Source organism: Macaca thibetana, chromosome 15 (assembly GCF_024542745.1).
Source record: "Macaca thibetana thibetana isolate TM-01 chromosome 15, ASM2454274v1, whole genome shotgun sequence".
Lineage (NCBI taxonomy): Eukaryota > Metazoa > Chordata > Mammalia > Primates > Cercopithecidae > Macaca > Macaca thibetana.
This window is the reverse complement of record NC_065592.1, coordinates 27,935,749-29,079,180: the sequence shown is the minus strand read 5'-3', so window position 1 is coordinate 29,079,180 and position 1,143,432 is coordinate 27,935,749. Positions and strand designations below refer to the sequence as shown.

The 1,143,432-nt window shown below is 39.6% G+C and overlaps 9 protein-coding genes, 1 long non-coding RNA gene, 2 other non-coding genes and 2 pseudogenes across 33 annotated transcripts; 5 read left to right on the top strand and 9 right to left on the bottom strand.

The window, feature by feature from the left end:
• Window positions 1–71,431: 71,431 nt before the first annotated feature.
• Window positions 71,432–241,791, bottom strand: LPAR1 (lysophosphatidic acid receptor 1). Of its 8 annotated transcripts, none has more exons than XM_050761437.1 (5): window positions 241,398–241,791; window positions 175,413–175,490; window positions 174,013–174,160; window positions 139,404–140,151; window positions 71,432–73,888 (listed from the first exon to the last, which is right to left on the bottom strand). In XM_050761437.1, the coding sequence occupies exons 3-5, from the start codon at window positions 174,055–174,057 to the stop codon at window positions 73,587–73,589; spliced, it is 1,095 nt and encodes a 364-aa protein (XP_050617394.1). In that variant the 5' UTR covers window positions 174,058–174,160; window positions 175,413–175,490; window positions 241,398–241,791; the 3' UTR covers window positions 71,432–73,586. The 8 variants fall into 8 exon arrangements, with proteins under 8 accessions (XP_050617394.1, XP_050617399.1, XP_050617395.1 ...); XM_050761442.1 differs by lacking the exon at window positions 241,398–241,791 and adding an exon at window positions 241,180–241,389; XM_050761438.1 differs by lacking the exon at window positions 241,398–241,791 and adding an exon at window positions 240,695–240,997.
• LOC126938143 (U6 spliceosomal RNA) lies at window positions 101,252–101,361 on the top strand. The gene has a single exon (XR_007719975.1). It is a non-coding gene; the product is annotated as a U6 spliceosomal RNA (small nuclear RNA).
• Window positions 241,792–364,141: 122,350 nt separating the features above from the next.
• LOC126938149 (uncharacterized) lies at window positions 364,142–364,237 on the bottom strand (annotated as a pseudogene).
• Window positions 364,238–448,487: 84,250 nt separating this feature from the next.
• Window positions 448,488–933,346, top strand: GNG10 (G protein subunit gamma 10). 2 transcript variants are annotated; one of them, XM_050761464.1, is made up of 4 exons: window positions 448,488–448,491; window positions 924,490–924,579; window positions 929,988–930,119; window positions 932,417–933,346. In XM_050761464.1, the coding sequence occupies exons 2-3, from the start codon at window positions 924,499–924,501 to the stop codon at window positions 930,111–930,113; spliced, it is 207 nt and encodes a 68-aa protein (XP_050617421.1). In that variant the 5' UTR covers window positions 448,488–448,491; window positions 924,490–924,498; the 3' UTR covers window positions 930,114–930,119; window positions 932,417–933,346. The 2 variants fall into 2 exon arrangements, with proteins under 2 accessions (XP_050617421.1, XP_050617420.1); XM_050761463.1 differs by lacking the exon at window positions 448,488–448,491 and having other exon boundaries at window positions 924,481–924,579; window positions 932,420–933,346.
• On the bottom strand, window positions 518,997–522,342 carry LOC126937745 (olfactory receptor 2K2). The gene is made up of 2 exons (XM_050761451.1): window positions 522,213–522,342; window positions 518,997–520,250 (listed from the first exon to the last, which is right to left on the bottom strand). The coding sequence occupies exon 2, from the start codon at window positions 520,199–520,201 to the stop codon at window positions 519,251–519,253; it is 951 nt and encodes a 316-aa protein (XP_050617408.1). The 5' UTR covers window positions 520,202–520,250; window positions 522,213–522,342; the 3' UTR covers window positions 518,997–519,250.
• On the bottom strand, window positions 563,041–688,269 carry ECPAS (Ecm29 proteasome adaptor and scaffold). 4 transcript variants are annotated; one of them, XM_050761413.1, is made up of 50 exons: window positions 687,371–687,419; window positions 676,315–676,418; window positions 654,541–654,671; window positions 647,556–647,672; window positions 645,487–645,605; window positions 643,592–643,741; window positions 640,117–640,285; window positions 636,756–636,895; window positions 634,010–634,091; window positions 631,641–631,760; window positions 629,283–629,368; window positions 628,956–629,034; window positions 626,752–626,801; window positions 625,677–625,743; window positions 625,464–625,586; window positions 623,552–623,655; window positions 621,445–621,568; window positions 619,867–619,947; window positions 618,047–618,272; window positions 617,501–617,592; window positions 615,596–615,730; window positions 614,563–614,725; window positions 613,643–613,815; window positions 612,180–612,281; window positions 598,852–598,975; window positions 596,016–596,161; window positions 595,542–595,596; window positions 594,709–594,823; window positions 593,680–593,748; window positions 591,870–591,987; window positions 591,434–591,601; window positions 588,582–588,661; window positions 587,546–587,651; window positions 586,745–586,792; window positions 585,416–585,537; window positions 580,840–580,990; window positions 578,788–578,853; window positions 577,350–577,439; window positions 576,221–576,287; window positions 575,566–575,657; window positions 575,423–575,489; window positions 574,680–574,871; window positions 573,922–574,130; window positions 573,020–573,063; window positions 572,733–572,925; window positions 571,328–571,466; window positions 568,820–568,925; window positions 568,532–568,620; window positions 565,904–565,975; window positions 563,041–564,498 (listed from the first exon to the last, which is right to left on the bottom strand). In XM_050761413.1, the coding sequence occupies exons 2-50, from the start codon at window positions 676,334–676,336 to the stop codon at window positions 564,359–564,361; spliced, it is 5,523 nt and encodes a 1,840-aa protein (XP_050617370.1). In that variant the 5' UTR covers window positions 676,337–676,418; window positions 687,371–687,419; the 3' UTR covers window positions 563,041–564,358. The 4 variants fall into 4 exon arrangements, with proteins under 4 accessions (XP_050617370.1, XP_050617368.1, XP_050617369.1 ...); XM_050761411.1 differs by lacking the exon at window positions 687,371–687,419 and adding an exon at window positions 677,051–679,081; XM_050761412.1 differs by lacking the exons at window positions 676,315–676,418; window positions 687,371–687,419 and adding an exon at window positions 687,987–688,269.
• LOC126937752 (uncharacterized) lies at window positions 589,391–591,423 on the bottom strand. The gene is made up of 3 exons (XR_007719835.1): window positions 589,709–591,423; window positions 589,451–589,669; window positions 589,391–589,413 (listed from the first exon to the last, which is right to left on the bottom strand). It is a non-coding gene; the product is annotated as an uncharacterized LOC126937752 (long non-coding RNA).
• ZNF483 (zinc finger protein 483) lies at window positions 721,586–742,587 on the top strand. The gene is made up of 6 exons (XM_050761431.1): window positions 721,586–721,689; window positions 723,731–724,270; window positions 727,669–727,757; window positions 730,866–730,992; window positions 731,387–731,479; window positions 739,421–742,587. The coding sequence occupies exons 2-6, from the start codon at window positions 723,859–723,861 to the stop codon at window positions 740,932–740,934; spliced, it is 2,235 nt and encodes a 744-aa protein (XP_050617388.1). The 5' UTR covers window positions 721,586–721,689; window positions 723,731–723,858; the 3' UTR covers window positions 740,935–742,587.
• Window positions 768,122–849,542, bottom strand: LOC126937744 (prostaglandin reductase 1). 3 transcript variants are annotated; one of them, XM_050761447.1, is made up of 10 exons: window positions 849,458–849,542; window positions 798,449–798,564; window positions 796,131–796,176; window positions 794,869–794,925; window positions 791,246–791,413; window positions 786,952–787,069; window positions 783,911–784,066; window positions 779,795–779,903; window positions 775,294–775,412; window positions 768,122–768,380 (listed from the first exon to the last, which is right to left on the bottom strand). In XM_050761447.1, exons 2-10 carry the CDS (start codon window positions 798,552–798,554, stop codon window positions 768,270–768,272), a joined length of 990 nt encoding a protein of 329 aa, XP_050617404.1. In that variant the 5' UTR covers window positions 798,555–798,564; window positions 849,458–849,542; the 3' UTR covers window positions 768,122–768,269. The 3 variants fall into 3 exon arrangements, with proteins under 3 accessions (XP_050617404.1, XP_050617406.1, XP_050617407.1); XM_050761449.1 differs by lacking the exon at window positions 849,458–849,542 and adding an exon at window positions 800,747–800,997; XM_050761450.1 differs by lacking the exons at window positions 794,869–794,925; window positions 849,458–849,542 and adding an exon at window positions 800,747–800,833.
• PTGR1 (prostaglandin reductase 1) lies at window positions 813,791–849,542 on the bottom strand. The gene is made up of 10 exons (XM_050761446.1): window positions 849,458–849,542; window positions 847,200–847,315; window positions 844,345–844,390; window positions 843,102–843,158; window positions 837,256–837,423; window positions 833,993–834,110; window positions 829,189–829,344; window positions 825,817–825,925; window positions 821,115–821,233; window positions 813,791–814,048 (listed from the first exon to the last, which is right to left on the bottom strand). Exons 2-10 carry the CDS (start codon window positions 847,303–847,305, stop codon window positions 813,938–813,940), a joined length of 990 nt encoding a protein of 329 aa, XP_050617403.1. The 5' UTR covers window positions 847,306–847,315; window positions 849,458–849,542; the 3' UTR covers window positions 813,791–813,937.
• On the bottom strand, window positions 861,335–861,701 carry LOC126937748 (iron-sulfur cluster assembly 1 homolog, mitochondrial-like; annotated as a pseudogene).
• On the top strand, window positions 896,681–917,368 carry DNAJC25 (DnaJ heat shock protein family (Hsp40) member C25). Its single transcript, XM_050761445.1, has 4 exons — window positions 896,681–897,105; window positions 909,798–909,950; window positions 912,170–912,640; window positions 916,122–917,368. The coding sequence occupies exons 1-4, from the start codon at window positions 896,770–896,772 to the stop codon at window positions 916,242–916,244; spliced, it is 1,083 nt and encodes a 360-aa protein (XP_050617402.1). The 5' UTR covers window positions 896,681–896,769; the 3' UTR covers window positions 916,245–917,368.
• Window positions 933,347–949,786: 16,440 nt separating the features above from the next.
• SHOC1 (shortage in chiasmata 1) lies at window positions 949,787–1,048,296 on the bottom strand. 9 transcript variants are annotated; one of them, XM_050761415.1, is made up of 26 exons: window positions 1,047,942–1,048,296; window positions 1,042,672–1,042,759; window positions 1,037,595–1,037,779; window positions 1,020,181–1,020,334; window positions 1,019,556–1,019,667; window positions 1,017,767–1,017,920; window positions 1,009,393–1,009,500; window positions 1,007,498–1,007,606; window positions 1,002,495–1,002,589; window positions 999,283–999,525; window positions 991,439–991,855; window positions 987,642–987,761; window positions 986,260–986,436; window positions 982,035–982,139; window positions 978,314–978,492; window positions 976,960–977,032; window positions 971,703–971,772; window positions 970,407–970,585; window positions 969,077–969,194; window positions 967,729–967,840; window positions 965,955–966,076; window positions 963,790–963,883; window positions 957,454–957,585; window positions 957,022–957,171; window positions 954,724–955,684; window positions 949,787–950,036 (listed from the first exon to the last, which is right to left on the bottom strand). In XM_050761415.1, the coding sequence occupies exons 2-26, from the start codon at window positions 1,042,734–1,042,736 to the stop codon at window positions 949,936–949,938; spliced, it is 4,335 nt and encodes a 1,444-aa protein (XP_050617372.1). In that variant the 5' UTR covers window positions 1,042,737–1,042,759; window positions 1,047,942–1,048,296; the 3' UTR covers window positions 949,787–949,935. The 9 variants fall into 9 exon arrangements, with proteins under 9 accessions (XP_050617372.1, XP_050617371.1, XP_050617373.1 ...); XM_050761414.1 differs by lacking the exon at window positions 1,047,942–1,048,296 and adding an exon at window positions 1,045,876–1,046,418; XM_050761416.1 differs by lacking the exons at window positions 982,035–982,139; window positions 1,047,942–1,048,296 and adding an exon at window positions 1,045,876–1,046,418.
• Window positions 1,048,297–1,101,669: 53,373 nt separating this feature from the next.
• LOC126938234 (U6 spliceosomal RNA) lies at window positions 1,101,670–1,101,774 on the top strand. The gene has a single exon (XR_007720045.1). It is a non-coding gene; the product is annotated as a U6 spliceosomal RNA (small nuclear RNA).
• Window positions 1,101,775–1,143,432: the final 41,658 nt, after the last annotated feature.

Below are 1,143,432 nucleotides of genomic sequence, written 5' to 3'. Positions count from 1 at the left end.
GCGGATTCTGAGGCCTTTAAATATATGAACTTAAACCTCACAACATCCCTGTAATGTTGGTACTATCATTATATACATTTTAGTTTTGCTTTATTTTGTTTTGTTTTGTTTTTGAGACGGAGTCTCGCTTTGTCTCCCAGGCTGGAGTGCAGTGGTGTGACCTCGGCTCACTGCAGGCTCCGCCTCCAACAGTCACAGAGAGATTGTGCAACTGGCCCAAGCACACACAGTAACAGAGCTTACTTTTTGACCAAAAAAGGCCAAATTCTCAACCACCACACTGTGGAGCCTCTGTACATTATAGAAGCAATAACTGAACCTCAGTAACTCTGTGGACGTGCTTTGCAATTTGCATGTAGTTTCAAGCACACATTATACCTTTTATTCTGTTAACTTCCTAAGTCTTTTTAATGAGTAGCAAAAAAGCATACTTTAGCATTATCAAGTTAATCAAAACATCTAATAGGTGACGTGCTTATTTTTTCATGAGTTCTAATTGCATTTTCAAGTTAAGATCACTACCTTATTCGCAAGGGCTCGGTCTAATGTTCTGAATCACAGGAATATAGATGCATTATTCACCAATATTGTTTTCTTTTTTAAATAAGGTATTTTTTCATGGTAGAATCATCATATAAATTCAAAAAGGTAGACAAAAGAGAGACACTCACAGTGTCACTGTTACCAAGCGCCAGGACAGACATCAGTAAGGCACCAGCAGTCATTTTTAGTGGTCAAATGCCAAACATGGTAAGATACCAGAGTATTTTTCACATGACATCCAAAAACATATTCTCTGGTGTTGTGGGGGAGCAGAAAAAGAACACTTTCTTTTCATTTTACAGTATATTACAAACCTGTTCCACGTCATTATTCTTCTAAAAACCCAATTTAATTTTGGAGTAATATTCTATTTTATTCATATGCTGCAATTTAGTTAATCAATCTTGTATTTTTGAACATTTAGGTTTTTTCCAATTTTCATCATTATAAAAAATGCTGTAATTAACATCCTTATTTGTGCATGTCCACATTTCTTTTTATGAAAATTCAGAGAAAGGAAATGTCTGGACCAAATGGCACGTACAATATTAACACTTTTGTTATGTGGTTTCATATTCTGCAGAAATATGACTCCCACTTCTGCATTGGACAAGAGATCTCATAGCCCTAAACATTTGCTTTCGTAGAGAATTAATTTTCTGTTTTTTAGAAATCTTTTGTCTCTTTGGTTATAGAAAAAGAGAATCTCTTTTTAATTTTATTTTTTAAATTACTAGTCAGGTTGAATTTTTCTTGTTCCTAGGTCATTAACAGTTTTTATTTTGGCAATTGTCTACAGCCCATTTTTCTACTGTGTTCATTTTCTATTGAATTGTGGGATTTATCTCGTAAAAAGCATATTAAGCCTTTTTCATACTTTACACAAGAGATCACATATACTTACTTTACCTTAAAATAACATTTGCTTATTTTCATGTAAAAGCAGTATGTTTGAAAAGAAAAATAATATGTAATAATATACAATATATAATGTATAATCATAGTAAACAATAATAAAAATGAAAAAACACCAACCAGTGGTAATTAACGTTAACATCATAATAAATATTCTTCCAGCTTTTTTCAGATAGATAGGTAGGTAGGTAGGTTGGTAGGTAAATAGATAGATGCTAGATAGATAGATAATTTAAACAAAAACAAGATCATATTGTTACATTACTTCAAGCCTTGCTTTTATCACTTAATATATCTTAAATATCTTCTACATGAACAAGTATGCATATGCAACATTAATTTTGAAGGTTGAATAGTATTATACAGATTTATCATAATTCACATAACTATTATTCTACTGTTAGACATTTGGTTTATTTCTATTTTCCATTATAAAATATAATGTTTTGATCATCCTGTTGCTAAATTTTGAAAGCATTTAAGTGATTTCTTTATCTATAAATCCTAGAAGTGAAATTTCTAAATCAAAGGATAAATGCACTTTCAATACTTTTTAATGTATTAAAAAATTGCCTTCCTGAATTATTTTATTAATATGTACCTCTCCTAGTCAGATCAGAGAGCCCATTTATTTCAACCTCACCAATACTCAGTATAACATTTTAATCATTGCCAATATAATAGCTAATAGCTTTAAGTTATTTCATAGCTTACGCTTACATTTCTTTAAATACTAATGAAATTGAACATTTTGTAATGTTTTGAGGATACTTGATTGGTGATTTCCCTCCTACTATTATTTTCCTATTGGGTATATATTTTTCTTGTTGCTTTGTAAGAGCACTTTACAAATTAAGGAGTTAAATTTTGTGATACAATGTTTCAACTACTTTTATCATGTTAAAAATATAGACTTCTATTTATCTTTTATTATAGGTTTTATCAATCAGAAAAGAACATTGACTTTTCTGTCCATTCGGATAATTGTGGCTTTTTTCCCTAATTGATTTGTTAATATGTACAATTGTATGCATTTATTTCCTAGTATAGAGATATCCTTGTCTTCTAGGAATAAACTTTTTGGGTGAATCACATCAATCTTTTACTTAACTACCAAATTTATTAACATATATTTGCATCAGTGTTAATAAGTTCATAAAATTAAAAGTTTATCATTTTCCTCTCTGTTAGAGTTTTGTATTGGCATTAGCATTTGTATTAACATTGTATTAGGAAAAACTCAGGAGTTTTTCTCTATAATCTTGGTTAGTTTATTTTTAAATAATTGTTATTTATGAAAGTAATATGTAAAAATGTTGTTTAAAAAAACTCACAAGAGGGTACAAATAAAAAAAATAAATAAAAGTTCCTTTCTTCCTTTTTATCTCTAGTCCCAGCCTAAGTGCTAACCACTTCACCCATTTGCAGTGTTAGTTCTTCTGGTGATTACCAGTGCAATTCTAACAAATAGCTTTGCATTTCTCCTTCTGAATTGATCAATTTTTAAAAAATATGCAGCACTCTTACTCAAACTCCCTTTTCTTTTCCTGAGATATGTTAACTTCTAATATTATATTGTTTATCATAACTTTCACAAATATTTCTAAATAGAGGTTACCTACTGATTCTGGATTATGCTAGATAAAATTAGAGCTTCAAATTTCCCTCCGTCACTTCTCCCTGCCCTCTACTCTCACCATCAGTCAACTACACACCTATTTCTATGCTGTCAACTATATGTTCATTTCTATGAATCTGTAATATTTGCATTTTGTTCTGCAACAAATGAAGATTTAGGTGCTTTGACTAGGTTGATTCTAAACATCAAAAAATAAAAATAAAATATCTGCAATTATGTGGTCATGTATGCATTGCCAAATAATGGTATTTCATTATTTTGATAAATTTGATATACATTAATTCTTATTTTCTCTATTTTATGGAGAGAATATTTTAAAAATCACAAAAGTTTTACATTCACTTCTCTTCCTGACATTGTTTTATGGTTCCTGTTTCTGCTGCCTCTCTTCTTTCATGCCTTTTTTTTCTGAAAATTATTTTGATGTTTTTTTTATTTACCACACATAATTACAAATGAAGAGTTGCTCTGGTTAGTACTGGTAGCAGGAGTGGGGTCCCTATGCTGTTTTTTGGTATATTCACCCAGCGTGACCTCTTTTCCATAGGATGGCTATCTCTGGGCTCTGATTATGTGGCTCATGGGGAAGTATAGGCAGCCGGAGTCAGAACCCCACAGTTCCAAAGTGATGAAAGACTGTGCTCTGAGATACAATATTTTGACGTATTTCACTCCCAGGGAGAGCTACTTGCTATTCTTTCACTGTTTCCCTTACCCGAAAGAGTATGATGTTCTCCCCATTTTCTGTATTGCCTCCCACCCAGGATCCTTCAAACTCACACCAAGGACCTTTCTCAGGCAAATTGATCTATTCAGATAGCAGTTCACAGGAATAGACATGAGGCCTCTTGGTCCACCTGCTCTATACACAATCTTCTGGTCGACCATCCTGATTGACAACCCACAGCCCATCCCTGTCTCAGTATTTGCTGACTCAGAGCATGGAGACTTCATACACGTGAAATCACATCTCCCCTCCCCTGACGCTTGGCTTGTGTGTATTGCAAAAGCTGCAATTTACTTTTTCCTGCACCTTGTCTTATCCATGGATAAGAACACTAAGATACTTTCCACTTTTCGAATATTTGTCAAAGTGATGGCACTTGGATTGGTTTCAGCATGTACATAGATTGATTCTTATTCATATACATTTACTGTCATATTGGTGAAATCTTGAGGGGAAAAGAAAAGGTTCTGACTACCATGTTCATCAAGAGACCTCTCTGGAATAGTTGAAATAGTTTAGGAGTTACCGGTTCACTCCTTCTTTGTCTTGTTTGTTTCCAGACTTATTTTTTCCCTCTTTCTGTTTCTTAATGTTGGAACAACCCACACCTCGATCCTTGGATGACATCTCCCTTTTCTCTGTATTCATCCCTAGTGATCTCTTCTGGTTGCAAGGCTATAAATGCCACCTGTATGCTGAGATTTTTTTTTAATTTTTAGCTCAAACCTCTCTCCTCAACTTTACACGCACATTTCTAACTGTATGTTATGGATGATAACTTTAGATTCTCCTCCCCGGGACTAGGCTTTCTGCTTGATCTAGGAGCAAAGCTGAAAACTATGGAGGTTGGTGTTGCCTTCATACCAAGGAGGAGTCTCAGAGCCTCTCCAATGCAAATGCACACTTGCAGTGTCCTAGTGCTGCTGACTTACGTACTTATTCTAAAGAGGGTAGATTGTGTCCATTTTAATAGCTTTCAATACCCTCGCCCATTCCCATTACAGCTGTAGAAATTCCCCAGCTGCAAATGGGTTGCATTTATCTGTTACCCATTCCTGATTTGCAGCATGATTGGCTGTTTCCTTTTCTGCATGGTCTATGTGTCACTCCATGAGAATTTGGGAGAGGAAAACTCGATATGGTGCTCATTCCATCATTTTAACCAAAGTGTTCTTTATTATGAAGAGGCCGTATCTCTGTTACAGTGGAGTCAAAGCTTTATAGCAAGCGTATTTCTGGTAACTATTCTTTTACTTGTTTCAGATCTATTTAAGTAGCACAGCCAGCAAGACAGAACACTTACAAGCCTTTATTTTGGTATAGATCACCAGAGAAACCACTCACCACTCGCACATGGCCTTCGGTACTGGGTCATCACATATTGGAAGGTCAGAAACTACATCAACAGGAAAGACCCATAGGTGTGGGGGCCTGATGTATTTGCCAGTACATTTCTTATCATTATAAACAAAGATTTATGTGTCTAGATGTTTACCTTGCCTTCTAAGAGGTCATATCATCTGAATGAAGCAAAATCAAGGTAAGCCTTTATGTGTAAGCTGTTACATGTCTTCTTTATAGAATCCCTCTTAATTAAAAACTTCTAAGAGATTCAACAGGGTTAGTTTTTCTTACAACCTTCATCATCAGACCTGTAATTATGCAACTGGCCAGCACTGCTCTTTCAAACCACAGTCTCTGGAAAGTACACACCGTATATAGAATTTTGCCCATAAGAAGAGAAACCACCTGTAGTATCTAAGGTTATGTCAGAGAGATGTTAACCACAAAAAAATCCAGACTTAGATACACACTATCATTTTCTGGGTGTGTTCTTTACCCTTTAGAGCTGTGATTAAAATTAGAAGTGTTGGCATGACACTGCTTTCTGACTTTCATTTTTAGCCATGTTAGTGTTGCTCCTTCTTATTTTCAATTGATGTTTTACTCAAGTATGGACGAAATATAATTTAAAGTCACCTCCACTTCTGCTATCTTGATTTTTAAAATTATTGGGATGCATTATATTTAAGAATCTTAAGAAAGTCCATTAGTATTATGTATTTATCTTCTCTTCACTTAAGTCACTTTCTGACTCAGATCACCTTCTCAGGAGACTCTCAGCATCATTATGTCTGACATCACTCAGTTGCCTTGTTTATGGCAACCTAAAAAAGCAGCCGCCCTAATTTCAGCCCATTCCCAGAGTACCCTCACAAGTGACAGGCAATAAGGAATAAACTGATCGAAGATGAGAGAAAGGCTTACAGAGGAGTGACACTGAGAGAGCAAAAAAACCACAAATAAATTTCATTTCTAAGAACAAAGCAAAGATGACCAGGAAATGCCTCAGGAAACACTTTTTTTTTTTTTTGGAGGAAGAGGGTATGATATTCCTTTTTTTTTTTTTTCCCAACTTTCATTCTAGATTTAGGGAGTACATGGGCGAGTATGTTATGTGGACATATTGTGTAATGCTGATGTTTGCAGTACAACTAAACCTGTCACCCAGGTTGTGAGCATAGTACCCAATAGATAGCTTTTCAACCCTTGCCTCCCTTCTTCAAAGACCTGCCCCTTCTATTCCCCAGTGTCTTCTGTTCCCATCTATATGTCCATGTGTACTCAATGTTTAACTCTCACTTATACTTGAGGACATTTAGTATTTACTTTTCTGTTTCTGTGTCCATTTTGCTGCAAAGGACATGATTTTGTTCTTTTATGACTGCACAGTATTCCATGGTGTATATGTATCACATTTACTTTATCCAATCAACCATTGATAGGCAACTGTGTTGATTCCATGTCATTGCTATTGTGGATAGTGCTGCAATGAACATATGGGTACAATGTGTCTTTTGGTAGAATGATTGATTTTTCCTTTAAGTATACCAAAGGAAATGGGATTGCTGTATCAAATGGTAGATCAACTCTCATTCATTTCTCATCGATTTCTCAAATAATTTCTCAAATAATTTCTCAAATCTCGCACTGTTGCCTGGGCTGGAGCACAGTACAGTGATCTCGGCTCACCACAACTCCACCTCCCAGGTTCAAGCAATTAGGAGACACAATTTTTAAGACATTTTAAAACAATAAACCCCAAATATTTTAGGGAAAACATCTTTATCTCTGTTTCTATAACTGTCAAACTGTTTCTAATAAGCTTTACAAAGCTATATGAAACTAGTTTTTAATTTTTGTATACTAGAGACAATTTTGGAAGAAAGTAGGTATCTACTCATCCAATTTCAGAGAACTCTGAGAAAGTTTAGTTATTCTTATGAAAGATCTATTTTCTTATTGCAGTAACTGTGAATTTAGCTGGCACTTGCCCAAACTTAGCGTTAACAGGTAATTCATTATATTTATAACATAACCAACAAGACGATTCCAGAAAAACACAGCCCTAAAGGAAAAACCATTAATTATTTGAGATAAATATTCTACAATTAGATTCTACACTTCAAAAATCTACACTTAGATTTTTTTTCTAAGATTGTTGTTTGTTATTTACTAACCTAACAACTTTCCATTAACAATAAATTTAGAACTTTTTTATATTTAAATATCAACATGTGCATTATTTTGGTGATGACATAATAAATCATTAGATGTTGCATACTTGTTATCAAGTGTATATAGATGCTGCATAAGTGTTATCAAGACAGGCAGCAGATGGAGTGTTGAAATATATGGACTCAGGGCTGAATCCATGTATTTCAACACTCCATCTGCTGCCTGTCAAATCCTAGCAATTTACTTAATCCCTTTGTGCTCAATTTTCCTCATTTATGAAATGAGAATAAGAATAGCACCAAGCTCATAGGTTATTGGAAAGATTAAATGATTTAATATGTAGAAAAGGCTTAGAAAGGTACCTAATACACAGTAAATACTACCAAGGATTTTGCTAATATAATTGTGTCTAATTTTTTTCAATTATATAGAAAACTGGCATACTATAGCTAAATCACTACACAGATCTTTTTACTATTTCCTACAGATACAGTAATAGAACTAACATAATTAGGTCAGATGCAATAAACCTTTTTAGGAATTTTAATATATGTTACAAAATTACCCTCCAGAAATCTTGCAACAATTTACACAACCAATAGCCATGTTTGAAAGTGCCTACTTCTGATACTTCAGCTAATTTAGCATATCATCAAATTTAATTCTTAGCCAGTTTGATAACTGAGAAGCTTTAGCTCCCTGCTTACATTTGATTTTTCTTTTAAATTCTTGCAAATATTGTTTGTTTTTCAGAATTTTTACTAGCTTTTTTGGGGCATTTTGTGAATTATCAAGTATGTTCTACTGTTTGTCTTCTACTGATTGTCCTCCACATGGAACAGTCTAGTTTTTCTTGGGAATCCTGTTAGAATGTATGTTCTAGATCTGCCCTTCACATTTATTTATCTTTAGTTTCATTGTGTAAATTTTGTATCAATTTCTTCTGAGATAGGTAAATGTCTTAATCTGATTTTGTAATTCATTACATCTCCTATCTGCTTTTTACTGTTTTCATTGCATTATTTTTTATTTAATTATTTTAAATAATAATACATTCACTTGGGTCAGCATTCGAAGACATAAAAATCTACACAGTAGACTTCTACTTATAGGAAGAGGGGGTGGATGTGCTTTTTCCTCTTCCTTCCACTAAATACAACTGAAAACTCAAACATCACATAGAAAACCAATATGAGACTATGAAAGGTGGAGAGAAGTAGACAGTCCATCTAGGAAGAAGACAGAGTCAAGGAATGATACTCTGGTGAGCTCTCTAGGTTTTGTTTGGGCCTCAGTTATCTCAGACTTGAAGCTTAAGAAGCCAGCAACACAGAAACGCCAGTGGGCATATACCAGAAACAAAAACAAAAACAAAACAAACAAAAAAATGCCCCAACTAAAGCCTGCTATCTTTAGACAAAACACCAGGAAAAGGGCACCTAGCAAGACAGAAACCTTTTATAAGATAATTGCTGTCTTCTAGCGAAATACTACACACACACACACACACACACACAACAAAGAAAAAAAACCGGCCTCACCTTCACCCACGCCAGCAAAGACCGAGTGGGGATCCTAGACTTCTCCCTCACCAGGTGTAATAAGGGGCTCAAACTTCCCACAGGTGTGAGTCAGAAAAGTCCTCTTCCACAACTCAGACTTTCATGCCTGAGCTCTAAATACGTGTAGAGGAAATATTTAAGGCAATGTATTATAAACATAGGAAGCTAAAGCGATATAAAAGGAGGTCCTTTCTACGCTTTGTTTGAACTGGTAAAATGTCGACACTAGTAACTGTGATAAGTTACATACATACTGTATAATGCCATATAATGGAATCCCTAGAGCTACCATAACAAAAAGATAAGATATACTTCAAGATATACAAAAAGATATACTTCAAAACACTATTGGCCGGGCGTGGTGGCTCACACCTGTAATTTCAGCACTTTGGGAGGCCGAGGCAGGTGGATCACCTGAGGTTAGGAGTTCAATACCAACCTGGCCAACATGGCAAAACTCTGTCTCTACTAAAAATACAAAAATCAGCTGGGTGTGGTGGTGCATGCCTCCCAGATACCTGGGAGGCTGAGGCAGGAGAAAAGCTTGAACTCAGGAGGCAGAAGTTGCAATGAGCCAAGATCATACCAGTGCACTCCAGCCTGGGTGACAGAGCAAGACCGCATCTCAAAAACAAACAAACAAAACCCACTATAGAAATATCAAGACTGAATTCTAAGAAATGTTCAAATAACCCACAGGAAGGCAAGAACAAGAAAACAGGGAAAAAAAAACACACACACACACACACACACAGAGCAAATAAAAAGCAACAAATAAAATGGCAGACTTAAGCCTCGACATAGTAATAATTACATTAAGTATAATTATCATAGAATTTTCAATGTTTAGGTGGGCTTCCAGTCCAAGATGCAGAGAGCGCATGTGTTTGTCTCACCACCTGGGGTCTCAATGGACTACAGATTTGGATAAATTTCTGCAAGATGGAAAACACATGGTATCATGCTAACAGCCAAAACGCACAGTAAACAAAAGAGTGATACAATAGAGAAAGAAACCATCTGTTTGGTTCTACCCTTGAGAGGCTAATTAGAGACTATTTCACTAGCTCTACTAACTAAAATACTATCACCTGGCAGGAAGCAGTGGGGGTTGCGGGGAGGGGCGGTGGTGAACTCCAAATAGATGATTACCTTTCTGGTGTCAGTGCCTGGGCCATACCCCTCACTCCTGACAACAATTCTTTTTCTCAGTTTCCTTCCTTAAAATCCTCCATTAATTTTGTATTCATTCATTTGACCAATACTTAGTGATTAGCTACTAAATGCTAGGCACTGTCACAGATGCTGGGGAAATACTAGTGAACAAGATAGACAAGGCTGATTTGGGGGAGTTTTAATTCTACTAATGAACAAATAATAAATATGAAAACAAAAATATAAACAGATCATTTTAAATAGTAGTGAGTTCTATGAAGGCAGAGACATTACAGGAATTGGTGCATATCCTTCCACCTGCTCATCACAAATAAATTTATTAGTAATTGCACTGCTACAACATTCCAAAGGCTGTTGAAATTCCACCTCTCCAAGGGCTGGAGTTCTCATTGCTATCAGCAAATGATCTTACTCCAGAATCCCAACCTTAGGGTATGCTTCCTAGGACTACTCTTAGAATACAGGGTTAGGTCATGTATTAGTCCATTCTCATGCTGCTAATAAAGACATACCCAAGGCTGGGTAATTTATAAAGGAAAGAGATTTAATTGACTCACCATTCCGCACTGCTGGGGAGGCTTGAGGAAACTTACAAACATGGCAGAGGGGAAGCAAGCATGTCCTTCTTCACATGGTGGCAACAAGAAGTACTGAGCAAAAGGGGAAAAGACCACACCATCAGATCTCATGAGGACTCATTCACTACCAGGAGAACAGTGTGGAAGTAACTGCCCCCATGATTCAATTACCTCCCACCAGGTCTCTCCTACAACACATGGAGATTATGGGAACTACAATTCAAGATGAGATTTGGATAGCGACAGAGCCAAACCATATCAGATCAGGTTCTCAAAAAGCCAAGCCTAAGGTAAGGATTCCTGTGCAAGTGGTTTATGGAGAGAGTGCTCTCAGAGGAAATGCCTCTGGGAGTGATAGAAGTAGGTTTGTTTAGTGAAGGAGCTGGGCAAAGGTGTGTTATCAGCTGAAGTGTGACCTCAGCTTGCACTCACAGAGAGCTCTGGAGTATGACTTGTACCACAAAGATTGTCCTACCCAGAGGCAAAGGAGATTGAACTGTTATACTTCTGCTTTGGCCTTTGGATATGAGCCACCCCAGGGCAAGGGCCAGAGGTGGGTAACCTCTCAGGCATCTTCACATGAGACAGCTCCTGTCATTCAAAGGCAATCCTCTCAAGAAGGATTTCTTAACTTCCCAACTTTCAATCTGGGCTGAGACAGCTCCTGTCATTCAAAGGCAATCCTCTCAAGAAGGGTTTCTTAACTTCCCAACTTTCAATCTGGGAAGATTTATTATTGTCTAGCTTATTTTTATAGAAACCGTCATTTTATTAAATAATAGTGACACACTAGCCTTATATGTTGAAGACCTCCCTTAAAACTGCTGACAGATGTGGCATAAATCATTGTAACAAAATCAATTCTTTTTGGTTGGTCCAAGATTCCATTTTCCTTCTTGTTGAAGAAGCAAGTGAACTTTAAAGGAAAGAGCTAACTTTCCAAATTCAACCTGAGCTAGATACAAAATAAATAAAATAGAAGCTGCCCATTCTACCTTTTTTATGCAATAATAACAATAGTCCACTAATTAAGTCTTCCCTTCAAAAAAGATACTACTGATTACCAGTAATAAAATATGTGTGCCAGGTGCAGTGGCTCATGCCTATAATCCCAGCACTTTGGGATACCAAGGCAGAAGGATCACTTGAACCCAGGAGTTCGATACTGGCCTGGACAACATAGTAGGACCCCATCACTACAAAAAATTTTTTTTCATTAAAAATTAGCTGGGCATGGTGGTGTGCACCTGGAGTCCCAGCTACTCTGGAGGCTGAAGCAGAGAGATACCTTGAGCCCAGGAGGTCAAGTCTGCAGTAAGCCATGATCATGCCACTGCACTCCAGTTTGGGTTACAGTGAGACCCTGTCTCAAAAAAGAAAAAAGATTTTTCCCAGGGTTTTAGAGTTCTCAGAGTGTCACAAATGCTGAGAACAGACAAGGAAAGAGGAAGAAAAAGTACAGAGAAACAATTTTCTATCCCCTTTAGTATTTACAAACTATAGTGTGTCCCTTATTTCTTTCATTGTTATAATCTGGTTTCTTGGCATTTAAGAAGGAACTGAGATTTTTCTGTAACTTTGATGAAGAACATTCCCGGAGGCCAATGTCTCTATGTGCTGGAAACCAGAAAGGGGAAATGTCCCAGCTAGAGTCTGGTAAACCATAATTCTTCCTATTGTCAAAGGATTTCACATCTTTGCTCACACATGGGAAAGTTCTCAAAGTAGATTTGACAATATTTCACAAATGCCACAAAAGGACCATGCTCAGCAAAGACAATTCCAGGCTTGGCACTAAACAATGTAATCTATCAACTGGCACCAGTGAGTCTCACTTGGTCTGAATGATCCACAGCACAGACCAGTACCACTCTTAGACTTGGGCAAGAGGAGACTAACTTGGGCACTGTTATTAAGAGGATTTCACTCTGGTCTTTCTCCAGGCACCATCCTTCTCATGGGGTGAGGGTCCCAGGGGTCAAAAGGCTATGCCTACCTAGAACCTGACTCCCTTCTTTTAAACCATATTTCAGATATGAGGGACCCCAGAATTTCAGCTCTGGCACTGGCCCTTTTCTGAGTCCCTCTACCGTAGAGTGGACACCTCTGGCAGTCATATCTTTAGGCTGGGGGTTGTCCAAGGAGCAGCCATTGTAAGAATAATGAACACAGATATGTGTGCAAGACCCTTCATGTACTGGGCAAACTCAGGGGTGGGAAAAGAGAGTAGAAGGGCTGTGATCCAGGGCCTAGCTTTTCCCACACGACCGTACTTCAGCAAGACCTCTGAAAGTCCTAAAACTCTCCATATAAATAGTATTCAGTTTAGGTAATAATTGAGTTATTATGTGGCACGTACAGTCAGGACTGGCAGGCACTATTCTCAGTATCATATATGTATATACAAATATATATATTATATGAATTACAATATATTATATATAAATATATTCATTTAATTTTCACAATAACCTTATGGGAAATATGCTTACAGGGAGATTAAATAACCTGCACCAGGCCACACAGTGAGTGGTGGGCCCAAGATTTGATCCCATGCAGCCTGGTTCCAAAATGTGTACTCCTATTTCACCATTAAAATTCAATTTTGCATCCCTTTGTGAATTTCTAGATTAGATAAATTTGACGTGTATCACAATCTTCCTTGGAATTTGCTTTGTAAAAGCAAACAAACAAACAAAAAAACAACATGATTTTCTTGGAGAAGGCGACTTGCTTAGTTACAACAACAGGGTGGATCCGGTGCTATATAGAGCAGCTTGCTGCAAGAACATGCGGCGAAGGAAACTTAACCCAGACCATGGAGTCAAGGGGTACTTCCAGAGGAAGACAGTTTCTGAAATAAGTCTTAAAAGATAGGTCCAAGGTAGGCAAGCAAATAAGATGAGAGCAGGACAATCTATTCCAGCCTCTAGTAGGAGAACAAAAACAAATAGGAAGGAGGGCTCTTTATTTTATTTTATTTTTTCATGGATGGGATTTTATTAAAATTGTACATAGATCTCAAATTTAAAGTTAAAAATGAGCATTTTTTTTTCTACTACCAAAATAGTTATTTTAAAAATAACTTGGAAGCCAGGCGCAGTGGCTCACACCTGTAATCCCAGCAGCACTTTGGGAGGCTGAGGTGGGCGAATCATGAGGTCAGGAGTTTGAGACACTCTGGCCAACATGGTGAAACCCCGTCTCTACTTTAAAAAAGAAACAAAAATTAGTCAGCATAGTGGCGGGTGCCTGTAATCCCAGCTACTCTGGGGGCGGAGGCAGGAGAATCGCTTGAACCTGGGAGGCGGAGTTTGCAGTGAGCCGAGATCACGTCACTGTACTCTAGCCTGGGCGACAGAGCAAGACTCTGTCTCAAAAAACAAAACAAAACAAAACAAAACAAAACCTCAGAAAACTTTAATACAACTTGGTTATATATTAAACATTCACCTAAAATCTCAATCATTTCTCTCCCATCTCTCTCTGCTAGAATCTTGGAGGGCCCTTTAATTATAAGTAACTCACTGCAAAACGCTTTCAAGACAAGAGTGAGGGGAAGGTGAAGAGGGCAGAGCTGAAGTGTTTATTATATCTCTAAGTCCATTGCCTTCAACCTAAAAGCTGCCTCTGAAAATTTATCCAGAGGAAATGAAAAAACTGTGTCACTTCTCTGAAAATTCATATTTTTTTAATATTCAGGGAAAAATTTACAGAAACTTAATTGTGTATAACCTTACCTTGTGAGCAAGAAAAATGACTCTCAAAGATGATAAAAATCAGTAGTTGTCGAGAGTATGATCTTTTGATTCAAAGTAGAAATTCACTTTTATTATTAATCTTTATTGGGCCTACTCACTCCTGCCAGAGTGGGTCATGCAAAGACTCTGGGGTCTTAAGCAGAGTACAGTATTTGGTAAGAATGTTCTAGGGTTTGGTTTACACTGACCACCACTGAGATGCCCATTGCAAGTATATGTAGTCATTTGAAGTTTGGGACTTCTGCCATGTCTATGCCACACTTGGACATTCAAATCATTACAGAGTCAGTCTAGGAACTCCTGTGCCTACAGTTTGGTCTCCTTAGGTGCTCTAAGCAACCATTTGCCCTGGGAGTCATGCCATTTCACCAGGACACCTAGAGAGTGGGTTTCCATCACCACTGGAACCCAAAGACCTGTCTCCTCAGCCTTAGAGAAGCTTCATTCTCTTGCTACTTTTTTATCCTGCTTGTTTAAAAAAGGCATTTTTTCTCTCCCTCCTTTCCCTTTTGAGACATTTAACATTTTCTCTCCAATTGCTTTTGGCTTTTCCAAATGCCAAAAAGAAAGCTTGTATTCAAGCAACTCAGGCTTTAGGCACTGAAAAAACATCCATAGCAAAGGAACAAAGGCCTTACAACTGGGAACAGGCCAGGCATGGTGGCTCATGCCTGTAATCCCAGCACTTTGGAAGGCCGAGGGGGGTAGATCATGAGGTCAGGAGATCAAGACCATCCTGGCCAACATGGTGAAACCCCGTCTTTATTAAAAATACAAAAATTAGCTGGGCGTGGTGGTGCACACCTGTAGTAACAGCTACTTGGGAGGCTGAGGCAGGAGATTCGCTTGAACCCAGGAGGCACAGGTTGCAATGGGCAGAGATTGCACCACTGCGCTCCAGCCTGGTGACAGAGCAAGACTCCATTTAGGGGGAAAAATAAAAAATAAAAATAAATAAATAAATAAATAAACAAAGCTGGGAACAAATTCCAGAAGGACAAGCATCTCAAATATCTGTTTTCCAGCAGCAAAAAAATTAATAACAATTCAACAAATGATTATATAGGATATTTGAATTATTATACATTTTGCATCAATATAAATAACACTATAAAAAATTCTTCTTTGGTATTTGTATTCTTGGGATACATTCAAATAGTAGAAGCACAATATATCATTTGAGGTGCCTGCTTACTTAAGCAAATGTAAGGTGAGGTCATTAATGTCATGACAGACAAAAGAGAAGCTTTTTGTCAATTGCTGGAGTCCACTTTTCCCATGAACACCTTGTTATACTCTGAAGGTGAGACAGAGTAATTTTCAGGAAGCCATTGGTTTCCTGGAGGAAACTCAACTCCTCATGCCTAAGATTCAAAGTTAGAAGGACTCATCAGAATGGATTGAGATGGTCTCGTGCAAGTTCCTCTAGCAAGAAAGCAAGCAAAGCCCCCCAGAAACACTCACCAGAAGGGAAAGAAAGTTTGGGATGGTACTGGAACTCAACACAAGGTATGAAAATTGGGAAGGGAGGTTGGTTCTGTAGCAGCGTGAAGCTAAAGTAGGAAGCCCCTCTGGACCAGTGACTTACAGAAAGTCTTGCTAGCCTAAGCCCTTGCCAAAGCACGGGCATGAGATTGGATTAGATAAGAGATCACTGCACAGTGGATAAGCATCCAAGCATCCGCCAGTCTGCATAGACCAGGTCTCCAGCAGCAACAGTGTTGTGGGCAGTAACTACAGCAGTAGAGCTGATGGACTGATTCCTCCTTCCAGTTCCTTGTCTCCTCTGGGATGTTGAAGCACAGCTAGTCTTTTTTGCCTAGGGTCCTTGGGTAATTGAGGATATAGAATGAGAGAACACAAGAGGAGGAATTGGTGGGTGTTTGAAGTAGTAATTGAAAAAATTAGACATGTGAACATGCTTGTGTCCCAAGCTGGAAAAACAGGTCAATACATACATATACTATCAGAGTCACAGATTTATTTACAACCAGAGAAAAGACAGAAAATCATAGCTTCTTTGTTGCTTCTTCAAGTAATCTTACCTGCTGTGTAGAAAGGATATCTATCTTTGAGTTTACTACAGTAAATTTGGTCCACCAACTTTATTTAAGCAGCCCTTGTAGAAACTCAGTCATCTCATACAAAATTCTGTGGCTCTCAGATTTTTAGATGGAGTGACCCATCCTCTTTCTTCAGGATGGGATATGGGCAGTGGCAAAATGATTACCTGACCTTATGAAAGCAACAAAGAGGACCCAACATTACATGCAGTGCCTCTGGATCCTTGCTGGTCTTACAGCAGAAATCTTGTCTGTGTGTCTCCTTGACTGACCACTGAGGCATAGGCTACTAGTCACAAACTAGTATGTATGACCAGAGACCATGGTCAAAGCCATTTGGCCCTGTCCCAAAGTCTCTACCTCCTACCTAAAGTGTACACAAAATAAATATAGTTCAGTTGAAAATAGCTGAAATATTGAGGGATATTTACGGTATAAGAGTACTCACAGCAGTATTGCAATTACAATGTGTATATGAAGGCCTTATTGACTTGATTTACATATTTTTCTTCTTTCAATATGTTCTAGTTAGTTGAAGTTAACAGATTCCCAAACAACCCAAAATATTTTTTTAAAGTACTAGGAATTATAATTATATACCTTTCATGAATGAATGGTCAAACAAAATTCCTGCCAGAGATAAGTTTTCCAGTGTTCTGACAAAAGGGCCTGCTATCAAGTATGTGTTGAGAGCCATTACAATGATATTGTGTATATCAACATTTTTTTTTTCAATTCTCCAAAGTCAGAAAAATGGAGAAGCCTCCCACCAAAACTTCAGGAGAAAGGGATGAAAGAGTTGCTCACCCTCCCTAAACTTTAAATTCAAAGAAGGGGGCAACTAAATTGGGGCTTTGTGTTGTTGGACAACCCCTGGCTGTGGACCAGCAGTGCAGGATGGGCAATTTGCCTAAGCAGTTGTGAGCCTGGAATCTCTTGGGCAGAATCATTGCTTGAGAATAGTTTATCTCCAGGAAATTTCTTTGCTGGGGGCAACTGGGAGGGAGAAGGGTGGGGGGCAGAAAGGTCTACTTTACTTGAGATGTTTCTCAGCATATAAGTTTCCAAAAAATCGTCATTCATATCTAAATATGTCTTCTAGAGAGATTAAACAAGGTTCTAAGAGCTGTAGAACAGGTTTAGAAGAAAGTGTTCAGTTAAAGTTAGGCTAAACCTATAATTCCTACAGGCAATTTGCTCCTGGAATAGTCAGCACCAAAATCCCATAGGGGGATTTTATGGATGTGTACCTTTTGAACAGAAATCTTTAAAATTAATTCTTTTTTGTGTTAAAAAGGAAAACATGAATAGTAAGATGCTATGATATAAAATGGATGATGTTAAATATAAATTGATTTACCTATATTCCTTAACTTGAAGATTTAGTGCTTGGTAATCTTAATTTGGGAGGGGTTTATTGTGAGGTTTTACATTTTAGATAAGCTTCCAATTCAAGATGGAAGAGGAAACACATGTGTTTGCCTCAATACCTGTGGCCTCAGTAGACTACAGATTGAAAACATATGTGGAATATGGAAAGCAGATGGGGTCAGGCTGACAGATAACAGAGCATAGGAAACAAGAGAACGAGGCAGTAGAAGCCATTCTTCATGGCTGAACCGTTGAGAGGCTTCTGGCTAGGCAGAGGCAGGCGTAGAGAGTAGAAAGGGAAACAGAAAGAGAAGTCACCTTCAGCCACTAGAATGGCTGCTCCGCTCAGCCAGCATCTCTGTTCTAGGCCCCTGACCATATAGAGTAATGGGTGGCACCAACATTTAACCAAAGTAGAAGCTATTCTCTAAAATAGTAAATCATTTATCTGGGTAGGATTATAGTTACCCTTGACGATCCAGGTACTTCAGAGAACTTTGCAGGCTTTAGTTTGGAGAGCAAAAGTGATGAGCAAATAGCCAAATGCCAAAATGAGGATTCAGGGGAGAGGCCTATTGAAGGAAAAATCTATAGAAAAAGCTCACAGCTGTGCCTGAGTTTCACCAACCCATTCCTTCACGAAAGGAAGAGAGACTCAAGCATTAGCAGAAAGCCAAGACAAATCACAACACCAATGAGAGGAACCAAATGAGCACATTACAAAAATAATAATGACCCCTGAGGAAAAAGCAATTTTTCATAGAACTGACAAGATCTAAGGAAAAAATTCTAATTTGTATTCTCAGGGAAGGTTGAGAGGATATTGAGATATTGCATCCAAAACTATAAAAGCAGATTGCTATAGAAAAGGAGAAAAAATTAAGATTTTTTTTAAAGTGTAACTATTTTAGCTAAAAGAGAAAAGTCAATATAAGAATATATGGTTGTCAGCTGGGGTGGCCATGGGAATGCTTGAGTCACCACTTCCCCAACCACAGGCAGTGCAGCTTACAGCTCCCTGTGCTTAAAGAGAGGAGAGAATAGAGTCAAGAAAAGTTTGTCTTGCAACTTGGATATCAACTCAGCCACAGCAGGATAGGGCACTGGTCAGAGTCCTTGAGGCCCCCATTTCAGGCCCTAACTCCTGACAACATTTCTGAACACACCTTGGGCCAGAAGGGAAAACGTTTCCTTGAAGGGAAGCACCCATCCTTGGCAGGATTCATCACCTGCTGACTAAAGAGCCCTTGGTCCCTGAATAATCAGCAGTGGCAGCCCGGCAGTACTTGCTATGAGCCTTGGATGAGTCTCAGAGCCCTGCTGGCTTCAGGTGTGACCAAGCACATTCTCAGCTGAGATGGCTATGGGGAGACCCCTCCTACTTGAGGAAAGAGTAAAGGTGACTTTGTCTTGCAGCTTGGGTACCAGCTGGACCACAGTGGGGTACAGTACCTTGTGGGCTCCTGGGGTCTCTGATTCCAGACCTTGGCTCTTGGATGGCATTTCGGGACCTGCCCTGGGCCAGAGGGGAATCTAATGCCCTGCAAGGAGAGACTCAGGCCTGACAGCAATCATGCAAGCTGACTGACTAGCCTTTGGGCCTTGAGTGAATATTGACAGTAGCCAGGCAGCATTCAGCACAGGCCTCAGGCAGTGGCAGCCACGGGAGAGACTTCTCTGCTTGAGGGAAGGGGAGGGAAGAGTGGAAAAAACTGTCCTGTAGTTTGGGTGCCAGCTAATCTTCAGTATAATAGAGTAGCAGGTAGATTTCTAAGGTTCTCGACTCCAGGCCCTGGCTCCCAGATGGCGTCTCTGGACCACCCAGGGCTAGGGGAACTTGCCAGCCTGAAGGGAAAGACACATGCTCAGCTGAATTTGCTACCTACTGATTGTAGAGCACTTGAGCCTTGAGGGAAAGTAGGCAGTAGCCTGGCAGTGGTCACTAGAGGCCTTGGGCGAGACCCAGTGCTGTGCTGACTTTGGGCCTGACCCCATGCCGTCCTAGTGGTTGTGGCCACAGGGGTGCCTGTATCATCCCTCTCCCAGCTCCAGGCAGCTTGGCACAGAGAAAGAGACTCTGTTTGGAGAAAAGTAAGGAAAGAGAACAGGAGTCTCCTTGTAATCTAGGGAATTCTCTCTGATCTTATCCAAGACCACCAATGTGATACCTCTACAAGTCTGCAAGAGCCACACCATTACTCGGCTTGGGGTGTCCCTTGAAGCAGATATGGTTGCAGTAACCAAAGACTTAGATCACAACACCCAAGTTCCTTTGAATACTTTGAAAGCCTTCCCCAAAACGGACAGGTTCAAACGAGCCCAAACTGTGAAGACTACAACAAATACCTAATTCTTCAATGCCCAGACACTGACAAACATCCACAAGCATCAAGACCATCCAGGAAAATATGACATCACCAAATGAACTAAATAAGGCACTAGGGATCAATCCTGAGGAAACAGAAATATTTGACCTTTCAGACACAGAATTCAAAATAGCTGTTTCGAGGAAGCTAAACAAAATCCAAGATAACATGGAGAAGGAATTCAGAATCCTACTAGATAAATTTAATGAAGAGACTGAAATAATTAAAAACAAGCAGAAATTCTGGAGCTGAAAAATGCAATTGACATGTTGAAGAATGAATTCATCAGAGAATCTCATTGGCAGAACTGATCAAGCAAGAGAAATAATTAGTGAGCTTAAAGACAGGCTATTTGAAAATACAGTCAGAGGAGATAAATGGAAAAAAAACAAAATGCAATGAAGCATACCTACGAATCTAGAAAATAGCTTCAAAATGGGAAATCTAAAAGTTATTGGCCTTAAATAGGAGGTAGAGAAAGAGATAGGCATAAAAAGTTTATTCAAAGAGATAATAACAGAGAACTTCCCAAACCTAGAGAAAGGTATCAATATTCAAGTACATGAAGGTTATAAGCACCAAGCAAATTTAACACAAGGAAGACTACTTCAAGACATTTAATAATCAAACTCCCAAAGATCAAGGATAAAGAAAGGACCCTAAAAGCAGCAAGATAAAAAATAATAATAATAACATACAAAGGAGCTCCAGTACATTTGGCAGCAAACTTCTCAGTGGAATCCTTACAGGCCTGGAGAGAGTGGCATGACATATTTAAAGTGCTAAAAGAAAAAACTTTTATCCTGGAATAGTATATTCAGTGAAAATATCCTTCAAACATAAAGGGTAAATAGCCTTTTCCAGACAAAAGCTGAGGTATTTCATCAATAGCAGACTTGTTCTACAAGAAATGCTAAAGGGAGTTCTTCAATCTGAAAGAAAAGGATGTTAATGAGCAAAAATAAATCATGTGAAGGTATGACACTCACTGGTAAAGTAAGTACACAGAATGTCATAACACTGTAATTGTGGTATATCTTGAGTAGAAAGACTAAAAGATGAACCTATCAAAAATAATAACTACAACAACTTTTCAAGATGTAAATAGTATAGTAAGATATAAATAGATATGACAAAAAGTTAAAAAGCTGGGAGATAAAGTTTAAGTATAATTTTTATTAGTTTTCTCTTTGCTTCTTTATGTAATCAGTGTTAAATTGGCATCAGTTTAAAATAATAGGTTATAAGATAGTATTTGCAAGCCTCATGGTAACCTCAAATCAAAAAACATACAACAGATACACACACAAAAATACAAGAAATTAAAACATATCACCTGAGAAAGTCACCTTCACTAAAAGAAGAACAGAAAGGAAGGAAAGGAGTAAAAGAAAACAACAAAACACCCAGAAAACATAATACAAATGTTAGTGGCATGGCATATGTAAATATCGGTATATCAAAGAGCTATCAGCACTCCCATGTTTATTGCAGCACTATTCACAATAGCCAAGATGTGGAAGCAATTTATATCCACCAACAGACAAATGGATAAAGAAAATGTGGTACATATACACAACGGAGTATTATTCAGCCATAAAAAGAATAAGATCTTGTCATTTGCAACAACATGGATGGAACAAAAGGACATTATGTTAAGTGAAATAAGCCAGGCACAGAAAGATAAACTTCACATATTCTTGCTTATTTGTGGGAGTTAAAAAATAAAATAAAATGATTGAACTCATGGAGATAGAGAGTAGAATGATGGTTACCAGAGGCTGGGAAGGGTAGTGAAGATGGGGGTGGGGGAAGAGGGGATGATTCATGGGTACAAAAGTATAGTTAGACAGAATGAATAAGAGCTAGTATTTGATAGCACAATGGGGTGACTACATTCAACAATAATTTATTATACATTTTAAATAACTGAAAGAGTATAATTTGATTGTAACACAGAGAAAGGATAAATGCTTGAGGTGATGAATACCCCATTTACCCTAATGTGATTATTGTTCATTGTATGCCTGTATCAAAACATCTTATGTACCCCACAAATATATATACCTACTATGTACTCACAAAACGTAAAAAGAAACAAAAAGAATATATGGTTGATTGACTGTATTAATTATCCCATTTCTTCACCCCTCACTTTATCCAAGTCCTTCATTATTTAACTTCATGGCACCTTCCCTCTTTGCCTCTGAGCTCATCCATGTGAATTCCTTTAACCAATGATGATGCTAGCAAATGTGACACAGGCAGAATCTAGAAAAATGTGTTCCTTCTCTTTTACCTTAGTCATTATTTTCTTGACATATGTAAGAAACACATGGAGTAGAGCTCGAGGGGCAGCCTGTAGACTCTCAAAGATACTCTCTACTGAAAATACAAAAAAATTAGCCGGGTGCGGTGGCGGGTGCCTGTAGTCTCAGCTTCTAGGGAGGCTGAGGCAGGAGAATGGCGTTAACCCAGGAGGCAGCGGAGCTTGCAGTGAGTGGAGATCGTGCCACTGCACTCCAGCCTGGGCAACACAGCGAGACTCCGTCTCAAAAAAAAAAAAAAGATACTCTCAAGCCTGACAGAGATCAGAACCACCTGTTTAAGTCTCAGCTGAATGCTCCTCTCCTGGGAGGCTTCCTTGGCCCCTCCACCTAATGAACCCTGCCTTGGGCAATAATCTCGCTAATTTTATACTGCCTTCATAGCACCCATTATATGAGTCCATTTTCACACTGCTGAGAAAGAAATACCTGAGACTGGGCACTTTACAGAAGAAAGAGGTTTAATGGACTTACAGTTCCACATGGTTGGGGAGTCCTCACAATCATGGCAGAAGGCGAGGAGGAGCAAGTCATGTCTTGCATAGATGGCAGCAGGCAAAAAGAGAGAGCTTATGCAGGTGAACTCCTCTTTATAAAACCATAGGATTTCATGAGACTTACTCACTGTCACGAGAACCGTATGGAGGAAACCGCCCCCCTGATTCAATTGTCTCCCACCAAGTCCCTCCCACAACACGTGGGAATTATGGGAGTATAATTCAAGATGAGATTTGGGTGGGGACACACGGCAAAACCGTATCACCCTTCATTAATGAAATTATCTTGTTTATATCATTGTGCTCATGTTTATTGTTTGTTTCCTCTACTAGAATGAAAGCACCACTGGATCAGGGACCTTGTCCATATTATTCACTAGTGTTTGTTTCTCTAGCATCTACAACAATGCCTAGCCATTAGCAGGTAATTAGGAAGTATTTGTTGAATAAATTAAATTTGAATGAATTAAAAATGAATAAATACGTTGGTGGAAGGAATAACTGGAATGAAGATTGGTATTAGGATAGATGATCAAAGAATTTACTAATTGATATGCCCCAGGCATGGACAGATTAGAAAGACTGACATCCATAGAAGGCCTGGAGGCCCCCTCTTGCCAGATGACATTTTAGTGGACCCAAGGAAGACCCAGAGGATCCCTGAAGTAGTTCAACATTTTAACAACGGGTCTGTCCCCCAGTGCATACCATTTGAACACCACTCTGCTGGCTAGGACAACCATGTAATGTGCTATGGTAACAAAGTTTCATGGACTGGACAAATACATGCAGTGGCTCATTTTTGAGTGCTCAGTAACGTCATCTTAGTGCCCGCAAATCATGTATCTGAGGCTATGTAAAAACAAGATTGATCAGCTCGAATGTCAAGCTCTCAGGCATCTTTCTTTGCTTTGTGGGATTGAAATCATTTAAGGAAAGGAATGAGATCACTTACACTTTTTAAAGACAGAGGGACGCCCTGAGCTTCCCACTTCTCCCACCCACATTTCTCTGAAGTCAGTGAGGCACTACTTCTGCTTGGCAACAAAGAAGCTGCCTTCTCTTATTTCCCAAAGTCCCCCTTTTTTTTTGCCAAGATAATCTTTCCCAGACAGAGGCATTCAGGAGAAATAGAAGTCTCCAGTCCCCAGAAGTGGGAAGGGAGGCAGGAAATCACACAGAAAAGGCCCTGGCAGTACTTAGTCAAATGAGTTCAGCATTTGGATAGGGACCAGCAGCTGACACACATATGAGAAGATTAGGAGAGTATGTGTACTGAATAGTTCACCAAAACCAAAAAAATTAAAATTGTAAGGCTGTGGGAAAAAATACTAGTTATGACAATAAAGCAATTAATTTTCCTTACAAAGTATCTGTTAACCACAATTGGCAAATTAATCACCAAAATAATCACCAAAATAATCCACTATAAAACTTCACTTGGTTGTTTGAGAAAGGAGAAAGCCTGTTAATCAGAGCCAATTTTTAATGGCTGATTTTTCTAAAGCCCTTTTAGTGCTCAAATAAGGGTAACTACTAACAGTCTTTTGGACAACTAGTATCAAGAATGAATGAGAATCATTCTTAAGGACTTTAGGTTGTTATATTCATTAGTTGCTAGCGTACTTAAAAGTAGATTATTAGTATTATTGTATTAAGTATCCTGTCTTGTTTCTCAGAAATATTTTCTCCACACATGTTAATATTTTAAAAATCAGTCCATGCAATGATATGATGATTAGAACCATAAATAGTTTGGACACTAATTAATGAAGCTTTTCATTTTTAGGAAAACAGCAGAATTATCTCAGAAAGGCTATAGGTGCACAGCTTTTAACTCTACCTCCTGCTGCTAAGGGATATTAAATATTGGTAAACAGAAAGTGAACACAGAAGAAATAATTTCTGATTGATGAGGGCAAGTCTTTCAAAAACCATCCAATTTAAAAGATACCCTTTTCCTGGCCGAAAACCAGAGAAGTCTCTAACCCTCTCCAACCACAATTTCAGTAATTTTTTAGATGGCATTTTTCCTCAGAACCATTAACATTATAGAACAGGCAGAATTCTATCATCCCTACATTTGACAGATAGCAAAAAATAACCCTCCAAAAGCCAGAATAATGGAAAACATGGATGAAATCATAAAGTCACAGTAAGAAGTTCCATAAAGAGTAAACTGATTATGTTACAAGTCAGGGAGTTCTGTGAAATTGTGTTGTCTAAAATCGAGAAGTAACTAAGATAGGCTATTCCGTGCAACGTGCTGTCGAGGGTAGAACACACTAGTAGTGATCACTCCAGGCTCAAGATTTAACCAATAACCTAGTAATAAGGATGGGTACCTAACAATAGAAACACACCACAGAGGTGGCGGGCGCCTGTAATCCCAGCTACTCCGGAGGCTGAGGCAGAGAATTGCTTGAACCCGGGAGGCGGAGCTTGTAGTGAGCCGAGATTGCGCCACTGCACTGCAGCCTGGGTGACAGAACGAGACTCCGTCCCAGACAAAAAAAAAAAAAAAAAAAAGGAACATACCACAGATATGCACATGAAAAGGGGTGGGGGTAGGTTGTGATGACAAAGGTTACTAAACACAAGTGCTTTACTTTATTCCTTAGTTTGGGTTGACTCATTGGCCCCCACAGGGCATGCGATGGGGGTGTGGCTCGCTTCCTGAGTGCCCTGCTGCTCAAACCTCTAGGGGAGCACACAGGCGGGCAGGCTGTGGGGCTCCGACCCCACCGCAGTGTCTAGGGGTGAATGTTTAGGCTCCCCAGCCCCAAAAGGCGTGTGTTAAAGGGTGCTCTATTAGTTTGCCGTTTATAGGTGGCTTGTGTTAACCAGCTCAATTAGACCCTCTACCCTGTCACAAGGACAGAGGGCTTTCTGTATCCTGGGTTCTTGCCTGGTGCACCCGAAGAATCAGATGACACGTGGGCTTGGAGAATGAGTGCAAAGTTTTAGTGAGTGGAAGTAGCTCTCGGCGGATGGGGGAGCCAGAAGGGAGATGGTTTTCTCCTGGAGTTGGGCGGCTCGGGGGCGGCTGTCCTCCGACTGCCCCACTGAACTCCACCTGGTCCCACCTGTGGATGGCCGGCCGGCTTGCCTGTGCCTGTGCCTGTTCTATATGCTCTTCCGCCGTCATGCTCCTCTCGACGTCCTCTCAATGACCAGCCGCTTGCGTCTTCTTCCTCCAATGCCCTCCGCAGGACGTCCTGCCGCTTGTGTCTCTGCCTTGCTAGGGTCTCATGTCTTTATAGTCCCAGGATGGGGGCGTGACTGGCCAGCGTGGTCTTGGAAAATGCAACATTAGGGTAAGAAGGCAGAAGTGCCAGTACTCACCTAGGTCTGTGAGGACGGAGCCCTAACCAGGGACCACCCCCGTCTCTAACCAGCACTTCTGTTCTCCCATTCCTTATCATTTAAAGGGACCACACTCTACCCTTCCCAGCACTCCCGTATCATCATTGTTTTATAAAATCCCAAGTTGAATAATTTGTTATTATAAGCCAAGAAACCTGAAATTAGACCCAGCCGGTTTACATCCTTAGTATTCTAGGGCAGAGACTGGCAACCCCAAATCAGAACGATGCTTGAATAAATCCTATTTCTCTTGCAAGTACTCCACACCAAAACCAGTACAAAAGCTCTGTTCTAACACTTATCCTAATTATAGGGCGGGGGGGGGGTGGGGGGGCAGAGATCAGTAATTTATTCTGAGAATCAATGGAATTGATCAATGGAATTTATTTTGGAATCAATGGCATCAAAGAAAAAAAGATTTTAAAAGTCACTAATCTCTATATTGAAGCAGTAGTTTTAGACGCTTTAGTGATAAAATGCTAGACACAGCTTATTGCTAAGCAAGCATGAACAAAGCCCAAAACTAAGATCAAACACCTGGGAGAAAACAGACAGAATGGCAAAGTGTAAATGTTGACCAAACTGAGTACAGGCTGAAGCTGAAAATTAAGAGCTCAGAACACCAAATGACTACATAGGGAGCCTGAACACCAGGGTCAAAGAGGAACATAGGTAGTCAAGGACATAGAATTTAGAAGAGTGTATGATGGGTATCCATGGCAAAAACAAATATGAACAGACAAGTACAGATAAACAGATCCACAGGGGACAAAGACATGAAGCTCAAGGACTAAGCTCTTGACACTTATAGTATCCTGGTTCTAATCCGGTTTCAAAGCCCAATTGTAACTCTGCTATTGGATTGTCTATGATACTTCTGCATTCTTGTAGTAAATTCTCCAACCCTTCTTCTTTGTTGTTTCCTGTTACTTGTAACCAAAGAATTTTTATTAACATAGCATATGTACGTTATAAAGATCTGGAAGCATATTGCCAAGTAGTTCTTCAGAGAGTGCATGGGATTCATTTACCCAGTGACAGGTGCCTGCTTCCCTCCATTCTTACTAACTGGATATTTTCATTCTTTCAATTCTTTACAAATTCTTTTTTATATTCTAATGACCAGTTTACTCAGAAATAGCACACTGTCTTTGCCACAGAAATATAGGAGGGATGGATACTGCTAAGAGATTTAGACTCAGAGAACAGGGACTCCTATTGATATAAATTTGGATTCTCTTCCATTGGAAAAAAATGATGAGATCATTTATGGCTAAATATGGAATAGTAAGATCATGCTAAGCAAGGGGATCTTTGAATGAATGGACAGAAGGATGGATAAGTGTGTGCTGCATCACAATGGAAAAGGAACTGAACATGGTGGATACCTTTTAGGTCTGAAGGAAATTGCCCAACCCATAAAGATTTCCTCATGATCCCACTGGTGTCCAAAGCTGATCCATCAAAAGGATACCTACTCTGCCACAATGTATTAATCATAACTTTACATAATAAGATGAGATATAAGAATTATAATGGAGGAAATTATTTTGTAGAACTGACTACACTGCTAGCCAATGAGTAACTGAAGATTATGAAACTTATCAAAGAGTTCAGGTGAGTAGGTAGTTAAATATGTACCAATCAATATATTCTAAATAAAGCTGGTTAAAATATGTATTATGTTACTCTCAAAGACACAAAAAATCTGGGAATGATCCCACTGGTGAGCATGAAAATAAATGTGTAAGAAGTATATAAATAGCAATAGCAACCCCAAAAAGCCCCCTAAATTTTAATTTTAAAAGTAAAAGTGGTTTAAATAGAGATATATGTCTTGAGATGGGATAATTGGTATTATTAGATGTAAGTTATTTCCTGAATATAATTAAAATTCAACAAAGATACATCTAGAATTTGACAAAATATTCATCTGAAAGAAAAACCTATGGGGCTTATAAAATGTTGGATTAATGGGGGCACTTATCCAAACATATTTTAAAGATTACCATAAAGCTACAGTAATCAAAAAAGTGTAGAACCGGCAGTAGAATAAACAAGAAAAAGTCAGTTTTAAAAAACAGATTAATATGATAAATCTGAAAGGAATGAAACATGATAAAGGTTGCATTTCAAATTAGTGAGAACAAGATGGATTAGTGAATTATACTTGGGAAAAAATAAGTTAGAACCATTATGTATCTGTCAAGGTCAACTGCAAAAATCCAGCGTATTTATTAGCTAGTTTAAGCAGAAGGAAATTTATTACATGGTACTAAAGGGCTTACGGAATCATTAAGAGAAATGGCAAACAAACAAACAAACAAACAAACAAAAACCCATAGTCTGTACTTCCAGGAACAGCTCCTAAAGCCACAGGGTAGGTCTGGGCTCGGAAAGTTGGTGCCAATTTGCTAAATTTCTTCTACAGTGGCTAGGTCTGAAGGCATACTGCCTTTGCTAGTTTCTGCACAACTCACTTGCCAAATTAAATCTCACACAAGTACATTTGATCCACAAAAGCTAAGTCACGTCAGCAACACTCGTTACATAGATGTGTGGAAACTGCAGGTTTTAGTTTTCCAGCCTGTGCAATGCAAGGAAGGGCATTAGAAGGAGGAGGACTAGATGGTGAGCTGAGCAATTTACACAAACCAAAATAATCCTCAGATACCTTAAATGTAAAAGAACCAAATAATAAAATATAACAAAATATAGATACGTTTAGGCATTTAAACTGATATTTTTTAGTATTTGAAGTATTACGCTATATGTTAGTATGGTGTATAATAACATGCATTGGAAACATCTTGAAGTTATCAGTATGTAATTGCTTGTTAATTATGGTGCCTCACACACGACTGTCAGGCATTCTTTAAAAGAATTAGAGGATATTTAATTATATGGAAAGATTTCACAATAGATCACTGAGTTTTAAAATTAGGTAATACAAGTTATAGGGTACAAACTCATTTTGCGAATTATTCCTGTAAATTGTGTTATATTCAGTACACATTAATAGATATATTACATGTAATGTACATTTTAATTTATAACATGTAACAAAACACATAACACACACATATATTTCTGGGGAGAAAGAGAATGAGAGTGAGAAGGAAAAAGATTATAAAAATGGTAACAACGAGTATTTCAGAACAATGTGGTTGTGGGTTTATTTTATTTCTTTTTTTGCTTATAATTTCTTAAGTAGATATACAATAATAGAGTATCCCCTCTGTTACAAGAGGAGGTTATTGTAAAAAAAACACACACACAAAAAACCAAAAGAACAATGAACCAATATAATTTAGAAAAAAAGATTTTTTAAAGATTTTAGAAATAAATGTTACCTAACTTTTTTTTTTTTTTTTTTTTTTTTTTTTTTTTTGAGACAGAGTCTCGCTCTGTCGCCCAGTCTGGAGTGCAGTGGCGCTATCTCCACTCACTGGAAGCTCTGCCGCCTCCCAGGTTCACGCCATTCTCCTGCCTCAGCCTCCCTAGAAGCAGGGACTACAGGTGCCCACCACCATGCCTGGCTAATTTTTTTGTATTTTTAGTAGAGACGGGGTTTCACCGTGTTCGCCAGGATGGTCTGGATCTCCTGACCTCGTGATCCGCCCACCTCGGCCTCCCAAAGTGCTGGGATTACAAGCGTTACCTAACATTTTTAATGAAAGTTAACGTTTACTGAGAACTTGCTATTTGACAGCCACTGTTCTTAGTGTTTTAAATGTATTAATATATTTATTCTTCATAACAACCCAAAAGGTAGACACTATTACTATTTTCATTTTACAATGAGGGAACACATAAAAGGTTGTGTAAATTGCCTGACATCATACAACTAGCAAGTGGTTGAGCTTACTATACAACACTGTTATAAAACCCAAGCTCTCAATCACAACATTAAATATTATCAATATTAATATTCTTAGCTAATATTTATTGGACATCAACATAAAATATAATGCAACCATTTTTAATGGTACAATTCAATGGCTTTTAGCGTATTCACAGAGTTGTACATTAATCACCACAATCAATTCTGGAATATTTTCATCACCCCAAAAAGAAATCCCACTTCTGTGAGCCCATCACCACCCCATCACCCCAGGCATCACACCAATACTTAACTTCTGTAATCTATTGTATCCTTGCAACAATGCTGGATGGTAGAAGTGAATAGCCCCACTATACAGATGTGAAAACTGAGGTAGCAAGAGGTTGAGAAACTTGCCTAAGTTATACAACTAGTAAACAGTATAATTGGGACTTAAATTCAGGCAATCTGTCTTCAGAATACATTCTCCTAACTACTCCGCAATGCCCTACCACATTATATTACAAAAATGAAAGCTCATGAATAAGTAGAAATTACTCCAGGAATATAAAGATTGTTCAATTTGAATAAATCTCGCAAAGTGACATATCACACCAATAATAATAGCGAAAAAAATACTAACCCCAAAAGCACTCAGTATCTATCTCTAGCAGAAAAAAATAGATGGATGACCCCCACAAGTAAACAAGAATAGAAGCATGCTTACACGTCTATCTGAAATAACTGTAATTAATACCTAACATTGACACAAGAAAGTCATATGTAAGTAATAAAAAATAAAACATATCTGTTATCATTACCCTAACTTAAATTTATTCTACATGTTTTAACTAATGCAGTCAGTAAAAGGAAAATATGAGGTTTCTCTTGAAAAAGAAAATGTAAAATAATTATGTCTGTATAAATAGAAAAATAAAAGAAAACCAACTTCAAAATCATCTTTAGTAATGCAACATTTCAGTAATCCAAGAAACTGAAAGTCTGTGAAAATAAAAAGATATACGTGTGTGGGAGTGGCAATGGGAGTGGAGGGTTAGAGCTCAAATTCATCTTTCAGGCTGAACAGTCCCCATAAACTGGAAATCATTAAGTCCTGTTTCACCTCCCAAGAATGCATACCAGTTAAAATTCTTTACATTCTTTTTCCTTGCCTATTTTGCCTGGAAAAATGCTTGAAACCACAATGTTGGACAGATAGTTTATTTTTGTGTGTCAGTATTTTAACTGGAAGGAAGAGGAGAAAATTTTTCGTGGATCTTTAGGTTATAATGATTTGACCTTTTACTAGTTATAGGATTTATTGCCCACATGAAAAAAAAGGAAGAACTTTTGCAAAGGAAGAGTGGAAAAGCTAAGGGCCAATATTGTGTATTCCCGTCTTCCCTGACCTACTATCCAAAACCTCCAGTAATGTAGAGAAAAAAGAAAGGCCCCAGAGTCCTTTGAAGTCTGTGTGACTTCAAGGAAATTACAGAGTAACAATGTCATGGAGCATCTTGCCGGCTGCTGGAGACCCCAGGGCTCTAGGCTGAAGGGAGTCTTCAGCTTTGCAGGTCCAAGAGCCCAAATAAATCTGCTCAACTAAGGTTATTCTGGGATGTCCAAGAGCTTTGACTAAATGAACTTACCAGATTTTTAAAAAATATATAAACCAGTCATTTATGCGTCTTTACCTGCCTCCTTCCCACAGAGGTTTTGGTGGCTAAGATGTCAGTCCATTAATTTATCTTTAGAAATACATCAGTAGCTGGGGTACACCAGATGAAAACTGACTTGGAGTCAGAATCCCTGGTCCAAGTCCCAAATTAGTCATTTAAATACTATGTGTGATCCTGGCTGAGCCACTTAGACCCGTCATTCCACCAGAATTAGCTTTACCAATGTCACCAATAACCTGCTGGTTCCCAAGTACAATACACTCTTTTATTTAACTCTCACTTAACCTCTCCATGGCCTTGTACCCTGCTGATCACCTTTCCTCCTTAAGTTTTCATGACACCACCTTTCTGGTTTTCCACTTACCTGTCAGCTGATCCTTCTCCTTATTCTTTATCTTATCCTTTGCATCTAGGATCTGTCTTTAATACTCAACTATTAGGGTTCAAATTCCTTTCCCTGGGTAGCCTCATCCAGATCCATAGATTCAAGTCCCAGACCTTTATCCTAAGACCCAGAACTATAGATTAGACATTTCTGCCTGAACAAACCTTGGAGACCTAAACTCAACAGACCCCAAACTGAACTAAGTGTCTACCCTTATGCCTTCCCCACACTGTCCAATTCAGAAAATTAACTCCTCAGGTGAAGTTGATGCTGCTAATCTATGAATGACACTTTGAGTAGCAAGTTTGAGAAGCGAGAACTTTTTTCATGGCTCCAACACTGGATTATCAAGTCTTGCAGACTCTTCCTTGTTTATAGCCCCTCGCTCCTCATCATCCCCACCTCCATTGCCTTAATTCAAGAGTGAATGACACCTCCTTCAACAGCCTCTCTGCTCTCTCTACTGATCTCCCTGACTCCTTGCTGGGCCATGCCAATTTTTCTTACGTAGTCCTCCCATAATCACCTTTATCAAAGGCCTGTTTGAGACTCTTAAATGGCTTTTCCATAGCTCTAGAGTTATTTAAGCTTCTTTGCTTTGTACACAGGCCCTTCATGGTCAGGCTTTATTCTACCTCTAGACTCACATCTACAATCCCACATCCCTTGCATCTCAATCGTTATCTCGATTTTCCCAAACACATCATGCTGTTTAATGTATCACTGCCTTCCTACACTCATTTCTTCTACTGGAATGCCATTCCAAACCTCAAAACTTATTCTTTTCTCATCTTCCTAGGATCAATTCATTTATTCCTTTCAAAAGAGGTCTGCCCTTTCCCCAGTGTGATAGGTTGCATTTGCTCACCACTCTCTGCCTATACATTTTTGCCATGGCTTCATCATGACCAAAGTAGACTTTCCCACCCTTGTGCCTTCCTGTGGCCAATAGCACAGAAGCAGAGGTAATAATGTGCCAGTTCCAAACCCTTTTAAACAAACTTATGACATCCCTATGAGAAGAAGCTGTCTGAGCCTGTCTCAAAATGATCATGAGAAACACATGGAGAACTTCTCCAATCAGCTGACCGTCAGAGGACCAAAAGACATATCAGATAAATCCTTACTGGTATGTGCAGTTTAGAGGTGTGGTTGCTTCTTTTTTGGTATGTTGTAGATTAACAAAAACATTTAGTGTAGTTTATTTGTCCTCTGTCCTCCCATAGCCACTCTGCATGTGTTAGTCCAGCTCTTCTCCAAGACAAATGAGAAAGTAAAACTGGCACCTTGACCTGCTGCCATTCAAACTTTAGTCAAAGGGGAAAAAACATCCTCTCTGCTTTCTAATAGTTTTCCAAAAGATAATAACACCCTGCCTTGTACTATTCCTCCAAATAAATGAAGACTTCAGCCCTTTCCCTTAAGTTGTTAATTCTTTAACCAAAATAATTTTATCCTTAACTTTTACAATATATTCTACATATATATGGGAACCTTTATTTACTTATATGACAATCAAGTGAAGAAGTACCTGATTTTCTGCCATGAACAAACCAACTTTCACCTTGTTTAATTCAGGGAGCCCAGCTCTCTTGAAATCTGGAGTAACTTGAAAAACTATGCAAGTAGAAATATTTTTATTTTTCAATGCTTTTGTTTGAGGTTTTTGTTTGTTTGTTTGTTTGTTTTTGCCAGGAGCAAAAACTTGGGGCATTAGGCACCATCCAGGGCTCAGCATTCTAGAAGCCTATGTCTTGCAAGAGTGATGGTAGCTCAGGAATTTGTCTGTGAGAGAAGAAACCAGAAAGGCACTGCCTTGGGATGACGCTAAAATAAAAAGGCTGGCTCACAATCCAAACTTATCGCCAAACCCAGAGAAACAGGCAGGCAGTGAATCCCACTATGAGTACCAATAAAAGCAATTTGGGTATCCAATTCTAACACTCATGAGAAGGTATTACTGCCGTTGTTTAGAGGACCATTCAGCCTCTGGCATAGGTGAGAGGGAGACAGGCTGATATGGAAAACCTCTATTGCAAAACTTTTCACATGGTGACACAGAAAGTTTGTGTATAATTCTTTTATGTTGTTTATACAAAATAAGCTTTTTCTTTCCAGCTTTTTTTTTTTATTATTCTTATTATACTTTAAGTTCTAGGGTACCTGTGCATAACGTGCAGGTTTGTTACATATGTATACTTGTGCCATGTTGGTGTGCTGCACCCATCAACTTGTCAGCACCCATCAACTCGTCATTTACCTCAGGAATAACTCCCAATGCAATCCCTCCCCCCTCCCCCCTCCACGTGATAGGCCCCAGGGTGTGAGGTTCCCCTTCCTGAGTAGAAGTGATCTCATTGTTCAGTTCCCACCTATGAGTGAGAACATGTGGTGTTTGGTTTTCTGTTCTTGTGATAATTTGCTGAGAATGATGGTTTCCAGCTGTATCCATGTCCCTACAAAGGACACAAACTCATCCTTTTTATGGCTGCATAGTATTCCATGGTGTATATGTGCCACATTTTCTTAATCCACTCTGTCACTGATGGACATTTGGGTTGATTCCAAGTCTTTGCTATTGTGAATAGTGCTGCAATAAACATACATGTGCATGTGTCTTTATAGCAGCATGATTTATAATCCTTTGGGTATATACCCAGTAATGGGATGGCTGGGTCATATGGTACATCTAGTTCTAGATCCTTGAGGAATCGCCATACTGTTTTCCATAATGGTTGAACTAGTTTACAATCCCACCAATAGTGTAAAAGTGTTCCTATTTCTCCACATACTCTCCAGCACCTGTTATTTCCTGACTTTTTAATGATTGCCATTCTAACTGGTGTGAGATGGTATCTCATTGTGGTTTTGATTGGCATTTCTCTGATGACCAGTGATGACGAGCATTTTATCATGTGCCTGTTGGCTGTATGCATGTCTTCTTTTGAGAAATGTCTGTTCATATCCCTTGCCCACTTTTTGATGGGGTTGTTTTTTTTTTTTTTTTTTTCTTCTTGTAAATTTGTTTGAGTTCTTTGTAGGTTCTGGATATTAGCCCTTTGTCAGATGAGTAGATTGCAAAAATTTTCTCCCATTCTGTAGGTTGCCTGTTCACTCTGATGGTAGTTTCTTTTGCTGTGCAGAAGCTCTTTAGTTTAATTAGATCCCATTGGTCAATTTTGGCTTTTGTTGCCATTGCTTTTGGTGTTTTAGACATGAAGTCCTTGCCCATGCCTATGTCCTGAATGGTATTACCTAGGTTTTCTTCTAGGGTTTTTATGGTATTAGGTCTAACATTTACGTCTCTAATCCATCTTGAATTAATTTTCATATAAGGAGTAAGGAAAGGATCCAGTTTCAGCTTTCTACTTATGGCTAACCAATTTTCCCAGCACCATTTATTAAATAGGGAATCCTTTCCCCCATTTCTTGTTTTTGCCAGGTTTTTCAAAGATCAGATGGCTGTAGATGTGTGGTATTATTTCTGAGGATTCTGTTCTGTTCCATTGGTCTATATCTCTGTTTTGGTACCAGTATCATGCTGTTTTGGTTACTGTAGCCTTGTAGTATAGTTTGAAGTCAGGTAGCATGAGGCCTCCATTTGTTCTTTTGACTTAGGATTGTCTTGGCAATGCGGGCTCTTTTTTGGTTCCATATGAACTTTAAAGCAGTTTTTTCCAATTCTGTGAAGAAACTCATTGGTAGCTTGATGGGGATGGCATTGAATCTATAAATTACCTTGGGCAGTATGGCCATTTTCACGATATTGATTCTTCCTATCCATGAGCATGGTATGTTCTTCCATTTGTTTGTGTCCTCTTTTATTTCACTGAGCAGTGGTTTGTAGTTCTCCTTGAAGAGGTCCTTTACATCTCTTGTAAATTGGATTCCTAGGTATTTTATTCTCTTTGAAGCAATTGTGAATGGGAGTTCATTCATGATTTGGCTCTCTGTTTGTCTGTTACTGGTGTATAAGAATGCTTGTGATTTTTGCTCATTAATTTTGTATCCTGAGACTTTGCTGAAGTTGCTTATCAGCTTAAGGAAATTTTGGGCTGAGACAATGGGGTTTTCTAAATATACAATCATGTCATCTGCAAACAGGGACAATTTGACTTCTTCTTTTCCTAACTGAATACCCTTGATTTCTTTCTCTTGCCTGATTGCCCTAGCCAGAACTTCCAACACTATGTTGAATAGGAGTGGTGAGAGAGGGCATCCCTGTCTTGTGCCAGTTTTCAAAGGGAATTTTTCCAGTTTTTGCCCATTCAGTATGATATTGGCTGTGGGTTTGTCATACATAGCTCTTATTATTTTGAGATACATTCCATCAATACCCAATTTATTGAGCATTTTTAGCATGAAGGGCTGTTGAATTTTGTCAAAGGCCTTTTCTGCATCTATTGAAATAATCATGTGGTTTTTGTCTTTGGTTCTGTTTATATGCTGGATTATGTTTATTGATTTGCGAATGTTGAAACAGCCTTGCATCCCAGGGATGAAGCCCACTTGATCATGGTGGATAAGCTTTTTGATGTGCTGCTGGATCCGGTTTGCCAGTATTTTATTGAGGATTTTTGCATCGATGTTCATCAGGGATATTGGTCTAAAATTCTCTTTTTTTGTTGTGTCTCTGCCAGGCTTTGGTATCAGGATGATGTTGGCCTCATAAAATGAGTTAGGGAGGATTCCCTCTTTTTCTATTGATTGGAATAGTTTCAGAAGGAATGGTACCAGCTCCTCCTTGTACCTCTGGTAGAATTCAGCTGTGAATCCATCTGGTCCTGGACTTTTTTTGGTTGGTAGGCTATTAATTATTGCCTCAATTTCAGAGCCTGCTATTGGTCTATTCAGGGATTCAGGTCTTCCTGGTTTAGTCTTGGGAGAGTGTAAGTGTCCAGGAAATTATCCATTTCTTCTAGATTTTCAAGTTTATTTGTGTAGAGGTGTTTATAGTATTCTCTGATGGTAGTTTGTATTTCTGTAGGGTCAGTGGTGATATCCCCTTTATCACTTTTTATTGCATCTATTTGATTCTTCTCTCTTTTCTTCTTTATTTGTCTTGCTAGCGATCTATCAATTTTGTTGATCTTTTCAAAAAACCAACTCCTGGATTCACCGATTTTTTGGAGGGTTCTTTGTGTCTCTATCTCCTTCAGTTCTGCTCTGATCTTAGTTATTTCTTGCCTTCTGCTAGCTTTTGAATGTGTTTGCTCTTGCTTCTCTAGTTCTTTTAATTGTGATGTTAGGGTGTCAATTTTAGATCTTTCCAGCTTTCTCTTGTGGGCATTTAGTGCTATAAATTTCCCTCTACACACTGCTTTAAATGTGTCACAGAGATTCTGGTATGTTGTATCTTTGTTCACATTGATTTCAAGGAACATCTTTATTTCTGCCTTCATTTCATTACGTACCCAGTAGTCATTCAGGAGCAGGTTATTCAGTTTCCACGTAGTTGAGCGGTTTTGAGTGAGTTTCTTAGTCCTGAGTTCTAGTTTGATTGCACTGTGGTCTGAGAGACAGTTTGTTATAATTTCTGTTCTTGTACATTTGCTGAGGAGTGCTTTACTTCCAATTATGTGGTCAATTTTGGAATAAGTGTGATGTGGTGCTGAGAAGAATGTATATTCTGTTGATTTGGGGTGGAGAGTTCTGTAGATGTCTATTAGGTCTGCTTGCTGCAGAGATGAGTTCAATTCCTGGATATCCTTGTTAACTTTCTGTCTCGTTGATCTGTCTAATGTTGACAGTGCAGTGTTGAAGTCTCCCATTATTATTGTATGGGAGTCTAAGTCTCTTTGTAAGTCTCTAAGGACTTGCTTTATGAATCTGGGTGCTCCTGTATTGGGTGCATATATATTTAGGATAGTTAGCTCTTCCTGTTGAATTGATCCCTTTACCATTATGTAATGGCCTTGTCTCTTTTGATCTTTGATGGTTTAAAGTCTGTTTTATCAGAGACTAGTATTGCAACCCCTGTCTTTTTTTTGTTCTCCATTTGCTTGGTAGACCTTCCTCCATCCCTTTATTTTGAGTCTATGTATGTCTCTGCATGTGAGATGGTTCTCCTGAATACAGCAGACTGATGGGTCTTGACTCTTTATCCAGTTTGCCAGTCTGTGTCTTTTAATTGGAGCATTTAGTCCATTTACATTTAAGGTTAATATTGTTATATGTGAACTTGATCCTGCCATTATGATATTAACTGCTTATTTTGCTCGTTAGCTGATGCAGTTTCTTCCTAGCCTCGATGGTCTTTATGTTTTGGCATGTTTTTGCAATGGCTGGTACCAGTTGTTCGTTTCCATGTTTAGTGCTTCCTTCAGGGTCTCTTGTAAGGCAGGCCTGGTGGTGACAAAATCTCTAAGCATTTGCTTATCTGTAAAGGATTTTATTTCTCCTTCACTTATGAAACTTAGTTTGGCTGGATATGAAATTCTGGGTTGAAAATTCTTTTCTTTAAGAATGTTGAATATTGGCCCCACTCTCTTCTGGCTTGTAGAGTTTCTGCCAATAGATCTGCTGTTAGTCTGATGGGCTTCCCTTTGTGGGTAACCTGACCTTTCTCTCTGGCTGCCCTTAAGATTTTTTCCTTCATTTCAACTTTGGTGAATCTGGCAATTTTGTGTCTTGGAGTTGCTCTTCTCGAGGAGTATCTTTGTGGCATTCTCTGTATTTCCTGGATTTGAATGTTGGCCTGCCCTACTAGGTTGGGGAAGTTCTCCTGGATGATATCCTGAAGAGTGTTTTCCAACTTGGTTCCATTTTCCCCCTCACTTTCAGGCACCCCAATCAGATGTAGATTTGGTCTTTTTACATAATCCTATACTTCTTGCAGGCTTTGTTCATTTCTTTTTCTTCTTTTTTCTTTAGATTTCTCTTCTCGCTTCATTTCATTCATTTGATCTTCAATCGCTGATTCTCTTTCTTCCAGTTGATCGAGTCGGTTACTGAAGCTTGTGCATTTGTCACGTATTTCTTGTGTCATGGTTTTCATCTCTGTCAGTTCGTTTATGGCCTTCTCTGCATTAATTATTCTAGTTATAAATTCTTCCACTCTTTTTTCAAGATTTTTAGTTTCTTTGCGCTGGGTACGTAATTCCTCCTTTAGCTCTGAGAAGTTTGAAGGACTCAAGCCTTCTCTCATCTCGTCAAAGTCATTCTCCGTCCAGCTTTGATCCGTTGCTGGTTATGAGCTGCGTTCCTTTGGAGGGGGAGATGCGCTCTTATTTTTTGAATTTCCAGCTTTTCTGCCCTGCTTTTTCCCCATCTTTGTGGTTTTATCTGCCTCTGGTCTTTGATGATGGTGATGTACTGATGGGGTTTTGGTGTGGGTGTCCTTCCTGTTTGTTAGTTTTCCTTCTAACAGTCAGGACCCTCAGCTGCAGGTCTGTTGGAGATTGCTTGAGGTCCACTTCAGACCCTGTTTGCCTGGGTATCAGCAGCGGAGGCTGCAGAAGATAGAATATTGCTGAACAGCGAGTGTACCTGTCTGATTCTTGCTTTGGAAGCTTCCTCTCAGGAGTGTACTCCACCGTGTGAGGTGTGGGGTGTCGGTCTGCCCCTAGTGGGGGATGTCTCCCAGTTAGGCTACTCAGGGGTCAGGGACCCACTTGAGCAGGGAGTCTGTCCCTTCTCAGATCTCAACCTCCGTGTTGGGAGATCCACTGCTCTCTTCAAATCTGTCAGACAGAGTCGTTTGCATCTGCAGAGGCTTCTGCTGCTTTTGTTGTTGTTGTTGTTGTTTAGCTCTGCCCTGTCCCCAGAGGTGGAGTCTCAGTTGAAAATGCAGAAATCACCTGTCTTCTGTGTCGCTCGTGCTGGGAGCTGGAGACTGGATTGTTCCTGTTTGGCCATCTTGCTCTGCCCCCGCAAAATAAGCTTTTGGATGCTTGTGTGGAGACATTACAAACAATGATTACGAGCCTGACTGGGCTGTATGGGACATGCTAATGATATAATGTTAAGTGAAAAAACAGAAAGCAAAATTGTTTTGTACACTATCATTTAATAACATATTCCTAGAAAACTGACTGATAGAAAATACATGCCTGACCAGGCATGGTGGCTCATACCTGCAATCTTAAACTTTGGGAGCCTGGAGTAAGTGGATAGCTTAAGCCCAGGGGGTTGAGGCTGCAGTGAGCCCACTGCACTCCAGCCTGGGCAGCAGAACAAGACACTGTCTCAAGAAAAAAAAAAAAAAAGATAAGAAAATACATGTCCAAAGGGATTTAATTGAGTGAAGGTAAGAAAATTTTTAAAATATATCTGTTTTACAAAATACGTAGGAATATAACTTTATGATGAAAAATAATAAATGTATCACATAAAATAATATCTACAAACAAAAGCTGAAAATTTAAAAAGAAAGGTTTTTCAGTGAGCATTGAATGAGATCAAAACAGTGGGGAAACGTTGCCCAAGTATTCCTATGGGGATATTCTACCAAGGGGTCCACTATTCATTCCAGTCCATCACAGTTTCCTCTCCAAACTGAGTTAGAGACACATGACTCACTCTTTGGCTTTAGATTTCTAGACTCCACACAGACTACAGCCCTTCTGATACATGACAATTGAGAAGATTACTGTTTACTTCAATTATATGCCAGTTATATACTCCTGACTGGTTTTCTTGACTGAACATAAACCTTGGTCATTTGCTGAAGAGTTAGAAATATTTTATCAGCAAATACACTTCATTTTATTATTGAGTGCTCGTATGCATAGAAGAGAAGGCTCATTTTTATTTCAATTTCAGAGGTAAATTTTCATACCTCATCTCCAAATTCAAGTTTCTATCCGATTTGGTAGCCTCATGCACCATATACAGCCTGTTCTAACGTTTAACAAATATGAGTGAAAACAGCTTGTCCCTATCTCTTTCCTATCTTGTTCATAATAACCCTTCAGGCACTTGATGTTAAAACTATCCATCAGCTTTAATTATTCAAATTAACCCACCTTCTCTGATTGACTTTGGCTTTACCCCCTATGTTTTGTTTTCCAGGAAAAAAAAAAAGAGGGGAGATTTTTTCTGGATACCTGTGTATATCTCCTCATTGGTATTTAATTGAAGACATCTAAAAGGAACACTCTGCATTGGTACCAATATCACCAGCATTGCCTGTACTGTAAAGCTGAATGTAAGGTGGGTGGGGAGGGGAGAGGAGGTAAGCAAAGACATCGTCCTGTACCAAAATCAATTTATCTAATAGGAAATCACAAATAGGCATGATGTTTTGCAATACATACAATCTGTGTGCTGATTGGGGAAAAGGCCTAGAGTTAGAAATAATATGTTTATGGAATGACTAGCTTCTAATAACCAAGAAATCAGTATGGGATTTCTATAGGAATAACCAAATGGCAGGAGTGCTATTTAGAACATATTCTGTTTGGGTGCTAATGAAGGGGAATATACAGCTATACAGCTTTATAAAACCATAAGACAGGAACATGCCCCTTGCTCTGCAGGGCTAACAGAATGATTTAAACAGGAACACTGGGAGTAGACTATTGAAAGACAGCATCAGGGACAGGATTGGTCAGGAAGAGTTTGGAGATGGGTTACGATACTAAAATGGGGAGTTAAGGGTCAAGTCCGTTCTATCATAGAAATGAGGAGGTCACAGTCAGAGGTTCATGTGCTGAGGCTTGGAGAGCCCATTCAAAAAGAGGCAGAATTCTGGACTCGGGTTAGGGATCAGCAGCAAGGGGGATGCGGCAGGTAAGGCTGACCGTGTGACTATTAAGAATCACGGGTACAGTGGACCTGGCCCTTGGATGATGTCACATTCGAGGAAGCACTGGCAGAAATGGCCAAAAAAAATTTTTTGCAATCTTCAACATGCAACCTTTAAAAACAACAAAAACAGTAAATGTACATTCAAAACTCTTGCTTGTATTCTCTCTGAGTTACTGTATAGACTAACTTCTTTTTTTAATTTAATTTAATTTAATTTGAAGTTCTGGAGTATATGTGCAGAATGTGCAGGTTTGTTATGTAGGTAAACATGTGCCATGGTGGTTTGCTGCACCTATCAACCCATTACCTAGGAATTAAGCCTCACATGCATTGGCTATCTATCCTGATGCTCTCTCTCCCCCTACCCCCTCAACAAGCTTCATTGTGTATTGTTCCCCTCTATGTGTCCAAATGTTCTCATTGCTCAGTTCCCACTTATAAGTGAGAACATGCAGAATTTGGTTTTCTGCTCCTGAGTTGGTTTGCTGAGGATAATGGTTTCCAATTTCATCCATGTCTCTGCAAAGGACATAATCTTATTTCTTTTTATGACTGCATAGTATTCCATGGTGTATATGTGCCACATTTTTTTTTGTCCAGTCTGGCACTGGTAGGCATTTGGGTTGATTTCATGTCTTTGCTATTGTGAATAGTGCTACAATTAACATGTGTGTCTGTATCCTAATAATGGAATGATTTATATTCCTTTGGGTATATACCCAGTAATGGGAATGCTGGACAAAATGGTATTTCTGGTTCTAGGTCTTTAAGGAATCGCCACACTGTCTTCCACAATGGTTGAACTGATTTACATTCCCACCAACAGTGTAAAAGCATTCCTATCTTTCTGTGGAGACTAACTTCTTATCTCTCTCCCCAGCCACCATGGTCCCTTCCCCATCAGCTATTTCTGTGCCTTTTTCTGCATCCAGGAGCTGGTGGGGCAGACAGAAATGTTCCTTAGAGAGCAGTGGGTGGAGATTACCCTAGGTAGGAAAACAGCTTTCTCTTGGGGTAACTGGGATGCTTAAGTGACTTATACAGTTTAATTTTTATTATGTCTCTCTGCCCCTCTGGTCAAAATTACCACGCCCCCAACTTCGCAACATACACACACACACACACATATATATACACACACAGAAAAATTCTTATTTTAAGTGGGGATCCCAGAAACTCTTTTTATTTACAGTCTAACTTCCCCACTCTTTTTCTTCTACAGGGGATACCTGTCACGGCCCTTGTGATTGTGCCTCTGGGCGTCTTCCAGCTGGAAGATGTGTGTGTGTTGGGGGTGAAAGATGAATCTAACTGCCTCTGGTAAAGGCAGACTGAGCCTTGAACTACTCAAGGCAGGTCAGACTCTCTCTGAATTCCTCTCACAGTAGCTCATTGAAAAACATTTCCTAGATGAAGTCTTTATGACCCAAAGGGAAAGTATTCCAAGACTTTCCAAGAATATTCCAAGAATATCAGACTACTATCACAACTACCAAATTTAAAACATAATGAAGGTAGTAAACAATAGAAGAGAATCTTAAAGTCAAATTAGAATCTCAAGCCATACTTAAAAATGTTGGCATGCTTCCCAAAATTTCCTCAAGCATGATTTTCACTGTTTCTCCCAAGTTTAACTGGACACAGTTTTGGGGGAAACAGGGAGGCACATGGAGAGTTGACATGGATCTCCTGGAATGTAGATGGTCCATAGAGTAAAACTTTTCTCTTGTCTGGGGCCACCTGTGATAGCAAAACAAAGATATAGGGCTTATGGGAGAGTAGCCTATTAATATGGTTTGGCTTTGTGTCCCCACCCAAATCTCATGTTGAGTTGTAATTCCAAATGTTGAAGGTGTGTCCTAGTGGGAAGTGATTGGATCATGTGGGTGGTCTCTAGTGATTTATCACCATCTCCCTAGTGCTGTCTCATGATTGGGTTCTCATGATATCTGGTTGTTTAAAAGTGTGTAGCACCACCGCCTTCACTCTCTCTCCCTCCTCCTCCAGCTGTGTTGAGCATGCCTGCTTCCCCTTCGTCTTCCACCATGATTGTAAGTTTCGTGAGGCCTCCCCCGGCCATGCTTCCAGTACAGCTTGTAGAACAATGAGCCAACTCAACCTCTTTTCTTATAAATTACCCAGTATCAGGTAATTCTTTATAGCAATGTGAGAACGGACTGATATACCTATCCATAGAGAATTTGGGCTGAGATTTTCCTAATGGGTTGTATGAGAGTTTCAGACCTTCTCAGAGTAGCAGTGAAGTTCAGTGAAGCCTAGTTTGAGTCATCTTGCAAGGTCTCTACCTGAGAAATTGGTCAGGGCAAGGGGACCTCAGTGATAAGAGCTCTGTAGTCTTAACCTGAGAAGCAAAAGCTGACGATAAGAAGATATCAGAGGTGGCAGATGCAGACTGAATTACTAATACTAGGGAGTAGTGCCAGATTAAAAATCCCCAGATAATTTGCAAAGAATACATAAAAGTGACCCATAAAAGAAAAACAGGAATTGAGAATCTGACATGCAGGAGGTTCCAGTGTCAGGTTATGACACAAAAGCCATATAAGCCATTGCCCTTTTCTTTTAATACCTCTTGCACTTCCACGATGCCCCAAAATCATGAAATAGCAGCCAGTGAACAAAAAGAGCACAAAGGGAAAGGCTCTTCAAAACTTTCAGGGGCATCAAAAAGAAGCAAAGCCTGAGACACTGTCACAGCAAAGAGAAGGCTAAGGAGATATGATAACGGAATAAAATATGGTATCTTAAATAAAATTCTGAAACAGAAAAAGGAAATTAGGAAAAACTAATGAGATCTGAATAAACTGTGAACTTTAGTTAATAATAATGTATCAATATTGATTCATTCATTATAACAAACATACTATAGAAATGTAGAGTGTTAATAATAGTGGAAACCCGGTATAGGGGATGTGGGAACTCTATTATCTTCCTAAGTTTTCTGTAAATCTGAAACTGTTTTAAAACATCAATTTTTTTTTTTCAAAAGTAGATGAGGGATACCAGTTAAGAAGCTGTTAAATTAATTTAGAGGCTGATGATAGGAAGTGGGACCAGAGAGGTAGCAACTGAAATGAAAAGCAGGTATTTGAATTTGAGTTACATTCTAGAAATAAAGCAGACCACACTTGCTAGAGGATTGTGTTGTGAATGAAGAAAAGGAGGTACTGAAGGTGCCTCTGAATATGGGGCTCAAGTGACTGGATGGCTAGTAGGGTGTGTTTGTTGAGATAGGTATTGGGATAGGAAAAGATGATGGTTATTTTGGGGCAGGGGAAGAGAATGGATGTGAAGTGATTTGTTTTAGATATTTTAGGTTTGAAAGGTCTATTAAACAGTGAGATGAAGTTGTCAGGTAGTTTGGGATTCAAGGGAGGGCACAGGGCTAGGCACATATATTTAAAAGACACGTTGGTATATTTAAAGTCCTGTTATAATTGACAGAAATCAGTGTGACGGTATTTAGAAGAAGGCCCAGGACCAAGCCCTGGGGCACTACAATATTTAGAGATTATGAAGAGGAAACAGAACCAGAAAGGCCGACATGGAAGGTGCAGCCATAGAAGTAGGAGGAAAACCATGGAAGCGTTTAATTATGGAAGCCTAGTGAGGGAGATGTTTGTCAAACCCATCAAATGCTGCTGAGTAAGTAAGAGAAGATAAGAGAAATGACCACCAAATTTAGAAAGACAAGAGTGCTTTTAAGAGAGAGGTAGAAATTAAAGCCCAATTAGGGTGGATTAAAAAGAAAATTTTTAATCTCTTTTTAAAAATTTGAAAAGGTGGTGGCTCATGCCTGTAATCCTAGCACTTTGGGAAGCCAAGGCAGGCAGATCACTTGAGGCCAGGAGTTCAAGACGAGCCTCGCCAACATGGTGAAACCCCCTCTCTACTAAAAACACAAAAAAATTAGCCAAGTATGGTGGTATAGATCTGTAATCCCAGCTACTTGGGAGGCTAAGGCATGAGAATCGCTTGAACCCAGGAGGCAGAGGTTGCAGTGAGCTGAGATCGTGCCGCTGCACTCGAGGCTAGGCAACAGAGCAAGACTCTGCCTCAAAGAAAAGAAAAGTAAAGAACAATGAAACGAAAATGTGTTGTAAGGAAGTGGAAATAGTGACTCTCAACAAAATTTGAGAAGTTCTGTAGCAAAGCGGAGAAACAAAATGAGAACCATAAGAGATAAGGTCAAATCTTTTATTTTTTAGTAGGCCAGAAACTCTGAAGGAAGTCAAAGAAAACAGAAGGCATAATACCAGAAAAGAAATAAAAATTCAAATCACTAAAATCTTTAAAACACTCTTAAATACCATTTAAAAAAAAGAAAAGAAAAAACCCACAGAGTTTTGGCATCCATCTACGCAATTTTCTGCTTCCCTCAACATTGGGCTCGATCTAAGCTTTAGTGCTGAGCACCTAAGGGAATCTCCATCCATTTACTATACCCAGAGAAAAGCTTGGTCTCAGACTCCTGCAGTCAGTAGCTAGTCAGGTTGTGCCATCCTGGGGACACTAAAAACCGACATATGTAATTGCTGAAAGGGCTTACATCAGTTCCAGTATAAATCAAGCTTACCCTTCACTGATTAAAAAATGAAAAAAAAAAAAGGTAGATTCATCAAAACACCTTGCTATAGAAAGGATCACAAGTTTAATGTCAAAGCCCCTTCTCTCAGAGAAAAAGAGATAATAGAAAAAATAGGAAAAAAACTTTTCTAAAAGATCACAATGCATATTTTCAGTGCAGTTTGACAGGCTTTAGGGATGCATGAAACTAACTTATGTGACTATGGGAAAGTAAGCAATCAGAAAATAGAATGGGTTCTTAAGGGAAAAATGATTTATAAAATTAAAAAATGAATAAAAGAGGCCAGAAATAGCAGAATGAACACTGTACTGCTGAAAAACAAGTTAGAACAGCAACCTAGAAATTCACTCACCTATTCAGCAAATATTCTTTAAGTACCTCCTCTGTTCTCTATTCTGGCTCACACGTAAGCCTTGAATATATAATATCAAGAAAATAAACTGCAGTCCCATGGAGCTTTCATCCTTGCAAGAAATGTTACAGAATTTGGTGAAGAAAAATATATTGATATAAATGATAAGAGAAATTGTCAGTAATATGGACAATAGATAAGGGTGACACAGTATTTATATAATTAGGTATTCCAGAAGAACACTAGAGAGCAAATGAAAGAAAGAGTAGAAGAAAATTTCTCTGAGCTGCTTGAGATTTACAGCAAAAAGACTCACTGAGTTCTCTGGAGACATGATAAAGTGCATTCAATTATATTAATATCAAATTTTAAGAGCATATAAATTAAAAAGCATTACTAGATATAGGAAGCATCACCATATAATGATATAAAATTTAATTCACTAGGAAGGTAATTTTAAACATGAATACTCCTCAAAATATATGAGGCAGAAATTCATAGACCCACCCCCAGAGAAAAAATGACAAATGCACCATCAAAGTAGGAGATATCAATAAATCTTTCTCAATTGCAGATAGAAAAAGCAGAAAACAACAAAATAGCTAAGATTTTCAAACATAATCAGCATGACTGATCTAATGAAAACATAGAATTTTGCATCCAACCATTGGAGAATATTAGTTTTTCTCAAGCCTGCAAGAGACTTTTAGAATATGGATACCAAGATAAAAACTCTTGGCTTCTGAATTCCAAAATAAATATTACATCCTAAAAGATTATATACTAGACTGGCATCATTTATCACTGCTGAAACACGTAATGCTAGAAATAATTAAGCAATGTTTTAATATTTCTTAAGAAAAATATTATTACACAAGAACTATAAACTCAGCCAAAAAATATTCACATAAGAGGAAAAATGAAATATGTTTTCATACATATAAGCAGTCACAAAGTATGCTTTCTGGGGGAAAAAAGTCATTATGGAAGCCAAAAGAAAAATGATTCAGCATAAAGAGATAAAGAAAGAGGAAGATGGGGGGAAAAAAAAGGAAAAAAAAAAAAACCTAACAAGCAACATAACCGGCAGGCTAGAGTTATCTAAGGACTTCTTGGCAGATGTTAGCAAAAATCCTTCAAAGAGAAACATCATTAGGAAAAAAAAGGATCTGAAAATAAATATGGAGTTGTTTTAATAGATGAGGAATTTTAGAGAAAAGAATAGGAAGGACCTACAACTCTGGTAAATTTCTGAATCTGAAAAAGGGAAACACACACACATATAATCTCATGATTAATAGAGCTTAAAATGTTTTTGGAAAATACTTTTTAAACAGACAACTTCAAAGTAACTGGAAAAAATAATTTCAAGATGGCAAATTAGAACAAAGAAAAACAAGGATGTACAAAAGCATAATAAAGAGAAATTTAAAAAACTAAATAACCCTATTATGAAAAGCCTCATGGAATGAATAATAGAGCAAAAACAAGATTTCTGCTGTTTATAAGACGTATGCCTAAAACAAAATAATGTAGAGTTGGAAAATGAATTTAAAAAGAGCAGTCTTGGAGATACTAATATTTAGAGTAATCTAAAACCAAATAAACAAAAAATTTGATTGCATAATAAAATGTTCAACCAATGTCAATCTAAGTCAAAAGCATTTAGACTGGCCAAATCACAATCATAATGACAGATCATATAAAAACTATATTAACTTCATAATTAAAGTAGAAGAGAATAAATTAAGATATATTAAACATACCAGTTCCAAACTTTATGAAAAATAAAATATAGACCCGTATACCCAGTAAAGAACTTACAAACTTTTCAAGTTTTAGGGATTTGACATGTTAATTCTAAATTGTAAATGAAACAAATGTGTAAGAATACGTACAAAAATATTGGCACAGAGGAATAGTATGAGTTTCCATGTCACATATTAAAAAATTTAACATTATGATGACTTAAATATTATATTATTAAAATGAATGTAAAATTATAATATGTAAATTTTTTTTTTTTTTTTGAGACGGAGTCTCGCTCTGTCACCCAGGCTGGAGTGCTGTGGCCGGATCTCAGCTCACTGCAAGCTCCGCCTCCCGGGTTCCCGCCATTCTCCTGCCTCAGCCTCCCGAGTAGCCGGGACTACAGCCGCCCGCCACCTCGCCCGGCTAGTTTTTTTTTTGTATTTTGTAGTAGAGACGGGGTTTCACCGTGTTAGCCAGGATGGTCTTGATCTCCTGACCTCGTGATCCGCCCGTCTCGGCCTCCCAAAGTGCTGGGATTACAGGCTTGAGCCACCGCGCCCGGCCTAATATGTAAATTTTTAAACTGAAAGAGTTGAGATCAACAAGCTACTTTTTCTTTCTTATTCTTTTTCTTTCTCCATATGCACATAATCTGTAACACTCATTTACAAATATTTTAAAATTCCGTAACTGCTGTTAAAAGATTGGCTTTTTAGGGGAAAAAAGGTACATTTTCTTACAATATACTTAAATAAACTGCACTGAAATTGAATACTTAGTAATTAAAAATAATAGATGCACAAAATAAAAGAAAAGATAGTCAAATAAGTTTAAAAATCAGAGGGAAAAGCATGTCTAATCTTGTCTCAAAATTCAGAAACCATCAATGAAAATTATATAGGATTAAGAAAAAAATGAAAAATTTTTATATAGCCAAAGACATTATATTCAAAGCTGAAAAAATATATAAGAAAGATGAAGCGCTAGTTTGTTAACAAATAAATAGCTTCCAAATTAACAAAAACATCAACTCATAAAAATAAAAGATATGCACAGAAAAGAATAAACTTATGAAAAAATCCTCAATTTCACCAATAAACAAAGAACTGAAAACTAAAAGTGAGAAATAATCACATACCAGTGTGCCTAAAAATCAAAAGATTGCTCATAACCAGTATTGATGAAGACATGGGAAAATGGTCTCTAATAACTAAAAATCTCGAAGAATATCCCATCAGTAGTAACAAAAATTGAATGTTCATACAGGTAGCAGCAGTTTCACTTTTAGAAATTTATCTTAGGGAAGTAATAATTGCACAAAGATATAGATTCTTATCTCAGCATTTTTTTATAAGAAGAAAAAATTGGCCAGGTGTGGTGGTGTATACCTGTAATCTCAGCACTTTGGGAGGCCGAAGTGGGAGGTTCACTTAAGTTCAGAAGTTCAAGACCAGCATGGGCAATACGGCAAAACCCTGTCTCTACAAAAAATACAAAAATCAGCTGGGCTTGGTGGCACACGTCTGTAGTACCAGCTATCTGGGAGGCTGAAGCAGGAGGATTGCGTGAGCCTGGGAGGTTGAGGCTTCAGTGAGCCATGACCGTGCCTCTGCACTCCAGCCTGGGTGACAGAGCGAGACCCTCTCTCAAAGATAAAATAAAATAAGGTAAGATAAGATAAAATAAAATAAAATAAAATAAAATAAAATATTATAAAAACTTAAATTGCCACCAAGGAAGCATTATTTTAATTACAGTACATGAACACAATGGAATTTCACGTAGCAACTGAAAAGCTGAGATGCATATATATGTGTAGGTATGCAGAGTTGCCCAAAATTTGTAGAAAACAAAACCAGAAACAAAACCAAAAGCATATTACAAAGCAATTTGTATGCCAAGATCCAATTTTTGAATGATGTTGATTAAAATTCATAGTTACATCTTTAAGGTACAATATTCTAACTTTATTGCTTTAACTAAATTTAGCCTTCTTATAAAACCCTACTTCCATTCAGTGGTAGAAAGAAAAATCAATCTCACTCATGCAGGGTAACTTCAAAAATGATTTTAAAACTTGGTTTCTTGAAGGTTAACTATATACCTCATACCTTCTAAAAATATAAATTCCAAATGATTTCACATTGTTATTGTATTAAAAAAGTCATTAGACTACTAGCAGGAAACATAGGTATCTATTGACATAACCTAAGTATAGGAAGCAAAATTGTAAACAAGCTATGGAAGCTAAGAAGTTCAAGTAAAAGATTGGTATAATAAACCCCATACTGTTTAAAATTATGTAAAGTGAAACAGATTTATAAATGAATAAATAAACAAGAAAGTTTCCTTTATTAAAAGGGAAAATGATAACCTTCATAGCACATATGGAAAAGTGTTAATATATGTACTACATGAAAACTTTCCTAAATATTAGTTAAGAAAAAATAAAAATATCCCTTCCCTAAAACTTAATTTTTCTTCTAATATATATTTCAAAATAACTGCCCCTCCATTTTCTCATCAAAATAATTTTCTGTTCCTCCTTGCCCAATGTGCCAATTCTCTTGCTTCTCCCAAACATTTTTATTGTATTTTCTAGAGTAGAGCTTCTCAAACTTTAATGTACACACACATAGCCTGGAGATCCTGTTAAAATACATATTCTGATTCAGCAGGCCTGGGTCAGCTCTGAGAGTCTGCATTTCTTACAAGCTCCCAGATGAAACAAATGCTGCTGGACTCAACTACATGTTTTAAAGATGAACACATTCGGCCATATCCTTCTTCATTTCTTCATTTAACTTCTCACTTTTGTAAAACTTAAGTACATTAGGAATGGGAGTGGGGAGCTAATCATTCCTCCTCATTCCCTAGGGCTGCTTCTAGACATGCAACGCTGCCTCCTTCTACCAAAAACTTCCAATACTTCCTGGTTGCTGTCATCTACTGGCCCCCAGGATGTGTCTCCTGATCCCCCTGATTCATTGAAGACTCTGGCTCCTGATTCACAGGCTTCCATTCCACCTTAAATCCAGCTGGCATCCTAACATGACCTTCCACCTTAAGTCCAGCCAGCATCCTAAGTGAACCATTCATCGTTCACATGGACTTGCCGGTCATCACTCTAGACATTCAGTCTCTCAATATTTTCCTCTCCATGAACCTTGTTTTCCTGTCTACCTGAACCACCAATTCTCCTCACACCTTAGAATCTGAAATGGTTCCACCCTCCAAATCTCTTTATGCAGATATTCTACTCTCTGAGCCAGCCATAAGCTCCTATCATTCTAACTTGGTGGCTGAATTTCCCCCTAAGGGCTGGTTTCACGGACATAAGATCAGTGTAGTCAGTTGCACAGGGTTCCACACTTATGAGAGACTGCATGTGGTTTAGTGCTCTGCTATGGATGTCCTGATATTCTTAATTTTTGAAGAATAGGCTCCACATTTTTATTTTGCACTGGGTCCCACAAATTATGAAGTTGGTCCTGCTTCTCCTATGATATGAATTCTTAAAAATCTGTATTCATTTTATTATTTATTTATTTATTTTGAGATAGGGCTTTCACTTTTGTTGCCCAGGCTGGAGTGCAGGCGCAATCTCAGCTCACTGCAACCTCTGCCTCCTGAGTTCAAGCGATTCTCCCGCCTCAGCCTCCCGAGTAGCTGGGACTACAGGTGCACCAAGCCAGGCTTTTTTTTTTTTTTTTTTTTTTTTTTAAGTAGAGACAGGATTTCACCATTTTGGCCAGGCTTGCCTTGAACTCCTGACCTCAGGTGATCCACCTGCCTCAGCCTCCCAAAGTGCTGGGAGGCGTGAGCCACCACACCGGCCTGTCTTCATTTTAAATACAGGAATAATATATACTCATTTTAACAAATTTTAACAATATAGAAATACAACATTTAAAGTCAAACATTCCCCCACCAATTACATTCCATAAAAGTAAGTACCATTAATAATGTTCTGTATCTTTACCTTGTCTGTCAGTCAGGATAGGGTGCATATGTGTGCAGGGGTATATTTTTAGTATACTTCATTATTAAATAATTCATATCAAATATATTTTCTGTAATGGGTATCCTAGACATCTTAACATATCTGTTCCTCTATGTCTACATTATACTTTTTAACTATTAAGTGGTATATTTCATTGCATGACTGCACCATAATTTATTGTAGCACCTGGGATGTGTTAGAGCCAAACAGAGAAGTACATTCAGATAACTTAGGACCTCCATCATGAACTAGGAAAGTAAAACAAGAAAAAAAAAACAACTCCACTCAGTCACAAAATAGAATATATTTTCATTTCCAGTGAAATGCCTCTATTGTTATGATGAGTGTAGAACCTGCCAAACTGCTCTGTACAGAACTCTTTACAGAGTCCACACCAAGCCCTGTACTTCAGACCTGCACACCTACAGAAGAAATCCATGTCAGGTAATAATACCAATCTACCTGGGCCCTTACTCTTAAATATGAATGAAGAACTCAAGGTCATCAGGTATTAAAGAAAAGCAAATGATGTGGAAAAGGAATAAGATAAACCCACAGAACTGACTGTGGAGAAAACAGAAATAATGTAAAAAACAGACTACTGCTACCTATATTTGCTTTTGTTTTAATTCTTTATCTTATTGACACTTTCATTGTATTGGCCCTTTTAGTTCCTCCTTATTCATTAGCACTTTTCTGCCTTCACTTCAACCCCTGTGAATTTTTCCGGTTGACTATTGCTGTGTAATAAACTATCTCAAAATTGGTGGCATAAAACATCAATCATTGTATTATGTTCATGATTCTATGTGTCAGCATTTTGGAAAAGGCATAGCAGGGGTAGCTTGATTCAGCTCTACTCTCTCTGGGGACCTAGTTGAGTGACTAGAAATGGAGGGCCTATTTAACTGGGCACATGTGTCTGAGGCTTCATCTGATAATGTTCTATATTACACTTCTGACACCAAATATGGGAGAGGACTTCTCATATCAACTAAGTCTCCAACTCTCTCTACACAAACTTGGTGTCCTAGGATTCAGTTCATTTCCGACACTAACTGTGAAGAGTTAGCACAGACTCCACTAGGGCTTAGTCCCACAAGGGCTGTGTCAGTTTAGACGTCAATCATGTGTCTGAGCCACCTATACTTGTGACCAATAGGCTATAAGTCAGGGAGCTCTGTCAACCCCTTCCTAAGGTTTGATAATTTGCTATGATAGCCCATAGAACTCCGGAAAACAGTTCACAAATTACTACTGGGTTATTATAAAGGACACAACTCAGAAACGATAGATGTATGGGGCAAGGTATGGTGGCAGGAGCTTCCATACCCAGTCTGGGCACACCACCCTCCAAGCACTTCATCAATAGACTCACCAACTAGAACTCTCTGAATTCCACCATTTGTGGGCTTTTATGGACATTCTGTTATGTGGGCATGATTGATTAAACCATTCACTATTGGTGATTGAGCTCAATATCCAGCCCCTCTCCTCTCCCTGGAGGTCTGGGGGTGGGGGCTAAAAGTACCAACCCTCTTATCACATGGTTAGTTTCTCTGGCAACCAATCCCTATCCTGAGTCTATCTAGGTGCCCACCAAGAGTCACCACATTAGCATAAACTCAGGTACAGTTTAAACAGGCTTTTTAAGAATAACACACGTCACTTCTCTCACTATCTCAAAGGAAATTTCTAGGGCTTTAGAAGCCCTTAGGCTAGGAACTGAGGATGAAAATCAGACAGAAAATTCTTATATCACAGTATCACACCTTGGTTGTGGCTATCAGCTGGGTTGGCTTGGTTTTCTTCCTTATGGTGTCTACTGGAGCTAGAAAGTCTAAGATGACTTCTTCACTTACTTGCCTGACTGTTACTCCTTCACAGGGCTTCTATGTCCTATAGAGTAACCTGAATATCTTCCAGTGTGGCTCAGAGCTAAACCCATAACTGACAAAGCATCATTTCGACCACAGAATCCAAACTAAGCCTGTCAACAACACTCCTGTCCCTTTCATTAACATATGCTCTTGATTCACATTTCTGTCTTTTTGTGTCACTTGTTGGTATCAATTAAATTATCTGCCTTCTTTGGCCTACTCTGAGATGCTGCATATTTTGAAGGAAAAAGAAACCACAACCAGAAAGCTGGTATATTGTTACTTTGAGAACTAATCATGATAATGAAACTAAACAAAATATTTCAAATCTTTCTGACAATCCTACAAAGTTTTTATAGTCAGATCACTTACAACTGTCTTCCATTGTCTTTATTGACCTCAAACCTTATTCTCCACAAAACGTTTCACCTACTAATTGACAGGAAGTCATCAGTAGTGAGCTATTTGACTTTACATCACAAACTCTACAAGCCTACTTACAGCATACCTAAATAAGGTCATTTATTCTACCTGTGCTCAAAGCTGTTTTCTCCTCCTAATCAACAATTTTGTATTGTGTAATCCCCAATTGTATCATCAATTGTTTCTTCCTACCAGCATTTAACTATATTCAAATCATAGATAGATAGATAATCCGTCAACCACCTGTTTCTTTCATTGCAACCATTTTCTTTTCTTCCTTTAGATGCCAATCTTTTTAAAGTTGGCTATATTTGCTGTTTTCAATTTTTCACCTTTGATTTACATCACTACTTAATTCAATCTAGATTCTTTCTCCATAATTTCTCTGAAACTTTTCTCACCAATGACAACTTTGTAGGTAAATCTAGAAGCTATATTTTTTATCTTGTATAATATCTTGGGAACATTTGACATGATGGGATTCCTCTTACTCTCTTCCCCCTTTTTTGCCACTGTGATAACTTTCTTCAGTCTTTTTGATGAATTCCTTTCTAATCATAAATGTTAGCAATTCTCCAGGGTTGCTCTTGGCTTTTTCTTTTCTTCTCATTCTGCATGCTTTCCTTGAGAAATCTCGAACATGCTCATGTTTCCACTGCCATCCATATGCCAGTTATAGATTTTTATCTCAAACTTACTCCTTTCTTCTAAAGCAAGTCCTATATGTGCAATTAGTACAACTCAACTTCCTACACAACCTTCCTTCTTGGATGTTCCAGAGATACCTACTACCATACACATCTGCAACTAAACTTGTATTCTTCCCCCGACCCTCACCCCAAATCTGTTCCTTCTCTAAAATTTCCCATCTTCATAAATGGCAACACTACCCATGCAATTGCTTACGCCAGAAGCAAGAGGGTTTTCCTTATTTTTTCATTTTCCCTTATAAACCTCATCCCATCAATCACTAAATCTTCATTGGTTTTACCTTCTAAATATATCTAAAATACACCCACTTCCATGCACACCACCAGCACCTCGCTCAAGCTAATGTCATTTTTCACTTCAGATATATTAGTAGCATTCAATTGCTCTCCTTCCATCCACTCATGCCCCATCTAAACAGTTATCTAATTAGCAGGTTTTGAAATTGCCTATCTCATCATTTTTCTCCCTACCTTGAAACTTTTGAGTGGCTCATTGCCTTCAAGAATAAAGAAAAAACTCCCGAGCATAATTTTATAGGGTCAGCCTAATATAGTTACTGATAACTATCCCAACTCCAGCCCCTGTTTCACATGCTCCACATATGTAACCATTCAAGTCCTTAAATACATGCTTTAAAAACTTTACACATGACATTCCATTCTCATTCCCATGTGTCCCTTCCACCTAAATAACTTCTACACAGTCCTTAGCTGTAAACTTTAAAATCGTTTTCTCAGGCAAGCCTTATTTGCAACTCCAACCCCATTCTTAGACAAGGTTACCTCACCCTCACTTGTAATAATTACTCACCCGACTGATCTAATTTCGCAGAGGTCAACCCACTCTCTCCTTTCCAAGAGAGTAAAAAATAATAATAATAACATAATTACTCTCCCAATGGATGTCCTTTCTAGACTGTAAGCTCTGTAAGGATAGGTACCATATCTTTCTCATTTTACCACTTTCTCAAACATGCAGCATATGTTTAGTACAGCTAAATAAATGCTTCATTAGGAACCACAGAAACATTTAAAAGAAGTTTGGAAAAGAGAAGGTAAAGTATGATTCTATTTTTGAAAAACACAAGTAGAGATCTATTATAGGCTATGACGAATGTATAAACAGAAATGCACTCAGCTGTGATCAACAGAAATGTGAAAAACACATTAGTGATTTCACTTTTCTTATATCATGAAGAACATTAATGTAGGGAGTCCAGAGCCTGCACAGCTGTCACAAGATAATTTGATCCATCACATCTACATTCCAGAAAGAAGGGGAAGGGCAAAGAGCAAAACAGTATACATCATCTAAGTTAGCCCCCTTTAAAGAACTTTCTTAAAAACTCTACCTAGCACATTCTCCTTACATCTCAAAGATCTGAACTATGACACATGACCAACCTTATCTGTGAGGGAGGATGAGGAATTTCTTAGCAAAGGAGATAAATAAATGGATACTGGGTGGACCACTAGCGGTCTCTACCTCAACTATAGTGGTAGAGATTATACGATTATATCTCAAATGTAGCCCAAAATTTTATATAAAGAGTAGTTCTACCATAGCTGGAAAACCACGAGTGATTTTTATGTTTTGTTTTATTTTGAAAACATTTTATTATTTTGCTTTCTTCCCACTTTTACATTTTCCTATATTGAACAACTGTTATACTTGTAACAGATGAAATGTTATATATGAGTAGCCAGAACTATTATACTAGAGATATAAACTAATTAGGAGGGATTAGTCCTACCAGATATCAAATAATGTTTTAGGCCAGGTGCAGTGGCTCATGCCTATAATCCCAGCACTCTGGGAGGCTGAGGCAGGTGGATCACTTGAGGTCAGGAGTTTGAGACCAGCCTGGCTAACATGGGAAAACCCCATCTCTACTAAAAATACAAAAATTAGTGGAGCATGGTGGTGTACACTTGTAGTCCCAGCTACTCAGGAGGCTGAGGCAGGAGAATTGCTCTAACTCAGAAGGTGGAGGTTGCGGTGAGCCAAGATTGTGCCGCTGCACTCCAGCCTGGGTGACAGAGCAAGACTCCATTTCAAAATAATAATAATAATAATAATAATAATAATAATAATAATGATGATGTTTTAAAGTTATCATAAACAAAATGAACAATAGTAGAAAATTGATCATTAGTACCAATAAAAGTTCCCCAAAACAAATATATATGTATGTGTATACATACATGTTTGTATACACACACACACACACATAAATATACTATAAAGCAAAATTTTAAGAATAGGTTATTGAAGATTGATAAGTATCTAAAGTATAACAATCAGAGTCACAAAATTTTAGAAAAATGAAAGATTTGTTAAATTATCATGTAGGTGAAAAGACTTCTTTAAACAAGACAAAAAAAAAAAACCAAAAAACAAAAAACACCAAAACAACAGAAGCCATAAAGAAAAGATTGATAAGTGTATCTAAACAAAAACTAAAAACACAATTAAAAGATGTGAAATTTGAGAAAATATTTGCAATATTTTAATAGACAGAGTTATTTCCCCTTATATAAAAATAGCTTCTATATAAAAATGAGGAAAATTTTGAAAATACAATAGGAAACATAAACTTGGAGCCCAAGAGACTACACAGGATTAGAGATAAAAATTTAAGAGTTGTCAGTGTACAGGTGTTTTTAAAATCATGGAACTAGATAGAAGCACATAGTAAAAATGATAGAAAAAGAAGAGTATAGGCACGGGAATGAACTTTGGAGGACTCCAGCAGAGGAAACTATTCAAGATATTAGACTGATATGGTTTGGTTGTGTCTCCACCCAAATCTCATCTTGAATTGTAGTTCCCTTAAAGAACTCCCACTGAGATGGACCCAGTGTGAGGTACTTTAATCATGGGGGCAGTTACCTCTATGAGTTCTCGTGGTAGTGTGTACGTTTTCATAAGATCTGATGGTTTTATAAGGGGCTTTCCCCTTCAGTTGATCCTCATTCTTCTCTTTCCTGCCATCATGTGAAGAAGAACATGTTTACTTTCCCTTCTTCCATGATTGTAAATTTCCTGAGGCCTCCCAGTCCAGCATAACTGTGAGTCAAATAAACCTCTTTCCTTTATAAATTACCCAGTCTCAAGCAGTTTTTTATAGTAGCGTGAGAACAGACTAATATAGTAAATTGGTACAAGGTAGTGGGGTGCTACTGTAATGATACCCAAAAATTCAGAAGTGACTTTGGAACTGGGTAACAGGCAGAAGTTTGGAGGGCTCAGAAGAAGACAGGAAGATGTGGGAAAGTTTGGAATTTCCTAGAGATTTGTTGAATAGCTTTGACCAAAATGCTCAGTCCAGGCTGAGGTGGTCTCAGCTGTAGATGAGGAACTTGTTGGAAACTAGAGTAAAGGTCACTCTTACTATGCAAAGAGACTGGCAGCATTTTGCCCCTGCCCTAGAGATCTGTGGAACTTTGAACTTCAAAAGAAATGATTTAGGGTATCTGGCAGAAGAAACTTCTTTTTTTTTTGAGATGGGGTCTTGCTCTGTCGCCAGGCTAGAGTGCAGTGTTGTGATCTTGGCTCACTGCAACCTCCACCTCCAGGGTTCGACCAAGTCTCCTGCCTCAGCCTCCAGAGTAGCTTGGATTAGAGGCATGTACCACCACACCCAGCTAATTTTTGTATTTTTAGTAGAGACAGGGTTTCACCATATTGGCCAGGATGGTCTTGATCTCCTGACCTCATGATCTGCCCACCTTGGTCTCCCAAAGTGCTGGGATTACAGGCTTGAGCCACCCTGCCCGAATTCTGGCAGAAGAAATTTCTAAGCAGCAAAGTGTTCAAGAGGACGCAGAGCATAAAAGATTGAAAAATTTGCAGCTTGACAATGTAATAGAAAAGAAAACCCCATTTTCTGGGGAGAAATTCTAGCCTACTGCAGCAACTTGCAAAAGTAAGAGGAGTCAAATGTTAATCACCAAAACAATGGTGAAAATATCTCCAGGGCATGTCAAGGACCTTCCCAGAAGGTCCCAGAGGCCTAGGAGCGAAAAAATGGTTCTGTGGGCCGGGCCCAGGGCCTCCCAGCTGTGTGAAGCCTAGGGACTTGGTGCCCTGCATCCCAGCTGCTCCAGCAGTGGCTAAAAGGGGCCAAGGTACAGCTTGGGCCATTGCTTTAGAGGGTGCAAGCCCCAAGCCTTGGCAGCTTCCACATAGTATTAGTCCTGTGAATGCACAGAAGTCAAGAATTGAGATTTGGGAACCTCTGTCTATGTTTCAGAGGATGCATGGAAATGCCTGGATGTCCAGGCAGAAGTTGGCTGCAGGGGTGGAGCCCTCATGGAAAAGCTCTGCTAGGGCAGTAAGAAAGGAAAATGTGGTGTTGAAGCCCTCACACAGAGTCCCCACTGGGGCACTGCCCAGTGGAGCTGTAAGAAGAGGGCCACCATTCTCCAGATAACAAAATGGTAGATCCACTGACAGCTTGCATCGTGCACCTGGAAAAGCCACGGACATTCAACATCAGCCTGTGAAAGAAGCCAGGAGGGGAGCTGTACCCTGCAAAACCACAGGGTAGAACTGCCCAAGGCCATGGGAGCCCACTTCTTGCATCAGTGTGACATGGAGTCAAAGGGTATCATTTTGGAACTTTAAGGTTTAATGACTGCCCTAGTAGATTTTTAACTTGCATGCAGTCTGTAGCCTCTTTGTTTTGGTCAATTTCTCCCATTTGGAATGGGTGTATTTACCCCACACCTGTACCCTCCTTGTATCTAGGAGGTAACTAACTTGCTTCTGATTTTACAGACTCATAGGTAGAAGGGATTTGCCTTGTCTCAGATGAGACTTTGGACTTGGACTTTTGAGTTAATGCTAGAACAAGTTAAGACTTTGGTGGACTGTTGGAAGGGCATGATTTTGTTTTGAAATGTGAAGATATGAGATTTGGGAGGGCTCAGGGATGGAATGTCATGGTTTGGCTGTGTTTCCACACAAATCTCATTTTGAAGTTCCCATAATCCCCAGGTGTTGTGGGAGGGATCCAATGGGAGGTAGTTTAATCACAGGGGTGGTCACCCTTGTGTTATTCTCATGATAGTAAGTTCTCATGAAATCTGATGGTTTTATAAGGGGCTTCCCCCTTTGCTTGGTTCTCATTCTTCTCCTTCCTGCCATCATGTGAAGAGGACCTGTTTGCTTACCCTTCTACCATTATTGTAAGTTTCCTGAGGCCTCCCTAGCACCTGTGGAACTGTGAGTCAATTAAACCTCTTTCCTTTATAAATTACCCAGCCTTGGGCAGTTCTTTATAACAGTGAGAGAATGGACTAACACAAACACCAAAGAAGTGATCATGTGAAATTTCTAAGCCAGAGTTGTAAATGATGGACTTCAAGGCCACTACTGGTGAAGAATTAAGGAAATGCAAGAAAAATGATACTGGAAACTAGAAGGAAGGGAAATCCTTCTCAGGTTGGGGCAGAAAGTTTAGCAGTGCTGACACCTACAGTAACATGGAAAGTAAAAGAGGTACCTATAAACTCAGTGCTTTTGCTAAGGAAATTTCCAAATGGGGTATTGGAGGTTTTTTCTACCTCCTTTTTGCCATTTATAGTAAAATGCAAGAGAAGATAGAAGAGCTAAAGAAAGTGCTGTTAAATATAAAAGATCCAGGAATTGTTTGGTTTGAAAACTGTCCACTTCCAACAATGGAAAATGATGCTAAGTAAAAAATAGCTTCAGGCAAAGAACAAATTGAGGGCGATTTCAAGAAAACATGATCTAAAAATGAAGCTAAGTTAGTGACTAAAACATTTTGTTCAGATTTGGAAAAGGTCTAAGTTGATGCCTCCAAGAATAATTCAAACAATAGGGCTTCTAAGAAACTAAAAGATTCTGTTTCTTAGCAGCTTCAGCAAAAGCCAAAGATAAAAATGTCTTATTTCAAAGGGATCTGTTATTTAGTGGTTGATACTTTTGTCTAATGGAGTAAACCTCAATAAAACTCATAGAAAACCCACAATGTTTTAAGGTAAATATATTATCAGAATCATTGTCAGGTTGAACTGAAGTAGACACAGCACAAATGCAAAGAAACGTTTGAATGCCCAGACTTCTACAGTCTGAAAGCAGGCTAAGAAAACAACTTAGTGGCAAACACAAGCTAACTTTCATAGAGAAGATAGGAAAACTCAAATGACAAACCAAGAACTCAGAATGTGGCACTAATAACCATGGAAAATCATTCTCAAGTTTTAAGTTATAATCAAGGAACTGCCAACAGCTCTCTTGTTGGATAGCATAATGTATTCCCTACATGTGTCTTCCATGTCTCTCCTTTATTGAATGTCTATAGTGGTTATTTTTATGCCTGTCCCATCAGTTATTTGATTTGTTGGGGATGGGGTTGGGGATGTGGGCACAGATAACTATTTCTCCTTAGTTCACAGGTCTTCATATTGAAAGAAATCCTATTGAGGGGTTGTCCTTAAGGAACCACAGTCAAAGAGCCTCATCCACGTGTAGAAACACAAATGGTTAGATCTTGTACTTTGATGATGCTGTAAAAGGAGAGACTATTGGGCACTCTGGGAAGGGGGAATAAATATGTTTTGCATGTGGAGAAACATAAATAATTGGAGAGTGGAGTGAAAACTGTTGTAACCAGACTTCTAGATGGCACCCAGTGATCTTTGCCTCCTGGTATTTCTGCCTTAGGGTGATTCCCTGCACACTGAATTAGAGCTGACCATGTGACCAATAGACTATTATGGAAGTGATAGAGTGTGATTTCCCAACTAAGTTAAATACACAGCCACTTCAGCCTTGGTTTCTTGGATTACTAGCCTTGGAAGATGTGACAAAGGCTCTTTCCTTGACTAAGCTCTGCTCTAGTCAGGCTCCTCTGAACCTCTTCTTAATTAGGCCTCACCCTATAGACACGACAGACTCTTAACACAAATGATTTCATCCACCATCACCATCATCCCTACAAACACTAAGAGACCTGGAGAACAATGTAACCTTTTCAGTTTGGCTTCTTTTATTTAGTAATCTACATTTAAATTTTCCCATATTTTTATATGGCTTGATAGCTCATTTATTTTGAGTGCTAAATAACATTCCATGGTCTGGATGTGCCATAGTTTATCCATTCACCTACTGAAGGACATGTTGGTTGCTTCCAAGTTTCAGTAACTATGAATAAAGTTGCCTTAAGTATTCCGTGCAGGTTTTTGTGTGGACATAAATTTTCAACACATTCAGATAGATACCAAAGAGTATTATTGCTAGGTCATATGGTAAGAATATGTTTTGTAAGGAACTGCCAACTATCTTCCAAAGTGGCTATACCATTTTGCATTCCCATCAACAATGAATGAGAGTTCCAATTGTTCCACAACTTCACCAGCATTTGTTGTTGCCAGTATTTTGGGCTTTTTAATTCCCTGTTAGTTATAGTTAAGTTAGCTTATTAGTTCTAGGAGTTTGTCATTTTCTTCAGATTTCTTAGGCAATCATTAAAGTCAGTTTTATTTTTCCTTTCTGAAACTTGTTATTTCCTTTTCTTAACATATTTTACTAGATAAGACTTCCAGTATGATGTTGAAAAGGAATGGTGAGAGGGGATAGCCTTGCCTTGTTCCTTATCTTAGTGGGAAAGCTTCTAGTTTCTCACCATTAAGTATGATATAAGCTGTAAGTTTTCTGAAGATGTTCTTTATCAAGTTGAGGAAGTTCACTCTCCATCCCTAGTTAGAAAGTTTTTTTTATCATGAATGAATATTAAATTTTTTAAATGGTTTTCTTCATTTATTGATATAGTCACGTGATTTTCCTACTTTAGCCCATAGATGTGATGGATTACATTGAATTTTTTAATGTTAAATCTGCCTTGCATGCCCAAATTAAAATCCTCTTGGTCATAGCGTATTTTTTATACATTGTTGGACTCAGTTTGCTAATATTCTGTTGAGAATTTTTGTATCAATGTTCATGAAAGATATTGTTTTCATCTTAATAATATATTTGATTTTGGTATAGGGTAATGCTAGTTTCATAGAATTGAGTTAGGAAGTATTTTCTCTGTTTTTATCTTTTGGAAAAGATTATAGAGAATTGGTATAATTTCTTCTTTAAATGTTTGGCAGAATTCCTAGTTAATAAACCCACATGGGTCCAGTGCTTTCTGTTTTAAAATGTTATTAATTACTGATTTAATGTATTTAATAGGTATAGGTTGACTCAGATTGTCTTTCTTCTTTTGTGAGTTTTGGAAGATGTCTTTCAAAGATTTGGTCCATTTAATCTAGGTTATCAAATTTGTGGACATAGAATTGTTGTTCATAGTATTTCTTTATTATCCTTATAATATTCATGGGATCTGTAGTAATGTCCACTCTTCCTTTTCTGATCTTAGTAATTTGGAGACTTTCTCTTTTTTTCTTGGTTTGGCTAGAGGTTTATTAATTTTCTGTCTTTTCAAAGAACCAGTTTTTGCTCCCATTGATTTCTCTCTATTGACTTCCTATTTTTAATTTCATTGATTTCTGTCTAATTTTTATTACTTTTCTTTGGCTTACTTTGGATTTAATTTACTCTTTTAAAAAAGTTCCCTAAGGAGGAATGTTATTGATTTTAGATCTTTCTTCCTCTCTAGTATATGAATACACCGCTAAAAATTTCCCTCGAAGCGCTGCATTCACTGCATCCCACAAATTTTGATTTTTTAAAATTTAGTTCAAATTTTAAATTTATTGAGATTTCTTCTTCGACCCATGTGTTATTTAGAAGTGTGTTGTTTAACATGTAAGTCTTTTGGGGTCTTTTGACCAAACTCTTTTTTAATTAAAGAAACTTAAAAGACTGATAGTATCCAATATTGACAAAGAGATGGGTTAAAAGATAATCTCATACACTATGGTACTATAAACTGGTACAATATTTTTGGAGTACACTTTGGTATGCTTTACAAAAAAATGAAAATTTAAATGTCCATTTCCTATAATCAGGAAAAGGCAAAAATCAATCTTAATGCTCATCAAGACTGAATACTATTTATCAGTTGGGATAACCTATGTTGCAGTAACAAATGAATGCCAAAATCTCACTGAAAACAGAGCACGTGCTTATTTCTTGTATAAATCAGAAATTATCGGAGACAATGCTCAATCAATTTAGAAGTTTATTTTGTCGACATTATGGACATCCCCTGAAGAAAGGAACACGGAAATCACAGAAACAGTCTGTCCTGTGTGCCTTTCTCCAAAGGGAAAAAGGCTTCAGTATTTAAATGGGAAACACAGTTTGTTGCGAAAGAGAGAAGGTATGGTCATATTACTGAATCCACATGTTGCACGAGAAAAGGAGCAGGTAGGGGAAAAGTCAGTTACATATTTGTCTGGTGCTCAGTAAATCAGCACTTTATATATGATAAGGTGAACATAGATAGATGTGAAGATATCTGGCCTTTTATCTGCAACCATGTGCTTAGGGAAAAAAGGAAAAGCAGTTTCTTGCATGACTTAGATTTCAGCTGAATTTTTCCCTTTTGGCATAGTGATTTTCATAGTGAGATTTTACTTTCCTTTCAGACTTGATAAAGCTGTCCATTCAATATGAGACATCAGGGAGTTTGCTCTACATAGTCACTCAAGCTGATGGGGGTTTCACTCTCTTATTCTGCCGCCTCTATTTTTGGCTTTTGGAAGGTGGAGGGGGAAAAAAAAGATCTGAAAAGTAGCATGGGGTATTTTAGTTCATCAAGTCTAGAAATGACAGATGTCACATCCACTCACAGGCCATTGGCCATAACAAGTGGCACAGACCTGCCTAACAGAGTTGTAGCTTTCCAAGATTCCAGGAAGCAGGGGTAAACAAAACATTGATGACCTGTAATAATCTCTACTTCAACTGCAGAGTAAGGCAGACACATACTTAAAACTTGGATAGATAACTATAGTGTATTATCAAGTTAAAAATCAAGTACATTGTAAATAGATAAACTTATTTTGTTGAAAAGAAACAGTTTCACATGTTTCTGGATAATATATTCAGATATTAAGTTCTGCTTTTTTATTTCTCCTTGTTTTAGCTCATTCCCCTCTTCTTGTTCAAGCAGATCAGAGGCTATGTGCTTCTCATCTTGGGGAAGAATATAGCAAGATGGCAGCTGAAAAAAATCAGACTCCAAAATCTAAGTCTTCAGTCCAGGGATATATCCTGAGCTTCAAGTTTCACACAGCCACTTTCCTACCACAAAATTCTCATTTGAAGGCTCTACTCATTATATTTTCTCTGTAAAATTGCTCTTATGTTCCTTATCTCAACATATCACATTCCCATTCATCCAGTGTTCGAGGTCACAACTCAGGAAAACATCCGTATCCAAACAATCACCGTGTCCCAAACACCCCTGGAATCCATTCATCTCTGCACCACCATTGTCACCTTCACCTTTTGTCTCAGTTAATGTGACAGCCTCTGATCCTATCTTTTGCCTTCAGTCTTTCTTCTCCAATTTATTCTGAAGTATAAACCAGATTGTGTGTTTTTTTTTTTAACTTAAATCCTTTAGCTTATTTCCTACCATTCTCAAGGATAAAATCACTTCCAAAATCACTCAAGTCATCATGCCAGCCTGCCTTTCAAGCCTCATCCTCACAGTCTATACCTGCCCTTCTTTCCCAAATGGCATGCTTTCTCTCACTAAGCATTTACACATCTTGTCTGAAATTCCTATCCGCATATGATAGATGCATGCCAATTTTTCTAAAGGGTTGTTTTGATGTAAACTGATTACCAGAGTGAGTGCAAGTTCAAGAGCTGAACAGGGGTACACCTCTGTGCAACTCAGGTTCAAGGTGAATGGCTTTGACAGTACAGTTCTCATTCTAAGACAGAGTATTCTAAATTATCCTTTCAAAGATAGTTCCTCTCCCTACCTTCCACCATCCATTTCATTTTCCTTTAATTTCTGTGTCATGCCATCGTGTCCTTCATAACTCTTAACACAATTTGTACTTTTATTTTTAACTTATTTTCTTCTCCTTCACTGCAACTAAATTTTAAGTTCTATTAAAGATCTTGCTTATCACATTCCCAGCAATAACGTAAGAGTCCGGTACACAGAAGACTCTGAAAAAATATTTGTAGATGAGTAAGTCAAAGAATGAGTGGCAGATAGTGATAACAACTACCACATCTAATTATGGTCATAAAATTTTCACTTAAGAACTGTTGAGTGACACCACATTTCTAGTTTTGTTCTAGTCATTGGTATAATACAAAGGTCATGGAAAGCACAAGATTATCTTACTCTCAAATATTAATACTTGTTTTCTAGCTTAGAATACAAGCACGCCTGCAATAATATGAACACCGCACAGCACAGTTCATGCACCTGTTAATGACATTATGTTTTCTTCTCTTACTTTTACAGTGTTAAATTCTTTGAGGGATTAAAAAATATATAAACAGGTACTCATAATTTGTTTGGGGAGCCACAATAGATAAATATATATAAGGAATTATGGATTACAATATAAAGAATATGTAATTAGGCATCAAATAATGCTATAAACAACAAATATTAGACCTCCAATTTTTTCCTTGAGACCGTTCCTTCATGTGTCAGAGTTATCACAAAGATCAAAATACAAATTATATGAATGTTTTCTGTGAGCAATAAATCCATTACCCATGCAACACAGTAGTGCTATTAAAAATTTTCCCAAAGCATAGCAAAATAAGTTCACTACTCAGAAAACACAAACACATTGGTAGGTCATATCATTCAAAGGATTTAAGTTTTTTTCTTTTTTGTTTTTTAACATTATTCTGACTTAATTTTAACTGTAATATTCTTAAACATGAAGGAAACTCTTTATCAGAATTATGGAATTAAAGAGCATTTCTTGATTAAGCATGCCTTTACTTGTAGTTCACACATTTCATTTACATAAACAAGTGTTAAGTACTACTTAGCACTATATGTTCTTCATAATAGAAAATACAAAGATTCCTTTCATGAAAGATGAAAGCTAAATGATGCAAATTATAAACAATGCCACACATGAAACAAAATGAAGTCTGGCTTTCCTGATGCCAAAGAGATGTTGAGAGTTCCACAAAACAAACAAAAATATAAAAATCACGGCTGGGCGTGGTTGCTTGTGCCTGTAATCCCAGCACTTTGGGAGGCCGAGGTGGGTGGATCATGAGGTCAGGAGATCGAGACCATCCTGGCTAACATGGTGAAACCTCGTCTCTATTAAAAATACAAAAAAATTAGCCAGGTGTGGTGGTGGGCACCTGTAGTCCCAGCTACTCGGGAAGCTGAGGCAGGAGAATGGCGTGAACCTGGGAGGTGGAGCTTGCATTGAGCAGAGATCGCATCATTGCACTCCAGTCTGGGCAACAGAGCAAGATTCCATCTCAAAACAAAAAAAAAAGTAAAATCACTTTGTGAATGTCTGTGTTGATCAGGTAATGTGTGCAACAGATTATCTGTCGTCTGACTTCCAAACTGTAGGGGAGACTTCCACTTTCTACTTTACTCATTTCTGTATTCCTTGAAATATTTGTTTGCATGACTTCTCTCTGGACTATATATAGTCTATAGTTCATGTATACAGGGACTCTCTCCCCCTTTCTATTAACTCTAGGGAAGTATCAGCACCATACCCATTGTTACAGAGAAGTCTTATGAGTTTTAGCATGAGAAAATTATTAAATGTAATTGAAGAAATGAGGACTAGATTAGTGAATGCTAGGAGTCAGAATGGGGGTAAGGGAGTTGGATGAAGCCATAAATTGCAACATGAGGAATCTCTGTGGTGATGGAACTGTTCTGTACCTTGATTATATCAATGTCAACATCCTGGTTGTAATGTTATGCTATGGTTTTGTGAGATACTGGCCACTGGAAGAAACCAGGTAAAAGATATACGGAATCAGTCTATACTATTTCTTAGAACTGCATGTGAATCTACAATTATCTCAAAAGGAAAGATTTAACTGGAAAGCGACAGTAACAGTATAAGCAATTAAACAAAACAGGAACCCATGAGTTCATACTGGTATAAATGAGTGAATAAATGAGAAAAAAAGTTTCTCACAGAAGAATGCCAGTATGTTTTGAAAAGAGAATTAGAAATTCATCATTTGGCAACTATCAGAATAATAATTAATTCATCCAAGAAATATCAATGGATGCTAAAACTAGACATTAAAATTTGATGAGGAACAGGATACTCGCATAGTCCCAATTTCCTCTCTACAGGGTGCTTATTACAAAGGAAAAAATGATTGAGGGTGTGTGTGCAACAGGTATCTGTTTTCTTCATAGTGGACAAACCTAGTAGACACCACCTTAACTGCATAATCAAAGTATCTAATAGGACAAATCAACATGACGTGCTGTTGGATGGGATGTGGTCAGAAGAACCACAGCAGCATTTCTGTCTTGTTTTGTCAAAGATAAATGACCTAAATACAATTTAAAATGTCAGACAAGCCAAGTTGAGAGACACTCTAAAAAATGACCTGTGATCTTTAAGTGACAAGGTCATGAAAGTCAAGAAAAAACTTAGAGACCGTTGAAGATTTAAGAAGACTCAAAGAGAGATAATACAGCCAGCCAGCTTGGACTAGGTTATTTTGCTATAATGGACATTATTGGACAAATTGATGAAGATTGAGTGGGATCTGTGAATGAAATGGTTGTTTCTGTATCAATGTTAATTTCACTTTAATAATTGCATTGAGGTTACGAAAGAGAATGTCCTTATCTGTAGGAATTACATAAGAAAGTATTCAGGGGTGATGGGGCATCATGTTGGCAATTTATTCACAAATATCTGTAAATTTGGTTAGCTTCTCCGTAAGTTCCAAAATACAAGTTATCTTTAGCATAAAAAATTGGGTTGAGAATTCTCTCTGCAGGCTAGATTAAGGAATCTTGTGCCCAATTTCTCCTTCTTCCTCTTCTAATGAACATCCATAGTCAAATGAGGATAGCATGATTGAAAATGGAATCTCCTAAATCAAGGATTGGCAAACTTTTTCAATAAAGGGCCAGAGAGTGAATATCTTAGACTTTGAGGGCCATTATAGTCTCTGTTGCAACTACTCCACTCTGTGCTAGTATTTAATGGTACAAAAGCAGTCATAGGGAATTAATAAACTAATAAGGATGGCTGTATTCCAATAAAACTTTATTTATGGACATTGACATTTGAATTTCTTAAAATTTTCATGTGTCACAAAATATTTTCCCAACTATTTAAAAATTTAAAACCTGTTCTCAGCTCATAGGTCATACAAAAATAAGTAGATTCGACTGATGTGCCTTAGTTTGCAACTCCAGCATATTTTCAAATGATCATTACATGTCACATCATTGAAGTTCATATTCAGAGTTATAAAGCTCATATTCATAGACTATTTGCTAATAATTTATGATTTAAGTTTATAATTTAATAATATGCTAATAGTCTGTGAATATGAGCTTTATAAGATTAAGGGAAGAATTAGAGAATTTGCTGTCAGACTATACAAGATGCAGGTGAATGCTAGAACATGAACAGACCCTGTTTAGGAAGATTAACAATACATCCTGGCTCCTAGTTACATACACCTCTTTTATCATGTAGTGTCCAACCTCGTTCACAAACCACCCATTCTAAACCCACAAATAATCCCTAATTCTTATGGGGTTTGGAATCAGGTGAAGCTCAGTTGGTATGAAACAATTAGCACTTTGTTTCAAAAGCTCTTTTCATTAAAATGTTCTATTTACTTTGCTATAGTGAAGGCATGTGATAAAAGAGGTGTTTCTACAGTTTTTAACCTAGCATGAGTGCATACTCTCGGTTTTAAGGGAAGGAGCTAGAAGCAGTATATAATTTTTCAGAAGCTGAGAGAATTCTGGAGTAAATTAGAAGGAAGATGAACAGTGGAACCTAAAACAATAGCTAACTGGGAAGGAGAAAAGGAAGGCTGATAAGATTCGTTAATTGTATGTTAGCTGTGGTTTTAGGTCTTGAAAATTATGGTTTCACTAATTTCAAAAGAGGAATATGTGAGGGGTGGCTAATTTGTAAAGAACAATTCAAAGACATTTGATTTCTAACAATCTTATATCCACCTAAAATTAAAGGTTCAGAATTCTCTTCCAAATCCTGAGACATTCACTTGAATAAATATTTTATCTTTTTCCAGCACCTTAGTGATATACTGAAAATGTTATAATGGTTATATCATTGGAAGATATATGTAACTTTCATCTTATTGGTTATTAAATCTATAAATAGAAATACTACTGTGATTTTATAAACTAGTGAGAGTGTTTCATGAAAGCTGTCAACATTGTTTGTAAAATCAGAGTTTTTCAAAAAGAAACTCACTCTAACAGTTATCCTGTTGAGGTAAAGTACCATCTTAATAAATTGTCTCCTCTCATGGAACATAAACTACTATCTTACAGACACTGGCAAGATTTATTACTCAGATTGAAAAAAAAGAGTTGGGGGTTGGGGGAGCACATGGTTGCTCCACCTCAGGGTTAAGCAGCCCTTGTAACAGAGAAATAAAGGAGGTCACAGCGGGAAAAACACCCATGCAAGGCAAGCTGGAAGACTCTCGAACAAGAGAAATAGCACTGACCAGAACCACACATTACCAAGCGCTGATTGAAAATGATTTATTAACGTCCAATTAGTATGCTTTTCATTTCAAATAACCCATACAGCCTCCAGAAAAATATGCACATGCGTAAAAGTCCAAGTTCATTTCTTTCACTTCCAATATAAAGTATTCTGTATTCTGTAAAAAGTATGTGCAAACACCTTTCTGCTAATTGAGTCCCCACATTCTTTTCACTACGGGTACTTTACAAGTCTGCCCTCTGCTCAAACAGTAACCGTGCACTGATGTCCTCCTTCCTAGACAGTCATTCATCTCCCAGACTTCTTTCTCTCAGACATCCTCCTGACCTCCCCTGACCTGCTTCACCACTGTGTTACTTCACTGGTCACTTGTTACAGCAAACTGATGCAACTACTACTCTACCTGGACAACGTATTAAACAGGTATCACCTAATAGGGCAGCAGCCTATTGGGGTGATTCCTGGAGAATACACAGTAACCAATCACATACTGACACACTCAACCCATTTGCTACAGATGGACCCAAACTAATTGATATGACAATCCTTTATTCACTCAGCACATTTGGTTTCTTTGAATTTTCTTCAATTTTACATTGCAGGTGTGGCTACCAAGAGCTGGATAACGAGTCACTCAAACAAAGTTTGGAATTGCGAGATATATTGGGATACCTTGATTCTTGAGACAGTTGAATGCTTCTAGTTGATCTTGTTATATTAAAAAGTCACTCTCAACTAAACTGACCACTGCATTTCTTTTGTAAAAAGGTCATTTGACTGGCTTTTCCTCACAACTGCCACCCATGCAGTGCAAACGCAGGAAATCCCTTTTTATGAAAGGTATAAGTAAAAGATGACATTTCACATTTTTTGAAAAAAAGAATCCTTCATGGGAATATGTCCTAATAATCAATTATATGGACAAAGTTTATGCACACAAAATTTCTGCAAAATGAAAATTAGAAATAACCTAAACAGCTAACAACATGGGAATGGTTAAATAAACTGAGTTGCATCCATTCAATGGAATATAATATAGCCATTAAAATTGTTTTTGTAAAATTTTTAATACCATAAGAAAATGTGGCAATTTTGTAATGAAAAAGATCTACTTATAAAACTGTTTACAGTATGATTCCAATTATGTAAAAAAGGTATACAATACATACATAGGCATATATGGGGGTTGCTTTTGAAAGGTGGTTCCTTCTGGGTTGTGATATTATCAGTAACAATTTTTGCTTTTTTATACATTTCTGCATTTTTCAAGTTTTCTATGATGAGTATATTATTTTACAAAGACTACGAAAACTTTCCTCTGATACACTGGTAATTAGAATGTACTTGGGTATTTTAAATATGTGGGAACAATATTACAGTGCTTCATCTTCTATGACTTTTTTGGAATACATATCACTTTGGCAAAAATTTACATTCCCTGTTTTAAACTTGTTACAACATTTTAATTAAACAGTTAATATTGTCATTAGAGCATTGTTTGCTTCATAACCTAAACAAATACTGGCTTTGAAGTCTAGGTTCTATTTCCTAGAAGATTTAAAATTAGTATCCTTTTAATCTTTTTAAGTAAGGCATACTGCATACATACATTACATGCATGCTTTCTAAACAAAAGATAATTCCAGCTTACAGTTTTCCTATGTAAGGGAAAAAATGGAATTATGGTAGTTTAAAAACAGTCCATAGTCTCATCCATCACAAACATGCTGATAGGCATAAACATGTTTATTAAGTGAAACGTATCCTTTAAAAATAAAAAAGGGAAGGCTGTATATAAATGAAGCTGTGGATTCAACTAGTCAGAATTTATCCTGACTTGCACCAAACCACACAAAATCTTTTTAAAGTCTAGTTAGTGTAGTCTAAATGGACACTCCAGAGTCTGTTCTTGAATTCCATTGCAAGAGCTCCACTTCCTACTTTCAGAAGGGATGGGGATCAAGGTGAGGGTTGTCACATAAGCTAATTTTCAATATATATCAAGTCTTGTGGGGCCTAGGAACAAATACTGTCATTGGTTAGTGTTTAAGTACATGAGTTGACATTTCTCCTCTCTCACACCCCACCTTGCCCTGGCAATTGGGTAGGGGGAGACTGTTTATCCTCCAAGAGAGGACGGCTGGTTCCTCATCTCAGTTTCCGTTCTAAACCACAGAGTGGTCATTGCTGTGAACTCCAGCCAAGATGGTGTGGTTGAGGGAGGAAGCCGAGCGGTCTGAGCCTTCTGTGGGGCCGCTGGGGTTCTCACTGCGTTGGCAGCAGAGGATCTGCCTAAAGGTGGCGCTCATTTCTTTGTCGCGGTAGGAGTAAATGATGGGGTTCATGGCAGAGTTGAATTCAGCAAGGAGAAGGAAGAATTTCTCATAGGCCAGCACGTCGCACTGCGGACAACACACGTCTAGAAGTAACAAAACCAATCCAGGAGTCCAGCAGATGATAAAGGCCCCTACAAGGACAAGGATAGGGATCAGGAGGATTTTTAAAAAGAGAATGAAAAAACATTATAAAACATGCAACCATAAAGTGAAATGATTTCAGTTCAATATAAAAATACTGAAGTTGGAAGCCACAAATCATTGTTGCAAATGAAATACTCATTTCCTGAGATAATCAGAAAAAATTTAACGATAGTCAACTTAAAATTTTATTTCGGACGTTACTAAAATCAAGTAATTATGAGACATTGATGATTATTATTTTGAGCAAAACACAAAGAGTTTGATAAGCAATTGAGATATGAAAAACTGCATAAGCACTAACGCAAAAGATAAGCACTAATGATTAAGTGTCCTTTAATGTTTAATTAAGGCATAGTTTCTGGATTCAGGTTGTCTGGGCCCAAATCCTTGGTGGACATGTAATGAACCGGGTGAACTTAGGCAAACTACTTTCTTTCCTTAATCTTCCCATCTGAAAAATGCAGATGATTATATTTACACCTCATGAGGTTTGTTGTATGGATTAAAAGAGTGTTAAGGAAATAATCACTCAACCTGTACCTACAATAACAATAATATTACCTGCTGAGTAGCATGGACCTGTTTGGAAATTGTGATTTTCAATGATAAGATCTATGTTTTATTTTTATTCAACAACTACCTACACAGTGCTGTCCTATATGCTGTACCAGTAATAACTCATTGAATGTTCACAGTAGCCATATGACATAGAAACTAATATCCCCATTGTACAGGTGAAGGAACTGAGACCCAGAAAGTTTACATAACTGGCTCAAGGCCACAGTACTGGAAAGTAGAAAAATCCCAGAGTTTCTGCTCTTAGAGGCTGCCTCCAGAGTTCAAGCTCTAGAAAATATTACATTTCTACTTCTTGAAAATGATAACATTAAATATTTTAAACCACATTTAATGTTTTAGATATTTTATTAATTTAGATCAATTTTGTTCTCTTTCTTCCCCCAATTATTCTGAATCATTACAATTTTACTATAAGAGGAATTAAAATATAGATGATATGCTTAATTCTATTTCATTTACTTTCTGAAATCACTCATCATTTGGATCCCAGGAAAATGGAGGCATAAAATAGCATTAAAACCTACCACTGTGTTACTCCAGACTCTGTTGGGGATCTTCTACTGAAAGAACATGAGCCAATAGCGGTGGGCACCACTGTGTCCCATTACACCTCACCTAATGGGCCCCATATGTGTAATCAGGCAGGCTACATATGTGTAATCAGGCAGAGCGGAAGTAGGGGCAATCCCAGAAGGGCATTTGCATCTTCAGATTTAAATGGCACTGGCTTTGGTGGATGCAGGCTTGGACTGGGGTCATGGATTTGGTCCAGCCTCAAGGAATTAGTTTCACAAAATGTAAACAAATGAGATTTAGTCTCCAAACAGCCCACTTTTGAATCTGAGCTTTCTTTTGTGAAACTTTTCAGCAGGGAAATGAAAATAAAGGAGAAAAGTACCCCCATAAAGCTCTTTGTTCTACAACACAAATGTGTATTGGTTTTAAACTGCTGTTCACTTTGAAGATTGGCCAAGGTACTTCATTTTCTAATAAATACAATACCTTAGACTTTCCTTGGAGAGAAAAAAAATATTTCAAATATCAGGAGATAATAGCCAAGGAGCGATTTGAACTTCAATAAAAATGTTAATAAAGCATTCATTCCAAGTCCTTGAATTTCCTTGCTTGAAAATCACTCAGAAAGCTAAACATAAAGGAAAATCAAAGGAATGCCTCTTGGGTTTCAAAAATAATGCATTATTCATTGAGAAGCCAGGAAGGGAATTATTCTCAGGATGGAAAATGCTTGGATGGAAAATACATGGTCCCATTATGCCATTTACTTGGAAACTAAAAACACACAGGCCCTTCATGAATGGAACAGCATTCTTTCAAGTTTCCTTTCCCCTTTCTTTTATCAAAGCTCTAATTGAGTTCAAATTCAGAACTTGATTAGACACAAGGAACATGCATGTCAATAGCTAGATTTTAAATAAAATGATCTTTTTCTCCTGGGCAGCAGAAGGGAATATCTTTATTCTGACATACTTAAGCTGCTTAACTTTGTTCAAAAGTGAGATAATTCAAATACTGTCATTTGTTTATAATTTCTCCCAATGTTAAAATTTAAATGGTGTAAGATCTTTCCAGAAAGAGCCCATGAGCCTTACTTTTAGACCAAGAAATGCAAGGAACCCTGCTAGACTGAAGGCAGGAAGTGGGAAATGCCACAGCCTGACACAGGAGCTACTATGTATGGATGCTTCATTGAGGAACCTACAGTCCTATCCCTTTTTCTCTTCACTGAAAGGAACTGGTTTTTGTACTAGGATTAGGCCCCACCACACAGTCCCAACACTCTGTGTTTGGATCTTCAAGACTCAATCCAATCATTTCAGTGACTCACAGTACAGGCCTCAGAAATCAACATCTAAAACCAATCATATGGAAATTCCATGCCCCCCTCCCCCTCCTTTCTATTTCACAGAGGCCTCAAGGATCAAACTGACCAAAAGATGAGGATGCAATACAGAAGAGGAAAATGGGGGCTGGAAAATTTCAAGGGATGAGGCTCCTAACCCATAATGAATGGATATTCTGAAATAAAGTTTGCTCAAATTAGGGATTTCCCCTTGAGCTTCTGAAAACAATAATAAACCACACCTAAAGTCCTTTAATAATAGGGAGCTAACCATAATTCAATCAGGTTACAGTACTTGAGATGTGCATTGTGGACCCTTCAACATGTAATCTATAGAGTCCAGTGTACACCTGAAAGACAGGTTGATACGAGTTAAAACACCTCCATCTCAGCACCTGTAAAGTGGAGAAATAATAGCTCCCTGCCTACTCCATATGGCACAGTGAGGATCAAACTTAGATATAACTTGTAAAAGTCCTCTATAAACTGCATATCTACCTGACCACCATGACTTATGTGAGTGGCACAGACTTGTGGCAGCTGCTGTTACAGAGCCCTAGGACAGATTCTCCAAGGGCAGAATGTGAAAATGTGTTTTGGACAAGGAAGAGCTGGCATGTCAAAAGGCTCTAAGACAATACTATCCTGATTATAAAGAAATTCCTAGGACTTGCAGTTGGGTATGAAGAAGATAACAAGAGGGAATAGAGAGAGAACACAGGGAAGCATGTAAGCCTCAAATCTTTCTGGAGGTTCTCATGGGTCAATGCCAACACTTACCAAGATGGGGAATGAAATACAGTACTCAGTAGTCATAGTGTTTTATTAGTTTGTATATTTCCAGCACATTTCTGATAGAAGAATCCCACAAACCCAGGCACAACACCGATGAACAGTATGCAACAGTATGAAAGAGGAAGGGCCCGGTGTGGGAGCTCACGCCTGTAATCCCAGCACTTTGGGAGGCCGAGGCGGGTGGATCACCTGAGGTCAGGAGTTCGAGACCAGCCTGGCCAACAATGGTGAAACCCCATCTCTACTAAAAATACAAAAATTAGCCAGGCATGGTAGCGCACACCTGTGGTCCCAGCTGCTTGGGAAGCTGACGCAGGAGAATCACTTTAACCCACTAGGCAGAGGTTTCAGTGAGCCGAGCTCACGCCACTATACTCCAGCCTGGGTGACACAGCAAGACTCCATATCAAAAAAAAAAAAAAAAGTTAGAGGAAGTACAAGTAGTTATGGTTATTTATTATAAAGTCAGAAACAGAAGAAAAATCAGAAGATGCGATGCCCAAGGTCACAAACATCTTGTATATCTGGCTGAGATATTTGAAATTTGTCCAGTCCAGCATACATTCTCAACCATAGCCACATATTACAATAGCCTGCAGAGCTTCTTTAAAAAATAAAGACCTTCATCCACCCCTCCCACTGTGGGATTGTAATCTCATTGGCCTTACTGGTCAGATTTTCATTTAAGACACAACATTGGTGACAGAGTGGAAGAAGAAAATAAAGTAAAGGCAAAACTATTTCCAAATTCCAAAAGAGAAATAATGAAACCCAGAATCAGGGCAGCAGCACTGGGAAGAGATATAGAAGACTGGAGAAGTATTTAGGAGAAGGACTCCATGAGATGGATGAGACAGAGAAGTCTAGAATGACTTCTAAATTTTCCCTTTGGTTGAAGGAGGAAACACAGGAGAAAATCTTGGTTGGTGTTTTGTTAGGGGAGGTAAGGAGGAGAGAGCTAATGAGCTGGGTTCAGTATGTGTTTAGTTTGAGGTACCTGCAAGACATCAAATAGAAATGCCTTAATTACATCTAAATAGGCTCATGGCAATTTGTGTCATGGGAAACTGTCTCTCAGAGTGCTGAACAAAAGTGGTTATATTCCCCCGGATTTGCCAATATTACAAGTAACATGGGGCAGAGGATATTGAAAACAGATTTGTGGGTTGTCCTTCCTTGAACAAGCTTTATTCCTCCCTGATGCATCTGTCAAAGCAATCCGTGAGAACTCCAATGCCCACAAAGATGGAGGGAGAGGTGCTGGAATGCAGACGCAAAAGGCAGGAAGGAATGAGGCTGTTTTGGAACAACAGGTCACAGCTGCAGATCGAGATCATATTACCACACCTTCCCTCAAATCTACACAACCTCATCAGCTGAATAATGCTTACCATCTGGTCTCACAATTACAATCTTTTTTTCTAGAATGACTTTTTCCTAACTAGTTGAACTTTGCTTACATATGGAATGCAAGAACCAAAGTTAAAGAGGAAAACAGTCCTTGCCAGAGAAGACCTCTAGAGAGAGTGTCCAAGATTTTTGATGAAAAACACAGAAAGCATTTCCAGTCTGGCTGGCAAAGTTGTGTTTTTACAAAAGAACCAGACATCCCACAGATCCAAAACAAGTCAAGGTAAATCAATTCTACATCAGCACTGTGCCCAAGGTGGCCTCACTCTTCTTGATTTTCAAATGAGGATCCCAGAAACAGTCCTATCTCAGAGACCTGGGGTGGGAATCAAGGGAGAAAATAGGTGAGTGCCTAAGTTTCTTTTTCTGTTTTCCCTAAATTGTTTATTCCCTCAGGTCAGTCAGCTTGTATCCCAGAATCTAATCAAATTTTAGTTCATCTCTGTAGTTACATTGTGATTTCTGCTATTAAGATACACACATAATATATAGTTAGCTAGGAAATCCTTCGATGCTATGTATCTTAACAGAGCCTATGTCAGAAAAATAGGCCACAGATGCAAAGCTTATTCTTCCTCAATCTCGCAGCTAAGGGTTCATTATAATGGGGGTATAGGTGGATGGCTTTTTGAGATTAACGCTTTTTCTAAAAGAGTAACTCAGATTAATTATAAAATCTTTTTTCCTGACTATTGAAACTTTGTAATTTAACTGAGATATCTCCAAAGTATTATTGTTCTATGTTATTTCCACCCTGATACCAATTTTACTCCATATAGTTTGGTGTTCAACACTGCCATTCCTTCCTGGTCACAGCACATGTTGCATATGTTTAAAGTTTCACAATTTCATTTACTGTGTGATGTGCTCTAGTATTTTCATTACTCTTGAGAGCAACATTTATCTTTTAGAGAAGGATAATAACACCATACAGAGCTCTAAAGCAAGCAGAATACTCATTATGTTCTCTTTTTAACATTCCTGGGTGACAGTTTTAGCTTCATTAGACTCTATCACCACATGCTACCTTTCCTGTACCCAAGAGAATGCCAAAGCTGCCTTTCCTCTGGCATACTCTCAAGTAGTGTGTATCGCACACGTACAAGCTCCATAACCTCCAACAGACTCTAACTCTCATCCTGCAACTGTACATTGGAAAGTCCACATTGAAATAACTTGTATGCTAGTGCCATTCTTACAGACCATTCAGGTGCTGAAAAGCCAGGAGAAACCACTTCTCCATTGCTACCTCCCCTAGACAAGTGAGCAATACCTTTTATCTGCCAATTGCAACAGGCTCTTGACCAATTCCTCTTCCTCCACACTGCTTCCCTAAAGTCCAGCTTGTACACAACAAGTATAAATCAATTTGCATTAAGTCACTCTCCTGCTTAAAACCCTCCAAAATCTTCCTACTTGAAATCCTTACTGCTATCCATAATGCCCTACACATGACTGGCCCCTGCCACTTTCTTGGATCTCATCTCTTTTCACTCACTCCCCATTTACGAGGTTCCAGTCACACAGACCAAGCCCATTTCTGTCTCAGGATCTTTGCATTTATAGATCCATCTGCTCGGATTACTCTCTCTGCAGCTCTTTATGTCCATTTACTTATTAAATGTCACTTTCTTAAAAAGGCTATCCTTGGTTATCCTAGCCAAAGCAGCAGCCCACCACCATCACCATATTCTCCCATTTTATTATCACCACATCATGATATACCCAAATGACATATCCTTTATTTATACCCAAAATTATTGTATTTATTGGTTTACATGTTTGTTGTTTTATCTTCCCTCAACAAGAATATTAACTTCATGAAGGAAAGAATGCTACCTCTTTCATATCTGTATCTCTGGAATCTAGAATATCACTTGGCGACAGTAGACACTCAGTGTCTTCCATTGGATGAATTAGCAAGTCATAGCTAAGCACCTAGTACATATATCCCAAACAAGAAAAATTAATGAGTAGAAATGTCATTAAATTATGGGTGGAAAATAAACATTAACATCTACCGTGTGTAAGGTCTTTAAATGGATGCTATAGGACATTCAAAGGAGCATAAGGAAGACCCTAGAAGACCAAATTCTAGAATGGTGGAACAATTCCTACACACTTTTGAAGGTTCAGAATTTGTATCCTATAATTTTAGCCTGTATTACCTGGCCGAATTCTTTTTAAGTGTGAGGGTTTTTTAAATAAGTGCACAGATAGATAATAAAAGTGCAAGCACATGAATGAGAACAAGAAGCAGCAATTTCCGGACAACTTCTGAGACAACGGGCAGGAGGAAGGAGTGGGGGACGGTGCTTTGGTTATATCTACAATTCTTTTCAGAGACCTGAAGCAAATTACACAAAATGTTAGCATGTTTGATTTTAATGTTTGGCAATTAGATGATTGTCACATCACTTTTTGTGTTTTTTATATATTTGACTCTCTCATTCAGATATTTATAAATTTAGAAATGTTAACAACAAGAAACTAGGAGTCTTGATTTTTCTTTTCTTATGTAAGAGGTAAGAAGAGCAGGTAGAACAGTAGAAAGTTTGCTGATAGTTTTGTCTTGTTTGGGGGCTACTGTAGATACTGAACTATATCTTGAATTTATTTTATTTTATTTTATTTTTTATTTTATTTTGAGACTGAGTATCACTCTGTCGTCCAGGCTGGAGTGCAGTGGCTTGATCTTGGCTCACTGCAACCTCTGCCTCCCAGATTCAAGCAATTCTCTTGCCTCAGTCTCCTGAGTAGCTGGGATTACAGGTGCATACCACCATGCCTAATTTTTGTACTTTTAGTAGAGATGGGGTTTCACCATGTTGGCCAGGCTGGTCTTGAACTACTGACCTCAGGTGTTCTGTCCGCCTTGGCCTCCCAAAGTGCTAGGAATATAGGCATGAGCCACCATGCCTGGCCTGTATCTTGAATTTTTTAAAGTATGTTTTTAAAATTTAAAGTTAGCCACTACTAAAAATAGATATTGGATGTACCACTCAAACCACAAAAGAAAGAAATATTTTTTAAAAATGAAGGAAGAACAAAACAGTTTGAAAAGAAAACTCAATTTATCAAAAGGTAGGAAAAGAAAAGATAGAAGCAAAAGCAAGGAAATGCACACACGTAAATAGAATGTCAAGAATAAGCCCAAACATGGGACTAGACATCAAAATGTGATGCCCTTAATTCTCTTATTAAAAACAGATTCAACACCATGACTTTTGAACAAATTTTTGTTTTCCCTTGAACTTCTAACTGCTTTCTCTTTTTATTCTCTCTTTTGTTACAGATAAGAAACACGTGGTTTATTACAGCAGAAGCATACCACAGATGTATTTCCAACTTTTTAATTATACAATTTATCCCCAAAGACATTTCCTGCAGCCCTATGACTTACTAACCCAATCGAACCCATTGATTTCTAGGCCTGCTTTTCAACTTCCATTGGGGGTTGCTTATTTTACATACCCAGGTGGTACATTGCTTCTTCAAACGTACATCTTTTTTTTTGGAACCTCTTTTCTTCTCCCTCCTCCACCCCCATTTTCTAGAGTGTACCATGAGCATTCTTTCTAGAAAGTTTGCATAAGCTTAAAATCATTTTCTCTCAGAACACTGTCTTCTAGTATTTAGTCTTACAGATGAGAAGTCTGATGTATGATTCCCATTCTTTTCGTGTAAAACACCTGCATAGTACAGGTCCTTACTTACTCACCAAGCTTTGTCTTGCACTGCATGTCTGCTTTCTGGACTTACTAGTTTTTCCATTCCTTTCAATCTATCGCAATCCCCCTAACCATGGGCCTTTGTGCATGTTACTCTTTCTTCCTGGGATGTTACCTGCTCTCCTCACAATCTAATTCCTACTCACACGTTACTTACCGCTACTTCTGGGATGCCTTCCCTGATTAAGTCAAAAATCCCTTTGTAACATCTCTTGGCACAATAAAACCCTCCATGGTAGAAGTTATCACAGGTGTAATTTATTTTTATTTATAGTGTGATTATTGATTACTTCTGTCCCTCATCCGACTATTTTTACTCCACTGTGTCTATATTACCTAACAAAATTTTTGGCATATAGTAAGTGCTCTATAAACATTTGTTGAATGAATAAAAAAAGTAAGTGAAAGAAAGAACAAGGATCTAGTAAGCTAGCTACCTAGGCCATTAACCAAACATTTTTCTCATCCTCTCCTACCTGAAACTGTCACAATGTCTTTCATTAACTTTGGGAGATCACAAATATCACTAGAATATGATGTCTCGGCTTTGCTCATAATTCTTGCTTTGCCCTTGATCGGCAATTTTATCTACAGTCTCACATTTGTCTTTAGATTAAGGAAATATCCTATTACTTTGACTACTTTTCTCTCCATTTTTTCTGTTCATTTGAGACTTCTTTTACAATGAATGTTGGATATTTGGGAATCTACATTTAAAAACTGATTGACCCTTGACATGTCTTAATTTTCCATTTATATTTTTAACACTTTACTTTTGATTTGGTATCCCGGGTGATATCCTGGATTTATTTTCAAGGTCAAATATTTGATTTTTAGCTATATCCATGTCACTACCTGGTAGTGACTTTCAGTTTGTCTGTTTGTTAGTAATGGGTAAAGGAGGGCAAGTGATCAGATTTTTTTATTTTCAGGAACACTGTTCTCTGAATGATCATTTTACATAGTAATGTGTACTAATTTAGTCAACACGGTATCTTCTTGAATCTGTGAAGCTATTAATTAGAGTTTATTTGATGTTATTTTGTGCTTCCTATACTATCACTGTTTTCATGTAAAATGTTGCTCTACATTCAAACGCAGTGGGTGGGGGTCATCATGCTTCAAGGAATGTCTATTCATTATGCAGGAAACATTCCTGAATAGAGGACCCTCTTAATTTGAGAAGACAGCAAAAAGAGTTGCCACCAAAGTCAGCTTTTCCCTATACCTAAAACATTCAGCCATGCCATCTGAGTAGGCAAAATGCTATATGAGATAATTACATGGGCAGAGAGTGTTTCTCTGAATGTTCTTATCTACAAATAGAACAAATAAAGTCAGAATAATGTTCCAAAAATATGGAAGCAGCACAGGCCACCTAATTAGATCCAGGATTCATGCACACATACCTCACTGCCAATGGTAGCTACTATTCTCAGGAATAGAATGCAACCCCTGAGGTCTATAAGCATACAAAAAAGGAAAGGCTTTAATTTACCTGCAATAAAACCAATACAGTCTAAACCTTGTTAAGATGGATCACTGCCTCTTCCTTTTTTCCTAATTCTTGTCTTCTGATTTCTACCCAGCTCTGTCTTAGGGTGAAGTAATTGAGGTTAAGACCGACTTGCCAGGCCAGGCGTGGTGGCTCATGCCTATAATACCAACACTTTGGGAGGTCAAGGCGGGTGGATCACCTGAGGTGAGGAGTTCAAGACCAGCCTGACCAATATGATGAAACCCCGTCTCTACTAAAAAAATACAAAATTAGACTGAGCATGGTGGCTCATGCCTGTAATCCCAACACTTTGAGCGGATGAGGCGGGTGGACTGCCTGAGGTCAGGAGTTCAAGGCCAACCTGACCAACATGTTGTTACCCTGTCTCTACTAAAACTACAAAAATTAGTTGGGTGTGATGGCAGGCGCCTGTAATCCCAGCCACTCCGGAGTCTGAGGTAAGAGAATTGCTTGGACTTGGGAAGCGTGAGCCAAGATCACGTCATTGCACTCCAGCCTGGGCAACAAGAGCAAAACTCCATCTCAAAAGAAAAAAAAAAAAAAAAAATTAGCTGGGCGTGGTGACACATGTCTGTAACCCCAGCCACTCAGGAGGCTGAGGCAGGAGAATCACTTGAACCTGGGAGACAGAGGATGCAGTGAGCAAAGGCTGCACCATTGCACTCCAGCCTGGGCAACAAGAGCGAAATTCCATCTCAAAAAAAAAAAAAAAGAAAAAAAAGAAAAAGACTGATTTACCGGAGCACGGTTACCCATCAATAACCAAAAAAAAAAAAAAAAAAAAAAAAAAGCTACTCCAAGGCCTACAAAGAGATTACCTGGTAAGCCCTTACTATTTTCAAGTCACTGATATTATTTTAAATTTGTAGAAAAAATAGATATACACACACATATGTATGCATACACATATAACACATACATAACATGTATGCACCATGCACACTCAGGACAGTCTTCACTTTACTGTATCATAAAAAAGACAATAAGATTTGTTTTCTTTTACATAATGTGCACTATGAGACTCAATCAAAAACGATGGTGCCACATATATTCTTCACACAGAAAATAATTCACAATTCTCAAAATGATTAAATCTATTTTGCCTTGTAAACCTAGTGATAGACTGCAAATGTTTTAAAAAGCAAAATTTCCCCCTTATTTAAAAAATAATAAATAATAAACTTCACAGAAAATCAATGTTGTCAACTCCAGACCAACACCATCTAACTGAGAAAGTGATACTAAACTAATTGCATGACTGTGGTCCAACTGTTACTAAGGTGATTTAAATAATATTTATCCCTTTAAAAGGATAAAGGAAATTCCCCTCAGAATCTTTCCCTAGCAAAAGTTCAACATTAACAGGAAGTTTATAATTGGTTTTGCAACATATTTAATTTTTTAACTACAAATTAAGATTCTCCCAAAATAATGTAAATCTAAACAAGTACAGAAATCTGGCTGAAAATGCTCATAGAATGTAGCTGATGACAAAATCCTGTGGATTTTTTTCTTTGCATTTCATGAATCACAAGATATGTATTACCCAAGAGACAAACTTCAAAGATAGAGAAACGTAATGGAAATTTTATTTACAATTCGTTTCCTTACTACCAAAATGGGGAAAATACTAAAAATTTAATCTAAAAGCCAATTCAGAAAACTTTGTGAATTATTTACATAACCTAAAAATGTTTATATTTGTATAATTTTTAATAGCCAAAAGACATGAAAAGAAGAACAGTATAAACTGTAAATGTGGTCATTGTCATTCTTTTTGAGATTAGTTACATCTCCTATAGCTGCCAAACGTCCTGGATTGATCTTTAGGAAGCACAGATTCTAGGCAGAGCAGAAAGGAGGTATGGTCTGTTCTAAGATGATAGCTGTGTATCTAAGATATCTCTCATTATCAAAAACTTTTTATAAATTAAAAAATTTCCTTAAAGTAAGGTTATAAAAACAATGATTCAATTGGGAAGTGGGTGTTTAGGCTATAGAATTCCAGATTCACAATCATAAACATAGTTTTTCTACATAAATTTCAATTATTTAACTACAAGGGTAGAGTACAAAAGCTGGCTGATACAATTGACAACACCAAGTCTAAATATCACAAAGCAAATTCTGACTAGCCCATAAATCCTAAGCAAAAGTCAATCAGTTCTAAAGCTGTCAAAATAAACTGCAACAATATCACTGATAGAAACTTATCCTATAGATATATTTACACACAATACAATTATGCATGTGCAAAGATTTGCAGCATTCTTTGTTTTAAAAACTGTAAATAACTTAGATAACCATCAATAGAGAAGTAAAATAAGGTACACTTGCACCCATAAAGTAAAATCCTATTCAACTTCTACCAGTTTATTCTGCCTTTACTGATACCAAATCATCAGATGCCCTACAGTAAGCCTTAACTGAGGATAATAGTCAATGCATCTAATAGTGTTTAGAACAACAAATCATAAAAATGATACTTTAAACATCTTATTTAAAAAAATAAATTTGTATTCATTTACCAATCTTTTGACATAGAGTCAAGGCTTTTTATTTGAACACAGGTCCATTGACTGGAGTTCTGTGTCATATTCCAAGCAAAAGCCACCCCAATTAAGCATCCCATACTACTTCCAATTTGGCTCCTCCAGAATAGTCAGAACTTAAAATTCTTGCAAAGCAATTTCAGTGAAAAACCTTGTGGAGTGTTTTTATGGTTTCTTCAAACCTCGACAGTTGTTTTCATCAGCTCTTTTTTTTCCCCCCAATTTACCTTAATTGAATGTTAACAAAGCATTCACCTAATTTTCATAGAAACAATGCCTTCTTTTTGCACTTGTTTTATTAGACAGTATAATTATTTAATTAGTTATGTAACTAGGGATACAGCAATGAACCCAGCAGAAAAAAAAATTCTCTGCTTTCATTAAGTTTAGGTTCTAAAAGGAATGAGAAAGACAATCAACAAAATACAAAATAAGTAAGATACATTTTAGAGGGGAATAATATTTGGAGACTATGGAAGAGCAAGTGTGGATAAAGAAGAGCAGGTAGAAGCTCACGCAATAAATCAGACAAGAGATAATGGTGGCTTTGAATACGGGAAAGTGGAGATCATAGACACATTTTGACCACACAGCTGATATGTATGGCTAACAGACTGGACATTAGAGAGAAGGAGAAAAGTCAAAAATACCTGAAAACTGAAAAAATGAATTTAGTGGCAAGGAGGTCACTGATGACAGTTAGTGGAGTCATGAGAACAGAAGCCTGATTGGAGTAAGATCAAGAGAGAACAGGAAAGAAACTGAATACTGCAAGGATATACAAGTCTTTGAAGCAGTTTTACTGGAAGAGAATAGAAAAGTGGCTATGGGCATGAATTAGTATGTTTCACAAAACTATTGTTAACACATTAAGTTGGTGAAAAGTCATGTAAGAATAGGTGCATATACTCAGTGTGTATATGCAGATACACAAGTGCCCTCCTACACTCGCTTACGCTTATATATGTAGATAATTTTTTAAAATTCTACATCAGAAATTAGTATTGCCATGGCTAAAGATTGGGGTGAGAAAGTAGACTCATTGTGTATTTTTAACTACTAGAATTTTTATCACAAATCATTACTTTAAAATTAATTATAAAATTGTAATTGAGTTTACAACTGTCAATAACAACAGGATACCAACTGAGCTGCTGGAAATTCAAAGCGGCTTTAGGTTTGTTTGCTGTGCAAATAGCATAATCACTATCGGTTCTAGTAATACAAATCACATACCCTAATTAAGTGATTGCATTATATCCAAATGGAATGACTGTAACAGACTAGAAATCCATTAACGGCACAGTTTTGCATTCAGAGGCCAAAATATTTTTACAAATGAATACAAATAATGAGAAAGAAATGAACCATGCATTAAACTCAAGAAGTTGAGCAAAAATATATAACATCCCCAAAAGGAAAAAAGAAATTAAAACACGTGACTGAAATAGAAAATAAAAAATAATAAACTTGATTAAGACAACAAATCTGGTATTTAAAGAAACAACCTAAGAGACAAGTGTCTTATATATGACCAACAAAATAAAACAGATTAGAAAGAAGAGATAACCATAGATGATGAAGTTCACACACTAGAAGAAGTTACATGAAATTATTTCCCAATAAGTTTGAAAGTATGGCTAAAATTGATGTTTTTCTAAGGAAACAAACTATGACAATTGATGCAATAGTTTGAAAATCTGAATATACCCAAAACAAAAAACATAGAGTATATAATTACTAAAAAAGTTCCTTCACCCCCTCAAAAGGCAACAGATTCTGATTGATTTGTAGATGAAATTTATCAAACCTAAGGGATGTATTACTTCCTATGGAATTTATATTGTTCCCCAAGCACTAAAATGTTTTAACAAATTCCAACTCATTCTAAGAGACCAAAATAAACTATAAAAAACTGACAAAACAAATCTCTCCACCACAAAACTGTAGATGAGTTTTTCTCAATGGGATCGGAATTGGCTTTGGGGATGAAAAACTTATTTGTTGCAGGTAACTGTTCCATGAATTATAGGGTCCTTAGCACCCTGCCCATTGTGGCCAGCAAAAACTACTCCCTCACATTCCCAAATGTCCCTGGAGAATACTCAGCAGGAAGTACCACCTTTCCTTGAGAATAACTGTATAGACCGTCAACTTCATGAGTATAATTGAATCCGTCAGCAGAATGCTATGATACAACTAAAAAGGGTTAACACTAGGAAATCGCTTAATGCAATTCACCACACTATTAAGAAAAAATATTAGCACCAATGACTAGCATGGTAAAATCCAACATTTGCTTTTTTAAAAGGAAGATAAAACACCACCAACAAAAAATCAAAATATAATTACAAGTACAACACTTAGTAATCTGGGAATAGGGGGAAATTACAGAAAACTTATTAGAAACCAACAGAAATCTTATTTAACAATGATATACTAGAAGTATTCCATTAATATAAGGGATACGAAAAGGATATCTGTTTGTACTGACATTCTAGTCAATGAATTAAGCTGGAAAAGAAAAAAACTGATAAACAATTGAAAATAAGTTGTCTTCAGATTGCCTACTTGTTAATAGAGAAACTAAAATACCCGATAACTATTCAATCAACTATTGGAAAAAAATTTGTACCTCAGAAAAGTGGGCATATATAAATTAAAGTGCAAAACTAAATGGATTTCTTACAATAAATATGTAGGTCCCATTTTCAAGATAATCATCATTTAGCAAAATTATGTTATTCTTCAATAAAGAACATTATATAACTTTTAAGAAAAAATACCTAAATAAATGGAGCTAGTACCATATTCTTGAAAGGGAAGATTCAATACTTTTAAAATAGGAATTCTTTCAAAATTAGTTAGTGTATTAAACGCATTTGCAGGGGCAAGTTAATGAAGGGCTTATCTCATTAAAACATGATATAAAGCCACAGGTTTAAGCTAGTTTGGTACTAGCAGGAGGATTAGTGGCACACATTAGAATCCAAAAATGAATCTCTGCATAACAAAATCTAATACATATTTTAAAACATGAAGAAAAGATCAAATGCTCAATAAATAGTCTTGGAATAATTTGACATTAGGTTGAGGGAGGGATATCAAAGTTAGATTCCCATTATATATCAATACAATAATAAAATGAATAATCCAATTAAAATGCAAAATATTTTAATAGATGCTTCTCAAAAGAAAATGTATAAATGGCCCATTAAGCATATGAAAAGGTGATCAGCTTCACTAGTTATCAGGGAAATGCAAATTAAATCCACAATGAGATATGACTGCACACCCACTGAATGTCCAAATTTTAAAAGAGTGACCCTAGCAAATGCTGACTTGGATATAGTGGAACTGAAACTTTCATCACGGCTGGTGAAAATGTAATATGGTATTAATTATTTGGAAAACAGTTTGGCAGCTTCTTCAAAAGTTAAACATTCACATATCATATGACTCAGCCATTCTACTCCTTAATATTTATCCAAGAGAAAGGAAAGAATATGTCCACACAAAGATGTGTATGAAATGCTCAGAGCAAAATATTTGTAATAGTCAATAACTAGAAACAACCTAAAAGTCCATCCACAGATCAACAGATGAATATACAGTAGTATTTGTGATCAATGGAATACTAGTCAGTAATAAATAGAAAGAAACAAACTATCAATATATGCAACAACATGTTATATGTCAATTATAGTTGAATAAAGTAGGAAAGAGAGAATGACAGAGAGAGAGAGTGAGGAAGAGATTGACCAACACTAGAAAGGCCAGCACCAACCATCTTTAGTTTCTTTTTCTTGTTACCTGTATAAAGTAGCTCATAGCTCAGCCCGGCGCAGTGGCTCACGCCTGTAATCCCAGCATTCTGGGAGGCTGAGGCAGGTGAATCATGAGGTCAGGAGTTCGAGACCAGCCTGACCAACATGGTGAAACCCCATCTCTACTAAAATACAAAAATTAGCCAGGTGAGATGGCGTGTGCCTGTAATCCCAGCTACTTGGGAGGCTGAGGCAGGAGAATCGCCTGAACCTGGGAGGCAGAGGTTACAGTCGGCTGAGATCATGCCACTGCGCTCCAGCCTGGGTGACAGAGTGAGACTCCAAGAGAAGTCTCACTCTGTGAGGGAAGGAAGGGAGAAAGGGAGGAAGGCAGGCAGGCAGGCTGGCTGGCTCAAAAACACTCAATAAGCTTAGTGGTGCAGGCTGTGCCCTTTCTGGGGAAACCCATGATTGTCCAGCAATATCTGTGGCTGGGTGGTTGAGTCTGTTGATCCAGGGACGAAATGTTAGCAAGTGCTTTGGCTTCAGAACTAAAGCTCATCAGTATTAAATATGTTATTCTGATCTTAAAAAGAATAGCTAGCAGAGTGGGAAAGATTTAAAATGCTCCTACTAATGACATAATGGTAATAAATAAATGGGCACACTCATACACTGTTGATAGATGAGTCATTTGACCATCTTTTTGAAGGGCAATTTGGCAATATCTATCTAAATGTATAATGTCCTTTTTTACTCAACAATTCCATTTTAGAAGTGTATCATCCAGATATACTTGAAGAAGCATATAAAAATACGACCACAAAATGTTCAATGAAATATTCATAATGGTAGAAAATTAGAAACTATCTCAATATCCACTGATAGGATACATAAGTGGAGTAGTAAGCAGCCATTAAGCAGATTGGCACTGCTCTACCATAGTTACCCACATGGGAAGATATGCACATTACATTAAGTCTGTAAAGTTACATCATTTACAATAGGTCGCTTATTATAAAATTGCTATAGGTCTTATATGCATGTGTACCCTATGTGCATTTCAAAAAATGTCTAGAAGGATACACACCAAATCATTGGCAGCAGTTACCTTTAGGAACCAGAGGCAGTTGCATGGACTTTAAATTTTAATGTAAACATTGTTTTTGTAAATTTTTTGGTAAGAAATACGTTTTTCTAAGCCTGCCCAGGATAGGGTGGAAATTGACGGGAAAAAAAAGTCCTGGAACCCACTGGGACACAAACTTGGTCTCAATTCCTGCTCTCATCCAGGGTAAGTGTTTGTAACTAAAAGTGGTATGGGACTGTCTGTTTCATGGACATCATTTTCCCACCTGCTTACACGTGGCCTCAGGGTGCTGGCCCGCATGAAGTACATCTACTATGCTCCCTGGTCTAAGCAGGAGGAGAAAAGAGGAAAGACAGACAGTGGACTTTGATAATGATATTGATGTAGATAACTAACCCTAAATTATTACTTTTTTTAATTCTGTGGAAATGCTTCATTAGAATAAATTAGAAATGCTTCAATGGAAAGAACTTCATTAAAAATGTTTTTAAAATAATGATAAAACCTTTATTAAACACTATTTACCATTAAAAAAAGAAACATGTTTTTCTTTAATAATTAAGGAAATGGGCCGGGCGCGGTGGCTCAAGCCTGTAATCCCAGCACTTTGGGAGGCCGAGACGGGCGGATCACGAGGTCAGGAGATCGAGACCATCCTGGCTAACACGGTGAAACCCCGTCTCTATTAAGAAATACAAAAAACTAGCCGGGCGAGGTGGCGGGCGCCTGTAGTCCCAACTACTCCGGGGACTGAGGCCGGAGAATGGCGTAAACCCGGGAGGCGGAGCTTGCAGTGAGCTGAGATCTGGCCACTGCACTCCAGCCTGGGTGACAGAGCGAGACTCCGTCTCAAAAAAAACAAAACAAAACAAAACAAAAAAATAATTAAGGAAATGAACGACAATATTCACATGGGAACTCAAGAAGCTAGTTAGTGGGGAGGAAGAAAACTAGAGATATCTTGGAAATAAAATTTCTTTTAATCTCCAAGGCTGCATAATTTGGAGGACTTTAAAAGGTATGTATTCATCTTTTACAGGAGGAAAGAGACAGACCTGAGGTCAAATACTGTTTCTTTTCCTTACTGCTTATGGGACATTGGACAAGTTATTCACTTTTGTCCAGCCTCAATTTCCTTATGCGTCAAATGGGGATATGATCTACTTTCAGCACTATTGTGAGGACTGAATGAGACACTGCAAGTGGAATATGAAGCACAGAGCCACCTAATGGGTTCCCTTCATTTATTTCCTTTTCCTCTTCAGTGAATACCCAAAGGTTAGGCCTCCAAGAAATGTGGATATTTTGGGTGAACTGTTATTGGTTCTCCCAACCTAGAGATAGCAAAGTGGGAAGCTGTACTCCCTACAATGACATTACCCTAGTCACAGAGTGACATCAGGCTGTCCTTTCATCTGAAACGATGCTGAAGTCACCCATCAGCATTTCTTGATGACTTCTTGAACTTCAGAGCCAATCCCCTTTTTGCTTAAAATTAAAAATAAGGGACAGGTGCAGTGGCTCACACCTATAATCCCAGCCTTTTGGGAGACTGAGGTGGGAGGATCGCTTGAGCCTTGGAGTTCAAGACCAGCCTGGGCAGCAAGGTGAAACCCTATCTCTAGAAAAAGTAAAAAAAAAAACCAGCCAGGTGCAGTGGAGCACATCTGTGGTCCCAACGACATGGGAGGCCGAGGTGTGGGGACCGCTTGAGCCCAGGAGGTCGAGGTTGCAGTGAGTTATGATTGCGCCACTGCACTCCAGCCTGGGGGACAGAACAAGACCTAGTCTTAAAAAATAAAAAAAAATCTAAAATGAGTATTTGCTTTTAATGTCTTAATTTTAGACCCTATCTCATTTGAAAAAGAATTTGAGGTAAGTTTAAAAGTTTAAATGGTCCTTTATTTTACCATCCTTCAAGTAAAGGGGAATAATTTCTAAGAGGAATGGGCTATCTCAGCCTGCTAAAGTACCACATTCTGGAAAAGGATGAAATCCTTCTGGCTTTAGAGAGCCTGGGAAGACAGGGTGTAGTGGATGCCCCTACATAGCCAGAACAGCTGCCCACAGCCAGGTGTAGCCAGCAAAGCTTCTGGGTGGCTTGCTCCAACCTCTCCTCTCGGGCAGACACTAGGGCCTGGTCACTTGGCTGTGTAGGCTGCACAATTAGTTATTGCTGCACGGGGACCCCCAGTCAGGGCCTAAGGCAGAGGCCAGATCTTCTTAGCTGGGAAACTAGGGGAAACCCACTTGTTTTTCAATAACAGGGCCTGACCTAGTTGAGATGTTTGAGGAAAACAGATAAGCCAGGGAGGGAACTCTTTAGGGAGCGAACATGCAGGCCTTGTATTTCTGTTTTTCACAGGTTACAGCTTGGGAGGGTCTGGTGGAGACTTATCAGACCACATAGCACTGACCGGGGGTGTTTGGAGCTGGATGCACTCTGGCCACCTCGGTAAGATTGGACCCCACCCTACAGAAACAGCTGGACTGCTGGGCAAAGGCCAGCACTGAGAGAATTTCATTGCAGAACAGTTCTGGCTAAAAAACAATAAAAAGAATTTTCCTAAGAAATAAAGTAGCAACAAAAGAGAACCAGATGCAGCCCAGAGGGGCTTCATGTTGGCCCCGTGTGAAGAATAGAAAGACAGCCTTTGGGACACCTGGGCACTTCTCTTGCTTGTCATGCCATTCACCCATCCATTTCGTATACATTTCTTTGTCAAAGATCTTAACCAGATCAGGTTTACAGAGTGAAAAATTTCATTAGGGAAGATGTAAGCTGGGTCAATTCCTTTGTCTTCCTTTAACTGTAAACCAGTAAAGTGCTCGCTTCCAGTTTAGATTAGAGGGAGAAATGTACTTGCTCCATTTAATCCAGGTATATGATGCTAATGAAGAACTTCAAGTCCTGCTCATAATTATTCTTGTTACCACGAAAGATTTTTAACTGTGCTGGATACTTTCTAGGGCCCTCTTATTTTCAAAAACATTGCTGACAATTTTCTTTTTGACAGTTAGTTTTCAGACTCCTGCTATTTATTCAGGTCATTTGTGGCCTTTTGATTTTTAACTATGTAAAGTTTTGAGGTGCAATTACATCTTTTAAATGCATTTATATATCTTTATAATGCCTAATTAAATTTATCAGGGGCAATCCACATTTGAAACATTTAAAAGGCATCTCAGAATGCTTTTTATTTGCTTAGTCTGATTATAACTCAATTACAACTTATTTTGTGTTTTGCACTTAAGTATTTGATTTTTACAACATTCCCCATTGTACTCCATGGTATGATCTAGAAAGTAACCCTACACTTAAGTAGGCAAGAAAAACAAAGGAAAGGATCTGGTAGAATACTACACTAAGGATGACCCAGAGTGAGGTTACTAGATTGGTGACTTTGGGATTTAAGCACTGTATGAACTTGAAGTAAACACAGAATACATTGAAGCATGACTTAAAATTTGGGAGGGGGTGAGTTAAATGACTTGTATTTGAATATGTAACTTTTTAGTGAACTCTTTAATCAGACAGAGACATTTATTTTCCTGAATCCTGCCTTCCTACCTGACATGGTTTGGCTCTGTATTCCCAGCCAAATCTTATCTTGTAGCTCCCATAATTCCCACGTGTTATGGAAGGGACTGGTGGGAGATGACTGAATCATGGGGAGGGTCTTGCCTGTGCTGTTCTCGTGATAGCAAATGGGTCTCATGAGATCTGATTTAAAAACAGGAGTTTCTCTGCATTAGCTCTCTCTTTGCCTGCCGCCATCCATGTAAGATGTGACTTGCTCTTCCTTGCCTTCCCCCGTGATTGTGTAGCCTCCCAGTCATGTGGAACCATAAGTCCAATAAACCTCTTTCTTTTGTAAATTGCCTAGTCGCCGGTATGTCTTTATCAGCAGTGTGAAAACAGACTAATACAGTATGCTTCAACCCCCTTAGCATGCTGGCAAAGTTCTTACGCATCAGAATTACAAACAGATCTTATAGGGAGAAACTTTTGCATCCGTGTCATCTGTTTATCTGAGAGTGGAACAGCATTTGGCTTCCTCTTCCATAAGTTAGAGGCATCTGTGTTCTTCAAATCATAGCATCCTTACTAAGCTCCATCACACTGTCTTTGAAGATAAGACAACTTAAGGTAGAAGGAAAAAGATAACTGGAGAACTAATTCTAGAAAGACAGGGAGAAACATTTAAAAGTAGAAAAAATAACTATAGATTAAAATAAGGCCTTTGATTTTCTTTTTCCTTTTCTTTTTTTTTTAATGAGCAGATATCCACACTACTGTAGTCAAGGATCATTGTCTCTGCGTTGCTGTTATTGTTGAATTTGCATTACTTGGGGATTATTTCACAAGGGATACATAAAATCCTCAAACGCAGAATTTCTGGAGGAAGGAAGAAAATATTTAATAGCAAAAACAGTGAGCTCAAGAAACCCTAGTAATTAGAATCATAGTCTTGACAAGTCAGATTTTCACTGGTCTTCAGATACGTATTTCAAGAGTTGAAAAAACTAGTGACTCATTTCTGTGACACTGGTGCCTCTGGGAGTCCAGTGAAAGCTAAGGCTCTATCCTGAAGGGTAAAAAGGACCCTAAAACAGCACAACGCTTACAATTCCAAGCAATACAAACCAATATTTCTAGACCAAGTTATTTTTTCCAGTGCTAGTTTTGCTTTTAGAAATTTAAAAAATATGTGTCTGTTTGACTTTGCCCAGTAGCTTTGGAATTACAAAATTATTTTATCAGAGAATTAACATAACTTGGCACTTTTATTCATTTACATATGAAGTAAAAACATTTTTATGTAGATTACCATGTGCAAAGAAACATGAATTTAAATCTAACTTTTGTACTAGTATTGTAGTGACAGCTTCCATCCATTTACCCATCCTTTTCTCCAGACAGAAATAGTCTACAGTGAGGCAGTATGAAACTCTAAGAATACTATATTTAGAGTGGGAGAACCGGATTTAAAATGTTTTAAAAGTTGCAAGTGTCCTCAAGGGTCATCTGGTTTACAGCACAAATTTACGAGATGAAGACAGCTATGTTTAAAAGCAAGCCTCCAATATTGTCCTTTCCACAAAACATGCAATGGTTTGATCTTTTGACTAGCACCAACTTCTCTAGGCCTCAAATTCTTCATCTGCAAAATGAAGGAGATCACTTAACAGCCTGAGAAATCTCTGGCTAATTAAACTAGAATTTTTAACTTGCTCCTTTTCTGCAGCACTGAATTCTTATTTTTATTGTAAGATGCAGTATTCATAAAATCAGGCCTTTCACATAATGTGTGTCACCTTAACTCCAAAACATCCTATGAGTGTTTTCACTGCATTCGTGCAAAGAAAAAAAAATGAGATAATTCCTTGTAGTTGTAACCATCATATAAAGTAACAGATTTTGATAAATACCAAAAACTTGATAATCCCCTTAGGTTCCTTGGACAAATATCAGATAATTGTTTTTTTTAAAATATAATACAAATTATTCCATTACCCAAATGATTGTTCTGGAGAATTAATGTTAAGAATGGAAATACTGGCTACATTTTATTACACATAAAGAATCAGAATATAGGATACTTAGGATGAGTTTCCTTCTTCACAATGTGAAATCATTAGGAAGCTTCAATTTACTATGAAATTTCTAGACATTTGAAATGACTATCTTTTTTCACAGTTGAAACTCTAGGAAATGTCTGAATTAAAGTACAAAGTAAAAATGATGGCATCCATCCATTCAGTTAAAACGAAAATTATCTACATCAAGAATTTTCAGAAGTTCATTTGATCCATAAATAGTGTCAAGCAGCTATCTTGTGCAATGCAATGTGGTCAGTGTCTTTGGGAGAATATAGAGATGAAATAAAACACAGACCCGGCTTGAGGAGACCAGAAACTGAAGCTGAGAAGAAAGGCATTTATGTAGGTAAACGGGAAACATAAGTGCAGGGAATAGCAGAGGGAGGAGAAAGGAAATGACAGGGAGAGAAAGAAAGCAAGAGAAAGTCACCTAGACCAGTGCTTCACCAACTTGAATGTGTACATGAATCACTGACAGATCTATTAAAACACAAATTCCGATTCGGTAGGTCTGGAGTGGGACATGAGAGTCAGCATTTCTAACAGCTGTCAGGTAATGCTAATGTTACTCATCCATGTACAGCACTTTGGGTAGCAAGAGTCTAGAAGATCAGCACTCAATAGAACTTTTTGCAATGATAGAAATGTTCTGTATCAGAGCTGTTGAATGTGGTAGCCGCTAGGCACATATGGCTATCAAGCACTTGAAAAATGATGAGTGCAACTGAGAAATTGAATTTTTCAATTTGTTTAACTGTAATGAATTTAAATTTGAACAGACATGTGTGTCTAATAGCTACCCTATTGGACAGTGCAGCTCTAGACTATGCAGTTAGTTTAGAGCAAACTGAATAGGGAAGCCTCAATTTCCTACATGCTTTGAGTATATAAATTAACCTAGCTCAGAATTTCTCTACTTTGGCTAGATGATTCTTTCTTGTGGGACTGTTCATTCCATTGTAAGATATTTAGCAGCACAGCTGGCTTTTGCCCACTCGATGCCCGTAATACACCACCACCCCCCACAGCCCCAATTGCGAAAACAAAAAATGTCTCCAAACATTGCCAAATGTTTTCCCAGGGCAAAGTCAGTGGTATAGATAATGCTTTTACATAAAAAGTTATATGAGACAAATAGCAACACTCTTTAAAATAACCCACTTATTTGTATTCATTTTCTATTTCTGCTGTAACAAACTATCACAAAATTTTGTGACTCAGAATAACCCAAATTTATTATCTTATAATTCTAGAAGTCAGAAATCTGATGTGAGTCCTTGCTAGGCTAAAATCAAAGTGTTAGCAGGGCTGTAATTCTTTCTTTAGGATCCAGGGAAGAATCGGTTTCCTTGACTTTTCCAGCTTCCAGAAGCTTCCACTGCTCATGGACCCTTCCTCTATCTCCAAAGCCAGTGATCCAGCATAAAACCTCCCTGTCTCAAGGCCTTTAACTTAATCACATCTGCAAAGTCTCTTTTGCCATGTGGAGTGGCATATTCACAGGTTCCAGGGAAAAGGATGTGAGCATCTTTAGTGATCCATATTTCTCACTTCCACCATGTTAAAATTAAAATTACAATTGTAAATGATTTCATACCTAGAATAACTTATGATAAAGTTTTCCCCCAAAATTCAAGAGAACAGGAATTTTCTTCTGTGCCACAAGTACTTTCCTACCTGAGAACATTTCATAGCATTTATAGTCACACATAAATTCATCTAAAGAACAACCAATGTTACAGTTTCTGGCACCATTCCCAGGCTTTCTTGACCCTGTTGCTATCACTAGTATAAAATTACATTTTTAATGCCCAACAAATGAGGAAATATGATTCATTTCTGAATCTCTGGGTGTTTCCTGAAATTTAAGAATTCCATTTGTATTTTATAGACTTATATTTACTACTTTAAATTTTTCTTTTAGATATATCTTAAAAGTGAAGGTAGTATTTGGTTATTTGAACCCTCATCCAAAACCTTCATCAGCACCTTCCCTGTGTTTTTTAGATTTTTGCTCATATGTGCCAAGGGCTAGGACATCTTAAGTTACAGAACACTTAGTGACAAATTTAATTGAATCTAATTATAGTGCTGAAATGTTTAAAACAAACCTTTTCTTCAATCTGTTCCTATAAACTGCTCTTTAGAGTGAAAGCCTGCATCTGCTCAAAATGTTTCTGAGATGGGCGAGGATGAGTAAATAAAGCCAGATGGCATTTACACTTAGGGTTTCTTTCCCTTTTTGAGTTTGACATATAAGATTTGACTGTCTTTAAAAGCTCATTTTTCCCAGCCGGTGAATTTGACAAGAGGTGATTAGGAGGAAGTGGTGAGAAGGAGAAGTGGTGGCCTAAAGATAGAGTATTTGTTGACTCACATTCCCACTACGACAAGAGTGGCAAAACTGAAAATGAGGCTTTAACTCTTCCTCCACACTCCTAAAGATGTAAGAATTTCAGCTCATTGAAGCCCATAGAGGCAGCATATATTAGTCTGTTCTCATGCTGCTAATAAAGACATACCTGAGACTGGGTAATTTATAAAGGAAAGAGGTTTAATGGACTCACAGTTCCACATAACTAGGAAGGCCTCACAATCATGGTGAGAGAGCAAGGTATGTCTTACATGCAGCAGGCAAGAGAGAGTGTGTGCAGGGGAACTGCCCTTTATAAAACCATCAGATCTCATGAGACTTATTCACCATCATGAGAACAGCATGGGAAAGACCCACCTCCATGATTCAATTACCTCCCACCAGGTACCTCCCATGACATGTGGGAATTGTGGCGGCTACAATTCAAGATGAGATTTGGGTGGGGACACAGCCAAACCATATCACAGCGTGATTATGAAGTAGGGGGAAGAAAGAAGGCAGGTAGACTGCATTTCAGTTTTGTTTACAGGGAACTATGAAAGGTAGAAACATAAAGAAATAGAGAACTTTCTACTGAAACAAAGCCACTAACCAAATTCATTTTTTCTATTATGAGTAGTCTTACGGGTCTTCTCCCACCCCACCTCTACCCAAAAATAATCCCTGCACAAGAATTCTGGTCTGGACAAGATTGTATGGATACTTTTTCCCTGTTCCTCCCAGCTAAGTATAAATATAAACCCTAGAAAAAACACAAAAAGAAGCCAGAGAACTCCAAAAGATGAACTGGTTAGATACCTCACAACTAGAGGAATGTCATAGTGACAGTGTCTTACAACCCACAACCTCACAGAAGGTCACCTAAGCCCAGTGTTTCTAGAGCCTCATCCTAGTGGCCAGCCCAAATAGGCTCATTCCCACTCAGACCAAAGGGGAGTCCCAATAACACTACCAGGCTGGCCAGCGGTACTAGCCAGGGAAAATGGAGCAGGAGCCATGATGATATGGTTTGGCTGTGTCCCCACCCAAATCTCATCTTGAATTGTAGTTCCTATAATCCCGTGTTGTGGGGGACCTGGTGGGAGGTCACTGAATCATGGGGGTGGATACCCTCACGCTGTTCTTGTGATACTAAGTTATCACGACATCTGATGAGTTCATAAGGGGTGTTTCCCACTTTGCTCAACACTTCTCTCTCCTGCGGCCTTGTGAAGAAGGATGTGTTTGCTTCCCCTTCCACCATGATTATAAGTTTCCTGAGGCCTTCCCAGCCATGTGGAACTGGGAGTCAATTAAACCTCTTTCCTTTATAAATTACCCAGTCTCAGGTATGTCTTTATTAGCAGCGTGAGACCAATATACCTGCTGACTATGAGACAGGAAAGCACTCTCCTTACTCACCAAGCCTAAGACTTCCTTCCTCCAATAAGAAACAGCAGGTGCCTTGCATCACTAGCAAAGGGGATCCTGCCACAAAAAAGGCTCCACCTGGGAAGTGGTTTTCCTTGGAGAGAGGGGCAGTCCTCAGCACTAGTGCCTGTCTCCAGGATATCTGTTTGTATTCCCTCTACCCCCATCAGAGGCATCATGAGGCTTTACCCAGGAGCTCCACTCCTTCAGGCAGCACCAGCAGGTACCAGGAGGAACCCCAGCAGCCCCAGATAAACCAAGCAAACCAAAATAGCACCACAAAGTCTCTGAAAATGTAATTGTTATTGGATGCACAGCCCACAAAATTAGGCCAGGATTTTCTTGCTAAACCTAAATGGGATGACTGCTTACTAAAACAAAAGATTTAAATCAGACTCGGAGTCTCCTAACACCATAGCCAAATTCCAGGATAGAATGAAAAATTACCCATCAAACCAAAAATCAGGAAAATCACAACTTGACTCTGAAATGACAATGGACACTAACCCTGAGATGAATCAGATGAAGAACTTATTGACAAATATTTTAAAGCACCCATCCTCAAAATGGTGCAATGAATAATTGCAAATTATTTAGAAACAAATGAAAAAACAGAAAATCTCAGCCAAGAACTAGAAGTTACAAAAAAAGAACCACAGCGCTCACAGTTCAGCAGCAAATACGCTAACATTTGAATAGCATAGATAAGATTAGCATGGTCCCCCGCACAAAGGTGACATGCAAAGTCGTGACGTGTTCCATATTTTTTAAGAAATTAAAAAAACAACCAAATGGAAATTGTAAAACTAAAAAGTACAACAAATATAAACTTAGTGGGTTCAATAGTAAAATGAAGGCAACAAAGGACAGAATCAGTGAACCTGAGAACAAATCAACAGAATTACCAAATTTATTCACTATGAACAAGAATAGACTAAAACCCGACAAATAGCAGACCCTCCAGGACTTGTAACACAATGACAAAATGTTCAACATTCATATTACAGAGGTCCAGCACAGAGGGAAAAAAAGAGAGTGGGTCTGAAAAAGTATATTTAAAAAAATGACTTAAAATTTTCTAAATTTGGCAAAAAAATACAAATCTACAGATTCATAAGCTGTATAAATCTCAAACAGGATAAACCCAAAGAAATCCAGATCAGGACATTTCATAATTAAAATTTTGAGAAGTGAATTGAAAAAAGGAAGTCTTGAAAGCATTCAGACATTCCGAGAGCAACAATATATTACCCATTAGGGAACATCAACTCAAATAACAGCAAATTTCTTACCTGAAACCATACAGGCCAGAAGGACAAGGTGCATTTTCCAAGTGCTGAAAACAAAGAACTGTCATCTTCAAATTCTATATCCAGGAAAATGATACTTCAAGAATGAAGGGAATATAGAAACATTCTCAGATGCAAGAAACAAAAAGATTGTGTTGCTAGCAGACCTTTTAAAAATTGCTAAAATAAGTTTTTTGAACAGAAAGAAAATGATGGAAGATGGAATCTTGGAGCATGAGGAAAGAAAATAACAAAAAAACAAGCTGAAATATGGCTACATATGATAGATGATTCTCCTCATGAGTTTCATAAGACATATTAGATGACTGAAACAAACATTATAACACCATCTGATACTCAAGATAATAATATTTAAAAGAGGGAAAGGTAAAAGCGTTTCAATGAAAATAAGGCTCCCATGTGTCACTCCAAGTGGTAAAATGTTGATATCAGTAGACTGTGATAAGTCATATGTGTATTGTAATGAGAGAGCAACCAAAAGGAAAATTATTCAGAGGTATATTCAAAGACATAATAAATTGAAGTATAATCCCAAAAGTCCTCAATATCTTTGAGATTCTGCATATTAAATGACTCAATATAAATAAAAGCATAAAGTTCACAGCAAAGCCCTAGGCTATGAGCTACCTCAATCGGAGACAGAACTACACTGGAGCATGTTTCTGACTCTTAACTAGGAATGTGGATCACCAGAAATTCCTGGACCTTAACTGCCACATCTTTGAAATAGGAGTGGCTGGAGAAGTAGGTCTGAAAGACAACCTGGACCACACCCAGTGATAATTCTATACATTATTACAGGTTTTAATTCTTCTCATCCATCCTGTGTTATCCCTTATGATTCAGATGTCTTTCAAAGTGCTCTGAAAACTGTAAGCAAGTTCACAATCCAAAGAGGATATTGTATGACACACTTCAATCTCTCACAAACCCCAAAGTAGAGAGGAGAGGAAGTGACAGAAGGAAGACACTTCAAGTGTAGCATAAACCCTCTGGAGCATGGACCATTTCCACTTAGAGGAATTATTCATTTCTTTCCCACCTCTGGTACGGAACACAAATAAGAAAAGCAGAGTTAACTATTTACTGTTGTTCATTCAGCATCCTCTTAGATCAGCTATAACAAATCCCTGGAACTAAAGGAACTATATGAAAATTGGCTGATGCCGATCATGGTCCACCAACTTAACATGCTCTCACTTCTTCCTCAGTTCACCACGCTATCCTATTCCAAGTCTGCATAAGTGGCAAGATAATTTGCCTTTGAGAAGTGCTAGGTCATATATGGATGGTTGGGTACACTGTACAATAACATGCATTTAAAACAAAATATGCCTTTGCTATTTTTTTTTTTTTTCAGACGGAGTGTCACTCTGTTACCCAGGCTGGATTGCAGTGGCATGCTCTTGGCTCACTGCAACCTCTGTCACCCAGGTTGAAGCGATTCTCCTGCCTCACCTTCCCCCAGTAGCTGGGATTACAGGCGTGTGACACTACACCCAGATAATTTTTGTTTATTATTATTTTTAGTACAGACAGGGTTTCACCATGTTGTCCAGGCTGGTCTCAAACTCCAGACCTCAAATGATCCGCTTGCCTCGGCCTCCCAAAGGGCTGGGATTATAGGCATTAGCCACCGCGCCCAGCCTGCTATGTTTTATAAATAAGTATAAACACCTTAATTGCACCATTTACCGTAAAAGTTAAAAGGTTTCCATTTTCTTATCAGTCATATGTAAAGATTTAAAAGGCTCTAAACATTTCCTCAGTGTCTTATGTTCTACGGAATTATTTTTCCTAGACAGATAGTGGTGAACCTACCTGGGCTAGAACATGCCAGTGTGTGCACTTGCTGGCTGAGTGTCCTGGCTCAATACGCTGAGGTTCAGTTTCTTTGTTTATGAAAAGGATATGGTAATACCTAATTTATAGCAGTGCTATAAGAACCAAATGAATTTCTGTATCTCAAACACTTGACATGTAATAAGCTTTCTACAGTAGCTATTATAATCCAGGAGCATGCTCTTTGTCAGAAACTTCACCATAGGTAGCAATGGATTTGGAAACAAAGTAAAACATTTCAAGAAATCAGATTAGTAAAGGTTATAGCACAAAAATACATCAAGTTCTATGGACAAGATAGATGTTACCTCTAAAGCCAAAATTCTCCCTGCTTATGTTAGGGACTTCTAAGATCCTTGGAACTCTAGAATCAACCATCTGACTACATTGCTGGTCCACTCTCTGTCTTCTATTACATGTAGGATGATGTTAACCCTTCCTACCTTGGTGTAATGTGTTTCATTAAAAAAAGGAAAAAATCCGGCCAGGCGCCCTGGCTCACGCCTGTAATCCCAGCACTTTGGGAGGCCGAGGCGGGCGGATCACGAGGCCAGGAGATCAAGACCATCCTGACTAACACTGTGAAACCCCATCTCTACCAAAAATACAAAAAATTAGCCAGGCGTGGTGGTGGGCACCTGTAGTCCCAGCTACTCGAGAGGCTGAGGCAGGAGAATGGCGTGAACCTGGAATGCGGGAGAATGGCATGAACCTGGAAGGCGGAGCTTGCAGTGAGCGGAGATCGCGCCACTGCACTCCAGCCTGGGCGACAGAGCAAGACTCCGTCTCAAAAAAAAAAAAAAAAAAAAAAAAAAAAAAAAAGGAAAAAATCCTACTTCTTAATTTGTATAATATAATATTCACACTGGTGATGTTTTTAAAAAACTTATTTCAAGCCGTGTGTTCTTTTCTTTGGGTGAAAACTTCTGATTACTTCTGATTAAAGACACATAATCATGAAGAGTATCATCTACATAATTTTAGCCTGTGCTAGGAATGCACGTTTATCTTTTCATTTTTAGTACCAACCAAACATATGCCAAAATGGTCACCTCCAAATATTATCTAATAAAAGTACATATTCTGATCATTGTGTGGTAGAACATTTTTTCATATTAAAATATTTTTCTTGGGTTTGACTCTGAAACTTAGGAAAATAAAATGCTTCACAACAACAATACTATTATGGCTCATAATCAGTTATCAAAATACTTTTAAAACAGCTTATTTTCTTCTAGAATGAAACTTTTTAAATTAAAATGCTTTTCCACATAAAATGCATAAGTATATTCGGCAAATACAAAACGTAACAAATACAAAACATAACAAATACATCACATAAAGTAAATGAACTATATATTTACTTGCAAAACCAAAGTATCTATGGAGTGACACTGGATATATATGCTTTGAAGGCCAACTTGAGGATAAAGGAAGTTTCTAAAAATTATGATATAAAAATCCTTTATTAATGCAAAATGGATTCACATTAACATTTTAATTATGTAACTTAAAAAACTAGAATTAAGAACAAAACAACTTCTATGAACGTACATTTTCTGGTATTACATGCAGCTATCTGATTTCAAAAGTTGATATATATTTGAAAAATGTTAAAAATTACATTGATCATATCACTTTAACAAAAGGGAGAAAAGGATAATACTACCTCTGAGAAAGGACTAAATCTTATTTAAGAATTTGATGGCCCCGATGTCATAGACAATAAATATTCCTGATAATATTCTGTCCGGCGAAAAATCAAGAGAGGAAGAGAGAAGCTAAGATGAACAGAGATATATGGTGAACAACCTAGAATGACTCACTGGAGACTTGATGGGCCCTGAGCCACTGATGGTTCTAATACCCTTAGCTCTGTAAAAAGGTAAGGGGTAATCATTCTTGGTCTTTAATGGAACAGACTCTGGTGAAAGAAAGGGAATAAACTATAGGGATAAAGAACACACAACCACCTCAGCCAAAATAAACAGGTTACCTGTAAAGGGAGAATAATCAGACTGATCCCAGACTTTTCTATAACAATGTTAAAAATCAGGTTCCAGTAAAGCAACATCTATATGAGTTCACAGAAACTGTTTTGATTCATTAATTCTATATTCTCTCTTGACATTCACATGTCTGGACAACAGGAAAATCTCAGATAAAGGATATGTGTTTTCTTTACATGGTGGGACTACAGGTTACTATTTTCTCTCTTTGATTCTTAATATTTCCCTATATATCTGTACTGATCATATGTTATCTTTACAGAAGAAAATAATTTTTATTAATAATAATGCAGAGATTAAAACAGAAAGAGCAGAAACTACAGAGAGCATAAGGATGGCTTACTATGCAAAGAACAGTAATTTGATTTACATCAGTTTAATTGTTCTAAAACTTTCACATCAAAAAAGAAAGATTTAACCTTTGACAACACACACACACACACACACACACACACACACACACACACACACAGCTATTCTGATTTCAGGGAAAAGCTAAAATAGATTCATAAGAAAATTACACTACAGAAGATGGAGGCTAAGGCTTATATCCAACCCAAATAATTCTGCTTCTCATCAGTTGCTTCTTGTTTACTTGTTCTTCGGAAATAAATAGTGTGTTCTTCTTTTCTTTTTTTTTCCCTTATGCATATTTTAGGAACATTTTTCTATTTAAACTAGGAACTAAATTATTATTAAGTTTAAATATCTAAATGTTTATAAATAGTAAGCTATTTTAAAATATTTTACTTAAATTATTTTAAAATAACATTTGTTTAAATATTTTTATAATTCATTAATGCTTAATAAACTATTAATAAATTTATATGGATTATAATTAACTATATATTAGTAAATTGATACTAATAAGTTATTGTCTAGATGCTATTTTATTAAAATTTAAATGTACTGAATTATAATTATTTTCATCATAAAGTATTAAAACAGGAAATTACTACTGAAATTAGTCTCTTGTCATATATTATATTCAAGAGAAATCCAAAGGGAAATATAAAGCGGAATAACCTTAAAGGAAAAAATACATTTTGAGGTTGAATGGAACATTCTGGTATTTCAGAAAGATTCATTAGTTAGTGAAGTTACCTAAGCACTATGAGGAAGTACCTTTTCTTCTGTGGACCAGGAATTCCCTGACACGAATACGGCTTCCTAAGAGGCCATGAAAATGCAAAGGGCCAGCTCTTGGAGTTGCCCTTCCTGGAAAGAACTATATTGAAGGGAAAGGGCAGGTGTGACCAGCATCCTTTCAGAAGAACTGGTGTGGTCACATAGAGAAAAATGTTCAAGGAGTCTTATAGTTTCCATTTCAGAAGGGACAAGAGAACTACCAATCAGATGCCAGGGTAGTATTGAAACCAACCCCATTGTTCCACAGACTGTTCTTTTTGATAAACATAGAAATTGACCTTTTTTGTTTTAAAGCGTACTTGAAACTTATATTTATTTTATCTGAGTTCCTTTCTTAGGAAAGGACCTTCAGGCCTCTCAAAAAAGTATCAAAGAAGTGAAACTCACCAGATCACTGCACCAAATGCCACATCCCTCACTCGTCATGATTGCATCATTGCCCCTCTCTAGTTCCTGTTTCTTACACATTGTGACTTTTTTTTCCCTTCTATATAAACCCCTGGTTTTAGTCAGTCAGGGAGATGGGTTTGAGTCTGGCTCCCATCTCCTCAGCTGCAGCACCCAAGTAAAGCCTTCTTCCTTGGCAATGCTTGGCATCTCAGTGATTGGCTTTCTGTGCAGCAGGCAGCAGGACCTAGACCAAACCCCTGGTGTTTCAGTAACAGTATAAGTTACATGATCCTAGCACCTACTTGTACAGGCACAGCTCATTTCACTATGCTCATTACATTTTTTAGAGACTGAAGGTTTGTGGCAGCCCCATATCACATAAGGATAGTGGCATCTCTTCTCCAGCAGCATGTGCTCACTTTGTGTCTGTGTCACATCTTGGTAATCCTCACAATATTTCAAACTTTTCGTTATTATATCTGTTCTGGTGATCTGTGACAAGTGATCTTTTTGTTTTGCTTCATTTATTAAATAAAGTGTTTTATTTATGTATTTATTTATTTAGAGACAGGGCCTGGCTCTGTTGCCATGACTAGAGTGCAGTGGTGTGATCTCGGCTCACTGCGACCTCTGTTTCCTGGGCTCAAAAGTGATCCTCCCACCTCAGCCTCCCGAGTAGCTGGGACTAGCTGGGAATATAGGTGCCTGCCACCATGCTCGGCTAATTTTTTGCAATTTTTGGAGAGACAGGGTTTCATCGTGTTGCCCAGGCTGGTCTCAAACTCCTGAGCTCAAGCTATCCACCTGCCTCAGCCTCCCAAAGTGCTGGAATTATAGGCATGAGCCACCACGCCCAACCCAAATGTTATTTTTAGAGCAGGTTAGTTTCACAACATAACTGACCAATAAGTACAGAAAGGAAATTCCACCTAGGATTTTCATAGGTGGAGAGGAAAAGTCAATGTCTGGCTTCTAAGCTTCAAAGGGTAGGCTGACTCTCTTGTTAGGGGATAATGCAGCTGGTGTGTCTTTAAGCAGAAGCCAGTGCTCATTTACCATTCCAAAAATCCTACAGCCCTTAAAAATTATACTAAAGCTACTCTGCCTGTAGTCTATAAATGGAACAACAAAGCTTGGATAACACATCTGTTTATATCATGGCTTACTGAATATTTTAAGTCCATTGTTGAGACCTGCTAAGAAACAAAGATTCCTTTCAAAATATTACTGCTCGCTGACAATGTATCTAGTCACCTAAGAGCTCTGATGGACATGTACAGGGATATTAATGTTGTATTCATGACTGCTAACCCAATATCCATTCTGCAGCCCATGGATCAAGGAGTAATTCTGACTTTCAAATCTTATTTAGTAAGTACATTTTGTAAAGCTAGAGATGCCATAGATAGTGATTTCTCTGATGGATCTTAGCAAAGTTAGTTGAAAACTTCCTGGAAAGAATTCACCATTCTAGATGCCATTAAGAACATCCATGATTCATAAGAGGAGGCCAAAATATCAACATTAATAGGAGTTTATAAGAAGTTGATTCCAACCCTCATTGATGACTTTGAGGAGTTCAACACTTCAGTGGAGGAAGTTAGTACAGATTTGGGAGAAAGAGCAAGAGGAACTAGAGTTAGAAGTGGCACCTGAAGATGTGGCTAAATTGCTACAATCTCATGATAAAACTTTAATGGATGAAGAGTTGCTTCTTATGGAGGAGCAAAGAAAGTGGTCTCTGGAGATAGAATATATCCTGGTTGTCACTGTTGAAATGACAACAAAGGATTGAAAATATTCCATTAACTTAGTTGATAAAGCAGCACTAGGGTTTGAGAGGATTGACTCCGATTTTGACAGAAGTTTTACTGTGGGTAAAATGCTGTCAAAAAGTATCACATGCTACTGAGAAATCTTTTATGAAAGGAAGACTCAATCAATGTGGCAAACTTCATTACTGTCTCATTTTAAGAAATTGCCACAGTCACCCCAACCTTCAGCAACCACTACTCTCATCAGTCAACAACCATCAACATCAAGGCCAGACCTTCCACCAGCAAAAAGATCATGACCTGTGCAGGGCATGGTGGCATACGCCTATAATCCCAGCACTTTGAGAGGCCAAAGCAGGTGGATTGCTTGAGCCCAGGAGTTTGAGACAAGTCTGGGTAACATAGCAAGATGTCATTTCTACCCAAAATACAAAAGTTAGCCAGGCGTGGTGGTGCACACCTGTGGCCCAGTTACTACTTGGGAGGCTGAGGTGGGAGGATTGCTTCAGCCTGGGAAGCAGAGGCTGCAATGCACCAAGATTGTGCCACTGCACTCCAGCCTGGGTAACAGAGAAGATCCTATCCAAAAAAAAAAAAAAAAAAAAAAAAAAAAAGTGGAGGATTTGAAAAACTAAGAAACAACTTAAGATACTTTTTTTAAATTTAAGTAAAAGAAAAAATATTTTCAAAAGATTATGACTTATGACTCACATGATAGTTAGCATTTTTAAAGAAATAAGCTTTTTAAATTAAGGTATGTACTTTTTTTTAGACATACTATTATTGCACACTTAACAGACTATAGTATATTACAAACATAACTATCATATGAACCAGGAAACCAAAAAATGTGTGTGACTCACTTTATTGCAGTATTTGCTCTATTACAGTGGTCTGGAACCAAATCTGCAATATCTCCAAGGTATGCCTGTATCTTTCCCACTTGCCTATTTCCCAATTGAGATCAGAATTAACACTTGTAATACAGAAAAGGGCTGGGTGATTGTTTTAAGGGCCAGCTGGAAAGCAGAAAGTCTAGGGAGACAGTATCTCAGTCTGAAGAAAACCTAAAAGGCAGAAACCCTTGGGTGATAGGAAGTGAAGGCAGGTAGATAGAAGAATAAACATCTGGGTTACTGAGGGCTGTGGGAGGGAGAAAGGAAAGCACAGTATCAATGCAGAAACCATGTGACTACATCACAGCTTTTAAATACTTAATAATAGAAAATGGAAAGAAAAACTACTTCTTTCTAAACACACCCTACTTCTGACCACCCATGAAGCCAGAACTCTTTGCTGTGACCCTCTCCATCATCAAAGTGACTAGAACTTCACATTACAGAATTGTGCAGCTTGTGAGCTTGAACATTGCCAGGAATCTCCACCCCTCAGAGACAATTCCGATTTCTTTACAAATGCAAATATTTGATCTCTGACCCAGGGATAGAATACAAAACTGTAAAACTCTTATCTTTTCATGACAGTTTTTTAAAAAAGAATTATTAGGGGGCAAAGATCTTTTGGCTGACTACAGAGTTTCCTCGGTTTTTTTTCTTCTAAAAGCAAAAAGAGAAGAGGAAACACCAAATGAGCTTCTCCTTTCACAATAAAACCCGTTTTCAGACATTCCTCATTCTGGGAACATTGAGGTTTTATTAATGGAAATAGTATTTGGATATTCAGGCTTTCATCAACCATGGAAGCTGGCATAGTCTAAATTTGAACCAACTATTGAAATACAGCCATCAATTTCTTGCTGGAGACAGTGTCTCCATATCACAGTTTTTTCATTACTCAAACAGGAGAAGGGCTAGAGATTCTATTCTAAATGTCACCAGGACACTCTGTTCTTCCTTCTTCACCCACCAGATGAGAAGGGTTCCTTTCAGTTCAAAGGATGCTAATCTTGCCTCTCTTGGGACTGTCCCAAATAATAAATGGGCTGACCTTAGCTAAACAGAGCAACTGGTCAAACCTGGGAAGATCAGATTTTCTGCCTCAGAAAGTACTGTCACAGGAACAAGGTTAGGAGGTTAATAGGCATTAAGCCAGTTACTCTTTAGCACATCCTATGAAGTGGTGTCATGTGTGCTATTTGTGCTGTTTCCCAGAGCGGAACTTAAACTTGAAAGTAATTGACTTGTCAAGCTCCATTCAAACTGAAGTCTGTATTCAAATCCAGATCTTTCATTATATTCCCTGACCTAGAAAACCATCTGGAATATAATAGGTGCCATCTATCTAGGAATCTAGCTATGTATCTATATAGATAATTCTTGTTTATATATATCAGATAGGTGTTGAACTGTCTGACTCCAAAAGCATTTTTCTGCCAGACCACGCTGCATAGAAAGTACAGACTTTTAGAGCACCTGTTAGATTAAGTACAGGTTTCCAATAGGTAGTATTTACCACTACTACAAGTCAGCCAAATCAGAAAGGTTCATTATCCTAAAAGAAATTAAAATCAGTGCCAACTTGTCATAATATACATACACACAATTTGTTTCTAAAAGTCTCTAAATGAAAGTTTTGCAAAAGTATTGATGAAAGGTATTTATACATATATATATGTATATGTACACACACGTATCAAGTTCATTTCAATAAGTATATATATCCATTTTTAGCTTCAGATATTACAAAACTATGTAATAATCAGAGTAGATCAGCAGATAAGCCTAATCAAGTATGTCCAGAAACAAAAAGCACATTCTGAATGGAACAAAGCAAGTGAAGTGGAGTTATGGAAAAAAAGACTAAAGGACAGGCTGCAATGTGATTTTGGAAGGATGAGAACATTAGGGTAAGAGATTTCTGCTTTCCTTCTTAGGCAGTGGGGATCCATTTAAATTGTTGAGTAGGAAGATCAAAGTGACTATTTTGTAGAATGTAGATGAAAGGTTACATGCTCAAAGAGGAGAGAACGTCTAAGAAGCTCGATTGGGTACCTGCTATATTTTTCCACAAGAAGGCTGGTTATTACCAGACTGTGTGAACAAGACACGTCCAAGCTTGACAAGCATCACTGACTTATTTTTGGCAGGCGATTTGGGACAAAAAGAAGTTCCCTCATTGCTTTTTTCCTTTGGTTCCTGCCCACAAAGGATGCCAGCATCTCAAAAGACAACTCTTCCCAGGAACAAGCAAGCTCCACACCTAAGACCTTACAAACTCCTTTGCCTGATTCTAATCCTGTTTCCCTTCGTCTTATGTCACTGTCTCCCTAACTTTTAAACCATTTTATCATTGTGTACACAAATGCCTTTGTGTTAGTCTGTTTTCATACTGCTGATAAAGACATAACTGAGACTGGATAATTTATAAAGAAAAAGAGGTTTAATGAACTCACAGTTCCACATGGCTGGGGAGGCCTCACAATCATGGTGGAAGGCAAAAGGTACATCTCACATGGCGGCAAGCAAGAGGGAGAATGAGAGCCAAGAGAAAGGGGTTTCCCCTTGTAAAACCATCAGGTCTCATGAGACTTATTCACTACCACCAGAACAGCACGGGAAAGACCCATCCCCATGATTCAATTATCTCCCACCAGGTCCCTCCCACAACACATGGGAATTATAGGAGCTACAATTCAAGAAGAGATTTGGGTGGAGACCCAGGCAAACTATATCAGTCTTTAATAAATGTGTTTCTACAAAATTTCTAGAACAATTCTGGTTGTGAGAATAATTCTTGGTTTCCTTCTTTCCCAGGCTGACAGTCTTATCGAGAGAGGCAGAATGCTGATACTGACATGTAAGATGCTTAGTACAGTATGCAGAGACAGGCTTCTTTTTATCTCTTTTCACTTCCTTCCTCCATTAAAGACTCAAGGAAAAAAAAAAAAAGCTTGTTTTATTTTGCTTGCTGAGATGATACTTCTGTTTTACTTTTCGTCCTTCAAAATTAATGTTTTAGCTCTCGAGCTAAGTCAAATGCTAATCTCATCCTCAAAAATGAAACCTATCCTTAGTTCTAGCCACTTAGCTTGAAAGAAACTTGAATAAAACAGATTTCACAAATTAAAAAAAAAGACTTTAATGATCAGAATGATAGTGAGAGCCCCTTTGTGCAAGCTGAATGCAAACACAGTCAAGGAGGTCTCTCATTTAAGATGCAGACATTGTCCTTAAGGATAATTTCTATGGTTTTTAAACTTCCCATATAATTGTATCCTCTAAAGTGTGCTTATGATTCATAGTTTTTCTTTATCTTCTTTTGTTTTAAAAAACAGTAATATTTATTGCTATTTTATGATCACGAGAATAAAAAGTATGCATTATAGACTATTTGAAAATGAATATACAACAGGCTGGGTGTGGTAGCTCACGCCTGTAATCCCAGCACTTTGGGAAGCTGGGGCAGGCAGATCATTGGAGGTCAAGAGTTGGAGACCAGCCTGACCAACATATTGAAACCTCATCTCTACTAAAAATACAAAACTTAGCCAGTGGTGGTGGTATGTGCCTGTAATCCCAGCTACTTGGGAGGCTGAGGCAGCAGCAGCAGAAGAATCGCTTGAACGCAGGAGGTGGAGGCTGTAGTGAGCCGAGATCATGCCACTGCACTCCAGCCTGGGAGACACAGTGAGACTCTGTCTCTCCAAAAAAAAAAAAAAAAAAGAATATACAACAAAAAAGTATCTATAATTCCATCTCCAGGATCCAAAATCCAATCTGTGAACATATGATACAAAGCATGTACATGTGTCTATACACACATACATATGTCCACATGTGTATGTACACATATAACCACAATAATATATTTGTACATACTCATTTTTCTTAGAATAAATTTCTGGAATTATTAAGATGTAAATGGATATGAATGGTTTAAATTCCTTAGATGTAGATTTTAGCTATTTTTCCATATGTTATCATCAAAAACGAAACACTGACTACCCTAAGAAAGAAGAAAAATTGAACAAGTGTGCCTTATTTTTCTCTCTTGCTTACTTCTGAGTGTCTTACTTCTTACTTCTGTCTGTCAATATAATAATAAGTTATCAAATTATCAATTTGAAAATCATGGTAATAACATGAATGACTAAAATCAAACAAACAGGTAAGTATAGAGTGATATAACCTTATGGTAAAATGTTAGACAGATGTTAAATTTAAAGGATAAAGGAATCTTGAGTATAATATCAATTATATAACACTACTATATACATTTAAATGCATGTATAAACACATATAAGCATGCAATAGCCATTATCTACTGAGGCCTGTCATATAATTGGCACTGTGCTAATAAGCTTACTGAATATACTTTCTCAGGTAGTTCTCGGCAATAACCTTATGAGATAGGACTGTTTGTATTTTACAAATGAAGAAATTGAGGTTCAAAGAGGTCATGAAACTTCTCTGGGCAATACAGCTAGGAATGACGGGGCTGGGATCTTACTCTGGATCTGGATACCTCCAGAGGCCTTTGCTCCTAGCCACTATGCTATATTGGCACAAGAAAAGACACACTGGATGGAAGTATGTCAAAATGGTAGTCAAGTTCAGACTCAATTTTGTATCCTTATTTAAATGATTCTGTATACTATAAAACACTGATATAGGATATGATTTACTTTTATAATCAGAAATAAATTAATGAATAATAAATATTGCATGCAGGTTTTGTGACTCAGACCCAGGTGGCCTGGATCACTCAGACCCTCCGTAGGAAGGCCATTATTATTTATTATTATTATTATTATTATTATTATTATTATACTTTAAGTTCTAGGGTATATGTGCATAACGTGCAGGTTTGTTACGTATGTATACTTGTGCCATGTTGGTGTGCTGCACCCATCAACTCGTCAGCACCCATCAACTCGTCATTTACATCAGGTATAACTCCCAATGCAATCCCTCCCCCATTCCCCCCTCCCCATGATAGGCCCTGGTGTGTGATGTTCCCCTTCCCGAGTCCAAGTGATCTCATTGTTCAGTTCCCACCTATGAGTGAGAACATGCGGTGTTTGGTTTTCTGTTCTTTCGATAGTTTGCTGAGAATGATGGTTTCCAGCTGCATCCATGTCCCTACAAAGGACACAAACTCATCCTTTTTTATGGCTGCATAGTATTCCATGGTGTATATGTGCCACATTTTCCTAATCTAGTCTGTCACTGATGGACATTTGGGTTGATTCCAAGTCTTTGCTATTGTGAATAGTGCCGCAATGAACATACGTGTGCATGTGTCTTTATAGCAGCATGATTTATAGTCCTTTGGGTATATACCCAGTAATGGGATGGCTGGGTCATATGGTACTTCTAGTTCTAGATCCTTGAGGAATCGACCCTTGGGTTGGCCATGATTTTTTTTTTTTCCTCTTCTTTTCTTGTAGGTAACGTGGAACAGTCTCCTAATGAGGCAGACGTCTTTTTAAATTCCTACAGTTTTCTCTAGAGAATGCTAATTACTCCCAAACCACTCCCTAAAATGAACTCCACTGACTTTAACTGGAAATTATTAAAAAGGTATATCCAGATGTTAGCAATAAAGATAATATTTTTTAAACTTGGAAAAAATAACTGTAACAATATGCATGGAGAACTATATAATTCATTCTTTTGGATAGGCCAAAACAATGTCTTTTCTTTTTCTTTTTCTTTTTCTTTCTTTTTTTTTTTTTTTTTTTTAACACTGTTGAGGGCAGATACAGTAGAATAACTAGTGTTGAATGTGTACATTGTCAATATTGTAACAACTTTGTAGTTGGAAGATAAAATAACTTCTTTTCAAATATAAGCTAAGATACGAAAAACAAAACTTCAAAATGTTCTTGGCCAGATGCAGCGACTCACGCCTGTAATCCCAGCACTTTGGGAAGCCGAGGCAGGTGGATCACCTGAGGTCAGGAGTTCGAGACCAGTCTGGCTAACAAAGTGCAACCACGTCTCTACTAAAAATACCAAATACAAAAAAAAATTAGCCACGCATGGTGGTGCATGCCTGTAATCCCAGCTACTTGGGAGGCTGAGGCAGGAGAATTGCTTGAACCTGGGAGTTGGAGGCTGCAGTAAGCTGAGATTGTGCCATTGCACTCTAGCCTGGGCAACAAGAGTTAAATTCCATCTCAAAAATAACAATAATAATAATAAAGTTCTTAAGCTTTTTGGGGGCAGGGCAATAAGTTTTTAATAAGACTAAGAAACACTGTGTTAAACCTGATTCTTGAGGGAGCCAACCAAATATATTAGAAAGCCACATGACTGGGCTGTATCTTTTAAGCCCCAAAGAATTGCTTTCATTGAACTGCACTTTGGTTATAGACCACCAACCTTCACTGAGAAATGATATGACATGACTTTATAGGCCATGGCACTGAATGCGCTATAAAGAATGTAGAGCTCTCCAGAACATCACATCATAGCTGATGCATCCATCACAGAGCAACACCCACATGAGAAATGTCTCTTTGGACTCAGTAGTTAGAAGGATTATTTCTCCTGATTTTACTTTATGGCCACCAAATCACGAATCTTATTGTGTTTTACATCTTCATTAACTGCTGGAAAGTATGTCTTTACCTGACTCCACGTCAGTTTCTTAGATTTCTTTTTCCCTTTCCCTCCTTTTTCTTATTTTAAACTCAGCTTTGTCCTCTGAACTGAATGCATCTTTTTAAGCTGTCTTAGGTACTTTTCTTTTGAGACAGGGTCTCGCTCTGCCACCCAGGCTGTAGTACAGTGGTACGATCATGGCTCACTGTAGCCTCCACCTACAGGGCTCATGCTATCCTTCCAACTCAGCCTTCCAAGTAGCTGGGACAAGACACCACGCCTGACTAACTTTTGTATTTTTTTTTTTTTTGTAGAGATGGGGTTTTTCCATGTCATCAGGCTGGTCTCGAACTCCTGAGCTCAAGCAATCCATATCCACTTTGGCCTCCCAAAGTGCTGGAATTATGGGTGTGAGCCGCTGCACCCAGTCAAATTCTTTTTTTAATAAAAGATTAAGTATAAATAAACAGACACATACTCTGTCCACTTTTGTAAGACTGTTTATGCAATACTGCTATTATACATAAACACCACTCAACATGAATGAAACCAGCATATTTCCTACACTAAAAAGAAAATAAATTTTCATTTATATTTTAACAGTGAGATTGAAACAATCTAAGGTCTCTCACCCACAGGTCATTCAGCAGACACTCAGGTTACAACCTGAACCCAACAGAGCAGCTGGCTTATCTATGGGGTCATGATTACATCGTGATTATGTGTTTCCATGCCACTATGTTCAGGAAGTAACTGGTCTGGGTATAAGATTTCTAGCCATCCTTGAGGAGAGTGGACAGAAGGGACCATCAGGTTAGAGATGCAGCATTTCAAAAACAAACAGAAGGGATGAAGGAAGTGCAAGTGAAGGAACAGGTAAAGAGATATGAGACTCAGAAAAGAGTAATGTCTCTGTAGCCAAAATTAGAGAAAAATTCAAAAAGGAAGTACTAGATGATACATTCTTTAACAGATGACTAATATTCCTGGCACAAACTTTTTAAAAACTAAGCATACATTTAAATACATAACATTCCATCCTTTAGTCTTCAACCTAACAACATCAATTCCTTTAAAACAGCATTTTTGAAAAGCTGATTTTTTTTTTCCATTTGTACTCAAAAGGGTACATCTATGGTGGACACACCCTAAGATATTCCAAAATGAGTCACACTCTCGTGTAGTTCCCCCTCCCCTGGTATGTGAGCAGAACCTGTAACTTGCTTCTAACCACAGAATATGACAATGGTTATAGGATGCCACTCCCTTGATTAGGTTCTGTTAAATAGCAAAAGTGAAGGGGTTTTGCAGATGTAATTAAATTGACAATAAATTGCTCAAAAGGGAGATTATCCTGGGTCAGTTGGACTTACTTAAGTGAGCTCTTACAGAGGCCAGAGACTGGAAGAAGTACAGATTTCTCTCTCTCTCTCTCTCCCTCCCTCTCTCCCTCTGCCCACCCCCTGCCCCCACCCATTGCTGGCCTTGAAGACACAAGTTGCCATGAATTCTACAGCCACAAGGAAATGAATTCTACTAGCAACCTAAGGAACTTGGAAGCAGATCCTTCCCTAGTTGAGCCTCCACATGAGAATGCAACCCAACTGGCATGCAGACTTCAGCTTGTGAGACCCTGAGCACAGAACCCAGCTAAGCATGCCTGGACTTCTATCCTACAGAGACTGAGAGATAATTCATGGGTGTGTTTTAAACCACTAAGTTTGTGACAATTTGTGATATAGCATAGAAAATGAATACAACATCTAAAGACAGAGACAATTTGCTTGGAAATTGCCTTTTAATCAACTAAACAGAAAAAAAATGTAATGGAAACTTCAGACTCCTCTCTTAACTTCTCACATCACTTAGCCAAGTTCTCCCACACTAGATGTTCCAGATACTTAAACTAAAGCAGCTGTCACCATATCCAAAATGCTTCGCTGGAGAACCATCACATGATACCATTGTGGGGGTTTCAATGCTTGCTTGCCCAAGGAAATCTGCCTCCAATAAACCAGGAAATGTTTAACCCAGACAGCCTGTAACTTCCACAATTTTCTAATCAGCCACCAGAGAGTCCTCTTTAGAGTGTCATAATGACTCAGCACACACACACCCATGCCTTCAACCCCAAAGCTGCATATCTATGTATATAGTTGTTCTCCCTTCACCTACTTGGGCATGAAAATCACCAAATGAGCACAGAATCAGCAAAGGCTGTATAGGCCTCAAAGGAGGAGGCAACGTTTCATTTCCATTTTAGCACTGAGATCAAAACACAGCCAAAGGCCAGGCTATTCAGCTGAGACTTGATTCCATAATAGCATGTTCTCTCTACTCTGCACAAAATTATACCCTGATTATGTATTTCCATGCCACTGTGCCCAGAAGGTGGTTAGGCAGCAACAGCTCTAGCATGGGTGGAAAGGTTAGGCATCTGAATATTTAGAAAAGTAGAGAATTGGGGGAAGGGAAAGTTTGTCTCTTTTTCTGAAGCATTTTTCTGTCAACTGGAAATCAAACTTACCAATGCTTACATTATACTTTTCTGAGTGAGGAACATAATGCTTTGGATGCATAGTTTAAGTAAGGTCTACAAGCAATTTATCTTTTGAAATTATTTCTAATGAGAAAGAATTGGCAATTTTTTTCAAGTGTTGTGTGATTTTTATGCACTAAGTAAAACCATTATAATACTTATATATACTAGACAAAGCAGAAATAGCAAATTTTCATTGTTTAAAAACAAATCAGAGAATAACAATCTTCTTTTCCTTTTTTTTCTTTCCTTCCTCTTTTGTTTTTAACTTTTGAAATACTAAAGGCAGCAAAATAACAAGTAATAAGCACCAGCATTGAAACTACAAGTCCTAGGTTAGGGTATGAGGTCCAGCAAATACTGAATTCCTTCAGCAATTCACATCATCTCTCTGAATCTGTTTTATCATCTTTAAAATGGGTAAAACACTATCTGCACTATCATATCTATAATTTCATAAAAATCATCACAGATCATATGTCTACCAAGATATTGTAGAATAAACCAAATGTGGCCAGGCACAGTGACCCATGCCTGTATTCTCAGCACTCTGGGAGACTGAGGTGGGAGGAATGCTTGAGGCCAGGAGTCCCAGTCCAGCCTGGGAAACATAATGAGAACCCATCTCAACAACAATAAAACTTTTTTTTAGTTAGGTAGATGTGGTGGCACTTGCCTATAGTCCTAGCTGCACAGGAGACTAAAGTGGGAGAATCCCTTGAGCCCAGGAGTTTGAGGCTGCAGTGAGCTGTGATCGCTACTGCACTCCAGCCTGTGTGACAGAGCAAAACCCTGTTTCAAAAAACAAAAATAAAAACAAAACAAAAACAGACAGGCTGAGGTGTGAGGATGGCTTGAGCCCCGAAGGCTGAGGCTACAGTGAGCTTTGATCTAGTCACTGTACTTCAGTATGGGTGACAGAGCAAGACCTTATCTCAATTTAATTTAAAAAAATTATATGAATGTATTTTTCATTTCAATATTTATGTTTCCTTTCATGAACTGACAAACTAAACTTTAAAAGCCAGTAGTTTATTACTCTGTTCCTAAAAAAATTAAAATAGTTAAAAGTAAATTACAAAGTTACTGTCAGAAAAATACATATAGTAACAGTTAACATTTAATAAATGTCAGACATTGACTAAGGGGCATCACATAACTTCTCATTTGATTCTCACATGAAGGAAACCAATTATCTCTATTTTACAGATAGGGAATCTGAAGTTTCAGGAAGTTAAAGAGTAAGTGGTACACCTGTAATAAAAAAAGTTAAGCAGATTAATCCAGAGTCCACAATTAACCACTCAACTGTTTCAAATACATTTTCTGGGTTGATACTCCAAGAAAAGGAGCGATGAGATGTGGTCTCGGCATACAGGTGGTCTTTGTTGTTGTAAAGCAGAAAGTGTTACTAGTGAGCTAGGAGACCTGATGTGGAGGACAAGCCCACCCACACTGCAGGAAGACCGCCACAGACAGAATCTAATGGCCAGCCACATGAAAGGCATGCCATTAGGGCAGGTTATGATGGACATAATGCTCCCTGGAGTTGTGAACTGAAGAAGTCCTGTAGAATTTAGAACACATTGATTGACCTACAGCCAGCTGCCAAACCACATCAGAGCCTACCGGTCTGCATCTAGGTCTGCAAAGGTCCGGAGGCTACAGAGACTGCTGCTGCTTGATGGTGACTATGCAGAGAGCAGATGAGCAATGAAGAAAGTAACCAAAGAGCTGGAACCAAGACATAAAAGTAGGAACTGAGGAAGAAGAAGAGTCAATGAGACCAAAAAAACTGAAGTAAAGCCAGAAACCAGAAATACAGTAGGGCTCTGGTTCCCAAACTGTGCCCCAAGGCACCTTGGGGTGCCACAGTGAATTCAGAGCAATACTACTAGATATTTTTAATTTGAGGGCAACTAACATTCGACATCTATCAGACACCCTCTGAACTACTAGCATGTAGTAGTTCAGCGCTTCAACATTAGATGGCATTACATTCCTTTCAATGACATCATGTCCTTGCAATATGATATCTGCTACAATAAAAATGAAGTGTAAACATAAAACTCAGTGTGGAACAGAAAATGAAGATGGTGTTTTCCAATCTGAATTCAAGTTTTGAGAAGTTGTGCAGTGCCCAACAGGTGCATACATACCTTGGTAAATATGAAGAATTAGATAAAAATAATTTTTTCTTTCAATTTTTATGGTTTTGTTTTACAAAATGGCTACTAATTTATTAGGACCTATATACATATTAAGTTGAATTAACTAATTAAGTTGAATATACTTATTAAGTTGATTTAATAAACGAAACTGTTAGGTATTTCTTTTAGCTTTGGAGCACTGTAAAAAAACTGAGATAGTATGAGCACTGAACTGAGAAGTCGTGGGAACATTACTTAGGGATTAAAGTTGTCTAGGGAAGATAGAAAAGTAAAGGATCTCAGCAGGGAGTTGCATATCTCTTTTCAAGGCCTTTCTATTATTATTATCATGCTTTAAGTTCTGGGGTACATGTGCAGAACGTGCAGGTTTGTTACATAGGTATACACGTGCCATGGTGGTTTGCTGTACCCATCAATCCATCATCCACATTAGGTATTTCTCCTAATGCTATCCCTCCCCCAGCCCCCAACCGCTGACAGGCCCCGGTGTGTGGTATTCTCCTCCCTGTGTCCATGCTTTGACATGGCAACACCACTCAATACAAAGGAAACTTGCCCCACTGAGTCCCAGAAGCATCATGGGTCCTGACCCTTGTAGTCTGGTCCTGCTCAAGGCATAATAAAGATCTGCCACAATGACAGGATTAATTCAGGGACTTTAGATTTCAGCAAGGCAATATGATAATCTGATGAAAACAAGTTATGTATCATGTATTTTATAATAGTACCTGCTAAGTACTTATATACTTGGCATCTTATACAGACGGTCCCTGACTTACAATAGTTTGATTTAGGATTTTTTGACTTTACGACAGTGTGAAAGTGATACAAGCATTCCTTAGAAACTGTACTTTGGGTACCCATGCAACCATTCTATTTTTCACTTTCATTTCAGTATTCAATAAATCGATGAGATATTTAATGCTTTATTGTACAACAGGCTTTGTGTTAGATTATTTAGCCCAACTGTAGACTAATGTAAGTGTTCTGAGCATGTTTAACGTAGGCTAGGCTAAGCTATGATGTTCCAAGGTTATGTGTATTCAATGCATTTTTGACTTACAATATTTTCAATTTATGATGGGTTTATGGAGATGTAACCCACTCACTGTTAAGTCTGGAAACATTTGTGTAATAATCTTACTTAACCTTTTGAGGTTTTACTGTTTCTGCTGTGTCTCTCATTTAACAGACAAGGAAACTGGAGCTTGCAGCAATTGGATACATTGCTCAAGTGGATTCTGCTGGTATGCAGTAGTGTCAGGATTAGAATCCAGGAAGCTGGGACTTCAAAAGTCACACTGTTAATCACCATGCTGTACTGTTCAGCTGTTAGGCCTTTCGGTTTCTAAAGAAGTAAATATACACTAGACTTTCACATGGAACAAAGTACTTCAAAGGAGTACGTATATTTAAATGTGGCCAAATGCATTCCTATTTTTGTTTATTCTTAGTTTCTAAATCCTTAAAAAGTTTCCATCTCTTTTTTAGGTTTGCTAATGTTTATCATCACGAATAAAGATAACATAAATGGTCGTAACATAGCGCCATTAAAAAAAATCCAATATTGGCATGAATGTGACAAAAGAGTCCCAATCCCCTTGTGATAAGAGTATAAATTGGCACAAACTTTCTGAAGAACATTTAACAATAAGTCATTATGATTCATTACTCTCTGAGGAAGGAATCATAAGAGATATTTATCTTAATGCTATAATAGCAAAAAAAAGAAAACTTAGATGTCCAGTGATTATATATTTATTTCATCATATGAATGTACCAAACTTTGGGTAGAAAAATCGCACTTTCAAAGATTACTTAATGGCATAATAAATGCTCAAGACAATCTTTTAAAGAATCTATAAAATTGTATGTGTTATATGAATTGAATTGTAAACAATTAGCAGAGGACTAGAAAGAAACAGTATATTCAATTTAATATTTTTTTAACTATAAAAGGTAACATTCTAAATGATTTTCTTTTTTTTTTCCTTAATGAATATGCATTAGTTTGCTAATCAAAAAAAGAGTAAGCTGGGTGTGGTGGCATGCACTTGCAGTTCTAGCTACTCAGGAGGTTGAGGCAGGAGGATCACTTAAGCCCATGAGTTCAATTCCAGCCTGAGCAAATAGCAATACACTATTTTTAAAATAAAAAAAAAATTAAAAAGAGGAAATGTGATGTGATTAAAATAAGATTCAGTACTTAACAAGGTAAATGCAGTCTAATACTTCATTCCGTAAACATCACCTATACATCAATACCCAAGTCATAAAATTCATTTATATAAAGCTTTCCTGATTTTGCTTCCAACAAGATAGTCTCTCTCCTCTAAATTCTCATACAGCTTTATTTGTACTTCTTTTACGGTACTTTTGTCACCTTTTGCCTTTCTCAATAACTGTCTATGTATATGTGCCATCCTTCCTACGAGACTATAGGCATTGGCATGTCAGGGCCATATTTGCTTCATAATTACATCTGCCATGAGTCTGACTCCCATTCTCCCTGTATTTTAGTCATATTTGTAAGTGAATAGGGATTATACATTTTGGTTTTTGTTTTCCCATCACACAATAGGCAATATGCCACCCAAGTTGAATTGGTTTGTATATAGTTGCAGTGCTCTTTATGGCACCCAAGGAGACAAATACACTTAGTGGATGGTACCCCAAAGTACAATTTTTTTCTAAGATTTTGGATAGATATAGATATATGACAAAATATATATTTAATTTTATATATCTTATATATATAAAATAGTCCATATATCTAAAGACTGTCTGGCCTCTAGGGAGCCAGTATCCCTGTATCCAAGATGTTTGAGCAGATGCTGAAAAACCATTTATCATTGCTACCATACAGACAATTCAAGCCTGGCTTTGGAAGACTGTATGAACATCATAGTCCTGATAGTCTCATAATCCTGATAGATGACAGTTTATAGAATCCTGCTGGGATTCTACATTCATTGATTGAATGAATGATTAGAGAATGAATTTATGGACAAATATACAAATTAATGGGTGGAATCCCCATATAGAACCTTCAGATCACCTTGTACAGGCAGAGAATGGGAAAATGCCACTCATCATTATACAAGCCTATAAAAGAAGCTAGATAACTTCAAGGAATGACGATCCTGGGAAGGTAGCTCCAACCACTAACCACAGCAGGCCACAGGTGGCCCTTTCATGTATGTGAGCCATAGGGAAAGTATAAGAACATTACATTCATCGCAGCATGTGCCAGGCAGCATGCTAAGCACTTGAACAAATCTAATTTTCTCCACAACCTCCCCATTTGGGGGAAGAGTACTCTACCCAGTTATAGATGGGAATAGAAACTCAGAAAGGTAAATATACTGCTCTAGATCACACAGTTAATATGTCAGCAGAACTGGGCTTTTGCACACAAGGACATGTAAGTCCAACTCCCAAGCTCTTCAGATTATACCATGCTGACTCAGGAAGAAATTAAAGCCTATGAACAAGCAAATGATTGATTTACCCTTTTTCTACAAAAGTTTCCATGCAGACACATACAATTGTATTAGGTTAATGCAAAAATAAACATTGTTGGTCCATCCCCATTCTTGCGGGAAACAAATGGTTTCTCCTCAGAATAATATAAAATCATATGCCTACTTGAAACATTCTTAGATACCCCATGATTTCTCAAGATACCTTTTAGTAGATTGGGTGATTTTCAGACATTAATTTACAGGTGACAAATTTTCCTAGGGTGATAAAACTAATTTGTGTGGATGTTTCAAATATTTTGAGAGGAAAGTCTATTTAGTGTGAAACAATCTATTTTCTTTGATAGCTCTTCAAGAGCCAAGAATTTTGTCCTAGTGGTTTTGTGGGGTTTTTTTTCCCTAACTCTCCTTTCCTTTCCTTTTCCCTTCTGATCTTCTCCCCTGTAAAGCAAGTGTGCAAACTCACATGCCTGGGGCAGTCACGGATACTCACAGTACCAAAAATGTATCCATTCCAGTGGAAAAGGTGAAAAGGGTTTTAAAATTGAGCAAGGACAGGTTGAATGCCATGTAATTTAAACCAAAGCCAGCAACTCCTCACATGGTCATTGTTGAGGTTTGTGTGATGTAAGTACTGATGTCTGAATCCCAACACAAAGATTCTGCTTCAATAGTCTGGGCTCAGGCCCAAAAATCAGCCTGTTAAATAAGCATCCCAGGTGACTCAGATGCAAGGTGGCCCTTGGACCACACCTGGAGAAACACTGAGGTAGCGAAGTCCTTCGTGGTACAGATAAAGAGGTTGTGTAAAGGTTAAGTGGATTGCCCAAAGTCAATCCAACTAGTAAGCGGCAAATCTGGAATTAGAATACAGCTAACGCCTTTGCAAGTACGCTACATCACATTTTTTACTTAGCATTCCGCACTTTTTTTTTTTTAATTTGGGTCACTGCTCTATAAGCAGCAGCTGCAAAAACATTCATAGCTTACATTTGTGTGGCACTTCCTATAAAAAGAGCTCTCACATTCATTATCCAATATGATCCTCACAAAAATATATTTTCTGTATTTGGCAGATGAAGGGGCTGAAATTCAGAGAGATTAAGATTCTTGCTCAAAATTATACTCAATTTGGGACAAAGTAGGACTTAATGAGTCCTGATAACTAGTAAGCACTCAAATGTTAAACATTATTATATTTTCTTTTTAGAAACTCTCAAAACTAAAAATATTGACCTAGGAAAAGTTAAGAAAAGTAGGAAAATTGAAAACAAAACTGAAAACAGCCAAACCGCACGCAACAAAGTTTAATACATATTAGAACTTCAAAAATGAATCAAATCTTTTTATAAAATTTAGCTGTAAAATGGGGCCAAGGAAAAGTAAATGTGAGAGGAAAAATAACTCACAATAATAGATAGATGCAGTAACTAAAGTTACTGCAATTTGATATGTTAAAAAACTAGAAAAGTAAATGTGAGAGGAAAAATAACTCACAATAATAGATAGATATGTTAAAAAACTAATCAATAAGCCTTCATTGTGTAACTTACACACAAAGATTTTATTGTTATGAAAATTTTAGCTGTATCTGAAAATTGTGGCAAACTAGAAATATTTTAACTGTGCTATATGTTGAAGGGATTAAAGTGAATAAATAATATGCACTCTAGAAATGTCTTCTCAATAAAAATCAATGTTACTGTAATTCTGATTTAAATATCCATATTTATAAAGATACTACAAAAATGTCCTTGAAGTCTAATCAAAACAATGGGTCAAAATGTCCCATGATCTCAATAAGCTTCCTAGTAATAAAGTTATATCTGTTACTATTAAAGTTATAAATCGGTAACTGTAGAAGGAAAATACATTGAACATGTAATATTTTATAATTTAATGGTAGTAAATCAGTTATGTAATATAGATACAGCAATACATAGAAATGAATACTTTTTGTTTCTGCTTCTAATTTTAATGCTTTTTAAATTTACAAATGCTTTCAGACAGATTTCTTGCCTTAAAAGTATTAATACTAATTTAGATTGAACTAAAGCATTATGAAATTCCACTAAGGAATTCTATTAATGTTACTATCTCACTATGCTATATAATAACATAAACTACTGTTAGAATTACTCAAATTTTGTTTCTATAGCATGCTCTTCCACTCTAAATAAGTAGTTCTCATGTACTGGTAATCTAGAGTATATGTATGATGCCTTAGAAATAGTGTTTTTAATTAAAACATCTTCACTTTTCTTCTAGAACATTAGAATTTGCCAAAATAAACAAAGCCAGTGCTCTAATCTCTACCATCTGATCGTTTTATACACACACACACACACACACACACACACACACACACACACATATATACACACACACTTTTTAAAGAATGTCTAAATGCAGCCTCTTTTGCTTTAGTTCAGAAACTGACTGATTCCAGCTCCTCAATTTATAGCTTGGCCTTTCCTCTCAGACTGGACCAATATACAAAGGAGTACCACGTGCTTGGCAAGGTTAGCAAACCCAGTCTCTTCAGCATAAAATGGTGAATCACTTGCTGGCTACAGCAAAAGCTTCTTGACTGTTCAATTCATCCATCTTTTCTGCATGTTCTTTAAGGCTAGGCTCCTAAGTGACTACCTTCTCTCTCTCCCAAGAGAAAGGAAAATAACTTGAGTGAATGAGTTCATGCCTGCAATATAAATATGGGAAGCTTTTTGAAGCACAGAAATACCTGTTTAGAATGAACTCATGGAAAACCCAACTTAAAATGCAGTGTTCTTTGTGTCAACAAAAGTCTACTTGGGCAGAATAAATAAGTGAAGCCATGAATTTCCAGTCTCCCAATGCCAGATTAAATCCCATTTCTTCAAAAAGACCCTGTTATTGCTGTGTCACCCTATTAGAACTTCATATTTGCTTTGGATCATTATAATAACTCCTCTATGGGTGCAGGAGCCCTGCCAGGGTTTAAGTAAAGCCATGACCACATTCAGTCTAGACACTATCATCTTCACTAAAATACATGAATAGAAAGTAACTTCTCAGAGGCATAGGCTCTAGTTAGGCCTCAAAGAAAAAAATATCAAAGGTACCAACAGAAGAAAAAAATTGTTTATATGAAAAAACAAATTTCATTAAAATGCTTTTTTCAAAGAGCATGACAAAGACTATGTAACAGAAGGGAAAAATTCAATTTTGACATAGAAGTATACAACATTACCTGTTCATAAGCAAACAAAATTTCTGAGAAACAAATACATGATTCTATAACCTGAATACAATCCTTTATTTCAAGGCAACTCAAAATAAAATGCAGAAGTAGTAAATAAGTGAAACTTCTTGTGTAGTTAAATTGAACTCCAGGATAATATGGAAGCCTATAAGACAAAGGAGAAAATCCATGTAACATAGAATTAATTGCTATCCAAAATGCTGTATTTCCCAGTCAATAGTGTGTGTGTGTGTGTGTGTGTGTGTGTGTGTTATAGTTGCCAGATAAAACACAAGACACCCAGTTAAATTTTAATTTCAAATAAAGAAGTATTGTGTTTCTTTTGTTTTTAGTATAAGTATAGCCCATGCAATTATTTTTATTGGCTGAATTCGGCAATTCATGTGTGTGCCTCCTATGTTCATTCTCATTTTTTCAATCTGTATCAGGAAATCAGAAATGATGCTTCGAGTTGCAAAGAATGTAAACCCCTGAAAATAGAACTATACATTTCTAGATGAAACAGCTGCTTGTGAATTCTACTGCTGTAACAATAACAAAAAACACCTGAAGACATTCTGAAACCTCAACCAGGCCATTACAGACTGTAAAATACCATAGAAAATTATATTCCCATTATGCTTCAGGTATAGGTGTCAACTTCTCCTGGCAATGATCTTTCAGATCCTGAAACACATACATGTCACTGTCAATCCCTTCTTCTCCATAGGATGTTATTCTGACATATAGAAATGAATCCCTTTCCGCCGGACGCGGTGGCTCACACCTGTAATCCCAGCACTGTGGGAGGTCAAGGCGGGCGGATCACCTGAGGTTGGGAGTTTGAGACTACCATGACCAAAATGGAGAAACCCCATCTCTACTAAAAATACAAAAAATTAGCTGGGTGTAGTAGCCTGTAATCCCACCTGCTTGGGAGACTGAGGCAGGAAAATCGCTTGAACCCAGGAGGTGGAGGTTGCAGTGAGCTGGAGATCACGCCATTGTACTACAGCCTGGGCAACAAGAGCAAAACTCTGTCTCAAAAAAAAAAAAAAGAAAAAGAAAAAAGAAAAAAAAAGAAATGAATCCCTTTCCTTATAAGTCAGTAACCATTCAAAACCCATTTACTTCATAACCAGTTTGATGATGTCAAACTGCTATCTCTACTCAATTTAAAAAGTGAATATTGGACTGGGCTCGGTGGCTTACACCTGTAATCCCAGTACTTTGGGAGGTCAAGGTGGGCACATCACCTGAGGTTGGGAGTTTGAGACCAGCCTGACCAACATAGAGAAACCCCGTCTCTACTAAAAATACAAAATCAGCTTGGTGTGATGGCACATGCCTATAGTTCCAGCTACTCGGGAGGCTGAGGCAGGAGAATTGCTTGAACCCGGGAGGTAGAGGTTGCGGTGAGCCAAGATCGCATCACTGCACTCCAGCCTGGGCAACAAGAGCGAAATTCCATCTCAAAAAAAAAAAAAAAAAAAAAGTAAATATTATGCCAGTGCAAAATGCAGCCAAAAAGTTATAAGTAAATATTGCCTGACAATTCTGGAAGCTTCCCTTTCCACTCTAAGGATTTATACAAGATGTACATGCCTAACAAGGGTTATTGTCATAGCTAAGTGACATACTAATTACAATATAAGAAAGGTAATTAAATATTTCATTCAATTCAGGGTATAAAGAATATCTAATAGAAATAATTCCTTTGCCTAGGCTTACTTGGAAAACTTCTATACACCATCTAAGATGAAATTCCAACATCAATTTCATCTCGAAGTCTTTTCCAGACACTGCCAGGTGAAATACAGCATTCATATAGCACTTTGCCTATTTTATCATATTATATTGTATTTATTTACCATATTATATTGCACTTATTTAAATTATATGCCATCTACTATGATGAGAGCTTCTTGAAAGCAGGATACATATTTTTGTTGATCTTTGCAGTCATCCTCATTAACAGAGGGTCTAGAAGACTTCAATGCATGTTTGCTGACAAAGTAAACTATTATCAACAAGTTTGCACTGGAACTTAGCCTTAAAAAAAGTCCTGAGAGGCAGGAGTTATAGCTGCTTCATTTCAATGACCTTATGGCAAATATCCCTTTGAATGGGACCCATTATTAAACCTCATTGAATTTTCGGATACCTGGATATATTATTATTGTAACTAGGCAACCTGTAAAACTCCCAATCCAAAACAAGAGGTATATTTCATGTAGTCATTCAACAAATAACTAGAATGCCAGGCCCTATTCTAGGTGCTGGGAAGTAGGATTAAAGCCCCAGCATCATAGAACAGCCATGATGATTCTTCACAGAGATTCATGAGGTAACAGTGAGAGATTAGGAGTTATTAATAAATATCATTTTCTTCCTAAGTAAATGATGATGAATTCCAGACTAAAGGATTCATAGGTGGTCGCACTGTGAAGTTAGGACTGGCTAGAGAACAGCAATCAAGTCTCATGACCCCAACCATTTGCCATTTCTTCTATACATGCCAGACATGGCCCTTCACTGCTGATCAAAAGGAAACAGAATAACAGAATGGTACCCTAGATCAGGGGTTCGAAACCCCCAGGTCAAGGACCAGTACCGGTCCATGGCCTGTTAGGAATCGGGCCGCACAGCAGGAGGTAAGCAGCAGATGAGCAAGTATTACTGCTTGAGCTCTGCCTCCTGTCAGATCAGTGGTGGCATTCGATTCTCATAGGAGTGTGAACCCTATTGTGATTTGCAGATGTGAGGGATCTAGACTGCGTGCTTCTTATGAGAATCTAACTAATGCCTGACAATCTGAGGTGGAACATTTTCATCCCAAAACCATCCCCCCTCCTCCAACCCATCTGTGGAAAAACTGTCTTCCATGAAACTGATCCCTGGGGCCAAAAAGGTTGGGGATCACTGCCCTAGATGATACCTGGGCTTTCAGCTGTGCCTTAAGTACTGCAGATCCATCTGAAGGAGCTCATGACTTTCTTATATTGACAAAGTGGCCTGTTCCATTCCAAAGTTCTTTTTAATAGTCAATGCCATTTAACCATCTCTGAAGAGTTAGCAGGTCAAAACTATTAGCATTTCCTGTGATGCTAACAGGATTTTTCATACACAAGGCTGAGGCTCAATGAGTAGGGTGTAGGCAAAGCTGCAGTAAAAGCAAAGGCCATTCATTCGGGATAAAAATTTGCAGAGTATAATTCGAGCCAACAGCTGCCAGAACACAATAGTAATTTCATACTACGTCATAGAAATGAAGCACCCTCTCAAACATCAAATTATATGTGGACTTGGTGTGTAGGTAGATGTGAATGGATGTGGTTGTGTCAAAAAAAAAAAAAAAAAAAAGAGAAAGAAAAAGAAGGGGAATGCTCATGAGGACACAACCTAAGAGTAATAATACTTGCTACCATTAAGTGTTTTCTGTAAGCCACATGTATGTGCTTTACATAAATCAGTTCATCTAATGCTCACAACCACTTAAGGAAGGTCCTACGATTCTTACTTTATTAATTCTGAAACCAAGACTCAGAGAGGTTAAGTCAGTTATTCGGGATTATGGAACTCGTAAGCGAGGAGCCAGGATTTGAACTTCAAACTCTGGCCTATCTTACTGCAAATTTAAACTCTCAACCCCTAGGCAATAGTGATTCTCAGTGGTCACCACACTTCATTTAAGAAATCTTTGCATCATTTATTACCTTTAACGACAAGGAAAATTAAATGACTTTCCAACATTCATATTTGGATGAACACGAGTCTCGGCCAGACAAGGCCTGAATCACTCAACAGACCTAAAATAAGAGCTTCATGTTCTGGTTCCTCTGTCCACACTTCAAAAGGAACTCTGTTAGGTTCACGCGGTATTTTTGGTTTCTGTTTCTGTTTAAACGTTTCTTCTGAGAAAAAATATTTGAATGGAGATGGGCAACAAAAGGGTATAAAGAACTGGTGTTTGAAAGTTGTTTTCTGTTTTGACCCAAGCCCAGGGTGTGGGGTCTGGGAAGCACTGTGGGACTTTTGCAAGGACTGTCTCCTGGCCACCACCCATGCCTAGTGGCTAGCCAAACAATGGAGGCTCTCATGGATATTCTCTCAGGTTCTTCCTCAAAGAGGCCTTTACAGGGATGCCACTGGGACCTGAGGAGACTTGGGGTAGCTTTAGTTCCTCTTCAGAGTAACAGAAAGTGTAGCTGGTCACCTGTGGCCAGGGAATAAGAGACTCTGTGTCCACTCCCTGCCCCCAGCAACAGGACCAATTGGGAAGTCTTCCCTTCCTGCCACATGGCAATCCACAGGAAAGTAAAGCCCCCAGATTCATCTCTTTGAGAGGATCCTTTATACACTCACCACTCCCTTTAATGGGGGATAGTGCATCTAAACGCTTAATATTAGAGAAGGTAATGGCTGGTCCGAGTGCAGGGAGGTGTACAACTAATTGATCATAACCAATTACAGATTTCTTTGTTCTTTCTCCACTCCCACTATTCTACTTGACTAGCCTTAAAAAATTAAAAAGAAGGTGGGATGCACCGTTTATACAAAGAAGAATCATAGTCTCTTATGTTTGTCCTAATCCCCTTTCAAGTTTTCCTCTAGAAAGCTCTACATGGTTGATCCACAGTAGTTACCGTCCTTATAATTTTATTTATAGAATAGAGTCCTAAGAAATCTTGGAAATCAAATTGGTCAACTTCATCCTACAGAAAAAATTAACACACAGGGAAAGTAATTTGCCCAGAATCATCCAGAGAGTTCTTGTCAAAGAGTAGATTCCAGAGGTGCCCTGACTTACTGAATATAAGTGAACACACACACACACACACACACACACACACACACACACACACAGAGAGAGAGAGACAGAGAGAGAGGAGAGAGATAGCACAAACTTAATATAAAAACCAAGTGGAATGAAAAATAGTAATGCTGTTGTCAAGAAAGCTAACAGGATGTTAATATATGTGAAAAGCTAATAATGCACAAGCAATTCGGTTTCAATGACTTTTTTCAAGGTTTCATTAGGGAGGGAGATTACCAATTGGTTATAAGAAGACCTATTCAAGGAAACTCTTTCTGTGAGAACCAGTTACCTTCACAGCCACAATGTTTACACCTAATCCTGGCTAGCCACATAAACACATGGCTGAAGTTCCCAAAAAAGATGAAGATGGAAAGTGTGGATGGGAGTGAACAAGGCAGGGGCAGTAAAAACAGCACCTTAGTGGAAGTCAGGAAACCTGGATCCTGCCTTGGATCATGAGCTAACTAAGACCTGAAGTTCTCAATTAACCTGGGGGTCTCAGTCTCCTCATCTGTAAGATGTAGGAGTTGAATGATGTAATTTTTAGGGATCCTTTCAAGTTCTAAGAATTCTAAATCTGGACCGACTCCAGCCAAAAAAAGAAAAAAAAAAAAAAGCTTTACCAATTATACACAGTAATACAAGTCCAGTGTTGAAAGCTGCATTTGAAAAGCTGAAAGAGAACCTAGAAAAAATATTGGCTGGGCATGGTGGCTCACACCTGTAATCTCAACACTTTGGGAGGCTGAGGTGGGCAGATCACTTGAGCTCACGAGTTCAAGACCAGCCTGGGTAACAGGGTGAAACCCCGTCTCTAAAACAAAAAAAGAACAAACAGAGCAGAGCCTCAGAGGAGGTTGAACATACATCCTAGGTTGCCCTAAACAGTCTTGATTTACTCCTGTTATCCCAGATTCCCAACAGTTAGTGTCTGTTTTTGCTCCCAAAAGCGTGTTTGGATGATACATTATGTGAGGATGCTGCCTATAAGGAATTGGTGTTCATTTGATCTTGGGGGACCCTTCACCATCTCCCATCTCCCACAGACAGAAGCTCAAATTTCTTAGTATGTTACAAAGGTTTTGACCCTCTTGTCAAAACTCCATCCGGCATATCCACTAGATGCTAATCACACCTGACTACTTTCAGTTCCTCAAAGGTGATCATCATTGCTCATGAACTGGTCACCTTCTCCTCCACCCAGTGCTACAGTAAGGCAAGCTCCTCTACATCCAGCAAGACCCAGCTCAAGATTGCCTCCTCTGGGAGCCCCTCCCATCCCTCTACTCATCATCACTCGCTGCCCATACCTCTACTAGCACATGAACCCGAGTGCTTTGCAACTCTTTTTAGTCTCCTCTACTACATCATAAGCTCTGTAAAGAATTTTTTCTTTTATCCCTTAGCACACAATTAGCACTCAACAACATGTTTATTGAAGTAAACTGAAAAGAGAAGCACATATAGATTTGCTAACAGGATACTAGCCAAATTAAATCTTTCATCAGAGTGAACAAGAAAACAATGGTCTTAAACTTATCTGACTCCCGCCACTTTCGTCACCACTGGTGACAGTCACCATGGTATGTGAAGAGTCAGTGTCCTGTGGTCAAAAGGCATGGTCTACAAGAATCTGAAAGCTGATTTCCAGTTCTGCCACTTACCAAAAGAATGATCTTAGACAAGTTATTTATCCTATCCTAATTCAGTTCCCTCAACGTAAAATGAAGAAAATGTAACTCCTTGATGTAAGATTATAAACAACACAGGAAGAGTAGGGCTGCGTACTGACCCTAGCACAGAGTATGTAAGACATAAGGAGTAATTTGATTTCCATGGTGATAGTTTCCAACCAGAACAGATCAAACTAGAAAAACAGTGTCTCCCTCTTCTTCTCCAAAGAAGTAAGTCACACCTGGATTCATTTTACTTTATGTCTCTCCCCAGGACTCAGATGTAAAAACCTCCACATCTTAACCATGATTTTCTCTCTTCAAATTCTGGATTTCCTCCTTTCTAAGTTTCTCAGACAGAAGTGTCATCACAAAGAATACAGCCAGAAAGGAAAGGACTTATAATTCAAGACACGCTGTGGTCAAATAAGGAAGAACATCTTGACTGCCACTCTGACTCAATAGTGGAACCGACTCAGAAGGAATTCTTGGTAAAATGTCAAGTAGGGAGACTTCAAGCCTAGGGGTATAACATGACTTCATGCTAGGGCAATGAACCTTAAAGTTAACTATACCTTGAACAAAATCCTCCCTCAATCAGAAGCCATCAGTTAGTGCTAATGCAATACCAAACAGTGGAAAAGGGTGGATGAAATGAGAGTCATCAGAGGCAAAAGGAAGAAAAGATTGCTCCCTTAAAAGCTTTCTCTGCCCAGGCAGCAAAACTAGGCAGTTTCAACAGAAACAAATGAGATCACAGTGTTTCAATTTAATAGCACATTGCTGGCCGTTCAAATGTTATAACTAAATACAGCATGTGCTGCTAGTTGTTTTGATTAAAGGGAAGTAGAATAACATGGAGGGGAAAAACACTTGGGCTCTGAAACCCAAGTGCCCAACCTTGAATCCCAGCTCCTGACCTTGAATCCCTGTTCCTATACTTACTAGCTGTGTGGCTGTGGGAGAGTTACCTAACCTCTCCTTACCTCAGTTTTTATCATCTGGAAAATAAGGATAACAAATCAGTAACAGTACCTATACTCCATAGGGTTGTAATTTACAAATACAAATTTCTAAGGTAGCACCTGATTTATGCCAGATAAGTATTTCACAACCAAAAATAATTATTAAGATCCAGTACTCACTCAAAAGCAGCTTAATACAAGATCATGCTTAAAAATCAGCCATTGGTATTGCCCACCATTAATCTCAAAGATGCCTTTATTTTAATATAAGTTGACTCACAGGAAGTCAGTTGCTGACCAACAAATTCTTCTCTTGATCATGAAGACTGAATAGGTCTAAAACCCAGGGATCATTTTGATGAAGTTAAAATGGAAACTGAGTAATCATTCCCAGAATAAATGGAAGTAAAACAAACATATTATTTACTGAGCACCCATTGTAGCCAGGCATCTTCCAGGCTGTTGTGTTTTAGAAGGCATGGAACATAAAGGTGTCACTAGGTTTGGCTCCCACATAGTTGAATAAAGTGGCATTTACTGTAATGAATTCACTATGGCTCTGGTCTTCAGTTTTGAAGGCACAGAAACTTGGTTTTGTCATCACATGCATTTCCTCGGCATTCATTGACTACTAGATAGCCATGGCAGGCAATGTGGCAATGTGGAGAAAACAGACAACAAATCATTACAATCTTGCCTGCTCTCACACACCTGGAAATCTGGCAGTGAAGAAAAATATTAAAAACCAAATGTGCACAAACTAAGGTAAAATAACCAGAATTATCAATGGACTAATTTACAAAGAGAAGAACTTCGAGTAGACCAGAATTCTTGTTCCTACTGAAGTGGGAGATCAGCAGGACTTGTTTTCACAACCCTGCTGATCAAAACAGGATGTAGCAAAGAAACCAACCCAAACCAGCAAGGACCAGGAATCATAATACATATGCATTAGACATTCCTACCAGCACCATGACGGTTTACAAATGCAATGGAAGTTAACCTTACATGGTTTCAAGAACTCCCCATCCCTTTTCTAGGAAGTTCATGAATAACCTGTTTAATTATATTTATCATTAAGAGTGGGCGCCCAGGCATGGTGGCTTATGCCTGCAATCCCAGGATTTTGGGAGACCAAGGCAGGAAGATCACTTGAACCCAGGAGCTCAAGACCAGCCTGGGCAACATGACAAAACCTCATTTCTAAAAAAAAAAGAAAAAAATCTGGGTAGCTGGGTATGGTGGTATGCACCTGTAGTCTCAGCTAATTGAGAGGCTGGGTGGGAGGACTGCTTGAGCCTAGGAGGTCCAGGCTACAATGAGCCAAGATCATGCCACTGCACTCCAGCCTGGGTGATACAGCAAGACCCTGTCTCAAAGAAAAAGAAAAAAGAATGGGTACAAATATAACTAGTCAGCAATCTATTAGTGCTGCTCTATGCTACCCTGCCTATGAGATAGCCCTGCTCTGCCTATGGAGCAGTCATTTTGCTGTACACTGTTACCCTAACAAACTTGCTTTCTTTCACTGTTGGCTCACTCTTGAATTCTTTCCTGGGCAGAGTCAAGAACTCTCCCAGGCTAAGCCCCAATTTTGGGGTTTGCCTACACTACGACAAGACCAACCCATGTCTCCCATGTTACCATGCCTATCTAAGGATGGACACTTACAATTCAAATAGGAGAGCACATTGTAGGAATGGCATTAGGCACCACGCCTTGAAAAACATCTGTAAAGATTGCGACTTCCCTATTCTAAGCTTTCCAACCACTCCCTGCCCACATCCTGCCCATTCTCTGATTCTCACCACTTTTCTCAAAAAGGCTACGGTCCATTTAATTTCTGCTTCCCCTATCACAATCATATTCCCATCTTTCTTCACCAAATACCTTCACCTATCACTGTGATGGGGTTTTCCATGTTCTAAAACTTCTTCCATCCCACAGCTTTAGAAATCATGCTCTTTATTCCAGAGATGTCAACTGCATTCTATCTTTGTGAAGTATACTAGTTTAAATATTATTTCTGTTATTTTAAAGTTAGTGGTTGTATAGTGGTAGTAGTTGGGCATGAGAAAGAGGCATTTAGGGCAGATGTACACTGAAACACTAGCTCCTATAGCCTCAAAATTATTATTTCAACGTGAAAAACAACCCAATGAGGCACAAAAGTATGTCAAGCATTCAGTACTTTGCACACTGGAATACACAAGATATTATAGAAAGGTCAAAATTAAAACAAGAACTTGGCAAGTTAACAGTCCAAGTTCAGTAGTCATTTGCTGCTGGCAATTCTGTGAACTATGAGTAGCCCTTTTCGTAATAGAAAAAGTTCACGCATATAAAAAATGTCAACCAACATTTAGATCATCAGCAAATAAACATTTGAGTCAATACAGATAAAAAGTCTCATGTTATTTAATGTCTCATGTTTTATTTCATACAAAAATAGCATCCATGGTAAACGAAGATGTGTTTCATCCACATTATGGAAAATACGGCCTTGTGGCACAGGTGTGCTTAAGGTCCTGTTAATAAACATACAGAGAAACCATTTTTGTAGTTCTACTACTAATTTTCATTGGATGAAATAAGACAATCTCATATCTGAGGTGACGGGGTCCTCTGTGTTTCAGTTAGTGAGGCAGGCTTTTAGGTGTGTCAGTGATCCCAAGGCTTAGTTGCTATTCTCACAGGTCTACAAGACAGTCAACAATGAGTATAGCTGAAAATGATGTCTATGATGCATTCACCCTAACCAAAACAGACAAGACCTATGCATCAATCCGAATGCTACTTTATATAATGATCATTAGGACCCTGTCTCATTTCAGTGGCTAAAATTAAGGTCACTCCCAAAGTTTCAGAGGAGCCACATAATCCCATGTTACAGTCACTCAAAAATGCTATACAAATTGGAGCACAGAGAATTATAGGAACTTCCCATTGAATTTCTGCGGGGAAAGAGGAGGTGATAAAATGGTTTTTTTTGTTTTTTTTTTTTTTTTTTTTTTCAATTTCCATAGGGAAAGATGAAATGATAAAAGGTTTTCAAAAAAGATTTTTTAATGTGATCAAATGTTAACCTGAATACAGTCTATGGAGAATGTGTAATTCCATTGGGTAATTATTTTTAAAAATTCTCATTCTAAGCTCCAAAGGAAATGTCTGCATCTGTCCTTTTCATGGGTATACCTCCAGGAGCCAGAACATAGTAGGTGCTCTTTAACTACCTTCTACATACATAACTGAATAAATATGTTCCTCTTGATCACTACTATGAATTTTTCATCCAAGAAAAACAATGCTTATTTAAAAGCAGAAGGTATTTGACTCTACAAATCTTGCTCTTCACCTTGAAATATGGATTAACCTCCATTAATACAAATAGAAAATTAATAGAAAAGAAGGAAGTTTTCATGAAGATGACGGTCAGAGAATATCATTAATTCCAATCTGTTTTGTTCAGTAAATCTATACAAAACTTTGATATACTTACCTATAATGTAGTAGCAATTACAGAATAGACTAATAAAAATAACTATACATGGAAGCATATTCATATTCTATGAAAGCACTTTCTGTCTGAAAATACGTAATACAGAAACCACAATGCAAAAGTTTCACAATTTAGGCTGTAAGAAAAACAAAACGAGTTTGATTGGTATTTCTGGTATTTTCAATATTAGACAGCCAAACTCTTCAATGACATTTTTTACATCATCATCATTTATACTACACCACTGAGACCCATGTTTCCCTAACACTAATTCTATAATTTTAGAAAGACTCATAAGCTGACATTTAATATAAAGGTGCCTCATCCCCTTGTAATTCCTGCATATATACCTGGTGAATATTCATACTGTTGGTTACCTCTGTCACACAAAAAAATGTGGTTTATGTTAAGTCATTGAGAATCTATAAGGTAAGTTACAGTCAAGACAAAACTTACCAAGCACAATGACCACAGTCTTCAGAAGACTCATCATGGTATCCCGATTCCGCCGGGGTCCAGAACTATGCCGAGACATTCTCATAGTCCTCTGGCGAACATACCCAAAGATGTGAGCATAGAGAACCACCATTACCACAAAGGTCACCAAGTTGAAAATGGCCCAGAAGACTAAGTAAGAGTCACTGTACAGGGGTGCCATGTTGGAACAATTTTCAATATCACAGATACAGTTCCAGCCCACACTGGGTATAGCACCCATAACGATGGCCATAGTCCAGATGACCACAATGACCACCACTACCCGCCGGTTGCTCATCCGTGTGTGGAGCTGCATGCGGAAAACCGTAATGTGCCTCTCGATTGCAATAGCCAGTAAGTTGGCCACAGATGCCGTCAGGCTGGTGTCAATGAGGCCCTGACGAAGGAGCCATGTGCTAACAGTCAGCCTCCGAGTATTGGGCCCTGTGTTGAACATGAGATAGAAGTAGGCCAACCCAGCAAAGAAGTCTGCAGCAGCCAGATTAGCCATTAGGTAATAAATAGGAAAATGGAAGCGGCGGTTGACATAGATTGCCACCATGACCAGTAGGTTGGCCAACATGATGAAGATACAAACAGTGATTCCAAGTCCCATCACCAGCTTGCTGACTGTGTTCCATTCTGTGGCAAGATGCTTTCCACTTCGGTTATAAAAGAAGGCAATGGATTCGTTGTAGAAGCACTGTGGTTCATTCATGGCTGTGAACTAAAAGAAAAGGAGAAAAGATGATGAAAAAGAAGCCACAGGTCCAAATTTAAAGCTTATATAGACAACACAAGACTTCTATAGTACATGCAACAGAAAAACAAAAGCAAATAATTTGAACATTTGATCCTGCATACCATCTTGTGATTATGTTGAAACCCCAAGGTTTCTCACAATATTACTGTCCTCAAGATTAAAGGCAGTTGGAGTTAAATAAATGACAAGGTCTCTGTTTAGTGGTTTCACGTCATTGAAGTCTACTAGAAAAGCCACATGGCCAAGAAATCTTGCTCAAAATATATGAGACAGACAAAAATTTTGCAGAACATTGCAATTGGATATTTACCATAGTAAAATCTATTTGATCTGTTATTTAGGGAATCTGTAAACACAGTTGGTTTCTAGATAGGGTATCATTGCCCTATTATTCTCCATTTCTATTCTCACATAGTATGTTCCATGTGGGACAGACATTTTGTAATGCAGGTTCCCACAAGGACCATCATTCCGAATATTTCAAAGAAGTCACTGTGCATCAAAGGTTTTTTGCCCAAAGCCAGCATTTGCTGCACAACATTCCTGTGGTCAGCACTGCCTACCCCCATAACTCCTTAACCTCAGAATAGGACTCGTCAACCAATCTATGACATTTCAGAATTTTTTTCTTTTTGGAGGACCCAACGTAACCTCCAAAGAGTAGGTGGCCCTTTGACAATTCTCTACAAGTAAAATATACTTAGATTAGATGCAGCGTATTTTTTAAAGTATGGAGTGACAATGCTTTATAACATGTTTACTTATTCTTCAACATCATTGATAAGAATATATTTCCTTATTATTTATAATCTCACTTAAATCTAAAAAGGATTGAGACAGTGTAAAACAGAATAATATATATTTACTTACATATATCATAATATATAATAAATTGTAATTATATATAATAATATATTTAAACAAAATTAGAAAATAAGTAACAAAAGAGAAATTAGAAAATTGTACATCACATAGAGTAAGTCATTTTTCTTGAAGCTGTAAGCTTACCTGGGACCCTTAAAATTAAAAAATGTATCTTGAAGACAGTTCACATTCTACTATTTCATTTTTATTTTGCTTTGCATCTAATAAATTACCCAAAACATATGACACTTTTAACCACTATTTTTGATCAAATATTCTACTGAATATCCGTAGGTTGTACATAAATGTTTACCAAACACTGAAACTTCCAAGAACAATGTGAAACACTTAAGTGGTTAGTCTTCTGACTTACCCAGGCATCTAAAGTCTCTTTCCTTATCTAGACTTCAATAGCTTTTAGACTATGCTTCAAACATTATACTTAATACACTGTATAATTATTTATCTGTTTACTTGTCTGCTTCTTAAAGAGATCACAGTCCCAGGCACGGTAGCTTACACCTGTAATCCCAGCACTTCGGGAGGCCAAAGTGGGTGGATCACTTGAGGTCAGGAGTTCAAGACCAGCGTGGCCAACATGGTGAAACCCCCTCTCTACTAACATGGTGGTGGGCACCTGTAATCCCAGCTATTTGGGAGGCTGAAGCAGGAGAATCACTTGAACCCGGGAGGTGGAGGTTGCAGTGAGCCAAGATCATGCCACTGCACTCCAGCCTAAGTAACAAAGCAAGACCCTGACTCCATCGCAAAAAAACAAGACAAAGTTGATCAAGCTGTTTCCCCACTGGACATGTTTTAATGGCTTATGAGTACACGTTAGATAAAAGTCTAAACTCTTCAATCATCTTATCAGACCTTACTTACCTGCCTCTCCAGCCTCAACTCAAGATATTAATGACTCCAAACTCTCAGGTTCAGCTCTATTTAATGTGTTGTGCTCTCTCTCTCAACTCTGGTTCTCAACAGTGAAAACACTGGTTTCCTGTATCAGAATTACCTGAGAGTTTGTAAAACACTGATTGCTGACATACCCCGCAAGAACTTCTGATTCAGTAGATCTGAGGTAGGGTCCCAAGTAATCCCAAGGCTGCTGGTGCAAGGAATCACTGTATCATAATTGCTTAATTATTTGTTGATCCCCTCTACACTAGGCTATGAAACCCTATAAACGCAGAGATTCTAGCTTGCTTATATTCATTGTTGTATAGTATTCAACTGTTCTATGGACTACATGCTAAATACATATTGATTTCCTTAATAAATTAAAGATATTTCCAAAAATGTTTAAACTTTACAACTTTCCTTTCTGCAAAGGATATTTAAAACTTTGTCAAGACAAATATAAAAGTCTGTTCTTTTCATTAGTCTCTATAACCATTTACCTTCTCTGAATCAAGAAAGGTTTAAACCAAATATCAAGCATATATTATTTCACAGCATTCCAACTTCTGAACACCAAGTAGCAACAAAGTTAAGCAGAGATACAAGAAGCTTCTTAGCCCTTTCCACAGGGAAAAACTACAAAGTTAAGGATGGCAAAATTAAAAAGTATAAATTATCTCTTTAAGCCACAATGTACAAAGATGAGTAAAACTGACAGATTTTCTCTAATGGTAGAGAAAAGTGCCCTGTCTTGTGCCATTTCTTTTCTCTCAACAATTAACTGTAATGCCATAAAAACCATACATATTTAATGGCATAACTTAAATGATTTTTGAAACTCAGTTTTATCATTTGTGAAATGAGGAAATTGGACTAACTTATACATAAGTTCTATTTCAGATTTAAAATCCTATACTAAGAGGATTCTGGATAAGAACTCTGTATTTCATGAAAATTAGCAGCTAAATATTGAAAGAGTAGAAAATACACCAGGAATTAAAAATTGGGAGTGTATAATATGCTTCAGAAGAAGTGAGAGGAATTTCAGTTGGTTTTATGACAATAGAGGAATTAAAAGAGAGGAATTAAACCCCCTCTCTTATCGTCTGCAGAAAGCAACAGGTCGAAAGAATAAGCAGTGGAGACCCTGAAAGTACCTCCAATGGCAGTCAGAAGGGCAGTGGGAATGGGCTTTCCTACTTCTTCAGGAGCTGACAGACTTAGAAAACCCACATGGTTCAGAGAGAATCCAATCTAACTGCGATTGGACTATAAGCCAGTAAGATAGTCAGTGCTATAATGACAGAAAAACAATTATGGAACATAACGGGGAAAAATATAATCAAAGGAGGTGGCCACTCATCTCCCACCAAAGAAGAAATCACCTCCCACTGAAGCAGATGTATGGGAGGGGGAAAAAAAAAAAAGAAGAGAGAGAAAGAGAAAAAGATTAAATGATGGGACATCTCTGATTTGTGTCCTCAATGTGTTTCGTTAATATAGTAACACTGAAAATAGAACAAGCCATTAGGAAGACAAAAGAAATCAGTAAAAACTTCACAAAAATAGTTTTTTATTGCTACTTTAACAAATTGCTATAAATTTAGTGGCATAAATATACAAATTTATTATCTTACAGTCCTAGAGGTCAGAAATCCAAAATAGGTCTCATGGGACTAAAATCACAGAGAGGGCAGGGCTGCGTTTCTTTCCAGAAGTTCTAGGGGAGAATCCATTTCCTTGTCTTTTCCAGCTTCTAGAGGCTGCCCACATGTCTTGGCTCATGGTCACCTGTCATCTTCAAAAGCTGGTAATGACTAGTCAGGTCTTCCTCACATGACTGACACTCAATCTTCTCTCTCACTCTTCCACATTCAATGACCCTTGTGATTACACTGAGCCCACCCAAAAATCTAGGAGAACCTCCCCATCTCAACATCTTTAACTGAAACATATCTGAAAAGTCCCTTTCTCTATGCAAGGTAGTAGTCACAGGTTCTGAGGATTAAGTAATGGATATCTTTGGAAGCCATCATTGTGCCTATCAGAACAAACTGAAAAACAATTTCTGAATTAAAAATGGCAATGCAGACAATGAAATGAAGTATAAAAATTACAGAAAACTGAAATGGCAGGTAGAAGACTTAAGAAATTCACCCAACACTCAGAAAAGAGTCAGAGATGGCAGGAACAAAAGAAAAGAAGGCACATATAGGAATAAAATTCAAGATGCACCAGGAATCCAAGGAAGATCAGAAGGAACCTGAAGAAACACAGCTCCAAACAGAAGACAAGTTACTGCCTGAAAAGAAAGGTCTCAGATTACTGATTTAAACTTATATAGATTACAAAACAAAGTTAATTAAAAGCAACTAAAACGTAGGCATATCTTGATGAGATTTTGGGATCTCAATGGTAAAGAAAAATTGTAAGAGTTTAGAGAAAAAATAAATAACAAGTCAAATATCTAAAGAGAGAGAAAATCAGAATTTCAAAAACCAGATCCATTATGCAGAGAAATTTCTTGAGATACACAGCCAACTACACTGATGTTTTCATATGAGGACAACAAAGAACAGTCACAGAAATGTAAGTATTCAGAAAGAATGGCATCTACATTTCCTTCGTAGAGAAAGTATATATACTATTTAGCTCATGAGAAAAGAAAAAAACAAATACACACATACAGTAAATACAAGACCCTGGCAGCAAGCATTAAAACCCACAGAACATGATTCTTAATAATTGTTCTTCATAGGGTTATAAAACTTAAAGCAAATACCAAAAATAATTATTGAAAGAAGCTATACCTATTAATAAAATAGCAATTTAATAATAATCTGGGATTAAAATTACTTACTGTGTAGATAAAAACTTGAAATGGGGAAGCAGAATGTAAACATATTAATTTTATCTTATTACTCAGGTAAAAATGAGACGATTTAAATTGTGACAAGTTTTCAAAAATAAATTTAAATATGCTGATTCAAAAACCACTGAATTGAATAATTATTACACTAAAGCAGAATGACAACTTTTTGTATTATTGGAGAAAAACAGAGTGCAAAATAGGAGGAATGCATAAGCAATATACAGAATGACAATTTTGCAAAATTTACATAGGTGAGATTATAGATGATTTTTTCATCTTTAGAAAGTAGCTCATATTTATTGCAAGAAATTTTGGGAAGAACAAAAATACATCATACAAAGTTCAATAAGTACTTTTCTAAAAAGTTCATTATGAAATCCAAATCACTATAATTAGAAACTTCTCTGTAATAAGAAGTTATAGAATTTTACCCTGCCCAAGCAACAAAAACATTAAATAAGATAGCATTATTCCCAAATTAAGTTGTCCTCAAAACTGAAAAGAGAAGTTCATATTCATGGCCTTTTCTCATCCACCAATTATTTTATCTTAAGATGAGAGGGTTCAAAGGAAGTGATCTCGCTGGCTGCTCTGTACAGTAGATGTTCCAAATCTCAGAAATTTACCTCACCTTATTGTGTGATCTCAAAATAAGTTATAACAAATCTGCCAAGCCTAAACTCTAAAGCGTCACATATGGTGTTCACCTTCACCATGCACTTCATTCATCCATGTACACATTCATGAACTTTAATAGGATACCAAGTTGGGCATGGCACTGCATTATGCCTTCTAGGGGTACGACTAATGCACCCAAGTGCCTGCCATGGAGCCACTCATAGTACATCTGATGTGTTCTTTCATCTCTTGAAAGACAATTACATACGCATTAGCCAAGAGGAAAAAGGAACAGTTGGCATAAACCCACATACTAGTAATTACATCAATGTGGTTTAGTATTTAGATATGAATGTAAATATGTACTCTACTGAGATACTCTAAGGGAGACTGTAATCTCTGCTGATAAAGAACTAGTAATAAGATATAAATCAAAAAAACTTACTTCCTCCACTTCCATTAAAATACAGTAGAGTGAGGCAAGGCGGGTGCCTGATTTGCAGCTTTGGTTAAGCATTCTCATGTTCAACCAGCTAATTTGTTTTTCAGTACGTTCCACAACTGTTCTGAATCTCAGTTGTCTCATTTGTAAATTAAGGTAAGGATGACCTCTAAGACTTTTTAAATTCTTATTCTTAAATTCAAAATAATCAGGCCTATTTTCTTTCTCCAAAAAAGATTAGAAAAGAGACAGCATAGAATTTAATTAAATTCCATTAAGTCTCTATTAACAAGAAAAAAGTCCTCGCCCTTCTTAGAGCTTCAAATTGGACATTTTCAAAAGTGAGGTGTTTTGTCACAAGAACTAGAAAATGGGCCACAAAACAATACTGAGATCCACTAAAAATGATTTTAAACTAGAATACTTAAAATTGCTGAAGAATATGCAACTAGTAAATTTTAGGAGGTTTATCTGAAAAAGTACATAAAATGCTACTTCTTATAAAATAATAATGTATATCAATGTGATATACACATAGGCAAAAAGAAACTGTGGAACACATAAATTGTAAGTTAATAAAAGCACTTTTTATCTATTATAGCCCATTTTCTACCATGCTGAGAAAAGGAACACATCATCGTACTTGCCAGATTTCCGAAGAGAATTCTGTGTCAGTCCTAAGAGGAAGGAATGGAAAAATTCACTAAAAACACTAAGATGTACTGGATAAAGCATAATAAATAGTCCTTAGATGCACTGCTAAGCTAAGAGGGAACTTAAACCAAGGTGAAAGGCTGTCCAGGCAGCAGACTGTCAGAGATCATGGGGACAGGGCTTTAATACTACTGGGAAACAAGATAAGCCCTTGGGCTTGACTGAGGCAGTCAGTTGGAATTAAGACCCACCCATCAAGCTAGCAGCCTCAAAGATCTTCATATCAGTAAGTGTGTATATCAGAAAAAAAAAAGATATCCCTACTTGCATTGGGAAGAACAAGGAAGCTTTGTCGAGCTCAGGCTCCAGGTTGGAAAATAAATAAATAAAGAGTCCCTTAAGAAATCATGACTCTAGTCCCATAAATCATACAAGGCTGGGATTTGAAGTTAGACTACGTCAAGTCTGAGAACCCCCAGGAGAAAAAATTAACACAAACCAAGGTCCCGAGTTTGGGATATCCCCATTCTCCTCCCACTCACCGCCTAATACTAGCGAACACCAAACTTCTCTGGAGGAGGAGACCTCAACACAGTCACATGGGATTCTCTCAAACCAGCTCCACTGAATATAAACTAATCTTCCAAAAGTGAAAAAACACAGGAGGATGCCACATGTGAGAATCCCCAGAACAGTCCACAGCAGGATTAGACCCAAGAATGTCAGATAATAAATGATTAAAGACAAAACTGAACTAACTGCATTCTCCCTTTTCCACTTCTATTGGTTCAACAGTTATACACTGTTTCTATTCCTTAATGCTTAGTCTTAATATTCTAACATGCACACTTGACAAGAAGTCTGAAGGTAATCCTCTTCCCTTGATACGTTTTCTCTCCATTGCCTCCACTCCCATCTTACATGTTACTGTGGCTCAACATTCGACTTCCGTTTGTTCTGAAGCCTACCTAAAATTACTTGCTATTATTTATTTTCAAAGTTTATTTGGTTACCCCATAAGAAGCCAGTAGAATTATGTTACAAGAACAAACAAGGAGAGTAAGAACAAGATAAATGATGAGTTAATCTAATTTAAGACCATAAATGAGAGTTTCTAAATAAAATGCAAGTAAATAAAACATGCATCTTCAAGATACACACACACACACACACACACACGATAGGGTGCGTGTATGTATAACTAAATGGGTTGTGTGTATGTATATATATTTCTTATGACCAAATAGGGTTTATTCCAGAATGCAAAGATGATTTAACATTTAAAAATTTGGTTACATAATTAACCACTTTAACAAATTCAAAGAGAGAAAACAAGTCAATGATCATCTCAAAAGACATGGAAAATGTGCTTGGTAATTTTTAATACACTTTCATGATATTTTGACAATCTACAATTAGAAGACAATTAATTTCCCTAACTTATTGAAAGGTAGCTATCAAGTATGTACACCAATTGTCATATTTAAGCATTCGCTTTCAAAACATTCATATCATATTTAAATACGACATTCATGTCATATTTAAGCATTCACTTTCAAACAGAAACAAGGACAGGTTCAACATTAGACAGATCAACGAGACAGAAAGTTAACAAGGATATCCAGGAATTGAACTCATCTCTGCAGCAAGCAGACCTAATAGACATCTATAGAACTCTCCACCCCAAATCAACAGAATATACATTCTTCTCAGCACCACATTGCACTTATTCCAAAATTGACCACATAATTGGAAGTAAAGCACTCCTCAGCAAATGTACAAGAACAGAAATTATAACAAACTGTCTCTCAGACCACAGTGCAATCAAACTAGAACTCAGGACTAAGAAACTCAATCAAAACCGCTCAACTACATGGAAACTGAACAACCTGCTCCTGAATGACTACTGGGTACATAACGAAATGAAGGCAGAAATAAAGATGTTCTTTGAAACCAATGAGAACAAAGAAACAACATACCAGAATCTCTGGGGCACATTTAAAGCAGTGTGTAGAGGGAAATTTATAGCACTAAATGCCCACAAGAGAAAGCAGGAAAGATCTAAAATTGACACTCTAACATCACAATTAAAAGAACTAGAGAAGCAAGACCAACCACATTAAAAGCTAGCAGAAGGCAAGAAATAACTAAGATCAGAGCAGAACTGAAGGAGATAGAGACACAAAGAACTCTCCAAAAAATCAATGAATCCAGGAGTTGGTTTTTTGAAAAGATCAACAAAATTGACAGACCGCTAGAAGACTAATAAAGAAGAAAAGAGAGAAGAATCAAATAGACGCAATAAAAAATGATAAAGGGGATATCACCACCGACACCACAGAAATACAAACTATCATCAGAGAATACTATAAACACCTCTATGCAAATAAACTAGAAAATCTAGAAGAAATGGATAATTTCCTGGACACTTACACTCTTCCAAGACTAAACCAGGAAGAAGCTGAATCCCTGAATAGACCAATAGCAGGCTCTGAAATTGAGGCAATAATTAATAGCCTACCAACCAAAAAAAGTCCAGGACCAGATGGATTCACAGCTGAATTCTACCAGAGGTAGAAAGAGGAGTTGGTACCATTCCTTCTGAAACTATTCCAATCAATAGAAAAAGAGGGAATCCTCCCTAACTCATTTTATGAGGCCAACATCATCCTGATACCAAAGCCTGGCAGAGACACAACAAAAAAAGAGAATTTTAGACCAATATCCCTGATGAACATCGATGCAAAAATCCTCAATAAAATACTGGCAAACCGGATTCAGCAGCACATCAAAAAGCTTATCCACCATGATCAAGTGGGCTTCATCCCTGGGATGCAAGGCTGGTTCAACATTCGCAAATCAATAAACATAATCCAGCATATAAACAGAACCAAAGACAAGAACCACATGATTATCTCAATAGATGCAGAAAAGGCTTTTGACAAAATTCAACAGCCCTTCATGCTAAAAACGCTCAACAAATTCGGTATTGATGGAACGTACCTCAAAATAATAAGAGCTATGTACGACAAACCCACAGCCAATATCATACTGAATGGGCAAAAACTGGAAAAATTCCCTTTGAAAACTGGCACAAGACAGGGATGCCCTCTCTCACCACTCCTATTCAACACAGTGTTGGAAGTTCTGGCCAGGGCAATCAGGCAAGAGAAAGAAATCAAGGGTATTCAGTTAGGAAAAGAAGAAGTCAAATTGTCCCTCTTTGCAGATGACATGATTGTATATTTAGAAAACCCCATTGTCTCAGCCCAAAATCTCCTTAAGCTGATAAGCAACTTCAGCAAAGTCTCAGGATAAAAAATTAATGTGCAAAAATCACAAGCATTCTTATACACCAGTAACAGACAAACAGAGAGCCAAATCATGAATGAACTTCCATTCACAATTGCTTCAAAGAGAATAAAATACCTAGGAATCCAACTTACAAGGGATGTAAAGGAACTCTTCAAGGAGAACTACAAACCACTGCTCAGTGAAATAAAAGAGGACACAAACAAATGGAAGAACATACCATGCTCATGGATAGGAAGAATCAATATCGTGAAAATGGCCATACTGCCCAAGGTAATTTATAGATTCAATGCCATCCCCATCAAGCTACCAATGACTTTCTTCACAGAATTGGAAAAAACTGCTTTAAAGTTCATATGGAACCAAAAAAGAGCCCGCATCTCCAAGACAATCCTAAGTCAAAAGAACAAAGCTGGAGGCATCACGCTACCTGACTTCAAACTATACTACAAGGCTACAGTCACCAAAACAGCATGGTACTGGTACCAAAACAGAGATACAGACCAATGGAACAGAACAGAGTCCTCAGAAATAATACCACACATCTACAGCCATCTGATCTTTGACAAACCTGAGAGAAACAAGAAATGGGGAAAGGATTCCCTATTTAATAAATGGTGCTAGGATAATTGGCTAGCCATAAGTAGAAAGCTGAAACTGGATCCTTTCCTTACTCCTTATACGGAAATTAATTCAAGATGGATTAGAGACTTAAATGTTAGACCTAATACCATAAAAACCCTAGAAGAAAACCTAGGTAGTACCATTCAGGACATAGGCATGGGCAAAGACTTCATGTCTAAAACACCAAAAGCAACGGCAGCAAAAGCCAAAATTGACAAGTGGGATCTCATTAAACTAAAGAGCTTCTGCACAGCAAAAGAAACTACCATCAGAGTGAACAGGCAACCTACAGAATGGGAGAAAATTTTTGCAATCTACTCATCTGACAAAGGGCTAATATCCAGAACCTACAAAGAACTCAAACAAATTTACAAGAAAAAAACAAACAACCCCATCAAAAAGTGGGCAAAGGATATGAACAGACATTTCTCAAAAGAAGACATTCATACAGCCAACAGACACATGAAAAAATGCTCATCATCACTGGCCATCAGAGAAATGCAAATCAAAACCACAATGAGATACCATCTCACACCAGTTAGAATGGCGATCATTAAAAAGTCAGGAAACAACAGGTGCTGGAGAGGCTGTGGAGAAATAGGAACACTTCTACACTGTTGATGGGATTGTAAACTAGTTCAACCATTATGGAAAACAGTATGGCGATTCCTCAAGGATCTAGAACTAGATGTACCATATGACGCAGCCATCCCATTACTGGGGATATACCCAAAGGATTATAAATCATGCTGCTATAAAGACACATGCACACGTATGTTTATTGCGGCACTATTCACAATAGCAAAGACTTAGAATCAACCCAAATGTCCATCAGTGACAGATTGGATTAAGAAAATGTGGCACATACACACCATGGAATACTATGCAGCCATAAAAAAGGATGAGTTTGTGTCCTTTGTAGGGACATGGATGCAGCTGGAAACCATCATTCTCAGCAAACTATCACAAGAACAGAAAACCAAACACCGCATGTTCTCACTCATAGGTGGGAACTGAACAATGAGATCACTTGGACTCGGGAAGGGGAACATCACACACCGGGGCCTATCATGGGGAGCGGGGAGCGGGGAGGGATTGCATTGGGAGTTATACCTGATGTAAATCACGAGTGGATGGGTGCTGACGAGTTGATGGGTGCAGCACAGCAACATGGCACAAGTATACATATGTAACAAACCTGCACGTTATGCACATGTACCCTAGAACTTAAAAGTATAATAATAATAATAAATAAATAAATAATAATAATAATAAATCTTAAAATAATATGAAAAAAAAAAAGAAACAAGGACAGGTGCAGTGGTTCATGCCCATAATCCCAGCACTTTGAGGGGCTGAGGCAGGCGGCTCACTTGAGGCCAGGAATTTGAGACCAGCCTGGACAACATGACAAAATCCCATCTCTAATAAAAATACAAAATTTAGCTGGGCATAGTGGTACATGCCTGTAATCCCAGCTATTTGGGAGCCTGAGGCATGAGAATTGCTTGAACCTGGGAGACGGAGGTTGCAGTGAGCAGAGATAGCACCACTGCATTCCAGCCTGGGTGACAGAGACTCTGTCTCCAAAAAAAAAAAAAAAAAAAAAAAAAAAGAACATGAAATTTTTTTAAAAACCTTATTTTTATCCACACATAATATAATCAGCTACACAGAAAATGCAAGACACCTATAAACAAACTGTATTAAGAGAGTTTAACAAATTTTCTGAATTAATCATCAAGCCATATGAATCAACTGCTACTATAAAAATACCAGAAAAAGGCCGGGCGCGGTGGCTCACGCCTGTAATCCCAGCACTTTGGGTAGCCAAGGCAGGCGGATCACAACATCAGGAGATCGAGACCATCCTGGCTAACGTGGTGAAACCCGGTCTCTACTAAAAATACAAAAAATTAGCGGGGCGTGGTGCCAGGTACCTGTAGTCCCAGCTACTCGGGAGGCTGAGGCAGGAGAATGGTGTGAACCCAGGAGGCGGAGCTTGCAGTGAGCCAAGATCGTGCCACTGTACTCTAGCCTGGGCGACAGAGCGAGACTCCGTCTCAAAAAAAAAAACAGAAAAAAAATTCTAGTTATTATTTCTAGACAGAACACATATACAGTAATGAAAGCTCTAATGTATCCAGGAATAAGTTTAACTTTACAAAAGCATACAAGCAAACCTAATTAAATGAAGAAATAAAATATTTTGTGAATAAAGATGTAAAGACGTCAGTTTTCCCAGTATCAATATATAAATTTAACATGATAAAATTAAAATCCCAAAAGAGTTTCTCATGGAACTTGACAGACTCCCTGAACATTGATATGAAAGCACAAAAGAACAACACCCAAGACAACTGGAAAACTAATAACTAGATACCTTATTGAATACTACATTTTAAAGTGACGATAGTCAGGACATTGTGATATTGGCATAGGAATACATGAATAACCCAATGGAACAGAATAGAGAGCCTGAAACACACATAATATAACTTGATATGAGAGATATGATTTTGCCCATCAATTAAGAAAATGACATATCTGTTCATTCATGTAAAAATACTTAAAAACTTAATATTTATTTTAAACACAGAAATCCATTTCAGGCAATATGAAGATATACATATAATAAAATACAATTTTAAGAAGAAAATGAAAAAATATATGTATAAGCTCTGAAGAGGGGACTATTTCTAAATATGACCAAAAAGCATCAATAAAACTAAACCAATCAAAATTTTAAGACTTCTGTGCCGCAAAATCTAATGAGTGAAAAGAAAAACTAAATTAGTAGAAACTTTAGAAACACACATAAGAAAGACTTTCTCTACAGTGAAATGTAAAGACTTCTTGCCAATCAAAAAAAATCCAATAGAAAAAGGGGCACCGATGTGGATAGGCAATTCACAGAAAAGAAAACCTTAAGAGCCAATAATCACATGAAAAGAAAATTACATTTACAGGGAATCAGAGAATTAATTACAAACTGCAGTGAGATCCAATTTATTTTCATCAGGTTGGCAAAAATTACCAAGTCGGAAAATGTCAAGAGTCAGTGAGGTCAGTCCTACAGTGCTGGTGAAAGTAAAATTTAGTACAATAGCTTTGACAACCAGTTTGGCAAAAACTATTAACTATGAACATGTTCATACACTAGATCAAAAGATTCTAACCCTAGTTAAAAAAAATCACACATGTGCCTAAGGAGAGACACAAGAATTCCAGTTGCCACTTTTTATAATATCAAAATATCAAAAGCAACACAAATATTGATCAACTGGTAAATGAATAAACCACAATATTACCAGAAAGATATATTATAAAGCAGTTAAAATAAACAAAGTATAGCTTTAAATATGCTAATGATGGAAGCAATTTGCACAAGGATGCATGCAGTACATTATTCTCGTGAATATTAAAAACTTGCAGAAGCCAAGACGGCTGACTGGAGGCATGTGGTACTCACCTCCTCCACAAAGAATGGAAATAGCAAGTGGATAATCACACCTCAAAAAGACCACCTAAGAAAGAGTACTAGAATTCAACAGAGAAGTGACAGGAAACATCTAAGGCAAGGAAGAAGAGGGAAGCAAGGCAGCCTGCTTTTCTGGGACTGGTGAGAAGCCTGGAATGGCTCTTTGATGCAGCGAAAGCGGAAGGGACCCCCAGTGGTCCACAATCCCACCACAGATTCCAATCCTAGACACAGGAGAGGCCCTCAACCCACAAAAGCCCTGAGACTCATGTAGGGAGCTGCCTGGAGACCATACAACAGCATTACTCCAGAGATGCAGCTCATGCCAATTCCCACCTTCCCCCTTACCCTCTAGTCCTAAGCAGCTACAGCAAAGCACCACTTTGAGAGCCCAGCCCCCACCACATTGCATTCTACCCAAGGGGCCCAAGACCCCCGTCGCTCCACATATCTGAAGTTACACTGACACCCCCTGCCTGCATCTACCACCACAGCTGACTGCCACTGGCAGCAACTCTGCTGCCCGCAACAGCAGAGCTACAACACATTTAAAAGTGCCCTGAGGAAAGGCAACTCTGCTTATAGCTGCCACCTGGGGCTGAAGCATGAGCTCTCCAGCCACCCGTCTATGGTTGCTGCCACTGAAAGCAACCCCGCCCTCTCCAGCAGTAGGACCACAGCACAGTCACTGCCACCCCCACCAAGCATTCCACTGGAGAACCGAGGATCACCCCGCCCCTGCCTACCACAGCTAGCACCAGCACACAGCACTTGGGAGCCTGAGGACACGACCACCTGGCCCAGCTCCGCCGTCTACCCCCAGTGCTCAAGCATGCCATCCAGGGGCCTCAGGATCTCCCTGCCCCAACCACCACCACTGGCATCTGAGCACGCTTCCTGGGGGCCTCAGGATGGGCTCACCCAAACTGCCACTATCACCTCAGTTGGCACACAGACATATGTGCCACCTGCAGGACTAGCGACTGGCGCTCCCAGTCTGTTGCAGCCACTGTCAACACAGTATGGACCACTTGGATCCCACAGGGTTGTCCCATCACTAATACTGCTATCTCCCACACCACACCTAACACTCAAAGGGACCTAAGGACCTACCCACATGCCTGGCCCACTGCTGCCACTCAGGCAAGCCTGGAAGCCCAAGAATCAGCCTGCCTGGACCTCTTACACTGGTACCAGCATACACCAAGAACAGGCATGCTCAGCCTGCAACTGCCACTACTGAGGCTCAGGACTGACCCATCTGACATCCCCGGCCCCAGCAAATCTTTCCCACAGCCTCCACAACCAACCATACCCTAAGCCACTTAAAAAATTACAGACACGTAGGCCGGGTGTGGTGGTTCATGCCTGTAATCCCAGCACTTTGGGAGGCCGAGGTGGACAGATCACCTGAGGTCAGGAGTTCAAGACCACCCTGATCAACATGGAGAAACCCCAACACTACTAAAAATACAAAATTGGCTGGGCATGGTAGCACATGCCTGTAATTGCAACTATGTAGGAGGCTGAGGCAGAAGAATCGCTTGAACCCAGGAGGCAGAGGTTGTGGTGAGCTGAGATCGCACCATTGCACTAAGCCTGGGCAACAACAGTAAAACTTGGTCTCAAAAAAAAAAAAAAAAAAATTACAGATACTACTGATGCATTTACAGCCAAAGAAATTATATGGAGACTACACTACTTCACATACTCAGAATCAAAGCCAAAGTGACCTACACAACCAACACCACAGATACATCTTCAGGAAAACATCCTCCCCTATGAAAGTAAATTCCCAAAACAGGAATAAGAAACTTTTATATCGGATGTGTAAATTATCAACATGCAAACAAAAGAAACACAAAAAAGCAAGGAAACATGACACCTTCAAAAGAGCACAATAATTCTTTAGCAATAGACTTTAATGAAAAAGAAACTTATGAAATCCAGGATAAAGAATTCAAAATGATAATATTTTAAAAAACAGTGAATTATAAGAGAATTCAGATTCAACAATAAAAAGAAATCAGAAAAACAATTAATGATATAAATGAGAAATTTAGCAGAGACAGATATCATTAAAAAGAACCAAACAGAAATATTGGTATTAAAGAATTCACTGAAAGAAATACAAAATATTTTCAAAAAGCTTCAACAACAGACAAGATCAAGTAGAACAATTTCAGAATTTGAAGACAGGTCTTTTGACATAACCCAGGCAGACCAAAAGAGAAACAAAAGGATAAAAAAAGAATGAACAAAGCCTATGTGACATATTGGACACAATATACTGATCAAATATTTGAATTTTACATGTTCCAGAAGGCAAAGAGAAAAATGAAATGGATAGAGGACCTATTTAACAAAATAATCACTGAAAATTTCCCAAGTCTAGCAAGAGAATTAGACATCCAGATATCGGAGGCTCAGGGATCCCCAAACAGATACAACCCAAAAAGGTCTTCTCCATGGCATATTATAATCAGACTGTCAAAAGTCAAGGACAGAGAATTATAAAAACCACAAGAAAAAAAAAAGCATCAAGTCACTTATAAGGGAACCCTCATCAGACTAACAGATTTGTCAGGAGAAATTGTATAGCCAGGAGAGAATGGAATGGGATGACACACTCATTTGAAGTGCTGAAGGAGGGAAAAAGAAAGAAAGAAAAAATCCTGCCAGTAAAGATACTATACCCAGCAAAGTTATCCTTCATAAATGAAGAATAAATGATGTATTTCCCAAACAAGCAAAAGCTGAGGGAATTACCACTAGACCATACCTACAAGAAATGCTTCAGGGAGTCCTAGACTTGGAAGTGACAGGATAATTTCTACCATCATGAAAACACACAAAAGTGTAAAACCCACTGGTAGAGCAAACACATAAATGAGGAAGAGAAAGAACTCATATGTTACCACTAAAGAAAACCACAAAACCACAATGATAAACAAAAAGAAAGGAAAAAGGATACATGAAACAACCAAAAATCAATTAACAAAATGACAGGAATAATCCCTCATATATCAATAACAACCAAGAATGTAAACTGATTAAATTGCCCTCTTAAACGATATAGACTGGCTGAATGGATTTAAAAATGTGATCCAACTATATTGTTACCCACAAGAAACTCATCTCATCTGTGAAGACACATGTAGACTGAAAGTAAAAAGATAGAAAAAGATATTCCATGCAAATGAAAACCAAGAATGAACACAAGTACCTATACACATGTCAGATAAAATGGACTTTAAATTAAAACAGTAAAAAGAGAAAAAGAGGATCATTATATAATGATAAAAGAATCAATCCAGGAAGATATAACAATTCTAAACATATGCACAAAATACACAAACATCTAGATGTTTAATATTATTACATCTAAAGGAAGAGACATTTTCCAACACAATAATTGTTGGGGACTTCAACACCCCACTTTCAGCATTAGGAAAAAAATTAACAAAGAAACACTGGATTTAAACTACACTTTACACAAAAATGGACCTAACAGACATTTAGAGAACATTTCATCCAACTGCTATAGAATATACATTCTTTGTATCAGCACGTGGAACAGTTCCCAGAATAGACCACACAAAAAAGTCTCAACAAATTTTAATAAAAATCATACCAATTATCTCCTCAGACCACAACAGAAAAAACAAAACAAAACAAAACAAAAACACAAATCAATTACAAGAGTAACTTTGGAAACTATACAAATACATGGAATTTAAAAAAAATACTACTGAATGACCACTGGGTCAAGGAAGAAATTAAGAAGAAAATCAAAAAATTTCTTGAAACAAATAAAAATTGAAACACAATGTACCAAAACCAATAGGATACAACCAAAGCAGTGTGAAGAAGGAAATTCATAGCAATAAATTCCTACATCAAAAAACTAGACAGATTTCCAATAAACAACCTAAAAATGTATCTCAAAAAAACTAGAAAAGAACAAAATCAAGCCCCAAATAAATAGAAGAAAAAAATATATAAAGATTAGGACATAAAAAAGGATGAGTTCATGTCCTTTGCAGGGACATGGATGAAGCTGGAAACCATCATTATCAGCAAACTATCACAAGAACAGAAAACCAAACACTGCATGTTCCCACTCATAAGTGGTAGTTGAACAAGGAGAACACATGGACATGGGGAGGGTAACACCACAAACGGGGGCCTGTCGGGGGGTTGGGGGGCTAGCGGAGGGATAGCATTAGGAGAAATACCTAATGTAGGTGACGGGTTGATGGGTGCAGCAAACCACCATAGCACATGTATACCTATGTAACAAAACTGCACATTCTACACATGTACCTCAGAACTTAAAGTATAATAATAATAAAAATACTATGTGTAGTAGAGAATAAAAGTTATTATTTTAAAAATAAAGAAAGAAAGATTAGGGCAAAACTAAATAAAATAGACTTTAAAAAACAATACAAAGGATCAAACAAGAAGTTACTGTTTTGAAAAGATAAACAAAATTGAACTGCTAACTAGAATAACCAAGAAAAAAGACGACCCAAATATAGTAAGAAATGAAAAAAAAAAGCAGTGCAACTGATACCATAGAAATACAAAAGATCATCAGACTATTATAAACAACTGTACGCTAGCAAACTGGAAAACCTGGAGGAAATGGATAAATTCCTAGAAACATACAACATACCAAGATTGAATCAAAAAGTAGAAAACCTAAACAGACCAATAATGAATAATGAGACTGAATCAGTAATAAAAAGTCTCCCAAGAAAATAAATTCCAGGACTAAATGACTTCACTGCCAAATTCTACCAAACTTACAAAGAACTAACACAATGCTCCTAAAAGGATTCCAAAATATCAAAGGGGGGTAATTTTTCCTAATTCATTCTACAAGGCCAACATTACACTGATATCAAAACCAGAAAAGGATGCAACACAAAAAGAAAACTGCAGGGCAATATCCCGGATGAACACGGATGAAAAAAGTCCTCTACAAAATATCAGCAAACTGAATCTAACAGCACATAAAAAAAGATAATATACCACGTTGGGTTCAGTGGCTCATGCCCGTAATCCCAGAATTTTGGGAGGCCAAAGTGGGAGGATCACTTGAGCCCAGGAGTTCAAGACCAGCCTGGGCAACAAAGCAAGATGCCATCTCTACAAAAAAAAAAAAAAGTTTTAATTAGCCAGGCATAGTAGTGTGCACCTATAGTCCCAGCTACATGGGAGGCTGAGGCAAGAGGAACCCTTGAGAACAGGAGCTATGATTATGCCATTGCACTCCAACCTAGGTGATAAGAGCAATACTCTGTCTCAAAATAATAATAATAATAATAATCATCATCATCATCATCATCATCATGATGCACATGCACCATGATCAAGTAGGATTTATCTCATGGATGCAATGATGGGTCAACACACGCAAATCAATAAACACAATACATCATATGAACAGAATGAAGAATAAATACCATATGATCATCTCAATAGATGCAAAAAAAATTGATAAAATTCAACATTCTTTCATGACAAAAACTCTCAGCAAACTAGGCATAAAAGGAACATACCTCAACCTAATAAAGCCTATATATGACAAATCCACAGCTAACATCATACTGAATAGCGAAAAGCTGAAAGCCTTTCTTCTAAGAACTGGAACAACACAGGATGCCCACTTTCACCACTCCTAGTCAACATAAAACTAGAAGTTGCAGCCAAAGCAATCAGGCAAGAGAAAGAAATAAAGGCATCCAAATTGGAAAAGAGGAAGGCAAATTGCCCCCCTTTGCAGATGACATCATCTTATATCTGGAAAAATCTAAAGACTCCACCAAAAATCTCCTACACTGGATAAATTCAGTAAAGTTGCAGGATACAAAATCAACACACAAAAATCAATGGTGTTTTTACACACCAATAATGAACTATCTGAAAAAGAAAGAAATAAGGCAATCCCCTTTCCAAAGCTATAAAAATAAAATAAAATAAAATAAAATACCTAGGACCAAATTTAACCAAGGAGGGAAAAGACCTCTTCAAGGAAAACTACAAAACACTGATGAAAGAAATAGAAGAGGACACAAACAAATGGAAAGACATCCCATGCTCATAGATGGAATGAATTAACATTGTTAAAATGATCTTACTACCCAAAGCAATCTACAGATTCAGTGCAATCCCTATCGAAATACCAATGTCATTTTTTAAAGAAATAGAAAAAACAATCCTAAAATTCATACAGAACCAAAAACAAGCCTAAATAGCAAAGCAATCCTGAGCAAAAAGAACAAAGCTAGAAACATCACACTATCTGACTTCAAAATATATCACAAGGCTATGGTAACCAAAACAGCAAGGTATTGGTATAAAAACAGACACACAGACCAATGGAACATAATAGAAAACGTTGAAATAAATCCTTGTATTTACAGTCAACCTATTTTTTGACAAAAGCATCAAGAACCTACATTGAGGAAAGAAACCCTCTTCAATAAGTGGTGCTGGGAAAACTGGATATCCTTATGCAGAAGAATAGAACTGGACCCCTAGGTCTCACCATATATAAAAATCAACTCAAGATAAAGACTTTATTAAGACTGCAAACTATAAAATTACTAAAATAAAACATTGGGAAACACTTCAGGGCATTGATCTAGGCAAAAATTTTACGGCTAAGAACTCAAAAGCACAAATAAAAACAAAAACAGGCAAAAGGGACTATTTTAAACTAAATGCTTTAAAACAATCACTAGAATGAAGAGGCAACTGGTTGAATGAGGAGAAAATATTCTCTAACTGTTCATCTGACAAGGTACTAATATCCAGAGTATACATGGAAGGAACTCAAACAAGTCAAGAGTTAAAAAAAATAATAATAAAAGCAAATAATCTCATTAAAAAGTGGGCAAAGGGTATGAATACACTTTCTCATAAGAAGACATACCAATGGCCAGTAGGTATATGAAAAAAAAAATGCTTAACTTTCCTAATCATCAGGGAAATGCAAATCAAAACCACAATGAGATATCATCTTATGCCAGCCAGAATGGCTATTATTAAAAAGATAAAAAAAACAACAAATGCTGGCAAGGATGCAGAGAAAAGGGAACTCTCATACACTGTTGGTGGGAATGTAAATTAGTACAGCCACTATTAAAACAAACAAAAACAAAAAACACTAAAACCAGAAATTCCATATGATCTAGGTATCCCCCTACTGGCTATTTATCAGAAAAGAGAAAAAAGAAAAAAAGAGAAGGTAAGAAGGAAGGAAGGAAAGGAGGAAGGGAGGGAGGGCATCATCCCAGCACTTTAGGGGGCCGAGGCAGCCAAATTGCTTGAGCTTAGGAGTTCAAGACCAGTCTGGGCAACATGGTGAAACCCCATCTCTACCAAAAATACAAAAAAAGTAGCCAGGTGTGGTGGTACACACTGGTGGTCCTAGCTACTTGGGAGGCTGAGGTGGGAGGATCACTTGAGCCTGGATGATGGAGGTTGCAGTGAGCTGAGATCACAACACTGCACTCCAGCCTGGGTGACAGAGTGAGACCCTATCTCAAAAAAAAAAAAAAAAAAAAAAAAAAAAGAGGAAAAAGATACCATTATATCAAAGGGACACCTGCATTCATGTGTTACCACAGCACTATTTAAAACAGCAGAGACACAGATTCAACCTAAGTGCCTATCAATTAATGAATGGATAAAGAAAATGTGGTATATATACACAGTGGGATACTATCTGGTCATAAAAAAGAATGAAATCATGTCAGTTGCAGCAACATGAATGGAGTGCGGCCGGGGGGGCGGTGAGGGGGCAGTCATTATATTAAGTGAAATAAGCCAGACACAGAACAACAAATATCCCAGGCATGGGGTCTATGAACATAGGACTACAAAAAATTGATCTCATGGATAGTGAATAGAGTGGTGGTTACCAGAGGCTGGGAAGGGTAATGGGGAGGTAAGGATAAAGAGGGGTTAGTTCATGGGTACAAAAAATATACAGTTAGATAGAAGGAGTAAGTTCTAACATTCGATAGCACAGTAGGGTGACTATAGTTAATGAAAATGTATGGTATATTTCCAAATAGCTAGAAGAGAGAACTTAAAATGTTCCCTACACATTGATATGGACGGGAACACATGGATGTGTTACCAACACATCTCAACAGAAATAATGAGTACATGAGGTGATGAATAGCCTGACTTGATCATTACACATTCTATGTGTGTAATAAAATATCACATGTACCCTGTAAACATGTACAAACATTATGTATCTATAAATAAACCTGCAGAAGCCTGCTATATGTTTTTTATGTTTTTCTCACATACATATACATTCACAAACACATGCAGAGAGATGATAAGTATCAATTAATGGCCTGGGCAAAGAGGAGGCTAATGGAATTAGGAAGCAGTAAAAGGGCTCCAACTTTATCTGTAACTACTGAATTGTTTTATGTATTAAGTCCCAAAAGAGCTTGAAGAAATTACATCAAAATGTTAACATTTTACAAAGCTTGGTAATGGCTATGCTATTGCATTATAACTCCCTGTATGCATTTCATTTTGCTTAATTTTTTTTTTTAAAAAAAGGAAAGAAAGAAATTGAATTCAGTCTGAGCCATTAAGAGGGAGAGGAAGAAACGGGAGGGGATGTTAGTTTACTCATCCATAAAACAAAGAGGAAAAGATCACCTTTTTTTATATGTTGAGCATTGAGAACTCTATCTCTGTGAACTCTATTCTCCTGAAACTTTTAATCAGTCAACCCAGAAGACTTGAACCTTCATAAACCAAATGCCAGCTCTAAAATGCAGCCTTACTTGAACTGACAGGTCAAAACAATATAATAATTCATCCTAACAAAAATGAAAAATTATTTTCCATTAGCTCATTTTGCTGAAAGGCTAATAACAATATATTTCCTTATAAATTTATTCCATTTCAATTTTAAAAATGGAATTTTTTATCTATTTTAGTTTTTATTATCTTCTACTACCTTCCATTATTGTCCTTTTTTTAAATTATGAAACAGCTTATCTCTATAAACTATCTTTTTTCTGTGACGAGTTAAGAGACAGCAATAAACTTATACAATTTTTTTAAAGCAGCATTTAATATTTTAGATACTGAGATTAATTCATTTATAACCATTTTAATGGGGGAAAAAAAAAAGCCAAATGTGCTCCTAAGACTCCTATGAGTAAATGTATTAGTCCATTTTCATACTGCTATAAAGAAATACCCAACACTGGGTAATCTATAGAGAAAAAGAGGTTTAGGGCCAGGTGTGGTGGCTCACACCTATAATCTCAGCACTTTGGGAGGCCGAGGCGGATGGATCACCTGAGGTCAGGAGTTCAAGACCAGCCTGACCAACATGGTGAAACCACGTCTCTACTAAAAATACAAAAAGTTGCCAGGTGTAGTGGCACACACTTGTAGTCCCAGCTACTTGGGAGGCTGAGGCAGGAGAATCACTTGAACCTGGGAGGCAGAGGTTGCAGTGAGCTGTGATCGTGCCACTGCACTCCAGCCTGGGTGACAGAGTGAGACTCCATCTCAAAAAAAAAAAAAAAAAGAAAGAAAGAAAAAGAAAGAAAAAGAGGTTTAATAGACTCACAGTTCCACATGTCTGAGAAGGCCTCACAATCATGGCAGAAGGTGAAGGAGGGGCAAAGGCACATCTTACATGACTGCAGGCAAGAGAGTGTGTGCTGGGGAACTGCCATTTATAAAACCATCAGATCTTATGAGACTTATTTACTATCATGAGAACAGCATGGGAAAAACCCACCCCATGATTCAATTACCTCCCACCAGGTCCCTCCCATGACATAAGGATTATGGGAGCTACGATTCAGGATAAGATTTGGGTGGGAACACAGTCAAACCATATCATGTATATTCGTGATACATCATTTGAAAGAGTAAAATACCATGGTGTAACTGATTACTATAATCCTCACAATCACTTGCCACCTTGTTTCTTCTGCCTTTTCTTTCTCTACTGCCATAGCATTGAATTCCCCTCTGCAACTTCAATGTTGCCCTAGTTTTCCAGCTAGTTTTGAATGAGACAGTGGAATGATCTATGGCTGAGTCTTTCCATCTTGACCTATCTTACATAGTGGGATCTACATCTGACCATGACAGCTCATTCCTAAGTTCCCATCAGTCATCTCTACACAATCCAGCATGTCAGAGGTGAGCCCTGCACTATGACCTATGCCATTGAGCTGGGATGCTTCCAGGGTCTTCTCCTCCATTGTCTTTACTAGGTTACTTCAGTAACCTGATCAACCACAATTAAGGTAATACTAAACAGAGTTCTAAGTATGCAAAGCTCTGAGAATTGGGGCCTACACCTGATCCACTCCAAAACCTTCCTATGCTTGGTGGTGGAAAACCATCTAAGTGCAAATGTTTTGATATTACCTGCTGGACATTCTGACTTTGAAATCAGCCACCTAGTTCACCAACACACACACCCTACTCTTCTTCCTGCAAGATTGGAATTCCTGCTATTAAAGGCTGTCTGAATCATTGAAAGTTGTTTTATTTCCAAGCTATGCTTTCAGAAACTAATATGTTCCATGGCCCTCTAATAAACATATTCTCTGATGCTGAGAAGCAAGTATCAACCCACTTTTACTTTTCTCCTGGTCTGAGCCTGCCTAACACAATCATGTATGAAATGGGATAAGTTTAACTTAAGGGCAGCTCTTAAGTGATGTTATACTACTGAATGGCGTATTAATATTATCACACAGCAGGGAAAGGTTGATTTTTTTTAGTGACAGTCTTACTAAGGCAAGGTACAGATATTAAAAGATAGAAATTCCCTGGGCTCTATAATTATGATTTCCTCAGATGGAAAAAAACAGCAGGCCATTGTCCCACCTTAGTGTGTAGTCACAGCAAAACTGCAACAAAAGTTCAAAGAAAGATGACTGGAGAATCCAGGGGTATGAAAAGGAGATCGAGCAGTTTCCTAATGGGCAAGAAGTGGGAATAAGCCAGACCCACTTTGAAGGATAAAGGAGTAGCTTCATTAACCATTAAAGACTAAACCAATTAAAAAGGATGTATTAGAAAGAAAAATAAACAAACATGAAAGGTGTCATACGTGGTTTACCCTAGGTGCCCCTGTACAATTTCATCTTATGAATAGAAAATTCAAAATGGGCTTTCAGATTCCAAAATAATATCTCTTCTCAAACCTTATCTGAGTTTATAAACACAAAAGGAGGTACAAGATGAATTTAAATTGCAATATGGAAACAAATTTAACTTCTAATAGAAACATGGTTCAAGATGAAGTCAGAAGTCTCAATGTTTATCTCCAGATGCATTTATTCCTGGCAATACATTAGAGTTTTCCATAGAGTGTTTATCCAACGTGGCCTTCCTTTGATGGGTCTTCTGGCATACCACATACACAGACCATATGTAGTGGTTCCCCGTTTCTCCCTGTAAAGAACTCATAGAATAATCAAGGGGAAAAGGGAAAGAACTAACATATGTCAGGTATCTATTAAAAGGCTGATACTCTACAAAGCAATTAGCAGTTATTTTTGCCATTTAAACTTGTGACCACAGTGTATGTTATTTGAATTCTAGAGATTTTAAAAAATAAAGCTGAAAAAGACCTATGTATTGAAGATCCCCTAGCTATGGTGTAGAACAGTCTAGATTTGAACCAAAATCCACCTGGGTCTACGCCCATGCATTACCTTTTCCCAGTTCCATGTTAGATGAAATTATTGTGCGGCACTGGAAACATACTTCATACTGCAATTAATTGTTCACATTTTAGTTTGAAAGAAAACACTATCAAGATAATCTATAATCCCTTACTTCAGAAACTCATAATTTAATAATTGCAAACATTGTATTAATTCCCTTACTCTGGAGCCTTCTGTGTGTCTCATTTTTGTATTTTTCAGTTGTGAAATATTCTGGTTATAATTTCAATCTATTTTCCCACTTAGAAAATAAAGAGAGGAAGTGGAATTGCCTTTTTAAACCGTAAGAGTCATTGAATCATTTTATGTAGAAGAGTAAACTGATCTTATCAACGTTTTTAAAAAATAAAAATAAATAACCCACCAACTACAAAAACACATTTTAGAAAAGCAACTGAAGAAACCTGAATACCAATTGAGTATCAAGTGATATTAGGGAGTTATTTATACTTTTGCTAAGTGTGATGATGGCAGTGTGGTTATTTAAGCAAATTATTTTTTAGATATGCATATTAACATAAGCGGACTTTTTAAAAGATGACAATGGTAGGGATTCTGAAATACTTCATCCCCAAAAAAAGGAGCAAGTGAAGCAAGTATGTCAAAATGTTATTACTGAATCTAGGTGTTGGCTATATTGAGATTCATTGTTATTTTTATTTTTGTGAATGTCTGAAAACTGCCATAGTACAAAGTTCTATTCAAAAAAACAAATCTTTCAGCCTCAAAAAAAAGCAACCCACTTAATGTGAAATTCAGTTGCTTTGATTAAAAAAAAATCCACTTTCTAATATCAGAAATAAAACCTTCCAAAACACAGATTTTGAAAATAAATATTTTGTTGAGAGAACCTATTGGTAAGGATGTCCAAAAAAAAAAAAAGTGTCTTCCAAAAGACAACAAGCAGACACCAGTCACGTTTTTTTGTTTTTTGCTTTTTATTTTGTTTGAGACGTCTCACTGTTTCACCCAGGCTGCAGTACAGTGGCACAATCTCAGCTAACTGCAACCTTTGCCTCCTGGGTTCAAGCAATTCTCCTGTCTCAGCCTCCTGAGTAGCTGAGATTACAGGTGCACACCACCACACCCGGCTGATTTTTGTATTTGCTGTAGAGATGGGGTTTCACATTGGCCAGGCTGGTCTCAAACTTCTGATCTCAGGTGATCCACCGGTCTCGACCTCCCAAAGTGCTGGGGTTATAGGCATGAGCCACCACGTCCAGCCTCAATCACCTTTTATCAGAACACTGAATGAGAACTGGAGGAACAATCTCTCAACTAAGACATTGAAAATCTACCCAAATTCACAACTTCAGTGAAAGCTACAGGAAATCACTTGGAGGGATCAAAATACCTTTATGCTCTTGGCTTAAAACCAAAATGGTTGCGAACAGGCAACCTACAGAATGGGAGAAAAAATTTGCAATCTATCCATCTGACAAAGGTCTAATATCCAGAATCTACAAGGAACTTAAACAAATTTAAGGGAAAAGAAATCCCATCAAAATGTGGGTGAAGGATACGAACAGATACTTCTCAAAAGAAGACATTTATGTGGCCAACAATCTATCCATCTGACCAAGGTCTAATATCCAGAATCTACAAGGAACTTAAACAAATTTAAGAGAAAAAAAAAATCAAAATGTGGTTGAAAGATATGAACGGATACTTCTCAAAAGAAGACATTTATGTGGCCAACAAACATATGAAAAAAAGCTCATTATTCCCGGTCATTAGAGAAATGCAAATCAAAACCACAATGAGATACCATCTCACACCAGTTAGAATGGTGATTATTAAAAAGTCAGGAAACAACAGATGCTGGAGAGGATGTGGAGAAATGGGAACACCTTTACACTGTTGATGGGAGTGTAAATTAGTTCAACCATTGTGGAAGACAATGTGGTGATTCCTCAAGGATCTAGAACCAGAAATACCATTTGACCCAGCAATCCCATTACTGGGTATATACCCAAAGGATTATAAATCATTTCTACTATGAAGACACATGCACACACATGTTTATTGTAGCACTATTTACAACAGCAAAGACTTGGAACTAACCCAGATGCCCATCAATGATAGACTGCACAAAGAAGACACGGCACATATACACCATGGAATACTATGCAGCCATAAAAAAGAATGAGTTCACATCTTTTGTAGGGACATGGATGAAGCTGGAAACCATCATTCTCAGCATACTAACACAGGAACAGAATACCAAATACCACATATTCTCACTCATAAGTGGGAGTTGAACAATGAGAACACATGGACACAAGGAGGGGAACATCACACACCAGGACCTGTCTGGGGGTGGGGGAAGAGGGGAGGGAGAGCATTAGGATAAATACCTATTGTATGCAGGCATAAAACCTAGATGATGGGCTGGGCATGGTGGCTCACACCTGTAATCTCAGCACTTTGGGGGGCCAAGGAGGGCAGATCATGAGGTCAGGAGGTCAAGACCAGCCTGGCCAACATAGTGAAACCCCATCTCTACTAAAAATACAAAAATTAGCAAGGCATAGTGGCACACGCTTGTAGTCCCAGCTACTCCGGAGGCTGAGGCAGGAGAATCACTTGAACCCGGGAGGCAGAGGTTGTTGTGAGCCAAGATCACGCCATTGCACTCCAGCCTGGGCAACAGAGAGAGATTCCATCTCAAAAAAAAAACAATCTAGATGATGGGTTGACCAGTACAGCAAACTACCATGGCACATGTATACCTATGTAACAAAACTGCACATTCTGCAATGTACCCCGGTACTTAAAGTAAAATATTTTAAAATAAAATAATTTAAATTCAAATAAATATAAAAATTAAAATTAAAAAATAACAAAATGATCACATAACAAATGAGAGACAGCATGATACACCTTGAAAAATACTGATATAGAAGAATCTTTCCTTACTGGAATCACAGGCGTGAGACCCGAATACCTTTGAGGTTCTCAGATACCTATTCTCGTCTCTAATATAATCCTAGGTTTGTGAGAAGCCAAACTGCTCACTCTGGTACTGAACTATTGACTCTTTCATGAAAAACGAAAATGAAACTTTTAATCCAAATTCTATCCACAGTAACCTGATCAAGCACAGGGTAATGTGCCTAACACAGTGCTAGAAACAGAAAATGGCTCTGGAGAGCTGCAAGTTTGTTTGGTTTACTACCCCATCCCCATGCCCCCAATATCCACAGGACATGAACACATTAACTCAGCCTAATGATGAACAGGTTCCTGTCTGCAAATACATCCCAGGAGTTTCCTTTGGATAAGAAAACTCTTTTTCTGTGTCTGGACCAGCAGAGTTACAAATCGGCTACAAACACAGCATCTTCTTGCTGCTGCTAGTCCAGTTTTGTCTTAGTATTCATCACCTAGCTTTGTAAGAGCTAGGTGCTCTCTCAGCATGAGAAAATAAAAATCTGTCTCAGAGTCAAGGCAGGGGTAAAGCAGAGAATACGAACTTGCTCCACTTCAAAGCACAAGGCATATCTTTCAACTAACTAAACAGCAATCCCAGCAGGCATGACAATGCAAGCTTTCTTCCCTATTATTGTTTGAAACAATCACAAGCTATTTGTTCATATTAATTAGTTTATATGTAGTATTAGGCAGCCTTGATTAGAAAAATGCTCTTTGTTACTAAATGAATAGAGTAACAAACAAAATCAAAAGCTTTTTTAAAAAATTGTTGTTTTGGCCTTAGAAAAGGGTTTTTAGGCCTTTCACACTTGAATGTGGATTTATCTTTACAAAGTCCCTGAATTCACTGGAAAAGAATGCAAGTTGATGTGCCAAACAATACCAGGCTAAGGTGACTGAGTGAGCTGCTTATTATGCTTTGCCTAAGAAGATGCTATATCTAAATTATTTTTACCTTCTTTGAACATGGGCAAAACTGATAATAAGGGAGAAGACATTAGTAGAAGTTTCAGGGCAAGGGCAAGTGAGCCTTGAACTAAATTTGACTGTACAAATTACATGCGAGGAACTGACATATAATTAGGAGGTCCATCACTGGCCAAAGGATCCTGGGAACCAAGTGACCCAATGGTCTGCATCTCTCCAGAAGCAGCTATCTATCTCTATGACCTAATGCCCGAGTGTATAGCTGGCTCCTTCCCCGTGGGCTTAGTTCCCCAACCATCAGAGGCTGCCACTATTCCCAAAATACAGCGAGGATAATGGAACTACCCTGGTTAAAGTTAATTAACAGACTTGCTCAATAAAACAATTATCGAAAGTCAGGACTTGAACCCAAGTCTATTTCAAAGGCTGGGACCATTAAGCTAACACAGACTTCTTTAAGATCAATGTTAAATTTGTTAATATGGTTTGAAAGGCCTTATAAAATCTCCAATTTTATAACCTAACCTATTTATGCTAATTCCAGCATTTGCCAATTTCTGCAGTGTACCTATTTCATATGGCTGATTTCAAGAAGCTAGCATGAAGTCAACTGGCTCACAAAATTCCTGAAAATTTAACAATCCGCCTCTGTGAGTTGGTATAGGTGGCTCTAGGGACATTACTGTTTACAATCTCACACCCCACTGTAGTGCAACCAACCAAAACAGAATTCTAAATGCTTTGCTCTCTCTCTCTCTCACACACACACACACACACACACACACACACACACACACACACACACACACACCACCCTGGGACACTTGACATTCACCCATGCTTTTTCTTCTCTTTTACCAAGATAACCCATATTCATTTGTTCTCAGCCTAGTGGTCTTCCTTCAGGAAGTCTTCCCTGATCCTCTAAATCTTTTCCGGGTTCTCCACTTTCCTCCCAGAGCACCCATACTTCCTGTATTTGTGCATTCCTGCATTGGTGACAAAACCTTGTAACTTTTTGTTTTATCTGTATATCTCCCACTTATCTCTAAACTCTGGCAGAGCAAAACTTATTTCTCTTACTTATTCTTGTATCCCCCAGGCCTGCCACAAGGCTTGCTGAACAATAGTAACAATGCTTGCTAACACACACTGGGCAATATGTGCCCAGAATATGTGCCAGGCACTATTCTGAGTTTTATAGAAATTATTTCATTTCCTCCTTAAAATAACCCTATCAGGTTGGCTTCATTATTACCATGCTCATTCTGTGGGTAAGGAAATAGGGGCACTAAGAGGGTGGATACCTTCCCCTCAGGCTCAGGTAATTAGTAAATCAAAGCAGGGTGACTGGTGAGCCTATGTTTCTCCCTCAAGAAACCAGTGTTTCTTGGCCACATTTTTTTCTCATTAGTGATCCTTAAGGAGAAAAATTAATTATATTTAAATTTTCTATAACGAGAAAAAACTAAATACTAAGGAATAAGATTTTGTTGGATAAAGGTATAAGCTTTGGAGGAATTTTTTTCATCTCCCCAAACCCACTTTTTGTCCTCTTGGGGCAATATCACTATGTTAAGAATGTATGTTCTAGGACTTTCACATTACCCATTTCCATTAATGTACCATATATTTGTCCCTAAAAATACACAGTCTTGTTTTAGAATTTTAATGGTAGCTTCCCATAAGTACTATTTTGCATCTTGCTTCCTTTTTCTTCCATACGATATCTTGGAGTAATATATGGCTGTGTAGATATCCTCATTTTAAAACCACTGAATAGTGGTCAGGCGCGGTGGCTCACGGCTATAGTCCCAGAACTTTGGGAGGCCGAGATGGGCAGATCGCCTGAGGTCAGGAGTTGAGACCAGCCTGGACAACACAGTGAAACCCCGTCCCAGCTAAAAATACAAAAATTAACCAGGCGTGGAGGCACGTGCCTGTATTCCCAGCTATTCAGGAGGCTGAGGCAGGAGAATCGCTGGAATATAGAAGGCGGAGGTTGTAGTGAGCCAAGATTGCGCCACTACACTCTAGCCTGGGAAACAGAGCAAGACTCTGTCTCGAAAAAAAAAGAAAGAAAGAAAAAGGAAAAAGGAAAAAGAAATAAAATGACTGAATAGTATTTCAATCATGTCCACATTCCTGAATTCATTAAGTCTTTCTACTATTGGATATTCACAAAATTTTGTATTTCATGGTTTGCAACCAATGCTTCAATGAATATCTTTATACACTCCTTGGGCTCACGTGTGAGTGTTTTTCTAATGTAGATTCCAAGACAGCAGCAGGGCATGTGCAGTAATGTATAATTTGAATAGATACTGTTGAATTACCCTCCAGAGTAACTGTACCAATTTACTTTCCCACAGAGAATTTACAAGAGTACACATTTCCCCCAGTAATTGTATGAAATAGAACCTCTTTCTCCTTTGAGCAGTGTTAAACATTTTAATTAAATGAGTCATTTAGAAGTATTTCTATTCCTCACCAGCCGATAGGAGCTTGTGTAACAGAGAAGATGTATAGATAAGAAGAAGCTGTTGGAAATGCTGACAGATGACAGCAGCAACACCGGGATGTGGAAATGCCTTGTCTAGAAAACCTGCACTAGCCTAACTCACTTCACAAAAGGACTAAGAAGAGTCATTACATGGGAACAGCTTCTGTGGACTTTGAAATGGTGACCTCAGGTAACAGGCACTAAATCTCTTTGCCCATTCTCCAAGTCTCTCGGATACCAAAAAAGTCTACTGAAGATAAGGGAAACCAAACACCCAAAGTAAATGAAGTGTTGAAAGGACAATGGTCCACTTACCAGAAAGAGAAATGCATATGACGATGGTAACACTAAACATTCTGGAAAATAATACTGAAGGCCTTGGTACTTTATTCTGTATTCATATGATATGAATAAAGGGCTTTATTCATAAGATAAAATCCCAAGGTGGATAACAATGATGACATCCCAAATGGTGCTGAGGAGAAAACACTATACTATATGAAGGAAAAATGCCCCTTGTTCTCCTTTTTCCCTCTCCTTCTTCTCTCCCTCTCTCACAAACACACAAACCCCTATTAAAATACATACAAAATTGAAGAGCCTGCAAAATCATACTGAAAAAAACAGTGTGGAATAACGTTCTGTATCAAGTTCAAATTTCAATCAATATGGCTCTTTCTTGAAAGTATGCTTTTTTCTTCAAAGGTACCCGAGGCTGGGCACAGTGGCTCAGGCCTGTAATCGCAGCACTTTGGGAGGCCAAGGAGGTGGATCATTTGAAGTCAAGGGTTCAAGACCAGCCTGACCAACATGGTGAAACCCCATCTCTACTAAAATACAAAAATTAGCTGGGCTTGGTGGCAAGCGCCTGTAATCTCAGCTACTCGAGAAGCTGAGACAGGAGAATCACTTGAACCCAGGAGGCAGAGGATGCAGTGAGCCAAGATGACACCACTGCACTGCAGCCTGGGTACCAGAGCAAGGCTCCCTCTCAAAAAAATAAATAAATAAAAATAAAGTTGGCCAAAACTTGATTGTCACGAATGAGAGAGGAGGTCACACTATAGAAAGAAGATAAATGAAGAGTAAATGGGAAACTACACTTCCTGCGCACCTCTGTATGCCTCATGTATATAAACCATCATTTAATCCATGTAGCCATCATGTGAGGAACGATTACATGAGAGAGATCTGAAGCTGAGCGAGGTTGGCATGACTAAGGCTTTTTATCCCGCAATCAGAGGAGCAGGGATGGGAACTGTGGCCTTATGACTCCGAAGTCTGTTTCCACATTGTACCCTGCTGCCTGCTGAATCTGAAAGAGTCCAGTGAATGCTTGATTAAATCAGGCTGTAAAATCATCCGAACAAAGACCATGTCCCTGCCGTATTACTGCTCTTCACTGGACAGAAAAAGATAACGCATACGATTGCTGTTCAGAAGTTCCTGGAATCGCATTTTGTTTTCAAAGTTCCTAGAACAGGTCAAGGCAAAAGAGTAAGTGTAGGAGGAGGACGACAAGACAGCCCTCAAAAAACTTGTTAAAGTTAGATCCATTCTGATATATTTCATTAAACCCCACCCCAACCCCCAGCCCACAAAAAAAGCCAAGAGAGGAAAAGCAGCAGGGTTTACTACTGACTTATTTTGATTTAGAGTGTGATGCCTATAGTGACAGTCGGGCATCCTAAGCACTGAAAACCAAGGCCTCCTATGAACAGAGGCCAGTTCACTAAAATCACTTGTTCATTGTTCCAGCTGCTTCCTGAACTAAATGGCACCTCACTCACAAAAGCACCATTATTCAAATACTCACCAAATGATAGCGAGAGAGATATACATGATCCCTAGAGTCAAACACACTTCCTGAAACCCAGTTTAAATATTTGACAAACTTATGATTACGTCAGACCTCTGCTAGTCTGAAGCCCTTACCTGGGGCTGTGAAATTACAGGGATGGAAGTAGAGATGGCAGCCATGACAGCTCTGTGGTTGTAGATGGTGAATAGGCCCCAGAACTACGGGAGACAAATGTTCTTGTTTGCTGATCAGATCAAGGTCATGCTAGGAGAAGCTGTGTATCTGGAAAACAACAGGAAAACCCACATTTAGCATAAAAGGACTAGCATATGGGTGTGAAGTACCGTTGGCCAAAGGAGGTAAGAATCCCTAGAGTCAAGTTTCAAATACTAGCTTAATGCAAACAGAAAGCCTGTAGGGAAAAGCTAAGGTCTAAAAGCCATGACTTCTGTGCTATCTGTCCAAATACTCTTAAGTTGAGGAATTTTCATAGGTTTGAATCCAACATGCCAGGTAGATGTTTTGGGAAGACAGTTTCAAGTTGCAGAGCTGGGGAGGGTGAGTCGGTGGGAAAAGCCATCCTGCCATTAAATAATAAAGGAATTGAATAATCCATAGTGGAGAGCTGATGGCTTACATAGAGGGCAAAGGGAATGCAGTAACCACCCCCACTTATCTGAGGAGTGGATTCTAAGCCCCCCAGTGGATACTTGAAACGGTGGATAGTGGGTTAGGCGTGGTGGCTCAAGCCTATAATCTCAGCTCTTTGGGATGCCGAGAGGGAAGGATTACCTGAGGTCAGGAGTTTGAGACCAGCCTGGCCAACATGGCAAAACCCCATCTCTACTAAAAATACAAAAATTAGCCGGGCATGGTGGCACGTGCCTGTAATCCTAGCTACTCAGGAGGCTGAGGCAGGAGAATTGCTTGAATCTGGGAGGTGGAGGTCGCAGTAAGCCAAGATGGCAGCACTGCACTCCAGCCTGGGCGACAGAGCGAGACTCCATCTTTAAAAAATAGAAAAAGAAAAAGAAACTGTGAATAGTACCCAACCTTGTAAATAACAGAGACAGTTACTAAGTGACTAATGTGCAGGTAGCATACGTGGAGATGCAGGACAAAGGGATGAATCACATGGACAGTATGAGATTTCACCCACACTATCCAGAATGGAGTGCAATTTACAACTTGTGAATTGTTTATTTCTGAAATTTTTCATTTAATATTTTTGGACCAAGTTTGACTGCAGGTAACTGAAACCGTGGAAAGTGAAACTTCGGATAAGGGTGGACTACCATAATACCGTCAAGTAATTAGATATCACCCAGTCCAACCCCACCTATTTGCAGAAGAAAAAATTGAGGCTTAGAGAACAAAAGGGACTAGAGTCACACATTTAACGGTAGGACCAGTACTACAGCAGCAACTCCAATTCCCAGGCCTATATGAAACATAACAAAGTGAATGTGTTCCCTGCCTATATTTACTCAAGGAACTTAGTCACCGCTTTTAAGACTAAAGAAAGGCAAGATACCTGATGCTGTAGGAGTCAGTCCTGAGAAGTCAGGTACTCAGACAGGTGGATGGGGAGCTTCATAAATCAGATGTCCACCTGTGTGAGAAAGAGAACATTTCTAAAATCCTTTTGACATCCTCAAAGAGAGGATGCTAAATAAGCACAAAGTATAACCAAATCTTCTCTTATTCACATGTTCATTAAGAAAACTCAGAGAGATGCTAACTTCCGCACACTAAATCACGGCCCTAGTTCTGTCCAAAGGCTGATGTGACTCTTTCCACATTGCAATTTAGTCCAGAAGAAAAAAATTTTTCATTTTAAGAAAAGAACTTTTAAAAATTCTTTCATTTTTAAGAAACATTTTCATTTTCTGGTGATTTTCATACCCCCTAACAATATCCTTTCTTTTATTCAAAGACGTTATTGGCCGGGCACAGCAGCTCACGCCTGTAATCTCAAAACTTTGGGAGGTCAATGGGGGCAGATCATTAGAGGTCAGGAGTTTGAGACCAGCCTGACCAACATGGTGAAACCCCATCTCTACTAAAAATATAAAAATTAGCTGGGTGTGGTGGCACATGCCTGTAATCTCACCTACTCGGGAGGCTGAGGCAGGAGAACCACTGAAACCCAGAAGGCGGAGGTTGCAGTGAGCCGAGATCATGCCACTGCACTCCCGCCTGGGCAACAGAGTGAGACTCCGTCTAAAAAAAAAAAAAAAAAAAAAAAAAAAAAAAAAAAGAGTTATTGAGCATCAATAGGGAACTGGGCGCACAAGAAGTAAGGCTAAGTCAACCTTGCCTTTAAGGAGCTTTTGTCAGTAAATACGCTTTCTAGTTTCACCAGCATGCAAGATGATACCTGAACACCTTTTTTCTCTTTTTTCTTTTTTGAGACAGAGTTTTTGTTGCCCAGGCTGGAGTACAATGGCCCGATCTCGGCTCACAGCAACCTCTGCCTCCCAGGTTCAAGCAGTTCTCCTGCCTCAGCCTCCCGAGTAGCTGGAATTGCAGGCATGCAGCACCACGCCCGGCTAATTTTGTTTTTTTTTTTTTAGTAGAGATGGGATTTCTCCATGTTGAGGCTGGTCTCGAACTCCTGACCTCAGGTGATCCGCCCGCCTCGGCCTCCCAAAGCACAGGCGTGAGCCACCGCACCTGGCTACCTGAACACTTTTTAAACTATTGGGAAATGATAATTTTCATAATAGTAAAAGTAATGAACCAGAGGTCACAAGATCCAAATCTTGTATGCTAGGAACTGTGCAGTTAGACATTTAATCCAAGTCCTTTGTCCCCCAAATCCCATGGTGCTACCCTATATTAGCTCAGGAATACCAGGCAAATGAGAGGCTCAGAAGTGCTGCTTTTCTAAGAAATAATCTAGGTTTGACAGCAACTTTTATAAGCTTAAATTTAATTGCTACATTTTTGTGCAGTATCCTTCATACTACAGTTTCAATCACTTTAGGTTCTAGCTGCTTAGAACTATAGAGCCTTCCTATTTTCTTCTCCCATTCGAGCAATTATTTTCATTGACAAATAAGTAGTAAAGTTATCAAGCTATCTTGTCATGACATTCAACAGCAAATTCCACAGCTGCCTTGTGACAATACTGATGTTCTCCTTAGTCTCAGTTATAGGAACAAATAAGACTTGTTTATCACACTGTGAAAGTAAATAAACAACCCAGGAGAAAAGTATATGTATACAGGAACTTTCTTTTTTCAAGATGACTGCTAGAGTGCCGAACTTACCCAAGAAAATTACAGGAACCCCAAGGTGCACTGTTTTATATTGAACTTATTCCTAGCATTATTTTTTGCCCACTCCTACTTTCATTTTTCCTTTCTCCCTCTTATGTATTTATAATTCACATTATCTTGTTCTATGTGACATAAATGAATATATCAATAATATAACTATAAAGCAAAAAATCAAGCACACAACATTCCATTCTTAAGGATGCATACTATATGCTCGGGTCTAACATCATTTCACCAAGCTATGTCATTAAGCAATAGAACCTTAAAATATATTCAATATTCAGAATATAGAGAGTTGCCTGAAAGGTAAATAGAGGCAGCTAGCTTATAGTAAGGAAAGCGATATAGAAATGGATGAGATCCACCAAACAAATATGTCATATGGCGTTATTACTAACAACAGCAGAGGGAAAGATGGGAGACTGGAATTTAATGAAAGGCCACTGGATGCTGAGCTTTGGAGCAGTAATTTACCCTAGAGTTTGAAGCAGATACTATTCAATTATTTTACAAGGGAGACATCTGAGGCTTTGAAAGGTATTGTGAGATTATGCAACATACCCCCAGTCACACAGTCAGGAACTGAAAGAGCTGAGGTATGAACCAGGGCCTACGCTAAGATTCATACTCTTTCCACAGGCCAATACTCCAAGTGATCAAAGATTAAAAAGAGATGGAAAGCATGTGGAATCTTTAAGCAAAAATGTCAGATAAAAAATGGAGAAAGTAGGATGAAAGTCAGATGACTTGCAGAGTGACCCTGAGACAGAGAACCTTGTGCTCCTCTCATCTATATAAAATTTTAATCATGTGACCCTCATTTGGATGTTTCATTTCCTTGAGATGCCTAATAAACATGACAGATGGTTAGTTTCACATTTTCAAGAAGAAAATAAGACAGAAAATTAACTGCCTTCTCCTAAAACATGAGACATGTCTAATTTTGTTGAACCTATTCACACATTACGAGAATGCTTTATAAAATAGCGTATGGTTACTTTGCCAAATACAAGGGCTGAACGACATTTAACTTCAAAGGTACAAATCAGTTTTCTTTTGGGAGCAAAGTCTTAAAATTATATTATGAAATCTATTTGCTTCTCAACTTATTTACGAAACTGCACAAATCATGGGGGAACTAAAGACAAAAAAGACATCACCCTAAGTAATCATGCCATGCAGTATCTAGCTGAGCAAGCTGGTTCACTTTGACAGACAAACTCCCTGCCTTACCAGAGCCCCAGACTGTCAACTAGAGAGTTGCACAATAATTTTTAAGGAAATACACCCCGGGCAGGGCGTGGTGGCTCACATCTGTAATCCTAGCACTTTGAGAGGCCGAGGCGGGTGGATTATGAGGTCAGGAGTTCAAGACCAGCCTGGCCAAGATAGTGAAACCCCATCTCTACTGAAAATACAAAAAAGAAAAACAAAAAGAAAAAGAAAATTAGCTAGGCATGGTGGCAGGCACCTGTAATCCCAGCTGCTCAGGAGGCTGAGGCAGAGAACTGCTTGAATCCAGGAGGCAGAAGTTGCAGTGAGCCAAGATCACACCACTGCACTCCAGCCTGGGCAACAGAATGAGACTAAGAAATATACCCCTCTGAACTCTTCCAAGTACTTCGACACCTGTGCTGCAACTCTTCTAGCCTGCCATCAACCTAACTCTCCATTTCCTTTGCTTGAGCTTCAAAACTATGTTCTAGCCATAGAAAACCATGAAGCAATGTGGGTTTGCCCGGCTGACATCAGGCTCTCCAACTGCCCTTGGAGCATTACTGTTGCCCCTTCTCTTCTTTCCTAGTTGTCTCCATTTTCTATTCTCCTAGGCATCTCTTCTCATCTATATTTCTCTTCTCAAAACCGTAAAATTACCTCTAATGCCTCTCACTTGCAAAAGATGAGCTTTGTCATCTATTTATTTATTGGATCATTCATCCATTCCTTTATAATCACTGGGTCTAAATTACCTCAGTATCCCCCTACAATTCAAATCTCATGTATAAAATACAATTTCCAAATAAGAAAGCTATAAGCGTATTTTTTTGTGCCAGATTACCAAAGAAATGACCAGCTGATTATAAGACAGGAAATATCCTGAATCAGCCCTGGAAACTAGAGATAGATCTTAAACATTCAGAAATATATACTTGAAAGAATCAACATGGGAGGTTGACAAAAGGACTAAAACACGATATCCTCTTCATGTGAAACTGCAACTGCACGACCAGAAAATAAGCAAATGAGAATCCACCAAACCCATAATGATACCCCTAGTTCAGTGGGATGGGGGCGCTGAAGCCCAGGGAGACTCGGGGTACATTTAAAATACACTAACTCCTTTAAAAGGGTTCCTGGCTTCAGAGGCCAGCCAAGCAAGTAACCTCTGGCTGCATTTACTTCTGGTTGACAGGTGGCTATGATGACTACCACGGAAAACACGTGAGAAAAAGACACTCCCAGCTGGCTCCTGGCAACGGCAGCCACGCCAAGTGACAATGACCTTGCTAATTACTGAGTGCCACACCAAATACCTAAAAGAAAGTCTCTGGTTTGAGGCAAACTTCCCTGTGATTACTTCTGGAACTGATCCTGGCACTTTTCCCAGGCCTCACAGGAATATGAATTCATAATTGGTAAATTAATCTACTACAAATGTAACCTTTTTCCTTTGTCTGGACTTGAGTCAAATAGTGACTCATCCAAGTTTCTTGAAAGAACACAGGGTTGCTAACGCATGCGGGGCTTAAAACCTAGATGAGTTGATAGGTGCAGCAAATCACCATGGCACATGTATACCTATGTAACAAACCTGCATGTTCTGCACATGTATCCCGGAACTTAAAGTAAATTTTTAAAACAAAAAGAGAAGGAAGGAAAGAAGGAAGGGAGGGAGGTAGGGAGGGAGGGAGGAACACAGGGCAATACCCGATACTGAATATGCGTTGACTTCCCTAAGGATAAGCAAAGGAGAAAAATCTAAATCCACCAAGCAAATAGAACACATTATGGTTCAAAAAAGGGGAAGATTCTAGAATCAGAGAAAATATTTACTTAAGAAATAGGTATACTACATAAAAGAGAAAACTCTATTAACAGAAAATTTCTAGCTCATGTTCTTAAAATTCCAGGGGACATTTGCACATAGAGCAGGTAGTCATAGAAAGAAACGTGAGACCAGAAAAGAGTGTGTGTTAACCAGAAAAGAAAATCTGAATTATGAACTTGAATAAAAGCAACCAATGAAGCAGAAAGTAGAATATTTTTAAAAAGCAAAAAATAAAATTAGTGATGCAAAAGATAAAACAGACTTTTCAGAGGTGGTTGGGGGAAGCTACATGGGTAAAGATTTTTGCCTTCATCCCCAAAACAGAATAGATGAACAAAAAGCAATAAAGGAGGAAAGAAGAAACCATCATTGCTGAAACCAGGAAAGGACAAATTTATTCTCAAAACTTTAGAAAACTATTATAGATGAACAACAATTTAGATAAAATGGGGAAATTTTTCAGACTGTGTATCATTCTTCAGAGAGCCCTATGGTCTGATAGAAACAAAATAGAAAAAATTCCTGAACCCCAAACCTGGAGGAACAAGATGAGATACAGGCAGGCTAGAGCTGAAGCTTGTATTGTTTCTTATTATCTCTTCCCTGTATTGGAGCTAAATAGCATCTAAAGCCAGTCTTACACCATCTAAGGCCTGAGGCTGAAGGATTTTTCTCTCTGGAATCTGAGCAGATGAATAGGTTTAACAATAGTAACATCAAGAATAATATATTGCACTTATTCAAACAAAAACAGGATGCTTAAAAAGTGGTAATTCAAAATTCTAAAAAAGTTGTTCTCACAGAAGTATAGAGCAAAGTGGTAGTTACCAAAGGCTGGGGTGGTTGTGGGGAGAGGAAGTTGGGAAGATGTTGATCAAAGGATACATATTTACAGTTAGACAGGAGGCATAAGGTCAGATCTACTGCAGTTAGGAGGAATAAGGTCAGATCTATCATGTAGGATGGTGACTATAGATAATGATGATACATGGTATTCTTGGAAAATGCCAAGGCAGTGGATGTTAACTGTTCTTACCACAAAAAAATGAAGACTATGTGAAGTAATGCATTTGTTAATTAGCTAGACTTAACCATTCTGCTATGTACGTATGTGTGTGTGTATATATATATATTTCAAAATATCATGTTGTGTATGATAAATACATATAATTTTATACGTCAATTTTTAAGAATTTCAAAAAAAATTCAGTAGACAGACTGGAATATAACTTTAAGGAATGTGCCCAAAATGTAGAGTTTAAAAAAAAAAAAGTAAAGGAGACTAGAACAGTAAAAGTGAGAAGGCTACAAAATGAGTCCAGAAGGTCTAATAGTCAAATAGAATTCCAGAATAAAAGAGTAAAGGAAATGGGGGTGGGAGTGAAGTCAAATGACTAACTCAAAATATTTCCTAAAATGTAAGGTCATAATTGTGCAGACTGTAAGGGCTCACTGAGTGCCTACCTGCCCATTTCATTTGATTTCAATATGCCCACATTAAACACAGTATCGGTCATCAAGAGTTGTATTTTTTTAACTGTAAGGATATTAAAAAGGTCCTATAAAATATCATAAAGCAGGTAGGGAAGCTCATAAGCAAAGGATTAGGAATCAGAAAGTCTTTGGACTTTTCAACAGCAACCCTGAAAGCTAGAATACAATGAAGCAATGAGGAAGGCAGTTTACAAGCTAGAACTCTATTGGCGGATGTTCTTCTGCAAAGCAGAGAGGAAACTAAGAAAAAGACAGGCATGTGATACAGGAAACAGGAGTCCAATACAGGAGTGGGAAAAAAGGGAACTCCTGACATAATTGTGAAGGGAAATCCTTGGGTGATACACAAGAAGACTCAAGAAGTAGTATATCAAGTGGAGATTTGGATAACCAAGAGCGTTTAGGACTGAATGAGTAAAAAGCCCATAGAAAACTAAGCAAACATCAAAAGAACAATTAGTTTAAATAAAACAAAAAATTTGCAGAAGAGGAAAAGGATTCATAGAATTCTACATGGCTCAGATATGAAAGGCATTAACAAAGTCATCATCCTATTAACACTGAATAATGGCCTAGTCAAAATTTTGACCTAACTATACTAAGACAAGGAGGTTCAGGATGGGAGTATGTGAACAGTACACTTTGCACATGGTACATCTCTAAATGTTCAAAACTAGGAAGACAAAAAGAAATAAAAATCTTAGAATTCCACAAAGTACATATTTCAAAATATATTCACAATTTTAAAAATTTTCAAAAAGAAGTAAAAAAAAAAATCTTACAGATTCAATGCAAATATCAAATGAGGCTGCTAAAACAACTGACAGTGGTCTCTGGGGAAGATAAAATTGTAGGAAGGGAGCAAGGACTCCTCTTTCCTGGCAAGCCTCAGAGCTACTTGACACTTTAAATTACATACATCCTGTCATTTGCAGCAACAGGGATGAGCCTTGAGGACTGTATGTTAAGCGAAGTCAGGCACAGAAAGATAAATACTGCAATGTTCTCACTCCTATGAGGGAGCTAAAAAAGTTTATCTCACAAAAGTAGAGAGTAGGATAGTGCTTACTAGGTACTAGGAAGCCTAGGGAACAGGGAGGGATAGCGAGAGTTTGGTTAACAGATATACAAAGTTAAACCTAGATAGCAAGAATAACTTCTAGTGTTCTATAGCTCTGAAGAGTGACTTATAGCAAACAACAATTTATTGTATTTTTTCAAATAGCTAGAAGAAAGGACTTTGACTGTTACCCATATAAAGAAATGATGAAGGTTTGAGGTGATAGATATGTTAATTACCTTAATTTGATCATTACACATTGTATGCATGTATCAAAATATCACACTATATCCCATAAATATGTATAACTGTACATCAATTAAAATGAATATATTAAAAGATAATATAGAGGAACAAATCCCAAGCATCATTTAATTTCTTCTGTAAATAACTCAGCATAAAATATACGTTGTAAATAACTTTATGTTAACTAATTTAGTTGTTTTGTCCTTAAAAGAACCCTTGTATAAGGAAACTACCTTACCATCATCACACTTAAAAAATTAACCAGAGGTACTTGATATCATCAAATATTCAGTAATTTCACAATCCCCTAATTTTCTTATAACTTTTAACACTTTGGTTGGTTGAATCAGAATTCAAATAAAGCACATACATTTCTTTTCTTTCTTTTTTTTTTTTTTTTTAAGAAAAGGAGGAAGAGAGACAGGCAGTGCTGCATAGTAGTTACAAGTACAGTACGCTAGGGAATCCAACTGCCTAGGTTCAAATCCTTGTCTTGCCAGTGTGACCTTGGGCAGGTTATGTCATGTCTCCTTGTCTCAGTTTCTCCTCTGTAAAATGGGTATGATAATAGTAAGGTTGCCACATATAACTGTAAGAACTGAATTGATTAATATACCTAAGACACCTGCAGTAATACTTATGATACTGTGAACAATATAGTGAACATGGTAAAAGTGATAGCTAGAATTGTTTGCCAAATAAAGTATCTACCTATATATTTTTAAATTATAAAAATTTACAAGTTTGATTTTTAAATTTTTTAGGAAAATTTTAAAAATTAATAATAACATTGCAGAAACTAAAAATTTAAAACTACAAAAGACAGAAGTGCCACTGCAGAAAACTGAGTTGGTGCCATGGAAGTCTGGCTTGGGAAAAAGTACATGTACTTACAATAATGGAATTTACTAGATTGATTAGAAATTATGGACATACAGAATCTACAAAGAACTTAAACAAATTTACAAGAAGAAAACAACCTCATCAAAAAGTGGGCAAAGGATATGAACAGACACTTCTCAAAAGAAGACATTTATGTAGCCAACAAACTTATGAAAAAATGTTCACCTTCGCTGGTCATTAGATAAATGCAAATCAAAACCACAATGAGATACCATCTTACGCCAGTTAGAATGGTGAGCATTAAAAAGTCGGGAAACAACAGATGCTGGAGAGGATGTGGGGAAATAGGAATGCTTTTACGCTGTTGGTAGGAGTGTAAATTAGCTCAACCATTGTGGAAGACAGTGTGGCAACTCCTCAAGGATCTAGAACTAGAAATACCATTTGACCCAGCAATCCCATTACTGGGTATATACCTAAAAGATTATAAATCATTCTACTATAAAGACACATGCACACATATGTTTATTGCAGCGCTGTTCACAATAGCAAAGCCTTGAAACCAACCCAAATGCCCATCAATGATAGACTGGATAAAGAAAATGTGGTACATACACACCATGGAATACTATGCAGCCATAAAAAAGGATGAGTTCATGCCCTTTGCAGGCACAGGGAGGAAACTGGAAACCATCACTCTCAGCAAAGTAATACAAGAAGAGAAAAACCAAACACCACATATTCTCACCCATAAGTGGTAGCTGAACAATGAGAACACATGTACACAGGGAGGGGAACATCACACACTAGGGCCTATCACAGGGTGGTGGACTGGGGGAGGTATAGCATTAGGAGAAATACCTAATGTAAATGACAAGTTGATGTGTGCAGCAAACCAACATGGCACATGTATACCTATGTAACAAACCTGCATGTTGTGCACATGTACTCCAGAACTTAAAGTAAAATAATAAAATATAAAAATAACAAAAATTTAAAAAGAAATTATGGATATAAATTACAGAACACAAAGATTCAACATAATCGGCACACTTGAGAAAAATAAGTGGAACAGAAGTTACTTAGCGATAAAAGTAAACTTTCCTAACTCCTACAACTCAAAATCAAAAACAAGCAACTTAAAAATTGGGCAAAATACTTGAGTAGACACTTCTACAAAAATGTACACACACACACACACACACACACACACACACACACACACACGGCCAAACATGAAGAGATGTTCAACATCACTAATCATCAGTAAAATGCAAATGCAAATCAAAATAGTAAGATAACATCTGACACCATTAAGATAGCCATTATCAAAATAAGAAAAGAAGTATTAGCAAGGATGCGGACAAACTGGAACCCTTTGGCACGGCCGGTGGGACCAAAAATGGTACAATCAGTGTGGAAAACAGTATAGAGGTTCCTCAAAAAATTAAAAATAGAATTACCATATGATTTAGCAATCCCACCTCTGGGTATATATCCAAAATAATTGAAAATGATCTTTCAAAGAGATATTTGTATACCCATGTTCAAAGTAGCATTATCTACGAGAGCCAAGAGGTAGAAGCAACCCAAGTTTTCAACAGCAGATGAACAGACATAAACTAAATTGGTATATACATACAATGGATTATCATCCAGCCTTCAAAAGGATATTCTGGCAAATGCTGTGACATAGATGAACCCTGAAGACATTATGCTAGTGAAATAAGCCAGTCAAAAAAGGACAAATACTCCACATATATCAGATAGCTAATAGAGTAGTCAAATTAATAGAGACAAAGTACAGTAGTACTTGCCAGGGACTGGGGGAGAAGGATGAATGAGAAATTGCTGTATAATGGGTATGGAGTTTCAGTTTTACAAGATGAAAAGAGTTCTGGAGATTGGTTGCACAACAGTCTGAATACACTTAACACTACTGAACTACACACTTAAATGGTTAAGAGGGTAAATTTTATGTTATATGTATTTTACCACGATTAAAAATTCCAGGAAAACTATGAAGTAAATGATAACTGAAAAACAAGTTTAAGTTAATAAGCTTTAAAAATTAAAAGAAATCCCATTAAAAAAATCAAATGGGGAAAATAAATCAAATCATAATGGGAAAAAAAAAATGGGCTGGACACAGCCATTAACCTCACCCCAACAAATAAGATGAAGGAATAAATTTCAAGATTTTGTCAGAAATACGGAATGATTCAAAAATTCTACAGCCAATCAAGCCTTTGTTTACCTGCAATAACAAAAACAAGCCACTTTTAATATTTTTAATTTTTGTGGGTACATAGTAGGTGTATATATTCATGGGGTATACAGGCTATTTTGATGCAGGCATGTGATATGTAATAGTCACATCAGGGTAAATGGGGTATGCATCACCTCAAGCACTTATCCTTGCTTTGTGTTACAAACAATCCAATAATCCAATTATACTTTTAATTATTATTAAATGTGCAATAAATTCACCCTGTTGTGCTACGAAACACTAGATCTTATTCATTCTATTTAACTATATTTTTGTACCCATTAACCAACCCACCTTCCTAACCTCTCATAACTATCCTTCTATTTTTAATCACCATACGTTCAATTGTTTTAATTTTTTTAGTTCCTACAAATAAGAATATGCAAAGTTTGTCTGTGACTAGCTTATTTCACTTAACACACATAGTTGAAATACGTGTAACTAATAAGCTAAGATGAAAACTACAGAAAATCACAAGAAAAAGGAGACCATTCTTCACCTTTTGAGAAAGGAGCCAATCAGTACTATTTCATTTCTAAAGTTGATAAAATCAGAATTTCTGGTTTAAAGAATCGGAAAAAGGAAAGGGGAAAACAGGATGACAGAGATACGGCCATGCTAAACTTTTTATCTGGATTACTTATCCCTACTACCGACTCTATCCCCTTCACTGACAGTGAAGCAAATGGTTTAGCTGGGATGAAGGAGGCTATGGGTCCATTTGCTTCACATGCAGATTCAGGACAAAGAAATCAGAAATGCATTTGAGAAACCAAATGACTACCTTATGTTTTGTTTTAAAATACCATCGCCACCTGTGGCTACAGGCTACTTTCCTCTCTGTGGCTTTCCTCTTTTCCTCAAAGCATCAGGCCTTCAGTGTACTCACAGGATACAATATATTTCATGTTCATAAATCCTTTTTCACAAATAAGATCAGTCTTTTCATTTGCTACTCCAGCTTTTCAATTAGACCTTTTATTCTCAAATTGGTCTAAAAGTCTATCATTTTTTCTACAGGGCACAGAGCTGATGCATTCCAAGGAAGAAATACAACTAGCCCATCCTGCGCACACTGAATGCAGAGAGAGAAACACAATTAACACAATTGCGCCATTTTACATGTATTTTATCAGGTCAGGGTACAGTATTCTAGAAGCTGGAGAAACTGACCAAAACTTATATAAGTAAACTCACTGTCTTAATTTCAAAGACTGTATTGCCAGCTATATAGTTTTCATTTTAGAAGTGGTCCTGATGGATAGGAACGCTATCCTTACACTTACCAAAAAAACCAAGAATTGTAAAATTCAAATTATGGAGATTACTATCTTAGAATAAGTGTCACCATGAAGGCAAAGGATATATTGGCCAAACTGTTTAGCCTCAAGGTCAAGCTAGTTTGTGTTACAATGCTTAGAAAATGGGAGAAAATCTCTACTTAGAAGTAGTAAATCAGGAACGGCCCTGGAACTACAGATTTCTGAGTTGGAGAAAATTGAACTCAAGGGAGTGTGATCAGTCATGAAGGCAGAGAGCAAGAAGAGAAGGAATGAGATCTACATTTTAAGGGAAAATGAAGAAGATTCAACAAAGAAGACTGAAAAAAAAAATCCTCTTGAAAAGTAGAATTCTACTCTGAGTAAGAGACAGACTTCATTCTGCCCTGTTTCTTTCCGGAGTCGTCTAAACTCTTGATCTTCTTAGTGTGTACACGCCATGACCCTCAGCCATTTGCATAGGGACCTAGACCAATTCAAATATAAATTAGAATTAGGATTTTCACCTACAGGAGAAGCACCCTACAGGGTGGATACATTTCTACTGAGGGCGCCACTGTGCCAAGCTGGGGTGTTTTCAGTCCATGGTTTTCAGAACAAGGAGAATTACAACCCCTATAACCAAGCTTCAGCCAGCCTAGACTCTTCCAACCACTGATGAGTCTTGAAAAGTATTTTATTCTAAGAGTAAGTGCATGTTTCTAACATCAGAAGTAATTCTCAGTCAAGTGTGGTGGCTCGTGCCTGTAACTCCAGCACTTTGAGAGGCCAAGGCCGGAGGATTGCTTGAGTCCAGGAGCTGGAGACCAGCCAGGGCAATATAGTGAAACTCTGTCTCTACACAAATTAAAATAAAACAAAAATTTAAAAAGTAAACTATTCTTTAAAAAAAAGAAAAACAGTAATTCCCAAATGGCCTAAAATAGAAGGAATGTGAATATATGAAGTGAAGGAAAGAAAAACGGAAGAAAAGAGACCAATGGGGGTGGAAACGAAGTGTCAAAATAGCTAGTCAGAATATAGAAGTCTGTGGCTGTGGTAAGTAAAGTGATTCAGCACTGAATAACAGTGTTCAATAGCAGAGGGTTCTCTTAACAGAGACGTCTTTCATTATTTAAGGTTTCAAGTAGCTTAAAATTCAAGCACCTTTGGGAGAATGAATCAAAATACTGAGTGCTTGAAGGATTGTGATTTGAAACTGCCTCAACATAAGAAAGTTATCCTTTAAAGATGGTTTTCTGATGTGTTTATATACAAAGTATAAGAAAATAGGCACTCAAATAAATTTCTGGTATAGGTGAAACTGTCGTAACCTTTCTGGAATGCTAATATTAGGGATACGTGTGTATATGTATGGTTAGCATCAAGATCCTAAAAAGTATGCTGAATCAGAAGGCATGTGATTCCACCACTAGGAATTTATACTGTGGGAACAATATAAAGGACAAGGAGTTTGGTACAAGGATGCTTAATGCAATATCATGTATGATAGGAAAATTTTAGGAACAGTCTAAGCATCGAGTAATACAGTACTTGGCAACCTTGTTATTAAAACTACATTTACATTCAATTCAACTATCATATAATATCTATTCAATTATGTTTATTCTATATAATATATTGCATATATAATAGGTATTATTTTCAGTTATATAATACATATGTTTATATAATATATATGTTTATATAATATTTCAACCACCAATAATTTCATCTCTAGCACTATCAATAACACTCCCTACTCCCTGGCTCCCTACTCACCAAATTATTCTTTAAAAACCTCAGTCTCCAAATTTGGGGGGAGACTGATTTGAGTAATAAAACTCCAGTCACCCATTCAGCTGGCTCTATAAGAATTAAACTCTTTCACTATTGCAATTCTCCTGTCTTGATAAATCAGTTCTATCTGGAGAGTAGGTAAGGAGAACTCATTGGGCAGTTACACCATAGAAAACCCTGTGTAACCTGCACATATATATAAAAAGTTGGTCCTCCATATCTGTGGGTTTCACATACCATGAATACTGTATTTTTGATCTGCATTTGGTTGGAAAAAAATATGCATATAAATGGATCTGCACAGTAGAAACCCATGTTGTTCACGGGTCAACTGTACATGTATTTGGAGTCCCCAAAGGAAAGAAGGAGAGTGAAAAAACAAGGATAAAAATAAAAACTGTAAACCCACAGACTCAACAAGCTCAACGAAGCATAAGCACAAGAAACAAAAAATAATTAATGCACAATCAAATTTACAAAACCATAGCAATGAAATCTTTGAAGTCACTGGATTAAAAAAAAAAAAAAAAAAAAAAAAAAAAAAAAAAGACATGTAGCATAGAGAGGAACAAGGATAAGAATGACAGCAGATTTCTCATCAGAAACAATCCAAGCAAAAAGACGGGGGATCAACATCTTTAACATAATGGGAAGTGGGGGGAACAATCAATCTAGAATTTTATACACATAAAAAAATGTTCAGAGGTGAAAGTAAAATAAAAACATTTTCAAACATACAAAAGGTGAAAGAATTCATAAGCAGACATTGGACTATAAGAAATGTTAAAAAGAAGTTCATCAGACAGAAGGAAAATTATACCACATGAAAACATGGATCCTCATAAAGAAATGAAGGATACCAAAAATATTAATAGTAATAACATGGATAAATATAAAAACCATTTTATTATATAAGTATCTTAAAAATATAATTGACAACAACTCATAGAAAGAAAAAATATTTGCAAATCATAAGGGACTTGTATCCAGAATAAAGAACTCCTGCAATTCAATAATAAAAAGACAAGCTAATTTTAAAATGATCAAATATCTGAATAGATATTTTTCTAAGAAAATAGACAAATGGCTAACAAGAATATGAAAAGACACTGGATATCCTTTAGCCATTAGGGAAACAAAAGTCAAATCCACACTTCATAACTACTAAGATGGCTATAATTTAAAAGACATAATAACAAATGTTGGTAAGAATGTGAGGAAATTGGAAACCTTATACATTGCTGATGGGAATATAAAAGGTGCAGCCACTGTGAAAATCTGGTAGTTCCTCAAAATATTAAATAGCATTTTCATATGACCTAGCAATTCCACTCCTAAGTATATGCCCAAAAGAACTGAAAATATATATCCACACAAAAACTTCTCCAAGAATATTCACAGAAGCATTACAGAATCATCAAAAAGTAGAAATAATCCAAATGTCTATCAACTGTTGAAAGGATAAAGTTAAATATGGTATTTTCAAACAATGGAATATTATTGGGCAACAACAACAAAGGAAAGAAAGATACATACTACAACATGCAGTATTGTGTATTTTTTTCTAAGTGAAAAGCCAATCAAAAAAGGCCACAAATATATGAGCCTGTTTACATGAAACGTCCAAGATAAGTAAATCTATGAGAGAGAAAGTAGATTCGTGTTTTTCAGGAGTTTGGAAGAGGATAAATAGGGAGTGATTGAAAACAAAATATGAGGTTTCTCTTGGAATGATAAACATTTTCTGAGCTTGATTGGGGTGATAGTTGCACATTATCTATCTATCTATGTATCTATCTATGTATCTATCTATGTATCTATCTATCTATCTATGTATCTATCTATCTATCTATCTATCTATCTATCTATCTATCTATCTATCTATCTGTCTATCTATCTGGAGGCAAGGATTGGCTATGTTGCCCAGGCTGGCCTTAAACTCCTGCACTCAAGTGATCCTGTCTCAGCGTCATGAATAGCTGGGACTACAGGCACATGCCACTGCTGCAGAACTCTTAATATATCAAAAACTACTGAATTTTAAATGGTTGGCTTTTATGGTATTAAATTATATCTCAATAAAGTTGTTCTAAAAAAAGATAATGAAAATAATAACAATAGAGTTTTTTACAAAAGTTTTAAAAAGCAAGGGAGTAAAGTAAGTATACTGTACTATTGTAAAGTTCTTGTACTATACATAAAGGGATACAATGTCACTTAAAAGTTGACTACAATAAATTAAAGCCTACTGCACACACTGAATCAACCACTAAAAACAAAATAAATAATTGTGGCTAATAATCCAATAAGAAGATAAAATAAAATCATAAAGTACACCAAATCCAAAAAACAAAAAAGAACAAATGTGACAAATAGACAAAAGCAAGACGATAGATTTAAACATAACCATATGGAAACACATATATATATACACTCATTAAATGTAAGTGGTCTAAACAACTCAATTAAAAGGCATAGATTATGAGACTGGATAAAAGAGCAAGACACAACTATATGCTCCCTACATGAACCATACCTTAAATATGAAGACACAAATAGATTAAAAGTAAAAGGATAAAAAAAAGAAATACCCAGCTAACACTAAACAAAACCAAGCTGAAGTGCCAATATTAAAAGCCAACAGAGTAGATTTTAGAGCAAAACATATTACCAGGGATTTAAAAAAAAAGTTATTTCATAATGATAGTCTCTTTATCAAGATGACATAACAATCCTACAAGCATATGTATCTAATTACAGATTTTTGAAATATATGGAGTAAAAACCCGTAACTGGAGAAATAAACAAATCTACAAATATAGCCAGAGATAAATACTCCTCAGTCATTAATTAACAGAACAGAAAAAATCAGTAAGGATATGAGACTTGAACAATACAGTCGACTTGATCTAATTTGACATTTTGAAAAGACTCAACCCAACACCAGACTACACATTCCTTTCAAGAACAAAAGAAATCTGTAGGAATATAGACCATATTCTGGGCCATAAAACAAGTCTCAACAAATTTAAAAGAATTTGAGTCATAAAAAGTCTGTTCTCTGACCACACTTAAATTATCAATAACAGAATGATCTCTGGAAAATCATCAAAGGCTGGAAAATAAGTAATATATCTCTATATACCTTATAAATCAAAGAAGTCAAAGGAAGTAATTAAAAAATACTTTGAATTGAATATTTTGAATTAAATGAAGATGAAAACAAAACATGTCAAAATTTGTGGGATGCCACTAAACCAGTGCCAAAGAGGAAAATCATAGCATTAAACACCTATACAACAGAAAAGAAGAAAAGTCTCAAATAAATGACCTCATCTTTTACCATCAGAAACTAGAAAAGGATAATCTAATTAAAATCAAAGTAAGCAGGAAAAAATAAAATAGTAGATAATTATATAGAAACTAGAAAACAAATCCAAAAGACGTTTCTTTAAGAATATCAATACAATTGCTAACCCTCTAACCAGATTAGTCAAGAAAAAAGGTGAGAAGATATAAATGACTAATAATAAAATTGAAAGAGGGGTCATTACTATTGTCCCTGTCAGAGACATTAAAAGTATAATAAATGATTAAGACAGTGTAGTATGGCCTTTTTTCCACTTTTAAAAATGAAGTCACAATTTTAAAATCATAATGGAACTATTAGATATCCGTAAGCAAAACTATAAACTGAAAAAACAAACTTTGATTCATACCTCATACCATATACAAATTTTAACTGAAAAGGGTCATAAACCTAAATGTAAAACTTAGAACCATAAAACTTCTAGAGGAAAACATGAGAGAAAATCATTGTGTACTTTGGGTAGGCAAAGTTTCCTTAGATAAGATACCTGTGAGACACAGCAACAAATGTAAAAAGACATATTTGCTCATTTCTGCTTGTCAGCATACCCTCCCAAAGCCCCTGACTCTGTGACAATGTGCAGCTCTCCAGAAAGTTTCATCGAAGACAAAACAGAATAAAGAACAGGGCCTCCCACCCTCCAGCTCTTGCCTGAATCACTGTATTCCTTAAAAGATAAACGGCTCCTTAAAAAAAAAAGATAAACGGCTCTAGTCCTTGCCTTGCTTTTTCCTACACATAAGAGAACACCTGACAGGGTTAGTGCTTATGCTTCTGTAATCTATAACTAGATAGACTCTTGCACCCAAACTGATGTGATTTTATATGTACTGAACCTGTATATAACCTGTGAGTTGAAACACTATTTTGGAGCAGTGTGATAGAACCTTTCTGGGTTTTTGTTTGTTTGTTTTTGTTTTTGGATGGAGTTTCACTCTTGTTGTCCAGGCTGGAGTTCAATGGCACAATCTCGGCTCACCACAACCTCTGCCTCCCGGGTTCAAGCAATTCTCCTGCCTCAGCCTCCCAAGTAGCTGGAATTACAGGCATGTGCCATTTGTATTTTTAGTAGAGACGGGGGTTTCTCCATGTTGGCCAGGCTGGTCTCGAACTCCCGACCTCAGGTGATCCGCCCACCTTGGCCTCCCAAAGTGCTGGGATTACAGGTGTGAGCCACCGTTCCTGGGCAATAGAACCTTTCTGAAGGACTCCCCCTAGGCTGTAGTCCTCAGGCTATAGCTCTCAGTAAGACTTCTGAATAAAACTAACTTACAATTCTTTAAAAGCTTGTTTTTTTTCTTTAGTCAAAATATCAAAAGCATGATCTATAAAGAACAAATTGAAAAACTGAACTTCATTTAAATTTACTTTTTAAAAGACATTGTGAAGTAAATTAAATGGCAAGCCACAAACTGGGAGAAAATACTTTCAAAGTATACGTTCATAAGGAACTTGTATCCAAAGCACATAAGAAATTTCAAAATTCAAAAAGGGGCAAAAGATTGGGACAGTTTACCAAAGATAATATACAGATGGCAGATAAGCATAGAAGAGCAATTAGGAAAAATGCAAATTAAAACCACAATGAAACACCACTACATGTCTATTAGAATGGATAAAACTGAAAAAACCAACCATACCAAGTGTCAGTGAGGATTTAAAGAAGCTGCAACTCTTACACACTGATGTGGGAATGTAAGATAGAATCAGTGTGGAAAATAATCTGACAGTTTCTTTAAAAGTTAATTATCCACTTCAGCCATTTTACTTCTAGGTATTTACCCAAGAGAAAAGAAAGTATTTGTCTATACAAAGACTTGAGCACAAATGCTTCTAGTAGTTTTATCTGTAAATAGCCAAAAAACTGGAAACAGTTCAAATGTCAATTCATAAATGAATGGACAAATTGTTACATATCCATAAAACAGAAGACTACTCAGCAATAAAAACAAATGAACTACTGGTATACATAATACTATCTATCACTCTCAAAATAAGCCAAGTGAAAGAAGCCAGACAAAACACAGCACTTACTGTATGATTCCATTATATAAAACTGTAGACAATGCAAACTAATTTATAGTGACCAAAAGCAGTTCAGTGGTTGCCTGGGAGTACAAGAGCAGAATGACATGAGGGAAGGATTTCAATAGCAGAAAAGTTGAGGAGTGTTGGATATGTCCACCATTTTCATTGCAGTGATAATTTTGAGAGTATATACATATGTCAAAACAAATCAAATTGTATAAATATATGCAGTCTATGTTATCAATGAAAACATTAAAAGAAAGCATAAGTCTTAAAGAAAAATGCTATTTTACAACTTTTTAAAATGTAATATTTAAAGAACATTCTCCTTAAATGGCAAACTCTGGCATACAAGAAAATATGACCACTAACCACAAACTAATTTTTTTAATATACTTTAAGTTCTAGGGTACATGTGCACAACGTGCAGGTTTGTTACATAGGTATACATGGGCCATGTTGGTTTGCTGCATCCATCAACTCATCATTTACATTAGGTATTTCTCCTAACTATTCCTCCCCCAGCCCCCACACACTGACAGGCCCCAGTGTGTGATGTTCCCCTGCCTGATACCACAAACTAATTTTTAAAAACTATACGTTTGTAACAATGCAAGGGCAACCCAATGCAGCATGTCAGAGTCTAAGTGAAGTGAAGAGGATGTCCCCATGGGAAGGCAGCCCAGAGTTTGTGTCAAAGCCTGAAAGATGAGGGGTCAACCAGGAGAGAAAGACTGGGGTAATCCAGGAGAGAAGGAGAGAGGTTTTCAATAGAAATAGAAATAAAAACAGTTATCAATGTGTGTGTTGCACAGTGAGAAGCTTGGGAGTAGTGATATCCCAATAACAATGAGCACACCTAACACTTATATCTTGGTCTCTTAATACCATTCTCTACAGAAAGGAGCCAGGCTCCTTGGAGATATGTCTGCTCTTCAGATTAGGGAAATACATGATGTCTTGGACATCCTGAGCAGACAGTTAAGACAGCACTTAAAGAATTATGTAGACATGTAAAAAGGACAAGGAAACTAGTTTCAAAGGTACTCACTGGTCTAATTATTTCTAACTTTGAAAACAAAAAAAGAATCCATAAGTTCATTTTAATATGAATAAAAGTTTGACCAAAAAAATGATATTTACAGAGACTCAAACACTTCCCTACAAAATACTTACTATAAAATGCAAAATAATAACTTCACAGTAAGTAAGTCTGGAAGACATCACCTTAATCAAGTGATTAAAATAATATCACCAATAATGGAGCAAATCAACAGTGTGTGCCACCTGATGAAATGCAATGAGAATATCACTTCTGTCATATTCCTGCCAAAAGTTCGAAATCTGAATTGAATCAACAGGAAACATGAAACAAACCCACTGAGGAACATTCTATACAATAAACAGCCTATAATCAAGAGATCAAGGGTTATAAAAGCTAAGAAAAAACTGAGAAACTATTCCATAATAAAGTAGACTTAGAAAAGACCTAGTAATAAATACAATGCAAGATGGTTAGCTGGATACTTCACTATCAAGGATATTGTTGGGACAATATGAGAAAATTTCAATGGGATCTGATAATTAGATGATAGTACGATAACAGGGTTAATTTACTGATTTCAGTGGTTGCTTTGTGAGTATGTTGAAGAATGTGCTTGTTTGTGAGAAAAACAGAGTATTTGAGGATGTTAGAGCATCCGTGTAAACAATTCACTCTTAATTGACTTAGGGAAATAAAAGGTTCTTCACACTTTTTTTTTTTTTTACTGTACTTGCAACTTTTCTATAAGTTTGAGGGAAGCAGAGTAGAGGAGCAGAGGAAGGAGCAGGGCTAGGAGAGGCAGTCATCTTACATAAAATAATTGTAAGTGGAAGAGAGGGTTCATGTGTCACTACTAACCACAAGAATAGACATCCCCAAGATCTGGCTAGAAGTGACTATTACAAAGTACATGACTACCCCAGACACACATGTGCCTGATTTTAGAGAAGACAGGAAAAGATGTCTCAAACAAATCACAAACTCTAAGAGGCATGTTGCCAAAAATCAAATAGGTCTTCTGAAAAAGGAGAAGTCTAGACCACAGTCAACAGTGCAGGCAGCATCATACCACCAGGTTTAGCTGTGTTTTCAAAAAAGCTAAAGAAATATCACAGTATTAGAAAGATACATTTATGTTCAACACAAAACAAAGATAAAAGCAGATGCTCCAGCAATGTGGCCGTAAGTACTTCTGTTTCCAGGATACATGTCACATGAGAAATGTGACGAGGTACCATGTTCTTTGAAGATGGTACATTATGAAATTTCTTCTGCCTACCAGTGAGACTAATCTCTTCCAGATGTTGTTTGGCCCAAATGTGCTATTCAAATATATGAAAGTTTTGTTTATTTTCAAAGTTTGAGAGCCAAATAAGAAAGCCAGTTTCCTTCACCAGCCTCTAATTAAACTGGAGATAAAAGCTTTAAAAAAATCAGTATATAACCTAAGTCTAGACTTATACATCCTGCCCAAAGTTTTGAGCGGGGGACGGGGAAGAAAATAAGACCTGTGGAATACAATCCTAGTATCTACTTCAGCATGGGAAAAATAATGAGACGCTTGAATTTCATTTCCTTTCCTGCTCCCAGCATATTACCATTCTTCCTCATTGAAAACCCTCTTGGCAATACCTCTCTAAAACAGTAAGAATAGAGGGGAATCTAAAGAAAACTAGTATTGTGCTAGAGGATGAATTATTCCCAGCTGGGTAGAGGATATGTAAATACTCCGGCTTCCTGAGAAGTCATATACGTGATTTTACCAACTTGAGGGGGCACCAAGAAAGAGCTGGCCTCGTTCTTTGATATACAATTCTATGAATAACATCTCAAATGTTACCACTCTGTTGAAGAAATCAGGAAGTGAAGCAAAGGGAATTAAGTGACTTTTCTCTGTTCACAATGATTTAGTAACTATGAAAATCACCAAAAAAGGGGGGAGGGGTCCCCTCTCTAACTTATGTGAGTGGTTAACTCCTGTTTTCCTGTTATGAAAGAGTTTAAAAGATAATAGCGGACACTTTTAAAAATAATGGCTGAAGTATTTTATCAGGAAAGCAGCAGAAAATGGAAGGGAAAAGAAGCCTCTTTTTTAATAAACTATGAGAAGATAGTAAAACCACAAAGTAGCCACAAAGTCCCTATGTCTGAACATGACCTAAAAACCAACTGGAGACCTAAAAACAGCTGTGAGGCCCCACTTGAAAGACTTCTATCTGCTAATTGGCCTGAAAGATGCTGTCCTACATGTCCAAAAAACACAGGGGGATAGTCCAAATATGTAGAGAATAGAGAATGTCACACAGAAAACTTCTAACTAGTGTGAAAAGGGATTTGATGACCACTCCAAAAAAGAGATAAGGCATTATGACATTAGAAAGGGAATTCTGGGCTGGGTGTGGTGGCTCACACCTGTAATTCCAACACTCTCCGAGGCCAAGGCAGGAAGATCACTTGAGACCAGGAGTTCAAGACCAGCCTGGCCAACATGGCAAGATGTCATCTCTACTTAAAAAATAATAATAAATATAAAAATATTTTTAAAGGAAGGGAATTCTGAAACAAAAGGAGTCCACTTACGAAAAATTAAGTTTTACTAAACCGATATTCCCTAACAAATCTGGGAGAAGAAGAAACAACCAGACTCAGTGGCTGTGGGTTTGACCTGACCAAGAATTTCCTGGGGCTTGAGAAGGAAGCATGTGCCAAATGGCTGAGGTTAGAGTGACTGTTGTTTTAAGCCAAGTCATAGCGATAAAATGAGCAGGTGGCAAGTCTCTAAATCTTTTGTATTCCCAGATTTCCCCATTTTACAGTAATATAGTGCTGGGGGCAAGGGATAAAATGTGATGTGTTCAACCCATTGCAGAGAAGTGGCTCCAAGGGTATAATTTTAGATTTCTAAAAGGCCAGTTCTCCAAAGAACTACCCTAGTTTCTTTCGGTGGTGACTGTGGAGGTAACTGAAGTGACATACGAGGACCCTTCTCCTTCTGGGGTCTGATGGTCTCGTTATGGAGACTGATCTCTGATCCAAGTTACATGAACTCCTCCTCTCAGCTGGAATTCATAGCACCACACTGATTTCCTTTGGCCCCAAGCCCAAATTGCAGCTGTTCGTACTTATTCATGGTATGGTGTATTTTGAAATGAAATGAACCAGATTTTTCCTACTGCCTATGTCAGTGCCTGGTATTGGGAAACATTAACTCTTTCACAGTCAGGCTACCAACAACTGTATTGTGTCTATGAAAAGAAGGACACTATAAAGAAGACACTGATCCCAAGCTGGGAAAGAGTCCATCAAGAAGCCCATTTCAAAGCAAAGGACAGATATTTCATCATTTACTTAGTTTTGGAGCCTCATCTACTTCCAAATAAGTTTCAGATATGTTACAGAAGATTATAAAGAACACGAGTCATGGACTAAAGTAAGCAAGGGAAATAGGTATTTCAAAACTGAGTGCAAAATTTTACTCTGAGCTCTCTGGTAACCAAAGCAAAAGGGAAAATGAAGAGTTGCATATGAACTATTGAGAGAAAGAGATGTTATTTTCTTCTACTAAATCCTAGTAAGAGTTATCAAATGGTATAAAATATACAAAAATATTAATATGGCTATTTCTTCTTTATCAACTCTCAGTGAAAGCTGAAGATAAAAATAAATGGTTCTTGCATGGTATAGCGCCCATGAAACTTAAAACACAAAACAAAACCAGACTTAAACAAAACAGAGTTTTTGATTTAGTAGAACCTAGACACCTGTATTTTTTTAAGTCCCCTTAATTCTGAAGCATATATCTGATTACATGCCATTATCTTAAATCAGAGTTCTTCACAGATACTTGGACTAGAACAAATGTATTATATTCTACATTTATTGCTAGTAAGTGATCTAATATGATACAAGGTGAGCAGAGCAAGCTTTACTGCAGAATATAGTAACACTGAGTCCTATGTCTTCTCCAAAGCTGGTGAATAAGATGCTGTATGAGAGAGAACCAAGAATCTGTATTTTAACAAGCACCCAAAGTGGGTCTAGGTTGAAAGCTAGGGGTGTTAACTACTGCATTACACCAGTGGTTCTCAAATTGTAATATGTGGCACACAGAATTCACTGGAGGGCTTGTTCGAACACAAATGTATGAGCCCACCCCATTGCATGTCTGATTCAGTAGGTCCGGGGTGGATGCAAGAATTTGCATTTACTAACAAGTCTCCAGGTGATGCTGGTGCTGGTCATGGGGCCACACTTTAAGAACCACTCACTAAACTGTCCATTTAATAAATCAGTGGCTTCACATGGTCTTTAATAGAACTGGAAATAATAATTTGAAATAATATATAATTCAAGACTAAAGTCTCTGATAAGTATCTTAAGTGTTTAGTATTGTTGATTAGAAACAGTTTTAAGTGCTTTTAATACCTGGCATAAAAGACAAATTTGGCATTTTAATTAATTAATAAATAAATAAAGTGGACTTTCATCCAAACTGAAGCCCATTCCACTTGGTCAATTATAAGGACTGCCAGAAATACTGTTTTAGGAGAGAACGTTTGAATGATTCAATAAAGACTATAACTGAAACACCGTGGACCAGTGGAAAAAAGAATTGAGGGCAGGTGTTACCATTTATAAACCTTGGACATTAAAAATACACACACATGTTTAATGAAATTCCTAAGAGCATGTTAAGTTTGAGAACTTCATCCCGGCAAGCATGTACAACAATAAGGGAGCTGCAAATGTACCTCCACATTATATGACTTGATCTCTAGCATAAAGGTATTTAGTGTAATCCATCTGAATCTGAATTTTGGAGGGTGCCGCCCAAGGCAACAGATTTAGTTTTGACAAAGTCAATAGCAAGTTCTCCTTAAATAAAAGAATTGGCCAATAGGTCTCAGGATTCTTAAATTCATTTTCTGTTCATGAGCATAAGATCACACTATAGCTCTATCGGAAAGGCAATATCTAATGCATAGATAGATTTCTTAAGTTATTAAATCATAGATTCAAAAGAAGGCATAAGGCTGTGGACACAGGTGGATTTTATACCATTTGGAAATGGAAATTGATCTGTCAAAAGATAACTCCCATATACTACATTATTCTCTGGATGGCTGTATCAATCCTCTTAAGAAACATTAAAGTCTAAAATCTTCATGATCAGTCACCTCAACCCAGAGACATTTTATTAAGATCAAAAGCTCTGGTGAAATTAATATATCCCGCAAATGGTCATAAAGTGACTTCTGAATAAAGACAACATCAGCCCCAATTCCCCAATATGTCCATATCCAATTTCCACTCAAAATATACATGAAGACAAAAAACTCAAAATAGCTAAGAAACCAAGAATAACAGCCAGCCATTTATAAGAACCTGGGAGTAATATCTATTAAGTACAGTGCAGACGGAACTGAATTAAAAGCAATTGGTGTCCAATGAATGCTTTGCTTGCTAAAAAAGAACAGCTAGAAATAAATTAGAAGGTTCAGACCTCCCCCACCCTACTTCATTTTCCAGAACACTGGAATCAGCAGGAATGAGCAGCAACAGCATCCCCACACTGTGCAGCCCTGCTTTCTAAAACAACCAAACAGCTATCCACTTGTCTTAGTTAGTTCAGGCTGCTATGACAGCTACCACAGACTGGGTGGCTTAAACAACAAACATTTCTTTCTTACAGACCTGAAGGCTGGAAGTCTAAGACCAGGGTGCCAACAAAGTTGGGCTCTGATGAGGGCCCTCTTCAGGGTTGTGGTCTGTGATCTTCTCATTATAGCCTCACAAGTGGAAACAGGGCTAGAGAGCTCTTCTGGGGTCACATTTAATGAAACTCCTAAGAGCATGTTAGGACAGGGTCTTGCTGCCACCCAGGCTGCAGTGGCGCGATCATACCTCACTATAGCCTTAAACTCCCAGGCTCAAGTGATTCTGCCACCTAAACCTCCCAGGAAGCTGAAACTACAGGCACACACCACCACGCCAGGCTAATTTTTTTAAATTGTTATTAATAGTAGACACAGGGTCTAGCTGTGTTGCCCAGGTTGGTCTCAAACTCCTGAGCGCAAGCAAATCTTCTGCCTCAGCCTCCCAGAGTGCTGGGATTACAGGTGTGAGTCAACACACCGGGTGTAGTGTCTCTTTTATAAGGCCCCTAATCTCATTCATGAGGGCAGAGCCCTTATGACCTAATCACCTTCTAATACCATCACCCTGGAGACTGAGATTTCAACATATGAATTTCAGGGAGACACAATCTTCAGTCCATAACACTGCTATTCTTCCCTTTCTCTTACCCCTTTCAGAAGTTCTGTACAAAGAAGTTTTTTCATAAATCAGTAAGCACAATAAACAATCTACTGGTTGGTTCATGGCCTCCTGAATATGGGAGAACAGTAGTCCAGTTCTAAAGGAGCTGGGTACAAGAATTCTAACATGAAAAATTTCCTTGTCACTAACCAAATCTCTTAGCATTGACTTGTGACTGAGGAAACAACGGGCTCCACTTTGATCGGGTGACTTCTTAGGGGCATGGGGCCAGGGTTTTCTCCTGTTTCAGCAGTCAGGGCCCAGAGCCTCCAGAGGTAGTCACCGGGATCACCCTTGTCAATGGTGCCAGCTTCTCACTTGCACAAAGGCACCAGGCTAAAAGGAGACCCATGGCTGCAATCCAGCAAGGACTGCACTACCGCCCCCAGCCACGTGCCTCAGGGTGAGCTGTGCTCGCCCAAAAGAATAAGCCTTCTGAAACCAGGCAGGAACTAGGCAGCTAGTAAATGGGGCATGGTCTCCAAAGAACTCCAAAGTCTAAGCCCGCATTGTCCAATATGATGGTTGCTCTTCTACGTGCACAGTGCAGAAATACAACATTTTCCATTATCGCAAAAATCTGTTGGACGGTGCTGGAATCCTGTCCACAAAAATTACGAAGTGGAAGGACACTTCTCCACTTTTCAATTAAAATGGAAATACTCTTATTCTCTCCTACAAAATACAGTCTCCAGAGAGGTCGGTCATTTTGGAGTCAGAATTAAATCTAACTAAATGCCTCTAAAACAATGAAAACATTAAGACAGCTAGTACGCTAAGCTCATAATAACCCCTTTTGTTCACTGTGTGTTTCCTATGTTTTAATATGCTAAAATCAAACACATGGAAATGCTGAGCTGTTTTAAATAATACTCCTCAAAAAGGAATAGGGTTCTCATTAGAAGCATTTTCTTCAATATCAGGAATAACAAGAATCTCACTATTACTCCTATTATTCAACACAGTTCTAGACAGGCTAGTTAATTCAATGAAACAAGACAACAATAAATAACATGCAAGGAGTAAAAGAGTCAAAACTCTCCTTATTTGTAATCAAAATGATTATTTAAATTCAAAGTCCAAGAAAGTCTACAGATGAACCTGCTCCAAAATTTCCAATGAAATGCTAAGGACCAAAACAGTCAATACAAATTAAGAGAACAGAAGTAGAAGACTTGACCTACGAATGAGTAAGATATATAAAAAGCCATATAATAAAGGTAAAGTGGCAATTGTTCCAGGCTAGACATTCAGAGGTACACAGAGTCTCAAAACAGTCTTACATGGATGATACACATGACATTACAGTGGGGACACAAAGGGACTGGAAAAAAAAGTGGTTGTAAGGCAAAAGGAAAAATGTACATAATCAGACACCCTAACTTCACATCATAAACAGAACTAACATCCAGATGGATTAAAGGCCTGAACATAATTTGACTGGCCTCGGGGAACTCCAGCATCATGCTGGTCTCTTACTTCCTTTTAGCTTCATTTCTGAACCCTTCTACTGTTACTCTGTGCTAACAATCTAATGTAGGGAAAGCTGCCTCTATCTCCTGAAATGATACAGAAACAAGAAGTTAAAAAGTTGATATCGTGCTTGAAGATCTCTTTTATACCTAAAACTAACCACTGGCTTCCTTCCCCTCCAAAGAGAGTCATGTAATGTTCCTGATCAGCAGACAGATTAAAAGCTCAATTAGAATTCTGTTTTAAAAAATAATATATATAGCTTCTCAAAGAACATATAAGATGCTGACTAATAAATACCCTGGATAAAAACTTCTAAAATGACTAATAAATACCCTGGATAGAAACTTCCATATAAAATTCATATAAATGTAGCCAAAAATGCAGAATAAGATTTAGCTTTTAATATATGCTAACCTTCTTTGGAAATTAAATATTTTACCTGGAAATAACAGTGGTTTTTAAAAGTTGTATCTTGAGACTTTCTCCTCTGTTTATAGCTCTTTTTACTTTATATAACACTTACACGTTTCAGCTGATTAATAACAACTACACAGGAACATTCAATTCCAGAGGCAATTTTAACATAGTCATTGATAAAATACAAGCTATCATAATAAAACTGTTTAATTTACTTACAAAAGGAATACAGTTCTAATCACATATTCATCTATTATACTTCTGTTGTAAATTTCCTTTGGGAAACTAATTTAAAACTTCTAAACCACTTCAATCTGCACACTTAACAGTAAATCACAGCAATATGTATATGTATTCTAGCTCTCTTGAGGCAAAACAAGCCTTTAATTTTAACAGACACTACTCATGGGGTGCCAAAGTTAATCACACAAAACCAGAAGTATGGCTCAATGTGGGAACATATTTCTGAATGAACTTATCCTGAAAGAGAGAAAAAGTGTCCCAGAATATAAACTAATAATGGGAGATAGTGAGGATGAACACAGTGCAATATTCATTGCTGTTTGAGAGTTGAATAGGTAGGTATTCTTTATTCCTAATCGAAATAAGGATAAACCAAGGGACCTAAAACTCCAGAGATAGGATTTTTCCTGCTGAGGCTAATGGAAATAAGCAATTACAACTTTCAGTAAAAGATAAATACAAGAACTATGCTCTAGAAAGATGTGTCCATCAAAAGTCGAAAGCACTATAGGTGTAACTTCTCTTTAAAATATGAAGGGAGCCAGGCATGGTGGCTCACACCTGTAATCCCAGCACTTTGTGAGCCTGAGGCAGGAGAACTGCTTGAGGCCAGGAGTTTGAGACCAGCCTGGTTTACATGGTGAGACCCCATCTGTACAAAAATAAAATAAAATAAAATATGAAGTGTTGGTTACAAGAAACTTAATTTGTATACCCAGATGAGAAATTCTGGGAATCCAGGCAGATCATCAGGATCCCATTTGAAATGGAAATCCCCTGATCCTGTGGAAGCAACTGTAAATTGAATCATTTTATTATGATAGTTTGTATTTTATCAATGACTACGTTAAAATTGCCTCAGAATTGAATTTCCTGCATAGCTGTTATTAATCAGCTGAAATGTGTACGTTTTATATAACGTATTTAAACCACAGAGATTAAGTCACAAACAGAGAAGGGAGGATTATGGCTGTCCCTATCCCTGGAGTTTAGTAGGCAAGCCAGAACACTCCAAGGTAAGAAAGAGTCAACACATGCACCCTCACATCTCAAGTAAAAGCAGGCAAGAGTGAGACCAGCAGGGTGGCACACAAATCTACTTAGAACCCATTCTCTAGGGACAATGAATGTAATTTGCTTAATACAGTGAACCACAAACCAAAAGACAAAGGGCTATCTTGGGTGCTTAAAGTGTTACAAAGACATAGGCATTCCTGAGGATGCCCTAAAGAGTTTTGTTTTTTGGAAGAAAAATCTCCTCTTTGAGGAAGGGAGGATAAGTATGGTGACCTATTATTTGGGGTTCAGGGACTAAAAAGTGGTGGCTGCAATCACAGAAAGGGCAGTCACCCAGGAGCCAATGCAGTGTGGCCACGTCAGGAGCTTCCTCCTCCACCATCCCACAGAGCTGGACCATGAAAACCAAACCATGTTTTGTGGGGTTAAGGGGAGATGCTGCAGCCACATATTCTAGGAATTATTCTCCCAAACCTCCAGCTGTATCTCAGATTTATATGGCTCACAGAAACAAAAATATAATGGTAACAATAATTAGGCTCAGAATTCGTAACTCAGAAATAACTGATTTATATGTGTCTTGGACCACTACTCCAACTAACATGTAATATTCATACTGTTAGTAGTGTCAAAGTCACATTAACTATTTCAATGAAGTTCATCCCAACAACCCAGACTTAAGAAAAACTAATCATTCCATGAGGGCATAATCAAGGCTCCATCCTTCACCCAGTACACAGCTGCCATAGTTCTTTGTGCTCATAAACATTTGTGAAATGCATGTCTTGATCCTCCAATGATAGTCACTGTCAATTTTGGCTAACAATGACTTTGCAAGACATCTCTCCCATTCATCCTAGTCTTCAGTTGGCCACATCTTGTTTTGAACTGCAGTTTACTTAATTCAATTATTCTCTCTTCTGTGGCTTCAGTTTTGTTTTCTTCTCAGTTCCCAGTCCTCAGAATATAAACACGCTAAATTTACTATTCAAGAAAGAAAAAATACTCCCTTGATCCCAACTTCTTTCTCTTCCTTCTCTCCCGTCTCTCTTCTCCATCCTCCCTTTGCAAGGCCCAGGATACTGAAGAAACAGTGCTTATTGCTTTTACATTTTTACATAATGAACCATGGCTTCCTCCACCAACTCAAAACTGTAAGATCACTGTCCTCTAAAAAGGATCTTTCTCTGTCCTTATCTTACTTGACCTTTTGTTGGCATTTTGCAACAGTTATCACTCGTTTTAATTTTGCCCTACTCACGACACCATGCTCCCTTGATTATTATCTTTGTGATAGCTTTTTCTTAAGCATCTTCGGAGGACCTTCTTTCCCTGATGACTAGGAAATGTTGGCTTACCCACAAGCTCTGTACTTAGCCCTTTCCTATTCTACTTCTGCTTACTCTCCTTAGGCCATCTTATTCATACCAATAAATTCCACAGACACTTACAGTCTGGTGATGCTTAATTATGCATCCCCATTCCAGAACGTAATCCAACATTCGAACTTAATAGATTCAAATCCATTCTTGGCTGGGCATGGTGGCTCATGCCTATAATATCAGCACTTTGGGAGGCTAACGTGGGAGGATCACTTGAGCCCATGAATTTGAGACAAGCCTGGACAATAAAGTGAGACCCCATCTTCAAAAAAAAAACAGAGGAAAAAAAAAAAAACAGTTGGGTGTGATGGCGTGTGTCTGTGGTCCCAGGTACTCAAAAGGCTGAAACAGGAGGATTGCTTGAGCCCAGGAGGTCGAACCTGCAGTGAGCCGTGATCACAACACTGTACTCCAGCCTGGGTGACAGAGTCTCAAAAAAAAAAAAAAAAAAAAAATTCTTTCTCCTCCAGCCCCCACTGTCACTTATTGAGTTCAAGTTACCTCCCCCTGGACAATTACAAGGATCTCTATCTCTAATCTCATTTCATTTCTCTGTCTCTCTCCAATTTAACCTCTTGCAATGATCTAACAAAACTGTGGAAATCTTTCAATTGTTAAGAATTGGGAGGGAGGAAGGCCTGGCAAGACAGCTCAAGACTATAATCCCAGCACTGTAGGAGGCCGAGGCAGGTGGATTGCTTGAGCTCAGGAGACCAGCCTGGGCAACATGGTGAAAAAAATTAGCCAGGTGTGGTGGTGTGTGACTGTGGTTCCAGCTACTCGGGAGGCTGAGGTGAGAGAATTACCTGAGCCCAGGAGGCGGGGAGGTTGCAGTGTACTGTGATCGCACCACTGTACTCCAGTCTGAGCAACGAGTAGAGACCGTGTCTCAAAAAAAAAAAAGAATTAGGAGGGAGGAAGCAAACTTCAGATTCCTTTTTACATTCCACAAGACCTCCTCTGATTCAGCCTCTGCCTCGTCCACTAGCAAGTCTTACATCATTTACCAACAAAACTACCTGGAGTTCCTAGAAAATATCATGGTACTTCATGCCTTCCATATTCTGTTTTCACAATTAAAATGCCTTCTTCCACTGCCTATCCACAAGATGAACTCCCTTTATCTTTCAATCTTCCAATGCCCAGCTGATGTCTCAGGAGTCTCCTTCTTAATCACTGCCACTCACACATCATCAGCAGTGCGTTGGTGTGCCCTGCTATATGCCATCACCTCTGTACCTTGCACATAAGTCATAACATTCATCACACTAAACCCTATTCAGTTATGAGACAACTGCTGGACTTTGAACTTCTTGAGGATACAGCCAGCACTATAATTATTTCTTTATCCTAATGCTCAGTGTGCCTGGCAATATAGACAGTGCTCAATAAAGGGTAATTGAACAAGAAAAGGAGGAATTAATGAAGGCATATAGCCACTAAAAATGAAAAATGAACTGAAGAATTGGTTTGCCCAAAAGTTCAAGTATTCTAACACAACTATTTCCGGTCCAATGATTTTCTTCATTCATGCATGCATGCATGCAAAAGGCTATACACAAGACACAAAGTGCTGGTAATATAATCTTCCCAGCTTTCTCAAGTCACTGCAAATTCTGGTGATACAAGAGCCTTCCTAGTCAATCCCACACATTCCATTCCCAATGGCCATTAGGAAGAAAAAGAAACATATACAAAATGTTGGGGAAATGCTCCCTAATGGTTAAGCATTATAATTAACTTTCTGTCTTGGCACATCCTTTACCTTATTCCTTCTTCCTTAACACACAACACACTCACCTGCTTGTTCCATCATGAATTTGGAGTTCACCATTACCTGTGCAAACATCTATATTACCAATTCCATGCTATGGTAATTACATATTCAAAAGTTACAGACTCAACACAAAAAAAAAATCCCAAATAATTTGGCTTGATCCAAATCACACCTTAAATTGGTACACAGGCAAGCCAACTCAAATAAATTCACAGGGGTATAAGGTATAACTCTTTATAGCACATAAACAAATTTTTATGCATTAGAATTAAGTATGAAAAATAAAGCCTTAAGAGATCCAGAAGAAAATATAGTAGAATGTTTATATAGTCACAGATTGAGAGGAGGCTATTTTAGCATAAGGCCAAAGAAAAGATTGATAAAGGTAAATACCTAAAATAGTTTGGATATTTGTCTCCACCCAAATCTCACACTGAAATACAACCCCCAGTGTTATACGTGGGGCCTGATGGGAGGTGTTTGGACCACGGGGACAGATCCCTATGAATGGTTCTGGAACATCCTCTTGGTGGTAAGTGATCTGAGTTCTCTCAAGATATGGTCATTTAAAAGCATGTGTCACTTCACCCCAACTAACTCACTCCTTCTCTCCCTTTCTCTCTCTCCTTCAGTGGTGCTTGTTTGCTCCTGTTTTCACCACATGAGGTGCCTGCTCTCCCTTCACCTTCTGCCATGACTGTAAATTTTGTGAGGCCTCCCCAGAAGCTGAGCAGATGCCAGCACCATGCTTCCTGTAGAGCCCACAGAATTGTGAGCCAAATAATCTTCTTTTCTTTATAAATTACCTAGTCTTAGGTATTTCTTTACAACAGTATAAAAATGGCCTAATACACTACCCTAAACATTTAAAGCTTCATTATATTAAACAAATGCATATATGAAAAAAATGCTTTATATCACATCATAAACTGTTAACATTCTTAAAGTTTTAAAAAAGAAAATTATATGTATTAAATATATAGCTTGAACAAGTAAATTTTTAGATGAGCATCCTAATAGAAAAATGGTTGACAAACATCCACAGGAAATTTATGGGAAATAATACAAACAATCAATAAGCATAAGAAAAAATTGTGCCTAACTTCAAGTGATCTAATTTTAAAAATAAAATGCCCCCAACACATTGATAATTTTTCTAAATTTATAATACTCAGGTTAATGAAGTTGCTGGACTTTTGTGCATTGTGATCAGGGGTTTCAGTATGGAACAACCTCATCCTGTCCCTGAAGGATGATTTTGGCAATATGTATCAAAAGCCAGACAAACACACCCTTTGACCTAGCAATTCTACTTCAAGATGTTTATCATTGGAAAAGAATCAACAATCTGTGCTAACATACCTATTGAGGACAATCATTACAAAACTCTATCTGTGAAACTGAAAGCAACCTTAAGGTTTCAAGAAGTGGTATTAATTTAAGAGACCGAGTGTGGTGGCTCATACCTGTAATCCCAGCACTTTGGGAGGCCAAGACAGGCAGATCACCCAAGCTCAGGAGTTCAAGACCAGCCTGGCCAACATGGTAAAACTCCATCTCTACTAAAAATACAAAAATTAGCTGGGCGTGATCGTGGGCACCTGTAATCCCAGCTACTCGGGAGGCTAAGGCAGGAGAATCACTTGAACCTGTCAGGTGGATGTTGCAGTGAGCCAAGATTGTGCCACTGTACTCCAACCTGGTCAACAGAACAAGACTCTGTCTCAAAAACAACAACAAAAAAAAGGTTATTAAGTAAATAACAATATATTTGAAGGACAAAATGTGTCCTACTATTTTAAAAGTCACACTATAGATATCTTTTCCCAGAATACTAAGCGCAAAATACAGTGAAAACTCTCCTAGCACAAAAACGTGTAAAACTGCTGTGTGTGTACGCATACACAAGCACACACCTCCACCTCTGTAAATGCTTACCCAACTTGGCAAAAGTCATGAATCTACCAAGAAACAAATATAAGTCAAGAAGTCAACTGGGAAAAGAGAAAAAAAAAAAACAACAACGGAGTCTGTCAGCCGATTATATCCCAATAATCCCAGGTGACTTTGAGTTTTGGCTTTAAAAGCAGAAATCAAGTGAAAAATGGAAGTCAGATCAAAGACCTCTACAAAAAGCTGGGACATCCTACCCTTAACAGCTGAACTAATAATAAAAATACTGACCCATGTCACACAGGGAGAGGGTCAGAAAATGTGACTGTCTCACACATGGATCTAGGTAGGAAACAGTCGCCCCTGAGAATTTATATCCGGACACTTGCCCTTAATAAACTGAGGAAGACGTGAATTTATACTGCTGGTGTAGCCACCCAAAAACCTCAAGCTAATAATTCAATCTGATGTGGACATGGGTTGAGAGTGCCTTTAATGCATCAAACAGAAGAAAACACAAATTCTTTCTGAACTGATTCACCTTAAGCTCTCAAAGAATTCCCAGAGAAAAAGTTCCTAGAAACATGAGCTTACATTGGGAGAGTGGGGAGTGGGATGGGATCGCAAAGCACATACAGAAACAAGTCAACATTTACAGGAGTCATCAAAAAGAACAAATAGCAGAAACAGATTTACAAAGTCTACAGATACTAGGATTATCAAATACAGACTATAAAATAAAAATGTTTAATAGGTTTAAGAGCAAAAGAGGACATATTAAAGGATATTAAAAATGACTATACAACTTTTAAGAAGATATAAACAGAGTTCCTAAAATAAAAATAGAAACAGGGTTCCTAGAAATATAAAAACACAGTATTTCAAATTAGAAATTCAGTAGGTAATACAGCTGATTAAGTGCAACTGAAGAGATAATCAGTGAACTGGACCATCACTACAAACAAATTACACAGAGGCACAGACGGGAAATCTCAAAGTGAGGTTTAGAGTCAGGAATGAGATTAAAACAAAAAAAATTCATACCAAAACAAATCTTATTGAGCCTTTATTGACATAAAAATGTTTGACACATTCCTAAATACTTTTTTAAAAGCCACAAACCAATATATACTTGTGTCATTTTTATTTTTTGAAAAGTGTGGGGTTTACAGACATAAGTGTACATATTTGGAAGAACTGGTAAAAATGATTGGTTTATGTTGGAGTGGAAATATTTCAGTCCATTTTTAATTTAAATTTTTATAATTTCCAGGGATTCTGAATTATATGTGAATCACTTTTATAGTAAAAAAAAGTTATTTAAAAATTAATAGAAAATAATACTGGGCATATATATATACACACATATATATATTTGAGTATATGAAGGGACATATACCAAAACTGTTAACAGCTGCTATTTCTAGTTTGTGAGAATTTGCATGATTTGGATGATTTTTACCTATAATTTCTAATCAATAATTGAATAAATTATATGTCTAAATATGGAGGGGAAAAGACTTGGTACTTAAAAACATTAATAGAGATTTTATTATGGATGCTAAGTTACTATGATTTTTATATTTTACAAATTCTCGTTTGTTTTTGTTGTTTATATAGTTTACACTTTACATATTTTCACTTATCATTTCATAATTAGGAAAAGATATATAGAGATAGATAGATAGATAGGTCAGTTGGCCTTAGAATTGTGTACAAAACTTTGTGCAATAAAATCCCATTTTAAAATTGAAAACAAATATGCAATATATCTATATATTTACATACAATGTTTTCAGAGACAATGTTATGGGAAAGCACTGCCTTTAAATGTTAAAATTTTAAAACACAGAACAAAAATACATGCAGCTCTCATAAAGGTCTTGCAGAGGAATAACAGGCAGAAATTACAGGAGAATGTTAACAGTAGCTGTTCCTGGTGTCCTAGTTCCCTTCTTGCATTAATATCTGGGGAGGGAGAGAACAAGAGAGCCAGTCAGAGTTTCTTGATGTTAATACACATCTGGCCTCAATTTTGATTCTTGGGAACCAGAGCAGTGGAAGCAAGAGGACCAGGAAAATAAGACAGGGGCTAAAACCACCTATCTTAAAACATGTTAAAATGTACAATCATTGAGGTGAATTAGAGGCAAAAAGTCAACATTTACTACCGCCCTTCAAGATAAGGGAAAAGGACCAATCAACCAAGAAAAAGGGAAAAGCCAATAATGCTTAACTGTTGCCACTTTTCTTAATGACATAAAAACCCACATCAGACAAATTTTTTTGGTATACTACCCTTGAACTGGAAACCACAGATTTTAATCTCGAATTTATTTAGGAATAAAAATTCAGATCACAGGCAACAGACTTCCATGTGACTTTAAATGTATATTATTAGCTAATGATAGGAAAACTTCACATTGTCCAGTTGAGTTCACATAAAATGTAATGGCTTCCCTTCTCCTTCCAGAAACAGATCTCTGAAAGCAGATCCCTAAAGAAGAATACCAAATATTAGCCAAAACTTAATTTATTCTATCCCACGTTCCTCTGATCTTTGAAAAAGTGATTCTGCAGTGCTTTCCAAATTCACAGCAGACACAATGTATAAACATCAAATCATCAAAGACAGTTCAAGAGAATGCCTCACTTTTAGAAACACTACAAACTAAAACTTAAGAGCTTCTACACCTGCAAATAATAAACTTCAAAGGCAATCCAAACTATCCTGGCATTTATCATTTGTGGGCATAAGTGTGTGTAGTGGGTGTAAATCTGTGCTTGGTTTTAATAATCAATTGACTGACTGTAGTTTAACTAGTCCTATTTCAGCCTTGAATTCGTGTAGAGTGTCCTAAAGCTATTTTAAGTGTGTTGTTCATAAAATTTATAGCATCTCATGATTGGAAGAAAACTTCTGAGATCATCTAGTTCTACATCTTATCCAATCCTGTAGTCACTGCAGAATCTATTCTGTATGATGTGTGCTGGAACACTTCCAATAACGGGAAGCTCACTACCTTCCAAGGCCAGTCATGAGGTCCTTGGACAGAGAGTTTGCTAGAAATTCTCTCTCAAATGTAGTTCACATTATCTCAACTGAAAAACCCATCCCTGGGACCCAGCTACTCTTTTGTAACCAAACTGAATCCCATTCGTTAAACACTTCAAAGCTTATCTGGCCGATGAAGATAGAGATCAGATTGTCTGTTTCTTTCTTTCCTCTGTCTTATAATTCTATTTTGCAGATCCTTTACAACTTCTTTCCACTTTTCACTGAGAACACGACAGTTGATTTATTCCATCCTTCAAGGATGACACCTAAAACACAATATGGTACCCTTGCTGGCTAGTTCTGACCAGTCCAGAATATGATGAAACCCACTTGCTCTTAATGTTTGGATATGAGGTGTTTAGAGAGCACATGATAATGAAAAAACAAACAAACAAAAAAACTGCCTACAGTTTGATAAAACAGCCATTTCAAATTGGCCCAACTTTGAAAAATGCTGTACCGTGAGATGGAAAATAATAATAACTGAAGTCCCCAAATCCACTGTTTCTCAAAGAACATTGTGGCCCACCAGTTGTCTATCAAAAATGCAGAGTCTCAGCTAAGCACAGTGGCTCATGTCTGTTATTCCAACACTTTGGGAGGCCAAGGCAGAAAGATCACTTGAGCCCAGGTGTTCAAAGCCAGGCTGGATAACATAGCAAGACCCCGTCTCTACAAAAAAATTTAAAAATTAGCCAGGCATGGTGGTGCACATCTGTGGTCCCAGCTACTCAGGTAGCTGAGGTAAGAGAATTGCTTGAGCCTAGGAGTTCAAGGCTGCAATGAGCAGTTATCATGCCACTGCACTCCAGCCTGGACAACAGAGCAAAACTCTGTCTCACAAAAACAAACAAACAAACAAACAAACAAAAAATGCAGAGTCCTGGATCCTTCCCAAATTGTCTGAATCGTGAACACTGTGAGCAGGCTGAAAACTCTGCATTTAAATACACACCTCTGGCATTTCTGATGACAGTAAACAGTGAGAACCAATGCCTTACTCTATGCTTGCCAAATTGTTATTGTTTTAACAAACACAAATATGCACATGCATGCACACACGCTTGTACACACACACACACACACACACTCAGTGTCCTGGCAGTCCACAAAAGCGGAAGTGAATCTGGGTTGGTCTCAGTTGATGGTAAAGCTGGGATTAGAACGAGACCGAGGTAATCACATCTTTCAGTTCCAGTCCAAGAAGAAAGAAGAGGACACTATCTGGGATTTGGTAGGAGGATGAGACAGAGTTTTAAATGGGGCTGATGGGGCAAAATAAAGAGCCTAAAATAAAGCAATTACTTCATTCACACTTGATTCTTTGAGGTTGGTGGTAAAAGACTAAGAAACTGTTTAATTGAGAGAAATATGCCAAAAGAGAGGGGGAGAAAAAGGCAAGGAAAGAGAGAGGAGAGGATGAAGGAAGGAAAATTGCAAGTAATAGTAAGGAGGAATTCCTGTGACTGGACAGGGTAGAACAGCTGGATTCAGCCTGTAACTTTGTGAAAGGTCTAGGATTTCACTCTCATAATTTTAATTTTCAAATTTTCTTCTGTTAATATTAAGCTTTATGTGATTTAGAAAATGTTCTCCCCTAAATAAGGAAACTCATCACAAAAGTCGCTGATATCTGCATTTGCTGCAGCAAGAACAAAAAATACATTCAAGTATTTATTTTTAATTCCAGGATGAGGTCAAATTTACGTCCTCAGAGAACAAGAAGATACTCTAACAATGAAGGCCAAAAGTGCTTGTAAAATCCTTTTTGCTGTTGGGGTCACAGTTTTACAAAGTACACTTCATTCCGGTTCTAAATACACATGCAAACTACAGACAAAACATCCTACCACAAAACTAAATCTGAAAATGTCCAGAACCAACCAATCCACAATAAAGAGGTTAAACACCAAACCCGAAATGGTAAATGTAATAACCATGATCCTCACCATGTGGTAAAAGATGAATCCAATTAATGTTACCTTAAAAAGAACTTAAGTAACTCCTTCCTGTCCTAATTGCCCATTATAAGCCTCAGAAGCCAGCTGTGTGGCAGAGACAAATCAGTGACATTCAGCAAAGCATGTTCTGACCAAAGTACCACTTTACCCTGTGTGAACTCTATGAAACATGCATTAATGGATTCCAAAGGCATTTAAAGAGGCTATAACCTGTCAAACATTTACAATTACAATGGGATCAATAAGAACTAGATTTTTAGATGGCATTTTTCAGATTGCTCTATTCTTCTGATTCCAAAAAGAAAAAGAAAAAAAGGGAGATCAAGGAGCTTGGCACAAAACAATGACATTTTGTTAAATCCTGAGGCTGGAAGAAACCTTAAAGGTTATCTAGTAAATTTCCCCAACCTTCATTCCCTCTTGCAAACAACTCAATCATCAAGCAAGTCATTATCAAGGGCAATTTCATCACACCCAGCAGTCTGATCTGTCAAGTTAGTTTCTGAACTGACTATACCACTTAGCCCCTCATCCCTCAGAATTCCCTGTGACACTTCAAAATCCCCCTTTATATCTGAAACTGTGCATCTATGCAGTTGTTTGCGCTCACACACACTATTTCAGCCCTCCAAAATACCCAGCCTCCTGCTCCTTCCATTCTTTCCTGTTCAACAGCCCTATCCAAGGTCAATTCTCACAATGCCCAGCCTAAATACCATGGTCAGCCCTCTGGGCTCCCCTCACACCAGTCTGCTACCTACCATTCATGCTCCTTTCTGTCAATCTGCCCTTTAACACCGCAATCATGATTAAACTCCAAACTGCCTGTTCTGCTCCCATTCACAGCCTCCAGAGGCCTCGTGGGGAAAACTTAAGGACAAGTTAAAGCTGTCACTATTAATCAATGCGTTCTAATCTCAGATGAGCCCACAAAGAGAAGCCATCAATGCTGCCATTTCTCTCAGCACCTCTTCCAAGCCTTAAATCCCCTCAAAGAAACTCCCCAGTTTGCACATCCATCATGGAGAAGTGGATGGACATCAGGCAAGAAACCCCGCAAACCCCCATCCTTCCCATCCTTCTCTCTCTTACCAACCACCACTTAAATGATTCAAGCCATTCTTTCAGATATCTTCTCTACATCCTCTCAACCTTGGATCACATTAGAATGACCATGTGTCTGCCCTGGCCTCTCTTTCAAAGACTGAGTCATGGCCTGAAGTGAGCCCCCTGCACATTGTATGTTTCAAAAGCTCCCCCAGGTGTTCTTAAAATAAGCCAAGGTTGGGTATTACTGGTGAAGACAATTTTATCCATGCCCATGGTTTTAAATACGAAATCTGGAGTTCTTTTCTGGGCTGTGTTCTCACATATCCAAATGCATTATAGTACATACTCCACAGGGTTTGCAAATTCAACATCTACCAAACTCCTTATCCTTCCTGTTCTAGGCTAAACTGTGTCCCCCCGAGAAATTCATATTCTGAGGTAGTAACTCCCAGTACCTCAGAATGTGACCACATTTGGAGCCAGGGTCTATAAACAGGTAATTAAGTTAAAATGAGGTCATTAGAGTAGGCCCTAATCCAATATGACTAGTGTCCTTATAAGAGGAAGAAAGTTGGACACAGGCAAGTACAGAGGAAAAACCACATGAAGACGTAGGGAGGAGATCACACATACAAGGCAAAGAGAGAGGCCTCAGAAGAAAGCAGTCCTCACAATTCTCTACAACTTCCAGCATCCAGAATTATGAGAAAATAAATTTTTGCTGTTTCAGCCACCCAGTCCATGGGACTTTATGGTAGCCCTGGCAATCTAATATAAATACACTTCCCATGTCCTTGTTACTCTCTCCTACTTCGTCTCATTCAACGGCATTGCCATCCATTCACTATCACTCTTCCCTCTCCCTCACCCACCATATCTATTCAATAGCCAAGTTGTATCAATTCTTCCTCCTAAATGTTTTTTGTGTCTACCTTCTTCCCTCCAAACCCACTGTTACTGCCTTAACTCAAGCTCTAATTATCTCTCTTAAGATATCCCAGTACTATACGATCTCAACTTACAGGTAGAATCTTAAAAAGTTGAACCAAGAAGTAGAGGGTAGAATGATGGTCACCAGAGGCTGCGGGCAAGGGATGAAGAACAGCAGGGTGGGAGATAGGGAGTTGTTGATCAAAGGGTACAAAGTTTCAGACAGATAAGAGGAATAACTTCTTTCTGAGACCCACTGCACAGCAGAGTGGCTAGAGTCAATAATAATGTACTCTGTATTTCAAAATAAGACTAAATTTCAAATGTCTCACCATAAAAAATGATATAGGTCAGTGAAGTGATGGATATGTTAACTAGCTTGGTTTAATCATACACTGTATACATAGATCAAAACATCACATTGTACCTATAAATGCATTCAATTCTGATTTGTCAATCAAAAATATTAAATTTCTTATTAAAAAATTATGGTTGTACATATTCATGGGGTACATAGTGATATTTTGATACATACAATGTATATTAATAATCTTTAAAAACACATGATCATCTCAATAGATGTAAATAAAGGGTGTAAAAAAAATTCATACCCTGCTGTCCTCCTCATAATTTCAGTGGAGTCCACAAGGAAAGCGATAATCAGGGACTCCTCTAACCTTCCACCGCAAGTGGTATCAACCAAGCCCTTCCTCAGTGCCTGATCTTTCATCCCAGTACAGTGAAAGATAACAATAAATTATTGCTTAAAGCTATTTAATTTGGGATTAAAAAAACAGCAATAGTCACCTAGAATGATATGTCATGGATATCTCTCAATAATATAATTATGGGTAATTTTTTCAATTAAATTGTTCTGTGATACTGAATACAAGTATCATTTTTGTAAACAAAAATAATTTCAGAGAACCAACATTCCACCTTTCTCTTCTTTTCCAAACCTTGCTTTTAACTTTATGTGTGTATTTCTTTTTTGACAATAGGAAGTAATTCTTACACGTGGGAAAACTACTTACAGGAAAAATAAAGATGTTTTCATAAATAACTTTTTTTTTAAAAAAGCTATTCTAGTCCCTTCTACCTGCAACTATTTCTCTCGGGTGTTTGGAGAATAATCTTCCTAAAACAGAAATCTAGTATGGCAATGATCTGTTTTAAACCTTTTCCACGGTTCCGCATTGCCCCAAGCCCAGCCTCCTCATGTACAGCAAACTGAGTCCTTCAGGTACTTCTGGCTTAGGCTATAACTCACCTTGCTTGTTAAGCCCCAGCACTTTGGATCTACTCAGAAATCCCCTGACATATAATGCTAATCCACACAACTGTCTTTGCATATGCACTTGGCTTTTCCTGGAATACCCTCCCTTGTCCAAATTCCATGCCTGGCAAATACCTACTCATCTTTCCAGTCACAGCTTTTCAATGAAGCCTTTTATGGGTCCTACTCCCCACCCAGATTAATCACCGCCACCTCTATGCTGCTTCTGAACTTACACATACATCATTATACTGTGACCATATACCAGCAAATGTCACAAACACAAATACCCACAGGGACCAACCAGGTATCATACATAAATACATGAAGTGCCTAGTGAAAACAGACCTTCAACTTCCATGATACAGAAACTACACTTGCACGAGGAACAATCACAATGTCCACCTGTCTATGTTGACTTTTGAAACTTGACCTGAGCAAATAAATTGTATGTGGGGCCAAATTCATTTAGCACATAGACTTCCAGTCTTGCAAACTCTGGCCAAAGGCGTCAGAGCCTTCATTTCTCTTCCTTCTACTCCCTGAAGCAAAAAGACTCCAGAAAATCCATGCTCATAGGCTGATCTTTGTTCATGCTATCTTCAGTCAAGCCAGCGCTTAAAGCACAGGAACCTACACTTAACTGACCACAAAGACAGGATGCAGTATTGAGCTTAATAACCTTGAACTCACTGCCACTCAGTTCTTATCAAAAATATCCTTTTGGATGAAGTAATATTCATAGGGAACATCCTGAAAAGTATCTAATTCAGCATTCCACAAAGAATATGGAATGTCTATCCTTGGACAGAGCCAGAAGTGAGCTGCTTGTCTGAACTGTCTTGCTTTGGCTCTTACAGAATGGCTTTTCTGAGATAAGCAACTGGCATTATGCCATTAACCTACATTGAGCAATACAATTTTTTTAACCCCACTGTCACATTCATTGTAAGATTGCATTTGGAGACACGACTCATTACATTAAATTATCTAATGTTTGGAGAACCATGGATAAAATCCCATCTCCTCCCAGCACATGAAGAGCTGTCCCCCCTAGTTAGTCCTTATCTTCATGGTAACACAGTTCATTGAGTCCCCTCTTCATGTCAACTACGAGGAAGAACAGCAAAACATGTGGCCCTTTTCTAATACATGAATAGCACCCTAAGGTGGGCCTTGGTCTTGGTCTCTGCTTAAATTCACACTCTCACTTCCTCTTACCCCATTTCCTTCCTATGCTTATTAAACTTCACTATATTTAATAGGAAAATAGATATGCAACTAACTTCTAACATTGCATTTATCATATGGTATCTTCATTCAGTTCCCATCCCTCAAGTCTGAGTTTTTTGAAGGTGGGCCTCCATCTTGCTCACCTTTGTATCTCCAGGGTCTAGTAAGTGATCACTAATTAGATGTCAAATTTAATTGGACTACATGTGACTACTTCCAGTAATGGGTGAAATTGCAAATCTATTACCTCCTAAGGAAGCTCACTTTATTTCCCCAAGGCACAAAAGTGGTCCCTGACTGTAATATCAATGGCATCTAGAAGAAAAGTAAGCTTATGGGGGTAAATATGCGAAATACACACTAAACCAGCACAGATATAATTACCAATTAGTTTTTAATTCTTTGCTATCCATTTTTAGAGTACTTGCTCCATTTTCTAATAGTTAACCAGTTATTTCACAGAAGTATACTCATCAGGAATACCCTACCATCAGTTGATGCAGTGAATACAGTTAAAAACAAAATTTGGCCGGGCGCAGTGGCTCACGCCTGTAATCCCAGCACTTTGGGAGGCGGAAGCAGGCAGATCACGAGATCGAGAGATCGAGACCATCTTGGCCAACATGGTGAAACCCATCTCTACTAAAAATACAAAAATTAGCTGGGCATGATGGCACATGCCTATAGTACCAGCTACTAGGAAGGCTGAGGCAGGAGAATTGCTTGAACCCAGGAGGCGGAGGTTGCAGTGAGCAGAGATCACACCACTGCACTCCAGCCTGGCGACAGAGCAAAACTCTGTTTTTAAAAAAAAACAAAAAAAAAAACAAAAAAAAAAAAAAAAAAAAAACCTTTTCACAGCATATTAAAGGACATAAAAACTAAGGGAAGCTTGAAACATAATGTTCTCTGTTAGAAGACAAAACTGTGGATGAGTGAAGGATATCACCACAGTGGAGAGAACATCCGCCAATGAGGTCTAGTCAATGTCATCCATGACAGATTATTATTAAAGTTTCCCATTGCTCTAATCATTTTCCAAGTTTTACAAATCCACATTTCACTTATACTAATTTCTATCTTTAAGTTTTTCTCAAACTCTGCCGGTAGGAGTATGAAGCATTATCATTGTTTTGGAAATCAATTTAATCATTTCTATCTCTAGTCATAAAAATCATCCCTGCCTTTTAAGGCAGCACATTGTATTACTGGGAATCTACTCTAAAGAAATTACCTGAAATGCAAAAATAGGCTTGCAAAGATGTTCACTGAAGTGAGTTCACTATAGCAGTAGCTGAATGGAATTAACATCACTTCTGTTTACTGCATACTATTAAGAGAAAGGACAAAGTACTGATTATGCCCAGTAGGATTTCAACTAGATAAAATTTACAGAGAAAATATTAGAAGGGAATATCCCATACACTTGACAATGGCTATCTCTAGGTGGGGAGTATGGGCACTTTTTCCTTCTTCTTCTTTATGTTTTTCTTTGTTTTCTAAAATGAACACAAACAGGTGTTACTTTTGAAAGTCAAGTTTTTAAACTACCTTTTAAAATCGACTTGAGGCCGGGTGCGGTGGCTCAAGCCTGTAATCCCAGCACTTTGGGAGGCCGAGACGGGCGGATCACGAGGTCAGGAGATTGAGACCATCCTGGCTAACACGGTGAAACCCCGTCTCTACTAAAAAAAATACAAAAAACTAGCCAGGCGAGGTGGCGGGTGCCTGTAGCTCCAGCTACTCGGGAGGCTGAGGCAGGAGAATGGCGTAAACCCGAGAGGCACAGCTTGCAGTGAGCTGAGATCCAGCCACTGCACTCCAGCCTGGGCGACAGAGTGAGACTCCGTCTCAAAAAAACAAAAAAACAAAAAAAAGAAAAAAAAATCGACTTGGAAACCAAATAATATTAGTTTCAAATCAGTGATCTAACTCTTAATCAGTCTACAGAAATTACATAAAAGTTGTTGAGTACAATGCTTTTTAAAACAGCAAGTACAAAGGAAATAAAACTGTAAAAATAGGGCAATGGTTTAATGAACAGTTTAACAGCTTAATGGATTATTATCAGGCTATTAAAAATATGATTCAGACTATATTGCCTTATATAACAGTGGGTTAAAAACGATCAGTAGAAATAAGAACACACATTTGTTACTTCTAGGTAGAAGCAGACCATAAAATAGAACATAATAGAAATAGGCCATAAAACTAACATGACTAAATAACAAATATATTCATTAGGGAACTGCAAATACAAGTGGGTTTGTTCATGTAAATATTGCCATAATGTGATTTCAAAAATAATTTTTTAAATGTTTATAAGAATACACCAAGGGCCAGGCATGGTGGCTCACACCTCTAATCCCAACACTTTGGGAAGATTGCTTGAGCCCAGGAGTTCGAGACCAGCCTGGGCAACATAGCAAGACCCGTTCTCTGTTAAAAATAACAATAATAGAGATATATTTTAAAAGATAATAAACAGTACTTCATATAAAAACAATTAGTTTTAAATAAGTTCAACGGTTTTAAACACTTTAAGATGTGTTCACTAAAATATTCACTGAGTTATTCTGCCATTAAAACAGGATGAAGAAGGAAAAAGGAAAGGCAGGTGAATGATAGTGTGTACTTTCTGCTGAACAGCTACTGGACAGAGTTACTACTCTTATTCCCTACCCAAATTAATGGCATATTGTATTAGCTTAGAATGCCATTAAAAAGTTCCTTGGGAGGCCAAGGTAGGCAGATCACAAGGACAAGAGATCAAGACCATGCTGGCTAACACGATGAAACCCCGTCTCTATGAAAAAAAAAATACAAAATATTAGCTGGGCGTAGTGGCGGTCACCTTTAGTCCCAGCTACTCAGGAGGCTGAGGCAGGAGAATGGCGTGAACCTGGGAGGCGGAGCTTGCAGTGAGCTGAGATCACGCCACAGCACTCCAGCCTGGGTGACAGAGCCAGACTCCGTCTCAAAAAAAAAAAAAAAAGTTCCATAGATTAGGTGGCTTAAATAACAAAAATTTATTTTCTCATAATTCTAGAGGCTAGAAATGTAATACAGAGTGCCAGCATGGTTGGTGGCTGGTGAGGGCACTCCTTTTGGCTTGCAGACAGCTGTCTTTTCACTGTTTCCTCACACAGCCTTTCCTTGGTGAATGTGTATAGAGACAAAGACCTCTCTCTTCCTCTTCCCAGAAGGCCACCAATCTTATCAGATTAGGACCCCACACTTATAATCTCATTTAATCCTAATTATCTCCTAAAAGTCCTATCTCCAAATACAGTTACGTGGGGGGTTAGGGCTCCAACATGAATATTAGGGAGAAAATCCAGTCCATAGCAAATGTTAAATATGTTTTATAATAAATCTCTTGTAGAAAGAATACATTTTGTCAAGAGACCTCGGCTAATTCTTGCTTCTAGAGAAATAGTATTCAACAAGGTTCCTAATCCCTGAATCAGATGAGAATTTGTGATTTCAAAGCCAAATTAAATCACAAATTAAGATGGCCAAATGCTTAAAGAGAAGCTGGGACTTTTTCCCAAGGTCATGGTGACTAAACCCCTGCTTGAGTGTTGAAATGCCCTTGAACAATCAGAGAAGTTCAACTGATGCTTCCAACTCTGAAAATACATTTCTCCTGGGAGCTTTAGACTTTTGTCTACACCACTTCTCTCTTAGGGCTCTCCAGAATGCCTTTTGTGGGATTCTAGGCCAGGCGTCTACATGCTCTGTGCCTCTTCCTGGCTTTGTCTACCTTGAACCTACCCTAACCCCATGACCCCAACCCCTTCAGACCCAACCTGTTTCTAGTACTAGCGTTGAGCACCTGTGCCTAGTACCTGCTTGGACCTACACATTACCAAACATTGCCTGTGCCTGTGTGACCTGCCCCCACCCTGTCTCAGATCAGAAGCCTAGAGTCCTGGATGGTTTCCATATAATAATTAGCTTAAGAAGATATTCAACAACAAATAAAAAAAAAAATCAACTGATGAATCAGCACCAAAAACACACTAAGTAAAATCTCCATAGTTACCTAGACTTCCTGAGTAAATATTTTACCATGAATGAGGAATTCAGTAGAGTTCAGACAAACAGAAAAAGCATGTATCTCATCTTTCTTCCCTTGATTTCTAAGCAAAAAATAAGAACAAGTGTAATAACATATTCACATTACAATAAATGAACTTGAAAGACTGAATATACTGAATTACAAAAAATAATGTTGAAATGTATTTGAATCAACTGATTTAATATACTGGTAAGAAAAGCTGAGTTGGTGGGGGAAATGGAAGACTGGTCAAAGGGTACAGACTTCCAGTTATGAGTAAGTTCTGGGGATCTAACGCACAGCATGGTGATGATAGTTAATAGTACTCATTTCACAGTATATATGTATATCATCATCCTAAATAGACCTTAAGTACAGTTTTGCTTGTCATTATGCATCAATAAAGCTAGGAGGAAAAAGAAAAGATAAGCTGAATTGCCAAGTACCTTTCATTCTCTTCCACATAAGCCCATTTCTTATAAAATATTCCTTAAACTTGGTAGTCATTAAAACTGAATTCATCTTCCATATGATTCCTTAGCCCTTTAAATCTTTTTAAAATAACATCACCCTCATCCAATGGGTTTTTATAAAATGTGGATTATACATAACTTAGATGCTGCATATTTCTCCAAAGCAAGCATCATATTATCATAAGATAATCATATTTTTCCATGTTTGCTGAATCTGAAAGGATTAAAAAAAATAATTTCAAGTGTGGTCAAACTACAAACTAAGATATAAAGTATTAAAGATTTAAGTCAGTCACGGTGGCTCATGCCTGTAATCCCAACACTTTGGGAGGCCCAGGTGGGCGGATCACCTGAGGTCAGGAGTTCAAGACCAGCCTGGCCAACATGGTGAAGCAAATCTCTACTAAAAATACAAAAATTAGCTGAGTGTGGGGGTAGACACCTGTAATCCCAGCTACTCAAGAGGCTGAGGCAGGAGAATCTCTTGAACCACCCGGGAGGTGGAGGTTGCAGTGAACCGAGATCCCACCACTGCACTCCAGCCGGGGTGACAGAGCGAGACTCCATCACCAAAAGAAAAAAAAAAGTCTCAATAGAATTCTAATCTTTGCCCATTCTTCCATGTTTTAATGAGAAGCATTAGCAGTGTTTCCCAATGTGAAGGAATTAGTGCCACCTGAGCCTGACTCCGCAAAGACACAGAAAAATGCAAATACCTGGAGTTCTCCCAAGTTTGGCCTGAGCTTGTCAGACTAGGTTAGTTAAATGGTGGGGTGCCAAGTCTTTAAAGAGTCAGAGCAAAGTTGAAAAGAGAAAGCATAAAGGCACTTAATATTAATAATAGGACTGGGAGAATGATTCTTGAAAACTGATTTCAAGTCCTCCATTTTAAGACAAGGATCCCAGGGCCTCCAAGGTTGGGTATCAAAGGTCAAGGGTACCATGCACAGCATTGGAAGAACTGGCACTTGAATCATGGTCTCCCATCTCATGTGGTCTCCAACTTACTTTACGGATTTCTAATTTAAAAGCTTTCTTTTAAACTCTTCATGCAGTTTTAAAAGAGGATGGGGGAAACGAACACTAAAATCCTACCAAGTTAAAAAAATAAAAATCCTAGCACAGCAATAATTCCTATCATTATATTCAAAATCAACAAGCAATGAAATACTCACCCAACCATCTGATCTTCACTTACCAAAACTTAACTTCAGTGTTATAATTTCTTACAAATTATGCATAGTTACAAAATTGGTAATTATACTATATAAAAGTATTTTTTAATCCAACCAAATCTACTTCTCCTACAGATCATACACAACTTTGTACAGCTCCTCATACGGAGCAAGCCTTCAAAAAACCCTGCTATTTAGCAATATACGATATTGCTTTAATACAAAACTACTTCAACAAACGCTAATACCCATCTCCCCAAAAAAATCCTTGACATTCCTATTTGACTTTTGTCAAGTAAGAAAAAAAAAAGCCACAAACAGGAAGACCCACTAAATATCACAAAAAATGCCAACTCATCAAACAAAGAAGATTGCCTTCCACCTGTCTTTCCCTTCCAGTTTTCTGTTTTGCATCTGTTACTATTTCTTCCATGACTCTACAATCCCACACACACACCCCTGCTCAGTCCTTCACAGAGTTAACCCATTCTCATTCTGCAGACCTAACCAAATATCGCTTCCCCAGGGAAATCCTGAATCACCCCCAAAGTCAGATGAGGTTCCCCTGCTTAATCGCTTTTGCTCTTTTCTCCCACAGAATTGATCATGCACAGTATATATACATTTGGATGATTTTATTTGGTTCATGTGCTCCATCCCACTAGACTCTATGCATCATGCCTCCAGTGATAACGACTGCTTTACTCATCACTCTATTCCCAGCTACTACCAAGATAACCGCTAATGTACCTAACAAATGGATGTTGAAAAATGAATGAACCTGATTTTAGACAGCACAGCAACAGACTAGATGGTGTCTTTCAAACTGCAGTTTATGACCAGATCAGTGTTTTCAAAATGTATTAGTTGTAACCAGTACTTTTAAAAATGAAAATGAACAAATTATCATAGGAAAAAATAGAAAAGAAAATATCAGAGTTTACTATGTGTAGTAAACTATATACAACTAACGTCTCATTCATATACATATATGAACATTTCTAACTATGGGTCATGATTAAAAAGTTCAAAAGTCACTGAACTAAATGGCCCAATAAAACTCATCCCAATTTCCCATTAAAATGCTCAAGAAGGTGCACACAAAGACAAAAATTAGCAATAGCATTAAAAATATACAAGGAAAAAGAAGCCAAAGTCAAGGCATTATTTCCACTAACTACATAGTACAAAAAATGGGTAAGAAGCATGTTCTTGGACCATATGCACGATGTATACCATACCTTTTGAACTTCAACAAGACAGATTCTCTAACAAATGTAGAAAAAAATCCTGAGTTGAACTCAGGAAATGCGGAAGATGCAACTGGCCAGATAAATCTGAAGAGCCAGTAATATTAGACTGAACCGCAGAAAACTGCCATTATGTAGGTCAAGAGCAAATACCAGCAATCTCATATGATTCAACTTACCAATGAAGATAATGAAAATGGCAGCTAATACATTCAGTGTGCTGGGCATCTTTTATATATGCGTGTGTGTGTGTGCGTGTGTGTACACACACACTTTAAGTTCTGGAATACATGTACAGAACGTGCAGGTTTGTTACACAGGTATAAATGTGCCATGGTGGTTTGCTGCACCCACAAACTCGTCATCTACATTAGGTATTTCTCCTAATGTTATCCCTCCCCTTGTCCCCCACCCCGACAGGCCCCGGTGTGTGATGTTCCCCTCTGTGCCCATATGTTCTCATTGTTCAACTCCCACTTATGAGTAAGAACATGCAGTGTTAGTTTTTCTGTTCTTGTGTTAGTTTGCTGAGAATGATAGTTTCCAGTTTCATCCATGTCCCCACAAAGGGCATGAACTCATCCTTTTTTATGGCTGCATAGTATTCCATGGTGTATATGTGCCACATTTTCTTTATCCAGTCTATCATTCATGGACATGTGAGTTGGTTCCAAGTCTTTGCTATTGTAAATAGTGCCGCAGTAAACATGTGTGTGCATGTGTCTTTATAAATAGAATGATTTATAATCCTTTGGGTATATACCCAGGAATGGGATTGCTGGGTCAAATGGTATTTCTGGCTCTGAATCCTTGAGGAATCACCACACTGTCTTCCACAATAGTTGAACTAATTTACAGTCCCACCAACAGTATAAAAGTGTTCCTATTTCTCCACATCCTCTCCAGCATCTGTTGATTCCTGACTTTTTAATGATCGCCATTCTAACTGGTATGAGATGATATCTCATTGTGGTTTTGATTTGTATTTCTCTAATGACCAGTGATGATGAGCTTTTTTTCATATGTTTATTGGCTGCATAAATGTCTTCTTTTGAAAAGTGTCTGTTCATAACCTTCACCCACGTTTTCATGGAGTTCTTTTTTTCTTGTAAATTTGTTTAAGTTCCTTGTAGATTCTGGACATTAGCCTTTTGTCAGATGAATAGATTGCAAAAATTTTTTCCCACTCTGTAGGTTGCCTGCTCACTCTGATGATAGTTTCTTTTGCTGTGCAGAAGCTCTTTAGCTTAGTTAGATCCCACTTGTCAATTTTGACTTTGGTTGCAATTGCTTTTGGTGGCACACACATGCCTGTGTCCTGAATGGTATTGCCTGGGTTTTCTTTTAGGGTTTTTATGGTTTTAGTTCTACGTTTAAATCTGTAATCCATCTTAATCTTTGTGTAAGGTGTAAGGAAGGGGTCCAGTTTCACTTTTCTACATATGGCTAGCCAGTTTTCCCAACACCATTTATTAAATAGGAAATCCTTTCCCCATTGCTTGTTTTTGTCCAGTTTGTCAAAGATCAGATGGTTGTAGATGTGTCGTGTTATTTCTGAGGCCTCTGTTCTGTTCCATTGGTCTATATATCTGTTTTCGTACCAGTAATAGCCTTGTAGTATAGTTTGAAGTCAGGTAGCGTGATGCCTCCAGCTTTGTTCTTTTTGCTTAGGACTGTCTTGGCTACACAGGCTCCTTTTTTAGCTCCACATGAAATTTGAAGTAGTTTTTTCTAATTCTGTGAAGAACGTCAATGGTGGCTTGATAGCAATAGCACTGAATCTATAAATTACTTTGGGCAGTATGGCCAATTTCATGATATTGATTCTTCCTATCCATGAGCATGGAATGTTTTTCCATTTGTCTGTGTCCTCTCTTGTTTCCTTGAGCACTGGCTTGTAGTTGTCCTTTAAGAGGTCCTTCACATCCCTTGTAAGTTGTATTCCTAAGTATTTTATTCTCTTGTAGCAATTGTGAATGGGAGTTCATTCATTATTTGGCTCTCTGTTCATCTATATTGGTGTATAGGAATGCTTGTGATTTTTGCACATTGATTTTGTATTCTGAGGCTTTGCTGAAGTAGCTTATCAGCTTAAGGAGATTTGGGGCTGAGACTATGGGGTTTTCTAAAAATACAATCATGTCATCTGCAAACAAACACAATTTGACTTCGTCTCTTCCTGTATGAATACCCTTTTTTTCTCTTGCCTGATTGCCCTGGCCAGAACTTCCAATACTTATGTTGAATAGGAGTGGTGAAAGAGGGCATGCTTGTCTTATGCCAGTTTTCAAAGGGAGTGCTTCCAGCTTTTGCCCATTCGGTATGATATTGGCTGTGGGTTTGTCATAAATAGCTCTTATTATCTTGAGATATGTTCCATCAATACCTAGTTTATTGAGTGTTTTTACCATGAAGGGGTGTTGAATTTTATTGAAGGCCTTTTCTGCATCTATTGAGATAATCATGTGGTTTTTGTCATTGGTTCTGTTTATGCAATGGATTACGTTTACTGATTTGTATATGTTGAACCAGCTTTGCATCCCAGGGATGAAGCCAACTTGATTGTGGTGGATAAGCTTTTTAATGTGCTGCTGGATTCAGTTTGCCAGTATTTTATTGAGGATTTTCGCATCAATGTTCATCAGGGATATTGGCCTGAAATTTTCTTTTTTTGTTATGTCTCTGCCAGGTTTTAGCATCAGGATGATGCTGGCCTCATAAAATGAGCTAGGGAGGAGTCCCTCTTTTTCTATCATTTGGAATAGTTTCAGAAGGAATGGTCTCAGCTCCTCTTTGTATCTCTAGTGGAATTCAGTTGTGAATCCATCTGGTCCTGGGCTTTTTTTTGGTTGGTAGGCTATTAAATACTGCCTCAATTTCAGAACTCTCCACCCCACATCAACAGGCCAGGTGTGGCATTCATGCCTGCAATCCCAACAGTTTGGGAAGTCAAGGTGAGAGTTAGGGACTAGCCTGAGTAATAAAGCAAGACCCTGTCTCTACCCAAAAAATAAATAAATAAATAACCAAACATGGTGGCATGTGCTTGTAGTCCCAGCTACTCAGGAAGCTGAAGCAGGAGGATGGCTTGAGCCCAGGAGTTTGAGGCCACAGTGAGCTATGATTGAGCAACTGAACTCCAGCCTGGGTGACACAGCAAAACATGGTCTTTAAGAAACAAAACAAGAAAAATATTTTGGGTAAACAGCAGAAAACAAAAACAGAATTTTTTTTTAAGTCTTGTCCTCATCTAAGAAGTCAGAAGGAAAGTGCAATGGAGAAGAAAATATCAGGCAAGCTGGGTAGACAGGAAAGGTCACACAATTTTAAGTGCAGTGATAGAAGGCCTCAGTATGGAGTTGACCTCTGAGTTAAGACATGAAAATAATGAAAGCAGGTGTGTGGATATGTAGGAAAGAACGTCCTACGCAGAAGGACACAGACCAGGAAACCACAGTCCACTGTGTGGATAAGCTCAAAAACAGAGATCATTTAGAGTAAGGATACAACTCTGGGTACATCAACAAGGAAATATGGGCAGAGAAGCACAAGTCCTCAAAAAAAAAACAAAACAAAACAAAAAGAAGCAAGCAGAGATACGGAATGACTAAACATAATTAGGTGTATTTAATTAGTCACACACATTAAATAGTGTGACTAATATGTAGCCATTAGAAGTTAAAAATGAAAGATTTTAATGGCCTGTGTACATACTTATGATACAAAGGAGAATGCTGTTAAATATTCTGTAAAAGTAAATTTCTTTTTTTTTTTTTTTGAGGCAGAGTCTCACTCTGTCACCCAGGCTGGAGTACAGTGGCACAAACTCAGCTCACTGCAACCTTCGCCTCCTGGGTTCAAGAGAGCACATCCAGCTAATTTTTGTATTTTTAGTAGAGACAGGGTTTTATCACGTTGGCCAGGCTGGTCTTCAACTCCTGACCTCAAGTGATCTGCCCACCTTGGCCTCCCAAAGTGCTGGGATTACTAGCGTGAGCCACCATGCCTAGCAAGAAAGTCAATCTTAAGTGGTGGAATTACACATGAATCCCCTGTACATTCCAAATGTTTTAAAATGAGCATGTACTGTTTTTCCCTATCAAATTGAAATGAGTATAATTTAAAAGAATCATAATGGCTTAGAAAAAGGAAAACTAAGAATAAACTTACCTTTTTTCTATCTTGCATGCAAGAAGGCATGCCAATAAAATTATCTAAAGTGAAAATAAATTCTTAATTAGAAAAAGACTTTTTTTTTAACCAAGTAAAGGACAAACTTGCACTGCATCCTACTTTTTAGTAGGCAACTAGAGCTTAAAATTATTTGATCAGCTTTTAAAACCTCTATGACAAACTTTTATGAGTTTCTCAAAGTGTGATCTTTAGGCTACTGAAATTTCCAAAGTTCTTCTGGAAGGTTTATCTTTTATATGACAGCAATGTGACACTCACTGTCACTAGTCCTACAGTATATTAAAACTATAACTGCAAGGCGGGGCGCGGTGGCTCAAGCCTGTAATCCCAGCACTTTGGGAGGCCGAGACGGGTGGATCACAAGGTCAGGAGATCGAGACCATCCTGGCTAACACAGTGAAACCCTGTCTCTACTAAAAAAAATACAAAAAACTAGCCGGGCAAGGTGGCGGGCACCTGTAGTCCCAGCTCCTCAGGAGGCTGAGGTAGGAGAATGGCGTAAACCCGGGAGGTAGAGCTTGCAGTGAGCTGAGATCCAGCCACTGCACTCCAGCTTGGGTGACAGAGCCAGACTCCGTCTCAAAAAAAAAAAAAAAAAAAAAAAAAAAAAAAAAAAACAACTATATCTGCAATTTCCCCCAGACCTCAAATCACCACCTAATTATGGTAAGAAGTTTTTTCCAGATAACAATAGCTGGAATGGGCTGTTTCAGGGATTTTTTGTTCACCCCAACGGGATATTGTTGAAATTTGCACCATTTCCTTCCTATATCCCCAGGACCACCTATCAAGAGAAGCCATAGTAAATACTCAACAAATGCTTGATAACCCATAAAACTACTTTAATCTGCTAAAGAAAAATATTGAATTGAAATAAGTCTTGTCCTTGTGAAAATATATCACTCTTTTCACTCTAAAAGTGCTCTCCATCTTATCACACACATTTCACTGGCATTTACTTCTACATTTAGCAATTATTCCTGAATACTGCCAACTGACTCCTCAGCTAAACTTCAAACTCAAATTGCCAGCTACCAGCTGAAAATCTCTGCCTGCGTGGTTTTAGACATGTCTAAAACTAACAAGCCTTACTGCAACAATCAGCATACTCTCATGTCCTGTCTGGTAATGGCATCAACATGCCCTTTTTTGTCCTCAGTAGTCTCCAGTACCCTTCTACCTCCACAACCTTTGAGACTGGTCCCACCACTTCCTGCCACAAACCATCAATTCCAGGCACTCCTCCCCAAGCCTGTCACTCAATGGGTCTTCCTCATTACTCTTCTTCATGGAATGAGCTCCACAGACCATCGAGGCTGGCATCCTGCTGCAAGTCATTTCCTCCCTCTAAGGCTGACTTACCCTCTCCATCCTCACATACGCAGAAAGCTCTTTGTTTGAACCTTGGTTTACCATATTCATCACCACCTACCTGATCTTAATGATTTGAGTCCATGTCACTCCATGTTCATGACCTACTCAAGAGTGGAGACCATACTTTCTTAAATTTTTTTACTTTAGTGTCCTCAGGCCAAGCATGATGGCTTGCACCTATAAACCCAGCACTTTGAGAGGCCGAGGCAGGTGGTTCACTTGAGGCCAGGAGTCCAAGACCAGCCTGGCCAACATGGCGAAACCCCATCTCTACCAAAAAATACAAAAAAAATTAGCCAAGCATGGTGGCACACGTCTGAGGTCCCAGCTACTTGGAAGGCTGAGGCAAGAGAATTGCTTGAACCCAGGAGGCAGTGAGCCAAGATCATGCCATTGCACCCCAGCCTGGACGATAAAGTGAGACTCCGCTTCAAAAAAAAAAAAAAAAAAAAAATTAGTGTCCTCAGCCAAACATAGAGGACACAGAAGTTCTCCAAGATCTCAGTTGCACAAAACTAAATTGACAGCGTCTCAAAGTGACCAGAGAACATATGGTGCTGAATCTGGAAAAGTCAGTCACCTTGCCCTAGCCTTTGAACCTTTACTTCTTTGTGCCTAGTCAGAAAGTAAAGCAAGTAGCTCTCTGTGGAACTACAATAAATAGTGGGCACAGAATGAATGCCTCATTTACTTGACAATAATCCTTCTCCCCAGAATCGTAGTCCAAGAAGGCAAAGCATCCCCTTAACAAAAGGCAACTCTGTTTCATTTGTGTTATTCTCTTAGTAAGAACACACCATCCTTATCATCTGCTGATTACAGACTTCTAAGGCGGGGGTTCTCATTGAATACTCCTGCAATGAAACCTGCCTATAATTAATAACTCTATCTTCTCTGCTCCAGAAGTGGCTGATAGGCCTTTCATCCAGGACTTGTTTTCTACCTAACAAAAGTTTCACAGATGCCAAACGCATGCTCCAAAATGCCCCTCCTCCTGTTGTCTGAGACCCAGATGAAGCAGGGTCCTTGTGGCAATAATATTCTCTGCAATGCTTTTTGTCATCTTGGTTGTTGCACAGCTGGAAATAGTTTTCTTGTTCCCATTTACAATAGCCAGACATTCATTATCACTCTGACAAGAACTCTTGAGTGATGTCATGCTGCACAAGTTCAAGAAGGGCCCATGCAGGCTCTTCCAGCTTCAAACTTCTCACTCTTCATGGCAGCCTCAAGTATAGCCGCTCTAAAGCAAAAGAAAAGGGGGGCAGGCACAGACAGATACACACACAAACATACATATGAGTATGTAAAAACATACCCACACTCATCCCACACACACATAAATATACATAAGTACTAATTTTTGTAGGTTTGTATAAGCAAAAGGACAACTATGGAAGGCTATGGAACAAACTGATATCAGATGTGTAAGGTTAAAGTGGCAGAGAGAGATTTTTTATGTTTACTTTAGACACATCTGTAGTGTTTAAATCATTGCAAAAAAGAAATTTGTAAATGAATGCAGCTACCTTCCTCTGGTTGGGATGCTTTCTATTGTGTTTACATCCCTGAGTGACTTGAAGATCATAAGTGAAATGCATTAGTGAAGCAAAGCACCATGATAGGGTGACTTCAAAATAAGTATTAGCCAGATGCGGTGGCTCACACCTGTCATCCCAACACTTTGGGAGGCCAAGATGAGAGGATCCCTTGAGCCCAGGAGTTTGAGACTAGCCTGGGTAATGTAGTAAGAGCCCATTTCTTAAAAAAGAAAAAGAAAAAGAAAAAAATACCAGGCATAGTGGCACACACCTGCAGTCCTAGCCACTTGGAAGGCTGTAGTGGGAGAATAGTTTGAGCCCAGGAGGTCAAGGCTGCAGTGAGCCAGGATTATGCCATTGCACTCCAAGACCCTATCTCAAATAAATAAAAAATAAGTCTGACTTTCCACAGGCACTAGATTTGAATTATTCTACAAAGCAAACTATACACTGAGCAAAGAACCTCAAACACAAGTTGGGTTAAAAGTAAGAATAGAGAAAATGAGATGGAAGCAAGGCAGGGCTATAGATAAAACACAGCTATGTCTATCTCTAGACTTCAAAACAGATAAATCCTAGCAAAATATTTCAAGCATATGAAATGAAAATCAGATTACCAGGCTCTGTGGTCTCCTTCCCTCAGAGGGAAAGGCCAGCTCACCTCAAGGTATTGAGATTATCTTGCAGAAAATGTTCTTAAAATGGAAGAATAACAAGATACATATGCCTGAGTTTGAAGGCATTTTAAAAGAACTTCTCCTACTAATGTCATATGATAGAAGGAAGTTCCATGACAGAAGGGGTCCATTCACATCTTGTTTCCTGCAGTGCTATCTTCCCAGTACAGGGTGGGTACAAATGTCTACTGAATATGGAAGAAAGAGTAATATAAAGGATTAAGGAACACGTCGTAAATGAAAACTAGAATTACCAACCAGATATCAGTTCTTATTCTTATTTTCCAGATGTAAAAAGACAGGCACTTTGACCTACCCAGGAGTAGCAAAACTGGAGATAGAAAGCCTCTTGATCCCTTTTTTACCTCTTCTAGGCTTGGTTTATCTCCCAGGGTCCTTCCAGATCCTAACCTTCCAGGAGCATTCCCTGACCTCCACCACCTCACCGCTAAGGGTCAAGTGCTTCGCTTGGTGCTCCCGCAAAGTTCTCTCTCTCATAAAACTTGTTACACTGAATTGTAATTATCTGTTAATCGTGTGTAAGCTCCTCCTGGAGGGTGGGATTCCTGCCTTATTCAAACTCACCCCTAGTAACTAGCACAAAGTCTGGTATATAGTAGGCAGTCAGTTAAGTGCTCCTGAGATGGGGGCTTAAAAAAACAAAACAAAACAAAACAAAAAAAACATGTTTCCTCTGCCTCTGCCCCTGAACCATTTCTCCCTCCAAAGACCCAGGAATATCCTTCAATTAGGGCAGAATTTCAGAACCAGGGCAGTTAAAGGTTGGTCAAAGAGAACACCTAGACACAGGGGAAGAAAATTTAGTATAGCAGATCGACATAAAGTCTAATCTAGAGCATTGTTTAGACACATAAGGTAATGAATACAGGGAAACTTGCTATAAAGAAATGGTTCACAGTAGCAATCTCAGCATAGCAAATCCTAAACTCTGAGAAACATAGCACACGTAATGGCCATAATGAACAAAATTTCCTTCAACCAACAGTTGGAAATCCCACCCATGGCCAGGTATTAGTCAAAGTCTTTTGCTTTTAGAGAAAAAGGCTGGTTTTGAAAACATTTTCCTTTATTTTCATAATACAACAAACACAGCTTGCCCTGCCTCATGCAAGCTTATTGCATGTTTGTTTTAGCACTGGACTAAAATTAAGGGTCTGCCCTGTCATTATATCACTTTTTTTAAACAGTAACACAAAAATAAAATAAATTATAACCTAAATCCATGAATGTAGTAAAATAGTTCTCTTTCATTTCTGGAAAAAAAAATAATTAGAATTTTACATGGACTTCAGTGTTAAAGTTTCTATAGCACTGATTAGATGACAGGGACATGCAAGTATTAAGACAATTTTCTTTGGCGCAGTCCCACAAGTTAATAATACAACAACAACACTGCTTTGAAATCATACTAACCTGCTAAAAAATGCCAAGGAGTTTAAATAAAATCATCACCACCGCCACACCACCCCTCCACTTCCCCCACCAAAAGTGTGTCCTAAAATGAAGTGTACTAACCTTGGGCTTCTCCAACTTAATTAACTTAACTTATTAAACATGCCAAACTCAAGTTCCCTTGCAGAAGATAAAACAAACTTCTGGGAAGATCATTCATTCAAATTGAATTCACAAGGTAATTGAAAGAAATTCGGCCAGCTTCTTTTTCTTTTTCTTTTTCTTTTTTTTTTATTTTTACTTTTTTGAGATGGAGTCTCACTCTGTCTGCCCAGGCTGGAGTGCAATGGCACAATTTTGGCTCACTGCAACCTCCACCTCCCGGGTTCAAGCAATTCTCCTGCCTCAGCCTCCTGAGTAGCTGGTATTACAGATGCCCAGCACCACACCCGGCTAATTTTTTGTATTTTTAGTAGACACAAGGTTTCACCATGTTGGCCAGGCTGGTCTCAAACTATTGATCTCAGGTGAGGTCCACCCGCCTCAGCCTCCAAAGTGCTGGGATTACAGGCGTTAGTCACTGTGCCCAGCCTCTTCTTTTTCCTGTCTGTCTCCTGGGTACCCTAGCATCTCCAGATTTAAGAGCAATTCAGAGACATCCAAGTCAGTTGCACCTCTGACATGCAACTGAAAACCGATGTATATCCTCCTGTGACACAGAGGTACTGGGGAGCACATGTGAACCTACAGAGCTCCTGAATACCTCTCCCAAATGGATCCCACAGAGTGAAGATAATAAGTTAAATGCTTTAGCTCTAGGGATTTAAAATATATAGAAAGCAAGTTACTTCTACTGGAAGTTAAACTTAAAGAATTCTCATCGTTATGTCATCTCTCACTGCAGTACCCAGGGTGCTACTTGGTTTCCCCCTCTCTCTCCTTCCCTCTACCGCCTTGCCCTATCATTTACAGAGGCATTAATGCCAGTTTCAAACTAATAATAATTCTTTTTCTTCTGTGCTGCAAATACCCAACCACTGTGGTTAAATACCATGTATAACATAAACAGGGTCAAGAATGCCAGTTGCCAGAAGAGTCATGTTTAAATTAGCATTAACCAGCAAGCCCTTCCCTAAACAAAAAAGAGAGAGGGGAAAAAAAAATGTTTTCTTGGACAGCTCTGTGCTTGCAGAATGACTTCAATCCCACATGTTCAAAAGGCTCCACAAGGTCCAGCTGTAACACAATAGCATCATTAATTTTTACTAAATTAAATTTCTCAAAAGTACAAAGCACTATCAATTTGCGGGGAGTGGGGAGGAAGAAACCACTTATTAGTTTATTCTACAACCATTATATAATTTGAGTAAACTGGCAATAGTGTCTTAAAACCTAGCAGCCATAAGTTACACGGATTGTAGTGGAATAAAAGCCCAGTCCTCCGTCCATCATTGCACCCCTCACTCTGCCCCAATATGTGTTATTCAGTGTCTTTCCACATCTTGAGGTTACGTAATACTTCCTCCTCACCTCCCTATCCCCATGTAGCACAACTCCTCCACAATTTGTCCCTTTGTAACTTTCCAGCCTTCATCACCCCACACTCTCACTTCGTCTTCATTACCCCACCATTCGTCTTTTAAAAGATATGTTATTCTTCAAGCCACATTTATAAAGGCGTCCCCTGAATCAAAACGTAATTCTCCATTCCCTGGCATGACAAAGTTCTTGGACTCTACAGCTACCACCCAGCTACACAACACTGCACATACTATTCAATATAAACCGTGAGGCTCGCTGCGTCTTTCCCCCCTGCGTTGCAGTTCTCTCTGGAGCTTCCTTTTCACCATCCTTGCATCTACCACATGGAAGGAATTCAGTAACTGTTTGCTGAAATAAAATCGCCTCCTTTTCTCTCAACTTTCTAAGACATCCATAATAGTTTTCCCTAAGTTTTTTTTTTTTTTTTAAGAGACAGTCTCTCTCTGTCACCCAGGCTGTAGTGCAATGGCACAATCACAGCTCACTGCAGCCTTGAATCCTGGGCTGAAGCCATCCTCCCTCCTCCGCCTCCCAAGTAGCTGAGACTACACGCACATGCCACCATACCCAGCTAATGTATTTATTTTTTTGTAGAGACAGTGTCTCACTATGTTGCCCAGGCTGGTCTCAAACTCCTGGCTTCAAGTGATCCTCCTGCCTCAGCCTCCCAAACGTTGGGATTACAGGCATGAGCCACCACACCTGGCCAAGGATATTTAAATAAGAGGGTAACATGACATGTAAAAATAAGAAACCAAACAGTAGTATGATGCTGACTTAAGGCCAGAGAAGACTATTGGACTTTAAACCAAGAGCTTATGTTTAAGTTTTTATTACATCACAGTTCAGCTTTTAAAATAAATAACGTTCCTCAAGGGTGTAGGCATATTGATACCAAAACATAAAAGAAAAGGAAGACAGGCCACACATCAAGCACAGACATTAAAATCTTGACTTCAAACTAAATTCTAAAAGTTCTGTTATCTGCTGAATACTTGGAGCTTCCCAGTGAAAATGATACAGTGTATTCTGCCCAGATTGCAACTTTCCATACTAAGCATTTGAAATTATTCTTGGCCCTAAATATCACTTACTTCAGACTGAATGTCACTGTGTATCAAAAACACTGAGCAAGTGAAATTTTTATTCTTTGAATGTTCCAGTAGGTCACTAATGGAATAGATTCAGTAAAACCTTGCAGAGTCTATACGGTATAATTTGAAACAACAACAACAAAAAAATCAAATTACTTTCTGGAAAGTATTAGCTTTGAACAAAAATAGAAGTTTCGAAAGGGCTGCCACTTACATTCTTACCTCTGTTATTTCTTTCCCATCACTCACAGGGAGAGTGCTGTGTGCCCACAGACCTGAGTAGGAGCTGTTCCCCTGAGAGACAATGATGCAAATGGGTCAAGTGATGCCTAGTAGAAGTCAGACCGCAAGAATCACCTTGACCTCACCTTAGTGCATTAGCTAAGCAAACTCACAAGCTTTAAATAATAAAGGTAACAAGAGACTGATCTGAGGGGGGAAGTATTATTGATTCCCTTGAGGAAAAAAAAAAAAAAAAAAAAAAAACAGAGGAAATGAGCTCCCAGCTCAAGGATTTTTCTCCTCCAGGCATCCTCTGTTGCTGGTTTTCTTCCATCTTCCTGGCTCTCTGGACCTCTCACTTCCCCCCTACCTTTTCCTACTGCTCTAACATAAAATAACCTCCCACCGGTTTCTAGCTATTTGGGAAGCTGGAAGGAACAGCAAGGATCACCAACCCCTTCCATTTTCCGGATGGGGAGACGGAGACCAGGAGCTGAGCTGACCCGACCGGCTGAGGTCGCGCCGCTAGGGGACGTGTTGTGCCTTGCGGGCTCGGATGATGACAACCCCGCCTTCCCTCCTCGCTCCTCGCCCGTGCCTTCCTGCCTCAAGCTACCTCCTTCTCTTGCCACTTGGTGTTTTTATCCTCAAATTAGACAAGTATCAAGAAAAAAATGCAACCTTAATATACTTACAATGCTGATTATTATTCATAATTTTGCATTGGGGCAATTATACTCGCTCCCACTGGGATATGGAAATCAAGGGCAGGAACAACTAGGTGACATTCTACCTCCCTGTGTATTTTAATGCTATTTAGTTTGGTTCAATAACCATACCTTTAACATTCCCTCTTTTTCCTTGGACTCACTCTTCTATCTGGCAAGGGAATAACTTCTTTAAAAACTTCGCATTTTCCAAGTGCACAGTCTCCCCTTAACCAGAACTGCAGACTCTGAATCACAGACCTCTGGCTTACCAGTTATGCTTAGCTGAGCAAACACACTTATGCAAATACGTGAAAAACAAACTGTTAGAGCCTGAAGGAATAGAGGATTTCGCTGTGATCATTATTTACGTTTTCAATATTGATGTTTACCAATATCTATCTAACCCCATAGGAAACGACGCGTCCATAGTGAAACAAGTCAGCACCCACATTTATGAAAAAATCCACGGATTTCAACAAAAATGAAGAGGGGGGAGCAGAAGCGGAGAGCCACAACCTCAGGCCCCAGACAGCAGGCAGCAGCAAGTCCCGAATGCCTTCACTCGTAACATTTCAAAGGCCAAATGGCAGCAAAGAAAAACAAGAATAAACTTTAAATCCATTCACCACAAAGCAGTCCTACGCAAGCCAAAGGAGCCGTCGATTTCAAAACCATCAACTCAAAGCCAGGTCCCTCCCTTGCCTTACAACCTCCAGTTACTTGCTAAGCACGTTTGTTAGGCGGCTGGACAGAAACTTAGTTAAAAGTCCTCAGCCCGGTGTGAGGGGACAACCGACTCGTCAGTGGGAAACGAGAGGTGTGGGAGCCCCAGTGGCGCAGGGACCCCTCGGAGGTGCACGTCCAGCAGGACGAGGTTTTGGGAGAATTTCGAGGGCCCCTCGTAAGCCCTCCCGCGCACCCACCCCGACCCAGGTAACCGGAGGCCACCTACGTGTCACTTGGGCGGGCCCCGGGGCGCACTGACCTGGAGCGAGACAGGAGGGCCGGCGGCCCGGGCGGTTGCGGCAACTTCCCTCCCGAGGATCGGTCAGCCGCTGGGTGCGGGAGGTCCGGGAAGCCTCGCCTCCTGCAGGCCGGCTAGTAAGAACGCACGGCCACCCACCCGCGCCGCGGCCCAGCGCGCGCACTCACACTCTCTCTGGCACCCGCACGCGCGCCCCCAACCACAAAGCCCGTCCACCGCGGGACAGTGTGAGCCCAGCGCGCCGTGTGGCTAACGAGCCGTCGCCGCGGCCTCTGGCTTCGCGCCCAGGGGGCGCCGTCCCCACACGCCGCGCCTGCCCCTTTACCTGCGCTTGCCGCCGCCGCGCGTCCCGCTCCCGCCGCCCCCGGGTTGGCTTCAGGCCGCGCGCCCAGTCCCGGCGGCCCCCGCCCCGCCGCCAGCCGAGCCCGTCCCTCCGCCCGCCCCTCGGCCGTCGCCCAGAGCGAGGCCGCCCCCTGCGCCCACCCCGCCGGGATCCCGTGCTCGGCCGGGCGGCGGGGAGGGCTCCGCGGCTCCGGGCCCTGGCCGCCCCAGATCCCGCCCGCGCTCAGCGGCGGAGCTGCAGACGGAGTAGCCACTCGGGGAGCGTCAGCCGCCGGTCGGCCCCTACGGCCCGGCTTTGGCGCGCTGGCAGGAGGAGGGGGCGCAGAGGGAGGGCCGGAGGAGCAGCGCCGACGCCAGCGTCCTCTCTTCCTCCGCCTTCCTTCTTTTCTGCTTGCTCCACGTAGCACAAGTCAGCAACTCCCGGGACCCCAGAGTCCGCCCTCCCCGCTCCCAAGCTGGACCCCTTACCTGGCGTGGCGCCCCCAGCGCCCCTGACTTCTGCGCCCCTTCCTCCATTCATTGGCTCGACAGCCCTCGCTGGCTGCAGGGCTGGGGCTAGGGGGTGGCCTTAGCCTCCCATTCATTATCTCAGCAGCCTCCCCCGCCCCGCCCCCGAGCCGACAGACCCGCAGCGGGAGACCCGTGGCCGCCAGCTCGGGTCCCACCCCCGCCCCTCCTGAGCTCACCCCAGCGCGGGACAGCTGGCAGAACTCCGGTGGACGCCCCGGCACGGCACGGGGCATTTTCACGTTGTCGCTCTCCTCTTGCCACTCGAAAAGCTCTGGAAAACATCGCGGGGCCCACAAACCCCCGAAATGTGGCCTCTCTTTCGTGGTTCATTTTCTAAACTTTCCAGAAGGCGCAAAGTTTCTCCCAGCGCCGCCCTACACTGGAGGCTGAAAAGAACGCAGAGGCGGCTTTGCTGCTAGGAAGGTGCATACGTTTCTAGTTCTGATTTTTCACTTCACTGGATCTGTAAACCAAAGCAAGTGTGTCTGCTCCCCTAGTTCTCCATATCCATGATTATAAATTTCTCTTCCGCTTTCCCAGTGTAGCTTTGCAAGTGTAAACTATCAATTTTAGTGAGAGTAATTAAGGGCGGGGACTGCACACCTGGAGGTGTAGGTGGGCGCGGCGCGGAATTAAGGCCCAGGGATCATTCTCAGGAGAGTGGCAGCCACAGGGATTCGCCCAGGTCTTATAACAACACCCACTAGATGGGGTCTCCCTAGCCACGCCACCTCACCACACCCATCTCCCACTTCTGGCTTCCCAGGATTTCCGGAGTAATCAGAATTATCAACCTCTCGCTGCACAGCTAAGGCCACCGCATATCAAAAATAGCAGCGTGCGAGTAAAAGTTTCATAAGCCCTCGCCTTGAAATGGCACAGAGGACACAGCACGACAGCAGTAAGGCATGGGGACTCAGCAGGACTGATCCCATTGAGAGAAACGCAGAACAGCGAGGCAGGGCTATGTTGGTGGTGGCCACCCGGTAACCGTGGGCTTTGCAGAAGAGAAAGGTCACTGCAAACCGCAGTTGGACGGAAGCTTTTCAAGCCTCAAGTGAGTTATGCTGTGACGGGACCATGACCATCTCCCACCGGTGACTGCTTAGAACCTTGACCAAGCTCGTGTGGTTTTCTCAGGATGCTCAGGGCTGAGCCCTGGCTGTAAATAATTTACTATCTAAAGCTGTTTCCTTTTTAAAACAATGGTTCTACTCTTTAAAAAAAAAAATCGAATCTTTTTTAAAAATCCACTTTAAATAACTTTGCTTTCTATACCTTTCCTACCAATATATGATTTGTTTTATAACAATTTACTATGTGAAAAAATTGAAATTTTAGTACATGCACAGTGCTAATATGTTCATGCACAATGCTACCATGTTTGTGTACAGCATGCAGAAATGTGTATAAATACGTATACCCATGAATACAGACCACTCCTTTATCTCACAGATAATGATAGGGGTTGATACTAAACTATAAGAAATATTATATTGGGATGAATAGGCAAATGTTCACTATAAAATCTAAGTATCATATATATTGGTAAGAAAAAAATATACTCGAAAGAGGTTTCCGTATGTTTTTAACCATAGCTCTACTCAATTCAGAAAAATCACTTGTTAGCTAATTTTCCTGTCTCTTTCTTCCTATACACTCTACTTACTGTCAGATTTCTTAACACCAATACTTCTATATCTAATATAAAGAACATTTTAAAATTAATTATTTCCATGTTTAGCCTTTCCCCATAAATCAAAGGTTGGGTAAAAGGAGTTTCTTACCACTCAACTTGAATATTTTTAATATGTTGATTTTTTTCTCTTACCTTCTTAAGGAACACAGTTGCTTCTGTTTTGAGTACATATTAACTATCTTAACTACTCTGTGGCCCCTTCTAACATCAAATTGGGAGGCCTGTCCATACAAGACATGTGTATTCAAAAGTAAGCTATTTGCTATAAAACACTTCATTTCCTCTTTATTTGGCCTGCTGTGGCCTGAAATGAAATATAGAACAAATTAAAAGGTCTGCCTGGACAGACCTGTCTTCCTGACAAGCGTGGACCTGTCTGAATGAGACAGCTTCTGCAGCCAGCTTTAGATCGATAACTTTAAAATTAAATGTACGTATGTACATCCAGTGGAAAAGGACAGAGAAAATGAAATACAATACAGAATTCAGTTCATCTTCTAGATTAATCCGTAAAACCTAGCTCATTATGTTCCAAATGAGCTACTTTTCTCATCTGTAAAATGGAATGATAGTACCAGTGCAGTCTTTTATATGGTTCCAAGTTGTCTTCTATCAAAGTAAAATAATATATTTGAGTGGGCTTCTAAAGACACTAACATTGATGATGAGGTTTCAACAGGAACAAAGAATACTTTGATAAATTTTCTTGAATGTTTTCTCCTGTCTGTAGTCCTCTTAACATTCAGACATTCCCTTTCTTGAAGAGTCATCCTGATGCTTTCTGTCCTAACCTTTCTCTCCTACCCTCTGCCAAGCAGGATTTCTTTAGATTTGTTTCTTCGAATGACTTCAGCAGAGGCAAAGAACCAAAAGACACCTGGAGCTGTCAAACATGACAAAAAATATACTTAGCCACAGTGGCTCATGCTTGTAATCCCAGCACTTTGGGAGGCTGAGGCAAGAGGAGCATTTGAGCCCAGGAGTCCGAAGCTGCAGTGAGCTGTGATTGTGCCACTGCACTCTAGCCTGGGCAACAGAGCCAGACCCTGTCTCTTTAAAAAGTTTTTACATTTTTAAATATATATATATGTTCAGCAAAATGAAGCCAGGCATAGTGGCTCCCGCCTGTAATCCCAGCATCTTGGGGGAGGCCGAGGTGGGCAGATCACTGGAGGCCAAGAGTTTGAGACCAGCCTGGCCAACATGTCTGTCTCTACTAAAAATACAAAAATTAGCTGGTATAGTGGCACATGCCTGTAGTCCCAGCTATCGGGAGGCTGAGGCATGAGAATCTCTTGAACTTGGGAGGCAGAGATTGCAGTGAGCCAAGATTGAACCACTGCACTCCAGCCTGGGCAACAGAACAAGACTCTGTCTCAAAAAAAGAAAAAGTTCAGCAAAATGAAACACTGTCATGGATATTTCAAGTTTGGGTTTTACATTAGTATCTGGAAGGACACCATAGACCTTGTCAGACTATTGATATAAGCTAGTGATCCAAGGACTATAATTTAAGAAGCATTTAGGGTGGAAAAATTGGCTGTCACTGCCTTTGGCACTATTATTTGCTCAAAAGCTTCCCCAGTCATGGCACACTCATGGAAGAGTTCTCTCTTCCTCCCTCTGTTTACTTCCCTCTGGCAAAAAGCTTTTGAAATTTTCTATTAGAGAGTAATCAAAACTATCAGCAAAACGATCTGTTGGAAACTTTCCCTCCAGTCTATTAAGGTAGAGACTGATTCAAAGACTGTGTTTTGGTGAAACAATACCCTGAGAGAACTCAGCCTTTTCGGGAAAGTTTTGCAGATGCCTGCAGGCATTGTTTTCTTCCTCCTTGAACTAGGGTATTTGTGCCTCTCCAGTATTTTTCCCCTTGGCTAGGGGGGAAAAAAAAGCATTCTCCTTAGGACACCTTTCTATTTTAAAAGGCCAGTGGCAAAAGTGGGTGGGGCAGCCCAATTTAGTAAAAAAATAATAATAATAACACTCTTTAGAGTACAGGTGGCATAAGGAGACTCCAAAAACGGAGAGAATTTGGGTTTGCGTGCAGCAGCCTCCTGCAAGGACTAGGCTGCAATGAAAGCCCCAAACAGAGTAACTCTGTGTACACGTTTTTCTTATCACATACATCTGCATGAATAATCTGGGTAATATCAGAAGTAGGTCAAGGCTAGCAAATCCTTTCTCTGTAGGCTCCCTCATCCAAAGCAAAAAAGGCTTAGATCTAAAACAGAGTGAAGACAGAAAAGGAACAGGAAAAAAATATATGGGTGTTATATATACAACTATAAAGCTGAAAATGGATCTGGATACAAAGAAATCATAGAAAGGGTCAACAAAACAAAAACCTAGTTCTATAGAACAATAGTAAAATAGATAAATTTCTGGTAAAATTGACAATGAAAAAGAAAAGAAACAAGGCTATGAATATGGAGATTATGATTACAGTTTTAGTAGAACTTTTTAAATCTAAGAAAACTATGAACATTAAAAAACTTGGCTGAAACACTTTCTTCAATAAATTAATTTTTAATTCAATAAAAGATGAAAATTAAAATAATATATGATTTTACATTTTCCTTTGTTAACAAATATTTTTTTAAATAATGATATTTGCAATATAGATATAAACTCATGCAAACTCTCTGTAGTGTAATTTAGCAAGACAGTATAGTTACATTTTGTATGATTTTAATTGAAGTACATTTATTTATTTATTTATTTAAGATGGAGTTTCATTCTCGTTGCCCAGGCTGCAATGGCACAATCTCGGCTTACCACAAACTCTGCCTCCTGTGTTCAAGTGATTCTCCTGCCTCAGCCTCCTGAATAGCTGGCATTACAGGTGTGTGCCACCATGCCCAGCTAATTTTGTATTTTTAGTAGAGACGGGGTTTCTCCATGTTAGTCAGGCTGGTCTCGAACTCCTGACCTCAGGTGATCTGCCTGCCTCAGCCTCCCAAAATGCTGGGATTATAGGCATGAGCCATCGTGCCTGGCCAGAGTACATTTAAATGTATGATAAACATATCAAGAAAATTTTACTTTATGTGCAAAATTTTAAAGTAATATAAAGCTCAATATTTTTAAAACTTGAAAAACAGCAAAATTACAGAGCTGAAATACTTTTAATAAATTATAAAATTGTATTAATTCAAAAATAATATGAATGTATTTAAAACCTTTAAATAATTTAAATTCTTATTTCTAAATAAATATGCAAAAAAGTTCAAAGTTTTGGTTGATAAGACTTACCAAATCTTCATAGACAAATAACCTCTATTCAAATGGTTGCAAAGCATAGAAAAAGAAAAAAAACACCCCAGTCCATTATGAGCTAATAAAATTTTGATACCAAAACCTGACAAACCCATAGAAAAGAAAGTACTAGACCAATCCAATAAGGAATAAAAAATGATAAATTCTACATATAGTGTTATTAAACCATGTTCAATGTGTTTTGTTTTTTGTGGTTTTTTGAGTTTTTTCTTTCTTTTTTTTTTTTTTTTTTTTTTTTTTTTTTTTTGAGACAGAGTCTCGCTCTGTGGCCCAGGCTGGAGTGCAGTGGCGTGATCTCGGCTCACTGCAAGCTCATCCTCCCGGGTTTGTGCTATTCTCCTGCTTCAGCCTCCCGAGTAGCTGGGACTACAGGCGCCCGCCACCACGCCTGGCTAATTTTTTTGTATTTTTAGTAGAGATGGGGTTTCACTGTGTTAGTCAGGATGGTCTCGATCTCCTGACCTCATGATCCACCCGCCTCAGCCTTCCAAAGTGCTGGGATTACAGGCATGAGCCACTGCGCCCGGCCAATGTGTTTTCACAATATGCATAACAAACATGTTGGATTGAGACCATAAATGTAAAGATGGCTTAATATTAGAAAATGTGGCTGGATGCAGTGGCTAACGCCTGTAATCCCAGCACTTTGGGAGGCTGACGCAGGCAGATCACGAGGTCAGGAGTTCAAGAGCAGCCTGACCAACATAGTGAAACCCCATCTCTACTAAAAATATAAAAATTAGCCAGGCGTAGTGGCGCACGCCTGTAGTCCCAGCTATTAAGGAGGCTGAGGCAAGAGAATCATTTGAACCTGGGAGGTAGAGGTTGCAATGAGCCAAGATCGCACCCCTGCACTCCAGCCTGGGTGACAGAGTGAGACTATGGGGGAAAACAATAAATAAATAAATAAGATATATATATATATATATGTATATATATATTTATGAAAATGTGAAAATGTAAAGTAATTCACAACTCATCTTTTTTATCTTAGCAAAGTAGGAATAGGGAGGAATTTCCTGAACATGATAAAGAGTTGCTACCAATAACCCAACTCTAGAAGCATTATTTTTAATGTTAATTCATTCAACATTTTTCTTTCAAAATTGGCAACAAAGATAGCTTTTACCATCTCCATTCAACATCATACTGAAGCCACCTGTCAATATAATAAGACAAGAAAAACAAATTAGAAGGTATAAAAGTTAGAAAACAAGAAAAGTATGATTTATAGGTTATATAGTTGTCAGCTGAAGAAATTCAAGCAAATCCAATAAAGTATCTAATAAAAAGAGCTTAGCAACATTGTTGAATATGAGATCAATATGCAAAAAAGCCACACCCCCTTAGAAAAAATAATTTTTTAAAGACCTCTCACACATATTGATACAGAACTGCTGAGCTCCTGGCTAAACCCCACCCTCCACCCTGGAACCCCTGACCTAAGTAAAAACAGCTGATCCTGAAGGGCTGGGCTTCTGGCTAAACCCCACCCTCAAGCCTGGAACCTCGGCCCTAAGGGAAAACAGCTGACCCCATTTTTCCGCTGAAATAATTGCCTTTTGGCCCACCCTGTCCCCTATCCTGTGCCCATAAAAACCAGACCAGCTGGCAGGAAAAAAAAGGAAAAGAGAAGCACAAGCAGCTGACTGGAGGGGATACAAGCAGCCAAGCAGCAAGCAGCGAAGCAACTAAGCCTCAGAGGCTATGGATAAATGTGGCTAACTTCAGAAGGTGCAGTTTCAGAAGGGAGCCCAGCCAGAGACAGCTGGGCTTCAGGGAAAGATCACCTTTTTCCTGCACCATCCCCTTTCCAGCTCCCCTTTCACTAAGAGCCACTTCCACTGCTCAATAAAGCCTTCTGCATTCATGTTTTAAACAGTTCATGTGACCTGATTCTCCCTGGACACCAAACAAGAACTGAGTGTCAAAAAAGGCAGGTGCAAGAGGCTGTCACCCTGACTTTTCACTGAGCTGTTAACACTTAGCCATCCACAGACTGCTGGCTGAGTGAAATCAGCCACTCTATTCCTGTCCACGAAAGGGGTCAAGGTCAAGGTAACAAATACCATCTCAATATTAGCAAAAAGTCTTTTAAAAAAAAAATTTTTTTTTTTTTCTTGAGATGGAGTTTAGCTCTGTTGCCCAGGCTAGAGTGCAGTGGCACTATCTCAGCTCACTGCAACTTCTGCCTTCTGGGTTCAAGCCATTCTCCTGCCTCAGCCTCCTGAGTAGCTGGCATTACAGTCATGCACCACCATGCCCAGCTAATTTTGTATGTTTAGTAGAGATGGGGTTTCACCATTTTGGCCAGGCTGGTTTTGAACTCCTGGGCTCCAGTGATCTGCCCACCTTGGCCTCACAGAGTGCTGGGATTACAGGCATGAGCCACTGTGTCTGGCCCATATTAGCAACAAGTCTTTATTATAACTTTAATCAAAACTAATAGAAAAGTACAGTGCCTGTATGGAAAATTATAAAACTTTATTAAAATACATAAAAAGGCCTGAATATGCACCATGTTTGTGGATGCAAAACCTCCAGTATACATAATGCAATCACTCAAAATTGCAATAGGGTTTTTCACAGACCCTGACAACTTGATTCTAAAATTCAGGGGTGAGCCTAAGAAGCCAAGAATAATCAAGAGAATTCTGGAGAAGTTTAATGAGGGAAAATTTTCCATCCAGCTATCAAGATAGTCTAAGGCTTCTTTCTCAACTTAAAAAAAAAAAAATTGTGGTATTGGTGCAGTGGCTGATAAATAACGTAATGAAAGAGAATTCAGAAACAACTACATGTGAATGTCCAAGTCCATGCAAATTCATACATCAAGGATGATTTGCTTAAAAGAACAAAGCTGAAGACATCACGCTATCCAACTTCCAACTATACCACAGTGCTATGGTAACCAAAACAGCATGATACTGGTACAAAAACTGACACATAGACCAATGGAACAGAATAAAGAACCAAGAAATAAGACTGCACACCTACAACTATATGATCTTTGACTAACCTGACAAAAACAAGCAATGGGTAAAGGATTCCCTTTTCAATAAATGTTGCTGGGATAACTGGCTAGCCATATGCAGAAGATTGAAACTGGACCCTTTCCTTACACTATATACAAAAATTAACTCAATATGGATTAAAGACTTAAATGTAAAACCCCAAACTATAAAAACCTCTTGAAGACAGCCTAGGCAATATCATTCAGGACAAAGGCACAGGTAAAGATTTCATAATGAAGACACCAAGTGCAAAAATTGACAAATGGGATCTAATTAAACTAAAGAGCTTCTGCAGAGCAAAAGAAACTATCAACACAGTAAACAACCTACCAAATGAGAGAACATTTTTGCAAACTTTGCATCTGACAAAGGTCTAATATCCAGCCTCTGTAAGGAACTTAAACAAATTTACAAGAAAAAACAAGCAACCCCATTAAAAAGTGGGCAAAGGACACAAACAGACATTTTTCAAAAGAAAACATACATGCAGCCAACAATCATATGAAAAAAAAACTCAACATCACTGATCATTGGAAAAATGCAAATCAAAACCACAATGAGATACCATACCATCTCACACCAGTCAGAATGGTTATTATTAAAAACTCAAAGAATAACAGATGCTAGTGAGGTTGTGGAGAAAAAAAAAAAAAAAAAAAGCTTATACACTGTTGGTGGGAGTGTAAATTAGTTCAACCATTCTGGAAGACAGGGTGGCAAGTCCTCAAAGACCTAAAGACAGAAATGCCATTCAACCCAGCAATCCCATTACTGGATATATACCCAAAGGAATATAGAAATCATTCTATTATAAGGACACAGGCACACATATGTTCACTGAAGCACTATTCACAATAGCAAAGACATGCAATCAACCTAAATGCCCATCAGTGACAGATGGGCTGAAGAAATTGTGGATAAAGAAAATGTGGTACATATATGCCATGGAATACTATGCAGCAATAACGAGGAATAAGATCGTGTCCCTTGCAGGAACATGGATGGAGCTGGAGGCCATTTTAAAAGGTTCTTAACCTTTTAAAAAATAGTGTGATGTAGAGAACTGATATTTTTTCCTCTATAAGAATCTTTAAAAAATAGTGTGACATAGGGATCTGATATTTTTTCCTCTATAAGAACCTTTTAAAAAGTAGTGTGACGTAGGGATCTGATATCTTTTCCTCTATATAAAGTGCCAATTATCTTAGTATCATGGCACATGTATACCTATGTAACAAATCTGCACGTTCTGTACATGTATCCCAGAACTTAAAGTACAATTTTTAAAAATTAATTAATTAATTAATTAAAAAGTTACTTTGTTGTATATAAAATGAGTATTAAATAAGTATTTTTTTTTTAAAAAACTTCTTAATGAATTAAAAACCTAAATTTGCAAAGTGGAACTTCCAGATTTTTGGAATATCTTCATCACTTCAAGGTGGAAAAGAATCTCTTACAAAAGACACAAAAATACAAACCACAGAGAATTGCTCCTTTCTTTCAAATAAAATATGGCTTGTTCTGATATGCTGGATTTTTGCGAGATCTAGTAGCTCACAGGATGTTGGCTTAAGTTCTGCAATGAGTATTCCAGGGAATATGAACAGTATTATGTCACCCTGTGCAACAGCAGGAAAGAGGTTTTCCTACATTATGTGTATTTTATGTCATTTCTGTGTTTTGCCTTGATGGCGTAGTATACCTTCTAGGGCAAGGTGGAAGCAGCAGTGCCCATGTGCCCTTACAGCAGGCTCTGAAATATTTCTGGGTATAGACCTGTCCCTTTGAGAACCTAATCAAAGCTATAGATAAATGTAGAATATACATATTGTAGGAGAGGCCCCTAGTGACAATATCCATTGTTGCCATCTTGGACATCAGCTTCTTTTGGAGATAGTTGAGGACATGTAACAGTTCTCTCCAGTAGAATGTGAGCATAAGTGACTTCTGCCAGTTCTGAGACTACCTATGAAATCCTCCCATGGGTGCTTCTCTGTGCTGTGTGTCCCTTCTGGCTAAGATGGTGCTGCTCACACCAACTTTGGAAGCCATGAGTTGAAGATAATAAGCAGCCATAGTCCTGACACCTAAGCATCCATATGGAGTAGCACCTCTCTGCTAACATAAATAGCCAGTATGGATTCTTGTGTGAAAAAGAAATTTCCTTGATCCATTAAATTGTGAGAATCTTAGCTTCACTAATGCATATATTCACACACCTTTTGAACATAATCTCGGGGTTCAATGACACCCTGTAGCCTAGATCGTGGATGGATCAGAGAAAAGGAGAGACTCGAATGTACTGCCCCTAGAGTGAGCACTCACTATAAGTGGACAAGTTAGAGATGTGACACCTTTGCAGAAACTCTGCTTGATTGGGCACTGATTATATTGAACTGCATGACTCTGCCAAACCCCTGCATTTCTCAGAGGCCAATATATACTCTGCCAGATACAGAGACAGAGTACATTCCAGTGATTTTTTTTTAAAGGACACAAATGGAAGACTGGTTAGCAATATCAGGAACAAACTACTGATATACACAACATGGGTGAATCTCAAAACATGATGAGCAAAAAATGACGCAAAACAGTACATACTACATGATTTCATGTTTATAAAGCTCTAGAATAGAAAAAACTAATCTATGAGCATTGATTGCCTTTGGGGTGGGGATTGACTGAAAAGGCACACAAGGAAACTGCAGTTAGGGAAATGTCCTGTATATCTTGCTTTGTGTGGTGGTTACATGGGTATATGTAAATATGTAAATAATATTTACATGAGTATATGTAACCACCACACAAAGCAAGATGCAGGACATTGCACTGAACATTTAAGATTGGTAGAATTTATCATTTATAAATTACACCTCAATAATATATTTTTTAATGCAAATGAGGCAGGTTGTGGTGACTCATGCCTGTAATCCCAGCACTTTGGGAGGCCAAAGCGGCAGATCACTTTAGGCCAGAAGTTCCAGACCAGCCTGGCCAACATAGCAAAATGCTGTCTCTACTAGAAATACTAAAAATTAGCTGGGTGTGGTGGCATGCACCTGTAGTCCCAGCTACTCAGGAGGCTGAGGCAGCATCGCTGGAGCCTAGGAGGTAGAGGTTGCAGTGGGCCAAGATCACGCCATTGCACTCCAGCCTGGGTGACAGAGCGAGACTCTGTCTCAAAAAATAAAAAAAAATAAAAAAAGCAAATGAAATTATTGGGGTCTATCCATACAATAATATTTCTAAAACTATTATGGAATAATGTTCAGCCATTATATCTTTTGGGAGCTACTGTTGTGATTAACCACATATTATCACTATAACACCTAACAGCAGAAAGTGATTGTACTCCTAGGTAAAACCAAGACACACGATAAACATGTCCTAAGACAAATTATAAGAAACAAGTTAATAGTTTGTTCCTATGCATAAAGCTTGTGGTTTCTTAGAGATAGCATCCTAATTCCATGTAACCATAAAATATACTTTGATAATCAGTGTGTATGGTTTTCCTGTCTGTAGTGGGATAGAAGAATTAATTGACAGGACTCTATTTTGAGATTCTTATTCTGTATTGTCTTCTCCCTGTATTTCCACTTTTCCCTCTCTCATTGTTGCTTAGTAATATACTCTGTGCTTATTGCTCAAGAAAGTATATGACAGGACAGGAAACAGAAGAGCCAAAAATCTTTACAGAAAGATTAGGAGAAAGGGATTTAAAAAGTGGTGTGAATAGACCTTAGTTCCATAGACTAAAAACAGATACTCTATAAGTGAAAGAGTGATAAACAGAGGTCTGTGTATCCTGAGAGCAGAGAGGTCATCTGCCCTGCTTCCCAGCAGTGAGGCTGGGGAGACAGCAAGACCCTGGAGAATAAAAGACTTCAAGGGATGGGAATTCTTAGGTAGATGGGCCCTAGAATAGCTTAGTCACAGATGCCCATGTCCCGTCAATGGCATAGTGGCAATGGACTTGGGCAAATGAAGTAGCAAAGTTAACCTCTAATGACCAAAACTAGCTGGACCTTCTCCAACATGTTGCAACTACAGAAAACCCTGGAATGTTGACTGACTTGGGTAGCTATGTGTAATTCCCTAAGAATGAAAGAAAACTCCAAAAAGCTGAGCTCCTGTTTTCCCACTAACTCTGAAGAATAAGGGTACCAGAGCAGGAATTTAATCCGAAATAAAGAAAAATACTCTTGCATATCTAAATTTATTGATGGGATGATTCAAATCTACTGTACTGGCCAGGTTCAGTGGCTCACACCTATAATCCTGGCACTTTGGGAGGCCGAGGCAAGAGGATTGCTTGAGCCCAGGAGTTCAAGACCAGCTTGGGCAACATGGAAAGATCCTGTCTCTTTTTTAAAAATAATTTAAATAAAGAAAAGAAAAGGAATAAGCCCACTGTATTAGTTTGATAAGGCTAGTATAACGAAATATTGCAGACTGGCTGGCTTAAGCAACAGAAATTTATTTGCTCAAAGTTCTAGAGTCTGGCAGTCCAAGGTCCCGGTGTTGGCAGGGTTGTTTCTTCTCAGGCCATTCTCCTTGGCTTGTCTTCTCGTATCTTCTCTTCATCTTCCCTAGGTCTGTGTGTATCTATGTCCTAATCTCCTCTTCTTATAGGGATATGAGTCGTATTGAATTAGGACCCATCCATATGACCTCATTTACTTTATTACTGTTTTTAAGGACCTATCTCCAAACAGACACATTCTAAGGTACTGGGGTTTAGAACTTCAAGTTAGGAATTTAGAAGGGGAAACGTTTCAGCCTATAATACCCACTAACTGTGGAGTCCTCATCCATGATTGCCAGAAATCCTTGGGCATCTCATGTCTATACCATGGAAAGATTACAAATCCCAGAGTAAGAACCACTTTGGTATAAGACATAGTCACAACCTGGAGAGGATTACTATGCAGACAAGAGGTGACCTTGCAGAAATCACTGCTAATTTGCAGAATACAAATTGACTGTAAGGAGTTTGAAACAGTAGCAGAGGACACTTTAAACCCCTTGGGAAGACGCAGTGTGATCAGAAGAAAGAAAGTGATAGCACTTGCGCATTACTAGGATTTGCTGATGAGGATACTTTATTTCCAATCTCTAAGAAAACATCTAGAAAGGAACGAGTATGAAAAGTTATCTTTGAAAACTTTTTCTGAGACTTTAGGTTTCTGAAAGATTAACAGTAGAAATTACTGGACTTCTTCCCAGAGAGAGATCTGCCCTGACTTGTAGAAATTTAGATTGAGAGAGCATGAATCTGACCATTAGGGACAAGTTTTGGCAAGTGTATTAAACTGAGTGCCATAATCAGTTCCAAGATGAACTTGAATGAACACAATCCTCCCCTTCTATAATTTCTTTCTTTTTTTTTTTTTTTAGGACAGATTCTCGCTTTGTTGGCTAGGATAGAGTGCAGTGGCACAATCTAGGTTCACTACAACCTCCACCTTCCAGGTTCAAGTGATTCCCCTGCCTCAGCCTCCCAAGTAGCTGGGACTACAGGTGTGTGCCACCATGTGTGGCTAATTTTTGTGTTTTTAGTAGAGACAGGTTTTCACCATGTTGGCCAGGCTAGCCTCGAACTCCTAGCCTCAAGTGATCCACCTGCCTCAGTCTCCTACAGTGCTGGGATTACAGGCAGGAGCCACTGTGCCTGGCCCCCCCCTTCCATAATTCTTCCAACAGGCAAAGGAGAGGGAAGAGGTAGAATTACTGCTTATCTTGTCAAGCAGGAACACTGAGTCAGCCTTTGTTAGCAGCGCTACCAGTGCTAACACAATGAACAAATGAATGAAGTGGCCACCATGGCAAAGAGGGAGGCTGCATGGGCCCAAGAGCATGGGTTTCCACTTACCAAAGCTGATCTAGCTAGAGCTACTTCTGAACCTTCAAACTGCCAACAACAGAGACCAGCTCAGCCCCTAGATTCTTTGATGAGACCAACTAGTAACTTGGTAGCAAGATTGCTAGGTTGGGCCTCTTCTTTCTGGATGAATTAGTAGTTCATTTCCTTAGGAATAGACACCTAGTCTGGATATGTCATTTCCTTTCCTGCCCTTGGGGCCTCAGCCAGTATCGCTATCCAGGGCTTCTGGAATGCCTGACCTACAGGCATGGAATACCATGCAACATTCAACCCGGGCATTTAGTTTACAATGAAGAAGGTGTATATGGGCTTATCACATACTGCACCATCCAGAAGTTTCCTACTAACGGATGGAATGTTGCAATGAAGATGCAGCTAAGGCACCAACTTGGGACAGTATCTGGCAAGAATACAGAACTATTTTTCAGGATGCAGTATATGCATTGGATCAGGGATGTTTATGCAGTGCTTTGCCACTAACAGGAAAAATACGTGGGTCCATGGACCAAGAAGATGGAAGCAGAAGTGACCCCACTTAACATCACTGTCAGTGACTCCCTGCAGCATCTCATGCTTCCCTTCACACAACTTTGGGCTCTTCAGGGTTAGAGGTTCTGCGCTCTTGCAAAGTTCCCATTGAACTACAAGCCATGGTTGTTGCCTGGGCAAATTGGGGTCCTTATGCCTAGAAATCAGCAGACAAGTGCAATCACCATCCTTTCAAGAATAATCCACCCTGATAATTAACAGGAGGAGATAGGGCTGCTGTAATTAAATGGGGGCAGGAAGGAAGATGTATGAAACTCACAGGGCCCACTTGGGTGCCTCTTGGTACTCCCTTGTCCAACTATGGCTATGAATGGACAAATATCACAACTAAAGAAGAGTACGGTTACGAAAACACAGACCTGTGAGGAATGAGGGTTTGGGTCACACCATGAGGTACATTAGCAAGACCGGCAGAGGTGTTCACTGAGAGTTTAGAGAATTAGCATATATAATAAGGGAAGAAGAGGGTGAGTACTATTTTTGATCCTGAGACCAACTATTGTGATGAAGCCTGACATCCATCCTGCTAGTCTTCCTCTTCTAAGTTTTCCCTCAGGAAAATAGGCCCATCAGACACTTGGAGGTGCTGCTACCTCAACAAGTTTGGAGAAATAGCTCCACACGGAGCAAGGGGTGGACTATAGAAGATATGGAAATGTGCCATTCAGATCCCTTTCAAGAAAGCACACTGACCAGCTGCAAATAATGTAGTTAGCTAATAGCCCATGGTATTTAGTGCCTTCAGGGTCCTGTGTAGCTTCGGAAGTGGGTTCATATTCCTCTTGGGGCATCCTTTCAGTCAATAAATGAGCAAAGAGGTGATAGCCGAGGTTATGTTCTTCTCATGGTGTACCATGCCCAATGACTGAGCAAGGGACCAGTGAGAAGTTTCTCTGATGGACCATCTTTGCCCCCAAGATCCACGTTGGGATAGCAAAGACTTTGTAAGGTCTGTATCACGATCTGATGGCATCCCCTGCCCTATCCTGCTTCTCTACCTTTTCCATTCACAGATGTTACTCACCAGTGAACCCTCTGCACTCCTAAATCTCCCCCATCTACTTCCTGAGAACTCACCCTATAACAAGTCTTTTCCATAGCTACTATCCTATTGATCTTATATTTATCTTAAAATAATTTTCATGTAATAATCTTTTTGTTGAGATTTCAAATTGCCTGAACTGAAATTGTTATGGTATTTGCTTACTGTACTTTACCCCTTTGTTTACCCTAGTACTGTAGATACTTTAAAAAAAATTTGCAAAATCAGATCCAGGATGTATTTATCAATGCAGTTCATTTTACTCTTGTGTATCTCATTAATTATTTTGCTTAGAGTCAAATCTTTGGGTTTAACTACTGACTTCCTTGGGTTTATGTTGTTATCCTCTTTCTTTTCTGGTGCTGAACACTCAGTTAATTTTTTTTTCTTCCTTTTTAATAATTTTTTATTATTTATTTATTGGGATAGAGTCTCACTCTGTTACCCAAGCTGGAGTGCAGTGGCACAATCATAGCTTACTGTAACCTCAAACTAGACTCAAGCAATCCTTCCATCTCAGCCTCATGAGTGGCTAGGACTACAGACACATGTCACCACACCTAGCTAAATTTACTTTTTAATTTTTTATAGAGATGGGGTCTCACTACATTGCTGGTCTTAAACTCCAGCCTTGAAGCGATTCTTCCTCCTGGGCCTCAAAAAGCACTGGAATTACAGGCATGAGCTGCTGCACCCAGCCCTTAATAATACTTTTTAAATGCTCTCAACTTGGTATACAACTCAGCTGCTTGGGCTAGTCTTTACATTTTTCAACAAGGCCTCCTGGGTGTTGCTATGGTCTGAACATTTGTGTTGCCCACAAATTTATATGTTGAATTCTAATCACCAGGGTGATAATATCAGAAGGTAGAGCATTTGAGAGATGATTAAGTCATGAGGTCTCTGTGCTTATGAATGGGATTAGTGCCTTTGGAAAAGAGGCCTCAGAGAGGTGCCCTGACCCCTTTCACATGTGAAGACACAGCAAGAAGGTACCATCTGTGAACCAGGAAATGGGCCCTCATCAGACACCAAATCTGCTGTTGCCTTCATCTTGAACTTCCCAACCTCCAGAACTGTTTTAAATAAATGTCTTTTGTTTAAAAGCTATCCATTTTAGTGTATTTTATTATAGCAGCCCAAATGCACTCCAGCAATGATCTATATTTTAGTCTCGGCACATCTTTAAATGTTTTTTTCCCTTAAAAAACTATGTTGGAACTAAGAAACCCCTTCAAATCTACACAAATAGGTCTTTGTGTAATAGGATTATAAATAAATATATAAACCTTCATAAAATAGGTTCAGGAAAGTTTTCTTCTACCATACACTTAATTGTTGCTTTTGCTCATTTCAGTCTTCTTCGAGAATAGCCTTATCCACATATTGGCTCTGAGATCTCTGTTCCCCATTCAGTCACTCACTTGTCATTTTTATCTCTTTGCCTTTCCCCATTGCATCCTAGGAGAGCTTATAAACTGTAAAATTCACATTACTAACTATTATCCAGAACATTTTTATATTTAATTACTCCAATATAGATTATTTAGAATGCATTTTAATTTTTCTCAGATGTCTCCCTTTTGTCTTCCATTTTCTTTTTCACCTTATCTGGTTATCTTTTAAAAAAAATCTCTCATGCTGTTAACATTTTGTATCAACCTGCCCTTTTCACAACCTGCCTGTCCAATTTATTTAAAACCACTTTTTTGCACTCCGTTAAATATACCTACCTCAATATCTAGCACTTTCTAGTTACACAGTAAATACTTGTTGAATTAATTAATTTTAAATGAACAATTGAACCTTAGACTGTAGGTCAAGTTCCATAGTAAATGGAAAAGATGCTATGCTAACAAAATTGGCAGTGCATCCAAAGGAAAATGAAATGTCTTTACTTTTTGTGTTCCAAGTTTTATTCAAAGTCTGTTTTTAACGTGTAGTTTAAAAAAAGTATCCCAAATTTAAACCTGTTTAGTAGTAATAACTGAGTATCATTAATCCTGGATCCAGCTTATGTAATAAAGCACTTCTTTTTTAAAAAAAATTGTCTTGAAGAAAAAATTTCTCTCTGAAACATTGAAATCTCCTGCTCACTTTCTTGCACTCTATGAATATATTTGAAGCTACTTCTTTTTGTGTTTTGCTGGGAAAAGGTCTGAATTTGAAACATTAACAATAGCACAGTTAAAAAAAAAAAGAAAAGAAAAGAAAACTCTTCTGGTCATTTTAACCAGCCACAAGTGGCCAGGGTAAACTTCCTTCATGAAAGCTTCTTGCCTAGAGGTGGAACTGGGTCATTATATCTGTACAATAACCACCCCTACAAACAACATATGAATGCCAGATGGTTGGAACTGTTCCATTAAGAAACTGATGTCTTCATTGTTTGGAATTTGATTTTGTAGCTTTCTCCATATAGTGATTTGATTGCAGCATTTGGAAGCTTTGAAAGCTTTCCCATAAATTATTCCACCTCTTGAATGTGAAACTAGGGTAGGCTTATTAGCCTGTTTTTCCATTAGTATGCTACTTCCACCTTCTTACTCAGAAGCAGATAATTTAGGCAGAATTCATAAAAAGAAAATGTGGGTTTTGTGCTTTGGTTGTTTCTTCAAGGAACTTGCTACTGCATATTTCTCTCAATTTAAACTTTTTATTTATTTTATTTTGTTGTTGTTGTTTTGTAGAGATAGATTCTCTCTACGTTGTCTAGGGTAGTCTCAAACTCTTGGCCTCAAACTCCTGGCCTCAAACTCCTGGCCTCAAGCAAGCCTCCTGCCTCAGCCTCCCAAAGTGTTGAGATTACAGGCATGAGGTTGAGATTACACTTCACCCAACCACTTCTTTCACTTTGTTCATTGAATATTTATGTAGGAATTTTCATGAAAAATAATATAATAATCACTAACAAAGTTCTTACTATGTCCTTACCTGGCTCTTATATTACTTTCAAGTTCTTACACTACTCTAAACATTTTATACACATTAACTCCTATAAGCATCACAACTCTGCGAAGTGAGTACTGTTATTATTTCCATTTTATTGAAGAATAAGGAATACTGAAGTCAAGTAACTTACCTAAGATCAAGTAGGCAGTAAGTGGCAGAACTAGGATTTTGATACAGTCTGTGTTCTTAGCCACCCCACCACACACCACATTGTCGAAGTCCCAACTAATCTATCTTGTTCAAAAGAACAATGGTAAAACAAAATTCTCTGCTCCCCTCTTAGTCCTCATCAATATGAACAGAGCCTTGGTATTATTGTAACAAATGGCTTGTCTATTCCAAGCCTTAGAGAAAACCCTACGGTATACAGCCACGTATCGATAGGTCCAGTCTTTAAAGAATCTTGGAGAGCCGGTCAGGCACGGTGGCTCACGCCTGTAATCCCAACACTTTGAGAGACCAAGGTGGGCAGATCACGAGGTCAGGAGATCGAGACCATCCTGGCTAACACGGTGAAACCCCGTCTCTACTAAAAATGCAAAAAATTAGCCGAGCGTGGTGTCAGGCACCTGTGGTCCCAGCTACTCGGAAGGCTGAGGCAGGAGAATAGCGTGAACCTGGGAGGCGGAGCTTGCAGTGAGTCGAGATGGCACCACTGCACCCCAGCCTGGGTGACAGAGCGAGACTCTGTCTCAAAAAAAAAAAAAAAAGAAAAAAAAATCTTGGAGAGATCCATTATTCTGTTTATTAAATGAAGGGTTTTTTTTAATCCCTAAAATTCTTTACAACCTATTTTGCTATGACTCTTGGTGTTCCCCATTTTCTTAAAGTGAAACATGAAATTTTAAAAAATATCCATCTGCAGAAGAAATAAAGTGTGGCATGAAGTTACAGAAAATGGAAGTGACCTATAAAATCAACACTACAAGGAATTTTGCAACATGGTCATTATTGTGATATTATTCAGGGATCAGTAGGTCCTAGTGGGAAGACATATGCCTGCCCCGAAAGTGAAAGAACATGAAAGTGAAGACATGATAACCACAAACACTTGGAATAAGACACTGCAAGAGGAAGACTCAGAGAAACTCAGTAGTTTAAAGGGATTTCGAGAACATCCTTACTCAAAGGCAAGTATTTAAGAGTCATCCTAAGATTAGCCAGATGTGTCAACTCCATAGGAAAATGGATGAGTGGTGGACATTTGTTGTTATTTTGTTGCCTACAATCCAAGCTCCCTTCTGCTAACAGTATCTTGATCTTCCTTTCTACTACTTTGTGTGGTCTTAACCTTTTGCTTTTTATGGGTGCCTATAATGTGGATGATGTGGTACTGACCATTCAGAACATTCATGTGATCATGGAATTGAAAAGTTCTAACATGTACCAGTGATCCAGTCAGAGTCATTGATCTATGCTAATGATCTTGGGTACTTTCACTTGAGCTGATGAGAAAGTGGTATATGCTCTTTTCTTGCTAGAATTAGGGCTGTTGAGGTCAGGTGCAGTGGCTCATGCCTGTAATCCCAGCACTTTGGGAGGCTGAGGCAAAAAAAAAAAATAGACAGGTGTGGTGGCATGTGCCTGTAGTCCCAGCTACTTAGGAGGCTGAAGTGGGAAGATCACTCAAGCCCAGGAGGTTGAAGCTGCAGTGAGCCATGATCATGCCACTGTTCTAGCCTGGGCAACAGAGTGAGACCCTGTCTCAAAAACTAATGATAAAATAAAATAGAATTGGAGCTGTGAAACCAAAAACTTCAAATGTTGGAGACTGCCGTGACTGAGAACTTGCCAAAGGGGTAAGCCAACACTCAGAAAAGTAGCTTTAGAAGACATATCCCGATAACCTATTTTGAACCCCTGGATCAAGCTGTACCTCTTGTCTGTTCCTTGAACTTTTACATTGCATAGCGAATACATTCCCATTTTTATTTCAGAGTTTTAAATTTTCCCTTGCTGTCTAAGGAGTTCCAACAGAAGGAAGAGAACCAAGAGTCCCTGGCCCCTTTGGGGAGAATTTCTCCATTTTCCTTTGTTAAGGGAAACAATGGAGCACTTGAAGAAGGCTCTGGAGAGAACAAGAGTTGGGATTTGAGGATATCCCTGAATAGACTTTCTTCATTCAGGGTATTTAAATAAATAGCCTGGATTGCTACCTTTTAGAACATGAGAAAAGTATTCTGCACTTTCGCACAGAATCTTTGGGGATGAAGGGGAAAAAAAATTATTTCAACAATTTAAAAACCAGTTTTATGGTGGTAAAAAAGAGGTTCCATTTGTGCTCCTGCACCAGACTTCAGAGACTCACCTTTTGGCTTGTGAGCCACACAGATGACTTTGGGCTCTTAGAGAAACATTATTGACCAGGCTTTACGTACTTTTAAAGAGATCTGTTTCCTATCAACTGCTAGTGGTCACCAGAAATCTTTCCTTCTCCTCTTGCCTAGTAGTGGAATTTTAGCTAGGCACATAGATATTCAGCTCTAGCCTCCATTTCCCAACCTACTTTGCAACCAGTTATGGTCATGTGATTAGTTCTCATCAGTGGAAATGGAACAGGTGTGTGAAAGAATGTGAGTAGAAGAGATGTCTGCAGCAGCTTCTATATCATTTGCATGAAAGGAAATTGCTTGCCCTTCATCACTGTACTTTCTCCTTCTAGCTTGATCTAATTTCACCCAGTTAAGATAACACCATAGGGATTGAAGAAGCAACAAGATGGAAGAAACAGTGTCCTTAAATGACTAATCGAAGGTAGGAGAGCTGCCCCACCAACCTGGACTACTCACCACTAGACTGATACTTGACAGAGAAATAAATTGGTATACTATTTAAGTGCCGGTATTTTGAGGTACTTTTTTTTTTTTTTTTAGCAGCTTGACATCTATTCTAATACTCCCATTTTCTGAATCTTTCACCACAGCCTTCTCTCCTTTCTCATAAAAAGGGGAGGAAAGAAGGGAAGAGTCCCACAAAAGAGTATTAAACATAATCCAACAAGACTGTTAAGGAAGCCCATGAAGGGAAGGGAAGAGAAGGGAAGAAAGGAGGGGAGAGGAAGGAAGGGAAGGGCAGGAAGGAAAGGAGGGAAGAGCCCCACCAAAGAATATTAAACACAATCCAACCAGATTGTTAAGGAAGCCCATGAAGGGAAGGCAAGAGAAGAGAAGAAAGGAGGAGAGAAGAGGGGAGGGAAGGGAAGGAAAGAAAGGAGGGAAGGGCCCCACCAGAAAATATTAAACACAATCCAACCAGATTGTTAGGGAAGCCCATGAAGGGAAGGCAAGAGGAGGGAAGAAAGGAGGGGAGAAGAAGGGAGGGAAGGAAGAAAGGGAAGGAGGGATAGGTCCCCACCAAAGAATATTAAACACAATCCAACCAGATTGTTAGGGAAGCCCACTGGTGCTGATCATTCTAATCCTCATTCATAAGTAAAAGTTCAGTGAAAAATCACCAGATGAAGGAAAAGAATAAGCCACAAGAAGAGAAAAGGAATTTTTTTTAAATCAGAAAAAATGGCCTCAGTGGGAACAATGGTAATGAAGAAAACTAAATAAGGCCTTTAAAAATTTTAAAGTGGCATTTCCAATAAGATCTTTTGGATAATGCATAAATACAATAAAAAACATGTTTCCATTAGAATGTATTAGAAAGTAGTAATTGGAAAAGAAGAATGAATTCTAATAGATTTAAAAACATGACTGCCAACAAAGAAAAGCAAAACCAATTAAGCAGCAGAAGTCTGGAAATCAAATTAATGAGTTAGAGTCACTGGCATACATTGTTCTTCTAGAACAGAGTATAACCATGGCAGCATTGTGATGGCATCATGAACATTTAGTTAGAAGACTTGAGTTCAAACCAAGCTCCACTCCTTTTTAGCTATTTAGCCTCATACTGCTTTAGTTAACCTTTCTAGGTGTCAATTTTCTCACCTATTATATTGAGCTAGTAGTACCTCTGTTATTGAATTGCCATGAGGATTAAATAAGGTAATCTATGCAAACTTCTAGATGTCTGACATAAAATACTTAATAAATGTTAGCTATTGTTATTAATATAAAGCAAAGATATGGGAGATCAACTGCTTTATGGCAACTGATATGATGCTGAGTATAAGTTTTCAAATTTTACAAAAGTGAGTAATTAAGGTTGACAGCTGAAAATAAAGAGCTTCCAAGTATGCACTTTCTAAAGAGAGATGCTAAAAAGTGGGGGCAGACTTACAAGCTGTAATAAGAGATGGCGTAATATGTCCTAGCTATTAACAACACTTTTTCCCCCAACCCCAGTTTATAATAAGAGAAAGCAGAAAGGTAAGAGTTTTCAGAAAGTTCATGTAAATGACTACATGTGCTTCTCATTGATTGTACATATTACCTCATGAAACCACTACTAAGCCATGGACATAGCAGACATATCAGGGAAAGATAATGTTTGTAACTACTGTTCCACCTGACTCTGGTCCAAGATGTTGATGAGACCTGGAAAATATAAAATAAAAGTGAGGCTACCAGTGAAATGCACCATTCATTGTAAAGTCCAAGGGTCTCTCTTGACAACTCGCTCTGGGACAGTTTTAGGTGAGGAATTTGACTGAAGAGTGGAGTAAGAAAAAAAAAAATCAGAGATAGAGGTGGATCTTTAGAATAAATAGAATTTAAGGGACATATTGGCCAATTTCAATGCTTAGATATTAGTTGGATTCTCATACAAATAAATTATATTTTGAAAAATGAACCAGACATGATGGCTCACATTGGTAATCTTAGCACATTAGGAGACCGCGGCTGGTGGATCACTTGAGCTTAGGAATTTCAGACTACCCTGGGAAACATGGTGAAACCCCATCTCTGTGAAAAATATAAAAATCAGCTGGGCATGGTGGCATGCACCTGTAGTCCCAGCTACTCGGGAGCCTGAGGTGGGAGGTTGGCTTGAGCTCAGGAGGCACAGGTTGCAGTGAACTGAGATTGTGCCATTGCACTGCAGCCTGGGCAACAGAGCGAGGCCCTATCTCAAAAAAAGAAAAAGAAAAAAGAGAGACAATTGGAATATTTGAATTGTAATTGAGTACTTCGTGATATTAAGAAACTATTATGAATTTTTAGGTGTGATAACACTATTATGTTTTAAAAGAATTCTCTTTGAGATATTCACAGAAATATTTAAATGTAAAATGATATGATGTCTGAGATTTCTTTCTAAATAATTGAAGGACACATGGATGGTAGCAATAAAAACAAGTTAGGGGGGGGGGGGGGGGGGGGGGGAGGGGGGGGGGGGGGGGGGGGGGGGGGGGGGGGGGGGGGGGGGGGGGGGGGGGGGGGGGGGGGGGGGGGGGGGGGGGGGGGGGGGGGGGGGGGGGGGGGGGGGGGGGGGGGGGGGGGGGGGGGGGGGGGGGGGGGGGGGGGGGGGGGGGGGGGGGGGGGGGGGGGGGGGGGGGGGGGGGGTGAACATTTTTTTAAAGGTTGAGTGAATTTAAAAAGTCTGCTGTTTTTAAGAAGCATGCCTAGAATGAAAAGAAAACAGAAGTTTGAGAATAAACAGGATGGGAAAGTACTAAGCCAAATGCTAATTTAAAAACTCATGGGTGGCATTATCAAGATCAGATTAAGTAATATTCAAGGAAAAAATTAAATGAGGTAAACATGGACAGTTCATAGGAATACACAACATAATTTATCAAAAAGCTACAGTAGTGAACCTTTGAGCTTCAAGCAATATTGCCTTAAACTATCTAAAGCAAAAATTATTAGAAATACAAGGAGATTTTAATACAGTAAAACAAAGTACAAACCAATCTGACATAAGTATAGATTAAAATGTTTGAAAGGCAACATTATATAGATTCCATTATTATGAAATTTAAAAATAAGTACATACAATTAATTTTAGGTGTTTAAAAGTGACTTGTAATTTTATTCATCAATCGTACCAAAATGTGGTCAAAATGTTAAAAAAAAAAAGACATCTTAATAAAGATAGTAGAGTCCCATTTTAGACCTTGGGGATACGATAATATACAAAACACAGCTCTCCCTCAAGCTTCTGTTTTAATGGGAGGAGACAGAAAATTGACTAATAAGTGATATGTCAGGTAGCAATAAGTGTTGTGAGTGCTTATTTTAGATAAAGTGATCGGGAATGAGGTTTTGTAAAGATGGCCTTTGAAGAGAGACCTGAGGAAAGCAGATAAGGAGGTGAGGAAGGGACAGGAGTGCACATTCCAGGTAGAAAGGAAGGCAAGTGCAATAGTACTGAGATGGTAGTTTGCTTCCCTTATTCAATGAACAGCAATGAGGTCAAGGTCATAGCTGGAGAGAAAGGAGTAAGGGAAAGAAGGCTGGGAGAGAAAGTCAGAGAAAGTTGGGTGTGGTGGGAGTTGGTGTGTATATTGTGGTAGAGACCACAGAGGGCCTTGCAGCCTATGGGAAGGACTTTGGATTTTCCTCTGAATGAGATGGCAATCTGGTAGGTTTTAGGCAGAAAAATAACAAGTATTAGAAGAACAATCTGCCTGCCATGTTAAGAGGCTACCGGGAACAGGGGAAAGGAGACCATTTAGGAGGCTACTGCAATTGACCAGACAAGAGATGGTTGGATTCTGAATATATTTCAAAGGAAAAGCTAAGAGGGTTTGCTGAGGGATTTAATATGTTAACATAAGAGGAAGACAGAGTAAACATGATGCCAAAGTTTTGCCCTGAACAACGGGAAGAAAGGAAGTATTATTTACTAAGGGGGTACTGCAGTGGTTGTTCATGAAATAAATACCTACAATACATACAAAGGCATTAGAAAAATATATGATTGATTTTTTAAAAAATCTTTTGACTTGGGAATGGCTTGGCATGACACCACTGGAAGAAAGCATAAAGAAAAAGACTGATAGGTTTAAATTAAATAATAATTAAAAATGCCTATAAATAAAAACAAGGGATTTTTTAAAAAATGATAAACTGGGGGAAATATTTATGCAATATGAAAATTATTTTTGAAGTATTTTAATGTGATTTTCCTTTTTCGATTATCCATCTAGTTTGGGTGATAGTCAGGGATGATTAGGACTGTTAACAGCAGGAGCGCAAGAGAAAGAAAGCAGTCAATGTTCAGCTTCTGACTGTCAAATGGCTTTGACCGACAGGAAGGGGATTTCCTTAATTATCTGAGTTCTCACTTACACAATTACTAGCTTGATCATAGAGTTTCATTACAAGTATAAAGTAGACAGCACTCAACAAAGCCCCTGCCACATAGGAAAGAGTGAAAGTCCATCCTTTCTTTTTCTAGCAGAGTTTTGAGAGAAAGGAGAGGATGAAATCAGAAACCAGTGTCCTCACTTTCCTCCTCTTAGAGGAAAACACCCAGAAAAGGTGTCAGGGAAACTGAGAACACTGGAGCTCATGGAGTGCTTTCTTGGGACTAGGAGAACCCCTAACTACACTTGCGCAATGTGATGTCCAACAATGTATGAGAGCTATAATGCAGCACTGGCCGAGAGAGTGACTGGATAGATGGCTTCCCACATTTGTGTGAGCCATACAGGGGCACCTGACATTAGCACATGCCTTCCTGGGAGGACATAGGACACCAAAGAGATTGGTAGACCAGTGCACGTGAATGTTGTTGAGACAACGAGGCTGCAGTGATGACATGTGTATAGGTTATTCCGAGGTCTTGATAGTCTAAGTAGAGTTCCCTCCAGAATGCAGACGATAGTTTGTCTTTTTGAAGACTCATGTTTTCATTTTTTTTCTGTGGTTTTATGGACATTTTAGTGAGACATGTAAATCTGCTTCAGGAAATAGTATCCTTGTTGGCACACCAAAAAAGAGACTAGGATAGCTTTACCCAGCCCTACTCCAATACCAGTAATCTCTGTCACCCCTTATTCCTTGAAAGGAACAGCTGACTTTCTCAAACTTAGGTAAAGTATTGTGTGAATCCAACTTTAGGCTTCCTTCCAACCCTATTGCTGCCTCCAAGTTTTTTATACATATAAATTTTGTAATCATCAGTGGCTAACCAGGTACCATTTTCAACTCTAAACCCTTAAAACAGGCACTTGAACTTTGAAGTTTTCTTTTTTGAGACAGAGAATAACAGGCTTCCATCCTTCTGTTGGTGAATTTTTCGATCCTGTCTCTTCTGCAACAGGTTTGCTTCAGCTACTTTGAAATACCATCTTCCTCTCTGGGAATAAGGGCAATTATTTCAGTCAGTCATTTACTTCTGATGGTACTTTCTTATGATTTCTCTGTTGTGCAGTAAGTATCTCAAAGAGAAACGTTGGGATATGTGACTACGGGATCAAGAAATTTAGCCGTAAGTTCTAATTTAATGAATGTCTTAACAGCAACATGGTCGTCTATTTCATTTTGGTAGGCAAATCTAGATGTTATAATCTAAAATGGATCTCTGTAGCTACTCACTTCCTCTTTCAACCCCCCTTCTCCCACATCTCATTATTGTTACTTTTGTTTTACTCATTAGACACTTCTCTCCCCATGTCCTCCAGTTCCATCTGAAATGTTCATTCTTTCTGTGTATGTGACTTCATCCAGTGCATGTAGCCCATCTTCAAGCAACCTCTCCAAGGCCCCAATACCTGGATGAACTGCTTTTCAACACTAGTATTACTATTAAGTATTTCCTTGTTCAGATGAGGATTCCCGGACCCCAGCCCCATCCCAACAAATCAGAAACTCTGGGCAGGTCCTAGGAGTCTGTATTTTGTAAGCTTTCCAGATGATGATGATGCATACTAACACTCAAGAACTACTGACCTACAAGCCTGGGCATCATGGTGAAACCCTGTCTCCACAAGAAATTTTTAAAAATGTATATTAGCCAGACATGGTGGTGCATATCTGCATTCTCAGCTACTAGAGAGGCTAAGGTGGGAGGATCCCTTGAGCCTGGGAGGTTGAGGCTGCAGTGAGCCGAGATCACTCCTCTGCACTCCAGCCTGAGCAACAGAGCAAGACTGTTTCAAAAAAACTTTTTTAAAAAAGAACTACTGACCTAGAAAAGAGGTTAAAAAAAAATACATAAGGTCCTTTAATCCTCTCAATTCTTGGTTGTTTGGTTCCTTCCTTCTTTGTTCCCTTTTTTCTATCCTTGGCACCTAATGGAACATACTGGGCTCACTTTCTGGGAGTCTTTCTTCCTCTTTTCCCCTCTTTCTTCATCTCTCTTTTCTCAGCCTCTCCCCGTCTCCTCCTTTCCCGGTCTCCCCCAAATCCCTGCACCACCACCCCTGCCCTGCCTTGGCCTGGCATTTAAGTGCATCATGGCAGCATGCTAAGCATTACAAGTATCTGATATTCTTTATTTTAAAAAAGAAAAGAAAACTAACTTGTGCAAGAGCTGCTGGATCAAAATCTCCCTTGAGCTTTGGACATGTAGACTACAGAATACGGAATGGTAACGAGCCAGGAAACCCGAAAGTAAGCACAGCTGGGATCCATAAAGTCCCCTCCCCTCTTTGATTCAGAGAGAAACATTAAAACAGCTGACCTCTTGCTCCAGCATTTCTTTTCTATCATCTGGAATGTATGATAAATAGATATTTAAAAGCTGACATTGTCCTGGCACCTTTATCCTTCACCATAATTTTACTAGCTCATTATCTTTCAAGAAAGCTTCCATCCTATAGACCTTATGAAAAAAGGCTTAAATATTCCAGTAGAGTTCTGTGTTAGAAGAGTATGAAAAAAAAATCTTTTCAAAAACTGTTGCCTGCAGAAGTGTAATACAGGCAAAGACTGTGGTTGTTTTATTAAAAACAGTTAAAACGCAACTAATTAGAAGGTTGTGGTCCTTTATTGCAATCTGTTACTGAAAAGTTACATGTTGATGAAATTAGGGTTAGTAAAAGTATCCTTAAATAGTATTGCCAGCGTCTGTAATTTAAAGGAATTGTGTAGTAATTTTTTGGTCAAGTAATTAATTCTTTTTGACATGAAAATATTCATCCTATTGTGTCTTATTTTGTAAATTAAGGTTGATCAAAAAATTATTTTTCTTAAAATAGAGGCATGTCTTTCACTGAGTGTTTTGTTTTAAAGGTTGAGATAAACACAAACGCTGCAAGTATGTTTACCTTGTATCAGAAACATGTTAATTATATGTAAGTTAACTTATGAGTGTCACAGCTTATAAAAAATATTATGGGGAAAGTGGATTGAAACATGTTAGTTTGCTTTAGAGTTGTCTCAGGTCATGAGGCTTCATGATTCAGAAACTAGATACTTCTTTCACGTGGGAAAAAAAAAACTGTTTAATCATCCTCAGTTTGTTTTTAAAATAACGAATTCCATTTTTATTTGCAAAAGTTCACAAAGAAACCCATTTGATTTACTGAATTTAAATAATTTATAGACAGATAGCTTTCCTAGAGATAGGAGGGAAAAAAATGTAACAACAGCACCCACTGAGAATTATCTTCCAAATACCGCCTCTAAGTCTGGACTTCAGATCAAGATCTGGCAAACACACAGTACTGAAATTGTCAGTTCTCTGAAATAATCACAGCTCACTGTCAGTCAGAGGTTTTGCAATTGAATTAATGCACATTTCTCTCTTACGTAGCAATTCCCCTTTAATTCTTAGTCTTCTCACTTGCTTTTAAAAGAACTTCATTTCTACCTATACTTCTCTCAGCTATACAAATCCACAACAGGAAATATAGTTAAGGCATTGAGACTGGTAAGGGGAAAAAAAAGTGTATATGAAAAAAAGAAGAGCCAGGGAAAGAAAGCATCAACTTCTGAATAGCTTCAATATGCTCATCCCAAATCTGATAAACATCCCTTTCATATTAAATATTGGCTGGAAGTACTTTTACATAAAGGAAAAGAGAAGATCTTTTTATGGTTTTGAAAGGTGAACACAAGATCAAAGCGGCCAGGATCGAAGTTCCTTGACTGGAATTCCACCAACACAGATGGAAAACCGGTTGTTGTGTCGCTTTTTTGGTTTTGTTTCTTGTTTTTCGTTTTTTGTTTTTGAGATGGAGTCTCACTCTGTCACCCAGGCCTGAGTGCAGTGGCGCAATTTTGGCTCTCTGCAACCTCCGCCTCCCGGGTTCAAGCGATTCTCCTGCCTCAGCCTCGTGAGTAGCTGGGATTACAGTCGTGTGCCACCTCGCACGACTAATTTTTGTATTTTTAGTAGAGACAGGGTTTCACCATGTTGGTCAGGCTGGTCTCAAACTTCTGACCTCATGATCTGCCTGCCTCGGCCTCCCAAAGTGCTAGGATTTCAGGCATGACCCACCGTGCCCAGCCAGACAACCCGTTTTTTTAAAAACTCAAATATATTCACAAATAAAAATAAGCCACTGGATTTTAAAAGCCCTGGCCTGTGTTATATGGAACATCAGGAACCAATTAAATTGCTCTCCCTTTCTTGTTTATCCTAAATAATACGGTCTTTTCCCTCCTCTGATTATACCAGCTTTGTGTCCCTGTGGCAGGGATCTGTTCTTCCACTCTCTACTAAAACCCTTTCTCCATAGCACATAAGAGTTGGAAAAGATCGAAAGCCTGCATTTTATTATGCTAAGGAAAACTAGCTAAATATCCATCTTGTATCTTGTAATATTTTCTTCTGCCCCCAAAAGACTATTGGCAGTTGGTTAATGAGTTGGTGCATTTGTATGTGAATCACAATATCCAACCGTTGACAATGATTCTGTTTTTCATTTGCTTAAACTTTTCACCTCCCTCCTGAGCTTATAATGGAACATATTCTTCATGTTCTGCTTTTAGTTTTCCTTTTTTAGGCTTGTGCGCATGATTCAGTTCTGAAGGGAGAGAGAGCTAGACTTCGTGCCTTATTGTGAAATATGGACTATCAAGTGACATCAATCCTTCCATTTACTGTCTGAGAGCACACCACTCAGCATGTCTGTTTCTTGTCTGACCACTGGGACCACAGCCCCAGTAAAGGGTATGATGTCTCATGTCTGCCATCAACAAATCTACATATCTGCCCCTAGGGTATGTTCCTAGGAGCGGGGTGGCTACTACCCATTGGAAAGAGCTACCAGTTAAGTTCATAAAACCACAAGTCACATGGCTTTTGACTTGTACAATACACAGGCATGATCATCCTTGTATATTTTGCTATAAAAAACAAATGGAGAAAGAGAAGGAGTTTAAGCCAGTGCCCTTTTGCATCTGTCCAGCGTAAATAATACCACACGAGTCTCAGAGTGCTTAGATAAGCTTGACCTCTCCCAAGAAAAGAGACTTGTTGAAGCTTCTATTCTGTGTGAATCTGAATCAGTGAGCTCAATGTTTAATGTCTTGTTAATGTCCAATTATTCCAGAAAATGACAGATGAAATATTATCTCAAAGTTGGAAAAAAAATAGCTTTCATATTATAGCCACAGGATCCCAAAAGCTTAGCTCCACCATCCCAGTGGCCCATCAATAAACACTTTTTCATTAATAAATACTTTCACTGTTCCACTCAGATCATCTAAGTGCCTGTCCTTTCCTACTATACAATATCTTGCAGTTCTTTTCCATCTAATTCAACCACTGGATTAAATTATGTAACTTCAGGGACAGTTGATTGGTCATCTACCTTGCTGTCTCCATGTTAGGGCTACTTTTTACGCATTTCTAGGAAACAGAAAGGAATAGTTGCCTTTTTAGAAACTGCCTAGTGATGTGGCATCACCAGATGTGTTCACGTTACCTAGTAGACATCATTCAAACTTGAGTGGTGACAAAGTATAATTGAGGTGGGGGGAGGTGGGTATCAAACCAGAAAAAAACAAAACAAAACAAAAAAACCTAAATTTGGCCAAATCTCTTCATCGAAGATGACACCAAACCTGTAAGCCTCAGTGTTCTAAACTATTAAAGGGATAGCAGAAAATTAACATCCACTGAGTAGCTACAATGTTCCATACACTTCAGAGAACCACTTCAATTTTATTCACACAAAATTCTTGCAAGGAAGAAGACTTTCTGGGTCGAGCGCGGTGGCTCCCATCTGTAATCCCAGCACTTTGGGAGGCCAAGGTGGGTGGATCACGAGGTCAGGAGATCGAGACCATTCTGGCTAACACGATGAAACTCAATCTCTACTGAAAATACAAAAAATTAGCCAGGTGTGGTGGCAGGTGCCTGTAGTCCCAGCTACTTAGGAGGCTGAGGCAGGAAAATGGCCTGAACCCAGGAGGTGGAGCTTGCAGTGAGCGGAGGTCACATGGCTGCACTCCAGCCTGGGTGACAGAGCAAGACTCCGTCTCAAAAAAAAAAAAAAAAAAAAAAAAAAAAAAAAAAAAAAAAAAAAAAAAAACCCAAGAAGAAGAAGAGAAGGAGAAGAAGGAGATAAGAAAGAAGAGAGGAAAAGAAACTCCAACAAAGTAAACCCAGTGTGTTCCATTAAGTTCTAAGCAAAGAAAAAGGGAAAGGAGAAAGGAAGGAAGGAACCAAATAACTAAATAGGTTAATTAATTTCTCCAGGGCCACAAAAGGTGGCAGGGCCAAGATTTGCATCTAGATTAACTGACTTCAAAGGTATTGCCTCCCTGAAAATACCTGTACGAAAATGTTATGCTTGGTGCATAGTTAGTGCTTGGTAAATGTGCTTTTTCCTTCCGAAGTCCTGTCGAGCTTTGAAATACAGATTCTATTATAAATTCTAAGTTTCAGACCTATTCATTAATGCAGATCACAAAGTTCACTGTGCACATATAGCTTGGCACTATCTGCTGAATTCCACTTTAATTCTCACCATGCTACTCCCTCTTTCAACATCATCACTTCTCTCAGGCTAAATTTCTTGCTACCCTCATATTCCATTGTTCCCACATTTCCATTTTTAGCTTTAGTAAGGTTATGCTCTACCCTTTAGTACCATTTGCAAGATTCTGACCCATTTTTTGTATGCTAAGAGCTCTTGAAATTTCAGCTTCTGTTAGAGGTATTTTCAGAAAAAGTTAAAATAAGGATAGTAATTCCTTGATGCCTTACCACCTAGTTAACAATTTATTTTCATTAAGCAAATTCTATTCAGGTTGGGAGTGGTGGCTCATGCCTGTAATCCCAGCACTTTGGGAGGCTGAGGCGGGTGGATCACTTGAGGCCAGGAGTTCAAGACCAGCCTTGCCATCATGGTGAAACCCCATCTCTACTGAAAATACAAAAATTAGCCGGGCATGGTAATGCACGCCTGTAATCTCAGCTACCTGGGAGGCTGAGGCCCAAAAATCACTTGAACTCGGGAGGCAGAGGTTGCAGTGAACTGAGATGGCACCAACGCACTCCAGCCTGGGCAACACAGTGAGACTCTGTCTCCAAAAAAAAAAAAAAAGAAAATATATTCAAATGAAATCATGTGATATGCTATATATACTATAATGTATGGAGTATATACAATATATATGTAGTGTAATATATACCATTAATATTATAAGATAGACATATATACCGTCATAGTATATTATTCCATATAGAATATGGGATATTCTATTTTATTTAAATATAATTTATATAAGATGTATACACTATATAATTTGATTTATATATATTATATATATACTTTGTGAGCTACTTGGTTTGGACTTCTGTGTTTGCATGTGTCTATGATAATGCTGTTCTCTCAGGCTGATGGTTCATGAATGTTTATGAATCTAAACAGTTACTGTTAAAACTGAAATAGTACCCCAATTTGGACATATGTTGTCATAATATAGCACTATATTCTTCTACATGTCATAGAATAAAAATTATTATTTTAATAAGAGAGATAGTTTGATTATAATCATTTAATGTCAAACAATGTTTGGGGAAACTCCTTAGGTGGCCAATAGACTTTTTAGAAGAGAGATATTAATAATCAAACTTAAGTTGTTTGTATTGCTGTAAGATAAGTATCTTTCTTTGCCTCAGAACTTCAGGAGAGTCTGCTATGCATATATTAAGGGGAGAAAGCAAGGTTGTCATGGAAGAGAGAGAAGAGATCAGCCATAGAAAAAGTGACGCAGTCAATTTTAGAACAAGAAGTAATCTTGAGAATATAAGTGAAACCATGCGCTAAAATCTGCATTTCCCAAGTCCTTGGGATATGGGCCATGAGTTGAGATTCTTGAATTGTATGTAACTTTTCAAGGACAAGGGGACAGGGGTAATTCCTTTTTAATTTTAAGTTCCGGGATACATGCACAGTATGTGCAGGTTTGTTACATAGGTAAACATGTGCCATGGTGGTTTGCTGCACGGATCAACACGTCACCTAGGTGTTAAGCCCCACATGCATTAGTTATTTATCCTGATGCCCTCCCTACCCCCACCCCCACCAGCAGCCCCCAGTGTGTGTTGTTCCTCTCCTTGCATCCATGTGTTCTCATTGTTCAGCTTCCACTTATGAGTAAGAACATGCGGTGTTTGGTTTTCTGTTCCTGCATTAGTTTGCTGAGGATAATGGCTTCCAGCTCCATCCATGTCCCTACAAAGGACATGATCTCATTCCTTTTCATAGCTGCATAGTATTCCATGGTGTATATGTGCCACGTTTTCTTTATATAGTGTATCATTGATGGGCATTTAGGTTGATTCCATGTATTTGCTATTGTGAATAGTGTTGCAATAAACATACGCATGCATGTGTCCTTATAATAGAATGATTTATATTCCTTTGTGTATATAACCAGTGATGGGATTGCTGGGTCAAATGGTATTTCTGGTTCTAGATCCTTGAGGAATCACCACACTGTCTTCCACAATGGTTGGACTAATTTACATTCCCACCAACAGTGTAAAAGTGTTCCTATTTCTCCACAGCCTCACCAGCATCTGTTGTTTCTTGACTTTTTAATAACCACCATTCTGAATGGCATCTCATTGTGGTTTTGATATGCATTTCTCTAATTATCAGTGACGTTGAACTTTTTTTCATATGTTTAAGTTCCAACATGGGTAATTTCTGCTGTTATTTAGGTTTTATTTATTTCAAAGCATTCTGGGTGTGAACCAACAACATCTTGAGGGTAGTATAAAAGATAGAAGGTACTACTGCAGCATTGCTAAAATGCTTCTCTTTCTTTAAAAAATCCTCTTGTCCTTCTCTCTAGTCTAAATCAAGGGTTGACAAGCCATGGCTGGTAGGCCAATTCCGGTCTGTGGATTGTTTTTGTAAACAGTTTTACTAAAACACAGCCACTCCCACTTATTTATATATTGTCTGTGGCCATTTTTGCACCACAATGGCAGAGTTGAGTAGCTGCAACATACACTATAAGGCCAGCAAAGCCTAAAATATTTACTGTCTGGTCTTTACAAAAAGTTTGCTAACCCCTGCTCTAAATCAATTATTCATAAACCTGATTGTTCATTAAAATCCCTTGAGAAGCTTTGGAATAATTTTAGCATCTAGATCCCAACCACAGAGATACTGATTTAATTTGTTCTAGGATAGTATGTAGACATCAGCATTTTTATAATTGTCCAAGTGATTCCAATATGTAGGCAGGGAGAATCATTCTAATAAAAAATATTCTAAATATTTTTTAGCTCACTAATAAAGAAAAGTTGAAGAATCATCTTCTAATTGCATATATTCCAGATTTTAACTAACCAATAAAATGTATCTTCAGGGACTTTATTTGATCAATATGAAAACCTGGAAAGGGACTTTTTGACTAACAATTATTTTCTCAATGGCCACACACCAATAAAATGCTCCATTTTCATTTAAAACACACATGCACAGTGAGTATAGGTGGCAAGAATTTCCTCTTCTGCTGGGAAACATTCTCAAGTTCTGCCTGCTACCCAGACTCAAATATAAAGCAGTTTCCCAATATAGGTTGAGAGTTCAAACTGGGCAACCAAAAATTACAAACATCTGCTATGATATTGTAAAACAAATTATTACAAAAGGAAGGGAAAGAAAAAACAAGTTCAGAGTTACTGCTCTATCTAATAAAAGAAGAAGCATTTCTAGAATTCAGATTGTTTCTGAGTAAAGTTCAAGCGTGTAACATTATAATGTGAATTCATTTAATATTTTCCAATTTCAATATCTAACAAGTAGCTCATGTAACCTACATTTTCTAGATATTGTTAACATGTAAAAATCACATCTCCTGATATGATCAAGTTAAAACTGTCTACATTCTTTTCCTGCTTGACAGCAGAAAGTTTCCTCAATAGAAACTTCTCTTCTATACCAAAGGCATCTGTATTATGTCATTCTTGCATTGATATAAAGAGATACCTGAGACTGGGTAATTTATAAGAAGTTTAATTGACTCATGGTTCTGCAGGCTGTATAGGAAGCACAGTGCCAGTTTTAGCTTCGGGAAGCTTCTAATCATGGCAGAAGTTGAAGAGGGAACAGCCATCTCACATGGCAGGAGCAGAACCAAAAGAGAGAGTGAGAGGAAGGTGCTGCACACTTTACAACAACTAGATCCCACAAGCACTCACTCACTACTGCAAGGCCAGCACCAAAGGGATGGTGCTAAATCACTCATGAGAAATCCACCCTCATGCTCCAGTCACCTGCAACACTGGGGACTGCATTTCAACTTGAGAGTCAGAGGAAATACATATTTAAGGCCTATTAGCTTCAGAATAAAATAGTCGGACTTGAAGATATTTCCAAAAATCCAGGTTATTCTGACTGAATTAGCACCATGAGTTTCTAAGTATGATCTTTGGGAGACTTTGATCATTATCAGTGTTTTTGGTCTTTCCTCGCCTTATACCCAACTCCTAGTGGCCTGTGGATAACTGTGAAAGCACACATACACATATTTCATATGAATAATAAATAATTTTAAGTAACAGTACAGGCTAAATCACATTTGGAAAAGTAACATTTTCTTAAAGGTTACAAAATCTACAAAGATCCAACTCTATCCTCAACGAAGTCAAAAGGAATAGCAGAGTACTGGCCAGGCACAGTGTCTCACACCTGTAATCCAAACACTTTGGGAAGCCAAGGCAGGTGGATCACTTGAGGCCAGGAGTTCCAGACCATTCTGGCCAACATGACAAAACCCTGTCTCTACTAAAAATGACAAAAATTACCTTGCCATGGTTGTGCACACCTGTAATTCCAGCTACTTGGGAGACTGAGGCACGAGAATCACTTGAACCCAGGAGGTGGAGGTTGCAGTGAGCCAATAGAGCACCACTGCACTCCAGCCTGGGCGACAGAACGAGACTCTGTCTCAAAAAAAAAAAAAAAAAAAGGAATAGCAGAGTATTTTAGTTCCTTGAAACTACGTGGTCTCCCTCCTCTCCAATCCAGAATAGGGTATTTGTGGTGGTCTTCCCATAACATGTTTGCCTCCCTTCCACCATACACACACACACAACCAAAGAACTGCTGGAATTTTTGAACTGACAATGTTTTAGTCAGGAATCAAGCCCTGTAACTATGGGATTCCCCTTCCCTCAGCAGCCTTTCAGCAAGAAATAACTTTTAGCCATATTCTTGGCCTGGAAAAGAGAACAAAAGCCTGGTATGAAGACAGCAGATGATTTTTTTTCTCCTTAGGTAGCAAATCTCACAGGTTGTCGTTTTTTCCCCCTTGTTAAATATATTCTCATACCAAGATATTTATTTCCCCACAGGTCTATATCCCTATTTCCTCCCATAGCCATAGAATGTGTAAGAAAAGTAACTGTCTCAAATTTGACCTGTGCTGCTATGCTATTTTTGTTTTTGTACTTCCACTATTTTACTTAGCAGTTATTATAATTTGTTAGTGGGGAAGACAGTAAAAGTATGCTTCTGGTAGGATAGAAAGGAAATCCTACAACTCTCTCTGGACTGTCCATGAACTGAAATTCTCCAAAAGATGTCTACTTTTGGTTATTTTTACTTATTTTTAAGGATTCTATCTCTGTTGCCCTAAGGGAATTACATTTATATTGACTTTCTGAAAATTGTTATTTACCTCCCACCCTAAACTGAAGAAAGGAAAAGAAAGAAAACGAAATCTGGAAGCTGTCAGTATTTTTCTTTCTCCATCAACTTTTTCTCTTACTCACTTCCTCTTCTTCCTTACTGGGGATTACAGTCCAAGCCCTGCCCACGGGGACTGGTCATTGACTACAAGAGACAGCCCTGCACTATGCACATTCATCATCACAACACTAAAGAATCATTAGATTTGGCAGGGCACAGTGGCTCACGGCAGTGGCTCACACCTGTAATCCCAGCACTTTGGGAGCCCAAGGTGGGTAGGTCAGGAGTTTGAGACCAGCTTGGCCAACATGGCAAAACCCCGTCTCTACTAAAAAAGTGTAAAAATTAGCTGGGCGTGGTGGTGGGCAACAGTAATCCCAGCTACTCAGGAGGCTGAGGCAGGAGAATTGCTTGAACCCGGGAGGCGGAGGTTTCAGTGAGTCGAGATCGCACCACTACACTCCAGCCTGGGCAACAAGAGTGACTCCATCTCAAAAAAAAAAAAAGAATCATTAGAGTGAGTTCCTCTTCTTAGTGTAAAGGCATCTCTCTATTTCCTGAAAACAAAAAATGCTAAATCATACCTGAGAGTGAACCCAGTCCTACATACTTCCCCAGGCCGGGTGCAGTGGTGGTTCATTCTTGTAATCCCAGCACTGTTGGGGGCTGGAGCAGGAGGATCACTTGAGTCCAAGAATTTGAGAGCAGCCTGGGCAATGTAGTGAGACCCTGTCTCAAACAAACAAACAAACAAATAATCCTCAACTTGCTTCTACAAAGCTCTTTTGCTGCAGAGAGTAAGAACCCAACTTTCTCATCCACAATCCTATTCTCTCAAAGACAGATCATGGGGAAATATTAAAGACAGTCTTCCTTTGCTCTAGGGTAGAAGATCAGAACACATCAAAATCCCACTACTAGGAGACTTTGGTGGGGCAGCGAATTCTCTGAATACTTTCAGTTTCAGATGCCAGATATAGTAGGGAGTACTCTTGTGTTGTGGGAAGAGGGTAAATTTTATATTAAAACTATTCTAATGCACATAGTCCTCATTTGAACACTCAAATAATTTTAGATTATTTCTAAGTTGGCATTTACCGTGCATGTAATTCCTAGCTTATCAATAATTGTCCTCACTGTGACAAATTTATTTTCCACTTACTGCTGTTTCTCTTAATGACCGGTTTTTAGCAATAATGTATCTACTTGATTTTTGTTTATACAAAATTGTTGTCATCTCTAATAGATTTCACAAGCTAGGTAGGGGATTGGGGAGGGTGAGATAAAGATAGATTGATTATTGGGTACAAAAATACAGTTAGATAGAAGAAATAAGCCTACTGTTTGATGAATCAGTAGAGTGACTACAGTAAACAATAATTAATTTTGTGTATTTCAAAAGAGCCAGTAGAAAATAATTAAAATGTTCTCAACATTAGGAAAAGAGAAATGTTTCAGGTGAAGGATATCACAATTACCCTGATTTGATTGTTATATATTATATGAATGTATTAAAATATTACATACACCCTGAAAATACGTACATTATGTATCAATCGAAATAAAATAAAATGAATTATTTCACAGGTTTTTCAGAAGGCAAGTAACTATGTCAAAGTGAATGAAATAACATGGCTAATTCTAACATTGACTAGTTATGTGATCTTGAAAAATTATTATTCAAAATGCACTTCCATTCATTCAAAATGGATGTGATAAGAGTACCTACCCCACAGTGTTGCTGTGAGGATTACATGAGGTGACATTAACTAGCATATAACAGCTGCTCAATAAATATAGTTTCCTACTCAGCACTTTGGGAGGCCGAGGCAGGTGAATCACCTGAGGTCAGGAATTTGAGACCAGCCTGACCAACATGGTGATACCCCATCTCTACTAAAAATACAAAAATTAGCCAGGCATGGTGGTGGACACCTGTAATCCCAGCTACTCGGTAGGCTGAGGTGGGAGAATTGCTTGAACCTGGGAGGTCGAGGTTGCAGTGAGCTGCTATCACATCACTGCACTCCAGCCTGGGCAACAAAGCGAGACACCATCTCAAAATAATAACAATAACAATAATAATAATAAATAAAGTTTCTTTTCAAGATCTTTGGGTGGTGAAACCTTCTGTGACTCCTCTGTTTCCCACTGGACATCCCACTGGGCTGCCACTAGTTGAATTTATTATCTGACTTCCTTAAATCTCTTTACTCATTTATTCATTCTCAGACCTAGAAATGTATTTTTACTCTGCCCCTCAAGCCCATAGTTACCCTCCCAATGTCTTCAAACTTTTGCTCTCACTACTGCATTAACATCATTTCCACAAGTTCCTTGTGGCCACTATTCCATGCCCCTCAACATCCTCTGCTTGCCACATTTTCTAACTCAGTAACATTTCTCATCCTCTTTTGGGGAATTACTGGCTTTAGCCAGAGTCAATCTGCCCTACGTAGCATTTCCTATTGCATGTACCTATTACAACTTCTGCAGTTCAATTTCCAGAGAGGAGGTGGGGGAAATGTGGTTCTTAGGGAAACAAAAAACAAAGAAAAAAATGATGTAGGCGTTTAGACAAAACCAACAAGTAGCTCAATCTAGTCGGGAAACCCTGTATATTGGGAGTTAAGTGCAGTGTTCATGGAGAACCAGGAAATCATCTTCATTCTCCACTCCAAGTTCTTCTATAATTTCAGCAATATATGGCAGGACTTTTCGAGTTCTTACTATGTGTGAGCCACTGAGTATTTTACACAGATTATCTCATTTCCTTTTTAACTAATTCTGGAAATAGATACATTTATTATCACATCCTTGTTTTACAGATGGTGAAATTGAAGCTCAGAAAGATGCTCAAGGTCACACAGCCAGGGAGTGACAATCTGGCTCTAGCACCTGTTACCTACCCTCTACTCTACTCTCAAAAGTCAGGGTTAACTACAGCTTCCAGGCTAAGAGAAGGTAAGGTAACCATCTTACCTAACCAGCTTTCCTAAGACTTGAGGACCCTGAGGTTCTTCCTGGTGCATGTTAAGGAGGCTGGGAGAAAGGACCTGGCAGAGATAAGAGTTAGCGCCCTAGCTCCAAAGCACCAGAATTCTTCACAGTATTAAGAAAATAATTATTATCACTATTGAGCATCAACTACTTAATGATGCTACACCAGGAATTTTATTTCATTTCATTTTTACGATAACCCTGCCAAGAGCTTATTCTTGTCTTCAGTTTACAATGGAGAAAACTAAGGCTTAAAACAGTTAAGTTACTAAGTAGCTGGGCTGAGGTTTAATTGAGAGCTCTCAGACTCCAAAACCCTTCTTCTTTCTAAGATACCATCTTGTAATTTTTTATTTTTAACTTTTAGGGAAAAAAAAAAAAACATGTATTGCAACTCTTCTTGTCTGTAGTTCATGACTTATGACCATCCTTAATTCTGCATGAAAAGATTAAAATGATAGAGATTAAAATGATTCAAGTAATCAATTTCTGATTATCTCAAATTCCCAAGAGAAGCTAACTTATCCCATCAACCGAGACATTTCCCCAAGAAAAGGGATAAAACAAACACATTATTTTATCTTTCATTATGTGGTTTGCAACTTCCAGTGAAAGGAACTCAGTTACAAAATTTAAAAACAACCAAAAAAATGGATTACAAGGAAGTTCTGGAATCTATTCTTTTGAACAGGTAAGAGAAAGCGCAAAAGACCAAAAATTGGGCTAAATAACTAAAGGAATGTTGGAATGATCGTATTCAATGGAAAGAAAACTAGGGTTTGGGTTCTAGTCCCAGTTCTACACGAGCCATGTATTCTTGAATCAGTCTCTTTACTTCTCTACAGCAGAGTTTCGTCAACTATAAAATAGAGCCAATGTGTGGCTTAAGCCACTGAATTCATGAAAACATTAAAATAAGAGAAGGTTCCATAAAGTATTTTACAATTTGCAAAGTTCCATTCAAATATTGTTCCATCATCCTCATCGTCTTTGGAGTCAAATGGGTGAGAGTTTAAGCCCTAATTCAGTCATTATCAACTCTGAGATATTGAGCAGCTCACTTAACCTCTCTGTCCTTCTGGTTTCATTTATAAAATTAGTGTAGTGAATATTTGTTACCTATTTCAAAATACAATCCCTCCTTCTTTCAACTAAACATTATTCATAATTTAAGTTCAGGTATTCACTCTTTCATTATGGAGTTCGAATACTTCACGTCACCTGACTCCACCTCCAGTTTCAAGAGCGGGCCTTGATTGGATTAAACAAATTAGGGAATATAGTTTGCCTTGCCAGAGTGATTGATTTACAATTAATAGTCTGAACACCAAAGAGATTGGTTCGGATATAAGCATATTAATTACCCCACTCTGACCAATGAAAGGAGGTTTTCAGATGAATGGGAGCTTTAGAAAAGAAGCTTTCTAGCTCTTGTGATTTGGTACCTAAAAATAAACTTTATATTTTCATCCTTGGCCATGGTGGGGTATCTGGTACCAGACTAGCCCTCCACTATAAACAACTAGAAAACTGGACGAAATATATAAAACGACTCAACTATTTTTACATATTATATGATAGGTAGCACAAGACTATGATGCCTGAAAGAAGAGAAACAAATGAGGAGTCCAGTGATTACCCCAGCTTTCTACAGGATGAATCAAGGAAGAGGAATCTAAGCACAACACAGAAGTCTTTTTTATTTAATTTTATTTTTTATTTCATTTTATTTTATTTTTGTAGAAATGGGGTTTCATCATGTTGGCCAGGCTGGTCTCAAACTTCTGGCCGCAAGTGATCCACCCACCTTGGCCTCCCAAAGTGCTGAGATTACAGGAATGAGCTACCGCACCCGACCAGAAGTCTTAGTAACTTGAGGACACAGAGATCAGAGTTCAGGGAGGCCAAAATGGCTTAAATTTGTATGGAGTACCAGATAAAAATAAGTTTCTAAGAGAAATTGCTCCATAAACCTTAGACTGTTTAACCAAATAATAAGCTGTATATATAAGCTGTATATTTATAGGATGAGACTAAACAAGAGCAGCTACTAGAGAAAGAAAACTAATGTGTAACTGTAAGTTGAACAACTACCAGAACTTTCAGTATCAGCCAGTAATAGGGCTTCAAAATACATAAAGAATAAATAGACAGTTTCATAATATGGATTTTAATTGCTAGAGATATTGTTAGATATTTTAATTGCTGAAATACCTGTCTCAGCGACTGATAGAACTAGACATGATATCAGCAAAGACATAGATTATTTGATCAACATTATCAACTGATATTTCTAAAACAATACAATCAATACCAGTAGGATATACATTCTTTTTAGTGTGCATAATTATTAGAATAGACTATACTTGGAGCCATGAAAATAATTTTGATACATTTAACAATATTAAAAGCACAAAGAGGATGTTCTCTGACCACAATGGCATTAAATTAGGAATAAAAAAGAATTAGATATCTAAGACATCCAACTAGATGAAAATTTTAAAATAAACGATAAGTAATAAATGAGCTGGCCATGCATGGTGGCTCATGCCTGTAATCCCAACTCTTTGAGAGGCCAAGATAGGAGGATCACTTGAGCTCAGGAGTTTGAGACCAATATGGGCAACATAGCAAGAACACATCAGTGGTGGTTAATACTGAGTGTCAACTTGATTGAAGGATGTGAAGTATTGATCATTCTCCTTCAAAAGAAAGTGCCCAATTTCTTTATTAATCACAACACCCTCTGTGAGGGTGTTGCCAAAGGAGATTAACATTAGAGTCAGTGGGTGGGGGAAAGCAACCCACCCTTAATCTGGTGGGCACTATCTAATCCGCTGCTAGCAAACATAAACAGGCAGAAAAACATGAAAAGGTGAGACTGGCCTAGCCTCCCAGCCTACATCTTTCTCCCATGCTGAATTCTTCCTGCCCTCGAACATCAGACTCCAAGTTCTTCAGTTTTGAGACTTGGGCTGGTTCTCCTTGCTCCTCAAGCTTGCTGACAGCCTATTTTGGGAACTTGTGATTGTGTAGGTTAATACTTAATAAAGTCATATATATATATTTGTATATATATATAAAAAATATTCTCTCTATATATGTGTATATATGTGTATATATGTATAGGTGCATATATATATTATACATATATATCTCCTATTAGTTCTTTCGTTCTAGAGAACCTTGACTAATACAGATTTTATTACCAGGAATAGTTTTAGAGGAACAGAATATTAAGGATGGAGTTCTTTTGTTGGTTTTGGGGTTTCTGGAGTTGGCTGCTTAATATAATTGGACCCAAAAATACTAAGGACTCTACTTCCAATAGTATGGAAAACACTGATAGTCCTTGGCATGAACTGTTTAGAGTTATGCAAAATAAATGCATTTGACACTCCTGGTTCACCACTCATGAGAGACAAGGAGTTTAGTGACTCTATATGTAATACCTTTGACCATATGTGGAGAGCCAAGATACGTAATGAAGCTGGTTGGCTGCTCCTAAGTTCAGTGGACAAAATGATAAAAGAAAACAATGAACTCAGGGATTGCGTCTCCTGGCTTCAGAAACAGATGCTGAGCCTCAAATCTGCTAAAATTGCCCTGAGTGAGAATCTTATCTCCTGTAGAGAAAGAGCTGAAATTGGAAAAACAGACACAGCTCCTATCCTGCAAGTGGCTGACCTGCAATGAAAGGTGCATCCGCAGCCTCGCCAGGTATCTACAGTTAAAGTGAGGGCAACGATTAGAAAAGAATGGGACCCTGCAACTTGGAATGGGGATGTGTGGGAGGACCCTGATGAAGCTGGAGATGCTGAGTTTGTAAATTCTGATGAACGTTTTTTGCCAGAAGAAACAGCTTCCCCATCTCCAGTAGTGGCAACATCCGCACCCTGACTCGGGCTGCCACCAGCCTTTCCACCTTTGTCTGAGGAGATGAACCCTGCACTGCCAGAGGCAACAGTGATGGACTCCCCTGAGGCAGTTGCCAGGCAAAATAATACTGATTATCTTCAGGAGCCACCCCCAACTTCTCACTTCTGGTACCAATTTACTATATTGTCCATTTTCATGCTGCTGATAAAGACATACTCGAGACTGGGAAGAAAAAGAGGTTTAATTGGACTTACAGTTCCACATGGCTGGGGAGGCCTCAGAATCATGGCAGGAGGTGAAAAGCACTTCTTATATGGTAGCAGCAAGAGAAAAATGAGGAAGAAGCAAAAGTGGAAACCCCTGATAAACCCATCAGATCTCATGAGACTTATTCACTATCATGAGACTAGCATGGGAAAGACTGGCCCCTATGATTCAACTACCTCCCCCTAGGTCCCTCCCACAACACGTGGGAATTCTGGGAGATAGAATTAAAGTTAAGATTTGGGTAAGGACACAGTCAAACCATATCATCATCTCTACAGAAAAGAAAAAAAAATTCTTTAATTAGCTGGGCATGGTGGAGCATCCCTATAGTCCTAGCCACCCAGGAGGCTAATGCAGGAGGATGCCTTGAACCCAGGAGATTGAGCTTACAGTGAACTATGACCATATCATTGCATTCAAGCCTGGGCAAGCAAGATCCTGTCTCTGTGGGGGGAAAAAAGCAATGAGTGAAAGAAGAAATCACAAAGGAATTATAAAATATTTTGAATTGAATGATAATGGAAATACAAGATACCAAAATTTATGGGATGAGATAAAGCAGTATTTGGAGGAAAATATGTATCTTTAAATGCCTATATTGGAAAAAAAAAAAAAAGAACTAAAATTGATCGTTAGTGACCACCTTAAGAAATCAGAAAACAAAGAGCAAAACTAAGCCCAAAGTAAGTAGAAGAAAAAAATATAAAACAATGAAAATCAATGAAAGAGAAAACAAAAAACATAGAGAAAATCAATGAAATTAATAGCTGACTTTTTGTAAAGTTTAGCAAAATTAAGGAGCTTCATCAGGCTGATCAAGAATAAAAGAAAGCCGGGCGCGGTGGCTCAAGCCTGTAATCCCAGCACTTTGGGAGGCTGAGACGGGCGGATCACAAGGTCAGGAGATCGAGACCATCCTGGCTAACACGGTGAAACCCCGTCTCTACTAAAAAAATACAAAAAACTAGCCGGGCGAGGTGGCGGGCGCCTGTGGTCCCAGCTACTCCGGAGGCTGAGGCAGGAGAATGGCGTAAACCCGGGAGGCGGAGCTTGCAGTGAGCTGAGATCCGGCCACTGCACTCCAGCCTGGGCGACAAAGCCAGACTCAGTCTCAAAAAAAAAAAAAAAAAAAAAAAAAAAAAAAAGAATAAAAGAAAATACAAATAACCAATATCAGAAGAACTGAAAAAAAGATATCACTGTGAATCTTATTGACATTAAAAACAGTAAGAAATCCTCAGGACCAGGTGTGATGGCTCATGCCTGTAATCACAGCACTTTAGGAAGCTAGAGATTTGGGGATCAATTGAGCCCAGGAGTTCAAGACCAGCCTGTGCAACATAGTAAGAACCCCGTCTCTATGAAAAATTTAAAACATTTACTAGGCATGGTGGCACACACATGTAGTCCCAGCTACTTGAGGGACTGAGGTGGGAGGATCGCTTGAGCCCAGGAAGTCAAGTCTGCAGTAAGCCATGATTGTGCCACTGCACTCTGGATGGCAGAGTGAGACTCTGTCTCAAAAATTGATGATGATGATGATGATCATGATGAAGAAAACATTAGAAATCGCTTATGTCAATAACTTTGACAATTCAGCTGAAATAAACGATGCAAAAAAATCCCAAAACTGATGCAAAAAAATGAAAATCTGAATAACTCTTTATTAAAGTTAAATTCCTAATTAAAAATCTGATGTTAGTCATTGTTTAGCCTTTATAGAGTCCATCATCTATGACACATACATACATGTGTGCACATACATATACACATACATGATCATACATGTCATATATAATCCACTTCTGTATCTACAGAGATTTTATCAGGATTGCATATATCACCCTTCGACACCCCTATAGGGCTGCCCCTGAACACCAAGCCCCCAAAGGTTTCTCCAAAACCTCTCTCCAAAGCTGTCCATGACCACTTTAGCCCACGGGGGTGACTCCCTCTGCTTATACTTGTTGCACTCTCATTTTTTCACATATGTGTGCCTTCTTTCCCAAAAGATGTTGTCTATACTTAAGGGCAAGCACCACTTGCTTAGATCTCCCTCTGTAAGCTCTCATATAATCAACATTTAACAATACTTATAGGTTGCATAGAAAAACAGAGAACATTGTCTTAATATTCAGCCAAACAGAGTTAAAGGGCATGTTACCCCACACTCAGTGAATCTTCTGATATTAGTTCTGAAAGAAACAAAGGAATAATTGCCATTTTAATCTTTTTTTTTTTTTTTTTTTTTTTTTTTTTTTTTTTGGTAGAGACAGGATTTCACTATGTTGCCCAGGCTGGTTTTGAACTCCTGGGCTCAAGCAATCCTCCCATCTTCATCTCACAAAGTACTGGGATTATAGGCGTGAGCCATTGTACCCAGCCTCATTTTAATATTTGATTAAACTCAAGAGTTTATGTATCAGTGACCTTCTACTTCAGCAACAAGGTTTACTAAGATAAGTGTAAGAGGTTCATCTCAAAATTAAAGTCCCTGATCCTGGCCTGTATTAATTGGAAGAACAGGAACATTGTGACCTCTCTGTGGGATCCTGCATTGCTGTTGCTACATCTATGACAAAGAACCTCAAAAGGGGGACATTCTAGGTCAGAGTTGAGGGTTAGTTCAGAGAGAAATTCAACCTTGGCCTTGGTTCTGATCTCCCTGACTTTTAGCCACACGATGACCCCTTCCCTGTGTCTCTGATGGTCAGGGGGTGGAATATCTCCAGAGTCTCTATTTCACTTCCCTAAAGGGGAGGGTGTATTCTGGATTCCAGAAAATTAGAAACCAAAGAGCACTGTCTTCAGAGAAGTAGAGAAAGAGGAAGAGACGGTGAAGCCAGGAGGGGCCAGGAGAGTTTACACAGACTGGCTTCTGACTGTCCATGACTAAAAACTTCAGCAGTGACTCAGCATGGACCAGGAAATGGGACTATTAACTAGAGCAGGTCACACTTATTGGAATCACGGCAAAAGGCCCTTTTCTCCGGCATCTTAGCAAAAGGGATACAGTGAGATTTTCCAAAGTCAACAAAGTCAGATTCTTTGAATTTGCAAATCTTCCTTGTCACTTCTCGGCATGAAGAGCATTGCTTATAGGTTTCAAGAATCGTACCATTATTCTTTCAATTAGCATTTTATGTACTACCCTATGTCCATCTTCTCTCAATGGGACTCTCCTGAAAGCATGCTGTCTTTTTCAGCCTGTTTCTGTGAAGAGGAGAGCATGAAATATGTGGAATATCGTGCTGAGACCTTTATCACAAGACAGAACCCAGAGGATTCAGACAGACGAAGAAGTCAGGAAGCTTGCATGTCATATCCTGCTGGAGGCACAAAAACCACAAGGTAAGGCTAGCCTGGTTATACCATTTGCTGGAATAACTTTAGGAGAAGAGCAGTGGGGTTCACTTACAGAACTTAAACAAGACCCATCCTAGCACAAACTGGGAAAAGATGAAGGTCAAATCAAATGGCCCTGGTATGAATTTATTTTTAGGACTCCTTTTTTGAAAAACAAGATTCTTGATTAGATCACAGAGAGAAGCATGAAGTATCTGTCCCTATGGAGTTAAACCCAGAGTGAAATTCTAAAATCCTTCCATCTAACAGCCCCTACATGTCATCAAACTGATGTGCTTCCTGCCAGTTGGGATGTTCCCAGCAACTGATAACCAAGAACCATTTGAGAGCTCTGAGGAGTCCTTCTGGATGGCTTTCTTAGACAATGTCATTAAACTTCTTGTTTCCATGAGCACCAAAGTGTTTGTTTTAAACAGATTTCCTATGACCCCCACATGTGTTTAAATTTTCTGGACTTGATGTCTTATTTAGAAAGCCAGCTGAGCCCATGTCTGAGCAAAGTAATGTGATATGACAGGCTAACTGGGCATGAAGTTCATCCCAGGCATGCTTGGGACCAGGAAATTGAAGAAACACATGAGTATTCACCCACCGTGAGGGTGTAACAAGGGAGGGGTGGGGAAGGTAGAACTCTTAAGGGGGAACACAATAATTTTTTCATAAACCAAGTGAAACAAATTAAGATTTTTAAAATTCCATGATGCCAGATTTTGACATCAGCAATTATCAGAGGATCAACGTCCTCTGCTCTTTTGGGTTTCAGTATATTTAAAATATCCTATCTTCTGTGGGACTTAGTAAAAATTGACTACCCCTCTTCTGCACTGGTTCCCAGACCTTGCTGTACATTGGAATCACCTGAGAAGCTTAAAAAACTACTGATGGCTAGATCCCACTCCTAGAAATTCTGATTTAATTGGTCTAGAGTGCAGCTGGGACACCAACCTATTGTGAAGCCACCTGCGGATTCTAATCTACAGCTAAGTTTGAGAACAAGCACTCGGTGCTTTGTTACTCAAAGTGTGGTCTGAGGACCTGGGAGCTTGTTAGAAATACAGATTCTCAGGCAACATCCGGATCCACAGAATCAAGATCTCCATTTTAATAAGATCCCCAGGTGACTCACATGCACATTAAGTTCGAGAAGCATTACTCTATTTTTCCGTAGCCTCCTTCTGCTCTGCAAAAGAGTATGTAGCTCTTAACAGTGGTTGTACATTAAAATCACCTGGAAAGGCTTTCAAAAATATTGATGCCTGGATCCTCTCTCCAGAGATTCTAATATGATTGCCCTTGAGTGTGGATCCTCTCTCCAGAGATTCTAATATAATTGGTCTTGAGTGTGGCCTGGGCAGTTTTTCAAACAATGTTTTAAGTCTTTCCAGGGGGTTTTAATATAAACTCCAGGCTGAGAATCGCTGCTATAAAAAGATGTTTTTTCTTCATTTACTTTAGCCTTTGGTATAAAGTGACCATTTCTGTTAAATAGTTAGGTTCCCTGGGAGAGAACCCTCTATTCTAATTTTCTGCATTGGTTATCAAAATTCAGTGTAAAAGCAACAACTGAGTGCCTTCCCTTCAGAGAGTTTTCTTTGATAAGTCTGGAATGGGGCCCAGAATCGGCATTTTTAAGTCCCATTTGGAATTCCAACATGCATAGTTCTTGTACCACATTTTTAAAAACACTGCCTTAGCATGACAAAAGAATAGGAGAGTAGAGTTTAATGGGCACAGGGAGAAAAACGAAAGTGTGTAAGGTCTCAGAGTAAGGGTTAGGGAGCAGAAAGAAGTGAGGCAGGTGGCACACAACATGGCGCTCCAAAGGTTGATGAAAGAGAGAAAGGAGAAACTGCACGGCACAATTCTTAGGAATGAGCAGTAAAGCTCAAGCTCTGTACAAACCAGATGACTCCTTGTCTCATCAACTCCAAGTTGCCCAAGGAACAGCAATGTGCCTCAGTGAGCACTGTAATTGCTTCTTCTCAAGGCTCCTGAAGTTTTTTTTCTTTCCTTCCTTCTTCTTAAGTCAGTCAAATTTAGCAGTGGGGGATTGTCTTCCAACTTTAGTGACACTAATGTTAATAAGTTCTGATAGCCCATCAGACCAGCCTCCTTTCCCTTCTTGACCCGTCGAATTAAAGAATTAGAAGAACTTGACTTGAAAGAACACTGTCCAAAACCTAAAATCCTTAACTGCACCTTGCCTTATAGAAAAGATGTATGCAGAAAAATCGCATATAGAATTTTGGTAAATCAAATGAAATTTTTAATGACTACAGAATAGGAAAGGAGCTTGCAATTTAAAATAATCCTCTGACAATCCCCTGAAAAAATTTTTTTCTTGTTTTTGAGGTTTTATTTTTATTTTTCTCTATATCTGATTTTTCTTAACAAAGAACACACATTTAATGTGGACCATTCATGGAGTCATTATTGGATTAAACAAGAAAATGCACTTAAAGCATTAAGATAATCCCTGGCATGCAGTAAATATTCGAAAAAGTTAGATTTTTTAAAAGATATTTTTTAAAGAGTAGCTTTAGGTTCACAGCAAAATTAAGAGGCAGGTACAGAGATTTCCCATATACTCCCTGCCCCACACACATGCATAGCGTCCCTGATTATCAAAATCCCCACCAGAGTGGTACATTTGTTGTAATTGATGAACCTGTGTTGACACATCATAATTACCCAATGTCCATAGTTTACATTAGAGTTTACGGTTGATGGTATTCATTCTGTGGATTTAGACAAATGTGTAATGGCATGTATCTACCCTCACAGTATCATACAGGGTGTTTTCACTGCCCCTCGAATCCCCTGTGCTCCAATATTATTTTTACTATGATAATAGAAATTGTGCAACCTAAACTTAAGATAGGGAGGGTTATCTATCTCTACCTACCCATCTCAGAGATCAAGACCAGCTCTGAGACACTTAATGAGATTTCTCTCCATTATAAAAGAGCTTGCAGGCAGAGGGGAATATTGTCAGGCAAAGCCACAGTCTATCAACGATTGACCAAATGGTAACTCCCTAAAGACGATTGGAGTAAGGAAAGCAGGGAAATCCAGATTTCAGTCTCCGGTACTGGTAAGGAGCAGCAGTGATTTTTTTCCCCTAATAAATCCATTTATAAAGCATCTGGTCTCATTCAATGAGGGCTTACTGCATAAAGACACAAGCTTAAATCTCATTTAACCCCTCGACATTAGCTTCACTTTACGGATGAGAAAAGTCAAGAAAGTGTCTAAAGCAGTTCCTTAAATCTGTTCCCATCTATATCCAAAGCCCAGGTTGTAAACACTTTATATGTTCCCGTTCCTCAGTAATTATTACCCCAACAAATGTTCTCTTGGCCCCCTTATCAAAATAAGCAAAGACAAGTCATTTGTAAGGTGACACTCAGGCATGTTAGAATAAGGCTTCAAACTCTTGAAACAATCTTGGATTACAGAATGTGAAGCTCCTTCTCTTAAGAGACAAATTCCAAACAAGAAGTTGAGAGGCCATTGGAAATTCATTCAAGAGCTCAAGAGACTCAATTCGCATGAGTCTGATTTATCTCTTCGTTTAAGAAGTACCATTTTTAATAATTCGTGATGTCAGGCAGAGCCAGATAATAGTTACTTCCCAACTGGAGGCCTCCATTAAGAATCTGCACCCCTGTTCAACCAACTTGAACTCATGCTTAAAACTTGCCTTTCTCTCCACCCTTATCCCAGTGCACCTGTCCGCTGACCAGGACTCTGCAGACCTTACCCCCATGTTTCCTTTATGAAGGGCACACAGGACAGGCGCCCTGTTGTTCCTCATCTTAACTCTGGTCCTGACTGTCCCAATTCCACCCCCTCCCATGTAATGACTTCTGAGACATTCAGATACTATTTAGTAGTACTTCTTGGCTCTACTTTTTACTGCATGCTCTCTGACACCCTGGGACACCTCCCTGTGTGTACTATCCTATGTTCACAACCACTTAGGTTATCTCTGATCTAGCTGCCAATCTGGGATAGGACTTTTTCCATTCATGCTTAGCCTAGTGCTCTATCTGTATTCTCTACAGTTTCTGGCTCCAGATGGGAGGCCCGATTGCATATGCTGTCCCAGGGGCAGCAGATGTTTTCAAATGCCTGGGGGCTAACATTTCGGGAGGGTTTGTATCCAAAGTAGGAACCCAAGATGACATCAGCAGAGCCTGGTAAATCAGCCCACCATTGTCTGGAGCACTTAAGGAAATGAAATCCCTGCAGGCTTCCGATTTTCCTTCTTAATTAGCCTCCTCCATTCCCTTAGGCATTTGTTTCCTTAGCAGGATCCTACCCCATAAACTTTCCTTTGCCCGGACTCACAGGTGTTAAGTAAATACCTGGGAGCAATTACCCATAGCTTCACAGGGTTTTTGCTTTTTTTTTTTTTTTTTTTTTTTTTTTTTGTAGTCCACTACAGGGCCCCTGGCCTACCAGCTTCTGCTAATGCTAATTGGAGTGCTTGTGTCACATTTTCTGCCTGGAGGAGAGGTTTTTAGCAGTGCTGCTTTGCCTGCCTGGGGCAAAGAACCTCTATAAATGTGCATTTATTCTTAGCAAGTCTCCCAGATGGCCAGCAGTTGTTTGTTTTACACATGTGAAAGGACTTGTTGTCCCACGTTCTCTAGGTGTTCTGAAATGGAGGGGTCAAAGGGCAAACCAAATAAACCCACAACAATATTAATCCCATTGTTGAAACTCAGATTTAGGCAATTCAGATTCCTGATCGAATGGAGCCAATGTTAAATTTGGAGATAAATTTTACAAATCTCACCACCAGGTTCAAGTTTAAAATCCCACATAAGAAAATAACACTGAAATCTGGTGATTATAAGGTCTCTGTTTCCATCACAACAGCCTTTTGCTCCCTTGAACATCATGAGTGGCTTGATGGCTCTGGCAGGTCTGATCACTATGTTAATTCTTTTAAAGAAGAAAATGGGGAAAGTTAAGAGAGAAGTGGGGAGAGAGAAGAATCTTTTGACTTCTCTATTAGGAAATCTGAATCTTTGTTTCTATAGTCGAATTATGCTTGTGGGTAAAACACTGTGAGTCAAATTTCTGTTAGACATGCTACACAGTGCTATCACTAAGATGTTTGTTTTATTCAGGTTGGATGAGGCTAAGAATTCATTCGTTCATTCAATATGTACAGGGGTTGAGATGAACATACAATTTATTATCCAAACATAGACAATTTAAAGAGCATAAGGGGTGCTGTATTAATTCCACCAAGACCACAGACTCGTAACAGGACGTCTCTGAACAAAACGAGAGGTATGGCCACCTTATTATTGAGCACTTTCTATATACTATATTGTGTAAAAACAGAAAATGCCTGTGGGGGCTGGGAAGAGAAGCTGTTCTTCATTTCTAGGTCCAAAATCAGTGTTTAACTCCCACCTGCTCTCAAAAGATCAAATGGCTTTGTGAGCCTACTGGTTATTTCAGGTGAAATAAAGACATGTGCTCAGGTCACTCAATCACTGACTTTTGTGGCTTACAACAATTCTCTCTAAATAGGATCCAGTTTCATCTTCATATTTTTTTGAGAACAGGTTGAATTTTTGAGCAGCACTTTTATATTCAGTTGCACTGATATATGATGAGTAGAATAACGAGGCCTAGTCTTAATTTAAAAATTGCTCTCCTTTGAAAATGACAAAACTACCCTCTTCCTATTCAAGGGAACATTACACAAGATAGTCAAGCAAGATGAAGTACAAAAAAGTTGTGTGTGTGTGTGTATGTGTGTGTATCCCCAGTTTTAGAAAGAACTGAACATAGTGGTTAACCCATGTATTCATAGAACAGTATTTATAGTTTAGAAATAAATTCTGCCCACATTACCATAATTGATTCTTACAACTGGATTAAGTAGTTCTACTATCCTTATTTTACAGTAGAGAAAACTTACTACAGCTAGACAATAAACAGGGACTTGAAGCTTCTTTTTGTTGTTGTTGTTGTTGTTGTTGTTGTTGAGACAGAGTCTTGCTCCGTTGCCCAGGCTGGAGTGGAGTGGTGTGATGTTGGCCACTGCAACGTCTACCTCCCAGGTTCAAGCGATTCTCCTGCCTCAGCTCCTGAGAAACAGGGATTACAGGTGCACACCAACACGCCCGGCTAATTTTTGTATTTTTAGTAGAAACAGGGATCGCCATATTGGCCAGGCTCATCTTGAACTCCTGACCTCAGATGATCTGCCTGCCTTGGCCTCCCATGGTGCTGGAATTACAAGCATGAGCCACCATGCCCCGCCTGCACTTGAAACTTTTAACTCTGATTCTATTGTTCTTCTTGCAGTAAAACAATAGCTTGTTGTAGATGTTTAAGGAATATTTGTAAAGTAAAAATAACCCAATAGTTCCATCAAATTTAAAACTTTTCAAAGCATTTTCACATTTACTTATTCAATATACCTACAGAGACCACTGTATGACATCCACAGACTAGATGCTGGTGGTAAAAAGGTGAAAAAAACTTTTCCTAGGTATAAGGAACCCAAAATCTAATGTATGAGACAGACAAGGAAATCAGTCTAGTTGAGTTGATAATGGGAGTGAAGGACACACACAACATGCCACAAGCCATAGAAAAGCATCAAGTTCAGGCCGTGTGGACCAAAGAAGGCATCCCAAGGATATGATGCTTGCAAAAGAAACAAGAGTTTGCCAGAAGGACAAACTGCAAATGAGCTCATGACCTTGAGTCAGGAAACATCAGGTTACATTAAAGCAACAGCAAGTTGCTTCCGAATAGTTGCAGCAAAGGATGTGTTTTAGGATAAGATGCAGGCTAAGGAGTGGGGCCTAGGATGGAAGCCTGGACTTTTGGGCTAAGGAGGTTGAATTTATCCTGTAGGTTTGGGGTACAAATAAAAACAGCAGTGGGTGGCATAGACAGAGACATCTGGAGAAGCAAATACAACAGGCTCAGTGATAGATGGTTGGGATCTAAACTGAATAGAATGAAGACGAAAGCACAGCCAGAAAATGTGTAAGACACGGAGTCAGCAGGATTTGGTGTCTGGATTGGGGAGATGAGAGGTGGGAAGAAAGCAGGTACAACTCCAGGTTTTTCATTTGAGTAACTGGTGATTAAGAGTTTCATGAACCAGCCAGGTGTGGTGCCTCATGCCTATAATCCCAGCACTTTGAGAGGCGGAGGTGGGAGGATTGCTTGAAGCCAGGAGTTCAAAACCAGCCTGAGCAACATGGCAGAGTATTCAGGTGGCAAAACCTACAGGGAACTGACAATAGGCACCTGAAGCTTAGCAGAAAATTCTAGCAGTAGACAGATTTGGGAACCATTCATATGTAGGCCTCAGGTGATGCAGAAAAAGAAGGCCATTCATCAAACAGGGGAGCAGACTAGGGAGGGAAGGGAAAAAGATTCCAAACAATAGGTTATTATAGTGGTTTTTTTTAATTAGAAAGCAAATTTGTTGGAAATATGTATTTTGATCAAATAAAATGTAGCAAAAATCTTTCCCCTCACTTGGTTTCATTGGGAAATATACACATCCCTCCAATATTTTTTCCCCTAAGAAATAGACTGAGTCATATGTAGGGTTAGAGGAAACCTTTCTTCTGTGAGGTGAAGCTGATGAATGTGTGACGACTTTTAATAGGAAGAGCTGTACTAGGGGACAGGTGGCATAATTTCAGCAGCCCCATAGGACTGACCTTCAAAGTATCCTGCCAGTTCCAACCCACCCTCTGAGATCATACCATTTCATTCAGCCTCTCCGTTACTCGTATCTAAACAAACAATCGTTTCAACTTCCACCCACCCATATTCTCATCCAATATCAGATGTAGATGTCCCCACGGCTCTCAGTAAAGCCAAAGAATGACTGAAATCTCTATTTAGCCCCGGGAAACAGGCCATGTAATAAGCAAGAGGGAGGTAACTTTCTTAAGCGTCCCACAGTGAAGTCACTTTTGGCTTGGTTCTGATTATTTAAATGGCCTGAGTGACTGGATCTTATCATCCCTTCTTCTGACCTTTGTGACCCTGGGCAATGTTAAGGGTTGAACTGTGTTCTCCTCACTCCCAAAATTCGTATGTTGAAGTCCCAACCCCAGGAACTCAGCATGTAATTATCATGGGAAAGAACGTCTTTAAAGAGGTAATTAAGTTAAAATGAGTTCTTTAGGGTGGGCCCTAATCCATTTATAAAAGGAGATTTGGACACAGACATGCATGCTCAGAGGAAAGATCATGGGAGAACACAGCTGGAAGTTGGCCATGTACGAGCCAAGAAGAGAGGGTTCAGAAGAAAGCAAACCTGAGGACACCTTGATCTTGGATCTGCGGCATCCAGAACTGTGAAAAAATAAATTTCTGTTGTTTTAGCTATCCAGGATGCGATACTTTGTTTTGGCAACCCTAACAAACTAACACAGGCAATTCTTTTTTTTTTTTTTTTTTTTTTTTTTTTTTGAGACAGAGTATGCTCTATCATCCAGGCTGGAATGCAGTGGCTCAATCTTGGCTCACTGCAAACTCTGCCTCCCAGATTCAATCAATTCTGCTGCCTCGGTCTCCCAAGTAGCTGGGATTACAGGTGCCTGCCACTATACCTGGCTGATTTTTGTATTTTTAGTAGAGACAGGGTTTCACTATATTGGCCAGGCTGGTCTTGAACTCCTGACCTCAAGTGATCTACCCACCTTGGCCTCCCAAAGTGCTGGGATTACTTGCCTGAGCCACTGCAGTTTTTTGTTGTCGTGTTTTGTTTTGTTTTGTTTTGTGACAGGGTTTCACTGTCACCTAGGCTGGAGTGCAGTGGCACAATCACAACTCACTGTAGCCTCGAGCTCCCAAGCTCAAGCAATCCTCCCACCTCAGCCTCCTGAAAAGCTAGGACCACAGGCATGTACCACCATGCATGGCTAATTTTTTTTTTTTTTTTTTTTTTTTTTTTTTTTTTTTTTTTTTTTGTAGAGATGGGATCTTACTATGTTACCTAGGCTTTTTTTTTTCCCCAGAGACAGAGTCTTGCTCTGTCGCCCAGGCTGGAGTGCAATGGCACAATCTCAGCTCACTACAACCTCTGCCTCCTGGTTCAAGCAGTTCTCATGCCTCAGCCACCTGAATAGCTGGTATTGGAGGCATGCCCCACCACACTCGGCTAATTTTGGTATTTTTAGCAGAGATAGGGTTTCACCATGTTGGCCAGGCTGGTCTCAAAGTCTTGACCTCAAGTGATCTGCCAACCTCGGCCTCCCAAAGTGCTGGGATTACAGGCGTGAGCTACCATGCCTGACCTTGTATAGGTAATTCTTAATGTGGTATAAAATACGCACCAGTAATTCCCCAAGATAAAGTTAAATGAAAACAAAATCAGTCTTTATATGAATTGTTTTGTAGGGATGGGGGTCTCACTCTGTTACCCAAGCTGGTCTCAAACTCCTGTCCTTAAGCAATCCTCCCACTTTGACCTCCCAAAGTGCTAAGATTACTGATGAGCCACCACACCTGGCCAAAAAAAAAAAAAAAAAAAAAAAAATCAGTCTTGTTTTGCAATGAAGGGTATTGGATGATGCACAATTGTGTCATGTAAAATGGATTCACTTGTTTACAAGTTCTCTAGGAATCCAGCTGTCCATGAGAGAAACTGGTGAGTGGTTAATTGATTTTATATCATCTTTGCTACAGAATTTACTGATGAATAGGTTTCCGTGGAATTATATTCATTCTGTGACTCAGATGAGATTTGGCCCTTTCCCATTGTATCTCAAGATACAGTGAACTGTTTTAGGCAGATTGTATTGAGTTGACTCTGTAGAACTTTCAATATTTCAAACACAAAATTCTAAATATCATCTATTTCGAAAGCAGAAAGAAAAAAATTATAACGTCTCTGCTTGTGTCATTTTAAACTCTCCTTTTCCCAATTAATTTGCCACCAAGTCCCATAGATATGACTTTTAAAATAGCCCCCCATCTGTTTCCCTCCACCAATACTGATTGTCACTGCCCCCATTCAAACCCTTTTAATTTCTGGCCCATTCTATTATCCACGTAACAAACCTCTCAGAGGGAACGCAGTACCATGTAATAGTTAAGAAACACAGTTGCTTGAATTAGGGTTCCAGCTCTGCCACTTTTAATTGTGTGATCTCACCCAAGCCTAAGCCTCAAAATCCTCATGAATAAAATAACAGTACCTCATAGTGCCATTGAAGAATTAAATGAAATAACAAACAATCCTTGGCATAATACATAATAAAACATTCAGAAAATATTAGGTGCATTTTGTTTTGAGACAAGGTCTTGCTCTGTTACCCAGGCTAGGGTACAGTGGCACCACTATGGCTCAGTGCAGCTCCAACCTCCTAGGCTCAAGCAATCCTCCTACTTCAGCCTCCTGAGTAGTTGAGACTACAGGTGTGCACCATGACACCCAGCTAATTTTATTTATTTATTTATTTATTTATTTATTTATTTATTTAGAGATTGGGTTTCCCTATGTTACCCAGGCTGGTCTAAAACTCCTAGGCTCAAGCAATCCACCAGTGTCAGCCTCCCAAAGTTCTGGGATTATACATGTCAGCCACCGTGCCAGCCAAGGCGCATTGTTATTAACCTTTTAAAATCCATCACTCTACCATGTTTTACCACGCTCTCTTTTGCATAATTCTACCAGCAAAGATTTTCTCATGCTTCCCTTTCTTATAATTTATATCATGAAAGCAATAGACATGTTGGATCTTCTTCTTCAGACATCACAGGCTTCTGGCCAAGATTTTAAGGTATTTGGTAAGGGGGCCAAACACTTCCCAGTTGAAACTCTGTCGTAACTGACATTTCTCCAGTTCCCCCATTACAACCTGTTCTTCCTACAACCCCCACACTCTCAAGTTCTTTTTCTAAAGCACAGAACTCACCTTAAGAGCCCTCAGTGGCCTGTTCTAGTGCATAAGCTGAAGCCAAGGGCTTTCACAGAGCCCACAGTGCCCTGGTCAAGCTGACTCTGTCTTCGCCTTCTTATCACCAGCTGTGAGGCCAGCGTGGCCTAGCAAACAGCAAGGTTCCTGGGAAATCCATGCTGGCTCGCAGGCTTGCATCTCCTCCATCAGCATAAGCCTGCTGTGTTAGTTTTCCTAGGGCTGCTATAACAAAGAACCACACGGTTTTGATGGTGAAAACAACAGAAATTAATTCTCTCACAGACCTAGGCCCAGAAATCTGAAACCAAACTGTTGGCCTCGCTCCTTCCAAAAGTTCTAGCGAAGGATCCTTCCTTCTTTCCAGCTCCTGGTGGCTCCTGGTGTTCCTTGGCTTGTGGCTGCAAAGCTCCAATCTCTGCCTGCATCTTCACTTGGCCTCATTCCCTGTGTTTTTTCTGTGTCTGTGTACCTCAAATTTCCCTTTCTTTTTCCTTATAATAAGAACACCAGCCATTGGACTTAGGACCCGCCCTAAACCAAGATGATCTCATCTTAAGATCCTTAATTATACCTGCAAAGTCTCTATTTCCAAATAAAGTTATATCCACGGGTACCTGGGGTTAAGACTCGGATATATCTTCTGGGTGACACAATTCAACCTGCTATAGCTGAAATAGTTGTTTTTTTGTTTTTGTTTTTGGGACAGAGTCTCACTCTGTCACCCAGGCTGGAGTGCAGTGGCACGATTACAGCCCACTACAGCTTCAACCTCCCGGGCTCAAGTGATTCTCCCACCTCAGCCTCCTGAGTAGTTGGGACTACAGCTGTGTACCAGGTCCGGCTAATTTTTGTATTTCTCGTAGAGTCGGGTTTTCACCATGTTGACCAGGCTGGTCTCAAAGTCCTGAGCACAAATGATCTACCCTCCTTGGCCTCCCAAAGTGGTGGAATTACAGACGTGAGCCACTGTGCCTGGCTGTGAAATGGGTTTTTTGTTATCCTTTGATACAGTTCAGAGATCAAAGCTGTGTGGGTGCTGAGCATGATACCTGGCAACAGCCGTTGAGCCAGCCCAGGGTATCATGGGAGCAATGTTTTCTGCCAGCTTTCTTGTTTCAGATTCGCTCAGCAATGTTTTTTGTTGGTTTTTGTCCCATGAAAGATTGGTTAGTAAGACAAATCATAGAAAAGAAAAAATAATCACATCAATCTCATTGCTCTCACATCTTTCTTCCTATATTTAGGTTAGATTTGTTGGGTTTTTTGTTGTTTTAGTTGGTGAACTTACACTGGATATACAATTTGTATCCTGCTTCTCTCTTAACATAAACTCAAAATTATTTCCTTTGTATTAATATACTCACTTTAAATATTTTATCTTGACACATATTAAATGTAGTTTTTACATTTTTCAAAATTATACCTGCAGATAACTTAAAGTTTATAAGGCTTGTGACAAAAAGAAAAATAAATTACAAAACAAAAAATGGCAATTTTTCATACCATAGCTCTCTCCCGTTTCTTGCTACCCAAAGACAACTGCTTATTTCAGTGAATTCTATTTCCATATATCTCAGTAGCATGTTTATAGTGATATTTCTTGATTTGCCAGTTTTAGACATTATTTATTGGCTGGCTTGCTCCTCTGCCTAGACTACTTCTTTACCTCTTCCCCGCTTCCACCATCACCAAACACATACATGCATGTGTGCACACACACATGCCCATGTACACTCACACATACCCATGCACATATGCACATGTATGTGCTCACGCATACATAAAAACATGCATTCATATACATGTATACATATACACATATATACTCACACACATATATGCACACACACATATACATGCACACATACATCCTATCCCCTGATATTCCTGGCGTGTTTAGATATTAATGTTGTTTAACTCAATAGTCAATATTTACACTGAACCCAGTTGGGCCAGCACTTTTGCTTTCTATGGTATTACTAATTACATTTTTATTTGCTTTTCTATACATTTATCAGAAATGCATCAAGTTCTTCCCCATTGTCTAAATCTCCTTTCAATATATTCTTTCACCCTAATAATTCCTTCTTTTGGAGCTGTCTCCTGGAGCTTGCTGACCTGTCTTCACTGGTTTGGTGGCTCCCTACACCTGCTAAGCGGCTGCCGCCGTGGGATCTTCCTTGGCCTCACCCTGAGGATTCCCTTCGCCTCTGCCTTCGGGGGTATCTCCTAGTTTCATGGGTCACATGTTTTCTGTTTTATTTGTTTACTCTCTCATTGTGGTGGAACATCTCCTCCCATAGCTTCCTGACAAAGGATGTTTGGGGGTAAATTCCTAGAGACTCCAAAGGTCTGAAAACATCTTCAGTCCATTTCATACTTAACTGATATTCTGACTGGGAATAGAATTCTAGGTTGAACATTTTTTTAATTTAAAAAAAAGATCCATAGATTTCTAGCCTCCTATCCTGCTGTTGAGAAATCCAAAATTGTTCTCTGCTAACATCTTCTCCCCACCATCCACCTCTATCTTCAAGCTTACAGGATTTTTCTGTTTGTCTCCAGGGTGTTGTAATTTCATGATGATGTACCAGCCAAGGGCCTGACAGGAAACCAACCATACTCTTAAATGGAATTTCTGGAGACTTTTTGATGAAAGAACTATGTACACAGACCACGATGAAAGGAACCCAAAGGAAGCTAGCAGCACCCTTTGACCTGAAGGTGCAGAGGAAAGAAATATCAGATTCTGGTTGTGAGCTGCTGCTCTGGATCGTGGATTGCCCAACAGGAACTGAGTAGCAGCAGTTCTCACTGCCAGGACTGTGCACAACTTTGTCATAGCCTACATCATCTGGTTGTGGTGGTTGTGGTGAGAGCAAAATCATATTTATGTCCTCACTTACGTGATCTTCTCCAGGGAGAACTTGGTGCTTGCCAGCTGTGTATTGGCCTCTCGCTTATCAGATCCTCTTCCCTCCTAGATTCTCACAGAATCCTTTTTTTTTTTTTTCTGAGGAACAGGGTATGCATTTCTGTTTTTTTGTCTTTTTGAGACAGAGTTTCACTCTTGTTGTCCAGGCTGGAGTGCAATGGCACGATCTCGGCTCACTGCTACCTCTGCTTCTGAGGTTCAAGCGATTCTCCTGCCTCAGCCTCCCGAGTAGCTGGGATTATAGGTGCCTGCCACCATGCCCGGCTAATTTTTGTATTTTTAGTAGAGATGGGGTTTCACCATGTCGGCCAGGCTAATCTCAAACTCCTGACCTAAGTGATTCACCCACCTCAGCCTCCCAAAGTGCTAGGATTACAGGCGTGAGCCACCACACCCAGCTCATTCTTGCCATTTCTTTCTTATTTTACTATACTTTAAGTTCCGGGGTACATGTGCAGAATGTGCAGTTTTGTTACATAGGTATACATGTGCCATGATGGTTTGCTGCACGGAACAGGGTATGTGTTTGATGTAGTTACAGGAAGGAGATTAGTGGGTGAGATAACTTAGTTGCTGGAACTTGGTGGGAGGATTTAGTCCACTTAGCCAACAGGGAGGAATTATAGCTCTTGGCCCACTTTTCCAGGGCCCTCTGCAGGTGTCTGTTTGGCAAGAAGTAAATGGACAAGTGGGAGGCCTTAAAGATAATCCTACTAAGTAGGACACACATTGGCAGTCCATAAAGGAAAATATCACTCACAAGTCCCAGGATGGGCCAAGGCCAGTCCTGATAAGGCAGCTGCTGCCTTCTACAGTAGCATTGTTTATGAGCTAGAAAAATGTAGTCCCTTTGTAAAAGGTACTCCCTCTGTAGAGACAATAAAAAAGATGCTCCCTCTGGACAGACCCAGCACTGTGGGGGCATGGCTTAGTGAGCAGAGCAGGGCTGAATGCTAACCACCATTCATTCCCTGGGCCAGACACCTTTTGTCAAATGGACAAACTTTACAACCATGTAAAGCAGCCCTGAGTCCTCATGTAGTGATTCTGACAAATTTTCCATGTATGGGCCATGGCTATCGTAGGGCATCGTGACCCTGGGGAAAAAAGAAAGCTCTAATGTCATCATCCCAGAGCCCACTCATCCCAGAGCAAAACAATAATGACAAATTTGGGGAAACTAAAATCACAGAAAGATGAATGGTAACCAACTTAGCAGATTCAAGAAAGGTGAATCTTAGACCAGCAACAGGGAAAAGCCAAAATGCCACCAGAATTATACCATGAATTATACCATGCTCAGATGCATCCTGTCCCATTTCTCTCGGATGTTCTTTATTTTGAAGCAAGCTTCACCCATGAGCGTTGTTCTCCAAGTAAGGCCAACAGAAGCCTGGAAGGGACTCTGCTAGCCATTTCTGTGGTTGTTAGAGCTGACTATGATGGTATAGGAAGCCTGTCCTGCATTTCGCTCCCTTTAATACCTTGGGCAGAGGTGGGATGGAGTAACGGTTGTTTCATAGGACTAGAAGAAGGATATGGGTTTGTAAACTGCAAATGGGGCTGTAGAAGCTACAAATTCTGGGGTGGAAGAGTTCCAAGGCAAAGTAACCTCTGTCAACCCTTGGTATCCAGGTTTTCAGAAGTGTTGGATCAACGAGCCCATTATACTTCCCAGGAAGCCTATGGCTGCAGGAACTTGGGAAAACATCAGTCTATGCCTCCTGCTGTTCCTCCTCCTATCCTCCTAGCACCTGAAAGAAAGGTTTTATAAAGATCTCATTTTCCTATTACTGATAATTTAGCTTATAGGAATAAAGAATATCCAGAACAGCAGATTGTAATTCCAAGTTCTGTGGGCAGCCCCTGTCATGGCATTGAATTTAACAGCTTGTTGCAGCTCCGTATCAGTACTGGCGAAATTTTCAAGAAGTGAAGTAGAGAAGTGAAGACCTTTACTTTCCCCAACACCTTAGATGAGGCAGAGTCAACAAGAATCCATTGCATGGTCTACATACCAACCAGAATCCCTAAGACCTGATTTTTCAGAAGGTCCATAGGTAAAAAATGATTTTCCTAAGAATACTAAGATATCATGCCGTTTTCACTGTATTGACTTTTGAACTGATGGTACAAAAGCAATGTTGGGTGAAACTGCTGGTATAAATCAAGGCAGGACACCAAAATGTACTAACGGACTAGCAGTCATTGTATTCTTTACACATTCACAAAGGGAAAGCCAGTTTCACTTTCAAATGTCCTTGATGAAGCAGCAAAAAGTATTAATTTTATTAAATCTTGTTACTTTTTAATATTCTGTGTAACGAACTTGGCAGTATGCATTTAAAAACATACCAAATTAACATATTCATTGAAGAAAAACACTTGTGTAATTTTGAGTAGCAAGCTGAACTAGCTTTTTTTTTTTTTTCATGGAACATGATTTTTTTAACTTGAACAGCTGAAAGACAAATATTCTTATTCAGATTTGGTTGTTTGACAGGCATCTTTCTTGAAAATTAAAAAAGTGAGACTGTCACCTCAAGAGAAACAACTGACAGTGTTTATTGCCAATTACAATGTTTGAGCTTTCAAGCAAAAATCACAACTTTGGAAAAATGGTACCTGTACCATTGTACTTAAAGACATTTCTACCTTTAAGTTACTTAAATTGTTTTTCTGAGATTGATGTTGATGTGAATCTTTTTGATGTTTCAATGTTACATAATAAAATATATCAACATTTGTAAGATCTACATAACTCAGTGAATCAATACTCTAACATCATGAGTGGATAAAAGGTCCATTCAAAGTACAAAATAGACCAATAGGTTGGTCACATAATTGAGTATAAAAGTTCCTTGATATAGTTTCAGATTTCACATTGCAACTAACGTTTAAGAAACTATCACTTGTCATTTGGTATAGTGTCAAAGAAGTATATCTAAAATTTTCTGAAATGGCTACAAAACACTCTCACTTTTCCAAGTACTTTTATAAATCTCAGCCAAAACAATGTATTACAGCAGATTGAATACATAAGTAGATGTGAGAATCTAGCTGTCTATAAAGCCAGACATTACATTTGCAAAAACGTAACACAATGCATTTCTTCTCACCAAATTCTTTTGTCTTGGAAAATATAGTTATTTTAAATTAAAATGTTATTCATGTTAAGATGTACTAGGTTTAGTATAATTATTTTTAAATGAAGTAATACCCAATTAAAATCTTGTTGTGGAAAATATAGAACCTCAGATTGGGATTTTAAGACTGAGAGGCAAGAGTTCACCATGAGATTACAGTGAAAATTTTTAAAATACTAACAGTTTAGTCAAATATGAGGTATTTTGAATTTAATGTACTCTCATCAATTGACTAATTCACCAAGGAGGTTTTAAATGATGATAATTTCAGGCAAGAATTTTAATAGCACTGGGGACAGTGGTGTGGGCAATGATAGACCAATGAAGGAGATGATTTTCGGAGAGAGACCTTGGAAATTTCATCTGTGTAGAGGACACCTATTTGTATCCATCTAACATGCAAATATTCCTCTAGGGATTAATATTCATTATAAAAAGACAAATTGCATATAAAATTTGAGTTTTTACAACTATGTTGACAATTTTTTCTTCTGATGTTTTTCTTTGTCTTTCATAATATGGCGCTTGAAAATCAGTAATTCTTTTTCTAATATATTTTCAGTTTTCATGTTTGATTTCAAAACTTGGGTTATTGGACAGGGAGAAGCTTTAAAAAACGATTCTTTTGTTGTTTAATACAATTTTTTTAAAAAAGCAATCACTTTAGAAACAATTCCTAAAGTCCTATTTTATCAATAGTAATTTCAAACATCTGTTGTACATATCTCAATTTAACTACTAAGAATTTAGCTATTAATTTACTTTCCTTTATGCTTAGGTATTCTGAAATGGTTATAAGATTGCTTTAAATTATTTCAAACACAATCAGGTATTTGAAAATTAGTGCTTCATGGCCAAGTGTGGTGGCTCATACCTGCAATCCCAGCACTTTGGGAGGCAAAGGCAGGAGGATCAATTGAGTCCAGGAGTGCGAGACCAGCCTGGACAACATGACAAAACCTTGTCTCTACAAAAAATACAAAAAAAAAAAAAAAAGCCAAATGTGATGGTACACACCTGTAGTCCCAACTACTTAGGAGGCTGAGGTTAGAGGATCAATTGAGCCCAGAGGGTTGAGGCTGAAGTGAGCTGTGATCGTGCCAGTGCATTTCAGCACTCCAGCATGGGGAAGAGAGAGACCCCATCTCTTAAAAACAAAACAAAACAAAACAAAAAAGAAAACAAAACAAAATTAGTGCTTTATGGCTTATAGAGAGTTAGTTATTTCTAGTATGAATTCTACAGATATTTTTAAAGAAAAATCAAAACATTTACAGTCTTGTAAATTTTAATATCCCTAATAGCTTGGAATTGTAGTTATAGCTGCCACTTCACTTCAAAAGAAAGAACTGACAAACTAAAAAGAAGAGTGGAAGTCAGGGCTGGGTGCCATCTTGGGGAGACAGTCACAGGGGTTTGGGAAGCTTTAGAAGGCTAATAGCCCAGGGATGTTTCCACTTCCTGAGTTCCATCCTTATCTTTCCTGACTCTCAGGGGCTATAATTCGGAGGCTGCATTCCACAAAAGAATCCTAAATCCCCATGAGTAACTCTGAAATGCCATGCCTTTGAATAGAGCTGAGGCCAGGGTAAACATATGGCCCAGGTAAGAATAGAGAAAAATTGTAAACAAGCTTAAATTATGTTTTCCCACCTTAGTTTTATTTTGGTATGTCTATGACACAATATTAGAAACATAGTAAAATTCAACAGTATGTTGAATAAGGGCAAATATGGAATCTATCTAGGAGACTAAAGATATTTGGTTTTATGTGTCTAAACTTGAAAATAAATTGGAAGTTTCCTAGATGTTGTGGGCCACAGGCTAATATTGATTACCTTTAATTGCTTAGGAAGCAGGGGAGTCCATTTTGACAGAGCATCACCAGGTATAATTTACATTCCTTGATTCAGGAAGCTTAATTAGACAAAGGAGAAATGCCCTGCACTAATCTAGTTCATGAACAATTTCTTTAATCAAAGAGTCTTTAACTCTATGCCAGGACATTTTATAGTCCTCACAATGCAAGATGTATGAAAGCCTTCTTGGGTTGCCTTTTATTCTCTTTCCTTTTTGACTATTAATTTTTCCATACTTGATTAGTTTTAACCAAAGAAAATACTTCAACATATCTCCCTCTTCAAATATAAAGTAACACAAAAACGTTTTTTAAAAGTGACCATTTTTCCTCTTTCATTCTATGATCAAAAAAATTGTCCAGCAGTGACAGATTGGATTAAGAAAATGTGGCACATATACACCATAGAATACTATGCAGCCATAAAAAAGGATGAGTTTGTGTCCTTTATAGGGACATGGATGCAGCTGGAAACCATCATTCTTAGCAAACTATCACAAGAACAGAAAACCAAACACCGCATGTTCTCACTCATAGGTGGGAACTGAACAATGAGATCACTTGGACTCAGGAAGGGGAACATCACACACCGGGGCCTATCATGGGGAGGGGGGAGGGGAGGGATTGCACTGGGAGTTATACCTGATGTAAATGACGAGTTGATGGGTGCAGCACACCAACATGGCACAAGTATACATATGTAACAAACCTGCACGTTATGCACATGTACCCTACAACTTAAAGTATAATAATAATAAATAAATTTTTAAAAAATTGTTTTTCTTTGAATCACTTCAGACAACAGAGCATCTGTTTTAAATATAATGCTTTTGGTATATTTTCCTCCCCAGTTGTTGTAAAGTAATACATCTGCTTATTGGTTCATCTTGCATTCCAGATAAAATGATGTCTGATTCTTTTAAAAATATATGAGGAAATGATATATGATTATATTATTAATATTTAGAATACTATATTTATAGATATATACTTTTGTGGTAAAGTTTCAGGATACTGGCTAGCTCCTGGGAAGAAGGAAAAAGAAAAGATGGGCTTTGGCTGTGTGAGTAACATTTTCTTTCTTTAATAGAAAGACAAATCTAAAGCAATTACGACATGGTATTAACATCTATTAAATCTAGTGTAGGATGTAGAGGTCATTTGCAACTGCCCCAAGAACAGCCACCAAAACCTTAAGAATAAAGCCAATGTTAAATTCGTGTGGACTGTAAAGGTATAAAAAATGAGAGAGATGAAGATCAAAAATAAAAGGTACCATGGTACAATGGGAAGAGACCTAGCTTTAAATTCCTAGCTATGTCACTTTTTAGATACGACTTAGAACAAGCTATTGAATCACTCTGACCCTCAATTTCCCAATTTGTAAAAAGGAGTTCAGTAACACATACTTTGCAGGTTATGGCGAGTATTATGTATTATACATGTAGAATGTAAAATGATTATCTTGCCCTTGCGTAATCTTTATAGAATGAGGGTCAACACTGTATATAGATTCATCATCAATGATTATCAATAGATAGGTAAAGACATAAAATTCACTTTACATCGACTTCTAGATCTATCGAAATAAACATTTTTAAAGTTCCAACAAATATATTCGCAAGCAAAACACTATAAGAGTAATCAAAGCAGTGAGGTGCTAGTGTGAATGTAGATTATATAATAATGAGTCTGAATACAGAGAAGAGTTCAAATAGAAGATGAAAAATGAGATAAGCTATATATTGAAATGGGGTAATTGGGGAAAACTTTCCTTTAAATATTATTCATTTTATGAAGGAAAAAACAGGAAATCAATGGAACTGTGATAATCAACAGAACTCAGAGGGGAGAAAAAAAGGAAAATTAATCATTGCTTTCACAAGTGGTATCTCTTACTAAAGCTCAAACAGAAGTTATTTAAGATTACACAGCTAGTAAGTGGGAGAACCTCAACGCTAGGTTTAATTTCATTCTTAAATCTGTACTTTTTCATTATTCTATAAAAGTATTGCCTCTCTGGACCTAATTCTGATCAATACAAAGGATTCTTTCCCTCTTCAAGGTCACCCCAACAACATAAGTTACAGGCATACATCTTTCTTCTTCAGATTGCCCAACTATTAACTGTTGAACCAAAACAGCCACATTCACTTTTAGAAAAAAAAAAATCATAAAGTCTAATTCATAGAAAGCAATTTTTTTCTCTCTCTTTTTTTTTTGAAACAGAGTCTCAGTCTGTCACCCAAGCTAGAGTGTAGTGGCGCGAACTTGGCTCACTGTAACCTCCGCCTCCCAGGTTCAAGTGATTCTTCCTCAGCCTCCCGAGTAGCTGGGACTACAGGAGTGTGCCACCACACCCGGCTAATTTTTTGTATTTTTAGCAGAGATGGGGTTTCACCATGTTAGCCAACATAGTCTCAATCTCCTGACCTCGTGATCCACTCGCCTTGGCCTCCCAAAGTGCTGGGATTACAGGCGTGAGCCACTGCACCCGGCCTCATAGAAAGCAATTTTCTAACTGCTCCCAGAAATACCTAGAAGGATCCTCATTCTATTTCTCTTGAGATTGAATCAAGGGGGGAGCTCTAGTAACATGTATTGAGCATCTATTATAACTAAACATTGCACAGTTGGCTCTCCATAGTCAGATTTTGAATCTGTGGACTCAACTGACCATATATAGAAATCAGTTTTTAAAAAATAAATAACAGTACAACAATAAAAATAATACAAATAAAAAACAACATAGTATAACAACTATTAACATAGCATTTACATTTTATTAGGTATTACAAGTAATCTAGGGATCATTTAAGGCACACAAGAGGGTCCAGGTGCTGTGGCTCAGGCCCGTAATCCCAGCACTTTGGGAGGCAGAGGCGGGAGGATCACCTGCGGTCAGGAGGAGTCCAAGACCAGCCTGGCCAACATGGTGAAACCACGTCTCTACTAAAAATACAAAAATTTTGCTGGGTGTGGTGGCTCACACCTATAGTCCCAGCTGTTCAGGAGGCTGAGGCACGAGAATCTCTTGAACCCGGGAGGCAAAGGTTGCAGTAAGCCAAGTTCACACCACTGCACTCAAGCCTGGGTGATAGAGCAAGAATCTGTCTCAAACAATAAAAATAAATACATAATAAAGTACACAAGGGGATGTACAGAGGTTGTATGCAAATACTATGCCCTTTTATATCAAGGACTTGAGCATCCATGGATTTTGGAATCTGCAGCATTCCTGGAACCAATCCCCTCACAATATGACTGTGACTGTATATGTTTTGCCCCTTAACATTAATCCTTATAACAACCAAGCTCAGCCATTTTGTTTTAGAGATAAGGAAACAGAAGTCATAAAGGAAATCAATCAGTACATACAGCTTTTTGGGATAAGATTTACACCCAAGTGCTCTGAGGACAGAATACATTCAATAACTTAGTACCTTTGAGCCATAATTCCTTTCCTAGGGCAGCATCTCAGCAGGGCTTGCAAAGGATTCCTATCACCCTAGGTTACATTATATTATATTATATTATATTTATTATATTATATTATACTGTTTGACACTTCAAAGCATTTTCTAGTATTAAAACATTGTAGGAAGAGATGATAAGTGTGAATCTCCACCTACCAACATTATGCTCTCCATGCCCCTCAATGACTTGTTAGCTAAAATGTACACAGAGATTTAAGTGGTCCAGAAGACTGAGATGGCCTTTTGTTTATTTGCTTGTTTTTGCTAGAAGGGGTTTATCTTAGTCCATTTTGTGCTGCTATAACAGAAGACTACAGATGGGTAATTTACAATGAACATAAATTTATTTGGTAAACAGTTCTGGCAGCAAGGAAGTCCAAAATTGAGGGGCTGGTGTCTGGTGAGGGCCTTTGCTCTTCATCATCCCATGGTGGAAGATGGAAGGGCAAAATAGGGTGAAAGGAGATGGCTGAATTTGTTCTTTTATAAGGAACTCAATCCCTTGATAATGAACCCCAAAGAGAAAGACACTAATCCATTCATGAGCTAGTAGCCCCATGACCCAAACACCTCCTATTAGGCTCCGTTTCCCAGCAATACCACCCTGGGAATCAAGTTTCCAACACACGAACCATGCAGGACACAGTAAAATCATAGCACAGGTTGTCTCCTCTGAGTCCCTGATGACAGAGAGCAACTATTTCAGCTGAATCACTGCAAACCAGACTCTGCTGGTCAACAGTCTCTATCCAGTGAAAAACATTTCAAATTCATGGAGAACATGACTATTCCATGAGACACTCAGTATCTAGACCCTGTAAAGAAAAGACTTGAAAACTGATAATTTATGACTAGTATGCTAAGCTGCATACAAAATCCTTGTGGCAACAATTTGACTTCAGAGGGCCAATATAAATGACACCAGTTCAGGCCAGTGTATTCAAGGGCAAACAAGAATTTAAGAAATTATGTAAAACTCATGGAAGAAAATGCTTCCTCACCCACCCATTCTTGTTCATAGCTGATTGTGATTGTTCTATGTTGTAAATGGAGTTTGCATCTCATTCAATCGGAATGTAGAGCCATAAACTTCTAATTTGAATTGAAATCTCTATAATAAAACAAATACATGCCACAGGACAGACTCAGACAGCAAAAGGGCACCAGTGTCATTTGTTGGTTAGTAACCTCCAACTACAAGGAATAATAGCTATATATTGGACAGTTAACATAGTTCACAATAACTAAACTTTGTCCTAGCTTTTCTAAAATTCTGTAAAATACTTTTAGATTATAATGACATCTAGCTAGCAGTTTCCCATTTAGCTTGTCTGCTTCTTACTAAAAAGACTATGAAGACAAGGAAAAAAAGACAAAAATCACAAACTAAAACTAAATCGAGTATCTTCTATTTTAAATGATCTCTTTTATTTGCCAAGAAATGTGCATTTTTGTCTTCAATCTTACAATTAAAACTGTTTCCAGGATATGTTTAATTATGGATTTCTTTTCATTAATTTTGCTCAGGAATATTTTCCTACCTTGCAGCTTTAATTGTTTCAATTTTTCCACTTGTTCTGGGTCTCTTCTGTAGGATAACTGGTTTACAATAAAACCAGAAGAGTCTGTGAGTCTCTTCTACAGCTATCATTTTCTCTTTGATCATTAACCTTTTCTTCAGCATTTTACAGGAACATAGCCATTTTGTATTCTACTTTATTGATGAGATTTCCCACAGTCTGAATTTTCTCCTCAAATGTGAATTTTAATTACCATGTTTTTAGATTCCTCGTAGCCATTTTTATCTGCTACTTTTTTTTTCATACAAGGTTTGTATTGGTCCATTTTCATACTGCTGTGAAAAAAACACCTGAGACTGGGTAACTTACAAAGAAAAAGAGGTTTAATGGACTCACAGTTCCACATGGCTGGGGAGGCCTCACAATCATGGTAGAAGGTGAAGGAGGAGCAAAGGCACATCTTACATGGTGGCAGGCAAGAGAGCGTGTGCTGGGGAACTGCCATTTATAAAACCATCAGATCTCATGAGACTTATTTACTATCATGAGAACAGCATGGAAAAAACCCACCTCTAAGATTAAATTACCTCCCACCAGGTCTCTCCCACAACATGTGAGGATTATGGGAGCTACAATTCAAGATGAGATTTGGGTGGGGACACAGCCAAAATATATAATTCTACCCCTGGCTCCTCCTGAATCTCATGTCCTCACATTTCAAAACCAATCATGCCTTCTCAACAGTTCCCCCAAAATCTTAGTTCATTTTTGCATTATCTCAAAAGTCCCTTTCTCCTATCAGCCTGTAAAATCAAAAGCAAGTTAGTTACTTCCTAGATATAATGGGGGCACAGCCACTGAGTAAATACACCCATTCAAAATGGGAGAAATTGGCCAAAACAAAGGGGCTAAAGGCCCCATGCAAGTTTGAAATCTAGCAGGGCAGTCAAATCTTAAAGCTCCAAAATAATCTTCTTTGACTCCATGTCTCACATCCAGGTCATGCTGATGCAAGAGATGGGTTCTCATGGTCTTGAGAATTTCTGCCCCTGTGGCTTTACAGGGTACAGCCTCAGTCCTGGCTGCTTTCACAGCTGGCATTGAGTATCTGTGGCTTTTCCAGGTGCTGGGTACAAGTTGTCAGTGGCTTTGCCATTCTGGGATCTGGAGACAGTAGCCCTCTTCTCACAGCTCCACTAGGCAGTGCCCCAGTGGGGACTCTGTGTGGGAGCTCCCACCCCACATTTCCCTTCTGCACTTCCCTAGCAGAAGTTCTCCATGAGGGCTACCTTCCTTGCAGCACATCTCTACCTGGACATCCAGGTGTTTCCATACATCCTATGAAATCTAGGCAGAGGTTCCCAAACCTCAATTCTTTTTTTTTTTTTTTTTTTTTTTTTTTTTTTTTTTTTTTTTTTTTGAGACGGAGTCTTGCTTTGTCGCCCAGGCTGGAGTGCAGTGGCCGGATCTCAGCTCACTGCAAGCTCCGCCTCCCGGGTTCACGCCATTCTCCTGCCTCAGCCTCCCGAGTAGCTGGGACTACAGGCGCCCGCCACCTCGCCCGGCTAGTTTTTTGTATTTTTAGTAGAGACGGGGTTTCACCATATTAGCCAGGATGGTCTCGATCTCCTGACCTCGTGATCCGCCCGTCTCGGCCTCCCAAAGTGCTGGGATTACAGGCTTGAGCCACCGCGCCCGGCCCAAACCTCAATTCTTGACTTCTGTGCATCCACAGGCTCAATACCACATGGAAGCTGTCAAGGATTGGGGCTTGTACCTTCTGAAGCCACAGCCTGAACTGTACCTTGGCCCTTTTTAGCCACAGCTGGTGTGGCTGGGATGCTGAGCACCAAGTCCCGAGGTTGCACACAGCAGGGGGGCCCTGGACTGAGCCCAGGAAACCATTTTTCCCTCCTAGGCCTCTAGGCCTGTGACGAGAGCAGCTGCCACAAAGGTCTCTGACATGCCCTGGAGATATTTTCCCCATTGCCTTGGCATTTAACATTTGGCTCCTTGTAACTTACGCAAATTTCTGCAGCTGGCTTGAATTTCTCCTCAGAAAATGGGTTTCTCTTTTCTATTGCATCATCAGGCTACAAAGTTTTCAAACTTTTATGTTCTGCTTCCTCTTGAACACTTTGCCACTTAGAAATCTCTTCTGCCAGATACCCTAAATCATGTCTCTCAAGTTCAAAGTTCCACAGATCTCTAGGTTGGGGGCAAAATGCCACCGCTTCCTTTGCAGAGCAAGAGAGACCTTTACTCCAGTTCCCAACAAGTTCCTCATGTCCATCTAAGACCACCACAGCCTGGACTTTATTGTCCATGTCACTATCAGCATTTTGGTCAAAGCCATTAAACAAGTCTCCAGGAAGTTACAAACTTCCCCACATCTTTCTGTTTTCTGAGCCCTTCAAGTCTCTAGGAAGTTCCAAACTTTCCCAGATTTTCCTATCTTCTTCTCAGTACTCCAGACTGTTCTAACCTCTGTCTGTTACCCAGTTCCAAAGTTGCTTCCACATTTTCAGGTACCTTTACAGCAGCAGCCCACTCCTAATACCAATTTCTATATTAGTCCATTTTCATACTGCTATGAAGAAATACCCAAGACTGGGTAATTTATAAAGAAAAAGAGGTTTAATGGACTCACAGCTCCACATGGCTGGGGAGGCCCCACAATCATGGTAGAAGGTGAAGGAGGAGCAAAGGCATATCTTACACGGCAGCAGGCAAGATCGTGTGTGCAGGGGAACTGCCCTTTATGAAACCATCAGACCTCATGAGACTTATTCACTATTAAGAGAATAGCACAGGAATAAACCTGCCCCCATGATTCAATTGCCTCCCACCAAGTCCCTCCCATGACACCTGGGGATTATGGGAGCTACAGTTCAGGATGAGACTTAGCTGAGGACACAGCCAAACCATATCAGGGTCTCACTCTGTTGCCAAGGCTGGAGTACAGTAGTGCAATCATGGCTCACTGCAACCTTGAACTCCTGAGTTCAAGTGATCCTCCCACCTTAGCCTCCTGTGTAGCTGGGACAACAAGCTACAACTCCTGAGCTCACTGATCCTCATGCCTAGGCCTCCCAAAGTACCTGGCCTTATCTGATACTTTATATATGCTCACCTCCCACTAAAATGTCAGCAGATAATCAAACAGGGATTACCTTCAAATAATTCCAGCCAAATTACCTGTCAGAAATGGAGTATATCCATCAGGGTTCTGATTTTGTTTTTCTAGTACTCCCTTGGGCTCTGTCTTCCTCTCTGCATTGGCTTTATCTTTCGATTGGTAGTAAGATGGCTACAGTAGTTTCAGGCAAAGCAGCAAGACACTGTATTATCCAAATGAATAATTGGAGCTGATTTTTTCCAGTGTTTCCTTTCTATAGTTAAGAAAACATTTCCCAGAAGCTCTTCAAACTTTCCCTCATAACACCAAGACTTACAGATTATTGGCCTAGTCCTAAATCAGCCCATAGTAGTGAGACTGAGATTACCATGCTTAGCTTAGTGTAATCATTTGGGATGAGTTGAACGTTGTGGGAGTCAACTATTTTGACTTCCATAACTCTACATTTAAAATCTAATTTGGGGGGCCCATGTTCTCAGGACCTCTTAAGACTGTGTCATGGAATAAAAAAAAAAATTTAATCTAATTTGAACAACATAATTACACAAGAATAGCAATTGCTATTCTTTCATCTTTTTCACTTCCTGACCTCTGTTCAGTCCTGCTTTTGTCTTTGTTGAATCCTATATCCTATCAATCCAGCTCAATTTTTCTAATAAATCAGAACTCAGCTGGTGGAACTATCTTCTTTTTCCAATCTAATATTCATTTTCACAGGACTCTTCAGCACGTGCAATTCTTTTGCTATCATGGGACTTCAGCCACAATCGCCAGACCAGCCCAATCAATTTCAGATGAATGCAGCAGCAATGAGCTGTCTTCATTCTTTTTTTTTTTTTTTTTTTTTTTTGAGTTGCTAAGCCTTGCTAGAAAAATTGGTGTAGTTCTGCAGATTTGTGTTGTTATAAATTCATAGATGTTCAACTGAATATAATTCGTAGTGCCATGCAGCAATTCTTTACTGCTTTCTAGTCAACTCCTTTCGTAGACATGATTCACTAGGCTTGTGTGACCTTGGCAAACCCTTTAAACTCTGAACCTCAGCTACTTCATCTCTAAAATGAGAACAATAGTACTGACATTAAAAGATTGTTTTATAAATTAAAAAGACAATGTATGTGAAGCAATTTTTCTACTCCCCGGCACATAGTACTCAATTAATGCTAGCCTTTATTTTAATGGCAAATCCTAAACTTTGTTCTTTTTCTTAAGCCTTTCCTTTAACTTGAGTCTGCTTTTCTTCCCCATTGCCTTCTATTCTGAACACTTTCTTGACTTTATGAAAAAGGCCAACATTTATGGATCCCCTGGTTTCCTTTCATCTCCAAATATACCAGGAACTACATGCATTTTTGCACCCTAAATGGCTAGCACAGGGTCTAGCCCATGAAGATATTCAGTGTTTATTCCATTGAATTCAAAATCTCCTTATTTTTAATGTTGATTCTGTGAGATTAGGGAATGATAAGGGAATAACAATCACAAAGTGATAGTTTGGAAATTAGGTTAAATATTCGCTCATGGTGGTTAGTGAAAAATAAAGTCTCTGGTATTTAAAATCTGCCTGAAGGGAACTTGGGACTCAGGAGATGTCTAAAGGAAAAGACTCATTTAGCTCTGATAATTAGCAACATAAACAAAACACAGATGAATAAACTGGCTTTGTTTGTAAATAACCATTTATGGTTCAAATAATTTCTATGACAGAGATTTCCCTACTTAATATTGCAACATCTCTCAACTATAAACAACAAAACCAAATGGCCACAAACAATGACCAGCATGTTTTATGAGAGCAATATAGAAGAAAAACAAACATTCTCCCACCAACTAAACACAACCAACCAAGCAAAGTCATTTTAACCTTTCTTGGGGCAAGATCAGAATGTAATAAATACGTTTCTTAGCATATATCCAAACTGAATTTCTATGGCCAATTCTTAAATTAAGTTTATTTCCTTGTACTAAGCTTGGGTTTAGGAGAGAACATTAGAATGATGTTACTTTCTTGAGGATATTTGTTCTAATAAATAAGTGTCTTTTTTTTCCTTTTTTTTTTTTTTTTTTTTTTTTTTTGGAGATGGAGTCTCACTCTATCAGCCACGCTGGAGTATAGTGGCAGGATCTTGGCTCACTGCAACCTCCATCTCTTGGGTTCAAGCGATTCTTCCACCTCAGCTTCCCAAGTAGCTAGAACTACAGGTGCCTGCCACCACGCCCGGCTAATTTTTGCAGTTTTAATAGAGATGGGGGTTTCACCACGTTGGCCAGGCTGGTCTTAAACTCCTGACCTCAAGTGGTTCACCCGCCTTGTCCTCCCAAAGTGCTGGAATTTTAGGCGTGAGCCACTGTACCTGGCCTCACCAAGAATATGCATTTTAATTTCAGTTCCACCAGTGGTAAATATATAGTTTTTTTTAAGTCACTGGTCTTTGTGGAGTTTTGAGAAGAGACCTCCATTAATTTCTGGAATGTGAATACATTGGCAAAGCAAAATCAAACTGGTTGTGAGTCAAACGCTTTACCATTTTAAAAATCTACAAGAAATTATCTACCTTCCATAGAGAATTTCATGTACATATTGCAGTCAGTATATTCCTAGAACTGCCTACACAGATGTAATGGGTTATTCTGTTAGAGTAGAAAACTTTGCCCCCTTGGTTTCTACTGTTTCTTTTTTTTTTTTTTTTTGGCTCTCCTCTACTTTGGCTCTTCTATATTCTATATATGTCATGTTTCTTTTGGTTTTCATTAGCTTCTCACATTTTCCAGAAAGAACCACCTAAAATTAAGAAAGGACACATTGGTACAAATTTGAATTGACAAGATATATCAATGAATAAAGTTGTGTTGACCCTAACTATGCATTTATAATGAAGATCTATTAGTTAGGATTCTAAATAACAGATCCTAAACTAATTAAGCTTAAGAAAATGGGATGGATTTGTTTGAAGGATTTTAGGAAATCTCGTTCTAGGAATGTGAGAGCAATATGACACTGTGTTTCTGGCACAGACTGAGAAGGAACTGCTCTATCCATGTGCTTCCCCCATTTTTTCCCACATGCTCACTGCACATCTGCTTTATTCTTTATCTTGCTGTTTACTGACTTAGCTCTTCAGACTGCATAGATGGATGAGTAATGGAGGATGGAATTCTCAGAAAAGGTATTGAGTTGCCTTGACCAAATAGTAGTTGTCCATTACAAATCATCGTAGAAAAGCATTTGCAGGCTGGGCGCAGTGGTTCATGCCTATAATCCCAGCACTTTGAGAGGCCAAGGCAGGTGGATCACCTGAGATCAGGAATTTGAGACCAGCCTGGCCAACATGGCGAAACCCCGTCTATAGTAAAAATACAAAAATTAGCCAGGCGTGCTGGCGGGCACCTGCAATCCCAGCTACTCGGGAGGCTGAGGCAAGAGAATTTCTTGAACCTGGGAGGCAGAGGTTGCAGTGAACCGAGATCGCCTGGTTGTACTCCAGCCTGAGTGACAGAGACTCCATCTCAAAAAAGAAAAAAAAAAAAGAAAATCATTTGTAAAAATCTCTTCATGAAGACTGTATTTGGATAGATCATCTGGTTAAGTTCTTGTTATCTAAAATCAGGGTCACATAAACCTTATTTCTACATGCATTTTTGTTCTGATTATAATTTGTTTGCTTCCTCACCCTCATATTCATTATTTACCCTTCTCTGCACTGTTGTTTACTCTGGAAAAGTGACCTCTTCCCGATGTATCACCAAGGCTCCCTTGCTACCAACTTCCCACTAGGTTTGGCTGATGGAGATAAGAAGGTGAGATGAGAGGAAGCCCAGAATATTTATTCCTTGATGCTTTTCACTTCAGTGCTACATCTCTAGCAATAGCCGTGACTGTCCATAAATACAGCTCTCCACTGGCAACTCTCTTCTTGCTGGGCTCCAGTAACACTATTTCCGCCATTTGTCTCTCAGACCTAATGGCTCCCTGTTAATGTTAACTCTGGTTACCTCAAAATCTGTTAATACTGTCCATATATTTATAAGTAGTATTTTAATTGAATTTTTTTTTTTTTTTTTTGAGACGGAGTCTCGCTCTGTCGCCCAGGCTGGAGTGCAGTGGCCAGATCTCAGCTCACTGCAAGCTCCGCCTCCCAGGTTTACGCCATTCTCCTGCCTCAGCCTCCCGAGTAGCTGGGACTACAGGCGCCCGCCACCTTGCCTGGCTAGTTTTTTGTATTTTTTAGTAGAGACGGGGTTTCACCGTGTTAGCCAGGATGGTCTCGATCTCCTGACCTCGTGATCCGCCAGCCTCGGCCTCCCAAAGTGCTGGGATTACAGGCTTGAGCCACCGCGCCCGGCTTTAATTGAAATTTTTAATTGTAGCTACTGAGATGGATTCCATCTATTATCAGAACTCTGACTGATACCGGGAACCAAAAGTGGTTCCATAATCAATACCTGTGGATAAGAATTCTTGAACAAGATTATTCTCTTATTTAATAACAATAACCTCCCAGCTTGGGGTTATGGTGGAAGATGAAAATATGGTAACTGCTGTATGCAGTGGCATCATGATTACTAAAGTTATTGCCAGCGGTATTTCTGACTGCAGCTGCTATCAGAGAGCAAATGTGATAGTTCAACTGGAGCAAATTAACACATTTCCTGGCTTTTTTTTTTTTTTTTTTTTTTTTGAGACGGAGTATTGCTCTGTCGCCCAGGCTGGAGTGCAATGACACAATCTCGGCTCACTGCAACCTACACCTCCCGGGTTCAAGTGATTCTCCTTCATCAGCCTCCCGAGTAGCTGGTGGCGTCCACCACCATGCCCGGCTTTTTTGTATTTTTAGTGGAGATAGGGTTTCCCCATGTTGGCCAGGCTGGTTTTGAACTCCTGACCTCAAGTGATCCGCCCTCCTCAGCCTTCCAATGGTAGGCAGAATAGTATCCCTTCACTGCCTTGACTTTGTGCTATGCTGACTCTCTTGATATCTATTATCTTACAGTCTGGCGGAGCTTGGGGATCTTGATATATCATAGAATATCATGCTGGTTTATTATATACATGACCTTATGCTAATTTGATTTGGTAAGCAGGATGTAAAAAGTGGCCTACCTGCCTTAGTAAGATATATGCATGCCAAATGATGGGAAATAAACTCTGACTGTTCAGCCAGCATATATGAGACATGAAAAGTCCATAACTGATGACATGAGATATGTGGATGGACCTTACAGAATGGCCAAAGTGGGTGAAGATATTTGTGTCTCATCACATGGTACCTACTATAGAGGACGATCTCAGAATGTAGGTTGACAAGATGATCCATCCTGTGGATATCAGATAGCCTCTTTCCCTCAATGACTTGTTTGATGAATTTATGCACAAAGTGACCATGTTGACAGGGTTGAAAGTTATACATGGGCTTGGAGTGTGGATTTCCCCTTACCAAGGCTAATTTTGCTATTACTCTGATGATTGTCCACTCTACCAATAAATGAGACTAGTGCTAAAGTCCTGATAAGGCACCATTTGCCAAGGTGACCTGCCATCATCAATCTAGAAGGGGTAACAATTTATCCTCAAGTACATGCATACAAATTCCTGTGGCTTTATAGACTGCTCTATTTATTGTCATGGTATTCCATACAACATTTCTGACCAAGAAATGGTGAAAGAACTATGTTAAAGGGCATGTGCCTAAGAAATTCACTAATAGTATCATGTACCATAGAAGCAGTGAGTGACTTGTTAAAGGGAGCTGGGAGAAAAAACCCTGCACAATTAGGATGTTTTTCTATAGGATGTAGCATATGCTTTAGATCAGCACAACTATTTATGATATCGCATAATTCTTTAGGCTTTTAAAACACCTGGTCACTGTTTCTCTCAGAACTCTTAAGAGTTGGCTTGTTCTAGGCCCCCCTTCCACTGATCTGAGCATTCTTCAGGAACTTTCATTCACATATACACAAAAATTGTGTCTCTAAAGTACCTCAAACACCATATATTGTCTACAATCAAGAGTAACAGCTTCTTAAAAGCTTTTAGTAGTTCAACCAAAACAATACAAATATTTCTTAATAGTGTTGTGCTATTGTCAGTACCTATTTCTTTTTATGTTTCATTAAAATGTATATAAATACTCATGAATATTATTCCTTCATTTTGTAATAGATCTTTTGTTAATATGAATTGCCTTCTTAGGCCCAATTCATGTTGTTTGCATTTAGTTCAAATTTATCTGATATTAATATTACTATTGCTTTATTTTTTCATATTAGCTTGTATCTTTGCTCATATGGATATACCTGAAGTGCTTTATGTCTGAATTTATTATGTGAGTTATAAACTCCTTTTTATAATTGTACTTTAAGTTCTGGGGTACATGTACAGAATGTGCAGGCTTGTTACATAGGTATACACATGCCATGGTGGTTTGCTGCACCCATCAACCCGTCATCTACATTAGGTGTTTCTCCTAATGCTATCCCTCCCCTAGCCCCCAACCCCTTCAGGCCCCAGTGTGTGATGTTCCCCTTCCTGTGTCTATGTGCTCTCATTGATCACCTCCCACTTATGAGTGAGAACATGCTATGTTTGGTTTTCTGTTCTTGTGTTACTTTGCTGAGAATGATGGTTTCCAGCTTCATCCATGTCCCTGCAAAGGACACGAACACATCCTTTTTTATGGCTGAATAGTATTCCACGGTGTGTATGTGCCACAGTTTCTTTATCCAGTCTATCATTGATGGGCATTTGGATTGGTTCCAAGTCTTTGCTATTGTGAACAGTGCCACAATAAACCTTTTTTTTTTTTTTTTTTGAGACAGGCCCTTGCTGTGTCATCCAAGCAGATTGTGCAGTGGTGCTATCTTGGCCCACTGTAGCCTCAACCTCCTGGGCTCTAGTGATCCTCTCACCTAAATGCCCTGAGTAGCTGGGACTACAGGTGCACACAACCATGCCTGGCTAATTTTCATATTTTTTGTAGAGGCAGGGTATTGCCATGTTGCCCAAACTGATCTCAAACTCCTGGGCTTAAGCAACTCTCCTGCCTCAGCCTCCCAAAGTGTGAGGATTACAGGTGGTGATTCACTGCCCCTGGCCTCCCTTATCTTTTAAAGCAAATTAAACTTTGGTTCGCAGCCAAAGTTATCCTAAATTATTCAAGGATGGTTTCAGATAATGAGAGGACATTCATATAACTGTAACCAGTATGGAGTAAAATCTGAAGATGACAAGCAGAGGATGAGAATGACCTGATCCCAACAGCATGAGCCTTAAGAGAAGGAAGTTTGGATTGGTGAGGTGAGAGGAATGATCTAGGAATAGCAATAGTCCAGGATACTAAAAGCCATTCCTACATATGTAATAAAAATAATTTGTTCACTTGATCAACTATTGAATACTTATAAAACATGAGAATTATGATCTGCGCTGAAGACACATGGTGGGCAAGAAGCAGACATGGTTTCTGCCCTTAATGAAGCTTTGAGTGCAGTAGAGGATATTGATGTTAAATAATCACACAAATATAAAATTACATCAGCTACAACTAAAATTATATCTGCTGCAAACAAGAGGTTTAGATTTCTAGGTTGGGATGGAAAAAATGCACACAGTGAAAATAATTCCCTCTCATTTCAAATGAATATAAATGCTATATAAAATTATATTCTTTTAAAATATAGAACTTGAGAGAGAGAGAAACAGAGAAAGAGACAGAGTAAGACATCTCAAGATATGAGAAACAGAAGGAATGTGTTTAGTGGGAGCTAAGGTACAAAGCCCATAGAGGACCCAGATGAGATACAAGTCCTTGGGACTGGGATTTTAGTGCCCTATGTTGAAACCATAAGACTCAAATGCTGTGCTGTGTCAGAACTGGGTTCACTCTATAAAAGTGAACACTGGGAATGTGTTGTTCATGGATGAACTGAGAATCTCCACATATTTGCCCAAGTTTATGAATAAAAGTTAGGCATTTGTGCCTGGCTTTAGACCTGAGCCTCTATCTATACCTCACATAATGTGGGGCTCAGATTGCATTACTCCAGTTGACCAAAACTTCAGAGTAGGAAGAAGGGAAGTAGGAAGTTTGAAATAGCCATTGTGGAGAATGGCTGAGTCAATTACTGTTTTATAGCTGAACTCCTGTGACCTATTGTGTGACTTCCGCCAGCAGCACTTGGTGTGGACAGATAGGGAAGGAACAGATGAATGAATTCATTTGGAATCAGGGATTTGCCAGACCAGACCAAGGTGATGAACAAAACAGAGGTTAAAGAGAATTCTGACTACAGGAAGGAGTGTTTTTGAAATCCTGAGCTCCAGACATTAATCTGGAGACAAAGAAGGAAATGAAGAAAAGAGATGCTAAAAGAGTTATTACTTTACTGTTATAAAGAGGTTGCCGAAAATTCTGATGGGAGTGTTGAACAAGCAACTGGAAGGAAAGGAGATTGTGGTCACGGATAACTATATATGATTTAGTAATTTTATAAGTGGATCGATTAGAAGTGCTAGTGATTAGCATGAGAGTACATGGCAGAAGTGGAGATGAGGAGGCCACGACTGATTAGGAGATCAAGGAGCTCAGAGCTAATGGCACAGACTGGGTCATCAATGCCATCTTCACCCATAGGTAATGTGGAAAGAAGACAGGAATTGAGGTGGAGATTAGACAGGTACCAAGATTTTAGAATGAATATTAGGGAAATAATTGGGAGTATTGATATGAAATAGCAAGCAATAGTGTAGAATAAAGTGTAATGGAATAAGCCTCAGTGGAGAAGGTTTTTATGAGATGGTGGAGAAATGAAGTGGAAATGGTGAGCTACAAAAGGATATTGGCTCTACTTTCTGGTCCTATGGTAAATAGGATTAGTGAAAGTAAATGGGCCAGGCAGGGTGGGTCACGCCTATAATTCCTGCATTTTTGGAGGCGGGGGTGAGAGGATCACTTAAGCCCAGGAGACAGAGGCTACAGTGAGCCATGGTCACACTGCTGCACTCCAGCCTGAGCAACAGAGCAAAACTCTGATCCAAAAAAACAAAAGAAAAACAAAAAAAGAAATAAGGTAAACAGCCACAGCTACTTCTAGTTTTCTTAGGAAAGAGCCAGATTTAAAGGCAAGAAAGTAGAGAGAGAGAGAACACGGAGGCAATAGTTGAAAATAAAGAGGTAGTGGTCACTGGCTATAGAACAGTAATTCTAGAGGGAATGGTAGACAGTTTGAGATGTGAAGGAATATAGAGAGGTTAGTTCAAGAGTAGGGAAGCAGCAACCATGATGGGGACTTCACTCACGCTTTGACTGGTTTAAAGGCAATGAGAAGCCCCCCCCCCCCATTTGCTTGTTTGTTTGTTTGTTTGTTTGTTTGTTTTGAGACAGAGTCTCCCTCTGTCGTCCAGGCAGTGGTACAATCTCAGCTCACTGCAACCTCTGCCTCCCAGGTTCAAGTGACTCTCATGCCTCAGCTTCCCGAGTAGCTGGAATTGTAGGCATGCTCCACTACACCTGGCTAATTTTTGTATTTTTAGTGGAGATAGGGTTTCACCATGTTGGCTGGGCTGGTCTCAGACTTTTGACTTCAAGTGATCCACTGCCTCATCCTCCGAAAATGCTGGAGTTACAGGCATGAAACCACCACGTCCAGTCCTCAGTGATCTTTTTGAGGAAGGTAGTCATGGGTCCTAGTAGCTAGTAGAATCAACTTCCTTGACTGAGCTGATGGTGAATCCAAGATCTGTAGATGAAACCAGCTCTCAGCTATTTAAGGAATGAATATTCCCTGGTAAGCATTTATTTCAACCTCACAATAACCTTGTAAGTGTAATTATTCTAATTTTACAAATGAGAAAACCGAGACTTAGATAGACTAAGTTTATGAAGCCAGAGGTTGCCACCAGGGATTTTGAGCTATAATACTCATGAAAGTTTTATTTGACCAACTTGTTTTCAAAGGACATACATGTAGCTCAGCTTCTAGAAGAGTTATACCTAAACCATCTTACTAGGTTTTAATGTCTCTGGATTATTCTTGTGAACATCTAAATTTGCTAGCCTCATTTAAGCTACATATATCTGATTGCATATTTTGCATATTCTAAATCAATCATTTAACAAGAAAAGTCAGGTTTCATCTCTGCCATGACAGTGTAACCACCCTTAACAACTCTAAAACTGGACAAAATATATAAGGCAATTGCTTTCAGGTACTGGACCACAAGAAATGCAGGATCATAATCCTCAAGAGAAGGAACATATGTAAGATGAACTTCACATTTTCCCTGGATTGCTGCCTGGGGGCAATTTCCAGATGACTGGGTAGGGAAAGTAAAGCCCAAGCAGAGCATAGTAGCCTCACTGAGCTAATGAAGTGGGAGTCAGAGCTTGGAGCTGCTGAAGCAGCTGGATTAGGGCTTGGGAGATGCACAAAGGAGGAGGGGTCAAGAAGTCTGCATGAGGGAGTCCAGTGGGTTATTGGCTAAAGACTGAGCTGTACATACACAGGGTGCATCTCCACAGGTCCAGCAAACTGTAGCTGATGCAGGACTGAGCTGACTGGAGATAAGAGAGTCACAGAGGGTTGAGAGATGTTGGGTTTCTAGTTGAGACAGTGTTGAGAGGCCCTGTTGAGAATCCTGGACATTGAGATTCCAGAAATGCCCTAGGGAATGAGGACCATTCCCGTAAGTAAAAGCCATACCCTAAGAATAAGGGGAGCAAGGGGCAAAAAAATATTTTTTTGGTTTGATACAATGGCTGAAAATTCCTAAAATCGGTGATAAACCAAACCTACAGCTTCAAGAAGCCTAGAGAACTCAAATAGCATAAATTAAAAGAAAATCAAAATCAAACCTAGGTATATTACAGTCAAAGTAAAGAGAAATTTTTAAAGGAGCTACAGGAAAAAAAGTCATTAAATATAGGAGGCCAGGCGTGGTGGCTCATGCCTGTATCCCAGCACTTTGGGAGGCCAAGGCAAGTGGATCATTTGAGGTCAGATGTTCAAGATCAGCCTTGTCAACATGGTGAAACCTTGTCTCTACTAAAAAATACAAAAATTAGCCAGGCATGGTGACATGGCCTGTAATCCCAGCTACTTGAGAAGCTGAGGCAGGAGAATCATTTGAACCGGCGAGGTAGAGGCTGCAGTGAGCTGAGATTGTACCATTGCACTCCAGCCTGGGCGACAGAGACTCTGTCTCAAAAAAAAAAAAAAAAAAAAAAAAAAAACAACAACAACAACAAAACAGGAAAACAAGGATACAAAAGATGGCTGATCTATCATAAACAGTGGAGATTAAGACACAAGAGAATGTCATCTTTAAAATGCTAAAATAAATTCAGCATTTTCTTTAAAAGAAAAAAAAACTATCTGAAATTATTTAGCCAGTGACTCTATTCTCTAAAAATGAAAATGATATATAGACATTTTCAGATAAAGAATAGCTAGGAGAATTTGTATCCAGCAAACTTGCAATATAAGAAATGCTGAAGGAAGTTATTTAGGCTGAAGAAAATGATCTATCAGAGGAAAAGGTGTATTGATACAAAGGAATAAAAAGCACTGGAAATGGTAAATATTTGAGTAAATGTAAAAGGTTAATATTTTTTGTTCTCAATTTCCGTGAAGGACAACTGATGACTTAAAGCAAAAGTCATGGCAATGTGTTCTAGCGTTTATATCATATGTAGAAGTAAAATTTATGACAGTAACACAAAGAATGAGGGTAAATGAAATTATTTCACAAAACAACTCCACTTACAATAGTATAAAAATAAATACAATAATCAGGAATAATTATTTTTTGACTTTATTTTATTTTATTTGAGATGGAGTCTTGCTGTGTCACCCAGGCTGGAGTGCAGTGGTGCGATCTCGGCCCACTGCGAGCTCCACCTCCCGGGTTCACGCCATTCTCCTGCCTCAGCCTCCCAAGTAGCTGGGACTACAGGCACCCGCCACCACGCCCGGCTAATTTTCTGTATTTTTAGTAGAGACAGGGATTCATCATGTTAGCCAGGATGGTCTTGATCTCCTGACCTCGTGATCCGCCCACCTTGGCCTCCAAAAGTGCTGGGATTACAGGCATGAGCCACCACGCCTGGCCCAGGAATAAATTTAACAAAGAAAGTTCAGGCAGGTTGCGGTGGCTCACGCCTGTAATCCCAGCACTTTGGGAGGCCGAGGCAGGTGAACTGACTGAGGTCAGGAGTTCGAGACCAGCCTGGCCAACATAGCGAAACCCCACCTATACTAGAAATACAAAAAATTAGCCAGACGTGGTAGCTGGTACCTGTAATCCCAGCTGCTCGGGAGGCTGAGACAGGAGAAAGGCTTTGGGAGGCAGCGGTTGCAGTGAACCGAGATCGTGCCATTGCACTCCAGCCTGGGCAACAAGAGTGAAACTCCATCTCAAAAAAAAAAGAAAGAAAGTTCAAAATGTAACAACTGAAAACTATAGTACATCATTGAAAAAGTAAAAGACCTAAGTAAATAGAATAAATGGAAAGGCATTCTGTATTCATGGATTGGAAGACTTAATATTGTTTTGTTTTTTTTTTTTAAATTTATTTATTATTATTATACTTTAAGTTGTAGGGTACATGTGCATAACGTGCAGGTTTGTTACATATGTATACTTGTGCCATGTTGGTGTGCTGCACCCATCAACTCATCATTTACATCAGGTATAACTCCCAATGCAATCCCTCCCCCCTCCCCCCTCCCCATGATAGGCCCCTGTGTGTGATGTTCCCCTTCCTGAGTCCAAGTGATCTTATTGTTCAGTTCCCACCTATGAGTGAGAACATGCGGTGTTTGGTTTTCTGTTCTTGTGATAGTTTGCTAAGAATGATGGTTTCCAGCTGCATCCATGGGAAGACTTAATATTGTTAAGAGGCCTGGGCAACATAACAAGACCTCATCTCTACTAAAAATAAAAATTAAAAAATATATATATTGTTAAGAGAGAAATTCTCCATAAATTAATCTATACATTCAATGTAATTCTTATCAATCTCAGGTGCCTTTTCCCCCCAAAATTACCATGCTGATCATAAAATTCATGTGATATAAAGAACCCAGAATAACTGAAACAATTTTACAAAAGAAGTACAAGTTGGGCATGATGACAGATGCCTGTAGTCCCAGCTACTCAGGAGACTGAGGTGGGAGGATCGTTTGAGCCTGGGCAGGAGTTCAAAGTTGCAGTGAGCTATGATTGCACAACTCTACTCCAGCCTGGGTAACAGAGCGAGAACCCATCCCTAAAAAAATGAACAAACAAAGTACAAAGTTAAAGGACACACACATCAATTTTAACACTTTCTATAAAGCTACAGTAATCAAGACAGGATGGTACTTTCATACAGATAGACATACGAATCAATGAAATATAATTGAGAATCTAGAAATAAACCCATATACTTATGTTTAATTGATATCTGGCAAAAAACACCGAGACAATTTAATATAAAAGAATAGGCTTTTCAACAAATATTGTTGAGAGAACTGTATGCTCACATGCAAAAGAATGAAATTGGACACTTACCTCACACCATGTCAAAAATTAACTCAAAATGATTACCATAAAGACCTAAATGCAAGAGCTAATACTGTAAAACTTAGGAGAAAGCATAGTATAAATCTTTACAGTTTGGATTAAGCAGTGGTTTCTTAGATATGACACCAAAAGCTCAAATAACAAAAGAAAATACGATAAATTGGACTCCTTCGCAATTAAAAACTCATGTGCTTTAAAGAATACTATAAGAAAGTGAAAAGACAACCCACAGAATGGGAGAAAATATTGGCAAATCACTTATCTGATAAAGGATTTGCACCCAGAATGTATACAGAATTCTTAAAAGTCAACAAGTAACTAAACTGAAAATGGGCAAAGGATTTGAACAGATATTTCTCCAGAGAAAACACATTAATGTGCTGTCATGTGCAATGAGCACATGAAAACATGTTCAACATTTGTCCAGGTGCAGTGGCTCAGGCCTGTAATCCCAGCACTTTGGGAGGCTAAGGCAGGCAGGTCACTTGAGGTCAGGTGTTCAAGACCAGCCTGACCAACATGCTGAAACCCTGTGTCCACTAAAAATACAAAAAAGTTAGCTGGGTGTGGTCGTGCATGCCTGTAATCCCAGCAACTCAGGTGGCCGAGGAAAAAGAATTGCTTGAACCTGGGAGGTGGAAGTTGCAGTGAGTCAAGATCGTGCTACCATACTCCAGCCTCCAGCCTGGGTGACAGAGTGACACTCTATCTCAAAATAAATAAATAAATAAATAAATAAATAAATAAATCATTAGCTATCAGGAAACACAAATGACATACCACTTCATACCCAATAGAATAGCTAAATTTTGGCCGGGCGCGGTGGCTCAAGCCTGTAATCCCAGCACTTTGGGAGGCCGAGGCTGGCGGATCACGAGGTCAGGAGATCGAGACCATCCTGGCTAACACGGTGAAACCCCGTCTCTACTAAAAAAATACAAAAAAAAACTAGCCGGGCGAGGTGGCGGGCGCCTGTAGTCCCAGCTATTCGGGAGGCTGAGGCAGGAGAATGGCGTAAACCCGGGAGGCGGAGCTTGCAGTGAGCTGAGATCCGGCCACTGCACTCCAGCCCGGGCGACGAGACTCCGTCTCATAAAAAAAAAAAAAAAAAAAAAAAAAAAAAAAAAAGAATAGCTAAATTTTTAAAAATAGACAATAAGTATTGATAAGGATGTGGAAAATTGGAACCCTTGTACATTGCTGGTAGGATTGTAAAATGGTGCAGCTACTTTAGAAAACAGTTTGGCAGTTCTTCTCTAAACACAGAGTAATCATATGACCCAGCAATTCTGCTCCTAGAAAACTGAAAACATAGGTTCACATAAAAATTTGTACACATTCTGAATGGAATTTTTGTTCGAAAAAAAACTTGTACACAATGTTCATGCAGAATTTTCATAATAGCCCAAAAGTGGATACCATCCAAAATCCATCAACTGATGAATGGATAAACGAAATGTGGTATGTCCATACAATGGAATATTATTCAGCAATAGAAAGGATTGAAGCACTGATACATGCTTTAACATGGTTTAAAAACATAATGCTATGTGAGAGAAGCCAAACACAAAAAGGCCACATATTGTGTGCTTCCCATTATATGAAATGTCCAGAATAGGCAAATCCATATAGACAGAAGATCAATTAGTGTTTGACAGGGGCTTGGAAAAGCAGGAATGAGCAGTGATTGCTAATGAGTGGGAGTTTCTTTGTAGGAATTTAAGTACTAATTAGATAATGATGATGACTGTACAACTCTTCAAACATATTAAAATCGATCCAATCCTACACTTTAAAAGGGTGAATTTAATGGTATTCGAATTATATCTCCATTTTTAAACTTCTGAAGAACTCTATGGAAGGACATAAGGGCTCTTGCTTGGGATAGAAAAATTCAATATTGAAAAGATGTCAACCTTCCCTAAATTAGCCCATAAATTCCATGTAGATCCAATCAAAATCTTAATAGAACTTTTTTTGACTTAACAAAATGATTCAAAATTTCTATGGAAAAATAAATGTGGAAGAATCATTTAAAAGTCTGGAAAATATAAAATCTAGGGTAGTAAGGTTATAGACTTAGCTCTCCTGGATATTATATTACACGTGTATATTGAAATGTTTAAAACATGTTTAAATCACATTCAGTGAGATATTTTTCAATTTTTAATTTTTAAAGTAATGCAAGTATACAGTTGGCCCTCTATATCCATTAGTTCCACATACATAGATTCTAACCAACCACAGATAAACAAATGTTAGGGGGAAAAAAAAGATGGTTGCATTTGAACTGACCATATACAGGCCTATTTTACTTGTCATTATTCCCTAAACAATACAGTATTAGCAACTATTTACATAGTATTTATATTATATTATTATAACTAATCTAAACATGACTTAGAGTATACAAGAGGATGTGCAAAGGTTTTATGCAAATACTACACCATTTTCTATCAGGTACTTGAGCATCCATGGATTTTCGTATTCGTGATGGTCCTAGAACCGATCCACCCCCACCCCAGATACCTAGGGACAACCATGTGACTTTTATAAAGCAGTAAATCATGCAAAAGCAAATTAAAAAATAAAGACTCCAATTATGCTTCTCCTTTTCCAATGCTAGTTTCTTCTATTTCAGGCTGAAAATCTCTTGTTTCAATGTATCCTTATATCCATGATTTCAAGTCACTTTTTCAGACTTGTTGGTTTCTCTGAATATAGGTTAATTTATGAATAGCCTCCTAGAGTTTGGCACCTAACCTGAATACATTTGATGTGGACTGATGGGCATAAGATAAAGGTCAATTTTCTTGTTATTCTAGTTACTTCATTTATATTAATGCATCCTAAAATCATATTAACCTTTTTGGGTAGCTGATTCATAATGTTGACTGATACTACTAACTAAAGCCGTATGACTTTTTCCATCATCAGTGCTGCTAAGCCCAAACTTTCTCTAGTATTGTGTCCCTTTGGCACTTGATACTTGGAATAAAGTGGCCTTACATTTATTTCTATCAAATTACATCTTGATCTAGTTGTCTCAATCCGTTGCATTTGGTGCAATTGTCCAAGATATTCATTAACTCTACTGGCTCTGTGATACCTGAAAATTTGAAAGGGACAATCTTTAGATCATAATCTAAGTCACTGATTAAAATGATTATTGGGATATCTTGGGGAACACAGACTGCAGCATAATATGAAAATCACCTTCTACCTTGTCAGTTCCCTTCATGCTTCTGACATCTAGCCCAGAGGTGTGCAGACCTCAGTGTGTTTAAGGGTCTCCTGGGCAGCTTGTAAATTCCCTAGACTCACCTCTTGAGATTTAAATTCAATAGTCTGGAATAGTGTTCAACAATTGGCAGTTAAAACTAACACCCACTTTTAGATTTACGTAAGACTATTTGTCTGCATTTGTCATAAGCATGACAGAGAAGTCATGTCACAAACCTTGCTGAAGGTATAGACATTCATATTCATATTAGGTCTTATAATTTTTTACTGACAGTTTGACAGGATAAATATATTTGTGTTATCTTAATTTACATTTTATTATCTTCTATAATGAAATTGAAGACACTTTTCTATTTTTCTTGGCCATTGCAAATTCCCTGCTGATTTTTTTCCATTTATCAATTGCTGTTATTTTTCCCTAATAAATATGTAAGCCATCGCTGATATTTTTCATGCGTTATAAGGATTACAAATGGTTTTCTCAATTTATCTGTTCTCAGTTTGTCATTTGTATTTTAACCTTTTATATTGTTTTCTTCTATAACAAGTTTGTTTATATTTCTTATGCAGAAAAATCTAACAATTTTTGTAATTTCTGTCATTATTTGAAGTCATGCCTAAAAATGCTTTCTGTAAGATTATGTAAATATTTAATAACATTTTCTTTAGAATACAACCTTCGGTATTTTCATATCTTTGATATCTTTATAATTTTTGAATTTTATGTATTTCTAGAATGCTTTTAAAATACAATTTTTGGAAAATCTGAATCAAGTATGGTAATTGTTGAAATACTAACAACTGAGAAATTGCTTATATGTATCATGAGATGAGACTGGTTAATTATACAGAATATCCATAAGATAGAATTCTATGTGGCAAATGAGATTTTGCTCTAAAAGATATTTTCTGACATGAAAATATTCACAATTTAATGTTAAGTGAAACAAAGCAGAAATACATACACACATTTCAATTCTGTTAAAAATATTGTATGTATGTGCATAAAAGGCAAAAAATTGAGAGGGAGACAAGACAGGTTGCTGTGATGTATGCAGAAATGTTAGCAGTGTTTGTCACTGTATAGTGGGGTAATGCATGTTTTCATATGTTGCTTACTTTTGACAGTAAACATGTTTTAACACAAAACACACAAAAATTAAAGCTAAAGCTATATACTATGTTGAATTCTAACAACTTCAAGCAAAATAGAAATATATGGTGAAGTATAAAGTGGGAATTACTTGGTTTTAGATGAACTGCATAATATTTGGAAGTTATTTAGACATTTTTCATTTTCAAACACAACGGGACTATGATCGTGAATCATCAATGCCCAATCACGTGAGTAATATAGCTACTTACAAGCACAGGTTTAACTACTACTTCTGTATTATATGCAAATACAAATACGGCTGGGCACAATGGCTCACACCTGTAATCCTAATAGTTCGAGAGGCCAAAGCAGGAGGATTACTTGAGGCCAGGAGTTTGAGACCAGCCTGAGTAATATAGCAAGACCCTGGCTCTACAAAAATTAAGAATTCAGCCAGGCATGGCAGTGCATACCTGTAGTCGCAGCTACTCAGGAGGCTGAGGCAAGAGGATCACTTAAGTCCAGGAGGTCAAGGCTACAATGAGCCATGATCATGCCACTGCACTCCAGCTTGAGCGGCAGCAAGACCCTGTCTCAACCAATCAATATTTAAAATATAAAATAAAAAATAAATAAATACCATCTTTTACTGAAATGATGGATTCAGCATGTTTCCTTAAACTCTTATGTTTAAATGATTTATGATTGTTATTATTATTTAGTAGAGATATAGCCTTGCTTTATTGCCAGGGTGGTCTCAAATTCCTGGACACAAGCAATCCTCTTGCCTCACCCTTCCAAAATGTTAGGATTATATTTGTGAACCACCACACCCAGCCACACTTAAACGTTTATTAATAGTCAATTAAAAATGCAATTCTGTAATAAAAGCTCCAACGACATGAAAATTTAGGTGGCTATGGTGTTAGGGGGTCCCCAAGACCACCCCCAAGGTTTAATGGTTTGCTAGGAGGACTCACAGGACTCAGCATAAACCTATACTCATGGCACAATTTATTATAGCAAAAATATCAAAGCAAAATCAAGTCTAAACCCAGAGGAAATCATGCCCAAGCTTTCAAGAATTATCTCCCATTAGAGTCACACCTGGTGTGCTTAATTCCTCCAGCAGCAAGCAGTGACAGTATGTGTGAAATGTTATCTATGAAGGAGGCTTATTAAACTCAGCACCCAAGATATTTACTGGGGGCTGGTCACAGTGGTTACCTTCTGCCTAGCATGTTCCAAAACTCCAGACTTCCAGCAGAAAAGTGGGTGTTCAGTGTACACCACGTAGGTTGTATAAACCATCTAAGCATAACAAGCCACTCTTACCAGTTCTGCAAATGGTGGGAACCTTCCAAAAATGCAAGTTTCCAGACACCAGTCAAGGCCCTACCTTGAGAGCAGGTCTTTCTAATGACAGCTGTCTCAGAACTGTTGTGCTAACTCTTTTCTGCACATACATGTTCCCTCTTAAGGAACAGTTACCAAATTACCAGATATGGGAATCATGTACAAAAATGTGTTAGATTGGTCCATACTCAGTTAAACAACAGTAACAAAAAAGTAAATGAATAAAGTTTAATCGAAACTTTATTTTTATTTTTATTTTTTTGAGACAGCGTCTTGCTCTGTCACCCAGGCTGGACTGCAGTGGGACAATCATGGCTCACTTCAGCTTCGACCTCTTTGACTCAGGTGATCCTCCCGCCGCAGCCTCCCGAGTAGCTTGGACTACAGAAGCTTATCACCATACCTGGCTATTTTTTGTATTTTTTTCTTTTTTAAATAGAGGCAGGGTCTCACTATGTTGCCCAGGCTGGCTTTAAATTCCTGGGCTCAAGTGATCCTCTCACCTCTGCTTCCCAAAGTGCTGGGATTACAGGCGTGAGCCACTGTACCCAATCATTTACTTTTTGTAGCCCAGAAATAAATTGTTTGATAAGTTACCAATTTAGAAGAGATCACAAGACTACAATGCTTTCCTAGACTTGTCAAATTAATGCACATTCATTATAGAAAATGTGGAAAACCCAGAAAAAGTATCAAAGAAATAAGATTCACTGAAAGCCCCAAATCATAGATTACCATTAACTTTTTCTATGCATGTGTGTGTGTATATATGTATATTTACTTATACACACATATATACACATAAATATAGAAAATATATACATATATACACATGTAGAAAACATGTTATATACAAATTATATATTATAAAAATATATATAATATATACATATATTAACATAGTTGATGCCACACTTCATATTAAATCTTAGTTACCTTCATTTTATCCATATCATTAATAATTCTGAAGAAACATTTTTAGTAATGAAAAATATTCTAGCTCTGGCTATAATTTCTAAAGTCTTCCCCCTTCTGTTGGATGTATAGATTGTTTCCTGCCATTCACATTTTTCCAAACCCTCATAAAAACTTTCAGTGCCTTCCTATTGCTCTTAGAATAAGGTCAACATTTTTAACACAGTCAACAAGACCCCAGATCTTTTAGGACATTCCTCGCTCTACCCGTCCACTTCATTTTTTCCCATTTCTTCTTGACACTGAGCCACTATAACTGCCTTTGAATTCCTCAAATGTGCCACTCTCACCTCATGTTTTCCATATGTGTAGGGAACCCCCTACATTATATATCGCAATAATCACAGTTTTAATTTGCCATATAATTATTTAAAATGCCGATTTAAAACATGCATCCCTCCTCACATAGGTGGGAATTTTAAAGGCAGGGACTATATCTGTCTTGTTCACTGATATATTCTCAGTGGTAAATGTCTCTGCAACACAGACATGGCAAAGATAATTGTGGAATTAAAGGATAAATGCATAAATAATAGGATTCTACCTTTATGTTAATTTTTAAATAACTTAGTATATTTGATAACTTTATTCATTGGATTCCCAGATTTATCATTTTATTTTTGTAAACTTCCATTTCCTCCTTATGTCTGATTATCTACGATGGTAAATAATTAAAAACCACTTAATTCTGCACAGGTTTTCCTTAATTCAGGCCTTTTACTTAACTATTTTATTAATTCTGATAATTTTTTGATTTATTCTTTAGAGTTTTCTGGTTACACAACCACAATGTGTGACTTATACTTTGTTATATTTGATCACATATTATTCTCATTTTCACTTTTCGTAGTTACATTTCAATTTTGAATTAATACTTGACTCAAAATAGTACTTTGAATCAAGAAATTTCATATTTTTTAGAATTTCCTTAGGATAAGTATTTCGCTTAATATATTTTTAATAATCAATCTTTTTATGTCTTTTAGTATCTGCTCTTTCAAATTTACAGAGGCTTTGTTATAGATAATGATGCTTACCTACATATTTGTTTGTTTTCTTCTTTTTACAGAAACAGACATTGCAGGATGTTTATTTGTTTTCAAGTTAGGATACTGGGCTAAAAGTTAGGGAGGGGACAATGGATTTTTCCCTTGGCTGGGTCCTGGAAGAATAGAGGGGCCTGGACTCCCTTGCAGGGCACAAGGTCAAAGACACACTAATTTGGAGATGTGAACCAGTTCCTGCAACTTGCAAGCAGGGAGGAAAAAGATAGATTCTCTGGAGGATCCTAGGAATGAGGAATCGGTTTTGGCTGGTGAACTCTGGAAATGTTCATATTTAATATCCAGGATTTCCTTTTATATGGCGAATCTCCTTTTGTTCTCTGGTATTGTTAGTAGAGTTTGCTTAATTGTTATAACCTGATCTTAGCTGAGCTCTGGGTATTAACTGATAGGCCTATATTCATATTTGGAATGAAATTGTATAGGGAGAGTAATCATGGCCTAAGGAAGCCAGTGAAGAAATAATACATTATTATCCAGAGATCAGAGATGCAGGCCAGAATGGGGCTGCTGGCCAAAGCACACAGTACAAACCAGGACTGATGTGGTGACATGGGTATATTCTCCAGGGAGTCTCAGAGACCTTGGGACTGTGGTCAAACATAATGAGGGCACGGATCCTTTCATTTATAATTAAAGGGAAGTGCCACTTCTGACAACTGTAGAAGCCAGGAACCTCTGGATTACAAACCAATAAATTCTTGTAACAGGCAGTCAAGGAGACAGAATCTACTTTTCCAGATGCTTTTGTGTCTTCCTGCTGCACCGTCTATGATTACTGTTTTCAAGTTTTATTTCTAAATGCATTAATAATTTTTTTGAAAAAGCTAAATATAGATGAAGGTATAACAAATGTGGCAACTTTTTATATAGTAATATATACAGAGAGCCACAAAATATTTGTGTAACTAACTCTTCTAATTCTACTTAATGAAAACATTTTAAAATAACAAAAAATATAGAGGAAAGCATGAAAAAAGTAAATAGGGGTTAACAAAAATGCCTTAAAACTTTGGAATAAAAATGTATTAATAGGAATAACACTTATTAATAGCAATAAGGAAAAAACATGTTATTTAAACCATTAACACAGCATAAAAGTTTTGGAATCACATAAAAACTTGAAGAGATGAGTAAAACAGGCAGCAACACGAGTGCAAAATAGCCAATAATGTTCTAAGCCATTAAAAGTATTTAATAATTTATAATATTAAAAAGCATGAGGACAATAGTATATTCTCTGCAAAACAGGCTCCCATGGCTCAGAGTTCTTGGTAGAATGGAGAGGAGTCCACCACTGCACCAGTGGGGCACTCTATCTTCGCTATCTATTCTTTATTACTTAGCCTTCATTAATTGTTCTTTATTATGCACTCTTCACTATTATGCTTATGTATGTTGAGGGTAAGGCTTCCATCTTCTTTAGCAAACGGTAATAGCCCCTAATAGTAGTTGCCTTTCATACTCGTACATAAGTGCCAACACATGGAAATATTATGTGAAAAAAAGTGTCCATCACAGCGCAATTTATACCAGCAGAAAATGCAGATAACCTAAAATGCACAGGAATAGGAAATAGTTAAACATCCTATCACCTTAGCTCAGCGACATATTTCAGAACTCTTAGAAAATCATGATTTTAAAGATGCAACCTGGGAAAATTCTTGATTGAATAGATGTAAAAACGATGTAAAATATACAGAGGTAATGAGCGTATGTCAAATTTATAAAACATATGGAGAGCTAACATAAAATGCTAATGACAGTTGTTATGGTGACGGGTTACGAATTTTTTTCTACTTTTTTTGGTAGGGTGAAGTTACTTTTATAAGAAAAATTATGTGTGAAAATATAGATGAAGTCTGTTTGCATCCATGGTTTTTTGGGCCATAAACTAAAATCCTCAAGGTAATTAGGGATATGTGGCAGCCATTTAGCCACAGAGTCCCATTTTCAGCCCTCCCAGCAGGTGCTTCTAAAGAGCTCAGAATCCCAAGACCTATGTATCATGTTGATTCAGTCATGTGAACGTTTCTGAGGAGGAATACCAAAAAGAGAATAGTCTTGTGGGATACATGAGTGATAAACCTGCAGAAGAAAAAGGGCAGTGCTGTAATACTGAGCAACTGCATACATTTTTATTTCCAGGTAAAGATCACCCTTTGAAAAAACTAAGGAGCCTGCCTGTCTGCAGGGGGCAAGCTTAAAATAGAATTATGTGAAGTGGTCTGGTCACCTTGTGACCTGTGGCAGAAAATGGTAGCAAAGAAAGAGACCGAAAACATCAGAATCTGAAATTTCACCAATTCATGATAACCACAGACCCTCCTGGACCTTCCCTGGGAAAAAAGGAACAGAGAAAGGGGAGGATATTCTGTCTTCCCCAGATTCCAGCCCATCCCTTTCCAATGTCCCGAGTCTACCATCTGTGAATTTATAACTCCACCCTTTCTTGCTAAGTTTCCAGTCTTCTCAGTTATGCCTTCTGTAGCAAATGGATAAGACCTGGTGTGTTGTCTCCCTGTTAGTAATTAAAGTGACATGAACAAAATTGCCACACATTTATTCAGCACACGTTTTGATTTCACTTCATGCCCAGAGACATCTGGGGACTTTTATAGGCCAGTAATTTGATACTACAGGTAGCCTAATCACTTGTGTCCCTTCAAAGAGATATTAATAGGTCTATGTGTGACCTTTACTTAAAAACAAGGCTGAGTGCTGCTGCACCAGGAGGACCAGGGTCACAGTTTTTAGCCTCTTCTGCACTGTCCCTGGACCAGAGACCCATTAACTATAATTCAAGCATGCTTCCTAGAAGCCAGTTCCTCCCATCCAGAGTGCTTATCTAAGCAAACACCCTCCAACCACCCACAGAACTCTCTCTGAGAGTAGTGCTAAGATTTTGTCCATCAGTTACAATCCCAATAATGCTTCAGCACCCCCATGACTAGAGGCCCAGGCAGCTGTCGTGTTGGCTCACTTGTTTCCCCATTATGGGAAGTAAGCTCTCTGGGAAAAAAATCACAGTGGTTAACTTTGGGGGAGGAAGAAAAATTGTCTAGGAAAGAGCAAAAGAAACTTTCTGGGCAAGTCATGTTCTATATCTTATTATTTTTATTTTATTTTATTTTTAATTAACTAATTTATTTATTTATTTATTTAGAGGCAGAGTCTTGCTCTGTTGCCCAGGCTGGAGTATAGTGGCGCAATCTCGGTTCACTGCAACCTCCGCCTCCCGGATTCAAGTGATTCTCCTGCTTCAGCCTCCCGGGTAGCTGGGACTACAGGCGTGGGCCACCATGCTCGGCTAATTTTTTGTACTTTTAGTAGAGACAGGGTTTCACCATGTTAGCCAGGATAGTCTCGATCTCCTGACCTCGTGATCCATCCACCTCGGCCTCCCAAAGTGCTGGGATTACAGGTGTGAGCCACCGCGCCTGGCCATGTTCTATATCTTAATAGGAGTTTGGGCTACACCAATGGATGCATTTGTTAAAACTGAGGAAATTAACATGAAGATTCATGCATTTCTTTGTATGTACATTTTACATCAAAAGAAACAATTACAAATGAATATTTAACTCTTGATGATACTCATGATACAGAATAGTAATGTTAGTATATTAAGGTCTGCAATTTTCTTTGAATTGCATAAACAAAAAGAGGATGGCTAGTAAGACTGTTAGGTGGATAGAAAGACTATTTGATGGATACATATGTGACAATGCAAGCATAGTAAAATGTTAATAATAGAATGTAGATAACGGGCATAGGGATGTTCATCATAGTATTTGTCCAACTTAGCCGTATGTTTGAAAATTTTGGATAATAAAATGCTGGAGGGAAAAAGAAATCAACTCATATCCTCAGGCTGAACGCTAAATTAGGAAGTAACTATATTACATTGCTATATCAGCCTCCAGTGACCTCCTCCACTCCTGATCATTTTAAATATTTGGCGTTACAGCTTCATTCTCTCAAAAACAGAACAGGCTATGTTGTGTCGGTATACTGTTAACACTGTGAACATCACAAGGCTCAACTTCAATTACTTTGCCTAGAGTATGAGAGTATTAGTGAAGATTCTTTGGTTGTGATCAGAAACTGACTCTAACTTAAGCAAATGAGGAATTTATGGGAAGGATATAGGGAAGCTCACAGGACTCACAGGATTGAACGAGGCACAGAACATACAGAAACTAGACTGCTCCAGAGAGCGTAGTAGCAGGAAGTGTAGCATTGCCCCAGGGACTGATGCAGTCATGAAAGAACTCCAATAATTAACAGACTTTCACCATTCTGCTCATAATCTAATATGCAGATAATTTCCAACTGGTCTTCCTTGTCCATTAGACTGTATACAATGGAGAAAAATCATTTCCAAATGGAAATTCAGATGCTATTACCAAAAGAAACTAGAATGGATGCTAAATGGCCTAAAATCAAAGCAAAAATTAAACACTATGAGTGGACTCACATTTTTCTGTCACCCCTTAACAAGACACTAAATACCATTTACTTACTAAATACCACTCAGGTTTTCACTTCCTTCTGCCTCTCTTGTTTTGTAATTCCAACTCTGTCTTGTGACCATCTTAATATTTCAACCAAAATTTCCTAGGTTCTATCTGCTCCCCTTCTCATCCCCAGAATCCAGTATTTCACAAGGAAGCTTAACGTCTCCATACCCACTACCAGCACTGACTTAGAATTTAATACTTCCCTAGTTCACATCCCAGATCCCACACTGGTACATCTCAACCTACATCACTTGGGATATTTGAATTTATTTTCCGATTGCAAAGCTCTTCTCCGGATATTAGTGAAGATGAGACCTAGGTCCATCTGGTTGTCCAACACATCACAGCAGAACCTGAGCAAGCCCAGGAACCAGCCTGACTCCCCCTAGTGCCACTCTAGAACAGGAGTTTTTAACAAGTGCTCTAGAATGACTGCTTCATAGGAGAGCTGTCACCTAGACACAGGAGAGTAATGAACATACGTAAAGCAAGGTAAGTCATTTTAAGCAACTGGATTTGCAAGAACTAACCAGTTTATCCAGAATTTTTGAGTAGGGAACAGAGACTTGGCTCTAGAGCTGCACATTTGGGTCATGTTTATGTGAGTCAGGAGAAAGCCTGACTCCAAGGCTGACATACTAGCACAGTTGTTGCTGTTGCCTTTTGGGGTAATTTGGAGCACACCCAGCAAGAACTGGCCCTGCAGCGTGGGAGGCCAGAGGCCAGCTAGAGTTGTTCTTTCCATGGGTACCACACCCCTGGATTTTCAGGGTGTCCTGACACCCCTGGCTCCATTGTGAACAGGCACACCCATCAGCAGATAGTAACCTAGGGGGTTCCCATCACCACTTGATTTTCCAAGTTCTGACTTCATTTTCTCCAGGGCATTTTCTCCTCATTTTCCTGGTTGCAGGAGACTGTAGCTGCTTTCTTGGGTTATGTTTGGCCCTCAATATGGAATAATAATTGGGTTAAGAGTCTACAGCTGCTTGTTCATATTTAGAAAATGTTTCTTCTAGTTCTGGCTTCATAAATTATTAATTGTCTGGGTTGGGGAAAAATCATTCAAACATCTCTAAATTGCAGTTTCTTCACCTGTTAAAAAAAAAAAAGTCTGTCATATCTACTTCAGATTGCTATGAGAATTGAATGCCATAAAGTTTGGCCATTCAACTACAGGCATCTAATGTGTTCCTGATAAAATCACAGAAGTTCTATACAAAAAAATATATTTAACTTTTTAAAAATTGCAAGTCTGGTGTTTACTTTCAATCTTTTTAGATTGCTTTAAAAATATATAAAAGATTAAATGTAATGATTATTAAAAGGATACATATAGTTTTTAAAGAACAATTTAAAAAATTAAAAATTACCTATAACCTCACCATTGTATGAATTTTGGAAAACTTATCTAATAAGATTAGCATCAGCGATACATGTTGTTTTGTAAACTATATTTTTGTTTCACAATATGTTGCAAATGTGGACATGTGAAAAACAGTTTGCGAAATGTGAAATATCTTACAAATGTTTCCAATTACTGTCAGTTTTACTATCAGTTACTTTTACTATTGACTCAGCAAAATTTATTAATTGTCTTAGGACAGTGATTACTTGTAAGATTATATCTCCATTCTTAAAAAGTCATATGGTATTTAAAAGAAAACAAGCCAAAATATACAAAATGCTGAGCACTAAACAGAGTTTAATGACTCTGAAAAGGATTCACTGATGTCAACTTGTTAAAGCACTATGCTCTAATGAAGAGGAGTCTGGAGTTTGGAGTCATATACATTTGATTCGAATCCTAGGCTGTGCTTCTCTAAGTCTGTGCTTTCATGCTTATTAGCAAAACAAAATATAGTTCTTATCCTAAATTTTTCTTAATTTAACATTTAAAATACTTACACATAGAAAAAAAAAAGTAGTAGCTACCTCAAAATATTACTACATAGAATCAGGCACAGTGGCTCACACATGTAATCCCAGCACTTTGGGAGGTTGAGATGAGAAAATCCCTTTAGTCTAGTTCAAGACCAGCCTGGTCAACATGGTAAAACCCTGTCTCTACAAAAGATGCAAAAGTTAGCTGGGCATGGTGAAGCATGCCTGTAGTTCCAGCTACTCAGGAGGCTGAAATAGGGGGTTCACTTGAGTCCAGAAGGTCAAGGCTTCAGTGAGCTGCGATCACACCACCACACTCCAGCCTGGACAACAGAGTGAGACCTTGTCTCAAAATAAAAGAAAAAAAATACTGCATTATTAACATTAGATCATAAATATTTAACTAATAAAAATAGGCCTTCAAAAATGCATACTGAAGATGCTATGGTTTTCAAGGTTTTATATATGTGATATATATTGATATATATGTCAATATATGATATATATGACATATTGATATATATGATATACTGATATATGTGATATATATCTATATGTCAGTATGTATGATATATAACAATATATTTTATATAATCATATATATGATATATAATTATATTTATAATATATTCATAATATATAAAATCTATAAACAAATTTTTACAAATATATAAATTTATATTTGAATATTTACATAATTTATATAATTATAAATATATAATTATACATACAATTATATATCCATGATATATATCACATATATATCATTATATATATCACATATATCATATATAATTGTATATCACATCGATGGTATATAATTATATGTATAATTATATATTTATACAAAATATAGATATATCAATATATAATGCATCAGTATATTAAATAGATATATACAAATTATAATTTATAAATTATGATAAATTATAACAAATTATGATAAATTATCATGACAATGATAATATGTAAATTTTCAGCTATTTTATTAAAGGAAAACAAACACAAAAGGCCCCCTACTGGCAACTGTCCATCAGAATGAGCACTCCTCATCCAAAAGGGATGGTGGCCAAAAGTGCAATAGTATTTTAGGAAGAAACTTGATAGTATGTAGCAAGATTCCTTAAAAACTGATAGCTATTTACCAATAATTTCCATGTTAAGACTATTTTCTTATTTACTTACCTACAGACAGGGTCTCACTCCGTCACCCAGGCTAGAGTACAGTGGCACAATCTCAGCTCACTGCAGCCTGAACTTCCTGGGTTCAAGTGACCATCCCACCTCAGCCTCCTGTGTAGCTGGGACCACAGGTGCACACAACGATGCCCAGCTAATTTTTGTATTCTTTGTAGAGACAGGGTTTCACCATGTTGCCCAGGCTGGTCTCAAACTCCTGGGCTCAGCTATCCATCCACCTTGGCCTCCCAAAGTGCTGGAATTACAGGCATAAGCCACTATGCCCAGTCTCTAAGACTATTTTCTAACAAAATTTAAATTACAGAATTTTTAATTAAAAATTATAAATTTTACAGTTTTTATAATTGGTTATTATATCTTCTGTTAGCGAAAAATGATTTAAATATCTGACAACAGGGAAATAACTAAAAAAATCTGTCCATTCTGTGTAATAATTAAAATATATTTAAAGTAAATGATAACATTAAAAATGTTTGTGTTATAATGTATTAATGCACATTTAAGAATATTTCATGGACCTCATGTTATTCTGTTTTCTCAGGCTTAAACAAGATGTTCATGCAGACTTTATTTTTGCCTACAATCAGAATATGTAGCTTATTTTCATTCTTCTTCCATTCATTTCCATCCTGACCAAATCTCTATCTCAGAAGTACTAATGTACAGAGACTTTTAGTGTAACTCGAGGCCTCAGACTGCAATAGAAAATTGGTGCAGTCTAAAGATTTATTTTGTTCAGATATACTCCCATAGAAGCCTTTCCTGTACCTTCCATATTCGTTTTCTTTCCTGACATGTAACTTCTTCACCTGAAGCAGACACACATCTTGGGAAATAACCCATCACTGTACTCCACTCCTTTAAGCTATGCAACTGCAGTAGTAGGAGGAAGAGGAGACAGGAGGAGGCAGAGGAGGAAGGAGAAGGAGGAGGGGAGAAGGAGGAGGGAAGAGGGAAGAGGAAGGAGGAGGGAGGAGGAAGAAGAAGACATCTGAGTATCTCGGCCAGGCGTGCTTGCTCACGCCTGTAATCCCAGCACTTTGGGAGGTCAAGGCAGGCAGATCACCTGAAGTCAAGAGTTCGAAACCAGCCTGACCAACATGCTGAAACCCCGTCTCTACTGAAAATATAAAAATTAGCCGGGTATGGTGGTGGGAAACTGTAGTCCCAGCTACTTGAGAGGCTGAGGCAGGAGAATCACTTGAACCCAGGAGGTGGAGACTGCAGTGAGCTGACATTGCACCACTGCACTCCAGCCTGGGTGACAGAGCAAGACTCTGTCTAAGAAAAAGAAAAGAAAAGAAAAGAAAAGAAAGAAAGAAAGAAAGAAAGAAAGAAAGAAAGAAAGAAAGAAAGAAAGAAAGAAAGAAAGAAAGAAAGAAAAGAAAGAAAAGAAAAGAAAAGAAAAGAAAAGAAAAGAAAAGAAAAGAAAAGAAAAGAAAAGAAAAGAAAAGAAAAGAAAAGAAAAGAAAAGAAGGAAGGAAGGAAGGAAGGAAGGAAGGAAGGAAGGAAGGAAGGAAGGAAGGAAGGAAGGAAGGAAGGAAATAGAGAAAGAAAGAAAGAAATCTGAATATTTCATGGGGAATAAGAGTTTAAGAGGGAGGAAAACATATTTGACGCTCTTACAAAAGAATTCACATATGAGGTCAGGAGGGAAACTGACCTTTTTCTGGCCAATAAATCTTTTGTTTTGTGAAGACCAGATAGTGGAAAATCGACATCTCTCTCTGCTTTATTTTCCAGCTTGCGGTGCTCAGTGGCATTAGTAAGGAAGTCTGTACAGGTTATAATCTTTTATTTTCAATCCAGCCTCTGTGTCATTGCATCTGGTAGAAGTTAGTTAGTTTTCTTCTCTGAAACATGCTCTCCTATTATCCATAGTTTGCATGATATTTATTAATTTAGTTTTATTTGGTTTTAGGATCCTTATCTAGTTAGTTTTCTATACCATTAAAACTCTAATGGAATATTGGGAAAAGATATATGACACACTGAGTTTTAAAAGCAAATTTGGTAGTACCAACTTTAAGTAAGCATTGTTAAAATAAACAGTTGCCATACCTAGGAGTGTTTAAAACATCTTGACCTCAGATTACTGCTCCAAATTAGTTGCTGAGAGTATCTGATTGTAAATAGTTTTTATATTTCTTTGAAAATTCAAAGCATATCACTTTAATTATATAATTTCTTTTCATAAAAACCTATTTGCAGTTCTGCTACTCATATCCATTTCTGTATTTGTCTTTGACTAGACTGATGGTCCCAAGGAGAACTTAATTGAGACGACTGGAGAAACAGGTAATGTAAAAAGAGAAAAATAATTTTGTTTTTCTTGTGGGTTTTTTAAAATGGTGACACCAGCTGAGTTTGATTAATTTGCTTCAAGGACAAAAAGTTCATTGAAAACAGCAGAGACGGCTTCTGGGTGTAGACAAATGGAAATGGCAGCCAACAATGCATTAATACAATTTCAGGTTTATTTACCTACAGAAAGCTTAGAGGTTGGGAACTGCATGCAATACTGCAAACCACTAAAAACACCATAGAAAAATGAAACAATGGCAGCGGCACACCAAGCGGTTTCATTAAATATAAAACCATGAATGCAATTTAATTGGGATTTCCTTCCAGGGCCAGCAGTGAGGACTCTTGCCCTGTCACAGCTGTGTCTTGCTTATGTGTGAACAGCTACATGCTGAGGGTCTTGCAGGCACACTTTACATCAAAGCTGTAAGTCAAGCTACTCCAGTGACTTTAAAGCAATTTAAATAAACACCCCTCAGGGGAAAGAGGAAAAGCTGTGGTTGAGAAAAATGCAGTGTTTGGAACAATGAGAAGGGGCAGATATTACAGAGAACCACCTCATCCATCCCACATGACAGGGCCAGGGATGTGACTTTCCCAAGTTTCTCAGAACCAGGCTGTGGATAACACAGCAATGCATGGCCCAGGTCACCTTTCAAGAAAGGACTTGCTGCCCAGCTAAGGGGAATGTGGTCGTTGGTGAGCCTCCAACTGACAGCTTCTTCAGGGTCAGCCTCAGCTGCCTAGAGTTGCTTTGCCCAAAGTCTTACCCTTCCCAGAGAAGCCTCAGATTGGTCATTCAATGACCAAGGAAGAGGGGAGTAGGCTCAGCCATTACTGACACAGTATCATTCCAGGTACCACAATAAAATTAAAAAAGAAAAATGTATGAAATTGAGAAATAAAAGTAGAGATTAACTACTACCAGATGACAGGATTAATATATAAAGCACATTCTGTAAAATCTTGTACACTAAATAGCAGTAGTCTACACATTTGAGCTTAATAAGAATTGCAGCCGGGCATGGTGGCTCCCGCCTGCAATCCCAGCACTTTGGGAGGCCGAGGTGAGCGAATCACTTCAGGTCAGGAGTTTAAAACCAGCCTGGCCAACATGATGAAACCCTGTGTCTACTAAAAATACAAAAATTAGCCAGGCGTGGTGGTGCATGCCTGTAGCCCAGCTACTCAGGAGTCTGAGGCAGGAGAATTGCTTGAACCTGGGAGGCAGAGGTTGCAGTGAGCTGATATTGTGCCACTGTACTCCAGCCTGGGCGACAGAGCAAGACTCCATCTCACAAAAAAAAAAGAAAAAAGAAAAAAAGAATTGTGCCCTCTGGATTAGGAATGAATGAATAAATGCATGATTGCATGAAATATGTAATGACTACAAAGATTAGGAATGTAACAATATTTGAAGATATTGAAAAGACCTGTCAATTCAGGTTGTAAAGAAAATCTTGCAAATATTCTTCGCAAAATAATCTACAAATTTAATGCAATTCTAATAAAAATTCCAAAGGGTTTAGGAAACTGACAAAACCATTCTCAATTTCACCTGAAGGCAAAACAGACAGTAATAGCTACAGTATTAGTTTTTATTTTCTATCAGGCAGTCTCTTGAGCCAGAGTAGGCTCAGAGACTCCTGCTATAATATTTTGAACAACAAGAATAAGCAGGGGGAATTGCATTACCAGATTCTAAAATATAATGAAACAATATTAAGAACAATATGAGACATAAACAGAGAAGACAGATGATACAATCACACTAAGTGATGAGACAGAAACAGACCCAAGCACACATTAGAATTTAATACAAAACAATTATTTACTGTTTCTCATGATTCCAAAATTTGGGTAGGGCTCAGAATAAACAGTTTATTTCTACCTTACATTGTGTTGACTACAGCAGCTCAACTGTGACTGGAGGTTTCCAGATGGGTTTTGTTTTGTTTGTGTTTTTTTTTTTTTTTGGACAGGGTCTCGCTCTGTTACCCAGGCTGGAGTGTAGTGGCGCTATCATAGTTCACTGCAGCCTCAAACTTCTGCCTTCAAGCGGTCCTTCTGCCTCAGCCTCCCAAAGTGCTGGGATTATGGGTGTGAGCCACAGCTCCCAGCCCCCAACTTGTTTTATGATGCTTTTATAACCTTGATTCCAAAAACATACTCAAGTACTGTGAGAAGGAGAAAGGAGAATAAGCCACATTTATTTTAAAACATAAATTTAAAAGTACCTACATCAATTACTATTAAATTGAACCAGCAATGTATAAAATAAATAATGCATTGAGTCCAATTTCAGATGGGTTCACACCAGAACACCTAATTAGCATAATTCAATTACTTTAGCAAAAGAAAAGAAAACAAATGAATATTTCAATGGATGGAGAAATTTTATTTTTTATTATTCAAAAATAATTCACAATTTTAAAGAACTCTTAGCAAATAAAAATTAAAATGAACTTTCTTAACTTGATAAGCAGAATCTAATGAAAGCTTGCAACAATCACCCAAAATGGCAAGAAGTTAGATCATTCCCTTTGAAGATAGGAACATGATAAAGACACCCACAATCAGTACTTCTGTTCAACATTGTACTCACCCCAGCCAGAGGGGTAAGGAAATAAGAAAAGATAAGTGGCATACAGGTTGTAGAGAAAGAAACAAAACAATAATTATTTTCTGATAGTTTTTTTTTCCATCTAGAAACTCCAAGAAACTCTTCAAATAAATGATCAGAGAAAACAATACAGTTTAGATAGTTGGATAACAGGTCACTATATAAAGTTAATGACATTCCCATACATTAATAATTCAATGAAATTGGTATGGATCATTCAAACAGCAACATAAAAGCTATTATAAATTACAAATAAAACACATCTTAGTCCCAAATAAGTCCTCGTGAATTAATATTAATGTTTTTAATGAAACTATAAATTATAGGTGAATGGAAAGAGATTTTCTAAAAGTCATAGGAATCATAAAGCAGATGATCGACAAATCAGATTCCATAAAATATGTTAAATGATATAAAAATATCATTTACACTTCAGTGACAAACTAGAAAAATAGCCACAAATAAGACAAAAGGTTAATACCTTTAATATACAAAGCACAGTTATATGGTCATCCCTGGTATATGTGGGGGGGATTGGTTCCAGGACTCTCCCATACCCAAACCCATGCATACTCAAGTCCCACAGTCAGCCTTGTGGAACCTGTATGTATGAAAAGTCAGCACTCCATACTCAGGTTTCGCATCTGTGAATACTATATTTTTGATCTGTGTATTTGTTGAAAAAAATTTGCATATAAGTAGACCCTTGCAGTTTAAATCTTTAAATCTTGCATACAAGTAAACCCTTAGAGATTGAAATACTAATGCTCCAATGGAAATGTTAGCAAAAAATATGAGCAAGTAAATTCAGGCAAGAAAATATTACTAATAAACATGTAAATAAAATTTAGCCTCACCATTATAAAGCAATTGCTTATTAAAATAGCAGTGATATGTTACTTTTCAAAATAGAAAATACAACCAAGGAAAGGTGATTTGTGTGTTATGAGATGAGTCCTTTTATACACCGCTGTTGGAAGTTGAAGTTGCATAACAACTCTCCAGACAATATTTAGCACAATTTAACAGTATCTATTACTTGACCCAGTAATTCAATATCTACTTATATATCCTGAAGAAATAAGAGTGTGTGTGTGTGTGTGTGTGTGTACAAAGTGCCCCATGACACTAAACTATAGAAACACTAGATGTGCAACAAATGTGAAATTACAACTCACCAATAATGATTTCAAATTTTAACATGTTTGGGAATTCTTCTTCAGGGAGAATTTTGTGCAGAAGCCCAATATAAAAATTAGTCAAACGTGAACTCTGAAAAATCCAAGGGGATCCTGGAGCCAGCTGGCTCAATTACCGCGCTCCCAATTCCTGCTTCCCCAAAGCCCTTGGTAGCCCCCAAGACTCTCATCTCTATAAATCCTCAAGACAACATGGGAAACTAAAAAAAAAAAAAAACTGCTATATAATATTATAAAACTATTGAAATCATATCTTGAAAATTTGTAATCTTGTTGAGGGAAAAAGTTCAAGATATCACATAAAAATTAGTATACAAAATTACATTCTGTATGATTCCAACTAGATAAATATATGTATGTAAATATCCAGTGACTCTTTTTATTTGGGTCTTTATAGTCATCTGTATTTTTCTACTAAGACTATGTATTCCCTTCATAATTAGGGGGAAATGGGAAATCACAAACAAACATGTAGCTTCCACTCAGGCCCATTAGATCACGATAGAACTATTATATGCATCTGTAAAAAAAAAAACTTGGAATTTTAAAGAAAATTTTATTAGAAACAGCCAAAATGCTCTCCAATAATCTACCTCTGGGACATTTATCTTCAGCATTATTCAGGCACATCTGAAATCAATTACAGCCCCCACCAACTGGCTTCAGGAACCTCTGTGTGCCTCCAGCCATCCCCACAGCAAATTGCCTCAGCTGTGGTCAAAATCAAAATTTCTCAGTTGCCTTGATTGACCTAGAAATGTTTTATGTAATTTGCCATTATGTGAAAGGGAAACATTTGTTAGAAAATAAATCTTTTTTTAACTCTGTCTTACTAAAGTGGTGCCAAGAAATATTCTCCATCATTTAGACACCAGAAGAAAAATAACAAATAACAAATAAATGGAATCTCCAAAATAAAGTCAAAGAAAAATCACTGCTAGCCAGTCTCTAGAGATACAAAGTGAAGGGCGATTTGATTTTTAATCTTTGAATACCGGAAAGAGGGCATCTATAAGAACTGTATATACAGAAATAACAGCTAGAACTTTTTTTCCTTCCTTCTTTTATTCAGTAAACATTTACCTAGAAATCTATAATATGAAGATATTGTACTAGGGACCTCAGTTAGAAACTCATGCATAATGAGGTTAAGGATAAAAGCAGAAATGTAAAGAAATAATTACAGTTTATTTAAGAGTGTTATAATAAAGATGTGTGTAAGATGTTCCAGAAAGTCAAAAGGGAAAGCCAGTAATTTCTTTCCTAGGAATGAAGGAACAGGGGAAAGAAATTAAGAAGCAAGAATGGGAGGAGGGGATGGAGGCAGAAATATCCAGTGCTTCCCAGAGGCAATGACAATATGATAATTCTTCATAAAAGGCAGGAAAATAAGGGAAGTATGTTCCATAAAAAGAAACTGATCAAGTTTTACACTGATGATCATGTATCTCAAATGGGCCGTTAGAGCCTCCTGGTAATTCAACTATATTTTTTTCAGTTCATTCACTCAATTTCTAAGATGACTGGTTTGTGCCTTTTCTCTCTCCTCAATATCCTATGTTGACCTGGCACAGTAGCTCATCCCTATAATCCCAGCACTTTAAGAGGCTGAAGTGGAAGGATCACTTGAGGCTAGGAGTTCAAGACCAGCCCGAGCAACATAGCAAAACCCTGTCTCTACAAAAAATTTAAAAATTAGTCAAGTATAGTGGTGCATACCTGTTGTCCGAGCTACTTGGGAGGCTGAGGACAAGAGGATCGCTTGAGCTGAGGAGTCTGAGGCTGCAGTGCACTGATTGGGCCACTGCTCTCCAGCTTGACCAACAGAGCAAGACATTGTCTCCTAAAAAAAAAAAAAAGAAAGAAAGAAAGAAAAAATATCCCATGCATCCACCCTGTGTTCTCTTTCAGATGATAACACTGCTTCCTTTTTCACTGAGAAAACAGAAGCAATCAGAATAGGCATTGACATGCACCAGCTACCACATCTACTGATATATTGGTATATGTGCCTTATTCTTAGCAGTCTGGGGCTGTGAATGACCTGTTGGTGTCTGAGCTGAGGCCACACCCTTCACTTGTGCAGTAGATCTCATCCATCTTGCCAACTCAATAACAACACTGCTTCAACAATTGTTCCCTCTTTCTCCTGCATTTCAATTCCCTCTCTGCTCAATCATTCATACCAGCATACAAAAATGCTAGAAGGTCAAACAAAACCCTCATTTACCCCAGCTACCATAACACATCTTTGCCTTTCTTTACTACAAAACTTCTATAAAAGCTTACCTATCCATGGTGCCTCCAATTCTGCTCTTCCCATCCTCTCTTGGATGCATTCCTACCAGGCTTTCCTCCCAACCACTCTGCTGAAGCAGCTTTCATAAACATCTTCAGTTCATCTCAACTACTTACACTCTATCCCACACACCCCCTGCACCACCACCAGTTGACACCTGTACATTTACTTGCTTATTTGTTGTTAACTAACTAGGCTGTACACTCTATCCCAAGAGCCCAGAATGTTCTTCGGTACACAACAGGTACCCAAAAAATATTTGTTAAATGGGTCTTAGCTTGTGATCATTTACTGTATCAATTACCTCAATGTAAACAATGCTAAAAATCTTTATTGTACATATTATTCTATATTCTTGACTTCCTGTACTTCCCAAAAAATTTTGATAGGCCCAAAATATTCATGTTGGGGTTTTGCTTGAACTTAAATATATAAATTAACCTGAGGAGGATTGAGAACATATTGGATCATCCTATCAGAAACAATGATTATATGAGTTAACATTTTTTAAAGGCTGCAACTGCTGCCGTTAATTTCCATAGGTAAATATCATCTGGGAAATACTTAAACTTTTTTTTGAAACAAAGAGCAACATAAAGGTAACTCAACTTTTCAATACCTGTTCACCTAATTCTGATCATGCAAATATCAAGTTGGGGAAAAGAAATTCAAACTCAGATATTGGACTTTAAAATAATGTGCCCCAAAGGTCCATGCTATGACCTGGGCCTCTAATGGGGGTGATTGAAAGACAGAGTAGTATCATTAGTAAAGTAAGGCCTACAACACACACACACAAGAAGATTTGGGACGGAGAGTGTGAAATTGTTTAATATTTTGCAAAATAAGCATAACATTAGAAATTGCCTGCTTACTCAGAGGTGAGTAATCTGGCAGTCTCGGATATCTACTACACAATCCAGAATGAGAAATGGAACAACCACGGTCTCCAAATGACCTAAACAGATGTCACAAAGTCCCAGCTTACCCAGGCGGAGTTTAGCAGCTTCTCTCAGAGCCACGTGTTTAGGGTGAGGTATTCCATCCAAAGAGAGTAAAAGCAACCAACTATGAGGATGGTACCAGAGAGAGCACGCCCCCACACATATACGCACACAATTTCCAAAGGCCTGTGCAAGAACTCAAATGACCTGGTCTAGTCAGCCTTAGCACAGCTCTTCACACCTCAATAGCCTTTTAAACATCAGCAGTGACTCTACAATGCAGCAGAATACAGGGTAGTGCCAGTCAATGTCATTCAGAACAAAGATCTGAGGTTGTCAAGATAAGACGAAGTTGTATTCAGCATCTTCTTTTTAAGAAGGCAAGCAGATAACTCATACAGTCCAGAAAGATATCCATAAAATCTGGTCACAAGTGTTTAAAACTGGCATTTGAGAAGGTAAAATTTCTGGATAAATATCTGTTTAAAAAAAGATCTCAGTCCCCAACCATGCTGGATAAATGGGACACTAGTGTACTTCTCTAAAGGATAAAAAAGAATAATGGACTTAATTTTTACATGTTTGACTCATGCCAAATGTATTTGAGAGGTAATACATATCACAACTCCAGCACCATGAAAGTAACATCTGATGTCAGCAATCTAATGTAAGCTTGCATTCACTGGTCCAGAAGATGGGAGATTGCTTACTTTATTAGTTCTGTGATCTGTTTAAGAAAGAAAACAGTTTTGTGGGTAACTAAATATGCTTTTTCCAAGTTAGAGACTGGTTTTTTCTAAGATTAGGAGCGTAATATTCTCAAAACTGGAAATAAACTAGCAATACCCAATGAAATTACAATAATCAGGCTATTAATTCTGCAGACCAGAAAGAGAAAGAAATGAGAGCTTAATATTAAAACTTTCAAATTTTCTCCACCCTTATTAGCACTTCTCAGATTTCCTTGCTGGCATTACCAATAGTAGAATATATTGGACCTTGTTTTTGTCACACATGTGAAGATTTATTTAACTTGAAACTCCTTCCCAGTTCATGTGGATTGGAACCGTAACTAAACACCTTGTCACGTGGTTCTCATTGTGGACAGGCACACATAGCTTTGCAAAGAATAATTATTATTCCAGTGTAGATATTTTGCCCAGACTTTCAAAACATAGACTATAGATCTTGAGACACTAAAAAACTTGTTTCTGATTTTTAATCAGCAAAAGAATGTATTCAAACTTCAGACGGAAAAGAGCTCCTTCTCTGGAAAACAAGAAAACAAAGCATTTGAAAACCAATTTCTTTTTTCTTTGAGCTATATTTAAGGTCTATGGTTTTAAAAAGTATGATACAAAAAAATCCTTTTTTTCTGTACTCAGTAGTCTAAGTATCATATGACATACTTTAAAGATAAAAATTTTTGCTTTTTGGAGGAATTGAAAGTGTTTCCCTGATGTCATCAGGACCATCACTCTGGCCAAATCTTTTAAACGTTCCTATGACATCCAAACATATGAAACTCAAGGTAATACATCAAAAGAGATGAAACTATAGGCTTAATTCTTATGATCTGTGAGTTATATATGAGCAAAAAGATGAATTTGAATTCTCCCTTCCACCTACTATCCTAGTGACTTTGAGCTATTAACGTCTATGCACCTGTTTGCTCATCTGCAAACTGAGATAAAAGTATAATCTGTTTCATAGGATTACTGAAAGAATTAAATGAGATAATGCATGTAAACCACATAGCATAGAGTAAATGTTCAAACATTGTTATCAATGATTAGGATTGTCAATGTGATTGAGATCCCAATAAGTAACATAGCTCACTATGAATGCATCTGATTTCTCTTGCTAGCACCACTTGCCTGCCTGGCACATAGTCACACAATATTTCCTTCTAAAATATTTTATAACAGCCTGACAAAGGGATGAATTTTAAGCGAGATCCATGTTCTTTAATGACCAGGAATGTAATGGTTCCTCTCTATTCTCTTTGATCTAACCTCATTTCTTTCCAATATTCAGAAACAGCAAGAGGAGGAAAGAATGAGAACCCTTGGTCACGAACAGGAGAATGTTTTTGAGGATTTGGAAACTGGGGAGCATGAGACTTTCTCTTGGGAGAGTTGAAACAGGGGTAACATAAATTGACATACAAAGAACATTCAGCCTAAGTGAGAAGAAACAAATCTCGATTTATGTCAATCATTGGCATATAATATAAAGACCAGTCTAGCAGCTACTTTTTACCCTTACAACATGTCATCGTGCCTTCAGCTTTTTCCTGCTCTTTAAGGCAGACTCCTTTCATGCGCTAGCTGTATTTGAAAGGCAACAGTGAACAGAAAGCAAAATTAACCCAGTATATTACAAACCAAGGAACGATGACAACAAAGAAGGTAGCTGCTATACTGCTGGAAGACTGGAAGGGCGTCTTCAGGTAAGATCAGTGCATCCTGAACTACTTTGTAGCCTTCATCCAAATCCTGTCCAAAAAGGAAGCTTCAGTACCTTCTGTTTTCATGTATCAGGCTTGATAAGTGTGTTTTGTCATTATTATCAATGGCTGACCTTGACATTAGAAAATGTTGTTTTTCAAACCGAAAAGAACCTGCAAAGCCCCTTCTTTGTCGTACTTCCTCGTCCTCCATAATTATGCCCTTTCACCTCTGTTTTTTTCTTTCTTCTTCTCCTTTTACTGCAGGATTTATAAAATCCTCTGAAACATGTTGTTTCCAGATGTAGGTCCCAAGTGCCCTGTCATTTACTTCCTGTCCAAGCACTGAGGAGATGGAATTACACAAGTTCGGCTGTATGAAACCACCCTCTAATGCCTTCGTTAAACTCCAGGATTTTAAAGAGTCTGTCCAGTTCCTGGCAGGGACCTTTCCATACTTCCACCCCGAAAGCTGTAAATTACTACCTCATTAAACTCAATTGTAAATGATTAGGTGTCTGGAATGTACTTTCCTCTCCCTGCAGCCTCCTTGGAGAAATTACTACATTGCAGGCCTCCCTACTTAACTCAACACATTAGTCAAGCAATGCAGGGTTTGAGTAGCTCACTCAGGAGGAGGTTTTATTTGTGTTAGGGTATTAAAACTCTATTATCATTTAGTTCCAAAAGTGGAAGATTTGTGATCTTCCATTTCCCATTGAGCAATCATTCTTATAACAAGAGAAAGCTGTAATTAACAGGCCTTTTTCAAGAATTCAGTTTTCTTCCTGCCACACAGGCAGTTGGAACTACGGAACTTCTGTTTTTTCTGAACATCAGTGAGATGATTTAACATCTTTTAAAGGCTGCAGTTGCTGCCATTAATTTCCATAGGTAAAGATCATCTGGGAAATATTTAAACATTTTTTGAAACAAAGAGCAACAAAAGGTAACTCAAGTTTTCAATACCTGTTCACCTAATTCTCATTTTTTGATGAGGTTTAATTAAAAAGAAAAAAAAACTTGAAGAATCTGGAAAGGTCATGGGGAAAGGGTTGGAGAGAGAGAAAGGAGAGGAGGGGCTGTCACATTAAATAAATAATCTAGCCTAAGTTCCCAGCCTGGCTGCCATCATTTTAGCAGAAAAGGTAAAACTAATATTCCCCAAGGGACAAAAGCTCAGAAGGTCAGTTCTCTTTCTTATGGAGGCTTTTAGCTCTTTAATTCATTGACTTAGAGTCTTAAGATTTTCCTGATGCTTATTTTTGGGCTTCTCTGCCACTTGTTTCACTATAGATTGACTAGAGTCAATTAGTTGTACTTCACTGTGTCTCCAGAATATAGGTAAAGATAGTGACTTACATAGAGAAAGAAAATGAGGGCTATGAGCAAAATGGTTTTGCTATGATCAAACAAGTATTAGCAGTACAGTAAGTGTTGAAGCAGAGAGTTCTCGCCAACTTTGAAGAAGATTTTCGGAAAGAGATAAGGGAATGGAGCATGATTAATTCCTAACTCAGCCTGTGAATTTGTTGGTGGGTGTTGCAGATGATCATTAAAGAGATTCCTTTATATCTGGACATGGAAGATAAGGAGTGGGCTAATAGCTTAGGTGTCCATTTTTCTACATTGATTTTATGTGGAACAAGAAATAGTTCAAATGAACGTTGCTTGCCAGGGTGCTCTTTAAATGGGATAACTGGGTATAACTATAATTGGGTTAATTGGAATACGGTATAATTTTGTCTTAGTTCCCGGCATTGTAACTTGGAATAGATGGTATTATATGAAAGAGGTAAAGGAGCTGTTTCCCCAAGGAAACAAAGGCTCATGGTGCTACCCAGGTGATAAGGTGTGATACAGAGAAGGGAGGGTACAGGCTCCTCCTTTGTGCCCACAACATAGCACCGCTTTGATTTGGTGAAAACTGAAGCAATTGCAGTATCTCTCAGGCACCCTGAGGGTCTGGGGATTTGGAAAATCATCTTTTAGCATTATCATCAGTGTTGTCATGGTAGATACCAGGTGCACTGATGCTCAGGAGATTTCATGAATGTCAGACTTTCAGAAGGGTGGGCAGGATGGAAGAATGTGAGCTAAAGAAAAGACACCAAACAAATAACCAAAGATGACTTGATTATTTGAACGATTCAAAAATACTTCATTGTGGGCAATTCATTCCTTGACTAAGTTTTAATTCATGTTAAATTTTTCATTTAAAAGCCTATTAGAGAGTAGCACCAGCAGAATGGCAGACTAGAAGGTACCAATCTTCATCTCCCCCACAAAAACAACTAATAACTATATGCCAGTGAAATTGCTGAGAGAGCTCCAGAGTAGAACAAAGAGGTAGCAGAAACTCAGTGAAGCAAAAAACACCAAAGATGGCTGTGTAGAAACACCCTGCTTGCACTACTCCATTCTTCAGTTGGGATCAGCTCAGAGCCAGAGGGATTTCTTCCGAGGGGAAAAGGTAAGCAGGAGGACCCCAGTGGCCCTCATCACCACGCAGACACCTGCAGGCTTCAACACCCTGCGGTTTTTGCCAGTGCTGAGCCCAACTAAGGGAGCCAATGCTGTACTCCACCCCTGATTGCCTGAGTAGGCATAGTACCTCTCCATTTCTGGGGTCTTGCTGTTACTTCACCTTACCACCTGAAGCCTGGGACACCCAGCACCCCACTATCCCTAGGCCCAAGTTGCTGAAGAGCAACTCCATCCCTCTGCGCTCAAGTCACTGCTGGACCCCACCCCATGGGACCTGCATTGCTGCTGCGCCCCACCATTCTGGGGTCTTACTGCCACAGCACCCCAACCCACCCCCACTCCCAGGGCCTGAGATACTACAATACCCTGCTTTCCCAGGAACTAGGGTCTTTGCTGTACTACCGCATACCCTGGGACCTAAGTCATCACAGCACCACCCTATCCCTTGGGCCATACCACTGCTGCACTCTGTCCCCACAGTCTGAGCTACTGCTGTATCCCCTCTCTCTGGGCTTGAGATGCACACCCCAAAGTCCTAGACCCCAGCTCTGTAGGTGATGTGCATAAACCCATGCCTCTGTGAGTGCACCAGTATCCCAAGACCCAGGTGCCACACCTGTTCTGAGCACCTGTTCCCTGGCCTGAAACCACTGCAGCCTCCTGAAGCCCACACCAGACCCAGTATCAAGAGGGAATCCCTCAGCTAGGACTCTCTCCTGTGAGGAATGGGATAACAGAAGGACCACAACAACCTTCCTTGTGGGGACTCCAACAGCCCACACTGTTATTGCTGCCATTACAAACACCTGCAGCCTTGGCCACTGAGGCCCTCATAGTCTTTGTCAATGCTGACCTCAACGGGGAGCAATACATGGAGACTATACCTGCACGCCCTCTGGAAACAAAGCTGCCACAGCCCCACCCAGCTTGCAGTCTTTCACTTAGGTGCAGATGAAAATCGATTCCCACCAAAGCCAGGCTGTAAAGTTTGGAAGAGGTGACTGCTCTATCAAACATGCAGACATCAATGCAAGGCTATAAGTCTTGCTTTTTTAAAACATTAAAAAAAGGAAGGAAAGAAGGAAGAAAGGGAGGGAGGGAGGAGAAAATGCCACCACAAAGGAACACAGTAAAAACCCCCAAGAAATCAAGATCTATAAACTGCCTGAAAGAAATTTAAATAATTATTTTGAAGAAGTTCAGCAAGATATAAGAGAACACAAATAGATAACTCAATGAAGTCAGGAAAAAAATATGTAAAAAACACTAAAGATTCAATAAAGAGATAGAAATCATTTAAAAAGTTGCCAGACAGAAAATCCTGGAGCTGAAGAATACAGTGAATGTAACCAGAAATGCAATGGAGAACTTCAACCACAGACTAAAGCAAGCAGAAGAAACTGTGAACTTGAAGACAGATATTTTGAGATTATCCAGTCAGAGGAGATAAAAGAATGAAAAGATGAAAAGAAATGAAGAAAGCCTATGGAACTTATGGGACACCATTAAGCAAATCAGTATATGCATTATGAGATTCCAAAATAGAGAAGAGAGAGAGAAGAGAAAGCTTAAAGAAACAATGGCTGAGTTAGAATGGCAATCATTAAAAAGTCAGGAAACAACAGATGCTGGAGAGGATGTGGAGAATTTTACACTGTTGGTGGGAGTGTAAATTAGTTCAACCATTATGGAAGACAGTGTGGCGATTCCTCAAGAATCTAGAACCAGAAATTCCATTTGACCCAGCCATCCCATTGCTGGGTATACAACCAAAGGATTATAAATCGTTCTACTATAAAGACACATGCACATGTATGTTTGTTGCGGCACTGTTCACAATAGCAAAGACTTGGAACCAACCCAAATGCCCATCAATGATAGACTGGATAAAGAAAGTGTGGCACATATACACCATGGAATACTATGTAGCCATCAAAAAGGATGAGTTCATATCCTTTGCAGGGACATGGATGAAGCTGGAAACCATCATTCTCAGTAAACACAAGAACAGAAAACCAAATGCCGCATGTTCTCACTCATAGGTGGGAGTTGAACAATGAGAACACATGGACACAGGGAGGGCAACATCACACACTGGGGCCTGTCAGGGGGTGGGGTGCTAGGGGAGGGATAACACTAGGGGAAATACCTGATGTAGATGATGGGTTGATGGGTGCAGCAAATCACCATGGCACGTATATACCTATGTAACAAACTTGCATATTCTGCACATGTATCCCAGAACTTAAAGTATAATACATTTAAAAAGAAAAAAAGAAACAATGGCTGAAAACTGCCCAAATGTTGGGAGAGATATGAAAATCCAGATCTATAAAGCCCCAAAGTCCCTAAATAGATTCAATCCGAAGAGATCTTCACCAAGACACATTATAATAAGCTTTTCCAAAGTCAATGTCAAGGAGAGAATTTTGAAAGCAGCAAGACAAGCAACATGTCACATACAAGGGAATGTCAAGAACTATACCTGCCAAAGCTGTCTTTCGGAAATGAAGGAGGAATAAAGACTTTCTCAGAAAAGCAAATGCTGAGGAAGTTCATCACCATTGACTTTCCTTAGAAGAAATGCTAGAGAGTTCTTCAAATGAAAATGAAAGAAGGCTGGGTGCAGCACTCTGAGAGGCTGAGGTGGGCAGATCACTTGAGGTCAGGAGTTGAAGACCAGCCCAGTCATCATGGCAAAACCCCATCTCTACTGAAACACAAAAATTAGCCAGGCATGGTGGTGCATGCTTGTAGTCCCAGCTACTCGGGAGGTTGAGGCAGGAGAACCTGGGATGCAGAGGTTGCAGTGAGCTGAGATTACACCACTGCACTCCAGCCTGGGCAACAGAGCAAGACTCCATCTCAAAAAAAAAAAAAAAATGAAAGGACACTAATTACTAACATAAAAAGACATAAGAGTATAAAATTCACTGGTAAAAGTAAACATATAAATGCAGAATACTATAATACCATAATGGTGGTGTTTAAATCACTTACAACTTTGTATAAAGGTCAAAAGACAAAAGTATTATAAATAATGATAGATACAATATTTCCTTAATGGAAAAAATATGTTAATTGTGACATCAAAACATAAAATGAGGATGGAACAAAAATGTAAAATTCTTTTATCTGTTGATGGTAAGTTGTTATATGTAGGTAAAAGGATACAAAGACATAGTTAGAAAAATGCATAAGTCTGGAGATATATTGTATTATTAATACAATATTGTATTGCACATTAATAATATTGTATTGTATCCTGGAAATTTAAGAGAGCAGATTTTAGATACTCTTTGCACAAAAAAAGAGTAACTGAGATGATGGATATGTTCATTGGTTTGACTGTAGCAATGATTTCACTGTGTATATCAAAATATTGTTTTGTACACCTAAAATATACAGAATAAAAAAGAGTCTATGAAAATATTAAGGAGTTCCCTCTCACCTCAGGAGGAGAACAAAAAAAAATGGTATGAGGTAGCTTTGATTACTAATGATGTAAATTTTAAAATATATTCATAAGCCATTGATATGTCTTTGTGAATTACCTCTTAAAGCATTTTTCTATTTGCTTTTTTCTTGATTGATAAGAGCTTTTTATATATTAAGGGTGATAACACTTGTGTATCATTTATTTTGCAAATATACCTACTTTGAAGTTGGACTTTTAAATTTGTAATAATTTTGAGACAGAAAAATTCTATTTTTATTCTCCTTTTTCATTTTTTCTTAATTTTACGCTTAGAAATATTTTACTAATGTTGTAAGCAGAGTCTGTTTCTGTTTTTTATTTTTTGCATCTCTTGGTATGTTCTCTTGTATTTGTAAAATATTTTCTCTTGTAGCTTCATTTTTCAAATTAACTCCTATATAATCTCTTTTTGGAGTACTTGGTGAGGAAAGGCTCTAAGTTTTTTAAATAAATAGGTATTTTATATGTCTTAAATACACATTACTCTACAAATTTTGGGAGGAAATAATCTTTATCACAAACTAAAACCCATTTTTTGAGTTTCTATTCTGCTTACCAAACTACATTGGTCTACTCTGTGCAATATTACAGTGTGAAATTATAGTATGCTCTAAAATTCTGTGATGCAAACATCACCTTGAGATTCCTTTTCTCCCCAACAATTTAATTGCAGAGCTTTACTTCAAGTAAAGTCAGATATAGAATGTTGACAGACTATTTCTCTCACCAAAACAATAGAAAAAATGAAGTAAAATTAATATTTTTAACACATTGAAGGACTATGAATGCAAAGAATTAAAGACTTCCAAAGTGGGGCAGGCCCTTCTTGGGTGAACACAGACTATGAACTGCTTTCCTCCTGGGACCACTTGCTGAATTTAGGCAGAAAGAATCTTCTGGGGTACGAAAAAGAAGTTAAACTTTTAACAGCCATGTGAGCTGGCATAATGAAACAGAACCTTAGAAACCCCAAATGCAGAGATAGCAGAGCCTTCCTGCCACCAATTCTCATAGACTTTTGCTCAGTGTCTTACAGAAGCATTTGGGAAGCTGGAGGCAAGACTGAAAAGTGATTAGAAAGCCAAAGTCTACAAGAAGGAAGGGCCTATTATATACATAGATAAGATTTCACACTCAAGAAATCTTGAAAACAAAGGCAATCTGAAACTAGATCTCCAAATCAGCCACAATCCTATTAAATTCCTTATTGGATCAAAGCAAAAAGCCTCCCATTTTCATTCTAGCTGCCTGATTAGAGGAAAAGATATGCCCTTTCTGGAAGAAATAATATTTACTTCAGTCTCTGTGGTTTTTATTTATTTTTATTATTTTTTTCTTTTTTTGAAAATGGAATGCTTCACAAATTCGCGTCATTCTTGCACAGGGGCCATGCTAATCTTCTTAGTGTATGTTCTGCCAAAGCGAGCACGAGTCTCCATGGTTTTTAAACACAATAAAAAGTTACAGCTCAAGGCAAAAATATAGAAAATGTAACTTTTGTGCAAAAGAAAAATATAATCTATATAAGGATTACAGATAACCCAAAAATGACTGTAAAATCACTACTAAAAGTATCTCTTAAAATTAGAGCAAAAAATATATCTAATGGATGAAAAACTTGATAATTTCAACAGAGAAAAGGAAGTACTGAGATAGGTATTATAAAATATTTTAAGTTAATGCATATGTTAATTAGCATGATTTAACCATTCCACAATGTATACATATATCAAAATATGTTTGTGCACCATAAATATATACAATTTTTATTCATCAAATAAAAATAAATAATTTTAAGTAATATTTAAAATTAGACATTCATTAGATGGACAATGCCAGGCTAGAAGGGCAGCAGAAGAAATGATGAGTGAACTTAAAGACAGAGCAATAGAAATAGAAATTAGAACAGAGAAAAAAGAACATTAAAAAAAACTGAGAGGGAGAGAGTTATGAGATAAGACCTGAAATTAACAATCTTCAAAGAGACACACAAGCCAAAACAAAATAAAGAAAAAAATTCTGCCAAGCATTTAAGAAATACCAGTTCTACATAAACTTTCAGAAAATAGAAAGAGTACATGTTGACTCATTCTATATGGCTCACATAACCATCCTACCAAAATATGACAAGACTATTTAAGAAAAAGAAAAATTATAGACCAATATTCCTCGTTTACATAGAAAAATCCTATGCAAAATAATTGAATCCAGTAATATATTTGAAGGATAATATATCATAAACAAGTCTAGCTACTCAATGAATGCAAAGTTGGCATAACATTTAAAATCAGTCAGTTTAATTCACATCAAATGATTCAGAAAAATAAACCACAAAATGTTATCATTGGATAGAGAAAAATTATTTCATAAAATTTGACACCTTTTTACTTAAAAGGATACTCTTAACATGGTAGGTATAAGGAAGAACTTAATCTATAAAGGTTATCTACCAAAACAATGGTACAGCTAATAGGAAATTTAATGTAAATATTCACTATTATTGTTTCTATTGACCATCATACTGGTGGTTCTACCCGTTGAAATAAGGCAAGAAAAAGAAGTAACAGTTCTAAGCATTGGAAAGGAAGAAGTAACGCTCTGTACTTGACATGGTTATGTGCATGGAAATTCCAAAGAAATCTATAAATAAGCTGACAGATTTATTGACAATAAATAATATGTGAATTTTAGCAACACTGCTGGTTATAAGGTAAGCGAACAAAAATCAAGAGTATTTCTGAACACTAGCCGCAGCAATTGGAAATAATTCTTTTTAAACATTACATACATGGGCATCAAAAAGTGTAAAAACCTAGGGTGGGAATCTAATGAAAATTATACAAAGCCTCTTAACTGAAAATTATAAAACATCACTGAATAAAATTAAATAAGATCTAAATAAATGGAGAGATTATCATGCTCATGAACTAGAAGACTCAATATTGTTAATTTGCCAGTCCTCTCCATATTGCTCTAAAAATTCAACATATTCCCAGTCAAAATATCAGCAGGCTTTTATTAGTAAAGATATACAAGCTGATTATAAGGTTTATATGAAGATGCAAATGACCTGATATAACCAAGAAATTCAAGAACAGCAATGTTGGAGAACTTACAATACCAGGTTTCGGTAGTTACTACAAAATTACAATAAACAAGGCAATGGGCTATTGTTGTTAAAGCTAGGCAAATAGATCAAAGGAACTAAAGAAATAGACCCACAAAAATATGAGCCTTTGATTTCTGACAAAAGCACTGTAAACTATAAAACATGACTGAATAAAATTAAATAAGATCTAAATAAATGGAGAGATTATCTTGCTTATAAACTGGAACTTAATTTTTTTTCTTTTCTATTATACTTTAAGTTCTAGGGTACATGTGCACAACGTGCAGGTTTGTTACATATGTATACATGCGCCATGTTGGTGTGCTGCACCCATTAACTCGTCATTTACATTAGGTATATCTCCTAATGCTATCCCTCCCCCCTCCCCCTCCCCCCACCCCACAACAGGCCCCAGTGTGTGATGTTCTCCTTCCTGTGTCCAAGTGTTCTCACTGTGGAACTTAATTTTTAATATGTGGTCCTGGAACAACTAGACATCTTCCAAATTAATCTTTATCCATTTCTTACATCGTACACAAAAATTTATTCAAGGAAGTATCAGAGATTTAAATGTGAAGACTAAAATTTTAAAGCCTTGGCAGGAAAACATATGGGAATATCTTTGCAACCCTGGGGTGAGAGATTATTTATTGGACAATATACAAAAAGGACTAGCTTTAAAAGAAAATAGACTGAATCAAAAATGATACCGCTCATCAGAAAGTCACTTCTCATCAATAAAGCAAACAGGCAAGTCACACACTGGGGTAAAATATTTACAACACATATGCCTAACAAAAAAAGATCTGTGCCCAACATACATATTTTTAAATACCTGCAAATCAATAAGGAGCAGACAACTAAAACAAGCAAAAGACTCCATCTGTCACTTCACAAGGCAAAATGTTTGAATAGAAAGTAAACAAATAAAAAGATAGTCAATGTCATTATTCACCAGGAAAATGAAAATTTAAATGATGGGATACAATTTCACACAAGCAAAATGACTAAAGTTAAAAGACCAGCAATAGAAGTGCTGATGAGGATATAGAGCAACTGGGTTTCACATACAATGATGGGAGAGGGGAAAGAAAAATGGTAAAATCACTTTGGAAAGATGTTTGCCAGTTTCTAATCAAGTTCATCTATCCTATGACCCAGAAATTTCACTTCTATGTATATACTTAAGAGACATGAAAGTATATAGCCACAAAAAGACGTACTCAAGAATGTTTATGGCAGCTTTATTTCCAAAAGTCCAAAATTGGAAATAACACAATGTACATCAAGAGAAAAATGAATCAGCAAGTTATGGAGTCATATCACGCACTGCTACACAGCAATAAGAAAGAGCAAATGATTGATACACACAGCTACATGGGTGATGGTCAAAAAGAGACACGAAAGAGTATATACTATAGGCTCCCATTTTTATGCAATTCAATACCAGGCAAAACTAATTTATGGTGATAAAAGTCATAATGATCTCCGAGTTGGGGCTGTTGATTAGCAGGGAACATGAGGGAACTTTCTAGGAGTGTGAAAATGTTTTATATCTTGTGTGATAATCACAAGGGATATATACATTCATAAAAATGCACTGAGCTGTAAAATCAAGATTTGTACATTTTACTGTATCAATTACCTCAACATAGACAACGCTAAAAATGTTTATTGTACATATTATTCTGTATTCTTGACTTCCTGTACTTCCAAAAAAATTTGGATAGGCCCAAAATATTCATGGTGGGGTTTTGCTTGAAGTTACATTAAATATATAAATCAACCTGAGGAGGATTGTTAACATACTGGATCATCCTATTAGAAACATACTGTGTCTCCATTTATTCATTTTTATTTGAGTCTCTCATTGTTTTATGTTTTTTTCCTTAGCTAATCTAGAATTGGTATTACGTAAATTTTAATTATATATTTTTCCATAATACTTACCAATGTTGTTTCTCATGTAGAGGAAAATATCATTATCTCTATTATTTTCCTTCTAGGATTTTGTGTTGTCATTTTTGTTTACATTCAAAATATCACTGAGAAATGGTAATATTATAGACTTGTGCTTGGCTAGAACTGTTAAAAAAAACTACCTTTAAAAAGTAATGAAAACCAGTGTTCCTGTCCTCCTTGTGGGCTTGATACGATGTTAGTGTTATGAGAGAGCACTGTTTGCTACCATGTTAGTTTTCCTTGTTTAGTCATGGTTGGATATACAATTTTGCATCTCTAAGTATTAAAAAATACTTATAGAGCTTATACCTATAATACTAGTATTTTGGGAGAGGCCAGGAGTTCGAGACTAGCCTACTAAAAATACAAAAATTGGCTGGGCATGGTGGCACTTGGCCTGTAGTCCCAGCTACAGGCTGAGACATGAGAATTGCTTGAGCCTGGGAGGCAGAGGTTGCAGTGAACAGAGATTGTGCCGCTGCACTCCAGCCTGGGCAACAGAGCAAGACTCTGTCTCAAAAAAAAAGTATAGAAAATGCATCTCCAGAATTTATAAAAATGTTCAAATTTTTTTCCTTTGATCTAGTGATGCCATGATACATTGTGCTAATAGTGTTTCTATTATTTCATATTCTTAGATATCATTTTTAACATAGTTCTACATTTGGTTTGTAAAATATTGAGGTAGTTTTTTGCCTTTATATGGTAAACACAGTTTTATTCTTGTCTTTCATAAACATTTTAGGTAGTTTTTTGCCATGTAATTGGAAACATAGAATTTTTTTCCTATAATAAGCATTTTAGCAAGTTTTGCCTCAGTGATCATAAATGTTGAGTTTTAATTTTGTCTGTTTTAAAGCCAAAATTAACAAATGGGATCTAATTAAACTAAAGCTTCTGCACAGCAAAAGAAACTACCATCAGAGTGAACAGGCAACCTACAGAATGGGAGAAAATGTTTGCAATCTACTCATCTGACAAAGGGCTAATGTCCAGAACCTACAAAGAACTCAAACAAATTTACAAGAAAAAAACAAACAACCCCATCAAAAAGTGGGCAAGGGATATGAACAGACATTTCTCAAAAGAAGACATGCATACAGCCAATAGACACATGAAAAAATGCTCATCATCACTGGCCATCAGAGAAATGCAAATCAAAACCACAATGAGATACCATCTCACACCAGTTAGAATGGCAATCATTAAAAAGTCAGGAAACAACAGGTGCTGGAGAGGATGTGGAGAAATAGGAACACTTTTACACTGTTGGTAGGACTGTAAACTAGTTCAACCATTATGGAAAACAGTATGGCGATTCCTCAAGGATCTAGAGCTAGAAGTACCATATGACCCAGCCATCCCATTACTGGGTATATACCCAAAGGATTATAAATCATGCTGCTATAAAGACACATGCACATGTATGTTCATTGCGGCACTATTCACAATAGCAAAGACGTGGAATCAACCCAAATGTCCATCAGTGACAGACTGGATTAAGAAAATGTGGCACATATACACCATGGAATACTATGCAGCCATAAAAAAGGATGAGTTTGTGTCCTTTGTAGGGACATGGATGCAGCTGGAAACCATCATTCTCAGCAAACTATCACAAGAACAGAAAACTGAACACCGCATGTTCTCACTCATAGGTGGGAACTGAACAATGAGATCACTTGGACACTGGAAGGGGAACATCACACACCGGGGCCTATTATGGGGAGGGGGGAGGGTTTGCATTGGGAGTTATACCTGATGTAAAGGATGAGTTGATGGGTGCAGCACACCAACATGGCACAAGTATACATATGTAACAAACCTGCACATTATGCACATGTACCCTAGAACTTAAAGTAAAAAAAAAAAAAAAAAAGTTGTCTGTTTTGTCAGATTCGGGTATCAGTGTTAAGCTAGCATTGTATAATAAATTACAAAACTTTCTTTCCTCTTGTAGACTCTGGAATATTTCATGTGCCATGGCAAGTGCCAGTTATCAGAAGATTTGAAAAAAACTCATAAAAATGACTCAAGTCTGTATCCATCTTGGAGAAAATTATTTTGCAATGTTTTGTTTTCACGCTATATATTTAACTTTATCGGCAGTTTCTCTGTCTTAATTTCTGCTTCTATAATTTTTTTCTCTTGCTTTCCTTAGATTAATTTGAATATTTTCTAACTCTTTGATGAGTGTTAGCTTAGTTTCATTCCTCCTTATTTAATTAAAAAAATGCACCAAGAGAATATATTCTGGGTATATTTTTAGTTTCCAGCACATAAGATCTGATATCCAATATCCTCATCATCATTTTTCAATAATCTCGAATTTGAGTTTTTTCCTTCTTAACATAAGAAAAGAGGCGTATTTGTTAGAAATCCTGTTCAGTTGCTATAGATGAGAGGTCCTAACCAACAGTGGCTAAAATGAGGTATATGTCCATGCAGGCAGTCTAGGGCTGAGGGTGCTTGGTCTTTTTCTTCTTTGCTGTACCCACAACAGTTTCCACAATAGGCAGTTTCCCATCGTGATTTCAGATCACTCTTGTAGGTCCTAGCATCATAACCACATTCTATCCCACAGAAGCAGCATAAGGAGGAAGAAAAGGATTTGCAAAGTGTAAGTTGCAAACATCACTGCCACCTGCCATGTTGACCAGAATTTGATCGCATGTCCACGTCTAGAATCAAGGGATCCTAGGAAATGTATTCTTTCACTGGTTGACCGTGGGCCCAATTAAAAATTCTATATTATATAAAATGACAGCACAGATAAGTAGAGAACTATCAGTATCTTACACAGTTTTAAAAATATTTTCTATTAGCTGTTTTGTTTATTTTAAATTTTTCTTTTGTTTTTTCTTAGAGACAGGGATTTGCTCTGTTGCCTAGACTGGAGCGTAGTGGCATGATCTTGGCTCACTACAGCCTCAAATTCCTGTGCTCAATCTTCATGCCTCATCCTCCTGAGTAAGTAGGACTACAGGCACATGCCACCATGCCCAGCTAATTTTGTTTGTTTGTTTTGAGAGGAAGCCTCACTGCAACGACCAGACTGGAGTGCAATGGCGTGATCACGGCTCACTGCAACCTCCGCCTCCCAGGTTCAAGCAGTTCTCCTGCCTCAGCCTCCTGAGTAGCTGGGATTACAGACACATGCCATTATGCTCAGCTAATTTTTGTATTTTTAGTAGAGATGGACTTTCACCATGCTGTCCAGGCTGGTCTTGAACTCCTGACCTCAAGTGATCTGCCCGCCTTGGCCTCCCGAAGTGCTAGGACTACAGGCCTGAGCCACCGCGCCTGGCCAATGATTATATATTTTGAAAATATCTTTAGATATTAAGAAAGAATATGTTTCTTTTGTGGAGTTGTAAGTTTTGTATGTATTTATAACTCTGCTTTTCCATCTGGCTTCTCCCTGTCTATTCATACCTAAAGCACTTCACCCGTCAGTTACATTTCCAGGATCAACCATGCTATTTTCCTTTCACTCATTTTCCAGTTTTCTACAACTCTTCTATGAATAGACGCTTACATCTGGCAGAGGGGTAGACAATGACAGCTTCGCATATCTCATTGTCATCATTCTATAGAAATGTAACTTATTTTAGAAATGGCTAGTTTGCCATTTTCCGCTGATATTAAGTACCTTGCACAAATGTTTCTCTTTAATAAAACATTAGGGACTACAGTTACTAATATTAAAAATAATGTAATATATTTCAAACTGTAGTTTCACTATAAATTAGTCTTTAAATTTTTTAACTAAGTTTTCATATAATTTGGATATTTTTAGATTAAGATTTCAGAAATGACTGTATGTTGTAGCCAAAATTCTTATACAGCCTTTCTATATTTTCTAGTGAGAAGAACAAGCATTATTCCATTTTTGTGGCTTATCTTCACCATTTTTAATTTTTTAATTATGTCACTATTTTATAAATTTTCAAAATTGTCACTATTTTATAAATTTAAAACTATTTTACTATTTGTTAATTTTTTAAACTGTACACATTGTTCTGTAACTCCTGTCACAATTTCACATCTGTGCCTAAGAAATTTTGTAAATTAAGTAATGCTGTTTAACAAACCCAAAGTTTTATTTTATGAAATATAACCTCTTGTATGTAGGGCAAAACTAAATACTTAAAAAGAAGTTATAGGCTGGCAGCTGGTGAAGAAATACACTAGAAACTCTGCCGAGTTAAAAAATTATAGAAGCTGAAGTCTGACTCATAAGATGTGTTTTCCCAATGTCAGGTTAATAATTTTGTGCATCTGGCACTGCGGTTTAACTGTAAAAACAATGGAACTCCATCAAATTGGGATTGTGTGGGGGAAGGCAAGAAGAAAGCAGTGAGGGGTAAGGAGGATATGATTTTAACATCTGAAACTCAACTCTATAATGAGAAACAGGGGAGACATGATGTCATGCTGTAGAAGGTCGCTCCACTGTATTTTTTTCTTTTTTTTTTTTCCAGGCTGGCTTGACCCGAGGTTTTCAACAAAGTCCAGATGGAAATGAGGAAGAAACGTGTGTGTGTGTGCACGTGTGTGTGTGCGTGTGTGTGTGTGTGTGAAGGATTTAAAGCAGGGGGCTTCTCACTCATGAATTTAACATGCTTGGATTTAATACATACCAAGGACGGCCACCTCATTATTCCCTCCTCCTCGCTTCCTTACCCCAAACCTCTTAACCTCCCTCTGAATCGACAGGATGCCGTCTGGTCTGGTTAGTCTCCTGATCACCAACTGAAGAAGGAGGTTCTTTAATTCTTACTGATGAGGAAGTCATTTATCGTTTTTTCACCAACTGTAAGACTCAGGTTTGGCTGTTTTTGTTTTATTTTCATATTTTAATATCTCTGTAATTTCGATGGGTCTTACAATCAAGCATGTGTCATAGTTTAATTGGCAAAGGTTTCTTGTTTTATTCTTCGTCTACTACTTTTGTATTTTCCTTAGTGGAACATAAAATAATGCTGCATTTACTGTCAGTGTTGCCCTAGAATTTATGAAATATAATAGCTCTAATGATGGTGACTGATGAGGCAGACGAGTTTTGTTTGCTTTGTTTTGTTTTATTTGATTTTTATTCTGGAGTGACCTCTCGATTTAAGAAGAAACCTAAAAAGAAAGTCACCTAGGAGCTGATCTCTGTTCTGTGACAGTTCACCTGTGTGGTTCCTCTTGATTATGCAAATATAAAAGCAGCAGTCACTTTTCAGCTAGAAGAAAGGTTGCCTCTCCTCTGGAAAGCTTTATGTAGAGAATGTATCACCCTGCATAAGAAGCTCAGATTTTTCAAAGAGGAAAGAATGAAGAATCCAGCCCCTATTCCCTCAAAGTTAGGGAAATTTGGGCTCAACCAGGGTACTACACAGCAAGAGATGCTGAAAGAAAATGACAGTGAGCACACCAAAGAGAAATTGAAAAAATAATAATAATAATAATTGGCTTTTCTTAAGTAGGTGCCACAAACTCAAGGCAAGCCTAATTTTAAGGGGGAAAGACTGAGATAGGAAGCCCTACAGACTTAGCCACTCTGGCATAGTATTAGAAGGACAATGACCAAAACAGAACATCTGGTAGACCAAGCAGGAACCACTGCAGTGCCGGCAGGAATCCAGATCATCCACAGGATTTTCTCAACAGCAAGCTGAGCAGAACCAGCTTTACCATAGCAATGAGACACAAAAGGCAGTAGCGCCAATGGATTGAGTCACACTGCCAGTCCTCTCTCTCCACCTGACTTGGAAGTAAGACTGACACCCCCTAAACTGAGTACACCTCTGCATTCATAGAAAATTAATTGAAAATCAAGATACTTGTCAACCTTTTTATTCCCAGCTGCTAGAGCAGACCACATGGCTAACTAAGTACCTGTTACAAATCAGGCACCGTAGAGGAAACTTTTAAAATGTTCCCAATAATCAATGAGAAGTTGTGATTATTCTAGGCAAACAGAGTCACAGGGGTTTTAAAAAAAAAAAAAAAAAAAAAAAAAAAAAAGCTGTTGTCCAGAGACATAAAGCTATTTAGTGGTAGACTGAAGATTCAAGCCCAAGACAACCTGACTTGAAAAGTCATGTTCTTTTCACTAAATTATTTTGGCTGCCACTGAAGAGACAAGAAATCTCATGGGGAGACATTGGCAGATCAAGTTACTCAGAGATCATCCACAATACTTAACTGGTTGTTTTACGTCTGGATTAGATAATACAACCCATGCTGAGAATGTTAAGAAGAAACATGAGATGGCCCAGAACCAGCCATCAATTCCAGTGATGCACAAAGCTCCATATTTCCTTGGGTTCATTGTGAACTGGTTAATGCAAAGCTTGACAAATTTAGGAGATCCTCAAAGTCCCCGATGAGGAGTTTTCTGGATAACCAAAGATGACCTTGATTCTCATCTCTCTTGTGGAGCCACTAAACTCACTGTAGAGAGGCCTTGAAAATGTCTCTCAGAGTCTCTTTCCATATGTAAATAAAGAAAGCTGGAGAGGTTTGTCACTGATCTAAAATCTACATACTAAATGATTTTGCCGGAGCACCTCTAGAAACTTGTGGACTCTACACTCCTTAAGGCAAAGGGATAACTAACACCATTGTATTATTTTAAAAACATCCTTTCTCTGTTATATGATGAATTGTGGAATAAAGGCAAATTTGTATGAGTAAAAGACAAAATAATATTTGTTTCATAATATTGTTTCCCCAGGAGGTGATAAGTACTGTTACCAATTCAAAATACTATGTTTCTAGTCACAGCTATTAAAAAATCATAATTAGTGCCACACATGGAAATAGTTTCAAGTCTCTCTCCTTTTATGTAACATTACATCATGAGTTTCCTTCTAACCATTACACATTTCCACAGTGTGCCAAGGCTGTAATTTTGGGTATGCGCCATTAGGGATGCTAATCATGGAATAGAAAGGAATAAAAGAATACAGGGCCTGCCTGCTAATATGTTCATGGAGGAAAAGGTAGCCAATGTCAGTGTCCCAGATGAAAGCATGCTTGAGAGGCAATGGCAACCTACATCAATGCATCAAAAGGCAGGAGTGGAAAACAAGCAAAAAATTAGAAAACATCTGCCCCAAACATTAGGGAATATTCATTAAACTAGTTATGGATTCAAACATCTATAGAGATTTACTGAGATAATGATACCCAGAGGAAAGGCGACCTTTATAAACAGGGTGATTATAGAATTTACCAAACTGGGACATTATCGATAATTGCACTGGGACAACTAGGAACCAGGGTATTCCCAAGGAAACCGAGACAAACAATTGTTTTATTTATATTTTATAGGTAATTAAGATGATATGAGGTAGAAGAGTTCCCAAGGGCTCCCAGACAGCTTGGCTATTAATGCAATGGCAATAATTTTTGCACCATATTGCAAACTAATGGTAGTATCAAGAATCCCTGTTCTTACTCTCTTTCACTGCTTTCACTGTTAAATATTATGCTGCTCAAGGTTGGAAGAAATGTTTCAATACTATTTTAAAAATGCAAAAATACAAGAATGGTCAAGCAGGTTCATGAGACAGAAACCAGAAGGTTCCTCAGGGCAGTGGTGTAACAGTGTTCACTGATTACCTAACGCATTCAGTGGAGACTGTATATTATGTAAGATATATTAATTATACCATATTCCTAAGGTCCCAGAACTGTTTCAGTTCCTGCATTCATCCTAGTGGATCATTGTGAGTCTATGATTTCCCCTAAGCACTTTTTTCATTCTCTGTCACAGGAATGATAAATGGAAGTTGAGATTTTGGTGCCATGAATAAATGAGGAGTGGCAAAAGATGGGGTAGATTTGCATGGAGAAAGGCACCAGGAATCCAATGGTTGGAGGAGTAGGGACCTCCACCGCAACTCCACAGGGATGCAGGTAGCACATCTCCATTTGCCTGCATGAGCAAGGAATGTGTCTGTAGCAGGAACACAAGCTGATCCTTTTTTATATAGATGAACTTCACAGACCTGAGCTAGTTAGTGTATGTGTCTGAACAATCCTTGGCTCAGTAATGTTATCCGGAAGATCCTCCTATTACTTCAACACAGTACACAATTTTAATAAAGTCTTTTTCTGCTTCAACCAGCTAGAGTCCATTTCTGTTGCATACAACTAATTCCTTTAATGGATAAAACCATTTAGAAGTAGCATGCCCTTCCTTCCCCCCAGCTCTTCTTATGGTGTAATGATTGTGTAAGTCCAAAATACCTGTATTAAATCCCTTTGCAGGGGAGGTGAGGATGGTTAATGGGTACTGAAAAAAGAATAAGACCTATTTGATAGCACAATAGGGCGATTATAGTTAATAATTTTATATTTTAAAGCAACTTAAAGTGTGTAATTTGATTGATTGTGACTCAAAGGATAAATGCTTGAGGGCATGGATACCCCATTCTCCATGATGTGCTTACTTCACACTGCATGCCTGTATCAAAACATCTCATATACCTTATACACATATATAACTACTATATGTACCCATGAAAAATTTAAAAATAATTTTAAATTTATTTTTCCATAAATTATTGGGGTACAGGTGGTATCTGGGGTACAGGTGGTATTTGGGGTATAGGTGGTATTTGGTAACATAAGCTCTTTAGTGATTTGTTAAATTTTGGTGCACCCGTCACCTGAGCAATACACTGCACCATATTTATAGTCTTTTATCCCTAGCACCCCTCCCATTCTTGCCCCCAAGTCCCCAAAGTTCATTGTGTCATTCTTGTGCCTTTGAGTCCTCTTAGCTTAGCTCCCACACATCAGTGAGAACATATGATGTTTGGTTTTTCATTCCTGAGTTACTTCACTTAGACTAACAGTCTCCAATCTCATCCAGGTCACTGCAAATACTGTTAATTCATTCCTTTTTATAGTTGAGTAGTACTCCATTGTATCTATATACCACAGTTTCTTTATCCACTCATTGATTGATGGGCATTTGGGTTGGTTCCACAATTTTGCAATTGTGAATTGTGCTGCTATAAAAATGCATGTGCAAGTATCTTTTTCATGTAATGACTCTTTTTCCTCTGGGTAGATACCCAGTAGTGGTACTGCTGGATCAAATAGTATTTCTACTTCTAGTTCTTTAAGGAATCTCCACATTGTTTTCCATAGTGGCTATACTAGTTTGCTTTTCCACCAGCAGTACAGAAGTGTTCCCCCCTTCACTGCATCCATGCCAACATCTACTTTTTTTTTATGGTCATTCTTGCAGGAGTAAGGTGGTATGGTATGGTGGTTTTGACTTGCATTTCCATGATCATTAGTGATACTGAGCATTTTTATATGTTTGTTGGCAATTTGTATGTCTTCATTTGCAAATTGTCTATTCATGTCCTTAGCTCACTTTTTGATGGGATTTTTTTTTCTTACTGATTTGTTTGAGTTCATTGTAGATTCTGGATATTAGTCCTTCGTCAGATGTATAGATTGTGAAGATTTTCTTCCACTCTGTGGGTTGTTTACTCAATGTTCCTTTTGCCATGCAAAAGCTCTTTAGTTTAATTAAGTCCCAACTATTTATCTTTCCTTCTATTGCAGTTGCTTTCGGGTTCTTGGTCATGAAATCCTTGCCTAAGTCAATGTCTAGAAGGCTTTTTCCAATGTTATCTTCTAGGATTTTTATAGTTTCAGGTCTTACAGTCCTTAATCTATCTTGAGTTGATTTTTGTATAAAGTGAGAGATGAGCATCAAGTCTCAATCTCCTACATGTGGCTAGCGAATTATTCCAGCACCATTTGTTGAAAAGAGTGTCCTTTTCCCACTTTGTTTTTGTTTGCTTTGTCAAAGATCAGTTGGCTGTATTTGGGTTTATTTCTGGATTCTCTATTCTGTTCCATTGGTCTATGTGCCTATTTTTATACCAGTACCATGCTGTTTTGGCAACTATGGTCTTATAGTATAGTTTGAAATCAGGTAGTGTGATGCCTCCAGATTTGTTCTTTTTGCTTAGTCTTGCTTTTGCTATGTGGGCTCTTTTTTGGTTCCATATGAATTTTAGAATTGTTTTTTTCTAGTTCTGTGAAGAATGATGGTGGTATTTTGATGGGGATTGCATTGAATTTGTAGATTGCTTTTGCCAGTATGTTCATTTTCACAATATTGATTCTACCCATCCATGAGCATAGGATGTGTTTCCATCTGTTTGTGTCATCTATGATTTCTTTCAGCAGTGTTTTGTAGTTTTCCTTGTAGAGGTCTTTCAGCTCCTTGGTTAGTTATATTCCTAAGGGTTTTTTTTTTTCCAGCTAAGTTCTTGGTTTGATTCTCTGCTTGGTTGCTGTTGGTGTATAGAAGAGCTACTGATTTGTGCACATTAATATTGTATCCAGAAACTTTGCTGAATTGTTTTATCAGTTCTAGGAGCTTTCTGGAGGAGTCTTTAGGGTTTTCAAGGTAAACCATCATATTGTCAGCAGACAGTGACAGTTTGACTTCCTCTTTTCCAGTTTGGGTGCACTTTATTTCTCTTGTCTGATTGCTCTGGCTAGGACTTCCAGTACTATGTTGAAGAGGAGTGGTGAGAGTGGGCATCCTTGTCTTGTTCCAGTTCTCAGGGGGGATGCTTTCAACTTTTCCCCATTCAACATTATGTTGTCTGTGAGTTTGTCATAGATGGCCTTTATTACATTGAGGTATGTCCCTTGTATGCAGATTTTGCTGAGAGTTTTAATCATAAAGGGATGCTGGATTTTGTTGAATGTTTTTTCTGCATCTATTGAGATGACCATGTGATTTTTGTTTTTAATTCTGTTTATGTGGCATATCACACTTATTGACTTGCACATGTTAAACCATCCCTGCATCCCTGGTATGAAACCCTCTTGATCATGGTGGATTATCTTTTTGATATGTGTTGGATTCAGTTAGCAAGTATTTTGTTACGGATTTTAGCGTCTGTGTTCATCAAGGATATCGGTCTGTAGTTTGTTTTTTTTGGTTGTGTCCTTTCCTGATTTTGGTATTAGGGTGATGCTGGCTTCATAGAATGAATTAGCAGGGATTCCTTCTTTATCTTGTGGAATAGTGTCAAAAGGATTGGTACCAACTCCTCTTTGAATGTCTGGCAGAATTCTGCTGTGAATCCATCTGGTCCTGGACTTTTTTTGTTGGTAATTTTTAAATTGCCATTTCAATCTCGTTGCCTGTTATTGGTCTGTTCAAGGTATCTAATTCTTCCCGATTTAAGCCACAAAGGTTGTATTTTACCAGGAGTTTATCCATCTCTTCTAGGTTTTCTAGTTTATGCACATAGAGGTGTTCATAGTAGCCTTGAATGGTCTTTTGTATTCCAGTGGTGTCAGTTGTAACATCTCCTGTTTCATTTCTCAGTGAGGGTATTTGGATAACCTGGTACTGAGGGTTGTCTGCGTAGAGTCCTGTGATGTGAACCATCTATGGGTCTCTCAGCCGTGGATACCAGCACCTATTCCGACGGAGGTTGCAGGGGGGTGCAATGGACTACATGAGGGTTCTTAGCTTTGGTGGCTTAATGCTCTATTTTTGTGTTGGTTTGCCTTCTGCTGGGAAGTGGTGCTTTCCAGGGAGCATCAGCTGTGGTAGCATGAAGAGGAACCAGCGGTGGTCGGGACCCTAGCACTCCCAAGATATGCCCTCTGTCTTCAGCTACCAGGGAGGGTAGGACAAAAAAATTTTAAGTAAATAAATGCTTATACCCAGAACACAGAGTGGTTTTCTATTTTTCATCTAGTTCCTATTGTACTTCATCTGTAAAAAAGGTATCTGGAAAGTTACTCTAAACTTGCAGTAATTGTTTTGCTTTGGAAGGTTTAGACAGGAATAGAAATGAGTGTAGTCCAAGGATATTTGTCTTTAATCTATAATGTTCTGATTTTTAATAAAAATATATTACTATATCATATGTGCAATAAAAAATCCATTTAAAAGGAAAAATAATACAATTATAACACCTAACATAGACCTAGTACTGGTATTTATTCAAGAAATTCTTGCTAGGAGGAGTAAAATAATATTCACATAATTTCATACTGCTATTTTATAGACAAAAGAGATGACACTGCAAATATTGATGGCACAGCACCACTATGCAATAGTGTGGAATGTTAGGTGTCAGATTTTATGTATTGTTCAAACTTGGGCAATAGATATAAAGGAAGTTTGGTGGTAGAAGGGAAGCACAGCATGTGAATACATGGTCACACTACTTTTGGAAGCCTGTATGCATTGAGAACCATTAGTAGTAATCAACAGAATAAATTACAGTTGATTTAAATAAGAGCTTTATTAAAATTGCTGAGAAGTTTAGAGGAGCAGGTTTAGGAAATGGGGCAAGAAGTAGGGAAGGTGATACCAGAAAAGATGATATGAGAGCTCCAATCTGGAAGACTGCTGCCACCACCGAGAAAAAAGGCTAAGTGACTTGCCCAAGATCCTGCAGCTAGGAAATGGTAGAACTGGAATTTGAACCTGGACAATCTGATTCCAGCCTCTTTTCCATGACTGTATCCTACCTAAGACATGTGAAATCTGTAAAAACTATTGTGCCAAGAGTCATTGTGTAAATGACTGCTTTGTTAGCTCTTGCCAGCATTTTTATGACATTCTGTGTTTAATCTGAATGCTGTCTGATCTATTGGTTCTCTAATGTCTTGTCATCCATAGTACATGATGGAGACATAGACCAGAACAATGTTCTTTACCACAGCTTGTAAAATCTAATAATACACTAATGGAAGGGAGAATGCACATGAATACCACAGCATTCACTGGCAGTAAACATTGATGAGAAGCCTAGCGCACAAGATGGGAATATAGGTATATTTGGCACAAAAATAAAGGAGAAAAAAAACTTGAATGACTTAATAATCCATGTAATGAGATAATTAGATAAGTTAATGTTTTAAATCAATCACACTCTAAAATTATCCTTTTCTAAGTAGTATTTTGTGCCAGTAATCTCTCTCCCTCCTTTTATTTATTTTGTATGTGTGACACAGGTTCTCACTCTGCCACCCAGGCTTGAATGCAATGGTGCGATCTCGGCTCACTGCAGCCTCACTCTCCCAGGCTCAAGAAATCCTCCCACCTCAGCCTCCCAAGTAGCCGGGACTAAAGGAACACACCACCATGCCTGGCTAATTTTTTTTTTTTTTTTTTTTTAAATAAAGACTGGGTTTTCACCATGTTACCCAGGCTGGTCTCAAACTCCTGGGTTCGAGCAATCCTCCCGTCTCTGCTTCTCAAAATATCTCCCTTTCTCTTCTTAGTAGCATTATTTCCAAGTAAAATACATGATTCTTAAGGTCTATGGGGTGTTTCAAATTCCTTGGTAACTCAGCTCTCCAGAAGCTGAATAGTACAAATTCTATTTCATCTTATTAAAGTTCCAGTGGTCTACCAGCTTTTTCTGTGACTAACAAAGCTTTCTGGTTGAGTATTAATGGCTTTTCTTTATAAAAAAACAGAGACCAGGAACATGATGACCCAAACTAAACAGTGTGCACACACTTATTAAGCAAGATAGAACCCAAAATGCGTTCGACAGCAAAGACTAACTCCATTTGTTATATATACTCTAGCAATATATGCGCCTAAAACATCACTTCTTGAACAATTTTCATTGAGAGTTGTAAGAGTCACAGTAACTTTCACCAGCCAAATCTGTTGTTTAGGTATGCCAGATTAAATATTTTTTAAGGTAGAAGTATTCACTTCCCTTGTATGTGTGTATACACAAACACACACACACACACACATTATATATATGAGACAGAGTGCCTGATGATGTGTGGAGCACATACATCTAAATAATTTATATCCTTTCACATTCCTGAACAATGGGAAAAAGACTACTTTATATAGTTTTAGAACTGTCTAAAAATTTCCCTTAGTGTCAAAATTTTCTGAAAATTTATTATACCTTTGATAATTTAGACAGAGTTAAAATTTCACAGAAACTATGACAGCACCCAAAATGTTTGCAATTAAGTATAATTATCACAGTACACTGTGTGTCTGTAAATTGTAGTAGGGAGATCATCCTTGATATTAGGTCAGGACTATTTGGTAATACTGAGGCAGCATGACATAGAGAAAGAACACAGCATTTGTAAAGAGACAGACCTGGGCCAGAAAACATATAGCCAAGAATGCTCAGCTAGCCGTGGTGGCTCACGCCTGCAATCCCAGCACTTTGGGAGGGCGAGGTGGGTGGATCACCTGAGGTGGTCAGGAGTTCAAGACCAGCCTAGTAAACACGGCAAAACCCCATCTCTACTAAAAATACAAAAAATTAGTGGGGAGTGATGGCGTGCGCCTGTAGTCCCAGTTACTCAGGAGGCTATGGCAGGAGAATTGCATGAACCCAGGAGGCGGAGGTTGCAGTTAGCTGAGATCACACCACTGCACTCCAGCCTGGGCAACAGAGTGAGACTCTGAAATAGGAAAACAAAACAAAACAAAACAAACAAACAAACAGAAAACAAAGAGAATGCTTATATGTCCATCTATAAGCCCCAAACTATCTACTGTCTGCAGAGATAGAAATGCTACCTTCCTTGCTTCCTCAGGGATACTATTTCAAAATGAATGAAAAGTCTAAATGACCATGAGCTGTTTCAAACCAAGAGTGCAGTGTAGACATCAAATTATCAGTTCTTCTCTTTATTCTTGGCACAGAGATAAATATGATAATGTTTACCCAGGATGCTGGGTGAGCAATTAGCTTAAAATATACAGGAAGCATTCAACATAGGCAACCCGACTTGGAAATTCTGAGTATTATTAATTTTTGAAGTTTTATATTATTTTAATCTTAGTGATTTAGGTACTTTTGTTAAAGCAAAAATTCATTTCATATATTATTATTTATGTCCTCCAAATTCCAAAAAGGATTTTAGAAGACTTCAAATGATATGAAAAGACAGATTAATCAAGCCATTGTGAGGCTGTGGTAGAATAAGTAATTATGTGAGAAAACTCCATTGAGAAAATACACTTCAACTAAGCATAAGACTTAGGTATTTCCACCAAGGAAAGAAAAATACAAGGTTTTGGCATAAAATGGCATCTGCTTGGTGCTTATCGTTAATCATCAGAGAAATGAAAATCAAAACTACAGTGAGGTATCATCTCAACTCAGTCAAAATTACTTTTATCCACAAGACAGGCAACAACAAATGCTGGCAAGGTTGTAGAATAAAAAGAACCTTCATACACTGTTGGTGGGAATGTGAATTAGTACAACCACTAAGGAGGACAGTTTGGAGGTTCCTTAAAAAACTAAAAATAGGGTTACTGTATGATCCAGCAATCTCACTGCTAGTATATAGTCAAAAGAAAAGAAATCAGTATATCAAAGAGATATCTGTGCTCCCATATTTATTGCAGCACTATTTGCAAAAGCCAAGATTTGGAAGCAACCTAGATGTCCATCAACAGATGAATGGATAAAGAAAATGTGGTACATGTACACAATGGAGTACTATTCAACCATAATAAAGAATAAGATTTTGTCATTTACAATATCATGAATGGAACTGGAAGTCATTTTGTTAAGTGAAATAAGCCAGGCACAGAAAGACATACTTCACATGTTCTCACTTATTTGTGGGAGCTAAAAATTAAAACAATTTAATTCATGGAGATAGAAAGTAGAATGATGGTTAGCAGAGGCTGGGAAGGGTAATGGGAAGTCAGGGGAAAGTGGGGATGGTTAATGGGTACAAAAATATAGAATGAATAAGACCTAGTATTTAATAGCACAACAGGGTGACTATAGTCAATAGTAGTACATTATAAAAATAACTGAAAGAGTATAATTGGACCGTAACACAAAGAATAAATGCTTGAAGCAATGGATACCCTATTTACCCTGATGTGATTATTACACATTGTACACCTGTGCCAAAAAAATCCCTTATACTGACCGGGCGCGGTGGCTCACGCCTGTAATCTCAGCACTTTGGGAGGACGAGGCGGGCGGAACACAAGGTCAGGAGATCTAGACCATCCTGGCTAACATGATGAAACTCCGTCTCTACTAAAAAACTACAAAAAAATTAGCCAGGCGTGGTAGCGGGCGCCTGTAGTCCCAGCTACTCGGGAGGCTGAGGCAGGAGAATGGCGTGAACCTGGGAGGCGGAGCTTGCAGTGAGCCGAGATCGTGTCACTGCACTCCAGCCTGGGCGACAGAGCAAGACTCCGTCTCAAAAAAAAAAAAAAAAAAAAAAAAAAAAAAACCCTTATACCCCAAATATATACATACTATGTGCCCACAAAAATTAAATAATGTAATTAAAATTCTTTAAAAACATATAGTTTAACATTTTTAAATTAGTATCTGCTTAGCAACTTCTACAGCAACCTTTCCTGAAAACATACTAATATACTGATAAAGATTCAGAAAACTATGAAACCATTAATAAGACTAATAGATACTATAATGGAAATATATGGAAGGCAATTAATTTCCATTGACTAAAATGCCAATGGAGTTTCATCGAGAAAAAATAATTCAGGCATTCTCAAGCTTCGCCACATGAAACGAAGGGCAATGCTGAGTTGAAAGACAACAGGAGATACTCTTCATCCTTCACTCTCTTGCTCTGGCTCCATAGGAGAGATAGATACCAAAGGCAGAAATAGGAAGAGCCTTGATAAGAACATACAATGCAGGTTGTGATGTTGCACATGTCGTTCAGAGAGCAAAGCTAAGAGAAAAGGCATATCTCATTCCAGTAGAATGTGCTCAATAAATGTATAGAGTACAGTGAAATTTTGGCTAAGTGGCACCCAGTGAGATAGTGCAAAGACTCAGGGATAATCCACTCATCTTGACCGATGATAAACACCAGGTCTAAATAGCTCTTTCCATTTTTGTAAAAGAAGAAAAAAATATTTTTATTTCAATTTTTAAATTTTGTTTAATTTTTTAATTTAAAAGTTAAAAATGTTTTTAAACAGAAAAAAATATTAAGTGGGTTCTATAGAAACATAATGCATCACAAGGAAAAGATAATACACCCAGATGACTAGAGGCGACTTACTTATTCATATGAATATTTGGTGGAGGCCAGGCATGATGGCTCATGTCTGTAATCCCAACACTTTGGGAGGCTAAAGCGGGAGGATTGCTTGAGGCCAAGAGTTTGAGACCAACCTGAGCAATGTAGCAGACCCAGTTTCTACAAAAAGAAAAAAAAAATTAGCCAAACATGGTGGCACAGGCCTGCACTCCTACTTACTCAGGAGGCTGAAGCAGGAGGATCACTTGAGCCCAGAAGTTTGAGGTTACAGTGAGCTATGATTTCACCACTGCATTCCAGTCTGGGCCACAGAGTGAGACCTTGTTTCAAAAAAACAAAAACAAAAACAAAACAAAACAAACAAACAAAAAACTGGTGGGAAGCAAAGGAAATTTTTAGAAAACTTGGCATCCTTAACAGGATGCCAGAAAATGGAGCAAATATGAAGAGAGAATAGAAACAACTTAGCGCAACAAAATTTGATGCAAAGCCAATACTTAGAGATGAATAGGAGGCCAGGTGAGGTAGAGAAGAACAAAAAAGAAACCAGCATTGAAATATAATTAAAATCTACAATGGAGTCAGTGAAGAAAAGAAATTATGTGGCAAAGAAACAAATGTAGAAAATAATTTGAAGAGCCATCCTAAAATTTAGCTATAAAGGACGCAGACCTGAAAACTATATGATTTTATAAATATAGAGAAATTAGATAAAAATCCAGTCAAAACATTAGTGACAGGCCAACAAAATCAGAATTTAGAAGTTAAAACTTTTCTGAGTTAAAATATGAAAAGATTAGATTATTCATATCAAAGGTGATTAGCATGTTCTAGGTAAAATTACCAAGGAGAGCCAGGCCAAAATTTCTGAATTACAAAGATCAAGAAAATGTCCTGTAAGTCTTCAGAGTTAGAGGGATGTGACCTACTGTATCAGGGTTTTCAAGAGAAACATAACCAATAGGAGGGATAGAGATTATATAGATACAGATATAATTAATTATGGGAATCAGTTCATGTAATTATGGAAGTCAAAAGTCCTACAATCTGCTGCCTGTGAAATGGAGAACCAAGGAAGCCAGTGGTATAATTCATTCTGAATCCAAAGACCTGAGAACTAGGAGAGCCAATGGAATAGAGTTTGAAGGCCTGGGGTTGGGAGGGAAGAGGTAAAAAGGGAAGGGTTGAGGAAGAAACTGGAGTGGATGCTGGTGGTATAAGTCTCAGAGTCTGAAGAAAAAAGCAGCAGCTCTGACGTACCAGCCTATTTATCTTATTCCAGACCTCAAGAGATTGGATGATATTCCTCAATGTTGAGAAGGGTAGATCTTCACTTAGTCTATCAATTCAATTCCATCTCTTCCAGAAGCATCCTCACAGACACTCAGAAAAAAATATTTTGCCAGCTATCTAGGCATCCTTTAGCCCAGGAAATTTGACCCATAAAATTACCACACAAACAAAGGAATACCCTGTATCCCCATAAAAAGACACTGTGTGGCCTCAAAACTCTGTCTAATAAAAAATGCAAAAAAAAAAAAATAGAGAAAAGTCTATAGGATTTCCTGGGGGAAAAGCTGTGACATGAGAATATTATCTCTAAATGAATAGTTATTCCTGTATGAAAGAAAAAATCATCATTCCAGATATATAAGAATTCAGAAAATACAGAATCCAAGTGTCTTTATCTTAATTTTTTATTTTTAAGTATAAAATGTATAACAAATTTATTATTAAAAGAATATTCAAATAATAGAAAAATGTTACAATCACCTATACATCTCTGGGTTATCTATCCAAAGATAACTTTCCAGTTTCATTTAACAATCTGCCACAAATTTGTCTTCTATGTCATTGAAAATTCTCCTACAGTGTCATTGGTAAGGTAGGGGTTAGATACTAGTTTATTTTAATATGGAAAATAATAAACTGTGACTGTTCCACCATTTATTTAACCATTTTCTGTGAACAATTGTCAGTTGGGTGCACCCTTAGATCAGCACTGGGGAAGTCCAATGCTTCCTCCCACAATCTTGCATATGCCTAAGGAGGGGATTTAAATTCTCATGGTTATTTCTGACTTTGGGCTCTCACTTTCCACTGAGTTTATTTTGAATACAATTGTTTTGGCCTGCTGTATCTGATCCTATCACTGTCTGCTTAAAAGCTTTTAATAAAATAATTTTCCATTGCCCTTGCAATTAAGTATAAACTGCTCAGCTTGACTTACAAGTCTTGCCTATGTGTCTAGCATCATCTCCAGGCACTGCCCCCACCTCACCTTCTCTCCTTCTTTCCCCTGTACTCCAATAATATGAACAACTTTTCAAATGAGTCAAACTCTATCTTAACCTCCAGACCTTTAGCAAGTTGTTAAAATACATATATACTATTTCTAGGCACTTTGCTAAAAACATAACAGGTCTGGTCTAGAACAAACAGATCAGTGAAACAGAATATGCAGCCAGAAGACAGATTTTAGTACGTATAGGAATTTAATGTGTAATATAGAGGAGTCACACCACAGTGAAAATGTGGTAAACAATCTAATAAATGTTGAGATCACTAGCTTCCACTGGGGCAAAAAAAAATTTCAGACCGATAAAGTTTGATCCTTACCTAATAATACTACGCATGAAAATTAACAAGATGTAGTTTAAAAGTTAAGTGTAGGTGAGACCATTACAAACTGGAAGTAAATTGACTTATAGTAGCAGTTTTAACTGGGTAAAAAAAGAATTTCTAAGCCGAAAAGTTTTCCTCAAAGAAATTTTAATTTGACATATTAATAAAAAAAAAATTATGGGGTAAAAATTTTAACTGTTTTTAAAATAAGTGTAAGGGAAACCATTACAAACTAAGTAAGCAGTTATTTAATTGATTTGAGGTATAAAAAGAATTTCTAAGCATAAAAATTTCCTCAAAGGAAATTTAGAAACTTTGACATATTAAGGAAAAAATATGAATAAATGGGGTAATATATTTTCAGCTGTAATGAATAATTTTTTTTTGAGGCAGGGTCTCACTCTGTTATGCAGGCTGGAGTGCAGTGGTGCAATCACAGCTCACTGCAGCCTGCACCTTCCTGGGCTCAGGTGATCCTCTTACCTCAGGCTCCTGAGTAGCTTGGACTACTCACCATGCCCAGCTAATTTTTTAAATTTTTTGTAAAGATGGGGCTTTACCACATTGCCCAAGCTGGTCTTGAACTCCTGGGCTCAAGCAATCCTCTTGCCTTAGCCTCCCAAAGTGCAATTGTAATGAATGCTTTCTATTTTGGGGAGTTCCTAGCTCACTCAGAAAAAAGGTCTAACTCCATATATCCTCCAGCTCTCTGGCCTTATCTACTGCTACCCTTATAACATGCCCTACCCCAAATCACTTGACTCATGGCTATATGGACTCCTTTTCTCTTTTCAACCCATCCTACATGCTCCCACCCCACCTCAAGCAAGGCCTTTGCCCTTGCTGCCCTTTCCTTAGGGTTTTCTTTTTCCCCAGTTCCCTGCACATCATACTTCCACATGACTGTATTCGTTTCCTATTGCTGATGTAATAAATTACCACGAGTGTAGTAGCTTAAAACAACGCCAATTTATGATCTTGCAGTTCCAGACACCAGAAGCCCTAAAATCAAGGTGACAGCAGGGTTGTGTTCCTCCTGGAGGCTGTAGGGGAGAACCTGTTTCCATGCCTTTTTCAGCTTCTGGAGGCTATCTGCATTCTTTGGTTCATGGCCCCTTCCTCCACTGTCAAACCACCACCATAGCATCTTCAAATCTCTCTGACTCTGCTTCTGATGTCACGTTTCCTTTTGTGACTCTGACCCTTCTGTCTCCCTTTTATAAGGAGCCTTGTGATTACATTGGGACTATTTTCTTGGGATAATCCAGAATAATCTTCCCATCTCAAAACCATTAACCTGGCTAAGAATGACAGCTCACACCTGTAATCCCAGCACTTTTGGAGGCCAAGGTGGGTGAATTACCTGAGGTCAGGGGTTCGAGACTAGCCTGGCCAACATGGTGAAACCCTGTCTCTACTAAAACTACAAAAAAAAAAAAAAATAGCTGGGCATGGTGGCGGGTACCTGTAATCCCAGCTACTCAGGAAGTTGAGGCAGGAGAATAGCTTGAACTCAGGAGGCAGAGGTTGTGGTGAGCCGAGATTGTGCCACTGCACTCCAGCCAGGGTGACAGAACGAGACTCCATCTAGAAACAAAACAAAATAAAACAAAACCAAAAAACCATTAACTTAATTGCATCTGCGAATTGTGCCCTGCACTCCAGCCAGGGTGACAGAACGAGACTCCATCTAGAAACAAAACAAAATAAAACAAAACCAAAAAACCATTAACTTAATTGCATCTGCAAAGTCCCTTTTGCACATAAGGTAACATATGCACAGGATTTAAAGATTAGGACATGCAAATTTTTAGAAGGGAGCATTATTCTGTCTACTATAATTTCCTTCAGATCTAATTCAAACATTATCAAAAACTGATGACAGACCTGCATAAAATTAGAAATAGCTTCTACTCCCATCCCTACCCCTATCTTTCTCACTTTATTCTTCTCCATATCCATTAATACAAGTTAATTTATCAAACTACATTAGACCAGGGACTTTGTGTTTTTTACTCATATATTTATTTCCAGAGCTAGAACAGTGGGAAGCACATGGTGTTCAATGAATGTTTGTTGAATAAGTAAATAAGAAAAAATAAAATGAGTTTTGTTTTGGGAGTTGGAGGAGAAAAAATACCGAGACAATAAGTTGTCTCATGCAGTAAGAGAAATTAAAAAGGAAGGAAGAAAAAAAAGGAAGAAAGGAAGAAAGGAAGAAAGAAAGGATTGCCTCTCCTTAAATAGGTGTCAAATTGTGAAAATGTTCTGTTATTGGTCCATGAAATTTTCCCTAAATCGTATATTAAATTTTCTTTAAATTTGGTGCAAAACAATATAAGTCACAGTAATGGAAGCAAGATGTGAAAAGTCTACACATCTGTTAGGAAAAATCCTGCTCCCTCCATGCTCCTCTTGCCTCCATGGTAATCCAACGAAGGTAAGTCTAAGTAAAATAAAAAAGGGAGATGGGAAAAGGAACTTTGAGCCCATGTGGCCAGTTCACAACAAAAGTCTATTACGCCATGGTTTGTAGTCTGTTATTCAGCAGGAAAGAATCTTGGAAAAACAAGCATCTTGTTCTGGGAATGTCAGGGAGAAGGAAAGCAATTCAAAATCCAATCAGTGGCTTTGAGCGAAACACAGATTCTTTTATTCCCCTAGTTTGGACAACAGTTCCTCATGCAGATTTTACAGAGCTAGAGGCTGTTGGAATCATGAGAAGGTCTAGGAAAAGTTAAAGCCTGAATCACACAGGCTTATAAGATTTGGGGCTGCTGCAGGGCTGTGGAGTTTCACCAAGGGAGAGGATGGGAGGCGGGAGTGATACATGAAATGGAAAACTGCATTCTGGCAAAGGATGTGCCTGCTCTGAAATTCTCCTAGCAGGATGACACTTGAAACCTTTGCTTCTACTTTTCCTTAAAGTGTATGAGGCCACACAATTGTTCCAGTCACTCTTACTGTATAAAAATCATTCCACAATTTAGAGGTATAAACTACCATTCGTTTATTTTGTTCCCAGGTTTGAGGGTCAGGAACTGGGGGAAGCAGTGCTGAGCAGCTCTCATTCGCGGTCTCTCACACAGTTGCATTCAGATGTCCACTGAGGCTGCAGTAATCTAAAGGCTTGCCTGGCTAGATGTCCAAGGTGGAGCAAATCACATAGCCAGCTGTTGCTGCTAACCATTAGCCAAGCACTCAACTGCCTACATCCACCCTCTCCAGCATGGTGCTTTGAGAGAAGTCAGACTTTGAACATGGCGACTGGCTTCTCCCAGTGAGAATTTCAAGAGATAAACTCAGAAACCACATGACCTTGACTGACCCTGGAAGGGAAACATCATTTCTCCTGCATTCTGTTAATTACAAGCACATCACTAAGGTAGAGCAATCCAAGATTAGAAGCAGCTGTGACTTGCAGCACTCACAGAGAGGAATGAAAAGGGGTGAGTGAATTCAGCACCTTCAACTTGAACACCCAGGTTCTTGCATTGGGACTAACTAGGCAAGCAACTCAACCCCTGGAGAATGAAGAAAAGCAGAGGGGTGGGGAGGTGACAGTCCACTTGGAAATGGCTTGGAGCCAAAGGAACCCCCACCCCCAGCCAAGAGAAGCAGTGAGTGATTGTGTGACCCTGACTGGGAAACTGCACTTCTCCCACGGATCTTTGCAGTCCACAGATGAGGAGATCCCCTCATGAGCCCATGCCACCAGGACCTTGGGTCCAATACACGGAGCTGTGTGGAGACTTGGCAGAGCAGCCACTCAGTCATACACAGAGACCCAGGAGTTTTACATACTCTGGTTCCAGGATCCCCAGAAAGGTAGAAAATCCATCTGTACATATTCCTAGGAAGGGGGCTGAATCCAGGGAGCCAAGCAATGTCATTCTGTGGCCCCACTTCCACAGCACCTCACAAGTTTAGACCTACTGGCTTGGAATTCCAGCCAGCCAATGGCAACAGGCTGGAATCTGCAGGAGACAGGTCTGAGTTTCTACCACATCTGCAGTTCAGCAGACTCAGCCATTTCAGCTTGCTGGCTTTGGAGAATACAAAGGGTCTGGACCAGAAAGGGTCCCCCCACAACACAACACAGCTGCCTTGCCAGATTGTAGCCAGACTGCTTCTTTAAGCAGGACCCCTTTCCATTTATCCTCACTGGGAGGACATCAGTGCGGGGGCTTCTGCTACTCCAGCCAGGATTCTACAGATAGAGCTCTGGTCTCTCCCTGGGACAGAGCTCCCAGTGGGAGGGGCAACCACCATGTCTGTGGTTCAGTTGACTCAGCTGTTTCAGCCTGCTGGCTTTGGAGAACACAAACGGTGCAGACAAGGAAAGGTCCCCTACAATGCAGCACACCTGCTCTGCCAAATAGCAGCCAGACTGCTTCTTTAAGCAGGTCTCTGATCCCACTCCTCCTGACTGGGTGAGACCTCCCAATGAGGGTCTCCAGCCACCTCGTACAGGTCAGTACCCAACTGGGTGGAACTTCCAGAGGAAGGAGCTGGCTGCCCTCTTCACTATTTCACAGCCTTCACTGGTGATACCTTCAGGGTACAGGAAAAACCAAGGGAACTAGGGTCTGGAGTGTACACCCAGCAAACCACAGCAACCCGACAGTAGGGTGGCCTGTTAAAAGAAGAAGAAACCAACAGAAAACAACAACAACAACAACAACATAAAAAAAAAAACCAAAACCCCATTCAAAGCTCAGCAGCCTCAAAGATCAAACATAGGCCCACAAAGATAAGAATCAACGCAGCTGGGCACGGTGGCTCACGCCTGTAATCCCAGCACTTTGGGAGGCCGAGGCAGGCAGATCACGAGGTCAGGAGATCAAGACCATCCTGGCTAACACAGTGAAACCCTGTCTCTACTAAAAATACAAAAAATTAGCCAGGTGTGGTGGCAGGTGCCTGTCGTCCCAGCCACTCAGGAGGCTGAGGCAGGAGAATGGCGTGAACCCAGGAGGTGGAGCTTGCAGTGAGCCGAGATCATGTCACTGCACTCCAGCCTGGGTGACAGAACGAGACTCCATCTCAAAAAAAAAAAAAAAAAAAAACTGACACAGAAATGCTGAAGACGCAAAAATGCTGAAAACTCAAAGAGCCAGAGTTGGCTCTTCTCTGCCAAATGGCCACAACACCTCTTCAGTAAAGGCACAGAACAGGGCTGAGGCTAAGATGGCTGAATTGACAGAAGTAGGCTTCAGAAGGTGGGTAATAAGGAACCGCACTGAGCTAAAGCAGCATGTGTAACCCAATACAAAGAAGCTAATAATAATCATGAAACAATACAGGCATTGATAGCCAGAATAGCCAGTTTAGAGAGAAACATAACCAACCTGATGGAGCCAAAAAACACAACATGAGAACTTCACAATGAATCACAACTATCATTAGCAGAATAGACCAAACAGAGGAAAGAATCTCAGAGCTTGAAGACTATCTTTCTGAAATAAGGCAGGTAGACAAGAATTTTAAAAAAGAATGAAAAGAAATGAACAAAACCTCCGAGAATTATGGGACTATGTAAAGAGATTGAATGTACAACTGATTGGGGTACCTGAAAGAGACATGGAGAATAGAACCACGGTGGAAAACACACTTCAGGATATCACCCAGGAGAACTTCCCCAACCTAGCAAGACAGGCCAACATTCAAATTCAGGAAATCCAGAGAACCCCATAACATATTCCATGAGAAGATCAGCCCCAAGGCACATAGTCATCAGATTCTCCAAGGTTGAAATGAAGGAAGAAATGTTAATGGCAGCCAGAGAGAAAGGCCAGGTTACCTACAAAGGGAAACCCATCAGACTAACAGCAGACTTCTCAGTGGAAACCCTACAAGCTAGAAGAGATTGGGGGCCAATTATTAAACAGTCTTAAAAAAAGAACTTCCAACCCAGAATTTCATATCTGGCAAAACAGCTTCATAAGCAAAAAAGAAGTAAGATCCTTTCCAGACAAGCAAATGCTTAGGGAATTTGTCACCACCAGGCATGCCTTGCAAGAGTTCCTGAAGGAAGCACTAAATATGGAAAGGAAAAACTATAACCAGCTAATACAAAAACACACTGAAACACACAGACTAGTGGCACTATGAAGCAACCACATAAACAAGCCCACGAAATAACCAGCTAACAACTTGACAGGATCAAATTCATACATATCAATATTAACCTTAAATGTAAATGGGCTAAATGCTCCCAATTAAAAGACATACAATGGTAAGCTGGATAAAGAGCTAAGACCCATTAGTATGCTGTCTTCAAGAGACCTATCTCACATGCTAAGACACACACAGGCTCAAAATAAAGGGATGAAGGAAAAGTTACCATGCAAATGGAAAACAGAAAAAAGCAAGAGTTGCAATCCTAGTTTCTGACAAAATAAATTTTAAACCAACAAAGATTGAGAAAGAAAAAGAAGGTCATTACATAATGGTAAAGGGTTCAATTCAACAACAAGAGCTACCTCTCCTAAATATATATGTACCCAATACAGGAGCACCCAGATTTATAAAGCAAGTTCTTAGAGACCTACAAAGAGACTTAGACTCCCATACAATAATAGTGGGAGACTAACACCCCCCTGACAATATTAGACAGATCATCAAGACAGAAAATTAACAAAGATATTCAAGACCTGAACTCAGCTCTGGGTCAAGTGAACCTATAGATATCTACAGAACTCTCCACCCAAAAACCACAGAATATACATTCTTCTCATCGCCACACAGCACTTACTCTAAAAATGATCACATAATTGGAAGTAAAACACTCTTCAGCAAATGCAAAAGAACTGAAGTCATAACAGTCTCTTAGACCACAATACAATCAAATTAGAACTCAAGATTAAGAAATTCACTCAAAACCACACAACTACATGGAAATTGAACAACCTGCTCCTGAATGACTCTTGAGTAAATAATGAAACAAAGGAAGAAATCAAGAAGTTCTTTGAAACTAATGAGAACAGAGACAACACTCCAGAATCTCTGGGATGCAGCTAAAGCAGGGTTAAGAGGGAAATTTATAGCACTTAAACGGCCACGTCAGAAAGCTAGAAAGATCTCAAGTTAACAACCTAATATTTCAACTAAAAGAACTAGAGAACTAAGTGCAAACAAACCCCAAAGCTAGCAGAAGACAAGAAATAACCAAGATCAGTGGTGAACTGAAGAGAGAGACAAAAAAAAACCCTTCCAAAAAAATCAACGAATCTAGGAGCTAGTTTTTTGAAAAAATTAATAAAATACATAGACCACTAGCTAGGCTAATAAAGAAGAAAAGAGAGAAGAATCAAGTAAACACAATCAAAAATGACAAGGAGGATATCACCACTGACCTCATGGAAATACAATCATCAGAGAATACTATAAACACCTCTATGTACATAAACTAGAAAATCTAGAAGAAATGGGTAAATTCCTGGACACATACACCCTCTCCCCAGACTGAACCAGGAAGAAATTCAATGCCTGAATAGCCAAGCAATAGTTGTGAAATTGAGGCAGTAATAAATAGCCTACCAACAACAATAACAACAACAACAAAAAAAACACCCCAGGACCAGATGGATTCACAGCTGAATTCTACCAGAGGGACAAAGAAGAGCTGATGCCATTTCTACTGAGACTATTCCAAACAATTGAAAAGGAGGGACTCCTCCCTAACTCATTCTATGAGGCCAGGATCATCTTGATACTCAAACCTGGCAGAGATAGAACAAAAGAGGATAACTTGAGGCCAACATCCCAATGAACATCAACGCAGAAATCCTCAACAAAATACTGGCAAACTGAATCCATCAGCACATCAAAAAGCTTATCCACCACAATCAAGTTGGCTTCATCCCCAGGATGCAAGGTTAGTTCAACATATGCAAATCAATAAATGTGATTTATTACATAAACAGGACTAAAGACAAAAACCACATGATTATCTTAATAGATGCAGAAAAAGCCTTCAATAAAATTCAACATCCCTTCAGGTTAAAAACTCTCAATAAACTAGATATTGAAGGACGATACCTCAAAATAATAAGACTCATATATGGCAAACCCACAGCCAATATCATACTGAAAAGCTGAAAGCATTCCCATTGAAAACTGGCACAAGACAAGGATGCCCTCTCTCACCACTCTTATTCAACATAGTATTGGAAGTTCTGGCCAGGGCAATCAGGCAAGAGAGAAAAAAAAAAAAAACACAGTATTCAAACAAGAAGAGAGGAAATCAAATTATCTGTTTGCACATGCCGTGATCCTATATCTGGAAAACCCCATCAATTCAGCCCAAAAGCTTAAGCTGATAAGCCACTTCAGGAAATTCTCAGGACATAAAATCAATGTGCAAAAATGGCTAGCATTACTATATACCAACAACAGGCAAGCAGAGAACCAAATCATGAATGAAGTCCCATTCACAATTGCTATGACAAAAGAGTAAAATACCTAAGGATACAGCTAACAAGGGAAGTGAAGGACCTCTTCAAAAAGAACTACAAACCACTGCTCAAAGAAGTCAGAGAAGAACACACACACACACACACACACACACACACACACACAAATGGAGAAACATTCCATGCTCATGGACGGGAAGAATCAATATTGTCAGAATGGCCATACTGCCCAAAGTAATGTATAGATTCAATGTCGTTCCCAGTAAACAACCATTGACATTCTTCACAGAGTTAGAAAAAAACTATTTTAAAATTCATATGGAGGCCGGGTGCGGTGGCTCATGCCTGTAATCCCAGCACTTTGGGAGGCTGAGGCGGGTGGATCACGAGGTCAAGAGCTCGAGACCATGCTGGCTAACACAGTGAAACCCCGTCTCTACTAAAAAAAATACAAAAAAATTAGCCAGGCATGGTGGCGGGCACCTATAGTTCCAGCTACTCAGGAGGCTAAGGCAGGAGAATGGCATGAACCCAGGAGGCGGAGCTTACAATGAGTCAAGATCACACCACTGCACTTCAGCCTGGGTGACAGACACTCAGTCTCAAAAAAACAAAAAAAAAAAATTCATATGCAACCAAAAATGAGACTGAAGAGCCAAGACAATCCTCAGCAAAAAGAACAAAGCTGGAGGCACCATGCTACCCAACTTCAAACTATACTACAAGGCTATGGTAACCAAAACAGCATGGTACTGGTACAAGAACAGATGCATAGATCAATGGAACAGAATAGAGAACTCAGAAATAAGACCACATACATACAACCATCTGATCTTAGAAAAACCTGGGGGAGAGCTGACTAGCAGTATGCAGAAAATTGACAGTGGACCCCTCCCTCACACCATATACAAAAATCAACTCAAGGGCCAGGTGCAGTGGCTCACACCTGTAATCCCAGCACTTTGGGAGGCCAAGGCAGGCAGATCACCTGAGGTCAGGAATTCAAGACCAATCTGGCCAACATGGTGAAACCCCATCTCTACTAAAAATACAAAAATTAGCCAGGCATGGTAGTGCACTCCTGTAGTCCCAACTACTTGGGAGGCTGAGGCGGAAGAATCACTTGAACCCAAGAGGCAGACATTGCAGTGAGCCAAGATCACGCCATTGCTCTCCAGTCTAGGCAACAGAGTGAGACTCCATCTCAAAAAAAAAAAAAAAAAAAAAAAAAAAATCAACTCAAGATGTATTAAAGACTTAAATGTAAAACCCAAAACTTATAAATCCTAGAAGAAAATCTAGGCCATACCATTCAGGACATAGGTATGAGCAAAGATTTCATGACAAAAATGCCAAAACCAATTGTAACAAAAGCAAAAATTCACAAATGGGATCTAATTAAAGAGTTTCTACAGAGCAGAAACTCTATCATTAGAGTGAACAGACAACCTGCAGAATGAGAACAATTTTGAAATCTATCCATCTGACAAAGGTCTAATATCCAGAGTCTGCAAGGAAGTTAAACAAATTTACAAGAAAGAAAAAAACCCCATTAAAATGTGGGCAAAGGACATGAATAGATACTTCTCAAAATAAGACACATGCAACCAACAAACATATGAAAAAAGCTCAACATCACTGATCATTAGAGAAGTGCAAATCAAAACCACAATGAGATACCATTTTATGACAGTCAGAATGGCTATTACTAAAAAGTCAAAAAACAAAAGATGCTGGTGAGGTTGTGAAGAAAAAGGAATGCTTTTACATCATTGGTGGGAGTGTAAATTAGTTCAACCATTGTGGAAGACAGTGTGGCAATTCCTCAAAGACCTAGAGGCAGAAATACTATTCAACCCAGCAATCCCATTACTGGGTATATACTTCCCAAAATAGAAATATTCTGTTATAAAGATACATGCATGTGTATGTTCATCACAGCACTATTCACAATAACAAAGACATGAAATCAACTAAATGCCCATTAATGATAGACAAGATAAAGAAAATGTGGTACATATACACCACAGAATACTATGCAGCCATAAAAAAGAACGAAATTATGACCTTTGTAGGGACATGGATGGAGTTGCAAGCCATTATCCTCAGCAAACTAATGCAGGAACAGAAAAGCAAATTCTCCATGTTCTCATTCATGTGTAGGAGCTCAATGACGAGAAGCCATGGACATATGGGAAGAAGACCACACACTGGGGTCTTTCAGAGCGGGGAGGGGAGGGAGAGCATCAGAAAAAATAAGGCTTAATACCGAGATGATGGGATGATCTGTGCAGCAAACCACCATGGCACATGTTTGCCTATGTAACAAACCTACATATCCTGCACATGTACCCCTGAATTTAAAATGAAAGTTGAAGAAAAAAAATCACTAGGGTAAGCCCAGATTCAAAGGGAAGGGAATATTGACCCTGCCTCTCAATGGGAGGAGTGTCAAAGAATCACAGTTGTCTTTTTAAACCATTGTAATTGTACTATCTAGTCTTGCACCATATTAGACTAAATAACATACAGCAGAAATAAAAAAAAAAAGATAAACTATAAACCTGAAGTACTCTTGGTTTTTCTACCTTTTTTTCTAAATCTTCTTTCTCCTTTTTCAGGATATATACCCCTCATCTTTTCATTGAATTATGGCCATTCCACTACCTATGTAAAACAAAACTTTCACCAAAATAGCAACTGAATTCTCAGGCAATTGGTTAAGTCTTTCTTTAACTTTCATCTTAGGTTGGTCTTTATTATATTCAGTATATACTTATTAAGCATATATTACTTGCTGGGTAGCATGCTACTTAAGTAGTTAGAATTATTGGTCATTGGGGTAGAAAAAAGGAAGGAAGGCAGAATTTATTTCATTCACCATGCTTCAAATCCAAAATATTGTTCTTTTTGGCATACAAACTTTTTAAATTCCAAGATATATTTAATTATGCCATTCAAATATCAAGAATTATCTTTCTGATACATCTCTCTACTTTGTCTCTAAGGCACACTTTTCATAAAGGAAATATAGTTTAAAATATTCTAATATCCTCTCAGTGGAAAACTTGCTTTATTTACATTTTCAGTATAGGTTCATTCTTAATATTTGGAACACTTAAGAAGTTTTTCAAATATTTACTTAAAAATAAATTGTAACTAAAAACATCAGACACCCTCCAAAAGTCCTGTGAGTCTCTAGGTCCTCAAGATGATTTGAAAAGCAATTGAAAAGAAATTGAAGAAATTGAAAAACAATGAATTGCATGATCCAAGGCTGAGAAAAACACCCCAGGTGTGTCTCATCAACAGGAGAGTCAGCACAAGAAAACCACATTACAACACCTGCTTTCTGTGTAAGGTTCCAATGCAGTATACACAGTGCGGCCCCAATACTGCGAAGAAATGAGATGAAAAGTCTTCCTTAGCAAAATGTTTAATACAATTTTAAGAGACTGTTGTTGGGTTTCTAGAACCTACTCACCAGATCAGGACGACCTGCTTGGGTGCTTGTGTTGATGAGTATAGAACTAAGGGTCTACTCATTTTGAGGGTGGGAGGGTTCTTAAATTTATTCCAGTTTTTTTTTTTTTTTTTAAGTTGACCTCTTTATTTCAGGATTAAGTTTTCAGATTGACACAGAAAAACAAAACCTTTCCATTTCCATTTCAAAATGTCTTGTAATACACACCCTATTACAGTGTACTCTGAGGAAGTATTTATTAAATGCCAATCTATGTACCAGTTTTATCAGAAATCATCCAGAAACCGTTAAAACAACAGAGTCCTGAGACTTTAGAGATTCTGGTTCAGTAGATTCTGAAGGGCTTTAAAAAAAAAAAAAAAGAGAAATATTTAAAAATGTTTAGCTGATTCTAATGAGCATCCAGGTTTGAGAGTCTCTACTATAAGGAATAATTCATATCGTTTCATTTGCACTGTAATTTTTATCTATATTAAATTGACTAAGAAAAATGTTGACTAGAACTTATTGATCTTTTGGATATAGTACTATTTTTGTAGTAACAGGTCCAGACTTACATTAATTGAAGTTAGGAGAGTGGAAATTAAATGTTTTCTTTTCTTCTTTCCAACTTTTATTTTAGATTCAAGGGATACCTGTGCAGGTTTGTCATGTGGGTAAATTGTGTGTTGTGGGGTTTTGGTGTACAGACAATTTTGTCACCCAGGTAATCAGCAGAATACCCAATAGGTTATTTCAGTACTTCTAAGGGATTAAAATACACTTGGCATTTCATTTCTCTCCAGGCATCTCTTACTGTACGTTGAGGAAAAAAAGCCTGGGGCAGATGAAGCAAGATTAAAAAAAAATAATATCTAGACATGTCTTCACATAACAGGTGCTCAATAAATATTACAGGGATGGATAAATGATTAAATAAATGAATGAATAAATGAATAATACCCAGACTAGGTAGTCATTAACAGGAAGAAAAAGCATTCCTTTTCCTACATGTTATGTATTTCAAACTCTCAACTGAAAAAATACACATTTGTTATAGGGAGGCACAGAATCCACAGCATTGTCTCCTTATAACCTGCGGTCTCTCTAGAAAAAGATTCCTAGCATGTGTCCCAAGAGGAACAAGCCACAGAAGGATCACAGAACTTTCATATTTCCAACTTCTTACTAACGCAGTATTTCCATATATCTGGAAAGTCTTTAGAAGACCCACAGCTGCTCTGATTTCAAATAAAGCTGAGGAATAGCCTACCTCTATGCAATCAAAGCTTTCAAAAAATTCTCAAAACTTGAGACTTTGAAATTTCCTGTTTCAGAGCTTAGTGGCCCCAGAGCAACTCAGATCATTCCCCAAAATCTCATGACCCACAAGGGGTCTGAGGGTTCAACAATAATGATAATGGAACAGCTAATGTGATGAATATTGAGCATTTTCTAACACATGCTAAGTGTTTTTACATATATTATTAGCTTGCTTTATCTCACAAGAACATCATAAATTTTGATAATCCTTTTTTCTCATTATTATTAGTTTACTGAAAAAGAAAGTGAGACTTTAGGAGAAGTTGAGGTTTTTTAGAGAAGTTGAATCAATATTATAATATTACAGTGACCATCCATAACCCTTTACTTAAATTTAACAATTTTTTTCATATTTTTTTCACATGTGATTTACCTGTCTTCCTCTCCCTCATCCCTATTTTTATAGGAGTCTGCTGTGTTTGAGGTAGAAAAGGGTAAAGACGGGGCAAGGGACACACACACACACACACACATACATACCACACCACACACACATATACACATACATACACCATGCATACCACACAACACAAATACACACAATTTTACTGACCCATTTGAAGGCAAGTTGCAGATTTCACACCATGTCACCCATAACATTTCAACATGCATCTTTTTAAAATAAGGAAATTATCCTACGAACCATGATACCACTGTCATACCTTACAAAATTAACAAAACTTCCATAATATCATCAAATACAGTCCATATTCAAACTTGCATAATGTTTGTGGGGTGTTTTTAACAGTAGTTTAACAGATTTTACAGATAAATAGATATTTAAACAGAAGATTACTGGTTGGGTCAGTTAATAATTGTAACTAGAACTGAATGTGTTTACATATGTCCTGAGACAGGAAAAAATAGAATTCCTGAAGGAAACCATTCCACAGGATGTACCCACTCTGAACATCAGAATTTTCACTCCAATCCTTAAGCAGGGTCCGCCAGGCCCAGGTGCTCATATACAATAATTGCTGGAAAGTTGTTCACCCCTAGAATTTTATGAAGCTAGCAGTGACAGAAAGGGTAAACAATGTGTGGCTAAATCTGGCTTCTGGGGCTCCAAAATTTCAAGCATTTAGAGAGAACTTTAAAAAGGAGTTGACCAATGACAATGGACGCTCGGTGGGGAACACCACACACTGAGGGCTGTCACGGTGGCTGGGGTGGGCTCACAGGGAGGAAGAGCATCAGGAAGAACAGCTAATGAATGCTGGGCTTAATACCCAGGTGATGGGTTGATAGGTGCAGCAAACCACCATGGCACACATTTACATATGTAACAAACCTGCACAACCTGCACATGTACCCTGGAACTTAAAAGTTGAAGCAAAAAGAAGGTTGGGGCATAAATTAAATATTTGAGAATAACAGGCAGAAGGTTGTGGGGCTTCCCCATGCTGCCCCCAATGCCAGAATGATGTTCCCCTGGATTTTAGACCAAAAGAATGAAGACGGTCTGCATGGAGTTAACTTCAAAAGTAGGAGCCAGAAGCGGAAGAACTATGAGGTTCCCAACATAGCAATTAAGCAGTGGTCTTCTGGTTGGGGGAGGCTACATGAACCAGAGACAAGGGTTTTCAGCACTGGCTTGGGTGTTCCAATGACCAAGAAACAGATGGGCTTCTCACCAATACCCTAGCACAATGCAAGCCCCCTCATACTGCAGCACAACCTCATGGAATTGAACAACTCATAGAAACTAAAAATGAAATTTCCACCTGGCAGACATGACAGGTCTATACATAGATGTTTATTTAAGTAATGAAAAATAAAGTACTGCTCTTCTTCATTCCTTTTTCCCTTGCTTTCCATCACCATAATCTCTACCTGGATGGTCACATTGCTTCCTCCTCTTCTGCGTCTCTCTCTAATCTCCTTTTTTCCTCTCTCATGAGAACACTTGTGAAAGCATTTGGAACCCACCTGAATAATCCAGGATAATATATTCATCTGAAGAGCCTTAGTCACATATGCAAAGATCCTTTTTCCTTATAAAGTAACATTTACAGCTTCTAGAAATCAGGATCTGATATTTTAGGGGCCATTATTCTACCACACCCACTAAAATATTTGGAAATAGTGTAGCATCAGGGGCCATTATTCTATCACACCCACTAAAATATTCAGAAATTGTGTAGCATCAGGACAGCAAATTTCTCTTAAGTGTGTCAGATTTTAAAAGATAGTTATTTGTTCTACATGTCCAAGTTTTTATAACTTTGTGTCCAAATAAATAAGGATATTTTGAATAGTTCAGTTGTAGTCTGAGACTCTATTTACTTTACATGGTCTACTTGTACATAGTTATACATTCAAACTATAAAGTAGTTTGGGTTATTGGCTCAAGAAAACAGAGCTGCTTTGAACCTGGAGATGTTGCTGTTCACTTGCTATCTTGGAAGGCAAGAAGATTTTTCTACTTGTTCGGTGCCACAATTTGAAGGTATGCGTCCACCTCCCCAATCTCTTCCATCTGTTTTCTTTTGTTTTGTTTTGTTTTGTTTTGGCTTTACTGAGGTATAATTTACAATAAAATTCATGGAGTTTAAATGCAAAGTTCAATGAATTTTGACAAATGTATACAACCATGCAGTCACTAACCCAATCAAGATATAGAAAATTTCCATTACCCCAGAAAGTTCCTGTGTGCTCCTTCCCAGCTTAATTTGGGAATATTACAAATAAAGCTGACATGAATATTTATGTTAAAGGTTTTTTGGACATATCTTTTTCTCTTGGATAAATACCTAGACATGGAATTGCAGGCTCATAGAGAACATGTATTTTTAATCCATCCTCTCTTTGGCTCCTTGCTCCAATCCATTATTCTAGGACATTCTGATTCCACTTTCCACATTTTACTCAGTAATAAATTCATAATAATCTTTAACCAGTTTGACTATATCTTCCTTTGTTCCTTGGTATGGCAAGCAACAGTTAATCTTTTTAACCAGTTTGACTAATGGTTCCCATCTTCCTTGCTATGTCCCACTCTGGACTTTGCTCCATTTGTTCTATGCTAGGATATTTACTTCTCACTTCATGGAACATATTGCTAATTCTTAGCAGTTATTTCTGCAATTATTTGATGTTAATGGAAGACTTTGCTTCCCTTCAAAATTCACTATGCAATGCAGGATAGGGATGATACTGCCGCTCCCAGTATTGCCATCCTAAACTGATTGTCAATAGCCTTTTTTCATAGGCAACTCTGTTCTTTCTAACCCAATGATCATCCTTTGTGGTAATTGAAAAACAGAATCAAGATGCTCCTTTGGGTTCCTCATTATGTGCCTCCAAGATGCCAGGATACTTCTGTAACCCCATTCTTGATTTACTGGAAGTATGCCACTGATATTGCCATTTAATTGCTTCCTATCTAGTTCTATGTAGGGTGCAATTAACTATATCAATTTGAGCTGTTTCTGTTTAATTCCACTGATAATGATCTCATGATATTGACATATTGTGAAGGATTACTTACCAAAAGAAAGTATGTGTGAAAAAAAACCTCAATGTGTTTGAACCAAGCCTGACTCATGTCCCAAATTTGTATGTTGAGCATGAACCTTCTCCATACACCATTGAGATTGTCAACATTATTAGAACATCCTAAGATTAAGACATACAGCAACAGCTAAGTAATTAAAAGGCAATCTGCATAAGACGGTTCTACGATGGAGGTAAGTCTGCCATGCTTTTCATAAACAGATCTAATTGCTTCACCTGATTATATTTCCTTCTTCAGAATTAAATTTTTAAGAAAGAATATGAAAATCTTCAATAATACCCTGAAGATTTAATTTTCCAGTAGACTTTATCTTTGAGGAAAGTAAATTTTGTGTTTATAATAAATTCTTTCACAAAGTAGTTTACAATGATGCCTAAACTGTTTAGATTGCTTTGGGGACATTAAGTTGTCATTTAAAAAAAAATTAGCTGAACATTCTTACAGAAACTCAGTGGCTCCCTGATTCTGTGTGTTGTGGGCTTACAATAGTTCCTCTTTTTATTTATTATTTTAATTTCAATAGCTTTTGGTTTGGGCTACAAGTGGTTTTTGGCTACATGGATGAATTATATAGTGGTGAATTCTGAGATTTCACTGAACCTATCACCTGAACAATGTACACTGCACTCAATATGTAGCCTTTTATCCCTCATCTTCCTCCCACCCTCCCCCTCAAGTCCCCAAAGTCCATTATATCACTCTGCATATCGTTGTATCCTCAGAGCTTAGCTGTCACTCATAAATGAGAACATATAGTATTTGGTTTTCCATTCCCGAATTACTTCACTTACAATAATGGCCTCCAGCATCATCCAACTTGCTGTGAAAGACATTATTTCATTCCTTTTCATGTCTAAGTAGTATTCCTTGGTTATTCATACCACATTTTATCTACTCATTGGTCAATGGGCCCTTATGTTGATTCTGTGATCTTTGCAATTGTGAATTGTGCTGCTATAAACATGTGTGTGCATGTGTCTTTTTCGTGACTTCTTTTCCTTTGGATAGATACCCTGTAGTGGGATTGTTGGAGTTAATGGCAGATTTACTTTTAGTTATTTAAGAAATCACCACCCTATTTTCCATAGAGGTTGTACTAATTTACATTCCCACTGGCAGTGTAAGTGTATTTCCTTTTCGCCACATCCATACCAACATCTATTTGTTGTTTTTTGACTTTTTAATTATGGCCATTCTTGCAGGAGTAAGGTGATATCTCATTGTGGTTTTGATTTGCATTTCCCTGATCATTAGTGATGCTGAGCACTTTTTCATGTTAGTTATTTGTGTATCTTCTCTTGAAAAATGTCTATTCATATCCTTCACCCAATTTTTGATGAAATTTTTTTTTCTGATTGGTTTGAGTTCCTTGTAAATTCTGGACACTAATCCTTTGTCAGATACATACTTTGCAACTGTTTTCTCCCATTCTGTGCATTGTCTGTTTACTCTGCCAATTATTTCCTTTGCTGTGCAGATGATTTTTAGTTTAATTAGGTCCCATTTATTTCTTTTGCATTTGCTTTTGAGGTCTTGGTCATGAATTCTTTGCATAGGCTAATGTCCAGAATACTTTTTCTAATGTTATTTTCTAGAATTTTTATGGTTTCATGGCTAAGATTTAAGTCTTTGATCCATCTTGAATTGGTTATTATATACGGTGAGAGATGGTAATCCTGTTTTGTTCTTCTACATGTGGCTTGCCAGTTTTCCCATTTATTGAATAGGGTGTTGTTTTCCCAATTTATATATGTTTGGTTGAAGATCAGTTGGCTGTTTAAGTATTTGGCTTTATTTCTGGGTTCTTTCTTCTCTTTCATTGGTCTAAGTGCCTATTTTTATACCAGTACCATGCTGTTTTGTTAACTATAATCTTGTTGTATAATTGGAAGTCCAGTCGTGTGATGCCTCCAGATTTGTTCTTTTTGCTTAGAATTACTTTGGCTATTTGGGCTCTCTGTTTGTTCCGTATGAATTTTAGGACTGTTTTTTGTGTGAAAAATGCTGGTATTTTGATGAGAATTGCATTGAATCTGTAGATTGCTTTGGCAGTATGGTCATTTTTACAATATTGATTCTTCCCATCCATAAGCATAAGATGTGTTTCCATTTGTTTGTGTCATCTATGATTTCTTTCAGCAGTGTTTTGTAGTTTTCCTTATAGAGGTTTTTTACCTCCTTGGTTAAGGTTTTGTTTTTGTTTTGTCTTTCTGCTATTGTAAAGGGAATTGAATTCTTGATTCTCAGCTCAGTTGTTGTTGATATATAGCAGTGCTGATTTGTGTATATTAATTTTGTTACCTGAGAGTTTACTGAATTCATTTATCAAATTTAAGAGTCTTGTGGGTGAGTCTTGAGGGTTTTCTAAGTATAAGATCATATCATTGGTGAACAGCAGTAGTTTGACCTCCTGTTTTCCAATTTAGATGCCCTTTATTTCTTTCTCTTGCCTGATTGCTCTGGCTAGGAATTCCTGTACTATGTTGAATAGAAGTGGTGAAAGTGGGCATCCTTGTCTTCTTCCAGTTCTCCGGGGAAATGTTTTCAACTTGTCACCATTCAGTATGATGTTGGCTGTGGGTTTGTCACATATGGCTTTTATTTTTTTGAGGTAAGTCCCTTCTATGCCTAGTTTATTGAGGTTTTTATCAGTAAGGGATGCTGGATATTATCAAAAGCTTTTTCTGCATCCATTGAGATGATCATATTGTTTCTAATTCTGTTTATATGATGTTATCGCATTTATTAACTTGTGTATGTCAAGCCACTCTTGCATCCCTGGGATAAAACCCACTTGATCAGGATGTATTATCTTTTTGATGTGCCGTTGGATTTGGTTGGCTAGCATTTTGTTGAGGATTTTCATGCCTATGTTCATTAGAGATATTGGTCTGTAGTTTTCTTTTTGTGTTATATCCTTTCCTGGTTTTAGTATTAGGGTGATACTGGCTTCATATAATGATTTAGGGAGGACTCCCTCTTTCTCAATCTTTTGGAACAGTTTCAGTAGGATTGGTACCATTTATTCCTTGAATGTCTGGTAGAATTCAGCTGTGAATCCATCTGGTCCTGAGCTTTTTTTGTTTATACAAATAAATTTTTAAAAAAATTAAATTGCTAAGTTATTTCCCTTAGGATAGTCATTTTTTGTAAATTAGTTTTTCGGTCTCACTGTTTATTATTGGTCTGTTCAGGGTTTTCTTGTTTTTGTTTTTTGACATAGGGCCTTGCTTTGTCACCTAAGCTGGAGTGCAATGGCGCAAACTCGGCTCACTGCAACCTCCACATCCCAGGGTCAAATGATACTCCTGCCTCAGCCTCCCAAGTAGCTGGGACTACAGGCATGTGCCACCATGCCTGGCTAACTTTTTTATATATATATATATATATATATATATAAATTTCACTGAAATTATTCCCAGATCATTGCATGCCAAAGATGAATTTTTCCTAAAATTAAGTACAGTAAAAAAACCCCAACAAAACCTCAAACTATCAGGCATTTGAACTTCATCTTTGAAAGTCTGCAGTGTTACATTTCTTCATCCAGTGACATTGAGCACCTCTTCCCCAGCTATTTTGACTTCTATCACCTCTTCTATCACCTTTTGACTTCCAGCAAAATTCCTGGATGACTCCAGAAGTCTCTCTGCTGTGACCAAAGACCATCTTATAGGCCATCTTATCCATCACTGCTGCTGCTTCTCCTTACCCCTGTTAGTTACCTGCTCTGCTCTGCAGTCCTGGTGTCAGTAGAAGCAGAAGGCAGTGAAGCATTTCCATCCATCCCAGAAATGGGGTGCATTATCTTTCTCAGAAATTCAGAGATCTCAGAAGCATCCAGATGTAACTACTCATTCATTAACAGCTTTTTCTTATTTCTATTTCCTATATCACAGCAAATCAGAAACGTCTAAAGAAAAAGGGTAAATTTTCTGTACTATTTCAAAACTAAGAAATAGCCAATCGTGTAATAAGTGAAAAAAATTTGAAGCAGAAATGGAAAAATGATTTGAGTTCATAAAGATAAATCTTGATAAATGTTGCAGTGGTTGACTTGCTAATTCTTCTTCCTGCTCAATGTCACTGGATGAAGAAATGTAATACTGCAGACTTTCAAAGATGAAGTTCAAATGCCTGATAGTTTGAGGTTTTGTTGGGGTTTTTTTACTGTACTTAATTTTAGGAAAAATTCATCTTTGGCATGCAATGATCTGGGAATAATTTCAGTGAAAAGTAAGGATGCCTTTTATTGGTATTTGGTTTTAAAGATTACAACAAGCTATAATTTACATTATCTCATTTGATTATCAAAATGACTGTGAAATGGAAAGTTATGCTATGTTCTCCATTTTACAGGTGAGGAAACTGAGGCTCAAAAATCTGGCCAGGTGTGGTGGCACTCACCTATAATCCCAGCACTTTGGGAGGCCGAGGCATGAAGATTACTTGAGCCCTGGAGTTCAAGAGAGCCTGTGCAATACAGCACGACCCCATGACTACAATTTTTTTTTAATTAGCCAGGTATGGTGGCACCCTCCTGTGGTCCCAACTACTCACAAGGCTGAGGTGGGAAGATTGCTTGAGCCGAGGAGGTTGAGGCCACTGTGAGCCATGAACATGCCATTGCACTCCAGGCTGGGCGACAGACTGAGAACTTGTCCAAAAATAAAAATTAAAAAAATCATAAGGCTCCTAACCAAGATGTTACAAAAAGTAAGTAATGATATTTGGCCTTGATCTCAGTGCAGTGTATTTTCCATTACACCCTAATGGCTTTTTATACCCCCAGCTTTCTGGAAAAGTTAAGGAGCTCCTATTTAAAACATTGAAAATGAAACTGGCTTTTCCAGATATCTAAAGGTTATTTGTGTGGCAGTTAAGTTTTTTGCTATTCATATAACAATATCTGGCTACACAACTGCAATATAGTTGGTGTGGCTTCACCGGCATGTTCACAGAATACTCCTGCCCTCTTGCACTGTCTGGACACATCTTCCCTATCTTACCACCTCATCGATAATGCCCATCCTTATAAATATAAGCAGGAAACATTCCCCATCTTGTTCGAGTGGATCAGTAGGCAAACGGCCAACTTGAAGAGGCCATTGCAGAAGTGAAATTTCCATACTATACAGTTGTGAGTTGTTTAAATATTCAGGGGGAAAATGGTCAGGGGTGGGAGCTGGTCAAAGAAGAGAAAGACACAACTGTGAATAACTGAACAGATCTGCATTCATAAATCCAACTTTGTCAATGGGCAATTATCGAAATGGTCTCATTTTAAGATGGTTGATCAGGTTACTGTGTTCACAAACTTTTTTCCTTCTAATTAAAATTATATACTTGTGAAAATTTTGGAAAACATGAAAAAATAGCAATCATATTGACAAATTACCAGTTTCATGGTAACTACTTAAGAGTTTGTGTTCCCTTCAGTATTTTTCTTATGCAACATACTTCTTTTATGTAGTTGACAGTTCTGCAGCGCTTCTTATTGACTGATCCTGGGAAAGTTATTTAACCTCTGAGAATCCAGGAGCATCTGCTTATACCTCTAGTGACAATACACACTCATTGGCAGCTTTTTATTATTTCTATTTCCTAGGATATGACAAATCAGAAATTTCAAAAGACTAAAGGAAAAATTTTCATACTCTTTCAAAATTAAGAAATAATTCACAAATAAAGAAAAAATTGATACAGAAATAAAAAACAAAGCGTCACTTTCCTTATCTAAAAATTACGAGAAATAAATAGGATCAACCATATGGGATGGTTGTAAGGATTCATGAGAAAATGCCTATCGATTGCTTAACCCGGGGTCTGGCAGAGAGTAAGCACTCAAATAGCTATTATTCTACCGTATTATATATATATATGATTTTATACTAATTGGTCAGTTAACAAGTTATTCATTTTATTTTTTGTATCATACTTTATTCAAAAGAGGATTTCAAAGTGAAATGAATGTGGAGCATAAAAAGGATTTTTTTTAATCAGTAAGAAAATTAAGGTGTGGTATGAGAAAACTAGGGTGGGAAAAGAAGATAAACCAAAGTCTGAAAAAAAATAAGATGATATTAAGAAAAGTTAAGTACACAAAATGTAAGCCATAAAGTACAATTCACATTGATAAGAATGGGCCACAGCTTTGGCTCTAATATGCTTTTCCAGCTAATACAAAGACAATGATATAACTCTAAATGCCTATGAAATGAAAATAAAGCAGTTGCTCAACAAATCACTCATCCATTCCTGGCAACAGAACCTCAGAGATGTGTTTCTTTTTATTGAGACTACGCTGAGATACAGTGACAGTGTATACAATAACTTCAATATAATGAACGATGAGGTTATAAGAAAGAATTTTCTCCTATTTAAAACTTCATAATCTTTATTATAGAAAAACAGGAAATAGAATTTAAAAAGAAAAATTTGAGGAAAAATCTCTAGGTCATCATTTAGATAGCAATGATATCCAGAGATAACTACTGTTAATAACATGGTATATTTCCTTCCAAACTATTTTCTATGCGTATTTGCACTTGTAAATAATATGTTTATTTACAAATATTGGATCATTTATACAGACAGCTTTGTACATTGCCTTTTGTTCTTAATGTATTCAGAACTTTTTATGTTAATATTTAAATATCTATACCATGATTTTGATGGCTACATAATATCTCATAATACAGGTATATCTTAATGTATTCAACCAAACTTTTTAAATGTCACATTTAGATTGTTTCCACATTTCTTCTATTACAAATAAATATTGTGAATATTTCCTTAAGAAATACCAGAGGCCAGGCGCGGTGGCTCAAGCCTGTAATCCCAGTACTTTGGGAGGCCGAGACGGGCAGATCACGAGATCAGGAGATCGAGACCATCCTGGCTAACACAGTGAAATCCCGTCTCTACTAAAAAATACAAAAAACTAGCTGGGCGAGGTGGCAGGTGCCTGTACTCCCAGCTACTCGGGAGGCTGAGGCAGGAGAATGGCTTAAACCCAGGAGGCGGAGCTTGCAGTGAGCTGGGATCCGGCCACTGCACTCCAGCCTGGGCGACAGAGTGAGACTCCGTCTCAAAAAAAAGAAAAAAAAGAAATATCAGAAAGCCAGGCATGGTGGCATGCACCTGTAGTCCCAGCTACTGGGCATCCTGAGACGAAGAGAATCACTTGAGTCCAGTGGTTCAAGGCCAGCCTGGGCAACAGGCCAACATAGTGAGAGGAAGGAAGGGATGAGGGGAGAGAGGAAGGAAAGGAGGCAGGCAGGCTGACCCAAATTGGAGAACATTCTAGAGAATAATTGCCTTTACTCTCCAAAAAGTCAAGAGTAAAAACATCAGGAAAAAAAAAATGAAAAATTCCTCCAGATTAAAGAAGACTAAAGAGACTGAATGGTAAATAGTTTCATAAAACATTATTGGAGTAATTGACAAAATTGGAATATGGACTGTGGAGCAGATTTATGAATGAGTACAATGTTATATTTCTTGCTTTTTTGTTGTTTGGTTGGTTGGTTTTGTTTTTGTTTTTTTTTTTTTTTTTTTGAGGCAGTCTCGCTCTGTGACCCAGGCTGGAGTGCAGTGGTGCAATCTCAGCTCACTGCAACCTCCGCCTCCAAGGTTCAAGTTATTCTCATGCCTCGGCCTCCTGAGTAGCTGGGACTACAGGCACATGCCACCACGCAGGGCTAATTTCGGTATTTTTAGCAGAGACAGGGTTTCACCATATTGGCCAGGCTGCTCTGGCACTCCTGACCTCAAGTGACCTGCCCACCTTGGAGTCCTAAAGTGTTGGGATTACATCTGTGAGCCACTGCACCTGGCCTATATTTCTTGATTTTGATAATTGTTCTATAAATGAATGTCCTTACTCTTGGGAAATACACACTGAAGTATTTCAAGTTAAAGAAGTACAATATCTGCAACTTACTCTCAAGTGGTTCAAAAAAATTTATGTATACACAAACACACACACCACAGAGAAAATCAGAGAATGATAAAGCAAGTGGGGCAAAGTGTAAAATATTGGTTAATCTGAGTAAAGAGGGTAAAGGAGTTCTTTGTACTACTCTTGCAACTATTTTTAAGTTTGAAATGATATCAAAATTTCAAAAATTTCTCCCAAGCAACCACTAAAGAAAGCTATACAAAGTAGTATAGACAAACAAATCTACTATAAATAAGTTAAGATGGTATTCCAAATTATCTTCAAGTAACCCACGGGAAGGCATAAAAAGAAAGAGGGTAGAAAGAGAGAGAGGGAGGGAAACAGAGGAATGAGAAGTAGAGGAAGCAAACAAACAAAAAACAAAAATACAGACTTAAGCCCTATCAGTAATTACCTTAAATATAAATAATCTAAATATACCAATTAAAAGACCATGATTGGCACACTGGATAAAAAACATGAACCATTAATATGCTGCCTATAAGAAACTCACTTCATATATATCACCATAGGTATGTTGAAAGTAAAAGAATGGTAAAAGTTATATCATGCAAACATTAATCCAAAAGTTACCCCTCCAAAAAAGTCAACTGGTGTTTAAAGCAAAAACAACAAAGTACTGTTACAACATTTGCAGAGATAAAACATACGACAGCAACACTACAAAAGAAGGGAAAAAGTCACTTGTCTGCCGAAGAGCCTCCTGTGGATAAAAGTCAAAGTCCTTAGAAACTCCTTCAAATCCCCATGCAATTTGTCCTTGTTACCACTCTCCCTCCTTCCCAACTATTCTCCCTTTTGTTGACTGTCTGCTCATCACATTAACCTACAGGCTGTTCCTAGAACATCCTGGAAAAGCTCCCACTAAAGCACCTGAACGCAGGTGGCTCCCCCTGCTCAGAAGGCTCTTACACCCAGAGGACCAAAAGCTAACTCACTCCTTAATGAGCATCATCCCAACAAATCTCTTTACAGCTGTAATTTACACTCTCACCCTGCCCCCATTGCCCTACTCAATTGTTTATAGCACCTGTCACCTTTTAATATTCTATAACTTCCTTCCTTATTGAGTTTATTACTTATAGCTAGACTATAAATTCCAAGACAGCATGAATTTTGTTTCTTTTCTTCATAAATGTATCCCAAGTCCATAGAATAGCGGCTGGTATACAACAGTTATTTAAATGTTAATTTGTCAAAGCAATGGATGAATATTTGTTAGGAAGAGGAAAAAGAGAAAGATGTTCATGATACAGTAGAAATATTATTCTGAGAACCCAGAGCACCAAAAGGTGGCCTGACTGCAGTCAGCTGTTCAGACTCATTTTAGCCTTTTCTATAGAGGAATATCCGGATGAAAAGCATACCTTAAGAATCTCAATATAGCAGACCTTAAGACATTGAAAGGTGAGAAATCTCAAGTGTTTCTCCACCCCAAAGATAAGTCCAGTTTTCAAACAGGAAACGGAGTAAGAGAAATGGCACAAACAATTCTATATCAATCACATTCCAACTGTATATCCTATGTTTAGAGTCACCTCGACAGAAGAAGAATATCATGTTTACACAAAGCACTTGGACATGTGTTTGTCACTTTTATTCCTTTTTTTAAAAAACTCATTGCACACAAAATTCTAAAGCAAAGGGATTTGCAGACCATCCATTAGAGATAAGAAATACCTAGCTGCTGTTTGTTCATTTTCAACTAGTAGACATCTCTAGGCACAGATGTCACCCAGACTAGTAATGTAAATAGGTCATTTAAACAAGGAATTCAAGTAGAAAATGGAAATCATTGAACTACCATTAACGCACCACACAAGTTTCAGTCAGAAACAAAGAGGAAATACACACCTACCATCAAAGCTGATAGTACAGAGCACATTAAGCTAGTATGTCCTTCTTCAAGCCTGCTGGCATCCTGCCAAATGAAAATGTGGGCAACCTTTAAGAACTAGTTCACAATGCTACCTACTTCATGAAGACACAATTCCCACAGATGAAGGAAATATTAGCTTCTATAATGCCCCTAGCATTAATATCAAGTTATGGCACTTTTACTTCCCTGGTATCATAGCTACGAGTACTCAACATCGTTGACACCGTGAGGCCAGGAATCCTGTGCTTTTAATCTTTTTTATCTCCTTTGGCAACTCACAAATAGGTCCAACAAATCCTAATTGAATCAAACCAAATGCTTTCAAAATAATCTCTCACTCTAGTGGGCTAGGAAAGGTCTTTTTATATAGTAGGTATTTGCTGAATTTGTTTGAATGGGATCTCAAGCAGATTCATATTTCTGGAAACTTTTGTTCTATTAGTTCTGAGTTCAGTTGAGCCACTGAGTACGGTCAGCAGCTATTGCTTGTTGCTATTCTTTTATTTAAATTAACCAAACATTCACTCTTTTGCCATCCTGACTTCTGGTATAAAATTGCATATGACCTGAATGATTGCCTGAATCTCTGAAATGTTTGGTTCATTGCTTTGACCATGGCTAAAACAGTCCCTGGCAAATAGTAGGTATTTAGTAATAATTGTTGAATGAAATTGTTCGAAGAACCAGGCAAAACCAGCGTTCTGACAACAGACTATGGAAGCTGCATACTTATTATGATTCCAGGGGTAGATCATTTCCAAAGACGACCTCAAACAATTCCTACAATCCCTGCAGGCACACATCTCTGCACATCAAAAGACAGCCTGTTTCCTTTTGCCTTGCATCTGGGCTGGTCTTGTAACTTGCTTTGACCAATGGAATGCACGGAAGTGATATTCTGGGACTTCCACACCCAGATCTTAAAAGACTTGTAGCTTCTGCTTCCCCATTTTTGAGATTCATTGAATGACAAGAAACTATGGGAAAAGAGAAGCCCAGCCGATAGGCCCCAAGCCATCCCAGCTGTTCCAGCAAAGATTGCCAATGGACAAGTAAAACAATCTGAGATGTTCCAACCCCAGCCGAGTTCTTCGCTAAATACAACTATGTAACTGCAGCCAACACATGGAATAAAGTTAGCAATCCCATCAAGTTCTCTCTGCTCAGTGGCAGGATCATGAGTAAATAACTGGTTTTGTTGTTATAAACCACTAAATTTTGGGGTGGTTTGTTATGCATGGTAGATAACTGAGATAGTCCTAATAGTTTCTATTTTATCCTTCCTGTATATATGTATTAAGAATACTATGAAATGATTATCACTTAATGTGTGTTTCTGGGTGCTGATATTTTTGATAAGCTTTTTTGGGTTTTGTTTTAGTTTTTTTATTTTAGCTTTTTGCTTAAAAAGTACTTTATGGTGCTTCTTTTCTGTAACCTTTTAAGAATATGTTATCAACATAAAAAGAATGCTTATAAAATATGTATAAGGTATAAAGACTAAAGCAAATGCCTATGAAAATAAAATTTTAATGCCTGCATACTCGCCATCCAGTTTGATAGAACATTACGTTACATTTGAAGTTATCTGTGTAGTCCTCTCATGACCCAGCACCTTTCCTAAATTTCTGCTTTATCCTTCTCTTTTCTTTGGAAATTTCCCCAAATATTATACAACCAAATATAAAATTACATGGCTTATGATTATGAATAAATGGAAATGTGTTTTCCAGAACCTGATTTATTAAAAATTGTGTGCCTGAATATTCATGTTTTTGTGCAAAGTTAGAGTGCATTCCGTTTTTACTGCTATATTGTATTTCATTTTATTAACATACCACAGTTAACCATGTTACTGTTGAGCACTTCAGTTTCTATATTTTGCTTATTACAAAAACGGCTACTGTAAATATTCTTATACATGGCTTCCATTGTTAGAATATCTAGTATATATTCAGAGGTAGATGAATATATTCAACTTGACTGGATAATGCCAAATTGTTTTATAATACTGTGATATAAACTCATGCTACCATCAGTGATATATATAGCACTCATTGTTCTATATCCTCGTCAACACTTGATATTGTCAGACATTTAAATTATTTTCACTGTGGAGAATATGAAAGGGTATCTCACAGTGTTTTAATTTTTCATTTATCAAATAACTAAAGAAGTTGGGGATCTCATGTGTTTATTGGCTAATTCTCCTCTGTGGAATGCCATTCAAGACTTTTGTTTTTTATTGGGATATTTTTATTATTATTCTGTACTTTTATTCTATATTCTGGTTACAATTATTTTTACTGTTGTATGTGTTGCAAATAACTTCTTCCAGGTTTGTCTTTTCACTTTCTTTACAGTGTCCCTTGGTAAACGTAAGTTCTTAATTGTAGTATAGCTACATTTATCAATAATTTATCTTACAATTGGTGCATGTGTCTCCTTTAAGAAACTTATTCCAAAGTCATAAAGATAATTTCCTTTAAAGGTTGTATAGTTCTACCTTTCATATTTAAATTTTTACACGTGTGGAATCTGTTGGGAGAAGATATGATAGAAATAGGAATACAATTTGATCTTTTTACAATATGAGTAACCAGTTTTAGTGGCTTGATTTATTGTAGTCTATCTTCAATGCAAACTTTGCTAAAAGTCAAATATACATACATATATATATATCTGGTTCTGGTTTTGAGTTTTCTGTTGTTTCTGTTGTTTCGTTTGTCTCTGTGTCTCTGCCTTTGCAGATATCAGACTACTATGGCTTTAAAATAATTCTTGCTACCTAGTAAAGAAATCTACCTCCCTTGTTCTTCAGGAATGAGTGGGTTATTAATTTTTGCTTTTCCATGTAAATTTTAGGCCCAGATTAGCAAGTTCTGTAAAAATAAACAAAGTTGGTATTTTGACTTCAATCAAATCTACAGGTCAATTGATGGAGCATTGCAATTTTTATGAATTTGGAGATTTCTGATCCATGGACATGATATGTACTTTAATGTTACTTTAATAAAATATTATAATTTTGTCCTTAAAAAGTCTCACAAATGTTTGTCACATTTATTCCTAGGTAATTTAGAATTACCTTAACTGTAGGTGGCAAGAATATAGCAATATAATTGTGTATACTGATTTTTGTATCAAGCAAACTTACCAAATTTCTTTATTAATTCTAATTTATCTATAAATTTCTTTGAAATTTCAGTGAAGACATTATTAGCTAATAGTAATGGTTTTGTTTATTCTCTTCAAATCCTTATGCCTTTTGTTTTCCTTTTTTCTGCCAAATTGATCCAGCAAGGATTCCTATTTCAATGTTAAGAGAAGATATTCTTGGAATCCTCTTACTTGTAAAGGAGATGTTTTCTATGTTTAACCATTAGAGATAATACCTGCCCTATGTTCTTTGAAGTTAACTTTTTTTTAGATTAAGCTAATTTTCAATTAGTTTGCAAATCATGAATGAATGTTCAATTTTATAAAAATGATTTTTATCTACACTACTGAAATATTTTTCCCTTAATTTGTCAATGTAATTAACTATGGTAAATGAAAGTTCTAATATTAGAATCATTAAAGTAACTTCACACTTTTGGGATGAGTCCAAATTGATCATGATAAGTTATTTTGTATAGTATTCAGTTTGATTAAAGAATTTTCTATCTATAATTGTGTGAGATACTCTGTAATTTTTCCTTCTCTTAGTATCCTTGCAAAAGTATCGTTACTCATATCTACTAGCTTTTTATCCATTACATACTACCAGAAAATGAAATTTAAACAGTGCTTTTAAAACAGATAATACCATCTATATGATTAACTCAAATAAAATATGTTTAAAACCTATACAGAGAAATTATATAACTTTTTAAAGAGTCATTAATAAAAATCTCTAAAAAATTGAGAGACATATCATGTTATGAATCTGAAAACTCAAAATTGTAAAGGTATAAATTACCCCAAGTAGATTAGATAGACTCATTGCAATCCCAGTCAAAATCCAGCAGGTTTCCTTTTGTGAGATTTGGTCATCTAAATTTATAGAAATGCAGAGACCTAAGAATACCCAAAATATTCTTGATAGAGTTGGAAGGACTTGCTTCACCAGCTATCAAGACATTATAAACCTATAATAATTCAGATAGTGTGGTATTTGCTCAGGGATAGACAAGTAGACACAGCAACACAATAGAGAAAGCGGGACAGACTTATACATAATAGATACTTGATATATGACAGAATAACACCGTTGATCATAAGGGAAAGGACTGCTCAAAATATGGTGCTGGGACCATTTTTCCCATATGGAGAAATATGAAATTGGTCCTTTCTCTCCTATGTACACAAAAATTAGTTCCATGTAAATTGAAAACCTAAGTAAGAAAGGCAAAACTATGATGTTTTTAAAATATAGGAAAATATCTTTACTAAACCAGGGTAAGTGAAGATCTCAAACATAGAAAAGAATAAACCCTAAAGGAAAAATTCAACTGTATTAAAATTAAGAACTTTTCTCATACTTCAGCAATATTTTCAATAATATTACTGAGCAAGTACTGAATATATAAAGAAGGCCTACAGTGGCTCATGCCTGTAATCCCAGCACTTGGGGAAGCTGAGGCTAAAGGATTGCTTGAGGCCAGGAGTTTGTGATCAGCCTGGGCAACATGGTGAGATCCTGTCTCTACAAAAAGTAAAAATATTAGCCAGGCATGGTGGCATGTGCCTGTAGTCCCAGTTCCTCAGGAGACAGAGGTGGGAGGATCACTTGAGCCCAGGAGGTCAAGCTGCAGTTAGCCATGATTACACCACTGCATGCCAGCCTGAGCAACAGAGAGAGACCCTGTCTCAAACAAAAAGAACAACTATATATCAACAAGAACAGAAAACCTATAGAAAAATAGTCAGAAGTTTCAAATAGGCACTTCACAAAATATGAAATTCAAATAGACAATAAACACATGAGAAAATTTTATACCTCATAGGTAATGAGAAAAATATAAATTAAAAATACCAACAGTTATTTCAGAACCACCTCACCGGCAAACATTAAACTCTGACACTAGCACGCATTGTAGAAAATGGAACATTAGGAAATCTCACACACCACTGTGTAGAAGATGAAGTATTAGGTTGGTGCAAACGTAATCGCAATTGTAATTTGCCATTACTTTAGAGGCAAAAACCGCAATTCTGTTTGCACCAACCTAATAGCATAAGCTACATTGGAAATGTGAATAGCATTACCTATCAATCTGAAAATAGGTATAGCCTGGGTGGGAGAACTGGGGAGATGTTGGTCAAAGGACGCACAATTTCAGTTAGACAGGTGGAATAAGTTCAAGAGCTCTATTGTACATCATTGTGACTACAATTAATAATAATGTTATATATTTGAAAATTGCTAAGGGTAGATTTTAAGTGTTCTCACCACAAAAAAATAAATGTGAGATGATACATATGTTAAATAGGTTGATGTAGCTATTCCACATATATACATATATCAAAACGTGTTGTACACCATAAGCATGTACAATTTTTACCTGTCAGTTTAAGTGGGCATAACTTACAGCAAGTCAGCTTCTAGAGTCTCATTTACACATACAACAGGAAATATGCTACCATTGCCTCAAATTGGAATCAACTGAAATATCTGTCATTCATAAAGTAGACAAATTATGCTACATTTTTACAATGGAATATCACATCACAATGAACATTAGCAACAGTAGATAGCCACGCATCACAGGTGAGTCACAAGCATAATGTTGGGTGAAAAAAGCCAGACGCAAAATACGACATATGGTATGAATCCTTCCATATAAACTTCAAAAACAGCCAAAACTTAAGTACGGTTTAGAAATACATAAGCGGTAAAGCATAAAGAAAAGCAAAACGTAATTATCTCAACAGTCAGGACGTAAGATTCTTAAAGGGAGAAGATAAAAGTTACACTCATGGAAGGCACCATAGGGAAGTGTTCTATGTTGAAATGTGTGTGGTTTCACTACCACTGTATGTTTACCATTCATAGCTCTACGTATGTTTTATGCACTTTCCTACAGTTATCTAAAATATGAAAATATTAATTGGTTTTTGTTTAAAAGCAATTAAATACTTTGAAAGACAACATAATAGAGAGGTTAAAATGAGACTTTGAAATCTAGCAAACCTGGATTCCAATTGCAAGTCCATTACTCAATCTTGTGACCTTGTGATGCTTACTTGCTCTCTAAGCCAGTGGCTCTAACCTTCGCTGTACTTTGTAATCACCTGAGGAGCTTTAAAAACTACAAAAACTGGCCGGGTGTGGTGGCTTACGTCTGTAATCCCAGCACTATGGGAGGCTGAGGCTGTTGGATCACCTGAGGTCAGGAATTCAAGACCAGCCTAACCAACATGGAGAAACCCTGTCTCCACTAAAAATACAAAATTAGCCAGGCATGGTGGCACATGCCTGTAATCCTAGCTACTCCAGAGGCTGAGGCAGGAGAATGACTTGAACCCGGAAGGTGGAGGTTGCTGTGAGCTGAGATCGCACCATTGCACTCTAGCCTGGGCAACAAGAGTGAAACTCCGTCTCAAAAAAAAACTACAAAAACCCAGTGCCACCTCCAGAGGTTCTGATTTAATTGATCCAGGTGAATGATGGCCTGAGCACTGATCATTTTGAAAGCTCCCAGGAGATTCTAATGGGCAGCATGGCTGTGAACCACTGCTGTAAGCCCCAGTTTCCTCATCTGTAAAACTGTGATGATGATGATGATGATGATGATGATGATACCTTGTTGGAGAGTTGTTATAAGGATGAAAGGTGATAGCGCGTGCTTAGGATAGTGTCTGGTAGTCAACGAAGTTTCACTCTTATCGCTCACCTTACAAACAAGTTTTGCAGTTTGATTGCAACTGATTTTTTTTTTTTTTTTTTTTTTTTTTTTTTTTTTGAGACGGAGTCTCACTCTGTCGCCCAGGCTGGAGTGCAGTGGCCGGATCTCAGCTCACTGCAAGCTCCGCCTCCCGGGTTTACGCCATTCTCCTGCCTCAGCCTCCCGAGTAGCTGGGACTACAGGCGCCCGCCACCTCGCCCGGCTAGTTTTTTGTATTTTTTAGTAGAGACGGGGTTTCACCATGTTAGCCAGGATGGTCTCGATCTCCTGACCTCGTGATCCGCCCGTCTGGGCCTCCCAAAGTGCTGGGATTACAGGCTTGAGCCACCGCGCCCGGATTGCAACTGATATTAAAGAATCGTAAGAAATAGATGGTACTTTTTTTTTTTTTTAACTTTTTTTTTTAAATTTATTTATTATTATTATACTTTAAGTTGTAGGGTACATGTGCCTAATGTGCAGGTTTGTTACATATGTATACTTGTGCCATATTGGTGTGCCGCACCCATCAACTCGTCATTTACATCAGGTGTAACTCCCAATGCAATCCCTCCCCCCTCCCCCCTCCCCATGATAGGCCCCTGTGTGTGATGTTCCCCTCCCTGAGTCCAAGTGATCTCATTGTTCAGTTCCCACCTATGAGTGAGAACATGCGGTGTTTGGTTTTCTGTTCTTGTGATAGTTTGCTAAGAATGATGGTTTCCAGCTGCATCCATGTCCCTACAAAGGACACAAACTCATCCTTTTTGATGGCTGCATAGTATTCCATGGTGTATATGTGCCACATTTTCTTAATCCAATCTGTCACTGATGGACATTTGGGTTGATTCCAAGTCTTTGCTATTGTGAATAGTGCTGCAATAAACATACGTGTGCATGTGTCTTTATAGCAGCATAATTTATAATCCTTTGGGTATATACCCAGTAATGGGATGGCTGGGTCATATGGTACATCTAGTTCTAGATCCTTGAGCAATTGCGTGAAATCAGATTTGATGACAACCTGGATGCAAAAGAATAAAAGACAAGAATACTGATTGGTACACTCAGGGAGGAAAACAAAGAAAAGGAAGCAGACCGGTCTTTTGACTATCAGCTGTCTTAGGAACTTTTCCCACACTGGGCCCCTGATACCAGTCCATGGCCTATTAGGAACCAGGCCACACAGCAGGTGGTGAGCTGCAGGCAGGCAAGTAAGCATTACCGCCTGAACTCCACCTTCTGTCAGATGAGGGGCGGCATTAGACTCTCACAGAAGCACAACCCCTATTGTGAACTGCGCATGCAAGGGATCTAGGTTGTGCACTCCTTACAAGAATCTGACTAATACCCGATGATCTGAGGTGGAACAGTTTCATCTCTAAACCATCCTCACTGACTCCATCCATGGAAAAATCCTCTTCCATAAAACCAGTCCCTGCGGCCAAAAAGGTTGGGGACTGCTGATCTAGACACAGTCTCTCAGTTATACTCTCTTGTAATTTTCCGAGTTTATATGAGTAATTTAAAAACCAGCAAACGACTTGGCTTTATGTCTTCTGGCCTTATTGTGGGTAGAACCTTGGAAATCCTAGTGCCTTATAGATATAATCTCTTTGTTTAAAGATTTTGTTTTCCAACCAAGGAAATAATTAAGTTTGAATTCTCTCATCCCCCTCTATGATGTTCAGCTGGTGTTTTGTTTGTTTTAGGACATGCTAATTTTTGCTGAGACTCCCTGTTGATGTGGTATTTGTTTGTTGTCATGAGCGTGTTACAGGGCGGGTTTGTGATATTCTAAACCAATCAGTAATCACTGCATTAGAAATCTTCCTTTACATAGACAAAATTAAAATTTTGCTTCTTAATCTCATACATCAAAAAATCTTTCTCTAATTCAATTGAGTTGGCCAGCTTGAAGTCCTGAAAAATAGTGCTAAATATCTGGAATTTAGGACTGGGTGCTGTGGATCACACCTGTAATCGCAGCACTTTGGGAGGCCGAGACAGAACTTGAGGCCAGGAGTTGGAGCTGCAGTGAGCTATGATCACACCACTACACTCACACCACTGCTTTGTTGATTAGGTTAATATTCTTCCCTTAAACCATCATTTAGCAAATGAACACTGAAGTAGAATATCCACCAGAGGCAAAACATAAAAATAAAAAGAATTTTAAAAAGAAGAGATCCCTTAAACAAGGGAGGAGGTTATGAAGTGATGAGAAAGAGTTGAGGGAATTTGTTGACCGGCCCAGCCCTCAGCTAGATTCAATCCAGTCCACCTGTTAAATGCCAAGAAAAATAAGTGCATTTTGCAGAGGCTGAGATCGCCAGCTCTCTCCTCTGACCTCCCTCCTTTCTGACCCTTTGACCTCCCCTGCAGGAGCCGCTTTGAGCAACTGTGCCCAGCACCTGGGAGGCAAAAGAACCCTGCAGAAGCCAACAAATCAACATTCCACCAGGAATTCTGTGCTGGATAATTCAACCAATTCAGCTGTTATCCTGGCCACACCCTCGGTCTGGGCTTCCATCCAAACCTCATCCTTCTTCACTATTGAAAACCAGAAGCCACAGCCCCCAGTCCTGTCTTCTAGCTCCCCACCCAGGCCCCGCTCTCTCTCTCTCTCTCTGAGCCTCTCCACTGTGCCTCGTGAAACCCCGGTTCTATAAGGAACAAAATTCCTTTGGACTACAAATATTTCCTTGAGAATTCCCCCAACATTAATAAAAAAAAAACTTCTGGCCAGGCGCTGTGGCTCACACCTGTAATCCCAGTGCTTTGGAAGGCCAAGTGGGGAGGATCATTTGAGCCCCAAGAGTTCAAGACCAGCCTGGGCAACATAGTGAAACCTTGTCTCTACAAAAAATACAAAAATCAGCCAAGCATGGTGGTTTATGCCTGTGATCCCAGCTACTTGGAAGGCTGAGCAGGGAGAATCACTTGAGCCTACGAGGTTAAAAGGCTGCAGTAAGAGGAGATCGCACCACAGCACTTCAGCCTGGGCAACAGAGTGAGACCCCATCAGGGAAAATAGAAATGAACTACTTAGCTTTCTTCCAAAACCTGCAGTTCATGAGGAATAATCATCCTCTTAATCAGCAGGACACCAACATTTGGAGTGAACACGACCTTCTCCCATTTGCCTTCCACATGCCATCTGTTGCTAGACCTTGACAATTCTAACTCTAGGGACTTTGTGTAAGGGAATGGGGCCTAAATGGGCCCATGCTCAATTATTGATCATTCTAAAATTTTTTTGAGTTTGTATTATGAAAAGTTTCAAGCATACATTATATAGAGACTAGTAAGGCAAAAATCCCAACTACCCACCAGGTCTTCTTAACATTTTACAATACTGTATTTGATTCCATTTCCTTTCAGAATTTTTTTTAAATAAACACAAAATGGTTGAATGACTCTCCCTAGGTCCACATCACATACTCCACACAGTGTCTAAGACACAGAACATAAAAAGAATTATTTGCTCAATAGTACTTGGCATAAATGTATGAGCCTCTCTGAGTCCCAATCCCTTCTTTCCCTATGTCCATTTCATCCTGCCTCCTTTTTGTATTTCTATCTGCATTAGTTGCCTCTCTCAACATTTTTTTCTTTGTACATCTGTGCTTGTCCATCTATTTCCCTTTTATTATCTTTCTCTCCAAAAGATTTCTTCTTTCCTTTAATAATAACTACAGCCATGTGTCGCTTACCCATGAGGCTATGTTCAGAGAAACGTGTTGCTAGGCACTGATGAAAGTTGTGTGGACATCACCAAGTGTACTCACACAAACCTAGATGGCATAGCCCACTACACGTCTGGTATATACGGTAGAGTCTTTTGCTCCTAGGTTACAAACCTGTACAGCATGTTACTGTAATGAACACTGTAGGCAGCTGTAACACAATGGTATTTGTGCATCTAAACATCTGCAAACGTAGAAGAAATACAACAAAAAATAGATGGTATAAATGATTTAAAATGGTACGTCTAGGGTACTTACCATGAATAAAGCTCACAGGACTGGAAGTTGCTCCGGGTGAGCCAGTGAGTGAATGTGAGGGCTGAGGACATTACTGCACACTGCTGTAGACTTTATGAACACTGTACCCTTAGGCCATATTAATTGTTTTCTTCAATAATAAATTTTAGCTTACTGTAACATTTTTAACTTTCAGCTTTTTAATATTTTTCAATTCTTGTAATAACACAGCTTAAAACACATTGTACAGTTGTACAAAAATATTTATTCTATAACCTTTTTTCTATTTTTAACTTTTTTTTAACTTTTAAAACTTTTTTCATAACTACCAAGACACAAATACAAACATTAGCCTAGGCATACATGTTAAGATGGCTACAATGTCACTAGGCAATAGGGATTTTCAGGTCTGTTATAATCTTATGGGACCACCATAGTATACACGGTCCATCATTAACCACAACATCATGCAGCACATGACTGCATTTCATAAGCACCTACTATGTGCCAGATGCTGTTCTAGACCCTTAAGAAACAGACCTGTCAACCTTTTTCTCTACGTAGCTTTCCCTTTGCTGATACCTCCTGTTTTCTGACCATCTTTCAATCTGGATTTCTTCCCCCTTTTTCTTTTATCATCTCCACCCCTTCCCACACTTCCCTTGTCTAAACTGACTATAAAAGAAAGTAGAAGCATCATTTTATGTATAATTGTGCTTTTGCATGAGAATGAGTTCTCCATAGCTTAACTTTTAGAAGCGGGTTAAGAAATAATTTCCTATTGGGTAATATTCAGATTTTTAACAGCAGCTCTCAAGTCTGAAAAGCAGCTTTTATTTCTCACCAGGTACCCTGGATCCTGAGCATACCTGAATTGTCTCCATCTTACAAATTTACTTCCAGGCTTTTTCTTAATGCTGTTTCTTGTTTGATGGATGTTCTCAAACTGGATGTGTCAAGATTCTTCAGAGACTTGGCTGCCTCTGTCCCCACTTTCTCACTCGTGTCACCAGCATTTAGCAAATGCCTAGTGCACAGAAAGTGCTCAAGAAATGTTTATTGTATTTTTTAAAACATAATAAAAACTCAGTTACTCATTACTTGGTGCACCATGTTTTCTGTTAGGTGATAGACCACCCAGAAACGAATTCAACTCAAATTGACAGGCCAAAATGGAAAAAGAGGAGGTAAAAACAATAGACAAGAAAGAATTCACAACAATTGTCACCCTGAGAAGGAATGAGAAACTCTGAGATCCTTCCTTCTTAGGGGGTTAAAGAACTGTCAGAGATGGGGTAGAAGCAACTGCAAATAGTTGGCCTCCTTATTAATCCTTCAGGGGAAGAAAACTTATTCTAAGTACAAGGACTAACAGCTGCAGTTCTACCAGCACATTCCACAGAAGTTACAAGGAAACTGATGAGAATTCAAATACTCTGTGATAACAGTGGGACGAAGCTTCCAAAGAAAAACACTAGAAAAAAAGATTTGCAGACTTTTCTCACTCAGAAAAGCGAAGAATTAAACTGCCTGTATCTGGAAGACCCCAGTGAACCAGGGGTTAAAGAAGATGGTATTAAATGCCCATGTGAAGGTTTACACAAAGGGACATAGCAGCAGTATTAAATAACAAGGAAGTTAAAAATAATCATAGCTAACAACAATGTACTATGTTTTTCAAAACAGCTAGATGAGAGGATTTGAGATGTTCCCAACATATAGAAATGATAAATCAAGTGATGGATACTCTGAATATTGTGACTTAATCATTACTCGTTCTACACATGTGATGAACTACCATCTGTATGCCATAAATATGTACAAATGTTATGTATCAAATAATAATAATTTCCTCTCTCTAGACCCCTCCCAGGTCCAAACTGGTTTACAACATTTGAGCGAGCTAATTTATCTACACCAAGAGATAAAGTCCTTGATGTTCAACTCCCTTAGGAATTTAGTAATTAAGCTCATTTAGAAGATAAGTACTAGCTGTTTGAGAAGAAAGGCATTCCTGGCAAAACAAGGTTGTAGACTCCTGGAGCAGGTGAATCTTCATGAGGCCCAAATAGACCACATTTTTAGAAGATGACCATATTTGCAACACCTGCCTGCAATGAACTCACCTTGGGTGCTTGTTAAAACTTCAGATTTCAGAATTCAGAAATTTAGATTTCTGGAACCCAACTATTTTCTTTTAATTGAAGGTTTACATACAAAGGAATAGCTCGTGTTAAATAACTAGGAATTTTTTTAAAAGCAAACAAAACAAAACAACCTCCTGTTTAGGCATTATCCAAATCCAAACTGATTTGCAACACTTTTATGAGATCTAAGGTAAGGGTTCCTGGGGGTCAAATGCATTTCAGCAAATCTTCCTGATGAAGCAGAGTCTTAGAGGTCCAGAGACCACATTGCATGTATCCGCCATAAACCTCTCATGGAGCCAAAGCTACCTGTTCCGAGGTCTCCTGTTCTGGGAACATCCTCCCTTGACCACAGGCCTGAGGAACTGCGGGACGGAAACTCCTCCTGTATGCTTCACAGAGTCTTTTTCTTTGCTCTTGCATAGACCTGAACACTGGACTTTATACTCCTAACAGCTGCTGACATTTATCACATTATCCTATTTAATTGTCTCTTTCAGCAGATTTATGTACTTTTTTATTTTATTGTTTCATTATTCTATGCTCTTCTGGCTAAAGCTTTCATTTCTTGCTAAGTGTGTGTGTGTGTGTGTGTGTGTGTGTGTGTGTGTGTGTGTGTGTGTGTGTGTAGTTGTTGCTGTTGTTGAGACAGAGTTTCGCTCTTGTTGCCCAGGCTAGAGTGCAGTGGCGTGATCTCGGCTCACTGCAACCTCTGCCTCCTGGGTTCAAGTGATTCTCCTGCCTCAGCCTCCCGAGTAGCTGTTACAGGCACCTGCCACCACGCCCAGCTAATTTTTTGTATTTTTAGTAGAGATGGGGTTTCACTGTGTTGGCCAGGCTGGTCTCGAACCCCTGACCTCAGGTGATCCACCTGCCTTGGCCTCCCAAAGTGCTCGGATTACAGGCATGAGCCACCGTGCCTGGGCACTAGGTATATTTTTAAAATAATTCATCATCCTTCCTTTTTGAAATTTAGTGATAAAGCAAGGATAGCAAAATGTTAATTGTAACATCTAGGTGGTTGGTTGGTTGGTTGGTTTGTTTGTTTGTTGGGAGAGATAAGGTCTCACTATATTGCCCAAGCTGGTCTCCAGCTCCTGGGCTCAAGCAGTCCTCCTGTCTCTATCTCCCAAAGTGCTGAGATAACAGGCATGAGCCACTGCACCAGGTCTGGCAAATTTATTTTTAATTCCTGTGTTCACCATACAGTTGTTAAACTTTCTGTATGTTTGAAGCTTCTTATAATAAAATATTGGGAGTAAGGGATTCCAAAAGTATGAGAAAGCATAGAGTGAAAAGTAAACTCTACTCACTTACTTAAGTCTGGTTCTCAGAAGATATTCACTATTAACAGTTTCTTATGTATCCTCCCAGAAGTTGTCTGTACATATATAAGCACATATTTTTTTGTACCTGATGGCATGCATCATATAACATTAAGTGCATAAGAGCAAACCTGAAACTTGCTTTCAGTTATCAACACATCAGGAAAATCTTTTCAAATCAGTATGTAGTATACAGAAATCAGTCTCATTTTTTAGTTATATGAAATTTCATTTTATGAATATACTGTTGGCTCTCTGTTTCCTTGTGTTCTGTGAATTCCTTGTGACTCCCATGGATTCAACCAGCTTTGCATCAAAAATTGTTCAGGGAAAGAAATGGATAGTTGTACCTGTACTGAATATGTGCAGACTTTTCTTCTTCATCATTATTCCCTAAATAACACAACTATTTACACAGCATTTACATTGTATTGGGTATTCTAAGTAATCTAAAGGTGATTCAAGGCATACAGGAGGATGTGTGTGTGTTGTGTACAAACACTACACCATTTTATATCAAGGACTTGAATTTTCTTGGATTTTGGTATCCTCAAGGGGTCCAGGAACTGATCCGCCCTGGGCACCAAGGGATGATTGTACATAATTCAATCAATGCCCTGTTGAGACAGACTACGTGAGTTGTTTCTAGTTAGTTTTGCTAACACTTATATATGCACAAATGTTACGGTGAACATCCTTATACTACTATCTTTTTATATTTATCCAATTTTTTAATAATACTTCAAGTTCTAGGGCACATATGCACAATGTGCAGGTTTGTTGCATAGGTATACATATGCCATGTTGGTTTGCTGCACCCATCGACTCATCATTTACATTAGGTATTTCTCCTAATGCTATCCCTCCCCCAGACCCTCACCCCACGACAGGCCCCAGTGTCCAACTATATTTTTTATAGAATAAATTGTTAGAAGTTAAAATACTGGGTCAAACTTTACATTGAAATGTTTGAAAATATGAAATGACTCCTAAAAAGTCACACCAATTTATATTTTATGCCTGGTTTTCTACACCTTCAAATATATTTTGTATTTTCAAACTTTTTAATCTTTCCCAAAATGTTAAGTGGAAAAAATGAACTCTAATTTTAATTTTATTTCTTGCCAGTTGATGATCTTTACCTAAATTATGTTAATGTTTTCAACTGGTTTTGGTGGATTTATTTAAAAGCTCTTTGTGTATCAAAGAGATTAATTTGCTATATATGTAATAAAAAGACACTGCCAATTGGTCTTTCATTTTTTATGTAATTTATAGGATTGTTTGCATTGCAGAAGTTGAGAGTGAGGTTTTGCAACAAAAACAGTTTTTCATTATTTACAAACAATAAGTTATCATTACAATGAATTGGAACAATACATAAAATTATATAGAAAAATTCGTCTGAAAACCACCAACTTAGAGATAATCATTAATATTTTGGTGACCATTTTTTCTTGCATCACTTTTTATCCCTAAACACATATTGACATATGTTAAAAACTCAAAAACATGAGACATTATCATCTTTACTTTTATTTTTTATTTTATTTTATTTTATTTTATTGGAGAGAGGGCCTCCACTCTGTTGCCCTGACTGGAGTATAGTGGCTCAATCACAACTCAGCAGACTATACAGCCTCAGACTTCTAGGCTCAAGGGATCCTCTTATTTCAGCCTCTTTTCTACTATTGACTGTAGTCCTAGTCAAGCAGCTAGGACTGCAGGTGAGCAGCACCACACTCAGCTAATTTTTTTCTTTTGTATTGCAGAGACAGGGTCTCACTAGGTTGTGTAGGCTAATTTCTAACTCCTGGCTTCCCACCTCTGTCTCCCAAAGCACTGAGAATACAGGTATGAACCACTGCACCCAGCTCACATAATCATTTTTAATGCAGTACTTTGGTTTTCTTCAGTTCCCCAGATAGCCTTTGCTTTCCTTTGTTTGCTTATTTTGCTGACACTCAAAAATTGGTAATAATAAAAGTATTATTAATAATAATTAATTATTATATTAATAATAAAGTAATAAAATCATATTCAAATACAAACATACAGGTATATGTACATACATAGCAGGAGTTTAAGCCATTGATTGTTTTATAAAATGTACAAATGTATTACATATTCTTCTCTGCATCTTACTTTTCCACTTCAAAATACCAGGAGGTTATCTACCTTTTGGATTAATGTGTCCTTTCTAACATTTTTGGCTTTCTATTTCATTAATATCAACTGCTATCTTTTTTTGAGACAGGGTCTCACTCTGTTGCCCAGCCTGGAGTGCGGTGGTACAATCATGGCTCACTGCAGCCTCGACCTCCCCAGTTCAGGTGATCCCCCAGCCTCAGCCTCCCAAGTACCTGGGACAAGAAGTGTGAGTGCCACTATGCCTGGCTAAATTTTGTATTATTTTGTAAAGACAGAGTCTTGCTGTATTGCCAAGGCTGGTGTTGAACTCCTGGGCTCAAGCAATCAACTGCCTTGGCCTCCCAAAGTGCTGGGATTACAGGCATGAGCCACTGCGCCTGGCTCAACTGTTAGCTTATCCCTAAATTGACATGCAGTCTTAAATAATAAAATGCTAGAGGCAACCACAGACAGATGGATTGTCTCTCCCCATTTTTCGTGAAATGTGTGAGACTAATTTAGCTAGATTCTTTTGGACTTCTTCCCAAAGTTGGCAAATGATGACTTTGAACAAATTTGATTTCTTTAGGTTTTTATCTCAATTAACATAGAACAATTTATTCCAGCTAAAATCACAATTAAGATAGGGTTTGGCTGGAGGTCTAAACCAGACTTCCTCAACTTCTCATTAAAATATCTAGAAAGAGACAAATGTTAATGACAATAATCAATATCAAATCTGAGAGACAACTTTTTTCCCAAATTAGGGAGGAATGTTCCTAAATTATAAGATTCATAAAGCTAAAATGAGAATTATAAACAAGGGCTCATGCTGACATATGATTTGCTGCTTTAAAAAGGGAGACTACCATCTTGAAAACCTGTAAGTAGAGATTTCACCACTTCCTCCATTGCTTACTCCTTTCTCAGAGACCCTGGGTTTAAACCAATCAGAAAACTAAGTAGCCTTCCATACACTGTGTGGGTATTGCTTTCTAAAGAATCCAAAAATTAATTTCTTCCGCTTCCCTTCCTCTTCATCCTTCTCATGCAACTTACATCCAAAGTTAAACAATTACAGACATCAAAAAGGGTGGAATTGAGGGTCAGTTATGCAGGACATTTGGGGAGGTGTAGTCCCAACAAGGAAAATACCATAGGACAAAAGAGAAATAGAGTGATGCAAATCCTGCATGCAGAATATTGTCCTTTTTTATGTTTATCCATTTAGTTATTGATACCAAATGGAAAAAGAAAGAGTTGGTGGAAACAGGAATACATACCTCGATCTGGCACAGCCACATGAAATAAATATTGTAAAACATGGGAAGTTAGTCTAGTATGTACACATTTTAGCCAGTCCTCTAGCTAATTATCAGAAGGGACCCCAACTGATCCTAAGTTTTTAAATAAACAATCTGTTGATTGAGTTTCTGTTGGAAACTAAGGCTATGAGATGAATTGATGTGTATTATATTAAATATTAAGTTGGGGTACAGTTATGGGGAGATACTAAGTTGGCATTTGGTGATGTCATGACCAAGAAGACCAATGATGTTCTGAATCTATTCTCAACCATTCAAGTTCTCTGTGAATTCACTTATGACAGGGTTTCTCCAATCCCATTACTGGGCATATACCCAGAGGAATATAAATCATTCTATCATAAAGACATAGGCACATGCATATTCATTACAGCACTATTCACAATAGCAAAGCCACGGAATCAACCTACCCATCAATGGTAAACTGGCTAAAGAAAATGCAGCATATATACACCATGGAATACTACACAGCCATAAAAAACAGGATCATGTCCTTTGCAGCAACATAGATGGAGCTGGAAGCCATTATCCTAAGCAAACTAACACATGAACAGAAAACCAGATGTCATATGTTCTCACTTATAAGTGGAAGCTAAACATTGAGTACACCTGGAAACAAAGGAGCACCAGACACTGGGGTCTACCTGAGGAAGGAGGGTGGGAGGAAGGTGAGGATCAAAAAACTACCTATCGGGTATTATGGTTATAACCTGGGTGACAAAATAATTTGTACACCAAACCCCTGTGACATGCAATTTACCTATATAGCAAACCTGCACATGTACCCCTGAACCTGAAATAAAAGTTTAAGAAAAAGTGGCACTGTTGACATTTGGACTGAATAACTCTGCTGTGAGGACTGCTCTGTGCATTGCCGTATTTTGAGCAGTGTCCCTGGCTTCTACCTTCTCGATGTCAGTAGCATCCTTGCAGTGGTAAAAACCAAAAGTGTCTTCAAACATTACCAAATATTCCCTTGAGTTCAGGGAGACAAAATCACCCCCAGTTGAAAACAACTGTCTTAGGGAGATAAGTGTACATAATAGGCAAAGCTGAATAAAGCAGCATTTTATTACAGTTTAGGGGTTTGGCCTCAAAATCCAAGGTAACTTGCCAAAAAATAGGATGCAGCATATGGGAAACTCCTTTTTATATATGAAATAGGCCATTTAAGTAATACTTCCCCACCCCCAAACCCAAATCTAAGTCTCAGATAAAAGCACTGCTTCCAGAACCAGAGGAAAATAATCAACAGCTTCTTTTTTCCCCAATGCCTGAATTGAACCTCCCCTTGGTCAGTCTATAAGACTGAGTAATCTAGCAATTAGATACAGGGATATTGGCAGTAGCTATGTCTGCAGTAGCAAAAGATCAGAAACAAAAGGAATGCCCATCTCAGGGAAATGTTTGAACAAAGCATCACAAATCCATACTGTAGAATATTATACAGTCTTTAAAAAGGACACAGTGAACAATACTGGTTGACTTGGAGGGTATGCCAATGATACATCATCAAGAGAGAAAAGAAATGTCAAGGCACAGAGAAGAGTACATAATGTTACCCCATTTTTTAAAAATAAAAGGACATATATGTGATTATTTGAGCATAGAGAAACAAAAGATTACACACTAGTTGGTTAATATAAATTATAGTTAGGAAGAGTTTGGTGGAAAATGAAAAAATTAAAATGCCGTTTGATAACATATCCATAATTAGACCAAATGGATAAGAATAGCATTCATATGGAAGAAGAGGTAGTCCTGTGCAGAAAGTCAGAAATTCATAGAAAAAGAAAGAAACATATCCCTTAAACATATGAAAATATGCTCGACATCACTCATAGTAAGAAAAAAGTGAGCAAAAATACAATCAGCCTTCCATATCCTCAGGTTCCACATGAGCAGATTCAACCAACCATGGATCAAAAACATTCAAGAAATAAAACAATACAAAATAGTGATATGACATTAAAAATAATACAAATTTACAACAATATAGTATAACAACTATTTACATAGATTTTACATTGCATTCGGTATTATAATTAATCTAGAGATTATTTAAAGTATACAGAGATGATTTAAAGCATTAGGTATTATAATTAATCTAGAGATGATTTAAAGTATACAGGGGGTTGTGCACAGGTTATATGCAAATACTATGCCATTTATATAAGATACTTGAGCAACTGAGGATTTTGGTATCCACAGGTGCCCTGGAGTCAATCCCCTGCATATACTGTGGGATGACTGTACGCTGAATTACAATTTCAGATTAGCAAAAAATCTAAAAGTTTGACAATACCTTTGGTGACAAGATATTGAAAAACAAGCACTCTTATTCATTTGATTATGAGAGTACAAAATGCAAATACTATTTTGAAGGGGACTTTGGCAATTTCTCACAAAACTACATATGCATTCACTAGCAATCCCTTATCTGGGAATTCATCCTAAAGAGATATCTTCATGCTTTGCTCAAGGTTATTCAGTGCGACACTATTTGTCTGGAATCAATGCATACACCCATCAAGAGGGGACTGATTAACCTCTAAGATAGCCACACACCACACACCGGATAACTATGCTGCCACAATGTTGAAAGATACACAAGAAACTATTAAAAATGGATACTTGGCCAGGTGTGGTGGCTCACGCCTATAATCCCAGCACTTTGGGAGGCTGAGGCGGGCAGATCACGAGGTCAGGAGATCGAGACCATCCTGGCTAACATGGTGAAACCCCGTCTCTACTAAAGAATACAAAAAATTAGCTGGGAGTGGTGGCGGGCGCCTGTGGTCCCTGCTACTCGGGAGGCTGAGGCAGGAGAATGGCATGAACCCAGGAGGTGGAGATTGCAGTGAGCGCAGATAGCGCCACTGCACTCCAGCCTGGGCAACAGAGCGAGACTCTGTCTCAAAAAAAAAAGGATACCTGTGGGAGTAGGGATCAAGAAGATAGGGATGAAAGTAAGACTTCTCCAACTACACCTTTTTATATAGTTTCAAATTTTGAACCATGTAAATGATTTAAACATGTTCAAAAATTAAATAAAAAAGAAAAAAATCACTGTGCTTGTGCTCAAAGAGGAACAGGTGAACCTGTCAAATTGGCTACATCATCACATAAATAATTATTTCCAAAACTTTTAAGCATAGTATGCTGACTGCATATTCTTAGAGAAGTTTATTGAAAGAACAAAAATATAGATTTGTTGTAGTAACAGTATTTCTATTTTAATTTTAAACCCATTTGATGTATATTGTAGTAGAAAACAAATAAGTAAATATACTGCTATTAAGAACAAAGACACCAGCCGAGCATGGTGGCTCACACCTATAATCCCAGCACTTTGGAAGGCCAAGGCAGGCGGATCACTTGATGTCAGGAGTTCGAGACCAGCCTGGCCAACATGATGCAACCCTGACTCTACTAAAAGAAAATACAAAAATTAACCAGGCCTAGTGGCACGCACCTGTAGTCCCAGCTACTCAGGAGGCTGAGGCAGGAGAATCACTTGAAAACAGGAGGTGGAGGCTGCAATGAGCTGACACTGCACCACTGTACTCCAGCCTGGATGACAGAGCAAGACTCAAAAAAAAAAAAAAAAAAAAAAAAAAAAGATATATAGTATAAGAACAACAGAGACAAGTAAACAAAGACAATAGCCAATAATGAAAACTTGATTTGGAAATATCAACATGACCTCATGATTTTTAAAAAACATATATTTTCTAGATCTACACACTAAAATATCCTAGAAGCAGATGATACAGTAAAATCAAGGAGTATACTTAACACCCAAATATTTGTTTCTAAATATTATTCTATCTAAAAAGAGCTAGGGTTCCTTGGAATGACTAATACCAGGTCTGGAATAGGTAAAACACAGGGGCCAGAAAGCAAAGACATTCTCAAAGGCCAGTGGGGCATGTCAGTCACACATAGAGCTAGTTTGAAGGGGCTCACATTGGCCACTTTGGGACAGTATGGGTGACATAATACACAACAACAGTAACTGAACTAATACATAGAATAAAATCCATGTTTGGATAATGGTGTCAGAGAGAGAAGAAGGAAAAGAGAGAGAGAAGAGGGAAGTGAGAGAGACACAGTCTCTTTTTTTTAAGAGGAGTCCCAGCTAATAACTGTAAAAGGGGTGATAGAATTAGAAAATCACCGTTTTCAACTCTTAGTGTAATAACACTCGTGTTAGCATCAATGAATGCTAAAATCCATTAGATGAAAGATTATTGGAAAACAGGATATTGGCCTGGCACCAAATACCATCCCACACATTGTGTCTTAATTGCAATAGAAAACATGTACCTTTATAATGGAGATATCTAACATTCACAACCTTAACGAAGTAACAAAACTAAAGTTGGCATCACTAGCGTTGTATTAATAACAACATGGTTTTTATACCTCCTGATGGGATGTAATATGAAGAACACAGAATTACCTTTGACGTATTCCTGACAAAAACGTTTAATCAAGAGGAAATAGACAACCCCAGAAGTAGACCGTTCTGCAGGACAACCGCCTAGAACTGAAAAGTCAGTGTCCCTGGGAAACAATATGTAGAACAAGAGACTAAAGAGAGCCAATAATCAATGTGGTGCTGAATCTTGATTGGATCCTAGTTTAAAAATACTTTGAGGGAAATTTTTGATATACTTGATTACAAACTGGATCATACAGAATACTGTATTATGAAATTACTACGAATTTTCCTAGGCATGACAATATTATTGTGGTAACTTAGGAGAACATCTCATGCTTAGGAGATGCATGCTGAAGTAATTAATGGTGAAATGTCACATTATCTGAAACTTAGGTTCAAATGCCTGAGCAAAAAATAAATGTAGATCTATAGCTAAAGCAAGTAGCAAAAGATTAACAATGATTGAATCTAGGTGGAAAGTATCTGTTACATTGTGTTACTCTCTCAAATTTTCTGTATGATTTAACACTTTTTGTCACAAGAAGTATCAGATACACAAAAAAGAAATCGAAATAGCAATTACCAGTATTCCCCACAACCCCACCGGTTTTAGTTACGCGAGGTCAACCATGGTTCGAAAATATTAAATGAAAAATTCCAGAAATAAACACTTAGGAAGTCTTAAATTGCACACTGTTTGGAGTAGCATGATGAGATCTTGCACCATCCCACTCTGTCCCACCCAGGACTTGAATCATCCCTTTGTCGCGAGTATCCACACTGTCTACACTACACGCTCACTAGTCAGTTATTAGTTGTCTCTAGTTGTCTCAGTTATCCATTCTTCTGTCATGGTATCCAGTGCTCATGTTCAAAGAATCCTTACTTTACTAAATAATGGCCGCAAAGCACAAGCATAGTGACAATGGCAATTCTGATACGCCAAAGAGAAGCTGTAAGCTGCTTCCCTTAAGCGAAAAGGTGAAAGTTCTCAAGTTAGTAAGGAAATAAAAACATTGCGTATTGAGGTTGCTAAAATCTACCATAAGAACAAGCTTTCTATCAGTGAAATTGTGAAGAAAAAAGAAATTCATGCTAGTTTTGCTGTTGCACCTCAAACTGCAAAAGTCTACAGTGCATGATAAGTGCTTTGTGAAGATGGAAAAGGCATTAAATCTGTGGGTGGAAGACCTAAACATGTTTCTATTAACAGCGATTGGGTTTAAGACTGTCCATGGTTTCAGGCATCTGCTAGGGGTCTTGGAACATATCCCCTGTGAATAAGGGAGGACTACTGTACTGATTTTTTTGGAAAATAATATGAGAGGAAGCCAAAGCTGTGCTCAGAAGCAAATTACTCTACTTTTATAATTGTCCTTATTAGAAAAGATAAATGAAAATATATTTCCTTTCTTAACGTATACTTTAACCAAAGTGTATTTGAAATAGACCTTTAGAAGAATTTATACAAAATCTTCTCAATGATTATGAAGAAATTTAAACCTTCACTCTGCTTCTATGATCCACTGGTGCATGATCTTCTCATGGTAGGATGCACAAAACAGCACTAGGCTTCCATATGCCTCCTGAAGGTTTCATGTTCTCTCTCTACTTAAGCTCATATAAATGCTTTAGGATTTCTCTTTGTAAGGTGAGTACACTGGAGAATATTGGCAAAATTCTCCATGAAAAGGATAAAAATGAGGCTGAAACCATAATTAATAAATTGATCTAGAAATCATTCAGAAATGATGGCAAGAGAAATTAAGAGTACAAAACAGAGAAACAGCTGTTGTATGTACTCTTGTTGCTGTTTAATGTAAAGATTATGGATATTTAGAATAAAATTAACTTGAGAAACAAACCATACAGGACCTTCATCTGGATCATTTCTGTCTAATAACTGTTTGCTTCATACCATGTTTGGGAGAAATAAGTGATTCAAATGCGAAATAGAAATACAGTCATGTGCCACAACAATGTTTTGTTCAAAGATGGACCACATATATGGTGGTGCTCTCATAAGATTACAATGCTGATTTTGACTGTACTTTTTCTATATTTAGATATGTTTACAGACATAAATACTTACCATTGTGTTACTACTGTCTACCGTATTCAGTACAGTAACATGCTGTACCAGTTTGTAGCCTAGGAGTAACAGGCTATACCATTTAGTCTAGGTGTGTAGCAGGGCTATATCATCTAGGTTGGTGTAATGTTGACCTAAAGAAAGAAATGGAGGCAAAATTAATATAGAGAGTTTATTTGGCCTAAGGTCGAGGACCACAGCCTGAGACACACTTCCAAGTTGCCTTGGGGAGTGCTCCCTTCAGCCTTTGCTACAAGCAGCGTTTTTTGTTTGTTTGTTTTTGTTTTTTGAGACAAAGTCTCGCTCTGTCACCCAGGCTGGAGTGCAATGGCACGATCTCAGCTCACTGCAACCTGTGTCTCCCGGGTTCAAGCAATTCTCCTGCCTCAGCCTCCTGAGTAGCTGTTGGGATTACAAGCGAATCCACCACACCTGGCTAATTTTCGTATTTTTAGTAGAGACAGGGTTTTGTCATGTTGGCAAGCAGGTATTTTAAAGGCAAAAGGGATAAGAAATTAGCTGACAGAAAGTTGTTTTACAGGAATTCTCCCTGGTTTACAGAAGTTACATGGGTTAGTGATTGGCTATGCATTGTTGAACCACAGGGTATAAGTTACGGTGTTCAGCATATTGCATTTTACGGGTCCTTGGAGAAAGTTAGTCCAGAGCGCACGTAAGAGGTGGCTTCAGGAGGTTATAATTTCACTGAAGCGGGAGTAAGACGTGACTGCTGTTGCATTTCAGTGCCTCTCTGGGCCTGATCACTAAAGGGGTTTCACATTCCTAGATTAAAAGTTTTTTATTTCTCAGAAAGTACACTCAATGATGTTAGCACGACAACAAAAGCAGCTAATGACACATTTCTCAGAACGTAACCCCATCAAGCAACACATGACTGTAAATGAATAGAACATACAACATAAGAAGTTTTTCTAATGAGAAAAATTACGATAAAAATAACAGCAACAATTAATGGAGTGATTTGTCTAATCACCTAACAAATGAAGATACAGTGGTGAATAGGCATGTTTTCTGAACTAAAAGAGATTGTAATCTAACCAATCAAATTTAGAAGGCAGAGTTAGCATTAGATTGTGAATACTTAGGAATCAGATAAGGGCTTAACTAACTTCTACATGTCATTGAGTCACAGGAATGTTCAAGGTGAACTAATATTTTCTTTAAAAAATAATAATGAGGCCAGGTATGGTGGCCCACACCTGTAATCCCAGCACTTTGGGAGGCCAAGGTGATCAGATCACCTGAGGTCAGGAGTTTGAGACCAGCCTGGCCAATATGGTGAAACCCTGTCTCTACCAAAAATATAAAAAATTAGCCAGGTGGGGTGGTGGGCACCTCTAATCCCAGCTACTCAGGAGGCTGAGGCAGGAGAATTGCTTGAACCCAAGAGGTAGAGGTTGTAGTGAGCTGAGATCATGCCACTGAACTCCAGCCTGGGCGACAGAGTGAGACTCCGTCTCAAATAATAATAATAATAATAGTAATAGTAATGTATACGAGCAAAGGATTGTCTACAAGGCTGTTTATTGCAGCAGTATTTATAATAATTTACATATATGATATGTATGTGTTTCTCATATATATATATGAAATAACTTAAATGTTGGAATCATCCATATAGTGGAATAGCATGCATCCACGTGAAAAGTGTACTTAGCTTTGCTGCATAAAAAAGGCCGAGGTTGCAGTGAGCCGAGATCACGCCATTGCACTAACATCAAAAATTAAAATGTAAAAAAATCAGTTCACAAAATAGTACGTACTTATATATAACACTTTGCAATTTGCAAACTACATCCTGCTATGTGATACTTCCAACAACTCTGTGAGGTACTCTACTCTCATCATTCTGTGGATGATAAAACTGGAGTCAGGAATCAAGTGATTCATCTGAATTCATGTAGCCAGTAAATGTGAGATCCAGGGCTTGTACTTAGAGCGTCTAATCTTAAATCACCTGACCTTTTCACTTTATCACATTGCCTAAGGGGGAAAGCAAGAGCACATAATACTGTACTTACAGGGAACGATGTTTACATAAGTAGGTGTCTTTTGAATTACAATTGTAGTAGTGTACATCCCCAAATTATTCATTTATCCTCACGTTCAAATTTCAACATAATTGTAACGTACACATTTTACTGCATATTTACTAGGCACAGTCCAAATCTCTCTAATATGTTACAGAAGAAGCACTCAGTAGGGTATGTCTGGTGACTCATATAATGATTCATCACTCACTCAAAAGGCCATTTTTAGAGTAAGGATATTATTTCTTGTGAAATGATATCTTTAATTGTATCTATCAATGACTAATCTAAAAGCCCTAACTTGAAACTGTTTCTACATTAAGTTAGAATTGCACTTTCTCCTTCTGTCAATTCAATTTTATTTTCAACAAAAAGTCAAGCAGGAACGCTTGCTGCTAAATGTCCCATTAGCATTCTCTGACCTTCTCCACAGTTGTGCTGCAGCTGTGAACCTGCTGTGGCCATTGAGACGCACAAAAGAAATGGAAAAAGCCACTTAATGTTTTGGAGTGGTCCAAAATGCCAAGGAGCAGTCAGAGCATAGAGGGTGGGGGAAAAAAAAAAAAAAGAAAAGATTGCTGGACTATTAGAAATAAGAAAAGCAAGGTACTAAAGATCTGGAGCCACAAAAACATCTTTATCTAAAAAACAAGGACATTTCTGAGTAATTCTGTGACTTAAATATATATATACAAATCACCCCTCCCTAAAATAGACTACAATTTTTTTTTAAAAGGCACAATTATTCAACAAAAATAATCCATGTAAATTCCAGGGGAATGTTTCAACCTTAACAACTATTAAACCCACATATCACTGTTACTGAAATAATTGTGCAGTGTGATGGCATAAAATGGAATAAATTTGGAAGGAAACATTATATCCCTTAATTTGAAGAGACAGAGATTTAGAGATGGGAGCTAAGGGAAAAAATGAGAAACATCCACTTGCAGCCATTCTCCTCCTCCTGTTATTTTCCCCCTGTCTAGAAACCATACCCTGGGACCTGAGTGTGAATATGATTTGACTGTGTTCCCACCCAAATCTCATCTTGAATTGCAGCTCCCACGATTCCCATGTGTCATGGGAGGGACATGGTGGGAGGTAATTGAATCATGGGGGCAGGTCTTTCCTGTGCTGTTCTTGTAATAGTGAATAAGTCTCACAAGATCTGATGGTTTTATAAAGGGGAGTTTCCCTGAACAAACTCTCTTATCTGCTGCCATGTGAGACGTGCCTTTTACATTCCACCATGATTGTGAGGCCTCCTCAGCCACGTGGAACTGTGAGTCCATTAAACCTCTTTTTCTTATAAATTACACAGTCTCAGGCATGTCTTTATCAGCAGTGTGAAAACAGACTAATAAAGTAGCCATATCCTATCATTGTTTTTTCCTCTTACAAACAGGTGTTGGGAGCTAAGAAGGTGGTGAACAAGAGAGTTTAACTGACCCACTTCCTTCCCCAACCCATTCCTTTCTTGCTTGCCTCTGCCATGAAGTCTGTAAAAGACTGAATTTCCCTGCCTCCTGTCAGCTATCATGGCCATGAGGCATACTCCCAGACAAAGAAATGTAAGCAGAATCTCTTGGTGCTGCCTCTTTTCCTTAGCCTTCCTCTCACTATTACATACACAGCCTGGAAGTACAGCAGACATCACTGAAAATGGTAAGGCAGGAAGGCAGAAGGGCCCTGGATTTTATGGTATCATCGAGTCACTCCACTGGTCCTGGATTGACCACCCCTGTACTTACTAAAGCAACAGTAGAACCATTTTTAATTACTTGAAATTGAACGCAATTCTAATACAATAAAATATCTCCTAGGATTCAAACCATTGTTCACTTGAACACCAACATTAGAGGAGCAATGACAAAAAAGAGGCAGGAAGAGCTGCAATAAGTTAGATATTTATTGCATATCTAACTCTTGCAATAAAGAGTTAGATATGCTCAGATATGAGATAAGGCAGTAACAATGGGGATGAAATAAAGGAGTCAGACTTAAGATATTTAGAAAAACTGGGCCTAACTTTCATCTATTCCTCCCAAACCCCATGGAAATGAAAAAAAGGAACATGGGAGAAAACCTGAATCCCTGCTAAAAATTGAGAAAGGATTCTTTTGTATGGGTTCTGAATGATTATGATGAAACCAGATGGAAAGATAATGCCTAGAGACAACATTGATGAGCCTCTAATGAAAAAAAAGTAAGTGGACAACATCCTGGCATACCCCTACTAACCTTCACAAATGTGAAGGAGCAAGGACTGGGATGGGGTAGCAGTGAATAAAAGAGAAGCACTCCTTAGAATTATACCAGTAGCTGTGGGTAGCGCTACAGACTGAATGTTTATGTGTCTCCAGAATTCAAATGTTGAACCTAATTCACAACATGATGGGATTTGGAGGCGGGGCCTTTGGGTAGCAACTAGGTTCTGAGGGTGGAGCCCTCATGAATGGGAGCAGTGCCCTTGTAAAAGAGGCCCCAGAGAGATCCCATGCCCCTTCCATTATGTAATAACACAGCAAGAAGGTGCTGTCTATGAACCAGGAAGTAGGTCCTCATCAGACACCAAATCCACAGCACCTTGATCTTGTACTTCACAGCCTCCAAAACTGTGAAAAATTAATTTCTGTTTTTTTAGAAGCCACTCAATCTATGGTACTTTGTTATAGCCTCCCAAACTGACTAAGATAGCAACAATCAAAAGCAACTATCTAAGGAGATTTCAAGCACTGTGCTGTTGTTCTGCCAAGAAGGAAGCAGGCAGTGTAGTAAGACTTCTCTGAAATGACAGCACTTCTCCCCAGTGAGGCAAGGCTTTCAAGGCAGTGGGCAGCAGAACAAGACTGGATGACAGAGAGAGCCATGCCGCATGGATTGCTGGGCACAAATAATTAGCACCAAGTACAACAGCTTCAGGGAAAGAGGAAGATAAATAAACACCAAGTTCTTACCCATGTAACAGCCTAGGATCATGGTCCCTCTTCACTCACTTCAATGTGCTGGAAATATACATATGCACCAGTTAGTCCTCCAGCTTAAAACCTGAAAAGAAAAATCTAATAGTAATTAGGTGTATAGGGAGTAGATCCAAGAATAATTCAGCCCCCTTGTTTGTGGATAAACAGGTAAACACTAAGGACAAATAGATCTATCTTTATTCAAGAAGATATAAGTAGAAGGAAAAAAAACAGCCTATGAAAATATTCTATGGAGGAAGCATACGCATTTGCAAAAGATTTGTTACAGGAAGAAAAACTTCCGGTGAATTTCTTTTGCTTTCCACAAATTTGAAAAAATATAGACTCATTAAAATTATAGACTCAAAGACAGAGGCTACAAAATAGGCAGAAATTTAAAAATAAATCTGAATTTGATACAGAAGTAATGTTGGGAAATAAGTAGTGTAAGAGAAGGCAAAATTTCATTGGAAGTAGTCAAGACCAAGTATATAATGTAGAAAATCAAATCAGTAATATGGAGGACAAACTTTGGAAGGTTTCTCGACTACAGAGAAAAAAGATCAAGAAGATGAAATGTCAAGAAAGGTGATGATACGGTTTGGCTTTGTGTCCCCAACTCAAATCTCATCTTGAATTATAATCCCATAATGCCCACTTGTCGTGGGAGGGATCCAGTGGGAGGTAGCTGAATCATGGAGGTGGTTCCCCCCATGCTATTCTCATGATAGTAAGTTCTCACAAGATCTTCACTCGGTTCTCATTCTTCTTTCTCCTGCTGCCATGTGAAGGATGTGTTGCTTCCCCTTCTGCCATGATTGTAAGTTTCCTGAGGCCTCCTAAACCATGCAGAATTGTAAGTCAATTAAACCTCTTTTCTTCATAAATTACCCAGTCTTGGGTATTTCTTCATAGCAGGATGGGAACAAACTAAACAGGTGACAAATATAGATTACTGGTTTTAAGAAGTTCAACATTTGGGGAAAAGAACAAATAGAACAAAAGCAGTATTCAGAGAAATAATAGAAAAAAAACTTTAATGATTCTGATTTTACCAATTCAGGCAAATCTGCTGAGAAGATATCTCAACCGTACTCTGCAGATGTTTTAAAATTTCATGAGGAGAAGAATTCTGCAACTACTCAAAGGGGAAAAAGTGGATTTATTACTACTTGCTATGGTTTAAATGTTTGTGTCCCCCTAAAATTCATATATTGAAATTCTAACTCCCAGAGTCATGGTATTAGGAGACTGGGCCTTTGGGAGGTGATTAGGTCATGAGGGCAGAATCTTCATGGTGGGGATTAGTGCCTTTGTAAAGAGACCCCAGAAAACTAGCTCATCCCTTCCATCACATGTAGACACGGCAAGAAAGCACCATCTATGAATCAGAAGATGAGCCCTCACCAGACATCTCCTAATCTGCCGGCAGCTTGATCTCAGGCTTCCCAGCCATTAGAACTGTGAGAAATAAATTTCTGTTGTTTATAAGTCACCTGGTCTGTGGTATTTTATTATAGCAGCCCAAATAGACTAAGACACTACTGGTCAAAATCCTTCAGCGTGCCAGGCCTGGTAGCACATACCTGTAGTCCCAGCTACTCAGGAGGCTGGAGTGGGAGCAACGGCTTGAGCCCAGAAGTTCAAGACCAGCCTGGGCAACACAGCAAGACCCCAACTCTAAAAGAATTTTCTTTTTTTGTACACCTTCTCACTCTGTCACCCAGGCTGGAATGCAGTGGCGTGATCACAGCTCACTGCACTCTTGACCTCCCTGGGCTAAGGTGATCCTCATACCTCAACTTCTTGAGTAACTGGGACTACAGGCACATGCCACCACACTCAACTAATTTTTGTATTTTTTTGTAGAGACGGGTTTTGCTATGTTGCCCCGACTGGTCTCGAACTCCTGAACTCAAGTGATCTGCCTACCTCAGCCTCCCAAAGTGTGGGGATTATAGGCGCGAGCCACTGAACCCAGTCTAAAATGATTTTTTTATTTTTAATTTAAAAAAAAAACCCTTCCGCTGCAAGTGAAAGAAACCCAACTCAAATTAGCTTAAGAAATGTTTTGATTCATGTAATCTGGGAAGTCTAGGATGAATTTTGCTTCAGAGTCAGCTGACTCTAGGCTTCAAATGATACCTTCAGGTCTGTCTTTCTCTTTCCACTTCTCAGTTCTGTGTGCCGCTGCTTACCTTCATATTCATGTTCATATTCTCCCTCTCTCCCTTGATTTCACTCTTGCTCTCTCCCCATCCTCTCTCTCTCAACATAGCTATCAGTAATCCCAGACTCACATTCCCTCAATTATCAAACCCAACAGAAATAACTATTTCTCCCAACTCCTTGTATCAGCTGCAGGGAAGATTCTGGTTGGCCCCGGCTGAGTCAGGTTCCATCCAAGAAGCAGTCAGCATGTCTAGTGATTGCAGTGCTTTGATTGATCAACCTGCATTATGTACACACCCTGTGGGAGTGCAGGGTGGGGTGGGGGCCCGCATGGCATCATTATTGACAGGCTCAACGGGATCATGTAGATTTTCCCTAAGGAACCAGAAGAACTGGGTAGGGGAAAAAAAAAAAAAACTATCACAGTCCACTAAAGTACAAAGAAAGCTCAGTCTGGCCCCAGATACTAGTCCACAATAACAAGTGCTGTACAGCAATGCTTTTCTGAGTTTTCTGGGGAAAAGGCAGTAAAAAGAAATCTGTGTACAGGCAACACAATACATGTGAAAGTAACAGAAAAGCATTCTCAGGTATGCAAAGGCCCCAAAAATGACCTTTCCTGGAAAAAGTTACTCAAAGAAGAACTCCAAATAAATAAGAGATAGTAAAAATAGACAGCTAATGAACAATAATTGTGGGTACAAACCCAGCAAAATATAACAAAAACCTCACTTGTTTCTTACTCTTAAACATTTTCAGTTTAGAGAAAGTAGATCCAGAATGAGGCCAAAGAACAAGCATAGAACAAGGAAGACAGAGATCGGGATGAATAGTTCATGGTAAACAGTATGCTATTAGGAAATAAGATTTAAGGACATGATGGCTCATGCTTGTAGTCCCAGCTATCTGGAGGCTGCAGCAGGAAGATCACAAGAGCCCAGGTGTTCTTGGGCAACATAGCAAGAATGAATCTCTAAAAATGAAATAAAATAAATCAGATTTAAGAGATTGCTACTTTAGTGTATGATAATGAAGCTAAGGTATAACCCTGAAAGTGGGTGGTTGAGAGTCATTCAAGCTTAAAATGTCAAAAAACTGTGAGGATAGAGTCTTGGGAGATTGTTCCATGAATATGATATTTGCTCAGATGATACAAGGAGTCTGGATGGAGAGAAGACTGAGCCAAGTACCAGAGTAGTTCATGAATATGGTCATAGGGCTCACAGTCATGGATGACATGCATGAACTGAACTTAGAAAACAGTTTACCTAGATAGAATGAATTTCACAAGAAGGTCATTTTCCCATGCAACTGGAAGAGCAATGGGTTGTAAATGCAATGTAATCAGGGAGGATGTTGATCTGAGTAGTAGCTGAGACTGGGGTGAAGGAGCAGCCTCTTGAGAAGGCTACAGGGGAAGGGGTCACTCCTCAAATGAGAGCATCATTTAAATTAAGGCAGGAAGTGGAAGGATCGTTCAGAAAAGACATAAAAGATAACAGAGTTCGTTTAGCATGGAGTGAATGTGCCAAAGAGCACAGAGGAGTCCTTTGGAAAGGGGAGAGTCATGTGGATTTGCATAAAGGAAGAGCACTATAGCATGATACAAGAATGCAAGCAAGTATGGGAAAGATTAGGTGACAAGAAGGGCTTGCATTTGAGGGTAGCCAGGGTTGGAAAGGATGAAAAACTGGTAGGATTAGAACTCTGCTATCAGTATGTTGCAGGGCAGGCTGACAATAAACAGCTTGCCGAGGTCAGCATGTTTGTCTCCCATTCCTTCCCCCAACTGTTACCTGCAGTAAAAGATTACTAGCCTAGGACAGAGCATGCCCATTAGAGCCAGCAGTAGCAATACAGAGCTCTCTTGTTTTCATGTCCTAATCCAGAGGTCATTATTCGGTCTTAGAATAAGGAACCAGTCCCGTTCTCAATCTTGATGTTTTCCCTCACTCCTGCCAATCATATTTTTCATTTTCCAAAAGGAAGCCTTTGAGAGGTTGTGTTGATCCCTTGTATTCTCCCATAGTGACCAGGCAAACAACCACCAGGATCTGGCTCCAGCTTCACCACACAGCCCCAGTTCTCAAAACACTGAGAGTTTCCTGTGCCAGGTGTTTCATGTTCCTGTACAAAGTAATTTTCATTCATAGAGTTCATTCAGAGTTGATATGTCTCACACAGTCTACCTTATTTTGCTAAAAGGATTCTCATACTGCATTTTATTTTTTAAAACACTAAAACTTTACAGATAAAATATTTCATTGAAAAAGCATAACTTCAAAGTAGACAATTTTCTGTACTGTTATGTACTATTTAGAAAATCCAAAGGATTGTAAACACCATACACATATCATTAAACTTGGAAAATCAAGAATGTCGAAAAGATTGTTCAGCACAACACTCAACTGTTGGCAAGGATGTGGAGAAATTACAACCACCATACATTGCTGGTAGGAATGTAAAGAGATGCAGTCATTTTAGAAACAGTTTGGTAGTTTCTTAACATGGAATTACCATATGACCCAGCGATTCCACTCCTAGGCATATACTCAAGAGAAACTTATACACAAACGTTCATAGCAACATTATTCATAATAGGCAAAAACAGAAACAATCCTAATGTCCGTCAACTGATGCTAGATAAATAAAATGTGGGAATTCCGGAGCAAGATGGCTGAATAGGAACAGCTCCAGCCTCCAGCTCCCAGCACGAGCAACAGAGAAGACGGGTGATTCCTGCATTTACAACTGAGGTACCGGGTTCGTCTCACTGGGGAGTGCCGGACAATCAGTGCTGGTCAGCTGGTGCAGCCCGACCAGCAAGAGCTGAAGCAGGGCAAGGCATCGCCTCACCTGGGAAGTGCAAGGGGGAAGGGAATCCCTTTTCCTAGCAAAGGGAAACTGAGACACACAACACCTAGAAAATCTGGTAACTCCCACCCCAATACTGCACTTTACGAAGGGTCTTAGCAAATGGCACACCAGGAGATTATCTCCCACACCTGGCCAGGAGGATCCCACAACCATGAAGCCTTCCTCATTGCTAGCACAGCAGTCTGCGATCTAACTGCAAGGCAGCAGCGAGGCTGGGGGAGGGGCCCCTACCAATGCTGAGACTTAAGTAGGTAAACAAAGCCGCTGGGAAGCTCGAACTGGTTGGAGCCCACAGCAGCTCAAGGAGGCCTGCCTGTCTCTGTAGACTCCACCTCTGGGGACAGGGCATAGCTAAACAAAAAGCAGCAGAAACCTCTGCAGATGTTAATGAACCTGTCTGACAGCTTTGAAGGGAGCAGTGGATCTCCCAGCACAGAGGCTGACATCTGAGAACAGACAGACTGCCTGCGCAAGTGGGTCCCTGACCCCTGAGTAGCCTAACTGGGGGACATCCCCCACTAGGTGCAGACCGACACCTCATACCTCACATGGCGGGGTACACCCCTGAGACGAAGCTTCCAGAGCAAGAATCAACAGCAGCACTCACTGTTCAGCAATATTCTATCTTCTGCAGCCTCCATTGCTGATACCCAGGCAAACAGGGTCTGGAGTGGACCTCAGGCAATCTCCAACAGACCTACAGCTGAGGGTCCTGACTGTTTGAAGGAATGTAACAAATAGAAAGGACACCCACACCAAAACCCCATCAATACGTCACTAGCATCAAAGACCAAAGGCAGATAAAACCACAAAGATGGGGAAAAAGCAGGGCAGAAAAGCTGGAAATTCAAACAATCAGAGCACATCTGCCCCTCCAAAGGAACGCAGCTCATCAACAGCAACAGATCAAAGCGGGATGGAGAATGACTTTGACGAGTTGAGAGAAGAAGGCTTCAGTCGATCAAACTTCTCAGAGCTAAAGGAGGAACTACGTACCCAATGCAAAGAAACTAAAAATCTTAAAAAAAGAATGGAAGAATGGATAACTAGAATAATCAATGCAGAGAAGGCCATAAATGAACTGACAGAGATAAAAATCATGAAACAAGAAATATGTGACAAATGCACAAGCTTCAGTAACCGACTCAATCAACTGGAAGAAAGAGTATCAATGATTGAAGATCAGATGAATGAAATGAAGTGAGAAGAGAAGTCTAGAGAAAAAAAGAAAAAGAAATGAACAAAGCCTCCAAGAAATATGGGATTATGTGAAAAGACCAAATCTACGTCTGATTGGGGTGCCTGAAAGTGAGGGGGAAAATGGAACCAAGTTGAAAAACACTCTTCAGGATATCATCCAGGAGAACTTCCCTGACCTAGTAAGGCAGGCCACATTCAAATTCAGGAAATACAGAGAACGCCACAAAGATACTCCTCGAGAAGAGCAACTCCAAGACACATAATTGTCAGATTCACCAAAGCTGAAATGAAGGAAAAAATGTTAAGGGCAGCCAGAGACAAAGGTCGGGTTACCCACAAAGGGGAAGCCCATCAGACTGACAGCAGATCTCTCGGCAGAAACTCTACAAGCCAGAAGAGAGTGGGGGCCGATATTCAACATTCTTAAAGAAAAGAATTTTCAACCCAGAATTTCATATCCAGCCAAACTAAGCTTCATAACTGAAGGAGAAATAAAATCCTTTACAGACAAGCAAATGCTCAGAGATTTTGTCACCACCAGGCCTGCCCTACAAGAGATCATGAAGGAAGCACTAAACATGGAAAGGAACAACCGGTACCAGCAAAACATTGCAAAACATGCCAAAATGTAAAGACCATCGATGCTAGGAAGAAACTGCATCAACTAACAAGCAAAATAACCAGCTAATATCATAATGACAGGATCAAGTTCACACATAACAATATTAACCTTAAATGTAAATGGACTAAATGACCAATTAAAAGACACAGACTGGCAAATTGGATAAAGAGTCAAGACCCATCAGTTTGCTGTATTCAGGAGACGCATCTCACATGCAGAGACACACATAGGCTCAAAATAAAGGGATGGAGGAAGATCTACCAAGCAAATGGAAAACAAAAAAAAGCAGGGGTTGCAATCCTAGTCTCTAATAAAACAGACTTTAAACCATCAAAGATCAAAAGAGACAAAGAAGGCCATTACATAATGGTAAAGGAATAAATTTAACAGGAAGAGCTAACTATCCTAAATATATATGCACCCAATACAGGAGCACCCAGATTCATAAAGCAAGTCCTTAGAGACTTACAAAGAGACTTAGACTCCCAAAAAATAATAATGGGAGACTTTAACACCCCACTGTCAATATTAGACAGATCAACGAGACAGAAAGTTAACAAGGATATCCAGGAATTGAACTCAACTCTGCACCAAGTGGACCTAATAGACATCTACAGAACTCTATACCCCAAATCAACAGAATATACATTCTTCTCAGCACCACATCACACTTATTCCAAAACTGACCACATAATTGGAAGTAAAGCACTCCTCAGCAATGTAAAAGAACAGAAATTATAACAAACTATCTCAGACCACAGTGCAATCAAACTAGAACTCAGGACTAAGAAAATCAATCAAAACTGCTCAACTACATGAAAACTGAACAACCTGCTCCTGAATGACTGCTGGGTACATAACAAAATGAAGGCAGAAATAAAGATGTTCTTTGAAACCAATGAGAACAAAGAAACAACATACCAGAATCTCTGGGACACATTTAAAGCAGTGTGTAGAGGGAAATTTATAATACTAAATACCCACAAGAGAAAGCTGGAAAGATCTAAAATTGACACCCTAACATCACAATGAAAAGAACTAGAGAAGCAAGAGCAAACACATTCAAAAGCTAGTAGAAGGCAAGAAATAACTAAGATCAGAGCAGAACTGAAGGAGATAGAGACACAAAAATCCCTCCAAAAAATCAATGAATCCAGGAGCTGGTTTTTTGAGAAGATCAACAAAATTGATAGACTGCTGGCAAGACTAATAAAGAAGAAAAGAGAGTAGAATCAAATAGACGCAATAAAAAATGATAAAGGGGATATCACTACCGACCCCACAGAAATACAAACTACCCTCTGAGAATACTATAAACACCTCTACACAAATAAACTAGAAAACCTAGAAGAAATGGATAATTTCCTGGACGCTTACACTCTCCAATGACTAAACCAGGAAGAAGTTGAATCCCTGAATAGACCAATAGCAGGCTGTGAAATTGAGGAAATAATTAATAGCCTACCAACCAAAAAAAGTACAGGACCAGACGGATTCACAGCCAACTCTACGGAGGTACAAGGAGGAGCTGGTACCATTCCTTCTGAAACTATTCCAATCAATAGAAAAAGAGGGAATCCTCCCTAACTCATTTTATGAGGCCAACATCATCCTGATAACAAAGCCTGGCAGAGACACAACAAAAAAAGAGAATTTTAGACCAATATCCCTAATGAACATCAATGCAAAAATCCTCAATAAAATACTAGCAAACTGAATCCAGCAGCACATCAAAAAGCTTATCCACCACGATCAAGTGGGCTTCATCCCTGGAATGCAAGGGTGGCTCAACATATGCAAATGAATAAACGTAATCCAGCATATAAACAGAACCAAAGACAAAAACCACATGATTATCTCAATAGATGTAGAAAAGGCCTTTGACAAAATTCAACAGCCCTTCATGCTAAAAACGCTTGATAAATTCGGTTTTGATGGAACATATCTCAAAATAATAAGAGTTATTTATGACAAACCCACAGCCAATATCATACTGAATGGGCAAAAACTGGAAAAATTCCCTTTGAAAACTGGCACAAGACAGGGATGCCCTCTCTCACGACTCCTATTCAAAATTGTGGTGGAAGTTCTGGCTAGGGCAATCAGGCAAGAGAAAGAAATCAAGGGTATTCAGTTAGGAAAAGAAGAAGTCAAATTGTCCCTGTTTGCAGATGACATGATTGTATATTTAGAAAACCCCATCATCTCAGCCCAAAATCTCCTTAAGCCGATAAGCAACTTCACAAAGTCTCAGGTTACAAAATCAATGTGTAAAAATCACAAGCATTCTTATACACCAGTAACAGACAAACAGAGAGCCAAATCATGAGTGAACTTCCATTCACAATTGCTTCAAAGAGAATAAAATACCTAGGAATCCAACTTACAAGGGATGTAAAGGACCTCTTCAAGGAGAACTACAAACCACTGCTCAGTGAAATAAAAGAGGACACAAACAAATGGAAGAACATACCATGCTCATGGATAGGAAGAATCAATATCGTGAAAATGGCCATACTGCCCAAGGTTATTTATAGATTCAATGCCATTCCCATCAAGCTACCAATGACTTTATTCATAGAATTGGAAAAAACTGCTTTAAAGTTCATACGGAACCAAAAAAGAGCCAAGACAATCCTAAGTCAAAAGAACAAAGCTGGAGGCATCACGGTACCTGACTTCAAACTATACTACAAGGCTACAGTAACCAAAACAGCATGGTACTGGTACCAAAACAGAGATATAGACCAATGGAACAGAACAGAGCCCTCAGAAATAATACCACCCATCTACAGCCACCTGATCTTTGACAAACCTGACAGACACAAGAAATGGGGAAAGGATTCCCTATTTAATAAATGATCCTGGAAAAATTGACTAGCCATAAGTAGAAAGCTGAAACTGGATTCTTTCCTTACTCCTTATATGAAAATTAATTCAAGATGGATTAGAGACTAAAATGTTAGACCTAATACCATAAAAACCCTAGAAGAAAACCTAGGTAATACCATTCAGGACATAGGCATGGGCAAGGACTTCATGTCTAAAACACCAAAAGCAACGGCAGCAAAAGCCAAAATTGACAAATGGGATCTCATTAAACTAAAGAGCTTCTGCACAGCAAAAGGAACTACCATCAGAGTGAACAGGCGACCTACAGAATGGGAGAAAATATTTGCAATCTACTCATCTGACAAAGGGCTAATACCCAGAACCTACAAAGAACTCAAACAAATTTACAAGAAAAAAACAAACAACCCTATCAAAAAGTGGGCAAAGGATATGAACAGACATTTCTCAAAAGAAGACATGCATACAGCCAACAGGCACATGAAAAAATGCTCGTCATCACTGGCCATCAGAGAAATGCAAATCAAAACCACAATGAGACACCATCTCACACCAGTTAGAACAGCAATCATCAAAAAGTCAGGAAACAACAGGTGCTGGAGAGGATGTAGAGAAATAGGAACACTTTTACACTGTTGGTGGGATTGTAAACTGGTTCAACCATTGTGTAAAACAGTATGGCGATTCCTCAAAGATCTAGAACTAGAAATACCATATGACCCAGCCATCCCATTACTGGGTATATACCCAAAGGATTATAAATCATGCTGCTATAAAGACACATGCACATGTATGTTTATTACGGCACTATTCACAATAGCAAAGACTTGGAATCAACCCAAATGTCCATCTGTGTCAGACTGGATTAAGAAAATGTGGCACATATACACCATGGAATACTCTGCAGCCACAAAAAAGGATGAGTTTGTGTCCTTTGTAGGTACATGGATGCAGCTGGAAACCATCATTCTCAGCAAACTATCACAAGAACAGAAAACCAAACACCACATGTTCTCACTCATAGGTGGGAAATGAACAATGAGATCACTTGGACTCGGGAAGGGGAACATCACACACCAGGGCTTATTATGGGGGGGGGGGCGGAGGGAGGGATGGCATTGGGAGTTACACCTGATGTAAATGACGAGTTGATGGGTGCTGACGAGTTGATGGGTGCAGCACACCAACATGGCACAAGTATACATATGTAACAAATCTGCACGTTTTACACATGTACCCTAGAACTTAAAGTATAATAAAAATAAAATAAAATAAAATGTGATCAATCCATATAGTGGAATATTATCTGGCAATAAAAAGTAATGAAGTACTGATACCTACTACAAGATGAATGAACTTTGAAAACATTATGAGGTGAAAGAAACCAGACACAAAAGACCACTTACCATGTGATTCTGTTTATATCAAATGTGCAGACATTTTAAAAGTCTATAGGCAAATTTCCAGAATAACAAATGTATCTATCGTACATCTTAAATGGGTGAATTTTATGAAATGTTAATTACATCTCAAAAAATTTTTTAATATCAGAAATGAATTCTATAGGTATTGTATCATAGGTCTAGCAAATGGCAGACATCTGTTTTAGTTAGTTTGTGTTGCTATAAAAGGAACATCTGAGGCTGGGAAATTTATAAAGTACAGAAAAGAGGTTTATTTGGCTCATAGCTCCACAGGCCGTGCAAGAAGCACAGCGCTGATGTCTGCATCTGGTGAGGGCCTCAGGCTGCTTCCATTCACAGCAGAAGGGGAAGGGGAGCTGGTGTGCAGAGATCACCTGCTGAAAGAAGAGGCAAGAGCGAGAAGGAAGATGCCAAGCTCTTTCTAACAACCAGCTCCTAAGGGAACTTTCTCAGGACCTAATAGAGCAAGAACTCATTTATTACCTTGAGGAAGGCACTAAGTCATTCAGGAGAGATCCACCCCCACGAACCAAACACCTCCCACCAGGCCCTGCCTCCAACATTAGGAATCAAATTTCAACATAAGACTTCATGGGGCCAAGCAAACCATATCCAAATCATAACAGCAACCAATAAATGTTTTCCGAATGAAAAAAAGAAGGAATTAATGGATTTATATTGACAAGAGTTACAAACTATGCCTTAGTGAACTTCAGTGAAACATTATTACTTTTACTATGAATTTGAGATGGACGAGAACTAAGGCAGACACAAAATTGAGTTTTGCAAAAGTAATATCAATACCTCTGGGATGTACCAAACAATTCAGACAAAATAGCCCTGGGATTGTTTATTTTATGTTCAACCATCTCAGCCACCAGTAAATAATATTCTCCTATAGAGACACCTAGCATGACAATGTGAAAAATTAGTGAAAATCACTGACTTCTGTCTTCAGAATTCTTTAAGATGACTTCATATTTATTCTTCAGATCTATGCACCTCTCATTATTCCTAGTTCATCAACCTCTATTGATCTCAAAGTTGGGCTCAAATCCATGCTTAAAGCTTCTAAATCTAGCCTCATGCCTGCTTTTTGCTTTTATGACCAATCTTGGATGTGCATCTTGGTCTCAAATAAAACACTGTCCCTCAGAGTTTAGCCTCTGGCGTCATACACAACAGCTATGAAAAAGAGATATTACACCCCAAACTAGCCTCCCCTACAGGACAGTGTGATCAAGCATTATTCCAGAAAGCAACTCCCTCCCAAGGCTTTAACCTCATTATTCCAGAAAGCAACTCTCTCCCATGGCTTTAACCTCATTATTCCAGAAAGCAACTTCCTCCCAAGGCCTTAACCTCATTATTCCAGAAAGCAAGTCACTCCCAAGGTTTCAACCTATCACTGTGCATGAAGACAGCAGGTGATGTAGCACCTTCAGATTCCTACATGCAAGGATTAGACAAATAGAAAACAGAGGAAATGTAATATTTCAGAAACCCTGTAGATCTAAACTTATCATAGAAATTATACCCCAAGAACAAAAAGAAAATTTATCAGTCCTTCTCCAATTTAACATTGATGACACATAGTCATCTATCCCATCTACCTATTCCATGAATGTCAACGTACAAGCAACTAGAATCAGAAGCCCAATTCTTGAAGAAGGCTATCCTATACTTAATGCTAACTACCAGCCAACATAATGTTGGACATGAAATGCTTTCATGAACTACTACTCCTAGGGAGATATTTAATAGAGTTATTCTAGAAGTATCACTGTGTTGTAGAATCAGATGATGAATTAACTTTTGGCATCCAAAAAGGGGGTGAATTGCTACCAAAAGAAACAGCATAAAAATCTTCCCCCTTTTAACCCTAGAGTAAAATTTCTGAAACCAGTCTGCACATTAGAATCACTAGGGAGCTTTAAAAATGTATTGATGCTCAAGTTTCACTCCCAGAGATTCTGATTAGTCTTGGATGGGACCTGGGCATCTGTATGTTTTAAAACCTCCCCTGGCCGAGTGTGGTGGCTCATGCCTGTAATCCCAACATTTTAGAAGGCCAAGGTGGGTGGATCACCTGAGGTCAGGAGTTCAAGACCAGCCTGGGCAACATGGTGAAACCTCATCTCTACTAAAAATACAAAAATTAGCCAGGCGTGGTGGCACGTGCCTGCAATCCCAGCTCCTCGGGAGGCCAAGGCACGAGAATCGCTTGAACGCAGGAGACAGAGGCTGCAGTGAGCCGAGATCGCGCCATTGCACTCCAGCTTAGGTGACAGAGAAAGACTCCTCTTCAAAAAATTTAATAATAAGTAAGTAAATAAATAAAACCTCCCCCAAGTGATTCTGATGGTCAGCCAGTGTTCAGAAATGCTGCCATAGAGTATTGGAGAATAAAGACCCAGAAGAGAATTAAAAATAGGATGGTGAACTCTGGTAATGGAACATTAGACCCAACAAACCCCAATGTTAACATCAAGCATATGGTGAACATGTTACTGGACAAATTGTAGTGCATCAAAATTCTGTACTGAAAGTGAACTTAGAGCATTTGTAGATGCAAAGACTAAGAACTGTGTACAAATCCTGATAAGGCCACAATGTGAAATAAGCAAGGGACATTCTAATGCAAACATGGAGAAATGCAGGGAAAGCAACGCCAGACTGGATAAGAACCAAAACTATTTGACTTTTCAGAGTTATCATCACATATTGGGCAGGGCGTGATGGCTCACGCCTGTCATCCCAGCACTTTGAAAGGCCGAGGCAGGTGGATCACTTGAGGCTAGGAGTTCAAGACCAGGCTGGCCAACATAGTGAAACCCCGTCTCTTCTGAAAATACAAAAATTAGCCAGGCATGGTGGCACACACCTGTAATCCCAGCTACTCGGGAGACTGAGGAAGGAAAATCACTTGAACCCGGGAGGCAGAGATTGCAATGAGCTGAGATCACATCACTGCACTCCAGCCCGGGGGACAGAGAAATATTCCATCTCAAAAAAAAAAAAAAAAAAAAGAGTTATCTTCACATACTGAGGAGGAACTTGAACTGGTATCAGAATCCCATGTAATAATATTTTATTCTGCAGGAGTTGGATTTTATGAAAAAATATAATATTTTACACATATTTATGTGTGGATGTGTTTGATTAAGAACATTAGTTCTTATTTCAAAGTATGGATTCTGAACTTTTGTCGTCATCCTCCAAAGTTCCATAAAATTTATTATATGTAAGTAGTTGGACTCTGCTTGACTCTTTGAACCAAGACTTGGTGCTCAAATGGACAAAACAAGTAAGAACTCTATTTTAATAAAATAGAGTTCTATTTTACTCTGTCTATGGCACTCTGTTAAATTACACTCACTGAAGGTATCTTGAAAGATCCCTTCAAGTCTTGCTCTAGCAAATGCAGGCTGCAGACTTTAAGCCTTGAGATCATCAAGTCCTTGGTTTCTCTGCTTTTTAAAATGCTTTCAAAGTTCTTTGGTATGATTTCAGTAATATCAAGATAAAATACTAGTTTTATCTAAAATGTCTGGGAAAGCTCATCCTAAGTAAAGAGACTGCGTAAACTCTTTTTCCATAATTCCTAAAACATGGCTTGAGGTTGCTCAATGAAACAAGCCTTTTGTTTTAATATTTTCCAGCCAAGAGGTTTTAGAAAATTGAGAAGATTCTGAGTAAAGTCATTTTATTTTAAAATGCTTTGGGGTTCAGAGAGGGAACAGGACCAAGTTGGCACTCTTCGAGGCAAAAGAAACATTTTGGTTCCAAAAGAGGGGTGAGTCCAGTAAGAAAAGACAATGATTCTCTTGTACTAAAACCTGCCACAGAGGAAGCACACTTGGGAGGTCACTTCTCACACTGTCCTGCCCGATCAACTTTCAAAAGAGAGAGGGAAAACAGAGGGGTTGCAGAAATTGTACACCACAATGCGCTGGAAGGCCTCATCCATCAGATAACAGCTCGCACGTTCCTGACTCTGTGTCATAAAGACACTAGACTTTCTGCTATTTTTGCCGTAGCTTCTCCCAATCTACTGTTTGCCCCACCTGTGTTTAGTTGTGACTTTTTAAAAATTAATTTTTAACATCTTGTAATATTTCCTTAGTAATAAACATGTTCCTTTGTTCCTTTCAGATCTCTCTATTTTTTTCTGAGCTTAGAAAGTCATCTATACTTTAGAGTTTTAATACATATTCAGCATGTTTTCTCCTGTGGTTGATTTATACTCAGTAGATGTATCTATTATTATTACAAATATTCTTCTTATTTTTGGTAGGCATGAATCTAATTTTTCAAGTTACCAACTATTAATAAATGCCATATTTTAAATATTTTTATTACAAAAGAAGTACTCATAAACATTGAAACCATACAGTTTATGAAGAAAATATTACTAATATCTCTCCATTGTTCTTCTGTTCCCATTATCTTGAGGCAAACACTATCACCCATAAAGAATGTATTTTTCCACATCTCTATGAGTTACAAATATATACACATGTGTGTATACACATATACAGGTTTTTCTAATAAAAATAGTGTTTTGTATGCTCAAATTTTCCCAAGAGAATGCCCCAAAATTCACTATAACAAGATCTAACTAGCTGTTTCCTCCTGTTGTCACTTGTTCAACCCTTAATCTCATTAAGATCAACAATTACTTCCCCACTGTCAAATCCAATGGCCACTTTTCAGTCTTTACCTCATTTTACCATCTCACATATAGCACCTTACAACCTAAGTCCAGCCTTCTTTTCCTAAGTCCTTTAACTCTCTTGCCACACTACCTCGTCTCATTCTCATTATTTCCCCCACTTTCTCTTTGATTCTCCTTCTTCATCACTTTATACTCTCACTGACATACCTGATCATTGCCCATGATACTCAAGATGAGGAAAAAGTATAAAATATGATGTTTCTGACCTACTTTTTAGAAGGTGAGGAACATGAAAAGCATTTCGTTGTCTTGGACCCTAAGGTAGTTATGTAAGTGATACCACTAGCTGTTTTAGAATAGTACTGTGGACTAAAATGCCACGTCCAAATGAGAAACAGTTCAAATATCACGTGTGTGAAAGGAAGCTCCAAATGGCTCAAAACATCTGTGGATAATTTATGCTTTTTTTTTTTTTTTACTTTTATTTTAAGTTCAGGGGTACATGTGCAGACTTGTTACATAGGTAAACCTGTGTCATGGGGATTTGTTGTACAAATTGTTTCATCACCAAGGTATTAAGCCTAGTACCCATCAGTTATTTTTCCTGGTCCTCTTCCTCCTCCTCCCAGCCAATACCCTCCAAAAGGCCCCAGTATGTGCTGTTCCCCTCTATGTGTCCATGTATTATCATCATTTAGCTCCCGCTTATAAGTGAGAACCCATGCAAGAACTAATGACAAGTTGCCTCACAGCTACTTTGTCTTTACTGAATTCAATAATCATTTGGTGAAGGTCTGCTATGTCCTGAATTCTGACCAGAGGACTAGAGAACAAGGGGGTAAAATGTGACTTGCACCTTGAGGGATAAGAAGGGCATTGCTGGATGTATTAGTCTGTTTTCACACTGCTGATAAAGACATATCTGTGTAATTTATAATGAAAAAGAGAAAAAGGCTCACAGTTCCACGTGGCTGGAGAGGCCTCACAATCATGGCAGAAGGCTAAAGGCATGTCTTACATGGCAGCAGACAAGAGAGAATGAGAGAGAGGCGAAAGCAGAAACCCCTTATAAAATCATCAGATCTCATGAGACTTATTCACTCTCACAAGATCAGTATTGGGGAAGCTGCCCCCATGATTCAATATCTCCCACCAGGTCCCTACCACAACATGTGAGAATTATGAGAGCTATGATTAAAGATGGAATTTGGGTGAGAACACAGAGCCAGACCATATCATTCTGCCCCTGGTCCCTCCCAAATCTCACGTCCTCACATTTCAAAACCAATCATGCCTTCCCAACAGTCCCCCAAAGTCTTAAGTCATTTCAGCATTAACTCAAAAGACCACAGTCCAAAGTGTCATCAGAGACAAGGCAAGTACCTTCTGCCTATGAGCCTGTAAAATCAAGAGCAAGTTAGTTACTTCCTAGATACAATGGAGGTACAGGCATTGGATAAATACATCCATTACAAAAGAAAGAAATTGGCCAAAATGAACTAAAGGCCCCACGCAAGTCTGAAATTCAGTAGAGAAGTCATATCTTAAAGCTCCAAAATGTGAAATTCAGCAGAACAGTCAAATCTTAAAGCTCCAAAATCACCTCCTTAGACTTCTTGTATCACATCCACAGCATGCTGATGCAAGAGGGGTTCCCATGATCTTGGGCAGCTCTGCCCCTGTGACTTTGTAGAGTACAGCCTCCTTCCTGGTTGCTTTCATGGGCTGGCATTGAGTGTCTGCAGCTTTTGCAGGTGCACGGTGCAAGCTGTCACTGGAGCTACCATTCAAGGGTCTGGAGGATGATGGTCCTCTTCTCACAGCTCCACTAGACAGCACCCCAGTGGGGACTCTGTGTAGGGGCTTCAACCCCACATTTCCTTTCTGCACTTCTCTAGTAGAGGTTCTCCATAAGGGCTCCACCCCTGCAGCAAACCTGTGCCTGGACAGCCAGGTGTTTCCATACATCCTCTGAGACCTAGGTGGAGGTTCCCAAACCTCAATTATTGACTTCTGTGCACCTGCTGGCTCAACACTTCATGAAAGCTGCCAAGGCTTGGGCTTGAACTCTCTGAAGCCATGGCCCAACCTGTACCTTGGACCCTTTTAACCAAGGCTGGAGTGGCAGGGATGCAGGGCACCAAATCCCTAGGCTGCACACAGCAGGGGGGCCCTGGGCCCAGCCCATGAAACCATTTATTCCTCCTAGGCCTCTAGGCCTGTGATGAGAGGGGCTGCCACAAAGGTCTCTGACATGCCCTGGAGACATTTTTCCCATTGTCTTAGGGATTAACATTTGGCTCCTCATTACATATGCAAATTTCTGCAGCTGGCTTGAATTTCTCTGCAGAAAATGGGTTTTTCTTTTCCATCTCATCTTCAGGCTGTGAATTTTCCAAACTTTTATGTGCTCTGTTTCCCTTTTAAAACTGAATGCTTTTAACAGCACCCAAGTCACATCTCGAATATTTTGCTGCTTAGAAATTTCTTCTGCCAGATACCCTAAATCATCTTCCTCAAATTCAAAGTCCCTATAGGGCAGGGGTAAAATGCTTCCAGTCTTTGCTGAAACATAGCAAGAGTCACCTTAACTCCAGTTCCCAACAAGTTCCTCATCTCCATCTGAGACCACCTCAGCATGGATTTCATTGTCCATATCATTATCAGCATTTTGGTCAAAGCCATTCAACAAGTCTCTAGGAAATTAACTTTCCCACATTTTCCTGTCTTCTTCTGAGCCCTCCAAACTGTTTCAACCTCTGCCTGTTACCCAGCTCCAAAATTGTATCCACATTTTTGGGTATCTTTACAGCAGCACCCCACTCTACCAGTACCAATTTGCTGTATTAGTCCATTTTCCTGCTGCTGATAAAGACATACCCAAGACTGAGTAATTTATAAAGAAAAAGAAGTTTAATGGATTCACAGTTCCACGTGGCCAGGGAAGCCTCACAATCATGAAAGAAGGCAAAAGACACAACTTACATGGCATCAGACAAGAGAAAATGAGAGAGAAACAATAATGGAAACCTCTTATAAAACCGTCAGATCTCATGAGACTTATTCACTACCATGAGAAAAGTATGGAGGTAGCTCTTCCCATGATTTAATTATCTCCCACCGGGTCCCTCCCACAACACATGAGAATTATGAGAGCTACAATTCAAGATGGGATTTGGGTGGGGACACAGAGCCAAACCATATCACCAGGTGAGCGCACTGGGAGAATGTCTCAGTTATCATACAAATGAAGGAGACCCCAGATTTGTATTTCAACTGTGATCTCTCTGTTACCAATGGCCAGCTGGGCATCTGCACTGGATGTCTCATGTTTTCAATTCTAGGTTTGCCCCACAAAGCTTCCTCTAATCTGTCATGCCTATCCCAGTTGGTAGTCCCTCCAAACAAGTTGCTGCAACAGCCAGAAACGTTCAAGTATCTTTGTCACTTAATCTTTCTAACCTTTTGTACCAAGTATCATTGACTTGGCCACTAATATTGGTCCTCTCTTAAGTATTCCACAGCCAGAGTCTTAGTTTGAGACCATTTCACGTATTATCTAAATGATTGCAGATCATCCTGTTTCCAGTCTCTTCTATCTCCAAAACATCCTCTATGATACTATGCAAATGAATTTTCTAAAATGGTAAATCTCCCCGTGTTAGCCCTCTCATCAGGCCATTCACTGAGTCCTCTTGCCTATAGGACATACACGAACTCCTCGTCAGATAATACAGTCTGGTTTCAATTAGCTCTTTAGACTAATCTCCAGTCACTTCTCTTGTGCAAACTATATTCTAACAACACAAGCTGCACCCAGCTTCTCAAACAAGTCATTATGTTCTCAATCCACTTTCTTTTTCTTTTTCTTCCCCCTCAAAAAAAAAAAAAGAAAAGAAAAGAAAACAGGAAAACTTAAAATTTATTGAGTATGCGCTATGTGTCTTGCCTTTGTTACTCTTTTAATCTTCATAAAATCCCTGTAAGGTAAGCACTATCGTTATTTTTTACAGATAAGGAAACTTGTTTCTCAAAGACATTCTTCCAATTTACTCACCCAGTAATGCCCTTCTTATCCCTCAAGGTACAAATCACATTTTATCATCTAGTTCTATAGCCTTCCAGTTAGAATTCAAAGCATAATAGACATTCAACAAATGATTATTAAATTTAATAAAGACAAAGTAGCTGTAAAGCAACTTGACATTTGTTCTTGAAATGAAATTAAGAGTGAATTTATCCACTGAAATTTTGAGTAATGTAGAGCTTTCTCCCCCACACATGATATTTGAACAGTTTCTCATTTGGACTAGGCATTTGTGTCAACAGTACCATTCTAAAACAGCTAGTCATATGGCTTACATAACTACCTCAAGATCCAGAGACAATGGAAATATCTTTTATGTTCATCACCTTCTAAGAAGTAGGTCAGAAACACCATATTATTACACTTTTTCCTCATCTTGAGTATAAAGATAACCACTACTTCCCATTGCCCCAAAATGTCCCTTGTGAAGAAGAAGAGCATGGCTAAACTGGCTTATACTCCCAACATTACAGAAGAATGAGACTGGCTCTACCTTTTACCATTGCATACTTCAGCTCAGGCAAAGAAAACCCCTGGCCTTCTCTAGCCATCTTCCTTCTCACAGACGAAGACCTTTCTGGAGCCAAGGGTATAGGCTCACTCTCAACCTGCATCTCTGCCTCTAGACCAGGCTTCTCGTACCTGGACCCCAAAATTCTCTGCCAAAGTGTCCCTGAGCTCACGTCTAGAGCCAGAGAAGGCCTCTTCCCTAGGCCCTGTCTCTTGAGGGCAGACCACACCAATGAAAAGAACATCCTTAGGCCCAGGGAATGGCCAAAAGAGAGCCATTTGTGGAGATGCGAATGGAGCTTGTAAATATGGGCTGGAGTTTCCACACACATGTGCATGAGACCTCTCATTGTATAAGACAAACCTAGAGTGAGAAGAGAAGGCAGAGCCAGAATATGGACTAGGTGACAGGTTCTCCCTGCTGCTATGTTCAGAAGCAAAACCTATAGAAGTCCAAGACCCCTGACCTTCCAAGTTATTATGAAGACATATTAGTCAAGGTAGGTGGACAGAAGGTATGTTACTAGCTTGAAGTATCACTTGTAAATATTTAGATAGCATAGCATGTGGGCACTCACTTCTATCCTTGCACTGGGCTCCACCAATTTTAGAAGTGGGCCTGAACTTACACCTATAGAGAACTGTACGGGTAGTGCAGGTCTTTGGTGCATGCAACAGAGAAAGTGAGCAGAGGCAGTATCAAGAGTCAGGCAGGCAAAGGGGGAAGAGTAGTGAAAGTCTCTGCACACACATGGCATATCCAGGAATTAGCTCTTAGATAAAACAGATACGAAAAATAAATTCTGAGTGTAGAGTTAAGTTTTGAGCCTCAACTAGAGACAGCGTGAGGAAGCAGCCATGAAGAGTCCTAAGAAAGAAGTCTGGGCCAGCATCCAGGAGAACATGCCAAGCAGGAAGAAATAGGCAGGAAGCCAATTCCACACCAGGCATCTTCTGACTCTGGGAGTGCCACTCATGATGCTTACAATGTGAATGGTGCCCTGGGGTTTGTACAATGCTGCAGCAAGGCATAAAGGCTAGCAACAATAATTCCATGTTTCTACAAATATAGGATGACCCTCCAAGTGACAGCAATGCCAGCTATTCCTCTTGTGCTTGTGTCAATGAATATCAATGAATAGGGCCTGCAGTATAAGATTCTAGCAACGGAAGTCTCCAGAGGTTGTGGGAACTGTTGACTGGGCCCTTGCTGAAATAAGATTACATCAACCACTTGTAAATGCCAAATTCCACAATTGTAGGAAGGCCAACTGAGTAAAAGCTGATTGGGTATTCTGTCTAGCCTGTCCCATATCCCAAGAGAAATGAAGCAGGGGACACCCTTTCTAAGTCATGCTCAAAATCAAGAAACACAGATAAGTCAATGCCCAGTTCTGTCTAAAGACGGAAAATTTTCCAGTCAGAATATATATGCTAACAGAAAAATCCTTGGACAATCTCTCAGGAATTCCAATGTGTGACGGAACGTATGTTAGTGAAGCTAAGTGTAGTCAAAGTGTTGATTCTGGAATCACAAATCCAAGTTCCTGGATAGTAAGCAACAGAAACTAACTAAAGCTAGTGTAAGTGAAAATGATGATGATGATGATTGATGATGATGGAATGATTTGGAGGAGCTCTCCGAATTGAAGGGGAGTCCAGCCAATCAGACTTGGAAAAGAGAAACCCTATAAACACACCAAGGGATCTCATTCAGAAAAAATCTTAGGGTACTAGAAGGGTGGATAAGTTTCAATGATTCTCTGTACTTTTTTCCTCTAGATACAAGAGTCGTATTTCAGGGGGGAAAAAAAGCATTCAATTGGCCTAGTCAAGACTACTCACGTACCTAGTGTATAGGTACTAGGGAAAACAGGACACCTTGACCAACAGTCCTACAAAACTGCATCAAATAGGGAAAGTAAAATTCCCCCCCAAAAGAAGGTGAAATGGACACAAGGCCGCCAAAAATTGGTAAAGGTCGTTGCAGCTACTTATTACATTTGTGAATTTAGGTACATCATTCACTTACTTGGACTTTCTGCTAAAATGTGACATCACAGGTCAGAGATCTTTGTCTCACTTTCTCGTTGATGTATCCCAATTGCCTCAAGTGGAATCTGACACATGGAGGATGCTTCATGAATATTTGATGAAAGAATGACTCTCTCCAAGACTCAGTTCCCACATTTGAAATGGAGATGCCTTGTAGAGTCCATAAAATGTCTAGTACATTGCTATAACAGAGTAACTGCTCAAAAAATTCTGATTATAGTTACTGTTTTTATTAGGATAAATATTACTAGAATAATTTGCTATAAACAACATAGAAAAATTCCACTGTTAATATATCCAGGTCACTCTATGGGATCCCAACACAAAACAAAAATTATTCATTATGAATTCAGTGAAGCCTGTTACCGAATCCTGGGACAAAGTAAATGATTTGACCGATGATGTAGTCGTATGAACAGAAATGAAACAGTGAACTTAAGAAGATTCACATTGGCGCCACACTTAGACTGCCAGACTCCCTGAAACTGCATGTTCTCAGGGAGCCTGGCAGTCTAAGAGTAGCACTAAGTGTCATTAGTGCCAGACCCAAAATATAATGACCTGATTATCTCTGGGCCTTCAATAATGATGTCATTCTTTTCTTTCATTCTTAGTTGATTTACTCTTCCTTACTACATAGCAGATATTCCAATAATTTTCATCAGTCTCTGCAAGCCCCCATTTCTACCTGGACTCCAAATCATATTCCCCTTGCTTTTTCCTGGGCATTATTTCAGCAATCATCTCGTCTTTACTGGGTCTTCAATCCCCAACCCACCCCCACCTTTTCATATTTCCCTTTTCTCAGACTACAAAATAGCTCACTATTCCCTTTCCTAAAACTACTTTTATGACATTTATTCCCCTTCAATTAGTGTACCTTTTCTGCCTTTGCTTTCATTGACAATCTGCTTTGCAAGTTCTCCACGCTCAATCTCCTCTTCCCACTCACTCTTCAGTTCATTAAAACTGTCTCCTGCCCCCTCCACCCTTTTGAAGCTTTGAGACAGAAGTGGACCCTGCTGAGTGCTAGATCCAGGTCTGCTACTTCCATGGCCCCCACCCCAGTCCCCTCTTCAGTATCTGACCATTCAATTCTTGTTGTATTTTCTGGCTTGTTCTTTCAGCAAACATACATTGAGTACCTACTAGTCACCATCCTGGGTACCAGAAATATAAAAGTGAATAAGATCTAAATGCAACAATGATCTAAATGGAATGTGGTATCCTGGCATGAATTCTAGAATAGTGAAAGGATATTTGTGGAAAACCTGGTGAAATCTGGATAAAGTCTGTAGTTTAATTAATAGCATTGTACTAATGTAACTTCTTAGTTTTAACAAATGTACCATGGTTATGTAAAATGATAATGTTAGGGAAAGCTGGGTGAAGGATATACCGGAATTTTCTATAATATCTTTGCAACTTTTCCATAAACTTAAAATTATTCCAAATTTTAAAAGTCTTAAAAATTGAGTAAGGTATGTTCCCTGCCATCAGTGATCTCACAGTGACACAAAATCTTGGGATAAATGAGGTAAATAGCGGGGGAAAAAAAAAAAAAAAAACTATGAACTACCGATTCTTCCTTTGAAAGTGAATGCAGAAGCCAATCTGCCTTTTTCCCCATCAGGGGAATTGTGCAATTTTGTATGCGTCTATGTATCACACTGTAAGCATTTCAAGAGGACAGGACAGAAGGGTATCCAAAGGTGAATTTTTACACAGTTCTAAATAATACATTTTGAGGCTTTGGGAGGTCTCAGATTGATCGAAGCCAACCCTGGCTAAATCACTCCACTTTCTAAGAAGTTGAATTTAAACATATTACTTACATACTTTCTTTGTTCTTCTCAAGGCAAATAGTTTAATGTTCGAGGGAGTAGCAGGCCAAATAGAGGTGATTTTTTTTTTTTTAAGCCTTCTTATTGTCTGGCTGCCAGGGTTCCTGGAAATGGGATTTTTAATGAGCTTTTTTTTTTTTTTTCCTGGAGAAGACTTTGATGTGGTTGAAAATTTATTCTCTCTTGCGTGTAGGCAGGGCACCAATTAACCCACACAGAGTGCCCTTGCTGTCCTCCCAGCTTGGAGTTTATTACACTTACCATGTAGTGTATAAAACTATTATCCCACCTCCTTTGTGCTTCCCTCCTGTGGACTCAAAGCAATTTCTTAAGCAGCTTTCTGCTCTCTCTCAGTCTTTTAAATATCTCCATTTTGCTTTTTATACATAAATAATCTTCTGATTGCAATGGAGCTGGAAGAGAGAGGAAAGGTGAAATAGGAGAGCTGCTTCTTCCACCAGCTGATGGAGCCAGGAATAATGGTGGTTTTAATCACTTCAAAATCCATTTATGCAGAACCTACAAGATGATAGACATAAAGGTACAAAGATGAATAAATAAGAAATGGGGATAAGGACTTGCAATTTTGTGGTGGAAAGTGTCACATACTGAACTACAGAACAAAGCAGAAAGAAATGAAGGCTACAATCATTTCCCTGGTTTTTTTTTTTTAAGTGACAGCTACATTAAAGAATTGTTTTTGTATACAATAGCATTGCTCTTGGTTAAATGGATATAAAGCAATTCTGTGACTCTAAGACCTTCAGTTTGATGGTTGGAAAAAGAACTAAGAAAGTTAAAGAAAAGTAATTTAAATTTGAAAGTTGGAAGCATCAGGCCAAACTGTGCAGGGTCTCAAGTTGCCAGCATTCTCTTCCCCACTACTGCTCCAGTGTGCTGACTCAACATCTCTCTTCCTTCTCCATTTAGGGTTTCAGATTTTTCTTTTTAATAGAGATAGGATCTTGCTTTGTCGCCCAGACTGAAGTGTAGTGGTGTGATCATTGCTCACTGCTGCTTACACTCTGGAGCTCAACCTCCTGCCTCACCCTTCAGAGTAAATGGGACTACAGGTGCACACCAGCAAGCTCAGTTAATTTTTTAGTTTTTTATAGAGATGATGGTCTCACTACGTGGCCCAGGCTGGTATGGTTTCAAGTCATCCTCCTGCCTCACCCTCCCAAAGCATTGGGATTACAGGAATAAGCCACTATGCTTGGAGAGGAAATTTTAAAAAAGAAAAAAAAAACAATTTTCATTAAAAAGTTCAGTTCTGGCTGGGCACAGTGGCTCATGCCTCTAATCCCAGCACTTTGAGAGGCCAAGGCAAGCAGTTCACCTGAGGTCAGAACTTTGAGACCAGCCTGGCCAACATGGTAAAGTCCTGTCTCTACTGAAAATACAAAACTTATCCAGGCATGGTGGCATGTGCCTGTAATCCCAGCTACTTGGGAGGCTGAGGCAGGAGAATCGTTTGAACCCAGCAGGCAGAGGTTTCAGTGAGCCGAGATCACCCCACTGCACTCCAGCCTGAGTGACAGAACAAGACTCCACCTCAAAAAAAAAAAAAAAAAAAGGTTCAGTTTTCACTTTGGGAGGCCAAGGAGGGAGTATTGCTTGAGTTCAGAAGTTTGAGACCAGCCTAGGGAATATAGTAAGCGAACATAGTAAGAATCCCATCTCTACAAATAATTAAAAATTAGCCAGGCATGGTGGCTGGCACACAACTGTTGTCCCAGCTATTCAGGAGGCTGAGATGGGAAGACGGTTTGAACCCAGGAGGTCAAGGCTGCAGTGAGCCGTGATCATGCCACTGCACTCCAGCCTGGCTGACAGAGTGAGACCCTGTCTCAAAAAAAAAAAAAATAGTTAAAGAAGTTCAGACCTTCATGACATGGCAATACCTATCTGCAAGGGAGGCTGGTAGATAGAGTCTGTAGCTGAGCAGTCACCCAGCCTTCTGCAACTCCTATCACTAATAGGAAGGTGGAGAGAATGGATACTTGGGGAGAATTGGCAATCTCTGCTGGGGGGGAAGAACGAAGAGAGTTAATGTCCTGTATTGAAATTTTTTTTCTTCAGTTTAGACCTCTCTCCTGGTCTGTAAGCCTATATATTCAAAATACATACAGACATTTTTCACTTGGATATCCAACAGGCACTTGAAACAGCATACACGTGGCAAACATTGCTGAATGTCCTCTAGTATTTGATCTCCCCTGATTCCTTTAATAATGGAACACCAGAATTTTAAATGGTACATAGCTGCCCAAGTGAAAACATTTTCCAGCCTCTCTTACATCTAGCTATGGCCTTTTGATTAAGATTGGCCAACAAATGTGAGCAGAGTGGATGTAAGCAGAAATGATGAGCTCAGCCTCTGAATCATTCCCCTAAAGAGAAGGTGTGTGTGCAGTGTGTCCATGATGGCCAGGACTGGAGCAATTATCCCAGATCTTGATATAGAAACCACATGTTGTGAATGACAGGAAAAAAAGGTAGAAGGAGCCTAGGTCTCCAAAAGTTTTCAGCTGCCTGAGCCACCTATTCTGACATTTAGAGAACTGAAAGATAAACTTCATCTTTCTTTAAACAATTGTATTTGGAGGTATCTATCATAACTACTCAACCAGGAACCCGAACTACCTCTCTAGTGCCCCTAAGTATATGACCACAAAAGTTTCTCAGTTTCCCAACCCAGAACAAACAAGTCATCCCTGACTTCCTTTCTCTTCTTCATGTCCAATACTAAACATACCCATTTCTGTCCATTTTACCTCCGAAATATTTTAGTCCATCTTTGTTCTAATCCTAACTAACAATGCCTGGGTCCTGCTTCTCATGTTTGGACATGTTTATAGTTGTTCTTCACACCTCTAGCCTTGTGTACTGTCAATCCATTCTTCCAAGGCACAAATGAAATCACACCTCCTTCTGTCTGAAATCCCTCGATGACTCCCCATTCTCTACAGAATCAAATCCAAGCTCTTTAGCAAGACACTCAAAGCTCTTCACGATGTGGCCCCTGTTCAGCCAGCTGATCTCTCATTATGGCCCCAACACACCACACTACTTTCTATATCAGCGCTTTTGCATATACTATTGCCTCTGCCTGGAATGTCTCTGCACTTGCCTGTCTTCATGAAAAAAAAAAAAAGTTTTCTTCTTTAAAACCTAGCCAGATATTGGCTCCAACGTGCTGCTGCTTCATTTTGTGCATGATTGGATTGTTACATTTCTCACATTCAGCAATACATTGTTCCTTTATATCCTGTAAGTTCATTGAAAGCCCAGGCTGGAGTGCAGTGGCGTGATCTTGGCTCACTGCCACCTCCGCCACCTCCCAGGTTCAAGCAATTCTCCTGCCTCAGCCTCCCGAGTAGCTGGGATTACAGGCATGCGTCATCATGCCTGGCTAATTTTTGTATTTTTAGTAGAGTCGGGGTTTCGCCATGTTAGCCAGGCTGTTTTTAGTTTTGTTTTGTTTTGTTTGAGGCAGGGTATTACTCTGTCACCCACGCCAGAGTACAGCGGCGTGAAGTCAGCTCACTGCAACCTCTGCCTCCTGGGCTCCAGCGATCCTCCCACCTCAGCCTCCTGAGTAGCTGGGACCATAGGCACGTGCCACCATGTCCAGCTAATTTTTTGTGTTTTTAGTAAAGACAGGATCTCACTGTGTTGCCCAGGCTGGTCTCAAACTCCTGAGCTCAAGTGATCTGCCCACCTTGGCCTCCCAAAGTGCTGGGATTACAGGGATGAGCCACTACACCTGGTCATGAATCTTATTCATTTCTGAATAGCAAGTTGTGAGATTCAACATGAAATACATTGATAGATGAATGGACAAATGGAAGAATGGATGAAAACAGCAAATGAAAGAAGATTAGAAAACAGATTGAAAATACAGTGTACCACCAGACCTGGCAGTAGCAGCTATCGCAGGCTGCCTTATGAGTAGCTTACTCTGAAACTCAGCTATCTAAAAGCAACCTTCAGCATCATCTAAAAGAGATTTCCAGTTACCAACTGAACAGGGACCTTGGGACTATATTCATGCTTTCTCCTGAAAACAAAACAGAACAAAAAAGGAACTCGGGAAACACAGATTATGAACACAACCATGATCATTTTTTAACTTTCTAGAATTATTGCCTTGGTTATGTTTTGTCTGTCTCCTTACAACAGGAAAACTCAAAGCTACAAGGACATATTTGCTTCCTTTCAGCACACACACACAAAAAAGACAATAAGATCTGAAAATACTAAAGCTCATGCTGATGAAAATCTGAAGGCTATTCAACCCCAAAAGAGAAAGTAGGCAGTGGCAAGTAAGAATACAGTCTGAGTCCCTGGGGATTTGAGAGGACAATCAAAGGTCCCCAGCTCATCTTGTCCTTAACCAAGAGTTCCCAGAGTTTTCTGATGAGTGCTTTAAACACATGGAAGTCTACCTGCTCTTTTTGCAAATTCAGAATTGCAAATTAAACAGTTATGTAGTTATGTAAGTTTATATAACTATCCAGTAGCAGGTTATGTAAGTTTATACAACGATCCAGTAGCAGAACTAAGACTATATTGTCAAAACACATAGAAACAAATGGACTCAGTGAAAACCATCCTGGAAATTACCAAACTACTTCAGAAAAAAAAAAAGAAAAAAAGATGTATAAGGATTTTACGTAATAATATAATCTCTTCAAAGCTCACAATACGCAACACAGATACTCTCCAAAAGCTTATGTGAAGGGTCGGGGGAGGACTGGTGGTTTCAGTGGAACAGCATTGGAACATGCTCAATCTAAATTCAGATGGGTTTGGGCATGACTGGATATTTGGTAGAATCGCACAGGCAGGGCTATTTACTAGAAAAGTGAGAAGCTTCTTTGCTAAAAACCCATCATAAGGAAAGGAAATATGTGGCACGCACGCTTAGGACAAGCACACTGGGTAAGGACCAGAAGGAAGGTGTCATTTTCAGTAGAATGTTGTATATGCAACTCAGATTTTTCTCCAGCACGATCCCTTTCCCCTAAGGGTCTGTGCTGGAGCCCTGTGGATACTAAATGATAAACAGAAAAGGGCTGGATTTAGACACCTATGAGGACACTAAAACACAAGGCAGAATTGCTCTTTAAAGAATTTAGTCTGTATAACGAAGTGTGGGTCAAAGGAACCGGAGAAAGGGCAAAAGGTATTTTCTGTAAGTAGCAAGCTGGCTTTAGGTGTAGGGAAGGAGGACTCAAGGGAGAACATCTCTCACTAGACCTGGGAATGTCAAGGACTTGAGAAATAAGCCAGACCAGCCTCCTCCCAGCATAGAGAAGAAAGACCACTTAAAAAATATACTGTGGTCATAGCCTATAATCAATTTTTATGTTTTTCCTTTCTCTTTAAAAGTTTGTCATTAGCAATTTTTCATATGCTTTACAGCCTTCCTAATTTTTCACCCACTTCACAATAGCCCATTAAATGACTATGCTGAGATTTGCTTAACCACCCCCCAAATTTAAACATTTACACTGCTTTGAATGTTGTAAAGAACATATATCTTCAATAGCCTTTCCCTGAATCAATGCATTCTAAATTCCCAGGAGAAGCTGGATATTGAGTCAAAGTAAATAAACAATTTTCATTCTCAATAAATACATATAATCAAATCAGCTTTCTATGATGATTTTTTTCCTTCAAAATGTGTTCTTACCAAAAATAACCAAAAAAAAAATCATTTTCATTACTTTCTTTTCAAATTTGGGGTATTGTCATTTTAAGAATTTCAACTTCTATCTTACAATTTTTCTTCTTTTCTTTGTTATCTCATTAAGTGGGGAGTGGCATCTTATTGCTTCCTTTCCCCTGATTTCCAATGGAAATGTTTTTTCACATTTACTTAACTTCATTATCTTTTGAAATTATCTTATTTCCTTTGCTCCTTAAAATTCCGTTGAACTCTGCCCTCTAATAATTTTTCTTAGGTTTTAGATAACTCTAAATACAATATTTAGACTTTGTGCCCAAGTACAAAAGGAATCATAGATGCAGATTATAAATGAATGTAAAATAATATCTATATAAACAATGCATAAAATAAGTTGCAGTTTTTATAATTTTATACTGTCTTATTGGACAAGGGGGGTTGATTACAGATGTGATCAATTGTTGATGCTTACTAATATGATGTATACTATTTCTGAACAAGATGGTAAAAGATGTAAGAACCTAAAAAATATTATGTATAGATTTTATATGAATGTATACACATAAAAGCACAACTCATGAATGAAAAACACATGTCGTCATAATAATAGTTACCATTAAAGAGTAACTTCTAGGTGCCTGGAACTTTATTTAACCTTTTTTTTTTTTTTTTTTTTTTTTGAGACAGAGTCTTGCTCAGTCACCCAGGCTGAAGTGCAGTGGCACTATCTCGGCTTACTGCAGCCTCAACCTCCGGGCTCAAGTAATTCTCCCACCGCAGTCTCCCAACTAGCCAGGACTACAGGGACACGCCACCATGCCCAGCTTTTTTTTTTTTTTTTTTTTTTTTTTAATCTTTTGTAGAGGAAGCATTTTGCCCTGTTGCCCAGGCTGGTCTCAAAGTCCCGGGCTCAAGTGATTCTTTTGCCTCAGCTTCCCAAAGTGTTGGGATTACAGGTGTGCATCACTGCACCTGGCCACAGATTTCTTATTCTTATAACAAGGTAGATTTTATGAATAAGGAAACTGAGGTTCAAGGTCACACCGGCTAGCAAATTCTAGCTAGAGCAACAATTCAAACCCTGGTCAGTATGATTTCAAAGTCATAACCTTCCCATGATGCTCTTCTTCACCGCTGAGTTGCAAGGTAAGTCATACAAAAGAGTTAAAAGGCCATAACACTCCATTTCCTGCTCAAGTCTTACATTCAGAATTTACATTCTGCGATGTGTAATTTTATGGCTTTAAAAAAAAAAAGAACTGTGGCCGGGCGCGGTGACTCACGCCTGTAATCCAGCACTTTGGGAGGCCGAGGCGGGTGGATCACGAGGTCAGGAGATCAAGACCATCCTGGCTAACACGGTGAAACCCCGTCTCTACTAAAAATACAAAAAATTTGCCGGGCGCAGTGGCGGGCGCCTGTAGTACTAACTACTCAGGAGGTTGAGTCAGGAGAAATGGCCTGAACCCGGGAGGCGGAGCTTGCAGTGAGCCGAGATAGCGCCACTGCACTCCAAGCTGGGCGACAGAGCGAGACTCCGTCTCAAAAAAAAAAGAATTGTATGCTAGCTTGGGAACATGCGCAGTCAAATCAGATTCTAATTATCCAAATACCGCAGAAATACTAAGACCCCGAAACTTTACATTTTGTTTCTACCTATCAAAGTATGCCCTAGATATTTTTGTTTCATTCAAAACAAGTAGAAATTCCACTTTCATGTAAAGAACACCAACCAGAGTGTGTTAGGATGCGCTCTTTCTCCCAAGTGAGGGAGAGAACATCTGCCTAAAGGCTTCTAGGATTCACCACGTTTGCATAATAGCTTGACCTCTGTTATCTAAATATTGACATTTTACCCTTTTATGGGATTTTTACATATTCTAGATGGAATGTAATAATTAAAAACATAAGCATCCTTTACAATTGGGAAGTGATTTCTCTGTTTTCCAGTTTTAAGGAAAATCTCATAGAATTAATATTATGCAACAGATAGTTCCTGCTTTAGTAGCTTAGGATATAAAACAAAGTTACTTATTTTTGAATCCTTCATCTCTCTTTAAAGCATGCCTTTTATTCTTCCTCCTTCAACACACCACTATCACATCCAAGATAAGTCCACCAACCTCAAGAATTTACTGTTCAATTCAAAGCTTCATTCTTGGTTACAAATGCCTTTTAGGGAGAAAAAAAATAACTTTTATTTTAGGTTCAGGGGTACACGTGCAAGTTTGTTAAATAGGTAAACTCATGTCACAGAGGCTTTTTTTACAGATTATTTTGTCACCCAGGTGCTAAGCCTAGTACCCAATGGTTATTTTTTCTGATCCGCTCCCTCCTCCCACCCTCCACCCTCAAGTTGGCCCCAGCATCTGTTATTCCCTTCTTTGTGTCCATGTGTTGCCATCATTTAGCTCTCACTTATAAGTAAGAACATGCAATATTTGATTTTCTGTTCCTGTGTTAGTTTGCTCAGGATAATGGCCAATGGAACAGAACAGAAAGCCCAGAAATAAGTCCACACACCTACAACCATCTGATCTTCGACAAAGCTGACAAAAACAAGCAATGAGGAAAAGACTCCCTATCCAATAAATGGTACTGGGATAACTGGCTAGTCATACGCAGAAGATTGGGCCTCTTCCTTACACCATATACAAAAATCAACTCAAAATGGATTAAAGACTTAAATGTATAACCCAAAACTATAAAAACCCTGGAAGACAATCTAGGCAATACCATTCTGTACATAGAAACTGGCAAAGAGTTCATGACAAAGATACCAAAAGTAATTGCAACAAAAGCAAAAAGTGACAAATGGGATTTAATCAAAGAGAGCTTCTGCACAGCAAAAGAAACAGAGAAGACAGACAACCTACAAAATGGGAGAAAATATTTGCAAACTATGCATCTGACGAAGGTCTAATATCCAACATATATTAGGAATTTAAACAAATTTACAAGAAAAGAACAAGCAACCCCATTAAAAAGTGGACAAAGGACACAAAACAGGCACTTCAAAAGAAGATACAGATGTGTCCAACAAGCATATGAAAAAAAGCTCAATATCACTCATCATTAGAGAAATGCAAATCAAAACCACAATGAGAGACCATCTCACACCAGCCAGAATGGCTATTATTAACAAGTCAAAAAATAACAAATGCTGACAAGGTTGTGGAGAAAAGAGAACACTTATGCACTATTGGTGGGAGCATAAATCAGTTCAACTGTTATGGAACGCAGTGTGATGATTCCTCAAAGAGCTAGAAACAGAACTACCATTTGATCCAGCAATCCCATTACTAGATGTATACCCAAAGGAATAGAAATTGTTATAAAGACGCATGTACGCATATGTTCATTGCATCACTATTCACAATAGCAAAGATATGGAATTAACCTAAATGTGCATCAATGGTAGACTGGATAAAGAAAATGTACATATACACCATGAAATACTAGGCAGCCATAAAAAAGAGCGAGATCATGTCCTTTGCAGGAACATGGATGCAGCCAGAGAGAAAATTTTGTCCACCAGATGGACCCATACTCTACTGCCTCTGGGGTTGACACTGCCACATGAGGTCACTAGTGAAGCCCAGGTGGTTCAGTAACTTGGGTATGATCCAGCTTTTTTTCTTGCTAGATTTATGGTAAAATTGGCCCACACATGTATCAAAATCTTGCAAGCCATCAGGTTTTTTTTGTTTGTTTTTTTGTTTTTTTGTTTTTTTGTTTTTTAAGACAGAGTCACACTCTGTTGCCCAGGCTGGAGTACAGTGGCACAATCTCAGCTCACTGCAACCTCCGCCTCCCAGGTTCAAGTGATTCTATTGCCTCAGCTCCCCCAGTAGCTGGGATTACAGGCACACGCCACCATGCCCAGCTAATTTTTGTATTTTTAGTAGAGACGAAGTTTCGCTATGTTGGCCAGGCTGGTCTGGAACTCCTGACCTCAGGTTATCCACATGCCTCAGCCTGCCAAAGTGCTGGGATTACAGACATGAGCCACCGTGCCCAGCCAACCCATCAGTTTTGTGATAACTGTGGTCCACTTCCAGGCATAGAGCCCTTAGTTCAGGCTTTTCTACCAATGGCAACAGATGTCATCTGAAGTTTATTCACCCAAGTAGTGGAGAACCCAAGGCTAAAAGATAAGCAATATGTGTAGGCAGATTGTGAGTACCTGGACATCATTAACCAATAATTTCCCACTTGTACAATTGTTGACTTTATTGGGCAAAAAGATAGAGGAAACACAGCCACATGCTTGGATGTGGTCCATATCATTTGGGTTCACAGATTCTTAGAGCTCTCAACCAATAGCCCAGACTCAAGCCTGTGCCTTACTTATTTTGACCTTATACACACCCACAAGCAGTCATTTTCCCCAGGAAACACTCAGCACAAGGATGACTGGATCCAAGGGGGTTTCAGATCTCAGCACCTGCTATCTAGAATTTATTCATTCTCTCTCTCTCTCTCTCTGTGTCCCTCTGTCTCTCTCTCTCTCTCCCTCCCCTCTCCCCCACAGAGCCTGCGATCAGAATGTATAATTTCTTCTCACTCTCTAGATCTGCCCCCTCTTTCTAGCTTCTGTATGGCTTTTTTTTTCCATGAAATATCCAACCATGTTAAAATTGAAAAAGTTTCTTTCAGAATCTGTTTTATATCAAATGAAATTAATTGTGATGAATTGTAAATGTGGCAACGAGCAGATAAATTCTTATTGTCCTTAAGTCCATCCTGAGAATAGGTTCAAGAGTTTGAGATGTGATGAGACAAAACATGCTTTCAGACATGAGAATTTCAAAATTGTACAAGAAGATAATCAAAACTGTGAATGTATATTAAAGTTATGTACTTCAACCACAGCAATATACATATACTCTGGCCCACTGTTCATGGTAAGAACCTGAATGAGCATTATCGGAGCTCTTCAAGGCATTGTCCCTCACATTAAAAAAAAAAAAAAATGCTGTCTCCATAACAAGAAAGAAGCATTAGTACCTCCAAAAAGAGGACTTTTGGAACAGAAAGTTCAGAAAGTGACTACCAAGGGACCTTGATTTTTTATTTTTAAAAAATGCACAAGAGTCAGAAATGTTTGGCAACATATTAATGAAAGTCAGCCTGCATAACTTCAATTGGATACTGGAAATTGTTCCATGCGTTGCCAACAAAAACAGATGGAGAGTATCATTTCAAAGAAAGAGGTAATGAAACTTCCCTTGAAGGAATTGCTCAAGAAAAATGGTAACACTTGGTGACAGAGTAAGCTTTAAGGGCACACATCATGTGACATGTAAACGGAAGAAACACAAAAGCAAGGACACGGAGTAAACTAACTCACTTCATTCCTAATGCATATCACTCTGTTACCTGGGAACACCAGCTTCTCACCTAGCCACCATCAGGTTGTCAGGTCTCTCATGACATTGCCATTTAGAAGGAGAGAATGACCTGGCCATCTGCCTTATCTGAGGTCTATTCACCCAAGTGATGGAGAACCCCAAAATAAAAGGTAAGCAATACATGTAGGCAGATTATGAGAATCTGGACATCATGAACCTAATAATTTGCCAGTTGCTTAATCACTGCCTGGCCAGGTGCAGATTCCAGCACTTTGGGAGGCCAAGGTGGGCAGATCGCCTGAGGTCAATAGTTCAAGACCAGCCTGACCAACATGGTGAAACCTCGTCTCTACTAAAATCCAAAAAAAAAAAAAAATTAGCCGGGTGTGGTGGTGGGCACCTATAATCCCAGCTACTCAAGAGGCAAGGCTGGGAGAAGTGCTTGAACCCAGGAGGTGGTGGTTGAAGTGAGCCAAGATCATCCAACTGTACTCCAGTCTAGGCGACAGAGTGAGACTCTATCTAAAAAAAAAAAAAAAAAAAAAAAAAAAAATCACTGGATCTATTAAAATAAAACTCCAATGGCAAGAAGATTCTTATGACTCATGGGTAAGGGGAATTTTCTCATTCCAGTAAATGAATTTCTGACACATATCCACAGCTGTTGTATAGCCATAATTAAGACTGGAAATTAGGGAATTCAATTTGAGATGATAACCTATCATTAATCATTCAAAATAAATAAATGCTCCAAACAAAACACATCTTTGTGTGGCGTTTTAGAATAGGTAGGATAACAAATGTTACTGACTCCCTATCATCCTTGACCAACAACTCCAAGAATTCAATCACTCTTTCCCACATCGATGCCCTGTTTCATATGGTTTTCCCTTGTTGTCCACTATCAGCAATATCACTGACTCTGTTCCTCCATTTTATCCTTAATCTGCTAGCATCACTTCCAACACCGAAAGCCATTTGATCAATTTGTGTTTGTTCCATTATGGAACCGTTGAAAAAGTCATTCTAACTCTAGGCCATCAAACTGGGAAAACTGGCTCTAACCTGGTTTTGCTTCCAGCTGCCTATATGGCCTTGAGTGAGTTACAACACTTTCTGGGTTGTCAATTTTCTCATTGTTAAAGTAAAGGATAGGACTAGATAACTCTAAGACCCCCAGCCAGTGATCACATTCTTATTCTAAAACTCATACCAGTATCAAAGTGTTTCCAGCTCTTAAAGCACTTCCACTGCATTCATCATTGAATTTAGCCCTTATACAGGGCCAACCTATCTGGTTGGTAAGGTGGAAATTACTAGCCTCATTGTAGAATGAGGAAGATGGGGCTCAGCATTCAATAAGCTTACTGGTACCACACTGCTTCTTGGTAGCAGGTCTTCTGAGTCCTCTGTGCATTTTCCATTTCACTGAGCTCTTCCATAACAGACTGGTAAGATGAATGGAAGCTCCCGATGGGCATGCTTGAGGGACGAGGACGGCCAGAGCTGTAGCTAACGACTGGGTTTTGTTGGCTGTCTGCCTTCAACTGGACTTTTTCTTGATGAATGCCTGAATAAGGTGCACTGGCAGAATTCTGAGGAGGCACAAGGGAAGGGGTTGAGGAGTTTCAGGCAAATGGTGGGAAAGAGAAAGTGAAAAGGGGAGAAATAGAGCAGCTGCTATGTGGAGTGAAACTAACTTTACAGAAGAAAGATGCTTACAGAGGACTTTTAGGGAGTTTTGTTCTAAGGTGTACACTGAAACCCTTCCCCCATCTTCACAAGAAAACAACAGTAAGGATCATCGTTTTTTAAACGTTTTTGAGTTAGACTTTTGTATTTTGCATTGATTTTTAGATGTATGGATTTCTCCGATGAGTTCCAACATTTGAGTTATAATAAAAAGCAAAACACATTTACACTATTACCGTTACCAATGAGCCAAAATCAGGCAAAGCAAAAAGTACAGCATCTCCCAGCTCCCTCACTCACCCCCCACCCCCGCCACACACACATACTGAAAGGATTTGTGAGTCATTATTGTGACCTAACAAATGTAATGCTTTTCTCATATTTTTACGGTAGAAACAGCAAATTGTAGGCCCATTGACTGGCCAGTACACCTGGGAGATGTTGTTCAGTATAGATTGTGACAGATCAAATAACAAGATATAAAAATGCCCTTCCATCTGACCCCAACTGAGTGCTGAACCTGCAGGTGCTGAAACTGGTCCCCATTATCTGAATGTTAAGGATTCATCTAGAATGTGAGAAACCTCCAATGACCTAAAAACGAATCTGCAGCATAAAACTAAGGAGAGGATTTGAATTTTCTGACCTAAATAAGTCTCCTTCAATCCCAAAATGTCTCCTAAAAGGCGATATTTCCCAATCTGAGAAATTTGAGATTGTGGAGGGCTGCAAGCTGTCTGCAAATCAATATGGTATACACATTCTTTTCAACTAATAAGTACCTAAAATACAACCCCTTTCCTAATCAAACTTGAAAAGCTTGTAAATCCACTGGCATATGAAGAAACACAGTTAAGTCCAACTTAGTGTCAGATCAATGTAAAGAAATGTTTTGTATTTCATAGTTTTAATCTGTTTTCCAAATCCACTCATGAAATTTGCCATGCACAAGGAACAACACAGTATTCAGCTAATTTGTTTGGCAGATCAGTAAACTACTATTTCACCTTGGGCAATCGTTTTTTTAAAAAAGCACATTCAAAGGAATATGCTTTTAACTTCCGTAATACAATGGAAGCAAAGCAGAATATCACAAACTTCTTATTCAATATGGTAGAATTGTTACATAGAGAACATACAAATTCATTATAATATAGTTACAGTGAAACTCAGAAGGTCTATTTCTTTGGATCCACACATGAGGAGAGAGAAACTTAAACTTTCGCAGTTCCTATTACTTTTATTTTATTTTTTTTTAGAGACAGGGTATGGTTCTGTCACCCAGGCTGGAGTGCAATGGCTCGATCATAGCTCACTGCAGCCTCAAACTCCAGGGCTCAAGCAGTCCTCTCCTCTCAGCCTCCAAAGTAGCTAAGACTACAGACATGCACCACCATACCAAGCTAATATTTTTATTTTTATGTGGAGATAGGATCTCACTAGGTTGCCCAGACTGGTCTGAAACTCCTGGCCTTAAGCGATTCTCCCACCTTGGCCTCCCACAGCACTGGAATTGCAGTGGTGAGCCACCATGCCTGGCCTATAATTCTTAAGAAAAGATAAATAGGCCGGGCACGGTGGCTCATGCTTGTAATGCCAGCACTTTGGGAGGCCAAGGCGGGCAGATCGCGAGGTCAGGAGATCGAGACCATCCTGGCTAACACAGTGAAACCCCGTCTCTACCAAAAATACAAAAACAAAATGAGCCGGTCATGGTGGCAGGCACCTGTATTCCCAGCTACTCGGGAGACTGAAGCAGGAGAATGGCTTGAACCCGGGAGGCAGAGCTTGCAGCGAGTTGAGATCGCGCCACTGTACTCCAGCCTGGGAGACAGAGCAAGGCTCCGTCTCAAAAAAGAGAAGAGATAAATAAACTGAAGCTCTGAAGATGAAGTTAAATGTGTAAGGTCATTCAACTATTACATAATTGAGTGTTATTTACATTTGAGGTTCTCTGGTGATTAGTCTCCCATGCTTTTTCACTAGACTACAATGCCACCTTTTCCTCGATCATAATGACTGTTAGCAAGATGAGTTATATGTTCAACAAGGTACAAATATGGGCACAATTTGTCTTAGGTTTACCTCATTTTCTTTTGCCTTAGTAAAAGCTCTGATTTAGTAGGTCTGTGGTGAGGCCCACGAGTCTGTGTTTTTCACAGTTTCCCCAGGTGATTCTTAGGGGCAGCCACAGTTTAAGCACCTTGTTCTAGATGGTGCCATATCAAGGACGGTGATACTGTTTCGTCTATGCCAATGTGGCTTGCTGAAGGGTATAAAACCAGTTCTGCCGAGCAGGTCCCTCTGAACATCTGAGCCACCTTTCAAGATAGTAGCAGGGTTCTCACCTGAGATAGAGGATTTCTCCACATAGGGTAGCCTCACTTTTATCCTAATGATACAGCCTGAGAAACAGAGGGTTTGACCTCTGGTCTGGCCTTCATAGCAATCCTAGCACACATTCAGTAGAGAAATCAACTCTCTCAAACATGGATCTCCAGGCCTTTTGATGATCTTTCTCCCTCTGCCTCAAATGCTTCAGGCTGGAAGAATTGGAATGCATTGGAAGCATTGGAATGCATTGGAAGCATTGGAATGCATTGGAAGCATTGGAATGCATTCACACAGGGGCCAGCGTCTTTCTGGGAAAGGTTCTGCTGAGCTTCAAGGCAACCTTGAGTCACTCCTTTGAGGTGGCTCAATCATTTCCTGCCACTTAGCCATGACATATCTCAAAGTTCATCAACTATCTACAGATAAAGTGTCCATATAGATATATAGATATATACACACATATATATTTATATATGTACACACATACATACATATACATACATATACAAACACATATTCTAAGATTATTACGTGAGATAATCCCTTTAAAAAAAAAAATCAATTCTTTGGCCAGCCAGTGTGGCTCACTCCTGTAATCCCAGCACTTTGGGAGGCCAAAGTGGGAAGATTTCTTGAGGTCAGGAGTTTGAGACAAACCTGGGGAACATGGTGGGACCTCTGTCTCTACAAAAATTTTAAAAGTTAGCTGGATATAGAAGCACGTGCCTATAATCCCAGCTACTCAGGAGGCTGAGGCAGGAAGCTCTCTTGAGCCTGGGAGCTCAAGGTTATGGTGAGCTATGATTACACCACTGCACTCCACTCTATCCTGGGCAACAGACTGAGACCCTGTTTCCAAAAACAAATTAAATTAAATTAATTCGTTGCATAGAAAAGGAAAGCTTTTAAGCAAAAACGTACTTTTGTAAGATAACATGTGATTACCCGTAAGATAACAGATGAAGTAATGAGGAAGAAGAACACAGAGGAAAGGGAAGAGAAGCAGTGTGTGCTTTTTACTCCCAAATGTAAACTGATGCCAGCAGAAGCCAATGACAAGAGCCAAAGAGAAAATTATGCTCCCAGAACTACACCCCCATCTCCACCTTCTACCATGTATCCAAACCCTACACTAATGTTAATTCTAGTTCCTTACTCAAATTTTATCTTATAGTTTTGATCCACTCAATTCCTATCACATAAACACACTTACGAAAATATGTGTGAAGTGGGGCATGGTGGCTCACACCTGTAATCCCAGCAGTTTGGGAGGCCAAGGCAGGTGAATCACCTGAGGTCAGGAGTTCAAGGCCAGTCTGGAAAACATAGTGAAACCCTGTCTCTACTAAAAATACAAACATTAGCCGGGTATGGTGGCGCATGCCTATAATCTCAGGCTACTCAGGAGGCTGAGGCAGGAGAATCGCTTGAACCCAGGAGGCAGAGGTTGCAGTGAGCCAAGATCACACCACTGCACTCCAACCTGGGCGACAGAGGGAGACTCTGTCTCAAAAAAAAAAAAAAAAGCGTGATATGAAAAAATCCTTTCTTAGTGGAGCTGGATGTTCCTTAAGTTTTGTCTTTCACCTTGAGACGTCAGTCCCACTGCTGTCCACAATGTTTCCGCCATGGACATTCTCAAGTCCTGCGCCCCGCTTCCAGCCAATCAGTCCCCTTGGATTCCCTTTGCAGAAACTATCAAATCCTGGAGCATTCATTGGAACAGTTGTATTTTAGATGCTGTCACAAGGGAGTAAGTAGAAACCAAAGGAGCTGAAACTTCATCAACCTCTAAGCTGACTCACTCTTTATTTCAGAGTTCAGATACAAGTCATACTTATTTCGCTTTAGCTAAGCACATCTTCATGGTAGCTGGCTGATTTTTGTTCAAGTAATTTACATCTATTTCCTCTTATTAAGTCATTTGCCCCTCCTTTAAGTCTTTTTAGGCAGTTAGTAGTCCATTGTTTTCTCTTGGGACCTATTTCCTTCAGCTTTTATACTTTTTGGTACTCTAATATCCTGAAACAGCAAAGTTTCCAAAGTGACTAACTTAACCTAAGATGTTACTCATACATCAGAGGAATCGTTTTCAGAAATGTCTTAAACAGCTTGCTCCTTTCTTCAAATAAATTTTAATGCAGACACTTGATATATAAAACAGGTAAGTGTGGAGTGCCTCAGTTTTCAGGATAAGAGAACTCAGACAGGTAGGCTTGTGCTCATTCTTGACCCCCGAGGCTGCCCAGAACGATCTTTCTAGAAATCTAGGAACCTGTAGAGCACATTTTAAAACCACTTGTGCTAACAGAATCTGAATTATTTAAATACCATATGTGTGTATATGTGTGTAGATAGATAGAAGATAGACAGACAGACAGGTAGAGAGAGAGAGAGAGAGAGAGATAGAGAGATAGATAGATAGATAGATAGATAAACTTCCACCCTGATTTGTAGACCATACCATGCCTGGAGAGATCTAAATATTCAAAATTAAGTGAATAACAAATAAATCAATATAGAATCAATGAAAAGACAGTGCAACAAAGAAGGAAGCCAAATATAAGGCATGAAAACTCAGGAGAAAAGTAGACTCTAAAAAAATAATAAAATGACTTCCAGAAGAGTCAGAAGAAAATTATGATAACAGTTTCCTAGTATTCCCAGAGTTATAAGAAGACATGACCTTTGTAAAACAAAAACTCCAAGTTTGAATGGGGAGTATAGTTTAATGAAGAAAGAGATGCAGAAGGAACTAGCTGAAATGAGAAAAACAAGTACAAAAAATTCTAATATTTTATAAAAAAATTAAAATCTCCATTGAAGAAGGTAACGAGCAGATGTGACACCGAGTAAAACTGAAACAATGATATTGAAGACAAACTTGAGAATCTATCACTGCACAGAGAGAAAATAAGAACAAAAATTAAACAATGACAGGAAATATAATATTTTTAAAAAACAGAAAAGTCAGAAACATTAGGATCCAAAAACGAACTGAACAAAAAACATAAAAGAAAGAAAAAAAATCTCTGGAATTAAAAAAATAGAAATCCTGAGTCTATTCAAAAACAGTGTTCAGTATGTTCTGGGAAAAATTATTGAACTAGAAACCCAACACAAAAGGCAAATTATTTTAATTACATGAATAAAAAAAATACTATAGAGTACAAGAAGAAGAAAAGTTTATCCAGAAATGGAAAAAATTCAAGCTTCATCACATGTAAATTCCGGAAGAAAATGGAAGTATGTCTGCCAGATTTTGAGGGGAAAAACATAGTGAACTAAAATTCTAAACTTTGTCAACTTTCACAAACAAAAGCAACAGAAAAAACTTCTCATGCTAAAGATACAGCAAGAATTCCACAAATGCACCTTTGATAGAAATGTCTTAAACTACATTCTGAAGTTAAAGTAGTTGAAAGAGGATTCAAGAAGTCAAAAGTCAAAATATAAAAGCACTAGTGTCAGTATAGACAAGATAACATGACAATAGAACACATAAAATAACTACAAAACCTGTTGCAAATAAAATTTTAAAATTTCACTCAAAGCAAACATAAGACTGCCATTTATGGTATCATAATGGACTAAAGACCATGATTGACCCTGCTGGTGAAAATGACTAAAAATGCTAGATTAAACATATGTATTTTTTAATTAACTCTTTTTCTTGAGATGAGGTTTCACTCTGTTGCCCAGGCTGGAGTGCAGTGTGACTCAATCATGGCTCACTACAAGCCTGCCAGGCTCAAGTTATGTTCCCACCTCAGCCTCTGGGGTAGCTGGGACCAGGGATGCACCACCACACCCAGCTAATTTTTGTATTTTTTATAAAGATGAGCTTTCACTCATGTTACCCAGGATGGTCTTGAACTCCTGGACTCAAGTGATCCATCTGCCTTGGCCTCCTAAAGTGCTAGGATCAGAGGCATGAGCCACCATACCTGGCCCTAAATAAATAAATATATACACATATAGTTTTTAAACTTCTTTTTAAATACTCAATAAGCTGATAAGAAAATAGACAACCTTTGGACAATAAAAACTGAAAAGAACAAAAAAATACCTAAAGGAATAAGTGGAGAACTAAACCTGGCTTTGTTTTGGGGCATTTTCTGAATCCAGGTGACCTTAGGCTTCTGTTTTCACAGGCTCATGGATTGCAGAGGACAGAAGACAAAGCTCACCTATGATGCACAGTCTCATGGAAAACTGGCCAAATAACAAGTGGGTTCCCAAAGAACTACTTGTACATCAGTGTAAGATGAATAGAATCAAACACCTCACACACCAAGGGCATAAGAGAGAAAATTGCCTGTTTGAAACTTTGGATGGGGTAAAGAAGGTATGCAAATTCATTCCACAGGCTAACCGCCTCGGGAATCTGAAATTTTCTCTATCTAGATGATCTAACCAACCTGAGAACTTAATTTAAAGTTATCCCCCTGGGTTTTCAGTGTCCCTAGGCTCATGGAAGAAGCAAATGTTAATATTTTTTCAATGAACCAACCCTCAGCAAAAGCCTCAAAGAATTCCCACCAAAGGTATTCCAAGGACCATGAGCAGCTTACAGTCAAAAATTACAAAATACAAAAGGAAAGAAGCTACCATCTGAGAAAGCCTGCAATAATAATAGACAATAAAATCAGTCCTGCAAAGAGTTTGGAATTACTGGTAATAGAATATTTTTTAAATATGTTGATTTAAAATATATTCAAAGAAATGAAGTGTTTTAAATATGATTAAAGAGCAAGGGATTGTAAGAGTAAGCAGATTTGATAAAGAACCAAATTGTGCCCCTAGTATCAAAATATAAAATAAAATCATTGATATGAAACAAATTCCATGAGGAGCTGAACCAGAAGATTAGACACAGATAAAAGTATTAGCAAAAGGTTAGACAGAATTAACTTAGTATGCTCCTTAGAGAGACAAAAAGACGGAAAACAATAAAAAGAAGGTTAAGATCTAGCAGTTAAAGTGTAATATACATGTAAATGGAGTTTCATAAAAAGGGAGAAATGGAATGGGGAAGAGGTAATACCTGAAGAGATAATGATGAATAATTTCCTAGATTTTATAGAAGAAATCAATAGTGAATCCAAGCAGGATATAAAATAATAAACATATAGCTAAATTCATCATAATAAAATATCAGGATATTACAAACCAGGAGAAGATTTTTCAAACAGGAACTAGAGTGGAAAGACAAACTAATGCCAAAAGAGTAACAACATTAACTGACATCTTAACAGCAAAAATGGAAGGCAGGCAGTAAAATAATATTCTCAATATGATAAGATGAAATAACTCAACCTAGCACAGCAGATCCAGTGGAAAAAAATTTCAAGAGCAAGTACAAAATAGACATCTTCAGACAAAACAAAACTTCATAATTTGCCATCATTAAAGAACATTCTAAAACAGAGTTGTCCAATAGAAATATAATGTGAGTAATCTGTAAATTAAAAGTTCTAGTAGCCACATTTTTAAAGCAAAAAAGTAAATTTAATTTTAATAAGAGTCTGCTTAATCCAATATACCCAAAATATTATCATTTCAAAATGTAATTGATATAAGAATCATTAGTGAGATATTTTGGGTTTGGTACTTCCTTTGAAACACAGTGTGTAATTTACACTTATGGCAAATCTCAGTTCAGACTAGTAATATCTCAAGTGCTCAGTATTCACATGACTAGTGATCACTATATCGGTCAGTACCGTGCTGAAAGATACACTTTAGATAGAAGGAAAGTGATTCCAGATGGAAGGGCTGATGTGCAAGAAGGGAGGTTGAGGAAAGCAAGGGGTAAATATGTGGGTAAATCCAATGTTCTAAACAACATTGACTATATAAAACAATAATATGTAGGCCAGGTGTGGTGGCTCACACCTGTAATCTCAGCACTTTGGAAGGCTGAGGCTGGCAGATCACTTGAGGTCAAGACCAGCCTGGCCAACATGGTGAAACCCCATTTCTACTAAAAATACAAAAATTAGCTGGGCATGTTGGTGCATGCCTGTAGTTTTGGCTACTTGGGAGGCTGAGGCATGAGAATCGCTTGAACCCAGGAGGTGGAGGTGGCAGTGAGCCGAGATCACGCCACTGCACTCCAGGACGGGCTACAGAGACAGACTCTGTCCAATAAAACAAAATAAAATAAAACAATAATATTTGTATTCTGAGCCAGAAGTTAGGGAAAGATCTGATCAGGTTCTATTTTGGGCAAGAACGCTTCATGAACATGTATATTTCATATTGCCTGACATTAAGAGGTATACAACATCTAGTCAATGACAGCAGAACTGGATCAAGGTGAAACAGATCAATCACAAAGTTATGTTTTTCCTGCTTTTTACCAAAAATCAATCTGTGGGGTGAAACCTTGGCAAAAGATACAAATAAGAAGTCCCTGAGACAGAGGCATGTGTGGTGTATTTGAGAAATAGTGAGAAGTAAGATTTTCTGTAGTGTAGTCCTTGACTAAATGGATATCTGATCAGAATCATTTATCTAACATTTTAAAAATATATTATGTATTATAATCACTAAATAAATTATTTTTAATTATTGAAAAGAATTTCTTCAGAATTATTACCCAAATACCTTTGCAGCAAACAACTATTGGTACTAGACCCAGATCCCCCTGAAGTCCTTCTGCCATTTGTTTGTATCCACTTCGACACACCCTGAGCTATTCTGTGCTTCTACTTCCATGGGCCTGCACCTATGACCATCTTCAAAAGACTGCCCTCAGCCACGGATGCCACTTGGCCTGCCTGTGCTGTGAGTTGGGAAGGTCTGAGAGTTTAAGACTCCTAAGTATACTTCAACAATGTCTGACTTATGAAGGTCCAGCCCCCTTGCCTCAAACTGGAACAAATTCTGAGCTATAACTTAATCTCCACTGTTCATCTGTACAATATAACTGAGGCTACAACTTTGCCTGAAATTTTACCCTTGGCTGGATTCCTTCCGTTCCCTGATCTGCTTCTCTTACTTCTTTACAAGTTTTTCCCAGGGAGCAATTTCCTAATATAATTTGCACATAAATCCTCGATTCAGTGTCTGCCCCTGGAGTAACTCCTACAAGACTATCCCTGATGTTGAGTGCCACATTACATCCAGAATGTGTACGACAGTTATAATCAAATTCTATATGCTTATACGCAAAACTAAACATCCACAAGAATTTGTTCTACTCTCATTTGAAGTCACTGGGTGAATTACTAGTAATTCACTGTGAAAAGTCCAAGACTGATCCATGAGTGGCAGATATGTAACAGTCAGGATACAACACCGTACACATCACAGCATTAAATCACACTCCTACATGCAGTATTAGCATTATTGAAAACTCAGCTGTGAATCACTTTTCTAGATGTGTAAAACTTCTATGGTTCTTGAATACAAGCAAATTGGTCACCATTTCTAAAGACTGAATGTGGCACTTATTGTTTCAGAGACAATGGGTCCAGTGTTTGTTGCTCAGACTACATGTTTCAAAGGGAATCTTTGTCTGGTTAATATGAAAAAAATTAGAGTCTATATTTATTGGAAAAAGAGCAATTCAGCAGCCTTCACTCAAAGAAACAAGCCCTGACAGTCTTAAGTTACAGCTGTTGAGTGAAACCATGGGTAGCCATTTAGTAGGACAAACCAGAAACTTCTGAAAGGGGCCGAGGAGAACAAGTAAAGAGAACCAGCTTCTCACCTTTCTTTAACCATCTTTAATCACTGAGAAACTCTTCTCACAATTACACAAATGCTTTTTAAGCACATTTCTACAATAACTTTTCATAAGCCAAAATCTCTCCCAGTGACGCTGTTTAAATATTTACAAATATAATACACGATGACTTGAAGTGCTACAAGTATTGTAGAGAAATCTCATCAGATTGCACTCCACTGTTTTTTAAAAATATCTTGGAAATTATCTGCTGATGTTCAGCATTATCCTTTATAGGAAAATGTGTGTGTGTGTGTGTGTGTGTGTGTACACATACATATATATATCAAGAATGTAAACAAGGTCATTAATAAAACATTTCTCCAACCTTATGTTATGAGTGTAATGTTGTGCTGTTGGGCAGGGCAAAATGCACCTGTCATATACAACAGATATTCCCAGGAATGCTAAAAAGTAATTGTCCATACTAATGGGATATTTCTAAAGCCAGTGCCAGAATACCTCACAAATGTTCTTCTTAAACTAAAGTTGTCTTAAAAGAGCCAATCAAGAGAAGGACTAGTTTCAGGCTCATCAGAAGCATTCATTTACAGACATACAATCAACGTGCCAATTAAAATCACTTATCTCTATTCATCAAGCCTTACTCTACTCTTTGATATTGTGTGTTCTTTAATACAATCCATTTCTATAATTCAATTTGGTCTCTCCAAACCGTTTTAGAAAATTTTATTATATTTTTTAGAGTAAAAGATAGTAATTCCAGTGGAAAGGAAGAAAAAATTCTCTTAAAATGCAATGTTGTAAACACTAAACACATCAAAATACACATAGGGATTCAGCATGTGGCAAATTCTATGTTTTTATAACCTTAGAATGGCTTGGTTACAAAACAATTGTATATGTCTGCATATTAAAACTTAAATAAATGGCCAAAAGATAAATAGAAAGCTCGAAAAATTATAATCGAGATTACAAAGGTCTTATTTTCCTAATATATTTAAATATTAGTAAGAAAAAGATGAAGTCCAATTAAGAATGGGTAAAGGATATGAAAAGACAATTCACAGAAAAAAAGTGAAAATGACTCTTAAAAGGTGTTTACAAGGCCAGGCACAGTGGCTCATTCCTGTAATCCCAGCATTTTGGGAGGCTGAGGTGGAAGAATCGCTTGAGCCCAGGAGCACAAGACCAGCCTGGGCAACATGGCAAAATCCTGCCTCTACTGAAAATACAAAAACTAGCCGGGCATTGTGCCATGTGTCTGTAGTCCCAACCACTCAGGAGGCTGAGGTGAAAGGATCACCTGAGCCCAGGAGATTGAGGCTGCAGTGAGCCATGATTGCACCATCGCACTCCAGCCTGGGTGACAGAGTGAGACCCTGTTTAAAAATAAAAAATAAAAAAGAGTGCTTTCTGTCACAAAACTACACTAAAATATTTTAACCTATAAAATAACAAATGATCAAAAAAATCAATGCTGCTGAAGTATATAGGTATTGCTGATAAGAACATATTCATGTGCACATGTGTGTATGGAATTATAGAGAGAAAGATATATATTTATATTTATAATAGTTATAATAGCTACATTGCCCTCCTATCCTCTACAGAGGGCAATGTAGCCATATAACCATTAAAAATGCACAAAGACTTTGATCAGCAATTTCTTCTAGTAATTTATCCTAAAGATATATCCTAAATGTGTGAAAAGATTATATTAACATCTATATCTATATCCATATTCATATCCATTGGTCTCTCTCCATAGAAAGATACCCAAAAATCTATCAGAGGCTGCCTCTGGGAAGGACAATGGATAGTGGAATACAAAGAAGAAAGAAAAACTATTTTCTTTACATGCATTTACTACACTCGTTTGTACCCTTTGGACCTCAAGCCCTACTACCTTTTCAAAATTTATTTTTTATATTTTTTCATATTTTTTAAATTAAGAAAATGCATTTTTATTACAATGCCTTTCTTTAACTTTTCCTTCACACTAATTAATGTAATCAGAAATTTAAACTATCTTTTTTCCTGTCTTTATTGTATCTATTTATAGGGTATGATGTGATGTTTCAATACATGTATATATTGTTACACTTAACAGGCTATTTACCATGTCCATCACTTCAAATATTTACCATTTTTGTGGCCAGAGCATTTAAAGTCCTAAAGTATGCAGTGTATTATTATTAACTATAGTTATCATGCTGTGCAACAGATCACCAGAACTTATTCCTCCTGTCTAATCGAAACTTTGTATATTTTGACAGTATCTCCTCTTTCCCTATCTACCTCCCCAGTTCCCAGCCTCTGGTAACTCTCATTCTACTCATTTCTACAAGTTCAACTTTTTCAAAACTCCACATATAAGTGAGATCATGCAGTATTTGCCACCCTGGGCCTGGCTTATTTTACTTAGCATAATTCCCTCCAGGTTCATCCATGTTGTTGCAAATGACAGAATTTTCTGCTTTTTAAAGGCTAAATAGTATTCCATTGTATACACATACCACAGTTTTTTAATCCATTCATCCACTGGTGGGCACTTTGGTTGTTTCCATACCTTGGCCATTGTGAATGATGCTGCAATGAACACGGGAAAGTAGCTATGTCTACAACAGGCTGATTTCATTCCCTTTGGATATATACTCAGAAGTGGAATTGCTGGATCACATGGCAATTCTATTTTTAGTTTTTTGAGGAACCTCCCAATGTTTTCCAAAAGGGCTGTACTTCATGTAAGTATGAAGTACTTAAATGTTCTAAATATGAATATGAAGCATTAAAGAAATACAGGCTGTACTTCTGTTGATTATTTTATTCATTTCTTTGATCTAAAATTATTCATAAAACTTTGATTAAAATATTCTGGAGTATAAATAGCTCAAATTTATTCTAGGTTTTAAACAATATATATGTTTTTTCTTTGACATCATAATGCAAGAAATAAGCATTCCCCCTTTCTAATTTTTTTTTTTTTTTTTGCCTTTGTGATACTTTTCTAGGGTCATGTGGGAACACACAACAATGCAGCAGATTGGACTCATTGTTTCTGTATATTACATCATTGCTGCTCTTAAGTGAATGCAAAGAGGAGCACACTAGACCCCATTGAATACTTTGCCAACTTGGCTACTCCACATTAATGCATCATTTAATTCTTACAAAGCCACTATGATGAAGGTATTATTATCCTCATTAATGTGAGACTCAGAGAATCAAATACACCCGCTGGGCTGGGATGCAAACCCAAGTATATTTGGTGCTTTAGTGGAGAGTGGACATCGGGTCAACAGGAATCACAAAAAACGGGTTGTGCACAGCGACTACATAAACAGATGTGTGTTTTTAATAAACGGTTTTTAATGGAAGTCAATGAGGGCATATCATTTCTAAAATATTTGTAAAATGATAATAATTATATTAAGTGTAGATAATAAAACAGACAGATCTGACTCTATTAATACAAAAGGTCAAAAATTAATGTAAGAATCTTTTGAAGTACAGCTTAAATAATATTGCAAACAGTTTAGATGCTATGTCAGCTTTACTACTGAGAAAGCTCAATCATCCTGGCCAATTTTTGTAAATTTTTGCACTGGTATATCATGATAGTGGTCAAATATTTGTGGCTTATTTTATCCCAAATCTGCACATTTAATTCTGTGTTGAATGGATTTGGGATTTTAGGTTTACTTTTCAGTATCTGGTTTAAAGGAAAAAGAACTCTCCATCACAGCAGGCACCAAACTTGAGAGAAATAGCAGGAAGAACTTAGAACGTAAATTCTTTCTTAGTCCCAAAAGAGACACTGTTCCAGCAAGACTCAGGTCAGAGGGCTGGGCACTGCTGGGGCAAGTCACGTGGCTGATCTGAGATGAACTTGTTTTGTAAAGAAACAGATGATTTCTAGCTATGAGGCTGTTGTTCCTGTAACTTTTTAGCAACAGCTAAATCCATTCCAAAATGACAAGCAACAGAAAAGAACATTCTGAATAAACTACAGATGAATGGAGTTTTCTCCTGCCTCCTTGGGAATATTATGAGCATTTTACAAAAGGGGTCATATCCTGTTTCTTTCTCTGGTTGCTACAACTGTGGTTTGTATATTGGCTGTATCACTAATATGAATTTATAATCCAAAAATGCCAAAAGAAAAAAAAATTAGCACTCCTTCACAAATATGCATTTTTTCTTTCCCCACCTTCCAACAAGCACTGTTTTAATTCATCATTATTTTTTTCTGTGCTGGAAGCAAATCCACACGTCTTTTTCATATCCTACTGTTAGCACAGAAGGTGAAATACTGACATAAATGAAAGGAGTTGCAAGTTCAACATTAATACAAAACAGGCAGTGTTGAAAGCGTTTATAACTCAACAGTGCCCCCTAGTGTGGATCCAAAAGATATCAGGCTGGAGAAAAGTACATTCGAAGACATTAACGAATTTCTCCTTTTAAACTATCAAGGAATTTGTCTGTTGGGGTAAACCTATTTACTTTATCAAGAAACATATATTATTTTCAACTAATAATAAGGCATTAAAATATTCACATTCTGAAGTCATAAAAAAGAATAAGTTCATGTCCTTTGCAGTGACACGGATGAAGCTGGAAGCCATCATTCTCAGCAAACTAACACAGGAACAGACAACCAAACACAGCATGTCCTCACTCATAAGGGGGAGTTGAACAATGAGAACACATGGACACAGGGAGGGGAACATCACACACTGGGGCCTGTCAGGGGGTGTGGGGTGAAGGGAGGGAGACCATTAGGACAAATACCTAAAGCATGTGGGGCTTAAAATCTAGATGACAGATTGATAGGTGCAGCAAACCACCATGGCACATGTATACCTATGTAACAAACCTGCATGTTCTGCACATGTATCCCAGAACTTAAAGTAAAATTTTTTAAAATGAAAATAAACAAAAAAATCACATTCAAGTGGGAGGCAATGGCATCAAGGTGTATGGAGACAATGAAAAGTACCGATGCATGTTTCGAAAGAAAGAAAGACAGAAGGAGGAAGAGAATGGATTGCCACCAGAGCATACCAGCTAGAAGGAATAGCAAGAGCTTGGGTAACAGTAATATGGTATTATTCTCTGAGCCAGTACCCAGGGCTGTTTGTTTCCTTGTAAGAGAGCTCATATCATCAAAGTTCTTCTTGACCACCTGCTAGCTCTGATGACCTCTGGCCACCAGTGCTCCTCAGTTTTCTATGCAATAATTTACGCTTTTGTTCCGCCAAGGCTTGGGAAGTTGGAAATTAGTCTTCTTTGCTTAAATAATCATAGCTCTTTCCAGAAGTTTCTGATCCCTGAGAATTACAATACTTTGGAATCATAAAAAGGAATGCTATGAAGCCAGACAAGAAGGTACTCAGCCAAGCCAAAGACTCCACCTAACAACCCTGGAGTGTGTCATGCTTTAAAGAATTTCTCCTTCGTGGACCCAATTGATGTCCCAAGATGGAACATCTATCGTGCACGTTGGCTCTCATAACTTCATTCTTCTCTTGTTTCACCAAGAATTTATGTAGACTACTTATCCCCTCATTGTTTGGATCCTCATGTTCTCAACATTCCCTTCACTATTTTAAAGAGGACTTTTTTCTCAGTACTCTGTTGTATTAAGTTTTATCATAACTCCTGTATGGAAGATCAGCAGAATCTACATTATGTGAAAAGAGAAATCTATGCCTGATAGAACAAGGCAAACTCTCATAGTTACACACTACTTGTAAATTAATATCAAAATCCCACTGGATATGATTTATAGTTTATTGCATATGATTCTGCTTATGTTGACTATTTAACAGATTGTGTGTAGACCTCTTCTCATTTTTGTATCTTCAAAAAGTTTAAAGACTCCTTCCATGTACTGCTTTGGAAATATATTTAGATGAAGTCAATCATGCTTGGGATATTGATTCAATATCCCATTTTCAAAACAGGAGGGGTGTACAGGTAGGCAGACTCATTCTGTCTTAACAGAATTAATTCTTACTTACGTGTGTGTATGTTCTATATCATAAAACCAGAAGACACAATAGTGAAAGATCTTCCGCAGTTTTTAAACCAGTACAAAAGTCATATAAAAGACTGCATGTTTTCAGTAAATAAAGTGTATTAAAGCTGTTGAATTAAAGGCCTGTCTTTAGTAAAAGCAACATCACAGAGAATTAAGAATTTCTTTTTGTTCCAGCACAGTAAACAGATATGTGGCAATTCTAAACAGAAAAGACAAAGCTGATGAAGAACAGCAAATATCATCCAGACTGAATCCAGACAATGTGGAAATAATGAGTAAGAGAACACTGGGACAAAATTTGCTTCTTGACCATTGGGCAAATTGAAATTACTCAAGAAGAGAAACAATGAGTATTCAGAGAGAGACAAAGCAATATTAAAATTATGACCTACTCTCATAATACCTTGCAGTAATTAAAAATGATATGTATCTGTATTTATTCAACTGAGGAAAAGTCATGCGACATGAAAAGGCAAAAATATTTATATATGAAACATTTTTATGTTATTTTGAGATACCATGTCCTGAACCCTGTCAAGGCAAACAAACTGGAAAAAAAGCCAAATCCGAGAAATTAGAAATTATACAGAGTGCTTTCACTTATTTGTGGGAGCTAAAAATTAAAACAATTGAACTCATGGAAATAGAGTAGAATGATGGTTACCAGAGGTTGGGAAGGGTAGTGGGGGGTGGGAGAGTAGAGATAGTTAACGGGTACAAAAAATAGTCAGAAAAAGTGAATAAGATCTAGTATTTGATAGCACAACAGAATGACAATAGTTAATAATAATTTAATTGTACATTTAAAAATAACTAAAAAGGTATGACTGAATTGTGTGTAACAAGAAGAAAGGATAAATGCTTGAGGTGATAGATACCCCATTTACCCCGATGTGGTCATTACACATTGTATGCCTGTAGCAAAATATCTCACATATGCCTCATAAATATGTACACCTAATATGTACCCACAAAAATTTAAAATAATTTTTTAAATTATGCAGGGAAACAAGGTATTTTAAGAGAAGTAAAAGAAGATCTTGCATTCCTGAAGCATGAAGTCCCATCTGGGACATTGTTAGAAATACATATTCCCACCTTCTACTCCAAACCTACTGAATAGAATTTCTAGGGTGGGCTGGGGTATCATGCTTTCCCAACATGATTATTAGTGTACTAGTTTGCTAGGGCTGCCATAACAAAATTCCATAAACTGGGTGGCTTAAACAACAGAAATTTGTTTTCTCACAGTTTTGAGACTAGAAGCCCAGGATCAAGGTGTCAGCAGGCTCGGTTTCTTTGTTTTTGTTTTGTTTTGTTTTGTTTTGAGATGGAGTCTCATTCTGTTGCTTAGGCTGGAGTGCACTGGCATGGTCTCAGCTCACTACAACCTCCACCTGCTGGGTTCAAGCGATGCTCCTGCCTCAGACTCCCGAGTAACTGGGATTACAGGCACCTGCCAGAGCGCCCAGCTAATTTTTTTTGTATTTTTAGTAGAGATGGGGATTCACCATCTTGGCCAGGCTGCTCTTGAACTCCTGACCTCGTGATCCACCTGCCTCAGCTTCCCAAAGTGCTGGTATTACAGGCATGAGCCACCGCACCCTGCCAGGCTCGGTTTCTTATGAGGCCTCTTTCCCAGGCTTGCAGATATCCACCTGCTCGCTGTGTCCTCACATGGCATTTTCTCTCTGTGTTTGAGCATCTCTGGTGTTTCTTTGTATGCCTAAATTTCTCCTTCCTATAAGGATCCTCAGCCTCCCAAAGTGCTGGGATTACAGGCATGAGCCACTGCACCCAGCCCATTGCTTGTGTGAAATAATTTTTTTCAAGGATGATGTACTCTAGAAATACTTGCATAAAACATGGTATAGCCCCCATTTTTTGTCATCATGTCTTGTAAATTGGAATGCTAGTCTCTAGATGTAAATTTCATCCATTGCTAACTTTGGATGCTAGCTTTTTTCCAGTTTGTTTGCCTTGACAGGTTTCAGGACCCCCTATCTCTAAGTAATATAAAAATGTTTCATATATAAATATTTTTGTCTTTTCATGTCACATGATTTTTCCCCAGTTGAATAAATACAGATATACATCATTTTTAACTATAGCATGGTATTCTATTATGAGAGTACATCATAATTTTAATATTGCTTTGTATGAATCAGAACCTCATATTAACTTAATCACCCCTTTAAAAGCCCTATTTCCAAACAGTTACATTCTGAGGTACTAGGGACAAGGGCTTCAACAGATAAATTCTGGGAAGACAAGATTTAGCCCATAACACCAGGTGATGCTCAAACACAGTAAAGTTTGAGAACTATTATAAGATGACTTAAGAAAGGTCCAGAGAGATACATGCCAAACTAATTAGAGAAATTAACTCTAGGAGTAGGGCTGGGATGGGGTGGCAATGGGGTCAAAGGAGAACTCTGGTAAAGCATATCGCTATAGTGTTTTTTACAAGAATATATTGGTTCCTTGCTTATGCTAGCTATTTATTTACTTACTTATTTATTTAGAGACAGGGTCTTACTGTGTCGCCCAGGCTAAAGCTTAGTGGTGGTATCACGACTCACTGCAGCCTTGAACTCCTGTGCTCAGGCAATCTTCCCACCTCAGCCTCCTGAGTAGCTGAGACCACAGGTGCATATCACTATGCCCAGCTAACTTTTTAATTATTTGTAGAGACAGGGTCTCCCTATGTCACCCAGGCTGGTCTCAAACTCCTGGGCTCAAGCGAACCTCCCACCTCAGCCTCCCAAAGTGCTGGGATTACAGGTATGAGCCACTGCACCCGGCCCATCACTTGTGCTATTTAAAAATATACCCAAAGGATTATAAATCATGCTGCCATAAAGACACATGCACACGTATGTTTATAGTGGCACTATTAACAATAGCAAAGACTTGGAACCAACCCAAATGTCCATCAATGATGATAGACTGGATTAAGAAAATGTGGCACATATACACCATGGAATACTATGCAGCCATAAAAAAGGATGAGTTTATGTCCTTTGTAGGGACATGGGTGAAGCTGGAAACCATTATTCTGAGCAAACTGTTGCAAGGACAGAAAACCAAACACCGCATGTTCTCACTCATAGGTGGGAACTGAACAATGAGAACACTTAGGCACAGGGTAGGGAACATCACACACCAGGGCCTGTCGTGGGGTGGGGGCGGGGGGGGATAGCATTAGGAGATATACCTAATGTAAATGACGAGTTAATGGGGGCAGCACACCAACATGGCACATGTATACATATGTAACAAAACTGCACGTTGTGCACATGTACCTTAGAACTTAAAGTATAATTTAGAAAATACAACAAAACCTGAAATAATTCTTTTCAAGGATAATGTACTCAGGAAATATTTGCATAAAATATGGCATAGCCCCCATTTTTTATCAATATGTCTCGTAAATAGGAATGCTAGTCTCTAGATAGAAATTTCATCCATTGCTAACTTTGGCCTACGGCTGAAAGACAACCAATACTAGAAGGGAAGTTAAAATGGATTTTGATGCCATGCCTAAATTCGTTTCCTCTAAGCACAGCTGGCAGGCAATCTGGTACTAGGAGTAGCCTCCTATGGACCAGGACTGCTCAGAATAATTACTAAAGTAGGTACCTTCCATTTCAACTTAGCAGACACAGTGGAAACAGTTCTGACCCATGCAGGGTAAAATGGAAGTAGCCCTTGACTTGTCCTGGGCACTGTGCTAATATTAATACAATGTTTAGGAATCATTCTTCCCTAACAATTGAACAATAGAGCATGAAGATAAAAGAAAATATTTTGGTTAATCTGCAGGTGCATTAGAGGCAGAGGAATGGAAGATGGGGAAAGGAGCTGGAGCCCTACTGGGAAGGACTTCTTTGCTCGGGGAGCAATAAAATGCACGCAGCCCACTCCACTTAGCCTGTCTCTCACACTCGGAAGACCTTCCTGTGGCCTTCTGGGAGAAGCAGCCACTTGGCTTCGCTCTGCAAATAGCCCAAGAGTATGCCTTTGTTGACAAAATATACCAAACCAACACAGTCATAATGCTTTTCTTTTTATTTGGCACCTCAGTTCATTATGACAGTATTCCCACTACACCAAGTACGAGTTACAGACTAATCCTCACTGTTCTGGAGGGAGCTGAGTTTCAAGAGACTTCATTATGGGTTAGAACCAAGAGGCACTGCTGCCCTGGAATTGTGCACAGGTTAAATAAGATACCATGAGACTCAGACCTGGGGGTAGGCAATAGCGTAGGAGTGTGTACAAATACAATTGGGACTTATTAGTAAGAGAACTTTTCTTCTCAGAAAGTTTCCTGAGGGGAATTTGAAGTGGATTCAAGGTGAAATTGATTTCTTCTTTTGAGTAACAGTGAAATATTGAGAAGTGAGAGTAGTTGAAAGTATTCATAAAAGGGCCCATAAAGAGTGGCATAAAAGTGTCACTCTCGGCTGGGCGCGGCGGCTCATGCCTGTAATCCCAGCACTTTGGGAAGCCAAGGCCGGCAGATCACTTGAGGTCAGGAGTTCGAGACCAGCCTGACCAACATGGAGGTTTCTCTACTAAACCTTTCTCTACTAAAAATACAAAATTAGCCAGGCATGGTGGCACATGCCTGTAATCCCAGCTAATTGGGAGGCTGAGGCAGGAGAATCACTTGAATCCGGGAGGTGGAGGTTGTGGTGAGCTGAGATCGCGCCATTGCACTCCAGCCTCAGTAACAAGAGTGAAACTCAGTCTCAAAAAAAAAAAGTCACTCTCAAGTTTAAGAAATTTATTTCACTCTCAAAATATCACTCTCAAGTTTATGAAATTGCAAATACTATGAAGTTTCATAGGAGGATGAGAGTGAGTACAATAATGTTTCTACTGGAAATGGTGGACTTTGCTCTAGAACTATGGTCCCCCGAAATGTGGCCTTTGGACTACATGCATGGTGTAATCACCTGGCATGCTCATAAAGTGCAGTTGCCTAGGTTTCACCCCAGGTCTATTGAATCAGAATTACTGAGAATGAGGCCCAGAAGTCTTCATGTATAACAAGCTCCACAGGTGAATGTTATCCACGCTGAAGCACAGAAAGACAAGAAATAAATGTCTGGGCTTCCACAATCCACAAAAACAATCTATGCAATCCCTTCTACTTAGTGCTGATTTCTGCCAATCTCAAAGCAGAACTCTTATGCATTTGGAAGAAATTCACCTCCTTCCCACAGGCAGGGCTATATTTTCCTCCATTACTGACCTAGTCCCTAAATCAGCCCACTGTGCTCTGCTCCGCAGCTCCCCACGCCTTTCCTGGGGCAGGAGCAATTAATATAGGATAATGTAATTCAGATTATTTGGGGCACATCCTTCAGGGTAAGCTCTGGCTGCTCCTCTTAGCAGAAGTGACCATTTTATTATCTCAGTTGGCGTAATATCCATGTCCTGGATTGGAGCCTTCTCTAGGTAAAAGAAACTACCTCTATTTCTTAGCACCCAACAAAATAGAATACTACAATTACAGTAAACTAAAGCAGCCAGAAAGCATTAGGCTGTAGCATTCAGTTTAGCTCATGTCAGAACAGAGAGGATCATTACTAGGTCAAGCCGTTTGAAAGACTACTCCATATGCATATTGAATGTATCATGTGTAGTCCAGTTTATGGCTCGGTTATTAGCTCACCATCAGATCTGCTTTCACACTGTCGTCTTCCCCAGAGTCATCCTTGTATCATCCCTATGCCCTTCCAGCTAACGCAAGTGTCTAGAGTAAAGAGATGTGAGGGTCTACAAAAGTTAATATCTCAATGGTGATTGACCGTTCTCATGTATTATGAATGACAGCTCATAGGCATGTCCCATATTTCTGCAAACTGATCCATGCTCTTCCTTCTAGGTTTTATATCCACTATCTGGCTGTATAACGCAAAGTCTGTCCTCATATCCTTGGGTGAGTTAGAAATGCACATTAATTTTTTAATAAAATGCTAATAGCACTTGAACCAAGCATAAAATGGCTTCATTTCTCTAGGACTAGTGAGATTAAGCTGGCATTTTGGCTACATTTGTATCACCCATATCTGGAACAAAGATGCCATAAATATTTCAATAAACTGCAATAGAATTTATATTCATCCAGTGACAATTTCAACACATTCTGCTTAAGAAGATAAACTCTTTAATAAGTAGTTTCCTATGAACCTACAAAGCTCTTCCAGGCATAGCTATACTGCCCAAATACATTAGCAGTTCCCTATAATTAATTTCCCAGCACCATCTCCATGAACCACGCAAAGACATTATGGCTCCAGAGATGTCCATACCAAAATTAGAAAAACCTTAATGGGCAAACGAAAGCTATTTGCTTCTAGTTTTATTTCCCACAAGTGTCTGATAACACCCACACCACTCCTTAAATCAAGCACTAAGAAACACCAGCTCCCAGAAAGCCAAAGCAAAATATCCTCAATTTGTTTTGTTGATAAATCTCAGATTATTTGTTCAGTGTGCTTTAACCTTAGTAAGATTCTTGAACCTTCCGTCTCTGATAAAGTCATAGTTCTACAAGGATTTCTAAGAGGTAGTGGGGTTCTTAACTCTATCTGGGGCTGCCTCTCTTTCACACAGCCCTCATTATAGTCCTAGGTAATACCTTTCACCTTCTTTACATTTCTTGGGCATCAGAGAATCACCAAAGTCAAAATGTTTCTATTTAACCTTCCTACCATATTCCTGAGGCCAATCTTCTGACCTAGCTGTGCTGGAATTCTATCATCTAATGGTGCTACGGTTTCAACATTTTTCTCCCCATTCAAATGCGTTTGTTGGAAGCTTAATCCCCAGTGCAAGCGTTGGAAGGTAGAACCTAATAGGAAGTGTTTCGGGTAGGGTCCTCGAGAATGGATTAATGCTGCTATAAAAATAACTTGCAAGAGAGGATTCACTCTCTTCTGTTCTTCCACCATGTGAGGAACAGCATTCATCTCCTCCGGAGAATGCGGCATTGAAGGCACTATCTTGGAAGAAGACATCAGCCCTTACTAGACACCAAACACGTGAATACCTTGATCTCAGACTTCCTAGTCTCCAGAATTGTGTGACATAAATTTCGGTGTTCACAAGTCTCAGGTATTGTGTTACAGCAGCACAACAAACTAAGATAGATAGTCTCCATCGGCACAGAGGGCACATATAGGAAATGTGGTAAGATATCGTTCTCTTATGTATCCTCATAACAGTGAGCTAATACCACAAGCACAGAAATGCAATCAAGACCACAATATCAATTTATATTTATTCATATTGGCAAATATTTAAAAGTCTGACATACCAAGTATACATAGCATGTGTATTAACAGAATCTATAGATAGCATGTGTGTTAACAGAATCTATAGATAGCATGTGTGTTAACAGAATCTATAGATAGCATGTGTGTTAACAGAATCTATAGATAGCATGTGTATTAACAGAAACATTAGTGGTTGGACTATAAACTGTTAATGGCCACTCTTGAAACTAGTTTGGGATTATCCTTTAAAAGTAAACATTCACATTTCATACAAGCTAATAATTCCATTCAGCAAAAACCAACAGGCACTCTTTCACATTTATACCAGGAGAAATGTTCAAGATTGTTTATAATGACACTGTTCGTGATAGCAAAAAACAAACAAACTGAAAAAATAGCCCCAATGCTCAAAACTGGAAAGTGTATAAATTTTGGTATGTTCACACAATGGAATATTATGCAGAAGTCAGAATGAATACCTACTCGCACAAAACATAATAGAGATGCCTCTTAGACAAAGAAGATCCTAAATACACCTCATTATATATGACAAACCATATAAAAATAAAGCAAAAGAATGATAAACACAAAATTCAGAACAGTGTTTACCTTAATAAGAAGGTCGAGGAACAGGCTGGGAATGAGCCTATAGGTAGACACAAGTTATTTTGTCAATATTCTAATTTATATGCAAATGAATGAGCTCATGACTCTTCATGCTATTATCCAAAATAAATGAGATTTGAATAATGAAATTATTTAATGAACCAAGGACTCCAATTACTACAATTCTATTCACCCATGATCCATAAAGAAAATGAAGAAAAAGAAAAACTCCAGTGAGTTCTACCAAATACTTAAGGAAATATAATTCCAATTTTTATACATACTTTTTCAGAGAATAGAGAAAAGGAAACACTTCTGAATTCATTTTATAGTACTAGCATTCTTTTATATCCAGACCCAATAAATCTAGCCTGAGAAAGAAAAATTACAGACAAATATTGCAAGTTCTCACCCATATGTAGTAGCTAAAAAAGTTAATCTCATGAGGGTAGAGAGTAGAATAATAGTTACCAGAAGCTTGGAAGTGGGGGGAGTCAGGGGATGAGACAGGTTGGTTAATGGGTACAAACATACAGGAACAGATAGGAGGAACAAGTTCTGCTGTTCGATAGCAGAGTAGGGTGACCATAGTTAACAATGTATTGTATATTTCAAAATAGCTAAAAGAGAGGCCTTGAAACGGCAGTGGTTCACACCTGTAATCCCAGCACTTTGGGAAGCCGAGGCAGGTGGATCACCTGAGGTCAGGAGTTCAAGACCAGCCTGACCAACATGGAGAAACCCCATCTCTACTAAAAATACAAAATTAGCCAGGCGTGGTGGCACTTGCCTGTAATCCGAGCTACTCAGGAGGCTGAGGCAAGAGAATCGCTTGAACCCAAGAGGCAAATGTTGTGGTGAGTCGAGATCGTGCCATTGCACTCCAGCCTGGGCAACAAGAGCGAAACTCCATCTCAAAAAAATATGCCCAACACATAGCAACGATAAATGCTCGAGGCAATGTGTATCCTAAATACCGTGACTTGATCATTACACAGTCTATGCACGGAACAAAATATCACATGTACCCCATAAAATATACAAATATTATCTCAATTAAACAATTAAATTATGAGCTAACAAATTGCACAAAACTAAAGAAAAAAATGCTTTCAAAATTCACAATAAGTATATGGGGTTTTGTCCAAGTTAAGGAAATTTGTGTCTATTTTAAGTTTGCTAGCAATTTTGTAAAATCATGAAAGGATGTTAATTTTATCAAATGGGATTTTTTTTCATCTGTTGAGATGCCAATATAACTTTTATCCTTTAATCTACTAATGTGGTAGTTGATGTTTTTATTAAAACAACTTTGCAGGACTGGGTGTAGTGGCACACACCTGTAATCCCAGCATTTTGGGAGGCCGAGGCAGGTGGATTGCTTGAGCCCATGAGTTCAAGACCAGCCTGGGAAACAGGGTGAACCCTGTCTCTACAAGAAATACAAAAATCAACTGGGCATGGTGGCACCCACAGTAGTCCCAGCTACTCAGAAGGCAGAGGTGGGAGGATCTCTTGAGCCTAAGAGGTCAAGGCTGCAGTGAGCTGAGATTGCACCACTGCACTCCAGCCTGAGCACCAGCGTGAGACCCTGTCTCAAAAACAAAACAAACAAACAAACAAACAAATGCATATCTGGGATATGTTTTACATGTAATACAAGTTTTACATGCATTACCTTTTTTTATACGTGATTAGATTTCGTTACTTGTTTAATTCTGATTTTAAAACTTTTTTTGTTGAGGTAAAATATACATATATAAGTTTTCACTTTTACCATTTTCAAATGTACAGTTCTGTGGTAATAGTAAATAAATACACGTATATTCTTTTTGTTTCCCTTCATTCCTCCCTCCTCCGCCTCTCAGCCTCTGGTAACCACCAGTCTATTCTCTATCTTCCCGAAATACTGAGAACATGCGATGTTTGTCTTTCCATGCTTGGATTATATCACTTAATATTATGGCCTCCAATTCCATCCATATTGTTGCAAATCATAGGATTTCATTCATTTTTATGGCTGAATAATATTCTGTTGAATATAGATACCACATTTTCTTATCATTCATTCACTGATGGACACTTAGATTGATTCCATAGCTTGGCTATTGTGATTAGTGCTGCAATAAACATGGGAGTGCAGATATCTCTTTGATATACTGATTTCCTTTCTTTTGGATATATGCCCAGCAGTGGGAGTGCTGGATCATATGATAATTTTATTTGTGGTTTTTTGAGGAACTTCTATACTGTTCTCCATAGTGGCTGTACTCATTGACATTCCCACCAACAGTGTACAAGGGTTCTCCTCTCTCCACATTCTCACCAACATCTGTTATTGTCTGTCTTTTGTATATCAACCATTTTATCTGCCTGTTTATCACATTGTGGTTTTGATTTGCATTTCTCTGCTGATTAGTAATGTTGAACATCTTTTCATACACGTGTTGGACATTTCTACATCTTCTTTTGAGAAATGTCTGTTTAGTTCCTTGGGCCATTTGTTAATCAGATTACTTGTTTTTTTGTTATTGAGTTTTTTGAGCTCCTTATATATTCTGGTTATTGATCCCTTGTCAGATGGGTAGTCTGTAAATATTTTCTCCCATTCTGTGGGTTGTCTCTTCACTTTACTGATTGTTTCTTTTGCTGTGCAGAACTTTTAAACTTGATATAATCAAGCTAACTTGTCTATTTTTGCTTTGGTGCCTATGGTTTTGAGGTCTTACACACAAAAAATTTGCCCAGACCAATGTCCTGGAGCATTTCCCCAATATTTTCTTCTAGTAGTTTCACAGTTTTAGGTCTTAGATTTACATCTTTAATCCATTGTTATTTCATTTTTGTGTATGGTGAGAGATAGGAGTCTACTTTAATTTATCTGCATATGGATATCCCGTTTTCCCATCCCCATTTATTGAAGAGACTATCTTCAATGTTATTGAAGAGAACATTCCCCATTGTGTTCTTGGCCCCTTTGTCAAAAATAAGTGAACTGTAAATGTGTATGTTTGTTTCTGGGTTCTCAGTTCTGTTCCATTGGTCTATATGTCTGTTTTCATGCTATTTTGGTTACTATAGCTTTGTAGTAAAATTTGAAATCAGGTAGTGTGATACCTCCAGCCATGTTCTTTTTGCTCAGGATTGCTTTGGCTACTCGAGGTCTTTTGTGGTTCCACATAAATTTTAGGATTTTTTTTTCAGTGAAGAATGTCATTGGTATTTTGATAGGGATTGTGTTGCATCTGTAAGTTGCTTTGGATAGTATTGTCATTTTAACAATATTCTTCCAATCCATGGACTTGGAATATCTTTCCTTTTTTGTGCATCCTCTTCAATTTATTTCACCAGAGTTTTATCATTTTCCTTACATTCCTTTCACTTCTTTGGTTAGATTGATTCCTAGATATTTTCCGGTTTTGTAGCTATTGTAAATGGGTTATCTCTGACACTTGCATTTATGTTCTTGAATAAAACCGTCCTATGATTTTCATTTTTTATATACTCTTCCTTATATTTTGGTATCAAGATTTTGATAGCTTCACAAAATGAGTTTGGAAGCATTCTCACTTCTTCTATATCCTGGAATTATTTTTTCTAAGATTAGAGTTACTTATTCCCAAAATTTCTGGTAAAATTTACAAATATTTTAGTGAGAAAAGTTTTTAATCACTACGTAAGAAACTCTCAAGTATTCTCTTTCATACTAAATTATGACAAGTTATATTTTTCTAACAATGTGGTCTATTTCATCTAATTTTTCAAAGCTTCTGACATTAGCGTTCATAGTATTTTCTTATTTTTTTATCGTAGTAAAATTCATATAGTCATTCTAAACACCTTAAAATGTACAATTTAGTGGCATTTACCACATACACAGTGTTGTACAACCATTACCACAATCTATTTCCGGAATATTTTTATCACCCTAAAAGAAAACCCTGTAAGCAGGTAATCCCCACTTCTCACTCTTCCCAGCCCATTGCAACCACTAACCCGCTTTCTGTCTCTATGAATGTGCCTAACCTGGGTATTTTGTAGAAATGGAATCACACAATATATGGCATTTTGTGTCTGGCTTATTTCATTTAACAGTGTTTTCAAGGTTCATACATGTTGTAGCATATCAGTACTTCATTCCTTTTATGGTTGAATAATATTTTCATTGTATGGTTATGCTACATTTGTTTATCCATTAATCCATTGATGGATGTTTGAGTTTTCTTCACATTTTTATGATTGTGAAGAGTGCTATGAGTTTTCAGGTACAAGTATTTTCGTAAACACATATTTTCAGTTCTATTAGGTATATACCTAGGTATGAAATTTCTGGGGCATATTATAATTCTAAGTTTAACTTTTTAAGTAGCCACTAAATTGTTTTCCACAGCAGCTGCCCCCTTTTATGTTCTCATCAGCAATGTGTGAAAGTTTCAATTTCTCCACATTCTCACTAGCACTCGTTATTTTCCATTTTTTAATTATAACCATTCCAGTGGGAATCTTATTATGGTTTGCAACTGCATTCCTCTCATGACTAATAACTTGAGTACCTTTTCATATGTTTATTGACCGTATGTATATCTTCTTTAAAAATAGCTATACAAGTCCTTTACCTGCTTTATTTATTATTATTATTTTTTTAATTTTTAATTTTTTCTTTGAGACAGCGTCTCACTCTGTTGCCTAGGCTGGAGTGCAGTGGCTCGATCTTGGCTCACTGCAACCTCCACCTTCCAGGTTCAAGTGATTCTCTCACCTCAGCTTCATGAGTAGCTGGGATTACAGGTGCGCACCACCACACCCAGCTAATTTTTGTATTTTTAGTAGAGACCTGCCTGTTGGACAGCTGGTCTCCAACTCCCAACCTCCAGTGATCCGCCCACCTCAGCCTCCTAAAGTGCTGGGATTACAGGCATGAGCCACCATGCCCACCCTTTACCTGCTTTTTAATTGGATTGTTTCTCTTTTTGTTATAGGGATTTTATATATTTTATATACTAGAATCTAATTTATGATTAGCATAAATTCAAGACCTGGATTTATGGTTAGCAAATATTTTCTCCCATTCTGTGAGTTTCCTTTTCACTTTCTTAATAGTGTCCTTTGATGCTACAAGTCTTTTATTTTGATCAAGTCCAATTTATCCATTTTCTCTTTTGTTGCTTGGGCTTTGACTGTTATATCTAAGAAACCATTATTATAGTCAAAGTCATAAATATCTGCCCCTCTGTTTCTTCAAAGAGTTTTAGCTTTTACATTTGGGTCCTTGATCTATTTTTAGTTAATTATATATATATTATATATGTAATTATATTTACATACATAATATATATTATTACATATGATAGTATATATTGTTATATATTATATATTATTATATAATACTGTATACTGTATGTTTTAATTTATTAATTTATATTTATTTTATTTTAAATATTATATTTTAATTTAAATATATATTTATAGGTTATATTATATAAATATATAATATATAATTCACTATATATAGTGAATTATAGCTATGTGAATTTTATATATAATGTGAATTTTACATATAATGTGAATTATATATATGTATACATAGTATGAGGTAAGGGTGCAACTTCATTCTTTTGCACATAGATATCCTGCATTTCCAACATTATTTGTTAAACAGACTATTCTTTCCCCCATTGAATGTTCTGGGTGCCATTGTCAAAAAACAGTTGACAACAGATGTATGGATTTATTTTTAGACTCTCAATTCTATTTCATTGTCCTATATGTCTATCTTTATGCTAGTACCACACTGTTTTGATTACTGTAGCTCTATAGTACATATTGAAATCAAGGAGTGGGAGTCTCCTAACTTTCCAAGATTGTTTTGGCTATTTGGTGTCCTTTAGAATTTAACATGAAAAAATCCATTAGGATTTTGATATGGATTGCATAGAATCTATAGATCACTTTGGGGGGTATCACTTTGGGGGAGTATCTTAAGTCTTCCAGTACACGAACATGGAATATCTTTCCATTTAGTAGGTCTTTAATTTCAAATTTTTTATAGTTTTAGTATACAAGTCTTGCAACTCCCAGGTCAAATTTATTCTTAAGTATTTTATTCTTTTTGATACTAAATAAAAGAAATAGTTTTCCTTTTTTCTATTCAGAATGTTCACTACTAATGTATAGGAACATCACTGGTTCTTATACATAGATCTTGGATCCTATAACTTTGCTGAATTCATTTATTACCTCTAATTGTTTTTCTTTTTCTTTTCTGGTCACTTGTTTAGAATTTTTTTACATAACATCATTTCATCTACCAAAAGAGATAATTTTTCTTCTTCCTTTTCAATTTGGGAAACTACACAAACTACCAAATCTGACTCAAGAAGAAACAGAAAATCGATACCAACCTGTAAGTAACAAAGTTATTGAACTGGAAATCAAAAACCTGTCAAAAAAGAAAATCCCAGGACCAAGTGGCTTCACTAGTGAATTCTACTAAACGTTTAAGAAAATTAACACCAACCCTCTTAAATTATTTCAAAAAACAGAAGAGGAAGCTCCGAGGAATTTGGAACGGCACTGACCTGTGATCACACCACTGCACTCCAGCCTGAGCCATGGAGCAAGATACATATATTGCAGTATCATTCTGGGTCTCTGGGAATTGGAGTAAGCTGTGAATCAATGTTCAGAAATCCAAAAGTTCTGCGTGTTTTTGTTTCTTACTGCAATTATTTTGAAACCAAGTTGTGGCAAAAAGAATGATGGCCCCAAAAGATGTCCATGTCTTAATCCATGGAATCTGTGAATATTTTAGTTACATGGCAAAGGAGAAGAAAGGTTGAAGATAGAATTAAGGTTGCTAATCAGCTGACCATAAGACAGAAAGATGATCAAGCTTGGCCCAGTGCAATCAAAAGAGGCCTTAAAAGTGGACAAACAGGCGCATAAGAGGGAGTCAGAGAAAGAGAAGTGGTGACAGAAGCAGAGTCAGGGTGTTGCTACATGAGAAAGCTTAGAAGATGGAGGAAGGGGCCATGAGCCAAGAAATGTGGGTGGCCACCAGAAACTGGAAAAGTCAAGGAAATAATTACTACCCAGTACCTATTAAAAGGAATACATCTCTGCCCATACATTGGCTTTAGTTCACTGAGACTCATGTCAGATTTCTGACCTATATAAATGTAAGATAACAAACTTGTATTGTTTAAACCACTAAGTTTGGAGTAATTTGTTACAGCAGCAATAGAAAACTAACACAAATGGTATGCAGACCCCTGAAAGTCTTCAAGCCCTTTTCTGTGAGGTCAAAACAATATTTATAATTATACAAACAAGTTTATTTTACTTTTTCACCTTGATATTTTCAATGGTTGCAAATGTTGCAAAAGCAATGGTGAGTAAAACTGTTGGCACCGTAGTAGAAATAAAAGCAATAGCACCTAACTCTACTAGTAATTATTGTATTCTTTATCATAATGCACTCATAGAAAAAAGTTCCAGTTTCACTGAAGCATATATGATGAAGCAGTAAAAAAAAAAAAAAAAATTATTAAATCTTGACCTTTGAGCACATGTGTTTTTAACAGTCACTGTGATAAAATGGGAAGGATGCAGCTCTGCTGCATCTGGAAGTTTCATGATTACCTTGAGGAAAAGCATTTGTTCAGTTGTTTTGTTTGAGTTGTGAGCTGAATCAATCACTTTGCCTCAGCCTCCCAAGTAGCTGGGATTACAGGCATGCACCACCACACCCAGCTAATTTATTCGTGTTTTTAGTAGAGATGGTGTTTCTCCATGTTGGTCATGCTGGTCTTGAACTCCCAACCTCAGGTGGTCCACCCACCTTGGCCTGCCAAAGTGCTGGGATTACAGGCATGAGCTACCATGCCTGGCCATAGATTACCACTTTTTTCTTCAAAAAACAACTGGAAAATAAATGTTAGTTTTATTTTTTCAATCTTTTCCCTCTGTTGTTTAGTTTGGATGATTTCTGTTGATCTGTTTTCAAGTTCACAGACTCTTTCTTCTGTAATCTACATTCTATATTGAGCCCATTAAGTACATTTTTTATTTCAGTTGTATTTTTTAATCCCAAGATTTCCACTTGTTTCTTTTCTTATCTTCCTTTTTTTTTTTTTTTTTTTTTTTTTTTTTTTTTTTTTTTGCTGAGGTTCTCTTTCTTTTCATTCATTTTAAGAATGTTTGCCCTTACGACTTGGAGCATGGTTATAACAGCTGCTTTAAAGCCTTTATCTGATTACTTCCACATCTTTGTCATGTTGGGGTTGGCATTTGCTGCCTTTTTCCTTGCAAGATATTGAGATTTTCTTAATTCCTCATATGCTGAGTGATTCTGGATTACATCTTGGACATTTTGAATATTATGTCATGAGACTTTGACTCTTGTTTAAATCCAAAAGAAATTATGATTTGTGTGTGTGTGTGTTTCAACAAGCCATTGACCTGGTTGAGCTCAGGCTATGTGCTTCTACCCATCTTCTTTAAGGTATGGTTCACTCTTACGTAAATTTTCAGAGACTTTGCAGTGTTATTTAAATCTGCCCTGTATGCATGCCATCCAGTGGCATATTTGGGACTTAAAAGTGGCCTACATTACAGAGCTTAGTTCTCAAAGCCTTTGTTACACTATTTAGGGTCAGACCAATTCATGTTCCACTTGAAGATGGCCCAGATGTTTATATATAACTTTATGGGATTGCTTTATTGACTCCCTCATCTCCATGATCTTTCTGAAACTTTTCACTCCCTAAAAGTCCTCCTTCTCTAGCTAAAAAGCCAGGGCTTTTATTTCTCCAGTCTGCTATTCACATCTCACAACTGCATCTGTCTCAGGGGCCAAATGGTAAGAAGATAGAGGTGGGTAAGGGAACAATAGGGACTCCCCCATCTTCTTGGGGTCACAGTTCCTCTGGTCAAAAAGAAGAGTTCTTCTTCCCGAGAATTCTAGGTGCCTGTGCAGTCACCACTGTTGATGCTGCTACTGCCACCACAGGATTTCCTGGGGATTTGGGCATAATAGAAAAAAAATCAGGGCATTTACTTCACTCTGATGCATAGGGGCCCCATTTCCCTCTTTTTAGGGAGCTTTCTCTTAGAGCTTCTTTTAGAGCTTTCTGACTGTCCCCAGTGTGTAGGTTTGGGTTTCAGGTTGCACTGGAGTCACCCAGCCAAGATACATTGGGGGTGGGGGTGGAGGAGTCCTCAGCTGTCCCATGCATTCTGTCTAGGGTTTTAAATTGCTATCGGGGGAGAGGCAAAGTGGAATGTGGTTACTTCATCTCGACCAAAGCTGGAAGTGGTCTCCTAGTTTTTATCCTCCCCCAACTTCAGGGGTTGTTTCTTCTCAATGCCCCTTGGTTAGCTTTTCCTAATTGGTTGGCTTTAAATATTAGCATTCCCCTAGGCTCATTTTAGGCAATGTTCTCACTCTACTTTCTCTCCCTGGTTCATGTTAACCATGTTCATTACTTAAATTATCATGTACATGCAAAATTTGTATCTCCAGACTGACCTTTCTCATTAATTCCAGACTAACATATCCAACTGACTCCTTGATATCTCCACCACATATCTCAAAATCATGGGAAAATTCAGCATGTCTAGAATACAAATCATGACCTACCTTTCAACCTCAAACTTAGTCCTCTTTCAGGATTCCTTATGTCAGTTAATGACACCATCGGTCTTCTGTTTTACAAACAAGAAACCGAGGCGTCATCTTCGATGTTTTTGCCTCTCTCTCTGCCTATGTCTAATCCTGCTGATGTTACCTCTCAAATTGTTGACAGGTTACTTTTTAAATAACTCTCAAATCTGTCTACTTTCTCCACTGCCCCATGCTAATCCAAGCTTCCAGTAACATTCACCTGAACCACTACAATTTTCTCCAACTTGATCTCCCTGTGACCACTTCTATTCTCCGTAATCAGTTCTCCACATGGTGGCCAGAATGACTTTTCTATGAAAATACTTGCTAAACCCCTACTCAAGCCATTTCATTGGCTGTTCAATATGCTTATGAGATAGAGTCTTGCTTTGTTTCCCAGGCTGGAGTGCAGTGGTATGACCTCGGCTCACTGCAACCTCTGCCTCCTGGGTTCAAGCGATTCTCCTGAGTCAGCCCCCAGAGTAGCTGGGATTACAGGCATGTGCCACCATGCCCAGCTAATTTTTGTATCTTTAGTAGAGACGGGGTTTCACCATGTTGGCCAGGCTGATCTTAAACTCCAGGCCTCAAGTGATCCACCCACCTAGGCCTCCCAAAGTAATGAGATTACAGACCTAAGCCACCGCACCCAGCCCCACTCCTCCCTTTTCTTTACGTGCCTCTACTCATTTGTCTTCTTTTGGTTCTTCATGCCATGTTTTCTTTTGCTCCCTTGCCAGAGATACTCTCTACTCCTCCTCACATCATCTCTTTTTCTTCACATATCAGCCCAATATTTACTTCCTATTTCTGTGCCTTATCAAAAAAAGAGAGCGTAAAACTTGTATAACCCAAGTCAGTCCAAGAGCTTCTGTTCATGTCCAGGTCACTTTATCTACAAATGATACTTATCTTCTTTTCTTCTATCCAGGGAGACAAGTTCTAAGGTTAGATAGCTTAGATAGGTCTAAAAATTACAGCTATTTATATTGCTGAGAATGAAGGAATGCTAAAAGCCTATTATGTTATAATTACTAGTTTGCAAATGAGGAGTCAAGGCTGTAAGGGACATATGGCCCAATCATTCAGGTGATACTTGAATCCCTTCTATGAACAGACCAAGTACTGATTCTATTGTGAGCACTCTTCCTGTGTTCATCAGATCCAACACTCTTCCAGTGTTCATCTTATTCCTCATAAAGAGAGAAAGAAGAACTAATCCTACTTTTCTGTTGGAATGATAGATTTGTTTTCTGCAAATAATGTCTCCCAATGTATGGTCATCTCACAATCTATATCAGAATTTCTTGATGCTCCACCTATAACGATAGATTATTGAGGACCCGCCCTAGAGTCACTCAAATTATGAGTCATTCATAAATGTACATAGAATGCTCCATCTTGATCATTAGAATTTGCATCAAATACAGTACCAGAGGCCAAAGACCTGAAACAATAATTTCTAGCATATTTACCTTTTTTAACAATGTGCCATTTCTATTGGAAAAGTAAAGATAGTTAATCAAATGCTTTAGTCTTAAAGATTCCATGCTAAGAACTAATGACATTTTTGTTCTTTAAATCTAGGTAGATATTCTCACCACCACCACCACCTAACCACCACTAGCAATCAAAGAGAGGCATTCAACACAGAAATGGTCAAGTACCTAATTGAATAGCTATTAAAAGCTTATTACATGTATATTTTTATTCAATCAATGTTCAGTAAGCACTTAATTTTTTATAAAAACTATGCACTGAATGTCTGTCTTCTCTATGCCAGACTTGTGCTAGGTCCTGGGTATACAGTGGTAAATAAATTGAAATTATTATTGAATTACAAAGTATGATAAATGCTATTAATTAAAAAAAGAAACAAGAGGCTGGGTGCAGTGGCTCACACCTGTAATCTCAGTACTTTGGGAAGCCAAGGTGGGTGGATCACCTGAGGTCAGGAGTTCAACACCAGCCTGACCAATATGGTGAAACCCTGTCTCTACTAAAAATTACAAAAATTAGCCAGGTGTGGTGGTGTGCAACCCATAGTCTCAGCTACTCTAGAAGCTGAGGCAGGAGAATCACTTGAACCAGGGAGGCAGAGGTTGCAGTTGGCTGAGATCACGCCACTGCACTCCAGCCTGGGCGACAGAGTGAGACTCTGTCTCAAAAAAAAAAAAAAAAAAGAAAGAAAGAAAGAAAGAAAGAAACAAGAGAGCATAACACATTCATGAAACAAAAGAATTTTGGTGTGCTTAAAGCAAAAGATGTGAATGGTGAGTAATCAGATTATGAAAGTTTTTGCATGTCATCTTAAGGACTTCAAATGTTAGGGCAGTGAAACAGTGCTAAGGGATTTAAGCAGAGAAGTGGCATAAATGGATTTTTCTAAAGCATAAATCTAGTCACATAATCCTTCATGCAAGAATTGGTTCTCCATCAGAGGTAGTTCTACCTTCTCTGTCAAATATATTCCTCTTTAACAGTACCTCAAAAGGATCCCTTACCTGAGGCTCTATAAAAGTAACAATTGAAATTAGTGTTGATTGCGATCCAAAGAAAAGAATGCACTGTTTTACCAATAATTAACTTTAGTATTGCATATTATATATAAAGCACATTTATTATGCATATATAATATATATAGTTGTGCACAACAATGTTATGGAACATATGGCTTTAACTACTATTCTCTTAGCCAAGATCTGCTGCAAGGAGATACCCACCCAGGTTCTGTTCTGGGTCGTCTTCTGACATCTGGGTTATTTCTCATCTGTTTTGTTGTCCCATTCTGGTCTATATCCCATTCTAAAACACTTGGTTCCATGCCAATCTGCTCAGTTCCTTATGTCAAAGCTGATAGACTGACTACACAGGGTGTTCAGTCTCTGTCTCCAAAGTCTCTCATAGTTCCCTCTTTGAAGTAAATCTTCCAACTATTTCTATAGCTCTAGCTATTTCTGTTTATATTTAGAACCACACATAACAAATTCCAGAAAGCAGACAATTCAGTTCTATTATAACAAAATTTAGCTCTACTCAAATAAAAGCCTACTATAAAATTACAATGCAACATAACACTAAAATTGCCAGGCAATGATTGTGCCCATTGCACTGGGAAGATTGAGGTATCTAGGAAGAAACATAGTTACTTTTAGGATAAATGATTCCCTGTCGGCTTTCCCTTACCATTCCAAAACCATTACTGGGGACATAATTCCATTCTCTACTATCAAATGTCTCTTGGCAGCAATATCTGGCATCAAATTTGTCCCGTTGTTGGTCGGGCACATTGGCTTACACCTGTAATCCCAGCATTTTGGGAAGCCGAGATGGGCAGATCACTTGAGGTCAGGAGTTCGAGACCAGCCTGGTCAACATGGGGAAACCCCGCCTCTACAAAAAATACAAAAAATTAGCCAGGCATAGCGGCATATGTCTGTAATCCCAGCTACTTGGGAGGCTGAGGCAGGAGAATCGCTTGAACCTGGGAGGCAGAGGTTCCAATGAACTGAGATTGTGCCACTGCACTCCAGCCTGGGTGACAGAGTGAGACCCCGTCTCAAAAGAAAAAAAAAGAAATTGTTTCACTGCTTCCTCTCCAGAATTTTGCTATGTGGTTATTTCGAGTTTCTTTACATCTAGGGACGTGTAACAGAAGTCCTAAATGTATTTATTTTTATTTTTTTTATTATACTTTAAGTTCTGGGATACATGTGCAGAACATGCTGGTTTGTTACATAGGTATACACATGCCATGGTGGTTTGCTGCACCCATCAACCTGTCATCTACATTAGGTATTTCTCCTAATGCTAGAGTTAAGTAATCCAAAAGTCAACATCTAATGCTAAAACTTTTAAAGTATTTTATATTTTTAATTTGTCCAGTGAGTTTACATTCCTCCAGTCAAAACCCTCTTCCCTTCTCTACTCTAGAAGTAGAGATAGACAAGTAAGAAGGTACACATGGAGGCAGAAAGAATGAAGGAAAAAATCAAATAAAAAAGGAAAAAGAGAGAAACAAGAACTAACCCTACTTTTCTTTTTGAAAGATAAAGTTTTGCTGGAAATAACGTCTCCCAATGTATGGTCACCACACAATCTATATCAGAATTTCTTGGGGCTCCACCTATAACTACAGATTATTGAGGAACCACCCTAGAGTCACTGACTCAGAATATCTGGGAGTGAAGGCATTTTTAACAAGCAATATTTGTATGCAAATAAAAGATTTAAAACAACTAATATAAATATTGTCTCTATAATGTTTAAGTATTTATAAAGCAATATACCTCATTGCCCTTGTTTCTTCTTTGTAATTTCCCAAGTGGTACTTTCTTCTCAAAGTGACTGGTGTAAAGCTGATAAATGTGTTAATTTACTGAATGACTGCTGTAAACAGAAAAGGTACAAAATAACAGGAATACTTGTCAATCATCCAATGAAGAAAAAAGAAAAGCATGAATGAAAAAGACTTAACTAGTATATGAGTAGTATACTGGCATAAAAGCAGATACAATTTGCATCTTTATGTGCTTAGAAAAGCAAGGCTGGCAAGTGGAAAAATCAAGTAGGCATCATTGAATGCCTTACTCAGGGAGATACGGAGTTTTAATGAGGAGTCTGGAATAATGAAGGGTAATTAGAGAGCCACCCCCATGTGGTAAAACAAGGTCTGGCCAAGAAATCGGAAGGATGTGGTAATCCCAGTTCTACAGTTGTGTGATGTTGAGCTAGTCTTTTATATTTTTAAATTCTGTTTTCTCACTTGCACAATCAAGGCCAGTCTTTATTTGTTTCTTTATGCTCCCACCTCATTTGAGAAAGGGTTAAAGCACAGAAGATACACAAGATTTCTTCTGGAGCGAACATTTGATGACTCTATAACTCAAAACCTCACAACCGCAAAACACAAAAAGGAAATATTAACAAATGCAAATTGAAACCTACTATTGTTAATAGGCAATCACTCTGTGTACGCATCTCATAATTATGAAATTATATAGAGGTAAGATCCGATTAGAGTTCTAAGAGGTTGTATGTTGTCTAGAATTTCTCTGGTGAGCTCTGCCAGGGGCACATCTCTGGTAAAACCATAGGGACCCAATCAGAGATGTTCGTGTGTTTGATGCAATGGTATTTTGCCCAGCAGTTTCTTCACAGCATCTTTGACTTCCTTGTTTCTTAAACTGTAAATTACGGGGGTCAACATAGGGGTAAGCACTCCATAAAGCAACGAGATGATTTTGTCTATTTTTTGTGCCTTTGATGAAGAAGGCTTTAGGTACATAGAGAGGGCAGCCCCATAATACAAGATCACCACAGTCAAATGGGCGCCACAGGTAGAAAAAGCCTTGTTTCTTCCTTCTGCTGAGCTGATTCTCAGAATAGTGGAAAGGATGAAGATGTAAGAGATGCAAATTAAGAGCATTGGAATTGGCAAGAGGAGAATGCTGACCACCAGCGTGATCGTGTTCACGAGCAATGAACTTGTGCAAGCTAACTTTAGCACCGCCAGAATTTCGCACGTGAAGTGATCGATGAGATTCCCACAGAGGGGTATCTGCAGAGCTAAACTGGTTTCCAGCAGGGCAGTTAGGCAACCCGTCACCCAGGAGACCGTGGCCATCCGTGCACAGACGCACCTGTTCATGATGATGGAGTATCTCAGCGGGTTGCAAATGGCCACATAACGGTCATATGCCATCACGGCCAGGAGTACACACTCTGTGGAGCCCATGGCAAGGGACAGATACATCTGTACAGCACACCCAGAAAGGATAATGGTTTTCTGAGATGACAGCAAGTTCACCAGCAAAGTAGGAATAGAGGCAGATGTGTAACAAATATCCATGAAAGAGAGATTTCCAAGGAATAAGTACATAGGGGTTTTAAGGCGTGAATCTAGGATAGTGATTAAAATAAGAGTGCTGTTGCCCAAGAGGGTTGCCAGATACATTACAAGGCTGAAGACGAAGAGAACCACCTCTAACCTTGGGTACTGGGAAAATCCCTCCAAGAAAAAAATGCTCCAAATGGTGAAGTTTTCTCTTTCCATTTTCTTTCTTTCATCTATATTTATTCCAGTATTACTCCCTTCATTTAACCTGAGGACATAAAGAAATGAATAAAGTGTGAATAAAGTTAGGAAATACTCTCAAACATTTTCACTATTATTATAAATGCAATTTTACTACAAGAAATGACAGGACAGTGTGTTTATTGATGTAAGGGGGGAAGCAGGTTTGATCTATATAAGTTGATTCTTCCACAACAAAATTTAGAAAACAGCAAATTTGAAAAAAAAATATACATATTTAGTACTTGAATCTGAGCTCCTAAACCTATCCTTAGCACGCAGTAGGTCTTTAATAAAGATTTGAAAGTGACTGAATGAGGAAAAATATGAATGTACATTGAAGAAGTTATTGAGCTCAAATCAGAAAAGTAATGCAGATAAGTGAGAAAAGAAATGTACAATATGTACATTGTACATTTAATGTACAATAAAATGTACAATAAAAAGCAATATTGATCTTCACTAAAAGAAGAGGAGGAACCTTGAAAGAAACAAATAAATTTTAGGCCGGGCACAGTGGCTCATGCCTGTAATCCCAGCACTTTGGGAGGCGGAGGCGGGTGGATTGCTTGAGCTCAGGAGTTAGACCAGCCTGGGCAATATGATGGTGAAATCCTACGATAAATACAAAAATTAGCCAGATGTGGTGGCACACGTCTGTGGTCTCAGCTACTCAGGTGGCTGAGGCTGAGACAGGGAGGCAGAGGTTGCAGTAAGCCGAGATTGCGCCACTGCACTCCAGCCTGGGTGACAGTGAGACTCTGTCTCAAAAAAAAAAAACAAAAATTAAACCAACTTCATATGTGGAGGCACTGGGTCTAAATGAACTCTACCCTTTCCAGCTAACAGTTTGGGGGGCTGTACACTGGTTTCAAAAACGACTACAATGTAGTCAATGCTCGAAGCATTGTAGATACTAATTTGTGATTATATTTAAGAGCCAGCTTATGTCACACAATTTAATACTAACACATTTAATACTAATACATCCACTGTACAATTTCATTCATTGTTGAGCCCCATATCTTTGTGAGTGTGTGAAGAGTTCTAAAAATTATAGCCAGGCAATACATGAAAACCCATATATACAGGAAATGCAGAAACTAAATTCCCTTGGAAGATTACCATAAGATCTCTTTGAAAATAAGATTACAGGCTGGGCGCGGTTGCTCACGCCTGTAATGCCAGCGCTTTGGGAGGCCGAGGCGGGCAGATCACAAGGTCAGAAGATCAAGACCATCCTGGCTAACACGGTGAAACCCCATCTCTACTAAAAATACAAAAAATTAGCGGGGCATGGTGGTGGGCGCCTGTAGTCCCAGCTACTTGGGAGGCTGAGGCAGGAGAATGGCGTCAACCCGGGAGGCAGAGCTTGCAGTGAGTGGAGATTGTGCCACTGCACTCCAGCCTGGTGACAGAGCGAGACTCCATCTCAAAAAAAAAAAAAAAAAAAAAAAAAAGATTACAGAGCACATAGTTATAAATAAGAACACTGGAATTGGCAAGAGAAGAATGTTGACCACCGTCATGATCATATCCATGAGCAGCGAACTTGTGCAAACTAACTTTAGCACCGCCAGAATTTCACTTGTGATCAATGAGATTCCCACAGAGGGATCGCTGCAGGGCAAAACTAGTTTCTAGCAGGGCAGCCAGAAACAAAGCATTATTTTTTTTCTTACATTTCACATTATTAACAAAAAATTACTACAGAAAACTTACCTTGCTTCTTCACTCATATTGCCTTTTAATAAACCTTCAACCGTTTTCTTTCTCCACTGAGTCTTTCGTATTTTCAAATACAAATGTCCTTAAACATTGCTTTCATCTTACAAATTTCTCTGCCAAGTTTTAGATTTAATAGATTTCTCTAATAATAAAAAATTATTAGATTATTATAAAGCATTACTTCGAAGAAGCTTAATTTTTGTGCCACTGTTAAGACTAACAAGCATAAAAGTTTTTAAATGAAAAAAATCAGCCCAGTTACCTGAGATCTGATCTTTTCTGTTATTTAAAAAGTATTTAGTAGTAGCCAAGAAGAATTGGCCCTCCCATCTGAATTCCCTGTCACCGACTTCAAATAAAATGTTGTTTTATGATGCACTTCATAAAGTTAACTATGTCCAAGAAATAATAAATTAATTCACTTTTTAAAATGTTAAATGTTATGTAGAAAACAATAGTGCAATTCATTTCTTTCAAAATTGTTAACTCTTATGCCATAACTAAAAATATCAAAAGATAGCAACTGAAATATTAGGCAAATTTAAATCATTTGTTGTTTTGGGGGAATACCTGTTGTCCCTGAACAATTTAGAGTTCAGCAGTTAAAATATACAGAGGTTTGAAACTTCAGCTCCTTCAGGGATATTGTCCCAAAGATCCAATTATATCAAACTTTTAAAAAGTCAAATAGAGAGTGAACCACACAGTTCCTCCAAAATACTTTGGAAAACTCAGAAAACAAAGTTTTCTATTTGCTTTCTTCTTGTCAATCCTTAGCTATGTCAAGATTTTTTTATGAATGATTTCAGTGTAGAATACTTAACAGAATACAGAGAAAAGATGTCCCTAAAATATTTTGTGCAATTGTGAATTTAATTCCTGGTTTTCAGAAATTAGGGAAAGAACATTTACTTTTTAAAGCCGCAGAGAAATCACTGACTGCCCCAACAAGTGATCAGAAATGTTATTCAGTATACCCATACTGAGAGGATTGCAAAGCAATGAAACCTCGGTAGTAATGGGCACGTCCTAGATCTTTGTTTTGTTTTTGAGACAGGGTCTGGCTGTGTCACCCAGGCTGGAGTGCAGTAGCATGATCTTGGCTGAGTGCAGTAGCATGATCTTGGCTCACTGCAACCACCGCCTCCCAGGTTCAAGGGATTCTCCTGCCTCAACCTCCTGAGTAGCTGGGACTACAGGCATGTGCCACCACGCTGGGCTAATTTTTGTATTTTGGGTAGAAACGGGTCTCTACCACGTTGGCCAGACTGGTCTCAACCTCCTGAGCTTAAGCAATCCAGCCACCTCAGCCTCCCAAAGTGCTGGGATTACAGGCGTGAGCCACCATCCCCGGCCCCAGATATTAGTTTCTAAACACCATTCTCAACTAGCAGGAAACATGGCTCCTTGGAAAAATGACTAATACCAAAGCTAGGATATGGAAAGAACAAGATTAACTTAGTGTATCTTATCGAACAAGAAAATAAGAAATATGCAAAGAATGGTAGAGATATAGCAAAGGGTCATAGACACCCACTTGGTGAAGCTCCCATTGCTAAATTTAGGACAGATTATTTGAAGCATCAAAATAAAAATGATAATTGATCATAATTCATAGAATAATATAAAAATGTACGTATTCATTATGATGTAAATAAATAGAAATAGGAAGCTCTTCCTCACAGTAGGATGCCAAAAATTATAAATATAGAGGAATGATGTTAGAAAATAATCAATCACAGTTAAGGGTTTTGTAGGCAATAGATTACCATAGGTAAAATGTTGTATTAGGTTAATGTAGGCAGTGTCGTTGTTGAAGGTAAAAGTTGGATGAACAGAGTATTTACATGGTGTCAAAATATCTCACCACAAATTACTTAGTAAGTTTAAAGATAAAATAATAACTTTACGGTGGGGAGGCCTGATGTTAACATCACCAATATTGGGACAAATAGACTCCATGTACATTCTGATACGAGGTACTGAGAACACATTATCACTTCTGCGGTATTCCCATCAAAATTAAATCACCAGAATCTAACCATGAGTGTAAACCAGACAAATCTAAATGTAGGGATATCATGCAACATAATCAGTCTATACTTTCCAAAAGTACAGACAATTCTCAAAAAATGATATACAAATGGCCACAATAAATATGAAAAAATGCTCAACATCATTAATTATCAGGGAAATGCAAATCAAACCCACAGTGCAGTACCACCTTACTCTTGCAAGAAGGGCCTTAATCAAAAACTAATAGATGTTGGCACAGATGGGATGAAAGGGAAACACTTTTACACTGCAGGTTGGAATGTAAACTAGTACAACCACTATGGAAAACAGTGTGAATATTCCTTAAAGAACTAAAAGTAGATCTACCATTTGATCTAGCAATCCCACTTCTGGGTATCTACCTAGAGGAAAAGTCATCATACAAAAAAGATACTTGCACACATATGTTTATAGCAGCACAATTCACAATTGCAAAAATATGGAACCAGCCCAAATGCTCAACAATCAATGAGTGGATAAAGAAATGTGTGATATATATATATATATATATATATATATATATATATATATATACACACACACACACACACACCATGGAATACTACTCAGCCACAAAAAGGAACGAAATAATGGCATTTGCAGCAACTCGGATGGAATTGGAGATCAGTATTCTAAGTGAAGTAACTCAGGAATGGAAAATCAAACATCCTATGTTCTCACTCATAAGGGGGAGCTAGGCTATGAGGATGCAAAGGCATAAGAATGACACAGTGGACTCTGGGGACTCAGGGGAAAGGATGGGGGACTAGGGGACAAAAGACAACATATTGGGGATAGTGTACACTGATTGGTATACCAAAATCTCAGAAATCACCAATAAAGAACTTATCCATGTAGCCAAACACTACCTGTTCCCCCAAGACCTACTGAAATAAAAAAGAAGAAATAATAAAATTTAAAAACTCCTAATTTTTTTTAAAAAGTGTCACAATCAGGAAACAAAAAGAAAAACCAAGAAAATGTTCCATACCTGAAAGAGACAGGACAACTAAATACGATGCATGCCCCAGCATTGAATCTTTTTTTTTTTTTTTTTTTTTTGAGACAGAGTCTTGCTCAGTCACCCAAGCTGGAGTTCAGTGGCGCAATCTCAGCTCACTGCAAGCTCCGCCTCCCGGGTTCACGCCATTCTCCTGCCTCAGCCTCTCGAGTAGCTGGGACTACAGGCACCCGCCACCACACCTGGCTAATTTTTTGTATTTTTAGTAGAGATAGGTTTTCACCGTGTTAGCCAGGACGGTCTTGATCTCCTGACCTCATGATCCACCCGTCTCGGCCTCCCAAAGTGCTGGGATTACAGGCGTGAGCCACCGCGCCCAGCCAGCATTGAATCTTAAATCAGGAAAAAATGGGCTATAAAGGACATTATTAGGACAATCGACAACATTTGAATATGGCCTGGGGATTAGATATTCATATTCTATGAATATCAAATTTCCTGGTCTTGATGACTGTACTGTGGTTATGTAAGATAATGCTCTTGTTCTTAGGAAATACAGACTGAAGCATTTAGTGTTAAAAGGGCAAAATGTCTCCAATTTACCCTCAAATCATTGGTAAAAATTTGGTTTTTAAAAATTATGTGTGGAGAGAAGATGCACTTATTGCCACATTTTTTTGCAAGTCATGCAGCCTCCATATTTTCTGTGTTCTTATGACAGCTCATTTACTCTGGATCGCTGATGGCAAATTTCCAGAAAGAAGACCCTCAGAAGAACTTGGTCCTACCATATGAATAAGCAAATTGTTTCCTTCTTAGGAAAAGAAGGAACAACAACTATATTGAATAATATAAACATATAAAACAGAGCTAATTAAGTGGTAGGATTATATTTTGGGGATAATGGGCTACAGTAGCCCATAATAGCATGAGCTTGGAATAGTGAAACTGGCTAAATCCAATAGGCTTGTTTGATTGTAAAACATACGAAACATGATAGCTAATGACTTGAAGTTTTAATAATATTAATCTTGAAACTTTATTTTTCTAAAAGTCAGCACTCACAACAAATCCCTCCCACCACCATACAGCAAGACAACAAGAATTTTAGAAGAAAATTGACAACGAGATGACCGTCTATGGAGAAAATCTGAAAGAATCAACAAAAAACTGCTGGAACTAACAATAAGCAATTCCAGTAAGGTTTCAGGAAACAGGGTTAATGAACAAAAGTCAATTGCTGTCCTGTATACAAGCAAAAAAGAAATGGAATTTGCATTAAAAACACAACATTGTTTACACTAGCGTCCCTCCCCCACAGTGATATACTTGGGCATAGATCTAACAAAATATGTGCATGATCTATATAAGGAAAACTATAAAACTCTGATAAATGAAATCAAAGAAGATCAAAAAATCAGCTCTTTCCAAACGGGCCTGGCAAGATGGCCAGATAGGAACAGCTCTGGTCTGCAGCAACCAGCGACATCAACCCAGAAGGCAGGTGATTTCTGTATTTCCAACTGAGGTACCCGGTTCATCTCACTGGGACTGGTTAGACAGTGGTTACAGCCCAGGGAGGGGAGCTGGAACAGGGTGGGGCGTTGCCTCACCTGTGAAGCACAAGGGCTTGGGAAACTCCCTCTGCTAGCCAAGGGAAGCTGTGAGGGATCATATTGTGAGGAATGGTGTACTCCAGCCCGGATATTGCACTATTCCCAGTCTTTGCAACCTGCAGACCAGGAGATTCCCTCGGGTGCCTACGCCACCAGGGCCCTGGGTTTCAAGTACAAAACTGGGCAGCTGTTTGGGCAGACACCAACCTAGCTGCAGGAGTTTTTTTTCAGACCCCAGGAACCCGGAACCTGGCACCTGGAACACCAGTGAGGCAGAACTGTTCACTCCCCTGGAAAAGGGGCTGAAGCCAGGGAGCCAAGTGATCTAGCTCAGCAGATCTCACCCCCATGGAGCCCAGCAAGCTAAGATCCACTGGCTTGAAATTCTCACTGCCAGCACAGTAGTCTTAAGCCAACCTGAGACGCTCAAGCTTGATGGGGGGAGGGGCGTCCACCATTACTGAGGCTTGAGTAGGTGGTTTTCCCCTCACAGTGTAAACAAAGCCACCAGGAAGTTCAGACTGGGTGGAGCCCACCACAGCTCATAAAGCTGCTGTAGCCAGACTGCCTCTCTAGATTCCTCCTCTCTCGGCAGGGCATCTCTGAAATAAAGGCAGCAGCCCCAGTCAGGGTCTTATAGATAAAACTCCCATCTCCCTTGGATGGAGCACCTGGGGGAAGGGGTGACTGTGGGTGCAGCTTCAGCTGACTTAAACATTCCTGCCTGCCAGCTCTGAATGAGCAGCATATCTCCCAGCACAGCAATGGAGCTTTGCTAAGGGACAGACTTCCTCCTCAAGTGGGTCCCTGATCCCCATGCCTCCTGATTGGGAGACACCTCCCAGCAGGGATCAACAGACACCTCATACAGGAGAGCTCTGGACATCTGGTGGGTGCCCCTCTGGGACAAAGCTTCCAGAGGAAGGAACAGGCAGCAACCTTTGCTGTTCTGCAGCCTCTGCTGGTGATACCCAGGCAAACGGGGTCTGGAGTGGACCTCCAGCAAACTCCAGCAGACTTGCAGCGGAGGGGCCTGACTGTTAGAAGGAAAACTAACAAACAGAAAGGAACAGCATCAACAACAACAAAAAGGACGTCCTCACAGAAACCCCATCAGTAGGTCACCAACATCAAAGACCAAAGGAAGATAAATCCATGAAGATGAGGAAAAACCAGCACAAAAAAGCTGAAAATTCCAAAAACCAGAATGCCTCTTCTCCTCCAAAGGATCACAACTCCTTGCCAGCAACGGAACAAAGCTGGATGGAGAATGACTTTGATGAGCTGACAGAAGTAGGCTTCAGAAGGTCGGTAATAACAAACTTCTCTGAGCTAAAGGAGGATGTTCTAAACCAATGCAAGGAAGCTAAGAACCTTGAAAAAAAGTTAGAGGAATTGCTAACTAGAATAACCAATTTAGAGAAGAACATAAATGACCTGATGAAGCTAAAAAATATAGCATGAGAACTTCATGAATCGTACATAAGTATCAATAGCCAAATCGATCAAGCAGAAGAAAGGATATCAGAGATTAAAGATCAACTTAATGAAATAAAGCATGAAGACAAGATTAGAGAAAAAATAATGAAAAGGAACAAACAGAGCTTCCAAGAAATATGGGACTATGTGAAAAGATCAAACCTATGTTTGATTGGTGTACCTGAAAGTGACAGGGAGAATGGAACCAAATTGGAAAACACTCTTCAGGATATTATCCAGGAACTTCCTCAACTTAGCAAGATAGGCCAACATTCAAATTCAGGAAATACAGAGAACACCACAAAGAAACTCCTCAAGAAGAGCAAACCCAAGACACATAATCATCAGATTCACCAAGGTAGAAATGAAGGAAAAACTGTTCAGCGCAGCCAGAGACAAAGGTCAGGTTACCCACAAAGGGAGGCCCATCAGACTAACAGTAGATCTCTCTGCAGAAACTCTACAAGCCAGAAGAGAGTGGGGGCCGATATTCAACATTCTTAAAGAAAAGAATTTTCAACCCAGAATTTCATATCCAGCCAAACTAAGCTTCATAAGCAAAGGAGAAATAAAATCCTTTACAGACAAACAAATGCTTAGAGATTTTGTCACCACCAGGCCTACCTTACAAGAGCTCCTGAAGGAAGCACTAAACATGGAAAGGAACAACCAGTAGCAGTCACTGCAAAAACATACCAAATTGTAAAGACCTTCGACACTACAAAGAAACTGCATCAACTAATAGGCAAAACAACCAGCTAGCATCATAATGACAGAATCGAATTCACACATAACAATATTAACTTTAAATGTAAATGGGCTAAATGGCCCAATTAAAAGACACAGCCTAGCAAATTGGATAAAGAGTCAAGACCCATCAGTGTGCTGTATTCAGGAGACCCATCTCATGTCCAAAGACATACATAGGCTCAAAATAAAGGGATGGAGTAAGATTTACCAAGCAAATGGAAAGCAAAAAAAAAAGGAAGGGTTGCAATCCTAGACTCTGATAAAACACACTTTAAACCAACAAACATCAAAAAAGATAAACAAAGGCATTACATAATGGTAACAGGATCAACGCAACAAGAAGAACTAACTATCCAAAATATATATGCACCCAATGCAGGTGCACCCAGATTCATAAAGCAAGTTCTTAAAGACCTACAAAGAGACTTAGACTCCCACACAATAATAATAAAGTGGGAGACTTTAACACCCCACTGTCGATGTTAGACAGATTAACGAGACAGAAAATTAACAAGGATATTCAGGACTTGAACTCAACTCTGGACCAAGCGGACCTAATAGACATCTACAGAACTCTCCACCCCAAATCAACAGAACATATATTTTTCTCAGCACCACATCGCACTTATTCCAAAATTGACCACATAATTGGAAGTAAAACACTCCTCAGCAAATGAAAAAGAACAGAAATCATAACAAACAGTCTCTCAGGCCACAGTGCAATCAAATTAGAACTCAGGATAAAGAAACTCACTCAGAGCTGCACAACTACACGGGAACTGAACAACCTGCTTCTGATTGGCTACTGGGTAAAAAACAAAATTAAGGCAAAAATAAATAAGTTCTAGGAAACCAATGAGAACAAAGACACAACATACCAGAATCTCTAAGACACAAAGTAGTGTGTAGAGGGAAATTTATAGCACTAAATGCCCACAAAAGAAAGCAGAAAAGATCTAAAATTGACACCCTAACATCACAATTAAAAGAACTAGAGAAGCAAGAGCAAATAAATTCAAAAGCTAGTAGAAGACAAGAAATAACTAAGATCAGAGCAGAACTGAAGGAGATGGAGACACAAAAAACCCTTCAAAAACTCAATAAATCCAGGAGCAGGTTTTTTGAAAAGATCAACAAAATAGATAGACCACTAGCCAGACTAATAAACAAGAAAGAGAGAAGAATCAAATAGACACAATAAAAAATGATAAAGGGGATATCACCACCAATCCCACAGAAATACAAACTACCATCAGAGAATACGATAAACACCTCTACACAAATAAACTAGAAAATCTAGAAGAAATGGATAATTTCCTGGATACATAACCCTCCCAAGACTAAACCAGGAAGAAGTCAAATATCTGAATAGACCAATAACAAGTTCTGAAAATGAGGCAGTAATTAATAGCCTACCAACCAAAAAAAGCCTGGGACCAGACATATTCACAGCAGAATTCTACCAGAGGTACAAGGAGGAGCTGGTACTATTCCTTCTGAAACTATTCCAAACAATAGAAAAAGAGGGACTCCCCCGTAACTCACTTTATGAGGCCAGCAGCATCCTGATACCAAAGCCTGGCAGAGACACAACACAAAAGAAAATTTCAGGCCAATATCCCTAATGAACATCGATGTGAAAATCCTCAATAAAATCCTGGCAAACTGAATCCAGCAGCACATCAAAAAGCTTATCCACCACGATCAAGTGGGCTTCATCCCTGGGATGCAAGGCTGGTTTAACATACGCAAATCAATAAACGTAATCCATCACATAAACAGAACCGATGACAAAAACCACATGATTATCTCAATAGATGCAGAAAAGGCCTTTGATAAAATTCAACAGTCCTTCATGCTAAAAACTCTCAATAAATTCGGTATTGATGGAACGTATCTCAAAATAATAAGAGCTAGTTATGACAAACCCACAGCCAATATCATACTGAATGGGCAAAAACTGGAAGCATTCCCTTTGAAAATTGGCACAAGACAGGGATGCCCTCTCTCACCACTCCTATTCAACATAGTGTTGGAAGTTCTGGCGAGGGCAATCAGGCAAGAGAAAGAAATCAAGGGTATTCAAACAGGAAGGCAGGAATTCAAATTGTCTCTGTTTGCAGACGACATGATCGTATATTAAGAAAACCCCACCATCTCAGCCCAAAATCTCCTTCAGCTGATAAGCAACTTCAGCAAAGTCTCAGGATACAAAATTAATGTGCAAAAATCACAAGCATTCTTATATACCAGTAACAGACAAACAGAGAGCCAAATCATGAATGAACTTCCATTCACAATTGCTTCAAAGAGAATAAAATACCTAGGAATACAACTTACATGGAATGTGAAGGACCTCTTCAAGGAGAATTACAAACCACTGCTCAAGAAAATAAGAGAGGACACAAACAAATGTAAAAACATTCCATGCTCATGGATAGGAAGAATCAATAACATGAAAATGGCCATATGGCCAAAGTAATTTATAGATTCAATGCTATCTCCATCAAGCTACCATTGACTTTTTTCAGAGAATTAGAAAAAACTACTTTAAATTTCATATGGAACCAAAAAAAAGCCTGCATAGCCAAGACAATCCTAAGCAAAAATAACAAAGCTGGAGGTTTCACACGACCTGACTTCAAACTATACTACAAGGCTAGAGTAACCAAAACAGCATGGTACTGATACCAAAATAGATACATAGACCAATGAAACAGAAGAGAGGCCTCAGAAATAACATCACACATCTACAACCATCTGATCTTTGACAAACCTGACATACACAAAATGGGGAAAGAATTCCCTATCTAATAAATGGTGTTGGGAAAACTGGCTAGCCATATGCAGAAAACTGAAACTGGACCCCTTCCTTACACCTTATACAAAAATTAACTTAAGATGCATTAATGACTTTAACATAAGACCTAAAACCATAAAAACCCTAGACAAAAACCTAGGCAATACCATTCAGGACATAGGCATGGGCAAAGACTTCATGACTAAAACACCAAAAGCAATGGCAACAAAAGCCAAAATTGACAAATGAGGTCTAATTAAACTAAAGAGCTTCTGCACAGCAAAATAAACTATCCAGAGTAAACAGGTAACCTATAGAATGGGAGAAAATTTTTGCAATCTATCCATCTGACAAAGGCTAATATCCAGAATCTATAAAGAACTTAAACAAATTTACAAGAAAAATAAACAAACAACCCCATCAAAAAGTGGGCAAAGGACATGAACAGACACTTCTCAAAAGAAGAAATTTATGCACTCAACAGACATATGAAAAACTGCTCAGCATCACTGGTCATCAGAGAAATGCAAATGCAAATCAAAACCACAATGAGATACCATCTCACACCAGTTAGAATGGCAATCATTAAAAAGTCAGGAAACAACAGGTGCTGGAGAGGATGTGGAGAAATAGAAACGCGTTTCCTCTGTTGATGCAAGTGTAAATTAGCTCAACCATTGCGGAAGACAGGGTGGCGATTCCTCAAGGATCTAGAACCAGAAATACCACTTGACTCAGCAATCCCATTACTGGGTATATACCCAAAGGATTATAAATCATTCTACTATAAAGACACATGCACCCATATGTTTATTGCAGCACTGTTCACAATAGCAAAAAACTTGGAACCAACTCAAATGCCCACCAATGATAGACTGGATAAAGAAAATGTGGCCCATATACACCATGGAATACTACGCAGCCATAAATAAGGATGAGTTCATGTCCTTTGCAGGGACATGGATGAAGCTGGAAATCATCATTCTCAGCAAACTAACACAGGAACAGAAAACCAAACACTGCATGTTCTCACTCATAAGTGAGAGTTGAACAATGAGAACACATGGACACAGGGAGGGGAACATCACACACCGGTGCCTGTTCTGGAGGGATAGCATTAACAGAAATACCTAAAGTAGATAACAAGTTGATGGGTGCAGCAAACCACCATGGCACATGTATACCTATGTAACAAACCTGCACATTCTGCACATGTATTCCAAAAAATTACAGTATAATTAAAAAAAAAAAAGAAACAAATCAGCTCTTTCCAACATGAGCTATAGATTCGATACAATCCCAATAAAAATCATGGGAAGTTCTTTTGTAGATAACAATAAACTGACTCTAAAACTTTTATCCAAATGGGACAGCCACTTTAGAAGACAGTTTGGCAGTTTCTTTTTTACAAAGTCAAACATACTTTTACCACATGATCCAGCAATTGTGCCCATTGGTGTTTACCCAAAGGAATTGAATACATGTCCATACAAAAAAACATGCACAAGGATGTTAATAGCAGCTTTTTTCTTAATTCCCAAAACTTTGAAACAACCAAGATGTCCTTTAGTAGGTGAATGGATAAACAATGGTATGTGCAGCCAGTAGAACATTATTCAGCACTCAAAAGAAATTAGCTATTAAGTCCTGAGAAAAGGCATGGGGGATGAGTTTCAAGTCAAGGTTAAACAAACAAACAAACAAACAAAAGACATGAGGGAAACTTAAATGCATATTACTCAGTGAAAGAAGCCAATCTGAAAAGGTTACATACTGTATGATTTCAACTATATGATATTCTAGAAGAGGCAAAATATGGCGACAGTAAAAAGATCAGTGGATGACAGGAGTTGGGGGTAAGAAGAGGGATGAATAGGAGGAGCACAGAAGAATTTTAAGACAGTGAAAATACTCCATATCATACTATAATAATGGGTATAAGTCATTATAAATTTTCTAAAATCCATAGACTGTACACCACCAAGAGTGAACCCTACGGCAAACTATGGACTTTGGGCGATTATGGTCTGACAATATTGGTTCATCTATTGTAACAAATGTGCCACTCTGGAGGGGGATGTTGATAACTGGGGAGGCTATGGATGTGTAGGGGCACGGGGTATATGAGAACTCTCAATTTTGTTGTGAACCTAAAACTGCCTTAAAAATAAAATCTTTAAAAAATAATAATACAAGAATATGTTGGTGAACACTAAGCTAACTTTAAGATAATAGAAGTAATAATTTTCATATCAACAACTATCATTTATTGAATGCTCACCACATGCCAAAGTATTATGCAAAGCATTTTACAGATTCTCTCTGTAAAAGTATACGATGAAGGAAAAATCAACATCTCGATATTATGAAAAGTGAACAAGCTCTGCAAAGGATGCATTGTATCAAGGCCACAGAGCTAGCAAGTTTAAGTTAGAATTTGAAACCAAGTCTGTATACCTCTAAACCTGGCCTCGTCACCACCTAAGGTTGCTTTGGCTGGTTGCTTGGTTGGTTGGTTTGGTTTTCTCTTTAAAGACAGGGTCAGGCTGGAGTGCAGTGGCGCAATCACTGCTCACTGTAACCTCAAACTCCTGGACTCAAGTGATCCCCCTGCCATGGCCTCCCGAGTAGCTGGGACCACAGGTGAGTGTCATCGTGGCCAGATAATTTGTTTTTTTTGTTTTGTTTCGTTTTTGTTTCTTCTGGTAAGTCACTTATTATTCTACATGTTATGTCCAGTTATAAGATTTTGCTCCTTACTTGAATTTAGAGATAAAATTGGAAATCAGAGAACCGTTGGAGTTGCTGAACCCAGCTCTCAGTTGTAAAGGAAGGTGTATTGATTATTCCCTTATATACACACAGAAAATTATTCAGAGTACATCTTTTTTTTTCTAGTATCATAAATTTATTTTATTATTATTATTATTATAATACTTTAAGTTCTAGGGTACATGTGCATAACGTGCAGGTTTGTTACATATGTATACTTGTGCCATGTTGGTGTGCTGCACCCATCAACTCATCAGCACCCATCAACTCGTCATTTACATCAGGTAAAACTCAGAATGTAATCCCTCCCCCCGCCCCCCTCCCCATAATAGGCCCCAGGGTGTGATGTGCCCCTTCCTGAGTCCAAGTGATCTCATTGTTCAGTTCCCACCTATGAGTGAGAATATGTGGTGTTTGGTTTTCTGTTCTTGCGATTGTTGGCTGAGAATGATGGTTTCCAGCTGCATCCATGTCCCTACAAAGGACACAAACTCATCCTTTTTTATGGCTGCATAGTATTCCATGGTGTATATGTGCCACATTTTCTTAATCCAGTCTGTCACTGATAGACATTCGGGTTGATTCCAAGTCTTTGCTATTCTGAATAGTGTCGCAATGAACATACATGTGCATGTGTCTTTATAGCAGCATGATTTATAATCCTTTGGGTATATACCCAGTAATGGGATGGCTGGGTCATATGGTACATCTAGTTCTAGATCCTTGACGAATTGCCATACTGTTTTCCATAATGGTTGAACTAGTTTACAATCCCACCAACAGTGTAAAAGTGTTCCTATTTCTCCACATCCTCTCCAGCACCTGTTGTTTCCTGACTTTTTAACGATTGCCATTCTAACTGGTGTGAGATGGTATCTCATTGTGGTTTTGATTTGCATTTCTCTGATGGCCAGAGATGACAAGCATTGTTTCATGTGTCTGTTGGCTGTATGAATGTCTTTTTTTGAGAAATGTCTGTTCATATCCCTTGCCCACTTTTTGATGGGGTTGTTTGTTTTTTTCTTGTAAATTTGTTTGAGTTCTTTGTAGGTTCTGGATATTAGCCCTTTGTCAGATGAGTAGATTGCAAACATTTTCTCCCATTCTGTAAGTTGCCTGTTCACTCTGATGGTAGTTCCTTTTGCTGTGCAGAAGCTCTTTAGTTTAATTAAATTCCATTTGTCAATTTTGGCTTTTGTTGCCGTTGCTTTTGGTGTTTTAGACATGAAGTCCTTACCCATGCCTATGTCCTGAATGGTATTACCTAGGTTTTCTTCTAGGGTTTTTATGGTATTAGGTCTAACATTTAAGTCTCTAATCCATCTTGAATTAATTTTCATATAAGGAGTAAGGAAAGGATCCAGTTTCAGCTTTCTACTTATGACTAGACAATTATCCCAGCACCATTTATTAAATAGGGAATCTTTTCCCCATTTTTTGTTTTTCTCAGGCTTGTCAAAGATCAGATGGCTGTAGATGTGTGGTATTATTTCCGAGGACTCTGTTCTGTTCCATGGGTCTATATCTCTGTTTGGTACCAGGACCATGCTGTTTTGGTTACTGTAGCCTTGTAGTATAGTCTGAAGTCAGGTAGCGTGATGCCTCCAGCTTTGTTGTTTTGACTTAGTATTGTCTTGGCAATGCGGGCTCTTTTTTGGTTCCATATGAACTTGAAAGCAGTTTTTTCAAATTCTGTGAAGAAAGTCATTGGTAGCTTGATGGGGATGGCATTGAATCTATTAATTACCTTGGGCAGTATGGCCATTTTCACGATATTGATTCTTCCTATCCATGAGCATGGTATGTTCTTCCATTTATTTGTGTCCTCTTTTATTTCACTGAGCAGTGGTTTGTAGTTCTCCTTTAAGAGGTCCTTTACATCCCTTGTAAGTTGGATTCTTAGGTATTTTATTCCCTTTGAAGCAATTGTGAATGGAAGTTCATTCATGATTTAGCTCTCTGTTTGTCTGTTACTGGTATATAAGAATGCTTGTGATTTCTGCACATTGGTTTTCTATCCTGAGACTTTGCCGAAGTTGCTTATCAGCTGAAGGAGATTTTGGGCTGAGATGATGAGGTTTTCTAAATATACAATCATGTCATCTGCAAACAGGGACAATTTGACTTCTTCTTTTCCTAACTGAATATCCTTGATTTCTTTCTCTTGCCTGATTGCCCTCGCCAGAACTTCCAACACTATGTTGAATAGGAGTGGTGAGAGAGGGCATCCTGTCTTGCTCCAGTTTTCTTTTTTTTTTTTTTTTTTTTTTTTGAGACAGAGTCTTGCTCTGTCGCCCAGGCTGGAGTGCAGTGGCCGGATCTCGGCTCACTGCAAGCTCCGCCTCCCGGGTTCCCGCCATTCTCCTGCCTCAGCCTCCCGAGTAGCTGGGACTACAGGCGCCCGCCACCTCGCCCGGCTAGTTTTTTTTTTTTTGTATTTTTTAGTAGAGACAGGGTTTCACCGTCTTAGCCAGGATGGTCTTGATCTCCTGACCTCGTGATCCGCCCGTCTTGGCCTCCCAAAGTTCTGGGATTACATTGTGCCAGTTTTCAAAGGGAATGCTTCTAGTTTTTGCCCATTCAGTATGATATTGGCTGTGGGTCTGTCATAACTAGCTCTTATTATTTTGAGATATGTTCCATCAATACCAAATTGATTGAGAGTTTTTAGCATAAAGGGCTGCTGAATTTTGTCAAAGCCCTTTTCTGCATCTATTGAGATAATCATGTGGTTTTTGTGTTTGGTTCTGTTTATATGCTGGATTACATTTATTGATTTATGTATGTTGAACCAGGCTTGCATCCCAGGGATGAAGCCCATTTGATCATGGTGGATAAGCTTTTTGATGTGCTGCTGAATCCGGTTTGCCAGTATTTTATTGAGGATTTTCACATAGATGTTAATCAGGGATATTTGTCTAAAATTCTCTTTTTTTGTTGTGTCTCTGCCAGGCTTTGGTATCAGGATGATGTTGGCTTCATAAAATGAGCTAGGGAGGATTCCCTCTTCTTCTGTTGATTGGAATAGTTTCAGAAGGAATGGTACCAGCTCCTCCTTGTACCTCTGGTAGAATTCAGCTGTGAATCCATCTGGTCCTGGACTTTTTTTCATTGGTAGGCTATCAATTATTGCCTCAATTTCAGAGCCTGCTATTGGTCTATTCAGGGATTCAACTTCTTCCTGGTTTAGTCCTGGGAGAGTGTAAGTGTCCAGGAAATTATCCATTTCTTCTAGATTTTCTAGTTTATTTGCGTAGAGGTGTTTATAGTATTCTCTGATGGTAGTTTGTATTTCTGTGGGGTCAATGGTGATATCCCCTTTATCATTTTTTATTGCATCTATTTGATTCTTCTCTCTTTTCTTCTTTATTAGTCTTGCTAGCCGTCTAACAATTTTGTTGATCTTCTTATAAAACCAGCTCCTGGATTCATTGATTTTTTGGAGGGTTTTTTGTGTCTCCATCTCCTTCAGTTCTGCTCTGATCTTAGTTATTTCTTGCCTTCTGCTAGCTTTTGAATGTGTTTGCTCTTGCTTCTCTAGTTCTTTTAATTGTGATGTTAGGGTGTCAATTTTAGATCTTTCCAGCTTTCTCTTGTGGGCATTTAGTGCTATAAATTTCCCTCTACACACTGCTTTAAATGTGTCCCAGAGATTCTGGTATTTGTATCTTTATTCTCATTGGTTTCAAAGAACATCTTTATTTCTGCCTCCATTTCGTTATGTACCCAGTAGTCATTCAGGAGCAGGTTGTTCAGTTTCCATGTGGTTGAGTGGTTTTGATTGAGTTTCTCAGTCCTGAGTTCTAGTTTGATTGCACTGTGGTCTGAGAGACAGTTTGTTATAATTTCTGTTCTTTTACATTTGCTGAGGAGTGCTTTACTTCCAATTATGTGGTCAATTTTGGAATAAGTGCGATGTGGTGCTGAGAAGAATGTATATCCTGTTGATTTGGAGTGGAGAGTTCTGTAGATGTCTATTGGGTCTGCTTGGTGCAGAGTTGAGTTCAATTCCTGGATATCCTTGTTAACTTTCTGTCTCGTTGCTCTGTCTAATGTTGACAGTGGGGTGTTGAAGTCTCCCATTATTATTTTATGGGAGTCTAAGTCTCTTTGTAAGTCTCTAAGGACTTGCTTTATGAATCTATGTGCACCTGTATTGGGTGCATATAAATTTAGGATAGTTAGCTCTTCCTGCTGAATTGATCCCTTTACCATTATGTAATGGCCTTCTTTGTCTCTTTTGATCTTTGATGGTTTAAAGTCTGTTTTATCAGAGGCTAGGATTGCAACCCCTGCTTTTTTTTGTTCTCCATTTGCTGGTAGGTCTTCCTCCATCCCTTTATTTTGAGCCTATGTGGGTCTCTGCATGTGAGAGGGGCCTCCTGAATACAGCAAACTGATGGGTCTTGACTCTTTATCCAGTTTGCCAGTCTGTGTCTTTTAATTGGACCATTTAGTCCATTTACATTTAAGGTTAATATTGTTTTGTGTGAACTTGATCCTGCCATTATGATATTAACTGGTTATTTTGCTCATTAGTTGATGCAGTTTCTTCCTAGCATCGATGGTCTTTACATTTTGGCATGTTTTTACATTGGCTGGTACCGGTTGTTCCTTTCCATGTTTAGTGCTTCCTTCAGGGTCTCTTGTAAGGCAGGCCTGGTGGTGACAAAATCTCTAAGCATTTGCTTGTCTGTAAAGGATTTTATTTCTCCTTCACTTATGAAGCTTAGTTTGGCTGGATATGAAATTCTGGGTTGAAAATTCTTTTCTTTAAGAATGTTGAATATCGGCCCCCACTCTCTTCTGGCTTGTAGAGTTTCTGCCGAGAGATCTGCTGTTAGTCTGATGGGCTTCCCTTTGTGGGTAACCCGACCTTTCTCTCTGGCTGCCCTTAAGATTTTTTCCTTCATTTCAACTTTGGTGAGTCTGGCAATTTTGTGTCTTGGAGTTGCTCTTCTCGAGGAGTATCTTTGTGGCATTCTCTGTATTTCCTGAATTTGAATGTTGGTCTGCCTTACTAGGTTGAGGAAGTTCTCCTGGATGATATCCTGAAGAGTGTTTTCCAACTTGGTTCCATTTTCCCCCTCACTTTCAGGCACCCCAATCAGATGTAGATTTGGTCTTTTCACATAATCCCATACTTCTTGCAGGCTTTGTTCATTTCTTTTTCTTCTTTTTTCTTAAGACTTCTCTTCTCGCTTCATTTCATTCATTTGATCCTCAATTGCTGATACTCTTTCTTCCAGTTGATCGAGTCAGTTACTGAAGCTTGTGCATTTGTCATGTATTTCTCGTGTCATGGTTTTTCTCTCTGTCAGTTCGTTTATGGCCTTCTCTGCATTGATTATTCTCGTTATCCATTCTTCCATTCTTTTTTCAAGATTTTTAGTTTCTTTGCGCTGGGTACGTAATTCCTCCTTTAGCTCTGAGAAGTTTGATGGACTGAGCCTTCTTCTCTCAACTCATCATTCTCCATCCCACTTTGATCTGTTGCTGGCAATGAGCTGCGTTCCTTTGGAGGGGGAGATGCGCTCTTATTTTTTGAATTTCCAGCTTTTATGCCCTGCTTTTTCTCCATCTTTGTGGTTTTCTCTGCCTTTGGTCTTTGATGATGGTGACGTACTGATGGGGTTTTGTGTGGGTGTCCTTCCTGTTTGTTAGTTTTCCTTCTAACAGTCAGGACCCTTGGCTGTAGGTCTCTTGGAGATTGCTTGAGGTCCACTCCAAACCCTGTTTGCCTGGGTATCAGCAGCAGAGGCTGCAGAAGATAGAATATTGCCGAAGAGCGAGTGTACCTGTCTGATTCTTGCTTTGGAAGCTTCGTCTCAGGGGTGTACCCCGCCATGTGAGGTGTGGGGTGTCGGTGTGCCCCTAGTGGGAGATGTCTCCCAGTTAGGCTACTCAGGGGTCAGGGACCCACTTGAACAGGCAGTCTGTCCATTCTCAGATCTCAACCTCCATGTTGGGAGATCCACTGCTCTCTTCAAAGCTGTCAGACAGGGTCGTTTGCATCTGCAGAGGTTTCTGCTGCTTTTTTATTTGTTTGTTTAGCTGTGCACTGTCCCCAGAGGTGGAGTCTACAGAGACAGGCAGGCCTCCTTGAGCTGCGGTGGGCTCCAACCAGTTCGAGCTTCCCAGGGGCTTTGTTTACCTACATAAGCCTCAGCAATGGCAGGCGCCCCTCCCCCAGCCTCGCTGCTGCCTTGCCATTAGATTGCAGACTGCTGTGCTAGCAATGAGGGAGGCTCCATGGGTGGGGGACCCTCCCAGCCAGGTGTGGGATATAATCTCCTGGTGTGCGTTTTGCTAAGACACTTGGTAAAGCGCAGTATTGGGGTGGAGTTACCCGATTTTCCAGGTGTTGTGTGTCTCAGTTCCCCTTGCTACGAAAAGGGATTCCCTTCCCCCTTGCGCTTCCCAGGTGAGGCGATGCCTCGCCCTGCTTCAGCTCTCGCTGGTCGGGCTGCAGCAGCTGACCAGCACCGACTGTCTGGCACTCCCTAGTGAGATGAACCCAGTACCTCAGTTGAAAACGCAGAAATCACCTGTCTTCTGTGTCGCTGGCGCTGGGAGCTGGAGACTGGAGCTGTTCCTAATCGGCCATCTTGCTCTGCCCCTGTGCCCAGATAATTTGTTAAAAATGTTTTAGAGATGAGCTCTCGCTATGTTGCCTGGGGTGGTCTTAAATTCTTGGTCTCAAGCAGGGTTGGTTGTATTTAATGGAAATAAAAGAGTTGTTGTGTATAAAGTTATTAGAGCAGTGTCTGGCCCTGTATGACCATGAGCAGTTATTTATTCAGCTCTTGGCTAAGAACATGGACTCTTTACTCTATGCCCCACTGCTTGGTTACTTAGCATTTTCTTGAAAGCTCTGTGCCTTAGTTTACTCATCTATGAATGAGTATAATAATTAGAGGACTAAAATAACTAATAGAGAGACAAGCACTTAAAATGGTATCACGAACAGGGGAAGGGTTGTGTCAATAAGCGCTACTACTAATTGTTGTGTCTATTTCCCATCATCAAAGAGTGAAAATGGGAAGCAACATAAATGTCCAACAAAGGAGAATGATGGATTTAAAAATTATAACCAAATATTGTGATACTATTTGATCATTAAAAAAGCCTGGTTTGCAAGAGTATGTAAAGACAAAAGATAATTCTCACAATACAATGTAAAATAAAAAGATTTGAAGGGGGGCGGAGCAAGATGGCCGAATAGGAACAGCGCCAGTCTCCAACTCCCAGTGCGAACGACACAGAAGACCGGTGATTTCTGCATTTTCAACTGAGCCTCTGCTGCTGATACCCAGGCAAACAGGGTCTGAAACAGACCTCAAGCAATCTCCAACAGACCTACAGCTGAGGGTCCTGACTGTTAGAAGGAAAACTATCAAACAGGAAGGACACCTACACCAAAACCCCATCAGTACGTTACCATCATCAAAGAACAGAGGCAGAAAAACCACAAAGATGGGGAAAAAGCAGGGCAGAAAAGCTGGAAATTCAAAAAATAAGAGCACATCTCCCCCTGCAAAGGAGCGCAGCTCATCGCCAGCAACAGATCAAAGCTGGATGGAGAATGACTTTGACGAGATGAGAGAAGAAGGCTTCAGTCCATCAAACTTCTCAGAGCTAAAGGAGGAATTACGTACCCAGCGCAAAGAAACTAAAAATCTTGAAAAAAGAGTGGAAGAATTGATAGCTAGAGTAATTAATGCAGAGAAGGTCATAAACGAAATGACAGAGATGAAAACCATGACACAAGAAATATGTGACAAATGCACAAGTTTCAGTAACCGACTCGATCAACTGGAAGAAAGAGTATCAGCGATTGAAGATCAAATGAATGAAATGAAGCGAGAAGAGAAATATAAAGAAAAAAGAAGAAAAACAAATGAACAAAGCCTGCAAGAAGTATAGGATTATGTAAAAAGACCAAATCTACGTCTGATTGGGGTGCCTGAAAGTGAGGGGGAAAATGGAACCAAGTTGGAAAACACTCTTTAGGATATCATCCAGGAGAACTTCCCCAACCTAGTAAGGCAGGCTGACATTCAAATCCAGGAAATACAGAGAACGCCACAAAGATACTCCTTGAGAAGAGCAACTCCAAGACACATAATTGCCAGATTCACCAAAGTTGAAATGAAGGAAAAAATCTTAAGGGCAGCCAGAGAGAAAGGTCGGGTTACCCACAAAGGGAAGCCCATCAGACTAACAGCAGATCTCTCGGCAGAAACTCTACAAGCCAGAAGAGAGTGGGGGCCGATATTCAACATTCTTAAAGAAAAGAATTTTCAACCCAGAATTTCATATCCAGCCAAACTAAGCTTCATAAGTGAAGGAGAAATAAAATCCTTTACAGACAAGCAAATGCTTAGAGATTTTGTCACCACCAGGCCTGCCTTACAAGAGACCCTGAAGGAAGCACTAAACATGGAAAGGAACAACCGGTACCAGCCAATGCAAAAACATGCCAAAATGTAAAGACCATCGATGCTAGGAAGAAACTGCATCAACTAATGAGCAAAATAACCAGTTAATATCATAATGGCAGGATCAAGTTCACACATAACAATATTAACCTTAAATGTAAATGGACTAAATGGTCCAATTAAAAGACACAGACTGGCAAACTGGATAAAGAGTCAAGACCCATCAGTTTGCTGTATTCAGGAGGCCCCTCTCACATGCAGAGACCCACATAGGCTCAAAATAAAGGGATGGAGGAAGACCTACCAGCAAATGGAGAACAAAAAAAAGCAGGGGTTGCAATCCTAGCCTCTGATAAAACAGACTTTAAACCATCAAAGATCAAAAGAGACAAAGAAGGCCATTTCATAATGGTAAAAGCATCAATTCAGCAGGAAGAGCTAACTGTCCTAAATATATATGCACCCAATACAGGAGCACCCAGATTCATAAAGCAAGTCCTTAGAGACTTACAAAGAGACTTAGACTCCCATACAATAATAATGGGAGACTTCAACACTCCACTGTCAACATTAGACAGATCAACGAGACAGAAAGTTAACAAGGATATCCAGGAATTGAACTCAACTCTGCAGCAAGCAGACCTAATAGACATCTACAGAACTCTCCACCACAAATCAACAGAATATACATTCTTCTCAGCACCACATCGCACTTATTCCAAAATTGACCACATAATTGGAAGTAAAGCACTCCTCAGCAAATGTAAAAGAACAGAAATTATAACAAACTGTCTCTCAGACCACAGTGCAATCAAACTAGAACTCAAAACTAAGAAACTCAATCAAAACCGCTCAACTACATGGAAACTGAACAACCTGCTCCTGAATGACTACTGGGTACATAGCGAAATGGAGGCAGAAATAAAGATGTTCTTTGAAACCAATGAGAACAAAGATACAAATACCAGAATCTCTGGGACACATTTAAAGCAGTGTGTAGAGGGAAATTTATAGCACTAAATGCCCACAAGAGAAAGCTGGAAAGATCTAAAATTGACACCCTAACATCACAATTAAAAGAACTAGAGAAGCAAGAGCAAACACATTCAAAAGCTAGCAGAAGGCAAGAAATAACTAAGATCAGAGCAGAACTGAAGGAGATAGAGACACAAAAAACCCTCCAAAAAATCAATGAATCCAGGAGTTGGTTTTTTGAAAAGATCAACAAAATTGACAGACCGCTAGCAAGACTAATAAAGAGGAAAAGAGAGAAGAATCAAATAGATGCAATAAAAAATGATAAAGGGGATATCACCATTGACCCCACAGAAATACAAACTACCATCAGAGAATACTATAAACACCTCTACGCAAATAAACTAGAAAATCTAGAAGAAATGGATAATTTCCTGGACACTTACACTCTCCCAAGACTAAACCAGGAAGAAGTTGATTCCCTGAATAGACCAATAGCAGGCTCTGAAATTGAGGCAATAATTGATAGCCTACCAATGAAAAAAAGTCCAGGACCAGATGGATTCACAGCTGAATTCTACCAGAGGTACAAGGAGGAGCTGGTACCATTCCTTCTGAAACTATTCCAATCAATAGAAAAAGAGGGAATCCTCCCTAGCTCATTTTATGAAGCCAACATCATCCTGATACCAAAGCCTGGCAGAGACACAACAAAAAAAGAGAATTTTAGACAAATATCCCTGAAGAACATCGATGCAAAAATCCTCAATAAAATACTGGCAAACCGGATTCAGCAGCACATCAAAAAGCTTATCCGGCCAGGCGTGGTGGCTCAAGCCTGTAATCCCAGCACTTTGGGAGGCTGAGACGGGTGGATCACGAGGTCAGAAGATTGAGACCATCCTGGCTATACGGTGAAACCCCGTCTCTACTAAAAAATACAAAAAACTAGCTGGGTGAGGTGGCGGGCGCCTGTAGTCCCAGCTACTCGTGAGGCTGAGGCAGGAGAATGGCGTAAACCCAGGAGGCGGAGCATGCAGTGAGCTGAGATCGCGCCACTGCCCTCCAGCCTGGGCGACAGAGCGAGACTCCATCTCAAAAAAAAAAAAAGCTTATCCACTATGATCAAGTGGGCTTCATCCCTGGGATGCAAGGCTGGTTCAACATTCGCAAATCAATAAACGTAATCCAACATATAAACAGAACCAAAGACAAGAACCACATGATTATCTCAATAGATGCAGAAAAGTCTTTTGACAAAATTCAACAGCCCTTCATGCTAAAAACTCTCAATAAATTCGGTATTGATGGAATGTACCTCAAAATAATAAGAGCTAGTTATGACAGACCCACAGCCAATATCATACTGAATGGGCAAAAACTGGAAAAATTCCCTTTGAAAAGTGGCACAAGACAGGGATGCCCTCTCTCACCACTCCTATTCAACATAGTGTTGGAAGTTCTGGCGAGGGCAATCAGGCAAGAGAAAGAAATCAAGGATATTCAGTTAGGAAAAGAAGAAGTCAAATTGTCCCTGTTTGCAGATGACATGATTGTATATTTAGAAAACCCCATCATCTCAGCCCAAAATCTCCTTCAGCTGATAAGCAACTTCGGCAAAGTCTCAGGATACAAAATTAATGAGCAAAAATCACAAGCATTCTTATACACCAGTAACAGACAAACAGAGAGCCAAATCAGGAATGAACTTGCATTCACAATTGCTTCAAAGAGAATAAAATACCTAGGAATCCAACTTACAAGGGATGTAAAGGACCTCTTAAAGGAGAACTACAAACCACTGCTCAGTGAAATAAAAGAGGACACAAATAAATGGAAGAACATACCATGCTCATGGATAGGAAGAATCAATATCGTGAAAATGGCCATACTGCCCAAGGTTATTTATAGATTCAATGCCATCCCCATCAAGCTACCAATGACTTTCTTCACAGTATTGGAAAAAACTGCTTTAAAGTTCATATGGAACCAAAAAAGAGCCCGCATTGCCAAGACAATCCTAAGTCAAAACAACAAAGCTGGAGGCATCACGCTACCTGACTTCAAACTATACTACAAGGCTACAGTAACCAAAACAGCATGGTCCTGGTACCAAAACTGAGATATAGACCCATGGAACAGAACAGAGTCCTCAGAAATAATACCACACATCTACAGCCTTCTGACCTTTGACAAACCTGAGAGAAACAAGAAATGGAGAAAGGATTCCCTATTTAATAAATGGTGCTGGGAAAATTGGCTAGCCATAAGCAGAAAGCTGAAACTGGATCCTTTCCTTACTCCTTATACGAAAATTAATTCAAGATGGATTAGAGACTTAAATGTTAGACCTAATACCATAAAAACCCTAGAAGAAAACCTAGGTAATACCATTCAGGACATAGGCATGGGTAAGGACTTCATGTCTAAAACACCAAAAGCAACGGCAGCAAAAGCCAAAATTGACAAATGGGATCTCATTAAACTAAAGAGCTTCTGCACAACAAAAGAAACTACCATCAGAGTGAACAGGCAACCTACAGAATGGGAGAAAATGTTTGCAATCTACTCATCTGACAAAGGGCTAATATCCAGAACCTACAAAGAACTCAAACAAATTTACAAGAAAAAAACAAACAACCCTATCAAAAAGTGGGCAAGGGATATGAACAGACATTTCTCAAAAGAAGACATTCATACAGCCAACAGACACATGAAAAAATGCTCGTCATCACTGGCCATCAGAGAAATGCAAATCAAAACCACAATGAGATACCATCTCACACCAGTTAGAATGGCAATCATTAAAAAGTCAGGAAACAACAGGTGCTGGAGAGGATGTGGAGAAATAGGAACACTTTTACACTGTTGGTGGGATTGTAAACTAGTTCAACCATTATGGAAAACAGTATGGCGATTCCTCAAGGATCTAGAACTAGATGTACCATATGACCCAGCCATCCCATTACTGGGTATATACCCAAAGGATTATAAATCATGCTGCTATAAAGATACATGTACACGTATGTTTATTGCGGCACTATTCACAATAGCAAAGACTTGGAATCAACCCAAATGTCTATCAATGACAGACTGGATTAAGAAAATGTGGCACATATACACCATGGAATACTATGCAGCCATAAAAAAGGATGAGTTTGTGTCCTTTGTAGGGACATGGATGCAGCTGGAAACCATCATTCTTAGCAAACTATTCCAAGAACAGAAAACCAAACACCACATGTTCTCACTCATAGGTGGGAACTGAACAATGAGATCACTTGGACTTGGGAAAGGGAACATCACACACCGGGGCCTATCATGGGGAGGGGGGAGGGGGAAGGGATGACATTGGGAGTTATACCTGATGTAAATGACGAGTTGATGGGTGCTGACAAGTTGATGGGTGCAGCACACCAACATGGCACAAGTATACATATGTAACAAACCTGCACGTTATGCACATGTACCCTAGAACGTAAAGTATAATAATAAAAGATAAAAAATAAATAAATAAATAAAGATTTGAAAATGTCAGGTTTTTTTGGGGGTTTTTTTTGTTGTTGTTGTTCTGTTTTATTTTTAAACCAAAGATGGTCACTTTCAGTAGAATGTTTTTAATATTGTTTTTTAATACATAGTAGTTGTGTGGTTGTACATACAAACATATACACATATAATGATAATGTGCAGAAAACAGATAATGAAATAAACACTTATAATGGTAAAAAAAATTGACAATCAGATGTTAAATAGGAATAATAGTCACAAATATTGAAGAAAAGCATGTAAAATTATCACTAGCAAACTATATGATTTTATATCTAAAAAAGAACAAGAGAATCAACTAGAATGTTCCCCAGAAGTGAAGAGTTTAGTAAAATAGCCTAATAAAAGAAATAAATAAAAACCAATCATTTTCTTGCAGCCAGTTGGAAGATATGGTAACCGGAAAAAGATTCCATTATCAGTTGCATTAAAAATGTGAGCTATCTTAGAATGACTCAAATGAGAACAGTGCAGAACTTACAAAAAAGAAACAATAAAATTTTAATGACAGGAGTGCCCTAGCCAATAAACTGGATGGATACCAATGCAAAATCTAGAGTCTACCTCTCTAAACATGCATTATTTTAACAATAAATAAAAATAATTCTTTTCTGATGAAACAAAAAATGTTATATTAAAATGAAACCTTCAAGTGAGCAATCACTAAGCAGGTGTTTCCCTAAAGGATTATAGAGATAAATGAGTCTTTTGAGGGTTTCTCACAAAACCAAATAACTTAAAGGAAAAAAATGCTATGGAATAACAAAACGTATACTTCAGCCACTTCACCTTTCAGAAGAGTAGCATGAGGATCTCCCCTCTGGGTTATGTGGCTCTTTTATTTAGGAAAACACCTCAAGGGATCTGTTTTCTTATGAAAGCAGGCCCTGGGCTAGTTCAAATGGGGAAATGTGTTGATAAAGATAACTAAATTATTCTATTTAATAATGATCTTATAGGATTTTAGCATTCATTCCTGGCTTTTTGAGGAGAAGCTTGGGGCACTGGGAGAGAAAGCAGAGAGGGAATTAGAGAAGCAGCAGCTCAGAAACCTTGCAGGAATAGGGAATCCAAAGACACTTAACAAGAGGAAGGGAAAGCTAAGGTCTGTAAAAACTGTGAGGACTCAGATTGAAGTTTAGGTTGCTGACTGCTTTCAACTATTCTCGATTCCCCTGTCTGTCACTCCCAAACCTTCAGGTAAGGTCATGCAAATACAATGGTCTTGGATAATGGAGCTTTGATTATGGAAGAACAGGACTAGCTACCAGAATGGAGGACTTCTAGGTGCAAGGCACTTAAGGACATCTCTGTCCAGTCATTAGCTGACCACCCAGCTAACTGAGCAGAGACTTCCATGGTCACATATAAAAAAGAATTGAAGACTTTGCAGAATTAGTTTAGGAAGTCACTTAGAAAAACATAGCAACAACAACAAACCCTAGAATGGGAGGGAAACCTGGTTTTCATTTAATATTTAAATATTTAATATGTTTTATTTCCCTTTAAAATAATATGTAATTATATAATCACATATTATTTTAAATATCTGATTTTCAACAAAAGATTATAAGACATGTGAAGAGACAGGAAAGTATGGTCCATATTTTTATAATGATAAAAGTGTCCCTGCCTGCCCAACATGGTGAAACCCCATGTCTACATTGAAATATACAAAAAAAAAAAAAAATTAGCCAGGCACGGTGGCGTACACCTGTAATCCCAGTTACTCAGGAGGCTGAGGCAGGAGAATCACTTGAACCCAGGAGGCAGAGGTTGCAGTGAGCCAAGATTGCAGTACTGCACTCTAGCCTGGGCGACACAGCAAGACTCGGTCTCAAAAAAAAAGAAGTATTGATCCATCAAGAAGACATAATTATAAATGTATATACACCTAAAACAGAGCTCCAAAATATTTGAAACAAAAACTGACAGATTTGGAGGGAAAAATAGACAATTAAGCTACCACAGTTGGAGATTTTAATGCTGTACTTTCAATAACTGGTAGAACTGGACCGAAGATGTAAGGCTGAAACTACACTACAAACCTACAGACCTAGCAGCTTCTAGAGAATACCCTATGCCACCGCACACACCCACGCACCGCAGTCTTCTCCACCATGCCACCACACACTCCTCTTCACCATGTCACTGCACACACCCACACACTGCACATTCTTCTCCAGTGATCACGGAATATTACCAGCTGATTTTGTGCCCATGCCCGTCAGTATGCCCTTTCTCCACAAAGGTGACTGCACTCCTGAATTATTCTACTTCCTATGTTAGTTTGCCTGTTATTGCAGCTTTTAAAAAATGTAATCAGGGCAGGGGTAGTAGCTCAGGCCTATCATCAAGGACTTTGGGATGCCGAGGCAGGAGGATTGCCTGAGTCCAGGGAGTTTGAGACCAGCCCGGGCAACACAGTGAGATCCTGTCTCTACTAAAAATTTAAAAAATTCATTAGTACATGACTGAAGTCCCAGCTACTCAGGATGCTGAGGTGGGAGGATTGCCTGAGCCTGGGAGTTGAGGTTGCAGTGAGCTATGATCACACTACTGCAGTCCAGCCTGGGCAGCAGAGTGAGACTTTTCTTCAAAGAAAAAAGGAAGCATATGATACGCATTATGGCGTGTTTGGTGTCCTTCCCTCCACAGTATGCCTGCAAGATTCATCCATGTTGACATTTGTGGTTGCAGCTTGTCCATATTTATTGCTGTTATTGTCTATTTTATAAGCAACACACTTTATCTGTTGTCCTATTGTTAGACATTTGAACTGTCTTCACTTTTTGCCTGTTTCAACAATGTCATTATAAACCTGCATGCATATGCCTTTTGGTTCACAGGCATACACATTTCTCTTGGGTATATACTTAGGAGTGGAAATGATAGGTGATAGGACATGCTGAAGTCAACTTTAGTAGATAGTACTAAATTATTTTTCAGTATGTTATGAAAATGTGCACCCTCAAGTAAACCTCAAGGTTTCCTACTGATGCATAACAAGCTAAACCAAAATTTAGTGACTTAAACAATAGGCATTTTCCTATATATCATGCATGTCTGAGTCAGAAACTCAGACTACTTAATGGAAGTATTTGTGAGAGATTGAATAGTATAAGTTTGGCAAAGATTTTGGATTAGAAACTTTTCTTTTTTTCACTCAAATTTTTTTTTATTTTTAATTTTTGTAGTTAGATTTTTTTTCTTTTAGGAGTTGGTTCAGCTATGGTCAGAGCTGATGAGCTAATCCTCAGAATTAAAAGGACTGGTAAAACTAATGAAAGGAGAGGATTCATTCTGTAAATAAATATTCTCTAGGAGAATTATCTAAGAGAAAGTTATTTCACTAAAGAATTTATGGTCTAGCTGGATGCGGTGACTCACGCCTGTAATTCCATCACCTTGGGAGGTTGAGGCCGGTGGATCACTTGAGGTCAGGAGTTTGAGACCAGCCTGGCCAACATAGTGAAACCCCCTCTCTACTAAAATACAAAAATTAGCTGGTCGTAGTGGTGCACATCTGTAATCCCAGCTACTCAGGAGGCTGAGGCAAGAGAATCACTTGAACCCGGGAGGTGGAGGTTGCAGTGAGCCAAGATTGTGCCACTGCACTCCAGCCTGGGTGACAGAGCGAGACTCTGTCTCAAAAAAAAATAAATAAATTATTGTCTAATATTAGGAGTTGACATGTAAAAATAATACCTAAAAGAACACCTCCAATTTTATATATTTTATGATGGAATTATGTGAGCATAAACATATAGAGGGGTCGTAGAAGTGATAATCTGCAGGTCACATCTGGCAGACTCTCAAATTATCTGCCTGGGGAAAGTCTTATAATTCATGGCCTACATCCTGTTCCCTGAGTAACGGATCTTATTGTGAGTTCCTCCAACTGTTGACGTACTGATTAATACATAACTTATTGACATTGAAAAGAACACTGATTTGTTTCTGAATCATACAATTTTACTGCTTGTCTTACACATAGAACATTTTAGCCTGTATGCTGTAATCTGCAGCCAATGATTGCAAACTCTTTATTGTAATCACCAATGAAAAAGGGTAACTCCCATATGAGGAGTCCCCCTCCCTACTCCCAAACTTTCCCAGAAAAGTCTTTCAGGCGGTAGCTGACTCCAGACCATGGCCAATATGGAACTTCTAGCTTAGCACATTTTTGCATTTGAAAGTTGTTTTGATTGTCAAAAGAGTCAGATGAAAGCATAAACTTACTTATAAGACTTCAAGAGTAGGAGGTACTGACACCATAAATGGGTTTAATGCCATATTAAGTTGAAATTAATTCTGGGACAATGGAGAATTGTTTTAAATAAGATAGAGACATCATTTGGTTTATGACCAAATCAGGATGTAGAATATTCTTGAACCAAGAAGTTCCCTCATGCCCATTTACAGTCAATTATCTCCCCTGACCCCATGCCCCCAACTACAGACCTGACTTCCTTCACTATAGTTTTTCCTTATCTAGAATTTCACATAAATAGAACTATGTAGAGTATGTAGTCATTTTACTTAGCAAAATGTCTTATGTTTATGCAGTCATATATTTTATTGCTGAGTATTCCACTATGTAGATTTACAACTGTTGATGCACTCACTAATCGACAGACATTTGGATGGTTTTCGGCTTTGACCTATAATGAATATTTGTCCGGAGCTGCACGCCCCGGCCATAGCGAATAATAATTGAGGATTAAATGCCTGAGCTATATTCATTTCCACCCCACACCTTCTCCCTATCTTTGCCTTTTTTCCCCTGTACTAATACCTCATTAAAGATGGCGCTCTTCCTGCTTCTTCTTCACTCACTTTTCCCGCGCCCGGGAAAATTGTTACTTAATAGCGCAAGCGCAACATGACATCCGACCGGAGAAACCGAAACTAACCTGGCCACGCCCTCGGCAATGAGATCATTTCCGCCTTAGCCCAACCCCTTCCCTTCCAAGTGTATATAAGGCAGTGCATTACCGCCATTAAACGAGACTTGATCAGAGCACTGTCTTGTCTCCATTTCTCGTGTCTCTTGTTCCCCAAATTCCCACCCCCTCCTCCAGGGCCTGCTCTGACTATCCCGTGGGCCGGGATAAATATTTACTTACAAGTCGTTGTGCAAACATAGATTTCCTCTTGTCTTAGGTAAATACACTTGTGTAAAATGTATGGGTCATAGTAGAAGTGTATGCTTAACTTCGTATGAGATGTCAAACTGTTTCTCAAAGATGCTGTTCCTATTTTGCTATCCCATTAGCGATATGAGAATTCCTGTTGCTCCACATCTGTGTGACCGCTTGATTTTGTCACTCTTTGATTCGTCATTTCAATATGTGATGACCCATGTTGGTTTTTTTTTCAAGGAAATATGATGTACTAACATATTTTAACAAGTAGTGTATATAGAAAATAACCAACAGATGTTTTTGTATCTATAAATTATATTCAAAAATGCTCCAACATGTTCCAAATGTTTAAAAAGTTTTATTGAGATATAATTAATATACTATATGATTTACCCATTTAAAATGTACAATCCAAAAATTTTAAGTGGATTCAGACTTGTACAACTATCAGCACACAATTTGAGAACATCACCCTTAAAAGAAACTCACACTCATTAGCAGAAATTCTCTATTTTCCCCCAACCCCTAACCCTAGGAAACTACTAATCTACTCTGTTTCTATGGATTTGTCTATTCTGGACATTTCACATAAATGGAGTCACACAATGTGTGGTCTTTAAAGCTGACTTCTTTCCCTTATATGTTTTCAAGATTCATCCAAGTCATAGCATGAATCATTATTTCATTCCTTTACTTGCCAAATATCTCATTGTATATGGATATCCATACAATGAGATATTATTTGGCAAGTAATGAAATAATGATACATGCCAAACATCTCATTGTATAGATACGCCACATTTAATTTTTATCCAGTCATCAGTTGAGCATTTGGGTTGTTCCCAGATTTTGGTTTTTATAAATAATGTTCCTATGAACATGAATCTATAATTTTTTGTGGGAAGTATGTTTTCATTTCTCTTGAGTATGTTACACTTTGTTTAAACATGTGAGAAACTGCAAAACTGTTACCCAAAGCAGCTCTATCATTTTACATTCCCACCAGCAATACTTGAGGGTTCCAATTTCTCCACTTCCTTATCAATACTTCTGTGTCTGTTTTTTAAATAGCCATCCTAGACAGTTTGTAGTGGCATCTCATTGTGGTTTGCATTTGCAATCCCCTAAGGGTTATTGATTTTTAGCAATTTTTATGTATATATCTTTTGTATATCTTCTTCGGATAAATGTCTATACAGATCCTTCGTCCATTTTAGAAATTAGGTTGTCTTTTTGAGTTGTAAGAGTTTTTTTCTGATACAAGTTCCTTATCAGGTATAGAATTTGCAAATATTTTATCCCAATCTATAGGCTGTCTTTTTACTTTCTTGATAGTGTCCTGTGAAAACACAAAAAGATGTTAATTTCAATGGAGTTCAATTTATATATTTTTTCATCACTTGAGCTTCTAGTATCATGTCTAAGAAGTCTTTACCTAACCCAAGGTTATGAAGATTTACTTCTAGATTTACTTTGAAGATTTTACAGTTTTAGCTCTTACATTTAAGTCTGATCCATTTTGAGTTCATTTTGCATGCAACGTGAGGAAGAAGTCCAACTTCATTCATTTGCATGTAGATATCCAGTTGTACCAGCACCATTTGTTGAAAAGACTATTCTTTCCTCATTGAGTGAATTTGACACTGTGTTGAAAGTCAATTTGCCATAAATGTAAAGGTTTATTTCTGGACTGTCAATTCTATTCCTTTGAACTGCATGTCCAGTCTTGTGCCAGTACCACAGAGTCTTGATTACCATAGTTTTTTAGTTAAGTTTTGAAGTGAGGAAAGAGAAGTAATCCACTTTTGTTTTTTTGGTCTCTGTGTGTGTGTGTGTGTGTGTGTGTGTGTGTGTGTGTGTGTGTGTGTGTGTGATGGAGTCTTGATCTGTCGCCCAGGATGGAATGCAGTGGTGCAATCTCGGCCCACTGCCACCTCCAGCTCCTGGGTTCCAGAGATTCTCCTGCCTCCGCCTCCCAAGTAGCTGGAACTACAGGTGCATGCCACCATGCCCAGCTAATTTTTTGTATTTTTAGTAGAGACGGGGTTTCACTGTGTTAGCCAGGATGGTCTTGATCTCCTGACCTCGTGATCCGCCTGCCTCGGCCTCCCAAGGTGCTGGGATTACAGGCGTGAGCCACTGCGCTCAGCCCACTTTTGTTCTTTTTCAAAATATTTTAAGTATTCTGGGTCCTTTGCACTCCACATAAATTTTAGAATTAGTTTGTCTACTGAATCTGTAAATCAACTTGGTCACTATTGTCATCTTAACAGTATTAACTATTCTGATAAGAATGGATGTCTTTCTATTTACTTAGCTCTTCCTTAATTTCTTTCAGCAATATTTTGTAATTTCCCAGAGTGTAATTTTTGTATGTGTTTCATTAAATTCATCCCTAAAAATGCATTTTGAACAAAGAATTTACTATTGCAAATGAAACCGTTTTCTGAATTTCATTTAGACTGTCCATTGGTACAACATAGAAATAAGTGATATTTTTAATTAACTTATAAAAATCAATCAATTATCAATTGATCCTCAACTTTGCTAAACTCATTTAAGAGTTCCAATATGTTTTTAGTGAATTCCTTAGGATTTTCTATATGCAACATATTATCTGAAAATATTGTTATTTTACTTCTTTTCTTTCCAATCTCGATGCCTTCTGTTCATTTGACTAATTTCCCTAGATGGAACTTCCAGCATAATGTTTAAAGGAAGGACCAAGAGTAAACATCCTTATCTCATTCCTGAGCTTAGAAGGAAAACATTCAGTCTTTCATTAGGTATCTTGTAACACTATTATGTACTATCATGTAGCCTTATGGTGTAAGCTATATGTTTTTTGTAGATCCCCCTTATTAGCTGATGAAGTTCCCTTTTATTCCAAATTGTTGAGTGGGGTGTGTGTGTGTGTGTAAAATTAAGGCGCACTGGATTTTATCAAATGCTTTTTCTGCATCTATTGAGATTATAATATGGCTTTTCTCCTTTATTATATTGGTGTGAGGCATTACACAATTTGATTTTCATGTTAAACCAACTTTGTATTCCTGAGATAAATCCCTCATGGTCATGATGTATAATCCTTTTTCCATATTGCTTCACTCAGTTTCTAGTACTTTGTTTGCAAGTTTTGTGTCTATAAGAGAAATTTCTCTGTAGCTTTAGTTTTTCATCTATGTCTTTGTCCAATTTTGGTACTAGGGTAATACTGTCTTCACAGAACAAATTAGGAAGTACTCCCTCTTCTATTTTTCAGAAGAGTGTGTAAATAATTGATATTCTTTTGATATAGGCATAACTATTATGTACCCATAATTCAAAATAAAAAAATTTAAAAATTTAAAAAGAACTGGCATTCTTTTAAAATGTTTGGTAGAATTCACCATCTGCGCCTGGACTTTTTGTTGCAGGTAGCTTTTTGAGTACTAGCTCAACTTCTTTACTTGCTGCAGGTCTATCCATATTTTCTATTTCTTCTGAGTCAGATTTAATTTTTTGATTTGTAGCTTCCCAGGAATGTGTTGATTTCATCTAAGTTATCTAATTTGTTGCCATATAGTTGCTCATAGTATTCCTTTATATTTTGGTTTATCTTTTAAGATTAGCAAGTAGCAATATCTCTTTCATTCCTGTTTTAGTAATTCAGTGGGTTTTGTTTGGTTTTTGGTCTACCTACAGAGTTGCTGATCAACAATTTTGTTGATCTTTTCAAAGAACCAACTTGCAGTTTTTTTTTCTTTCCTATTCTCAATTTCATAATTTCTGCTCTGATCTGTTTCCTCCCTTCAGGTTTAATTTGCCTTTTCTTTTATAGTGCTTCAAGAGAAAGGTTTGGGATAGGTTTTTTTGTTTTGTTTTTTGAGTCAGGGTCTCACTCTGTCACCAAGACTGGAGTGCAGTGGTGTAATCATGCCTCACTGCAGCCTCGAAATCCTGGGCTCAAGCAATCTTCCTATCTCTGCCTCCCAGGTAGCCGGGACTACAAGTGCATGCTACCATGCCTGGCTAATTTTTAAAATTTTTCAGAGAGACATGGTCTGGCTACATTGCACAGGCTGGTCTTGAACTGCTGGCTTCCAACAATCCTCCCACCTCGGCCTCCTAAACTTCTGGGATTACAGGCATGAGCCACTGCACCTGGTCTTTTATTATTATTATTCATACTCTAATAAGATGGCCTTTTTTTCGGTTATAAATTCTCCTCTAAGCACTGCTTTAGCTGCACTTCGTAAGTTTTGGAATTTTGTGTCATTTTAATTCATCTCAAAGTATTTTCTAATTTCCTTGGTGATTTCTTCTTTGTTCCCCTGCTTATTTAGAAGTATGTACTTAATTGCCATGTTTATAAATTTCCCAGTTTCATTCACTTATTAATTTCTATTTTCAATTCATTGTGATTATAGAGTACATTTTCTACAGTTTCAATACTTTCACATTTTGATAGGAATTGCATTGAATCTGTAGATCAACTCAGGAGTTGTGGCTTGTTTTATGGCCTACGGACTGTTAATCCCTGCCCCAAGACAGGTGATAACTATATGTCAATGTAAATTCATCAATTGCAACAAATGCACCACTGTGGTGCAAGATGTTGATAGTGGGTGAGGTTGTCCATGTGTGAGGAAAGGGGGTATATGGAAACAAACCTCCCTTTTTGAAAGAAATATTCTAAAGGTGTTTTTCATACTTTTCTTCTTCCCTTACATTTTTGATTTCTGGAGAATAGTTCTCAACAATGTAAACCTTCATTTCAAAACCCTATTTCTAAAATTCCTGAAATGGCCAGAATAATTCAATGTCAAATTAGAAAGATCATATCAGCATAGAAAAGAGCAAGCTAGAATCCAATACCTAGGAATTCAAATGAGAGCAAGCAGATGTTACCAGTGCAAATAAATATACCATATTCCACACTCCGTATTTGAATAACTTTTAAAAACCTGAACTAATTTTTTGACCAGAGGCAAAATTACCTACCCATATTCTCCTTTTCACTTAAAACTCATGTGTAGTCCAGGTGCAGTGGCTCATGCCTGTAATCCAACACTTTGGGAGGCCAAGGCAGGTGGATCACTTGAGCTCAGGAGTTCGAGACCAGCCTGGGCAATGAACATGGTGAAACCCCATCTCTACAAAAAATACAAGAATTAGCTGGGCACAGTGGCATGCACCTGTAGTCCTAGCTACTTGGGAGGCTGAAGCAGGAGAATCAACTGAGCCCAGGAGTCTGAGACTGCAGTGAGCCATGATCATGCCACTTTACTCCAACCTGGGCAACAGAGTGCGACCCTGTCTCAAAAAAAAAAAAAAAAAAAAGCCGGGGGGGGGGGGGGTGGTTCATGCCTGTAATCCCAACACTTAGGGAGGCTGAGGTGGGTGGCTCACCTGAGGTCAGGAGTTGAGATCAGCCTGGCCAACATGGTGAAAGCCCATCTCTACTAAAAATCCAAAAAAATTAGCCAGGTGTGGTGATGGGCACCTGTAATCCCAGCTACTCGGGAGGCTGAGGCAGGAGAATTGCTTGAATCCGGGAGGCGCAGGCTGCAATGAGCTGAGATCGCACCACTGCACTCCAGCCTGGGTGCGAGACTCCGCCTCAAAAAAAAAAGTGTTTTTAGATTTATCTAAAACATAATTTAAACAGGCATTACTTTTAAGAGAAGTTTCAGGTTCAAAGCAAGATTTGAGAGGAAGATACAGAGTTCCCATATATCCTCTACCCTCACACATGCACAACCTTGCCCATTATCAACATCTTGTACCATAGGGGTACACTGGTTGCAACTGATGAACTTACACTGACATACAGTTATCACCTGAAGTTCATAGTTTGCCTTCGGGTTCACTCCTGGTGGTGTACGTTCTACAGGTTTGGGCAAATGTACAATGACATATATTCACAACTGTAGTATTAGACAGAGTATTTTCACTGCCTTAGAAATCCTCTCTGCTCTATTTATTCACCCTTCCCTTCTCTCAACACCTGGCAATCACTGATCTTTTTACCGTCTCCACAGCTTTGCCTTTTCCAGAATGTCATATAGTTGGAATCATACAGGATGTAACCTTTTCAGATTGACTCCTTTCACTGAATAATATAAACTTATGTTTTCTCCATGTTTTTAATGGCTTGATAGCTCTTTTTAGCACTGAATAATATTCCATTTTCTGGATGTATCAGTTTATTTTATATTTTACCATTCACCTACTGAAGGACATCTTGGTCGCTTCCAATTCTTGGCAATTATGGATAAAGCTGCTATAAATATCCATGTGCAGATTTTGCATGGACGCAAGTTTTCAATTCACCTGCATAAACACCAATGAGCACAATCGAATGGTAAAGGTATGTTTAGCTTTGTATAGCTTTTTAAAAACAACAAATATTCTCCAATTCTATGTCCAGTATGGTGGAGTAACTTCCCAGAAGACTGCCTTGCATATAGAAACTATAAACACTGTATTCAAAATAAAACAAAACAAAACAAAAACAATTTTCTTAAGGCTCTAAAGTCAGAGTCGGGTAGATTTTGGCAGAGAGCCAAAACATGGAAGGGGCCGGCAGGGAGTGAGTTTCGGGGCTTTGTGGCTTTGTCCTTAGGGTAAAGCACAGTCAGAGCGTGGCACAGAACAGTGGAAGCTCCCACTGAAAATCACCCTCTCTCCAGCCTGAGGGAGGCAGAGCCCACTACAAAGTAAGGGGAAAATCTTGGATATAAAACAGCAGAGAAGAACCCAAGTTTCTATGTGTAACTCTGCCCAAGTCTGTGATTAACCTCTGAACCACTTATGTTCACGGCAGACTGCAAACAGCTCAGCCAAAAATAAGCTGAACTGAGATCTGAGCCAAAGGGGAGACAGTTGGCAGTTTGAGTCTAACCATGTTCATTGTCTGCTCAAATTGAACAGCAGCTCTTTGAAGGAACAATCCAGAGTCTCCATGACATAACATGCACAATGTCCAGGAATGTTGGGACATAGTCCCAAAATACCGGATATACGAAGAACCAGGAAATGATGTTGGGGACCTGGGGGAAGCAATAAAAAAAGACCAAAGCCAAGATGATCCAGATGTGTAAGTATCAAATAAGAACTTAAAAGCAATTATAATTATGCTTCATGAAGTTTTTAAAAATGTTAATGAAAGATTAGAAATTGAAAATTTTTAAAAATTGAAACTTTAGAATGGAAAATTAAAATATCTGAAATAAAAACTCACTAGATGGGCTTTAATATCAGAATGCACATGGTAGAGTCAGTAAACTTAAAGAGAATTTTAAAAACATGACTAAGACCTGTAGAACAACATCAAAAGAGCTAACATATGTTTAACTAGAGTTCTAGAAAGAGAGGAGAGAAGATGGCACAGGGAAAAAAAAACATGGGTAAATGGCCAAAAAAAAAAAAAAAAACTCAAATTCAGTAAAATGCATACATTTAGAAATTCAAAAATCGAAGCAAAACTTGAGGATAAATATGAAGAAAAGCACAGCTAGGTACATCATAGTCAAAGTGCTTTAATCCAAAAATAGGAAAAATCATGAAAGCAGACAGAAAAAAAACTACACACCACATCCAGAGAGCAACAATTTGAACAGCCTCAGAAATCACACTGGAAACGATGAAGGCCAAGAAACAGTGGGGCATCTTTACAGTGCTAAAATAAAACAAATACTAAAAAATACTGATGTTCAGAAAAGATCCTGTATTTGAAGACTGTTCTGGAATCAAAAGTAGCATAACAGAATTATACATCTAACTACTAATACCCAACATTGGTTTTAAAGTACTCTTTTCAAGAATACCCAAACAAATACAGATGTTCCTATTAGCTGTTTTCTCACTGTCCTTTATCTTTTTCATAAAGGCTTTTTCACTACTACTTGAATGTAAAAGAAATGTATCATTTTTAAAGGTAAACAAACACTTAAAACTTTCAGAAAGCATCATTTGAAAGGCTGTTTCCAACTTTTATAACATTATAATGTTTCACTTTAAAAACATGTTACTCTAGCTCCCTGGTTCCCTCCCATAATCCCAGCACTCTGGGAGGCTGAGGCACGTAGATCACCTGTGGCCAGGAGTTTGAGACTAGCCTGGCCAAAGAGGTGAAACCCCATGTCTACTAAAATGTAAAAATTAGCTGGGTGTGTTGGCAGGTGCCTGTAATCCCAGCTACTCGGGAGGCTGAGGCAGGAGAATCCCTTGAACCTGGGAGGCAGAGGTTGCAGTGAGCTAAGATCGCACCATTGCACTCCAGCCTGGGTGACAAAGACTCCATATCAACAACAACAACAACAACAAAAAAAAGAGTTACTCTAGTAAGCTAATTTGGAACCTGCTTGAAAGGAAAAAACATACTAGGAGGGAACGGCATGGGCTTGTTGGCTGCTCGAGATAGTAAGCAAGGTAACTCACTTTCATGGCCACCTTCTATAGTCTAAATATTTGCTTGGCAGTTTACAGTATAGGATGTGATTGTACCTCTGACATTTTACATTCATAGCCATGTATCTTAATCTTGGTCAAAAGGAGAACTGTCTGTTGTTTCTGTATGTTCCTAAGGGATTACTTTTATGAGAAAATAAAATGTTTCCATACCTCTTCTCCAAGCATCTGACAGCAGTTGTTCAGGGAGTCTTCCTTTTGTTTCCGCTTTGCCTCGGAACTCCTAAACACTTAAGCCCAGCAATTTCTACTTACCAGAGTTAGCTCAGAATATGGCAGGCAGTAGGGCTTTTTTTTTTTTTTTTTTTTTTTTTTAAAGTGTAACTAGTCAACGTCTTGGCAGTTGAATTATTTTCCTGAAGAATTAATAAAAATTAATGCACTACTTCAAAAGAACAGATCATGCAGTTTTATTTGCCATTTAATATCTTCTTGGGCATGGATGGGATTTTCCTTTAAAATAAGACTATCAGACACTTAGCTAGCTGGGACACACTGCAGAGGATTTTGTGAAAGTCGCATATAAAATACAAAATTCTGTTAAGTATAACACCTATTTAACAATAGTTTGTACATTACAATGAGGCCAATGTCAAAATAACTCCCTGGCCTAGACAGCAGCATGAATCTATTGTGGCAGCAGCAGGTAGAAATGCCCCATGGAGGGCAGCCAGTGTGTGCACAGTGCAGTTGCTGCAAGAGCGCAGACCAACAAGGGCACATCTTTTTTCTTTTGTCTTATTAGTAAGTGCACAGTGAAAGATGGAAGAGGGAAGCAATGGGGATGCAGAGGCACTTTTGCTGTGCAGGTAGACTGTATTACAGGGAGACAGGGAGATACATGGAATTATAAATTCAATGCAAACATTAAGAAACAGCTGCTCTTTATCACCAGAAAGACAATTATACACTATTTTCACGATTCTGATTTCCAACTTGCCACACTTTGGGTATCTCCTTTTCACATATCAGTACATTTGAGACAATACATCCTGTGCACTAATTCCAGGAATAAGGAATTCAGTAATAGACCCTACCACCAATCAGTTTCTTGTATGACAGGTAACACCGACTATTTCCAGGGAGAAAGAACCAAAATCTGTTTGGGGGAGCTCTGGAAAACAAAGGCTGATGATAATAAACATGTATGAGTCCTTCTGCCATTTGTTGGCCAGTGAACATTTCACAATTACAAGCTCTGTTATTAACCCTTTTAATAAATATATGCACACATGCACATCAAACACAAGGGGCACTGTGAGACAATTATTGAGCATTACTAGCTGTGTGAGTGATTAGGCTGGTCAAGATGAAGGCATTAAGTATACAAATTAGAAACGTGTTCAGAAGGCTAATGTACAGGAATTCAATAGCACTAAGCACAAAGGTTCGAATGCCTCAGCACCACTGTTAGCACCAAGGGAAATTCCCAATATTAAAAAACAAAGAGCTTAAAAAGCGTAACATTTGACAAGGTGTTAACATTTGATATAGACTAAGAGCATAATTCTTGTCTTTATAATCCTACTTTCTGAAAATATCCAACCTGCATTGCATTCTTGCCAAGGAATAATATCCCGAGTACTGTAAATGAAAGTCAGAGAGTACTTGGTGGAGGGGGAAATACTGATATGAAAAACAGTAAGTCCTAAAAGATGCCATAAACTTTCTAAAAAAATCCGAAGTTGATTTTACCCCAAGCAAAAGCCATTCTCAAATGAAAATCCATGATAGATTCCTTAAAATTCATGATGCTACTAAAACTCACAAGTCAGTATCAGCAGAGGATGTTTTTGTAATTAACACTTAAATTTTTATTTGTAAACTCCCTTTTCAATCAGAAACAATCCCTAAACACACCATATTCAGCCAAGTCTAGGTGCTATCTATGGCAGTGTTTTTTAAACTGTGAGTAGTGACCCAAGTTGTGAGTCAGGAAATGAATTGAGACAGTCTGAAGAGCATTATATCAGGAGCCCAGGGGGAGATATTAAAGGGTATCACACAGTTATGTATTATTTCATGAAATGTTTTAAATATTTTATATTTAGGCATGCACATATATACACACACAAACACACATGTTCTGGGTCGTGATGTAAAAAGTTATTTTTATTATGACTTGCAGTCAAAAAAGTTTGAAATACATCGGTCAATAGAGACCCTCAAAAATAATAAACATGGAGTTTCCACGAAAAATAATAAACATGGAGATTCCTGGTGTTAATGTCAATAAGGATCAGCATTGAATGTAAACCAATCTTCTGCTCTGGAATCCAAGGTAAGCTACAGAGTTCTCGGTTTACCATAAACACTAAGGCTTTACTTGTTTTTCCTCTTACCCTACACTTTCAGGCAGGGGCATGGGCAACAGAAGGAAGGAGGAAAACCCCTAGTGGCAATGATTTACTTGGAGTGGTATCATGTTATTTTGAGAAAAGGCATTTTTTAAAAGAGTAATTCCCAGGTGGCTAATTAAAAGGCTTTCCTTCTCCCCTATAAAGTCATACTGGTAGCATAAAAGTGAACAGAAATTTTATGTTGTCATTACAGTTTTGAGGCAGTCTGTGATTTTGTTTCTGGTTTTGCAAAATATGCAGCCACAGACACCGATAGAATGTGTGATCTTGTCCTAATCTACTTTACCCACCTGTAAAAGGAAGACGATTGGAATTATCCTAATGAGACTGAATCTGTCCTCTCCATCTGTAAAGATGCTAAACAATCATTTTCTCCAAATCAACCATCTAAACACACAAGACAATGTTCAGCTTCTGACTTTCGGAAACCCAACGATAAGGGTCACTTTAGTTCTGGCACAAGGGCTGTTGTGTGCCGCCCTAAACATACCTCAACTTGGAAGTTTCTTGGGTGGGCCAGGGTTAGCACTGATTTGGCAGATGGCTGTAAAAGAAAGTATCCAGGGCAGAATATTAAACACCTGGGTTCTGACTTTGGCACAGGCCTCAGAAAGCCTCTGAGATGACACAGCTTCCTATTTCTTCAGGTTTAAGAGGAAGGTTAAAACAAGTTATTTACAGGCCCCTTCCTGAAATAACTAATTTGAATGCAGTTCTAAGATTTTTATCCAGCTTGCTCTGCAACTTTGTCTATTAATTCCTTTAATAATAGCTTGTACTCTTTTAACAACTATTTCTGCCAGTTTCCTTTACAATCACCCCTCAAACATCCAAGGTTCCATTAAGCTCACTCAGCCCAGATACTTTAAAAACATAAAGTAAAATAAAGCTAATAAGGAACAAAATTTAAGGCTTTTTCTTTTTATTTCAGCCAAGGAATGATGCATGCTACAGATTAATCTTTACTCTTCCCCACTTGGTTTTTCAAAGAACACCACCATTTCAACCCCCAATGAACATGGCACTTGTTTGTTTCTTCCCCTTCTAATTTATTCCAGATTTTCAAGTGTTTTCTTCAGTAACGCTGCTTTCTCCTGCAGTTCAGGTCTGCTGTCTGGCTCCATAGTAGCTAAAGACTCAATTAGGAGCACTCTGCATTCAGATGTCAAACATTCCCACTGTTTAGATTCTGCATGAAAAAAAAAAAAAAAGAAAAAAGAAAAAAGAAAAAACCCCAAAGATTCCTTATAGGACAAGAAAAAAATTTAAAAATATCCATCCCCCAAATAAATGCAAAGCAACCTCTTGATAACAGATCAGTATATAATGATTTAATGTTCAATAGGTGTCTCAAAACCTAATTCTTGACAATAGCCTAGAGGCACATTAGGGAGTTTCCTCTCCTTCCTCCATTATCAGTGGGAGAAAGCGAAATAACTACAATGAAGCATAGTAGGAAGAAGGAATTATCGGGGCAAGGCACACTATAGCAAAAAAGTCATTTCAACAACACCATCGCAAGGCCATTTCATAAGATATGGTCAGTCAAAAAAAAAAAAAGAAAAACTTGTAAGAAATTTCATAATTGCAAGTCAGATTAAGTAGATGACACTCCCTTTTCTTTGAGTAAGGCATCTGAGAACTATTACATGCACACTGAAAATTTTAGAAAATAAGAAAGTATGTCAAATCTTAAATCTTGTTTACAAGGTTTTGCCACTTTCTAGCCATGTGGCTTCAAGCAAGTTTAGCTTGCCTTCAGCCTCATGTTCCTCATCTGGACTATATTAGTACGTATCTGGCAAACTGAGAATTTGGTAATATGACTTAAGTGCCTAGCTCTTTTATCTCAAAAAGGAAAAAAGGGATCGGGAGATGTTTAGTGTTACTGAGTCTAAAAGTTCTGTCTGATGGAGCCCTAAGAGAGGTGTTTTAATTGCTAAGCAAAGATAGAGAAGTAGAAAGAGCAAACACACAAGGTTGCAGGAAAAACGTTTCCATCTCCTACATTCTTAATCCATGAAGTTAAAACAATTTGAGAGACAGGAAAAAAAAGAAGACAGTCCTCCTTCTGAAATCAGTAACAGATACACCACTGGAGAAAATGCTAACAGTTCCCCCTACCCTGCCCACTGATAGACCGTTAGAAGAAAAACAGGTTAGGGGAGAAGAAGTAGGATTAAGAAAATTGGTACTACCAGATTTGATGACTCAGGTAGATAACTGTTAAAAATGTTTTTCCAACTCCACTTTTCAGTGTGCCGTTCTGCTTATTTACATGCACACATGCCACTGTCAACCACTTCCTCTAATTAACCAAGATTAAGTCAGGATTCCCGATGAAAACAAAAACTTTATTACTTTAAGACAACTATAGCTTAATAATATATTTAAAATATATAAAAGAATATCAAATTTAAATATTTAGTAAAATTTAATAGTTTTGGCTTTGTCCATTCTTATTGCATGTGCATACATACTGATTTGTATTTCAGAGTATATGCTTAGAGTATAAGAAAAATGAAACAAAAAGTTTTCTAAAACATATGCCACATGGCTTTGTGGTCCTCCAGTCAGAACTAACAACAACTTACCTTCAAGTTTTTTAAGCAGCAATTCTATCACAGATAAAGCTTCTGTTCTCACAGATGAGTAGGTCTTATTTTCTAAAAAGAAAAATCATACAGTTTATACGGCCTGCCTGAAAAACACAACCTCCAAGATTAAATTTGTGTTACTGAAAGAAAGATGTCCAGAAATTACAACTCTAGGGAAGGGTACATCTGGTTTTTTGTTTTGTTATGTTTTAAAGGAAGCTTCCCTTTGCTAAGTATCAAATACTTGAAATGTGCTAACGTACATAGTCTCCTACTTTGGGAAAACAAAAACCTGTCAGCCAAGTATAACAATCACCACAACAAATGGTAATATTTAAATGATCCATTTTAGAAGTGGAAGATGAAAAAACTATCTCAAACACAAAATCATCTTCACATCACACATAAGAACGATCCTTAGGTCTGCATGACCCTCCTCATTTTACCAAAGAACATTATACGACCCAGTGTTTAAGCCGATCAGAGAAACCTGGAACCCAGCAAAGACAAGTCTGTTGGCCGCCAGTTCTTTATCCATAAAAGCATGTTACTGCCAGCAACTGCAACTGAAGCATGCTTCCTTGGCATCCACTCTTTGACATGGCATCTGATTCACGGTGAAATTGTCTACCAAAAAAATCAACATACAACCAAGCCCAAAGCAGGGTAGGCATGAGATGGGCCTTAATCTTGTTATGCTATGAAGTACAGAAGTGCTACAGTGACGGTGACCTGTCAAAATGACACAGGAGTCAGCTTGAAAGGGCTTCCACTGGCCAAATCTGGGACAATTTGAGTAACAAATTAAGATTTAAAAACTTAAATTATAAACCCTTTGAAGGGGGAAAGAAATCCATGAATCAATGCCAGTAACAGATAAATAAAAAGATGGGCAGAAGAGAAGAATCTTGCTTACAATAGAATTCCAACTATCAAATGGTGAATGTGGACAAAATGCTAGAGTTGCAAAATCATCTTAGTAAAAACTGGTTCAGGGAAGAATCATCAATGCATGCTAAATATAGAGAAGAGATTGTAAAGAAGATAAACATTATTTGAATGATCTTAAGGTCTGTTCCCACAGGCTACTTATTAGACACAAAAGGAAAATATAGTAACTAGCCATTAGAGAAAAACTGATAGTACCTTGACCAGGTAATCAAAATTAACATCACAAATGATAACAGATGGACACTGTGTGTGCCTCTTAATGTGAGGACATATCACTTATGTAAGTATCCCAACTGGGAATTCATAACCTGGATCTGATCATGAGAAAACATCAAACACCAAATGAGAAACACTGTTTTTTTCAAAAAGGGACTTTATTCTTCAAAATTGTCAATGTCCTAAGACAAAGAAAGATTGACAAAGTATTCCAGATTGAAGGAGACTAAAAATATATGACAACAAAATTCAATAAATAATTATGAATTGGAGGCCAAGGCGGGCAGATCACGTGAGGTCAGGAGTTTGAGACCAAGACTAGCCAACATGGTGAAACCCCGTCTCTATGAAAAGTACAAAAATTAGCCAGGCTTGATGGCACACACCTGTAAGCCCAGCTACTTGGGAAACTGAGGCAGGAGAATCACTTAAACCCAGGAGGCAGAGCTGCAGTAAGCCAAGATCGCACCACTGCACTCCAGCCTGGGTGACAGAGCAGACCCTGTCTCAAAAATAATAATAATAATCATCATCATCATCATCATCCTGGACTGGATTCCCTAATGAAGGGGAGGGGAAAAAAAAACAATCCTATAAAGAACATTACTGGCTGGGTGTGGTGGCTCATGTCTATAACTCCAGTATTTTGGGAGGCCAAGACAGGTGGATTGCTCGAGCTCAGGAGTCCGAGAACACCCTGGGCCAACACAGTGAAGCCCTGTCTCTACAATTAATATAAAAATTAGCCAGGTGTGATAGTAACTGTAATCCAAGCTACTTGGGAGACTGAGGCAGGAGGATTGCTTGAACCTGGAAGGTGGAGGTTGCAGTGAGCTGAGATCACACCTCTGCACTTCAGCCTGAGTGACAGAGCGAGACTCTGTCTCAAAAAGTAAAAATAAAAATAAAGAACATTACCGAATCAACTGAACAAACTAGAGTATGAACAATAAACATTTGATTTAAAAAACTGCATCCATGTTTACTACCTAAAGTTGACAATGGTACTGTGGCACACTAAATAACTGAGGAAAAAGGGGGCCTGATGTAAGCAACATACTTTCAAATGGTTCAGGAGAAAAACATGTATACAGAAGTCCAAATGACAAAGCAAATGGCACAAAATGTTAACAGATGATTCTGGGTAAAGTGTATACATATTGCAGAGTATTAAATGTACTGTCGTTGCAACCATTGTGTAAGTTTGAATTTACTTTCAAATAACAATTTTGTAAAAATACTTGTCACGAAGGTTTTTCTAAACTAGATGCTAAAATCCTGTTATAGTTCCAGATTTAAATATTCCAGTTAAGGGGTACACACGGAGTATATTAAGTAGCAGAGTCCAGTAGCTGTTTCAGAAATTTAGTTCCTAAGACAAGGTAGGAAATATTTGAAGCTCGGCTCCTTAGCTTTAAAATTAGGACTCCCTCGTCAGTTTTAGTTTACTACACTCACCTAAAGAATATGTGATTGATTTACAAGTTTCAAGCAGAATTTCAGCCAAAGCCTCAGGATCTGCATATTCTTCTTCCAAAAGCATTAACCTATACAAATCAGAAAGCAAGGTACAAATGCTAATTATTAAGAAACAGTCTAAAACTTTCCTGTCACAATTTCTGTCTGTATGTATCATTGTCACTTTAGCTACTAGTTTTTAAATGTATAAAAATTCCACTGATTATATATAAAATGCTGCAGGGGTGGGGGGAACAAAATAAAAAACTGAACCATGAAGCAGTTTACCCCTGAAAAAAGGCATTCATTGATTGTAAGACTCCTAGCTGCACTTTCCACGTGCTGAGTTTTAGCCGTTCACACATCAGTTTGCACAGCTCCTGACGATAACAACCTGGGAAAGAAAGACAAGGTGGGACACAGCAGGAGAGAGTATAAAAGAGCAAGAGATGAAATAAATGAGGGACAGACAGAGCAAGAGAAAGGCAGAGGGACAGAGAAAGAGAGAAGGCAGGGAGGATAAGGGAGAGAAAAGCAGGAAAAAGAGAAATAAAACAATAAATATTTTTAATTAAAGCCATTGAAATTTCTCCAAAACCTTCAGCATGACTTTGTACTCAATCCCCAAACAAATTTCCTTGATCAGAAACTGCCCCCACAAAGGTACAATATAATTGTTTACAAATATTCACTTTCAAGGCATATGGTTCTCCATGGAACTGAGAAAGCACTTTAACCACACCCCCTTTGCCCCTCAAAACTCCCTGAATGACAGCCAAAGAAAGGAGAACTCTGGAGGCCAGGAGCTCCTCTCTAGATGCTCACAAGCCTCTGCAAATTGCAGGTTTGCCAAGAGTCAACAGTGCTTTCTTATAAACCTGTTATGCCAAGCGCAACTGTAATTATAATTATATAATTAATATTATGCCAACTGATGAACCAGCAGAAAACTTAAGAACGAAATTGTTTTTAATTATTGTAGGATTTTGTAGGGCTCAAACAAACATAAAAATGGGGGAAAAAATCTAGAATTCTGCACTAGAATTGTCTCATAAGAGCTTGAAATTTCTCTATTTTAAAGAAACAAAACCCAGAAATTGTAGATATATGTAAGAAGCCAATGCGTAACAGTTAAGTTCCTAAAGAAAAGGCCTTGGTTCGCAATAAATGCACTTTTCTATTAACAACCTTCTACATCTTATATTAAAATAAACTGCTTTATGTTTGTATCAACTTTCTCATACAATTCCCTACCTTAGCTGTCTCCACCTATCAAGGAAAAGTGTAACAGTCTTTATAGTGTCATATTAGTGGACTTCCACTGCAGTGTATAATATTAAGAAATAAAACCACTTGCAAATTTGTATCTTCTGGGAAACTCTTCCTATAAACACAGCAAATACGTAAGTTCACTCAAAGGCTGACAGGGCTCAAAGAGAACCTTAACTCTGATTCTAGACATATCCAATTACAAATACTCAACAATACCTTTTTTAATAACATTCAGTAATATTGTCGCTTGGCATGGAGGCTCATACCTATAAATCCCAGCACTTCAGGAGGGAGGCCAAAGTGGGAGGATCACTTGAGCCCAGGAGTTTGAGACCAACCTGGGCAACATAGCAAGACCTCACCTCTTCAAAAACAAAAAAAACAAAAAACTAGCTAGGTGTCATGGCATGCACCTGTATACCCAAATACTTGGGAGGCTGAGGCAGGAAGATCACTTGAGCCCTGGACGTAAAGGCTGCAGGGACTGCACCATTGCACTCCAGCCTGGGTAACAGAGCAAGACCCTGTCTCCAAAAAAAAATATATATATATATATGTAGACACACACACTAAGATCTTCAGCGGGACGCACTGTAGGACCCAACCCAAGGCAAGCTTAAAGGGTAGCATCATCACTTCTTGGCCTTTTGGCTAAGATCCAGTGTAAAGGGTAGTATCATCCCAAGGTTAAGGCCCTATCAGGCGACTCGAAACTAACTGCAACCTCATCCAATAATAAAGGTTTACTATTGATTTAATCTTTGGGAAATACATGTCCAGTTCTGAAAATCGTCCAGTAGTGAGTTTTTCACTGAAACAAGGATTTCAAGTGCTTACTGAACACTTGGTAACACGGCCATTCATTTTAGGATAAAGAGACCCCACTAATAAACTTTGTGGATTCCTCCAAATGATCATCAAGAAGATCAGCAGAACTCTTCTATCAAACTCTCTGCATAAAATGTATCATGGTTATTATAGGTGGAACTATGCCCTCAAAGTTCGTATGTTGAAATACTATCCCCCAGTACCTCAGAATGTTACTGTATTATTATTAGATAGAAGACAGACCCTTTAAAGAGGTCCTGTGAGTGGGCCCTAATACAGTGTGTCTGGTGTCATTACAGGAAGAGGTGATTAAGACACAGAGACAACAAAGATCATGTGAAGACACACGGAGAAGACAGCCATTCCCAAGCCAAGGTCTCAGAAGAAACTAACCCTGCTGACGATGCCTTGATCTCAAAAGCTCAGACTTCCATCCTCCAGAATTGTGAGAAAATAAATTTCTGCTAAGCCACCCAGTCCGTGATACTTTCTTACAGCAGCCCTCGCTGCAATGGTACACTGATCAGTGAGGTGATATGCTCACGTACACAAAAAATTTCCACTGAGTAATTCTCATTACTAATCAATCAGGCTCGATAAGAAACAATAACTATACTTTGTCATACAGAAAACCTTTGCTCTCATTAAGTAACCTCTGGTTACAGCACTTCTTCAAATGCGGTTTCTGGTGCTTACGTTGGGTCTCTGCGTTTCGGGGCCAGGCTTTGCCCAGGCTTTCAAAGGCACCCAGCAGATATTCCAGCTGGAGCTCCTTTTCCTTCTCATTCTCATCTTCATTTTTGGTTGTCTGGACCCCACTACTTTCAAGTGAATTCTAGGATATATCAAAGAAAATAAAATTTAATATTTTCTTCTTCAAAGTTACAGGTATGCTATTAAACCAATCAGAGTACTAGGGCAGGAGCTATTAACCAAGAGTTAAACAGTAAATTCTCTACCATAAGCTTCCCCATTTACGACAAGGATTTATAACCAGAATACTGTGTCTCTAATAAATTTAGGAAATACTTTACAGGAATCTGTAAACAAAAGCTAAAAAACACTGCATATGTAGTCTTTTGAGCATAACGTGAGATCTGCATGAGAATCAGGTATTAAAGATGGAAGAAACTCAGTAACGATCTGAATAAATCCAAACTCTTTCTTGATAGATAGGAAAACAGAGGCTAAGAGAAGCAACTGGTCCAGCTCGCTAGTGATGTCATCAACTTAAAATACAAGTCTCCTAAATCCATATGCTATCACTATGTTTGTAATAGAAATTATTTAAATAGCCTTATTACTGAAAGAAAACAACTGCAAATTAGCAGCAATAAGAAATAAGAATGTTACTTAAAATATTTCATGTTTCACAAATAGGGAAACCACACTCTTTTTTTCTTTTTTTTGGACCAGTGCCCAACTTTTAAAACTGAGTATTCCATTTTCCACATGAAACCTGAGTGGTTTTTTTTTTGACCCAAATCCTCCACTATATGGCAGAGGCAATTCACATGACACACTGAGCTTCTTGCCTTTATTCTAGGATGGCTGGGGTGGCTTAGCTTATTAGCTAAGCCAAAGCTTATTATGACATAATAATAAGTTCATTCACTACCAAATCCACTCTCTGCTTCTCCCATGGAGGGAAAATGGACACCCAGAATGAAGACTCAGTCTGCTGCCAGGTGTGCTAAGTACTGAGCAACGGGATGGATATAAGTCAAAGTGCCATCTAGCGGTGCCCAGGAACTCTCCTCAAGAGAGAACTGGCATGCCCACTGTGATCCTTCATCCTTGCTTCACCTCCTCTGCATTCCTGCCTGGAACACACATACACTGTGGACCTTGAGGATGATGACTCCACCCTAGAAATGGCAGAGTTGGGAGATGTAAAGAGCCAGAATACCTGAACGCTTTGTGATGCTCCCAATGCTACATGAGAAACATAGCACTGTCTATCTTGTTTAAGGCCATATTTTGGAATTTCTCTGCTACTTGCAACTAAACTAATCCTAATAATCAGGACATAGGGGAAAACAATGTTTTAACTCTTTCTTTTTAAAGTATAAACCAGAACTGAGGATACAGGTGGTATTACCTTCTTGATGAGAGGTATGACAATGTCAGAAAACTCCTGGAATCTGTCTTCTTTGGTGGCCTTCAAGACATCAGCTGCACAGCTGATTGCTACAATCTTGTATTTGAGATTCTCTTTGCTACATTCCTTCAGAACAACTTGAAGAATTTCATTTGTGCTGGGTTGATTGGGCACAGACTTTTCCAGCTCTGCACTACAGGATCCATAAAAAAGCATCAGAAGTTAATAAAGGCTGCAGCTTTCAGGTTCAGTTTAAGAAATGGCATCCTCATTGAAAGAACATTTACCTGCAAGCTGTCACCACACAGGCAATGGCTTTCAACAGCTCTTCCTAAGGGGGTGAAAGATGAGGACATACTATTAATCCCAAACATGTCATTTACACTCTCTACACTATGATTATAATTACCTTAGGAATTTCTGATAACTGTGACAACAAAAATTAACAATTGTCACCTCATCTTTAATGCATAATTTTAAGCACATCCACCAAGTTTTACTCCAAACCATGGACGCAGGATAATCATCTTCACCTCCATTTCGTAGAAGCCTAAAGAACTGATTTGACCCAGGTCTCACAGACAACAGTGTCAACCACAGAATTAGAATGATGTCTGACTCCCAGTCCAGTACTACTTCAGTACCGCATGGGCCACTGTTGACCTTTACAACATAAAGATCATTATGTTGCCACAATCTCATGTTCCCCACTGAGTGTTCACTGTAAGAATCCTACTAAAGCCCTTGTGTAAAAAAATAACTGTTACTAATTCATAGGTCCCAGAGATGGGCATCTTCAGCCCCAGGTTTAGAAGCAGCCTACCTTGCTACTCTATGTCACACGGGCCCAATCCTGATCTTTTTATTTTTTATGCTCAATCCTGATCTGTTCATAAGGTCAACAGGTACAAAATGCTGACAAGTTGGTTTAAGACATAACTTGGAAGGCTGAATATGAAAAATGTATCTATCTCCAGCATTACTGTCCATTATGCAAGGCCACGTGGGTTCCAGTTTCAGAGGAAATACCACAGTTAATTGGGCAAGGTTTACCCAAAGCTCCACCGTCTAGGAAATCTGGTTCACAAAAATAATCCATCAGAAGTTACACAAAACCAGACCCTTATTATTATATGAAATGAAAGATGAAGTCAGAATCCCTTTAACTGGGCATGAATGGTTCTTTTACCTTTCCTGCCCACGTTCTTCCAGCCAGGCCTTGCAGCAATGCAGTCAGTATCATTCCGAGATATGGAGGTACTAGAGAGCTAGTTTGCTTTGCAATTGATGCCATGGCAATTGCACCCTGGGCTTTCATTTTCCAAGACTGAGACTGCAAAGCCTTCTGGGTAATAGTAATTAACTCCTGCAGGTATAATCGAATGCCACCAAAAGAACCTAGGAAAGCAAAATTAAAACAACTTTTAAGTGACAAGAAAAATTAACTGATTTTTCTAAGTCTGAAAAAGAGTCAGTGACCAACAGTCTAAAAGCAGTGATTCTCAACTGTTAAAACACACCACTCTCTCAAAGGGAGAGAAAGTGTGATGGTGTTGTGACTTACTCTCACAATAGTAGAACTTTACGAACTTAGGTACCCACAGGAACGTTATCACACAAATGGGCATCACCCATTAATATGTAACAAGGTGAAAAACACATTTAGAAAACTACTCTAAAATAGTCTAAGGCCACATAAAATCACACTCTCAATTAAAAATGTAAAGCTCTCCTTGCTCACAGAGTTTGTATTCTCTCATGTGGACAGTGAGGAATGAGTAAAGACAAAAATCCTAAGTGCCAACCTTGAGAACTCAGCAATTGGGATGGGTGCATATTAAGGTCCTGGGAAAGTAACTTTAGAGGAGTTTATGAAAAATGAATGCAAGTAAAAAATTCTAGCTGTGATTCCTAAGAAGCAGGTTTAACTCAGGTCACACTACTAACCAGGTACATTTTCCTGCCATACTTCAGTCCATAAATTACATTCTTCTTTTTCGGATTTTTCCTCATCAGCAATTTCATGCATGCCTAAAAATGCCAGAGGCAGGACTTCTTTTGCATGATTCTTTAACACATCAGGGCTGTATCGTCCAATAGCATGAATAGTCAAAGCACAAGAGGTCTTGTAGATAGGTTCTGAAAAGGAGAAACCAAAATCTTTATGATATTTATTGTTTTTAAGGGTAACTGATCTAAATAGGCTATTGTTCAACTCATACAATAGCAAAACAAATAGGTAAAATCAATTAGAAACGTTTCTAGCAGGCTGGGTTGTGGTGGCTCACACCTGTAATCCCAGCACTTTGAGAGGCCAAGGTGGGCAGATAGCTTGAGCTCGGGAGTTTAAGACCAGCCTGGGCAACATGGCGAAACCCCATCTGTACAAAAAATACAAAAATTAACCAGGTGTGGTGGCACGTGCCTGTAGTCCCCGCTACTCAGAAGGTTGAGGCACAAGAATCGCTTGAGCCCAGGAGGCTGAGGTTGCAGTGAGCCGAGATAGCACCACTGCACTCCAGCCTCAGCGACAAAGCCAGACACCATCTCAAAAAAAAAAAGAAAAGGAAAGAAACAAATGTTTCTAGCAAATCACATAAAATCATGGAGGGTAAGACCTAATTTGTACTGTTTTACTGGGCTGTTAACATCTAAATTTAAAATGACATAAAATAGAAAAAGAAAGGTACCTTCTTTCTCCATATACCACCCACTGAGCTTCTGCAGGAGTTTTTCAGTGCTGCTATCCCGTGAAGTCTGAAAAAGAAACAATCCTAAGTATTTCTTTGTAACTGTCAGAGTTTTATTTAACTAAGCAAGAAATTTAACTCACCCGAACTAAATGGCCCATGGCAAATGCACAAGATTTCTGAATCACACTGTTCCGATCTGTCAGGCCACTAAGCAAAGCACTCATAAGTTTACCTACCAGAAATAAAGAGAAAAAAATCTGATACTTGGTTGACCAAATGTTCCACTCTGTTCCCAGAACCCAAACAAACCTAACCCTATAATTAACATCTGATTTCCTCCACAGTATAGATTTCTGAATGTTATATTTATATATCCATTTGCTTCCTTTCACCTCATATAAAGTTAAAATTAAACCAGAATATCGTGGAAAACTTTGCAAAAATGAGAGCCAGGTATATAAAGAACATTAGCCCAGTCTAGAAACCAATCTAAGAAGAGAAAAATGCTGACATAAAATCAGCTATCAATGGTAAGTCCTCTGGAATAGAGGATACTTTTACCTCCATATACCACTAAGGAACAATCAAACGTTTATGAACAGTGAAAAGTTGCTAAACTTGATAAACCCTGCACTTCCTGCAGACAAAGAAATGAAGGGGCCAGGGGACTGAAGGGAGAAAAGGCACACAGCATCACAAGCAGGTCTGAATGATAATTATTTTTCCTTTTTAAAACTCTGTCACACAAGACAGGGCCGTGCAAAAATATCACCACACATCACTTGATAAACTCACCTGAGTAAGGTGTTAGGTCCTGAGGACACTGAGTAGTTAATGACACAATGACACTGGCACAGCCACCCTACAGGATTACAAAAGCAAAGGTCTAAATCTGATGGTCACAATGTTCTACCTACCAAACCACTGGCTTAGGTGCCAAAAATTTAAACATATAAAATACATGAAACCTAATACCCCCTCCAGGATTCAATACAGAAAAAGGAAAACTCTTAAACTAGTAATGCAGAGATTTTATTTTTTAAACTCCCAAGAGAAACATGGGTGATCTTAGACATTGTGAAAAAGAAAGAAAACTGGTACAATCTTCTGGAAAAGCAAAATATGTCATCTTGTCCATCACTGGGCTAACATTTCCATTTCTAGAAATTTAACCAAATATCTTCAGGTATGCCTCATCAACGTAAAGCATCACGGTGCTTTACTAATTTTTCAAAAACTGAAAACAAGTCAGATGTTCCCTGATGGAATAAAATAAATGATGTTACATCCATACAGTGGAGTATCACAGGGCCATTAGAAGAGGACATTGCAGAAGATACATGTGCAGAAAAGACCGGAAGGAAACACTCCAAAATACTAACAGCAGTTATCTCTGTATAGCAAAATTCTGGACAATTTTTAACTTTTTCCTAATCTATAAATGCTAAAATTTTAAAATACCAGCAAGTGTTAATTTTATCATAAGAAAAAATGTGAGTTACTAATTTGTTGTTAAAAGGGTGGTGGGCGGGGGGGCGTCTGATCCTTCAAAGATCTTGAAAACGAAGACATTTTTCTGTTCAAACACTGCTGACCCCTCTGTGAAAAATCCAATTGCCACCTAAAACAATCCATGCCCTAATAACTGGATGCGCATTTCCATGAACTGCTAATGAATGACAACCTAGAGGGTACGTACATGGCACCCAGAGAACAGAAATGATTCCACTAACTAAGTTAAGACAATACTTACTGGAACAGTTACATGTTTTCAGTTATCGGTGCAACCACAGAAATAAAATGGTTAGTGTATAATAATATTAGATTTTGTGGTAAAACATGAATTTCAAACATGATGGCTGTTATATCCTTATGGCCAAAACTAACGAAGATGCACATTTCTTCTTGTGAAAAGTACACTTACCTTAGTTCCAAGACCTACACCACTTCTGATCAGTTCACACAACCTAGGAACTAGCTCGCCCAGCACCGACACATCAAGATATTGCAGGCACTTTTGAAAAAGGACAAATATAAAGGTAAGCCTTGGCAAATAAGTCAGGACCACATCTTCAATTAAAAACTGCCCTTGTCAAACATGTACCCACTGGATTTGACACGAAGTTGAAAAATCACTGTTTGATTCTGCTCTAATTTCAATATTAAAACCACCACTGTACTACAAACAGAAAAATTATTCATCAGTGATTCAACACTAAAAACAAACCAAAAAATGAAAAACATCAATTTGCTAAAAAAGAAAATAATGGTTACTCAAGAATAAAGAATCTTTCCGAGCCTACTTCCTCTTTATCAATCCATGTTTAGTATAAAAAACCTAAACTAAAAATTGACCTTCTACAGTGGGCCTACCCTACCAAATCCCCTCTAATGAGTCAATTTCTTAGATGAATTTTCCTATAAATTGCTGGCTTTTATTTTTGAAAATGCAATTAACATGTTTTCTATTAATAATGAATATAAGTAAATGGTATTCACTATTTCTATTTCTTTAAATTTTTATTTCCCCCCAATAATCCAACAAACATACAACATTCTTAGACCAAATTTGGTAACAGTCCCCCAACAGGTACTAAAACATAACTACTTCTCTTGTCCAGTTTAACGTAGTTTTTTGTACATTTCAATTTTTTTAGGGGTTGGATCTGTATCTTCAGAGTCCTGCTAAAGGTATAGATCTGCTTAGCAAACTAATTTCCAGTAAACACAATCATAGCTAACTAACCACTACCGGGAGTACACAACAGAGTAACTTTACCAAGACTCCAGGAACTTTAGAAATCAGAACCTGAGAGTGCCAAGCAGCTCTTTACTGCAAATGCCTTCCTATGACTAAAACAACATATCGACATTGCCCAATCTCTTCATCTACCTTTATGTTACCTACTTCATTAAATACCTCCAGCTTATAACTTTCCTAGTTCCTCCCAAAGATAACTATTAGGCACAGGCACAACTCTGAATCTTTCTAAATACACAGATCAAAAGACTACAGATGTAAATTTATACAGAGCTCTTAATATGTTGTTGTCCCTTGTAACACAAATTTGGACCGACTGTTTCTGGTATTTGGGGAACTATTTATTCCACTTAGTGACAGAGAAGAAAAGAGAAATATACTAAGAAAAAACTGGAGTCACAACAGCTGCTCGACTCATCCCATAAGTCTCTACTTCATTTAACGTAGCCTGAAGACTTTGAAGAATTACACTTTCTTTTTTTTTTTTTTTTTTTTTTTTTTGAGACAGAGTCTCGCTCTGTAGCCCAGGCTGGAGTGCAGTGGCCGGATCTCAGCTCACTGCATCAGGTAAGCAAACCCTCTCATTATTTAAGACACTCACCATGTTGATTGTTTCCATCATCGGAGAGGATTTGGCAGCACTAAGCCGAGCACTATCCATCGCAGCCTAAAGAACAGAAATTCAAGTCACTCGGCACATTCAATTAATTAGGAATAATCCACACACACACCATAAAAGACTTTCACTTCCAAATTACAGAACTTTAAAAAAAAAATAATCCATAGCTATAACAAAGGCACACATTAAGTCTAACTCTAATTTCTTTTGACCTATACTCAACAATTTACCAGAAGCAGCACCTCACTACAGGCGAAAAATTCAGATAATAGTTGAGAAATTAGCATAGTATGGCTGTGGGCAAGTCATCCAGCCTTCTTGAGCCTGAGGTTCTCCATCCACTAAATAAAGGAACTGACTAAATAAATTTCTAAGGTTTTTAAAATTGTGTCTAAGCAGTAAAAAATTTTATACGGGTAGTTCTTTAACTTTGTAATCAACCTTCATATCTACAAAGGTATTTTAATCTAACAACTTTGCTGAAGGAGAGGTTAATACTATCCAGATATGACAAAGGAGAAAAGTAAGTCATACACAAGTGACTTGCCTAGGGCTGCAAAGTTTAGACTAGAATTTATGTTTCCAAATTCTCAATGCTTAGTAAACATTCTATGGACACCCAGGAAGGGGCAAGTCTACTGCTGAAAGAGGGAAAAATAATGAATAAATAAGCAGCAGCAATATTAGAGGCAAAGGGTAAAGAGAGTAAGTTATTAGAGAAGTTTAGGCAAGTTAAAAAGCAAATGGTGAACAGAGGAAATATGTTGTATATAACAGTGTTTAATAGTTCTAATAAAAAAAGTAAATTAAAAAGTCAAATAGAAAAATAGGCATGGAATATAAACACAATCACAGAAGAAATATAAAAGACTAATACGATATGAAAAGGCAATGGACAATGCTAGGAAAAGAGTGCAAATTAGAAAAATGAGATTCTTGTTATCAGATAAACATTATTCAACAGTGGCAAAGGTACGGAGAAAAAAGAACAATTAAAACCTTTGATGTTGCAAAACCTCTCCACCAAAAATTCAAAATCACCTCATGTAGAGCACTATGTATACATTAAAAAGAATGTGTATATATAGACATGATATTCTATTAATTTAAAAAACAAATCACATAACAACATTCACAGTCTGATACTATTTTTAAATTAGTATGTTTGCTTGGTTTGGTAGCCTATGATTAAAAAGGAATTTGAGAGAAGGCACAGGAAACTTCTGATAGCAGGTGCTTCTCAGGGAATGATACTGTGGTGATGGGGAGACCTCCTGTGGGATTACTTTCTATCCTTCTGTATTAACTTTTCACAATAAACATGTCTCATCTGCAGTTTTTAAAAATGACTGATCAGGCCGGGCGCGGTGGCTCACGCCTGTAATCCCAGCACTTTGGGAGGCCGAGGCAGGCAGATCACGAGGTCAGGAGATCGAGACCATCCTGGCTAACACGGTGAAACCCCGTCTCTACCAAAAATACAAAAACATCAGCTGGGCGTGGTGGTGCATGCCTGTAATCCTAGCTACTCGGGAGGCTGAGGCAGGAGAATTGCTTGAACCCGGGAGGCAGAGGTTGTAGTGAGCTGAGATGGCACCACTGCACTCCAGCCTGGGTGACAGGGCAAGACTCCGTCTCCAAAAAAAAAAAAAAAAAAAAAAAAAAAAAGACTTTGATCAGAGACTAGGTGACTCCATTACACCTACAAAGCAGAATGATTTTGAGATATGCCAAAGTCTAGGTGCAAATACTCTTTGCTTACAGGGCGAGGGAGTCCATGGAAGGACTCTGAAGGTATAGATCCAAGCCCCAAAAAAATTGAAATGTACAAAAAACTATGTTAAACAAATGTTAATTCATTTTTTAGATAGAAGTGTCAGTTTTCATCCAATTCACAAAACAGTGTATGAGCTGACAACCTCTCTCCAAAAAATAGTAAAACACTGCATGTGGTGAGACAGGGTGAGTTCTGGTAAGAGTAGTGACAATGTCATTCAAATGAACCTTGGTATCTTAACAGGGCTCTCCACTCACCTTTTCTTGCTCTGTTGCCCGGAGGCTCAAATAATTGAGAACTTGGGGCTCCAATACACTCAAGGACTCTAGCAGAGCTGGAATGAGTTTTGGTGCATGTGGTTTCAACATGGCTCCCGCACTTTTGCTGATCTTCACAAGGGTGTTAATGCTACAAACATATGGAACACAACTCCTGAGTCCTTTTAACAAAAGTGAGAAGACCTACAAATCTCACCATGAGGCTGTTCTGCAGTTCACTGCATTAAAGCATATTGTCACATGGTTACAGAGCCTGGTCTTGGCATTTTGTTTAACTTTTATTAAAGAAACTTTCAAGCATATATAGAGGTAGAAAGAATGACAAAGTAGGAAAAGCCTACCTTCATTAATAGTAGGAATGAAATTCCATGTATTATTTATAGTAGGAATTTATATTTATGGTGAAATTTTATGGTAGGAATTTATAGTAGACATGAAATTCTATGTATTCTCCACCCAGTTCAACAATTAACAACATTTGACCAATTTTGTTTCATTTATGCCTCCTCCAAACATACAGCCGCCATTCCCCCGCCACTGTATTACAGTAATGTGCTGCATGAGACATTTCAGTCAACAACAGCAGACCACAATGTCCAGCAGTGGTTCCATAAGATCATACAGGAATACCCTGGGGATATTGCAGGTTCTGTTTCAGACCACCACAATAAAGAAAGCCACATGAATTTTCTAGCTTACCAGTGCATATAAAAGTTTTGTTTACACTATATTGCAGTCTATTAAGTGTGCAATAGCATTATATCTAAAAGTACATTAGTTAACTTTAAAATATCTTAGTTACTGATCATCTCAGCTTTCAGCAAGTCATTATCTTTTTGCTGGTGGAGGGTCTTACCTCAATGGTGATGGCTACTGACTGGTGGTGATTGCTGAATGCTGGGGTGGCTGTCATAATTTCTTAAAGTAAGTCAACAATGAAGTTTGCTGTATCAATCAACTCCTCCTTTCACAAAATATTTCTTTGTAGCATGAGACGCAGTTTGATAGCATTTTACCCACATTAGAACGTCTTTCAAAGTTGGAGTCAATCCTCTCCAACCCTGTTGCTGCTTTATCAACTAAGTTTATGAAATATTCTAAATCCTTTGTGGTCATTTTAACGATGTTCACAGAATATTCACCAGGAGTAGCTTGCATCTCAAGAAACCACTTTCTTTGCTCATCGAGATAAGAAGCAACTCCTCTTCTGTTCAAGTTTCATCAGGAGATTGCAACAATTTAGTCACATCTTCAGGCCCCACTTCTAATTCTAGTTTTCTTACTATTTCCACCATATATGCAGTGACTTCCTCCACTGACATCTTGAACTCCTCAAAGTTACCCATGAAAGTTGGAATCAACTTTTTCCGAACTCCTATTAATGACATTTTGACCTCCTCCCATGAATCATGAATGTTCTTAACCTACAATGATAAACCCTTTCCAGAAGGTTTTCAATTTACTTTGCCCAGATCCATCAGAGGAATCACTAACAATGGCAGCTCTAGCCTTACAAAATATACTTCTTGAATAGTAAGACTTGAAAGTTGAAATTACACCTTGATCCATGGGCTTCGGAATGGATGTTACGTTATGTTAACAGCCATGAAAACATTCATTTCCTTGTACCTCTCTATCAGAGCTCTTGGGTGACCAGGCACATTGTCAATGAGCAGCAATATTTTGAAAGGAATATTTGTTTTTTGTTTTTTTTGTTTGGTTTTTTCTTTTTTTTTTTTTTGAGCAGTAGACTTCAACAGTGGACTAAAAATACTCAGTAAACCATGCTGTAACAGATAAGCTGTAATCCAGACTGTGTTGTTCCATTTCTAGATCACAGAGCAGATTTAGCAGAATTCTTACGGCTTTAGGATTTTTCAGAATGGTAAATGAGCACTGGCTTCAACTTAGTCACCAGCTGCATTAGCCCCTAACAAGACAGTTGGCCTGGCCTTTGAAGCGTTGCAGCCAGGCACTGACTTCTCTCTAGCTATGAAACTCCTACAAGGTATCTTTTGCCAACAGAAGGCTGTTTCATCTCCATTGAAAATCTGTTGTTGAGTGTAGACATCTTTATCAGTGATCGTAGCTAGATCTTCTGGGTAATCTGCCGCAGCTTCTATATCAGCAATTGCTGCTTCACCTTGCATCTTTATGTTACGAAGACAGCTTCTTTCCTTAAACCTCATGAACCAACCTGTGCTAGCTTCCAACTTTTCTTCTGCACCTTCCTTACTTCTCTTAGACTTCACAGAATTGAAGAGTTAGGGCCTTGCTCTGGATTAGGCTTTGGCTGAAGGGAATTTTGTGGCCGATTTGATCTTCTATCCAGAATATTCAAACTTTCTCCCTGTTAGCAAAAGGCTGTTTTGCTTTCTTATCATTTGTGTGTTGGCTGACATAGCACTTTAAACTTCCTTTAAGAACATTTCCTTTACATTCCCAACTTGGCTGTTTGGCACAAGAGGCCTAGCTTTCAGTCTATCTCAGCTTTCAACATTCCTTCCTCACTAAGCTTAATCATTTCTAGCTTTCTATTTAAAGTGAGAGACAGGCAACTCTTCCCTTCATTTAGACAGAGGGCATTGTGGGGTTATTAATTAGCCAATTCCAATATTGTTGTGTCTCAGGGAGTAAGACACTTGAGAAGTGGGAGAGAGATGGGGAACAGCTGTTCAGTGGAGCAATCAGGACACACACAACATTGATCAATTAAGTTCACCATCTTAAATGTGTGTAGTTCATACAACTCCAAAACAATTACAAAAGTAACATCAAACATCACTGATCACAGACCACCAAAACAGATATAACAATAATGCAAAGTATGAAATACTGTTAAGAATTACCAAAATGTGACATAGACATGAAGTGAACAGATTTGTGGCAACCCTGCATCAAGCAATCTAACTGTACCATTTTTCCAACTTCATGTTAATGTTTGCACACCCATGAAATCACCTAATGACACATCTCAGAAGTATCCTATTCACTAAGTGACGCGTGACTGCATTGGAAAGCATATCCCTTAACTAAACTTCACTATGAATATCTAAAAGACAAAGGTTCTTTATTATAATCATAATACCATTTTCACACTTTAAAAATATTAATGATTTTTCCATATCAAGTATCCAAATTTCTCTGTTTCATTAGCTTCTTAAACAGTTGGCATGCTAGAATCAGGATCCAAGCCCACTTATACATTGCAATCTACTGCATTTCCTAATTTTTTTTAACAGTCTCCACTCTCCTCTTTTTTTCTTATTTGTCCTCGACTGTATTCCAGTCAGGTCATTTAACATGTTCCTCTCTCCCCTGTACAGATCTACAGGCTAAACTGAGTCCACGTTCAATTTTGTAAACACACACACACACACACACACACACACACACACACAGAATCCTTCCTAGGCAATGCTGTGTGTGCCCTATTCCATCACATCACGATGCACTGGTTGTCTTTTTGTGCTGTGAGGAGTGATTGGTAAGTTCAGGTCTGGTTGCCCTGAATCATTATAAAGTTCTCGTCAGCCATTCACCCAGTGGATTTAGGGGCATCTAATGATCACTACTTAGATTTTACTGAGGAGAGCAAAAAGTGATACTTTTTTGTGTGTGTATGAGATGGAGTTTCACTCTTGTTGCCCAGGCTGGAGTGCAATGGTGCGATCTGGGCTTACCACAACCTCCGCCTCCCAGGTTCAGGCTATTCTCCTGCCTCAGCCTCCCAAGTAGCTGGGATTACATGCATGCGCCACCACACCTGGCTAATTTTTTTTTGTATTTTTAGCAGAGACAGGGTTTCTCCATGTTGGCCAGGTTGGTCTCGAACTCCTGACCTCAGGTGATCTGCCCACCTCGGCCTCCCAAAGTGCTGGGATTACAGGCATGAGCCACCGTGCCCAGCCAAAGTGATACTCTTAGTTGCATCTGCCTTTGCAGTTGTTAGGTGAGTCCTTCTAAAAAAAACTTTCTCTCATCAACTATCTACTTGCCATGAAATATTGCTGGCACTATTATTAGTAATTTGTTCTACTTTTAAGAGTGAAATAAAAATGGAACAGATAAAGTTCCTAGACAGCACTGTAGTTTAAAAACAAACAAAACATACAAACTAGAATCCTACACTATTGGTTTTAATTTAAAGTAGCCATATATTATATCTAAAAGTGTAAGTACATTTTTTTGAATATTTTATCATTGCAGGTGGTAAACAGCTTGTCTTAAATCTAATAATGTGTGAAATATTACTAAATATTATCATGAACCAGCACGCTCCTGAGGACCTGCAGTGTAAAAGGAAGATGTGCTTGTTGGGAGCAGAGGCTGATGGCAACAGAAAAACATGCTTGACTCAGAATGCTGGGCAAAAGCAAGGCCTCACGAGAATGTTTCTGTGAAAATATTCTGTCTCACAAGTTTTCACAAATGACCCAAGGGTCATTCTCCTAAACCTCTTTCTCCATTATTTTCCAGAATCTAACCTTGAAAGAAACACGATTTCTAGGAACTGAGCAAATCCAATACATTCTTTTCATCAACGGATGCACACCTGAGGGCTCGAACTTCCGTCACGGGGCTCATCATTCCTTTGTCCAGAAGGCAAGGCAGAAGGGCAGCGATGGTTCTCTGGCCAGCTGCTCCTTTGGCAGGGTCACACATTTTCACACAGACCTCACATACAAAGAGCATGGACGTTAGTGAAAGTGACCGCTCATCCAATAAAGCATTCATCTGACAAAAGACTTTCTACTTCACATATCTACAGAGAAGAATAAGTGAATCTACTTTCTCTGATACTACAGAGACACAGAGGAATGAGATCTGAGATTGAGTCTTAGGTCTGCCGAGAACTAAACAGAAAATCTAGTAATACATTTCACTGTCTAAGCACTGGTCCTCCAATTTGTGAAATACAGAACAAAACAGATGATGATCAAATGAGAAAATATGTAAGAAAGCACTCTAAAGAAGGTTTAGGGCTGGGTGCAGTAGCTCACACCTATAAACCCAACACTTTGGGAGGCCAAGGCAGGCGCATTGCTTGAGCCCAGAAGTTTGAGACCAGCCTGGGCAATATGAAGAGACCCTGTCTCTACAAAAAATATGAAAAATTAGCCAGTCATGGTGGCATACACCTGTGGTCCCAGCTCTCCAGGACGCTGAGGTGGGAGGATCACCTGAGCCCGAGAGGTCGAGACTGCAGTGAGTTGTGATCACAGCACTGCATACCAGCCTGGGTAACAGAGTGAGACCTTGTCTCCAAAAAACAAAAAAAAATTAAAAAAAAAAAATTAAAGAAGTTTTGAAGTGTTATCATCATCATCATCATCATCATCATCATCATCATCATCAGTAACGTCAGGTCACACACAATATAGTGGTCAAGATCACACCTGAAACAAGAAAACACCTATATTTAAAACCTGGTTTTACTATTTCTGTGACCTATGGCAAGGTTTGTGCAACTAGAATGTAAAGTTCCTGATATATCACAAAATCAAGTTCAAGTGGGAGATAATTTAGTTTCAAAAAGCTTTCCAACCTCACAGATATGAAAGGTAGCTTTATATGTAAACATAGCAAAAGCAAGAGAAAAGACAGGTGTTGCTTGATCTGAGTGACGTGCTCTTCAGGGTTAAGTCAAAGTTTTATCTTAATTTCACCATTTAAAGAGACCACAAGTATACTCTGTTCAACATACCAGCATTACAGTGTTTACAGCACTCACTTTCTCATTCATTCTAAGAGTAGTGAACTACAACAGGAAGCCAATTATACTGCAACTACATGTCACTTCCTATGACAGTAAGTAAATCATTGTCATGGTCACCCAGAACTCTGCCCCACTCCATTCCCAATTTAAGACAGGAGTTTTCACCTTGCTCAGAGTTTTCAGAGCTAGTTCTGCTGCTTTTCGTACAGATTCCTAAAAATGACAAAAGTGTGAGATCATACAAGTTAGAGAGTTTCACTATCATCTACTCTACAATTTGCAATTTAATTGCCTCAGAGCCTATAGAGATTGGTGGAAAATCTTACATTTCATATTAGGTTAAAAAAAATTGGTATCTCATTAGACTCCCTGCCCATCAAGGAACACATTACCATGCCATACTACTAATTTTTCAACATTAACTGTAACCTATTTTGACCTTAATAAATTTAGCCATTAACAGTTAAGAAACTAAATGTATTATAAAAGTAAATACGTAAAGATCTATGTGAGAATTCTGAAACACTTAAAATCCTCCAATAAATAAAAAAGAAAGGTAAAACTGAAGTGCCTAATTTTAATAGTAAAATATCAAAAATACCTAAAATTAAGATTGCCCAAGAAAAATTCAGAGGAATTGGTCACATTATTTGAGAATAATTAAACCCATTTACAGAACTGATCAAAATACTGTTACTATATTCAAAACTGTTATTTGTCCCTAATCCAACAGAATCATGTGATCTCTACTGAAAGAAGGTATACAGCCACCTTTTTATCAAGTCTATTTAATTTAGATCTAAGGATACCCAACCTTGCAACTTCACAGACACATTAAGACCGAAACTTTGGGGGAAAACATTGGTCTCTACCTGGAAATGGAATTTTGACATATACAACATAAATATTTTAATAATTCCAATTTAACTTTTTGTATGTATAAATGCTGATTTATTTTTATAATACCTTGATATCATCTTGTACTCTAAAAAGCGTTTCCCAAATTTCTGGAAGTTTATCAATGATGTCATCTAAGGGTCTTCCTCTCAATAAATCATTCAACGCTAAACAGCTGAAAATTAAAATTTCATTTCAACATATGAAGAAGGTGGTCAGTATTTTACTATGAAACGTTTACACTAAAAAAGAAAACAGATTCTGCCTCTAATTCGAGTTCTCATCCCCTCACCCCAAAACAGCAATGACTTCTCTCCAGGTCCCTCAAATATACCATATATATATAGAATTTACAAGTATAAAATGTTTGTTTCCCACAACTACAATACAATCCCTTTGAGATGACACATCGTTTTTTATTCACCAGTGTGCCCCCAGGGCCTAGCACACTGCCACGTACATAATAGGCACTGAATGAATGTAATTTGTATACAGAAATTCTAACCTATAAAGTCATGACAGTACAAAAATATATCTCGGTATCTAACAATTTAACAGGTAATCTTCAACTTCTTTGATTTCATACTTATATAAACTATGACAATTTAGGAAAATCTTTAACCAAAGCTTAAATAGTTAAAGAAAAATAACTACCTAATGTAGCCAACAAGAAATATGCTTTTTAGTAGTTTTTTGTTTTGTTTTGTTTCGAGACAGAGTCTCACTCTGTCGCCCAGGCTAGAGTGCAGTGGCGCGATCTCGGCTCACTGCAACCTCTGCCTCGTGGGGTCAAATGATTCTCCTGCCTCAGTCTCCCGAGTAGCTGGGATTACAGGCACACGCCACTGGGCCCAGCTGATGTTTGTATTTTTAGTAGAGACGGGGTTTCACCATGTTGCCCATGCTGGTCTTGAACTCCTCATCTCAGGTGATCCACCCACCTCGGCCTCCCCAAATGCCAGGATCACAGGTGTGAGCCACCACACCCAGCCAGCTTTTTAGTAGTTTTAATTTATTCCTTTTGCACAAAGTATAAAACCTGGAAATTCTGAAGGGAAAAAAATTCGGTTTTATTTGACTAAACTTATATTCCTAAAAATAGTACCTGGATTCTCGAACTCGCCACATATTGCTTGTAAGGTTCTTAACCAAATCTTGAAGAATTTCTTTCAAATATTTATCCACCTAAGGAAAGCAAAAGGATAAAATTTAAAATGCAAAATCCATCAATAATCAATTATTCAACTCTTAACCACACTGGTTAACCACATGTAACCCACACTGCCCATGTTTCTGTATTTTACAGCCTCCATGTCTCTCTAGGCCACTCAGCCCACAAACCTCTTCCCACTTTTGGTTGGTCGCTATAAAGCTGCCAGGTGATCATTCTAAAATGTACATTTGATGCTCTTATTTTCCTCAGTGCATAAGAATGAAGTCCAATCACGCGGGCTTCACACAAAGTGCACACAAAGCCTTCCATGACTCATCCAGACCCAAAAGTACCATATTCTGTCTCACCTCCATTCCTTGGCACATGCCACCTCTACCTACAATCCCCTTCCCAGGTCCTAATTGCTTGGCTAACTCCTACTTGTCCCTCAAGGTTCATATTAGCCGTTCTTTCTCAGAGAAGACTGGCTTGGGTACTCTCCTCTCTGCTCCCGTAGCACCTTCTGAAGGAGCATCACACAAAACCATTCAATAACTGCACTGTTCCACTATACTGGAGACCCTCAAGGGGGTCAGGTGCAGTTACTGCACAGGACAGTGCAGTTACTGAGGGACAGAGTCTCACATCATCAGTGCAGTTACTGAGGGACAGAGTCTCACTCATCATCAGTGCAGTTACTGAGGGACAGAGTCTCACTCATCATCAGTGCAGTTACTGAGGGACAGAGTCTCTCACTCATGCAGTTACTGAGGGACAGAGTGCACTCATCATAGTGCTGTTACTGAGGGACAGAGTCTCACATCATCAGTGCAGTTACTGAGGGACAGAGTCTCACTCATCATCAGTGCAGTTACTGAGGGACAGAGTCTCACTCATCATCAGTGCAGTTACTGAGGGACAGAGTCTCACTCATCATCAGTGCAGTTACTGAGGGACAGAGTCTCACTCATCATCAGTGCAGTTACTGAGGGACAGAGTCTCACTCATCATCAGTGCAGTTACTGAGGGACAGAGTCTCACTCATCATCAGTGCAGTTAGTTGAGGGACAGAATCTCACTCATCATCAGTGCAGTTACTGAGGGGCACAGTCTCATCATCAGTGCAGTTAGTTGAGGGACAGTGTCTCACTCATTATCAGTGCAGTTATTGAGGGACAGTGTCTTACTCATCTTTTTATCCCCAGTACCTTACCCAGTGCCTGGTTCATGACTGTTCAGAATGAAAGATGAGTTTTACTTTTTAAGCCTCTGTGCTGTTTTGATATACACTTAGCAACTTGGTAATAATGAGAAAATAATGGTAGAATCACTTTTATACCAATGCTGACATTCTCAAAAATTTATGGCTTTTCCACTTTTATAGGTAGGAAAGGTTTTGTTATCCTTACTTACATGTAAGAAAACCAAGACAAAGAGGTAAATAACAAACTGATGTCCTCCTATGTCTGCTTCTCTCAACATTCTCCATGGATGATCTCATCCACACTTGTGGCTTAATCCGTTCACTCACAGAGATGACACTCATGTCTCAAGGGTCTAGGCCTGTATCCTGAGCTCAGACCTACAAAGCCCATTGGCCTATTAGATCTTGGCTGACCCAGAAGTGCCACATGTTCTCCTGGAGCAAGCAAAACTCACTGAGTCTTCAAAGCTGAACCCTCAAGTACCTACCACCATGAATAGAAACATATTCAGCCTAGTACCAGACAGGTGAGACAGGAAGGGGCCACATTACGGGCAGGGACTTGTAAGATATAGTAAGGATCATGGAATTTATTTAAAGTGAGGCTGTAAAGCTACTAAAGGATCTTAATCCAAAATGGCACAATCTAATTTTCATTTTTAAAAATCACTTTTGCTACTATGTAGATAATTAAATGAAGAAAGGCAAAGAGGAAAAAAAAAGACGATGATGACCTGTTCATCGGGAAAGAATTAGGGAAAGAAGAGAGTGGATTCAAGGAATACTTTGGAAGCAGAATCAACAGAATTTGCTACTAGATTCAATTGGGGGTGGTGGTGAGACATAGCCCAAAATAAAGTATGACACCAAGTTTTCTGGCTTGGGCAAATAGGTGAACAGTGAGAATAGAGGGGGAAGGTTATTTTTTAAGTCCTATTCTGGGCACGTTGGGTTTATGGTATTCTGAAACAACACTGAAGTGAAAATGTCAAGTAAACAGTTACATATACAAGTCTAAAGTGCAAGTGACATCTGGACCAAAACTATAAGATTGGGAACTTTCACAATAAAGATGACATTTATATGCCTTGGAACTGATAGATACAGAGAAAGCTCAGAGAACAAAAAGATACTCAGAGACAAGCCCTGAGAAATCTTAGTATCTAAAAGTGGGATGGAACATGATTAACAGCCAGATGAGAGGACACCAACAGAGAAAACAAAATGGCAACTGCCTGCTTCCATGTATGTCTCCCCACCTAACTGAATTCGCTGGAGGTGGGGCCACAACCCACTCTCCACTGCGTCAATCATCCCTCTCCACGTTTACTATTCCATTCTTGTGAATATATGATCATTTCCTTAACCATCTTCCCAGCGGACATTTAGATGGTTTCCATTTTGGAGATTTTAATAAATGTTGCCATACACATCTTTGATACCTTGAAAGTAGGAAGAAAGCATGGAATGAAAGACAATTTGCTTGTTTAAACAAGTAAGTATAAAAAGTAGAAAGGAAGATGGGCACTGGGTTTAAATCCCATGCATGACCTTGGACAATCTACAGTGTTTTCCTAACACACGGTTCACAGACACTTACCATGGATTTGTCAGTGACCAACGCATTCCAAATACTTGTCATGGCCTGTCGAATGCCAAGGTTGGGATCAAACTGGTAACGATAAAGTCGAGGAACTAGCTGAGGCAGAAAAGGAGCCAGCTGCTCTCCAGCTCTGGTAGCAATTACATTAAAACCAAAAGCAGCACCCTAAAAATAATAATAGGCTGAAGTGACTCAGATGCACCCATTATAGTAAAATATTAACACAGCAAAAAATTCTCCCTCCCAAACTTATGCCTAAATACAGCCTGATTTATTGGGCTTTCCAATCAATAGTAGCTATGCAGGGTTCAGCTTTCTCATCAGGCACATACTTTCACAAAATGCACTGTATATCATTTGCCACTGTCTGCCAATGTAGCATGTTTGGTTTGCAGGAAAAAATAATAATAATTGTCCAGTGATAGCAACTTACCTTCCTAGAGTTCCACATTGCATGATGGTTGGCTAAATTCATAAATTTATACACCAGATCTGGCTGGCTAAGATCACTTGCCAGAGAACAAAGTTCCTTGTAGGTAGAAAGGCCCTGACTTGGAAACAAAGAAAAAGAGGTAGGCAATAATATACTTCTCTCTCTCCAGCCTAAAAAATTACATCATCAATATTACTAGGACATATTAAAATCAAATTTTCACTCAGTTTCTAATATTGAGTTATCTTATCACCATGGAGACAGAAAACAGGTTGGGAAGAATATAAAAAGTCACCTAATTCAACTATCAGCAATTCCTAAGCTCCTCTACATTGCTGCTGATAAATGACCTAAATGCACCTCTAAGTCCATAGAAGTGGTCCCCTCACCACCTGGGGATGCAACTCATTAATTCTCCATTATGTTATGCATAATCTCACATGATCATAAGAGAGTCATGTGAAGACGACATCTGTCTTCCCTAAGTCTTTTCTAAGCTAGACCACTCTAACCCTGATTAACTTGAGTCTTGTTAACTTTCCTCTGAACAAATATATCTAATCGTTTTATGTTATTTTGTAAAATGTAAGCACTTTTTTAAAAACTTAGAAGGAGTCTACAAGGAGAGTAAGTAGAATGAAAACAACTTTTGATGTGATAACAGTGTACTGTAGGGGAACGTCAACGACAGAACAAACTGCAGCTTTCTCCAGTTGCAGACAACAATGAAGCAGGCTCGTGTGGGACACCACAGCAAGGCCCTGCAACCAGCAAAGATTTGCCTAACGATCCACAGAAATAAAGCATGATAAAATAAAGGAGGTCAAGCTCAAGAAATTTATTTTAAATGCTAAAGTAGTGACCTCTAAGATAAAGAATTACACCCACCCAAAAACAAGTGGCAGTGGGTGCGCCTAGCTACGCTTCCAGTGTTCCGCAGGACTCAGCTGCCTGAGAGCTGACCTCTTGGCCTAGTCAGTCTTCCCCAACTGCCCTGAGAGCCCAACATCATGGGCTCCCATGCAGCAGCCCACCACCAATGGCTGGTCACTGAGGGGACTTAACGGGCCAGGCTTCATGCCTCAAAGCAGAACAACTCCGAAAGGCCACCCACGCCAGCTCAGAGCTCCTCAAGAGGCTGGTATCCACTGAAACGATGGCAGCAGCTCAGCCTTCCCTCAGTCATAGGTCCTATCCTGCTTCCTCATGTCCCCACAGTGATCCCTAGAGCACTCCCCAGTAAATTTCCCACACAGAAATTTCTATCTCAGAGTTTGTTTCCCAGGACACTCATTAAGACATCAGCCTGCCAGGCGCGGTGGCTCACACCTGTAATCCCAGAACTTTGGGAGGCCAAGGTGGGTGAATCACTTGAGGTCAGGAGTTCGACAGCAGCCTGACCAACATGGTGAAACCCCCATCTCTAATAAAACACAAAAATTAGGCGTGGTGGCAGGCACCTGTAATCTCAGTTACTTAGGAGGCTGAGGTAGGAGAATCGCTTGAACGCAGGAAGGGGAGGTTGTAGTGAGCCAAGATTAAGCCACTGCACTCCAGCCTGGGCAACAAGAGTGAGGCTCCATCTCAAAAAAAAAAAAAAAAAAAAAAAAAAGACATCAGTCTTTTTTCCATATAAGTTTTCTTCTTCCACCAATAGATAACATTTCCTAAGCGGGTGAAAATCAACTTCATCACTGCTGTATTTACCAGACTAATAAACACACACACACACACATATATATATAATATATATATATATATATATATATATTTAAAGATGTTTACCATTCAATGGATTTAGCGTACTTACCCATCTGGCGTTTTGCCAAGAGCTCCCCCTTGAAATACCACTGTCTCTCCAGAAACTTCATGTTTAACTCTAAACCAAAATAAGAATTTCAATAAGCTTCAAGCTTTTCACACCAACATTCAACTAGCCAATGCAATTCATTTACAAAGTGATAAAACTTCCTATCAAGCATTTACTGTGCATAAGATATAAAAGCCTTTTCCGGTCGAGTGCGGTGGCTCATGCCTGTAATCTCAGCACTTTGGGGGGCCAAGGTGGGCAGATCACTAGGTCAGGAGTTCGAGGCCATCCTGGCTAATACAGTGAAACCCCATCTCTACTAAAAATACAAAAAATTAGCCGGGCATGGTGGCACACGCCTGTAGTCCCAGCTACTCAGGAGGCTGAAGCAGGAGAATCGCTTGAACCAGGGAGGCAGAGGCTGCAGTGAGCCGAGATCAGGCCACTGCACTCCAGCCTAGGCAACAGAGCAAGACTCCGTCACAAAAAGACCAAAAAAAAAAAAAAAAAAAGTCCTTTCCATGAGGCTGCAAATTTTGTAAAATGAATCCAGAATGAACAAATTAACAGATGAAAAAGACATTTCACATAATTTCCCCTGGATTAAATGTGGTAGCACATGAAAAACTATCCTTCCTACAAGGGAGGAAACATAAAGCAGCAATCCCTTACACAGATGATTTCCCCTCACACTCTTCACAGATTAGACTATGAATGATATGCAAGCTTCTTCTCCGTATCTTAACTTCCATTTAGCCAACAGTAATTAAGGCATTTTTCTAATCCAATACATTAATTGTCTGAGATCATTAAACTTTCAAAGCTTGACCTAGTGGCATGCTCCTAAAGTTAACAGTATACACTGGAATAATTGTGCTATCCACAGCACAACAATTACGGACTTGCAATTTAGAAAAAGCTTCATAAACGAAAAAATGGAAAGCTGAATCTTCCTTCTCCAGCATATTCTCACTATGTGTATAGACTTCCTCTATGGGCTTGAATCTAAAATTTTCAAGTTCACCATACCTTTTGCCAGTCATAAGTGTTTCTACAAGTGTAGAAACCAATTCCTGTTGATCTTGTTCATTGCCTAGTTCATAAACCAACCCAAGGCCCTTTGATGCAACATCTTGGCTAAGTTCTACAAGAAAGTCAGACAAGATTGTATTACTTTAAAAAAATTTTGTCTGCTTGCTATGAAATCAAAAGCTTTAAAAAGTTAACACTGACCCAAAATGATATCAAAGTAAAGATATAAAAACAGAATCAACATGCCTATTTTATTAAAAAGAAATAATCACAAACCTAGACAATCATTTCAGTGGACATGGCAGTGCAGTACATCAAGTTAACAACGGGCTATAAGTCATACACATCAGAGATAAAACAGCCTCACAAGATCTCAATACACTCAGACCTAACTTCTAAAAGTCAATACAAGTCCATATGTTTAAAACAAGTTATAAAACAAAGCTACTACTGAAAGATTTAACACATATACGTTCACTCTCTCCTAGCTTAAATCAGAGAGGAAAAGTAACCAGAGGTAGAAAAAAGCTATTATGAGAGATACTAAAGAAGGCCTCGGCTCCATTTTAAAATGCAGAGTTGAGGAATATGTTCTAACGTATAAACCAATAAATAAAAAAGAATCTAAGTTTCCTATATCCTAACTAGAAATTTTGGTTTCCAAGCCATTAACATAATGCTTATCCTTACTGCTAACAAATAAGGTTTAATAATTGTTTTGATTACACAGCTCAAGAAAGTTTTCTTTTATGTTCATTAATCCAGGTTTTTCAACATTTAAAACACAAGTTCAATAAAGTTTAGAAATCAAATATTAACCAACAACCTACCATCATTTTCTGATAGAACTGAAACAAACGCACTTTGAATTTCTTTAAGATGAGACTGAAAGAAGAAAAAAGGCATTAGAACACTGAAACTCTACCTCTTTGAGAGAGTAAGAGTCTTGCTCTCACCGTGCACAAAATTTGTAGTCTTATTATCCAAGCCAGTTACAATCGCTGTTTTGCTCTCATCTTTACAGGTGGCCCAAATCACCTGGAGCTGCACCACTTACAGGTAGTCTAACACACGCAAGCTGACCATTGCCCTAACTGAGCTTCCCCATCTCAAGCACTTCTGACTTTATACCTTCAAGTCTAGAATCATCTTCTAGCCTATATCAGGCCACCATTCTTCATTCCTTCATGTACAATGTATTTCAAAATACCTACTATTGGTTAATGACCTTCACCCTCATATGCTTTCCTTGCTACTTATAAAACTGGTTTCCAACAGGGCTGACCACAGACAGCATGGCTCACCTTCACTTCTTTGTGGGTACTTAGCTTCCTCACAAGGGAAAGGAGCCAGATGCAGGCTGCTTGCCTCACATGTGGGTTGGGGCTGATGATATGTTTATTTAAAATCACATCCAACACCCATGGAACCACATCATTCACTTTGGCTCCTGGGGAAAAGCAAAGAAAAATAACAAAGAATTAAAATAATTCAACATAGTTTCCTGAAAAAATTAAATTGAAATCAACATTTGCATAACAATCCTATATTAAAATCTAAATGACTAAGGTGTTTAAAGTTGCTGAAGGAATCAATAATTATTCACTCTAGAACCTAGTGTAAACAAAATTACATTTCAAAGATACTCGAGTAACTTTTTAGTTCCTGAGAATGAAAACTTATCCCTACTCTTTAGCAATTTTTCTTTGTCTACTAGACGTTTCTCATCTTCCATCTAAAAACAAACTTCTTTTGCACTTACTTTCCTCCTCCAGCTACCATACTGTTTTTCTCCTTTCCTTTATTACTGCAGGGTTTCTCAAGCTCAACACTACTGACATTGCAGCTGCATAATTTTTTATTATACAGAGCTGTGCTATATACTGCAGGATGTCTAGCAGAATCCTGTGCCTTCACCCACTAGAAACCAGTGGCACCCACCCTCCCCAGTGTCTAGACATCACCAAATGTCCCCTGTGGGGCAAAAATCTCACTCCTCCAGTGACAAACCACTGATTTACATTAAGACCCTTCAAAACAGTTGTTCAAACTCATGTTCAAACTTTGCTCTTCTCTTTCCTTGAGCCCACTCCAAATCAGCCTTTTACCTTCTCTTCTCCATAGAAATTAGTCATAGAAATCACGAATGACTTTCCTGTTGCTACGTTCAATGATGGTTTCTCATTTATCACCTTAGTTGATATATTGGCAGTACATGACATGGTTAATTCCCCTCCACCCCTCATCCCTTCACAGTTCCTCGCTGATCACATTACTCCAGTTCTCAGAGTCAGAATCCCTTCTTTTAATTCCCATAACCACAACTCTAGCTGCCAGCAGTTCTGCTATCTGGGTAACTACAATTACAAAACCAACAAGTCCTTACTAGATTCCCATAACATGCCTGGGATAATATGTACAGATGTTAAGATGGCTAAGACCTGGGCCCTAACTGGCTTCTCAAATGCTGTTCATTCTACTCACAGCAAGACTGGTACACTGTAACCAACAACAACATCCAAAGGCCGAGTAGCACTCAGATGAGAATGACATAGAACACGCATGATCAAAATTCACATCAAAGATTCATCAACCCTCCCTTCTCCACAATATTTTATGTTCTCCTTTCCCAAAACAGACAAAAATAGAACTTCAACATTGAATGGACAATCTGAGATTCCTGTGGATGAGTAAAAAGCCAAGCAGGATGCAATCTTCCAAGAAGAGTTTGAGGCAATACAAGAGTTCAGAGAATGAAGACTGGCATAGATACCTCTCTACTAACCTTTACTTGTTAAGTCACTATGTAAAAACCCATGGAGTCAGAAACATGCCTCTCACAGCAAACCCACTCCTCAGTGTGAGCCCTCCCTGCTGTCAAGCCTCTGTTACCACCTCTCACATGCAACCTGAAAATTCCCACTTCAGGTTTGGTTGTCTTCTTGCTAACAATGTCGCTTTCCTTCCTTACCGTCTTCCTTCTATACAAAGTGCTCCTTGCCTTGCTCCAGGTGTGTTCAAAGAAAAACCTCAAAGAACTGACTCGGATTCAGCTTCTGTCAATCCACAGTTCTCATTACAGTGCAAGCAAAAGTGTGTTTTTCTATTTCCTTTAAATCTCTTTATGGTGGCTAATGAAATAATAAGTGAACGCATTAACGTGGAGTGAAGTGTTAACTGTAACACTAAGTGCAATAACTAAATTAATGCATTATTCATGATGGAACACAATATACAATAAAATGTTACCACGAGAATACTATCTTTTAATTTCCTCAATTGAGAGAATAAAATATAAAAAACTTGGTGACTTTTCCTTCTGTTTAAATTTTTTTTTATTCTAGCTCAAATACTAAAATATATTTTCAATTCCAAATTCAAATCAAACCACAATAAATTTGAAATCATAATATATAAAACATAAAGTCAGAAACCACATGTTCCCTCAACTATATGCTGCCACTATATGGAACGCTAGCAGAAGGCACTTATGTAATAAGGGATTAAAGGACACATCATCTGGAAACAACTATACCTTGAATTCTGAAACTGGCTAAATACATAAATCCTCATGAAAAGAGCACAAGCTTCAAGGTGATCCAGAGCTGACTCCCCTGCTTGCTTGCCAAAGGGTCAGAAAAATAAGTTACTAATTTCATGCTGCCTTTTTTTTTTCTTTTTTTGAGATGGAGTCTTACTCTGTTGGCCAGGATCGAGTGTAGTAGCATGATCTCAGCTCACTTGCAACCTCTACCTGCCAGGTTCAAGAAATTCTCATGCCTCAGCCTCCCAAGTAGCTGGGATTACAGGCTTGTGCCACCACGCCCAGGTAAGTTTTCTATTTTTAGTAGAGACTGGGTTTCACCATGTTGGCTGGGCTGGTCTCTAACTCCTGACCTCAGGTGATTCGCTCACCTCGGCCTCTCAAATTGCTGAGATTACAGGCATGAGCCACTGTGCCCAGCCTCATGCTGTCTTCTTCACCCAACTGTTTTTCTTGACTGAATGAAACTGGTAAAACAGATATAAATATTTGAAAAAAGTAATATGGAATGTATAATGGTTTTGCCTCAAATGTAATAACGAGAACAAAAAAGGGTTACTTGACAATTATAAATTGATTAGCTGAATATTTGGTACCAGCAGGAGGAGTATATTCCTCTTCAGTCACTAGCCAGGCATCTCGGGCAGCCACAGAACTAGTTCCTATTGCAGCGCTGGTAATGGCTTCGCCAATAGTGAACTGAAGTTCTATCTGCTTGGCCTGTAACGAAGGAAGTAAAAGCCATGAATGAGAAAACACATTTCCCAAAACCATCCATTTCTACAGAAAGCCTGCTTAAAAGTATGTTTCTCAGCATGTTTTGTTTTCACTCTTTGCCCTAGCTTGCTTTCGGTTAATTCAATGGCTCAAAGGCCAGGGAGGGTGAGGGAGTGGAGGATATAAGAATCCTTTGAAGATATTTTTCAAAGTCTTTGCTGCCCTCCTCACCCTCAGTAGAGAACCACTAAGCAGTGATTTAGGATTTCTGGAAGCATAATATGGTTCACCTAAGGAAGACTTAGAAAATCCCATCAACTTTGAAGCCATGTAAGTCTCAATATAAATTCTAGCCATCTTTCACCAGCTATATACCCTTATTTAAACTTTTAAAATTATTATTATACTTTAAGTTCTAGGGTACATGTGCACAACATGCAGGTTTGTTACATATGTATACATGTGCCATGTTGATGTGCTGTACCCATTAACTCATCATTTACATTAGGTGTATCTCCTAATGCTATCCCTCCCCGTTCCCCTCACCCCAAGAGAGGCCCAGGTGTGTGATGTTCCCCTTCCTGTGTCCAAGCATTCTCATTGTTCAATTCCCATCTATGAGTGAGCACATGCAGTATTTGATTTTTTGTCCTTATGATAGTTTGCTGAGAATGATGGTTTCCCCCTTCATCCATGTCCCTACAAAGGACATGAACTCATCCTTTTTTATGGCTGCATAGTATTCCATGGTATATATGTGCCACATTTTCTTAATCCAGTCTCTGAGACCACAGTGCAATCAAACTAGAACTCAGGACTAAGAAACTCACTCAAAACCGCTCAACTACATGGAAACTGAACAACCTGCTCCTGAATGACTACTGGGTACATAACAAAATGAAGGCAGAAATAAAGATGTTCTTTGAAACCAATGAGAACAACGACACAACATACCAGAATCTCTGGGACACATTTAAAACAGTGTGTAGAGTGAAATTTATAGCACTAAATGCCCACAAGAGAAAGCAGGAAAGATCTAAAATTGATACCCTAACATCACAATTAAAAGAACTAGAGGGCTGGGCGCGGTGGCTCAAGCCTGTAATCCCAGCACTTTCGGAGACCGAGACGGGTGGATCGCAAGGTCAGGAGATCAAGACCATCCTGGCTAACACTGTGAAACCCCGTCTCTACTTAAAAATACAAAAAACTAGCCGGGCGAGATGGCGGGCGCCTGTAGTCCCAGCTACTTGGGAGGCTGAGGCAGGAGAATGGCGTGAACCCGGGAGGCGGAGCTTGCAGTGAGCTGAGATCCGGCCACTGCACGACAGCCTGGGCGACAAAGCAAGACTCCGTCTCAAAAAAAAAAAAAAAAAAGAACTAGAGAAGCAAGAGCAAACACATTCAAAGGCCAGCAGCTAAGATCAGAGCAGAACTGAAGGAAATAGAGACACAAAAAACCCTTCAAAAAAATCAAGGAATCCAGGAGCTGGTTTTTTGAAAAGATCAACAAAATTGATAGACTGCTAGCAGGACTAATAAAGAAGAAAAGAGAGAAGAATCAAATAGACGCAACAAAAAATGATAAAGGGGATATCACCACCAATCCCACAGAAATACTATAAACACCTCTATGCAAATGAACTAGAAAATCTAGAAGAAATGGATAAATTCCTGGACACATACACCCTCCCAAGACTAAACCAGGAAGAAGTTGAATCCCTGAATAGACCAGTAACAGGCTCTGAAATTAAGGCAATAATTAATAGCCTACCAACCAAAAAAAGTCCAGGACCAGACGGATCCACAGCCGAATTCTACCAGAGGTACAGAGAGGAGCTGGTACCACTCCTTCTAAAACTATTCCAAACAATAGAAAAAGAGGGAATCCTGCTAACTCATTTTATGAGGCCAACATCATCCTGATACCAAAGCCTGGCAGAGACACAACAAAAAAAGAGAATTTTAGACCAATATCCCTAATGAACATTGATGCAAAAATCCTTAATAAAATACTGGCAAAGCGAATCCAGCAGCACATCAAAAAGCTTATCCACCATGATCAAGTGGGCTTCATCACTGGGATGCAAGGCTGGTTCAACAGATGCAAATCAATAAATGTAATCCAGCACACAAACAGAACCAAAGACAAAAACCACATGATTATCTCAACACACGCAGAAAAGGCCTTTGACAAAATTCAACAGCCCTTCATGCTAAAAACTCTCAATAAATTACATATTGATGGGATGTATCTCAAAATAATGAGAGCTATTTATGACAAACCCACAACCAATATCATACTGAACGGGCAAAAACTAGAAGCATTCCCTTTGAAAACCGGCACAAGACAGGGATGCCCTCTCTCACCACTCCTATTCAACAGAGTGTTGGAAGTTCTGGCCAGGGCAATCACGCAGGAGAAAGAAATAAGGGGTATTCAATTAGGAAAAGGGGAAGTCAAATTGTCCCTGTTTGCAGATGACATGATTGTATAGTTAGAAAACCCCATTGTCTCACCCCAGAATCTCCTTAAGCTGATAAGCAACTTCAGCAAAGTCTCAGAATACCCTCATTTAAACTTCTATGAGCCTCAAAAACTTCATTTGTAAAAGGAGCATAATATCATCATCCACAGCATTAGGCTTTAAGAATTAAATGAGAAAAAAAAAAAAAAAAGAATTAAATGGGGTTAACGTACATAAAACGACTGTATAGTATGCTTGATTGTGGTTATTCCACAATAAATAGTAGCCATTATATTTTATTAACATTTAACAATTATTTAACTTTTTGCACTCTTAAATTTTATATCTTGATGTTACTTTTAAATGGCTCAGAAAAAAGAATAATAAAGCATACATGAAATGTTAAAATTTGGTAAATATGGATAAAGGGCACACAGGAGTTCTTTACACTATTCTTACAGCTTCACTGTAAGTTTGAAAGCATTTCAAAAGTCAAACATTTGAAAATTCTATATAGTACCCACTCAAATGTTTTAAAATTTTATTCAGAAATGTTGACATGATTCACTAGTAGGAATCACTGACCCAACATGTAACTACCTAGACCTGCATTTTCCACTTTTTACTGTGAACCAGAAGAAATTTAGGAGGAATAGGAGAAATAAGGGAATGAACAGAGAGCATGTGAGGGCTATGAACACGTTACTCTTCAAAGCCTAAAGACAACAGCTGAGACTTTCCTACACCAATCAACAAATGCTCTAGTGATGAGGCTTCAAGTACTAATGCCACATGCTTCCTAGTCTGAGGAAAAAAGATTTAAAGGCTTTAGCCCTACAGCTTCCCTGGTTAAAAGCTTTTCTTGGCAATTTCAAGCTGAAAAAAGGTATTTCAACATAATCCTTATTAGGGGCTCATTTTATGTACCTGTACCTGTTTTTGCATGTTTCCTGTAATTAATAACATCACAGCTGGCATTAAAAACAAAAAACAAAACTCCATAGCTACATTTATGAATAATATACTATCTGGACATTGCTGTAAATATTCCATAAAGGGGGGGTTCAATAGAGAAAATAAGAACAGATACATGGGGATTCATTATATTATTATTCTATTTTTGCATATGTTTGAAATTTCCTATAATAAAAAGTTACAAGAGGGAGCAGGCGGAAGGACAAAGTGGCTGAACAGGGGGAGGTGGAAATGGTTAACAGGTACAAAAAGATAATTAGAAAGAATGAATTCAGGCCGGGTGCACTGGCTCATACCTGTAATTCCAGCACTGTGGGAGGCCAACGTGGGTGGATTACCTGAGGTCAGGAGTTCAAGATCAGCCTGGCCAACATGGTGAAACCCTGCCTCTATTAAAAATACAAAAATTAGCTGGGCATGGTGGTGTGCGCCTGTAATGCCAGCTACTTGGCTGAGGCAGGAGAATCGCTTGAACCCAGGAAGTGGAAGTTGTAGTGAGCTGAGATTGCACCATTGCACTCCCGCCTGGGCAATAGAGTGAGACTCTGCTTCAAAAAAAAAAAAAGAATGAACGAGAACTACTACTCTTTGACAGCAAACTAGTGTGGCTATAGTCAACAATAATTTCATTGTACATTTAAAAATAACTAAAAGAATATAATAGGATTGTTTGCAACTCAAAAGATAAATGCTTAAGGGGATGGATATCCTATTCTCCATGGTGTGATTATTAAGCATTGCATGTCTGTATCAAAACATCTCATGTACCCCATAAACATATACACTCACCATGTACCTACAAAAACTTAAAACTGAAAAAAAAAAAAAAAAAGCCCAACAGAACCTCATCCCCTCCCCATCTAATGCAGGAACATCGAACTGAACTGTCCACCAAAAAAGCACCTTCATAAAAACTAAATCAGGTGACAGATCACAGTACCCAGCTTCAGCAGACTAACAAGCGGAGACGCGCTGAACAGTGTGGGAAGAACACATTGCCTACACCTCCAGCTTGGAAAGAGAACCTGTATGCTTGGGTGAATGACAGCAAAGGGAGTGTGATACTTTGCATTGCAACTCAGTGCCACCCTGTCACAGCATCAGGCAGAATTCTGCCAGTGCCCAAGGAGGCAGCACTTAGACCAAACCTGGGCCAGAGGGAAATCAGTTTCTTCAGTGAGAGGAACCCAAGTCAGTTGACTAAAATGGCCTCAGGTCCCCAAATAAATTTCACCAGCAGCTAGGCCACACTTGGAGGGAGGAAAAGCAAGAATACAGGCGACTTTTTCTCGTAACCAGGCACCAGCCCACCAATAGTAAAACAAAGCACCAGGCAGAGTCTGAAGGCCCCATTTCCAGGATGTTCCTGTGGAAGAGCACTTCTAGACTCACCCCAGGCAAGAAAGGAATCTGCTTGTGTGCCACGAACAACCTAAGTCCCAAGTCCTGGTTGGCTCCAACACCTGCTGACTAGAACGGCCTCATCTTTGAAAAAGCATCAGCGGCAGTCAGGTGGTCACAGGTCTTCGGTGAGCCCTGGTACTGTGCTGGTCTGGGAGGCCATGGGCTTTGGGAGCAACTCAGCATGGTGCTAGCTGCTGTGGCCACAGGAGTGCCCACATTACCCCTCCCCTAACTTCAGGCAGCTCATCGTGGAGAGACACTCCCTCTATCTGGGGGAAAGAGAGGGAAGAGGGCAAGAAACTCTGCCTGGGAACCCAGAGAATGCTCCCTTATCTTCCCCAAGTCCATCAATGCTGCGTATCTAGGTGTCTGTAAGAGCTGCAGCACACCTGGGCTGAGGGTGCCCTCTAGTGCTGAAATGACTGCAGTGACCACAGGCTTAGGGAACTCAACACTCAGTCATATTTGAATTCTTGGAAAGCCCTCTGAAGGACAGGTACAAACAAGGCCAGACTGTGAAGACTGGAATAAATATTTACTCTTCAATGCCCAAACACTGATGAATGTTCACAAGCATCAAGGACATTTGAGAAAACATGTTTTAAAAAACATTCACGCTAAACAAAGAGACTAAATAAGCAGGCACCAGTGACCAATTCTGGAGTGGTGTAGATATGTGACCTCTCAGACAGGGAATTCAAGATAGCTGTTTTAAGAATGCTCAACAACTTCAAGAAAACATGGAGAAGGAATTCAGAAACTTTTAAGAGAAATTTAGCAAAGAGATTAAAATGGAGGAAAAAATCAAATCTTAGAGCTGAAAAAATGTAATGGATGACTGAAAAACACTTCGGTGTGTCTCAACAGTAGAAACGATCAAGTAGAAGAAAGAATTAATGAGCTCTAACACAGGCTATTTGAAAACTCACAGTCAGAGGAGAAAAATGCAGAAGAATGAGATACACTTACAAGATCTGGAAAACAGCTTCAAAGAGGCTAAGAGTTATTTGCCTTAAAGAGGAAATAGAGAAAGAAACAGGTGTAGAAAGTTTATTCAAAGAAATAATCAACAGAGAACTTTCAGAACATAGAAAAAGATGAACACCCAGGGAAAAGAAGGTCAAAGACCAAGAAGATTCAACCCAAATAAGATACCCCAAGGCATACAATAAACTTGCAAAAGTTATGGACGAAGAGAGGATCCTAAAAGTAGCAAGAGAAAAGAAGCAAGTAAGATATAAAGGAGCTCTGATATGTCTGGTGGCAGAAGCCTTACAGACCAGGAGGGAGTAGAATAACATATTCAAAGTGCTGAAAGAAAGGAAAGAAAGGTAGAATAAGAGGGAGGGAGGGAGGAAGGGAGGAAGGAAGGAAGGAAAAAATCTTGCAACTGAGAATACTGTACTCAGCAAAGCTATCCTTCAAATATCAGGGGAACCAGCCCCCAATATTTCAACGTAGGTTCTTTTCTATTTTCCCTAAGTGTCAGCCAGTCTGAGAAAGAGAAAGAGTACAAAGAGAGAAATTTTACAGCTGGGCCTCCAGGGGTGCCACCACATACTGGTAGGAGTGTGATGGCGACCTTGAGCCACAAAACCAGCAAGTTTTTATTCGGGATTTTGAAAGGGGAAGGGGTGTACAAACAGGGAGTAAATGACAAAGATCACATGCTTCAAAGAGCAATAAAAGATCACAAGGCAAAGGCAAAATTAGAATTACTGATGAGGGTCCATGTCCTGCTGTGCACACATTGTCTTGATAAACATCTTAACAGGAAACAGGGTTCGAGAGCAGACAACCCGTCTGACTAGAATTCACCAGGCTGGAATTTCCTAATCCTAGCAAGCCTGAGGGTACTGCAGGAGACCAGGGCATATTTCAGTTCTTATCTCAACCATGTAAGACAGACACTCCCAAAGCGGCCATTCATAGACCTCCCCCTAGGAATGCACTCCTTCCCCAGGGTATCAATTATTAATACTCCTTGCTGGGAAAAGAATTCAGCAATATTTCTCCTACTCACACATCCGTCTAAAAGCTTTAAGCAAGAAGAAAAATACGGCTCTATTCTGCCCAACCCCGCAGGCAGTCAGACCTTATGGTTATCTTTCCTTGTTCCCTGAAAATCGCTGTTATTCTGTTCTTTTTCAGGGTGCACTGATTTTATATTGCTCAAACACATATTTTACAAACAATTTGTACAGTTAATGCAATCATTACAGGGTCCTGAGGTGACATACATCCTCGGCTTACAAAGATGATGGGATTAAGAGATTAAAGTAAAGACAGGCATAAGAAATTATAAGAGTATTGATTGGGGAAGTGATAAATGTCCAAGAAATCTTCACAATTCATGTCCAGAGACTGCAGTAAAGACAGGTGTAAAAAATTATAAAAATATTAATTTTGGGAACTGATAAGTGTTCATGAAATCTTCACAATTTATGTTCTGCCACGGCTTCAACCGGTCCCTCCATTCGGGGTCCCTGACTTCCCACAATATTGAAATATAAAGGAGAAATGAAGACTTTCCTGGGTAAACAAAAGACAAGGGAATTCACCACCAGATGTGTCTTACAAAAAATGCTACAGTTCTTCAATCTGAAAGAAAAGAACTCTAGCATGCAACAAAAAATGTAAATACACAAATTCAAAATACTCTAATACTGTATAGAGTATTCTAAAGATACTAAAGGCACTCTAATACTGCATTCTAAAAATACTCTAATACTGTATAGAGTATTAAGAGTACCTTTGTATTAGAGTATCTTTAGTATCCTTATCTAACACTCTATAGAATCTTTAGTATGAAGACTAAAACATAAACTTCTCAAAAATAATGACTACAACAATTTGTTAAAAGATAGGCAATATAAGAAGATGTTAAGTTGAGACAACAAAGAGCCAAAAAATGGGGGTATTGGAATTAAAACAGAGTTTTTTTTAAGTTTTTTCTTTGCTTGTTTTTGTTCTTTTCTTGTGATCAGTGAAGTTGTCATCAAACTTGTTATATTTTCTGAAACCCAGAGGGAAACCATAACTCAAAAAACAGTCTAAACAGATACACTAAAAATCAAAAGTAAAAAATACTATGAGAAAAAAGTCACTTATCCACACAGGAAGACAGAAAGAAAAAAAGAGAGGACTTCCAAAACAACCAGAAAACAAAAAACAAACTGTCAGTAGTTAAGTCCTTATTTAAAAAAAAATAAACTGACTGTCGATGGACTAACTTATCTGATTAAAAGATACAGAATGGCTGAATGAATAAGAAAACAAGACCAACTATATGCTGCCTACAAGAAATTCACTTCGGCTAGGCCCAGTGGCTCACACCTATAATCCTAACACTTTGGGAGGCCAAAGTGGGCAAATCACCTGATGTCAGGAGTTCAAGACCAGCCTGGCCAATGTGGCAAAACCCCATCTCTACTAAAAAAAAAATAAAAAATAAAAAAATTGGCCAGGCATGGTGGCTTGTGCCTGTACGCCCAGCTACTTGGGAGGCTGAGGCAGGAGAATCACTTGAACCCAGGAGGTGGAGGCTGCAGTGAGCTGAGATTGCTGCACTCCAGCCTGGGCAATGGAGCGAGACTCCATCTCGGAAAAAAAAAAAAAGACATTCACCTCACCTATAAAGATACAAACAGATTGAAGGTAAAGGTATGAAAAAGATACTTCATGCAAATGAAAACCAAAAAAGAATAGAAGTAACTATACTTGCATCAGATTAAGACTTCAAGTCAAAAACTAGAAAAAGACCAAGGTCATTATGTAATGATAAAGGGCTCAATTCAGCAAGAGGATATAAAGGTTATAAATATATATGCACACAGTATTGGAGCACTCAAACGTATAAAGCATAATAGATTTAAAGGGAGAGATAGACTGCAACACAATAATAGTTGAAGACTGACTTCAATACCCCACTTCCAGTAATGGACAGGTCATTCAGACAGAAAATCAAGCAACCCAAATCAAAATTGAACTACACTTTAGACAAAATGGACCTGACATTTACAGAACATTTCATCCAACTGCTGTAGAATACACATCTTTACTCATCAGCACATGGAACATTTTCCAGGATAGACCATATGTTAGACCACAAAGCAAGTCTCAAGCAATTAAAAAAATCTAAATCATATCAAGTATCTTTTCTGACTATAATGGAATAAAACTAGAAATCAATAACAAGTGGAACTTTGGAAACTATAGAAATACATGGAAATTAAATAACACGTTCCTGAACAATCAATGGATCTATGAAAAAATTAAGAAAGAAAAATTTAAAATGTCTTGATACAAATGAAAATAAAAACACAACATACCAACATCTATGGGAAACAGCAAAAGCAGTGCTAAGTGGGAAGTTTATAGCAATAAATGTTTACATCAGAAAAGTATAAAGACTTCAAATAAACAACATAATGATGCATTTTAAAGAACTAGAAAAGCAAAAGCAAAGCAAACCCAAAATACAGGAAAGAAATAATAAAATTCAGAACAGAAGTAAATGAAATTGAGACTAAAAAAACTACAGAAGATTAATGAAATGAAAAATTGGGTTATTTAAAAGATAAATAAAAAATTATTAGAACTGATAAAGTCAGTAAGTTACAGGATACAAAATCAACATATAAACAGTTGCATTATATGTAACATGTTTTGGATTTGTGTCCCTGCCCAAATCTCATGACTGAATAGTAATCCCCGATGTTGGAGGAGGGACCTGGTGGGGGGTGACTGGATCATGGGAGTGGACTTCTTCCTTACTGTTCTGATAGTGAGTGAGTTCTCACAAGGTCTGGTTGTTTAAAAGTGTGTAGCACCTCCCGCTTTGTTCTTTTTCTCCTGCTCCTGCCATCTAAGACATGCCTGCTTCCTCTTTGCCTTCTGCCAAGATTGTAAGTTTCCTGAGGCCTTCCCAGCCATGCTTACTGTACAGCCTGAAGAACTGTAAGTCAATTAAATCTCTTTTCTTTATAAGTTACCCAGTTACAGCAGTGTGAGAACAGACTAATATGCCAGCAGCAAACAATTTTAAAAAGAAATCAAGAAAGCAATCCCACTTATAACAGCTACCAAAAAAACCCAAAAAACAAAAACCTAGGGATAAATTATAACCAAAGAAGTAAAAGCTCTCTGTAATGAAAACTATAAAACATTGATGAAAGAAATTATAACGAACACACAAAAGAGAAGACAGATCCCAAGTTCATGGATTGAAACAGTATTATTAAAATTTCCAAACTACCAAAAATGATCAACAGATTCAACATAATCCCTATCAAAATACCAATGACGTTCATCAAAGTAGAACTAGAAAAACAATCCTAAAATTTGTATGAAACCACCAAAGACCCTGAATAATGAGCAAAAAATACTGAGCAAAAAGAATAAAGCCAGAAGCATTGCATTACCTGGCTTCAAAATGTATTACAAAGCTATGGTAAGCAAAACGGCATGGAACTGGCATAAAAACAGACACATACACCAATGGAACAGAATAGAGAACCCAAAGATAAATCTATCCATTTACAGTCAACTCATTTTCAACAAAGGCATCAAGAACATATATTGAGGAAGGAACAGTCTCTTCAGTAAGCTGTGCTAGAAAAACTAGATATCGACATGTAGAAAAATGAAACTGGGCCCCTTTGTCTCACCATATCAAACCAAAATAGACTTAAATCTAAGATCTGAATGTTGAGACTACTACAAAAAAACATTGGAGAAACATTTCAGAATATTGGTCTGGGCACAGATTTCTTAAGTAAGATCATAAAAGCACAGACCAACTAAAGCAAAAATTGACAAATGGGATTATATCAAGCTAAAAAGCTTCTGCACAGCAAAGGAAACATCCAACAGAGTGAAGAGACAACCTATTGCATAGAAGAAAATATCTGCAAATTATCCATCTGACAAGGGATTAAAATACACAATAAGTAAGGAATTCAACTCAAAAGCAAATAAACAATCTGATTTGAAAATGGACAAAAGATCTGAATAGTTATTTCTCAAAAAAAGGTATATAAATGGCCAACAGTTATATGACAAAAAGTTCAGCATCACTAATCATGATAGAAATGCAGAGAAGAACCACAATGAGATCTCATCTCACCCTAGTTAGAATAGCCATTATCAAGAAGACAGAAAACAATAGATGATAGTCAGAATGTGAAGAAAGGAGAACATTAATACACTGTTGGTGGGAAAACAGTATGAAGATTCCTCCAAAAACTAAAAAACTATCATATAACCCAGCAATCCCAGTATGTATCCTAAGTATATATCCAGAAGAAAGAAAATCTGTATTCTGAAGAGGTATTTGTACTCCAATGTTTACTGCAGCACTACTAACAATAGCCAAAACAAGATATCAATCTAAGTGTCCAGCAACAGGTGAATGGATTTTTTAAAAGTGGTATATATACACAATGGAATATTATTCAGCCATAAAAAAGAATGAAATCCTGTTGCTGACAGCAACATAGATGGAACTGGAGGACATTGTATTTAGTGAAATAAGCCAGGCACAGAGCAAATATCCTATGTTCTCACTTATACATGAGAAAATTGATCTTATGGAAGTAGTGAACAAATGGTGGTTACCAAAGGCCAGGAAAGGTAATGGAGAGGCAGGGAAGAGAGCTTGGCTAATGGGAACAAAAATACAGTTAGAAAAATTAAGTTTTAGTGTTTGGCAGCACAACAGGGCAAATATAGTTAATAAGAATTTATTGTATATTTCAAAACAGCGAGAAGAGAAAATCTGACATGCTCCAAACACAAAGAAATGAAAAATGCTTACAGTGATGGATATCCCAATTACCCTAATTTGATCATTATACATTGTATGCTTGTATCAAAATATCACATGTATCCCATAAATATGTACAACTATTATGTATCAATTTAAAAAATTAAAAATGGGAGAGGCACAGTGGCTTATGCCTGTAATCCCAGCATTTCGGGAGATCTAGGTGGGAGGATCACTTGAGCCCAGGAGTTCAAGACCACCCTAAGCAACATAGGGATACCCTGTCTCTACAAAAAATTAAAATATTAGCCAGGCATGGCGCATGCCTGTGGTCCCAGCTGCTTAGAAGGTGAGGTGGGAGGATGGTTTGAGCCTGGGAGATGTAGTGTACTCCAGCCTTGGTGACAGAATGAGATCCTGTTGTAAAAATAAAATAAATAAATAAAACAATTAAAAAAAAAAAAAAAAAAACCTTCAGCACTATGTCCTATTCGACTGTGAAGATATTCTGCTTCTGTTTCATGGTTTTCATTATTCTCATCATTTAATCTCTGTACCTTATTTCCATACTTCTAGCTTTTCATGTATTTCTAAACTCTTAAAATAATGACATTAAAAGTAAGTTAAGAATCCAGAGAAGACTTCATTAAAAACAAAACAAAACAGGCCGGGTGCAGTGGTTCACATCTGTAATCCCAGCACTTTAGGAGGCTGAGGTGGGCAGATCACCTGAGGTCAGAAGTTCAAGACCAGCCTGGTCAATATGGTGAAACCCCGTCTCTATTAAAAATACAAATATTGGCCAGGTGTGGTGGCGTGCACCTGTAATTCCAGCTACTTGGGAGGCTGATACAGAAGAATTGCTTGAACCCGGGAGGTGGAGGTTGCAGTGAGCCAATATTGCGCCACTTTACTCCAGCCTGGGAGACAGAGTGAAACTCCATCTCAAAAAAAAAAAAAAAAAAAAAAAACACCTAGAAGAAACCCACCACACTCAGGGATTTAAATCTACTAGGGTAGATTCTTTAGCAAGGCAACAATCTGAGAAGGAAGTAGGAAGCTTTCAAAAGCTCAGTACAAGGCGGCCAAAGAGGCTGGTATACAGAAAGTGAGTGAACGTCAAGGATCAAGGCTAGGGAAAGCAGGGCCAGATCAGGCCATGCTGAGACAGTACACTATCCTGGCATTTGCCTACTCGTAGGTCTTCTCTACTACACACTAGGCATCTAGAGGACAGAAGCTAAATCATCAGACTTGAAAACAACTGAAATACCAACTGAAACACTCAAGAACAACTGTTTTTTAAAGGCTCACTCCACACATCTGGCTGACAGGGTATGTGGGTATATTTCCCCTTCTACCTACACTGCACCGTGCTGTGCTCAAAAATTTTAAGGTCTTTCCTTCATAGGTGATTTAGTCAATGCTATACCTAGCACAGTGATGAGCACAAAACTAGTATTCAAGTATCTGGTGAATAAACAAGTAAATGCTTAATTAGAAATCTCACAGCATGCAAAACTGCACCTAAAAAAAAACCAAAAACCAATGCCTTTTCTTTGAATAACTAACAATCAGGTAGCAATATAAATACCTCCACAGAATCCATCAGACCTTGCAAGAGGAGTTTCTGGTGAGGAAAATCTCCATCCCCAACTGGAAAATATCCCAGTGTTTGGATTGCTCGTTCTTTCATCTGGAAGAACATCAAATTTTTTTCTTTTAAACAGAGTATATACTAGCTTTACCCCAGCACAGTATTTCCAAAATGGGATGACAGGGAAGGGCAGTCTATCTAACACCTCAATGCATAAGTTTTTACAAAAGCATCAAATTTTACAGTTGTATGTCTGTAAGTCATTGAAGGTAGAAACACACAAATTTGAGTCCACTAAGGATCCACAGCTGCAAAAGAAGAAAGAAGAAAGCCTTTAGGCTTATTACCTTTCAAACTATAATGATTTAAAATGTGGGTTCTGGGCCCAGTGGACCTAGGACCAAATCACATCTCAACCATTTCAGCCTATACTGGTGTGTGACCTTAAGCAAGTTACTTCCCCTCTCTGTGACGCTGTTTCCTCATGTTAGCTCATATAGAGATGACAACTGTGCCTATTTCACTAGACCTTTTAGAAAATTCAACTAATGCACGCAAAGCACTTAACATACTCTCTGGCACATTAGAAGTGCTTAACAATATTTGGCAATGATTAGTTAATAGCTAATAAAAACGATACTGTGTATCTTCTCAGAAAGTTTTAAACAGTAGCTAGACCAAGATTAAGATTATATCAATTAGGCCAGGCTTGGTGGCTCAAGCCTGTAATCCCAGCACTTTGGGAGGCTGAGGCAGGTGGGAGTGCCTGAGGTCAGGAGTTTGAGACCAGCCTGGCCAACATGGTGAAACCCCATCTCTACTAGAAATACAAAAATTAGCTGGACATGGTGGCATGCGCCTATAATCTCAGCTACTCAGGAGGCTGAGGCAGGAGAATCACCCGCCTGAACCTGGGAGACAGAGGTTGCAGTGAGCCACGATCGCACCACTGCACTTCAGCTTAAGCGACAAGAGCAAAACTCCATCTCAAAAAAAAAGATTGTATCAATTAAACTTGTAGTAGTAAACTGGTATTTCTGCTCATTAAATCATCTTATACCTCAAAATTGAGGTGTTCTGATCACAAAACTGGCTTTAGGCGGTTAGGATTTATATTTGGCGTAAAATTTTAAAAAAATCATAAAACTACTTAACATTTTATTGTACACCTTTTGCATGACAAAAGATATTTCCTGATGAATTTAATACTTCACTCAAATCTTAACAGTTATAAAGATCTAAATTGGAATGACTGGGTCAAAAGATGTACACACTAAGATTGTACACAGATCACCTCTAGTTCAAAAGTAAACACTCAGATTTGCTTCTTTATCACCCATTTTTACATTAAATCCTTCCTCCAGCTGTAATGCCATCTATTCTCATTATAATTTGTTTTTGCTCATTTATTCACAGAAAGACAGAATTCCAGAAAGGGAAGAAATAAGAAAAAGACTTACCTTATTTGTTTCTTTACTGGAAGGTATTCTACTTAGTAAGCTTTCTACAAGATGCAATTTGGTAAAGCCAGATCCCTCACTGGGGATTGGAAGTGGACCATTTCTGCCTATTTCACCCAGGGCTGTGCAGGCAGCAATTGCCAGGAGGGGTGATGTACTGTCCAAAAATGAGCCTGTAAGCACATTTAGCCAAAAAGAGAATTATATACCATTATTCTTACGACCCAAAGCAACCAGTGATGTACTCAAGATTTTTTTAAGATGGCAAAATAAAATCAAAGTGTACAATATCTTTGAGTTGACAATTTGTTAACATTTATTCAGTGGAAAGACAACATGGCAACAGGGGATAGAGTAGTATTTTTTTTAATGTATACATTTTTTTACCATAATAGGATCATCCCTGTTTATAAAAACATGTAGAAAAAAAAAGTAGAGAAAAGAAAAAATGGAGTGCTTTCATTGCTTTGTTTTTTGTTTTGTTTTTTTGAGACAAGGTCTAGCTCTGTCACCCAGGCGGGAGTGCAGTGGCATGATCACGGCTCACTGCAGCCTCGACCTCCCAGGCTCCAGTGATTCTCCCACCTTAGCCTCCTCAGAAGTTGAGGCTACAGGTACACGCCACTATACCAAGCTAAGTTTGTTTATTTTTTTATAGAGGCTAGGTCTCACTATGCTGACTAGACTGGTCTCAAACTCCTGGACTCAAGTGATCCTCCCAAAGTACTGAGATTATAGGCATGAGTTACCACACCCAGCCTTTGTTGTTATTAAAAATACAGAATTTATCAAGTAAGTTTTTTGTGAAAAAACTTGTGTCTTTAAAGTACAATGCCATAAAAAGAAACTGAAACTCCATATTAAAATTTAACATAATTCAAAAGCTGCAACACCCAAGTCGGCATAAAGACATTAATTACCTATTGTTTCTGTAGCACTCTGAATGAGTTCCTCTTGATCAGGGAGGGTGTCAGCATTTCTCTCCAGGTCTTGTTGCTCTGCCATTCTCATTTTCTTTTTAGCCAAATACCTTCCCACCGTGAATCCCAGTGCAAGCAAGGATCCATGCTGTATCTCCGGGCTCTGAATTTAGCAAAACAATAGCATATCTCTGGCTCTCTCTCATGTATGCAAAACTACATGGCAGTAACTGTGTGTCTATTAGGATCATCTCTCCAACAAAACATAAGGCTAAAGAATAAAGTAAACACTTGAGGTTTCACTGGATGCTAATGCATTGAGCTTAGGGAATAAGAGAAACCTTGAGTTTCTAACGGAATTTTGAGAAGCTGAATCTTGATTCACTTTAAGATTTACATTCTCTAATTCCATGCCCACTCCAATTCCAGGTGAGATGACTACATGCTCCTACATGCTCCCACGCCACTTTCTAGCTTACAGCACTTACATAACTAGAGTATCATAACTTTCACACATAATGTCTTTCTATTGCCAACAAAAGACAATGAACAGATCCTATTTCTAATTGCCAAAACCTCCAAACACAAGGTAACCAACAGACTATTTGAAGTAAAACTTGTTTTTTCACTGGCAGCAGTAGATGAGGAAGAAAAATGGAGCTAACATTTCTCGCTCTCAGTACTAATCAGGCCTGACCCTGCTTAGTTTTAGTTTCCAAGATCAGATGAAATTAGGTGTGCTCACGGTGGTATCGCTGCAGGCTCTGAGCATCCTGTTGTACCAGGGATTCTCATGTATTTATGAATCACTGTACTCCTGGCACCTAAAATAGTGCTTATCAGACACAGCACCATACTTGTTAAGTGAGCTGACTGAACCAATGTATTACCTATCTCATTTACTCTTTACAGTAATAAAAGCAAGGAATTTATAAGTTCATTTTACAAATGAGAAGATAAAAACCAAAAATAAATTAGATCCTTTTATGAAACCCCATCTCCCACAAAAAGGAATGAAAACAAAATAACATACGTGATTGTCTTTCGTAGTCTTTATAAGCTGTTCTATCATTGATTTCAACTCATTCCCCGACACTGTTGATACCACCACAGAATAAAACAATGCTGCCAGTTCGCGCATTTCTTCTTTACTGCTATTCATCAGACTCTGAGTAGTATAAAAAAAATACATACATGACACAGAACCACGAGCCTGATGACAACATCTTTTAAAATTAAAAGAATGTTCAATCCATCTGTTGATGGATATTGAGGAAAAAAAGCTATTATTTGAAAACAAAATAAAAGCTGAATGAATTATATAACAAAATCTTAGGTCCATTTTCATCAAAGATACACAAGCACAAAACAGGTGAAATTTATTCACAGATGATCTAAAACAAGGGTCAGCAAACTTCTGTAAAAAAACTGAAAGGCTTTATGGGCCATTTGGTCTCTGCTGCAACTACTCCATTCTGCCACTGCAGTACAAAAGCAGCAACAGACAATACGCAACGAATGAGCGTGGCTAGGTTCCAGTAAAACGTGGACACGACAAGGTTTGTGTCATGAAACTTATTCGTTTCTTCATTTTTTTTCCCACATTTAAAAATGTAAAAAACATTCTTAGCTTGCAAACCATACAAAAACAGGAGGCAGGCCCTATTTGGACTTTTGACTACAGTATGACAACCTCTCATCTAAAACATCAAAGCTCAAAAACTTTAAAATAATTTTAAAATCAGTAAATATTCATAAGAAATAAAAAAAAACTTTTTAAAATAGAAGCAATTTCATAAGACCAGATTATCCAGAAATGTGCAAAACTCACACCTCTTGGTAAATTTCTTTCATGTTTTCACCCTTAAAGACGTAATTTGTACATTTTTACCATCATTCAAGCTGTATTTTCCAAAAAAAGAACCACAATATGTAGCACATGGAGATACAGAAAACTGTATGGGCCAATACTTACACTAAAAAAAAAAATTATTCATTATTTATCTGAAATTCAAATTTAACTGAGTATCTTGTATTTTTACTTGCTAAACCTGGCATCCCTTTTGGTGTGGCCATGGGACAGGAACACCCTCATACATGACTGGCAGAAGTGTACACTGGTACCACACACATGGAGGGTGTGGCATTATCTATGAAAATTACAAAAGTACATGTCCTCTGATCCAGCTATTGCACTTCTGGGGAATCCATCTAAAACATATACTTCCTCAATATGCAAGATGATAGATTACTCATTATAGCAGAATGGAAGTACTCTACATGACCATCTATAAAGATCTAGAATACATGATAGTACACTCATACAATAAAAACTGAGGCTGTTAAAGAAGATGCTCTCTCCATAGTTGTAGTGCAATATCTCTCTACTATTAAGTGAAGGAATGTATAAAACAGTATGAATAGTATGCTGCTTTTTATAAAAAGATGGGACAAAAATTTTAAATGCATGTTTTTATGTGTATGTACATAAGTAAACTCTAGAAAGCATGCTATACATAAATGGTGACTTACATATGTTTGTCAGAGGGGAGAGGAAAGGGCAAAAATTAGGGTAGGTTGGAGATGGTTATGGAAAAGAGACATTTTACATAGTTTTTATTTAAACTACACAAACCCATTGCTTATTTTTTCTAAAAAAAAAAAAAAAAAAAAAAAAAAAAAAAAAATTTCGAAACAGAAAAAGAATTTTTCTTTATACTCCTATGCTTCTCAATTCATCTCCCACTCTCCTCCAGATGTGTCAATGAGACATAGTGACCTACATGCTTCCCAGTAAGTGTCTGATGATGAGAGAGTTTTCAAAATGACCTTAAGGCAGAAAAGGTCATAGGGATGCTGGCAGGAAAAAGAAATTATGAGGTTAAAGTCTGAAATACAATTTTTTTAAAAAATAAAAAAAGGTACATGCAGAACATACCTTTATCCATTCTGTTTTGTCTACAAATTTGGTAGCCAGCTTTTCTGGATACACTGACACAGCTTCCAATAGACAGTACATAACTGGCAAACCTAAGTAAGAATTTAGAACCACTTTAAATTTCAAGAAAAGTAATGAACATACAGGGATCACTAAATTCCTTTTAAGTATAAGGCCACTGCTTTAGCACACATTCTTTCAGTTCTATTAAAAAACAAAACAAAACAAAAAAAAAACCTACACAACCTAAATATAGTATGTGATTCACTACAGCAAATTTACAGATGAGCTATCTATAAAAAGGATATCCTGTTCTTCACATCCACTTCCGAAGTAAAAATGTATTATCTATTGTTAGTATTTCTTTCTGAAAAAATAAGTAGTGTATCCAGAATGAATCAGATAAGTTTAAAAAAAAACAAAGGCTAATGTTCGGTTACAGAAGTGAAGAGAAAGAATAATTTTGCTATAATTTGTTAGCTAAGTTTAAAATTAGATTTTTGTTTAAGTGCTTCAACATCTTCCCTTCGCGTCGCAAATTCTTACCTCCAACACCTGCTAACAGTTGCTGAAGCAGGCCAATGTAGATCTGGACAGGGTTAGTTTCCCCACTCTTGTTAGAAGATGATGAGGGTGCCGTCTGCCCGCCTGACATTAAAGTCCGTATGTAGCGTCCAATGGCTGGAGCATGATCCTGCATATCAGCCAAACTCTGAGAGGTGGGCACCACCCCCGCACTGTGCGCGAGGCACATGCGCAAGTACAGAACGATCTACAAACAGAACGGAGAGGAAGACTGTATAAGCTTCTCGAAAAGTCAGTGTGGGAAGGTACTCTTCAAAGTAACAATTTCTAGTTTTGATTCACCTACCCTTCTTTATAAAGCTATTCCAATCCTCATGGAAGGCAGAAAATATGCCATAATGGAGCAAAATTTGTATAACAAGGTTTGCAAATCCAAAGAATTTTTTAAGATTGTTAAAATACAAACTGAACTTTTGTCAGAAATTGGAGCTGGAGGCTGTTATCAGCAAACTAAGCAGGAACAGAAAATCAAATACCACATGTTCTCACTTGTAAGTGGGAGTCAGATGATAAGAACTTCTGAATGCAAAAAAGCAAACAACAGACACTGGGGTCTACTTGAAGAGAGAGGGTGGGAGGAGGGAGAGGAGCAGAAAAGATAACTATGGGGTATTGGGCTTAATATCTGGGTAATGAAATAGTATATATAACAAACCCCCATGACACATATTTACCTATATATCAAACCTTTACGTGTAACCTCAAACCTAAAATAAAAGTTAAAAATTATAATAAAAATCATTATTTTTTAAAAGCTGTGTGTGTGTGAGAGAGAGAGAGAGAGAGAGAGAGAGAGAGAGAGAGGACAGACATCTGAAGCAAATGGCCTATTATTCCTGCAGAATTCCAGTTGTATTTACTCCACTGACACAAGAATTTGAGAAAATGGGTTCAATTCATCTACAGAAAAATAGATATACCACCATAAAAACCTCTAATATAGACCAGACACTGGCTCACGCCTGTAATCCCAACACTTTGGGAGGCTGAGGCAGGAGGACTGCTTTAGCCCAGGAGTTCAAGACCAGCCTGGGAAACATGGTGAAACCTATCTCTACCAAAAAGATAACAAAATTAGCCAGGAGTGGTGGTGCACGCCTGTAGTCTCGGCTACTCAGGAGACTGAGTCAGGACGTTCACTTGAGCACAGGAGGCGAGGGTGCAATGAGCCGAGATCACGCCATTCACTGTACTCCAGCCTGGGCAACAGAGTGAGACTCCTTCTCAAAAATAAACAAACAAACAAACAAAAACAACCCTTATATAAACAGGCTACCAAGGAGTCCATCCTCTGGAAGCTTTTTCACTGATCGTTAGGATAGGCAGTAAATTCACTGTAAATATTCTTACTCTGAACAAGATTACTTCTTATAATTTACCTAGTGCAAGTCAATGATCTAAAAAACAGAATTTCCCTTAATAAGTGTGATCAATTAATCCTCTCCAACCTTCAAAACTAAATAACCCTAACAACCTCAACAACATGTTGGCTTTAAAACCCAAATCTAACTTGCTGCAAAATCCCAACAGTAATCACTACAGAACATCCAGTTTTTTCACAAAAAGAATCTCACTGAAATAAATATATTTACGTACTTCACTATGAATTAAAATAATACCAATTTCCCAATACTGTTTTTTTAAATAAACAACCAGATGAAGAACAATGACACAATATGGGTTTACCTAAAACACAACAAGATGACAGATACCTCTTTGGGTGTGGTGTGATCTTTTTAGAACACTTACAAAAAGTAAATAGAAATATATGAAAATTCTACCTCTCCAAAGGCTGCTGGGTTAAATGGAAGGACAGTGGTCCCGGTCATGTACTTGACTGGAGTTTTCATTCGATGAGAAGCCTAAGTTTAAAAAGTCCAAAACAGACACAATTACTGAAAAATGGAGCATACCTGCCCTTCCTCAACTCAAAAACAACTGTATTTCTAGCTACATGTCCAAAGTTTACTGCTTTTTCTGATTAAAACATTTTCCACTTTCCTATTAACTGTGTTGATCATGCATGTCCGTCACACACTAAATGACAAGTGTGTTGCCCTTTTTCCATGTTTGTACTGGCTTGTTTAAAAATAATAAACCTATTCCACACATCTACTAATATGGTCATCTCAGCTCACTGCATGCCAGTTATTTTCATTAATAATGAAAGTAAGAGGAAACTACAAGCACAGAGAATCCTCTGACTACAAATAGACTGTGTTGCTATATGGAAAATAGAATCATGGCTGCTGCATACTGACCTTCAACTCCCTTAAGGTGCCTACCTAGCAAAGAGTTAGGATCACCAGTGGAGGTAAAAGGTAGGAAGGTATCCTCTGGCAAAGTGGGACAGAGTCAAGGCCTGGAAGGGGTGGATGGTCATTACTGCCAATATCCTGGATCTACCAGCAGAAAACACTTACAAAAACAGATGGGATGCTCTCTTATGAACATGGTGGGAAGAACATGAACTACTCCCTCAAGCATCCTTATACTACCCTAAAGAGTGCCCTTAAAAATAAAAAGGAGAACCAGCGTGGGCAATATAGCTAAACCCTGTCTCTACAAAAAATACAAAAATTAGCCAGGCACAGTGGTGCACGCCTATAGTCCCAGCTATCAGAAGGCAGAGGAGGGTGGATGACTTGAGTCTGGGAGGTGGAGGTTTCAGTGAACTGAGACCACACCACTGCACTCCAGCCTGGGTGACAGCAAGACCCTGTCTCAAAAAAAATAAAAAAAATTTTTAAAAAAAAAAGGAGATGTATTTTTAAGCATGTCATATTAAGAGAAAAAGTATTTAACACAGCCTAAATGTTGCCAAGCATGAAAGGAATTATAAGTAATTCAAGTTTAGGCAAAACAGATCAATTACAGGTGAGAATTATAATTTTTTTCCCTCACTTTGTATCTCCTTATTGTAAGTATTAATGCTAGAAACTTTATGAGTCAGCTGGGCATGGTGGCTCACGCCTGTAAACCCAGCACTTTGGGAGGCCAAGGTGGGTGGATCACCTGAGGTCAGGAGTTCGAGACCAGCCTGGCCAACATGGTGAAACACTGTCTCTACTAAAAATACAAAAAATTAACCGGGTTTGGTGGCGGGCGCCTGTAATCCCAGCTATTCGGGAGCTGGGGCAGGAAAATCACTTGAACCCAGGAGGTGGAGGTTGCAGTGAGCCGAGATCGTGCCATTTGCACTCTAGCCTGGGCAACAAGAGCGAAGCTCCACCTCAAAAAAAAAAAAGAAATTTTATGAGTCAACATTTAGTGATTACATTTTTCACTTTAAAGATGAATGTTTTCATTTTCATCATCCATTATGATTTAGACTAATTACCTTAAGTTGCATGCCATACCTTTTCTTGGATGTAATATACCATTTCTGGGAAGGAAGGCATCTGCTCAGAAGTACTTTCTTTTCTGTTTCTACCTGGAAGACACCTTAACACGCGTTGTGCTTCTCCATGAACTTCTTCACGTCTTTCAGAAAAAGACAAATAAGAATAAAAAATAAATGTCACCAATTGGAAATGATCATTTGAAAAGTAAGAACAGCAATTTTATTTGCTAGCTAGAGTTCTCAGAAAATGTCTTAAATACATTCTTGGCTATCTAAGCAGAGTCAACACATTATAAGAAATCACTTCTTTTTAGAAATTGCATGAGGTCTGGGGAGTCACACGGCTTCCATCTTTCAATTTGACTTAGAAAAAAACAAGATAGGATACTGTAAGTAATTATGTAAATTTCTATGTGTATGCTTTACCTCATAGAGTTAAATCGTAAACTATAAAATATATTTTAAAAATCAGTGACTATCCAGTGGTCTACACACTCCACCCAAACTCTTACAATTCTGTACAATTAATAACTGATAAGTGACATTAAAGTGTAAAAACATAAACCCCAACCAATTTCAGACCACCTAGAGATTGATCTCAGCAACAGTCTTATCCAGATACCATATAAAGGCCTTTTAATTCCTCAATTGCCTTTGTTCGTGTCTCATTTTCCAAACAACAGATAAAGGGTCGAAAAGAATAAATAAATAATTCCTTAAGTTGTCAGAGGATTTTCAATTGACCTGAATGGTTTTAACCCAAGAAGGAAAACTGTTGAATTAGTTATGCTTTGATTCTGGTTTCTTAAATAAAAATAATTTTCAGCACTTACGGAAATAAGATACAGCAGTTAAGAGCTCTATCTGGAAGTCCAATTCCCTAGATTTAAATCCTTGCTCTAACATGAACTGCCATCTTGGCTGCCAGGCCCCAGTACATCTGGCCTGTGGTTGGGAAACTAATGTAAAAAAATTAAGAAGCAACAGAGCACCAGAATCAACATTAACAATCCAAAGTCACTTTAACCAAATTGAAATGTGCTCTATGAGAAGCAGCAGCCAAGATCAGAAGTCAAAAATCAGGGCCTGGTAATAACTTGTGATATCCAATTAAAATACCAACCAAATAAATAACAGCAAAATATATACAACTTATAGGAAAGAAAACAAATGCCATGAGGGGCACACAGTTGGCCAACTAGAATACTGACACAGTTATCAAGGAATTACCCATTTTTTTAAAATGAAGCATAATAGTTTATGGGCAAGGGTGTTCATATCATCATAGAATGCGTTATTTTATTTAAACTATTCCTCAGTATAAATGAGGCTTTTCACCTCCCCAAATAAGGCTATCCCTGATAACAACAACAAAAAAACATATACAAGAATCTCACTTAAAGGATGCAAAAATTCTAAATGTTAAACGTAGTACTGGTTTAATATTATGAAATAGATTAGAGTGCTGCATGGATTTTAAGATAGCAATGACCATAAGATATGTAACAAATTTGAAAAGAATTGTTTTAATATGTGCATATATATTTCATTGTATGTACATGACTTTTAAAGGCATGTCCCAATTTCAAAACCATTTAAACATTCTTTTAAAATGCATTATACACGCTAGAAGATACAGTAATATAATTAATATAAAATGCAACTTATACCTCATTTAAAAATATAAGTATATTAGATATAAAATGATACTCCAATATTTAATAAAATATTAATACATATGTCAAACCATCAACATCAGCCTTTTTTCTCCTTACACAGGGCTTGATTTTAGAGATATAATTATATTACACATGCAATCATATAATCTGCTTTATTTACACTTGACCATTTCATAAGCATTTTCTGTATTAGCTATATATCATATATTGCACATATATATCTACATAATATATATTATATAGACAAATACATGTAATATTTATATTATTATATAAATATATAGGTATATGAGTACAGGTCTATATCACATCAAGAGCCATACCTTAATAAATAGCTTCGCTTCTAAATTTCATAGACCAACATTGTAAACAACACAACTTTTAGTAATTTTCAAATAAATTCAAAATAAACCAAAATTCAAATTAACATCTTTTGAAACTTACGGATCTCCTGCAGCCAGTAGCAGCAAATATCTGGAAGGGATATGATCTGAGGGAAACACCGTGCTGGCAAATTTCACAGCCACTTGTCGAACTTGAACCTCAGGCTATTTGATGTGTAAACATGCACAGACCACCCCAATCCAAAAAAGAAAAAGGAAAAAAAAAAATCAATTACCAGTCATTAGTCCCAATCGAGTCTTCCTAATTGTAAACAATTCAAAATTCTAAGGTGACATTTTAATAAATGTGTATCTAAATAAATTAAATAAATCATTTGTTCAAGATCTTTAATCATGTTGTTTAAGTCTTTTGGACACTGGCATTACTTAGAGTACTCTTACAATTTTAGACGATCCTCCAGGTAAAGCCGGAAGACCTCCAAAGACCATAAGTAGAGAATCTCTGCACATCCTCAGCCCAAACCTCGGGGCCAGGGTCACTGTGACAGTTTCTGGCCACCACCTCTGCCACTCCAACTCTCAAATTGTCAGTCACATGAGTGAAACTCAGGTATTTTGCAGAAATTACAAACAGAGCCTACTTGGAATCCCCACCAATTTGAAGCAAAATACTTCCAATGTTCTCAGATTAGCTCTAAAGTTAAAACTGACTCCAAAGCAGTTCAACTACAGAAATATATTCAATTAACCGAGATTAATAACCTATGACTACAAAGTTCAACCAGAAAAGTTTTAGAATCTACTGATCCTGAAGCTTTACTCTTATGTAACTTCCCCAGGTCACTCCTCTAGCCACAAACATAAGTGAAATAAGACAGACATTAAAAATATATATATTGTCCCACTCATTCTGGCATTCTTGCTATTTAGCATTCCTTGAAGTACATTAAAGAGTGAGGATATTAAAGACTAGCCTAAATTACATAACTAACCTAGAGTTTGGTTGCTTTAAATGTTGTCTGTGAAAAGAAAAGAAATTAGCTTTGTCTTGGTAATAGTGTTACACGATTTGATTTGCATGCATAGAACCAGTATCTATAAGTGTTTATACAAGCATCACCTTTCCTTGTAAAGTTACCTGGAGCAAGTTTATTCTATTCTAATGAGCTTCCAAATACGCCTACACACCTTTGTCCATAATGTATGACCATGAACCACATGCACTGCACACTAAGAGCACTTAACAATAGGACTCCATCATAGTAAGCTTTCTGAGTGTATGTAATAGCACATTTAACCCTGCCATATTTTAATAGGAAGCAGATACCTTTCTGAATATTTAAAATTCCCTCAAAATATCAAATCATGTCAGTCTAATTCCATTAGGACACAATTTATATTAATCTCACTGACACTTTTTAGTATCATTCTGTCTTCCAATCTCCCTCTCTACTCCTAAAAATGTGGGACAAAGAACTAAAGCAAATATATAATATTTTACATATTACATATATATGTGTGTGTATATATCTATAGATATTCAAAATCCTCCTACAAATTCCCATGAAAACCAAATAAAGAGGACCAGAGGAAGAAGAGCATGTATGATAGTACTGGCTCACTTCCTAAAAACTCACTTTGACATACGGAATTTGTCTTTCATCCCTTCTGCTATTCTCTGAAAATGTTACCTATCGAACTCTACCCCAGCGGACAGTAGTGCTCAGCTACCAGTTACAAAGACAAAACAATTCTAACTCAGAGGGCAAGGCATTAAGAAGAGTTTTCCCACATAGAAAGCTCTAAACATAAGCATCGCTATGAATACTACCACTCCTTCTCCCCTAAAGTCAAATTTTCATCATGAAGAATTAAAAATAGATCCTAAATCACAGCCCAAGTGAAAGCAAATATTCCTCTTAATTACCAAAACAGTTAAGTAGCAATTCAAATTTTGTTCTTAAAAATGTAAACCATATACTACCCAGGCTTTGTAGTTCACACAGACCTACCTTTATTAAGTACGAAGCCACAAGTGCCTCCATGAGAGTTCGCTGTGCCCCTTCCAAAGTACTGTATGCTCCAACCATCATAGATAAAGCTTCTTGAATAGCAAGTCGAGTCTCAGGCTCTTCCTATAAAGATAATAAAAATGTTTCCCTCCCTGTTGGGTTCCCAGGGGAACATCCAAACAGCAAGCATAAACTTAGCAGCTGTTTCCCTACCTTACATAGGGCTTCAAAAAGCTGCTGCACAAGCGCTATATCCTTAGTGAATAAATGCGGCATTCGACTGCAAAAGAATGTAAAAATATTGTTACTATCATAAATTTCCAAGAGATGAAAAAGGGAAAAAATGAAACTAAACACAAATTTTCCTGAACTCTCTGAAGACAATGTCAGCATCATTATATTACTTCCTCCAAGAGCCGAAAATTTTTCTAAGTAATTATTTAATTCTTTAATCTAAATAACCCTTGATTAATACACACATCTTCCAAATATCCCCTCTATAATATTCCATGCATTCAGTTAACATTTCTGATTTTAACAGGAAGAAATTAGATAAGACCAAATTGTGATCTAAACTAATGACTGTCGCGGAAAGGGGCTTTGTTACTTCATGCAAACAGACAAGGGACAAGGTTGGCTGACAACCCGGCACGATATCCACTGATCTGGGGTGGCTTTCTTCCAAAGCCCAAAGCTCCTTTTGCTGTAGAGAAGAGCAAGACCTGGTCTACACAGGCCAACACAAAACCTGCACTGGGGGTGGAAGCAGCACATGGTGCCACTGAGGATGCTTCATGTCTATCTCCCTGCTTTGAAATACAGTGAAGGAAGATGAAGCCAGGAGGAACTGGAATGAGGAAATCACATTGAGAAGAAAAAAAAAATCTGTCAGGGCCACTCAGAATCATAAACACCATTCTCAGAAAAGAGAATCACTAGAAAAACCTTGATCACTGGGTTTATAAAAATTAGTGCCAAGTAGCAACAAAAACACTTAAGGTCAATCGAAAGTCTCTAGGGTACAAAAAAAGTAACCCATTATGACACAATTCAGTTCAAACTCTCATTTCAAGACCACCATTTAATACAGTAACATACCTTCAAATGTAAATTAAAATATCTCACATCTTTTTCCTTCTACACAGAAGACATTTCTAAACAACCTATGGCCATTAAATACATTGCCTTTCAGAGTCACAACAAATTTATTCTCCACCATTATTAAATGCCACATAATTTTTCTCAGTTTACCAACACCATATCTCTCACTAAAAAAGAGTTTACTCACCTGGAGAGTTTTCCAACAGCTGAATATGCCATTGACAGTAGTTTAGGGTCCTTGAAATTAAAAAAAGAAAAGAAAGAACAAAAAATAGACAAAACAAAAAATACAGTAAACAGTAAAACCTTTTCGCTGCAATTACATGCATTATTTTACTCCTTATTAAACCTAGGTCTCACTCTGTCTAACTACATGGTGTTAGCACCTGAACAACAACAAAAATGTCCAAACCCAGAATCCATCACACTACTAAAAGGAAAAACAAGACAAAACCTTGCATCCCCAATCATTCCAAAAAGAAAATGCGGTGGTCATAGATATGAAAGGTTTCTCTTAGCTGGTGCTGAGTTCAAGATATTTCAACACTATGTAACCTCCAAACACCAAAGTTCATCTTCAACACACTAAAAAACATTAACTCATTAGAAAATACATCACTGGTCCAACAGACTAGGATCCTCCATCTCTCACCAAAATTGCAGTAAAATCTAGTGTGATTTTCTAAAAATCTACACTGTAATGAACAGCTTCCTATCATATTTTCTACCATAAAAAATTAAAGAGGGTTATAGTCACCAGGTGAATTAGTGAGGTTCTCTCCTCAAGATACAGATAGAGTTTTACATGGTTTTTCGAAAACTAATAATCTGATTACTCAGAACACAATAAACTTCTACTAGTTTATGTGTTTATCCTAGGATTTGCCCTTCCACATCTAAATGGCTACTCTTACGGATTCATCTATTGGGAAGACATGCAGATGTCACCTGCAGGTAAGGGGACTCACACCCTGTGGTTTGTCTGGCCTCTCTAACTTATATTTAAATACACAGTTTCTCCCCAAAAGCCCCAGCACATTTTTATTTCTACCAATGACGCTAAAGCATCTCACTGTCTATGCCATAAAATAATCTGAGAAGTCCCCTAGATCTTAACCACGCAAGCATTGCTTAATAGGAGAAAGAAGCTATGAGAACCAAGCCTACTTACCCCCAAAGCACAGCTGCACAGTAAATAAAGTGCCTTTCACTAACAATACCTAGTAATAGTAACGTGCCTTGACTATGGTGAACAATTTAGGTACATTATTTTAATCTTCACAGTAATCTAATGAAGTGGTATTATTATTTTCATTTTTCTGATAAGAACGTGCAAAGAATTTAAATAACTCACCAAAGAACAAAACTAGGATTCAAACTCAGTTCTAATTTCAGATGGTAAGATCTTGATCTCACTATACTATTTGCAAACATGCATTCATGTTTAGCTTATACTGGGGAAAATAATACTAATGAATTCTTGAAATATTACCTTTATAAGCAAATTCCTTTTAAATACTGGAGATATTATAGTAACAGAAATACAGCAGGGAAAAATGGGATTCAAAAATCCACAATCGAAGGAATCCTCATCCCATTTAGCTTAAGGAATCAAAAATTTACTGAATGCATGTTTTGACAGAATTTTGAATCATCAAAATCTCAGCCCCATTATTTACCAGAGAAAAATATAAAAGAAAAAAAGTATCTTAGCCCCTGAGAATTAACAGTTTCCCAACACAAGCCAAATCCAAATAGCCCCATATGGAAATCAACATAAATTTCAATTCCTTTAATTCCATTTTTGCATAATAGCTAGAAGTAGCACAAAAGGCGCTGGCTGAAAAAATGCTATTTAAAGATACAGCAGACCGGCGCAGTGGCTCATGCCTGTAATCCCAGCACTTTGGGAGGCTGAGGCAGGCGGATCACCTGAGGTCAAGAATTCAAGACCAGCCTGGCCAACATGGTAAAACCCCATCTCTACTAAAAATACAAAAAATTAGCTGGGTGTGGTGGTGGCAGGTGCCTGTAATCCCAACTACTCAGGAGGCTGAGGCAGGAGAATCACTTGAACCAGGAGCTGGAGGTTGCAGTGAGCAAAGATCGCGCCATTGCACTCTAGCCTGGGCAACAAGAGCGAAACTCCATCTCAAAACAAACAAACAAACAAAAAGATACAGTAACACCTCATATCAGTTTTTAATAGTTATTTTCCCCCGAAAAAGCAAAAAAGGGCAGTAATTTCTGAAATTTGTAGTACTTCAAGTAAAAATGTTAAGAAACAATGAAACTTTAACAAACTTCAACTACATTGACAGACCAGAAAGATTACAGAAAATATTTTAAGATATAAAATGTTGATAAAAATTTAAAAGACAAGTCACTTACCTCTTTGTATTCATTGATTAGCTTGGTGAGGCCATTCAAAAGCATTGGACCTAATGGCTTAATCTTGATTTCTGGACAGCTTTAAATAAAACACACATACACAAAGCAAGATAAGAATCACATAACTACATATCTTTACTGATGATTACATAAAATAATGAGAGACATAACCGAAATAAGTTAACCTATTAAAATACAAAAATATTTAAAGATGAGCAAACATGATTTCTTTCTAGGTAAGATGAATAAAAAGATATACTTGAAGCATACTTGAAGCATTCAATCATTCCAGCAGCTTGAAAACTTTATAAAGTAGTTAAAACTTACGTTATACAAATATGATGCACAAATTGCAGGGATAACGTTCTTAACTTTGAATTTGTATTTGTACCAAAGAGTCCATCATACACCACCTATGTGAAAGGAAGAGTTGAGAACATCAATTAACAAAAATAAGAATTTAATATTTTTGAATAGTAATCAGAATTCAACAGCAGACCTTTCATACTACATCTCGTTCTTCAACGTTAATGCAGATAAACATTGTTAGCTGACCGACTTAGAAAGTCAATCAGAAGCTCCTATAAATAGTCTGTGGAGTAACAAACACAGCGGTTGATCTCACAAGTCTGCAAAGCTTATGGGTCTACCACGGTGAGGAAACGAAAAGTACACGCTGCAGTGGGTCACCACTCAGCTATTCCCTATGTTTCTTAATTATATGATTCAGGACAAATTCTAATAAAAGCTTCAGGGAAAACATACACATGGAAATATTCTATAAGTGTCCCATTGGAGTAAAGGTGCTTCAAGTATTAGGAAACCACATCTAGAAGGCAAAAACATCATGTAGATGAGTCCTGTGCAGCATGCAGCAAGTTCAATATTAACCATCAACATCAAAAATATCTAAATCCCTCAAGTTCCTTTTTATGACAAAGCTTACTTACACTAAAAAAAAAAAAAAAAAAAAAACCCTCTACTCTTGTTCCTAAAACTGCCAGCAGTATTCTGATCTTATTTAACAATAACATGTGAGTTACAGACTAGTATTATCTGCTTTTTAATTGCCACTGTGTTAGGTACTAAGAGATATAAAAAAGAACAAGCACTCAATCTTGTTCAAGAGTTAAGAGATACATACATTAAAATGATACAGAGCCAGGCATGGTGGCTCACACCTATAGTCCCAGCTACTAGGGAGGCTGGGACGGGCGGATCACTTGAGCCCAAGCGTTCAAGGCCAGTCTGGGCAACATAGCAAGATCCTGTCTCACTTAAAAAAAAAAAAAAAAAAATCCCAGCACTTTGGGAGGCCAAGGCAGGAAGATCACTGAGCCCAGGAGTTCTAGACCAGCCTGGGCAACACAGTGAAACTCCATCTCTACAAAAAAAAATTCAAAACTTAGCCAGGTGTGGTGGCACATGCCTGTAGTCCCAGCTACTTGGGAGGCCCTGAGAGGGGAGAATCACTTGAGCCTGGGAGGCAGAGGCTGCAGTAAGCCGAAATCATGCCACTGCACTCCAGTCTGGGTGGCACAGCAAGACTCCAAAAAAGCCACAAAAAGTCTCCACAGTAAGTCTCCAAGAAAAAAAGACAAAAAGATATAGGACAAAATATAATCAAGTGCTACATTATTTGAAACAGACTTTTTTTTTTTTTTTTTTTTTTTTTTAGCTACTCAGGAGGCTGAGGTGTAAGGATCACTTGAGCCTGGGAGGCAGAGGCTGAGTGAGACAAGATTGTGCCACTGCACTCCAGCCTCAGCAACACAGTGAGACCCTGTCTCAAAAAAAAAAAACCAAGCAAAGAAAAAGAAAACAGACTGGATGTGAGCCAAGACTAGAGGCAGGAAAATAAGTTAAAAGAATACTGCAGTAACCAAAACAGGAAGTAATAGTTTGAATTAATATCACCGTTATAGGTGTAGAGAAGTGAAGACATTAAGAAGATGAAATCAAGAGCATTTGGCCACTGCCTTCAAGTGAGCTTTCAGTTAAGGATGACTCAGCTTTTTCACTTAAGTGACTAAGTTGCTAATGATACCATTTTTGGAGAAAAGCCACACATTAAAAAAAATCTTGTTTGAAAGGGATTATTACCATATATTTAAGATAAATGGAAGCCATATATAGTATAGACTAAGTGTTCCTTACTGGAAATGCTTAGGATCAGAAGTGTTTTGAGATTTCAGATTTTTTCAGATTTTGGAATATGTGTACATACATAATGAGATATCCTGGGGATGAGACCCAAATTTAAAGATGAAAGTCACTGACATTTTCTATACACCTCATGCACATAGCCTGAAGGTAATTTATATAATATTTTAAATAATTTTGTGCATGAAGTAAAGTTTTGACTGTTTTAATGCAATCCATCACACAAGACCAGGTATGGAATTTTGCACTCGGAGCATCACATCAGTTCTCAAAAAGTTTTGGACTTTGGAGCATTTAGGATTTCAGATTTTCTAATTAGAGATGCTCAAACCTATATATATTTTCTGATAATTTTTTAAAAATCATACTGCAGCAAATTTAAGACAGAAAAAAAAAGAATCTCATTAATCTTGTTATATACATCAACCTACCCACTGAATATCCATTAACACAGTTCTTTCTCTAATTAAACAGACATAAAAGTTGCAGACAGGCCAATATTCTCTGGAAAAAATAAATTACCTGAATGTTGGCTGGGAACGTTTCAGCAGCTTGTCTAGAGCGGAGGAGATGGGGGACAATCTTTAACTTGACTCTCGTACTCACAGGGTCCCTTTTCAACTCTGGCTTCAGAACTGCACCCTGTTGAAAATATGCTTGGTTTTAACTTAGAAATTCAAAATTATTTTGAACTGAAAATGTCATGAGAATTCATCTAAATCAGTGGTCTCTCAAACTTTGCTTCAAGATCCCTTTAAAAATTACTGAACTCTCCAAAGAGCTTCTGTTTATATCTGTGTAACCTATCAATATTTATTAATTGGAAATTAAAACTGAGAAATTAACATATTTGTTAACTGAGAATTATTAATAAACTCATTATTTCAAAACTAATATTTGTTATAAAAAATAACTACTTTCCAAAGCAAAAATAATTGTACTGAGGGAGAAGCACTATTTTACATTGTCTATAAATCACTTCTATGTTCACCTTACTACAAGAGAAATGAATTTTTATATATTCTTCTGTATTCAATCTGCTATAATACACTGCTTTGGTTGAAGTAAGTAACAAAAACCTAACCTGCACAGATATGTGTGGTTGGAAAAGTGAAGATGATTTTAGCCTTCTTAGGTAATTGTGGATATTCTTTTTTGATACTACACCAAAACTTGACAAATAATAATTTCTTAACAGTTAATTGCTTATTTTTTAAAAATGAAAAGAAAAAAGATTAGTTGCAATTTGGAGTTGAAATCATATCAATGAACTTATATACTCTTATACTATATCCCACTGATTATCTTACTCTGAATGGCTCCCTTGCCCTTATATGCTTTTGTAACATCATTCCTCATTTGCAAAATACTGGCTCACTGAGTTAAGCAAATGTTTCTTCATACAACATTTTTTTACAAAGCCTGTGCTCATATCACCTGTGTTCTAATCACATCAGAAAAATCCACTAAGTACTGATAAGCTATCAAATCACTGTGGTAAACACAAGTTTCTCAAAATTCTAATTTTTGCTTGAAAGCTAACTTTTATTATTGCCAATAAATCATGTTGTTTTTCTTGAAGTAACAACCTCATTTTTTTCCTTTTAGAGAAAATATGTGCCAAACACCCATCTCAGTAGCTATAATTTGCCTGTCTACTCTTCAAGTAAAGTCATTTTTACTGCTTCATCAAGAATGTTCTTAAGTAAAGCTGAGTTTTATTCTCTCTTTTTTTTTTTAAATGAGTACATAACACTGAAGAAAAGAATGACTGTTAGTCATCTGGTGACACTGTTTTGATGTGTGGTAGGAACCGAGCAAGTACGCTCACCATGGCTTTTGTACCATGAGTGCAAATACTGACATGGTACAAAAAGAAAAGGCCTTCACAGATCACCTAAAAGGTTTTTTGTGACCCTTAAAAGGTCCATGGAACACACTCTGAGAACCACTAATCTAATCCAACCCCTTCATTTTCTACATGAAGAACATGAGGCCAGGAAAGGTTATGTGATCAGCCAAACCTTTCCTCCCCAACACATTCATGTGTACAGCCATTTGGGGCTAGAATTCAGAGGTCCTGATTCTCATTCATTCAGCTACTCAAGAGACTGAGGCAGGAACACAGCTTAAGCCCAGAAGTTCAAGTCCAGCCTAGGCAACATAGCAAGACCCCATTTCAAACAAAAAAGGGCAAGAATGCAAGCATGCAAACAAATAATCCTTGTATGTCTGGGTTTGGACTTGGAATACTTTTAAACACAGTGAACTAAAAAGAACTCATCTTATTAAGGCAAAGGTCTTACTTTGAGGCTTTAGGAGAACCCATCTTTTGTTCTAGATTCTAGACCAGAAGTCTGCAAACTACAGCCCATAGTCCGAATCTGGCTCACCATTTATTTTGATAAGGTCTATGAGTTAAACATCAGTTTTACATGTTTTAATGGTTAAAAAATATCAAAGGAATAGTATTTTGTAATACATGAAAACTACATGAAATTCAAACATCAGTATCCACAAAATTTTACTGGCACACAACCATGCTCATTCGGTTATGTATTGCCTATGGCTGCTTTCACATTACAAGAGTTGAGCAGCTGCAACCTGAGAGACCATAAGGCCTGCAAAGCCTACAAATTTTACAGAAAAAATCTGTCAATCCCTACTCTAGACAGTTTGTCATTGTTATTTAGGAATCTGAATTTATAACGCCACATCCAGTAAACTAAGTTACCAGGTTTTAATTCATCTGAACTAGCATGACTTAAAACTATCGTTTTGTTATGGTACAGATTCAGCTTAAATGAAACTAGAAGAAAATATATAAATACACAGTTCATGTCAACAAACTACTTTTTAAGCTGATGTAAGAATAAATCAAAACAGCCTACCTCTTTTGTCTTCAGTGGTATATCTCCAAGGTACACCTTGTACATCTTATTAATGATGGCAGGATTATTCCAGTCAATTAAGCTATGGAAGGTTTCAACACAGGTTGTTAAAATTATTTTTTCCTCCTCCTTCAGTGATTTCAAAAAAATTATAGCCCCATCATTTCTTAACAAAAGAAAACGTCAGAAATACACAAATGAAATGGGCAATTGACATTGTAGAAGAGAAGGAAAAGAAAGGTACTAATTTCTATTAAAGTTTGTTTTTAAACCAAAACAAACACAAATCACTTAACCCACACTGACTCAACGGATTATTGTATCCAATGGCACAATTTGGTACCACAAGAAAAACGGACACTGTTCCTACACAGATGGGTTCACAGGGCCAATGGCATGGAGCAACTCCAACAGAGCAGAGCTTTACTACACTCGTTCAAAGAGGCCTGGGGCAGGGTAGGATTTGTCTGTTTAACCATTTGGCAATTCAAAAGTGATAAGGAAACTGACAAAAAAATTTGTACCCATGAAATTAAAGCCACACCTAGGAAGCCTGCAAGCCACTTTATTTCTCTAATGTTATGTCACTGTGATTCCCAGCATCCCCCTCCTTATCTACCAGTACACACTTGCAGTTTTAATTCTGCAGAGTAGTTATGCTGCTATTAGTCACTAAGACTTAATTCTGTTTGGGCCCCACAATAAGATGAACTCAGATATAAGATGATCGGTGAAGGCTGGGCACGGTGGCTCACACCTGTAATCCCAGCACTTTGGGAGGCCGAGGCGGGTGGATCAACTGAGGTCAGGCGTTCAAGACCAGCCTGGCCAACATGGTGAAACCCCATCTCTACTAAAAATACAAAAATTAGCCGGGCATGGTGGTGCGGTCTATTTTTTATATATATAAAATATAGAAATAAAAATAGCAGTTTCAATAGAAACATAAATGAGTTTATCCACTGCTACTGTAACCCCAGCTACTTGGGAGGCTGAGGCAGGAGAATCACTTGAATCTGAGAGGTGTAGACTGCAGTGAGCCGAGACTGCACCACTACACTCCATCCTGCATGACAGAGCAAGACTCCATCTCAAAAAAAAAAAAAAAATGATTGGTGATTCGCTCCCACCCTCTGCAGCAGATTCCACCCAATCATTTCATAAACCTAGCAATAATGCAACCCTTCCTTCCATCTGACTGGTTTACCATACTATATTCTCTCTGCCCTTTGACACTGGTTCTGCTTTCAAGCTATCCTGTGTTTGTGCAAACATATGAACCTGTTTTGACTGCTTTTCAGATTTATCTTTCTTTCATAGTTTATCAATATACTTCTTAGAATAGCCACAATCCCGCTATCCTCAGAGGCATTCTACAATTCTGTTTTGGATATGAATCACCTACATCTTTCCTAAGCAGATTCCTACTAACTAATCCTCAAGCTCTGCCATTGCTTTTCTTTCATAATACTTGTGGTTTAGAGATTTCAGACAAAACAAACACTTCAGTAAAAGAAACTAAAAACTTAGTAGTAATTAATTTCATTCATATTTTGGCAAATATATAATATTCCATAAAGATACATACAGTAATTTACTTAACTATATCCCCATTATGGAAAACTGAATTTGTTTTCATATTTTAACAATGATAGAAAATGATATAATGAACAAATCTATAAAATTTTTCTAAATCTCTTCCTTTCGAATAATTTCCTTAGGACAAATTCCCAAAAGACTGAGATAAAAGGATAGAAATATCTTTATGATTCATTACTTATTGCAAACTGCTTTCCAAAACTTCATTTCAATTTATAATGCCAATCAACAGGGTATAAAATTAGCAGTTTTGGCCGGGAGTGGTGGCTCACGCCTATAATCCCAGCACTTTGAGAGGCCGAGCCACATGGATCACCTGAGCTTAGGAGTTCAAGAGCAGCCTGGGCAACATGGTGATACACCGTTTCTACTAAAAATACAAAAATTAGGTAAGTGTGGTGGCCAACACCTGTAGTCCCAGCTACCTGGGAGGCTGAGGCATGAGAATCACTTGAACCTGGGAGGCGGAGGCTGCAGTGAGCTGAGATCGTGCCACTGTACTCCTGCCTGGAAACAGAGAAAGACTCTGTCTCAAAAAATAAATATATAAATAAAAATAAAAATAGCAGTTTCAATAGAAACATACATGGGTTTATCCAGTGCTACTGGTATCCCATTCATTTATTTTTCATTGACTTTATTTCTTATACAGAATATTTTCTGTAAGTCTACTTGCTATCTGTATCTCCTCATGTGTGAATTAGAATCTATTCAGCAACTCTTTTCATGAATGTAATTTTCACTGTATTAACCATAATACATACAAAGGTTTTATTAAAAGTAATCTCAAATGGTTTGAGACAGAGAAAAAAACAAAAATTAGTAACTTCTTGAACTGACACTTTTCTTAACATCAATTCTTTAAGTTCATCTACCTAGCCAAAAGTCTCATTGATTGTGATGACATTTCTAACCTAGTCCAGCTATAAACAGCATCTCCACACAGATTTTCTTCTCTGTCTTACACAGAATTCAACTCTTTAGCAAACTTTATTACAAACTGGGTATATTTAATCATCTCCTCTAAGTTGAATGCCTCATTACATAAAATCCTAAAAAATATATATATATATATATATACTTGTGGCAAGTAAGCTTTGAGAAACCTAGCCCTTTCAATCTTGAAAGCTTACAGAGAAGTAGTTACCTCTGTTTGCTTTTCAACTCCAGGTCTGCTGCCGTTGCCACACTGTGGCGTGTGTCACTAGAAGCAATCACCAAATGGAGAACAGCCTCGAGTTCAGGCACCTGTTCAGCTTCTATGAATTTCACGATTCCCAATTTGCACTGTAGACAAATGAAGGCAAGGAGAAAGAACGGTCAGGGGAGCAAAGGACACCCACTCAAAGTACTGCTTAACATATCAGTGTGGTCACAAACCAAAGATGAGCAGTAACAACAGTAGCAGCTCTTACTTGGGCTTACAATGTGCCAGGGACTATACTAAAGCACATATATTCATAATTTCACTTAATCCTCACAATCTAATAAATCAATCATTATACCCATTTTTTAGCTAAAAATACTGAGGCAAGGCTTTAAGACACTGGTAAACAATGAAGGCAGGATTCAAACCCAAGTCTCTCTGACTCCAAAATTATTATGATACACAGCCACCCCAGTGAAGTTACACAGCCTCTCTAGAGTGATGAAGTCTTGAAGTCCAAATTTGGGGCCTCCAGATAAGACAGTGGTACACCAGGAATAAAGTGCCCCATGGATTTTCCTGACAGTTCAAAAAGAACTAAACAACTCACATTCCATGGAGTTTCACTCTATTGCTAACATACAAAGGATATGATTTCAAATGTTAGCTACTCAATACAAGTGAAATTCTAATAAAACAGTTTTCAATTTAATTGACTGGCTGAAATGAAACAGACTAAAGAGAGATTCTGCTTAGAACTTCATGCAATGTAAAGATGCTATGAATTTCACTACAAATGACTGTATTCAGGATAATATACCTGAAAAAATAAAATTTCATTTTCATCTTAAAAAATCGTCACATAACAGTTTTCACATATACTAGGATTAATGAAGTTTTACAATTATTAAATGAGAAAAAAACGCAATTTAAAAAAGTATAACAGATCAAAAAAGGACCTGCCTTCCCTCCTCCGCTCAACACAACTTACTTTTAACAACAGCTACAACAGAAAAGATTCAAACATTTGTACAGCCATAAAAAAGACACTTATGGAAGTCAAGTACACAAAGATATAAACTAAACAAAAAATACGTAAAGAAAATGGAAAATTATACAGATGTCCATCAATAGGAGACTGGTTAAAAAATATCACATATAATTGTATGCAAACATTCAAAAGAATTACTTTTTTAAAAATCCAAAATACTGTTCAATATAAAAAGCAAACTACAAACAATGTATTACATGACAAGTAGAAATATATTGTTTAAAACTGTGAACACATACACACATGCACAGAGCAAACTGTAGACAGATGACAAACTAGTGTGACAGGATTCCAGGTAACTTTTTTTTTTTTTGAGACAGAGTCTTGCTCTGTCGCCCAGGCTGGAGTGCAGTGGCGCAATCTTGGTTCACTGCAACCTCTGCCTCTGGGTTCAAGCAATTCTCGTGCCTCAACCTCCCCAGTAGCTGGGACTACAGGCACACACCACCATGCCTGGCTAACTTTTGTTTTTGTTTTGTTTTCTTAGTAGAGATGGGGTTTTGCCATGTTGGCCAGGCTGGCCTCGAACTCCTGACCTCAAGCAATCTGCCCAACATGGCCTCCCAAAGTGCTGGGTTTACAGGCATGAGCCACCGCACCTGGCCTTTTTTATTTATTTATTTATTTTTACTCAGAGACTTGCTCTATTGCCCAGCCTGGAATGCAGTGGCACGATCTCAGCTCACAGCAACCCCCACCTCCTGGGTTCAAGTGATTTTCATGCCTCAGCTTCCCACGTAGCTAGGGTTACAGGCGGGTACCACCATGCCCAGCTAATTTTTGTATTTTTAATAGAGACAGGGTCTCACTCTGTTGCTCAGGCTGGTCTCGAACTCCTGGCCTCAAGCGATTCACTCGCCTCAGCCTCCCAAAGGGCTGGCATTACAGGCATGAGCAAATGCATCCAGCCCCTTAATTTTTAATTTCTCTACTATTCTTAATTACTTGAATATTTACATTAGGTTTATAATTAGCAAAAACATGTTTTACTTGGAAGAAAAAGTATAAAACAAAGAGATATTTTAAAATTAGAGGAAACAGCTTTCACCCCTGAAACTAAACTGTTCGTTTCAGCATGAAACTGACAAAATACATACAGACGCGTATTGGCAAATAATGACCAATTTAAGATTATAATTGAACTATAACAATTTTTCTCCAGCATTTGTAGCTTTAACCCTCAGATAATCCCAGATTCAAAGCCTGGTACTAAAAGTGAGACCCTGGTAAATCTCAAAACCTCCACGCCTTTCAGAAAATGGAACTAACAATTTCTATACTTCACTGGGTTGCTATGACAGTGGAATGAGATATTGTATTCAAAGTACCCAGTACAGTGCCTGTCACATAGATTGCACTCAATAAAGAGTAGCTTCTGTTAATTCTTTACCTTTCTTACTTACATAATAGTTTAAGGAGGAAAAAAAAAATCCATAAAGCATGAAGGAGATCAAATCAATTATACCCCTTACTGAATAAAACATTCTATAAATTTGTGAATGCCAAGAATGCCCCAATTGCCTCTTTTTCCCTCTCCTAGGAACACTGTTTTAATCAATGGTCACTTACATTCCCCCCAAAAAAAGGATCAAATCATTTAGACTGCCATGGAGAAATAAAGGAAGGATCAGAAGACTAACCCATGTTGCTTGAATTCCAAAATAATTACATACTGATCTCATCTGTTCTTCCCTGAAGTGCCTGATGACACAGACACAGTGAGGCACCTTCTCTGTAGAGCACCAGTCATTTTTAAAAGCTGCTCAGAGAACATCTGTGTCCTGTTTAAATCCAGAATAAAATTCTTAATGCCAATTTTTAAATTCCCAAGAAGTAATATAACAGGGAGTCATGCTTTTCCCCACATTGTCACCTGTGAAGTGCTGGGGCTCCTCACTTTACATAAAATGTACAGCCCTTAAAAGTTGAATAATGTAAGAAAAATTGTATTTTAACTGCACCATAAAAGCTAGATAATTTAACCTACAATTTAAGAATTAAAATGACAAAAGTTAAAAAAAATTTTTAAATGACAAAAGTTAAACATATTCAATTTATAAGTGAGTTGTGTTTTATACTTGAAATATGTAAGCAATATTAGAAAAACTAAACAGCATGTCCCACTCCTCCCTGCCCCTAGGGCTTAATAAATAACTAGCATGAACAGAACACATTACATCAACTGCTCCTTTCAAACATATTTCATTGGAGAGCCTGAATATACTAGAACTATGTTTTATATGGTTCATGAACTTCATAGGGGCAAATGTCCACAATCAAGTACTATTATGAGCAAACAGTGTGTGATACCTGTTCCAATTGTTCAGGTGTCCATGGGTTATCACCAATAACTCGTTTAGCTGCATAAAAGCTCATTCCCGGAGGAGGCTGTGGAATTCCAGAACCTCCTCCACTGTTTGAAGAAGAACCCTGTGCTGAAGATGAATTTTGGCGACTCTGGGATTCATTTAACACGTAACTGGAAAGGAAATAACACTTTAACCCTCTATAAAAACACAAGCATTTACATCTATATATGTATACAAAACATTCAATCATATACTGTCCTCCTACTGTATTTTACTAGAAGAATGAACACTTGAAATTAAAATTTCATCATAAAAATATTTTAAGGTATCTAGAAAAGGTATATCTTCAGCCAACTAACCAGAAGAGCATGTCATTTAACTTGGTTACAAATGAACTACAACTGTTACCAACAATGAATATAAATATTTTGATCATTCTCCATCTATAAATGATTGCTCCAATAGCTACTCCAGAATCACCACATTCTGAGTTTTGAGCTGCCAAATATGGAGAAAAGTTTGTTGACAAAGGGGACTGGGAGGAGCTATTGTACTATACCCAGAGTATTTTTACAGTCATTCTCATTTCTACGAAGCTGTAATTCACCTTCAATCCTCCCTGAACTGAGGTCTTTATCCCTACATTAGAAAACCCACTGAAACCTCCAAATGGCGTACCACCTAAGACACAAAGTGCCCAAAATGAAAAAACTCAAAAGGGCCCAAAGAAGAAAAGTTACACAAGAACTGACTTTTCCCATTACATGTTCAAAGCCCTTTGCACCACCTGGTTAATTTATCATCCCTATTTCATTTAAGCTTCTAGGGTAGAGAAATAAGATCTCCAAGAAATTCATTTTGATCCAATTAAACTGATATTACTCATCTACAAAACGAAGTTTTTGATATAAATATTAATTCAAATCTCTTAAAACTAAAGATCTATGCTATTAAATTCCATTATCATATTGGATATTATAATAAAATATCCACTATAATAAAAGTTCTAGAAAACACTTAGAACCTGATAGGACAGTAAATTATTCCACATTACTTACATGTCATATTCATTCAATTCCTAAATTTATCTATTTTTTAAAAACCTCCTAAGGAATCGCTTTAATGTTATTATATAAATGACCCAAGTTCTCATTAATAAGAAAAATGTGAGGAATCACTGGCTTGGTTACATCATGTTCCTAAGGTAAATCTGAATTTCAAGGTTTATCTACCAAAGCCATCATCACCTGTCATTCTGGCTGCCTCCTGATTTAACAAATATAAAAGGAAGTTTTTTTATTTCTAAGTTGTAGCAAGACTGGTGGCATTAAGTAAATCAATCAATAAGTTAATACATCTTAATACTGCATAAAACATCCTAAGGCTGGGTGTGGTGGCTCAGGCCTATAATCCCCTGGCCCAATATAGGTCCAGGCCTATAATTCGGGAAGCCAAGGTGGGAGGATCGCTTGAGCCCAGGAGTTTGAAACCAGCCTGGGCAACATGGTGACCCCCTATCTCTACAAAAAATACAAAAAAATTAGCTGGGCATGGTGGCACGCACCCGTAGTCCCAGCTACCCAGAAGGCTGAGGTGAGAGAATTGCTTGAACCCAGGAGGTCAAGGCTGCATTGAGTTACCACTGCACACCAGCCTGGGTGACAGAGTGAGACCCTGTCTCAAACAAACATACAAACAAACAAACATCATCCTAAACACAAGACAGAGGAATATAAGGAGATGTAACATCGAGTCTCTGCCATCTGGAGTAAGCTGAGACAGTAACAACCTAACACATGTAATAGCATCTGCCATTTTATCAGAAGCAAAGAAACTGCTGAGAAATAAGAAATGATATAACAGGTGGTGAGAGTGAACATGGAGTGACTGAAGGCCCAGAAAATTGGGCTTCCAAACAAAGAGGGGCAGGAGGAGAACAAATTTGTTCATCACACCACATGAACTCTCGTTCCTGGATTGAGAAATGATACGGAGCTCCACATGCCTAGCTTATCATGTACACGTAATTTTGTGATCAGGAAAGAAACAAGATGCAACCAGCATTTTAGAAAAATTTATCTGGCAGAGGGACAAAGTAAGTAGACTAGAAGTAGATCACAATCCGGGCTCTATGCCAGAGACCAAAGCTACATGACTACAAGGGGCTCACCATCTACTAGGGGAGATGGAAATGTCTACAATGTGGCAAAAACACACAGTGGCCATATAGGCAGGTATTTCGTGTTTTTATGACACAGAAAATAGTGCAATTATATCTGCCTAGGAGAAGAAATTTGTCAGAGACAAACGGAGTTGACATTTAGGCCAGTTTAGGATGTTTTTTTCTTTTTTTTGTTTTTGAGACAGGGTATTGTTCTGTCACCAGGTTGGAGTGCAGTGGCATGATCACAGCTCACTACAGCCTCAACCTCCCAGGCTCAATCAAAACTCCAGCCTCAGCCTCCCAAGTAACTGGGTGCATGCCATGGGGCCTGACTAATTTTTGTATTTTTTTGTAGAAATTTTGTATTTTTTTGTATTTTTTTGTAGAAATAGGGTTTTGCCATTTTGCCTAGGCTGGTCTCAAACTTCTGGGCTCAAGGGATCTGTTCTGCCTCGGCCTCCCAAAGTGCTGAGATTACAGGTGTGAGCCACTGCACCTGGCCAGGATGCTGTTTTTCGAAGTGTCTTTCTGTTGTTTTCTTTCTTTCTTTTTTTGAAGAAGCATTCTAGGCGGACAGAAAGGCATTCTCTTAAAAATAAACAGCAAGGACACATAAGAGTGCATGAAATGCATAATGACAGGATATGAGAAACCAAGGATTTTAAGGTGTTGCCTGATGAGATCTGTGTTTTGAAAATCCGGTAAAGCACAGAGAGGTGGTATAGAGAGATTTGAAGAAGTGGAGCCGCTGGGAAAGAAATTATGACAAGAGTTGAAAAGAGGTAAAACTAGACAATAGCAGTGGGAAGGGTTCCAGACACAGCAAGGAGAAGGAAGGAGGCAGTATGCAACTGATATTGCAGCAACAAAGAAGAGAAAAGCTGGAGACAATTTATCATTGTATGGCTAGGTGGCAAAGAGAACCATCATAGCACTGATAGCAAATTTAAAAGAGAAACTTTTTTTTTTTTTTGAGAGAGTCTTGCTCTGTTACCCAGGCTAGTCTGAAACTCCTAGCTCCCAGTGATCCTCCCACCTTGGCCTAAGAGGAACTATTTTTATGGGGAAAGACTGATTTCACCTTAGGCAAGTAGAGTCTAAAAATCATAACAGCAACTCAGCATTTGTAAGGCCAATAAGCAGTGGAGCTGAAGTTTAGAAGAGGTTTAGAAGAAAAAAATCTCTATAAACATAAATGATGTTGAGATGCATTCATTTACTAGTGAGAGTTGAATCATTTAAAATAGTATTTGACTCCACATAGTAAAAGCAGTCAAGAACAAGATTGCTTTGTTTTTATTTTTTAACTCACCCATAAGGCATCAGAAGGACATCTAGCATGAAGTCCAAAAGCAGCTGCACAGTCTTTGGTTTCTCAGCAAGATTAAACGGAGAAGCTGATTTTGATGATTCAACAGGGTATTTCATGTGAAAAAGGGTTGGTATTAAAAGATGCATTAAGCTGAAAAAACAATTACATTTATTGCAACCACTTAAAAAATGAGATTTTTATACATGCAAAACACAGACAAAACAAAAATCACATAACAAAAACTAGCAGTTTTAAGCAAGAGACGTTCCTTTTCAACACCACTAATTTACAAAGTCCTGATGTAGGGACTGGCCTAGAATTCTTTTTTATTGAAAGTTCAGTATATTGAGTGATGATTAGCATTTAGCCAATCTGGCTCATCACTAAAATTATCCGAAAAAAATACATAAAATGGGCTCAATGTTAATATCTGAAGTTTCCACAAGAGATTTTATATGAAATCTTAAGTAAAGTTCAACTTACAATTTGTCTTTTCAAAAAGAATTATTTTCCAGGCCAGGCACAGTGGCTTTTGCCTGTAATCCCAGCACTTTGGGAAGCCGAGGCGGGCAGATCACAAGGTTAGGAGATAGAGACCACAGTGAAACCCTGCCTCTACTAAAAATACAAAAAAATCAGCCAGGCCCAGTGGCGGGCGCCTGTAGTCCCAGCTACTCAGGAGGCTGAGGCAGGAGAACGGTGTGAACCCAGGAGGCGGAGCTTGCAGTGAGTCAAGATCACGACACTGCCTGGGCGACAGCGCAAGACTCCATCTCAATAAATAAATAAATAAATAAAAATAAAGAATTATTTTCAGTCAGGCACAGTGGCTCATGCCTGTAACCGCAGCACTCTGGGAAGCCAAGGTGGGCAGATCATCTGAGGTCAGGAGTTCGTGACCAGCCTGGCCAACATGGTAAAACCCCATCTCTTCTAAAAATACAAAAAGTTTGCTGGCCATGGTGGCAGGCAGCTGTAATCCCAGTTACTCAGGAGATTGAGGCAGGAGAATCACTTCAACTCGGGAGGCAGAGGTTGCAGTGAGCCAAGATTGCATCATTGCACTCCAGCCTGGGCGACACAGTGAGATTTCATCTCAAAATATATATATATATTTTCCACAACTAAAGTTATTCTAAAAATTAAAAATCAATCGTATTAATATTTTGAATATTAAAATTTCCACTGCATGAATTTAAGTAACAGGACTCAGTAATTCCTTTCACTAACATCTTTTGATACTCTTAAAACATCCGAAAACAATTTCACAGTGCTTATAATGTCTATTAATTTTACTTGTAAACTTCTTCTGTATTACAGCATTTCTTTAAAAATGAATATGCTCTAAAAGGTGAACTGAAAATATGATTTCACTCCATCTTTCCTCTATACTTCTGCACTCTTCATCATGATTCTCACTATGACAGGGCTACAACAAAGAACTTTTGCCTAAGCCTAGAAACAAATGATGTTATCCAAAACCCTTTTCACCTCTCCAGTTCCCAAAACAATACAAACGAATGCTCTGTTCCTTAAGAAAACCACTGTGAAACTTTACATCTTCCAATATAGAAATGTTTTGATGCAAAGGATTTTTAATTCTAATTTTTGCAATCACATAAAATTAACTGCTTCAAGATAACTAGCCAAAAAAATGCACAGACTTAGATAAATGTTGTTAGTTCTGCACATTTTTCAATGTTCACATCAAGAAATTTTATGATAGTATTAACGAAACAGTAACTTTGAGGTACCATGGAAAATTCTATTATTTGTCAGCTAAAACAGCTCAAGACCTCCCATTTGCTCAAGTAAAACCAAACATGTGAACTAATATTTGAAAGGCAGTTGTTGACTCCTGTAGGAGGGAAATTAGATAATTGAGGAAACCGTACCTATCCTGCTGTGGCTGAGGCTTCCCTTCCATGGCAGTAAGAAGCGTAGGGGCCAGTTCACATTGTTTTTCCACTGGTAGGCGAGGATAGCCCATTTTAACATAAATTATAGTAAAATTCTAATGCAATAAGAGAAAAGCAAGTGAGTGTGAAGGAAATACTCTATGATTTCAATGAAAATATATGATTGATAACTTAGAGAGTGATGGTTACAACAAAGACATTGTAAACGTGACTCATCCTCCCTCCACATGTTTACTGCACCTTTACCAACTACTGTATCTCAGAGGAAGAATTCCAGTCCAACTTATTCAAAATGCTTGCTTTAAAGTAGGTCAAATGTGAGGTAGCATGGACTAATCTAAAGCATTAATATATGCAGTTTATCGTGGAGAAGAAAAAAATAATCATTCAACCTATTTACACCTACACACTACACATTAGCATCAGATCTCCCAGCCTGTTGCATTAATCCTTACAAGCTAGGAGGAGATGAGGTGTTGACAAATCCTAGACTGCCATTTCTCACTGGTCAAATGACTAAAACAAACTTAGTATACTGCAGCACTCTGTGGTTCCTCATTCCAGTAACTCACCAATGCAGGATGAACCAAAGGAAACTGAGTGCTGTGTGTCTGTGCAAGGCTGAGCATCCCAAATTTGAAAATCTGAAATTCAAAATGCTACAAAATCTGAAATTTTACGAGTGCTAACAAGACACAGAAAGGAAATGCTCCTTGCGGCATTTCAGATTTTGGATTTGGGATGCTAAATCAGGTAAGTATAATGCAACTATTCCAAAATCCAAAACACTTTTGGTCCCACGCATTTCAGATAAGGGATACTCAACCAGTATCACTATAATCTGTGTGAATACTGCATTTTAAGCAAACCCATAAACAGATATCTGGATTTACAGATAAGATTAAGAATTGCTTTTCTGAAGCTTTTTTATTTTTTTCCCCCCAAGATGGAGTCTCGCTCTGTCACCCAGGCTGGAGTGCAGTGGTGCAATCCTGGCTCACTGCAACCTCCACCTCTGAGGTTCAAGTGATTCCCCTGCCTCAGCCTCCCAAGTGGCTGGGACTACAAGCATGCGCCACCACGCCCGGCTAATTTTTGTATTTTTAGTAGAGATGGGGTTTCACTATGTTGGCCAGGCTGGTCTTGAACTCCTGACCTCATGATCAGCCCGCCTCAACCTCCTAAAGTGCTGGGATTATAGGCATGAGCCAATGTGCCTGGCCTCTGAAGAATTATTTACTAAAGTAAATGGGCTTCATAAGATTATTTCTTTAAATAAATTATATTTGGCATTTTTATTGGCACACAGTGTTCCTATTTGCTTAAAGAAAGGAAATGTGTAATTGAGCCAAATATCCAGAACAGGCACAGACAAAATGACGTCTGGACCAATAACAGGCTCCAAAAGGTTTGTGACTCCAGAGGTTAGATAAGATTCAATCGATTCTGCCTCAATGCTAGGAACTACAAGGACCAGGAAAAAAACATCACCTGCCATCACACAGCACCAACATTTTTTACATTTAATTTTTATGAAGACAACACTTTAAAAGGAATGTTTCTTACCAGTCAGATTTACTCCACTTTATAAAAAAGTTATCTTTCTGAATACACATCACAAACACAAAAGATTTTTTAAAATTCACTTTATTTTTTGCCATTTTACTCATTTTTTTCCTCCATTATACTTTATTTGTGCCCAAGCCGTATAACATTTCCCTCCATTCAGACCCATCTCATATAGTCTCTTACCAAAAATCAAATCATTATTTTATATAACAACATACCTGACAAGTCATTTCACCGACATTCCTTTGCCCAATGTAAACAGCCACTCATTACCCTGCTACTGTAAAGTAGCATTTCCTCTGGATTGGTACTCAGTGGAAAAACAGTATGTCATTTAAAAAAAAAAAAAATCTCATGTTTCATTTAGAAGTGGTCTAAGGTGAAATTTTAAGCTTGCCAATATGTTGATGACATCTGATAAACGTTAGGGAAGAAAATTTGCTATAAGTCAGAAAATATTCCAATACAACACTCACTGTGACAAAGGAAACTGCAGCAGGGTCCTGGTACTGAACCAACAGTGTCTCTACTGGAAGTTGTATTTTGGGGCGGCTTTTTATACGTTTATTCAGATGCACCAGCAGTTCCATTACCTAAAATACAGAGAGATGGGAACTGAAGTTATTGAGCATATCTTAAAAACCACTCATCTTAAAATTCATTTCTCAGATGTTATCTATGTTAGTGAATAGTAGCTACTTTGTTCTTTTAAAGGGTGTAAATTTTACATCCCAGAAAGGGAGTATACACTACATGAGTCTTGTTCAAAAATACTGTCTCCCAAAAATCTATGCACTAGTGAATTTCTTTTTTTCTTTTTTCAGAGTCTTGCTCTGTCGTGCAGGCTGGAGTGCAGTGGCACAATCTCGGCTCACTGCAACCTCCACCTCCCCAATTCAAGCAATTCTTCTGCCTCAGCCTCCCGAATAGCTGGGATTACAGGCGTGCGCCAGCATGCCCAGTTAATTTTTCTATTTTTTCACCATGTTGGCCTGCTGGTCTCGAACTCCTGACTTCACGATCTGCCCACCTCTGCCTCCCAAAGTGCTGGTATTACAGGCATAAGCCACTGCACCTGGCTTTTTTATTTTTATTTTGACACGGAATCTCGCTCTGTTGCCCAGGTTAGCATGTACTGGTGTGATCTCAGCTCACTGCAACCTCCGCCTTCTGAGTTCAAGCAATTCCCCTGCCTCAGCCTCCCGAGTAGCTGGGATTACAGGTACCAGCCATCACACCTGGCTAATTTTTGTATTCTAGTAAAGACGCAGTTTCATCATGTTGTCCAGGCTGGTCTCAAACTCCTGATCTCAAGCAATTCGCCCACTTAGGCCTCCCAAAGTGCTGGGATTACAGGTGTGAGCCACCACGCCCAGCCAAGTGAATTTATTTTTACGATGGCCTTTAGTTAAAGTTGAGATCCAAGTTGGGCCTAGACTGAAGCATGTCCCCCAAGAAGAACAGATTATTGCAACATACCATGAATACTATGAAAAGAGAGACATACAAGATACAGTGGATTTCCAGAAGAGAAAAGTATCTGCTCTATCAAGAAGGACTTCAAGGAGGAAGTGACAGGAACACTGAATTCTGAATAATTAATGAGTTCCAAGCAGAGTATCAGTTATAAGAAGGTTTGGGGCACACTGCGTCTGACTGAAGCCCAGAATGGTTAAGAGTTCATAAAAGCAGAAAGGATTCTGGCAAAATGCTGAGGCATTTTTATTTTTGTCTGGGAGTTGCTTTTTGTTTGTTTTTATTATACTTTAAGTTCTAGGGTACATGTGTACAATGTACAGATTTGTTACATAGGTATACACGTGCCATGTTGGTTTGCTGCACCCAACAACTCGTGATTTACATTAGGTATTTCTCCTAATGGTATCCCTCCCCCAGGTCCCCACCCCCCAACAGGCCCCAGGGTGTGATGTTCCCCACCCTGTGTCCACGTGTTCTTCTTGTTCAACTCCTACCTATGAGTGAGAAGATGTGATGTTTGGTTTTCTGTCCTTGTGATAGTTTGCTTAGAATGATGGTTTCCAGACTCATCCATGTCCCTGCAAAGGACATGAACTCATCCTTTTTTATGGCTGCATAGTATTCCATGGTGTATATCTGCCACATTTTCTTAATGCAGTTTATCATTGATGGACAATTGGGTTGGTTTCAAGTCGCTATTGTGAATAGTGTGAGGCATTTTTATTGTATTCTGAATATCATCTGATACTATCAAATAATTTGTAAGAAATAATAACCTTCCTCTCCTTTAAGTGGGAAAAGAGGACAAAACAGAAATTGACAAGTCAACAGTTTGCATGGACAGAAAGGGATGTACAGAGGCTCATGTCAAATCCTCAATTATACTACAATAAAAAGATTATCTGCCAAGAGAAAAGAAATCGAGCATTGAGAAGTAAGATTTGTAGAAAGTCTTGCCTAAGAAAGACTCAAGAGTTTAAGATAATTATTCTGCAGGGCCAGGTTTACACTATTCTCCCTCATTTCTGAAATTTGTGCTCTAGCCTCAAAGCATGCACAAGGAAAGATGTAGAGATGTTTGACAGTGACAGCAAAAAATTCCAAGAGATCTAGAGCAATAACGAAATAGGTGAATTATGTTCAGGAATAAAAACAACTCTGTAATCAATGTTGAATGAATGATAAAATAGTAATAATAAAATAGCTATCATTTATCACACAGTTTCTATGCACTCTTCCCCCAGGCATTCCTTATCTAATATGATTCTCATGACAACCAGTGAGGTGGTGTCATTCCCATTTCACAGATGAGGAAGCAGAAGCCTCAAGTAAAGTAACTTGTCCAAGGATACTGGGCCAGCAAATAGCAGTCAAAATATGACTCCAGAGCCCATTTTTTTTAACTTTTTCAAACACTGATATTTGAACGCACATCAGTGACAGTGTTTGTCAGTGAGACATGATACCTTCCAAGAAGCTAGAAACTTGCATTGTCATCCATACTTCATCCAAACTTCCTATCTGTCCTGGATCTGTGATACTGCTAGGGGACAAGGGAAAACAATCAGGAGGAAGTAGTCTAAAGGAAAGAGCCCTCTTCTGACATTCTAATCTAGGCTGATTCCTAGAGGGACTCTATAGAAAATTATACTGATGGAGATAGAGAATCTTGCCCACAATTCCATGCTTTTTTTAATAATAAATTTATTTTGATTTTTTTTTTCCAAGACAGGGTCTCACTCTGTCACTCACGGTGGAGTTCAGTGGCATTATCATAGCCAACTGCAGCCTCGAACTCCTAGTCTCAAGGAATCTTCCTATCTCAGCCACTGCAGTAACTGGGACTACAAGCACATGCTACCATGCATGGCTTTTTTCTTTCTTTTTGGTAGAAATGAGATCTTGCTATGTTTCCTAGGCTGGTCTCAAAACTATCTTCCAACCTCAGCCTCCCAGAGTGCTGGGATTACAGGCATGAGCTACTGCACTTGGCCTATTTTTAATTTTAAATGGATTAATTACTTAATTTCCTACTAGCATTATTGTCACATTAAATATCGGCGAATTTCCTAAATATGGTTATATCTTGTCTGGAATCCTCTATAAACCAAGAAAGATTTAAAAATCACTTGTGGAATTCAAATAACATTTCAAAGGCTACTGTAAATATTTAATGAAAAGATAAGTCAGAGAGTTTAGCACAATGCTTACTATATAACAGGCTATTTTAGCTGTTTGATTCCATTTCCCCTATTCCAAAAGTTTTCCAACTTAACCAATTTGACAAGGACAAATAAAAATGCTATTTTATTAGTATAAATTAAATATATTAAGTTCCAAATGATTACATTTATCCTTATTACTTTATTCTGTTTTATTGCTTTTTAAAGTTATAATAAAAAGATATATTTATTATAACAAATCAAGTGGAAAATCTCAAGCATCCCTTTTCCCTTGTCCTTTCACAGCCCCTTGAAGACACCAGTGTTGACAGTTTGATAACGAGAAAGTGAAAGAAGGGAAGAGAAGGAAAGAAAGGGAGAGAGGGAAAGGACAAATAGACCAAGTGATAAAACAGGTTAATAGTCATGTATATTTCAAAATAGCTAGAAGATCTAAAATGTTCCCAACCCAAAAGAACAATAAATAAGGTGATGAGTATCCTAAATACTAAATTATTTGATTACATATTACATGCAGGTATCAAAATATCACATGTACTCCATAAATATGTATAATTATGTATCAATAAAATTTTTTCTTAAAAATTTAGGTTAATAACCACAATAACTGATGTAAATGCCCTCAATTCAAACCTCAAAAATATGTGACATTTCCATTGTACTAAGAGATACAGCCAAAGTAAATAAGGTTAAAATTGCAGACTGGAGCAAATAATTTATCAGACAGAAGGAAAGCGATGGTTAACAATACTAATTTTGGATAAAACAGGTTTTGGAGAAAAAAACCTTAAATGGAATTCAAAAGATAAAAAATATACATAAAATACTATAATTATTAATAAAAACAAGGTGTTAAACTTGTACATCAAAATGCAGCAAGCCAAGATTATCAAAACTGAAAGAAAAATCAGAAAAACTGTAACAGTAGTATGACATTATACTTCAGGACTACCAACTTATAATAGAACTGGAAGACAGGTTCAAGACATAAATGCACAATGTTACTAATGAATGGCCATAACTCATGCTGAGCTCCATATTCCACAAACAGGAAGTATCCCTTTTATCTTCTGAAAGGCTTTTCTTACAAACATTAGAATACACTTTGAAGGACTGTAACATTTGCACGCTATGATCTCTGACCAGAATGCAATAAAACCAGGCAAATTTTATATCAAATATTTTGAAACTAAAAACAACAATCTTATAAATAAGTCAAAGATAAAATGACCAAACTGCACATCAATATAACCATTAAATGTAACTAAAATAGTCATCAAGGAGAAATTCATAAGCTGAGGGCATTTTTGGTTCTTTTTTTTAAACATATTATAATTAAAGAAAAAAGCATTTAACTTGATGGCCAAGCTTACATTGTGAAGTTCAAAAGCCCTAGGTTCAAATCCTGGCCTGACCATTTGTTATCTGACCTTAAACAAGTGTATTAATCATTCCAAGCCTCAGTTTCATCTATAAAATGGGGATAATGCCCACCTCACATAACCTCGTGAGGATGTAAGTCCTTAGCACTTTTCTTGACACATAAGAAGCATTGACAGATTATTATATAAATTAAAACTTTACACAAGAAAAACATATCCAAAAAAGGAAATAATTTGAATAAAAATAGAAAAAATACAGTTAAAAAGGGAACATTAATCTAAAAGCTGGGTTTCCTTTCAAAATGGCCGATTAAAAGGTTAAAACTTTGGTAGTAATAAAATCAGAAACAAGAATAGAATTTCCCATTTGAAATAATGATAACAGAATATTAAGAGTAATGGTATAAAATTATGTGAGAAAGATATGCTCAACTGCTTCAGTAAACATTTAAAATCTATATGTATTCTATAACATCACATTGTAAACCTCAAATATACATAATAAAATTTATTTTTTAAAAAAATAATAATAGTATCATAGAAGTGAATGATACAAACTGAACATTTAAAGTAGATGGACAGAGATGAATGACTTTCTATAAAAAAATAAAATACAAAGAAACAAAAAAAAAATCTAAGATAAGTAAATGAGTTGAAACTACTGACAATACTAAACCTGGACTAATGCAAAAGTTCCCTGTTTGCTCTTCAGGTCTCCACTCTTGGCCTCTACTCCAAATCTTTCTCCAGCCAACAGCTAGAGTTATGGTGGTACTACCATCAATACCCTTTCAAATTAGTGCCCCTGGAATACCTCTTTCCTCCTATCAGGCTTCCTCTCATGCACTGGAGACATCACTGTGGCCTTCTCCAATTTCCTGAAAGCATCACACTTTGTGTGTTGCTCCGAACACCTGCACAGGGCCTATTAATGGTCTCCCCCATCTCTTAGCCTGGCTACTTCCTGCACACACCAGAGGCCTCCCCTTATACCCCCTACTTAGTCTAAATTATGTCCCAAATATATTCTTTCATAAAATCCTTTCCTTTTCCATCTTGGTATGTATCACAAATTATAATTATGTACTATTTGCCTGACTGTTTTATACTGATTTCCCCAACCAGGTGTTGTCATCATTCATCACCATATCCCCAAGATTTGGCATATAGAAGGCACTCAGTAAATAAGGAAACTGATAAAGCTAAGTAAGTAAAGAGAAATCAACTCCTGAAGGGCCTTTTAGACCTTGGTATCCTAAGGGTAAGAGAAGGTCGCAGAAGGGTTTTAAATAGAAGAGTGATATAATCAAATGCACGTCTATCTCAGCAAAGAAGGATTAACAGCAGACATGCCAAATACATGACAAGAATGCCATTCCCTCCTGTAAAGAAACATAAACATAAAAGACATTCTTCAAGATACTCTTTCTGCACTGAACCCAAATCAGACTTTGGAATCCTCTCAGGGCAGACCTCCAGGAAGTCACTGCCAATTAGAGTGGCCCAAGGAATAAAACCTGACTATAGCTCAAAGACTGGATGACCTATTATAAATATACTGGAAGACTAATGAACAATTCTACAAATCAAGGGGAAAATGTTCCATGTAGAACAGTTCCATTAAAAAATAAAAATACTGGCCAGGCACAGTGGCTCATGCCTGTAATCCCAGCACTTTGGGAGGCCGAGGCAGGTGGATCGCTTGAGCTCAGGAATTTGAGACCAGCCTGGGCAACAAAGTGAAACCCTGTCTCTACAAAAAATTTAAACATCAGCCAGGCATGGTGGTCTGCACCTGTAGTCCCAGCTACTTGGGAGGCTGAGGTAGGATGGCGTGAGCCCAGATGATGGAGGCTCTTGTGAGCTGTGATTGTGCCACTGCACTCCAGCCTGGGTGACAGAGTGAGACCCTATCTCAAAAAAAAAGAAAGAAAATGAAAATGAAAATACTGATGTGACAGTTATCCAACCTTTTGTAAGAGTACTTTGCAGAATCCTAAAACAGGAGCTATACAATACTTCGCTTAAATTTTTTTTATTTTGCTTACTTTTAGTTAAAATTATAGTCTTTGTCAACAACCAACTAAAGAATATTTTTGCCCCATTACCACACGACTTTCATATTGGAATCAAGGGCATGGATTTCAGATCATGTCTCCATCCATTCCAGGATAATTATCTCAATTATATTATCTGGCACTGATGCCAAGTAGACAGTTGGTGCTAAAGACAGCTGTGCTAAGGATACAAAAGCTACTTTTAAATCATAAAAGCTGGTTCTACACTTACTCTCCATTTTGAAAGGCCATAATTAAGATCACAAACCTAGAATTCAATAATGGGAACAGAGAACTCACTTGATAATGTGTATTCATTTATTCATTATTTAATTCCCCCAGCTGTCCCAACATGCTTACCTTTTTACGTACTCCTTCTTGGGTGCTAGACAGTTTGAGCAAAACAGGAGGAAGGAATTTAGATATAATATTCTGTAATTGTTCATCTGTTTCAGCATGGCCAAGTCGTAAAAAGACTCGTTCAAGCTGATCTATAATATAAAAAGAAAAAAAGAGAGAGAATTTAGCAAACCAAAACAACCAAGACCAATTTTTTCATAGCTTATTCCTTTCTTCTGTACTGCAATCCTTTAGTCAGAACTTTAACCATAGCTAGCCCTGTGCAGATATTTTGACAGAGCTACAAAACACCACCAAAAAGGTGAATTGTTCTATCCTGGTCTACCTTTTAGAATGGAAGAAAACAAAACCAAGAACAAAAAGTTCTCTCCCACATGCAAGGTTATTCAGTTTTAACTGGATACTGGAAAGGATACAAGATTACTGAAGGCATTTATGGAACTAGTTAGTAGAACAAGGCAGCAAAACTTTAATCAGATACCATTAGTTATTAGGGACAATATATCTATCCCTGGTGAAATTATCTTACTGATGAAGTTTCTCCAAAGGCAGGATCACTGCCCATTACTGTGTTAGGGTTACCTAGTTAGAAAGAAACAGCCAAGTTTCCCCAAGAAAGTCACTATGAGAGACATGTTAAATGACACCATGGGGCTACTCTCAGCAAAACCCAGACTGTGATAAACTACAGACAAGGCAACTTCTTCAACCAGTACACTGCTGGGGCAAGCGGGAAGATGGGGATGAAAGGGGAGCCTACGCAAACAACTAGATATTTGATTTTAGGGAATTACTGTTAAAATTGTTTTAGGTACTATAATGGTATTGTGATTATGCTTGTTTTTTAAAGGTCCCTACAAAAACTGTCAATGGGAATTAGAGAGTTTTCTAATGAGCTAAAAATGTTCTATATTTCAATCTGCATGATTACATAGATAAATACGTTTATAAAAATTCATCAAACTCTATACTTTCATACCTTCTACTGTATCTACTATACTTCAATTTAAATATATATATTTAAAGGAGTCATTTTTTAGAGATAAAGATGGAAATATCTGCAGGTGAAATAATAGCCAGTAGAATTTTCTTTAAATAATTAGGAGACGGCCAGGCGTGGTGGCTCACGCCTGTAATCCCAGCACTTTGGGAGGCTGAGGCAGGCCGATCACAAGGTCAGGACATCGGGGCCATCCTATATTTAACACGGTGAAACCCGTCTCTACTAAAAATACAAAAAATTAGCCGGGCATGGTGGCGGGCACCTGTAGTCCCAGCTACCCGGGAGGCTGAGGCAGGAGAATGGTGTGAACCCAGGAGGCGGAGCTTGCAGTGAGCCGAGATTGCGCCACTGCACTCCAGTCTGGACAACAGAGCCAGACTCCATCTCAAAAAGAATAAAAAATAAAAAATAAAAAAAAAATGAGGAGACACTGGGGAGGGGTTACATAAGTAAAACCAAGATTGCCACTAATTGATAATTATTCAAGCTTCATAACAGATACTGAGAATTACTATTGTGTTTGCCAGAAATTTCCCACAATAATTTTCTAAAGGAAGATAGATTACATAGATACAGATTGCTCAATAGATGGATCAATGACAGAGATGTAGACAGATACATGGATAGACAGACAGATAGATCAACAGATTGATCGGTCAATTCTGAGAGGGGCAGAAGCAATGACATCCTAGTAGCAACAAACATACCCAACACCCAGAATTGATCTTGTTTTTCAATACCATTCTCCAGCAAAAGGAACCAAGCTGCTTGGAAAAAGGTCTGAGTCTAGGGACTGGGGCAGGGCAAAAACAAGATGAGTATGAAGCATCTTGCAGTGCCTTAAAGGAAATGGAACATGGGGTCGGGCACAGTGGCTCATGCCTATAATCCAAACACTTTGAGAGGCCAAGGAGGGAGGATTGCTTAAGGCCAGGAGTTCAAGACCAGCCTAATCAACACAGAGACACCCCCATCTCTACAAGAAAAAGAAAAAATTAGCCAGGCATGTTGGCAAGTGCCTATGGTCCCAGCTACTCCAGAGGCTGAGGTAGGAGAATTGCTTGGGCCTGGGAGGTTGAGGCTACAGCGAGCCATGATGGTGCCACTGCACTCCAGCCTGGGTGACACAGTAAGACCCTGTCTCAAAAATAAAGAAATGGAACATGGAACAAGTCAAAGGGATACAGGAACCAACCTGAAAGAACTCCTAATGGCCCAAGCCATGACAGTAGAAGGAATAAAATAAATAACAGCGTTGGATTATAAGCCAAAATGTAAATCTACATGAGTTCATACTGATGGAAATAATTATTGAATGATTAAAGAAATTGGGGGGGGAGAGGCAAATTTTTCTTATAGGAAAGATTCAAAATAATATATGTGGCTATTTCCCCCTATAGGAGGTGGAGCTTAATTCCTACCCACCCTCCCCCTTGAGGGTAGACTAGATTCACTGACTGCTTCCTTGGAATACGAAAAGGGAGAAATGTTAACTTCACAGTAGAGAAAACTGCCAAATACTATCTTAGTCCAGTAAGAAGGTTAACCTCATGATGCCATGTAGATATCGTGTGTCCCTGAAATGATGTGACAAGAAAGGCATTTTACCTCTCTGGCATTCATAACAAAAACCCATAACCCAAATATAATCACGAGGAAAACAACAGAAAAACCCAAACTGGGGAACACTCTATAAGATACCTGGCCAGTACTCCTCAGGACTTTCAAGATCATGAAAAACAAGAAATGACTAAACTGTCTCAGACCAAAGAAAGCTGGAAAACATCACAACTAAATGGTGCCTTGCACAGGATCCTGGAGTGGGGAAAAAGGACATTAATGGAAAAACTGGTAAAATCCAAATAAAGTCACAAGTTTAGTTTAAAAAATTATAACAAAAAGAAAGAAGGGAGGGAAGAAAGAAAGACAGGCTCATTCTGAGACTACCAGTGATTCCATTTGATAAACGCTGAATGCTGCAGTAAAAGAAGTTCTCAGGAATGCTGAGTTCAACCCACAGTGCTTGTGGAAGTTACAAGTAAGGGAGCAGCTTCTTAGTGCCTTACAGCTCTTAGGCCGTAGAAACTACAAATCTGAGCTACAGAAATTGGAAAAGAATTGTTCTGTGGACAAAGGTAGAAAATTAAACTCTTCATAATAAACTGACCTAGAGAACCTCTGTCAAAATTAAAGAAAACGGTGGGGGACGGGGGGCAGGCAGGGAGGCGGCAGCAGCAGGAGGGTGTGGAATATCTGGTCCTTGTTACTTTTCACGCAATCATTTGGATGCTTCTATGTATGCCCAGCATAGTACCTAATATCTTCTCTCCCTCACAAGACAGGCAAATGTGACATCCTAAACACAATACAATTATGAGAACATAGGAATGGGAAGAAAGAGCACCAACCGCCATGTGAGAGGGTCCTGCTAAAACAGGCTAGGTATACCAGAGGAAAAAGTAAAGCCTTCTACCTGCTTTGAGGTGAATCAATCTAACACTGTTAGGTCATCTTCACAGACCCGTCTATACTTAAATAAAAGATAAGCTTGTTCAAATCTCACAAAAAGGAAAAAAGGTCAACATCTACAGATACAACCAAATGCTACATGTTTCTTTTCCTTTTTTTTTTTTTTTTAAAATAAGACAGGGTCTTGCAGTCACCCAGGCTAGAGTGCAGTGGCGCTATCACCGCTCACTGCAGCCTCAACCTCCTGGCCTCAAGCTGTTCTTCTACTTAAGTATCCCAAGGAGCCTGGCTGATTTTTTATTTTTTGTAGAGACAGAGGTCTCTGGTCTTGAATTCCTGGCCTCAAGCGATCCTCACACTTTGGCCTCCCAAAGTGCTGGGATTACAAGTATGAGCCACTGCACCCGGCCTAAGTCTTTTGAGTACAGTTGTACTTACCATTCCTTCCCTATATGACTTCTGAGTTTCTAGGCATGCTTAGAAAAGTCATTTTCACTGCAAAATATTTTTAAATATTATATTGTGTAGAGAAGAGTTAACACAGACCTAGGACTGCTACCTATAGAAAGACTTGCTTTCGGCTGGGCGTGGTGGCTCACACCTGTAATCCCAGCACTTTGGGAGGCCCAGGCGGGCGGATCATGAGGTCAGGAGATCGAGACCATCCTGGCAAACATGGTGAAACCCCGTTTCTACTAAAAATACAAAAAATTAGCCTGGTGTGGTGGTGGGCACCTATAGTCCCAGCTACTTGGGAGGCTGAGGCAGGAGAATGGCATGAACCCAGGGGACGGAGTCTGCAAGTTTGCAGTGAGCAGACATCATGCCACTGCACTCCAGCCTAGGCGACAAAGCGAGACTGCATCTCAAAAAAAAACAAAGAAAGACGTGCTTTCTAGCTGAGGCTGGCCTGTGGCTGACATCTGGAAACCTGGATTTCAGCAGGGTTCCCACCATTTCCAGAACTGCTAAGAGTGGTTCACTATGCCTGTCTGTACAAATAATGTTGTTTATACACCAGCTTCCCTTCAGGGAGGAATTTTGGTTCATTTTAGGAAGAAGGTACAAACATGACCAGCCCCAAATAAAAACCTGAGGCACCGGGTCTCTGATGACCGTCTCTGGTGGATACCATTTCACACGTGCTGTCACAATCACTTCTGGAGGAATCAAGCATGTCCTGTGTGACTCCACCAGAAGATTCTTGGAAGCTTGCACCTGGTTTCCTCCAGACTTCACTCACATGACTTTTCCCTTTGGTGGCCTTGCCATACTAAATCTTAGCTGGGAGTACAAATATATGCTGAATCCTGTGAGTCCTACTAGACAATCACTGAAGCTAGGGGTAAACTGGGAGTCTCCGGGCAGGTATATTCATCTACGTTTTCTTCCAAGTACACTTATGATTTTGCTTTCTACATTCAACTCTTTGATCCATCTGGAATTTTCTTTTGCTATATGGAGGGATGTAGGAAAAAAGTCTTTTGTGGGTTTTAAAAATCTTCTTAACTGTGTAATAATACATACAGAAAATCATTCAAAACAAATGCACAGTTTAATGATTATAAACAATCTTGTGACTACCCCCAAGTCAAGAAGAAAATTTATTTGGAAGGCTGCATAAAGAAAGATTTGTACTGGATTCAAAACAGAACTGAAGAAGACTGAAAGATTATATAACATAAAAAAGCACAGTGAGTTTTAAGGACTTGCCCAAGGTCACAGATGTAATTAGCAACAGAGTAAGAATAAGAATGGAGTCTTCTGAACTTTAGTCTAAAAATCCTTGCCTATACCATACAACTGTCTCCAAGAATGACCCTTTTTCTATCGGGTACACATACTATACATACTATACCTTATACAGGAAGTTTTATTTGAAAGAATATCCAAAGGTTCACTAGAACGTATCTCATTCAGGCAATATTTTTTACAAAAATGGAAAAACATACAAATTCAAAGGTCAGAAAACAACATTAGAGAGAACTCACTACTACGAATAAGAAGCTAACTCCATATGTGACCAGCTGCAATTCAACCTTTCTCCTCCTCCTCCCCGCTCATCAAAATTCTCTCCTCCTTCAAGGCCCAGCACCCTCCCAGTTTCACAGTCAAGCACTCATTCTCCTATCTAGGTCACTCATTCAAATATCTACTGAAACTCTACCATGCGCCAGAGCTTGGTTGGTCATGGGTATAAAGAGTGAAGAGGGAAGAGGCACGGATGTTGTCCAAGCTTACCTCACAGGTACATGATAACTGCATGCAGAAAGAAAATAACAGAAGGCCTGGGACAGACTGTTTGCGAATAACAGCATTTAAATGCAGAAGAAGGAAAGTCTGAAAAAGGGAATGGTAGGCAACACACAAAAACAGAAAGAAAACATGGGGTCAGAATAGTTAGGAAAGATTTTCCTAGGAGACAGCAGTCAACCATTTCAAATGATGCAAAAAGATCATGCAAGGTAAGAACTGAAAAGAATCCAGTTCATTTAGCAATAGACTTCACACCGGACCTTGGCTCAAGTAGTTTCAGTGAAGTGGTAGAGACAAAAGCAGACTGTGCAGGCTAGAGGAATCAGTGGAAGATTAAAAAGGATGTGAGGAATACAGTAAATGACAACTCTTTAGAAACTTTTAGTTATGAAAAGGGGAGGGGAACAGTTATTTTTCATTATTTCAATCAAGTAAGAGCTCTGAGCACATTTAAATAGCAACAGGAAAAAGCCACTAGAGAAAGAGAAATTGAAGAGGGAAAAAATTATTAGACTGTGACCCTGAGAATATGGGAGAGATTAGGATTCAGCACAAGGTCTGAGAAATTACCTTAGATAGGACAGGAAGGCCATCTCTGCCATTATAATAGGAGGGAAACAGGAAGACTGGTGTTGATAAAATCAATGTTACAAATTTTATGGAAGGGCCTAAAAGAATTCCCTTCTGATGGTTTCTATTATTTCTGTAAAAAAGAAGGCAAAGTGTTCTTCTGAGATTTGGAGAGCAGAGGGCAAGTCAGCAGTGTGACAATGGTAGGAAAAGGCTTGCCACAGAGTGAGAGGAAAAATTTGTTTGGTAAAATGAACTACAAATGTGAAGAAAGTGTAAAGGACCCAATTGAGTTAGTGAATATAAATTTACAGCAGCATTAATCCACACAATCAAACAAATCAAAAATAAATCTCCTATCCTTTCTTCCCCCTACCCCGATAGCATTTACATCAGTGTCTAATCACTGAAAAAATACAAACATATACAGACAGTTTTCCAAATCTTCAGTTACTAATATGATTTACGAAAATATCCTTTATTTCATATCAACCAACTAAGGAGAATTTCTGCCAAAAGAAGTATCTAGATTTTGTGTGTGTATATATACACACATATGAGAAACACACATTAAAAAAAGTATAAAATTCCTCCTTTGCATATATTATGGGGACAATTCCAAATGGGCAATTATTTATAAACTATACAATTATTATTAACATAGACTTGTGAAAGCCCAATTAATGATTCTCTCCAAGAGTCTATGATATAAAGGAGCCAATGGACCTATATTTTCATGTCAGATACATTACTGGTTTTAGTTAGTAAACTAAACCTCTCTAAGGTTATTAACGAACTTGTCTATCAGGAACAGCGTAAGATTGCTTCACAAGAATGTTGTGAAACATTATATAATGTTATAATGGCTATCATATTATATGTGCAGCTTTTATATTCTTGTGTAATAAAGAATTTCGGTGGCCTCCGTCCATGTTCCTGAGAGGTAAGCACTATAGCCTTGGGATTTCCCCAGTAACTGAAGTGCCTTTGTTATTCATAGCAGGACCCTCTAATCACATCTGATAACTTATGCTGAGGAAGTAACTCATAGTGGGCCCCTAGACTGTTCATGCTGAGAGAACTTAGGATGGGGGTTGATTACACTAGAAAGACTAACCATCTTGCAGGTTTCAGCCAGGTGATTAGGGGAGTTGGGCAAGGAGAAGGGTTGGAGGGGGAGGGGTGTTAGAAATTGAGTCACATGGGCAATGATTCAATCAATCAATCATGCCTGATCAATAAAACCCTGGACACCAAAGTTCAGGCCAGCTGGTGAGCTTCTGTGATCAGCAGTGCATTGTGTGTATTATCACACATCGCTGTGCCAGGAAAGTACCCTGACACAATAGAAACTTTGCATCTGGAACCCTCTCAGGCCTTGCCCTACATGTCTCTCCCTTTGGCTGGTTTTAACTTGTATCCTTTTCTATAAAACTATAACCATAAATACAGGGCTTTCCTGAGTTCTGACTCATTCTAGCTAATGATTAAACCTGAGGGGGGTCCATGGAGACCCCCAAATCGGTATCCAACAGGTCAAAAGTGAGGGTGGCTCTGGGATCACAGGAACTTGTAGGTGGTGTATGAAGTCGATTCAGTCTAGTGGAGGGCTATGCCCTTAACCGGTTAGGTTTGGCAGAGTAATTATATATGATATAAAATATTTTGTATATGTTATATAAACATTATATATAATTATTATCTCTCAGAATACATTATTCCTTTAATTTTACCTTTTTCTTTTTTTTTCCCCCCTTAAGCTCAGTGGCAAGAAGAAATTTTCTTTTTCTTTTTTGTATTTCTTGTAGAAATGAGGTCTATGTTGCCCAGGCTGCTTGTGAACTCCTGGCCTCAAGCAATCCTCCTGCCTCAAACTCCCAAAGTGCTGGAATTATAGGTATGAGCCATCATATCTGGCTAACTTTACCTCCTTTTTAAATAAAGCTGACTACTACTATAAAAATAAGTATTTTAATAAATCAGGAGTCTACAAAATATTTGAGAACACATATTCCATCAGTTGGGAGCAAAACATGAATTATTAGTAGAATCCCACCTACAGTAGGAATCCTATGCTAGGTATGTTAATAACCCCATGTACTACCACCAAAGGAAAACTGAGCCAGGCCAGAAAGCTAAAAATCCCATGTGACAATACCTCAGAGACACAAGAGCTCATCATATGGAGGCATAACTTAGTACAAAGTCATAATTACATGATTTTAAGGGTTTTTTAAATTACTTCTAAAGACAGACCACAATGACACAACTTGCAATTATAAATTCTGCTTTAAAAAACTGGTTCATTTTAAATTACCACAAATATGGACTGTTTTATTTAAAACCTCCCTACACAAAAAAAGTGCCAGGACCTTATGAATTCACTGGCAAATTCTCCTTCATAACTTCTTCCAGAGAAGAGAAAAAGGTGGGGTAAGGGGATGGCAGGAGAACACATCCCTGATGTTAAGAGGCCAGAATAACCTTGATATCAAACAAGGGTATCCCCAGAAAGAAAGATAAAAGCAAATAAAAGATATTTCTCATGAATATAGAGGCAAATGAGATAATAAAATAATATTTAAATCATAATACATAAGTAAAAAATATGTAAGTCAAATCCAGTGACACATAAAAAAGATAATACATCATACCAAAGTTGGATTTATTCCAAAGATGCAAAGTTGGTTTAACATTTAAAATCCATGTAATCTGCCACATTAACACAATAGAGAATAACAATCATATGATCAATATATACAGAAAAGGCATTTGATCAAATTCAACATCTGTTCATGCTAAACAGATGGGAACAAACTATTCATGTTGAATAGACAAGGAAGAAAAGAGAACTTCCTTAATCTGATAAGAGATTTTTATTTACAGCAAACATTGTATCTAAAGGTAAAATATCAAACACTTTTCCTCTGAGTTCAGGAACAAGGCAAAGATGTTCACTACTACCAATTCTATTCAAATTTGTACTGCAAGTTTTATTCAGAGCAATAAGACAAAGAAAAATAAAATGCATTAAGATTAGAAAGGAAAAAATAACGTTTTCATTATTTAAAGATAATGACTGCTACACAAAAAATCCAAAGCAATCTATGGAAAAATTAATAGAATAACAAAACATACAAATAAATTGGTTTCCCATATAATAGTAATAAACCATTAGAAAACAAAATTTGAAAACACCTATTACAATGACATCAAAACACATCAAATGGCTGGGAATTAATCTAGGGAAAAATATGTAAGACGTCTACACAGAAAACTAAAATACACCACTATGAGAAATTAAGGAAAACTTAAAGGATACACCATATTCACAGATTAGAAAATATTAATAAGATGTCAATTCTCCCCAAATTCATCTATAGAAAATACAATCCAAGCACAATCCATCAGGTATCTTGGGTAACACTAAAGCTGATCCTAGAGCCAGGCACAGTGGCTCAAGCCTATAGTGGTTCCAGGCCAGCCTGGGCAACATAAGAAGATACTAACTATCTCAATCAATCAATGAATGAGTGGATGAATAATTTTTAAAAGTGTGGACACCACTAGAAGAAAAAAAAAAGAGTTGATTCTTTCTATAATTTAAAGAAATGCAAAGGACCAAGATTTGCCAAAACTATCTTGAAGAGAAAAAACAGCTAGAGGTCTTTGGTCAGATTTCAAGGTTAACTACAGTAGGCTGGGCACAGTGGCTCAGCCCTGTAATTCCAGCACTTTGGGAGGGCAAGGCAGGCTGATCGCTTGAGCTCAGGAGTTTGAGACCAGTGTGGGCAACATGGTGAAACCTCATCCCTACAAAAAAAAAAAATTTTAGCTGGGCGTGGTGGCATGCACCTGTAGTCCCTGCTACTTGAAAGGCTTAGGTGGGAGAACTGCTTGAGCCCAGGAGGTAGAGGTTGTAGTGAGCCACGATGATGCCACTGCACTCCAGCCTGGGCAACAGAGCAAGACCTTGTCTCAAAAAAATAAACACATAAAATAAAAACTACAGTAATTAAAAGTGTACTATGCTAACAAAAAATAAGTAGACCACTTGGAACAAAATAGAAAATGCATAAAAGACAAATATGTATATACTCACCTGGTTTACAACAGAGGTGTCACTGCAATGCAGTAAGTAAATGATGATCTTTTCAAAAAATGGTGTTAGATCAACCATATTACAATATGGGAGAACAATATTTAATCCCTACCTCACACCATATCTATTAGTCCATTTTCATGATGCTGATAAAGACATATCTAAGACTAGGGAATTTACAAAGGAAAGAGGTTTAATGGAGAACTACAGTTCCATGTAGCTAGGGAAGCCTTTGAATCATGGCAGAAGGCAAGGAGGAGCAAGTCACATCTTATCATGGATGGCAGCAGGCAAAGAGACAGCTTGTACAGACAAACTCCTGTTTTTAAAACCATCAGACCTCCTGAGACCCATTCACTATCACCGGAACAACACGGGAGAGACTCACCCCCATGATTCAATCATCTCCCACTGCATTCCTCCCACAGCACATGGGAATTATGGCAGCTACAAGATGAGATTTGGATGGGGACACAGAGCCAAGCCATAGCATTACACATAAAAGAAAATCAATTCCAGATGGATCATAAATCTAAATGTCAAAGGTAAAACAATAAAGTTTCTGGAGAAATGAAGAATATTCTCATTACCTCGAGATAGGAAAAGATATCTTAAAACAAGAAGCTAGATGGTAAGGGAGTCTGAAAAATATGATTAGCAGAATCTGTCCCAAAGAGTAGCTTATAAATGTGGAGCTGGAAATACCCATCACTGAAAAAACTTTCATAATCTGACAAAAAGCATCTATGTAAAATCTACAGCAAATATATCTCATACAAAATCAGAAACAAGATGTGCACTATCATCACTTCTAAGCAAATAGAACTGAAACCACTAGAAAATGCAATATGGAAGTAGGAGATACTAAAAACTGTCATTATTCAAAGATTACATGATATTTATGGGATAGGGTATGTAAACTAAGAAAGTTAATCATGTTGCATACAAGATTAGAGTACAGAAGTCAACTGAGATAAATGAGAACAAAGTATCAGACAATGTAGCTTTTAAAAACGTATAATCAAAAATGGCAATAAAAACTACAAGTTATTTGGAAATAAATCTAATGAAACATGTCATAGTCCTTTACAGAGAAAATTATAATCCTAACTATAATTCATAAGATCTAAATTAATGCAAAAGCATAACATTCATGGACTTTTTTGTTGTTGTTTGTTTTGTTTTGTTTTTTCCTTCTTTTGAGACGGAGTTTCACTCTGTCTCCCAGGCTGGAGTGCAGTGGTGCGATCTCGGCTCACTGCAACCTCTGCCTCCTAGGTTCAAGCGATTCTCCTGCCTCAGCCTCCCAAATAGCTGGGATTACAGGCATGCGCCACCACACCTGGCTAATTTTGTATTTTTTGTAGAGATGCAGTTTCACCATGTTGGTCAGACTGGTCTCTAACTCCCAACCTCAGGTGATCCACCCACCTCAGCCTCCAAAAGTGCTGGGATTACAGGCATGAGCCACCACGCCCAACTATATTCATGGATTTCCATGTCAGGATAGGTTAGTGATAATAACCCCCAAGTCTCCATGGCTTAAAAACAACCAACATTAGTTTCTCACCTGGACTATGCCTCAATCATAGATCAGGAGGAGGGCTTTGCTCACTGGAGTCAGTTGATAGAGGCAACACTATCTCAAACACTGCCAGTTAGTGCCATATCCTCAATCCTTCTGGCTCAATTCAACCCTTCTGTGGTGAAACTAATCGCATGTCCCTCACTCTGTCCCAGCACTAAATTATATTTTGTGCCCAAAAGAGAGAACTAGAAATATCTGGTAAACAGCACTAATGCTCACAAATAAACTCAATATTGCAAAGATGGAAGCCCCCCACAGTCAAACATTCTCTACAGAAAACAGTGCTTTGTGAAAGCTGAAAAAAATTATAAAATTCCTATGGAATATGAATGGAACAGACTATGTAATAGCAAAAAGCCAAGAATAACTGTCAATCTTCCATAAAAGTGAGGTAGGAGTGGCTCAATCAGATTTCAAGACTTATAAAGCTATGACAATTAAGATTCAGTGTGGCAAATGCAACTGTCAGCACATAGACAAATCAATAGATTAAAACAGAGAACACAGAAAGAGAACTGGGAATACATGGAAACTTGAGATTGACAAAAATGCCATTAAGAATCAGAGAAGAAAAAAATGGACTACACATCAGAAAAAAAAGATCCAAATCTAACAGTACCAAATGTTGGCAAAGATGGTAAACAAACCAAGAACTCTGGTTCACTACTGATGGGGTACATATCAATACAACCTCTGAAGAGCAATTCTACAGTAAAGACATCCCTAGCAAAGTTGAAGAGGAACATACCCTTCCACCTAGTAATTCTGCCATTCAAGAAGCCTATCTACAAACTGTTTATCACCAGTCAGCAAAGAGATAAGGAACACCTTTTATTGAAAAAGTGCTAATAGAATAAGAAGTGTTAAATAAATTAACAGTGATAGTTGATTTACATTTTGAGGCAAGTTCCTTATTTGCCAGAAATAATTCCCCAGTGCTCAGACAACACTTTATGTAACACTGCCTTAGAAAAAAACTCTCCCAGGGGCTGAGTGTGGTGGCTCATGCCTTTAATCCCAGCACTTTAGGAGGCTGAGGTAATCAGATGGCTTGAGCTCAGGAGTTCAAGACCAGCCTGGGCAAGATGGCAAAACTCCATCTCTACAAAAATAAAAAATAAAAAAATAAAAAATTAGCCAGGCATGGTGGTATGCACCTGTAGTCCCAGCTACTCAGCACTTGGGAGGCTGAGGTGGGAGAATCCCTCAAGCCTGCAATGAGTCGTGATCATGTCCCTGCACTCCAGCCTGGGCAACTGAGAACTGAGCAAGATCCTGTCTCAAAAGGAAAAAAAAAAAAAGGAACTCTCCCAGGACAGCACAAGGACACATGTGTGAAAGTGTTCACAGCCCAGGATTAGTAAAAGCAAAAACATATAAACAATCTAAATATCGGTCAACAGGAGAAGGAATAAATTATGCAGAGTCACACAACAATTGAAATAAATAAATAAGAATTATATGTCACATGAGCCAACAAGACCATATCTGAAAAATCTAATATCAAACAAAAGAAGTTGCAGAAGGATATGTACAGTTTAGTCCCATTTATGGAAAGTTTTTAAATGCAATACATATAGAGTATGATATATACATCACAGCAATGACAATCTCTGAATGAGAACGGAGAGGGAAGGAGGGGAAGAGGAAAGAGAGGAAAAAGGGAAGAAAAGAAAAATGATATGATAAGGAGTAACACAGGGTGTTTGAATTACATCTGCAATGTTTATTTATTTAAAAAAATAAGGCCGGGCACAGTGGCTCATGCTTGTATTCCCAAAACTTTGGAAAGCCAAGGCGAGTGGATCACCTGAGGTCAGGAGTTTGAGACCAGCCTCACCAAAATGGAGAAACCCCATCTCTACTAAAAATACAAGGAGGCTGAGGCAGGAGAATAGCTTAAACCCGGGAGATGGAGGTTGCAGTGAGCCAAAATCGCCCCATTGCACTCCAGCCTGGGCAACAAGAGCAAAACTCCATCTCAAAATAAATTAATTAATTAATTAATTAAAATAAAATACAAGACCTGAAGCTAATAGCAAAAAATGTAAAAATTTGACAAAGAATGAGTCAGACATACATAAATGTTAATAAGGTTACTCTCCAAGGCTGGGCACGGTGGCTCACACCTGTAATCCCAGCACTTTGGGAGGCCGAGGTGGGTGGATCACCTGAGGTCAGGAGTTTGAGACCAGGTTGGCCAACATGGTGAAACCCCATCTCTACTTAAAATACAAAAATTAGCCAGGCATGGTGGCGGGCACCTGTAATCCCAGCTACTCGGGAGGTTGAGGCAGGAGAATCGCTTGAACCCGGGAGAAGGAGGTTGCAGTGAGTCAAGATCACGCCATTGCACTCCAGCCTGGGCGACAAGAGCAAAAAAACTCCATCTCAACATTACTCTCCATACTTTCCTTCATGGTTGAAATAATTCATTATTTTTAAAAGGATATATATATTCCATGATAATTTTATTTTATAATTATATAAAAAGGGAAATAAAATACATCAGTAATTGTTCTTAATACTTTTCAAATATTTTTCAGTGAAAATACATTTTTTGATTAGAAAAAAAACAGCATACAGGCCGGCATATGCAGTGGCTCACTCCTGTAATCCCAGCACTCTGGGAAGCTAAGGCAGAAGAATCACTGGAGCCCAGGAGTTTGAGACCAGCCTAGGCAACACAGCAAGACCCTGTCTCTACAAAAAATTGAAAAATGAGCCAGGCGTGGCGGTGCGTGCCTGTAGTCCCAGCTACGCAGGGCACTGAGGTGGGAAAATCACTTCAGCTCAGGAGGTTGAGGCTGCAGTGAGCTAGATCATGCCTCTGCGCTCCAGCCCAGGTAACAGAGCAAGATCCTGTACCAAAAAGAAAAAGAAAAAAAAAAGTATACAGAGCAAATATTTTTCAAAAATCCATGTTTTAAAGACAAGAAAAAAAATTTCTTAATCACAGAACTTTAAAGCTTGAAAGGAACCTTAAAGCATATGAAAGAACAAAAAGAGGCAGGGCACGGTGGCTCACACCTGTAATCCCAGCATTTTGGAAGGCCAAGGTAAGTGATCACGAGGTCAGGAGTTCGAGACCAGCCTGGCCAACATGATGAAACCCCGTCTCTACTAAAAATACAAAAATTAGCTGGGTGTGATGGTGTGCATCTGTAATCCCAGCTATTCAGGAGGCTGAGGCAGGAGAATCGCTTGAATCCGGGAGGTAGAGGTTGCAGTGAGCCAAGATTGCACCATTGCACTCCAGCCTGGGTGACAGAACGAGACTCCGTCTCAAAAAATAAAAAAAAAAAGAAAGAAAGAACAAAAAGAACATTTGATCTCAAAGGAAAAGTATCAAAACCCTGAGAATCTCAAAATTCCAAAACAAAACAAAAATCCAGTTTAGCTCATGTTAAGTGTGACATTCATGTAGGAGGAAAAAAATCTACTAAAAATATAAATTATGTATAAATACACACATGTGTTTTTGTTTTGGAGACAAGGTTCTGCTGTTGCCCATTCTGGAGTGCAGTGGTGCAGTTACAGCTCACTGCGGTCTCAAGCCATTCTCCCACCTCAGCCTCTGGAAGTAGCTAGAATCATAAACATATGCCACTGCACTCATCTAATTGTTTTATTTTTTGTAGAGATGAGGTCATCCTATGTTGCCCAAGCAATCCTCCCACTTCAGCCTCCCAAAGTGCTGGGATTACAGGCATGAGCCACCACACCCAGCTCATTTATTTTCCTTTAAATAATTCAAATTTATATTATTCACCTGTCTTTAGTTTCTCTCTCTAAAGACGAAGAAGGAACTCTCCCTCCTCTTACCCGCATAAAAAGAAAATGACCAGTAAAGTTTTAAGGACTTCAGTGTTGCCTACTTTTAGCTACTGACATTTCTGAAAACATTAAATCATTCCTGAGAAATAAAACTGTCCACACAAATCGCACATTTTTCAGATCTCTCTCAAAAATACAACTTTAACTTCTAAATTAGGGAGGAAAAGCTATTTTCTCACAGGACCAGAAAAGGCAATAAACCTACAATTACTTATTTTTCCCTCACATCATTATTAATGGAAAAAGCATGTTAAAAAAGAAAAAAAAAAGAAGAGAAAAAAGAAGAGCAGAGAAGAGAGAAAAGAGAAGAGAGAAGAGGGGGAAAAAAAAAAAGAAAAGAAAAGGCAATAAATCAGTTTCCTTTCAGGACAACCTGAACATCAAAACATTCCTTAAAAATTATGCAAGAAAAGTATACCATCAAAAGGAATAGGGAAAGGATTCTATTTAAGGTAATGTTATCCCTGGTTTGGTTGAATTTCAGAGGATTCTTTCTGGTTTGTTTAATTATGTGTCATTACTAACTTTATGAGCATGAATTACTTGTGTGAATCAGAATGAGTAGTTATTTCTGAGTGACAGGTTTCAGGTTTTTTAATGTTGCTTAAATTTTCTACAAAGAATATTATTTTTTTCTGAATATGAAAGTAAATTTTAAAATACAAATCAGGTTAGAAGTCTTAAGTAGAAGCTGAGATTGAAGAGAAAGCTAAAAATATCTAGACCACTGCTAACACTACACGGTATTTTTTAAAAGATCTATCAAGTTACTATAGAAATATACTACACTATAATATTCTTTCTAATGGTATTTACTTTCTTCTGATTCACATATATAAGTACATAAAATATATCATAGTCACAAAGCAGTTTCACATGGCCTTCTGAGCCTCAGAAAATTGTGAGGCTCACTTATAGATGCATTTATAGACTCACAACCTAACTGACCTGCCAGAGGTCACCGTGTGAATGATACACAGATTCAGAAGCTGAATCCAGGTCAGGTGCAGTGGCTCATGCCTGTAATCCCAGCACTTTGGGAGGCCGAGGACCTGAGGTCAGGAGTTCGAGATGAGCCTGACCAATATGGTGAAATTCCATCTCATCTCTACTAAAAATATAAAAATTACCCAGGCGTGGCGGCATGTGACTGTAGTCCCAGCTACTAGGGAGGATAAGACAGGAGAATTGCCTGAACCCAGGAGGCAGAGGTTGCAGTGATGCGAGATCGCGCCACTGCTCTCCAGCCTGGGCATCAGAATGAGACTCAGTCTCAAAAAACAAAAAACAAAACAAATAAGCTGAACCCAGAGGCCTCTACCCTCCAAGCACACACTGGAACACAGTACCTGCCTGTAAAGAACTTCTAGTAAAGCAAGTAGTAATAGCTCCAATTTACAGTTGAGAAAACAGAGCCTTGAAAACATTCTGTTGACCAAGATTACAAAGCTACTAAGTGGCAGGGCTGATTCAAATCCTAGACAGCCCAATGCTCCTTCTAGCATGCTAAATTATGACACGGTTTAAGCGAGAAAGCAGGTGAAGATACTAAATCTTAGTAGACAACTATATACAACATGCCTCCAAACCAGCAGAGGTGCAGCAGTTACTGCAGAGAGAAGGAAGAGAAGAGAACAGAAAAAGATGAAAAAGAAGGGGAGAACCAGTAAAAGAGCAGAAAATCAAGTGCTCTTAAGACAAGGCCTTTTCCTAGGACATACCAATTCTGGGAAAAGAAAGTGAGTGTGAGATAAAGAGAAAGACAGAGAGAGAGAGAGAGAGAGAGACAGAGAGAGACAGAGAGAGAGTGTGTGTCTGTGTGTTTCATGTCCAAGCTGAAACATTTTCAGAAATGGGAGCCCAGAAACTAAGAAAAGAGTAAGAAACTAAACTATAAGGAATTCACAAAAATTGGATACATCAGGCTGGAAGGCAGGGAAGAGAATGGACTCTAACAGTCAGTACAATTAGGAGTTTGAGGCTAAAACTATGGGAAAAGAAGCCCTAGCTGGCATCTAGATTTTGTGTATAATACTAATATTTTCTGGAAGATCAATCCTGTGAATTATAAATCTAACCAGATACTAACTGGAAGTTAAAGTCGACTTCCTCTATTTGAAATACCATCTCAATTCCCCAAAAGCCACTCTCATACTTGGCAAAACCCAAATGAGGCCAGCAGGATGCTTCTTTAAGAATTAATTAGCTGGGCATGGCAGCAGGCCCCTGTAATCCTAGCTATTTGAGAGCCTGAGGCAGGAGAATCACTTGAACCCAGGAGGCGGAGGTTACAGTAAGCCAAGACTGTGCCACTGCATTCCAGCCTGGGCAACAGAGCAAGACTCTGTCTCTAAAAAAACAAAGCAGCCGGGTGCAGTGGCTCATGCCTGTAATCCCTGCACTTTGGAGGCCAAGGCAGGTGAATCACGAGGTCAGGAGTTTGAGTTCAGCCTGGCCAACATGGTGAAACCCCATCTCTACTAAAAATACAAAAAATTAGCTGGGCGTGGTGGCGGGCACCTGTAATCCCAGCTACTCGGGAGGCTGAGGCAGGAGAATCATTTGAACCTGGGAGGCGGAGCAGTGAGCCGAAATCGAGCCACTGCACTCTAACCCAGGCGACAGTACAAGACTGTCCCACCAGGCGTGGTGGCTCACACCTGTAATCCCAGCACTTTGGGAGGCTGAGGTGGGAGGATCACGAGGTCAGGAGATAGAGACCATCTTGGTTAATACAGCGAAACCCCATCTCTACTAAAAATACAAAAATTAGCCAGGCATGGTGGTAGGTGCCTGTAGTCCCAGCTACTCGAGAGGCTGAGGCAGGAGAATGGCGTGAACCTGGGAGGTAGAGCTTGCAGTGAGCCGAGATCACGCCACTGCACTCCAGCCTGAGCAACAGAGCGAGACTCTGCCTGAAAAAAATAAAAAATAAAAAAGACTCCATCTCAAAAAAAAAGAATGTCCAGAAATTTGATCTCTACTCCTGTTTTTAAAGAGTTACCCCTACCCCCAGCCTTTTTTACAGAACTCAACAAATGCAAATGTACTTAAAAGGAGAATGTCAGGCAGTCTAACAGTAAACATAAATATAAGCTGGGAATGGGGAGAAGATCCATTATCAGAAAGAGACAATCCATCATGGTTCCTGCAGGAGCTGCCTCTCTCCAGCCAAGGCCCAAGGGGTGGCAATGAGTACCTTCACAGGCAACCAAGTCCTGAGCAGGAGGTCCCTGCTGATGGAGTCCTTTGCTAGTAACCCTGCCCCACAGAATTAGGGCAATCAGACAGATTATCTTTCTGTTCCCTAGTCCACCAGTCTGTCCCCACAGGGCCCAGGCAGATACCCTAATCTGGAAACCCCTGCATCTGGATCCACTACAGGTCAGGCTAGAGTCTTTCTTTCTTTCCCTGGCCTTCTTTTTTTTTTTTTTTGAGATGAAGTCTCGCTCTGTCACCCAGGCTGGAGTACAGTGGCGCAATCTCTGCTCACCACAACCTCCGCGTCCCAGGTTCAAGCGATTCTCCTGCCTCAGCCTCCTGAGTAGAGGGTACTATAGGCACGTGCCACCACACTCAGCTAATTTTGGTATCTTTAGCAGAGATGGGGTTTCACTGTGTTACCCAGAATGGTCTCAAACTCCAGACCCCGTGATCCGCCCATCTCGGCCTCCCAAAGTGCTGGGATTTCAGGCGTGAGCCACTGTGCCCGGCCTTTTGCATATGATTCCAGTCTACTTCAAACTCCCTGCCAATCCAGCATAGCCCATAACAAGGCTATCCCTCCCTGCTCATACTGCTTACCACCCCACACTCCCTTCCCCACAACCCCATCATGTCCTCTCCTCCCACCGCACCCACACACACAGAGGAAGGGGAGGAAATCATAGGAGTAGCTTGGCAAGATTGGGCCAGGTGACAAGACAGAAGCCCTAGATTTAATGAGTAAGTGGCAGACTCCTGACACTGAGGTCCACAAACACTCCTACCTTCCAAGGCCCTTTCCCCCAGAGACAGCGGCTGGCAGAGATACTCAGTGAGAAATCGGTTTTAGGAGGTGACGAGCAGGAAAGATTACTTCAGCTTGTGAAAGCTAGCTTAGAAGAAATAATATATACTATGCAAGAGTTCAGACTGCATAAAAGTCAAATGTACGATAATTAAGATCCACTCAAAGCAGCTACTTATACGAACAATGCTCATCTGGGTGTGTAAACCCTAGAATGTTCTTTTTTTAAAACCCTATTTAAATCCTAGTAGTTGTAGTTTCACTTTTGCCTTCAGTATATCATAATGATATTAACATATCAATCACAAGCTCAAAAGTTCTAGGAGCTAAAGAATCTAGGAGGGAATAAACAATGTCCTCACTGCTCTTCTAAACAATTCTTCCAATCTCCCAATCTGTCATTTCTCTAAACGCCCAAGAAATAAAGATATGTGAAAATAGCAAAAACAGGCCAAAATTTATTTTAAAGTTGAATTCTGGTTTCAAAATTATCCCATCCCTCAAAATTTCACCTAAAGAAGACATTTCATAGCAGCAGCAGCAATATATATACCAAAATACAGTAGAATGCATAGGAAGGTAGGGAGAAGGGGTCCAACAGTTAAATTAGAAGATAGCAACAAAAAGCACTTTTGAATTGAAGCTACAAAATCCCAGGAACTCACTGGATATTGAGTCCATGATATCAGAGAATTACAATCTGAATTTACAGAGTTTCAATCAAAAGACCATCCAATATCATCTATTAAATGGCTTTTCTCAAAATCACAATGCATGACAAAATGGCAGAATTAGGAACATCCAATTACCATGATGCCTCCTTCATACCTCTTTTCACAAACAGAACAACTGGCTGGGCACGGTGGCTCATGCCTAAAATCACATTTTGGGAGGCCCAGGTAGGAGTACAGCGTGAGCTCATGAGTTCCAGACCAGCCTAGGTAACACACAGAGACTCTGTCTCTACCAAAAAAAAAAAAAAAAAGTAGCCAGTCATGGTGGCACACAACTATGATCCCAGTTACTTGGGAGGCTGAGGTGGGAGGATCCACTCAAGCCCAGAAGGTCAAGCTGCAGTGAGCCATGATTGTGCCACTGCACTCTAGCCTGAGCAACAAAGGGAGACCTGTGTCAAAAACAAAATGTAGTCCCAGCTATTAGAGAGGCTGAGGTGGGAGGACTGCCTGAGCCCAGGAGATCAAGGTGGCAGTTAGCCATGATTGTGCCACTGTACTCCAGCCTGGTGACACAGCGAGACCCTGTCTCAAAAAAAAAATTAAAAATTAAAAAAAAAAAAAAAAAAAAAAAACTCCATGATGGCATTCCTGGAGCATGTAAAATGATTTTTTGTGATTGTGGCACACAAAGTTATTTGTAAACGATCATCCATCGTCTTTTCCTTGTGCACAGTGCTAAATAACATCTCCAAGGGAGGCCGAGGTAGGTGGATCGTTTGAGCCCAGGAGTTCGAGACCAGCCTTCATGGTAAAACCCCATCTCTACTAAAAATATAAAAATTAGCCAGGCGTGATGGCATGCGCCTGTAGTCCCAGCTACTCGATGGGGCTGAGGCAGGAGGATCACTTGAGCCTTGGGAGATCAAGGCTACAGTGAGCCATGATTGCCCCACTGCACTCCTGCCTGGACAAGAGAGTGAGACAGTTTCAAAAAAAAAAAAAAAAAAGACTTCAAGTTTTATCTTTTTCTTCTTTTTGCAAATTTTTTTTTTATGTTTAGCATCACAGAGAATAGAGATTTCAGGCATTTGTAAATTAACATGAACTTAACCAATTATCTCAGGATAGCTAGAAAAGGAAAAAAACAAAAACAAAAACATGATGATCTTGGGGGCAAATTGCTATCTCATAACCTATGCATTTTTAAATGCTCCTACAAAAAAAAAAAAAATGCACACATCCTAAGGAACTAAATCTACTAACCTCTACAATCAATGTGATACATGGTTTATCCAATCTTGACAAAAATCCTCAGGATCACCAATGGTATGTTCATCCACTCGTACAAATGCAATTGTATAAAGAATCTATTATTTAGAACCAAAAAAATACAATTAACAGACGTATATGCATAGCTACCATGTTAAGAAAAAAATAAAGCACTTTTCATTTCTTGCTAGATATTTGATGCCCTGCTTTGCAAATTCAGTATGAGGAAAAAAAATTGTAATGACTACCAAATTTGAAAAAGAATAAGGCATATGTCCACAAACCAAATTTACTGAGAACATGCTAATACTTCAAAAAATACACGGCTAATGATTCGCTGAAGACTTAAAATCTCTAATACCAATGCAACATATTTTATCATATATTTATATGTGTGTATATATATCATAAATATATAAACTGTTACATTAAAGTTAGATGTGTTTCAATTATACAATAGTTTTATAAGAAGTGTTACTAAACATGTATACATGTTTTTAGCACATTACATATGAGAACGTAAACGGCTGACAGACATAACCCTGGCCACCGCTGTCCTCTCTTAGCATTCTTCATCTCCTTTCTCTGATTATCTTCCTCTCACTCTTAAATATGTATATGCATGGCCCCCAGTCAGCTGCCTGTGAAGAATATGCCCATTCCCACAGCTCTACCATGGGAATCATTCCCACACTATCTCCCTACCTTCAGAACCAAGGTTCCCACACACCTGCAATCCATGTGCCAAGATGTGCTATCTCTTCCCATTCTTAAAACAATCCTGGCCAGGCACGGTGGCTCACGTCTGTAATCCCAGCACTCTGGGAGGCCGAGGAGGGCAGATTGCTTGGGTACAGGAGTTCGAGACCAGCCTGGGCAACATGGCCAAACCCTGTCTCTACAAAAAATACAAAAATTAGCCAGGCGTGGTGGCGCCCACCTGCAGTCCCAGCTACTCAGGAGGCTGAGATGGGAAGATGGATTGAGACCGGGAAATTGTGGCTGCAGTGAGCCAAAATCACACCACTGCACTTCAGTCTGGGTGACAGAGAGAGATCCTGTCCCAATAAAAAAGAAAGAAAAGAAAAAAAAATCTTGTAAGTTTTATTATCTCATTTTACAGATGAGAAAACCAAGGCCCACAAGTTAGGTCCCTTGTTGAAGAACACAAGAAGTATCAGAATCAGGATTCAAAACTGTCTTTGATTCCAATTCCAGAGGTTTTAGCCACTACTCAAAACAGTCTCCCTAAACAACATGGGGCCTCAATAACTCAACCCATTCATTCAACAAATAATCTTTCTGCTGAACAGACTACGTATCTGTGGAATCTGTTCTCTCTTTTCTTCACTTTCCTAAATCTGTCTAGAGGCTGCACTCTCCCTTACTCCTCCACCTTCTAGTCTCAGGTCAGATTTAGATTCATCTCTAACTCCTTCCTTCTTTAATAACCCTCATCTCGTTAGCCAACAATTTCTCCCTATTTTAGGGATTTTAGATTATATTAACTCCTTGCCAAATCCACTTCCACTGTCCCAACTCAGAGCCTAAGTTTATTTTTACTTCGCCACTGTGATACCCTTCTAATTAGTCTTGCGGCTCTTGGTCTCAGGATCCTTGCAATCAGTGTTACACCACTGCCATCTGCTACCCTTATAAAACGGACCTACTCATGTTATGCTCCTGCTTAAAAGCTTTGATGGCTCTCTAATGTCTATAGAACAAAGTCCAAACTAGTTCTGTTGGCATTCCTACAACACACTGGTCCCAACCTATCTCCACAACATCATCTGCTATTATACTCCACACCAAAAATAACAATAATTTATAAGAGCTTAAGTGTTTATACAGTACATTTTCACATACATTAATTCTAATACTATGAGTGATTCTTGTCGTTCCAATTTTAATAGGAAGAAACTGAGACTTGCAAAAGTAAGGTAATTTGTCCAAGATCTCAAATCATAAAGGCAGCATGGGCCAAGTCTCAAACCACACAGCTGATCCCCTTTCCCAGTACTTCACACAGCACCCCCATTCCCATCACAACAGACTTACTCAGCGGTTTTTGTTTTGCATATTATCTTATCTCCATATCTCAGCTCAAGCTATTTTTCCTTTAGCCTCAAATACCATTCTCATTTCTTGAGGTTTCCAAAGAACTGTGTTAGGCAGTTCACTTACCATGCTTTGTATAAGTTATTTATATTTGCATATAAATCTGTCTCTGCACTGAATTATAAGCCCTCTGAGGACAGCACCATACATTATTTACTCAATTTTAAAAGTCTGCTTATTGAATTGAAAAAATATGTGGGCAAAACAAGCCATATAAGATGGGAAGCATCAAGGCCAGGCCTGAAACGAGATCTCAGCAACAGGGATCAAACCATCTGAGAACACTGGCAGTGACGTGACTTCAATTTTAACATCTATCTTCTGAACAAGGTCAATGCTCCTGTGCCAACTCTTCTCACTGACACTGGCCTTTATTACGTATTATAGTTTACTGAAAGCATAATTCAAAACAGAATGTGGTGGGCCGGGTGCAGTGGCTCCCGGGAGGCCGAGGCAGGCGGATCACTTGAGGTCAGGAGCTCAAGACCAGGCTGGCCAACATTGTGAAACCCCATCTGTACTAAAAAATACAAAAAGTAGCCAGGTGTGACAGCACACGCCTTGTAGTCCCAGCTACTCAGAAGGCCGAGACGGGAGAATCACTTGAACCTGGGAAGCAGAGGCTGCAATGAGCCAAGATCGTGCCACTGTACTCCAGCCTGGGCGACAGTGAGACTCTTGTTTAAAAAAAAAAAAAAAAAAAATCAGAATGCAGTGAAAGTAAAAAAATCAGAATGGAAATTAATTTTAAAAAAATGGAACTTTGGGAGGCCGAGACGGGCGGATTACGAGGTCAGGAGATCGAGACCATCCTGGCTAACACTGTGAAACCCCGTCCCCGTCTCTACTAAAAAATACAAAAAAACTAGCCGGGCAAGTGGCGGGCACCTGTAGTCCCAACTACTCAGGAGGCTGAGGCAGGAGAATGGCGTAAACCCGGGAGGCAGAGCTTGCAGTGAGCCGAGATCCGGCCACTGCACTCCAGCCTGGGCGACAGAGTGAGACTCTGTCTCAAAAAAAAAAAAAAAAACAGAAATATCCGTGGCCATTTTCCATCTTAAATTTCCGATTTGGTTAAGTAACCAAAATGTAAATGATACAGGCTTGCCTTGGCCTTTCTACAAAGATCAGCTCAGAAGCCTGTATTCTGGTCATTTAAGCAATTAGCTCTTAGGGGCTATTTCACCATGGCCACAGAATCATGTTCAACACACAGCTTCCCATGTCTCATCCTCTAAAAGAGTCACCAGGAGTCCCAGCACTAGCAGAGGCTCTCTCAGAAGACACTTGACATGCTGATTATCTGGCCAACTTTTGCAGCTGAAGTTTCCCATAGCTATGTCAAATAGTCAAATTGAATAGTGCATCCTTTAAGATTACACGTTGTTGCTCCTTCATGAGTCGCCTTTATCCCAACGAAGACCAGATTCTAAGGATGCCTTACTTATAATTATAAAGCCCAGAATACGAAACCACTAAACAGCTGACCAGGTGAAAAGTCTCAAATGCTTCCTTCCCTGTCGGAAATCTCTCAACCCACTGCTGAAATATTAACTATAATGTCAACTTTTCCATAAAGTGGCAGAAGATAATATTAGCAGAAAAACTAGCCACATGTCTTACACTGAATTTCATTTCATTTGCAATAGTCATAATCACTCTAAGCATAAGAAAAGAAAGCTACAGGCTCTGACCTTAACTAATTTACAAACTAGATTTCAGAACTGCCTTTAACAGTCAAAACTAATGGTTTTCTTTTTTGGCAACTTACTCAAAAATCTACTATGTTCTGTTCAACAACATCGGAATATTTTTTTCTTTTTTCTGAGATGGAGTTTCACTCGTTTCCCAGGCTGGAGTGCAATGATGTGATCTCAGCTCACCACAACTTCTGCCTCCCGGGTTCAAGCAGGAGTCTTACTCTGTCGCCCAGGCTGGAGTGCAGTGGCACAATCTTGGCTCACTGCAACCTCTGCCTCCCAGGTTCAAGTGATCCGAGTAGCTGGGACTACAGGCATGTGCCACCACAACCAGCTAATTTTTGTATTTTTAGTAGAACCAGGGTTTCACAATGTTGGCCAGGATAGTCTTGAACTTCCGACCTCAAACCTCAGGAACTCCAAACCTCAGCCTCCCAAGTAGCTGGGATTACAGGCATGCGCCACCACGTCTGCCTAATTTTGTATTTTTAGTAGAGATGGGATTTCTCCATGTTGGTCAGGCTGGTCTCGAACTCCCAACGTCAGGTCATTCACCTGCCTCAGCCTCTCAAAGTGTTGGGATTAAGCGTGAGCCACTGCACCTGGCCTTTTTTTTTTTCCCTTGAGACAAAGTCTAGCTCTGTTACCCAGGCTAGAGTGCAGTGATGCATTCTCAGCTCATTGCATCCTCCAGTTCCCGGGTTCAAGCAATTATCCTGCCTCAGCCTCCCAGGAGTCTGGGACTACAGGCGCATGTCAAAACACCCGGCTAATTTTTTTGTATTGTTAGTAGAGATACGGGTTTCACCATGTTGGCCAGGCTGGTCTTGAACTCCTGCTCTCAAGTTATCCACCAGCCTCGGCCTCCCAAACTGCTGGGATTACACGTGTGAGGCACCACCCAGCCCCGACTGCCACATTTATACACTAAAGAAGGTTCTTTCTGGATACTGTGCCTGGCCCCGATTGCCACATGTTATACACTACAGAAGGTTCTTTCTGGATAGGACACCGAAAAAAAAAAAAAAGCCATCTTGATCTTGTTATGAACTATATATTCTCCCATGCAGGAATAATACAGTAGTAGTAGGGCAGAATTAATACAAATTTTGGAATCAGAGAATCTAAGTTCAAGTTCTAACTGTCTAAGGAGGGTAGCTCTACCCCGAGACAGTAACAGTACCAAACTCACAGGGTTGTTTTGAGAATTCAATTAGTTGATACATGCAAAACAATGAGAACACACAGTAAACACACAATACATAAACAGCTTTACCATTATTCTATTATAATCACTGACTCAAACATGAAGTTTGTGAAAGGATAACAAATGCTAACAAGTCTCAGCCCAAAATTAACCTGCCTATTTTTGGCAACCCTTTTTTTTTTTTTTTTTTTTTTTTTTTTTGAGACGGAGTCTCGCTCTGTCGCCCAGGCTGGAGTGCAGTGGCGCGATCTCGGCTCACTGCAAGCTCCGCCTCCCGGGTTCACGCCATTCTCCTGCCTCAGCCTCCCGAGTAGCTGGGACTACAGGCGCCCACAACCGCGCCCGGCTAATTTTTTGTATTTTTAGTAGAGACGGGGTTTCACCGTGGTCTCGATCTCCTGACCTTGTGATCCGCCCGCCTCGGCCTCCCAAAGTGCTGGGATTACAGGCGTGAGCCACCGCGCCTGGCCTTTTTTTTTTTTTGAAACAAGGTCTCGCTTTGTCACCCAGGCTAGAGCGCAGTGGTATGATCTAGGCTCACTGCAGTCTTGACTTCCTAGACACAAGCCATCCTCCTCACTCAGCCTCCCAAGTAGCTGGGACTACAGGCGCATGCCACCACACACAGCTAAATTTTATATTTTTTGTAGAAACAGGGTTTCACCATGTTGCCCAGGCTGGTCTTGAACTCCTGGACTCAAGTGATCTGCCCGCCTCGACCTCCCAAAGTGCTGGGATTACAAACTTGAGTCACCACATCCAGCCTTCTGGAAACTTTCATGCTCAATGATATTACTCAAAAAAATAAATAAATAAATAAATAGACCGGGCACAGTGGCTCACGCCTGTAATCTCAGCACTTTGGGTCAGTTTGAGACCAGCCTGGCCAACATGGTGAAACCCCATCTCTACTAAAAATACAAAAATAAGTCGGGCACGGTGATGCGCACCTGTAATCCCAGCTACTCAGGAGGCTGAGGCAGGAGAATCGCTTGAACCCAGGAGGCAGAGGTTGTAGCAAGCTGAGATTGCACCATGGCACTCCAGCCTGGGCAACAGTGCAAGACTCTGTCTCAAAAACAAAATAATAAACAAATAAATAAATAAAAGAGAACTCTAACAGTCAGTTTTGCTTCTCCTACAAACTGTGGTAGCAGACATAACTGAAAGTTGAAGATTTCATTTAAATTGATGTGACGTAAATTACTTCAAGTGCAAGAGGGAAGATGTTCACTTGAAATCTATAGAAATGCAGTTTTACCAGCTACACATCTCAAAATAACAGACTTGGGAATCACAGACGATATTACTTTAGTATTATCCGTATCATACAGTCATATATTTTGGTCCTTCCTTATCTGTTTAAACATATTCTTCCTCTTCCTCAATAGTACTGTAATTCCTTTGGCGGGCTTTGGTGTCTCTTTTGTACCCAACAGCAATGATAAACAACAGTCAAACGGTTGGATTAAGGTAACATCTAGCTGAGAATCTGGCAATGCATCTGATTTGAACTGTTCATCACGCACACTCTGACCATGGTGCAAAGAGGTAAGATGGCCTCAAGTATGGCTGTGACTGCATACTAGAAGCTGAGGACACGGGGACTACTTTCCAGCTTCAGGACCCAGGGGACCTAAGAAGCCTGTTTCTCTCTCCAAAAAGCAGCAATTACCTACCTTTCAGGATTATTCTGAGGAAAAATACATACAAAGCATTTAAAACAATGCTGGTGCTGAAATATTTAGGGGGAAGGTGTGTTGATGTCACCAGTTTACTTTGAAATGCATGAAAAAAGATGGAGTAATAAGTACTTAACACCACTGTACACTTAAAAACTGTTAAGGTAGGCAGGGCGCGGTAGCTCACACCTGTAATCCCAGCACTTTGGGAGGTCATGATCAGGCAGATCATGAGGTCAGGAGGTCGAGACTAGCCTGGCCAACGTGGTGAAACTGTCTCTACCAAAAAAAAAATTAGCCGGGCGTGGTAGCGAACACTTGTAATCCCAGCTACTCAGGAGACTGAGGCAGGAGAATCGCTTGAACCCAGGAGGTGCAGGCTGCAGTGAGCCAAGATCACGCCATTCCACTCCAGCCTGGGCAACAGAGCAAGACTCCGTCTCCAGAAAAAAACAACAAAAGAAAAATTGTTAAGGTGGTAAATTTTATGTTATATGTATTTTATTACAATTTTTTTTAAAAAGTTAACAATTAACAATTGGCCAGGTACGGTGGCTCACGCCTGTAATCCCAGCACTGTGGGAGGCCGAGGCAGGTGGATCACGAGGTCAGGAGTTCAAGACCAGTCTGGCCAAGATGGTGAAACCTCGTCTCTACTAAAAATGCAAAAATTAGCTGGGCACAGTGACAGGCGCCTGTAATCCCAGCTACTCAGGAGGCTAAGGCAGGAGAATTGCTTGAACCCAGGCGGCAGAGGTTGCAGTGAGCCAAGATCGCGCACCACTGCACTCCAGCCTGGGTGACAGACTGAGACTCCGTCTCAAAAAAAAAAAAAAAAAGTTTAACAATTTTTAAAAATCTACTGAGATGGACAAATGACGAAGTTTGCTGTAATAGTAAATATGATAAAGTTATTCGACTATCAATTGCAGAATCTAGGTGGTGGGTACATGAATGTTCACTTTCAACTTTTCTGTGAGTTTGAAGATTTTTTTTACAATAAAATGTCAGTGGAAGAGAACAATGCTGGCATCTAGTAGTTTGCTTTTACTATCATCTACTAGTCATAAATAATAGAAAATATTTGGATAATTCTCTCCTTTTTTTTAGTAAAATTCTTAAAAGCACTTTTTTTTTTTTTTCTGAGACAGTCTAGCTCTGTTGTCCAGGCTGGAGTGCGGTGGCACGATCTCGGCTCACTGGAACCTCCACCTCACAGGTTCAAGTGATTCTCCTGCTTCAGCCTCCTGAGTAGCTGGAACTTCAGGCACGTGCCACCACACCCGGCTAAATTTTGTATTTTTAGTAGAGACAGGGTTCCACCATGTTGGCCAGCCTCGTCTTGAACTCCTGACCTCAGATGATCCACCCATCTCGGCCTCCCAAAGTGCTAGGATTACAGGTGTGAGCCACCACACCTGGCCAAAAGCACATTTTATCAGCATCTCCTATTTCACTATAGCCATTCTAAAACTAAAAGTGGTTTATATGAAACTTCTTTTTTTTTTTTTTTTTTTTTTTTGAGACGGAGTCTTGCTCTGTCACCCAGGCTGGAGTGCAGTGGCCGGATCTCAGCTCACTGCAAGCTCTGCCTCCCGGGTTTACGCCATTCTCCTGCCTCAGCCTCCCGAGTAGCTGGGACTACAGGCGCCCGCCACCGCGCCCGGCTAGTTTTTTGTATTTTTAGTAGAGACGGGGTTTCACCGTGTTAGCCAGGATGGTCTCGATCTCCTGACCTCGTGATCCGCCCGCCTCGGCCTCCCAAAGTGCTGGGATTACAGGCTTGAGCCACCGCGCCCGGCCAATATGAAACTTCTTAACCAGTGCACACGTATATGCTTTCAAGTTAAATTATTCTAAGGTATCAACTGCCACGTATTCAGTCTCTCCTGAAGAAATACAGAAACCAAGTCCACAGGTATCTGTGGCTGATGACTGACAACTTAACTGAACAAAACAAGAAGGCAAGGATTGGAATTATCTGTTCCTAACTTTCTTAGCTACTAGAGCCAGGAAATCCCTTAACTAACAGCATCTTAACCAGTACCTGAATGTACAGAAGCACACTGCATAGACACAAACACTTCAGCCACTTCAGAATATCCAATTCTTCCTCTAGTTTTGTTCCCCATTCCTGCTAGCAATTCAGACTTTAATGTGTTTGGTGCTACAACAGGAACTCAGATGTCATACAGCATAGCAACTGAAAAAAAATCAGACCACCTCACACCCATCAGGATGGTTACTACTGACAATAAAGGTAAGCGTTGGCCACGATGTAGAGAAATTAGAACCCTGTGTATTGTTGGTGGGAATGTAAAATGGTACAACAACCACTGTCAAAAACAGTACAGTGGTTCCTTAAAAATTTTAAACTAGAATTATCACATGATCCAGCAATTACATTTCTGGGTATGAACCCAAAAGAACTGAAAGCAAGGTCTCAAAGAGATATCTGTACACCCATGTTCACAACAGCATTATTCCCAATAGCTAAAACGTGGAAGGAACCCAAGTGTCCACAGACAAATAGATGGACAAGGAAATGCGGTATATACATACAAGGGAATATCATTCAACCTTTAAAAGGAAGAATTCTGACACACGCAACAACATGGATGAACCTTGAGGACATTATGCTAAATGAAAATAAAACCAGTCACAAATTCTGTATGATTCCATTTACACGAGGTACGAAGAATACTCAAAATCACAGAGACACAAAGTACAATGATGGTCGCCAGGGGCTGAAGGGAGGAGGGAATGGAGATTTGTTGTTTAACGGGTATCAAGTTTCAGTTTTGCAAGATGAAGAGTTCTGGAGATGGATGGTGGTGATGATTGCACAACAGTGTGAATGCACTCAATCCCACTGAACTATACACTTAAAAATGGCTAGGACGGGAAATTTTATGGTATGTGTATTTTTATCACAATTAAAACAAAACATGGAACTGATCTCAGAAGGCCTGGTGGTGCTTCCACGTGGAACCGACAGAAGAGCAATCTATTTAGCCGGCTTCTATCTCTAATCGCACCATGAGACCTTGTCTCCTCCGACTCTCCAATCTGCTGAGGATCACACCAAGTGTTTACTTCAGCTTCAAAAAGAGCAAACAGTACTCCTGCTCCACCAGTTCTGTGTCAAAGCAGCAAGGAACTTAATCTCTCCAAACCTGCCTCCTCTTTAAAACAAGGATAATTCCTACCTATCTGCCTCACAAGGTTGCTATGAGGGCAAAAGTGAGATCATGTATATAAAAGTGGCTTTAAACTGACAAGCACTAGAGAAACATACATTACGTGTATAACTACTTTCATATGGAAATTCAGAAGCGGCTTTAACAACGTAAGCTTCATAAAGCTTGCAACACCTCACCCATGCTTTATTCCTTTATTCCATTTAAAACCCACATCATCTCCAAATAACACCTTTCTTGTTTTTGCCATAAACTGAAGGACAGCACTGGGGCGGGGGGGCGGGGGGGAAGGAAAGAAAACCCTTGGGTGGAAAAAAAAAAAAAAAAACTCAAAAGGCAATCAGAAATTATCTCACATGTCCTATGTCCTATGAAAATTCGGTATTTATGATCCCAGCGTGGGCCCGCGGCGCCCCGGAACTACACTTCCCACAAAGCATCGAGGCGAACCCCGGCGGCGGGCGGGGCGGCCTGGGATTCAGGGTGACCACCGCTCTCCCCAGACAGGGACCGCCGTCCCCGGGAAGGCTGCACCGCGTACGCTCGAGGGGGCACTAACTCTCCTTTCTGAAAGCGCTGTCACCCCGTGGTTTCTCCTGCGGTTCGACCGGCGACCCTCTCCGCCCTCCCTGCTCCACCTGAGGGTCACCGCCTATTCGTGACCTTTCGGCTGATTACTAGAGTGTCACAAAAAGGCACCTTCTCCCCTTTCCCGAAAGCTCCATTTCTAGAACTCGCCCAACCGTCGGGGACCCGGGGCTAGGAGGGGTCAGATGGGACGGGTGGACACTGCCCGTCACCCCGGGGCTCCGGCCCTCCCGCCAGCCGAGGCTCGGTGGGCAGGGGGCCGGGCTCCCCCCACCCCGGGCAAGGGCGGATCGCGGGCAGAGGTGGCTCCGCCCGGGGCTCCAGTTTCAATTTCGCAACGTGACGGTGCAAACCTGAGGCCTACAAACGCCAGCGGCGACGGTCCGCGCCCCGCCCGCCAGCCAGGCCAGGGCGCCCCAGCTCCCCACACGCCGCGGCCGCCGCCCGCCCACCGGGCCTGGCGCCCCAGCCCTCCAGCCCAGATGCGGCCGCCGCCCCCCGGCACCGCGCGGCGCCCGTCCGGCTCGCGGCCCCAGGTTCGGCCGCGGCACTTACTCAGCTCATCCTGGGAGGCGGAGGCGGCGGCCGCAGCCATGTTGCGCCGGGGAGGGAACGAAGGAGGGGCTGGGGGGGCAGGGCGCGGCCGGGGGGCTCGCGGCTCGCGGTGCGGCAGGGGCCGCGAGCCGCCTCCGGTCACTCGGCGCGGACCGCGCTGTGCCTCGAGGCCCGCCCGCCCGCCGCCGCCGCCGCCTGCGTCCTCCGCGTCGCGAGCGTCGCTCTTCGCTGCCCCCGCGAGCTCGCGACTCGGGCGCTCCCGCAGCCTCGCGCCTCTGCGGAGCCGCTGCCGCCGCCGCCGCCGTCTGTGCGGCCGAATCCCCGTGCGCCAGGCCCGCGCGGCGGCTCTGCGACTCCGCGCCGCGCTCGCCCAACTCACGCCGGTTTTATATTTAGAAAGAGCTGAGCCATCCTCCCAGCGGCCCCCCCGCCGGGCCCCTCGCGCGCCCGCCCGCCCTCGCTCGCTCGCGGCTCGTCCTGCCCACCTGTCGCCGCCCGCCCCGCGTGCGCTCCCCGCGCGGACTCGGCACGCGGCGGCCTGTGCGGGCGGCCCGGCCTAACTGCCCCAGCCCGCGCGCAGAGCCAGCCCACCGCGGCCCCGGCGCGGGCCTCTGACCTGAGTCGGAGCCGGTCTCCATGCCGCGGACGCTACACTCGGCGCCGCGAGGTGAGGGCTGTGGAGTGAGGCGTTCGGCGGGCCGGGCCCCGGGGAGCCGCGCGCCGCAGTCCGTGAGGGGCTGGGCCGAGCGGGCCCAGGCTGCCCTAGCGGCCGGGGGAAATCCTCGAGGCGGGGCCGGAGCGCCCTTTTCCGAGGTCTGCGGCTGTCACGTTGGCTGGGCCCGACCTGGGGAAACACGCCTGTCCAAAGGAAGAGACGTGGACTCAGAAAAGTAGAGCCGGGCTCGGAGTCGGCGGGAGGAAGCCCCGCCCTGCGCCTCCCGCCGAACTTCTCGGCCTCGGCGCTGACTCAGTCCCGGACGAGTCCCTGCGCCACAGCGGCCCCTGACAGCCCGGTCCTGGTGTGGAGGTTACTGGTGCTTCCAAAACGGCTAGGGGGAGTAGGGGATCCACTCAGCCCTGCAAAAGTTAGATGAGCCAAGATTCCTAAAGTTCACATGGAAGTATCTATGCCTATGCGAGCTTTGACATTTTGTTCCGATACTCTACGTTCTTTTCGGTCACGAGAGTGATTTATTTTCGATATGCTCATTTTAACTTTCTGCCTTCGCTCTGTCCGTGAGGTCATGTACACTTGCAAAATGAAATTCAAATTCAGGGCTTGCATAATTGCTGTACTTTAAGTGATAGTACTGTCATAACAAATTAGATACAAGATCAGATACTTTTTTAATATAAGAAGAAGAAATCAAGTCTTAAATGGATTGAAATTGCATTTATTCCTTAAAGCAGAAATCTATAAAGCCGTAAGTAATGTCTTGAAAATGGAATATGTGTCATTCCTGTGGTAACAGGCCAAGTACAAGGTACAACACTGAAGACATTTTTATTTCCTTTATTGTTTTTGTTGTAGAAATTTACATGATCTTGGGCCGGGCGCAGTGGCTCACGCCTGTAATCCCAGCACTTTGGGAGGCTGAGGCGGGTGGATCACGAGGTCAGGAGTTAGAGGCTGGCCAACATGGTGAAACCCTGCCTCTACTGAAAATACAAAAATGAGCTGGGCGTGGAGGCGCGCGCCTGTAATCCCAAGTACTCGGGAGGCTGAGGCAGGAGAATCGCTTGAACCCAGGAGGCAGAGCTTGCAGTGAGCCGAGATCGCACCACTGCACTCCAGTCTGGGGGACAGAGCGAGACTCCGTCTTGGAAAAAAAAAAAAAATTATACATGATCTTTGTTAAAAACATGCAAATGATTTGGAGTATCATAAAATGAAAAGTGAACGTCCTTCCTCCTTGCCCCACCATCCCACTCTGCAGAGAAATTACGACTAACAGTTAACAGTTAAGTGTGCAGAAGACCTTTTCTCTGGACACATATATACAGCCCCATGTATGGCTTTGATGGGGACAGGTTTCATACAATAAAGTTCTGGATCAATTATTCCTTCAAACACATTGTTCCATGTTAATTCAAAACACTACACTACCATCACCCTTTTTTGTTTGTAACTTCATAGTACACTAAGTTAACCAACCCCTTTTTTCATGTACGCCCCTCTTTTATTTGATGTTGCCTCCAAAATAAATACACAATGAACTACTTACAAACAATACACAGGTGTATACAGGTCTTCCCCCAACTCCATACCCACCATCCCCCTCATCCCACTCATGCCTATAAATAATGTCTGTTAACAGTTTGGTGCATTCAACCTTTCCTGACTATTTCCATGACTACAGAAAGTAGCTGCACCAAAGACTGGTTTGGGGAAATTTGACTTCCCATAATCTCAAATGGATCCTTCTAAAGCCACCCCAGATAAATACGGAATCTAAGTAAAAAAACAATGGGTTTGTTTTTTATTTTATTTTATTTTACTTTATTTTTATTTATTTATTTATTTTTTTTTTGAGACAGTTTCGCTCTTGTTGCCCAGGCTGTAGTGCAATGGTGCGATCTCAGCTCACCACAACCTCCGCCTCCAGGATTCAAGCGATTTTCCTGCCTCAGCTTCCCGAGTAGCTGGAATTACAAGCATGCACCACCACGCCCGGCTAATTTTGTGTTTTTAGTAAAGACGGGGTTTCTCCATGTTGACCAAGCTGGTCTCCAACTCCTGACCTCAGGTGATCCACGCACCTGGGCCTCCCCAAGTGTTGGGATTACAGGCGTGAGCCACCGTGCCTGGCCATTAGGCAATTTTAACCTCCAGGCAAGACTAGTTAACAAATCTTTAGTTCCTCCTATGTAGAAATTCCAGGTTCTCTGCGTGTACAAATCACATGAATGTGTGTACACAGATTTCTGTTAGTTTTGACAAAAATGGAACTCTACTTCCCATATTATGTAACATTTTTTGCCAAATAATATATTACAGGTATCCTTTCATATCAGTAATGATAATAATGGCTAATGTAATACTAATTATGCCAGGCACCATTCTAGTGTTTTACTTGGATGAATTCATCTCCTCCCCACAAAAATCTTATGAAATAGGGATTTTTATGGCACTGGATGGTTGAGGAACACATCTAATGTGCCACAAACGAAAGGAAGTGGTGGAGCTGGGATTTGAACCTGGGCAGTGCGGATCCAGAGTCAGCTTGCTTAATCACTAGGATCAGTATGTACAGAACTACCTCTTTTTGTTTTTGTTTTTGTTTTTGTTTTGAGATGGAGTCTTGCTCTGTCACCCAGTCTGGAGTGCAGTGGCATGATCTCAGTTCACTACAACCTCCTCCTCCCGGGCTCAAGCAATTCTGCCTCAGCCTCCTGAGTAACTGGGATTACAGGCGTGTACCACCACACCCAGCTAATTTTTGTATTTTTAGTAGAGATGGAGTTTCACCATGTTGGCCAAGCTGGTCTCAAACTCCTGACCTCAAATGATCCACCCGCCTTGGCCTCCCAAAGTACTGGGATTACAGGCATGAGCCACTGCGCCTGGCCTCATTTTTTTTTTTTAATGGCTTCATGATAAGAACCAACAAAATGTATTTAACCATTTCCTTATTGATGAGCAGTTAGGTTGTTTACAATTTTTTACTAAACAATACTACCATAAAACATTCTTATACCTATCTTTATGTAATCATACATTTCTATACGTAGACGTGGAATTGTTAGGCAAAAAAAGTCTTAAAGTCTCATTACATACAGTAGTTTATAGCAACTTACAGTGCTACTTCTGATCATTACTGTGTAGAGCTCTGAGCTTTTTTATACTTGCTTCTTCCATCAAACTACTTATAGTTTATTTTTCCCACTAAATAGCTTCATGTTCATATGAAACACTTTGGTTTTGAATAGCAGCAGCCTTGAGAGAGTTACTGTCTAGAATTCACTTCAGTTTTCAAAAACAGAGGCAAGAAGGAATTGGGGTGAGGAGGCAAACAGGAGCCAGAGAAGAGGCTACTGAGAAACCAAAATAGGATATCATAGAATCCAAGAACTAAAAACCTGTCCCCTCTCCTCTCATGTAGGCTGTCTTCACATCAAATGCATATAAAGTTCTAACAAGATTTTTAAAAATCTTGTTTCACGAGTTAAAGCAGAATATTTGAAAACATTCCTCTTCTGGGCAGATACATAGATGACAAGTGCTAACAGACACCTAAAAACAAAGCAGCATACAAATTATTAGGCTGGGCCAGGCACAATGGATAATATCTGTAATCCCAGCACTTTGGAAGGCTGTGAGGCAGGAGGATCCTTGGAAGCCAGGAATTCAAGACCAACCTGGGCCATCTAGCAAGACATGGTCCCTACAAAAAATCAAAAAGTTATCCAGGTGTGGTGGTGCACACCTGTGGTCCCAGCACTGGAGAGGCTGAGATGGGAGAAGTGCATGAGCCTGGGAGGCAGAGTTTGCCATGAGCAGAGATTGCACCACTGTACTCCAACCTGAGCAACAGAGTGAGACCCTGTCAAAAAAAAAAAAAAAAGAGAAGAAAGGGAAGGAGGGAGGGAGGGAGGGAGGGAGGGAGGGAGGAAGGAAGGAAGGAAGGAAGGAAGGAAGGAAGGAAGGAAGGAAGGAAGGAAGGAAGGAAGGAGGGAAGGAAGGAAGGAAAAAGAAACAGCAGCTACTCAGGAGGGTGAGGTGGAAGGATAACTTGAGGCCAGAAGTTCAAGACCAGCCTAGGCAGCATAGCAAGACCCCATCTGTACAATAAAATGATAAATAAATGAACATATAAGAACTCAAAATGTAAATTCTGGGTTGGGTGTGGTGGCTCACGCTTGTAACCCTAGCACTTTGGGAGGCCGAAGCAGGTGGATCATCTGAGGTGAAGAGTTTGGGACCAGCCTGGCTAACATGGTGAAACTCCATCTCTACTAAAAATACAAAAAATTAGCCAAGCGTGGTGGCACGCAGCTGTAATCCCATCTACTCAAGAGGCTGAGGCAGGAGAATTGCTTCAACCCAGGAGACGGAGGTTGCAGTGAGCTGAGATTGCGCCATTGCACTCCAGCCTGGGCGACAAGAGTGAAACTCAGTCTCAAAAATAAAAAAATGTAAATTCTGGGGGTATTTATAAAGTATGAAATGCACTGAGTCATTTCTCTTGAATAGATGGTATTCATGGTGCTAATCCTAACCTTAAAAAACAGTAAAATTATGGCCAGGCATGATGGCTCACACCTGTAATACCAGTACTTTAAGAGGCTGAAGAAGGAGAATGGCTTGAGGCCAGGAGTTCAAGACCAGCCTAAGGAACATAACAAGCCCCTGTCTCTACAAGAAAGAAAAAAAAAATGTAGTAAAATTATGTCAGGTATATTAGCATCAAAAAACCAAGTATGGAGTATATTTTAGTAAGCTTTTCATCTAAAATGGTTGTAATAAGAAATTTTGGGTGCCTAAAAGGATTTATTCTAAACTATCTAGAAAATTAAATTATCCCAAGTGATTCAATTTAGAATTGAATTCAATTTGGACCTCCAGAGTTCCAGACAAGCCAAAATTCTACATAAATAAATTTCATATGCCATTTGTTTTGGTTGCTGAAAAAGTCAGGGACTGGGTCCAACCAGGCAATGTAGTTCAAACCTAAGATCTTCATCTCTGCTCTTTTCAGTCATTTATTAAAGACATATTTCACGCACATAAAGCCATGTCATGACTTAAAACATTCCTCTTTCTAAAAAATCACACTCAGAAACATCTGTCTCCAACCATGATTAGAATCCTTCCACTATTTTACTCTCTAATTCCTGTGAACTCAGAGTACATTTTAGAGTCTCATCGTCTGAAATGTTTCAACCACTTTCTGGTCCATGTGTCGTCTCCTGAGCGTCACTAGCTCCAGTCTTAGGCTAAAGCCCAGGGATGTCAATGAGTTATTTTTCTTTTTCTTTTTCTTTTTTTTTTTTGAAACTGAATTTCGTTCTTGTCGCCCAGGCTGGAGTGCGATGGCATGATCTCAGCTCACTGCAACCTCTGCCTCCTGTGTTCAAGCGATTCTCCTGCCTCAGCCTCCCAAGTAGCTGGGATTACAAATGCATGCCACCACGCCTGGCTGATTTTTTGTAATTTTAGTAGAGACAGGGTTTCATCACATTGGCCAGGCTGGTCTCAAACTCCTGACCTCAGCTGATCCACCCGCCTTGGCCTCTCCAAGTGCTGGGGATTATGGGCGCGAGTCACTGCGCCCGGCCTGGCGATGAATTCTTACTAGAGCACCTTCAAGTTCTTTTCCCTGGGTTTTTATCTTACAGACTGTGCCAGTCAGTTCCCAATCTTGGACAAACTCCACCATCCACTTTATTTTCCCTCTCAACTACCATTGCAAAGAAGGCAAAAAGCTGACCTGGTCTAGTATAAGACTAAACCACGGCTATAGGAGGCAGTCTTCCTGCTTTTAAAAATGTAGCCCTATACCAGAATATCCTATCTCTTCTGGTTTCCTTTAGACAATGACTTCAAAGTTCGTGTTCCCCTAAAAGAATTTTGAAAAACACTGTAATCCAATAATGCATTTTTATGTTGGCGTCTAAAATTTTTTCTCATAAATAATTGAAAAGAGGAAATTTTGACAACAAATTCTATTGTAAATATCAGCATTTTAAAATAAAGGCCCTTTATCACTTTTTTAAACGTATCTATAGACTAAGATTTTTTCTAAATAAATTTTAATTTATTTAGAATTTATTTATTTATTTGATACTGCAAGGTTAAAAACACAAACTATTTTTTTCTCTGTGCTCACATCACAATCAAAACACAAGACTTCAGGCTAGGCATTGTGGTTCACACCTGTAATCCCAGCACTTTGGGAGGTTGAGGCAGGCAGATGACTTGAGGTTAGAAGTTCGAGACCAGCCCAGCCAACAGGGTGAAACCCTGTCTCTACTAAAAAATACAAAAATTAGCTGGGTGTGGTGGCACGCAGCTGTAATCCCAGCTACTCAGGAGGCTGAGGCAGGAAATCGCTTGAACCCTGGAGGAGGAGGTTGCAGTGAGCTGAGATTGCGCCACTGCCCTCTAGCCTGGCGACAGAGTGAGACTCTTTCTCAAAAAACAAACAAACAAAACAGAACAAAAAAAACAGAAGACTTCTAAGACCAAATGGAGGCAGGGGGTAGGTTCTTCCCATACAATAAGCAAGCAAGCAATTCTGCAGCAGACACCTACTAGATAGCCTCTAATTCAATTCCAACACCATCTACTTTGAGATAATGTCAGATCACACAGGTGGAGGGTTCAGTCCCACAAGACTGCCCCACAACTTACAATGCCAATTGCAAGCTCCAGGTTATTTAACCTGTGCTTCTGACTAACTGGCTGTAAACTGGGGATCCACGACCCCCTCCTTGGTTCGACTAATTTGCTAGAGCAACTCACAGAACTCAAGGAAACAGTTTACTGGTATATTATAAAGTATATTACAAAAGATACAGATGAAAAGCTGCATGGAGCAAAGAATGAAAAGGGGTGTGGAGCTTCCATGCCCTCCCCAAAGATGACACCCTCCTGGAACCTCTATTTGTTCAGCTACCTAGAAGCTGTCTGTACCCTCATCCTCTTAGGCATTTTATGAAGATTTCATTGCAGAGGCACGATTGAAAGATGGACAACCTTGTAGAAATGTGACTGAACAAAAAGGATATGACCTAATACTAATAGACTGAGTTGAAACCCTGCCAGGCCTGTCTGTTCAGATTCTTCTTTGCCTCTCTGTGTAGCATTATTTCATCCAGATATGGGGCAGGACCCCTTCTGAAATGAGAGTCTTTTTTTTTTTTTTATTTCTAGTAGAGACAGGGTTTCTCCACATTGGTCAGGCTGATCTCGAACTCCCGACCTCAGGAGAACCACCCACCTCGGCCTCCCAAAGTGCTGGGATTACAGGCATGAGCCACCGTGCCTGGCCTGAAATGAGAGTCTTATGATCTACAATTGGACAAGGTAGGTGAGAGAATTTTTTACTGCCAGCCTCCAAGACGGAAGGGTAGGGGAAGAAGATTCTTGCTTTGAGAAGAAAAAGGAGAGCAAGAGAAGGTCAGAGAGAGAGAGAGAGAGAGAGAGATTCTGTTTTCTTTTTTCTTTTTTTTTTTTTTTTTGCGACAGAGTCTTACTCTGCCACCCAGGCTGGAGTGCAGTGGCAAGATCTCGGCTCACTGCATCCTCTACCTCCAGGGTTCAAGTGATTCTCCTGCCTCAGCCTCCTGAGTAGCTGGGATTACAGGTGCCCGCACTGCACCTGGCTAATTTTTGTATTTTTAGTAGAGACAGGGTTTCATCATGTTGGCCAGGCTGGTCTCGAACTCCTGACCTCAGATGATCTGCCCGCCTCAGCCTCCCAAAGTGCTGGGGTTACGGGCCTGAGCCATCACACCTGGCCAAGATTCTGTTTTCCAAGGCCTGCTTCTGAGGTCTAAAGCACCCAACATTATAACAAGGGCTACTGGAGTCATAAGCCAGGAACCATAGAAGCAAACATATATATGTTTTCACAGATATCTACCATCATCATTATTTTAAAAATACATGAACAAGACATTTTACATGATTGCCCTTTCTCCTTGAACTTGTAGTTTGATTAGACTTCCCTCACGATAATTTAAATGAATGTAATACAGTTTTAATCTTTAAAGTTTTATTTACTTCATTATTCTTTTCTTCAACAAAAATACATATATAAATTTTTTTTTTTTTTTTTTTTTTTTTGAGATGGAGTCTTGCTCTGTCACCAGGCTGGAGTGTAGTGGTGCAATCTTGGCTCACTGCAACCTCCACCTCCCGGGTTCAAGCGATTCTCCTGCCTCAGCCTCCCAAGTAGCTGGGACTACAGGTGCACACCACCTCGCCCAGCTAATTTTTGTATTTTTAATAGAGATGGGGTTTCACCATGTTGGCCAGGATGGTCTCGATCTCCTGACCTCGTGATCCGCCTACCTCGGCCTCCCTAAGTGCTGGGATTATAGGCGAGAGCTACCACAACCGGCCAAATTACATTTTTTAAAAAATTTTTCTATGACCATGTAAAAAATTATTTTAGATTGAGTAATCATAATTAGTCACAGTACACAATTTATCAAAACAACATACATATATTACAACCTTCTTAGGCATTGAACTATTAGTGAATAATATTTTTTTTCTTAGAGATGGGATTTTGCTATGTTGCCTAGGCTGGCCTTGAACTCCTGGCCTCAAGCAATCCTCCCACTCCCGCCTCCTGAGTAGCTGGGGCTACGGGCACGCACCACCATGCCCCATGCAATTTTTTATGTTACAGCTTTTGAGAGTCATGATACATAAAAAGATTTTATTGGAAATGTCTCTTTTAACAAAAAGGATAGACCAGCCTAAGCAACATAGAGAGACCCCATCTCTGCAAAAAATTTTTTAAAAATTAGGTGGGCATGGGCCGGGTGCGGTGGCTCACGCCTGTAATCCCAGCACTTTGGAAGGCCGAGGTTAGCAGATCACGAGGTCAAGAATCCGAGACCAACCTGGTTAACATGGTGAAACCCCGTCTCTACTAAAAATACAAAAATTAGCCAGGCATGGTGGCACACACCTGTAATCCCAGCTACTCGGGAGGCTGAGGCAGGAGAATTGCTTGAACCCAGGAGGCAGAGGTTACAGTGAGCCAAGATCGTGCCACTGCATCTCAGCCTGGGTAACAGAGCAAGACTCCATCTCAAAAAAAAAAAAAAAAAAAAAAATTAGACGGGCACGCTGGCACACACCTGTGGTAATATAGAAAGAGGGTTCCTCACAAGACAGAGGGTGGCAACAGAAGCCAGGCAAAAGAGGCAGTGTCCCTAAGTCAGGGCTGGAGAGGCATTCTGCCAAATGCACAGGGGCTTGAAAGAAAACAAACCCGGAAGAGACCACGGAAAGCTACAACCCTGTCATTGTGAAACTCCCAAAGATGGGACACCATATGCCTGAGATTCTCGAGTTTGTACATGTTGTCTTTTCATATGTTACATATTTTATATGTATATATATGCAGCATCCCTTTTTCTGTGGCGAGCGGCCCTTCTCCTTACCACATGGTTCTTATGGGGCCAGCATTCCCAGTACTCCAAAACCCCACTGACCCAGGGCCCAGGGATCATGGATTGCCATTCCCCAGTCAGAAGATGGCTCAAAAAGAGCAATATGTTTAACTGTAGGAGATTGGAGGCTTTTTGTTCTTGTTTATTTGGTTTTTTTTTTTGAGATGGAGTCTTGCTCTGTCACCCAGACTGGAGTACAGTGGCACAATCTTGGCTCACCACAACCTCTGCCTCTCGGGTTCAAGAGATTCTCCTGCCTCAGCCTCCTGAGTAGCTGGGATTACAGGCCCCCGCCACCACGCCCGGCTAATTTTTGTATTTTTAGTAGAGACAGAGTTTCACCATGTTGGCCACGCTGGCCTCGAACTCCTGACCTCAGGTCATCTGCCAATCTCAGCCCCACCAAAGTGCTGGGATTACAGGTGTGAGCCACTGCACCTGGCTTTCTCTGCCTCCCCTTGAAAGTCAATATTTTCTGGGTTTCAGCTGCAAATCACTCTACCTGCTCTTTCTTTGCAATCTCCACTCACTCGTCTTCAAGTACTTAAATGACTCTTTAATTTCTCTCTCCAGTTAGGTCTCCTGGACATCACCCACATGTCCCATTTGTGCTTCAAACTTAATGTGTTTCCAACTGAATTTGACTTCCTTCTCAAACCTGCTTCCTGTATCTGTCAGAGTGTGTGGAACCAGCATCCAGTCGACCAAGCCATAGAACTGGGAGCAGTATATAATTCCATCCTCTCTCACCTTTACTCACTACATGCCGATGGTCACTGAGTAGTATCAGTTAGGGTTTCTCTGTTTCCTAGCACAGAAACCAACTCATGTAAACACAACAAGATTTGTAGAAGAGTACTGGAGAAGTTCACAGAAACATAGGAAAATTAAAGAACTAGGCTTCATGAAGGATAGAAAGCAGGCAACTGCGGTGTTCTCCCCAAGAGGAGCTTGAAGACCATCCCCCAGAGAGCTATACCCAGATAATTCGGCAACAATACGGCCTTTCATTTATGGATGGGGTGGAATAAGAATTATAAACTCCAAACTTTTTATTCAACCTTGGTTAAAATGAAAAGAAACCATTGGTTGCAATGCTATTGGATGAGAGGTAACTAATCTTGTTGATGTAAATCTTCGAGAATCCAAACTGCTGATCCCCACATTTCTCAACAACAAAAGAAGGAGATGATTAGAGGAAATTTACATTCTGATGACTACAGGAACACAATGAACAAGATATCAACTCTAAGAGACGAAGGTCATATTTAAGTTTCAAATCTTTGCATGCTCTATTTCTTATTATTATGACCATAGCTTCTTTAATAAAGAGCAACAGACTCCCGTTTTAAGTAAATTTTCTCATTCATGCTATAAATGAGTTCACCAGTCTTGTGTTCACATATATACTGTGTAGATTCTTTTGTCAGACCAAGAGTATTTTGAGTGACCCTCTCCCATAGCTGTAGATATTAAAGTCACCTCTGATACAGCTAATTTCAATGCAATACAAAGCTGATGTATACAGTAGTATCTAGATCAAACTCCTGGGAGGGTTGGAATTGATTGATTTAGTTTGGATCACATATCCACCCTGTCAGGGAGAGTTGGGAGTATTAATATAGGAATGGGGATAGGAAAGTTGAACAATAAAGTAAACAATAATAACCGCATCTCATATGGTTTGGCTCTGTGTCTTCACCCAATCTCATCTTAAATTGTAATCCCCAGGTGTAGAGAAAGGGACCTGGAGGAAGTGATTGGATCATGGGGGTGGTTCCCCCCATGCTGTTCTCAATAGTGAGGGAGTTCTCACAAGATCTGGTTGTTTGATAAGTGCCTGGCATTTCCCCTGCCCTCACTCAGTCTCTCTCCTGCTGCCATGTAAGGCGTGCCCTGTTTTCCCTTCACTTTCCAAGATTGTAAGTTTCCTGAGGCCTCCTCAGGCATACAGAACTGTGAGTCAATTAAACCTCTCTCCTTTTTAAATTACCCAGTCTCAAGTAGTACCTTTACAGCAGTGTGAAAACGGACTAATACAATATCTCACTATACAGCAAATATTCAGTCTGCTTAAAGTGGCCTTAAACTGTCACTTTATCTCAATACCGTGCCTTAGTCCACTTTCTCTAAAGCATATTTCAGTAAAAATAAGATCTGTCTTTAATCCCTTGCATTTTGGCTTCTGACTTCTTTTTTATTACTATTACTATTATTATTATTATTATTATTATTATTATTTGGAGACAGAGTCTTACTCCGTCACCCAGGCTGGAGTGCAGTGGCGCGATCTCGGCTCACTGCAGCCTCCGCCTCTTGGGTTCAAGGGATTCTCCTACCTCAGCCTCCAGAGTAGGGATTACAGATGTGTACCACCACACTAGGTTAATTTTTGTATTTTTAGTAGAGATGGGGTTTTTGCCATCTTGGCAAGGCTAGTCTCAAACTCCTGACCTCAGGTGATCCACCCTCCTTGACCTCCCAAAGTGCTAGGAATATAGGTGTGAGCCACCATGCCCAGTCGGCTTCTGGCTTCTTTACCCCGATGAAGATCACCACTGTTACTCTTGTGGAAAAAAAAGAAAAGAAATTCTTATCTGAGGAATATGAGCTCCTTTAAATTATCAGGCCCAAGCCAGGTTCAGTGGCTCACACCTGTAATCCCAGCACTTTGGGAGACTGAGGCGGGCAGATCACATGAGGTCAGGAGTTTGAGACCAGCTTGGCCAACATGGCAAAACAATGTCTGTACTAAAAATACAAAAATTAGCCAGGTGTGGTGGCCCATGCCTGTAATCCCAGCTATTTGAGAGGCTGAGGCAGGAGAACTGCTTGAACCCAGGAGGCAGAGGTTGCAGTGAGCTGAGATCACGCCACTGCATTCCAGCCTGGGCCATAGAGCGAGACTCCATCTCAAAATAAACAAACAAACAAACAGGCTCAGAGAAGCACTGGAATAAAAGCGCAGTCATAACACCCTCCCTTAAGCTAAATAATTACCTCTTGAAGCCACTTGCTATGTGGGTTGTAGATTAATTGATGCCAAAAGCCATTGAATGGCATATACCCTATAGCTGATACGTAGCCAAACACTAACCAATGTTATTTCTGTAAACAAATAGGAATTCCTAACAACTTTTGTAATCACCCCCTTCTCCTGATTTGTTCTTCTTTCTTTAAAAACTTGAGCCTCCTCTTTGTTCCCCAGAGCGTTCTCCAAGGCAACTTGGAAGTATGTTCCAGACTGCAGTCCTCAACCTTGGCCCAGATAAACTCTTTATATCAATTATGCCTCGGCTTCTTCCTTTGAAGTCAACACTCAGAGTTTACCAGTGACTTCTCATATGATGTTTAGTGATTTTTCAGGACAGCTTAGTCTTGCTGACATCTATCAAACATCAGACACTTCATGCAGCTCTATCTTCTTGTCAGCCTTGACTCATTTTTCTTCTTTCTGAAGTCTACCTGTTTGGCTGCATGCGGTGGCTCACGCCTGTAATCCCAGCACATTGGGAAGCCAAAGCAGGTGGATCACTTGAGGTCAGGAGTTAGAGACCAGCCTGGCCAACATGGTGAAACCCTGTCTCTACTAAAAATACAAATTTTTGTATTTTTTGGACAGAAAATACAGTAACACATGGTGGCATGTGTCTGTAATTCCTGTTACTTGAGAGGCTGAGGCAGGAGAATTGCTTGAACCTGGTAGGCGGAGGTTGCAGTGAGCCAAGATAGCACCACTGCACTCCAGCCTGGGCGACAGAACAAGACTCTGTCTAAATAAATAAATAAATAAAGTCTATCTGTTTCCATTCTTCTCTCCCTTTCCTGATAGCTATGTACCTCATTTAAGTTTTTGCTTAACCTTAGAGCAATGGGGTGCTGAAATGATCAAATGTGCATTTCAAAAAGATTACATTGGCTGCAGAGTTCAAAAAAATTATTAAAGGCGAGCAAAAGTGAATGAATATAATAACATGTTGAGAGTCTATTTCAGTAATTCCAGAGAGAAATAGAAATTTGAATTATGGTGGTGGTGATAAAGATGGAGGGATTTGGATGAACACAAAACAGATTTAAAAGTCAAAACCAATGATGGACTAGATAAGGGAGATGAAGGATGACTGCCATGCTCCTGACTTAGAAAATTATGTGGCACATAGGAAAACCAGATGTGTAGGGGAGGATGCTGGAATTCAGTTTGGGGCATGTTGAGTTGGAGGTGACTTTGAGATATTCAAGGAGAGATGTCCAGTAAACAGATAAATGAATCTGGAGGTCATATTGTACTGTCATGGAGGTGAATATAAACTTGTGAATTATCCTGGTACATGTGGTATTTGAAGCTAAGATTATGAATGAAGTCAGTTAAGGAGATAGTATGGAATCAAGGGAAGATTTGACTCAGCAGAGAAGAATGAACTGGCAAAGAAGACAGGTGGACTAGCTACAGAAGTGAGAGGAGAGCCTCAAGCCATGGAGAGCTTCAAGAATGGAATTAAGCCAGGTGTGGTGGCTCATGCCTGTAATCCCAACACTTTGGCAGGCCAAGGTAGGAGGATCACTTGAGCCCAGGAGTTCGAGACCAGTCGATACCAATCTGAGCATTAGAGTGAGACTCCTGTCTCTACAAAAAGAAAACACAAAAACAAAAAACAAATGGAATAGAATCATCACTCCCATCAAAATGTTCTGAGAAGACAAATGATAGAACTTTAAAACCTGTTAGTTAAACTTGGGTGCAGTGGCTCACACCTTTAATCCTAGTGCTTTGGGAGTCAAAGGCAGGCAGATCACTTGAGCTCAGGAGTTTGAGACCAGCGTGGGTAACATGGCAAAATCCTGTTTCTACAAAAAATACAAAAATTAGCTGGGAGTGGTGGTGCACACCTGTAGTCCCAGCTACTTGGGAGACTGAGGTGGGAAGACTGCTTGAGCCCAGCAGGCGGAGGTTGTAGTGAGCTGAGATCGCACCACTGCACTCCAGCCTGGGCAACAGAGCGAGACTCCATTTCAAAAAATAAAAATAAAAAAAGTCACTGTCATGAAAGATTTTCAAAAACAAAGTAAGCCGGCAGTGGTGGCTCACACCTGCAATTCCAGCACTTTGGGAGGCCAAGGTGTGAGGATCGCTTGAGCACAGGAACTCAAGACCAGCCTGGGCAACATGGCAAGACCCCATCTCTATTTAAAAATATATACATAAATAAAACAAAATGTGTGTTTTGGAGGGGTCTGTGTTAAGTTGACTAAAGATGCAACCAAATCCTTGACTGGACATTAGAAAGCATCTCTAAAGACCTTTCTGTGAAAATTAAGGAAATTTGAATGAGACTATGTATTAGGTAATAATATTGTACTCATTCTGAATGCCTTATATGTGATAGTGATACTTTGGTTATGTCAGAGAATATGCTTGTTCTTACATAATAGAAACAGATGTTTAGGGAGTAAATGTAATAATGTCCACAACTTAATTTAAAACATATATGTGTGCAAAAACAAAAAAAATGCAAACTGTGTGCAAAAAATGTGTGCAAAACCAAAAAACTGTATCTATGCAAAAACAAATGTGGATGTGTGAAAAACCAAAATGTATATGTGTGAATGTGTGTGTGTGTGTGTGGCTGTGTGGGTGTGACAGAGAGAACAAATGTCACAAAATGTCGTCATCCGGCAAAACCAGATGAAGGGTATTAGAGTATTCCTTTGTGCTATTCTTCCTACTTTGCTGCAGGATTGAAATTTTCAAAATAATGAATATTTTACTACAAAAACAAAACAAAAGGCTTATTTACAATCATATCCAACGCTTGCAATTATGAGATTATACTCCCAAAGAATTCTCACAAAACAATTGCATTAATAGGCTATATTTGTTTCACTTCTTACCTATTGATTTGATCAAGTGACCACTGTAAATTGATAGGTCACGGTTGAAAACATGCCATGAGGCAGAGTCCTGGATATAATTAAGCCATAGTAAGGCGAGCCAATATGGAAGTATATATGGCATTGGTTTCCTCTATCACCCCCTTCTTTCCTTCCTGAAGGTAGAAGTTATTGGCAAGACAAAGTAATAGATAAGTAGACTTCAGTAGCATAACAATGCATCAAAGTTAGTAAGGCAAAAGTCTGTTTTGTAGATGCTCTTTTCTGAGGAATCTGAAAAACCTAAGCCTTCTGCTATGGAAAGAAGAATCTAGGGTATCAGCCGGGCACAGTGGCACACACCTGTAATCCCAGCACTTTTGGAGGCCGAGCAGGTGGATCACCTGAGGTCAGGAGTTTGAGACCAGCCTGACCAACAAGGTGAAACCCCATTTCTACTAAAATACAAAAATTAGCTGGGTGTGGTGGCATGCACCTATAGTCCCAGCTACTCCGGAGGCTGAGACAGGAGAATCACTTGAACCCAGGAGGTGGAGATTGCAGTGAGCCCAGATAGCACCACTGCACTTCAGCCTGGGCAATGGAGCGAGATTCTGTCTCCAAAAAAAAAAAAAAAAAAAATCTAGGCTATCTTTCCAGGTAAGAACCAGAAACAAAGTTCAACTTGACCTACAGAAACTTTGTGGCATACCTGCAGAGTGGAAACTGTGCCCTGTGGGAATCTCCATTCCCTTTTACCCGGTTCTGTACTTCCTCTCCTCCTCAAGAGATCATTTATTAGCAACAAAATGCATCAAGTAGTGAGGCGTGGCCTGGCGGTGGCTCACGCCTGTAATCCCAGCACTTTGGCGGGCAGAGGCGGGCAGATCACGAGGTCAGGAGATCGAGACTATCCTGGCTAACACGGTGAAACCCCGTCTCTACTAAAAATACAAAAAACTAGCTGGGCGAATAAAAAAGGTTGAGTTTGTGTCCTTTGTAGGGACATGGATGCAGCTGGAAACCATCATTCTTAGCAAACTATCACAAGAACAGAAAACCAAACACCGCACGTTCTCACTCATAGGTGGGAACTGAACAATGAGATCACTTGGACTCGGGAAGGGGGACATCACACACCGGGGCCTATCATGGGGAGGGGGGAGGGGGGAGGGAGTGCATTGGGAGTTATACCTGATGTAAATGACAAGTTGTTGGGTGCTGACGAGTTGATGGGTGCAGCACAGCAACATGGCACAAGTATACATATGTAAGAAACCTGCACGTTATGCACATGTACCCTAGAACTTAAAGTATTATAATAATAAAAAAATAAAAATAAAAATAAAAATAAAAAAACTAGCTGGGCGAGGTGGCAGGCGCCTGTAGTCCCAGCTACTCGGGAGGCTGAGGCAGGAGAATGGCGTGAACCTGGGAGGCAGAGCTTGCAGTGAACCGAGATCACGCCACTGTACTCCAGCCTGGACGACAGAGCAAGACTCCGTCTCAAAAAAAAAGAAAAAAGAAAAAAAAAGTAGCCAGGCGTGATGGCTCACACCTGTAATCTCAACACTTTCGGAGGCTGAGGCAGATGGATTGCGTGAGTTCAGGAGTTCAAGACCAGCCTGGCCTCATGGCAAAACCCCATCTCTACAAAAAATACAAAAATTAACCAGGCGTGGTCATGCGTGCCTGCGGTCCCAGCTACTTGGGAGGTTGAGGCTGGAGGATCACGTGAGCACAGGAGGTGGAGGTTGCAGTCAGCTGTGACTGTGCCACTGCACTGCAGCCCGGGTGACAGAGTGAGACCTTGTCTCAAAAAAATAATAAAACAAGTGCATAAATTATAATGGACAAACCTTGCTATCCACAAGACAAAAGTGAGTTTGTCTCATTGTGAAAGACCTAAGCCTTCCGCCTGAGGAGAGGAAATATCCTAGGTTGCCCTTCCAGGAAGACAGGTCATCTTAATCTCATGAACCTTGTGGCTACTCTGCGGAGAGGCCTGAGGAGTAAAAATCCCAGAGGAGACTGCAGTATTAAGAAATAGAGAAAGAGAGGCCGGGCGCGGTGGCTCAAGCCTGTAATCCCAGCACTTTGGGAGGCCGAGACGGGCGGATCACGAGGTCAGGAGATCGAGACCATCCTGGCTAACATGGTGAAACCCCGTCTCTACTAAAAAAATACAAAAAACTAGCCGGGCGAGGTGGCGGGCGCCTGTAGTCCCAGCTACTCGGGAGGCTGAGGCAGGAGAATGGCGTAAACCTGGGAGGCGGAGCTTGCAGTGAGCTGAGATCCGGCCACTGCACCCCAGCCTGGGCGGCAGAGCAAGACTCCGTCTCAAAAAAAAAAAAAAAAAAAAAAAAAGAAATAGAGAAAGAGCATAGACTAGAGAGAAATAGGGTTCCCTATTTCTAACTGAATATTCAGTGAAGAGAAACTGAATGTTAACTGAATGTTTAGTGAAGAGAAAACTTTAAAAAAAGAAAGAAAGAAAAACAGGTTGGGTGCGGTGGCTCACATCTGTAATTCCAGCAGTTTGGGAGGCTGGGGTGGGCAGATTGCTTCATCTCAGGAGTTTGAAAGCAGCCTGACCAACAAGGCAAAATCCCATTGCTATGAAAATACAAAAATTAGCCAGGTGTCGTGGTGCATGCCTGTAATCCCAGCTACTTGGGAGGCTGAGGTGGGAGGTGGAGGCTTCAGTGAGCCGTGATCACGCCACTGCACTCCAGCCTGGGCAACTGAGCCAGACCCTGGCTTAAAAAAAAAAAAAAAAAAAAAAAAAACCAAAATCATTGGATTACTCTGTGGTATATAGTGGAACACAGGTTCAGGAGCTGTGCTGCCTGGTTTGGAATCTGTCTCTTTACTAGTTGTCCAATGCTTATTAGCTGAACTGTTACCAGAAACACTGTAACACATGCAGTAAACACTATACTCAGCTATTTGTCCTATAGACTCCATGTATGTTTTTTGACTTTTTTCTGATCATAGTATCTGCACATCTTCCTGGCATAAGGAAGGTGTTATATATGAGGAAGTGGAATTTCTGAATGAGAGAAACACAGGGGAAGGAAAAGAATATGTCATTTGGTGGTTAAGAAAGGATTAAAGAAACCGGGGGTATTAAAAGACTTGTATGAGGCTGGGCGCGTTGTCTCGTGCTTATAATCCCAGCATGTTGCTGGAAGTCAGGGACCCCGAACAGAGGGACCAGCTGGAGCCAAGGCAGAAGAACATAAATTGTGATGATTTCATGGACATTTATCAGTTCCCAAAATTAATACTTTTATAATATCTTATGCCTGTCTTTACTGCAATCTCTGAACATAAATTGTGAAGATTTCATGGACATTTATTACTTCCCCAATCAATAATCTTTTTTATGCCTATCTTTAATCTCTTAATCCTGTTATCTTTGTAAGCTGAGAATGTACGTCACCTCAGGACCACTATTGTACAAATTGATTGTAAAATATGTGTATTTGAACAATATGAAATGAGTGTACCCTGAAAAAGAACAGAATAACAGCAATTTTCAGGGAACAAGGGAAGATAACCATAAGGTCTGATTGCCGGCAGGGTCGGGCAGAATAGAGCTATATTTTCCTTCTTGCAGAGAACCTACAGATGGACGTGTGAGTAGGAGAAATATGGCTGAATTCTTTTCCCAGCAAGGAATATTAATAATTGAGATCCTGGAGAAGGAATGCATTTCTGGGGGTAAGTCTATAGATGGCTGCTCTGGGAGTGTCTGTCTTTTGTGGTTGAGATAAGGACTGAAATACGCCCTGGTCTCCTGCAGTACCCTCAGGCTTACTAGGATTGGGAGATTCCAGCCTGGTACATTCTAGTCAGACTGGTTGTCTGCTCTCGAACCCTGTTTCCTGTTTGTTTTTTGTTTTTTTTTTCTGGGGGGGGACAGAGTCTCACTCTGTCGCCCAGGCTGGAGTGCAGTGGCACGATCTCGGCTCACTGCAAGCTCCACCTCCCAGGTTCACGCCATTCTCCTGCCTCAGCCTCTGGAGTAGCTGGGACTACAGGCGCCCGCCACCACGCCTGGCTAATTTTTTTTATTTTTAGTAGAGACGGGGTTTCACCGTGTTAGCCATTGCACTCCAGCCTGGGCAACAGGTGGGAGACTCTGTCTCAAAACAAAAACAAAAACAAACAAACAAAAAAACAAACTCTTACATATAAGCCATCCAGGGAGTTAGGTCTTAAGCATGAGCTGCTTGATTCTCTTTGCTTGGTGCCCTGGAGATAAAAACCCTCCTTTGTCCTGCTACAAAACTCAGTGTGGATGTTCGGCCTTACTTGCTGGGCAAGCAGACCCAGTTTGATTTGGTAACAGATATATGCAACGATGTGGCTGAATCTCAGAAGCAGTATGCTAGGTGAGAGATGTGAGATGCAAGAAGGTAGACCCTGTATAATTCAATTTATGATATTCTAAAAAAACAGAATTATAGGGACAGAAATCAGATAAGTGGTTGCCAGGGGATGGGAATGTAGAGAAATGCCCAAGGGAATTTGGGGGATAATGAAAATGGTGATTACATGATTGTATTTACCTGTCCAGTTGAATATTGCTTTGTATAGATTTGTCAAATGGAATTGTGTACCTTAAAAAGGTGAATTTTACGTCAATAGAAATGAAAGCATATTTCCATACAAAGACTTAGATATGACTGTTCACAGCAGCTTTATTTATAATAGTCAAAACCTGGAACTATCTGTAATGTCCAGCAACTGGTGAGTGGATAAACAATAGTGGTCCATCCACACAATGGAAAACTGCACTATCCACTGATGGAAAGGAATGCACTGCTGATACATGCCACAACATGGGTGAAATCTCAAAGTGAAATGAATGAAAAACGTATAGTATAACATTCCATTTTTAGAAAATTCGAGAAAATATTAACTAATCTATAGTTACAGATAGCAGATCAGTTGTTGCCTGTAAAGGGAGGAGGCGGAGAGAGGAAGAAATTACAAAGGGACATCAGAAAAGTTTTGGAGGTGACAGATATGTTCATTATACTATTGCAATGATGGTTTCATGGGTGTACAAGTATGTCAAAATTCATCAGCCAGGTGCAGTGGCAACTCATCAAATTGTACTCTTTTTTTTTTATTTTAAATTTTTTTTTTTTTTTTTTTTTGAGACAGTGTCTCACTCTGTCATCCAGGCTGGAGTGCAGTGGCATGATCTTGGCTCACTGCAACCTCCTCCTCCCAGGTTCAAGTAATTCTCCCACCTCAGCCTTCCGAGTAGCTGGGATTATAGGTGCATGCCACCAGGCTCAGCTAATTTTTGTATTTTTAGTAGAAATGGGGTTTCACCATATTGGCCAGGCTGGTCTCGAACTCCTGACCTCAGGTAGTCCACCCACCTCAGCCTCCCAAAGTGCTGGGATTACAGGAATGAGTCACCGCACCTGGTCTGTACTCTTTAAATATATGCAGTTTATTGTTCATCAATTAAGCCTAGATAAAGCTTTAAAAAATTGTATGTCAATAAACTTGACTTTGGGAAAAGAAGGGGAGCAGAGAAAAAACGTTCAAGGAAATGAAAGGCCAAAGTGCAGGATGGCTCTGTGGATGGATGTCAACATCCAAAATACTCCAGGACTTGGGATGTAGAGGAAGATGTAAGCTAAGTGAGCACTGATTTGGGAGCAGCCAGAGGAGCAAGGCTGCTGAGCCTACCACCTGTTCCAGTGGCATGCCAGGTGTGAGATCGAGCAGTTTATACTAGTGAGGGCTGCACAGGAAAAACATTATCAGATAAGGTAGGAAGTGAGAATAGCGTTAAAAAGAAAAACTTTAGACAAATTAAATTTGTCAGCATTTATTTGAGCAAAGAATCATGCATGAACTGGGCAGCCCTCAGAACCAGAAAAGGTTTAGAGAACACAGTGTGGGCAGGCGGTAATTATAGACAGAAATGGAAGTGAGGTACAGAAACCGCTGGATTGGTTACTACTCTGCTTTGCCTTATGTGGGCATGGTCTGATCAGTTGGCAGCCTGTGATTGGCTGAAGCTTAGCTGCTGTGATTGGCTGCAATTCAGCTATTTGTTACAAAAGTACACTCTTAAGTTAGGCTTTGGGTTTGTTTATGTGCCAAGCTAGGTTGCAGTTCCCTATGTAGGGACTGAGGTACGGAGGCAGCCTCAGGCCAAATTTAGTTTAACAGTCAGTTCTGTGAAGCTGTTGAGGATGCAGAGGAATTTGTGACAACTAAATCGGTTCCAGACGCCTCAGTGGAGGGTTTGAGGGTGGTTGTGAGGGGTTGGGTGAGCCTGGGAAGAATGCATGGAAGCATGGGGTTTTGGGCACAGGAATAGAAATATCACACCTTCTCTTGGAGCAGGAAGGCAGGGGCAGAAAGGGACTGGGATTATCAGAGACACAAAGCATTTCTTAGTCTAGGGTAAATTCAAACTGGATTCCAGCAGTTATTTTCTCTCTGCCTGATAGTATTTGTCGACCTAGAGGAAAGCATCTTAGGCAAAATTAATAAAAGCAGAGAGTTTGTTTGAGCCAAGTTTGAGGAAGCACAGATTCATGTTGCCTTCTATACACTCTGATTAGCAGCACTTACAAGTGGTTTTTGTTTTTGTGTTGTTTTGTTTTGTTTTGGGGACAGGGTGTTGCAGTCTCTGTTGCCCAGGCTGGAGTGCAGTGGTGTGACCACAGCTCACTGCAGCCTCAACCTCCTGGGCTCAGGTGATCCTCCCACTTCAGCCTCCCAGGTATCTGGAACCGCAGGTATGCACCACCACTTGCACAGCTAATTTTTTTTTTTTTTTTTTTTTTTTTTTTTTTTTGAGACGGAGGCTCGCTCTGTCACCCAGGCTGGAGTGCAGTGGCCGGATCTCAGCTCACTGCAAGCTCCGCCTCCCGGGTTTATGCCATTCTCCTGCCTCAGCCTCCCAAGTAGCTGGGACTGTAGGCGCCCGCCACCTCGCCCGGCTAGTTTTTTTGTATTTTTTAGTAGAGACGGGGTTTCACGGGGTTAGCCAGGATGGTCTCGATCTCCTGACTTCATGATCCGCCCGCCTTGGCCTCCCAAAGTCCTGGGATTACAGGCTTGAACCACCGTGCCCGGCCTTGCACAGCTAATTTTTAAATTCAGTGGGATCTCCCTATGTTGCCCAGGCTGGTCTCAAACTCCTGGCCTCAAGCAGTCTTCCTGCCTCAGACTCCCAAAGTGCTGGGATTACAGATGTGAGCCACCTTGCCCAGATGGATTTTTTTTTTTTTTTTTTTTGAGACAGAGTCTTGCTCTGTTGCCCAGGCTGGAGTGCAGTGGCACAATCTCGACTCACTGCAAGCTCCGCCTCCCAGGTTCACACCATTCTCCTGCCTCAGCCTCCCCAGTAGCTAGGACTACAGGTGCCCGCCACCACGCTCGGCTAATTTTTTTGTATTTTTAGTAGAGACGGCGTTTCACCATGTAAGCCAGGATGATCTTGATCTACTGACCTCGTGATCCGCCCGCCTCGGCCTCCCAAAGTGCTGGGATTACAGGCGTGAGCCACCACGCCCGGCCCCAGATGGATTTTCAAAGGAAAAGAAGAGGTAGTTCCTAAGTTATTTACCAAAAATTCACATTAAAATAACATATTGATTGTCTATACATAATTTTTTGTGTCACAAATTTCAGGAGCATGAAAATAATGGGTGAGACAGCTAGTCAGTCTTTAAACAGTTGCCACTGGGTATGGGTGTGGGGGCTGACTCATGTTTCTCTTGCAAACCTCACAGTGCTCAGGCTGCTCTGAGCCATCTTTCTTTTCTCATATTGATAGTATTGTTTGCCTACAGATCTTCCTTATCTTGTAGATATTGGCCCAGCCCAATTGCAAAGCTAATCTAGGCAGAAGCATAGTGGATGGCTATGGGTAGGCCTTGGAATTCTTTGAGGCCCCTTCCTCCCAATGAAACACGCTGGGCACTTATGTTGCTCCCACATTATCTCAGTCTCCTTTGAGGCCACATGACCTGGGAGTCATTTTCCATGCTCAACATTGGATGCCAGCCCTTCCCAAAAGTCCTCATTTGTTGGGCCCTGATCTGCCTGGGGATAAGAGACAAGGCAGGTTGCAATTTAGCCAAATGATTTTCTAAGTGTGTCAATCTTACCAAGTCACAGTTGATGTCCTTGCTGGCTTAGAAATGTTCATCTTTGCTTTGGTCCTAACTGGGCATGTTCTGATTTGCTTTACAACTTGGCTTTTGTCTTTATGAGTAATCTTTTTTCTTCTGTATCACTCCTCTTATTATAAGACACATCCACTAGTTTTTGAAAATAAGGGGCTGGGAGAGGGGAGATAATAAATAATTAATGTTTGTTTAGATAGCCCAACATTGCCAAAACGCATCTTAGCCTTCCCCTGGTTTCCTCTCCCATGGTTAGTGGCATTATCTACTCTATTTGTTCTCTAAACTGGAAACCTTGGGAATCATTTCCCTGCTCCTGAATTCTTAGATTTATCTGTCTTTGAATTGTCTCTTGAGACCGAGTGCGGTGGCTCATGCCTGTAATCCTAGCACTCTGGGAGACAGAGGCGGGTGAATTGCCTGAGCTCAGGAGTTTGAGACCAGCTTGGCCAACAAGGTGAAACTCTGTCTCTACTAAAAATACAAAAAATTAGCCGGGTGTGGTGGCAGGCACCTGTAATCCCAGCTACTCCGGAGGCTGAGGCACGAGAATCACGTGAACCAGGGAGGCAGACGTTGCAGGCTGCACTCCAGCCTTGGCGACAGAGCAAGACTCTGCCTCAAAAAAAAAAAAAAAAAAAAAAAAAAAAAGGAAATGAATTGTCTCTTGAATTTGAAATCCAATTCTCTCTCTCTGTTACTTTCATCTAGAATATTGCATAGTTGCTTTCCCATTGTCCTTTCCTCCATTCACATTTATTAAACAGTTGAGTATACAGATGAATTAAATATGGTATGACAGTTTAATGCAATTGGACACTAACAAGACAGAAAACAGATCACAGTGGATTATGTAATTCTTATTATCTCATGAAAGGAATTATCGAAGTTTTCCTGAGATTCATACTTTTTCCTGGCACTTGATTCTAGAAAAAGCTATTCCTTGGTTAAATTGACCAGTAGAAAACATGTTGATCATTTTTTTCAAAGGAATTTTCCTTCTTTTTTCTTTTTTTGAGATAGGGTATTGCTCTGTCTCCCAGGTTGGAGTCCAGTGGCGCAATCTGGGCTCACTGCAACCTCTGCCTCCCAGGTTCAAGCGATTCTCCTGCCTCAGCTGCCCTAGTCACTGGGATTACAGGCGTGCATCACCATGCCCAGCTACTTTTTGTATTTTTGGTGAAGATGGGGTTTCGCCATGTTGCTCAGGCTGGTGTCGAACTCCTGGGCTCAAGTGATCCACCCGCCTTGGCCTCCCAAAGTGCTGGGATTACAGGGATGAGCCAACGCACCCAGCCGGGAATTTCCTGTTTTAGAAATTTTAAAACATTGCTAGCTGTGATGGCTCATCACAGCTCATTGCTTGAGGACAGGAGTTCCAGACCAGCCTGGGCAACATCTTGAGACCCATCTTTAAATAGAAGGAGGCTAGGTGAGGTGGCTGACACCTGTAATCCTAGAACTTTAAGAGGCCAAAGTGGGAGGATCATTTGAGCCCAGGAGTTGGAGACCAGCCTGTGAAACAGAGAGAGACCCATGTCTCTACGAAAAAAGAAAAAATAGCCAGGTATGTTGGCATTCACCTCTAGTCTCAGCTACTCAGGAAGCTGAGGTGGAAGGATTGCTTGAGCCCAGGAGTATGATGAGGCTGCAGTGAGCCGTGATCATGCCATTGCTCTCCAGCGTGGGTGACAGAGTAAGACCCTGTCTCTTGAAAAAGAAAAGAAAAACAGTACTGAAGCAAAACAGCTCTGTGAGCCTAAGTAAAACTTAAGGCAAAGCCCTACCTCTGAGAGCTAGTGGAGCTAGCTGAAGGAAAGGCATTGAAATCTACTCTGTAAATTTCCCAAAAATGATATACCCAGAGCCGAATTTAATGGAACTTAGTGAACAGTTAGCCCATGTATTCCATTCTGTGTATTTTACTAGAAGGTGTTTCAAATACGCATTTCATGGGTGTAATCTGTTCAAGACTGAGTTCTTAGACAAATGCCTTAAGGGAGGATCTTATGTGCTTTTGATTGAAGAAATCCATAGTGTACCAAATGATTAGGTGGTAATGTTAGCCACTGCGCCCGGCCATATGTAAGAGTTTTTAAAGGCAGAAGTTACAGGTACAATCATAAATCAATATATGGAGGCAATACATTGAGTTGACTTTAAAAGGCGGGACCTCTCAAAGCAGAAGCCTAGAAGTCATAGGTGGATTCAAAGATTTTCTGATTTCTGATTGGTTAAGGAGGTAAAGCTTTAAAAATTTTTTTAAGTGGCTGGGCACGGTGGCTCACGCCTGAAATCCCAGCATGTTGGGAGGCCAAGGCAGGTGGATCACCTGAGGTTGGGAGTTCGAGACCAGCCTGACCAACATGGAGAAACCCCATCTCTACTAAAAATAGAAAATTAGCTGGGTGTGGTGGCACATGCCTGTAATCCCAGCTACTTGGGAGGCTGAGGCAGGAGAATCGCTTGAACCCAGGAGGCGGAGGTTGTGGTGAGCCGAGATCACGCCATTGCACTGCAGCCTGGGCAACAAGAACAAAACTCTCTCAAAAAAAAAAAAAAAAATTGAAGTCTAAAAATTTGGGATCAGCAGAAAAGAATGTTAGCTCTGGCCCATGGGTATGACTTCCTTTATGCCTCTCAGGAAGAAATTTGGAACAAAGAAGAGCAGTCAGAATTTAGTCCTTAGTTCCCCCTTACCTGAATTCTACAAGACAGCAGATCTGTTTGGTGGGGGGGGGGGGGGTTTGGGTTTCTGAAAAACAACTCAGGAACACATGTTATGATGTTATCTTTGGTTTCTATAGGGAACCAAACATCTGTGATTCTAACTTCCTTGGCTATTGTTTTATGCTACTATTACCTTCTTGCTTATCAAGTGGTTGACTTCTCAGAGCTAGCTAGGTGCTTGGAATTTCCCTTGAAGGAACTTAAGATTTTCCTTATTTTCATGTGTGAGGGGGGCCTGCAGGCCCATAAGAGGGGTCCCTGCTTCCTCATCGGTAGGTCATTGTTTTCTATTGCTGAGTAGCATTTCATTGTATGAATGTAAGACAATTTATTTATCTGTTCACCAGTTGCTACACATTTGAGTTATTTCCAGTTTTTGGCAAGTGTTAATAAAACATCCATAAGCATTTCCAGACAGATATTTTTGTGGGCATGATTTCCTTTTTCATGAGTAAATAGCTAGGAGTGGGATTGCTGGGTCATAAAGTAAGTATACATTTAACTATATAAGTACATTATTATTATTATTATTATTATTATTATTTTGAGACAGAGTCCCGCTCTGTCACCCAGGCTGGAGTGCAATGGTGCGCGATCTCAGCTCGCTGCAACCTCCGCCTCCCAGGTTCAAGTAATTCTCCTGCCTCAGCCTCCCAAGTAGTTGGGATTACAAGTGCCTGCCACCACACCTGGCTAATTTTTTGTACTTTTAGTAGAGATGGGGTTTTGCCATGTTGGCCAGGCTGGTCTTAAACTCCTGACCTCAGTTGATCCACTTGCCTCAGCCTCCCAAACTGCTGGGATTACAGGCGTGAGCCACGGCGCCTGGCCATAAGTACATTATTTATTAAGCTTCGATGCTTTGATTTCTCTTATCCTTTAATCTCTCTACTTTCTTCTTTTTCATTCATTCATTGTTTTTTTTTTCCTTTTTCTGGGGGTGGGGGACAGGGTCTTACTCTGTCATCCAGGCTGTAATGCAGTGGCACAATCAGAGCTCACTGCAGTCTCAACTCCTGGGCTCAAGAGATCTTCCTTCCTCAGCCTCCTGAGTATCCAGAACCACAGGCATGCACCACCATGCCTGGCTATTTTTTTAATTTTTTTATACAGATGAGTCTTGCTATGTTGCCCGGGCTGGTCTCGAACTCCTGGCTCAAGTGGTCCGCCCGCCTCAGCCTCTCAAAGTGTTGAGATTACAGGTATGAGCCACCACACCTGGCTCATTCTTTCTTTTTTTAAGAGACAGAGTCTCACTATGTTGCCCAGGCTGGTGTCAAACTCCTGGCCTCTGGCAATCCTCCTGCATTAGCCTCCTGAGAAGCTGGGACTACAGGTGCATGCCACCATGCCCAACTCTCTTTTCTTTTTTTATGTTAACTAACTCTTATCTTCATCTTCCTTACCTCAATTGGACTCCATCATGCATCATTTTAAACAAACTTTTGCTCATATCCTCAACTAGTTATCCCATTGTCTTCCTGTCAAAACTTACCCTACAACCCCTATTCCCTGGGTCAATTCAACTGTCCCTCTTCCCTGTACCTATTCTGGAGCTATGTTGTGTACCTTGAGAAAAATCACTTAATGTACATACTGATATAACATAAAATGGGGGTTTCTAACCTCAAATGGGCCCTTAACACTGCAGGAAAATCCTTCTATGTTTTTGTGATCAACTCATATTCTCCCCAGCAGCCATCTCAAATCTAATCTACTTTTATTTATTTTTTTGAAACGGAGTCTCGGCTCTGTCACCCAGGACAGAGTGTAATGGTGTGGTTTCAGCTCACTGCAACCTCCACCTCCCAGGTTCAAGCAATTCTCCTGCCTCAGCCTCCCAAGTAGCTGGGACTACAGGCACATGCCACCAAGCCCAGCTAATTTTTTTTTTTTTTTTTTGTATTTTTAGTAGACACAGGGTTTCACTCTGTTGGCCAGGCTGGTCTCGAACTCCTTACCTTGTGATCTGCCTACCTTGGCCTCCCAAAGTCCTGGGATTACAGGTGTGAGCCACCATGCCCGGCCAAACCTAATCTACTCTTATCAAGCTTCAGATCCCACCCCTATCTCCCTTCTGGGGAGGTCTCAATAGCGGATCTCAGCAGGATCCATTAGATACCAGTTCCAAATCCACTTGCATCTACCCCCTTCTTTGCCTCCTTCCCTTCTATTACAATGAACAGTGGACCCTGGCTCTGGCAGTTTAAGGCTAATTTCTTCACTTGTGCTTCCTCCTAGTTTCTCAGTCTTCACTCTACAGCATATTCCCACACTCTCTGTCTTCATCCCCTTTCTCTCTAGTGGATCCTTATGGGAGCTTGGTAGCTCACTTGCTTGCTTTTTTTTTCTTTCTTTCTTTCTGGAACATACCACCCTCTGTGGCTCTACAGAGCCAGGCAGGAGGAGTTTTTTTGTTATTACTTTTTAGGAGACCGTCAGCTCCCCTAGAGTGGAAATCATGACCTTCAACTGGCTTTGGGATCCTTGGAGTCCCAGCTAAACCAGGACTGGAGGCACCTGCAAGCAAGGACTTGGTGTCCTTGAGGCAGCTCAAACCTTTAGAGCTCAGGGGCCTCCAAACTGAATGCACAAGAGCCCTGAGGGTCCTAAGGAGGTAACCCCAAGGCTGCTAGGTGGGGAAGCCAGGACTTCAATCAGGAATGCCCCTCTTTCATCTGCAATATTTCTTTTGGACAGTCTGGCAATTAAACAACAACTAGTTTTAAAACACCTGTCTTAGATCCTTGATCAGAGTCCCAGCCTGTCCTCCTCCGTCTAGAGATGGGGAAGATGTGCTCCTTCCTCCTAAAAGCCTTCAGCTCAGAGCCAGTCAGTTTCCAATCTACCAGTTGAGTGACATTGGGCAAGCCCCTCCCTGTGCTGGGTCTCATTTTTGAAAAAATAGGGTATGGGGAGGAGTGGGCAGGACCTTGGGTCTTCAGTTTCTTTAAAGTGGAGTGAGTCTAGAAAGAAGACAGGGAAGCCAGGCGCAGTGGCTTACACCTGTAATCCCAGTACTTTGGGAGGCTGAGGCAGGTGGATCACGAGGTCAGAGGTTTGAGACCAGCCTGGCCAAGATGGTGAAACCCCTTTCTCTACTAAAAGTACAAAAATTAGCCAGGCACAGTGGCAGGCACTTGTAATCCCAGCTACTCAGGAGGCTGTGGCAGGAGAATTGCTTGAACCTGGGAGGTGCAGGTTGCAGTGAGCTGAAATCGCTCCACTGCACTCTAGCCTAGGTGACAGAGCAAGACTCTGTCTCAAAAAAAAAAAAAAAAAAAAAAGAAAAGAAAAGAAAAAAAGAAAGAAGACAGGAAAATCAGACAGACTCTCCCCTTCAGATATACATTCATACATACTTCCTCCCCACCTCTGTATAGGGGAACAGAGGCTAGGCAAGGGGTTATGAAAACAGGAAATGTTAATATAACATTAACAGGTCAGGCCAGGCGCAGTGGTTTACCCCTGTAATCCCAGCACTTTGGGAGGCCAAGGTGGGCAGATCACCTTAGGTCAGGAGTTTGAGACCAGCCTGGCCAACATGGCAACCCCGTCTCTGCTAAAAATACAAAAATTAGCCAGGTGTGGTGGCAGACGCCTGTAATCCCAGCTACTCAGGAGGCTGAGGCAGGAGAATTGCTTGAACTCAGGAAGTGGAGGTTGCAGTGAGCTGAGATGAGATCACACCACTGCATTCCAGCCTAGGCGACATTCTGTCTCAAAAAACAAACAAACAAACAAAAAAAACCAGAAACAAAAAATACACACAAAAATACAGGTCATAGGAGAACACTATGCAGCAATGAAAATAAACACTGTATAATCACATGCAATAATATTGATACATCTCACAGACATAATGTTGAATGAAAGAAGTCATCATATACAAACAACAAGTACCAGAGGATTTTACTTTCTTTCTTTCTTTTTTTTTTTTTTTTTTTTTTTGAGATGAAGTCTTGCTCTGTTGCCCAGGCTGGAGTGCAATGGCACAATCTTGGCTCACTGCAACCTCCGCCCCCCTGGGTTCAAGCGATTCTCCTGCCTCAGCCTCCTTGAGTAGCTGGGATTACGGGCAGGCGCCATCATGCCTGGCTAAGTTTTGTATTTTTAGTAGAAACGGGGTTTCAGCATGTGGCCAGGCTCGTCTCAAACTCCTGTCCTCAGGTGATCTGCCCACCTTGGTCTCCCAAAGTGCTGGGATTACAGGCATGAGCCACCGTGCCTGGCCGGATTCTACTTTCTAGACTCTAGATTCTACAATGAAAACAAGTAAAACTATTCTTCTCTGTTAAAAGTCAGAATAGTGACGCCCTTGGGAAGGTGACAAAAAGGAAGTACAGAGGGATCAGGGCTTCTGCGTTGCTGGTCATGTTGTTTCTTGATCTAGGTGCTAGCTCTGTGGATGTAGGCAGGTTTAGAAGTTAGGCAGCATCATCTCCACTGCATTCTATGGGCTTAGGTAGTTACAAAGGTCAACCTAGTTTCAATGGGGAGGAAGCATAGGTAACTCCTCTCAAAAGGAGGTATATCAACATTACCTTGTAAGAATAACTTGTGGGATGGGACATATATTGCTGTGGCCATTTTTACAAAATGTAAGATGCCATATTGCATATTGTTTTCTTCGTTCCCACCCGTGAATATTTGCAATAAATCACCAAATCCTACTACTACTATCTCTTCATAGTACTATTCCCTGTGTCTGTCTTCCATCACTTTTTTTTTTTTTTTTTTTTGAGACAGTCTTGCTCTGTTGCCCAGGCTGGAGTGCAGTAGCGCAATCTTGGCTCACTACAAGCTCTGCCTCCCGGGTTCACGCCATTCTCTTGCCTCAGCCTCCAGAGCAGCTGGGACTACAGGCGCCCGCTACCACGCCCAGCTAATTTTTTTGTGTTTTTAGTAGAGATAGGGTTTCACCATGTTAGCCAGGATGGTCTCAATCTCCTGACCTCATGATCTGCCCACTTCGGCCTCCCAAAGTGCTGGGATTACAGGCGTGAGCCACCACACCTGGCCCTTCCAACACCTTTTAAACCACTTTTATTTTATGTCACCATCATACTACCTAGATTGTGATAAGACAAGTCTTTTTATCTCTGGTGTTACTTCTTTCTAATCTAGTCTCCATACTGAAGCCAGAACAGTTAAACGAACAAACAAACAGCTCACTTAAAGTTTTCCTAAGTATGTTTTCCTAGTTAGAGATCCCACCAGATTGTTTACCAGTGAAACTAACTGATTTGTAGTTTCCTGCTTCCTTCCTGATGCACAGTCCATCACTCCTTACCATGATGGTTACTTTTAATCAAAAGTTATAGTTTGACTACCAGTTCCAAAATGATTCCATTCTTTCCTGGTAATTTATTCATAGGTAGCATGTCATTTACTTACAGAATATTTCAACTAGTACCGTGTTTCTCAAAATACAAGATCTGCAACAAGTTGATGGGTGGGGAGGGCCAGAAGGTCCCACAATTTGTATTCAGATAAAGAACACCATGTGATTCTAAAGTACAGTAAAGCGTCAGAACCACTAAATAAAGTGCCTCTGACTTGCCTGGTTAAAATAATGAGCCAATAGATATTTCCCATTCCTCTGCCTTCTCCAGCTTCTTCCTGATGTGTCTTAAGACAGACAACGGGAGATGCGTAAAGGAGAATATGCTGTGGGACTTGGGACTGAGAAAACTTTTGTCTTCACTCTTAGACCTGTTTCATTTCTTTTTCTTTTTCTTTTTTTCTTTCCTTTTTTTTTTTTTAAGACAGAGTTTCACTCTTGTTGCCCAGGCTAAAGTGCAATGGCCTGATCTCGGCTCACCGCAACCTCCACCTCCCGGGTTCAAGTGATTCTCCTGCCTCAGCCTCCCAAGGAGCTGGGATTACAGGCATGCACCACCACACCTGGCTAATTTTTTGTATTTTTAGTAGAGACGGGGTTTCTCCATGTGGGTCAGGCTGGTCTCAAACTCCCAACCTCAGATGATCCACCTGCCTCAGCCTCCCACAGTGCTGGAATTACAAGCATGAGCCACCGTGCCCGGCCATTCTCAGCCCCGTTTCTTCAGCTTGACTTGCTGCCTGCGATAAGCCCAGTCGTTCATTTAGTTGAGCTTGCTCTGCCCTTTTAAAGTCTCAGAGTCTTGAATCACCTTGCTCCTTCAGTCTAGAATGAATCTAGTCTTTCTCTCCCAACTCCACCCCTTCAGGGATCATCCAGTTATTAGAACCCTCCAAAAAATTTTTCTGGAGTTCTTCGGCCCTTTTTGCGATGCCCCCCATAATCCATGCAAGCACTCATTCATAAGCTCAACAAATATCTATTGAGTGCCTGCCGTGGGCCAAGTACTGTTCCAGGACCTAAACACACAACCTAGAACAAATGAAATAAAAATACTTACTCTTGTGAAATTAGTATTCCAGTGGAGAAGGCAGACAAGTAGTAAAAAAAAAAAAAAAAAAAAAAAAACAAAAAAAACTTAACAAACGACCTATAGGGCATGTTAGACGAGGAAACAAGAGTGAGGTGGGATTCCTATTTAAGTGGAATGGTGGGAGAGCTTCATTGAGAAGACCCGAAAGGATGCGAGAGCGGGCCGTATGGCCACTTAGGTAAGGAGAAGGTCAGCCGGAAGTACCTGGCAGGTTAGAAGAGGAAAGGGTCTATCAAGATTGGAGCAGGAAAGTCAGGGAAGAGGTGCGGGAGGTTATAGGTGGCTAGATTCCATCAGGCCTTGTAGGCCACTATAAAGACCTGGGTTTTCACTCTGAGTGAAATGGGAAACCATCGCAGGGTTTTAAGCAGAGGAGGGACATAATTTGACGTTGTTAAAACATCTGTCTGGCTGTGGTGTGGAGAATAGCCAAGAGAAGTAAGGTGTAATCAAGAAGCTATTGCAATAATCCAGGTGAGCCATGAGGGTGGACTGGACCATGGGGGCAGGTGTGGAAGTCATAAGATTAATATGTGTTTAACTCAAGTTGTGGTATTAATTATGATTTGCATTAAATGCATCGCTAATATGCTTCTGCGGTGGATTTTTCCACCTTGGATTTCAGGGAATGGATGTGATGGGAGTGGGTAGGGAAGGTCTGAGGTTACTAAAGACATGGAGCCTCCTGGATCTGCAAACCTCAAATGATTCTAGGCCTCGGAGCCTCTGGCGCAGCAATAATTCTGCAGCCGAGCCCACTAGCCGCTTCCCAGTGACCATGCGCAACAGGCAGGTGGGAGCCTATGGAAAGCGCGGACTTTCGGAAAGCTGCACGAGCGCGTTCGGGGAGTCCGGTTCAGCGCCTCTGCGCAGGCGCAGTGGTCCCCACGGGCTTGCGCGCGCACTCGCTGCGGGACAAGCTTCTGGAAGCTCATTGCGGTGGCGTTGGTGCTGTTTGCGGATGCTGGTGCAGGTACTGGTCGTCCCGGGTCCCGAGTTTCGGGGCCGTGGCCGGGTCGCCTGCTCCGAGGGCGCACCTGGGGCGGGGTGGGGGCCGGGAGCAGTCTGCCAACGGGCTGTGCGCTGCGCTGCTGCTGCTTCTGTGGGAGGTGCGCACTCCGCTGCGGGATGGGGCTGTTGGCTTCCCTCCATCCCTCCCTGCGCCACTTGGGCACTGTTGACATTTTGGGCGGGATAATGCCTTGTTTTGTTTGTGTGGTGTGGCTGTGAGGGGGAGGCTCTCCCGTTATTGCAGGATGTGTAACAGCGTCACTGGTTCTGCCCGTTAGATAACAAGTACCACCTTTCCTCCCAGTCGAGCTAACCAAAAATGTATCCAGACATTGCCACAGGACCCCTGGGGGGTGAAATCTCTCCTTTTTAACTCCCTCCGGTTGAGATCCTCTGGCTGCGTCACATTTTCACCGGGCCTCCAGTGTAAACTCTGTAGACGGAGCCGAGTGTCTTAGTCACCGCGGAGCCCCAGGTGCCCCGCACGGCGCCAGGTACATGGTGGGCGCCTAATATTTGGCAGAGGAATAAATGACGTCATGCGTGCTGTGTGCCGGGCGCTGTACTCGGAAGTGGGTTGTTATTGGTATGGTAGTTGCAATGCGAAGCTGTCACATCCTTCACTTGTCGCATTGTAGTCCCGCTCCGGCTGCATTGTCATTTCCTGGACCCTCTGTGAGCGTGAGGACCCTTTCAGGCCTGTCCACGCCTGGCCCCGCAGCTCATGACCCCTGGTCCTGTTCCAGCTCATTGTAGTTGCTCAGTCACTTGTAGAATGAATGAATGCAGGCAACACAGGGTAGTCTGTGTGCAAAGGAGTGCTTTGGGATCAAGCAGAGCATCACACAAGAAGTGACAGTTGAAAGGAGTCAGGCTTTAAAGAACGAATAAAAGTTTGTTAGGAGAAAGAAAGCAACATTCCGAGGAGAGGGAATAGCCTTGGTGCGAACGCTAGGAGGGTATGTAGAGAGGAAGTGTCTGGGAATGGGGAGATACTAATTTATGGCTGTAGTGTCAATCGGGTAGCTTAGAGCTCAAGTGGTGAGGTCATCAGGCAGTGTCTCTAGATCACAATGCCATGGTCCCTGCATGTGAACTTTATCGAGAGACCGTTTGGGGGCTGGTGAGGGACTGTAAGCTGGGGAGAGATAAGATCGTATTTTGCCTGTTAGAAGCAATTTTTTGGCTACAGTGTGAGACTGGATTGAAGATCCCTGTACTTAGGCAGTTTCAGTAGGATAGAATGGAGAGGTTCTTAGGAAATAAAATCACCAGACCTTGGTTATCGATGATGGGAGAAGTAAGGAGGAAGAGAAATTTGAAAGTCAAATATTAAATTGGGCTTCTGAGTTGAGCAACTGGTGAGAAATGTGTACCCTTTCATTAAGAAAGGGTAGGAGTTGTTAAATAGCTTTTCGACTGGGTCCCCTTTTGAACCTTTTCTGGTAACATTTTGTTTAGGAGGAGTATTGAATCTAAAGCAACTGTTTCCTTAACCCTTAAGTCGCTCCTCGGCTTTTGACTATAAAGAAAATTATGACTGGGTGTGGTGGCTCAAGCCTGTAATCCTGACACTTTGGGAGGCCAAGGTGGGTGGGTCACCTGAAGTCAGGAGTTCGAGACTAGCCTGGCCAACATGGCAAAACCCCATCTCTACTAAAAATACAAAAATTAGCTGGGAATGGTGGCACGTGCCTATAGTCCCAGCTTCCTGGGAGGCTGAGGCAGGAGAATTGCTTGAACCCGGCCGGGGCAGAGGTTGCAGTGAGCCGAGATCGTACCACTTCACTCCAGCCTGGGCACCAAGAGCGAAACTCCGTCTCAAAAAAAAAAAAAGAAAGAAAGAAAATTATCTTTTTAATATAGTAGTTGAGCAGGGCTTTTCTAGGCCTTTGCAGGTATGTGTGTGGATGTATTTCTCTGAACCAAACCAAGAACAATGTTTTTAGGACTAACAACAGTTTGTTTTACTTATTTAATGCCTTAATATTTCTTCTTGACAGTTTCTGCAGGACTGTAAACTGGATTCCTGGAACCTTTGATATTCCTGGCTGTATATAGTACCTGTTGGTGGACTGCACTGATACTCAACTAGAGTGTGAAGGGACTGGATTCCTGCCCCTGAGACACAATGCAAGCTGTAGTGCCCTTGAACAAGATGACAGCCATCTCACCAGACCCTCAAACTCTGGCCTCGACTGAACAAAATGAGGTCCCAAGAGTGGTTACTTCTGGGGAGCAAGAAGCTATTTTAAGAGGAAATGCGGCTGACGCAGAGTCTTTCAGACAGAGGTTTAGGTGGTTTTGTTACTCAGAAGTAGCTGGACCCAGGAAAGCTCTGAGTCAACTCTGGGAGCTCTGCATTCAGTGGCTGAGACCAGACATTCACACGAAAGAACAGATTTTAGAGCTTTTGGTATTTGAGCAGTTCCTGACCATTTTGCCTGGGGAGATCAGGATTTGGGTAAAGTCACAACATCCTGAGAGTAGTGAGGAGGTGGTGACCCTAATAGAAGATTTGACCCAGATGCTTGAAGAAAAAGGTGAGATTTATAGATGGAGGGAGGAAGCGGGAGACATTGCCTCAAAGTCCGAAAGTAAATTCCTCAAAAGAAAGCAATTTACTGCTAAAGAGGAGTCTGAGGTTTGAAGTTGGGACTGGGTTTGAATCAGCCCTGCCATTTACTGTGTGATTTTGGGCAAGCTGTGTAAACTCTTAGAATGTAAATATTTTTATCCGTTAAAAAGGGGTATCATCTTTCCTGTAGTTTTCTTGTAAAGGTAAGACAAGATAAGATATAATATATGGTGGATGCTCAAGACACAGTAATTTCTTTCCCATCCCCTTCAAGAACACAAGTTATCTGTGAAAGTGTTTGGAGTCACAGGCAAATCAACCAGCTCAGGCCCTAATGTCTAGTTCCACTGTGTGGACTAGCACGTTGCTGGAGCAGGGCTGTCAGTGTCTTTGCTGATGGAAATGTTTCTGCACTGTTTTGCCATTCAAGTTAAGTACATGAAAAGCAGCTAGTGCAAATAAGGAACTGAATTTTTTAAATCAAATTTTTTTTTTTTTTTTTTTTTTTTTTTTTTTTTTTTTTTTGAGACGGAGTCTCGCTCTGCCGCCCAGGCTGGAGTGCAGTGGCCAGATCTCGGCTCACTGCAAGCTCCACATCCCGGGTTCACGCCATTCTCCTGCCTCAGCCTCCCGAGTATCTGGGACTACAGGCGCCCGCCACCTCGCCCGGCTAGTTTTTTGTATTTTTTAGTAGAGACGGGGTTTCACCGTGTCAGCCAGGATGGTCTCGATCTCCTGACCTCATGATCCGCCCGTCTCGGCCTCCCAAAGTGCTGGGATTACAGGCTTGAGCCACCGCGCCCGGCCTAAATCAAATTTAAAGTTTAAATAGCCAAATGCGACTAGTAACTATTTTACCGTGCAGTTCCACAGCCTTAGGGCAGGAAAACCTGAATTTTATGTATGTAATTACATATTATAAATATAAATGTATAAACTATAAACTGAATTACATTGATATCATTATAAAATATTGATGTAAAGTCTTCTAGGGTGAATAGTTCTTTCAGGGAATGTGGCTCGCCTTTTTTCTCAAATTTGTAGCTATTCATATTCTCAAATATGATACAAATATTTGTATTTTGCAGTGTAATATGCTACAAATATTTGGAATATTTGCATTCCAAATATATTTGGAATATTTGTAGCGTATTTACCATAGGGCTCCTGATATATATGTATGACAGTTTGTATTCTGGAAGAGTTCTGAGATAGGGAAATAAATAGTATTTACCTCCATACGCTTAATTTGCCGTCACATAGCTAATTAGTGTATCTAAAATTTGGATTTCCTGACTCCTCTGTGATTTGTCACTGCAGTGTCATGCTTCTACAAAATTAGGGCCTCTTTGTGGAGGCCCCTGCAATAAAGAATTCGTTTCGGGCCGGGTACGGTGGCTCACGCTTGTAATCCCAGCACTTTGGGAGGCCTAGGTAGGTGGATCACCCGAGGTCAGGAGTTTGAGACCAGCCGTACCAACATGGAGAAACCCCATCCCTACAAAAATACAAACTCAGCCCAGCATGGTGGTGCACACCTGTAATCCAAGCTACTGTGGAGACTGAGGCAGGAGAATCGCTTGAACCCGGGAGGTGGACGTTGCAGTGAGCCAAGATCGCGCCATTGTACCCCAGCCTGGGCAACAACAGCACAACTCCGTCTCAAAAAAAAAAAAAAAAAAAAAAAAGAATTGATTTCTAGGATTCTGTAGGGTATAACAGTTTTCTTAAATTCACCCTACTTTTCTCTTTAAGTCATTCTAATTCTTAATTTTTATTGATTGTCTAATTACTAAAGTTGCCTAAAATTATTTTCATAAGAAGGTAGAGTATGATTTCAAAAAATACTTATTTGAAAAAGAGCTGTTGACATCCGAGGGTTTTTATGTATTTATTTTTTACTACTCCTTGCGGAGCAGGGCTCACTCATTGGTAGTATGCCCAGAATGGGCCAATCTGAAGGTACTGGATACATTTAGTTCCTATGAGTTTATTGGACGCCTCTTTTTTGTCGTAAGGAATCTGGTGGAGTCAACTCTTGAGACTAACCTGGTGCTTTCATTCAATTAGCAGGTTGGAGTGACTCTTGAGCAAGGCCTTGTACTAGCACTATGAAGAATACACAATTTTACCTTACTACATATTTTAAATTAGGATACTTCAAAATTCATTGTTGTTCAAATTAAACATTTTTAAACTGAGGGTATATAGAAAGAAGAAAACCAGTTTTCGTGAGCTTAGGATTTGAAAGGATTTTTATATGAGCTAAGAGGAAACGCCTAGGTTTTCATAGGAAACTTTTATCTATGGCTGTTCTCTGTTTTAAAGAGTGGACAACTTTTTGTTTCTTCTGACCTTTTTATCCAGAGGCTCAGAGCTCTTAGAACCCTTGTAATTTCCTGGGTGATTAGAGCAGTAAGAGTGTCTTTTGTTAAAATATTTGGCCTTTTGTCCATGGTTCCTGAAACAGCTCCTGAGCTATAAAAGAGAAAGACAGTCTTTTTGTTATTTATAACAAGCCCCTTTTAACCACCCTTGAGTTTATGTTAATGAGATGATTTTTGGAAAGTCCTTAGATAACCCTGGAATTGGGGGAGGGTGCTGGTTGCCAGGGGAACCAACCCTGTGCTTACAGGCTTGGAACTCAGCCCCACCCCCCCAACCTGTCAGAGGGGAGAGGGACTGAAGGTTGAGTTAATCACAGGGCCAGTGATTTAATCAGTCATGCCTGTCTATGAAGCTTCCATAAAAACCAAAAAGACACAGCTCATGAGAGTTTTCCAGATAGCTAACCATGTGGCAGTTCCTGGAGAGCGGGGTAGAGGGCATGGAAGTGCCAAGCATCTTGCCCTGTGCAATGTCATCCATCTGGCTGTTCATCTGTATCCTTTGTAATACCCTTTACAATAAACAAATAAACGTAAGTAAAGTGTTATGTGAGCCACTCTAGCAAGTTATTGGAACCCAGGGAGGGGCTCATGGGATCCCCAATTTGTATCTTGTTGGTCAAAGCCCTGGAGGCTCAGACATGAGACTGGCATCTGAAGTGGAGGTCGGTCTTGTGAGACTGAGGCCTTAACCTTTGGGAGCTAATGCTCTCTCCAGGTAGATAGTATTAGAAATGAATTAGAGGATACCCAGCTGGTGCCTGCTGGGGAATCCAACACAGAATTGCTTGCCGGGTGTGGGGGAAACACCCCCACATATCTGAAGTCTCAGAGATTTTGTGTTGTGAGTATAGTAGGAGAAACTGACTTAGTTTTTTTCCTGTGTATCACTTAGAAATATATAGATATATATATAAAGATTTTTAGTCTGAGGAATTTATTTGAAAGACTGGACTGGTTTTCTCCCCTTTCCTAGATCCAGTCTCTCAAGATTCTACTGTTTCCCAAGAGGAGAACTCAAAAGAGGATAAAATGGTCGCTGTTTGTCCCAATACTGAGTCCCGTGTAAGTTTCCTTTCAATGGTTTTTATTCCTAAGTGAATACTTAACTGGGCTCCTACTGAGTGATATTAAGATACAAAATCAAAGGCTAGGCATGGTGCTTACACCTGTAATCCCAGTCAGTACTTTGGAAGGCTGAGGCAGGAAGATCGCTTGAGCCCAAGAGTTCAGGGTTGCAGTGAGCTGTGATGACGCCACTGCTGCCTTCCATCCTGGGCAACAGAGCAAGACCCTCTCTCTAACAAAATAAAATGAAATAAATATAGTCTCCCTTTCAAGGAACTGACACCTCATTTTCCGCATGCAGTTTTGTTTCAGTTCACAGAATGCCATGAGTCTGATTCTAATGAGACAAAAAAATTTACTAAAATTCAGCAGTTACCGCTGTTAAAATTAGTCAGGTGGAAGTAGAAGTTCATTTCCTTCTTTTTCTTTTTTTTTTTTTTAATTGAGACAGAGTTTCACTCTGTTGCCCAGGCTGGAGTGCAGTAGCGGGATCTTGGCTCACTGCAACCTCTGCTGCCCAGGTTCAAGTGATTGTCCTGCGTCAGCCTCCCAGGTAGCTGGGACTACAGGCACGTGCCACCATTCCCAGCTAATTTTTGTATTTTTAGTAGAGACAGGGTTTCACTATGTTAGCCAGCCTGGTCTCGAACTCCTGACCTCATGATCCACCCACTTCAGCCTCCCAAAGTGCTGGGATTACAGGTGTGAGCCACCGCACCTGGCCTGCCTGCCTTCTTTTTTTTTTTTTTTTTTTAGGAGATGGGGTCTTGCTTTATCATCCAGGCTGGAGTGGAGTGCAGTGGTGCAAGCATAGCTCACTGCAACCTTGAAGTCCTGGACTCAAGCTATCCTCCCTCCTCAGCCTCTTGAGTAGCTGGGACAACAGGCGCACATCACTCTGCCCAGCTCATTTTAAAATATTTTTTGTAGAGTTGGGGTCTTGCTGTGTTGCCCAGGCTGGTCTTGAACTCCTGACTTCAAGCAGTCCTCTCCCTTGGCCTCCCACAGCATTGTGATTACAGACATGAGCCCCTGTGCCCAGGCAGAGGTACATGTCCTTAAATCTTAACATGATAAATAACATCTTTGACTGGGTACAGTGGCTCATGCCTGTAATCACATTGCTTTGGGAGGCCAAGGTGGGAGGATTGCTTGAGCTTGGGAGTTCGAGACCAGCCTGGGCAACACAGCGAGACCCTCGTCTATATAAAAAATTTTAGAAATTAGCTGGGCACAATAACATACCTGTGGTCTCAGCTACCCGGGATCTGAGGTGGCAGGGAAAGACAGTCTTTCACTTGAACCTGGGAGGTTGAGGCTGCAGTGAGCTATGATTGCGCCACCATACTCCAGCCTGGGTAGCAAAGTGAGACCCTGTCTCACAAAAAGAAAACAACATGAGGAATTTATTCTGGATGATACAGGTGGGCCCTAAATGCCATCCCAAGTGTCCTTGCTAGAGAGGCAGGAGGAGATTGAAAACACAAAGAGAAGGTGATGTGAAGAGTTAGGCAGAGTTTGGGGTGATAGGGCTGCAAGACAGGGAACGGTGGCAGCCACCAGAAGCAGGAAGAGGCAAGGAACAGATTCTCTCCCAGAGCCTCTGAAGGGAGCACAGCCCTGCCAACACCTAGATCTCAGACTTCGGGCCTCCAGAACTGTGTAAGAACAAATTCCTATTTTGAGTCACCAAGGTTATGGTAATTTGTTACAGCTCCCAGAGGAAGGTAATACACGTACCAATAGCCATTTTGCTCTACTGCCTCTCAAAAAGCATGCAGAGAATGCTATAGAAAGTGTATTTGAAAAATTAGCCGGATGTGGTGGTGCATGCCTGCAATCCCAGCTGCTTGAGAGGCTGAGGCATGAGAATCACTTGAACCCGGGAGGCGGAGGTTGCAATGAGCCGAGATCATGCCATTGCACTCCAGCCTGGGCAACAGAGCAAGACTTCGTCTCAAAAAAAAAGAAGGAAAGAGTATTTTAGTGAGTCAGTATTCTTGTTTGTAATTGTGGAGTAATTGCAAGTGTAAGTATGTTGTTGAACATAGATTCTCCGAATATGATAGAAGATAATTGCTGCTTATAATTGGAGGTTAAAATTTGGAATGCAGTTGCAGATATTATGCAATTATTACCTGTAGTAAACTTACATTAATTCTGCAAATTTAGGGTTCAGGAATGTAAATCATGCTCTTCATTTAATATTTTAGTCCTAGAAATCGATGTGTTAGGGTGAACTTGATCAATGTTATACATTCCAGAGAATTCTTGTACAGTATTGAACACTAGAGACTGAATGGAAGAGGCAGGGATTGTGTAGTACCTTTGTTCTGAATCACTTATAAAAGTCAGAGAATGAATAGCCGCTCCATAGCTTACTTTGGAATTCTTAAAAACTTGCATGCTATCAAAACCATTCTTTTTTTTTTTTTTTTTTTTTTTTTTTTTTTTTTTTTTTTTTGAGACGGAGTCTCGCTCTGTCGCCCAGGCTGGAGTGCAGTGGCGCGATCTTGGCTCACTGCAAGCTCCGCCTCCCGGGTTCCCGCCATTCTCCTGCCTCAGCCTCCTGAGTAGCTGGGACTACAGGCGCCCGCCACCGCGCCCGGCTAATTTTTTGTATTTTTAGTAGAGACAGGGTTTCACTGTGGTCTCGATCTCCTGACCTTGTGATCCGCCCGCCTCGGCCTCCCAAAGTGCTGGGATTACAGGCTTGAGCCACCGCGCCCGGCCTAAAACCATTCTTTATATCCTATCCAGGCTGGGCACAGTGGCTCAGGCCTACAATCCCAGTGCTCTGGGAGGTAGAGGACAGAGGATTACTTGAGCCCAAGAGTTCGAGACCAGCCTGGGCAGCATAGTGAGACAATGCCTCTACAAAAAATTTAAAAATAAGCCAGGCATGGTGGCACAGGCCTGCAGTCCCCACTACTATTGGGAGGATCACTTGAGCCCAGGAGGTTGAGCCTGCAGTGAACCATGAAGCACCACTGCACTCTAACATGGGTGACAGAGAAATAATAGCCTGTCTCAAAAACAAAACAAAACAAAACTTAGGTTCTATTTGGGAATAGTCCAATACAAAAGAGCTGTTTGGTGTTCTAGGAATCTATAACATTGAAGGATGTAGCTGTGAACTTTTCAAGAGGAGAGTGGAAGAAGCTGGAGCCTTTTCAAAAGGAGCTATATAAGGAAGTGCTACTGGAAAACTTCAGGAACCTAGAATTTCTGGGTAAAGACACCTTTTCTTCATTACCTAGTGCTTAGCCTTGGGTCTCTTTTTGTCCCCTTTTATTGAAAGGTAAGTGCTATGTGAAGTACTTTGTTTTGGCTGGGGACCCAGGGACTGATAGGACTGATCCAAAAAACCAGTTCTGAAAATGTGCTTTTCTGCAGTGTATCTTCTAGAAAAGGTCTTTGCTTCATTGAATTGGAAATGTGAAGCATCATTTTGATTTCATCAGTGGAAGACCTTTTCCCATTTTTGTCACAAGTTCCCGTATTTATGTCTGTGTATTTTGGTAGCATTTTTTATCTTCCCTGGAGAACCAGAGGCTATATATGAGTGCTGGGATATCTTTATTCTATGCAAAACAGCAATTTTCTGTTCTTTTCTCTATGAGCAGACTTTCCAGTTTCAAAATTAGAGTTGATTTCCCAGCTGAAGTGGGTTGAATTGCCATGGCTGCTGGAAGAAGTCTCAAAAGGCTCCCGACCAGGTGAGTTGGTGAAAAATACACAACGAAATGAAAACAGTTGTTTAGCAAGTCTGTTGAGAAGACTCTTTGAAATGTTGGGCTGCCTAGATACTAAAATATGAAGATGATTAGAATAGAGCCCTTGCCTTCCTGAAATGTTCATTTTAATGGGGGAGACTTGGTTTGGGTCCTCTGAATAGATGCCAGGACATGATTAGCCATGTAAGATCTTTACTGGAGAAAGATTCAGTGAAGGAAAATGAGGAGGGAACTAGAAGAAGCCGGGAGAGCTATCAGAGCATAATGCTGGTCTAACCTGTGAATGAGAACAGGAAGTAGGGCAGATTGGGTAGGAAAAGTCTTAGACTAAAGTGTCGTTCTATCTTTTTTTATTTTTATTTTTATTTTTTGAGTCAGAGTCTTGCACTGTCTCCCGAGCTAGAGTGCTATAGCACTATCTCAACTCACTGCAACCTCTGCCTCCCGGGTTCAAGTGATTCTCCTGCCTCAGCCTCCCGAGTAGCTGGGATTACAGGCGCCCACCAACAAGCCCGGCTAATTTTTTGTATTTTTATTAGAGATGGGATTTCACCATGTTGGCCAGGCTGATCTCGAACTCCTGACCTCTTGATCCGCCTGCCTCGGCCTCCCAAAGTGCTGAGATTACAGGCATGAGCCACCGTGCCCGGCTGAAGTGCAGTTCCAAAAAAGTTTAGGCAAGGCCAAACAGGAGTCCTTACCATAGTTACCTATCAGAGGAGTCCTGTGTCTCAAAGAAATGGGCCTCTGTAAGTATCCCTGTACTCCATCATTGACCGGGAGCCGCTTGTGGGAACTGGTGTGGTTGCAGTGTTGAATTCATAGAGCAGCAGTAGAGGTTGTCAGGTAATATCTCCACAGGAGGAGTTGTGAGCGGTGCATATTTATGGACACTAGAGGACATACCGAAACAAGAGTGTTAACACTGTGATGCATACTATATCAAGCACGTGTATAAGGAGCTGTGGGAATATGTAGGAGCAAGGTTTTAATTCGCATTTGAGTTGAATCTTGAAGAATAAGTAGGAATTCACCCAGTGGACAGCATGTATAATAATTCAATTTTTGCTAAAGGGAATAACACATGCCTGAATACATAGAATATATGGATTTTTAATATCTGGAAAACATTCATGTTAGCACTGGTTATCTTTGAAGAATTAGGTTTTGTTTTGTTTTGTTTTCTTGAGATGGAGTCTTGCTCTGTTGTCAGGCTGGAGTGCAGTGGCACAGTCTCGGCTCCCTGCAACCTCCACCTCCCACGTTCAAGTGATTCTTTTGCCTCAGCCTGCCAAGTAGCTGGGACTACAGGCGCGTGCCACCACGCCCAGCTAATTTTTTTGTATTTTTAGTAGAGGCGGGGTTTTACCATGTTGGCCAGGATGGTCTTGATCTCCTGAGCTCGTAATCCAACTACCTCGGCCTCCCAGAGTGCTGGGATTACAGGTGTGAGCCACTGTGCCTGGCCAGGATTAGGTTTCTTTATACTTACCTGTATCTTACAATTTATATACATTATTATTTTTTTTTTTTTTTTTTTGAGACAGAGTTACCCAGGCTGGAGTGCAGTGGTGCAATCTTGACTCACTGCAACCTCTGCCTTCTGAGTTCAAGCAATTCTCCTGCCTTAGCCTCCCAAGTAGCTAGGACTATAGGCACGTGCCACCATGCCCAGCTAATTTTTTTTGTATTTTTTTTAGTAGAGATGGCATTTCTGCATGGAAAGGAGGTGGATCACTCCTGATCTCAAGTAATCCAACCGCCTTGGCCTCCCTAAGTACTAGGATTACAGGCGGGAGCCACCACGCCTGGCCACGATTTATATACATTAAATTTACATTAAAAAAAAATAAAAATAGGCCGAGCGCAGTGGCTCCTGCCTGTAATCCCAGCACTTTGGGAGGCCAAGGCGGGCGGATCACGAGGTCAGGAGATCAAGACCATCCTGGCTAACATGGTAAAACCCCGTCTCTACTAAAAATACAAAAAAAAAAAAAAATTAGCTGGGCATGGTGGCAGGTGCCTGTAATCCCAGCTACTTGGGAGGCTGAGGCAGGAGAATCGCTTGAACCTGGGAAGCAGAGCTTGCACTGAGCCAAGATCGCGCCACAGCACTCCAGCCTGGGCGACAGAGCGAGACCCCGTCTCAAAAAAAACAAAATGAAAATAAAAATAAGTTATTACATGTATCGATACCTTGGTTTATCTTAAAGAAAGAAGCAATAATCCATCTTGCTGTATTCCATCTTCTCAAACATTTATTGTAGTCAACTTATTGGCTGCTTCCAGTATACAATTGACCCTTGAACAACATGAGGATTAGGGGCACTGACCCCCTCCGCCCGTACAGTTGAAAATCCATGTATAACCGTTAACTCTCCAAAAACTTAACTACTAATAGCCTACTGTTGACCTGAAGCCTTATTGATAAACAGAATTACATATGTTTGTTATATACTATATTCTAGTAAGCCAGAGAAAAATGCTATTAAGGCAAAAAGATAAAATACATTTACAGCACTGTACTGTGTGTACAGATCACTAAGTTTATGTTGTCTATCTGAAATGGCAGACAATTATAGCTGCAGACCTCAGTCTATGGTGCATATCAAGCAGTTCAGCTTTTTCTTGAATTATCGTGACTATTCTGTGCTTGTTGGCAGCACTTCCAGTGCTACTAGCAGCACTTTGTATGGGTCCCATGATGTTATTCAAGTTTTACAGTATTGCACTAAAGACAATGAAAAATAGGAGAGAACTGCAAGAGATCCATTTTTACTGTGATAGGCAATTTCCTGGAGACGTGAACTGCTTACATGGAGATGATTAGCATGATATGGATTTTTTTTTTTTTTTTTTGGAGACAGAGTCTCACTCTGTCACCCAGGCTGGAGTGCAGTGGTGTGATGTCAGCTCACTGCAGCCTCCACCTCTTGGGTTCCAGTGATTCTCCTGCGTCAGCCTACCAAATAGTTGTGATTACAGGTATGCACCACCACACCCAGCTAAGTTTTGTATTTTTGGTAGAGACGGAGTTTAACCACGTTGGTCTCAAGCTCCTGACCTCAAGTGATCTGCCTGCCTTGGCTTCCCAAAGTGTTGGAATTACAGGCATGAGCCACTGCACCTGGCCTACCTGGCATTTTAAGTGGATACTTAGGGCAGACGTTTGAGCTCATTGCAATACCAACAAGAGATGCCTATGAAATTATTACAGTGTATAGTATGTACTATAGTTCATTTTATGCAGTTGTTATTATTATTATTATTTTGAGACAGGGTCTTGCTCCGTCATCCAGGCTAGGGTGCAGTGGCATGATCACAGCTCACTATAGCCTCTACCTCCTGGGCTCAAGCAATCCTCTCACCTCAGCTTCTTGAGTAGCTGGTACTATAGGCACATGCCACCATATTCAGCTAACGTTTGTATTTTCTGTAGAGACAGAGTTTTGTCATGTTGCTCAGGCTGGTCTCCAACTCCTGAGCTGAAACAAACTGCCTACCTTGGCCTCCCAAAGTGGTGGGGATTATGGGGGTGAGCTACTGTGCCTGGCCCAGTTATTATTTGATACTGTATCTTTACATTTGCTTACATTTCTCTAGACTGTGAATGACACCAAGTATGGCCTGTAAGTGTGTGTGTATGTTTTGATAAATTTTAACTTTATAATTTGTGTACATTTTATAGCAATAAATGACAAAATAGATTAGTATCTATATATCTTAAAAGTTCATGACTTTTTTTTTTTTTTTTGACATGTCTAGGCTACACAGTTTGTCTGCAAGTTTTTTCCAATTGTCACAGATCTCCAAAAATTTTTCTAACGTGTTTATTGAAAAAAATCCACAGGCTGGGCATGGTGACTCCCACCTGTAATCTCAACACTTTGGGAGGCCAAAACGGGAAGACCACTTGAAGCCAGGAGTTTGAGACCAGCCTGGGCAGCATAATGAGACCCTGTTTCTACAAAAAATTTAAAAACCAGCCAGGCACAGTGGTGTGCGCCGAGGTAGGAGGATTGCTTGAGCCCAGGAGTTAGAGGTTGCAGTGAGCTACAATCATGCCACTGTACTCCAGCCTGGATGACAGATCAAGACCCCATCTCTTAGAAAAACAAAAATCCACCTGTAAATGGACACTTGCAGTTCAAATTTATGTTGTTCAAGGGTCAACTGTGATTACATATATAAAGGACAATAGTTGTTTTATCACATTTAAGTAGCATTTTGGAGGGGAATTTAAAAAATGGATTCTAAAAGTGTTATGAGTAGTTCTAGCAGCACTGGTGTGAATATATGTTCCTTCCCCAATTATCTTACATCAAACAAAAAAGCCTCATGTTGATATACAGCTTGTTTTAAAAGTTATTTACGACACATTAGAGAAGAAAGTTTTTGACAGATACAGCAGTCAATGGCCATAATTTATTTAAAAAAAAAAAAACAAAAAAACCTCAGCCAGGTGTCGTGGCTCACCTATAATCCCAGCACTTTGGGAGGCCAAGGCAGGTGGATCACCTGAGGTCAGGAGTTCGAGACCAGCTTGGCCAACATGGTAAAACCCCGTCTCTACTAAAAAATGCAAAAATTAGCCAGGTGTGGTGGTGGGCAGCTGTAGTCTCAGCTACTCAGGAGGCTGAGACAGGAGAATTGCTTGAACCCGGGAGGTGGAGGTTGCAGTGAGCAGAGATTGCTGGGGTAACAGAGTAAGACTCCATTTCAAAAAAAAAACCTCATTCAAATCAATAAGGAACACTAAGTCTGTTAGGAAAATGGACTAACTTGAATGGATCACCAACAAAATTTAAAATTTAAATAGCTCGTGAACATGAAAAAATTGTTCAAACTCACTGGTTAGCAATACAGTGCACATTTAAAGCAATAATACTATTTATTATGAATTAAATTTGCAAAGATTTAAAGAATATTTGACCAGAGATAGTACTCAGGGGCTTCTGCTCCTCATGTGTCATGTAAAGCAGTATAACCTAGTTTCCACCCTTTGGTTTAGTAATTCTGCCTTCATGACTCTGTTTTTCAGGAAGTATTATTTGATAAAGTTTCAATAAGAGAATGAGACTGGGTATGGTGGCTCACGCCTGTAATCCCAGCACTTTGGGAGGCCAAGGCGGGTGGATCACCTGAGGTCAGGAATTCAAGACCAGCCTGACCAACGTGGAGAAACCCCATCTCTACTAAAAATACAAAATTAGCTGGGCGTGGTGGTACATGCCTGTAATCCTAGCTACTCGGGAGGCTGAGGCAGGAGAATGGCTTGAACCTGGGAGGCGGAGATTGCAGTGAGCCAAGATTGCACATTGCATCCAGCCTGGGCAACAAGAACAAAACTCCATCTCAAAAAAAAAAAGAGAGAATGGGCCGGGCGCGGTGGCTCAAGCCTGTAATCCCAGCACTTTGGGAGGCTGAGACGGGCGGATCACGAGGTCAGGAGATCGAGACCATCCTGGTTAACACGGTGAAACCCCGTCTCTACTAAAAAATACAAAAAAAACTAGCCGGGCGAGGTGGCAGGCGCCTGTAGTCCCAGCTACTCGGGAGGCTGAGGCAGGAGAATGGCGTGAACCCGGGAGGCGGAGCTTGCAGTGAGCTGAGATCCGGCCACTGCACTCCAGCCTGGGTGACAGAGCGAGACTCCGTCTCAAAAAAAAAAAAAAAAAAAAAAAGAGAGAATGATCAATTATATCTATATGATGATTATCATGTCACTGATTAAAATTATCTTTATGAAGAATTAACAAGTTGGGTGCAGTGGCTCATACCTGTAATCCCAGCACTTTGGGAGGCCATAGTGGGAGAATCACTTGAGGCCAGCTGTTCAAGACCAGCCTGATCAGCACAGGGAGACCCCATCTCTACAGATAATTTTTAAAAATTAGCCAGATGTGGTGACACCTGCTTGTGGTTCTACCTACTTGGAAGGCTGAGATGGGAGGATTGCTTGAGCTGGGGAGGTTGAGACTGCAGTGAGCAGTGATCATGCCACTGCACTCCAGCCTAGGCAACAGAGTAAGACCCTGTCTCTAAAAATAAAAAAAAAAATTTTTTTAAAGAAAAATTAGCAGTAAAATGGGAAATAATCATAAATGAAAAGAGTAACAATACAAAGTGAAAAGAATAACAATACAAATTATACAGTTTTTCTGTTTTAAACTATATAGAAACATCGAAGGAAATATACAGAATTGTGTATTAACCATTAGTTAACTTCTAGGTAATATGATTTTGAGTAACTTTGTATTTTATAATTATCTGTTGAAAAAATAGTTTCATGGCCGGGCGCGGTGGCTCAAGCCTGTAATCCCAGCACTTTGGGAGGCCGAGACGGGCGGATCACGAGGTCAGGAGATCGAGACCATCCTGGCTAACACGGTGAAACCCCGTCTCTACTAAAAAATACAAAAAAGTAGCCGGGTGAGGTGGCGGGCGCCTGTAGTCCCAGCTACTCGGGAGGCTGAGGCAGGAGAATGGCGTAAACCTGGGAGGCGGAGCTTGCAGTGAGCTGAGATCCGGCCACTGCACCCCAGACTGGGCGGCAGAGCAAGACTCCATCTCAAAAAAAAAAAAAAATAGTTTCATAAAAGTGACAATGTGACCTCATGGCAAAAAGCCAGGATGTAGTTAATTAGTGAATTCAAAAATTCTGAGAATAGCATAATCAGTGAGAGTATGGTATTGGAGAGAGCTCTGGAGATTGTTGCAATTGAACCCTAGGCCCTGTCGAATTTATGTTTGTGAGAGTGAGGGTGCTGTGAGAATGCATTCTAGGTAGTAGGAAGTATGCAGGTCAGAAGAATAGTACTGGAACTGCAACAGTGTAGGAGAGGCTTAAAATGGATGCCTGATTAGTGTATATGTAAGGCTGATAGGGCCAACTTGTAATCTTTGAAAGTCTATATTGGTGGTGCTGCATATCTATGATGTGTTTACTCTTTTCAACAAAGTAGTGTTATTTGTCTGCTTTGCGGAGAGGTGATATGATATAGGGATCAAGAGCGTGGGCTTTGGTTTCAGATTAAGTTAAAAATCTAGCTCTATCACGTATTATACATGTGACCTTGGGCAGACTACTTAATACTCTTATGTTCCCAGTTGTCAACATCCATAAAACCGGGATGGTAATAAAAGCTACTCCGTAGGGTTGTTGTGAAGATTAAGTGCAGTATATTGTACTTACTTTTATTACATCGTGCTTGGTGCGGGACCTGGCATTTGGTAAATATTCGACAAATGTTTGTGGTATCATTGTTGGAAAGAGAAAAATTACGATATAGGGAGAATAGGTTTGAACCTTTTTTTTTTTTTTTTTGAGATGGAGCCTTGCTCTGTTGCCTAGGCTGGAGTACCGTGCCACAATCTTGGCTCCCTGCAACTTCCACCTCCTGGGTTCAAGCGATTCTCTTTTTTTTTTTTTTTTTTTTTTTTTTTTTTGAGACAGAGGCGATTCTCTTACCTCAGCCTCCCGAGTAGCTGGGACCACAGGCTCATGCCATCACACCTGGCTAATTTTTTGTATTTTTAGTAGAGATGGGGTTTCACCATGTTAGTCAGGATGGTCTTGATCTCCTGACCTTATTATCTGCCTGCCTCGGCCTCCCAAAGTGCTGAGATTACAGGCGTGAGCCACCACGCCCGTCCTGAACTTCTTATAAAAATTCACAATGAGGGCAAAAACTTGTATCTAACTGTAAAGCACAAACTTTTCATCTTTCTCAATATTTTTCTTAACCCATATGTTTACATTGTTTTCCTATATTGTCTTTTCCTTGTCTATTTTATAAAGCTCTTTTTGAGAACCGTCGAAACTGTATTCCTTGTAGTTACTAATGTATTCTTATTTCAGACCCAAATACAACAGCTTCCTTTCTTGCAAACAGGAAATACTCTATTTCTTATTTCTTTTAGATGAATCGGCTTTAGATAAAATAATAGAAAGATGCCTCAGGGATGATGATTATGGCTTGATGGAAGAATTCCAGCAATACTGTGGCAGCTCAGAGGATGATCACGGTAATCAGGGAAATTCAAAAGGAACAGTCACACAAAACAAAACTCTTGGGAGTGGCAGTAGGGGTGAGGAATTTGACCCAGGTAAAAGCCCCTTTGGACATAATTTCAAAGAAACTTCAGACTTAATTAAACATCTGAAAGTCTACTTGAGGAAGAAATCTCGGAGGTATAATGAAAGCAAGAAACCCTTCAGTTTTCATTCAGACCTCGTTCTGAACCGCAAGGAGAAAACTACTGGAGAAAAGTCACGGAAATCTAATGACGGTGGGAAAGTCTTAAGTCATTCTTCAGCTCTTACTGAACATCAGAAACGTCAGAAGATTCATTTGGGGGATAGGTCCCAAAAATGCAGTAAGTGTGGGATAATCTTTATTAGAAGATCAACTCTTTCTAGGAGAAAAATCCCTATGTGTGAGAAATGTCGGAAAGATTCATGTCAAGAAGCAGCCTTAAATAAAGATGAGGGAAATGAGACTGGAGAAAAAACTCATAAATGTAGTAAGTGTGGAAAAGCCTTTGGCTATAGCGCCTCACTCACCAAACATCGGAGAATTCACACTGGAGAAAAACCCTATATGTGTAATGAATGTGGAAAAGCTTTTAGTGATAGTTCGTCGCTCACGCCACATCATAGAACTCACAGTGGAGAGAAACCCTTCAAATGTGATGATTGTGGGAAAGGTTTCACCCTAAGTGCTCACCTCATTAAACATCAGAGAATTCATACTGGAGAAAAACCTTATAAATGTAAAGACTGTGGGAGACCCTTCAGTGACAGTTCATCTCTTATTCAACATCAGCGAATTCATACCGGAGAAAAACCCTATACATGTAACAATTGTGGAAAATCCTTCAGTCATAGCTCATCCCTTTCCAAACATCAGAGAATTCATACTGGAGAGAAACCCTATAAATGTGGCGAATGTGGAAAAGCCTTTAGACAGAATTCATGCCTTACCCGGCATCAGAGAATTCACACTGGAGAAAAACCGTATTTGTGTAATGATTGCGGAATGACTTTTAGCCATTTTACATCTGTGATCTATCATCAAAGACTTCATTCAGGAGAAAAACCCTACAAATGTAACCAATGTGAGAAAGCCTTCCCAACTCATTCACTGCTTAGTCGTCATCAGAGAATTCATACTGGTGTAAAACCTTATAAATGTAAAGAATGTGGGAAGTCCTTCAGTCAGAGTTCATCTCTTAATGAGCACCACCGAATTCATACAGGAGAGAAACCCTATGAATGTAACTATTGTGGTGCAACCTTTAGTCGAAGCTCAATCCTTGTAGAACACCTGAAAATTCACACCGGAAGGAGAGAATATGAATGTAACGAATGTGAGAAGACATTTAAAAGTAATTCAGGCCTCATTAGACATCGGGGATTTCATGCCGCAGAGTAATCCTGGAACTACATTAAGATGGGGGGAATCGAATTCAAATTGTCAGTTACTGAAACCCTGGGATATAAACTTACAATATTGATCAGTAGCTGCAACTTTCATAAATTGGCAGGAAAAATATTCTTTTGCCCATCCCTCTTCTTTTCAAGGATGGCAACAGCTGGTAAACAGTAATTAGTTGGTAAAGTCACTGGAAAGGGAAGAATGCAAAATGATTCTGAGGCCAAACGAATTAGAAAAACTCTTTTCTTCAGGGGATTTCCCTCTGATTTCTTCCACTACCATGTAGTGTGATGGAAAGAGAACTTGACTGCAGTCAGATAACTCGGATTCTGTCCCAGTTTGCCAACTAACTTGCTGTATACACCTTGGACAAGTCATTTGACCTTTCAGAATTTTATTTTCTTCACCAGCAGAATGAAGGGATGGGACTAATGATTTTTGTCTTTTTTGGTTTTTTAGTTTTTGGTTTTTTTGATATTCCTGATAATCTCTGAAGCTGTGGACATAAGTTTTTTTTTTTTATTATTTGTCATTACTTTCAAGTTTCTCTAGTGAAAAATACCACTATTCAGGATGCTGGACTTCTTTTTTTTTTTTTTTTTTTCCGCTTTTCTTTTTTGGGATGGTGTCTTACTATGTTGCCCATGCTGGTCTTGAACTCCTGGGCTCAAGTGATCCTTCCATCTCAGTTTCCTGAGTAGCTGACATTACGGGTACACTCCACCAAGCCTGGTTCCCAAGATGCTGGACTTCTAGCTTAGTGAGAATGCAGTATAGTTGTTGAAAACTTTGTACAGGAATCCCTGAAATGCTGTAACTAGGAATGGGCCAGTGAAACTCAAACAACTTTTCCTTGAGGGAGTATTTTAATTGGCCAAGGGAGCTCTTTTTCTTTTGGCATTGGCCAAGGGGACTGAGAAGCCAGAGAGCTTGCATGGGAGCCATCTCAGCCGTGAGAGTAACAGTCCTAGGAAAATAGATGGGGGCTGAGGCGAAGGAAGTGTGCTGAAAACAGCTGTTCTGGATGGATTTTGGTTTGCAAAAATTCTACTTTAAAACAATGTTGCCTGTAGCAAGTACATTTTTTTGCAACTGGAGTGTAAGCATTCTGTATGGCAACAGTTAAAAGCTGTTCTAACAATTTGTCTACTTGGGGTGTGTGTGTGTGTGTGTGTGTGTGTGTGTGTGTGTGTGTGTGTGTACATTGTTGCCGCTGTCTAAAATTAGGGCATTTCATACTAAAAACAATGCTTGTCTTAAAAAATTATAAGGGCTAACAACACTGGGCTTATATTTCTGTAAAGCACTCAGCTGGTCCTGGGTAGCAGCTGCCACCTTTTGATGGGGAATCTACTTTCTGACTTAGCTAGTTCTCTCATGTATGTAACCTGACTTTCCCACTGTAGGAATGTTCTGTTATAACCCCTACCATTTTGAGAATAGACACCCTAAAATCTAAAGAGACCCCATTGATAGCAAGTAAAGTTCAGGGAATGAATGTAGAATTGATACAGAAAAAATTTTCAGTTAAGTTTTCTTTCGTGACATTAGACCTCAGAGGAATGGAATATACGGGTATTGATGTATTATTCCTTATAAATTTCATTGGTGGAGTCTGAATAATAATTTCCAACTGAAAAAGGAACTTAAGGCCCTGAATGAGTGAGGTTTTGGCTTCAGGTCATAGGGTTCTGGAGAAACCCCATGGACAATGGTCTAGAAATAAGTTCCTAAAGTTGAAATTGTAGGCAGCTCCTATAGAAAGAGAGCTAAACAAGAAAATTCTTGGTTTATGGAAGTAAAGCGATCCTTAATGCTGATCTTAGACTCAGGAACATTTACTGTGACTAATGTATGTAGGTGTGAAATGCTACCTCTGGGAGAAGGTTTTTTTTGCCTCCCCAACCCCAAGACTGCAGTTTAAATATTGCCGTGTGATAAATTGGTCTGCATAGTTATTGCTCAGCGGACCAACCAATCACATGCTAGCCATGAAAGGAATGTTTATAATGAGAATCATTCATGATGGTTTTAAGTTTTTTTCTGAAAAGACAAAAAACTTGGTTTAAGTTTTGTTTTCTGAAAAATATAATTTATAGAAAGAGTTGAAGAAACATGCAAAAGACTTCAGAAAAGACTTGTTCCAGGATGATTACTCTTAGACTCCCTAACATTCATAACAATGTTTTATCCCAGTATCCATTGGGAATCTAGAGTATAAACATTTTTTTCAGTGAATTTACTGAGGTATAAATTACATATCATTAAAACCATATCAAGTGTACAATTCAGTGAATTTTAGTAAATTTGCTGAGTTGTGTAACCATTACCATAATCCGTTTTTTAGAACATCATCCCAGTAAGATCCCTTATTCCAGTTTACAGTTAATCTCCCTTCCAACTTCTAATCCCAGGCACCCACTACTCAGTCTACTTTGTGTCTCTAGAGTTGTCTTTTTCTGTACATTTTATGTTATATGTGATCTTTCCATATTTTTTTATTAATGTGTTTTAAGTTCATCCATATTGTAAGATACTAGTACTTTATTCCTTTTTATCATAAATAATATTAGATTATGTGGATCCTTTGTACATTCACTAGTTGAAGAACATTTGAGGTTTTTCCAGTTTTTGCCTGTTAGGAATAATGCTGCTTTGAACATTGGTATGCAAGTGTTTTGAACATTAGCGTGCAAGCCTTTGTGTGGACATTTTTTTTTTTTTTTTTTTTTTGAGGCCGAGTCTCGCTCTGTCGCCCAGGCTGGAGTGCAGTGGCGCGATCTCGGCTCACTGCAAGCTCCGCCTCCCAGGTTCCCGCCATTCTCCTGCCTCAGCCTCCCGAGTAGCTGGGACTACAGGCGCCGCCACCACGCCCGGCTAATTTTTTTGTATTTTTAGTAGAGACGGGGTTTCATTGTGTTAGCCAGGATGGTCTCGATCTCCTGACCTCGTGATCCGCCCGTCTCGGCCTCCCAAAGTGCTGGGATTACAGGCTTGAGCCACCGCGCCCGGCTGTGTGGACATGTTTTCATTTTTCTTAGGCAGATGCCTGAGGGGAGTTGCTATGTCATATGGTAAATTTTTGTTTAACTTTGTTAGGAAACTGCCAAATTGTTTTCCCAAGTGACCGCATTACTTTACATTCTGACTAGTAACGTGTGAGGGTTCCCATTTCTCTACAATCTTGCCAGTCATTGTCTGTTTTTTAAAAATTATACCCATTCTAGTGTTTGAAATATTCCTTTGTGGTTTTAACTTTGATTTTCCAGATGACGAATAATGTCAAAGCATCTTTTATGTGCTCTTCAGCCATTCATGTATCTTAGTGAAGTGTTTTATTGCCAGATTTTTTGTCCATTTAAAAATGGAGTTGCTGATATTGTGTTGTAATCCTTTTTATTCTGGATATAAGTCCTTTATCCAATATGAACTTTCTAAATACCATGTACTAGCTACAGAGGGCTGCCTCAAACTCTGTTGGATAATAATTTACAAAGTCTTGATTTCAGTAGCTAAGTCTGTATAATTTCCTGCGGGACATTCACTCTGGCCCATCACCCAAATATTTAAATTCACTTTTGGATTAAGTCACATTATCAAAAGGCTTTAAATATCTTTTGATTCCTTATAGGATTGCTTTTATTAAGAGCACTGTGACACATTTTACTTTAAAATGAAGTCCTTGCTTTAAATAATGTTTCCTCTTAATGAGCTTGTATAAATTTTTTTCATATCACAAGACAAGGCAAGGTTTTTGTCGATAAATTAACTTTATTTATTTTAGAATTACTTTTTAATGTAGTAAAATATACATAGCATAAAATTAACCATTTAAACACTTTTTGGTTATACAACTCAGTAGCGTTTAGATAGGTTCACATTTTTTGCAGTCATCACCACTGTCCATCTCCAGAACTTTTTCATCATCCCAAACTGAAACTCTGTACTCCTTAAACAATAGTGCCCCATTTTCTCCTCCTCAGGCTCCTGGTAACCACTGTTCTACTTCCTATCTATACAAATTTGTTCTAATTACTTGGCATGAATGGAATCATACAATATTTGCCCTTTTGTGTGTGGCTTATTCCACTTAGCATTATGTTTTCAAGGTTCTGCTGTGTCGTAACACGTATCAGAATTTAATTCCTTTTTAAGGCTGAATAATATTCCATTTAATTCCTTTTTAAGAGTGAATAATATTTCATTGTACTTGTATACCACATTTTGTTTATCCTTTTATCTGCCAGTGGACATTTAAGTTGTTTCCACCGTTTTGGCTCTCAAGAATAACATTGCTATAATCAGTGGTGCTTTCTGTTCTTTTAAGTATACACCTAGAAATGGAGTTGCTTTATCTTATGATGATTCTATGTTTAACTTCCTGAGGAAATGAAACTACACTATTCTAAATTCCCACCAGCTATGTGCAAGGGTTTTTTCAATATTCCTGCCCTTGCTAACACTTATTTTCTATTTCTTTTTTATAACAAACATCCTAATGGGTTTGAAGTGGTATCTTATTCTGGTTTTGTTTTGCATTTCCCTAGTGATTAGTGATGTTGACTGTCTTTTTATGTGCTTATTGACCATTTGTATCTCTTTGGAGAAATGTTGATTGAAGTCCTTTGCCCATTTTTTAATTGGTTTTGTTGCCATTGTTGTTTAGGTGTAGAAGTTCTTTGTATATCCAGAATATATAAAGAACTTTTCAGGTAAATGATTTGCAAATACTTTCTTTCATTCTGTGTGAGTTGCCTTTTCATTCTATTCTTAATGCCCTTTGAAAAAAGGTTTTAATTTTGGTGAAGTTCGATTTTTCTATTTTTTCTTTCGTTCCCTATGCTTTCGTTGTCATGCCTGAGAAACCATTGCCAAATCCAATGTCATGAAGCTTTTCTCCTGTTCTAGGAGTTTTGTAGTTTCAGGTCTTATGTTTAAGTCTTTTAACCATTTTGATTTTTATGTATGGTGAAGGGCCCATCTTCATTCTTTTGCATGCGAATATCCAGTTTTCCCAGCCCCATCTGTTGAAGAGACTATCCTTTCCGTATCATGCATTCTTTGCACTCTCGTCAAAGATCATTTGACCATATACATGCATGTTTATTTCTGACTGTCTACTCTGTTCCTTTGGTCTGTATGTTTGTCTTTATGCCAGTACCACGCTATTTTGATTACCCCAGTAATGTTTTGTAATCAGGATTACACTGTTTTCCTGTAGTATGTTTTTGAAATGAGGAAGTGTGAGGCCTCCAGCTTTGTTCTTTCCCAGATTGTTTTGGCTATTCAGGGGTCCTTAAGATTTCAAATGAATTTTAGGATGGTTGGTTGGTTTCTGTGGAAAACGGCATGGAGATTGGGCTTGCATTGAATTTGTAGATCTGTTGGGTAATGTGGACATATTAATATGAAACATTACAGTCTGTAAACCCAAGGTGTCTTTCCATGTATTTGTGCCATCTTTAATTTTTTCAGCAATGTGTTATAGTTGTCATTGTACAAGACTTTTGCCTCCTTGGTCAAGTTTATTCTTGAGTATTTTATTGTTTTTGATGCTGTTGTAAATGGGTCTTTGTTAGTAAAGCATAACTGAGTTTTGAGTGTTGATTTTGTATCTTGCAACTTTGCTGAATTTGTTTATTAGTCATAACAGTTTCTTGTGAAATTTTTGGGATTTTTAAATATAAGATTATGGCATCTGCAAATAGATAATTTTTCCTTCTTCCCAATTTGAATGGCTTTAACTTGCCAATTGCTCTGGCTAGGACTTCCATTACTGTGTTGAATAGAAGCAGCACTAGCAGGCATCTGTGCCTTTTCCTGAGATGCTTTCAATTTTGTATCATTCCATATGACGTTAGCTGTGGTTTTTTCATATTCGACCTTTATTATGTTAAGGTAATTTCCTTTTATTGATAAATTCTTGTTTGAAGGACAGTTTTGCTGGATATAGAATTCTCAGTTGGCAGTTTTGTTTTGTTTTGTTTTTTCTTTCTGCGCTGAGTATAACGACACCACAGCCTTCTAGCTTCCAAGGTTTCTGATGAGCAATCAGCAGTCTCACTGAGGATCCCTTTTATGTGATGATTTGCTTATCTCTTGCCACTTTTGAGATTCTCCTTTTCTCTTTGGATTTCAACAGCTTGATTATAACTTGTCTTGGTGTCTCTGGGGGGTGAGGGTAGGAGTCAGTTGCAGTGCTTGCTGCCATAGTTCAGAACCTGCACCACAAAGACCTTTCCAGTTCTATAGAGTGGTTTATTGCTTTATTGGTGCAATAGAGAGTCACTGGAGGTTCTCTGTGTGTGTGAGTATATGAATAAATATTTAATTTTGTTTTGCTCTTGTTTTCACCTCAGAATAGTTTTATCAGATGTGGAATTTCTTGATCATTGGGGAGAAATATCTTGCGATTCTGAAAAGCACACCGTCAAAATGCTTTTCATAAAATGTAGCACATATTAGGGTTTCTCCCTTGTGTGGAAATGTTAGTGCCTATAGAGGTCTGAACTGAGAAAACTTCTCTCGAGCCAGAACACATGTGAGGTTCCTCTGCTGAATGAATCCTTTGGTGCTCAGTAAGTTGCGACTTCCAAGCAAAGTGTTTTTCACCCTGAGAAATTGGTGAGATACCTCTCTTGGAGTCTTTTTTATGAAGTCTGATGTAGAGAGGTTCTTCCAGGTTGGAGTTCTTAGGTCTCTCTCCCTTTTAGATTATCAGAGCAGGTCTGATCATCTACAAGCTTTGCTAAACCTACCTGTAGCTTTTCTGGGGGGGTGGTGGCGGTGGTGGTGGTGGTGGCCGCAGTGTTCTGCATTGATTTTCTAAATGTTTGTGGTTCTTTTGTAAAGTGGACCCTTGCCTTCTAAGTTAATGGTGAATGATACATATTCCCTTCATTTTTCTGCTTTGAAGCTTCAGTCTTCTTCATTTTCTCTTCTGATCTGTCAACACAGTCAGAACTTTCACTTAGCTCTTTGAGCATCTTTAAGGCAGTTGGTTTAAAGTCTGTCTAGCAAGTCAATGTTTGGTCTTCCTCGTGTCCATTTTTTGTTGGTTTATTTTGTGCCTTTGAATGGTCCATACTTTCTTGTTTCTTTGTATGCTTTGTGATTGTTTTTGTTGACAGCTAGACATTTGAATCTTATAATGTGGCAGCTCTGGAAATCAGATTATTCCTTTTCCCCCAGGGTTTATTTTTTTTATTTGTGTGTGTGTGTGTATTGTGTGTTTTTTGTTTTCATTTTTGTTTTATTGTCATAGACTGTCTCTGCTAGGGATCAGCCTGTGTTGAATGCCTGAAGTTTTCTCAGTTCTTTTCAGAGCCTGTGTTTTCCCCTGGGCAGGGGCAATGGCTTTCTAAATTCTCCTAGATACACAGTTTTTTGAATGTCCAGAAAAACAGGTGTCATCCCTTTTTTCTCCTGGAAGCCACTTTAGCCAGTTGGGGGTTGGGAGAATGGTAGCTTGCTTCTGTGTCTGCTCTTCCTCTGTGATCAGAAGTAGATATCTGCAATCAGAACCCTGATATTTGGAGGAAGTGGCTTTTATTGTCCACCCTGGCGGCAGCAAGCTGAACCAGAAATGTGGGATTGTGTCTCCACAGCTGCCTTCCATGGAGTGGGTGGGGGATGGGTAGCTGCTACTTCACTGAAGGGTGAAATCCACCAATGTTAACTGCAATTTACCAGTCAGGATTTCCCGTAGAAGCTACAAGTGTTCAGATGGACTCAATGTGCTCCCAAAATAATCACTTTAGGAACTTTCTGCCGATGTAATTGTTATCTAGGTGGAGAGGTGGATTCCTGGGCCACTCTCTGCATGTTTTTGATTTTTCCTACTTTCTTGAAGATTTCTTCAACTTTATCTTCCAGCTCTACTATTAAATGTTGTGAATGTTTTATCTCTGCTGTCATATTTTTATTTCCAAGTGCATTATGTGATTCTCTGTTCCTTTTTTCTAATTGGTTTTGTTTCATAGGTGAAGTATTTTTTCTCTGAGCATGTTAATTATAGTGTGTTTCTGTGTTATTCTGCTCCCTGCATTATCGCTGTTTCCTTTGAGTTGTTTTTACCTGGTTTTCTGTCTCTCACATTGGAGGCTTTCCTGAAGCCTCTGGTGATCTTTGACTATTTATATTTAAGAGCAGGACTCTACAAGCTGATTGGAAGGTGTTTTAGGTACTTCAACACCATCCAGCAGTAATATAATGGGAGCCACATACGTAATTTCAAATTTTGTAGTAGCCACTTTTAGAAAATAAAACAGGTAAAATTAAAAATGTATTTTACTTCACCCAGTATATCCATAATATTATTTCATCATGTAATCAATGTAAAAAATTATTGAGACATACTATTTTTTGCACTATTTTTGAAATCTGGTATGTAATATGTCACAGCACGTCTTAATCTACACACAAAATTTTCATTTGTAATACTTAACTCACATTTAGATTTATAAAACAGAGTTGATAAGTAGATTCACATAGTTCTTCTAAACATATTTTGTTGTTCTAAATATGCTTAATTCCAATAACTGAATCAAGTATCCAATTTTTTTTTTTTTTTTTCCCGAGATGGAGTCTCACTTTGTCGCCCAGGCTGGGGTGCAGTGGCGCGATCTCGGCTCACTGCAACCTCTGCCTCCTGGGTTCCAGCGATTCTCCTGCCTCAGCCTCCCCAGTAGCTGAGATTACAGGTGCATGCTGCCACGCCTGGCTAAGTTTTTTTATTTTAGTAGAGATGAAGTTTCACCATGTTGCCCAGGCTGTTTTCCAACTCCTAAGCTCAGGCAGTCTGCCTGTCTCGGCCTCCCAAAGTGCCGGGATTACAGGTCTGAGCCACTGCACACAGCCCCAATTTTTTTTTTATATTTGCATCCACATTAATAAAACATCTTTTATTAGAAAAATTCATTTAATATCTAGGCAAATGTATATCACTTTCAAAACTGTATTTAAGCAAATTCAGTATCAATTCAGTTTATTAGCATCAAATTTGATGAGGCATTGTATAAATGGAAACAAAACAGTTTATCAGTACAACATACCGTTCTTCAGATTTTGCTTATTGCAGCCATTTATTTTACATTTAAAATTTTCTGCATATTGACTCATTTGAAAAATATGTGAGTTATTCTGTTTTATTTGTATTATGAAATGTTTCTATTGTAAATAAATTCTTTTACCTGTCTAGCCAGGTCACAAGTTTTTCCAGTTTTAGGAGCTTCAAATTTAGCTTGTTCATATGCAGCGTGATATTAGGGAGAAAATGTGAATCACCGTGCTTTTTGTCTTTGATTGAATATTTGGTAAGCATTTCTTTTGTTTCAAGGAAACCTTGAATTGGATTTTCTAGTACAGGAAATCCTTATAAAATTCTTTTGTAAGTCATCCAAGTAATATTGGTAAGTAAATGAGATCATTGGTTACTTTTTTTTTTCCCCAGAAGTTTCATAAACTGTCAACATTCTATAGCTTTTGTGCGTATGTACTGAAGAATTATAACACCTGTATCCATGACTCGTTTCTTGGAGTCTGCTTCAGAAAACTGAACACAAATATTTTCAATGTGTATCATGCAATAGAATAAAGCAATGAGGGAAAACTTACCCTCTTGCTTTAAAATTCCAACACGGATGGTCTTTTGACTTAACATAGCTGGAGTCCCATCCTCGTGATGGAAACTAACTTTTCTGTCTCTAACTGAAATTCTTTGACAGATGGAAGATTGTCAAAAATATCTGCCATGAGTTTGAGCCTTTAGGCAATGAATTCACATTTCATTGCCTTTACATGAATCGACATTGTGAATTTGGAGGTTCTTTGAGACAGAATATGCCCAGAGTTTTCTTTGGGCAGGGTCTTATATCAAACAGTTCATCTACGGCTAAAGAAAAATACTTGAAATTTTTCAAATTTTGAATTAATTGGTCTTTATTAAAAATATATTCTATAAGCAAAAATATATTTTGTTCATGTATATCCAAGAGCAAAATTGTTTAATGGTTTCATTGAGATTTTCAATTTTTGTGAATGTCTTTTAAGGTCTTTCCCTCATAATTTTCTAAATACGATAAAGTGATAATTTGTTCATCTCTCCATCTAAGGTTCTTCTTTGTATATGCATGTGTAAGAAGCTATTTTATAGCTTGCCAGGTTTACAAACTCAGATCCTTTTAAAAGCTGTTTAAATTGTTTCATTAGAAATTTAACTCAGTTCATATTACTAATTTTGTGTATTCTTTTTTGACCTAAACTCACCAAATGGTTGCTAAAAATTACATATCTTAAATATTGTCTTAAGTATTATCTACTATATATCTTTAACACTTCTGAATAAAACAGACAGCTTTTCCATTTTGCTCTGCTGCAGTAAATTGCAATTGCCATTCATCATTAAATGTGCACTATACTGTCTTCTAGTCGTCTTGACTATGACAGTTGTAGTACCAGCTTCTGTATCTGCACTGAATTCTGCCTCAGTAATATGCCTTTGTTTAAAATTTAAATATTTTTTCATATTTTTTAACCTAGAAAATAATTATAATGAAAATGTTAAGTATCTCATTTTAGGATTTCGATTTACATAGGTATCACTGTAACTTGTGCTGTTTGCATAGGTATACTCTATCTTGTGCTATCTGCATAAAATATCCAAGTAAACACATTGTGATATTACATGCGTGCATAGAAAAAAAAATCATCTAACTCAATCTATTAATACTGTCTAGATTGGTGACGTGTTTACGTGTAACACTAGTGATAATGCACGTTCCTGTACAAGCATTATAGTACAACAGTGTCCTATGCGATGCAGTGGTTAAAGTGAATTGTAGTTCTATCAAAATAAAGATACATTTAGTGGAAACGTATTTGACTCTGCTTCTGTTTTTAAAATTGTGAAATGTGGCACTGTGTGCATTTCCATTTCTCACTAGCCTCAAGTGACTACCGTATTGAGTTGCAGTAAGCAGTCCTAGCCTCAGATAACCCAACAAATCGGAGTAGCTTAACTGAATGAAAGTTTATTCCCCAGGGGTCTTTCCAGTGTTTTGTTGCTTTCCCATAGTTTGTAGCCATGGTGTGTGGAGCACATGATTTCCAATGTCCCAGAGGCAGGGAAAGGAAAAACTGGAGCATTGTGCAGTGTTTTTAAGCACTAGCCTAGAAACAGCTGAGAACCATGGGTTTCAAACTAGGTGCCAAGGTTTCCCATGCCACTGTAGAGATCTCACACGGGCTTCCCAAGATATTTTAAAATATTGAGATTATCACAACTACAGCTATTGACATCACAAACTACTACTATTAGGTTATTTGGAACTAACTACTGAGCAAATGGAATTGGTAGTTAACGGGTTTGTTTGTTTGTTTGCCTGGGAGCATTGTGGAAAGATGGCCCTGGTACTACGGACGCTGTAACTAAGAAAGTTTGTGAACCTCTGTCTTAGAAGTCACTTCTACTCTTCTGTTGCCCAGAGATCAATCATATAACCCTAACCTAACTTAAAGACAGACTTGAAATACAGCTTTTCCCTCGTTGTGGTGAGCACATAGATTATTTCTACCACAGTCCTTTTGGTCACCAATCTCTTCCCACACATAATGCATACAGTATCCCCCTTATCCATGGGGGATATGGTCCAAGACCCCGAGTGGATGTCTGCAACCTCAGATAGTACCAAACCCTGTATGTAGTATGTTTTGTCAGTCTGATAACTGAGAAGGCTACTAAGTAACTAACAGGCAGGTAGTGTAGATGACATGGATATGCTGGACAAAGGGATAATTTGTGCCCTAGGAGGCATGGAGCAGGATGGCAAGAGGTTTCATCGAGCTACTCAGAATACACAATGTAAAACTTAAGAATTGTTTATTTCTGGAATTTTCTATTTAATATTTTGGGGCCAAGATTGATTGAGGGTAACTGAAACCACGGAAAGTGAAACTTTGAATAAGGGGAGACCACTGTATTTTACCCAAGGGAGACAATCTGAAGTCTAATCTGCTCAGGGTTTACAACTAACGTCCAGAGTCGTTGAGTTAGAAACTTTGAGTGTCACGTACTTTTTGCCTTTGGGACCCTAAATGTCAGTGTCTGTTAATTTTTCTTTGAGAAGTGTAATTTCTCCAGAGGCTGCTCTATAATTTCCCCAGAGAAGGATGTCCCAGTCAGCATGGGGGATATAAGCCTGGCTACCATTACTGGAGAGCAGGCAGAGGCACACTGCATGGTGGGATAGGAGCTGGAGTTCATCCCCTTTTATTCAAACTTCCACTTAGTATCCTGTTTTTAGTCTTCTATGTTATTTCTATCCTCCTCCAGGCCCAGGGTACCCAAGTTAATAGCCTATCAAGTTCTATTTGGTAAAAGATAATGCCTCTCATTTCCTGTGGCAATTGTGATGAATTGATAATCACCTGGCAAAATAAGGTAAGAGTGGCAACTTGAGCTCAAACTGTTCTATGCACATTTTCAAACTCTTTTTAGCCTCTGATTTCCTCCCTACTTCCAGAAAACCTGATGCCTCTACCTCCTAAATCTTTCCAGATTCCATTAGTACCCCATCAGAAGGCAGTTGTGCTATATTCTACTGTGCTCTGTTAATAAAATTTTTCCTCTAAACAATATGTGTATTCTGTTCTCACACTGCTATAAAGAACTACCTGAGACTGGGTAATTTATGAAGAAAAGAGGCTTAATTGACTCACAGTTCTGCAGGCTATACAGGAAGCATGGCTGGGAGGCCTCAGGAAATTTATGGCAGAAGGGCAAAGGGGAAGCAAGCACATCTTCACATGGCAGCAAGGGAGTGCAAAAAGGGGGAAGTACTACACACTTTTAAACAGCCAGATCTCATGAGAACTCACTAGCATGAGAACAACAGGAGGGAAATCTGCCACCATGATCCCATCACCTCCCACCAGGTCCCTCTCCTAACATTGTGGATTATAGTTCAACAGCAGATTTGGGTGGGAACACAGAGCCAAACTATATCATTCCACCCCGGCTCCTCCCAAATCTCATGTACTTTCTCACATTTCAAAGCCAATCATGCCTTCCCAACAGTCCCTTAAAGTCTTAACTCATTCTAGCATTAACTCAAAAGTCCAAGTCCAAAGTCCCTTCTGCTTCTGCCTATGAGCCTGTAAAATCACAAGTCAAAAGCAAGTTCGTTACTTCCAAGATAGAACGGGTACAGACATTAGGTAGATGCTCCCATTCCAAGGGGGAGAGATTGACCAAGACAAGGGGGCTACAGGCCCCATGCAAGTCCAAAACCCAGCGGGGCAGTCATTAAATCTTACAGCTCCATAATAATGTTTGACTCCATGTCTCACATCCAGGGCATGCTGATGCAAGAGGTGGGCTTCCAAGGTCTTGGGCACCTCCACCCCTGTTACTCTGCAGGGTACAGCTCCCATGGCTGCTCTCAAGGGCTGTTGTTGAGTGCCTGTGACTTTTCCATGTGCATGGCGCAAGTTGTTGGTGAATCTACCATTCTGGGTTATGGAGGATGGTGGCCATCTTCTCATGGCTCCACTGTGTGGGGCTTCATCCCCACATTATCTCTCTGCACCACCCTAGTAGAGGTTTTCCACAAAGGCTGTGCTCCTGCAGCAGACTTCTGCCTGGACATCCAGGCATTTCCATACATTCTCTGAAATCTAGGCAGAGGCTCTCAAACCTCAACTCTTGTCTTCTGTGCACCTACAGGCCCAGCACCACATGGAAGTTTCCAAGGTTTAGGGCTTCTATCCTCTGAAGCAATGGTCCAAGCTATACCTTCGCCTGTGTTAGCCATGCCTGGAGCTGGAGCAGCCACAATGCATGGTTCCATGTCCTGATGCTGCACAGAGCACTGTGGCCCTGGGCCTGGCCTGTGAAACCGTTTTTGTCTCCTAGGCCTCCAGGCTTTTGAAAGGGCTGCCGCAAAGATCTCTGAAATGCCCTGGAAGCATTTTCCCCATTGTCTTGGCTATTAACATTTGGCTCCTCATGCAAATTTCTGCAGCCTTCTTGAATTCCTCCCCAGAAAATGGGTTTTTCTTTTCTACCACATGGCCAGGCTGTACATTTTCCAAACTTCTCTGCTCTGCTTTCTTTTTAAATATAAGTTCCAATTTCAGACCATCTCTTTTGAATGCATATAGGCATTCGAATGCATATGAGCATTAGAAGCAGCCAGGCCATGTCCTGAATACTCTGCTGCTTAGAAATTTCTTCTGCCATGTACCCTAAATCATCTCTCTCAAGTTCAAAGTTCTACAGACCCCTAAAGCAGAGCACAATGCCGCCAGTCTCTGCTGAAGCATAGCAAGTGACCTTTACTCCAGTTCCCAATAAGTTTCTCATCTCCCTCTGAGACTTCCTTAGCATGGACTTTATATTACTATCAGCATTTTGTTAACAACCATTCAACAAGTCTTTAAGACATTCCAAACTTTCCCTCATCTTCTTGTCTCTTCTGAACCCTCCAAATTGTTCCAACCTCTGCACATTACCCAGTTCCAAAGTTGCTTCTACATTTCCAGGCATCTTTATAGCAATGCCTCACCAATCTTCTGTATTAGCCTATTCCCACACTGTTTTAAGGAACCACCTGAGACTTGGTAATTTATAACTGAAAGAGGTTTAATTGACTTATAGTTCCACAGGCTGTACAGGAGGCATGGCTGGGGAGGCCTCAGGAAGCTTACAATCATGGCAGAAGAGTGAAGGGGAAGCAAGCATATCTTCATGTCGTAGAAGGAGACAGCACAAAAGGGGAAGTGCTACACACTTTTAAACAACCAGATCTCATGAGAAATCACTATCAGGAGAACAGCAAGAGGGAAATCCGCCAGCATGATCCAATCACCTCCCACCATGTCCCTCCCCAACACTGGGGATTACAATTTAACCTCAGATTTGGGTGGTGACACAGAGCCAAACCTTATCAGTGTCTTTATATGTTATTGTTTAGGGTTACATATGTCCCTTTTTTTTTTTAACAGCTTTACTGAGATATAATTCAGATACCATACAATTCACCTCTTCAAAGTATACAATTCAATGGTTTTTAGTATAGTTGCAAAGCTGTACAACCATCACCACTAAATAATTCAAGAACAATTTCACCACCCCAAAATAGAAACTTCATACCTATTAGCCATCACTAGCCTCCCTCCAGTCCTGGAGAAGCACTAATCTACTTTCTATCTCTATAAATTTGCCTGTTCTGGACATTTCATGTAAATACAATATGTGGCCTTTTATGTCTGGCTTCTTTCACTTAGCTAACTGAACTTTTAATGAAGTAACTCATTGCCAGAAGAAAAATGTTTCATCCAGCATGTGGTAGTCTACGGTTCAGGGAATATTTTGACAATATTTTCAAGGTCTATTAACATCATAGCAGGTATCATCAGTACTTAAGTCTTCTTGGCTTAGACTAGGATGGAATAATATTCTATTGTATGAATAGATCACATTTCGTTCGTTTGATGGACATACGGGTTGTTCCTTCTTTTGGCTGTTATGGATAATGGTGCTATGAACATTTACATAAACGTTTTTGTGTGGATGTATGTTGTTGGTTCTCGTGGGTATATACCTATGAGTGAAATTGCTGGTCCATATGGTAACTTTAGCTTAACATTTTGAGGAACTGCCAAACTGCTTTGCAAAGTGAGTGTACTATTTTACATTCCCATCAGTAATGTGTGAGTAAATCAGGTAAAAAAAAAAAAACAAAACAATTTTTCACTTCTGCCATTAATCATTATTGTCTATCTTTTTTATTACAGCCACCTTGCTGGTGCCTATAGATTTGACTTAAAATGGAGTTTGTATTCCAGTTTCTTATGCTCTTTGTCATTTTGGGTGATTTTCCAGAGAACAGGACAGAGTTTTCACCAGAAGTTGGTAATCCTATAGATCTTGTTTAACTTTTTAAATTTGGCTAATAATATGTTGTCAATGGTGATATCCTGCCTGGTTCTTCATCTTGGAGCATTTATGGGATGTTGACTGTCACCTTACTATCAAGATTTCACTGAAAAAAAATTAAATACCTGGGACATGCACAAGTTAACAAAACATAGACTCAAAATGCCTGAAGCAATAGTCTATGACATGCTGGCAGAAATAATTTTTTTTTTTCTGGCAGTGAGTTGTATAATAAAAAGTTCAATTAGCTACCTGGCAGCAGTTCTAAAGTATGCTGTAAGCATCAGGCTAAAACATTGTGTGAAGTGTTTTAAATGATTTCATCTGGAATCCTGTATTAGAAAGAGCACTGTTTTCTGGCTGGGCGCAGTGGCTCATGCCTATAATCCCAGTACTTTGGGAGGCAAAGGTGGGCGAATCATTTGCAGTCAGGAGTTCGAGACCAGCTTGGCCAACATGGTGAGACCTCGTCTCTACTAAAAATACAAAAATTAGCCAGACATGGTGGCATACGCCTGTAATCCCAGCTACTCAGGAGGCTGAGGTAGGAGAATCACTTGAACCCAGGAGGCAGATGTTGCAGTGACTCAAGATCATGCCACTGCACTCTAGCCTGGGTGACAGAGTGAGACTTTGTCTCAAAAAAAAAAAAGCACTGTTTTCTTTAGTATTTTATTCCAAAAATTCATAAATTAATTGTGCATAGATTGAGAGTCAGGTGTACTTAAAAGCTTTCCAAAACTCCAACAGTAACTAATTAAAAAATGTAATATGAACAATCCTGTTAACATTAGTGGCAAAAGAAGAAAACAGAAAGATCATTTTAACAAGTGAGTCTAGCTATGGAACTAAGTATCTATACATAGAAAACATGTATTAGTCAATTCTCAGGCTGCTAATAAAGACATACCTAAGACTGGGTAATTTATAAAGAAAAAGAGGTTGGCTGGGTGTGGTGGCTCATGCCCGTAATCCCAGCACTTTGGGAGGCTGAGGTGGGCAGATCACCTGAGGGCAAGAGTTAGAGATCAGCCCGACTAACCTGGTGAAACCCTGTCTCTACTAAAAATATAGTTAGCTGGGCATGGTGGTGCATGCCTGTAATCCGAGCTACTTGGGAGGCTGAGGCAGGAGAATCGCTTGAACCCAAGGGGCGGAGGTTGCAGTGAGCTGAGATCATGCCATTGCGATCAGCCTGAGCAACAAGAGTGGAACTCGGTCTTAAGAAAAAAGAAAAACAGGTTTAATGGACTCACAGTTCCACAATGCTGGAGAAGTCTCACAATCATGGTGGAAGATGAAGGAGGAGCAAAGGCATGTCTTACATGGCAGCAAGCAAGAGAGAGTGTGCAGGGGAACTGCCCTTTATAAAACTATTGGATCTTGTGAGAATTATTCACTGTCACTAGAACAGCACGGGAAAAACCCACCCCCATGATTCAATTACCTTTCACCGGGTCCCTCTCATGACACGTGGGGATTATGAGAGCTACAATTCAAGATGAGATTTGGGTGGGGACACAAGCCAAACAATATCAATGCATATTAAAGATGTATTTCACATCAATGAAGAAAAGATTGGTCATTGTTGGGAGTAAGTAAAGATGGGTACCTATCTTATTATTGGGACCAAAATAAATTCCAGAAAGAGATGTAGAAGGGAGTAGGAGCGCCATGAAGATCTGTGTATGTCTTGCCTCCTTTCAAGTTGGAAAAGCATATTACTGCCTGCTTGGAAGCCTTTCTCACAAAGTACCTTGTATCTTGTGGCTGTGGGTCCTCCAGACTTTGGCCTTACTTTGGCTGTTTATTGTACTTCTTTCTCCCTTGGACTAAGCCAGGAGTCCACAGCAGTTTGGTGGCAAGCAAGTGCCTGTCTTTTACAGGACACACATATATATATATTTATAAATCAACTTTATTGATTTACCTCAGAAGATACACACATTTTAAAAGTACCGTGTTATGAGTTTTGACAAATATCTACCCTTACATAATTCCCATTCCAACAGAACATTGGGATCACCCCAGAAAATTCTCTCTTGCTCATTTGCAGTCAATTCCAATCTCACTCCCTGCTTCATCACACATCTAACATAACAACTAAAGCTGTACCTGAGGCTGAGGCAGGAGAACTGCTTGAACCTGGGAAGCAGAGGAAAGATGTAGTAAGAAATCAACTGAATGAAGGCCCGGCACGACGGCTCACACCTGTAATCCCAGCACTTTGGGAGGCTGAGGCAGGCGAATCACCTGAGGTCAAGAGTTTGGGACCAGCTTGGCCAACATGGCAAAACCTGTCTCTACAAAAATACAAAAATTAGCAGGTATAGTGGCAAGTGCCTGTAATCTCGGGAGACTGAGGCAGGAGAATCACTTGAGTCCGGGAGGTGGAGGTTGCAGAGAGCCGAGATCGTGCCACTGCACTCCAGCCTGGACAATAGAGTGAGACTCCATCTCAAAAAGAAAAAAATAGAAAAAGAAAAGAAACAAACAAGAACTAAACCTGTAAAACATACAGAATAAAATTTGTGAGAAAAATTTCTTTTTTTTTTTCTTTTTTTTTTTTTTTTTTGAGACGGAGTCTAGCTCTGTTGCCCAGGCTGGAGTGCAGTGGCCGGATCTCAGTTCACTGCAAGCCCCGCCTCCCGGGTTCACGCCATTCTCCTGCCTCAGCCTCCCGAGTAGCTGGGAGTACAGGCGCCCGCCACCTCGCCCGGCTAATTTTTTTTGTATTTTAGTAGAGACGGGGTTTCACCGTGTTAGCCAGGATGGTCTCGATCTCCTGAACTCGTGATCCGCCCGTCTCGGCCTCCCAAAGTGCTGGGATTACAGGCTTGAGCCACCGTGCCCGGCCGAGAAAAATTTCATTACCTTGAGATAGGCAAAGATTCTTTTGGTGAGAAACAGAAAGCACTATCCATCAAATAAAGACAAATATTACCAAAATTAAAAATATATGCTGTCGCCAGTCTCAGTGACTCATGACTGTGGATCCCACTGCTTTGGAAGGCTGAGGCAGGAGGATGGCTTGAGCCTAGGAGTTCAAAACCAGCCTGGGCAACAGAATGAGACCTTGTCTCAACTAAAAATAAAAAAAATTGACTGAGCATGGTGGTGTGCGCCTGTACTCCCAGCTACTTGGGAGGCTGAGGTGGGAGGATCGCTTGACCCCAGGAGTTCAAGGTTGCAGCGAGCTGTGATGGCACCACTGCACTCCAGCCTTGGTGACAGAGTGAGACCTGTCTCAAATATATATGTATGTATATGCATATGTATGTATATGTGTGTGTGTGTGTGTGTATATATATGTAATAAGTATGCTCAACTTCCAGTTTCTGTTCAGCATGAAAGGTGCTTGGTCATTGTCACCCCACCCTAACAACAAGAAAAATGTCAAATTAACTGAAACATCAACTTTTTCTAGATGCAGCAAAGAACTGAGGGCACAAAGTGGGGAGACAGACAGGCAGATACGGAGAATTACAACTTACTGGAATAAAAACCCAAGAGCAAAATTCCACAGGAACCAGGCGGGCATGGTAGCTCACGCCTGTAATCCCAGCATTTTGGGAGGATGAGGCAGGCGGATCACCTGAGGTCAGGAGTTCAAGACCAGCCTAGCCAACATAATGAAACTCTGTCTCTACTAAAAATACAAAAATTAGCCGGGCATGGTGGCACATGCCTGTAGTCCCAGCTACTCGGGAGGCTGAGGCAGGAGAATCGCTTGAACCCAGGAGGTGGAGGTTGCAGTGAGCTGAGGTTGCACCATTGTACTCCAGCCTGGCGACCACGTCTCTACTAAAGAGATTGTCTCGATCTCTTGACCTCATGATCTGCCTGCCACAGCCTCCCAAAGTGCTGGAATTACAGGCGTGAGCCACCGCACCCGGCCTATTTATTTATTATTTTACATGGCATCTCACTTTGTCATCCAGGCTGGAATGCAATGGCTCGATCTCAGCTCACTGCATCTCCCCCCTCCCAGGTTCAAGTGATTCTCCTGCCTCAGCCTCCCAAGTAGCTGGGATTACAAGCACCTGACATCATGCCCAGTTAAATTTTGTATTTTTGTAGAGATGGGGTTTCACCATGTTGGCCAGGCTGGTCTTGAACTCCTGACCTCGGATGACCTTCCCACCTCAGATGACCTTCCCGCCTCGGCCTCCCAAAGTGCTGGAATTACAGTCGTGAGCCACTGCGCCCAGCCTGCGCTTTTTATTAAGGCTTTCCCTCAAGAGAAACTATTTTACTAGAGCCTAACCAACCTAGAAGAAGGGAAATACCCAATGGCAGCCTTCTTGGGTCTTCCTGTACCACATAAAGGTGGGGAGTGACAGAGAAGCTCTTGTAAAGGTCACCACACAGGGACATGGCCCACTGAAAGGCTGAGACCTTATCATAGAGAACACCTCCTCTGCCAACACTGCATCTGTAGGGCTCCTGTACAACAGGGGAAACCACATCTACAGGGCTACTGAACAACAGAAGAAACACGACAAAACCCTCCAGAGGAAATTTTTACCCCTGACAACTACAGCTAGAACAAACCAGGATCATTAGCATTGTATCAGGTGCCATGCAAATTTGATTTGTCTCATTATTATTATTATTCTTTGGAGACAGAGTCTTGCTCTGTCTTTTGCAGATACAAGCAAGAACCCGCAGATATGGGCAAGAAGCCATATCTGCAAAAAAATTAAAAATTAGCTAGGGGTGGTATGTGCCTGTAGTTTCATCTACTTGGGAGGCTGAGGCAGGAGGATCACTTGAGACCAGGAGTCCGAGGTTGCAGTGAGCTGTGACTGATACCTTGCCTCTTAAAAAAAAAGAAAGAAAGAAAGAAACAAAACAATAACAAAAACAATATTACTGATGAACACAAAAGAAGCCTTGAGGCCGGGCACAGTGGCTCATGCCTGTAATCCCAGCACTTTGGGAAGCCTGGGCGGGCAGATCACAAGGTCAATAGATCGAGACCAGCCTGGCTAGCATGGTGAAACCCTGTCTCTCCTTTAAAAAATACAAAAATTAGCTGGGCCTGATGGTGCACGCCTGTAGTTCCAGCAACTCGGGAGGCTGTGGCAAGAGAATTGCTTGAACCTGGGAGGCAGAGGTTATAGTGAGCCGAGATTGCGCCACTGCACTCCAACCTGGGAGACAGCGCGAGACTCCATCTCAAAAAAAGGAAAAAAAAAAAAGAGGCCGGGCACTGTGGCTCGCACCTGTAATCCAAGCACTTTGGGAGGCTGAGGTGGGTGGATCATGAGGTCAGGAAATCAAGACCATCCTGGCTAATGGGGTGAAACCACATCTCTACTAAAAATCCAAAAATTAGCCGGGCATGGTGGCATGCACCTGTAATCCCAGCTGCTCGGGAGGCTGAGGCGGGAGAATTGCTTGAACCCAGGAGGCAGAAGTTGCAGTGAGCTGAGATGGCGCCACTGCACTGCAGCCTGGGTGACAGAGCAAGACTGTCTCCAATAAAACAAAGAAGACGAACATATGGAAAGGTACCATGCTCTTGGACAGGAAGATTCAATATCTTTTTTTTTTTGGAGACAGAGTCTCACTCTGTCTCTCAGGCTGGAGTGCAGTGCGTGATCTCAGCTCTCTGCAATCTCTGCCTCCCGGGTTCAAGTGATTCTCATGCCGAGTGGCTGGGATTACAGGCTTGTGCCACCATGCCCTGCTAATTTTTGTATTTTAGTAGAGATGGGGTTTCACTGTGTTGGACAGGCTGGTCTTGAACTCCTGGCCTCAAGAGATCTGCCCGCCTTGGCCTCCCAAAGTGCTGGAATTACAAGCGTGCGACACTACACCCAGCTGATTTGTCTTATTATTGATGACGTTAACCTTGACCACTTGATTAAGTGGTGGTAGGCTTCTTCACTTTAAACTTCTCCTTTACTCTTGGTAATTAAAAAGTATTCTCTGGAGAAGTAATTTAAAACTATGAAAGTAGGGCTGGGGGCGGTGGCTTGTAATCACAGCGCTTTGGGAGGCCGAGGCAGGCGGATCACTAGGTCAGGAGTTCAAGGCCAACCTGGCCAACATAGTGAAACTCTGTCTCTACTAAAAATACCAAAATTAGCCAGGTATGGTGGTGCGCCTCTGTAGTCCCAGCTATTCAGAAGGCTGAGGCAGGAGAATTGCTTGAAACCGGGAGGCAAAGTTTGCAGTGAGCCGAGATTGCACCACGGCATGCCAGCCTGAGTGACAGAGAAAGACTCCGTCTCGGAAAAAACAAAAACAAAAACTGTGGAAGCACTCCATTCCTCATCAAGCTTTCAGCGTATTCAGGTATTTATCTCAGTACAGACTCATGGTTTCCCTTTTGAATTCAATGGTATATAATCTGTAATTATCATTGTCTACATGGAGCTGAAATTTTCCATGATTTGTCTAGTGGGAGCCCTTTCAAACTGCTTGTGTTCTTTTGACATGACCTCATTATTCTTTGAGCATTCTTTGATTTATGGTATAAGATGCTCCAGGCTGGGCATAGTGGCACATGCCTGTTGTCTCAGTCAACTGGGAGGTTGAGGCAGGAGGATCACTGTACCCTGGGAGTTTGAAGCCAGCCTGGACAATATAGCAAGACGCCTCTTAAAAAAAGAAAACTGAAAATGTTGCAAGTTCATCTTGTATCTTCCCTACCCCAGCCCCAGAACAAGCCATTTCTGGTTCCTTTTAGTAGAGAATAACATAAAAGTCACAATCTAGAATTTAGGTATGCTCATTGCTATTGGAGTGTCACTACTTTCAGGCCCTCTTAGTGGACAGAGTTATATATATATATATGTACACACACTTTCATTTATATGTGTGCCTATGTACATATGATATATACATACACATCTATTTTTTGTCTCATATACATTGAAATTCATGAGTTCATACCAATACCTTCAATTCCAATCTAACGCCACAAGGTTCTTCCCATGTTTGTAACTCCCTTCTCTGACAGTGAGAAACTCTGGCTTCCCTTATCTTTAATTTACTTGTTTGATCAAACCTTCTGTATGTAACCATCTTCTGTCGCCACCACTACCCCCTCTCCTGCAGATGCTCCTCCATTCCTCTCAAGCTCTGACATCCTGCAGCTCCCAGCCCCTACTCTTGCCTCCCCATGTGGTTAGTCTTTCCTTGCCAAAGCTCTGTCCACTCATGCTGGGCCATGCTGCCAGGTAGAAGCTCCCCTCAGGCTCTGCCCTCCGTGCCAAGCTATCCATGCATCAGTACCTCCTCAGCCTCCTTGGGATCCAACCACCCATACCAGGTCACTCACTCCCAAGTAATGCCTTCCTACTGCTTCTAGGGATCACATACTCCACACCAGGCCACCCCTTCACATGCACACCTTCCTTATTCTGGGCCCTTACACTCCATGCTGAGCTGCCCCCAGGAGCGATGCCTTCCATACTCTGTGTGGACTTTGACTCCTCACACCAGGCAGCCCTGCGATTCCAATGCCCTTCTCACCCTACTTGGACTCTGACACCCTCAATCAGGCCCTGCTGTCACTCCCCTACCCACACTGATGACTTCACTGTTCTTGGGCTCTGATACACCATCTGGGAAGCCCCGCTATGACTCGAGCCATGTTCATTTTGCTTAGGCTCCAACTCCCCTCATCAGGCCACAACGCACTGCCCAACCCCTCCTTCTTCCTGCTCACCAGTGTCCACACACACACTCACACACACATATACAACACACACACATATATAACACATACACACATACAACACACACACACACAGCGTTGGGCTATGACTCCCTGTGCCAAGCAGCCAGCCTCGGTGCATGACCTCTTTGCTCTGCTCTGGGCCATAGAGGCTCTCCCACCCCAAACCCCAGCAGATAGTCACCTTCTTGGCTCCCTCTAATGTCTTTAGGATGGAATAGTTTGATAAGAAAAGAGGACATGGGCAGAGATTTTTTTCTCTTATCCCTGTCCTTCAGGCATTCCTTAGTTATCTTCCTTGAAGACAAACCATATTAAAAGTTTATTACATCTTTCCAGAGCTTTTGTACAGACACTCTTTTCCCCGTTGTTTCATTGCACTATAATTTATTTAACCCCTTATCTCTATGATGGCAGAATTGATCAATAGAATTGACATCTTCCTGACTGATATTGAATCTTCTGGCCGGGCGCGGTGGCTCATGCCTCCCAAAGTGCCTCATCCCAGCACTTCCGGAGGCCGAGGTGGGTGGATCACCTGAGGTCAGGAGGTTGAGATCAGCCTGGCCAACATGGCGAAACCCCATCACTACTAAAAATACAAACATTAGGCTGGGCGCGGTGGCTCACGCCTGGAGTCCCAGCATTTTGGGAGGCCGAGGCAGGTGGGTCATGAAGTCAGGAGATCAAGACCATCCTGGCTAACACGGTGAAACCCCGTCTCTACTAAAAATACAAAAAATTAGCTGGCCATGGTGGCGGGTGCCTGTCGTCCCGTCTACTCTGGAGGCTGAGGCAGGAGAATGGCGTGAACCTGGGAGGCGAAGGTTGCAGTGAGCCGAGATCGGGCCACTGCACTCCAGCCTGGGTGACAGAGCGAGATTTCATCTCAAAAAATAAAAAAAATGGCCGGGCACGGTGGCTCAAGCCTGTAATCCCAGCACTTTGGGAGGCCGAGATGGGCGGATCACGAGGTCAGGAGATCGAGACCATCCTGGCTAACACGGTGAAACCCCGTCTCTACTAAAAATACAAAAAATTAGCCGGGCGTGGTGGTGCGTGCCTGTAGTCCCAGCTACTCGGGAGGCTGAGGCAGGAGAACGGCGTAAACCCGGGAGGCGGAGCTTGCAGTGAGCTGAGATCCGGCCACTGCACTCCAGCCTGGGTGACAGAGCAAGACTCCGTCTCAAAAAAAATAAATAAATAAAAATAAAAAAATAAAAAAATAAAAAATAAAAAATAAATAAAATAAAATAAATAAAAAATAAAAAAATTAGCTGGGCGTGATGGTAGGCGCCTGTAATCCCAGCTACTTGGGAGGCTGAGGCAGGAGAATCACTTGAACCCAGGAGGCAGAGGTGGCAGTGAGTGGAGATCGTGCCACTGCACTTCAGCCTGGGAGACAGAGAGAGAGACCGTCTCAAAAGAAAAAGAAAAAAAAAAAAAAAGGACTGTGTACAGTGGCTCACACCTGTAATCCAAGCACTGGGAAGCTGAGGTGGGTAGATCACAAGGTCGGGAGTTCGAGACCAGCCTGACCAACATGGTGAAACCCCGTCTCTACTAAAAAATACAAAAAATTAGCCAGGCGTGGTGGCTCATTCCTGTGATCCCAGCTACTCAAGAGGCTGAGGCAGGAGAATCGCTTGAACCTGGGTGGCAGAGGTTGCAGTGAGTGGAGATCTCACCACTGCACTCCAGCCTGGGCGACAGAGTGAGACTCCATCTCAAAAAAAAAAAAAAAAAAAAAAAAGATATTGACTCTTCCTGTCCAAGAGCATGGTACCTTTCCATATGTTCAAGTCTTCTTTCATGTTCATCAGTAGTGTTGCTTTAATTGTTGTTTCGTTTTTAATTTTTTTTGGACACAGGGTCTTACTCTGCTGCCCACGCTGGAATGCAGCGGTACAGTCACAGCTCACTGCAACCTCGGACTCCTGGTCTCAAGTGATGCTCCTGCCTCAGCCTCCCAAGTAGCTGAGACTAGAGGCACACACCACCGCGCCCAGCTAATTTTAAAATTTTTTGCAGATACGGGGTCTTGTTCAGTCTGGTCTCAAACTCCTGGACTCAAATGATCTTCTCACCTTGGCCTCCCAAACAGCTGAGATTACAGGTGTGAGCCATCATGCTTGGCCCCTCAGTAATGTTTTAAATTTTTCTTCATATAAATCGTGCACATTTTTGTAGATGTATAGACATTTCCATGTGTTATCTTTTGTGCAGCTCTTGTGAATGACAGATTCCTTCTTTGATCTGTTGTATAATTAGACTCATCTGTAGAGGACCGGTACGGACTGGCTGTAAGACCCTTGTACACCTGCAATGATTATTTCTTCTGGCATGATCACAAGCAATAGGGGTGGTAATCTTAAGACTTCAAAATCACTGATATCGGCAGGGAGGTAGCTAACACTTACCTAATATATGCCAGGCATTACGCTGGTGTTTTTTGTTTTGTTTTGTTTTGTTTCTGAGACAGAGTTTTGCTCTTGTTGCCCAGGCTGGAGTGCAATGGCACGATATCGGCTCACCGCAACCTCTGTCTCCTGGGTTCAAGCGATTCTCCTGCCTCAGCCTCCTGAGTAGCTGGGATTACAGGCACCTGTTACCATGCCCAGCTAATTTTTGTATTTTTAGTAGAGACAGGGTCTCGCCATGTTGGCCAGGCTGGTCTTGAACTCCTGACCTTGGGTGATTCATCAGCCTCCACCTCCAAAAGTGCTGGGATTACAGGTGTGAGCCAACGCGCCCAGCCTATGGTGGTGTTTTAAATAAATGTATAACATGTATATGAAACAGATGTTATTATTCTCACTTTAAAGATGAAAAATCAGAAGTCTAAGGTCACAGAAGCAGTCAACTTTTTTTTTTTTTGAGATGGAGTCTCACTCTGTCATCCAGGCTGCAGTAAAGTGGTGCACTCTTGGCTCACTGTAGCTTCCGCCTCGCAGGTTCAAGTGAGTCTCCTGTCTCAGCCTCCCAAGAGGCTGGGATTACAGGCGTGTGCCACCACGCCCAGCTAATTTTTGTATTTTTAGTAGAGACGGTGTTTCACCATGTTGGTCAGGCTGGTCTTGAAACTCCTGACCTCGTGATCCACCCACCTCAGCCTCCCAAAGTGCTGGAATTACAGGCGTGAGCCACCACGCCCGGCTAACTGTTTTAAAATTTAATTTAATTTAATTTTAAGTTCTGGGATAATTGTGTGGGACGTGCAGGCTTGTTACATAGGTAAACGTGTGCCATGGTGGTTTGCTGCACCTATCAACCCATTACCTAGGTATTAACACCCGCATGCATTAGCTATTTATCCTGATGCTCTCCCTCCCCCACCCACGCTTCCACAGGCCTCGGTGTGTGTTGTTCGCCTCCCTGTGTCCATGTGTTCTCATCGTTCAGCTCCCACTTATGAATGAAAGCATGCAGTGTTTGGAAAACCTTCACATTTCAAAGCCATTATTTTCTACCACAACTCAGAAGAAGCTGTAGTGAACAGTGAGGTGACTGGTTGTTGTTGATTGTGAAACTTCCATCCTCCATCACTAATTACATACCACTTAAATGTATTTTATTAAGTAGATCAAACTCATTACAAGTACTGTTTCTTAGACATTTAAGGTAGTATACATTTTTGCTAAATGGTGAAAAACAAATTAAGTAATCATCTAAATGGCCTCCAGATTCCATGTGTCCTTTTTTTCATACTTTCACTATTGTTTTCCCCAAATTATCTCCTTTCAGCATTCCCATAAATGCAGCTGGCATGTTTTCAAATCCTTCGATGATATATTCCTTGTCCTGGATTTTACCCTGTATCAAAGCAATAACAAATTTCAAAACTTAAGTTAATATTCTCAATGATATACTGTTCTCACCTAGCAACAAATGTATCAGGTACATCATTGGAAACCTTGAAAATAAGAGATGGAGGTCCTGTCCTCCATGAACTTGAAGTCAAGTGGGGGCAAGATCCACTTACACAGTACATGTAAAAGATTACAAAGTACACCTAAGAAGAACTTAATAATAGATGTCAGATCATAGTGTGAAGTGTCATAAGGCAGCGATTAAGCAATTTCTTTTTCTTTTTTTCTTTCTTTTTTTTGAGACGGACTCTCACTCTGTCACCCAGGCTGGAGTGCAGTGCCGCGATCTTGGCTCACTGCAAGTTCACACCATTCTCCTGCCTCAGCCTCCCGAGTAGCTGGGACTACAGGCGCCTGCCACCATGCACGGCTAATTGTTTTGTACTTTCAGTAGAAATGGGGCTTCACCGTGTTAGCCAGGATGGTCTCCATCTCCTGACCTCGTGATCTGCCTGCCTTGGACTCCTGAAGTGCTGGATTACAGGCGTGAGCCACCGTGCCCAGCATGATTAAGCAATTTCTAAGTAAGCTGCACAGTAAAGTTTAATAACACAATGATCTCAGAGGAGGTGGAAATAGATAGAGAAAGGAGCACCCTTCATTACCTCTGGCCCTGAAGAGGCAGGTCCTATTCAGGAAATATAAATGGCAGGACACTCTAATAATCTGTCTCCCCTTTAAGCCAAGGTTCTTTCAACATGTGTTTAACCTTTTTCTGGGAGTGTGGGACGGAAGGGTGCATGTTAGTGAGGAAGGATCTTCATTTCTCTTTCTACTACAAGGCACAGCCTGCTAATGGGAACTAATTTACATTTTCAGATTTTTTGAAGGGGTCTTATACAGAGACCTGAGTTACCTGGTACAAGCTTTTCCCTAATGCATTCCAGTGATGGCTTAGCACTCTTTATGGATTTATAGACAAGATTATTTGCTTGAAGCCAGTCAATTACAAAGTAGGGAAACTGAGATTTAAACTTTTATTATTATTATTATTATTATTCTGAGACAGGGTCTCACTCTGTCACCCAGGTTTGAGTGCAGTGGCACAATCAGCTCAGTGCAGTCTCAACCTCCTGGGCTCCAGTGATCCTTCTGCCTCAGCCTCCTGAGTAGCTGGGACTACAGGGATGTGCCACCATGCCCAGCTAACTTTTTTAGTTTTTGTAGAGATGGGATCTTGCTAGGTTCACCCAGGTTGGTATCAAACGCCTAGGCTCAAGTGATCCGCCCACCTCAGCCTCCCAAAGTGCTAGGATTACAGGCATGAGCCACCGCTCCTGGCTGAGATAGGAACTTTTGACTTGAAAGCCCCAACTCATTCTTGTTCTTGAAAAAGAAAGGAATCTGGATAGTGTGGAAAGGTAGAATCCAGTTCAGAGGTTAAAAATAGAGAACGATTACTGTTATGGACTGAATTGTTTGCCCCCAATCCAAATCCGTATGTCTAAGTCTTAATCACCAGTGCCTGACAATGGGACTGTATTTGGAGACAGGGCTTTAAGAAAAGCTAATTAAGAGGCCGGGTGCAGTGGCTCACGTCTATAATCCCAGCACTTTGGGAGGCCGAGGCAGGTGAATCACCGGAGGTCAGGAGTTCAAGTCCAACCTGGCCAACATGGCAAAACCCCGTCTCTACTAAAAATACGAAAATTAGCCAGGTGTGGTGGCGTGCACCTGTAATCCCAGCTAGTCGGGAGGCTCAGGCAGGAGAATTGCTTGAACCTGGGAAGCAGAGGTTGCAGTGAATGGAGATCACACCATGGCACCCCAGCCTGGGCAACAAGAACGCAACTCCGTCTCAAAAAAAAAAAAAAAAAAGTAATTAAGGTAAAATGAGGTCATATAGGTGGGCCTTAATCAATATGACTGGTGTGCTTATAAGGAGGTTAGGACACAGACACACAGAGAGAAGGCTACGTGAAGATGCGGGGAAAGGAAGCCATCTACAAGTCGAAAAGAGAGAGGCCTCCAAAGAAACAACCCTGCTGACACCTTGATCTTGGACGTCTAGCCTCCAGAACTGTGAGAAAATAAATTTGTTGTTTAAGCCACCCAGTCTGTGGTGCTTTATTTTGGCAGACCTAGCAAACTAATACAAATACTAATGGAAAATATTAATAGGGGAAATTAGGGTATAGGATGCAGGGTATATGGGAGCTCACTGCACTATCTTCCCAATTTTCCTATAAATCTAAAACTTCTATTTTTATTTTTGTTTTTGAGACAGGGTGTTGCTCTATTGCCAAGGCTAGAGGACAGTGGCGCATTCAGAGTTCACTGCAGCCCTAGAACTCTTGGACTCTGGTGATCCTCCCACCTCAGCTTCCCGAGTAGCTGGGACTACAGGTGTGCACCACTGCACCCAGCTAATTTTTTTACTGTTTGTTTTTTGTAGAGTCTCATTGTGTTGTCAGGGCTGGTCTTGGACTCCTGAGCTCAACCAATCCTCCTTCCTCACCCTCCCAAAGTGCTGGGATTATAGGCATGAGCCACCACACCCAGCCTAAAACTTTTCTAAAATAAAAAGTGAATTTTAAAAAATAGGGAATGAGATTAAAAAGGGAGGATGAGAAAGAAATTAGGCCAACTCACAACTTAAAACCCAACTAGGGCCGGGCGCCGTGGCTCACGCGTGTAATTCCAGCACTTTGGGAGGCTGAGGCAGGAGAATCACTTGAGGTCAGGAGTTTGAGATGAGCCTGGCCAACGTGGTGAAACCCCGTCTCTACTAAAAATACAAAAAGTTAGCCAGGAGTGGTGGCAGGCGCCTGTAATCCAGGCTACTCGGGAGGCTGAGGCGGGAGAATCACTTGAACCCAGGAAGTAGAGGTTGCAGTGAGCCAAGATTGCGCCACTGCACTCCAGCCTGGGCGACAGAGTGAGACTCCATCTCAAAAAAAAAAAACAAAAACACAACTAACTATGATCAGCTTCACTTTGTTAGAGGGAAGCATTGGGGACACCAGCACAGTGGTTTCCTGTTGTCAACTGTGATCACGGATGGGCTCCATTAGATTTCACCAACCGGGACAACCTGGATTCAGCTTTTTGCAGCTCCCTGGAGAGAGCCCAGCCCGGCACTCCAAGTGCTAGACTGGGAAGAGCGCCAAGCTCCAGTGGCTGCCGGAGGAGCAATGTATTCCTTTGAATTGGGAAATGATCACTGCCCAGGGATTAGGAAGTACGGTATCATTTTTCCCCTGTAAAACTAAAATAATGCAACTTGATTGTTCAGATTTCTGTTGACTAAAACTTTACATGGTGTAAAGTTTGAAAATTATCATAGCACAGGACTAGCGGATTGTCTTCTTTGCTACTTTGGACCTGGAAGAGCCATGGTACATGTATGCTACCCTCTAACATTCATTTATTCAGCAATATTTATCCAGTGCCTACATCACTTCATCTACTCTTCTGGGCGCTGGAGATACACCAGAAAGCAAAATGTATGAACGTGCTGCCTTCATGGAGGTTACATCCTCAAGAAGGGAGATGGGCAATAAATATAAATGAATAAGTGAATTATAGTATATATTATATAAAAGATGATTAATTGCTATGGATAAAAGTAGGATAGGAGCTTGGGCAACATGGTGAAAGCCCATCTCTATGAAAAATACAAAAAAGTTAGCCAGGTGTGGCGGCACATGACTGTTGTCCCAGCTACTCAGGAGGTTGAGGTGGGAGAATCACCTGAGCCTGGGTGAAGGCTGCAGTGAGCCATGATCATGGCACTGCACTCCAGTCTGGGTGTCTGAGTGAGACCCCGTCAAAAAAATAAAAAAAAAAAAAAAACCCAAAAAAACAGGGGCTGTGGGATATGGAGGATCAAGAATGAAGTGGGAATGCAACTTATAATAGGGTCATTTAAAAAGTTGCCTCACCCAGAAGGCACTCCCTTTTTTGTTGTTTGTTTTTTTGTTTTTGAGGCAGAGTTGCGCTCTGTCACTGGGCTGGAGTGCAGTGGCACAATCTCGACTCACTGCAACCTCCGCCTCCCAGGTTCAAGTGATTCTCCTGCCTCAGCCTCCCGAGTAGCTGGGACTATAGGTGCATGCCACCATGCCCGGCTAATTTGTGTATTTTTAGTAGAGACGGGGTTTCACCATGTTGGTCAGGATGGTCTCGATCTCTTTGCCTTATGATCCGCTTGCTTTGGCCTCCCAAAATGTTGGGTTTATAGGTGTGAGCCACCATGCTGGTCCAGAAGGCACTTTTTAGCAAAGACTTGCAGGATGTGAGAGAGTTCAGCAAGCAGTTACAGAGCGGTGGAGTGGTGGAGGAGACTGGGAGAAGTAAACAAGGCGGTGAATACTAAGAAATGAAATCAGAGAGATATCAGGGGTCAGATTTTGTGTAAGCTTGCTGAATATTCGCACTTTGGTTTACGCTAAGTGAAATGCAGAGCTTTGCATGGTTTAGATCATAAGAACGGCAGGATTTCATTCGTGCCTTAACAGATTGCTATGGCCATCACATTGGGAATTGTCTATAGGGGTGTGAAGATGGGAGTCCAGATAGAGTCCACTACTGCTGTGGGAAGTCAGGGACCCCAAACGGAGGATCCGACTGGAGCCATGGCAGAGGAACATAAATTGTAAACATTTCATTTTAATATGGACATTTATCAGTTCCCAAATTAATACTTTTATAATTTCTTACGCCTGTCTCACTTTAATTTGTTAATCCTGTTAACTTTGTAAGCTGAGGATGTACATCACCTCAGGACCACTGTGATAATTGTGTTAACTGTATAAATCGATTGCAAAACATGTGTGTTTGAACAATATGAAACCAGTGCACCTTGAAAAAGAACAGAGTAACAGTGGTTTTCAGGGAACAAGGGAAGACAACCATAAGGTCTGACTGCCTGCGGAGTTGGGCAAAATAGAGCCATACTTTTCTTCTTGCAGAGAGCCTATAAACGGATATGCAAATAGGGAAGATATTGCTAAACTGTTTTCCTAGTAAGGAATATTAATAATTAATACCCTGGGGAAGGAATGCATTACTGGGGGGAGGTCTATAAACGGCCGCTCTGGAGTGTCTGTCTTATGCAGTTGAGATAAGGACTGAAATATGCCCTGGTCTCCTGCAGTACCCTCAGGCTTATTGGGGTGGGGAAAAAAATCCGCCCTGGTAAATTTGTGGTCAGACCGGTTCTCTGCTCTTGAACCCTGTTTTCTGTTGTTTAAGATGTTTATCAAGATAATACGTGCACAGCTGAACATAGACCCTTATCAGTAGTTCTGATTTTGTCCTTGTCCTGTATCCTCAGAAGCATGTGATCTTTGTTCTGCCTTTTGCACTTTGAAGCATGTAATCTTTGTGACCTACTCCCTGTTCATACACCCTTTTTCCTTTTAAAATCCTTAATAAAAACTTGCTGGTTTTGCAGTTCAGGTGGGCATCACAGTCCTACCCATATGTGATGTCACCCCCAGCGGCCCAGCTGTAAAATTCCTCTCTTTGTCCCAGCAGCCCAGCTGTAAAATTCCTCTCTTTGTACTCCTTCTCTTTATTTCTCAGCCAGCCGACACTTATGAAAAATAGAAAGAACCTACATTGAAATATTGGGGGCGGGTTCCCCCGATACACTACAAACATCCAGGCTAGATGGCACAGTTCCTGGACCAGGGTGGTAGCAGGGAGGTGGGAGAAGTGTTCAGATTCTGATATAATTTTGAAGATAGAACCACCAGAATCTCCTTAGAGATTAGACATGGGTACGAGAGAAAGACATCAAAGATGACTCCAAGGTTTTTGGATTCAGAAACTAGAAGTATAGAATTGTTATAACTGAGATAGTAAAGTCTGAATATGGAGCATGTAGAGTAGGAAAGATCAAAACATATTTAGCTTTCAAGATGTTATGTCAGAGATGTGTATCAGGCATCCAGGTGGACATACTAATCTAGAGTTAAGAGGAGAGCCAGGCTGGAGATAGAGCTGGGAGCTCTCAGCATACTGAGCCCAGATGAGCTAACTAAGGGACAGCTCGAGTGTGGATAGACAAGAGAAAAGGCCCAATGACCAAGACCTGGGGCACTCTAATATTTATTTGGAGAAAAGAAAAGCGAGCAGGAGTCTGAGGAGGACCAATCAGTGAGGAAAACCAAGAGTTAAGGGAAACCAAGGGAAGAAAGCATATCAAGGAGAGAATGATCACTATTAAATATTTCCCATAGCCAAGAGGCTAAGAATCAACCAGTGGACTTCACTATGTAAGGGTCCCCTGTGACCTTGACAAAAGTTAATTTTGGCCAGGTGTGGTGGCTCACATCTGTAATCCCAGCACTTTGGTAGGCTGAGGAGGGCACATCACTTGAGACCAGCCTGGCCAACATGATGAAAACCTGTCTCTACTAAAAATACAAAAAGTTAGCTGGGCGTGGTGGTACACACGTGTAGTCCCAGCTACTCGGGAGGCTGAGGCATGAGAATTGCTGGAACCCCGGAGGCAGAGGTTGCAGTGAGCCGAGATTGCACCACTGTACTCCAGCCTGGGCAACAGAGTGAGACTCTGAAAAGCCTGATATGTGGGTTTCAGGAAGAATGGAAAGAGAGGAACGGCAGACAGTGAGTGTAGACAGCACTTCCAGGTATTTTGTTACAAAAGAGAGAGAAGGGAAATGGATCTGCATTTGCAGTGGAAATGAACTTTAGAGAGGGTTGTTTTGTTTTCCTTTCAAAGATGGGAAAAGTAAGAATATTTATATTCTAAGCACAAGGACCGAATAGGGAAAAACTGATGTTGCAGCAGAGAGAGGGAAGAATTGCTGGAACAAAAGACTTGAGAGGCAAAAGGGAATGGGACCTAGTGTACAATTGGAAGGGGTGGCTCCGGAGCTCCTTACCTCTGAGACCCATTTCAGCAAGTCCTTCAGAGCTTTTTGGCGGACATCTCCTTGCCAGCGGTAGACGACAAAGCCTTGTATGTGAAGCTCCTGAAAGATAACAATCTCTGGGGGTGGACCTGTGAAGAGAAGGGCACATTTGGGCGGCAGGATCCAGGGAGGTGGTTGCAGTGAAACAAGTAGTACAGGTCACTGTCACTACACTTGGTGCTTGGAGTTTCCTGGTGCTTCTCTCATTCTGTTTCCTCCTTTCTGATCCACGTGACTGCTGGCCCATCAACATGCACTCTGCAGCAGGCAGAATAATGGCTCCAAAGATGTTCATATCCAAAAACCCCAGAACCTGTTACCTTACGTGGCATAAAGGACTTTGCAGATATGATTAAGAACCTTAGTGGGGACGCAGTGGCTCACGCCTGTAATCCCAGCACTTTAGGAGGCCAAGGCGGGCAGATCCACAAGGTTAGGAGTTCGAGACCAGCCTGGCCAACATAGTGAAACCCACATCTCTACTAAAAATTAAAAAAAATTAAAAAAATTAAAAAATCTGGGCATGGTGGTGGGTGCCAATAATCCCAGCTACTTGGGAGGCTAAGGCAGGAGAACTGCTTGAACCTGAGAGGTGGAGGTTGCAGTGAGCCAAGATTGTGCCACTGCACTCCAGGCTGGGTGACTGTATGAGACTCTGCTTCAGAAAAATAAAAATAAAAAAAGAACCTTGAAATGGGAAGATTATTCTGCACTATAAAGATGGACCCAATATAATAGCAAAGGTCTTTGTAAGGGAATGAGGGACACAGGAAGGTTATAGTCAGGAACGGAATATGGGGTGATAGAAGCAGAGATGAGAGAGAGGAGGAGAAGGAAGATCCCATGCCACTGGCTTTGAAGACAGAGGAAGGGGCCACATGCCGAGAAATACAGGCAGCTGCTAGAAGCTTGAAAAGGCAAAGAAACAGATTCTCCTCCAGTGTCTTCAGAAGGAATGCAGCCCTGCCAACCCACTTTACTTTTAACCTCCAGACCTCCAAGAATAAGTGTGTGGGGTCGGGTGCATGGCTCATGCCTATAATCCAGCATTTTGGGAGGCCGAGGCAGGCAGATCACTTGAGGTCAGGAGTTTGAGACCAGCCTGGCCAACATGGTGAAACCGTGTCTCTACTAAAATACAAAAATTAGCTGGGCGTGGTGGCACATGCCTGTAATCCCAGCGACTCAGGAGGCTGAGGCAGGAGAATCGCTTGTAGCTGGGAGGGGACTGCAGTGAGCTGAGATTGTACCACTGCACTCCAGCCTGGGTGACGGAGCGAGACTCAGTTTGAAAAAGAAAAAAAAGAAATTTTTTAGGTTTTTTGTTTGTTTGGTTTTTTTTTTTTGGTCAGAGATGAGGTCTCACTCGACCTGGTTTGAAACTCCTGGGACAAGCAATTCTCCTGCCTCGGCCTCCCAAAGTATTGGGATTACAGGCATGAGCCACTGCACCTGGCTAAGAATTGGTATTTCTAATAAGCTCCCAGGAGATGGTGATGCTGCTGGTCCTTGGCCCACACTTTGAGAACCAGCACCCCAGAAATAGCACACAGCTCTCCTGCTGCCTGTAAAGAAGGTACTCCCCTTCTGTGTGTGAGAAAGAAGTTTTTTGGTTGCCTAGTTGATTTTCCCAAGTGTCCTAATTGACTAGAAACTGAGAGAATGACACCTGAGCATAGGCTTTCAAGTTCAGGAAGTCAGGCGAAGATGCCTAGGGAATATCAGAGCCAGCGGTGCTAAGACGAGTGGTGGAATCTAGCTTCAGCATCTTTGACCACTGGCACCACTCAGCCTAAAGTTCCCACTCACTACTTTGAGGAAAGTAACATTAGCAGTTGGAAATATGAAGCTTTGTCCTGAACCAAAAGAAACTAATGCAAGAGAATGAGACAGAAAGAGTGTTTCTTCAGAAGACCCACGTCAACTATTCTTTGTGAGTGAGCGATTGGAACTCTCACTTCCTCATCTTAAATGAAAGTGGGCTGGGCATGGTGGCTCATGCCTTTAATACCAGCACTTTGGGAGGCAAGGTGGGAGGATCACTTGAGTTCAGGTGTTCAAGACCAGCTTGGGCAACACAGAAAGACCTCATCGCTTCTAACAAAAATAACGATTGGCCAGGAGCGGTGGTTCACGCCTGTAATTCCAGCACTTAGGGAGACCTAAGGGAGTGGATCACAAGGTCAGGAGATCAAGACCATCCTGGCTAACACGGTGAAACCCTGTCTCTACTAAAAATACAAAAAATTATTCAGGCGTGGTGATGTGTGCCTGTAATCCCAGCTAGTCGGGAGGCTGAGGCAGGAGAATCACTTGAACGCGGGAGGCAGAGGTTGCAGTGAGCCGAGATCGCGCCATTGCACTCCAGCCTGGGTGACAGAGTGAGACTCTGTCTCAAAACAAAACAAAAAACAATTATCCAGGTATGGTGGCACATGTCTGTAATCTCAGCTACTTGGGAGGCTGAGATGGGAGGATCACTCGAGCCTGGGAGGTGGAGGCTGCTGTGAGTCATGTTTGTGCCACTGCACTCCAGGCTGGGTAACAAAGGGAGACCTTGTCTCAAAAAACAAACAAAAACTCCAGTCTGGGAAACAGAGTGAGACCTTGTCTCAAACAAACAAACCAATAAACGAAAAAGCAAAATGAAAGTGAAATGCTGTTTCTGGGTTTATGCATGTTGATGAGAATGTCGGTTTTTGTTTTCTTACTGAGAACAAAAAGGCAAATGTGGCATTAAACATGGAGGAAATCATTGCTTGCCTCTCACCTATCCTAACACTGGAATATGTTAGAATTTCTGGGAATCTGTGGCAGGGCAGAATTCCATCTGATTAAAATGGAATGGACAAGGCCAGCTGACATCTCAACGTCCTGTTTGAGCAGCTGAGCTTTCCAAAGACTAATTGCTAAAAAGACTAGGTCGAGTTACTGTATCCAAAATAGCTGGCTCTTCCTAATTGGACTGTGGTTAAGAAAAGGCCTCCTGCAGCTTTGCTCAGTTGGCAGGCAGACAGTTTCCCATGATTCCAGCTTAGCACCAGTTAGAAAATTACAGGGGGAAAAAAAGTCCCTAACAGTAAGATTGCCAAGTAAATCTGGAGTTTCCTTCTGGTAATGGTTTTAATTTTTCACAGCCTAAGAGGGAGTCAACAAGTTGCCCTTTGTCAGCCCCTTCCTCTGTAGCCCCCATCTCCATACGGTTGTGGGACGGTTAACTAGCGGGGCTATAAAGTTTCATTCCCTTTAGTCAAGCTCATCATAGAATAAATAACCAATTGATTTATGGTTGCCTGGATCCTCATTAGAGTCTGGAAGATTCCTTTCTTCCTTCTTTCTCCTTTTTTGGGGGTGATCACAGGTAATTTGTGATCTCTCTTAATAGCACAGGATTATCGTAGCAGAAACAGACTCTAAATGAGGCGCTTAGAAGACTGGTCTTTGTTTTGAGTCTGTTGCCAATAGGAGTTAAAGAGTCTCTGGTCCTCTCGGCCATTCATCTCCCCACCTGTAAAACGAGAGGCCTGTACAAGGCATCTCACGGGACAGGGATTTAATGAATATGGTTCTCTGGTTGATACTGCGTTTGGACCTCAGAGTGTGGAGTGGGAGGGGCGTGGTTTCAGCATAAGAGAGTAGGGAGTGGGGAATGGAGTACATGGCAGGGCACCAGAGAAATAAAACAAGGACACTCGAGGAATGGAGGGAAGCTGCTGCCGCCTTCCTGTTTAGTGGCAATTGTCAGCCTGCTGAGGCCAAGGTGCCCTACTGCTCCAAGAAGCACTGCCCAAGATTTCTGAAGGACATGGCAACCTGCCCTTCCCTTCACCCACAGCAAGTCACCCTTTATTCCTCTCGCACCTCCAGCAATGTCTCTCATATCCAGAGGACCCTGAATATTTTACCAGCCAGACCAAGGTGTTCTGTTTCTAAATCAAATCATCACTGTCTTTTTACAACTTTGCATTAAATGATAGGTTAAAAACTAAAACTTTTAATAACTGTTTCTTCTATATTTGTAGATCCTGCTATTTCTCTATATAAAAATCTGATACAAGCTGATTTAGCCCAAAATACATGAAATTGTTGTTGTTATTATTATTATTTTGAGACAGGCTATCACTTTGTCACCCAGGCTGCAGTGCAGTGGCACGAACACGGCTCATTGCAGCCTCAGCCTCCCAGGCTCAGGCAATCCTCCCACTTCAGCCTCTTGAGTAGCTGGGACTACAGGTGCACACCACCACACCCGGCTTAGTTTTGTATTTTTTTGTAGAGATGGCATTTTGCCATGTTGCCCAGGATGGTCTCAAACTCCTGAGCTCTCTCAAAGTGAGACTCTATCTTAAAAGAAAAAAGAATATATGAAAATCTTTCTAATAATTTCAGAGTCACTGGCCTATGGCATATCTGTGAATTTTCTCCTTGTCCAGCCTTGTGACATGTGGGATCGTGTGCATGTGCTCATTACCTGGGGGAAGTGGGCCGGTTCTGTTATATGTAGAGATGGCTCCACATATGGCAATCCTTCCAAATTTCTTCATCTGGCCGATAACAGTGTTTGAAAACTCTCCACCTACCTAAAGAGACAGGAAATACAAAACCAAAGACAAAACGTTAAATCGTCTAAATACTAGAGATTCAGGAAAATCATTGAGTCACAATCATTATTTTAAAATACTCGTTTTAGCAGCAACAAAACTGATTGAATGAGCCCAACTGTGCAGAAGGTTGCAATGAGAAAAAGACATTAGAAACAGGCATTTTCGGCCGGGCGTGGTGGCTCACACCTGTAATCCCAACACTTTGGCGGGTGGATCGCCTGAGGCGGGTGGATCGCCTGAGATCAGGAGTTCAAGACCAGCCTGGCCAATATGGTAAAACCCTGTCTCTACTGAAGATACAAAAAATTAGAAGGGCATGGTTGTGGGCTACCCTTAATCCCAGCTGCTTGGGAGGCTGAGGCAGGAGAATTGCTTGAACCCGGGAGGCAGAGGTTGCAGTGAGCTGAGATCACACTACTGTACTCCAGCCTGGGCAACAGAGCAAGACTCCATCTCAAGAAAAAAACAAAAAATAAATAAACAGGCATTTTCATTTGACTCTAAGACCATACCTTTTATAACTTATACATTTTACTTTATTATATATTGAGGTTCTCTGATCAGTCCAATAACGTCATTGTCTTATAATTTAAAGGTATGTAAAAATACTCAAAAGGTGTATAAAGAACAAAGCTGGAAGACTGGCATTTTTCAATTTGAAAACTTAATACAAAGCTAATTTAATTAAGATAGGGTGAGAATAGAAATATAGATCAATGTAACTGAATCACGAGTCCAAAAATGAACCCTCACATTTATGATCAATTGGTTTTTACACAGAAGTACTAAAGCAGTTCAACAGAGGAAAAATAGTCCTTTCAACAAACGGTGCCCAACAACTGGATTTCCACATGGAAAATAATGCAGTTGGGCCTCTTCCTTATACTACACACAAAAATTAACTTCAAATGCATGGTAGACCTGAATATAGGAGCTAAAACTATAAAACTCTTAGAAGAAAACACAGGAATAAATCTTCATGGCTCTGAGAAAGGAAAAGCCTTCTTAGGCATGACACCAAAAGCTCAAGGAACAAAAGAAAAATAGATTAATTGGGCCTCATCAAAATTTAAAACTTTTCATGCTTCAAAGAATACCATCAAGAAAGTGAAAGCCAGCCTGGGCGACATAGTGAGACTCCACCTTTACAAAAAAAAAAAAAAAATTAAAAATTAGCTGGGTATGATAGTGCATATCTGTGGTCCCAGCTACTTGGGAGGCTGAGGCAGGAGGATCGCTTGAACCTGGGAGGTCAAGGCTGCAGTGAACTGTGATCACACACTGCACTCCAGCTTGGGAGACAGAGTGAGACCTAGTCTCAAAACAAACAAACAAACAAAGGGCAAAAACAAAAACAGAAAGAAGGTTAAAGGCAATTCACTGAATAGGAGAAAATATTTGCAAGCCATACAGAGTTGGTCCTCATTATTAGTGGATTTCATATTTGCATATTGTGAACTACTTGCTAAAATTGTATTTGTAACCTCAAATCAGTACTCACTAAGCTTTCCCTGGTCACTTGCAGGCATACACGGAGCAGAAAAAAAGATGCAGATATTCTCTGAGGCTGAATGAGGCCATGCTCTGCCTTCTTGTTTCAACTGTTACACAGAGAAGACCAGAGGATGAGGCCACTGCAGCATAGTTCAAGAGGCTCTGGTTCTGGGAAGAGTTGGATGGGGTATGAATCCCAACTCTGGGGGTATTAGCTAGTGGGGTGGCCACAGGCCTTTTGTCCTTCATAAAATAAAACCATAAAATAAAATTGAACCTCCTTTGGTCTTGCATAAAATAAAAGCTACTGGGATGAGTTGTTTTAAGGATTTAAGATTATAGTCTATGTGAGATATGTACATACACGTACATATTTCCCCTAGAAGCAATGGTTCAGCTTTGGTGGTGACCTTATAGAACATAAATATTGCGAATAATGAAAATCCACTGAATCTAATAAGGGACTTGTAAGATGTACAGAACTCTTGGCCAGACGTGGTGGCTCATGCCTGTAATCCCAGCGCTTTGGGAGGCCAAGGCAGGTGGATCACCCGAGGTCAGGAGTTCGAGACCAGCCTGGCTAACATGACGAAACTCCATCTCTATTGAAAATACAAAAATGAGCCGGGTGTGGTGGCTCATGCTTGTAATTCCAGCTACTCAGGAGGCTGAGGCAGGAGAATCACTTGAACCCAGGTGGCAGAGGTTGCAGTGAGCCAAGATTGCGCCACTGCACTCCATCCTGGGTGACAGAGCAAAAATCTCTGTCTCGAAAACAAACAAACACAAAAACAAAACTCTTACAACCTCACAAATAACCTAACTGAAAAATGGGCAAAGATTTTGACCTGACATTTCTCCAAAGAAGATATAAAAATGGCAAATACATACAGTGAAAGATCCTCAATATTGTTAGCCATAGGGAAATGCAAGTCAAAATCAAATCACAATGAAATATCACTTTGAACCCACTAGGATGGTTATAATAAAAAAAGACAGACAATAGCAAGTGTTGGTGAGTTTGTAGAGAAGGTGGAACCCTCATACACTGCTGGTGGGAATGTAAAGTAGTGTAGCCACCTTGCAAAACAGTTTGACAGCTCCTCAAAATGTTAAACATGAAGTTATCATATGACCCAGCAATTTTACTCATAGGTATATACTTAAAAGAAATGAAAACATCCACACAAAAACCTCTGCATGAATTTTCATAGTAACATTATACATCATAGCCAGAAAGTACAAGCTGATACCCATCAGGCTGGGTGTGGTGGCTCACACCTGTAATCCCAGCACTTTCGGAGGCTGAGGTGGGAGGATCCCTTGAGCCCAGGAGTTCCAGACCAGCCTGGGCAACATGGCAAAAACCCACCTCTACTAAAAATATATAAATTAGTTGGGTGTGGTGGCACAGCCCTATAGTCCCAGCTACTTGGGAGGCTGAGGTGGAAGGATTGCTTGAGCCAGGGAGGTCGAGGCTGTAGTGAGCCATGATCACACCACTGCACTCCAGCCTGGGTGACAGAGTGAGACCCTGTCTCAAAAAACAAAAAAAGGGAATAAAGCACTGATAAATTCTACAATATGGATGAAACTTGAAAACATTTTGCTAAGTGAAAGAAGCCAGTCATAAGAGACCACTTTTAGTGGGGAGGAGGGTGGGTAATGGAGAGTGACTGCTAATGAGTAGCATTTTTTTGGGGGGTGATGAAAATATTCTTAAACTGGTTGCGCGATTTTGCCAATATAGTAAAAATCATTGACTTCTACACATTAAATGAGTGAATTACATGGTAGATGAATGATATCTCAATAAAGCTGTTTTTTAAAAAAGGCATATATACTTTCTTCATGTATCCCAAATGCAAACTCTAGGAATATATTTCCTTGTATCAGCGGTCCTCAACCTTTTTGGCACCAGGAACCAGTTTCATTGGAAGACAATTTTTCCACCGACTGTTGGGCGACGATTTCGGGGAAGATTCAAGTACATTGTGTTTATTGTGCACTTTATTTCTATTCTTATTACAATGTAATATATAATGAAATAATTATACAAGTCACCATAACATAGAATCAGTGGGTGAGTTTTCCTGCAACTACACGGTCCCATCTGGGGATGATGGGAGACAGTGACAGATCATCAGGCATCAGGCGTCATCAGGCACCTAAGTGGTGCGATCCCCATAAGGAACACACAACCTAGTTCCCTCACATGCGTAGTTCACAACGGGGTTTACACTCTTATAGGAATCTAATGCCGCCGCTGGTCTGACAGGAGGCGGAGCTCAGGCAGTAATGGGAGTGAGGGGGAGGGGCTGTAAACACAGATGAAGCTTTGCTTGCTCACCTGCCCCTCACCTCCTGCTGTGCATCCCAGTTCCTGATAGGCTATGGACCACTAACCACCCATGGCCCAGGGGTAGGAGACACGTGTGTTATATAATACTCCATTAATAAATCAGATATTAAGTCCAGTTGGTACTTACATTATCAAAATAACAATCGTAACCATCAGGAGAGGCTTTCTTCAAGGTTTCTTCCAAAGACTCTACTGTCTTGTAGTTAAAGACAACATCAAATCCAAGCTTTTGAAGGTAGGCAACCTTTTTATCAGACCCTGCTGCTGCAACAACTTTGCAGCCCTAAATAGAAACAAACAAACAAACAAAAAACAAAAAAGAAAACCATGAATAAGCCACAAGCACGGACCATGGACCAACACTACTTTCCTGGTCCAGCACGCCTAGGTTCCCTAAGAACACTCTGTTAGGTGCTGAGCCACATATATAAGGAATACCATAATGGGCCAAAAGATCCCATAGGTGAAATTCATCGCTGGACCATCCTACAACTCAGCTTCAGCTTGCTTCTGACCACCCAGCAGATCTCTTCTGTATTTATTTGGTTCATAGCTCCACCAGCTGGTTTAACAACCAATGCATTTGACTTCCTTGGTTCTTGGTTTCTGGGCTTCTCTTCCTGCAATGCAGTGTATGCCATCTCTTGGTACGGTCCTTCTTCAGACTATTATTTTGTCTCAGCTCTGTGACTCCCACATCACAAACGGTCCTCCTGATAACTGCCCCCTTATCCTTTCTTGATTTTTTAGATGTTTATATTTTTTTGAGACATGGTCTCACTCTGTTGCCCGGGCTGCAGTGCAGTGACACAAACATGGCTCACTACAACCTTGACCTCTCAAGCTCAAGTGATCCTCCCACCTCAGCCTCCTGAGTAGCTGGGACTACAGGTGCATGCCACTACATCTGGCTTATATTGTTTTAAATTTTCATAGAGACAGGGTCTCACTATGTTGCCCAGGCTGATCTTGAACTCCTGGGTTCAAGTGATCCTCCTGCCTCGACCTCCTAAAGTTCTGGGATTACAGGCATGAGCCACGGCACCAGGCCCTTTGATTTAGTCCAAAGCACCAGACTAGATGCTTCCTAATCCCAGAGCAGCTAGGAAGCATTCTGAAAAGCACTTTCAGGATGAGACTATAGATTATATTGGTTCATAGAAACTATTGCAAGAGAGCCATCCTTGGTCCTTTTTCCTTCTAAGACTATGGACTATCATAGGATGATCTCTTGTACTCTTATGACCTCCTTTATGGAGATTATTAATTCATCTATTAATTCTATCTATTAATTCTAACCCATTGTTCTCTCCTGAGTTCCAAATCAGTATTTCCAACAAGCTATAGATGTCCTCACACTTGGATGTCCTATAGGTCCCTCATAATTAGTGTGTTCAAAAGGGAATATACTTTTTTCCTTGCTTCTTACTTATTTTCTATCCATTATTGTAGAGAATGATACCACCCAGTTATCCAAACCTGAAGCATGGCTCAAAGGAGAAGCTTTCCTTTGTCTTATGATCCATGTCCAGTCACTTGGTTTTCTTCCTCTTTTTTAACCAAACACCGTTAAAAGCTGACTCTGGGCCAGGCGCGGTGGCTCATGCCTGTAATCCCAGCGCTTTGGGAGGCTGAGGCGGGCGGATCACCAGAGGTCGGGGGTTGGAGACCAGCCTGACCAACATGGAGAAACCCCGTCTCTACTGAAAATACAAAAGTAACCAGGCGTGGTGGTGCATGCCTGTAATTCCAGCTACTTGGGAGGCTGAGGCAGGAGAATCGCTTGAACCCAGAAAGAAATAACCAATAAATGAAAAACAAAGTAAGATAATATAAATATGACCAAACATTCCAGTTATGACAATTAATATGAATGGCTTAAATTTAACTATTACAACACTGAAACTTTCAGATAGGTTAAGAATTAAATGCAAATAGCTGCATTTTACAGAAACACACATAAAATGGACAGAAACGTTGAATATAAAAGAATAGGTTTAAGCGCAGGTTCTATCAAACTTACGGGATAAAAGCCCCTTATGGCTTTAATAGGATATTTGAAATTGGAATATTTAGAAATAATCCTAATTCATTTTGTAATTTTAGCATAATCCAAGCTTAGCTAAATTCCAGAACAAAAAGTAAACTTTAAACCAAACTCACTTGTGAATATAGATGCAAAAATTCTTTTTTAAATGTTGTTAAGTCAATTCCAAAGGTATAAGCCCATAATATAGCATACACAGGTAAAGCTTATTCTGGAAATGTTAGAATGGCTCGACATTGGAAAACTAATGTAATTCATTCACTGAGATGTGAACCTGATAAATGTTGCAATGGCATTTGATAAAATTTAATATCTATTCCTATTTGTTTACTTACTTAAACAAATTATTCTACAACTTCTATGTAGCCTCATATTTGTATTCCAAGCTCCTATTAGCACCAGAGACCAGTCCAAACCCTTGGCCATTGGTTGTAGCCCTGTACTCATCTGTACCCCATCTAACTTGTCCCCTAGGATCTAGGTCCTGAATCCTGTATCCCAGCCTTGGGCAAAGGATCAGTCAAGCCGCATCGCCTTCCCACTATGTAGTAACAAATCCCTACTGTGTCTGAGTTGTTGCCTACTCTATACACTCACCATCAGATTGGATCCCTTGAGCAGACATCTGCCTAAATTAGAGCCAATGTTTCCTTGTCCTAGGTACTGCCAGGAGTTAGTTCCCAAGCCGTGGCCCCACTGCTCTGGGCTGAATGCTCATTTCTTTCTGGTACAACAGCCTTTGCAGTGGGGCCACGTGAGTGATGACTCTTAGTTAGCTGATCTCAAGTCCCTTCTTCTGTTGCTAAGGACAATCATGAAGAAAGAAGATTAAGCTGTAGCGATAGAATGTTCAGTAGAAAATATGAAAATGATAAATGCTGATAAACTCACTACTCTAGACAGAGGCCATTTCTGACTTGATTGTCTACAATGTTATCAAATAACAATGTTCAGCTTATCTTTGGTCTAGTTTTCCTCATTCTTCCAATTTCTCAATCTCCAACTTCTAAAGAAGACCACTGGACTATAAATTCCCTGAGGCCAAGGAAGATCTGCTGTGTTCACTGTTGCATTCCCAGTGGGTTTAGAATACAGGCTTGTTACTGGAGAAAGGCATTTACCTTGAGCTTTGCAATCTGCCCCACAACAGAGCCCACAGCTCCAGCTGCTGCATTAACCATCACTGTTTCTCCACCCTTCACACCACAGATTTCAAGTAGGCCAAAGTAGGCAGTCAGGCTAAAGGAAGAAAATTAAGGATATATGAATAGAGTTGTTTCTTTCTTCTATAACTCATTTATATAAATCTTGTAGGCCTTCTCAATGGCCCAGTGCCATAGGTCTGAGTGAAAGACAAAAATATAGGAAATAAATATTGCCAGTCACTGTTGCTTTACTTCCTCCATCTCTACTCTCAGATAGGAATAAGATGATGTGAACTAGGGAGGGAAGGGAGAGTTGGCTAGAAAGGGGCTGTATCCTGTCCATTCACAGGCCAAATTTCAGGGACAAAAGATAGATCATCTTTCTCAAACTTTGGGGATTCAAGAAGAGAGAGCTATGCATCATTCCCATATAAGTTCTATGGAGATGATGAGCTTCATGGGAGAAGCCCCTATGTTATCATGGTGACATAGCCACAGATAGCTACGATGTGGGATATTAGGCATGAGAGGGTCACAGGGAGCATCTGGAGCTTTCCATGACTCCAAAGTGGTCTGGAAGACCTTCCAGAATTTCTCCGTATTACCCTAAGTGAGATGTCAAAGTTAGCTTGCAGGAAAAGAGCTACTGGATATACAAAGATGCAGCACTGGCAGTACTGATGGGGACTGGGTGAAGACACCACCACACCTCTTTGGATTGCGAGTCTGGAAGGTGATAGGATTGAAGACTTTCTTCACCACCAAAGTTTCCTCGTGTCTCCCTTCACCTCTTCTCCCCTACACCTGGTTCACAGTCCAGAGGGAATGATGGATAACAGAGGAGAACAGAGAGGAAGAGCCTTCATCCATAGAGGGTACAGGGCAGGCAGGAAACACCCAGAAGTGCTGGAATTGTTTAGTGCTCACTAATTTCATGGAAGACGGTATTCAGCATCCTCTACTTTCACAATGATGTCCTTGGCAGTGGCAATTTTGAGGAGTTCAAATTCAAAGTGAATTATGAATTTGGGGTACCTAGGAGTTGTGTTTGTTTAGAGGCTGATCATTTGATGGTATACATGTATTTCCATTTCATTCCTCAGAAAACCTTCAAAGTGTAAAAAAGGAAGGGGAAGGAAGGGTGGGAAGAAGGAAGGGGGGAAAAGATCTCAAAACTTAGAGAAAGGAAGTAACTTTGAGCAGGAGACCAGCTTAAGACCAGTACAGATCGAGATCAAGAAATTGTTGTTGTCCCTCTTCTACTGACACTGAACTTCTATTGTCCTTGGAGCTTTGCAACAACCCCAGGGAGAAGAAAAGAGAAATCCTGAGTTTTATATTTGAAATGATGTGAGAAATCACTGAATTCAACTGAGGTTTTCTCTTATTACACCAGCCAAAAGGAGGGGTTGAGATAGAAATGAAGTTCAGTAGTGGACAAGTTAAGCTATATTTTTGCAGCCCTGGATCTGAGCCAATAAAATCCGGACCCATTATAGTGATTGTTAAGGCACTTGCAGAATTTCAGACAAATTCATGTAAAGTTATTTCTGCATTAAAAAAAAAAAACAACTACATGTTGACATTAGTTAGCTTATACAGCCTCTGACTATATTTGGGGCCCATGAGAGGCTGGCATTGAATAGAAGGCAGTGACAGGCACAGGCACAGGCAGCACTTTTTCTGAGAATCCAAATATCTCCCTTAACACAATGTTTTTCAAAATGGCGAGGCAGCACCAGGTGTCTCAGAATCACCTGAATTGTTTTTTTTTTTTTTTTTTCTTTAGACAGAGTCTCGCCCTGTTGCCCAGGCTGGAGTGCAATGGCGTGATCTCGCCTCACTGCAACCTCTGACTTCCGGGTTCAAACGATTCTTCTGCCTCAGCTTCCCCAATAGCTGGGATTGCGGGCATGTACCATCACGCTCAGCTAATTTTTTGTGTCTTTAGTAGAGACGGGGTTTCACCATGTTAGCCAGGCTAGTCTCGAAGTCCTGACCTTGTGATCTGCCCGCCTGTGCCTCCCAAAGTGCTGGAATTACTGGTGTAGGCCACCGTACCCGGCTGAAATGTTTGTTTAACATTTAGATTCTCAGGCCTCACCCTAGACCCACTGATTCAGAAATAATCCAAATGTTAATAAGACTCTAGGTGATTCTTATGAATGCTAGCAATTCAGAACTACTCCCTTTACAAAAAAAATTTTTTTTGAGACAGGGTCTTGCGCTGTTGCCCAGGCTGGAGTGCAGTGGTGAAATCACAACTCACTGCAGCCTAAACCTCTAGGGCTCAATGGATCCTCCCACCTCAACCTCCCATGTAGCTGGGACTACAGGCACATACCACCACACCCGGCCAATTTCTGAAATTTTGTAAAGACAAGGTCTCACTATGTTGCCCAGCCTGGTTTCCAACTCCTTACCTAAGACGATCCTCCTGCCTCAGCCTCCCAAAGTGCTGGAATTACCAGCATGAGCCACCATACCTGGCTGGGATGGGTCAACTCTCAAGAATGCTAGCACTTCTGATATAGATTAAAAGAGAAGTTGAACTTTGAAATCTAGGGTGTCTTTTAGCTGTCCAGACTCCACAGATTTAACATTCCCCCAAAGTTTTGCATCTTTTCCTTCAATTAAGTTGGAAGAGCACATGTATTCATGTATTTGCTCTCCAAACCACTGATTCTATTAAGTCCTTCTTAGTCCAAAGTACAACATTCATTTTCCCTCAAGGATTTCTTTACTTTTGGCTTTCTTCATCTTATCTCCATTTTACTTTATTTTATTTTATTTACAATTTTTTCAAATTATATTTTTGAGATGGAATCTCGCTCTGTCACCCAGGCTGGAGTGCAGTGGTGCAATCTTGGCCCACTGCAATCTCCGCCTCCGGGGTTCAAGTGATTCTCCTGCCTCAGCCTCCTTAGTAGCAGAGATTACAGGTACATGCCACCATGCCTGGCTAATTTTTGTATTTTTAGTAGAGACATGTTGGTCTCTGCATGTTGGTCAGGCTGGTCTCGAACTGCTGACCCGGTGATCCTCCTGCCTCGGCTTCCGAAAGTGCTGGGATTACAGGCATGAGCCACCGTGCCCATCCTCCATTTTATTTTAAAAGGAGATAATGTTTGGGAAAGGCTTTGTGTATCTTAGATCAGAATATATAATTGAAAGCCAACTCTGGAAATATCTAGAAGGTATATTGGGAGAGGGGGATGCTGGTTGTCACAGGTGGAATAACTCAATCAGAAAGTATAACCTCTGCTTCTCTTTTGGGGTTAGGTGAACTGGCCCAGAAAACTCTGGCATTAGCAAAGAAGACCCATCCCATTGGTCAGTGACTCATAATGACAGGAATTCTCATTGAAAGGGTGATGTGTTGCCAGAGGATTCTTAGAAACGGGCATGTATGACTCCCCACCTCGGTCACTGAGAACCACTGTTGTTTAGAGTAAACGTACATTAACATGCACTCCTTAGTGGCTTGGATCAGATGAATAAGAAATATACACGAGTGAATAAATCACCTTCTCCTTCAGGAGTCAGGATCTCCTAATATATTACAAATTACCTTCTCAACAACCAAAGTTTCCTCGTGTCTGCCTTCACCTCTCCTCCCCTACACCTCGTTCACAGTGCAGAGGGAAGGATGGGTGGGATAACGAAGGAAGAGGAAGAGCTCTCACCCGTAGAGGGTACAGGGAAGGCAGAAAAGAACAAGAAGTGCTGCAATTGTTTAGTGTCCACTAATTGAATGTAAGAAGGTATTAATTTTAGCAAATATTAATTACTAAAATATTTGTTCATGCCAGGCATGGTGGGTCTAACTGAAATTTTGTATCCTTTGACCAACATCTCCCCAACCCTTCAGCCTCCCGGCCCCTGGTAACCATCATTCTACTCTCTAATTCTATGAGTTCAACTTTTTTAGATTCCACATTTAAGTGAAATAATGTGGTATTTGCCTTTCTGTGCCTGGCTTATTTTCCTTAACATAAAGTCCTCCAATGGTGTCACAAATGACAAGATTTTCTTCTTTTTTAAGGCTGAATAGTATTCCACTGTGTATATAGACCATGTTTTCTTTATCCATTCACCCATTGATGGACACTTAGGTTGATCTTCCTGCTTAGTCCTGCCATCTTCTCTAATCAGCCCCTGAGCCTATCGTGCATCAAATATCTTCCTGTTGACCAAGTTCTGAACAAACCATTTTGGAAAACCAGAGTGTCAGACATTCAAACAAATGAAATATATTCATGAAACTCACCCTGGCATGCCAACTGTCCCCAGAGCCAAAGACACTGGTATTGTGTCTGGCCACTCTGTCAGCAGCTTTTCCAGATCTTTCCCATCAGAAATGGAGTGTGTTGTCCAGCCTGGAGAAGTCAGTACAATAGTTCCTTTTGGTAGGTCTGCATTTTTACTTTCCACAACTCTGAAAGATAAAGCACATTAAGGCATTAAGACATGGGACATGTCTTCCCTTTCAAGGGAGTCAGGATGCTGTGGGGTTAGTGTTGAAAAAAGGGCACTGAGGTTGATATTCCACGACTGATAGTCCACCACCCCCTCCATCTTAATTCTTAGCCATTGGCATAGGGATCATCAGAGAACTCTCAACTTACCCAGCCACTTGAGGAGTGGCTCATGGGGTGAGGAGCGCCTGTTCTCACCCACTTCTCTTCCTTTTAAGCAAGAGGCCTCTGTCCTCTGGCTCAAGGTGACCTGGACACTAGCCTTCTCTTCTTCAGGTGTCGCTCTCTTTCCCTTGGCCTTCCACTCTCCAGAATCTTTGAGATTTTCCTCTCTACTCTCCCTTTCACTCAACATATAAGTATGTTCAACTCTGCTGTCTTATAATCCCATCCCTCCCCTATCTCCTTGCTCCTTCATCTTCCTTTTTCAGCCCAACTTCTTCACTTTCCATTCATGTGCTAACCCACTGCAACCTGCCTTCCACCCCTACTACTCCATTAAGGTCGCAAGAATCTCCTGAGCACAAAATCCAGTGGATATTCCTTAATCATTGTCTGGTTTTACTTTTCCACTCTCTCCCCCACCGGTCTCTCTCTCTCTGTCTCTGTCTCTGTCTCTCTCTCTCTCTCTCTCTCTCTATATATATATATATATATATGCTTTTTTTTTTTTAAGATGGAGTCTTGCTCTTGTCGCCCAGGTTGAAGTGCAATGGTGTGATCTCGGCTCACTGCAACCTTCACCTCCTGGGTTCAAGCAATTCTCCTGCCTCAGCCTCCTGAGTAGCTGGGATTATAGGCGCCTACCACCACACCAGGCTAATTTTTGTCGTTTTAGTAGGGATGGGGTTTCACCATGTTGGCCAGGCTGGTCTCGAAATCCTGACCTCAGGTGATTCACCTACCTTGGCCTCCCAAAGTGCTGGGATTACAGGTGTGAGCCACTGCGCCCGGCCTACCATTTTCCACTCTATTAACACAGGGTCACCCAAAAGTCTCCCCTCATTGGTTCCCAGGATACTAGTGATCTCTGCTGGCTTTTTGCCTCCTCCTCTAAGATGCACCCTTTCTGTCTCATTTACTGATTCCCTTTTCTTCATCCAACTCTTTATCCTTCTTTACCATCTTTCGTCCCCAGATCATAAAGTTATATAACACATATTTATTCTAGAAAATTTTAAACATATAAAATAAAAATATCAGTTCTAATCTCACAGCACAAAGACAACTGCTAACATTTGGGTGTATTTTATGTCAGTCTCAATGGTGAATTTTAAAATGTGTACTATATGTATTTTTTAATTTTTTATGTTTATTGTTTGAGACAGAGTCTTGCTCTGTCATCTGGCTGGAATGCAATGGTGCCTTCTCGGCATACTGCAACTTCTGACTCCCGAGTTCAAGCAATTCTCCTGCCTCAGCCTCCCGAATAGCTGGGACTACAGGCGCCCGCCACCACGCCCAGTTAATATTTTGTATTTTTAGTAGACACGAGGTTTCACCATGTTAGCCAGGATGGTCTTGGTCTCCTGACCGTGTGATCCGCCCGCCTTGGCCTCCCAAAGTGCTGGGATTACAGGCGTGAGCCACCGTGGCCCTCCAATTTTTTTTTTTTTTTTTTTTTTTGAGACAAGAGTTTCAATCTATTGCCCAGGCTGGAGTGCAATGGTGTGATCTCAGCTCACTGCAACCTCCGCCTCCCAGGTTCAAGCAATTCTCCTGCCTTGGCCTCCTGAATAGCTGGGATTACAGGCGACCACCACCATGCCCAGCTAATTTTTGTACTTTTAGTAGAGACCAGGTTTCACCATGTTGCCGAGGCTAATTTAGAACTCTTGACCTCAGGTGATCCACCCACCTCAGCCTCCCAAATTACTGACATTACAGGCGTGAGCCACTGTGTCCAGACTTTTTTGTATTTTTTTGGAGATGGGGTTTACCACGTTGCCCAGGGTGGTCTCAAACTCCCAGATCCACCCACCTCGGCCTCCTGAAGCGCTGGGATTATAGGAATGAGCCACTGCACTTGGCTCAATACTGTTTCCTTAGTCAGGATTTCTATAAATGGTATTACTAGGTCAGAGTATTAAAACGTTTGTAACTCTTGCTGCATGTTGCCAAATTTCCAAATTCCTTTCTAGAAGGTTGTGCCAACTTCCCTTCCACCATCTATGTATGAGTGTATCATCTCCATTACTATAATATTTTTAAAAATAGTTTGCCAATCCAGCAAGCCTAAATACATGTTCATTTCTTTAATTGTTAGCAAGAAACATATAAGACCTACATGAAGAAAACTGTTAATAGGATATAAGACAAAATGAATAAATGGAGAAGCATACCTTGTATTTGGAGAGAGAAATTGTAAAGATGTCAGTTTCCTCTAAATAGATCTGTAAGGTCATTGAAATCCCAGGAAATATCCATGTAAGATTTCTACAAATGGTATTATAATAACTGGCTAGTCATTGAGACACACAATTTAAAAAAATAAAGAATGAGATGCTTGGTTTTTTTTAGAGACAGGGCTTTGCCATGTTTCCCAGGGTGGTCTCGAACTCTTGAATTCAAGCAATCCATCCACCTTGACCTCCCAAAGTGTTAGAATTACAGGTGTGAGCCACTGAACCTGGCCCCACTCATTATTCCAATATAAAAACTAAATGACTCAAAATTTTTATCGTAAAAAATTAAACTATAAAATACAGAAAACATGAATAATTTTTTTTTTTTTTTTTGAGACAGAGTCTTGCTCTGTTGCCCAAGGCTGGAGTGCAATGGTGCGATCTCTGCTCACTGCAACCTCCACCTCCTTGGTTCAAGCGATTCTCCTGCCTCAGCTTCCCAAGTAGCTGGGATTACAAGCGCCTACCACTGTGCCCAGCTAATTTTTGTATTTTTAGTGGAGACGGGGTTTTGCCATGTTAGCCAGGCTGGTTTTGAACTCCCGACCTCAGGTGATCCACCCGCCTTGGCCTCCCAAAGTGCTGGGATTACAAGCGTGAGCCAACGTGCTGGCCCACAATTTTTGAAATAATAATATATTATCAATAGTTGTCTTTAAGGTTCAGATGATGGGGGAACTTTCAATTTCCAAGATAAAAATTTTTGTTTTGTTTGAATTTTTACAATAATCATGACCTGGATGAAATTTTTATTTTTTATTTTATTTTATTTTTTAGTGATTAAAAGTAAGGATGGCAAAGTGAAGCTGAAAAAATGACAATTTCACACCCTTCCCTCCTTTCCAGCTAGTCAGGAAGAGAACAGGATTTCCCAAGTTGATTCTAAGATCACACAGTGAGTGACCCACACAGGCTGAAGAAATTGTAGGAGTGATGGACAGAGACAGGATGCAGCAGGAGGTAAAGAGGAGACATATTTTCCAAGCACTGGGACAAATGGAAATAATTACCTGGCCACTTGCTGCCCCATCATTCTATCACCTTCTTTCAATGTTTTGGCTAAAATTCTGAAAAAAAAAAAAAATTCCATTCTTAATACATAAGAGCATCGGGGGACTGTTTTGAGTTTCAAGCTAATGGAAAACTGCTGGGTAAGTGTATGCGGCAATAAAACCCAGACAGATGAAGGGCTACAACTAGGTGAGATGCAGGAGGAAAGCTGTTAGAGGAAGTTCTGCTCTGTGACCTCAGATAAGCACTCCGATTGGATTTTTTAATGAGTGAACACAAAAGTCTTACCGCCATGTTCCGGTAAAGATGAATTTCTACCAATGACTTAAAAAATATAACCCAGGCACCACTGCGTAGTTATATTACCCAAAACACTAGTTACACAAAAAGATGCCAATTAACATTTTTAACTGTGTTTTCCACTTCAGATTTGAGTCTTTATCAATGAGCTATGAAAAAAATGTAAAAGAATGATGGCTATGTTATTTACCTGGGCAAAAAAATACTGAGGACTTAGTATTTCTAAGTTGGTCAATAAAGCCTTTTGATTTCCTCCCCTCCCTGAGTTGTTTGCTGAGTATATAAGTTTGAGTCAACTGCAGATTTACCTACATTAAAAGAATACAGGTAAATGGAAGGCCAGAAAAGCTGATTTTAATCTTAGCATCTTCCTCTATCCAAATTATTTGCCAGTAGTGAAATAGACAAATTTGGATTTGGCTTCTTTTTTCTTTATGAGACGGGGTCTTACTCCGTTACCTAGGCTGGAGTACAGTGGCACGATCTCGGCTCGCTGCAACCTCTGCCTCCCAGGCTCAAGTGATCTTTCTGCCTCATCCTCCTGAGTAGCTGGGACGATAGGCATGCGCCACCACGCCCAGCTAATTTTTTGGATTTTTAGTAGAGACAGGGTTTTGCCATGTTGCGCAGGCTTTATTTTTCATTTTTTTCTTTTAAAGTTTTTTTTCTTTCTTTCTTTTTCTTTTTTTTCTGGAAGTAATTCTGTTGAGCAGTGAAAGGCAAATTGTGCAGGGCAGATAGGAGATGGTTGGGACAAAGGAACCGAGGTGATCCCTCACTAAGCTACTTAGACCTTTGCCTGCAAAAGATGAACGTGCATGAATCCCATCACTGTTACTGGCTGGGAGAAACAGAGGGAAAGCGACAATGTTTTAAGTCAGTTGGATATTTTAAAAGACGGACTACTTCCAAATAGCATGTAACACAGCATTAGCCATATGAGGGGGGAAATAAATAATACCTCATGTAAGGATCCACGGTGAGGAACAAAGCTTCAAGCAGGACCTCTACAAAATAAAGCATTCCATAGGCAATTAGAAACTCAAGGCCTGAGAGGAACAATAGACACTGAGCACCACTAGAAAGGGCAGGGTGAGACCGGGACGAAGGTTGAGAAACTACCTATGAGGTAGCATGCTCTCTACCTGGGCGACAGGATCATTCGTACACCAAACCTCAGCCACATGCAATTTACCCATATAACAAGCCTACATATGTATCCCTAACACTAAAATGAAAGTTGAAGGATAAAAACAGAACTCAAAAAACAGAACTCAAGGCCTGATGCCTTTGTTTGGCTTTTTTTTTTTTTTTTTTTTTTTTGAGACGGAGTCTTGCTCTGTTGCCCAGGCTGGAATGCAGTGGCTTGATCTCTGCACACTGCAACCTCCATCTCCCAGGTTCAAGTGATTCTCCAGTCTCAGTCTCCTGAGTAGCTGGGATTACAGGCGCCCACCACCACACCCGGCTAATTTTTGTATTTTTAGTGGAGACGGAATTTCACCGTGTTGGCCAGGCTGGTCTTGAACTTCTGACCTCAAGAGATCTGCCCGCCTTGGCCTCCCAAAGTGCTGGGATTACAGGCATGAGCCACCACGCCCAGCCTGTTTTTGGTATTCTAAAACAACACAGATAATACTCTGCTTCAGGAATGTCTTCCTATCTGTGCTTCTATAGCAGACACAAGAAGGGGTTCTCGTTTTTGGCCCAGCCCAGTTAAGAATAACAATAATAAAAATAAAAAAAATAATAATAATGCTATTTACTCAGCACTCATTCCATGCTTTACATGAATTATGTCATTTGATCTTCAACAAATATTGTTTCCATTTTATTTAAGGTTAGGTTAAGTAACTTGCCCAAGGCCACATTTAAACCATTATGTTCCAGTGTTCACCATATGGTTTCACCACCAGCCCCAGTGAGTGTTAGAGAACATGCATTTTGCTGGAGTGACGCTCATGTACGCATTCTTTGGAATTTTGAATTTGAGTCATGGCCATCACAGCTTAGATGGGACTGATCACTTTGCCATGCTACTTGATTGCATCCCCTTTTCTCAAAAGCTTACCTACCTGTAAACACTCCTTAGAGACTCCTCTTATAGTCTGAACTCTTCATATAGCTACTGGGCAGTGCTTACCTCACTGCCATCATCAGGCTCATGAGGATACAGAGGACATCCTCCCCATAGTCTGGTCAAAGCCAGGAAGAGTAATGCACTCAAGCATGAATTTCAATTATCAGTGAAAGCAGGGGAATCCTGCCACGTGACATCAAGGCTTCACACAGAAAACCCTGGAAAGGTCTATGTGGCATTTGCAAAATGGCCACAAATAAGTCCCACCCTTGTGTGCTGGTCTCCTTGCCATTTCTCCCATCAAGAAATCTATTTTCTGCCTTTCAAATCTGAGCTGGTTTTGTGATTTGCTTTCACCGTGGGATACTAGCAAACGTGGCACAGGTAGAGGCTTGAAAAGCGCTTGCACAGCGGGGCATGGTGGCTCACACCATTAATCCCAGCACTTTGGGATGTCGACGCGGGCTGATCATCTGAGGGCAGGAGTTCAAGACCAGCCTGGCAAAGATGGGGAAACACCGTCTCTCCTAAAAATACAAACATTAAGGCCAGGCACTGTGGCTCACGCCTGTAACCCCAGCGCTTTGGGAGGCTGAGGCAGGTGGATCACCTGAAGTCGGGAGTTCGAGACCAGCCTGGCCAACATGGTGAAACTCTGTCTCTACTAAAAATACAGAAAAAAAAAAAAAATTAGCTGGGTGTGTTGATGGGTGCCTGTAATCCCAGCTACTCAGGAGGCTGAGGCAGGAGAATCACTTGGACTTGGGAGGCAGAGGTTGCAATGAGCCAAGATCATGCCAATGTACTCCGACCTGGCCAACACAGCAAGACTCTGTCTCAAAAAAAGAAAAAAAAGTGCTTACACATTGGAGCTTGCCAATGTTCTTACCACTATAAGAACAGAGCTCAAACTAGCCTGCTAGAAAGGCCACATAGATAAGAACTAAGGCATGCACCCCAACAGAAAGCCTGCTAACCAGCAGACATGTGAGCAAGGCCCATCCTAAATTCACCATTTATCCCAGATGAGACCTAAGAAGAACTACACAGCTTAACTCAGCCCAGATGGCCAACCCAAAGATTTGTGAACTAATACACCTTGTTGCTTAAAGTCACTAGACTTTGGGGTAGTTTGCTATGTGGCAAAAGCTAACTGATACAGTCCCTTCCAACTCTGAAATATTTTTAGTATGGCTTACCTCCATTTTTTAAGGGTGGTAGCTCAGCTGTCTTCAACTCAAAGTCACTCTTAGTAGGATGGCCAACAAAGTGCTTCTTCAGGGTCCATATCTTAGTACGAACCATCCTGAAGCTCCTAGAACACAGTAAATATGCAGTCAACTGCCATGCTTTCTAACAGTTCCCTCGCCATCAAACTGAGCCCAGATAGCACAACTACAATATCCTCAAATCCCATCATTATCAGATAACGCCAATCACATTCATTTAATATTTACTATGTTTCTGGTGCTGTGCTAAGCACTTCATACAGATTACCTCATTTTATCCTTATAACTTCCCTATAAGATAGACATTAGTATCATTGCCAGTGTACGGATGAGGAAACTGAGGTTTAAAGAAATCTTCAAGACAAGGAAAAAATATACATCAGCAAAGAAATTCTTCCCAGCCACTGCTAGGCTAGAGTTTCTTTATGGCACTGAACAGTTACGGGGAGTGCGAATATTCCATTCTGTTTCAAATCTCACATGGAGTGAATTCTAAGAAAAAGCATCAAACAGAAAGAACCCCATAGAAAGAAGTCCATGCACCTCTTTCAGAAAGAAGGAGCCAGACATTTCAAGGCAGTCTCAGAACTCCCGAAAACCACCGGGGGGCGCCGCTGCTCCGCTCCGTTTTCAGGTGCGGTTTTTTTGCTTGTTTGTTTTCATTTATTATTATTATTTTTAATACTTTTCTCTCTCTTTCTTGTAGAGAGGAGCCACACTGTGTTGCCTAGGCGATCCGCCCGCCTCCACCTCCCAAAGTGCTGGGATTCCAGGTGTGAGCCACTTGAACTCAGCCATTGGATGCGAATTTTCTTTGGCCCAGGAGGGATTTGAGTTTAAACTGCACACCAAACCGATTTTGAGCTTAAACTCTACACCAAAGCAAGCGAAGATGATGAAGGCTGCCCCGAGCTGGGGGTTCAGGACGTTCTGCTTGGACCGAACTCGGCCGCATCACTTGGGACCCGCGCCTTCCCGCGTGTGCATCCGCTACAAATAATCCAGTATCAAAACGTTCTGGAGCTGCCTCTGACCTTCCCAGCTCCCCACCGGTGCCGCGGGGAGGGGACACGGGTGGCTGGGAGCCAGGGGGGCGGTCCGATCTGCAGCCCGGGGTTGTTCCTTCTTGTTTTTTCTTTTTTAATAAAGACTTTTTTTTTTCTTTTTTTTTTTTTTTTTTTTTGGTGACGGAGTCTCGCTCCGTCGCCCACGCTGGAGTGCAGTGGCGCCATCTCAGCTCATTGCAACCTCCGCCTCCCGGGTTCAAGGGATTCTCCTGCCTCAGCCTCCTGAGTAGCTGGGATTACAGGCGCCCGCCACCACGCCCGGTTAATTTTTGTATTTTTAGTAGAGACGGGGTTTCCCCATGTTGGCCATACTGGTCTAGAACCCCTGAGCTCTAATGATCCGCCTCGACCTCCTAAAGTGCTGGGATTACAGGCGTGAGCCACCGCGCCCGATCCTAAGTATGACTTTTATGATGAGACATTTGAAGTTTGCTCTTAGTTATTTTGAAATCACATTATTGGCTCTAGTCACCCTGCAGTGCAACAGATCTCAGAACCTACTCCTCCCGTCTCTGAACTTTGTACCCTTTGACCAACAAGCTCCCATTCACCCGCGAACCCGCTCCCAGCCTCTGGCAACCATCATTCTAGTCGTTACTTCTACGAGTTGAACTTTTTAAGTGTCCACACATCTTTGTCCGTTTTTCCTAGAAAGCAACCGCTGGACATTCCAAACTCGCTACAAGTCCACAAGCCCTTCTGGAAAGGGTCTGGCCCCAGAGGGGCGAGGTCCCGGGAAGGTCTCGTCCGCCCGAGGAGGGGGCCTGGCGCGGCGACCGGCCTTTGCCCACTCGCCCTTTGCTCCCACCCCCGCCGCCCGCCACTCGTCACCCACCGCCTGCGTGCCCATTCCCAAATCCCCAACCCGATCTTCTTCTACCCTCGCCGAGTTGTGCGGTCCCACAAGTTCCCTGGCCAGCCCCTTGCCGGGTGCAGGCAGCTGCCGGGTGTCCGGGATTGTAACCAAGCTTCCCTCCTGCGCGCGTCTCCAAACGCTCCAAGGAACTGCAGGGCCGGGAGGCGTCCGGACATCGGCTCCCAAGATCCTCGGAGTGCAAGACCCAGCGGTCATTTCGGCGTAAGGGGAGGAGGGCTAAGCGCAAACCTCCTCCACTGGCGCGTCTAGAAACTTGGCAGGAAGAAAGCAAGGGGGTTAAGGGAGGGAGAAAAGCGAAGGAAAGAAAACAGGAGGTCTACTTACAGGAGCCCGAGGGTTCCACTGCCTGGGGAAGGCGGCTGGGACGGCGCGGCCGGGCGCCCGAGGACCGCTTTATGACAGGTCCCAGGAGAGGGTGGGGCCACTCCAAGGCGGGGCTGCTTCTGGAGGGTGAGAGCCCCGCCCCGAAAAGGTCTCAGGAGGAAAACCAGGGTCCGGGGAATCTGAGTGCGTTTGTGTGTGTGTGTGCGCTTATCTGTGTGTGCCTATGTGCATGTGCGCGCGCGTGTGTGTGCGTGTGTGTGTGTGCGCATATGTGTGTGTGTGTGTGTGTGCATATGCGCGCGTGCGTGTGCATGTGTGTATGTGTTTGTGTGTGTAGGGGCGTTGGGGACTTCTGATAGTAAAACCCCTAACAGAGCTTTGTCCAGGTGACACTGGACCTGCGCCTGGGGTCCTAATTTGGAGCCCTGCGGAAACATGACCCGTGGGGGAACGAGCCGAAGGGTGCCCGGCAGGCCAGAACGGGCCAAAGGCAGGGCCTGGGGCGGCCGCAGCCCTAATCAGCCCCCGGTGCTGGTTCCGATTCCCGGGCTCCTGTAAGGAGTGCAAGCTTTCGCCCAGGGCTGGGGTGCAGACACTCTGCCTGTCCGTCCCCAGTACACCGGCTGAACACCTACTCGCCTTCTAGGAGCCAATTCAAGGTCACCTCTAGGAACCCTTGCCAGACGCCCTCAGGCAGGAGTGAGCGCTCTTGCCACTGAGGCACCCCACACATCACACCCTAGCAAACATCAGGCCTTGACCCGGCCTCTGCAAGGAGAGGCGGTATCAGGCAGGGGTTGAACGTGAAGCTAAGTGGTTGGTATTAGACGGCTGCAGGTTCGAAGCCTGCGCCTGCCACTCACTAGTTGTGTAGCTTTCAAAGACTTACTTACCTTCTCTTTGCCTCACTCAGTTCAGCCATCAGAAAGATGGGGATAAGAACAATGTGTAACTTCCAGTCATTATGAAGATTCAATGTCTTTTATTTATTTACTTAATTTTAATTATTTTGAGGTCTCGCTCTGTCACCCAGGCTGGAGTGCAGTGCTGGGTATCACAGCTCATTGCAGCCTTGAACTCCTGGGCTCAAGTGATCGTCCTTCAGCCTCCCTAGAAGCTGGGATTACAGGCCCACCACCACACCCGGCTCAATGTCTCTCCTTGTGAGGGTACCTGTCATGTTGGATTAGAGCCCCACTTGTCAGCCTCAGTTTAGCTTAATCACGTCTTCCAAGGCCTTGTCTTCAAATACTGTCAAATGGATTAGGGCTCACTAATATGGCCTCATTTAACCTTAATTACCTCTTGAGAGGCCCTATCTCCAAATACAGTTACATTGTGAGTACTGGTACTTGGAGACTTCAACACATGAAATTGGGGAAGACACAGTCCAACCCATAACAGAGTGTGTGGACCAAGTGTGGTGGATGCATACCATGGGATATATGCAGCATCAGAAGCACTGGGATCGATGTACATAAAGCGACTTGGATGGACCCTAAAAACAAAATGCTGAGAGTTGAATTCTTCATACTCATCAGAGTTTGTTGCACTTTATCCTCACTGGGCTGCCAAATTCTTTCTTTCTCACTCACTCTCTCTCCCTTATTAATTTATGTAACCTAAAATAAAACAAAACAAAATTCCATTCCCAGGCTGGGTTCTTTGGCTCACGACTGTAATCCTAGCACTTTGGGAATCCAAGGCAAAAGGACCACTTGAGGCCAAGCATTCAAGACTTGCCTGGGCAGCATAGCTTGAACCTGGGAGGTGGAGGCTGCAGCGAGCTGGGATTGTGGCACTGCACTCTAGCCTGGGTGTCTAAGTGAGATCCAGTCTCCAAAAACAAACAACAACAATAACAAAAAATAACTCCGTTCCCTACTTTTCTTCTCCTACTATAGGTAACTACTGTGATTTGTTTGATGTGCATAGAGTTTTTTTTTTTTTTTTTCCCATGTTCTTACATAATATGCACTGTGGGCGTATACTTTTAATTTATAGAAACAGTATTGGGTTACATATCTCATTCTGCTTGTCTTTTTTTGTTTTTTCTTTTAAAATATCTTGTTATAGAATCACTCTGTTTCTTTTGGATATTAGAAGTGTTAATAAAATTGCAGGCATAAAAAGTCTTTGTAAAGTAAGAATAACAGAAAAAAAGTGCCAGAAACACAGAGTGGCTCACATATTTACTCACTTGTCATTAAATAGAAGATGTCGATAATACTTGGCAGCACCAGGACAAATAAAATCTCTTTCCCAATTATTGACTCAGTCAGTCTTAAAGGCTGCAGTTTGTCAAGTCATGGTGATCAAGTTAATCATGACTGTTACATAATCACACACACAGTCAGAATATGGAATAAAGGATCAACGAAAAAGATTTTTCTTTGCTTTTCCCTGAGACAAAACTCTATTCAATTCAGTTCTCTGATCTTAGGTTTCAATGAGTTCTGATCTAACTGTGGAGGGAACAGTTCACTTAAAACAATAAAGTAATAACAAACAAGTAATTTAAAAATGCTTTTTATCAAATAATTCAGACAATACAGATGTGTATAATATAAAAAACAAAAGTCATTGTTATCCGTTTGGTGGAAATTTCTTCTGGATCTTTCTTGTACTTTAAAAACAGACAGACTTAGTCAGGGGTGGTTGCTCACACCTATAACCCCAGCACTTTGGGAGCCCGAGGCAGGCGGATCACTTGATGTCAGGAGTTCGAGACCAGCCTGGCCAACATGATGAAACCCCATCTTGACAAAAATACAAAAATTAGCTGGGCATGGTGGCACGCACCTGTAATCCCAGCTCCTCAGGAGGCTGAGGCTGAAGAATCACTTGAACACAGGAGGTGGAAGTTGCAGTGAGGCAAGATCATGTCACTGCACTCCAACTTGGGTGACAGAGCAACACTCTCTCAAAAACGAACAAAGAAACAAACAAAAACAGATAGACTTGTCGCCCACTTTCTTCTCTACAACTTCCATTTCATTGGTCAGGTGGGATAATGCTTGAGAAATAATGATAACAACAAAGAGTAATATTTTTCTCCTAATTGTAGGAATTCCTGAATACAGATGGGACACTGCATTTGGAGAGAGATTGATTATCCTCTCTGCACAGCACTGAGGAGATGCAACCTTGCACTAGAGTAGCCCTTGGTATCCCGTATTTGTAGTCCTTATGACCACCCAAGGAAGGGTTATGTTATGGGACCAACAAGTTCGTATGCCCACTGCATAGTAATAGACCAATTACACTAAGACAGCGGGGATGCAGCAAAGAAAGAGTTTAATGATCACAGGGCACCCAGCAAGGAAGTGGAAGGAAACCCTCAAATTCATCTCCCAAGAAGTTCTGGCCTGGGGCTTTAAGAGGATTGTGGAGAGTGAGGGGTTGGAAAACCGGGGTTGCTGGTTGGTTGGGTCAAGGGGGATAAAATCATCATAAATTGGAAACTATACGTTGGTGAGGTAGCCCCTCGGGGAGTCCTTCAGGTCAGCTGCATCAGTGGTTTCATCTGTATGCAGGACCTGAAGGAATATCTCAAAGTGAAAACAACATTTCATAATGTTCGAGTTGTTATTTAAAGAGCAGTTAAGGGAAACTATAATCTTGTATCTAGGTCTAGTGATTCTAGGAAAATAGGCACCAAACTGTGAGGAAGCAGATCGGAGAGTGTGCCGACTTAATGATGAATGCTGGACATGCTACCAGCTTGGTTTCTTTTTGTTTCTCCTTCCCTCCTTCCCTGATTAATTTTATGTATTTTTCGAGATGGAGTCTTGCTCTGTCTCCCAGGCTGGGATGCAGTGTCATGATCTCAGCTCACTGCAACCTCCACCTCCCTGGTTCAAGCAATTCTCCTGTCTCAGCCTCCCGAGTAGCTGGAACTACTGGCACATGCCACCACGCCTGGCTAATTTTTGTATTTTTAGTAGAGACAAAGTTTCACCAATTGGTTAGGCTGGTTGTGAACTCCTGACCTTAGGTGATCTATCAGCCTCAGCCTCTGAAAGTGCTGGGATTACAGGCATGAGCCACTGTGCCTGGCCTACATTTATAAAGTTTATAGGGGCAGTTTCAGAAGCACATATTACCATCGTCTTCCTTGGAGCCTCAGGAAACTGAAATTCTGAGAAGTAAAACAACATAGACAAGATTGCATAGGTAGTCAGTAGCAGGGTTGAGATTTGAATCTTATTCCATGTCAAAGTCCTACACTTTTCTCTGTTCCATTCAATTCGATTGCCCAATTCTGTCGCTCTTGGGGGTGCCACTATGCCGCAGACCTATTGGACTAACAAAGTGGGCAAAAGTGGTAATAAAATACAAGAGACAAAAGAGTATATTTGGAAGAAGGGGTCAGGGGGCACCTTGCCTCTACTGGACAAGGGCCCTGAGCTTTACACAGCCCTCCGTATTTATTAGACAAAAGAGATAGCGAGAAGTGGACGTGATTGTGGGGTAATTGTCAGTCGGCCGTTTGGTTCACAGCAGGCTTGCGAGACTGCATCCTTTGAACCATAGGCGTTAATTTTCTCAGTAGATTACTTCAAGGAGCCCGGCACCAGGGAGTGATGGCCCTCAGCAAACATTTTGGCGCCAGGGGAGTGTGAGTTTGTCCACAGCCTGCATTCATGATAAACAGTTTGCTGTTTGCTCATATAGCCTCCAGCAGAATACTGAGTTGGTTACTTCCCATGGGCCTTCTGCTCCCTGCATATCCCCCTTTTTGTTTATGTATTAATTGAAAGAATGTAAGGCTAGGCTGGGCAGCTCTCATTCTCCAAATGGCAGTTAATCCGATTTTACAGCAAACATAGCATTAGAACCGTGTCATGACTCTGGTCAGCCTTCTCTCTGTCTTTGCACTCAGTCTCAGCTGGTTCATAGGTCGTACCGGAGGGACCATGCCCATGGTTGGCCACTCTGGGTTCTTCCAATCTCCTGTTCCCGTTCCATGGTCGCATGCATCTTGAGGACACCCACGCAGTTTGTCCATCTCCTGTAAACACACAAGCACACCCTCTTCCCTTGTCAGTAAATCCACTGGACATTTCACTGTCCTTCTTTTGGGGATTTCCATAACACTTTCGGATAAAATTTTCTCTTTTCCTCTAACACTTGCCAATATCTTTCTGCTGGAGCCTTACCATCCATACTGTAATGTCTAAGGTTCTTGCCTAGCCACGCCAAAGAATTGTGTGGCGGCTGACCACAGCAAGTGATAGAGACACAGACCTAGAGAGAGAAAAAGCTGTAGGCTTTATTGAGCAGAGTGAAAGTACAAAGCTTCCACAGCGTGGAAGGGGTCCCAAACGGGTATCCAGAGTTAGATTATGTAATTGCCTTTTAAACTCTTTAAGGCAGGAAATAAGTGTGGCAAGAAGATATTACCAGAGCGAGAAACAAAGGCAATTAGCCATTTATGAGATGTCTTAGATCTTGAGAAAAACTGGACTTGCAAATTAAGTTTTATCTATTTCATGACCTTGCAGCAGCATGGCAAAAGAGACAGGATCTTACAGGACTTCACAAAGTATGTTCACAAGGAATTGGAATTGGGAGGATAGATAAGGTCTGCTGGTCACAGGAAAATGGACAGTTAACATTCTTTTTAACTTTAGTTTCGGGGGATGGGGAAGGGAGAGAGGGAGAGATGTTGCGGGAAGTCAGGGACCCTGAATGGAGGGACTGGCTGGAGCCATGGCAGAGGAACATAAATTGTGAAGATTTCTTTTTAATATGGACATTTATCAGTTCCCAAATAATACTTTTATGATTTCTTACACCTGTCTTACTTTAATCTCTTAATCCCATTATCTTCATAAGCTCAGAATGTACATCACCTCAGGACCACTGTGATAATTGTGTTAACTGTACAAATTGATTGTAAAACATGTGTGTTTGAACAATATGAAACCAGGGCACCTTGAAAAAGAACAGAATAACAGTGATTTTAGGGAACACGGGAAGACAACCATAAAGCCTGCAGGGTCGGGCAAAAAGAGCCATATTTTTCTTCTTACAGAGAGCCTAGAAACAGATATACAAGTAGGGAAGAGATCACTAAATTCGTTTCCTAGCAAGGAATATTAATATTAATACCCTGGGAAAGGAATGCTCTCCTGGGGGGAGGTCTATAAATGGCCGCTCTGGGAATGTCTGTCTCATGCGGTTGAGATAAGGACTGAGATATGCCCTGGTCTCCTGTAGTACCCTCAGGCTTACTAGGGTGGGGAAAACCCCGCCTTGGTAAATTTGTGGTCAGACCAGTTCTCTACTCTCGAACCGTTTTCTGTTGTTTAATGTGTTTATTATGACAATATGTGCACCGCTAAACATACACCCTTATCAGTAGTTCTGCTTTTTGCCCTTTGAAGCATGTGATCTACTCCCTGTTCTTACAGCCCCTCCCATTTTGAAACCCTTAATAAAAAACTTGCTGGTTTGAGGCTCAGGTGGGCATCACGGTCCTACTGATATGTGATGTCACCCCCGGCAGCCCAGCTGTACAATTCCTGTCTTTGCACTCTATTTATTTCTCAGCTGGCTGACACTTATGGAAAATAGAAGGAACCTACGTTGAAATACTGGGGGTGGGTTCCCCTGATTGAGAGAGGGAAAGAACAATACAGGGAAACATCCAGTAAAATTTTTGCTGTTTATAGTTTTCTTGGGGAAGAAAACACATGCACAAATCCTGGTGCTAGGAATATTTTAAGCATATACCTTCAATATTATTCATCCAGGACCAAAGCAAGCCCTGATGCAGGAAATGAGTGAGTTTCACAGCTTTCTGAGCCCCTACTCGACCCAGGAAGCCCAGCTGGCACCTCCTCTCAGTCCCCCCTCTAAACAAGACACCCCAACTGCTGTTGGGAACTGGGCAGCGGTTGTTCTGGCTACTTCCTGCTGGTTAGGGGTGAAGAAGGGGCTCTGCAGTTGTGGTGTCCTCCAGAGGGAACTTTCTAGGCCAGTCAAGGGACCAGTGGGTCAATCTAGGGTTCCTCAGTAGAAGCCATGAGATGAGCTAATTTGAGGTTCTATTTGTAAGACTATTTGTAGCTTGATGGCCTCAATTCTGGAGGCAACAAATTTGACAAGGAGGTTAAAAATGCAAGGATTAAAAGTGAGTAATAGTAGGATGGCTGTCACAGGGCCTAGAAAGGGAAGGAGCTAAGGTATCTATTGGTTAAACTTGTTTCAGGGTCCTGAGTGTTCAAGCTCCATTTTCCTACTTTTTATCAGTTTTTTTTTTTAAATTTCTTTGACATTTTCAGTAATGATTCTTGACTGGTTAACAAAATAGCAACATTCTTATGTTAAGAGGCAGGTTCCTCCTTTTTCAGCTGTTAATATGTTTAGGGCTCTTCAGTTTTGGAGAACTACTGCAGCTAGAGAATTAAGCTGGCTTTGTAGGGTCCCTAGGGAGTCGGCAACTCATTCTGTCATCATTTAATTTTTGTGATAATTTATAATAGAACTGGGTGGAGGAGGGTTATACCTACAATTCCAGTACTAAGCCCACCTCGTAATCTGGCTCCTACAATAAAAGGGACAATAAAGGCTCATGTGTGGTGGGATTGGGGTATAAGGAGACTTTGTAACTCTTTTTCACTATATATGGACATGGGAGGTGCTAGAAAGGAGAGAAAGATAGTTCTTTTGGAGTGCCATTTAGGCATTGATAGACTGTGTTATCACAGATGAAAATGATGCCTGAAGTTAGACAGGTGAAACCTGAGGTTACTGATATCCAGGACTGACATAGGGAGGTGTTCTTATTGAGAGTCATGCTGAAGTTTATGCATGTGAGATTTGAGGCCTGTGTGGCTGGTACATTGGGGGACTGATTAATTTGGCGGTGTTTAGGAGTGGGGTGGATAAGTTCTACTGTCTGGGGACAGGGACTGGGACATATGGTTGAAAATGCAACGGGAGATACATCTAAGAGTTGATTGGGTTCCTAGGAGAGGCCTCTTTTATTCCTCTAAGGGTGGTGTTAAACAGCCTCTAGAGACAAGAATGAGAGTTAAGGGTTTCTTGTACCCTGCAAAGGTCTAATTTCTTGTATGGACTGGGAGTACTGGAGAGCTGGACTAAGTTTTTAATCACGTGTTGGATATGCCAATCTTTAGTACCATCTTGGATGCCTCTTCTGTCAGACGTAGCTACATGGGTATGATATGTCTGACAAGTACTGGCCCCCGATTTCTCAGGGTGGTCAGCACGGATCATTTTTCCTTGGTGATATGTATGGCTATTGTGAGAGCAGAGAGAAGCAGTTTTATAACGTTTTTTTCTCATGTAAGTATACGCGGCAAAAGATGCAGGTGCTCGGAAGGGGCTACCTAATCTCTTAGAGTTTCTGAGAGAAGCCAGTTGACTCCTCCAGGGGAAGCACAGTGACACAGCATGTGTGTTATAGTTGGAGAAAGGGACATAAGTAGGAAGAGGGTGGCCAAAACCTCAGAGGAGTCATGACATGTTGTAGGTGGAACAGTTGTAGGAAAGAGGAAGGAAAAAGGAGTAAATTTTCATTAGAAGGAAGGACGATAGAAGAAAGGTTGATGTGATTGAGTGCTTTGTCCCGGCTGGAGCTACAGTATATAATCCTACTGCAAATAATATAGTTAGTATACTGTTTAATAATGTAACGAAGCAGTAGAAGGATTCTATTAAAGACAGCAAGGAGAGATGTCAAAGATCATGCAGGTTTTCTATTTATCCTCCTTTAGGTAGGGACAAATTTCTCTTCAGGATTAACTGCAAGGAGTCTTTTTAGTCTGAGGTGTTTCCTTCCAAAATAGGAGATGCAGGTCCTCTGGTGGCTGACAGGTGTATTGAGGCTGGTCTGGCTGACCTTGTGTCTCTTGAGTTGATGATCCTGTAAGTTCTTCAGGAGGTGTCCAAGGTTTAACTCGGGTGTGGTGAATCCAGGATTCCACCCCTGCCACTTTAACTGCAGTGGGGATAGAGAGGATTACTGAGTATGGTCCTTCCTATAAGGGATCCATAGATGGAGAGGTAAAGGGGACCAATTGACTAATATTAGATCTGGTTGAACAAGTCTATTCCTTCTTCCTTGTCACACTTTTTGGGTAAAGTATTAAGGTTTTGTTGATATTTTGCTAGAGATGTTATGTCTTTGACTAAATTGGGCATTTCCTGATTGAGCAGGAGGTCATTTGTGAGAAAGGGACGTCCACACAGCATTTCATATGGAGTGAGCCTCATTCTGTAAGGGGAGTTTTGAATTCTTAATAAGGCCATGGGCAAGAAATTGGGCCATGGGAGATGAGTTTTTTGCTCTAGCTCTAACAACATCCTGTAATCCTTTATGAACTTTAGACCTTAAGGGATATTGCCTTTGATAAGGAAAAGTGGTGGGGTCTTTTAACCTGATTTGAACTGGATGGGCATTTTTTGCTCTTCCAAATTGTCCTTCTCAGGCCTAGACTTCAGAGTTGATTCTTTCTTTAAGTAGGGGACAACAAATCGGTAATTTTTCCTCATGTTTATGTAGATAATAGCCCCAGCTTTGGCTAATATGTCTCTCCTTAATAAGGGTGTGGGACTTTCGGGCATAACAAGAAAGTCATATGAAAAGAGCAAAGTCTCCTAATTGTAGCTGAGGAGGTGAGAGAAATACCTGGTTACTGGCTGTCCTAAGATTCCTCGGATAGTAACAGACTTTCAGGACCGTCATGTGGGGCAGGAGATTAAAACTGAGAATGTCATGCCTGTGTCCAGGAGGAAATCCACTTCCTGGCCCTCAGTGGTCAGACTTACCCGGGGCACTGTGAGGGTGATGGCATGAGCTGGCGCTTGCTCCAGGCACCCTCAGTCCTGTTGCTGAATCATCTGGTTGGGTGCATCTGGTCCAGAGGGCCTTTGTCCTCTGGGGCAGTGTGCCTTTCAGTGACTACCTTGGCATATTGGACATGGGTGAGGAGGTGGTTTGTTTCTTGTTGGATAATCTTTCTTAAAACGTCCTTGCAAACTGCACTGATAACAAGTCCTCATAGGCAATTGGCCTGCTCTTCTTTTGGTCACAACTGAGCCACCAAGGTCTGCCATGACTAAGGCTTCAGCCTTTCTCTTTGTTGGGAACAGACCCCCAAATCTGGCCAAAAACTGGCCCCAAAACTGGCCATAAACAAAATTTCTGCAGCCCTATGGCACACTCGTGATGGCCAAGACACCCACACTGAAGGTTGTCAGTTTACTGGAATGAGGGCAAGGAACACTTGGCCCACCCAGTACGGAAAATCGCTTAAAGGCATTCCTGAACCACTAACAACAGCATGAGCGATCTGTGTCTGAAGGACATGTTCCTGCTGCAGACAACTAGCCAGACACATCTCTGTATTTCAGCCCATGCCTTTATTTCCTGTAAGGAATACTTTTAGTTAATCTACAACCTGTAGAAACGATGCTTACCACTCACTGGCTTGCTGTCCATAAATATGTGGGTAAATCTCTGTTCGAGGCTCTCAGCTCTGAAGGCTGTGAGACCCCTGATTTCCCACTCCACATGCTATATTTCTGTGTGTGTGTCTTTAATTCCTCTAGCGCCCCGGGTTAGGGTCTCCATGACCCAGATGGTCTTGGCACTCTTATCTCGCTTTTCCCTTTTGGCCTGTTCTTCTTGGTCCCTGTTATAGAACACTAGGTTGCTAGGTTTAAGAATGTCTCCAAATTTTGTTTTGGGCCTAAGGCAGACTTTGGGAGTTTTCTCCTAATGTCAGCTGCTGATTGGGTGAAAAATTTATCTTTTAAAATAAGTTAGCCTTTTACAGAATCTGGAGTTAGGGAGGTGTGCTTTCTTAGGGCCTCCCTTAGCCTTTCTAGAAAAGCAGAGGGGTTTTCCTGTTTTCCTTGCATAATTGTGGGTAGCATTGAGTAGTTCATAGGCTTTTTCCTCGTCTCCTTCAACCCTTCTAACATGCAAGTTAGCAAATACCTGTGGCTCTAATCTCCATGATTTGAGTCAGTATCCCAGTGAGGGTCTACAGTGGGGACCGCCTGTTGCCCTATGGGGAGTTTTTCCCTCTCCTCCAGGGCTTTTGGACCGTTTACCTGGCTCAGGTACCACAGATTCCTAAATTGCCAGGCTGCTGCTAAAGCTGCTTCCTTATCAGTAGGACTTAAGGTCTGATCAAGAGGTAAAATGATATCTCTCCACGTTAGATTAAAGGACTGCCCCAATCCTTGCAGGACATTTATGTAGTTATGAGGATCATCGGAGAACTTCACTAAATGTCCCTTCATTATCAGTAATGTTTTAAATTTTTCTTCATATAAATCGTGCACATTTTTGTAGATGTATAGACATTCCCATGTGTTATCTTTTGTGCAGCTCTCGTGAATGACAGATTCCTTCTTTGATTTGTTGTATAATTAGACTCATATGCAGAGGACCAGTATGGACTGGCCCTACAACCCCTGTACACCTGCAATGATTATTTCTTCTGGCATAATCACAAGCAATAGCATGGTAATCTTAAGACTTCAAAATCACTGACATAGACAGGGAGGTAGCTAACACTTTCCTAATACATGCCAGGCATTATGCTGATGTTTTTAGTTTAGTTTAGTTTTGTTTTTTTCTGAGACAGTGTTTTGCTCTTGTTGCCCAGGTTGGAGTGCAATAGGCACGATATCGGCACACCACAACCTCCGCCTCCTGGGTTCAAGCGATTCTCCTGCCTCAGCCTCCTGAGTAGCTGGGATTACAAGCACCCGTTAGCATGCCCAGCTAATTTTTGTATTTTTAGTAGAGATACGGTCTCGCCATGTTGGCCAGGCTGGTCTTGAACTCCTGACCTTTGGTGATTCACCAGCCTCCACCTCCAAAAGTGCTGGGATTACAGGCGTGAGCCACTGAGCCCACCTATGCTGGTGTTTTAAATAAATGCATAACATGTATATGAAACAGATGTTATTATCCTCACTTTAAAGATGGAAAATCAGAAGTCTAAGGTCACAGAAGTAGTAAACTTTTTTTTTTCTTTTAAGATGGAGTCTCACTCTGTCGCCCAGGCTGCAGAAGAGTGGTGCAATCTTGGCTCACTGCAACTTCCGCCTCCCAGGTTCAAGTGTGTCTCCTGCCTCAGCCTCCCAAGAGGCTGGGATTATAGGAGTGTGTCACCACGCCCAGCTAATTTTTGTATTTTTAGTAGAGACGGTGTTTCACCATGTTGGTCAGGCTGGTCTTGAACTCCTGACCTCGAGATCTGTCCACCTCATCCTCCCAAAGTGCTGGAATTACAGGCATGAGCCACCACGCCTGGGTAACTTTTTAATTTAATTTAATTTTATTTTATTTTATTTTATTTTATTTTTTATTTTGAGATGGAGTCTTGCTCTATCACCCAGGCTGGAGTGCAGTGGCGGTATCTCAGCTCACTGCAAGCTCCTCCTCCTGGGTTTACGCCATTCTCCTGCCTCAGCCTCCCGAGTAGCTGGGACTACAGGTGCAACAGGTGCCCACCACCTCGCCCGGCTAGTTTTTTGTATTTTTTAGTAGAGATGGGGTTTCACCGTGTTAGCCAGGATGGTCTCAATCTCCTGACCTCGTGATCTGCCAGTCTCGGCCTCCCAAAGTGCTGGGATTACAGGCTTGAGCCACCACGCCCGGCCTAAATTTAATTTTATTTTATTTTAAGTTCCGGGATAATTATGTGGGACGTGCAGGCTTGTTACATAGGTAAACGTGTGCCATGGTGGTTTCCTGCACCTATCAACCCGTCACCTAGCTATTAACACCCGCATGCATTAGCTATTTATCCTGATGCTCTCCCTCCCCCACCCACGCTTCCACAGGCCCAGGTGTGTGTTCTTCCCCTCCCTGTGTCCATGTGTTCTCATCGTTCAGCTCCCACTTATGAATGAAAACATGCAGTGTTTGGAAAACTTTCACACTTCAAAGCCATTAGTTTCTATCACAACTCAGAAGAAGCTGTAGTGAACAGTGAGATGACTGGTTGCTGTTGACTGTGAAACTTCCATCCTCCATCACTAATTACATACTACTTAAATGTATTTTATTAAGTAGATCAAACTCATTACAAGTACTGTTTCTTAGACATTTAAGGTAGTATACATTTTTGCTAAATGGTGAAAAACAAATTAAGTAATCATGTAAATGGCCTCCAGATTCCATGTGTCCTTTTTTCATACTTTCACTATTGTTTTCCCCAAATTATCTCCTTTCAGCATTCCCATAAATGCAGCTGGCATGTTTTCAAATCCTTCGATGATATATTCCTTATCCTGGATTTTACCCTGTATCAAAGCAATAACAAATTTCAAAACTTAAGTTAATATTCTCAATGATATACTGTTCTCATCCTAGCAACAAATGTATCAGGTACATCATAGGAAACCTTGAAAATAAGAGATGGAGGTCCTGTCCTCCATGAACTTGAAGTCAAGTGGGGGCAAGATCCACTTACACAGTACATGTAAAAGATTACAAAGTACACCTAAAAAGAACTTAATAATAGGTGTCAGATCATAGTGTGAAGTGTCATAAGGCAGCGATTAAGCAATTTCTTTGTCTTTTTTTTTTTTTTTGAGACGGAGTCTCGCTCTGTTGCCCAGATTGGGGTGCAGGGCCGCGATCTTGGCTCACTGCAAGCTCCGCCTCCCGGGTTCACACCATTCAGGTGCCTCAGCCTCCCAAGTAGCTGGGACTATAGGCGCTTGCCACCATGCCCGGCTAATTGTTTTGTATTTTTAGTAGAGACGGGGCTTCACCGTGTTAGCCAGGATGGTCTCGATCTCCGGACCTCTAGATCTCCTGACCTCGTGATCCGCCTGCCTTCACCTCCCAAAGTGCTGGGATTACAGGCATAAGCCACCATGCCCAGCACAATTAAGCAATTTCTAAGTAAGATGCATAGTAAAGTATGATAACCCAATGATCTCAGAGAAGGTGGAAATAGAGAAAGGAGCACCCTTCATTTACCTCTGGCCCTTGAAGAGGCAGGTCCTACTCAGGAAATATAAATAGCAGGACAGTCTAATAATCTGTCTCCACATTAAGACAAGGTTCTTTCAAGATGTGTTTAACCTTTTTCTGGGAGTGTGGGAAGGAAGGGTTCATGTTAGTGAGGAAGGTTCTTCGTTTCTCTTTCTACTACAAGGCACAGCCTACTAATGGGAACTAATTTACATTTTCAGACTTTTTGAAGGGGTCTTATATAGACACCTGAGTTACCTGGTACAAGTTTTTCCCTAATGCATTCCAGTGATGGCTTAGCACTCTTTATGGATTTATAGACAAGATTATTTGCTTGAAGTCAGTCAATTACAAAGTAGGGAAGCTGAGATTTAAACTTTTATTATTATTATTATTCTGAGACAGGGTCTCACTCTGTCACCCAGGTTTGAGTGCAGTGGCACAATCATAGCTCACTGCAGTCTCAACCTCCTGGGCTCCAGTGATCCTTCCACCTCAGCTTCCTGAGTAGCTGGGACTACAGGAATGTGCCACCATGCCCAGCTAACTTTTTTAGTTTTTGTAGAGACGGGGTCTTGCTAGGTTCACCCAAGGTGGTCTCAAACACCTAGGCTCAAGTGATCCGCCCACCTCAGCCTCCCAAAGTGCTAGGATTACAGGCGTGAGCCATGGCTCGTGGCTGAGATTGGAACTTTTGACTTGAAAGCCCCAATTCATTCTTGTTCTTGAAGAAGAAAAGAATCTGGATAGCATGGAAAGGTAGAATCCAGTTCAGAGATTAAAAATAGAGAACGATTACTGTTATGGACTGAATTGTTTGCCCCCAATCCAAATCCATACGTTTAAGTCCTAATCACCAGTGCCTGACAATGGGACTGTATTTGGAGATAGGGCTTTAAGAAAAGGTAATTAACAGGTTGGGCACAGTGGCTCACAACTGTAATCCCAGCACTTCGGGAGGCTGAGGCAGGTGGATCACCTGAGGTGAGGAGTTCAAGACCAGCCTGGCCAACATGGCGAAACCCCATCTCTACTAAAAATGCGAAAATTAGCCAGGCGTTGTGTCGTGTGCCTGTAATCCCAGCTAGTTGGGAGGCTGAGGCAGGAAAATCGCTTGAACCCGGGAGGCGGAGGTTGCAGTGAACGGAGATCGCACCATGGCACCCCAGCCTGGGCAACAAGAGCGAAACTCCATCTCAAGAAAGAAAAAAGGTAATTAAGGTAAAATGACATCATACAGGTGGGCCTTAATCAATATGACAGATGTGCTCATAAGGAGGTTAGGACACAGACACACAGAGAGAAGTCCATGTGAAGATGCGGGGAAAAGGAAGCCATCTACAAGTTGAAAAGAGAGAGGCCTCCTAAGAAAAAACCCTGCTGACACCTTGATCTTGGACTTCTAGCCTCCAGAACTGAGAAAATAAATTTGTTCTGTAAGCCACCCAGTCCGTGGTGCTTTATTTTGGCAGACCTAGCAAACTAATACAAATACTAAAGGAAAATGTTGATAATAGGGGAAATTAGGGTATAGGATGCAGGGTATACGGGAGCTCTCTGTACTATCTTCCCAATTTTCCTATAAATCTAACACTTCCATTTTTAGTTTTGTTTTTGAGACAGGGTCTTGCTCTATTTACAAGGCTGGAGGACAGTGGCGCATTCAGAGTTCACTGTAGCCCTAGAACTCTTGGACTCAGGTGATCCTCCCACCTCAGCCTCCCGAGTAGCTGGGACTACAGGTGTGCACCACTGCACCCAGCTGATTTTTTTACTTTTTGCTTTTTTGTAGGGTCTCATTATGTTGCCAGGGTTGGTCTCGGACTCCTGGGCTCAAGCAATCCTCCTTCCTCACCCTCCCAAAGTGCTGGGATTATAGGTATGAGCCACCACACCCAGCCTAAAACTTTTCTAAAATAAAAAGTGAATTTTCGGGAGGCTGAGGCCGGAGAATGGCGCGAACCCGGGAGGCGGAGCTTGCAGTAAGCCGAGATTGCGCCATTGCACTCCAGCCTGGGCGACAGAGCGAGACTCCGTCTCAAAAAATAAATAAATAAATAAATAAAAAGTGAATTTTAAAAAATAGGGAATGAGATTAAAAAGGGAGGATGAGAAAGAAATTAGGCCAACTCACAACTTAAAACCCAACTAGGGCCGGGCGCCGTGGCTCACGCGTGTAATTCCAGCACTTTGGGAGGCCGAGGCAGGAGAATCACTTGAGGTCAGGAGTTCAAGATGAGCCTGGCCAACGTGGTGAAACCCCGTCTCTACTAAACCTACAAAAAGTTAGCCGGGAGTGGTGGTGGGCGCCTGTAATCCCAGTTACTCGGGAGGCTGAGGTGGGAGGATCACTCGAACCCAGGAAGTAGAGGTTGCAGTGAGCCAAGATCGCGCCACTGCACTCCAGCCTGGGCGACAGAGTGAGATTCTGTCTCAACAAAAAAAATAAAAAAACCCAAAAAACCACAACTAACTATGATCAGCTTCACTTTGTTAGACGGAAGCATTGGGGACACCAGCACAGTGGTTTCCTGTTGTCAGCTGTGATCATAGATGGGCTCCATTAGATTTCACCAACTGGGACAACTTAGATTCAGCTATTTCCAGCTCCCTGGAGAGAGCCCAGCCCGGCACTCCAAGTGCTAGACTGGGAAGAGCGCCAAGCTCCAGTGGCTGCCGGAGGAGCATCTATTCCTTTGAATTGGGAAATGATCATTGGTCAGGGATTAGGAAGCATGGTATTATTTTTCCCCTGTAAAACTAAAATAATGCAACTTGATTGTTCAGATTTCTGTTGACTAAAACTTTACATGGTGTAAGGTTTGAAAATTATCACAGCACAGGGCTAAGGGATTGTCTTCTTTGCTCCTTAGGAAGAGCCATGGCACATGTATGCTCCCCTCTAACATTCATTTATTCAGCAATATTTATCCAGTGCCTACGTTGCTTCATCTACTCTTCTGGGCGCTGGAGATACACCAGAAAGCAAAATGTATGAACATGCTATCTTCATGGAGGTTACATCCCCAAGAAGGCAGATGGGCAATAAATATAAATGAATAAGTGAATTATAGTATATATTATATAAAAGATGATTAATTGCTATGGATAAAAGCAGGATAGGAGCCTGGGCAACATGGTGAAAACCCATCTCTATGAAAAATACAAAAAAATTAGTCAGGTGTGGTGGCACATGACTGTTGTCCCAGCTACTCAGGAGGTTGAGGTGGGAGAATCACCTGAGCCTGGGTGAAGGCTGCAGTGAGCCATGATTGCGCCACTGCACTCCAGTCTGGGTATTTTCGTGAGACCCTGTCTCAGAAAAAAAAAAAAAAAAGCAGGGGGGCTGTGGGATATGGAGGATCAAGAATGAAGTGGGAATGCAACTTATAATAGGGCAATTTAAAAAGTTGCCTCACCCAGAAGGCACTTTTTTTTTTTTTTTTTTTTTTTGAGACAGAGTTGAGCTCTGTCACTGGGCTGGAGTGCAGTGGCACAATCTCGACTCACTGCAACCTCCGTGTCCCAGGCTCAAGCGATTCTCCTGCCTCAGCCTCCCAAGTAGCTGGGACTATAGGCGTATGCCACCATGCCCAGCTAATTTGTGTATTTTCAGTAGAGATGGGGTTTCACCATGTTGGTCAGGATGGTCTCGATCTCTTGACCTTGTAATCTGCCTGCCTCTGCCTCCTAAAGTGCTGGGATTACAGGTGTGAACCACCATGCTGGTCCAGAAGGCACTTTTTAGCAAAGACTTGCAGGATGTGAGAGAGTTCAGCAAGCAGTTACAGAGCGGTGGAGTGGTGGAGGAGACTGGGCGAAGTAAACAAGACGGTGAATACTAAGAAATGAAATCAGAGAGATATCAGGGGTCAGATTTTGTGTAAGCTTGCTGAATATTCGCACTTTGGTTTACTCTAAGTGAAATGCAGAGCTTTGCATGGTTTGGATCATAAGAATGGCAGGATTTGATTTGTGCCTTAACAGATCGCTATGGCCATCACATTGGGAATTGTCTATAGGGGTGCGAATATGGGAGGCCAGGTAGAGTCCACTAGTGCTGTGGAAAGTCAGGGACCCCAAACGGAGGATCCGACTGGAGCCATAGCAGAGGAACATAAATTGTAAACATTTCATTTTAATATGGACATTTATCAGTTCCCAAATTAATACTTTTATAATTCCTTATGCCTGTCTCAATTTAATCTCTTAATCCTGTTATCTTTGTAAGCTGAGAATGTACATCACCTCAGGACCACTGTGATAATTGTATTAACTGTAGAAATTGATTGTAAAACATGTGTGTTTGAACAATATGAAACCAGTGCACCTTGAAAAAGAACAGAGTAACAGTGATTTTCAGGGAACAAGGGAAGACAACCATAAGGTCTAACTGCCTGCGGAGTTGGGCAAAACAGAGCCATACTTTTGTTCTTGCAGAGAGCCTATAAACGGACGTGCCAGTAGGGAAGATATCGCTAAATTGTTTTCCTAGCAAGGAATATTAATAATTAATACCCTGGGGAAGGAATGCATTACTGGTTGGAGGTCTATAAACAGCCACTCCGAGAGTGTCTGTCTTATGCAGTTGAGAGAAGGACTGAAATATACCCTGGTCTCCTGCAGTACTCTCAGGCTTATTAGGGTGGAGAAAAAAATCCACCCTGGTAAATTTGTGGTCAGACTGGTTCTCTGCTCTTGAACCCTGTTTTCTGTTGTTTAAGATGTTTATCAAGATAATATGTGCACAGTTGAACATAGACCCTTATCAGTAGTTCTGATTTTGTCCTTGTCCTGTATCCTCAGAAGCACGTGATCTTTGTTCTGCCTTTTGCACTTTGAAGCATGTAATCTTTGTGACCTACTCCCTGTTCATACACCCCTTCTCCTTTTAAAATCCTTAATAAAAACTTGCTGGTTTTGCAGTTCAGGTGGGCATCACAGTCCTACCCATATGTGATGTCACCCCCAGTGGCCCAGCTGTAAAATTCCTCTCTTTGTCCCAGCAGCCCAGCTGTAAAATTCCTCTCTTTGTACTCTTTCTCTTTGTTTCTCAGCCAGCCGACACTTATGAAAAATAGAAAGAACGTACATTGAAATATTGGGGGCGGGTTCCCCCGATACACTACAAACATCCAGGCTAGATGGCACAGTTCCTGGACCAGGGTGGAAGCAGGGAGGTGGGAGAAGTGTTCAGATTCTGTATATATTTTGAAGATAGAACCACCAGAATCTCCTTAGAGATTAGACATGGGTATGAGAGAAAGACATCAAGAACGACTCCAAGGTTTTTGGACTGAGAAACTAGAAGTATAGAATTATTATAACTGAGAGAGTAAAGTCTGAATATGGAGCATGTTGAGCAGGAAAGATCAAAACATATTTAGCTTTCAAGATGTTATGTCAGAGATGTGTATCAGGCATCCAGGTGGACATACTAATCTAGAGTTAAGGGGAGAGTCAGGCTGGAGATAGAACTGGGAGCTCCCAGCATACTGAGCCCAGATGAGCTAAGTAAGGGACAGCTTGAGTGTGGATAGACAAGAGAAAAGGCCCAATGACCATGACCTGGGGCACTCTAATATTAATTTGGAGAACAGAAAAGTGAGCAGGAGTCTGAGAAGGACCAATCAGTGAGGAAAACCAAGAATTAAGGGATGCCAAGGGAAGAAAGCATATCAAGGAGAGAATGATCACTGTTAAATATTTCCCATAGCCAAGTGAGGCTAAGAATCAACCAGTGGACTTCACTATGTAAGGGTCCCCTGTGACCTTGACAAAAGTTAATTTTGGCCAGGTGTGGTGGCTCACATCTGTAATCCCAGCACTTTGGTAGGCTAAGGAGGGCACATCACTTGAGACCAGCCTGGCCAACATGACGAAAACCTGTCTCTACTAAATATACAAAAAGTTAGCTGGGCGTGGTGGTACACACCTGTAGTCCCAGCTACTCGGGAGGCTGAGGCATGAGAATTGCTGGAACCCCGGAGGCAGAGGTTGCAGTGAGCCGAGATTGCACCACTGCACTCCAGCCTGGGCAACAGAGTGAGACTCTGAAAAGCCTGACATGTTGGTTTCAGGAAGAATGGAAAGAGAGGAACGGCAGACAGTGAGTGTAGACAGCAATTCCAGGTATTTTGTTACAAAAGGGAGAGAAGGGAAATGGACCTGCATTTGCAGTGGAAATGAACTTTAGAGAAGGTTGTTTTGTTTTCCTTTCAAAGATAGGAAAAGTAAGAATATTTATATTCTAAGTACAAGGACCCAATAGGGAAAAACTGATGATGCGGCAGAGAGAGGGAAGAATTGCTGGAACAAAAGCCTTGAGATGCAAAAGGGAATGGGACCTAGTGTACAATTGGAAGGGGTGGCTCCGGAGCTCCTTACCTCTGAGACCCATTTCAGCAAGTCCTTCAGAGCTTTTTGGCGGACATCTCCTTGCCAGCGGTAGACGACAAAGCCTTGTATGTGAAGCTCCTGAAGGATAATAGTCTCTGGGTTTGGACCTGTGAAGAAAAGGGCACATTTGGGCGGCAGGATCCAGGGAGGTGGCCATGGTGAAACAAGTAGTACAGGTCACTGTCACTGCGCTTGGTGCTTTAAGTTTCTTGGTGCTTCTCCCCTTCCATTTCCTCACTCCTTTCTGATTCACACGACTGCTGGCCCATCAACATGCACTCTGCAGCAGGCAGAATAATGGCCCCAAAGATGTTCATATCCAGAAACCCCAGAACCTGTTACCTTACGTGGCAAAAAGGACTTTGCAGATATGATTAAGAAACTTAGTGGGGATGCGGTGGCTCATGCCTGTAATCCAGCACTTTAGGAGGCCAAGACGATCAGATCACAAGGTCAGGAGTTCGAGACCAGCTTGGCCAACATAGTGAAAACTCCATCTCTACTAAAAATACAAAAAAAAAAAAAAAATTAGCCAGGCATGGTGGTGGGTGCCTATAGTCCCAGCTACTTGGGAGGCTAAGGCAGGAGAACTGCTTGAACCTGAGAGGTGGAGGTTGCAGTGAACCAAGATTGTGCCACTGCACTCTAGGCTCTGTGACCGAATGAGACTCTGCCTCAGAAAAATAAAAATAAAAAAAGAACCTTGAGATTAGAAGATTATTCTGCACTATAAAGATGGACCCAATATAATAGCAAAGGTCTTCGTAAGGGAATGAGGGACACAGGAAGGTTATAGTCAGGAACGGAATATGGGGTGATAGAAGCAGAGATGAGAGAGAGGAGGAGAAGGAAGATCCCATGCCACTGGCTTTGAAGACAGAGGAAGGGCCCACATGCCAAGAAATACAGGCAGCTGCTAGAAGGTTGAAAAGGCAAAGAAACAGATTCTCCTCCAGCGTCTTCAGAAGGAATGCAGCCCTGCCAACCCACTTTACTTTTAACCTCCAGACCTCCAAGAATAAGTGTGTGGGGTCGGGTGCATGGCTCATGCCTATAATCCAGCATTTTGGGAGGCCGAGGCAGGCAGATCACTTGAGGTCAGGAGTTTGAGACCAGCCTGGCCAACATGGTGAAACCGTGTCTCTACTAAAATACAAAAATTAGCTGGGCGTGGTGGCACATGCCTGTAATCCCAGCGACTCAGGAGGCTGAGGCAGGAGAATTGCTTGAAGCTGGGAGGGGACTGCAGTGAGCTGAGATTGTACCACTGCACTCCAGCCTGGGTGTCAGAGCAAGACTCAGTTTCAAAAGGAAAAAAAAAAAAAAGAAAACAAACAAAAGAATAAACATGTGGGTTTTTTTGTGTGTGTTTATTGTTGTTGTTGTTGTTTTCAATTTGAGACAGGGTCTGGCTCTGTTTCCACAGGCTGGAGTAAAGTGGTGCCATCACTGCTCAATGCAACCCTGACCTCCTCGTTCAAGGGATCTTCCCCACCTCTGCCCCCCAAGTAGCTAGGACTACAGGTGCATGCCACCATACCTGGCTAATTTTATTTTATTTTTTGTCAGAGATGAGGTCTCACTCTATTGCCCTAGTTTGAAACTCCTGGGCCAAGCGATCCTCCTGCCTCGGCCTCCCAAAGTATTGGGATTACAGGCATGAGTCACTGCACCTGGCTAAGAATTGGTATTTCTAACAAGCTCCCAGGAGATGGTGATGCTGCTGGTCCTTGGCCCACACTTTGAGAACCAGCACCCCAGACAAAGCACACAGCTCTCCTGCTGCCTGTAAAGAAGGTACTCCCCTTCTGTGTGTGAGGAAGAAAATGTTTTTTGGTTGCCTGGTTGATTTTCCCAAGTGTCCTAATTGACTAGAAACTGAGAAAATGACACCTGAGCATAGGCTTTCAACTTCAGGAAGTCAGGTGAAGATGCCTAGGTAATATCAGAGCCAGCGGTGCTAAGACGAGTGGTGGAATCTAGCTTCAGCGTCTTTGACCACTGGCACCACTCAGCCTAAAGTTCCCACTCACTACTTTGAGGAAAGTAACATTAGCAGTTGGAAATATGAAGCTTTGTCCTGAACCAAAAGAAACTAATGCAAGAGAATGAGACAGAAAGAGTGTTTCTTCAGAAGACCCACGTCAACTATTCTTTGTGAGCGATTGGAACTCTCACTTCCTCATCTTAAATGAAAATGGGCTGGGCATAGTGGCTCATGCCTGTAATACCAGCACTTGGGGGCAAAGTGGGAGGATCACTTGAGCTCAAGTGTTCAAGACCAGCTTGGGCAACACAGAAAGACCTCATCGTTTCTAAAAAAAAATCACAATTGGCCAGGCGCGGTGGCTCACACCTGTAATCCTAGCACTTAGGGACACCGAAGGGAGCGAATCACGAGGTCAGGAGATAAAGACTATCCTGGCTAACATGGTGAAACCCCGTCTCTACTAAAAATACAAAAAATTAGTCAGGCATGGTGGTGTGTGCCTGTAACCACAGCTACTCAGGAGGTTAAGGCAGGAGAATCGCTTGAACCCGGGAGGTGGAGGTTGCAGTGAGCCGAGATCGCACCATTGCACTCCAGCCTGGGCGACAGAGCGAGACTCTGTCTCAAAACAAAACAAAAAACAATTATCCAGGTATGGTGGCACATGTCTGTAGTCTAAGCTACTTGGGAGGCTGAGGTGAGAGGATCACTTGAGCCCGGGAGGTGGAGGCTGCTGTGAGTCATGTTTGCACCACTGCACTCCAGGCTGGGTAACAAAGCGAGACCCTGTCTCAAAAAAAAAAAAAAAAAGGTCCAGTCTGGGAAACAGATCGAAACCTTGTCTCAAAACAAACAAACCAACAAACAAAAAAGCAAAATGAAAGTGAATTGCTGTTCCTGGGTCTGTGTGTGTTGATGAGAATGTCGGTTTTTGTTTTTTTACTGAGAACAAAAAAGCAAATGTGGCATTAAACATAGAGGAAATCATTGCTTGCCTCTCAGCTATCCTAACACTGGAATATGTTAGAATTTCTGGGAATCTGTGGCAGGGCAGAATTCCATCTGATTAAAATGGAATGGACAAGGCCAGCTGACATCTCAAAGTGCTGTCTGAGCAGCTGAGCTTCCAAAGACTAATTGCTAAAAAGACTAGTTCGAGTTACTGTATCCAAAATAGCTGGCTCTTCCTAATTGGACTGTGGTTAAGAAAAGGCCTCCTGCAGCTTCGCTCAGTTGGCAGGCAGACAGTTTCCCATGATTCCAGCTTAGCACCAGTTAGAAAATTACAGGGGGAAAAAAGTCCCTAACAGTAAGATTGCCAAGTAAATCTGGAGTTTCCTTCTGGTAATGGTTTTAATTTTTCACAACCTAAGAGGGAGTCTACAAGTTGCCCTTTGTCAGCCCCTTCCTTTGTAGCCCCCATCTCCATACGGTTGTGGGGCGGTTAACTAGCGGGGCCATAAGGTTTCATTCCCTTTAGTCAAGCTCATCATAGAATAAATAACCAATTGATTTATGGTTGCCTGGATCCTCATTAGAGTCTGGAACATTCCTTTTTTCCTTCTTTCTCCTTTTTTGGGGGGATCACAGGTAATTTGTGATCTCTCTTAATAGCACAGGATCATTGTAGCAGAAACAGACTCTAAATAAGGTGCTTAGAAGACTGGTCTTTGTTTTGAGTCTGTTGCCAATAGGAGTTAAAGAGTCTCTGGTCCTCTCGGCCATTCATCTCCCCACCTGTAAAACGAGCGGCCTGTACAAGGCATCTCACAGGACAGGGATTTAATGAATATGGTTCTCCGGTTGATACTGTGTTTGGACCTCAGAGTGTGGAGTGGGAGAGGCGTGGTTTCAGCATAAGAGAGTAGGGAGTGGGGAATGGAGTACATGGCAGGGCACCAGAGAAATAAAACAAGGACACTCGAGGAATGGAGGGAAGCTGCTGCCGCCTTCCTGTTTAGTGGCAACTGTCAGCCTGCTGAGGCCAAGGTGCCCTACTGCTCCAAGAAGCACTGCCCAAGATTTCTGAAGGACATGGCAACCTGCCCTTCCCTTCACCCACAGCAAGTCACCCTTTATTCCTCTCGCACCTCCAGCAATGTCTCTCATATCCAGAGGACCCTGAATATTTTACCAGCCAGACCAAGGTGTTCTGTTTCTAAATCAAATCATCACTGTCTTTTTACAACTTTGCATTAAATGATAGGTTAAAAACTAAAACTTTTAATAACTGTTTCTTCTATATTTGTAGATCCTGCAATTTCTCTATATAAAAATCTGATACAAGCTGATTTAGCCCAAAATACATGAAATTGTTGTTGTTATTATTATTATTTTGAGACAGGCTATCACTTTGTCACCCAGGCTGCAGTGCAGTGGCACGAACACGGCTCATTGCAGCCTCAGCCTCCCAGGCTCAAGCAATCCTGCCACTTCAGCCTCTTGAGTAGCTGGGACTACAGGTGCACACCACCACACCCGGCTTATTTTTGTATTTTTTTGTAGAGATGGCGTTTTGCCATGTTGCCCAGGATGCTCTCAAACTCCTGAGCTCTCTCAAAGTGAGACTCTATCTTAAAAGAAAAAAGAATATATGAAAATCTTTCTAATAATTTCAGAGTCACTGGCCTATGGCATATCTGTGAATTTTCTCCTTGTCCAGCCTTGTGACATGTGGGATCGTGTGCATGTGCTCATTACCTGGGGGAAGTGGGCCGGTTCTGTTATATGTAGAGATGGCTCCACATATGGCAATCCTTCCAAATTTCTTCATCTGGCCGATAACAGTGTTTGAAAACTCTCCACCTACCTAAACAGACAGGAAACACAAAACCAAAGGCAAAACATTAAATAATCTAAATACTAGAGATTCAGGAAAATCATTAAGTCACAATCATTATTTTATGATACCTGTTTTCGCAGCAACAAAACTGATTGAATGAGCCCAACTGTGCAGAAGATTGCAATGAGTAAAAGACATTAGAAACAGGCATTTTCGGCCAGGGGTGGTGGCTCACACCTGTAATCCCAACACTTTGGCGGGTGGATCGCCTGAGGCAGGTGGATCGCCTGAGATCAGGAGTTCAAGACCAGCCTGGCCAACATGGTAAAACCCTGTCTCTACTAAAGATACAAAAAATTAGAAGGGCATGGTTGCGGGCCGCCCTTAATCCCAGCTACTTGGAAGGCTGAGGCAGGAGAATTGCTTGAACCCGGGAGGCAGAGGTTGCAGTGAGCTGAGATCACACTACTGTACTCCAGCCTGGGCAACAGAGCAAGACTCCATCTCAAGAAATAAAGAAAAAATAAATTACCCAGCATTTTCATTTGACTCTAAGGCCATACCATTTATATCTTATATATTTTACTTTATTATATATTGAAGTTCTCTGATCAGTCCAATAACCTCATTGTCTTATAATTTAAAGGTATGTAAAAATACTCAAAAAGTGTATAAAGAACAAAGTTGGAAGACGGGCACTTTTCAGTTTCAAAACTTAATACAAGGCTAAATTAATTAAGATAGGGTGGGAATGGAAATACAGATCAATGGAACTGAATCACGAGTCCAAAAATGAACCCTTACATTTTGATCAATTGGTTTTCTAGAGAAGTGCTAAAGCAGTTCAATAGAGGAAAAATAGTCCTTTCAACAAACGGTGCCGAACAACTGGATTTCCACATGGAAAATAATGCAATTGGGCCTCTTCCTTATACTACACACAAAAATTAACTTACACTGCAGTGTAGTTCAAGAGGCTCTCGTTCTGGGAAGAGTTGGATGGGGTATGAATCTCAACTCTGGGGGTATTAGCTAGTGGGGCGGCCACAGGCCTTTTGTCTTTCATAAAATAAAACCATAAAATAAAATTGAACCTCCTTTTGTCTTGCATAAAATAAAATGAGTTGTTTTAAGATTTTAAGATTATAGTCTACATGAGATATCTACATACATGTACATATTTCCCCTGGAAGCAGTGGTTCAGCCTTGGTGGTGACCTTATAGAATAAAAATATTGCGAATAATGAAAATCCACTGAATCTAATAAAGGACTTGTATTGGTGAGATGTACAGAACTCCTGGCCAGGCACGGTGGCTCATGCCTGTAATCCCAGCACTTTAGGAGGCCAAGGCAGGTGGATCACCTGAGGTCAGGAGTTCGAGACCAGCCTGGCTAACATGACGAAACTCCATTACTAAAAATACAAAAATGAGCCAGGTGTGGTGGTGCATGCCTCCAATCCCAGCTACTCGGAAGGCTGAGGCAGGAGAATCACTTGAACCCAGGAGGCGGAGGTTGCAGTGAGCCAATATTGCGCCACTGCACTCCAGCCTGGGTGACAGAGCAAAAATCTTTGTCTCAAAAAACAAAAAACAAAACAAAACCCTTACAACCTCACAAATAACCTGACTGAAAAATGGGCAAAGATTTTGAACAGACATTTCTCCAAAGAAGATATACAAATGGCAAATACATACATTGAAAGATCCTTAATATTGTTAGCCATAGGTAAACGCAAGTCAAAATCAAATCACAATGAAATATCACTTTGAACCCACTATAATAAAAAAGACAGACAATAGCAAGTGTTGGTGAGTATGCAGAGAAATTGGAACCCTCATACACTGCTGGTGGGAATATAAAGTAGTGTAGCCACTTTGCAAAACAGTTTGACAGCTCCTCAAAATGTTAAACATGAAGTTATCATATGACCCAGCAATTTTACTCATAGGTATATACTTAAAAGAAACGAAAACATCCACACAAAAACCTCTGCATGAATTTTCATAGTAACATTATACATCATAGCCAGAAAGTATAAGCTAATATCCATCAAGCTGGGTGTGGTGGCTCACGCCTGTAATCCAGCTCGCTGGGAGGCCGAGGTGGGAGGATTGCTTGAGCCCAGGAGTTCCAGACCAGCCTGGGCAACATGGCAAAAACCCACCTCTACTAAAAATATATAAATTAGTTGGGTGTGGTGGCACAGCCCTATAGTCCCAGCTACTTGGGAGGCTGAGGTGGAAGGATTGCTTGAGCCAGGGAGGTCGAGGCTGTAGTGAGCCATGATCACACCACTGCACTCCAGCCTGGGTGACAGAGTGAGACCCTGTCTCAAAAAAACAAACAAAAAAAGGAATAAAGCACTGATAAATTCTACAATATGGATGAAACTTGAAAACATTTTGCTAAGTGAAAGAAGCCAGTCATAAGAGATCACTTTTAGTGGGGAGGAGGGTGGGTAATGGAGAGTGACTGCTAATGAGTAGCGTTTTTTTGGGGGGTGATGAAAATATTCTTAAACTGGTTGTACAATTTTGCCAATATAGTAAAAATCATTGACTTCTACACGTTAAATGAGTGAATTACATAGTGCATGAATGATATCTCAATAAAGCTGTTTTTTAAAAAAGGCATATATACTTTCTTCATGTATCCCAAATGGAAACTCTAGGAATATATTTCCTCGTATCAGCGGTCCTCAAACTTTTTGGCACCAAGAACCAGTTTCATTGGAAGACAATTTTTCCACCGACTGTTGGGTGGATGATTTCGGGGAAGATTCAAGTACATTGTGTTTATTGTGCACTTTATTTCTATTCTTATTACAATGTAATATATAATGAAATAATTATACAAGTCACCATAACATAGAATCAGTGGGTGAGTTTTCCTGCAACTACACGGTCCCATCTGGGGGTGATGGGAGACAGTGACAGATCATCAGGCATCAGGCGTCATCAGGCACCTAAGTGGTGCGATCCCCATAAGGAACGCAGAACCTAGTTCCCTCACATGCGTAGTTCACAACGGGGTTTACACTCTTATGGGAATCTAATGCCGCCGCTGGTCTGACAGGAGGCGGAGCTCAGGCAGTAATGGGAGTGAGGGGGAGGGGCTGTAAACACAGATGAAGCTTTGCTTGCTCACCTGCCCCTCACCTCCTGCTGTGCATCCCAGTTCCTGATAAGCTATGGACCACTAACCACCCATGGCCCAGGGGTAGGAGACACCTGTGTTATATAATACTCCATTAATAAATCAGATATTAAGTCCAGTCGGTACTTACATTATCAAAATAACAATCGTAACCATCAGGAGAGGCTTTCTTCAAGGTTTCTTCCAAAGACTCTACTGTCTTGTAGTTAAAGACAACATCAAATCCAAGCTTTTGAAGGTAGGCAACCTTTTTATCAGACCCTGCTGCTGCAACAACTTTGCAGCCCTAAATAGAAACAAACAAACAAACAAAAAAAGGAAACCATGAATAAGCCACAAGCACGGACCATGGACCAACACTACTTTCCTGGTCCAGCACGCCTAGGTTCCCTAAGAACACTCTGTTAGGTGCTGAGCCACATATATAAGGAATACCATAATGGGCCAAAAGATCCCATAGGTGAAATTCATCGCTGGACCATCCTACAACTCAGCTTCAGCTTGCTTCTGACCACCCAGCAGATCTCTTCTGCATTTATTTGGTTCATAGTTCCACCAGCTGGTTTAACAACCAATGCATTTGACTTCCTTTGTTCTTTGTTTCTGGGCTTCTCTTCCTGCAATGCAGTGTATGCCATCTCTTGGTACGGTCCTTCTTCAGACTATTATTTTGTCTCAGCTCTGTGACTCCCACATCACAAACGGTCCTCCTGATAACTGCCCCCTTATCCTTTCTTGATTTTTTAGATGTTTATATTTTTTTGAGACATGGTCTCACTCTGTTGCCGGGGCTGGAGTGCAGCGACACAAACATGGCTCACTACAACCTTGACCTCTCAAGCTCAAGTGATCCTCCCACCTCAGCCTCCTGAGTAGCTGGGACTACAGGTGCATGCCACTACATCTGGCTTATATTTTTTAAATTTTCATAGAGACAGGGTCTCACTATGTTGCCCAGGCTGATCTTGAACTCCTGGGCTCAAGTGATCCTCCTGTCTTGGCCTCCTAAAGTGCTGGGATTATAGGCATGAGCCACGGCACCAGGCCCTTTGATTTAGTCCAAAGCACCAGACTAGACGCTTCCTAATCACAGAGCAGCTAGGAAGCACTCTGAAAAGCACTTTCAGGATGAGACTATAGATTATATTGGCTCATAGAAACTTCCTTTTCAGAAAGTTCCTTATACTCTAAATGTATCATGAAGACCAGAATATGTGCCACTGTGCATTTTCAATCGAGGAAAAACCCCAATTGGATTTACATGAATCTCTGTACAAATAGTGACAGCCATATGCTTTTTCCATTCCTTCATGATTCCAGAAAAAACTATTGCAAGAGAGCCATCCTTGGTCCTTTTTCCTTCTAAGACTATGGACTATCATAGGAAGATCTCTTGTACTCTTATGACCTCCTTTATGGAGATTATTAATTAATCTATTAATTCTATCTATTAATTCTAACCCATTTTTCTTTTTTCTTTTTTTTGAGACGGAGTCTCGCTCTGTCGCCCAGGCTGGAGTGCAGTGGCCGGATCTCAGCTCACTGCAAGCTCCCCTTCCCGGGTTTACCCCATTCTCCTGCCTCAGCCTCCAAAGTAGCCCGGACTACAGGGGCCCGCCACCTCACCCAGCTAGTTTTTTGTATTTTTTGTAGAGACGGCGTTTCACCGCGTTAGCCAGGATGGTCTCGATCTCCTGACCTCGTGATCCACCCCTCTCGGCCTCCCAGAGTGCTGGGATTACAGGCTTGAGCCACCGCGCCTGGCCTCTAACCCATTTTTCTCTGCCGAGTTCCAAATCAGTATTTCCAACAACCTCTAGATGTTCTCACACTTGGATGTCCTATAGGTTCCTCATAGTGTCTTCAAAAGGGAATATACTTTTTTCCTTGCTTCTTACTTGTTTCTTTTCTATCCACTATTGCAGAGAAGGATACCACCCAGTTATCCAAACCTGAAGCATGGCTCAAAGGAGAAGCTTTCCTTTGTCTTATGATCCCCGTCCAGTCACCTGGTTTTCTTCCTCTTTTTTAACCAAACACCCTTAAAAGCTGACTCTCGGCCGGGCGCGGTGGCTCATGCCTGTAATCCCAGCACTCTGGGAGGCCGAGACAGACGGATCACGAGGTCAGGAGATCGAGACCATCCTGGCTAACATGGTGAAACCCCGTCTCTACTAAAAAAAATACAAAAAACTAGCCATGCGTGGTGGCGGGCGCCTGTAGTCCCAGCTACTCGGGAGGCTGAGGCAGGAGAATGGTGCAAACCCAGGAGGCGGAGCTTGCAGTGAGCTGAGATCTGGCCACTGCACTCCAGCCTGGGTGACAGAGCGAGACTCCGTCTCAAAAAAAAAAAAAAAAAAGCTGACTCTGGGCCAGCCGCCGGTGGCTCATGCCTGTAATCCCAGCACTCTAGGAGGCTGCGGCGGGCGGATCACCAGAGGTCGGGGGTTCCAGACCAGCCTGAGCAACATGGAGAAACCCCGTCTCTACTAAAAATACAAAAGTAACCAGGCGTGGTGGCGCATGCCTGCAATCCCAGCTACTTGGGAGGCTGAGGCAGGAGAATCGCGTGAACCCAGGAGGCAGAGGTTGCAGTGAGCTGAGATCATGCCATCGCCCTCCAGCCTGAGCAACAAGAGCAAAACTCTGTCTCAAAAAAAAAAAAAAAAAAAGCTGACTCTGACTTCCAATCTCTGTTGATGCATCAAAATTTTCATCTGAATTATTATAAGAGCCTCCTAAGTGGACTTCTTGTCTCTAGTATAGTGTCCATAGGAACTGTTCTCCTACCAAGGCCTAAGTGATGTTTCTAAAAAGCAGAGCCAATCATGTCTCTTCCTTAAGGATTGAGTATAAATTCCTTAGCATGGCAGTCTCCAGTGGAATTTCTACAGAGAAGAGTAGATATTTTAAAAGATGCCTTCATACCATTTCAAGTTTCTCAGTGAAATTCAAAAGGATACTGCATTAGTCAACAAGTGCAGGTTATGGGGAAAGAATCCCAGAATATGATGATCCTCAGCTATGAAAAACTTAACCGCTAATCTAGAAACCGATGCTGCTGAAAGTCATGTAATTCAATTGGAGGACCAGATTAAGAAAGTACAGAATTCAGAGCAAGAAGTACAAAAGATGTAATGATGAGAGCAAAGATAGAATACAAGAATAGTCCTAAAGGAAACAGAATGAATATATACCATTCCTCATGAAGAAAACAGAATAGATGAAAAAAATAATTAAATAGAAGAAGAAAACTGTTCTTCATCTGAAGGAAAACGTTGACCTTCAGATTATAAAGGCTAACTAAGTTCCAGGTAGGATTAAACAAAGACAGATATAGACATTTCCTGCTGATATTTCTAAATTCAAAGAAAAACAAGAAATACTTATCAGCACCTAAAAGAAAAGTCTAATTACCTACAAAGGAAAGAGAATCAGATTGGCTTTGAATGTCTCATCTGCAACACTAAATAGAAATAGAAAAAGTAGAGTAATTTTATAGAGCTTTGAGGGTAAAAGATTGGGTACTTTGAATTTTTTTTTTTTTCAAATTTAGAGACAAGGTTTCACAACATTGTCCAGACTGGTCTTGAACTCCTGAGCTTAAGAGATCCTCTTGCCTCAGCCAGAATTCTGTAAAAAGATGAAGAGAAGGGATTATAGGCACGGAGTCTTGCTCCGCCCAGGCTGGGGTGCAGTGGCCGGATCTCAGCTCACTGCAAGCTCCACCTCCCGGGTTTACGCCATTCTCCTGCCTCAGCCTTAAGCGCAAGTCCTTTCAAACTTAAGAGATAAAAGCCCCGTAAGGTTTTAATAGGATATTTGAAATAGGAATATTTAGAAATAATCCTAATTCATTTTGTAATTTTAGCATAATCCAAGCCTAGCTAAATTCCAGAAGAAAAAGTAAACTTTAAACCAAATTCACTTGTGAATATAGATGCAAAATTTCTATTTTAAATGTTATCAAGTAAATTCCAAAGGTATAAGCCCATAATATAGCATACACAGGTAAAGCTTATTCGGGAAATGTGAGAATGGTTTGACATTGGAAAACTAATGTAATTCATTCACGGAAATGTAAACCTGATAAATGTTGCAATGGCACTTGATAAAATTTAATATCTATTCCTATTTAGTTACTTACTTAAACAAATTATTCTACAACTTCTATGGTAGCCTCATATTTGTATTCCAAGCTCCCATTAGCACTGGAGACCAGTCCAAACCCTTAGCCGTTGGTTGTAGCCCTGTACTCATCTGTACTCCATCTAACTTGTCCCCTAGGACCTAGGTCCTGAATCCTGTATCCCAGCCTTGGGCAAAGGATCAGTCAAGCCGCATCGCCTTCCCACTATGTAATAACAAATCCCTACTGTGTCTGAGTTGTCGCCTACTCTATACACTCACCATCAGATTGGATCCCTTGAGCAGACATCTGCCTAAATTAGAGCCAATGTTTCCTTGTCCTAGGTACTGCCAGGAGTTAGTTCCCAAGCCGTGGCCCCACTGCTCTGGGCTGAATGCCCATTTCTTTCTAGTACAACAGCCTTTGCAGTGGGGCCACGTGGGTGATGACTCTAAGTTGGCTGATCTCAAGTCCCTTCTTCTGTTGCTAAGGACAATCATGAAGAAAGAAGATTAAGCTGTAGCGATAGAATGTTCAGTAGAAAATATGAAAATGATTAATGCTGATAAACTCTCTACTCTAGACAGAGGCCATTTCTGACTTGATTGTCTGCAATGTTATCAAATAACAATGTTCAGCTTATCTTTGGTCTAGTTTTCCCCATTCTTCCAATTTCTCAGTGTCCAACTTCTAAAGAAGACCACTGGACTATAAATTCCCTGAGGCCAAGGAAGATCTGCTGTGTTCACTGTTGCATTACCAGTGGGTTTAGAATAGAGGCTTGTTACTGGAGAAAGGCACTTACCTTGAGCTTTGCAATCTGCCCCACAACAGAGCCCACAGCTCCAGCTGCTGCATTAACCATCACTGTTTCTCCACCCTTCACACCACAGATTTCAAGTAGGCCAAAGTAGGCAGTCAGGCTAAAGGAAGAAAATTAAGGATATATGAATAGAGTTGTTTCTTTCTTCTATAACTCATTTATATATGTATCTTGAAGGTCTTCTCAATGGCCCAGTGTCATAGGTCTGAGTAAAAGACAAAAATATAGGAAATAAATATTGCCAGTCACTGTTGCTTTACCTCCTCCATGTCTACTCTCAGATAGGAATAAAGATGATGTCAACTAGGGAGGGAAGGGAGAGTTGGCCAACTTTCAGGGGCAAAAGATAGATCATCTTTCTCAAACTTTGGGGATTCAAGAAAAGAGAGCTATGCATCATTCCCATATAAGTTCTATGGAGATGATGAGCTTCATGGGAGAAGCCCCTATGTTATCATGGTGACATAGCCACAGATAGCTACAATGTGTGATATTAGGCATGAGAGGGTCACAGGGAGCATCTGGAGCTTTCCATGGCTCCAAAGTGGTATGGAAGACCTTCCGAAATATCCCCATATTACCATAAGTAAGATGTCAAAGTGCTTGCACGAAAAGAGCTACTGGATATACAAAGATGCAGCACTGGCAGTACTGATGGGGACTGGGTGAAGACACCACCACATCTCATTGGATTGCGAGTTTGGAAGGTGATAGGATTGAAGACTCTCTTCACCACCAAAGTTTCCTCGTGTCTCCCTTCACCTCTTCTCCCCTACACCTGGCTCACAGTCCAGAGGGAATGATGGATAACAGAGGAGAACGGAGAGGAAGAGCCTTCATCCGTAGAGGGTGCAGGGCAGGCAGGAAAGACCCAGAAGTGCTGGAATTGTTTAGTGCTCACTAATTTCATGGAAGACGGTATTCAGCATCCTCTACTTTCACAATGATGTCCTTGGCAGTGGCAATTTTGAGGAGTTCAAATTCTCAGTGAAATATGAATTTGGGGTACCTAGGAGTTGTGTTTGTTTAGAGGCTGATCATTTGATGGTATACATGTATTTCCATTTCATTCCTCAGAAAACCTTCAAAGTGTAAAAAAGGAAGGGGAAGGAAGGGTGGGAAGAAGGAAGGGGGGAAAAGATCTCAAAACTTAGAGAAAGGAAGTAACTTTGAGCAGGAGACCAGCTTAAGACCAGTACAGATCGAGATCAAGAAGTTGTTGTTGTCCCTCTTCTACTGACACTGAACTTTTATTATCCTTGGAGCTTTGCAGCAACCCCAGGGAGAAGAAAGAAGAAATCCAAAGTTTTAAATTTGAAATGATGTGAGAAATCACTGAATTCAACTGAGGTTTTCTCTTATTACACCAGCCAAAAGGAGGGCTTGAGATAGAAATGAAGTTCAGTAAAATTGGAAAATTTTAAGCTATATTTTTGCAGCCCTGGATCTGAGCCAATAAAATCCAGACCCATTATAGTGATTGTTAAGCCACTTGCTGAATTTCAGACACATTCATGTAAAGTTATTTCTACATTAAAAAAAAAAAAAAAAAAAAAAAAAAAAAAAAACAACTACCTGTTGACGTTACTTAGCTCACACAGCCTCTGACTATATTTGAGGCCCATGGGAGGTTGGCATTGAATAGAAGGCAGTGACAGGCACAGAAAGCACCTTTTCTGAGAATCCATATATCTAACATTCCCTTAACACAGTGTTTTTCAAAAGGGGGAGGCAGCACCACCTGTCTCAGAATCACCTGAAATTTTTTTTTTTTTTTTTTTGAGAGAGAGTCTTGCCCTGTCGCCCAGGCTGGAGTGCAATGGCATGATCTTGGCTCACTGCAACCTCAGACTCCTGGATTCAAACGATTCTCCTGCCTCAGCCTCCCCAGGAGCAGGGATTGCAGGCATGCGCCACCACACCTGGCTAATTTTTTGTATCTTTAGTAGAGACAGGGTTTCACCATGTTAACCATGCTAGTCTCGAACTCCTGACCTTGTGATCTGTCCACCTCTGCCTCCCAAAGTGCTGGAATTACTGGTGTGAGCCACTGTACCCAGCTGAAATGTTTACTAAACATTTAGATTCTCAGGCCTCACCCTAGACCCACTGATTCAGAAATAATCCAAATGTTAATAAGACTCTAGGTGATTCTTATGAATGCTAGCAATTCAGAACTACTCCCTTTACAAAAAAATTTTTTTTGAGACAGGGTCTTGCTCTGTTGCCCAGGCTGGAGTGCAGTGGCGCAATCATAGCTCACTGCAGCCTCAACCTCTAGGGCTCAATGGATCCTCCCACCTCAACCTCCCAAGTAGCTGGGACTACAGGCACATACCACCACACCCAACTCATTTCTAAATTTTTTTGTAGAGACAAGGTCTCACTATGTTGCCCAGGCTGGTTTCCAACTCCTTACCTAAGACGATCCTCCTGCCTCAGCCTCCCAAAGTGCTGGAATTACCAGCATGAGCCACCATACCTGGCTGGGATGGGTCAACTCTCAAGAATGCTAGGACTTCTAATATAGACAATAAGAGAAGTTGAACTTTGAAACCTAGGGTGTCTTTTAGCTGTCCAGACTCCACAGATTTAACATTCCCCCAAAGTTTTGCATCATTTCCTTCAATTAAGCTGGAAGAGCACACGTATTTGCTCTCCAAACCATTGACCAAAGTACACCATGAATTTTCCCTCAAGAATTTCTTTACTTTTGGCTTCTTCATCTTATCTCCATTTTATTTTATTTTATTTTTTTATTTTTTGAGATGGAATCTCACTGTGTCACCCAGGCTGGAGTACAGTGGTGTGATCTCGGCCCACTGCAACCTCCGCCTCCTGGGTTCAAGCGATTCTCCTGCCTCAGCCTCCTTAGTAGCAGAGAGTACAGGTACATGCCACCATGGCTGGCTAATTTTTGTATTTTTAGTAGAGACATGTTGGTCTCTACATGTTGGTCAGGATGGTCTCGAACTGCTGACCTCGTGATCCTCCTGCCTCGGCTTCCGAAAGTGCTGGGATTACAGGCATGAGCCACCGTGTCCGGTCTCCATTTTATTTTAAAAGGAGATAATGTTTGGGAAAGGCTTTGTGTATCTTAGATCAGAATATCTAATTGAAAGCCTACTCTGGAAATATCTAGAAGGTATATTGGGAGAGGGGGATGCTGGTTGTCACAAGAGGAATAACTCAATCAGAAAGTATAACCTCTGCTTCTCTTTTGGGGTTATATCCATGAAACTCACCCTGGCATGCCAACTGTCCCCAGAGCCAAAGACACTGGTATTGTGTCTGGCCACTCTGTCAGCAGCTTTTCCAGATCTTTCCCATCAGAAATGGAGTGTGTTGTCCAGCCTGGAGAAGTCAGTACAATAGTTCCTTTTGGTAGGTCTGCATTTTTACTTTCCACAACTCTGAAAGATAAAGCACATTAAGACATTAAGGCATGGGACATGTCTTCCCTTTCAAAGGAGTCAGGATGCTGTGGGGTTAGTGTTGATAAAAGGGCACTGAGGTTGATATTCCACAACTGATAGTCCACCACCCCCTCCATCTTAATTCTTAGCCATCGGCATAGGGATCATCAGAGAACTCTCAACTTACCCAGCCACTTGAGGAGTGGCTCATGGGGTGAGGAGCGCCTGTTCTCACCCACTTCTCTTCCTTTTAAGCAAGAGGCCTCTGTCCTCTGGCTCAAGGTGACCTGGACACTAGCCTTCTCTTCTTCAGGTGTCGCTCTCTTTCCCTTGGCCTTCCACTCTCCAGAATCTTTGAGATTTTCCTCTCTACTCTCCCTTTCACTCAACATATAAGTATGCTCAACTCTGCCGTCTTATAATCCCATCCCTCCCCTATCTCCTTGCTCCTTCATCTTCCTTTTTCAGCCCAACTTCTTCACTTTCCATTCATGTGCTAACCCACTGCAACCTGCCTTCCACCCCTACTACTCCATTAAGGTCGCAAGAACCTCCTGAGCACAAAATCCAGTGGATATTCCTTAATCATTGTCTGGTTTTACTTTTCCACTCTCTCCCCCACCGGTCTCTCTCTCTCTATCTCTGTCTCTGTCTCTGTCTCTCTCTCTCTCTCTCTCTCTCTCTATATATATATATATATGCTTTTTTTTTTTTAAGATGGAGTCTTGCTCTTGTCGCCTAGGCTGAAGTGCAATGGTGTGATCTCGGCTCACTGCAACCTTCACCTCCTGGGTTCAAGCAATTCTCCTGCCTCAGCCTCCTGAGTAGCTGGGATTATAGGCGCCTACCACCACACCAGGCTAATTTTTGTCGTTTTAGTAGGGATGGGGTTTCCCCATGTTGGCCAGGCTGGTCTCGAAATCCTGACCTCAGGTGATTCACCTACCTTGGCCTCCCAAAGTGCTGGGATTACAGGTGTGAGCCACTGCACCCGGCCTACCCTTTTCCACTCTATTAACACAGGGTCACCCAAAAGTCTCCCCTCATTGGTTCCCAGGATACTAATGATCTCTGCTGGCTTTTTGCCTCCTCCTCTAAGATGCACCCTTTCTGTCTCATTTACTGATTCCCTTTTCTTCATCCAACTCTTTATCCTTCTTTACCATCTTTCGTCCCCAGATCATAAAGTTATATAACACATATTTATTCTAGAAAATTCTAAACATATAAAATAAAAATATCAGTTCTAATCTCACAGCACAAAGACAACTGCTAACATTTGGGTGTATTTTATGTCAGTCTCAATGGTATATTTTAAAATGTGTACTATACATATTTTTTAATTTTTATGTTTATTTTCTTTGAGACAGAGACTTGCTCTGTCACCTGGCTGGAGTGCAATGGCGCCTTCTCGGCATACTGCAACCTCTGACTCCCGGGTTCAAGCAATTCTCCTGCCTCAGCCTCCCGAATAGCTGGGACTACAGGCATGTGCCATCACACCCAGCTAATTTTTGTATTTTTAGTAGAGACGGGGTTTCACCATATTGGGCAGGATGGTCTTGATCTCTTGACCTCGTGATCCATCTGCCTTGTCCTCTCAAAGTGCTGGGATTATAGGCGTGAGCCACGCACCCGGCTGTTTTATACATATTTACATAATTGAAGTAATTGTATATGTTTTATAACCTATAATTTATCTGTCAACATTACATTGGTCTACATAATTTATACTTTTTTCCATGTTAGTAAGAATCCTTCAAAAAATGTAATGAATTTAATTATGCCCCCTTTATTAGGATACTTTCAGTATTTTTCCCAATGTTAATTATTTTTTCCTTTTTTCTCTGAGTCTGCTTGCTAGGAAATATATTTTAATTAATATTCATAAACATTATTATTTTCTTTCTTTTTTTTTGAGACACGGTCTCCCTCTGTTGCTCAGGCTGGAGTGTAGTGGTGTGATCATGGCTTGCTGCAACCTCAACCTCCCCTGAGCTCAAATGATCTTCCTACCTTGACCTCCTGAGCAGCTGGGACCACAGTAGCACACTACCACATCCAGCTAATTTTTTTTTTTTGAGACGGAGTCTCACTCTGTTGCCCAGGCTGGAGTGCAATAGTGCAATCTCGGCTCACTGCAAGCTCCGCCTCCCAGGTTCACACCATTCTCCTGCCTCAGTCTCCAGAGTAGCTGGGACTACAGGTGCCCGCCACCATGACCAGCTAATTTTTTGTATTTTTAGTAGCGATGGGGTTTCACCGTGTTAGCCAGGATGGTCTCGATCTCCTGACCTCGTGATTCGCCTGCCTTGGCCTCCCAAAGTGCTGGGATTACAGGCGTGAGCCACCATGCCCAACCAATTTTTTTTTTTTTTTTTTTTTGAGACAAAGAGTTTCAATCTGTTGCCCAGGCTGGAGTGCAATGGCATGATATCAGCTCACTGCAACCTCCACCTCCCAGGTTCAAGCAGTTCTCGTACCTTGGCCTCCTGAATAGCTGGGATTACAGGCGACCACCACCACGCCCAGCTAATTTTTGTATTTTTAGTAGAGACGAGGTTTCACCCTGTTGCCCGGGCTAATCTTGAACTCCTGACCTCAGGTGATCCACTCACCTCAGCCTCCCAAAGTACTGAGATTACAGGCGTGAGCCACTGTGCCCAGACTTTTTTTGTATTTTTTTGTAGAGATGGGGTCTCAAACTCCCAGATCCACCCACCTCGGCCTCCTGAAGTGCTGGGATTATAGGAATGAGCCACTGCACTTGGCTCAATACTGTTTCCTTAGTCAGGATTTCTATAAATGGTATTACTAGGTCAAAGAGTATTAAAACGTTTGTAACTCTTTTTTGTTTTGAGACGGAGTCTTGCTCTGTCGCCCAGGGTGGAGTGCAGTGGCCGGATCTCAGCTCACTGCAAGCTCCGCCTCCCGGGTTCACACCATTCTCCTGCCTCAGCCTCCCGAGTAGCTGGGACTACAGGCGCCCGCCACCTCGCCCGGCTAGTTTTTTGTATTTTTAGTAGAGACGGGGTTTCACCGTGTTAGCCAGGATGGTCTCGATCTCCTGACCTCGTGATCCGCCCGTCTCGGCCTCCCAAAGTGCTGGGATTACAGGCTTGAGCCACCGCGCCCAGCCCAAAACGTTTGTAACTCTTTCTGCATATTGCCAAAATCCCAAATTAAACTATAAAATACAGAAAACATGAATAATTTTTTTTTTTTCAGACGGAGTCTCGCTCTGTCGCCCAAGGCTGGAGTGCAATGGCGCGATCTCTGCTCACTCCAACCTCCACCTCCTTGGTTCAAGCGATTCTCCTGCCTCAGCTTCCCAAGTAGCTAGGATTACAAGCGCCTACCACTGTGCCTAGCTAATTTTTGTACTTTTAGTGGAGATGGGGTTTTGCCATGTTAGCCAGGCTGGTTTTGAACTCCCGACCTCAGGTGATCCGCTCGCCTTGGCCTCCCAGAGTGCTGGGATTGCAAGCGTGAGCCACTGCCCCTGGCATAAATAAATATTTTAGTAATTATGGAGTGGGAAATCCCTTTCTAAGCATGAGATGAAACCGAAGGACCATAATTATAAATACTTATAATTTTATCACATAAAATTTTAAAGTGTAATTGGACACAGAAGAAAGATCAACAAATACGCGAACATTTGCAACACTAATATCCTGAACATACAAGAAGCTTTTACAAATCAATATAACAAATGATAAGACCTAAAGGAAAAGGGCAAAGGATATAAACAGACAATCCACAGAAGAAAATTGAGAATTAACCTACAAAAAGAAGATCAACATCACTAATAATAAAAGAAATGCAAACTAAACTAAGCATAAAGTATCAATATATTCATCTTAGGTTGCTGAGACTGATGGTGAACAGTATAAGGGAAACAGGTTAATACTATTTGTAGGAGTGAACATTCATACTTTTTTTTTTTTTTTTTTTTTTTTTTGAGACCAAGTGTCACTCTATTGCCCAGGCTGGAGAGCAGAGGTGTGATCTCAGCTCACTGCGACCTCTGCCTCCTGGGTTCAAGCGATTCTCATGCCTCAGCCTCCTGAATAGCTAGGATTACAGATGCCCACCACCACACCTGGCTAATTTTCATATTTTTAGTAGAGATGGGGTTTTGTCATGTTGGCCAGGCTGGTCTCAAACTCTTGACCTCAAGTCATCTTCCTGCCTCGGCCTCCCAAAGTGCTGGGATTACAGGCATGAGCCACTGCGTCTGGCCTTCATAAAATTTTTCTGAAGAACAATTTGTCATCATCTTTTCAGATTAAAAATATACATTTCTTTAGGTCTAGAATTTATACTTCTGGGAATTTAATGTAAAGCAATACTTATCCAAGAAGGCAAAGAATACACAGATACACACATATAAATACATACATGCTCCTTCAAGAATTATTTGTCATAGAAAAAATTGAAAACAGTTGTTATCAGTAGTAGATTAGTTAAATAGTGGAATATAATAAAATAACTTGCAGCTATTAAAAGGTAGGTGGTATATTTATATACTGTCAATAAAATATATCCTTAACATACTAATTGAGAGAAAGCAGTTTTCTGAAGGGCATATAATTCCATTTAAAATTCATATATAGGCCGAGTGTGGTGGCTCATGCCTGTAATCCCAGCACTTTGGGAGGCTGAGGCGGGAGGATCAGCAGAGGTCAGGAGCTCTAGACTAGCCAGACCAACATGGAGAAACCCCATCTCTACTAAAAGTACAAAATTTGCGGGGGTGTGCTGGTGCATGCCTGTAAACCCAGCTACTCAGGAGACTGAGGCAGAAGAATCAGAATCGCTTGAACCTGGGAGGTGGAGGTTGCGGTGAGCCAAGATTGTGCCATTGCACTCCAGCATGGGCAACAAGAGCAAGACTCTGTCTCAAAAGAATAATAACAAAAAAAAAAGCGAAATTTATATATAAAAGTATGTGCACTGAACAATTTTTCTTTTTCTTTTTCTTTTCTTTCTTTCTTTATTTTTTTTTGAGATGGACTCTTGCTCTATCGCCCAGGCTGGAGTGCAGTGGTGCAACCTTGGCTCACTGCAACCTCCGCCTCCCAGGTTCAAGCGATTCTCCTGCCTCAGCCTCCCGAGTAGCTAGGATTACAGGCATGCACCACCACACTCAGTTAATTTTTATATTTTTAGTAGAGACAGGGTTTCACCATGTTGGCCAGGCAGGTCTCCAACTCCTGACTTCAAGTAATCTGCCCACCTTGGCTTCCCAAAGTGCTGGGATTACAGGCATCAGCCACTGTGCTGGCCCACAATTTTTGAAATAATAATATATTAACAATAGTTGTCTTTAAGGTTCAGATGATGGGGGAACTTTCAATTTCCAAGATAAAAATTTTTGTTTTGTTTGAATTTTTACAATAATCATGACCTGGACGAATATTTTTTTTTTTTTTTAAGTAATTAAAAGTAAGGATGGCAAAGTGAAGCTGAAAAAATGACAATTTCACACCCTTCCCTCCTTTCCAGCTAGTCAGGAAGAGAACAAGATTTCCCAAGTTGATTCCAAGATCACACAGTGAGTGACCCACACAGGCTGAAGAAATTGTAGGAGTGATGGACAGAGACAGGATGCAGCAGGAGGTAAAGAGGAGACATATTTTCCAAGCATTGGGACAAATGGAAATAATTACCTGGCCACTTGCTGCCCCATCATTCTATCACCTTCTTTCAATGTTTTGGCTAAAAATCTGAAAAAAAAAAAAAATCCATTCTTAACACATAAGAGCGTCGGGGGACTGTTTTGAGTTTCAAGCTAATGGAAAACTGCTGGGTAAGTGTATGCGGCAATAAAACCCAGACAGATGAAGGGCTACAACTAGGTGAGATGCAGGAGGAAAGCTGTTAGAGGAAGTTCTGCTCTGTGACCTCAGATAAGCACTCCGATTGGATTTTTTAATGAGTGAACACAAAAGTCTTACCGCCATGTTCCGGTAAAGATGAATTTCTACCAATGACTTAAAAAATATAACCCAGGCACCACTGGGTGGTTATATTACCCAAAACACTAGCTACACAAAAAGATGCCAATTAACATTTTTAAACTGTATTTTCCTCTTCAGATTTGAATCTTTATCAATGAGCTATGAAAAAAATGTAAAAGAATGATGGCTATGTTATTTACCTGGGCAAAAAAATACTGAGGACTTAGTGGTCAATAAAGCCTTTTGATTTCCTCCCCTCCCTGAGTTGTTTGCTGAGTATATAAGTTTGAGTCAACTGCAGATTTACCTACATTAAAAGAATACAGGTAAATGGAAGGCCAGAGAAGCTGATTTTAGTTTTAGCATCTTCCTCTATCCAAATTATTTGCCAGTAGTGAAATAGACAAATTTGGGTTTGGCTTCTTTTTTCTTTATGAGATGGGGTCTTACTCCGTTACCTAGGCTGGAGTACAGTGGCACGATCTCGGATCACTGCAACCTCTGCCTCCCAGGCTCAAGTGATCTTTCTGCCTCATCCTCCTGAGTAGCTCGGACGATAGGCATGCGCCACCACGCCTAGCTAATTTTTTGTATTTTTAGTAGAGACAGGGTTTTGCCATGTTGCCCAGGCTTTATTTTTTATTTTTTCTTTTAAGGGTTTTTTTTCTTTTTCTTTTCTTTCTGGAGGTAATTCTGTTGAGCAGTGAAAGGCAAATTGTGCAGGGCAGATAGGAGATGGTTGGGACAAAGGAACCGAGGTGATCCCTCACTAAGCTACTTAGACCTTTGCCTGCAAAAGATGAATGTACATGAATCCCATCACTGTTACTGGCTGCAAGAAACAGAGGGAAAGCGACAATGTTTTAAGTCAGTTGGATATTTTAAAAGATGAACTACTTCCAAATAGCATTTGACACAGCATTAGCATTTTGAGGGGGGAAATAAATAATACCTCATGTAAGGATCCACGGTGAGGAACAAAGCTTCAAGCAGGACCTCTACAAAATAAAGCATACCATAGGCAATTAGAAACTCAAGGCCTGAGAGGAACAATAGACACTGAGCACCACGAGACAGGGGAGGGTGCGACTGGGATGAAGGTTGAGAAACTACGTATGAGGTACCTTGCTCTCTAACTGGGCGACGGATCATTCGGACACCAAACCTCAGCCACGTGCGATTTACCCGTATAACAAGCCTGCATATGTATCCCTCAAAATAAAAGTTGAAGGAAAAAAACAGAGCTCAAGGCCTGATGCCTTTGTTTTGGCATTCTTTTTTTTTCTGAGACGGAGTCTTGCTCTGTTCCCCAGGCTGGAGTGCAGTGGCTTGATCTCTACACACTGCAACCTCCATCTCCCAGGTTCAAGTGATTCTCCTGTCTCAGCCTCCTGAGTAGCTGGGATTACAGGTGCCTGCCTGTAGCTGGGATTACAGGTGCCTGGGTACCTGAGTAGCTGGGATTACAGGTGCCTGCCACCACACCCGGCTAATTTTTGTATTTTTAGTGGAGACAGGGTTTCACTGTGTTGGCCAGTCTGGTCTTGAACTTCTAACCTCAAGAGATCTGCCTGCCTTGGCCTCCCAAAGTGCTGGGATTACAGGCATGAGCCACCACGCCCAGCCTGTTTTTGGTATTCTAAAACAACACAGATAATACTCTGCTTCAGGAATGTCTTCCTATCTGTGCTTCTATAGCAGAGACAAGAAGGGGTTCTCGTTTTTGGCCCAGCCCAGTTAATAATAATAATAATAATAATAATAATAATAATGCTATTTACTCAGCACTCATTCCATGCTTTACATGAATTATGTCATTTGATATTCAACAAATATTGTTTCCATTTTATTTAAGGTTAGGTTAAGTAACTTGCCCAAGGCCACATTTAAACCATTATGTTCCAGTTTCACCACCAGCCCCAGTTAGTGTTAGAGAACATGCATTTTGCTGGAGTGACTCTCATGTACACATTCTTTGGAATTTTGAATTTGAGTCATAGCCATCACAGTTTAGATGCGACTGATCACTTTGCCATGCTACTTAATTGCATCCCCTTTTCTCAAAAGCTTATACCTACCTGTAAACACTCCTTAGAGACTCCTCTTATAGTCTGAACTCTTCATATAGCTACTGGGTAGTGCTTACCTCACTGCCATCATCAGGCTCATGAGGATACAGAGGACATCCTCCCCATAGTCTGGTCAAAGCCAGGAAGAGTAACGCACTCAAGCATGAATTTCAATTATCAATGAAAGCAGGGGAATCCTGCCACGTGACATCGAGGCTTCACACAGAAAACCCTGGTAAGGTCTTTGTGGCAGAGCCGGGCGCGGTGGCTCAGCCTGTAATCCCAGCACTTTGGGAGGCCGAGACGGGCGGATCACAAGGTCAGGAGATCGAGACCATCCTGGCTAACCCGGTGAAACCCCGTCTCTACTAAAAAATACAAAAAACTAGCCGGGCGAGGTGGCAGGCGCCTGTAGTCCCAGCTACTCCGGAGGGTGAGGCAGGAGAATGGCGTGAACCCGGGAGGCGGAGCTTGCAGTGAGCTGAGATCTGGCCACTGCACTCCAGCCTGGGTGACAGAGCGAGACTCCGACTCAAAAAAAAAAAAAAAAAAAAAAGGTCTTTGTGGCAGATTGCAAAATGGCCACAAATAAGTCCCACCCTTGTGTGCTGGTCTCCTTGCCATTTCTCCCATCAAGAAATCTATTTTCTGCCTCTCAAATCTGAGCTTGGTTTTCTGATTTGCTTTCACCGTGGGATACTAGCAAATGTGGCACAAGTAGAGGCTTGAAAAGTGCTTGCACAGTGGGGCACGGTGGCTCACACCTTTAATCCCAGCACTTTGGGAAGTCAAGGCGGGCTGATCATCTGAGGTCAGGAGTTCAAGACCAGCCTGGCAAAGATGGGGAAACACCGTCTCTACTAAAAATACAAACATTAAGGCCGGGCAATGTGACTAATGCCCTAATTCCAGCACTTTGGGAGGCCGAGGCGGGTGGATCACCTGAAGTCAGGAGTTCGAGACCAGCCTGGAGTCAGGAGTTCGACACCAGCCTGGCCAACATGGTGAAACTCCATCTCTACTAAAAATACAAAAAAAAAAAAAATTAGCTGGGCGTGTTGGTGGGTGCCAGTAATCCCAGCTACTCAGGAGGATGAGGCAGGGAGAATCGCTTGAATCTGAGAGGGAGAGGTTGCAGTGGGCCGAGATTGCTCCACTGCACTCCAGCTTGGGTGACAGAGCAAGACTCCGTCTCAAAAAAAATACAAAAATTAGCAGGGCATGGTGGCGCATACCTGTAATCCCAGCTACTCAGGAGGCTGAGTCAGGAGACTCACTTGGACCTGGGAGGTAGAGGTTGCAATGAGCCAAGATCATGCCACTATATTCCAACCTGGGCAACAGAGCAAGACTCTGTCTCAAAAAAAAAAAAAAAAAAATGCTTGCCCACTGGAGCTTGCCAACTCCTGCTGCTCTAGATCTATGGCACCACTATAAGAACAGAGCTTAAACTAGCCTACTAGAAAGGCCACATAGATGAGAACTAAGGCATGCACCCCAACAGAAAGCCTGCTAACCAGCAGACATGTGAGCAAGGCCCATCCTAAATTAACCTTACCCCAGATGAGACCTAAGAAGAACCACCCAGCTTAATGCAGCCCAGATTGCCAACCCAAAGAATTGTGAACTAATAAACCATTGTTGCTTAAAGTCACTAGACTTTGGGGTAGTTTGTTATGTGGCAAAAGCTAACTGATACAGTCCCTTCCAACTCTGAAATATTTTGAGTATGGCTTACCTCCATTTTTTAAGGGTGGTAGCTCAGCTGTCTTCAACTCAAAGTCACTCTTAGTAGGATGGCCAACAAAGTGCTTCTTCAGGGTCCATATCTTAGTACGAACCATCCTGAAGCTCCTAGAACACAGTAAATATGTAGTCAACTGCCATGAAATGACTGCATTCTAACAGTTCCCTAGCCATCAAACTGAGCCCAGATAGCACAACTACAATATCCTCAAATCCCATCATTATCAGATAATGCCAACCACATTCATTTAATATTTACTATGTTTCTGGTGCTGTGCTAAGCACTTCATACAGATTACCTCATTTTATGCTTATAACTTCCCTATAAGATAGACATTAGTATCATTGCCAGTGTACGGATGAGGAAACTGAAGTTTAAAGAAATCTTCAAGACAAGGAAAAAATATAAATCAGCAAAGAAATTCTTCCCAGCCACTGCTAGGCTAGAGTTTCTTTATGGCACTGAACAGTTACGGGGAGTGCGAATATTCCATTCCGTTTCTCATCTCACATGGAGTGAATTCTAAGAAAAAGCATCAAACAGAAAGAACCCCATAGAAAGAAGTCCATGCACCTCTTTCAGAAAGAAGGAGCCAGGCATTTCAAGGCAGTCTCAGAACTCCCGAAAACCACCGGGGGGCGCCGCTGCTTCGCCCCATTTTCAGGTGCCTTTTGTTTGTCTGTTTTGTTTTGTTTTTTTAATACTTTTTTGTCTCTCTTTCTTGTAGAGACGAGCCTCACTGTGTTGCCTAAGCGATCTGCTATAGCTAGCCTCGGCCTCCCAAAGTGCTGGGATTCCAGGTGTGAGCCACTTGGGCTCAGCCATCGGGCGCGAGTTTTCTTTGGCCCAGGAGGGATTTGAGTTTAAACTGCACACCAAACCGATTTTGAGCTTAAACTCTACACCAAAGCAAGCGAGGATGATGAAGGCTGCCCAGAGCTGGGGGTTCAGGACGTTCTGCTTTGACTGAACTCCGCCGAATCACTTGGGACCCGAGCCTTCCCGCGTGTGCATCCGCTACAAACAATCCAGTTACAAACGTTCTGGAGCTGCCGGTGACCTCCCCAGCTCCCCACCGGTGCCGCGGGTGGCCGGGAGCTAGGGGGGCGGTCCGATCTGCAGCCTGGGGTTGTTCTTTCTTCTTCTTCTTTTTTTTTTTTTAATTAAGACTTTTTGTTGTTGTTGTGGTTGACGGAGTCTCGCTCTGTCGCCCACGCTGGAGTGCAATGGCGCCATCTCAGCTCAGTGCAACCTCTGCCTCCCGGGTTCAAGGGATTCTCCTGTCTCAGCCTCCTGAGTAGCTGGGATTACAGGCGCCTGCCACCACGCCCGGTTTTTTAGTAGAGACGGGGTTTCCCCATGTTGGCCAGACTGGTCTAGAACCCCTGAGCTGGAATGATCCACCCGCCTCGACCTCCTAAAGTGCTGGGATTACAGGCATGAGCCACCGCGCCCAACCCTAAGTATGATTTTTATGGTGAGACATTTGAAGTTTGCTCTTATTTTGAAATACATATTATTGGCGCTGGTCACCCTGCAGTGCAACAGATCTCAGAACCTACTCCTCTAGTCTCTGAACTTTGTACCCTTTGGCCAACAAGCTCCCATTCACCCCCGAATCCGCTCCCAGCCTCTGGCAACCATCATGCTAGTTGTTATTTCTATGAGTTCAACTTTTTAAGTGTCCACACATCTTTGTCCGTTTTCCCTAGAAAGCAACCGCTGGGCATTCCAAACTCGCTACAAGTCCAGAAGCCCTCCTGGAAAGGGTCTGGCCCCAGAGGGGCGAGGTCCCGGGAAGGTCTCGCCCGCCCGAAGAGGGGGCCTGGCGGGGCGACCGGCCTTTGCCCGCTCGCCCTTTGCTCCCACCGCCGCCTGCGTGCCCCTTCCCAAACCCCCACCCGGATCTTTCTTCTTCTACCCTCCCCGAGTTGTGCAGTCCCGCAAGTTCCCCGGCCTGCCCCTTCCCGGGTGCAGGCAGCTACCGGGTGTCCCGGATTGTAACCAAGCTTTCCTATTTCCTCCCGCGCGCGTCTCCAAGCTCTCCAAGGAAGTGCAGGGCCGGGAGGCGTCGAGACTTGGGCTCCCAAGATCCTCCGAGTGCAAGACCCAGCGGTCATTTCGGCGTAAAGGGAGGAGGGCGAAGCGCAAACCTCCTTCACTGGGGCGTCTAGAAACTTGGCAAGAAGAAAGCAAGGGGGTTAAGGGAGGGAGAAAAGCGAAGGAAAGAAAGCAGGAGGTCTCCTTACAGGAGCCGGTGGGTTCCACTGCTGGGGAAGGCGGCTGGGGCTGCGCGGCCGGGCGCAGGAGGACAGCTTTATGACAGGTCCCAGGAGAGGGTGGGGCCGCTGCAAGGCGGGGCTGCTTCTGGAGGGTGAGAGCCCCGCCCCGAAAAGGTCTCAGGAGGAAAACAAGTGTCAGGGAATCTGAGTGTGTTTGTGTGTGTGTGCGCGTTTCTGTGTGTGCCTAAGTGCATGTGCACGCGCGTGTGTGTGCATGTGTGTGTGTGTGCATGTGCGCATGTGTTTATGTGTGTAGGCGGGTTGGGGACTCCTGGACTCGCCTTCCAGGAGCCAATTCAAGGTCACCTCAAGGAACCCTTGCCAGACGCCCCCAGGCAGGAGTGAGCGTTCTTGCCACTGAGGTGCCCCACAAGTCACATCCTAGCAAACATCAGGCCTTGACCCGGCCTCTGCAAGGAGAGGTGGTATCAGGCAGGGGTTGAACGTGAAGCTAAGTGGTTGGTATTAGACGGCTGCAGGTTCGAAGCCTGCACCTGCCACTTACTAGCTGTGTAGCTTTCAAAGACTTACCTTCTCTTTGCCTCACTCAGTTCAGCCATCAGCAAGATGGGGATAAGAACAATGTGTAACTCCCAGTCATTATGAAGATTCAATGTCTTTAATTTATTTACTTAATTTTAATTATTTTGAGGTCTCGCTCTGTCACCCAGGCTGGAGTGCAGTGCTGGGTATCACAGCTCATTGCAGCCTTGAACTCCTGGGCTCAAGTGATCGTCCTTCAGCCTCCCTAGAAGCTGGGATTACAGGCCCACCACCACACCTGGCTCAATGTCTCTCCTTGTGAGGGTACCTGTCATGTTGGATTAGAGCCCCACTTGTCAGCCTCAGTTTAGCTTAATCACGTCTTCCAAGGCTTTGTCTTCAAATACTGTCAAATGGATTAGGGCTCACTAATATGGCCTCATTTAACCTTAATTACCTCTTGAGAGGCCCTATCTCCAAATACAGTTACATTGTGAGTACTGGTACTTGGAGACTTCAACACATGAAATTGGGGAAGACACAGTCCAGCCCATGACAGAGTGTGTGGACCAAGTGTGGTGGATGCATACCATGGGATATATGCAGCATCAGAAGCACTGGGATCGATGTACATAAAGCGACTTGGATGGACCCTAAAAACAAAATGCTGAGAGTTGAATTCTTCATACTCATCAGAGTTTGTTGCACTTTATCCCCACTGGGCTGCCAAATTCTTTCTTTCTCACTCGCTCTCTCTCCCTTATTAATTTATGTAACCTAAAATAAAACAAAACAAAATTCCATTCCCAGGCTGGGTTCTTTGGCTCACGACTGTAATCCTAGCACTTTGGGAATCCAAGGCAAAAGGACCACTTGAGGCCAAGCATTCAAGACTTGCCTGGGCAGCATAGCTTGAACCTGGGAGGTGGAGGCTGCAGCGAGCTGCGATTGTGGCACTGCACTCTAGCCTGGGTGTCTAAGTGAGATCCAGTCTCCAAAAAAAAAAAAAACAAAAAACAAAAAATAACTCCGTTCCCTACTTTTCTTCTCCTACTATAGGTAACTACTGTGATTTGTTTGATGTGCATAGTTTTTTTTTTTTTTTTTCCATGTTCTTACATAATGTGCATGTGGGCATATACTTTTAATTTATAGAAACAGTATTGGGTTACATATCTCATTCTGCTTGTCTTTTTTTGTTTTTTCTTTTAAAATATCTTGTTATAGAATCACTCTGTTTCTTTTGGATATTAGAGGTGTTAATAAAATTGCAGGCATAAAAAGTCTTTGCAAAGTAAGAATAACAGAAAAAAAGTGCCAGAAACACAGAGTGGCTCACATATTTACTCACTTGTCATTAAATAGAAGATGTCGATAATACTTGGCAGCACCAGGACAAATAAAATCTCTTTCCCAATCATTATGACTCAGTCAGTCTTAAAGGCTGCAGTTTGTCAAGTCATGGTGATCAAGTTAATCATGACTGTTACATAATCACATACAGAGTCAGAATATGGAATAAAGGATCAAGGAAAAAGATTTTTCTTTACTTTTCCCTAAGACAAAACTCTATTCAATTCAGTTAGATCAGAGAGAGTTCTGATCTAACTGTGGAGGGAACAGTTCACTTAAAACAATAAAGTAATAACAAACAAGTAATTTAAAATGCTTTTTATCAAATAATTCAGACAATACAGATGTTTACAATATAAAAAGCAAAAGTCATTGTTATCCGTTTGGTGGAAATTTCTTCTGGATTTTTCTTGTACTTTAAACACAGACAGACTTAGTTGGGGGCGGTTGCTCATGCCTATAATCCCAGCACTTTGGGAGGCCGAGGCAGGCGGATCACTTGATGTCAGGAGTTCGAGACCAGCCTGGCCAATATGGTGAAACCCCATCTTGACTAAAAATACAAAAATTAGCTGGGCATGGTGGCACGCACCTGTAATCCCAGCTCCTCAGGAGGCTGAGGCTGGAGAATCGCTTGAACACAGGAGGTAGAGGTTGCAGTGAGGCAAGATCATGTCACTGCACTCCAGCTTGGGCCACAGAGCAAGACTCTGTTTCAAAAATGAACTAACAAATGAATGAACAAAAACAGACAGACTTGTCCCCCACTTTTTTCTCTTCAACTTCCATTTCATTGGTCAGGTGGGATAATGCTTGAGAAATAATGATAGCAACAAAGAGTAATATTTTTCTCATAATTGTAGGAATTCCTGAATACAGATGGGACATTGCATTTGAAGAGAGATTGATTATCCTCTCTGCACAGCACAGAGGAGATGCAACCTTGCACTAAGGTAGCACTTGGTATCCAGTATATCTAGTCCTCATGATGATCCAAGGAAGGGTTATGTTATGGGACCAACAGGTTCGTATGCCCACTGCATAGTAATAGACCAATTACACTAAGACGGGGGGATGCAGCAAAGAAAGAGTTTAATGATCACAGGGCACCCAGCAAGGAAGTGGAAGGAAACCCTCAAATCTATCTCCCAAGAAGTTCTGGCCTGAGGCTTTAAGAAGATTGTGTAGAGTGAGGGGCTGGAAAATTGGGGTTGCTGGTTGGCTGGGACAAGGGGGATAAAATCATCACAAAGTGGAAACTATAGGTTGGTGAGGTAGCCTCTCGGGGAGTCCTTCAGGTCAGCTGCATCAGTAGTTTCATCTGTATGCAGGACCTGAAGGAATATCTCAAAGTGAAAACAACATTTGATAATGTTTGAGTTGTTATTTAAAGAGCAGTTAAGGGGAACTATAATCTTGTAACTGGATCTAGTGATTCTAGAACAATAAGCACCAAACTGTGAGGAAGCAGTTTGGAGAGCTTGTCGACTTAATGATGAATGCTGAACATGCTGCCAGCTTGGTTTCTTTTTGTTTCTCCTTCCCTCCTTCCCCGATTACTTTTATGTATTTTTCGAGATGGAGTCTCGCTCTGTCTCCCAGGCTGGGATGCAGTGTCATGATCTCAGCTCACTGCAACCTCCACCTCCCAGGTTCAAGCAATTCTCCTGTCTCAGCCTCCCGAGTAGCTGGAACTATTGGCACATGCCACCACGCCTGGCTAATTTTTGTATTTTTAGTAGAGACAAAGTTTCACCAATTGGTCAGGCTGGTTGTGAACTCCTGACCTTACGTGATCTATCAGCCTCAGCCTCCGAAAGTGCTAGGATTACAGGCATGAGCCACTGTGCCTGGCCTACATTTATAAAGTTTATAGGGGCAGTTTCAGAAGCACGTATCACCATCGTCTTCCTTGGAGCCTCAGGAAACTGTAATTCTGAGAAGTAAAACAACATAGACAAGATTGCGTAGATAGTCAGTAGCAGGGTTGAGATTTGAATCTTATTCCATGTCAAAGTCCTACACTTTTCTCTGTTCCATTCATGTTGACTGCCCAATTCTGCTGCTGTTGGGGGTGCCACTATGTCGCGGATCTACTGGACTGAACAAAGGGGGCGAACGTGGTAATAAAATACAAGAGACAAAAGAGTATATTTGGAAGAAGGGGTTGGGGGCACCTTGCCTCTACTGGACAAGGGCCCTGAGCTTTACACAGCCCTCCGTATTTATTAGACAAAAGAGATAGCGAGAAGTGGACGTGATTGTCGGATAATTGTCAGTTGGCCATTTGGTTCACAGCAGGCTTGCTAGACTGTATCCTTTGAACAATAGGCGTTAATTTTCTCAGTAGATAATGTCAAGGAGCCTGGTGCCAGGGAGTGATGGCCCTCAGCAAACATTTTTGTGGCAGGGGAGTGTGAGTTTGTCCACAGCCTGCATTCATGATAAACAGTTTGCTGTTTGCTCATATAGCCTCCAGCAGAATGCTGGGTTGGTCACTTCCCAGGGGCCTTCTGCTCCCTGCATATCCTCCTTTTTGTTTATGTATTAATTGAAAGAATGTAAGGCCCGGCTGGGCAGCTCTCATTCTCCAAATGGCAGTTAATCCGATTTTACAGAAAACATAGCATTAGAACCGTGTCATGACTCCGGTGGGCCTTCTCTGTCTTTGCACTCAGCTCGGCTGACTCATGGCTTGTACCGGAGGGACTGTGCCCATGGTTGGCCACTCTGGGTTCCTTCGGTCTCCTGTTCCATGGTCGCACGCACCTTGAGGGCACCCACACGGTTTGTCCATCTGCTGTAAACACACAAGCATACCCTCTTCCCCTGTCAGTAAATCCACTGGACCTTCCACTGTCCTTCTTCTGGAGATTTCCATAACACTTTCGGATAAAATTTCCTCTTTTCCTCTAACACTTGCCAATGTCTTTCTGCTGGAGCCTTACCATCCATACTGTAATGTCTAAGGTTCTTACCTAGCCACACCAAAGAATTGTGTGGCGGCTGACCACAGCAAGTGATAGAGACACAGACCTAGAGAGAGAAAAAGCTGTAGGCTTTATTGAGCAGAGTGAAAGTACAAAGCTTCCACAGCGTGGAAGGGGTCCCAAACGGGTAGCCAGAGTTAGATTATGTAATTGCCTTTTAAACTCTTTAAGGCGGGAAATACGTGTGCCAAGAAGATGTTACCAGAGCAAGAAACAAAGGCAATTAGCCATTTGTGACATGTCTTAGATCTTGAGAAAAACTGGACTTGCAAATTAAGTTTTATCTATCTCATGACCTTGCAGCAGCATGGCAAAAGAGACGGGATCTTACAGGACTTCACAAAGTATGTTCACAAGGAATTGGAATTGGGAGGATAGATAAGGTCTGCTGGTCACAGGAAAATGGGCAGTTAACATTCTTTTTAACTTTAGTTTTGGGGGACGGGGAAGGGAGAGAGGGAGAGATGTTGCGGGAAGTCAGGGACGCTGAATGGAGGGACTGGCTGGAGCCGTGGCAGAGGAACATAAATTGTGAAGATTTCTTTATAATATGGACATTAATCAGTTCCCAAATAATGCTTCTATGATTTCTTATGCCTGTCTTAATTTAATCTCTTAATCCCGTTATCTTCATAAGCTGAGAATGTACATTACCTCAGGACTACTGTGATAATTGTGTTAACTGTACAAATTGAATGTAAAACATGCGTGTTTGAACAATATGAAACCAGGGCACCTTGAAAAAGAGCAGAATAACAGTGAATTTTAGGGAACAAGGGAAGACAACCACAAGGCCTGCAGGGTCGGGCAAAAAGAGCCATATTTTTCTTCTTGCAGAGAGCCTAGAAACAGATGTGCAAGTAGGGAAGATATCAGTAAATTCTTTCCCTAGCAAGGAATGTTAATATTAATACCCTGGGAAAGGAATGCTCTCCTGGGGGGAGGTCTATAAATGGCCGCTCTGGGAATGTCTGTCTCATGCGGTTGAGATAAGGACTGAGATATGCCCTGGTCTCCTGCAGTACCCTCAGGCTTACTAGGGTGAGGAAAAACCCAACCCCGGTAAATTTGTGGTCAGACCAGTTCTCTACTCTCAACCCTGTTTTCTGTTGTTTAACATGTTTATTATGACAATAGGTGTACCACTAAACAAACACCCTTATCAGAAGTTCTGCTTTTGCCCTTTGCTTTGTGATCTTTGTTGGACCCTTATCAGTAGTTCTGCTTTTTGCCCTTTGAAGCATGTGATCTACTCCCTGTTCTTACAGCTCCTCCTGTTTTGAAACCCTTAATAAAAAACTTGCTGGTTTGAGGCTCAGGTGGGCATCACGGTCCTACTGATATGTGATGTCACCCCCGGATACCCGGCTGTAAAATTGCTGTCTTTGCACTCTTTCTCTTTATTTCTCAGCTGGCCGACACGGAAAATAGAAACAACCTACATTGAAATATTGGGGGTGGGTTCCCCTGATACAGAGAGGGAGAGAACAATACAGGGAAACTTACAGTAAAATTTTTGCTGTCCAAGGTTTAACACGGGTGTGGTTTAACACAGGTGTGGTGTCCAAGGTTTAACATGGGTGTGGTGAATCCAGGATTCCACCCCTGTCATTTTAACTGCAGTGGGGATAGGAGATTAAAACTGAGAATGCCATGCCAGTGTCCAGGAGGAAGTCCACTTCCTGGCCCTCAATGGTCAGACTTACCTGGGGCACTGTGAGGGTGATGGCATGAGCTGGCGCTTGCCCCAGGCCCCCTCAGTCCTGTTGCTGAAACATCTGGTTGGGTGCATCTGGTCTAAAGGGCCTTTGTCCTCTGGGGCAGTGTGCCTTTCAGTGACTACCTTGGCATATTAGACACGGGTGAGGAGGTGGTTTGTTTCTTGTTGGACAATCTTTCTTAAAATGTCGTTGCAAACCACACTGATAACAAGCCCTCATAGGCAATTGGCCGGCTCTTCTTTTGGTTCCTTCTGAGCCACCAAGGTCTGCCATGACTAAGGCTTCAGCCTTTCTCTTTGTGGGGAACAGGCCCCCAAATCTGGCCAAAAACTGGCCCCAAAACTGGCCATAAACAAAATTTCTGCAGCACTGTGGCATGCTTGTGATGGCCAAGACATCCACACTGAAGGTTGTTGGTTTGCTGGAATAAGGGCAAGGAACACTTGGCCCAACCAGGGCAGAAAACCGCTTAAAGGCATTCCTGAACCACTAACAATAGCATGAGCGATCTACATCTTAAGGACATGTTCCTGCTGCAGATAACTAGCCAGACCCATCCCTTTATTTTGGCCCATCCTTTTATTTCCTGTAAGGAATACTTTTAGATAATCTACAGTCTATAGAAACAATGCTTACCACTGGCTTGCTGTCCATAAATATGTGGGTAAAACTCTGTTTGAGCCTCTCAGCTCTGAAGGCTGTGAGACCCCTGCTTTCCCACTCCACATGCTATATTTCTGTGTGTCTTTAATTCCTCTAGTGCCCCGGGTTAGGGGCTCCACGGCCCAGCTGGTCTCGGCACTCTTATCTCGCTTTTCCCTTTTGGCCTGTTCTTCTTGGTCCCTGTTATACAACACCGAGGTTGCTAGGTTTTATAATGTCTCCAAATTTTGTTTTGGGCCTAAGGCAGACTTTGGGGATTTTCTCCTAATGTCAGTGGCTGATTGGGTGATAAATTTATCTTTTACAATCAGTTAACCTTTTACAGAATCTGGAGTTAGGGAGGTGTCCTTTCACAGGGCCTCCCTTAGCCTTCCTGAAAAGCGAAGGGGTTTTCCTCTTTTCTTTGCATAATTCTGGATAGCATTGTGTAGTTCATAGGTTTTTTCCTGGTCTCCTTCAACCCTTCTAAAATGCAAGTTAGCAAATACCTGTGGCTCTAATCTCCATGATCTGAGTCAGTATCCCAATGAGGGTCTACAGTGGGGACCGCCTGTTGCCCTGTGGGAAAATTTTCCCTCTCCTCCAGGGCTATTTGATCGTTTACCTGGCTAAGGTACCAGGCAAATTGCCTAAATTGCCAGGCTGCTGCTAAAGTTGCTTCCTTATCAGTAGGACTTAAGGTCTGATCAAGAGATAAAATGATATCTCTCCATGTGAGACTAAAGGGCTGCCCCAATCCTTGTAGGACATATATATAGTTGTCAGGATCATCTGAGAATTTCCCTAAATCTGCCTTTATTTGTTTTAAATCTGAGAGTGAGACGGGGGCATGCAAATCATACTGCTTATAAGGGACATAGTTTGGGTTGCTTAGCTCGTGGAGTTTATGTTCTCTTTCCAGGGTGCCTTTAACACTTCAGTGGGGCTGGATGGAGGAGAGTCAGTGGGGGAAGAGAGTGGGTCTGAGGGAAGAGGCAGTGAGTATGGAGGCAATTGTGGGCCTCCGTCATTTGGGCAAAGCTTGCAGGCTTGGCACAGGGCAATATTGTTACAAAGGGCAAAGAAAATCTGTACATAAGGGACTTCACTCCATTTACCTCCTTGTTTACAGAAAAGATCTCATTGTAGAAGGGTGTTCTATTTAATCCTTCTCTCAGGGGACCAAGTTTCCTTATTTTGTAAGGAATACTGTGGCCAAGCAGTGGTACAGAAGAAAATCAGCCACTTCTTTTTTAAGGTTTCAAGGTCAAATTTGTCTCAGTTATTTAGGATATATTTTAGGGGAGTGTCTGGTTCTGAAGGTGTGGTTCCCATCTGGAATTTTAAACACAGGGATGCTGGCACCCCTGTTTAGTCCTGGGACTTGTCTTCCCTTAGGGCATCTCCTAAGGCTCAGGTCCAGTTGTGCTCAAAACTCACTGCCGCTTTTTCTAAGCTCTCCATCTACCAGATTTAACCATGCTTACCGGTGGGATGGAAACTTTCCTTCCCCTGTCATGCGCCCATTGACCACTAAATGGGGCACAAGGTCTGTTGGATTTATTGTGGTAAATACAAAAAAAAATTTTTTTTAATTCGCCGGGTATGGTGGCAGGCACCTGTAGTTCCAGCAACTCAGGAGGCTGAGGCAGGAGAATGGCATGAACCCGGGAGGTGGAGCTTGCAGGGAGCCGAGATTGGGCCACTGCACTTCAGCCTGGGTGACAGAGTGAGAATCTGTCTCAAGAAAAGAAAAAAAAAATTATAGTAAAAAACATAACATTTACCATGCTAATCATGTGTGCAGTTCTGTAGTGTTAAATATATTCACACATTTATGCAACATATCTCTAGAATGTTTTAATCTTACATGACTGAAATTCTACACCCATTGAACAACTGCTCAATTCCACCTCCCGCTAGCCCCTGGCAACCATAATTCTACTTTGTTTCTGAGTTTGACTACCTCCCATGCGTCCTATAAGTGGAATCGTGCAATATTTGTCCTTCTGTGACTTATTTCACTTAGCATCATGTCCTCAAGTTTCACTCATATGGTAGCATTTGGCAAGATTTCCATTTTAAAGGCTGAATAATATTTCCTTGCATGTATGTACCATATTCTCTTTATCCATTTATTTGTTCATGGACATTTAGGTTGCTTCTACCACTTGGCTATTGTGTATAATATGGTAATGAACATGGGTGTATGAATATCTCTTTGAGATCCTGCTTACAATTCTTTTGGCTATATATCCAGAAGTGGGATTGCTGGCTTATATGGTAGTTCTATTTTTAATCTTTTAAGGAATATCCATTCTGTTTTTCCATAGCAGCTGCACCATTTCACATTCCCACCAACAGTGCCCAGGGATTCCAATTTTTCCACATCTTTGCCAACATTCATGATTTTCTGAGAGTGGCCATCCTAATAGGTGTGAGGGGATATCTCATTGTAGTTTTGATTTTCATTTCTATGATGATAGTGATGTTAAGCATCTTTTTATGCTTGTTTGCCATTTGTGTATTTTCTTTGGAGAAATGTCTATTCTTATGTCAGTTTTTAAACGGGGTTATTTTTGTTGTTGTTGTTGATTGTAGGGTTCTTCATATATCCTGGATAGTAACCTGTTATTAGATATATGATTTGTATATATTTTCCCCCATTCCATGGGTTGCCTTTCAATTTTGTTGCTTTAGTTGATGTGGTTTTTACATTTTTAATAGTTGAAAAAAAATCAAAAGAAGAATATTTCTGGCTGGGCGTGGTGGCTCACACCTGTAATTTCAACACTTTGGGAGACCAAGGAGGGCGGATCACCTGAGGTCAGGAGTTTGAGACCAGCCTAGCCAACATGATGAAACCCCATCTCTACTAAAAATACAAAAATTAGGTGAGCATAGTGGTGTGCACCTGTAATCCCAGCTACTCTAGAGGCTGAGGCAGGAGAATCACTTGAACCTGGAAGGCGTAGGAAGCAGTGAGCCGAGATCACACCACTGCACTCTAGCCTGGGTGACAGAGCAAAACTCTGTCTCAAAAAAAAAAAACAACCAAAAAACCAAAAACCCCCAAAAAACAAAAAAGACCACCATTTACTTTCACAGATTGCCTCAGAGTGCGGAGCACAAGTTTCTGTCACCTATAAGGAAAAAGAGATGTGGGTTGGTCCCAGCTATCTCTCACCCTGTGGACTAAGGGTAGACAAAAGCCCTTTGGCCTCCCCAGGGTTTTGCTTCCTCACATACAGAATTGAGGGGGGTGGGCTAGATGACTTTTAAAAGACCTTTCAACTAAAATAATTTAAGTCATCTTGAGATCCTTTCTTCGACCAGACATTTAGGATGGCAAAAGGAATGGATAAAAAAATCAGGTGGGGCCGGGTGCAGTGGCTCATGCTTGTAATCCCAGCACTTTGGGAGGCTGAGGCGGGTGGATCACTTCAGGTCAGGAGTTCAACACCAGCCTGGCCAATGTGGTGAAACCCCATCTCTGCCAAAAAGACAAAAATTCACTGGGCTTGATGGCGGGTGCCTGTAGTCCCAGCTCCTGGGGAGGCGGAAGAAGGAGAATCGCTTGAACCTGGAAGGCAGAGGTTGCAGTGAGCTGAGATCTCGCCATTGCACTCCAGCCTGGGAGACAGAGTGAGACTCTGTTTCAAAAATAAATAAAATAAAATAAAACCAACCAACCAACCAAACAAGGTAAATAAAATATTTCTCACTGTTTCATACTGTCACTCAGAACTATTCTGCCCTACAGTTCAAGGAAATCTTTGCTGACTACTGCTAAAGGGTATGTAAATGAAGCATCTGACAATGAAATTTTTAATAAAAAAGTAAAAAGTCTATGCCAAGTTTGAATGGAAAAGCAATGTACCACTGTGTTACTACCAGCAGTCCACACTCTCTGCCTCTGAATTTTAAGAGTCACCAATGTGGTTGGGAAAAATGCCAGGGAGATGCACATTCAAGCCATTCTATAGAGACCTAATGAGTGCACATCTGTTGATGCATTTTCTGAACGGATTAACAGGATGAAGCCTGACGCAGTGGCTCACACATGTAATCCCAACCTTTTGGGAGGCTAAGGCAGGGAGATCCCTTTGAGTTCAGGAGATGGAGACCAGCCTGGGCAACATAGCAAAACTCCATCTCTCCAAAAAGAAAAAAAAAAAAAAAAAAAAAAAACGATTAGCCAGGCGTGGTGGCACACGCCTGTAGTCCCAGCTACTCAGGAGGCTGAGGCTGGAGAATCACTTGAGCCAAGGAAGCAGAGGTTGCAGTGATTGTGCTGAGATTGTGCCACTGCACTCCAGCCTGGGCAACAGAGTGAGACCCTGTCTCAAAAAAATAAAAATAAAAGAAGGGATGCAAGAGAGTTAACTGCAGAGCAGGATTTTTTTCTTTACAGAACAGAAAAATAATCCAGAGAGCAATGGCTTCTCATTTTCAGTCTTCTGCAGAGAATACAAATATTACTTCTTCTGAATCTAACACACTAGCTTCCTTTCCAAAATGCATCACTTTATTTCCCTTAAAAGGCAGCCACAGATGATAAACCATAAGCACGTGACAGTCACATGATTTCTTCAGTAAGAACGAAGACTTTCACACACTCTCCTGGAGCTTAGAGCCAGAGGAATCCTGAGCTGTCAAATATTAAAGCTTTCTCCACAGCCACACATTCCTTTGATGATTGGGTTATTGAACACAAGCTTACTGGATAATTTGTTTTCAACACAGTCCATTTCTGTTCCTAAAAGTGTTAGCTGTGCTTTTTTTTTTTTTTTTTCCAGTGGATACTCTGATTTCATCTTGAACAACTTCTTCATCAGAATCTCCATTTGTCTTCCTACATTCTAGAGAATAAGCAAGTCGCTGGTATGGACCTCAGGCTTATCTATATAAAGTTGTTTTATCATTCACTGCTGAAGGTGTCAAGAGGAGGGTGGCCCAGGTGGCCTACAGCTTCCTGTTGCTCACAGCCGGGACAGTGGCCCGAGGTAAAGAAGCTCGCATCTTCTGGGTCCTGGCACCTCTGTGCTTCAGGCTGGAGCTTGGGCACCTCAGCCTCTCTCTATAGATACTGTGGGCAATTCCCAAGTAACACATTTTTGATTTGGCTCCAGCAAAATTTGTCTTTGCAAATAAGTTATCCATTGGTCTTTTTTTTGTTTTTCCCTTATGGGAGGAGGTTGGTAGGTAAGAAAATGAAAAAATCAAAAAAGTGCATGTCTGTGTGTGTGTGTGTCTGTGTGTGTCTGGCTGTGTCTGTGTGTGTGTGTGTGTCTGTGTGTGTTTGTGTGTATTTTGTAAATTGCCATGATTTCCTCCTGTACATTAAAGCCAAGAGACTTAGATTCATGTAATCAACCCAGTAGTTGCCTGGTTATATTTCCTTTGCTGCCTATAAGTTTCTGTCTTTTAAAAAATTACCATTTGGTCATATTTAATCGATATGCTACAAATCCTTTTCCGAATGGGTAGTATTTGTCTGAATTTTAAATTTAAAAAAATTCTCCCTATACAAATTTTAAAAAATTCTCCCTTAAAAGCCCTAGATGGCTTTTAAGAGATCTTTCAACTAACATAATCGAAGTCAGCTTGAGAGCCCATCTTTGACCAGACTTTTAAGGTGGCAAAAGAAATGGATAAAAAAAAAAGCAGGTGGGGCCAGGCGCGGGGGCTAATGCCTGTAATCCCAGTATTTGGGAGGCTTAGTTGGATGGATCACTTCAGGTGAGGAGTTATAGAATAGCCTGCCCAACATGGTGAAACCCCATCTTTGATAAAAAGACAAAAATTAGCTGGGCATGGCGGCAGGTGCCTGTAATCCCAGCTACTCAAGAGGCTGAGGCAAGAGAATCACTTGAACCTGGGAGGCATAGGTTGCAGTGATCTGAGATAGTGCCACTGCACTCCAGCCTGGGTGACACAGTGAGACTGTCTGAAAGAAAAAAAAAAAAAAAACAGCAGGTGGATCCTGCACTCATATGTTTATTACAGCACAATTCACAACAGCAAAGTCTTGTCCAAAATGGTTGATTGGATAACGATGTGTCCAACACATCTTTAAAGATACCAAAGATCTGGATGCTGAGGCAGGAGAATGGTGTGAAACCAGGAGGCGGAGTTTGCAGTGAGCCGAGATAGCGCCACTGCACTCCAGCCTGGCCGAAAGAGCGAGACTCCATCTCAAAAAAAAAAAAAAAGATACCAAAGATAAAGATATTTGGTACACATACATCATCATTGCAATGACTGTCAGAGGCAAGATTGAGTGACAGCTGTATCAGACAATAAAGGTTTTATTAGAGTGTTTAAAATATACCAAAATATCCTTCAGGCAGTCCTCAATGCCAAGGATTAGAACATTCCCAAAAGAAAAATATAGACAAATGGATAAAAGAATTCAAGAGAGGCTGGGCATGGTGGCTCACGCCTGTAATCCCAGGACTTTGGGAGGCCCAGACGGGCGGATCACCTGAGGTCAGGCATTTGAGATCAGCCTGACCAACATAGGGAAATCCCGTTTCTACTGAAAAGAAATACAAAAAATTAGCCGAGCGTGGCAACGCATGCCTGTAATCCCAGCTACTCAGGAGGCTGAGGCAGGAGAATCTCTTGAACCCAGGAGGTGCAGGTTGCAGTGAGCCAAGATCACACCACTGCCCTCCAGCGAAACTCCATCTAAAAAAAAAAAAAAAAAGAATTCAAGAGAAAAGTGTGAAAGAAGCAGGACAAACAGCAAGCTTCAAATTTTTATTCAAAGCTAGAAAGTACAAATGATAAATTATTATCAATTATTCATTATTATATTGATTCCTATGAACCACTTTTCAATGACAGCTTTTGATGTATCAACCTAGTTCACAGGAAAACTTGTGTCCCGAGAGTAGGTATAAGGAGGAAGGAAGAGAGGAAAGATGGAAGGGAAAAGAGAGGAAAGGAAGGAGGGAGGGAGGTTAAGGAGTCAGAATAAGAAAAAAAAAAAAAAAGAAAAGAAATTACCTCAAAATTTGAAGGGTGGGGAGGCAGGCAGGATTCCGAGACATTTCAAATCTGCCCCAGCTTCACATTATCATAGAACAAAATCTGTCTTAAAGTTTCTCTAGCTTGTTTTAAACCAAAAGAATTATGGGTGAAGGTGAAACAGTTTTTTCTTTGTTTATTTTTTATTTTATTTTATTTATTTATTTTTTTGAGATGGACTTTTGCTTTTGCTGCCCAGGCTGGAGTGCAATGGCACGATCTTGGCTCATTGCAACCTCTGCCTCCTGGGTTCAAGCGATTCTCCTGCCTCAGCCTCCTGAGTAGCTGGGATTGCAGGTGCACACCACCATGCTCAGATAATTGTTCTGTTTTTAGTAGAGTGAGAGTTTCACCATGTTGGCCAGGCTGGTCTCAAACTCCTGACCTCAGGCGATCTACCCACCTCGGCCTCCCAAAGTGCTGGCATTACAGGCGTGAGCCACCGCACCTGGCCAAAACAGTTTTAGAATGCTCTTCCTATTCAGGTTGAAGTTACCAATGATACAGAACACGTACATCATATGGTAGCAATTTGCTTTTCTTATCATAACATTAAAACTAATATAACAAAAGTTGAATGTGCTGAAACAGAGAGTAAAAGGGTGATTATCAGAGACTGGGGATGGAGGAGTTGGGGACGTATTGGGCACAGGACACAAAATTTCAGTTAGACAGGAGGAATTAGTTCTAAAAATCTATCACACATCACAGTGACCACCGTTAAAAACAACATATTGTCATTAAAATTGCTAAGAGACTAGATTTTAAGGGTTCTCACTACAAAAAATAGGTATGTGAGGTGAAGGGGAGGCAGAATTCCCCTTCCATTCTCTTGGGGTCCCGGTTGGGTCCAATAATTAAACTGACATAAGATAAATTAGCAGGAGAAATGCATACAAATTTAGTTAATACAAGTTTTATGTGGCATGGGACCTTCTAATAAGGAAATGAAGACCCAAATAATCAGTTAGAGTCAGTAACTTAAATACTGACTTGGACAAAGTGTAAGATTCTCCCTGGGGCCTGAAAGCTTAAGGAGATGAATAACTCCTCCCTTCTCAGGCCCAGTCCCAAGCACAAGGGCACTTGTGTCAGCAGCATGAGTCAGCAAGAGAGCAGAAGCAGGAAGAGAGCCGGCTGGAAGACACCTACCCTGGCCGGAAGGCACCTATCCCTGAAGATCAAGAAAGAGGCCATCCAGGTACAATGTAGCAGTTACATCAGACTAGGACACTTCCTTTTTACAGGAGACTAAAACCTTTGTCCCATCCTCACTTGGGGCTGTCGCCATTTTAAGCCTCAGCCCGCCTGCACCCAGGCGCTCCTTAAAACAGCATGTTGCTCCACACTGCCTCGTGTTGTCTGTTGGTGCGCTCCTGGGGTTCGAACCGATACAAGAACCTTACACAAAGTATACTCAGTTATGAAGAAACAACTAAGTTATGTGGGGAGGCTTAAAAGAGAAAAGTTATTTTAGCAAGATCCATAGGGAATTCTCTCCGTCTCAACTTCTTATTCTTAAGGATAAGGACGTTACCTCTTTCATATGGGAGTTTTACCTTCTGCTTTTAAGAAATAGGGTGAAGAAGGCTGGGCACGGTGGCTCACACCTGTAGTCCGAGCACTTTTGGGAGGCAGAGGTAGGTGGACCACCTGAGGTCAGGAGATCGAGACCAGCCTGGACAACATGGTGAAATCCTGTCTGTACTAAAAATACAAAAATTAGCTGGGTGTGGTGGCAGGTGCCTGTAATCTCAGTCACTCAGGAGGCTGAGGCAGGATAATTGCTTGAACCCTGGAGGCAGAGGTTGCAGTGAGCCAAGATGGCGCCACTGCACTCCAGCCTGGGCAACAGAGTGAGACTCCATCTCAAAAAAAAAAAAGAAAAATAGCATGAAGATCAGAGCTATCTTCTTGCACCTGCTGTCTTTCAAATGCATTTAGCTTAACTAGTCTGTGCACCAGACTAGCATATTTTAACCTCATCAGAGGTAATAGAATGTTAAGAAGCTTGATGTAGCCATTCCACAATGTACACAGATATCAAAACATCATGTTGTACTCCATAAATATATGTAATTTGTACTTGTTGATTAATATAAATTTTAAAAATATAACTAGGTGCAGTGTTTCTGTGTCCAGGCATTTGTGGAATGAGAGGAAGGTAAATTTAAATTGAGAGCCTCCCTGTGGTTCTAATCCACTTCAGGCAGAATCTCTCTGAAGCAGCCTCTGACTTGGCAATTTTCTATGAAAGAATTAGGGAATGGTGACTGGGTGCAGTGGATCACTCCTGTCATCCCAGCACTTTGTGGGGCCAAGGTGAGAGGATTGCTTGAACTCAGGAGTTCAAGACCAGAGTGGACAACATAGCGAGACCTCATCTCTATCAAAAATTTAAAAAATTACTTAGGTGTGGTGGGGCATGCCAGTAGTTCCAGCTACTTGAGAGTTTGAGGTGGGAGGCTCACCTGAAACTTGGGAGATTGTGGCTGCAGTGTGCTGTGATTGTGCTACCACCTTCCAGCATGGCTGACAAAGTGAGACCGTCTCAAAAAAAAAAAAAAAAAAAGGATCTAGGGAATGAATCAGGAATAAGATTAATCGAAGTTTTTTGCTTTTTTTTTTTTTTTTTTTTGAGATGGAGTTTTGCTCTTGTCACCCAGGCTGGAGTGCAATGGTGTGATCTCAGCTCACTGCAACCTCCGTCTCCTGGGTTCAAACGATTCTCCTGCCTCAGCCTCCCAAGTAGCTGGGATTATAGGCATGTGCCACCAAGCCCAGCTAATTTTTGTATTTTTCGTAGAGATGGGGTTTTGCCATGTTGGTCAGGCTGGTCTCGAACTCCTCACCTCGGATGATCCACCCGCCTCGACTTCCCAAAGTGCTGGGATGACAGGCATGAGCCACTGCCCCTGGCCAAATATTTTTTAACTGCTCCCCGACCACCCACAGCCTTATTAATTTGCTTATTTTAAGTTGTGAGTATATGCAAATGATGTTTACTTTTCTTTTTTCTTTCTTTTTTTTTGAGACATTCTCAACTCTGTAACCCAGGCTGGAGTGCAGTGACACAAACCTGGCTCACCTCAACTCCCGCTTCCCAGGTTCAAGAAATTCTCATGCCTCAGCCTCCCGAGTAGCTGGGATTACAGGCATAAGCCACTATGCCCAGCTAATTTTTGTATTTTTAGTAGAGACGGGGTTCTGCCATGTTGGCCAGGTTGGTCTGGAACTCCTGACCTCAGGTGATCTGCTCGCCTCGGCCTCCTAAAGTTCTGGGATTATAGGCGTGAGCCACCATGCCCAGCCAATGTTTACTTTTCTCATGAAATACCTTGGAGAAAGACCAAACAGTATTTGTATATGTGGTGGGCAGAGCAGGAAAAACTGGATTTAAGTGCTGGTTTGTCTGTTGACAGCTATGTTCCTTTGGGTAGGACATGTTTTTTTTCTCAGAGTTTGTTGCTTCATTTTATCACAGGGTAGTACATATGTGTCCATGAGCTTGACTTGTGACATAATGTATATGAAAACAATGTACTGTACTTGCGACATAATGTTTATGAAAACAATTTCCGTCTTCAAAGTGCTGGACAAATTAGGGTATATTATTATTGATATTGTTATAAATAAAATTTTGGTGCCACAAAAGAAGTAGCACTCTAATATAAAATTTTCTTTTTAATTCTCAGCAAGGCAAGCTACTTCTATAGAAGACTGAGCCCTTACAGATGGAACAATGGTGAGCGCACGCCTGGACAAGGGAGGGAAAGGGGTTCTTATCCCTGACGCACGTGGCCCCTGCTGCTGTGTCGTCCCCCTATTGGCTAGGGTTAGACCGCACAGGCTAAACTAATTCTGTTGGCTAATTTAAAGAGAATGACGGGGTGAGTGGTTTGACAGGGAAAAATGGTTGTGGCAGAGCCAGAAATCAGAATAAGTCAGGGTGGAGAATGAGGAGGTAATTGGAACGAGTCAGGGTGGAGCAGGTAATCGAAAAAGATTTCTTTACGAGGAAGTTAAGTTTAAAAGTAGAAGGCAAAGAATTGAATCTACTGACATATTGATTCTTTGAAGAGAAAGTTAGAACTTAGATCTAATAATATAGGGACCAAAGTCCTCTGTGATAAGAAAACTTTCAAGGAGAGAAAGAGCAACTGACTGTATTCAATTTTCTCCACTTGCGCTCCAGGGCCACTCTCCAGCCTGCTCAGCATAAACTGGACCCCTACCCTCAAGCTTCTGCTTGGTTTCGGTGGAGGTCTGATGCTTGTTGATTCTCTCGGTAAGTTACTGCAGGTTGACTATGTCCCTCTAGCAAAAGGCACAGCTCTTTCAGGCAACCCCTGGGCATGCCTCCCCTCCCCGACTCCTTCAGGCCCAAGTGGGAGCTTCTCAGGCTCCACTGGTTTCCCTGTTCCTTACACACTGCCCTTTGGGTGGGTACAACATCCGTTTCCTGCTGGGAGACTGCTCAGTCTGATTTGTTTATGTATTTATTATAAACAAAAAAGAGATGAAAGTACATTGATTTTGAAAGAGAAAATGCATTTAAAAAGTTCTAGACAAATGGTGTAAATTAATGAAAATTTGAAAAGGACCCCTCCACCTCCACCAAAAAAAAAAGGACATATGGAAGTAAAATGACATCTTGCCCTGTCACCATTGTAAGTATGTACATCACATCTCCCCATCATATAAAGGAGATTTTTTCATTCTGAAATGCAAACAAAAGGAAAAACTAGGGTTAGCACCCGGTATACTACTAGTCCCCCCAGAAATGTGTTACTGGACCAACACGTTCTTATGCTTGCTGTCCAGTAACAGATCAATACACAAAGACAGCAGGGTTTGCAGCAGAGAAAGAGTTTAATGGTCTTAGCGTGACCAAGCAAACGGAAGGAGACAGTCAAATCTGTCTTGCCAAGGAGTTCTGGGCTGGGGCTTTTAAGGGGATTGTGGAGGGGAGGGGCTAGAAAATTGGGGTCAATGATTGGTTGGGATAAAGGGGATGAAAGCATCAGGATGTGGACACCACATTCTTTGGTGAGTCGGCTTCTTGTGGGGTCCTTCAGAGCAGCTGGCGTCTGTAGTTTCACTCGTGTGCAGGACCTGAAAGAATATCTCAAATGGAAAACTTGATATTTCACAATGTTCAAGATGTTATCTATAGAACAGTTCTAAGGAGAGCTATAATCTTGTGATGGGGTATTCCAGAAAAACTCTCAAACCATGTTTTTCCTCTGCTCTCACACCACTACAACAGCAATCATTAACATAGAAGAAGGCTTCTGTGACCAAGTGTGTGGGGATTTCTTCCCACCACCAAAGGAGAAATTAATTCTGCAGTGAACACCAGCGGGATGTTCTCCAAATCAATTTCAACACTACCTACCTGGAGGCAGATCCCACAGGTTGAGGGCTCAGGGGAAACCAACATGAACATGGACAGCATGCTGTTTCCTGTGCCATAAGTGATAAAGTCCTTTGCCTCTGATCCAGAAGTCTTGTGTCTTCTGTCAGCATCCATGAAACTGAGGCAGGCTAACTTGTTGGCTTTCAAGGGAAGGCAAAAATCTCAGTCCCTTCACTGTTCTTGACAATTATAAAGTGAAAAACATGCAGTCATATTTAAAGAAGCACAATTTGGCAGCCAAAAGTAGTTAAAAAGCAACCATAGGACTTCCTGTACAGGGGAGGGGGCCAGGCAGCCATTAGACAGCTGTTAGACAGCACAGCCCAACCCAAGGCCGGGGCCAGACAGCGGGGGCTTGGACAGGAGCAAGGTCCAAGGGCGGCCAGGTGCCAGAAGCCCAGGAAGCACATATCAAGGCTCCGTTGCCAGCGGGGTGCTGCCAATAAAATGTAGTCATGTGGAATTTGGAACGTGGAAAGGAGGTAGAAGTCATCCTTTCCTCCCCCGCAGCAGCAGGTGTGCAGGCTCTGGTGGTCAGCTGGACTCCATACTCCCCCACCAGTCACCAACCTGGGGACCGTGGGGCTGCAAGGATATCACCAGCAGTTTCCCCAGTTTCCTGACTTCTTCCATCCTCTGGAAATCAGCTGTGATGGAAACTGTGAGGGCCTGTCATTTACCCCGCGTCCCTGTTGAAGATCTCGTCCTCATTAGAAGATTCCTTGTCATGCAGCTTCTGTGCCATGTTTTTCAAGCGCGTGACACTGACAGCAATGAATCCTCCAATGTACCTGAGTCGCACTTCGTCATGAGCATCTCCAATGTGCCAGAAATCTGAAAATGCCTCTGGGGAGACACATGCACAAGACAGGTGATGACAACTCCATGGGGGTGGAGATTATTCATCTCTCATCATTTCAGCAACAAGGAAATAAATTAGTGGCAGAGTAAGGGCGACTTGAGATCTCCTGGAAGCGAGGATCCTTTAAAAATCCCTGAGTAGTCTCTCTCCTCCCGCTGTCCAAGACGCCAAAAGGAAAGAAGGCCAATGGGATGAAGGTGGCTCCAGCACCTGCTGTCGTGAAGAAGTAGGAGGCCAAGAAAGTGGTGAATCCCCTGTTTGAGAAAAGGCCTAAAAATTTTGGCTTAGGACAGGACATCCAGCCCAAAAGAGACCTCACCCGCTTTGTGAAATGGCCCTGCTATTATCAGGTTGCAGCGGCAGAGAGCCATCCTCTACAAGCGGCTGGAAGTGCCTCCTGCAATTTACCAGTTCACCCAGGCCCTGGACCACCAGACAGCTACTCGGCTGCTTAGCGTGGCCCATGAGTACAGAGCAGAGACAAAGCAGGAAAAGAAGCAGAGGCTGTTGTCCCCAGCCAAAAAGAAAGCTGCTGGCAAAGGGGATGTCCCCCCTAAGACACTACCTGTCCTTGGAGCAGGAGTTAACACTGTCACCACCTTGGTGGAGAACAAGAAAGCTCAGCTGGTGGGGAAGGCACACGATGTGGATTCCATTGAGCTGGTTGTCTTCTTGTCCGCCCTGTGTCGTAAAATGGGGGTCCCTTACTGCATTATCAAGGGGAAAGCAAGACTGGGCCGTCTAGTCTGCGGGAAGACCCGCACCACTGTTGCCTTCACACAGGTGAACTAGGAAGACAAAGGCGCTTTGGCTAATCTGGTGGAAGCTATCAGGACCAATTACAACGACAGACATGATGAGATCTGCCGTCACTGGGGAGGCAATGTCCTGGGTCCCAAGTCTGTGGCTTGCATCGCCAAGCTTGAAAAGGCAAAGGCTAAAGAACTTGCCACTAAACTGGGTTAAATGTACACTGTGGAGTTTTCTGTACATAAAAATAATTACAATAATACAAAAAATTCCTGGAATATACATTGCGGTAAAAGAACAAAGCATACCTCAGTTTTAAATGACTGAAGAAGAATGTCAGGTAGTAGCAGGTGGGAAAGTGGCTTTGATTTTCAGTTTGTGGGCTCTGAACCCACACAAAAACAGGATTGTATTCTGAAAAGCTGAATTAATTATTGTCCTTACCTCAATGAGATGGAAAATTATAATCAGAATCATCACTAGGCAGAGCTTATAGCTTGCAGTGAAAGCCAATAATGAGTTCTCAGACAATTCCAGCTGAGCGGGGCGGGGGGCAGCTCTTCTAAGAGAGCCCGCCCCAGCATCCGTCCGCCAAGTATTCATTGAAAGGGCTTGTTAAACCACAAACATCTACTAGATGTCTTTTTTGAGGTCGGGTCGTGAGACACCTGTGGCCTTGTAAGAGCACTCAAACTGCATTCTCAGGAGGCTGTTCTCAGTGTTCCTTATCACACCACACACTCCACTCCCTGTCCTGTTTTCAGGGTCAAGGAGTTTCATTCACATGCACAAATAACATACACACAGGGCCTCATTTTCCCATGCCCCAACCTTAAATGCCTTGTACATAGGCGAGAATATGTTGCTGTGCACCCTACACACACTATATATATATACATTTTTTTTTCACTTGGAGTCTCGATCTGTCACCCAGTCTAGAATGCAATGGCGCGCTCTCCGCTCACTGCAACCTCCGCCTCCCCAGTTCAAGCGATTCTCCTGCGTCAGCCTCCTAAGTAGCTGGGATTACAGGCGCGTGCCATCACGCCTGGCTAATTTTTGTATTTTCAGTAGAGACAGGGTTTCACCATGTTGGCCAGGCTGGTCTCAAACTCCTGACCTTGTGATCCTCCCGCCTCAGCCTCCCAAAGTGCTGGGATTACAGGCGTGAGCTACCATGCCCGGCCCCCACACACTATTAAAGTCACAGTTGAATGCACTCCCAGCGGAATCTGCCTCAGGAGGATGATGGTAGGTTGTGTTTTCAGAGATGGTGCCTTCTGGCATAGTCGTGTTTTCCATGAAAATGTTTTCTTCAAAGGCATTTCTTGCAGTGGTGTTTTCCATATTAATGTTTTCTATAAAAGGTTCTGAAAAGGCAAATACTTCTGGAAAAGGATTTTCCTGAGGACTCAGGTCCCCAAAAGATGAAAAAGCCCTCACTGAAGAGAATGGAGGCCTCTTTGCAACCATCAGTCATGCACCATCCAGTCTCTCCCCAGTGCCACCATGGTCCCCAGCTTATCTCCTGGTTTGGAGGATACTTTAATGACTCTTGGAATCTACATCTACCTGGCTATCACCCCACCTAATCAGTAGCCACAAGGGTCTGAAGAGAACTTGCATTTCTATACCTCCTCCAGTATCTCTATTGGTTCCTGTCCTCACCACCCAGCATGCTGTGCACAACTCCAGCATCTTCTTCTAGAACACCCCATTTCATATCAACTATAGTTTTATCTCTCTTACTTCCTCAGTTCATGCAGTACCACTGACATCCTGATGGGTGAGTTGCTCCTAAGAGATATATAAGCTACCAAGGACATCCAGGAAAACCCCTGGAGGAACAAACCTATTAGAAGAAGTATGTGAGGCCAGGCGCGGTGGTTCACGCCTGAAATCCCAGCACTTTGGGAGGAGGGCGGATCACGAGATCAGGAGTTTGAGACCAGCCTGGCCAACATAGTGAAACCCCATTTCTACTAAAAATTCAAAAATTAGCCAGGTGTGGTGGCACATGCCTGTAGATCCAGCTACTCAGGAAGCTGAGGCAAGAGAATCACTTGAACCCTGGAGGTGGAGGTTGTGGTGAGCCGAGATCGCACCACTGCACTCCAGCCTGGGCAAAAGAATGAGACTGTTTCAAAAAAAAAAAAAGAGTATATGAACTGGCACTTGCTTTAGAGAAAAAAATCCAAGTGGTGGACACTGCCTGGTTCTACCACCGTGATCTACACATGTTCAAGACTGAAGTTGGAGGACAGTTTCTTCAGTTATTTCAAAGTGATGGAAGTTATTAGTCCAAGAATCTTTGGAACCCAGTGTATCTACTCTATGTTCAACGAGGCCCATACACAGAGCTTCAGAATAGAAAACTAGAGAATGTTATTCAGGAGAAGCTGAACTCATGGCAATTCAGTGCAGCTCCAGGATATAGAGGAATGGTTGTGGGAATGAATCGCTTTTTTTTTTTCTTTTTTGAGACAGAGTCTCACTGTGTTGCTAGGCTGGAGTGCAGTGGCACGATCTCGGCTCACTGCAACCTCTGCCTCCTGGGTTCAAGTGATCTCCTGTCTTAGCCTCCCACGTAGCTGGGATTACAGGTGCACACCACCATGTCCAGCTTTTTTTTTTTGTACGTTTAGTAGAGATGGGGTTTCACCACATTGGCCAGGATGGTCTTGATCTCTTGACCTCGTAATCCGTCCACCTCAGCCTCCCAAAGTGTTGGGATTACAGGAGTGAGCCACGGTGCCTGGCCGGAATGAATGACTCTTACATGATTACAGCCTTGCTCCTCAAAGGTGTTCTCTGGACCAGTAGCATCAGGATCAGCTGAGAGCTTGTTAGAAGTGCAGAACCTCAGGTCACACTTCTGACCTATTGATTTAGAATCTATATTTTAAACAAGACCCAGGGGTGATTTAGCACATTACTGTTTGGGAAGCACTGTATTAATGCTTTCTGTGTAGGTGTCTTAGTTTGTGTAAGCTAAGTAAACTGATAACAAAATACTATCAACTGGGTGGCTTATAAACAACAAACATTTGCTTCTTATAGTTGTGGAGACTGGGAAGTCCAAGATCAAGGTGCTGGGAAATTTGGTGTCTGGGGAGGGCCCACTTCCTCATAGGAGTCTTCTGTGACCTTGCATGGTGGAAGTAGTGAGAGGTTTTTTTAGGGCCCCCCTTTTTTTTTTGAAACACAGTCTCACTGTGTCACCCAGGCTGGAGTGCAGTGATGCCATCTCACCATCTCAGCTCCGTGCAACCTTTGCCTACCAGGTTCAAGTGATTCTTCTGCCTCAGCCTCCTGAGTAGTTGGGATTATGGGTGCCCACTACCATGCCCGACTAATTTTTTTTTTTTTTTGAGATGGAGTCTCGCTCTGTCGCCCAGGCTGGAGTGCAGTGGCGTGATCTCGGCTCACTGCAAGCTCCGCCTCCTGGGTTCACACCATTCTCCTGCCCTGTCCCAGACACTCCTTCATCTCAGAAGTGTGCAGAGTGAGGCATTAGGGAATACAAGGCCATTTCGATTACACATAAGTACACACACAGACGCTCCTTCATCTCAGAAGTGTCTCCCAGCCCCAACTCCTGCCTGGCATTCTGAGACCACACAATGTGTGTGGAGGGCTGTGCTTGCTATCTCATGATCTCATTCCAGGTTATCATATCCCCGATACTGACTTGTCTGCACCACACACTCCCAGCTTGCCATCTCCTTACCTCCACACAGACATCAGACAATCTCATTCCACATGTACCCCACCAGCCCCATGTTCGCCCCCCAGATCCTCTTTGTATGGGGCTGGGGTTTAACAACAAACAACCATTTCCCTGCCAGAGTACTACCTGCCCAGCTAGAAGCTTTTGACAGGAAAAGGTGAGTCAGAAAGTGAGTGGTCTGTAGTCTTTGATCTTTCTGGAAGGCTGGGAAGAAGAAATGAACCCTAGTTGGGTCCCCAAAGCTGAGGCTGAGAGTTCTGCCTGGACGCTTGTGGGCATGCTTGTTCTGGCTGGCGCTAAAATGCAATGCTGGTGTTTGCTAATTTGTTCACCACACTTGCCGGGCCTTGTGAAAAGATTCCTGCCAAGAAAGGAACCAGGAATCATGAGTTGGCTGAGGTGACACAGCATAAAGCTCAACTTAAACAGTTTATTGGTCTTTTATTTCTGTTCTCTTTTTTCCTTGGTTCTGGTTTTCTGGCTTTTTATTACTATTATCAGAGTGGGCATAAATTTCAGTTCAATTTAGTTCAGATACGATTCCAGCTGGGCACAGTGGCTCATACCTGTAATCCAAGTACTTTGGGAGGTTGAGGTGGTGGATGGCCTAAGGCCAGGAGTTTGAGACCAGAATAGGCAATGTGGTGAAATCCCAGCTTTACGAATTTTTTTTTTCTTTTGGGACGGAGTCCTGCTCTGTCGCCCAGGCTGGAGTGCAGTGGCGCAATCTCTGCTCACTGCAAACCGCCTCCCGGGTTCATGCCATTCTCCTACCTCAGCTTCCTGAGTAGCTGGGACTACAGGCGCCCACCACCACGCCTGGCTAATTTTTTGTATTTTTAGTAGAGACGGGGTTTCACCGTTTTAGTCAGGATGGTCTCGATCTCCTGACCTAGTGATCTGCCTGCCTCAGCCTCCCAAAATGCTGGGATTACAGGCATAAGCCACTGCGCCCAGCTCTGAAATTTTTTTTTTTTTTTTAGTTAGCCAGATGTGGTGGTACATGCCTGTGGTCCCAGCTAATTGGGAGGCTGGGGTGGGAGAATCACCTGGGCCTGAGGAAGTCGACGCTGCAGTGAGCTATAATCACGCCGCTGCACTCCAGCATGGGTGACAGAGAGACCCTATTTCAAAAAAAAAAAAAAAAAGAAAAGAAAAGATTCCAATTCCAAGATGCTTTGCTTTGTTACAATCACTCCCTGGCAAATGCTTTCAGTTTCCTTGCTTTTTTCTTCTTCCATCAGTCACGCCTGGCATAACCCTAACCCCGAATGAAAGCAATCACTGATTTTTCCACGCCTTCCCACGAGCCCCTGAACATTGTTGGCGAAAATCACTTAACTAGACTGACTGGTTCTTCTCTAATGAACACAAACAACACAAAGGCACACATGACACTGCCCAGCAACCCCAGAGACTCTCCAGGAAATTTGCTTACTCGCAAAATTTGATGACAATTTTATCCTTTCACACAGTTCACAAGCCTCACCCGTCAACTATTCTTACCTGATGCTTCACAGATAGATTAAAATAGATTAGACCAGAGACTTTGTCTTTTTATGGCAAGACTACAAATTTTTCTGCATATGCATCCATCTTCACTTCTTTTGCTTTCTTTCTCTCTTTCTTTTTCTTGAGACAGGGTCTCACTGGGTTGCCCAGGCTGGAGTACACTGGCACAATCTTGGCTCGATGCAACCTCCGCCTCCCAGGTTCAAGCCATTCTCCTGCCTCACCCTCCCGATTAGCTGGGACTACAGACATGTGCCACCACACCGGGCCCATCTTCACTTTTCTTTCTGTGACAATGGAGGAAGGTTCTCTCCTCCTACCAAAGGTTAATGTACTTTGGTTGCATTTCTCCTAACCTTCCTAGGTTACTTGAATTACTTCTTTTCTCCTGCATAACTAACCTCTTCTGAATTAACTAGAATACTTTACACTGCAAGCAAAAAGGCAAAGGCCATCAGCAAACCAAACACTCCCAAATTTATATCTCCTGTCCAGGATGTCTTCCAACCTCCATCTATTAATAGGCTAAAGAGTCTCTTGTTCAGCCTGGGCAACATGGCAAAACCTCGTCTCTACAAAAAATACAAAAATTAGCCGGGTGTGGTGGGGTGTGCCTGTAGTCCCAGCTACTCGGGAAGCTGAGGTGAGAGGATCGCTTGAGCCCGGGTAGTCGAGGCTGCAGTGAGCTGAGATCATGCCACTGCACTCCAGTCTGGGTGACAGAGCAGAGGGAGACTCTGTCTCAAGAATTAAAAAGAAAGAAAAAAAAGTCACCTGGACGTTTTCCCCATGGCATCTTAAACTGTACATGTTCTAAACCGAACTGATTTCTACCTAGAACAGATGCTTCTAGCTGCATTCTCTCTTGGTTCTTCTTTGTTAGCAAGTATCCCAATGTTGTTTAGAATAGCAACATGTCTAGCTAAAAAAATTGTTAGCCAAGCTCCTTTATTGTTACAAGTGATCGCATGGCAATTCTGCCCAGAGGTATGAGCAGAAGTTACTGGATAGGGCCTACAGGAAAGCTTTTTAAAAGCGGGCAGAATCAACCCTCTCTTTTTTATCTGCATGGAACATGCACGGAGGTAGAGCAGCCACCTCATGATCATGAGGTCCACAAGCTGAGAGTGAAAAAGCAGAAGGTTAGAAGGACCCTGAGAAGCAACATCATGGGATCCCAACGTTAGTTCTGGAATGTTACAGCAAAAAAAAAAATGACACCAGTACTCGTTTTTTTTTGTTTGTTTTGTTTTTGAGATGGAGTCTTGCTCTGTCACCCAGGCTGGAGTGCAGTGGTGCAATTTCGGCTCACTGCAACCTCCGCCTCCCAGGTTCAAGTGATTCTCCTGCCTCAGCCTCCCGAGTAGCTGAGTCTACAGACATGTGCCACCACACCCAGCTAATTTTTTGTATTTTTAGTACAAAAATACAAACACGGTTTCACCGTGTTAGCCAGGATGGTCTCGGTCTCCTGACCTCATGATCCGCCCGCCTTGGCCTCCCAAAGTACTGGGATTACAGGCGTGAGCCACCTCGCCGGGCAGCCCTTACTTGTTTAAGCTACTATGTATAGCAGACATTTTGTTACAAGCAACTGACCCTTAGCTATACACCACTCAAACCTACTTCTCCCTAGCCTTCCCCATTAGTAATTGGGACCTCCAGCACCAAATCCAGAGACCTGCAAGTTATCTGGGATTCTTCTCTCTTAACACCCACCTACAATCCAATCTATAGGCAAGTACTGCAGCATCTCCTTCAAAATATTCCTGTTCATGCACTTGTCTTTATCAGCTTTGCCACTATCTGGTTCAAGCCACCATCATCTCCTAAAATAACCTGAATCTGGTCCCTTTGCCTACCCCTTGCCTCTTTTCAGTCTTTTCACCATCTAGCAGCTAGAAGGAGCTTTTAAAATGCAAACTGGGCATCATTACCAGCAGATACTAAAACTTCCTGGAAGGAAATGAACTGCTTTGCTTAAGAGACAGAGCGAAAGAAAAAAAAGAATTTGGAAATCCCCATTTTAGAAGGAAAAATTAAGAGTAGAGAGAATGGCTCTGGGTTACATCATGGATTCCTTAATCAATGGCTAAGAAATAAAAAAAAAAACCTCTGAATATTGGAATGAATTAATTTTCTTGTGGAAATTGGTGAAGGAGATAAATATCCTAATGATCTTGGAACAAAATAGAGCTCACATTTTAAAAAAGCTAGCAGGACGCAGGAGGAGGCAAGCCCAGGGAGCCCACAGACATTGTGGGAGGACTTTGGACTATCATGGAACATAGAATGTGGATTTGTTCCAATTTAATCAGACCTCTGAAGGGGAGAGGAGCCACCCACAGATGGCTTTGGGTTATGTTTGCATTTTACTTGCCAGGTTGGGGGCATTGTTTAGATATCAGCTGTTAGTCATGCTGAACTGTGAAACGGGCGTCATTCCTTAACTGAGGTCTTATACCTTGGTTTGTGATTTTGTGGGAAGGGTAAGGGTGAGTAGGGCCTGCTGATTTGGATGACTTACCTGGACTTATATCCAGATGGATGAGTGGCGCTTAGGAGGAACTTTTTAGCAACTCTCAGTGGTGTCTTAATTTTTTCATTCAAAATAACCTAAAAACAAGCCTGGGCAATATAACGAGAACCCATCTCTACTAAACTTAAAAAAAAAAAAAAAGAGTAGGGCATGGTGGTGCATGCCTGTAGTCACAGGTACTCAGGTGGCTGAAGCAGGATTGCTTGAACCCGGGAGTTAGAAGCTGCAGAAAGCTATGATCATACCACTGCACCTCAGCCCAGGTGACAGAGTGAGACGCTGTCTCTAAAATAATAATTTTATATATATATATGTATATATATATATATATATTTTTTTTTTTTGAGACAGGGTCTCACTCTGTCGCCCAGGCTGGTGTACAGTGGCATGATCTCAGCTCACTGCAACCTCTGCCTCCCAGGTTCAAATAATTCTGCAGCCTTAGCCTCCTGAGTAGCTGGGACTGCAGATGTGCATCACCACGCCCAGCTAATTTTTGTATTTTTAGTAGAGATGTCATCTTGCCATGTTGCACAGGCTGGCCTTGAACTCCTGAGCTCAAAGTGATCCACCTGCCTCTGCCTCCCAAAGGGCTGGGATTACAGGTGTGAGCCAGTGCACCCAGCCTAACAGTAATAATTTTTTTTTTTTTTTTTTTGAAATGGAGTGTCGCTCTGTCACCCAGGTTGGAGTGCAGTGGTGCAATCTTGGCTTACTGCAAGCTCCGCCTCCTGGGTTCACGCTATTCTCCTGCCTCAGCCTCTCGAGTAGCTGGGACTACAGGCGCCCACCACCATGCCTGGCTAATGTTTTGTATTTTTAGTAGAGACGGGGTTTCACCGTGTTAACCAGGAAGGTCTCGATCTCCTGACCTTGTGATCGACCAGCCTCAGTCTCCCAAAGTGCTGGGATTACAGGCGTGAGCCACCACGCCCACCAGTAATTTTTAAATATCTATATGAGAGGCAGAGAAATTTTGTAGGAAAGGAATGCTTTGTATGGAAGAGAGTTAAGATGCACAGACAGTAAGTGGTTCAAGGTCAAGGGGAAAAGCAAGCGCTCAGCTCAGTGTTGGTTACTTATATCTTAAATTCAGCCCAGACTCTTGGGCTCAGGCCCAAGTTCCAGCTCAGGGAGACACCAACAAAGAAAAAAGTAAGAACTTAAACAAGTGGCTTCATTAAACTCTCTGTGACATACTGAGTAGCTTTGTTACATGAATGGGAGATGGCACCAGTGACTTCGACCCTATCGGAAACATTGGGATTCATCAATCTAATTACTCATGTGGAGGTACCCAAGGATACCCTTATGTTTGGAGAGCCACTGGAAGGGTTCACAGGATCCAAAATATAGTTGTATCCATGGCTAAAGTTTATTATGGCAATGTAATGAGGAAGGAGAAAGACTCAGGTAGAGCCTAGGGAAATCCATGGGCAGGCATCCTACTGCCCACTCCCTCCATGAGGAATCACACAGTGCACTCTTCCTTCGGCAAGGAAAATATATTTCCCCAGCAATAAGCATTCAATGTTCCTGCTCATTAGAGGGAAACCCATTAGAGTCTCAACACCCAAAGTTTTACTAGGGTCTAGTCACATAAGGCACCCTCTGCCTAGCATGTACCAAAATTCCAGACCCCCTAAAGGAACGTAGGTGTTCAGCATAAACCACACTGTTTATACAGTTTCTAGGCAGAATGAGTCACCCTTGTCAGTTAGGGACTGGTGGGGACACTCTTCAAATCCAAGTTCCCGGACACCAGCCCAAGGCCAACGTCACGATCAGGCTTGCTCTGTTAACTCTTCTGTACACCAGTACAACCCCTAGCAATAGTGAAGTCATTAAGAGGAATTTCATCCTGGAAATTTTCCACTAGAATTGCTAACGTTGTATGGTGTATGTTCAGAAGTTAGGAAAAAATATGTTAAAGCTTGGCAGCTCATCTAACTGGTCTGTATTTAAGAAATATATTCAAGGAAGGGCAAAAGAAAAATAATATAGCCAATTGCAAATGAGGAAGTCATTGGTTCTTTGACTATTTGTCCCTGAAGCACGGCTGCAGATGAACACTTTCTGGTGGGTCGCTGTCGTCTCAGGGGGACAGCTGATGCACATAGACACACAGGGAGGTGGGCACTGAGGGTGGGCTGTAAACCTGGCGCAACCTAGCTATGACATCCACTGTGACATCTAACCTGCTAGTAGAATGGTGCCAAGGAATGAAAGTAATGCAAGCTGACAGAGGTTTGGGTCCAGGAATTTCCTCTTACAGTAGAGGAACGTGGTAGAGACAGACATAGTCACAGAACCAGAGCTGTGGGCCAAGAGAAGGTTCGAAGATGAGTATTTCTGGCAGAAAGCTAACAGTAACTATTTTGAATTTACCAGGCAGTTCCCCAAGGGAAATTGCTTTCAGAAAACACTGGAGCAAGAGAATAGTGGAAGATAGTTTATACTCCTGCATCCTCCAACCTAGAATTCTAAAAGAAAAAAAAAAAACAAAAAAACGAGTCCCAGAAAAAGAAAGAAGCTGAGGACCTAGGACAAATTGAACAGAGCAATGCAGCCTGGGCTGCAAATAGCCGGATACTAAAACTAGGATTTTTGCAGAGCTATCTTGGGGGTGGAAGAACCTGAACTACAGGTTAAATGTGCCAGGTGATGTTCCCGAATAGAAAGTCAAGAATGAGAATCAGATCATGCAGTGTTTGGGGTGGGGCTGTATGAAATGAGCGCCAGAAGCTATAACATTTGTGCGCTTAAATAATGCCAATTTTGGAGTAAGATTTTGTCAGGGTAGAATCTGCTGTGGAAGCATGAGCTGAGCTTCCCACCTTCCCCATCCAAAAATGAATTAATCCAGGGAGACACTACCTTTTCTCCATCAATCTGTATCCTTGATCCTGAATATGTGGACAATGGTAAAATTGCACAATGTGAGTTACAATTCTCTTGTGCTCCTTGAATGACGTTTTTCAACTTTTTTTTTTTTTTTTTTTTGGAGAGTTTCAGACAGAAAGAGGCATTTGTAGGTTTGGATTGAATCAGATGGTTTTTCCATTTAGAAAACAAAAGGAGAGAAAAAAATAGAAACAATACCTTTGTGCCAAGAGAAAAGCAAATGGGAAAGTTAGATATAGAATTGTTATCAATATGTCTTCTTATTCAGTACAAAATACCTTGAAAACTTAGTTAATCTTGTACATTCAACAGAGTATATTCTGGAATGTTCTATTCACATGTTTCAGGAAGACTAACTTAATCTTTCTCTTTGTATTCTGTAGAATATCAAGACTTCAGCATTGTGTTCAAAATGATTAAGTCAGCTGGACACAGTGGCTCATACCTGTAATCCCAGCACTTTGAGAGGCTGAGGTAGGCGGATCACGAGGTCAAGAGATTGAGACCATCGTGTCCAACACGGTGAAACCTGGTCTCTACTAAAAACACAAAAATTAGCTGGGCGTGGTGGCACGCACCTGTAATCACAGCTACTTGGGAGGCTGAGGCAGCAGAATCACTTGAACCCCGGAGGTGGAGGTTGCAGTGGGCTAAGATCGTGCCACTACACTCCAGTCTGGCAACAGAGCGAGACTCTGTCTCAAAAATAAAAAAAGAAAAAAGAAAAAAAGATTAAGCCATCAACACAATTTTATTTTATTTGCATAGCCTTCAAATAGGAAAGTCTAGGTTCATATTTAGAGACCTTTTCCTGTCTGGCAAGAGACTTTACAGTTTATATACTGGTGAACTAAATTATACAAAACCTGAGAAGCCATGGTCAGAGATTATTGCGCACACACACACACACACACACACACACACAGAGTTGTTTTTTTGTTTTTTGTTCTTTTGAGATAGAGTCTTACTCTGTTGCCCTGGCTGGCGTGCAGTGGCGTGATTTTGGCTCACTGCAACCTCAGCCTCCTGGGCTCAAGTGATCCTCCCACCTCAGCCTCTGAGTAGCTGAGGTTACAGGTATGTGCCACCAGACCCAGCTAATTTTTTTGTATTTTTTGTAGAGATGGATTTTCGTCAGGTTGCTCAGGCTGGTCTTGAATTTCTGGGCTCAAGTGATCCACTCATATCGGCCTCCCAAAATGCTGAGATTACAAGTATGAACCACTACACCCCGCCAAGATGATCACATTATTAGTGACCAAATTCAATTTCCTATGAAACAATTGATAATTTTTGGTGAGAAAAATCACAGTTTAACAAGTATAGTTTCCCATATTAATGGTACAGTATATAGTCTTGAGGTTACAACTTCTGTTGTTACAATATAGAACATCACTAATTTTACTTAGCGAACATTCACAAAGCACTTTAGTTGTTTATAGGAGGCAGAGCATGTATAAATTTAAACTAGACAAGTTTTATCTCCCTTGGCTGAAAATTCTATCTCTGTCACTGATGTTTCTGAGCAACATTCACCTTAATAAACCACCACATTTATAAGTCACTGTGTAATCTATGCTGTCACTCCAGTGCAACCAAGACAGATGATGCTCACATCAGTACTCTCACCATTGAGTGCTGGCCATGTTTGCAGTAGCATCAGTACTTGTAGCAGTAGTAGCAACAGTGATCCTAATGGGGTATGGGTGGCATTGCTACGTTTCTTGGTAAATGCAGCCACAGAAAACAAACCAGAGTATAGAGGAGCAGACGCTGGGTACCCAAGACAACCTAGTGATAGAACACAAAGCTTTACTGGCAACTGGGGGCCTCGTGGAGCAAATGGGGACAGTTAGAAGAATGCTTTTTTTTTTTCTTTATTTTGAAATGGAGTCTCGCTCAGTCATCTAGGCTGGAGTGCAGTGGCACCATATTGGCTCACTGCAACCTCCACCTCCCAGGTTCAAACAATTCTCCAGCCTCAGCCTCCCAAGTAGCTGGGATTACAGGCGTGAGCCACCATGCCTGGCTAATTTTTGTATTTTTAGTACAGACAGGGTTTCACCATGTTGGCCAGGCTGGTCTCGAACTTCTGACCTCAGGTGATCCACCCGCCTCGGCCTCCCAAAGTGCTGGGATTACAGGTGTGAACCACCGCTCCCAGCCGTAGAAGAATACTTTTATTGTTTTTATGTTGACCTCATTTGCAACTCTAGATTGGTAATGCCTGGTAACACATATATAGTGCCAGAATGAACATCTTTGTGCATACATCCTTTTCCATATTTTGAACTCTTTCCTTAAGACAGAAAAGTATTATGTCAAAGGGTATAAATACTTTCTGGGAGTTGAAACAATACCTGGGCTCTTGTAGTATAGGTATTACAATCACCAAATTGCTTTACAAAAAGCTGTCTCAATTAGGAATTTATGCAGCCCTGAGAAAAGTGTGAGCTGTCTTCTTTGACTGGTCTTGCTAAAATTCGCTATTGCAAGTTATAGAATCATTGCTAATTTTGTCAGGCAAATGATAATTTGTGGTTAATGTTTGCATTCCTGTGATTACTCATTAAATTAAGTCTTTCCATTTATCCTGACTGGTTTGGTTTCCTTTTCTGAGACTGTCGATTCAAGACCATTACTATTTAAAATGTCTTTTTTTTTTTTTTTTAAAGAGTCTTACTCTGTCACCCAGGTTGGAGTGCAGTGGCGTGATCTCGGCTTACTGCAACCTCTGCCTCCCGGGTTCAAGTGATTCTCCTGCCTCAGCCTCCCGGCTACCTGGGATTACAAGTGCCCACCACCACACCCAGCTAAATTTTGTATTTTTAGTAGATATGGGGTTTCACCATGTTGGCCACGCTGGTCTGGAATTCCTGACCTCAAGTGATCTGCCCTCCTTGGCCTCCCAAAGTGCTGGGATTATAGGCGTGAGTAACCGCGCCCCACCCTAAAATCATTTTAATTATGCCTTTTAACTTTTAAAATAATGTAAATACTTATGTAAGATATACTAATTCTTTGTCAGATTTACTATATCTACTCCCAAATTTGTCATTTGTTCTTAAATATTGAGTTTTAATGCATACCCTTACATTTCATGTAATCAACTTCATGAAAAATTTCCATCATTTTTTTTTTTTTTTTTTTTTTTTTTTTTTTTGAGCCATTGTCTTGCTCTGTCACCCAGGCTGGAGTGCAGATCTCGGCTCACTGCAACCTCCGCCTCCCAGGTTCAAGCGATTCTCTTGCCTCAGCCTCTGGAGTAGCTGGGACTACAGGTGCTCGCTGCCACACCTGGCTAATTTTTTGTATTTTTAATAGAGATGGGGTTTCACCATATTGCCCAGGCTGGTGTCAAACTCCTGAGCTCAGGCAATGCGCCTGCCTTGGCCTCCCAAAGTACTGAGATTACAGGTGTGAGCCACCGCACCCGGCTCATTTCTTAATTTAAAAAGCCTTCTCTGCATCAACAATTTTGTTGAGTATTCACATCTCACATCTTTGTTCTTCCAGTCTGTGCTTCGTTGTGTTTCCGTGGAACACAGTGGTGCGAAGCTGGAGCTCTGAGCCAGGCAGATCCGCCTGGGGGTTATGCTAATTAGCAGGTGGATATCTCCTTGAGCTTCCTATATAAAACCTTATCATAGAGAATATTTCTGAAATGCCTGTTTATGCAACTTCACAGATTATTTAGACAAAAAGTGAATAGGTGTACACTGGAGCTCTTCATCTGCAAATGTTTTTCCTCCCTGACAGAACCAACTGCCAGGTTTTAAAAAGTATGTTTAGCTTGCTCAAAAGTCCCCTTTGAGGATCACATGAGCCCAGGGGTTTGAGACCAGCCTAGGCAAGATAATGAGACCCTAGCTCTACAAAAACATACAAAAATTAGCCAGAGATGATGACATGAGCCTCCAGCTACTCAGGAGGCTGAGGTGGGAGGGCTGCTTGAGCCTGGGAGGTTGAGGCTGCAGTGAGCCATGATCCTGCCTCTGCACTTTAGCCTGGGCAATAGAGGGAGAACTTGTCTCCAAAAAAAAAAAAAAAATCCCCTTCACCTCCATCCTGATAGGAAGTATGCCAGGGGAATGGGTATTGGAGCTTTTTTTCAGTTTTCCCCGTTTGTCTATGCAGCCAATCATACAGATTTATTTTCCCTTCTTGGGTTCTTGGTTTTAAAAAGGTGCTTCATTTATGAATTCTGAGGAAAGCTAGGGAAAATTGAAACCATTATAAACGGGAATTTAGCTTTTAGACATCTCCAACAGGCTGTGCAGGAGTGGGTAGCATCCTCTAGTGGACAAGTTTGGAACTGGTATGGTCTCTGATGGGTGCATTGGAACCAGTTGGGGAGATACAGATCCAGGGTGAATCCTCTCCAAAATCTCTGCTCAGCATTTTTCTGTGGCTCTCTGATGGTCAGCAAGTAAACGGCTGCTTTGTATCCCTGATGACCTAGCAGGTCCAGTATTAAACCCGCTATGAGTGGTTTGTGTGAGCTGTGTGAGTTTTCTGCTTGCCCCAAATAAGAATGCCAGAGGAATGGGAGAATTGTAAAATGAGTTTCTCCACAAAAGTGACTGAGTGGGCTGAACAGTAAAGGACAGTGAATGTGGAAAACAAAAAAAGGGAGTGAATACAGGCAGAATTCTCTGACTCCTCACCATTTTTCAAGTGGACAGATTTTAGGAGAGGTAAGGAAGAAACATATATTAATTATTATAATATATAATATAACATAAAATAATTAATTTATTAATTAATTATTTTTATTTTTTAATTCTTTGTAGAGGCAGGGTTTTGCCATGTTGCCCAGGCTGGTCTCGAACTCCTGGGAAGGCTCAAGCAATCCACCTGCCTTGGCCTCCCAAAGTGCTGGGATTACAATCATGTGCCACCACACCTGGCTCAGATATTAACTCTCAACAACAACAAAAATGTAGACATACACCAAGAAGGCAGAAGAGAAACTCTAATCATACAAGCCTGACAAAGTTAAAGATGGGGTTGGCAATGAAATTGGAGGCAGTCCAATGCCATGAACCATGACTCACACTAGTGGGTTGCTACACTGGCAGTCCACCTGCAGTGAGAAGGACAGATTTGTAAATGTCAACAAAAGGAAGTTCAAGGGCAATGCTGGTTTTGGATTAGCTTTTTAAACTGTAATATTATTTTTAAATGTATATGCATTAAATACATGTGCATTGAAGCATTTCTTTCTCCACTTTGAAAGGAAAGTGTATTAGTCTGTTCTCATGCTGCTATAAGGACATACCCAAGACTGGGTAATTTATAAAGGAAAGAGGTTTAATTGACTCACAGTTCCACGTGGCTGGGGAGGCCTCAGGAAACTTGCAATCATGGCTGAAGGGGAAGCAAACACGTCCTTCTTCACATGGCGACAGGAGAAAGAAGTGCCGAACAAAGGGGAAAAAGCCCCTTGTAAAACCATCAGATCTTGTGAGAATTCACTCACTATCATGAGAACAGCATGGGGCTAACAGCCCCCATGATTCAATTACCTCCCACCAGGTCCCTCCCACTGGGTCCCTCCCATGGCATGTGGGGATTATGGGAACTACAATTCAAGATGAGATTTGGCTGGGAACACAGTCAAACCATATCAGAAGGATTTTAATTTTGAGACTTCCTGTGATGTGCGTGAATTCCCTACAATTTGCAAATGTGTCTATTCATCAAGGCTTCTATTTTGGAATAAGTATGGGTAATCCGTCCTTGACAAGTTGTCATCAAAGGAAACAATGAAAGTTAAGTTTATGGAACTCACAAGTCCATGTTGATAGAAGAAAATGTTAATTGTCTTTCATATAAATTTCCAAAGCTGTTTATCAAAACTTAGAAATGCTGTACAGACCAATCCCAATTACAAGAATCTTAGATATAGTTGTGATCAAGTTGCTAATCATAACCTGTTGTTAACCCACAAGTCCACTGATTCATTGAAGTAATTTAGCTAAAAGTTATCTGTGAAGACATTACTGTTTGCTGTGCTTCTTAGTTCTCCTTTTACATACATTATGAAAAAATTCAATGGCTGGGTGTAGTGGCTCACACCTGTAATCCCAGCATTTGGGATGCTGAGGTGGGAGGATTGCTTGGAGCTAGGAGTTTGAGACCAGCTGGGGCAACATAGGAAGATCCTGTCTCTACAAAAATAATTTTTTTTTTGAGACAGGGTCTCACTCTGTTACCCAGGCTGGAGTGCAGTGGTGCAATCATGGCTCACTGAAGCGTCAACCTCCCAGGCTCAAGCGATCCTCCCACCTCAGCCTTCTGAGTAGCTAGGACTACAGGTGCACTCCATTATACCCGGCTAATTTTTGTATTTTTTGTAGAGACAGGGTTTCGCCATGTTTCCTAGGCTGGTCTCAAACTCTCGGGCTCAAGCAATTCACCCAGCTTGGCCTCCCAAAGTGTTGGGATTACAAGCGTGAGTCACCGCGCCTGGCCCAAAAATTATTTTAAAAAAGAAATTCAAGGTGCAGATAGATAATTAAGGAATGGAATGTAGAGGCTACATCTCGAAATCCATCTGTGATCATCTAATCTTGACCTTTGGGCTAAAGAAATAGAATCAAAAGCTAGATTTCAGGTAATAGGGATTTTTTTTTTTGGCTTAAGATGTTATTACTCAAATAATTATATTGGTCAAAACAACCTCCCCAGAAGATTGTTCTGACTGATTGAGCATGTCCACCTAAGCAATTGGACCAGAGATAGTAAAGAACACTCAAACCTCAGCGTTTGCCTGGGTTGTAGTATGAAATGAACTAATGAATGATAAGCCCCCTGATTCTTCTATTCAGCCTTGGCAAAGAAAGCCAGAAAGAAGATAGTTTTGCTCTGTGGGAAGATATCGTGGGGAGAATATTATAAATGATACAGCCCTGCAGCTGCAGTTAGAGGTACATCCAGACTAAACCCTGACTTCCCTCAGATTGCAAAGGTGGATATTCATGCAGTAAGTAGTCCAGGACTACTTGCTGTTAAGTAGTCCATAAACAGCAAGCTCTTCATAAGCCACATTCACTTAGACATTCAACAAATGTTTATTAAGCAACTACTATATACTGGATGCTGAATACATAGTAGTGGACAAAATATATTCCATTTTATAGTTGGTTATTGCCAATAGAGAGAAATGCTATTAACTTTTCTGGGTTGAATTTGTGTGTTAATCTTGCTAAACTCTAATTCTAATAGCTTGATTGTTGATTCTGTTAGTTTTTCTAGATGCTCATATTATTTGTAAATATCTGCAGTTTTATCTCTGCCTTTATAATCCTTACACTGTTTTCTTTTCCTCATAATGCAGACAAGAACCTCCAGTATCATATTAAACAGTAGAAAGGATATTCCAATGGCTTGTCTTTTTCCTGATCTTAAAGTGTAGTTCGCTGTAAGTCCAACTTTGCTGTAGAATTTTTATACGTAAACTTTTCAAGGTAAGAAAAATGTCCAGTATTCCTACTTTGTAATTTTAAATATCATAGTCATTAAACATTATAAAACATTTTTTTCTGTATCACTTGTGGGAACATGTGGTTTTTTCTTTTAATTTATTATTAATTCATTGATAAATTTTCTGATTGTAAAACATCTTTACATTCCTGCAAAGGTTCTTACTGGATCAAGATGTAGGACTTTTTAAAGACATTGATGTTGGATGCAATTAGCTGTTATTTTCTTGTATTGCCCTTATCTGATTTTGGAATCAATATGACAATAACCAGTAATCAAACGAATGGGTAGATTTTGAAAATCTTCTATTTTCTATAGCAACTTGTTTTGTCTTGTTTTTTTTCAGGAGAGATAGTCCTGAATGGCTTTTAAGTTTCTTTAATATTAATAAAAGCACTAATTTTGATATTTTATATATTTTTAGGAACTTTTACATTTCATCCAAATTTTCCAATTTCCTGTGCATATGATGACTATGTCAATATTTTATTTCAGATTCTGGTTCATAAGGTTTCCTATGGTGAGAGAGATGAAGTGAGACCTGGTTCACCTGGCAGCACTTTTCAAGCATAGTGTTCATTTTTTTTGAGTAGGATAAGTCCATCAAGGATATATCCTTGCATAATTAGTCTGACAGCTGATCTTCGCCTGGACAAGGCCTTTTGTGGTTCTTCCTGGTTCCCCTGTAGTCTGCCTTATCTTCCTTCAGGTAGGGCAAGCTCCTTTATGGTGCTGGTCATGGTTAGCTACTAAAAGGGAGAAGAGAACCTCTTAGTACAGAGCAAAAGATGCAGTAATTGCATGCTTAGGAGATACAGGATTTCCATTTGGAGTGATGAAAATTTCTGGAACTAGATAGTGGTGGTAGTTATACAACATTGTGAATGTACTTAATGCTACTGAATTGTATGCTTTAAAATAGTTAAAATGGTAAATGTGATGTTATATTAATTCACAATAAATAATTTTTAAAAAAATAAATAACGAGGCCGGGCATGGTGGCTCATGCCTGTAATCCCAGTACTTTGGGAGGCTGAGACGGGTGGATCACCTGAGGTCAGGAGTTTGAGACCAGCCTGGCCAACACGGTGAAAGTCCGTCTCTACTAAAAATACAAAAATTAGCCAGGCATGGTAGCATGCACCCGTAATCGCAGTAACTCGGCAGGCTGAGGCAGGAGAATCGCTTGACTTGGGAGGCGGAGATTGCAGTGAGCCGAGATCGTGCCATTGCACTCCAGCCTGGGTGACAAGAGCAAAGCATCATCTCAAAAACAAATAATAAATAAAGAATGTAGAGAGCAGCTAATTACTCCTAAGGTGGAGGGAAAAGTAAACAGATATGGAACTTAGAAACTCAGAAAAAGCTCTTCCCTGATCTGAGATTTTTTAAACTGTGATAAAATACACATAACATAGAATATACTGTTTTAACCGTTTTAAAATGTACGTTTTAAAGGATATCTGGTACCTGTTAAGCATGCATTTACTACTCCTTTCGCTCTGAGGGGAGAGTGTGGTTGCCCCAGGAGCATGCTGCCTGCTTTTGTAGGGAAGAAACTGGCCTCTGTTGAGAGCTAACAGCTGCCACCAGCTTGGTGACAAAGTAACTGACTCAAGCTGCATTAGTGTCCTAGGGCTGTTGTAACAAACAAAGTACCACACACTCGAAGGCTTAAAACAGCTAGAAATTTATTTTCTCACAGTTCTGGGGATGGGAAGTCTGAAATCAAGGTATTAGCAGGGTTGGATCCTTCTGGGGCCTCTGAGGGAGGAGGGGTTCCATGCATCTCCCCAGGTTCCTGGTGGTTGCCAGCAATCCTTGGCATTCCCCCATTTGTGGTAGCATAACCCCAGCCTCTACCTTTGTCTTCTGTGGCCATCTTCTCTTGTGCCTCTGTTTTCTCTTCTTACAATGACATGAGGCCGGGTGGTGGCTCACGCCTGTAAACCCAGCACTTTGGGAGGCCGAGGCAGGCGAATCACCTGAGGTCAGGAGTTCGAGACCAGCCGGGGCAACATGGTAAAATCCTGTCTCCACTAAAAATACAAACATTAGCCAGGGTGGTGGCACATGCCTGTAATCCCAGTTAGTCGGGAGGCTGAGGCAGAAGGATCGCTTGAACCCAAGAGGCGGAGGTTGCACTGAGGAGAGATTGCGTTACTGCACTCCGGCCTGGGCAACACAGCAAGACTTGGTCAAAAAAAAAAAAAAAAAAAAATACACGGGTTATTGGATTAGGGTCCACCCTAATCCAGAGTGACTTCACTAATGACATTTACAAAGACCCTATTTCCAAAAAAGGTCACATTCACAGGCACCAGGATTTAGGACTTGAACATATATTTTTTGGGGACATAATTCAACTCACAACCACAGCCAGCCCCAATGTGGCAGCAAAGAAACTGGTGCTGAACAGGGAAACCTGCACGTTGATCCGTTTGCTTTGAGAAGAAAACGTCCTTCTTTTTCCAGGTTTGTAGTGCCCTTCAAGCACCCTTTGCTGGCAGCGTTTAACATCCAGCCAGCTGGCAAAGGGGAAATGGACTTTGCATCGTTCCCTGGGGCAAGGAAAGGTGGGTTCAAAGCTCAGAGGCAATAAATTAATAACTGCCACATCAGGGGACCAAAGTTCTCTCTGCTTTGAAGTGAGCCTTCAGCGAGCCTCATTCAATCTTCTTAATTTTATTTTATTGTGGTCACAACACTTAACATGAAATCTACCCTCCAAACACATTTAGTTTTTTCTTTCCTATGGCTGACATAGAACTTGTTGTTGTTTTTGTTGTAGACAGAGTCTTGCTCTGTCGCCCAGGCTGGAGTACTCTGTTGCAAACTCGGCTCACTGCAACCTCCACCTCTCGGGTTCAAGCGATTATCCCATCTCAGCCTCCCAGGTAGCTGGTATTACAGGCGCGCACCACCACACCCAGCTGATTTTTGTGTTTTTAGTGGACACAGGGTTTCATCATGTTGGCCAGGCTGGTCTCGAACTCCTGACCTCAAGTGATCTGCCCGCCTCGGCTTCCCAAAGTGCTGGGAGTTGTTTTGAGACCAGGTCTCATTTTGTCACCCAAGCTGGAGTGCAGTGGCCTAATCATATCTCTGCAGCTTCCAACTCCTGGGATTAAGCAATCCTCCTATCTTGGCCTCCCAAGAATGGGACTACAGGTACGAGCCAGTGCACCCAGTAAATTTTAAAATTTCTTGTAGAGGCCAGGCACGGTGGCTCATGCCTGTAATCCCAGCACTTTGTGAGGCTGAGACAGGCAGATCACCTGAGATCAGGAGTTCGAGACCAGCCTGGCCGAAATGGCAAAACCCCATCTCTACTAAAAATACAAAAATTAGCCTCGTGTGGTGGTGTGCACCTGTAATCCCAGCTACTCCGGAGGCTGAAGCAGGAGAATTGCATGAACCAGGAGGTGGAGGTTGCAGTGAGCTGAGATCGATCGCACCACTGCACTCTAGACTCCAGACTCCAGACTCCAGACTCCAGACTCCAGACTCCAGCCTGGGTGATAGAGTGAGACTCTGTCTCAAAAAAAAAAAAAAAAAAATTTCTTGTAGAGACAGTGTTTTGCTATGTTGACTAGGTTGGTCTCAATCTCCTGGCCTCAAGTGACCCTCTCACCTTGGCCTCCCAAAGTGCTGGGATTACAGGCATGAGCCACTCACTGTGCTCAGCCAGCCTTAACAGATTTTTAGGTGTTCAATACAGTATTGTTATCTACAGGCATAATGTTGTAAAACAGATCTCTAGAACTTAAAACTTTATACCTATTGATCAGCAAATCCCCTTTCCCCCTCCCTCCAGTCCTGTAACCACCAATCACCGTTTTATTCTTTGCTTCTATGAGTTTGTCTATTTCAGATACATCTAAATCAGGTGTGGGGCTATGACCTGGGAAGGGAAGAGTCAGGAAATTTCTTCCAAGTAGAGGAGACACTTGGGCTAAGTACTACTGTAGGATATAGGAGGTTGGAGAGAGCATGGGGAGGTGGGGAGGAATAATATTTCAGGCAGAGGGACCACTGTGAGCAAACGCAGAGCATCTGAGATCCTAAATTGCCACAGAATCCTGAAAGCTATGTGTTCTAGTCCATTTGTGCTGCTATAACAAATTACCATTGACTGGTTAATTTATAAATAATAGAAGTTTATTTCTTATAGCTCTGGAGGCTGGGAAGTCCAAGATCAAGGCCCCAGAAGATTTGATGTCTGGTAAGGGTTTGCTCTCTGCTTTGAAGACAGTGCCTGTTGCTGTGTCCTCTGGAGAGGTGAATGTTCTGTCCTCACATGGCAGACAGGACAGAAGAGCAAAAAAAGGGGGCTAGCTAGTTCCCCCATGCCCTTTTATGAGGGCGCTATTCCTTTCATGAAGGCAGCTTGTGCATGACTCAATCACTTCTCCAAAGGCCCCACCTCTTAATCCTATCACATTGAGTATTAGATTCTAACATATGAATGATGAAGGGCACATCCATTCAAACCATAGCACTCAGGGATTTGAACTCTAATCTGAGAGGAAAGTTGGGTAAAAGTTACATGGCCAAATTCGTAATGTGGGAAATTTCCTCTTTCTGAAGGCAGTGTGGGAACTTCTTCAATTTGGGAAGAAGAGCCCTGAACAAGTAGCAATGAGCATCTTTAACAGGAGCTTGCATGGAGGAAATGGACTGGGTAACCTGCATATCTGAAAGGCCTCACGGGAGGCAAGGGTCAATGAGAATCCTCAAAGGTTTCAAATATGGAAACGACATGATCCAATGCGGAGATGGTTGGCATCTACAACACATGTTTCAAACAAATGCACCATCCTACTCCATAAGTCTACTTTCCTTCTGTGTTCCCTGTTTCCAGAGTGGTACCTGGTTGCGCAAACTGGAAACCTGGGCATTATCATGACTCACTCATCTCCTTCACTCTTCCAGAGCCAACAACTAAATACTGTCCATTTTGCCTCATAAATATATTATAACTTTTTCCTATTTATTTTCCTTTCCCAGAGCCACTACCTAGAAATAGGCCTGTAGCATCTCTTACTTGGACATTTTCTTCTTCTTTTTTTTTTTTTTTTTTTTGAGACCGAGTCTTGCTGTGTCACCCAGGCTGGAATGCAGTGGTGTGATCTTGGCTCACTGCAACCTCCGCCTCCTGGGTTCAAGCAGTTCTCTCTGCCTCAGCCTCCTGAGTAGCTGGGATTACAGGTGCTTACCACCATGCCTGGCTAATTTTTGTATTTTTAGTAGAGAGAGGTTTTGCCATGTTGGCCAGGCTGGTCTTGAACTCCTGACCTCAGGTGATCCACCCACTTCGGTCTCCCAAAGTGCTGGGATTACAGGCTACTTGGACTCATTTATTACTGTCTTCTAATGGTCTTCCTGATACATCCCAACTCATTTTCCCAGGCAGAGTAATGGTTCTGAAATGTCAATCCGAAGGTGTCACTTTTTGCTCAGAGACCCCATATTGGCTTTCTATTGCTCTTAAGATAAGGAACAACTTCTTCAACACAGGATAAAATGACCCTTCGCAACTTGGCTTTCTTCAGTTTCATCTCCTGCACTCCTTACCTCTACTCCTAGTCATATAGGAGTTCATTTTTCAAGTTCATAGCTTTTCATTTTTTGAACTGATGCTTGTAATTGACCCTGATCCTAATAATTTCAGGTTAGGAGATGCTCCCATATGTTTCCATTAATTTTATCTCTCTCATTTTTAATATATATATAAGCATATATATAATGCATATATAAGCATATATAAACATATATATGATACAAATGTAAATAAGCATATGAAATACAAAATTATGTTATCTTATTATATATAATTTTTGTATCTCATTACATATATTATATATGTATATCTCTCATTACATATATAACTGTATATGTTGCTATATAGTCCCATGCAATATTTGGTGGGCTGAGGTGAGAAATAGATACATATATAATATATGTAATGAGGGAGACATATATATGTAATAAGATATATATATATTCAACGAGAAATATAAAATTATAATGTATATGCATTATGTATTATAAGTATATAATGCTATATATCAGTATTCTATTTCACTTTATTAAAAGAGTTGATTATATCTGAAAGTTTATTTATTTGTTATTGACTGTCATCCTCCATCAGAATATATGCTCTCTGAAGTTGAGCTTCTTGTTTACCTTGCTCACCACTGTATCCCCAGTGCCTAAGTAACAGTGCCCAGCTCAGAGTACTCAATAAACATTTACCAAGTGAATGATAGAAACAGATTTTTTGAGACAAAGTTTTTCGTGTTGCTATATAGTCTCATGCAATATTTGGGACATACTTATAGTAAAAAAATTATTATCTGAAATTCGAATTTAGGCTGGGCACTGTGGCTCACGCCTGTAATCCTAGCATTTTGGAAGGATCGCTTGATTTCAGGATTTTGGGACCAGCCTGGGCAACAAAACGATACCATGTCTCTATGAAAAAAAAAATAATAAAAACTAGCCAGGCCTGGTGGTGGGTGCCCGCAGTCCCAGCTACTTGGGAGGCTGAACTGGGAGAATCACTGGAGCCCGGAAAGTTGAGGCTGCAGTGAGCCATGATCGTGCCACTGCACTCCAGCCTAGGCGGCAAAGCGAAACCCTGTGTCAAAAGAAAACAAAGAGAAAAATAACAAATGTAACTAAGCATCCTGTATTTTTTTCTGGCAATCCTACCCCTGGCAGACATTTGACAATATCTAGAGAGTGTTTTTTTTTTTTTTTTTTTTTTTGGTCTTCATAATGAAATACTCAATCACATAATGCAGAGTCTGAGAAGAGATACAAAAATGAAATGTAGAAGTTTGATTTTTTGTTTTTGTTTTTTTAAATCATAATCAGATACAGAGGGCTCCGCAGCGAGGCCACAGGTGGGGCAAACCCCTCCTGGCGTAAACAACCGGCAGCATCCTCCCTCAGGACTCGGAGGCCACGGGGAGAGTAGAACTGCACTAAGCAGAGCGAGCTCAGCTTCCCAGGCTCTCGGCTGCCTGTGGGTGGGCTGAGAATGAGAAATAGACACAGCCCAGCAGGTTGTCCCGGGAACGCGTAACCCAGGGTGGACGCACAGACCTGCGTACAGAGATTTTTGATTGTCATGACTGGGGATGGTGGCACTACTGGCATTTAGTGTGGAGAGGCCAGAGATGCTGCTAAACATCTTACAATGCAAAGGGCAGCCCCTCCAAGGCAAAGAATTATCTGGTCTAAAATGTCAATAGTGTGGAGACTGAGAAAAACTGAACTAGATGGCCACGAATTTTCAGGGTCCCTATCTAGTACACAGGCAGCGCCTAGAATTGCTAAATTCATCTTCCGTTTGGAACGGCAGCATGGGGTTAGTGAGAGGAAGGCGTCCGGGGCTGGCTGCTGGCTTTAAAGGCGTACGTGCAAATCTTTTTGAAGCTGATAACGGGACGCGAGAGAGCCAGGTAGGTTATCTATTACAGCAGGTCAAGTGATGATGTCGAAAAGGCTGCGTGTGCCGGGCACTGTGGTAGGTAAAGCGCTCCGCACACCCCGCCTAAGCGCGCCTGGGACAGAGGCATCCCGCAGGTCCGACCAAAAACAAATCCTCCAGCTGCTGGGACTGGGAAAGCGTTAAGTGACGCACCGGAAGCAGCCTAGTGGCTGAGGCGTCCTTCTCCCTAGCAACCGGTTGCGAAGGAAGTAGTTGCTGTAGCGCGCCCTGTGCGCCTGCGCGGAGGCGCCGGCTGCTGACGTGGAACTGCGGGCCAGGCCGGCCGAGCCGGGCCCGCGGCGGAGTGCTGCAGAATCTCTGGGGTGGCAGGTCCGCCAGCGAGGCTGGGGATGGGGGCGCCGCTGCTCTCTGCCGGTTGGGCAGCTGGGGCTGCCGGTCGGCGCTCGTATGTGCTGCTGGCGCCCTTCCTGCTGACGCTGCTGCTAGTGCGGCCCTCGGGGGCCCTGGTGGAGGGGCTCTACTGCGGCACGCGGGACTGCTACGAGGTGCTGGGCGTGAGCCGCTCGGCGGGCAAAGCGGAGATCGCGCGGGCCTACCGCCAGCTGGCCCGGCGCTACCACCCCGACCGCTATCGGCCGGAGCCCGCCGACGAGGGCCCCGGGCGGACGCCGCAGAGCGCCGAGGAGGCTTTCCTGCTGGTGGCAACCGCCTATGAGACGCTCAAGGTGAGGCCTGCGGGAGCGGAGGGGCTTCGAAGCACGGCCGCGGGAAGCGCACGGCGCCTTCCGACCCCGGTCCGCGGAGCGTAGGCCTCTGTGACTCCGAAATTGAGCGCATCCGCTGCCGCGACCTTTAAGATACTCACGTGTCCCACGTGGCCCTGTGAAAGAACCGAGTCGGCCCCCCGGGGCCTCAGGGGGCACAGCTAACCTCCTCGTCCTCCTCCTTTTTGTGACAGTCATTGTTATGCAAAGCTTTGGTCATCTTACGATTTCGTGAAAATATTTTAATAACGTGCATTTCACATTCGAAAAGCAGGGTGATCATTATTAGTGGGATCCGGGGTCGCCCACAACAGGGAAAGTGTGGAATATCGAGTGACAACTGTGATCGCATCAGTTTGATAGGACAGAAATTTGGTTTCTGGAAATAGTGTTAATGGTGACACTTAGCTTGGGTTTAAGGAACTAAGAAAACACCGAGAAGAACAATGAACAACCAGTCAAGAGACCAGATGTGACTCTTTGCTGTGACACCCCTGTATGACCTTGGATAGTGACTTAATATGTTGGAATAGCTGTTTCTTCGTATGCAAAATTAAGGCCATGATACCTCCTCCCAGGGTTATTATGGGGATTAAATGATAAGTGTACGAACCGCCCCCCTTTCCATAGGGCCCATAAATGGGTGCTTAATGACTTGGGTACAAAACTCAGAATTTCTAGTAGGAAATATTTTGTGAATATGTATTTATATTTCATTTGACAGAGGTTTTATTGAGTCTTGTGGGGATGAGAAATTTAGCCCAATGCTGTTTTCTTCTACTACTGCAAAAAATGAAGCCAACCAGGACATCACGAAGTATAAATCGTATTTGATGGTGGTATTACTGCTTGAAAGGCCCCATCATACTAATACATCAGCGATTGTAGTTGTAAAGTATTTCTTTCTAGCCTTTTTTTTTTCCCCGAAGCAAAATTTTCCATGTTGCTAGGTAGCCTGCTTTTAATGACTGTACTTTGAGTGGATATAATTTAACCTTGCATTGTTTCTCCAGATTGTTTTTCCAGAGCTGAAAATAGTCAAGGAGCTAGCAGCTTTATTCATGCCTTCCAGAACAGTTTGGATAATCTGGAGTCATAAAATGACTGGTGGAGGGGCAGGCCCTGAATTAGGTAAACTAGGTACATTGAACTAGGTAAAATTTAATTTACCTAGTTCATTAAATTCTCACTAGCGTTAGTGAAATTTTATGGCAGTTAACTGAGGGATGGCTGGGGAACTGGGAAAGTGCTGAGGCCCCAGAGGGCTTTGTTGCTGATTGTGTAAAGAGTGGTGGAAAAAAGACTCCAGAAAAAATTAGGAAAGAACTCTCCATCCAGGGCACTTCAGCATATGAAGCTCCAACCTCTGTTCTTTGTATTCAGCCAGAAGCCCTGATGGTGCATAAGGGAGCCCTGGACCAGTGTGTGAAATCATAATGGGATTTATTAGGGATAGTAAAATTGATAGAATTAGGGATGTTAGTCATGTTAATTTGTTTCAGGCTCGAGATAGTAATAGGGTTGTGGTGCTTGAATTTAGGTTGAGCGTCAGGAATGCAGTAGTTGTTAGAATGATATAGATAATTAGGTTAAAGATAGTGATATTTGGATTGTATATTAGTTATACCATTATGATTTCACACACTGATTTATAAACCAAGACCATGCAATAGTATTTAGTGTGTTTGACTTTTGGGGACTTAGGGAGTTTATGGACTTTGGAAGTTAAACAAGTGGACACTTACCCTCTGTGTCAGCCCATCTTCTGGAAGATGGAGAACTTCCAGAAGAGAGGGCAGCAGAAACACTGCCAGCTGTTGCCTTCTGCTGGGCTTTGTAGGATTGGAGATGAGTAGGTTTGGCATGAGAATGGTGAGCATGTTGGTAAGAACTTTGAAAACAAGTGCCATGATTAGAGGGTAGAAATAGTGACTGTAGCGATTCCTGCTGGGAGGGCCACCAGGAGAGACTGAACAGACCCCTCCACCCCCGGGACTGATCTGATGAATCTGTATGGTTTCCTCTAAAGGTTTCTACCCCTAAAGTTTACCACTGATTGTCAGCTAATGAAAAGCTAGATAAAATAAGTGATCCATTCAAGATCATGAATGTTTAGGCAGTTAAAAACCAGTGTGTCTGGAGTAGGTAACACTTGTACTCTTGACTCTGACGGGTTTGTGGTAGCTACAGATATCTTGAAACAGGGGAGTAGAAGTGGAGTTGTACTGATGGAGGAGGGAATGAGGTGAGTGTTCTATAGCTCCCCCAGAACCCCCGTGTCTTACTGTGGAAATTATCTGTGAGACAAAAGGGAAGTCTGGAGATATTTTGGATCCTTGAAAATCAGACCTAGCAGAACTCTTTGAAAACTTGCATTTTAAATTTATAGAGATGAACGTGTATTCATCTTCCAAGTGGAGCATCTCCAAGAACTATTTACCTCATTGAAGATGCTCTCTCTTGGAATAAGGATAAGGACTTTGGCTTGCTGTGTGTGGGAGCAATTATTACAGGGTGGTCTGCTTTAATTTCTGTCATAATGGAGAATTGTGAGAAAGTTGCCAAATAATATCTTTTCTGGGTAATGCTAGGTTTTAATGAACTGAGGTCATCCAGTTTGGAGGGCTTCAGCCTTCTATATTATCCCATTGAGGCAATGGAGATGTAATGGCTGTTTTGTTTGGATTGTATCCTCTGGCTCTGAACAGGGTTTGTGAGGGGTAAGAGGTCCAGGTAGTGTTTGCTAAGAGAAGGTCAGATAGAATAGTGGGAGAAGTTGAGTTCCAGTGACTCTGGAATAAAAATGGGATGCAGAAGCCTGTCTCTGAATATTGATAATAAATACATCACCAAAATGGAAACTATAATTATGTAAAACATCAGTGGATTTATGATTCTGAGGTTGTTTTGGTCAAATAAATGCCCTTTTGAGAGGGTTTTGTTTTTTTTTTTTTTAAGATGGTGGTTAAAAATAAGTACACTAACGACTTAAATACAGTTGGTAAGACAAGAAGATATGACATTTGGTTATTACTATTTTAGCAAAAAGATTTTACCTGTGCATGGAGAAGTGGAGGAAAACCAAGAAAAGAAGTGTGGCTAGTAATGGAAGGCAAAGGCACTGGCCACATGCTTTCACCAAGTCATGCTTAGTTCACATCCCCAAATAAATTACAGTTCCAGATCTCAGCAAAACTTCAAGCCATTATGATTTCACACACTGCTTTAGAAACTAAGACCATGCAATAGTATTTAGTGTGTTTGACTTTTGGGAATTGAGGGTGTTTATGGACTTTGGAAGTTAAACAAGTGGACACTTACCCTCTGTGTCAACATTGGATCTCATGAGGTAGAATAATCTGGTCCCACTTACATGTTTTTAAAGTGGCTATAGCACTTATCACACTGCGTTGTAAGTACTGAGTAGGTCTCTCTTTCCCACTAAACCATGCTCCTTGTTTTTTGTGTGTATATCCGTAGCACCTAGCACAGTGTCTGGCACATCAGAGCATTAATGTTATAAAAACTCTTATCTGGAGACATTCAGATAGAATGGAAATGGAAAGTGGATTTCTGGCATTTTGACATTGGTACGTGCAACGCCCTTTGCCATTTCACTCAAATTAATTGCAATTTTAAAGAGTGGTATAGATAAGTAAATTAGATGGTTATGAGTGAAAAATTCCTGCATGAGAGAAAAATTGCACTTCTACTTTTAATGTTCTGAGGGTTTTTAAGTGAGAACAATAATTTTTGAATGTAGATAAAAATTGGATAATACATGAAATATGAGAAATGGCATAGAAATAAGCAGATAAGAGAACAACTTGAAAGGATGCTCTTAGAAAAACTATGATTGGTAAAAAATGCAGAAGTGTAGAATTTATGGCATTTTGCAGGATCACAAGAAAAGAGCCTAGAAAAGGTCTTGGGAATATTTCTGGCATGAAGGTGAAGGCTATTTGATAAGTTGAAAGGATGTGTAGAGAGGGCATTCTACTCTGGACTTGTCTTGCAAAGGAAACATTGCAAGAACACTTCAGTTTCCTTTTATCAGTCTGATGTGGCAGGGCTTTAGCACTTAGGAATAATTTAGCAAAAAACGATTCTGAACTCCCTGCCTTGTTATGTTTCTGTTTATTGTTCATTCCTTATATTCTGTTACTCAACCCTTTCTTTAACTGGGACTGACATAGGCACTCAGAGGAGACCATAACAAAGGAAAGGCGCAGTTTCTGGCTTAAAGTTTTTAGTAACAAGGAGGACAGATACTTATTGTTCAGTTGTTATTTAAGTTATATAATACAAGTCTGTGCAGATTATATTGCGGTGCTGAGAGGAAGTGATTATGTCTTCTTGGATTAGAGAAGGTGGTACTCTTTTGAGTTGATCAGGAACAAAGTCACCAAGGTTGATGGTGAAAGGACATTTCTGGTAGAGAGGAAACTTGATCAACAGAAACATAGTCATGAGTGTGCAAGGCTTGTTCCAGGAATGAGATGTAATTTCATGAGGTATTATAGTAATGAGCATTTCCTCCACCAAGGATCATTTTTATCATATTTTTCCCAGGGACTCTGTTTTGGGGAAAAAATGAACTGCATGTATTACTATTCTTTTTCGACACTATCCAGATTGTATTTAATCAGTCATTCATGGTAATTGAATAATCATAAAAATATTTAAAAATTATATAAATTGCTTTCTTTTTTGAGACAGGGTCTCACTATATTGCCCAGGCTGGTCTTGAAATCCTATGCTCAAGCAGTCTTCCTGCCTCAGTCTCCCAAATTGCTGGGATTACTGGCACATGCACTGAACCCTAAAATTAGATAAATTTCTATTATAGGTGTGATGCTGATAAACAACCAAATTAAGTTAATTTATAGTCCATAGATGGCGTATAGTTTTCATTTCATATGCCAACCCTGATTGGTCATGATTACCTGGAACAAAACTCTTACCTTTTAAGAGTTTTGAGACCTTTTCTGGGTTTAGTGGGAAAGAGTCACACGTTTGATAGTAATGTTTCCCATGGCCCCAGAAAAAGGATGTGGCAGCATATGTACCACATTTACTATTTCTGCTGTGAACCCATAAATGTTAGTTTTTCCTGGTTTCTTAATTTCAGCGATTACTCCCTACTTATGGCCAAGGGTGATTATATCCCAGGCATGTTTGATTCTGGTGCCATGACTGGCTGACATATGATGTAATCAACAACCAATCAGAGTTCTTAATCAACCTGAAAACTACTGACAATATAATACTAGCTAGAAACTGAGTACTAGACATTTTAATTTAGCTTGTACAGATTTATCGTAGGTAAATAGAACATTTTGAGATACTCACAAGAGCGCAAAGACACTTACTGTTTTTCATAGACTTTAGGGGATCTGCTATTTCTAGGTTGGGAGCCTGCGAGGTGCCATGGGAGGGAGAATGTTGCAGGATACTGGAACATAGTCTGGGATCAGATGATGAATGACCCCTTACGTTGTGTTCAGGAATTGGAACTTTATGTATTGAATAGTTACCAGAAGTTTTAAAGTGGAGAAATGACACAGTCTTATGTTTGTTTTAGGAAGAAAACTCTGGGAGCAGTTTTGAGAATGGTTTGGGGAGGGCAAAAAGGTATTCTTGACTGAACTCATTTTACTTACACTGTCTTCTTCTGGTATCCCTCTTCTGTCATTCTTCTGGAATCTTCTTCCGTCATTCCTCTTTGGCAACTTGAAAATCTCCTACTTGGTTCATTTCCCACTCCTTTCGCTTCATTTTGCTTCTTTTAAAGCTACACTCACATTTTTCCTTCCTTTGCTTGCTGTTTACTGTCTTTACTTTCTCATCTCCCTTTCATTCATGCTATCATAGACTGGCGTGTGCCCCAGCACGTGTTGAAACTGTTCTTGTTAAGGTGAACAATGACTCTCTACTCACCAGATCTGATTAGATTGACTGCTCTTCATTTCTTCCTCCTCCTGGAATTTTGTGTCATGTGATATTGTTGACCACTTAGTACTTTTTAAGGTGTTCTTCCCTGACTTCCTTGATGTAGTCTTTGTCTGTTTCTCTGTCCTCGCCATTTCTTTTCAGTCTTTATAGTCTTTTCTACTACCTACCCCGTAAGCATTGCGATTCTGTTGAGTTCTTCTTTGTGTACTTTTTCTTTTTTATTTTCTAAGCTCTTCCTGATGAAACTCAACTGTATCCTTGACCTAAGCCACTGCTTTTAAGCTGGCAATTCTAAAACCTGCATGTTCTCCAGGCTCATATTCTCAACTGCCTCTCCTGTAGCACAGGTACCCACAGGTAAACATGTCTGAAGTCAATCTTGTTATCTTTGTGAAAGCATAAACTTTAAAAGAAGATATAATTATGACTCTCACAAATACAGAGTGAACATGTGTCAGAGATTTTATTTAACATATTAATCAGTGAGGGAACCAGTAAGATACTAAAACTAGTTGAAAGAGAAAAAGTGCCAACATTTGTAATCAGATAGGGAATGCTGAAATGCCTGTAAAACTAGAGAATACCTACCAAGCAATAATGTGTTGCATTCCACTGGACAGAATTTGTCTTTCTGTGAATAGGAGTCATTTACATTATTTCCAGTTTTCTACAAGTTACTTCTGTCGGTAGAGTTAAATAGGTTAGTCAAAGACAAAAGGTGCACTCCTCTGCAGGAATAGATAATCCTTGAGGCTTCAGAAATTGAAAGGATATCTAGTAATATTTTTCTTCCTAGTTCAAAATCTTCCACAATTTTTCCTTGCATCTTCTCCAAGCTTGCTGTTTTTTTCCTGTATTCGTTATTTTAATAACAGTGTTTACGTAGTAACTCTAATTAAAAACTTCAGTATCATGCTGAACATCTCCTTTGTTTCTTGTGTACCCCTTTACTTATCAAGTCCTATTCTTAGCTGCTAAAATCTGTTTCTCCCTCATTCTACTTTTTGCGATACTACCAGAATTGTCTTTGAGCAATATATACTTCTACACAATGCTATTGTTCTCATACTTGGAAACATTTTTGTTTTTGAATAGCACAGATGATAACATCCTAACTCTTTGGCGCAACATACAAGATCCTCAACAGTTCTTATTCAAACTTGCCTTCCTAGCTGTATTTATTACTCCTTTCTTCCTAAATTTCCCCAATGCTTAAGCTTCCCTGAATCCATGATATTTTTTCATACTTTTATACCCTTAACACTTGCTGTTTCCTTTGCCTGGAACAAGTTTCACTACGCCTTACTTGCTTTCCGAGATCTAGCCCCCATTTCCCTTCTGCTGTGAATCCCATTGCTAGTGTTTTTAGACAGAGTCAGCCCCTTTTCCTTAGCATACTCAATTGTGTTTTTCTCGCTTGCTAGATTCTTCTTCTAGATGGAGGGTTCTTGAGGCGATGGCCTTGTCTTGTCTTTTTATTCTCTTTTTGTGCTCAATACAAGGCCTAATGCCCTCCATCATCATTTTTGAAATGAAAACAACTAAGGTTTTTAAAAACTCAGGTGACCAAGTTGATGCTGATAGTATTAACTGAAACACAGAGGAATAGACTTGGTTTTTTAGCATGTTGAGTTGAGATATTTATGTTGCATTTAGAAAATGTTTAGGACATAGTTGAGAATAGGAGGAGGCAAGAAAAACAGATACAAGCGTTACTAGTATGTAGGTAATATTCCAAGTCATGGAAGTTGTTGAGACTATGTGCAGAATGAGAAGAGAAGATAGAAGAGAAGAGAAGTTGCACTAGTGACTAGTGGGCAGGAAACAAGAAAAAAAATGAAATGGGTAGTGGTTAATTTTCTCCCTCTTTTGTAGGATATAATGGCCTGGAAAAAAATTTAGACCAGAGATTGTTTTTTGTTTTTTGTTTTTTGAAGGATCATTTGTGCGCGTGTGTGTGTGTGGGGGGGTTGTGTGTGTGTGGATTTAAAGAAAATAAGATTAATATATATTGAGTGAATACAGTAATACATTTTCATATATCATTGATTCCTGACCTTTACCACCCCAAAAATGGTTTTTATACTCTGTGTAGTAGGAAGTTTTAAATGTAAAACTAGCTGCAATATCAAATTATTGCAATTTATGTACTGAGATCACGCAATTCATGACTTCCTTCAAGGGCAAGAACATAAATATTTTTGCCTCTGGGGAGGGGGATGACCCCTTTAAGAGAAGGAAGGATTCAGTGCTTTCTTTGCTTGTGGGTTTCCTCTTGTTCACTTTTGATCTAGATATTGGTGGTTATGTTCCAGTCCTCCTGCATATGCCCAAGAGGATTGGGAGTGGAATGGACACCAGCAGAAGCACTACAGTTTTTCCTGTAGAGATTAGAAACAAGGAGCTTATTGCCCTGCTTGTCAAGGCTCAGGACAGACAGGAGGAAGAAACAAGTATAAAGGTTTTGGTTTTGGAAAGAAGTTGGACTCTCCAGACCCTGGGACCTTAAGATCCACAAAATTGCTGAAAGAAAAAGTACTACCTTATTGAAAGGTAAGATATTAAACTGTTTTAAGGTTTAAGCTATGTTAGCCACAGTAGCATATTTTCATAAACTATGAATTCAAGCAGTCACTTCTGCCAAACTGAAGTTTTTATGACATTGCTACCCATCCAGCCTTGCTGGTGAGATGGAGACCTACGTAGTGGAGAGATGCATATTGCAAGGAAAAACCTTCACAAAAGTTCACTCGTTTTTGAAATAATGTTTGCTGAATGCCAGGCACTGTACTAGGCCTTGGATATACAGAGATTAATGAGTTACCCTACCTACTTTCTAGAAATTCTTATTCTAAGAAAAGAAAAAACTGATTATTACAATGTGATAAGTGCTATAATAAATAGGTACCAAGTGTAATAAGAATGATCTAACTGTCTGGGGCAGTAACATTTACATTCTAAAGGATTAATAGGACTCATGAGGTTCAAATTAGAGAAAAATATACGTTTGAAGACATAGGTATGAAAAGGAACGTTGTGTTGGAATAACACACCAAATTCCAGAAATTGCTCTCTGAATATTTCCTATGGATAAAAGAGGGGGAAATGATAAGGGATGTTGCTAGGTAGGTAAGTTTGGACCAGTTGTGAAGGCCTGGTGGCATGCGTAGGAAATTTTAACTTTGGCCATGAGAACACATTGGAGATTTAAAAAAAAAAAAAAAAAAATTGTGTGGCTACCTTAATTCAAGATGAGTAGGAAAAAAAAATATGGTATTCAAATAAGAATCTACCTTAGCTTTCTACTTGAGTCCCAGAAAGAAAGATGGTCCTTCTTATTATGTCTTTTCTTTGCTAATATTCTTGGTATCCTCTTGTTCTTACTAGGTTGATTCTAAACTTAGTAGGTTACTAAAGAGCAGAAGTTTGACTTAGACTGTTGAGAACTCCTAAGTTTTACCAATTTGTACTGCCCTTGATTCTAAAGTGTATGCATGCCTCACTGATCGTCATCAGTATGCATGAAAACTGATCATTTTCTTGATTTTGGAGAGAAAGTTTTAAGCCCTAGAACGGAGATAAAATAAATTGAATAAATGCTGTAACAAGGAAGTGGCCAACTTTTTCGTGTAATCATGGCCAAAAGAGGGTCATACATTTATGGTGACCCTAACGAAAAGAAAACCATCCAAAGAGAAGTCAGACTTGACCCTGAGATGTCTTGCAGGAATTTGGTAGTTTGAGGACTCCATTAGGGGACCTTGAACAGATTCCACAAGCTCTGCTTGCAGCAGAGAGGCCAGACACAAGGTATAAATTCTGGAGTTGCTTGTGTTGAAGTATTAGTTGACCGTTGTGTTAAAGGAGTTCAGGACTTGGTAAAGTCAATAATCTAGAAACCAGTGAGAAAATAGTGACCCTGGTGAAAGATCTGAGTGAAATGCTTGAAGAGGGATGATATCTGCGTTCTGTAGAACAGAGATAAGAGAATAAAAAGAGGCGATAGTCATTGGACACATGATGTCCACATACCAATTTCAATGACACTCCAAGACCTTACTCCATATGCTTCAACCAGGAGGAGTACAGACAGCCGGGGCAAAGGGCTGCGCAGAGACAAGGAGGCTCATAGGAATCTGATCTCAGTGTGGCATTTAGTTTAAGAGCTACGGGTAATCTAGTTGTAGCAAGAAGAACTGTACTTGAAGAAATACATTTCAAAAGGCATCTGTCATGATTGGATGATTAAAGTCAAGGGTTTTAGGCTCCAAAACAGGGCATTTCTATAAAATTAGCCCAAAAAGCAGAGGGAAATGGAAAAATTCTCAGACGATTTCTTGAGGTACTCAAAATGAGACACATGAAGAGACACGGGCTTTAGTCTTCAGGGCTGTCTGTGTAGCCCTTATATACGTTTACCCTTTCTGGGTTAGAAGCTCTGGAATAGGATGATGACTTAAAGAAGGAGTCACGGATTGACAGTTGAGGCATATAGCAGCTGCCACAAGAAAATCCTTTTTGACTGAAGAGAGCATACAAGGAGTGAATCTGAAAATAATACTAGCTTGAGCTCACCCGTTCTTGTATAACTGACAGTTTTCATATTGGCCCTTCATATAAATATATTTATATCTAATTAAGCTAGCTACTAGTTTATATAATTTCATATACTGGTAAGAGGTAAGAAATTTTTTGAATGTAATGACTATAGGAGAACTTACTGAGAATGAGCTCACACAAATTCAAAATTTTTATTTTATTTTATTTTATTTTATTTTTTGAAACGGAGTCTTGCTCTGTTGCCCAGGCTGGAGTGCAGTGGTACAATCTCGGCTCACTGCAAGCTTCGCCTCCCGGGTTTACGCCATTCTCCTGCCTCAGCCTCCCGAGTAGCTGGGATTACAAGTGCGGGCCACCATGACCGGCTAATTTTTGTGTTTTCAGTAGAAATGGGATTTTGCCATGTTGGCCAGGCTGGTCTCAAACTCCTGACCTCAAGTTACCTGCCTGCCTTGGCCTCCCAAAGTGCTGGGATTACAGGCGTGAGCGCCTGTGCCTGGCCCAAAATTCTTAATAGAAAATACATAATGATTTTAATGGATACAAGGAAGATTTTGCTATTAGCAAATTTCTTACTTTAAATCTAAAAAACTACATGTTGGAGGACTCAGAAAGTGGTCCTGAACAGACCCCAGAGAATCTGTGTACAGTAGCAAGGCACCAAGTTTAGATTTTGAAATGCCTTTAGCTAGGAATCTACAACTTAATAAATGTTGAAGAATTCATTCCTCTAAGATAAAAAAAGACTTTTTTTTTTTTTTTTTGGAGGCAGGGTCTTGCTCCTTGCTCTCTTAGCCCAGACTGGAGTGTGATGGCGTGATCATGGCTCATTGCAGCCTTGCTCCCAGGCTTAAGTGATTTCCCACCTGGGGAACATCCTGGGAAGCTGGGACTACAGGCACATGCCACCATGCCCTGCGCAAATACAGTTTTTAAAATTTTTTGTAAAGACGAGGTCTCACTATGCTGCCCAGGCTGATCTCAAACTCCTGGGCTCAAGCAGTCCTCCCACCTTGGTCTCCCAAAGTGCTGGGATTACAGGCATGAGTCACCACACCTGGCAAAACAGACTTTTGTTTTTGTAATGGTTTTTATTATACTCATGTATAGAGATTAAATAATTTGTTTTGATTTTATAATAGTTTTTATCTTTATCTTTTTTTTGAAATGGGGCAAGTTGGAAAATGTAATAGGTTTCCTGTGAGATAAAGAGCAAATCATGACCTGGTTTAATAACTCTGCAACCTGCCTAGCTCAGTACAACATTGGCATTTATCTCTGTTGGAAATTGATTAGAATCAGAGAATTTTTTTTAAATGTTTTATCTGTGAACATACAGAGCAGCATTTTGGAATGCTATAATTCTTTCAAGGAGTTTGTATCAGTAAGAAAGCTCTATATGTTACCTCATTTGTGACCTGGGCTGGACGGCACATTATAGTGATGAAGTACTACATGTTTGTAACATGTTTTTGTATAATGTTTGTTATTTGATCTTCACAACAACCATGTAAAAATAATACAGCAGGGATTGTCACCTCTTTTTGTAAATGAAGAAGAAGGAGGCTCAGAGAGGCTATTTTATCTGAGGTCACAAAGCTAGACTTTGACCGTTGGACTGCATGGGTGTCTCAAGTGTTTCTTTGAGATGGACATAATTCAGTTTTATAGGCACAGACTGGCTTTACCGACTTTTTGCTGTCTTAATCATTGCTTTTAGCAGAAAACTATCTATACAAGGCTGGGACATGATTGTGAATATATACAAGAAATAAGCTTTTAAAAAAAATCAACAGTTGTTAAGAGTAGTTGTGAACAGGCTTTTATTAGCACCGAGCATTAGCTAAAAAGATTGAAAGGTTCATTGTTATTAAAGTGTTTTTATTTTTCCAGGAGGACTAACAATACTGAAGAACTTAGACAAATATTTTTGTTACGCTTTTATATCTAATATTGAAGTTTTGGAAATTTACATGGCTTTGAAGAGTAATGGGAAATTTTTTGATTTTGACAATTTCAGTATTTTTACTCAGATTAACCTTACATAATTATAAAATTCTGTATTTGATTTAACAGATTATAAACTAAGGCCATTTAATGGACTGTCCTGTGAAGTTGGATATCTTGTCATTTTACAGGATGAGGAAACACGAAAAGATTATGATTACATGCTGGATCATCCAGAAGAGTACTACAGCCATTACTACCACTACTATAGCAGGCGCTTGGCCCCTAAGGTGGATGTTAGAGTCGTGATTTTGGTCAGTGTGTGTGCTATTTCAGTGTTTCAGGTATGTATCCGTGGATATTTGTATCTATATTTATGTGCATTTAGTGCACATTGCCTAGTGCTAGTCATTAAAGCCTAACTGCGAGTATCTTTTTGTAAAATTTTACTTCTAGTTGAGATCTGTTTTATTCATTGGCAGTATTAGAATCTTTGTTAGTGGCAAATCTAAGAAATTGTTGAAGAATGTCATTATTACTACAAAACAACCCCTCAAAAATCCAGAGCCTTTTTCATTGCTCCCTCTGGAGTATTTTCTACATAGTAGCCAGAGTGAACGTCAGCTAATTCATATCATTTACCTTTGTAGGACTTTTCAATGACTTCCCATTAAACGTGGGAGAAATCTGAATTCCTTAGTCTGGCCTAACAAGTCCCGGCTCCAGTCACCAAATGCCAGTAGTGCTTGCCATCATTATCGTAACAACCAGAAATGTCCACGCGTTTCTGTGTGCCCCTTTAAGGGTGCTTCTGCTCAGGTTGAAACCACTGAAATAGATTAAAAGAGACATAGGAACTTTTTTTTGTTTTGTTTTTGTTTTGAGACCAGAGTCTCACTCTGTCGCCCAGGCTGGAGTGCAGTGGCGCGATCTCGGCTCACTGCAACCTGCGTCTCCCAGGTTCATGCCATTCTCCTGCCTCAACCTCCTGAGTAGCTGGGACTACAGGCGCGCACCACCACACCCGGCCAGCTTTTTGTATTTTAGTAGAGACGGGGTTTCACCATGTTGGCCAGGATGGTCTCGAACTCCTGACCTTGTGATCCGCCTGCCTTGGCCTCCCAAAGTGCTAGAATTACAGGCGTGAGCCACTACGCCCAGCCAGGAGCTTTTTATGTTGTAAAGTATCACAAAAATTTAACTTCTGCCTAAAATAAGTTTTCTCTGTTATTAAACTAGCCACACCTATCACATGCTCCTTTAGAGGAAATGAGCAAGTCAGATGACTAGAATGAAGCAATTTGCTTGTTTGAAAATTACTTCTCCAGTTTGATTCCCAGAAACTACATGATATTCAGTGTGTGTGTGTGTGTTTTTTTTTTTTTTTTTTTTAAGAGATGGGGTCTCACTCTGTCACCCAGACTGGAGTGCAGTGGAGTGATCGTGGCTCACTGTAGCCTCTACTTCTTGGGCTCAGGTGATCCTCCAACCTCAGCCTCCCGAATAGCTGGGACTACAGGCATGTGCCACCACACCTGCCTAATTTTTGTATTTTTTTTAGTAGAGACACGGTTTTGCCATGTTGCCCAGGCTGGTCTTGAGCTCCTGGGCTCAAGCAGTCCACTTACTGCAGCCTCTCAAAGTGCTGGGATTACAGGCGTGAGCCCCTGCACTTGGCCGACATTCAATTTTTATGAATAAAAACTATATTGGAAACTAAGGTGGTGTATTTAAAATGTGTCAGCATTTGTAGAACGATTTACCCTTTCAAAGGGGAGAGCAGGGATAATTTTACTTTCTTGTTTTAAACAATGTAATACTGTAGTAACTTTAAAATATATTCTTAATAGATTGCTACTATTGCAGGGTATTATCTGTATATCCGCTATATTCATTCAGTTAAACAGGAGCTGAAATTTATGGAGGTACTATGTGAGAAGCAGGGCATTTTCTGACAAACCCTTTGTGATTGAATACAGTTATGAAGTAAGTTAATGTTTTCCTATCCAAATAGGTAGAGTTCAACCATATTTGAATCTCTCAGAATAGGATGAGTGCCACTGTGATATATGCACATGGCTTAGGAAAAGAGATGGGAATGAATATAGTTGCCTGAGTCTATGCCCTATGAGGTTTTTAAACAAATTCCTCACCAGCTAGATTTTGCCATTTAACTCTTTTTCTAGTAAGTAGGTTACTGTTTAAAAAAAAAAAAAAAAAGAAAAAAAATTTTTTTAAGTGATCTAGGGAAGAGCCAAACGGTAAAGATATGAAACCACAGGTGTGGTATGACACATTGATCATCCTTTGATCTTGGGCATCTCCTGACTGCATCAGTGATTTTTGGCTCAGCTCAGAGTTTACCTTACTTATCCAGCCTTGAGATCCTGTGTATGCATGGGCTTCGTTCAGTTGTATCTTTTACTTACAAAGTAGTATCTTTGAGATCCCTAGTTTTAACTGTAATGGTTTCTTGGGAGATAGTATTCACCGAGACTCTATCATTCCTTTAACTTAGATTGGGTAATGAAAATGACTCATTGTTCTCTGTTAATTATTCTAGTTTTTCAGCTGGTGGAATAGCTACAATAAGGCAATCAGCTACCTAGCCACAGTGCCCAAGTACCGTATCCAGGCTACAGAGATTGCCAAGCAGCAGGGACTGCTCAAAAAAGCCAAAGAAAAAGGCAAAAACAAAAAGTCCAAAGAGGAAATTCGTGACGAGGAGGAGAACATCATAAAGAACATTATCAAAAGTAAAATAGATATAAAGGGGGGCTATCAGAAACCCCAAATCTGTGATCTTCTCCTGTTTCAAATTATCTTAGCTCCATTTCACCTATGCTCATACATAGTTTGGTATTGCCGGTGGATCTATAATTTTAACATCAAAGGCAAAGAATATGGAGAGGAAGAGAGATTGTACATTATACGTAAATCTATGAAGATGTCAAAGTCTCAATTTGATAGTCTAGAAGATCATCAGAAAGAAACTTTTCTTAAACGAGAGCTCTGGATCAAGGAGAATTATGAGGTGAGTAGTCACTCTGCTGTGATTTTCACTGTCATCCACCTGGCCAAGTTAAAATCAGGTGTATTATAACGAGGGATCACAGAAGTCTGCTCACATTTCTGAAATCCGACAGTTAAACGATTAGTAAAGATCTTACTTTTATTGGAAGTAGGACTCTATTTGGTAGTGAGACAGTGGGTTTTTAACCTGTAATTTCTCTTTTTAGAGGATGAACTTCAAATACTTTAATTGACTAATTCTGGAAAAGTTTTAAGAATGTTAAACTGCATTGGAAGGATATGCATGTTTGCACTAACTAAAATTTGGCCCGCCCCAAGTTTTCTTCCAATCCTGTAAACCTAGCCACAGAAACTAAAATAAATAAATAAATAAATAAATAAATAAACAGAGTAAGAGGTGGAAATTTTGTTGAGATGACTTCATTTCAAAATAATTGAGCACAAGATCTTCTGCATAATAACTGACATCTATAGAAAGTTACTTTTATTTTGCTTTTAAATTAAATCGAATTATTGTAATGCCTCTAAACTTCTGGGCATTTTAATAAATGCTTTATGCTACAGTTGTCACCTACAAAAATTACTTTGAGGTGATCAGCTACGTAGCCGTGGTGTTAAAGGGATTAGCAGTCTCATTATCATAATGACACTGTTTTAGATTCAGGGTAAAATTAATTGGCTATGATGTTAAATATAAGAATAGAGCACAGTGAAACTTTTGTGGTTTTTTTTTTGTGTGTGTTTTTTTTGAGACGGAGTCTTGCTCTGTCGCCCAGGTTGGAGTGTAGCAGCGTGATCTCATCTCACTGCAAGCTCCGCCTCCCGGGTTCACGCCATTCTCCTGCCTCAGCCTCCCGAGTAGCTGGGACTACAGGTGCCCACCACCACACTCGGCTAATTTTTTGTATTTTTAGTAGAGACAGGGTTTCACTGTGTAAGCCAGGATGGTCTCGAACTCCTGACCTCGTGATCCACCCGCCTCGGCCTCCCAGAGTGCTGGGATTACAGGCGTGAGCCACCGCGCCTGGCGTTTTTTTCTTGTTTTTATCATATAGTGTTGGGGTTTTGCCATGTTGTCCAGCATGGTCTCAAACTCCTGAACTCAAGCAATCTGCCCACCTTGGCCTCTTAGAGTGCTGGGATTACAGGCATCAGCCACTGCACCCAGCCAAAACCTTCTTAAGAAATCTGAGATACATTAGTTTTTTTTAGTTTCACAGTCATTTCATTTTGTATGTGATGTCCTAAATAGATTTCACTGAAATTAAAGTTTTGGTCTGAATTATATTTACGTAATTTAACTTACTGTGAATTGCCCGATATTTTACCAAGTATACCTATATATTTATCCTGTTCATAAATAAAATAAAAAATGTTATTTAGGGCCGGTGTGGTGGCTCACACTTGTAATCCCAGCACTTTGGGAGGCCAGGGCAGGCAGATCACTTGAGGTCAGGAGTTCGAGACCAGCCTCACCAACATGGTGAAATCCTGTCTCAAAATACAAAAAAAATAGCTGAGCATGGTGGTGTGCGCATGTAATCCTAGCCACTCGGGAGGCTGAGGCAGGAGAATCGCTTGAACCAGGGAGGCAGAAGTTGCAGTGAGCCAAGATTGTACCACTGCACTCTGGCCTGGGCAACAGAGTGAGACTCCATCTCAAAAACAAAAAAGAAATGTTATTTAGTTACAGCATACCAGTTAGCTCCTAAACTATTTGAAAAGCTTGTTCTTTTAAGTAGGTTAAACGTTTAAAGGTTTTCTTTTTTAAGAAGGTGAAGCAGCTGAATCTGCAAAACCGTGTCTTTCTTAGGGTGCTGTTGTGGGGTGAATTATGTTATCGTATGAAGCTGTCTTAGTCTTTACTTCCTAATATTTGGAAGTAAAATCATTTCTTTCCAAAATTTTATGTGGCTATGAAACTGGCTAAGACAGCTTGTTCATTTTGCTTTAGTTGACGTGCATTAAAAGTTACAGAATTGCAGGCTGGGTGCGGTGGCTCATGCCTGTAATCCCAGCACTTTGGGAGGCCGAGGCAGGCAGATTGCTTGAGCTCAGGAGTTTGAGACCAGCCTGGGCAACATGGTGAAACCCTGTCTCTACCAAAAAATACAAAAACTGGGCGTGGTGGTGCCTCTGGTCCTAGCTACTCAGAGGTTAGAGTGAGCCAAGATTGTGCTACTGTATTCCAGCCTGGGTGACAGAGTGAGACTCCATCGCAAAAAAAAAAAAAAAGAGTTGCAAGAAATGCAGATGTTCTGTGTTCTCACAAGTTTTAACTCTGGTTTATTTAACCTTCTTTGGAAACTTTAATTTAAAAAAATGAAAAAATTCATAATTATCTTTAGATGAAAGTAGATGTAAGTTCAGTTTGGAGATAAACATGTATGTAAGGTCATTTTGTTCCTTGGTTAAGATCACCAAATCTGAAAGTCATCAGTTAAATTTACAAAGGACCATATTAAAAAAATAAAGTTTTGATTCTTTGATATTAGACATTAGTTGTAGAGGGGAAGTGTTAAGCCCTTTAGTCAATTTTCATTGAGGAAAAGAATGTATTCCTAGGTTACAGAAATCAGTGACAAAAACTTACTAGTTCTAGGCTGGGCGCAGTGGCCCACACCTGTAATCCCAGCACTTTGGGAGGTCGACGTGGGTGGATCACCTGAGGCCAGGAGTTCCAGACCAGCCTGGCCAACATGGTGAAACCCTATTTCTCCTTTTAAAAAAAAAAAAAAAAAAAAAAAAAAAAATTAGCCAGGCGTGGTGGCATGCTCCTGTAGTCCCAGTTAGGGAGGCTGAGACAGGAAAATTGCTTGAACCCAGGAGGCAGAGATTACAGTGAGCTGAGATGGCACCACTGCACTCCAGCCTAGGCAACCAAGAGAGACCTTGTCTCAAAAAACAAAAAAAATTACTAGTTCTTTTTTTTTTTTTTTAATTTGAGTTGGAGTTTCACTCTTGTTGCCTAGGCTGGAGTGCAATGGTATGATCTCAGCTCACTGCAACCTCCACCTCCCAGGTTCAAGCAGTTCTCCTGCCTCAGCCTCCCCAGTATCTGGGTTATAGGCACGTGCCACCATGCCTGGGTAATTTTTTGTATATATATTTTAGTAGAGATGGGGGTTTCACCATGTTGGCCAGGCTGGTTTTGAACTTCTGACCTCAGGTGATCCACCCGTCTCGGCCTCCCAATGTGCTGGGATTACAGGCGTGAGCCACCACAAGCGGCCACAAAATTGCTAGTTCTTATACAGGTTGTTCTTTCATGTTTAACACTGAATGTTAAAATAGTTCATTGCAAATAAATAAATAAATAAAATACTTAATTGTTTAGTATTTTTAGGAGGTGAATGATTATCAATACATTCACTGGAAACTTTTTACCTAACGTTATATTTGAAAAATGTAAATATGCCATAAAGCTAATGGCAAATGTTTCTCTTTGGATTGTGAAGTTACCTAGTTATTTATACTTACAGGTCTACAAGCAAGAACAAGAGGAGGAATTAAAGAAAAAGTTGGCAAATGACCCCAGATGGAAGAGATACAGGAGATGGATGAAGAATGAAGGGCCTGGGCGGTTAACATTTGTGGATGACTGAAGATTGATGGAATGCTACTATGCCAAACCTTAATTGTGATATTATTTTCATAACTGAATTATTTTAGAAATGTATCAATTGACTGCTGCTCAGCAGTAACTAAAATTCCTCAAGTATTTGATTAAACAGAATAATGTCGAAATTTAAACCTTCCCTTAAAACTTTATACATAAGACATTTATGATTGTTCAACTTTTATAATCTATTTGTGGATTTTGTTAAAAGATTTCACATGAAGATTTATTAGTTGCCATTTAAAATTTTTATATGTTTAGTTAAAAGATTTGACATGAAAATTTATTAGATACCATTTGAACATTTTATGTGTTATGTGTTTATTCTTCGAGAGTGTTCCCTCTTTGTAATAATGCTACATTTTTCTGTTTTCATGGCCTCTGTATTTTCACAAAACACCAAAAACAGCATTTAATTATATTATCATGAGTGTTTTTCTGGACACAAACTTCAGTAGAATGACCTAACAAGTCGTTTTCATTACAGTCATTATAGGATTGAAATACGTTCAAAGTAACCTCTAGGAAAGTCTTCTGCTGGAATATCCCCCCTCTATTCATTATAATATTCTTTGTTTTTAAAGCCAGTCAAATATAATAGTCTTAATAAGATCAGAAACTCTCCAGGAGAGTGAGTCTACCCTCATGTCCTTGTAGGATGATCTTGATTATAGTCTCATTATAGGGCTATAACTGTATTCTCAACATTTCTCCAGAAAGGACCTCGTAAAAAGGTCTTTTGTACCACAGTATTGGTTTTTTTCCCCTCTCTTCACTTAAAAAAAAAAAATAGCAGGCAGAAATAGCGTACTGAAAAGTTGTTCATCTATTATGAAGTCCTTGAGTGGTGAAATATCCATTGTACATGAGAACATTCCTGTGCATTTAAACCAGAAACGAGGTACATGGCTGTGTGCTCTTCTATCAACCAATGAAATGTGTTTTTACATGTGTGGCAGTGCAAGTAAATAACACATTATTTGACTTAATCAGGCATGATACTGCACCAGAGTATCAAAGTATCGGTACATATTCATGGTAGTAAGTCAGTACCCCTGTTAAAGGATTTATCCCATTGCTTCATATTAATAAAATGGTTACAATATATCACAAGTTTGTTGGTATGACATTTTAAGTGAAAAATTAACATTGCTTTCATGTAATTTTTAAAGATGAGTATAGCATATTCAATATGCAGAATCTGTTTCCAGCTAAAGTAAGCTAGTCGTTTTGAGAGCTGAGCCCCAGACAATGTGAGACACAGCTGGAAGGCTGAGTTCCATGCATGCTAACGTAGACAAGGTAGTTAATCTGCAAGGACTTCAGTTGGCTCAATTATAAACTTGGGGAAGAGTCTGACCAGATTATCACTAGGGCCTTTTTGCAGCTCTAAAATTATTTATATTTTTGTAAACTTTAGATGAAAGTGTTTTATGCATCCATTCTGTTGGAGGAGTGTGGAGAAGGTACAGAACTGAATTACAGGTAGCTGTGTTTTAGACTTCAAACGCCCACCTCTTAGCTATAGACAAAATGCCTTTCAAAGATGCTGTGGTTGCCTGTAGAGTCAGCAATCCCTGTCTTGGTGAATGTATTATCATATAGTTAACACACAATGGTGTTTACCATCTAAAAACATAAGTACATAGCATATATTATGAGGACTAAAAAAATGTCAGTACTCGACTCTGAAAATTTTTGAATGCCTCTTTTTAACCTAGTGATAAAGTGTTAAGAGGACTGGACATGTTAGCATTCATAAAGGTTGGCTGATGAAAACAGTTCATCTTTTGATATTCTTTTGCAATCTGCCAGATTACTGTATTTCTTCCTGTCTTTGTAGAAATGTTTCCAGAATTGTCCCCAGTAGCCTGCCCACTTGGTAATGTTCGGTCAGTCTTTCGGAATCACGGTCATTGCGTGAGTCTAGATAAATGGGCCTTCCTTAACAGAAGAACTGATTCTTCTTTCTGTGAAGAACAGTAGAACTGATTCTTCCTTCTGTGAAGGAAGAGCCATTAGTTGTCACAAGTGTCAGTCAAGTCTTCTGGGTGTCCTCATTATCTGTACCCTGCCCATCCCTCACTAAAAACCCAAAAACCTCTCCATTTTAGAAACATCTGGAGAAGAATCCTGGGTAGAGAACCCCACAACTCCACTAGTTAGAAAATTTTTCTTGAACTTCATTTTAGGGCTATTCCCATTTCCTTTTTGGTTGGTGTTCAAGGGTTTATACAGCATAGCTATTCAATGCTATCTGTTCATCATCATGTTACATAGTTGAGGTCTGCTAAAATTACCCTTCAGGTTATATGAATAACAGATATTCTCGTAACAGATTCCATGACTAACTCTTCACTGCCTTATTTATGAATTCTAAGTTCTACAAATCAGAGATTACAGTTTCATAACATACTAGGTACCATACCTAGGATCTTAAATAGAACCATTGAGATACAGGATTTTTTAAATTTAAAAATTTTTTTAATTTTTTAAATGTCACATGAAAGAATGGTTCTGTTTAGAGAATTAATTACTATTTAGTACTATTTATGTTTAGAAAATCATAATTCATTACTTTGAGGGGTTTTTGTTTTTTTGTTTTTGTTTTTTGGTTTTTTTTGAGATGAAGTCACGCCTTGTCGCCCAGGCTGGAGTACGATGGTGCCATCTCGGCTCGCTGCAACCTCTGCCTCCCGGGTTCAAGTGATTCCCTGCCTCAGCCTCCCAAGTAGTTGGGATTACAGGTGCCCGCCACCATGCCCGGCTAGCTTGTATTTTTAGTAGAGTCAGGTTTCATCATGTTGGCCAGGTAGTCTCGAACTTCTGACCTCAGGTGATCCGCCCGCCTCAGCCTTCCAAAGTGGTGGAATTACAGGTGTGAGCCACCGCGCCTGGCCTAGTAGTAACTTTTTTATTTTATTTTATTTTTATTTTTTTATTGAGACAGAACCTTGCTGTGTCACCAGGCTGGCGTACAGTGGCACGATCTTGGCTCACTGCAACCTCTGCCTCCTGGGTTGAAGTGATTTTCCTGCCTCAGCCTCCCACGTAGTTGGGATTACAGGTGCCTGCCACCATGCCTGGCTAATTTTTCGTATTTTTGGTAGAGACACGATTTCACCATGTTGGCCAGGCTGGTCTCGAACTCCTGACCTCAGGTGATCTACCCGCCTCAGCCTCCCGAAGTGCTGGAATTACAGGCGTGAGCCACTGCATCTGACCCAGTAGTAAACTTTTTTTTTTTAGACTGAGTCTCACTCTGTCGCCAGGCTGTAGTGCAGTGATGGGATCTCGACTCTGCAACCTCTGTCTTCTGGGTTCAAATGATTCTCCTGGCTCAGCCTCCTGAGTAGCTGGGACTACAGGCGCCCTCCACCATGCCCTGCTAATTTTTTATATTTTTGGTAGAGATAGGGTTTCACCTTGTTGGCCAGGATAGTCTCGATCTCTTGACCTCGTAATCCACATGCCTCAGCTTCCCCAAGTGCTAGGATTACAGGTGTGAGCCACCACGCCCAGCCAGTAGTAAACTTTTAATATCCAAACCTAGGAGATATTTTTCTTGAGTGGAGGCCAATTGCTAGGGTATCACTCAGCTAGTGTGAACCAGACTGCTGTCCACAAACTGAAAATAATGTGGAAATTAGAAGTGGCTTTTATTAGATAGTATAAATGGAATCTAGCTACTTTAAAACATTAAATCAAACCTGGTCTCTTTTGACTTAGAATTATACACTTGAAGCAAATAGATAAATGTTGGTATTGATACAAACCAGTTGTGTATGGATGAATTATAATTAAATGTTATTTATGAAAAGTGATGTGGTTCACATTTAAATATTGGCAAAGGCCAAATCTAGAACCTAATAAACAAATTTACTTCATAAATTATTTCAGTAAAAACCTACATAATTAGTTGTAAACTTTAGCCTCTTAATTCTTTTTTAATTGAGATATGATAGTTGTACACACTTCAGCTTTTTTTTTGGAAACAGCATCTCTTGCCCAGGCCGAGTGCAGTGACTTGATCATGGCTCACCACAGCCTTGACCTCCTGGGCTCACATGATCCTCCCACCTCAGCCTCCTGAGTAGCTGGGACTACAGGGGCTCATGCCACTGGCTGGCTAATTTTTTGATTTTTTTTTTTTTTTTTTTTTTTTTTTTTTTTTTTTTTTAGTCAGGGGGCTTACTATGTTGTTCAAGCTGATCTGGAACTCCTGAGCTCAAGGGATCCTCCTTTCAAAGTGCTGGGATTATAGGCGTGAGCTACAGGGCCTGGCCTTAGCTTCTTAATTCTTAAAGGATTTAGGATATCCTCGACAATTGTGTACGGAATGGATCATGTGGTCTCAGATCAGTGTCACAGATTCCTCCTTCCTGGTTTCATTCGGGGATGGAGAAACTTCCTGTCATGTGACAGTCTTTCTTTTATAACCTCAAGAAGCAGGACATAGTGGAATGACTCTGACTTTATAACCAGATAGACCAAAGTTGACTGGGCAGGTTACTTTAACCTCTGAGCCTTGTTTTCTTTCGTGTAAAGATACTATTTCAGAGAGTTCTTAGAAGATAACGAGGGGAAAATGCCCGGCATATATTAAGTGATCAGGAAATGTGAGTTATTTCACCTTCAGAGGGATAACAAAGAGTCCCATTTGTTAAAAAAGAAATCCATGGTAACAGGAGAGTGTTTTGTAATGATTACAAACCCATTGTTTATTCTTTTAATACATATTTTAATCCCTTACCTTGTGCAAGGCACAGTGCTAGAGTGAAGAAGTGATGCTCCTTAGGGTTGGAATTGGGTATTTTAAAAAGCAGCTGCCTGCCCTGTTGCCACCAGTGTGCAAGGTAGAGCAGTCAAGATGACGACTCAGGAAAGAAAGAAAAACCTTCAGAGATGACAGAATGATCAGCAACTTGCTAGTCTAAGGCCTACATTTAGTGAAGTGACATTTTCAGTGTAGCAAACAGATGCTTAGAATGGTTGCTCAAAAAGACATCTAATAGCCCTAAGTTCTACCATCTCCCAAAGTCTCAAAAGTACCTGTGAAAATCTCTCCAGAAAAGCCGTTCTGAATCTACAAATCTGCTGGTGATTCTTTCAGCTCCTGATTCATTATTTCTAGGTTCTAAAAATAACGTAATAGGCAAAAAGAAGTAAAATAATTTGTATGGTACATGATACTGTGTCACATTAAATATAGTTATTAATGTGTTTTCCTACTGTTAATCATTTTGCAAACTATAGATGGTACATATTATTGTCATTTTGATATAACGTTGGCAGAAATATCTTCCCATTATGGCATTATTTTTATGGAGAAGAGTGATTCACAGCCCCTTTCCTGGAAGAAGAATCCACTGTTAGTAGAAAGGTGATAAAATGCAAGTCAGAGGAGTGAACTGTAGATCCTAACAGGGAAACAAATGAAACATTTGTCATTACAAGGGTATTGACATTTCTAGAAAGTTTCTTGGAAATGAGATTTATAAGTTTGTGCTTAACCAAGGAAAAAAAAATGTGTAACAAAATGTTAAAGATATTATAGTGGTGACCCATGCATTTTAGCTGTGGTGAGAAGGAAAGAAGGGTACTCTGTCTCCATCCCTCACCGTTCAGAGCCCTGGAAATCACAGCACATGTGCGAAAGGCCTCTGGTCCTCTAGGTAAACCTGGAGTTCTCTTTTTGTTTGTTTGAGACGGTGTCTTGTTCTATTGCCCAGGCAGGAGTGCAGTGGCATGGTCTCACAGCAGCCTCCACCTCCCAGGTTCAAGCAATACTTGAATACCTCAGCCTCCCAGGTAGCTGGGACTACAGGCACGCGCCACCATGCTCAGCTAATTTTTGTATTTTAAATTAGCCGGGTGTGGTAGAAACCCACCATGTTGGCCAGACTGGTCTTGAACTCCTGACCTCAAGTGATCCACCCCGCCTCGGCCTCCCAAAGCGCTGGGATTACAGGTGTGAGCCACCATGTCTGGCCTGAATTCTCTTGAAAGCTAAAATGAAATTCTTTTCCCTGCTCCCACTTTGTGATACTGGGCAAGTCACTTCACTTTCCTTAGTGAGTCTGTTTCTTCACCTCTGAAATTGTAGACGTGCCACACTGTCTGATGGTCCCTTCAACTCTGAAGTTCCATGATGCAAAAGTAATGGATGAGAAGTCTTTTGCGGGGGAAGGTCTGGAGCATCACACAGATGGTCAGCCTTCCTCAAGTCCAAGTGGCACCCAGTCTGCTTATCCATGGATCACAGACCACTCCTCTTGAATGGCGCAAAGTAACACTGAGGTGGGCGGGGCAGTGGGTGTGTACCGCATGAAGGAGGCAGACACAGCACACCCCCTAGACTGCTCCTGCTACCTCATGGCTGATAACACACAGTATGACATGGCTGACGTGTGTCTCTTCATTAAGCGCAACTCCAAAGCCTTCATTTCTAATGATTTTGAGGTAATCTCATTATTTCAGCTGTCACTGCTGTGGAGACATCTTTCACATTAACATCTTGGCTGCTAAACATTGTCAACAGCCTAAGGGCATGTAGCAGTGCCATGGAAGTCACTTAGTTACTCCTAAACCAAACCCCACATTGTTTTTTACTCATCTCAAGCCAAGTCTTGTTTCCTAATTTCTGTTTTGGCATTAGTTCTGGCCCACTCTCTGCTACAGAACCCTTTGTCCTCTTTTCTTTGCATTTCGTGAAGTACCACTGATTTCGTTTTCTAAATTTGTTCCCCCTCATTGCTACTCTAACAGTCCTACCCAGGGCCTCATTCCAGCTACTCCCCCACCATCAGCCATCTTATCTTCTCAACTTCAGTTCATTTTGCACGTTCATCTCAGATTAATATTCCCAAAATGTCTTACCCTGTGGCTATCCCACTGTTTACCATAAACTTTGTGTGTATGTGAGATTTTCTATGACTTCTGGACCTAGCAACTTTGTATCTGCTGTTAGTCACTACAGCCTCCTCTATTTTTAAATGTCTTCACTCTACATGTGTGCATCACCTCCAGCTCTCCTCCATACTGCAATCTTCTTCCTTTTCTTCTGAGCCATCTGCAAGACACGTATCTCCAAAGTCCAGCTCTCACGATCTATGATGAGCCTTTCCTAATCCAGTATGTGTATCTTTGCACTGAGTTCTTTGCCATATCTTTTAAATATGAAATCATTCTATTTTGTCCTATTCATCAATCTAAGAATTGATTGTTGAATGTTCCCAACATGTACTTTCATCTCTCTACTGAAATATTTATTAATTTATTTGTGGTGAGGAAACTGGCCACTAGAGAGGGCTTTCAAATGTGCAAGTCTCCCTTTGGCCCAGGCACAGCTAATCTGAGCACATCAGTGCCACATATCCTTGCCTTCAAATAGTAATTGGGCCAGGGGTGGGGCCGAGACTCAATACCAGTCAGTGAGGTTCATTGTGGGGATATTTGCTGGAACGATTAGAAAGAGGTACTCTTGTTCCTGGGTTTACTAGATGGGGACAGTGAAAGTGTGGCGCTTTCCTTCATACCACTAGAGAAGTCAATCTACCACCAAGGAAAATGAGGCTAATCTCAGAAAAAGCGGAGTCAAAACATGGAGGATGAGAGCCCCAAAATTATTATCTGGGTAATTGAATTCACTAGTTTAAAGTCCCTGGACTTTTCAGTTACACAAGCCAATATATTACCTTTTGCATTGTTCAGTTTAAGTGAGTTCACTCTACCGGATCTCCACGAAACAGTAACAGGCTCATTTAGAAACCTGTTGCAGCCTCATGAAAATCCTATGAACTATATCCTTGGTTCCCTCGGGGATACTGTCTGGCAAGGCCCCTTATCTCCCCAACTCATGTCACACCTTGACTCCAGTTCTCATTTCTCAGGGGTGCGTGTTGCTGCCGCCCACTCCATCCTCGCGTCCCACGCCCTCGCGAGTCCTGCACATCCTAGGGGCGCCAGCTTTGCGGGAGGACGCCCCGCTCGGCGGGTCCCCGCCTCGGTTCCAGGCCCAGCTGCAGGTGCCACCCAGGTTTCCAGCGCTGAGGAGCGGAGAGCACTGCCAGCCCGCTGGGGTCCTCGCTGTCTCTGGCAAGCGGCTCGGCGCCGGGTGGGCTGGGGCGGCGGGGCGGGCGCAGCTGCTTCCCCGCCCCGGGGCGGTGCCCGCGCTCGGGGCTGGCGGCTCCTCCCCGCCCGGCCAGGCCCAGCAGCCCTCGGAGCCCAGCGCCGCCGCCATGTCCTCCGGGGCTAGCGCGAGCGCCCTGCAGCGCCTGGTGGAGCAGCTCAAGTTGGAGGCTGGCGTGGAGAGGATCAAGGTGCGGGCCCTGGGGACCCACGCTCCGGTCCTTCGCCCGCGGGGCGTGAGAAGAGGAGGCCGGCGGCCAGGGCCGGGCGCCAGCGGGGGAACGCGGGGGCGGCGGCGAGGCCTCGGCGGGGCGCGCGGGGGGCGGCGGGGTCCGCGGTAAGGGAGCGCGCGGGGCAGGTCGGGGGCCCGGGCCCGACAGGAGGAGGCCGCGCCTGGGGGGCCCCGCGGTCGTGGTCCGGACCGGGTCCCTGGGGGCGCGCCCACTCCAGAAGGTGGCCGTGGTCAGTTCCTCGGAGGGCTCCCGGGATGCCGGCGACGCGCGGGCCGGGAGGATTGGACCCAGGGCTGGGGAGGCCAGCGCAGGGCCGCGACTTGGTGATGGATTGGTAGGGTGAGAGCGAGAGGGGGGAGAGCCAGGATGCTCGGGTTTCTGTCGTCGTGACGGGGCGGACGGCGCTGCCACCCGCCGAGGTAGAGAGGAGCGGGAGCGGGTTTGGCGAAGTGATGAGTTCGGCTGCGGACCTGGGGACTCCGGGGAGTCATCCTGGAGGTATTTGTCCTCATGGCCTGAAGCTCAGCGCCCACGGCTGAAAGAGGTCGTTCAAGCGCATGGGGGCGAAAAAGCCTCTTCTATGAAGAGCAGAGCTCAGAGCCTGGGACCCGGGGACCAGGCACACCGATGGCCACCGGAAATGAGAGACAGCAGGGTTTCCCAGCAAGGAAGGAGGGATTTCCAAGAACCGGGGGCTCAGTCATGTCCAGCGTTTAGTCAGTTGCCTAGAAGGCGTCTGCTGTAGAGCTGTGTTTAGCAACGAGTGCAGCATTATTTGCAGAAGGTCTGTAGGAAGGAACACACCCGCGATAGTCCCTGTGCCTCAGTGGCGCCTTTGCTGTGTGCCTGGCGCTGCTACAGGGAATAGGGTGGTTCTGGAGGGGAAGGTAAACAGCAACTTAACGGATACATAGCATCGCTTCACATGCTAAGTGGAGTGAAGATTATAAACAGGGTAAAGGGAGAGAGGCTGTGGAATGCAGAGGTCTTGGTGGTCTATGTGTTAGTAAGAGCAGAATCTGGGCTGTCTTAAGGTAGGCAGACTTTTTTCTTTTTGAAGAAATCTAGTTTTAAAGAGGAAATAACGTGTTTTTTAAACTTAGGAAATGCAAAGCCATGTTTTAGGGTTGAGAAGAAGGAACAAATTATATTTTTAGGTTCCAGGGAAGAAACAAATGGAAGCCAATGGCTGGTAGAGGAGACAAGGCTACTTTGGGGGCGGGGGCCAGGGGATTGGTGGCACAGCTTCTGAGACAGGAAGAAAGAAGGTAAGGATGTGTGTAAAGATAAGTTTCTAGATGTGGGCTAAACTTACATGGTGACACTTTGTGAAATGGGAGGCCACGTTTTCTTCTAAGACAGAGGAAAGGGTAGTAAGGGAGTGGCCCCTGAGCAGGCACGTAGGTGCGCTGTGACTCTGAAGGCCCAACTGCTGTGAGAAGGGAGACTGCTGGTCATATTTGTGATTTTTTTTTTTTTTTTCCTGCAGCAATCTTTGACCGTCCTGGAATGTGAGTGCTGAAGGTGAACGGTAGTTGAAAGAGGAGTGAGTTAGCAGGGGAGGTATGCCGGAAAGGTGGAGGTGGGGCCAGAGGGCAAGGGGTGTGAAGGTCTGGCCAGAAAGAGGCTGAGCCTAGATGGATAGAGAAGGAATGGAGCCAGCCTGCTGGTGATAGGTGAGACAGAAGGGGAGGAAGTGATGCCTGGTGATCTCGGTGAGGTCAGAGCAGAATAAAGGAAGAATAAAGGAGGCAGCACCCTGGATGGGAAGAAGAGATTGTGATCAGAGAGTAGGATACTGGAGTGTAAAATTTCAGAAGTGGAGCAGTTACAGGTGTTGTAACTGGATCTGTTAGCACTGAGGAGAAGGCTGTTTGAGGGGAGGAAGTCAGGGAACTGAAACCAGGGTTGTTGGAAATTCACGAAGACAAGGTGGGGACCTGAGGTGGAAAGGAAAACTGTGAGCCAGTCAGGTGCCTGCCTACCCGCCAAGTGGCTAAGAAAGAGGAAATACATTCTTTTTTTCTTTTTTTTTTTTTGAGATGGAGTTTCGCTCTTGTTGCCCAGGTTGGAGTGCAATGGCATGGTCTCAGCTCACTGCAACCTCTGCCTCCCAGGTTCAAGCGATTCTCCTGCCTCAGCCTCCCAAGTAGCTGGAATTACAGGCAGCTGCCACCACGTCTGCTAATTGGCTGATTTATGTGTGTGTGTGTGTGTGTGTGTGTGTGTGTGTGTATATATATATATATATTTTTTTTTTTTAGTACAGACGGAGTTTCACCATGTTGGCCAGGCTGGTCTCGATCTCCTGACCTCAGGTGATCCTCCCTCCTCAAGCTCCCAAAGTGCTGGGATTACAGGCGTGAGCCGTGGCGCCTGGCGGGAAAGATATTCTTACCTACATTTTAAAAATGATGATGAAACCAAGAGCCATATAACTCAGGTGAGTTGCCCAAGCTCACAGTAAACTTATTTACTAATAGGATAATAAACCTATTTAAGAGGTGCGCTTATGAAAGTATGATCTGCAGTACCTGGCTGCGCTTCTCTCAGACAGTACCTTAGAGAGTCACAACATTCTAGGGTCTGGTCTACCTCATTTCAGGACTCAGTGTTGGATGTGCTTAGCATAGCCAGAGGTGTGCTTTGACAGACTTGCTATCTGGAAAATAAACCAGGACCGATTTTCTAGCTTAGAACAGAGGACATTCCTTCCTGGCTATAGGAATGTTTGGTATCCTTCCAAGAACTCCTCCTTTAGAAGAGCCGCTCAGAAGTTGCTGGGTAAACACAGGCTCAAACCAAGGAAAGTCAGGTAACCTGCGTGGAGGTTATCCCACCTCCAGTGGCAGGGGACAGCTTGCAAGTATTTGGGCTTATAGTCTCCCAGCCCAGAGCCTCTCTCCCTTCCTAGTGTTAGAGAGATGCTGACCACGTTTACTCTTCTCTTACTTTCTCTGCATATCCCCTTACCTTAACTTTTTGACCATGTTCTTGAGACTTGAGTTCAGTTAGTCTCATTTCTCCAGGGGTCTTGGAAGACAGTGTCCTTCCATCTACCATGTGTGGAGTTTACCTGTTACCCCAATGCAAAGATAGTAAGCCTGAGCATAACTGATTCTCGATTTCTTTTGAATTAATAACTGGTATATATAACCATTAATTCCAATTATAATTAACATGAAAATGTCAGAGCTTCTATTGAGAGAAAAAGCAAACTTCAGCATTAGCCTGGTAATATTATATTATGGTTCTATATTTATATAATACGGAGTAAACTGTCATTACATTAATGCAACCAAAATTCCTAGAGCTGTCCAGAAACTTGGTAGCAATTGTAGCATAAACAGTTAATTTTCCAGTTATTTGGAGGCTTGGAAAATTAACACAAACGAGTAGTAATACCTGAACAGCAATCAGAACCATTTTTGTACAATATGGGTGAATTTTATTGAAAACACCATTTTTTTTTTTTTTTGAGATGGAGTCTTGCTCTGTCGCCCAGGCTGGAGTGCAGTGACCCGATCTTGGCTCACTGCAACCTCCGCCTCCTGGGTTCACACCATTTTCCTGCCTCAGCCTCCCTAGTAGCTGGGACTACAGGTGCCCACCACCACGCCCAGCTAATTTTTTATATTTTTTTAGTAGAGACGGGATTTCACCGTGTTAGCCAGGATGGTATTGATCTCCTGACCTCATGATCTGCCCGCCTCAGCCTCCCAAAGTGCTGGGATTACAGGCGTGAGCCATGCACCCGGCCCAAAACACCTTTTAATGCAAAAAAAAAGTACAATGAGGAAAACCTCCAAGTAGAATTATGCGTCAAATGGAAGATAAGAAAAGGGCTAATGATACTGTATCAGTTTTTGCTGCCTGACAGACCACCCCAAAATTTAGTGACTTAAAACATTTATACTCACAGTTCTTAGATGGACAATTTGAGCTAGGTTCAGGTGTGCAGTTCTGCTGATCTTCTGGGCTCTCCCATGCATCTGCAATCAGATAGAGTGTTGGCTAGTGTTGGCTTGTGTCTGGGTGATTTAGAATGGCCTCACTCGCATGTATGCAGGTTGATAGGTAGGTGCTGGTTCTAGCTTACCGGTTCTCCTCCACAAGATCTCCAGGAGGCTATCTTGGGCTTGTTCAGATAGTTGTCTTACCGTTCCACCTGCACCAAGAGAGGTAGGTGCAGAGACTCTTGAGGACTACCCTGGAACTTGCCCTTTATTTCTGCCACATTCTACTGGTCAAAGTCAGCCCAGATTCTTTTGTTTTTTTGTTTTTTTTTGAGACGGAGTTTTGCTCTTGTCACCCAGGCTGGAGTGCAAGGGCGCGATCTTGGCTCACTGAAACCTCCACCTCCTGGGTTCAAGCGATTCTCCTGCCTCAGCCTCCTAAGTAGCTGGGACTACAGGTGCGCGCCACCACACCTGGCTAATTTTTGTATTTTTTTTTTTTTTTAGTGGAGACAGAGTTTCACCATGTTGGTCAGGCTGGTCTTGAACTCCTGACCTCGTGATCCACTACCACTCGGCCTCCTAAAGTGCTGGGATTACAGGTGTGAGCCACTGCGCCTGGCCGCAGTCAGCCCAGATTCAAGGGGTGGGTCAATAGACTCTACCTCTTGGTGGAAGGAGCTGCAAACTATTGTGATCACGTTTGCAGTCTACCACAAATGTATTGCTATATGTTAGCGCTATTCTGATGGCTTTACATGTGTGAACTCACTTAATTGTTACAGCAACCCAGAGAGGTGGGAGGTGGGTTACTATTTCTAATTATTTCACAGATGAGAAATCAGCTACTGAGATGTTGAGTAACTTGCCCAAGGTTATCTAGGTAGTGACAGAGCTGAATTTGAGGCCATGCAGTCTGGTTCCAGAGGCTGTACTCCTAAACAGTAAGCTATAATGCCTCAAAAGCAAGGCGGAAGAACTTTATCACTTGTTTGGAGCAGACTGAATAAGCCTTCAGACTTGTAAACATTAAGACAATTTGCTCATTTGGCAAACTTGGATATATCAGTGCATGTTTTATATAAGTGAAAATTTGTAAAGGGAATGCTGGAATGAGCTATTTCTTTATCCATTCAGTCTCAAAACTAGATTTCTAAATGGATCAAAGATACAGCTTTTTCTTGCTTTGTTGAATAAGCAGCTAAACCAAAAACTATCTAAATTGAAGTTTATGGAAATTGTATCCTTTCCTCTTTGTAGCTCAAGTATTAGAACGTTCAGCAGAAAGAGACTTTCGGAGGTCACAAAAAGTTGATATTTACCAAGTTGGATGATCATTTGCAGAATATCCTTGACTGCCGGACGGCTTGGCCGTGAGCAGTGTGCCATGTTGCTGTCCCTTTGTTTCAGGTCTCTCAGGCAGCTGCAGAGCTTCAACAGTACTGTATGCAGAATGCCTGCAAGGATGCCCTGCTGGTGGGTGTTCCAGCTGGAAGTAACCCCTTCCGGGAGCCCAGATCCTGTGCTTTACTCTGAAGACTCGTGAGTAATGATACACCATTATGTCTTGGGCCCATAGCATTATCACAGGGCTTCCCAAAGGACTTGAGCAACTGAGTTTTGAATGTCTACAGTTCTTGGGGGAATTAAAATAACAGCCAGCAAAATGCACAACTTTCCCTGAAGGGTGATTCTAGTGTATAGTTACTTTGCCGGTAGAATACATCTAATTAGGACAGTCTGAAGTCTCTTTGGCACTAAGTCATGAGATGCCAATATCCGTCTGTACTTGAGCTCTTTAATTGAGTTGGCTGGTAGTAATTTCTTTTCTTTTCTTTCTTTTTCTTTTTCTTTTCTTTTCTTTTTTTTTTTTTTTTTTTGAGACAGTCTCACTCAGTCGCCCAGGCTGGATCTTGGCTCACTGGCATGATCTTGGCTCACTGCAACCTCCACCTCCCAGGTTCAAGCAATTCTCTTGTCTCAGCCTCCTGAGTAGCTGGGACTACAGGTGCATGCCACCGCGTCCGGCTAATGTTTGTATTTTTAGTAGAGATGGGATTTCACCATATTGGTCAGGCTGGTCTCGAACTCCTGACCTCAGATGGTCCACCCGCCTCAGCCTCCCAAAGTACTGGGATTACAGGCGTCAGCCACCCCTCCCGGCCAGTAATTTCTTGACCTTAAGCCCAGCCTCTCTGTCCTTATAGTATCCCAGGGTTGGGATTTGGTACTCTTGGGACTAAGGACTCCCCAGAGTGGGAGATGTGGGCCTACCACCCGCTGTGATTTCTGTCCTAATGGTTTTCAGAATATATCTCTATGTTTTAATGGAGGAACAAATGTAGCTACTGGGAAAAAGTGTGAGTGGGGTTAAAAGAGCTTTAAAAATTGATAAATGAAAACACCTCTCAGGTAGCATATTAGAAATTTCATGGGTTTGAATACTTTGTATTGGGGTCATTTTCACAATGTGTTTCCCCTGTCACCACTGAGCTCTGTCGCCCAGGCTGGAGTGCAGTGGCACAATCTTAGCTCACTGCATCCTCCGTCTCCCAGGTTGAAGCAATTCTCCTGCCTCAGCCACCCTAGTAGCTGGGATTACAGGCGCATGCCACAATGCCTGTCAAATTTTTTTTGTATTTTTAGTAGAAACGGGGTTTCACCAAGTTGGCTGGGCTGGTCTCGAACTGGCTGATCTCAAACTCCTGACCTCATGATCTGCCCGCCTTGGCCTCGCAAAGTGCCGGGATTACAGGCGTGACACAATGTTTTTTTAAGATGACAAGGGCATGAATTATTAGAGTCTTTTGGGACCAACATATTTCAAATGATGTATTCTAAGGGCTGTTTATACAGTAAGTAATTATCTTAGCTCCTTCTTCACAAGTAGCAAAAGGAAATTGTTCACATTTAAAAGAAGGAAGCAATCTATCAAATCCTATTGTACTTTTTAATGGAAAAAGTTCATATTTATGGTGTTAAGATAATAGTCTTATGTTGGCATAGCATTTTTCTTTTTACAAAGCTCTTTCCTTCCTTTCCTTCCTTCCTTCCTTCCCTTTTAAAAATTGAGATGGAGTCTCTCGACTGCACTGCTGGAGTGCAGTCGCATGATCCTGGCTCACTGCAACCTCCGCCTCCCAGGTTCAAACAGATCTCCTGCCTCAGCCTCCTGAGTAGCTGGGACTGCAGGTGCGCAGCACCATGCCTGGCTAAGTTTTGTATTTTTAGCAGAGATGAGATTTCACCGTATTGCTCAGGCTGTTCTCAAACTCCTGACCTCAAGTGAAGTGACTTGCCCGTCTCAGCCTCCCAAAGTGCTGGGACTGCAGTTGTGAGCCACTGCACCCAGCTTTGCAAAGCACTTTCATGGGTGCTGCTCATTCAGTGGTGTGGTTTAGATGTCTTTCGTATTCACCTGTTACTGTCTTTTTTTGTTTGTTTGAGACGGAGTTTTGCTCTCGTTGGCCAGGCTGCAGTACAATGGTGCAATCTCAGCTAACCACAACCTCTGCCTCCTGGGTTCAAGCGATTCCCCTGCCTCAGTCTGCCTAGTAGCTGGGATTACAGGTGCCCGCCACCATGCCTGGCTAATTTTTTTGTATTTTTAGTAGAGACGGGATTTCTCCATGTTGGTCAGGCTGGTCTTGAACTCCCGACATCAGGTAATCCGCCCATCTTGGCCTCCCAAAGTGTTGGGGTTACAGGCGTGAGCCACCATGCTTTGCTCACCTGTTGCTTTCTATTTCGTGAATACTGAAGTACCCTATGAAATGATGACTAGGTAATTTTATAAATAAATCTTCCTAAAGTGAAAACCAAACCAACTCTCTTTCCAGTAGGAGACAAGTTCGCTGAGGAATGCCTTCAAGCGCAAAGGGACGAATGACTGCCTTCAAGTCTCAAGAAAACGCTTTTCCCTAACTCTAATTAGAGATGTTTTAGCTCTTTCCTGTGGCCTGGTCCTCTAGCGAAAATCACAGAAATTCATGAGTTTCTACTTGAGTGAGGAAACTGGGTGAAGGAATAGAGTTTTAAATAGTAATAGCCTGTTTTTTTGTGCAAGTACTTTTATACATAAGACAAACAAAAACCTTACCACCAAATATACCAAAATGCACCTGTTTCATAAGTGAGTTACTAATATTTCTATACCTGGAACATCATGTATGTTTTATTTACTGGATGTTTACATTTGAAGAAGGAAAATAGTTGTGTTTATTTAAACTTGTAAACTGTTGTTCCTGGAAGATATTTATACCGTAAAAAATGTGTTCTTTTCTCATGAATTCACAACTCCTAAATGAATACAAGAAAGTACAAATTGCTGGGAGGAAGAATAGGCTTTACTAATTGACTGATGTCTTGATTTTTCTAAATGGGAAGATTGTTTTATTTTTAACACTAAATATAGGAGCAGTTTCTAGCAAACTTTTTTTGAAAAGTTAATGTTATGATGTGCATTAGGCTGCCCCATCGTGTATATAAATGAAGCAGATTCGATCTTTGTATTCTTAAGTTCCTCTACTTTGTAGTTTTAAAAACGTTTAAAATGTGACCCACAGAACATTGTAAATGGTTAAAAACTAACATGAACATATTACAACCTAAAATAATTCTTAATGTCACAAGTGTTTTACTTTGATGATGTGCCTTTGATTTAATTTGGGACACTTTTTTAGAAGGATACATTATTCATGTCTGTAACAGTCTTTGAAGAGCTTGGAAATAAAATTTCTGCTTAATTAATCATTTTTCTATGACAGCAATATTTTGTGTCTGATTTTGTATTAAGGACTCTTGGATTTCTGTTTGCCTGTGAGATTGAGTGCTGGAAATGAGAGAGTGAAATTCTTGTTTTTAAGTCTGTAGAATTTTGCAAATGTCCTAAAAAAATAGATAACTGTATAACATGAAGAAAATGTCTCTATTAATGGCAACATTTGTTCTCTGAAATAGCTGTGTATAAACTCATAAATAAACAGAAATATCTGTGAGTGTAAGTAGTGTTACAATAGAGAAAATAGAAGTCATTAGATGGTAACTCCCTTAACTTTTAGCCACTAAACTCCTAGATCTAGTGATTGGAATCCCTTCCATTCAGTCATAATTCAGGTATCTCTTTTATAACCTATGTGTTCTCTGCATCTGTTTCACCTTCTCTGAAATTTCCCACTACCAGTGATCCTTTCTCCTTCATCTTCAAGTTCTCTGCTGGATGCTTTCTTTCTTTTTTTTTTTTTTTTTGAGACAGGGTCTCACTTTGTCACCCAGGCTGGAGTGCAGTGGCGCTATCTCAGCTCAATGCAGCCTCAATCTCCTAGGTTCAAGTGTTCTTCCCATGTCTGCCCCCCCAGTAGCTGAGACTACAGGCGTGAACCATCACACCTGACTGATTTTTGTATTTTTTGTAGAGATGGGATTTCGCCATTTTCCCAAGCTGGTCTTGAACTCCTGAGCTTAAGCAATCCACCCACCTCAGCCTCCCAAAGTTCTGGGATTATAGGCGTGAACCACTGCACCTGGCCTCCAGTGGACCTTTTCTATCACCATTTAGCATGTTCCATTCTGTCTTAACAACAATAGCATTTTTAAAAATCCCCATTGAAAAATAAAATTCTCTTTTGATTCCACTTCCCCTTTTAGCAAACATTTGATAAGATAGCACAATAAAACTATAAGCATCTCACTTATAGATGAATATAGATGCAAATATCCTAGATATAAACAGACAAAATTCAGTAGTTATAGTAAGAGAAAATACAGTTAGATAAAACTGCTTTAACATAAGGAAATCTATCAATGTAATTCACTACTTGAATCACTTAAAGAAGGGAACCTATGCCAAAAAGTCATTTGATAAAATTCAATTGTTGTTCTGGGCCGGGCGCGGTGGCTCATGCCTATAATCCCAGCACTTTGGGAGGCCGAGGTAGGCAGATCACGAGGTCAAGAGATTGAGACCACCCTGGCCAACATGGTGAAACCCCATTGCTATTGAAATTCAAAAATCAGCTGGGCATGGTGGCGCGCCCCTGGAGTCCCAGGTACTCGGGAGTCTGGGGCAGGAGAATCACTTGAACCCAGGAGGCAGAGGTTGCGGTGAGCCAAGATCACGCCACTGCACTCCAGCCTGGCAACAGAGCGAGAGACCTCGTATCAATCAATCAATCAATCAATCAATCAATAGCAAGCTGTTCTGAATAAAAACTAAGTAGATTAGTGAAATGAGAGTAGAAAGAAATTACTAAGATGATAAAGACAATTTTTTAAAACCAACAGCCAATATGGTGAAAGACTGACACATTCAGGATATCAGGAACAACATAAGATTACCTTTTATCACCACTATTATTCAGCATTGCTTTGGAAGTCTTAGCTAATGCAGTAAGCTGAAAAAATGAAATGATGTAAACATTTTAGAAGAATTATCTGTATTTATGGGTTATATAATTGTACACCTTGAAAACTCATGAGATTCTCATATAAGAAATACTTGAATTTATAATAGAATTTGGGAGGCTAGCTGGATAAAAAAGACATAGGAAAATAACATTTTCTATACTGACAATAGCTGGTTTAAAATGGAAATGGAAAGTATATCCCCTTTCTACTTTAATGATACAACTATAAAAATACTTGGGAATAAACAAAAGTGCAAGGGCCATAAGAAAGATTTTATTGATGTTATAAAACAGTGTAAATAAATGGAGGGACATGGCAATTCTAGGATATGAAAACAATTTTGGCCAGGTGCTGTGGCTCACACCTGTGATCCTAGCTCTTTGTGGGGCCGAGGTGGGTGAATTGCTTGAGATCAGGAGTTTGAGACCAGCCTGGGCAAGATGGTGAAACCCCATCTCAACAAAAGATGCAAAAATTAGCTGGCTATGGTGGCGTGCACCTGTAGTCCCAGCTACTTGGGGGGCTGAGACAGGAAAATCGCATGAGCCCAGAAGGTTGAGGCTGCAGTGAGCTGTATTCATGCAACTTGACTCCAGCCTGGGCAACAAAGTGAGACTCTGTCTCAAAAATATCAAACCAAAAAAAACAAAAAAACAAAAAACCCAACATAAAAATACAATTTCATTAAACTGTCAATCTTACTAAATAAAATTTCTGCTTAATCGTAATCGTTGTGTGTGTGTGTGTGTGTGTGTGTGTATAAAACATGAGGGGATGGGCATGGTGGCTCATGTCTATAATCCCAGCCTAGGCAAGATAGTGAGACCTTGTCTCTTAAGTTTTTTAAATTAAAAAAAAAAACCTCTTGTAAAAATCATTACAGACCAACAAACAAACAAACAAACAAAAGCAAAAACCTCTTGTAAAAATCATTACAGACAAAAAAAAAAAAAAAAAAAAAAAAAAAGGAAAAGCAGAGCCAGGCATGGTGTGTATTTGTAATCCCAGCTACTCGGGAGGCTGAGGCAGGAGAATCGTTTGAACCTGGGAGGCAGAGGTTGCAGTGAGCCAAGATCGCACAACTGCACTACAGGTATAGGAGAGATAATGGGCTAATATCCCTAATATACAGAATATTCTGATTGTATGTGATGAGAAAAAAATGAGTAAAGGGTATGAAAAAGCAATTCACAGAGGAGAGAATCCAAACGAAAGAGCACATAACTCCACTAGTAAGCAGGGGAAATGTAAAGACAGTGATAATGAGGTAGCATTTTTCAATCCCTCAAATTAGAAAACGAAAAATAAAAAGGCATATCCATTAAGAACTTACATGCCATGTTCTAAGTATTATGAGTATTAGGTTATTTACTCCTTATCGGTGTGACCTTGAACAATCAAATTCTCTGGGTCTCAGTTTCATCACCCATAATTATTTTTAAAATTTGGATGAGAATATCTTCTTTGTCTCCTTTGCACAGATGTGGAAAGTGAGGCGCAGGTGAGTTGAACATCATCCATAATCCAACAGTTAATGGATGATAGAACTGCTATCCGATGTCGAGTAGTCCAGCTCTAGAGACCACACCCTAAACCACTGTGCTGCGTACCATTGCTGGTGAGGATGAAGGAGACTGGGCAGTTTTATACCTTATTAGGGTGTAATGTGCTATAACCCTTTGGGAGAGGAATTTGGCAAAATCTCTGTAAATCCCAAACAAGATTGAGGAGTCTGAGATCGGATTAACCCTCATGGCTTCAACTTAACTGTCATTCAGGTTTGGAGAGGCATGGTACAAGGAAGCAAAAACAAATAAATACAGAAATTAAGCATGAGGATTATGTCTATACAAGAACATTGGATGTAGTTACTGGTACATGGAACTAACTGGAAACAAATAGATCAGAACCCATCAAATTTTTGGGGGGATTTGAGAAAATGGCCCTAAAACTGTTGAAGTCAAATAAACTTAACTTGAGGCCCTTAAACTTACATTTCAGAAAGTAAGTGGAGAAAGCTTTGTAGTCCCTACGGAAGACACTCTCTGAAGGGGTCCAAGGAGAATAATGGATAAGGGAGGACTTCCAGAGGGAGGAGCTGAGGATGGGGTGAGGATGGAAAACCATGGATAAGGGTTTCTTCCAGAGGGTAAAATGACGACCTACCAGAGGAGGGCCTTCACATCTGCACGGCTGGATTTCAGAATGCTGACCACTGACTTCCGTGTGTCTCTCATTCTTTCCCCTTCTGCGTGGGAAGTTCATTGAGTCTCCCGCTCTTGTGTTTTTAATACTGGTATGTGAGAGTGGGGGAAATGACAACAGATAACCAGAAAGTTTCTGGTCACTAGACTTTCAGGAGCCATATCTAGCCCTGATGGGGAAAAACGAGCATTACCTCATAATCCCGGCCTTTGAGCTGCCTGCAGTGACTAGCTGAACTTTGGTTTTCCTCTCTTGAGGTGGGACTCATTGTATTCTGTGTGTGAGAGGATGAAAGAAATGGCTATTTGGGGACCAGAATGGTAGAGTGCAGTAGAGAAGAGACTTTCTAGCTCTTCACCAAATCCTATTTCTTTTTCTTTCCGGGCACCCTGCTAGAGAGATTACAATTTGCAGCCTCTTTTCTAGTTAGATGTGGCCATGTGCCTCTGGGCAGTGGAATGTTTTTGCTCTTCCCTTGTTTGCTGTCTGTTTGGAAGTAAATACCCTGGGTGGGCTGGCAACCATGTGTTGAAGATGACAGGCTCTCTCTGTGACTCTGTGGAGTGGAGTACTCTCTTTGCCCTAAGCAAGTGATCTCAAGTGGTCAAGAAATAAATTTCTCAATGTTAAGCCACTGAGGTTTCAGGGCTTTTCTGTTACAGCACCTAGTACTACTGTAACAAATACAACCTAGAAAGCTATCTATGATATAATAAGTACAGTCTTCCCTTAATATACGTGGGGGATTGGTTTTAGGATGCGCCCCTCCACCCCACTCCAGTTGACAAAAATCTACTCATACCAAGTCTGGCTGTTGGCCCTGCAGAACCTGTGTATATGAAAAGTTGGCCCTCCCTATAAGTAGGTTTTGCAACTGGCAAATACTGTATTTCCTTCCTTCCTTACTCTCTCCCTCCCTCCCTCCCTCCTTCCTTCTCTCTCTTTTTTTTTTTTTTGATGGAGTTTTGCTCTTTGTTGCCCAGGATGGAGTGCAATGGCATAATCTTGGCTCACTGCAAGCTCCACCTCCTAGGTTCAAGCGATTCTCCTGCCGCAGCCTCCCGAGTAGCTGGGATTACAGGCGCACACCACGATGCCCTTCTAATTTTTGTACTTTTTAGTAGATACGGGGTTTCACAATGTTGGCCAGGCTGGTCTTGAACTCCTGACCTCAGGTGATCTGCCCACCTCAGCCTCCCAAAGTGCTGGGATTACAGGTGTGAGCCACCCCGCCTGGCTAAAATACTGTATTTTCTATTCACATGTTATTGAAATAAATCCACCTGTGAGTGGACCTGGTAATTCAAACCCTTTTTGTTCAAGGGTCAACCATATAACATTAAAGAAGTGGTAGCTTCAGCTTAGCTAAGTTGAGTTGACATCATAGCCATATACCATGTCTTATATCCAAATATTCCCCATGTTCAACGTGGTTGATATTTACAGCTTCACAGATGATCGTCAACTGTCATCTAAATCAAACGGCTTAATTTTTAATTTCCTACTGCTTCATATTAAATTCATTTTTCTTCATAGTTATGCTAAAACTAAATAGGCTCAAGTCATCACACTAGAATCCCTTATCTAGCTTTTTGATTACTAAGTTAAGGTGTTTCTATTTAGCGGCAGGGGCAGACAAGAATGGTGGATTGGTTATATTGACACTTTGGGTGTAGATAGATGGTGGTCAGTTTAAGATGTTCTGAGAAATTATGGCAAAAATCTTCACATGGGAGTTGATATGCGCAGAAACTGCCATAGTGATGGTTTTTCTCTTTGATGAGAAGCAAGCGCGACTGATGATGACTACCATTCTTTTTTTTTTTTTTGAGATGGAGTCTTACTCTGTCACCCAGGCTAGAATGCAGTGGCATGATCTCGCCTCACCACAACCTCCATCTCACAGGTCCAAGTGATCCTTCTGCCTCAACCTCTTGAGTAGCTGGGATCACAGGTGTGCACTACTACTCCTGACTAACTTTTTTATTTTTAGTAGAGATGAGGTTTCATCATGTTGGCCAGGCTGGTCTCGAACTCCTGACCTCGAGTGATCTGCCTGCCTTAGCCTCCCAAAGTGCTGGGATTACAGGCATGAGCCACCACATCTGGCCATGACTACTATTCTTCAGTAAGGTATACTGTGTTCTTTCTGTCCCTGCCAAAAATTGCAGTCTAAAGCCTTTTGTTCAAAATTTGTTTGGATTATTATCCTGTATCAAACAGATATTTGTTAAAGTTCTTTTAATTTTTATTTATCTAGTTATTTACCTAGAAAAAGCTTGTCTCAGCATTTCTAAATAAGATTTTTTTTAAAAAGATGGTGACTGGAATATCACCATAAATCCTCTGTGGAAACAAAACAATTCCATATATCATGTTAAGTTTACCCTAACCGATTGAGGGATGGTATTTACCTATAAAATCAAACAGTTCCAAAATACTTTCTATCAACAGGATGGCTGGAAATCCCATAACAGTGGGGTTGCATCCCATAGGAGTAGCATAAACTTCCCCTCACAGCTCCCTTAATTCTAGATTGTTACAGGATGTAATGCACATTTTTTTTACCTTCTCATTTTGCAGGTTTCTTAGTATTACCAGATAATGCTGCAAATACACTTTCTCTTTTTTTTTTTGCCATTTAATATAGATCATGGATCCAAAATGAACCCACAGGTTGATCCCTTTCTTTATGGGTATTATGTTTGAATTAGGAATAAGTCCAATAATTGCCTCAATACATGTCTTTTTTTTTTTTTTTTTTCCGCTCTGATTCTGGATTACTATAGTTTGCACTCTTCACCCCACTCAACCCAGGCTACTCCACTTATTAAAATTGTTAGATCCCTTGTTTTAGGGCAGGCCTAATTATTGGGGGTATATAAGGAGCCTCCTATTGTGAGAGGCAAGGAAATGGGACATCCTGGTGTTTTTCCCCAGTTGTATTCTGAGTCTCAGTGGCAAGGGAAGGAATATCTTATGCCCATCCACAATTGGAAGAGACAGCTGATGTTTGGTGAGGCCCAGACTTAGGCTGGGCTTAGGGACTTGGAGTAAAGCCCCTAAAAAGACCTCAGAGGTGAGCATCACAATCACCAGCAATGAATTGAAAGGCAAGCAGTTCCCATTAGAACCCTATGTGGATGTTGTATTTTGTGCTGCATTCTTACACTGTATGCCATATTTCATATAGTATTTTTCTGTATCCTTTTACGTTTAGATACACAAATACCATTGTGTTTCAATATTCAGTACAGTAATGTACTATACAGGTTTGTGGCCTACGAGCAATAACTTTTACCATATAGCTTAAGTGTGTAGCGGGCTACCCCACCTGGGTTTGTGAATTATGCTCTATCATGTCCACACAATGATGAAATCGCCTAATGATGCATTTCTGAGAATGTATTCCTGTAGTAAGCATGCATGATGGTAAAACGGTAGTAGAAAGAGGAAAGTAGGACAGGCACTGTTAAGCCAAGTTAAGCTTGTTTCAAAAAGGAAGAAGTGATTAATAGTATCAAATGCTGAAGAGAGGTCAATTAAGGTGATGTCTAAATGTCCTTTGGATCTAAGAAGGTAGAGGTTAATTATGGTAGTGATAGGGTGATAATTTCAGAAGTCAGGAAATAAAGGTGGATTATACTTGTGGTCTTCAAACATTTTTGCTTATATGCAACCTAAATGAAATAATGTCAGCCCTGTGTATCTCCATGTTACAGTTGGCATCTAAATGTTTATCATAAGTTTATCTATAATATATATCATAAGTTTATATATATCATCATAAGTTTAATATATATATAATTTAATATATAATTTTATTAAAATTACAGCATTTTAACATGAAATTATTTCATTCTTCTTTTAAATATATTCAGTGGAATACAAATACCATCATCATTTGAAACCTACCGTCATCCATTTAAAAATATGCAAACCATACTCTCCTTTAGTCAGAAATGTTACGTGATTCTTTTTTCTTCTCTAAAATCATACTACCAATTTACTTTCCCCACAAAATTTAATCCTGTCTCAATCACCCTTTTATTGCCCCTCATCTCCAAAGTCATACTACATTGGTTTTGTGAAAATGGATCTGGATCCTTTAAATATCTTTCCTTTGCCAACTGGCATAATGCTGATTTGTTCATAGAGGGTGTTGGGGAGATATTCCAGGAGGAAGGAATGGGTATGTCTTCCTGGATCTCACGTGGTTTTCTCCAGTGCTAGGCAAAGTGCAGCTTTTTCTAGCTCTTCATGAAGGCCGTAGTGCTGTAGCTGGGAACCTCAGACAATGTGGCTCTGAGTCTTAGCCCAGGCTGCTGCGCCTCATACCCTCTCCTCAGTGCCTCATGCATGCTTGCTGGGGCCCTACAGTGATGGCCATTTAGCAAGCCAGTCAACTGACCTTTGCTCTGCACCAAAGCCCAGAGCTTTCCAAGCCCAAGCTGTACACAGAAGCGTGGTAGGTTTCTACAGAGGGCAGCCTGTTTATTTCCTGGTTCCAGCAATGCCTACAGTGGTGCCACAACTCTCTCTACGTCCCCCACCTCCATCAACTCTGGCTCTGCTGTGTGCAAAAGGTTTTTTGCCCACAGCCCTCCTGTCATGAACATTGTGTGCTCTAGGCCTTATCCTGCCTACCAGCCTTGGCTTGCCAATGCCCCAAAGGGTTGTTCTTGTTTTCCCAGCAATTATAGACCAATTCTGGCCCCAAATAAAATAAAATTTCTTTGTTGTCCAGTGGGCTACAACCACACCTTCTTCAAAGAGGTCTTCAAATAGGTGACCAGGTTTGTTTTTCTTTTGGGCTCTCCCTCAACTTTAGGGTACCCTTAGAGTTCTCATTCACAGCTTAATACATTTTTATATTAAATTTCCTCTGTTTAAATTACCGTGCAGTTTCTCTCTTGGTTGAACCCAGATTGATGCAAATCCTAATGTAATGTTTATGCTTGAAAGCCTTTTATGATCAACCTATCATACTTCTCTGTAATAGGATATAAATAAATTGAAATAATTAAAAAATATTTCTTGTGACCTTAAGACTATAAGTTAAATGGTTTTTCTCAATTACTAATTCAATTTATTTAAGTACAAGTGTTCAAAACCACATAAATATATTATAAATTTTGATAATTAAATATGAAAAGAAAATACATATTACAAATGCATGATATTACTTAACTAAGAGGGTAGAGAAATGGGGGCTGACTTTGGAAATGACTGGAACTCTAAAGACAAATGGATTGTTCATAAGCCTTGTACACTAGTTGGTGAAGTTGTTTCTCATGGGGTATGGGCTAACAAATCTGAACCTACCATAGATATAAATTGGGATTGAACAAAACAGTAAATGGATAGAGGATGGTGGGAGTTAAGTGTCTCACTGTTGGAGTGGGGGTTCGGTTTACAGATAAGCAAGCAGGGAAGCTATAATGAACCGTGTGGTACTGGATTAGAATACAAATGTAAGAATGAACTCATGTTTATCTTTCTTGTTTTTCTTTTTTCTTTTTTTTGAGACGGAATCTTGCTCTGTCGCCAGGCTGGAGTACCGTGGCATGATCTCGACTTGCTGCAACCTCCGACTCCCTGGTTCAAGCGATTCTCCTGCCTCAGCCTCCTGAGTAGCTGGGATTACAGGCACATGCCACCATGCCCAGCTAATTTTTTTATTTTAGTAGAGACGGAGTTTCACTATGTTGGCCAGGATGGTCTCGATCTCCTGACCTCGTGATCCACCCGCCTCGGCCTCCCAAAGTGCTGGGATTACAGGCATAAACCGCTGCACCCGGCCGAACTCATGTTTTTCTTAATATAGATATTGATGGATAGATGTAGATAAACTTGTAGATATATGTATATACAGAGATGACTATAACACATCTATTTTTAGCTCTGTTTGCTTAGAGGGCCTTGGAGCAAGGACACTTCAGTAGCAATGAGCATATCCAGTGCCCAGATTTTGGTGGCTAATGCCATTCTCCAACAAAGGGTACTAGAGCTCCTTGGAGAAATGACTGATTCTAGAGCTGGGGCAAGGAATATACTAGATGAGTCTTGATATATTGTAATGTGAGAAAGTAAAGAAGTGGTCAAAAAACAAAATGGTGGGGATTTATCTAAGGAACATAGGAGCAAACGGAAAGAGCTCCCATTGGCTAAACCTAGAATAATTTAAACTTTTTTTTTTTTTTTTGAGACAGAGTCTCACTCTGTTGCCCAGGCTGGAGTTCAATGGCACGATCTTGGCTCACTACAACCTCTGCCTCCTGGGTTCAAGAGATTCTCGTATCTCAGCTTCCCAAGTAGCTGGGATTACAGGGGTATGCCATCACACCTGGCTAATTTTTGTATTTTTAATAGAGATATGGTTTCACCATGTTGGCCAGGCTGGTCTGGAACCCTTGACCTTAAGTGATTCACCTTCCTCGCCCTCCCAAAGTGCTGGGATTATAGGCATGAGCCACCACACCTGGCCAATAATATTTTTTAAATGTCATATTGAATTATAAACCTGCCTTAGTCCATTTTATGTGGTATAACAGAATACTACAGACTGGGTAATTTATAATGAAGAGAAATTTATTTGGCTCACTGTTCTGGAGGCTGGGAAGTCCAAAAGCATGGCATGAGCATCTGGCAAGGACCCTCTTGCTGTGTCATCCCACGGAAGAGACAAAAGGGCAAGAGAGTGCAATAGGGCAAGAGAAAGGGGGCTCAACTCATCCTTTTTATCAGGAACTCACTCCTATGGTACTAACTCACTCCTGAGTTATAATAATATAACTGCAATAATACCATTAATTCATTCACGAGGGCAGGGTCTAATAAGCTCTTAAAGATCCTTCCTCTCAAAACTGTTGCATTGGGAATTAAGTTCTCAACATTTGCCTATTGGGGAACATGTTCAAAGCATAGCAAACCCTTAGTATACATAAATATCTATGAGTAAGTACTATATAAATAAATAATTGAATAAGTAAATAAATTGGGGGAGAAGAGATAAATCTCCTGTACAGAAAGCTTCCAAATAATTTATATAGATACCCTTTCCTCAAGGAGGTGGAATATAAATCCCTACCCCTTAAATGTGGACTACACTTTAGCAACTTATTTCCAAAAAGTACAATATGGAAAAGGGTAGCAAGTAACTTTTTAATAGGAAACCTGGCAAATGGTACCTTATCTAGGTGATCAAATTTAACATAATCAGTGGTGAGTCATGTTGATAACATGTACCTTTGATACTATGTATTGAAAATGAAACTTTAATTCTGTAGTTTTCCTCCTCAAAGCGCATAACCCAAGTCTAATCACGAGGAAAACATCAGACAAATCCAAATTGAGAAATATTCTATAAAATACCTGACCAGTATTCCTCAAAACTTCAAGGTCATTAAAAAAAGGCAAATTTGAGAAACTGTCACAGCCAAGAGGAGCTTAAGGAGACATGATGGCTAAATCTAACGATATATCCTACATGAGGGTATATATCTCCTATATAAGGATACATCCCTATAGGAGATCCTATAACATAAATAGGACATTAAAGAAAAACTATGAGCTCTGAATAAAGGATGGACTTTAGTTAATAATAATGTATCAATATTGGTTCTTTAGTTGTGACCAATGTACCATAGTAATAGTAATGTAAGATATTAATAATAGGAGACATGCGGTGTTTTATGTTTGGGAACTCTTTATACTATTTTTGTAAAATTTCTGTTAATTTCCTCTAAAATTGAAAGTTTATTTAAATATTGGCTGGGCATGGTGGCTCACGCCTGTAATCCCAGTGCTTTGGGAGGCCGAGGTGGGTGGATCACCTGAGGTCAGGAATTCGAGACCAGCCTGACCAATCTCGTGGAACCCTGTCTCTACTAAAAATACAAAAAATCAGCCAGGCATGGTGGCTTGCGCCTGTAGTCCCAACTATTCAGGAGGCTGTGACAGGAGAATTGCTTGAACCCAGGAGGCAGAGGTTGCAGTGAGCTGAGATCACACCACTGCATTCCAGCCTGGGTGACAGAGCAAAATTCCATCTCAAAAAAAAAAAAAAACAACTTTATTTAAATTTTAAAAAGTAAATGTAATGGAAATGCATCTCTTAGTGAGAAGAATGGGATGTTATGGTGGTTTAATTAAAGGAGATTTTGCTGATCCCAATATTTCAAATTGTTCCTTTATTTACTGCTCTGGTAGTATTTAGATCTTAGGTCTTGGACCTTAGTAAGATTCAGGATGGGTGACAGATATATATTTATTTTGCAAAGTGGAAGGACAATTGTAAAAGTGGAGGATGGAAAAAAAGAGAACCATTGTGATGCGTAGGTCTCAGGTGTGTTCTCTGGCTTGGGAAACAGTGCCTGTGGAAATTAAAGGACTGGAAATTTATTCTTTTACAACTGTTGGTGCCTATGTACTCACTCCTTGAAGTGTCTTTGTAATATGCTCTAATGGTAGGTGTACCTCAGTCTAAAGACTTCTGATATATATCATCTTGAGAAGTTCAGCTGTGAAAGAGAACAGAACAGGAGTAGTTGGAGAGGATATGAAGTCTAGAAAAGCTTCCTTCAGAAGCTTCAGTACATTTAAATGTCAAGGGGAAGGCCATTGTTGAGGGGAGGAAGGAAGGGAGACGGCATGTGGACTTCAGGTTTAGCCTCAGAGTTTTGAACATGGTTTAGAGAAAGCTCTATATAGAGGTTATATGCACAGCTCAATTTATAATAAAATGTACTTTGTGTCCCATTTACAATATTAACATTATAACATTATCATTATTATGGTCACTGCCTTGCATACTTTGTCAACTCCCTTGCCCCACTCTCACTTTTGCTTCCTTACACAGTCTTGACTAAGCCGCAGCCCTTTTTTTTTTTTTTGAGATGAGTCTGGCTCTGCCGCCCAGGCTAGAGTGCAGTGAGGCAATTCCAGCTCACTGCAAGCTCCGCCTCCCCGGGTTCACACCATTCTCCTGCCTCAGCCTCCCGAGTAGCTGGGACTACAGGTGTCCGCCACCATGTCTGGCTAATTTTTTGTATGTTTAGGAGAGACAGGGTTTCACCGGGTTAGCCAGGATGGTCTCGATCTCCTGACCTCGTGATCCGCCCGCCTCGGTATCCCAAAGTGCTGCGATCACAGGCATGAGCCACCGCGCCGGCGCTGCAGCCCTTTAAATGCAATTCTCTGTCTGTGTTTTCCTCCTTTCTACTGAGCACCCCTCCTCCATGTGTGACCTATTTAATGCTCTCACTTCAGAGTCATGAGCACTAATTTAAGAGGATCTTTATATTTTCTGGCGAACATACACTATAGTTCCCCATTCCCTTCACTCTCTCACTCTTTAGGTGACTGTTTCATAAATTATTTCTTCTCAAATCTCCAATACAGTCTCCTTCTTCACTCTCAGCTTCCTTGCTTTCATATAACTGAGGTTGAAAGTGACTCTAGTTTGTCCTGGGAAGTTCCAGTTTATCTTCCCCATTTTGCTTCCAGCTCTCCTGACAATGAGCTTAGCTGACCTGAAGTGACTTCAGACCCAACACCAGATGCAAAGGCAACTGTCTTACATAACTTTTAAAGCAATTCCCACATTTGTACAAGGCCTAATCCTTATAATAAACCCTTTATTCTATAATACTCAGTGGTTCTGCTTTTCTGATCAAAGAAACAGAAAAGTTAAGAGGAAAAAAATAGAAGCAATCAGAAGAGAATGACCATAATCTCCCACCACATCTATCTGTATCTCTGCCTATAATCTCAATGGTTCTTCTTATGTCTGTGGACCAACTCTCTATGGTCCTAGCCAAGACTAACTCCCTCCTTTTCTGCACTATATCCCATGTCTTTTCACCTTTCCAGGGACTTCTGTCCAGCAAATCTCTGTCTCTGTCTCCATTAGCATTTGCTCCTGTACTGGAGCATTCCATCCCATCCATTTATTTACAAACACTGTGAGATTTTTCTGTTAAAACTACCTTCTCTTGACTTCTTCCTCTAGCCAATACCCCATCTCTCATCTATTCAGCAAAAGTTTCAGAAAGAGTTGTCTAAACTCCCCATCTCCTGTTTTCCTTTCCTGTGCTTTCTGGAATCTATTATAATCAGGCTTTTGTCCCACCATTGCTCCGAACGCTGCTCCTATCAAGATCACCAAAGAGCTCCACACTGGTAAATCCGATGGTTCTCTTTCCTCCTCTCATTTGATTTGTCAATAGCAGTTGACACAACCGATTACTCTCTCCTTCTGGAAACATCTTCTGCATTTGGCTTTCAGGAAATCTCCTGCTTTTTCTCCTACATCACCGATCACTTCTTCTCAATCTCTCTATTTTCCTCTATTTCTGTCTAATGTTATCCCATGGCTTGGTGGTTGAAATTTTTCTATTTTCTATCTATATTCACTACCTTGGTAATCTCATCCATTTTTATAGCCTTAAACATCATCTATACTTTAATGACTCCCAAATTTATACTTTCCAGATTTATATTTTCTATTGAACTTGAGACTTACATAATACAAATACCTACTTAGTATCTCCACTTGGAAGTCTAGTAGGTATTTCAAATTTAACTTGCCCAAAAACTGAGCTCCCAAGCTCTGTAAAGTATACCTTTCTCATAATCTTCCCCATTGCAATAAATGACAATGTCATTCTTCTTAGGTCACAAACCTTGGTGCTATCCCTGATTCCTCAGCTGTACCTTCAAAATATATCCAAATGTATAAAGAATGACAACCTTTGTATTTATTACTCTAGCTCCTACTGTTAAAAGTTTGAGAATGTGTCTGTCCATATATTTTTCATGACAAAGCTGGAGTCAGCCTAAATGTTCATTAGTGAGAGAATGATTAAATATATCATGGCAGATTATATTAAGCAGCTGCTAAGAAGAATATGTATCCAGTAGTGCTGCTATAATATGACACAGGCATTCCTAAAAATCACCAAGCTATATAAAATCACACAATAACCACCACAGGGCCTGTGGGAAAATGGAGTTGGGGCTTAATATTAAAAAATTTTGCCAGTAACAGTAAAAAAAGACAGAAATCTAAAGAAAATGATAGCACACTTTTAAACATGTTAAATGATTAAGGAATACACAAATACTATAATACATTTGGCTCCTTACCTTGAAAAATACTCAAAGTTTGCTCTTGAGCCTGTAGGCCCCACTGTCCCACTGGCCAGCCCTGCCTAGCAGCCATGGTTGGTACCCTTTCTGCTCAAGGAAAAGAACAAAAGAGAGATAGAAAGAGTGGGAGAATAAATAGAGAAAAATGGCAGAGACCTGAGAGGAAAGTGGGGAACAATTAAAGAAAGGGGAAGGTAGGAAGCTGCTTAGCCAAGTTGCAACTGGCGAGTTACTGTGAGGTGGTAGCAGGTGGGCTATCTAGCCAGAAAGTTGAGACACCGAATGTGGCATTAGCTACATTGTGTGGCTCAATGACCCTGTGAAGTGTGGTGTGTGTGTGTGTTTTGTGTATTCCTATACAGCTTATTTCAGTTGGGTATCGTTTTTGAGTTCACCTAGTGTTTCTTGTGAACAAAATTGCATATCAGAATGTGAAATTCATCTTATGCCCACATTGTTCCCTGATACAGTGATCATTTTGGAAAATTTTTGAATTTTCAAAGGTCTATTTTAAAAAAAGAGAAATGAGTTGTGCAGCATACAGTATTTTATATATTGTTTTCCCCCTTTTTTTTTTTTTTTTACTTTATGTTATGGACATCCTGCCTTGTCAGAGCACACAGACTTACATTCTTCTAATGGTTTCATGGTATTCTATAGTCTTAAGTTGTTGGTCTATTCCCCTACTGATAGCATTTTTATTGTCTATAATTTTTAACTATTACAAATTATATGGTATTTCATTGTATAATTGGATATTTCTTTAAGACAGATTCCTGGAAATGTGGTTGTTGAGTCAAAAGATAGGCGCATTTTTCATCTTAGTGGGTTTACACAAACTGCGCTAAAGAAGCTGTACAAATAATATAGGAAAGTGTTCTTTTCTTCAATATGTAGATATTGGATAGTATGAATATTCAAAAATTTTGGCAACTGATAGGTGAAAAAACAGTAACATTGTTTTAATTTGCATTTGTCTAATACGTAATGAAACTTCATTGTGTTTCAAATGTTTATTGACAATGTTTGTTTTTTTCTGAGGAAATATCTATTCATATATTTTGCCCATTCTTCTATCAGGTTGTCTTCTTTCTATCAGTTTGTAGGAATTCTTTAAATATGAGGAATGTGAACATTTTTTCCTATTATCTGGGTTGCAAATACTTCATCTTAGTCATTTGTTCTTAAATTGTGTTTACAGAAAACAATAGTTTAAGTTGGAAGTTTTCTAACTTCAATTTTGTCCTAGGTTTTAACTTTCTTGATGTGGGAGGGTTAACTGCAGTGATCTTCACTTCCTGACTCAAAGGGTCAGGCTCTGTTGGAGACTCATTTAAATGGCTTGTGTGTAGGGGTGTCTGGAAGACATTTTGAATCTTATGATAATTATTCTACTAATTGATAAATTAGAATGTTTAACTTACAAAGATGCAAACCATAGGGCAGAATACATATTATGAATATTTAATACAGAAACACTGAGACATGTATGAATAATCGCATTTTCTTTAGTGTATAAGCAAATCTAAATAATTTTGCTAGTGGATTAGCATCAAAAACAGTACAATATTGCATGTAACGTTGCTCTTCTCCTCCTTCAAAAAAACCTCAGCCGAGTCTGCCCATCAACTCTACCCGGGACTTTTTCATAGGCTAGACGTCGTTTTTTGAATTGTGGTACTTGTGAGTACATAAAACCTGTTAAAAGGAGAAAAAGGAAAACCATTTTATTGCTTACAATAGTAAAGTATAGGTTTTTTTCTTTTCCTTTTTTTTTTTTTTTTTTTTTGAGACAGAATTTTGCCCTTGTCACCCAGGCTGGAGTGTAGTGGCACAATCTTGGCTCACTGCAACCTCTGCCTCCTGAGTTCAAGCGATTCTCCTCCCTCAGCCTCCCGGGTAGCTGGGATTACAGGCACCTGCAACCACGCCTGGCTAATTTTTTGTATTTTTAGTAGAGACACGTTTTGCCATGTTGGGCAGGCTAGTCTCAAACTCCTGACCTCAGGTGATCCACCCGCCTCGGCCATTCAGAGTGCTGGGATTACAGGTGTGAGCCAACACGCCCGGCTGAAGTATAGGTATGTTTTCCTCACTGTTCAAATGGGTTTTGTGTCTTCATCATCATCTACAAAGTGTCAAAATTTCCCAACAGGGATAAAATAATAACTATTAAAAAGTGTGTTTTTAACATAAATGCCTCTGAACCTAATGGCCCGGTACTAAAAATTAGTGATAAATGCATATATTTTTATGCTCATGCCTTGTACAAGTAGTTAAATCTCCCTGGATTTCAATTTTCTTTTCTGTGAAATGAAAAGTTATAATACGTAATCTCTAAGTTCTCTTCTAATTTTAACAATTTTAAGTAAAAACGATCCAAAATGGTTTGGGAAGCAACTCAGGCAGGGCTTCCTAATTCCTGAACGTTTCCAATAAGTCCTCATTAATTAGGATATAAATTAGAGGCTCATTTTGACAGACTTTGAACCTAAAACAAAGACATATTGCCTGGTCTCCGTGTACCTTGTATCCATTTTTGTGGTGCAAGTGTATACAATTCTGTCAGTTTTTTTTTTTTTTTAATTCTTTTTTTTTTTTTTTTTCCTGGTTTGCCCTTCTATTCCTGACTGCAGCTTTTTCTCACTTGGGCTAATTTTCTTCTCATGAACATATACCCTCTAGGGAATACCATTTTCACTAGGGACATATTTCTTTTCAGGGAGAGGTTATATGTTTAGGAATCTATCTATAAATTCATGCCTTTAAAGGCATGTCTGGGAAACAAATCTTTAACTCTAACTGAGGAGCTAAAGAATCCTTAAGTAAACAATTAGATGAAATACAGGGAATATTAATGATGACAGGACCTTGGTCCTTCACTGTAGAGCTGTGGGAGAATCTGGACTATCAGTAGCATGCTGGTAAATGTTTAACAACCAGCTCTCGGGGTGGTGTGGGGGAAACAAGGAAAGGCCTGATTTGTAGCATCTGCCAATTTTTCTGATATGAAGACCCCCACCATGGCTGATTTTAAGCTACCAATGTGATAGAAACAATGTTTTTTTCTGGATATCAATCTCTCACAGCCAATTCTAAAATTTCTAAAAACGCTTAAATTTCTTTTTCTATAGCTGCCAGGAAGCTTTCCCATGAAATGAATGTATATTTTGCACCTATTTAATAACTCCAATTTATTATCCATATATTATTTATATATGGATATCCATATATAGTTATCCCTATATTAGTATCCACGTGTTCAATTAGAAAGCACACACAAATTTCCAGTTAACCAATACAAAGTATCCCAAGTACATTCACAGATGAAAACAGTTTTGAAGAGATTACCAGCATTTTGGACATTATAAGCAAAATTCACTACATCCTTGCCAAGTTGGATAAAGAATCATCATTAATGAATGGAAGGAGTAAATAATAAACTGACAACAATGCAATTGTCAGAAATAACAAAAGTTCAAAAAAACCTCAACAACATGAGAAAAACCCCACTCTTGGCTCAAAGAAAAAATTTATAATAGATCAATTAGAAAAAAATAAAAATTAGAATACCATATTTAAAAATAGTATTAGTAGCTCATATTCAGCTGCCATTCCAGAGTCTTTAATATGCCATTTTTAATACTCTTGCTTTTAAGTTTTCCCTCATGAGCTTGATCCTTGACCCACAGCTGTAATGTGAAATTTATTCTAAGCCCTGATGAATGATAGCTGGTGATCATGTAAGAACTTACCTTATATGACTTTTTTATATATGATACATTTACGTGAAAAATTCCAGATTTGGATACTTACAGAGGCTGATTATGAACTCAGTAAAATGGAAAACTAAAAATTATGAAACAGTTTTAATAATTATCCCTGGGGATATAATCTCATAATTGCATGAGTTAGGGTACCATTATTTAAAAGTTTAAAAGGCAGGGTGGAGTACAGTAGTTCACACCTGTAATCCCAGCACTTTCGAAGGCTGAGGCAGGCGGATTGCTTGAGCCCAAGAGTTTGAGACCAGACTGGGCAACATGGCAAGACCTTGCCTTTATAAAAAATACAAAAATTAGCTGGGTGTGATGGTGCGTGCCTTTCGTCCCAGCTACTCAAGAGGTTGAGGAAGGATGATTCAGCCTGGGTGACACAGCAAGACTCTGTCAATAATAATAATAATAAGAATAAGTTTTAAAAGCAATGTATTTTGTTAAACAGACATGGCAAAAAATAAAAATAAAGCAATGTAGTAAGCAATTATATCACGGAGATCCCATATATACACTTCAGGACAAATGGAAAATTATCTTGAGGTTATGGGTTATGCTAATGGCTTTGGATAAATTTTCCAGGGCTGTGCCAATATTAATTCAAAAAGTGTTGTATCTTAAGCAATGTATTTGGAGGTAATGATGTACTATGGAAAACCAGTTAAATAAAATTTGTCATATTGAATGTAGATATTAGTATCAAAGAGTCATGTGAAATGTTTGAATAAAATTATCTCATGGAAATAACTTGGAAACTGGAAGAAATTAATGTTTCTAAATTGACATTATTTTATGGAGTATGTGATTTAAAAATATATAACTAAATTAATGAATTAAAATATAGGTAGATGTTTGACCATTCTACTCATATACCTATAAGCTTTAAGCTTTTTCTAACATTTAATGTTAGAATTTATTTAAAAACGACTTCTGGGTCTTCTCATTGAAAAATGGGAGGTTATATACTGGAGTGCCCTGTGTTCAAGAACATATAGTAATTCACATGCATATTTTGTTTCAGAGTAGAAAAATATGAAATTTTCATCCAGTTTATGAAGTTAGCATAACCTTTATGTCAAAATGTGATAAGGCACAAATAAAGAACACAATCTAATATCATGAATGTAGACATGAAAATCATAAATAAATATTAGCTACCATATTTAACAGCATGTTAAAAGAATCTCTTAGGCCGGGCCCAGTGGCTCACTCCTGTAATCCCAGCACTGTGGGAGACCAAGGCGGGTAGATCGCTTAAGCCCAGGAGTTCGAGACCAGCCTGGACAACATAACAAAACCCTGTCTCTACTAAAAATAGCAACAAATTAGCCAGGCATGGTGGTGTGTGCCTGTAATCCCAGCTACTTGGGTGGCTAAGACGGGAGGATCGCTTGAGCCCGAAAGGTAGGGGTGGCAGTGAGCCGATCATGCCACTGCACTCCAGCCTGGGCCACAGAGGGAGACCCTGTCTTACAAAAAAAAAAAAAATCTCTTAGACAAGGTAGCATGAAATATTAAATAAAACAAAAATATAAAAATTTAAAAAATAAAGAATCATCCCTCAAAAACCAGTTATGTTTATCACAGAAATGGCAAAGATAATTTAATACTAGTAAACCTGTGAATATAATCTTTGACATGAATAGGTCAATAGAGAAAACACATTTGATTTTTCCCAATATGTACTAAAATGAGTTTGGATAAAATTTAGCATCTATTTTTCACAGAAGTTTTTACAAGACTAGACACAGAATACTTCCCATTAAAGTGAGGAACAAAACAAGTTGTAACTATTAAACTAGAGCAAATCCAAGTATTACAAGTCCTGGAGCTTATAAAATCTGGGAGGTCTTTTTAAAACAAAACAAAGAATACAAGATTTTCCTGGCCCCTCTCAGGCCTCACAAAAAAACCTATGAAAAAAAGAAGTTTGAAACTTCAGCTTCCCTCTGGCCTCCCCTTTTTCTCCTATCCTGGGGAAGGCCACCTTTGTATGGCCGTTAGAACTTAATATTATGTTTTAGATGCTTGGGCCAATGTAATACGAAATGACACTGAAAGAAAAGCTAGAATCACTAGAAATAAGAAAATTAAATTGTTCTTTTAAAAATTTGATAAGCTTAAATGTTCAGACAACTCAAAAACTTCCACCAGAATGGAGCTAATAATAGTGCCTATTTAATAGAATTGTTAGAATTAAAGTAAATAATCCAATAAAGGACATAGAATAGAGACTGGCACCTAATTAGGCTCTGTTAATAAATGTTCAATTAAATATACCTACCCCACAAAGAGGTTAATTTTCTAATTCACTGATTCCTCTGTTTAATCTTTGTTGATTTTAGTCTCCTGCTTTACTTAGAGTTGCACTGCTTTTATTTTTAACTTCTTAAGTTGAATGCTTAGTTCACTTAAGGCTATAAGAATTTAACACAGTATATTTTCTTTGCATTTATTTTAGAGTTTAGAGTTTCTCTTTTACTCAACAGTTATTAGAGAAGTTTTTTAAGTGTAGTAATTAAAACAAAAAAAAAGGTTAAATTTGGAGATGGTTTTCTCTTTTAAAATTAAATTTGAGAGTAGTTTTATCAACTATTGGATAGTGTTACCTGTTAATGATTCCTTGTCTCCTGAGTTAAATGAAGATTCAGGATGCCTTTTCTGTCCTAAACTTTTTCCAGCTCTTTGGTAGAAATAAAGGCTGTTGAATTCTTTTTGATTTGCATTAGAATCAGAAGCACAAAATAAATCCAAACTGGGGACAGATGGTAATTCTCTCCAGAAAGTCTCATCATTTGAACTTTCACATGTGAGGCCTTCGAACTCATCTGATAGACATTTTTGCTGATCAGTGAATAAATTACCTTTCTGAGAGTACAATTTGTTACATGTAGTCTGCTCTGCACCATATTGTAAGTTGAACGGGTGATTCTCTTGTTCCCATATAGTTTTCTTTAAGTTCCAATGAAGAGGAGAATGAGAGCCCTCTAGTGAAAAGATAGGGTCAGATCCTTCTTTATTTATGAAACCTTTTGCTTCATGTGTTCTCCTTTTCTGAGAATTTATAAAACGGGGGACAATTGACACTCTCTTCTGAGCGTCACTTGGTGATTTTATAGTTTCACAGTTCATTTGTGTTAGACCCAAAGAAAAGACATCTGACTCTGAATCACTGTGGTTTAGAAAGGAGTTATAAGCCGGTCTCCTTGATTCTATATTAATTAGAAAAGGAGTATTCTGCACTATATTAGGTTTACAACTAGAGTCTTTCCAGTAGCTGGTCTGATTATATGAAGTCACAAGTGGTAAAAAACCTGAGATTTCTTTTAGTTCCATAATGGAAGAATTGTCATTCAAAGTGGTGGTTTTGTCTTCCTGCACTGTCTCTCCTAATCCTAAATACTGATAATATTCATTATGTTCTTGAATGACAGAATCTAAATCAGAAGCTGAACTCCGAGAAGACGAGGTACTAATCCGATTCCTATTGTCCTGAGGTGATGAAATTTGTGGTGATTTTGTTACAGAAGAAGAACTAATCTTGAATAGGGAAGTGATGCTACAAAAATGCTAAAAAATGAATTAATATAATGCAAACATGAGTTTAGTAAATATGAATAATGATGCTTATCTATATGGAAAGAAGGCAAAATATAAATAAGTAGTCTATTCATAGATATTACATTGATCCAGGTATTAACAACGTGAAATCATTAGGTTCTATTAAAAGAAAAACTCATTGTAATTCATACATATTTTCTAATCACTTGTAATAGATTTTTTAATAGTCTATTTTTCAGAACAATTTTAAGCTCACAGCAAATACAATAGAATTTTTAGTTATACAATTCTACATGTATACTATTTCCTTGATAAGAATACTATTATCTTATACATGAATACTCTTTCCTTGATAAGAATTCTAAAATATTACCAGTAAGGCTAAAGTTATCTTTACAGCTACAATGAAGTGTGTGTTAGGACTGTTTGGAAGAGGTAATGTAAATACATGTGAATAGGGTATATAATTGAATTTTCTGTGAGCACAATATTCCAAAATGATTTAAAGCTGATTATATTGAATTTATCTGTATAAAATAGCTTTAGAATGTATAATACAGGCTGAGGTTTATGGCTCATGCCTGTAATCCTAGCATTTTGGGAGGCCAAGGCTGTTAGATCACCTGAGGTCAGAAGTTCAAAACCAGCCTGGCCAACATGGTGAAACTCTGTCTCCACTAAAAGTACGAAACTTAGCCAGGTATGGTGGTGCACACCTGCAGTCCCAGCTGGTCGGGAGGCTGAGGCACGAGAATCGCTTGAATCCAGGAAGTGGAGATTGTAGTGAGCTGAGATCAAGCCACTGCACTCCAGCCTAGGTGACAGAGAGAGACTCCATCTCAAAAAAAGAAAAAATACTGTAATCCCAGCACTTTGGGAGGCCAAAGTGGGTGGATCACCTGAGGTCAGGAGTTCGAGACCAGACTGACCAACATGGTGAAACCCCATCTCTACTAAAAAAAAAAAATTTCAAAATTAGCCGGGCATGGTGGTGTATGCCTATAATCCCAGCTCCTTGGGAGGCTGAGGCAGGAAAATCTCTTGAACCTGGGAGGTGGAGGTTGCAGTGAGCTGAGATTGCACCATTGCACTCCAGCCTGGGCAACAAGAGTGAAACTCCGTCTCAAAAACAATAAATAAATAAATAATAAAATAAAATAAAATGTATAATTGATAGCTAATGAAAGTCTGTATGAAATTTAGCTCAAGTAAATTATTTCTTTGCTATTTGAAGTCCAAAACAATTAAACTTGTATACCTTCATTTAAAAAATCCTATTGTAAGAATAGATACTCAAATAGAAAGGAAATAAATTCCTATCATAATACAGATCTCAAATAACTAACCTTTAACACTTTTTCTGGGACTTCAGGTAGGAGTTCCTGAAGTTGACACAGAGTTGCTAATAATATCCAATGCAGTGAAGGTCCTTTATTTAGCATGAGCTGAGCCACCAGTGGGTTAACACATGGAAAATCAAGTAAGTACATTTCTTCCTAGAAAATAGTTTAAGAAATAGTCAGTAGTCTTTTGAAAGTGATCCATTTTATTCTACAAGTACGTACATTTCTTCCTAGAAAAGAGTTTAAGAAATAGTCAGTAGTCTTTCGAAAGTGATCCATTTTATTTTACTCATTGCAGCAGATTAAAATTTTTGTCATTGTACCTACGACTCAATTTGAGACATTTGGGGGAAAAATGTTACCAGAAAGTAAATTCAAATACAGGTTTTTATATTTGTTTTGCAAATATCTAATTTATACATTTAGAAAATATACCTCAGATGGTGAAACTTCAAGCCAGGATTTATCCAACCATTCATGAGGATCTCTCTTTGAGGTCATTAAATTGTGGTCAGCAATTTGTCGAATTATCAAGGCAGTTGCTTCTACTCCTGGGGCAATTACAAGCTAAAAAAAATTTTTTATATTAGATTATAGGAAATACTAGGAAGCAAAATATAATATTAAAAAAAATAGTTTGTAATTAGAAGATAAAATTAAACAACAGCAGATTCTAATCTTTAACACTATTTTAGATAGAAACTGTTGGTTTATCCTACATCCAGGACATTTTATTTATGAGGACAACCAATTTTCCTTCCTTATTTAAATGTGATATCCTTGTATTTTTAACTTTTGGAACAAAATCATTTTCATTTCATTTGGCATTTAGTAATAGAGTCATTAAAATATAGTGTTATATTTCAACTATATTAGAAAAATCAGCAATTTGAATATCACTAGTAATATTACTAGTTTGCTGTTTCCAAAAGTTAAACCTAATAGTTTTCAATTAAAATAAGAATTTTAAAAATATAGTGCAAGATTTTTCAAAGACAAAGTTCAAAAATAAGGATACTTATAAATGAATTTGATCTTGTATTCAAAAAAGAAAAAATCAGGTTTTGATTTAGAGTAGTCATTCCCAGCATTTTGGGAATTGCTCATCTAATATTGGCTTACTGATTCTAAGATACCCCTGCCAAAAATGTGGTGTTTCTGTATATTACACAATTCTAAAAAATATTTTTCCCATTAGTACAGTAGTAAGAGAAAAAGTAAAGAAAAAATAATTTCATCATATCCTCTGTTTCCTGTCTGACACCATTTTCCTCCATTCCCTTCTCTCTTCTGAAATGTCAGCCTTCTTCTGCTTTCATTTCTTTCTTTTCTTCTTCATCTTTTAAATTTGATTGAAGGAAAGATAGTTCATGAGTTAGCAGTTTAATGTGAACAGAGAAATACTGCCCCAAATAATCCTATCTTGGAAATATAAATATCCTGTACCATAGTGGAAATTTAGTAAACCATAGAAATCTCACAAAATAATTATGATTTTTTTTCCTTTTATAAGAATAACAAATACAAAACGGTTAGTACACACCTGGGGAGTACATGCATTTTAAAGGATTTTCTTTAAATGACATTATATAGGGAGAGTACACAGAAATACATTGTTCAATTCCAAATGTACTTAATTGCTAGTTTTGGATGTTTTGAGAAGATATGACACTTTCATTTAAATATATAAACTTTATTTTAACCTTTTCCCATTTAGGAAAAAAAAGTGCAGCACTCATTTAATTTTACATAAACATGCTCTTTGAGGCTGAAGCAAATCTGACTGATTTTTGATGTGAAAATAAAATATAAAAACTGTGCTTGGAGTTATTTCTAAACAGAACTAACATCAGAATCATCTGAATCATGAGAATTTTCTATTTCAGAAAAATCAGATTCATCAATGGACTCTTCAGCCAACAACTGTTTGAGAATGATGTTAACGTCACAAGTAGGAATGCTATGTTTTCTAGGATTTGACATTTTCAGGGATTGAGAATTACTATATTTTGTAATGGAAATACCACTACTAAAAATAGAATGCTATAAATAGAAAGATGTCTTTTGTTTCCTAAGTTGATATACTAGAGTATGCAAAAATAATAATAAAAACGAGATATTGCGTGGCAAAGTTATCTCGGGGTAAACACTGCAGCAACAAGCCTGGCTGGCGAGGATTCTCAGGGCAAATGGGAAAAGGGTTAAAAGCCATAATTTTATGATGGTGGTAATGATGATTAATTTATTAGGGCAGGAATTCTGGGGCTCATGGCTAGATTTGGGAATTCAGGAACCTCCTTAATTTGTTTGAAAAATTTTGCACGTGTGTATTTATGCATTTTCTTACAAAGACGGTTCATAAGAAAATTACAGAACTTTTAAAAAATTGGAATAACACTTAGCATAACACTACTAGCAGTATTTTCTTTCTTTTTTTTTTTTTTGAGACGGAGTCTCGCTCTGTGGCCCAGGCTGGAGTGCCGTGGCTGGATCTCAGCTCACTGCAAGCTCTGCCTCCCGGGTTTACGCCATTCTCCTGCCTCAGCCTCCCGAGTAGCTGGGACTACAGGCGCCTGCCATCTCGCCCGGCTAGTTTTTTGTATTTTTTTTTTTTTTTTTAGTAGAGACGGGGTTTCACCGTGTTAGCCAGGATGGTCTCGATCTCCTGACCTCGTGATCCACCCGTCTCGGCCTCCCAAAGTGCTGGGATTACAGGCAGTATTTTCTTTTAATTTAAGAAAATATTCTTAAACTTCCTAATACTTCCTTGATTTGCAGGTCCTTCAGATGCCTGAAAATGAAAAGGTGCTAATGGTCCTGATGTGATCTAAGAGATCAAAAGCCATGCTACTAAATAAAGTAAGGTAAAGCAACAATATGTTCTAAAATAGTATGAGTCCAGGGAGCCTCCTTTAATACAGCAATGTCATCAAGTCAGGAAAACAGGAGGCTTATGAGTACTGAGGACATACTGATAATAGAGTAAGAGCAAATTGACCGCAGTTGCCTCTCAACATCCATTGAAAAAATGACCTGCTTTTTAGATTATTATGTAAAACCTGAAAAGCTTTTAGAATAGTTTGATCCAGATGGAAACAGACTTGTTTGGAATGGATTGCTCCTACGCAGTACTCCTATTTCATCCCCAAATGCCTTCTTTGGATCATGCCCTTCCTGGGCCATGTGACTGTACTTGAATATAGGATCATTCACTGATATCATATGCCCCCTGTATAGAGGAAAAAATTTTTCTAAAGCATATTTTGCCCGTAATGGTTTACCCTGAGCTGGGAAGAGAAGAGGCTAAATAAGTGGTAAGACCTCACTAGAGACAAATTTACATTTGTCATTCACTTATTTAGGTAACTTTTCTAAGAATTTTATTTTTGTTTAGTATGCAGCACAGAAACAAAATTATCTGGAATTCCAGTTCAAACAGATCATTTGTTGATTTTCTTAGCAAGCGGTACTTTGATTGAATTCCACTTAGTAGACATTTATTGAATGTTTTTGCTTTGTGCAAAGCACTATGCTAGCTGCTAGGTTTTACAAATAAAAAGAACCTCATTCTTACCCTTCAGGGTGGAAGATATATGAATAAATATCCCCATACTATAATAAAGATATGAAGTATTAGCAGGAGAATGGAAGGAGAGATGTATCCTGAGAGAGTAGGACTGGGGCAAGTTTCTTTCTTTCTTTTTTAATTATTATACTTTAAGTTCTAGGGTACATGTGCACAACGTGCAGGTTTGTTACATATGTATACATGGGCCATATTGGAGTGCTGCCCCCATTAACTCGTCATTTACATTAGGTATATCTCCTAATGCTATCCCTCTCCCTTCCCCCACTCCACGACAGTCCCCGGTGTGTGATGTTCCCCATCCTGTGTCCAAGTGTTCTCATTGTTCGATTCCCATCTATGGGTGAGAACATGCAGTGTTTGGTTTTCTGTCCTTACAATAGTTTGCTCAGAATGATGGTTTCCAGCTTCATCCATGTCCCTACAACGGACATGAACTCATCCTCTTTTATGGCTGCATGGTATTCCATGGTGTATATGTGCCACATTTTCTTTTTTTTTTTTCTTTTGAGACAGAGTCTTGCTCTGTTGCCCAGGCTGGAGTGCAGTGGCGCAATCTCAGCTCACTGCAAGCTTCGCCTCCCGGGTTCACACCATTCTCCTGCCTCAGCCTCCCGAGTAGCTGGGACTACAGGTGCATGCCACCATGCTCCGCTAATTTTATATATTTTTAGTAGAGACGGGGTTTCACTGTGTTAGTCAGGATGGTCTGGATCTCCTGACCTTGTGATCTGCCCGCCTCAGCCTCCCAAAGTGCTGGGATTACAGGCATGAGCCACCGTGCCCGGCCATGCCACATTTTCTTAATCCAGTCTATCATTGATGGACATTTGGGTTGGTTCCAAGTCTTTGCTACTGTGAATAGTAGCAAATAAACATACATGTGCATGTGTCTTTATAGCAGCATGATTTAGAATCCTTTGGGTATATACCCAGTAATGGGATGGCTGGGTCAAATGATATTTCTAGTTCTAGATCCTTGAGGAATCGCCACACTGTCTTCCACAATGGTTGAACTAGTTTACAGTCCCACCAACAGTGTAAAAGTGTTCCTATTTCTCCACAGCCTCTCCAACACCTGTTGTTTGCTGACTTTTTAATGACTGCCATTCTAACTTGTGTGAGATGGTATTTCATTGTGGTTTTGATTTGCATTTCTCTGATGGCCAGTGACGATGAGCATTTTTTCATGTGTCTGTTGGCTGCATAAATGTCTTTGTTTGAGAAGTGTCTGTTCCTATCCTTTGCCCACTTTTGATGGGGTCGTTTGCTTTTTTCTTGTAAATTTGTTTAAGTTCTTTGTAGATTCTGGATATTAGCCCTTTGTCAGATGGGTAGATTGTAAAAATCTTCTCCCATTCTGTAGGTTGCCTGTTCACTCTGATGGTAGTTTCTTTTGCTGTGCAGAAGCCCTTTAGTTTAATTAGATTCCATTTGTCAATTTCGGCTTTTGTTGCCATTGCTTTTGGTGTTTTAAACATGAAGTCCTTGCCCACGCCTATGTCCTAAATGGTATTGCCTAGGTTTTCTTCTAGGGTTTTTATGGTTTTAGGTCTAACATTTAAGTCTTTAATCCATCTTGAATTAATTTTTGTATAAGGTGTAAGGAATGGATTCAGTTTCAGCTTTCTACATATGGCTAGCCAGTTTTCCCAGCACCATTTATTAAATAGGGAATCCTTTCCCCATTTCTTGTTTTTGTCAGGTTTGTCAAAGATCAGATGGTTGTAGATGTGTGATATTATTTCTGAGGGCTCTGTTCTGTTCCATTGGTCTATATCTCTGTTTTGGTACCAGTACCATGCTGTTTTGGTTAATGTAGCCTTGTAGTATAGTTTGAAGTCAGGTAGCATGATGTGGGGCAAGTCTCTTAAAATAGGTAGTGTTTGAACTGGGCAGTGAAAGACAGGTAGAACTCTGACAGTTAGTGGTAAGAGAATGGGACAGTAATATTCCTGGGGGAAGGCAGGCCAGAATGACATGTTTGTGCAAAGGCTGAGAGGTGACAGTATGGAGGCATATTCAGTAAATAGTGAGTACAATAATGTTAAAGAAGGAATCGCTAAGGGCCACATTGTGGAAGAGTTTGAATCCAGCAGAGTTTGAACTTTATGTTGATTTAAGTAGAAGCTATGGACAGTCTTTGATTCAAGAAATTCAAATCAACAGCAAATTTTTATCAAGAGACTACTATGTACCCAGCATTGTGCTAGGTTCCAGGAATTAAAAAAATGAATAAACATGTTTCCTTACCTTTAAGGAGCTTATAGTCTAGTGAGTGAAATATTCACAGCTTTATTTTGGGAATGTAATTGGTGTCTATATGTGATGGATTGAAGTGGGGAAAGAGTAGAAAAGGGATATTAGTTAGGAAGCTACTTTAAAAATCCAACTGTGAGGTGACAAAGACCTGAATTTAGGGAAATAGCAGAAGTAGAAGGAGAGACATATTCTAGAGACACTGCAGAGTTAAAAAGAAGATTTAGCTACCAAATAAATTGGAATAATGATACCATAAACTAAGCTTGTGGGAGGATGAGAAGCTGTGTTTTGGACATGTAGAGTTTGAAGTACTTGTTGGATATTCACGTGGGATTCCCAGTAGTCTGCTAGAATACAGGTGCAGACCTTAAGAAATGTCAAGAAAACTTTAAGAATTATACTCAGAAATGAAAGCAAAATCTGTGGAAATCTCTAATTTCATAAAGAAGAGAATGTAATATGATAATGGAACAGTGCTGAGCCCTGAACTTGGACAAATGTCTAAATTTCAGAGCGGGACACTGAAAAAGGGGACCAAGGAAAGAGAATGATTAGAGATCACCAATATATTACCTCTAGTATATGTCTTAAGAGTTCCATTTACAGCAGATACAAGCTTAGTACATCTTTCATAAGGAACATTTTAAATCAAGGGATATTTATTTTTATTCATATCCTGCTATGTTTAGAAAACATCTGAGTAGTAATAAAGAGACGAAATATGATTTTAAATTCATTAAACTAAAGCCTTTTGGAATAGAATAATGATAAAATATTTATTAATTTGAAAACTATTCTTTATTTAGCTTTTAAACAGTTTTTAACTCATTTGCTTAACACTTTTTTCTCATTGGGCACTTAAATTTGAGTATAATTTTGGTTTATAAAAAATACTTATGAAGAAACACATAGGAAAAGAATACCTTTACATCCAGTTCTTCAGAGTTTAGCCCAAATGAAACCAAAGCTGCATAAATCAGTGCTAGGTGATGAAGTGTCTTTTCTGTAAGTGGATACCTACAAAGAATTATATTACTATATTTCTATTCATTTGATATTAGATTATATTTATTAAAAATTAATTTTGTTTTCCACATTTCATAATATTTTTAGAATAACCTAGCTAAGACAACACCAGTGTGGCAAATTTGTGTGTGTTTTTTTCCACTCTGTACTCTTGAGAAAACATCTCCATCTCCATTCTTTAATAATACTGTCAAATCTAGGGGATGCTAAGGGTGTGTGTGTTAGGGGAGGTGTGTGTTGTGGGACGAACTTAACCCATCCCTTTACTGACTCCAGGGATGGCTTTATGACCAAAGCCTAGCCAACTAGAATACTCCATCCCCCCGGTCAAAGTAACAGGTTCAGACATAGACACATGACCAGAACCAGGATACATGGAATCCTCCCAGAGTTCCCTAAACTGTTAGAAAATGCATCTTTCTCTTTTCCTTCTGTGGTTACTAAGCAGGTCAGATGTAAGTGCTGAACTGTGGGTAGATAGTTCTACTACCTTTACCCACTTTATGTACCCTAAGCAACAAAGAGGAAATTACTAGCTTACATTATGAAGAAGTCCAGAGGAAGCCATTGTTGGATCCTGGGACTCAAACAATACCATCAAGATAATGGCTCTCTTTATTTCTTGGCTCTTCTTTCCTGTTTTGAATTCTTTCTCAGATTAGCTCTTTCCATATGAGAAGCTGATAAGAACACTGTGCCTAAACTGTTGACAAACAATGTAGTTTCTGTTGAACATCTGCTTTTCTTCTTAGAGTCTAGAACTTTGATTAAGTGCCAGGCAGAGGGTGCCTACTTGACCAGCCCTTAAAAAAAAAACCCTGGGCATTGTGTCTCTAATGAGCTGGTCTGGTAGAGAAAATTTTACAAGTGTTGTAACAGTTTGTTGCTGGGGAAGTTAAGCATATCCTGTATGACTCTACTAGGAGAGGACTCTTAGAAGCTTCCTCCTAGTTTCCTCTGGACTTTGCCCCATGAGCTTTTTTCCTTTGCTGACTTTGCATTATAGGCCTTTGTATTGTAACCTTGCGCTGTAATAAATTATAGCCATGAATACAGCTATATGCTGAGTTCTGTGAGTCCTTGTAGCAAACCATCAAACCTCAGAATGGTCTCAGGGACCCCTGACACTCTCACTCAAACAAGAATTAATGGCATGAACACTAATGTAATTCAAACAATTTCTGTTGTATTTTCAGTTTTCCTAATTTGGTCAGTTGATTAAGATACTTCCTAAATGTTCTCATTCTCTAAAAATATGAATCTGAGATATCTAGAGGTCTGAAAATTGTTATATTTTATAATATATGATTGTGAATATTTATTTGCTGTTTACATCTTGAATATAAAACTATCTCAGAGTATTAGATAATTATTTTCATGAAAATCTGGGTAAAAATAAGTTTGAATCTCCTTTTATTCTCCCTTATACCTCAATTGCACTACTAGAACTATAGGTAGACAGTAATCTAAAACAACTTTTAAAAATTTCCAAATCAGTGATTTACTAAGAACACGTCCAAGTTCCAGATAAAGCTTAAAATGCTTTACAAGAAAGTTCAAAGCTTAAAATGTTTTACACCCTTTATTATTCTTCAAAATGAAGGTTTTAGACCGGAATTATTATTTTTCAGTTCTGGTAGAAGGGTAAAACCAGGCTAAATCACTTGCTAGAGATTATTTGTTAGTAAAAGGAGGAATAAAAACCAAGGTATTTAGACTCTTATATTCGAACTTATACCAACCTGATAACAAGTGTACACAAAAAATTTAGTACAGTAGTTAGACAGAAATCGGACAAGTCCAGAATTACAAAATAATAAAATACTTCAAGCAGCAATTCTTAGTGAGATGGGGGAGGGGAGGATGGCTTTCATAGAATGTCCAAGGAAATATATCATCTCCAAAATTTGTTTTCCTGTGATCATACCTCCAACTTGAGAATCCTTGACTTAAAGCAAACTAGATGAGCACACAGAAAATTGCATAGCTATTTCCATTCAAATAAGAGGACTTAGGCTTAAGAAATACAAACATAACTTTGGATGAAGAAATGTTTACCTACTCTGAATTTAATGTTTCTTTGGTATATAAAATTATCCAACAATATCTGTACTGTAATGATAATGCCATCAGCCTCATAATGATATTGTCTGATGCCTTCTCACAATTCAATTCTTCTAGATCCTATCAGAAAATAAAGAAAATGTAAAAATTCATTAGGTTGAACAGTTATTATGAAATTATGTTATCATATTTCAAGAATCTATGACATACAAATAAGTTGAAAAGAGGCATGGGTATGAGCCCCCATTTCATGGAAAAATTAAAATCGTGCAGGAAGTAGTAGGAGAAAAGCTACAGTAGACATAAAACACCTAATGACAGCGTCAGCAAGGAAGGCTCCTGAATCTCCCAAGGTCCCAGTTATGAAGAAAGTAGCCTATGGAGTGCCCCTAGTTTGGCACTCCATAGGCTAGTCCAATTTTCTATTGCCTTTGGAATAACCAGATCCTAGTCCTTTGTGGATGCAAGTCCTTTGTGGACTAGGATCTGGTCACTCCAAAGGCAACAGAAAATATGTTTAAAACCTATGAGATAATGTACACTGCATGGTTATTCAGGGGAGATAAGAAAGGAGCAGTTAATGGACTTTCTGGGAATCTCTACCTAATGGTATGGAATCTCCTTTTCCTTTAACATAAGTAATTTTTGATAGATAAGGAATTCAAAAAATGACCTTCCTCTAACAATAAGTTATATAATTGGACTACAACAGTTTTGCCAGCCAGGCATGGTAGCTCATGCTTATAATTCCAGCACTTTGGGAGGCTGAAGTGAGAGGATCACTTGAAGCCAAGAGTTCAAGACCACCCTGGGCAACATAGCACAACGCTGTCCCTACAAAAAATTTAAAAATTAGCTGGGTGTGGTGGAGCATGCCTGTAGTCCCAGCTACTTGGGAGGCTGAGATAGGAGGATCACTTTAGCCCAGGAGTTCGAGGCTGCAGTGAGCTATGATCGTGTCATTGCACTCCAGGCTGGGCAATGGTGTGAGACCCTATCTCTAAAAACAAACAAACAGTTTTGCCAAACAGAAAAATATTGTTTAAGAACTTTAAATATAAAAGACATAGTATCTCTTAAAAATCTCTAATAGAGTTGTGTTTTTCCATCATATAATTCCTATAACATTTGCTTATCAAAACACATATTGGCCATTAATATATTGCAATATTTATATTGCATACCATCAAACCTGGTTTCTGCTCCTACTCCCACCCCAATAAATTAATTTCTTTTCATTTGGTTCTCCAATCAAGCAAATGTATCAGGGAGATTCACCCAAGAATTTATACATAGAAAATTCCAAACTATATGAATTTTTGAAGAGAAATTCTCTCTCTAAAAACTAGCTTACTTAGAGACAACTCCTATTTACATTGGAAATGCAATGAATGATTGGAAATTCAATATTATCAATCATCAATTAATATATTATCTCTTTGTAATAAATAAAGTGGCTGGAAATTGCTTTTTTAAAGCTTTCAATACTATAATTATTCTATAAATACACTTAAAATAGGTTAATACACAATATTAAATATTCTTTATTTGCCCTATCTTCTTAAAGTATGTTAAAAAGCCATAAGGCATCAGAGAAGTTTGATTATAGTCATTTTCCACAGTGATGATTTTAGCACTTGTGGCCCATTTGCAAAATTTAGAAGAAATCACTAATAGATTATAGTTAAGCTTCCTACAGAAAAGATAATAACAAATTACATAGCTATATATTTTAATCTATTTTAGTTTATATTTTTTCTACCTAGTTTTACCTGCAAAATTATGGCAGTGTGTTCATCAACTGTTACCACTACATAACGCTCTGAACTTCCGAAGAGTTTCAATGACTCACTGCATTCTCTCTCTACTAGTGAGATGTTATAGCTGTAAAATATAATATTCTTGAGTGAAAAAATGAAATGCTAATAAAATTATTTAAGAAAAGTTGTAGTGTCCTCCTGAATGTTAAGTTATTTGGATTTCTATGCTTTTTCTTTTACATGTCAATTTGTTCTACTTTATAAAATTTGAAGCATAAAGTTACGATTTATTCAGTATATAAAACAAATCAGCTGAGATGTGTGTTGCCTTAGGCATTGTGCTAAATGTTACTGCACATAACACTATTACAAATGTTTTGACCAATTTTTTCTAGCTCTTTAAATAATAATTCATGAAATCAAAACATTATGGGACTAAAATATTCTGCATTTATCAGAATTTCCTTTTTTTATTCCTTAAAAATGACTTACATTTTAAGCACTTTTTATTTTATTACTATATATTGTTATTATTTTTAGAGACAGCTCTGTTGCCCAGCCTGGAGTACAATGGTACTATCATGGCTAACTGTAGCCTTGAATTCCTGGGCTCAATCAAACCTCCCACCTCAGCCTCCTAAGTGGCTGGTACTACAGGTACATGCCATCATGCTCTTAACTAGCTTTTATAAGCTCATAGTTTTCTGTGAATTCTCCACAGCCTTAATATATAAAAACAAAAGCATGGAACATACATCTGCATTTTAACTAAGGTAACAGTACAATTATCCTTCCTTGATATGGAGCCCAAGGTCCAACATGCCTGTGACAACTGGTGTGTTATGATAAAGTGTTTCACGATTTGATAACGTCTAATGTTGGTATGACCTTAGATCTAAAGATTTAAAACCTTGAGAATTCATTTAAAACTTCACAGTCCTGTTTCCCAGGCAGTAAAGTTCCCTAAACAATACTCATTCTCAATATTATCAATGACTCAAGACATGAACATATATTTCACAGAAAAAAGCATATAAAATGTTCATATTCGCTGGTAACAAAAAAAATGCAAGTAAAACATGAATTTAAACAACAAATATTATTTTTGTCCATAAAATTGATAAATATTACCAAAAATATAATATTCTAAAATTATGAGGGTGTGGTATAGGGAAATAAATATACATTGATATAAACTCTCTGGAAAACTATTTTTTTGTGATATAATTCCAGACTTGAATCATAGACACATGGAGCCACATATACAGCAATAATATTTAGCCTATCAGAATATATATACACACACACACACACACATATATATATATATTTTGTTAAAATTGTGAAATCAATAACTTACTTGGATTCTAGCAGCTGAAGTATGTCTGGAGTATTAAGAAGTCCTTCAGATGCAAAAAACACATATGGAATCTGAATTTCCAAAAGAAAACCTCCAAATCTATCCAACAAGGTGCTTCCTAAATAAGAGAAAATTTACAAATATTTCTCTTTTATTCTCATCTCCCAGCTCTTTCTCTTTTTTTACTAAACATGAGGATAAGTAGGAGTAATATAAAAATAATATTCAGCATAAAAAATCAAAAACAGAATAAAGACAGGCTTGAAGAAGAAAATAAAAACCATGTTATCCTACCTAGAAATAAGTTAATAGAGTTTACTAATACCACTATACGGTAAAAACAGAGTTTTGCATATATTTCCAGACTTTTTTCAATATATTTTCCTGCTTATACTCACACATGTACACTCACTTCAATAAAGAAAGAAAAATTAGGGTCATTCTCTACCTGAAATGTTGAAACTTGCTTTATTCACTTAAGTATATATTGGACATGTGCTGTATAAATATATACTGATTTACATAAAGATTTTAAATTATGTGCAATAACCCACAGGGAAAACATTTTACAGATCAATAAGAAAAGAATAAATACCTCAATAGATACATGGTCAAAAGGCATACACAGTTAATTTATAAAAGAATAGTTACACAAGATCAATTCCAAAGAAACCATTATAGTGACCATATTTTTAGAATTGAGTTGGAATGTCTCAGAATCTATTTAGACTTCCCACTCATATTTGAGGTGAATAGAAAATAATTGATGGCAAGTACTGAGAGAGATGCACTCTCACACTGAGTGTGTTTTATACTCAAAAATGTATCAGACTTACGGATCTGAGAATTCACAGCCTTAGTCATATGAGGTGTTACTGACAAATACAAAGAAATAAACTGACATATGAAGTGGTTTAGACTTTTTTCTAAGTATTTGTAGATAATTTGTTTTGCATATTACAATTTTCTGAATCAGCATACTATTACACAATTGTCCCCTAAAAATCAATAAAAAATACTATTGCATAAAAGCCATCAGATTAAGATTGGACATAAATGTAATAAAATTGTGCTATTATAAGTAAAATTTAGAAGTTAGATAAAGGAATGAAAACATATAATTAGTAAAGCTTACTTTACAAATGAGGACTACGAGGTAAGAGACCGTTAAAGGACTACCGTAGGTTACACAGATAGTGGTGGGGTTAGAGGTTGAACTCAAGGCTTCTAATGTCACAGCTTATTTTTATCCATAGATCATAAACAGAAAATAGAAAATTTTCATTCTAATAAAGCAAAAAAGGAAAAGGATTTTGGTTTATATTCTTACTTTTAAAAACTGTGTCTGGAAGAATCACTTTAAAGGCCATGTAAGGAATATTCAAATCTTTGCAGTGTTTAGTCCAACAAGAGTCTTCCACATAATTGTATTCCACCACAAATGTGAAATTACTCCAGGGGAAATCTGCTCCAATATATTGATTATGTACAACTACACAGGAACTTGTACTAAAGACAAAAGAAAGCCAAGAAAATGGCATTATACTTGTGTTATTATTTGCTTGGACTATTAAAAGATGACTGTTTTCTGGCTGTTCCATCCTTCTCTAATCTATGCCTCATCTTAGAAAGGCACTGGTGCATTTTCTGTTGATTTGCTCTTCAATTGTGTTAATTTCCTTATATTTTTCTTCTTAATGATCATATATATTTTATACCAGGATATAAAAACCTGTAGCCCATTTCATATCCTCAAATGGGAGATAGCCTGATTTTATTACCTGAGTACTATCAATAACAGAAATCAGCATGAAAAATCAGTCTCATTTTCTTACAAATATAAGGTCTTAATCTTAGATAATCTACATAACAGGATATTATCTGGCAACTTTAAAATGGGATTTTTTTTTTCTTAATGGGCTTCATAAGTGATTTAACAACAACAAAAAAAGATGGACACTTAAATATCATAAATTTAGCTTTCTTATCTCATAAAATCTCATAAACATTTTCAAATCTCATAAAACATACCACCTACTATAATTAAAATTCTCTATTGCTGCTTTCTATCAGAGCAATCTAGAAGTTAAAAAGTATCTATGTCCAGTTTTTATGAGCTTCTATTTGATTTACATGTTTTTTATTATTTGGATCCCAATATTTGAAAAAAATAATTTCTATGTAAAATGAGGCAAAATAAAGAGTTTTACACAATTCAACACTTGATTTATTATTAGCAGGCCCTCACTGAAAGAATTTCTAAAGGACATACTTCAGGAAGAAGGAGAACCCCGAAGAAAGAAGATGTAAAAAACAATGCTGAGCAAAGAAACTGGTATAAATGTACTCTAAATAGGCACTTCTGTACTACGATAACAATATTATTATTATTATTTGAGGATGTTAAAATAAGATTGAATTAAATTTCTGGACACTAATAACATATAATACACAGGACAATGATCAGAATTAAAGTGCCCTAAGTAAAGCATTTTTCAGGAAGAGGGTAGAGGCATTGCTTAATTTCAGATTTTGTTAAATTTTTAAAGTTAACTTCTAGGAAGATTTTGCTTTTCCTGTGAAACTGGTATGTTTGTTCCTCATAGATGAAGGAATGAATTTTTACCCCTTTAAAACACCTTCAGATTCCAGAAAATCTTTTCTTTCCTTTGAATGAAGGACAGTCAGTGTTAAACCTGTTGGAAAAAAAGAATGCTTTTTTCAGTGTCTTGTTCAGATACATATTTTTGGTGTGTCATATATTTCGCTACCATAAGAATGAGTTAAAAATCTGTGAATAACAAAACTGCTTAAAATACAATTTGTTAGATTATTTTTCTAAGTTTAGCATATCAGAAAGTTTGAACCATAACCAATATTTCTCTTGTGTGTATACATAGAACATGGAAATTCTAAATTTATTATATAAAATAGTAACATGGATTAAAAACTTATTTTTTAATTTTTAATTTTATTTTTTTTGAGATGGAGTTTTGCTTTGTTGCCCAGGCTGGAGTTCAGTGATGTGATCTTGGCTCACTGCAATCTCCGCCTTCTGGGTTGAAAGAATTGTCCTGCCTCAGCCTCCCGAGTAGCTGGGATGACAAGTGCCTGCCACTATGCCCAGCTAATTTTTGTATTTTTAGTAGAGACAGGGTTTCACCATGTTGATCAGGCTGGTCTGAAACTCCTGACCTCAAGTGAACCCCCACCTCAGTCTCCCAAAGAGCTGGGATTACAGGCATGAGCCACCACACCCCACAAAAACTTAATTTTAAAGTAAGCAAATTAAACACTCACCAATCCTGTGCAGTTAATTTTATTTTGCTAAATATAATGGTAGATTTTATCTTTGTTCTTTAGCCAAAAATTTAAGTACATAACTAAACAAGAGACTGTATTTCAATGTAATAGGAATGCCTTTATTCTCTTTCTACTGAGTATTTAGAAGCAGAAGACTTATTGGGAACTGTTTCTTAGATTCACTCTTGCTTCTCATACTTTAAATTTCTTATTTTACTAATGTTTAAATAAAATATAATAAATTTCAAAATATTCTGTACCTATCCACACAATTTATTTTTGGTAGACATAATTGATTCAAGAATAGCTAATTCTAGTTCAAATAAATTATATACTCTATTAGTGTATTTTTTTAACCATAAAGTTGACAAAGGTATGATATAATAATAATGAGAGTAATGGTTAATAATTTCATATAACTTTACTTGACATGACAATAGTTCTAGTAGTGATAAGAAGTGAGTACTATTTCTCTTTTATAATTCATAAGGTGATTATATTTAAATAGATTCTTCTATTTAAAACCTAATCTGGCCGGGTGCAGTGGCTCACACCTGTAATCCTAGCACTTTGAGTGGCTGAGGCGGGTGGATCACCTGAGGTAAGGAGTTCGAGACCAGCCTGGCTAACATGGTGAAACCTTGCCTCTACTAAAAAAAAATACAAAACTAGCTGGGCGTGGTGGTGCAGGTCAGTAATTCCAGCTACTCGGGAGGGTGAGGCAGGAGAATGGCTTGAACCTGGGAGGCAGAGATTGCCGTGAGCTGAGATCACGCCATTGTACTCCAGCCTGGGCAACAAGAGTGAAACTCAAAAAAACAAAAAACAAAATACAAAAAAAACAAACAAACCTAATCTGCTTAAATGATTGTATTAGTTATGATCCCAAAGCAGATTAATTACTTGGTGAGTGCAGTACTAGATCTTACAAACACATAGAAAACAGAACTACATTTTTACTTTCTAACACTAGGCAGAAAAGTCCTCGCCTCCAGAAACTGAGGATAACTGCCATCCTGAAAAAGAGTAAAAACATCTTCCAGTTTATAGATTCAAAATTTTTGTGTCAGTAGATATTGTTGAAATGAAGATAACAAGCTCAGCGATTACATAATACCGAATGCCAAAAGAGACAGCAGTATTCAGCATGAAACCTAGATATGCGAAACAGAGTGAGAATCTGTCAATAAAGATGACTGTAGTCAGTGATAACTTAATTGTACATTTAAAAATAAAGAGTGTAACTGAGTTGTCTGTAACTCAAAGGATAAATGCTTGAGGGGATGGATACCCCATTCTCCATCATGGGCTTATTTCACATTGCATGCTTGTATCAAAACATCTCATATACCCCATAAATTTATACACCTACTATGTACCCACAAAAACTAAAACTGAAAAAACAAATCTGTCAGTGTATCTTCAGCAACATCAAAGGAGAAGGTGTCCCACTAAGTAGGTTTAAATATTCTTCTCTGTGGAGCAGGCATATTTCCTCAGGTTCTTCACAAAAACATTCCTTTGGTTATCCAAGTCCCTTTTATAGTGCAAATATTGCTCAGCACTTTCTTGATTTAAAAAAAAAAATGTTTCCAATTACCCTGATTACAGACAACTGTGGTAGTCTCAGCCCCATAATTGTTAACTATTGCTCTAACGTTTTGGTACTAGTAAGGATTTTATGAATTTGGTGGACACAAACTCATCTTCCCAGGATTGGAAAACTGAATGAAATAGTAAGATCCAAGTTTACAAATCTGGACTCTGGATACATGATAACGTTGTCAAGAAATAGCACCTTATAAGACTCTGCTTGAAAGACCTTTCCATTCTCACATGACTATAATTTAAAATATTAGTTAACTTTACTTCCTGCACTGATGAGCAGATCTATGTTGCTATATTTGTATATTTGAGTTCAATCTTTTTCACCAGTTTTAGTGTGTACTAGGTATATAGAGAGGCACTAATTGGCACATTCATTTGTTCAATAAACTTTTATCGAGTGCCTTCTATGTTGTGGGCATTTTCCTGAGTGCTAGGAATATAAATTAGGGTATGATTTGAATCCCCCAAAAGCAGACATTTTAGCGAGGAAAACAGATAAGAAGATTATTTCTAAGGGTGATAACACCCTTATAGCCTGAGATGGGAAGTGGTGCCTTAGAAGTATGCACATAATGGCCTGAGAGCACAGAGGAAAAGCATTGAAATCAAGCCTTCCTGAACAAATGTTTTAATTAACTTTTTAAAAATGTGTAGGAGTTAACTTCCTAATGAAGGGGGAAGAGTACTCTTATAGCAGGAACAGGAGGTATAAAGGCATAGAGATATGAAACAGCATGATAAATAATTTGGTAAGGTAAGAGTAAAGAACTATTTTAGGAGATGAAGATGGCAAAAGATGCAGCTTATAGAGGGAAGAGAAATGGTAACCAAACGGTGACATAGGTTGACAGTGGTATATTATTTTATTTTTAAGACTGAAGGACTTAAACATTAAGGAAAACAGTCATTAGAGAGAAAGGTTGGACTAGGAAGTAACTGATGGAACAAAGTACTTGAGACTGCAGGAGGAGATGGTATCCAAAGCACAAGTGAAAAACTGGTCTTCAAAGGGTGGTTCATTTCTATAGAGAAAAGAGGAAAGGATAAAGAACAGAGAGAAATGCAGGCAAGTCTATAAATGGTGATGGAGACAGGAGGCAGCCAATGGTCCCCTCGTGAAACCCCTCCTTAAAGCCTAAAACAGCCTGAAGGCTGAAAAACCAGACTGCCGGTCCTGGATGAAGCCCAACCTTTCATGACTGATTCTTTCTGAATAATGCCCACCTGCGCGCTGGGAAGATGGGATGAGGCCTTGGGAAGTTCCTGCTGTTTGAAGGAGGGAGGATCCTGTCCTCTCCTGTTCCTGTGTGATAACCTGGGATTCAATCTGTGAGATGGCGGCCTGTTAACAGGAACTCCTCTCGCTTTGCTGAGTTTTTTCCTTTTCACCCAATAAATTCTGCTCCTCACCCTTCAAAGTGTCTGCGAGCCTAATCTTTTCTGGTCATGTGATAAGAGCCCGGTTTTTCTACAACAATGGTAGGGAAGGAAACTGAGGAGGACACTTACATGATTAATGAAAATTAGAAGGCACAATTCCCTTCCAAAAAATGAAAGGATGGGTTAACATAGTAGGAGTTTTTGGTATAGTCATTTGGAAAATAGGAGTGGAACTAAGAATATACAAAAAGATTGTTAAGATGTCTTAAGAGCCCAGGTAAATTTAGAGGGCATGAGTTTGTAGTAGTACCAATCTATATGGCTGTGTGATTCTCTCCAATAGTGCTCAGCATCTCAGGTGTAGGAATAGAGAAGTTAAATGAATTGATTGATTCAGGATTGAGGTTTAAATGAAAAGTACAATAGAAGCATAAGACTGATTAAAGTGATGGGTCAAATCACTGAGTCTGGAAAGAAAAGGAGATGAAACAAAAAAAGTAGCTGGTAGATTATAGATCTCTAAGATGTTGAAGATCATGAAAGAGCTATAGGTATAGACAAAGAGCAATGTATCAGAATTTAAAATTCAGAGGTAGGACAGTTATGCATTATCACAAGTTCCATGGCATAGCCAAGGAACTGAAGATGAATATAATTTTTGTTGTGGAGGCCAATGAAACTATAAGTCCAGGGTGTTGAATGAATCTGTCACATTAGGAACATTAAAGACACCTAGAATAATGACAGGACTAGAAGTGTAAAGAATACCATGAGCTAGGTACACAATTGTCCATGGATGATGGGAAATGACCAGGTGGTTAGGAGATGATGAGTGGTAGACAATGGTATGGCAATATGGCACAGCCTCAAAAGGTGGAGGAATAATGTTTTGAAAGTGAAAATGGAAAGCGAGAAATGGCTTTCTCATCTCTATGAGGCATATATATGTAGAGAAAATGATTAGCTTTTATATGAGAGGAAGTAGTATCATGGAGAAAGTTGGGCTTGAGTTAAGACAAAGGAGATGAAGAATGAGAAGAGTTTGCATAACAAGTAATGGATTCTACAGCACAAAGTGGAAAGGGTTGACAGAAGGGGCAGTAGTGGGTAGAAAAGTGTAGTAAGTGAGGAAAACAGACAAGAGAACTGAAGAACTGAGAGTTGAAGAAAGAATGATACTAAAACGAGAGTCCTAGTTTCAAGTCCTGATTCCCTAACTACCTGTGAGATTTGGCAAGCTACATCACCTTTAGCACGAACTTTAGTTCCTTTATTTGTAAAACCGAGTTAATAAAACCTATTCATAGAGTTGTAAGTAGCTAATATTATTTAGCAACTAGTAGGCAATCAATAAAAGGTGTCAATTATTAGTAATAACAAATACATATAAACACCTTGTAGTATATTTATACTGCAAACTTATAGTCCAGATTGATTTAAAAGCTGGTTAGATCCCAATGAGTTATACACTTTCAAAGGGTGAATTTTATACTATGTTAATTATGTCTTAATTTTAAAAGCTGGTTAGATCAATACATTTTTATAAGTTCAAGCATTTGTTATCAAATGAAGCATAATTTAAAACTGCCTACCTTCTATTTTGTTAAGAATTTGAATGAGTAAATGTTTTTCACCATCTGAGTCCATTCTTATTATAATCAGTATCTAGTCAAAAATAAAAATTTCATGTATGTGTGAATGATTATTCTTTTTCACAGTTTTAATACAGTGACAAAAATAACACACTTTAATTGGTCCTATGAAACTAATGACAATAAGATTACAAAGCAAATATTTCTGTTGTAAAAGATGTCAACACTTAAACACAAGGAATATATTCTGTTAAGATCAAATATCGGTGAAGAAAATATTTTGGGATAGGGCATTCTTAGCATTCTTCAAGTATCCCCATATATGTGACTATCAATACATAGGTTGTCTCTGTTAGTGTTAAATTCAACTCACACATTTAAATTTGTTGGAGAAAACCAGTGATCTACCGCTATATTTGCTGACTTACCATTACAGCTTTGTGGGGGAGAGGTGGGGAGAGCAAATCAGTTTCAATTTCAAATTTCTCACTTAGATTAAATTATTTTAATGACTTAAGAAAGTTATTACCCAAGAAACTATAAAATTGTGGTTAAGAAATAGGAGGCACAGAGTGAAAAATCAAAAAAAGGCCACATAAATTTATATCTGGATTTTTAGTGTAAACCATTTGAAATGCTTTTCTGCTTGATAAGATTTTAAAAAGCTTTTTCTGTTAAAACTTCATTAATGCAATCTTTATATGCTTGATGTAGGGTAGGCAAATAATTGTGAATGTAATCCAAGGCATAAAACTAAATGTTTGTTTTGGTGGAATCATATGAGATTCTGGCTCGGTATTTTAAAATAAATCATTGAGTTGTATTATTATGTATATGTTCATGGACTTATATAAGTACCAGACAAAATTTCTGACAATTGGAGAACCAATCCATAGGAAAACCATGCATAATAAAAACTAAAGTTTGTTTATTTATTTATTTAGAGACAGGGTCTGGCTCTTTTTCCCAGGCTGAAGTGCAGTGGAACAATCATGGCTCACTGCAGCCTCAACCTCCTGGGGTCAAGAGATCCTCCCACCTCAACCTCCCTAATAGGTGGAACTATAGGTGCACACCACCATGCCTGGCTAATTTAAAAAAATTTTTATAGAAGCAAAGTCTCACTATATTGCCCACACTGGTAAAGTATTTTTAAATTTGAGACATGAATAATGATGCAAATCATCCTTTCTATGGTTCTGATTCTGTTCTGTTACCTTATTCAAGGACTAAACCATCAAGGGACTAAGTAGTATAGACTACTTCATAATTTTAAAGTTAAATGCAAAAATGTATCTTACATCCAATTCTTACTTAAACTGATTATTTTACCTGCTTTATTCCAATACTTAACCTTAATTTGCTGTTGACTTTGCATCCAATTTAGTATCTGACATTGCAATTCTTGTATCTTGTAGTTGGTTTCAGGCTTTTTCCCCCTAATAAACTGTACAATTTCCAGCTGTCTCCAAATGTCACCCAAATGGGGGCCTAAAATGCTGTTGTAGATATCTTTTGCCTTTGATAAATATCCTATTGAAGCAAAATTAGAAAAAAATTGTCTAAGTCTTTGCTTTTAAAGAAACTCCACGGTAAAAAAGGCTGAAAGAAAATGAGTCAAAGCAGAGACAGTTAAAATTTCCTTTAATTGTTTTCTGATTTTGATCAAAGATATTGACTAATAAAAACTTTAAAACTGAGTGAAGCTTAAAAGTATGTACCACATATCTCTTTTTAAGCTATATATATATACACATTAATATATGCTACATACTTTCTGAATATAGAACCTACCCTGCCTCCTGGCTTGTTGAATGCTATTGCACTCTTCCTAAATCCCAGGACCTATATTTACATGGAAGTCCTGTTGAAAGGCTACTTAAGTGGAATTTTCTTGGCATTTTATCTGTACAACTTTTGTACTTGATATCTGCTTATTTATATATATCACTTAGCCTATAAGCTCTTTCAGGGTAGAACATAGGGTATTTATACATATTTAATTCATATGGCTGCTAAAACAGCAGTGCCTAATTCAGGCTCACTAAGGGCATTTTTAAACATAGATTCATCCTTGAAGATTCATATTCAGTACCTCTAGATTGTGTCCTAATGATTTCTCTCCATGTGATTCTGCTGCACAGAATTTTGTGAATTACTGCACTAGAGCACCTGGCATGGTAACTTACATAGATGAGGTGTTTAATGAATATTTGGGTAACAAATGAAATAATAAATTTAAAAAATTTAATGTCTATGTACAAGTTTTACGTATGTGTGCATATTAATTCTATTTTTATATTAAAATTGCTAGACTGATGGGCAACTTAGAGACTGACTTATGTTCTTTCTGCCTCCTTATCTTCAGACCTCCCCCTGATTCTCCATATTGCCATCAGAATTAACCTTTTGAAAAATAAAGGTAATCCAGTAGCATCCCTGAGATTCTTTTGTGTAGCTTAAAGGGCTCTCCGTGATTTGGTCTTTTCTTATTTCTCCAGGCTTAGCTCCTGTTTGCCCTCTACCTTGTCCTCTTCAATCTAACTGCATGGAACTGTTGGCAACATTTCCACTGGTCCATTCCTCTGGGCTCTTAATTCTGCCTAGAATACTCTTTTATACTGTATCTACTTGGCAAACTTCTACTTATTTTTTTTTTAAACATATTCATCTTAAGGATAGTAGTCTCCATCCTTTGTGCCACTACAATATATCTCTGTTGTAATACCTATCACATTCCATAATAAATACTGAATTTATTTCTAGGTTAAAGCCCAGAAGAGAAACTCTATTATTTGAACCTAAAACTCACTACCTTGCCAGGTTGGGAGAGGGGGCAAACTGGAAGCTAGGAGAAAACACATAATTCTGGGAGTGGGCAGGGCAGGCAGCCAGACCTCCATGGATTTTTTTTTTTTTCCTCTGCCATTATACAGAGAGAAAGGACAACCTAACTTGATCTTGGCTTTCAAGAGGTATAGAGGAATGAGAAAGTCCTCTACTAAAAATGTCCAAAGCAACTAGATTATTCATATGGCTTGATACCTGGAGATTAAGAAGTTAGTTTTCCAACAAGAATCTTACTTTTATAGTATTCCTTAAGGTAGATAAATAGTAATGCCAAAGTATGATTTAGTAAATGCATTTCTTAGAGGAACATAAAGAATTCGGTCCAAGTATAAATCTGTCAGTGGTCTCACTTAACTAGGGTAAATCATAGACTACACTACTTAAAGATAAATATTGTTTAAGCCAACCTCCATAAATATTATTTCTTTTCTTTTCTTTCTTTTTTTGAGATGGAGTTTCATTCTTTTTGCCCAGGCTGGAGTGCAATGGTGTGATCTTGGCTCACTGCAACCTCCGCCTGGGGGGTTCAAGTGATTCTCCTGCCTCAGCCTCCTGCGTAGCTGGGACTACAGGTGCGCACCACCACACCAGGCTAATTTTTGTATTTTTAGTAGAGGCAGCGTTTCACCATGTTGGCCAGGCTGGTCTTGAACTCCCAACCTCAGATGATCCACCCACCTCAGCCTCTCAAAGTGCTGGGATTACAGGCGTGAGTCATGGTGCCCGGCCCATAAATATTATTTATTTAATCCAAGGCTTTGGTAAGTATTGAGCATACTGTACTTGGCTAGATCATGCACTTGGCCAAATATTATTACTAAACTACAGCTACCTTTAGAAAGCCCAACATGGTGCTGTTCTTTTTTTCTTCAATTAAACCACTTGAGTGTTAATACTGGACCAGGTTGTCTTATCTCCATCCTCAGACAAGTAAGGATTGGGGACTAACAACCCTACTTTACAGTACCTGAAACAAGCATAAGCTTGTAGTGTCACATGCCCTTTTATTTAGTCACCTGACTTCATTGTGCTTCTCAGCTTCTATAAAAGATTGCTAGCTCTACAAACAGTGAGATTGGTTACTACTCATGATATTAAAACAGAATTTCAGAATCTAGAATATCTGAGATCCCACTTCTTTAGACGGAGTACGTTTATGATTCACTGCTGCTCAATAGTTACCAAACCTTGGATTAGAAAAATAATATTTATGTCTGGATCATAAATAAGAGAAAATGTCTAGGTCTTAGATCAGAGGAAATTTATTTTTACTTTATGTTTGAAATAGGTTCTAGGAACTCTAAATTATAAAACCTAATTCCATAAACATACCATTATTAAACAAGTCTAGGCTGGGTGTGGTGGCTCACGCTTGTAATCTCAGCCCTTTGGGAAGCCAAGGCGGGTGGATCACCTGAGGTCAGGAGTTCGAGACCAGCCTGGCCAACGTGGTGAAACCCTGTCTCTACTAAAAATACAAAATTAACCAGGTGTGGTGGCGGGCACCTGTAATTCCAGCTTCTTAGGGGGCTGAGGCAGGAGAATGGCTTGAACCCAGGAGGCAGAGGTTACAGGTTGCAGTGAGATCACACCTCTGCACACCTACCTGGGTAACAAAGGAAAACTCTGTCTCAAGAAAAAAAAAAAAAGTCTAAATAGTCCTGCAATAAGGGGCCTAAAGCAGTAATGTAGTAAGACAGACATTTTAATTTTGATAGATTATAAAAAAATTCCAAAATCTTAGAAATTTACAATATGTTCAAAATAGTTTGATTTTTATTACCCAAGTAATTCATTTGCTAATATAGACAGGACTAAAAAAGAAATTACAAAAGATCTTACTCCTTATAGTTATATTTTACATAGCAAAGATTCAAAGCCACAAACATGCAATAAGGACCCAAAATGTTTATGGCAAAATGTCAAATCTCACATTAAAAAGTCATGCATGATAATGATTATACAATCAAATCTGCCAGATTAGAGAATCCTAAACCTATTTTTCTAGGTGATGATAGTGTTAAGGACAATTTCTTTTAATGAATACAAGCAGAATAAAATATATATATCTCATTAGAATTATGTTAAAATGTATGTAATGCTTAGTATAATAGAAAAGAAGGCTACATCATTTCTTATAAGGTGCATCTTTTTCAGAAAAGTAAGTTATTTCAGATGAAATATGTAATAGGAAGAAAAGGGGAAATAAAATATTCCCCACCAACCCAATGCTGTGTCCAAGCTGCATGTTAAAAGGACATCTCTAATTGTTACCAGAAGATGTAAGAGAGCGGCATGCTTGAAAGTCATTTCTCTTTCATCAATGGTACCTAAGTAAGCAAAAATACATTTTAAAACATAGACTATATATTACAGTTTTAGAATATGTATCAGAATCTGCCTAATAATGGGAGCTAACATTTATTATTGAGTGCTTACTATATGCCAGGCTGTATATAAGTTGCCTATTTCATTGAATCCATAACAATAATCCTATCAGACAAGTTTATTATGATCCAAATTTTATGAAAAAGGAAATAGTATTAATGAGGTTAAGTAACTGTCCAAGGTCAGTTAGTGAGTAAATGGTAGAGCTGTCATTTAAACTCAGCTAACCTGAGAATTCATGCCCTTGTTGCTTCCAAAGAATATTCAGTTATTTCTACTCCTGTTGGGAAAAAGAGTCAACGATTCCCAGATATGAAACAAGAATAAAAATAAATTCATAACTTGCCAACTGGTTAAGATAAAAGTAGAGGATCATAACATGAAGAAATACCTTGAAATGGAGGTAGACACCTAGGAATATTCATTTAAAGTTATAACTCAAACAAAAGATAAACTCACAGGGACAGGCTAATTGCCTACTTGTGTTCCATTTAGTTCCAGAGCTTTTTGGATGATAGATTGAATTTTTTTGCATATAAAAGTGAGACCAAGAAGATGGGATTCTAGACCCCCTACCCCAATTCAACCAGAGAAGCTCTACTTTTCTTTTTCATGTATTGGGATCTCATGAAATATTTATTTGAACAAAGAATTCTGCTAAAAGTTTGCAAATTGATTATCTATTCAATGAAGATCAAGGCCAATATGTAGTAGGGAATTAAGAGGCAACAGGAAAGCCAATTATGGGTAGTATATTCAGCCCCTAGAAGGACTTGTGGGAACAAGTCAATCATGACCTGCAAGAGATGAGAATAGGGCAGAGAAAACATATTTGGGGAACTAGAAATGTAAAAATGCTTGGAAAATGGAGTACAGACTAGGAAACTAGTTTGGGAAATGATCTGACTTCTTTTAATCTAGGTTTACTTAGTCGTTACTTGTAGGCTTAGTTTTATGTCAATTCCAGGGCCAATGAAAGAATATTAAGTATAACAACTATTCACTTGCTTGGGATTAATGCAATATTGTTCCAATTGGATACCCAACACCATGTCCCTTTTTTGTCCTCCATTATACTTCATACATACTTATGCTGTATATTTTATAATAGTCATCATTCTGCTCAATGATGTTCAAAGCCTTTAGAAGCTCAACCCATATTCAGCTAATTTAAAACCTGAGAATTACAGGACTGAAACTATATCCAGAAGATGAGTTTTTATTTTATGTAAGTCTTGTCTTCTTTCATAAAGGCCAGTTTGCTGACAATTGTTTTTCTATCCAGTAGAATCATTGCCAGAATGCCAGCTCCCCAAAGTGTTGATCTTGATGCCTTTCTGTGGCTCAGGTATTTCAAGTAGTAAACTATGGATTAACACCTTCCTCTCAGATCAGGTATTCTATCTAAGTAATACTACTGTGACCTCAAGGTTTTGGTGATTAAAATGTTGCTCCCCTCAAAGACTGGGCACTTTATATGGAATAAGATTAGATTCAACTTTCTTTTCATTTGTAAAAGAGAGTTAACCTTTAAAAAATATATAGGACATCTAAGTTTAATGAATTTAGAAAACAGACTTTAAAAATAAATTAAGTAGATTCCAGGTAAGATGGAGTAAGTACACTCCACCTTGTCTCTTCCATTGAATACAACTATAAACACAAAACAGAATACATGAAACAGCTATCTGAAAACTCTAAAAGTAAATGGTAACAAGTGGACTGGGGAAGGAGATCAGATTTCAAAATGCCACCAAACAAGTGGTGAGTTTCCTATTTTTTCTGCTTCTGGTATTTACTGGCCTACACTAAAGCAGCCCAAGGCCCACAAGTGATTACCACCATGTGGACAGAAAGAGCTCCAAGAGAAGTCCTCATTTTGTCTAATATAGAAAACTAGGTTGATGTTTTTTGCTTTCAGAATTTTCAAAATGTTACTCATTGTCTTTTCATTTATATTATTTATGTCAAAAACTCTCATGTCACCCTTATCTTTGTTTCCTGCATGTGGCATGTGTTTTTTTCCTCTGGTTCCTCCTACAGTTCTCTTTTTATTATTGGTTCTGAGTAATTTGATTATGTGAACCTTCTTTGTGTCTCTTGTATTAAGTGTTCATTGAGATGTTTGCATCTGTGGGTTTGTAGTTTTCATTACGTTTAGAAAGATTTCAGTCATTATTTCTTCAAATATTTTTTCCATTTACTCTCTTTTCTCCTCTCTTTTGAGAATGCTAATTACAGTATGTTAGGCTACTTTAAGTTGTTCCACAGCCTACTGATGCTCTTTTCTTTTATTTCTTTTTCATTCTTTCATGCTTTACAGTTTTTGCAGAGTGACTGTTTCTATTGCTATGCTTTCAAGTTAACTAATTTTTTCTTCTGCAATATTTAATCTGCCATTAATCACATCCACTATATTTTTCATCTCATGCATTGTAGTTTAGTCTCTAGAAGTTTGATCTAGGTCTTTTTAAAAGTCTTTAACTTTTCAAGCATACAAAAAACAGTAATAAGAAGTTTTAGTGTACTTTTCTGGTCATTCTAATGTCTTTGTTGATTCTGGGTTTGTTTTGATTTATTATTCTCATTATGGGTTGTACTTTCCTGCCTCTTTGTATACTTCATGATCTTATTGGATGCTAGACATTATGACTGTTACCTTGTTGGGTATTCTTGTATTCGTATCAATCCTCTTGTGCTTTATGATGGGATGCCGCTAAGTTCCTTGGAAGTAGTTTGATCCTTGGGGTGTTGCTTTGTGATTTGTTAGGCAGGTTCAGAGCAGTGCTAAGTCTAGGGATAATTATCCCCCACTACTGAGGCAAGATTTTTCTGAGTACTCTCCTTAATCCTCTATGAATTACGAGTTTTTCTAGTCTAGCTGGTAGGAACAGCCATTATTCCTTCCCTGTGTGAATACAGCATAGTAGTCCCTCTAGTCCTTTCAGATGGTTTGTTTCTCCAACTCCAGGTAGTTTCCTCACATATATTCTTTGTTTGTTTGTTTTTGTTTTTGTTTTGAGATGGAGTCTCACTCTGTTGCCCAGGCTGGAATGCAGTGGCGTGACCTCAGCTCACTGCAACCTCTGCCTCCCAGGTTCAAGCGATTCTCCTGCCTCAGCCTTCCAAGTAGCCAGGATTACAGGTGCCCACCACCACACCAGGCTAATTATTGTATTTTTAGTAGAGATGGGGTTTCACCATGTTGGCCAGGCTGGTCTCGAACTCCTGACCTCAGATGATCCGCCTGCCTCGGCCTCCCAAAGTGCTGGGATTACAGGCATGAGTCACTGCGCCTGGCCACCTCACATATGTTCTTTGATCAATCATCTGCTGAATACTCGAGGGAGAGGCTCTGCACAATTCTATACTCTCTGTGTGAAGCTCTCTGCTCTCTAACATTCTATTTTGAACTCTTGTCTGTCTTGGTCTCCCTGGACTCTTACCTCCTGTCTCCTCAACTTAAATTGTCCACCAGGCTCTGCCTCAGGTAACTCTCCCTACACCTTGGCCTGGCAATTCTTTCAAGACAGGTAGCTTGGGTAATGGTAGGGCTCATTTCACTCATTTCCTCTCTCTCAGGAACCACTATTCTTCATTGCCTGATGTCCAGGGTCTTAAAAACTGGTTTTATGTATTTTGTCTTTGTCTTATTTGTTGTTATTTCTGGTAGGAGGGTAAATCTAGTCCCTGTTACTCCATCTTGGTAGAAATAAAAAGCCTAGGATTGACTTTAATTAATCTAGTTTTTGACCTTTTTTGGGAGGAGACTGAATGGTTCATATGCTGACAATAATAAAGTTAGTTTCTGCAATAGGAATCTGTCAAGTAATATATGTCAATTAGGAGCTTCACTAAGAAGTAATGCCAGGTGATATTTCTTACCTTTTTCTCTGCTTAGCTGATCCTCCAGTATTGATTTGGCTGGGTATCATAAGCTGAATTATAGTCATGCCATCATCTATGACTAATTTCTGAACCTTCTATACCCAATTTGTACTAATTTGATACAATAATTTCTAAACATCTTTTTTAAATAATGTGACTTTTATTTGCACTCACCTTGGTGAACAGCATCACTTACTACTTTTTCTTGTTCCTTTAAGAGAAACCTTGTTTGGTCAAAAATAACAGTGGCAAATTTCCAATTAGCAGTAGGGAGAGTACAGGAGGATACAAAATTTTTTAAGATAGGAGAAGCTGCTGCTTCAAGGAGGCAAAATGCTTGGCACTGGCTATCTGCAAAAATAAAAGCATTAATGGCAGTGTTTTAATAAAGATGGTATGCTCATTTTGATAAATGTTATTTCGTGGAAATCTGAATTTCTATCTGAATTATTTTCTGAGTTAAAAATAATGAGATTGTATAAAAACTTATTTTATTTATTCTAAATAAACTAATAAAAACAAACATGGAATTATATCATTTTATGGCTGTATTATTTATTTATTTATTGAGACAGAGTCTTGCTCTGTCACCAGGCTGGAGTGTAGTGGCGCCATCTTGGCTCACTGCAACCTCCGCCTCCCGGGTTCAAGCTATTCTCCTGTCTCAGCCTCCTGAGTAGCTGGGACTATAGGCAGCCACCACCACACCCAGCTAATTTTTGCATTTTTAGTAGCGATGGGGTTTCACCATATTGTCCAGGATGGTCTCTATCTCTTGACCTCATGATCCGCCCACCTCGGCCTCCCAAAGTGCTGGAATTACAGGCGTGAGCCACTGCGCCCGGCCTATATTATTTATTAGAGAGGGTTTATTCCATAATTAACTTGACATGGCAAATATAAAGACCCATATAAAGAGAACTGCATTTTTTTCTTTGCCATTCTCCACTATTAGCATACAATCTTAAGCCAAACAATGAAAAATTTTTCCAGTTATCACTAGAATAACATTATTTAAAGATTTGCATAATCATCTAGAGACCAAAAGAATGAAAAGATATTTGAGAACCTGGGTCATATTTCCTTATTGATTTTAATAATGAATCTGATGTTCTTAAGCAGGCTGTTCTTTAGGAGTCAAAGAATACTCTTCTTTATAGCATAACAAAAAAATCAATATAGGAATCAATAGTAACTTATTTACATCACTCTGATAGCAGGTAAGAGAAGAGAGAGAGCATGATTAGCAGTTCATTTTCCGGACTGGGCAGAAGAGTCCAAGGAGGTACAGTTGTTCTGATTGATATAGGGAAGTAGCAGCAGTTTAAATGAAAGAAGAAATAACACTTGAGTCGCTTGGGTAAGGCAATGGGGAGAGGCAGGGGCAGTGAACAGGGCATTCTAGGTCGGGATATAACTTGAAAGTAGGAGTGGAATGAAGAAATACCTGAAACAAGTGAAGAAAGTGACATGGAAAATGAGGTATGTCCTAGCTATCTAGGAAAGGGCTTTCAAACTAAGCAAATCTGAATGCATTTTAAAAGCATATAACATACCTGACGCTTGAATTTCAATGACATTATCTGTTCCCCTTTCCTGATTTATTTCCTCCAGGGTTTTATTAACATGAACAATAGGACTTTCTTCTTGAAGTGTCAAAGAACATGCTTCTTTATCTTGAAATTCCAATAAAAAATATAAATTTTTGTTGTTCAAGAGGAACTTAATGTTGTTTTACCTTAATTTTTAAAAATATGATAACAGTTGTTAAATTTCTTCATTGAAGCATGTCACTATTAAAGTGAACAACTATTCAGATCAATGGACCTAACACTGCTAGGTAGGAAGATGAATGGCAAAAATGGAAAAAAACTTTGATATCAGATCAGCATTTTGAGCTCAGTTCTGACTCAGTTTCTTCATATGTAAAATATGGATAAATATATCTGCTTTAACTACCAAGTGCAGTTTCTGACACAGAAGGTATGTACTGTTCTACTTAATTTCTCTGTGACTCTCCACATACCCTTTCTTCTACTACTAACCCTCTCCTCTGCCCCAAACCTTCCCTATTTCCATCTTTTTCTAACCAGGCCAATTCTTTTTCTTTTCTTTTTTTTTAAGACAGGGTCTCCCTCTGTCGCCCAGGCTGGGGTGCATTGGTATGATCAGGGCTCACTGCAGCCTTGACCTCTTGGGCTCAAGCAATCCTCCCACCTCAGCCTCCCAAGTAGCTGGGAGCACAGGCATGCACCACCATCCTAGGCTAATTTATTTTTTAAATTTAGTATTATTATTATTATTATTATTATTATAGAGAGAGGGTCTCCCTGTGTTGTCCAGGCTGGTCTCAAACTCCTGGGCTCAAGGGATCTGCCTACCCAAAGTGGTGGGATTACAGGCATGAGCTACCACACCTGACCTGGGCCTAGTTTTACTGCTGTACCCTGCAGGTCTCAGGCATCTTCTATAAAAAGTCATACGTAACTGCCCACCCTACTTCCAGGCCAGTAGAGGGCTCCGCCCTTTGTTTCTTTAGCACTCTGTGAAGACTTCTTTACTGGTACTCACCACATTGAATTGAAATGATCTATCTGCATATCTGACCTGCTCTATTATGCTGTGAGCTTCTCAAGGTCAGCAACAGCATCATATTTATCTCTAATATGTAATTTAGTGCCAGGCACAAAGTATCTAATAAACGTTAGTTTTCTTTCTGTCCTAGGTATTATAGAGGATTTCTTCTTTCCTAAGTATTATGGAGGATTTACACACAAACACATAAAAATGTAGTTATTTTAACCATATAGTAGTATTATCCATCAGTAATATGATTACAAAACAATTCCAGAAACACATTAACATCTTTAAATACATGGTTAAAAATATAATAATGGACTATATTCTAACCTAGATTAATAATGCTACTTTCAAGTAATACTTTCAATTAACCATAAATAATCAGAATAGATATGATCAAATAATATTAATTATTAAACTTTTTGAGGGCGTCTAAGAATTTATAATATTTCTTGCCCCTGAATTAACTGTAAAATAAGACAAAAAGTAAAATATACACCAAAATATTACCTCTATTACTATTAAAGGCTAAGTTGGGGAATAGAATTTAGTTTTAGAGTCAAATGAGCTTGCTAACTAAACACCAGAATTAGACAGAGTTACCCACCCAGTCCTAGGGTATGCTGGACTAGGATAGGATACCCCGCTGGGTCCAGGGAGGGCGGGGGAAGTCAGGGGCACTGCCCAGGAAAGAGTCATGACATAGAAAAACCAAGGAGAATTCCTGTTCTTCCTGGGCAACCATTCCCACAACTTATGTCCAATTTATTATTTTGACTTTACAATTCAGATCATTCTTTCTGTCTCCTCTGGAGAGATGTATAAAAAGGCAAAGAGGCCAGGAACTTAACACTTAATTGAGGAAACATCAGGAGTACAGAAGCATTCCCTCCATAACATTCATGTTCCTTTAATTGTTTAGTAAATGAATGGCTAATTTTTTTAATAAGAAAAGATAAAATAATATTTAAAGATTTCAGAATTTTGTGATCTTTCCTATTTTATTCTTTTTTACATTGTCCTCCTTTCTTGCTGCTTTCCCTCACTTTCTGTTGATAATATACCCTATCATAAGCCATTATCACCACTATGGCAACCAGAAAAAGATGTCAGTGTTAATTTTGGTGTGGATTCCTTTTTTGCACCAAATATAAATAGGATCAGAAAACATGAACAAATCTGACAATAACAAATCTTTGAAAAATTCCTATTTTTTATCACATTTATACAATAATTATTTATATTTTGCTTATTTTTATGCAGAAGTGATGCTTCAATTATGGTCCAAATATTGGTTAGAAAAAGCTCAGTTACATACAGAATTGTCATCTGGCAAGGTAAGTTATACTATTACATAAAAAGAAACTTTAAGTTGAATATGTAGAAATAGAAAAGATCACAGAATTCTGAAATATTTAAATATTATTCTGCATTTTTACCATGAAAAATGCACTGATTGACACAGTAATATTACTTTTTAAAAAATGACAGCTCACCATAACCTCAAACTCCTGGGCTAAGGCATCTGCCCACCTCAGCCTCCTGAGTAGCTGAGATCACATGTGTGTGCCACCACACTCGGCTAATTTTAGAGATGGGGTCTCATTATGTTGCTCAGGCTGGTCTCAAACTCTTGGCCTCAAACAATCCTCCTGCCTCAGCCTTCCAAAGTTCTGGGATTAGAGGTGTGAGCCCCAATAATATTACTTTAAGCAGATTTATAAAAGGTTGTCACATGTTTTAGAAAAATAAATATAACCATCATGACATTAAGAACTGAAGATCTTTTGTCTATTAATAGTATATGAGACTGTAAGACCTAACTGTCTCTAAGTCACATAAATATTTTTGTATTCTTTAACTGTGAAATGGGGTAATACTACCTACTTTGATTCCTCAACAAAGTTTCTAAACAGATCAAATATGACAATACATGTAAAAGTGCTTTATAAAGCATAAAGATACCTGTATTTATGATAATATTATTAACCTTATGAAGAAAGAAAGAATAGGATTTATCAAACAAATTGATCATTAGAAAATATTTCTGGTGTTTCTGAGTTTAACAATATATAAATATCGAAAGTTTCCAATGTCCCTAGTCATTAGGTTGCATCAATGTGTACTGAAATTTAGGAATAAACAATAGCAGCCAATAAATAAATAAATATATTGTTGTATTTATTTCATCAGGGTAACCTATGTCAAACTTATTCTGGAATGCCTATTTTATTTTTATGGGAAGTAAAATGACATGACATATTATATTACCTTTGATGTGGCTGTAAGCAGTGAATATAAGACAGTTACAACTCACACAGAAACTGTTAGGTAATGTTAGAAAGAGTAATACACAATGAAGTAGGCAGAGAAAATTTTCTTTCAAGTACACATAAAAATATGATTTAAAATACTGAGACAGGACTGATAGCTGAAACAGAAAAAAGAATGGCAGAATTGACCAACAAAAGTTAGAAATACTATGAATTTCTAAGGCCATGTCATAGAAAGCAAGTTTTACAAATAGTGGCTTTTGTTACAAATTCAAATGCATTTTTAGATTTTTTGAAAAATACATATCTATATCTAAATCATGCCTATATATCCATATCTATCTGTATACAAGAAGTATCAAGAATCAATGACATTTTCCTTGACTATGAAAAATAATATAATTTTATCTAGAAGAACTTTATCTCCTGGCCTTCTATAAATTATGTGCTTAGTCTTTGAGCCTACCATATCTATGGCAAAATATTATTAAATTACCTACCATGTTTTCCATCACTGTTTGTGACTTCAGTCTTTGAGGTGCAAGTCTTATATTTATTTCGCAGCATAATAAAGTCACTCAAAAGGTCCAAATCATTCTCTTGTTTTTTACCATGTTCAAAAGATGCTTTTTTAATTATTGAAGAGGAAGATGATTTAATAGATGGTCCTGTGCAGTCAAGTTCAAAGTGATCTTCATTTTCTTTCTTTTGGATTATTCTATTTACTGGTTCTTGGTCATTCTTTGGTTTTTCTTCTTTTGCTGCTCTTTTGTCAGAGAAATATTCATCAGAAAAACATAGATCTGGTACTTCTTTTGCCAGAGATGGACTCTTTTGTGGAAGTGATAAATGATCATTTGTAGATTTTTCTTCAATAAGTGCAATAGGTGAAGAATGACTTTTATGTTCTAAACATGCTGGAAACAGAAAATAAAAAAGACACAAATAACCTCCACACCTAAACGAGTGTTCTATTAGGTATTTGAATAACTTTTAGTTGTGGTTTCTTATTAGTGTAATTTGATCTTTACGAGTACTTTGTTTACTGCTTTGAAAATCAATTTTTGGTCTGAATAAAATAAATTTTTTAAAAGCATCAAAATTTAGCACCCTTTTTCTTACTGTAGGAGCTAGTTTACCAAGCAAAGAAGAAATTCCAGTAAAGCCCTTTTGTTGATAGGCTTATGAGTCATAGCCTTGGAGGTAACAGTTACTCCATGTGTCAAACACTTACCTACCAGGCAAGCCACAGTGGAAAAAAATACTTGCAATACTATAACTGACAAAGACAAAGGACTGTATCCAAAATATATAAAGAACTCTTATAACTCTATATTTAAAAAGGAACCCAATTAAAAATTTGGCAAAAGACTTGAACAATAGTTCACATAAGATATGCATATTCTACAAAATAGATGAATCTTGAAAACATGCTAAGTGAAAGAAGCATCACAAAAGGCCACATATTGTATGATTTCATTTATATAAAATGTCCAGAAAAGGCAAATCTATAGAGAGAGAACAGTGGTTCCAGAGCTGAGTAAAAGAGGGAGTGACCACTAACGGGTACAGGATTTCTTTTGGGGATGGTAAAAGTTTTCTAAAATGGTTTGCGGTGATGACTGCACAACTCTGGGCTTATACTAAAAACCATGGAATGGTGTACTTTAAATGAGTCAATTGTATGGTATGTGAAATGTATCTTGATAAAGCTGTTACAGGAATACTTCAGAGATATTGTGGGTTCAGTTCTGGACCATCATAATAAAGTAAATATGTTAAAGTGAGTCACGCAAATGTTTTGATTTCCCAGTACATATAAAATTATATTTACACTATACTGCAGTGCATTGTGCACAATAGCATTATGTCTAAACAAACAAGTACATACTTTAATTTTAAAATACTTTATTGCCCAAAAATGCTAGTGATCATCTGAGCCTTTAGCAAGTCATAAACTTTTTGCTAAGGGTTGGGTGTCTTTGTTTTTTTTCTTTTTGAGACATGGTCTTCCTCTGTAGCCCAGGCTGGAATGCAGTGCCACAATCATAGCTCACTGCAGCCTCCAACTCCTGGGCCCAAGCAATCCTCCCACCAACCTCCCAAGTAGCTGAGACTACAGGTGCAGACCACCATGCCAGGCTTTTATTTTTATTTTTAGGAGAGACAAAGTTTTGCTATGTTGCCCAGGCTGATCTTGAACTCTTGGGCTCAAGTAATCCTCTCACATTGGCCTCCCAAAGTGCTGGAATTACAGGTGTAAGCCACTGTACCCAGCTAAGGGGTCTTGTCTCAATGTTGACAGCTGCTGACTGTCAGAGTGGTGGTTGCTAAAGGTTGGTGTGGCTGTGAAAATTTCTTAAACTAAGACAACAATGAAGTTTGCCACACTGACTGACTTTCCTTTTCACAAAAGATTTCTCTGTAGCATGTGCTGTTTGACAGCATTCACCCAGAGTAGAACTTTCAAAATTGGAGTCAAGGCTGGGAGCGTGGCTCACGCCTGTAATCCCAGCACTTTGAGAAGGCCGAGGCAGGCAGATCACGAGGTCAAGAGATCGAGACCATCCTGGCCAACGTGGTGAAACCCGTCTCTACCAAAAATACAAAAATTAGTTGGGCGTGGTGGTGCGTGCCTGTAGTCCTAGCTACTCAGGAGGCTGAGGCAGGAGAATCGCTTGAACCCGGGCGGCAGAGGGTGCAGTGAGCCAAGATTGTGCCACTGCACTCCAGCCTGATGACAGAGCGAGACTTGGTCTCAAAAAAAAAAAAAAAAAAAAAAAAAAAAAAAAAAAAAAAAAAAATTGGAGTCAATCCTCTCCGACCCTGCCACTACTTTATCAACTATGTTTATGGAATATTCTAAATCCTTTGTTGTCATTACAACAATGTTCACAGAATCTTCACCAGGGGTAGATTCTATCTCAAGAAACCGTTTTCTTTGCCCATCCATAAGAAATAACTCCTCATTTGTTCAAGTTTTGGCATGACATTGCAGCAATTCAACTACACCTTCAAGTTCCACTTCTAATTCTAGTTTTCTTGCTATTTCCACCACATCTGTAGTTATGTACTTGCACCACTAAAGTCTCGAACCCTTTCAAATCATCCATGAAGGTTCAAATCAACTTTTTTCAATCTTGCTAATGTTGATATTTTGGCCTCCTCCCAAGAATAAGGAATGTTCTTAATGGCATCTAGAACGGTGAATCCTTTCCCAAAAGTGTTAGACAAGATGGCTGTGTATAATTTGAGTTGAGAAACAGATTCACCTTCAGCCTAGAGCACAGATTGGCCTTGGAGTTAATTTAATTAATGAATTGTTCTTACCTGTTTCTGGGGGCAACTACTTAGCTGCCCCTATGTGATTCTAGGATGATAAATAAAGGAACAGAGAGGCTGGGCATGGTGGCTCACGTCTGCAATCCCAGCACTTTGGGAGGCCAAGGTGGGCAGATCACCTGAGATCAGGAGTTTGAGACCAACCTGGCCAACATGGTGAAACCCTGTCTCTACTAAAAATTCAAAAGTTAGCTGGGCATGGTGGTCGGCACCTGTAGTCTCAGCTACTTGGGAGGCTGAAGCAGGAGAATCGCTTGAACCGGGAGACGGAGGTTGCAGTGAGCTGAGATCAAGTCACTGCACTCCAGCCTGGGTGACAAAGCGAGATTTTGAGACAAATCTCAAAAATAAATAAATAAATAAATACACAAACCGTGACAGTATTGGGGGGCAGCATCATGATATGGGAGCAAAGCAGTCCTATGAACTGCTGTCTTCTCCAAGCCAAGCATGGTGGCACGTGGCTGCAGTCCCAGTTACTTGAGAGGCTGAGACAGGAGACTTGCATGAACCCAGGAGGTGGAGGTTGTAGTGAGCTGAGATCACGCCAGCCTGGGCAACAGAGCAAGACTCTGTCTCAAAAAAAAAAAAAAAGTTGTTAACTAATTAAAACACCATATGAGTCAATAATATGTGGGCCGAATAGGATCTGAGTGCCACTTTTCAGATATTCTCTAGTGGTAATCTGGTATGTTTAGCAGGTGAATAGAAACTGTTTATTATTTCAGTTTTCTCATTATTTTCCTTTATTATTCTCTCTTTAAGCACTCCTACCCTGACCACTTGGCATGGGTTCCAGATATAGTTATTGCTACTTAAACTTCAGAATTATACTGCTATACATTTAATTATACTGTTAAACATTCTTTTTTTTACAAATTGAAGTTTTGTGGTAATCTTGCATCAAGGAAGTGTATTGCTGTCATTTTCCAACAGCATTTCCAACTTCAGAATTATCATAATTTATTGGATATCAAGAATATCAAATATGAATGATATGTTTTATTTTAATCTCAAATTAGTTACAAATCACAATAAAGACTTTACATAGTTTTATAGATTTAATACATTATATGGATATTTGAAGACCTCATAAAATCTTCTGCCTTGTTTTTGTCTACTAACCTGACCTAATCTTATTTAACATTCTTATTCCACCATGGATACCATCTAGGCCTGAGATGGACTGGTGTGTATTTGCTTGATACAGTCTATCTGTTCTCTTTCCTAGCCATCCAAACATCTTTGTCTTCTGTCTTTCTAAAAAATTTATTTTACATTGCTTATTGTTCTTTTTATAACAAATATTCAAGAAACAAGAAAACAGATTTTCTTAGGTTACCTTTGAACCTGGAATTTGTGTTACTACTATGGTTATATTACTAGTGAGCCACAGGAGTACACTATAGAAGTGAGTGGAAACAGAGATGGAGATATTATGACAGTTAATTGTCTATCATATATTTATCCCAAGGATCACTTATATATCTGTTATATATTTTGGTATTTGCTATTTGTAGTTTTTTAGTGATTAAAAAATAATTTGTACTTTTTACTTTAGATTTAGGAGTACCTGGGCAGGTTTGTTACCTGGGTATATTGCATGATGCTGAGGTTTGGGCTATGACTGATCCCATCACCCAGGTACTGAGCATAGTACTCAACAGTTAGTTTTTCAACCTTTTCCCCCACTTCCCCCCTCTAATAGCCCCCAGTTTCTATTGTTGCCATCTTTATGTCTATGAATACCCAATGTTTAGCTCCCACTAGAACATGCAGTATTTGGTTTTCCATTCCTGAGTTAATTCACTTAAGATCATGGCCTCCAGCTGCATCCATGTCACTGCAAAGGACATTATTTCATTATTTTTTATGGTTGTGTACTATTCCATGGTGTGTATGTACCACATTTTCTTTTTTTATATATATATATACTTTAAGTTCTGGGATACATGTGCAGAACGTGCACCGTAACATACATGTTATGGTGGTTTGCTGCACCCATCAACCCTTCATCTACATTAGGCATTTCTCCTAATGCTATCCCTCCCCTAGCCCCCACCCCCCAACAGGCCCCAGTGTGTGATGTTCCCCTCCCTGTGTCCATGTGTTCTCCTTGTTCAACTCTCACTTATGAGTGAGAATATGTGATGTTTGGTTTTCTGTTCCTGTGTTAGTTTGCTGAGAATGATGGTTTCCAGCTTCATCCATGTCTCTGCAAAGGACATAAAACTCATCCTTTTTTATGGCTGCATAGTATTCCATGGTGTATATGTACCACATTTTCTTTATCTAGTCTATCATTGATGGGCATTTGGATTGGTTCCAAGTCTTTGCTATTGTGAATAGTGCCACAATAAACATATGTGTGCATGTGTCTTTATAGTAGAACTATTTATAATCCTTTGGGTATATACCCAGTAATGGGATTGCTGGGTCAAATGGTATTTCTGGTTCTAGATCCTTGAGGAATTGCTACACTGTCTTCCACAATGGTTGAACTAATTTACACTCCCACCAACAACGTAAAAGCGTTCCTATTTCTCCACATCCTCTGCAGCATCTGTTGTTTCCTGACACTTTAATGATCACCATTCTAACTGGTGTGAGATGGTATCTCATTGGTACCACATTTTCTTTATCCAATCCAGTGTTAATGGACACCTAGGTTGATTTCATGTCTTTGCTATTGTCAATAGTGCTGTGATGAACGTATTTGTGCATGTATGAGATAAAAGACCTCTACAAGGAGAACTACAAAACACTGCTGAAATAAATCATAGATGACACAAATAAAAGGAAAAACATTACATCCTCATGGATTGGAAGAATCAATATAGTTAAAATGACCATACTGCCCAAAGCAATGTACAGATTCAACACTATTCCTATCAAACTATCAACATCATTTTCCACAGACCTAGGAAAAACTATTCTAAAGCTCATACAAAACCAAAAAAGAACCTCAGTAGCCAAAGCAATCCTAAGCAAAAAGAATAAAGCCAGAGGCATCACATTACCTGATTCCAACTATACTATAGGGCTAGGGTAACCAAAATGCCAAGGTACTGGTACAAAAACAGATACAAAGACTAATGGGACAGAAGAGAGAACCTAGAAATAAAGTCCCCACCTACAGCCATCAGCTCTTCAACAAAGCCAACAAAAATAAGCAAGGGGAAAAGAACTCCCTATTCAATAAATGGTGCTGGGATAGCTGGCTAGCCATATACAGAAGAATAAAACTGGATCCCTACCTTTCACCATATATAAAAATTAACTCAAGATGGATTAAATATTTACATGTGAGACCTTAAACTGTAAGAATCATAGAGGAAAACCTAGGAAACACCATTCTGGACATCAGCCTTGGGAAAGAATTTATGACTAAGTCCTCAAAAGCAATCACAACAAAAACAAAATTTGCTGAGTGGGACCTGATTAAACTAAAGAGCTTCTGCACAGCAAAAGAAACTATCAACAGAGTAAACAGTCTACAGAATGGGAGAAAATAATCACAAACTATGCATCCAACTAAGATCTAATATCCAGAATCTACAAGAAATTTAAACAACTGAACAAGCAAAAAACAACTTCATTAAAAAATGGGCAAAAGACATGAACAGACACTTTTCTAAAGAAGACTTACAAGTGGCCAACAAACACATGAAAAAAGTGCTCAACATCACCAATCATCAGAGAAATGCAAATCGAAGCTACAAGGAGGTATCATTTCATACTATTCAGAATGGCTACTTATTAAAAAGTCAAAAAACAATGAGGCTGGTAAGGCTGTGGAGAAAAGAGAACACTTATACACTCTTGGTGGGGGATGTAAATTAGTTCAGCCACTGTGGAAACAGTTTGGAGATTTATCAAAGAACTTAAAACAGAACTACGTTCGACCCAGCAATCCCATTACTGGGTATATGTTTTAAAAAAAAAATTGTTCTGTCGTCTGTCTTTGAAACACTCCTTGCTGATAACAATTCTTATTCAGATTGTTTATCTCCTTAGACCAATCTCCCAACATAGATAGTAATTTCTAAAATTTATTTCTAAATATGTTCATTATTCTATAATAAACTATAAACTTTCTCAAATCTGACTGGGCATGGTGGCTAATGCCTGTAATCCCAGCATTTTGGGAGGCTGAGGTGGGCAGATCACTTGAGGTCAGGAGTTCGAGACCAGCCTGGCCAACATGGTGAAACCCCATCTCTACTAAAAATACAAAAATTAGTCTGGCGTGGTGGTAGGCACCTGTAATCCCAGCTACCTGGGAGGCTGGGGCAGGAGAATCACTTGAACCTGGGAGGTGGAGGTTGCAGTGAGTTGAGATCATCCCACTGTGCTCCAGCCTGGGCAACAGAGACTGTGTCTCAGGGAAAAGTAAAACAAAAAAAACAAAAAAAACACACACCCCAAAAAAATATATAATTCATGCTAAATATGTTCGATTTACTATTAATATAATGCCATATATAGCAACCCAAATAGCTCAAGACATAGACACTTAAAAGACATTTTTGTCTTCTTAAATTGTATGGTAAAAAATGAATTAGTAAACTTTTAAGTAACAAAGATCCTCTGTTGTCAATGAGTGATATTATTGAATGCTAATGTTCAGCTTTAGGTCAAAAAACAGTTACTGCAAAATGCTGGTTTGCATCTAGGCTGATGTGAACAGAAACTGCTAGCAATTTAATCATTTATAGAAGGAAACAAAGTCACTTTAAATTAAAATGGCTAGAAATTTAAAAACTGAGACTACAGAATTTCAGGACATAACAAGATTTTAGGGTTAGCTAGTCAAACTTCATCATTTTTTCAAGGAAATGGGATCTAGAGAAATCCAAAGTCATAAAACCTGGCAGAGCCAGGGCCTATATGGAATGTTAGAACCCAGTGATTTTCCCAGTTACCTAGAGGAAATCTAGAATCTAACATTTTCACATTCTGAAAATGTTTACATGACTAATATTTACTATTATGTACTTACATTCTAATTGAAGCACTTTTGTAGGCAAAAATACCTCAATTTCAGTGTCATTAGAAGACAAATTATTATGACATAAATATGTATTCAGATGTTCCAACGTTTCCATCATTTTCAGATTTAGTCCTGCTTGTTTCCACCACTCTGCCTTTTCCAGATTAATCACAAGGCTTTCTTCTTTAACAGAAAGTATCTTTTTCAAATCTGTAAATGAATATTGGCTGTGGGGCTCTTGAATTCTTGGCGCTTACAAAAATAAAAATAAAAAACAAACAGTTAGAAACAGGCTACAAAGCAAAAGAAACAAAACACAATAAACAGAACCACATTGGAATTTCTTTATGAAATGCATTTTCATGCATTAGAAAAAAAGTGAAACCTGAAGTTATAGCTGGTATTTTTGTTCTCAAGATGCTAATATTTGTAAAAGTTCAAGCTATTATAGCAGTAGAAGTCACATAAAGGATTTATTTCACTCTTTGAAAATATCAAGAAGTTAAAATTATTCTAATATTTAGTAGGACAAGGAACTCTTATTTTGTTTGACCATTTTCAATTACTAAATTAATATGTTTGATTAACATTTTGAAGTAATATAAGCTTTGTTAAATTAGAAATTCTAACTTATTATAATAAGCCTAAACAAGAAGATATATTTGTTCAGATTTTATGATGACTATATCATCTTAGATATTGTGGTACAAAGCTTACTGCCTCATTACTTTCTAGCCTAAACAGGGAGAAATCATAACATATAGAGGAACTGAAGTAGCACAACTACCTAATATTATTATCTGCATTATAAACATCAACCTGAAATTAGGATTATAAATTTTGAAACTCTAATTTTGGAATGGTGCTTTTATAATGACAGTAATATTAAGAAGAAATTAAAACTTAAAAATACTAATATTAATAATAGCAATTACGAGTTACTAAAAAACATCTGGCACTGTGCTAAGTGCTTTCTTTACATGCATTATTCTTAACAAATCCCTAAATAATTCTGTAAGATAGGTATAATTTTTACTAGTTTTATTAAAGTATAACTGACATGCAATAAACTACACATATTTAGAGTGAAAAGTCTGATAAGTTTTGATGTATTTATACATTCATGAATCCATTACCACAATCAAGGTAATGAACATATCCATTCCCTCCAAAGTTTTGTATCCCTTCTGCCTCTTTATATCTCCCTTCTAATCTTCCTCATCCCCCAACCCCTGCACCACTGTTCTGCTTCCTGCCACTATAGATTAAACTACATTTTCTAGAATTTTTTATAAATGGAATTATACCATATGAATTTTTTGTGGTTTCTTTCATTCTGCATAATTATTTTGAGATCATCTATGTTGTGTATATCAACAGTCCATTCCTTTTCTTCAGATAGAAATAATTGTAGATTCGCATGCAGTTGTAAGAAATAATACAAGATGTCTTGTTCCCCCCTTTTTTGGCTTTAAAAGTATATTATACTATGTAATTGATAATTTCAATATATGATCTGATTTTGATGTCTAATGTTACTGCTATATCTCACTGATGATGCCAATACATTTCGTGATTTTTGTCTATTAGCATGTGTTTCTCTCAAATTTGTTGAAGGTCTTTGAAGCATGAGTTGAAGTACATTCCTCCAGAAAAAAATGTATTTTCCTCTAGAAAGGATTTACTTTTGTTTTTCTATGTGTTTGGGAGGCACTGTCAACCTGGGACCACTTTAAATTAAATCACCACTATTTTTCAAATTATGTAGGTGGTTGGAATTCTGACTGTAGCCAGGCATGATGGCTACCTTCTGGTTAGAAGTACTTAAGAGAAATGTTTTTTCTTTTCCTCTCTTCCAGCTGCAAGGTAGAAATATGCAAATGTATTCAGAGTTCCATTTGATATGGTGGTTTATTTTTGTATGCTCTTATTTTGATGGTAGTTTGTTGAACTGCCAGTTTTATGTAGGGGTCCCCTATCAGACCCTCCACATAGGATATTTCTTGACTCTACACTACATGTAGACCTCAAAACAAAAGTTCAAAGTCTCCAAGGTTTAATAAAAAGCTTGGAGTGAAAGCCAGCTTTGGTGCTTACTTGCTTCCCAGGATTCCTGTTTTCACTTTGTTTTTGGCCTCCAAATGCAACTCAGTGATTCATTTAAACATTTTTTAAAAGAATACCTTATCCAAAGTTCCATTTCCATAATGGAATAGTTGAGACACAGACAAGAGTTTAACTTTACTCAGATAAATTTTGAATATACATGTGAAATGTATATTTACTTCTAAATTATTTTGTTAAACTATAAACAAGTTCTGCTAAAATGTTACTTATTTATTTTTGAGATGGAGTCTCGCCATGTTGCCCAGGCTGGAGTGCAGTGGCAATCTCAGCTCCTGCAACTTCCACCTCCCTGGTTCAAGGGATTCTCCTGCCTCAGCCTCCAGAGTAGCTGGGACTACAGGTGTGCACCACCATGCTCAGCTAATTTTTGTATTTTTAGTAGAGAGGGGTTTCAACATGTTGACCAGGCTGGTCTCGAACTCCTGGCCTCAAGTGATCTGCCCGCATCGGCCTCCCAAAGTGCTGGGATTACAGGCATGAGCCACGGTGTCCGGCCGTTTTTTTGTTTTGTTTGTTCATTTGTTTGAGACAGAGACTCCCTCTGTCACCCAGGCTGGAGTGCAATGGCGCCATCTCGGCTCACTGCAACCTCCCCCTCCCAGGTTCAAGTGATTCTTGGGCCTCAGTCTCCCGAGTAGCTGGGACTAAAGGTGCGCCCTGACACTCCCGGCTAATTTCCGGCTGTTGTTAAAATGTTTTTAAATGTCCTTTTTGGAGAGCTTGGGCAACTAAAACTTTTAACATTAGATGTGATTTTTTTTTTTTTTTTTTTTTTTTTTTTTACAAACAATTCAATTTGGAAATACAAATTACGTGTATGGGACTGTTTTATGTACTACTTGTATTTCATTTCTTTTCTTTTCCTTCTCCCATGTATAGGAATTACCCAGGAAATCAGCAAGATCCAGATCTTGTCATATACTTCTGCACCTAGCATAATGAACCTTATGGAAGATATCTTGATATTTTAGTTTTAGGCTAAGTTATATATTCTGTTAAGAAATGGTCAAAGAAAATGGATATCCTACATTTCTACTGGTTGTACCTTTTTACAAATACTTTCTATTTTTCACTTAAAAGCAATTAATCTTTACCTGTAAGCAAAAATGGGTTCAAAGGGCTTCTACATCTTTCTAATTGCCACATCATGTAGTATTTATTAGCTGATTCTTCAGCAGTAAGCAAATGACTGAAAAAAAAAAAGAGTTAAAGCTTAATACATTAATAATATTGAGTCTTTTGTATAATAAATTTTATTTTATTTTTTTGAGACAGAGTCTCACTCTGTCGCCCAGGCTGGAGTACAGTGGCACTATCTCGGCTCACTGCAACCTTCTCCCCAGGTTCAAGCGATTCTCCTGTCTCAGCCTCCTGAGCAGCTGGGATTAAAGGTGTCTGCCACCACGCCCGACTAATTTTTGTATTTTTAGTAGAGGTGGGGTTCCGCCATGTTGGCCAGGCTGGTTGCCAGCTCCTGACCTCAAGTGATCCACCCACCTTGGCCTCCCAAAGTGCTGGGATTACAGGTGTGAGCCACCGCACCCAGCCCAAAATTTTATTTTTAAAAAGTATTTTTAAAGTACTTTTACACTCAAAATCAAGTGAAAAATTAACTTTATAAATGTGTAAACTGCAGTAGAGTTCTACAGACCAAATATCAAATACAGTACTCACTTCCTCCATCCCTGGGAAAATTTGGTAATTTGTAAACTAAAGTGTTCTTACTGGACTATAAATTACTTCCACCTCTACCTCCCTCAATGGAACCTGGAGCCAGAGAGGGCTGACTTGGGAGAGTTTAGCACTTCCCTCCATAAACTATGCTAGCATCAACCTTATACGCCACCAAAAATAAAAATACAATCTAAGTAAAATTACCATGCTTACCAAGCAAATAGCAACCTCAACAAAAATTTTTATAAAATTGCTGTCCCCAAGTCTAATCCATAAAGAAATTCTGGAGCCTCTACTGGTTGAGGATCAGAACTATAAAACAGTCCTTCTCTGGAGATGGCAGAGTCCTAAAGTTTGGTTTAAGACGTTCAATCTTGGTGGGTTTGTGAGTGAGTGATGTGTGTCTGGGTATGTGTGTTTAGTGGTACTGTGGGGAGAAGGGAGAAAATATGCATGACAATCAGTGTGAATTACAGCTAATCGGTAACTATGAAACTACTAGCTTTGGTAGGGGAAAGACTATTAATTCATAAATCCCTTAATTTGTGTCCCAAGCTTCCTGTTACCGTGACTGAGAATTGATTATATTCTGTTTCTCTGTTCATGTGGAACATATATGAGCATGCTAATTATAAGTATTTTGGGCCGGGTGTGGAACATACATGAGCATGCCAGTTAAATTGACAATCTAGGGCAGTGGAAAGCTAGGTTTTATGTCTAAGGCATCCAGGTTACCCACATAATCCAAAAATCTGGTCATGCAGTAGCAAATTTGAGAATCTAGAGAATTCCTGAATCTTACCAAGGTTTCTTTGACAACACCTCAGATTGTAAGCAACTATTTTAAAGTGAAAGGAAGGGGTTATATCTAGCAAGCCATGTCCAATATAGACACACATTTCACTCTTAATGGAGATTTCTGAAGGCATGTCTGAATCTGATACATTGTTCATAAAAATATATTCACAAGTCAGCAGTTAGTAGGTTAATAAAATCTTATGCCATACAGACTTTTCTTTTTCATCCCATAAAATCTAGCATAGAATCTTATATGTCATAAGCACTAAAAATATTGTTAACTGGGTATTATTTTCAGCCAAAATGCTGTGCTCTGAAATAAAAATAATTGGGACCATAAAAATAAGTTACAGCTACAATAACATTCTTTATTATTTTTCCTTCTTTTTAAAAAAAATTTTAACACCTTTTCTCCTTGTTTTTAGTTTTACAGTTGAGATATACAGTCGTTCCCCCTTATCCATGAGTTCACTATACTCAGTTTCATTTATCTATGGTCAACCGCAGTCCAAAATATTAAATAGAATATTCCATAAACAATTCATAAGTTTTAAATTGCACTGTTGTGAGCAGTGCGATGAAATTTCATGCCATCCTACACCATCTCACCCAGGATGTGAATCATCCCTATGCCCAGCATATCCACACTATCTATACTCACTACCTGCCCATTTAGTCACTTAGCAGCATTCTCAGTTATCAGATCGGCTATCACAGAATCACAGTGCTTGTGTTCAAGTAACCCTTACTGTATTTAATAATGACTCCAAAGCACAAGAGTAATGAGGATGATATTTGTTATGGTTGTTCTATTTTACTATTTTACTGTAGTTATTGCTGTTAATGTCTTACTATGGCTAATTTATAAATTAAACTTTATCATAGGTATCAATATATGAGAAAAAAACAGTATATATAGGATTCAATAACATTCGCAGTTTCAGGCATCCATTTAGGGTCTTGGAACTTATTCTCCCTGGATAAAGGGGGACTACTGTAAACTCATTTTTAAAATATGGATTTTTAAGCGTTTACAGTCACCAAACAAATGGAAGTGATTTATCTCTTGCTGGTAAATGTAGTTGTGGGGGGACAACTTATTTCGGTTGTTTCATAGGCTCTAAAACCATTAGCTAATTTGAACGCCTTTTTTTTTCTAACTTTGCCAAATCATAAGTCATTAGTTAAAATTTGTTTCATAAATTCTTTGAGTTATAATAATAACTCAAAGATATTTGAGTTACAACAATAGACATATAACTTACGATTAAAAAGAGCTTATTATGGTTTAAACACTTTTAAAATCAAACTGAAATTAAAGATCATAACATTTCTGCTAGTTTCTGTTTCTAAATATGCCAATCTGCCATAACAGATGGATTAGGGTATATGGAGTAAATAAAAGAGTAAAAGGGCACTAATAAAGACAGTATATGTCCTGCAAATAAATATCTTGCACCTGGCCGGGCGCAGTGGCTCAAGCCTGTAATCCCAACACTTTGGGAGGCCGAGACGGGCGGATCACGAGGTCAGATGATCGAGACCATCCTGGCTAACACGGTGAAACCCTGTCTCTACTAAAAAATACAAAAAATTAGCCGGGCGAGGTGGAGCACGCCTGTAGTCCCAGCTACTCGGGAGGCTCAGCCAGGAGAATGGCGTAAACCCAGGAGGCGGAGCTTACAGTGAGCTGAGATCCGGCCACTGCACTCCAGCCTGGGCAACAGAGCGAGACTCTGTCTCAAAAAAAAAAAAAAAAAAAAAAATTGCACCTTAGCAACAGAACTAAAAGTATTTAAACAAAGTATATGTAGTTTCCATACTTGTCCTATGCTCTTTTTAGAATTCATATCTGATATGGACAATTCTTAGTTCATGATAGAACTCTGTATAGCACAAATTTACTCTAGAAGTGTAAATAATTCTCAGCCAGAAGATAAAGATATATTTAGGGCCCTTAGTCTTATACTTTGACACATTCCTGAGACCATTAATAGAAGCCTAAGCAGCCAGTGATGAATTATAGAGCCTTGACTCCAGTTAGTCCCAGTAATCCAAATAGCGCTCTCCTCTGGCAGATCAGCTAATTATAATAAGAACTCAAACCGAATACACAGCTCCCACAGTTTCCAGTCCTGGAATAATTCACTAGAGACTTGTAGACTTTACTGTCATTTTCCTGAAAATATGTTATTTTAGGACACATTAAGTTCTAGGTTTATAGTAGACTAATTGTACTGGTTATGTTCCCAATTTTGTAACTGGCATAAGATAGCAATGAAAGTTATCTCAGACTCTGTCAAAGGGCAAGGATACTGGGCTATTAAGCTCTGCAATATTGGCTCAAACTAGAATATAACGACCTAGCCCTGCAATATCAATTTTACAATTTCAGACTATTCTGTGCAATAACGATGGGGTACTGAACAAGTTTATGAATCAAGCCTTGGTTCTGTATGTCTGGTTCACCCAATACTGAGACCATATTGACAAGAGGTGAACAAGGTAAGTGGATGTCCTCTGTTAGAGATAGGACATGACCCCTGGTACTCTTAGTGAGAATAAACTGATAGCCAAATGTATTGATCAATGATCGTCCACACTGCTCTGTGATCTTTGGCTATTTCTGGCCACAGACCTATGACAAATCTCTTAGTAGACCTCTTAACAACCTTATGAGGTAGATACTATTATTATCCCAGTATTGTAGATTAAAAAACCCGAGGCCCAGAACAGTTAAGGTTGCAGTTGGAAAGTGATAGAGCCAGGCAATCTGGCTCTAGTTCAGAGCTTCTAACCACTTATTATGGGCTGAATTGTGGCCCCACAAGATTCTTATGTTGAAGTCCTAATCCTCAGTACCTCAGAATGTGACTGTATTTGGAGACAAGGTCTTTAAATAGGTAATTAAGTTAAACAGGGCCATTAATACAACATGACTCGTGTCCTTATAAGAGCAGGAGACTGGGGTATAGACAATGATGGAGGAAAGAATATATGAAGGCACGGGGACATCTATAAGCCAAGGAAGGAGGTCTTAGAATGAAACCAGCCTGGCTGACACTTTGTTCTTACACTTCTTGCCTCCAGAACTGTGAGGAAATAAATTTCTGTTGTTTAAGCCACCTAATCTGTGGTATTTGTTAGGGCAGCCCTAACAAACTAATACACCACTACACTGCCTTTCATGGCAGTGACTGCCAGTAGGGACTGCCATTAGCAAGTGTCCAGTGGCAATGTCCTAAGCATACTATTCCAATGCCAGGATCTTAAAAAATTTTTAAGTTATTTATTTTTAATAATATATTCACATTAAAAACACTGAAATGTGTAAAAGCCATACTGTGAAAACTCTCCTACCCACATTGCTAGGTTACCTAGTTCTTTTCTGGATACAACCAGTATTACTTGTTTCTTGTGTGCCCTTCTAAAGATACTCTTTGCATATAAAACCAAACATATACATATATTTATATATTCCTTTTAGTTACTTATTATAGACACTGTACTAGCTCTTAAATTTTTTCATAGAGGTATCTTGGGAATTGCTTTTATATGGAGAAATTTAAATAAAGACTGCTTGTTCTGAATTGTAACTTGGGTTCTAGATATAATCTTTACTTACATTTTACAAACTGGAGATAATGGAAATGTCTGAAGTTCTGTGCATAATGAATTCACTGAAGTATGTTGGCATGTTAGGAATAGAGGAGTTAGTGGCATTTCTAACTCTCCTGGAATATATGAAAATTAAAGTTATGTAAACATTGAATAATATTAAGTAGGCTAGGTGTGGTGGCTCACACCTATAATTCTAACACTTTGGGAGGCTGAGGTGGGAGGATCACTTGAGTCCAGGAGTTTAAGACCTGGGCAACATGGCAAGATCAGTCTCTACAAAAAGTACAAAATTAGCCAGCAGTGGTGGCACATGCTTGTAGTCCTAGCTACCTGGGAAGCTGAGCTGGAAGGATTGCTTGAGCCCAGGAATTTGAGATTTCAATGAGCTGTGATTGTGTCACTGTACTGCAGCCTGGGCAACAGAGCAAGACTTTATCTCTAAAAAAATAAATAGATAAAAATTAAGTATAATATAGAACTTTTTGTAAGCAATTATTATGTTTGGTCATTCTGTTAAAACAAAAATATTTCAACAAAAAGAAATTTGAGTCAAGATATATATAAAATGTCTTAAATGTCCATCTGTATAAGGAATTGCATATATATCACATTGTGTCTCAACTACAACAGTGGTGATTTTTTAAAAATACATTAATAGCTAAACTTTATTGAGTTTACTGTGTTTAACATAAATTCCAAGAGCTTTATATGTATTAAGACTTTTGATTCTAACAGCTTGTGTTGTCAGTACTTAGGTGATAGAATTATTTTTATTTCCAAAGAAAGAAAAAATTATTAGTTTTATTTCCATACTAATTACTAGTGATGTTAAACAAACTGTATTATAAAGAATAATTATTCACCTTAATGACTCTGGACTCTAGATGGCCTAGCACAGAATTATACATTTATGGGGTATACTTGAAAAAGTGATTCTCATGTATTGCTAACTACTAAGTGTGGTTTTATTACTTTCATAAGTAAAGCAGTAAACTTTCAAATAGATAATTCAGATGATCCAATTATAAATGTAATTCAGTAACAGTGCCATCAATATAGTTAAGAAGTAACACAATTTAGCATTGTACTGGAACAAAAGATGATTCTAAGATTCCAAATTTGGTAGAATAATAATATTAACGGTAATGATGACATAGAGAATGATATGATTGCTTTGGGAGATTAAAAATTCAAATTTTTAAAAAATGTGACAGTGGTCAGCAAGATTGCTAATATTGAGATAAAATATGAAATTTCATTTACTGAGCTATAATATTTTAAGGTTTCTATTTTTAATATTAATGCTGTTTCCTCCATTCCTCTTCTACAGTCTTTGTAACTGCCATCTATATATTATTCAGTTTTTTTGTTTGTGTTGAGACAGAGTCTAGCTGTTGCCCAGGCTAGAGTGCAGTGGTACAATCTCGGCTCACTACAACCTCCACCTCGCCAGTTCAAGCCATTCTCGTGCCTCAGCCTCCTGAGTATCTGGGATTACAGGCGTGTGTCACCATGCCTGTCTGGCTAATTTTTGTAGTTTTAGTAGAGATGGTGTTTTGCCATATTGGTCAGGCTGGTCTTGAACTCTTGACCTCAAGTGATCCACCCACCTCAGTCTCCCAAAGTGCTGGGATTACAGGCGTGAACCACCACACCAGGCCTATTATTCAGTTTTGATGCCAGTAGAATTCTGAGTTAATAATAGCAATAAATATAAAGGGGCAAATAAGAAAAAAATGACATAGGATTATAACAATCAAATTTTAAACATGGAAACTGACTCACAGTACACCGTATATGTGAATGTACTGTACTTTACATCATAAATCATAAATAGGTAATCATAATATCATAAATAGGTAATCCCCGATAAGCTCAATGATTTATCAAAATTTCTACCTGGTTTACTGCACTCTTCTGGTTCACTCTGGTTTTGAATGGTCAAAATCTCTGTGGAGCTGAATTTTATGTCCCCGATATCCTCAATTCCATGCTTGTTAGTAAGATCTGAAAAGGAAAAAACTCTACTATTAGCAAATGTACCATTACATTAATTTTCTGTAACCTTGTTCAGTAGCATTTTCCTTTTAAAGTATCTTTATTATTTTATTGCATGTCAATTTTTCCTTTTAGAGAGAAGTAGAGATTTATACTTCTGAAAAAAATGTTAACTTAGGTAAATAACTATTCCTCCATGCACACTCCTTGTTACCCTGCAACTGTCAATCAAAATTACCAAAGGAAAATAAAAATGGCAAAATCTACATAATCACTGGAAGGTAAGATAGGGTGGGCAATCCATAAGCCACAAACTTCAAAGAATGAGGTTGCTTTGAAGGGTTTCATCTCTATCAGTATATGATGACTTTCTATGCCTTGCTTACCTGGAACTCTACTTGTCTATATTAATACTGCTACTTTGGCTTTCTTTTTTCTGTCTTTTATCTCCCTTCTTCCCTCCTTCTCTCTCTTCCTTTTTTCCTCACTTCCTCCTTCCTTTCCAGCTGCCTGACACATTTTACCTATCCCTTTTTTATCTTTGGCCCGCCTTCCTTCCGTCGTTCCTCCCTCCCTCCCTCCCTCCTTTCCTTCCTTCCTTCCTTCCTTCTTTCCTTCCTTCCTTCCTTCCTCCCTCCCTCCCTCCCTCCCTCCCTCCTTCCTTCCTTCCTTCCTTCCTTCCTTCCTTCCTTCCTTCCTTCCTTCCTTCCTTCCTTCCTTCCTTCCTTCCTTCCTTCCTTCCCTCCCTCCCTCCCTCCCTCCCTCCCTCCCTCCCTCCTTCATTTCCAGCTGTCTGACACATTTTGCCTATCCCTTTTTTATCTTCTGGATCTTTTGGCTTTCTTTCTTCCCTCTCTTCCCTCCCTCCCTCCTTCTCCTCCCTAGATGTCTGACACATTTTGCCTATCCTTTTATTTTCCCCCCCTCCCTCCCTCCCTCCCTGCCTGCCTGCCTGCCTTCCCCAGCTGTCTGACACATCTTGCCAGCCCTTTATTTTTTACCTTTGGCTTTTTTTTCTTTCTTTTCTTAAGGCTCAACTCCTGTAAACAACATATGCAGTGGTTTTTTATTGTAAGACATAGATTTTGTATTTTGTTGTTTGAAATTGTGATGCATCTTACAATCTGTATGTGCATTTAGAATGTTTCTTTCTTCCCTAAAAATTCTTAAGTTGATAATACATCTTGCAGTTGGTAGGATCTTTCAATCAGACATATGGTCATTATATCTGCTTTTTAAATTTAATCTACGAATCTATCTCTCTTTTAATAGAGAAGCTTAACCAATTTATATTTACTCAAACAAAGGTGATACTTTCATAATCTTATTTTATGCTTCCAATGCCTTTTGCTTGCTTTGCTCTCCTTTATTTCCATAGAATTAATTATATTGCTCAGAGTTTTTAAATTTTTTTTCTCTGTTAGTTCAGAAGTTATACATGTTATCAACTTTTAAGGGGAACATGTGGAGGATGTGCAGGTTTGTTACATAGGTAAACATGTGCCATGGTGGTTTGCTGCACAGATCATCTCATCACCTAGGTATTAAGCCCAGCATCCATTAGTTATTCTTCCTGATGCTCTTCCTCCCCCCTACATCACCCCCCGATAGGCCCTAGTGTGTGTTGTTCCCTCCACCATGTGTCCATGTGTTCTCATCGTTCAGCTCCTACTTATAAGTGAGAACATGCAGTGTTTGGCTTTCTGTTCCTGCGTTAGTTTGCTGAGGACGATGACTTCCAACTCCATCCATGCACCTCTGCAAAGGACATAATCCCATTCCTTTTCATGGCTGTATAGTATTCCACGGTGTGTATGTACCACATTTTCTTTATCCAATCTATCATTGATGGGTATTTATGTTGGTTCCATGTCTTTGCTATTGTGAATAGTGCTACAATGAACATCCACGTGCATCTATCTTTGTAATAATTTATATTCCTTTGGGTATATATATACCCAGTAATGGGATTGCTGGGTCAAATAGTATTTCTGCTTCTAGGTCTTTGAGGAATCGCCACACTGTCTTCCACAATGTTTGAACAAATTTTCACTCCTACCAACAGTGTAAAAGCATTCCTTTTTCTCCACAACCTCACCAACATCCATTGTTTTTTTACTTTTTACTAATAGCCATTCTGACTGGTGTGAGATGTTATCTCATTGTGGCTTTGATTTGCATTTCTCTAATGATCAGGGATGTTGAGGGGTTTTTTTTTTCATATTTGTTGGCTGCATGCATGTCTTCGTTTTCTTCTGTTTTTTGGTTGTTGTTGTTTTTTTTTTTTTTTTTTTTTTTTTTTTTTTTTTTTTTTGAGACAGAGTCTTGCTCTGTCACCCAGCCTGGATGGAGTGCAATGGTGTGATCTCAGATCACTGCAACCTCTACCTCCCAGGTTCAAGTGATTCTCCTGCCTCAGCCTCCCAAGTAGCTGGGAATACAGGCACATGCTACCATGCCTGGCTAATTTTTGTGTTTTTAGTAGAGACAGGGTTTCACCATGTTGGCCAGGCTGGTCTCAAACTCCTGACTTCAAGTGATCCACCCACCTCGGCCTCCCAAAGTGCTGGGATTACAGGTGTGAGCCTCTGCACCTGGCCGTATGTCTTCTTTTGAGAAGTGTCTGTTCATGTCCTTTGCCCACTTTTGGGAGTTGTTTGCTTTTTTTCTTGTACATTTGTTTAAGTTCTTTGTAGACTCGGGATATTAGACCTTTGTCAAATGGATAGATTGCAAAAAATTTTCTCCCATTTTGTAGGTTGTCTGTTCACTCTGATGATAGTTTCTTTTGCTGTGCAGAAGCTCTTTAGTTTAATTAGATCCCATTTATCAATTTTTGCTGTTATTGCAATTGCTTTTGGCATGTTCATCATGCAATCTTTGCCCATGCCTATGTCCTGAATGGTATTGCCTAGATTTTTTTCTAGGATTTTTATAGTTTTGGATTTTACATTTAAGTCTTTAATCCATCTTGAGTTAATTCTTGTATATGGTGTAAGAAAGGGGTCCAGTTTCACTTTTCTGCATATAGCTCGCCAGCTCCCCCAGCACCATTTATTAAATAGGGAGTCCTTTCCCCATTGCTTATTTTTGTCAGGTTTGTCAAAGATCAGATGGTTGTAGGCGTGTGGTCTTATTTGAGTTCTCTGTTCTGTTCCATTGGTCTATGTGTCTGTTCTTGTACCAGTAACATGCTGTTTTGGTTACTGGAGCCTTGTAGCATAGTTTGAAGTTGGGTAGTGTGATGCCTCCAGCTTTGCTCTTTTTGTTTAGGATTGTCTTGGCTATTTGGGCTGTTTTTTGGTTCCATACAAACTGCTTGCCTGTTGTTGGTGTATAGGAATGCTAGCAATTTTTGCACATTGATTTTGTATCCTGAGACATTGCTGAAGTTGCTTATCAGCTTAAGAAACTTTTGGGCTGAGAATATCTTATTTTAAATCAATGCATTATCATTAATTTTATAATATATGCATTTCAATCTTTTTTATCAATTAAAAAAGGCTACATCTCAGTTCTCCTATTTTTAGAATAAGAAATTTAGCATATTTTTTCACCAAAACTTTCTCCCTTTCAAACAGATTAATCTAATTAAAGCTGAGATCTTGGGGATCTTAGAAATCTCTAAGATCTTAGCTTTAATTAGATTAACCTATGTTTCAAATGAGGTTATAATTGATTTCTTTCAAAATTATCTGGCTTTTGTTTCAAGAAAGCAAGAAACACATATATTAGTTCTCCCCTCTAAATCCTATAGAATGACAGTAGCCATCTATAAAATATATAAAGTGAGGAGAAGGGGAAGAAATATTCATCTACAGTTCAGAGATATTAACAGAATCCTAGGAGATAAAAAAAATTTTTAAAAACTAGTATATAAAGCAGAAAGTTTTACTTCTTTTACTAAAGTAAAAGTTTTACTTCTAGCAATAGCTCCTATTGGACCAATCTTCCTGTAGATAGCATTTATAGCTCTCAACAAAATATGTAAAATGACTATCTGAAGGTACTACAGTCTAAAGCATGCAGAAATGGAAAGCAAATTGATACTGAGTAAATTTCCCATTTTTACAGCTTTTCACTTGAAGGGATGATATATTTGGTACTAGCTGGGTCAACTAGAACTTGGATAAAAATCTGCAGTCTTATTATCTTGAAGAATTAGAGGACAGTTCTACCTGAATTAGAGTTCAGGGTTACCACAGCAGCTGGAAGATAAAGGAAGAAAACCAGGAAAGTAGAGAGCAACAGAGGAGGAGCCCCAAACTCTATGTATAAACTCTGCTTAATAAATCTCTGGATGATCCCTGAACTACACATGTATGGGGCAGATTGAAAGCATATCAGCTAAGGTTATGTAAAGATTTCAGCTCTTTCCCACCATAGTAGAGACAAAGTTTACAGTTTGAGTTCAGCCAAGTTAACAGCCCACTAAAACAAACAGAGAAAGTCAACTCTCTTCAAAGGAACATAGCAAACTAGTTTCTGTAATGTATCAGGTGCAATGTCAGGATACAATCCAAATGCATTTAGTAAAATGAAGAAACAGGAGCATGTGACTCATTCTCTACAAAAAATATGTTACTGGACACTAACCATGAGATGACTCAGATTTTGAAATTAGTATCCAAAGATTTCAAAGCAATAATAACATAACATAGTAATCACTATGCTAAAGGATGTAAAGAAAAATATGGTTGTAATGAATGAGCAAATAGACATTCTTAGCAGTGAAAGAGAAACTATAAAAAACAACAAATGGAAATTTTAAAAGAATATCTGAAATAAAAAATTCACTGGATGAACTTAACAGAAAATTAGAGGTGACATAAGAGTCAGTGAAATTGAAGACAGAGCAACAGGAATTACCCAATCTGAAAAACAATAAGAAAAAAATTGAATAAAAATGAACAGAGGCCAGGTGCAGTGGCTCATGCCTGTAATTCTAGCACTTTGGGAGGCCAAGGTGGGAGGATCACTTGAGCCCAGGAGTTCAAGACCAGCCTGAGCAACATAGTGAGACCCCATCTCAACAATAAAAAAAGAAAGAAAGAAAACATGAACAGAGCTTCAGTGACTGTGGGACAATTTATCTACCTAGTTTTTTAAAACTATATATCTTTGTATTTTTGTCATAAAATATAATTCTGTGGTAATCAAGAACTACTCACAAAGCAATAAGCTTGCTCAGTTGCCTTCAATGATGAATTCCACTAAACATTTTTAAAAAATCAACATCAATTATTCAGTCACTCCTAAAAATAGAAGTAAAGTGAATGATGCTTAAGTCATTCTATGAGACCCATATTATTCTGATACCAAAACCAGACAAAGACATCGCAAGAAAATAAAACTACAGACCAATATTTCTTATGAATATTGACACAAAATTAATAATCTGGTTTTAAAAAAGTGGGATTTATTGCAGTAATGCAAGGTTGATTGAAAATCCCAAACTCAGTGTAATATACCATATCAAAAGGATAAAAAATTTTAAAACCATGATTATTCAATAAAAAATAAGAATTCTAAAAATAATTTAAAATCCCCAACAAAATACTAGTATATTGTATTTGACAGCCTATTACAAGGACTATATACCATGATCAAGTGAGATTTTTTTCCCCCTGAGATGCAAGGATACATATGCAAATCAATAAATGTGATACACTACATTAATAGAGTGAGGGACAAGAACCATATGATCATCTCAGTAGATGCAAAAGGGCATTTGACAAGATTCAATACCCTTTCATGATAAAAACTCTCAAAAAATTAGGTATTGACAAATACTGCCTAATATTACCACTTCTATTTAGAATCTAAAAAGCCAAACTTATAGAAACAGAGAATAGAAGAGTGGTTACCAGGGGCTAGGGTGTAGGGGAAATGAGGAGAAGTTGGTTAAAGGGTATAAACTTTCAGTTATAAGATGAACAGGTTCTAGAGACCTAACATACAGCATGGTGACTATAGTTAAGAATAATGCATTGTACACTTTAAATTTACTAAGAAAGTAGATCTTAAGTATTCTCATCACATACAAAAAGTAACTATGAGCTGATGATATGTTAATTACCTTTTTTATGATAAACATTTCACAACGTACATGTACATCAAAATATGTTATACACTTGAGGTATGTACAATTTTGTCACAAAAACACTTCCTTAAAAAATTCAAGTAATCCCAAAGGCAGAAAAGGAGGAATTGAGAAACAAAAACAAATGAGACAGCTTATAATTCAATAATAAAAAGAAAAATAACCCAACTAAAATGGGCAAAGGATCTGAGTAGACATTTCTCCAAAGAAGATATACAAATGGCCAACAGTATGTGAAAAGATGTTTGACATCCTTATCCATCTGGAAAATGCAAATTAAAACCACAATCAGATATCACTTCACACCTAGTAGGATGGCTATAAAAAAGTTATATAATAACAAGTTTTGGAGAGGATGTAGGTAATTGGAACCCTCACACATTGTTGGTGGGAATGAAATAGTGTAGTTACTTTGGAAAACAGTCTGGCAATTCCTCAAAAAGTTAAACACAGAATTACCATTTGATCTAGCAATTCCACTCCTAGGTATAGATCCAAGAGAAATGAAAACATGTGTGGACAAAAACGTGTACATGAATGTTCACAGCAGGATTACTTTTAAGCTAAAAGGACAGCCTAAGTATCTATCAACAGATGTACAGACAGACAAAATGTGTTATAGTCATACAATGGAATATTGTTTAGCTATAAAAATGAAGTACTGATACATTGGATAATGTCAATAAATTTGAAAATATTATGCTAAGTGAAATAAGTCACAGATCACATATTATATGATTCCATTTTTATTGAATGTTCAGAGTAGGCAAATCCATATAGTTTTCCTTACACTTTGAGCATGGGAAATAGGAAGGGAGTTATGGCTGGAGATATCCCTGTAGCAGGCAATTTTATTGCTGTACTAAGCAGTTTTATTGTTATCACAACCCAAAGGTAGCTGGAACACTGCCTACCCCCTGAACTTTCAATAGTGTGTATAACTTTCCTTGTTAGAAGTCCTCTGTAGCAGTGACTCTGTTTTACTTAGTACAGCAGCCAAGTCAAGTGAAGGTTGGGAGTTTAACAGTGTAATCACTCAGTAAAGTCATTTGTTGTCCTTTACATTAGCATTTATGGAGCTGAGATTTTTGTCCTGCCAATAAGCCTATGGCCCACCCTGCATTTTGAGATCTACTATATTTGCAAGTTCTGGTATGGAGTTGATCTACTTTCCCTGGTTGGCTTTTCATTCCCTTGCTTTGATTTGTAGGCTGAACAGTAATTCCCTAATTTAGTTTTAACTGTAAGAATTCCTTCGAGTCTGTGGTCTGTTCATGGCAAGCATCCCTGTTCTCAATTGATATCACAGATCCCCCTTCCTTTCTTCCATGATATTATATTTCATTGATCATTTTAAATGAAATTTATGAGAGGGCAGTTAAATATTTGGGCTCATACTGTCATTAAAAATAACTCAATAATATTTACTAAGACTAAATGGGATGAAACCACCTCAGTTCTAAGTTATGACTCTCCTAGTCACCGACTCCACGAATCCTTACTCTGAGCTCTTTATTGTGAGCCTCTCCATAGTTAACTATTGTCAGTATAGAAGTTAATAATGTTTTATTGTTTATAAGAAAACAACTCTTTAAAAAATGTGTATAGTCATAGGTGTTTTAGTTTTATTTGTATAATTATCTTGAAATGGTTAAATTTCAGAGAAGTTTCAAACCTGGAAGTCATATAAAGAGAATGACAGCTGGGCGTGGTGGCTCATGCCTACAATCTCAGCACTTTGGGAGGCTGAGGTGGGCAGATCACCTGAGATCAGGAGTTCAAGACCAGCCTGATCAACATGGTAAAACCCTGTCTCTACTAAAAATACAAAATTAGCTGGTGGTGCATGCCTGTAATCCCAGCTACTTGGGAGGTTGAGGCGGGAGAATCGCTTGAACCCAGGAGGTGGAGGTTGTGGTGAGCCAAGATCTTGCCATTGCACTCTGGCCTGGGCAACAAAAGCGAAATTCTGTCTCAACAACAACAACAACAACAAGAAAATGACAGTGAGAAAATAATCTCATCAAAAGTAATACTGAGATTTCATCATATAACTTGCAGAACATTTTTACAAAATCTGGAGGTTCAGAAAAATTTTAGTAAACAAGAACCTATGTAACAAACATTCTTAAGTGGTTTTTACAAGTAATACATTTTAAAATTAATTCTTACCTCTTTCGAAAAGCTTTTCACTTTCATCTACATAGTTTATTATTTCTGGCACTAGGTTTAATAACTCCTTCAGTTCTGAGAGTGATGGAATATCAATTTCTGGTTTGAGGCTTGGAGGTATTAAGAATTCATACTCAATAAGAAAACTTGATGGCTGAAAAAACATATAGTTTAAAAAAGTTTTTAGGGAGGCTTTCCAAATAAATATTTTTGAAATCATAAGTGGACAAAGTTTGCTTAAATGATGTACTGAATTTTAAACTAAATCCACATTCAAAATTGTTAAATCTATATATACTCTAAAAAAAAAAAAAAGGGAAATGTAGCAGCTAAAAAGACGTTCTATTATAAGCAATGTTCTCTCTGAGTATTGTATTTTATGATCACTCATTACGTTAGTGATGTACAATATCCCTAGATGCAGAAATAGCTTCTTTTTGGCTAATAGCAAATTGTAAACATTTTAAATTAAAAACAGTCACTGCAGTAGATAAGAGATAATAAATGGGGAGAAGTGAAAGGAGATCATGGAATGGAATAGATCTTTACTGTGCTCCATGGAGTGTTTCTCTTTCATTCCAACAGAACTTGACTCCTCAACAAAAGAGATTAAGTCCACAACTCTCAGGGTTAACATGGCAGGCAAGAGGTACTAGAGGAATGGGGCCTATTGGTGAATTAACATTTTTACCATCATGTTAAAATTTTTATTGTAAGGAAACCCGTTAAGTGCTTTAAGTCCATTAAAATCCCCAAATATAAAACATTTTAAGTTGTCCTAAAAAAAATGTTTTTTGTTTGTTTGTTTGTTTGTTTTGAGATGGAGTCTCACCGTGTTGCCCAGGCTGGAGTGCAGTGGCGCGATCTCGGCTCCCTGCAAGCTCCGCCTCCCGGGTTCACATCATTCTCCTGCCTCAGCCTCCCGAGTAGCTGGGACTACAGGCACCCACCACCACGCCCGGCTAATTTTTTGTATTTTTAGTAGAGACGGGGTTTCACCATGTTAGCCAGGATGGTCTCGATCTCCTGACCTCGTGATCCACCCGCCTCGGCCTCTCAAAGTGCTGGGATCACAGGTGTGAGCCACCACACCCGGCCAAAAAAATGGTTTTTAAAGTAGCTTTGTGAATGCATCTAATCAATATGGGCCTAGATTTCTGAGCTTGTCCAACTGCAAAAAGTTATTGCACTCTCAACAGCTAGAATTCTTTACATACTGATATTATAACCATTTTGTGTGCTATTGAAACTAAATGCATCATTAAGAAGTTTGGCCTTTAATATGCAAAAAATGCTATCATCCTTGTTAAACACTGGCAGAAAACTAAAATTCAGTTTTGGACCATCTATATCCTTACTTCACAATATTCTCATTAGCTCAAGTACTATGTTTTGTGTATAACTCACAAATCAATATTTCTAGTTCCAGTGTCAGTTTTTTAAACTAGACATGACTACTTAATTTCCTATACCAGGCATATTGATTAGAATTATTGGAAGAGATTTTAAAGTTCCCTATGACTGGCCTGCACACCAGACCAATTAATCAGAATATGTCTGTGTAGAACTCAGGCTTCAATATTCTTTTAAACTATTCAGGTAATTCCAACATACAGCCAAGGCTGAGAACCACTATTTAGAAGGAAATTTGACTTCTTAATTGATACATGTTCATTCAATTATGAAATATTTTTAATCTGACAATTGTAGACAATGTATATTACAAAAATTTTACAAAAATGTGCCTTACTACTTTTACTAACATGTCATTGAAAGCCAGCATTACAACCTCATTTAAACGTATTGTATCTTCTAGTTTCTCCTGACAAAAGTTCACTTTATCCATACAAAAATCTTCTTTCACAAAAGCTTCCAAAGTTTCTTGAAGAGAGAAACAGTCCCTTAAAAAAAAAATACATTAATTAGTGTTTACTAAAAGCAAGTCACACACTAAATGTAGCCAACCAAAACACATAATCACTAAAATTAAAGTTGAGGTAAAACAATGATAAGAATTATTGGCTGGGTGTAGTGGCTCAGGCCTGTAATCCCAGCACTTTGGGAGGTTGAGGCGGGTAGATCACCTGAGGTCAGGAGTTCAAGACCAGCCTGGCCAACATGGTGAAACCCCGTCTCTACTAAAAATACAAAAATTAGCTGGGCACAGTGGCGTATGCCTGTAGTCTCAGCTACTTGGGAGGCTGAAGCAGGAGAATCACTTGAGCCCGGGAGACGGAGGTTGCAGTGAGCCGAGATTACGCCATTGTATTCCAGCCTGGGCGACAGAGCAAGACTCCGTCTAAAAACAAAACAAAACAAAATAAAACATTATTGATAACATCTAAGCTTGTGATCATGCAAAAACCTTTTCACCCCTTAAAAATATTTACAGCATTGGTCAATTAAGTAAGTACCTGGAAAAATTAACTTCTGTGAAGATCTGTCCTTTGAAATCTAAAAGAGGATCCTTTACCAAAAATAGTTTTAGTCTACTCAAGAGAGTATGCAAAGTTGGTAGGTGTTTTCTATTACTTACAAAAAGTATTCCTTTATCATCAATAAATAAATCTGAAAAGAAACAAGAAACATAAAGGAATAAGAAAAAAACTAAAAGTTATCCAAAGGGATCTAGATAGTTAATGTAATCAGTCATTAGATACAGTTGGGTTTCTCAATCACATTTTAAACTCTTTAGTTCTTCATTTTACTGTGCATATACAGCATGTAGCATAGTACTGGAACAAAGGCAAAAGTGCAATAAATTTTAATATTATCTAGGACACTGAGTAGCCAAATATCTCAAAAGAGCTGTAATGGCTAATACTTTATCAATAAAGATTAATCAGTGGAGGAAAGTATCTTATGGACTTACACTTCAAAATAGCCAGGAGTAGCCTAAGCAAAATTTTAAAGAAATAAAAGTATTTGACTTCTGCTGACCTTGGTCTTCTCTGCATCATTTTACCTCTTAATATCTCCAATTCATCCCCCAGAGTCTCTGACATGTAGGGAATGGAGATGGTCTACAGTGCCTACAAATTAGACTGATTCTATTATTCTCAAGTTATTCATACATGATTGCTATAAAATTATTTACAGTGAAAGTTATATAGCAAAGAATCTACTCAAGGAGTGTGATACAGCTTATGTATTAAGAAACACTACTGCTAACAGTTAATTTCTGGAATACATTTCTCCTCTTGGTCTCCACCCTGCCATGTATGGGTTTCTTTAGAATCTTGGCTAGTTGTCTAACAGCTTTAACAGTTTCTAAGTCACAGGAAGGAACATAAAACTTGCCCCCAATTCTTCAATAAGTTTTTGAGTAGAAAGAGAAAAAGAAAAATATAAGCTCAGATAACTACTCAAAAAGCCAAGCTCCCAGAAAAGAAAGCCATCCTGAAGGGAGAGCAATGGTTTCTTGTTCTGGGTATTGACTTTTCGGTTAAGTGATGCTGAATGGCATGAGAAAATAATAGTATGGAGTTTTCAGGTAGTAATGTCTCCCACGGTCAACTACATAATTGGTATACAGGCAGCAACGGAACATCCCTTTGCTTGGTGCTAACTTGATATGTCTTAAGAGACCTTGTGGTATGAACTAGCCTCCTAAGAGATATTATTTATCTGAACTTAAGTTCCCAATAATCTCATGGCCAAAAGCTTCTTATGACACACCAAAGGAAGTCAGTCAATCAATTCCATGTCTAAGGAGGTCTTATCTGAGATAGTTAAATATGGTTTACTGGTATAATCCATTCTGTAAGTATTAATGAAATCACATTAACAGTAAAAACCCAAACAGCATTAGTTTATATCCTATATCCACCTTCTGCTCCTAAACAGATCCTCCAGCCATCTTCCCTATCTAGGAGCCTCATTCTGGTATTTCTGGAACTAAATAGCTGACATCTGAAGTCAGTTATGTGGTCTTGTTTTCCATGCACCTGTTTTTAATGAAACCACTTGAGGGCAGCATCACACCACAACCAATATTCTTTGTAATTCTACCAAGATTGTTTATAGCAAGAGGGCCACTTCCTTACCTTCTTCGAGTCATACAGCATGCCCTGGAGTTCTTATTTTACTACAGCTAATATATGTACTATACAGATATAAGGAGACTGTTTTCTTCTATTGTAGAGGAATATTAAATTGTCACCAGGAAACAAATTTTTGGCTAGTTAACTATGAAAAGAAACAGAAAAAGGTCTACTAATATGAAAGAAGAGAGGTTTATTCTTTACAAAGGACACTTTTGTCTCCCTAGAAAATTCAAGATAATGAAATGAAAACAAAAGAGTTCACTAAGTAATCTGATAAAAATTATACAATTAATTTTTTGTTAATATGTAAAAACTTCATCATAAAAATTAATAGAAAAAACATAAAAACACCAATTTGTGAACTATCAAGGACTAAACATAAAAATATTCAGAATTTGTATGCAGGAAATGATAAAACTTTATTGAAGATCTTTTTTTAAAAATTTGAAAAAAAAGCAAGATAAAACACTTTCCTAGCTAGAAAGACTATGGGTAAAATTTTAAAGGATCCCATTACCATTTCAAGAGGTCTGTTTTAGAACTTGGAAAAGTGATTACAAAGTAAATCTGGAAGAATATAGTTATGAGAGTAGAAAAAAATAATAAAATAGGAGATTATTTATATATTATAATTATACATTAAATAGTTAAAATTATATGACACTGACACAATAATAGGCAAAAGAGATCATAATAGAAAATCCAGAATGAATTCTAATGTGGTTAAGGATTTAATATATAATGTGAGTAGCATTTCTAATCAGTGGGAAAGAAAGGACTATTTCATAAATGATATTGGGGCAATAGTCAAAACACTTGGAAAAAGATTTTTTATTCCTACTTTTAAACATACATCAAAATCTAAAATAAAATTTATACCTTCAGCTGGGCCTGGTGGCTCATGCCTGTAATCCCAGCACTTTGGGAGGCTGAGGTGGGCAGATCACTGGAGGTCAGGAGTTCGAAACAAGCCTGGCCTACATGGTGAAACCCCCCTCTACTAAAAATACAAAAAAATTAGCTGGTCTTGGTGGTGGGGGCCTGTAATCCCAGCTACTCGGGAGGCTGAGGCAGGAGAATCACTTGAGCCTGGGAGGCGGAGGTTGCAGTGAGCTGAGATCACACCACTAAACTCCAGCCTGGGCCACAGAGCAAGACTCCATCTCAAAACAAACAAAAAAACAAACCAACCAACTAACCAACCCCATGTACCTTCAAGAAAATACAAATAAGTATTTATCTAATTAAGAAAGAATTTTCTAAGTATAAAAGGAATGAAAGAAACCATAAAAGAAAACAATTGGCAGAATTAATTAGGTTCAAGTTAAACACATTTGGAGTTAATACCTTTACATATAAAGATAAAATACATGTCAAAATATAGACAAAAGAGAAAATCATTTCACAAAATAAAAAGATGCAGATGGCCAATAAAGACCAGTAATTCTATTAATTTACTTTTTTATGCCCAGCTTGTCAACAACAGAGATCACCAGTAATTTTAAAGATGCAAGTAAAAATATAATATTTTTGCCCATCACATTGGTTTAAATGTATTACCACAACATCAGCAGTAATATATTCAATGATGATAATGCTGGCATAAACAGGGCATTCTCATACCATACTAGTGGACATATAGCTGAAAAAGCACTTATACTAAATAGTTCAATTTCTAGGAATTCATGCCAAGGAAATAATTAGAAATAAGAATACTTATTTATATATACATTTGCAATTAAAAACATTAGTGGTCTCAAATTTGGAAATGTGTGATGCATACATAAGATTAAAAACTGCAGTCATTAAAAGCCATGCTTTTGTCTAGCACGGTGGCTCACACCTATAATCCCAGCACTTTGGAAGGCTGAGGTGGGAGGATTGCTTGAGCCTAGAAGTTTGAGACCAGCCTGGGCAACATAGGGAGATTCTGTCTCTACAAAAAAATTAGAAATTAGTCAGGCAGGTGGCACAGCTATGGTCTCAGCTACTTAGGAGGCTAAGACAGGAGGATCACTTGAGCCCGGGGGTTTCAAGGCTGCAGTGAGAGGTGATTGTACCACTATACTCCAGCCTGAGAAACAGTAAGACCCTGTCTCAATTAAAAAGAAAAAGAAAAAGAAAAAGAAAAAGACATACTTTTACAGAAAACTCAAGCATAAAATAAAATATTCCCAAGATCATGTTAATATTTAAAAATAATATCATGCATACATAGTATGATCACAATAGCAAAACAATTTATCTTTGACTTACAGAATTATGAGTTTTTACTAAAGGGACATTCTTTATATTTAAGATGTAGATATCTTAACCTAGGTAGAAAAACATAAAATTCAATCCTCATTCACGATTAAAAGCTGTTATCAAACTAGGAACAGAAGGAATCTTCCTCAACCCACTAAAGGAAATGCTTCTAACGCTTCACCGTTGAAAATGACATACACATGAAATGTTAGAAGCATTTTCTTTACCATCAGAAATAAGATAGCAAACATCATGGCTTCTACTGAACAAAGTTCTAGAGGTTTTAGTCAGCATAGTCAGACCAAAAAAAAAAAAGATGTAAATATTGCAAAGGAAGAAATAGCCATCATTTACATATAATATGATTATATATATTAGAATTAGTAATTGGAAATACTATGAGAGTCTAAGAGGTAGCTAAATATGACAACACTATAAAAATCAACTGCCTTTTCTTATATACAAGCAATAAACAGAAACTTTAATTTAGAAATATAAATAGTAACGGCAGCTAAAATAGAGTACTTATGGGTAAATCTTAGATATGTAACACATTTCTGAAGAAAATAAAAAAATATATAAAAATAAATGATATATAAAATCTTTATGAAGAAAAATTTTTAACTTTATTGAAAGACATTAAAGACCTCAATAAATGAACAATAGGAGATTCAGGAAGAGAGAACAAGAGAAAAAAATCATCAAAGAAATAATTCTAGAAAATGTCTTAAAACTGAAGTGCATAAGTATCTACATGGAAGGATATACCATGTATCAAGCCTAATATATAACAATAGACCCACAAAGCACACACCATTGTGAAATTTCACAACACTGGAAGAAAAATATCATTCAAATTTTCAGGATGAAAAGATCTTGTAAAAAATATTTAGGAATCAGAATGGCACTGGACTTCTCAACAGCAATACTGGCAGCTAGAATCGAATGGAATAATGCTTTTGAAATTCTGAGAAAAAAATATAATCTGGAATCTATAACTAGTCAAACTATCAATTAAATGTGAGGATAGATTTAAGACTTTTTGGATATGGAAGTTTAAAAAAAAATTTACTACCTACATTCCTATTCTCAGGAGGCCATGAGTAGAAGTACTCTACTAAAAAGAGGTAATAAACTGACTAAACTGGCAGCTACAAGGTTGAAGAAACAGGAGGCCCAATACAAGAAAGAAGTGAACAGAATCCTCAGGGATGATAATGATAATGACTTGTTCTAGAACTAAAATCCCCAAAGATAAAATTATTGGTACACTTGATGCTTCAATGTATTAAGAAGAGATTTAGACAAACAGGGGAGAGTTTCAGGATCAAGTTCTATGTACCAAATACATAGAAAACAAAATAAAACAAAAAACCAGAAAACCAGCATTAACTTCACAGAGTACAGTAATTTCCTCTTATCTAAGGTTTTAGTTACCCCTAGTCAACTGCAGTCCAAAAATATTATATTGAATGGAAAATTCCAGAAATAGACGATTTATACCTTAAATTGCACAGTGTTGTGAGTGGCATGATGAAATACAGTGCTATCCTGCTCAGTCCCACCGAAATGTGAATGATCCTTTTGTGCACTGTTTCCACACTGATATGCCACCTATTCATTTGTCACTTAGTAGCTGTCTCAGTTATCAGAACGATTGTCCCTGTATTGCAGTGCTTGTGTTCAAATAACCTTTGTTTTACTAAATTCTCCAATTTTATTGTTAGCTATTTATTGCTGTTAACCTCTTACTGGGCTTAATTTACAAATTAAAATTTATCACTAGTATGTATGTATAAGAAAAAACATTGTATATATTGTATAGGGTTTGGTACTATCAGTGATTTCATGCATCCACTGGGTATTTTGCGATGTATCCCCTGTGGATAAGGTGGGACTATTGTACAAGAAAGAAATTACTGAATAACACAATACTATTTTCAGCTACAAATAGTATTTAAAGACTCACAAGTCTATAAATACAGAATACTGATATAACCAAAGTTATAACTACATTGGGAGGGTAGACCATAGGAAGTGTGGGGGGACGTGGTAGCGACAGTGTAAAAAGAGTGAGGACAGCGACGTCTTTACTTTCATGGTGAGAGGTCAATATATAAGGTCTAAAACTAAAAACATCAGGAAATAGCAGTATAAGCATGTCATACAGATAAATAAATGACAAAAGGAATATAGTCTTTTAAAACTGTTTCAAAGAGTTGAAAGTGGTTGCCTCTAGAGATTGAAAAAATAAGGGGTGGTTGATGAAGTCAGGAAATTACTGCTTTTAAGAAAAGTGTTGGCCATGCGTGGTGGCTCACGCCTGTAATCCCAGCACTTTGGGAGGCCGAGGTAGGCAGATCACCTAAGGTCAGGAGTTTGAGACCAGCCAGGCCAAAATGGTGAAACCCTGTCTCTATTAAAAATACAAAAATTCGCTGAATGTGGTGGCGCATGCCTATAATCCTAGCTACTTGAGAGGCTGAGGCGAGAGAATTGCTTGAATCCGGGAGGCAGAGGTTGCAGTGAGCTGAGATCATGCCATTGCACTCCAGCCTGGGCAACAGAGCAAGACTCCATCTCAAAAAAAAAAAAAAAAAAAGTGTTATATAACCATTTTAACTGATGGTGTGGAAAATATCAAATGACACAGAAAAGTGTTTATAAAATCTAAGTAAAAAACACACTAAAAAGCATACAAATATTACCTTTGGCTGAATATAATGAAGAATTATACCAAAGATTAAAACTCTGGGTTTTGGCTGGGCACAGTGGCTTAGGCCTGTAATCCCAGTACTTTGGGAGGCCAAGGTGAAAGGATCACTTGGGCCCAGGAGCTCGTGACCAGCCTGATCAACACGGGGAAAACCTGTCTCTACTAAACATACAAAAATTAGCTGGGTGTGGTGGCATGCACCTGTAATTCCAGCTACTTGGGAGGCTGAGGCACAAGAATCACTTGAACCCCAGAGGCAGAGGTTGCAGTGAGCAGAGATCGCGCCATTGCACTCCAGCCTGGGCGACAGGGCAAGACTCTGACTCAAAAACAAAAACAAAAACAAAACAAGCTTGACAATATTTTCAGGGACCCAAGTTCTTTCCACCTTTCTTTTTGTATTTTTATATTTTGAGGTAAAATACGCCTATTAAAATTTACTATCTTTACTTTTTTTTTGAGACAGAGTCTCACTCTATCATCCAGGCTGGAGTGCAGTGGTGCAGTCGCGGCTCACTGCAACCTCCGCCTCCCAGGCTCTCCTGCCTCAGCCTCCTGAGTAGCTGGGATTACAGGCACACGCCACCACTCATGACTAACTTTTGTATTTTTAGTAGAGGTGGCCATGTTGAGTAGAGGTTCACCATGTTGACCAGGCTGGTCTCATTATCTGCCTGCCTCGGCCTCCCAAAGTGCTGGGATTACAGGCGTGAGCCACCGCGCCCAGCCCATCTTTACTATTTTTAAGCGTACAGTTCAGTGGTAATAAATACATTATGAAGCCAGGCACGGTGGCTCACGCCTGTAATACCAGTACTTTGGGAGGTCAAGGCGGGCGGATAATGAGATCAGGAGATCGAGACCATCCTGGCTAACACAGTGAAACCTTGTCTCTACTAAAAATACAAAAAATTAGCCGGGCATAGTGGCGGGCGCCTGTAGTCCCAGCTACTCGGGAGGCTGAGGCAGGAGAATGGCCTGAATCCGGGAGGCTGAGCTTGCAGTGAGCCAAGATCGCGCCACTGTACTCTAGCCTGGGGGACAGAGCGAGACTCTGTCTCAAAAAATAAATAAATAAATACATACATACATACATACATACATACATACATACATACATTATGTTCTTTTTCCCCCCTTATCCCCCTTCCTTGCTACCCTTCCCTGCCTCTGGTAATCACCATTCTACTCTCTAACTTCATGAGATTCACTTTTTTAGCTTCCACATGAGTGAGAACATACAATATTTGTCTTTCTGTGCTTGGGTTATTTCACTTAACATAAAGGACCCCAGTTCCATCCATATTGCTGAAATGACAGAATTTCATTCTTTTTTGTGGCTGAATAATATTCCATTGTATAGATATACCACATTTTGTTTATTCATCCACTACTGGGCACTTAGGTTAATTACATATCTTGGCTATTGTGAATAGAGCTGCAATAAATATGGGAGTGCAGATGTCTTTTTGATATAATTTCCTTTCTTTTCCAGAAGTGGAATTGCTGGATCATGTGGTAGTTCTATTTTTGATTTAGCTGAGAAGTCTCCATACTGTTCTCCATAGTGGCTTTTCTAATTTACATTTCCACAAATGCTGTACAAGAGTTCCCCTTTCTGCACATCCTTGCTGGAATCTGTTATTACCTTTTTGATACAAGCCATTTTAACTGGGGTGATATTTCATTGCGTTTTTTTTGTTTTTGGGTTTTTTTTGAGATGGAGTTTCGCTCCTGTTGCCCAGGCTGGAGTGCAGTGGCGCAATCTTGGCTCACTGCAACCTCCACCTCCTGGGTTCAAGCAATTCTCCTGCCTCAGCCTCCAGAGTAGCTGGGATTACAGGTGGCCACCACCACACCTGGCTAATTTTTGTATTTTTAGTAGAGACGAGGTTTTGCCATGTTGGCCAGATTGGTCTCAAACGCCTGACTTCAGGTGAACTGTCCAGCTTGGCCTCCCAAAGTGCTGGGATTATAGACATGAGCTACCGCGCCTGGTCAGCTCATTGTGGTTTTGATTTGCATTTCCCTGATGATTAGTGATGTTGAGCATTTTTTCATATATCCGTTGGCCATTTCTTCTTTTGAGAAGTGTCTGTTCATATCTTTTGCCCATTTTTAATTGGATTATTTGCTTTTTGCTGTCCAGTTGTTTGAGCTCCTTGTATATTGTGGTTATTAATCTGTTGTCAGATGGATAGTTTGCAAATATTTTCTCCCATTCTGTGGGTTGCCTCTTCACTTTATGATTGTTTCTTTTGTTGTGCAGAAGCTTTTTATCTTTATGTAAACCTATTCATCTATTTTTGCTTTGGTGGCCTTTGCTTTTGAGATCCTATACAAAAAAATCTTAGCCCAGACCAATGTCCTAGAGCACTTCCCCAGTGTTTTCTTCTAGTAGTTTCATAGTTTCAGGTTTTAGATTTAAGTCTTTGATCCATTTTTATTTGATTTTTGTTTATTGTGAAAGATAGGGATCTAGTTTCATTCTTCTGCATATAGTCATCTAGTTTTCCTGGCACCATTTATTGAAGACTATCTTCTCCTAATTGTATGTTCTTGGTGCCTTTGTCAAAGATGAGTTAGCTGTAAATGAGTGGATTTATATCAGGGTTCTCTATCCTGTTCCATTGGTTTATATGTTTGTTTTTATGCCAGTACCATGCTGTTTTGGTTAATAAGGCTTTGGAGTATATTTTGAAATCAGGTATTGTGATGCTTCCAGCTTTCTTCTTTTTGCTCAGGATTGCTTTGTCTATTTGAGGTCTTTCGTGGTTCCATTTAAATTTTAGGGTTTTATTTTTCTATTTCTGTGGAGAATGTCTTTGGTATTTTGATAGGGATTGCATTGGATCTAAATTGCTTTGGATAATATTGCTATTGTAGCAATATTAATTCTTTCAATCCATGAGTATGAAATACTTATCTTTCCTTTTTTGTGTGTCCTCCTCAATATCTTTCATCAGAGCTTTATAGTTTTTCTTGTACAGGCCTTTCACTTCTTTGGTATTTTGATAGGGATTGCATTGAATCTGTAAATTGCTTTGGATAGTATTGTTATTTTGAGAACATTAATTTAGTAATATTCTTTCAATCATGAGTATGAAATATTATATCTTTCCTTTTTTGTGTCCTCCTCAATTTCTTTCATCAGAGTTTTATAGTTTTTCTTGTATAGATCTTTCACTTCTTTGGTTAAAATGATTCCTAGGTATTTTATATTTTTTGTAGCTATTGTAAATGGCATTGATTTCCTGATTTCTTTTTTAGATTGTTCACTGTTGGTGTATATAAATCTACTGGTTTTTGTATGTTAATTTTTTTTTTTTTTTTTTTTTTTTTGAGATGGAGTCTCACTGTCACCCAGGCTGGAGTACAGTGGTGCAATCTCGACTCACTACAACCTCTGCCTCCAGGGTTCAAGTGATTCTCCTCCTTCAGACTCCTGAGTAGCTGGGATTGCAGGTGCACACAGCCACACCCAGCTAATTTTTGTATTTTTAGTAGAGTCGGGGTTTCACCATGTCAGGCTGGTCTCAAACCCCTGATCTCAGGTAATCCACCCACTTTGGTCTCCCAAAGTGCTGGGATTAGAGACGTGAGCCACTGCATCCAGCCGTATGTTGATTTTGTGTTCTGCAACTTTACTGAATTCATTTATCACCTCAGTTTTTTTGGTGGAGTCTTTGGGTTTTTAACATTTTTCTTTCTAAATATTATTTTAGGTTCAAGGGGTACATGTGCAGGTTTGTTACATGGGTAAATTGCATAAATCCTTGGTTTTTCTAGTTATAACATCATGTCATCTACAAACAAGGCTAATTTGATTTATTCCTTTCCAATTTGAACGCCCTTTATTTCTTTCTCTTGCTCAATTGCTCGGGCCAGGACTTCATGTTTTATGTTGAATAAAAGTGGTGAAAATGGGCATCCTTGTCTTATTTCAGTCCTTAGAAGAAAGACCTTCAATTTTTCCCCATTCAGTATGAAGTTAGCTATCATATATGGCCTTTATTATTTTGAGGTATGTTCCTTCTATACCTATTTTGATGAGGGTTTTTATCATAAAGAGATGTTGAATTTTATCAAATGCTTTTTTCAGCACCTATTGAAATAATCATGTGGTTTTTCTTCTTGATTCTTTGAATGTGATGTGTCACATTTAATGATTTGCATATGTTGAACCATCCTTGCATCCCTAGGATGAATCCCACTTTATCATGGTGAATGATCTTTTTAATGTGTTGTTAAATTCAGTTTACTAGTATTTTGTTGATGATTTTTGTATCTATGTTCATTGTTGATATTAGTCTGTAGTTTTCTTTTTTGTTGTTGTGTCTTTGTCTGGTTTTGGTATCAGGGTAATGCTGGCCTTGTAGAATGTGTTTGGAAATACTCCCTCGTCTTCAATTGTTTTGAAGCATTTAAGTAGAATTAGTATTAGTTCTTTAAATGTTTGGTAGAATTCAGCAGTGAAGTCATCAAGTCCTGGGCTTTTCTTTGATGAGAGACTTTTTATTATGGCTTCAATCTTATTACTCATCATTGGTTTGTTGAGGTTTTCTATTTCTTCATAGTTCAAACTTTTTTCCTTTTTTGACATAGGGTCTCACTCTGTCACCCAGGCTGGAGTACAGTGGCATGATCACAGCTCACTGCAGCATTAACCTTCTTAGGCGCAATTAATCCTCCACCTCAGTCTCTCAGGTAGCTGGGACAAGCACATGCCACCACACTTGGCTAACATTTTTTTGTAGAGATGAGGTTTCACCATGTTGCCCAGGCTGGTTTTGAACTCCTGACCTCAAGTGATCCATCCACCGCAGCCTCTCAGAGTGCTAGGGCACAGGCATAAGCCACCATGCCTGGCCCATGATTCAATCTTGATAGGTTGCATGTGTACAGGAATGTATCCATTTCTTCTAAGTTTTCCAATTTGTTGGCATATAGTTGTTCATAATACTCGCTAATGATTCTTTGTATTTCTGAAGTCTTGGTTATTATGTCTCCTTTTTCATTTCTGATTTTATTTATTTGGGTTTTCTCTCTTCCTACTTAATCTAACTAGAGGTTTTATCTTTTCAAGAAACCAACTTTTCATTTTGTTGATTTTCTGTATTATTTTTTAGTCTCAGTATCATGTATGTCTGCTCTGATCTTTATTGTTTCTTTCCTTCTACCAGTTTGGGGTTTGGTTTGTTCTTTCTTTTCTAGTGCCTTGAGGTGCAACGTTATTTTATTTGAAGTCTTTCTACTTTTTTGAAACAGGCATTTATTGCTATAAACTTCCCTCTTGGTACTGGGCTCTTGCCATATCCCATAGATTTTGGTATGTTTTATTTCCATTTTCATTTATTTGTTTCAAGAAATTTTAAGAGTTTCTTCTTAACTTTTTCATTGGCCATTTAAGAGCATGTTGTATAATTTCCATGTGTTTGTGCATTTTCCAAAGTTCTTCTTGTTACTGATTTCTAGTTTTATTTCACTTTGGTCAGAAAAGCTACTTGATATTATTTCTATTTTTAAAATGTTTTCAGATATATTTTGTGGCATAAGATATGGTCTATTCTGGAGAATATTCCATGTGCTGATGAAAAGAATATGTATTCTGCAGCACAAAATACATGATATGAAGTTAGCTATCATATGGGTAAAATGTTCCGTAAATGTTAGTTAGGCCTATTCTAGTGTGTAGTTCATGCTCTTTGTTGATTTTCTGTCTGGATGATCTGTCCATTACTGAGAGTGGGGTGTTAAAGTCCACTACTATTATTATATTGCAGTCTATCCTTTTAGATATATTAATGTTTGCTTTATACACTTGGGAGTTCTGCTGTTGTGTGCATAGATATTTATAATTGTTATATCCTCTTGCTTAACATGATCATCTTTGTCTCTTTTTACAGTTTTAGATTTGTAGTCTATTTTATATAAGTATAGCTACTCCTGCTATTTTTGGTTTCCAGTTGCATGGAATATCATTTTTCATCACTTCGCTTTCAGTCTATGTGTGACTTTATAAGTGAAGAGAGTTTCTTGAAGGCAGCATATAGTTTGGTCTTGTTTTTTTTAATTCCTTCAGCCACTCTAAGCCTTTTATTTGGAAAATTGAGACCATTTACATTCAGTGTTACTATTAAGTAAAGACTTACTACTGCCATTTTGTTGCCCATTTTCTGATTGTTTTAACACTCCTTTCTTTCCTACTGTATTCTTTTGTGGTTATTTTCTCTGGTAATATGTTTTAATTTGGTGTTTTTTATTTTTAGTGAATATATTGTAGGTTTTTGGGCTGTGGTTACCAGGAGGGTTACAAAAAACATTGTATAGATTTAAAAAGTTATTTTAAAGAGATAATATTTTAGATTACAAAGAAAGGAATAGAAACAAAGACAAACACACATACACACAAAATGCTACATTTTGACTAAGTTGTCTGGATTTACATATTTTAATATTACATCTCTTAACAGGTTGCTATCGCTATTGTTTTTGATTGGGCTTCATACTAGAGTTATGAGTGCTTACACACTACAATTATTGTAACAGAGTATTCTCAGTATTCTAGAGAATTCTTAAAATTAAGTATTCATGTACTTAATTTTACCAGTGAATAACTAAAGAAAAGTTTTCTTTTCGTATGTTAATTTTTTTTTCCCTTTCAGATTGTAGTACCCCTTTTAGCATTTACTGTAAGATGATGGGTCTGATGGGGGTGAATTCTCTGAACTTTAGTTGTTTGGGAAAGACTATTTCTCCTTCATATTCAAACGGTAATTTTGCTAGATACAATGTTCTTGGATGACTTTTTTTTCTTTGAGCACTTTGAATATGTTGTTCCACTCCCTCCTGTCTGTATGGTTTTTCATTGAAAAGTCTGTTACCATAGAATTGGAGGTCCTTTATACGTTATTTGCTTCTTTTCTCTTGCTGCTTTTGAGATTCTCTCTTTGTCCTTGACCTTTGAGGGTTTGGTTATTATATACCTTGGGGTAGTCTTATTTGGGTTGAATCTCTTGGGTATTATCAGACCTTCCCGTACTGGAGATTTACAGCTTTCTCAAGCTTTGGAAAATTTTGTATTATTTCTTTCTACCCCCTGCCTTTGCTCAGCTCCCTTTTGAACATCAAGAATACTTAGATTTGGTTTTTGAGGTAATTTTCTGTATCTTGTAGGCAGTCTTTGTTCTTTCACTTTCTTTTTTCTTTTTTCTCCTCTGACTGTATTTTCAAATAGCTGGTCTTTGATATCACTGATTCTTCCCTCTGGTTGTTCCATTCAGATGTTGAGAGCCTCTAATGAGTTGTTCAGCTCAGCAAATGTATTTCTCAGTTCCAAAATTTGTTTGAGTTTTTAAAGTTAACTTTAAAAATTTTAAAAATTCTCTTTGTTAAATTTCTCCAACAAATTTCTGAATTGCTTTTCTGTATTATTTTACAGATCACTGAATTTCCTTAAAACTGCTCTTTTGTATTTTTGGTCAGAGAACTCACAAATGACTTTCTTGTTAGGGTCAGTCACTGGATTTTTGCTTTGTCTTTTTGCAAAGGTCACATTTCCCTGTTCAGTGTTGTTTCTTGTGGATATATGTCTATGTCTTTGCACTGAAGGATTGGTTATTTATTCCAGCTTCCTCTGTTCAACTTGTCTTGGTTTTTATTGGATATATTTTCTTAGCAAATCTTCACTAATATTGCCTTTTTCTTGGCTATAGGTGGTATCTTAAGCCCAGGTTTGCCTTGCCTCTAGCAAATAGTCAGGGCACTGTCTTCTCCAAATGGGAGAGTCTGAAAAACATTATCCCAACAGTGACAGAAGTCTGGCTAGAGGTTCGTGCCCAAGGGACCTGTGGCACAAATTAGCTGCTGTGAATCAGCTCCTTTGCCTGGAAAGGCTGGGGAAGGTAGTCCCTTCTCCCCTCTTTGTCTCTCCTTTCAGGCAGTCATGATGCTTTCCATGGGTTAAAAAAAGAACAGTGTCCTGCCAGGGAATCCAAGATGGAGGGAAAGCTAGTTGACTCTTCCACTCTCACTTTTTCCAGCATAGACACCATTAGTTGGGGGAAGATTTTCCATGTGGTTGTTGTCAGGCAGAATGGGCAGGGTGGGGCATCATGGATGTGGAAGTTGGATTCTCCTACCACCTGCTTGAAGTTTTTTCACTTCTCTGTGTCCCTAGGATCTGTCTCATCCTCATATTTGAGATGTGAGTTGTTGCTAGTGAAAATCTTGGCACTGTATATTCATTTTTGGTTTCCTGTATGAGCAGTGAAGCCAGCTTGCTTCTGTGCCACCGTTTTAAACCATAAGTATGATTACTGCTTTTTACTGTAAACTTTAACAAACTATTTGACTCTCTACACTATATGCATATGCAACTTTATTTATTTTATTTTTATTACTTATTATTATTATTTTTTGAGATGGAGTTTCACTCTTCTCGCCCAGGCTGGAGGGCAATGGTGTGAGCTCGGCTCACTGCAACCTCCACCTCCCAGGTTCAAGTGATTCACCTGCCTCAGCCTCCCAAATAGCTGGGATTACAGGTGCCCACCACTACGCTCAGCTAATTTTGTATTTTTGGTAGAGACAGGGTTTCACCATGTTGGCCAGGCTGGTTTTCAACACCTGACCTCAGGTGATCCACCTGCCTTGGTCTTCCAAAGTGCTGGAATTACAGGCATGAGCTACTGTGCCTGGCCTAACTTTATTTTTAAAAATAAAAATAAAAGCTACATTTATATTTGCTTGTATGTTCCCACGATATCTAGAGGGATGCTTAACAGCTTCATGTATTAACAAATAATATGTGAACATTGTAGAAAAATTAGTAAATATCAATAAACCAACACCCATAAAAGAAAACCAGCAACTGTTTTATGTTTTAAAGATACGTGTTTTGAAATTATAATTTAGTAATTATTTATAATTCTTATAAGACATAGCATATTTACAAATCCAAAAATATACTATGTTTCTTTTGATTTAGACAATAAGACCAAAGTATCTACAAATCTGGCAGTAACTGATACAATTGCAAAGAAAATAAATAAAATTGAAAATCTAAATTTATAAAGTGATGTCCGGTGACACAGGACACCTGAGGAAATACAGGATATGGCATTTGGGAAATTCAAGCATATTTTCTCTCAGTCAATAGTTGATTCTAGCCAATAGTAGCTTCTAGTTTGCCACATTTATAATAGCTATGTTTGTGTAACCCATTCGTTTTTACAAGCCATCTCTTTAAATATACTCACATAAACTTACATATATTAGTTTATCCCCACAAAATTATTTAAAAATAGAAGAATAAATAATAGAAATAAATTAGAGAAGAAAACTTAAAATCATAAAAATTTTCTTTTTCTCCAGATAGGGTCTCACTCTGTTACCCAAGCTGGAGTGCAGTGGCATGATCATGGCTTACTACATCCTTGAATGCCTGGGTTCAAGCAATCTTCCCACCTCAGCCTTACAAGTAGCTAGGACTACAGGAGTGCCACCACATCTGGCTAATTTTTAAAAATCTTTTTGTGGAGATAAGGTCTTGCTATGTTGCCCAGGCTGGTCTCAAACTCCTGGCCTCAAGTGATGTTCCACTTTTTAAGAGTAGACTTGGACTCAAAATTCAAGTCTTCTGACTCCAAATTCAGGCTCTTTCTATTACATCATGCTCTCAAGTTTTAGTCCTTAATACAACTAATCTCTGTATCTCTTCCAACTATAAGAGGAATTTCTCTCTATATATATATCATCACACAGCTATTTGCCATTGCTGAAATTTTTATACATAATTTATATATCTACATAAAAATAACAGTAAAAAAATCAAATTATTTTTCATGTTGAAGCTATAGCATTGCTTAAATGATAGTAATAATTACATAATAGAACCTTAGGTTCTATAATTTAAAAAAAGAATAGGCTGTTATACATATAAGAAAGGCAATCCTCAGCAAGTTTTTACATGGTTGAAAGAATTCAACACCCTCTAGTAAGATGAGACATTTGGAATCAAGTTTGAATAAAATATACTTTTATTTTATTTTATTTTATTTTATTTTTTTGAGATGCAGTCTCACAATCTTGGCTCACTGTAACCTCCACCCCCTGGGTTCAAGTGATTCTCCTGCCTCAGCCTCCTGAGTAGCGGGATTACAGGTGCTGCCACCATGACTGGCTAATTTTTGTATTTTGAGTAGAGACAGGGTTCCACCATTTTGGCCAAGCTGGTCTCAAACTCTTGACCTCAGGTGATCTACCCACCTTGGCCTCCCGAAGTGCTGGGATTACAGGCATAGTAAGCCACTGTGCCAGGCCTACTTTTAATTATTTTTGACAGTATGTTTGTAAAACTGAGTATATTTCCTAACTTAATGCTGGAACTATTCCATCTCCACTTTGAACCTTGTTTTCGCATAAATCAGATGAGATTGAAAATATTTATTATGTTTTAAAAACTAAAATATAATAATCACTTTATAATATAGTAATTTAATATTACACTGGATTGCTATATCATGGGATCTGTAAAAGATGCCAATATCATTATAGCAGTATGTTGAAGGCATACTATGATCAAATCTCTGCAGGTTGTTTTGAGGCCCAGACAACTTAAACTCCAAAAATAACCCAACTTACAAAGAGGATTAATATGAATGAGGAAAGTACTGCCCTAATATGGTAAAACTTAGAGTTATACAGGTGGATCTTTAATAAAAAATTTTTCATTCAAATCAAACAAAAAAACTCACTGAAATGAATATGTATATATCAGTAAGAAATGTTTCACAACAATATAAAATAAATGTTTTACCTTGGTTCTGTTTTTGAAGTGCTGAATATTTTTCTAAACAACTGACAGGGGTAAAGACTTCATTGTAGTCCATGTGGGTGTATAAACTGACCTCCTCTACTTCAATTTGGGAGTCTGGATTTGAACTTGGAACAACTTCCTCAAATTCACAATTAATCTGGGTCACCATTCTTGTAATTGTTTTTCTGTGACAGTATAAAATTACTAATGTTATGTATGTCCTGTTTTAAAACACTTTTATTAGTAAATAATATATGTCCACTGTGGAAAAAATTATCGAATTCCAACAGACACAGAGAAGAAACATCTATATTCCCATCATTCAAGATGAATATAAAAATTGTGTAAATTTCTCAATTAAAAAAATCTTTAAACAATAGTGGACTAATGACAACAGTATTCTATAACCTGTTCTTTTCTGTAAAAAAAATGAAGCATGAACACATTTACATGTCAATCTATATACATTCACCTAATATTTGAATGGATAAATAGGGTATCAGCGAATCATAATTTATTCAACCAATTCTCTATTGTTGGAAATTTAAGTTCATTATAATTGTTTGCTATTATGAGCAACAATGCAAAGAACATCTATATGCACTAATAATCTCAAATAAATTTCTTAAAAACAGAAATGATGAAGTTAAAAGTATACAAATTTTTAGGTTTTGCCACACATGGCCAAACTACCCTTGTGCTGGATATTCAGTGTCTGTTCCTCAATAAAATTACCCAGCCTTTTATGTTCTGTTCCGTAACCTGGGAAGCTAACCTCTATGAACTAACCAAGCTTCCTTGTCCTCTGGCTTCTGGTTGGGTTCAGCCATGGAAAGCACTGGCAGAAGACCAAAGGTGAGAGAGACAGGTTGCAATATCATTCCTCCCAAATCCTTCTCTGTTGGGCCACAGTTTGGAATTGGCTGCACTCTTCCACCAAAAGTTACATCTTCTGTCAGACAGCCCTGCTCCTGTAGTCCTTACTAGGTTGGTAACTGCCCAGGCACCTTGTTCCTTCAATCTTAGGGTGGTAGCAACTTTGTAACTGCCCAGCAGGTTCACCTTGCCCGCTGCCTAGACAAAGCCAATTTATCAAGACAGAGGAATTGCAATGGATAGAGACGCAGAGCCGGCTGTGTGGGAGATCGGTGTTTTATTATTACTCAAACCAGTCTCCCTGAGCATTTGTGGATCAGAGTTTTTCAAGATAATTTGGCAGGTAAGGGCTTGGGAAGTGGAGAGCGCTGACTGGTCAGGTTGGAGATGGAAATATAAGGGGTGAGTGAGGTTTTCTTGGGGTCTTCTGCTCCTGTGTGGGATCGCAGAACTGGTTGAGCCAGATTACCAGCTAGGTGGTATCAGCTGAACTGTAGAGTGCAGGGTCTGCAAAATATCTCAAGCCCTGATCTTGGGTTTTACAATAGTGATGTTATCCTGAGGAGCAATTTGGAGACGGTCAGACTCTTGCAGCCAGAGGCCGCATGACCCCTAAACCAAAATTTCTAATCTCATAGTGAATTTGTTAGTCCTACAAAGGCAGCCTGGCCCCCCAGGCAAAAAGTGGGTCTTTTCAGGAAAGGGCTATTATCAATTTTGTTTCAGAGTCAAATCATACACTAAATTCCTTCCCAAGGTTAGTTCAGCCTACACCCAGGAATGAACAAGGACAGCTTAAAGGTTACAGGCAGGATGGCATCAGTTAGGTCTGATCTCTTTCACTGTCATAATTTCCTCAGTTACAGTTTTTGCGAAGGCAGTTTCAACTTCCTACTGTTGCTAGTCCTGAGGACATCTTTTTGGCTCTTTTAACCTTGCCCTTACCTGTTTCCTGATTGATACAGGTTTATCTGTATCATACCATTAGAATGGCTGGCATTACAAGAGATCTTCCAATAGATAAATATATTATTGGCAACTTAGTTATACATCCTAATATACGTTTTTCCTGATATCCTGGAATATTTCAGCCCTAATAATTCTCTTGTACAGACTGAAAGAACCAAAATCAATGTAACTCTCCAATTGGAGAAAAGACCAATTGTGTCATATCTTAAAATCACAGGCGGAGAAAGCTTTAGAATTTATCCTGTACTCTAAGAAAATACAAGGTAGAAGAAAAAATATTTTAACTCTTCCATGTCCATATTATTCATTAAGATCATTGGTTCCTATGTGGATCATTATATACTTAACTTAGTGCTTACATAGGTGCTGTCTTTTTAAAATAAATGTTACTGACAGGGTCAGCACTATATAACAATAATTCGTACTACAGTTTTGAGACTACCTAGTAAATTTTCTTTCCGTAGATATAAAAGATCTATGAAGATCAGTGTTTCCCAGCTCTCCTCATCTACCTCCCTGTCCAATATATTTATTCCCTTTTCACTGGTGCCTCCTCCTTTGCATAACCTGTAGACACTGGTCTTTCCCAGGTTTCTACCCTAGATTATCTTTGCTTTCCTTCTATATCATTCTTTTTGAGTAAGTTCATCTACTCCTATTTATTAATTTGCAAACTTAACAAAACTATTTATTGAGTGTCTGCAATGTGCTAACACCATTCTAGATACTGGGAATGGGGTGTTAAACCAAACAAAGTTCTTTCCTTCATGGAGCTTATCTGCTAACAGGAAGATAGACAAATAAGTATATGACATAATTTCAGGTGGTAAAAAAATGTTATGAATGGGCTGGGCACAGTGGCTCACACCTGTAATCCCAGCACTTTGAGAGGCTGAGGTGGGTGCATCACCTGAGGTCAGGAGTTCGAGACCATCCTGATCAACATGGTGAAACTCCGTCTCAACTAAAAATACAAAAAAACTAGCTGGGTGTGGTAGTGGGTGCCTGTAATCTCAGTTCCTCGGGAGGCTGAGGCAGGAGAATCACTTAAATCACTGGGAGGTGGAGGTTGTAGTGAACTGAGATCACGCCACTGCACTCCAGCCTAGGTGACAGAGAGAAACTCTGTCTCAAAAAAAAAAAAAAAAAAAAAAAAGAGAGAGAGAGAGAGAAAGATAAAGCACAGATACATGTGACAACATGGATAAACCCTGAAAACACTATATTAAGTAAAAGAAACCAATCACAATAAAAGCACATATTGTATGATTCCACTTACGTGAAATATCTAGAATAGGCAAATCAATAGACAGAAAGTAGATTCTGATTCAGTTAGTCCATTTTGGAGCCTGAGATTCTGCATTTCCAATCTATTTCTAGGTGGTATTGACACTGCCAGTCCAAAGGCCTACTTTGAGTAACAAGATGCGAGATGATCTCTAAGATCTTTTTTTACCTTATGAAACAATAATTTAGTTTTCACCGAACTAGCCTAATTATTGCCTTTGCTAAATACTTATTGCATATTCCCGTGTCTATGCCTGGAGACATGCTGTTTCCTCTGCCCAAAATGCTTTCTCTCGAGTTAATTTCTCTTTGATTGCCCAGCCCAAGCTCAATTCCTACTTCTGTGAAGCTGACCTCTCCTAGTTACAAATGCACAGCTCTACCAATGTAACTCATAAGGTGAAAAGAGATCTTAGAGATCGTCTCGCATCTTGTTACTCAAGGTAGGTCTTTGGACTGGCAGCATCAATACCACCTAGAAATAGATTAGAAATGCAGAATCTCAGGCTCCAAAACAGACTAACTGAACCAGGGGAGATCCTCAGGGGATTCATATGTACAGTAAAGTTTGAGAAGAACTGATCCATCATCATCATACTGATAAAATGAGGGTCACAGGTAAAATGACCAGCAAAGTAGTTAGCACTTGACTTTTCCAGTCAAGGCTTAAAAGCTACATATTTTAATTCATAGTGCAGAGCTTTTTTCACTATACCTTTCCGTTTCCTCGCTGCTAGGAGTTTACTCATATGATACATACTTCTAACTGACTATCATTTAATTCTTACATTGTTAATTTTTTCTATTTTTTTTTTTTTTTTTTTTTGAGACGGAGTCTCGCTCTGTCGCCCAGGCTGGAGTGCAGTGGCCGGATCTCAGCTCACCGCAAGCTCTGCCTCCCGGGTTTACGCCATTCTCCTGCCTCAGCCTCCCGAGTAGCTGGGACTACAGGCGCCCGCCACCTCGCCCGGCTAGTTTTTTGTATTTCTTAGTAGAGACGGAGTTTCACCGTGTTAGCCAGGATGGTCTCGATCTCCTGACCTTGTGATCCACCCGTCTCGGCCTCCCAAAGTGCTGGGATTACAGGCTTGAGCCACCGCGCCCGGCCAATTTTTTCTATGTCTATCTATTATTTTCCTAACCTGATTTTAAATTCCTAGATGACAAAGATGGTATATTGGACTTCACTGTATCCAGAGTCTAGACACCTTTCAATGTTTTTTTGTTTCTTTTAAGCACAACTAAGGAAAATTTAAATTATAGAAACTTGAAAATGTGAATAATAACAAAAGCTTTCCTAGGTCAGATCAGCATTCTGTGCATGAAGTGAAACAAAAGAGTAAATTATTAAATTGCACCAAAATCTCTACTTTATGTCTACCTTTACAATGTAGAACAGGTTAGATGTTCTTCCTCATATTATGCTCTGGGTTCCTATCTCTGTCATTGTACTTTGCACATTGTATTGTAATTATTTCTTTATAAAACTCTATTCCTTGTTTTCTTGTGTTCTTTGAAGGTTAAGACTATGTCTTATTCATTTTTGTATCTTGTATCTAATATATAGGATGATAATGAATATTTGATGAATGCTTAAATAATAAATAATGTTTTGACCAAATACATTACAAAATAGCCTTAAATCTGAATTTATAATATAGGAGAAAAAAAGACTAATTTTAATATAACAGACTTTCTATAGCTACTTTCTACAGAAAGTTTACCAATTGATAAACTAATTGAAAGTTTACTAATTAAAAAAGAAGATATAAGTCACCCTTATTAACCACTCCTTTGTGGTTCAAATTAGGACCTTTTCTTCATATAAAAGAAGAAAATCCATGAAGAAATAAAGGAAGAGATTTTCCCTATTTAGGTATCTGGAGAACTTAGTGTTTATCTTCTTCTAGATGTAAAAGAGAAATTTGAGATTAAGGATACATACTTCTCAAGGAAATCCTCCACAAAGAAACTTGCTTTCCATTGGTCCAAGACTGAGGTATCTGTCATTCCCGGAACTGAAACAGCTGAGACTAAAAAGAATAATGGTAAACATTAATCTCTAGAATTTTCTTTTATACTTAATTCAAGAAAGTCAAACATTCACCTTTTACATTATGATTTTATCTTCATTTGTTCACAAATGTATTTTTTGCCAAAGTGATACCTGATTCCAAATATTTAAATAGTCATCCTCATTATCATCAACCTACCCCTGCCCCTCAATCAACTACAGTTAGAACAATATCACATGAACATGTCACCTCATTTTATAGACTCTCTTTTGCTTATACAGCACTACTATTCCAAATAGTCCTTTTCAACTGCTTATGCTATACCTCATGAAACTTCTATTAACCCTTCCAGCTCAAGCTGATACATTCTCCTTGAAGGGCCATAATATTGTAACACTTGGAGACCCAACCGTATACAGTCCTATATTTAAAATTGTAGGTGGCACACAGTGGCTCACGCCTGTAATCCCAGCTCTTTGGGAGGCTGAGGCAGGTGGATCACTTGAGGCCAGGAGTTCGAGACCAGCCTGGCCAACATGGCAAAACCCCATCTCTACTAAAATTACAAAAATTAGCCGGCATGGTAGTGCATGCCTCTAGTCCCAACTACTTGGAAGGCTGAGGCAGGAGAATACCTTGAACCTGAGAAACAGAGGTTGCAGTGAGCAGAGATCATGCCACTGCACTCCAGCCTGGGCACCTGGGTGACAGAGTGAGACTTTGTAAATAAATAAATAAATAAATAAATTAATTAATTAATTAATTTGTATGTGTATATAGCTTATCTCCCAAACTAGACCCTTGGTTCCTTAAGGAGAAAGACCATGTCATATACTACTGTCAGAATATGCAACTGAGTGTTCTCCCTACCACCAGTGTTACTTCTTACTAGTTTTGTTATCTTTAACAAATCATTTAACATCTAAGCCTGTGCCTCATTGAAAAATATGAAAAAAAAATACAAAAATTTAGTGGTACTTTGGGAGGCCGAGGCGGGTGGATCACGAGGTCAGGAGATTGAGACCATCCTGGCTAACACGGTGAAACCCCGTCTCTACTAAAAATACAAAAAATTTAGCTGGGTGTGGTGGTGGGCGCCTGTAGTCCCAGCTCCTGGAGAGGCTGAGGCAGGAGAATGGCGTGAACCTGGAAAGCGAATGCAGTGAGCCGAGATCGCACCACTGCACTCCAGCCTGGGAGACAGAGTGAGACTCCATATCAAAATAAAAAAAGAAAAAAGTTTAGTGGTTAAGAGTACAGGTTCTGGAAACACTCTGCCTAGATTTTAATCCTTGGACTGCTATTTATTAACTATATGATATTGGGTAAATATCTGAATCTTTTTGCACCTCCGTTTTTTGTTTTTTTTTTTTTTTTTTTTTTTTTTGAGACGGAGTCTCGCTCTGTCGCCCAGGCTGGAGTGCAGTGGCCAGATCTCAGCTCATTGCAAGCTCCGCCTCCCAGGTTCACGCCATTCTCCGGCCTCAGCCTCCCGAGTAGCTGGGACTACAGGCACCCGCCACCTCGCCCGGCTAGTTTTTTGTAGTTTTAGTAGAGACGGGGTTTCACTGTGTTCACCAGGATGGTCTCGATCTCCTGACCTCGTGATCCACCCGTCTCGGCCTCCCAAAATGCTGGGATTACAGGCTTGAGCCACCGTGCCCGGCCTGTTTTGTTTTGTTTTAATGTACAAACTATAGGAAGAATAGCCTTTTCAGAGTGTTGTTGTAAAGATTAAATGTAATGTGGCGTAATGTGGCATGCAAATTGCTTAGAATAGTTTAGGTTCCATAGCCAGTCCCATAACCATTGCTCTCAAAGACTCTTGATTCTCTTGCCTCTCTTTCTCTTCTACCAACTTAGGACAACCCCTACTCTACACTTTCTGTGTATGTACACTAAAACAGTTGAAAATTACTGGAAAAAAAATCACCCAGCCATGCTAAAGGAACTCATTCCAAATTATGACTGTAAATTTCAAATGGCCACCCAACATTGACAGATGATAATAGTATACCCGTTAATAAAACTGGCTTTCTTGACCACAGATGAGGTTAACAACAACAAAAAAGAAACAAACAAAAACAAAACTAGCTTTCTTGCTCTTTAAGACAGCTAATTCACACATTACCCCTTCAAATCTTTAGTGTTCATTCCATTATCCACTTTCAGTATATGACCTTACCTTCACATAGAAAACTGATACAGAGAACTACCTCATTTTCCACCACCAATTCTACCAACTTACTGGCATAAGTACCTACAAACCCTATCTTCCTATCTACACAGGGGAAGAATTATTTTAGTTCCTACTGAATACTAACTTCTCTAACTGTGCTCTTGATCTTATCCCCTTTTACTCCTGTTATCCTTTTTCTTTCCTGCATTGTCTTATTCTCTTTTTACCAAAATTGTTTCCATTGGCAAACATTTTACAGTCTGTCTCATCCTGTATTGTTTAAAAACCACACATCAAAAACAAAAAAGAATAACTCTTTACTCCACTTCTCCCATAAGTTAGTCCATCATTTAAAAATTTTTCTTTATAGCAAAATTCCCCCAAATATTCAAATTCACTCTCTCACTTTCCCACTTCCCATTATCTTCTCAACATACTCCAATCATATTCCAATATATTCCTATCACACTCCAAATATATTCCAATCATATTAATAACCAATATTCCAGGGAAACCACTCTTGTCAAAGTCATCAATGACCTACATTTAGTCAAGCTAATGGTCAACTCACTATCCTCAGATAACTTGAGCTTTTAACACAAGCCCAATGCATTGGACTACTACTACCTTCTTGAAGCACTTTCTTCTTTAGAATTCGACGCCAGAATCATTTGATTTTCCTGTCTTGCTTCTTAGGTAACTCCTTTTACATCAGACTTTTAACTGTTGGAGTGTTCCAGGGCTCTGTCCTAGGCCTTCTAATCTATTTATACTCATGCTCTCAGTGACTTCATCTAGTTTCACAGGTTTATATGTAATTTGCATATTGAAAACTCCGATTTGAAACTCCAGCTTGTGAAGCAGGTTCACTGTGTACTGATTACCAACTTGTCTGAGTATGGTGAGACAGAATACCCATACACAGGAAGTTACATGAAGCAGATGTATTACTTACAGATAGGTAACAAGGGACAACAGAAGCCTAGGATTCATTGTGAACTGGTCCTGTGAGTCTCAGGAAAGCTGCCCAGGGCAAATGAAGTCTTCATGTGCCACAATTGCACAGCAGCTGAAGAACCCCAGAAAGCAGTCCACCTGGGTTTGATGTTCTGAGGTCAAAGGACGTGCTGGGCTAAAGAACTGAAGGACAGAGCATAGGCTGCTCTGGCTAGCTCCTCCTTTATCTCTGAATGTTGCATTCCCAGCACATTTTATAGTTATTCTTAAGAACTTCAAGTGAGAAAAGGAGGCCAAGGCCACCCAGAGAACTGTCCTGAGCAGCTGCGCTCAAGATTAATATAACCAATTGCCTTCTTAATGATTCCATTTAGATGCCTAATAATCTGGCCAAAGCAGAGTTATTGACTCTGGCCACAAATTGGCTTCTCTATAAGCCTTTCCCTATTTTAGGAAATGGCACTGTCATCTACCTGGTTTCTCAGGTCAAAAACCTAGAAGAAAATCTTCATTATTCTATTTTGTAATACCCTCACTGTTGACAATTTGTAAAATAAGCTAGATTTTAAGCACATCTCACATCTCCATTACTATAAGCCTTGTCCAAGACACTATAATATTTTATCCAGAGTTTAGATTCTGGGCTACTAAAATAGCTCCCTGATAGATTTCCCTGTCTCTACTCTTGACTCCTAATCTGCACCCTTTCTATCCTCCAGACAATCATAACTATCTTTCTACAGCATAAATCAGGTTATATCATTCCCTTTCTTAAAATTGTCCAGTGACTTTCCATATCCACAATTGTCTTAGTCAGTCTACACTGCTATAACAAAAATAGCATAGACTGGGTGGCTCAAACAACAAACATTCATTTCTCACAGTTTTGGAGGCTGGGAAGCCCAAGATTAAGGCACCAGAAGATTCAGTGTCTAGTGAGGGCCCACTTCCTGGTTCATGGGTGGCTGTCTTCTTACTGGCCTCACATGGCAGAAAAGTCAAGGGAGCTCTTTGGGGTCTCTTTTATTAGGGTACTAATCCCTTTCATGAGGACTCCATCCTAATCATCTCCCAAAGGCCCCACCTTCAAATATAAATTTAGGGGGACACAGTCAGTCTATTGCAGCTGTAATAAAAAATAAATAAATAAACAAACTCCCTGTTATGGCCTACAAAGCCTTATTCAGAAATTGCCTACTTCTCAATCCATTTTTCATTACCCAGTCACAATAGCTTAATTTTCTGGTCTTTACACACATCAAGTTCATTCTTGAGTCAGGAACTTTGCATTTGCTTGAAAGGCTTTCCCCCCATATTTTTCATGGTTGTTGCTTTCTCACCATTCAGGTCTCAACTCAAATGTCCTCCTCTTCAGAGAGACATTTCCCTAACCATCTTAGGAAACAGCACTCCCTACTCCCGCAATTTCATATCACTTAGCATTACTGTCTCTTCTCTATATATTTATCAATATCAGATACTAGTTTACATATTTAATGGTTTTATTGCTGTATCCTCCTTACCAGTCTAAAACCCACTGAGAGCAGAGACTACTTCTATGTCTTTTAAGTAACTGTGTCCTTAGTACTTATAACAGTGTTTGGTACATAATGTATACCAAGTAAATGCTGTTGACTGACTTGACTCCTCCAAGGAGGCTACTTCTTTACTATTCCATGACTTGATAGAAACAAAAAACTATTTTGTACATATATGCTTAAAAATAATTTTATATTCAGTGTGCCATTACAACTTGAAGTAGGCCTCAGATAGTCAAGAAAAATTCTATTATAATAAAACAAGTGTTTACAATGTTAGACTATTTTAAGTCTTCATCATCTACATATCTTTTATTTGGTTTATTCATATCGAATATAAGCTTTCCAATTCCTTATTTAGTTACCTAGATTCTATAATAAAAATACTACGTTGTTAACTTCTTGGAATTCTGACATGCATAGATGCAATGAAATTAGTAAAGCATTGCATATTCTTAATAATTTGCTGTGCTAAACTCTGAAATGGCTTTTAAAGCACATTTTTAAGAAATGAAAACAAACATACCTCTTGTCCATGGCCTCCTAAATTTATTATCAGTAACTGCTACATGGTAACTTTCATCTTGATATAAACATGAAGGAATTCGAAGCAATAAAGCATCTCTGTAAAACTTCTTTCTAACTACATTCTGTGGAAGAAAGAAAGATTAGAAAATCTTTTAACATATACTATTTATCTATCAATATTCAGAATATATTAAAATTATACTTTGAAACTTATGTGATATTTCTTTAAAAGTAATACATGCTCCTTATAAAAAACAGGCATACCTAATCCCAGCACTTTGGGAGGCCGAGACAGGCAGATCACGAGGTCAGGAGATCAAGACCATCCTGGCTAACATGGTGAAACCCCGTCTCTACTAAAAATACAAAAAATTAGCTGGACGTGGTGGCAGGCGCCTATAGTCCCAGCTACTCAGGAGGCTGAGGCAGGAGAATGGCATGACCCGGAAGGCGAAGCTTGCAGTGAGCCGAGATTGCACCACTGCACTCCAGCCTGGGCAACGGAGTGAGACTCCATCTCAAAAACAAACAAACAAACAAACAAAAAACAACGACAACAACAACAACAAAACAGGCATACCTCACTTTATTGTGCTTTATTCTATTGTGCTCTGCAGATTTTTTTTTTTTTACAAATTGAAACTTTGTGGCAACCCTATGATGAGCAAATCTGTCTGTGCCATTTTTCCAAAAGCATGTGCTCACTTCCTGTGTCACATTTTGGTAACCATCCCAACATTTGAAACTTTTCCATTATTATTCTATCTGTTATGATAATCTATGATCAGTGGTCTTTGATGTTAGTTACCATTGTAATTGTTTGGGGGTGGCATGAACTGCACCATATAAGATAGCAAATTAATTGGTAAATGTTGTGTGTGTTCTGACAAAACAGCCTTCTGTTAGAAGAAGATGCCAACAAAGACTTTCATAGCCAGAGAGAAGTCAGTGTCTGGCTTCAAACCTTCAAAGGACAAGCTGACTCTCTTGCTAGAAGCTAATGCAGTTGGTGATTTTAAGTTGAAGCTAATGCTTATTTACCATTCTGAAAATCCCAGGGCCCTTAAGAATTATACTAAATCTACCCTGTCTATGATCTGTAAATGGAACAACAAAGCCTGGATGATGGCACATGCATTTACAACATGGTTTACTGAATATGTATTAAAGGCCCCTTGTAATATCAGTAGTGGTTTGATGTATTCTCCTACAGATATTTTTTCTAGGTTAAGCTAAAACACATGTGTAAGTACTTGACAAAAAACGGGATCACATTATTTACATATCACTTAGCAATGTGCTTTTTTTCACTAAACAGTATAATGTGGATGTCTTAACTTTTGTTTTATCTTTGCATTATTTCCTTTGTTACAACCAGCAAATTCATTTCTAATTTTTAAAAACATATCTAATAAAGGGAACTGTTTCTTTAAAGGAATGTTAAATCAGTTAATAAGTTTGTAAATGAGTCAGTGTTCTCTTTAATTTGGCTCTGCCTTTACTTTCCAACTTTATCTTCCATTACTCTAACTAGTCTCTCTAAATAGACTAGTCTCTTCACTACCTCCCTTAATGTTCAGTGGTCACTCCCTGGTTAACACCATGGTCTACACTGTACCTCTGAAAATGTCCTGTTATTCTTCTCTATCGAGATCCAACTCATCTTTCAAGGCCTATCTTAAGCAATATCTCTTCTATGAAGCCCTTCCCCAGTGATTCTCATTTCTCACATAATTCATTATTCTATGTATTTGGACAAATGATAATTTCTTGCATTATTTCCCAAGACTTTTTAATGTTTGCTGAAGTGTTATAACATATTCAGTAAGAAGTCCTTATTATCCAAGGATAAGTGGTAAAGAGAAAAAGATTACTTATGGTAATTTATATCAAATAAGGACCAAAGATTCACAGTAAATAGGAAAACAAAAAAAAAAGGCCGATTGGTATTTAATCTAAAAAGTGAAAGTTATAAAGAGTTTCATAACAAAATTTCATTTATAATTAGTTATAATTATTACTTTTTGTCATAATTTTCCCACAAACTGTGTTATATGATGATATGCATGATACTACTCATTGCTTTACCTTTGATCATGAAAAAAATATTTTTAGAAAATGTTTGAAGATTTTCCCAAGGCATCTCTGACTCCTTTGATATTCAAACCATTCTCTTTCTCTTGTCTGTCAACTGATCTAATTTTGCATGATCTTCATAATATCCTTACTTGTTATTTAAGTGGTTCCTCAATACTGTTTTCACGAACTTGACAAAGTCCTGCATCTTTTGCAAGATTTGCCATTGATTAGTATTGTATTTGTATTATATCACAGAGTGTCGTATACCAGCAGAAACCAAAATACCATGGGCAAAAAATAAGTTTCAGGATGTTTGAATACAGACTAATTTTGCAAGTGGCCAATACATATGTTTTGTTATGATGACTTTTGATTCCTACCATGGATATCTTTTAACTACACATTTGCTTCTCTCAGTTATGAGGGAATAATAAAATCAGAAGATGCTTGCATGTGTTTCTCATTTCCTGTAAAATGTAGCACAGTTTTGTTATACTGGAGTAATTTTTTTCTTTGGTAGATGGGGTCAGTGTTACAAAGAAAAAAAATTTAACTTGTCAACTAAGATCGTAAGAACAACAGACTGTTGAATGACAGTTATTCTATTTAGTTTCCTAACAACATGTCTGGGCTCAAAATTTAGCTCTGACAATTATAAAAGCTATTTAACTTATGTGGAAACTAGTTTTCTAACCTATAAAATTGTAAAACCTGTAAAATAATAGTATCTGCCTCACAAAGTACTTATGATGATAAAATGATAGTAGGATAGTGCAAAAGTAATTGCGGCTTTTGCCATTTTAATTAACTAATGGCAAATTAACGGCAATTCCTTTTGCACCACCCTAATATAATCCATCAGAAGGGTAAAGGATCTCCCACAGAAAGTGGTCAATGCATGCTATTAGTATTATTTTATAAAGATAACTGGAATTCTTTTTTCTCCACTCATTTCAAGAAAGATCACTCCAGATTGTTAGCAAAATCACCCTAAACTTGTCAAGAGTTTCCATTTTTTTTCTCCTGACAGCTTTGGATTCATTTTAATTGTTTGATTTTAATTGTTTGATTATTTTAATTTAATAATTTCCTTCCAAAAGTGGCCTTTTTTTTTTTTTTGAGATGAAGTCTCGCTCTGTTGCCCAGACTAGAGTATGGTGGCGCAGTCTCTGCTCACTGCAACCTCCATTTCCTGGATTTGAGAGATTCTCCTGCCTCAGCCTCCCAAGTAGCTGGGATTACAGATGCCCACCACCATGCCCAGCTAATTTTTTGTATTTTTAGTAGAGACGGGGTTTCACCATGTTGGCCAGGCTGGTCTTGAACTCCTGACCTCGTGATCTGCCTGCCTTGGCCTCCCAAAGCGCTGGGATCCCACCGTGCCCAGCCAAAAGTGGCATTTTAAAGATACTAAATGTGGAAAATAATTTTCAATAAATCTAAAAGTAATTAGACTATTAAACAATCTAAGGATTACTGCAAAATTATCATAAACAAGTTGAGCATCCTTAATCCAAAAATTTGAAATCCAAAATCCAAAACCTGTTGAGTACCAATATGATGCCACATGGGTGGTGAAGATATTGGCACTTTTGCTTTTTGATGGTTAGTTCAGTGTACACAAACTTTGTTTCATGCACAGAGTTATTTTAAATATTATATAAAATTACCTTCAATCTATGTGGTAAGGTGTATATAAAATATAAATAAATTTTGTGTTTAGACTCAGGTCCCATCCCCAAGATCTCATTTTATATATATAAAAATATTCCAAAATCTGAAAAAAAATCAGAAATCTGAAATACTTTTGATCCTAAGCATTTCAGATAAGGGATACTCAACCTATATTGAATGTAGTTAACACTTTTTACATCATAATTGTCAGTAAATAGACAGTAAGCCACTAACACTCTACCTCATATAAATAGTCTATTGCATGATATTTCAATGCTGAAAACATATCTTCTTTCTTTCAAAGCAGTGCAAACTCCAACATCTGGAAATACAAAAATTAAAATTAAACATTGGTAAAATAGCAAGTCAAGTGCAGAAAATCTCAATCACAAAACTTTGGTTCACTCATTTTTAAAAAGGCTCTGAATGATAATCATTGGTAAAAAATAATATACATTACTATAATTTTAAATCTAATATGAAAATAATGTATATTGATATAAAATTGAATATTTTCTCTTATTGTTTAAACCATATAGCTGTTAGTTGGTTGGTGGAAATATATTTAATGTGATCATTTTGTCACAAAAGAGGTTGAAATTCACAAGACTGCCAGAGTGGTGTTCCCAGAATAACCACATTTCTCAAGTGGTCTTGAAATTGGATAACCAAGGGGAGAACTCTGTGCTGAAACAGTGGAGGATTTGGAAAATTGGGAAACAATTCGTGAAACTGTTTCCATTCTCTCACTTAGAAAATAAGAAGTCTAAAGTCTAAATTTTCTAGTAGCTTGCTCATTTGGAATAAAGCAACTATGGCATATTGGTAAATCAACAAATCCATCTAATGAAGCAATAAGTAAAATTTAGAATGCTGAACTTGTCCGGGATGGTTCTCATTTACTTGAGAACTCAAGGAATTACAGCTTTGAAGTTACTCTAGGACAGAGTAACTTCTGTGTAAAACTTTCAGTAAAACTTTCAGAAACTTTCAGTAAAAAACTAAAAACAAACTTCTAAAACAATTCAGGCCAGGCGCATTGGCTCACACCTGTAATCTTTGAGAGGGTTACAAAAAAAGAAAGCACTTTGAGAGGCTGAGGTGGCAGAGCACTTGAGGCCAAGAGTTTGAGCCCAGCTTGGTCAACATGACGAAACCTCATCTCTACTAAAAATACAAAAATTAGCTTGGCGTGGTGGTGCACACCTGTAGTCCCAGCTACCCAAGAGGCTGAGGCACTAGAATTGCTTGAGCCTGGGATGTGGATCCAGGTTGCAGTGACTGACCCAAGATCACACCACTGTACTCCAGCCTGGGCAACAGAGCCAGACTCTATCTCAAAACAAAAACAATCCAGAGCACAATTAGTTTATTAATGACTCAGAAGGATTTTTGGATATTACAATATGTTTTCCAATTAAAATGAGACACATATGTTATCTGAATTGTCTTTAATAGTGTTAGATTCTGTGGTGTGGAGAATATATAGTGTGGCCACTCTCTTTCACTCCTAAACAAGACCAATGTGGCATTATTTTACTAGTGGCTACTTCTCTAAGAATATTTCCCATCATTGCACCTCTATGTCTTTTCCACCCAGTGTATCACTGATCTTTCAAGCAAATATTGATTCTAGAATTTCCATTTCTTGGTGTTGCACTTTCAGAAGAAACTGATCGTCTCATTCTAAAAGACATGTCAAAAAGTTAACAACAAACTAAACTCTACTGATCGTACCCATTCAGCTTATTGTCAGCATTTATATTAACTTTTCTTTTTTTGTGAAGCCTAGTATTTCTATTAGCTTCATATTTATCACTCTCACCAATTACCTTAAGAAATAATTACTTTTCGGCCGGGCGCCGTGGCTCACGCCTGTAATCCCAGCACTTTGGGAGGCCGAGGCGGGCGGATCACAAGGTCAGGAGATCGAGACCACGGTGAAACCCCGTCTCTACTAAAAATACAAAAAATTAGCCGGGCGCGGTGGTGGGCGCCTGTAGTCCCAGCTACTCAGGAGGCTGAGGCAGGAGAATGGCGTAAACCCAGGAGGCGGAGCTTGCAGTGAGCCGAGATCGCGCCACTGCACTCCAGCTTGGGCGACAGAGCGAGACTCTGTCTCAAAAAAAAAAAAAAAAAAAAAAAAAACAAAAACAAAAAAAAAGAAATAATTACTTTTGTATTGAAGTCAACCACTGAAATTCATGCTAAATATGGACTACTTAATAAGATGCCATATGTTATATACATGCTTAGAACCCCATTTATCAAGTTTATTTCATTGCAATACAGATATCGAATACATCTAATAGTGGTGGGTGGATGCAAAAAAGATAGATTGCTCTTATTTCTAAAACCAAAGATACGGCAGAAACAAAATCATGGTTAGAGAGTGGGGAATTTAAATTTATCTAGTTTTGAATTGCAGCAATTCTCAAATTTTTTTTTTTTTTTTTACCTTTTTCTAAAGATTTTCTCTCATGCTACTTCCTGACTGACATCTACTGGGCCAAAATGGAAATGCACACGATAATGAGGTCAGGCACAAGGCCAGGAAGTAAGCTTTCCCAAGATGATGATGATGATGATTAATTAATTAATCAAATCATTTTTTGAGACAGAGTCTCCCTCTGTCCCCCAGGCTGGAGTGTAATGGTGCGATCTCAGCTCACTGCAACCTCCAGCTCCCGGGTTCAATAGATTCTCCTGCCTCAGCCCCCTGAGTAGCTGGGATTACAGGGGGATGCCACCTTGCCCGGCTATTTTTGTATTTTTAATAGAGACGGGGTTTCGCCATCTTGGCCAGGCTGATTTCGAACTCCTGAGCTCAGGCAATCCTCTCGCCTCAGCCTCCCAATGTGCTGGGATTACAGGCTTGAGCCACCATGCCAGACCCCAAGGTTATTTAAAAGCACTCACAGGTGAATGTGAATCTTCGGGCTGGCTCCCCACCTCTCCCCACCAGCCTAAGGTATCAGGAGCTTTCTGCCTTTTTCACTCCCTCGCATAAAAACCGCACTTTAAAAAACCGTAAGATCCGCCGGAAGCGGTGGCTCACGTCTGTAATCCCAGCACTTTGGGAGGCAAGGCGGGCGGATCACTTGAGGCCAGGAATCCAAGACCATCCTAGGCAACATAGCAAAACCCTGTCTCTACAAAGAATACAAAAATTAGCCTGGGCCAGGTGTGGTGGCTCACACCTGTAATCCCAGCACTTTGGGAGGCCAAGGCGGGTGGATCACTTGAGGTCACGAGTTTCAGACCAGCCTGGCCAACATGGCGAAACCCCGTCTCTATTAAAAATACAAAAATTAGCTGGGCATGGTGGCGCCCGCCTGTAATCCCAGCTACTCGGGAGGCTGAGGCAGAAGAACCGTTTGAACCCGGGGGGCAGAGGTTGCAGTGAGCTGAGATCGCACCACACTGCACCCCAGCCTGGGGGACAGGGTGAGGCTCCGTCTCAAAAAACAAAACAAAACAAACCAAAAAAAGCCGGACATGGTGGCGGACGCCTGTAATCCCAACTACTCAGGAGGCTGAGGCAGGAGACTCTCTTGAACCTGGGAGGCAGAAGTTGCAGTGAACCGAGATCACGCCACTGCACGCCAGCCTGGGCGACAGAAGAGCGAGACTCTGTCTTAAAACAGACAAAAGCATGACACCGCAGAGAAAGCGAGGTGCACTTATTTTCCCTTATTGTTTAGCCCATATGACTTCTAGCTGATGTTTTTTCTCCTGACAGCTGTGGATTCATTTTAATTGTTTGAAATCCCACCAGCATCTCTGAGCCCTTCACATCTTCTATTCTCGGGTTAAGTGGACGGTGGGTCTGAGGTTTTGTCTCTACAGAGCCACATCGGTGGGGCCTCACAGATGTGTTTTCCTGAGATTCCTGAGCTGCCATACTTCTTTGGTCCCACAGGACCTTTTCTTCCCCTCAGCCCTCAAAAAACACCCTCTCACCTGCCTTCAGCCTCTCACGGCTCCTACCTGAGGTAAAATCGCCACCTGCGAGGTCTTCCTGGGGTAAAATTCGCGCCCACTGGACACGTGACCGCTGAGCCTGGACTCTGTGCTTCCATTGGCCAGACCAGGCCCCGCCCCTGGCCCGCCCCTTGGGCTCCCGACACTTCTGTCGGCTAGTGGGCACAGCCTAGGGAGCTGAGGCTTGTGGGGTCCGAGGCTGTAGCCTGGGCAGCGCCGAGGTCCTCGGGAGTGAGCAGAACCCTTGTAGCACTGGGCGGAGTGTGACGGTGGAGAAGTCGGCGTGAGGCCAGAAAGAGCTGGGTGTGAAGGGCTGGGAAGACCACTCTTTGGGAGTGACGGCTCCATGTTGTTAGCCAGGCCGGGCAAAACGCGGCAGGGTTAGCAGGAGGGCGAGGGCAGAAGCCTTCCAGAGGTAAGGGTGGGAGGATTTAGCAATCACACAGATTCAGGGAAAGAGGAAGGCAAGAGGGAGGAGGCAAATGTGCCTCAGAGGTCTGGCTAGGTGTGGGTCATGGCTTGGTAGCAGAAGAACTTTTGAGGAGGGGTTAGGAAGATACTGCTTTTCAATTGGCGCAGGTGGATTTTATACCTTAATTAAAGCCACCCCCTTACATACACACATTTAAGTATCACTAGACTCGCCTGATAAGGAATAATTATTCTTTCCTCCATATTTCTTAACTCCCGTCTTTTCCATGAAACGGCTTGGCATTAAACTCCTTCCCAGAAGATTGCAAGAAGTAACATGCATTTATTTATTTTACCAACACATGGGTGTCTTTTGTGTTGATTGTTCAAATACTAATGGTGAAATGTCAGTGGGTAAGTCACTTTATTTTCTTAAGTTACTTCCTTTATTTTGTACGGGCGTGTGCAGTTTGCTTCAGTTATATGGATTTAATGTTTGACAATAATCAGTTTTAAAGATACTCACCTAACATTGAAGTGCATTAATCATCCTGTGTTCTTGGATGTCTACCTTTTATTAAAATTAATTTTAAATTAAATATCTTTGTAAAAGTTAAAAAAAACTGGCTGGGCGTGGTGGCTCACGCCTGTAATCCCATCACTTTGGGAGGCCAAGGCCAGCAGATCACCTGAGGTCAGGAGTTGGAGACCAGCCTGGTCAACATGGTGAAACCCCATCTCTACTAAAAATACAAAAAAAAAAAAAAAAAAATCAACCGGTGTGGTGGCACACCCCTGTAATCCCAGCTACTTGGGAGGCTGAGGCAGGAGAATTGCTTGAACCTGGGAGGCAGAGGTTGTAGTGAGCCAAGATCATGCCACTGCACTCCAGCCTGGGGGACAGAGCAAGATTCTGTCTCAAAAACAAACAAAAAAAAACAAAAACCAAAAATAACACATGCTTATCCTCACTATAACCAGGAAAACCACCCAAAGATGTATACAGAGAAAGTAATCTCCATTCCCACCCCAACTCCCAGGTAACCAGTATTAATAATCTGGGTTGATTCTTTTCACATTTTGTCGTATGTTCATACAAATTTATTCAGATATGCATATACAATGTTGATTGGCTAATTATATATAAAAATTAGTACTTTTTAAAAATAGCTGTATAATATTTTATGGTAACTACATGCCATGATTTATCTAAACATTCCACTACTGATAGATTAACAGATTGTTTCCAGTTTCCTACCTTGACAAATAATGCTGCAGTAAGAATTCTTGGACATATGCTCTTGAGTACTTTCTGTGGCATAGATTTGTTTTGGCCTGCTGGCTCAAATTGTAAGAGCATTTCAAATTTAACAGATATTGCCATTTTTCCTTCCAAAAATGTATAGCACTTTACATTAACAGTACCAGAAAGGGATCATCATTTTCCTGAATACCCAACAGTACTGAATATATTGCTCTTCAGAAATTTTTGCCAGGCCGATACATGAAAAATTCTGTCTTGTTTTAATTTGCGTTTCTCTAACTACTGCTGAGATTAAACATGTTTTAGATGTTTATGAACCCTTTGAATTTCTTCTTCCATGAATTGTCTAATTATGCATGTGCCTGTGTATGTGTGTATATGTGTATGCATCTGTATGTTTGTGTGTGTATGAGATCAAATTATTTTCCTAATGGGTAGGTTGTCTTTTTGAAAATCTAGTGTAAAGGTGCCTTAGTTAAAATCAGGCTTAGCTGTATAAATAACAGAAAATTCCAAAATAATATTAGATATATTTCTCTTTCATGTAAATGAAGTCCAGAGGTACGAAGGTTAAGGACTGATATGACACCTCTGCCCCACTAAGTCCTCCGGGACTTAACTTCCTACCAGCTCATTTTCCTGATATTTCTGTGTAGTGGTCCTTGTTTTCATGGTCTCAGGTGGCAGTTTCTGTTTCAGGAAGCAGAATGGAGGAAGGCTGAAAAGGAGCAAAGGCGAAAGGCACAATGTCTTTTTATATATATGTAACTTAAATTGTAAAATATAATGTTCACATAGAAAAGGAATGTTCATATAGAAATATGATGTTTACATAGAAACTATACCACAATGTATAGTTATAAAAATTATTTTAAGGAAACATCCATGGAGCCTCCCCTCAAGTGAAGAAACAGAGCATTGGAATTTCAGAAGCCCGCTTTTCCTTTCTAATCACAACTCTCCCTAGAGGAAGTCTCCCTCTAGACCTAGAGATTACTATAATTCTGACTTTATGGTAATCATTGCCTTGCTTTTCTTTAAAGTGTTTCACCCAAGTATGCATTTCTAAATGACATAGTTTGCCTATTTTTGAATCTTGGTGTTTGTGTTACTTGGGTTCTTGCTTCTTCCATGTTTATTGTATATGATGATTCAATTTCATCAATTTCGTTCAATGTATTGTATATGATGATTTCAATTATATATGATGATTAAATAGGATACAATAGTATCCTATTTTATAAACATACTTCAGTTTATCCATTCAACTGTTGATGGACCTTTGGATTATTCTAATTTTTGTCTATTACAAAGAATGCTACTACAATATCCTTGTATATGTATCCTAGTACACATATATGTTTCTCTGGAATATAGATTTAGGAAAAAGTTTTGGATTATTGAGTATACATATCTTCATATTTATTGACTAACACCAAACTGTTTTCCAAAGTGATTATACCAATTCACATACCCATCAGTAATATTTAACAGTCTCTACTGCTCTATATCCTTACCAACCCTTAGCAATTTCATACTTGAAAATTTTGAGATCTAGTAGATGTCTAGTTGTCTGTTAAGGAAGTTTCCCATTAGCTGCCACATGACTCTTCTGCTTACATCTCATTTGCCAGGCCCCAGTCACATGGTCACATTTAGTTGCAGCAAAGGCTGGAAGGTGCAGTGTTCATTCTGAACAGTTGCATGCAGAGTTACGATTTGGAGATTCTATTATTAATATAAGAAAAAAACGTATATTAGGAAATACACGGCAATCTCTGCCACATTCAGAATACTAACTTAAAAATAGCTGCTAGGCTGGGTGCCATGGCTCACGTGTGTAATCCCAACACTTCGGGAGGCTGAGGCAGGAGGATCACCTGAGGTCAGAAGTTCAAGACCAGCCTGGCCAACGTGGTGAAACCCTGTCTCTACTCAAAATACAAAAATTAGTCAGATGTGGTGGTGGGTGCCTGTAATCCCAGTTACTCAGGAGGCTGAGATAGGGAGAATCACTTGAACCCGGGAAGCAGAAGTTCCAGTGAGCCGAGATCATGCCATTGCACTCCAGCCTGGGTGACAGAGTGAGACTCCATCTCAAAAAAGAAAAAAAAAATTAGCTGAGTGTGGTGGCACGCACCTGTAATCCCAGCTACTTGGGAGGCTGAGGCAAGAGAATCACTTGAACTCGGGGGACAGAGGTTCCAGTGAGTGAGATCATGCCACTGTACTCTAGCCTGAGTGACAGAGTGAGACTCTGTCTCAAAAAAAAAAAAAAAAAAAAGAAAGAAAAGAAAAAAAGCTAAATTTTATTTAGCACTCATTATGTGCCAAGCACTATTCTCAACACTGTGCAACAACTCATAAGCTAGATAAATGTACAAATATTACAAACTCCAGTTTACAGAAGAGAAACCTGGGGCATTGACCACTTAAGTCTCTTACCCAAGATGAGCTTGGAAGTATGAGACAGAGTTGCAAATCCAGGCAGTCTGACTTCAGAGCCCAAACTGAACGAGATCATACACTCTCTAAAATGAATATTTGCTCTTGAGTCATCCATGTTTTGTAAATGTTTTCTCCCCGTTCATTTTGGTGAATTTCTAAGGATAGTTTTATTTCTATATTTGCAGATAATTTTATCATATCCAAATCATCTGTTTTTTTCTTAGTGGATAATGTTTCCGCATCATTATTTCTAAAATCGTGCACATGATGAGAATCTTAGAACAATTACTTTTCCCTATAAATTTTAATTAACCATTATTTGCACCATTGTTATTTTGAACCTAAATGGAAATAAAACAAGTTGAAATAAAACACACTTGAATATAAACTAAGCTGAGGATGGGAAGGAGGAAAAAAATCCCTCTACTGTCCAGACCAATTCCATGCATTTACAGAAATCTCTTATAATAATATCAAACTTCATTGTTGTACTCACACACTGTGCTGTTAAGGCTATATTAATAACATTTAATGTTTATTGAGAACATACTTTGTGCCAGGCACAATACTAGGCACTGATGATGCAAAAAATAGGGAAAACAAATATTTGCCTCCAAGAAGCTCACAAATCCTTGTATGAGTTGCTCTTATTTTTCTTCTCTTTAGGCGATTCTAAACACTGCTGCCAGGATGATATTTCTAAAACAGTTGAGAATACCACTTCCCTGCTCAAATTGTTTCAGCTGTCACCACAGCATAAAATCTGAAATCTTAAGCATGGAACAACTACCCACTCAACCCCATTTATTGTGAAATCCTGAACCATTGGCCATTCTCTGAAAGAGATTCTCCTACTCCTAAGTCTTTGTTCCTGCTGATTTATTTTGTACTCTGATCACATGTTGAAATCCTACTTACTCTATAAATTTTAGTTTAAATATTTCCTCCTCCCACTGGCACTCTTATTGAGAGTCAGTGGTTACCTTTTGTCATTCCTACAATTTTTGTTAATATCCCACTTTGGGCACTTTTCATGTTTTGCATTATAATTGTTTTGTTCACTTCTGCCTTCCCCACCAGACTTCAATCTTCTTGAGATCGTGGGCCATGGACCATGTCTTAATTATCTTTATGTAAGTAGCACAGTGCCCTATCCAGAGTAAGCACTGTGATGAATATTTAATTTAATTCACTTCTTAACATCTGGCACTAGGTCATTTTGAAATAATGACTATCAATTTTTTTACACTTCCTATTAAATATAGGCTTTCAGTGTTTTTGCAGGAGCAATGGTGTGTGAAATATTACACACACACATGTACATGCCTGTGCAAAATGGACATGGTATGAATATAGCAGATAATCAGCTCGAGACAGAATTGCAAATTAGCTCAAACCAGATCATGCAGAAAATCTGGATATATGGAATGAAAAGTATTGCACAAATGTATTACATAAGTAATTTATTGTCTTCTGGCTGCTAATTTATAGGTGTAACCTCACATACTGTCTTTTGATCACCATTAAGGGACTGTTTTACGCCAATAGGCTGAGAGCAAACATTTTAATACAACATATTCAGTCTAATTAAGCTGGATAATTACTGCTGGAAAAGAGCTATGGTAGCAACAGCATGTAAATAAATTTTTGCAAGTATAGAAGGGAAACCTAACATTTCATATTCATGTAGATTATCTCTTTTCAAATACAAGAAGACAAATGTTATTCTAGCCTATTTTGGCAGTATTCGTCTCTGTAAATACTATTACTTTTCTCTGTCCCATATGTTCAACCCTTCAACATTTTTCTGATTATGAATCATTTCACGTATCGTATGCTTACTGGATCTTTTACACACATTGAAAAATTCAGGTAAGCTAAGATTCTTGCTGTAAACTTTACCCATGCCTAGACTTCACTTTGTAACCCAGAAGAAAGAGTGGTAATTGGGTCACCATTTCCATGGGAAAAGTAGAAGTACTAACCCGATACTTTCACCTCTCCCTGGGTAATATTTACCCTAAAACCTTGCACATTATATGGTTCAGTGAAGTTAAGCAATTTGCCCAGAAATACATAGGCAGATCAAGAACTCAGGTCTTCTGACTTCTACCCTGTGAGGTGTAGTTGTTTACTTATTGATTTATCCATCAATTATTTTTAAGCATATATTATATGCAAGGAAATATGCTAGTTGGGGAAAGCAAATTGACTCTACTCTTTCAATGTGATAGGGAAAATAAGCCATTTACATAAATATTATTCCCTAAGAAAATTAACGTTAAAGAGTATGGAAATTTAAAAAAATAAATAATACGTTATTATTTCAACAAATTATAGAGATGCAAAAGTTTGATTAGATAACTCATTTAGATATTTTACCAGATTAACCACACCAATGGGAAGTCTAGCTGTTTGGACCACAAAAGCCACAACATAGCACCACTATGTACTTAATGGAAGATGAACCAACTTGCAAAATAAATAACATCCGAAGGTCTAAACTTGCAAATTCGAACTAGAATAAGTTATAATAAATGTCTCAAATATCCAGGTTAACAAACATCATCCTTATAAAATGTGGGAAAACTCTTATTTCTTTCTCTCACCAAAATAAGGCTTAATGTTGTTTGAGGTATCCTTGGTTGCTTTTATGCCTTGTATTTAAAAATGAAGGAGATGGGCATTGGACTGAATTTGGGAAGAAGGATGTTACATTAATAATAATTTCATGGCTGGGCACGGTGGCTCATGCCTGTAATTCTAGCACTTTGGGAGTCTGAGATGGGCCGATCACAAGGTCAGGAGTTCAAGACCAGCCTGACCAACATAGTGAAACCCTGTCTCTACTAAAAATACAAAAAATTAGCTGGGCGTGGCAGTGGGCACCTGTAATTCCAGCTACTCAGGAGGTTGAAGCAGGAGAATCACTTGAACCCAGAAGGCAGAGGTTGCAGTGAGCGGAGATTGTGCCACTGTGTTCCAGCCTGGGTGACAGTGCGAGACTCTCTCAAAAAATAAAAATGATAATAATTTCATATGCAAGAAAAATCATTTTATGAAAAGCTGAAGGTAGACCTTTCCCATAAATAAAAAGATTTTGTAAAACAATTCTCATAATTTTATATTTTTGATTTAGACTTAATCTTGTATCTCAGAATGTAAACTAATTCAACAAATGATTTTTGAATACCTACTGTGTGCTCAGTCTGTACAACTTCAGGAGAAAGACAACTTGTGTTGTCTCTTACAGGAAAGAAGAATAGCTAGAAACAGTAATGTTATTGACCACCAACTGACCACCTATTGATCATTAATATACTATTGACCACCTTCGTTAAGTAACCTTCTTTGTTTTCTGGCTTCCTGGATTATTTCACTGGTTCTGTGCCTGGGCTCTTTATCATTTTGTTAGAAAATAGCAAAACCAGAAAATCAGGCTCGTTAGTTACTTAGCACAGCATATATCTGTAGCTAGACCTTCAATGCCAGTTGTCAATCATTATTTCCCTTCATTTGTTATAGAAAGAGTGTGTTGGTATATGACAGCAATATTCTAGGTGTGAGAAATAGAGTCTCAAACAATACATCATCTATGTATCTATTTATTTATTTAGAGATAGAGTCTCGTTCTGTTGCCCAGGCTGGATTGCAGTGGTACTATCTCAGCTCACAGCAACCTCTGCTTCCCGGGTTCAAGCGATTCTCCTGCCCCAGCCTTCCGAGTAGCTGGGATTACAGGCGCCCACCACCAAGCCTGGCTAATTTTGTATTTTTAGTACAGACGGGGTTTCACCATGTTGGCAAGGCTGGTCTCGAACTCCTGACCTCAAGTTATCCGCCCGCCTCAGCCCGTCAAAGTGCTAGAATTACAGGCGTGAGCCACCCCGCCCAGCCCTATCCCTTTATTTCTAAACGCCCCCTTATCGTATTCTAACAACATCTAGACCAGTGGTTCTCAATTGGAGGTAATTCTGTCCCTCAAGGGGACATTTGGGCATGTCTGAAGATGTTTTTGTTTGTCAAAACTTGGGGAAAGCCAGCCTGGCTCTGCAGCTCCCACCTGCTCCTGCTACTCGGATGCGGCCTTCACCTGCCAGGCCCTTCCCCGCTAGCTTGGGGCAAGCAGAGCTGCATCCAGTGGAAATAAAGCCGTTCCAGGATTATTGAAAACTGAGCAGCAACCTTGGGAGTCCTGGGTCGTCACATACTCCCCAACTGGAAGGTCTTTTTCTGGCATCAATTCCCATCTCAAGGCCCTGCCTTTCACCTACGGTGGTAGAGTCTTCCGTACGCAGCGCATCAACCTTCACGAGCAGGCCTCCCCACCAGATGTCCTCCGCTGGATGCCTAAGCCTTGGGAGCAACGGGGCCTCCTGGAGAAGAGCCTTCCCGACGGGCAGAGGAGTCTGGGTCCCCAGGGGACAAGGAACCTGGGTTGCCCTCACACCGGGAGCTTGTATGTAGATTATAAATATATAAAGGGGAAAGGGGTGGGTTGGGAGGGGTTGTGGGGCTGGAGCCCCACTTCCCCTCCTCCCCGTACCCCTGGTCCCCTGTCCCTGGGGCTGTTAACAAAGAGTAATAAAATGATTAAAAAAAAAAAAAAAAAAAAAAAAGGCCAGGCGCGGTGGTTCACACCTGTAATCCCAGCACTTTGGGAGGCCGAGGCGGGTGGATCACGAGGTCAGGAGTTCGAGACCAGCCTGGCCAACATGGTGAAACCTCGTCTCTACTAAAGATACAAAAAATTAGCCGGGCATGGTGGCGCGCGCTTGTAATCCCAGCTACTCAGGAGGCTGAGGCAGGAGAATCGCTTGAACCCGGGAGGTGGAGGTTGCAGTGAGCCCAGATGGCACCATTGCCCTCCAGCCTGGGTGACAAGGTGAGACTCCGTCTCAAAAAAAAAAAAAAAAAAAAAAGAAAAAGAAAAACCTGGGGGAAAGGGTCCTGATATCTAATAGGTAGAGGCCAAGAATATTGCTAAATGCCCTGCAATGAACAGAACAGACTCCATGCTCCCCAAAAAGAATGACCTGTTCCAAAATAAGAATAGTATTTACTACTGATTAAAGGAAATTTAAGAAATCTTGATCTAGACTAATCTAGTCCCACACTCTTCACACTCTTCACACCCTTCTAGTTGTATATGTGAAACCTACCTCATTTCCTGCAGGTGACCTCACGTTCTGCTTGAATGGGAGGTTGTGTTTTTTCCACTTTTCTCTTTTTATCTCAAAATGTCTATTTAGCCTCATTTGGCACTTTCTTATTCTCTTCTTTCTATGAATAAGTATTTTTCTTTCTAAGATATTCTCTTTCAATCTTTGTGCCTTATCTTATTCCCCAAATTATTTATACCTACAAAAATGCATTCTGTATCACAGGATACAAACAGATAAGAAAGGCAGAGTACTATTTCCCTTGGATGCAACATATCCCCACTTACCTCCTCCAAAATTTAGTTCGTAAGTGTTTTCCTCTCGTGTACATCTTCATTCTGTCTCCTACAATGGCTTTTCTGTGTCTAAAACGTGCTTCATTATATTCTATCCTAAAATATTTTCTAACACTGTTATTTTGAACCTTCTACTTTTAAAGTTTTCTGTATTCCCTATGACTCCACTACCTCTTTCTTAGACTACTGTAATTTTCTCCTAGCTGTTCTCCCAGCCTCTAATCTAGTCTACATAGTGCTGTAGAATAAAATTATATTCACTACTCTAATTAAAGTCCTTCAGTAGTTAACCAATAATAACTTTGATATGTCAAGCATCTCCTATTTTCAAGGTACTAAGCTTGGTACTTAAGTTAGTATTAGTCTCTCTATTATGTAAAAGAGGAAACTGAGGTTTAAAGAGGCCAAGTGACTTGCTCAAAACTACACAGCTAGAAAGTGAGGGGCCAACCCAAGTCTAATGCTGAAGTTTGCATGTTTCATACAACTCTTCATTTCCTAAGGAATGAATTCTAAACTCCTTAGCGTGGCCTTCAGGACTCTTTGTGATCTGGTTCCAAGCTTTTTCCAGCTATTGCTGACCTTCATCCACCCCACACTATTGTTAAATAACTATTGTTTTCCCCATACTATCTTTGCTTTCATCTCTTCTGTTTGCTCCTTCTCTTATTGTATTATCTTAGTCTGTTTTCTATTGCTTATAACCAAATACCTGAAAATGAGTTATTTATAAGAAAAGGGACTTATTTTTTACAGTTATGGAGGCTGAGAAGTCCAAAATCAAGGGGTCGCATTTGGTGAGAGTTCTTGCTGGTGGGAGCTGTGCAAAGTCCCCAGGTGGTACAGGGTATCATATGGCCAGGGGGATTAGCATGGTAGATCAGGTATCTCTTCTTAAAAAGCTACCAATCCCACTCCTATGATAACCCATTAATTCATTAATTCATGAATGGGTTAATCCATTCGTAAAGGCAGAGCCCTCATGACCCAATCACCTCCTACAGGCCACTTCTCTCAATACTGCCACATTGGGGATTAAATTTCAACATCAGTTTTGGAATGAACAAATATTCAAACCATAGCATATACCCTCTATCTGCACATCCCCATAGGTCCAAGCACTTACCCACCTTTGAAAGCCAATTCAAGCTTCCCAGCTAAATTCCCTGATCTTCTCTGATCGGTTCTTTTCTTTTTTACTGGTAGAGCTTTTCTCACTTTCAAATTTTGTTATCATTAATTGTATGTATGCTCTTTTGTCCTTCTTCTACTCAGACCTCCTTTAGAGCAGGGAATTTGTTATGTGATAGTAACATTTTTGTGTAGCATTTTACAAACACTCTTTCATGTATGTTGAGAACCTGGCAAAGAGTAGGAGCTTAGTAAATGTTTATTTGGTTCTAATCTTCATAGCAACTCTCCAAGGTATTATTATGCTTTGCTAATAGTAAGGAAACTAAAGCTCAGAGATGTTAAGCGACCTGCCCAAGGGCATAAATGTTCCAGGATGACACAAGCTCCAGCTGGAAAGTTCTGTCTCCAGTTGAAAGTTATTTCTACTACCCTACCTATGGCATCAGAGTTTTGTTTCCCCATGTATATCCTATCTCGATACCGTGGTAAATGTGTGAGTAAATGTCTGTTAAGATTTCATGAGAATCATGAGAGATTTATTGGTCATCAAAAATAAAAGTATTTGAGGATATGACTCATTCTCACACATAGTATTTATTGTTCACTTACGCAGAAGGAAAACCACCCTCCCATTCTGATAAAATATCTTAGGCAACATTATGTTGAGGTCTGTATTCTCCACGTAAGAACACCAGTGTTACACACCTTTAACAAACAAGTCTTTATATTTCATTTAAAATCAGTAGCTAGTAAGAAAATTGAGGAAATAATTTTTTCATCGTTTGTTTTTCATTTTTATGTAGCCAAATTTATCATTCTCTTTCTTATAGTTTCTGCCTTTAGGGCCATATTTAGAAAAGCCACCACCATCCCAAAGATTGTAAAAATTTTCAAATATATTTGCTTCTGTTTTAATCATGTCATCTTTTACATTTAGAACTTCTAGGATGATATATGTGTATATGTGTGTGTAAGGCATAAAATATGTTCTTAATTTAATATTGTTCTTAAAGTTTAGTGAATTACCCCAACACTGTTTTTTGACTTTTCCCTTCTGTTTTAAATTACATCTTTATCATATACTCCCATGTGCTAAATTCTAGATATTTAATTTGTTCTGTTGATGGTTTACTCCCAAAATGCTGGGATTACAGGTGTGAGATATCTCTCTGTCTTCCATGGGAAAATGGGAATTTTTGAGGTGTTCCAGCAGTGGTGTGAGTTGCCAGCAACTCAATCACTTTGCAAGTGTACAGCTACCTCCCTGTCTCTGCTAGTAGAACCTTTAGCTCTATAGACAACTCTACGATGAGCAGAGGACCTCTAACAATCTCTAGTCCTAGTTGTATTGTAAAAAATCCTTGTCCTTGGAGAGGGCTGAGGGCATAATCTAGCTAGTGAGCATTCTGTAGGTCCATACCAATGGGAAGAACCTCTTACCAAAGACTTACAATAATGTGGATATCAAGGAAGCATAAAAAGCCAACAGTAGAGTGAAGAGTCAATGTGGATAAGTTTGAGGGACTTAAAATGTCATCAAATCCAAACAGGCAGCCTAGAAATAGATTTCCAAACACTGGATATGCAGACCTAGTGATGACCAAAGTGTGATTACTTAAAACTGCTCTTGACAGTTGCAGTCGCTTATACCTATAATCCCAGCACTTTGGGAGGCCGAAGTGGGTGGATCACTTGAGTCCAAGAGTTCGAGACCAGCCTGGGCAACACAGTGAAATCCTGTCTCTACAAAAAAATACAAAAATTAGCTGGACATGGTGGCGCATGCCTGTAGTCCCAGCTAGTCAGGAGGCTGAGATGGGAGGATCACCTGAGCCCAGGAGGCAGAGATCGCAATGAGTCAAGATCGTACCACTGCACTCCAGCCTAAGTAACAGAGCAAGATCCTGTCTCAAAAATAAAATAAAATTATACCCTCAAATTATTTGACATTCCTCTGATTTAGGGGTAGGTCTGTCCTCTCCTGTTGCATCTAGGTAGGCTTATTAATGCATCAACAAAGAGAGCATGGTGGGAAATGAGAATGTGGATATTCAAGGCTGGGTCAATGCAGTTTCTGACTTATTCACTCACTCGTAGAGCCTTGAGCCATACAAGAAGCCCGATTAGCCTGAAACTAACAAGCTGTAAGAAGCCAACTTATACAGGGCTCTGGTTCTTAGCCCTCATCTTTAAGTCATTCCAGCCAAAGTGTCAGACATGTGAGCAAAACGTTTTTCAGATTATTCCAATTTGGTCATTTTGCTCCATGTAAGGAGGTTCCTCAGTGACTAACACAAATATCCCTGGATTGGTTCCTTCCCTTTCATATCAGTCTGGTCCAGAGGTTGGCAAACTATGGCCTGTGGGCTAAATCTAGCCTGCTGGCTGCTCTTTGTATAGCATACTAGTTAGGAATGATTCCTACATTTTAAAATTGTCATGATCATTTGGAAGAGAAGAGGCACTCTGGCTTTTTGAGGCTTCAGCGGTTGTTTCTTTGATTCTTTCTCATCTTCTGAGTTCATCTACCTTCAATCTTTGAGGCTGCTGACCTTTGGATGGGGGGGGTTTTTGTGAGGACTTTTACTTAAAATTAAGTTAAATTAAATTAAAATTGTTACATTTTTAAATGGTTACCTAAGTACCTTCATAATGTCTTGATCTGTCTCTTTGGTCTGCAAAGCCTAAAATATTTGCTATATTGTCCTTTACAGAAAAAGTTTTGGCTGGGAGTGGCAGCTCACCCCTCTAATTCCAGCACTTTTAGGCAGGAGGACTGCTTGAGGCCAGGAGTTTGAGACTACCCTGGCCAACAGAGTAAGACCCTGTCGAACAAGAAAAAGAAGGAGGAGGAAGAGGAGGAAGAATTAAAAAAAAACCTGCTACTTCCTGATTTAGTCCCCCAAATAGAAGAGAAATGGAAGAAAATAAGAGATTATTGCAGAGGCCTATCTAGATAGTATTGACTTCAGTTCCCCCAAAACAGAAATTAGACAGATAGGAACTATTGAGACGAATCTCTCTAAGTGTGACATAATGCTCGATAATCTACTTTAAACTTCTGTATTTCTTTCTTCAAGTCCTAGTTTCCCAAGAAAAATGACATTCTTCATACTCCTTAAGGAAGACTTTGATATTCCAAAGAGATATACATCCTATGTTGCTGAATTATTTCAAATTCTAGAATGCTGGAGCCACAGGGCATTTAGAGATTATCTAGTTCAACCCCTGTTCCATATTAAAGGAGGCTGGGCTAAATGGCCTAAAAACATGACTACTGTGAAAGGAAAATAAATCTTGGGACCCCCAAATCACTAAGCTAAAGGGAAAAGTCAAGCTGGGAGCTGCTTAGGGCCAACCTGCCTGCCATTCTATTCAAAGTAGCCCTCTGTTCACTGAGATAAATCCACATCTGATCGCCTCCTTTGGAGAGGCTAACCAGAAACCCAAAAGAATGCAACCATTTGTCTTCTATCTACCTATGATCTGGAAGCCACCTCCCTGCTTCAAGTCTTCCTGCTTTCCTGCCTTTGCTTCAAGTCGTCCCACCTTTCCAGACCAAACCAGTGTTCATCTTGCATATGTTGATTGATGTCTCATGTCTCCCTAGAATGTATAAAGCCAAACTGTGCTCTGACCACCCTGGACACATGTCAGGATCTACTGAGGCTGTGTCACAGGTGCACGTCCTCAACTTTGGCAAAATAAACTTTCTAAATTGACTGAGACCTGTCTCCAATTTTCAGTGTTCACACTACTCATCTAGAGTAAAAGGCCTCATGAATTCACTGCAAGACAAGGACACAGGAAAGCAACCACCACACAGAAGAGATGTGGGCCCCAACATGTTGGTCTCTTACATCCAACCAAGTGTAATTGGCAAGCAACACAGGGCCAAGCACTACACCTGAGACACCCTGATAACAGTCACAAAGACTGAATCTAAAACTTTGTCAGTACCCTATGACTTACAGATGACTGTATTTGCTATACAACAGTGTGCTGGTATTGTTAAAGGGGTGGTGTGGGTGGGCGTGGGCACTAAGTTGCTAAGTAGTTTGCACTTTACTGTCCCTAATTGTTGCTGCTAAATTGAGGCATCCTTAAGTCCTCTGAGAACAGAAAACCCTCAAATCTTATTGAAGACAGGCTCTTATTTCATATTCTCCTTCTCTTCTTGCATCTTTTCCCCCTATGCTTTCTTCTCTTACTATCTTCTGTAAAAAAAAAAAAAAAATTTCTTTCTACTTCTATTCCTGGTCTTCCTTGCTTTGACTCTTCCTCCTTATATTCATGCCAAACTGTTTTTATTTAATTTATGCCTATAATCCCAGCACTTTGGGAGGCCAAAGTGGGTGGATCACTTGAGTCCAGGAGTTCGAGACCAGCCTGGGCAACATGGTGAAATCCCGTCTCTACAAAAAAATACAAAAATTAGCTGAGTGTGGTGGCATGCCTGTGGTCCCAACTAAATATTAATATTTAATATTAAATAAATATTTCTGTATTTATTTAACACAAATGATGGGTTGCTTCTAACTGGAGTAGCAGGTGAGCGTCTGGCAAAGGGAAATGATCTGTAGTAACAAGGCAGAGACATCTAAAAGTCTAGAGAAAGTATTGGAAAATGTGATGAAAAAAATTCATTGATTTGCCAATACATATCATGATGGCTGAGATGAGAGGAAGCTGAGAAGTGTATAGCTCTTCCCAAAGGAAATATATGCAAAATATCCCAAAGGAAATGCAGCAGACTCATCCTTTTAATAATTTCCAAGTAAATAGTCAAAAACCCTGCTTAGGAAAAACTAAGAAAATATTGCTTCCACTGGCTCCAAATGGCCTGCTGAATTCCTATGACTATGTAGACTTCCACGAAATCCAAAATTGAGGAAATTTAAGGGACACTGCATTAATAGTATAATCACCCCATGCTTTTTGATACATGCCAATGTTCTTCTTAGCTGAAAGTAATTTGACCTGGCTATGTGCTAAATGGTTCAAGATAAATGCTGGAAGATTTAGCTAACTGCCTTGTGAGAACTACCTAACATTAAGAAAAAGCTGATGCTATGTGGGTAGGCTTTGTCCGTAAGAATTGTTGAACCACCTGCTTACTACTGAAACCTCCTTTGCAAAAATTATAAATGAGGAAATTATGGCAGTGAAAGAGATCAGACCTAGCCAACTCCATCCTGCTTCTAACCTTTAAGCCGTCCTTGTTCATTCCTAGCTGTAGGCCGAACTAGCCTTGGGAAGGAATTCAGTTCGTGGTTTGACTCTGAAACAGTATTGATAATAGCCCTTTCCCCAAAAGACCCCCTTCTTGCCTGGGGACCAGTCCGCCTTTGTAGGACTAACAAATTAGCTACAAGATTAGAAATTGTGGTTTAGGGGTCATGCAGCCTCTGGCTACATGAGTGTGAACCTCCCCTATTGCTTCTAGGGATAATATCACTATTGCAAAACCTAAAATTAGTGCTTGAGATATTTTGCAGACCCTGCCCTTGATGGATCAGCTGATACCACCCAAACTGGTAATCTCACTCAACCAGTTCTGTGATCCCATCCAGGAGCAGAAGACAGCAAGAAAATCTCACTTGACCCCCTGTGATTCCATCTCCAACCTGACCAATCAGCACTCTCAACTTCCTGAGCCACTACCTGTCAAATTATCTTTAAAAATTCTGACCTCCCCCTTCCATGCTCAGAGAGACTGATTTGAGTAATAATAAAGCTCCGGTCTCCAGCACAGTTGAGTCTGTGTGAATTACTCTTTATTGCAATTCCCCTGCCTTGATAAATCGACTCTGTCTAGGCAGTGGGCAAGGTGAACCCACTGAGCGAATATACTACTACCCACATTTTTGCTGCTGAGCTCAGCTGTCTGGTTGGGCTTCTCTTCGGTGCCTACCCTATTCCAACAGACACATCCATCTTACATAATAGGACTATTCTCAACTTAGACCATCCTACCTCAACCAATGAGTTGTGAAGGCAGAATACATGACCAAAAGAAAAAAAACAGAAGCAGAAGAAGAAAGTTTAAATAACCCCTACACAATCTGATTTTGGATTTCAACTAAGAAAATAGCATTTTGTATGATAAAATGATATATGATCTACTGAAGCTAATTTCTCTAATTTAACTAATTTGAGAATGCTTGTCAGAACCTTCTTAGAGTGGTGCCAACAACATTTCTATACTTACTTGCATATGAGAAAGTTTAGGCAGAAATCAGAATTTTGATTTGCTCAAATGTAATCTTTGATGGTTAAAAAAATTCATTGATTTTTTTTTTTTACATAAACATTAACATGAAGCCAGACTTTGGAGGACTAGATTATTAATAAGGTGGCTTTTTAAACTTATTGTTTAAATCTCACACTTCTGAGAATGAAAGAAGCAAATTAATAATCATGCCAGGGCAACGGGAAAAAACTGAGGTTGTCACAGTCAAGTCAGGAAGTTCAGTCACTCTAATTACGTGAACCACTTTTTGTGGGAATGTATTCAGAATTTCCCAAGTGGTAGCAGAAGGGATGCTGGAAAGATTTTTTCCCTGCATCTACTTTCTCACTTCCCTTCCTCATTTCCCTAGAGTTCCCTAATGTCTCCTCCAACATCCTCAGCTACTTTTTCTCATCTTTATTCACTAGAATGTGAGCTGAATTTGACATAAAAATGAAGCATCAGGCTGGGCGCGGTGGCTCAAGCCTGTAATCCCAGCACTTTGGGAGGCCGAGACGGGCGGATCACGAGGTCAGGAAATCGAGACCATCCTAACTAACACAGTGAAACCCCGTCTCTACTAAAAAATACAAAAAACTAGCTGGGCGAGGTGGCGGGCGCCTGTAGTCCCAGCTACTCGGGAGGCTGAGGCAGGAGAATGGCCTAAACCCGGGAGGCTGAGCTTGCAGTGAGTTGAGATCTGGCCACTGCACTCCAGCCTGAGCGACAGAGCGAGACTCCGTCTCACTCAGAAAAAAAAAAAAAATGAAGCATCAAAACTAGTTTCACAGCCAGGCACTGTGGCCCATGCCTGTAATCCCAGCACTTTGGGATGTAGAGAGGGGCAGATCACCTGAGGTCAGGAATTCAAGACCAGCCTCACCAACATGGCGAAACCCTGTCTCTACTAAAAATACAAAAATTAGCCAGGCATGGTGGCCCACGCCTGTAGTCCCAGCTACTCAGGAGGCTGAGGATTGAATCTGGGAAGCGGAGGTTGCAGTGAGCCGAGATCATGTCACTGCACTCCAGCCTGGGTGACAGAGTGAAACTCCATCTCAAACAAACAAACAAAAAGAAATAAAAACATCTAGTTTCACTTATACTTGAACTTCAGTGGCTGACTGTCCTTGGCAGCAAAACAGCTGTAATTTTTAGGAAACTCAAGAGTGGCTACCAGTGTGGCTGCAGACTGCACAGCATTAACGTAAAAGATACATCTGTATATCCTATTTTTCTTTAGAGAAGAAACTTCATACCCCCTTTCTGGCATGCAAAAAAGCAACAGTATTAGAAGGTTAATTAGAAATTGAATGAAGTTTCATGCAGACTAGCTTGTAGATCAACAAACTTGACCTGATTCTATCCTATGTATGTGGCACTCACGTGGTTTCTCATATCTCTCCCAAGCAAAACGAGAACAATCTGTCTTATTCACAGTATTTGTGCTGAATGCCTGAGATGCACACGCCACGCATGTCACAAGGCAATCATGTCTTTACAAAGTTAGAGAAAGAGGTAAACCTATGATGGCTGGCCCGGTGACCCCTAGGGACTTCAAGAAATCCCAAAGACTCACCCTTTGAATAAGATGTCACCCTTTGAAGAAAATGTCAGCAACGGAAAAGTCAGAGGGAGAGCAACGATGGAAAGGAGATGTGCTCTCAGAAAACTTGAAAACTGGCTTTTAAATAAAGTGGGAAAAAGCATGTCTTTACTTACAACTTAGACGAATACCAGCTCTCAAGCTTCTATGTGAACAGGTCTGTTAACGAAGTCGTCTTCAACGTGTCTCCAGATGTGTCTCAGGCACATGGGAATCGTCGTCAGAAGAAAGAGGGAGCCACCCTTTTGACAGACATTGCAATGTCATAATAATGACAGAATTATAAATAAATAACTTTAAGTTATGATAAAGAATAGCCAATACTTACCTGGAGCTTACTATGAATCAGGGACTGTCTTGAGTACTTTTTCTGTATTATCTCAGGAAAACCTGGGCTTAGAGTCATTCAGGCCTGAGTCTGAGCCCTGGTTCTGTCACTTTTTAGCTGTGTGGTCATGAGGAAGAAGTTTCTTAAACTTCTTTAATATTGAGTTTCTTCAAATGTAAAATACTCTTAGGGCTGTTGTGGAAACGGATTAGATCAGGTATGCACAAGCACCAATAGGGTCCGTTTCCTCTTGTGTTGGACACTGCAAGCCTTCAGATGACAAAACTTGGGTGTTTGGGAACATTGTCTGAAGGTTATTGAGTAGTTAACCATTCTAATGTCACATGGTGTGAAGCATTCACAGCAGTGCCCATTAACTTTGAGAAGATTGTGTGCCTCCTTCTGCTTGGGAAAAACTCATTTCTATTACCTATTTTCTACAAACATTGAGAAGTGTGGGAGGAAAGAGCCCAATAGGATTAATCAAAACCAAAGAAGATATAACAAGAATGGCAAAGACGGTATCATGAAATTGATGGAATTCATTTGCATTTCCCTTCAGGGTGCGAGACTTCAGATTTTTTCCCCAAAAGGGTATTCATGGAAAGATACTAAATGTCTGCACTACCTCATCAGAAATGTTTATTTCTTTTTTTTTTTTGAGATGGAGTCTCCCTCTGTGGTCCAGGCTGGAGTGCGGTGGTACCATCCCAGCTCACTGCAACCTCCACTTCCCGCATTCAGGGGATTCTCCTGCCTCAGCCTCCAGAGTAGCTGGGATTACAGGCACTTGCCATCATGCCTGACTACTTTTGTAGTTTAAGTAGAGATGGAGTTTTGCCATGTGGGCCAGGTTGGTCTCGAACTCCTGGCCTCAAGTGATCTGCCTGTCTTGGCCTCCCAAAGTGCTGGATTTACAGGCATGAGCCACCACACTGAGCCAGAAATGTTTATTTCTTGTGAACTGGTGCTCATTAAAATAGAGTACACTCAGCCAGGCATGGTGTCTCAGGCCTGTAATCCCAACACCTTGGGAGGCTGAGGTGGGCAGATCACTTGAAGCCACGAGTGCGGGACCAGCCTGGCCCATGTGGTGAAGCTTCATCTTTACTGAAACTTCAGAAATTTCCCGAGCGTGACAGGCGTGCCTGTAATCCCAGCTACTTAAAAGGCTGAGGCAGGAGAATCACTTGAACCTAGGAGGTGGAGATTGCAGTGAGCCAAGATGGTGCCACTGCATTCCATCCTGGGCAACAGAGAGAGACTGTCTCCAAATAAATAAATAAATGCATAAATAAAAAATAGAGTACCCCTTACATAGTTTCCTCTTGTCAAAAACTTCAGATACACAATATTTGCAGCTCCACCCATTCTCAATAGAGTAGATAGTTTATGTTGCTAATTATTAGTACTAAAATACTTGCTAATTAAACAGTCAACAACCACAAAACTGCTTTGGGAATGAGGCTGGTCCTTGTAATTGACCTCATTTTGTAAGTGAAGGAAGGAACATGAGCACAGAAAAAGACTATGGGACCTAGCCAAAGCCACAGCTAGTAAAGGACAAGGACAAAAGCTAGAACTGATGAATCCTGAATCCTAAATTACAATGCCTTGTTCATCAGCTTTTATCAACCTTCAGCAATTTTAGGTGCTTTTCTGTGGTTGTACTTGTGGGATTCAAAGCTGGATTTTGTTATTGTTGTTCCTTGGCATAATAAACAAAGCAAATTTTATTTAAAAATAAACACACTTTTATACGTAAACATGCACACACATGTAAAAATCTAAATTCCTTCTTAAACAGTGGCCTACTAATAATTACTTTTAGGATCAGTGTACAAAATACAAAGGATCAGTGCCTCTGGGTTGCGGGGAGGACTTGGCAGGCTTAGATGCTATATGAAGGGATGCTAGAACACTTTAAATGTAAAGTGGTTTACTTCCATGCTGTGTGATGCTATTCCTGGCTCCTTCAGTTTAGCCAGTCCAATCATGTTAAAGCCAGCCACTAGTACCAGCTCTTTTTTTTTTTTTTTTTTTTTTTTTTAGACAAAGTCTCATGTCTCGCTCTGTTGCCCAGGCTGGAGTGCAGTGGCACAATCTCAGCTCACTGCAACCTCTGCCTCCCAGGTTCAAGCAATTCTCGTGCCTCAGCCTCCCAAGTAGCTGGGATTACAGGCATGCACCACCACACCTGGTTAATTTTTGTGTTTTTAGTAGAGACGGGGTTTCACCATGTTGGCCAGGCTGGTCTTGTCAATTCCCAACCTGAAGTGATCCACCTGCCTCAGCCTCCCAAAGTGTTGGGATTACAGGTGGCGTGAGTGAACCATTGCCCTGGCCAAGTACCAGTTCTTAATGCTGGTATTTGCCTAGGATCTTGACATTTGCCTGTGATCCCCTTCCCACCTGCATAAAGATCCTATAATTTGAGCTCAGTTCCTTGAGCTCTCTGATACCCTCAGACTATACTGTGATAATAAGAAACTACTTAAGTCCCTTCTCTGGCTGACTGGTCTCATGTTCCCACTAATAATAAATAACATAGTTTGTATTCATGATCTGGGTTACACCCAAGCTAGCAGCTATACAATATTTTTGTAACCATAATATGTTCATTGCTAATGTACACAGCAAGTCAATACACTGAGACAATAGGTTGTGTGTTGCAGAGAAAGAGGTTTAATCATAGCGCCAGTGAACGAGGAGATGGAAAGTAACTAATCTGTCTCACCGAGAAGTTTGGGGCTAGACTTTTTTTAAGGCTTTTGGAGTGAGCCAAAGAGTGGAGATTGATTGGTTGAAGAGTGCAGGGTGAAGTCATGGGATAAGGAGATGAAGAAGCTGTATTCTTACGCTGATCCCGTTCTTCTGTGGGGGTCTTCAAACTGGTCTCTAGAATTCAAGGTCTGAGAAAGATCATAAGTAATCCTTAAACAAAAGCCTTATTATTCTAATGTCAGATATCCTATCTATAGGAACAATGGGGACGCCAATGAGTCTCGAACAGTCTTATGACCCTAATGTCAGAGACCCTATGTATAGGAACAATGGGGATGCAAATGGTCAGCATCTAATGCTGCATGACTTTTAGCAACAAGGAAGTGGACCAAAGTGCAGCCTGATTGATGCTTAATTATAACTATATTTCTGTCCTGAACCTGGCATGCAATTCTTGTCAACCCTGTGGGAGTGGTTTCATTTTGAGACATAGAGAGTTTTTTTCCTGTTGTGCTTTCTGGATCAAGCTACCCGCTCCAGATCAGTGGGGTGGCAGCAATGGTTTCTAAAAGGTACTGCCTATACAGCCAAGAACAAAAAGTCATATTCTTTTTTTTTTTTTTTGAGAGAGAGTCTCGCTGTGTTGCCCAGGTTGGAGTACAGTGGCACCATCTCAGCTCACTGCAACCTCTGCTTTCCAGGGTCAAGTGATTCTCCTGCCTCAGTCTCCTGAGTAGCTGGGATTACAGGCATGTGCTACCACGCCCAGCTAATTTTTGTATTTTTAGTAGAGACAGGGTTTCACCATGTTGGCCAGGCTGGCCTTGAACTCCTGACCTCAAGTGATCCTCCTGCCTCAGCCTCCACAAGTGCTAGCATTACAGGCTTGAGCCACTGTGCCTGGCCTCCAAAAGTCAAATTCTTGGCTTTGAGTTCTCAAGTAGACACTTGAAATTCATAGCAGAGACAATAGGCTGGAAAGCAGAGATTTCTAAATTGCAAGAGCTGGGCTGTTTGAAAGAGAAAGTATTTTTAAGTTCAGAAGCTTGGCTTTGAAAATCAAGAGCCAAAGTCCAAATGTAAACTTTAGACCATAATTATCAGACTCTGGAAGAATATAAGATGATGCATGAGCGTTTTCCTAGCCAAAAGGAAGTAAAATTTCTGCCACTTGGCAGGAGAAAGAATTGGAGAGGACATGAAGGAACTTGGCCTCATAGATGTAATTTCTCTCCTTTACACACTTCCAAGCTGAGTCCTAAGAAGGAGACGGGGAAACACATCAGCTATTCTGCTGAGGACTGGGGGGCTCTCAGAGCAGGAAAATCATCATCAAGCTCCCCAGGTGTTGCCTGGTATCATGGCACAATTGGTGGTGAATCCCGTCTATAGCAGAGAGCCTGATCTGAGGAGGAGCAATGACTAAATGTACTCTCCAGGTAGATGGGTCTCAGGGCAGCTTCTAAGAGGCCTGCACACCCCTGAATGATGTGGGAATATAACCGTCCAACGAGTTCTCCTTGCCCACTGCCAAAACAGAGCCAACTTATCCAGGAATACTGTCTAGGCCTGCTCCGAGACAGAGCCGACTTATCAAGGAATTTCAATGGAGGAAAAGTATAATTCGTGCAGAGTCAACTGTATAGGAGACTAGAGTTTTATTATTACTAAAACAAATCAGTCTCCTTGAAAACCCAGAGACCAGCGTTTTTCAATTTGGTGGGTAGGTGTCTGGAAAGTGGGGAGTGCTGATTGGTCGAGTCAGAGGTGAAATCATAAGGAGTCAAAGTTGTCCCCTTGCACTGAGCCGGTTCCTGGGTAGGGACCACAAGACCAGATGAGCCAACGTATCAATCTGGCTGGTGCCAGCTGATCCACTGAGTGCAAGGTCTGGAAAATATCTCAAGCACTGATCTTAGGTTTTATAACAGTGATGTTATTCTCAGGAGAAATTTGAGAGGTTCAGAATCTTGCAGCCTCCAGCTACAGGCCTCCTAAACCAAATCTAATCTTGTGGCTGATTTATTAGTCCTACAAAACCAGTCTAATCTCTAGGCAGAAAGGGAGTTTGTTTTGGGAAAGGGCTGTTATCTTCTTTGTTTCAAAGTTAAACTATAAACTAAGCTCCTCTCAAAGTTAGTTTGGCCTCCACCCTGGAATGAACAAGGACACGTTGGAGGTTAGAGGCAAGACGGGGTCGGTTAGGTCAGATCTTTTTCACTGTAATAATTTTCTCAGTTATACTTTTTGCAAAGGCGGTTTCAGGAAAACCTTCAAAAGTTCCCGATATGGTGGCTCCTCATAAAATGAAAATAGAATTATCATATGATCCAGCAATTTCACTTCTAGGTATTTACCCAAAAGAATTGAAAGCAGGGACTGAGACATTTTTACATCCATGTTCATGGTAGCTTTATTCACAATAGCCAAAAGCTGGAAACAATGCAAATGCCTATCAATAGATAAATGGATAAATAAAATGTGATGTATCCATACAATGGAATATTATTCAGCCTTCAAAAGGAATGAAATTCTGAAACATGCTAAACATGGATGAACCTATAAAACATTAGGCTAAGTGAGGCTGGACATGGTGGCTCACACCGGTAATCCCAGCACTTTGGGAGGCCGAGGCGGGCAGATCACGAGGTCAGGAGATCGGGACCATCCTGGCTAACTCGGTGAAACCCCGTCTCTACTAAAAACACAAAAAATTAGCTGGGTGTGGTGGCACGCGCCTATAGTCCCAGCTACTCTGGAGGCTGAGGCAGGAGAATCGCTCGAACCCGGGTGGCAGAGATTGCAGTGAGCTGAGATCGCGCCACTACACTCCAGCCTGGGCGACAGAGTGAGACTATGCCTCCAAAAAAAAAAAAAAAAAAGTTATGCTAAGTGAAATGAGCCAGATGCAAAAGGACAAATCCTGTAGGATTCTACTTATGTGAAATATTTAGAACAATCAAATTCAGACAGACAGAAAGTAGAATAGTGGTTACCAGGGGCTAGAGGGAGGGGAGAATACAGAGCTATTCTTTAATAGGTACTGAGCTTCAGTTTGGGGTGATGAAAGTATTGTGGAGATGGGTAGTGATGATGGTGGCTCGACAATATAAAGATGAACAAGAATGCCACTGAAATGTATACTTTAAAATGATTAAAATGAAAATTCTTATACATATTTTACCATATTTTTAAAAGATGTAATTAAAAAAAACTATCATGCCCCCTAAAGAAGGACAAAAATGACTGAAAGTGAGGCCAGTGGACCTGGAGAGGTCAGGATGAGGAAGACTTAGAGTGACTTGTGAGGTCCTGGGGACTGATGAGCCAAGGGGGCACAGACATTTCAGCACGGTTATAGGAGGATAGGCAACCAATACAAGGGAAACACAGATTATTCATCTCAGAAGAAGCCAACTAGGTGGTTTACTGAAGCCCATGAACCATGTTCCTCTTTCCCAAAGTCAGGATGATAGACCACCCAGGACCTGGATCATTCAGAACCTAGATGTTACTCCCCCAGAAGGGATAGTAGGAAGTAGAAGTAGAAAATCCTAATTTGACTATTTATCCAAAAAACATTGAGTTTAAACTGCAAGTAACTGAGATTACTTTGTATTACAGAGTTAGGTTTTCCATCATCAGTGAAATAACCCACGAGCTAAAGTGAGTTATAAAGAAATCATTTCCATTTTGCACACATGAATGTGACTGTGAAATGTATTCCCATTGTATTGTTATATAACTTTTATAAACCCAAATCTAAGGTGTTTCTCAAATCTGTGGCAATAATGGGGCACTTTGGTGTGGAACAGGGAGCTCTTGGTTCAAGATGATTGCATCTTCTTTGCATTCACCATCTGATGCAACCACGTAGTCATACCGACGGTCATCTTCTAGACCAACTCCAGAACATGGGTATTTATGAAGCTGGATCTTTGGAGTACCTACAATTAAAACAATGAACAAACGTGGCTCTTCAGGTCCCATGTTGCACCTAGGCCTTTGAGAACCTCTTTTTTTTTTTTTTTTTTTCTGAGACATAGTCTCTTTCTGTTGCCCAGGCAGCGGCGTAATCTCGGCTCACTGCAACCTCCGCCTCCCAGATTCAAGCAATTCTCCTGCCTCAGCCTACCGAGTAGCTGGGACTACAGGCACGTGCCACCACGCCTGGCTAATTTTTTGTATTTTTAGTAGAGACGGGGTTTCACCGTGTTAGCCAGGATGGTCCCGATCTCCTGACATCGTGATTCCCTCACCTCAGCCTCCCAAAGTGTTGGGATTACAGGCATGAGCCCCCGCGCCTGGTCCCGAGAACATCTTTATACTGTTTGGATAACCCTGCTACCAGCATTTTCCAGTGGTTAATGATAAGCAACAAGAAGGGCCTTCTGAGCTAGTAGCTATTAATAATTGTAAACATGTATTACAGACTTACTCAATGCTAACACTGTGTTGAGTACTTTACATGATTATCTCATTTAGTCCTCACAACAAATCTTTGAGGTAAGTATTACTGTTAATTGCATTTGGCAGAAAAGCAAACTGAAGGTTAGTGAAGGCAAATAACTTGCTCAAGATGACACTGCTAATAAGTAGCAGAGCTAGGAGGAACCTAGAAACCTGACTTCCCAGCTCAAGTGCTAATGATGGCATTACATTGAGTATTGTTACTGGGACATCCTGCTGATCTACTCTAAAAATCTAGATCACTGACATGAATATTCCTGGATGCAGTATAGTTAAGAACTGGCTTAACCACTAGATCTGTGTTTGAGGACTCACAGATTCATCACTGGTCCACATATACAAGCAGAGCTTCTGCATGATACCCAATAGGACTTTCTTAAAATTGTGGAAAGCATTCAGTGTATCTTGGGATTTACTAGTCTTATGGATAATTCATCTCTCCAATTCTATCCAGACCACCGCATAAAGGAGAACATATTATGCATTGCCAGGCTGCATCATCAAGCTATGAAAAATAGCTTGCCTCTCAAGCCTTCCCTACTTCCCCATATCATTGGAAGCTCCACTTCTATCCCTGTGGTGTTAGGGAGTATCTTACTCCTAGAGAAGCCAGACAACAGTGACTTCCACAATAGCCTCATGTGGAAGTGAGAGTTAATAACCTGAGAGACAGCCATGTGCGGTGGCTCACAGCTGTAATCCCAGCACTTTGGGAGGCTGAGGTGGGCGGATCACGAGGTCAAGACCATCCTGGCCCACATGGTGAAACCCCGTCTCTACTAAAAATACAAAAATTAGCTGGGCGTGGTGGCGCATGTCTGTAGTCCCAGCTACTCGGGGGGCTGAGGCAAGGAGAATTGCTTGAATCCGGGAGGCGGAGGTTGCAGTGAGCGGAGATAGCGCCACTGCACTCCAGCCTGGCGACAGAGCAAGACTCCGTCTCAAAAAAACAAAACAAAACAAAACAAAAACTTGAAACACTGCCCAAGAAAGGTGAAGGCTAAACCTCAGGGGATGATCTTGAAGCAACTGAGACAGACCTAGAAACTCGCCTCATGTGATACAAGAAGACCCAGCTTCTTTTTCTCTACCCTGTAGGCCCTGGGCAGGCATGTAGGTGATACTTTATTTCACAAACAAGGGAACGAAAAGTATGGACATTTCTCTGTTCCTCATTCTGTCTGCCCTAAAATATCTCAGCTATCTAGCCCCAAGTAGAGCAGACTGGCACTACCTGGCAGGATTCAGAGGGGAACTGTTCTAACCAGGAGCAGCCAATTAAATCCAGGCCAGAGAAACCCATATCCAGGCACTTTACCTTTGTCCTAAAATGAACCTAGCTAACCTCTTCAGGCTATCCACAACCCTGACCACTCCACACAGAGAGGCATTTGCTAGCCTTACGTGTCACTTTCCACTGTACACATACCAATGACACCTGAACCAGATATAAAGACAGACCCACAAAGGTTCTGCTGAGCCTAAGGATCTGCTCACCTGTTTCTGATCCTGAATGCCCCTGAATGATCCTGAAAGATGGAGACATCTTTCAGAATGTGTGCCTCCAAATAAAGTCTAGAAAATTGAGGAATCGAGAAGGAATAAAAGCCATTAGAAATTCTGGGGAAAGAATTAAGAAATATAGAAGAAAGCCAAGGGGTTGGGTGTGGTAGCTCATGCCTGTAATCCCAGCACTTTGGGAGGCTGAGTGGGGCGGATCACCTGAGGTCAGAAGTTCGAGGCCAGCCTGGCCAACATGGAGAAACCCCGCCTCTACTAAAAATACAAAAATTAACCAGGCGTGGTGGCACATGCCTGTAATCCCAGCTACTTGGGAGGCTGAGCAGGAGAATCGCTTGAACTGGGGAGGCGGAGGTTGCGGTAAGCTGTGATCACACCACTGCCCTCCAGCCTGGGTAACAAGAGCAAAACTCTGTCTCAAAAAACCGCCCCCCGCCAAAAAAAGAGTCACAACCCAAATATAAAGCAAACAGACTTTCAGATCATGATGGTACAGTGTGTTTATAACACTAACAACTCACTTTTCTCCCCACACATAGCAATTGTAAAAATCAAACAAAACAGCCAGGCATAGTGGCTCACGCCTATAATCCCAGCACTTTGGGAGGCCGAGTCAGGCTGATCACCTGAGGTCAGGAGATCGAGGCCAGCCTGGCCAAAATGTCAAAACCCCGTCTCTACTAAAAATACAAAAAAAAAAAATAGCTGGGTGTGGTGGTGAGTGCCTGTAATCCCAGGTACTTGAGATGCTGAGGCAGGAGAATTGCTTGAACCCAGGAGGTGGAGGTTGCAGTGAGCCAAGATCGCAGCATTGCACTCCAGCCTGGGCGACAAGAGTGAAATTCCATCTCAAAAAAATAAATTAATGAAAAAAGAAAAACAAAAAGAAACACAAAGGCTTGGGCACAGTGGCTCAGGCCCATAATCCTAGCATTTTGGGAGGCTGAGGCAGGAGGATTGCTTGAGTCCAGGAGTTCAAGACCAGCCTGGACAGAATAGCAAGACACTATCTGTACAAAATTTAAAGTTAGCTGGGCGTGGTGGCACGTGCCTGTAGTCTCAGCTACTCAGGAGGCTGAGGTGGAAGGATCACTCAAGCCCAGGAGTTTGAGTCTGCAGTGGGCTATGACCGTGCCGCTGCACTCCACCCTGGGAGACAGAATAAGACTCTGTCAATAATAATAATAATAATAACAAAAAAAGAAAAGAAAAAGAAAACCAAAAGATATAGTTAGGCTCAACTATCAGATAAAGATATCCAAAATCCAGAGAGCAATAGAAACTGTAAACAGTGAAAAGGACTGAAGCTAGGTAGCTGGTAGTTTGGCTTTTATAGGGCAAAAGGATTGAAAATGCTCCACAGGAGACAGGAGACTGGAGCCAGGCACAAGCTCAAAGACCTGAACAGTGGTGGGGCACCCTCAATATTAGGAAGAGAGAATGCAAATGAGCTGCTCCTAACTGCTGCTTGGGACCATAAGTTCTAGTGAGCTACATGTAGCCTTGGTTGTAGGCTATAGCCTTGCAACCAAGAGACGAGTCAAATACCCAATGGTTGTGACTAGATCTGCCCTGCTTTTAATACCTTCTTTGATTCACTGCTATGAGGCTTTGTTCTGAATTAGAGACCCAGAGTGGGGAATAGAAGCAATTAAAAAACTGATGGGCAAGGGAAGATAAGAAGAGGGGTTGAGAAAGACAGAAAAAGAGGATGGGCAGAGTAAGATTCTGAAAGAAAGAAAAAGAAAGAAAGAAAGAAAGAAAGAAAGAAAGAAAGAAAGAAAGAAAGAAAGAAAGAAAGAAAGAAAGAAAGAAAGAAAGAAAGAAAGAAAGAAAGAAAGAAAGAAGGAAGGAAGGAAGGAAGGAAGAAAGAGAGAAAGAGAGAAAGAAGGAAAGAGAGGAAGGAAAGAGAAAAAGAGATAAAGGAAGGAAGGAAGAGAGAGAGAGAGAAAGAGAGAGAAAGAGACAGAGAAAGAAAGAAGGAAAGAAAGAAAAAGAAAGAAAGAAAGAAAGAAAGAAAGAAAGAAAGAAAGAAAGAAAGAAAAAGAGAAAGAGAGAAAGAAAGAAGGAAAGAGAAAAAGAGATAGAGGAAGGAAAGAAAAAGAGATAAAGGAGGAGGAAGAAAGAGAGAGAAAGAGAGAGAAAGAGACAGAGAAAGAAAGAAGGAAAAAGAAGGAAAGAAAGAAAAAGAAAGAAAGAAAGAAAGAAAGAAAGAAAGAAAGAAAGAAAGAAAGAAAGAGGAGAGAGGGAAGGAAGGAAGGAAGGAAGAGAGGGAGGGAGGAAGGAAGGAAGGAGGGAAGGAAACAATAAATTTTTACTAAAAATAAACCCATACACCAAAACCCAAGACAAATGTACTGCTAATAAAGATAGCCAATAAAATCAACAATTGGAATAGTAATCCAATCCAGCTGAATGCTTTATACAATGGTATGACAAAGCCTTAAACATAAGTATGTTGAGGATGTAAAAAAATATATAAATTAAGATATAACTTCCCTAAAACAAAATGGGAAAAAAAACCGAAACTATTTTAGATAGGTATCTAAAAGAACCAATTCAAAATATGGAAATCAAAACTAACAATCATTTGAAAAAGGAATGAACCACTCATACATACGACGTGGATAAACCTCAAAAACATGCTAAATGAAAGAAGCTAGATGCAAAAGACTGGCCGGGCACAGGGGCTCACACCTGTAATCTCAATACTTTGGGAGGTAGAGGCGGGCAGATCACCTGAGGTCAGGAGTTTGAGACCAGCCTGGTCAACATTGTGAAATCTCATCTCTACTAAAAATACAAAAATTAGCTGGGCATGATGGTGGGTGCCTCTAGTTCCAGCTACTTGAGAGGATGAGGCAGGAGAATCACTTGAACCTGGGAGGTGGAGGATGCAGTGAGCTGAGATCACGCCACTGCACTCCAGCCTGGGCAACAGAGTGAGACTCCATCTCAAAAAATAATAAGCTTTTTGGGGTGATGGAAATGTTCTAAAGCTGAATTGTGGTGAGGGAGCCACAACTCTATAAATTTACTAAAAATATTCAAATTAAACACTTTAAATGGGTGAATTTTATGGTATATAAATTAAATCTTGGCTGGGTGCGGTGGCTCGCGCCTGTAATACCAACACTTTGGGAGGCCGAAGTGGGAGGATCACCTGAGATCAGGAGTCCAAGACCAGCCTGACCAACATGGAGAAACCCTGTCTCTACTAAAAATACAAAATTAGCTGGGCGTGGTGGCGCAGCTACTTGGGAGGCTGAATCAGGAGAATAGCTTGAACTCTGGAGGCAGAGGTTGTGGTAACCCGAGAGCATGCCATTGCACTCTAGCCTGGGCAACAAGAGTGAAACTCTGTCTCAAAAAAACAACAAAAAAAATTACATTTCAATGAAGTTATTAAAAATTATATCATCATTGGAATAAAAAAGTGTTATAGTTAAAGATACACTCGAAACTGGACATAGCTGAAAATTAGGAATTGAAGACATCACTGGGGAACTCTCAGTATGCCATGCAAAGAGACCATGAGATTAAACATGATAGAGCATTAAAAGACACAGAGAATAGATTTTGAGGCTCCAACAATTATCTAATAAAAGTTCCAGAGAAAGAGAATGGAAGTTGTTTAGAGAAGCAACATTTGAAGTGGAGATTGCTAAGGATTTCTAAAAAAACGGAAGAAAGACTAATTTATTTGTGAAATATTCATCAGGTGTCTGTTTTGTGCCACGCACTGGGAACTGAACTTAGTGAACAAATTAGATGTGCATTTTCACTGCCAAGCAGGATAAATAAAAATACCAAGCTACATAACAATAGAACTGCAAAGCTTTAAGGAGATTTTAAGACATAATCTTAAAGAGACGAATGATTATCTGCAGAGTAATGACAAATCAACAGCAAATTGAATATCAGCAATAGTGGACGTCAGAAAACACAGTAATGACAGTGATGAGAAATAGCCACCTGCACAGAAGTTTTTCACCTAGATATACTATGATTCATTAATGAGGGTGGGGGGAAAATATGTCCAGATACGCAAAAAAAGCAAAAGAAATTGCCATCCATAGAGCTTCATTAAGAGTTCAGGCATGGTGGCTCATGCCTGTAATCACAGCACTTTGGGAGGCCGAGGTGGGAGGATTGCTTGAGTCCAGGAGTTCAAGACCAGCTTGGGCAACATGGTAAAACACCATCTCAACAAAAATTAGAACATTAGCTGGGTGTGGTGGCACAGATCTATAGTCCCAGCTACTTGGGAGGCTGAGGATTGCTTGTGCCTGGGAGGCAGAAGTTGCAATAAACAGTAATTGTGCTCCTGCACTCTAACCTGGGTGACAGAGCAATACCCTGTCCCAAAAAAAAAAATGAAAGATGTCCTTTAGCAAGAAAAAAAAAAAAATAAACAGAAAGAAGACATGGAATACAAGAAACAATGAATAATGTCAGTAAGTTTATTTCCTGTTTAAAAAATACTAATTTCTGTGTCTTTTCAAATAGATTGAAGCCCAGTAATTTTAGGGGGAAAAAAGAAAGAAAAGAAAAAGTAGAATTAAAGCTATACCTCTAAATTACAGTAGGAAGACAGAGCTAGTATTTAATGGGTTGTTAAGCATCCTAAGACCTGTGTTTGGGTTAAGAGCATAATACAAATACTGAATTATTATAAATGAATAAGAAACATGTATAATTCATGATGTATATAAAAGTTTAATTTAAAAATAGAAATATCGGCTGGGCACAGTGGCTCAGGCCTGTAATCCCAGCACTCTGGGTGTCCGAGGCAGGCAGATCACAAACTCAAGAGGTCGAGACAATCCTGGCCAACATGGTAAAACCCTGTCTCTACTGAAAATACAAAAAATTAGCTGGTTGTGGTGGCACGTGCCTGTAGTCCCAGCTACTCGAGAGACTGAGGCAGGAGGATCACTTGAACCTGGGAGGTGGAGGTTGCAGTGAGCCGAGATGGTGCCACTGCACTCCAGCCAGGCAACAGAGGGAGACTCCATCTCAAAAACAAACAAACAACAATAACAACAAAAAACACCAAGAAATATCTGTAATAATTATTTAATTAAGGGGGAAAACAAACCCAGAAATTTTATCAGTATCAAGTAGGAAAAAAGAAAAGAAAAGAAAAGAAAAATTATAGTAAACAGAAAACACAAATTAAGCAGTAGAATTAGGTTAAACTATTTCAATCGCAAAATATATAAATGAATTAAACTCCTCTATATAAAAACAAAATTATCAAATTGAGTTTGTAAAAATTCTAGCTCTATATGTCTGGGACACACACCTAAAACAAAACTACCCAGGCCGGGTGTGGTGTTTCATGCCTGTAATCCTAGCACTTTTGGAGGCCGAGGCAGGTGGATCATGAGGTCAGGAGTTCAAGACCAGCCTGGCCAACATGGTGAAACCTGTCTCTACTAAAAATACAAAAATTAGCCAGGCAAGGTGGCAGGTGCCTGTAATCCCAGCTACCTGGGAGGCTGAGGCAGGAGAATCGCTTGAACCCAGGAGGCAGAGGTTGCAGTGAGCTGAGATTGTGTCACTGCACTGTAGCCTGGGCAACAGAGCAAAAGTCCGTCAAAAAAAACAAAAACAACAACAAAAAAACTACCCAGAAAGGTTAGAAATAAATGGATGGAAAGAGACAGGTAATTTAAATATTAATATTACCCCTGCAAAAGCTAGGGTAGCAATATTAATATAAGACAAATATTATTTAAGGCAAACAAACTAAAGTGTAGCATAATTTTAATTGGTTGATAATGTAAGAAAATAGATGCCATCTGACCTTGATGTTAGGAACAATTTATTTTATATAGCCTAGGCATAATGACATTGAAGAAGAAAATGTAGTCCTAATATGCTACCTGGCCCAGCATTGGACAATATTTACACGATCATACTAATGGAAATGTTGTTTGGTTTGCAACTTTTAGAGTCATCTCAGGGAAAAACCAAAGATGTCTTGGCAGGCAGAATACATATGTTATCAATTTGACAAAGTAAAAATAAAAGTATGCAGACATTAAATAGAGATTAATGGCACATGGAAGGAGGAAGGAAGTACAAGAATTAATATAGTGTACAAGAATTAATATAATTATATAGAGTGGGAGTGAAGAGGCCCTGTCAAAAGTTGATGGAATAAGAAATTGGAAGTTTAAGGCCAAGCACGGTGGCTCATGCCTGTAATCCCAACACTTTGGGAAGCTGAGGCACGTGGATTGCTTGAGTTCAAGAGTTCAACACCACCTGGGCAAAATGGTGAAACCCCAGCTCTAATAAAAATACAAAAAATTAGCCAGGCATGTCGGTGCATGCCTGTAGTTCCAGCTACTTGGAAGTCTGAGGTAAGAGGATGGTTTGAGCCCGGGAAGCGGAGGTTGCAGTGAGCCAAGATCTCACCACTGCACTCCAGCCTAGGTGACAGAGCCAGATCCTGTGTCAAAAGATTAAAAAAAAAAACAACCTCATGCAGCCTGAACAAATTACTGAGGATGTAACCCAGAGCCACTGAGTGTGTGTGTACGGCTTGAGAGGAGCTATATCTCTGTGGGATTTCTGTGAGGTTTTTTTGGCATTAGCTTTGACACCGGAATTTTGGTTCTACCATTGTCAATTAACAACCATAAATTCTTACATCCAGTAACATTAAAGTCATTGGTATCCTCATCCTTCGTGCCTTGAATGGCGTATCTGAATTTCTACTTTCCTGCCGGGGTCAGCAATCAACAATTGCTAGTATTTCTTCCTGAACATAAAGAAGGCTGGCCGGAGAAGGATGGGTAGTCTTGCAAAGATCTTGACTGCGGTTCTGATTATTCAGCTAGAATCCTTCTCTTCCTTTCAGACACCATTTTCCATAAGGAGTACATACCTTTTGGAAGGGAGTTGGAAGGTTGGGTGACAGAGTAAGAGGAGGACTTACTTATCTCAGTATATACTTTGGTATCTTTCAAATTTGAGGCATGGATTTTATTTTTTTAATTCAAAAAGTCTATAAAATCCTATCTGCTTTAATCTCGAAATCCTAAATTGATACATTATTAAGTTTTTAAGGCTCTCTCTGCAAGGATTTTTAAGAAGAGCCGGTCTTTTGGAGCCTAAGCCCAAAGAACCTGTTGACAATTTTACAGGGAAGAAATCCAACAAATATTTAATAACGTTGGCAGTGTTATTGCAGATAATAATTATAAGTGTGCCAATGATAAACAGCAACCCATTGCATCACCTCACAACCCAAAGCACTGGAGCTTTGTGAAGAGTGAACACCCTGATTGCCTCAGAATGGCATGTCAGTAATGCCACTGCCAACTTCCCTGAAGGCTGGCCCTGTCCTTGACATGGCTCCACTTGTTCTCAAGAGTTTCTTCTCTCTGCTCTCTCAGCATATCATTCTGTCCTTCATCACTGGATTTGGGAGCCCTGACTCTAGGAATTTTCTCCACTCATTGTCAGATGCTGTGGTCGAGAATAACACATGTATTTGGGAAGAATCTACCTTTCAGTGAACTATAAATGCTCACTACTCAAGCATCATGCACGGAAAGCGTATTATTAAATGATGTGTTCGTATCTCTCAGGTGCCAAACACGTCCACTAAAGCATTGTCTGACAATTGCAGACCTGTAGACAGGGACTGTGGGGAGAGACATGAAAATCATTGCCACATAGACATACCACTTAGCCCAGTTAATCACGCTTCAGTTGTCTGAATGCTGCCTGGCCCAAGGCAGACGCTGAAATTCCATATACCTCATGGCATTGACTTGATCTTTGTCACAGAGGATTCCCCATCCCTGCTCCTCCCTCCCTCCTCTCCTCCCTCCTTCTCTTCCTCCCTTCTTCTCCTTATCTTCTCTTCACTCACCAGACATCCTTTGATCTATGGGTGCTAGACACTTCTCCAATAAGAAGGTGTCAAGAATCCTATGCCAACTTTAAATTTAGGAAAGTCTGAAAGATGCTAACATCAAGAGATGAGGTGGGTTTTTTTCAGACTCTATCCTAGAAACAAGTGGAACAAACTCCATTTGAAACTGAGCAATTTGGCTGAGCGTGGTGGCTCATGTCTGTAATCCCAGCACTTTGGGAGGCCGAGGTGGGCAGATCACTTGAGGCCAGGAGTTCAAGACCAGCCTGGCCAACATGGTGAAACTCCATCTCTGCTAAAAATACAAAAAAATTAGCTGGGCATGGTGGCACATGCCTGTAATCCCACCTACTTGGGAGGCTGAAGCAGGAGAATCTCTTGAACCCAGGAGGCAGAGGTTGCAGTGAGCCAAGATTGCACCACTGCACTCTAGCCTGGGCAACAGAGTGCAATTCTGTTCCAAAAAAAGAAGAAACTGAGCAATTCTCATTAAGAGTTGCATCTGCGTAAGTAACTCCCTCTCCTGTAGCCATACCTGATTCGGTTGGTAGGATTCTGTGGGCAATCGTAAGTATGACAGATGGAAAGATTCCACTGCTTCCTCTGGGTTCTTGGAAGGAGGAATAGAAAGGGTTGATGCCCCGTGTAGTTGTGCAACTTGGTCCATGCAAAGACATGCCTGGAGAAGGTAAGTCAGAGCAGAAACCTAGCACCTGCTGTACTCACTGAGCCATGAGGCTAAGGACCCAGAGCACAGGGCACCTTTTTCTTATTTCCACAGAGGTTCTGTATGTTCTAGGAAGCAGACCTGTGTTCTCTGATTGTAATTCTCTGGTGGGAAGGTCAGGAAGTTTACGAATCAAAGTGGAAACCCACTGCAGAGAGACCCAAGCTTTACAGGGCAAGGTACAGGGTGGACATCACCATCCACATCAGGTTGCCTACTTTGAAACAGCCTGGGGCCAGGATTTTTCTGAATACACATTTGAAAGTCCCGACACATTTCTAACTTGTGATCCAGACTTCATGATGGTTCTTCTGTTTTCTACCCAATCACTCTTTACATTAGTCTTACTAATTTTTTTTTTTTATTTTTTTTTGAGACAGAATTTCACTTTTGTTGCCCAGGCTGGAGTGCAGTGGTGCGACCCCTGGTCACTGCAACTTCCACCTCCTGGGTTCAAGCGATTCTCCTGCCTCAGTCTCCCAAGTAGCTGAGATTACAGGCATGCACCACCACACTGGCTAATTTTTTGTATTTTTAGTAGAGACAGAGTTTCACCGTGTTGGTCAGACTGGTCTCAAACTCCTGACCTCAGGTGATCTGCCTGCCCCAGCCTCCCAAAGTCCTGGGATTACAGGCATGAGCCACCACGCCAGGCCAATCCTATTGATTTTTATTTCCCAAATAAACATATCTCCTAAATGTCAACATGTATGCTTCATCCTAACATTTTCATATGGGAACTTCTAGAGCATTCCCCAGAAAGAGCCAACTGGACTTAAACTCTAGGAATTTAGGAGATGAGGCATAGAAATGCTGATTTCCCAAGGCCAGCCTCATTGTCTCCTAAAAAATCTGCCTGGAAAAAGATCCAGGTCCCACTTGTGGTTGTGGTCCTAACTCTGTACCTGCTCTTGAATAAGTCTTTACATCTCTGTGGGCTCCACTGTCTGGATTGGTAAGATAAGAGGATTGGGCCTTTCTTGTTCTGGGAGGTCATAGTTATACCTTTTGGCTGCCAAAGGTTGGAAGCATAAAATCGAGTTGGCAGCAAACCCTGCTTGTAGTCCCCTGTACCGTGCATCTAGGATAAGAAGGAAGGTGTGATGGGGAGAGCTCACAGGGCTGAGCTACCAAGGCACAGGTAGCTGTTCCTCTTTCCCTATGCAGTTCATGCCAAGAGGATCGAGGATATAATTAGCTTTGGCATACTAAATATGACTGTTCTTACTTCACCTGGAGCTTCTCCTTTTGTTCCTTAAGCCCATGTGGAAGTTGACATGCCTCCCACCTTTACGTGGGTATGCAGGATGCTACAGTAAAACATCAGGTGTTTTGAAGTCCCAGTTTCACCCCTTATTAGTTAGGTGACTGATTCCCAGTTTCCTAATCTGTAAAGTAGAGATAATAATGCTTATGTCATGGAGTTGCTGTGAGGAGGAAATGAGATTCGATATAAAATCCACACCAAACAGGACCTGGCTGATCTGCATTAACTTCCTTTCCCCACCTCCACTCCCCACCTCTGTTGTTCCCTCATCCAGTATATACCCACCCATGTCAGTAAAAACTATTATAAGTTTGCATCCTAGAGGAGTGGATTCACTGGCTAATGACACAAGCTCAGGCATGAAATAGATATGCACTTGGCTGTTTGCAGCTTGAAAACTCTCACCCCTGACATTTTTTCATTATGAGTTTCATCTGAAGAGAGGTCTCAATAGAATGACCAAAATATGTCTTTCCCTCTGAAGTGGTGGGTGCCTCCAGTTACATTAGATGTAATTGTCCTATGTGTGTGCTTGGAGGAGCTTAGCATCCAATGGGTTTGCTCACATGGCATTGAGAAGCTCCCTGAAGTTTCAACCTCAGGCTCTCTGATAAATTGATTTTCTCCCACCATTCATTTGTGATTTGAAGCCCAACTATGCTGTCCCATCTGTCTCTTTTAGAGAAATGTACAACCTGCAACAACCATATACTGTCCCTATCTGTATAAAACAGGAGACTGAGTGTAATATATTGGTTAAGTCCATATTTAGAGTGGTTCAGCTGTTTACCAACTTCGTGACCTTGAGTAAACTAGTTAGCTCCAATTTCCTCATCTTAAAAAAATGAGGTCAACTTGATAAATTTGTTGTAAAGATTAAATGACTCAATATATATAAAGTGCCTGGTATGTAATAAGTTCTCATAAATAATAATTATTAATAATGGTGATGATCTCTTCTCCACATGACAAGTGGTCATATCTTAGAACAAAGCCGAGAATGGTGCAGTTAACTGCAACAGAATAGAGTCGGTAGAGAGAAGCCAGGACCTAGAACTTGAATGAGCAATTTCAGAAACATACCCAGCTACTGGTCCTAGGAACCTTATCATGAGACACACCATTGTAACTGGAAGTAAACCCAATTGTCTCTTTGAAGGAACCAGATGGAAGATATGACTATTCAATATGAAGGGTGCAATTCTGCCTCTTAATCTCATTTATTTATGTTTTTTTTTTTTTTTTTTTTTTTGAGGCCAAGTCTTGCTCTGTCACCCAGGCTGGAATGCAGAGGTGTAATCTCAGCTCACTGCAGCCTCCACCTCTCTGGTTTAAGTGATTCTCATGCCTCAGCCTCCCCAAGTAGCTGGGACCACAGGTGTGTGCCACCACTCCTGGCTAATTTCTGTATTTTTAGTAGAGACAGGGTTTCACTATGTTGGCCAGGATGGTCTCGAACTCCTGAACTCAAGTGATCCACCAATCTCAGCCTTCCAAAGTGCTGGAATTATAGGCATGAGCCACCATGCCCGGCCTATTTTTCTTTTTTCCTTTTTTTTTTTTTTTTTTCAAGGTAGAGTCACACTCACTCTGTCACCCAGGCTGAAGTGCAGTGGCACAGTCTCAGTTCACTGTAACCTACACTTTCCGGGTTCAAGTGATTCTCCTGCCTCAGCCTCCTGAGTAGCTGGGATTACAGGCATGTGCCACCATGCCTGGCTAATTATTGGTGTTTTTGGTATAGACAGTGTTTCACCATGTTGACCAGGCTGGTCTCAAACTCCTGATCTCAAGTGATCCACCCTGCCTTGACCTCCCGAAGTGCTGGGATTACAGCTGTGAGCAACCACACCCATCCTATTTATTTATTTATTTATTTATTTATTTTATTTTATTTTTTTTTTATTTTTTTTTGAGACAGAGTCTCGCTCTGTCACCCAGGCTGGAGTGCAGTGGCCGGATCTTAGCTCACTGCAAGCTCCGCCTCCCGGGTTTACGCCATTCTCCGGCCTCAGCCTCCCGAGTAGCTGGGACTACAGGCGCCCGCCACCTCGCCCGGCTAGTTTTTTGTATTTCTTAATAGAGACGGGGTTTCACTGTGTTAGCCAGGATGGTCTCGATCTCCTGACCTCGTGATCCGCCCGTCTCGGCCTCCCAAAGTGCTGGGATTACAGGCTTGAGCCACCGCGCCCGGCCAATTTATTTATTTTTCTTTAAAAAATGTTTTAAAAATAAATAGAGATGAGGTCTTACTCTGTTGCCCTCTTCCTGCCAGCTGGGCCAACTGAGCACAGTAAGGTCAGGATGCGTGGAATGATGGGATTCCTGGCCATCTTTGCATCATTGTCTTGATGACCATGACCCAGTCATCCCCTGGAACTTCTGCATCACAGCCTTTAGCTCAGTCTGCTGCTGTGAACAGTATATGAAACTTCTATCCATGATCACTTGGCTCTGCCAGGACTTGGGGTACCTGCTGGAGAGGATTTCTTGCAGGAAAAGGCCAAAGAACTGCGCTGGCTTTGACCTCATATCTAAATCCTAAGAGTACACTTGCTTCTGGTTTCCAGAGCCTGAATACTCAGAAATATAGCACAGAACCTGTTGGTAAGGATTCCTCTGGCTTTGGTTTACTCTTCCATGCCAAAAAAAAAAAAAAAAAAAAAAAAAAGCAAGAATCAGGTTGTGTTAAGATTACAAAGGCTTCTCAGCAGTCAGAGCATGCAATCACTGCCCACTCCTGATTAGCTTCAACTTGCTGGACCAGCTGAGGAAAGCTGGGGTATTCACAAGGTCTGAAGTCAGGGAGTTTCATAACCTCATCAGAATCTAGAAGGATGCGTGGATGGTTGCATTCTACAATGACTCAGGCAACCTGAATACCGAGGGATGCCTTTTGGCTTCTGCATTTAAAGACATTAATTTTTACCAGTGTAGAGGATAAGGGATAGATAAAGATAGGATTGGTTGGGGAAAGTTCCCTAGAGGAGGTAGTCCACATCCTCTCTGTCCACTTATAAGAGCAACCTTCCACTTTTTTTTTTTTTTTTTTTTCCTGAGTGAGTGAGTCTCTCACTCTGTCACCCAGGCTGTAGTTCAGTGGCGTGACCTCGGCTCACTGCAGCCTCCACCTCCTGGGTTCCAGCGATTCTCCTGCCTCAGCCTCCTGGGTAGCTGGAATTACAGGCACACACCACTATGCCCAGCTAATTTTTGCATTTTTAGTAGAGATGAGGTTTCGTCATGTTGGCCAGGCGGGTCTCGAACTCCTGACCTCAGGGGATCAGCCGGCCTCAGCCTCCCAAAGTGCTGGGATTACAGGTGTGACCCACCACACCTGGCTAGCTTACCACTTTTGAACCATTCATTCTGTGATACCTGAAGTCCTCTATATCTTCAACCTCTTTTTCCTGACATAACTGATGCAGGTTTTCCCCTGAAGACATTATTTCCCCCACTGCCCTTTCCATACTCCATCTACCACAGGACCAGAAACAAGATGAGCATTCATCTTACATCCCAATGCCTTCTGCAGACCCTTGCTCCTATGCCCGCAAGCAAAAACCTTTCTTCTGTTGAATTTCAGGCTGCCACATTAAATCACAGCCCTCTTCCTTGACCTACTACCATTGTCCTGGCCCTGATCCACCTCCGGTCCCACAATCACCATAAGTGACTAGAATGTCCATGTACATAACCCATCCAACAGCTCCTTGACCTTCTCAACCCTATGACCTCCATGTAACTTTAGTCACCCCCATTCTTGGACGATTCTTGAATCTCACTGGTTGCCTCAAATTACTCCACCTCCAGAAGCTTAAATTCTAGTATCCTATCCTCTTACTTCAACTTTCCATTTCTCTCACTCCTTTCTGCTTCTAGATTTACTCTTTGCTCTTAACAAGACCTTCCTTTGATTTTTCCGTTTTCTTTCAGCCCCTGTGACTCTCCTCTATCCAACCTATATTCTTGGCTCTTCAACTCAATTACTGTGTCGACAAAACTGTCTATTCTTTTGTCCCCTCAACCCTTCATCTAACCCAACTGGAAAAACAGTTGGGCCTTCCATGAAGCAGGTCCCTGGTCATTTCTCTCTCCTATTCCCCCATAGCAATGAACTCCTTCATTCTCTTTCAACTCCCTGGTTCCTCTGTATCCCATTCTACCTCCTCTTATAAGATGGCCTCATTTAACACCTTACAAAGAAAATAAAAAGTATTGAAGAGTAATTACCTTAAGTCTTTGTTCCTCAACTCCAGTATGCAAAATTACCTTCATCTGTTCATATCTTTTTCTCTTTCCTCTCATCTAAAGCTAATCCTCTTACCTAAAGCTAATCTAAAACTAGAGCCACCTGTACTCTGAATTTTATCCCGTCTACCTCATCATGGGCCTGATTCCATCAGTTAACTCTCTGGTGTCATTAGTGTCTCTGTCTCTACTTGCATCTCAGAAACTTCTGCTCCAAGTAAGCCCCTGCTCACTGGGCCTTCCCCAGGCCTGGGAAATACCCTCTTTGTCCATTTCTTCAGGGGCACCATTGACAGAAGAAAGCCCGGAAAGGTGAATGATTTTTAGGAATGAGAATTTGGAATTGGGACTTTACTCTTTTTTTTGAGACAGGGTCTTACTTTCTCACTCAGGCTGGAGTGTGGTGGCACAATCACAGCTCACTGCAGCCTCAATCTGTGCTCAGGAGATCTTCCCACCTCAGCCTCCCAAATACCTGGGACTGCAGGCATGAGACACCACATCAGGTTGTTGCCTAAGCTGGCCTTGAACTCCTGGGCTCAAGCAATCCTCCTGCCTTGGCCTCCCGAAGTGCTGGGATTACAGGTGTGAGCCACTGTGCCTGGTCTTGGGACTTTAGTTTTTAAAGTACAGGGTTTGATGGGCCATTCCAGCAGAAATGTCAGGTAGGAAGTTTGTAAATGCACACGTTATCTTTAGGAGAGAGATTAATCCCGGACATACACTGTCTTCCTTACTCTGAGACATCAAAGGCATGTACTTAGGTATTAACTGGGTTGGGGAAGTGTCCCTGGGTGTTTCTTTTCCTGGAGTTTTTTCCCAAAGGGCCTTTAAGTTTTCAGCATATAAACACATTTATTTCAAAGGCATTTCCATGACATTGAAGGCATAGATGTTACAACTGAATTTTATCCCAACCTCCACATGTGGAATCCAGAAAAAAATTCTCTGGTCTTATGATTGAACAGGAAATGAAAGACAGTGTCACTCTGGGTTCTTATTAGGAATTCCTATGTTTTTACACCATTGGAGAAACATTTAGGGAAAATGTGCAGCCATGTTTTTAAAAAGGTTCCCAAAACTCTTGTTAGAGAATAATTTTGCTATTTCTCTGGGAGTCACAGCAAACTATTCTAAAGATACTTCCACCTCTTCTTTTGAGCACCACCTTCTAACATAGTGTATGCTACAATGAAAGTAGGTTGCTGGAGAGGCTGAGAAATGCTGATTTCTTGGGTAGCATGCCTTTGGCCTTTGGTTGAAACTACTCCTTGGAAAGTTATTATATGCCAAATTCCCTCTGATGGATAATTGATTTGTCAGTCTCAATTTCTTCATTGTATATTTTAAAATTTATCTTATGTTGTTTTGAACTACCAAAATCAGCACACTCTTTTTGATGATAACACACTTTGGTTATAAATATCATTGCAAAGCGCACTTGAACATTCATCAGAAACTTGAAGATTTTGTTAAACTATGAGGATGACATTCATCAGGATGGCATTCATCAGATTTCGTTAAACTATCAGGATGGCATTCATTGAATATCTGCAATGCAGCTCTGCCAAATGGTCATCTGTCTTCTCTTTGAATCATGAGTCATTATACAGGTAGATGAAAACCTGTAAATAAAAAGATAGATGAGAATTATAAGACTAGAAAAGTCTTTTAAAGATTGCCTGCTAGTTTTCAGACAATAAACTATAAAAGCCATTTCAAAGGATAATATTTTATAATCTATTCCTGTCTCTTTCCCTTTCTTCTTTCCTCTCTTCTCTTCTTCCTTTTCCTTCTCTTTACACAAAACATTTCCTGAGCACCCATAACATGCCAGATGCTATGTTAAGTATGATAAGTATGAATGATGAATGATATAGTAATGACTAGAATCAGATTCTGCCTTTATTTATTCATTTTTGTTTTGTTTTGGTTTGGTTTTGAGACAGAGCCTCACTCTGTCGCCCAGGCTGGAATGCAGTGGCATGATCTCAGCTCACTGCAACCTCCACCTCCCGGATTCAAGCAATTCTCCTCCCTCAGCCTCCTGAGTAGCTGTGACTACAGGCACCCGCCACCACGCCTGGCTAATTTCTTTATTTTTCTTTTTAGTAGAGATGGGGTTTCACCATCTCTTGATGGTGAAAAGAGATCAGGAGTTGTCCAGGTTGGTCTTGAACTCCTGACCTCAGTTGATCTGCCCGCCTCGGCCTCCCAAAGTGCTGGGATTACAGTCATGAGCCACCGCGCCCAGCCAAGTTTCTGTCTTTAATACTCTGTTTAGAGGAAAGAGAGGATGTTACTACATCCAGAAACCCAGGTGGGACATCTGTGTTCCTTAACTCCACTGGATGATCAGGCAATATCTTGATGGAGGTGATGCTTGAACTCATTCTTTAAAGGACAAGTAGAGTTAGGGGAAGCAGGCAAGGGGAAAGGGGCGTTCCAGGCAGAGGAGATATTGTAAGTAACATCATGGAAAACTGAGAGCACATGGTGAAACCGTATAGGTGGCGTGGCTTGAGCAAATTGTGTGACTGTGATACAGGAGGGTCCTCATCCCCGCTATTAATGATGACATTTAAGTAAAATAAAATTAGCTCTTATTTTTAACCCTCTTCTGTGGTAGAATTCTTAAAAAGCTGAGAAGAATAAAATCATATTCTATGTCATTTAATCAGAACCAAATACAAGGAGAGGAAACTCAAAGGAAAATTTTCATCCATTCAATTCTTTCTTAGTAGTTATTATTTGATGAGGGCAATGGTTATTAATAGGAACAGTCAAGGAATAACTTCTCGATTATTCTCAGCTGATTTTCCTGGCAGTATTTCATTCAAATTGGAAGAATGTTAATTCCATTTTTCATAAGATAGGGGAGCATGACCATCTGTGTCAAGAAGAAACGAAACCTCAAAGAGTTCCAAGTTAGTTTGGATCAGTTTCAGGAAATCCTGACTTTTATTTGATGTGGCCCATAAGTCCAATTATTATACTCACAAGAAAGGCTCTTCAAAGACTGGCTATTAGCCTCATTTTACATTCAGGGACAGGAAATGACAAATCTTAAAACAAGGACACAGGACTTTTAGAACTGATGTCACTGAGAGTCTCTCTCTCTTATCTTTCTATCCTTCTTTTTGATCTGCTTCCTTCCTCTTTGCCCATTCTTTTTTTTTTTGTCCCCCTATTTTTTTTCTTAATTTATATCTTATGCCTACCAGTGTTTCCCTAGGTAGTTTAATATTTCTAATGGTGATACTTGTATTTATGACACTTTCCCTAAAAAATATTTCAAATAATTCTTCAGATCATTCACTTCCCAAGGATTGTCAAATAAGTTCCTTTTATGGCTTCTTACACACTCCTATGTTTGACAGAGCCACACCTGAAATGGTAGGATTATTGTCTTTGCGTCACTCAGATGCAAGTCTTGTGGAGGATTCAGTCTCTCCCTAGCCCTGCCCTGTGAGATAGTTTTAACAGAAATGTGTATGAAGACGTGCATGGCAGAATCACCAGATCAGCCAGTGACTCAAAGCTAAGATCATAAATTACAGACTCTATATCCAAAATGATCTCAATTGGTTGGAATGCTGTATGAAATCAATAAAGCAAAATTTAAATCAGATGTAAACACTGGGTGTGGTGGCTCACACCTGTAATGCCAGCACTTTGGGAGGCCAAAGCCAGCTAATCACTTGAGGTCAGGAGTTCAAGACCAAGCTGGCCAACATGGTGAAACCCCGTCTCTACTAAAAGTACAAAAATTAGCTGGGTGTCGTGGCACATGCCTGTAATCCCAGCCTGTAATCCCAGCTACTCAGCAGGCTGAGGGAGGAGAATTGCTTGAACCCAGGATGCTGAAGTTACAGTGAGCCGAGATTGCATCACTGCACTCCTGCTTGGATGACAGAGCGAGACTCTCTCAAAAAAAAAAAAAGGAGGAGACCTGCTAGATCTCAGAATTATAGCAATAGTTTCAGTTGACCTCATCTCCCTCCTACCTGTGTTCCCCTCTCTGCCCAGGTCCTTCTGTCCTTGTGAGTTCTGAAATGAGTCTAAACTTCTCCCATCACAGTCCTTCTCTCTAAGTATACAGATTTATCTCTCTATTGTGATTGAGGTATGGACAGAGTTGGCTCTATGAGAGTACGATCTGTGTTGCTGCACAGAGTCCTGCACTTAAATGGACCCCATGCTCAGTTTCATGCCTCCTTCTGGAAATTCTTCTTTTCTTTTCTTTTCTTTGTGCTCACTTTGGCAGCATATATACTAAAATTGGAACAATACAGAGAATTAGCATTGTGTCTGAGCAAGCATGACACACAATTTCATGAAGCATTTCATATTTTTATTTATAAAAAATAAAATTTTTTAAAAAGTTAAAAGTAATTTTATTTAATTGGCAAATAAAAATTATACATATTTATCATGTACAAAATGATGCTTTGATATATGTGTACATTATAGAATGGTTAAATCAAGCTAATGAACATATTCATTACTTCACATGCTAATAATTTTTTTTGTGGTGAAGACACTACAAATCTACTCTCTTGGCTATTTTTCAAGTATGCAATACACTATCGTTAACTATAGTTACCATGTTGTGAAATAGATCTCTTGAAACTTCTTGAAATTCTTAACAATTTTTGCATTTTTTTTTTAGAGACAGAGAGTCTTACTATGTTGTCCAGGCTGGTCTTGAACTCCTGGACTCAAGCGATCCTCCTGCCTCAGCCTCTCGAGTAGCTGGGTTTACAGATGCAAGCCACCGTGCCTGGCTTTAACAGTTCTTGAATAAAGATTGTGGCATTTTCATTTTGCACTGAGTTCCACAAATTATGTAGCCAGTCCTCGGTATGGGAAACATCCTTTTCTTCTCTGAGCAGTTGAAGTTTTCCAAAAGGAAGTTTTAATATGAAAATGAGGTAGCAAACAAACAAGTTGGCTATGCCAAGAGTTAGCAAAAATAAAATTTCAGATTACAGGTGAATCTCAAAGTGAACTAGCACCAAGCCAAAAATGGAATTAGTCAGCACTGTAGAGACAGTCCATAGCATTTGGCTCCTTTCCACTTCATTTGTAGCTGCCCAAAATGTTAAATAAAGATATGCATGGGATCTGAGATGGATTCTGTTCGGCAACAAAACCAAACTGTAGCATCTGTAGGATTCTGGCTATGTTAGGAATAGACCCTACGTCACTGGCCGTAGCTCCATCATCACTTGTTAGGCCCATTTCTGACCCTCTCCTTCTGTTCTTTCAACTTATTTCAGATCTCCGGGGCTCTGACTTCTTCAGTTTGGCTGCATTTACTTAATATCTGTTTTCTAGCCAACTGAAAAGGTCAGTTTGTTATGCAAACTGGAGAACCCTGGCTTCCTTACTTATTATTAGCAAAATATAAGCTTGCCAGATTTAGCTAATTAAAATGCAGGATCCACAGTTACATTTGAGTTTTAGACAAACAATGGATACATTTTTAGTATACATTCCATATATTGCATGGCATGTACTTATAGTAAAAAATTATTTGTCTAACTTAAATTCAAATTTAATTGAATGTTCAGCCGGGTGCAGTGGCTCACGCCTGTAATCTCAGTACTTTGGGAGGCCGAGGCAGGAGGATCACCTGAGGTCAGGAGTTTGAGGCCAGCCTGGCTAGCATGGTGAAACCCCATTTCTACTAAAAATACAAAAAATTAGCCAGGTGTGGTGGAAGGCACCTGTAATCCCAGCTATATGGGAGGCTGAGGCAGGAAAACCGTTTGAACCCGGGAGACGAAGGTTGCAGTGAGCTGAGATTGTACCATTGCACTCCAGCTTGAGCAACAAGAGCAAAACTCCATCTCAAAAAAAAAAAAAAAAATTAATTGAATGTTCTGTATTTTACCTTGGGACCCTGTCATCATGGGTACCCATGGATCATGGGCTGCCCTGAACATACAGGAGATGCCTACTATCTAACTTCCTTGGAGGCCATTGGCATGTCTTCAGTTTTCTTGGGACCAAAACACTCTTGGCCTCATCTGATGTCAAATTCTCTGCTCCTGCAGTTTCTGCCCCCTCTCAAGTTCCCACTTCAACAAGAGAGCAGAAATTACTGACAAATCCTGGGTTTATTGAACAATCATGCCTCTTTCTCAATTTACCTGAACAATTCTTCCCATTTACTCAAGTTCTCTTTTGTAATTCTATTTCCAAGTACCCCCAGAAAAGCAACTGTTACCAGATTTTGCAACAGAGATGTTGACCGGTTTTCTCATCCATATATCTACAGTAGCCACTGTATTGCATGGCATACAGTGGAATTCAATTAATGTCTGTTGGGTGATTCAATTAGTTAATTAAAAAGAATATTCCCTATAGGTTTTTTTCTTGGAACAGATAGAACAGTGTGTTCTATTTTATTCCAGAGGGAAGGACCAGGGCCAATAGCATGAACACTTAGGGAAATCATTTTGACTTCAACATCTGGAAACTTTTCTTACACCAGAGATCAAAGTGGTGGTGTTGAGAAGTCAAGAGCTTCCTACCCTTGGCAATGTTCAGAAGGAGGTCTAATTTCTACCACTATGGCATTGCTGTCACAGACAGAATTTCTGGACTAGGGGCAGTGAGAATTAATTATTAAACTACTTCCAAACCTAAGAATCAAGAATGCTAATGCACCCTCTCCACACACACACTTTTATTTTTTCAGCTTAAAAGTTGCACATGTTACTGAGTTCTGCTCTTCTGAGAACAAGGACACATAACAGATGCATGCACACGTTAATGATGTGTCAACTCCCTTTTGTTTCAGGCCTTATAGAGCATAAAGACAAAGAGGTGGTTTCTAGTAATGGAGAGTAAAAAGCCCTTAACTTTTCAGTTAATCTTTGATTTATGTTTCTGTGTTTGTGTGTGGCTAGGCTCTCCTTGGCCTTTTCAAAAGGAACATGGCATAACCACTGAAAGTGTGTGGTAACTGACTACATGTCCATGGGGGGAAATCTTGCGTTACTCAAAACACAGCTACTAATGAACACCCTGCGTTATTCCTTCAACACGAGAGAAAAAAACTATTTGTGGGTGTGTAGGCAAGCACAAACATTCCCCCCAATAGCCCTGGAATTCTTATATATCTCACCCTTTTTTTTTTTTGAGACAGAGTCTCGCTCTGTCACCCAGGCCGGAGTGCAGTGGTGTGATCTCAGCTCACTGCAACCTCCACCTCCCAGGTTCAAGCGATTCTCCTGCCTCAGGCTCCCGAGTAGCCAGGATTACAGGGACCCACCACCATGCCCAGCTAATTTTTGTATTTTTAGTAGAGACAGGGTTTCACCATGTGGGCCAGGCTGGTCTCGAACTCCTGACCTCAAGAGATCTGCCCACCTCGGCTTCCCAAAGGGCCAGGATTACAGGCATGAGCCACCACGCCCAGCCTCACCATTCTTTTAATGTAATATGTGAGGGAAAGGGAGAGATGTTTGGGGTGAAGTAATTGTGCGTATTTGAGCAGCATATGCTGTGTATGAGGTGGGGGTAGGGAGATAGAAAGGTATTGTGGGGAGGGGACAAGATGTGTGATGTCCACGGGGCTATGGTGGGGAGTTTATGATAGCTTAGCATGTTGTGTGCCTGTGAAGGCTGAGTGGAGGCCGCTGTCATAGGCTGTGTGTGTGTGCAAGTGTGTGTGCACACATGCATGAATGTATGTATGTATGTGCATGCAATAAAGATGGTTGATGGAAACCAAGTGTCTGTGGTGGGTAGGATGGTGGGCAGAGTGTATATATGTGTAAGTGGTCGGGGTTTATATGAGGGTGAAGGTGGGAAGTGTGGTAACTGACTACAAGTCCATGGGGAAAATCTTATGTTACCCAAAACACAGTTTTGAGTAAGAGAAGTTTGAGTTTTATAGAAGAGAAATAAGTCTATGTGAAAGGACTGAGCACAAGTGCGTTTGTGTTTTTGTGTATGAAAGAAACTGTTGGTGGCAGCTAAATGTGAGGAATGTATAAAGTGATAGGGACAAAGCCTAAATGTATATAACAGGGTATTGTGGGAGTGAGGATTGGCTGTAGTGTGTGTATGAGTGTGTACAGAAGTGAACAGAGTGAGTGTGAGAGAGAGAGACAGACTGAAAGGGAGGTAGCTTTGGGGAATGTGTGCTTATTTATGGATGGGGTATGTTTTTGAAGCGTCAGTGGTGTATGGACAGGTTATATGTTTATGTTTGAACAAAATGTGACAGAGAAAGTGTGTACGTGAATTTAGGTCAGAGTATTCAAGTAGCGGATGGAGCCCCAGTGTGTGGTCCGGTGGTAGACCAATGCATACATGTTTGTGGCAAGTGTGCTTGTTTGGCAAATGTGTGTGTGGTGTAGGCCCCATGGTGATGGTGAGTGAGACCCAGAAAAAGGAAAGCCAAGTCACCATTGTGCAGTTTTTCTGTCTGACCTGCTTATCCTGTTTCCATTGTCTCCAGAGAGCAGGAAGGTATACTAAGTGCAGGTTCAGAGCAAGCTGGTCATGAATAAAAGAAGACCTTTAGTCTCCTCCCTATGGATTAGTCATGCCTAAAAGACAGGAAGGCAGTGAGGTGCCAACACAGTTCTTCCTCAGCTGTGCCCTGGGCATGGCCTTCCATGTGCTCTCTGACAGCCCAGGGGAAAAGGGTACACCCAGGATGTATCCACCCTCAGGGCTTTGTGCCGCCATCCTCTCAGCATTCCTGAGTCCCAGCCATGTGACACACAGGTCTCTTTGCTTATATGCAGTATTAATATCTCATTCACTTCTGTCCCAGAAATCTGTAGATCCATAGAATGTTAGATCTGGAAAGACCCTCAGAGGTGTTCTAGATAGTGGTTCTCATCTGGGATAATGGGGGAAAGGACAGTGGCTATAACAGAATCTGAGAGTTTGATTGAAAGTGGGGATGACAGGGTGGTTCAAATTCTAGGGAGCTTTAAACCACGTAATGGGGGAAATGATAAATATGCCACCTGAGTTTCAATGAAAACTGAAAGATGAGCAATCATGACCTTTACAAGGCACTGTGAAATACACGTTTATAAGAGAATAATTTTATAATAGATAATGGACTAAAAATATCAACTGGTATAGAAAAACGTTTTAATGCATCAATGTGTGTCTTAAGAAGAGACACTGGTCTTCTCAAATTATGAAGCTGTATGCTTAAGAAATAGGAAATCTGCCAGGCATGGTGGCTCACACCTGTAATCCCAACACTTTGGGAAGCCAAGGTGGGTGGATCACTTGAGGTCAGGAGTTTAAGACCAGCCTGACTAACATGGTGAAACCTGGCCTCTACTAAAAATACAAAAAATTAGCTGGGCGTGGTGGCGGGCACCTGTAATCCCAGCTAGTTGGGAGGCTGAGGCAGGAGAATTGCTTGAACCCAGGAGGCGGAGGTTATAGTGAGCCAAAATCGTGCCATTGTACTCCAACCTGGGTGACGAGAGAAACTCCTGTCTCAAAAAACAAAAAGAAAGAAAGAAATAGGAAATCTTCCACCCTTTTTGCTTCCTCAATTTGCCTTCATTCCTTTCACTGGGCTTCAGATTTAACTAGAGAACTTAGAGAAAATAATTTACTGAGTCTTTTAACAAACCTGTCATTTCCTCTGCCCTTTCTTTGATCCCAAGGTTTTTCCTCTTACTGCTTAAAAAGTAGAGCAATAAAAAAGAACCCATAATTTATATTTTATTGATTTAATTTTTTTTAATTTTTAATTTTTGTGAGTACATAGTAGGTGTATATATTTGTTACGTACATGAGATGTTTTGAAACAGGCATGCAATGTGAAATAACCATATAATGAAGAATGGGGTATCCATCTCCTAAGCATTTATCCATTGAGTTACAAACAATCCAATTATATAAACAATCCAAATATACTCTGTTATTTTAAAATATACAGTTAAGTTATTATTGACTATAGTCACCTTGTTGTGCTATCAAATAGTAGGTCTTATCTATTCTTTCCTAACTTTTTGGTGCCCATTAACCATCCCCACCTCCCCTGCACCTCCCCTGCACGACCTTTCCCAGCCTCTGGTAACCATCCTTTTACTTTTTATGTCCCTGAGTTCAATTATTTTGATTTTTAGATCCCACAAATGAGTGAGAACATGTGATGTTTGTCTTTCTAAGAACTTGTAATTCAGAATCAAACAGATCTCTCTTTAAATCTTGGCTCCATCTCTTACTGTATGACCCTGGAAAAATTGCTTAACCTCTCAGAGTCTCAGCTTTCCCATCTATAAAACAGTACCATACTGACTATAAATAAAAATTAAATAGTATGTATATACTAAATGTATGGCCCAGAGCAGGCCATAGGCAAATATGTGCCCCATTTCCTTCTTCAGCAGATGCTTTTACCTCTACCTGTTGTGCTAACAAGTACCATTTGTCCAGTAGAGTCAATGAAGGCAGAGAACACCCCAAACTTCATCTGCCAGGGGAACCCAGAAGGACCACGAATAGGATGAGATGAGTGAGGTGTTTTCCTTGGGCACAGAATTTAAGGAGCTATCAAAGAAATTAGTAATCAAGAGAAATACGTAATGTATTTTTATTTTTATTTTGAGACAGAGTCTTGCACTGTCGCCTGGGCTGGAGTGCAGTGGCGCGATCTCGGCTCACTGCAACTTCCGCCTCCCGGGTTCATGTCATTCTCCTGCCTCAGCCTCCCGAGTAGCTGGGACTACAGGCGCCCGCCACCATGCTCTGCTAATTTTTTTTTTTTTTTTTTTTTTTTTTGTATTTTTAATAGAGACAGGGTTTCACCGTGTTAGCCAGGATGGTCTCGATCTCCTGACCTCTAATGATCCACCGCTGTGGCCTCCCAAAGTGTTGGGATTATAGGCGTGAGCCACTGTGCCCGGCTAATGTAATATTTTTAAACATAAAAATTAATGCTTTGGGTGATTAACATGTTCTAAAATTAGTGGAAATGGTGGCACAACTATATGAATATACTAAAAACCACTGAATTGTACACTTTAAAAAGATGAATTTATGATATGTGAATTATATCTCAATAAAGCTGTCATTTAAAAGCTAATATAAAAAATCATGATAAATTAAATGTCAAAATTTTAATGAATGTAAGGATCAAGCCAGAATCTAACCAAACCCAAGGACACCAGATTCCAGATCTCAGGACCACAAACAATGCTTGAGAAAAGTGTGAGAAGGAAAAACAAGGGACAACATACAATGAGGAAAAAAAGGACATACTTTCTGTTTCCTTCTTGCAGTTTTTTTTTTTTTTTTTTTTTTCTGAGACTGAGTCTTGCTCTGTTGCCCAGGCTGGAATGCAGTGGCGTGATCTCGGCTCACTGCAACCTCCACCTCCTGGGTTCAAGCGATTCTCCTGCCTCAGCCTCCCGAGCAGCTGGGATTACAGGCGCACGCCACCACGCCGGCTAATTTTTCTGGTTTTAGTAGAGAGGAGGTTTCACCACGTTGACCAAGCTGGTCTCCAACTCCTGACCTCAAGTGATTCGCCGACGTGAGCCGCCACGCCCGACCACAAAGACATTTTAAAGCAGGAATATCTGAAGTGGCTTTTAAACCTTGTTTTATGTGTCCTGTGCGATGTAATCTCTTCCAATAACTCCCTGCTCTTTAAATGAAGACTATGTGTATGGGCGGCGGTTTGTGTGGAAGCCAGGGGAGGGGCTGAGTTTCACGTGTAGATTGACCTGCTCAGGATGGAAAATGGAACAGAGGAAGCAGAAGCTCAGGACGCAGAAGAGGCTCTGAGATGTAAGCCCCCTGGACCGTCCGGACACCCAGCAGTGGGCTCTGGACTCCTGCCAGCCATGGAATTAGGAGGGTTGAGGCCGTTTTATCTCTAGCTCTCAAGGATCAAAGAGGCCGTATCTGAGATCCAGGTTAAGAGTAGATATAAATCCTGTTTGGAATGTTTTTGTGATCTCCATGGAGGAGAGGTGGAGAATCCTGCCAGTACATTCCGTTTATATCTAAAGGGGCAGTTGGAGGAAGGAAGAATAGATTGGATTGATACCAACCATTGCTTCAACAGACTCGTCCAAATGCTTGGGAGTCCAGTTCTCTGAGGTCCACATCTAACTTTGTTATTTGATATATTTCAAATATGTCACACTCAGGAAATTAAAACCTGTATCAAGTTGAATATCTGAGTTAGACAGATAAGTTTCTTACTTTGATAACAGATGTTCCAATGTAAGAGTAGATGTCTGCCATTTTACCTTGTATATGTGGTCTCTTCTTTCCACCTGATCCCACATTAAAGATTTCCCATTGGGGCCCGGTGCGGTGGCTCACACCTGTAATCCCAGCACTTTGGGAGGCCAAGGCGGGCAGATCACGAGGTCAAGAGATTGAGACCATCCTGGCCAACATGGTGAAACCCCGTCTCTACTTTTAAAAATATAAAAAGTTAGCTGGGCGTGGTGGCGGGTGCACCTGTAATCCCAGCTACTCAGGAGGATGAGGCAGAGAATTGCTTGAACCCGGGAGGCGGAGGTTGCAGTGAGCAGAGATCACGCCACTACACTCCAGCCTGGGCGACAGAGTGAGACTCTGTCTCAAAAAAGAAATAAAAAATAAAGAGACAACAACCCCATATAAAAAGATGAATGAATGGCTACACACACACCCACCCACACACACACCCCCCCCCACACACACCCCCCCCACCACACACACACACGAATGAAATGTTTGGACAGAAAAAAATTTCATATGGTCATTTTTGTTTCTTTTTGAATACAGTTTTCTGGGGTCATATGTTCTTTTGTTTCTTTCCAGCTATTTAAAAAAAAAAAAAAGGCTTCAAAGTGTATATGTGAGAGGAAAAGGCAGAAATTAAGCAATAAAGTAGTTTTCCCTGGAGGGACATGATGTGGCCAAAACAGGAAGCAGTGTTGGGAGAATTTGCTTTGCTTATCCCTTGGGCTTCTTGCCTTTCATTATTTGCATTTTATACTTTGTTTTTCCCCTTTCCATCAAAGCACAACCTAAGGAATGCAAATTTAGAAATTAACATATTAATCCCAAAGTGTCCTGATAACTTAGTTCCTAAAAATAAAATAATAATAATTTAAATTACTCCACTGGGGCTCAGTAATTTCATTTATTTATTTGCTCATTAAATAAACATATTATTAAGTACCTATTGTGTGCCCATACTGTTCTAAGCACTGGGGATGCAAAAATGGACAAGAGAGTCCCTGACCTCAGAAAAAATCGACAAGGCAATATACAATTACAATATACTGTGTTGCAAGTTAGGGAAGAAGTAAGCAAGCACTCTGAATGCACACTGAAGGGCATTTAACTGAATCTTGGTGGTTGTGAAAGTGTTAGAAAGTGTCTAAACTGAGACTCAGTGGATGAGAAGGACTTATCCAAAAGAAGATAAGACACAAGAGAATTCTAAGTGCAAAGGTCAAGAGAAAACCACAGAACAAAACCAAACAAAAAACACTGAAGGATCTGTAAGTACTTTCGTGTGACTACAGCTTAAAATTCAAGATGGGTAGTGATTAGATATGAGGCTGGACAGGTAAGCACAAGTTTGATTCTGAAGGGCCCTGTATATCACATTATGGAGTTTGGACTTTATCCAGGTAGGGTATCACTGAAAGATTTTAAAAGTCACCAAAATGGTTAAAATTAAGATTGACAACACCAAGAGCTGATGAGGAGGTGGAGTAAACTGGAATTCTGATATACAATACCTACAAATGCTGTATGACCCAGCAATTCTTCTGTAAGGTTCTATGTTGAACAGAATGAGTGCTTGTGTCAACCAAAAAGATGTACACAAAAATGTGGATGACAGGTTTGTTCATAATATCTAAAAATCTGAATATGACCCAGATAGCCACCAATGATCAAAAGCATTAAAATATTGAGATGTATTCATAGAATGAGATATTACATAACAATTTTAAAAAATGAATTACTTCTACATGCCACATACTGGATGAATGTTACGGATATCATTATTATTATTATTATTATTATTAAGAGAAAGTCTTGCTCTGTTGCCCATACTGGAGTGCAGGGGCGTGATCTTGGCTCACTGAAACCGCTGCCTCCCAGGCTCAGGTGATCCTCCACCTCAGCCTCCCAAGTAGCTGGGACTACAGGCACATGCCACCACACTCAGCTAACTTTTTGTATTTTTTATAGAGACAGGGTTTCACCAAGTTGTCCATACTGGTCTTGAACTCCTGGACTCAAGCAATCTGCCCACTTTAACCTCCCAAAGCGCTGGGATTACAGGCATAAGCCACTGCACCCAGCCTACAGACATAATGTAGAGTGAAAAGGTCATACACAAAAGAATATACTGTATGATTCCACTTACGTAAATTTTTAAAGTCATAGATCTTATAGTCTGTAGTGACAGAATGCAGACTTGTAGTCACCTTGAGGGCAGAATATGACTCAAATGGGGGCATGAGGGAAGCTTTCTGGAGTGCCAGAAATGTTCTATATCTGGATCTGATGTATATATCTAAAAATACATCAAACCATATATTTAAGATACAGACACTTTACTATGTGTAAGTTATACCTCAATACAAGTTCAAATAAAGGGGGGAGTATTACATTTTAGAGTGACCACTCTAGTTGTACAACAGACTGGAAGTGATGAGAAAAATGAGCATTTATCTCAGTAAGAGACAGTGGGGCCTAAAATAAGGGGTGGGCGAATTTTGCACATAAAGGGTAAGTAAAAGGAAACTTGGTATTTCTTGTGTGTGGTAGACGAAGGAGAGGGAAGAGTTAAGAGTGATTCAGATGATTCTGGCTTAGGCAACGGGGGGGGGGGGGGGGGGGGAGGAAGGTGAGGTGAGGACATGCACTGAGATGGGGAACACAGCAGGTGGAACAAGCTAGAGGTCATATTCAGTAACTGAGAAAAACTCTGGGAAGGGGAAGAACTGGGTGTGGCCACATAGACCATCCACTCTCGCCCCCTGGGCTAATGAGCTGTTCATAATCTCAATTTGAGTCACCTGCTTTTTATTGGCACTGGAAGGACAGGCTCCAGCCAGTCAGAGTGGCTGGGGGAAGTATTAAGGAACCACTGTCACCTTATGAATGAGAATCTGGTTTGAAAACAAAGTTTGTGAAAAATTAAAACGGATTTAAAGCAATGGCCCTCAAGTATCCTAAATGCCAGGAAATGGAAAAGTAAAGGCAGATTATGCCAGAGGAAATAAGTATCCTTACCGTCTTTAGCCACGTGATGAGGAACACAGCTCTTGGGCCTTGGAGAATGCATTAATGTGGTTGTGCGGAATGAGGGGTATTGGGGAAGGGCAAGGGCGCTGGGGCCCTACAGACATAGGTCCAAATCCTGTCCCACTGCTTATTTATATTAAGATTGAGGGAAAGTCAGTAAATGTCTGTAGTCACCATTTCTTTATTTGTAAAATATAGCAAATAATACCCACCTTTCAGGTGTGATGTGGAAGAAATTAATTCATTATAGCTATTGAATATATGGGTTTCCCTTCCCACAAAGTGTGTCTCCCATGTGAAAGTCATATAATCAGTGATCAACGGTAAAATGGCCTTCTCAGAGCACTTTACCAAATACCACTGTACCTTCTGTTAATTGGTTTTCAAAATCCTATTTTGCAAACTTTCCTGACAATTGCATACATAATCATTGTCTTCCTGTAATGCATGGTACAAAAGAAGCAATTCTTAAGAGCTACGGGAAATCTCTTTATCTTGTCTATTCCATCTCTGATCTCTCATCTTTCTCTCACTAAAACATAGTTAAAAATTGCTGCAAGGATAATGCAGTGTACCCAGGTAACAAACCTGCACATGTACCCCTTGAATCTAAAATAAAAGTTAAAAAAATAAGGAATAGGCGGGCACGGTGGCTCACGCCTGTAATCCCAGCACTTTGGGAGGCCGAGGCGGGTGGATCATGAGGTCAAGAGATCGAGAACATCCTGGCCAACATGGTGAAACCCCATCTCTGCTAAAAATACAAAAATTAGCTGGGCATGGTGGCGGGTGCCTGTGGTCCCAGCTACTCGGGAGGCTGAGGCAGGGGAATCGCTTCAACCAGGGAGGCAGAGGTTGCAGTGAGCCGAGATCACACTTCTGCATTCCAGCCTGGTGACAGAGTCAGACTCTGTATCAAAAAAAAAAAAAAAAAAAAGGAATAAAGAAAGGAAAGATATCTTTTTTTTTTTTTTTTTTTTTTTAAAGAGTTGCTATATGGTAACCAGAGACTGAATAAAGGGCTTTATCGCTAATAGTTTAAAATCATCCATTGGCAAATGTATTAGAGTTAGGATTAGTTTGGCAGCATTTAATCAAAAGCCCTAAAACAATAGTGGCTCAAAAATACAGAAATGTGTTTCTCTGTCAAGTAAAAGAAATCAAGAAGTAAGTATTCCTGGCTTGGCTTGGCAGCTCTGTGGTAACAGAAGGGACTTAAGCTACTCTATTTCTATCCACCATCTAAGCACATGATTTCCAACCTCAAGGTACCTCGTGGTTCAAGATGGCAGCTGCGGCTTTACCCATCTCATCTTAGTTGCAAGCCAGAAGGAGAAGAGGCAGAAGAGCAATAAGGGTACTTCCAGATAAGGCAGTTTTCTTTGCATGGTTTTTATGAAAGTTCTACAAAACATTTCATTGACCACATTACATTTCTTTGACCAAAACTGGCTTCAAGGAAAGTTGGAAAACATAATTCCAGATCGTAAGATGCCCAGACAAAAATCCAGATTCTGTTACTAAGGAAGGAGTGAAGAATCCGTGTTGAGGTAGGCAACTAATACTCTCTTCTCAAGGGTTTTATTCATCCAACAAGTATGTATTATATAACTTTTATTTAGCACCAGACCCTATTCCAGATATTGAGTTTTCATCAAGAAAAAAAAAGACAAATTCTTATCTTTATAGAGCTTACATTCTACTGAAATAATAATAGATAGCATTTATTAAGTGATTATTCTATGCTAGGCAGAGTTTTAAGAATTTTACTTCTGGCACGACACAGTGGCTCATGTTTGTAGTCACAGCACTTTGGGAGGCTGAGGCAGGAGGATCACTTGAGGCCAGGAGTTTGAGACCAGCCTGGGTAACATACTAAGACTCCATCTCTACAAAAAAATTTAAAAATTACCTGGGGATGGTAGCATGCACCTGAGGTCCTAGCTCTTTGGGAAGCTGAAGCGGGAGGATTGTTTGAGCCCAGGACTTCACGGCTGCAGTAAGCTATGAGTGTGCCACTGCACTTCATTCTGGGCAACAGAGCAAGACCCTGTCTCAGAAAAAAAAAGAAAAAGAAAAAAGAAAAGGGCTGGACGCAGTGGCTCACACCTGTAATCCCAGCACTTTGGGAGGCTGAGGTGGGTGGATCACTGAGGTCAGGAGTTTGAGACCAACCTGGCCAACATGGTGAAACCCCATCTCCACTAAAAATACAAAAATTAGCTAGGCATAGTGGCAGGCGCCTGTAATCCCAGCTACTCGGGAGGCTGAGACAGGAGAATCACGTGAACCCAGGAGGTGGAGTTTGCAATGAGCTGAGATTGCGCCATTGCACTCCAGCCTGGGTGACAGAGCGAGACTCTCCATCTCAAAAAAAAAAGAAGAAGAATTTTATTTGTATTAATTTATTTGATATTTGCAATAATCCTTTGGGATAGGTACCATTATTACCTTATTTTGCAGATAAGGAAACTGAGACACAGAGAAGTTAATTTGCCCAAATTGATATATGTCATAACTAGTAGAACCAGAATTTGAATTCAGATAGTTGAACTCCAGAGTGCATGCTTTTAACTTCTACCCTGTATTGCCTCTCCACGAGTTCCCTATATGTTTCATTTACTTTCTCTTCTGGGCATGAATAATTGTATGTATGCTTTGGGGGCTTAACTAGTTGGGCCTAGTTCTCCCACTTTTGAACTGGGTGAAACTGGTGAAACTGGGGCAGTAGAAGGCTGATGCATGGCTACATGTCCTATCAGGAGTGAATGGGAGAAAGTTGCCGTATACAGAATGTAGGAAACTATTAGGATCCTTACTGACTTACAGTGCTGCTTAGATGCTATAGCAAGTAGGAAGTGTCCTCCTTTAGTTTTTGAAGAGCCATTACTTGAATTGAGGCCAATTACGGCATCACTAGTTGCTCAGTCCAGAAACCCGGACATCATCTCTGGTTCTTCCCACTCCTTCACTCCCACATATAATCAATTAGTCCTTTTGATTGAACCTCCTAAACATTTCTAGGATTTTCAGCTTATCTCCATCTCCATTGTCGCATCTCCAAATTCATGACATTACCATCTTCGATTGTGTAAATCAGTTGTCACACATGTGGCGTTCCTGTCTCCAGTCTAGTCTTTTTGGGTCCATTCTTTGCACTGTAGCCAGAGGATCTAATACCCAAAGCTGATCTCATCCCCTCCTACTTAAAACCCTTCAATGACTCCATATTGCCCTCAGAATAAAGTCCAAATTCTTACGTTTACAAAGTCTGATTTACAAAGCCTTGTATTCCCAAAGCAGGCTGAAAGACTGTTGCAGGTTGAGTTTCCCAGGAAGCACAGTCAGATGGAGATTAGCATGGAGGAGGTTTCTTAGGGAGTCTCCTTGGTGTCACACTGTGAAAGGGAGAGGAATGAAGCAGAATGGAATGGAGAAAGAAGCCGAACTATAATACAGTCTCAGTGGAGGCCTCAGCTGCCATCATATCCCCATCTGAGACTGGGATGACCATCAGAATCATCTCAAATTGGGGTGAGAGGACTGGGTCTTTATAGCCCCATATTGATCCGTCATTGGATGTGGGTTGCCCTAGGAAAGGAGCATAACCCTGGATGAGGCTCTTCACTCATTCTGCAGTCTCTTATGCTAACTCCAAGCCCTTTTTAGAACAATGACCCAAATTCAACACTTCCAGGTGCCACACCCTTGAATACTCAGGACCTCTCACTTAATTTTCCCAGTACACTGGGGGCGGGTAGGATTCAGAGAGGCTGATGCCCTCAGGCTCATCCTCCCCATTCAACTGCCTCTTACTTCCCACACTGGACCCTTGGCTTTTTTATGAGGGTTGCATCTTCCAGGTTCCTGGGTCTGGCTGTCAGAGCTTTCTTTCCCTGAGCCTCCTCTTACCCATCACAAGCAGGTATCATTTTAGGAAACTTCCCAGGAACTCAGGTAGTAGCTGAGTTTCCTTTTTCCTTCTATGCTAGTCAGTCAAATTCTTATTCTCTTTGGATAGCAAAATAGCTCTTATATTAACCTTCACTGATCTCAAATTGATCCAAAAATTTGGGGTTTTAAAATTTTGTTTTATTTCGTTTTCAGACAGGGATCTCACTCTGTCAGGCAGGCTGTAGCGCAGCGGCGCAGTCACAGCTCACTGCGACCTCAACCTCCGGACCCAAGTGATCCTCCCACTTCAACCTCCCAAATAGCTGGGATTATAGGCACATGCCACCACTCCCAACGAATTTTTGTAGTTTTTGTAGGGATGAGGTTTCGGTTTTACCATGTTGCCCAAACTGGTCTGGAGCTCCCGGGCTCAAGCGATCCTCCTGCCTCGGGTTCCCAAAGTGCTGGGATTACAGGCGTGAGCCACTGCGCCTGGGGGCTGATCCAAAAGTTTTATGGTAAAATTCTGTGCTCTGAGTCCCTGAACTTTGCCCAGGCTGGAGTGCAGTGGCATGATCTCGGCTCACTGCAAGCTCCCCTCCCGCGATCATGCCATTCTCCTGCCTCAGCCTCCCGAGTAGCTGGGACCACAGACGCCCGCCACCACGCCCGGCTAAGTTTTGTATTTTTAGTAGAGACAGGGTTTCACCGTGTTAGCCAGGATAGTCTCGATTTCCTGACCTTGTGATCCGCCCGCCTCGGCCTCCCAAAGTGCTGGGATTACAGGCATGAGCCACGGCGCCCGGCCAATTTTGCCCTTATTTTTTAAAGCCCAGTGTTTTTTTTAATCTCAAGCATCAGGCTTGTGAAGTTGAAAGCCATGACTTTCAAGATTATTGTTTCTTACAAAAGTCTACCTGAAAGCTCAAAATGCAAAAATTCAACTCGTGTGTATGTATGTGTGTATACAAAATTCTTTTCCTGTTCTTGGATAGTGGGGAGAATGATCTGAGCAAAAGAAATTAAAAAAAAAAAAAAAACCGGCCAGTCATGGTGGCTTATGCCTGTAGTCCTTTGGGATCAGGCCTGTAATCCTGTGGCATTTTGGGAGGCTGCTGCAGGCGGATCATTTGAAGTCGTCAGGAGTTTGAGACCTGTCTGTCCAACAAGGTGAAACCCCATCTCTACTAAAAATACAAAAATTAGCCAGACATGGTGGCACGCATTGTAGTCCCAGCTACTCGGAAGGCTAAGGCAGGAGAATCGCTTGAACCCAAGAGGCAGTGAGCCCAGATCATGCCATTACAATCTTGCCTGGGTGACACAGCCAGACTCTGTCTCAAAAAAAAAAAAAAAAAAAAAAAAAAAAAAAGAGAAAAAAGAAAAGAAAGAAAGAAAAAACAACATTGTTTCAAATCAAATTTACTCTGCTATACACAGGAACCTGCTCTGTCTCATTCTACCTTCTCCCTGCCTCTTGCTCCCTGGGATTGTCTCCCAAATAAATTACCTGTATCCATTTCTCCGTCTTAAGTTCTGCCTTCAGGGACGCTCAGAGAAGGGAATTACATTCCTCGTTAATTCCTGAGCATTCCCCAGGGTATTGCTTCATGTGTGTTCCGGAACAGGATCTTCAAGATCTTGCATGCAGTTACCCCCTGAACTTCCCACCCTGCAAACTCTGCTACCTACAACTCTCATTAGATTCTGGCTGAGCCACTGACCCCAGGGTTCTCTCTTGGAGATTACATACCTGCTACTGTCAGTAGACCTTCGAGGTAAGGGATACTCTTCCAAAATGGAAACACTTTTTGGAAATTGTGTAATTTGCCATGGCTCAGAGGAGATCTGTCTATGCATTTTAATGGGATGTGACTAATGGTTTCAGGATCTTGGCAGGGTCACACAATAATGATTATAACCATCACACAAGTCCAAATCTGTCCTGGGGTTTCTTCCTGGCAAGGCCAATTCTTGGCTCCTAATGAACTGCCTCCATGGTAGGAGGGTCAGTTCAAACTCTCTCTCTGGAATTACGGCTGGTACCTCCACATCCCAGAGTTCAGGCCAAACTGGCCCTCAGCCCTCAGAAAGAAGGGTTGTTTTTCCCTCCTACTTTATTCTAAAACCCTTATAAGTCCTCCCTGTTCTCCGTTGTTTTTGTTTTGTTTTGTTTTTTGTTTGTTTGTTTTGTTTTGTTTTGGTTCAAAAAAGATATCTTTTTTCCCCAGATAATTGTTGGTGGGATGTACATTACTTGCAGAGAAATTAACCCATAGGTGTGTGGTCTGGTTCTATGGAACCAACAAGACGCCAGCACACAATATCTATAATCAATACATTCTCTAAATCTTGTATAAAATGTCATATTTAGGCAATCAATGTCCAGTTTGGGTTAAGTCTGATAGTTTCAACATCTGGCTCATCTCTGAGTCTATGTAAAACTTAGCTTGGTTCCTTTTCAGTCTCTTTTTATTGAATATTCAAAATTTTAGGGTCCAGTCTCAGACTTTGTTACAAATATATATTAAAGAAGGTGGAAAGTTGGACAATCTTTGGTTAAAAGTGACAGAAATCTGACTTACACTAGCCTAAGCAGAAAAGGAGAATTTGTAAGCTCATGTAATAAAATCATGGTAAAGAGAGGAATGATGAGACTGGGTGCAGTGGCTCACACCTGTAATCCCAGCACTTTGAGAGGCCAAGGCAGGCGGATCACGAGGTCAAGAGATCGAGACCATCCTGGCCAACATGGTGAAAACCTATCTCTACTAAAAATACAAAAATTAGCTGGGCATGGTGGCGAGTGCCTGTAGTCCCAGCTACTCAGGAGGCTGAGGCAGGAGAATCGCTTGAACCCAGGAGGCAGAGGTTGCAGTGAGCAATGAGCAGAGATTGCGCCACTGCACTCCAGCCTGGCGACAGAGCAAGACTCCGTCCCAAAAACAAAACAAAACAAAACAAAACAAAACAAAAAAAAAAAAAAAAGAAGAGGAATGATGTTTGTCTTAAGGGTCCCTGGAGCAAAGTAGTTGAATGCTTTTAGTACACGCTCCTGTCCCATCTCTCATCTCACTCCTTCACTCTTTATTGACTTTATTTTTTCACGCTTCTCCAGTGAAGCTGAATGGTAGTTGTGGTCTTACGGCTTTTTGGTTCTTGTATTAAAAATATTTTTAGACTGGGCACAGTGGCTCATGCCTATAATCCCAGTACTTTGGGAGGCCAAGGTGGGAGGATCGCTGGAGCTCAGGAGCTCAAGACCAGCCTGGGAATTATGGTGAGACCCCATCTCAAAAAACAAAAAAAAAAGTTAAATACCTATATATATGTCTCTTTGATTTACAGTCATTTTTTTACAATCATTTTTCTCATTTTGGTTATTCATTTCTTTATATAGCTCCAGATTTCCGTCTGATATCGTACTCCTTCTGCCTGAAGAACTTCCTTTAGCAATTCTTAATGTGTAGGACTTCTGGCAATAAATTATTTCAGATTTTGTTTATCTGAAAAAATCTTTACTTTTGAAAAATATTTTGTCTAAAATTCTGGGCTTACAGTTTTTTAAAATTATTCTTTCTTTCTTTTTTTTCTTTATTTTTTGAGATGGAGTTTTGCTTTTGTCACCCAGGCTGGAGTGCAGTGGCATAATCTTGGCTCACTGCAACCTCCACCTCCCAGGTTCAAGCAATTCACCAGCCTCAGCCTCCTGAGTGGCTGGGATTACAGGCGTGTACCACCACACCTGGCTAATTTTTGTATTATTAGTAGAGACAGGGTTTCACCATGTTGGCCAGACTGGTCTTGAACTCCTGACCTCAGGTGATCACCCACCTCGGCTCCCAGAGTGCTGGGATTACAGGCGTGAGCCACTGCGCCCGGCCTTTTTATTATTATTTCACTTCCTTAGAGATGCCACTCTATTGTCTTCTGGCTTGCACGGTTTCTAATGAGAAAGATATTGTGATTATTTTTCATTTTTATTCTATTTTAAAAATTGATTTTATTGTGTATATTTAAGGTATACAGTATGATGTAATGGAATACATATAGATAGTAAAGTGGTTACTATAATGAAGCAAATTAACATATCCATCATCTCACATTGTTACCTTTTTTTTTGTTTTTTATGGCAAGAGCAGCTAAAATTTATTCATTTAACAGGAATCCCAAATACAGTACAATTTTATGACCTATAGTCTTTATGTTGTACATTAGATCTCTAGACTTTTTCATCTTACATGTTTGCAACTTTGAATCCTCTGAACTACATCTTCCCATTTCCTCTCCTCACTCCCCCTTCCCTGACCCTAGTAGCCACTGTTTATTCTCCATCTCTGTATATTTGATTTTCTTTTTTTTAGATTCCACATTTAAGTGCGATCATGCAATATATTTCTTTCCATGCCTGGTTTATTTCACTTGGCATAATGTCCTCCAGATTCATCCATGATGTGGCAAATGGCAGGATCCCCTTCTTTTTCTAAGGCTGAGTAATATTTCTCTGTGTGTATAACATTATCTTTATCCATTCATGCATCAGTGAACACTTAGGTTGTTTCCATATCTTGGCTTTTAATGGGATATATTCCCAAACATATCCCATTAAAAAATTGTAAATACCACTGCAATAAACATGAAAGTGCAGATATCTTTATGAGGTGGTTATTTCACTTCCTTTGGGTATGTGCCCAGAAGAGGGATTGTTGGGTCCTATTGCAGTTCTATTTTTAATTTCTTCAGAAACTGCCACACTGGTTTTCATAATGGCTGCACCAATCAACATTCCTACCAAGAGGGTCCAAGAGTTCCCTTTGCTTCACATCATTTTTTCCAGCATTAGCTGTCCTTTCACTTTTTGGTAATAGCCATCCTAATGGGTATGGAGGTGGTATCTCACAGTGGTTTGATTTGCACTTCCCTGATGATTATTAATGTTGATCATCTTTTTATATAACTGTTGGCCATTTTTATGTCATCTTTGGAGAAATGTTCAAGTTCTTTGCCAATTTTTAAATCAAGTTATTTGTTTCTCTGCTATTAAGTTGTATGAGTTCTTTACAACTTTTGGACCCTAAATTGTTGTCAGATACATGACTTACAAATTATTTGTCCTTAATCTATCGGCTATATTGTTGATTATTTTCTTTGTAATCCAGGAGTTTTTTAATTTGATGTAGTCCTGGTCATTGATTTTTGCTTTTGTAGCCTGAACTTTTGATGTGATATACAAAAACATCATGCCAAGGCTAAGTCCAGGAGATTTTTCTTATATTCTCGTCTTGGAGTTTCATAGTTTCAGGTCTTAAATGTAGGTATTGTATCCATTTTGAGTTGATTTTTTTTTTTGTATGACGTAAAATAAGAGTCCGATTTCGTTCTTTTGTATGTGGAAATGTAGTTTTCCCAGCACTATTTATTAAAGAGACTATCCTTTCCCCCATTATGTCCACTTGTTACTCTTCTCAAAAATCAGTTGACCATATGTTTGGATTTATTTCTGGGCTCTCTATTCTGTTCCACTGGTCTATGTGCCTGTTTTTCTGCCAGAGCATGCTGTTTTAATTACTATTGCTTTGTAACATAATTTTGAATGCGGAATTGTGATGCCTACAATTTTGTTTTTCAAACAGTAATTTAAAAATATTTTGGGGCCAGCTGCAGTGGCTTATACCTGTAATCTGAGCACTTTTGGATGCCAAAGCAGGAGAATCTCTTGAGTCCAGAAGTTCAAGATCAGCCTGGGCTCTTAGGGAAACCTGCGTTCACACACACAAAAATTTTATTTTAATTAGCTGGACATGGTGGCACACACCTGTGGTCCCAGCTACTGGGGAGGCTGAGTCGCGAGAATCACCTGAGCCCAGGGGGTTTAAGGTTCAGTGAGCTTTGATTGCACCACTGTACTCCAGGGCAACAGCAAGACCCTGTCTAAAATAAAATAATATAATATAATATAAAATAAAAAGCTGGGCACAGTGGCTCATGCCTGTAATCCCAGCACTTTGGGAGGCCGAGACGGGAGAATCACTTGAGTCCAGGATTTCAAAACCAACTTGGGCAACATGGAAAACCCCATCTCTAAAAAAAAAAAAAGTTAGCTGGGTGTGATGGCTTGCTCCTGTAGTCTTAGCTACTCAGGAGGCTGAATTGGGAGGATCACCTGAGCCCAGGAGGTGGAGGCTGCAGTGAGTCATGATTGCACCACTGCACCTCAGCCTGGGTGATAGAGTGAGACCCTGTCTGAAAATGTTTTAAAAAATAAATAGGCTGGGCATGGTGGGTCATACCTGTAATCCCAGCACTTTGGGAGGCCAAGGCAGGTGGATTACCTGAGGTCAGGAGTTCAAGACCAGCCTGACCAACATGGTGAAACCCTGTGTCTACTAAAAATACAAAAATTAGTTGAGCTTGTTGGCAGGCACCTGTAATCCCAGCTACTCAGGAGGCTGAGGCTGGAGAATTGCTTGAACCCGGGAGGCAGAGGTTGCAGTGAGCTGAGATTGTGCCACCGAACTCCAGCCTGGGTGACAGAGTGAGACTCCATCTCAAAAATGATAATAATAAATTAAATAAATAAACAATTTTTGTTGTTGTAATTCTTATTTTTGACTCTGAATGCAATTTTTTATCTGGCTGCATTCAAGATTTGCTCTTTAAACTTTTATTCTCAGAAACAGTTGACTATGGGTCAGTCAAACTAGGGTGATTTTGTTTTTTGTTGTTGTTGTTTTTGTTTTGTTTCTTTGATCCTGCTTGCAATTTTTCTGGGCTTTGTCGATTTATGTCTTGTGGTTTTTCATTAATTTTAGAAAATTCTTTGCTATAATCTCTTCAAGCATTCCTTCTGCCTTGTTCTCTCTTCTCCTTCTGTTTCTCTAATTACACATATATTAGACTTTTGATATCATATTTTGAATACTTTCTTCTGTATTTTTCACTTTTTTTCTGTAAGGTTTCAATTTGGACAATTTCTACTGACTTATCTTCAATTCTCATTCTTTCCTTTGGCGTATCCAATATGAAAGGCTGACTGTTGAAGGAATTCTTTATTTCTTTCATTTTTTTCTTAGCATTTCCATTTGACTATATTATTTAGTTCTTTAATGAAATTTACCATCTGTTCATGCATATTGTCTACCATTTTCACTAGATCTTTTAACATATTAACCCTAGTTGTTTGAAAGTCCCTATCTGATAGTGTCAACATCTGGCTCATCTCTATCTGGTTCTGCTGAGTACTTTATCTCTGGGTTTTGATTTCTATATAATCAAATTTTTTTTATTGAATGTTAGACACTGTACACAGAAAAACAGAAAAGACTGAGTTAATAGTGTTTATGACCAGAAATAGGTATAGTTTTCTATTGTCAGGCTAATATGGTGGGGTATTGAGTCAACCTAGTCATAAATTGAGCTGGATTAGGATTTTGTTGTTTTTAACCTTTAGTGCACCATAGGCTTTACACCCTCCAGCATTGGCTGTTGTTACCTTATGCTTATAGGGAGATCTAGGGTGCTAGAAAATTTCTCTCCATTTTCTTGCTCCTCTCTCAACTTTCAGGAGTTCTTATATGCCTATGCCACAGAGTCTCTCTCCATGCCCTTATACCTCTCCAAGTAGTAGACTGCTGTTGCTTGTTACTTGGTACTAGGCTTACAGGATCAAGAGGGTTCTTTGTCATCCTGATCCAGCCTAAGTCTTAGGCAGGCCCTGTGCTCAAAGTTTTAGTGTCTCAGCATGTCTGCCTCTCTTCCTGTTTCTGCATCAGCTTCCTATGTCAGTTAAACTCTGCCCTGTATTTGTGGTTGGTCTTGGCCATGAGAGCTTCTTACACTTCCTTTAGGGCAGGTGACCTCTACTTGGTTTTGGTACAGAATTCTGGGCCCTCAAAAAGTTTCCTATTCCTTTCTCAAGGGCAAAGGATTTTTGTTTCTGTACTTCCCCCAGCAGCAATAGGTCTTTGTCTTTATCAGACAGGTAAGAGTTCCTTCTGCCACTGCAGAAGCAACCAATTTTGCCTCCACTCCTCTCCCAAAGGAACGGAATTTTGCCTGGCCCTAAGATTGGAAAGATTTACTGTCCCTCTCCAGTGTTTTAAGGCTTTTGTTTCCTTTGAGAGAAGGGTCTGGGGAATTGGGTAGGCTTTTGTGTCTGTTTCCCAATAGCAGCTGATCACCTCACCTTCTTCATGTCTGCACCCCCCAAGGGTGGGGCTCCCATTGAGTATCCTCTCCTGTTTCCATCTTTCTTATGAGTACCCAGTGGAGGCCATGGAATAGAGTTTGGCACTGAGTGCAAACTCCCCTTGTGTCTGGGGCTTCTAGTCATTCCAAATTAATGCACAAGACCAGGCATGGTGGCTCGTGCCTGTAATTCCAGCACTTTGGCACTCAGTGCAAACTCCCCTTGTATCTGGGGTTTCTAGACATTCCAAATTAATGCACAAGGCCAGGCATAGTGGCTCATGCCTAGAATTCTAGCACTTTGGGAGGCCGAAGTGGGAGGATCACTTTAGCCCAGGAGCTCAAGACTAGCCTAGACAACATACTGAGACCTTGTCTCTACGAAAAAAAGAAAAAAATTATTAGCCATGTGTGGTGGCGCACACCTGTGGTGCCACTACTCAAGAGGCTGAAGTGGGAGGATTGTTTGAGCCCAGGAGGTCGAAGCTACAGTGAGCCATGATTGTGCCACTGCACTCCAGCCTAGGTGACAGAGCCAAGACCCTGTTTCAAAAAAAGAGAAAAAACCCAACACTCCCCCCCAAAAAGCCCACAACCACAGCAAATTAGCACACTAGATCACACTTAACCTTTAAGAATTGTTAACATTTTAGCTAATTTTCTCCTACCTGTTTTTATGGCAGTAACCTCTTTCTCTCATGATCTGTCAAAAGTGAAAAAGTTTATGTGTCCTCAATGGACTTTGGGGACTCAGGGGGAAAGGGTGGGAAGGAGGTGAGGGATAAAATCCTACAAACTGGGTGCAGCGTACACTGCTTGGGTGATGGGTGCACCAAAATCTCACGAATCACCACTAAAGAACTTACTCATGTAACCAAACACCACCTGTTCCCCAATAACCTATGGAAATAAAACAAAATTAATTAAAAAAAAAAAAAGAGTTTATATGTCCCACCTCTCTCTGGAGTAGCTTGTCACTCTTTGGAATTTAGTTTGCCTGGTTGCCTTACAATCTTAGCTCTGTGACAGGCTCAAGAAAGGTCACGATTTTATAGATTTTCTGGCTTTTTTTGTGTTGTTATACTGGGAGTTGTGTTCGCTTGAGGCTTTCTGCATTCTAAGTGGAAACAGAACTCTCTCCTATAGCTTCTTCACCAGCAGGATGCTTCAATTAGGAAAAGCCCCCAGATAAGAATCTGATTGGCCTAGTCACAGTTGGCCTTCATCACATGCTCTTTCCCACACCAATCACTCCTCACAGAGGATGGTTCTATGGCTGGCCTCACCTGGGATGGGGGCAGGAGATTAGGGATCTCTTACCAGAGGAAGGGGCTAAAAAAAATGTCTAATAAACAAAAATAGTCACCTAATAGTATAAATACAGATGATTTATAAAACCAGTTTTTAATGAAAAAAGCAACATATGTACATGGCAAAAAATTCAAACAGTATAAAAGGAGTCTACGATGAGAAACAATTCTTCCTCCAAAATCATACTCCAGTCATCATCCTCAGAGGCAACCATTGTTAGCAATTTCTGGAATATCTAACCAGAAAGCGTCTCTGCATTAACAACACACACACATGCAAACACATACTTCTACTTGAAATAGATGCTTTCTTAATCAAACCTCCACTTAACTAACTCATAGGATTCACCAACACTCTTCACTTTCTCTGTAAAACACACAATGAATAACTATGGTATCCATATGTCTGCTTCTACCAGGCGAGTATATGCTTATCAAAAGTCAGCATGTTGGCTAGGCGTGGTGGCTCACACTTGTATTCCAACTACTTTGGGAGGCCAAGATGGGTAATTGCTTGAGTCCAGGAGTTCAAGACCAGCCTGGGCAACATGATGAAACTCTGTCTCTACAAAAAATACAAAAATTAACCAGCATGGTGGCACATGCCTATAGTCTCAGCTACTCAGGAGACTGAGGTGGGAGAATCTTCTGAGTCCGGAAGTTCAACGCTGCAGTGTGCTGTGATCTTGCCACCGCACTCCAGCCTGAGTGACAGAGTGAGACCCTGTCTCAAAAAAAAAAAAAAAAAGTCAGTGTGTTTATTCTAAGCCCATTTATGCCAATTGTGGTTATTATGATATTTAAGTAATTCAATGAAATGTTACACAAACTGATGAAAATGAGTGCAAAATAAACTATTATTTGTACAAAACGTTTTGGAAAGACTTGCTAAAGGTGAGTTCTTTCAAAAAATGTATGAAATTAGCTGTGGAAGAAACAACTACAAATTATTTGGGGAAAAACTGAAAAATCAAAAAATTTATGCTGAGATTACTTTAAGGGTGTTTAAGTCTTCATTCTACTTGGAAAATCACAAATAATGTTATTAAAATTAGAGTGTTACTTTAAATGGAAAGCTTAGGGCCAGGCATGGTGGCTCATGCCTGAAATCTCAACACTTTGGGAGGCTAAGATGGGCAGATCACCTGAGGTCAGGAGTTCCAGACCAGCCTGGCCAACGTGGCGAAACCCTGTCTCTACTAAAAACACAAAAATTAGCCAGGCATGGTGGTGGGTGCCTGTAATCCCAGCTACTTGGGAGGCTGAGACAGGAGAATCACTTGAACCCAGGAGGTGGAGGCTGCAGTGAACCTAGATTGTGCCACTGCACTCTACCCTGAACGACAGAGCGAGACTCTATCTCAAAAAAAAAAAAAAAAAGAAAAGAAAAGCATAAAAATGCGTTTTATGTGTTGTTTATGTAAGAAAGAAAATGTGAAACTAATCAATAAATTTATACCAAAAAAAGGTTTTAAATTAAAATTAAATTGTTACATTCAAAAATGTATCATTTTAAAGGATTTCCTGGGGGTGCTTTTACTAACTTTTTGATTAACCAACCAACTGATCATCTTGACTTCATTAGATAAAAGGATGTCTACTCTGTGTATATGTATGTCTGTATGTATGAAAAAGGAAATGAAGAGAACTAGTGTGTGAGAGGGTATGTGTGTCCCCACATGCACGCGCATCTCACTAACGTTAGTGCTCAGCAGTCAGGAAACAAGTCTCTAATGAAATGTTATCTGACGAGAAACCTGAAGGAAGTGAGTCATCCATCCAAATATCTGAGAGAAGAGTATTCCAGGCAAAGAGAAGGAGTGCGAACATCTGATATATACATGTGAAGGTGGGCAACTAGAAAACTATGTAACTGACTGATTAAAACTTGAATTAGTAACTCCAAGATACATTGCTATACAGTATAATAAAATCAAGGCATGTATTACGTTTGTAATGAACTTGGACTTTAGAACCTCATGTCCTATATAACTGTACAAAATATATAAATAAAAACTATTAGGAATACAAAACAAAATGGCAAGAAACAACAGGTGTAATAGGAATTGCAATTCAACACTATCAGTTAGTAACTTTAAGTAGACAGTGTTCTAGTACATTTGTGCTGCTATAATAGAACATCTTAGACTGGGTGGCTTAAAAATAACAGAAATTTATTTCTTATAGTTCTGGAGGATGGGAAATCCAAAAGCAAAGCACTGGCAGATTTGGTGTCTTGTGAAGGACAATCCTGGATCATAAATGGCTGTCTTTTCACTGTGTCCTCACCTGACAGCAGACATGAGGGTGCCCTCAGGAGTCTCCTTTTATAGGGACACTAATATCATTCATGAGGGCTCTGCACTCAGACCTAATCACCTATCAAAGGCCTTACCTCCTAATACCATCACACTGGGGGTAAGGATTTCAACATATGAATTTTGTAAGGACATTAACATTCAGTCTATACAAGATAAAAATAAATAGGGTTTGAGAATTTAGATAAAATAAATATGAGTAAACTAATGAGAATATAATTTGTACCCTAATATGTATTTTATAATTTTTTATAAATAATAAATTTATTTACAAATAATTATACATTTCTCTGATCTCTTTTTAGAGTTACACTTCTCATTTCTATTTTGCGTCTTGCAGTATTGACTAGAACTTTCAGATCTATATTAAAATGTAGACTAAAAGTTATTTAAGCCCTAAATTATCTGACCACTGTCTATCACTCTATTTCATATTGTACCAATAAGGGAGGAGACCACCCCTCATATCGTCTTATGCCCAATTTCTGCCTCCAGAGAAAGAAGAAGTAAAAACTAAAAGACAGAAATGAAATCCACAGGTAGACAGCCCGGCGCCGCACCCTGGGCCTGGTAGTTAAAGATCGACCCCTGACCTCATTGGTTCTGTTATCTATAGATTACAGACATTGTACAGAAATGCACTGTGAAAATCCCTATCTTGTTTTGTTCCAATCTAATTACCGGTGCATGCAGCCCCCAGTCATGTACCCCCTGCTTGCTCAATCAATCACGACCCTCTCACATGCATCCCCTTAGAGTTGTGAGCCCTTAAAAGAGACAGGAATTGCCCACTCTGGGAGCTCTGCTCTCGAGACAGGAGTCTTGCCGATGCCCCCAGCTGAATAAACCCGTTCCTTCTTTAACTCAGTGTCTGAGGAGTTTTGTCTGAGGCTTGTCCTGCTACACCTATATTCCCTTCTGCCACAGATCACAGCAGTATTATTTATGACAAATGAAAGGGATGAAATGATATTAACCTGGGTAATATTGATACAGATGATAGAAATTATTTAGGCAGATTGTAAGGGCAACAGAATCCTCAGCAGAATTTCCCTTTTAACAAAAAGCAGCCCCCAAATCGTTTCTTTTCTAACAAAGAGCAGCCTGAAAAATTGAGCTGCAGACATAGATAAGCAAGCTGGAAGCCTGCACAGGTGAATGCCAGCAGCTGTGCCAATAGAAAAGGGCTACCTGAGGGCCAGGCATCTTCAACTTGGAGGCTCCATCTTCCCTTTTCTTTGTCACCACGTGTACAGTGAAAAAAGCAGGCAACATGGTGCCAGCCAGGTAGAGAACCCCTCTGCATAATAAAAAACTATGTGAGAAGGCCAGCTTCAAGCACTATACAAAATGGCACACCTAGTCCTGACCAGTTCTTCACGCACTATGCAAATGACACACCTGTCTGACCAATCTTTCCTGCCGTATGTAAATCAGACACCTCCTCCTTAAGCTCATCTGTAAAACCTCCTGCCCTTCACCGCAGACCAGAAGCACTGCTTGGGACTCCCTGTCTCTGCAGGAGAGAGCTTTTCTCTGTCTTTTGCCTATTAAACTTCCACTCTTAACCTTATTCTGGTGTGTCTGCATCCTAGTTTTCTATAGCCGTGAGACAATGAATCACGGGTATTTATCCCAGACAACGATGCCACTTCAGTATCAGTGTACCTGGCCAAAGTTGGGATATGGAGGGGAAGAGAAAATGGAGGAAATCTAGAAAGTAGAACTAGGGTTAGTAGTAAGAATCTATAAAAGATTTTTTTTTAAGAAAAGGAAAAGCGGGGAGTAGGGAGGGGGCTCAAGACATAAACTTTTAATTTTCTGTGGTCTGTCCCATTTTAAAAAATTTGTAAATCGTCTTCCTGTGTTACTGTGATAACTTTTAAAGAAATAAAAATAAAGAAAAATATTGAAGCCTGAAAGAAACCCCTTTGTCATGGTGAGTAATTCTATTAATTTTTGGTTGTATTTGTTATTCTAGCATTCTGTTTAGAATTTTCACATCTTTTTCTTTCTCTTTCTTTCTTTCTTTTTTTTTTTTTTTTTTTTTTTTTGAGACAGCCTCATTCTGTTGCCCAGGCTGGAGTGCAGTGGTGCTGTCTTGGCTCACCGCAACCTCCCCATCCCAGGTTCAAGTAATTCTCGTGCCTCAGCCTCCCAAGCAGCTGACATTACAGGCTCATGCCACCACGCCCAGCTAATTTTTGTATTTTTCGTAGAGATAGGATTTTGCCATTTTGGCCAGGCTGGTCTTGAACTCCTGACCTCAAGTGATCCACCTGCCTCAGTGTCCCAAAGTGCTGGGATTACAGGCCTGAGCCACCATGCCCCGCCTAGAATTTTCATATCTATTTTCATCAATAAGCTTGGTTTGGCTAGTATTCTTTTTGTATGTGCTGACTCTGGTTTGGGTCTAAGGATTATGTTAGGTTTATTTAACAAAATGAGAAGTTTACCAACTTTTTTCAGTACTCATTCATTAATTCATTTATTTACTTAGTCAACAAATCTTTATGTCATGTTGGGCATAATTACAGGTTTGGGGGCCACTATGATTTGAGTGTTTGTGTTTCTCCAAAATTTATAAGCTCAAACCTAATTCCCAATGTGAGGTTTTTTGAGGTGGGGCTTTTGGGGGGTGAAATATCTATTTGGTCTTCAACCCATTTTCTGCCATACGACTCCTAAAATCCTTCAAATCTCCAAAGTGATGTCTTTTCATATGCTAATGTAGACTGATGGTGGGCAGCCCCCAGGCAGTTTCAGGATGGAGGCTGGTCACCAGAAAGACCAAGGCAAGATCAGAGGTTTGGGACTTTCAGCCCCATCCCTCAATCTCTAAGGAGGGGCTGAAGATTAAGTCAATCACCAATATCTAATGATTGAAACAACCTTGCCTACATAGTGAAGTCTCCATAAAACTCCAAAAGGATGGGGTTTGGGGAGCTTCCCAATAGCTGAACACATAGAGGCTTATAGAAAGGTGAACAAGAACTCATCGATGTGCCAGGAGGGTGGTGCACCTCGACTCCGCAAGGACAGAAGCTCCTGGACTCAGGATCCTTCCAGACCTTGCCCTATTTATCTCTTCATCTGTCTGTTTGTTTGTATCCTTTAATATATCCTTTGTAATAAACCAGTAAACATAAGTGTTTCCCTGAGCCCTTAATCAACTCGAAGAGGAGGTTGTGGAAACCTCAAATTGAAACCAGTTGGTCAGACATTCTAGAGGCCCAGACTTGGGACTGGTGGGAAGGAGGGGGTGGTCTTGTGGGACTGAGCCCTGAACCTGTGGTTTCGGAGGCTCTCTTCATCTAGATAAGGTCAGAATTGAATTGACTTGGAGGACACCCAGCTGATGTTTGCTGCAGAATTGATTGCTTGTGTGCTGTGGGGGTGGGGGAACCCCCACACATTTGGTCACGGAAGTCTGTGTTGATTGTTGTTGTAGAGTGAGAGGATAGAACTTTTTTTTTTCCCCCTCTCACAGTGCCCTTATAAAACAGGCTCAAGGGAGCTTGTTCACTCCTTCCACTATGTGAGGACACAGCAAGATGTCCCCTATGAAGCAGGGAATGAGGTCTCACCAGACAAATCTACAGTTGTTTGATTTCAGACTTCTCAGCCTCTAGAACTGTGAGAAATAAATTTCTTGTTTATAAGCCACCCAGTCCATGGTATTTTGTTACAGCAGCCCGGACGGACTGAGACAGGCTACAGTAATAAATAAGAAAGGACAAAGTGCCTATATCCATGGAGTACAGCTTTCATTCTTGTGGAGTCCTAACTAGGGAGAAGGAGTCAGGCTGCCAGGACCAGGGGAAAGCAAAAGGAAAAATCAGATAAGCTATAAGTCTGCCTTTCTTCATGGTCCAGGACACACAGCCCTCCCTGCACAAATAACTCATAATCTTCCTGTGCCAGCTATCACCAGACCCTTGGCTGATAGGGAAATGCAAGTTAGCTCCTGCAGCATTGGCGCTATCAGAACTGCACGTAGCCCTCTCCAGCATAAGCACCATCCTATGAAATCCCCAGCAAGCCTTTGTCTCCTTGCAGTCAGCTCCTCTCTTGCTGACTTACCCATTGCTCTCTTGCGATGGATTTTCTCCAGCAGATCTGCCTTTCTTTACCTATAACTGTCTTGGTAAATTATTTTTACTGCCTGCACCACCAGCCCCAGATAGTCACTATCTGCAACAATTCTGAATTGGGAGACTCAGTAAAAAAGGAGATAAATTAATACGCTTTTAAAAATCACACATGATAAATACTTGCCAGAAAATGAAAACTGAGTGATAACTGATAGTCTGAGGAGGTGGTATTTAGGCTGAGATTCAAACAATAAAAAAGGAGGTAAAAAAGAGAAAATTGTAACTTTAGATGTTGTACCACTGCTATAATCAGAAAAATAATTTCACTGAATTAAAGATCATGTATTCTGAAATTATTTTCTTGCATGGAAAGTAACACCATTATATACACACAAATAGTCTCTCTTTGGATGGGGGTATAAATTCTGCTGTTCATTAACCTAGTCAGTGTCTAGAAGTAATATGCCCTATATTTCTTTCTTTTAAAATTTTACTGAAAATCAAATGACATAAGTAAAAAAATCTATGGAGACAAAGTTTCTACATCTCCGGAGTTTGCCATATGTGACCTGGAAGGTCACTGTGTCATTCTGTTCTGATCTTAGAGTGACACAGTGACCCCTCTTACTTTTAGGAGACTTCTCTTCTATTTTTCCCTATGCAGAACATGTCCTGTCACTACAAATATAGTAGATAGACTTGCTCTAGTGAGAAGTAACTTAATTTCAAATAATCAGTTACAGTTTGGAACATCTACCTTTGTTGCTTACACAATATCACAATGAAACAAAAGTTTGCTGAAAATGTTGAAAACAAAGCTCAGGCAATGAGTGATATCCTAGAAATAAATACTGAATTACCTTTATTACTCCTTAGCCCCAGATTTGGGGAGCACCCAGGGTTGAATTAAGATATTTGGAAGCTCTAAACATTAGAAGTGTGGTTCCTCTGTCCTTACCAAATGCAATTCAAAATAAGAAAAAAATCCCAAGCCATGAATTATATCTAAAGAAGTATAGTAAATTTTAGATGTTACTCCATGATGACTAAATTGAGATTTTAAAGAAAATATTAAAAATAAAAGAGTTTAAATTTTCTTGTTGTGGGTGATTCCATTTTGCTTGAGTTCTAAGCATTAAGGTCATTCTGCCATTTGTCAACTGTATCTCATTCATTCACTTCTACGTTAGTACTTTCCTTCTATAATCACCTGCACTCCTCTTTATTGAATCATTTACATTAGTCAGAAAACTTGCTTAGTATTTGATACGATTTGGCTCTGTGTCCCAACCCAAACCTCATCTCAACCTGTAATCCCCATGTGTCAAGGGAGAAAGGTGATTGGATCATGCGGGAGGTTCCCCCATGCTGTTCCAGTGATAGTGAGTTCTCATGAGATCTGATGATTTTATACGGGGCTCTTCTCCCTTTGCACTCTCTCTTCTGCCGCCTTGTGAAGAAGGTGCCTGCTTCCCTTTCCACCGTGATTGTAAATTTCCTGAGACCTCCGCAGCCATGCAAATCTATGAGTCAAATAAATCTCCTTTGTTTATAAATTACCCAACCTTGGTAGTATCTTCATAACAGTGTGAAAACGTACTAATATAGGATCTCATTTCTTAAAACAAAAATCTTCCTGCACTCCATGCCCTTTTTATATAGCTCCTTGTTTATCTGTTCCCCATCAGAGCACTCAAAAATGTTATCTATATCCACTCCACAAAAGGTGAAACCACTTGATCAAGGTCACTAATGGCCTCCTTTTTGCCAAATCTAATGGTCAATTCTCAGGACTTATTTTATTGCACCTCTCACCAAAATTCAATATAATTAGTCATGTCCTTCCCTTTTACTCCTTTTTTCACTTGGCTTCCATGACTCTGAAGTCTTCTGGTTTTCCTTCCATGTCACTGGTTATTCTGTCTCAATTTCCTGTGTTAATTCATTTTGTTAGTGTCTAAACAGCTGCGTTTAAGTGCCTTAGAATTCAGTCTGAGATCTCTTCTTTATCAAGAAGGCTTTAACAATCTGTTTTTCATCCACACTTTATTGGTGCTGATGGCTTTTTAATCTTTTGGGCCTATGGATAGAATGTCATTTCAATATAATTGACTTCCTTTTTGTACTAGTCTGTTCTTGAACTGCTATAAAGAAATACCTCATCTGGGTAATTTATTAAAAAAAGAGGTTTAATTGGCTCATGGTTCTGAGGCTATACAGGAAGTATGACTGGGGAGGCTTGGACAGCTTCCCTCACACATGTGGCACCCCGGCAGTGATGGCTGGAAAGCTGGGTTTATCTGGGACAATTGACTGAAATACCTATGGATCCTTTCCAGCATGGTGATCTCAGAGAGGTAAGATTTCTCTTTTTTCTTTTCTTTTCTGTTTTTTTTTTTTTTTTTTTTTTTTTCTCCTGAGACGGAGTCTCACACTGTCACTGGGCTTGAATGTAATGACGCGATCTCGGCTCACTGCAACTTCCTGAGTAGCTGGGATTACAGGTGCCCGCCACCATTCCCAGCTAATTTTTTGTATTTTTACTGGAGACAGGGTTTCACTATGTTGGCCAGGCTGGTCTCGAATTCCTGACCTCGTAACCTGCCCACCTTGGCCTCCCAAAGTGCTGGGATTATAGATGTGAGCCACCACCCCCAGCCGAGAGGTAAGATTTCTTATGTGGGAGCTCAGGGCACCATGAGTGTTCCAAGAGGCCTGGGTAGAAACGGCAAGGCTTCTCACGGCCCAACCCTAGGTGTCCCAGATTGTCATTTTTACCACTGTTTGCAGGTCAAGCAAGTCATTAAATCAACCCAGATTCAAGAGGAGGGAAATTAGACACCACCTCTCAAAGGGAAGAGAAACACAGCGCTATGGCCATCTTTAATCTACGACAGATGCCTGATAAGTATCTCATTTGTGACATGACCAAACAAAACTCTTAATTTCCTCTCTATACCTGCTCCTTTCTGGTGATCACCCTCCCAGTAAATTGGACCAATTGCTCAGGCCCCAATTCTTGGAGTCATCCTCGACTGTCCTCTTAGTTCCATACTCTACATTCTATTCGTTAGCAAATCCTGCTGGCGCCATGTTGAAAATACATCCTCAATCTGACTGCTCACTCTCTCTACCTCTATTGCTATCACCCTAGTCCAATCCACTATCATTTTTTTCCTGGACTACTTTCATAGTTTCCCAACTGGATTATCAGCTACCACTCTTGTCCTCATGACTCCTCCACACAACAGTCTCAGAGATCCATTTATTTATTTATTTTTGAGACAGGGTCTTGCTTTGTTGACCAGGCTGGAGTGCTGTGGTGTGATCACAGCTCACTGCAGCCTCAATCTCCCCAGGCTCAGGCAATCCTCCCACGTCAGCCTCCTGAATAGCTGGGACTACAGGTATGTGCCGCCAAACCCAGCTTAGTATTGTATTTTTTGTAAAAACAGGGTTTGTAGGTCTCTGGCCTAGAGCAGTGGTAATGAGGATTGAAGAGCCAAAGTGAATTCCAAAGCTGTCCCAGTGGTAGAGCAAATTATTGAAATAAGACCCTCCTTTCCACTCTCACATTCTAAATTCCAAAAATGCAAGAGTTTAGGTACATTTACGAGCCGCCCTGTTGTAACATTGCCCGGGCTGGTTTCAAATTCCTGGGCTCAAGTGAGCTGTTCGCCTTGGTCTTCGAAGAGATTCTTTTAAATGTAAGTCAAATCATGTCATCAGTGTGCTTATAATGTTCCAGTGGCTTCATATCTCAAAGCAGAATCCAAAATTCTTACGAGGACTTTATAATATCTAAATCCTGGCCACTATTCTGATCTCATTTCCTACCTTTCTTCCCTTCGTTCACTCCAGTCCAGCCCCACTGGCTTATCTGTTCTTCCTCAAAGAAGCCAAATGTGCTCTTCCACAAGGCCGTTGCAGTTGCACTTCTCAATACACAGAACGCCCCTTCCTTACGTATTTGCATGTCTTACTCCCCTATTTCACTGAGGTCTTTGCTCAAATGTCATTTATTTAGAGAAGCCCTGTCTATCACTGCAGCACCTATATTTACTCTTTTTTTTTTTTTTTTTTTTTTTTGAGACAAGCTCTCCCTCTGTCTCCAAGGCTGGAGTGCAGTGGCGCGATTATGGCTCACTGCAGCCTCGACCTGCTGGGCTTAAGCAAGCCTCCCACCTCAGCTTTCCAAGTAGCCAGGATGACAGGCACACACCACCACGTCCCGCTAATTTTTGAAATGTTTATACAGACAGGGTCTCACCATGTTGCCCAGACTGGTCTTGAAATCCTGAGCTCAAGTGATCCTCCCACCTTGGCCTCCAAAAGGGCTAGGATTACAGATGTGAGCCATCACATCCAGGCCACATTTACTCTTTATCCCCTCTATCACACTATCCTATGCATTGTTTTTTTATTACTTGTCTTCTGTGGTAGAATATAAGTTCCATTAAAGCAGAAACTTAGTATTGTTTACTACTATTTCCCCATCCCTCAAAACAGTGCCTATCACATAATAAGTGTTCAATAAATGTTTGTTGAATAAACAAATAAATATGTTTAGTCTACCTACTGGGTGCTCCAACACTAGGAGCCAAAAGAGGATGTTTACTAAAACCTTGGGGGTAATTTGGTTCAGTGTGGAGCAGCACCTTCACCAATATTAATCATGATGTGGTTCAATCGCAAATCAATGGAACGCATGCAATTTTTGAATCTGCCTCTCATTCATTCTCTCTGAGGGATCTAATAATAGTCCCTCTTGGAATAGCTGTGAATTGCTGAACAATACAAGTACTTTACTTTTGTTCTTTCTTTAGAATATTAAGTTATTGCCTATCTCTTTCTTGCATATACATTTTATAGCCTGACAGGAATTAGTTCTACTAACACATGTGTGTACCTAGCAAAGGCTAGTTAATGATATAAATCATAGAGTAAATCAAGACGCATGAACCAGATAAGTTGGTCAAGGTGATGGAAGGGCATAAAAGTGAGAAGAGATTAGGAAAGGCACTGTAAGATAGGAACTTATACATGCTAGTGAAAGTTTCCCTTTTCTAGTTAGTCTTAAGTTAGGACATAGCCTGCTTCCAATTGCACCACATAGGCTAAGTGGTCAATAAAATATCTCGAGTTAACGTAAAAATATTAAGTTCTATCTTTCTTTCTTTCTTTCTTTTTGAGACGGAGTCTGGTTTTGTCACCCAGGCTGGAGTGCAGTGGCATGATCTAGGCTCACTGCAACTGCCGCCTCCTGGTTTCAAGTGATTCTCCTGCCTCAGTCTCCCAAGTAGGTGAGATTACAGGCACATGCCATCATGCCTGGCTAACGTTTATATGTTTGGTAGAGACGGGGTTTCACCATGTTGGCCAGGCTGGTCTCGAGCTCTTGACCTCAAGTGATCCATCCACCTCAGCCTCCCAAAGTGCTGGGATTACAGGCAGGAGCCACCACGCCCAGCCTAAATTCTCTTTTTGGAATGCTAAATTGCCATAGCTACAAGAGGGATAAAGGATGGAGGGATAAAGGATATGTATAGTGTAAGAATAAGTGGAGCACTGGTAACAACTCTGAGAAAGTACAAAAACAAACAGAAAAAGTTCCTGCAAAATTCTGCTACCCGCCTGGAGGGCAGCAAGAATATTTAGAAAGATATTGCTGCTGGCTGCGTGCGGTGGCTCATGCCTGTAATCCCAGCACTTTGGGAGGCCGAGGTGGGTAGATCACGAGGTCAGGAGATTGAGACCATCATGGCCAACATGGTGAAACCCCATCTCCACTAAAATACAAAAAAGTTAGCCAGGTGTGGTGTGCGCCTGTAGTCCCAGCTACTCAGGAGGCTGAGGCAGGGGAATCGCTTGAACCCAGGAGGTGGAGGTTGCAGTGAGCCGAGATCGCACCACTGCACTCCAGCCTGGTGACAGAGCAAGACTCCGTCTCAAAAAAAAAAAAAAAAAGAGGAAAGATATTGCTGCCAGATATGGATGCTGTGATGGCCAGAGCCTTGGCACTCAAAGTGAGATCTGTACACCAGCATGGGCATTGCCTGGGTGCTTATTAAAAATGTGGAATATCAGGCTCCACCCCAGACCCACTGAATTGGAATCTACATTTTGACAAGATTCCCAACTGATTAACATACACAATAAAGTTTGAGAGTCTCTCGCCTAGAGCAGTGGTAATGAGGATTGAGGAGCCAAAGTGAATTCAAAGCTGTCTCAGTAGTAGGGCAAATTGTTGAAATAAGACTCTCCTTTCTACTCTCACTTTCCAGATTCCAAAAAGGAAGGGTTTAGGTCCACTTACTAGTTTGACCTTGGATACATTATTTAGCTCCCCATGCTTCATTGATATGGCTCTGCTGTCACTAAGGTATCCAAAAAACTCTAACTGCTGACTCTACGAATTATTTGTAATCCTCCTCCTCTTGCACTGCCCTGTCAAGTGGTCATACAGTTCATTTTAATTTTTATGTATTTGTTCTACCCTATTGTAAAGTTAACAAATTACTGGCGAATAAATACTAATGATGGTTCCGACAGGGCCCTGCTTCTAGCTGTGAGGAATGAGACGTTTGCCTCCCTTGGAACAAAACTCTATAAATAGGTAATCTAACTGGAAAATTGCTCAACAAATGTATTAATTATGCTTAATGCTTGCACATAGAATAAATTTGGTGGAAATCACTAATACACCGAAGGAGTAGCATCCCAGGTCATATAAGAACTAGTTCCTCTTCTCTTAGCATAGTGGCTTCAAACAAGTAGAAAATCATTATCACCATTATTTTTAACCCTTAGGATAACTTTCCGAAGGCCCATTCATGGTCAGCGTGGAAATGGTGAGACTAAAGGGCTGAGAAAAGTAAAAATAAACAGAGCAGATTTTAAACTTAATTGATGATGGCTTCCAAGGACTTTAAAAATCCCAGGTGTCTCAACGAAAAAGCTTGTCCTCATTTCTTATCAAATGGATGACTAATCATTTTGAACCATTTTTATTTTAACCATTTTCAACTCTCTTTATCTACAGTTTATCCCCACCTTATGCCTAGTTGAACAGAACTGCCAGTGAATTCTAGGGAGGATAAAAATGCTTTATGGCAAACAAAAGCTGGAAGGCAGCACTTGAGAATGAATGGCAGATGAAGAAATTCTGAAAATCGTCTCCTCCATATAAGCAATGTGAACACTTTGCAAAAATTGTCAAAATTAACTTTTCTCAGAACTCTGGAAATTAACGAAAGACCCACAACTATCCAAGAAGCTTTTATTCAAGAAAAATGGTTGAGGCTGAGCGCGGTGGCTCACACCTCTAATCCCAGTACTTTGGGAGGCCAAGGAGGGTGGATCACCTGAGGTCAGGAGTTTGAGACCAGCCTGACCAATATAGTGAAACCCCATCTCTACTAAAAATACAAAAATTAGCTAGGCATGGTGGCAGGCACCTGTAATCCCAGCTACTCAGGAGGGTAAGGCAGGAGAATCGTTTGAACCCGGGAGGCAGAGATTGCAGTGAGCCAATGTCACACCATTGCATTCCAGCTTGGGCAACACAGTAAGACTCCATCTCAAAAAAAGAAAAGAAAAGAAAAGAAAAACAAAAGTGGTGCATCTAGGTAAAAACAGTAAGCTTTGTGGAATTTCCATGTGCCCTATTTCCACTCTTTGAAGTAGACGGAAACAAAAGTACGGTTTACCAAAATTCATGGTATATAGTTAAATCAGTGCAGAAAGAAATGTATAGCTATAAAGGCCTATATTTTAAAGAAGAAAAATATACCAAATTAATAAATTAAACTTCCACCTTAAAAAACTGGAGCAAAAGAGCAAGCTAAGCTCAGCGTAAGCAGCAGTAGGAAAATAATAAAAATTAAAGCAGAAATAAATTACATAGAAGAGAGAAAAACAATACAGAAAATCAATGCAACCAAAAGTTTGTTCTTTGAAAATATCCACAAGATAGAGAAATATTTAGTTAGACTGACCAAAAGAAAAAAACAGGAGAATAATATTACTAAAATCAGCAATGAAAGAAGAAACATTACGACCAAATGGAAATAAAAGGAATTACCAGGGGATACTACAACAACTGTCCACAAATTAGATAACTTCCATGAAATGGATCACTTCCCAGAAAGACACAAACTACTGAAGCTGATTCAAGAAGAAACAGAATATCTGAATAGACCTATAATAAGTCAAGACATTGAAATAGTATTAAAAAAGAAATTTATCCAAAAGAAAAGCCCGAGCCCAGATGCCTTCCATATTGATTTCTACCAAGCATTTAAAAATAGAAGAATTAATACAAATTATTCAAAAACTTTCTAAAATATGGAAGAAAAGGGAACATTTCTCAACTATTCTATAAAGCTAGTATTACCCTGATACTAAAACTGAAGACACTGCAAGAAAATAACACTAGAGACCAACATCTCTTATAAATACAGGTGCAAAAATCTTCAATGAATATTAGCAAACTGAATCTAGCAACATATAAAAATAATTACACAATATGACCAGGTGGGATTTGTTCCAGGAATGCAAGGTTGGTTTAGCATCTGAAAATCAAGCAATATAATACACTGTATTAGTAGAATAAGAAACTGTATGATCATCTCAATAGACATAGAAAAATCTTGTGACAAAATTCAACACCCTTTTATGATAAAAACACTCAACAATTGAGGAATATAAGGGCACTTCCTCAACCTGATAAATGGCATCTGTGAAAAACTCATAGCCAACAGCATAATTAATGGTGAAAGATTGAAAGCTTTCCCCCTTATACACGGGAACAGGTCAATGATGTCCGCTCTTACCACTTCTATTTACGTTTTACTGGAAGTTCTAGCTGTCTAGCTGGGGGCAATTGGGTAAGGAAAATAAATAAAAAACACCCTGATTGGAAGGAGAGAAGTAAAACTACTTATATTTAAAGATAACGTGATCTTATACATAGAAAATCTTAACAAATACACACACACACAAACACACACACAAAAGCTATTAGAACAAGCAAGTCAGCAAGGCTGTAGGATACAAGATCAATATACAAAATTCAATTGTATTTCTACATTTGCAATGAACAATCCAAAGATAAAATTAAGAAGATAATTTAATTCACAATAGCATCAAAGAGGCCGGGTGCAGCGGCTCACGCGTGTAATGCCATTACTTTGGGAAGCCAAGGTGAGGAGATTGCTTGAGTCCAGGAGTTCGAGACCAGTCTAGGCAACACAGCAAGACCCATCTCTACAAAAAATTAAAAAATTAGCCAAACATGGTAGTGCATGCCTGTAGTGCCTGCTACTTGGCAGGCAAAGGTGGGAGAATCACTTGAGCCAGGAAAATTGAGGCTGCAATGAGTCATGGTCATACCATTGCACTCCACCCTTGGTGACAGAATGAGACTCTGCTCTCAAAAACAAAAACAAACAAAAGCCCACAACAGCATAAAAGAGAATAAAATACCCGGAAATAAATTTAAGAAAAGAACTTCAAGCCCTGTACACTGAAAACTAGAAAGCATTGCTAAATGAAATTAAAGACATAAATAAATGGGAAGCCATCCCATGTTCATGGGTCAGAAGACTTAGTATTGTTAAGATGGTAATACTTGACGGGCGTGGTGGCTCACGCCTGTAATCCCAGCACATTGGGAGACCAAGGGAGGCAGATCACTTGAGGTGAAGAGTTCGAGACCAGCCTGGCCAACATTGTGATATACTGTCTCTACTAAAAATACAAAAGTTAGCTGGGCATGGTGGTGGGCGCCTGTAGTCCCAGCTACTCGGGAGGCTGAGGCAGGGGAATTGCTTGAAACTGGGAGGCAGAGACTACAGTGAGCTGAGATCGTACCACTGCACTCTAGCCTGGGCGACAGAGTGAGACTCTGTCTCCAAAAAAAAAAGATGGCAAGAGCATCCAAATTGATCTACAGGTTTAATGCAACCTCTATCAAAATCTCAGCTTTTCTTTTTCAAAAATTAACAAGCTAACCATGAAATTCATATTGAAGCTCAAGAGACACAGATGGGCTGGGCACAGTGGCTCACGCCTGTAATCCCAGCACTTTGGGAGGCCAAGGCAGACTGATCACGAGGTCAGGAGTTCAAGACTAGGCTGACCAACATGATGAAACCCCGTCTCCACTAAAAATACAAAATTAGCCGGGCATAGTGGTGCATGCCTGTAATTCCAGCTACTCAGGAGGCTGAGGCAGGAGAATCGCTTGAACCTGGGAGGCAGAGGTTGCAGTGAGCCAAGATCGTACCACTGCACTCCAGCCTGGGTAACAGAGCCAGACTCCACCTTAGGAAAAAAAAAAAAAAAAGACACAGAAGAATCAAAAACAATCTTGAAAAAGAACAAAGTTCTCAGGCTTCCCAGTTTCAAAGTTACAAAGTTACTACAAATTGACAATAATCAAGACCATGTGGTACTGGCATAAGGATAGACATGCAGATGAATGAATAAGAGTCTAGAAATAAATCTATACGTCTGTAGTCAATTTTTGACGATGATGTTGACATCATTCAATGTTCTCAGCATCATTGTCAAAAGAATCGTCTTTTCAATAAGTGGTGCTAGGACAACACGATATTCATGTGCAAAAGAATGAAGATAGACACCTATCTTACATGATATACAAAACTTAATTCAAACTGGATCAAATACTTAAATACAGGAGCTAAAACTATACAATTTTTAGAAGAAAACATGGGCATAAACCTTGAGACCTGAGTTAGCCAATGGTGTCTTTGACATGATTCTAAAGAACAGGTGACAAAACAAAAAATAGATACATTGGACCATCAAAATAAAGAATGTTATGCTTTACTTTGGGAGCCTGAGGTGGGCGGATCACCTGAGGTTGGGAGTTCGAGACCAGCCTGACCAACATGGAGGAACCCTGTCTCTACT

What these genes read in the sequence shown, in the direction of transcription:
- LPAR1 (XM_050761437.1), bottom strand. Translation starts at nt 174,057, where the DNA reads ATGGCTGCCATCTCTACTTCCATCCCTGTAATTTCACAGCCCCAG. An exon ending in CTGTAATTTCACAGCCCCAG is followed by an intron (nt 140,152 to 174,012) that starts GTAAGGGCTTCA and finishes CTTTTCTTTTAG; the next exon opens with TTCACAGCCATGAATGAACC. An exon ending in GACTGTGGTCATTGTGCTTG is followed by an intron (nt 73,889 to 139,403) that starts GTAAGTTTTGTC and finishes TTGTCCTTGTAG; the next exon opens with GGGCCTTTATCATCTGCTGG.
- ECPAS (XM_050761410.1), bottom strand. Translation starts at nt 687,410, where the DNA reads ATGGCTGCGGCCGCCGCCTCCGCCTCCCAGGATGAGCTGA. An exon ending in GCTGTTGGAAAACTCTCCAG is followed by an intron (nt 625,744 to 626,751) that starts GTGAGTAAACTC and finishes ATTCTTTTGCAG; the next exon opens with TCGAATGCCGCATTTATTCA. An exon ending in ATGGCAGGAAAATGTACCTG is followed by an intron (nt 574,131 to 574,679) that starts GTTAGTAGTGTG and finishes TTGCTTTCCTAG; the next exon opens with GTTCTTTTGGTGGCATTCGA.
- SHOC1 (XM_050761415.1), bottom strand. Translation starts at nt 1,042,736, where the DNA reads ATGACAGATACCTCAGTCTTGGACCAATGGAAAGCAAGTTTCTTTGTG. An exon ending in AAAAGTGCTTCAATTAGAAT is followed by an intron (nt 991,856 to 999,282) that starts GTAAGTACATAA and finishes TTCTGTTTCCAG; the next exon opens with CATGTTTAGAACATAAAAGT. An exon ending in TCCAGACACAGTTTTTAAAA is followed by an intron (nt 969,195 to 970,406) that starts GTAAGAATATAA and finishes TCTCTTATTTAG; the next exon opens with GAAGCACCTTGTTGGATAGA.
- DNAJC25 (XM_050761445.1), top strand. Translation starts at nt 896,770, where the DNA reads ATGGGGGCGCCGCTGCTCTCTGCCGGTTGGGCAGCTGGGGCTGCCGGT. An exon ending in CCGCCTATGAGACGCTCAAG is followed by an intron (nt 897,106 to 909,797) that starts GTGAGGCCTGCG and finishes GTCATTTTACAG; the next exon opens with GATGAGGAAACACGAAAAGA. An exon ending in GTGCTATTTCAGTGTTTCAG is followed by an intron (nt 909,951 to 912,169) that starts GTATGTATCCGT and finishes TAATTATTCTAG; the next exon opens with TTTTTCAGCTGGTGGAATAG.
- LOC126937744 (XM_050761447.1), bottom strand. Translation starts at nt 798,554, where the DNA reads ATGGTTCGTACTAAGATATGGACCCTGAAGAAGCACTTTGTTGGCCAT. An exon ending in ATGGGGCAGCAAGTGGCCAG is followed by an intron (nt 791,414 to 794,868) that starts GTAATTATTTCC and finishes TTTATCTTTCAG; the next exon opens with AGTTGTGGAAAGTAAAAATG. An exon ending in ACGATTGTTATTTTGATAAT is followed by an intron (nt 779,904 to 783,910) that starts GTAAGTACCAAC and finishes CTGTCTCTTTAG; the next exon opens with GTAGGTGGAGAGTTTTCAAA.
- PTGR1 (XM_050761446.1), bottom strand. Translation starts at nt 847,305, where the DNA reads ATGGTTCGTACTAAGATATGGACCCTGAAGAAGCACTTTGTTGGCCAT. An exon ending in ACCACCCTTAAAAAATGGAG is followed by an intron (nt 844,391 to 847,199) that starts GTAAGCCATACT and finishes TTTATTTTGTAG; the next exon opens with AGGTCCTGCTTGAAGCTTTG. An exon ending in AACCGGCCCACTTCCCCCAG is followed by an intron (nt 821,234 to 825,816) that starts GTAATGAGCACA and finishes TTTTCTTCACAG; the next exon opens with GTCCAAACCCAGAGACTATT.
- GNG10 (XM_050761464.1), top strand. Translation starts at nt 924,499, where the DNA reads ATGTCCTCCGGGGCTAGCGCGAGCGCCCTGCAGCGCCTGGTGGAGCAG. An exon ending in CTGGCGTGGAGAGGATCAAG is followed by an intron (nt 924,580 to 929,987) that starts GTGCGGGCCCTG and finishes CCTTTGTTTCAG; the next exon opens with GTCTCTCAGGCAGCTGCAGA.
- LOC126937745 (XM_050761451.1), bottom strand. Translation starts at nt 520,201, where the DNA reads ATGGAAAGAGAAAACTTCACCATTTGGAGCATTTTTTTCTTGGAGGGA.
- ZNF483 (XM_050761431.1), top strand. Translation starts at nt 723,859, where the DNA reads ATGCAAGCTGTAGTGCCCTTGAACAAGATGACAGCCATCTCACCAGAC. An exon ending in CAGGAACCTAGAATTTCTGG is followed by an intron (nt 730,993 to 731,386) that starts GTAAAGACACCT and finishes CTCTATGAGCAG; the next exon opens with ACTTTCCAGTTTCAAAATTA. An exon ending in CTCAAAAGGCTCCCGACCAG is followed by an intron (nt 731,480 to 739,420) that starts GTGAGTTGGTGA and finishes TATTTCTTTTAG; the next exon opens with ATGAATCGGCTTTAGATAAA.